At 39.9% G+C, this 819,265-nt stretch overlaps 2 protein-coding genes and 1 long non-coding RNA gene across 9 annotated transcripts; 2 read left to right on the top strand and 1 right to left on the bottom strand.

Moving 5' to 3' along the window:
• Window positions 1-7,380: 7,380 nt before the first annotated feature.
• Window positions 7,381-207,237, top strand: LOC124172104. The gene is made up of 7 exons (XM_046551513.1): window positions 7,381-7,892; window positions 136,871-137,014; window positions 158,883-159,044; window positions 178,121-178,297; window positions 186,251-186,418; window positions 194,909-195,228; window positions 200,898-207,237. Exons 1-7 carry the CDS (start codon window positions 7,742-7,744, stop codon window positions 201,072-201,074), a joined length of 1,299 nt encoding a protein of 432 aa, XP_046407469.1. The 5' UTR covers window positions 7,381-7,741; the 3' UTR covers window positions 201,075-207,237.
• A 7,251-nt stretch (window positions 207,238-214,488) lies between these two features.
• LOC124172067 lies at window positions 214,489-761,959 on the bottom strand. 2 transcript variants are annotated; one of them, XM_046551477.1, is made up of 12 exons: window positions 760,417-761,959; window positions 441,816-442,067; window positions 280,587-280,687; window positions 253,182-253,286; window positions 249,979-250,452; window positions 232,551-232,661; window positions 232,213-232,314; window positions 231,402-231,722; window positions 225,672-226,934; window positions 225,167-225,287; window positions 218,966-219,029; window positions 214,489-216,959 (listed from the first exon to the last, which is right to left on the bottom strand). In XM_046551477.1, the coding sequence occupies exons 1-12, from the start codon at window positions 760,838-760,840 to the stop codon at window positions 216,752-216,754; spliced, it is 3,546 nt and encodes a 1,181-aa protein (XP_046407433.1). In that variant the 5' UTR covers window positions 760,841-761,959; the 3' UTR covers window positions 214,489-216,751. The 2 variants fall into 2 exon arrangements, with proteins under 2 accessions (XP_046407433.1, XP_046407441.1); XM_046551485.1 differs by lacking the exons at window positions 441,816-442,067; window positions 760,417-761,959 and adding an exon at window positions 342,431-342,557.
• LOC124172083 lies at window positions 542,956-548,606 on the top strand. 6 transcript variants are annotated; one of them, XR_006868056.1, is made up of 6 exons: window positions 542,956-543,491; window positions 544,247-544,298; window positions 544,769-544,969; window positions 545,063-545,282; window positions 546,192-546,420; window positions 548,489-548,606. It is a non-coding gene; the product is annotated as an uncharacterized LOC124172083 (long non-coding RNA). The 6 variants fall into 6 exon arrangements; XR_006868059.1 differs by having other exon boundaries at window positions 542,956-543,495; XR_006868058.1 differs by lacking the exon at window positions 542,956-543,491 and adding an exon at window positions 543,518-544,059.
• Window positions 761,960-819,265: the final 57,306 nt, after the last annotated feature.

Here is an 819,265-nt window from a genome sequence, read left to right as displayed (position 1 = left end):
GAAGGAAATAGATATACTTTAGGTTATTTTACATGGTGGTAATTTTTTATTAATTAGTAGATTTATTGAGCGGAACGGAGCTGACAATTACGCATTTTTATTTGTTTTAATATTCCTAGTTTTAATGCTGGGAAGGGCGAATTCCATGGAGAATGAGGATCGCTCAAACGAATTAAAAGAGAGAAATATCACTATGGATAACTTTGGATAATAATGCAATAACGTCGACAGTATCAAGCATTTTCAACGCCTGCTAAATAGTCTTTGAAATTTGCTTCGCATTGTAATGTTTCAAACTCCATTATTATGGGCCACCTAGCAGCGGTGCATATGTCCCCCTACCCACCTACCCACCTTCACCTTCACACGTCTTCACTTCCCTGTGAAGTGAAGTTCGTCTCTCTCTTGACCCTAAGAGCCTTAAAACGTCAGTTTTTTTCAATCAGAAGCAGATAACATTAGTAAAAGTCCCTTGAAAAGCCATAAGTTCAGATAAGGGGTTGTTTTCCCCAATTTAGGGGTTGCGTAAAAATGATAAAAAGTGATAGAAAAAACGGAGGTCATTTTCAGATTCAGCGACCCAAAATTAGCCAGAAACACCCTTAAATGTAGCAGGGCATTTTTTGAACTATCTTTTTGCAGAACAGTGTAACCTTTCCCCACCCTCTCCCTCGGCCTGCGACGGAAATTGGGAATGAGTGATGAATATGCCAAGGTTATATGTGTTTGTGTGAGGGTGCGTGTGAGGGAGTTTGGAGGGAAGGACACCGGGTTTTTCCCATTATATAACGTGTTTTTTTTTCCTACCCCTTCCGTAATGCTCCACCCAAAGCCATGGGTATATAAAAAGACGCGTGTGTTCTTAAGCGTGTTCAGGCGAAGCCCATACCCGATTTCCTTGCGGAAGAGAGGTTAACAAAAGTGTCGGGCGAAGCCTATGCCCTAAATTTGTGCCACGCTACTTCCTGACATAGGCAAGGCAAGGCAAGGAAAAGAGGAACCGTGCAACCCAGCATCGGGTTGCTACTTCAAGATTCGGTCTGCAATAAGAGACCTCACCCCCAAAGAGGAGCAAGGACCAGCAAAGGAAAAAACATTACTTTACTTTCCAAGCGCCGCTCCATCAGAAATGGAAGCAGGAGCCTGCCGTCGGAAGGAACGAGTTTGCTAAGGTCACCTGGTTGAGCTTCAAACAACGGTCAAGTAAGATCGTAGCTATCCCCCCCCCTCCACAAGCCCCCTTTTTCACCTTGCCATTTTCAAGACAGACAATCACGAAACTCATCAATCTCCCAGTAGAAGTGAAAATCAATCACCCAATGCTGTAATAGTATTTTTTGGAAGGACTTTTATTCACCTCACCCAACAATTCGTAATTGAAGCAAATTGTATCATTCATGGCGTGCTTTTGCTAACGATGAAACTATTTTTTTTATTGTTGCGTTCATGTCAGTTCTTTCATCTTGCAAATCGTTTTATTTTTTTTTCTCATTAATGTCTCATAAGTTGCTTTCATCCATTCATACTTCATTAGTTTATTAGAGGGGTTATTTTGTTTTTTTTCTTGTACCATGCAATATTTTTCAATAACTTGCAGGGTTCCCACTCAACCGTGAAAACCTTAAAACCGTGAATAAGCCGTGAATTCCGTCTACCGTGGAAAAACCTGGAAAAAGCCGTGAATTTCATCGTAAAACCTTAAAATCCTCTCAGACTTGATTGTAGAACTACAATTGACCGTTCAAAAGATCTCTCAATCATGCTTCAAGGTCAGTAACTCGCAGACACTGTCCATGCATTTATCTGCACACGTATATTCGAAGCGCAACTATTGGTCCGTGTGTCGTGACAACGCTCAGACCTCAAGGCTGTGTGGAAGACCGTTAACCAAAGTGATCATTAGCCCTTGCGAGAAATCAGACACGTCTTCACTTCCCTGTCACCCTTCATTTTCTCACTCACAACCTTTAGCCGGCCCTTGATTTTGCGTCATAAGAGAACTTTCATTGCTGCGTTTTGTATTCCCGGCGTTTATCGCGTTTGCTATATTTTTAGTTAACGTGCGGCCAGTGATTGTTATGCGATCAATATTTCTTCCTAAAATGGTTTATCAACAGACTGTGAATTTGACGCAATTTAGACCGTAAAAACGTGGAAAAAACCGTGAATTTTATAATTTAGATTGAGTGGGAACCCTAACTTGGTCAATTGAAAATTTGTGTGTTTTCTCAATTCCTTCGCGGGTTGAAAGAAGAAGCACCTCTAATATCCCTTGCCATTCCTTTTCCCAGTCATTTATTCCTCTCTCATGCGTTGTTTTGCGAAAGGCGGCATTAGCGTCAGAACGTTACCCTTAAGGTCAAGATCGGGGACCCCCCACCCGCATTTATCTCCTAGGGAGGAGAGTATTTTCTTTTATTTTGAATTGTGCGACGCAGTGACATTGGTTTATCCCGTAGGCCTCGTGCGGGAGGGATCGATGTGAATTTTGATTTTTTTGTGAGATATTTTCCCCGGTTCCATCATAATATCCGGGCGAGCCGGAGTGGGATGCAATGGTATAGATTGCATATGGTATTTTCTCCAGTTGGTCTTTCGTACGCGTGTAGGAATTAGTTTTTTTGTCTCATGCCCAATGATTTCTCCAAGGGAAATAACTAGCTATAATTCTTTAGGTATCAATTCTTGTAGACATTAAGCTAATTATTTTAGATTGCTGTGAAGTGGGATGTAAATATTATATAGCGTCTTTCGCTATCAAGAGATATTAAGGGTCGGCGTTGATTTTATTTTTCCTACTATTACGATAGAGTTTCGACTTATTACCTGAATTTTAAATATTACGCCACAAATAATATGTTAAGCAGTTATTTCATTTAAGCGTTCTTTCTATGGTTAATTTCCCATGAATGTCCGTGTCAATAATTTCGCGAATATGTCATGAAAAAATATGTTACGTCACTGCTTTTATGATATCGTTGGGAAGAGCAGAAATTTTCGATACAATATGATATGAGACAATGATCTTTGTTTGGTTGAATTGATCTTCATCGAACCTCCTGCATATATTGTGTTCTTGAGCAATATACACCATTTTGAAGCCATCGCGGGTTAGTCACTAAATTCCGTAGTTCAGCCATCCGTCCTCAGGACTTCTTATGGCGAGGAAATGTGGGTTGCCTATGATAAGTTTAAAAAATTGATATTACTTGTTTGTTTAAAGGTTTCGAGGGCGCTGGATTTTCCCCATAAGTTATGTTTACAGCGAGCAAAAACAATTCAAAAAGTCTGAATGGAATCAGGGAGGCACGATTTGTTTATTTTCCTTGCAAGTTATTCTAAAGACCATTAATTCTGCAGTGTTGATTGCCTAATTGAAGGAGGTAAAGGTTGTTCGTACAAGGAAATTAGTAGCTATGGAAGAAAGCATACTATCAACTATATAATGGATGCCACTAAATAGTTACTAAAAACTATCATAAATATTCAAGATCAATATTATGTTCGAACCTGAAACCATCGAGTTGAACGCCTGATAGTTGTAATCGAGCTACCATCGGCACTTATTTCGGATAATTTTCTCCGCAAAGCCTTCTTTAATGCATAGAGATAAATATTTCACTATTAATGAATTGTATGCGTTTGTTTCTGAGGATATAACAGATTTTCATTCAGGAGTGGGAAAGTGGAGTAGGTCGAAAGCGATTTAGCTAAGGCAGGGAACTAACATAGCATTAAAAGATGAGAGAAAAAAAATGTAACTTTCGCCATGTCCTGCGACAGGATATCCGAAGCATGATCGACATTCCATCTTAGTGAACCTAGGTAATCTATTCATTAGATCCTAACCTTAATGAGTGAATGCCTCTTTTATCCATGCCTCCGAACCGCAGTCCCCTAATCCATAGTCGGTTAAGGGTCATTACGGCTTGATAGTTTTGGTCAGATATTTTCGGTAAATCGCTTTTTGATTGATAAAATCAAATTCCGTCGAGTCATCCGCAATATTGATTCTGCAGCCATCACAATGGACGTCTTCATTTTTTAAAAATCATCATTGAATAAAGCTAATGAGTCGAAATAAGCGTGATAGGGAATTGTGATACTTTTATTTTGATTTTGTAATTTTTGCCGAACACGTTTCCGTGGACGCTATCATCGGATCCAATAATCCTCGTCGCTTCTCCGTCGCGAGTGGGAATTGATTCGTCGTGTGTGTGTTTTGTGTACGGGTATATGTATGTATCCCCAATCGCGTGGTTAAATCCCTCATTTGAACAAACACACTCACAGGGACACATGGGCAGAATAATATTCGTCCCGCAGCAGGGTGGGGGGAGGGATACATCATCTTCTGCATCCCAGGCGCAGGAGCGCTGGCCGCTCTCTCTCTCTCCGTCCGTACCCTGGCGCTAAAATCCTTTCAGTCCGCTCTCCCCAACATGGCGGATCAGCGTTGTCTCCTCTCTCTCTCCCTCACTCCCCCACCCACCTCCACTTCCCTCCCCTCCTCACTCACTCCTCTCTCCCCGACCTTTGGAGTACTCTTCGGGGCGCGCGGAATCGACCTGGGGGAGGGAGGGGAGAGGCAGAAGTAATGGGAGGGAGATAGGGGAGGTTTCCAGGGGAAGGGGGTGTAGGGGCAGGGGAGGGAGCGTTGGCGGAGGAAGACTCGTCGGGAAGCGAGGGGCTGTGATGAGCGATTCTGGAATCGCATCGTAGAGTTTGATGTATCGTATTTGACGTGCCGAGTCGTGTCTCGTACGTTTCAAATCGTAATATTGTTGGCAGCACTCATTCAGTGGCTCAAAAGGAAGGTTGATTTGAATTAGTTAGGCTAGAGCTCACTCGAGATTTACTCAAAAGGGTGTAAATTAAGGGTGTAAAAGGGATTTTCTGGAAAGAGCGTAAATTTCACGTATCGCATTCGACGAGCCGAATCGTTGCGTTTCACATCGCATTACTGTTGGCAGCGCTCATTCAGTGGTCCAAAAGGAAGGTTGATTTGAATTAGTTAGGCGAGAGCTAACTCGAGATTTACTCAAAAGGGTGTAAATTATCTCAGTAGCTTATATCTTACGTTAGATTTCATTTCGCATCAAATATCGTACGCTACTCATCCCATGATCTGTAACATCCGTCACTCGATACTAAGAATCAATTTGCATTGGTTAGCGTTGACCTCAACCTGCAACAAATCATGTTGTCACGACTCGGTGCTACAGCTAATTTTGTTCGTCTTAAGCCGTGGCCCTATCCATATCTTTCATGCAGGGTTGGCGTGGAGTTACTTTCCTTGGGACACCTTACTCTATGATGATTTCCATTTGGGAGCATGTAGAAGTAAAATTTGAATCAAAATCCGGGCTCCTCCATCAGAATATAACTACGGCTCAACCCAAAAAATATTATCTTGCAAAATAAAATATTTTTTGGGGATAATATGTAATTATAATTTTACCTCTCACTGTATTCATGATTAATTCACCTACGAAATAGTTTCACACTCATAGTTTTCCAAGCTATCGTAGGATTGACCAATATAGACAAAAATAATCGTTTCCTTTCGACTAGAAGTTGAAGTCATTGTCCCTCCGCCCATGAGATAGATTTGAAAAGCAAACAATAGGACAAGGAGAGAGAGTTCCCGTATTTATTATGTAGAAATTATAGTGATTTAATTTATCTGCCAATCTGAGGTGGGTGAAGTAAGAAAGGAAGAGTGATCAGAAATGAATTCATATTTATTGCATCCATTGTATTGGAGACTCGTAAATTAAATTGGGGAACATCAAATCAGAAATGTAAGGAAAAGCAAATAGATAAAATTGAATCCATGGCAATTCGGGAATTGGAAGAAGATACGGAATATTGTCCTATTATGGAAAATCGACCTTAAAGCTAAAAAATTGGTGCAAAGAAAGTTAAAATGAAACTTAAATCACAAGTATTGGAAATAATTTTTGCTTGGAGGGGAACCAAGCTAATGTTTACGAAGAAGGCTGGTATGTGTGAAGTATCGGTGTTTGACTGCAACGCTCGGAAAGAGGGCATTAATCAGGATGTCGACATAGGTAAGTGACTAAAGCTTGTTTGCTTACTTTTGAATGTACTCAATGGATAACTCAAACTGTAACAGTGAATTAATAGAGTTCTATCGAAATAATGGAAATGCAATAATTTTTTCTATAAATTGTGAATTATAGCACAATGAGAATAAATCAGTCACCTTCCACTTAATGATGTGGTAGATTTATATGGGCGTGAATTACACTCTTATTTTGCAACAAAACCACACGAGGAATAGATGATCAAAGTACTTATTATAGTGTATGAATTCTGATTTCGCAGTCTATGCCTATTTTTCCAATTGCAGCAGAGGGGATATGCCAAACATAGCTTAATGTTTATCTTGAAATAGAAATGGTAACGGATTTTTGTCGCGCTGGAAATCGTGCCTTATTTTACCAACGGTATATTTTCCTTATTGGAAAATTATATGATTCATTTATCGATTTTTACATTTCATGTCTATTTTACGCCATATTTTGCTCCACTTGTGATAACTAGTGTTAAACGTAATTTTGTTGGGTGATATTTTGTGATGCCTAAGATTGTGAATCAAATTGTCAAAATTTCACCTTTAAATCAAACATAATAGCAATGGTTCACCACGTATTCAAGTGATTAACATCACTCTTGTAGATGTAGTTTACTGTCGCGTATATGTAATGGAAAGCGTGATAATTGCCGATCAAAATCTCACTCTGCCTCGTATCGATTCGTCAAACCCTTCCTCAGGAGCTATCACTCAAGATTAAGATACGAAATATCTAATTGACGTACGATACTTAATTTCATGACGATCCTATGGAGACATACGCGTTTCGATATTTAGTGGACACATTGGAGTATCGCACAGACGTACAGCGGTAGCGATGCTTTGCTCTCGCCGAGGAGGAGATGACATGAGGGGTAGGCGATGCTGAGAAAATTCGAGGGGGAGACCAAGCGAGGGATTTCATGGGGGGCTGAAGGAGGGAGGGAGGAGAAAAAGGGAGGGGAGAAAATTGAGGGGAGGGCAAAAAGGATAACAAGGGAGAAGGAAGGGGTTGTAGGTGGAGGAGGAGATTGGGAGGAGGTGCATATACTCACAACGGTAGGGGAGGGTTTCCTTTTTTGTTCGGGGGAAGCTTCGGGGGCTGGGGTGGATTCGGTGGACTCCGTGCTCTGGGCGAAGGGAGGAAGGGTCTGGGGGTAAAGGAGGCGAGTCAGGGGTGGGTGTGAGGGGGCGAGAGGAGGGGTGCGCGGCGTGCTGCGGGGGTGTGGACCCCTTCCCAGCCCTCCCCTCTTCCCTTTTAAGCTTCCCTCAGTGATGCGGCGCCCGCCGCCAGGTGATGGGTCCAGCTGCTTCTGAGGGGGCGTCAACGTCTGCACCGCCAACAACACTACCATCGCCGAAGTCCGCTGAGGACCTTATTAGCAGCCCTTCGGAGGGACTAGGATTAAAAGCCAAACTTCCCGTGCATCCAGCCCACCCTCTAGTGCCGGCTTCTCGGCAGCGTCGTCGCAAGCAGGAAGGGATAGCAGCGTCGGGAGCGGTCAGCGGGCATCGGTCCTCTTGGGGCGGCGGTGTCCAGCGCCGTCGTCTCCGTCGTCGCGGTCTCTTCCTGCTGCTACTCCTCGCCGTGGGGAGGCGGGAGGAGGCGGGCGGGCGGTCGCGGTGGCCGCCGACGCCACGATGCAACAGTTGCAGCCCGTGTTCCTGGTGGCCATCACGTCGTGCCTCGTGGCTCTCTCATGGGAGCGGGACGATTACTATGAGGAGGAGGAAGAGGAGGATCAGGACGCCATGGAGCCCTCGTTGCCCCCGGACCTCGGTAACGGAACCGGTGAGTCCCCCACCTCCCGCCCGAGGAATTTCCCCTCTTGTGTGCGGCGTCGGTATTATTTTTCGGTGGTGCACCTGTATAATCAATTTGACTCTTCGTGAGTTGGATGTGAGTGATCGTTCTGGGGCCGGTGCAATGGCTTCCAAGTGCCCTGCCGGGCGGTATTTGCGTGAGTCTTCGAGTTTTATTTTGCGGTCTGAGACGTGGCTTAAGTGGGAATCGTTCGCTATGCTCCGATTATTAAGATGAATCCGATGTTATGGCCGTGTGCATTGCGGTCTTTTTTGTTTTGTCTATTAAATGGTACGTTTATTAGGATCAGTTCGAGAATGGACGCAATTATCGACAAACCTGTGCTTTATTATACTTATCATGACATAGTTGAAATATTTCGACCCACTCCAGTGGGCGTGTGGATGCAATCTTTTCTCCGCTGTAGATTTGTAACTTGAGTTACAATAACTGTAAAGCTAGGTATGCTGCAATTATAGAATACAAACGTTTGGATGCTGGATGAGCCCAAATATTAGTTATGAGACGTGGAAACCCCTCGTAATGTCACCAAGAGTGGTGGAATATTAGCTACTTTTTACTTAAAAAATATTTCAAGATATTAATGATTATTTACTCTCGTAAGAATAAGGTGAGGGCAAGGATGATAAAGTTTGAACAGCTGATTAGAAAACAAAAAATACTCATATTGAACCCAAAACTAATAGATAAGGGGTCATCTTTTTATTAATGGAATTTTTATCATCGAAACATGAGAAGTTTTTCAAATAAAATAAACGGAGCAAGAACACGATTCTGCTCTTGAGCAACTGTGCTCCTACTCTTTCCAGAAATTTCGATAGTAAATCAAAGAATAAACCCTGCCTCGCCTTTTCCGAGGGGGGTTCGTAGATAAAATTTAGTTAACCCTCGAGAGAGAGAGCAGGCATAAGAGTCACCATTAATCAGCCACCAGTGGATTCCGCGGCTGCAGTGTGGATGAAATAAACGAGCACAATTATCCGCCGTAATCACCACTGGCAGCGCTGGCGAAGCATCATCGCCCCTGAATGGGGGGCACCCCCCCGCAGATTTCTCTCCCTCTCACTGAAATCTCTCGCTCTTTTTTCTTTTAATATAACAAAGATAACACAAGGTGGGGCCCCTCCTCGAAACTCTTCTCGCGGACGCGGGATTGCGTCAAGTTGGTCATAATTACGAGGAAAACACCCCGCGCAGCCAGCCCTCGTCCCCATCCCTGCCATCGGCGTCTGCGTCGCGCGGTGTGGGAAGGCGGGGAAACACGTCAGATGGGGCAAGGCAGCGGCGGGACGCGTGAACGCGGTGCTGTCGAGTTGGGCCGATGCGCTGCTCACTGCGTGGGGAGGTGTGGGTGGGTGGGGAGCGAGGGAGGGAGAGTTGATTTCCCGCAGCGTTGTCGAGGAAGGAGCACTGCACTCCATTGGAAGACGTGGGAGTGGCGGGACGTCTGCTCTTCTCCTTTAAATGGGCTCGCTCACCAATTCCATGTTTCATTGGATTGTGATTGAGTCCGTACAATATATATCTCTCCCTTTTGCGATATGTCTCCTACTTCTCGAGCTATTCGCGACGAAAAATCGACGGCCTTAACCCCATTCACTTATAAGTTGATGATCTCACGAACTCATGCCAAACGTGCCGCTGATTTTCTGGTACACCTCAGTCTTGTGCATGATGTGCGTGTGTTTATTTGTTGTGTACATCATTGTAGCTATCCTTCCCCAAATAAAAATTTCTCTTTGAACGAATAAATTACCCAGATCTCTAATCTCTAAGTCATGAAGATAGGCGGCGACTTTAAAATTTTCTTATTTACTCTTACGAGTCAATGGTTGAATTGGGGAAGATTGCTTTTTGTCGTGATACTTCATCATCTTCGATTCACCGAATTTTATTCATGAATTGCAATTTCGGGTCTCACTGAACTCTGTAATCGAGCTAGATGGTGTGCCTACATTTTTTTCCACAGATGAAAAGTGAAAAAATAGTGCATGTGAAGTACCATCGTCGCAGATAGCGGTTATCGGAAATTCGAGCGAACGCCGCCTTGATCGTAAAGGGTCTAGCAGGTTAAGATGGTGAAAAGTGCCCCCTAATCGAATATCCTCCTGGAATACATATATGCAAATGGCGGAAAGCAGTTATTCGTGTTTTTGACTGTGTTTCACCATTTTTAAAAATCTGATAAAAATTAGGATTATATTTCAAGGTAGGGGTAACGACATATATTTTTTCTGCGTATCTATTGTTTCCTAAAATTTTTAATTTAATTTTGAAACTTTCAAACTTATGTAAAGGTTTAATTTTTGGCTCAAAAATTTTGAAAAAAAATCAGGATGGTAGAAATTTATAGAATATTATATTACTTTCTAATCAAGAAAACAATTTTACAAAAATAAAAACTGGAGATATGGTTAAAAAACTAAAAATAGTTTTTCAATTTTTTTGGGGGTTATTTTCCATTTTTGCGACCTGAAACTTTGGGGAAACACATAATTTTGGATGAACTTAAAGTGCATATTTTTTAATTCTCAAAATATCAGGGGGCACTTTTCACCATCTTAACCTGCTAGAACCTTTGTTGATAAAAAAATAATAGCATAATCACTGCTCTTAGCAATGGAGAGTGGAGAAGGCTCTTAGCTACTGCTCGATGGGTTTGGAGTGCAGACCTGGGTGGATATATTGGTTGTAAATGCGTGGTGGCTGAGGTACAAGATCTATCATCTCTTGCACATGAGAATAGCCCTCACTCCGTATTCAACTGGAAGGTATTTTTGGTTAGTTAATTACAGGCTTGACCCTGGAATAAGTCACAAGCATGTGGGGGAAAAAGAGATCCAGGGTAGGGGGCCAGCTATACGAGCCACCTCGCTATCAGATGATTTCTGTATGGGGGCTTCCGAAGGATTCACCTGGATTTTAACCCTGAACTCTATGGCCGTAAGCCAAGCACTGTACCCACTAGGCTGCTATACGAAATACTCAAAGCATATGAAATTCACTCGTCTGTTCAACACAGCCTTCGGGTCGAAGCAATCAGTAAGTGAACAGTAAAAAATATACCAAACGGCGGTCAAAAACATAACGGCGGTCATCATTTTATGAGTTTAGGTGACGTGTGTTAAGGGTGAGCTCGTTCGAAGAAAATGTTTATTTGGTTAGATGACTGGTGGACAAATGTGGTCACTTTTAAGCGCTTGCATCGTTGAAAAGTGAGTGATAGACAGGTTGGTAGATTAAGCAAACGACTGAGAAAGGGTGGAGAAATAGTAAAGTAGTAAAATTACATTTATTTTCACATTTTTTGCATGAGCGGTTCCCTGTACATCTTTTTGCATAGTGTAGTGAGGCAAAGCTGGTGAACGCTTTTGATAATATCTGAATAATAACGAGAAGTAGGGCCTCCAATAATTTCACGCAGAAAATTTTATTCGGATACATTCTTTTGTTCCATGTATTTTTCTATGTAAAATATATGGTTGGGTAAGTTATCTCATAGCTTAATGTTCTAACTGAAGGATGCAACGCTTCTTTCGTTTCATTTCCTTCCCATGAGTACCTTCGCATAGAATATCTGGAACATCACCCGCCCGGGACTTGAAGTAAAAGGTTCATGAGTTAATACTTTATTCTTTGGACCGGATACATCGCCGAAATGAGATTTCTATGATTTTGAATAAAAAAATCAAATGAAAAATTGATTATTTAATGATCACAGAGTTTCCTGACCAATTTTCACTCATTCACTCACAATCAGTCGTACAATCATTAGTTTTGTTTCAATCCCAAGATCATATTCTATTTCAGTGTATAAAAAGTCAAATTAAAAGCTGAAATTACGTTATTTTAATAAATTTTCATGAAATATATCAATGCACTGTGATTTTGTGGTTTCATAAATAATATTTAAGCAGGATAAATAAATAAATGTTAATATGATAGGAGTCCTTTCAGTACCTAATGATCCATAATAATGTTTAATAATTCGGAAATCGAATTAGAAGTCTGAACATTTTTAAATATGAAGTTAAAATGAGAGGTAAATGGTTGATTCATATCTTAACCGATGAGATAAATTTAATCCCAAAGAATTTTGTTGAATTAGGTTACGATTTCAGGAAATCAGGACTAATGGCGTGTAATATCTAAAAATGAATCATTTTTGCTTGTTAGATTACATTAAATGAATTTCCTTAAATTCAATTTAATTCGCGAAATCCGTGTTGATAAGCATCAGGAAATTCATGTTTAAGTAGAATAAAACTTCATTAAAAACCGTTCTTTTAATGTGATATAATTCCACACATTATTTGCAAAATGTTTACATTTTAACTGTTCTCCCCTGCGGTATATTTTTCACTCTTTGACTTAAAAGGCGATATCCCCATGAAGTTCCTGAAGAATGTCTGAGAGAGTAAAATCACGTCTGGAAATTATGAGGATGCAGCGTTCCCGCTCGACCACTCTTTATTTACGACGAATTAAATGGATAAAACTTACGAAATCCTCTTGAACTTTTCAGGGTGCACGCACAAGAGCCTTTACAACATTTATCCATATTAAAACTACAAAATTTCATATCAGTATTTTCTCATATGCAAAGTTTTTATTCGCGAGTAAGATTCTACTTGCTCTGAAAATTTCAAGATGATGTCGTAATTAATAAACAAGTATTTTGTTGCGGTAAAAGACAAAATGCGACCGGTTGAGAGGGAGAGAGTAATGCGTCCTCAAGGCCAAGAATTATTAACTAGCTAACACTACCCCTGATGTAATGTTTATCCGTATGAAGCTACAGAGAGAGAGAGAGAGACACGTAAAAACCAAAAGTCCATCGATTGAAGCTTCAACTTTTGGACTGGTGGTGTTTCGACCGTGATTGTACCTGCTGCGGTGACCTATTGTTCCCGAAGGCAGCGGCCAGAGCTAGAAGGATCGAGCTGGCTTCCATCCAGTCTATAAGTGGGGGAAATTCATGAAAGGAAGCACATCTCGTGGTAATCAGCGATGGAATCCATGGTGCAACCCAGGTGGCGAGGATAAGATCTCGCGGAAGGTGGGGTGGCGGGCGTAGGCGCGGACCCAACTCAGCCACTGCCTTTGACTGGATTACGGTGCTCGAATCCTCCAATCGATCGGAAGAAATTGAAAACTCCCGTGTTTTGGCGAACACGGGAACAATGGAACCTAGGGAATCCACTCGGAGGCGTTGGAAAGGCAAGATTGGTTGGTGCGGGCACTGAAAACGGGCTGGTATTTGGCCGGTATTTTTGCGCAGGAGACTGAGAATTCCGTGGCGTAGAAGTTGGGATTCAAGGCGTTAGAAATAGGATTGAAATTTTAATTCGATATTTTAGGTGCCTGTTCTATTCTGATTGTATTAGAACCGTGGTTAGCGATTGAAATTTTTTATGCATATGCTCACTTCTTGTTCCCCTGCTGAGTAAAGCTACTAATATAAGCCAAAAGTGTAATTAATGAACATCATTTTGTGAGCCTATTGATAACTCTTCATTTTGAATAAAAACATTATCTCAATATACTTAACATATTCACACCCTAGAAAACATTTTTAGCAGTTTACACGTCACGTGGACCATAATTTTCGTTTTATCTAACAAATATTATTTATTACATAAGAGAAATTTTTTTTTTAAATATATGGTACAATTTGCATCAAAATAACTTAACAACATATTCTAGCTTATTTTTTATGGGGTGGGAAAATTTATAAAAATTTTCATGGATCGAATACTTCATAACGACTACATGGAGCCAAACATCCCCAAATTTTTATGGTAATTACTGAATTACTACATTCATTTACTCATAATGAGAGGTAATAAAAGACTTAAGAGGACATAGAAGGACACGTAATAAAACAAAAGCGTCAACCAAACTCAACCTCACTTTTAATAGTCATAATATTGGGCTCAAGTGCTTGCTTTTGGTATTGTTATCTCAGGTTTGAATCTCATCAGTAGCTCGGGATTTGATAACAATTCCAGAATTTTCCATTCAGGGTTTTTTAAAATTTGAATCGAGCTATGTATCATAAATCAAATCATCTGATCTATTAAAATTATTTAACAAAAATCAGGTTATTTCAGGCGTATTAATCTAAAATCTTCATACCTATAGAAAAACAAAATATCAGAAAAAATTGGAAGATATTAAAAAAGTCTATAACAGTCGCAAAATGGAATTTCGTAATTATTTTCAATAACACCTAATTATTATAGTCAAAGGAAGTACAATGAATTGCTTTCGCTGGAAAAATTATTGCTAGACGTGAAAATAAAATCCGATTTACATTTGGAAATCTTATTTAGATTAAAATCTCGTCAATCTTGTTAGCCGTACCATAAATTATTTATTAGCGTTTGGAATACAAATTATTTTTCAGGTACATGGCAAAATGATAAATTTGAAGTTCTGTGTAAGTTTTTCTTTCTGATTTACTCAATTATCGTATTTATTAAGACGCGGGAATTTTAGAAGTACTTAATTGATCTTCGTACCATTCGGGCGGAATATGCGCTATCACAAGAGTGGCATTAGGATGGGGTTTATCGGGGTCAGAACTTTTTCGTGAAATACTATGATTCCTGAGATTTTTGGGGTTAAGATGCATTTTGATAGTAAAAAATATTTCAACCACCAAAGCTCTCAAACAATAACGCATGGAATTCACTATATTCCAAGTATAAAGGGACTTTGGTTTTAAGAGGCATTAAAATTTTCAGTTTAACTTGCTCAGCTGGTATTGTTTCACATAACCACGAATCAATAGCTTCAAGGGAAGTTGGATCATTATTCGTTGGGTAAGAATCCACCAACGTTCGAGGGATTCAATTTTCCACATGGCCATATTATTTTTCTCAAATTAAAGAATTCCCTACCTTTTCGTGGATTGAATACAAACATTCAATTACTATCTTGATGGGTACAGTTGTGTTTTATTCATTCGAATTTTTTAAAATCGGTTCCTTGAATTTGGCGGAAATAACGGCACTTTGAACAGTATGGCACTGCCGCGTTTGTATTTTCCCACTTTATTAAAAGCGGATTTCGTTAGACGACTGGCAGTGCAAAGATATAATAGAATTAGTATGTATAACCAAAATCGAATTTTAGAATAAATATAAACGTTTAAAAACATTTCCTGCGTATTCTTGACCATGATCTGAATTCAATCAATGTGTGTGAAATCTAGAGATGGAACTCGTTCCTTATTTGTCAATAAAGGTCAGCCACAGACTACGTCACACTTCTAGGAGGTAGTGTCACGATCGATGTTCCAATATGAGCTAGGTAGTGTATTAAAGAGTTACGTAACACAGTTTACTTGAGATAAGTTTTGATCTCTCTTAGACGAGCGTTGTCTCGTTGTGGCCGTGAATGTGTCTAGAACGTGAAACGTGAACTTCTGCTCCATGCGTGTGATTTAAAAGAGTAGTTGTTTGTATGAACCGTAATTTCAGGATCTATTTGTTGCTTTCAGCTGATAAACATCGTCACTAAAATGTAAAATATCCAAATGTGGTAGAGGTCACTGCTGATACGTATGCATGCATGCTCGTACACGTATTTTCTGTGTAAAATATATTCAAATAAAACGGATTTCTGCGGTCGGGGAAATTTAATACCATTTTTGGTTGTGCACAAAAAGCTAACGAACGAATTCATTCTGGAAAATAAATGAACGGCTCACTATTACCATAAAGAATCTCTAAAAATTAATAAAATAAGTTAATTCACATCGTTTTGAAATACTTTCTACCCTGCTAATGAGATATTGCGTCCTGGACGATAAGAGAAAAGACATGGAGAGGTTGTGTGCCATCTGGTTCGTGTGACTTATGATCCGAAGTAGTATTAAACAAATATTACCGAGGTTTGTACAACATGTTAATTTTCCAAAGTTTTTTTTGGAAAAACGTATTGCCGCTCCAAATAATCTCAAGGCAGTGGTTGTTTCACCTGCTATACGTGTAATTCAGGCTTTCATATATTTCTTCTGCATTCGTTTGAGGTCACGACTGATGTATATATAACACATTGTATATGTCACCGCACCCGTTTTACTTGCGTACTTTGTCATTAATTTAAAAATACACAGGATAATTTTTCCATCTAAATCCATAATTTTATGTAGGTCAAGACATATAGGTAGCCATTAAAATGTTAACGAAGTGTTAATGGTTCAGATTATTTTGAGAATTGGGGTGATTTTTCAGTTTAATTCCTTGGGAATCCCATCGGTTTCAGACTTAAATTGATTCAATGGATAGTAGGATGAAATAATGAGATTGTTAGACCACTGGCTTCTATTTATCATCATTATATCTGTAGTATGCTCTTACATTGATCTTATGCTATACTATTTTGAAGAAAATTATAATATTATTTTTTACGCATTTTTACTTAGTCGTTAACTTTTGAGTATGAGAAGGTGGTTTCATCCATGGAATTTGAAATGAGAGAAATATTGTTATCTTTTTTGACGTTTTGTGGTTGAGCGATTTAATTATGTGCTATGTTAAATCGCGATTCCTAGGAAGAGTCTACTAAATGGAAAGTCCCTAAATCTCAATCAAATGGAATATTTTAATCGAAAATATATAAGAAAACCATTTACTGTGGGAACTATTCAGATAAGAAAATTAAGATTTTTATTGAGGATGCTCGAAAATCACCCCCTTATTGGCCGAATGACCAGAATTATGACGTTTAATTTTATCACTTTTTCTGATTTTCATAGTTCTCTTATATCCAAGGATTTAATATAAGCGCTTTTGACCATCAAATATGCTTAAAATTAAATTTTAAATCACTTTATTGTAATTGAAAAGGAAAACTCCAATAGATACTGGGTCAGACAAAAAAATATTATTTACGAATATTTGATACTGATTTTCATATCTTCCAAATTAGTGGTATTGCTTTAGTTTTGTTATGAGGACAGGTACTTTTTATCACCGATAATGGGGAAAGTTAGAGCACAGAGCACATTTCATAGACTACTCTTTGGTTGTATTTGTTAGTTGGTGAAAATAGAGGGTTACTAGTTAAAGGGCCGCGTATTAACACCGCAGCATTTTTATATAGCCTCTTCTATTTGTGTACTTAAATCAGTGAAATTACCAATTTTCCACAATTTACATCTTTTTTGGCATCATTTTACTGGAGGCATTCAAGCTGCCATCTTCAATCAAATGTCTACGGCGTAGATCATTGCTTCCTACGTTATCTAAAGTGCTTGCGAATGAATATTTTTCTGTAAATTAAAAGAATCACTCGTTCATTAAAATATGCATTAGAGTTCACTGAATATCTGTTGACCAACACCAAACAACCAATGTCGCAAATTAATGTGAAATATCCGCTTTTTACGTCCCAGTGTATTTCAGGTATTTTTGATCGTATTTTTTGGAGGTTTTTGCTTGCATTTGTCACGGTATGTTTTCACGAATAATCTACATTTTATTTTCCTAATATTTTAATAACTAACTTCCTGGAAGCCGTAAAAAATTATCGTCTAAATTTAATCCTTCACACAACGTTTATTAGTACCCGAAATTCCCTTGTTATATTCCCGCCTTAATCAACCTAGATTTAAATTAATTTGTAGTGCAAGGTCTAGTTGACAATCTTCGAAAACTCTCTCGAGTATTTGAAAAACATATCTTGACTTACAGTTAAAATAATTTAAGATTGATATTTTTGAGTATTTAAAATGCTTATTCGTATTCTTCATTTATTTCTAGGGCGTAAAAATATATGCCATGATTAATAGTAAAATTTTGACTGCAGTGGCGAAAAATAAAACTTCTTTGTTTTTTGTTGAAAATAAAAATATCTATTTCAGGGGCATATCCTTGATGCTATTTGTGCATTTATGATCTTACAGTGTTAATACATGCTTGGCGAAAATACAATTTGACCTAGACTTGTCTCGCTCTTTGTCGGAAAGTCAGTGCTACAGGTCACTGCTGATTTTCTCATCTATGTCTTTTGTGAAGATAAGGGAGGTGTTTATATCCTATCCCTTGATTAAGAAGCATGAGGAAAATATGATTAGATAAAGTTGACCTAATGTTAATTTGTCTCTAATGTTGAACTAGTTCTTATCGTTTCAGAAAATCATGTTTAGATTTTGTCTTTACAAGAATATTGATCCTTTTACAACGGGTGGAAGTCCTCGAAGCCATTATTCGGAACACATTATAAAAAATATTACCAGTGGGCGCTTCAAAAATGACCGAAACTTTTAAAGTTACATTATCATGACAATATCAAACATTTAGGTCATCTATTTGAAACATATTTAACCGCACATAATCGGAGTAAAAAACATTTTGATTTAGATATTGCACAGTAAATATTCAGTCGGGTCTCTCAAAAATTGTTCCTGGCTGTATATTTTTTCATCGAATACGTATTTATGAGGACTAATTACTTTTCCAGTCATTTTAATACCTTATTCCATAGAGAGTCGAACGACGGCCGAGTGGCAAGGAACCTAATGGGGTGAAATGAAATTTGTAAGCAAGAAAAATCTTACTCTTGAGAATACCCGTGGTTAAAATTTTGAATCAGAGAAATATTCTCCAGTTTATCATGATAGTTCTATATTTAACTGTACAAGTGATATGCAATCGCGTGTTAACTCCATGAATTTCCTGCGGATGAGCTATCTTAATGTTCCCTTTCGTTATTTTTTACACTCAAAGCTCTACACGTTAAGCTCACATTCCATTATAATGAAAACTCTTATTTTATACCGTTCCATTAATTATTTTTTCCAAATAATTACATTTTCATGCGTTAAATAATATTTTGACCCTAAAAAAGACGCCACCCTTATAGATTCCTGGAAATATCATGATAAATAAAGCATTTTCCGAGTAATGTAGGATGGTTTGGAGCCACGGTCGTTGAAATGCTGTAAGAAGAGCATGTTTTGATATTTCGAAGAAAATGAGATTCGCATCGTTTCGCGAATGGAAATTGCTATAATCCTGTTAATCCTCCCGTTCGCCCAGAAGTATCATCAAAATCACGAGATGCACCCCGTCATAACTGGGCGGTATCGGTGGGGCACCATCTAATCAAATGGAAAGCGGTGTCGGGTCGCCTTGCCATGTATGTGTGTTGAAGTGGGCGTAACCGCTGTATCGATTGTTCGGCGCGAAGCATCGTCGGCTCACATACCAACCCCACATGCACATCCACATCTAAGCTGCTCCTTCGACCCTCCCCCCCCTTCTCTGAAACACCCTATTCCTATATCCCAGAGCCTCTTCTCTCTCTCTCTTTCTCTCACACACCCTAATCCTTTCTTCCTCCCTCTCGACCACCTTTCCGCTGCCGGAATTTCCCTGGTCGATACAATAACCTTCTTCTCAAAAGCGGCGGCCGGAGAGCATCCATTACTTAGTGATTAATTTAGTATTCGTCGTTTATTCTCGTCCGGAGGACCACCACGCCCACATTGACCGCAAAACTAGAGACAGCGTGAGAATGTGACCAAAACTCCTTTGAACGGAGAAGAATTTATCCTTCGACGGATGTGAGACTTTTTACTTTCTGTGCCTTGGTCTTCGATTCAGGATCCCTATATAAGTCATATACTCATACTCAATATATATATATATATATATATATATATATTGAGTATGAGTGCAAGGTCCTGTGAGTTCAAGAGATCCTGAGATTTCAATGGCATTGGAATTTTAGGATCGGTATTCTGTTGTCCTAGTTTTTACCGTCTCCCTTTACAGTTTATTTTAATTTCCTTCGGCAGTCTTCTTCGTATTGTTATTGAGCTGACCTTTCAAATATCATTCTCATTTTAAACGATAAGATTGTGACAAGGTGGGTACACTCTATACAAGGAATAATGGTATTGAACCCAGTACTCGTATACTTGTCCTCCTGGGGATAATTTTCTTTCATTTTTTCCCTTCGTTGTGCCATCCACATAACTGCTCACTATCATGAGAAGGCCAACGCATTGGGCCATTTTTTTGGGATAACGTAGTCCATTCTTCCATCCATCAACTGTTATTTTTTTCTTTTATTCTTCTGTTTTCCTACATTTCCTTCTATTCTCCTTTAATTTTCGTGCATTCAGGGGCAATGAATATCGTGAATTTTTAAGTATATTTAAAAAAATATTAATAGGTTACAGGTCCTAACCCATACCATATTATTACGGAAAAAACGTATTATTCAGGCTCATATTTGTTGCCTTGAAAAATGACGTGTTGGAAAAGGGATAGTTTTATCAATTTAATACATTGAACGGATGACAGCTTTATTGCAATTTTTACATTTAATATTTGAGTCACTTATGTAACTTTATTTTTAAAGGGTTTATTTCAAACGAGATTAGATGGTAACTTAACTTTTACCCTGTAGAAGAAATGACATACTTCGCGGTTGGATTCAGGCCATTTTAAAAAATTTGTATGTCTTATGAATAAGCATCTCTGAAAGGCAAATACAAGAATATTTAAATAATTATGATATGATGAACCATGATGAGGTTTTTGCATACTTTAACATCATTAAAATTACCTTTATTTATTTATTTTTCAGGACATTTACCTGTAGTGTTACATTGTTAATGACAACTGTGTCATTGTTGAAGTTATTTCGGGTTTCCCACCGGATGAGGTTCTCCATCTCTGCCGACGTTTCGATGGTCGTGTCGTCCATCGTCATCAGGGCCATCGACATCAAGGCCTGGTGACGATGGACGACACGACCATCGAAACGTCGGCAGAGATGGAGAACCTCATCCGGTAGGAAACCTGAAATAACTTCAAGAACATCGTACGCCGGGAAAACCTCGGATCTTTCTTAACTGCGTCATTCTTCGATTGGAATGGCCAATTGCACCAGTTTATTAAAAGAATCGTCTTTAAAAACGTCAGCTAATTGCTCAATCATTGACTAACTCCTGGGCATAACTGGTTATTGGAATGAAAATTATACTAGGGAGGCCTTAGCTAGAGATTATAAATTGCCGGAATGGAATAAAGAAAAGGAATATAAAAACTGATATAGATTTTTAAATGAAAAATTTTCTAACTTATGAGAAAGGAGATTAAATTCGTTGAGAAATTTTTGAATTAAAACTTGAAAATATATCTGTATGGCCTTAAAGTCTACCAATAGTCATTTGACTGGATAATAGAACTTATAAAAGAAAGTAATGGATCCAAATAATCTCCTTTCTCATAAGTTAGGAAAATTTTCGGTTAGTGGTAGTTTTGTGGGGCCAAAAAAATGCCAGGTATAGTGGACCGAAGCAACGCTCGATAGCAACCCTTTTCTGACCCTTTTTTCGGGCTCCCAGGGATAAGCCGTGTCTTCGAGGGACGGTCGTCACAGCATGAGGTTACCCTTGCCGATATGACCTGTCGTAGTACATTTTTTACTTTACTAATGCCAATGCTAAGAGGTAAATAAATACAGTTATCATACTCATTGCCGTTGAGCGATTAAATGCGTCTTTTGATCGAGGTTCTACGATGAGAAATAAGGATTTTACGAAAAGTGATCAAATTTACGCCGATGGCCTCCACTGAATTGGCAACGCCGAAATTTTGTGAGTGGAGGGGGGAACGCGAAAAGCTCCTTTTTCTCCCCCTCTCCAATTTTTAGCTTGTCCACGTGTTCCAGGAATTCTGATGACGAGGTTTCTCAAAGGTGTTTGGCAGGGTGTGAGTTTCTGCATCTGCTAACTCCATGCGAGCAGCCTCTCGGGTTTTAGCAGGGGGTGACCAATCAGCAGCATGCAGTATGTAAAAGAATCCCCACCAGCGCGCTCCCCAATGGAGCAGTGGATAAATACAGGGTTTGTCCCAAAAGAAATGAGTCTTTTTTCAAAAAATAGATTTATTGATCTAACACATAATACATCTTAATACTCTTCAAAATAGTCTCCTCTCGCGTCTATACACCTTTGCTAACATGTTTTCCATGCATCCTAGGCCCTCTGGAACTCGCTTTGCAGAATACTGTTAAGGCACCTCGTCGTGGTTTTTTTTAATGTTGTCCAGGGTCTCCAGATGCTTTCCTTTCAGCTCCCTTTTCACCATAGGAAACAAGAAAAAGTCTGCCGGGGCTACATCGGGGCTATAGGGGGGCTGTGGCACCGTTGAAACACCGATCCGGGTCAGATAGGAGTTGACTATGAAGGCGGTGTGACTCGGCTCGTTGTCATGGTAGAGTCTCCATGACGAACGGATCTCTGACCGTACGCGGGTAACTCTGTGATTGAGTCTTTTAAGAACTTCTTTGTAGAAGTCCTTGTTGACGGTCTGCCCAGGTGGTACAAACTCGCAGTGCACGATTCCCTTAGCGTCGAAGAACACGATGACCATGGACTTGACGCGGGACTTGCTCATTCTTGCTCAAGTTAGGCTAAAATTTACTATAAGCCAAAACTAGACAATAGTTTTGAATATTATTTTTATTTCTCTGAGGCTTTGGGGGAGGATCTATCCCCCTTATCCTCCCCCCATAGTTACGCCACTGATCTCACAAGTGAGTCCCGCATGTGTCTTTTTCATTTTAGCGTGAATTGCTCTCTGTCGCTTTAGAGCTTTAAGGACTTAAGCATTGTACCATCGCGGTTCAGAATTCAAACGTTTTCACTTACTGGGTACCGTATTATCTACGGCCCCTTGCATAATACTAATGAACTTGTTCCATGCTTCGTTTACCCCAAGGTTGAGAGTGGCGTCTTTGAAAACAGTGAATGTGTTCGACAAGTACAACTTTAACCCTTCAAAAATTCGCCTTATATAATAAATAGACCCTTCTTCTCGGCACAGGTTTTCCATCGGAGACGATACGAAACTTTCCATGCACTGCCTTATGGTAACTTATACCAGTCACATCCTCAGTTCTAATAACGCGCTCTAGAATATTCGTTGCTAAGAGTTCTACTAGGTGTTCTACTACTAGGTAGGTGTATCTACTGGCTGAGTCAAAGAATTGGAATATAATGAGTAAAGCAAAGTTTCGCACAGGTCGTTGTCTTTCCCTCCATTTTGAAATCAATATTTTCCCAGTCGATCGATGGAACATATAAATCGCCGCAAATTATGGCACAATTACGATTTTTATGAGAAGTAAAACGTCTTATCTGGCTATCTAACACTAAAACTGAATCTAGACTTGAATCTGGTGGTCTATAATATGCGCATGTAAAGTATCTCTTAGCTGAGCATTCTACTGATCACCAAACACTTATCAATTCACTATCTCCTTAGTTCTCGGCTGTGCTTGTGCTCTCATTCTTGACTGCCTTGAATACTTCTCCTCATGTTCTCGTTTTACAGTCCTTTCTGTACATCGAATATGATTTCGGGAAGATCTCTCGATCATTTATTTCATCCGATAGCCAACTTTCAAGCCAAGCCACATAGCCAAGTTTCTATGATTACATCAGCTTCTGTTTTTAGAATTTAATGGGTGAAATCAGCAACTTTGTTCTTAATTTACAAATTTACAAATACGATCGATAAAGCTTCTTTCAAACGTGGTTTTGTGAACTTTTCTGATACTTTAACTTTCTTATCGCATACTATGTCTGATTTTTCTGATGAACTATCACTATTTTGACAGGGGCTGTTTTGACGTTTTGAACACTTTACTGCTGTTAGAACGGAACCCTTGACCCCATGATTTACCACATGTACACCACACGGTCATGTAATGTTTGTCTCATTCCTGGAAAATGTCTCATTCCTGAAAAGTCTATTAGTCTAAAAGTCTAAATACTACCATAGGCTAGTTATTCCTGACCTGCACTACTTCATTTATTCTTCTATATCTGCATAACTCCATGCGAGCCACCTCTATGGTGTTTGGCTAGTGGTGGACAGTCACCTGTTTGCGGCATGCAAAAGGATCCCCACATTCACGCTCCTCAATGGAACAATGGAAAAGTTAAAGAACGGAATCTACATATACTTAATACGTGCACATTCATGAAAAGGAAAAACCTGGCTGATCGTTGCTGTACCAGTTCAAACTTTGTTTTTAAGCGTCTTTCATGAGGATACGAAACACTGGCAGCGCATTTCAAATGGGGTCTAAGGAGGTAGAAGTGACATATTTCAATCCCTTTGTCGTCGCACTTTCGTAGTATTCTTTTAACAAACCCAATTTACGATTAGCTTTACCCTTTATTTCCCGAAAATGTGTATTCCAAGATAGATCATTATTGATTATAACTCCTAGATATTTTGCCGATTCTAATGTCTCCTACTAAGTAGTTACCCCGAATGAAACATTTTTGTTGTGGGATGTGTTTTTTCTTCATAAAATTAATTCATACGCATTTTTTTCAAATTTAACTCTAGCTGCAACGCCTCGCATCATGCTTGAATTGCAGTTACATCATTCGTTATTTCACCCCTATTTTTACTGCTACGTATTTCAATGTAAACTACTGCGTCGTCTGCATGATATTACTATTTGCACGCGGTCGCACAGAAGTTCTCTTATCCAGGAAACATCTTCATCTAGGCCGTATGATTTCAGTTTTATTATTACTTTCCGTGGGGCACTTTATGAAATGTTTTTTTTAAATCAATAAAAATCGCGTCTACTGGTACGTAGTTCTCTCCGGATACTAAAATATCGTGGGCAAAAAGCGCTAACTGGGTTTCGCATGATCTACTTTTCCTGAATCCATGTTGAGTTCTCATTAACAAATTTTGCGCATCTAGTTGTTTAATAAATGAGCTGACAACAATGTGTCTAAGGACTTAGAATGAGATGGACGATAAATATATCAGTTTGCAATTAGATGGCTGTCTCTTGCCTCCACTTTTGAATATGGGCGTTGCATAGGCAATTTTCTAGTCATTAGGTACATCGTGTTGCTCAATGGATTTTCTGAATATTAGCTGCCAGTAGGGGATAAATTTGATTTGGCCCGCAGGGTATTACGTAGAAGTAAATTGCATGCTTTTATTTATCCACTGCTCCATTGGGGAGCGCGCTAGTGGGGATTAATTTACATGCTGCATGCTGGTGATTGGTCACCCCCTGCTAATACCCGAGAGGCTGCTCGCATGGAGTTAGCAGATGTAGAAGAATAAATGAAGTAGTGCAGGTCGGTGAAAACTCACACCCTGCAAAACACCTTAGAGAAACCTCGTCACCAGAATTCCTGGAACACGTGGACAAGCTAAAAATTGGAGAGGGGAAGAAAAAGGAGCTTTTCGCGTTCCCCCCTCCACTCACAAAATTTCGGCGTTGCCAATTCAGTGGAGGCCATCGGCGTAAATTTGATCACTTTTCGTAAAATCCTTATTTCTCATCGTAGAACCTCGATCAAAAGACGCATTTAATCGCTCAACGGCAATGAGTATGATAACTGTATTTGTTTACTTCTTAGCATTGGAATTAGTAAAGTAAAAAATGTACTACGACAGGTCATATCGGCAAGGGTAACCTCATGCTGTGACGACCGTCCCTCGAAGACACGGCTTATCCCTGGGAGCCCGAAAAAAGGGTCAGAAAAGGGTTGCTCTCGAGCGTTGCTTCGGTCTACTATACCTGGCTATTTTTTGGCCCCGCTAAACTACCACTAACCAAATTTTCATTTAAAAATGTATATCAGTTTTTACATTCCTTTTCTTTATTCCATTCCGGCATGCTATAATAGTTCTATAATAGTTGGATGCAATAATTTTAAAATTGTAGTAATTTGTTTATATGGGAAAATAGAGTATGTATAATTTAAATATCGCACATGATCTCTTTGTAAGACAGAATTTAGCCCAACACAGACTCGGGGAATGATGACACAGCGAAGCATGCCACAGGCACTCATCGCAATTTCATTCAATTACTTGAATATGCGACCTGTGGCTGGGGAACGTATTCAGGGATAAAATCTTCTTTAAAGGAATTATTCTGTGTCGCTGTCGGATTAAACCGTGGTGCTTAAAAGATATGGCATGCTATAGTGTGCTGGAAAATTGTCCCTCATGCGAAAGATTGTAAATAATGAAAAATCTGAATGTGACGAGGCATTTCCGTTGTATTATAAACATATACGAGCAAATTGACCCAGAAAAAGCGGGATGGTGCTTCTCTATGTTCTAAACTAAAATGGTATAAAATTCAAAACATATATTCGCATTAAAAAATAAGATCATAGTAGATGTAGTCTTTTCTTAGGGTAAATGGGGCACATAAACGTAACCGCAGTTAAAACATGTGAAAATTTGCGCGCGAGTAGCTGTGAAAATATTCAGTATTTCCTCCCTTTTATCTAGGACGAATTGTTTTTGCAATGCCTTTCAATTCCCAACATTTTGGTTGCTAAGTAACATTCTGCCCGCTTCCAACTCCAACAATCATTTTACTAATGCACGGTGAAACTTCGCATTCGGTTTTGATTCTGAGAATAAGATCTGAGGACTTCGAATTTTTATTAAATTCAAAAAAGAATTTATTCCGCACCATAATGAGCCATTTATAGATTGTATTTCATTTTTCAGGAATCTATTTGCAGGAAATTTAAAATTTTAATTTAAGACTTCAGTTAAAATATTCTCGTAAACGAGTAAGAAGTAGATGCAGATGTTTGGAAAAAGTATTTCACCGTCTTTAATAAATATTTTGTGTGTCACGATAATCTTCCCAAAGGCCAGCAATTGCATTGCATTCAATTTTGAGTAATTCAGAGGAGGAAATATATAGTATATTTACTAGTATAACGGAAAGAGTCGCTTACATTTGTGAAAATCAACCTCCAAATTCTAACTACTGTTAATAATATTTAGTTTTCTTCATTCCGTTGGCCGGAATGGTAATGGTAAAACTTTTAACAATAGTTGGTTGGTAGTATAATTTTTATATATTTCTGTTGAAATTTACGTTTAAGGGGTTTTACACATAAAAAAACCGCTTTTCGATAATGAATTTTCTTCAGCGTTTTATTCCTCAGAATTTTCTAGGAAATTAATTGACGATTATATGCATACACCTGTGGTGTCACCAGTTTTTCAGTCACGCATAACCTTAAAATTTTCACATGGATAAATTGATAATGGGATCTACTTTAAGATTTTTATCGGCGTACTCAACCATGTCTGCTCTATTAAGCGGTTTGGTGAATCACGCGAGGAGTACATCGTGATCGTTATACAGCCCACGTCATGAATTTTCACGTGCAAAGCATTCTCAAGTTCCTTTATTACATTGCTCGACGCTTTAGAGACTCCCCAGTTCCCTTTATGGTCGCCTTCGGTCGATGATTCTCACGACTTTGGATGGCAATCTCATGAGGCGATGGTGTATTCTTCCCCAGTTTGCCTAAGTAGTGAGGGAAACGACTCAAGGCGTCGGATGAACTTAACTAGCCGGAGTGAAGATGTGTTAAACGTTATGGGGAATTAAGCGGAAGCAAGATATGGAAAAATGCGGGAAATTATGATTAAATGTTTTGAGAGATATACATTCCTTTCCTCCGAAACATCCGGAATTTCGATTGGTAATAACTGCCATGAACTACAGCATGTAGGCTCCTTCAAGTTTTATCCATTCATTTCTATCTCTTATAAGCTTTTTGCGGTATTTTTTGCATGTATTTAAATTGTATCCTGTGGCTTAGCGAACAAAGCTGTGTCTTATATTTTCCGTCTTTCCATTTCGTGTTCACTGAATTTTCCTTTCTCTGCCAGTTGTAATTATTATTTTTAGAAGGTATTAAGAGGGAAAGAACGGAATCGCGGTTCGAATGAATCATGGAAATGGACTAATAATTTTGACAATGGAAGGAAACAAAAGTTTTGAGTAGGCTCCTTTATAATCATTCAGCACCTCAATTTTTCGAGATTCCTCTGAGAAAAAGATGATTTTTAAAAATTTTAATGGAGCAATCCAGTTATGATTGAAATAAAATTTATACAATTCGGTTTTGTCTGGTCATTGATGGAAAGTCCGGTATATTTTCAAAGCACACTGTATTTATTTCATTTGGTATTTATATCATCTTTTATTTTGGGCGTTATAAATAGACGGCTTGATGTAGAAAAATGAAAATGTTAAAATGTATTTATATTCTCGCTTTGCTTTTCCTCGTCTTGTCCGGGTCAAGCTAAAATTTTTATTCAAAACCGGATTACATTACAACATTCTAACACTTTTATTATGATTGGAGTTGCATCAAGATTTTCATTTAGAATTTAAAATTAAATATGGAGTTGGGCGCATGTTTGGAGCATCCTCTCAACGTTTTTCGTTGTACACGAAGCAATTTATTGAGAAACTTTCGGACTCATAGAAATTTTATCTTATTCTCTTCGATTGCGAGAAAAACTCTTTTTTATTATACTATACAAATAAATTTTTTTATAAAAATTTATTTTTATATTATAGCATTTTATAGATAAGCTTGCAGAAGGAACGCAGTGGCCATGATATGGGAATATTTTAAATTTCTTCAGTCTTTTTCTGGCTACGCCAACGGCAGGCAGGTGCTTGACGCCTTCGCAAGCGCACGCCTATTCTTATCCGGAATATCTAACCCATTACAGGATGCGCCAGGATCGCGTGTAACACGTATTCGTCCGCCGCCTCCCTCTTCCAAAGTGCCCCCCCATCCACACCCACCACCCGCCCACACCGTGTCCCCGTCTCCCCGGCGAATTGTGTGCGGTCGCGACACGTCGGCCAGCTGCGGCCTCGCAATCGAATCTCTGCATCGCTCCATCACCCAAACCCCGCTCTCCCTCTCCCCCACCAGCTCGCTCCACGCTCCATTTCTACTTAAAATTCGCAAGATTCTATTCACTCTCAAATGCCAATTCTTATTTATGTGTACTAAAACTAGTTAATGCTACTGTAACATATAAGTTCATTCAACCAGACATTGAGGCATGGTTCATTACAACTTATGAGCCTGAAGTCAAAATATAAATATAATAGTTGACGTAGTCGCGCCAAAATCTAGAAAAAGCGTCATTTAAAGAATTTAAAAATGTATGTGCATAGAATGTTCCTCGTTATTCGTTCCTTGATTTTGCTTTTCAGCTCATCGATAGGTGTCATTTTCACCCTTATACATGTCATTTGTGAGATCTAAACAGTTTTTTAAAGTATTCGTGGAGATAAACATTTTGGAGGATCCTCTTTAGAGAGTTTCCTTCTCTAGGCTGAGCACTTTATCGAACATTCTTAGCTCCTGTCTTTTACGCCGCAGAAACCCTGCTCAATATCACCGTCGGGCTAATGGCGCATAACTAAATCGTGGGAAGGTGGTTTTTTTAGCATACCTCGTCAGCCCCAAAAAATCGCCCCGTGCTATGAATCCCAATTCCTGCCTTTTCGCTGAAGTACATCCATTGGTATACGGTCTCTTGAAGTATTGCTGGCGATCATTGATGTTTTTACCATGTACATATGTACCGTATATGCTTACACGCACAAATTCTTATTTATACAATGAAAGTATTTTATGAAGCGCTGTGGTCGTCTTGAGAATGTAATACAGATTTTCTGATTACCAATAGGAAATCATATATGGTGGCTGTGTTCATAGTGTTCCAGTAATGGCGATCCAGTGGGATCCAGTTAGTTTTGACGATGGCATATGATTTTCTAGTCAATAGAAATTTTTGAAAGGCTCGGAAGGAATTTAAAAAAATCAAGCTTCCAAGGGGCTTCGTAATCCTTTTAGTGGAACTGTACCTTTTTCGCCAAAATAATGCCCCTTAATGAAGATGAAGGAAAAGAAGCCAATTTTCAGTAATTAAATATAAAAATCCTTTATGTTTCATCATATGTCAAAGTATGCTCCATTTCTTCGCTTGGTGCGAAGGCAGTAAGTTAGAGTGAAAAAAGACTGAATACTCTGGCTGGTACTAGAATACGATCTTCACTCCGTGAATTTGAATTAAAAGTAAACAATGAAATACCTTGTCGTTCATACTACGTCGATGATTCTCATTGACCTAGTTTTTGCTGCTCTCTCTCAACCTTGTAGCGCTCGATTCTCTGTAATAGGAGTAATATATTTTAATTTAGCATGTAATTTCCTTCAATTAACAAGAATTAATTAATAAAAAAAGTGAATTTTTCACCTAATATGCCTTCACCGATTTGTTTTCACGGCGTCATATCTGCGGTTGTATCGTTTATTTACACAAGGTCTCTTTTCTAGCGTATCATGGAGCACGGAATTTTTGCGACACTACTATTTGAAAACATTTCGTGGAAAATGGAAATACTCCCCAAAACTTCTTTAGTATCCTACTCACTCAGTCTTTTTTTCATTAGTATCATTATGCTATGACATTTTGGTGCTCATTATTACAGTTTGGTCCTCTAATGAATATGACCTTTCCTTTCTTCTATTTTGCCATTATATTGACTGTAATAATTATCTTCCTAATAAAGCCGTGTTTATCACGAAAGAATAAAGTATTATTCAATATATATACACATATATCAGGTTTTTACACATTACCTAACAATAGCTAAGGTCATATGGTATCGTTATTAGGTGCTAGAATGGCTTTTTATTTTTGACTAACTTCGATGGAATTCAAGATAACTCAGCATAATTTTTGTAAACGAGGCATTGTTCATGCACTTGGTAATTTTAAAGCCCCTTGAAAACATACATCGTAGCGTAGGTATAAATATATTTTTTGGTGTTATTATCCTTAGCGAATAGAAAACTTAAAATTAATTTCGTGTTCATGATAAAGATTGGCTTGAGTATGTATTGACTGTCTTAAAAATTCAGGTTTCGAAGTTGCATACAGCTTTGAAATTATTGTAAAAAAAACAAAAAGGTTGTAGCTAATGTTTTATGTTTATCATTATTGTATTTGGTGTGGCCGTAAAGAAGAAATTTTCAACCTCATTTGTCTAATATGTATGATGAAGCCGAAATTTAAGGGAACATCCCTTACACACCGATGGGAACGTGTATAGAGGTAATATTAAAGGCCGGGTAAGTTAATTTTTTAAATTAACTATGATAAAATTAACTCATTCATGTAATATAAGAGGCGCCTTTTTAGTTTGACCCAAAGGTTAGAATAATTAAAATTGATTATTTTATGATATTGATGAAAATATATATTTTAGACTTCAGCAATTAGTTTTTCGGAATATTACAGTCAGCTGCGAATCATTGAATAATCATGTTCAAGACTATCGTATTTTTGACAATTTTTTGCAATTAGGGAATAATATTAATTACCTAATACGCGTTATCATCAAAAAGTTTAATAGAGATCGACGGTTTTACATATTGAAAGGCCTCTTCAGTAAAAATAAACCTCTCATGCGACGAAATTGGAATTCGCAATTCATGGCATCTTTTTAGTATTGTATTAGATTAAGGCATGAATTTATCCTTGCGTATTTCTGATTAACACGGCTTGAAAATGATGCATTAAAACATATTAATTCTTTTTAGTGGTAATGAGGTGATAAATGAACATGATAGATGTAAACTTTTCTGGGCAAAAAACTTAAATGATGCTATATTTTTACTTTTGAGATTCGCATTTGATAAATAATCACCTTATGTATTCAATATCATTCCTCTAGTCATTTGAGTGAATGGTTACGAATGAATGCTTTTTTGGAAAATTTGATATGCCATTGAAGTTAACTATTTGACTATTCACCGAATTCCGAATCCGGGGAACCTATAGGACCTTATAGATTTAGATTTATATTCCATCCCTACCCCTAAGTTTTTCATAAGGAATGCTGGAGATTGCTCCTCATAATAAAAGGAATTTGTAAGTAAAATAAAAAAATGAAATAATGTATGCCGTGACCACTTGGTATTACGCATGTCTTTTAGTTAACTTGATTGTTGGTGAAATAATTATGTTTATTGTGATTCGCGTTTTCCGGGAAATGAATTTAACTGGCCGGGTGCTGAATATCTGCGTAATTATTTGGCTCACACTCAAGAATAATAAAAGATACAAACAAATTTTGGTGAGTAAGTTAGTGATAAAGAAGAATATAGTGATGCCTTTCATTGAATAAAAATGGGGTTGATAATAATTGCAACAGTTCCAACCAGCAGAAGAGCTTCAGGATGCATATATGCATGAACTTGCATTTGGTAAATAATGATAATTGTCTCAACGCTGCGCTAGTAAAGGATAATGATGCACGTATGTACTTTGATATTTTTAATTGCTACTTTCCTTAGGTATCATGCTCCTGGTCTAGCTTATAAACCCTTGGAATTAAAATACGTAGGGGTCATGTATTATTCATGCATCATCTACAAGCACTTTAAATTAAAAGGCATTTCAAATATTTAACATTACTTGCTGAAATAATTTCTCTAAAATACGCTTCGTTATTAAATTTTTTAATATATTCATTCCAATGTATTATGATCATTAAATGAAGTCTCTTTGAATTGTCTCTAATTCATCGAACACCCTAATTCTGATCAGCATTTTGCGAGTGGATTGTTTTTTACAGATCGTGTTATTAATGCAACCTATAATTGCCGTGCATATTCATCAATAATATTAATTTAGCGGCCATAAATTAGTGCTGGTATTTTGAATGCTTGTTCACATCATTCTGCCAGTTAATTTTGCATGATTTACACGAGTTTGAAGACTATTCCTTTTTATTACTATTATATTTATTATTTTGTTATCTATTTGGGCTACAACCTTGTCGCGGTGGAAAGGCTTGCGCGCTCCTATGACCCCTAGAGCTGCACTGGCCGGATTAATTCTAAATTATTCCCGGTAGGGCCACCCATGCCAGATAGGTCGAAGGGTAGGAGCCAGACGAAAGGTAGTCCGCGTGATGGTGTCACGTAAAAAACACTGTTGGAATGGAAGTGGGAAATCCTACCAACTTTCTCTTCCCTGAACACATGGAGTACAACCAAATGAGCCTCGGAATCTCATCGCCCGGGACCCGTCCGCAAAGGGCGGGTGTCGGGCACGGCAACGAGGTCGGCAAGGTCCTCGGGGTCGTCAACATGCGAAATCCTTGCAGAGACTTATCATCATCAACATCAGTGGCAACAGCAATGAAGAAAGAAGAAAAGAAGACCAAGAAGATGGAGAAGAAGAAGTCTGCCATAAATGTGGGGACGTGGAATGTGAGGACTATGATGAGGGCGGGAAAGTTAGAAAATATCAAAAGGGAAATGGATAAAGGGAGGATAGATATCTTAGGATTATGCGAGGTGAGGTGGAGGGATGGGGGGGGACTATTGGAGTGATGGGTATAGGGTTATATATAGTGGAGGGGAAGAAAGCCAGCGAGGGGTAGCTTTAGTATTAAACGGGAAGATGGGTAAGCGTGTGGTAGGTATAGACCAGGTAAGCGATAGGATTCTGGTGGTAGAAATTGAGGCGCGGCCCACCAACCTTGTGGTGGTCCAGGTTTACATGCCCACTAGCAATCATAGGGAGGAAGAAGTAGACGAGGTGTATGAACAGCTCGAGGAAATAATTAGAGACACACCGGGTAAGAAAAATCTGGTAGTGATGGGGGACTGGAACGCCTCAGTCGGGGAAGGGAGGGATGGAAACGAAATAGGAGATTTTGGTCTAGGAATACGGAACGACAGGGGAGAGAAAGCAGCAGAATTTTGTAGGAGAAACAAATTATTCATCACAAAAACGTGGTTCAATCATCATAAAGGGCGAAGGTACACGTGGAAAAGTCCAGGGGATGCGGGGAGATATCAAATAGACTACATTTATGGTAAGACAGAGGTTTAGGAACAGTGTGAAAAACTCGCGCAGCTTCCCTGCAGCGGATGCGGATTCGGACCACAACCTAGTGCTCATGAAATGCAACGTAAGATTCAAAAGACTTATGAAAGTTAGGAAGGCGAAGAAATGGAACGTAGAAGCCCTGAAGGGGAGTATGAGGAGAGAATATCAGGAGCTAGTGGACATTAGTATACGGGAGATTGAAAGTACCAAGACGGTAGAGGAAAGATGGGATAATATAAAAACGGGAATAGTCAAAGCGGCGGAGAAGTCAATTGGTTACGTTGACAGTAGAAGGATAAGGAAGCCGTGGATAACGGAGGCAATGGTAAATGAAATGGAGGAGAGGAGGAAGTGGAAGAACGTGGACACAGAACAGGGCAAAAGAATGTATAGGGAATTGAATAATCGATTACGACGTGAAACTAAGAGGGCAAGGGAGGCTTGGTGGAAAAGACAGTGCGAGGAAATGGAAAAGTTCCAGAAGGATGGAGAAGTAGGCGCGTTGTACGCCAAAGTTAAGTCGCTATCGGGCGGCAAAAGAGGACAAGCCATGTCTAAAATTAAGGCTAAAGATGGGAGGATGCTAACCGAGCGAGAAGAGGTGCAGAGTAGATGGAAGGAATACGTGGAGGACCTGTATGACGGAATGAACAGACCAGAGAGATTGACTCTAGAGGAGGAAAGTGCAGTGGAGGAGGATAATCTTGGGCCGGAGATATTAGATTCAGAAATAGAGATATCACTCCGTGATATGAAGGCTAGGAAAGCAGTAGGCGTGGACAACATCCCGTGTGAGCTACTGAAGAATCTAGGGAAGGAAGGTAAGAAAAGGTTTTTCGAACTAGTGCGCAAGATCTATGAGGAGGGATGTTGGCCGGAGGATTTCGTGAAGACGGTTTTAATTCCGCTTCCGAAAAAGAAGAAAGCTGTGGAATGCGGAGATTATAGGACTATCAGCCTAATATCCCATGCGGCTAAAGTAGTGCTGAGGATATTGAACAGACGAATGGAGGCGAGGGCAAACGAGTATTTGGGCGAAGATCAGTTTGGTTTCAGAAAAGGGAAGTTAACTCGTGATGCAATAGCAATAATGAGGGCCCTCGTGGAGAGGAACCTAGAATATGAGCAGGACGTATATGTGTGTTTCGTGGATTTTGAAAAAGCGTTTGATAGGGTGAACTGGGTAAAGTTAATGGATATTCTCTAGAGAATAGGTGTAGACTGGAGGGAAAGACGACTGATTTGTAATCTGTATATGGCCCAGACTGCGCAAGTGAGGATAGCGGACGGAGAATCTGGGTGGGCAAGCATTGGCCGAGGTGTGAGGCAAGGCTGTCCTCTATCGCCACTGCTCTTTAACGTGTATGCTGAAGAGATGGTAAGGGAAGCGTGGGATGAGTTAGAAGCTGGGATAAAAGTGGGAGGAATGATGTTCAAATCAGTGAGATTCGCGGATGACCAGGCGTTGATCAGTCAGTCAGCAAGGGGGCTTCAGGCCCTAGTGGATGCGTTATACGAACGTTGCGAGGAGTTTGGGATGAGGATTAATCACAAGAAAACTAAGGTAATGCGGTTTTGTAAAGCATCACGAGCGAGAAATGTGAGACTCAAGATAAAGGTGGGTGGTGAAAAACTTGAGCAGGTTGAGCAATTCAACTATTTAGGCAGTACGTTAGAGGAAAACGGATACAGTAGTAAGGACATCAGGAAGAGAATAGCATTAGCGAAAGAGGCGTTCATGAGCAGGAAGGAGCTTCTGAGAGGATCGTTGTGTAAGAGTTTAAAGAAAAGGTTAGTGAAGAGTTTGGTTTGGAGTGTAGCTCTCTACGGTGCGGAAACGTGGACTCTGAGGAAAGAAGACGAGAGAAGATTGGAGGCGTTCGAGATGTGGGTATGGAGAAGAATGGAGAGGGTGAAATGGACGGAGAGGAAAAGGAACGACGAAGTGCTGGATATGGTTGGCGAGGAGAGAAAGCTTTTAGATGAGATACGCAGGAGACAGAAGGTTTGGATGGAGTTAGTGCTTAGCGGTGAGGGGATGTTGAAAATGGTGTTGGAGGGTAGAATGTTGGGGAAACGAGGGAGGGGAAGGAAAAGAATAGGATTTTTAGATAGATTGAAAGAGAGTAGGCCTTACAGTGAATTAAAGAAGGCAGTGCTGGAAGGAAATGGAGGCTCCCAGATCACCTCTTTAGTACTCCATGGAAACCTACCTTAATCGGTAGAATACTATAATAATAATATTTACATTATGTTTAAGAGGTTAGTGGTCCATTAGAATAAATATTATGTTAAGTATCAGGATATACAACCGGGATGGATACCAGCTCTACATAAAAATTTTTGCTTAGTCTTCTCCTCTTTGTGTTATTTTTATGATAAACGAAATAAAAATTATAAAAATACGGTTTTATCTAAGTGAAATTAATCATCACGTAATAACTTGATAAGGTTCTTCAAAAAATTTGCGTCATGTTGTGAAGGCAAGAGTGATATGGAGATCTCGAAAGTCGAAAAACATCTTATTCTTTATGAATCGGGAAGGTTATCAAATGTAGCCTATTGAAATTTTATACTGTGACATTATCGAGGAAGCCTCAGTTAATTTTGAATGATTTTCATAAGCTTGAGCAGTATTCCCATGTCTTACTATAATATTTTTTATTCATTTTGCTATCGATATTTATCTATGCTTCAGAGGTGTGTGCTCCATTTGAAAAAATATTCTATGAAATACCAGGAAATATACCTCCGGGATAAACAAAAACTCTCCATTAAAAATTTTGTATAGTCTTCTCCTCTGTTTATCTATTTATTAATGATATGCGACATGGAAAATATAAAAATTTGATAATATCTACTCTTAAGTTTTATGACCAAAAATTTCTGAATAAGGTACAGCGAATAGGGCGCGTCACATTGTGATATGCAGCCGGGAAAAGCATCTAATGCTTTATGAATCGGGAAGATTATCAAATTTTATTCTCCAGTTTCCTTCCACAAATATATATTTTTCGATCAAAGAAGTTCGCGTATGATAGAACGTGACATTAGGTGTCGGAGGACAGAATTAAACTACCGTTGCGATGGTCGGGAAATTCCCTCGGCGGGAGATTCCTCTGTGCCCGCCCGGCCGCAGTGTCAGCCATTTTCCCCATCATTTCTAGCCTCTCTCTCTCTCTCTCCGCTGTCCTCTCCCTCCAAACTCGACCTCGCGTCACCCGGCGTCCTTTTCCTTCGACGTGGATCGATTTCCTTACCTCTAAACCTTATTCCGCATCCTCTTATACTCTTCCTTCTACCTCCTCTCGTTCCGAGGAAAAAAAAGAGATGTGCAAGTGTGGGAAGAAGATATAGTGTATCCGAGCGTCAGCCGCTGTAGGGCACTCATCTGATTTGATGAGAAAGGAAAGAGTCGCGTTGAGGGGACTTGTGAGGAAAGTGGAGGTGGCAGTCAAACTCGGCGAGGACGGGGAAGAATTTTCTATCGACTCGGCGGCGCTAAATTTGGGCATCCTCTTTGTCAGTCGACAATGCTTCATTGCTGATTCAGCCGTAGAATGCTGGTTTCAAACACTATGAAGGCGCTTTTATTGTGTTTGCATTTATAGCTCGAAATTGAACTGAGTAGTGGTCGGAGTTTTAACTGTAGTGGTACATTGTGATGTAAATGTCATTCAAAATGTATGCATTCGTAAAAATAAGTGAAAATAAATTTCTTGAGGCTCAAACTCAAAAGATCAAGGCTTGTTGAATTGCATATTTATTTTGATATTTTTTTACCCATCTTCACTTATTAGCCTTTAAAAATTTTCCAATTCATTATATGTCAGATATGCGGCCTGGTCTCATGAATAGTTAGATATTTGATTGAAGTGACTGGTATATGCCAAATTATTTGATTTTTCTTAGTTTTTCATTTGCTTTTGTGAGACTTATAACCCTGAATGAGCCGAATATTATGATCCCGGTGAAAATTTAGCCGTTAATAACTTTCTATAGTTAACTTTTATGATTGAATTAATTTTAGATCGATTGTGGATCATCATCATTATCTTTGCTTCGTGAAATTGGTGTGTTTGTGTCCATTTAACGGTATTATTAGGTGATTGAGTGATTTATTATTAAATTTCATTAGCACTTTTTTGCGGATAGCTGATAAAATAATAAATCAACGATGGAATATGGGATAGTATGTGCAGCTGTTTATTAAGATGCTTTAGAATTTTCCGTAAAAGACGTAATAAGTGTCTTTGAATTTACACAAAGATATCGTCCAGTCCACTTAATTTTAATTTCACTGGCTCTGCGTTTCGATTTGCTTGCAATTACCATGAGGTACTTTACAGTACGATACCTTTGTGTATAATTTAAAATGCTGTTTCACGATATCTCTCCTGAAAAAAGTTGACTTATTTGAAGAATGATGGATTGGCCGGCAAAGATATTTGTTGGAGTTAGGTGATACAACATGATAATACAATGGATATATATCGCTGCATCCGGGGGGTTGAGGAGATTGAAATCGGGTAGGGATCGGTTTGCATTGAATTGTCGATGGGAGAACGCTTTCCACCTAATTTGGAGGTGTGATCGTCTCTAGGCGTAAATAACGCTCGTTTTTTTTGCTGTGAAGGTAGGGGCACCGTTCTTAGACCCACTATTTCGCTCCGCTTATTCACTGTGGGCGTCACCTTCACGGTTCACGGCTTACCTAGTTTATCCTCCAATTCAGCCAATTTCGGTGTTCCGTACGTGTACATCCTATGTGAACTTTGCGGAGAGAGATTTAGGGGCCTGGTAAGTTTCGTATTTTACTTTCTTCGAGTTAAAAAAAAAATGTTTTATTCAGTTGAAGGAATTCAGTATCTGGATATGGATTGCGTCCAAAAAGTATCCTTTCTACGACCAAAGCCGCGCATCATCTCGAGCGGAGCGTACGAATCTCTTACGACAACTCGATATTAGGGGAGAGTGCCAGGCATCGTGAGTATATTTGGAAGAGTTTTTATGGGAGAAAATGACGAGAGAGAAGAAAGAAATGGCTCCATTTCCTCCCGGAAAATGTTTTCCACTCATCATGCTCTCGTTTTCCCATTCCAAAAACTGTCATATTTCTTTACTTCAACTACTATAAGGAGCCTCAATGTCTTATTCATTCAAATCTTCATCGCTTTCAAAAGATGGAATGTAGATCTACTCTCAATATAATTTCATCAATGACTTATGCTGGGAATCTACATGCTTTTCAGGGAGGAATATTATCTTTAATTCAAAGTTTATACGAATGAAATACTGGATTTTACGGATTTTGATTCGCGATAGGTGAAAAAACATTATAATGTAAGATCTTTTTTATAAATTTGATTGACTCTGATTTAAAGCAAGTGGAATTATGAAATGCGAACTGCTGTCACTGAATGAGATTTATGATGACTGAAATGCAACCGTGCATTAAAGTATTTCATAACTGCTATTGAATTGATAAGCAGCTCTTTAATTTAAAATTTCGAGTATATTTTACTCATATGATTTTACATTTTGCCCTTCGCATCCTTCTTGCAAATGCAAATGACAGTGTCGAGAATGTGACAAACTTACAAACATCCATAGTAATTTCTAGGACGTTTTTTTTTAGAGACATGATACATATGATTAAAGAATTTCTGACTTAAGTTAAATATTTATTTTACAATAAATTGTTGTTACCGTAGTTAAGTTTAGTTCTTAATGCTCCTCAAAAGCTCAAATGAAGTTAACACATCACGTTACTGAGGCTTAATCGTTACCATTGCCTCATTTTTTAGTAGAAATCTTCGTTAAATGTAATGACGTAGTCGCCGTTTGCTGTAAATTACATTCCCGTGTTTTAGTGTAGCCATTTTAGATCCTAAACGTATTTGGTATAGCTGTGGTGTAGAATGACTGAGCTCTAGCATACTAAGTTAAGCCACTAGTTTTATCCGTTCTTGAAGTATTTCTCTCAGCCCCAACTCATTAAATTATTGGACTTATGTGGCATTACTATGAGTAAAAAAACGTGGTAGGGCGTATGTGCTTATGTATAAAAGGAAATGCCTCATCAAGGATCAGTGGCACTTAGAAATAAAAAAGTAAGGATATGTCTGAAATAGATTGATTCAGGAGAGGCAAGACAGTTAGAAAGGAGCCAAGGAGACCCAGAAGAAGTTTGGACACTGAAACGATTGGAGATATCAGCCGGTGCAGGGAACCCTTCTCTTAAAAGTACGTCATACTGTATGATGATACTATCATTTTCAATGTGAAAATGAGAAATTTTCATGCAATAAATTAACTCTGATTGATGGCTTAAAACTCCAAAAATTTAAATGCCTTCCTCGTATTTGAATGATCATTGATAACACTGGACGGCATGAAAATCGGCCCTGACACCATTCTTGCTGATTCTCATGTAAAATGACCTCCTAAATCCGAATATGAACTCCGTTTTTCCCCATCACCCACCATTTTCGGGGGAGCTCCTCCCCTCCAATTTTTATGACTTTTCGGTCATTTGGAGGAATTAAAAGGGTTATTTTATCATTTAAAAATTTTCTAGGGGTTTTGAGGGGTGCAAAATTCTAAAAAAATAATATTTATGGTAAAGAGGTAGTTTTGGGGGGAATTTGTCTCCGCAAATTGTGTAAAAACGCATTAAACATGATAATTTTTTTCATTTTTTCGCGAATTTTCACGTATTTTTAAAAACTTCCAGCTTCCATTTCACATCATCCTCTCCCGAATGACAAAAATATACGACAACAAGAAACAGCAGTAACATTAAAAATTATTTTGTTGCATAGCATAACAACAATAATTAAAATATTTCGCAATAGCTCGGAAGATTCACTTTACTACGCTGGCCCTCGCAGTGCCTCTCCCGCTCCGGCTTGGATGGCAATTCTCTTGCTTTTGCAGCTTAAAAAGGAAAATTAATGCTTTCTAATTCCATGAAAAATATAAGATTGAGGTTTTTATATCGTCATTGGAGTTAAAAAGTATTCTTTCTCCTTAATCATGGAGTTCCACAAAGTATCAGCCTCCCAAAGCAATTATGTATATTGAAGTTGTCGTCATCTTCCCTCGGTATACCTCTAGCGATCCCAGAGTCAACTCCTTTGACCAATGGGAATGAGTTACCTTCTGTCCTATCTATATATTCTACCGATATGAAGGATTCGTACGGAGATATCAGCTGAATCCTTGAAAATATTTATTATCGTGATTATAATTGCGCTGATCTGAACGTTGTCGCTCTACTCACGGGACTGTAATCAGACTTCACGAAATACTGCTGCTTCCTTTGTGAATACATCAGCCGCGCCCGAGAAAAACATTACATCTTACGGAACTGGTCTCTGCGCGAAAGCTTCACTCATGGTCATAAAAATTTCTCTCATGTTTTCCTAGTTCCGACAGAAAATATTCACTTGCCACCATTGCACATCAAACTACGACAGATGAAATATTTTGTGAAAGCAATCGGCAAGACAGGACCTGAATTTCAATTTTTAACTTAAAGTCCTCGTCTTAGTGAGTCTAAAACAAAGGAAGAAATTCGTGGTCCCCCTGATTAGGAAACATTTCCAAGATTCAACGTTTATGAAACACCTGAATCATAAAGAAAATCGAGCTTGGCTTGGATTCTGAAACGTGTGTTAGAACTTTTTGGGTGACAAAGAAGTGATGATTATTTCACCCATGTCGAGGAATTTCTGTCAGCGTATTAGGCCATTAGGTGTAACATATCACTAAAATGCATTTCTTTCATTCACACCTAGACCTTTTCATAGAATATTATGGAGCAGTTTCAGATTAACATTGGGGACGGTTCCATGAAGATAACACCAACTTTGAGAGGAGATTTTCAGATAAGTTGAATGCGGGCAATTTGGTATGTATATTAGGCCTGCTGCTGGTTTTTGTATGAGAAACTTCTACCTAAGTGTATAAAGGGAAATCAAATACCAAATTACTTATGTTATTCATCGTCCTTCACATTTGTTATTTTTCTCTTTGTTGATGTGGTATTGAGGGCGCCAGCGTGGTAGCGTACCTTCTGAACCGTTGGCACAAATTTTCATTATTTTTTCTATGCCGTGTTCTTATATATTTTTATTATTGCCTATATAAGCTGTTGATATATTTTTTCATTATTCTGGGATATTTTGGGTAGGGAAAGATGAAATGGGAGCTGAAATATGAAGAAAATAGGTGAAAAAATAGCGAAAAAAGAAAAGGTTGATAATTGTTAATGTTTTTTTTTTAATCAGTAACGGAAACTATTCCCCCCAAATCTACATCCTTACCATTTATTATCATGTTTTCGAACTTTTCACCTCTCAAAAACCCAATAAGAAATATAAATGTTAATATAATCCTTTTCATTCCTCCAAATTATTGCAAAAGTGATGAAAATTAGAGTGGGGCTTCCCCCCGAAAGTGGTGGGTGATGGAGGAAAACGGATGTCATATTAGGATTCAGGAGGTCATTTTACATAAGAATCAGTAGATTTTTGCCGTCCAGTGAATCAGCTCTTGCGCACAATAATGCCGGCGGCGGAATGGATTGAGCTCCCGCCCAAGTCCTGCGGATATGCGATTTGAGATCTTCGTCATTTCTCAACGCCGTAGACCACAGATTTGTCAGGCTTGTCGTTTCTCAGCATTGTGCTCGTATATCTATGCCAAAATCTTTGGTTCTCGAAGGGTGTTCGCTCGAATGGAGAGGAGCTCGTCGCTACATCTGCAGGGAGTGTTCTTGTTCAGATTTTGGGCATAGTAGTATTTGTTCTCACTAGAAGGGGCATGAAAGCTTGTGTAGTTGTTGCCATCTGTCGCCGCGGAAGGGGATTTATGCTTTATTCCCTGTGACGTCGATTAATTGGATTGTTTCAAGTGCATTGAGAGATTTCTCCATTCGAATCGGCGAGGCACTTGCCCTGAGATTACGTGCTCCCTCTTTCTTGAAATGTGTTGTGATTGCGAATCTTTAATTTTTAGTGCTATTTTACATATTTTATGCAAATCTATTAAATAAATGTTCGAATCACGATGCATTCTTATACGATTTAAAGGAAATTATTTTGGGATCTAAGCCGATGTAATATTTTACACTTCATCATGTTTCATATAATTGATATCTCAAAGATTTAATCTCATTGGTTTATATTATATGATGGCTAAAAGGTCTAATAAGATCTCGTAATCGCGATTACTAGGACATGTATTTGCTTCTGAACTGTGCAAGCGTCGAAAAACGAGTACCAACCAGCCCAGTTGCCTCTGTATCCTGGTGTTTAGGCATTTCGGTGACTGATACGTATTGAGGGATTGCTTAATGATAGAAATGCCTATCCCCTCACAAAGGTAGGGACCGGGTGGACAACGATCATCGTTGAAGATTGTGGACGAAAATGCCTTACAATAAGCCAAGTTCATAGACGACATACGTGATATCCGAGTTATTCAAGGATGAACACATAAACGTCATTCTTATGGGTGCACCATGCACTTTAGGGCAATATGCTCCAGTAGAATGTGTTATTTTAATTTATGAAGAATGCCGAACTAGATTACCCAAAACACATCATGCTCTGTGAAAAACAAATAATGTTAGAAGTCGTTTGTAGAGCGGGGAATGTTATAACGGCTCAGCCAACTGATGAATAGGCTGAAGTGATCTCATGTTGATGGAATCGATTAATCATTTATTGAAATTCCTGGAATTCTCTTGTGTCCCTCGGGGAATAATTCTGACACTCATTATTAATTATACAGTTTCTCTTGATAATTTATAACTCACCAGACTCATCGCCGATCAGAGTTGTCATCTACTGCCAGTGTGGAGTCCTCGTATTGGTGATTGAATTTTCGTTTGGTTCCAATGAAGTCACATCAAATTTCTATTGGATAATTCGTTTTACATTTTGAGTACGACGTCATGAGTTATATGACCTCAATTGACGTACTTCATTTTTTTTGGAGAGGGAAAAGAACTACTTCATTTTTATTCCACTCTAATGTCAGGGTATTGGAGGTTTTTTTTTCACATGTTTCATGTAAATTTATATATTTTATCATTTCTCCGCATGATATCTACTATTATAATGATTCTACCTTCACAGCCTTCATATATTCAGTTTTACATCACAGCTTTATTTTTAGCCCTTGATTAATGTAATTGGTGAACGTTTCTTTTTTTATCAAAATTAACAATTTACCTAAATACTTAGGCGTATGGATTAAATTTGGACCTAAATTAAATTTGAGTGTTAAAAAATGGCACTTAAAACGATAATGAGCTGCAAATTCTCGTTACATGTATGCTTGTCGTTAAAGTTAAAAAGTAATGCAGTAAATAATTTCATGGTCCAGACCTCTCGAAATTAGTAGGTTTTTTCTGGAGTGGATTTTGGATCATTTTGCGTATGCTAATTCCTGCGAAATATACACTGCCGTTTTTGCGACTCCCAAAGTGAGGAAATCCGTTAATCGCAGCATACCCTAATTAGGGGGATTACTTTGGTCGCTTCTTCATCCCATGTGCTGTGGAGTCGGAATTACTCGTGGCTAATTTTAGCGTTTCACGAAGCGTAAAAATAGAAACAGACCCAGCAAATATTTCATGGCCAACCTTCGCGAATTTTACCTCACTTCCTCTAAACAAGTTCCTGTTAGTACAGACAACTTGGAATTAATTCTTTGAGTACATGGGAAATATAGTGTGAACAAGTTTCCTTCATTTATCTCCGTGTATACACTGGTGTTGCAGTCGGCACGGTACCAATTGATGAGGTGAATTAATAGACGTGGAGAATGATGTGACTCACTCTGCCACAGAGGTCTCGGATACACGGTGTGCTGGGTTGTCATTGTGGAATTAAACTCTTTGATTCGGCAATTGATTTGCATCTTTCCGCTTAGTGAAGCGCTGGCGATCACGCAGCAGCAGAAAATTTACCAGTTGGTTGAGAAATAGTGGCTACGATCTAGAGATGAGGGCGAAATATTTTTGCTTGTTAGTGTAATTCTGTGCTTTGATCGTTGTTCATCTCTTCATTTTTGTTCATCATTCCCATGGTTATTATGGTTGTACCAAGAAAGTTGTCACCAAAATAATGAATGAATCCTGTATTAGTGGTGCCATTTTCGCTGAATTATTTGACGAAACCAGTGGAAATTTGTCTCAATAGTTATCTCTTTGCGAAGCGCAAAACCAAATTCTATTTTCCGCTGCAGTCACTTTGAATTTGCGGAATGATGATGACCTCATTAATTCTTTCGTGTGAAAATAACCTTCAAATTTTTTAAATTGTCTAATTCATGGCAAATCACCACGGTTTTGCACGGTTTTTACGGAAAATATTTCATGCAAGCATTTTTTTACTTTTTGTCATAATTTTGGGTAGTAATTTGAGAATGATGATCAGCTCTTCGCGCCATTTCATGGAAGCATTTTTACAGTTTCATTATTCCTATAATACTTTTCGGCTACGAATATACTTATCTAGTTTATAAAATGGAATTCTAGCCTAACGCACAAATGGAAAAAGTTAATAGAAGAGTAAATCTCCTCGGGATTTCTACCGGTTTAATTCGATGTATATCATCTATGGAGAAGGCTACACGCAAATAATTCGCTTGGAAAGAATTACTTCATATTTTAAACGGAAACATTATGGTCCAGTGCAGAAGAGTACTATTCTGTCATCGAATGAAAACCTCCTCAAATAAATTAGGTCACCGAGAATAATTTGACACTTTCGCCATAAACGTCTCTCCCTTCCTGTGATCGGTATGCATCTCACAGCATTATTTTCATGCAATCCGTTGCCTTTCGCAACGTGAAGACCCGTTAAGAATATTTCGAAGGGTAATTCCTCATCACTTTAATCTTCTTCCTTAATGGCACACATCAGGGGAAGCATTCGACCCACTGAGAGGCTTCTGGAGGATTATACGGATGAGAGGATACCACTCCTCCTGTAGAACACGATAAGTCGCAAAATTTGCATTCCTTTTTTTTGTGTGGCCCCAAAGCCGGATTTATGTATTCGGGCTGGATATGTCGTAGCGGGCATGGCAGCGGCGAGTTAGAAACTGCCTCGCCTCTTTGCCGGGAACGGGCTTAACCGCCTCGCAAATAGATGAAGGGAGGGATGCGGAGGAACTCAGTAGGAGGAAAACGTACTCGCTCGTGAAACGTTTTTCCTGGGTGACGTTTCGATAAGCGCGAATCGGTCATGTGTGCATTTTCAAGGGGAGAGGATTATGACTGTGCAGGACAGGAAAACGCATCAGACGGTTAGTTCTGCCTTTCCTCCCTCGCGGCTTCGGAGTTGGTGCCATAGCGTTAACTGCATTCTTATTTGCTCCCGGAGATTGTCTTCGATTTTCAGCGCTGGTGCGTCGAACGACTTTTCCGCTCCAATATTTATTTTTTTCCCTAGCTGAAATTGCCATGGTTTTTTATAGTGCCCTACAGTTACGCTTAAGGCCAATTATGAAATCGTCAAACATCAAGGTAACTTGGTTTGGAGTTCACTTGAAACTCGAGAATAGCGGTATCGTAGGACACTTTAGGAATAGAAGAGAAATCACGTGGTCATCCCGCGTTAAAAAATTGGGCATCTGAATGAAAATTGGATAGCTACTGTCAGTTTATAGTCTAAGGTCAAAAGGTCATGTCCACGAGTCTTCGTTGACTACGTTAATTACACGGTCGTTGGGAAAACGGCTTCATATATTCAACAACGGTACTACATATTTACATTTTGATGCTCATATTTTTGTAGCGGTGATTGCCGCGTGATGTCACTCCTAATGGAAGTTTATAGTTAGAAAGTTCCAATAAAGATGGATGTCTTTGTTACAAGTGATCTCGAAACTAAGTTAAGTTTTATGCGGTATAGCACCTCTCCAGTCAAGTCTTCCTTTTTCTCCCTTCTGTTGTTTCCAGATTTTTCTCCTGCCATACAAATACGCGTTATTTAAAGCCAAACTTTACTCATTTTTAAAGATGTTCAAGTCAACACAAAACAAGGCAAGTCAAAAAAAGTCAACACAATATGTCGAAAACCATTATAGACAAACTAAAATTTTGTCGAAACATTTATTCAAACGGTTTAGAGTACTTTGTGAAGGGAATAATTTGACGGAATGTTTCTTCGTTTCAATAGCTTGAGGAATGAGTATACATTAATTTTATATTTATTGAACTATGAGAATAACTTAAGTTAAGTTCTTCATTTGGTCAAAAGAGTAAAATTACGGATGAAATGAGATGGGGATCAAAGTGAAATGAAGAGCAATACCCTCTGAAAAAGCCTTGTTTAATATTGCGACTATGCAAACGGAAGGAAAATTTACAAACAGTGAAAATAACGAGGCCATTTGATTTAATATGGAATACATATGTTGCAATGGTACCCGGCCTTCATTTTAAAATCGTAGATTCCAATAACATCCTCGCGCTCTTCTACGTGGTATTGCTCTGAAATATAAAATTCATGGATGGAAAATTTCTCTCGAAAAATTCATTTGATTTTCGACAGAAGGACTGCCAGTCTTATTGATTGGTAGATAAACCAAAATTACCGGGTTCCTGTTTTCCATGTCAGCCGAGTGCTAGAGTTAGCTCTTGATTTGATGGGTTTTTTGATTTTTTAAAATTTCGTGTCAAGACTATGCATTTAAATTCATGCTAATATGCCTTTCATCAAATGTGAGATGCATAACGGGAAAAAATGAAAAGATAGTTTTGGAAGATAAGTTTTATTAGTGATTTTTATTTAAAAGGTTTAAATTCCAAAGGCTTTCGTCTTGAAAAAGGGTAATGCGGAAGAATTAATGCTTTGTAAAAATACATTGTAAAATATAGCCATGATTCAATCTTCTCAAAATACCTACATAAGGCAAAGTTATTTCGTTTTGATGGATATTCTATTTGCTTCGTGTGTTTTGAATTGTTTTTCCTCGCCTCAGATTAATATTCACCTACTAATTAACGATAATTACTTATCCCGATACCACTAACGATATGAGTGTTTTTATAACTTTATGTCAGATTTTACCGTGTTTGTTTATTTTTCCATTTTTAAAATTTCTTGTTATTAATGCAAATTGAGTGTTGTAAGGGAAGTATTTTATCAAACATTTATTATGTACTTGTGACGACTAGCGGAATTTGCTTTTTTACTATTGCTTTTTACTTTTCATGTATCTCAACCACGTGACTAAATTTCTACTTGTAGTTACGCTTCCATGAGAGAAACTGTGGTTTTACTCTATTGTGTTGAAACCAGTACTCATCTTTTACTCTTCATTTTTCTAAAGACACTGTACGTGTGTAAACTTTAACTGCATCTTTTCTATTGCAACTTGTCAAATCCTACCCCTAACAACGTTGAGTCGCGTCATCTCATGCTCTACTTGTAACTATATTTGCAGTCACGGAATCCTGATTCACTGTTCAGTAGTTAATCTCATAACAAAATGGAGCGAGAGCAAATTGTCTTTTCACCTTATGAATCTATTTTCTTCTTCTGCTTGAGTTCCAGCTTTCGCATTCCATATTGAGCACTGGCTTGAATTAAGTTCCTTGAGTTGGTTTCTGTTATCCAATTAGCCACTGCCTTCGTTCCCTTAGCGATGCTATTTTCCTGTTCTGTCAGTGTTTTCTTGGCTCGTTCCTCCTCTTCATGTCTTTAGGATTACTCGATCTCTCATTCGGTTATACTAGCGCCGCCGTTGTCATTTACTACTCCCGTTATTTCTATATTTCAATTGATTTCCCCATCTTACAATTAAGGGATGTCTTCGTAGGCTAATCTTTTTTCATTTGGATTTTCATTGATTTTTCTGACAAGTTACTAAGTAAACTCTAATGGATTCTATAATATTTCATTCCCCTCCTCTTTTTTCCCTTTAATTATAAGTATTTTATTTATTTATTGTTAGTTAATCTGAAACTTTTGCTTCCAGTATAATTTCCTTTTATATGTTATTTTTTCTAGTTAAATATTTTTTGTATTCTGCTGTAAATTATCCCTAAAATTTCAACTTTTGGTTCCTTTTATAAGCTTCTTTAGGAAGTGAATATCGGTCCCTTCTAACTTGTGTGCCTTAGCCTTTGCTTTCAAGCACTACTTATCTTAAAAGAGCCTTATAAATATCAAGTCATTAATTATAATTTTTTAGCTTGAATCTATGCCTAAAATATTTTTTCTATGAAATTTTTATTTCTAGTGAAAATTGTGTTCGGTGCAGTTATCACAGAGATCTCGCTGCTGCTCTCTGATAAGTACATGTCTTTGGCGTTCGCTTTATGTAATGGCTGGCGGATCGTACCCTAGGTCGCAATTTGCTAGGATCTCTCTCAGGGAGGAATATAGATCCTCGAACGTTCACAAAAAGGGAATAATGACGTCAAGGCCTGGAGGCATTCCGATCCCTGATTGCTGAAGTCGGAAAATAAAGCGACTTGTTCCTTTCGTGAGGCCAAAACTTCGTCACCGTGAGCCCTGGGTATTTTCTCATCTTGATGATTAAATATTTAGGCCCCTCGCTATAAATAGGCATCGAGACTAATATTGCCTATTGGTAGCAGTGCCACCGACCTAGAATTAAAAATTAATTTCAGCATTGTGCTTTTGTCTATTAATATGATAATATCCTCGTTTCTGAGATTGACTTATGATATTGGATTCAGGGAAGCTTAAGCACTGGACCAGAAGGTATTTCCCGCTTTTTGTATTTCAATGAAATTTCATTGATTTAACATATAAAATTCCAGGAAATTTAATTTTTTATGCACTTGTTTCCACGGTTTAATACTTCCTATAAGATAAGGGCTCATGGATATTAAAATCACGATTTGATCGACGGTAAATATTATTCGTGCAATAATAAGAGACAAATAATAGTAAGAATAACTTTCACGGAATTTACATGCATTGAACAGGCGCAGTATGTTATCATCGCCCATATTTATTATTAATGCTGATCATAGAATGGTAAATTTATGTTCACCCTCATCTGGGAATTTTTACTGCATTAAAGTTGTTATAAATACTCGCCGTTGCCCCAGCAATTTAGATTATATAGCTCGATTTCGGCAAGATTAAAATTTTTTTTCATGAATTATTTAATGTGTGGCTTGAAATGGTTTTTACAAATTTCAGGAAGCTTCTATAATATCGCTTTCTATCTCGATCAAATTTTACCTCCTGCGGCCGCTTTTTTGTACCAATTTTTAATTATTAAAAACATATCCCATTCTGTGATCGGTTTTTCCATTCTCAAATGATTTCATCAATTTCTCACTCTCGTTAAAATTTAGAATTCCTTTCTTTAACCTTCTTCCTCAATCATTTTTTCCAGTACTTAGGTCCGGTATTAATGTAGCAATGCTTGCGTTTCAGTGTCATAGTCGTAAGAAGGAGTTTTCTAGGCCTTCATTATTCCATTATAAAAATGTTTTGTTAAATTGGCAATAATTTCAAATCTATCGGTAGGGAGTAAAAATCCCTTATATTGACCTGTGAATCAAACCACGGACCTTTGACTTTCCTCGACACTACGTAGACCACTACGCTATTCAAATTCCGGGGATCCATTGTACTTTAATCTCACAGTATGGCAGAAGTTGTTTGAAAATCTGTTATAATTAGGTATTAATGTGTCAAAAATTAATTAGCGGGTTCAGTAGCAATTTTTAGTCCCATATAGCAATAATGATTTTTTTAATGTTGCAATTATTTTCTTTTAATTCAACTTACATTAGATATTATTGGCTAGGATCAAATTATTGCACGTCATCCGATGGCAATTAATAATTATGATGTATATTTTGCTTTGAAATGAACTAACGGTTCAATTCTCACGCGAATAAGTGATTAAATAACAAGTAGTGAGTAATCTATTGGATGAATTTAATAAAAAAAGAATAGATAATTTTCCATTCCATTTCGAATTTATCATTTGAAGGTTAGACAATAGTAATATAATACCTTTTCCGTTATGTAAAGTGGTTATTCCCCCATGTTATATCATATCAGCTGAATTGGATAACATTTTGTTCAAAGTTGTCAAACATTCCTGTTTAATGAGGAATTATCGTGTTTTTTTGAAATCATTTTATTATTCAGGAGATTGGAAATGAAAATTATGGCTATCGAAATCCGTAAAATTACTGGACGTGTGATGCCTAAAGTTGTAAGGGAAACCACGGTATGCTCTGTACGATTTTTTTGACGCCATAACTGTCATCCTTTTGGTCGAGAAAGACCAGAGTCATCTACATGTAGCCAAAATAATTACAGATACACTAGTGATAGTCTAGAGTCTCAGCAACGATTATAGATATGACGTTTTCGGCAAAGATGTATTTTTTGCCTGGAGAAAAATGTCCATTATTTAAAAGTTAAATTATTAACTTAATTGGCTCAACAGGTGTGTAGTTACTACGTAATACGACTTTGAGTTAAATATTCTCATAATGTATGAAGAATTATTTGATAAATATATCATAATCATCCCCTGTTGTGCCATCGTTCCTAAAAAAACCAATGGAGATTTAAAACGGCATTTATACTTAGTAAGCTTTTAACAGAGGTCACACGACTAATCTTGCATCTGCGCCGCAGGCAAACCAAAATGCATTCTCTATCTTTATGAGCTTTTACACGTTTTTGGTTTCACCGAAACTTTGTGAGCGCGTAATGCTTCTCAGGCTCTCTCTTTATGGCTTCCTCATTTCTCTCGTCTAGGTGGTGGAAATTGGCAACAGCTCATCTAAATGGCATTTTTCTTGAGTTCCACAGCGGTCGTCAACTTTGTCTGAGGTCTGGGATTTTCAGAATTGAATTATGACCGAAGAAAGGGACTTGGAACGGACCCAGTCATGCATTAAACTTAATGCGGCCAACAACCATTGCTTCTCCTCTTCCGTTGTCACTCCACCTTTTCACCGCCTGATGCTCCAACTAGTTTTGCTCAGCTGGCTCCGATCTCCATTTCCCTATTTAACGACCTGTGGCGAGAGTGACGCGCACGTTGCTTTAACAACTCTCAGCATCTCCAAATGCCTAACGCAGAGTTTTTCATAGCCGCAAATGGATGATTTATGAGATTCATTTTTTCCTCCGTTATAAGTGATACGATCACAGCGCCTGCCCTTAGTATGCCTGCATGAATCATTGAAAGGAATGGGAAGAAGAGAATAAAATGCAGCGTTTTCTTCATTCTCAAGATTCTCTCTTGTAGTCGGGAAGGAGGCTACTTGAATTGAAGTCCGCAGTAGTTTTCGGTGGCAAAGGGTATTTATCAGGTGAACTCCTGCTGTTTTCAGTTGTTTTGGATGGAAATACGCTGTCAAACCATTACGTCTCCTTTGTTTTGATTTAAAGGTAACTATGGTTTAAGACTGGATTTCTGATACCAGGTAAAATAAGGGAAAATGACCGAAATTGTGCTTATACAATGTTTTAAATAAACTTCACCGGTGGTTCTCATGTATTAGGAATTTCATTGCTCATTCTCCAACTTTACGAAGGCTCAAGTTTTGTTTTCCCGTAATGCCATGCCTGAGATGGTTTTTGCTATTTTGTACTCCAGGATGCGGCTATTGCTGTTTCTTCTTTATTTATCTCACCGTAAAGAGCAGTATTTGGTGGACCAATGCGTAAAAATAAATAATTGTAGTATTTTTGGGGACCAAATATACTCCGACGAGTATCTACGTTCGGAGAGGTTTGCTCCACCGTTCTAAAAAGGTTTCGACGCTTGGAATTAAGGATTTCATTTATAGTGGATATCTATGAAAAGAATTTCAGCTGCCAAATGGATGACTGATTGTCCATATAAATGCATACTATTCATAAATTATTCCATTACAATTGACATGTTCAAGACCACTTCTTGAATAACAACATATCATTCCTTAGTGCTTCATAGAAATCTATAATATGGTTTTTAATGCTAAATTTCTCGGCTGTAATAGAGGCTTTGCATATCTTGGTGTTTATTTTCACTCACATTTACTTTCAGCATGGTAACTTGAATTTTGTAGCAAAAGAAAATATTGGATTGTCTTGATTGACCCTAGACCTTGATTTATCTCCTAGCAAAGGGACAAATTTCAGTCTTAAATTATTATGGTGATATGAAAGGGAGTTTTACCTTATGCCATCATAAAAATTTAAACACCTTTCCATATGATTGTATAAAGGCGACTCCTGTATAGCTGTTATTTTGTTGATTTTGATTGTTTATTATCAAATGAATTTTATTCAATTGCTGTGTATTTTCGCATAATTTTAATGTGTACTTACTTATGCGACGAGTGACTAAGTGTGCTATGAAATGAATCGTCAAACCTTTGAGGCTAAGTAATTGATTTCTTTTATACATGAATATATTTTCAGCCGCCAAATGGATGATTCAGTACATATATATTTGATAAGATTAGCAGTGCATCAATAATCCGTCATCCATCACAATCACCGTATCCAAGTCAACTGCTTACATAAAATTTTTCTGAGTTCTTTGTAGATTTCTAATTATCCACAAACTCCTCCGTTAACTTAAATATTAAGTACATTTCATCCTAAATGTTTAATAATTTCAGCCAAAATATCTTTATACTATTCTTTCGCCATGATGACGATGGACGAGTCGTCCATTGAAACGTTAAAGTCATGCGAGGAATTAAAGCGAGAAGAGTTCACGCAACTTATTTCGGTCTACATCCCGTATCACAGTGTTATCGTTTCCTATACTGTGCCTACTTTTGACCGGCTGAATTCCAGCAACTAAAAGTCTGTCACTCTTTTCCAAAATAGCCTACCGTTCATTAATTAAATTATGGGAATTTAATTATTTTTTACCATTCATCTTTCTGGTGGTAGCCTCTCTCCTTACATAGTCTTCTCAAAGAAATGATTTTCCCTCAAATTTTGGACCAAGAATCGGCCATACTTAACTCCTTACTTCTTTACCTTCCAATAGTCGGTCAGAAGTATTTTATCTTTTTTTCACGTCAAAAATATGCTTTTATCAAAGCACTTAAATAAATTAAGCTATTTGAATGAATAATTATACTATATGATTAAATCATGTTGAAACCAATAAGTAATAATTTGAAAGAAGATGATACCAGGGAGTAATGATTGAGAGATAATTATCGTCTGATGTGCATCGCTCTTTAAAAAAAAGAGCATTGTGTGTGATAGTTTCTGAATTTTTAGTTTTATTGGATTTTAGGAAAAAGCATTTCATTTTGAAAATTGCCGTGATTCATTACGTATACGAATAAAGAGTGATGACTAAGAAGTATAAATGCCCTCAGGCTTCAAGATTTAAATGAGAAAATTTTGAATTTCTACCTCTGAAAAATTGCGGCTATATCCTTAATCATCTTGAGTCAAGTGAGATTAATCCATTAGAAAGCTCATTTGTGTGATTTCTAAAAAAATATAGTCAAAGCAAAAAAAAGCAAATAAATGTGACGGAGACTGGGAGTCTTGAAAATTTTATGCCTGTCATCAAACCTCTGCTGGAATAAATTCCTTGCATTTCTCATCTCGGAACCGAAATTTGCGCCTTCGCCACATTTGCCCTACTTCTCTGGCGTTACCTTGGCGCCATTCCGCTCTTCCGAACGACGGACATCATTGAAGACTTGCTCTTGCATTTCCGTGATATTTTCGCGAGTTATAAGTAGGTCGATCGAGAATGCAAAGGGAGAAAGGGACGGCACGAATTATATTTTCTTTTTAATTCACAAAAATCGCAAAATGTGGCCCTATTCTCTTGCAATGGCGACGGTTGGTTGCAGATGAGGTGCGGTTCCAGGTGCTAAATCACGGCTTCGATTATGGGATTTATATCCCCTTGGAGGGGGGAGGTGGCGTCCTCGAGTGGCCCAGAGGGATCGGTCACGGTGGCTCGTTGATGGTATCTTTACCGACGTCGCGTCGGTTCCAGAACCGCCGATGTCCGTGTCCTAGCGGTCGGCCTACGAGCGGAAAATTGCTATGGTGACAGAATTCCCTTCATTAGGTTGAATGGCTGTTAGAGGAGGGACCTGAAGATTGATTATGTGGGGTAGGTAATTTCTAGGATGATGGATTGGTTTTTAGAGATTCACACGAAATATTCTATTGATATTGAGGTGGGCTGGTTGGAAACGTCGGGTTGTGTTATCGGGTCTTACAGAGAAAAGTTTAATCGGTGTGCATTTATGTAATATTTAAGTATGTATGACGTATGGTAGAATTACTTATCGGATTTTTCGATTTGATTTACATAATTTCTCTAAACTTCGAAGGTCTTGGTCAATTTCAAATCCTGAAAATAGATCTCATGGCTTAACTTTAAAACAGTTTTTATGAAAAGTTTTAGCAAAATATTTTGTATTTTTTGTGTGAAATGTTGCTTTTTTGTGAAAAAATGACGATAGTTATTCATGTTTTAATTATAATCAATTATATAGCTCTTTAGATCTTATGATATAATTCGCCTAGTCATTCGCTGATAATATGCTGAAAGTATCACAAAACTGAATAGATATGAGAATAAAAATGCCGCATTCTGTAAAAAGTCATTAATCGACTATCTAGCCGGTGACTTCATTTTTATTTTGTTTTAGTTTTTCCTCAAATTTTATTATCTATTTTAAAAATATGTACGGCCTTGCTGGTATACGGGCCTTAGGGATGACAGGCTGCTGCAGTGCTGCATAGCTATCACGGAACCCGATAACCCTATCTCACAAGTAACGTTTCCGGAGGTGAATCATAGCTTCTATTATATTTTTTATCATAAATCTTTAGGTGCTTTTGCTTTGGTCCCTCCTGGGCTATAATACGGTCACTGGAGCTCGGTCGCGGCGAGATATGGCGATGACATCTCGCGAGCGGTAGCCCGGGTGGAGCGCCGCTGTGCGTCATTAGCGGTCGACCGCTCCGAAAACTCGGCGACAGATTTCTCCGTGAGGATCCGCCACCTTCCCGTTACGTTCATCTGCGTTTTGTCACCTTTGACCAAATGTTGAGGGTAGATGCCTCCTCCCCCACACAAGAACTATCATTCACTCAATGGCCATTTCGTCGGAAGCCACGCTGGCGCTGTGGTAAACTCTCGCACCCTGTCGATGTGAGTCTAGCACTGTGCTCCTTATGGGAGTTGTGGTTTTTATCACTGCAGCTGCAGTGCCCATGTTTCGAATGACAAAAATTTCATATTATGAGTTTTTGAGGATTTTAGCTAAACTATTTGCATGGCTCAAGCTCACTATCTTCAAAAGCCTCCGCCCAGCGTAATATCTCCTGCATAATATCCGCGATAGTAAAAGAGTTCCGGAAGGCTCATGAATTATAACTTTCCTTGTTGCGACAGCTCTGCTATATTTTACATTGAACGGGAAAATTATTTATTGGAGATAACGGGGGTATTACTCGAGATAGGAGATTGGGGTTGCATGGATATACAAGCGATGCATCCCGTGGGATATCGGGGGGAAGCAGTCGCCTATCGCGCTTTTTCCCTGGTAATTGCCTTTTACCTTTCCAGCTTTTTTCATAAGCGCCAAACGCCACCTAGCACCATGTATTTTGTGATCCCCTTTTCACATTACACCGCTAGATGGGTTTAAGAGTCCGCGTTAGAGTTCAGATTCCGTTGGGCAGAGAAAAGTGTTTAAAAAGTGATATTTATGATTTTGAAATTGTTGCTGATCTATATATATAAAAAAAAGACAGCAAATGGTGAAATGGAGCTCATAGGCGGAAATGTGGATCCTTGGGAATGAGGATGAGAATGAGCTCAGACAATCGAGATATCAGTATGTCGGATAATGGAGAAGATTGGGTAGAAGGAAAGAGAAGGAATAGAGGAGAATTAAACGGATGAGGAGAGGAAACTCATGGAGAAGTAAAAGAGGATACAGACATTTTGAATGGAGAAGCCACTGTATGGAGAAGAGATGCTGAAAACTGTCATGGAGGGAAGGATATTTGGAATGCATGGAAGAATGAAGATAACCATGCTCATATATTGACTGAAGAGCCTTGGAACTTAAACAGTGGTGAAGATGATTTAATTAGGGAATGGGACAGTGGGTAAGATTTTTAAAACTCATGTTTGTGCACCATATAAACATACCTGAACCGATAGAGTAGTTGCAAGTAGTAATAATCAAGAATTTTATTTTGATTGAGTGAGGATACTTAGCTGACATTAAACGGGATGGTGAATCTCTGCTCCACTGCCTGGAGTGTTCATGAAAATGAGAAATGTCATCTCAAAGTAGGTATTTAAAAAATTGAACTTTCATTTACATTATTCATGGAACCTGTACATTTACGATATCCGTCTGATAATTCCACTCAGTTTTTCATGAATTATTGAAATTTTATTTTTTTAAAGCAGCAAATGTTAAAAATGTAAAACAGGTGATTTTTTCTAGGAAATAAAGATTTGCATAGGATATGGATCATATATTCGCTGTTTATCCTATTATTGGACGTGGCGATAAGCGAAAACAGATTCCAATTTTGTACAAAAGAACGATTACAGCTATATTTTTACTGCTAACGAAGGGGTGTTTGTCCATCAAATAAATATGAAATGGGGACACGTCTTTTTCTGTAGTGGATTTACTTATATATATTTCATATCAATGAGAATTTATACCGGATGAATTCGATAACTGTCGTGAAAATGAGTTATCTTTATACAATTCATTCCAAAGTGCGCGGTTAAATTACAAATTTTAATGTTTCCGTATGGATTTATATCTTTTTTAAATATATTTATGAAATCAATGTCATTAATTTGGTTCTATTCACATCGTGCGGATAAATTCATTTCTCCTGTCGCAGATACGTCGGAGCCATATCAAATGAACACAGTCGAGGGAGCCGGGGAGGAAAAGACCCTTTTTTTCCTGCGAGCGCGCTTAGGCGTTCAAAATAATTGACAGGTGTGATGAATGGACTGTCACTTTTCGTATCGTTTCTGCGGACATTAAAAAAAAAAAAAAAACATGAAGCGTGATACCTGTTGAACCTGGAACGATCTAGAATTTTTTTTTCAGATGAGGCGACGCACTCATTTATTCGACCCGGACGAAGTGAATGAAAGGGACGAAAACGTATAAATATTTTCCCTGAAGAAAAAAAAAGTGTCGCCGATGCCTCACTCTCTTGTTCTTCAGGGATACCATTCGGATGCACCAACCTCCCATATATGAGAAAAAAAGAAGGGGAGACCGTGTAGGGAGAAGAAAAGTGACAATGGGAACGTAGCCAGGGCGATTCTTGGGCCATTACATTACTTTTAGGCGCGAAAACAAGGCCTTCGGGACGTGGCGACAATTTCTGCCGCTCCCCGCACTCCTGCTCTCAGAGTAATTTAAAGGGGTGCGGGTGGTTACTCCTCCATTCTACGCAGCTCCCCACCGCTCGCGATGGCGAGGCTGATGAAGCACTTTTCGCTTCGAGGAAGAGAGTGTGGGAACGGGTAGTCGGGACATTTGGGAATTTGGCCTGGGTGGGTGGGAAAAAGGGATAGGATGTATTTAAAGGAACGAGGAAGAGGGTGTTGGGAAGAAAAAGGGGTGATCAAGTTGAGAGAGAGCCTTTTGGGTCGGGGTGGGGTTGGAGTGGAGGTTACCGGTTGGTGATTGGTTGGGTCAGTCGAGTTTAAGTGCGGATGGAAGGCGTTGGCGATTAGGAAAGTTTTTTTTCTTTTTTTACCTTTTTCTTGGCACGAGAGGTGTGATAGCGGAGGGAAAGAGGTACATGTGCGAACAAGCAAATTGGGAGAGAGGATTGCCATTTATATTCTCCTCACTTTTATTTTTTTAAAGTATCGAATTGAACACAAGAAAAATCATGTCGGCGGCGTGATACTATCGATTTGTCGATCTGTGTTATCAAAGTAATGGATTGGAATGTTGCCATCATAAAAGCAGCGGCGTCGGTAAGGATAAAATGATGAATAAAGTTGGATTCTGCGGGTGGCCACAATCTGATAGTATATTTTATTTCCCTTTTTATCATAAAATTATCAATTGATATTTTTTATGGTGCGCTCTCTCGATGTGCAACGAAAATGCGCTACTCTCAAATACGAAATAAGTGCCACTGTTTCCTTTCAGTTTTCTTTTAAATATGAGCTTTAGATATTTATGAAATAATTTACAAGCCACGGAAATCTAGTCGATATAATTCTCGTAAATAAGTAGACTTTTTCGTTTCTCAGCTATTAAAGAAGAGGGGTGGAAGATAAATTCGCACAGAAAGAGGGGTTGAATTGCTTTTACTTTCAACTACCCAAGAAGAGCTACTTTTTTTGATGAATTTTCTTTAATTTTTTACATTATAGTCTTTAAAGCTGATTTTTGTTTTGATATATAGTCATAATTTCTATGTAGAGTAAGTCTGCAAGGTTCCTTCTAATAGTTTTCATTCGAAATCTCTTGAAATATTTTACCATGTATGTTTATAAGGTACTTCATGAGAAGCTTTTTCGTAATTTACAATAAGATATTCTTTGTGATATTCTTGTGGCACCTTATGTAAATAAGAGTATGGTAATGTGATTGCTGAATTACCGGAGTTGGAAAAATTACCAAAGAATTAATTGATTAAAACGATAAAAAAATTATCGGTGAAAATTAATTAGTTAAAGTCAAAAATAACTTTTACGAAAGATTTACTGATCAAAGTAAAAGTTAAAAACGTAATTTTTGCTTTCATAAACATATAGTAATCCTTGAAATCCTTTCCGCATTTTCGACAGAAGAAATGCAAACTTCTAGGTCAAGAAGAACTTATTTAACTTTACTTAAAAAAGTAAATCAACTTCAAATAAAGTCTCATTTCAAAATTGGTATCGGTCATCTGTCCTCGCTTGTCCGTGAAATGGAGTAACCCAGCAATTTTTACGGTTCTGCCGCATCTCGCCGATAAAGGAATACCAGTAGTCATCTTCATCTACATAATACCCCGCAAGCCACCTAAAAGGCGTGTTGCAGGGGGTGTTAGGACACCAACCGTTCGTACATAAAAAGGAAGTACTCTAAGGAAATTAGGACTAGCTTTTATTAAAGACTTATATGGTACGGGGAAAAAACGAATTCCCATATCTATCCGTTTTGCAAAACAATCTCTTAATTTATCGCTTCTGTCCTACCTGGAAATATAGTGTGGCTCTAATATTATGTTCTCCGTGTCGCTCTTAAAGATATCCATTTTCAATTGTTCAAGCAATGTAAGCCTAGCGCGCAGCGCTCTTTCTCTCTCCAGCGGATCCCAGCCTAATTCGATTAACATCTGGGTAACGCTATCTGTACGCCCGTAGCTGTTTTTGTCGAAACCGAGCTGCCTTGCATTGTATTTTGTTCAGTTCGCGGATTAAATCTTTCTGCACCGGAACCCATACGTTCGCTGCGTATTTAAGGTGCGGTCGGACGAGTGTGAAATAGCACCTTTCTTTTACTTTCTCATCCGAAAATCTTCCCACAATACGCTTGACGAATCCTAATGTCTTCAGGACTATGCCGCAAATATTTCTTATATGTTTTCCCCACGATAGGTTAGAGGTTATCGTAACTCCCAGGTATTTCACTTCGTCTGTCGCCTTTATGTTAATACCATCCACAGCATAAACATGGTTAAAGTCGGAATAACTCAGCAACAAATGCACCGACATGCATTTGTTCAGATTAAGTTCGAATCCCCACTCTTGGCTCCAAAAATGAACATTGTTTAAATCCGATGATAGAATTTCATAGTCAAAGTGATCAATAATTTCGCGATAGAGGACAACGTTGTCAGCAAATAAACGTATTTTATGCTTAGTATCGCTCTCGTGGCCGATAACGCTTCCTTGTGGAACACCTGATGTCATTTTAACTACATCAGAGCTAATTCTGAGAACTACTTTTTGTTTACGATCATTCAGAAAGTCGCGTAACCAGCTTACCACTCTTTCGTTTAATCCGCATGACTGTAATTCGTATAAAAGTTTGTTGTGAGGTACTGTGTCGAAAGCTTTCTTAAAATCTAGAAGTAATGCGTCAACTTGTCTTTTCGATTCATCAGATTTGAGAACGGCGTGAAGAAAGACCGCGAGTTGTGTTTCATATGATCTACCTTTTCGGGATCCGTTCTGACAGCCATGGAGGAAGTTACGACTGTCCAAGAAAGTCATGATATTGCTAACGACGATATGTATGCTCGAGTATCTTGCCTATAACTGACGTAAAGAAATTGGACGATAGTTATCTGGGTCATGTCTATTTCCCTTTTCGAATATCGGTGTAACGCTTGCAAATGTCCAATCTAGCGGTAACTTTCCTTCAGATAAAGACTTCTTGAAAATTATCTTTTAGTAAGGTGCGATCTATAGAGCTAACTCGTTGAGGACATGCGCGGGTATTGCCTCCGAACCCGGAGATTCACTATTCTTTATCGATTGTGGTTGTTTAGTTATCCCATCACGTTGTATTGAGATTTCATCCATCGATTCCTCAGTATATCGGATGTGTACATTAAATTCAGTATCGTCTGTAGAGTATAAGCTTTCAAAGTGGGAATTCAACGTGTTAGCTTTGTCAATAATTTCGGAAACAAGTTCACCATCTTTATCAAATAACAAATCTACGGTTGAAGATTTTCCCTGAAGCTCTCTTACATACGACCAAAAGGATTTCGGATTTTCTTCGAGTAATTCACCGAGTACTTTTTTCTTGAACTTTCGCATTGCAGTTCGTATTGATTTCTTGGATATTGAGCGTTGTGCAGCGTAAATTTCTTTTGTTTCAAATTCCTTCGATTTATTACCTATTGTAATGGACTTTCTGTACAAGTTCTATAGTTTTCTGTTTCCTAAGTTCCCTTCTGGCATCACTCTTGTACCAGCGTGGTTCTTTAGTAGCACATTTTAGTTTTGAATTATAAAGTTATGCATGATCCAAGATATTTCTAATACAATTTGGAAGTTCATCGATAGTGCCGCACTCGTGAAAAAGTCTTACTGCTTTCGTATCCGCAACTGAAAGTGTCTTTTTGCCGATAGAAGTCGGTTGATGCGTATATTTTGAGAAGTAAAATGCATCTAATCCTTCTAACCCTCATTTTGTTTGGATGCATTCACCTGGGTCTATTAAATGGATTTTTTCTTACTACCCTGCTGTATCACATTCTCAAAACCCGTTTTATTTTCCCCCTGTCTGTTACATATTTGGATAATCAACTTCGTGCCCAAAATACAACAGTTCAGCATTCAACAAAATTTATCGAATAGAATTAACTAAACTGAATCAGTTGACATAAAATTTAAACGAATAAATGCTGAAATTGAACTTTTATAAAAATAAAGGATGTAAGAGAATAAAACACATCACTGTTAGGAAAAGGGAAAGTAAAAAAGTTAGCGGCTGTGGGTAAAAATATGGAATAGGGGATAATAGGGTTAATAATGTAAATAAAATTTATCGATGCACGTGTAGTCGTACTATCATAGTCATCCATAGCAGAACACTCACAAAGATTATTTGAGGATTGGGAAAGAGTAGTTTTAGAAAATTTTTTTGCTGGGCTCATATATCCTCAGGTAATTCATTTAATTGCTATATTTTTCGCAAGCCGTCAGTATAATTGAAACAAAATTTTGAATAAGAAAATATCCTACGAGTGATAGTACACAGTTCATCAATATTTTTTGCTCAACACAATCACAATATTAATGCCAGAAAAATTTAGTAATAAATGCCTATTATCTTTCGAATAGGATCAAGTGAGATTATCTGTTTGGATCAAGAAGAGGATCTTATTTGACTATACTAGTTTAACTTGGCGGATTCGACTCCCTGGGGTAACAGGGTTTATTAAAGATCGTCATTTCCCGTGTTGATAGCTGGAAGAGGATTACACCGCATGGAACAGGGCATTAACTTCCCGTCCCATAATCGGCTTTTGTTTTTTTTCGGTTAATGATGGAACTGGATTACTCTCTAGCCTATTTAATCTGCTTAATTATTGGTTGCACCTAATTTTCGTGAGTACTTAACGGGCGAAAATGACCCAATCTATCATTTAGTCGTCTCCACGGCTTTTTCCAACTCGACGGGCGGTGCAAGTGCAAGAGTAAAGCCAAACAAAGACAGGTGGGAAGGTTCAATTAGTCGGATAAAACCAACGGCGGTAAAATCCTATCTTGAAGTACAGCGTGCAACTTCTTGACGCTAAGCTGTGACGCAGAAAAAGTAGTGTTGCAGAACCTGTTTGATTCTTTTGAATCCCCCGTCTAGGTTGGAGATGAATGCAGCTTTTTGAAATAGAAATAGAGTATCGATAAGTATATCGATGTAGGAATCTAAAGGGTTATTTATATTTCACACTGCACACACATTGAAAACTTTTTTTGGTATAAATAATTAAGTCCGTCGATGGTTCGGGATCATATATATCGAGAATAGGCGCATGAAGTGCTTGTACAATAATATCATAATATTTTGAAGGTTTTGTGATGATAACATGTGAAATTTGAATAAACTTATGATTTCATCCATTTCCTCCGTTTCTGTAAACAGTAGAGTGAATTTTGTACGACATCTGTACCTTTACTATACATTGAAGTTGTACGACGGCCTTTTTCACTTGCTCTTTTCAAATTTCAAATAAAAAAGTAAAGAATTCAGAAGATTCAGACTATCGGAAAGGGGTCAGATCTCATTTATTCCGCGTTGCACGCACCGAAGTCGAAAATATTTCATAAAATAATGATTAAATCCCACCCCTTCCTCAATGGGTGGTATACTGTGTACTGAAGCGCATATTTCTTTCCTCCACGAGCATGGTGGAATGCCATTCATTATGCCGTTTGTCGAATCGCTCCCTTATAAAGACCTAGATACGCTAGAGCATTAAAACGGACGCGCGCTTGGACTCAGTAAACACTCCGCTGGCGGCTTGCTCAACTTTTCGAGGAGGACGGCAAGACAGAGAGCTCTTCGCGGTCGAAGGAGACGTGCTTTCATTACAGCTTTGCTGGGCGGAGCGGGGAGGGGGTAGGGATGGAAGAATATGTGAACTCACGAGAGATGTAGTAAGGAGATGAGGTCAGTGTGGCGGCAAGAGTCCTAGCTCTCCATCCTTCTTGGAATTGAGTTAGTAATAGGAGTGTAACCGAGAATGCGGTGAACATTTGTGGTGGGAACTATGTCGTGGCTGCTTTTTGATGACTTATTTCACTGGAATGGTTCAGTAAATTGTCAATCAGGTAGGTCATTAAGTCTCTTTCACTACGACTTGACGTAATGCTATCCTAAACTAAAAGTAAAATATTCCACCAATAGCAACTCGGACCGTGTATCAATCGCGAAATCAATTTTAGAGAATTTATGTAGCTCTTATGACTATTGATAAAGGTCGATGAATAATTTTTGGAGAAATTTGTGCTTTTTTCTGATAATGAAGGTTTCAAGTCAAGTTACGCCACACTAAGTTGTTGTGAACAAGCAAACACATATCTCAAGTTTTTAGCTCTAAATTAATACCAGGTTAAGCGAAGTTGTTAAGAACTAGGCCAGTTACTTTACAGATCTAACCCCTATCCCCGACAATTGTGTGGGTCAATGTCAATATCAGTTTTGTGTAAAAAATTTCCTCATTTATAACGCAGTTCTCCATTTTCCTTTGCATCTTCCCTCTCTTTCGGAGCCGATTTGTAAATAAATAGTTAAGAGCATCAAAAAATAAAAACCTAACGCCAGCAACATATGTGGTTTGCAAACATAGGAATTATACTTATATCGCTGTAAATCCGGTTTCTATCATTCGCTTTTTAGCCTTCCCTCGCTGATCATTCTGATTTATCCTACTCTGATGTAGCCGGGATTTTTTGCTCTCCTTGCCATATCAACTTATTAAATTAATGAAAGCTATTCTAAACTAATTGTTCTCCTAATCAATAAATCAACTAACCTTCTGTAGATACAATGGTTTACATCTTATTTTAGGCTGTTATGAATATGTAAGATTTATCCATCCATAGCATTTAAGGAGCAGAATTTATGTCAAAATTCTGCTCCTTAAAATTGGATCGCATCGCGCTCATCACCGCGTCGCGGACATTTTGAAAACCGATTAAAATGCGACCGAAGTGGCAACAGAAATCAGCCTTCAATGGGAAGGAATTGGGCCTCTGCTATACAGTCCCCTTGACTGTCTCACTCCATTTCAAATTCATCGACAGTTGAAGGAGACATTGCGTTCACGAGTGCGACAGCCTAATGAAGGCATAACATCGCGTAACAACAAAACAAAGCTATCTAGGCGATTTTCCAGAGGCCAAAATAGACTCATAAAGAAGTCTTCGCCGAGGCCATGGAATCATGGCGTTGACATTGTGGAATATGTGTAAGTACATCTACATGGAGATAACGTCGACAAATAACACCAGTTTCATAGTTTTCGCGTTAGTTGCCAGTTAGAAAAAAACATCGCTGGCTTTTTAGAACTTGAATGCACCTCGTGCGTAGAAAGATGCTGAAAATCGCTCTATCAGTCATAATTCAAGGGCATGCATACACCTATTATGGGTAGAGGAATCGAGGAGGAGAAATAGCAGTTGAGGCGGGGAAGGGTGCGGAAGGAAGTTGGGTTGGAAGGAATGGGGAATGGGCGAGTGGGAAATGACCGCGCTTAAAATGATATCGATCGGGAAAGAAATCGCTAAATGAGGAGAGCGTCCCGCGCGCCACGGGGGCATCGCTCGCTACCACCCACCTTCCACGACTCATCCTCCCGGCCTCCGCGCCCGCGCGCACGCCCTTCGGTTCTCATGCACCCAGGCCGTCCTCTTCCACACGACACCAACCGAGTGCGAGTCTGCCGACGACGGCAAAAATATCCAAAACGAAAATGGGGAAAGCGTGTTCTTGCACGGATGAGGGTGAGTCGAGGAGAGGCTGAGTATCTGGGAAGGTTTGAATGGCACTCATGCGTGACCTGTCGGGGACAAGGTTCAATATTGACTGTTGCTGTGTACAAATTACACCGTGAAATCAAACTCCAGTCCAAAATAGATGCCATTTATTAAATACTCACTGTATTGACAAAGTTTGCGTATAATTTCGAGTAGAAAGTCGCCTCCATTACATCGTCGTAGTCAAGCGTCAAGGAAGGATGACCTCCACCAATATTTATATTAATCAAGTAGGAATTCTGCCATTTCTTGGATGGAATTTGTGTTGCAGTTTTATGAGCAGAAATATACTTTCAGACAGATATAGTTGCCTTTATCTTACTGGGGCTAGTTTAAAAGTTCTAGATTCGAAGGAAGTGAAAGTCTATTGGCAACCGAACTCTCTTGAAGTCAATGTAGAGAGTATTGATGCATTTTATCTGTCGTTTTGGACCAGGAAACTGAGGATCTCTTTAATCTTTTCTACAATCATGGGAGCATAGAGTCTCTCGATTCTCCCCTCAATGCCATCATGATCTCTCCTAATGAACTCATAGTGTCTCTAAAGTAAAGTACTTGATTATTTAATTAAAGTTGCGCTCTTTACGATGCACTATTTTCTCTTTTAGGGAAGACGAAAATATGGGCAATCTTTTCAACTTCCATCGTATCTTTCTCTAGCAGCCAGATACTAGTGTCACTTTTTCGCATGCGTAGTTTACAATTTTCCCTCTGACCATCCCTCGATGCATGGAGACATCGGTGAAGATTTAAAGCGTATTGTAAAAAATAATATTTATTCGATTATTCCAACAATCCGAAGTTGGGATTCCATTTTTGTGAGCTGAAGAACGGCATCAAAGCAATTACTTAGCAATAATATAGAATATTATTTACCAAAGGCAATTAAAATAAAATAAAGAATTTAGGTTCTTCAGCTCTCGTTCTTTTATCCGATTATTTCATATTTGCACATAAGTTAAATTTGCCAAGAAATTTTTGTTTCCTGCTGAACATTGTTTCTTGCACACGCTGATATAGTGACTGATGAATATTTGATACGTTGAGTGCATAAAAGGAAACGACGCATTTGTTACTGCCATGTCAAATTTGATAAAATTACCTTGAAGTGTAGATTCTGGTGTCTATATACTTTCCTCCACGATGCCTCTCAACCCTTTCATTATCATCTCTCCCTTGCCTCGTACTTGCACGCGCGCTAGTGACCTATTTTTGCCCCCTATTAAATGCGTTTATGGAAAAATTGGCATTTAACTCATGCCGCGGTGATATCCACTCCTTTCCTACTTACATTACTTGATCAATCACAGCGATTCGTGCACGTGTACAAGTTCGTCGTATGAACGCCGTTTAGCTTAACCTAATCGTCCTATATTGTCATGGCCTGGTTATTACGTTGAGCAGTAGTAACAGGATTTTGGGACTATATCAAGTGAGTTGTTATCTAGAGAGATTAACTGAAAATATTAACTGTGAGATATTCGTACTTCTAGAATGGAATTGAACGAATGGAAGCTGGAATATGATCTGTGGTATACTCTTGAGTCTCTTGTGCGGTTTCAACAAATTGACTTTCTTCATGTTCATTCACTCTTAATTCAACAAAAAAGCACTACGCTTACATATATTATGCTCCATAATTTTGTTATCATCACTTTTTTTTTAAACTGATAGCATCCTTTTTTAAGATAGAGATCCGTGATTGAACCTTAAAGCATTAGTTGCAAAGATGTGGTACGCTTCTTAACTTAGGTAGCAATGGAATGGCTGATTTCTGATTTAACGGTTAATCATATATTAATCGGTATTCTGCTCGAATACCCTCGAAATTGGGACCTTTATGCGTTACAGCAATGATGAAATTTCAATTGCTTTTAAATGTAAGGCTTATTTGAAAAAAGCGCTTAATTGTCGGAGGAAATTCTCGATGTAATTACTTTTCTACTTCCATTTTAATTATTTATGCATTTATATTTAATATTGAGAGCCGGTTAATCCTGCACCAATATTATTTGCCTCAACTAAAATGCTGGCGGTTCACATCCTTTCGTGACCTCTACACTTTGATTCACTTTGTACACTTTACTTTAGGCATAAATACATCTTATTGAAGAGAAGGGGTCACGAAATCGAGGGAGAAAACTTGGCATTTGGAAGCCTGCCCGAATAGAAGTAAACGTGTATAAAGAAGTACAGTGTGGTTATTTGTGTTGTTCATGTGCAGAAGTCACTTGATGAGTTGAAGTGAGAGAAAACGCAGAGTGAGTGGGTGTTGAGAGCCACTGCATGAATGCATTCATTTGCATTTCACGATAAACGTTATTGAAAGTTGAAACCTACACACGACTTTGTGTCCTATCTAGTGAATGAACTCTGCCACTTGCCGCACCAAAGTATGGGTCAATAAACTGCTAAGGGACAAAAGGTTCAACCGTATTTGCCAGAAAATATAATTCAAACGCTTGGCTGTTGATGCATGATGAGATTTAATTACAAATGTCACATATTAATGGATTTACTTATAAATATTAACATCGAGGTATGTCGTATAATTAACTGGACTGTCAAGCAAGGCTCGTAGACTTGGGAACTACCGCAGTCATGCGTGTGGACAAACTTGCTCCCCTTTCGGTGCCTAAAGCTATTTTGGTTTCACTGCGCACTCTCAATGCTAATGAGCCTTTGGATTGCTTCTGTGATCGCTTAAAAGATAGCTTAACTTATTTGTTTCTGTGATAACTTAATTTTGAGCCTCCATTTTGGACATATTACTTTTCATACTTTTTAAAATATAACGAAATTCTTGGTTTGCCCTCTCATTTTTTGATATTTGCAATATGGTCCCTTGAATTGTCTTTAGTCTTGTATTAGCTTTTTCTAAGGCTTTATTAATTCATGTGGCGATGATAATGAATGAGCTCGCTGGAATTTGCTTTCCATATAGTTATAGGTTATTAGCTTCGCACAAGGAATTTATGGATCCACCTAGAATGAATATCTAATCATATTAATTAGTATGGTTTGGCTGCCTTTTGGAAGTTACCAACGTAGATTTCCTATGAGAAGTTCCATTTGGATTGCTTCTGTGCAACTGTCTACTTGGGCCACTACCAATGAGCCCATCGGCATCCTCCTTGTTGTACCATACTTTTAAGGTCCCATGCCGTTTCATGGAGCTGTGTTCGAATTGTAGGGCACGCGGTCATGGTACGTTGAACACATTGCATTAAATGCTCCGTTTTTCGGAGTCTAGTGACCGCAGAGGTAATTCAAACCGATCTGTCACAGGAACCCCGAAAGCGGGCGGTTAGCCGCAAACTCGGGAAGAATATATGAGTGATGCATTCAAAATTAGGTCAGAATGTAGGATATGCCCATATTTTTTGTTATGAATGTACGAATTAAAATCTACTCCCCATTTAATCATTGAAGTAAACGAATTAAATGAAAATTACCTTTTCACCTCCATCTGTCTAATATTCGCATTCTTTCGCCTTATCTAATCTTCCTTCACGTGTCGCATGATACCATTATAATATTTTCATTTTGGCAAATCATACGTCCGTTACTTTTCCTATTTTTACAAATAAACAAGTAGATGCTGTACAATATGTCGTGAATTTTTCTCTCACTATCGAAACAATGTAGTAGGTATAACGAATTATTCTGAACTATGTAGCTAGATTTTAATATATAATTTTATTATATTTTCAGGTGAGTCAACTATTCACGTGATTAAAACATAAGTGTGACTCTGGAGAGAAATAGTAAGTTATCATTTAAATCAGTCAAATATTCCTTAGAATGTCTTTGCCACCTTTTGTAATTTTTATAGATCCTAAGTGAAGAAATACTTGTAATTTTCATCATTATTATTCTTTATTTTCTAATATCATTTTTAAACTCCATTTTATGCATTTAAAATGTAATCTTATTTCCTTAAAACTTAATTATTTCACATGGTCCTTTTATTGGCCATCTATTGGGTAGATATCCGTATGTTGAGCACTTTTTCATCAATTTTATTGATGATGTTATTGCATATGTCAGTTTCTTCTTTTTTTAAACACGAAATCTGTGGACGAGGGCGTATGTATGTGTATGAGGGCGATGACGGAAATCTGCTGAAAGCGTGCCCTAAATGCAAGATTTAAGATTTTTTCTCTTTTTTGATTTCTAAAATTCAATTTTGCTGAAAGTCCACAATATTTTTCAGTATATGCTCCTTATATCCCCAATAATAATTTATTAGCCCCTTTAAAAATTTTCCAAACCTTCTTCAAAGAAATATATTTTTGAATCCACATCTTGCATTATTGCAGTATCTGCGCCATCTAAGGTTTAATAACCCTTTCGTTGCGTGTGACTAGTACCCTACATTATAAGTTCATCTAGTACGTTCCATCATCGTTTGTAAGCGTGTTATAACTCGTTTCGTTCGAGAAAAAATTCATCGGTGTAAAATATGGAAAAATAAATAAAAGATTTTTGTGGTATAACATTAGCTCTCTCATATACTTGTGTCTTATAATTGCCCATGTAGAATATTTGATCCATTATATTATACCAAAATTCCCCTGGGTGCTCGCTTTTGACCCTAATTATTGTTGCCCACGGATAAGGGATTTGCTTCTCTTATAAGTAATTATTTTTTCCAAGCAGTTAGACAACCGGGTTTACTTTTTTGCAATCGGGTATTATGGAAGCGCTTAGAATATGCGGCCTTGAAACTCTGAATTTAATGAAATAATTACCTTTAATAAGTTTTAGGCTTAAAGAATAATAATTATTTACAGTGCCATTCCTTTTCCTCACTCTCAATTTTGAGAAGTGCAACAACATTTTTGTCTCTTGATATTATTTAGCCGTTGTTTTTGTTAGAAATTTTAGGATCTTTTGTCTAAGTTTTATGTCTTTTATGCATCTTGAAAAGATGTGACGTTTTCGGGAAAAGTAATTTGTATTTTTGATACCTTTATAAAACAATGCAGATAAATTGTATGCCACCAAAATCAAAGAAAGCAAATATTTTTATGAAAGGGAAGAATATAAATTCCACTGGACTAAAAATTGACCACTATGTGCGAATTATACTTGGATTAGATTTTGTTATGTATTTTTTTAAATTTCGTGCATAGATGGTAAATTAATTTTGAGTCACCATTTTGGGCTTATTAAATTTCATACTTTTTACAATATGTAAAATGAAAATTCTTGGTTGACCCTTTCATTTTTTAATACCTGTAATATGGTCCCATAAAATGTCTTTCGTCGTATCTCATCTATTTCTAAGGCTTTATCAATTCATGTTTGCTTTTCAAATAGTCATAGGTTATTAGTTTTGCATAAGGAATTTATGTCTGCAACTAGGATGAATATTTAATCATATTAAGAGCAGTGTTTGGACGCTTTTTGGAAGTTATCAAGATAGAGATTATTATAATAAATAGTTATCATTTGGATTTACACGAAGCTTGAACGGATAAAATTATTGGGCAGATATTACTTTTGGCGCTGACAAATCTGTGAAATTTTCATTTCACAAATTTGTTAGCAACATTTCAAATTTCAATAAACTTTCTAGGTTTAATAGCATAAAACCTAAGTCTGTTAGTACGTTGCAGGATCTATCTGTTAGTTTTGGAACGAGGATACAATTTGGATGCCAGTACGAGATATAAGCGTGAACAACTTGTTTTTACATGCCGTTATATTGCCACTCCTAAGAAAAATTTCTATAATAATGAGATAATTCCTTTAAAAAAAATGAAATACGCATTCGTTATTAGAATTTATCCCATTGAAAGCTGCCTAAGTCTTGCATAAATGCATATTTTAATACGTCTCGATACCATTTGCGAGCGTCCTTATTCTTTTTATTTATGCCTAAAGACACTCACTGAAATTGCAACGTCGAATCGCTACGAAATTATTCTCTTTAAATAAATCTCGCAGAGCTTATGGGATGAGCGTTTTTATAGCTTTTGTGGAGGCTGAGAGGTGAAACTCCTAATTTTAAAATGTTCTTGGGTCTATCACTCAGACGCATCATTTTAAGTATATTACAGATTTTGAAATAACGAAGCTAGCGAAAATTCCCATATAAAAATGAAAAAATGCCATTCTTACAGTGAAAATCCAATTATGAACTTTTATCCCCTTTTTGGTGTCGCTTTAAGTAATTGCCAGTTAAATCGTAAACACATTTTGCAGCTGAAGAGGAAAAGGGCTTACTGAAAATAACCTAATTAAAAATACTGTAATAATAATAATTCGTAATTTTTGGATTACCGCTTTCTATTTAAAGAATTTAAGGCTTGAAATATTTAACAGCGGGGTACTATTCTCGCACAGACCATCAACTAGTTTTAGGCTATCTTAGGATAGCCTTCTTTATTCGAAAGAATGCTAGCGTCAGTTACTCTAAGAGGCATATCTTTCCCATGAACAGTTAGTTAGTGATAACAGGTGGGGCATGATTTCGAGACTTTGACATGGAGAAAAATATTCGTGAACATGTGTTGCACGTGGAACGTCACCGAGGAATGTCAAAATTGGCTGGAGCGCATGCCAGTCTCAGTAACATTCCGTGGAATTGACAGCTGAAATCCAGGAATTGGATGCGCGAAAAAGTTCAAATTTGAGAGAGGTAGCCGAGGGTACGAGAAGCGGCTCCTCGAAGCGGGGTCGGCAGGAGAGGAACAGCCGGGAGAGGGCGGTGATGTTGACATGGCCCTCCGTCCTACCTTTTCTTTACTTCTTTTTCGGGGGCGCCACGGTTTTGAAAACCTTCTGCATGAAGGGTTCTCCCGAAGAGAAGAGTTTTGATGACTTGTCAAACTTCATCTCACGGGCGGTGCACCAATGGTGGGAGCGGAAAGGAGAGCGGGAGGAGAGGGAGTCAGTTGTTTGCGGCGACGGTTGGGGGTGGAAATGTATACGATAGGAAAAACCAAGGAAATGATGGAGGCGGGTTACCAAGGATGCGATAGAGAATCGCGCATGCATAGAAAAGTGACATGAGAGAAGCTATATGTGTCGCTCACTGGTTCAGCGCATATAAGAGGTAGCCTTCCGAGGATACATTCCGACCGATTGGTCTAATTTCCTGTAGTGATAATTTTTTAATACGTGGGAATAATGTTGAAATTAAAGGGTGTGATGTGTTGATAATTCACATAATTTTCCTTGGCAAAAGTTTTTTCTAACCAGGGTTGAATAAAGGAAAAGGTGGCTTATATGATGCGACGCCTCCTATTGAGTCACCCCGAGGAAAAATTAAAAATTTTCAAAGTCTTTAATTGTCATTATTTTACAATTAGAGGCCATAGTATTAATTTAACAGGGTGTGATAAAAAGTTAGTCTCCCATTCAAGGGCGTTCTAGATTAATTTTAAATAAGCGATCTCATCCAAGTGTGGTACTTGAACTGATCTATAGGCGAATGATCATGAGTACCTAGTTCATTTCCTCGGAGCAGAGTATGGGGTAAATTTGGCTCGTAATGAAATATTCCTTAAGGCATTAAATTGTTATTATCTTGAAATATTATGGCTATAGTTGCCTTTTCGAAGGAAACTGGCATGAGAGACTCACATGATTGCTACAATATTTCCAATTGGGAAGGATCGTAGGGGAGGGTTTGCACTCTCGGCGCTCTAATTTATAGCTGTAAAATATTATTATTAATTACACAATCATTTTCAAAGCTATCGATAATGATGAAGCATTCAGTTTGCAATACATATAACTAGAGTAGGTTCGAGCCTAATTTAAAAAATACATCCCTATCTACAAAAAAACGACTTTTGTACCCCTTATATAACGAGTGAAACCAGCGTGGAGTGATGAGATGCAGGAAGAATAAAAGGTTTAAGCAAATTTTGAATGCATGCTGTATGGCTCATAAACTTGATGACCTTTGGAACAATAAGTTTATGGCATAAGTCGGAGTGTTTGGAGTTTGATAGCGCTGAGGACAAGATGGGGAGTGTTAAATATTGTGGTAGGTCAACATGCATTAAATCATTTGGGAGAAGAGAATTTGAATGCGCAAGCGGAGATCAAAAACAAATAAATGATGATGATCACGAAGTAAGAAGCGTTGCTCGTTAACCGCGAGAGCGAATGGATGGAAATTGGGGCGATTCAAGAGTAAGGTTTAGGTATAGCACTATGGTATGTGTAGCACTAAGAACAGACTTGCGGTAAGAAACTAATTATGTATTCCTTTGGAAAGATAACTCTAGAGTAGAGCCATAGAGTCTGGACCGCAGAATCATCTTCGCCAATAAAAATTACAGAAATGATAGCTTAATTTTCAGGCACAATCTTGAACATAAGAGCATTTATAATTTTGAAAATATAATGGAAATGCTTGATTTGCCTTCTTAATTTTAAATATTTTTAATGTTATCCCCTGAACTGTTTGTTGTCATATATCAGGTATTTCTTAGTTTTAACTAATGTACGTGGCGATTTTTAATTGTTTTAACATAAATCAATATTTAATCAATAAATACTTCAAGTGGACGGTAAAATATAAACTTTTTATTCTCATAAATCAATACGGGTATAAAATGTGTCGCAATCCTAGGAGTTGCTTACTGCGAGTTTACAGTTTTCTGCTGACCATATCAGCTCATTCTTCCTCGTACGATGCCGGGTTTTTTACTCGAATAACGCAAAATGCAAATCACATTCGCTCTTTTATTGCATGCTACCCACTCCCATTTCTGAATCAACCATTCTCAGTCTACGAACATTTTTGCACGTGATAAAGATATGTCTCTAATTAATGAATCGAAACGTTTTCCCAATAGTTAAATTAATGTTCCTATTATCGTACGTGAATACTCTATGCAATCTTTGTTGGCATCGCCATACTACATCAGAGGGACGATAACTCGTCAATTATTCAGAAATTTTTAGAGTTACGGTGGATTTCATCAATAGAGTTTTTGTCCCTCTCTGGACCAATTTATCAATCTATGCAGCATTTAACTAAAAGTCTAATTAATTTAGTGGAGGTAGTGAACGCGTTTTTTGTGCACCTCGCGGGACATGAGAAATTGCATCAAAATTCACGCCTCTTCTTTATCGCCAAGAGCGCATGAATGGGTGCCATGTTTTGCAATTATAGGACAATAGCTGGGTGAATGAGGGCATGCTTTAGCTGAGGATAATGACTCCGAAAATAGCGTTGGCGTTTCAAGGGGGAGAATGACGCACAAAGCAATCAGAGTTCGCTTCCGTTCTTTCCGAAATCTCGTTGCATTTTGGGGAGGTCTTGTTTCATACGAAGCGTATATGTGTCTGTTGTTTACGTTTAACCCAGTTGTAAATCCAAAGCAAGACAGAATATGCTTAATATATATGCTATTAAAATGAGGAGAGATGTAAAAATGTATAACAGTTTCGGAGCGTGGTTCATAAGTCGATAACTTATACAATACCATTAGCATTATTAGCAATACAATAGCATTAAAAGAGATAATCTTGGTTTCCTCTGAATTTGATGGTATGTGACTGATACCTTGGCCTTGTTGTAGATGTATATTTTCTGTCTGATGCATATTCTAAAGGTGAAAAAGTTTTCAAGGTGGTGGATAATTGAGAACCCAATTGTATAACTGGGTTATTCGTTATTCTAGGTTATTTTTATGCTTTAAAATTTGAGTTACTCTCCCGAGGCATCAATTTTAGAAGATATTTATATAATAGTATATTTTAAGATGCTTGAATGTTGAACGTTGTTAGACTTCGCACTCCATAGACTCTTTCTCTTTGGGGTGGTATAAATATAGACCAAACGCCGAAAACTGAAATGAAGTTACCTGTTGAAAGCATCTACTCAAAAGCGAGAATTCCAAGCCTTGACTAACTTGAATTCTCCTGCGACAAAATATATTTACCTCGTACAAACCTCAATTGGCACTGGAAAAGGAAAATATAGGCTTATGGCATTAATTATTAAAGAAGGCAACATTTAAAGGTGAACTAATTTTTAACCAAACTTCATAAAATTGAAGACTTTATAAACATCCAGAACCTTGATCATATGGTACTTGGGGCTACCAGATTTTGTCATTTCGGTCGTTAAAAATGATTATCTATTGTAAAGGAAGCTGGGTCTGAAAGTATTAAGTGCATGACTCCAGGATTGGAGAATTCAATATCGAAGGCTCACGTGGGCGAACCCTTGGTATAGTATATATATTCTTTTACTACTGAATCAAGATAAAAACGTTTGCGTACAATCCTGGGAGAGATGGAGAGTTTTCTCATGCGGCATTAATGGTTCAAACTGAGATAGATTTGACGGGTGCGCGCGATAAATTGCCGCCTTTAATCCCGTCAGCAGTAAAGAGTCGGGGGTGCCAACCGGTTTGCAGAGGGAGAGATGGGTTGGGTTGCCTTGTAATCAGGGCCTGGGGAGTGGATATTAAGGATTATTGCCAGGCCATAAGTCCGAAGGAACCCGCGCAAGTTCTTCGGATACTGGAGACCAGATCGATATGTGGGTGCTTTTACCCTGCCTTTATTTTTCACTCCGTGCCGCTGGGGGGAGGGGGGGAGGGGTAAGGAGCAGACGTTGAGTCTTTTACGAGAGGGCGTGGAGGGAATATGACGACATCTCTTTTAATACCATCGCATCGGGATGGAGAGGGTGGATGGTTGGAGGATGATTGAGCGTTGCCCCGGCGACTGGAAGTCGGAAATTCTCGGCTCGCCAACTAATAGCGTTCTAATTTCGCGTGTCTTGCTCAAGAATTCGAGTTTCCATCTAACCATGTAACCCTTTTAGCAACCCTTAAATATTATATAAAGAGCAATATTCATTGAACAAGATCACACTTGAATTACATGCTCAAAAATGATTCCAGTTACAAAAATTAGATCGGAACTATTTTATATTCTATCGTAGAAATGAAACAATTAAAAGGTCAAGTTCCAAGAATTAATCTAAATACTAATCTAGGAATTAGTTTGTGCTTATTTCCACCGACATTTGCCGTCGTAACCTGTCAAAGGTTTTAAAAGGATGTGGCTCGGAGACGTATTGCTTCTTTAATTATCAAGTATAGGAGTGTGGAGTAATTTCTGCTGAGATGGGGATACGCTTTGGAAAACGACATCCTTATGGAGTTAACTCCCTTCATTCGCGTGACAGCCGTGACACTCTGCCTCCTAATTAGACACGGCTGGTAATGCCCGTCGATTTACGATCTCGCGTTAGATTTAATTCCACTTCTCTACGAGGATATTTTTAATTGGCCCTTGCATGCTCTTGGAGTCTACTGGCTCAGTCCTCTTGCTCTTATTTTCAATTAATCATATTTTTTACTTGAGAATCGTGAAAATAGATTTCTTTAAAGGTAGAAATTTGATATACGAAGTGATATGAAATGTTTACGGACTCATTTTATATTACTTTATATGGTTATCTATTCATTTCGCACCAGCGCAAGTATACATTTATGATTAATCGCTTACAAGAGCTTAATAATCGCAGAATTTAATGAATTATCATAATTTTTAATCTAAATAGATGAAACTTTAGTATGGTGTCAATTATCAATTTTTAACAAATTAGTAGCCTGTTTCTGCAATATTATTCTGGAAATTAGTTTATTTATTATAATCCGTTATTTCATTCTAGAAGTTCTCTGAAAGACTCCTGAAATTCACCCTGCACTCTATTTTGTATTCTGACTTTTCCTTTGCTCTGTGTGAATCCAAGTGTGAAGTTTTGAATTAGCAATTGTATTTTTTAAAGTATTCGATTTCACTTTTCATTCAAAGTTCTAATAATTTAATTCGGTGAGAACGCTATTTATGCATCATAGAATATATTTACTAATGTAATTGATTATGTGTTTACTAATTTAATTGTTTGTAAGCTTATAATAACAAATTATTGAACAAAATACGTCTCTAGGTACCTTATCCACTGACAAGAGACAAAAAATTATAACCGTTGAGTCAAAAACCGAGAAAAATTGAAAATATATAGAATAAAAAATATTATAACATTTTAATTTTCGTTCTTTGATGCACATATAAAATTTCATTGGTAATGGTAAGGAATAAAATCAATATCGGAACGTATTAAGTTTTGAAAAAAAGTGAAAATAAATTTAAAAAATAATATCAACCGTAAGCTATTCTAAACAGATACTAATACCTAGTTTTCCTTTCCTATCATTTCATTTTTATCTTTAAATATTATTCCAAAGTGAGTGAGTGTTATTAATTTAACCCCTTAGTGTGAGGCCATGCAAGCAAATAACTCTTGAACTCTTGGAGGATGGAGACTTGCATGAACAGAATAATAGCAGAATCCTTTGTCCTCTTATGAATTATAAAAAAATGTAGAAGATGGTTACTCAGTTTCTGTGACCAATACAATTTATTTTATAAGTTTATCAAAGTAATTTACAAATATATGTTGGCCGTAGTCTACCTTAAACTTTCCTTTCATCCTCGTAATTCTGCTTGGCTATTTTTTCTCGGTATTTCATTTACCGATTATTATTTTGTGTCTCTTGTTAGTGAATAAGGTATCTTAACACATATTTTATTTATTAATTGATTTTTACTAGCTTAAAACAATTAAATTGGTTAGTATATAATTTTAAATGAAGTTCCCACTACCATTGAATAAACTTGTTTTTTTACATGGATACATATCTGGTTAACATCATTAGCAATTAATATTAATTACCAAATTTAGTGGAAATCAACTAACGGAATTTTAGTAGAATATGTAACATAAACGGCATGATCCGCCAAAAATTTCCCTTTCCGTTATGTTCATCGTTATTGCGCTTATTTAATCGGGTTGGAAACGTTTACTTTGACGATGAAGGTTGCGAATAGGCCGAAAGAGTTCATGATACGTTCGTGGAGGATGGGAAGATTGCAATAGACGAAGAGGTAAAGGAACATAAAAGCGTATTTTATACTGGGTCAGAAGATTGAGTTACTACGGCATTGAATATTCAGGGGTAGGCTGCATGTCTATTCAGAGTAGAAATTATATTTAGAAGTTTGGAGGAGTAACGGCTATTTATGTACCTTTATATCTTTCTTGCCTGTATTAAACGATAGTATTCATTATAAAATTCTCAGTTAATCCATCTATCAAAATGAAAATCAGTGGTCCTTATTGCTTACAATCCTCTGGACTTTTGGTGAATTAAGAGGTCTCAATAAATTCCAATGATATTAATCTTATTCGTTGGCTAAATTATAAGCATCTATCTCAATAGTTTTTAATGCCTCTTCCGATTCAATTCTATTACCATGCGTGACGTAGTATCTGGGCGTTGCAGCCAATGTCTTTCTTAAATATACGGGGAAAAGTCTTGGAACTTCCCTCAGTAATGAATTCGTGTATTTACTATGGTCATATATCAAGGATTTTGGGTCACGTGGATACGAATGTAGTACAACTCCTAGAAGTTAAAAATAGCTTAGCTTCCTTTACGACCACGCTCGCTCTTAAATTGATATCTAGCGTTGCTGATATGAATCACCCTCACGCTATTCATTCAAGCCTTACAAATTTTATCGTTTTATTCGTAAGCGGATATGTTTGATTTTCCCCGGGAAGCAAGACATTCTTATCTTAATTATTCAATATTCCGAGTGATAAAAAAACAAATCAAGGCCATTCGGATTAAATGAGCAAAAACCCTCCTCTATTTAAAAAAAATTGAACGTGGCGAAAAAGGAAGTAGTTAGATTTTTGAGGCCTAATTTTCACGCTTTTATATTTTGGCTGTCAAACGATGCTTGATGAAGCTAAAATAGCGATCAATTCTGAGACAGAGACATGCGATCACAAATTTCTACGACACTTCCTTCAAAAATTTTTCAGTGTCGCAATTCGTGAATGTGTAATCACTTCCTTAGGGACTTGCATAATATTGGTTGGGCAAAGTATGTTTGCTACTTGCATTGTATTTCCTTCTTTGTGAACATCATAGCATCATAAAGGAAACCAATTGAGGGGTTAAATAGGAAAATATTCTTCCTAAAATCATCTATAATAATCAGTATTGTTTAGAGTAAAGGTACATGAGGCATGGAAATTAATCACCGAATATGTTATATCAGCGGAGATGGTCGGTGTTACGTCACGTATTTACGTAATATCCATCATATTCATCAAAAAGTATTTTTCCAATTATTCCTGAAAAAACGGCAATTTAATCCCAAAGCAATATTCAATAGTGCATTTAATTATCATGAAAATTAATTTTAATGATATAAACACAATCTAAGTTTCATAAAATGCCGGTTTGTATTATTTTGGTAAACAAAATCAAATATAAATTTATGGTTTTTTGGGAATATCCCGCGTCAGGTTATTAAAATGGCCGACGTTTCTTCTCCTATGCCGGAGACCTCATCAGGGCGAATGACCGCGTTGTCTTTATTTCGCATCAATTTATAGGTGGTGGGTGGTGGTAGGGAGTTAGGGAGGGGGGAGGTAGGTAGGGAGTTTTCTGGAAACTTGTTTTTCTGGATATGACCGGAAGCCATGTGTCACTGATCCTCTGCCCGTTATCTCTGTTGAAGTTGTTTTTATGTTTTTTGATTTCTAAGGCTTCCCGGAAAATCCTCGTTTTAAAGTATTTCTCCCTGGCGAGAATTTTTGGGTTGTTTACATCGATGGTATGTCCTTGTGCGGCATGTTCAGCGACTGCTGACTTATCGGCGTGGCCCAGTCGAATCGCCGCGCTGTGCTCCTTCACTCTGGTTCTTATTGTGCGTCCAGTTTCACCCACGTACACTTGGTCGCATGTGCCGCATTTTAATTGGTATGCTCCCTCCGTTTCCAATTTTTCCCTTCCTTTCACGTTTCGAATGATGTCTCTAATTTGCGTGCGTGGCTTAAACACGGTTTTTATCTGATGTTTATGTAGTATTCTGGATATTTTATCCGTGACCCCTTTAATATACGGCAGGAAGGTTTTTTTCTGCTGCTCTTCGGTCTTTTCTTCTTCCATCCTTGAGTCCTTTTTACTTAATTTGCGGGAAATGGCCGTCCTTATTTCTCTCCGTCTGTATCCATTCTTCATAAGTATGTTCGTTAATTTGTTTAGTTCTTCGGCCCTGTGGTCCTCGTCCGTGAGAGTGATCAATCGGTGGATCATTGTGGACATCACTCCATTAATTTGAGCTGGATGGTGATGTGATCCGGCTAGTAGGTACTTGTTTGTGTTTGTTGGTTTTCCATAGACGGTGTGGCCCAATGATCCGTCTTCTTTTCTTATGATGAGGAGATCCAAGAAGGGCAATTTCCCGTCGCTTTCAACTTCCTTCGTGAATTTGATGTCCTCGTCAATGCTGTTAAGATAGAGGTGGAACTCTTCCAACTTTTCTCTGCCGTTTCTCCAAATTACGAATGTATCGTCTACATACCGCAACCACATCGACGGTTTGAAGGGGGCTGACGTCTCGAAATCTTCCATGTATATATTGGCCACAGCAGGAGAAATGGGGGACCCCATTGGTGCCCCTTCTGTCTGCTCGTAATATTCTCCTTTCCACTTGAAATAGGTCGTCATTAGGCATATCTCCGCCAGGTTGGCTGTGTCTTCTCCAAATTTCTTCCGGAGGGTACTAATGGCTAAATCAAATATGTCTTAATTTTTTGCTCAATTGTTTATTGCTTGTATTTCTTTCAAAGTACATTTTCCTCGGTAGAGTTTGACTAGCCTGATTAAAAATTCCTCTACGTGAGTCCACTCTTCTTTTCTTTGTGGGTTGATTCATCGTAAACCGGTTGTTTCACCTTGCTTGTGGAAAAAAACGCGAATAAAAATGACACTGCGGTAGTATTCTCGTATTTGGAGTAAATATTCTTTTTTGCGATGATATTTGCAAACGGTGAATCTCTTCGAATATGCCGGTGGAACACGGGTGGACGTATAGGAGGGGAAGGAAGTATTGCTTCACTCGAGAATCGCGTGCAGCCATGGCGTGTGAGAAGAGTGCGGTCTCACGTGCCTTTCACGTCCCACGCTCAAGGGGTGGATGGCGTCCGAAGGGCCCTGATGAAGGAGATAGCGTTCCTTTCAAATGGATTTTTCATTTTTTTGTTCGGGAATGCGGAGTATTTTTCACTCTCTCGTTAACAAGGCTTTAATTTCTCAATATACCCTCTTACTTCTGTACTGTGGAATGTGGGTACCATATCTATTTCTGTGTCTGCAATTGGCTGCATATTTAGAATTTTATATTATCATTATGCCATGAATCACATTTAAAAAAAATTTAATTTGTGAGTTAATTAGTTTTTCTGAGGGGAATTTTAGCATATTCCACGAGTATGGTTGGTTCAGCTCAAGCCATTCATCCATTGTTGCAAAATGGTCACAATTTTGTTTGTGAATCTACATTCAACACAATAAAAACATAATTTTTTCTCTCTTCTTTCACTCCTTGACACCGCATGGAAGAAAGGTTTATTCATTTTATGAGCGATAGAGCAATGAAAGTTAGCACTATTTAGTGATAGAAAAGCTGATTAATTTCGGAAAATATCCGGGATGCCTCATGAGCTTCTTTTGTGAACACTTTTCGAATTCATAATTTTTAATCTAAAGAAATGCGATGGTGGTTGGCGTAACATGGTGAAACTCCTTCATGATGCACAAAGGTTAAGAAAACACTTAGCTGTTTCACAAAATAAAATATATTGCGACCGGTTTCGATACAGCGTATCATCATCTGGCCAGATGATGATACGCTGTATCGAAACCGGTCGCAATATATTTTATTTTGTGAAACAGCTAAGTGTTTTCTTAACCTTTGTGCATAATCTGAAGAAGTTTTCCCTGAGTTCGGATGGTTGTCCTGGTTATACGAGAGGGCTATTCATGTCACAAAAGCTTATTATCTTTGTAATACGTTTGATTTGATTAGGTAGAAGATGATTTAATTATGAAAAGAGGTTATGAAGTACTTTGCACTCTTCCACAAATTTATTATTTTATAAGGATTCAACACCTTTCACTGCCCAGCTGCATCATAAGGACTCGATAGAATAGAGTCAATGGAGCCCTAATGATTCTACAGTGCAATGAAGCAGTTTGTCCTTTTGAAATAAATATTTATGTGGAAAAGTGCAAAGTATATTAATTCATATCCTACAATGGATTTACACAAAGTGTCAGCCTCCACCACTCATTTCATGAGACGAGGTGTTTAGCACGGAAAAATATTTTTTTTTTCAAATTGTACTTATATCTCGGCATCAGAGGTCGAAAGAAGAGGTGGTATGGGAATGATTTTGGACCCAGAATCCTCATATTTACTCTCTCATTGAATTTTTGCCACTCAATGGATGCGGATATAATTGATTCTTGGTTTGATTAAAGCGTTGTGTTTTAATTCCACCTAATAGAGCTGCCGTTGGGGATGAATTGGTGATATAAAGATTTCAGAATGCGTTGATGAATGTTTCGCGGGATTCCCACCAGGTGAGCAGTTCTATTGGAGCCGACGTTTCAATGGCTAACTCTGCCATCGTCCACAAGGGTTTGAGTGCTAAGTCAAGATTTGTCTGCATTTATTAAATGTGTTTAATAAATTATGTGCTTGAATAAATGTAAAATGATGGAAAAAAGGAATATATATTTTCATATGCTTCATCAGGCCTCTTTTGCATAATTGAATAAATTAGGCGTAGAATTGGGACCATCTCAGTACTCAATTACAATGCTGTTTGCTGACGATCAGGCAATAATACAAGATAAAGAGGAAAATCTACAGACGGTAGTACATAGACTACACCAGTTGAGTCAACTATACAACCTGAGAATTTCAAAAAACTAAAACAAAGACTATGGCATACGGACAAAAATTGTTATTGAGGATCAAGTCCTGGAGCAAGTGTCGCACTTCCAGTACTTAGGATGTGATATAACATATGACGAGGACAAAGATATTGCAAATAAAGTTAATACTTTCCAGAGAATATGTGGCACAATTAGAAGAACTCTAAAACTTAAAACGAGAAAAGAAAATAAATAAAATTTTATAAAGTGATGGCAGTCCATACTGTACTCTACGGATCAGAATGTTGGGTACACAAAAAGAATGAATTACGGCTGATAGAATCATCGGGAATGAAATTTTTAAGATCAGTGAAAGGCTGCACAAGATTGGGTAAATTAAGAAACACTCAAATAAGAGATGAACTGGGTGTCCAGGCAGTCACTGATAAATTACAAGATTACAAATACAGATGGAAGGAGCATATACATTCGAATTCCAAATGAAAGAATTCCAAAACAAGCAATGTAATATCAAGCAATTGGCAAGAGTACTTAGTATGAAGAATGAATTGGAAGACCAAATAAAAGATGCTGATGTGGAGCCGAAACAGGCTTAGCAGCCTAAACCTAGAAGTAAGAAGAAGATGAAGAAATAAATTAGAATCAGCCTGAATTTATGCTGGGATGATGTATGTAAGTCCTGTATTTATGATGAACTATACGTACCTGCCTTTTATTTAGTATTTAAAATCCCGCCCACGCTGATTGAACGCGGATTGTTTGGTACTGAAAAGCGTTGTACCTACAAATCTTCAAAGAGGCAAAATGGTCCCATTGAAGTATTCATCCGTAGAATTAGCGAGTTTGATAAAGTGCAGAGTCTTATAGCGGCACATTGTAAGATGTGGCGGTATACGTTTGAATACGCAAGTGATACAATTTCGCTGTCGCGTTAAAATATATGCTTTGAATTTCGTTGTTATTGATCGAGTGCCACAAAAATCTTTCTGATACCGAACGAAGTGTCATCTCTCAGGTTCAGCGATGATTATTTTTTGCTGAACGGCTATACGCTGAGGGTAGGAGCATATGCGGGTATCCGTAGGCTTTTGGTGAAAGGGATTCGCCTAAATCGGTCGAGTGCGGACTTCTGGCTCTGATATGCATGCATACAATAGAATGACAATTGCCATCTGCTGCATTCAGGATCGACTATTCTGGGGAGGCCCTTGACCCGTGCCTTTTAGGTGACATCGAGCTGTGGTGTTCGGCTAGAGTGCTTACTTCCTAGACTTCTCTGAGTACTGACTTCCAGAGATATAATCTAAGCGGCCACGTTATAAATTTTTAACGATGAAAAGGAAGAAAAGTATCTGAATTACATAAAAGTTTCATTACAGTAGAACTTTGCGATGTTGTATCTTCGAAACCTACTGAAATCTATTTTCAGCCGATTAACATGGCAATAAATGTGTACCTGAGGCAAATGAATTCGTGGTTTAGCCTTCCCTGCTTTCATAACTTACCTTAATCGAGGGAAAGAATGACCAGATGAGGTGGTGGACTGAACGAGAAAGGATGAAGTTGTGTTTTATATGCAGCGTATAGGAATAAAATATCTAAAAGTCACGCAAACAGACATGCACACACGTACTAGGCATGTCGTGGTCAATGTAAACCTGTTCTAAGAGGAAGCGTTCCTCATTATAGGCCGGTCTTTTTTGGTGACGGATTACTCGCGTATAAAACTAAGCTATCATCTTGAAATTTTCAGGGTAAGTAGAGTAGATCCTATAAGATTTCATTTTTTCAGCGATTTATATACCTAATTAAACAATTCTCGGGTTTTGCTCAAGAATTTTAATGAATAGAGTAGATCCTGTTCAACCTTTTCTTGTAAATTATGTAAAAATATATCACTACGGATAAAGTAATTAAAAGGAAAAAGTAAAATTTATAAAATTTGATAAATATGCCAAGGTTAAAAACGGTCGAACTTATATACCTACCCTTTTAATTTCAATATGGTAGCCAAAGTTTTAAGAAAGTAACCCGGCAGAAAAAAGACTGGCGGAGCATTCTCGGAGATTATATTGATTACCTTTGATAGTTATGAAAGGGTAAAGGCATGAAGAAATGAAACAAAACACTATCAGTGTAGAGGTCAGTGGGTTGCGAAAGGTGTCGATAATGGCGACGCTGCTTGCGTCGATATGGGCGGAGAGTTGGAGCAATGTTGGTGGATGAAGAGAGGTAGTGCGAGAGAGAGAGAGAGAGAGAGAGAGAGAGAGAAAGAGAGAGAGGGGGGGGAGGCACACGTCTCTTGGGTAAATATTTAAAACGGTCGGCGAGGGACTGAAAGCGGACGATAAGTGTCTGCGCATAAATCACGGGAGACGGGAGAACTACGCGGTAAGGAGAAGATAGAAAAAAAGAGGTAGGACCGGGATTCGGGGTCGGGAAGGAGGGCAAAGAAGGAGAAGTGAAAGTAATGGCTCTCTTTCGGAAGTGCTTTAAAAAATGGAGACGTCTAGAATCAAGAAAGATATGATTCAATTCGCCGGCCGGCCGAAATGATTTGATATCATCTCATCTCATTGGATGTGCACTTTGTTTTAGGGACGTCAGCTGTGACAATAAGCTCTAAAGAAAACATCTTTTCCTGATGATTTTCTCATATGGAAAATCTAACTCTGTAAAGCTATTCTTGAATTTTGATTGCAATCCAGTTTTTCTTAAAGACGAATACTTATGCATAAATTGATTTATTTATAATATTCCAGTATTTTCAGTTTGGGTACTCAAAACTGTGACCGAGTGAAACCTGAGAAAATTAACATCGATTAGGTACTTCATTTATCTATCATAATTTCCCATAATTATTTTTGAAATCGGTGGCGTTGTCACAAATTGTGCGACGAATGTTGCTTTTCCTATTCGAATTTAATCGGGTAACAATCTTAAATTTTCTGCTAACGTCCCTAACAGACAGATGTCATATTATTTGATGCAAATGGAATAATTTTCCACTGAGATATTAGGCCATGTTTCTCGAGAGAATTTGAGTCAGCAAAATCCTACAATCTTTCGTTTCTTTGGTAATTTACATGAGCAGCATTTTTTTATTTCGAATGTCTTTACAATTAAAAATTCCTTTGAGTAAATTATATATGGTTTAGTAGAAAGCAAAATTCATGATTCAATTAGCAGAACTTCTGATTTAGCGGGTGCGGTGTGGGAAGGATGTCCACCAAGAAGCATAGGGAATCAAGGGGTAGCGAGAAAGGAACCCAGGCTCCATCATGTCGTGAGACTGCGGAACGGAGACCTTTCTTCGTAAGTGAGGGGACGAGATGGTTTGGAGGATGTGTGGTGGAGGTAATCGGTGGTTGCGGGGAGCGGTGAGGGTTGGAGGGAGGGAAGTGGGCGGGCGGGAGAAGGAGGAGGGGAGGGAGGTCTGTCATCTGGATTTGACGGCGCGCATTCGAGGACTCCCGTGTCAAAGCTTCTGTAGCTCAAGGTGTTTCGCCCGTGATCCGCTTTCTCTCTGGTTGCTGTCTGGAATGCATGAATGGGTAATGAAATGATGAAAGAGTACTCGTTCAAATACGGATGCATGTTTTCGTCATGAGGAATATATTCATCCAAACCATAGCAGACCGTATTTACCTTCTCAGTGGTAGTGATGCATACACTTTGATTTTGTAACATAGTTTAATGATTTTAAAAAAAATCCTGAAAACTAATCAGTCGCGTCAAAAAAGGCTATTCGGGCTTCCATCCGGGTTATCTTTCTCCATTCGGCCGACGTTTCGGAACCCGAGTCGCGTACTATCATCAGGCAATTCTCAGTTGTGCTTTTCGCGTCAAAGAACAAAACCTCGTGTCGGCGGCTCTGCGCAAATGTGCTGTTTGCTGACTCCTACTTTGACTCAAAGAAGTATTAATGCTGTTCTATGTCAGGGCTTGTAACCCAACTTCTCTTTTTCTCTCATTTTCATTAATTATCACTTATATGATCCTCACCATTTATTAATTTTTTTAAGATTCTCGAATATTTTCTTCAATGTCAACAAATCCTGAGTCATTGCTGGAAATCGAATTTTATGATGCAAATAGGGCATGATTTTTCTTAAACAATCTAATCATTTTGTCGGTGACAGTATTAATCTTATATATCTAGGTGAATAATTAGCACTGAGAATAAGTAAAATCATGCGTCTTACATAAAAATTATTCCCTTAGTAAGGGACTAGGTTTAACCTTATGCACGTGATAAAATTTTTCCCTAACATATGAGTTCATATTATACGAGTGTAAATTTGAGTCAGAAATATCTCTTTATGTTGATTTTATTAGGACTTACGTGTGATTATTTCCAGCGCTATTACACCGCAATGAAGCTAAAAAATTCATCAGGGAACTGTTGTCGGATAATAGGGATGGTATTTCCGATGATTATTTGATCATTATAAAAAAGCTCTGTGCAAAAAAATTATTTACTCAATTTAAAATTGGAATAAGTATTCCAACTCAGAAATACAAATATTAGTTCTAACTTAATGGCATTAGTGGTGTAGAAAATTTAGGGATATTAAGTTAAAGTTTAACTATTACCTTCAAAGCATCTATAAGCATTTTCCTACCAAGATAATTAGAAGTGACCGGTAAAGATATGCTCCATGTTGTAAACCGCCTGCTACTTCTTTTAACGCTAAGTGTTCTGTGCCCCAGATTGTTGACGTATAGCATGGAAGTGGAAGTTTGCTGCTTTGGGAAAGAACTAGGGTTACGAGCTCTCAAGAAGTTTTCTGTGAGTTCAACGATGAGACTTCTTGCAAGAAACTGGATGAACTACTCATCAATTAGAGATCGATGAGAAATAAATTTACTATCTAAACCTTTCAACGCAAAATGATTTAAAGAAGCGAATAGCCAGCTTATTGTCTAGTTGATGAGACGAAAAAGAATGAATCAAAAATAATTTTAAATAATTTTTATCTTCAGAAAATTGCGAGCATCTAATGTCCAAATCTAACTGACACTATGCGTGTGAATGTGAACAAATGATCACTATGTTAATCGTAAGAGCATTTATCGCTCTCTACAATTGCTATAATATTACGCCTTTTCCATGCATGAAGGACGAATTATCTTGATTTGTCTTTTGTCATTTAATTGTCAACATCCTTAAGTTATGACAGTGCCTCGATTAACTTTCAGTGAAGATTTTTGCAAATTAACAGCGTATAACAATAGGTATTATCGTATCTACAGTAACAAACATTGTGTAGCATCCTTCTCGCATCATGCATTAACTTAAGTGATCAGAGAGCTATAATAACATCCAGCAGGAATCTTTGTGAATGTATTTCGTGAAACAATCGCGATAAAATACACTGATAACAGCTTTTGTCTACAGGAACAAACATTGTGCAGCATCCATCTCGCATCACATAGTAGAACCCCTGTAAGTGATCAGATTGCTAACAATAACATCCAGCCGGAATATTTGTGAAGCGCTGCGCAAAACAGTGGTAAACATCCTGTATAACTTTCCTCGCAAAACTTCCTCCCCAATGTTTCATCACCTCGGAAATCGACTCGGATCGTCAGGGAATGAGCGTTAAGCGGAGAACGGGAACCACCTTCGGATGGGGAGGAGGGACACAGAGGGCGGAAAAGGTAAATGATTCGGGTTGCGAAAGACAAATGAAAGGGAAGGGCGGGATGGAGGCGAGGATGACCCGGAGAGAGAGAGAGGGAGACAGCGGGTGTGAGAGAGATCCATGGTGTTACGGCAGGAGAAGGACTGGCCCGCCACACCGCCGGTGGGCGAGGTAGAGGCAGTGAGGGGGTAGGGGGGGGGGTAAAGCGGGGGCGACGGGACGAGGTTAGGAGGGCAGCGAGGGTACGGGTGGGCCCCCGGGGGAGGGAGCGGAGGAGGACGGGGGATGCACGGGAGAGGGGGATCCATAGTGTGGAGGCACGCTGGATGGTGTGGTGGGGTGACTTCTCCTCACCCCCCGCCATACCCCTCAGCCCTGGTGCGAAACTCCTCTGACGGATCGATAAGCGCGAGTAGGTAGGTATGTGGGGAAGGGCCTTCGGCGGCGGCATTCGGCGGGGAGAGAGTCAGCCACTGTAGTCTACCCTGCACCTCCACAACCCCTCCCCCCGAAAACCCTTTTCTTCCCCTCCCTCTCTTCTCTTCTCGTCCTCTCTCCGCGGTCCATCCTTCCCCTCTCATCCTCCTCCTGTCTTTCTATAAATTTCACTGATTTTTTGAGACTCACCCGCTGGACTCGTTCGGGTAGACCAATATTAGTATCGATGGGATATATGAACTTTAAAGATTGATTTTTATAATGGCTGGTACTCAAACATTTCCATCTAGAGCTATCGAAATCGAATCGAGGCCATGACTCTGGTTGTTGAAATTTTGTTCGCAATTTAGAACGTGTGAAATGCGCTTCTAGACCCGTGTTAAGCCTTCTTCAACCAGGACTCGAGCATTGTTTTATTTGGATGTGGGATGAATTCATGCCGTATTTACCTCAAAAATTCTATTCTTGCGTAAATTAGCTCGCGTTTCAGCCTATCCTTGTAGTTATGCTGAGAGCCACTGGTTTCGAATCTGCGGTTGTTAGGCAAATGAAGTGATCCTTATTGTAAATTTTACACCCCAAATCAAAATCCTCCGAGTGGAATGTGTCCCAGGGAATGAAACTGGCCTGAAAGTGTGGAATTCACGTGCTTGTGTCTAAGTCTGAGGTGAGCTCTACCCTCACCTATCTAAACCAAACTTCGGTTTAAATCACTGAGTGAGAGTGAGTATTGGCTAGAGAGATCAAAACAAAGTTATTTTCCATTGTATTCCAGCTGAGATTTGCCTCGCCCAACGAGAGATGAAAACGTTTACTACAATAGAATTCTCCTGGAAGCAATTTAAACAACCACAAGTATTCACCGTGACCCCCATCCCTCGAGAGAACTCTTTGTATCCCTGAGTTCTCCTCCCCCATTTGGTATTGGTCCCAGAGGGAGGTATCTCTACGTTTCGAACTGCTCTTTAAGGGTCGCGCTTCGGTCCCCTCCGACCTAAATCGCCGGCCGTTCCCCTCTCGCCGCCCGAGTCGGAGGAACTCCTCCTCCGACCTTCCGCCGCCACCGCGGTACGGGAGGAAAACCCTTGCGCATCCGACGCGCTCAGCTCCGTCACCGCAGTGGGCACCCCCGTAGTCTTCCCTCTTTAAATGGCCCGAGGAGGTAGGGGCGGGTTCAATGAACTCGTGTTCGGAGGGAACTCCCCCCTCCCTCTCCCGCGCTCCTCTTCCGCTGCCCTCGGCGAAGGGGGCCCACGCCGAGGATGATGTTTATTTCCTCCCATTTCTCCGCATGTACATCGTGCAAATCATAACTCGCTCTTTTATTCCGAATTAGCTTGTTTATCCGACGATTCGACTCTCGTGAGTCGTGCTTGTGGGGAAACGACGAAAGAATGGCCCGGTCGATAATAAACCCTCCCCTTACCCCCTCAATCCCCCTCTGAAATAACTGCCATGTGATTGGTGCAACGAAAAATAAAATGCAACGTTTCTCCTCGGGCTAATGTGGAAACAGTTGTGAGAGGATATCATGCACCAGGGGAAAAATGTCAACCGTGGAGGAGAGAAAGAGTTGGAAATAATGGAGCTGATCCTGTTTGGCGTTTCTGTGTTTTTCGAGTGCGAATCGCAGTGAGACGAGGGATTTGAACTCTGTTTGGAGTGCAATTTCCTCCTCGTTACATTTTTCGCTCTACCCATTAATTTTTCTGTGCAATTATCTTCGAGTTGAATTTTCTCCGAAATTTTCGAGTGCCATGGAGAGACTGTTAATGTTGGTTTAAAAAAATGGCTCAATCAAAGGTATTTGAGGGACAATCGAATTTCAGATTACCTCGTGTCAAGTTTTTCTTTTCCCTGTCGGCGGTCGTTAGACAGCCAGTCGTAATACTTATTCCAATGTCACGCCATTAAGTATAGGCGAACAATTGGACACGTTAACCCTTTCTAACCCAGAGGTGTTTCTGGGAGAAATCAAATTTCAAAATTTACTCTCAATGATAATTATCCTGGCAGCTAAATATTTCGCCATTAAAATTTACACGTCAAAATAATATTTGGTTTAGATATCTCCTAAATAGAGCTGAAAGGGTAAACGTTTTTGTTGTTGATTTGAAGCAACATTTGGTTATAAAGGGTTAATTGAAGTGGGATTGTCAGGGACTGGAGTAGCCTGAGCAACCTAGTATCCTCTTTGACCAACTCCAAGCGTCAAGCCGAAAGCATCGAATCCTCCGTTTAACATCCCGTACAGTCGCCTCAGCCCTGAAAGTGCTCTCTACGTTTCACCCAGGCACGTTGGACCGGGTATTCATCATAGAGATTTCGCAATTTCCTGCTTTCTCATGTTGCTATTATCGAATCGTCAAATTTTATTTGAAGGGTTGAAGAGATACCTGATATTTTATACTCGATGGTCTCCGATGATACTTGTGGTTTTTATTTCGTATTAAGAAAATCAGGAAGATATCGTACTAAGTATAAAAACACAACTGACCAAGCCTTCGACTTACATGCCATTATCATTTGTATACGAATTAATGTGATCGAGTTGAAACCAGCGTTAACGATAAATTGGCCCTGTGAGTGAAATGTAATATTTTATTACTTTTGCATTATAATTATATTTTATGACAACACTGCTCATATAGTTTGACGATTTCTAAGACCACACTTCTTGTTTGGAAAATAATGCTCTCCTGTCGGCTGCTGATTCCGTGACTAAGCTTTTGTTTCGTTTTTTTAATGAGTAGATATCAGCGAGTTTTTCAGTAAAATAACAATCCTTAAAACTTTCTGGTGAAAAGGTGGTCTCTTAGATATCCCAGTATTGTTCATTGAGATTCTTTATAATTTCTTGTATTGAATGTTATGTCTCAGTGTTACAATGTTTGAGGCTGGACTACGAGATTAGTTTGATGATAGAAAGCGGGCGGAGTAGTGGAGGCTGAAACTCATTAACAATACACCAATGTCCCGACTGAAATGTCTCCAGTTCCGTCTCCAGCACTCTCATTCGGAAAACACGTTCGAAAGGCCACCTCCAATTCTCTCCAGGACCACAACAGCCGGTCCCTCTTTTCCGTCCGGAATCCGTGTCTCACGGAACCTCGCAAACCTCGGCCATTTCCACGAATCAGTTTTTCATAGCCACTCACCAGCCTCTCTCGACCGTCGCCCTCTTGTTTACGTCCACGCTCCCCTTCCACTCCTCGCACCCCTTCCTTGTTTGGCGTGGAGTATTAAAGAAGTATTCTGACAGTCTCCCCTCCCATCATAGACATCCCTCTTCAATTCACAATAACTTCTACTCCCTTCCTTTCTGTCCAAAAGTCCTATTCTCGTCTTTTCCTTCCCTCTTTTACCCAAAATTCTTCCCTTCAACACTGTTTTCAACATCCCCTCCCCGCTAAGTACTCGCTCCATCCAAACCTTCTGTCTCCTCCGTATCTCATCTAAAAGTTATCTCTCCTCACCCACCACATCCAGAACTTCGTCGTTCCTTCTCCTCTCCGTCCGCTGCACCTTCTCCATCCTTCTCCACACCCACATCTCGAATGCCTCCAATTTTCTCTCGTCTTCTTTCCACCTTGCCGAACCGTAAAGCGCTACAGTCTAGATCAGAGTTTTCGTTGACCTTTTCTTTAAAATCTTACTTAGCGATCCTCTTATAAGCTCCTTCCTCTTCATGATCACCTCCTTCGCTAAAGCAATCCTCCTCCTGATGTGTTTACTTCCGTATCTGTTTTTCTTTAGTGTGCTGCCCAAATAGTTGAATATCTCTACCTACCAGAATTTTTCCCCACCTACTTTTATCTTGAGTCTCACATTCCTAGCTCTTGTTGCGAAACAGCATACAATTGGTATTATAGGTCTTCTTGTGATTAATACTCATGTCATATTCCTCGCAACGCTCGTCTAACGCATCCTCTAGAGCCTGCAGTCCCCTCGCTGACTGGCTAATCAATGCCTGATCATCCTTGAACCTCATCGGTTCAAACACTATTCCCCCACCTTAACTCCTACTTCCTTCTAATCCTATGCCTGGCAAACGTCTGGCCTACTCAGCGTATACGTCAAAAATAAATGGCGATAGTAGACAACCTTGCCTCACTCCTCGGCCAATGCATTGCGGACAGGTCCTGCTCGTTGAGTTTCCGAGGCTCATTTGGTTGTATTCCATTTTTGTCAGGGAAGAGATAGTCGGTAGGGTATCCCGCTTCCATAACAAAAGTGTTTTTTACGTGACACCATCACGTGGACTATCTTTCGTCTGCCTCCTACCCTTCGACGTCTGTGGGCCCTACCGGGTTTAATCGAGAATTAATCCCACCAGTGCAGCTCTAGGGGGTCATGGAAACGCGCAAGCCCCTCCACCGCGGCAAGGTTTTAGCCCAAGAGAAAAGAATATTTACCATATAATATTTATATAATTTCATTGAATAGATATCAAATTGATTAATTACATCACCGTGAATAAAACTTTTGGTTAAAAGCATTGATTTAAGGCTATTTTCTGTAAAATTCGAATTGCTCAGTACTTCAGCGACGCTACTGGTGACTTTTATAAACGCATTTAAATGAGCAGTGGTTGAAAACACATCTTGAATCCATCTTGAGAATATTGGAATATTCGTGCACATTCTATCTCCTTCCCTCCTATATATCCTTCGCCCTCCAACATTTCGTCTCCGTTCTCCTCATATATATCTCACTGTTGGTTCCTGTCCCGGCATCCCGGCAAACTCCTCTCCTAGGGATTTACTTTTTCCGTCTCCGGCCCCGTTATCTTTCCCCATCTTCATCTTTTCTGTTTGGTGAGCTTTGATTAAATTTTCTCCGAGTCCCGAGAGTCGGCTACGAAGTTTTGCATCCCTTAAACCCATCTCCCTTCTTCCGCTCCGTCGTTCATTAAGGGAAAAAATATTCCGCAGTGATAACGCGATTATGTGCACATTCTTTCCCTCGCCCCTCGCTACTTTTGGCTCAGTGACTATCCTTTTATTTTGATTGTTATTTGTGGGGAGATATGTTGTGACCATTTTCGTCCTCGTCATTCCCTACTCTTAATTTCTGGATATGTCATCCGGTGATTGTAGCACCATGCTGGAAACAAGCCGATCCATTCCGAACGTTCTGTTGGCGTTGGATATCCTTGAGTGCTATTATGCAAAATGGATATGCGTTGCGGCTGTCGCAAAATTTGGTCGAAGGTGGATATTATGTACTCAGCGTGCCCTGACGTGCGGTAAGAGCGTGGTGCATGTCCAGAGACCGTAAAGGCGATCCATTATCGCACGCAACTCGACCAGGCAAATTACGTCGCATCTCTTCCGGGCATAAAAAATGTAATAGAGTTGTTTAGCATCACCAGCACAACACGTCGTATTAGCACTTCATTATAGTTATTTTTTACATTCTGTAATATTTTCTTGTTTTTTTCAATTGCACATTTTTTCTAAAATGCTTGATTTTCATGGGATTTACCCTTTCTCTTGGCATGAATTTTCCGGAACCTGGGGCCGTATTCTGTATTTCGTCGGTACCGCACCGATCGGTTTCCCTTTCAAGCCCACCGACTGGACATCATTCCGTACCGACAACGGTTTCCGTACCGACGACGGCACTTTCAGCGATTCTGTAAGTTCGTCGGTTTCAAACCAGTCGGTACGGTCGGTACTCCTTCCCAAACAGGGAAAATCCGAATATATCCGAAGTTAGATGTCATCTAACGTGTCTCCACCAATGAAAGAAGTTTAAAATCAAGAGAAGACTCATTGACACAGTTTGTTGTCGTCGTTTTAAATCTTTTTATTTGCGGAAATTTCGACTTGTTGTTAGATTAAGATAATCGATATTAGATAAGTTGTTAACAATGCTTATATAATGTGTGGTAGTAATGCTGTACCTACAGAATCGAATGAAGCAATATCATAACACCACAATAAAGTTTGTATGTGATGGAGATTGTTGTTGCTGGAATGAATTATTGAAACTATCCTAGAGATCGTAGTTTCTTTTTTAAATATTGGTTCCGTATATTGCTATTTATTAATGATTTGGTAATATAGTTGTCATTAAGTAAGTTCCGTCTAAATGTTATCAACGGAAGGTTATGCCATTGGCACCGTAGCAGACGAAAATCACATACCATGGAACGTGAACGTATATATACATAGGATTACTATTGCATATACTATAGGATTCAAAATCAAATGTAAATGTTATATTAGAGGAACAAGTTAGGAAATTGTTATAAAAATATGGAGCTGGGTGTAATTAAAAGAAGTGTAATGACGAGGAAGTAAAGAAATTGTGATTGGGTGAAATACATATGTATAAGTTGCGCATTCAAAGTGAGAGAAAATGATAATATTGCGGCAAACCTCATACTTATTAACAAATATCTTCTTTTATCGTCAAGGGAATCAATGGCTGTCGATAAAATGAAATATAGTTGACTATTACAAATGAAAAAACTGATACCGTTGTGGCAAACTTCATACTTAAATAAAAAGATCTTATTTCTATGCTGAGAGAAACGCCAAATGATGATTGAGTGAAATAATAGTTGCCTATTCACAGTGAGATAAAGTGATAACATTGCGGCAAAACTCATATTTAATCAAAAATATCTTTTTTATGTCAAAGGAGTAAAGAAATGATGATAGAGAGAAATAAAGCCTATTACAAGCGAGTGAAATTTCACTTAAGTGGTAACATAAATGAGAGAAAGTCATTATATGTTAGCAAACCTCATGTGTATTAACCAATATCTTATATTTCTGTCAAGGTAATCAATATAGATGATGACACAGTGAATTATAGAGGCGTATTCGAAGGGGCAGAAAAGATAACATTGCAGCAAACCTCATTATTTACTCGGTGACGAGGTAAAAACAAAATAAAACGTACAATGCGCACCCGTTCATGAAACCCACTAGTCGGTGGCCGTACCGACACCTTTTTGCTGTCGGTACGGCTACCAACGATCTCCCGTCCTCACGTCGGTGCCGCACCGATCGGGTTCGTACAGAATCGCACCACTGCTTGCCGGGAGTCGGTGTGACGTCGCACCCGACGAATCGGTGCCGCACCGATCGGTTTGGAGTTACAGAATACGGCCCCTGAAACATCTGAATTAAGCAATAACTCTCATAACATTGGTCATTGACATTGTTGATACATCAAGCTCACTTTCTTATAAATACCTTTCAATCTTCATGGGCCATACTTGTCATTTAGCGGGGAAGGTAAAAACATTATTTCGGCCTGAAGGGAAATGAAATTAAGAGACTATTTCTTTTCCCTGGAAGTCATCCACTTCATCAACGTTTTACCTGATAACGCCGTTTAATTATTTTAGTTAATAGACCAAATTTTAGGGGCACTTTTCAGTTCGCCTCATCATTTTAATTACGATTTATTGTAGAAAATATACCAGTTCAAGTTTTTAATATCCAAACGTTAATCCTTCTCGATTTCGATTAGTAAACGTAACATTTATATTGTAAGAAATGTCAAGATAAATATAGAGCTACCATTGTACATTCCAGACGCTTTATTCGGCGCACTTCGTGTATTTTTCTAGAGAAAATACCTCTTTTGAATGAAACCGTTCGAGATGTACCTAAAAAATATGTGGAATGGAAAAAGTAAACAATGTGTTTATTTAACCATAAGCTTATTCCAAAATAGTCATTTCGCATACAATTGAATACGCATAATGAATAATGATAATGGGAAAGAATAATATGAAATAAAGTCGAATGTTTTTTGTTTCCCTTAAGTTTTTCTTTTAGTTTCCCCAGGCATGAATAACTATCCATATTTAGTACACGTCCCCAGCTAAACTTCATGTAGTCTATATTTCTGTCTCATCAGTTTCACCTGTAGTTTAATTCAAAGAATAATTTATGCGTCTCAGTGTATCCCAATTTATCACTATTATCTGCATGTTAACTCTGAATTGGCTTTTTCTTGTACAACCCATCGTGTGCTCGCACATTGAGCCTTCTGCACTGTCTACGGAATTCGTCTGTAGCAATTAAGAGTGATACTAAATCCCCAGTACTTGACCTAATTTTCCTTTTGTGTCTAATCCTTGAGGTCCCACACTTTGGGCAAATACTTTAACGTACTGCTTCCTTGGATGAAATTCGTATCTTCTGCCGACCGAGTAGTTCCCTCTTCATCACGAATACCGTAGTTCGAGCAACTCTCCGCTGGATGTCTATCGAACTCCTTCCATTTCCAAGTTTATAGTGCTTCCAACTCAGATGAAAGACTAGACTTGCTCTAATTTATCCCGCTGATTCTTCTGCTGAAGTGTAATGGTTGGTTTCCACTTTTTGTCCTGTGTGCCATTCTCAGATCGAATTATTTTGAACAGCTGTTACATTACTTTTGGAATGAAGGAGCTAAGTTATGGGAATTTTCATGGGTGATATTTATTTAAATTGATGGTATAATAGTTTTTTCAGTTATTTAATTATAGCCACACAAGACTCATCTAGTTTTAATAGGCAATCAGTCTATCGTGCATGATGAATATCGTAAGTTTCTATCAGAGCAAGCTAGTAGATTTGACATTTTTGTGATCTAGTTGAAAAAATTAGTATTTAGTAAGTAAGAACTTTCGTTTATTCCATAGTTCTGATCGCTTTAAGAAATTGTGCAATGAATTAATGAATGTGGATTGAATGATCACGTAATGCAAATGATTCATTGAAACGAAATGGCTTACGCGAGGCGCGGCGTTGCTATTGATACGAAAGCAAATCTTTTCTTTTTCATCTCTTTCTGACGTTTTTTGACCGTAACTTTTTCTCTTTCAGCGTTACCGGAGAACGGATAGGGATCGCTCGTCTTCCGGATTACACTCCGTTTCCAGCTCATTTCCCTCACGATGCTTTCAATTTATAAAAGGCGTTATTAGGATTTGACCTTCCCCAAAGACGGGGTTTTTGATCAATACATTAATTAAAGGGGGTGGGTTCCGATAGTAATCTCTCTCTCTTTCCGCGTTCCGCTTCATTACCCAATTTTCTCCGTTCCTTTGTCAGTTATTTTCTCCGAAGAGAACTGCTCTTTTTCCTTGTTCCAGGAAAATTCGTCCCAGGTTCAGAAATCACTCATCATTACGCCTCCAATAATTTATAATAATAATTGAGACTATGGGGCTAGGGGTAGAGTATTATTCACAACCCTCCATCGTTCTCAACTTTCGGAGCAATGTCACCAAATACAGTCGCACTTGGCATTCTTCCTCCACAAAAGTGCTTAGCAATAAAGCCGCGGCGCATTGCCACGCGAAGGCGATGGTATTCTAAGGGCATCCGGCCTTGGAAAAATGAGAGAGGGAAGCCTTTGGAAATGAAACTTGTTTGGTTCTGTTCGTACGCTTTGTGCTATTGTGCTTTATTTTCCGAGAAAATGACTGCTCATGAATTTAGCCGTGTGGTTAGTTTCAGTTTGCCTCTGTAGTGAATAGTAACACCTCTTACGTACAATGTACCTCATCTTATTTGAGTGGCGTTTGCTGTATGTGAATGAGTTTGTTGAACAAATGTGCGAATTTTTGGTGAAAAATACCTTAGCAACCACTTGTAAACTAGATACAGGTAAAAAGGTTCCATGAGTGTCCCCCTATAGCGTTTTGTCTGCTATGTGTCAAGGTATACCCCAGTAGAAGATTCGTGAAGCTTCCCATCACTTTTTCTCTTAGCACCTTCGGTGTAACGATTTAGTGCCATTTTCTTCACATGCATCATAAATAAAGAATAGTATGATCTGAAACTGCTAATGAGAGCAAATTTCAGTATTCCTGGTAATGTATTACAGGAATTGAAATGAATTTGCTTGGTGTCAATGTAAGTGTGAAGGAAAACGGCCAATCGCAACCACGTATACAGGTAAATGTAAATGCTATCTCAAAATAAAGCCATCACGAAGAAGAATAATATCTCGTGATATGAAATAAAAATAAAGTTGCGGACCAACGGAATTTCGGGTCAATGGTGATTAAGCTACGTATTAGTGATTTTCTTTGAATATAATAGTTCTAAAATGAGTTGGTTCTGGAGAAGCATTTCTGCTGGCGATAGGGGTGAAAACATTCTCAACTAATGACAGATGAATGGCTTTGAATGCGATTTTTGTCTCTATAAAATGAAGATTTACTTTTATCGCTCGTAAAATATGGACTGTACACAGAGAAAAAAATAGATGTGTATTGTTTTTTTTGCCAAAGAACAAAAATGGTGGAATGGAGTCGATTCACAAAGTGCTCACTCCCTCTTAGGCAGCCGCCACAGGGAACGTCCATCATGACTTAAGGATTCCGATCAAATGCGTAGTCCCAATTTTTATATATCTTTAAAGACACAAAAGTTAATTTTCCTATGGGAAGTATTTGAAGTTTTTCGAAGAAAATATGGCGCATATTGTACAAATTAGCCAATGAATTCATTAATTCTGTTCAAGTTTCCAGGCTTCATTTTTACTAAATTTACTTATTTGATCTTCAAATAGAGAATTGATTCCCTAAAAGCTGAACAAATTTTACAATTTGACTCCTCCTTTCTATCTTAAACATAAAATATTTTTATTCCGAACTTCGTTTCAGTTTTAATTTCGTTAAGAATTCGTACTTGCCATCTATATTTTTATGCGTACGCAAGCATTATTACATGAACTGTAGGAAATCTGGATCTTCTTTTTCATTTTTCAAATATATAATGCACTAAAAGTGCAGTTCATAGAGTGTAAGTGGATAATTAAAGTGTAATAATCTTGGTGCATTTTTAAATCAACTGGAAAATGACATTTATTTCGCCTCTTAGTGGATCCTTATATTGCTCCCGGAGATATTTGTATGAATTTTTTTTTTTTAACCCTTAATTCAAGAAAGGTAATCGCGATTTAATCAGAATGTGGTACTGCGGAGATTTTGAGTGATGTGTGAGAGATAAGGACGTCGCGGATCCTTACTCCAGCGCGTATCGAGGTGGGATGCCCCTCCTTTTCCCTCCATCGCTCGTCTTCCACTTGAGATCCTCGAGGATGCTACATCGCCCTGGCAACGACCCTTCCGTACCCTTCTCCTCAATCCTCGCTCTTCCTCATCCCCTCCCTCCCCCTTCCCTCGTCTCCTCCTTCACTTCTCGCCAGATGTCTTGCGGAGCAGTCGTGGACCTACGCAACTCTGACGTCGATGCTCTCCCCTGTCTCCTTGGAGTTTTGTTTCTCCTTCGCCTTGGTTGAGTAAATAATGTTTGTTTGCTTGAGAATGGTCCGCTGGTTCGTGAAAGATATTATCCTGGTAATTCGATTGAGCTCTCAAAAATAATGCGTTTTCTCAGCTTAGGAAATGCTGATCCCTAATTGGCGGAGATATGCCAAGAATAATTCCAAGAAGTCTTGGTTGACGTGCGCATGTCGAGAAGAGATTGAAATCTGAATATGTTCCTGGGGCCGTCTATCTCGAATTTTCCACCACAGATGGGCGTTGGCATAATTTTTATGCATTTGCGATGCCTAGAGTTGAGTTAAAATAAGCTGGAACTCGTGTAGAGAGTTATAAGTACACGTATTTAAGTTGATAATTTCGTCATCTACGTTAAAAAATATTCCTTTTCTCTTCCTCTATTTATTGTGTTAGGCCTCAGCTAACTGCGTTATCATACTTTTTAATTACTTATGAGCCTTTATTTTCATAAAAAAGGTTGTTAATATTGATTTACTTTTGCAGCTCCGGCATGAGACAGCCTATGTTTCTAGCATAAATTTATATTTTATCACTATTCAAAATGTTACGATTTGTACCATTGAATAGTGCATTGCTCTTGAAGGTGGGCATATTTCACTCTATCCAAGGAAATATTATTGAAGCAAACCGTCCCCTGCCGTTACTAGTGGCTGTTCATCTCATTTCTCTTGGATTCTCTTCTGTAATCTTTCGAGATATTCAGTTATACTTATGTCTTGTTAGATCTGTGACGGCAAGAATTACGCAGTCTTCTTTTTTGAGGTAAGAATTCAAAGTGCTAGTGCTTCTAATTTTTCGTTGCTTCCACCATCGTCATCGATCGATTTCCTCAGTATTCTCAGAGCCATTAATCTAGTCAATATAGTTGACGAATGGTTGAGATTTCTTAGAAACCTTCATACGTATTGGAAGTAAATTGATTTTGTATATTATTGGAAACATATCTATTTCGCATATTTATTTTAAGCACTCGAGAATTTTCACTTTGATATTGAGAAACTATCTGTTTGAAATCGTTATCTTTGGTATTTCTATTTTGTGAACTGAATGGCAAGGGAGATATTGAGTTCTAGGTTGATTTATTCTCCATCCTGGATATTTGCCCACCGGTTCCACTTCGTTGATTATATATGGAATATTCGTTGAACATGACCGTAAAGCAAGCTATGAAGCAATTACTTCCACATCCTCGCTCTAGCATAACCCAATATACCACCACGTATCTACTCCCTTAACGGACTTTCTTTGCATTCTCCAACCTAGGCTATTGGATTCCATACTTTCGCAACGTACGGAGGAAAACTCCTTTAAGGATGCTTGGAGAGGGTTCAATAAACAGCCACGTCATACGAGCGCTATTTACTGATAAAAAAGTATTCACGATATCATAAATTCGCTGCTACACTACTTTGGTTCTTTTCTGGAAAATATTAAACTGTTGACGTCGAGCCTCTTCCAAAATTTAAACTGCCCTGAGAATAATATATTTAGAGATAGATGCTGTAATCGCTCATTGTATCGCTCATGCTGTTGTAGATCTCTTGGATTATGATGTATCTATTTTTTTTGTTTCTCAAAGTGATATTTTAATTTTATTCTTGTCTACAAGGAACGTTAAAAACTTAAAAATTCTTATTCCCTTTAAATCGGAAATGACATTTGAAAAATAAATAGGGTAATTTTATGCTTTTTAATTTGACGTTTTACGACTGTGAGCAATATAATATTTTAATGCAATAATTGGAATACTATTTTAGTATTGCATTCATTTGATAGGCTTTTTATGAATGACCAGTAAGCTAAATTTACTCAGAAATGGCGCCAATAATATGCCCGATCTAGCAAAAACTTTTCTCCTCTTTTCGCACTAAAATCCATTATTTATTAAATGCGCATTTCCAAAACCATCTCTTTTTCGACTAATAACTGGGAAAAATGAATTTCAAAGTATGTGTTTTAAAGAAAAAAAATGGGGCAGTCGTGGGACTGGCAGACAGAAGTGAAAACTGAAATAATTATTATCCTTTTATTTTTTATATAGATTAAATATTATTAAAGAACTAATTTTTCCAGTAATACTCATTTTTCAACAAAAATTGAAATTATTTTTTTCAGCAAACTGTTTATTATTAAATATATATTATAATACGATGTGTATGAATAGAAAGTAACATAATTTACATATTAAAATATAATATGCTTTTATTTCTGTTATTTAATATGCTTCAAACCTATAATTGTTCACTACCCAGTAAACACAATAAGTTGCAGCAACGTTGCAGTCAGGTTGCACGAGGTTGCAGGGCTGTTGAGGTCTCTTTGCAACGTCCTGGCAACGTTGCAGACAGGTTGCAGAGCTACTAAGGTCTCTTTGCAACGTTGCAGACAGGTTGCTTTGCAACGTCCTTAAAACAATTTTCCCTCATTCATTAAAATATGAAAATATTGAGTTAAAAGAATATGTAATAGTTCTTGTGCTAAAATGAGGCCAAAGCTTTAAAGTTTTTAATTTTTGCTGCCGATTTCTCCCTACGTGTCGAAAAACTATAAATGTGTTGAGCTTTACTCAGAAAATGTACACACATTTCAGCTCCTTTCGTTTTGGTTGCTACAGCAAATGTTCCATACATGGAACGTTTGTATTATCGCCGAGGCTTGAAAAATGCTTTGCTGGACAAGTGGAATAAAAATTAGTGGAAGTTTTGTTTCGCGATCCAGTTCAGTGCCACCAGAACGTGTGCCTGTATTATTGGTATGTTGTGCTTATAAAATTATTTCAAAATGGGAACTGCTCAATTAAACTACTTGTGTCTAAAATCCTTACTAAAATTTAATTTCAGATGCTTTCCTTTGCAAGCCCACATTAAAGGAATATGGCTATAAGCACATAAAGGAGAAGGCAATTGACTGGTTCAGGCATGCTGAGTCAAGGCATCAGAGGGTGGAGGAAAGGAAAAAAAATGCAAATAAGGAATAATAAAAAAATTTCATTTGAAACGACACAATTTAAAGTATTATTTATTAAAGGTTGCATCACGTTACGCTTCTGGTTGCGAAGATTTGTGAAAACGTAGTAAGGATTAAATTTTGGCAGTAAATTAGACGTTTTCACAACGTTGCATGAAAGTTGTTTGCCCAGTTGGTTGACGTGAGACGTAGCTGCAACGTTGTGGTAACCTATATGGTTTACAGAAGGTTGCGGGCAGGTTGCAATCATGTTACGTGTCACGTTGCAAAGATGTTGTGAAGACGTTGTGAAAACGTCGTACGGAGGACGTTTGGCAGTAAATAAGACGTAGTCACAACGTTGCATGGAACTCCCAGTTGGTTGCCGTGAGACGTAGCTGCAACGTTGTGGCAACCATTATGGTTTACAGGGTATGCACATAAAAGACACTGAATTAAATTGTACTGACCTGTATTTTTATAGCGTGTACACTCTTCTGCACGTTCATGCACGAGCTCTTTATATTTAATGAGGTTATACAATATACACTTTAGATTTTTATTTTCAATTTTAATATTTTTAAAACAAAAAGACTTTAACAGTCTATATATTAACAAAATTTATTTACTATACCTAGTCAGCCTGCGTAGTTGAAATATCCATTGTAAATTTTTTTTTAATTGTATGAGATTGAGAAAGAAATCCTCCCCGGGCGGAGAATTGAACCCTGGTCTCCCGCGTGATAGGCGGGGATACTGACCACTATACTACCGAGGTTGTGATACTAAGAGACGAATTTTAAGACGGAAATGTATATATCGCTGCAACGATCGCTATGTCGGGTCGGTGACGCTCACGCGAATTCTATGCTTTTTCCCCATCTCAAAAAAGTGCTTAACGCCGCTAAAGAAGTTTTCTCTTCAAAAACGATCCGCAATCTCATTTGACGAATATTGAGTGTTAAAATACATGTAGCGTACGTGCGTCAACCTTGTTTCACTAGATTTTCTTGGCACTGGTCTTAAGATAGACGAGAATTCTGAAAATGACAAGACACTGCAAATACACCCCAGGAAGCATAATAAACGATGCACTGAGTTGTATGTTCCACAAACGTATAGTTAACCGACCCTGGTTTCGACATGTAAAGTATGTCATTTTCAAGGTTTAAGAAGTACCTCATAGAGCTCTCATGTTAACTCCTATAAAGTCACCGCAGTGATGTGCCATGTATTGTCAATAGGATATGCTACGAGAGAAAAATCAAGTAACGCTGAAAATTGTATAAATTTGAATATTTAGCTCACAGGATTATTTGAAACCCCTTCAAACCAGTACCTTGAAAATGACATAGTGTACATTTCGAAATCTGGGTCAGTTAATTAAACTTTTGTGGAGCATACAATTAGTGTATCTTTTATTATGTTTCCTGTCACCAAGTTCCACCGAATATCGCCATCAAGCATTAAGTTTAAATATATCCCAGACAATTGTTTGTTTGGTGCGTTTTTGGGAAAATAAGCGCAAATCATGTGCGCCACGTTTCAAGTAGGTAGATTCTATCAGAATGGGAGGTGGGATAAGTGATTAAAAAACAAATGGTAATTTCCACAATATTTAATTTTACACTTAACGACCGACCGTGGTTTCGACACTTTGTGTAATTTTCAAGGTAATCCAACGAAAACTCTCTCGGAATATATACCCAGGCCAAAGTAGGAGGTGGGGGCATATGGAATTGGTCCTGGGTATATATACCGAGAGAGTTTTTGTTGGATTACCATGAAAATGACAAAAGTGTCGAAACCATGGTCGGTCGTTAGGTGTAAAATTAAATAGTGTGGAATTACCTTTTTTGTGTTAAACATGGATATAGCATTATTCCACAAAATTAAGCCTGAAACGATTTCATATGGGATAATTGAGCTCAGAATTATGCCTGCGGTATATTTTCCTTCAACTTTGCGTACTTAGCCCGACATATACAAATGAAAGATGAGGAAAATCGGATGCACTTGAGGCTAAACGCCCTAAGACCTAAACGAGATCGAGGCTTTCCTGGCGTATCTTATTCATGCGCCGCATGTCCCTAACTACGCTCGTGCGTGCTTGAATGCCTCCCTGTAAAGTATCCCCATTTCTCGAGGTGTTACTCCGTGACGTCGCTGGCGCTCATTTCGCGTGCTTTGAGATATTTACCCGTGTGCATACAACAAATCATTGCTCCCATAATTTGTTACGCTGAGGTCATAGGAAGTCCTGTTATCTGTATAAACAAGTACTTTTTATTACATTTTATCTCAGAGTTGAGTTATTCTCCCGGTAAACATGGCTGCATGTTATAGCTACTAATTTCTACAACATTTGAATAATTCTTTCAATGAATATTAATGTTCTTTTTTTTGCTTAAAATGCAATATTTCATATACCGCATTCCTTATAAGAGTTAAGCACTGCAGTGCACCTTCACTACATCCCTTTCGGGGAAATGTATTTGTAGATTTGTATTTTTCTTGCATTTCAATGAAATGGCAGTGGAAATTGATCTGAGGCATGAGATTTGAATTGTCAATCATTCCAAGAAAAACTTTGGCTGTGGCACTTAAATAATGAGGATTAACGTTTCATCTTCTTTTTTTACTCAATAGTGCACTATTGGAGGGTTTGTGTTCAATATAACCTTTACAATGTCATTCATTTTTCCAAAAGCTAATAATTTCTTCCTTTTTTCACGTATATGGCGTGCAAAACGATTTCAGGAGTCAAAACTTTGGTATTTGCCTATCACTAGAGATGAAATCATGGAGAATAATTCATTCATTATTAGACCTTATATATTTAAATATATATTTAAAAACTACTTAGATCATGTTTTGCAAGTATTTGAAGAACTCTGAGATTATAAGCTAAAGCTCAGAATAATTTAAACTTAAATAATGTGAACAGTTATGGAGTAAATGTACATTATTATTATATTATGTATAGGAACTCTGCCCATTGACAAGATACATTTCGCTGATATCATCATAGAAATCTCATCAGTATTACACTCTGGGAAATGGGTTGACCCAAGATAGTCTCTACAACAATCACTCTTTTCGTGAACCTCAGACGTTAATTTCTACCATTCCTTTCATACATCTCTTCGTGTATCCTTCGGAGGAGGAACGTTTGCCATTACGTAATGAAGCGGCTTCCTGCGGTGGAGAGGAATCCCAATGCTCTCGCGACGCAAGGGTTCCGAGAGCCCTTATGCTTTTTTTCCTCCCCGTAAATCATAGTCTGCCGGTTGTCAAGGACGCGCATAAACACAGAAGACATCTGCTCCTGAGCATTAGGGGGTAAGGAATGGAAATGAAAAGATTCCTCCGCACCCGTTAGCCGTACATTTTTAATCGGATTCTAACGAGCGGTAATGAAAAGGGAAGGAATATTAGCGCAGTGGCGAAGTTCGCGTTTTCATCGCTCTTTTCCCTCAAAACCCTCTTTCATAAGGTTTTCTGAAACTCCAAGAATTTCAATTATCAACTCCGTTTACTCTGTCAGTTAGATCCAGTTATTTACTTATCTGGGAGTTCCCTTCTGTTGCTCCTAAATCTCTTTGCATTTTCCCATGGAGTGTAGTGTAATGTTCTCTTTTCTCTTGGCAACCATTTCTTATCCCCCCAGTTGTACCTCAATTTTGAGAGCGGGATTGGAGAGAAGGAGAGAGTAAAATTGCTCATAGATCTCTTGTTTGGTGACAGATATCTGATTTACCGCCTAGGTGCTCATGAAATTAACCCCGGAATAACGAGTTAGCCAATTAGGTCGGTTAAATTGGTGTTGATAAGCCAATTTTCTAGGCGTAAATGAGGTAGTTATGAGAGCCGAAATTTGATCAACTCCAAAATTGTGTCCTTCGTGGATAAACTGGAGGTAAAAAGGTTTTCGTTTCGACCGTGGTCTAGATATTTTTTTGCTGTGGGAAGTCTGTGGTTCTTTCTCAGCGTTCAGAGATTTTTCATTTGGCATTCCATTTAACAACTTTATTCCCAGCTAAACTGAGAATTACATATCATTTATGCGATTTTGGGTGTAATATTAATTGTTCTAACTATTTACCATACTATCTACCATAATTTACATACTCTATTTAATTTTGTTTCATATACATTTTTTCTACACTTATTGGGAGGAAAAATACGCTGTGACCAAATTGTAAACCATGCAACTCGAAGTACTTTACGCTTAGATAAATTGTGTTTATAAGTTTGATGAAAATATCGGCATAATCTAACTTTTAGCTAATGCAATGGATTATTTTATCTAAAAAAATGTCCTCGGTCAAAATTAATTCTGAATTTAAATTTAGTCTGAAACGATGGAAGATTGCAAAATTACTGTTTTTAGGTTTCATCATCCAAGTGACCTTTAACTACGACAAATGTTTTTAATGAAAGTCAAAGCCTTTAATTAAGGATGCAAATCAGAAAATAATGTGGAAAATAGGTTTCAACATTTCAACAACATTTCAAATTGATGAAGGGGAGAAAAACGGCACATATCAGCGGAGTAAAATTTACTTGTGGAAAAAGGCTTACGTTTTTGGATCATTTAAGACTTTCCTGGAAAACTACCTTCTTACTAGTAGACTCTATGTCATATGATTGGTTGATTTTTTGCATTTTACTTTGTTTTTCAGGTGTAGATAATTCTACCTTTTGGATGAGTCTTAGACAAATCTTTATTTTTTACAGGAAATTAAAATCGAAAACATTATGTCGGAGAGATGTGGACTTCATTGTTTTAGGATATTTTCTAATTCAATTTGTGATAAACGATAATTTTTTACCTTTAATTTGAATTTCAGCCCAGCAAGATTTATTTAAATGTCTTAATGGTCAGGAAAGAAATAATGCTTATATTCAGTTTTGAAAGTGACTCGAAAAATTGTACTTTATCAAGTATTTATCTATCTAGAAAATAATTTTTTACTCTGTTAGTTTATTGTCTACAATGCTAAAAAAATCAGTCATATCTTCCGATTATTGAATTGTATTAATTTTGAAATTCTGTAAAAAAATTATAAAGAAATGTATTAACTGCGATGACCTTAAAAAAACTCAATTGAAACAAAAAACCCAGATTTTCAATGCGTATGACCTGAAAATGATGCTTATTAGTTGAAACCTCAAGTCGTAAATTTAACTTTATTGTTTTATTTTTAATTATTGTATTTAATTCATATGTTACGAAGGCTCAATGATGTTGGAAGGTGGCTTTGGTTAGCGCGGGTATTCGATTCAGAGGGTAGGATCAGAGGCTTCACCTTTCGCATACATCCCACGAAGAGTGTTTAAACGAAGTCCGATTTTTCAACGCCCGCCTATTCGTCTCTTTTTTCTAATCATTGAGAGTGGCTAGCCGCGAATTTCGAGAAAACGGGAAATGAGAAAAATGTCGGAAGGAGAAGGCGGGCTAGAAAGAGATGAAGGGAATGAGGAGCGAAGTGGGTGGTTAAATCAGTGGGTGCAAGTTTTCACGAGTGCACAGGAGGGCTTGTTTCTCAGATTCCAGAAGAGATATAAGCTCTCAAAATATTGCTCCAAGTTTTGCCAGCATTACGATGGAAAGCACTCACAGGTATTCTTGCACTTCTGCTTCACGTAAAGAGGGCGTAATGAATTGCGTGTTTAAAGTAGGTAGCATGTGCATCTATGACGCTTCTGAATTATATCGACTAATTGAAAACTATTTGTTGCTTATTTGAAGCAGGATGAATTTTCACTTAACTATTACGTCCTTGGACTGCTCATAAGTAAAATTTGTCTCATGTTAAAAAGTATTTTCATTCATTAAGTTTGATAGGTTTGTTATCTTAAACATTGCTCCAAGTTTTGCCAGCATTACGATGGAAAGCACTCACAGGCATTCTTCACTTCTGCTTCACGTAAAGAGGGCGTAATGAATTGCGTGTTTAAAGTAGGTAGCATGTGCATCTATGACGCTTCTGAATTATATCGACTAATTGAAAACCATTTTTCGTTATCTTTTGATCCAAGGAAATGTAGAAGTGCACCATTAGTTTTAGATGAAAAAATGGTGGTGCAATGAATCAGAAATTAGAACTCCTCGCTTGCTTATCGGCCGCAACCTTAATTTATATAGCCTTTTGTTCCTCAGTACATAATCATAGGTACTAAATAAACGCTTAGAGGAAAAAGGAAGGTACTAGCGCGAAAAACCCGATTCCTTCCTAGTGCCTTGAACTTATTACGAAATGGTCCCGATTTGATACTCTTCGCATCTTGCAACGTTGGAAGAATACTAAAACCACATTTATTCACGAAAACTCTATTATTCACGAGATTCTCTAATGTGGGTCTGTACACATCTGTTTTCCTCACGTTTTTGTAAATATGGGGATTCATAGCTTTCGCATTTTGCGCTCATGTGCTAAATTCAAGATTATTATTTAATTTTACACAGTGGAATTAAACTACAGAGGAAACTGATGAGACAGAAATATAGACAATACGAAGTTTAGCCGGAGGCGTGTACTAAATATGGATAGTCTACACTTAGTACTACACGCCTACACTTAAAACTAAAAGAAAACCTTAAGCGAAACTAAAAACATTCGACTTCAACTCTTGTTATTATTATTATTCATTATGCATTTTCAATATTTTACGAAATGACTTTTTTGGTCTCCCATTAAAAAAAATGGAAAATAAATGTATGCTCAACTTTGCATATATCATTGGAAAGGCTGAGCATTTTGCTATTTTTCTACATAGACGACTTGATGATCAACTAATTTTTGCATACATTTAACTAGGTTTTTAATACCGGTTTCGTATCACTCTCCCGCCGAGTCTTGCAGCCAACTATCGACTGCGTCTTGCATTATCTCGTCCGACTTGAATCTCTGTCCCCCTAGGAGTTTTTTGAAAGCGGAAAAAATGGTGTTAGTCGCTCGGGGCAACTTTTGGACTGTAAGGAGTTCCTGTTCCAATCCAATTGTTCTCAAATTCATTGAGTATGGCGATCGTTTGATGTGACAAATGTGGACGCACTTTTTCTTGTGTCATCGGTGTGCTGCTTAGGGACCCACCTGGCAGACACCATGTTGCAACGGAGGACCTCCGACACAATATTCTGCATGGAGAAGTTGCCACACCCTTCATTAAGACCTTCCTTTATCTCATGAAGGATTATTTTTCGGTTATTGTGCACCATCTCGTTAATTCGAGCCGCAGTTGATTCCGGCAAACTCGACCTCCTCGACCGCTTCTTATCACGGTCGTTTTCCCGTCCATCAGAAAACTCCCGAGATCATTTCCGCACGTTTTAGATCCCCATACTCTTCTCTTCATATACTTCCACTAACTGGTGATGAATTTATATCGAAGAAAACTTTTTCGCTTTCAAAAATCGAGTGACTTAGCGTAGTTCCCACCTGGCGGGCGCGCTATGCGGTAGCTTCTTCCTTAACGACTGCTGCACAGCGACTATGCTGTAGTCAAATTTCGCCTCGCGTTCAGAAATGGCGTCGTTGAAGACCTTACTTTTCAATACACCCTCGTATATTATTACGATGGATTTTTTTAAATTTTACGTATACAGTAAGAACGTAGGCGGGAATATTTTTGAGGATATTCATCTGGGGAGGAGCAGCTACATTTCCAGGGATTAATTTGGAGGTGGTGTACTTCAGTTTGTATCTGCCGAATATTTTGGAGGGATTTGAACCATTAGACTACCCCTCTCCTCGCTACGATCTTGGAATTCATCGTAATACTGTATCTATATATATTTTCAGATAACTATAACTTAACCCTTAACTGCTTGAATTTCTAAATGCGTGCCCACAATTTTTTCTTTTATAATATATATCCATAAACGCTTCAATTACTACATTTTTATAACTTTTTATGCTAATTTTTTAATATTTAAGGACATTTTTTTATATTTATCAAATATGATAAATTACGGTTAAAGACAACTTTACATTACATGGATGTATGTATCGCAGATTTGGCAATTTTCCGCAAAAGGTTTTCATTTCGCACACTCACTGAAAACTTCTCATTGGCGCCCGTACCTTTACTAATTTTTTATATAGATATCACTCGGGTAAATCCTCGTATTCGTTTCTCATGCGGGGAGCTGACTTCCTTCATCATAATTAGAAGCTGATCGCCTTCGGCACCTACTGACTGCTTCGAGAACCGAGAACGGCGGGGTGTATCATAACTGATATACCATGCGTTAGAGAGTAAGAACTGTGCCCTTTAGATATCAACGGCAATGAGTGTAGTGTATCATATATGATACAAAATGCAGCGACGGGTTAACGGGTGAGGCAGTCGTTCCATTTAAGCCAATCATAATTTTATTATCTTCCTGCTAATTTTTTCGTTTAATTAAAAATAAAACTCCTATCACTAATTTTCTTGAGTAAAGATATGATGTATTTTATAGTTTCTTTTTATCCGTTGAAGCACTCAACCGTATTGACTGACAATTTCCGAAACCCTGGGTGCGATACAACATTAATTCCGCGTTCGACTTCATGTGTCATTTTATTGTAGAATTTTTAAACAAGTTCCATCCAATATCTCTCTACTGATTCTCTTTCCATTCCGTTAAATATATCACTTCATACATCCGGTAAAAACTTTAGCGCTAAAAAAATAAGGACATCCTGTTCGAGGTTGAGAGGGGTATTCATGGATATTAAATCCGATTGAATAACCCTAGCACAACATGTAAGTGACCAAATGAGTGACATGTCGATAATAATAATTCAAACGGGGCATGAAAGGTTTTATGGCATTTTATTAGGATCACGAGCACTGTAAGTGAACATAGTAGTTACAAGTCAGCTTGACTAATTTTGACAAAGTGAGAGTGTAACATATTTTGGTTTTATATTTTAAGGTCGATAAGATATAATATTAAATAATGCTATAATCGACTATGAGACTTACAAATCCGTCTGAATGTCTTGCTGTAATTTTTTATGCCTAAATTTAAACCGACACGTTAAATTTTGTGCGTCGCGACGTACCAAAAGATATTAACCCTTAAAATTCCTCATGTAAAAATTCAGCATACAAGTACAAATTATTTTATTCAAGTTCCGATTGCATTCTTGCACTTATTAAACACGATTTGGTAAATTATTCACGTCATTTATTTAAACGAGATGGAGATAATAAAAATGGACTTCCGTAATTCAGTGTTTTCGGAATTTAAATTGATAAATAATTTATTAAATTAGCCTTAAAATATTCAGGGAGTTTTAAATATTGAATAATTGAGTTCTGCGAGGCAAAAATTCCAGATGAAAGAAGTAATATTTTGTGAGCAAATCATACGTATTCCTAGATGCAGCACTAAGCGAGACAAATTTTCCCCGAAGCGCCTGCATGTTTGGCAGTTTTGTTGCTGTGGAGCAGATTTATGCGGCACTTCTTGAGAATTTGATTGCTTGCTCACAAGAAACCATCAAAATTTAAATCCTGCCAACTTTCCAACACACGCTACATGAGAGATACGGGCTGTACAGTGTTTCAGGCTTGTCTGTACAATGAATAATAACGGTCAACTTCGCGTTGACCACATTCCCTTCGCATTTCCATTAGAAGGAATGGGTGTTGGTCTCAGGACGCCGTGAATGTTCTTCTGTATTCTTTATACTGCTTTATCTATTGAAGCCTTGAGTAGCTAGAGTAGGTTGATCCACGATAAAATTATCAGAAAAGTAGCAGATTCTGACTTTAGATGGATACCTAAAGCAATGCTGTGGAGTGTGTTTTTGAACGGACTAGATAGTATTTTAAATGTTTTTTTTTCTGGTGAAGGCTTTAGTAGCAAGGACAGCAACCATGTAACTCGTGAGTTTTGGTGTTTGCTGTTCAGTTTTATTTGAATCTTGTTTCATTTATCAATAAATTTCATAAGCGATGAAAACTCTTGTTCCTCTGCCAGTAAATTGCTGATTTCGTGCGCGGAGAGGAAAATTTCGAATCTACTCAATTTAATTCCAGATAAAAATCGTGTTAAAATTTCGTACTTTCTTGGGAGAAATTTTTGTGAAAGCCACGGAAAGCTTGGTGTAAATATCCAGGAGAATAGCTGGGTGTAATGGTGACGAAATTGAATTCTTGGACTCATCATCAAGGATCTGGGTCTGTTGTTCAGTTTCATCCGTTTTCAGGGAAGTCTTTGAATCATAACGTTGCATATTAAATAATTACCCATATTGAACCTCTTTTCCGGTAAGCAAGTTATTGATACTGTGACCCTCGACCTATTTCTGGTGTTTTATCGCTCGATTTATTCGTAGTTAACTCTCGTAAGGGGATCTTAATTCAATGAGTTTTCATTTTCTGAGTAAAATTTAATTCCTTTAAATAAAGTTAAAACTTTTATGACTAGGTAAGTGTTATAATCAGAATGTTAGTTTACATGGGTATTGGTTCAAATGAAGACGATGGCTTGTGAATTGCTTTGTGATTTGAAAGGGTAAGTTTACATTTTGTATACCACAATGGTTTTGATGTTGAATGCCATCACCAGATACAAAGAGCATGGTTTAAACGCGCATGCATATTTCCCGGTAAACACACAGATTTTGAGTTCCTCTTATTGATACTTGAGTCACTTCGCACCATTCAAGTGTCCAAAGACTCCATTCAGGATTTGGGAAGTGGGCTCTTCGGTTAGTGGCCAAATGCCCACTCCACGTAGCCACCTCGCTTCTTCATGCTTCAAAGTATTAGCAAAAGAAATTTTTAAAAGCATTCTGGGTTGTTTTCTTGGCTTTAGGTAATTTAAGAATGTTGTTATTTGAATCATATAGACTTCATTTCTTTAGAGTTTCTCGCTGAGATCCAATAAAATGCTTACTGCTGGCTTGAAATAACAGCTGGGATATTGCGTATACGATCAATTTGGTAGCATTTAAACGAAATAGCTTTGAGAAACATGTCATTGAGCACTGAGTGTAGAATAATCGTTTCTTGCTTTGCTTCTATGTTAATCACTTGCTCGGAATGACGGCCATGCGCTTAATTCGCCTTGCTTGCAAATCCCCCAAGTTCAAGAGGTGAGCTAGGACATAACAATAAACATATCCATGAAAAAGAATTCTTTCCAGTGGTGGATTTTTTCATTGTATTTTTTTTGCAGTATAAATAGCTGAAAGGCTTTTGAAATCTCGCCATTCGACGCATCAGCGCGCATTTAGTCCAAACTCTTTTCTATCGCCAGTAATTATTTTCTTTGTTTTTAAAGCATGTTGTTTTTCTCGAAGCCAGTATCTAGATAGTAATTGTTACTTAGGAAATGACAATTGCGATAGAAATGGAGATTTTAGTAGGCTGTTTAGAAAGACTCGAGTCTTGTGTGTCGCTCGGAATATGGTGGGAATCTTATTGACCGTGAAGTGACGCACAAAACACTACTATCTGTTCGTTTGAATTGAGTACCTACCATCTCACCACACCGATACGGGGTCTTTAATTTATTATCAATCCTGTTAACACCCACATCATGTTACAATCATTTGACCTGTACGAGTTGGATAAAAAGACATAATAATGAAATTTTACTTCTTTAACTTTTTAGGAGCGAGGTAAATTCTACGGAGGGAAAATAACGAAGAAAATTTTTATTTCCTAAGACAATCTGTTGATCAGATCAATATATACTATCCCTTTTCCTCAGCAAGAATTTCAAAGGGCTGCTTGTGACTGGAAAATCTGACGTGGATAATAGTATGTTTTATTCCCTGTATAGCTTACCTTTTCATGCATGTTAAAGAATTTGATTTAAAAGAGTCAAAATTTTTACCCTAAATATTTTTCACTGGTAACGGTAATCAGGATAAATGGGTGGCTATTTAAAATTCTTGTTCTGTCAATTTGAACCACTACAAATGAATTTTGTTCGGCCGGTAAATGCCAATTTAAAAGAAATCCTTCTAATAAAAGTAACGCCATATCCTTGCCAGGTCAATGGATATGGCGCGATGGGCTAACTTTTATTTTTTTTGCGGAACGTATGCAAAAATCCGGTCCAGGCGACTCATAAAGAACGTGTTCATTTCCGTAGGTGATCAGTGTCTCTTTTTCCCTTCCCCAACAAGAAAATGCAACGCTCCCAAATGACGTGTAATAATCACAGTCTGAAGGCGATCCTTAACGGCCAAAACGCCGAGATTATTTTTTTAATGTTTCTTGGAACGTATACGCTCTCTCTCGCGGCCGGAAAAGGGAAGAGGGTTTGAAAAAAATGAAAATAAACGAAGGGGTGAAATGGAGTGGAGACTGGAGAGATTTCCTCTCCAACCCTCCTCCTCCGTCCCGAGCGACTCAAACCCCACCCCGTCCGTGTCCCCCGGGGCACGCTCCCCTCACTTCTTGGCCCTGAGCCAGCGGGTAGAAGAAGCACAGCACATATAAAGACACCACCCTTTCCTTCTTGCTCCCTCTCGAAAGTTTATGGAGTGTCTACGGGGTCGACTCCTCTTTTCGAGTGTGGACGGCTGGCATGTTGGACGGGGATATTCTTTCAAATCCTTCATTTATGAAAGAAACAAAAAAATGGCATTGCGAAAGAGACGGGAAGATGCAGCGTAGTGGTGCGTTTTCCTATTATTTTTTTTTGTGAGATGAATTTTAAGGAGGCATGGAGTCGAGGAGTGCCGGGAAAATTATGAGGAGTTGGTGGAACGGACGGAGGAGTAGCGGTCTTGAAGAAAGCGGATGAATGGATTTGCGGGGCAGGCAGTCAGTTCATCCCGCGGGAGGGCCACTCGTATGGCCAGCGTGGACGGTCGAATGCAACAGCCGCGGTGGTGGTCGTCGCAAGTAGCAATCGTGGCGTAATGAGGAAGACCGTGCTCCTCCCTCCGTCTACGTGAATTTTCTTCGTTTATTAGCCTTAGGGTCCAAATTTGGATTTTACTCTCCTCCTCTCCGCCATTCATAGAACGGTGGAGGCTGTTGCCCAAGGCGTTGCTTATTTCTTGGCTCAATGGAGTATTCCGAATCAGGAAAATTGCCTCGTATTTTGGAGCGAGAACTAGTTGCGGTGATGTACTTGTTTTGGATGTGGAGATTGTACTCACGCTTTAGAGAAATTAACTGGTCACGATTTTTATCTTTAAATCAGTAGCCAAATCGTCAATGAGTCGGAAGTTTTCAGAACTTAAGGTGATGAAGTGGAACTCTTATTCTAGTGAGAATAGACAATTCTTCGGGAAAATAATTTTAACTGTTATTTACATTAAAATTCTCTTCGTCACCTGATTCGTCCCCCGTTTTTTCCCTACCACATGCATGCATGGCTAACGTCATTTGGAACGTATTCAATTGTCACGCTGTTAAACTAAAGGAGAGCCACATCAAGCAATGCATATACGGAAAAAGAGCGTCGTTTCATATGAATTCGAGTAATTTCACCTTAACTCTGAAGAAATGGTTTATTGATTTCTTTGGAGTGAAAGCTATCATTTTTTCGTCAATTAAACTGTGATTTTTCCATTTTTACTATTTCTTTCTAATAGCGATGCAAGTGAATGAATCATTTTATGATTTTATAAAAAAAAGAAATACCGATTATCTCCCTAAGTCATCCGAGCCTATTATAACAAGAAAAGTTTTTTCAATATCTGTGCAGAATTTTCTCTTTCCTTTATTGCAAATTTGCCGAAAAGATCATGATGTAAGGCATCAAACATTATTTATTTAAATCATTCTATATGTAGATCAGAATTTAAGGAACACTTAGTATTTTTGGTGTAACCTTTCCTGAGAAAATAAATAATAATATCTTTAAAGTATCATAACTTGTAGTTTGTAGTCAGAGATATTTTATCATTCTAGTTGAACGTTGTAAATATAAATAAGATGTAGGAATAATAAAATGTAGAACAAAGACATTATTCTCAATATGTAGAACCTGTGGAATCTATTGAGGATCTAAAAGATTCAATCTTAGAATGCATTGCGTTGCTAAGTATGCAATCTTCAAAGAAACAATATTTGCTTCTCGAAAATTTTCCGTGAGAATTTTATTGGATTCGTTTTGATTAAACTCAAGTGTAATCGTGAAAAAAACACCACATTATTATGACGCGAGATTGAATCTTGGTAGGAGGAGAAGATTGGTATGATATAGTGCAATAATATAAAGATGTATTCAATATTGAAATATTTTTTGAAAAAGGTGGAATTACTTTACCTAAAAAGCTAATGCTTACAAAGTAAGATGTTATTTTGCTTGTTTACAGTCAATCATAAGTGTACTGTATATTTTAGAGTAAAAATGCGAAATAATCTTGCCCATACACTCTGAAATTCGGGGTTAATATATGATTATGATGTTATTACTAGGAAAAATAATGGAAAAATCGCTTATCCAATCGGCTATCGCATTAATACTGTTATGAAATGGACTTCAAATAGCGCGATGACTCATCCTTTGGTTGAACAAAGCAATCATTAATCTGCAACCTTCATTTCAATACATAGACACCAAATCTGTAGAAGATGCTTGAAAGTATCTCAAGAGCTTACATCCGGCTTAAATTCGGCGATACATGAAATATTTTTGTCAAAATAATTGGTTAACCGCACCAGATATTTTTACTACTGACTAAAATATGGTCTCTGTACTTGCCGTTGCCCAAACACGGCAGAATAAGTTTGAAACCTGAGAATTCTATTAAGCGTAAGGAAAATGGGGTTGAAATCATCTAAAAGCAAAAAAATCGACCGACTTCTTCAGGTGCACTAACTTGATCTGATTTTATACTAGAGATGCAAAAACGGGCGTCCTACTTTGTGTAAGCTAGTAATATGATTAGATTGAAGGTTTATTTCCCTTACTTACTGCTGCGGAGCTCTCAGTAATGAAACTACTTTGGAGGAAAAAACTAGGATAGCAAGGCCAGACTGAATGCTTTCACGGAAACTTGCCTTTGAGCTTGGGTGGTAAAATGTCGAATATGCAGCACTCGTGCTTTGGAAGTTCCCCACCAAATATTGCTTATCGTAGCTAACTCAAGCTTTTTTGGCGGACCTTTGATGTTGCGCGTAAAATCAAAAGGCGGGAAAAGGAGCGGTAATTATCTTTGAAGGCGGAAGACCTTGACATTTGCGCTTCCCTTCCGGTAGCGGGCGAGGAAGGTGAGGTGGGGTTAGGTGTCACCTATTGGCGCATCGTAGATCGATGTAGCCTGAAACTGATTCAGCTTAAAAACTTCTATATCCTCTGCAATCTATTACTTATGTGCTATGTTTTCTAATTGACACGTTAAACTTCTTCTCATTGCAGATTGGAGTCATTTTTGTTTTCTCTTATTCGGCACTTTTAAGCCATTGGCGTTGTGTACATACTTCGCAGAAGCCAAATCTAAGTTGAGTTTGCAAAGCTGAACTTCCGCGAACTCCTTCTGAGGTCATCTATGTGATACAATGATAATAATTAAGTAGGTGTAGTCTAATTCACCGAATGAGTAATTTCAAGGAGAACTTAATACTCATTTTGATTTTGAAAGTCGTCCGATTAAATTCATACTTGTTCTTTATCCTAATGTACGCTGACGTTTACGGCGTTGGCTTGATTATGCTCCAATTACTAGACGGTAAAGGGACTACGGCATGATGGCATGTGACGACCAGGCATCACGCCGTACTAAGCGGACCAACGGGGATTGGAGCTGGGGCGACTTGTATAATTCACAAGCAACGACCGGCGTTAGCATACATATGGATAAAGATCAAATATCAAGTTAATCGAACGACTTTCGAACCAAAATGAGTGTTGAGCTCTTCTTGAAATTACTCATTTGGTGAATTAGACCTACTTAATTGCACTAGTTAACAAATTTAAACTTTTTTTTGCAACTGGTTTGTAAATGGGTGGATTTACCTAATTTTGGGGTGCTGAATACACTGGTAAAATCAGTTTATCTCTAGGACGTCACATTTCCTAGATACACAGCAGAATAAAAAATGGTAATAGCGAAAATTGACACAAAATGAAGAAAAACAAAATAAACAGTCAGAATGTTTGAAATTAATACATTTTTGTATGATATATGAGTATAATGCCAATAAAAGATCCAAAACAGTTTAGAAGATATTTTCACCTTTAATCGTCTTTGTTTTTTGAAAAATGCGACGACGGAGCTATTCTTTTGTTTGCCGTTTCATCACTCTCCCTAACAAGACCCCAGCAGTAGTTACCCATCATCGAAGGGTTCCAGTGACCTTTGTAACGGTGTTCCATGGTAGGAATGTCTTGGTGAAAGCGTTCACCATGCTCATCGCTTACGATTCCCAAATTTTCCGGGAAGAAATCAAGGTGAGAACGTAAAAAGTGAATTTTAAACGACATTCTACACCCCATGTTCTTATATATAGTTGTCCAACAGATCATTCATAGTAGTAACATAGTCTATGTCTTTGCTATTACCCAAAAAGCCCTTCACGATTGCTTTAAAAGAAGACCTAGCAGCTAATTGGACATCTGTGAGTTTGGTATCAAAGGTCGGATCTTTCAGCAATTTTCTTATTTGTGGTCCAACAAATATACCCTCTTTCAGCTTTGCCTCACTTAATTTGGGAAACTTTTCTTTTAAGTGATTGAAGGCCTCACCTTCTTTATCCAGAGCTTTTACAAAGTTCTTGATGAGGCCCAACTTGGTATGAAGGGGAGGCAAAATGATTTTATGGGACTCAACCAATGGGGTATTGTTCATATATACGTTTCCAGGGTTACGAGGTGCAAAATTTTTGTCTTGATCTCCAAGAGGACAATCAAAATAAGTTTTATACGCCTTATTAACTTAATCAGTGATTGGTTTTCTTTGGGTTTTTGGAGTGAATTTCCCACACACAAAACAAAAGTTGTCGGGGTGGTTTACACAGCAACGGGATTTACTAGTTGCCATTTTTCTTAGTGTAAGTTTTATATACAAAACTTTCCACTATCTTTCACACTAAACACTCACTTATGATCTCTTTCACACCACTGGATTACCAAACCAACAATTTACTGACGATTTGTAGATCTTCCAGCTTTCTTCGGCAAATAAAAACAATTAACAACAAACAATTAAACATCAAAACAGAAGACCAGCAAAAAGCGAAATACTAAATACGAAAAAAAAGACTTTAAAAACTCAAAAATGGTACGTGCTAGAACATATTGAAAGGTATATTCGGATTCTACACAACAAATTACCTACAAATCGGTGTATCACATCCCAGGTGCAAAATGGCTGTTGACTAGTGTTATTATAATTGTATCGCAAATAGATGACCTGAGGAGGAGTTCGTAGAAGTTTAATAATAATAATAGCTTTACAAACTCAACTTAGTCTTGTCCGGTGTCCGGTATTCTGCGAAGTCTGTACACAAGTTATTAACGCTATATTAAATGTACTCGTTTAAGCAGTTTTCATCTCCCACTCATAAATAATCTATTTATCCTTAAAATATCATCATCGGTAACATTATTTCGGCGTTATATTTTCCTATCTAGCAAGTATTACCTTTGCAAAAAAAGTGACAATGACTAAAGATATCTAATGGTCTTTTACGATAAGGGAAAAAGGTGAAAGGCTTAGTTTAAATAATATCACGCTTCACTTCGTATAAGTTACTATATTCAGAATTCTATTTGAACTTTTCCACTAAACTTCAATATTGGTACATCATGTTTAACCTCTAAGCAGTATCATGATGTGCATAACTTTGCAATCTGCTAATTATCTATCACTAGGTTCCCGTATCCGCAGGCAGTATTATTATCGGCGGCGATGATGTAAGCTATAAAATTATTGGTCGGTATAAATTAGATCGCGGCTGAAGAAAGGCCAATGCTATTATTACAGGCCAATTGCCAATGGCAATTTCATTAGCACAGAAATTCCATAATTATTACAATACAAGTCTTTGGAGTACGAATGAAGATATGCTGCTTCTTTTTTCGACAAGTTTCAGTTTTCACGATCATGAGAAATATTTTACACAAAAATTAAAATGTCATCTAAATGCCAATTGTTGCACTGAAGGATTATTTTAAAAATCAAGTCTAATTTCCAATTTAAATGCGAGTTTTTGTGAATTATACATTTTAAAACCTATTAAAATATCTCCTCTAAATATTGCAAAAACAATTAAGAATATACTTCTTTATCATAGCGTTTGAAAGGAGGTCGAATTATACTTCTGCCGGAAACTATCTCTCTTCGTATACTGCGGGGCTTATATGCCATTGAATTATGGATGCTATAAATTACCCCCGCAATGTTTTAACTCCGTGTACAATGTGGATGAAATATTCCTAAATGAGTAAGTAATTGCTTTAAATTTAACTTCTAGCCTCCAATGTCATGTACATTAAATTGTTTGCTCAATATTCGAGAAATATCTTTCTCTTGAGTTTTTCTTTGGGAACGAATCACTTGATTGAGGCAATTTTTAATTTTATAAAATTAAAATTACACTACACAAATTAAGCTAAAACCTCATATTCATTGCATATTTTCAAAAACTTACATATCTGAACGTTTCTATTTATTTCAAATTCAGCTTTAAAGAAAAAACTTTCGATCAATGAAATAAACGAATCCTCAGGCACATCGTAGGCTTTTTGCAGTGTAAAATATTCAAGGTCATGTAGTGTGGTAATGCATGCACATAGTGAATTAATAATAAGATGACAGACGGTGGTTATTTATTTCGACCCTCCGCTGCACTTGTAATACACTGCTCAATTTTGGCGTTTTATGACTGCCTACTTTAGCTGCAGGATTTTATCGCTTTTCCTGAAACTACTTTGAAAAATAAACGTATATCCACGTCTAATGAATTTGAAATCATTCAATTAATTCTTTGAAGACTTTCTGACTAGATCAGCTGCTATTGTCGAAAGATTTGTTCCTGAATTATAAAAGTAAAATAACCTCCCCATTCTATTTCTAATAGCTGAGGATCTCATGAAGACCTTTATTTACTGCATTTCAGTTAGGTTAAATTTAATGCCATTTCCCTGAAAATTCAGGATAATCATTAAAAATCATATCGTAAACATAGCTTTGTAGGAAATTTAATCATTGTTCAACTAATAACCTTCAAGTATTTTTATAGTCATTCATTATAATTTATTTTTAATGGATCCTGGAGAAAAAAAGTGGCCATTAATTCTTGGGAAATTTTTTAAAATCTTGATTTTTAGTCACTTTGACAAATATCGAGCAAAATTAGTCGGCACATATCTCAGATTTAATTTGCAGACTTGTTGTACAAAGGTACTCATTCCTTTCACCTTGTCTTGCATGATGAAATATTTCATTACCCCTTTGGTGGTCGCGCCGCTGCACTCCTTGCGGCATACTTTGTGTTTCTTGGTTACCAAAGAACCTGCTGGGGCGAACCGCAGACGGGGAATCAGATAGTTAAAATTCTCTCCGAAGGAATGATTCTTAAAATATAGGTCTAATTCTTAATTCTAATCAAGTTCTCTGAAAAACGTTGCCCACTTAATTATTATATTAAAAGTTTTTATTTCAGCCAATCACATAAAATATTGGATAATAATCACGAATCACGAAATAACGGTGTGCTTTTGATGAGTTCGAAAAATTTCTCTCAGTAACGGGCAGAATGGCATTTCCACGATTTTTCCCATTCCCAACGTTGAGGATTAATTTTTTGAACAAAAGCTTAAATATTACCGATATTTCGAAACCCAATAGCGGTGGTATTTTGTTTTTGTGATTTCTTCACCAATTCGTACTTCGCATACGCTCATTGTGCTATTCAGCGAATCACCATTTATTTGATTGTCATTACAAGCGTTCGTATTCGGAGAGATATGATCGCACGATTGAGCCATGGGAAAACGTTTAAATAGCTCTTTTGAAATGCGCAATCGCCATTCATCTGCGTCATTGAAATGAAACGCCAGTGAAGGGAGTAAATATTTTAAGCATTTTGAACCTATTATTTTTTAAATTTGATACAGTGAATAATGCTCGTAAACTTTCTTTAATTTTTTTTTTTAATTTACTGCTGAAAAATGCAGGGAATCGAAGAGCAGTGCATTATGCTTCGTACGCAGCGACAGTCTTCACAATATTCAAATAACATAAAGTCATTGACGCTTTTAAATAAATATTTTTCTACTTTTAATTGGTAATGAGTCCTAAAATATTAAGTTTGGGCATAGAATTTCCGTTCTGCGAAAATACTGGAACTTCTATTGGTTAAATAGGCAATGCATTTAAGCAAATGGCACTTGAAAATAACTGGCACTCTAATCGTTTACTTTTCAATATATTTATGATGTATGTTTAATTTTTTTAATCTAGAGTTTTTTAATTAGTACAAAGTTTGACTTGAATATTTTCCATGCTAATTAATACTGTCGAACTTGATCGATCAATTTTAGTGACAATTAGTCTTGTATTTTAAGCTTCATCGGGGTAATTTATGAAATTTTAAACAATTTATGTAATTTATACGCTCAAACCTTCAAATTTAAAGCGTGTGAGAAGTGGTGTATGATATATAATAATGATTTATGATATTCGTATGCATTGAATTCTTAAGTGTTTTTTATGCTTCTATTTATGCCCAAAAATGTTTGTATTATTTAGATTGTTTTTATAGTCTCTATTTTAAGTATGCTATCACTAAAGATGCTTGAGGATCCTCAGTTATACGAATTGCAATAACATGTACGTCCTTTCTATCCTCTGACACAGAGGCCAAGTATCAAAGCATCACTCCACAAACGCGACAGGCATTTTCTATATATTCCCTGTTACAAAGGAATAGCCAAGCCTTAGATCTCAAGAGCAAGTAAAAATTATGGTTTTCCCATCAGCATCTCTGCTGGCATTCACGACCAGAGAAATTAGGGTGGGAACTCTTGCGGCATGAACGACATACTTGGATTAAACGCTGACCTACTCAGTTGATGTCTGTCACGCCCATCGTGGGTCGAAAATAGTGCCTGTAGTACTGGTATTTGTGAAATGAGCGTAGTGATTTGATATGATTTGTTTTCTAACCGATGCTTTGTGATGACCTTCAGAAAACTATTTCAGTCATCTGCGTAAAATGCAATTACTATTTTTCAAGCGCACTTCTTTTTAATGTCAAAGGTCGTCGCAGAAGCGTCACCTACTTTTGTGTCTTCCAAATCTCATTCCATGATAATGGAGCAGATTATTTATTTTTCTAGCATTTCAATAAATATAATTTTTTTGTACTTCATGTATGAGAAAAGGGTAGAGAAAAGTAGATTATTTTTTCCGAAAATTACGTTAGAGCTTTGTAATCAAATTCATTTTCGCCTTTTTGCTTCTCTCTATATCAGGCACTTATATGTTATCTAGCTATCATCACCGTTAGATACTTTGATATCAAAGATAACACAGGCCAACAAAAAAAAACTTTTTTTTTGGTGCCGGGAGTTTTTGAGCTGATATTAACAATATTAGAGGTGCTGAATCCAAATATGATATCCGTTTTTATGTAACAGCTCTACTTTTTTAGATACGCCGCATTTTATGGTTATATTCTTTCAAATTTTTGATATATTTCAGAAAATATTTTTCAAATTTAAATCAATCTATAAATAAACTAATTCATAATCACTCTGCAGTATTCTTTGAAAATCACCTTTATACCTTTGAGAAAGGGGTTGGGGAGGATTTGGCGTGTTTGAAGAAGGGGGAGACAGGCGTACAGAGCGGAGGCAGTGGGAAAAGATACAACTAAGGGATGTGGAAAACCCACGGTGGAAAAGGACCCTAGTCATAACTGTAGAATAACGACACGTGGGAAGAATCACAGATAAGTGGAGAAGAGTAAAAAAGGGGGTATAGGGTAAAGAGAGAGTGTGTCTTTGAAAATGGAGAGGCGGGAGTAAGTAAGCAGTAAGGGGATTTCCGAAAACAAATGGACAAATTCTCAAAGTTTTTGTAAAGCAGCCTCTAAAAATGAGCTAAATTCGAAGAAGCTGTGTCAATCATTGTGATGTGTTTTGTTACATTTGTGGGGAATATACTTTAAAAGAAAATAGGAAAAACATTACAGACTTTGTGAAACGTGCATACCTAGGATATTTTGGTGTTCAGCTTGGTAACCAAGGTAAAAAGTAGGCACCGCATGTTGAGTGTAAAACATGCACAGAACATCAGCGGTATTGAACTACAGGAAAAAGGAAAAGTTTAAAGTTTGGTGTGACAATGGTTTGGAGAGAACCTACAAACCATATTGACGACTGTTATTTTTGCATGGTAAATGCTTCGGGAATTAATCGAAACAATCGCCACAAATGGAAATATACAGATTTGCCTTCAGCTAGACACCCAGTACCCCATTCAGAAGAAATCCCGATCCTAATATTTCAGACATTACGAGATGTATGTGAGGATAAATATGAGCCATGTGAACACATTCCTGATTCTATTGACGATAGTGACAGTGACTACGAGGCAGTATCAACAAATCCTCAACTATTTAATCAAGATGAACTAAGCGACCTTGTTAGAGAATTGAACTTACCGAAGGAAGCATCTGAACTACTAGCTTCAAGGATGCATGAAAAGAATTTAATGGAACAAGGTACAAAAATTAATTTTTATCCCACAATTGAAAAGGATCTGCTACCCCTCTTTACTCAAGAAGACAATCTTACATTTTGTTTAGACGTTAGAGGTCTTCTGAAAGGAATGGGACTACCGCAATATGAAGCTAGTGATTCGCGTTTGTTCATTGATAGCTCCAAGCGTATTTTAAAGTGTGTTCTTCACAATGTTAACAAGTTTGGCTCAATACCAATCGCTCATTCAACTGAAATGAAAGAAGAATATGATACAATGGTATTGGCCTTACAGAAGATAAAATACTAGGGACATCGCTAGGTGATTTGTGTAGATTTAAAATTGGTGAACTTTCTTCTTGGGCAGCAATTTATTAACACAAAATATCCTTGTTTCTGGTGCCTCTGTGCTAGCAGGGACAGACAAACCACTGGATTAAGAAGGAGTGGTCAAAGAGAGAAAACTTAATTATTGGGTAAAAACATTATTGCTGAGTCTTTGGTGAACGGGAGAAAATCACCTTACCGCCCCTTCACGTTAAACTAGGCTTAATGAAGCAATTTGTAAAGGTTCTTGACAAGGATGGACTATGCTTCGGCTACTTTAGAATAAAAATGCTGCAGATAAGTATAGAAAAACTGAAAGCTGGTAGTTTTGATGGGCCACAAATCAGACAACTTACAAAGGATCCTGCTTTTGTCAAGCCATTGAATGAGATTGAAAAAAACAGTTGGCTTTCATTTGTTTAGGTAATAAAAATTTTTCTCGGAAATCACAAGCGAGATAAATTATATTGAGCTGGCAAACAATATGCTCTTCAACTTTAAACCACTTGGATGTAATATTAGCATAAAAGTTCACTATACACAGTCACTTAGACTGTTTTCCTGAAAATTTAGGCGACACAAGTGAAAAACAAGGCGAATGATTTCACCAGGAAATCAAAACAATGTAAGATCGCTACCAAGGAAGATGGAATAAACATATGATTGCAGATTACTGCTGGTGCTTAAAACGAGACTGTTTTAACAAAGTGCACGCAAGAAAATCGCGCAAAAGGAGCTTCCGTAGTCTTGAGTGACGTTTTTACGTCTTTTTTTTCTTTAAATTGTTTTATTTCAGTAAAAAATGTTACTATTTGTATTCAATTGTATTGTAAAACTATTGTAATTGTAGGTAATTTAACATTCCTATAAATAAATCAAGTCTCTATATTTTGTGGGTTTTATTATTTATGTAATATCATCATATTGAACATTTTTTTACGTAAATAACAACATATCTGTATCTAGAAAACTAGAGCTGATAGGAAAAAACTAATATCATATTTGGATTCAGCACCCCAATTATACTTAGAATCAGCTTTAAAACCTCCGGCACCAAAACCACTGTTGACCTGTGTAATTCACATACAATTTTACTTTAAGCGTTACTCCTCAAAAAACTCTAGGAACCGAAATCTAATGTAAATTAGCCTTTCTAGTTTAATACAATCATCACTAGGTCACGGATTTTGTATTAATGCAGTGAATTTAAATAGGTAAACTTTAACCTGGCTTGCGTGTCATGTCAGTAAACTTTCCTTTTATGTTTGCACCAATATTGATTCGGTTTAGATTTACTAAGTATTACATTTCTGACGATGTATACGTATACGGTAACATCAGAGAGGCTGAAAGCCCAAGGTATTTAGACGTTTACCCTTTGGAGAGGTGATCTTAATAAATTGAAGAATTCAGAAGTTTATATTTTCCGGTCCTGGAAATTCTAAACTGGGTTTACAGCAGGTATTAATATTTGCAGAATCATATCGCTTTGATGCTGAAGTCGAGGTTGTTGTCTACATTTCATTTACGCCTTCAATCAATGCAATGCCTTTAAAAATGAATCTCCTACATTACCACTATACATTTGTCTGGTGGTCATGAATTTCGTCACTTCAAGAGGTATCAATCTATATTGCGGGTGTCTAGCATATCTAATAATTTCAATCTCAAGCTGTGAGAATTTTTTAAGCGTTGCATACGTTATTTAATGGTCAAAGTCTGGAAGTTATGGCACCAAGGGATATTTATGTGCATCATAGTCTATCGTGTTCTCTTTATAATATTCTAATGAGCCTGTCCTAATAACGCTTTTCGCCGCTCTTAGATGCTGCATTATATTCCAAAATCATGAAATACCACTCTTTGGCGGAATTATTAAACTGTGGGCTCTACTATATCAGTATAAATTAGCTCCATTAATAATTATTTTTTGTTATGAGACCTATTAATCGATACTTCCACTGCATAAACGCTCAACAATCGCCCTCAGAATCAAATCCGCTCATCTGTAGCCCTAGTATTACTAGGAAAACGGCCCTATACGAGCGATTGTTGAGCGTGTTTGCAGAGAAAGTATCGTAATGTATCAAATTACCATTTCCACCGCACATCTGGTTTCGTAGTATAGGAAAAAGAACCAGTAATATTCGGCTATAGGAATGTGCATTAATAATTCGGGTTTCTTTGTCATTTTTAATGGTTGAATAATTTAATTTATTGCCATTGGACTCGATAAAATGGATTATATGGTGAAATTGGGCTCAAATACTGCCCAGGGGTCTGGGTCAGGTCTATTAGAATTAATGTTATGAATCTCTCATTTTCCTAACTTTCCTATTTTACGTTCGAATACGATTCTATGCAACATCAATGCTGATATTCCTTGGGAATGTAAACGGCATTTTGGATGTTTTAGCCGCATTATAATTGACCTTTGAGGGAAAAAATATGATTATTTTTCATAGTTTTAAAGTGAATGGAAAATTAAAAGGGAAATCTAGCTTGTGCCTTTTCGTCATTTCACTAATAGGTATGTGATATTTTAAAAGTGATGTTTTTGTTAGAAATAATAAATTGCTGATATAAAATTTTCATCCTAAAGCTATTATGGTGAAGCCAAGTATCATACTCCTGAGTTTAGGTATTTATTGCCTTCTCTTTCGAACATACATAAAAAAGATACCTCAGGACAATATTTATCTATATATTACTAGAGATTGAATTTACTGTAAGGTGGCTGAATAATAGGGTAGTTGCCTTCATCAAAGAAAACGAAAGGCATTGATTGCGATTCGTTACCCACCATTAGTGTATTCATAATACAATAATTATTTGGTTTTTGAAATACCGGTTTAGACGAATGGCAAGGGTCAAATTTTATCCTCATTTGAAAAAGGCCAGATTGGCGTCCATGCGATTCCACTCCGCATGACGTCACAGGGACCTAGTTTCTACACGAGAGGATAGGAGTTATACATCGTCTGAGGTTACCAATGCATGCATGAGGCACAGAGCTCAGGGAAACATGTCTTAATAATCACCTATTAAAACTGGCTAAGTTCGGAAAGTTTTCTTCTTTTGATAAGGTATTAATAAACCTTTTTTAAGCCAAGCGCTACCATCCAGCAAGGTACTCAGCTATCCGCTAGCATCCTGCGACGTATCAGCGCTAAGCCTCGCCTCAAGGTCACCTCACCGGGCGGGAGGGGGAACCAGAAATACGACGTACGGAGATATTTCCCGGCATTCATACTTAAGCGTCGCGTTTTCGCGCGCTTGAAAATTTTCACTTTTCATTTAATCGCGAAAAATAGATGTTGTCATTTAAAAATCTAAGAGCGTGAAATACGTACTCCAGGAGTAATAATCTTTCGATTAAAGCAATAAAAAAATAATAGGAAACCACCCTATTGTAAAGAAGTAACCAAAATTCATGTCAGCGAATAAAACAATTACGAGAAAAGCGTTTAAAACATTTCGTGTATGGGGGATGCTAGAATATCTGATCGTTTTTCAAAATGTCGAGTCACATCGTGTTCCCAAATTTTCCCCGATGTAACAGTATATGATATGGTTTATATTAAGTATTGGATGAATTATTTTCTCAATAATCTGTCTATTCTCCAAAATTTTAGATAATTATTAGAAAAGATATTTTTATGTTGATTTAGATGTCATCGTTTTTGTTCATTTCTTTAGAATTCAGTAGTTTTTATAGCTGTTATGCAGCATTTTAAAATCTCTATGATATCGAATTAGCGGTTCACTAGTATTTTGCTTCTATTGGTTTCATTATGTTGTGGTGCGCATGCAGTTATGACGTTGACTGGACAGTTGCAATCCGCGTCTGTGTCGCTCAACTCTCCCGCCGGAAGAAACTTCGAGCTCCGATCAACCGAGAAACGTTGAGAATCTCTCCCTTCGACCGGGGGTTTTGGGGGCAGAGGCGAGTAATTGTGTGCGAGGTATTGCGAGAGGACGCATCCGTAGCAGCGAGACGAATATCCGTCGCCAATTTCATATTCGATGTCTAGTGACAATTAATACTCATGAAAAATATTCACATAAATGACCTGCTGATTGTTTAAAAAAATTATCGGTATAACAATACATTTTTTTAGCTATTAGTTCCAGATTACAACGAACGGAATGTATATTATTTTATTCTTATTCCACGGTAATTTGAAGGGAAAGCAGAAGCCTTCTAAGGAAAAATCTTTCGAGCATTTCATGAAATTTATTTCAATCTCCCCTGAAATAATGACACTCAATAATAATCCTCAGGATATGATGCAAACAGCAAAAGCGTACTTTCCCCTCCATGTTTCGCGAATGGGAATCGGAAATACTTGGTTGATATGATAATGGAAGGAACGAAGAAAAATAGCATACTCCGTCGTTCAGAAACCCCTTATTTTAGGAAAACACTTCCAAAAATATGAATTATAATAAAATGGTGACGATTGCTTCATTTTTTAGAATAGAAAAGGCATGTAAGTATTGCATAATTTATCTGGTCAGTCCTAATAGTCAGCTCCCCTGGTTGGGATATCTATAGATAAAATATTTTCGAGATGAATATAATTTTCTCCATTTGGTATAAAAAAACGAGTAATTTCTTTCCTTGATAGAAAAAAACGGTATTTATGCAAAAGCCACTCTAAATCATTGTGGAACTCATAAAATTGAGCAAAGTGTTTAGTTTGAAGAAAACAACTATTTTAGATATGCGGAAATGAGGATGAATGAGCTAATTGAGAGTAGCATTGGACCAGATTGGTTCGACGGCGATTTAAATATCTTTATCTTTAAGAGTCCGCCATGTCCCTTATTGGCGGAAATGGCTGGCCGTGAGAGCAGTAAAACACGATACCTACTGGAAATTAAAAGCCCGTGAGATATTGTGAAATGAAGGTTGGTGTGATTGCCTGAAACGATCTTGCTCTCGCGTATACAATTTTAGTCGTCGGCAGTCAAGAGTGAAATTAGACTCGCTTCCTAATCAAATGCGATGTGACCCACTTCCCCAGGGCCTTCTTGTCCCCCTGTTCGTCCCTATGAGCATCAGCGCTCGACTTCATACCATATAGTCTCCTCTTTTCCCTTTACGCTCACCGCGATGGCTTTTGGGAACTGTGTCTTTTGTTGTGTAAGGTCAATGTCGCGAAACCATTTTCGCATTACCAGTTCATTTAATGGGAATTATGACGCCCCCGGTGGACCAAATTTAGCCGATAGGCAAATTGCTTCGCAAAATTCCTTCCTGGGAATAACCGTATCGCGAAGTCGTTAAGGGAGCTGTGCGGTATTAAATTCTCGTTCATGGTGGTAAGGGCCTGAGGGCTGCTTACCGCATTAATGGCCGACGCAGTTTGTCCCTCCGCCGCGCTCCGCTTGACCTCTGGGGGAATATCTTCGAGGAATGAATTAGAATCACAATTTCCGAAGAAGATGCCTTAAGTGCTAAGGTCCTTGGGGTGCGATGTTGTCCTAGTAAAAATATGCATATAGTCAGCTGGCTCAAGTTTCCATTATGGAGGTGAAAATTTCATTGCCATGTATTCTTGATCATTTTATTCCGGTGCTTATAAATTTTCTTGCTTTATTTTTCAAAACATTAATTGAGAATCTTGGAGAAAAGCTGTTTTTTCCAGATGCTTAAACAATGTTATGATCTCGGCCTATGTATTAAAGTTTTGGTCAGTACGACGTGTTGCTTTGTAAGACCAACGGAGGAAGGATCCTTGGTCGTTATCTATGTTCATGATTTTCACTCAGCAGTCACATCAAGACAACTCTGAATTCAGGCTTATTATAATATTCTTGGTTAGCATTAAGTAAGCCCTACGCTGCATTGTGGTAACTTATTACCAGGCGTAATTAATACATACACCCATCCTGTTTTCTTTTAAAATTCTATATCTAAAGCCATTGCTTTCTCTAATTTATTACCATCTTTAACGAACGTTAATCTCCCGCAAACAGTGGTGCAACAAGTGTTTCACGGAGGCAAAAATAAAACAGGGCAACAAATTCGAGAACCCGTTTTAGAGGGAAAATATAAAGTCTATTGGAAAATCCTTGCCATGCATTTGTTTATGGCTTTGAATTGGCTCCATTCCATTTCCCAGGGATAAAGTTTAGCCATCGAAATTATTCAACTCCGTCCATTGTTCGAATTAATACCTCGTGACCCAACCGATAACGCCTAACTTTTGCTTGTGAGTTTCATTTGGCGTGGGGACGTTATATCGCGTGCTCAATATTACTGGCAATCCCTTGATTGCTTCTAAATAATTTTATTGAGAGTGAATAGGCATATAGTTTTCTGGGACAATAGAGCTCAAATTTATACATTATGAACTATGCGACGATTTCAAACGTGTTATTTCCATTCAAATAATTAGGCACATATCTTTGCGCCAGTTGCCAGTGAGAGTTTAACTTCTCAGCTATGCTTTATAACAGCAATAGCAATGTTTGGCGGTTTTAAGAATGGTGGTATTGTCTTTCACTTATTAACCAATCTGCCATTCATTCTCTTTCTCTCCAAAGTGATGTCGGATCAAGTTTCTTCGTCTACCCAAGTGAAATCATTACTCGAGACAGGTCCTATTGTCCGATGGAATTTTTCCGTTATGGGATTTATTGGAAGTACTCTTAAGGAAAGAAAAGCAAGTCTTCGACTTATCGAGTACGAGGCACGATCGCAACCCCGGATAAATATTGAGTATAGTATTAGGGTAAACAACGGGTGTCGCATTCCGTGCAAGAGGCCTTCAATAGGTCAAGGTTCTCGACTTATTACTACTGGGATCTAATTATGTGTAAAGCAAGTGGAAATTATTTTGTCTTTCGATGGTATCAATTTCTTTTGCCTTTAACTCATGAAAATTATTTCTTGAAATGTCTTCAACCTTGCATGGAGCACAACAAGTTATCTCTCAGTAAATTAATATTTTAACAGTTTTCGTAGAGGTAATGAATGGTTTCGGTTTCATGGTTCACTATATTGAATCTCTCTTAAAAGCATGCCAGACAGCAGCTTTTTCCCTCAAAATATACTTCACCAGGTTTTCTTTCAGAAATTAACCGAAATTGATGATATCATACCTGAAAATTTCTCTTATAGTCTCACATCGATTGTGTGTGATTATTATGTATCCGAATGCCGCTATTGTCTGATTCCTAGAATTGGCTCAAGATGGTAGCTATTGAATTCAAAGTTAATTTTGAATTCCGTTCCAATTAGGAAGGCAAGCATAATGAGGCAGTTACCAAGTTTATGTTTTTTGGACATACGATCTTATGCCTATTTAACGCTCTACTCAAGTGGGCAATAATTTTATGGGGCCTTCTTTTATGATTCATGATAAATAGTTTGAACTGGAGCCACTCAAGATCAATGTGCTTCTCTAACTTTTTAATCTTAACATGTGCAAGAGCCATTATTTAAATCCTTGCCGGTTGGATGGTCAGGAACAGTGCATGCCGAGAAAGAAAAAAAAGTAAAACAGAGTGGTGGCGTTTTAACGGTGATTTTGTTCCTTCCCAGATCAGGGAAGAGCTCTTTCTTCCGCACGTGAAGATTTTGGTGGCTTTCTGCCAAAATTTATTGCACCCTCCCTCGTCGAACACTTCTCTACCTTGATCCACTGCTATACGCGAAGAGGATCGCTACATATCTTACCCGATTGTTTATGTTTGTGTATATTTTATTTTTATTCAATCCTTTACCTGCCAATTGTATGTGTATTATCCGAACGATAATTTTTATATGTATTTGTGAATTATATCCATAAAAATAATCTAACTCATCACTGTGTGTGCATATTATTTTTTTCTAAATTATTACTCATTACGATATTGTGGTCATGCACCACACTATTTGATTAATGGATTTTATTTATAGTAACCGCTTTTCTAATGCCTCTCAGTCGCATGAATGTCTTATCAGTGACCATATGCCAAATGCCTACAAATATTATACTTCGCTCATGACGGAAGCCACTATAACCAGAATGAATTTTACGTGCATTTTAAACATTTATGAAGCAGCGCCAGCGTGTGTATGTAGGATATGCTCAGAAGAAGCGAGGGAATTGGGGTTGAAAATGCCTGAGAGAATCGGGGAAAACCGCGAGCCTGTGACGCCAAAGCGGAAGGAAGTATGGGATGGCAAGTGTCGTTGGGAGATACTTGGGTGGTGATCGGGGGAGTGTGTGGGTTAGCAGCTACGTCGTTAAGTTAATTGGCGTTTGCAGATGCTCCCCCAAGCGCCTTAAGCATCGCATAACAGATGGATCGCCAATATACAAGCGGAATACATCGTGCGCCAGAACGTTACAAGAGCTTGGCGATAACACTTGGTAGGATTCACACGTCTTTACTGAAATGCTGTGATGAATTCCTAAAGTGATCTAGTCTCCGATGCCAATGAGTGTTTCTCATCCTGCATACATTTACTCTGACTTGAAACGAGTAGTAAGAGACTTCATTGACTATCAACAATGTACCCTCCTTATTAAAGGTATATATATATTTAATAAGAAGGAAAGCCTAAAATGTATGGTATATGCATGTATTAATCTTTATTTAACTGGCCTTTGTTGATTGTTCCCTAATTACTTTGTAAACTTATCATCTGTTCGTTTTTCAGTGAGGAACGGCTCATTTTATTATTCTGTAGAGCATTTAATTCTGTAATAGACACTTTGCTTCCTCGAATATCATTTCTGAATATAACTGTCGTTCTTGTAGCGGAACATTGTTAAGTACTTTTCTAATTGATAACTGTTGTTGTTGTGTGGCGAAATTATTGATACAACTCATTTCTCTATACTTAAAAATGGCAATCGAATAAAAATATAATAATCTAGCTTTTTCGTTGGACCGCTGCTTCTGGTAAAATTCTCTATTTTTTTATAAAGGGATACAGGTTTTTTTAAAAGAATATACAGACTATAGTTTGGTAAATAACATATATTTCTCGGAAATAGGAGCTTAAAATAACGCGCTTTTCCTCCCTTATGTATCGGCCCCCTAATTTAGTTCTCAGTTTCGTGGTCCTCTCTGAAAGTGGCACTTTGAAGACGTATGCACTAGAGGCGTTTTCGTGCCCCGTAAATTATCGTTTCTCCATGTGGCCCGATAAATTTATTCCCCCTATGTCGCCTTTTTTTCAGAGTAATGGGTGCGCGAGAAAAACTTAGCGAGCATATTTCCCTAGGAATACATGACGTACGGCCGGCGAGGAGTGATTCTCCATCTAAGCCATAATCCAGGGTAAGACTCGCAGGGACCCTCACCAAGGGCAAGAGCGACCGTCGTGACCTCCATTTTGCCCGCCCCAGAGATCGTGCCCATTTTCCTACTAATCTCCTCTACGGGTATCCCACAAAGCAGTGCTCCTGGGTAATCGCCTGTTTTATGGGCGATGGTGGCTCTTTTCCACCCGGACCACTACGCCTCCCGCATCTCAGGAGAAGCAGCTTTTTACACTTTATGTGTGAAGCTACTCGTGATTATTTTTAAATACTTTGTACTGGTTGAACGATGACATTAAGGGTTAATTTTCTGCATTTCAATGGAGTTTGGGCTTTTGAATTAAATTGATTTATTTCCTTTTTGTTAAGCCGGTAATTCGACGAAGGGTAAAACTGTTTCATGTAATTATGAAAACTTATACGTATTTGCTATCTTTTAGAGTATAATAATGTTATCATTAAAACATGATTTTAAATAAAAAATCGAATGTAAATGGTTTCGGGAAAGTGCTGTTTACATTTTTATGTCTTTTCTTCAAATTACGTGATTGCTATTGATCAATCATTTTCCTAATTAAATGAAATGAACAGAATGAATCTTCGAACGATCTTAAAGTATGGTTTGGATTCCTATGTAGGAAATAAAATGATGGATAAAATAAAAAAATTCTAGAAAGCGGCAGGCAGAGATAATATTTTCTCCTATATCCTTTCTTTGATTCATTAAAAACGAATTTTCTATTTCGAATTTAACGGGACCGTTTACTAGCGTTTATTTAATGTGTTTCTTTTCTTTCTATTTCAGAGGTTGGGCTTTACCTGGGGTCGCCATGCGAAGTGGCTTGTAGTCCGCGGCTGCCACATGTCGTCTGCAACACAGTGTCCCGTATCTGCGAGTGTGACAAGAAGTATCCGGTCCGCATCGGCCCACGAGCGGGGTGTGGAAAACGTGAGTTTTTGTACCTAAATGTCTCTTGCTATGCTATTCAGGTCAACGCTGATATCACCTGGCTGTCTCATTTTCCAACTCAATCACAGGCATCTCACCGGTTTGGTGAGACCACGTTATCGCTACGCGCTTTATAAATGTAAAAAGGATTTGGAGGATTTGTTAGGTGATGTCGATTTAACGGTTAAATTTATCATGAATAAATTGTAGTTTTTTGTATATGTGCCCGAAATTCAATGTTCAATCACGCAGGATCTCTTTTTTGTTGAGTTTTGCTCATATTTGGTGGATTAACGTGTCCGCAATTGAATGCATATTTTTATTTCCAATATTAATTTTTATTGTTAGCGCGTCAACCATTTCCTGAGCATTTTAAAATTTGACTATGTCGTCAAAGACCATGTCACCAATTAATTTCTGAGATATTTTACTTGGTAGTTAATGTATATTCCATAGGATTTGTTTTGACATGTATTTATCGTGAGAAAAATATCATCACAGTTTATATGTACAAAGAGTGTTAACAGCTTTTTCATTGGTATAAAAATCCATTCGGAATAAGTAAAATTTCTCCCGGGATCAAGATTGGTTATTTTATACACTTTTTCTCACGCATATATAAGGGTGATAGAGTGTTTATATGTTTAGGCATATTTAAAACTTTATTAATTTTTCCACCAACTTTAAATTAAATAATGAGTATTACGCCAATTATTGATCCTAAAAAGGAGTATAAAAGATGATGAGATGGCACAATAATTGCGTCATATCCTATTTTTATCGTATTTTCGCGGTAAGGACAATAAAAAATCTAAAGTTGCCTTATAATTTCTTTCAGTTTTTCAGTACCATTTCCATAGGAAAATAAAATATGACATACCACATTTTTTCTGAGGTAAATAGTTTTACCTCTCACAGATATTGATTAAATTCTTCTTAAAAGACAATTTTTCAAAAGTATGTAGAGCTTCCCTTTCAATAAACCAGTGAGTTAGGAACATAGGAAGAAACAGATAAATTGATATTAGAACCAACGATAACTTAAAAGAAAGGTTCATGCGTGTAACACATACAGTAACCAAATTTATTTCGTATTCTTTTTGTACACTCTAATTAAGCAATAATGTAATGCTGCAAAGGAAAAGGCTTGATATTCTTCCATTGATTTCTTTGTCGAAGCGTATATATGATCTCTGCGTGTACTCTGATTTAAATTTAAGCTAATTATATCAAAATAGCCATTGCTAGCGGTCAAATCAGGAATTGTCTCTCTGATCATTCCTACAGGATCCTCATTTGGCCTACCGTTGCTCCACTCCCTCTAAAATCGGCGGTATGCAAATTTAGGGCTCAGCATCCAATTCTACAGTTGGTGTCACTGTTGAGATGGCACTTCTGCACAAAAAATCTAGTTATATTTCCCTTGGAAAGTCCTCTTTGGGAATGGGTCCTGTGTACCCAGGAGCGGAAGCTAGAATCCGCCTCCGATAGCCGCCATACGACCCAGACCCATCCATAACTATGTCAAATTACGGCTTCCTTGCTTCACATATGTTTTATTTATTTTGGTTTTTGTTGTTAAACATTTAATTGTCAATATTAGCTATTATCACTCATAGATATAGTCTCATTAAGAAATACTAAATTCATATAGGTTAATTGCGAGGAATTGCTTCCTCTCGAACAATATAATAATAATAATAATTTATTACTCCACATTTGTTTTTTACATCTTAATACAATGAAAAAAGAGAAGGAGCTTTAGGTGTTCTCGAAGGTCATAGGACCTGAATTGAGCCACCATCAATTAACAAAAATGTATGCCAATAACATAATAATGCAGTACATGATACATAGTTTTGTGTAAATAACATCAAAATAAATTTTCAACTTTTTCTTGCAATATTACGGTTGTTGATGGAAGAAATTGTGTGCATAGAATAGAGGAATAACATGTTCAATTTTAATGGCAAAAGCAAAGTTAGGGTGAAAAATATATGTATAACTTTAATTTTTATGCATTTTATTGTTGCAAGAAAAAAAATAATTTAAGATATCAAAAAAGTAATTAAAAAAGAAGCAGTCTTATTTCCTTGAAATCGGTTAAATTATGTCTATCTCTTTATTCATTGTATCCCATTGCTCTAAGTCTACTTAGTAATTTTCCATCTATGCCCTGCGTTAATGATTTTATCCAATTTTTAACCCTTATCTTACGGATTTTTAAGTATCACCACTATCGTTGAATGTGGAACTTTTTTCCGTGTGTAAAGCATACATGTAATGAGATGATTCTTGTTCTACTTGGACCCACATAAAAAAACCCGTGTACGTTACTTCATTAACAGAACATATAGATAGCTTATTTTCCGTAAATAAGCTATGTATATATTTCGTATATAAGCTCTGGCAGCCTCCCAATTTTCAGCACATAATTATTATTTATCGCAATAGTTTAACAATTTTCATCTTTGATTTATCTAAATAACCATAATTTAATGCTTATCTCACAATAAAATTCTCTGCTCATATGCCTTCAGCCAGTAATTTAATCACAAATGACTGTCTTTTAATCCCTTTGTATGGGATTTGACACTTCTTTCCGGCCTTTTCTCTGGAAAATTTCCAAGTTTCTCATTTTAAGCCCCTGAAATTCGGAAAATATTGGGCAAATTCATCACCCGTTCAGGACTGCAGAGCCTATAAAGCGAAGAAAGTTTGGTGATCTTTCAGCTACGAAATTTCCGGACGACGCTGAGAATTAAAATGATGATCTTTATCAGTCATCTTTTGGCGCTTGCAGGCGGAGGATAAATTCATCTTGAAAGAAGTTTAGAGAAGCCAGCAACCCTAAAATTGAATGGCTGGGAATCGGAACTTTCTCTTGAGAATCACCCTTCTCACCATCGTCCCCACCCATCGACTCAACCCTTCATCCTCCTCCACAACCCTTTTTACGTACCCATTCCTGTACCCTAATCGTTCAAAGCACCCTTTTGGCACCCATCGCCTGCCCCTCTTTACCCTGTAAACTTACACCAAAGCCTCTCTTTTTCGCCTCGCAGCTATTAACCTCCTCTGCCCGCCCTTTCAACCACCCCACGCTCTTCCCCATCCTTTCACTACATCTCCGATTACCCCTCTCGTATTTTTTCCGCAACCACTCATATCTTCTCTTAGAGTTTCCCGGTCGCAATATTTTCTCTTTCCCTTCCTTCGGAAATCTCTCGTGGAATATGCAATATTATATCTGATGGTGGGAGTACCACATGTAAGGTTTTTACACCAAACGCATGGACTATAATCCGAAGTTTATATCATTAATTTGGGTTGAAAAGGAGAATAATTTCACTCAGCATAAGATCATGGTCAAAACGAAAAATGAAAATCCACCGGATCAGAAATAAGCAAGGCTTAGGCGCCGTCCTGGTGACTGCGCGTCAAATGTCTTATAATTTCGTTTTTTTATAATTTGTACAAAAAGTAATAATGCGCGCATGGAATGGCAAGAGAATTGTGGATAAATTTTTAGAAAATCGTACTTGATAAATAAAATTGACTGTGCACATCACATTGATTTTGATTGGTAATATCTTGTAAAATATACCATAAAAATGACTTTAGCATGACAGTCTGGTGATTCTTACGTACTTCTCTAATTTCCTTCAATGCGAAACGTACCAATGTAAATAAATTTACCAATACGTATACATTTGGTCTTGGGATCATTAAACTTGAATCAACTTTGAATCTTGCCAATTTTTTTCTTTTATTGATGGAGTTTTTGCGATCGTATATTTTTGTCTCAAGTTAAGGGAAGTCCGGTAGAGATGCCCCACCTAAGGAAATGTCTTCATATCTATGATTGAGGTAATAGTAAGAATGTAGGACTTCGCGATATAATACAACATTTATTGATTATTAACAATATACGAACAAATTTCGATTAAAAAATATTCACCCCAAAATATTTAAACTCTTCCATAAATATGCATTTGGCCATCTCTCCCAACTGTCCGGGTGAGACGCCCCACCTCCTAGGGAGAGATGCCCCATGCAGCTCAAGCTGAATTCAATCTCAATTAAACTTGTTATATGGTAACACATTCAAAATAACTTAAATTTATTATATTAATATAACATTTAAACACATTTTGAAGCAACGTTTGTAAAAGGATTGTTCTAAATTGCATGATTTCAGAGAAAATAATCTTTAAATATTGCACTGAAACTCGTTTATGTACTAATGAATGACAACAATAGAAATAATAATATTTTACAGGAGCTTCTTACCTAATTTACAAAAAAATTGTTTAAAACGTTGCTATTCTTTTTTCCTCGAGTTTCCTAGAATTTTGGTTCTACATTTATTCCCTGAGATTTCCAAAAATTGTGCATGACTCGTGCAGACAATGATCGCAATTGCAACATTTGATCAAGTCTACTGTTAATTTTGTGGTAAAATAGTTATCCTCACATTCCAAAAATCTGATATGGTCATCATCAATGATTAGTTTTTCCTAATTTTTTTCCAAATTTACAATCTTTGAAGCGCTTTATTTTTTACTCTTCGCCCTCATCTTTCTTTATTTTACGTGTTCGCCGAACGTCAGTACTTTCGCTGTATGTATCAATTTTCTCGAATTTATTTCGAAGGTGGTGAATGATGATATTTGATTCGACGCTTTAGTAGGTGCCATTATTGAATTCAGATGATCCTTTGACGGCTTAAAAGTTGCTTAAAGGCTTCTATGGATGTCCCAGGCATTGAACTAGGGTCATGTACTCCGGACAGTTTCTTAGAGCTTTGGGTTTCTATCGCTATTATTCCATCACTTATGTTGAAGAAGTGTTTAGGTAATGTTGATGGGTCCATAAGAAATATGTGTATCTCCCTAAAGCCAGAACTTGGTCGGAGTCCATTCAGAGTCTGAAAATTTCTTTTTCGGTCAGACGCCTTTGAACATTAATGAGGAAGAACTTGCTCTTCAGCGTTGCAGCACGCAATCACGGAGTTGTTCTTTTCTCTCTCCATAGATAACAGAATCTGAACATCCTTAGCACCTTTTGTGGATAAAATCTTCCCCAGGACGTTATTTAGCCGACAACCACACTCGTCCATATTGTAGGCGTTGGCCGGCCTGGTAAAGAAATCATTCTCCTGAAATAATTCTGAGAGTATTTTAGCGAAGTGACTAATGCTTTCTCTAGTCATACCTTCACCTCTAGTAGTTGACAACCCTTAAGACTGCCTAGCACTAAGTTCTGGATTTTTTAAAATGAATTAAGCCACTCATAACCCGACATCTTCAGTTCTACATTGAAGGACAAGCTTTTCAGCAAACTGATAGGCTATTGATATACTAGTCTCTCGATCAGGTGCAAACCCAGATTTTTCCAGGCGTTGATTATGACTGACGAGACGCTTTTCCTGCTCCATGCCAAATGGACCTAAAGCTTTGCTTGCATTACCCTATGCCTGCATCGGCGATGAGTCCGAGAGGGGACCAGAAGTACCTCGCAGCCTCACTTATTCCGCTATCCTTTACTATACTATACTTTAAGCCTCGTTCGAGATTCTTTAAATTGCTCTTCGGCATTATCGAAAGTGAAAAAGATAAAAAACAATCGATTGAATCACTCAAGTGAATAGTGAGCGATGATCGACATCACCTAAACGAACGACTTAGTCAATCACTAATGGAGATGGGATTTAAATATTACGCTGGTCAGAAGGAGGCAGTGCTGAGAAGAGGGATGTGTCTGCTGCAACAAGTGCATAGATGATGATGATGAATCTGTTGTGAATGGTTCCATCATTATTTATATTGTTGCCAAGGAGGCTTAGCTGATTTGTTTATGCGTGAGGCAATAAGTCATGGACTAAGATTGTAAAGGGCATTTCATAAAAAGCTTTAATAAACTGATTCGATAATCGTGGAGATCGTCTCCATACTTATCAGACTGTATCAAAGCAATTAAAAAATTAGGAGGCACTTTAGCACTCTTCTATTTACTAATATTACTTCTATCCAGTGGCGGATCCAGGATAAGGACAAGGGGTGGTTAAGTGGGGTTAAATATTCCAGCAGTAGTGGGGGTTGGAAAAAATTACCATTCTATCTAGCGTAAGTTGGATACCCAAGGGGGGCTACAGCCCCCCCTTGCGTATCCCATTTACCCCTCCATATATTCCCCCCGATAAATCTGCCACTGTCTCTATCGTATTTGTTAAAATTAATTGAAAACAATACAGGTAGGGCATCTATACCTTAAGATAGCACTGGGGCATCTATCCCGAGGAGAATTGGGTCTCTCCTTTCTGTACGGGAGAGTTGCCCTTACAGCCAGCGTGCCAACACATGGTCTAAGATGACTTGTCACTGCTCTCGGGCATTTGATAAAGATGCCGCTACAAGTTTTCACCCGTTAATTCAAAGTATTCAAACATTTTAACAGATGCCGACCAGAACCATTATGCTCTTTCTTATAGCAGAGCGGATAATTCGGAGTACTCAGTTGAAATGATGTTCTAAAGTAGCGTAGAAAAATCGAATCACCGCGAAACTCATGCAGCTTGTCTTTAGTTGTCCAACTAATTGACGGACATCATCAGCAGAGCAATCTGATTGTTCTTTTTCAAACTACTACGATCGGGGCATCTCTCCCGGAGGGGCATCTCACCCGGACTTACCTTACGGTTTACCCATTTTCCGGCTCGGCCTCTTCATTGTTTTGATTTCGAGTTTTATCCTGACTGTTCAATGTTGATTTTCTCCCTGATTCAACTGTTCCAGAGCGTCCTCTATTCTAGGTCGTCTTGCAAACACACACTATTTGATTTCGCTCCCATCCTCCCTGCTTTCTTAGTGCACCCCTTACCCGCCTTCCCTACGTACACTCCACCCTCCCATACTGTTTTCCATCCTCCTACCCCCTCCCCCAATTGGAGGTGGTGCCATCTGGAATGGCGCCGGCGCCGGGGCGCCCCGGTCCACGTTCTCCTCGACTGAGATTGATGTCCGCATCCGCCCCTCTCTGTCTCCCTTTAACTCCTTAAAGAATCCGCTTTAAGGAGGATATTTCAACTCCGTCTCAGGAATGGATGTTAATCTTCGTCGACCCCGATTTCGTTACGGAGCGAGATAGATTTTGTGATGCCCCGCCCCCCTTGTATTTGAGGTCGGAGTCTTTTGAGAGCGCCACTAAACACGTCGTTTTGAGTGAAGTTTTCTGTTCCCCACTCCAACTCTCTTACTCATGGAAAAGCACTTTTTCATCGTTTGTTGCCCGACTCGGCGCGGCTTCTTAATTCACCAACCTCCCAGGAGGCCTCTTTGTTCTCCCATTAACTTGTGTGTTGGATTTTAACTAAACCTCAAGGTTTAAACTCTATTCTAAGCCTCAAGGGAAGGGAGTTAGACTTGCTCCTAAATCTTAATGATCGTTTTTAAACGTGTAGTCCGTATTTAATTCGTATTTTTCTAATGCATGGAACGGTGAAAAATAGAATTTAAAATTTCGTTTATATTTTAAGAAAATTTATGTTGAAGGAGAGCTATTGTGCCTCAGGGAATAAAACATGGTGGCTTTATCAATTTTTAAAACACAAGGTAGAGTTAAGGAGGAGATGGTACCGAGGAGAGAGCATTCTACATGCACCTTTTTTTTAGGGGTGTCATTTGTGTCGATTCGCATTCTTATAACTACTGCGGCTCCTTTGTAGCAGGCGTTTTAAGATATGGAGTTTTCACATAGTATCTGAAGATGCGTACCGTATTGCCGGCGGAATAATTGCAAGAAGATCTACTCGATAGACGCCCCAAAATATTAACAGGGCCTACTGCCCAACTTTGCAGAAGCCTTCTATCACATAACAAGTGGATATGTAATGCGTGAAAAAAAATTTTTCCAGAAAATTTCGTTACCAATACAATAAAAATCTTCCTCTGGAACCAGTTCCAATATATGCTCTGAGATAAGATTAGTGCATTATTTCGTGGAAGCCTACCTGAAAGTTTGATAGGGCTTTATATTAATTATGTGAGCTTAGTATTTCCAAAAATAGATTATGTCCGTAACAAATATATCCCAATTAAAAAAAAAACAATTTCTACATTAAATAAATGAATCTACCTTCAAAGCAATTTTTTAATTAACGGCAATATCTAATATTTGCGAAAATTAACCTATTTTAAACTGGTGCGAATAAAACTTTACCGCTCTTGATTGCCTGAAAACACTTCCGCCTCAGGATTTTTGTGTATTCTAACAAAATGTGGTGAATATGATTTTCAAGGCCCTTGTTGGTTAGAGCCACTACTAGCAGAGAAATTGCTCTCTCAAATCAGTTTTCTTTCCCTATAATTTAATTTTTCAATTCTCAGATAGGATATTTCATTAGGTACTGTAATCTGGTTGACGGTAAGTTTTAGTGCACTCAGAAAAATTTACCCCTAAAATACCCCTTTAATTTGTGATTCATCGTACTTGTGTTCCCATGAATATAAGCCGATGTAAAAGTCGGGGCAATTCCCATGAATATAAGCCGATGCAAAAGTCGGGGGTTATTTCTGGCATAATAGTATATATACAATGTTTTTTGTTGTGCAGGAAATGTCAGACATTGAGGGGAGAGGGAAGGCAAGGAATTGATCGGGAAGAGGTTCGGTGATGAGGATGCGACAAGTTTTGCATCTTGCACGGTTGCATGGCGAGGGTTGTGGTTTAGTATATGTAATTTGCTTGGGCAGAGGTTTTGTTGTTTTTAAAATGCTGGCCAGATTTGGTGGTCTTTTAAAGACGAGTGAAGGGAATTGCGGGAAAAATCTGGACGTGGTTGCATTGTCAGAGAGGATGGGGAAAAGGTCTTTTAGGGTCCTACGCAGTACGTCCACGCCCGGAAAAAAGGTCGTGCAGAGGAAAGAAACTGCGACGAATTGTCCCCGCCTAGTTGTTTCGGGACACACGGTTTTTTTCGGATTTTATTACGGAGGAGGGATTCCGGGTAACCCCTTCTCCGAAGGGCATGGTGTAAATTGGAAAGAAATCTATTAAGGGAGTCTGAATTGTTGCAAATTCTGTGACCACGGATGGAAAGAGAAAAAGGGAGGGATCGTTTCGTATGGTTCGGATGACAGTTATTCAGCGGATTGATCCGCTATCCTCAGTGCTGAAGGTGAACTGGTGCAGGCAGGGTAAGTTCCTCCAGTCGCCCTCCTTGGTGAGGTAGTGGGGGTGGAAGAAGGGGAAGGGGAGAGGGGGGAAAGGGAGGGTAGGGTTTGTTTTGGCTTTTAATGGGCGATGTTTAGCCCGGGCGTTTCAAACGCCCTTTCAACCCAGATGTGGGCCATCTCCCTAGTCCTCACCTCGATGATAGTTGCCCTCTCTGGCAAAACTTCAATGAAGGTTAGGGAAAAACATTGGTCGAAGGTACTGTTATGTGAGGAAGTGTGAATGGGGATGGGTTCATGAAAGGGGGGAGTTTTGCAGGAGTGCCTGTGGTTATTCATTCGGATGGATATGGGTGTGGTACATTCTCCTATGTAGTACGAGGGGCAAAAATTACAAAATAGCCTGTATACAACGTTGAAGGAAGTGCAAGACGGTGTGGAGGAGGATCTATTGATGACAGGTGAAGTGGTGGGGCGTAGAAGGGGGCAGCATTTGCAACGGGGGCGGTTGCATGGAGTCAGGGAGGAAAGTGGGGGCAGTGCGTGCCGTAGGAGGGGGCGGGTGGATTTTAAAATATTACCTAAGTTAGGTGCTCTTCTGTAGGCAATAGAGGGGCAGGATGGAAGAAGAGCAGCCGTGATTTTGTTTTTGCTGATGATAGGGTACAGATCTTTTAATATTTTTTTAATTTTTTGAGTGCCCGGGAAGAATGTGGTGGTGAGATTAAGTTTCCTGGTTTGTTCTTTTTTGGTGCGTGGGGTGTACTGTTCGGAGGGAGAGAGTATTTTCTTTTTAAGCAGGGGTTCTGGATACTCTCGTTTGAGGAGAGCATGATGGAGGTTCTGTGTGGCTCTTTGAAGAGATGGTGAATTGTTGCAGATGCGATGGGCACGGCCTGATAGGGAGTAGGGGATTGCGTGTTTGGTGTGAGGTGGATGGCAACTGCTGTCACCTCATCCGTTTCTTTCACTTCATCAATTTCTGCTTCCTCCCTTACCTTCCTTGACATAAACATCCGCCTTTAAAACAATACCTTCAGCACCTCCATCCACAAAAAACCCACCAACCATGAACAATACCTACACTACACCTGAAACGTCTGAACGTTTTTTTGTGAGTGTTCCTTTTTTACGTGTGTCTATGTTTTTATTAGTACAATTTTTGTTCGTTCGCCTTGATCGGCCACATATTCATATTTTCGCTTAGTGCGCTTTCATCAAGATTTTATATATATATAATCTCAGAATTAACAATCATCGCGCCTCCTGTTGTCCATCTTCCCCCCACTCCTCTCTACCAGTTCCTACACATTGTCTTTCACATGATTCCATTTTCAATCAATGCTACAAAGTATCCATTATTGCCTCCCTCCCTCCCACCGACTCCGCCGTCAACCTCCACACCCTCGAATTGGCTTGCATTTGGCACTTTCAAGCCAATAGCTTTCCAGGTCTGAACGTCGCATCCTAACCCCTATTCCTAACTCCCCCTCCCCATACACCTCTCCCCTTACCCCTCTTCTCCCTCTTCCAACCCTCTCCTTTCCTCACCATTCATACTTAAAAGTTGGAGGGGCGAGGTCCTATGTTAACCCCGACTCTATCCTTTACATACATGGGGCGTCGCTTAATCTTTGGGTCCCCTCATGTCACAGCTGTCTCCCCGGGAGAAGGTCTCCGTTCTTATCCCTGCCCCTTCCCGGACACCCAAGCTGTCGTGCTAAAACCCCTCGTCCCCACCGGCGTCAACTGCAAGGCGCACCGTTTTGTCCCTTCGTAATGTCACCCCGGCACGATCCCGTCACCCCGAACCTCGAGAACTGAGCTTGCTTGCGCGGGTCTAATTTGGGGAGTCCCGATCCCGTGCAGGAGAGATGTGTGGGAGAAAGAAAACGAACGGAGTGGGGAAGGGTGCTGGTTTTTGTGGTTAAGCGGGCAATGGGGTTTCTGAAGGATAGATAGCTCAGGAGCACGCCAGTGGGACCTCAACGAAGCGATATTGGGTCCAATGCCGTTCAAGAGCCCAGCCTTGCAACCACATGCCTTGACCTAGTCGGCGATTGTAAACTACTACCCTCAATTTCGTTGGCTAACACCTCAATCGGGAGATGGTATTGAATAAGTCTTCATTTTAATATCTCTATTGGGTTTAGAAAAAGAATCCCATTGGTAAGGGCTGACAATAGATAGTAGTTTTGGTGTTGTTGAATTTTATTCACAGGTAGGAGATTGTGGCATAAACCTCATGGTATTGCATAACGAGAATTCTGATAAAACAGATTTAGGGTTTATTGTTCTGTGGGCTCTGAAGCTGTCTTTCTCTCTTATAATGGATCATGACATAAAAAAATGAGCAAATTTTCAATATCCAGTAGAAGATAAACCAAAAGTTACACACAGCCAGTCAATCACAAGATAGCAGAATTAGATGAGAAGTTTTTTTTTAATAAAGCAACCACATATGCATTGGTTCTTATACTCTCAGGACTTAACAGATTTTGCATTGAATTCTCATGGAGAAATTGAGATGAACGGCAAGAAAGGGCAACGACTGTGCTCGATGTGATCGGTAATACAAGTTATTTTTATGTAAGGAATGGACTGCTCACTGGGATATTCATCGATATAGATAAGTACGTCAGAAATAGTTTGTTTATCAGACGAACAACATTTGAGTTCTTCATGTTTCATGTCCGTAGTCTTGGCTATCAAAAATCAGTCATTTGTTTTAATGCTAAGAAGCCCTGTTGTCTATTCTAAACACTATGTGGCTGATAACTGATTTTTTGTGATTATCTTACAATTTTCTCAAGGGTTGTCAATCTAAAAGGAAATTTTATTGGATAGGAATGGCGGTAGTCAGTATAATGATAACAGTAGGCTTTAATTTTTCTTTATTGTTTAATTAATGATGAAAATTTTAATTCTGCTTCTTCATGATTTTTTAAAGCTTGCGCTTTAAAAGAATTGAGCCAAGATTTTCCTGATTTCAGTTTTCCGTTTCGGTTTGCTAAGAACGTTCAGTCTTTATTCTGAATCATTGATGCGGTTGCCTAAAATAACAGAAATTATTAGAGAGAAAATTGGAATACTTTTATTTTGTTGAAAATAACATTATTAGATTAGAAGTTTTTTGTTCTTAAATAAGGTAACCACCTAAGCATCTGGAAATTTAAGGAAGCGCTTTATTGAGTCATTTTTTATTTCCATTGATAGGAATTCAATTATTAATTAACCCATTCCATTAAACTGCCCGTGGATAGGCCATACTTTCTTATTTTCATAAAAATAAAATGCAAAATGTATTTATAATGGTGAATATAGCTTGTAAAATACGACAATCTTTTGATTGACTGGCTGCATGTAACATTTGGTTTATGTTCTACTTGATATTGATATTGTGCTCATTTTTTACGATATTTTTAATTTCATGATCCATTATACTCATTCTATATATGTCTATCCTCTTCGTGATAATTTTGCTTCTATTATTCACTCCCCTTATATTATTATGCCTCAAAGTATCGGCCTATTCATCGGAATTTACAGATACTTATATCGAATAGATGTGACAAAACCTTAGATAAATTTATTGATTTCCATTCATTTTGTATGAAAACTAGCAAATTCTAGGAAAATACTAAACCTTACCTCGTTTAAATAGCTGAGTTAAGTACGATGGCTTCTTGTACATTATGGCTTTCATTTTAAATATCTCGTTTGGTACAGTTGAGCTTTTGCTCAGAATATTCTGTAATTGGTATATAAATAGTGTCAACGTAAAAAAACTTATATCTAATTTAGGCTTGAACTTTTAATTAATTAAATTTCAAATCTAGCACAGTTAAAGTTAATCCATACAAATATTTTAGATATTTTTCTCTTGCCGAAATATCTTAAATGATTTTTTGCTTGTTTTGGGTTACCATTTCATACACCCGATTGTGTTAACATATTAATTTCATCTTTAAATAACAAGTTTAATGAATGATACTGTGTAATACACAATGCAGGCCAATTTTATTTTCATTTCAACCGGAGTTTTGCCCCGAAGCGAGTGCAGGAGTGAGTGCATCCGTTTGTTCATGAGGTTGTACCTCGTCATGCATAGTGCTGCCATTCATTGAAAAAGGATGCCACAAAAAGCTTTATTTTTCACACTGTTTGGTTTGAAATTTAATGTTTCAGGAGATCAATCGCTCTAAAATATTTCTCTCGCGTAAAAATGAAAAATCCTCTAGCTCCGGCTATTTCATTTATTTGCAACCATGGGTCATTTTACATTTGAAGAATCTGAGGGAGTGAAATTTAAATATTCGTAATACATTTTATCGCTGATTGTAATCGAATACAATCAAAACCGTTGATTATCAAATGAAATTTTAGAATTTTTTCAATACCTTGCTGAATGAGATTTAATTTAGAATCCAAAAGGTCATATACGAGTAATTTGGAAAAGCTCCTGTAAAGGCATTTTTTCTTTTAACTACGGTAAAAATTAAAATGCTACCCTTTATTGCGTGGCCGTTAAGAGTTGCTCATTTTTAATATATTCACTTATCCGATAACATTCACCCATGAATGTCAATGTCATAAGCCCTCAGTCAAATTTGAAGGGAAGAGATATATTAATCTGGCCAAATAATTGACATTAATACGGATAAATGTGTTATTTAATTTAAAATTTATGTCTGGGCTCCTGAGCAAGAGGCATGCGAGAGAGGCTCGTACTTCAGTAAATCGAAAATCGTTTTGCTTGAGATTGTCCCCATTCTTGCATTTGATGTAAGCTTCAGACGTAAAAATTGCTTTTCTCACATCCTTAAGAGGAATCATTTGTATCTCTTTACTGTCTTCGACGCCATTTGGCACCCTCCGATGAAATAAATGTACGCTTGGGTCATGCATGTCAAGTATTATGTACTAGTGAAAATAATGTGAGAACTTGAAATTATCACTTCAATTTTTTAAAAGACAGGATAATTAAAATTGCTATGGAAGTATTACCAAAGGAGAAATTATTCAAATTGAGTAATATTGTCCGATCGCGGTGAGCGTTCAAAATTTATAAAATGCATTCGCACAATAGGGTTACAAACTCGAAAATATAGTTTATTTCAATATTTATAAATTTTACACCCAAAATAATAGAAAACAGGATTTAAAACAAAAACGGATTGATTGAAATCCTAGCGACCATACTGTTTTTATCCCTGCCAATAAGTGAAAAATTGACGAGAAATTATTTTGAAAATAAGACTAATAATAATCTAACTAATAAGGACTAAAAACATTTTCATGGGTATCAATTGTGCAACCAATGAATATTCGACACACCTTACGGAATATCCATCAATGAGCAAAAGGTTATATTCTACAGAGAAAACATTGCAAACAAAGTTGGTAGGTTTACGACAACAAAGTCGTAAATAAGCTTAGAGAGAAAAAATACAGCTTTTAAAAGCGAATGCTATGAACCGATTGGACCCATTACGAGAAAAGCTGATGTAGTTGATGAAAGATAGGATGATCAACCGAGATGCATATAGATGATCAGGATGCCTCTTCCTGGAACAAGAAATGTATCTACGGGATGAGAATTGGTGTACAAACATCAGCACTACTCAGCCATCACCAATGAATACATCCTTGACCAGCATCTGCTAAATCTTCCATTGAGCTTACAGACGTGACTATATTCATAACAGCAGATACTTGTGAAATTATTGATCCGTGCATAATTGGTACAAAAAGGGAGGATCTGGTATTTCAATTGATTCACAAACATTTCCCCAGAGTTTAAATGAACTATCAAATTATCAGATGGACCTTGGAAATCTGTATTGAATTCGCGTCAAACTTGAGGAATTAGCTTGAAAACCTGGCCTAAGTAACGAGTTTCGGGATCACAACCTTTACTTATAAGCGGTGAATATTCTGCCCTTGGATCGAAGGAAATATTTTCGGAATTATTACATCCATTAATAAAAGAAATAAATAGCTAAAAGTTTCGCGGCATTAAAATTGATTTTGTGTGCTCATATTGGGAAAGTTTATATTGCGCCTACCAGCCTCATTGATTTCGTGATGGAAAAACATTATTTAAATTGTAAATTATTTGTATTCAATGTTCTAATTACACCTAAATCTTCGGTTTCATCTCCCTTTCGTTACCTATAAGCCCTCAACACGTTTCTTTCAAAAAATTTGCTAGCTGACGCTTAAATCGTAGAAATAATTTTATTTTACTTCTTGTTACATCTCAGTCTGTTGACTGACGGAAACAAATCCTTTTCTCAGTAACCTATTTTCTATGAGAAGACTCATCCGCAGGCTATTTTTCATTGTCTCACCTCTGCCAATCGAAGACTCTGTAATGGAGCTTAATAAATGGGTTTGAGAATTCTATGAGGGGTTTAAGCTTCTCATTTGAGTGAATGACAGACATATGGCACTATTGGAGATGGCTCGATATCGAATGTGAACTGAAATAAATCCGAAGGGATTGTTGGTAAAGACTTGAGTCAGCCTGTCAAAGTGTATTTGAAGAAATTGTAATTGAAGCCAACTCCGCACTGGTTGAGGACTTGTCTATTTTTCTATCAAGAAAATTCATCCCTCTACGTCAAAAAAATTCATTACGTGCGATGAAAAGTTGACTTGATATTTTTTAGTTTACTCCTAAGCTTTTTCGTGTCGTTATTTGACCTAGTAGAAAGCTGTAGTTGAATCTCGGTAGTTATTTTCATAGGAGTCGATGGAAATAGGGGAAGTTGTGTGTCAGCATAAACGGAATCCTTCTACTCATGAGAAACTCTGTTCGATGACCTCTGCTCTATTGAGTTAACGTTTGGTGATAATAATGTGAGAACTTAAAATTATCACTTCAGACTTTAAAAGGACAGGATAATGAAAATTAGCGAAAACTTCCAAAGCAAAGGAGAAATTATTCAAATCGTCCGACGGTTTACTATCATTTATAACATTAAATTTCTATTATAGTTGGTATATATATTACAACGAGGAGCTTATGGCAGAATAGTTTTTACAGTAGCTTAGATTTCTGAACAGATTCATGCATCAGGAGTAACCTCCCTACTGCTGTTAAAGATACTGCATTATAAAGGCAAGACGCTCTTTGCTGTTCATATTATCAATGAGAAACTCTCTAAGCTTCATAATATAACTCAGATCTCAACCCATGTACTCTTCACTTCTCACATAGTCATGTCAACTCAAACCCTCGTTTGAAATATCGTACGTTTCCCTCACGTTTCTTCTCCTATCTCTCACCAACATGCCTCGCAGCGACAGGTTCATCGCTCGATACCCTATCGGAAGTTCCATCCATGAAAAAAGCTGCTTCGAGAAGAAATAATTGAATATACGATGAATGGCGGCGGACGGCATTGTAAAACGTTTATCAGCGTTTTCTCCGGACCTTTTTTTTATAAACGCCATAAGTTCACCAAAATCCCTAAGTACATTATTTAGTTCCCATTTACATCTTTTATTATTATTTTTTTAATAATGCCAAAAAGATTATACCACAAAGATAGACATTACTAGTCATGGTAGGATATATGTGTAGTGGCAAATGTAATGACTCCTCTAAGTCGTAATGAATTACGAATTAAAATATACGAGGTTATATGATAAAGCCAGTTCGGAAGTAAATGCAGAAAATAAGTACCATTTAGGTCCTGCTAAGCCCATGCGGCCTTTCAGGATGTGCCCTCTTCAAATAATATTTCATTCCGCTACGTAACTTCACTCTTGACTTGGACAAATGGAACGAGACTCCTAGGGCGGGCTCGCAAGGATATACTCCTGGGGCACGGCCTATAGGCGCGAGGCTTTTTACCTCTGCACCGCAGAAGGGGGAGGACAGGACTTGACTTTTCGTTTTATTTAACGGAAGGAGAAAGGAAAGAGGCGCCGCCGCAATTGGAGCCCGACGACGCCTCCTGGGACGGGATAGGGAAGGAAGGGATGGGACGAGGAATCTCGCACCGTCACAAAGGCGGGCGGGTCCAACCACCAGCGAAACCAGGCAACAGCCATTGCTATTCTAACGATTTTGGAGGATTATCCAATGAGGAAGAATAATCCAACGATCAATTCGTTAGATTGTAACTTATGGACAGGAATCATGAGGGTTCTAGGGGAACCCTCTTGGGGTTACAACCTCCGGGGCCGGGACCCAAGCCCGTGGCTTATTCGCCCGATCACCCGGGGAGGGGCTGGACGGGAAGGAAGAAGGATGGAGACGCCGCGCCGTCGCGATCGGAGCCCGCCGACGCCTCCAGGGAAGGGAAAGGGCTGGAAGGAAATGGGAGTAGGGATAAAGCACCCCAGTGCTATGGAAGCAAAAGGGGCCCTACCAAGCGAAACCATGCGTGCGCAATTTTTCTACCACCATCCCGGGGAGATTTTTCTATGAGGAAGAAAAATCCCAATATAGGGACAGTGGGAATGTAACTTATGGACAGAACGTTATTTCTACAATTTTTTAGGATAAATTGAAATGTAACAAAATCAAAAAGTTTTACAAATTTAGTCAACTCTAGAGAACAGCCATTCTTTCACTGATTTTTTTAAGGCGATGTACACACCCTTGTATATAATGTAAATTTTATAAAGAAAAATCAGCAATATTAAAGTATTATAGGTAATACATTTAGTTCACATATTAATTTTTTATCGAAATAATAGTTAAATATTACATGTATTAATAGGGTGTTTTCCTAACTATTATTTTATTGCCAAAATCGAAAGACTCCTGGAGAATGTATTTCAATCTTTTAGATTTTTTAAATTAGGGTATCAATTTTTCGCGATCAAATGAGGAGTGAAAATATTCAAGCGCGCGAAAACGCGATGGCTAAGTATGAATGCTGGGAAAACTCCGTGTGACGTCGTTCTGGTTCCGGCTGCCGCTGTGTGAGGCCACCTTGGTGCGAGGCTATGAGCGCCTATACGATGCAGGCTGATAGCAGGTCGGAGAGTACCCTGCTAGCAGGTAGTGCTTGGCTTAAGTAAGGGTTATTAATACCCTATCAAACGAAGGAAACTTTCCGACCATAGGCAATTTTAATAAGTGATTAATAAGACATGTTTCCCTGAGCTCTGTTCCACATGCATGGATTGGTAATCTCAGACGATGTAAAACTCCTATATACTCATATAGAATCTAGGTCCCTGTGACGTCACGTCGCCAATCTGACCTTTTTCAAATGAGGTTGAAATTGACCATAAACATTCGTCTAAACTGGGATTTCTAAAACCAAATAATTTATATATTATGAATACACTAATGGTGGGTAACGAATCTCAATCAATGCCTTTCGTTTTCCTTGATGAAGGAAACCACCCTATAGTAAAGTAATAGTCAAAGCCGCAGGCAGGATTAACTATTCAAACTCTTCCGAAAGTTATGAGGATCTACAGTTTTAAGTGAGCCCTTTCAAGGTTGACAATTGAGAGAGACTGGGTGCTCGTTCCCCCCAAAACTAACCTAAGAATCAACCACGTCTAGGGCATGCATCCAAGCTGGGCTAGTGAGGCCGGCATCATTGGAGACTCACCAAGTTTAATTTTATTGCTGATGGTGATTATTAATTAAATACCCTACTGATTGAGATAGTTTTAAATGGAGTACTTGAGAAGCATTCTGGCAGCCTCCTCTTCCTTCATGTACTTCCTTCTTCAATTCACAATGACGCCTACCCCCTTTCGTCCAATCTAATTTATTCTCTTCCGTCCTATCCCTCGTTTACCCAGCATTCTACCCCCTAATACCGTTTTCAACATCCCCTTCCCGCTAACATAAGTACTCCCTCTATCCATAGCTTCCGTCTCCTCCGTATCTCATCTAAAAGCTGCTTCTGCTCACTCACCATGTCTAGCATTCCGTCGTTCCTCCTTCTCTCCGTCAACTTCACCTTCTCCATTCCTCGCCACACCCGCATCACAAACGCCTCTAGTCTTTCCTCATCCTCCTTCATAAGTTTCCATGTTTTCGCACCATATTGCGCTACACTCCAGATAAGACTCTTCATTAACCTTTTATTTAAACCCTTACATAACGATCATCTCATAAGTTCATTCCTGTTCATGAATGCTAACGCAAATCTCTTCCTTATGTACCCTCTGATCCGTCAGTTTTCCTCCAAATAGTTTGAAAAATAATAACATCCATATTTTTCTCTTTTTCCATCCGTCGCTTACTTCAAAAATCGGCAAAAAATGATATCTTCAATCGATATCTGCAAATAAATTGATGACGTCAAAAACTCACGCCGAACGTGACGCCGCTTCTCCCCAGCGTTGTGCATGGGCCTCGGGTGGTTTGTTCTTGTGCACAGTCTCGTGAGCGACGCCATTCCTCTGAGAAAGGTTCTCGTGATTGATTAAATGAACCTTATATTTAATGACGTCATAAAATTGGTGTCGAAATTCGCATTTTTATTATAAATTTGCTAGAGAATGGCTAAATGGGGAAGATTTTAAATGTCGTCGTAACTTATCTTTTACTTCCATTAACTCACTTTTTTTGAAGAATTGGGTTTCTAGTCTGAGTCTTAAGAGTACAGTCTGTGATGGACGGTCGGCTTGATTAGTGTCTGAGGGAACGCACATCAAGGACGCGTGTCGTAATATTAATTTCATTTAAATCATTTCCCTATACATATTATCACAAAACTGGTTGCCGGAGAATTTTTCGCCCGCAGTGATACACAGCAGGGTTATGTATGCCAATTGCGATGATGGAAGACTCAGGAAAATTTGAATACATATGTAAAACACCCTTCAAAGTAGCAGTTCCTTCTGTGTAGTACTTTGGTGACTGGGGTTCAAATATCTAGACCACTCGTAGGCTTAGGTCTCAACTGACCACTGCCAGCGTCGCGTTGGCAAAGAACTGATAAAAAACGTTAAAATTCTGTACTTCTGATGCGGTAAAACTAGTTATTGATCCCAAAATGTCCGTCAAACATTTCGTATGTATTTTATGGAAAGGTTGAATTAGGAAGTACGGAATTCAAGTTGTAGCAGCACCAAGCCACAATCTTTGGAATGTATAGTGTGCGTAGAGTGCTAATTGCCAGATGAACTTAGTCGCGGCAGCCGGAGTCATTGTCAGAGCTCAAGAGTCAATTATCATACCTGGCACACTAGCTTCCTTCTGGGAGTTGAAACAAATTTCTCGCGGATAAGGGTGACAGTAAGGGATTCTTCCACAATTTAACATAATTGATTTTTATTCCTAACTCTGCTAATATTGCCATTAAAAAACTCTATTGACCAGTCATCTAAGTACAGGATGTTTGAAACATACAATTTAGATAATATGAGGTGGGATTTTAACCTAGCGCAGCGTTGTTTAATAGCGGTGTCGTGTGTCCTAAGGACTCCAGTAAAACAGCAATACCTTGGCCCGGCCCACATCACGCCAAATATTTTCATGATGTACCTGAATTAGCTGTTGGTATAAGGCATCACTCAAGTCTAATTTACATAACCAGGACTTTTGTGGAATTTGCGCGACTGCTTGAGCCGTTTATTTTTCTGACGCTGCCATTCCAAAGAAAATGAGCCAAAAAAAATAGGCCTTGAGTGTAATTTCTTAACATTACGACTTCAAATAATTATTTTTTTAAGTTTCTGTTTATTTTATTTTAGTAAATATTAACGTAAGAATCACTTACATGATTTAACTTCGTACAGGGAGGGTCTGCTTAAGTCCGTTGGGTATGCAAGAGATACATTTTCCAGGTTCGCTCATAATCCCCATTTGGAGCAGCCAAGATGCTATAAAATCTCCGAGATATTGCTGCACCCTGATTATCCTCTTCTTTTAATGAGAGATGTTTTAAGCTCTAATCCCCATCCTCATCCATGACCCAACTCTTACCTGAGGAAAAATAATTTTTCTTCTACCTAGTCTTCCGCGAAAAATGTAGCCTAAAAGCATAGTTAAAGCTTCTTAACATTTAAGATGACTCTTAATGGATGTGAAAATTGAGGGGTTTTACAAACAAATAACTTTTAAACTGTTTTTCCATCAGTCTACCAAGAAAAAACTAAGCTCTTTTCCATATCTTTTTGTATAAAAATCCTTAGGTTGCTGTCGTTTGGTGCACAGCGGAAAGTTCAGAAAATTAACAAGTTATATTTCAGCCGACTTTGAGACTTGATTTATTTATTATTGCATATCAGATGGGTAACCCAAGTTCATCTCTTTAGCACATTTCCACACGGTTGCTTACTTTCCATCGCAGCGATAAAAAGTGAATTTTCAGTTTCCAACTTTTGGAATTAAATTTTAACATTTTAATAACATATTTTTGTATTCAAAACATATTTCAGACTGCATTGCAAGTTTTCTTTTCTACAGAAATTTTGGGACATGAAAATTGTTTTACGTATGTGTTTGCTTGTGTATTTGTTGCCATAGTTGTGTTTAAATTAAATTCCATTAAAATTGTGATTGATTTAAAACCAAATAATATTTAAAGATACAATACATGATAAAATATATAAATTAAAACACGGGGAAAATAGGCTAATCTGAATGAAGTGAAAAATGTTTCAGTTGGATCTTATAATAATGCTGGACGATGCCATCTGTCTTTTTGGCCGCGATTCTAATATTTCTTTCTCCTTTTCAATCTCTCATTTATGGACTGCAGCGTTGCGGCTCGGCGACCAATGCTTCTACGAAAGGACGTGTAGCTTTACGGACCAGCATGCGTCGTGCATCCAAGTCAACCACAACGCTTTGTGCCAGTGTAAACCTGGCTATCATACGGTCTCCTTACAGAGGCCGACCAAAAGGGTCTTCTGCTCGGAAGGTGAGTGGTGTCATCGTTGTCCTCCAATTCGCCATTTTCCATAGGCATACCCAGTTTCAAAGTAATATCTGATGAGCAGAGTGAAGAAAGTGAATATTGGGCTCCTCTCAGCATTACGACGTAATCATCTTATTTTACTCTGATTACCTCGCCTTTTCCTATGTTCAAAAAGGTTTCATCTTATTGCCAAAAGGTTATATATTTACATTACATTTGTGGTAACAACACCTACAATCCGTTATTTTGCGAAATGTTTGATTTCACAATGGTGATTTAAGAGCGCATAGGTAAATCAGTGTAATTTCTGTTTGAAACCTTATATTACCTATTCAAAATATGCCGAGAATGATCCGTTGACAAAAAAACATTGAGACTGTTCATTTAAATCCTCCTTGCATACAACGTAGTGTATAATAGAATTTTCACCTATCATATTGATTTTTTAGTTATAACCATTAGTTTCAATTTGGCACTGTAATCGGAATTCTTCGTTTTTGTGTTTCATTTTTACTTTCATCGTATTGTTTTGATTTCTTACGTCCTTATCACAAATCAACTGCACCAAAATATGTGCGTTTTTATAAATAAATCGCCCATAAAATTGTTCATAGTGAACTTATACTGTATCGTCACACTTTTTTTTCTTTCAATTCACTCTGTTTTACAATGCAATAAACTTTTCTCTTACAAACTCCCTCTCAACTCTTTTTACTTTCTTTCTTTTCTATTTTTTTCTCCGGATAATCCTCCTAGAGCTAATGCGTCAAAATATCAAAGTCCGATACCGATCTGAAGTCGCTCTCTCAACCTCGTCTTTATTCCCCATTTGGAGTGCTCTTTGGACCACACCCTGTGTAAGGCAGAAACCCATAAATATATTTGTGGAATACAGTAGCAATTTCAAAAAAAGGTAGTAAAAGGCGCTGCCGCGATCAGGGGCGCAGCTAGGAATTAAGGCTAGGGGGGGGTTTCAGGCGCAACTAATACTGGGGTGCTTGGGGTATTGCACACCCGTCAGGATAAGCGGGAGGTGCGGAGGCCTTCCGCCGGAAAAAAATTAAGATAAATGGTTCAAAATGGTGATTTTTTTGCGGCAATGGTGATTTTTTAACGGCCTTCTGAGGGATATTTTATCAATCCTCACACTATTCTATAAGTAATATTAATCCAATTAAGTAAAATAGATTTAACTTAAAAATTTCTGTGAGCTCTGGGAGGGGTTCTATCCCCCAAAACCACCCCGTCGCTGCGTCACCGGCCGCGATCGTAAGCGCTATCGCAAGCCCATGGATGTTTATAACTTAATATTTCTTCCGAGTCCGAAGTAACAAGGTATTGGACTTCCTCTGTCTGCGGCGACGTACACCTCGTGTAGTGAGAGTGCTGGATTCAGTTCGGATTTGGTTTGGTTCGCTGTCGAGGGAAAGTCTGGAGTCCGTCCTCTGGATCAGTGCGGCACTTCGTCCTCATTGGGAGACAATATATCTTCCCATGTTCCCGGCCGAGATTTCCCACGCGTCTCCGCCGCAATTCCTCGCGAAGATGTCGCCGCTTAAATATTTATCGCCGCTTCCTCCCGGGCCATTTGCCGCCGCTCTCCAAGGGTTTGCCTCGTAACCGCACTTCGTTACTGGCGGTCCCCAGGAAATACGCAGAATGCATTAATGGTATTCGGAAAGGTCACCACCATGAATAGCAAGTGCCCGTCACTATTTTACGTGAGATGGCATGAGTAATTATAGACTTGGGATGATGAGATAATGCAATGATTGCATGAAAAACTTTGTCACAGAATGGTTTTTAAAATTTTGTAGACGCAACTTGATCTCAAATACTGTCAACTTTTTTATTATTTTTAAGTAAATGTGTACATGATGCTTAAGGAATTTAAGATCCATAGGAAATTTACCCAAGGCTTTACGATGTGCGAATTTAATTTCTTCGTATATGGTGGACATTCTGGCGTATAGATATTGGTACTTTATTTTAAAAATGAATTTTTGTGAAAAAGAAGAATATACTCTAAGATGAAGAATTTTCGCAAGAGACGCTACCGAAATATTTTAGAGAATAATGATATCGAAGAGTTCCTTTTCTCTGTAACAGAGGATTTACAAATGGAAAATTGCCGCTACGGGCAGCGTGTGCCTCCTATCCGTGCCTTTTCGTGGAATACATTCCAGATCTTTTAATACTTTGGCTAATTTTCAGAATAACAAATTTAATCTCTCTTCAGTCTTTCCATTTGAGGCAAAGTTAAACGTTGGCCCTTGCAGTAAAAAAATAGGAAAGAAAACCTTAAACGATCGTGAAACAAGTTTAGCAATCAATCGCATTTCACGGGTGACACCTAGCGCCTCACCCATGGAGTTGAAATATGTTGAAACCAGTGTGAGGAGCATGAATCTCCGTTTGTTCCTGGCATCTGATCCACCTCCGTTGTCATTGCAGTTGAAGCTTTAATTCGACCGATCCAACAGCAGTGATTCGAGCTAAATGTGTGCCCGTCCACTCATGTCACCGCAGGACCTTTCGCTCTCTCTCTCTCTCTCTCCCTCTAACTCACTCACTCGTCACTGCAAATTAACGAAGAGGACGGCGCGTTGAGTTCGCTCGTGCCTCGATTTCCTCCGCGCGCGTCATCCCTTCTCCACAGCCGCACAAATGTTTCCCTTTGTCTCGAAATCACTTCACTTTAGCCACAGCGGCCATATGTTTCCCCGTTCCTTTGTTTTCGATTCCTTTTTTCCCGCGCGAGGGGTGGCTCTGACGTCAAGAGACGAACCGCCATCGCCGCATTTTCCAAAAAAATTCATTTCCCCTCTCGAGCGGTGCTCACCAGTGTGGTTACCTCTCAGCGCTGTCTGTCTCTGGACCCCTCGGCAGTCTTTGGTGGCTACGATAGGGATGTATTTAGGTGGGAAGTCAATGATAAATGAATTACTAATCGGAAATTAGCATATTAAACTAATGCAAAGATTGAGCTGAACATAAGGCTAACGATTGCATATTGTTTGGAGATAAACAGGGTCTTTTGTGCCCTTTAAAGTAGGCGAGAAAAGATGTTGATGGGAAAATAGGGTAGTTTCCTTCATCAAAGAAAACGAAATGCATCGATTGCGATTCCTTACCCAACATTAGTGTATTCATAATATACAAATTATTTGGTTTTAGAAATCCCAGTTTAGACGAATGGCAACGGTCAATTTTAACCTCAATTGAAAAAGGCCAGATTGGCGCCCATGCGATTCCACTCCACGTGACGTCACAGGGACCTAGTTTCTATACGAGTAGATAGGAATTTTACATTGTCTGAGATTACTAATGCATGCATGAGGCACAGAACTCAGGGAAACATCTCCTAATAATCGCACATTAAAAATACCTAAGTTTGGAAAGTTTCCTTCGTTTGATAGGGGAATAATAATCCTTATTTATGCCAAGCGCTACCTGCTAGCAGGGTACTCAGCTACCTGCTAGCAGCCTGCGTCGTATCAGCGCTCAAGCCTCGCCCTAAGGTCGCTTCACACGCCGCGGCGTGGCTTCAACTCAGATTTACTGCTCGTTCTTATTCAGTTCTTGCACTTACTAGTTCCGAACAAGTCCTGAAAGCTGGAACAGGGATTTGTGTGGAAGAAGAAAATGAGGAAATTATGTTCTTATCCATTCAGGAGGGAAAGGAAGAACCACCAATTTGGCCAGAAGAGGCGAATAATGGTGATTTGTTATCACTATTTAACTTCGATAGCGTACCAGAAGGCGCGAGAGACTCCCTGAAAAATTTAATCAGCAAATATTCAGATATATTCACCCACGGATCCATTCCTCTCGGATGTACAAATCAAGTGAAGCACGTTATTAACGTTGGTGACGCCCGACCGATTAAAAATCAACCTTATCGCGTCCCTCATGGCCTTCGACCTATTCTAGAGAAAGAAATTAATGAGATGCTCGCTCAAGGCGTCATATCACCTTCTACGAGTCCTTGGGCTGCGCCTCTCATTCTGGTGAAAAAGAAGTCATTATCAAATAATGGTATCCCGCAGTACCGTCCTTGCGTAGACTACCGGGCGCTTAACAATGTCACCGTTAAGGAAGTTTTCCCTCTGCCAAATATCGAGGAGACATTTGATCAAATAGGAGGGGCAAAATATTTTTCTACGATGAACCTCTGCAGTGGGTATTGGCAGGTGGAGATGGATGAAGCAAGGAAACAATACACGGCCTTCAGTACACCAGACGGGCATTACGAGTGCAACCGCATGAGCTTCGGACTCGCGAATGCACCCTCCACGTTCATGCGCCTAATGATGAAGGTACTTCGTGGAATGATCAACCGTGGCTGCGCCAGCTACCTACTGGGGATAAGGTTCCGAAGGGAGGGCGAATGAAATGCACTTCGGGAGTTAGTAAACTCAGATTTATTGTTCGTTCTTATTCAGTTCTTGCACTTGCACGGGGGGCTTTGAGGCTGGCGCGCACGGAGGTGGAATGATTGGGTATAGAACTTACGTGGCGGCGAGTAGTGAGAGGTGATGCCGATAGACGTGGACTTGGTCGTACCCGGTTCGATTCCCACACGAGTCGTCGTTCGAGATCTACCGCAGCTCCCGCATCAAGGTCCCGAAGAGTCCCCGGAGGAGAGTCGCAGAAGTCCCCGAACGACGAACTCGTTCTGCCCAAGCACTCTGTACTTGCTGTACCTACTGCCTCGAAAACTGTCCAGCGCGGGCCACAATTTCTGCCCTATATATCTATTTTCTGGGGGTGCGGGTGGGGGGAAAGGGGTCGCAGCGGGAAAGGGTAGAGTACCCTATAGGGAGCGTGGTTCGAATTCTCGGGAATGGACCCACCTTGGACCCACGCACCCTATGGCGGGAAAAGTAGCGTCCCGCCTCCTTTCCATTCCATTTCCACCACGCACCCTATAGGGTACTCTACCCTTTCCCGCTGCGACCCCTTTCACCCCACCCGCACCCCCAGAAAATATATATATAGGGCAGAAATTGTGGCCCGCGCTGGACAGTTTTCGAGGCAGTAGGTACAGCAAGTGCAGAGTGCTTGGGCAGAACGAGTTCGTCGTTCGGGGACTTCTGCGACTCTCCTCCGGGGACTCTTCGGGACCTTGATGCGGGAGCTGCGGTAGATCTCGAACGACGACTCGTGTGGGAATCGAACCGGGTACGACCAGGTCCACGTCTATCGGCATCGCCTCTCACTACTCGCCTCCACGTAAGTTCTATACCCAAGCATTCCACCTCCCTGCGCGCCAGCCTCAAATCCCCCCCCCCCCCCGTGCAAGTGCAAGAACTGAGTAAGAACGAATAGTAAATCTGAGTTTAGTAACTCCCGAAGTGCATTTGATTCGCTCTCCCTTCGGAACCTTATCCCTAGTAGGTAGCAGGCGTAGTCCCGTCGCGACATGAGTATGAAAAAGGACTACTTTGGTAATGAGGAGCGGTCAAATAGAGAGAAGCAGGCACATTCCAGGATATCTTTAATGATTTGCGAGTTTATTTCGTGGAATTTCGAGCTCGCGTCTAAATAAATATGCATTATATTGAAAACTGGTCAATTCCACACAGCTTTAATGGGTGAAACCTCGACCGTTTTCAACACTCTTGTGTAGTTCTTCATGGAATCCATTAATCTCATCGTGAAATCCACCCTGTCCCACATAATCAACTGTTGAATATCTTGGCCGGTGTAGATTACCTAATAAATAAATGGGTGGGATAAGTCACAATCCGCAAACAGATTTTGTTCGTGGATCCTAGGTAATAAATTTCCTCTAACATCTCAACATTCTTAGCCTTTATAATGCTTTACTTCTTCCAACCCCTAACCTTGCCTTGTCTTGCCAACCTCCGCTCTCATATCTTTTACCCCATACATCTCTCATATTATCCACACATTTCTTCTTTTACCCCCAAGTCGTCGCCTGCCTCATCATCCACATTACAACTCTTCTCTTGCTTTCGTTGTGTTTATTGAATCGTCTGTTCCAATAATCTTGCGCTTGCGCTTCATCAGCAGTGTTTACCCTTGGTAAACCACGGCCTGCGTAGCGCTCTTTATGGCGTGTGTGAGATGACACAGGTATTCATCAATCCCGCCTTATTCCCTCGGGCACCGTCGCTAATTGCCCACTTGTTTTCACAAGAGTATCCTATTCCCTCTTTCTGAATACCCTTGGGAGTTTTACTTATATTTATTGTTTCCCAACAAACAGGCTATGCTCTTATTCTGTTATTCTTAAGAGAAAAATAATGGCCATTTCGACATTCTTAACTAGGGGAAGCCTAAAAATTCCATTCTTCCTCTTACGTTTTCTTTTCGTTATAATGAAAGCGCCTTGTATTATTGACGAATACTTTGGAGCAGTGTTTTTGATTTCTCACTGGGGCACATTTTCATGTATGATTATCACTTTTGCCAGGGCTCAGTTTGTATTTCCTATACATCGTTCTCAATATATAATCTGCTTTCACAACTAGTTCAAAATTTAGTAAAATGCCAAACTTAAACCTTAAACCAACCTTAAAAAAATAAAGAAAGCCACAGTTAAATTGTAGTATATCAATTGGAAGGTATTACGTGTTACTTTTTATCCACATCTCGTTTCGACTATAGTCGTCCATCACATGTCATACCTGAAAAAGGATAGACTACATTAATTTACAAGCTTGAAAACTACTTGAGTCACGAAAAAAATCACGAGCTGGGTATGTATTACTATTTATTTATGATTATTACTTTTATATCACTTTATTGCCTTTTTACATCGCCATGATTATTACATGCGTTGTAGAGAGGCCAACGTAACTTCAAGAAGCAATAAAAAGAGGACTGAGCTGGGAAATTTGTTACATGTTCAGACGAGTTTGCGGTAAAATAATATTTAATGTCCAATGTTGATTTCATATGCATATTATTTCACAAAATTCAGGCATCTAAATATCAATTTTCCCCTTAACGGGGGGTGAATATCTTTACTTAAGCAAAATACTATGTACTCGTCTTGAGCGAAAGGCTTGCTAGTGATACAATACGCGTCCTTTTATTTTTGCCAAAACTTTTTACATTTACTGAATTTATTTCTATATTAAGTCAGAGTTTTTCATTAAAGAAAGGGGGTAATTGAATTTTCAAAAGAGGATGATGTGGATATTTTCAATTATGTCTACAATGCTTTTTTATGTCAAATTGTTTCTGAGAATTCAAAATGTTTGGCAGTATGTTTGCATTTGGCGGCATTCATCTGTGGACATTATGTGGTCCTCCAATCGCAGCACAAATGGAGTTAAATACGTGTTGCTCAGTGAAAAAGTTTAGTCTTTCTCTTATTTTTGTCCTAAAGCGGAGAGCGTGACGAAGCCAAACAAATATTTTTCCACTGTTTCTATTTGGCTTGGAGTTTTTATTCGTTTGATCAATTGAAAAAGTCATCCTCTCGCCTTTTTGTTCGGGGCGAACTGTGTTTACGCTTGCGCGTACCCGTGGAAACCAATAAAAAGCCAGAGTGGGGGTGCTTTTGCTTTTTTAAAGGTGATGCGAAAACTCGTTATGCTTTGTCGGCTCAGCGATGCGCTAACGGCGAGAGGAAAAAAAAGAATGACGCCTCGTCCTCGTTCGATATGCCAAAAATTTCAGCAATTCTCACTTACATTCTCTTTTCAATTCTCCTCCCATTGCCCACCTCTTCGTTCGAACCTTATCCTGTCCATTTTTTTCCGATCACTTGCCCTTGGGTCGGCCGCCTACGCATCCGTTCCATAGATTGACCAACCATGGACGAGAAACAACTGCATGTGCCCATACTCGCCTCTGTAGTTACCAGAAGGTACCAATGCACTTTAAAAACAATTTTACCCCTTTGGCTAAAAAAATTTCGGGTTTCCCGCCGGGTTAAAAATTCGGGAGCTCGAGACATTGGGAGAAATGGATTTTTTAATCCAGTGGAATTCCCGAGAAAAATTAACCCAAATAATTCAAATAATAAATAAAATAACCCAAACAAAAATAATAAAAAATCGGGAAAGCATCACATATTATTTCATTTTATTACTGCCGGTCACATTATATGATTTTTTTGGTTGAATTGGCGTGGATATTTAGCTTTTCAAATTATGACTTGTGTCCATGTATACAATTTTTCTTGTTAATTACCATGGCTATTGAGAATGCCAGATTAATACTCAGAGCATGCCAATTCGTCTATAGTTTCATGATTAGGCTAAAGGTTCAGGCTAAATAATCAGATTGTGTCTCCTCGTGAAACTACCACAATGTATTCTGTAAACACATAAAGTTCATAAGCATATTATATACGAAGCTTTTTACTCATTTCCTCATGAGAGCTAATCTTTTTACTCCAACGCAGGCAATGTATTTCTCATCCTCGATCTGAAATTCCATAAACTTTATCCTACGCATACTTTTGCCGTTCTTGCCACCCACCTGTACCCCTACGTTCATCTTCATCAGTCCATCATATTTCATCACGTGGTTAATTCAGCGTTTTCGTTTTCTTCTTAAGATTTTCATGAAACTTCTTTTTTTCTTTTTCTGCCTTAGGAATAGCAATGGAAATGTAATAAACTCTCGGTTCATTTAGATAGTGAAATAATTTTCCATTGCCTGTCATACACCATTCCTTATCATTTCATCTCACCCAGTGATGGGTGGAAATGCGTGAACAGCGCTCCATATTTCATGTCTCATCATGCGGCTGATTAATTTTTTTCGTTTTCTTCTAAATATGTCCTCATACTTCTCTTTTCTTCCACTCTCATAAGAATAACGATGGAAATAGAATAAACTTTAATGCATGTGTCTTGAATGACCGACATCACTATCATTTATGTTTTTATATTTGTTTTGTGTTTAGCTGGCGCCTTGGTTATACAGAGAAAAACAAGGAATTGTTGTGAAGGAAGTAACACTGATATGTAAGAGATAACGAAAGATAAAATAGTGTCAAGTGATACTGAAGTATTTATTTTATATGTAATTGCTTTGATACATTAACCCTTTCTAACCCAGAGCTGCTTCTGAAAGAAAGTTAATTTCAAGACTTCTTCTCATTTTAAAAATGTGAACATTTTGTACTTATTCACACTTATAGTGGCAGCTACATATTTCGCCATTAATATTATCCAGCACAAAAGAACACGCATTTTAAATCTTTCCTGAATAGATCTGAAAATGTATAAAATTTTGATGTCACTTAGAAGCAACATTGGGTTAATAATGGGTTAACTCTCAGTTCATTAAAAAAGTGAAATAATTTTCCATTGCCTATCAGACGCTATTCATTCCTCATTTTTTACTCTCACTCAGTGATGGGTGTAAATGCGTGAGCATCCTTCCCTATTCCCCTCATCCCCGTAGCGTTCCTCTCGCAAGACTCACTCTACTGCCAAAGCCCTCTCTATCCATTCCCGCGGACTTCCTCTTTCCACTGAAGCCAGCGTCTGCACACTTCCGTGTACTCTCCGGCGCCGACTTGATTAAAACGGGGTGCTAGCTTTCGGAATGACACATGAACGTTCGATTTCCGGATGAACAACCAGAGTTTGTCGAAAGCAATTTTGCTCGGCACTGCTCAACGGGCCAGATGATTTTTTTATTTTATGTTGCCCTCCATTTTATCTTCTCTCGCATGGGGTAACGTCTTTATGCCAGTTCTATGGGAGTTTGAAATGAATGAGGAATAGTACTTGAAAGGAGATAGGATATTAGATGAGAACTTTTGTGCACTCACGAGCATCACTGCATTTATATTTAATTACGAATATCCTTAATTTATTTACGAGAAGAATTAATATATGTACTCCACTGCATATTTCGTCTTATTCCTATTCTACATGTGTACATAATTGCTGATTTTGATAATCGCGTTGCTTAGGCCCAGCGCACACGGAGCGACTATTTTGTAACCTCAGTTGGGAATCAGTTGCGTGTGCAACCGGTTTGCAACTGAAACAAAACTTCTGTCCGCACACGGGTGTAATGACAAAGGGCTGGCTGTAAATCAGTTTCGTCCATTGTGCAATAAGTGAAGTGTTTATTTAGTGCGTTACGTGTTGTTTTTTTTTAGCTCTTGCCTTGGCAGTCAGTGCTTACTATCATAGGCGGATCTTGGAGGGGAGGGGGGGGCACGGGGGCAGACCCTTAAAAATATGCAATATTTTCAATACGGTCCCACTATAATTGCGTTCGTTTTGTATTACGAGGTATCTTTGTGCCCCCCCCCCCAGAACAAAATCCTGGATACGGCCTTGCTTGTGCCCCCCCCCCCCCCCCAGAAAGAAATCCTGGGTCCGCCCCTGCTTACTATCACTGAGTCAGGCGAAGAAGACGCTGTGAACTATTATCAATACCAAAGACGTTAGATAGTTTGTATTTGTTCAGGACGTCATGCTTCTCTACTGCTCCAACGAGCTTCATGTTGACTTCTTGATCATTCATTCTGAGATCGACACTATACGGCCGTCAAAATACCACCAAAACACCACGTGGTCTCGTGCAACTGAAGCCTACAACGCAACTGCAACCGCGGGCCCACGGTTGCATGTGACTGGTTTCAGACTGATTTGAGATCGTCAAAAACCAGTCGCGTCGTGTGCGCCTCCCCACTCAAATACATCGTCGAGGTCACAAAACAGTTGCGCGAGCAACTGGTTGACAACGGTAGTTGTAAAACAGTCACACCGTGTGCGCTGGGCCTTAGAGTTATTTTTTAGGTATTGTATGCAATCATCATTACTTAAAAAATAATAAACAGATAAACAGATAAACAGTTTTTTATTATACCTGTATTCAAAAAAACACAATGGCCTAATGGCCAATATGTTAATAAGGCCCAATGCATTAAATAAGCAACTCCATTTTGACTGTTTTGATAATACGAAAAAAAATTTATCATCACCTGAGGTACAATTTAAAATTCTTTTAATTTCTAAATGTATATATTTTCAACAAATGAACTTCCTTCCCTCCCCTTACTATGAGGTATAGATAAGTTTTTTAGGTTGATTAATTTTTTGGGGAATATTTTCTCTGGTAATTAAGTGCTGAATAGTTTTAATTACTCCTTAGCTGTATTCGATATCCATTAACCTCATTTAAGGTATGCTGATAAAAATCCTTCGGAAATGTTGGATATGATGTAGAAGTGAGCGAGTTTTTGGAGAATAATCCTGATGCGGCCGGAAATATAAGCAGAAACCTCTCATGATAGAAAACATGTTGAAGTCTTTTAATAAAACCATGAATAATTAATATTGAAATTCTCATTTAATGAATTGTTAAAGTGGGCCTAAGGAGAAATATTAATGAACTCATACAAATTTGGAGGAAATAATTTTATCTATATCTATTATATTTAGTTGGAGGAATCTTCGAGTAGAATTCATGGTAGTATTTTTAATGGATTATGGTAATTACGGATAATATTATAAATTCCATGATAAAGTGTTTTATAGCTCAAAAATCGTTGAAATCTATTTAAAATTACACAAATTAACACGCGGGCATCTTGTGCTTGTAAGCTATAAGTACCTGAGATAACTTGACTATCTATTCATACGCATCCAGCCCATATTTCTTTGTGCGTATGCCAATTCAACTTACATGTTCTCTTATTTTATCTTTTTTTTTGGTGCCATGAAAATGACAAAAATGGGACTAGTGTAGTGGCGGCATAACTTATAACTTTTTTTGTTCTTCCCTCACCTATTGCAGAATCCTCGATGACCCTCGCCCTTTTCAACTAAATTCTCTCCTCAAGTCCGAAGATCCTATAGACTTTATCTCCCATAGCAACTGGTACTGGCGAAACCCGTTGAATGTCGCGAGGGAACAATTCCCGACCTTAACGTGATTGCAACTCGTCCTCATGTCCGTTGCTGAGCACGATTCGGCTCGCCCCTATTTCACGCTCATTCACTCAACTGGTTTTCACTCGGAGCTTCTCACTCCTTCCCGATGCCACTCTCTATTCATGCCCACCTCGTGATTGTAATTTTTAAACGGTTCCAGCGAACAGCTGTGCATTTGCAGATTTAGTTTTGATGTGTGAAAAATTGTAAGCTCGCTAGTGTCTAGTATAATCATCCTCGATGAATTTTCCCTCGTGTTCAAATAAAATGACATAGGAAACAGTCGATTCTTATTAATTTTACCAAAGATAACGTCTTGAGTTAGCATTAGAATATCCGAAAATTCTTCTCCTTATCCAGTCGCTATCCTAAGATCATGCCTTTTTGCTACGTTTTATCCTCTGTTTATGGCATAGCATAATTTACGAGTTTATTATCTGTAATCATTACAAATAGTAATTTATTAATGGCCCACGTTCCAAGATTTAAGAATAAATTCCGCTCTGCTCATATTTTTCATTTTTAGCTTTAGATATCCATGTTTTCACTGATGTTTTCATAACTGACGTCTTTCTTTTCCACATGCATGTGCTATTTGTTCTCATCTCCATAGATTGCTCCCATAATTTTCTATTTCGTGCAATGCTTGCTTCTGGTCGCGTGAAGCATTTTTTGCACCTTAAACCCATAAAATTATCAATTACATTCTTTAGACCTAGTCATTGTTTTACATGCATGGTTCGTGAACTCACTCTAATTCGGACGGCAGTCGATTTCATTGAATATTTTAACGAGTTCCTAAAAACCAACGTCAACGTTATCTTGTAGCCTTCAATTTAATATAATTTTATATTATATTCCTTTTACTCATATGAAATATTTCTTTTTATCTCATTCCCTTGCGTTTGCCTGGAGAATCTTCATTTGAGCCTTTACTATTATTGATTATTGATATACTATTACGCCATCTAATCTTTTTTCAATGAGTAAATGCTATTTTACTTGTTTTGTACCTCGGGGAATTTGGTTAAATACCCCGAAGATAAAACAAATTTTAAGCCTATTTAAATAGATATCTTCTATTCAAAACTTTGATTTTTTTATGGATTCATTGCGAAGCGATGAAATTTAGTGAGCAACACAAATAACCGAAATGTACATGTAAATAGATAAAACGATACCCTCAAAGCCATTTATGAAGACGAGAATTTCGTAACGAGAAACGAATTTCTTAAGTCGAAACTAAGCCCATTAAAATGTTTTGTCAAAGTAGTCCTAGTCCCTCCAACACAGATCTGTTTTAATGGCATTCCTTTTCTTGTGCATCTTATTATGGGTTTGCATTCTAGACTTCTAAAATACAGATTTTACTCCTCACTTTGAGTCACGATGTATTAAATTTATTATGAATTTTTCCACTTTATTTTCTCGTTGTTAGTGCGCTTGGAAAGTGCTCTGAATAATCTTTGCTTAAGTATTTATTTTTAAATTTATTTTCATGCCGATGAAAACGGTACTTTTTGCCCTTAAATCGGGGTTTCGTAATATACAAACTCCAGTAAACGTTCTAAAACAACCATGCCCTGGATAGAGGCAACTTCGGCAACTAAAACCATAGACCTTTGGTTTAACAGGCTGGCAGTAAGTTAACAATGTAATATAATAGTCTGTTATTGACATTATAATTTTGATATTGCCTATGATAGAGACAAAACACTACGCTTGGTTATTTTGAGTCTGAAGTGGTTCGATATTAAGCCTACAAGTTATCCATGTGACGTGCTGATATAGGCATATTTCCGATCCGACGAGTCAGTTTGTTTGCTATGGAACAATTTCCAGGGAGACCGAACGCCTCAGCGCTTCCGAAGGTGTTTCCGAACCCAGGAAAAGCCGATGAGACAGCCCACAGTGTGGATGAAGATGGAGTCGAAGGATGCTTGGAGTATATAATCTTGGCCCTCAGGGCGTAGGCATCCTCCAAAGCGACATCTTGCCCCAAACTCCCTCCCTCCTGCCCCCTTCGACGCCTCTCTCTCTCTCTCTCTCTCTCTCTGTGGCCTCCGCCATTAATTACTCCCTCCCCTTCCCACTTCCATCCTGGGCGAGGGAAACGCATCCACTTCTCTCACCTGCCGCTGCCATTTGACCCACCACTTCCTTTCCTCCCATCGTACCTTTCGGCAAGCTGCTTACTTTAAAATCAATAAGGTTGTACAGGAGGCCGCAGCCGACTCCCTCTCTCTCTCGGTTCGTGTTGCACCTCTCGCTGTCACATCTACATGCATTCCCCTCTCCAGTTTTACTCCCTCGATGTCCTCGTTCCGACTGTTTTGGTCTTCACTCTCTCGCCCGATGACCGCAAAAAGGACCTTTGTTGAAGCACTTGCGCCTCCGGAATGTGTGAAAGTCAGCCATCAGCTGGTCATTGATACATGTTTGTATTAGGAACACATATCCTTTGGGATATAGGCAATTTATTGTTATATTTTATACATATTATGCCTTAATATGTTCCTATCACTGATTTTATATAGTCTCTAATCTCTGCGAGGAAGTGTTACACTCTGATCTCAGGTGAGACATAGTTATTCCAGGGGATCGAGTGCTGTAACAAAACGAACTTATGCATTTTCTTGGGATATAGCCACTGATTACTCGTTGGTAACCAAAGTATGTGCCTATCCTTATTATTTCATTTCCCTAAGTTAGAGTATTCCACTTTCCTGGCAGAATGACATATTTAATATAGTATTTATATTTAAATCCTGTTGTGCTTGACAAGCTGCTCGTTTTCAAACCACTTACAGCCGGTAGGTACTTGAGGCCATTTAAAGTACGAGCTATCTTGTAATTAATGATTGTTTACTGTTTCAATACCTATTTTGCCTGATTGATGCTTGGTGTCAGTGATCTAAGAATCAAGTTATCACCAACTCATTTTTATTTTACCTCAGTTTTGGTGATCGGTTCCTTTCATTGCAATTATAGCATAGTCTCTTTTTGCGAACTACAAAGTCGTTTTTATCTTTTCATTGCCTCATGTTTTCATTTATCTGAAAAATGAAATAATTAGCGTAATAAAAATATTTTACTTTGATCATTGGCATTCGGAGGTTACTTGGTGTCATATTGTAGATAAAAGGAAGTATAATTGATAATTCCTCAGAGTTCGCTAGCGACATTTAAATGACCTATTATGGGACCACAAGCAACCCATCACGTAATACTTTTGTTTTATGGCCATCTATATCGAAAATTTGTTATCAATATCTGACCAATAATATAGAAATACTGAGTTGCCAAATTATTTGTTAATATTTCCGATTTTGTCTCACTACGTTTGCGTGAATATATTAATTTGTATATTCACATATTATGTATGATCTTAATTAGTGAATTTTAAGTAAAACCTTTGCAATCAAACGAAATTCATTTTATGTCCCGAATACGATAAGCTCTTCTGATAGGGTAATTTGGAATTTAATTTTCTTTGCATGAAGGCATGCATTTGTGTTAATTAAGCTCTGAATTTTTCTCACTTTTTACGAAGGAAAAAATTTTTTCTCTGCAACGAACACAAAGTGCATTTTCCATTTCATTTCTTTATTTGTTGATTGCTTGAATATGGGTTCAAATAATCCATTTTTAACATAAGCTCATCGGCAATTTCAAAATGGAATTTAATATGGTAGCGTCTATAATTTTGTGATATTTTATGACGAAAAATTGGCAATTCAAATTATGAAAATCTACCACTTTAGCCGGAATAAGTTTATAAATAATTTTCGGCATACGAAGCACTTTGAAGAAACAGGTCATTAAGGATTTTTTCCATAAGTATTCCAGACGCCTACTCCAGATACACTCTAGAATAAGAATTGGTTGTTTAAAACCCTTGTTGATGGTAGATTTGCCGAGCATTGCTGGTATGCGCTTCCATTAGCTCCGGACAGACATTTTGCATGGGTTTCTGTTCCACCGTCCAAATTACCTCGAGGGTGGATGGTGAATACAGAGTCATGAATTTATTCAGGTGACCGTACTTAGCGCTACGCGATAAGACCATTAAGTGAAGCAAAGAACTCTTCCACTTTCCTAAAGAGGCCATCTTAAGTCTCGGATCAATGCTCGTTCCTTAAGGGAGACTTCAAAGGAGTGCCTGTATTGTTATATTGCACAGTGAATAAATGAGAGGTACGTGCTTGAGTATTCTCATGACGAATGCTTATTAAAAATTTTAAAGGTTCGTTTTTTCTGCTGCTATATTGGAAGGGAACCTCACTTATATTCATTTTTAGAGAATAATTAGGCGCAAGTGCATTCAAATTCGCAAAATCATGGCTGGGTAGCTTTTAAATACGGTCTAATGACACAGTATATTTTATTTAGTGGCAACTACTCTAAATATAATCTATTCTGGTGAAATTTTAGACCTGAGACAATATTTACTCATTGGTTCATCCCTTTAGTCGAGATAGCCGATCAGAGATTTCCATTTACAAGAACGAAAAGCATGTAAAATTTTCCATCCTCTGATTTTTCATTAATTTACTAATATTTTCCGAAAGGAAAATTCAAAAAGCATACCGCCCTCAGCCGCTCAACTTTAAAAAATTAGATTTATACCTGTTTAGGAAATGAAATTTTGTCCATCATCCTCCCTCTTTATTTAAACCTCATTGAAGTTAAGCAACCTAATGTCTTAAACCCTGCGCAAATTTCCATTCCCTTTTTCTCGCATTTTTTCATCCTATGCGTCAGTAATGGAGAATCGATGTCATTATCGTTCATACCAAATTTTGGCTTGCGGACTGGAAATATAGTTCAAGATTCCAAGTAAACACCTATGGTTCGGCAAAAACTATTATTAGGTAATTCAATTTAAATTTAAAATGGAAGAAAAAATAGTTATAATGATTTATTTTCGCAGCTGACGAACTAACTTGGCATCTTACAAATATAATTGTTTCTAAAATTTATATTATTTTACTCTGAAAATGTCTGGCAGAAATATATTTTTGCTTGCGTTTATGTTTTATTAAATATTTGAATTATAATAGGTTACTTTGACGGTTAAAACCAGTCATAAAATATAACGGAAATTTTTAAATTAGAAAACATCATATGTCATTTGAGGTGGATATTTGAGGTGAGTCGAGCAAATATTCCTAATTCATCAAAAAGTGAAGTTGTTTAAGAAAGAGTCTTTTCAATTTGGGATTTTAATTTATTTGATTAAAGTAGTATCATGATCCTAATGCCAATATATGCCATAATTTTCAGGGCTCATTCTGTTGTCATTTATAAGTTATAAAATACCTAAGTCGGAAGGAAAAGTTGAACTTCTCTTAATAATGAAACCACACGGTAATTGGTAGAAGTCATTTTGACATCACTTGTTTGATCCGTGAACCCTTCCTCTGGTTTTAGCGATACGTTGTGTGAGTTTTCTGTATACGTGAGGACAGGCGGGGAGTACTCCTCTCAGTTACAAGAGAGGTGAGCTTGACCCTCGTTATTTCAGTGATCCATCTTGTAAAGTTTCAGGATGCCGTCTTAAGGAACTGTTTCCTTCAATGAGGAGAAAATATTTGAGGTGGATATTTGAGGTGAGTCGAGCAAATATTCCTAATTCATCAAAAAGTGAAGTTGTTTAAGAAAACGTTGAATATTGATCATAAATAAGCATGTGTTAACAGATATTGAGGCTAAACCACATTAAAATAACAAGGCAAGCATAAAATGAGTATCAATCGTCTAATACCTAATTTCCTTATCAATTGTTAACCTGTACAGTAATCGACGCTTTTATGTTATCCACAAGTCATTGGAAAGCAAATGAGGTCGTATATCACCGAAGCTCTTCTTAGTATTGATTTTTCCACGCTTTCCGGGCTGAAATATGTAAGTACACAATTTCAATCTTCTTAAAGGCATGGACCCTTTCAGCATACCGATGAGTTCCCAAATTGAAGTATTTGTCTCAACGGTAACCCTCGTATGTGCTGGGAATCTGCATGTGGGGAGGGTGTAGTGTAGGCATCCCGCAATTCATAACATAGTTGAACGTTTCCTAATCTCCAGGATATAACGCTCCTGCTTTTTCACCACTTGAAGACATGCAGTTCCCAGGGGGTTGTTTCTTATTTAAAATTCAATATCCCCTTGGTTCCCAATTCGTATCAGCGTCAATCATATAAAGTGGGCATCAAAGTGAAAAAAACAGCAGCTTCAAGTTTTAATATTTCGCCGTATGAGCTGGCTATATGCAAACCTAGATTAATTTGGGTGTGAATTTGGATATTGACTTTTTTTACAGCTTTCAGTGTTGTGTATATGATACTTATTACATATAAATGAGGTGATCTCAGTCTTGATCAGTTGGAAATGTCTTCAAATTCCGAACGGAAATGTAAAAGAAACAGTTGAAAAGTGAAATATATAGATGACAATTATAATGAGTGAAGGAGTATTCCATCATGATATTTTTATAACAGGTAATCTTTGTTAGAGAGTAAAGAAGACTCTTGCTTGGCCTCTTGAATGAATTATAATTCTTTGCAAAATGGATGACTTTAACTCAAGAAATATGGGGATTTTCGAGACGCAGTTCTGGCGGAAGATCGTACAGGTGATTTGGATAAGTTGATATGGTGTGCTCGGGGCATATTCTTGGCGAGGAGATAAAAATACTGAATCAGAAAAATAAGTGAAAATCTCTCCACCCTTACTTCCGTACCCTTCCCTCCAAGGTCGAAAATAGTCACAGCAGCCGGTTACTAGCCCAATGTTACATCTACATAACTACCATACATCCTCTTTTTGTTTAAATCTCATAAGATATTTAAAAAATTTTAAATGTGGTTAAGACATGTAATTTTCAAATTATTTTTGTGAAAAATATAAATGCTCTATTTAAAAATCTCATATGAAATATGCATGACAAATATATGCGGAATTAAATGTGACAGCAGCTCAACACTCCATCCACTAGGCTATCACACACGCCGTCCAGGTCATAATGAATGAATCCGTGTTCGATCCTGTCTCCTTAATACTCGTAAAAGAATTATTAATGGCAAAATTTGTGCTGAACTTTTTTTGATAAAATAGAAATCTATCGCTCCATTAGCTAGGTTAAAACGCTTGTCATCCAGGCGATAATGCGTCACCGTTGTGTTGTTTCAGACCTCGTCCTGCTGACGACGGACGTCCCGACGCTGCTCGGGGTGGCGTCCGGCCTCGCCGTCTTCACCGCCCTCATCTGCTTCGTGCTCAAACTCTTCTCCCGCGCCCGGTTCGCGCGGCCGCGTCACTTCGCCAACGCCAACCTCGCCCCACCCATCCTCTTCTCTTCCGAAACTGGTGAGTCCGAGCGCTCTGTGAGCTTTCATTACAGTGTGTGCATAAGTGTGCGAGAGAATCTTCTCTCGAAAGGTCGCTGGGATTCACAAAATATGTGACGGAGTACTTGATACTGCGCTCTAATTCCAGTGATTGTTGAGAATATTGTATAAGATGGAATTCAAATCGAAACGACTTTGATTTTTTTTCATAGTGCTGCATCAAACAAGTAACTTTGAATGCATTCACGCTCACGGGTGCCAAGTTATATGCACCAATGATGAATTCCGCAGTGAAAAAATATCATTTGGCTTAGCCGGGATTCGAATCCGGAATTCCTTATTTCCGGTCAGGTATGCCAGTCACACCTTCTGAGATTCACCTTGGAAGAAGATGGCTTGGTGGCAGTATACCAACCGAAAATCGGAATATCTGGGTTCGATTCGTGGCTAACACAATTGATTTTTTCATGGTGAATTTCATCCTTGGTATTTAAACTTGGTTTTTGTGTGAAGAGCATATCAACGCCATTGCTTCACCCTCATGATTATTTTTAAATATTAATCGCGTATGGTTAAGATTACAATCTACGTTCCATCGGTTGATGCTCCTCTCAACCTCTTATCCTCACCTTATCACTTCCGTATTAGTCTAATAACCTGTCCAAAATAGCCTAATTTAGCTCAGTTGTAGTAGATTTTCCTTAATAAGCAAATGGATGGATAGGAATTTTTTGAAACCACTGATTGATATTCAGCTTTCGATCATGAGTTACTAAAGATATGTACAAGCAGTTGGCAAAATATTTCTTCGTAGAATATGCGAATAAATATTATTTCTGCTGCTGTGATGCCGGTAACCTATCAGTTTCGTGTAGTAATAGGTCATATAACTCTCATTTTCCGCTTTATCCTCGCTTATCAGCCCGCGTAACCAATTACGATGCTATATTTACCGTAAGATATTCTAGACTTAGCTTAAAAAGTTACCTGATTTTTTTCAACTTTCTGTATACGAATATTTTTTTAAAGCATAAGATGTCTATCGATGTAGTCCTTGAAATATGTTCAAATTACAAATTTGTTTTCAGCCCTCCTTTTTCCGTTTATTTTAATCATTGTTACTCCTTTTCCATTATATTGCTTTATAGCATTGCAAAATTTGTCAAACAGTCATTATAACAAGTGCGTTCGTTACTCAATGCCTATCCCAGTAGGTACAAAGTTAACCCTGTTAAATTAATATGTAAATGCTAGAAATTCTAATCCTATCTTGAATTCTACGCATCCACTAAGTGGAAGAATGCTTCAATTTAATTTTTGAAAGACTTGTAACAAATTTTATTCAGGATTATTTTTTTTAATGCCTCATTTAACCTTACAGCATCGGAGATAATTGCTTCTGTCTTCATGGTTTTTAAACCAGAATCGTTCAGTTAACTGTGCTGACTGATTTTTGTATCTACATTGTTTTTAACTTTACAACCGTTAGCTCCCTAAATGAGAACCGTAAATGTCGTCTTAGACTATAAATGAAGACCTAGTAAAAGTTCTTACAATAAACTGCCCATCCATTTGCTTGAATCTAATTACCAATTTATGTATGAGAAATTGTGTGGTATCGTCTCTTAGCTCTTAAATCTTTTACAAAACTTAACGTGGCTGCAGAGGAAAAAAGAGGAAAAAGTTTGTTGCTTTTTGGAGAGAATTTATTTGAAACTGATTATGCAGAATAATTAAAAATTATTTATAATACCATTTATATTCCAGCCTTGTGATTTATTCTAATAACTATTAAGAATTAATTTTATCTTTTTGCTCTGCTTTATTACGTCATACGATGCATATTGATATGTGAGCTACTTCAGAATATTTCATGGAGTGGTAGTTTTTTAAAAATATGTTTTGTCAAATTTCGACTGCTTTAAAGTTTCCTCGTGATCAAGATTTTTTTCACTTTGAGTTTTAATACCTATTGCGGTACTCTAAGCACTTTATATTATATTATTTATGAATAAATTGATTCATCTTTCTAATTTTTATTCAAGTGCGTAATAACCACGATGTGATGGGTGAAAATCATTACTTATTTATTACATTTATATGTTATTGCATATGTATTTATATTTATATTTGTGAACTGCTTTTAATTTTGGTAATGCCAGGGACCCTCCAAATAGTTCGTTAACAAATACCTTTCTTTCCTGCAACCGCTACACATCGGATTTCACGCTAATAACCTGCTTGTGGACACCAAGAGGTAAAAGTGGCATCCCCGACAGTAAATTGGGTAGACTTTTTTGCAGAAACCTTTCCTAGATCTACGTATATAGAGATCGGTTCCAGAGATAAAATCTAATAGCTAGGTCTATGTTTTTATATCTGATTGACCCGGGCACGAAACTACCACCCTTGAGGTTATTAGTCGCTCCCAGGTAACTTGGTGTTAATTATAATGTAATTGATGTTTTTGTGCTCAAGAGTTGCCAACATCTTTCATTAAAATGCCCTCTCTCAGCCCTTGATGTTACTTCATTCTTGGGCTGTGTCTTTCAAATGTATGATAAATACGTATCTAGTTTCTAGAACACTTATATTTAATGTAATATATTTTAATTTTGGTAGACTTAATTTCCATCATTTAGATGGGACTGAGTTTTAGCTAAATACTTCAATAAGGTAACATAGTATAGTTTTAGGTTTACTGATCTGTATATCTTTAAATTACGATAATCTCATCTTGAAGTCTTGAAAATTTAGAAGATTCATAAAACCTTTACCTTTCGTGAAGTGTACATAAACATTATTTCTTTTCACTTACGGCGTGTTTTTTTAGTCTTAGAAAGTTTAAATATTAGTTGACTTGTTTTTTAATATTCCTTCGAATGATTTCTCAACTATTTTCTATTTTTCTATAGCATGAGGTTGGTACTGAAATTAAACCACTTTTAGATTGTAATGATGAGTGAAAGATCTGATAGAATAATTTTCCATTTTTATTAATTTTGGTTCTTTTAGATCTGGTAGAGAATTGAGGATGAAATTTAGCTTTCCTCCTCTTCAGAGTTGTTGGCAACCCTTTCAACTATTCTCTTGATGAATGTCAAACCTTACCCATTAAAATTACAGTCAAAAACTCTTTAAGCTTCCATGGTGTATGCTATTCTTTCAGCACGATAAAATTTGCAAAAATCACTGTATACGTGTTGGCTCGATACTTCAGATGACGCGTGGCTTGATTGGCGTGGATAAAAATAGATATTTATATTACATACTAGGTATTATGAGTTTTTCCTTCACGTCTGCCGCACCTTTATTTTCTTTCCTTTAATGTTTCATTCAAAAAATTGATGGTATGTTAAATGAAAACAACTATTTTATCAGCGTTGCTATCGATTATATAAATAGCAGCCAATACTATCACGATATCAGATAAGTTTAGTATTATTTTACTAGTTACTTGTCCAAAGCTTACCTAATGCATTTCTCGTGTAATTACTGGCCTATGAATGAAATTTTTTTATAATATTGATTGATGAAAAGTTAAATAATGGTCATGTAATTTGGTGACGCATGATCAACTCCTAAATTTATCGGTACCATTAATTTATTAAATTTTTTCACAAGTAGTGAATTTTATTGGCCATTTAGTATTACGGTATCAAACTCCTAATTCTAAATATCGAAGAAGATGCCATGTTAAAGGACGAATGAAACATTTGCCAGTGGATAATTGCAAGTGTTCAAAACAGCTTTTTAAATTAAAGAAAACTTTTTTCGCCGAGTAATAGCTAATTTACAGAAAATCTGTTCTGATTTTGTTGATAGTTTATCTTCAAGTGTCTTGGAGCATAAAATGTGAGACCTTTCGAAGACACTTTTACATAAATTAAGTAATTTTAGACATAGTACCTTATGATAAATAAAGTTAATAATGTTTATACCAACTAGTGTCTTAGCGTAGGAATAAAGTATTTTTGCTAGAGTTTATATTAAAAGACCTAGCGTATATAGCAAGTTAATATTCACCCTCATTTTTTCCTTTTCATTCAAAAACTTTGAAGCCATGAATTTATTTCCTTTTTATCCTCAATTGAGGCAAGTGATATTATTATTATTTTTGACCGTTGTGGCACTATAGCCAATCACAAAGTAACGCTTGAATTGACTATTATTTACGCATCATAAATTTAGAGGGGTACTAATTGTTATGCAATTTGTTATTTAACCAATCGAAACCGAAGTCCTTCAAAATTCAATTGAAGATCATTTACAACTGCATGTCACAATCATCCTTTAGTGGTATGATAATTTACGTATTTCAGCAATTCTAGGAAGGGAATTTTCTGTGATTTCTCTCATTTTTGTCTCAATTAAAGCCAAACATCACAATCGCATCAACATCCCTTTTCATTCCATTTTCTGTCATACTTGGTGCATCAAACTCTTCTTGAGTTAATAACTGTTTAAAAGGCTTTCCTAGGAAAGATATTCAATCGCATATGAAGCGCACTTTCCACCACTTTTTTGAAATCTCATTTGTTGGGAGTAGTAATTTATTCTTCTAAATAGGTCCCGAAGTCATTGGTCGATGAAAATAAGCCATTCATGGTGTCCAGTGACGGTTATTTCTTCATAGGTCAATAAAATATTTTTTAAATCAGTATCTTAAGGTTCTGAATCCGCAGCAAAGCGGTATTTTCAGTCTCCTAATAAAGTTTCCACGCCTCTTCAGGAAATCATGACCACCGCCAGTGTGAATGATTGTCACCACAGCAATGCTATGCTAATCGTTCGCTGTTTTAGTGTGTGTTACGTTAGTGCTGATTATGTGTGTGTTTCTCTGTGCATTCATTTCCTCTCAAATGTCATTTTCTCCCACTTTTCATCCCTCTGTTTTTTCTATCTAGAGTGTGAATTTGATGTGTCGGTGTCAAAATGCGCTTTCGTGGCTTTCTACTACTTTCTGTGCTTCACACTCTCATCATTCATCTTTATCTTATTTTCTTCCATTTCATTCCGTGTGGTTTCTCACGAGGATGGCAATTTCAAGTGTGCGAATTTTTCATGACTTTAGGTTCACCAGATTATTCCAACTTCACAGTATTTCGTGCATAATCATTGACCATATCTTCAAATTTAAAATTATCCGATCATTCTTTACGGTGATAGTCCTAGTTCTTAAGAAACTGGTCAATTTCCACCCGCTGTTGAAGATAATCATCGGTAAATTTTTATTCATATCTATTGCTGGTGAAATCCATCAATTTCTAGTCAGAATTCAGCTATAACTGTACTCAATTAAAAAAATATAGTTAATCACTATTGTAGTAACCGTTGATGAAAATGTGAGAAACATTTCATTTCTTTTTAATTACCAATTTTGAGTTAAAATGATTAGCAAGTATTTGTAAATTATCATCCGTTACTGGTGGAAACTGACCAGCTACCACTAATTTTTATTGAAGGGAGATTTTGTTACAATGTCATAGTCTTTCGTTTCCTGAGCTATTATGTGATCGAAGATAAAATTTTGCTTGACGCGAACACAGTTTTTGTGTGTGTTTTCAACAGGAACTTGTGGACGTCTGTTTTTCACTATATCGAAGGGTAGCGACACAAAATATTTTATGGAAATACCACATTGTTATGATGAAGTTTTAAAACTATGTATGTGAATTAAAGGTGTGTGGAAGTGAGTGATTGATGAGGAAGAAGAAGAACCAACAAGGAGATTGAACGGCCTTTTGCCACTGCAAGTGTCACTCTTTTTCGATTATTTGGCGGATATTTCGGCTTACCAGTTCCTACTCTTCTCAAGTGTATCCTCAGCACCGGTGGCTGTCAAGTATCTTTTTTCTGCCACTATTACGTTGAGTGGAAACTCGATTGACAAATGTTTAGAGCCTTTATCTTCGTTTCTATTCTCAAAGACATATTCACCCGTCCAAGTCTTGACTGCACGGCACATTAAGGCACAGAAATTGATGCAGAAATGCATATCGTATCAGCAGTTGAATTCGTATTCTTATTAACTTGTGTGAATATTTAAATGAACACATGTTCAAGAAATAAAACTATCTTGCTGTATTTTTGGTTTTGAATTTTTGTAAGTCCCACGCTAGTCAGCTTGCCCTCATCCTCTTAATGCTCCTCACTATGGACCTTGTGACCAGATATTCATAGCAAGGCATCAGTAATCTTCCCATGCGTGCGTGCTGTAACCGCTGTGGCTGCAGGGTTCGAGAAGCTGTCCCCAGCGTGTGACCTTTCCTTCCCTAGTTTCGCACCCGTTTCCCGACCTATCGCGCACGGATTCTTCGGGAGAGCCCTTCAGCGCTGCGACACACACCGCGCTCAATACGCTCGTACTTCCGATCTCGGGGCCACCGCGCTATTCACGTTCTGCGGTCGACTTCTTTGCCTCCTCCCTTAAAACCCTCGCTCCCTCCCTTCCTTGCGAATTCCCTCTGCGGCAATGGTCGCGTTTGAATCGAGAGTCGCGCGCCTCCGCAGGTAAGGTCGGTGAACTGGTTGCATTCAGCACCCGAGGTGAAAAGGAAGAGATACTCACCGAGGTGGGATTACGTAAGTCACGATCTCTCTCTCAAGACGCTCGCTCCCACCTTCTTAAAGAGCTGCTGGGATCTTGAGAGTCGCGAGATGCATCAGTTAAGCCTTGGTTGTTTTGAATAAGTCTGCATTCTAATGCCTAATGGTGGAAGTTTAGAATTAATGTATTTACATCGTACTAGGCCACACTTGATTCACATCAATTACTATTCCAGATTTGTTTGTTAATGTCCGCAGCCGTGTACCAGAAGGATTGTATTGATAGGATGTCATTCAGTCGAAAAGGAGGGACTGGAAGTAACTGCAATGGTAGAGGAGTGTATGAAATGAGCTGCCAAGTTTTCTTATGTGTTTTCGGTTTCTGTTACTAATATTTATAGTATTTTCAAAATAATAGCTCGATATATGCACATATCAATTTTTCCGATTTGTTCCAATTAAAGCTGCAGGTTCAAAACTTTTATCTTTCTCATTCATCATTTTTTCCATCATCCATCATTCGATTTTATCAACTTTATTTTTGCCGCCACTGGTTAGTAAGCTCTATATTATCTTATCGGCTCAACTCAAAACGTAGTTCTGGTACTAATTTATACTTCGACGCAATCAATCACGTATATTAGGTGTTTCAACTGTATTTTTTATGCCTCAATATCAGTCGTAGTATTTTATTTTCTCGTACTCTTTTCAATGTGGGCGATTGGCTCGTGTCCATACTGTATTATCGCATCAAAAAAACTTAAACGTAATAAAATATTTTAAGGAGTTTAGGCTAGAGAAGTAGGTTGAATCATAACCGATGGAAGTATGTTTCATGGCTAATCGATGCTATTAATTTTGTCTGTGACTTTACCTCATATTTTAGTTCACTCTCTTAGTAATATTTATGCAAGCTCTTCTACATTTTAAAACCTCAATTCTAATTAGGACTCTTTTTACTCGTTTTTGCCCATTTAGATGCGCAGAAAGATAAAAGTCAGCCTTTAATTCCTTAGGTTTTGATGAGTAGTATTTATACATGATGGGTGGCTAAAACCGTTGGTCTACAAGATCCCAGTTTACTTTAATACCTCTGTTGCAATTCGTCCCAACAGTACTATCTTTCAGTGCTTTGCAACACTTATTTATTTCCTCAATCGTACTTTTAGCTTTGTTAACTTATGCTTGGACTGGAAACCCGAATTGCACTAACAAACCACGACTCAGGTGCGTTAAACCCCACCTTCCCGTGCAGTAGTGCCCTATATCCTTAACCAATCGACCCCCATATTGAGGAGCGGAGGAGATAAAAAAATCGACATGAGTATGTGTGTGAGTGTGTTTATTACCTGCTGCGAGAGCCTACCCTCTGTGGATTGCCGCCTCGACAATGGTCCCGTGTGTCTGTGTGTCCCGCCCGCAGGCATCCCGCTGGCCGTTCACCACCACCACCACCACCAGAGGCCGTCGTCGCGGAGTTCGAGCCAGCGGAGCAGCCCCACGTCGGCGGGGGGCAGCGTTCCCGGCGGCCGAATGTCTCGCAGGCCCTCATCGGCGGCCATGCTAGTGCCCGCCTCTTCATCGCGAGCAGGTGCGGCCCGCGCGGCGGCCATCTTACTAATCTCTTGCCACGTTCAGACAACAGCGACTGCCCTGGCCGCCGGCGCGGAATTCGACGGCGTCCAATTCGTCAACGAAAAGGATGATGAACCCTCAACCTCGCAGCGTCGTAGTAAATCCAGAGGTGATGGCGGTGTGCCGTTGTTCCCCTCCCAATCCACCCCCACCCCCCAATCACCCCAGAAATCTTTCTTTTTTGTAAGAAAAAAAATCATCCCGCTCAGAAATCAAAATCATCAATGTGCCAAAATTAAACAATGATAATTATCAAATGGAAAAAAATGCCTGCGCTAGTTGTGACCCTCTGTTACCTCCCTATGTCCTTTATTCGCTCCTAGCGCTGCTGCCGTCTCCTTCCTCACTCTATCCTTCAGTTATCTATGTACCCCTTCCCATCCTTATTGCCGCCGCCACCACCAAACAGATACCTAGTTTCCCGACATCCATAGAAAAGTCCTTCTCCCCATGATAACCTTCACTTTCCGTGCGCTATCGCCCCATTACTCGAACAGATCTTCTACTCTCCCTTCTTTCCCTCTGGAACGATGAGGTTTTCCCTCAGGCTAGTGCCACGTACATCTCGAGTTAATTTGGGATTTTTATTTTGCTATCGATCCGGAAGGTCCCTCCCGAAACCTAGCTCGAGATCGGACTCCTCAGCATCAATGGGACCTTTTGTGCTTCGTAGAAACAGAAAATGTTCCAGTATCATTGGAATTTTTGGCTCACCGTCTCGAAAGTTCTCCAGGATGACCTACTCTCCTCCTTACATTAAAAATTCTGAGTTCCTGCATAATAATTCAGTTATACGATAGTTTTATTCACTCCCTCATTCAATTTTGGGTCAAAAATCTAATTTTTTCTTTAGATTAGGTTGAAACAAGTCCTTTCTCAAAGTTAGCGTTGTAAATTTCGCTTTGACCCGGCCATTATTATGCATGGAAAATTATATATTATAAATTCATTCGATGCGTTGATAAAATTAATATGCTTAAAAAATTGTCAAGAAGTTTATGCCTTAAGCGTATGCTTCTTGAATCGAAAAAATTAGCAAATGGAAGAAAAACCTTGAGGCTCTTTCCCTTACAGTGCACAGAATGAAGATATAATTACAGATTTTGTGATATAAAAAGTACCTAAAAATTTCTGACGCCATCATTAACCATCATTTCAATCGATAAATCATGCCAGTCAGGAGTGTGCCTCATTAATTGCCATGCTAATAAGAATACTCATTGTAATACCCTGATTCGTTTCTAAATTAATTGCACGCGATAATCTTGATAAATGATTTTGAATGTAATGGAAGAACAAATTTTCTAAATTTTAATATATTTGGCAACTATAAAATTTTTATAACCTTCATCATATATTTTAGATAGGAACTGGAAAATGTATAAATGAAAAATAGAATAATTAGCGAACAAGTAGGTATGATAAATAATGGAATACTCAAACCCAACTTAATGCTTACTACTTTAATGTAACAAACTTTCCCTTCGCTTTTATTTAAAAAAATAAATCATATTTCACTGAATACGCATAATATTCTTATCAACATATATTCAGTTGAATGGGCATTACGTTTTTGAGAATGTGGTTCGAAATAGTTGATATCTCTTGCGAGGAGGCTATAAATATTGTAAATTTAAAATTCTAGCTAATATTTGATCTGGAGTAAGATCATGGGGATCTGAAACGATAAAACTCGCATTCTACGAGTGAAATTTGTAATGAATGGAAGTGGAATGACGTATTTTGGTCTTAACAGATCAATGCCTGCATGGTGTTTTGCCAGTTTATGCATGGCAAAAGTCATGCCAGCATTTCTAGGTTTCCTGATCATCGAGACGCTATTTTGTAATTGAATTTAATTAGTACTCGATATTATCCACTTTCAGTGCCCCAAGGATAGTAATACAAGGAAATTCCAGGGAGTCAAACGGGATACAGATTCCTTCGCTAGCGCTAAAGATGCCCTAGTTGCACATACGGTAATTTCGAATTCATCACAGGCGTAATCCTATCGCAGGTTCAAAGTTTCCGGCGCGAGTTTGTTTCTATGAATTAGTGTGCAGCATTATACCTTTTAGGGTTTGAGGGCATAATTTTCAACTTTCGTAAACCCGTTCAAATTAGAAACAGTTCAAGTGAAAACTAAGGAAGCCAAGAGAAGTTGCGCGAAATTATCGGTAAAACTCGTGTACGTGAATAATGTGCATGGTGACGTTCCTGTTGCAAAACTATTCAGTTCTTTTCCATGGAAAATTTCCTACTCATTTACATTATTCTCCGCTTATTACGTAATTTAAAAACGAGGTTAATTAATATAATATATCCAGTGATACCAGTGTACGCTTTTAAATCTCCAGTGTATTAAAAGAACAGAAAAATAGTCCCAAGCGTTTCATAGGTATTCTTTTAATGTATTTTTGTCACATTACGAGATTTCCACAGTTTGGACACTTCACTTTTGCCACCTGGTAAAAACCTAATTCTGTCCTTGTTGGCATTTTTCTGAATTAACCTACCCTAAGCAACATGCGTGGTTTTTCGTCCGCCTGCATACGTATGGACGAGATTGGAGCGAATTGTCTCTTCATTGCGATAAGTTTTGCTGACTCATTCATCGTGATCTACTGAAGGCTCACACACAATCCTGATTTTATATTTCTGAAGACGGATCAGACAGATCAGCATAGTAGATCGAAATGGTTTCATTATACGGATCATCTTTCTCATTAGTCATAAACACAGATCGATCAAGACAGTGTGGAAAGTCAAATTTGGGGTTATATCGCTCGATTATCTCTCAATGGGTTCTCCCAAAACTCCTTTCTGAAGACAAGGGATATTAGACTCAAAAAAATCAAATTGTTTCCGGTGCCATTTAACGTCTGGTCATCAATCTGGATATCCTCTTTATGAGTTAGGGTGTTCTGATGCTATGAGTGCTCACAGTATACATTTATTCACCGATCTCTGGTCGTATACGATTTTCATATAGCCTTTAATTAGTTCTCATCAGTAAATTTCATCGGAAGGGAGGAATCACGTTGTCTTCCATTTTCAGCCGCATTCATTTCAGCAACATTGATAATCCAACATCAAATTATTTTTCTAATTCTTTTCGTATAACGGTTCAAGGTCAGTGATTTGTATAAGCATAAGATTTATCGCTTCTTTGTTCTGCATGCCTCCTCGAGGGTTCAGCCAATTGCGATTGATTCAACCGCAAGAGTTAAAATTAGGTAACATTAGTAGATCACAGATACATAGTTTTTTACACAGGAGTAAAGTATGAGTAATGCTTGTAGATAAAAGTTAGTAAATGTAGGAAAATGCGAAGGCTACACGTAATATTAGTCAACAGGTACGTAGACTAATCCTAAATTAATACGTGAATGCTACTGCACGACTCATAAGAAGCACAAAATACATACAATATCCGAAATTCACTTAATTTAGACTTAAATAAAAATATTTTTAATCCATTGTATCCATTTTACGTAGAAATTCTGAGTGCAGATATATATATATATATATATATATGACATCCCTACCCTTACGCCTCCTCTAACAAAGCGCTGTTGACTTTTCTCTTGCGCTCATTTATATATTGTGGTATGCGCTGTCTTTTATTCTCGCTACTTGTGTTAGCCTGCATGCAGTTTGTTTTGGAATGCCTTGCTCTAGATGAGAGTAATTTTAATTTTTTTACCAGCTGACTGCGAATCATGGGTGGACTTGTGGCTATTCATTCACATGGAAATTATGGAAAATGACTCTACGCCTCGTGGAATCCGATATCAGGCCTGAAGTAATCGCTTCATTTAAAATGTTTTGCTCATAATTTATTCCGATAAATTTTTAAATTAAATTTTAGCATAATTTGTAATAATGAAGAGTAAAATCATTTCCCCATTCTATGGATTATTTACATTCAGTTACGTTTCATAAACTTCGATGAGGACACAGCTATGGTAATTTTTCAAAAAAATATATTTCCTGCTCTATTGCAGCAGATGTATAAAAAAGAATCATTATCGTGTAATTATTATGGTTTTCTTTTGTTAAGTAAATAAAAAATAACTACCTTCGATTCGTGGTAGTGAACTTCGATCCTTTTCATCAATACTTTGATAATTCTCTTGGGTAGCAAAATACAATAAATGGTTGTAATCACCTTATGCTACAATTTTTACAATTGTTATCGTTTTCATTTGTTTTGTGTATTTCATTAAAAATATTTCGTAAAAGATTTTGAACTATAAAACTCTAGTAATTTCACAAAATTTAAAACAACTAATCTGTGAATTGTTGAATTACAATAGGTCATCTTTAATTAAATGGAAGCCGAAATCTAGTAGCCAGAGTATAGAACAAATTACTTAAATATTGATATTTTTCTCATGTTTCGGAGACCATCAAATATAAGTAAGTAAGGAGTAGGAAACTGGGAGTTATGAATTACAGTGTTCATCGCCAGCCAAAGATCCTGCAAGATTTCGTCAGTTTTGATGGCAGTGCTTAAAAAGTTTTTTTGCATGTCTTTCTTCAAACTCATTACTCAGTATCTTTAAATTATTTCTATATATTCTTCTGCCTGCTATCTAAAAATATTATATCTCATTTTTGCATGCAAAGTGTGTAAATCTTAAATGTGTGTGCTGGAAATGATTTGTGTGTTAAAGGTTTTGGTGTTGAAAGCGACAATCGCATTAACTATAATGTCAAGGGTATGTTAAGAAATAAGTGCCCAGAGAGATCCTTAAAATTGATTCAGATTACTTGAGAATTGTAATTTACTTCATCCATCAAGATATAATTTGTTCCTTTTGAGTGTTGTTTTGATTAAAAAGCGTCAACACGTTTTACTCCATCAAGTCTCGTAGATAAATGAAACGTTTGTCGCAATCAATACATCCTTTTTCCGGCACGAATGGGCGGAGACCCATTATTTTTAACATGTCGTCTTTCTCTTGCCTTCCTTCCGACCACCAAACACACGCCTTCCTCGCGCTGGACCCTGCTGGATTCCAACGGCCACGGCTTACGCCAAACCCGCGTTCTCCCACTTGTAACTCCCCTATCCGTATTTATTTCCGCCCCCAAAATTCCCTCCTTCGCTTCCTCTTGCAACCTTTCCCTCCACCGGAAAACTCTCCCGGATTCTCGAAATCTCCTGTCACATTTTTATCTCGACACCTCAAAATCGAATCGAAAACCTCTGGAACCAATATCCGATCCGTCGAAAATATTACCGGGACGAAACGCGTTCATGCAAACATTCGCCTCAATACCCCTCGCGTTCCCGTCCAAACACCTGTGTTCCGTGTTTTACTGGTCCTCTCAAAATCATGCCCGTTCCCACACGGCCCATGTTCTCCTCCTCCTATTCCTGTAAATACGTTTTGTAACATCCGTGAATCTTGGTGAAAACCTTCTTTTTTTCCGCCTCACTTGGCACATTGAACTCATCCCGCCACTATCTCTCTCCCGTGGCCATCTCACTGACATTCGACAACGCTTGTCCTCATCTTTCATTTCCCTATATTTTTAATTTTTGACGCGATGACGAATCTCAACGTTGCGCGTCTTCTTAACGTCCGCGAAACGATTCTTCCATCCACGCCCGCCAACCTGAAAATAAAAAAACGCATCCTCTCCTTTTTCACTTCCTTCTCCGCCACCTCGTAAACGAAAATCCGTATCACCTTCACCCTACCCGAAAACCCTACCGTTGTCCCCTCCCGAAAAAAAACTTCCTTCGAATAAAAAAACACACAACCATGCATGTGTGTTATTATTATTTTTTCGGCGTAAAATGTCGTTCTTTGCCACCGACCTTTTTTTTCCTATACGACCCCGATCGCTTCTACTAAAAAAAAATATATAAAACGACCGTTACTCCAACCGCACTCTTTCCTCGTATTTACGGCCTCGCCCATATTCGTCTGCATTCCCTTCACCACCCGCACCGAATGTATCTTCCAATCCTTCTGCCTCGTGTCATGCGCCTCTTCGCTCTCCATTATTCACTCTCCTCCTGCTGTCCGTCTCTTTCTTCATCCATCTCCCAACTCGCATCTCCAAACCTTTCACTGTGCTCGTCTATTTTTTTCTGTGCACCCTTGTTCCAACTCGTCGACCGCGAACTGTCGAACACGTGCTCGCGAACCGTTAAACATCTGCCTTTCGGCCAAACCAACATCTCCTGTGTCCCGTTTTCATGAAATTTCCTCCCCGTGTATCTCGTCGACTACCCTTGGACCGCTTGTCTCCTGTTCCGCTTATTCCGGTCCTTTGTCTCGTGTTTCCTCGGTCCCTGCATCCTTCCTCTTCATCCGACCCTATCAACTCGCGAACTCCTCTCCGTCCCGTTTTTAATTTTGCCCTTCAAAACCTTCCCCTTCTAATTTTTTTTCAAAAACACCACTTTCTCTATCTCTGCCTCTCGCGTCCGTTTATTGATCTTCCCAAAAACACCCGACTCTAATTAACCAACCTCCTTCGCGTCTTTTTGCTATCGCGCTCCGCGAAATTGACTGCGTCGAACAACCTACCGCGCCGTTCCTTCAAAAACACTATTTCTTTTGTGTTCAACCTCCCATCGCCTGATGGCCTCTTTTTATAAAAAATATCCTCACATCTTTCCCTCCCTCGAAAACATATTATTTAATTCATTTTCTCCGCTACTCGCCAATTACTCTCCAATTACTTTCCAATTTCGTTGCTCAACCTTTCCATTTCCATATTTTATTCTATGATTTTAATTTTATCTCGACGCTTTGTAAATCATCTTCGCTATTATTCGCCCGTTTCCTGTATACGGCCATTTTAATTAACTTAATAATGTTTTCTCTCTATCTATCTGGCTATTTTCCGGTCCTCCGCTTTCTTCGCTTCTCACGCCGTTTCCTCCTCTTCCCTCTCCTCTTCTCGCCGTGCCCCAAACCGAACACCCCGAACGTTCTCTTAAATCACATCAACTCTCTGACCCGTTTCCTCTTCCTTCCCTGTCGCCGTGTCTCCGGTTGGCGTAAATCCCCCCATTCCCACGTCCTCATAATTCACCGCTAAATGCTCCGTCGTTTCCTCGAACGCCCCCCAACCTACCCCCTCTCCATCCCTCACGTCTCTCTGGATTCAAATGCATTCCTTCTTCGCCCACGCCTCTCCATCTTTTGACTGCCCTCTCCCGTCCCTGTACCTTTATCGGTGGTGTTCATGGAATACTCCCGTTGCTTCGTGTTGTATTGCTCGGGCATTATTGTCATTTCGGCGGCTTTATCTCTTTGTATCCATTTCTTATCTCTTCGGACTCACTTCCGTCATATTTATATTTTTTCCTTTTCATTTGAAAAACCTTCGTACATATTCATCCCTTTCGCTCTATTTCTTTATTTTAATAATTTTTATCTTATTTCGTGTCCATTCCGTCTCCATCTCTCGCTTTCTGACTCTTGATATACCCTAAACCACATCCACTCATCCATCTGGAACAATAATTGTCCCTCCTCTTATTTCCTTCCATCCCAAACTGTCTTTTTATCTTGCGGTGGCGATTATTCGGCCATTTCCGTCTCGTCAAACCCATAATGCTCTGGCGCATAATTCTATTTTCTTGTTTCCTTCAAAAACCCCAAACAAATTTATCTTCGTCTCTTTCACCAATCTTGATGCTAACGTTCTCACTTTCCTTCCTCGTCATAAAATGCGGTCGCGGTAACTCGGTCGCCTATGTCTCGTGCCTTTTTTTTCGGTACCATTTCATTCCAACCAATGCCCGAAACATTCTAATCACCCATCTCTCTCTTTCTTTCTCTGAACCCCCTCGGAAAAAAACACTCGCTGTCCTTCATTGCTCACTTTTCTTCCTTCCAATCCCATCTGTCCTCCTTATCACGCCCGCTTTCTCCTCCCGCTTCACGTTCTTCACGCCTTCTGTCTCTATCCTTATCTTCGCTCCAAACCATCCTTCTATATCCTCCGTCCCTCACTCCACTCATCCTCTTTCCTCTCTCTTTCACTGCGTCCAAACCTATTTTTTTCGAATCTTTGTCATTCCTACCAATGCCCGAAAAATTTTGACCGCCTATCTCAATTATTCTCTCATTCCCTCTGAAAACACTTTCCTTCCTTTATTCTCGCTTTTCTTCCACATAATCTTACCCGTCTTCCTTGTCACCCGCCTTATCCTCTTCACGCCTTGTTTCTCTCTTTTTATCTGCACCCCGAACCCGGTCCTTTCACACTTTTATACCTTCTCGTCGTCCTACCTGCTATCTCTTTTCCCCTCCTCAACCCCACTAACCCCCTTTTCTCTTTTATATTCGCCATACCCCCATCTCCACAACAAATATATATATCTCTAAAAAAAACCGCTCGCCACCGCGCCAATGCCGCCCCCCCCCCCCAACCTCCTCGCCTCCGCCGCCTCACAAACTGACACACACAGCGGGCTCCCGTCGTCCGAGCAACGCATCGATCCACAGCAGTGCCTCATCCTCCCGCAGCTACAGTCTGAGGCGCTACGAGCGGGAGCGGGAGCAGAAGGAGCAGCGCGCGGCGGCCGTGGCGGCTGCGGCGGCGGCGGCAAACGCCCTCCACCACCCGGGCTTGCGGCCCGCGCAGAGCCTGCCAGGCGTGGCGCTCTCCGAGATCGCGGAAGGGGGGCCGTCGTCGTCTGGGTGCGGCATGGGGCACACGCCGTCGCCCAGCCCCAAGACGGCCATGTCCACGGACGAGCTCCTGCCGGTCCTCGACGAAGTTAGAGAGGTGAGGGAGGGCTGATGAAATGGATGGCCTCGCCCTCCAAAGGGAGGGAAGGGGTAACGAAAATATGAACACCTTGGAGTACGAATATTCAAAATAATGCAAGTAGTAATTAAAAATAATAAAATATAACCTTCAAAATAATTAAAATCACCTAAACTTCGGTGCATTCTAAATAGCGAATATGAAACACCTGTTTTTACTTTATGAAACATGTAGCCATTAAAAAAAAACATTATTTTTCAATGTTTAAGATGAATCCAAGTTTCATGCACTCAGAACTATCCAATCTCTAGCGATTGCCTATGGTTGGAGAGGATATGTTGGGATGGTTTGAAAAAATTATGAAAATCCCCTATTTCATGAAATAAGTTGGATGTTGCCAGTGGAGGTGTATTCTTATAATTAAAAATGAAGTATTTGTGTTTACTTCCTAAAACATGCAACCATTTAAAAAATTCTATTTTACGTTGTTTTAGATGGTACCAATTACATCCATTTTATTAGAGTTATCAAAGCTCCCATAAACAACCTCTACAATGATATTACCATTTAAGTAAATCTATATTCAAGTAACCCTGAGTTAATTATGGATATATTGCTGAGAGAGGGGATTGAAATAGATGCCTGCTCTCTCGGGGGGTTGGGAAATTAAAATATGGATACCTTTAGATGGAGAAGAATGCTGGAATGATTTGAAAAAGAATGAAAATCCCCTATTTCATGAAGCAACTGTGGTACATTCTAATTTGTAGAAATGAAATATCTGTGCTTAATTCATAAAACATGCTACCATTAAAAAAATTATATTCTTCATCTCTCTTTAAATGATTACAATTAGTGAGAGCTGTTAAAAGTACACTAGCTCCTCAAAACTACCGCAACAATTATACTACCATTTAGCCCTCTTAGTGCAATCCTTCTTCTTGGGGTATTTGTGAGAAATGGGGAGGGTATTATCATAAAATGTAGCAACTATGAAAAAAAACAATACAAAGCTATTTTATTACATATCTATTAGCGTTTTTTTTATTACTGAGGTTAAACTGGTTCATATTGATAAAATATATCAATTTAATAAATTATAGCAAATTAAATAATGTACAACGTAAGAGCCGATATATCAGCCCACCGCACTAAAGGGTTTAAGTAAATATATGTTCCCGTGACTCGGAGTTAGATATCTATACATTGCTAAGAGAGGGGGTTGGGATGAATGTAATAAAAGAAATTTCCTCTTGTAAGTGGGAGAAGACTGGGGAGAATATGGGAGACTGCGATTTCCCATGACTTACAATACATCCATTATAATTATCGGCACAAGTGGTAGTATAATGGGTAGAATGATGGGCTACTGATGGAAGGATGATCAATCTTTAAGCTTAGTTAAGCAAGAGCTTTGAGCGAGCATCAAAAGTGTTATTGAGTGATATGACCCATTTTGAGATTAATTATTTCAAACAATTGCAATTGCACATTTCATCCAGCCTTAATTGTTTATTATCCCGTTTTCATGGTAACTGCAAAGTGCATCCAAAGAAATGGTTACATTGCAATAGTTCAGTAACTAAGGAGTTGTGACCCCATGTTTAAGGACAATAAATTCTTTAAATTGTCTCCCCTACTACCTCCTCATGTATTTCAGATTCTTCCTGAAATGCCCTTAATAACTACGCAATAAGAACAGTAAGCACAGTTTTTAGTGACTCAAAAGTAGTTGGATCCCTGCAGAGGTAAAAAAATATTAACATAAGAAAGATTGTTGGAGTATAATTAACAGTGAAAGACGAAATGTAGAAAAATTATGATTAATATGAAATCCCGATTATGGATTAAAAAAATGCCTTCATTGTATTGACTCTGATGTCTTTTCCCCATTAAAAAATCAACTCTTGTACAGCCTTCTATAATCAGGAAGTAAAAATTGGCAGATCAGTGTGATATTATGCCAGAAAAATTCATGGCCAGCAACATGAAAGCCAATAAAATCTATGATTCTGTCCACAATGGTTATGTACCCAAGGAGGAATGAAAAGTCATTATGACATCATCTTGATGTCATTTTCAAGTCATGGCTTGGTAGTCACGGTGACCTCAAAATGGTCCCTTGAAATGACATCCTTCGTGACTCATGATGATGTCAATATGACCTAAAATGACTACCTATCATTTTGACCTCATTTTGACCTCACTTTGACTATTTGTGACCAAATCTATTTGTTCTTCTAATGACAATTCATACTATAATTTCTGTATTTAGATTGTCATTTAGGGATAATTAAACACTTCAGATATGAAACTCAACCTTTATTAGGGTTTATTGCAACAAAAAACAGATTTTACAAGAAGAAATTCCTCAGGATTTGTTTTTAATTTTCCTTTTAATGTTCCTTTTCTCCCTCTTCAAATACAAATCGAGAAAAATCATCTACATTGGCCATTTCAGTTGATTCTGTTGCATTTCCTTTCCCTTCAGTTGCCTCTAGTTGCTTAAGCAATTGTCTTGAACCACCGCTGAATCTTTGCCTTCGTTTTCATTACTTTATCCTCAGGGAAATTCTTCCATCGTGGGACTGCAAACAAAGGAAAAAATAACATCAAGAAGCTGAAAGTTTCTAATTTTGATGATACATTAAATAGAAAAATTGATACTTACTGCATATATATATATAACTGCATAAGGTATTGATGTAGGGGTTGTTGAACATAATTTTTCCAAGCTCTCCATCCCAATTGATGCAGCGAGCAAATTCATTTGTACACATATATCTGGTCGCATGGGCTGAAAACTCCATCAGTATGATCAACTGCAATTTGTCTAAGATGTTAAACCTGTGAGAAAGGAAACCAAAATAAATTTTAACTTTTTCATATGGCTCAAGAAGGGAAAATAGAAGGGTTAATTAGATGGATGATGTAGAGCAGATAACAGTCAATTTACTCACAAATGATTTGAAGAGAGATGAGGTTTTCAGGAGCTCTTCAAAGTTGTTTAAATCCTTCTCGTCATCCAGAGAACTTTTGGCATATTAGCTGCTTCAAACATCCCATCTTCTGGATTAATATAAAGCAAATTTTCATTTCCGTTTCCTCTCCTGTATGATTGCAATCTCTTGTCTCGTTTGTAAAAACAAACGTAAATAAATCAAGAAATGGCAGATAACGAACGCTCCATTGTTGATTTGAAATGAAGACGGATATTTATTATTGGCTATTATTCCCGTAGTGACGTACGCACGGGCTCTCACCGAAAATATTATTGAAAACGAGGAGAAGCTTAATTATTTCTTACGCAATTGCAGCAATCAGCGACGATGAGTTATTTAAAAAAACCGCGGCGCATTCTAGTTTAGAAATGGCGCGTCACAAAATTTCCTTCGAAATATTTTGGCGAAATAGGTTCGTTCCCGGGGACTTTCTTGCGGTAAAAGCGAATACTAGACCATTTTTAAGGAACAATTATCATATATCGTCATTAAATCTCGGACGAAAATCGATAAAAATATCGAGAACAAAAAAATCATCATAAATATCATCCGATATCCATTAAAACATGACGATATCCTAAACCAATATTTGTATCGGACGATACAAATACCAGGGCCCATAAAAATCGCCTACCGATAAAATACCACGATGTATCATTTCATAAAAAAATCTCCAGCCCGATAAAAATTTGCCTTCAGATAAAATATATCACGTTATATAATTCGATGAAAAAATACCTCATATTTAATATCGCGATATACCATACATTAGTAAGTTTTTAACGCACTGATTTATGGTCTAGCATAAACGAAGGCCAACCCTATACATATTCCAGCCATAAACATTTTCCCAAACTAATTTCCCGATGCCAAAACATGATAATTTATCGCACGCGACGACGCGATCGGGTGATAAATCACGATGTTTTATCGAGGCTGCGGCTTTTATAAGACAATAAATCGTGGTATTTTATTCGAGCAGCAATTTTTATTGGATGATATTTCGCGATATTTTAGCAGTGGCGATTTTTTATCGGATTATCAAGCGTAGTATTTTATCAAATGGCGATTTTTATCAGGCCCGATATTTTTTATCGGATGATATATCTTTATATTTTATCGAAAGGATATTTCTACCTTATAATAGTAGTTCCGTAGTATTTTATCGGAAGACTATTTTTAACGATTCCGATATTTTTAATGGCTCAGTTAATTTATTGCACCCGATATTTTTATTGGACGATATATCGTGATATTTTATCGGTTCCGATATTCTATCAGTCCCAATACTTTTATTGGGCCCTTTTTATCGGACAATGATTTTTCGATAATGTACGAAACTCGAATTCGTATTCCCGATATAATTAATTATCACGATATTTCACGATACATATCGCCCTGGGCAAGTGGCGCAATCACGTCTTGGGGTATCAATAGGGGAAAGGAAGGAGGGGAGAATTTTAAGGCTTTTAAATTTAGACCTAAAACCTGGCTATGCCACTGTGTTAGTGGCCTATTGGATCTAGCCATTGGCTATTGGGAGATGGGTCCCAGGAGTTCAAACCTGGGGTGAAGCTTTGGGCTCCCCAAAATTAATAATTATCTGTAGAACTAGCCCATGGAAAGGAACTGGCCCCCCTCCTTATGGTGTGATATTCGCATGCGCGGTTGTGTGATTAAGTGTCAGGGGTGAGCTCTACCCTCACCTTTCCGAACCAACCTTCAGGTTGGAATGCAGGGAGAGCCAGTATCGTAGACAATATTTGATAATTTTTTTATATGCTCTCACTTTTAATGAAAACATCTACAAATGAATTCAAAGTCAAAATGACGTCACTTTGACATCAGAATGACCCGCAAAAAGTCACCTTCACGGTTATGACTGAATAGTGACTTTTCGTGGGTCATTTTGAGGTCAAAGTGATGTCATTTTGACTTTTCTTCCTCCTTGGGTAGCGAATGGGCTTGAAATTATGTATGATATATGTAAATTTAATGCTTGAAAGGTCTTTCATTTATCTTAGATATCATTCCTGAAAATACAGCAGCTATGTAATAGGGAATAGAGTTCACATGATGTTCAGTAAATTATTTCAATTTTTGGAGCAAAGTGCAGTGGCTGCTGAACACTCTTCTTGATTTTCTAAGTGCTGCTGAATCTGTCAGTGCTTATTGCTGACAAATTTTGGATATCCAAATTAGATCGAACTCACTCCAACCTGAAGATGTATTTCAACCTTTATTCTTCTTGACTTGGACAAGCAATTGTTCAAGTGTGGAATGGACTTTGGAGGAATTGACCATTAGCTTTGGTCGAGATAAACTTTGTTTCAGCATTAGCCTGCTCTAAATGAAAGATTCCTTGGGGACCATGGCATAATGTCGCATTTGATTAACAGAGTGCTGTTCTTGAAGCGTCTCCTCACAAAAACAAAGGAGGGATAAGGATAGTTCTACAGGCCTTAGTCGCCGCCAGGATTTGAACCTAGACCTGCAGGGTGGGAAATCAACTCCCTAGCCACCACACAAACCCATTCCTCTGCTTTAGCTTTTTTAATAGGGTTGAGGATTATAATTATCACAAAGGGAAATACATAAATAGGAACAATCATGGCTACTTATGTATGAAGTCCTTGTAAGTACTACTCAATATCAGTCTTGAATATGACACCATTTTATATTCAGGACAACCTGCAGCCATTGCCATCTACTTCTGTGGCATCTACTTCAATTGCTGCAGTTGCTTCCACCTCACAACAGCATCGACGGGAGGCTTCATTTCCTTCTGGAAGAAGAATTCTTCATGGTGAGATTGGGCCAGCCATTGCAGGACCATCATCCTCTGCAGGGGTTCACCGTTGAGGATCCTATGGCCAATCGCCCTTGGTCCAAAGCACTGACTTCTTGGAATAGAGAAGGCTCAATTTGATGTGAAGGTATGATACATAGATGGACCCCTTTGATGATCTGTAAGCTGAGGAGACAACTTAATGAAAACAGAGCAATTATTTAACTTCAATGGCTTGATGCTTAAACAAATAATATTCCATTCATGGATATTACTGTGGCTTAAACTTTATCAGGATGAAAACGTTGCAAATTACACAAAAAGAGTAAGTGTTCTTGACATTAAGAGGAATTCATAAGATGAATGCTTACACCTGCACCATGAAAGAGAACAGGGTAGTATTTAAGAATGCACAGCCTTATGTTGGGGGAAGTATGTAACTGATAAAGAGTGATTGTTCTCATAGTTATTCAAAGTTTTTGGGTGTAATGATCTTGAACTTGCATGTGTTATTCATAGCTGACTGAATTCTCTCATTATCATTGGATTACCATAACTGTCAGTGCCAATTGTTTAATGGCTTACTTCTCAAGATGTATTGGCTATGACGTATATTTATTATGCGTTTGGACCAAGAAATGAAGATAAGCCCTTCCATAATGGTTACTCAAGTGATATACAATGTGAAATAGATTTAAATATTAAACTGTGGTATTAAATTATGTGATTGCAATGTACTACCTATTTGCTAACAGAGAAAGAATGGCATAATATTATTATCCAATTTGGCTGAAGTGTATTGTCATTTTGTGGCACCAAGACTCATCCTCTTGCATGAAGGTTTTTTTGCAGTATATACATTGAGGATGTCTCACTGCATAAGAATACTGTGGCTCATTGATGGTTGATGATCTCTTGTTACACATTTTACAAAGCTCTTGTGCTCAATGTTGATAAATTAATTGTCTATAAAATTGCAGAGTTTAATATTGCCTGAAATTAAATTTAAAGAATTCAAATATATGCAGTCACTCCCATTGCTGACTCTGCTAATAATCATCTCCATGTTTCAACAACACGCAAAAATAAAATAGACTTAAACTGCATAAACTCTGTGTGTAATTAAAAAGTGGAGGTATTACTTATGCTTAAGATGTATCTCTTGTGATCACATGAATGGAAATCTAGTATTACAAAAAGTGGTATGCAAGGGCTCACTACTGTTGGGTATTTGTCTATTGCCAGTGAACTTCAACTACTGGTTCCATTACTGATAAAAATTTTTGTGAAAGTTTCCTTTCCATATTGTCACCCTCAATTTTTAATGAGCCAATCATGCCTAATCACCAATTGCCTAAGAGTTGATTTATATTTGCCAAAACACATCTGACAAAAAACTAGGGGTTCATGGTCGTGAAATGTAGAAAAGAAATAAACAAGTACAAGAAGAAAGTGTATCAGTGTTATGAATGACAATGGCTTTGAATTGTGATTTCTTACTTCTTTGAAGTTGGAACAAAATATTGGCATTGCCGAAAGAAGTGATGTGCTGCATAACTTCCCAGTACAAGGTGGACTTTGAAGAAAGGGAAAAGTTAGTGGTTTGCATTCCTTTCCCCATTTCCATAAATAACCTTATCACCTACCTGCACATTTATCTTATGTTCCTGAAAATTTTGCTTTTATTAGTTCAAAAATTACGTCCCAATGTGAATTGATGCTCCATCAGGGGCATGTCTAGGATATTCTTGAGGAGCTCCTGTTGTATGTGAGAGCATAGTTTCTCAACCGGGGCACATAAATGGTTTTAAGGGGGGTCAGAGTGGGAGAATTTAGAATACCTGACAGTGTGAGTTTGACTAGGGGTTAGGAGGGCCTTACAGGGTATCCTGCACCCCAATCTATCTGGCTGGATCTGCCCCTGCGCACCATTTATATAGTTGTGCTATTTTCCGTTTCCCTACAGTCAAGTGATTGATTATTAAAATTTTTAATGACGTAGTGAATTTTTTGAGTTAAAATTTTTAAGTACGTAACTTTAAGAAAATGTGAATGGACTAATCAAGTGCCCTTCTATTCTAGCAATGTTTCAGCATACTTTTCTTGAAATGAGGTGTCTTTGTATTCACTATTGACATGGTTACAGTCTTGGTGGAGGATTTATAGAGAGTCATTAAGGGGAAACACTCCAAAATGTACAGTGTTATTGTGGTTTGAAATAGAATAGCCTCTTGCCAAAATGCTGTACTTTAATTTAATGAAAAGAAGTTGAAGTAGGCATAGGTTTCTGTATGTTGGAAAATATGTGTATTATTGAGAATTTCATACGCTTAAATTCCTTCTTTAAGTTATTTTTGGTTTATCGATAAACTGTCGTTAAATTTTCCAGTGACACTGACAAATGCAGGGTCTACTTTATACCATGATGTCTTTTAAGCAGTTAAAAGAGTTTATCACAGTTAAATCATTAAAAATATATTTTTAAGTTGTTGTGAAAATAGAATGTGAAATGAGCTATTGATGGTGCCAAGACTAGACTGCCCTTTCCACTCAAAAGTATTATGTAATTCAATGAGTGAGAGATGATGCACATTCTGTATTGCATATTTCGGCACATCCCAGAATAGAGGGAAATGCATTGAATTACAAGGATAGAAGGGCAGTCTCCCCTTGGTCAAAGTCCATTTTGTCAAAATAAGTGTACGAAAAGAGCCATTTTTAAGCTCATGTTCTTGCTCTGTGAATCATAAGACTTGTCAAAACTCCATGAGTGAGGCACCAAGTTTAAGGCTTCCAGTTGCAATTTAGTAATTACAAAAACAGTAAGCACATAAATTTTGATCATTTCATCTGGGGGGAAGAAGATTTTTTATGTCAGTCCAGGGAATGAGTGTTTAAATTTATAAAGTAATATATTTATTCATCCTGAAGTGATTGTATCTTTAACTTGTTATGTCTTGAAAGTAACACCAATGAGTGTTTTGAGGTAATGCTGCACTACTCAGTCCAACTTCATTAACTCCACTTGAATGCATCCACTATTTTTCACTGTACAATTTTTACCTTTTGAATATCATGTAAAAAATGATTCCCTTAATTGCCACTGTGCTCCTTCCTTACATATAACTTTAATCTTCTCTATGAGAATTTGTGTTGTCTATGAATACCATTTCTTTAAGTATGCAATATTTCTGCTGTGTTCAACAGAGAATTAAGGGCTCTAAAGAAACTTCTGGCAAAAATTGCACATGCCTTATTGTTACTTGTTTACATGTAGTTTTTAAACAATTCATCTCCAAAATATGGAATTCGTGTGTTAGGGGAAGATGTAACTTAATGCGTAGCCAGATTAAATTTAAGCAATACAAAAAATTAAAATTAGCTACTTTTCCTGGTATATGTTGGAATTTGAGCTCAAAAGGGATAATCCATGAGTAAATAATAAGAGCACGAAAGAGTTATGATTATTTTAAGGCCACGAACTATACTGTACTTGCACGTGTGCCAATGGGTCATTAGCCATTGGTCACTAAGGTCTTCAAGATTTGGGTGCTGGTACCTTCTAGCTCTCCGGTCAGCCAGTCTTCTGTACACAATCTGTTCAACCATTATTTCTAAAAATAGTGTTGCAAGCTAACTGACTGCAGCCTGATGATTTTTTTGTCTTGGATTACTGTATGATTATATACTGTTTTGGAGATGACTAATTTAAAAATGATAAAAATGTGCATAAACTTAGAGAGAATTCTCTTCCCACAGAAACAAAAATGTGTCTTTATTAGCACAGCTTCATTTTAATCACTACTTAAAAAGGATAACTGTTGATTCAGTCATTTGTCAGCTATTGATTGCGGCTATGTAATTATCATATTTCGATAGCATTCAATTATGGCTCATTACAAATGTTTTGTTTGCACTGCATATTAAATGACATGTCGTCTATGTTCCTAAGTTAAGGATATCATACCTTGGGATATTGTTTTGCTATCATGTGAAGTACCTACCTGTGAGGGCTTAACTAAAGCAATGCAGTTTGGACAGTATCAATGTATTAACAATGACAAAATAGATGTCATTGATTTGCCACAACTGTTGAAATGTTCAGAGATTTATGTTTGTACTCACAAAAATGATATGTATTCATGTAATAATGGTGTACATTTTATGTGCAATATTCATATTTTCTGAGTTCTTCTTGCTAAACAGTCTATAGCATTAATGTATTATCAATTCATACTAAAAGTCATTGATGTTCAAAGATCACAATTTTAAAAGGTAATGTATAGGGTGCTGCATATTCAAATACCCAGGAAGGTTTGATAATCTAACAGATCTTCATTTTAATGAGATGCTATTTCCCCTATCCAAAATACGGCAAAATTTACTCACTGGGCAGGAGTTGAATTTTTCAGGTGTACTTTAAAAAGTAGATATTTTATGATTTGAGTATTCACAATCAGTGGAGAGAAATTTCCTCCATTAAATGTCATATAATTTGAATCTATTATTTTGAACGGAACATATATGTTCCGTTCCTATAGGATTTAAAACATTATGCTCAAAAACAGCATAATATTCTAAATATTCCCCTTCTACTACCATATGTTTCATTAAGTGGATTCAATTTTGCCCAGAATTAAGAAATAGTGTACATGCTGATGATGGGAAACACTACTAGAATCCAGGACCAAATCTTTGGGAATGGTAGTCACATACCTGGATGTGTAAGTGGAGTCAAGTATTCGAATATGTTATCTTACTGGAAAAAAATAAACAGTTTGATTTTTAAGTAGATATTTGAAAAGAATTAAAGATATTTCAGAGTTTAAGATTGTGGTCAGTGATCATATAGAAAAACAGTTATTATAGCCACTATGATGACCTAAAATATGCGGTAACATGCCACAAAAATTCATTTTTCACACATTCATTGCTGAAAATAAACTTCAAAAGAGATGCTTGAGATTTTCGAATCCATTTGCAACAGCCACTTTTTTCCACTATTTCAACACTTTTTAAATGAATTCATTAACAAATTCCAATAATGATCCCAAATTTGTTTGTTGTGTTGATATGTTGCAATATTTTTGAGACATAAGGGTTTACAAATTTTTAGTTACCTTTCAGAACCGGTATATGGAAAATGTTTTATTTTCATTTCTCTGAATTATCCATGAGCAAAATAGATAAACATTTTAATGAAATTAGCAATTGAAAATATAATATCTGAGAAACTTGGCCAGAATTTTGGTCCGAAGAATACTCTCCTAACAGTGCATTGATGAAATACTTTTGAGTTAATAGCATTAAGTAATCTAAGAATACTCTCATGTAAAGAATTCTAAGCATTTTGCAAGTTTCTTATTCAAGAGGAAGTGCACTGAAACTTCATTGTGCATACACATGTTTGAATCATTTCTTTCTTTCAAAATTTTTCTAATGCATGTATCAATCAATAACATAACTCCAAGTGCTACATTTGTTGCATTGATAAAATCAACTCATAAACAAAATGTTATTTTATTGCCCTCCATGGCCTGACAGAACTAATTTTTTCAATGCATGATATTGGTGAGCTCTTGCCACCTTTTGGAACATTCCATGAAATGTATATTTTACTCATTTTCAATGTTGAGGGTATATGTTGCGAAATATTTGAATTTACTATTTTCAAAATCCAAAAATCATTTGCAAAGGAAAAGTTAAAAATCATCTTTTATTGTTCACTTTGGAAATTAAATGCATATTTGAATATAATGGCATAAAGGATATTCATTTATTTTTCATTTTATATGTTAAAATTTGGATAGTGCATACCACACAGTCAAAAATGTATCACAAGTTATTCTTTTTCATTACTCCTGTAGAAGAATTTTGTACTGATATAACATTTGTTCATCCATTTAGCGTGTGCATGGAAAAGACATACTGTGGTCATATTCTGATGCTACAGTTGATTGAAAGCCAGATATTCTGATAGGAATGAATGTCATCATTATTTTATTAATGGTATTGTGGATTTTGTTGTATCAAATATTTGTGTGGAATGCCATGAAATATTATTTACTTACGTGTTTACTGCAGTTGAAATTTAGATGAGTTAGGTGTAGTGACCTTATTTTGTCTTTGTCTGTACTAGTTGTAAAGTTTAAGTGTGAGGAAAAAACTGCTCTTAATATGCTTTTTGCTACCATCCTTGTAAATAAAAATGATTTTTAAATAAAATTGGTTATGGAATCTGTGTTGTACACAACCTAACAATCAGTTCTGAATACGAGATTTCCTGGATGAAGCCAAGAGGATGTGCAGAGTGACAGAGGGGAAAATGTTTTTGGATCTTTATTTTTTGGAACATACGTGGGGCATCTGAAACTCTCAACAATGGAGTATTTGCTGGGATCTTCTCTGTAAAGCTGAAATGTATAGAATACACAAGTGTGCGAGTATATTGAACTAAGGCCCCTATTAGCCGAGGCAACCAGACGTGCCACCGGTGGCGTGTCCGGTGGAACTTGTCAGTCGTGGGGCATAGGATAAAATGTGTCCTATTAGCCGAGGCAACCAGACGCACCACCAGACTTTCCACCGAAACCAGTCGCCTGAGCCCCGCAACCGCGCCTTCCACTTTGGCCCCTATTAGCCGAGGCAACCAGGCGTGCCACCGGTGGCGCGTCCGGTTGGAGCCTAATGGAGAAAAAACATGCACTGGAGAATCATCAAGCTGATGACCATTTTATTCTATTTTCTTCGGAATGAACCCTTAATTTTGCTATTGACCAAGATCAATGAGGGGAGGTGGTGACCCAGCTAATCATAAAATCTAATCTGGAGCAGCAACAAAAGGGAGTGGTTTAACCGGGGGGGGGGGAGGGGGGGGAATTTCCGGGTTACAATCCTCCCTTGAGTATTTAAAAGAAGGGCCAAAAACGATGGCCTCAATGAATGAAAAAAATACTTTATTTTAATGAGTACTCATAAAAAAATACTGTTTTTGAGTCCTAAAAAATCACGTTTTCAACATCAAAAATTGCCGTACTCCCCTTTGCCCTGGGGTATTTTTCCGTACACCCTGGAAGGGCCCCGAAATCTCCAGTAACAAAATCTCCATTTCAAAATCCTGTCTGCCCTACTGACAAAAGTTATTTACAAAATTAAACCAAAAATTTGACTTGGCACTGCTGCCAATTTGGGAGTCATATGCCTTAAGAAATAGACACTGCATGGCTGCATACACAATCACCTTAGAAAGAATACTCTGCATTGGTGAAGTAAACGCTTCCATAGCTTGAATTAGGCATTGGCGTTGGGGTTGTCTTCATATTTTGTGTTTGGCAAAGATTCTCCAAAAAGATTGAATTCCACTCCTAACCTAAATTGTTTCCCTAGAAGAGTACTTATGCCTCAGAATAAATGCAAATAGCTCTCAAGGCGACAGTGAAGTAGATGGAAGCTGAGGCTGAGAATGCTGCCATTGTACTACGAAGGGAAAATCTGACCCTTCTAAAAACTACTTACAAAGGGATATCTATATAATTCAAATACAATCACATTGATTGTATCATCCACTCAGAATTTAGTGCGAGTAAGCATTCTGTTGCTATAAGCCATAAAAAGCGTTCACAATTTACCCAAAGAATACAATTTTTTCCTTTTTACAATACAAATTCTTTGAGGTCAAAATGGAGGACAACACGAGAAGAGGGTGAGATACCCCTACCAAAAAAAGTAGCAGCAATGGCAGAAATATTGCTATGCAATGCTTGCAAAGGTATCCCATAAATATTTTACTTTAGAATTTTTTCAGGTACCTATTTTATAAAAATACAATGAGGATGCAAATGGTGAAAAAAAGTGTAGTGATTGGAAATTCAGAAAAGGTAAGCAAAACAAAAATATATTTTTTTTAATTGGAACATGAATCTTTATAGTGATACTTAAAATGGAATTCAATCTATTATGAGGACGTTCAAAAATTATATTAGCTCTCCATGTGGAGGTGAGACTAACGAGATTGCTGAATTTTGCCGGCAAGTGGGAGGGGGTGTCATATTATTGCTCATGGAAGACAGGAAGGTCTTGCTTTTTAGTGAAGAAAGGAGAACTGGTGCAATGGAGCTTTCAGTTGGTTCCACATTCAAAAACAATTTTTTCTACACTTTATGGAGGATCCAGTTAATTTTTACTGAAGCATCCATGGTTATTACAGCTAATAAAATCTGAGGAGTCGAGAATGACAGAGTGTAATTTTTTCATACTGAAATAATGACTCGCAATTTTCACGATTATAAAATTTTCACGATTGTAAACCTAGGTTTTATGTTATTACATAATGTAACACCTAACTTTGAGTTGTTTTGAGTTGGATGTTGGTGTGACGATTGATTGGAGGAGGACAATGAAGCAGGCAATAATGAGCAGCAGAGGGGAATGGATGAATTGTTGTTGACGGTGCGGGAGGGAGAGTAAGGGGAGTTGGATTATAATAGTTGTGGCGTGTGGGTGTCTCTTTGCTCCCGAGTTTGTTTATAGAGTGCAATAAAAATATTCGTGAACCATTGAAGAGAAAATAAAAAAATGCAAGAATAATCTTCAAGGTACAAATAATGAAACCTAGATCATAATAAATTTTATAATCGATGAAAATTGCAAATACTTATTTCAATATCATAATGGCTTATTTTCCATATATGGCGTTCGTTTCCAAAATTTTCCGAATTTGTCCAAAAACTGTAAACTTTGGGACTGTCAGTAGTAATTAATATTAATTGATTTGTAGCAAATTTCGGACCAGAGACCCTGATATCAGTCACAACTTTTTACCACTACTTTTAATTACGTTACACTAAAATACAGTCAAAGGGAAAATGCCTCTGGGCTAGTTATCTCCTCAAGGGATTTATGGTGGGCAGTCTATGCAAAGAAAAAAATTTCATCCCGGAAAGCTCCCTTTAGCTAAGAGCTTGCTATTTGTCCCTATATACAGGCAACACTTCAAGCACCACGAGGAAATCACAGGGTTGGTGAGCAATAACCGAGCCTATACGAGTGTGATTCCAGGGAAAATGATGTGAAAGCATCATCGATGTTTACTCGTATTAGCTATTTTTCTACTCAGGAGTGCACCGAGTGATACATAAGTTATTATTTTTAATGGTGCCTTTATTTCTTTTGATATTACGTGACTTTATCACATAATATCACATATATCTTTAATATCTCAAGTCATGTCATCCCCACGGTGCGATTCCACAATTTTTGGCTCAAAAGAGTTTTATTTGTGGGTGGATTCACTTGTGGAGCCAAGTAGCGGTTGCTGAAGAATTGGAGGACAGAGAGTGGTTCGAGGTAAGGAATGCAGAGGGAGCTTATTTCATTATGAGCTGTTCAGTGGTGGATCGGGCCTCAAGATAGCCTCTGGCTGATGTCTCATGGAGGACAAGAATTCTATTGAGGACATCAGTCAGCGCTGATCCTAGATGGTCGGGATAAACCCTAACTTTTCCCTCGGCGGTGGTGAAACTACGCTACCATTTAAACTTTGCATTTCCCAGCAATGGCACATATCTGTTCACGACAAATCACGCATACACTTTTGGATGGGGTAGAGATTTGATGGGCGACAGTATACATCTCTATCTTGGTGTTCTAGTTGTCCTTCATAATTTAGGATTGACTTTTTGTGCTTACCTATAGAAGATTTAAGCAATCGCCAAGGGTAAGTTCATCCAACAAACAGTCATACTTTAAAGTACGACTTACCTAAATTAGGTCAAATGACATTGGAAATATGATTTTTCACGGAATAGATAATTTTTGGTTCCAAAAATAAAATATAAATCACGTCCTTTTAATTTTCATTCAATTTTTTCACAAATTTTATTTGCTATGATTTGAAAAGCCATACTATCAATGGTGTGCAAAATGATCCGGCCGGAAAGAATGCACAATCATCAAGCATTGTGGTTTCAGTTAATTCCAAATATTTTTTAGGGGCACAATGATTTTACATCAGATAATTTGTAGAGCATTTCAAGAGAGTGCAGTGGAGTAAGGACTCCCCAATAATGGGTCACTATCATTCTGTTAAAGATCATTCTTTGATCTTGATTAGTTTGGTTTCAGAAAAATAAATCCAACTCCAAATGTAATAACGGTAATGAGGTCCCTAGTGGAGAGACACCTAGAATATAACCAGAACTTGTAGGCTTGCCACGTGGATTTTGAGAAAGCATTTGATAGAGTGAACTGGGTGAATTAAATGGATATTCTTGAGAAAATAGGAGTAGATTCGAGGGATAGGAAACTCATTTGTATTCTGTATATTGCCCATACTGTGCAAGTGAGGATAGCGGACGGAGAATCTGGGTGGGCAAGAATTGACCGAGGAGTGAGGCAAGACAGTCCACTATCGAAATTTATTTCTGGTGTATACGATAAGGTGATGGTAATAGAGGCATGGGATGAGTTTAGAGCTGGAGTAGAAGGGAGGGAAATAATGTTTAAATCAGTGAGGTTCGCCGATGATCAGGCGTTGATTAGCCAGTCAGCAAGAGGACTGCATGATCTAGTGGATGCTTTAGACAAGCGTTGCGAAGAATATGGCATGAGAATTAATCACAAGAAGACCAAAGTTTTAAAAAAGTTAACTGAATTTCAAGGGAACTTAAATTTATCAATGTGAAGTGTGACCTACTTCACAATAAAAGTCCCCGATAATTCATTAAAACTATTTATAATGCGTTAGTGCAATAATTAAATCAAATCAAACTACGTGATAATCTACTGGGGAGCAGCCTAAAAAATTCGCTCAATCCGATGCTTTTTAACCAAAAAACAATAATGAGACTTATTGCAAGATAATGTCAATTAGCAAAAATTTCCCTAGCTTGAAAGAAAGATTGAAAATTTTTCTTAAATAGAATGAAAAGTTTAAAAAAGCATATTTGCAAAATCAGTTTATCGAAATATTGCTGTCTCTTAATCTAGTCGAAGGGAATGCTCACCATTCTAACCGCCATACGCCGTTGAATAAGGGCGAATATTAGAAAAAGGATCTTTAACAGAATGATTGTGTCCCGTTATTGGGGAGTCCTTACTCCACTGCACTCTCTTGAAATGCTCTAGAAATAATCAGAGGTAAAAACATTGTGCCTATAAATCCATATTTCGTAGTTCGGTTTAGAAAAAGTTTTGTCCCTAGCACCCCAAATATGCTCTAAAGACGGCATCTTTGAAGCTGGCTCTGAGAGATGTATTATATATTAGAAAGTATTCTCATAAATGGTAATATTGCCATTACCTCATGGATTTATTATAGCAGTCTTTGATCCTCTCATTTCAAAATTTAGAATATTGCTTTTAATTTGGGCCAAAAAATTATGTTACCGCAAATAGAGTGTCATACACATTGGCTTCATTCCCTCCTAGCATTCGTAGGCCCTCAAGGATACAGTGCGGCAGTTGTTCAGCCGTAGAGGTTGATTTTGATGTAGTCATACAAAGTAAGAAAAAAGTCCAAGACAGACAGGAAATAGCCTGGGTGACATAAGACTTGTTTTTAGATCGGTTTGAAAAATGGTCCACTGCTGACAATGCTTTACGAACCCCTGAGATAGCATGCATTTTTTTCCTAGATGTTAGCCCACCCGCACGAATGGATGGAATTTCAAAAGCACGAGCGAATATTTTTTACGAGAAAAAAGTCTTTGAGTTAAGTGCCTACTATCTTCACAGATATGTATTTTAAATAATAAATGTTTAGATAAATAAGGTTTTCCAGTGCTATTAATAGGAATACAGGATATGGTTTATAGGGAATTCGATACCCAACGCCTATGCTATGGGGAACGCATCCCTATCTTCCCAATGTTAAAATGGCCTCAAATAACACAAATCCCATTAGCGCAAAGAACCCAAGGAACGCACCTCTTGTGCTACGTTAGGCATGGGTGCAATTTCATTGTAATGAATACCAGATGAACATCCAGCTTCCCTGAACATTTTTTTCGCCTGGCACTATATGCGCCAGTTTATCTAGAAACAGTAACTTTTTCCTCAAAATGCTCCACTGGCCACCTTGGCCAAAACAATTTTATGAACCTCTTTCACTAAACATGTTTTTCAGTATCTCAACTTCAGCAATTTTGTTATGTAAGAACATGTCAAGATATTTGTTATTTTAATATAGACGAATAATAATATATATTATAGCATATCATTACATACAGAGTATTTTTTAAAATAAATTTCCACTTATTAGAAGTTAAATCCAAGCCTCCTCGCCTCCCCTCTCTGTATACATGTCCCAGGCTTCAAGGAATATTGAACTTACATCAATTTCCCAAAAACTTCACCCTTTATTAACCCTTTCACTGCTGTGAATGTACCTAGTATGTTTACATGGCAGGCTGCTGTGAACATACCTTCTCTTTCTGCCTGCCATGCGCTTAGAACTTTTGCAGCATGTGACGGGTAGGTTTCTGTAGAGTGAACCACAGCGAAAGGGTTAAAAAGAAAATCAAATAACTTCAACAGCATTAATGCTAAATCGAAACACCCTGAACACTGCAAGGATACTGAATTTTTAACTTTAATCGCTTCTTTTTTTGCCTACAGTTCCTGTATCATAAAAATATTCTCCTAGTGAGGCAACTACTCTCATGGTTTTGAAGTAAAGGTAAATGTACTTTAATTTTTATTCACTACCATGGAAATTTTTAATTTAAAAAACCTGATAAATTTATTTATACAACAATTTGCTCTTGATATAAAACTCATATGTACTCATATCTTCTCAATAATAATGTAAATATTACAGAAGACTATTTTAGGGGTCATTTGCAAAAAACATTGATGATGCTCAATATTCCGAATGCTTTCTAATACCGTACCAAAATATTCATGGCCAGGCATTATTTTTGGATCCATTCTTCAGGTTTTTAATCTAAGACTTGAAAAGATAACTTAAAATCAGCTACCGCAGACACAGTAATAATATTTCTCAGCTGACTCGCCTCTTTTCCATCCTGAATTATTACAAAAACATCTCATTTAGTGTTGAGTGATAAAGTAAAGTTCTTTCTCATTCAAAAATTGCTGTAGGTACTTGGTATATCCAAAGGTAGAGTAATGATTTTATGGAACCAATTAAACAAAACATTTCACAGTCAACATTCTAACATTACTGATGATTGCAACTGCAAATTCCTCTTCCCATGCAATTGGGAAGTTGAAAAAGTTGACTTGGGAATTAAAAACGTAAGTACATCACCTAGTACCATGATCCTCGGTATAATTTCCATGGGAATTAAAGAACATGGATAGCGAATGGTCTGCACAGTAACCTGGAAAGTCAAAGGTACATGGTTCGATTCCCGGTACAGGGGAATTTTTTCTCGTGGCAATTCTTGTACGTGTAAGTACATCAGGTTAACACCATTTTCAAAATCTTTTTATACCCCTAATTTTTCACTCATCAGCAACAAATGATCATTTTTAAATTATTTATTAATTCAATTGATGGTAACATCATGTTTATCTATTTTTGCATAAGAACATTGATAAATTCACACCATCAACTAATACAAAATAAACGTAAACTTGCACTTTAAGGGTTTTAACTTGAAAATGTTAACTAGCAGCAGAAAAATGTTATACATATATAAATATGTACATTTCCAACTAAATAACAATCACATTGAATTCAAACCAACACCTGCATCCATAAAAATACATTGGCCAGAAAAAAATTGAACAAGTCATTTCAATGGATAATACATGAATACCCAGAGATACCCAAGAAATTAAGATATCAGTCAACAAATAGTAGTTTTTTAGAATGAGGAATGTAGAGTACAAAAGGAAATATTTCATTTGTAACTAGATGTTGTAATTCTTTTCAATTGAAACAGAAACATTTTATAACATCCATGGATGCTCCAAAAAGGTAGAGGCATACTTGTTATATACCTTTCAAGCAAAGGAACAAAGGTACTGGTAGTAACTTTAATCAGTTGCTTTGAAACATACTCTCTGAATAAAGAGGTGTTTTAAAATTCTGAGTAACAGTTGAGGAATCGTTATTGTCGAATATTGTTATATACAAAAAATTCCATGATGCCTATAAATATACTTATTATATCATAATTGCATCAATAACTTTCAAGCCATTGTGGAGGCAGGTGAATGTCATTATTTCATTTAAAAAAGAATACAAAATGTTAAGCTGAAAAATCATTGATTAACAATATTCAAAAGAGTTTTGTAGCAATTGTATCACTACCATTGAACAATTCCCTAGCTTTTCTGATCTATTGATTTTGCTACCAGAGTTACAACCCTCAGTATTAAATGCAAGCTTAACAAATTCAGAAAATTTATACAAATATGGGAAAACTATACCAAGGTTAAAGTTGTCTTCTCCTGAAAACTGAGCATTTTCACCAAATTAACTACTTACACTCTTCCATAGCAAACAGTCTCCGATGTGCTACAAATATATACCTTTTTTCTATTCTCCTCATATTTCACCCCACCGCGACAGTTATTACGGTGCCATTCACCCATACACACTAGTGCCACAAAACATACATTCTCGTCAAAATTCAAATAGCATGTATCATAAATTACAGCCTTTAGTTAACAGTTTTCCAAGAACCAATTTACATGAAGGATGGAAATTTTTTGCCATTCAATGTCAGCATTCATCTCATGTGGATGTAAAGCAAAACATAAAAGCTCAAAGTCATTGACTCTAATGAAAAATATTTCACACAAGCCCTGAGCAAGATATGGTATGGCACATCATCTAGTTTCATTCATATTTTTAACACTTATTCGAAGGAAATTAAAGTAACTGAAAAAACACCATGGAAAATGTGAACGTTGCTTACATGCAATTTTAAGGAATATTGTAGTATTTTGTCATTTGAAAACTATTCATAATGAGCTTTGCCCATTAAGAGAATAGCATAACTAATTATGAATAAATGGTCCTCGTGAGATCATCATCATAAGTGTCACTGGGAACTTAAACTTGTTTTAAGGCAGCACTTATCCAGGCATTCAAATCATCACTCATCCGCATATTGTGGCTCTTTATCACTGACTCTAGAAGTCATTCATTCAATTCACATGTTTCTCAGCAGTTTTTTTTCAGGGGGAAGATTAAGACTTCTGCTCATATCTTCACATTAGTTTCATCATATTCAGTCAAACAAGAGGTTTGAAGTTTGTTGAGTACTGCATGACTCCTTTATACATAGGCAAACTTGTGTTATAATTTTAATGTGCTCTTTTATTATATATATATATTTACTCATATCTACAAACAAGACTTGGATTTATGAAATCCCGTGCTCATTAAATGCAGTCTTTCTTTCAGTAGGCTAAAAAACTATGTACAAAAAATTGCTCTCAAGCAACAATTAATGGACCTTTTCAGAGCAGTACAGGCTCTTTTCATCATTTGGTATGGAAACAGAAATAATAAAACAAAAATCTTTGGAGGATAAATTAAGTCAAGCTGCTATTTCACAAACAAATCAAACAGCTGACTTGGACCTGCCACTACAGTTCATAAACTCTTTCACAGTTTGGACATAAGATAGGACTTAGCAAAGCCCTAGCATTTTATTGTAACGTATAGACACTCAGATGTTCCAGCACCAGCTGATCAATGCACAGATGCAAAGAATTTTTTTTCAGCAGTCAACACTGACTTTACAAGACACTATTCCTTGAAGGCCTCTCCTCACTGACTAAGACCTTGCCTCTTCTCTTCTTCTAACATGGCATCAAGTTCATCTGTTAAGTTGGCCAGCATGTTACCAATATCATTGAGGACATCGGCTGGTTCCTGGCCATGGCCAGGAGCTGAACACTCAACATTACTTACACCACAGTTCACTTGATTGCTTGCAGCAGCTCGTTCAGAAGTGACTCCACCATTATTTCCCATCCTGTGATTAAAGAAAAGAGCAAATTCAAAATGCACTCTGCAGTGAAAGATCACACAAGGTCATTATCCAAACAAGTAGGTTTCAACGGAAATGATTGCCAACATTCCAATTACTTGACAAATTTTTTCCTCATTAGTGCTTTAGGAATTTAAACCTGAAACATACATATATGTACTACACTGGCACTTATAAGCAGCAAAAATTGATTCGAGCACAAAGCAATGGAGGACCTGTTAAGTGATTAATGTCCTTAGATGCTCATTTAAGAGAATCATAAGAGATGCATTGAAAGACTGATACTAAGATTCATCTCGTAATGTACCCTCAATTTATGATGTGTTTTCAGTGTAAATAATGGGGAGACATTGCACATGCCATGATTGGTGAAATTATTTGTGGAAATTACCTAGTATAAAAATGATTGGCTTACGAAAAAATGAAATTTAAGTGTATGAAATAACAAGTTATTAAATTAAATACGTACAGATGAACAGGATCAGAAGGATGTCATTGAAATTAAGGTTTAGAGTACAAGGAAAATGATGATGAACAGTTTATTTAACAACCCATATTTTTTTGAAATCAGATTCGCTTCTCCCTTCATCATCGAGGATAATTTTTTTCACTTTAAGTATGTCATATATTTCAAATACATCCACACTTTTAAGATTCAGAATGAATAATGCCCACAAATTAAAGGTATTACTGAATTCAACAATGTCACAGGTTATATAAATGAGACTAGATGGCCACAAGCCTGAAATTCATGATTCTAAACCAATTGAAATTCTAGCATTAAACATGATATCATTAAAAATAGGGTAAAGTTAATATTAAGCAATGACCAGGATAGGGGTGGATACCAGCCATTAACTTTGTTTCCCTCCACTCAAGGCTGTGAAAATCAGAGAGGGGAGAGGCATATATCAAAGGGTTTAAACACCTTACCTACAATTTATATGGTCATTAGCTAACCTTCTCCACATGAAAACCCTCCGAAATGTTCTCCTTCTCCGAATGAAACCTATACAAAATATTTTTGTAGCTATGCCTTCACTCTTGAGGTTATGTTATTTTTCATGCCTTTAAGTATAGGTTAGTATGCAAACAATACTTACCTAATTTAGATTTATTTCAGACAAATTTTCATCCCTAACCAGCTACCGCAAGAGATTTGCTCCAAGTTGGAACTTTGCGGACTTCTTAAAGACAACACGATTCACACAGAACATCACAAACATCTTTGATTGACATCGGCTCACAATGCTGCTGCAGCAAGAATTTTTTTCACTGACAAAAGTATGACTCTGTTTTTGGATACTTTTTAACAGGATAGCAAATAAAAATTTGACACATATTTAGCCTGCATGGAAAGTCAGGTGACAAGGAATGCAAAATTTACTGTAAATCTGGTGGTGATGTACAAGATACTCTTTATAATCATAAAATTTAATTTAATTACTTAGGTGTTTTAAAGAAAGTTAATAACAAAATGAAATAAATTCATGAGAAAAGGTTTCCTTTGATGCGATAAGCAACATATCAATTTTTCTCAGTGACGCAGTTGCTGTGAAGGAACTAAAAATATTTCCTTTCCCCTAATCGTAAGTAGGATTTATGGCTGTATTCCCAGAGCATTAAAAGTTTTAATATAGACATTAATTTATTACACTTGGATTTATTCCTATGGCATAAATCTCTGTGCGACTGGCTACTTCATTTACGACGAGACACTGCAATGATAACAGAGAATGCCAAGACCCACTCAGGCTGGATATCCATAAAACATAAGCCGTAGTGAAGGTAGTGCTACATATATTTATTTATCGCACATAGGTTATAAATCATCTTTCCTATGGCACTTAAATTACGTAATTTGTAGACAAGCGCTTGGCATAATGGTTCCATATAAACCCACTTCAACCACAAGAATAACCTCAATGGGTAAATAGTTAGGCTTAAAAACATACTACCACATACTTCAAGGATTACATATTGACACTCACCTATCCCGAAACTGCATTTGAACTTCCTGGGATGTAGGCTGACTTCTCTTAGGAGTTCCATATTCTATAAGGGAGAAATTATGTTAGTAAAGCATGAAGACAAGACCTAAGTAAATTTACATAATAAAACTATACAAAGCTAGTTTATACAATTATGTATACATTAACTATTTTGAGAAAATCTCAATGATTGGGATTATTTTGATCATGTTAGTAATCAAAAAAGGCTTTAACACTACAACTATTTCAAAATAACATTACATTAAAAATTATCTCCTTGCAGTTATGACTTTCTTTAAAGAGCTGTTATCAGAGAAATGTGTGCTGCAACAAGGAAAGCAAATGCCCTAAAAAATGAAGCTCCATAGCCCAAGATTATATACCATTGGCATTTTTGAGGTGTTATGCAAATGGAAAATGTATGTATAAGGGAATTACAGACTAAAACTGTTTGCCAAAAGCAAATGGAAATCACATAAATGTTTTTTTTTACAATAGATAATGGTTTGAATCACAAGGAAAACCCTACAGTTTTAAATCATTAGGCACTCTAGTTATTTACACGTGCTTCTCAAATTTTCCAAAGAAAAACTTGGAAATTAGAATACTCTCATTTCAACACCATCCATCTCAATATGTTACTCAAATCACTTCAACTTTTCAAACATGTGGTGAGTATATATTTGCATTTCCAAATGATTCAAATTAGTAAAACCATGCTAACTCAAAAATTTTATTCACTAATTGTTATTTGGTCATGGAAAAAAATATTTCCAGAATAAAAATTTTGATTTTAATGAACAGTAAAGAGAATAAATAAAATTAAGACCCAATAGATGTTCTATTCCGGTAAAAGGAACTCAATGGTAGGGTATTTTTATCCCATTCAGATCTCATACACACAGTGCAGTTTGGCACCACCATGCTATGTTTAAAAGGGAAAATTATGTATATATGTACTCCTTTTCTAAATACTAAGGAAGCCATACTACCATCATTCAGCTGATTCACATAAGTGCTACATGTACTTTATACTAATAATATCGGGACAAAATCTGAAAAGACATACATGTAAAGTTATACAACAGAGACTTGCTTCATATAAATACAGATATATAAGTATGAAAATCCTTACACGACAATAATGTAATTAAGTCAATCATCACCGTAACATTGAAAAATAAAGACATAATTTCATCCTTGGCACATAATGAGTACATACTTGAAGATGATAAATTATTCAAAGTGTAGAAAGATTCAAAATGTAGATAGGCATTAATAAGATATTTACAGAGAATACAAACAGCTTCAAAAATTGCTTGAATGGGTTGCTAATACCCAGATAGCACAAAGTAAGAGAGTTCTTCATTTCTTATGGTTTTCTTATGGAAAAAATTGAAAAGGATCTTATCATAAGCTAAGGGGCTTATATAAGGCAAGGGTAAGATTTTAGGGAGGAATAGGTAAGGAATGGCCATCAAATATCCTCAGACTACATAAGTTGCTTCTGTTGGAGTGCCAAAGGCGGCTGAACAGCGTTCTACACATGCTATGCTGCTCATCCTGACATGAATTTAAAGCCTACCAGTGAAATTCAGCGAGTCTTTATAAGAGATTAACTACAGATAACAGATTTTCCGATTAATATAAAAAATTAACAACTGCAAGCGACCGGCTGGTGAAGATATAAAGCATAATACAAGTACTTTATCCTTGTGGCGGAAAGAAAAAAAATTAACACCAGGGAGAACCGAACATATGACCTACGTATCCGCAACTCTTTATGCTAACTACTGTACCACTGATGAGTTTGAGAGGCGTAGTTACCAGTTTAAAATCCAATTACGTAGAAAAACTTCGCTGGCAGGTGCATGAAAAATTGAAATTATTCAAGGTCCACACAATATAACATTTATGAATTTTGGTCTGATAACCTGATGAATACAATACTTATATTAGAGATTCCTTCTGGCATTTTTATATTATTCTACGTCACTATTCTTGTGAAATTATGTGTTTTTCTTACCAATGTCATTTCGTCATCAGTTCATAAATGTGAATGATTTTCAAATTATGGCCGTATGATGTTATTTCTACTCATTTTATAGAAGTGCCAAGAATCAAAAAAATCATTCTTATACATAAATTCTCAATGAATACTCTAAAGTGATGGAATAAAAACAACATCTACAGAAGTGCTGAAAGTTTGGCCATTTTGTCATTATTCTGGATGTTTGTCAGCCTGGCCGTAAGAAACCCATAACAAGCTTACTTTGTAAGTGCCTTCCTTATTTTTTCCTTTCACCTTATCTCAATGACTTACAATGTGCTAGCTGGGTAGTTTCACTGCAGTGAAAGCAAAGAAAACTCTTGTACTGACTGAGCTTGAAAATGTAAAATGGACTTTCCACAGACAGTATGTCAATGGAAAATGTTAAGGAAATACGGCCAATCATTGGGCATGCTCACCTTACGTGAGCACTGTTAGCAATACATTTTTTCTTACTAAAATTTTATCACTTATTCATTTGCAATTTCTTAAGCCTCATGAATTTAACAACTTAGTCCACTCAAATAATTATTACATTGGACAATCACATCCTGGGTGGTCAAAAACCCACCCAGGGAAGATGCGAACCTGCAACCTCGAGGTTAGCAGGAAACACTTAGCCCCACTGCCACAGGGGCTAACAAAAGTTATCCTCTTCCAGCTAACTGTAACTAGGGGTACCATTAGGCATGGTTAATAAAGATAAATGGGAATAGGCTGAGGTTGACAGAGAAGCAAAGCAAAGCTGTCACTGATTTAGAACTTTAATGGTTGAAAGTGCAGTTTCATAGAGGTAAAAAAATGTAGTTATTAAGTCATAAATGTACGCTTAATTTTCAGATACCTAATTTGGAATCATTCATAATAGCCAGAATTAAATATGAAGGTAATTAAAGCTCAGATGTGATAAAATTATTTTTAAAGATGCATAAATGACCAATATTTACCAACTCACATAATGAGCCAGAGGAATTTATTCCATGTTTACACAAGAGAACTTAAGTACCTGATATGATTATACATCATATTTAAAATCCTACAAGACGTTGATGCAAGGAATGATTGTTAAAATCTGGCCAAGGAATTCAGCTCTGCTTTAAAGCAGTACATATTTCAGAATAACTGACATTGATGGTAGGAAATATAAGGACAGAAACTTTCTGACAGAAAAATGTTGGCAAATAAAAGATAGTATATTTCAGAGAATGTAACCTAGAAGATGTACGTTCTCTTCTGACTTCTCCCTAGAAGATGTATGTATAGGTAATAAATATTTAGGAATGGATCCATTGTCCACCTTCCACCTGTACAGGTACTATGACATTTCCTTCTGAATTTCTATCTCTCCTCCACAATTTAGTCTAATTATGGCTAATTTCCCTTTTGTTACTCTAATTATATACGTGATTATGGCAGTAAAGCATGCCAAAAGAACTACTATAGCAGCCAGTAGGCAGTCTGATACATCAAAGAAATCAAAATGTATTGGTTCATCCTTAAATAAAATGCAATGCTTCATATGTTTCGGCTCCTTATGGTCTAAGTCTATAAAAAATTGATAACAATCAACAAATATGCAAGCATGACAAGTCTTGCAAGAGGAATCAAGTTGCAAGGAACAGGCAGCTATGAAGGCACAAAAGCCAGAGTCACATAATGCAAAGCAAGCAATTATTAACACCACAAGCAAGCATTAACATTCAAAAAGATTCAGCCAAATTGTGGGAGGCAAAAAGAATCACACTCAAAATCTTGAAGTTAAAGGCAATGACGGTTAGAAAAGCATAATCAGGGTGGCTGTTGGCATCTTGTTTGGTAGTAGCAGTAACTTACAGTCACATACTCAGCTTCTACGTCCCCTCATGTTCTTCATCACAACAGCAACACTGGGAGTGTTTAACACTTTGTCACAGAAGATTATTTCAATACAGAAATTAATTTTTCACAATGTCCACCAGTCAATGATCAATCCACGTAGAATACGACACCAACTCAATAATAAGGAAGTATCTTTCATTGATCAAAGGCATAACAATATGAGAGACCACTTCACATACAAGCAATGAGCACAAAAATGTCTACCCTTCCAGTTGGCCTCCTTTTTAACTACTGACTTGAAGTCAAACATTAGCTGCTAAAACTATTCACACGCCAATGAAGAATTGGAGCAACAAAAATTTTTCTACATGATTAACGAAAACAAACACATACTTATACACACATAAAATCTCAGGATATACTACAGTTTAGAAAATAAATGCATTGGAATGCTACCTAGAATTTTAGTTGAATGAAAAACTACAATATAGTTTCCACAAACAGCACTCAAGAGGACACAACAAAAAGCAGGTCTTAAAAAAGAAACTTTCTGGCTTTAAAAGACCAACACATAAGGTTTGCAACAATAGTGGTTAAACCTTAAACAGCAACAGGTAATATGCATTTAGTTAGCACAGGGAAATGCCAAACAGTACATTGAGGATAGGACACCAAATTGATCTACTATCTACTGAGGATTTTCATTCACATCAGTATTTTCCCTGTTATAAGCCATGCTAGAACAATTATGAAGATAAGACAGATATTAAAACTAAAACAACAATACATTTTACAAAAAATGGAGACACATAGAGGATTGATATGAAATCACTACATATATATAGTCAGTAATGGGAATGTTGATTCAGAACCAACCACATCAAGTGTGAGTTTTTCCTCACATTGAAATGAAATAGATACCCTACCAAACGAATCTGGAAATTCAATCTAAGCTAATAACACAAATACTCAACAATAACATGTGATATCTTACCCTATACGACATTGATGGCTGATACATTTTTTAAGAGCAAAATTTGTCAGGCTATCATTTACAGGAATTTAAGCCTTTAATCAGTTTACACCTACACATGACTTTTCACAGAAAACAAATAGACAAATATTTAGGGGTACCTCTCTCATAATGCCTGTAAAGTGATTTAAAATTACAGAAGAGCCACTCAAGAGAAACAAGACAATTAAGGGCATAATCAGCACAATGAATAATTTACACCCGATACCTCTTCTATTATACTCAATGGATTTGCTATCCAGAATTAGTTAAGTTTCCTTAAACACACAGATAAATGCTTTAAGATTTGCTGCTCTATTTTTCATGAGAACCACAGCAATTGTTTTAGCTAATATTGAAAAAAATCTTTTTCAGATTTTGTCCTTTCAAGACCTTGGCTATAGATGATACATTAACATGTATGAGGTACTGTGTGAATGTATGAATACATGAACAGAAAACAAAACTTTTTCCAATTTGGTCCATGAATTAGTATATATGCCACTGGTTCTGGCTCTGGATATGCCACTGGTTATTATCATGGAAATTTTTTCTGGAAAAAAAATATGTATAGTAGATCCTAAGAGTTGCATGTCCTAAATGCACTTGGTATTCAGCTATCTCCATGAATAAGTAAACTTCAGTAAATGGCCTGGCACACTGCACCATCATGATGCCCTTTAAATAAGGCACTGGTGGAGATATTTTTTTTTACCAATGCTACCATCCATGCAAAAGCTCACTTATGATAACTTCTATCATGACCAGAATCATCAGCCAGCGGCCAATAAGTTATACATCTTATTAGTGAGGGGGCTTTTTGACACCCAGAATGCTACAAGCAAGAACATGGTAAGGAGAATGTCCACATGGGATATGAAGCAGGGAAGGAGGGTAAGAGTTTTACGCTAACAATTTTGGAAAAATCCTGATTTTCATTAAAGCATTGACTACTCCAACAAAAGAAAACTTAGGCAAAAAACACTTACCACCCAAGTAATAATTTGCTTTTACTTTCATGAAATGTGAATGAAACCGTTCATGAAGCTGTTCATACATCACATGAACTCAATAGTGTTAATGTATTGCATACCCAGGCCTGTAGATAATTTTTTATCCTACATAGCACTTCTGGTAAATTTCAAAATTACACTCATGCTAAACAGGGAAGGGCTGCAAAAATAACCAAAGAAAATTTCAAACCAAAAGCTGAAACAAGAACTGCAAACATCAGTTGAGGGAGGCACTTTACATTAGTTCATCTAATATTTTTGGAATATTTTCAACCTTAAATCACTTGAATGCTGAAAAAAGCAAGCACCTTGTTTAGGGTAATCCATGGCTGAAGATAAGGTGGGATGCGGCCTTGCAGCCCTCTGCTTTATGGTGCCAGCATTTTCATTGGCGAATGGTAAAGAATCCGATTCTGTACTTGAACTTGACTGTATGAGGAGAGAAAAAAATGAGATGAAGAAAATATTATGAGCAAATCATGGGTATTTAAATGAAAACTGATTTTCATACAGCACAACTTTGATGAGAAGGTTGTTGGATAAATAACAATCATAACCCTTCATCATATTCAATTCTGCTAATGAATTCACAGGAAAAAATCTATAATTTTAGCTGAGAAATGAAAGCATTTACATCTATGCTGGAATAAAGTTTTTAAGGGTATGGCTGTAGAAACTAACATCTTAACAAATATTTAAATTCATTCTGAGATATAGGCACATAAAAATATCACCATGTTTGGCATTAACAAACTTGTATATACACAGTGATATAAAATAAATATTGGAGAAATGAAAAGAACAAATACGCACCTTGAAGCTAGCATCAGATCCATTTCTGTTTTGATGCATTCCTAAAATGCCTCCATTGCCTGGCAACCCCATCATTCCATCTTGCTCCGAGAAATCTGACAATGAGCTTGATCCATCCCACCGATGTGACGCCGAAGATGGAGCAGGCCCAGGTGGCGAGGAAGTTCCAACAGCACGGGCTGCCATTCCCGATGCATTCATGGCCTCCCCGGATGCCATCTGAGGAGCACTGAGGGTGGACTGAGGTACTCGGTCTTGCTGAAACGTGACCCTCTGTTGGCGCTCCATCAATGGGGAAGCAGTCGCAGCCGAATCACAACCTACCACCTGGCCTGGTGGAGAGGTCTTCCTCTGATCCGAATCTGCATCTCCCCCCGTTGTCACTGCCCCTGGGTGTGTAGCCGTCTCACCATCCCCTGGCCTCAGCCCAGGTCCCACTGAAGGGGGCGGTGGATTTCTCTTGGGTGGCGATGGAGGAACCTTCCTCATCCCTGCTGCGGCCATTGCAAAGTACCTGTCACGCTCGGCCAAGTCCCGAGGGAGGCTTTTGTAAGCGCAGGCGTGCAGAGGCATCGGAGGAGGCATCTGCAGGCTCTGCTTCTCGAATTCGGCCATCAGGGCCAAGTTCTTCTTTTTCTTCTTCTTCCTCTCCCCTTTCTTCCCCCCCTTCCCATCTTCTCCCTCCTCTCCTCCCTCTTCCTCCCCCTCTTCATCATCATCGTCATCGTCCTCCTCGTCTTCGTCCTCCTCGCCTGCCTCACCGTCACCCTTGAACCGCACCGTGTTCTGCGTGCATGCGGCAATTTTGGCGACTGGACGTGGCTTCAGCGTGGGGAATGGCATCTGCACCGGACCTCCGCCGGTCGTGGATGAGGACCTCTGCCTCGGGAGGGTCCCGCCGCCCTCGGTGAATGCCGTGGAGTGGTGGTGCAGGTGATGGTGCAGCAGGAGGGACTGCAGGTGGCCCTCATTGGTGGGCGTGATGTCCCCATCATCGTAGCTCCTGGGACGCCAACCCGGGAGTGGGGCGACGGCCGTGCCACGGAAGTAATGCAGGTGGGGATGGTGTATATGAGGCTGGGGATAGAAGGGGTGGGAGTGCATTGGGTGCTGCATCTGGGGGAGGTGCAGCTGAGGCATCTGCGGATGATGCTGGAATCCTGTTCCTCCGCCTCCTCCTCCTCCTCCGCTGAACGTTAAGTGCGAAGTACCCGTCCCTCCATCCTCCAGACTCTCCAAGGATTTACCTCTACCCCCTCGAATCTGTTTGGTATCCAAAAGAATAGTTAGTTTTGACTCAAGCAATGAGAGGCAATTTTAATTCCACCACCAAAGACAAATGAGCCCAAACAATCAAAAGTTTAAAGAAATATATATTACTGCTACGAAAATAGCTATGGTAAAAATTGCTTTCATCAAATACATATTTTGATAGGCACAAAACAACTTCCACTATAGATGTATGAAGAGAAAAATTTGTTAGTGATAGGCAGTAATGATGATCAAAATAAATGGTGCAGTCAATACACAATTAGACCAATACCAAAATAACAACACACAAGACAGACAACAATTACATGGAACTTGGCCCTTTTTTCTATAAAAGAAAAGAGCAGCGAAAGTGAGCGATATATTTAAATTATATAAGGTTTTGTATAAATTGCAATTTATTTTCACATGAAATCTTACTTGAACACATTATAAACATGGCAACGAAGTTTTACACTATCTACAATTCTGCTTCCATACTAGTAATAAATACCGACAGCATGATGTCACCATCCTTTGATCTGGTCACATGTGAGACCGTACAAATGCATATTCATTCCAGCATGCAAGAACATTGAGGAGCTAACACACATATTTCACAGTTAAGTAATATGAAATGAATGATGCATCTAGTATGAAGGCAAACAAAGCAACACAAAAATACCGGGTGACAAGCCATGGAGTGACAGCAAAAACTATACGTACTAAAAGTAAAACACAAATCAAACATGAAGAGTCAAAAAATAAAAACAAAAAAAAAACAAAATAAAAACGGGGCTAACCTTGATGGGAACAATGTCTGGGCAGTAGGCGGAGGGCTGGTAGCACATCGATGGAGCTGGGGGTGGGGGCGGCCGGGAGAAGTAGAAGGGCGAGAAGGCGGACGAGGTGTTGGGGGAGTGTGGCGGGTGGTGGGAGGGGCTGCCCCCGCCCCCCGCCGACATGGGGGGCGGGAGCTGCGAGGACTGGAGGAACTGCTGGATGCGCCGGTGGCGCGCCTGATACTCCTCGCCATCCATGCCCTCCTCATCGTCCTCGTCCGCCTCCTCATCCTCCACGTCCTCCTCGCCCGCCCCCTCCGCCTCCCCCCTCCCACCTCCCCCCTCCACGTCGTCATCAACGCCCTCTCCTCCCCTCCCTCCCCCCTCTTTGCCCCCACCCGCCGTCCCATCCCGACTCCACCTCACCTGGTAGCCTGCGGACCCGCCCCTGTGGTGCAGTTGCACTTGGTGGTGGTGGTGGTGGAGGGTTTGGTGGTGGAGAGGCTGAGGGGATGAGGGCGGGGGCTGGTGCACCGAGGCGCGGTGGAAGGTGTGGAAGGATGAGGGTGGGGCCGTGCTGGCTGGGTAACACTCGTGAACTGGGGAATGGCCCCCCGTCGTGATCATCACCTCCTTGAGAAGAGAGATAGAGAGTGAGAGAGCGACAGAAGAGAGACAGGGTCCTTTTTTTTAATTTGGGGGGTGATTGGTGAGGATGGTAAGGTAGATTGGGGGTTTAGAGGGAGACAAAGGGGACGTTTGGAGTATTTCATGTCCGTGTGGATGAACACAGATACATGTGTGTGTGTGTGAGTTAATGTATGTAATTGAGAGAGACAGTGATAAAGAGAGAATGGGGAAAAATAAGGAAGCTAAAACATCAATAGCCACTGGCTCATGTGCCACACACTGGCACAGGCTCTACCATGGCACAAGAATGTCCCTCGGGGATTTGATGGCACCATACTGATCAATGAAATGAGCACTTGTGATGCCAAGCCGGTAGAAACACACATTCACTCTTCATTCATAAATTTTATTGATATCATTTTTGAAGCCAAATGGATGAGGAAAACAAAATGAGCTCTGGTGACTGACTTATTGGGGCTGACTACCTTGGTGGAAAGCATTGCTACAAACCATTAAAATGTCATATTTCTTTGCTGAAAATTGAAAATAGGGCATTTAAGTTACTATGAAAGGATGGATCTATGCAGTTGAAGCAGGATTTATTTCATTAATAAGGGGAGAAACTGATTTCCAACTTAGTTATTTTTTTGCTTTCATACAGTTTCTGTCCCCAAGAAGGAAAATATCATAAAATAGCTGTAAAGGATGGCTCCTCATTTTTGTATGAAAACAGTATTAAAGTCCATGCAAATGAATATGAAGCAACAGTTTGGAATACATTAACACATGTAGAGATTTTTTTTGTGCCCATTGCATACATAAAAAATTGGTATCATGCATTTGAATTCCATCAAATGCATGAAACCATACATGCATTCCACAGCGTATCTTCATATTCACTGATGTAGGGATGTAAACTGATTTTGTTTTAAGAACAAGGCTGACCTTACTTTTAGAACTTTGTACTTTCTGCCAAGGTAGTAAGCCATCTTAATCAATGCCAAAAAGATTGATTTTAAACAATGGCAGCACAAGCTATATGCATGCAATGAGGCATCTCATCCAATGATCAGCACGATTAACTTCCGTCAAATGATGCCATCATTCATATAAAGTAAGGCTAAATGAATTGAAATAATAAACAATAGATATTCTCTGCCACCTTATAAATTTTAGCCATGCAAAGAGGAACATGTATTATATTATGGCGCAGGAAAGCTCCATGTTTTTCTATATCTCCACTAATTCAATGTGTTGCAAAATTAACGACATCTGTACAGTAATTAATGCATGCATAGTCAAAACCTGACTCTATCAGTCATTTTGATTGGTGGCAGAGAGATGTTCAGCAAACTCATTTACATTATTACACAATAATATCTATTACCACATGTCTTATACAGATTTTCAATAAAGGAGCAATAATTTATACTGATATTTTGTGGTGGTTTCTATACTTGAAAGAACAACTTTCCTACATTCACTAACATTTCTAATAATGAATAGTTTATGAGTAGGTATACTGGATAATATAACATTAATTTCAAAACTTATTCCAATGGAAGGAAATTTAAAATAAATTGCTATATACTGAAGATAATAAGTATATCACATCTCATAAAAATTGCAATGGGCAAAGTAGAAACAAATGAAACTTAACACAGCTTTTAAGAAAATCCTTACATCAAATTTGTTTACATTATGGAATTTAAATAATCTAATATAGGTAACAAAAATGGAATATACAGTTACAATACAGGTGAACTTAACTATAAAAAGAGATATCCTTTACTTTAAGTGATTTCTATAACAAAAAAGGTGAAATAAAATTGCCTGATCCAATGATACAGTGAATATTGATTTTTATGGACATGGGAGAGTGAAGGGTTGAAGCATAATTTGTGTCTATTAAGCTGTGCCACCATGCTGAATATGAGCAAGACAGTGTATAAATCAATCCATAATGCATATTGAAGGAAACTTTCCTTGACTCTCTAAGGGTGCCAAAATTAAATGTGATCAATACAAAAATGGGCAGAAAATTATTATTTGCACTAATTGCGACTATTTTCTATTTTGAAAGAAATAATTGTAGAACCCTGCTACAGAACTGAAGATAGCAATTATTAAATTAGACATCCAAGATAAAGTGCTCATTTGTGAGGATGTCAAGTCATGAGAAAAATTTAAAAAGCATTTTTTAATAGGCCCACTATACATACATAACATCATTAGAGTTAGAAATAATAAACCATGGTCCTAAATAATTTTCCATCATCAGTTCTAATGTACAGGAAGAATAAGGTATTGCCTAAACTGAAGAGTACTTATTGAAAAGTTGAAGTCATTATTATCTCATTTAGTCAATAGATATATTTCATTTAGCACAACATCAACAACATTTTAAAAGTACATGCTTTAAGCAGCAGTTGATTTTTTATTCATTCGTTCCAAAAGCACATTGAATATAAGCATAGTTGTTTTATATATCCTTCGCAAATTTTACAATAATTTTTTTCTCATGAAGCATGGTTACAATGAATATCCATGCATTTAATCAAAGCTGCCTATATCAGGGTTCTACTAATAGCTTTAAAGATTTGAAGAGCGATGTTTAAAGAATAGTGAAAAAGGAACAGCTGTACTATACCGTCCTATACATTCCCTCGAGGATATCAGAGCTGTGACCAATGTGAACACTTAGGTAATTCAGATCTCATTCATTATATGAAGCTTTCTATCACTACTTTGCACAGAGATAAGCCTGCATATCATAATTTTTCATAAATAAGGCACCAGCAACATCAGTGTATTCTTAAAAGCCAGTGACTGAAGAATAGCCCAAAAACAGCACACTTTGAAGCAACTTAACTTTTAACACATGTAGCTCATCCAGAATGGTATTCTTAAACATAACTAACATTCAGAAGCAATTTTTTCAAACGGCCATATTTTCAATTAGGCACAAATATTGTAACATTGACTCACAGAAAAAACAATGAAAAGGACTTATTTCTAACTTTGAGAGAAAAAAGAGTGAACGAGACTCGATGGAGCCATAGGATCTTACCTGAGGTTGATGCATCTGCTGTTGCTGCTGAATGATGTGTGGTTGCAGGTGAGGGGGCACAAGAAGTACATTGATTGGATGGTCACCCCCAGGTGGGATTGCCCCAGGCTGTGGAAACCTTTTGCCAGCTTTGATGTCTTTCACCCGCTTGATAGCCAAGAGTATTTTCTTCTGATGTCCAAGACGAACAATGCCTACATCTTCCAAATCTTCCCAGGTCACCCCGGAGGCAACATCCTCCACTGTCCGACACCCCTGTTGCCTCAAAGCACCGGCATATTCTGACAACCCCAAAAGTCCCAACCACTCCTCAATCGATGACTATATACAGCAAGAAAAGAAAAGAATTACAGTCAAACTACAGTCAAACAGAATAAAAGGATGCCTTTTAACTTTTTTAAGAAATGGATTCAACGGGGTCAGAAAAAATGGTTCTGTATCCATAGTTAATATGAATTCCGTTCTAAGCATTAATCATAGACAATTCTAAAAATATTTAATATTAATTTTTAATAGTAAAACTAGTATACTGCCTCTTTAGTGATTCAGAAAAAGTTAATGGCATATGTTTTTCTGCAGAAATAAGAAAATATTACATGAGAATGTCTCCAAACTAGTGCCAGTTCACAGAATCAAAATCCCTCCCTGCTATAAAATGAACAATATAGACTTATTTACATTAGAAATTGTATAAATGCTACGCTGTTTAAATAGTACTACATAGTATATTAATTGAAAGCCTAAAATTGTCCACTCATGACAGTACAATAGTAGATGCACCAAATGATTTATGATCATAGCTAAGACTTACAGGAATATATTCAGGCAGGCCATCTGATATATTAAGTAATGCAATTTCTGCTTTCAATCTCTTTCTATGATTTGGCTTCTTGATTCCGATAGCTGTTAAATCCTGAAAAAAATAATAGATAATGAGTAAGACTACATATCACAGAAATACTTAAATTCATTCCTCCCCTGGAAATTATACCAGGCATTTCAAATGGCTTGTAAGCTTATAATATTAAAAGGGCATTTAAAAAAATAGAATTTCCAAAAATATGGTTATTTTGACGGTTGGTTAGAAAAATTTGTAAGAGTGCCATCGACTTTAAAATACATACGTAAAGGCAGGAAAGTGATAAGTACCTCTGGTGTCATTCGAGAAATCGTCGGCATGTCATAACCAGCTGAAGCGAAGAGAGGAAAGTACTCTTCAAAATGAAGGTCCATAAGCCATGATTGAATGATGTCCTGATCCTGTAAAATACACCATGGTTATAAGGAGGAATATTGAAATGAGGAAATTAAAAATTCATTGAGTAAATGTATAAAAATAAATGTTTTTCATGCTAGGTAAAATTATGATTCGAATTGAGCAAAGATGGTAAATCCCTGTGCACTATGAAGTGAGAAACTATAGGAAGTCAATGCATCATTATGGAAATAAAAGCATTGCTCTCGAAAATCATGAATGAATGAAAAATCATGAACTGTTTAATAGAAGGCCGTCTACATAATGAGATTTCAGGAAAATGGAAAATATTGAGCAAGCAGCCATTAAAAGGTAACGTATGAGTGTTAAGAGTTATTTTTACTAGGATGGAATTATGATTGGCAAGTAAATCTTTCATAATTTTTAATTTACAGCATAGTCGAAAGTAAAGTCGTTGATGGAGTCAAATAAATAATGAAAGATCCTTAGAAAACAAAAATGAAAGACAAATACAAATTTTTCAAATGATGATGGAGCTGAAATAAATTTTTATATTTAGCTGGTCGTTCCCACGACTACCCAACTTGATAAACAGATGAAAGGGTCGGCAATTCCCTGAGTGGATTGTGAAGGGTAATGCCCAGAAATATCTTGAAACTCCCAAAAATGGTATAATAAGTATATAGGGTGAATTACATGCAAATTGACTCCGCTAAGAACACTTATATTATAAAATTCATTCAAAGAAAACTGCGCGTAGAGAACTTAGCGATCCGCCCATAACGTAGGCTACCCACACAACACCATATCTAGTGCATTCGCAACAACTTACGTGGGAAATCTTCTCGGAGAGTGTTAGATAAAAGAAAACGACCAAGGACCGCGGCGACAGCTTCAATCTAACCACAGTTTGCGCCCTATTCGGGCGACGCTATCCAAGAGGAGGGAGGCAATGTGATAAGTTGCCCGAATCACTCCCTCCAGGCTGAAAGTGCGTTTAAGGTAGACCGCCGAGATAGAAAGGGAGTGAGAGCTTTTCAATACTGAGAGCCGCAGTCTCGTCCAACGGACGCCTTTGTCTGAGAAAGGCCTTAGGAACATCCTTCCTGACTGAGTGAACCAACACTCCTCAGTCACTCCCTCAGAGCTATAGGTAACGTGTAAACGCCCATTCTTTTCTCTTCACGAGGTCGTTTTCCATACGCCTTCCAACCAACAGCAGTGCCTAAAAATTGAGGAAAAATCTCGAGATAGGATTTTCCTCCATCACCTATGAAAAAACCTATGAGTTTATCATCCTCATCCTCCATCACCTATGAGTTTCAGTGTTGCTAGCCAAGGGAGTTTCAGTTTAGTCGGCCAGGGAGTTGGAGTAGTACATAATTGCACTGATACTTCACTGCCATTCCTCTTCCAAACTCCTCTGGTTTTGTTTCAATTTCAATACAGTTTCAGCATAGAAGCAAGGCAGTGATTTTCAAGGTTGTTTCAGCCCAGTTTCAGTCAAGTTTCAAGGGAGAAATATTTACTTGAGTAAATACGAAAAGCATCAACGGCACAAAGATGCTAACTCTTTTCATATTTGCTTCTTCTCCTACAACGTGAGCTGAATGACCGGTTCAGTCGATGCACCTGAATACCCACACTATCTTCTTCTCTTTTACTTCCCTTAGGCCTACAGACTCTTGATATACGTCCTTTGTCAAGTATTTTCTCTACATTGGTCCATAGCATTTAACATTTACTGAAGCCGATTGAGGCAAAAACCTCAAGGTAAAGGATTAACGGAAGAACAGCGAACTTAGACACATCCCGTATTCTATTGCCCAATGTAGGAAACAACGCTAGTACAAATTTTAAGAAAGTTATTAGAAAGGGAACAATGATAACTAAAAAAATACACAACCTCCTAAACTATTATAGAGATTAAAGGAGTGCATAAAGAACGTACAGGTGAGGATGGAGACCCTTGCGAAAGCCTTGAGGCTGAGAAAAACAGGAAAACAAATGGAGAACGATATATGCTTTTACTATCCATACTTTGCAGTTCACAGTATCCATATTAACCTTTTATGATTGCTTAGTGATGCAAACTTGTCGGCCTCGGTGGCGGCGGGGTAAAGTCCTCCCCTGCCAAACCGAAGGTCGCGGGTTCGAGTCCCGCCTGGGTAAGTTACCGCCCTTACCCAGGGCATGGGCGTGTGTGAATGTCCTTCATTGTTAATTCCCAATTGTAAAGGCCGTAAATGCGCTGTTTATGGGGTAATGGAAATAAATTTAAAAAATTAAAAAAATACTACTATCACATTAAAGCGCATAGAGGCTTACTGCTCCACGAAACAAACACTTAAAGAATACAAAGGAGATATTAAAATTAAGTAATGTTCTTTAACAAGGCAAATAAAGTTGAAAAGTACAATCCAGTGATGATTTTCAAATTAATTTAATCTAAAACATCTATGAAGTGAGTGATGATTTCAACATAAAAATTCATTTTTTCCATATTCGTTTGCACTAGCACCGATCTACTCGTATGGTTGCGTTTTCAGAAATGTTTGGATTCCAGTAAGAATTAAAGGAGAAGTGAAGTTCCAAAGATGTTTCTCTAGATCACAACAACACTCTGTCGGATCATAGAAAAAAATTACATAGAATTTCATCACCATGGAAATTCTTCCATAACATTCCGATTCAGGGAAAACTTTACGTGCACTAAACAGAACCCCATAATCTAAAACGAACTTCGGGAACTTTTCGCAATCTCGGCCATTCGCTCCCACAAGCTTCTGACCATCTTCGGCCCTGGAACGGTTGGTTGCACTGACAGGGGAGGGGGGAAAATCGGTTGCGGGATGGGTGGAAGGACGCAAGAAGGGTTTTGCCGTGGTGGTGGAAAAGACCGTAAGGTGGGAAGAAAAAAGGTGGCGAAAGGGCTTATATATTTTTTCCCACCCTTCCCAACCGTAAGGCTTCGACACTTTTTTTTTAAGAATCGGGGAGAGGGTGGGAACGTTTGTCGCGTGCCCGAGATATAAAAAGAAAGGACTTCGGACCCCTTTCCTCTTAGTCTTTCCTTCCCATCCCACAGCACAGTGCCCGCAACCAACCCACCCACACCTCTCCCGTTTTATTTAGGCCTGCAAAATTGATTCTACTCATCTCACTCCCTCTCACACACACACTCAGGTTCTCTCTCCGTTTCTCCCTTCACTCGAAAAAGAGTTTTGTTACCCATCTACCCCTTCCATTTCACTTCTCTTGTCTTTTATGCCTCCTTCTCCTCCCTCCTTCAACATGGTGCCCGTAAATGGCGCGCACGAAAATCCCTTACCTCTCATCTCCTCTCATTCCTCGTTGCCTCCCTCCTCCATCCCCCTTGCCCGAACATCATTTCGTTCCCCACCACCCTTTCCTCTTTCCCCCATAGAAACTCGAACGTGTCTTGCGCGCCACCCCCTACACGCACCCTTGAGGGCCCGAGTAAAAATACATCCCCCCCCCACACACAAACTCTCATTCCCGCATAAACGCGTTTTTATTATTATTATTTTGGCCATGCACAGAATTTTTGCGAGTCGCTGCCCTGCGGGAAGCTTTCCTTTTCAGCCCGATTCAGGGGCAAAGAAATGCCCCCTTACTCCTTTCGTAGGGTATTTCAATTTTTTTCCATGTTGATAGCGGGATGTGAAGCGACAAATAAGGAATACAGTCAAACGTGAATTTAAATTTATTACCTGGAAGAAAAAGTTCATAATTGTACTCGTGGATGAATTAAGTAAGTGAATAGACAAGGAACGAAATAAATTTCTTCTTATCGCGGAGGTATTCAAGTTTTAGCTCGTGTCAACCGGGGCCCGGACAAAAAAAGGCAAAACGAAGGAACAACTTACTTCATGTTCAAGAAATCTGCTTTCACTTATTCTGATATTTAATCATTATCATGAGCCCAAAGAGAGGTTAATCATGTCTCTCTGCCAACAAATCAACCAAAAATATCACTACATGTGCACATTGTTAAAGTGAAGACGGGAAATATTCCGGGATATCCGAGGAAATGCCTGGTGTTACAATTAGTGTGTGCCGGCTAACTTTATAAATAAACACTCATTGGAAGGTGTAAAGTCTAAATACTACCGAAACATTTCCTCTCGTTTTTTCAAATGCAAGACACAAGACGGCACTTTGTCATAACGTGATTCATCAGGAATTTCCATTCATATCCCTGAAATCGTCGAGCAAGAAAAATAAATACATTTAAAACGAAATTGAACTCACAAAAACAAAGGAGACGTCTTCCCTGGTACGAAACAATTAAAATTTTTTAAATAAAAAATAAAGATAGGGAAAATAAATGAGTCACCACCTATGCAGGACTCGTACATTGAAAAAGAAATTTCCTCTAACACTTTGAAACGATCAAAATGATTTGGAAATATAAATAAACGATAGGACAAAAGAGTCACTGATGTACTTTAATAACGTCGCTGCGTAGCCGTGGCGTATGAACTCATCCTGGCGGACAGAAATCGTTGGCATTTCTCTCGCACTACTACGGAATCAATTTGGGGAGGGGCCCATGAAAGCCGGGCTTATATGTGTGAGGGCGGGGGAGCAGCAGAGGGAGCGGTGGCACGCTCCCCACCTGGGAGAGAGCGGGGGCAGGGAGGGAGGGGAAGGGGGCGGGCGAGGGTTCAGGGACCGAGTCTCCACGGACCACCTCCACCTCTCTCTCCATCGCCTGCTCCCGCTCCGAAACCCTTGCTCGCTCTCTCCCCTTCCACGGAAGACCTCGGGATAGGAGGGAGAATGAAGGGATCCACACGCCAATGCCATGATGCAAAGGGAGAAAACCCTCATCGCTGAAGACTATTTGGGCTTTCCACCGGTTAGACTGCTCTATTTTAGCCTTCGCGTCATGAAAAATTAATTCAAAAATCATTTTTCCATACAACCTTCTGCAGCGATCATGAAAATCACTAAAACAATTAAATACAGTTTCTTTCTGAGATATTAACGTTTAATTAATAATATTCCATGGTCATTTCGCCAATTATGTTTGCGAAATAGGGCCACAATTTTTTTAAATGAGCAAACTTCGAAAAAATTAAAGGAACACCTATCCTGGTGAATGTAGCGTTTCTTTGAAGCAATGAACTAAAGTTGGAATTTTTTATACAAAAGTAAGTGTGCGCAAAGATACGCAAAAAACTAAACACTATTGACTGCAAGTACAAAGAAAGTTTCAATTCATTCGAAAACGATACTTTTATGACCTCATTTTCTTCTGATGGTGGAGTCATGACTAATTAAGTACTGTGTCAACGGACTAGTGTAATGATGGATAAAATACCAACAACGGTTGAACCAGAATCATTTAGCCTTCATTGATATCATACGCCGGAAAAGCATAAGCACTCCTATGATACTCTGAGGATGAGCATTGATAGCGGACGTCTGCTGTGAACGCAAGATGACAAGACCCCAATGAATGAAGTCCCCTTTTCTCATTACCCATGTATCAAGCTTCAAGATCCTATGTGGTAAAATGGTTAGTGGTAGTTTTCTGGGGCCAAGAAATGGTCAGGTATACTGGACGGAAGGGCGAACCTTTTTCGAACCCTTTCTCGGGGTCTCAGAGATAATCCGGGTGCTCAGAAGACGGGCTTCACAGTATGAGGTAACCGCTGCCGATATGACCTGTCGTAGTACATTTTTTACTTTACTAATGTCAATACTTGGAGGTAAAGAAATACACCCATCATAGTCATTGTCGTTGGGAGATTAAATGCGTCTTTTGATCGAGGTTCTACGATGAGAAATAAGGATTTTACGAAAAGGCATCATATTTACGCCCATTGCCTCCGCTGAATTGGCAACGCCGAAATTTTGTGAAAGGAGGGGGGAACGCGAAAAGCTCCTTTTTCTCCCCCCTCTCCAACTTTAAGCTTGTCCACGTGTATGAGTGTATCCCGAATTCTTGTGACTAAGTTTCGCAAAGGTGTTTGGCAGGGTGTGAGCTTTCGCTGACCCTCACTACTTCATTTATTCTTCTATATCTACATAGCTCCATGCGAGCCAAGGGTGCCTGGCAGGGGGTGACAAATCACCAAGATCACCACCAGGGCATGGAAAAATAAAAGCATGTAATCACCATCTACATAATACCCTTAGAGCCACGTCTAGGGTGTTTGGCAGGGGGTGACAAATCACCAACATGCAGCATGCAACAGGACCGCCACATGCTCACCGCACGGTCATAGAAATATTACGACACCACCAGGGCATGGAAAAATAAAAGCATGTAATCGCCATCTACATAATACCCTTAAAGCCACCTCTAGGGTGTTTGGCAGGGGGTGACAAATCACCAACATGCAGCATGCAACAGGACCGCCACATGCTCACCGCACGGTCATAGAAATATTACGCATACTAGCAAAATATGAGTGCTTATTCATTAAAAAAAACTTGCTAATGGTTAGTAATTCCTAGAGAAAATACATGCAAGGTTAGAACTATGAAGGAAAACACGCAATGAGTGACCCTAGCGAGCGACGCCATTAATCCTATCAATTGAGACAACCTTTGATCAATTGAGATATCCTCAATAGTTAGGAGGGAAGAATGACATTTTAACTCTCTCTGTTTTGCAGTCTATTTCTTTTATTTTATTCTATGATCACGTCTACTATAGTACGATGGTAAACGAATGATATGATTCACGTCGTTTCAGAAAATATCTTCTTCGAATTTCCTAAGTAAGTTAAGCCTATACTTCAATCTACGCTCCTGTAAAGATTCCCATCCTAACTCGTGTAACATACTGGGAACGCTGCACTTTTTGTCGTAACAACTCATCACAAATTTGGCTGCCTTGCGCTGTACTCGATTGATTTCAGCTATTATTCCTACTTCATAAGGGTTCCATACGCTAGCAGCATACACTAGCGCAGAAAATTTGTGGTGTACAATAAAGAGGGATGTGTGGAGAAGAATCAGTAGAACATGCGTGGAGTCCTTTGAGACACATTTAGTGGAATATGTGTGGAGAAGTAGGCACCATGCAAAGGGGGAATTGTACGCTGGTTATTTTTAGAACGTTGACATACTTTTATCCAAATAAATGGAATATATAACAAGCTGACAAGGCTTTTAGCCGCTCATGTGTTTGACAATGCTTCCATCTTCTGTGATCTTAGCTAATTGAGAATGCCCTTTCCAGGGCTACCTCAGGTATTGGTTTGATTGGATTTTATTTGAGTGGTCATTCAAATTGACATTAGCGGTAGACTTGAGAGCGTGCAACAGTTCTGTGGATAACTTCAATTTTGGAGTTCCCTATAGTGCATTTTAACATTCATGGCCTTTTCGCTTCCGTTCTCATCACATTTTTTACTCACTGAAGGGGCGTATAGTATCATTCCTGGTGGAAGGGGTAAAGTGATTTGAGGGTCGTTAATACATCAGATTCATTATTTCATGTAGCATCCGTACCAAATTGAGGAGAGAGTATTCTTAATTTATTAGCGACATATTTATACCTCATCAGGTAATAAACGTGAGCACCGTCGAGGGAATAAGTGACCATAAGGTAGCAATAGCAAAGTTTTCTCTAAATAACGTTGGAAATTTTAAAACGGAACGTACAGTTTTTATTTTTAAAAGGGCTGATTTTGATTGGTTTAAGATTTATTTAAGAAAAATGCTTTCCTCGTGTTTCAATAATTAATGGTAAAGTTAAAGGTAGAGGGTACTTGGAAAGCTTTTATATCGCTCGTAACTTTGAGAATAAATAGCTACATCCCTAGTAAAACAAAAAAGAAGGTAGCGAACCGAGATGGTATGACGCGGAAAGGAGAAAATCATTTAGGCGACTGAGAGTATGCCATACTAAAATGAAAAGAGTCAGCACGGATTTATCCGCTAATGATCGCGAGTTAATTACTAAAAAATGAAGGTTATCTAAAGCCGGCACGAAGGAATGCGTTCACGAATTAAAAAAAACACTAGTAGAGCAGTTACGGGATAACCCAAAAGCATTTTGGTCTTTTGTTAGGGAAGTTTAAGGAAAACGATCTACCGTGTGTTCGCTGAGAAACGATAATGGAGTTGTGTTGAAAAACAGTTCCAATAAAGCCAATTTATTAAATTCCTACTTCAAGAGCGTGTTCAGAGCCTTCTGAGAACTCATCCGAGACAGCGTACAATCTCTGCATACGAAAGATGTCGCTTATTGACATTTGTGCTCACGGAATAGAACATATATTGAAATCGCTCAGTCCAAATAAATCACCTGGTCCAGACGAAATCCCTTCTCGCCTTTATAGAGGACTGGCCTCCGAAGTTGCCCCCTTCTTGCAGTAAATATTCAGTAAATCCATCAAGCAAAACGATGTAACCCCCTGCCAAACACCCTAGAGGTGGCTCGCAAGGTATTATGTACATGTAGATGATGTACAAGTACCTAATGACTGGAAAACTGCCCATGTAAGGCTAATATTCAAAAGTAGAGACAAGGAACAGCCATCTAATTACAGACCGATATCTTTAACGTCCATCTCATGCAAAGTCCTTGAACAAATCGCAGTCATCTCAGAAATGAAACACCTAGTCGCGAAAAACTTGTTAATGAGAACAACATGGATTCAGGAAAAGTAGATCATGCTAAACACCGTTATCTATTTTTTAGGTTTCCGCCCTCGATATTTTAGTCTCCGTAAAGAGCAAGATTCCAGCAGACGCTTTTTTACTTGATTTCAAAAATGCATTTGATAAAGTAACCCACGGAAAGTTAATAATAAAACTGAAATCTTACGGCCTATATGAGGATGTCATTTCCTGAATAAGAGAACTTTTGAGTGACCGCGTCCAAAAAGTAGTATTATACGGCGGTTTTCAAGTAATGACATATTTATTCAAGGAAAACATATGAATTTGTTACCCAAACACGTACTTGTAAAAGCATAATGAAACTTTCTATGATGTAGAACGAACAAGTACTGAAGAACTCACTGCAACCGCGGAGAGTTAGCTGAACCGCGTGTAGGACGTTTGCGACCTTCCGATAATAACTTGTTTTTACGCTCCATTTAATAAACAAAGGTCCCTAATTATAGTATTTTTAAACGGAGTATTTATTTACAATTCAACAAAATGCAATGACTACCCTATGAAGTCCAAAGTACAAAATGAAATTTAAGAGGATACGCTGAACATCGCATTACATCAGTCAATTTATTTCGAGCGCTACGTTTTTTAATTGGGTGAATGAGATGTGAACGACAGAATAACTGCAAGACATGCTGTAAAGTGAAGGTACTTGGGAAGAATGACGGGGCAGTAAGGCTTATCATCACATTTATCTTTACAAATATTCACATTTGTATTGTGAATGGAGACGAAGTATACGGCTGAACGCTCAAAATTGGAATCTTATTAGATGAATACAAACTTTAAGGCCATACCGTAAATTACTCCACGCGCTACAGCATGAAATCGACATGTAGGAACTACTTATTTTATTAAAAAAATTGAATAAACCTAAAGAAAAAAGGCAATGTACAATTAAGTTATTACAGTACATAATCAGATCAGAATCGTTCGGTATTCGAGTCGCGGTACAAAATGTGTAAAATAGTTCAATGTGAGCATTAAAATAATGTATAGAGAATTAGAAAATGTGATGCGATTTTCCCATCGTTTTCATCATTACATAAATGTTGAAATATGACATGATTTATCATTGGCATAGCGTTTCCTCCACAGCAAAGGAAAAGAGGTTATTCACTATTTAAGATTTTTTAAAGTATTTTTTCAGGCTTATTGGACCCTTTCGAATGCTAATGTCATCCGTGAAATTATGATTGTTATCACCAAAAGTGGTTGAATGTTCAGCTGTGAGCAGATGTAGTGAGGCCTCACTTAGAGTATGCTGCTAGCGTACGTGACCCCTATGAAGTAGGAATAATAGCTGAAATCAATCGAGTATAGCGCAAGGCAGCCAAATTTGTGATGAGTTGTTACGACAAAAAGTGCAGCGTTCCCAGTATGTTACACGAGTTAGGATGGGAATCTTTACAGGAGCGTAGATTGAAGTATAGGCTTAACTTACTTAGGAAATTCGAAGAAGATATTTTCTGAAACGACGCGAATCATATCATTCGTTTACCATCGTACTATAGTAGACGTGATCATAGAATAAAATAAAAGAAATAGACTGCAAAACAGAGAGAGTTAAAATGTCATTCTTCCCTCCTAACTATTGAGGATATCTCAATTGATCAAAGGATGTCTCAATTGATAGGATTAATGGCGTCGCTCGCTAGGGTCACTCATTGCGTGTTTTTCTTCATAGTTCTAACCTTGCATGTACCTATTTGCTCTAGGAATTACTAACCATTAGCAAGTTTTTTTCAATGAATAAGCACTCATATTTTGCTAGTATGCGTAATATTTCTATGACTGTGCGGTGAGCATGTGGCGGTCCTGTTGCATGCTGCATGTTGGTGATTTGTCACCCCCTGCCAAACACCCTAGACGTGGCTCTAAGGGTATTATGTAGATGGTGATTACATGCTTTTATTTTTCCATGCCCTGGTGGTGATCTTGGTGATTTGTCACCCCCTGCCAGGCACCCTTGGCTCGCATGGAGCTATGTAGATATAGAAGAATAAATTAAGTAGTGAGGGTCAGCGAAAGCTCACACCCTGCCAAACACCTTTGCGAAACTTAGTCACAAGAATTCGGGATACACTCATACACGTGGACAAGCTTAAAGTTGGAGAGGGGGGAGAAAAAGGAGCTTTTCGCGTTCCCCCCTCCTTTCACAAAATTTCGGCGTTGCCAATTCAGCGGAGGCAATGGGCGTAAATATGATGCCTTTTCGTAAAATCCTTATTTCTCATCGTAGAACCTCGATCAAAAGACGCATTTAATCTCCCAACGACAATGACTATGATGGGTGTATTTCTTTACCTCCAAGTATTGACATTAGTAAAGTAAAAAATGTACTACGACAGGTCATATCGGCAGCGGTTACCTCATACTGTGAAGCCCGTCTCCTGAGCACCCGGATTATCTCTGAGACCCCGAGAAAGGGTTCGAAAAAGGTTCGTCCTTCCGTCCAGTATACCTGACCATTTCTTGGCCCCAGAAAACTACCACTAACCGGTAAAATTATAAACTGAATAAAGAGCAACAATTACTGTGTAATACTAGTCTGGAAATCGCCGTTTTTTCACTTTTATTCGGGGACATGGCATATTAAAACACATGAGTGCACTTTCACACAAATAAGTACATTAAAAACATCTCAAATCACCTTAAAGATAGGACTTGGCGCCAATAGAACTGTGAGGAATAGGAGAAAAAGAGAATGGGCGAGGGGAATGTAGAAGACAGGGGATGATGGCAGGGACAAGCAGTGCGCAATCCGAGGCAGATGAGGATGACTCGGCTGGAGGGCCTTGATGCGCGCTTTTACTCGACCGAGAGGTTCGTCAAATCGCCAACTCTCCACAAGCAAACAAAACACACGCGTAAACACTAAACTGAGGGAGTCATCTGAGCGGGAGGACGCATCGTCCATTGAAGAGAGCGGGGACGGAATTCCCCGACTCCTTTTAACCTCTCGTGGCCCCCTTGAGGACTCTGTACATTCCACCCTCTCGCCATCCGCTGCCATAGCGCTGTCGGGAGGCACATCTCTCTAGCCGAGGACGCATCGCAAGAGGGGTCATCGAGTGGACGGCACGAGAGGGGGTAGGACCGCAAGGGAGTGGAGGGGTGAGATGGTGGGAGGGTGGGCAGAGAAACTGGAGGAAGGGGTTTGGGATGAGGGATGAATAATATGGAGGGGGAGGACACTATAACCAGAATATTTACTCCCACAGGACTCGGTCCTTTTAAATGGTCCGCGCACACAAACATCAGTTTCGAGAAAATAATCATTAATGAAAATACGGTTCAGGCGGTTGGTTGACATTCAGTTTCTCGCACTCTCAGTCTGGTTTCGATTTCGAATTTCGTAAAATTGGATATTTATTTTGTCAATAAAGATTTCTACTTAATAAAATTGACAAGATAAGTACAAGTTTATCACAACTTTTGCCACAAGCAATATGAATATCAAGTGGGACCCGTTAAAAAGCTCCGATAGTTGTATACACTACGTGGCAAAATTATCATGACAGAGCAACCAAGTTATGGATGAAATAATGACGGATTTTGATAAATCGCTACTTTTAAAACATACTCACTACACGAAATATTCATACGACGCACACTTTCGAAATCAATTAAATTTGGAATTGTGTAGGAAGAGTTGGTTGAAGAGAAATGAGGGGGTTCAAAAGGGTTGGAATGAGCCGAAGATCAGACGGATCCCGTGCAGACATGCGGACAAGAGGTTGTTTTCGCTCTCTGCGCCGAGGAGTCAATAAAATCGGAATTCGGACGGGGGGGGGGGGGGGGCAAACTCCCCTCCGACCCCCCTCCTCCATCCTTCCACAAACCTTTCTCTCCATCCCTCGCCCTCCCAAAAACATTCCCACCAACTACCCCCCCTTCTCCCCTAGACATGGCTTATGGCTCATAACACGTGACAGCGCACCTTCGCCGTCGCCGCAGAGGCGATCTTCCCTCCTCGGAATGGGCCCCGGAGGTGGTGCTGCGAGAAAGAGAGGTCGGGCGCGTAAAAATAAAAGAAGAGTGGAAGGCACGCTATTGCAATAAAATGCGGGGAAAAGGGCCTAATAAGCGTTCGGCTGATGTGCTCGCTCCTTTATCCCCGCCGACGATGACACGGCAGGGGCAAAGCAGGTGCATTCCACGGCCCGTCGACACGGCAGCGTCGGGGTCACTTGGCAGCCCAGCGAATAAGCGGTTATTCCTCCGGAAGGATGAGGCGAAGCTAGTCTACCACTCTACTCGCTTTTTCAAATGCAAGACCCATGACGGCACTTTGTTGTAACATGTATTCACCAGGAATTTTTATTCTTACCTCTAAAATCGTCGCGCTAGAAAAATAAGGGATTCAATAATAAGTGATTTAATAAGAGGGGGGAAAATAATCTTTTTCTCTCCTCTCATTGGGATAGTATCGTCTTTGAAAATAGTCATAAGGTCAGACTTGGAGAGCGTAACGAGGAAGCGATTCCAAAGTTCAAATTTTATGGCTAGCGAATGGATTGAAATGAGAAAAGAATAATTGGAAATTTCAACTAGCTACAACAACGGGACAGTTAACTGGAGTTAGAGAATCTTTAAAATAGTTATGAGACTGGAAAAGGAGAATGAGGTCGTAATCTCCGAAGTTATTATTTTGAAGATTTTGCAAATCGCAAATACGACTTGACTAAGAGCCAAATCTTTCTGTTGAACACCAGTGGTGTAGTGGTGCCGGAACGCCTGCCATTCCGGCACTGGTTAACAGAAGGCATAATAGTCCAATAAAAGTTTCATCAATTTTGTTGCCTCAAAATTTATAATATATACATACATTCGTACCCAAAACAAATAAATTGTAATAAAATTTAAATAATACATTGAAATACAGGCACACAGAGCAATATTTAACTTCTAATAAAGTTAAGGAAGTGCGTTCCGGCACAGCTAATTTTGCCATAACGTCACTTTTGAACACATATTTCGAAACCAATGTGTACCTGAAATGGCAACGTGACGTGCAAGGCCAATAAGGTGAATCATGAAAGGAAACAGCTGGAGTTTCTAACCATCAATTTTCATGGCAACAATGCAATGAAACGCCGATTATGATGCCACATGACTATCCTCACAAAGATCTTTCAAAACTTGACATTAAAATTGAAAAAAAGTGTCACAATTTCTAATTTTAGAAATAAATTTAGGAACGAGTAAATCTTGCGATATCCAGTGACAATTTTTATGTATGATGCAGGATGACGCACAACTAAATAGGTTGACGATATTCGTCGAATACAAAAATTCAATCCCACGAAAAATTTTGAACGAAATAATTACTGTTTTTTCTAAATGCCTTCTGTTAAAATAATACTTAAGAAGAAAAATTAACAGGCGAGGAACGCAAATTTCAATTCCACCACAACTTAAATAAATGATACGTAAATTAGGAGCTGAGAAGGACTAAATAGATGGCACCTAAGACATTCTAAGTAAATGGAGATGCTACTACTCATTACGACGCGGAAGTGGAAGAATGGATTCCGGTATGAACCCCTTCACCGCCACTTGAATATCTAAAAGAACGCGGCGCCCGAGATCTCGGATGCACGAGTGGTACTACGGCTCAATTAGCCCCGAGTAGCAAGCATCTCCGGTCTCCCTAAACAGCTGTAGTAGTATGCGGGCAGCATCCGACCTCGCGTCCCCGCGCAGTCACTGAGGAAATAGGAGTGGGAGGGGTACATACAAGCGTGGGAGGGAATGGAAGCGAAGGCCACCGCATACTAACAAGTTCAGCTCCACATGCTAATGCTGTGGCCAAAACTTTTCGTGCATATGCGGTTCAATTCCACGATATAATTCACCATATGATGCTAAAAACAGCATTACTAAGCAGTCGCTCCAACATAAATACTTAAAATATCTACTGCATGCTCACACGGAGAAATATTAATGATTGACGCTGTCGGTTTCAAGCTCTTCACTGTTACTGCATACATGTTATTATTTCTTTCAACAAACGCGAAACTGTACTTAATTTTGAATCCTTGCTTCAGGTAAACTTCAGTTTTTGTACGTTTGTACATTGAATACATTATTTCTATGATATATCATGCTAATCCAGACTTGTTACCTTGCTCTTTTCATATTAAATAACTGCTATTCTAATCTCTAATATGAGAAATAGTAAGTATCCTATCTTTCATGTTCCAAGGGTGCTATCCAGGGCATTTATCTATCATTTTATCACACTATACACGGCGCTATAAAAGAGCCTTCACACTGGAACGCATACCGTCACACCGCTCGTGTAGGTACTCGAGCGAATGCTATTGCGCTTAATAAAGCAGTTCTCGAAACTGCCTGACGCCGGCCGGCCATGGCCGAGAAGTCGAAATAAGAAGTGCCCGCAATCGTTCCGGGAGGAAACGGGATGGGTCTCCTGGGGAGAGTCGGTTGAGACTTCGCCGAGGTCATTGATGCCGCGCGTGAAGACATAGAGCTCCAATTGATTCCGACATCTGGCCCTTAAGTAAGAGCTCATGGGGAAGGGAAGCCATTGCCAGGATAATCTGAAGGGGAGGGAGGAGCAGGGGGAGAGGTGATGGAGGGAGGGTGGTGGGAGGAGTGGATATTCAGAGAATGGCGGTCAACGACATTGTCCCCGAACGGACGCGAGATCCTCTTTCCCTTTGTACTACTGCCACCACAAACCTTCACTCGGGACAAAATAGAGACACACTTGACTCTCGGAATGCATGGATTTGACGTGGAGAGAGGCACTGAAAGTGGTTTGTTCCCGGACCCTTGTTTGCGTTTGAAATATCACTCCATGCACTCGAACTGAAAGAATAAATATGCGAACAGAGGTTAGGGTAGTTATGATAGAGACGCTGCGCCGCTGCGAGAGCACTTGTTTTGGGGGAATTCAATTAACTCGTGTGCCAATACCGAAGAAAGAGTGCTGGACAGCGATCGATGGGAGCGCAAGTTGAACAATAAACGATTCTTTTAAAGAAAAAAAACTGGGTGAACAGAGAGAGATAATGCTCCAAGTTATTTTAATACATATTTTCATTGAAAAAGATAACTCTGGTGCATGTATGTCAACGTCAATGACAATCAACTACTCTACCACTACCGTCAAATGAAAATCAACTACTACCGTCGCACTTGATACGTTTGATCACGCAATTGAACGCATATGGCGCCACCAATCCAAAACGTCAAATTCATCGAAAAGTCTAAGTAGATATTTTCTCCGGAATAAACGCTTAAATCATAGGCTATATCGCAATTTATTTTAATTTTACACGTTATCCACTCACCAAATCTGAAATGAATCGATTAGCCTTATAAACACGGACAACGGCATGAATAGTCCATTTGAAGACGAGACAACAATTATGCCGGTTGACCATTGCTGAAAATACCTATAGAAAATTTAGACAATTTCAATGCAGCATTAAAGAGCAGCTAATAAAGATGCGGCTTGTAATACATTCACAGCTATTGCGATATTTTACTCTACTTTAACGCGGAAAAATAGATTAATGCATCCGCGAAATGGTTCTCAATAGCAGAGCATTGCTAATGGAAACACAGAGGTTATCCAATCGATCTTTGAGGCAATGTCTTGTATTTCTTCATTTCTACCGCCTGAATATTCCCAATCTCTTTGACGCATACGTAGACAAGTATTTTTTGGGAGAGATCACGAAAGATTTAAAAACTTTACATGTATCAGCTAGTGGCATTCTTGTACGGTGATCAGCTAGGCCGTAGGCAGCAGTGGAGGGTCAAGAGGTTCCAGAGGTACTGTCTCTCAGGATTTCCTCCAAATGGACCCTTCCAAAAATGCAATGGCACGACAACTTAATGAATTTAACGTAAGGCATAGCGGTCTGATAAAAACGTCGTCGAAAGACCAAAAAAAAGGAAAAAACTGCATAAAACGACCTCTTATGACATAACAAATAGTGAAGTTTGACCTCGAAATACTTGCGCGGGACAAATGACAATCAAGGACGTCAAAGAAAGGACGAGTGAGAGAAAGAACTAGAGTGGAGGGAATCTTCAAAACACACTCCGGAATTTTTAGCAACAGATTTAATGTCGCATCCCGACGCCTTCGCTCGGACGAGTATATATAACAGCGAGAGCAGGAGTCGAGTGGCTGCCTTCTGACCAGTGGCGACGACTCCATGGGGCCTGAGGGTGCCCGAGTCCCCTCAAAAATTCGTTATGGGTGTGAGGAAAAATGTGTCAGACTTGTCGATTTTCCCCGGAGTGTCCAGATATCGAGATTTGAGTTAACAGGGTTCTAATGTTGATCATATGACTCTTCTAAAATGCTTAAAAAAACTTATAACTCACTACTTATAAAATTTCCCGAGGCAAGATCCCCGGTTTGGCCCGCCCAATATTTTTTGTAAGTCGGCGTCCCTGCTCCTGACTCGCGGGAGTGGTGGAGAATGGAGGAAAAAGAAAATTCCTGCTGGATAATGAAACTATTTATTGTTGGGACTAACATACAAGTTCCCTCTAACTAAATTTTACACCCAGCTCGTCACGACGCCAGAGCACGAGCCCAGACTACGCATCCGAAGCAGAGTCCAAGAAGCCCTGATGAATGCGATCCTCCAAGAAATAATGGAATCACACATGTGGTCCTGCTGCAAGAGAAGGGACACTCACAGGTAGCACGCCCTGCTGCATGAGCCTCTCGACGCGCGCCGCGGCGCCGCCGCCCTGGCCGCTGCCGCAGCCGCACCCGAAGAGCGCGGCGTGGTGGTGCTCGGCGGCCGAGGAAGAAGCGATGGAAGAGGAGGAGGAGAGCGAGCACCGGGGGCTGCTGTCAAGGGAGCACCGCGCGTGGCTGCCCCCGCTACTGCTGCCCCCGCTGCCTCCGCCGCTCCCACTGCCTCCGCTCCCGCCCCCCGACGACGACGAGGAGGACGAGGAGGCCGGGATGAAGCCGGAGGACGCCCGGCCGCTGTCCAGACTGGCCGTGCTGTGCCTGCACCCGCCCCCGCTGCCCCCGCCCGCGCTACCGCCCCCGGCGCTGCCGCCCCCCGCGCTGCCGCTGCTCCGACCGCCGCCGCCGCCTCCGCCGCACCCGCTGCTCGTTGATCCCGACCCGGAGGACCCTGGACTATCCCGACCAGGGCTCTGGTGAAAGAAACAGACAAAAAGAGTGAGTTATGATCATAGACATAAAACACGGTAGATATATATGATTATACTCGCGCATTTTAACATAAGCCACGCACTGGATGTCGAAAAATTGGTGGCGTTCTAAAACTTTAAACTGCGCACATCGCTTAACTATGGACCTGAGGAGATAGCAAATCCGAGCAAGCTGCAATGCACCTGTCCCACCTACAGTTTCATTATATCGGGTTTAGAAGAGAAGTTTCATCAAGACAGATTTGATACTTTTCCTGGGGATCTAATGCAATTAAATTTTCTCAAGCTTCCGATCGGGCTGGGCATATGAGCAACTACGCCTTCTACGGCGGCATGGATGGGAAATAAATTTTCTGTAAAGCGTAGGTTCGTTTGGATAGGTACAGTAAGAGCTCAACCCCCGCAACCCCGGGAGGTTCTGTTCCTGAAGTTCAACTTTCAACGGAAGGTAGTACCTCATTTACATTGAGCCGTCTTAAGGGCATAGTTGGGTTGCAACTCGAGCGGACAGTTTTAGCATAGCATCCACCACTAGAATATATGTTAGATATAAATTTATCTAATAATGAGCAAAATCAAATTTATTCATAAAATAATTTCCCAGAAAGAAAGGATAGATAAAATGGCTCTAGGATCCAGGTGATTACAAGCTAATATAATAGCAAGAATGAACCACTGTCACTTAAACACAATATTATACAAATATTAAATGCACAATCCAACAACACTGATAAAAGTAGGTACTCTAGCAATTTAAATGTCACTTAGCCATTGGGTACACCCCATACATATTTAGTTTCGTAATACCACTTGAAAACGTTCTAACAAAACAAAACCAGAGTCATAGCGTTTTAAAAAATCTAGGAAAACTACATTAGAGAAATATTTTTTGGAGGAAAATTAAGATGAGTACGCCCACATTAGAAATATAACCAGTGGATTCAGAGGCCAAGTTAACAGAGAGCATTTTCGATTGCAAATATCGCAAATCCAATTATCATCTAGAGTGATGCAGTGCTCTGAGGATGAAAGGAAAAACAAGCTGGCAATAGATATAACAAATTTCGTTGAATGAAAATTAAGAAATGAAACCAAGAGAGAAAATGATATCCATTATGAGATGCGTGATTAAAAATCCTTGATTGTTAGTTTCAAGTGGTTGTTGATATCGGCGAGTAGCGACTAAAATTCGAATTCGAAACTTGAATTGATAAAAAAATTGTGAGCAATTGAATAAAGTTCAAATCGTTGTCAAATATTTCACAGACTGCGGCACGATTTTTTTCATTCCCTCGCCAGGCCAGTAGCCAGAGTAATGATTCGGTGAAAATGACAGGAGTCGATCTAGAGGCTGGATGGGGGCGTATTTTCACTGAGTAAGGGTTTCGTGGAGCCGAGAGGGTTGGCAGGAGCAATCGTGCGAGGGGCCGAGGAAGAGGAGCGGGGGTGGGCAGTTGAAGGTCGGGAGGGCATCGTCATTTCCGGCGTAAGGCCGTCGAGGGTCCTTAGGAGTGGCCGCAGAGGCGCCATCAGGCGGCCAACGCTTGAATATTCCATGCGATCCCTCGCGGCCATCCCTTCGATTTCAGAGCGTGACGCATCCCTGTACAAATCGCCACCCTAAGCTCAATGCCACAGATTTTCAATTGAAGGGCAAGAATGATTAAGACTATATGTGCGAAAGTAAACCCCTTTCAATCAATTTTGATAAAATATTGCATATTAAAAGAAATGGCACACAAATTTCTGCTGAGGGATATAGCTTGTATTCCCGTCTTTTCCTGAAACACACCACATCAAGCCCAACGGTATCTTTTAGTGAAATATTTCATTGCTGGAAGAAATATCTGATAAGGAAGAGGCTTAAAATGATTCAAGGATCGTAAGGATCCATACATATCAAATGGAATATGGAGCGAGTTATTATTTTTTTCATCTTGAGTCTTGACCCCATACATCCCGTTTCCCATGCATTACCTTCATTGCTCCCCTCCTTCCACTCAGAAGAGTAATGAATAATCAGTAAGTTCGGGATGAAGGAATAGTAACACACTTCTTTTCCACAAACACAATTATTCACACGACTGATTTCAATACAGCTTGTGTCATCGTCGGGTGTCGACAGTACAAAATGTATTGAGACAAGTCGTGAGAAAGTGTTTGTGGAAAATTGTCATTAAGTTTTATGTTGCAAGATGTAAATCCACCAGATTAAGCCTTAGGCAATTATATACATTGAGTATAATGTAATAAACACATGGCACAAATCTTGATTCGGACGCCCAAAAAGTTTGAATGGGAGCTGTAAGTATGTGTCTATCACTCAGAGCAGCCAGGCTAATGATGGCTCTTTCCGTGGTAGGAAAGCAGATACGGGAAAGAAATGACGAACGAAACCAACGGGCGTCGCGTGGGGTTCACATGGCATTGACAGAAAACGTTATAATAGGAAATTCTGGGAAAGGCGGAGTGAAACCTCCAAAATGCACTCGTTTTAGCCTCGTCAGTTGTAAAAAAAGAAATGAAAAAGGTTCGAAAATAAAAACAATCGCTAACGGTGTTAACACCGCATTAATAGGGAGATACACGGATTAGGCGGTAAAGGGCGTGAGCAAAAATAAACCGGCCATGCCCTCACGACTATTCCATCACGCAGAGAGAGCTCCGAACATTGAAAGGAATTATGGGTGTTTGTACACTTGGACTCTCACCTGGGTCATGTCGATGCCTTGGTCCTCGGGAAGGTGCGTGGCTGGGTGCGGGTGGTAATATACGGCCCCCTTACCAGCATGCACCAGCTGAGTGTATTGCAGACCCTGGTGATGGAAAACAAACAGGGTCTTTTATCCACGGGCTAACGTATATTTTTACGCCAGATAGGTGATATTTTCTGAATTAAACATTTACTCTATGAGTCCCCTTATTCAAAACATCGTTTAAAGGTGGAAAACAATTGTACGACACTTGCTGAAATTTTTAATCACAAGCAATAGGAAAACGCTATCCATAAGTTTCTGGTTCCCGGATTTATGCTCAATGCATTCATGGACGCCAACATATTAATTATTACTTAATTATTTTTTATGCTTAAGCTCTCAAATAGCACGCGGATATCTAATGAATACTATTCGCTATTGTGATTGTGATAAATTGAACTCGGGATTAAAAAGAACTAGGCGAATTATAAAATCCAAGCTAAAAAAGAAACCCAGGTTAATTCACTCACATAAAATGCATTGAGTTTTATTTATAATGACATAAATAATAGGATCCAGATGTAAAAACAAGCAACAGAATAAATCATGGCTAATTCTATGACATAAAATAAGTAAAATTAAATTTTAGATACCATAAATAGTGGCCAGGAGAAATAAACCATTTGTTAGTAAAAAAAATTACCTCAATAAAGCTCACAGTTGCATTGAGCAAGTTTTTTTATGGCCCACGTTTGACAAGCGTCCCCACATTTAACGCGCAATAGGCAATTGTTAGGTGCAAAAATTATCCGAGGCAGAAATTTCTGAGCCGATCGGAAAGGATCACCACACAAAAATGCAGTACGTGAACTACAAAGCCTGCACAAAGGAAAATTAATATTCATCGTCCACGCGGTGAATATTTATGGGCTACGATGGATTACTTTTTAATTCCACAAAAGCAGAACGGGCATAATTGAATTCCTCCGATGAAATATTTTCGAGACAATCCGATCCGGCGCAAATCCTTCCGGGTCTCACGACAAAAGCATAGACAAACTCGTCCGAGGTCATCAACTCGGTTCAATATATCTAGGTCACATGGCGAACATACATCCTAGCGCCGAAATAGGAGACTTATAAATCCCCTTACGCTGGATTTTTTTTCTCTCTCCCCGAATCCACAAAACCCACCCTTAACCGACCACTATTCGACCGAGGCGGGGGTGAAAGGGGAGAGTAGGGAGGGTGGTTTGAAAGTGCAGATGGCCCCTCGTGAGGAAAGCTCGTGGCCACGCGAAAAAAAGGGATGGAGGAGAGATAAGAGGTCGCTGGGGTTTCAGAGCTGAGGACTGGCTCCTGGCCAATAGGCGGACGAGGATAAAAGACGGAGAGAAGGAACGCGGAGCCCAATCTGAGATTAGTAGCAGGGGTGGGAGGAAAGCACAGATTAAATGAAAAGGCCGGTGTGAAGGGCACTTAATCGGCTTCCCTGAAGAGGCTACCACGTAAAACGATATAGGTCATTTGGGCCCAATTTTATGAAGTCTGGATGGAATTTTTTGAACACGGAAAGATGAGTTAATGAATTATCCCATTAATAATTATTGATTCAACTGACCCTAAGTCAAATTTGACCCAGATAAATACGATTTATGTTGCTTTCAAGGTACAGTCTGCAAGGATTTATTCCACCTATATATTTTTAAAACGGAAAAAGTAAATCTTTTCATCCTCTTGTAGATTTATTGAAAATTTGGAAACCCATCAATCGAAGACTGACAGGTAAATGAAGGATTTCATAGGAGAATTAATTTTTTTTAATAAGAAAAACAATGTAGCGACACTTGGACTCTTATTCCACAAAACGGTTACAATTTACAGATGAGAAATCCATGGGCGAATCTTCTCCTCACCTTACTTGATACTAATTCCATCTTGAACCTTCCTTGTTCACTTCACTTTCTCTATCTCATATCTTTCTTCCAATCACAGCCCTACGCATTTTCTGGCCCCTCAGTACTCAAATCCATAATATTATCCTCTGCCTCTTCTTGTATTTTCCACTTTTTGCACTCTTTGATTTATCCATCATCCAAAAATTTAAATTTGCCCAACGACTGACCAGAATTATGCTCAAACGTTTTTGTCACGGAATTTACAAAGAGTAAATTATTCCCACCCTTATCACGCATTGGCAATAAAAATGTCTGTCATCCATCAATTTCTAGCGATAACAACATAGTGAGTTTTCAGGAAACGATACATAATTAATAACAGGAAATAGAATGCAGGAGTAAAGTAAGAGTGCAGTAAGTGAAGCAAATTAGAGTTACGTAAGACAATCGTTAACGACTACGTCACTATAAACAGAAAAACCATCAGTAAGAAATATGGTATGGACTCAGGTAAACTGTAGCTAACGTAGGCGCATCTAATATTGGAATAGGCACGGAAAACTACCACGTATTCAGTTGGAGTTCTCTCCATTAAGGAAAAAATATTTCCACGCGATAACAATCGTATTTTCAGGGGAAATGAGGAGTCTACATCAGTACAGAGGCAACTCAAAGAATCGTGCTTCGAATGAACTTTTCGCGTGGTAATCCAAAATTGATAACATCAACATAACCAACAGGAGTCCAGAATTCAAGAAAACAGAAGAGAAAGTACGGTGAACGCACCCACATGACGTGTACTGCTCTCCGAAATGACATGCGACTCTGGAAGTCTTCAGATTACATCGAATAACATTCGAACAGAAGATTCGTATCTCATTTCACTTCATGAATCATACCGTTTTCATGACATTTCTCATATCCTGCATATCAGTTTAACTCTCTTTGCGTCGAAAATAAAGTTTGATATATATGATGATATGTATAAATAAAGCTCGGGAGTATGTAAAAACATGACACCTAAATCGCAGTTCTATCGCTCTCTCTTCAACTGAAAAACAGCATATTAAGCACGCGCAATACGATGAAAAGTATCTTTGTTTGTTACAATTCCGTTCCCATGTCTTCCATTTCAGTTGGAAATTAAATTGAGAAGAACTAAAATCATGAATTAAAGGGATATCATGTTTCTGCATGACCTCATATTTAAAAACACCGTGAAAAACATAAATGCAGCGACTAATGGAGTGGACTATTCATAATCTTTGAATATTCAGAGGAAAGTAAATACATAGTTAGAAACATAGGTAAACATAGGACGACAAAAACTATTTAAAGTTTAATAGATTCCAGTTGCCAATACATTGGCGAGCTGACATAATTAAGAATTAAGGAAGTTGGCTTAAGTTAACTTTGCAATAAGTTATAAGAGTCATGCTAATGTTTAAAGGTTTAAAAATATAGTGGAAGAACTTCAAAGTGTACGAATATAAAGGAAATTGGAATAAACAGAAGAAAATAGATTCATATTTATCAACACAATACCACAAAAAATATGTAATTCTCCCATTACATTTAGAGGAATTCACTGCAAATTTGTGAAATTTAAATCACTAGGAGGTATGGAGCAGTTAATAAAACTCCAAGCTATCCACGAAACAACAAAAGTAGTATATTTTCAGAAAGATGTTTCACAGTATACACAACATTGACCACTATGAAAATTTTGATCAAAGATTAGGATGCTTTTCACTAACCATCATGCAGCTATACGGAGCTTTGAATAAGGAAAACAAGTTACGACAGACCTTTATCATAAATGCAGAATTCTTGACCACGAAGAGTGGCGGTCTTTGATCGCAGAAGGTGCCCTTCCAGTAATCCTTTTCATTGGGATACAGAAAAGAGCACGACTTATACCAGTAGATAATCCAATTGAGAAGGAAAGCTGCCAGCGCGGCAAATATCTCTCTCCCCCGACCCACCCCCGATACAAACTCCAACATAGGCCCACAATCCCTCTCCAACCCCGAGATTTAGACACGCCGAGGAAATCTTGACCTATCCGCCCTATCTCCCACTCTCATTACCCACAGAATAGCATGACCCCACCAAAAACCTCCACACCGTTTACGTATGTATAGAGCCTCCATTTATCTCCGTCCACGGGATGGAAAGGAAAAAAAAATGCGAAAGAAATCTGGAAGCTGGATTCTCTGCACCGAGCGTCGGGGGAGTGCTTTTTTTAGTCATTGGCATATTCGGGCATCATTCCGCTTTTGAGGTCCTTTGAGCTGTTACGGTCCCTGGAGGACTGCCCATACCCTTCTGAGGATGGGGAGGTGGATGGAAAAGAGGGAAGGGAGCGAGGAGGCGAAGGGGGTTAGGCGTCGTCGTCTCAATACAGCGGAAGGACTTCAGGCAGGATGGTTGGCTGGAGATCCCTCTGAGTGAGGTCGTCGGGGCGAGTGAGGGGAAACAACTGACGACGGTGGTGCGCTTCGCTCCTCCTTTGATGATTTCGAGACCTCCATCTCGCCCCGTTTCCCACCCCCTTTAACCCTCTCAAATCTCCTCTTCCTTCCACTACCAAATTAAAAAAAAAAAACCTGTACCTACGGGGGCTGGGAGTGAGGGAAGAGTATTACGCGTCTTGGAAGATAGACGCGAAAACCAATAATAGTGATTGCGGGAAGGGCGACGAATTGGATAGAGATAGAGTGAAATAATAAAGAACGTAGGAATGTCAACGGAATGGACAAATATATTTAATACTTCTTCTGATTGTGGTATTGTAAGAAAAATATTGTGCGACGATATTTTTCAAATATGAGTTTTAACGACGCATCATGCGCGAGATCATTCTTCGTTTAAAGAAGCCAAACCCTGATTTAATAATGTAAACGAGGTTTTTGGTGGAATTTAGGTCCATAAAAACCAAAAATAATACCTCGTGATATAAACAAAAATGTTGATTTTTCATTTTGGAAAATTCAAAAAGGAATATAAGGTAAAGACGCAATGGGTTAATTAAGTGGAATATACTTTTCATCTGGCCGTTATACTACTACATCTACATCTATAAACTACCCCACAAGCCGCCTAACAAGGCGTGTAAAAGGGGATATTACGACACCATCTATCTACTACTGGTTAAACTGCTCACAATACATATTGATGCTCATCGAAAATTATGAAAGCAATTTCTAACTGGTATAATTTAAAAAATGATAGTTTCAATTTTACTTTATATATGCATTCTAGTTGAATTAATAATAGAGTTGGAATTTGGTTAAAGCTTGACTATCGCGAAGAATGTGTTTTTTTATTACATGGATCGCAAAGAAGTAGTTCTTCGAGTACAACTTCGATGAAACAAAATAAAAATAATGTAAATTTGCTATTTTCAATTAATTCAACTTTTTCAAAACTAAATCATTTAAGTTGAGAAAACGAAGAATACTACAAATTCAATTAAATATTTGAAATACTCTTGAAATATATTAGAAAATCATAAAAACGAAAATGACTCGTCGCAGCTAAAAGTTTGGATAAATTTAAGTACGAGTATTTTCCCCACCACAGTAGCCGTGGAATTAAAGTTGGAATTTGGTTAAAGCTTGACTATCGTGAAGAATGTTTTTTATTAAATGGATTGCAAAGTAGTTCTTCGAGTAAAACTTCGATGAAACAAAATAGCGTATTTTTATCCTCATGGGATACCGTGTGAGTAAGGCGCAAAAAAGCCTCATCATGCAGTAGCCACAGCAACGAACATGCCATATGGAATGCATACTCTCAAGGATAATAATCAACTGCAATAGTGTGTTCTTTGTATACCTATGCGAACAATGCATTACCTGGACGTACATTTCACCATGCACGATTATTTCTTTTGACGAGAGATAAATAAGCAGGTGGAAATACTGAAGAGTTTCGTAAAATTAGTAAAAAATTATATGATCTCATAAAATTCCAATGGTGTGACGTGACGATGTCCAATATCTGTATCTAGTACGATTATAGGCACGTTAAATGCATGAAAGATTTCTTGAGGTTGCAGTACGAGTCAATTCAATAAATATTTTCCGAATGATTTGGTAATATTTGGGTACACGGGATGGACATACCGGGTGTCATTTCACTGAGTTAAGGCAACTTAGTAAATAATAGAACGCAAAAGCAAACAAGTTTCCCATTTCATATTACAATATTAAAACAGTGACATATTTATTGTTATAAAAAGTTATTTAGTTATCTATTAAAAAGGCACTTCATTCTTAGGATGAGACACTGATCTACGAGATCCTAGGCATCTTTGCTAGAGGGTGGGCTATTCTGACCCTGGATTCATATTTATCATTCCTCACAATTCCCTATTAACTTTTTCCTTTGCTTGAAAGCTCTTGAAATCTTAATGTGTTGTTTATATCGACTGTATTCACTGTGCCAACGGACCAACGCACCCAATACACAAAGACCTGATGTTCTGAGCCACGCACTCGTCCCACGTGGCGCGCGCATACTCATAGCGGCCATATCGACATAGCGAGTGCGGGAATTTTCGGAGACGGGGAGGGTCGCATGGGGGGATCTTCCGAGAACGCAAGTAGGCATATATGAGGACCACGGGGCATAGTCGGAGCAAGGGTGAGGGGAGAAGAGGACATCCCCTTCCGATGGAACAGAGATCATGGGGTGACGGTGTTATGAACACACGGAGTGTGTGACAACAGCTGTCACTCGAGAGCCCAAATTTTTGCATAGGCACTTAAATGATTACTTCAGAACTAAAATGAATTGTTGATTACCACAATGAATAGTGAGTACACAGATGATTTCCAACCAAAACTCCAACCGAAGGTACGTCGGTAGATTGGCACCGCCAGCAATGCATTTTTAGTCGACCTAAATACCTTGTATTATCTCACACAGCAACCAAAATTAGCCAACACTCAATCAACGATTCAACCCGAAGGTTGATTTGGTTGGGAGAGGGTATAGATCATTCTGGAATAGGCCACGGGCGTTTGAACTACCTACGTGTCACTCCACACTTCGAAGATTTTTGAAGTGAAAACTTCTTTAGCGGCGTTAAGCACTTTTGCGGGATGGGGAAAAGAATAGAATTCGCGCGAGCGTCACCGACCCGACACCGCGATCGCTACAGCGAGATATCATAAGGGCCGGCCAGCGATATACACGTATCGCCGGCCTCGGTGGCGGCGGGGTAACTTTCTCGCCTGCCAAACAAGAGATCGCGGGTTCGAGTCCCGCCGGGGTAGGTTTCCCCGGTCCAGGGCATGTACATATATATGGTGTATTCAATGGTATAGGTTGCGTCCCCGCTATACTTTCACATACTGAATACTGGCATCTGTCTGCTTCTAGTTCTACACTGTACATATGTACTTTTTCTATACAGTGCGTATTATTTTGTATATTATATTTTAATACATAAATGATGTTACTTTCTATTCATACACATCGTATTTTTAATATATATTTAATAATAAACAGTTTGCTGAAAAAAAATAATTTCAATTTTAGTTGAAAAATGAGTATTACTGGAAAAATTATTTCTTTAATAATATTAAATCTATATAAAAAATAAATGGATAATAATTATTTCAGTTTTCACTTCTGTCGGCCAGTCGCACGACTGCCCCGTTTTTTATTCTGAAGGGTCCATAATGCTTCACCCGGGATTTTTACCCACTAGGCTATCACATCCCAAATACCCACACGAATACCTAAACAACCATGCTTTTTAACGCGCCCTCCGTTCCTCGGTCCTGACGACCAGAGAGCGTATTTGTGAAGGGTATCCGATGGAGAAGCTGTGGTTAGTCAGTGCTGTGCTGCCGACAAGGTTAACCAATCAGTATTTCATTCTTCCACTTTTAGGCAATATAATTCATTCTTAACTTAGAGATCAAGTTATCGTTACTTGGCGAATTAACTTCCGAGCGTGTGGGGCGTAACGGCGTCGAGTATCTACACATATTCAGTATTCAGGAACTCGGCATTCGAAGTGAGCTACTTTAACTTTTCAGAAGTAAGTACTAACCTTTTCTGTATTCGAGTAATCATTAGAGTATCCAAGTAACTACTCGGATACCAGAGTACCATGGAGTTATTACTTTTGGCATACCCCTAGTGTGTGGTGGCTACGGCGGGGTCTAGTGGGACCAATGCGGAGGGGAGAGAAGTAGAGGACCTCTCTCCTCCTGACCGGAGGCCAAGGGATAGCGGTGGCGTTATTATGGGCTGGGTGGGGTGACTTCTCCTCCCCTCCACCCTTGGGGGTGCGGGCGGCAGATAGCACGCCCGGTGTCATCATGGATCAGGACCCCTTTTGGCCTCGCCCCCCTCTTACGTTGACGACGTCGCATCACTCTTCAGAACCCGCTCGCTCGCCCCCTTCTCGCCCTCATCTCGCAGCGCGTTTCTCCCGTGCATCCACATTCGACCATGAAAAGCCACACCACAAGGGGCAGGCGAGGAGGGAGATGGACGAACGCCTTGCGGGCGTAAAGAATAAATCGATATTTGCATGGTCATCAAAAATGGACTTGGGCATGTTCGAGGAAGCTCAATATTTAGGGGGTCCTGGTGTAAACATAAGCTCATGAATTTCGCCCAGCTAGAGGGACAGCAAGATTTCCTTGACGAAGGTCTGTCCGTAATTCAAACTGTATGCAGTAAGCGATGAATTGAACACATATTCAACTTTATTCAGGAGAAAACCTTTACAAAGCACACGTATTAGTAAAAAAAAACACACAAATGTGAGTGGTTTGCAAAAATTTCCTCCTCATAAAAAGTTTGTATCATGAGTTATAAGCTACAGCCTGCAAAAAATACGTGGCGTACAGAAAGCGTTAAACAGATTGAAGCGACTTCTGCTGGGAGCCGCTAGAGACACGGTGGCTACGAAAATAGACTTAGATTTCTAGAGAAATTAAGAAAAGATACCAATCAGAGCGTCACTGAGAGCATCACATTGAAGCCTCACCATATATCTAGGTCCGACAGAAACGATAAATAAAGTGAAGCATTTCGCTGAATGGATCGGAGAAGGAATTAATTTTTTTCCCCAACGATAAAGAACTTTAATAACTGCGAGGCGGAACTTCGTTCGCGCATTTCATTTTTTGTTAACTAATGGCGTACTAACACCACCCACCACGAATATTGAGGCGGCTACTGGGGTACCAGTAGAAATAATCCTGCGATAAAATGAACGCAGTAAATTAAACGGACACGTGCTACTAGCCACAAAAATCTCAATAAATATATAGCCGCTACGATAGCAAGCTTGCGAAGCAAAAGCCACGCTAAAATAACATTCCAACCAAAAGTATGCTGAAAATTACTATAAATAAAGCAAGACAGCATGTACGTCAAAAACAAACAGTTCTTTATTTAAAGTGCCCAGAGGCATGGAAGAGCCCAAGACTCTTCCGGTTCCTACGTCCTGCTTTTTGTTTGTTTTCTTTTACGCGCTCCATGCGTGGTGATATTACGAGCATTAAACTTATTACTTCTCTTATCTTCTCTCTGCATTCCCTTGGGTACGCAATACAGCTGTTTATTTGCTTTCCGATATTTACTCTCACTTATGCATACGAGCGTAGGCAGTGCAAAGAAGTCGCAAAAATGCGCAATTTAACGAACGCGTCTTCCACGCGGGGAGGTTGAGCATCGCACTCTTTTCCGGAGTCAAATAAAAACAAATAACAACTCGTCCTCCCCGAGGCATTCAAATTGATGTGGGAGAGCCATAGTGTCGGATGGGAGTAAAAAAAAGAGGCCTTAATGAGATTGGGGAAAGAGGCGCAGGTAGAAAGGAAAGGGAGGAGAGAGAGGATGGGAACAGACGAGCGAAAATCGGAGCAGTTGGCCCCCCTGACGACGGGGGTACAGGGTTTTAGGAGGAAATGATAAAGAGGACGCACTCCTCGGGTGAAGCGTCTTCTCGACATTCCTCGCCCGCCTTTGCGGCCGTTATGAGGTAGACCCAAATTCAAACCCTTTGGCGACTTCTTAAGGAGCGTGAAATGCGACATTATAACGAATACGCATAGAACTAGTCATCATCATTCTTCTAATTTGAATATGAAAGGCTTACTAAGCATATGCCAGCCTCAAAAAAATGACGATGCAGGGAATTCTCACCAATATCACTCTCGTAGTTATTTCCTACTTAAACAGGAGCCTACCGAAACCTTGAATACCAGGATACACGACCTTTCACAAGCTGGTACGCTTGTTCTCAACCATGGTGTGGTAAAAGTTATATTTTTCCTTCGAGTTGCGCAAAGTAGCGGTCATCCGATCAAGTCTATTCGCAAACTTTGCCTTCTCATAATGAAAAAATAGCATCATTTGCTATGACATCATGAACCTAAAATTTATGTTCATCCGATAATAATTTGATTCCGGCCAGGACATTTTCGAGAATTTAAAGCTTCATTCCGGTAATCCTATGCTAGCTAACATCCACAGACTCGAGCAAGGTAAAGTATCTTTTCATTGAGTTTAAAATTTCAGTATATTAGGAATACCAAACGAAACCCCAGCCTCAAGTGTGCCGATAATTACTACCAAGGCTACAGCCAACGAAAGGGGTTCAAACCCGCCTAATTATTTGGGATATAGTCTTACGAGTAGCCTTTCCACAGGCAGCTTCCCAAAATGGACACTTCCCTTTAAAATAACACACTTCTGGTAGTTTTTTTCTGAATACATCCTTACTTTCTACCCTGTTTTGAGTATCCCATCTGAAGAACTGTAATTCCGTTAGATTTCTCTTCTACTCATAATGCTCACCAGTCACCAAGAAAGATCTTTCGAGTTTGAGCGCTAACTGCACCCATGTTTCCATCCCTCACCTCCACCTGCGTTCGACATCCTATTAATTATGAGCAAAACGAGTACCTCGAGGGAATAGGGCGAAGGAATGCCAAAACACATCCGGATAGAGATTTCCGGAGGAGCACAAGGGGGTAAGCTCGGAAGATGTGCAGAGGGTTGCCATGGTGAAGGGTATAACGAGAAAGAAGACATGAGAGAGGGGGAGGGGAGGAAAGAGGGAAGGAGCCCGTTGGGGCTTGAAAATACGCGGAGGCAATCAATGCAATGAGATCTTCAGCCGTTTCGTATCAATAGCGAAGGTAGTCTGCTCCTAATTTAAAAATGAAACTGTAAGCGTAATTTTCTCATTAATACAAATTCCAAGTATTGATTATTTTCCATATAATGGCAAAGATTTAGTGGCTATATATTCAACAGTTAGGTTTTATGACAATGATTTAATTTTTTTAAAATTTTTGTGATAGTATGAAATTTCATTGACATTTATTTAATGTAAAATAATCTTCGCCACTAAAATCTACTGGTATCGCCCGCGTTATTAAACACGATTCAACGATTTGACCACCAAAAGCTCACCCTAAGCAGGAAAGAATAGCATAATATCATGGGATAGATAGATATAACGCACAGTTGAGATATACAAAGCGATAGCAATATAAAAAAATTACGGACCATAGCATGGGATATCTGTGGGCAGAAATTGTCCGTGTAACAATAAGGACTGATTCGGGTATGTGAACATTTCCGTATGACTTGTTGTGAGGGTGGATGATGAAAATATTGAGAATTATCTTTCTTTTTGACGGAAATGAAACGAATTCCATTAACATTCCTATTTATTCTGTTTACTTAAAATTACACCCTAATGCGAGCTCCAACAAAAACATTTGCTCACGTCTCTACGGCGAAAAGCGGGGAGGTTTTGATTCGGCGAGATGAGGATCGTAGCTTGTACATCAAGCAGCGACCCCTACATTCATTTTACTTCTCCGTGGATGATACCAAGAAGAAATCTGCCAGGCGCGGGCATGAGGGATGCCCCCCGAGGGGGATACACGCGGAGGGGAGGCGACCCTGTGACGGACTGGGATATGAAGAGAGAGAAGGGTAGAGGGCGCACAGCGAGAGAGGGTTGGTTCCTCGGTGTGGGAAGGAAAGCGCTTTGCATGTATCTTCCCCCTCGCGGAGACGGCGGTGGCGGTGTTGGGGAGACACGATGGATACGTTTCGATATTTTTAAATCCGGGAGAGAAGAAGGGAGGGGAATAAAAACCTGGAGAATACCTTCGTTCTCCTTAACAGAAGGGTGGGATGGATGGGAGCGGAGGTAGTTAGGGTGCCGGAAGATGGGTTGGGTGGAAAAGCCGAGAGGGATGTGAAAGGGAGATTTCAAAAAGGGAGACAGAGAGAGAGAAGAACGCCCGCGCTCTTCTTTTATTTCAAAAGGTCTCGTGAGGATGATAGGGGGTCTCTTACCTCTTACTTTTACGGGTAAGCAACCGAGAGGGGGTGGATTGGGGAAAAATAGTCGTTTCCTCATGCCTAGTGAGGTTTTACGCCAGACGAAAATATAAAACGGGAATATTTTACTTTCAAATATCTAATTCTAAATCTTAATTGCTAAAATTAACTGAAAATGAAACGATCACTGTTTGCGCCATAGATCGCGAAGGGAGTCCTACGCTAAAAGTGGCTAAATCGCAACTCACTTGGTTTGTTGTGCGCCTAGGTGTGGGCGATGGTGCGTGATTGTTGAACGTTGCTGTTTCGTGGTTTTAGGCCATGAAAGGAGCATCAGTCATTCAGTCGCCGTGATAGAATGGTCTCGAGGCGACGCTGTCCAGACTGTCCATTGACGGGAGCCCAACAAGCAGGCGAGTGGTGGTTTGGAAAGGGTGGGACTCCCGGCGTAAAGAAAATTCAGTCCTCTAATTAATATTGCCGCATCGAGCACAATAACCGTACTATTTCCACACTGTTAATGGTCAAACCCCGCGCAATGGTTTCATCACATCAGACCCATCATCAGGGCTTTGCTCTGCAAACCTGATGACGGGCATAGTGTGCTGAAATCATGCTTGGAGGTGCGGCTATTAGCAGTGTAGAAATCGTTTTACCGAAAATACCGAAACCTTTTATTCACTATGGATATCATACGTTTCCACAAAGTCAATGTCAATATGATTTCGCATAGTACGCCCTATTAATACTTAAGTGCCTTGAATATTCACCAACTAGGCCAGAAAGACTTCAGAATAATAATTTGAACAACAAAAGCACTTCTCGGGCAGCGCGCCGTACTTTCTGATGATGATGCCGTTTCGACGAACGAATGGTCCAAAATATTCTGGACCTACTTTCACTGTTGCGTCGGAATTACCTCTCATCACTTTCATTGCTCTGAAATCATTTCTTCAGACCACAGGAGAACCCACGAAATTCCATCATTGTAAATGTATAAGTAAATATATATTTCCTAAATAAGATGGAATAATTTTCTTCGGCTATTAAATACGTCATTTTGAGGAAATTTCACGAGAGTAGTACTCTAAACTTTAAAAGGATTCGCTGGAACTTCTCGAGGATTTCATTCGGCTTAATGAGTCGTGTCCGACGTTTCGACTACCAACTGGGTTTCCGATCTCAGCTAAACGATAGAAAAACATTGACCCATTAACCCTGATGGAAACCGGAAGGCTGAGCTATTACTGCTTAAGGAATGCTCAGCCGATATAAGAGTTAAACATATCTTGTATTATATGCGGGACGATGCGGTGGAAGTTCTCAATATAAGTAAAATTAGACATTTCAATATTACCAATGAATTTATTTTAGCACGACGCGTTGAAAAGCGTTGAAATACAAACAAATTTATCAAGTTCATCATGTCTTACAATTAGAGTTCTTCCTTGTATACTTTATACCCAAACTCCATCTTCCGTCTAACACCCTCCACTTCAGAACTAAGATAAGTATATAAAGAGAGGGGGTTGTCAAACTCCTTCACAAGAGGATCATTTGAGCTTCAGGAAATTCCTGCAGGGCATCGTACTTTTGGTTTAATAACCTCTGGGAAAGCACCCGAAAAACGCGTGTCGGTGGAAAGATTGCCCAAGCGACCCCAAACCCATTTCGTAGAATGAGGCCGCATTCAAATGACGCCGCTCCTTGAAATGAAAGAAAAAATATTATCTCAGCCTTTCCAGAGGTAAACTTCATCCCCTTAACGAAAGAATTGAAACTCACTCAGCGCATGCAAACATTTTTCCCACCCGACTATCATCATCATCAGCGCTCATATTCCAATTTCGGTTATCAGCGGTTCTCCAGTACTCTCCATTCAATACCAATTCAATTCATTCATTAATTCGTTCCGGGTTTTTACCTTTCCAGCAAGTTTATGTGCGAGCATGAACTGGATTTTTCGGAGATCCAAATTTAACTGACCTTTCTCAGTTCCCTCGTTCGTTTTCTATCGCTCCGAATGGATATCCTCACAGTTAGTTAGTCAGAAAATCTCATGAAAAATCCAGTCAATATTTATCCGTTCAATATTCCTTAGCCACCAATAATCTACTCCATACTCCTACACATTCCTCTAAAAATCTTACCTCTTTTCTGCACTATATATAGCCAGTTCCTCAATTTTTTCGCTCATTGATACGCACCAGTAATTACCACAAACAACCTCCCTGCTTATCTCCATCCTTGGCGCTACATATTTAAAGTGAAGGATGATACATGCACGGTTTACCAAATTATGTGCTTAAATCATTAATTTGTTTTACATTCAGGTAGCAAAAGGTCGCCGTCATGTAACACACACTCCCCTTTTTGAATTAATACTTCCCAAATAAAATCGAAATTAATTATAACCTATTCGAAATATATCATTCCAATTAGAATCTATTATAAAAAATCCCAAATCGTAATTTCATGTCCCCAGCATCCCTCAACTTCAAGTATGTAAAATCGATAACGTATTTTGGACATCGAAGCAAAAGCATTGCCTTTCGATAAAAATACCATACTTACTCGAAAACTAATTTTTTGATTCGAAAATTTCCCGCTAGTACTTTCCCTAACAAAAACGGGCATAAAAATGAACACCATCCTCCAACTGAAAGTATCTTATTTTTATTCATCGCTCGCAAATTTTTTACGCCAGTTTATTTTGCCCAGAGCGTCACTAGCCATCCGGATGACTTCCATATTTATCGCCGCATTATGCAGCTCAATCCCTCACTCGGCTTAGAATGCACGGCGTCACTCTTATCTCGCCCGTCGACCATAAACCCCTTCGTCGTATGCGCCGCTGCTCCCCCAGTCTCCCGCTCTTCTGTGTGTGTCGCCCAAGAGGGCAAAATCCAGTTTGATACACTTCAAACCGCTCACTAAGACTCGGAACAGCCGAGGAGGCCCTTTTCACGAAACAATTTCTCCCCCGGACGTAAGCGGAATAGCAATTCGCACTGGAACACACACCGCTCTCTCCGCTCACAACCCTTCTCCCACCCTCAGCCTCACATTCCCCCACCGCTCCTGATTCACCCCCTCCGCCTTTTCCAAAACCCACGATGAGCATCCCCCAAACCCCTAAGAGCTAGCAACAAGACCTAGGGTTTCCGGGACGATCACGAAAGGGTTAAGGGCTTTACGCCCGTCGGAACTGGTGTTCGAATCCACGCGAGCGTGGAATTTCCGTGAGGGTGGATTTGAAAAGGCTGTCGGGATAAAAAAAGAGGGCGGAAAACAACAACCCTGTTCTAAGCGCGCGATTTATCGGAAACATCCTCTTAGCGGGTAAAACCCTCTCCGCTATTGCTTTTTATCCCCGCTCTGATAATGGACAGCTGTGAGTGAAACAATAGCGATGTGCATGTTCGGGCCACCTGAATGAGACCCCATAAATGACAGACATACATGACAGGGAGATATTTACGAATAAAAAATTACTCCAGATTACCTGCTACAAAAGTGTGACTCCCTCAATGACAGCCATTTATAATACGGTAAAATAATCTTAGAGCCTTAAAGCAAGTAAATGGACAAAAAATATGATATTCTTGTTCACGAAGATAGGCAATAGCAGATTAGAAGTAACACCATGCACTATAAGGCCGTTCAAACATTCATGGACTTTAAGTTACAATAAGGATTAAGAAGTTTTATCCCTATTTATGAGGAGTAAACCACTTAATTAGCGTGATAATAGCTTATTTTTAAGATCTGACCACCTGTCGGGATTAAAACCAGCGGCCTTAAAATCTCAGCAATGAGTACAAAAGCATTACATCAATTTAAATTTACCAACAGCTACACAAAACGACGAAATAAATTCTGACATCGGTGGAAAAAATAATTTTCTCATAAAATAGGTAGGCATAGCATGAAACTTGAAATCGGAGAGAGCATAAATTGCGCTGGGATCATCAAGCATCCAGAAAACAGGAGGTACAACGCACCGCTCCGAAAGTTCAATTAATGGAGGCACGCGAAGTGTAGGGCGACACAACTGGATGGCCTTTAAACCCAAATAAAGACTCGGGGGAACTTTTCTTTATTTATTTTTGCCACAGCCCCAGGAAAAACTCTGGCGCGGAACAGACCCTCGCTATTTCCGGCCCTCTTTTTGTCCCCTTGCGGCGCGCTGCATGACAAAAGGAGTCGCTGCAAGGAAGAGCGGCTGGCGTGGCGGAAGGAATATCTGGAGCCTGCACTAGCGGCAGCACGGACGCCCAAGGTCCGAGAGGTGTGGCTAGCTGTGTAGACTTCGCTCAGCCGTGTGAGCCTCCCTTGTCTCGCTTGCCGACCACAACCGCATCTCTCGCATGGACGGGGATGTCCGGGGAATACGCCGCGGTGCGGTGGCCGCAAGGAACCGCGCAGCAGGGGAGGAGGAGGCGCGATGCTCCACTTTCAATATAGCCAAGGAGCCGAAATTTGCATCACGTAGGACGAGTACATTCACCTCATTTCGTGCGCTGAAGCGACATGAAAGAGGCAGTTTACAGAAGAAGCCCTGGCTGCACAACTTCAAATACTTTTCATTACCAGGTATCGTTGAAGGCAAACCTGTGATAAAGGTTGGATCAAACTGAGGTCGGCACACCAAGTTTATTAAACCTACCGGCATAGCTCCCATATAACCTGCTATTATACTAGAAGTGACACCTACTTCACTACATGACATCCCAAAACGTAACATCTTACTGCTCTTCCTCGTTTATTGAACTGTATTTCTAGCACAAAAATAAGCAATATTGGTGAAACAAAACCTTGCGTAGCAACGAAATGACATCATTTGACCTCAATACCCCATTATATTTCATAGAAGCGGGTGGAAAGATGCAATGACCTACAGGATGCATAAAAGATAATCCAAGGTATCTTGCATACATTTTGTCTCATTGGCTCATTCTCTGACGTTGTGCATCGAACAACCGAGCTAACTCACGATATTGCCCCATCATAACAGCATAATTCAACGCACTTCTCCAAGGGTTAAAATTGCTCTCGAGCATTTTCCCTGCATATTGCAAGTTGTAGAAGACGAGATGCTGCACTGCTGAACTCTGGCTGTGAGAGGAAAGTAGAGGATAGAAGACATAGTTTATACTTATAACTTACAATTCAAACTTCCAAAAAAAGCGCTTAAAATGAGGCCAAAAATAAAAACTATATCGTATTTTAATATAAGAAAGAAATGGCTGAAAAATATAACTAAATATTTTTACAACGTGGTATCCTTCAAATAATCGATTTTTTCGAAAATAAGTTTCAACTCCATCGAGCATTTTTCCTGCATATTGCAAGTCATGGAAGACGGAGCCGCACAACTGAACACTGGATGCAAGGGGAAAGCAGAGGAGACAAGGCAAAGCGGAAGATCGGGAGAGGATAAGGCAAGGCCAAGTCTTTTCAAGATAAGAGATGGAACCGCGGGTTGCGCTTGTAGCACGCACGCATTTGAGAGACTGCCACGGGGAGGGAAAAGAGCCGGCGGTCTCATCCTTTCCAGCCTTGTGAGCTGCTGCCTTTTTGTTTCCCCGCGTTGACGCGAGATTAAAGGGTTTCTCGGGGTAAAGGAGAGCCAAGTAAGGGTCCAGGAAGAGTGGTAGACAGCAGAGCAGCACAGGAGAATGGAAGGGTTGGATTGTGTGCACAGAAAGTCGTAAAGGGAAATCGATTAATTTGCAATGGGATAAAAGCATGCAGAGGGGCCATTTTAGATGCAAGATGAAGGGTGAGGCTTGGGGTGAACATAAAAAGATCCGCGGGAGAAATTTTCCTGCAAAATGCTCTGAGAAACCACGAACAAGGAAATATAGTAAAGGAGCGTTAGCTGAATTAAATACAACTCAAGTTAAAAGCAAACGTCTTCAATTTTGTACGTACTGTGCCAACACGAGAAAAAATTATAAAAACTCTGCATCCAATGCAATATATATCCGCAGTACTCATTAAATGAAATCATTGCTAACCGTATTGGAAAATCATGACACTGCACTGATTCAGATAATTCGTCATTTCCCAGAGAGCTAAACGTCATCTTTTAGGGATCTCAAAGTTGACCATTGAAGGCGCTTGGGAAAGTCCTCAGATCAGATTTAAATATGCTATAGCTGTTATAAACATTTAAAATCCCTGCTAAGTAACACTTAGATACCTTAATTTGATTGATTAATGAATGTTAACTAAGCAATTCTACCTAATAAAAACTAAAGAAACCAAATTGATTGACTTTAGTTTAATTAGCAGAGAGAGATGGCACTGAGCTACTTTTGATTTCTGAACCAGGGAGAGAAAAAATTGCTTAATCACCTATTAATATAAAAATATACACTCTGAATGGTGTCACGCAATTTTAATTTGTTAAATAATAAATAAGTATGCATTTCCTTTGTTTTGTATACTGTAGCAATTAAGACAAAAACGCAAAATTTATTCCCCAAGAATTATTAACGCTACCCAAATACATATGCTCCAAATTTCGATATTCTGCATGCGCTACAAGTAAGACGGAGGGAAAATGGAAACATGTAATTCAAAGCTAGTTTAATTGCAAGTCTAGTTCTTGAAATCACTACAATTTAATCTAGAAAGTAACTTTGAACTAATGACACGAGCTACATCGAAGTAAATAGTGCCTTGTATTTACACCGCGACAAAAATGACAAGCACATGGGAGTTAACAACAGCAAGAATTTAATGGAGAAGTCCTGTCTACACGAATCACAAAAAAATACTTGCGCCCTTCGCGCCATACTCAATCTAAAAGAAACAAAAAATAAAAATTTCAGAGGAGTCCGCGAAAAATTTTGAAATAGGTAAAATAAGTTAAGGAAAGAAAAAAAGGAGCGTTCGAGGAGAAGAAAAACTGACAAAAAAAAAGGTGCCACGGCCACCAAGGGGATAGGGCGAGAGAAGAATTGAAAAAGATATTCCACCCTCTCATACGTTTCAAGGACTGAGCAGGAAGTGAGGAGCTGAAGAAGGACACGGAGATCAACGAATACGAGCCACACGGAATTCTTGGGCAAACAATCGCTAGGTTACGGAGCGGGAGGAAACAGCAGAGGGAGGAGTAAGGCGAGGGACCAGGGACGATGGATGGATGTAGCTAAAGGATCGGCGATGAGGGTGGTGGCGGGGAAGAGAGTCAGAAATGAGAGGCAAGTTTCCGCTTGCTAAGTCCGAGAGGTTAAGACTTGGGAGAAGACCTCCGGTACAGACTTCTGCTCTTTGCGGAAGGGGCGGGGGGAGTTGCGGGGTAAGGAGGGTGGGCGGTCGGCGGTGAAGTAGAAAAGAGAGGGGGGAAGAGGGAGCTAATGGAATCTTTTCGGAATAAAATCAAGGAGGGGAAGGATGAAAAGAAAGAGTAGAAGATACTGAGGAAGGAGTGGAGGGGGGAGGTTTGGAACGGGAAAGGGGATGGGAATAATGATTACCGCACCCTCTCTCCATGGCTTGGCAACCTTCCCCTAGGCGGATTAGAGTTTGCCTTGTGTATCCAGCCACCCCTACCTCCTCCCGCACTACACCAAAACGGGTCCATCTCATTACTAGTGGCACAGGAGGAGGAGGAGTTGGCTAAGGAGAGGATGGGTAGGGTGAGGGATGAAGTAAAACGGAGACGGGGGAGGGAGCTGCGGTTGGAGAGGAAATGTGAAGAGGAAGGAGGGTGAGATGGGGTGAAGGATAAAGAGGAGGATATAAACAGCAGAATTCAGGATAGAATTTCTACATATTGAAAAAGATGAAGAAGAGAAAATGAATTAGATCATAAGAAAAAACACGGTGATTAATAAGGGAGATAAAGATAAGTGAAGAAAACAAAATTAACAAGAACAGAACAAGAGGGTGCGAAAGGAACAACAAGGTAAAATGTTAAAAACATTAATACTATGTACATGGTACAAAAGTGAAAAAAAATTAGGGTAATAGCTTTGATAACAGTAGATAAAAAAAACCAAGAGCGGGGCAAGCCTAAAATCATGCGTCAGCATATCAACTTATAACTTCGATGCCAACAGTGAAGGTGGACGCAGAAAATTTCCAGAGGAAGAGTGTGGATATAGGACGAAAAAAACCTAAATGAATGGCAGCAAAGGTTTCCGGATCAATTTTCTCCATCATTTCGGAAGTTTCATTGTTGCTCAGTGTTTTTAAAATTTCAGCTACCAACCGAGAGAAAATAGCACCGCAAGAGCTGGGGATGAAATTGGAATGAGGGAAGTGAAATGCGGAAATAGAGTATTACAAGGAATTTAAAAAGTAAATTTTGGTATAGAAAGGACCAAAGTTTTTATTAAGGAAAATAATACTACCGCTTTGTCCGTTTTCAGAGTTTGGCAAGAGGAAGGGACAAGAAATGCAAAATTAAGAGACGAAGCGAAGACGGGAAAACACAAGGGGTAACGGAAGAAAACGAGGAGCCACAAAAGGAAATTAAAATGGCTGCTGAATTTGCGAAAACAAAGGATAAAGGAAGCGTGAGAAAGACAGCGACAAAGGCAAGGAAAGGAGGGGGAGGTGGAACAGCAAGGAGATATTCAAATGGGAAAGGTAAGAAGAGAAGTTAACAACTACATTGCAGAATTTAATATGGAAGCATTTCCAGGAGTCCTTTGAAAGTAGAGTTGAAACTATAACGAGTTGAATACTTCAACAAGTCAAATCAAGAAAGTAAAAATGTTCGAAAGGTAAATACCTTTCATCTAAAGGATTATTCATCATATATTTCGTGCTCGCTCAAAAATACTTCTTCAAATGGGGTATGATGTGGTGCCTTATTCTCAGTGCCACTATCTCAATACGGCTCTGCGTAAAAATGCAGAATTAATGAGTCATTGGATAACGCGATTTTCTGAGAAGGCAAGCTTATATCTCTTTGAAATAACGATTCTTTATTCTCAGTTTCTTTACAACGACTCTTTCAATTACTTCAAAAAGTTTCTCTGACTGCGGCGATATTGCACAATATTTCGTGCAAAATAAAAAAAATCCATCCATTAGACAATGAGAATTAAAATAAATTTAGGGCACGTTACGAATGAATTAAAAATATCACCATCATAACAAGCAATCTACCGATTGAAGTAGGTATGTATGAAACATAGCAGCATGTAAATCATTGAAACTAAACAGAACAAAAAGATATGAGAAAGAAAAAAATCACTAGAGAAATAGTCACTACACGGCAGTTCTTTTACTACATATGTTCATATTTCTAAGAGTACGGGAAGATTAAAATACTTTGAAGGCTGTCTAAAAATTAAGGCTGTCTAACTAAAAATAAAAAATAAAATGAAAGAATCAGGCTGCAAACAACTTCAGCATAATTCAGGGCTATACAATTTATACTGAGGAAAGTAGGCAAATCAAATAAAAATCACGATGGGGTGTAACACGGAAACATGCCAAACTATAACCACTAATAGAATCCAATTTTTTATTACCTATAAACCTTATCACTAATGTTAGAAAATAGGGTAACCAAATTCATTCGATAAATTTCAAATAAATAAGTTCAAATCAAGAAAAATCATGTAAAAAATGTGCTTAATATCCGGTTGACAAGAGACGCAGCAGAAAAAGACGCAGAATTAGCCCAGGGAATTCCCTCAAATATATTCACGGAAGACTTCGATTACTCTGTGAGCGTAAAATCCAGTCAGGTAAACATGACGTCGACTATGGTCCCCAGAAATTAACACGTCAAGCCGAGCGGACCGAAAAGAAATGAGTCCGTTTGAGACGAGATGCGCGGGCTTTGGTAAAGTGACGACACCGAGGGGGAACCAACAAACACGAACGCACCCAATTCCGACGAAAAGGGAGTGACTGTACGCCGCACTTCGACGGCTATAAAAACCGTATGAGTTTCTGATGATAGCTAAATAATGGGAGGAGGAGAGGACACAAAGGGGACGAATTGAAATTTAATTTCAGAATAAACACAAGATGGGAGGATAGAGGTGGGGGGGGGGGGGAGTGGAAAAAACGGGGGGAATGAGATGAGATGGAGGATGGGGAATTGAAAAGATGACACGTAGAGAAGAGACGGGGTTCTGGGGCGGATTTGGGGATCATGGAAACAGACAGGAAGGAGTTAAAGTGGTGGGTAGGAGGGATGGGAAAGAGGCTGGAAGCGGCGGATATGCGCGCAGGGTGGGGGAGGGGAAATACGTGGTATGGGGTGGTTGAGAAAGGGGGTAAGAGTGCAGATTGCAATACGGGTTGGAGGGATTTAAAACGTTATGTTTTCCCTTCCTCTCGAAATCTCTTTGCCACTCGCGCGCCGCTCGACGGGAAGATCATCCCGCAAACCAAACACTTGGAAGCGGTGGCGGCAGTTAGCGGTCCTGCCCGTAGGCGCCATCAGAGAACGTGTAGGATCACTGCACAGTGGTGGGGAGTGGAAGGACGGAGGGCGAGGGTGGTCACTTTACAGATTTTGCCCTCGAGGAGTGAGAGATTACTCAAAGAGTCACAGCCATGACATTGTGGCAACGAGTTCATTGAAAGAGACCCACGAAGCTACTTACTTTCCAACGGACAAGTTTAACTCTCAACTGATATTGCGGTCTTATAGAGTAGCTCTAGGCTTAATATGGTGGAAATCATACATATTAGTAAATTAGAAGGTATTGGAAGTTTTTCACACCCGCTTTAACATTCCTTTGTGTATTCTTCCACTCTCATCATCACCACAAAAAAATCGAGGTATCACTTGGAGAATCGGTGAGGCTAAATTCACAATATGGAGTTTTTATTTTTACATACAGTAAGACTTAGCAGTAAGACCACGGAGAACCTAAACGTACCATGTGAGAGTTAATAGTTTCCGATTCCATAAATTCGTTGTGACATAAATATTAATTTTCAGCAGATGACATAAGTGTAGAGCGTAGGCTGTAGGTAGAGCGACCGGCTGTCGACCGAAGAGTTCCTGGTTTGAATCCCAGGGGAAACTATTGGACATCGCCAAAGTAAATTCCCCCTCCCCTCAACGGGACGTATAAAAATCGCACGCCTGCGGCTTATTTTGATGCTTCTCTAACTAATACTAAGCATCTTCCCGTTGTAGCAATACGTGCATGATACCTGCTGAATATATTGAATGAAATTGGGAAAAGTATACATCAAACAGAACTTGTTCTGAAAATATATGAAGACGCAGTTTTTATTCAATTTTATCCTTTTTGCAAAAATCGTGGTGGTTCCAAAGACTACATAAAAATATGTATTTTTATATAATTTTCACCATCTTGACCTAATTTGATTATTTAGCGTTAAAAATAAAAGCCTCAATAGTCAATTATCTTGCATAAATACAACATAATGAACTGAAGTGAAAGGTTTTTCGAATTGAGTGCGTTAAGATCGATTTTTCCAGAAACTACATCGTAATTAGATAACGCATACAATACATTGTTGTGAAAGCTTTAGTGAAAATTTTACCCTACACTGATACATATATTGACATATTACTTAACATCAAAGCTTTTCAGATTAGAAAAAAGAAATAACTCTATTCTGACTGGAACTAAACATCTCTGTCTTGAGCTCAACCCACTTATTAAGCATCTTATCTTATGTACTGGCTCTCTAAATGGGATTCACATTACGTACGATCCTATGAGATTAAAAATGCTCACATATTACAGCGAAAAAACGCACATTCATTCCTGTAACACGTCTCGACGCGGTGAAGTTCTTATGGGTCTTGATTTTATTTCCACCGATGAATGAGATCCCGGCAAACAATGGACCAACTCTTCCGAAAGGTTACCAAACAATGAATACATTCGCGAGACATACAAGAAGAAAAAGAGGAGAGCGTGATTAAAAACAATCATGGCGTTTGACGATCGGAAACAAAGAGCAGTCGGCCTCTTGAACCAGTGCCAAAAAAAATAATCACCCTGGAAAAAAACATCACGATAAGAATAATGCCATTAGGTCCAGAGAGAAAATACAGAAAAGCCGAAAGGAAATGAGGAAAAAGACGTCTTCACCGCAAAATAAGGACGCTTACGTCTAGCAGAGAATAGAGGACGAGTACTAAGAAAAGATATCGTCGAAGGAAAGGCACCTTCTTAAAGTAACTGCAAACAGAGCGCTAAAAAGCCATTGAGCAGTAGTCGTGAGCTGAGCGAGGTCAACATTGAAACTACGCGTTCGTAAAGTCGAGAAAATTTCCCGAATCATGTCAGCATTGTTACATGGAAACCGAAAATGTTAGAAATTTTAAGCCCAAGTAACATACATGCCTCTCTTTCATTTTTTGCCTTAAAATGCATGTAGTTCACTTTTTTCATACTAACTTTGTGGAACTGCTTCAAAATAAAATTAATGATCACTGAAACTTATTTGTTCCGCATTAAATGTGGAATCTTTAAGAAATCATGTGCAATTTAATTTAAGTAAAATTTTAAACTCTAAATAAGCAAACCACTTTAATTCATACAACCGTATCGAAGGAATCTCACCAACAATTTTCTAGTCACAGAGGTGTCGGGGGGAAAGGGTGGATGATCACATAAGTTGGCGGAATTTCTTTCGCGCAGAGGGCGAAAAGCGCTTTTGCCAAACATTATTCTGGGTGACTCCCCTCAAATTAGCGACAGAGCGCAAAGGGTCGCGGGTTTACCGGGGAAAAGAATGACTTTGAGGAAAAAATGTACTTTTTACTTCTCGATTTTCCAAAAGACGAACGCAGTAAAAACCGGTCAGCGAAGGCGAGTTCCGACGTCGCCGGTGGTTGAAGGAAAAAAGGAGGGGAAGGGGACGTTAAACAAGAGACGATCGAAGGACGACAACCATTGTGGCGCCCAGACCCAGGACCAGCGCCGAATCTCAATGCGACGGGGCCAGCCGCCTGGCCGAGAAATTGCCTATGCAGCTAAAAATACTTAGGTACGTAAAATTCAGCATCTCCGATGGGTTCATTGGATGCTGGACACTGGGAAAGATGAACCCAATCATCACCCTATTCATATTTAAAGCAGGTTTTTACTCTTAATTCATTCATAAAAATGAATAAATAATGAAACATTATTAGGTAAAAACGAAGCGTGAACCGAATTTTTAAGTTCTCATCAGTTCTTAAAAACTTAATATATAAGTCCTTTAAACTTAAAATTTTCACCCAGAACTTATTATGTTGGAAGTTAGTGCGATGGCGGTAGGTGACGGGGATTGTTATTTTTTGTGGTACTCAGGCCAACAATTCGCGCATTATCTAATGTGTATCACTTTTATATCTGTAATGGCCTTCTGTGCTGTTTGGAAATGTATCTGTGTAAATTTTTCAACCGGAAGAGTGCATTTATGTCATAACTGTAACATATTCTTAGAGTCTGAAGGACTAGGTTCTTGAGATAAATACTATACAATACTATCCTATTCAAATATTTAAAGAAAGATTAAAAAAATTAAATTTCAAATAATACATGAAAAACTGTTACGCTGGGAAAACCTTATATCAAGGAATGCATCAAAATCGCAAAAATAAATCTGGATTACGGGAGCAGCGAAATATATCCGGACCATGGGGATGGAGAGCACGCACTTGCACAATTGGAGCAAGCTGACCGAAATTTTCGGCATGGGAGGGAGTGTGGATGAGACGAAGGCTATACGTGGGGGCTTGAAAAGGCGATCCCCGAACTCTTTTTACGGGCAAACGATTGAATTTGCAGAGCAGAAAGACGGGGTAGTGTCCCATGGGCACTGCTTCCTCTCGGGATGACCCTTATGGGGGGGGGGGGGGGGGGGGGGAAGGTAGAGAAGAGTCAGGGAGAGATAGTGGGTGGGGTGACCCGCAAGGGGATTTCCTTTCGGTCCGGATATTGGAAGCAATAAATTTGGGGCATATGCAGCGAATGTGTGACGCCGTTGAGACGGAGAGGAGGATAAGAAGACGAGGAGAGGGAGAAACCAAAAGATGGGAAAGGTGGAGGTGGTTGCGAGAGCGTCAAAATGCTTTCCAAATGAAACATTTTCAACACGCACTGCAAACTACAAGGACACACAATTGGTCAGAGAAAAGACAGCAGGATTTATCAAGATAATCATGTGAAGATACGTTAACATACTGTACGCCGTAGAGGAGGAAAAGGTGGATTTCGATAACATTTGAATGCAGAGATGAATAAAAAGTTACGTTCTGTATTACTCGAAGGCACTTTTTTTTCAATTGGTAACTGACAAAATATTGGAAATATCATGAAAAAATCTAAAGATAGAGGATATGAGAACATGCCCTCAGAAAGTAAAGATGGACAAATTAAAATATAAGGAATCACTCATATGAAGAAAATCTGAATGTTTAGTTAATACTTAAAGCAATAAGAATGAATAAAGATATAAATGAATGACTACAGGCTCTCTAAGTGTACTGCTTTAATGATATCTCGTTTTTTCTAGAGTATTAGCAGCCCCACTAGCTGGTGCACCATTGTTTCAACAGCTGGAATGTCGTTAGTCACGTAGTTGCAAAACCAACCGAGTAAATTCCAGAGAATTTGATCTTGAACATAATTAAGCTCGTTGACACATCTTCGAGATTACGTTTATTTATTCCTTCACAAAAATATAATGGTCCAGGCCTACTTTAAAGTTGGTTTTTACTTTTTACAAGCATTTTATTCCATCATTAACTGTTACAACTTCACAGAAGTAGGTTAAAGTATTCTCTGAATCCATCACCTTATTATACTTTACTGAAATTCATGCTAAATTTACCACACTACTAACAATAGCCAAGATATTAAGTAGACAAGAAAGAAAAGTTATTTCATAAGTAAATGTGATTTAGCACTCCTAGCTTTCTCCAGGTGACGCTTAACCAGGAATACTTCCCAAATGAGTTTCAGCAGTCACATTTTATGGCTTCATTTACTTCCAAAGAATTAGAGCCAGAATGGCCGACAATCGCGGAATGAAAAATGGCATATACCCAGAGCGGGAGCACATATGGCTTCCAGAGGGATTTTCCTCCGCGGCAGGGGCCAGTGGCCACCCTTGGAGGCCGCCCTCACTTTCCTTAACTGATCGCCTCAGACCCTCCTCGCCTCATCTCACCCACACCGAGTAAGTCAGCGAGAAGGTCAGGGCAGAACACTCCACTCACCTGCGGTCCAGGAAACGTGAAAGCCGGATAGTTGAATTGACCGCTGCCCGGCTTCCCGGACATGCCGTACACGTCAGTGTGGTCGCACGGCGGCTGCGGGTCTGGAAAAGGGGAAGAAAGATACGTTTTATGAACTGCACAGCGTTGAGAATGGAAAGGTGGACTTCGAGCACACGGCTCGATTTGAACGCAGAGACGAATAAAAAATTACTGTATACAGTATTTGAAAGCGTAATTTTGGCAATTGGTAACTGATACAAAATTGGAAACGTCCTGAAAAAATCGAATGCGATAAAATATTATACAATTGTATTCGAATTCTAAACCGGAATTTTTCACCGGGTAGAACTAGAGAAGAACTGATTTCTGTACATGTCTGGTGAGATAAGAGCTTTAATTTTTTAGCAATGGATATGGCATTCAGTAACATACATATCCAAGGAGAAAAGTGGAATAGAATAGTTCTGGTAGTTTTGAAGATAAACACAAAAAATGGTCTCAAAACCTTTTTGAATGGACTTTTGTCGTTTTGGAACTCCCGGCTAAATTTTTCTTTTATTTAGCGTTTACACATATTGTTCCACACTTTGAGCCTAGAAATGAATAACGCAGTTCGTTGCTCTTAAAATTTTCTTCCAGAAAACAGAATAAAAAAATCACTACATTTACGCACTTATTTATCACAATGCGGACACGTATGACCAAGTCTTGAAAAAACTTACAAACCAAAACAAAGCATAAATTTCAACGACCAAAATGGGGAAGAAATGGGAAATAAAAAATACGTACACAAACAATAAAATATAACAACTTAAAAACAAATACGTAACGTACAAAATACACACGGCAGAATCATAAAATAATGCTATATTTTCCTTTAAAATTCTAGAAATGACAAATATTTGAACCAAAACAACCTTGATAACAGGTCAACGTTCCAACTATGCAAATAATTACCCAAGGGTGGAACTAGCATCATCACTCATACACGGAGAAAAATCACGCCCTCTTCACGCTCGATTTAAAACAATTTTTCGGTAAAGGCTGCGGCCGACTAGCGAAGGCGGCGCGGCGGTCTAGCCATCTGGGAAAATCTATTCGAAGGACGCCATCCAGGGGGACGGAATTCAAAAGATGCAGTCAACTTGTAAAAACTACCGCCATCCACCACCGACCCACATAGCGCGCAAATTCCACACGAAAATTCCCACCCTCTCCAACGTCGTAACGACCAAAATATTGGGGAAGAAATGGGAAGGGGAGGGAAAGGAGGAAGGGGAGGCAAAAGTACGTAACAGAGGGCAAAGGAGCGTGGGGGGAAGGGGGGAGAAACGGCGAGAGTATAAAAAAATTACTCCGTAGAAGAGGAGAAGGAGAGGTTCATGAGAAAATCATCGCGTAGAACGGGAGGAGTAGTGGGGCAGACAATGGAGGAACGCGGGCGAGGGGAGGATGAGGGAACGCGGAATATTTCCCTCTTCGTCGTGCTATGAGAAGGGAAGGGGTGGGGATGGGAGAGAGAGAGAGAGAGAAGAGTAATGCCTCGGTGACAAACGCAAAACCACATACGGGTACACGCTGTGAGAGCGTATAAAGCAAACGAGCGGCTCAGGGAACGCGGCGAAGGAAAAGGTTGGGGAGTTGAAGGGGTGACCGTGGAAAATGGGTTGCAGGGTGGAGAGGGTAGGGTGGGAGGGGGTTGGAAGAGGAGGGAGCGAGGAAAGAATTAAATGAGGGGTGGATAGGGTGGTGGGGGGAGATTGAGGGAGGGCTGAGCAGGGGCTGGGGGAGATGTGGTAGGATAAAACCCCATTCAAACACACGTGCGTCCTTTCGCTTATAATGTAAAATTTTCCAGTAAAGGCAAATCCTTGCGCTCCTATTTAAACTCTTCCCATGAACTCCGGCATGTCACTGTGGTAAGCAGTGTTGTTGTAGAGACACAGTGACTAATAACTCTAATGCGGTATCCTAGGGTGGAGAAATATGGGAAAAGGAGGGAACCAAATCTTAATAATTAGTATTAACCGACAACTACCATGGAAGAGTAAAATTTAAGTTGCGCACATTCGAAAAAGTCCATTTCGGAATTGATACAAGGATAAAAACATAATATATAAAAATGAAACATTGCCAATATTTACGAAATTTATTTAATTAATTAACCTTTCGAAACATGATGCATTATGATTCATATCATTTCGACAACTTGCCAGTCGTTGACTTCTAGCTTTGGAGCCTTATTATGGATTTCACGTGATATAGATGATGTGAGAACGCAAGTAAGGTAGGTACAAGCGTAGCAACCCTCGTAGTCTGAAAGGAGTATCGGGCCTTTTTGGGGATGGGTTGGTTCGGAGAGAAATGTGGGAGAGAGGAAAGAGTTACAGCCTCTGCTGTATGGGGGGGTAGGTCGGCCAAGAAGACTGCCAAAGGGGCGGAAAATTCTAGAGAATGGGACTTTACGAGGAGGCGCCATTTCTTGGAGGCAGTTAGAAGGAGCGGGAAGTATGAGGGAGGGAGAGGATGATGGAGCGGTAGATTTAAGGGCCTTGTCTAAGTACTTCGCTGCTTTTTCACCTTCATGGTTCAAGCATTCGTGTAAGTTATAAACTTCTTTGCGGCCGGTAACTGATGATAACTCGATGTGTTAGCTCGAGGGCGTTATTCAAGAGTTTCATGGAGAAGAGAAGAGAAGAAGGACAGTCAAAATTGGCGGGAAACACTGTGGAGAAGATCGAAGTCATTGAGGCGATGGGTATTTGTTGAAAGCCCTCGACAGAATAAGTGGTTCCACGGAATGTAACACTCGATTAAGCAGTGTTTATATGCGCCTAAAAGCAATAACAAGGTTTACACGGTTGGACGGAGAGAGAGGATGTCTTCGAGCCGAAAAATGCTTTTAATGCTTTACAGTAAGAATCAGTAGCAATTTCTTATTAGATCCATTATTTGCTGTGGTCCTGAGCTACTAAAATGAACCGCTCCGCTTCAGATAATTTGAAAATCACAATTCCGCATCTAAATACGCATTTTGTCACCTCCTACAGAGCCTGTCTGTCACGATATAGTTTCGAAAACTATTTCTGATTTACCGTCATCTCACACACAGTTTATGAGAAATAAAAGATTTGCTTGCATGCGTAGTAAATGGAAAAGTGTTCAGAATAGTAATTGGAAAATGCCTACCATCGTTCCTTTAGATACATTTTTATTTTACCACAACCAGAGCAAATAACGCGCCAAGTAATTTGGAAGCACATCAGTTCATTACGAAACCTGATGTTGATTTTCACTAATGTCTAGCACCATGTTGATAATCAAATTTTATAAAACATTAATAGAAAAGTAAATACGCGTAGGGAATAACAAGAGAAGAGTTTGGCAGACGTTCCTCGATGGAGCATCAATGAATTAGTGCCTAGGGAAAACCAAATACTTGGCCTCTAGGGGAAAACCCAGATTGATTCCCGGAAGCAATCTTTTAATGCAATGGCATGTGGAGGAAAGAGATGTACAAGAAACCAGAAATTACATAAAGAGAAGCTGAGAAGGAGGTCTTTGGTAAGAGTGCGAAGCAAATGACACCATGAACAAATCAAGGCACGAAGAGGCAGATGGTTTGAAATGCTGAGTTTGGGTAGGGTGCTCTAACATGATTTGCGATGGTAATGAAGCTTCGCACTTACGCCATTATACTACCATGGAAGCAACGAATAAGCGAAATACTAACTGTGATCAACACATTAGAAATAAAATACTTGTATGGAAATTAAACAAATATAATTAGAGATCATTGAGTAGAGTGAAATTATTTTATAACGAAACTGCAATACGTAATCACTGACGAACACATAATTAACCACAGAATAAGATTCAGGCATATTATTGCCAATGCCCCGTCGCAAATGTTTCAGGATTTAATAACACAATGCTATAATGGAAACTAAACAAATGTAATTATTGAGTAGCGAGTAAAATTATTTCATAACGTAACTGCAATGTAATACCACTGATGAACATATAGTTAACGAGAGAGTAAGAAACAGGTTAATTATTGTAAAAGTCACGTCGAAAACGTTTTAGGATAGCGGAAGATTTTGCTCTCATTTCATCATACCTATCATCTAATTCCGGTCACATTCTCATTTCCTTTGATCGCCCTCTAAGACTGCCTTCTCCCATTCCCTCTCCAATTACAAAAGGAGGGGAATTGGAAGCTCACTCGACCGGTCTCATTCGCCGACATTGCGCATCCACGGCCTTGCGCTTTCGGCTGCGGTGTTACAGGGACCCGAAAAGGAAGCCATCCATTCTTTTGAGGCAGCGGGACTGTGGCGGGCAGCGCGGCGACCGGCCTAGGAACATCCAATGGGATTTGACAATGACAAAAGGGACAAGCAGAGGACCCCAGATACGATTACGAGAGAACCAAAGATGGGCTTAAGAAGGCGGAATCATTTTCTTTCAGGCAAACAAAGGCCAGATCCAAGATCCGCCGCCACAATCGCATTTTATTATTAATATTTCTTCGATCGGTGGGATATCCGAGAACTGCAATAAGGAGTTCGGGGCCCATACGAGGATAAACTGAAAAGTTGTCAATTACGTTAGGTGACTGAAAACCAAAGCAAGGGCACAGGAAAATTTGATAGCTTTCATGGTCCCACAGGAATCAGATTCATAATAAGGTTAATAAGCATAATGAGTCTTTTATACCTCCGTACCACTTATTTAAAGAGGCCTCTAAGAATGGGAAAATTTTAACAGGGTCCAGATTAAAATAATTTCGATTACTTTTTAGTGACGAACTTTATCGGTCGGCTCATCTCATGTATAAAATGTTTAAGATAGGGAATATTCAGGATAAATATTTTGCTTTTGATAGGCTCCAGGAGAACCACAAGTGACTGTGACCGGTGGTTAGTTATGGAATAACATCGAAACATAAGTTACTAATTTTAAAACTATAGAAAATATGTAAAAAACGCTACAATTTGCCGGCCTCCGTGGCAGCGGGGTAAAGTCCTCGCCTGTCAAGCCTTAGGTCGTGGGTTCGACTCCCGCCTGGGTTGTTACTCTAATCCAGGGCATGGATGTTTGTGTGCGTTTGATTGTTAGATATAATCTAAAAACCTCGATGTTAAAGACTGAATAGTGCTGTTTTCGGTGGTGTGGAAATATATAAATAAATCAGAATTCTAACTAAAACTTGAAGGGGATAAATTATTAAAAACATCTTTTTCGGAGAGTTTTCGGTGAAATGCATAAATTCGTCAAATCGATACAAAATATTTTCTATGGAATTGAATAGACGGGACAATGAAGTGATGGGAAGAGAAGGTTGATTGCTGAATAACAGGTGTTTCACAAAAAATCATTCTTATTTTCTGAGAGAATATTCAAATTGGGTTTGGCAATCGCCAATTTCCGCTATTTGCAATAATCACGAAGGATGCACCCTTGAGAGATAATGACCTATTTGGTTTAACGAACGTATTTCATTAGAGATTTACCAACCATTCTATTATACTTATTGAAGTGTTTGTTTGAAGGAATTCCATGCCCTTTAATTAAGACTAAACCATCATAACAAAAAGCCAGGAAGTAAATAGTTATTTTGGCTCACTATTAATTAGTAGAACGCGAAATATCTCAGTAGTGATCCAACACACGATTATTAAACCTCATCTGTCTCCACGACAAAAAGTCCTATATTCTTACTTAGGAATAGTCTCCGACGGATAGGGAATTCAATTAGCTAAGATAATGATGCCAGCCGTCTTTTACAAAAGAGTTTTCTTCTCAGGTTCTTTACGAACTTAGGTAGACAGAGAGAGAGCGAGAGAGAGAGGGGGGGGGGGGAAGAGGAGGAAATAATAAAAAAGACCACTTCATCCGATAATCTCCAAGGCCCATGAATTTCCCCGAGTCGGCGGAGATGCCTTTTTAAAAACCTACCTCAAACAGATTCCGCAAACTCATCGCCGACTTCCTCTTCCGAAACACCGACGAAGAAAATATGGCTGAAAGACGTAGTGGGGGGGGGAGGGGGGGAAAGCGACGACGAGTACCTAAGTTGAGGAACTCCCGAGTTTCCTTTTAAAAAAATAAATCAGGGGATAAAATTTAATTTCTCAGACCTAATAAATACGTTTTTTTTATTTCCAAGTGAAAAACTGTGGCATTCCGTTTTTAACGAGCTTAATCATCAGTTTATTATCTCCGAGCTCTAAAATGGAATTATGATGCTAATTTTACCATTTCTATGGGAGGGATAAAAAAATTATATCTGCTTAGAATAGAACCTTAAAGTATATTGCTTATAACGATCATTTCCCAAAATTTTCTTGAAATGAAGATTTAAATAAATAATAATTAATCATTAAGTCAACATTTTCCGGAGGGATACCGTGAAACTCCATATAAAATCACAAATCGGCTAGCAATTATCATCATATAATGAAGGCGATTGCAACCACGTATAGTAGAGTTTGTGAAATTAAACTTAATTGGACGGTACGAAATCTTTGTGTATCATTCAAGACCTAAACAATTCAATTTAGGTTGCCTTTTTATTTAATGGAAATAAAAAAAACAGAATGAAACGATTAAAGGATTCCAATTAAAGTATTCTTCCCATGGTAAATTGAAATATTGATTCCCGGAACCCAGTTTTAACTTGAAATACTTAAAATAAAATATAGATTCATATGAGAATAAAATTGGCGACGGCTGGAAAATATCCCATTTGAAAGAAGAATAGGAGGCACTTCTTCCACGCAAACTGAAAAAATTCAAGGAACTCCTATGGAGATTGTCGCAGACGACCTATAACGTTTCTGTTGTTAAAACATCACGATAAGAGGGCGTGTCTTTTCCTCTCCAGCAGCGGCACCGCGAGGATATCCGACCGAAAAAAGGCATACGGTATAATCATACGGCTTGTGAAAGGTTAGAGAGGGTCATACCTGTATTTGAACCCAACACTGTACAGTTAGCGATCGGTATTTGGATACTATTTACTGCGGACCAATCATCTGATATCATCATGTGCGAAAGCTTTGAAACAAATAATGACAGAGCAGACTTCCTCGTTTTAATATTTCCGGAATTCTGCTGATACTGAACCTTTCAATGAACCCTCACTTCAGGTTAATGTTTTCAATACCCCTAAAAGAAAACATGAATACCAAACGATTTCAGGTTTATCTTCGTGGAACCTCTCCCGATTGGAAAGTAATTAAAGAACACCTTCAGCACTGACAAAAGATCCACGAACAAAATAATATTTATATGATAAGGCTTTATTTTATATACTCAACCTAATAGCATCACAATGCAAAAGAAACGAAGAAAAACCTTTCTCCTTATCAAAAGAGTCATTACCATAGTATTTCTTCAATTAATTTCTCATAACAACTTCCTCGCGAAATAAAAGAGAATGTTCTAAGATAGTAACCCAAAAGTTAAGAGAGAAAATGAAGAGAAATGATTAAAACGAAATTAATTATTACTATAACGAATCAGCAAGCAGGATTTACAGCAGACAGAAAATGAAAACAGACAGCTAATGCCATTCACAATAATGTAAATTACTTTATGAGCAAGATATTCCAGTTTAAAAAAATAAAAAAAATAACACAAAACCACGATGCGCTAGCTCATGTAGCCAGCGATTAGGAGCGGAACCTGTTACGCTGGGAGAACTCCGGCGTATTTCTTTGAGTGAGGTAGATCAAGTCGGAATAAAACAAACAATTCCACGTCCAATGATCCGTTACTCAACCAGCTGGCCACTATCATAGAGTAGGGCGGAGATGGCCTCCGCGCGGAAACAGCGAGGGATACGCTCTCCCGTCGACCTGGCGGGCATAAGCAGGCATTGCGTCTTCACCGCTACACTCGTGCCATCTCGTAAGAATGGAGATGAAGGTGAAATGAAGGAGGATTGCGGTACTCTCTCTACGAAAAGCATTTTCTCAATTTTGGACACGCTACAGAACAGCAACACTTTTTAAGCATATTAACACGAATTCCTGCCTTTCCACCATGTTTTTGCATGCATTTCAGTAGCTATAAGGGAAGATTTTTTTGGGGACTTGTAGAGGCTTTACCTCAATCCCATCTCGCATTAAAGTTCCTAGAATATTTTCGCCGTGATAAATGTAATATAAAAAAAACGAACCATTATGTGTATGCTTGAAAGCTACTTATATGAATCTTGAATAATTGCTGAAGTGTTTTTTAATCAGAGCAAAGAAGGAAGTCAGGATTTCAGGTTAACAGGAAAGGGGGATGAAGAATTAATGGTTTAAGAATGAAGAGAGATTGATTGCAAGTTGAGATGTAGAAATGAATATACACAGAGAATAAGTTCGCGCAGGTATGATCATTAAATTGTCCCACGGAATAAATGAAGACGTTTCCGGTGGATGTGTTAGGTTTCGACCGATTTCCAAACCCGGAGTAACAGAACAATAATTTCAGTTTAATTTCGTACTAATTATTTACAATGGCGGCTAACACACAAACATACAAAAATGGGAGGATCACCGTTGATAATAATAAATTAAATTATAGGAGTGAGATTTCAATCTACGAATTTCAACGGAGGGAAACTTATTGGGGCAATTTGAATCCCTCGCAAGTGCTGAGGTGCCTTTGATTTCGATAAGAAACTCCGCCTCGGACAACAGTGATGCTCTTGAGCTCTCCGCGTCGTCGAGAGAGAGAGAGAGAGAGGTCAAGACCGAAGAGAAGTATAAACGTGAGACGAAGGCCCGAACGCGAATCTTGGCCGTGGGGCAGTCACGCACTTGGCGGCGCCTGACCCCACCACATCCCGGCGTGACCTCCTTCGCCCGCTCCCCACCATTCCATCCCATCCACCACTCATCCACACACTTCGCATAAAACCTCCACCTCTCGAAGTCGCACCGGTAAAAGAGGAAGAAAGAAAGACATAGAGGTACGTTTCCTGGTGAGCGGTGAAATCTTCCATCCCAGCATTGACGGAGATGATAGATAAACATATGATTGACCGCGCATTGCCAGCCGTCGCCGATGAGTTTTCACCTGGTCAGTTGCGCGAGGAGTGGAATTCGAGCTGGTTTTCCTGCGATTCATAGCAACAGCCTGAGTCACGCTTTAGAATGCATTGATGCAGTGAGTAGGGATAGTTGTGAAGGTGATATTCGACGAGATCCAATGAAACGCATTACAGCGTTGCACATAGTCAAGAGATTTATTTGTTCATTGCCAAAACACCGAAAACAGCGCTATTTAGCCTTTGCATAGGGATTTTCATGACAATGAGCAATTAAACGAACACAAACACCAAACCCCTAAATAAAACCTAAAAAATAAAAACCCAGGCGGAACTCGAATCCGCGACCTTCGGTCTGGCAGGCGAAGAATTTACCCAGCCGTCACCAAGGCCGGCGAAGAGAAGGAAAACTCTCGACTGGCATTTCCGGTGCATGCATGCGTGCTTCCGATTTTTTCCGAAATCTGAACTGAAAATGGACCAACCTGCAGTCTTTCAAGGTAACCTATGGGTGGTCGATCAACACATAAGAAAATATTTGGACCATCCTCGGAATAAATTCTCCATTCATTATTTATATTTTTTCACCTCCAATAGATGTCTCTTAAGCTCTCCACCACGTACCGTTTGAATATCTCACCCCTTGTTGAAAATATATCTAGAGGTCTGTTCTTTCCTCAATATTACAAAATTACCTCAGTTCTCAATTCCTTTCTCTGTCCACCATTTCGATCAAATTTGCACTAACTCTCTTTTCCACCCCAATATCTTTTTTGGAATAATAAATGGCAGAGTTTCATTTCATCCACTAAAATCATAAAGTTGTAATGGATAAGAGGCCAAAGTCAGGAAACACTTAACTGATTCATCATGATTACAATATAAATCTTATTGTAAAATAAAATCTTCGCTCGAAAATTATCGGTGAAATAGGAAGATCCGTTGCCAAGCAATAATCAGAGCCAAGAATTAATTATCCAACCTTTGGCACTAACAGCATATTACCTTCTGTCCAGTCAGCAGTCAGTCCATAGTATCTCATAAACCATAATTACATTCATAAATAACCATTACTTGACTTGCCATTGCAAAAAATGACTGAGTTCTCTGCAGCAAAAAATAAATCAGCCTTCAGAGGGCCCCGGGAATGCAGAAAAATACAAGTTCATACAACGAAAGGCTCATTACGCGTAAGAGTACTTGGCTAATATGGAACTTCTCCAATCGATAATGTTAATTGCACAGACATCCGGAAGTCATTAATACCCCGCAAACAGTTCTTAATTTTGTTTCAGGATGTAATAATTTTCAAAGTTACTTTTTTGTCAAAGACATTAGATGACAATGTAATAGACTGCACGTCAGCACATTCACCAATTTCCATCACGAGGAATCGTCGAAGAAAAGTCACGTAATCATTTCCACAATAATTCCTAGGTTAATAGATCTGCTAATTGAAACGCTTCTGCGTTGCCCTCGCGTACTTTCGATACAATATTTAACTTAAAAAGAAGTTGGATTCGCACAGAAAATGATAAAAAAAAACACATTACATTCGTCGAAACATCAACGAGAGTGATCATGGTTCACGAAATGGGAAAGCAAATGCCTCACTTCGTCAACGATAATGGTGTACCCCATTTTTTTGGTCTTTTTTCCCTTCGGATAAGTGAATGTATATTCTTGTTTTCGAAAATAGAGAGCATTACCCTAGATTAGTAAGATACATTTCTACAGCAGGAATAAAAAAGCAACCCATTCTAAATATTAAATAAAAAAATATGAATGATATCAAATTCTTCGCTAACTATGTAAATATTCTAGACTCTAACCTCATCCGCAGGAAGGCACTAAATAAATATCGCGACGACGGCTAAATGGAATTCTCACAGGCGGTTAGAATGTTATTAATGGTAATATTCCTCTTTCTTCGCCTTTTTCTGTTTTCATACGCTCCGAAATGAAAATATTTCGCGGCATGTAGCACTCACCTACTCTGTGTACACATACAAGTGCGATCGAGGATCGTTCACATCAATAAAATGAAACAATTTCATAGCATCACCCTTACATTCCATAGATCAGGGGTATGATCAAGGCGTTTTAAGTCACCACCTTGTCTCCGTGACAGAAGGGTCGCCTCACACGTGTTCGCAAGTACATAATCCACCGAAACGCAACCCCCAAGCGAGATTACAACGCCTGCTGATAATTGCTTTCAGGTGCCGAGCGTTCACAAGGACGAAGTCGTACATATGCCTTCGCAGCCGTCAGATTTATTCCTCGCGATTTATTGAATTTTGTGGAATGATGTATGACCGAACGAATGGCACGGCTCGAGGCAAAATTAAAAAAATATGCCCTTGCCCCTAAGGCTGGCGAAGAATGCGTTCCAATCGTAATAAACACCGCGCGAAGAATTCTTACCACTTTAATTACACTCGTGTCTCTTTCAGCTGGCGGCTAAGACTAGGCTAAGAATGCGCATTCATACGGAGACAGCCACATTCATCACCCACCGCGTGGGAATTACGGGAAAGGGAGCGCAGCTTAAGGAAAATGCATCAGGAAAAGAACCAAGGGAGACAACACAAACGCATGCATGGTGAAGAAATGGGGACGATTATACTTGGAGACCCTGATAAATGAGCATTGACACATGAGATATTAAACGTGAAGGTGTAAGGATTACTGCTGTATTTTTCCGAACGACGGTAAACGTTTAGCTGATACTTGTGACAACGATGTATGCTATTCGGAAGGCGATATCCATACGTCCAGATTACGCAGTTGATCACCTTGAGCAGTTGGGTTCACCAAGTTATTGAGCTGAATATCTCTCACAATCAATTATGCGAAAATACTAAATATTAAAAGCAAAAAAGTAATCAAATGTTTTCCCTTGCAGACCTCTGTTCTTCTAACGTACGAAAATGGGCCGCATATAACGTAAGGATCTAAACTCATGGCATTTTCCGACGTTTCAAAAACGGAATGATAACAATCTGAATATATAATAGCCACAGAATGAAGCATTTCGAACGGTTAAGTAACTATTTGCTCTAACCCTTTCTTTTTAGAACATATATGTATTACTTACAGTTTCCTCAGTCCAAATAGTTCTGCCAGTATTCTTATCTCTACTTGATTCCAAAATAAGACCTATGGGAGATTTTACGGCGTAGTAATTGGATATAAGTGAACTACTAAAACGTTGGAACATTCGTGTTTCATTCTGTTATTTCCGCTACAAATAAACTCAAGTACGATGAATGGAAAATAAGACCTTAAAGAAATGCATGAACTGCACGCCGGCGAAATGTCTCCCGTGAGACAACTTTGAGCGCGAGTGAATCCTTCGCGAGTCACCGAAGGAGAAGCGTTGCTTTAGTAGAAAGGAAAGATGACAGCAAAAATAAATGGCACGGGATAAAACAAGGCAGTCGTAGCCGCCATCATATTTTTCGCCATGGCTGTCGCTCCGCGGGGCAAGGCACGCGGTACCTCGGAGACTCAGCAATGAGCAAGCATTATCCTACAAATGCATAACCTTCGCTCATCATCGTTCCCTCTCCACCCCACTCTACACTGTCTCAGGGGTGTTCCCTTCGTCGACCCAGAACACACGTTAAATTAATTTCACGTTGCGACTCCTATCCACCGTGTTCATATCAAGTACTCGTTTCCCCACTTTTTCTTGGATATTTTAAGCAACACTGAATGCAATCAACTTCTGAGTACTTCCTATTTTTTCATCAAAAATATCATTTATTTATACGCACTTAGATGAACACGGACCGATATTTTGAGGCGAGCCGAAAGGATAGAGCGAGGTGAATCTGGGATGAAAATACAGGTGAGTAATGACAAATTCAACACCTTGAATTAATTTTGCAAACTCATTTTATTGCTGAAAATCATGATTATGGATTTCGGCAAGCAAAATATCTTAGTTGCAGAAAAGTTTCTCGGGTTTTCCACCGGTTGATGTCGTCCATGTCTCCCGACGTTTCGATCCGCGACTTGCTGATCATCCTCAGGGGATCTTCCGAATTCGGACGACATCAACCGGTGGAAAACCCGAGAAACTTTTCTCTAACTGATACGTCGGGAAAACCTAAGATCATACAAAATATCTTAGTTCCACGGAGAAAGCTATTTACAAAGGAAAGAGACATAAACAAGCTCCAAAAAATAAATCTTTACAGGGACGGATAATTGCAGGGCGATCATCCATTTAATAACACCATGTATCCAACTAGAACGTCAACTATGAGCTTGATTTGGTGAAACTTGCCAATGGAGTTATAAAATAATAATTGTAGCTAAAATAGAAACTCAAACAATTTTTTTTTCCGAGAAATTCACGCGAAATGCATTGCAAGCATTGCAAGAAACTCATGATATGCATTGCACAAATATAGCGATACATAAACTTACATTAATCAAATTGGTAAATTATTTTATTCTGTAATTAGGGAATTCGGAGCCGTCACCACCATCTTCTCACACAACTTTCGGCACTAAATAGAGGAATCAGTGTACCATGGAACCGGAAGACATTTCTTCATTACGTCTGACCGAGGATCACAATGGGAGAATGTACAAGATACTCCCAACATGCGCATACCAAGACGGAGACGCGAAAGACAAACGGAAGAGGGGTCGCGGGGCAGGAGGATCGAGGACAGAGACGTGGATGCGGCCGTCCCGCTAACCATCCCCAGAAACTGCAACCCCCTCAAGAGGCAAGAGGAGTAGTCGGCGGATGGCCTGCGAGACCGCGGAGGAATGAGGAAGGAGGTCGGACGAAGACGAAGGAGGGACGCGCAGCGGATGGAGAACAGACGCGGTCGCCGCTCGATTTTTTCCCGCGACTACGTGACTGCAGGCGTCGTCGGTGTCGAGGGAAGGCCAAAGGAATGCAATTACATGAGGATTGTGGATTGAAGCGGAAGTGGGGACCGTGTTTCCTCAGTCTCGCTTCTACCGCGGCCTCCTCTCATCACTGAAAAGAGCCAGGAATGTAACCAAAAGAATTTGACTTATTAATGGTTAAGTTAATCTCAATGTTTAACTACATAGGTTAAACTACAATGAAATTAACTGGGTAGTTTGAGGGTTACTAAAAGTAACGGAATAAATGCAAAAGAAACAGAAGAGCAAATTTTAATTCGGGTATCACTATTTCATTTACTTGGGGTATATTTTTTTAACGATCCATACAAGTGATAGTTCTTTAATCTTCATATTTTATATTTTTCGACATTATTAACAGAGTTTTATTGCAGTAGAGATGAGTATTCTGAGAAAATTACAAAAATTTAATTAACTATCGGTCTGTGGCTATGTACCCAAGTTTGCGCAGCTAGACAATACGCCAAAAGCTAATAAATCAAATTAATTAGAGCTATCTATGAAGTGTTGATAAATAATTTTACAGTTAAACATTTAAAGTTAACAATTATTAAAAGTAACGGTTGGATTAAATTGTTAACTAAATTTTTTATGACAATTTATATAGGTTAATTTTCAACCCTTCATTCAAAGTAAGTCTCCCTTCTAACCCTTTCCTCATCCACGTACATTACATCCCTCTGAATTTCCCACGAAAGTTTTTTCCAAACCAGGTGGGGAGGGATAGGGGAGACTTCCCAATGCTTACCTTGCGTACGGAAAGCCAGGGATTCCATGGTAATTTTATTCTCTCGGGAGATTACCTAGGGCTTCATTTTTTAATTTAGGGACAATTTTCCTCGCAGCATTAAAAATATCTTGAAGTAATAGTTTGCATTTTTAATGCAACTTTACCGAAAGTTGGGATCGCATTTCGCCCAAATGTGGGAACACCGACGGACAGCATTGTGAATTCAGCGGATTACATGAAGTTAAATGAAACAGTCGCGATATGTAGAGTATTTTTCAATGTTTCTACCGCAAAGTATTAAGAAAGAAGCTAATGAGGTGAAGGATTTCGATTATGACTCTTCGTACTCTGAGATGCGTGCTATAACTTTAGGTACGTTACAACAGACCAATACTTTCAGTTCAGCTTCCTTGCAAGGTATTTAATATCCAGGAAAACTATGATACTCGTTAGTGTTGACAAATATTCTAAGATTTCCGAGTTTATGCATTTAAACGATGGTATATTTGCAACACTCATAACCGTGAATAATTATTCATGGTTGTTGAAGAAAAAAACAATTATTACTCACGCTCTCCGATAAATGTAATGATCTTAAAAAAAATCATCGTTTTAATGAGACCCTCCAAGGAAAACTTTCCTCCTCGATGTATTCGCAATCACGATTGACTAATCACATTTTAAAGACTGAATTGCAAGAAATGCGAGCAAATCACGACAGAGAGCAAAAGGCATTAGCGGCGCTCACTTTCTAAAGTACGATACGATTTCATCATCAATTCTACATTAGCGCCGCTGAAACTCATTTCATCAGCCCGATACAAATTACCAAAACGATGGTAAACTTGGTTACCACCAGGTGCCAACACACGTAAATTCAAGCAAAAACAAAAGCAACTTACATAATTGATTTAAGCTTAAAGTCGGTGTTCGTTAGGAAATATTAATGGTAATGCATTAACATTCCTTAATACAACCATTCAAAATCTGTTGGTGCTTACCTATCAGCAAATGTAAGAACACGATATTTGTCAGAAATAAAATTTAGCAGGATCGTGTTCTAATACTATTTTACTCTCGCAAAATTCCAAGTCCGTTACGACTGGAGGTTCGAGTTAGTGTAGAGTCTTAAGTGTTGGCCTTCCACCAAGACTTCAAGGGTTCAAATCCCAGCTGAGATTTTTCGGAGGCTCACCGAATCCTGCTTGGGTGCCTTGTGATGGGCACTTCAAGTAGAACACTCCATCTGTCGGATGGGACGTTGGTCCTTTTGGCGCCCTTATTCAAGAGCAGGCTAATGCCGACGCCGGGTTTCTCTCCACCCTTCCCTCCCTACCATCCCTTGTGACGTAAATGATCTAAGCTGTCGGTCACCTCCTCCAAATGTTATCCGTTACAACTTAAATACTTAAGCTCTGATTAATAACATCTTTCTTACACATATAATAATTACACATATAATAATATATATGAAGATACAAGGTATTCTCCGCTCCATCGCATTTTTGCCTCTCATGAACCATTCATCAAGTAACCTACCTGGCATGCACTACTTGAACCGCCTCAGTTGTTAAGACGTCTGGCTGCAAATGATCAACAAGAGTGTGAAGAGTCATTTGGCGCACCTGCCCTCAGCCAGCAGGTCAACAGAGTAAGTCCACACATTAGCTTTCCGTAAATGATAGTTTCCATGTGTATTTGGAATAAATTTAGGGACATTTTGACCAAATTAATAAATATATACGCAGACAATTTCCAGCGCCCATAAAAAACCATCAAAACAGCAATACGATAAGCTGGCGCATGCTATTCAATGATTCCTGAACTAATGCCTAGATTTGGCCAGTATTTTTCCTCGCCAATAGTCATAGGGAACTCAATTATAATTGTAGAAAAATGTGCATTTAATTAATATCCTTTTTGAGCCACATGAGTCTTTCATTCACTTTAGAACCACCGCAATGGAGGAAACGAACTCATTCTATTGACACTATTAAGTCGCGGAGAAAATGAAAAAAAGGGATCCTTTTCATGTAGAGTAAATTAAGTATGATGACGCAGAACCCTGTGGAGCGATAAGCATCACGACGCGAGTCACCGATGGACGGGATATTCGTACCCCGACGAGATTACCGCGCGAAAAGAAAAGAACCCGTGGAATTAGACCCTTTTGTGTGGGAAGGAATAAAGGTAAAGCGAGTTGGACGATTCTTGTGATCCAAGAAAGGGGCGACAAGACGAAGATAAGCGGAGAAAGGGACCGGGAAGTTGGGCTTGGGATGGAGGACGAGATTGGTCCAGGGAGGCTGCGAGAGATGAGAAAGAAATAGGATACGCCAGATTAGATTGGATTAGGAATGCTCTTAGTCCCCCCACCACTCCGCTTTCTGTCGTCTCCTATATCCCTTCGATCATCTCATATAAGGCAGAAAAGGGAAGGAGAGATGGACCCTCGTGTATGCTTTCGTCTCCGGTACGAGATATTCTTGCAGCATACCAACGAGGACATATCGTGGTCACTTGGATTTGTGCTCTAGAAGCAAAATGAAACTTGCCGGTAAAAATAGTTTTCCTTGGAAATTTGACTACAAAAATATCATTTGTTTTGTTGAGTATAAGGCATATCCAACGGTATTTCCTTTGAAGACAGTCCGAGGATTTTATCTTCTCAAAAGTTTTTTTCTTCTTCATAAGCACAATACCTCGAATTCAAAGGCGCTTTCCTTTTCAAAAGACTATTTCTGCAGAATAACAGCGGTAAGATCTCATCGGTTAGAGCGTGAGTAATCCCCTTCCATTCCAACATACTTTGGAGTGGAATAAAGGCAGTCATGTAATTTTACTTCCATTATTTCATTTAATACATAAAAGAGAACAATTTAATTTACTGATAAGCACATTTATTCTCCTAATCATCTGCATTTCCCTTTAGAAAAGAATATCTAGCCCATTATTATAGAACCAATGCAAATCAAATCATAATACCAAGACGACTACACGGACATGCAGCTCTCAAAGCTGTCACAATAACATACGACAATGAGTGAGCACTCAAATCGTCACATACGCACAGAAACTTCGACTCAAACTCATTCGAAAGAGTTTTAACAAAGCCTTCCTCCGAATTCTCACCACAGACGCGATCCAACGAGTCCAGGTCGCTTCATATGAGCATTTACACCACTCACACTCTACGGCGCCATAGACAGACTTCATCCATGGAAGAACCTCTTCCACGAAACATCCTTCCTCTTGGCGCTGCGAGGGAGGAAGATGAGTTTCCTCGGGGTCCCACGGGAGAGAGAGGGGGCGTAAAGGGCCCCGGAGAGAGAGGCGGCAGCGCCCTCTGCGGGTTGTGGCGGCGGGGGCGGAAGAGGAAGGAAGAAGAAAATGGAACGAAGGAGAGGAGGAGAGAAGATACAGCATGGCGGAGAGGCGCCCGTAAAATTATTGAGGCCACAAACGCGGCCCCCAAGGGCCGAGGGAGGAAGGAGGAGGAGAAAGGGGCCGGATAATAGGACTTTCCCTCTTCCTCGGATTTTAGAGGAGTTCCACCTTTGAAATAGCTCAAACACCAACACACACACACCCTCGCACACATACGGCACTACTACTCTCAAGACGCAAGCGCATCCTCTACTCCCCTCATACAGCTTCCAGGAATACTCGAGAGATGGAGCGCGGGTTGGAGTTTGAGAAATGTGTGTGGGGGTGGAGGGAAAGAGGGAGTAGCGCGGCCCAAGGGCAAGGGCAAGGATCGCGCGAGGCTAAGGACACAAAGGGATGGATATAGTGGATATGTACGCATGCATGGCGGGCAGTCTCCAGGAGATGGGCGGAAAATAAGATGAGAGAAAGCTAAGACATGAAAGGAATTGTGGACGAGAAAGTTGGAAAAGATGAAAACGAAACGTACACATAAGACGAGGAAATGAAGATATAACTTCCCTTTCTCATTAATTTTAAGTGGATATTTTTAAGTGGAAAACAAGTAGTTAGATAATATAAATAGTAGTACAATAATGTAGATAGTAATAAATCAGCTCAAAGAGATAAGTTATGAGGAAAAAATGAGGAAGAATAATAAACATTAGGAATAAAAAGCCCGAAAAGTTCGCTGCCCATATTAAGCCAGTGCCTGCTAACAGCCAAAATATCGATCCCCTCATATCCGGCTCCAATAAATTTTTCGGCTTATTTCCCCGGTTTTATAGTGCTAAGAAGTATCAAACTCTCAGGGTATAGTAGAGAATTTTCGATCATTACCTTCTAACTCCAAGATAAATTAAAAACGACGAAAAATTTTACCTAACTAAATAAACGCTAAGAATAGTATTTAATTCATTTCATCGTCCAACTATTTTCCCCTTTCCTCACTTTACCGATAACCAAACGTATTTTATGGTTGAATAAATATACTGATCAGTGTAAATTCCACGAAGCTTTAAGTGGTAAACCTCAATCGCATGAGGAAATACAAGGAAAGAGAATGATGCGTAAATGTCAAAACCAGGTAAAGTTTATCAAATAATTTGCGTGCATTTTTACAAATTTTCATTATGTTTACTTAACCATAAATTCGAGGTTCCACGTGGTAAACTCGCAAACATTTAAAGATAAATGAATTTCCCTTATTCCCCGTAATATCGGTTAATATTTGCCCCTTTACATCATCTTATGGCTTCATAACCTTCACTGCATTTCCTCGTCTTCATCTTGGCCTCACACCTCGCTAAGGCGTATCTCTCCCATTTGGCAATAAGAATGATACGTCGTACTCTCTCTCGCTGGAATGGCATGCCTCCAAAAACTAGAAAAAATGACCAAGTTTCGGAAGTAGTAGCGGCATTTTAGGAAAGATGACAAGATGCATGGAAATGACTCGAGACGCCGTTTTCAGGAGCACGCTCCATTTTTCATGAAAGGTGAGCTCCGTCGTCAACTTCTTCCATTTTTATTCTCACTGAGGCAGCGGAAATGTCTCGCTCCGAGTGAGATGTGGAAGTGTAAAGAGTGAGACTGGAATTTTTCCACCTCTAATCCAGAAAAATTACTCTCGATTATTTTTAATATAGAGGGAAAGAGACGGCAATGCGGCACCACAACACAGTAGGAAGACCTACATACCCGCTTCACCAAAATCTGCTATTCATTCTCATCACCTGCTCGGCGCCTTTGACGTAAGCTCAACCATAAAGTATTCCATGGGCTGCTTTTCTAGATGCAAAGGCGTTTTACTTTCAAATCGGTGACCCAGATACAACAAAGAAATAAGTAATAATAGGAGGACATAACTGGGGTAAGTGCTTAAAATAAACTGCAGATGGTATGCCTCAAAGAGCCAAGAAGTTCCCTTTTTTATTCACGTTTAATAAGAATTAAAGGATAATTTACCAAAAGGGGTGGAATGAAACGGGGATGGAAACTTTGGAAATAAGCACACGAGTAGCTGACTCAAATTATTATTCTAGGGTATATATAGCTTTCAGCCAAAGTATGTACAGAAAACTTAAGGCTTCCCATAATTAACTAATATGACTCTATGGTGCCATTGACCTACTAGTCACGCTCAATCTTAGTTCAAGTGTAATTAAACTTTCACAGGAGACGTTCGACTCGGAGGCGAAAACATTAGGGAAACACGAAGCCATATAATTGCAAATGAAATGCTAATTTATACGATAATTTCGCAATTTAAACAGGTACATACATTTTTTTTTGAGCGACTCAATGAAAACCACTGCATTTTCGGATATAAATATCTGATTATTTATTATTTGGTGACAACTTTGGGCCCCCGTATTGAGGACATACATAACACTCTAACAAATAAAGAGGTGGAAAATCACAAACATTTTGTAGAATCACAAATGCAAAAAGAATCAATCTAGGCAAGACTCGAACCCGCGATATCTAGGGGTAGGCGACTACTTGACCCTGCTTCCAATGAGGTCAACTAAAAGTGAGGTTTGTAGGTGCATTCATAATAGAATTCCAGAGTCAAAACCTCTCAGACTTTGTAAAAGTGCGCCAAGCTTTAAACAATAGACCCACGGTTCCATTAGCTTGTGACTTTAAGTACTCGCCACGAGGGGCTCTCACGAAAGAGATAAACAAGGACTCAGAAAATATCCCTGAGCTTGTTGACTCTTAGGACGAAGAAAGGATACTCTGAACGGTTAAAATAAGGCCTCAGCTACACGGCGTGCATGAAACCCACGGTAAGAGGGGATCGGTCAAAGACAAAGGGACACCGATATAGCCACAGAAGTCGAAAAAAAATACATTTAATAACAGGCACACAAAAGGACTTTCTCCAATCATTTTTCGAACTAAATTTAAAAAAATGAGAAGTATGTAATCTAAGTTATTGGGTCAGATATGACCTCGAAGTAAAATCTAAAATAACGCGAACCTAATCAAGGTCAGAACTATTCGATTTGCCGAAAGCATTGCTGAAGAAAACCTTCAGAGTTTTAACAGCATCATTATATCATTTTCTACAACAATTAGTTGCATGAGTACAATGGAAAAAATAAACAGAGATTGGCTAATATTAAATTTCATCTTGAATACCACCCTCAAACATACCACGTCTGACGAGATGACACTAATACGAAGGTGGTAATACTTAGGAGTGCAACGAGAGGAAGCCAGTTAATTTCATGCTGAGTATGAAGCCGCACATCAGCATGATTAAAGTTAAATTAACCAAATACCCGACAAAATTAGGAGAAGACGGCGATATCAATTTCAAAGACGGAATTCGGAATGTGACTGCGCATAAATGAAAACACGCCCGCGAACTAAAAGATAAGAACAACAAAACCGAGACAGTTCAACGTACCCCTTCTTTGGGATACGGCCAAGATACTGCCTTTCTAGGGTACCTATTCATTAAGCGCTCTACTGCAGCGGAATTAACACTGGTTCGAGCATGTGCATCAGTAGCATTGGTAATCCTCTCGTAAACATTGGCTCGGCGGTCGGAGAAGAGGACGTAGGGGAATTGCTACCTTTCACGCTAATGAAACGCGAGCCTTGTGGGAAGATCTCACTAAAACGGCGGGTAGATGGCGCGATAAAAACTTCGATACCGAGATATGAACACCGGGACGTTGTCTCGCACGGCACGCAATTGCCTTGGGCGGACGGGCATTAGCAAGCACCGCAACGGTCCGCGGTACTCGCAGGCACGGCCCGAATGGCGATAAAAACTTAAAAAAATATTACGCATGCAAATAAAAACTCGTGCCCCCTCAAACTTCTCCCGAGGCGACAATAAAAACCACCACACACAGAATTCGATGCAGTCCGAGATAGCACAATCCTAGATACGTGTCCTGACATCTCTCTCAAATGGATATCCCGCACCCAGCTTACGCCAAACGCGAGTTACACGGACAGATGAGAATTTACTGTGCCTTACGTCATTTACTTTACCGTTTCCCCACATATTGCGGCTAGTAGACACAAATTTTGCGGTCAAAAATTACGCGCAGTCTGAAATCACTGCTCAGTCGAAAAGTACCATCAAGATAAAGAATGTATTAATGGTAAGTGGCTAGAATTTGGGACTGCTACGAATACAATAAAATATGGGACAAGTAAACTTGCCAGAAAATGAAGTTTAGCCTACCTACATGAATTCGGACATAAGGTGTATCTATCTCTTGGGCTCAGATTTCTGGGCGCATCTGTTAACCTCCACAATGATGACTGTGGACAAGCAAGTGGCCATCAAGAAGATTAAGGCATAAAAACATTCTGTTTGGTTTGTTGTAGTTGAACTAGGCCTGTCCTACGGGTGAAGGTCTGCATTGATGCCGACGATTTAAAAACCGACTCGGTTTGTGATTTTGACCATGAGAAGAAAGAGAAAGTAGCTGCACGACATTAATGTCATTTATATTAACATTTAATAGTTCCATATAGCTCTTTCCTGGTATCGCATTAATTCTGTGACGGATGCAAGTTATGAGACACTAGCGAGCTCTTTTCTTCGCCAATCCCATTACATTCACTGAATTATGCTCCAGCCGTCACAAAAGTCGTCTACCGACGGACGAGAAGTGGCACCGGAGCCTCTTACTTCTGGACCGCTCTCTCTCTCGCTCGCTAACACTCTTATGTCGCCTACATTAAGTCCCATGTTCAAGGGAGGAAGGGGATAATAGCTAAGGGGATGGGGAAGATCGGTTTTCAGAGCTCCGGGTAGACACGACACACCATCTCAAAACGGACTCGTACAACTCGTAAGCGGGGAGCGGGCGAGGTCCCAAAGGAATCGCTTGCATTTAAGTCGCCCGAATGTTTGAATTCCAGGCTCTAGAGAATCGGAGGGAGAGGGGAGGGGGATGGAAGATGAGAGGTTAACGCTGTATAACGACGCTCCGACTTCATTTGATATCATACTCTCGTAAAAGTGAGGTAATTCAACCTTGATTGAAATGACGTTTGTATGTTCCTTGCCTGAAGTGAGGGGAATAAATTTAAAGTTCCCAAATGAGTCATACTTTTAGTTCCCCAACGCATGATTCAGAGACTCTTCGAGACATTAACGGCCACCGACTCGTGTACCTACGTAATTACTTAATTGAAATCAGAAAGCAATATGTTTGGAAAACATAAAGGATTTTATGATAATTATTAGTGCTCTCAATAGAAAGTTCTTCTTCTCACATAAAGGTATTCATTGGTATTTATCAAAATAATCATGCCATGCTTTGAGTATATCAATTAAACAAACGGAAAGATCCCAAAGAACTCGCCAAGGAATATATTCAGAGGGCATGTTAAAGGAGTAAAGCCTTCAAGATAATCAGTGCAATGAAATACTACTGATAACTAGAAAACTAAAAATACAACGACATAAAACTCTTTCCCGGATTATTTCAGCTTTGACAGAATGATATATTCTAACAGCTTTGAAAATTTAACGACACTTGGTAATAACTTTGAAGCCCTTTCCTAATTCTTCCTATTGGTTTCCATGGCTGCGAGCTCAGTTATAATGGCGTTAAATCTTTTTTAGTTAAAATGAATTATTTAGCCACCAACATTTACTCTAAAAAAGAAATAATTATGCCGTATAAACCTCGGAGAAAAACCATCATAGCCATAAATTTCCAACAACTGCATTTTATTTTTGAAAACTCAACGCACTATGCCACTCGGGTAGTCACCTTTCCATTAAAATTCGCTGAAAATCACCTAGCTCAACGCTTCAGTCCAAACGTTTTATAAGCAGGAGAATAAGAATAATCTTAGCTGTTTTCGAAATCCAACAAGACGAATTTCTTCCGAGATCCACAGAAATGCAACGACACTGACACTTAATTTTTCCACCGACGAATTGTGGAATGCACTCCTCCAAACTCCACCACATTTCATAAAATATAAAGGATCTGACGATTAAAGATAAGTGCCAGGCCTTAATGGCATCACGTAACCTTATTTGGTGCGAGAGATGCGAACTTCGGCGGAAGATCCTAACAAAATATTCCATAAATATTAACATCAGTCCATTGCACGGTTTCCCCGCGGGTCACCGCGCGAGACTTCTTGACATTCCGAGGGGTTGACTGCCCGCGTCGCACGTGAGCAACGGTATAGCCGTGGGGATATGTGATCGCTTTTCCAACCCACGGCGGCGGCGCCTGAAAATCTAATGGGTGTCACTCCTCAGATATGCACTTCCCAGCGACGAGGTAAACAGTCATCAATTACGTTGGGGAGGGGGGAGTCTGGCCCGGCAGTGCCAACAACACCCTTCTGCATTCCCCTCCCCCTTCTTAAGTCCACAAGGCCCTCCTCCATCTATCGCTATCGGGTCTCACACGAAACATGCTCCCTGCTCCTTCTATCTCTCAGGCAAAGACGTCCATACCCACGTTCTCAACCAGCGTGATATCCATTTCCCTCTTTTCCACAAAAATTTTAATCTAGGGTTCATTGCACACAGCGACCACTCACATGAAAAAGAAAGGAATATAAACATTTATCGATGACTTGCTCCTGCTTTATAATAAAGATTTTTTGTCCTATGGGACGAAACGAAAAGTGTCAATACGACGATTTTTAATCGATCACAGTTTAAAATGTTTGATGTTGCTCAAAGAAAGCAGGAACTAGAATGGAAATTGTAAGGTGACATGGAAGTTTGGTAAAAAGTACGTCAGGATTTCCAAAAAACTAATTATCAAAAGATCATGTTTCTGATCAAAATTAGATATTTTGAGATCGTCCATGACACATTTGAATATTAAATTACATCTTTTAAATTAACTTCTCAGAAAGTACCGATAAAATTATGAAAAAATGTATGTGCGTATTTAATATCTTAGGTTTTATACGTAAGGGTCACGATTAAATGAGACCCTTGAACGAAATTAAGACAATTGAATTCTACCCAAAGAATAAGTAGGAGTACATAAGAAGATTACACATAGAAGTGGAATGGTAACAGCTAATTCATTCATCTATCAACAACTATATCCACGGGTGCTGGAGATTTGTTTTAACTTCTCCGATCACTCATCTATATACTTTTTATTTCTCACTTCAAGATTATTGCTTCAAGCAGATGTTGCATTTAATCTTTCACTTAAGAAAAATCGCAGTTTTGAACACTACATTTAATCGAGCTATTATGAAAAATTTTCAGGAACCAAACGTCCACTTTAGGCCAAGAAATATTTTTTATAAAAAGCGATGGTATGAATAGAACCTCGAAGGCCATATCAGCTAACCACACTGCACATGCGCTAACACGCTAAGTGACGCTAATGACCAGCCTCATGCTCTGACACCCTTACCCTAATCACCACGGCGATATACATCACCAAACACCATTAAGTCAACGCAGCACAAACTCAATTTCCGAGGAGAGGCAAACCCTCGGCGCTGGGGTCAACCAGAAGGAATGCCCACCAACATATGCCACGAGGACCCGAGTGATCAGATGAACTCAAGACGCGACAAGGGAGCGAGAGAGGCGAGTCAAACTTGGGCAGATGAATACTTTACGATACAGGAGGACGGTTGCCATCCGCTTGCCGCCCTTTTCACTCACTTACGACATGGAAGGAGCGAACTTACCGAGGAGAGGGCAGTGGGGGGGACTAAAGAGAGACGGGGGATCGCACAGTACACGGAACAGCTTGAGCGACTCCCAGATTCGCCATGACAACCCCCGACCGCAGGGCTAAGACAACTGCGAGGAGGTCACGATTCTTGAGAACCCCGAGGGGCGGGGTCATATCCCTGATGTACCATTGCTCAAGTACCCTTGGGGTCGCACTTATGGCGGCGACCTGTAAGACTCAGCAAAATGTGCCGGCCCCCTGCACCCCCCTCCTTTTCCCATCTGTCTCTTTTACTCCCCCCTCACACTCCTATCTATCTTCTGTCCGTCCCTCTCTTCTGCTTCTACATCTCCAAAAACCCCTCGGCACCACACATATCCGCACCCGGCGCTTCCCACACCGCGCTCTCACCCTGGGCACCAAGTTGCACCACCCCACTCCCGTCCGCACACCCCCGTTCCACTCTCTCCGCACCACGGCGGCGTGGATGTGCGGGCATGAAGGAGAGATAGGAGGGTGTGCAGAGAGACGATCCCAGGAGACGGGCGTCGGAAGTGAGGGAAATGGGGGAAAGGGAGTTGACGGGGCGATGAAGAGATGGGAACGAAGGAGTGGCGAAACTAGGAGAAGCTCATATGAGGAGATTCAAGGAGAGAGGCCAGAGATGGTGGAGATTTTACGGAAGGGGTGGAGAGTATTTCTCTCCCCGGGACGTATTCCCGAGAGCATTGAAATACAGCAAATGAAGCAGCGAGACACACAATTTTAGAAATAGCTAGTTATATCGTCAAAAAAAGGCTATCCGGGCTTCTATCCGGGTTATTCCCCTCCATTCGGCCGACGTTTCGGAACCCGAGTAGCGTTCCATCATCACTATATTCGCCGGGAGACCATAAGGTCTTATTTCAGCTAACTACGCGGTATTTATAAAGAGCAATTACTAAGCAATAGAAATCTAGGCAAAAAATATGTAATTATCGAGAGGAAAAGCGAAATCATCCAACAAGATAGTAATAATATACACAAAAACCATCCAATAAACGCACTAATATCATGCCATGACATTATTATGGCAAATATAGTAAATAGTATGAAATATAGAGTCAAAAAACTTAAGAGTGTAACAATAAAAAAATAAAATAAAAACAGAATCTACGATCCTAAGAGTTAAAACATAAAGTATCCTTCATGGTAAAAAATGTTTCGAAAGAAGGGTGCCACCATTTAAAAATAATTATTTCCGGAATATATGATATCTTCCCTTAAACATTTTTTCCAAAGAATTTCTATTGGACGTCAGTCACAGAGCGAGATTTTTCTCAATTTAATTGGTTAGTATAGTGCTAAAGTTGAGTAGTAGTGGAAAAAAAAAGAAAAACGATGAAGGATAGTTCTAAAAGACAACGGAGAGAATGGAATGAAGGATAGGGAGAGTTAAAAGGAGCTTATATGAGGAGTAAGAGATTTAAGGGGAGAGACCAAGGCGGAGACGAGAGGAGGGACGGCGAGGATAACGATAAAAAACGGGAAGGCATAAACTGAAGCTTTTTGTCGAGTTGGCGTGGAATGAATTTAGAAAAAAAAACGCGCTTCGACCACAATATTTAATCAGTATCTGTACATTTTAGAAAAGAGAAAAATCACCGCGTTGAATACAATCAACGTTTTCGCAATTCAGTGGTGAAACACACAAAGTAGATTCAATACTAAAATAGATTCGATGACCTCATCGAATCAGAATTTACACCTCGCGTACTGACTGCATATTAGCATGGAATAATACACATTTTTATCTATCAAGGCCTCCTTCAAGGATATTCATATAGCTACCTACAGTGAAATACATGTTCTAATGGCAATGGACCGGATGTGTGCAAACTTAATCTCAGCTCTTAAAAATTATGAAAAACATACGTTCTTCAAAAAATATACATCCTTTAAAATGAGGAGGGAATGAGGAATAATGAGCATTGACAAGTTTCAGGTAAGGTACTTGCGCCGAAGTTTCCCACGAATGTCCCATATACTTTTTCCAATCGTTCTTGAAATGTACTTCTCTAAAAAGTTACTAAGTAAAGTAATACAACCAGTGCTTCTAATGGGCTTGCAAACGCCTTGTCCGTTAATAAATAAACATTCATGGAAGCTGGGACTGTTAATAATAGGTCCAAATCAAACGCACTTGACTAAAGATTGCACTTTTAAAATTTAATTTAAAGAAAGTGTAATCTCTTATTACTTAGGGGAGAATGATAATTTTATCTCGAATAGAACACAGAATTACTGCATTGCGAATCCCCCTTGATGTAGCACATTAATATTTCTCACTGATGAAGAAAAAGTTTGCACTAAATAACAACAAGAAACTCGCTACTTCACGACACACGAAGCATCTACACACTATTCCATAGCGTTGAATTTTTAAATTTCAGTTAAAACTCTTACCAACTTGGGAGCATACTTTTTGAAGCAACAATCCGTTATCCTGGTAGAACTGGAAAATCAAGAGCGCATGGGGTCACGAAAAAGCACTTTTCACCCGCAAAGCCTTTATTTCGGATTGTCTATGGCCTAGAAGACTGGGCAGGGACCTAGAAACTGTAGATAAGGGAGTTCGAAAACTAGAACTACTTACACCAGAATAGGTAGCAGTTTGAATGCAGTCAGATAGAGCATTGCAGGCGGACTTCAGACTTGAGGAAGTCGTTCCAACTCAGAGTTAGAGGCGATACAACGTGAGTGAAAATTATGCATCCACAAAGCTCAAAGTTAACGAGTGTTTTTGGGATTTTTTTTTCGCGAAAGTTTCATTGAAGAGAGAGGAGAGGAGCTTCGATGCATATCTTCCCAAGTACTTTGAACGCCAGATATGCGCAAAGGAGAATATGAGAAGAGAATGAGGAAATCATTTATTCCATGTTATATATCCTTCAATCGACTAAATCTATACAATTTTTCGTCATTCAGGTCCTTATGTGGTACTCGTCATTTGATTAATTAATCCTATTAAAAAAGTAATCTTCAGAGAATATTGAAAATTGCCGACGAAATACAATGTATTTCTTTGCCTTTATCACATAAATATATCTAGGGCGACAAAATTTACACAGCAGATATAAAATTTATATTGGATGGTGATGGATGAAAGAATTACGTTACAAATAGAAAACACCTCATAAAATGAAAAAAAATCGGTAACAAAGTCACTCTTTTCGAAATGATAGGAGAGAAGATCACCAAAGATGTAAACGACGAGCAAGAAAAACCAACTGAAAGAATGAAATGGTAACTATACAGCAGGAAGGAAAGAAAGAAGACCGTGGAGGAGAAAGGTGAAATGAAAAAATGCGGTAAGGGGGGTGAGATACGAAGCATCGCTCAATTTTAAATTTGGGCAAAGTAATTAGAAGAAAGGCGTCGCCTAATGCCAACGCAGTCATAAAGACCTAAAGCGTTTTTTAAGAGCCTTAAACTTCTGGAGTTTCCCTCGACGCCATCACATTTACGAAATAGAAATATTTTTAGCCCTTTAAAAAGTTGGAAAAAGGGGGAAACCTTTAATAAAGGAGTCAGAATAACTCAAGTTTCACACAGCATTAAAGGATCCTCGAGAAATTTCTACGCTTTCATTATAAATTATTTCAGGGCGGGTGAATAAAAATTTCGAGAAATGGGAGAAAACTTTACTGAGCATCCTAAGCACACCTCGCTATTCTTTCGGCATTTCATACAAATAGTTACCCGAATTCAGATCTCCAACGAGCACATTCACATTCATAAACAAAGGTCTACGTAATTGGTAATACCGGAGGGATTGTTACGCTAAATGAATCATAGCAGTCATATTTGACGATTTTTAGGACCGGTTTTGCAAAAAGGAAGCGAAAACGAAGTAAATATGTAGCTCTTTCGGTATAATTTTACCATTTCCAGTAAATGCATGCTAATATCAGAATTGGTTTGTATGAATATCCTCATAGTGCGCAAGTCGAAGTGGCCAATCTAGTATTCCTGTGTATGAGCCATATGCGGCATCTACTCTCATTTATTCTCCTTCCGTACATTGGAACCATTTCTCTAGCTAAAAGTCATCGAAATATTTAATTAAAAGAACCGTGAAGCATTAATAATGATTTATTCTTGATAAGTGCACGATTTTTCGGCCAATAAAATCCCTACGCCCCTAATAAGTAAATATAATTATTAAAAGCATTGTACTTTAAATATTAAGCGAGAGACCTTTTAATAATGTTGGGGAAAAAATGTCTGCGTTACGTCTTTTCACTCCGTAACATCATCCACTCATACCACACGACACGCCTCATAAAATACCTATGTGAAACATACAGTTGTGTGCAATGGTTTATTCTACTTAATATGTTACAAATAGGACGAAAATCACGAAAAAAGGTAGTAAATGTTTTGCATAAAATGAAGTTTTTCACTAGCTGAGGAACGAAAAAGTGCTGGACATGGTGGGTGAGGAGAGGCATATTCTATATTAGATACGAAGGAGACAGAAGGTATGGATGGAGCGAATAGTTAACGGGGAGGGAATTTTGAAAACAATGTTAGACGGTAGAATGTTGGGTGAACGAGGGAAAGGAAGGAAGGTAATAGCAGTTACTTCTAGGTAGATTGGAAGGGAGTGGGCCTTACTGTGAATTTATTAGGGAAGTACATAAAGGAAGCGGAGGTTGCCAGAATATTTCGTTAATACTCCATGAAAATCTACCGTAATTGGCAGAATAATTTAACAGTAATAATAATCATAATTTCCACTCATCAATGATATGCTGCGGTAGTCCCAGAGTCAATACACCCAGCGAAAATAAGAGCCTGCAGAAGGAGGCAAGCATGAGTATGACTACCGGTAGCATTATCAGTGCACGAACTAGAGGGAAATATGAGAGAGGAGAAAAGAGGGTGGAGAATGAGGAAAAAGGGAGGAGTGAGCAGGGGCAGATCGGAATAAGCAGGGCTCCACCTCTTCAACAGCCTCCCCCCCCCCCCAAATTGCCTACGTTACGTCGTCTCACTCCACAACCACACACACACACATACAGACACAACCCTAGACCTTCCCCCACCTTACCCCCTCATCCCGTCATTCCCCTTACAGCTCCACTTTGAGGCGCAAGGGGGGTGGAGAGGTGAAGGGGCCTCAGGCTATGCAATGCTCTCCCCGCCGGCTCTAATGAGAAAACTTATTTAAGATTCCGTTGTCGTTAGGGGAGAGGGGAGGATGGGAATCTTGAGGGTGGAGTGGGGATGGGATGCGGACGGGGTGGGAAAGAGTGGGATATAGTTCCCGAGATGGAGGGGCTGGGGGATTTGAGGAATGAGATTGCTTTCCGTGCTCCTCAAATCTCTTAAATCCCCCCCTCGCGAGGAGAGCTTCCAAACGCGTCTTACGACCCGCGCTCCCCTAAAAACCGCCCGTCCCCTTTCCCCGCGCCCGAAATTTAGCCGTCTTCTTCCTGACAGTGCATGGTATTTTTCTTCAGGCGTCATCTCTTCAAGGCTATGGACAAAAGGGCCCAAGGTGAAGTGATAAGGGGAATAGGTGCGTGCCTCGTTTTGATACTTCTTTATCTGGAGCTCTTTGACCCAGCTTACGCATTGTGTCCAACCGTGTCGATTATTATTATTATTAAAAGTATTTTACCGATTAAGGTGGGTTCCCATGAAGTACTTAAGAAGGATTCTGAGTGCCTCCCCTTCCATCAAGCACTTCCCTCTTCAATTCCCATCGATTACGTGAGTAAATAATAATAATAAGAATAATAATAATGTCGTCTTTATTTCACAAGCGAATTTAGGACTAGATAGTCCTCTCTTACAATTAACTTGTTTGTCAATCACATTCATCCATGCCCTTGATGGTGGTCAAACCACCCAGGCGGGATTCGAACCCGCGACCTCTAGATTAGCAGTCGGGGACTTTACCCCGGCGCCACCGAGGCCGGCAAAAATAAGGTGGGAAACAAATGAAAGGAACTTTAGAGCCACAGAAACTCTAACATACGAGCAGGTATTAAATAAAGAAAAAAAATTTCCAATAATTTCGTTATGTTACACCAAAAAGGGTAGTATACGAAAGGGTTACAATAACAAGTAAGAATAATTCTTATGCCGGCAACCGTTGGCGCAATCGAAATATTCTCAAAAGCGAGAAGACCATTACGATTTCACACCCTTAATTATGCAAAACGTCAGCTGAGGAAAGTATCGGAAATCTAGTCAGGGGAAAAGTTTCATCCCATTGAATTTTTTCGTAGATTTTGGAGGTAATTCATGCAAATCATAAGTGGGCTCAAACGGGAATTAGACTTAGAAGTCAGCAGCAATAAAAAACACAGATAAATGACCAGTAAAATACATCCACTGGTTTTGGTCACAAGCGAGGAATCTTTCTCCAACAAACATTAGAATATCTAAAAAATAAAAAGAAAACTATGTATTTATCCACCAATTTATTCTCGCGGTACAACTAGTTTCGACGCGGCGGCGTCATCATCAGGTACCTGGTTACCTCATACATAGTTTTCTTTTCATTTGTTACAATGAACTTCCACAAAACTGAGCGGGAGACTTTAGAGATTACTACAATTTCTGCTATGGGGTGATTTGACCACGTTGATGCTGGAGATGCAGCATCAAAGAATGAATGGTATCCGCCATTACATAGACGATTTCACACTATTTGAAAAGTAAAACTACTTCAAAATGTATTGTATTGAATAACTAGGGTCTTCTACCTCATGCATGGGCTGGTATTCAGCGTATTATTAGAATATTTACCCAGAGTGTTTACGAATGATACCCCAAGGCAACGGACTGACAGTGAAAAACACCCACCTGAAGCACCCAGTATTCAACCCTTGAAAAACGTGACGGAAAAAACGAGTGAATAAAAGCCACCGCTAATGTAAGCGATGCTTATCCAATTAGGTTATTCACGGTCAGACCACTTGTCTAAATTGGCATATATTCCCTGACGTCACGCCTCCCACTCGTCCTCTGAAGCTATTCAAGCACATCTTCCTTTAGGAGAGATATCTTTCTGATGTTTCCTATAAAACGCTGCACCGATATGGACCCATTATAGGAACTTACACAAAGTGCGTGGAAAAGGAGGTTAATTTCTAGATTGAACTCTACAGAAAAAGTATCATTTCTCTCTCGCAATTCCATAAATTTCTCTCACGTACACTCACAAATAATAGGAAAGAGTCGTTAAACCTCGAACCAACGGTGCACAAAAAGCCGAACCATCCCCTAGGTATAGCTAGTTACCGTCCGTGATCAAATCCGCGGACGGTCACTGGAGTGCGATGAACTCTCACGCATGACTTGCAGCGCAACAATAACATTACAAGTACACTCAAAATAAAAACCTTTGAGTGCTCTAGCGGCTACCGTTGAGAGGGGGGAAAAAACTTGCCGCTGTTCGAACGAGTATCGTGGAAGAGTCATATATTAGCCTGGGGAGCACCTCAAACGAAAAAGGTCTGCGAATCATCTCAAGCTTTGCTTAGGATGCTGGGAGAGCTCTGTTGACGTCGAAAAAAGAAGCGATTTTAAGGCTCCAACTCAGAAGAGAGAACCGAAGGATGAGGCGAAGTGATGGGTTAAAGAGAGAAGTTACACGAATATCAAAAGATGGGGCGAGATATTAAATAGAAATGAAAGCAGAATAAAACCTTGGCATGAAGGGGAATCCATTAAGGTCAAGAATGTGTAACGTTTGATTTTTAATTTTATGTTTAATTAATACTGTTATGGATTTGAGTTTTATGTTGAATTTGATGGTGAGGTGAGGTGTAATGGAGAGGGATGAAAGGTTGCGAAGGGATTGTTGAGGGATGAGAGGGGGATTGTTATGAGAGACGCCATTACGAGAAGATCTTGAAGGAGGGAGACGAGGATGGATATTGTATACGAAAATAAATTAAAAGGTTTTCGAAGGAAAAATGGCCTGATGTTACAAATGATATCGGTGAAAATATTTTAATTGAAAAACTCATTAGGCCAACTATACTAGCAACTTGCATACATGAATGTAATTACTCGGATTAGTACATACAATTAAAGTCAATATCCGAGAGAAACTTCCAGATAAGTGTAACTTCCCATGCTTTTAATTATTATTACGTCCTTGTTTGCAGAAATATTTAGGGTCAAATTAATATGGCAATAGCATTGGTGAAAATATGACAAGTTAGGCATTGTATTGACAGATTATATTAGCGGAGCACAAAATGTTGCGGTTGTTGCTTGACATTAGGATTCAAGTTTTCCTAACCATTAGGTGAATGAATTAATTAAGGAACATGATCATAATAATCACTTTCATTGAAATCCAATAAATATTTATATATGTCTTGGTATTGTAATCCCTAAACTCTTTTCTATCAATCAACAACTAGGCAATAATTAAAATTTGAAAATTTCTAGCGGTTATACCTTAGCACCTACTTTTCACGATAATTTCATCTCTTTGTCATGCAGCATAAAAATAACACTAGCTAAAAAAGCCCCTGACATTTATATTGGCCAAGAATATTTTTTTTTATTAAAAATAATCCACATAAATATCTATTTATCAACTACGAACAAAAATGCCTTGAAAATTAACTGACACGATTTCTTCTCTTCGCGAATAGTGAATTGGAAACGACGTCACAGTGTAAAAAATACTCGTAGATATTTTAGCGACACGAAATTAAACAGCCAACTTACATTCATAACCTAAAAAAATCGAGGTGATGTAATTGGAAAAAAATTGTGCGAGAGACAGCAACTCCGAAGAGGCAGTATTGAAGTCATACATCTTCGGAAACAAGAGGACGAATCGATTTCGAAATTCTGGGCTTTCGTTTAAAGTGCGGAAAAAAAGGGAGAGGATTAGCCGGGTTCATTCATCCGGGAAGAGATGCAATATATTAGATTAAATTGAACTTAATGAGGTGAGAGAGAGAAAGGAGGAATTGAGAGATCTTCAGGGGCAAGGGAGGGGAAAGGGGAAGGGAAGATGATGGAGCAGCTCGTGGAGGGGGGAATGGGTTGTTTGATCGGCTGATTAACCGTCTTTTACTTTCACGGGCAGGATTCTGAATAGAATGCTCGATCGCACCGAATGAGTGAGGCGCGCTGTATTCGAGAAGAAACCTTCTCAGATTGGGACAAAAGCGAAGATAAAAAAATAGGGAATTATTTGGGGCCATAGGAAAAAATGGAGATGAGGAAGTTTTAAAAATGAAAAAAATAATTCATGTTAAAAAAGGGAGTGAAATTTCGTCCAACAATTTTTATCTATTATGTAATGGTTCAAGCCCCATTACAATACATTTTACTCGGCGCATTTTCTTCCCTACCTGTTTACCCGCTCGTTCCACGACCTTTCCAAAACCCCACCCCCAAACCATGGCCCGTGGAGGAAGGCGTGGGTTGAGTCAGAGGGGATGAATGTGTTTTCCGTCGATTTTGTATGGTTGTGTGTGAGTGTGTGTGTGTGGGAGGAGGGGAGCTCGGGTTTTCCCTGAATGAGTGGCGTATTACTCCTCCCTCCCTTCATTGTGCATTACCCCCACCCCTAGTTGAGGTATGATAAAAAGGTGGTGCACGAAAGAGAACGAGAGAATTGCTAAGTGACTGTCGGGCGGAGCCTATGCCCAAAATCAGTGCGACGCACGGCAGGAGGAGACAAGGGGCCCAAGCGTTTCCAGAAAGATTGATCTGGAAGAAGAATTCCCCCCCCCCCCCCCCCCGTCCGAAGGAGCAAAGGACCAGCTGAAGAGGACGCATTATCTCCGTTCCGGATGCAGCTTCCTCCAACAAGGGAGAAAGGAGTGCAGTAAATGGAACGAGAGAGTGTTGGATCCAACCTGGTCCAGACTCGGACTACGATAAAGTAAGATTGCAGCTATTCCCCCCCCAAAGCCCCCTTGTGTCTCCTGCCAAGCCAAATTAAGACAAACAGTCACGGAACGCACCCATTACATAAGTGAAAGTGAAATCAGTCACCAAGTACAATTAACGTTCGCACCCCAAATTTACATTCGACGGGATGGGCTAACATTTACCTCCCCAGTCAAGATATCATTGAATTTGTATCATATTTACGTGTTCACCACCGAACTTTACTTTGTTATCATCATTTTCTATATTGATTTTCATCCAGGAATCAAGTTATATTGTTGTTTTATTTTAATTTATCATCGATGTTTCATAAGTGGCTTTCACCAATTCATATTTCATTAGCGTATAAGAGGGTTCCTTTTGTTTTTTTTGTCATATGCAACCTTATTTGGGTGAATTATATTTTGTTTATTTGAAAGTGTTTTGAGAGAGTGTTTTTGTTCTGATTCCTCCACGGGTCACCCCATTGAAAATATCCTTCGTCCTTTCCTTCGCCCCGTCTGATTTCCTTCCCGTAAATGCGTGTTGGACGAGTAAATCAGCGCCCGAACGTCACCCATCAGTTTGAATCGGGAACCCCCCACCCGCAATCATCCTCACAGAAGGGGAATATTTTTTTTATTTTATGTGAATTACGAGAAGTGAGTGGCATAGTTTTGTCCCGTAGGTCCCATGCGGGAGGGATCTTCGCGGATTTGTATTTTTTTTAATTATTTTGTGCGACGTCTCCCCCCGGTTCTATTGTGGTATCCGGGCGAGTCGGGGGTGGGATGCCACAATACTTAAATCAGGAAATAATAATCGTACATTCTGATAACTCGATGGGAAAAAAGGAATATGATAATAATATAAATGTAAATTAATCGTTGGAGTTTCCAAGAAGAAGTTAGTAAAACTTCTAGTTTAGACCACTTATAGCCACAAAAAATCTTTGTGCAGCTAATTGAGTCACATAAACATTATTAGTTTGAGCTATCATATTCTTACCCCCCTCCAGGCAGTGAATCGTAATTTTATCCCGAATTTCTACGCGTTCTTTACTTCCTTTTACTGAGATTAGAGTTTTTTTGGTAAAGTTTGAAAAAAATTGCTGGACCTGGGATTTCCATCTTTCTGAATCACTAAGCAAGCCAAAATAGAAATGAAGGTGATTCCAACCAAGATAATAGGAGGGGCTTAAAAGCTAACACATGAGGCAGCAGAGAGATGGAATAAGCAGAAGAGAGACTCTCTCCACGGTTTAGAGTACAATGATAAGGAATAGAATAGAAGAAGTTCCAGGAGAATGGGATTGGCTTAATGCAGGGGGAGGAAGTAGTGGGGAGGGGGCGGGGTGGGAGGCGATGCAGTTCAGTTCACCTTCCTGCCGGCTGCATTCCAAGAAGAGCCCCTTTATCTCCTGTTCTCGATATTCCTCCTATGCCGACCCAACCTTCGTTAACATAATGGCGAAGGCAAGAGGAAATGACGAAACGAGAAGTTGAAATCGCTACGGGGAAGTACGACGATTAATGGCTGAACAAAGCAAATCGAAGTGGTATTTCTCACAAAGAGATGTAATTAAACCAGGTGGTAATATTTAAAATATATTCCTTTACAGAGAAAGGGGTCAAATCTCAAGATCAACCCAAATATTCATAAGGTAAAATAAACTCTTTTATCTCTAAAACGGAGGTAAATATATTCAATACCACAAATAATGATGAACTGTAAGTGTTAAATAAGAGTGGGTATACACACTGTAAATAAATTTTATGGCATAGATATAAGTGTAAATGAGAAGAAATAAAACAGGTTGAAAGAATAATCACTCTAGTTGAATTTCATACATACGCTGTACGCGTTTGAGGAAATACTACGGCAAAACTAAAAAATGAGTAATGTTTTGTAGCACATTCGAGCTTCCAAGATTTGTCCTCACACATAATCATTAGCAAGCAAGTAACAATCTCCGTAGGTCACTCCGTTCTCGTAATGAATAACAACAAAATAAAGTATCGGAGTAACGCGTCTCGGATTTCCATCACGTCCTCAACTAAACCTTACGATTGCTGAATCTCTCCGCTGGGTTTGAAAGATTGAAGAACATTTTTTTCCAAACTTAAAAGAAAAAACAATAATCGTAGCATTTTTATATATATGAAGATTATGTCTGAGGACGAAAATCAAGAACAAATCAAACATATCCTATCCTAGTCCGATCGTTCAACAATAATATCTTTAAATCGATATAGTCATGTGCTAAACACATGAATCCTACGATAAAATCCACGATGTAAACGTGAGGCTCTTCAGAACGTTCGGAGCGGGTAAGTTACACCCACGTTTTTTATTTGATTTCACGCAGATAATGTGAAGCCTTGGGAAACTGGGGCGAAGATAATAGCCCCTACACCGCACGATCAAACGTAAGGCTAAGCGTGGCATCCAAGTAAACACACAGATGACCATATTAGTCCCATAAATCATTTCAGCGAGTGCAACATGAAAAAAATGGTATTACAAGCATCCTCTTTATAAAGCGGATATAAAGCTTGATCACAATCGAGAAATAAAGTAGAGTTAGGAAAAATTATCCATTGTCATAAGTAGTATTATCCCTACCAATGGTAAGGCAAAAAAGTGGAAATAGCACTTATATCTTAATTTATATCACATGGAAAGATTCTTAGGAGATAAGAAAAATTTCCCCAACCCATTCTAACAAGACTTGAAAGTACATGTGTAAACAATTTTGTAAATGTTTGCTGCTCAAAAATGCACGAAAAAGTTACCGATGGATATATTTCTCAGTTATATCCTTAGATCCCTTTGAATTAAAATGTAAGGTGTTTCAAAGCAGAATATTCCAAGGCGTCATTTACTTCTCAAACAATTTCACTTAGCAGCAAATTTCTTGTATACATCTGACTTTTCACAGGTAAACATAAACAAATGAGTCGACTCGCGTCACTTGATTTTTACTAAGTAATTTGATCGTAACGTGTGGGACGAAGGTTGAAATTCACATTGTATGAGTCAATACAATTAACGTGCCATGTTCGTGGAACTTACCAGCTCCAAACGTTCTGAAGAGCCTAATGTCAATATGATGGATACTTTATCTTAAGACATAGATTCACGTATTTAGCGAATGCGATGTCATCAATTGTTGGACGATCGTGCAATGATATATTTCATCATTTCTAAATTTTCTTCCTCAGACATAACTTTCTCATCTTTTTCAAAAATTTATGTCGAGTGATAAACACAATCACTGTTACACCCTCAATTTTCCAAAGCAATCATCCGGTATTTGGGAGGCCTGCCGAGGCTTAAGGAGAATCCAGCCTCATTGTCGCTCATTCACAACCATATTCACGTCTCCCTTTTTCGTTTTCCCTCCCTCTAAGCCTCAAACAGTTTTGAACACGCTCACAATCCGAGTCACTCCACTCGAATTATGCACTCCCGCGGAGCGTCACAACCGTTTCATCCTCCCCAAACACCCTCCCACCTCCTCCTTCACGAACTTCACGTAACCATCCCTGGCTCCCTCACAATAACTTCGCCCACCCAAAACCCGATCCTCTCCGCCTCCACGCCCATCAGCCCTTATCTTTATAGGTGTGGGAGGGAGGATTCAAGGGATGAGGGGACATCCCGAACCTATTTCTGTCCCCTTTACACCCTCCCTTTACTTTTTGCCCTTATCTGCAGGGTTCAGTTCAGTCGCAACTTTATTGCGGTGCAGTGTGCCCTTTGGGGATGACGAGGAATACCCCCCACCACACCTCCCCTCAGATTCGAATGCGAAATGTTTCGTTGAGCACTTTATAAGGGGGAGGGAGGGTGTGTGGTTGGTGACGGGTGCAAGGAAATGGAAGGAGGGGGTTGTAGAGGGGTAGGGTAAACTGGAGGTAGGTGGCCTGCATAGAGGGGGGGGATTGGGAGGGGGACTTATTCCAGGACTCCTTTAGGGAGGTAACGACTCAAAACTACCCTCTCCCCCCCTCTATTCTCTCCTTCTGACCTTCCCTCTCTTCTGACGTCTCCAACATCTCTCTCTCTCTCCCAAACTCAACTCTTTTCCGCCTGAACCCTTTACGATCCAATTGACGCGGGAATAACTTAAACCGTTTCTCCCTCTACTCCCTCCCACACACCAACCACCCGGAGCAGTGGCGAGAAAAATAATAGTAAAAAGAGTAGAAAAAGGGAAGAACTCTTCGGAATGCTCTCCGGAAAACTCTTCTGCAAGATTTTTTCCCCAACCCCTTCCAACACCGAGGGAAACCTTGGCCCGAGACTCGTACCTCCCATCCCTTCATCTCGTTATTATGGAAATATTTCCTTCGCCGGTTATTTTTGTTCAAAGATCTCGGAGGGTTGGTGGGGAGGGGGGAAGGGATTTGTGCTGAATACTTTTCCCTTCGCATCCTTTTTATTCTTCTTCTTTATTCACAAAATTTCACTTCTTGATTTTTCGGGCTGTTGCTTTTGTTTTCTTTTTCCTAAAGCCCCCCTCCCCCTCGGATGCGGGAAAATTTTCACGGACGACGGAGCGAAGAATTTCGGAGAAGAGGAAATTCCAGTGTGAATAACCACGTTCTTGAGGGAGGAAATAAAAATGAGCTCGGGGGCGGGTTTCAAACAATCACAGCCAATGTTACACCAGAAAACCCCCAGAAAACGGCCGAAGGTGTTAGAATTGAGAAAGTATTACGAGTTAGAGGCAGGATTAGCATGACATGTGATGGCCTCGATAGTTATTTCGACCTTCCTGCAAACTGGAATTCAAAAATACGCATAAAATGTATGTCTCATCCTGAAATGTGATTGAAAATCTCATACAATGGTACTTTTAGGAAAGGAAACTGGATTTATAACACATTTATATTCAAATTTGCTTTCCGTCAGTTAATTAAAGCACAAGTGAATTAAGTTGAAGAGATTATTAGATGGTAATACGAGTTAGAGGCAGAGTTAGCACGAAGTGTCACTGCCTCGATAATTATTTTGACATTCCTCCAACTGGAATGCAAACTGGGCATATAACATGCAATTGCAAATTTAATTTTAATTAAATTTATTTAAACATTGACATGGAGAATGATGTCACAAAGGTTCTTCATTTCGCAAGACACGATGCTTACGAGAGTCACCCGTACCTTAGTAACTACTATTACGTGGGTACTTCACATGGTGAAAACTTTTTCAGTGGATCAGAAGTTTCTTATGTAAACTTTGCAGGAGAATAGCATATGCTTGATGATAACGACAGGTACGACATCTTTCGGGTGAATCACAGTTTTTCCTTATGGTTTCTTACCTGACGAAGGGCTCAATTCACTAGAGTTAAGGCACAAAGTTTCGCGACAAAACGTAATATCGCAGCTGATGCTTAATACCACCCAAGGTATGATCATAAACTCTACGGCTGGCATAATGTTAAGGACGGAGCTCATCCTAAAGCTAAGACCTGCGTTTTACGAAATACACACAAGCACAAGGCTACCGCCGCGCCGGTATCTTGACAAAGTCTTGAAATCTGCTCCTATAAAATATTCCAAAAAAGCACACAAATTTGGGATGAACGACCGGGCTTGATACTATGGATATATCTCACGGTTTAATTAAAAAACCTTGCGACATTTAACTCCTTAGTATAAGAGAGATTAATGAGAAGAGCAAAAGGTGAAGGGTGTAATGACATAGCAATCATAGGCTACCATCCCACTATCGGAAAGACAGATTCTGCATAATCACAGCAACTGTTATACCTTCTAGGTCTCCTTCAACTTTCCCATTGGAAGCGATAATACATTTCGCACCATAATATGAAAATCGTAAGAGTATTGTTCTCATTTCATCGGCCTACCCTTTTTTCTTCCTCTCACAAGCATATCAAAGTAAAATGAAATCATCAAAAATGTTGTCAATCCCCATTTTATATCGCTACTTTTCAACAAGCAGTGGCTAGGTAATACACGCCTATTACTGCCTTCATACATGAGGACGGGAGTTGAGAGAATATTTTAGCTTCAAGGATAAATGTAACGGATTTCCTCTGAAGTTTTGTCCCCCACAGGACAAGAGACGCGGAGCATTGCATGAATAGTTAATACAAAACTTTCGTCAGTTCAAATGTTTCATAATACCGTAAGTAAACGCGAAGACAAGAACGCCGAGTAAACTTCCAAGAAGAAATGCATAGCACGCCGTAAACAGCAACTGTTTATTTTCCGAAAGGATGAGACCAGCCTCGATGCTTGCGGCGACGGATAGATAGAAATCCACAGGGATATTGCAGCCAGGATAATCCGCCTCAAACCCAGTCTCCGCAAGAGAATCATGGGGACGATGAGTTTTCGGAAAATATTCCGTGTTTGTCTCTCCGCAACTACGGTAAATATCGAACGATGAAAAATGGTAATGCTGTGAGAAAAATAACGATTGATTCAGCAAAAACTTCGGATAAGTATTTTTGATTTTTTTCTAACACTGGATGTGGGACTGGATGTGGGTGGGTGGGGTGGGATATTTTATCCCACACCCCACATTTCATGAATAAAACTGGCAATAAGAATACATTTTTTTCTCCCTATTAACAATATTTTCCGAATTGCCATTTTTTGTTACCTTTAAAATCTTGCTTTGGTTACCTTGAAACTTTGATCATGAGTAACATGATGATTTTTTTTACTAATGTCGCATATTGCCGAGCTGGCCATATCAGATATTGTAAGAGAAAAATCGTAAAAATAAATACATTGAGTCATATCATGTATAAATTTCACCATCGGCAGCGGAAACCAAAAACCCGGGTGAAAACTAATTCTAACTATTCCTGAGACTTTCCGGGGTTGAAAATGGTTCTTATAGATAGTGAGATTTATCCAAATAATTCACTAGTTTATGGTTATAATCCAACCTCCTAGCAGATTGATTTAAAAGCTGTGCACATACATATTATAGACAAATTCACAATTATTTATCAATAGATTAAGTACCTCCAATTTATGTAAGAGGAATGCGATACGTAGGAAGTAGTCATTATGAAAACATCGAAAAGAAGCATTACACGCTGGGGGTGGTCGTTGGTTTCCATCGTTTCCATGGTAAATACACCGGAACTTGCTTGAACCAAGGGGAAGACATTGCCATTTCACTGCACTATTATTTTTTGCTGGTATATGGCGATGGTGAAACCAAAGGAACGTGAAGAGGGGTAGATGGGGATGGGAAGAGGGGAGAGTACCTGAATATCACCGTAAGTGCCGAAAGTTCCAAATCGAATTTCAAAAAAGAATAAACAAAGGTGGGCTGAATTATGCATGCTAAAGCTCCCTAGATAGGCTGCCCAAGGGGCTCTCTGGCTTAATGCAACCTTATTTCAAAGAGAATTTAAATATGAGCGGGGGCCCTGGAAGGTTGAGGGAAAGGGAATTGGGATGAGCAAGGCAGGGGGAGGGAGGGAAGGGTTGGCTTACTTGGCTCGCGGGGATTTCGGGGAATGACTTCTCTTTTCCATCTGTCTGACTGACTGCGACAAGGAATGGTCTTCTTGAGCCGGGAATTCACTTGTCCAACACCATACCCCTCGTTTTCCAGCCATTAGCGTAATTGAGTGCCATTCTCTCATTAAGGTATCAATGGCAAAGTTGCACAAAGCATTCAATTAATCAGATTTATTGCTTGTAAAGCGAAAATAACGAATAAAGGAGGCTGTTTCGGTGGTAAAAGAGGCGCACGCCTACGGTCAAGAGGTAAAATAAAACGGAATAAAGTTAGGGCATAACGAAACACGTCGCGTCCGCACCAGCATGTTTGGATGAAGGTCACTATGAGGACAATGGCCTACCACTATACTTGAGAATCTACCCTCATACGCTCTTCACTTGCTCCAAATACACATCGGGGTGCATGGGATCACGGTTAAAAAAACTATAAAAGTAAAATGCGGAATAGAAGCAGAAAATACGTTTACTTGGTAAAGGTTTTTTATAAAATTGGACCTTCAATTATAGGTAGCAGCTTCGTAAAATAAATGGGTTGGCAAATAAAACCTGAGGTCACTCCTCATCAGAGTTTTGACTATTCAAGTGAGGAGTAGTGTATACTTACCATTTTGAATGAGGTTCAGTTGAAAGACATTGTGTGAACTGTCCAACAGTTTTCACCCTAAATATATCTTTTATCGTTTTGGGAAGTATGAGGTGATTTATTTCTTCATATCAATCCTAATGAAACCCAGAAGACTTGGTGGATAGCTGATTGCTGAACAATCAGGAATATCGTGCGAGTAAACTTAAATACATAAAATTACTTCCGATAAAAAATGACCAAGTATTCAACGATATGTGAGAGTAGGTACTCAGAAGTGGCAAACCATAGTTGACGGGTGCGAAAATCCTAACCGAGTCTTCCAACGCACGACTTCAATATGATATATCTAAATTATCCTATACTTCATCATAGCCTCATTACATTAGAAAAGCAAGGGAAAAGTCAACATCTTCAAAGCAGCAATAGCAGGTACATAGTCTAGTAAACTTAAATGCATCTATAAAACCCCAATCAAAGAAAGGAAATAAAACCAGGAATCAGAAGCTGAAGGATAATTAATTTTCAAATTAAAATCAAGCCAAGAGCTATCAATACCCCTCTTTAAATTCTTGTTACAGACTGCAGCAATATGTTTGCCTCTATTGATTCTAATACCTCAGCATCTTTTCCCACATAAAATTCTGCGTTTCTTAACCATGTAACTGCAAGTCATTTTTTTTCCGTTTGCACCCAGATTTTCGTTTGAAGGGATTGCTCATTTTACCACAAAGTATACAGTTTTTAACTCTGTTCGTCTTCTTTCGATGCTGGCACTACGTTGTTTGTATTCATTGACGGAGACTTGATGAAAACTTAAGAATTTATAATTCTAAATAGCACAATAATCCATTAATTTAAACAAGGAAGCTCCACGAAGTTTATTTCCTCCGGAGTAAAAGCGCTTTCGACGTCGACTGCTTTAGGACGCCACACCGGATATTAGGATATTCAAGTCGCAACACCGGTCAAATCGCATGAATATTTGTTCACCGCGAATATCTCATTCCTGGCGCATAAAAATATGCTCGTTTTCCTCCAGCTACGCATGTTCGCGGAATTCAGCGAAACGCAGTTTTAAAAAAATCCGACTGCGTCGAACAGTGTGTCTCGCGTTGCTTCACGGCAGTCAATGGGTGAGAGGAACACAATGGAAATGTGCGTGAATATAATACTCTTTTTTATGATGCTCATGTATTCCCGAGCCATTATATTCGATCGCGCCTCCTACACCACGACACTGACATGAGACCCCAGCAAGAGAGAGAATGACGCCTAAAAAAAATAAACACTACTCCTTCGCATCTGCATCTTTGTTCGGAGTGCACGCGGATCGGAAATCATTTGCATATTCAACAAAGTGAGCACGGTGAGTAGTTCTTTTCACGACCGGAGAGAGAAAAATTCACGTGGAGAAGGAAGAGGAGGCAAGGGACGAGGCTTAAATCAGGTTGAATGACTCACGAACTCAAATCATCACCGGTACCGAGCGAATTTTTTTCGATCAAAAACTTTTATTTCGCACACACTCTCAATATACACGAAACGCGACGTAATGAACTATTCCTTAGTCATTGAATTAAAAGGTAGTTCCATTTTCCACAAGTATTTAATGCATACTATGGGTTTCGGCTCAAAGAGCCACCATCTGGTACACGATTGATACATGATGGCTCTGTGAGCCGAAACGCGTCGTACGCATAAAATAATTGCGGCAAAGTGCAACTACCTTTTGTTTCAATACCTCGAACTTCCACTTCATCATCACGCCTAAAATCGATTGAAATCGTTTCCGAGTCCCACCCCCTCGATTCACGGCACGGAATATCACAACCTTCACACCGGCGACGAACTTCAACGCGGAAGGTTTTCGAAATAGTGAAACATACATACCGACCCGGAAACAGGAGGATTGGGAAGTTCATGCCCTTCCCTCACTTTGAACCCCAAACAAACCAACCTTCATGATGAAGGGGTGGGAGGCGTGTGATGGGTAGATTACCACGCGAGGGGAAGGGGAGAGAATAACGAGATAATTCCGTGAGGGTTGAAAGATAGATAGACCCGTTTCTGTGCGTGTGTGTGGGTGTATATATGAGCGTGCATTCCAAATGGATGCGAAAATAGGTTCAGTTCTCATTCCCATACACCCTCCGAGCCAGTCGATCTTCTTCCAACCCCACCACCACCAACCTCTCTCCCTCTCTCTCGAAATAAGCGAGATAAAGGCAATAAATCCAGGCATTCCGCCGCGCGATTTCGCCGGAAGGGCACGACCATTCCGATCTCTCTCTCTCTCACCAACTAACCCTCCTCCCTCTTTGCAAACCATCCTCCCCAACAACTATTGCCCTCTTCAATGTTCTAAAACTCCCTTCCCTGCAGTCCCAACACCACGTGATGCCTCCCCCCACCCTTACACCACACCCCCGATTTAACCGCGTCGACTGACACCCTCTTTAAACGCCCGCCCGGCCTGTCCGAATCTTCCACCTCACCTGCGTCCGACGAGCGGAACTTCAGCGTCCATCGGAACTATCTACCACAGCTCGCCCCGGCGTTATTTGAAGCACGATAAAGTGGTTGTGCTATTGGGTGGATATTCCACGTATTCCATCCAATAGAGGAGAACATGTGTGTGACGATATCAGATTATTATTTTTGATTTGATCAAACAGATTACCCAGAGATTTCATACAAAAATAATATTTCTTGTCCCGAATACTCAATTCTCTTTTCCCTTGATTCAAAATGTTCATGAGGACTATAGACATTTAGTTATCAGCTTAAGATACTCAAATTAGTGGAAAAGGCACCACAATGATTAAAACTAGAGATATTTATAATTACTTCATCTCAAAACCGATAAATGACAAAGAATGTACGATCAACACAATGGTTTGGCTACTTGAAGTTAATTAGGCTAATCTTTTTATAAAATGATTATTTAGTTTTCATTACTGATATTATTGCTATTATTTCTTAAATAATAATTGCTTTTACTGAAAAGCGACACCAGTTCCACACCTAAAGACTTGGATAATGACGTGAATGATTCCCTGGGCTATAGTGAATTAATTTCAAGTTATTCTGAATTAAATATTGTGGTACTTTGTACCTATCGTACTTTCTCTCTGCAAACATGTGGTTACATGCATATGTAAATATGAGGTGACAACGGAAAAAAATATAGTCCTTCGTTTACAAAAATGTGAACTGTGACCGATACCGTACGCGTGATTTCGCTCAAGGGAAAGATACTCTGTGGCCAGGGCAAGAGGATGAAACATTTCGACATAAAACTTCATGAATTCTCTTTCATATCTCATACAGTTGATGCAAAACGTTTAACTAAGATGCGGCTTATGTATCACTTCAAGCCGAGTAATTTCATCTATGTTCATGGGTGTCTTGAATGTGATGCTGGATCAGCCGACGCCCAGAGAAGTGGAAGGGCTAAGAACTCCGTCCTTCCGGCCGAGACCGAGGGCAATTTCGAAGGCGGGGACGGAGTCGAGTCATCGCTCCTCCACAATCCCTCTCTTTCTCCTCCTCTGCAGATTGCAAATAAGATGAGAGCGAGAGTCTGAGGCCACGTTGCCAAACTGCGGCGCACAGGAAGTGGAGGTGCAACGCGTCCGATTGTAAGGCCTTGCCTTCTCTCCAATGCCTCGGATGCGTCCTCTAGGCAAATACAATAAACAGTGTGCTAGACGCGGATAAGCAGAAACCGAAAGCTGAGGCCAGCATTAAAACTTCGTAACTAGGAGAAAATAACACCTGTACTAATGCAGAAAATTGGGTAATGTTATGACCTAAATAAAATATATATTTTTTACTCGGTGTCAGTATCCTAATTTTGATTCGTGGATGTTCGAGCTGAATACGCCTGATAGAATCCCGGCGGAACAGTCGACAATCTCTGACAACCAACGCGGAGAAAACCCGGAAGATGAAGAGATCCACGAACCCAGAATGCCAGGGAAAACTACGAGTTAACAAATCCTAATAATTTTTTGGTTTAGTACGGTATTAGTAGGAGACGACAGACACCTGAGATCACTTGCGAAATGATGAAAAGTTAGGGAACGAAGGATGGAGAGAAACTCGGCGTCGGAATTAGCCTGCTCTTAACGAAAGGGGCGAAGTAAACCATGGATTTATGTATCATCCGACGAAAGGAGTGCAATACCTGAGGCACGAAGCACTCGAGGAGGGACCGAGCATTCCATGAAAATTCATCGTTGGCTTCGAGAAGTAAGGGAGGCAATTCACTGAAAATTAAGCCAAAGGCGCGTTGTCACATATTCCGCGTGGCTTCACTGGAACACCTCGCCCCATTTGTTTTGAAGTTATTAATTGAGAGTATCAAAAGGCTTGAGATTTTTGCATTGCCGGTTATTTCTTAGAGGAACAATTTTTCCTCTCTAACGCATGGTGTATCAGGCCCCGTATCAATGTATGATATGCCCCGTCGTTATACTTTGTGGATCTCGAAGCAGTCAGTACGCACCAAAGGTGATCAGCTTCTAATTATGCTGAAGGAAGTCAGCTCCACGCATGAGAAACGAATAAGAGGATTTACCCGAGTGATATGGTTAAGTAGGATAGGTAGGGGCGCCAAGGGAAAAAGTTATTAAAATATAGCAATTGAAGCGTTTCTCGAAATATTTTATAAAGAAAAATTTTTTTGGCACGTATGTAGAAAATCATACAATTAAGGGTTAAAGATGAGTGCTGCATGCCTGGCGTGGAATCACCCCGTGGCACACACCCTGGTGGTGGCCTGCGCGGTACCTCTTAGATGAAGACGAAAGCTCGTCTTCGCAAATCAGCTCCCCTCTGGACTTAGACGACGCGGCCGTTCGCGCTCCTAGGGTCATTCATCCGCGGCCGAGCCGACAACGCGGCGAGAACGCCGACGGGAGTGAAGGCGATCCGATTCATAATTACGCGCTGTTAACTTTTTCAAGAGCCAGCAGCTAACACGGCTACTACCCCTTGCAAATGAATTTTTGCCACGGGGGGCCACAGAGCAATGGAGTCTTGACGAAGTGGCCACGCGGCAGCGCCTGTTTCCCCACCGTCCTAACATCTCCTGTTTCCAACGGGACTACTGCACATTCCAGACTTCTTATGTTACCCCTTGAATTTTTACCCTCCTCATTGAAACCTTCATAAATTAAATTGCGAGTAAATACACTGTGTCATAGCATGCGTATATGGAGCGCATTGACATGGCTAGTATGACGATGAACATTAAAGAAAATGAGGAAAAAACTATAGGTAATATCGCACGTGGGGTGACATTCTTCCGTGCTGTCGCTTTTAACACTAAACTATATGAAAAAATAATGTTCCCGACTCTAAATGACAATTCATACCAAGGTTTCATTAAAATCACTTTTTATCTTCTACTACGCGAAAATCAAGGCATGGTCTCCTTTCGCGTCTAACAAGCCTTCTTCTTTAAAGCTATTGAGAAAAATGAAATCTTTGAAGGACCCCAGGGAAAACGATCAACTGAACTGTAATCGGACAATAACTGGGCTAACATTACCCCATATAAATCACACAGTAAGTAGATTGATAACACAATGCAATCAACTCTATTTCACATGAAACGTAAAATAATGTAAAATGGCAGAGCATTCTCAGCCTAAGAAAATGTGCGAAAGCCGATAGGAGAAGATAGGATGAGACGGGACCGAATTCCACGGAATTGCTGCACTTACGAATTCCATTCGTGTAACCCGCCGTAGCAAAACCTAACTGCTACTGGGACTATGGGAATTTTACCCAAGGAAACGGGTTTGTGCGTTCATATGGGCAAAGGAAGCTGCTCAAGCATCGAGTTTTAACGGATGAGAAAATGTACGAAGCCAACGCGGCAGTTTCAACCTAATGGCCGTTTATGACGTTGCACGGACTGGATCAGGTAAGGTTCCTCATGTTTTTTGGTGCATCACCCTTCAACAAGTATTTCTGGTTACCCGAAACTATTTTAAACTATTCCTCTATATCCATATTCTGGTCATGAATTATTATGCTGAATTCACTCGAAGAAGATATTTAAAATTCAAGAAAATAATACCTAAACAGAGAAGTAGGTATATTGAGAGCTAGTGAGGGATCCATTTAACACAATGGTGAACGCAAAGATATACTGAATGAAAGTACCGAAGAATAATAAGTGGAATCAGAAGCCTTTGCAGATAAAAATCAAAATACGTAACGCATATCGAGAATATGATGTAATAATACAAAAGGACAGTGAATTAATGCTTAAAAGTATTGACATGACCATTCATTCGACGACTTTCGATTATTCAAGCTTAAAAACTCTTGCTGGAACTTAAAGAATGCTTAAACATTTGGCTAAATAGCACTATGAAAAAAGCGGCACGATACCTCCTTTATAACAGTCCCCCTAAAATCTTTCATCTAGACGAGTTTAAGGGACAAAAGCTATTGTAATTATACCAATTCTGTTTCTTCCGGGCATCGGATGGAAATGCACACAATTCAACACGGAACGAACGACGACGGATCACGTAGAGGATAACGAGACGAGTTTTCAATGGAGTCCCGTGTGCAGACAATTTCCACGGGGCTCAGGGAAAAAAAGCACCGTAGAGTTAAAAAAGAATTAAAAATAGAAATACGTTCGCAGAAAAAAAATGCACGCAAACCGAACGCGCATGAGGGAACAAAACGCGAGCAGTTGGGAGTACTCGATGTGCGCGTCGACAGCTCGGAGCGTACTAATTACCTCGAAGGGAGGAAACAATTACTTAGCCACTCGGGCCGTCCAGCTTTGCAGTCGGTCGGGGAGGGAAAAGAGCCGGAAGACCGCGAAACTCTTGGAAAGAATTATCGGAAGCATCGGAAGTCAATTGTCATCAAATTGCCAAACAAACACGAGCCCCAACACGCGCGCCAGCGTGCATATTGACATTCGCGGAGTGAGGGCCATTCATCAAGAGAAGGAACGCTCTTTCCAAAAAGATTTTTTGAAGCAAGCCAGTAAACACTGGGCAACGGTAGAGCATGCACATTCTGGCTTAAATTCTGCGATGCAGACTATTTAAAAAACCATGACCGTGACAGATAGGTAAGGGCGCATTCCTTAATTCGTTCTCTTACCGAAATATGGTAATGAAATTCTTAAGGATGAACACTACCTAGGAGGAAAGCGTAGCGCTCGAGAAGTAATAGCAGTAATTATCCTCTTTAATTTGTATGAACACTCTAAGCAACACTACATTTGTAAATTAAATATACATTATTGAATATACTATCATCTATTTTGAGTTACATCGATTATGTAAAAACCTCGAAATATGCAGTCGACGGCAAAGGTCCGTTATTTTCAGTTATTATGTGAAAAGTTTTGGTTACGAAACTGCATGAGAATTCGCTCTAAAACTGAAGAGCTTATTTTCGAGTGTATTTTTCCTCAATTTCATCGCTAAAATTAGAAATGCCTCGTGATGACAGCACAAATTCATCCTTAGCTTAGAATATACTGAAAAATGTAAGTGCATGGTTAAGCAATGAAATTGTTAACTTGCATGCTATCAACTACATATAATGCTTATAATAGCACACATGATTTCATTACTCCATTCTATAAAATTATTTCTTCGCAAATGCGTGCGAATTACCTCGTATTCCATTTATTTACTCCGTCGTAATCCTCTCCTTAAGCATCCTTTCGTCCATTTGTACCACATCCATCCATACCATCTGACTCCTTTTTTATTTATGATTGAATAAAGCTTCGAACTAGAACCAAAAATAAACTAACGAGTTTGAGAAAAGGTAGATAGGGAGTAAGATGAAATGTTTAAGGACATCACACGTAGCGTCGCGTTAAAATCCCGGAAGAGCGCCAAACAACGGCGGTGTATCATCATCATCCCTTCGCTGAGCAGTTCATTGAGGAAATAAAGTGCGGCGAGTAACTTCACCGAATATTTGCAAGCATGAACTGGTTAATGCGTGGAGCAATGAAAGCATTAACGGCCCCTGGGAAAACTCTCCTGTTTTTATTGCTCACTTCCCGTCTGAGAAAGCTTTCGGGATGGATTGCTTGTAGCGCAAAGTTTCTTTAGCTTACCTTCAGTGGCTAAAATCGATTGTTTATCTTATTTAATATTCTTGAAACCAGGACACAAGAATTGTAAGAGTGAATTATTAGTTTGTTAATTACTATAAAAATTCTTTAAATATAAAAATAAGCAAAAATATTCCTACAAAGCAAACACTTATCTTAGAGCACAAAAATTGAAATTATAGCATCGAATACCTATCATGAATAACAATAATTCCGTTCATAAATTGGTTTCGTTATCATTTCAGTTATATTCGAAGAATTTCATGCTTGACTGTTATCGCTGACACAATGCATATCCAAATTAAAATCAGTTTTTTTTTCTGGGAAAGATAAACATTAGACTTAGGACAGAAATTGAAAATGTATACGATGTATTGCAATTTATAAAAATGAATCTCCACCAATAAAAAATGAACGACGGCTCATGAGATCTGCTGATTTGATAAATAATAATCTATAAATGGATCAAATACCTCTTCACCCATCCATTTATTTGTGCAAAGTAATGTATTTAAAATCAAACGCAGTTATAGAATAATATCTTTGCGTGTTAAAGTGATAAAAGGAACTCAGAAAAGGCTCCAATATAAAGGAAGCCCTCCATTTCATCAGTAAGTGTTCGTAAATCATTCGATCTCTTACAATTTCAGATTTTTCGCATGATACAATGTAGGTGCGGCGAATGATTAAATAAATAGAAGGAAATATCAAATTTTAAGCAAACGGGAAAACTGCGCCAACCCGGAAGATGCATTGAATTTTCACGCCGGCACTCATTTGGCGCAAACGGAGAGAGAAGGTCGTGGAGGTGGTGTACGGGGATGAAAGGGGTTTACCGAAGCGTGGCCGACCTGCCGGCAGGAGGGGTTTTGGTGGGAAAACGAGAAAGTGGGATATAAGACAGCGGAGAGGGTGGAAGGAAAAACGAACGGGCGTTGGGGAGGGGTCGCCAAGGGAGGGAGCGAGCTTGATAGAGTTAGGAGGAAGAAGTTTGCCAAAGTAAAGGGAAGATAAATGTGGCGAGGAATTGAATAAATCACGCGGGCCGTATATTTTTAGGGATCTCAACAGAAGGTGGCGGGATCCGGAGGTAAAAATGGGGAGGGGGGTGGGAGGGAAAATCTGACAGGCGGGAAGCGATGAGGCAAAAAACCCGTAAACAATGGGGGTTGGTCATTTTTTTTTAATTACGTGCCGAGAGAAGCGATTCTGGATAGGTGGAAGGCAGTGGATGGGAGTGCTGAGAGAAAGGGTGGGAGAATATAGAGGCCCTTTTATCGTTTTCGCATTTTCCCTTTGATCCGTCACTGTATCCTCCTTAAGCCGTAAATTAAGATGGCGAAAGAAAATGTTTAGGAGGAGGCGAATACGGATGCGATGACAAGAGGAGGAAACACGAGGAGATGGAGAGGGAAATGAGATTCGAAGTCGAAAGTTTTCGAGTAAATCGCTGGAGAGAACTGCGGGAAGGGAAGGGAGTCAGTTGGACGGTGACATTCAAAAATACGCCAACAGGATCGTCTACTTATTTAACTAGAAACAAAATCGAAAAATGAGCGAAAATATTGATTGATATTTTAGTCCTCAACTTTTCACTGCGCCTTATTTTGGTTCACGGTGTTTGATACAGAAAAAAGGCATTTCAATTTGTCGCTAAAGTACGCATCCGAAAGTCCTCTTATAAATAATCTTCCGCTTGTCTTCAGCGTTCAGTAGTGATAAATTTATACATTTTTCAATAAATATTAAGAAACAACATCCAGCCAAATATATTATGTTTTATGATGAAGATAAGGGTATTCGTGACAGCTACAATGGGATACCTAAATTAAGTTATGACGCAAAAATCAGTAAGAAAATATAGTTTCTGGTCACTTCAGTGTGCCACTTGACCTTTTCAATAGGTAATGGAGTCAATTGAAGACGAATAAAATCAATGTTGAATATTAACTTCGCACTCCAAAAAGATTTACTAGCGTGCGGCTGGGCAATTACTTCCTAATCCTGGATAAAATTCAGCCACACACACCAAACAACAGCCAAAACATGAGCGGGAAATTCTTTCGAAAGTGATTTTAAGACGCGGAGCAAAATGTTCAAGCAGCACTCTCGCTATCATACGAATTCTCCGCAATAGCGGCGCCAACTTGCAGAATTATAATGGCCCACATAAAAGTTTCGGAAACTTCATCTAACGTGTTGGTCTCTTCCTTAATGCGAGAGAGCGTACGTGTAAAGTGGGACTACCCATATCCCCAATTTTTTCTGCAAAACATGCGTCAAAAGCCTCTCTCGCAGCACCTCCGTCGTCACGTCCCACACAAATGTTTTGCCCCTTCTATCCGCTACCCTAAATCCGGATACCACAGCGCATCTCAACCTCTGTTTATCCCGACGCTTACCCTCACTCACCCCTCTCAACACGCTCCTTCCGCTGCCTCACAACAGCTTTCTCCACCGCTTACATTAGAGCGTGATACTTCGGTCTAGCACGAGTGGTCGGAAAACGATCCGAATACGTAGAACAACTGTTTGCTTCGTGTCACTCCCCTTAACAAGCAATGTTTCAGGCAAATTTATTTATATGACTATTACACATATCACCATTAAACCTACCTAGCCTTTCTCAGTAAGGTTTCGAAGGTTTTTAACGCCACCCCTTCTTGCGTGAGCGTTTTCCTGCAGTGGGATATATCCAATAAGAACGAAAGTCAATATCCTTAGGTTTCCCCCACATTTGTTCACACCTTTCACAATAGGTATGTGTAATGTTGTTCACTTTAAATTTTGTTTGCTGTTTTTCAAAGCATACTTCTACGTATCTTTCGTTATAATTCGACTGCAATTTATTTCATGAGTAACTTGACAATGTATTTATCTGCAAATATTTAATGTATGACGACGGGTTAGATGAAAGATGGGACTTTCTAGTCCTAACCTCGCCCAAAAAAGTCGATTCATTATTATATCGTAAAAGTAACATCACCTTAATTTGATTCTCTACTTAATGCGATAAAATTATGCTTGATTCTCCGTAAGTTAGGTAGCAGTACCTACAACTTTCAAATATTTATCGCTTGTCCGATTTCCGAGTGCTTATTTCAATAGCCACACTGTAATATAATCCTTCTAAATTGCAATGTATATTGTCAATAAATTCAAAGTTGAGGTGATGCCAAGATTAGATAGTAATTTCCGTTGAATTTATTTTCGCACGACGCTTTCGTTGTAGCAACAACATATAATTCAGTGGATACATTGCCATTTCTTTCATAACTAAAATTAATAACATCCACCACATCATGCCGCACATCATACAAGTGAGTTCAATAGATAGATTAACGAAGACGGAAGGAGTTGCGTAAAACTAATAACGTAAATTATATTGTCTCATATACATTTCCGATAACCCTACTTTTCCCCATTATAATGTAATTTACGAGAAAATTATTGTATGCTGTCCAACCCCAGCGGGGATTCCAATGACTCCTATGATTTAATACGAACTCATGCAGTGGATTGGCTCATTTCAAGAAACCTCAGAATAAATTTCCACACATGTAATCACCACATCGATTTTATTTCATCCCAACTAAATGATATTTTGCGGCTTACTTCCACAATTCTTATTCTGACAAATGTTACCGATTCCTCACAATTATTACAACCTTATAAGGCATGAGAGCATCAGAGTTGACTGAAATTATCTCTCTGTAATGATCTCTGAAATCTGCAACTATCTAGAACAAACAAAGATATTTAATATCAGCCAAGCTACGTTCATAACATTCGTCACCATGACTCTTTCACGACTTCTACTTTATATCCACGTTTATCTCAACTCACAGCCCTCCCCCCCTCACTCTCAAACAGCAGGATCCAGGATAGGAACAAGGAGGGGTAGTAGGCTCTACTCTCCTGTCTATATTCGACAACTGAACAAAACTACCATTTTATCTAGTATAAATTGGATATTCAAGTGGGGGCTCCCTGCATCCGCCACTGCTCTCAAACATTCTCATACTTTCTTGAACTCTAGCCATCGCAAACCACTCGCTTCCTCAGAAGCTCCTGCACGACCTTCTCCCCGCCGCTGATTCCTGAAGGGACATCCACCCACACCGCCCACTCCGACGAGAGAGTGCGTGAGGGCGAGAGAGAAAGGACGCAAAAAGAGAGAAAAGAAAGAGAGAATAGCGCTGAACACCCAAGAGGCGTGTGCGCGTGCATCAGCATTCGATGCAGAGAATAACCTTGGCCAGAATGTTGCGTTAATGTTGGCTGTCGGGCTGAGGAAGGGGAAAAGAAAAGAAATGGGTGCTAAAACCTAGGAGGACATCGCGGGCGGTGAAACGCCAGAAAAAGGAGACGCGGTGGGATAATTTGAAAACGAGCGTGCAACGGGTTTAAGGAAGGGAGAAAGCTTTAAAGAGTGCGTCTCACGGCCCCACACAACGACAACGCTGCCCGACAACGTTACCGCAACGTTTGGGAGCTATGCAACGCACGCTGCGGGGTGTGGGTAAAATTTTTGACCTCGACAAAAATTAATGAGGAATTTACGAAGTTTGCATTACGCATCTGAACTCGGGCTTGGTACTCTCGCAAAGTTTCGATTTCATTCCACTGCAGGTAATTTTCAATGAAATGGGGGAATAAAGTCCTCTAAGCTTATATCCACAAATTGGCACCCGAGAACCTTGATAAATAAATTGAAAACCCTCGCTAATATACAAATGCCATCTGAATAGACTAAACGCTTTTAGACCAATCATGGCGAAAATGCAAATATAATGAAATAATTGATATATCCCGAAAATGTCTACGGCTGGATTTTTTTTCATTTCATAAATTAGCTACCGACCTGAGGATGATAATTGAATAAATCTGAGAGATATCGAGTATTCCGACAACATACAACCGATATTTAGATGGCACTCGGGTGCCTACGTGAGTACTCGTTTGCTCGGTCACTTTCAAAGAAAGACGTCTGACAGTGAGCACTTGCAGTTGCGTATCTAGGTTTATAATACCCTCTCAGTACTAAAATATCTGTGCTCGAGTACGTTTCGCGCTCCACTGGTGTTCGGCTTGAGGAGTGTGAGGGGATCCACCCGTCTCTATGCTCATCACCGGCGGAGGAGAGAGCAAAACAGAGAAAAAAAAATGAGGAAGGGGAGCCGCCGCCGTTTGGTTTGGAGGGAGATAGGGAAAACAAGAGGGAAAAACTCTCCGGAGAGCCATCGCGACGTGAATCCGAAAACTGAACCGCTGCGCTGGGCGCGTCTTCACCCTCACGGAAACTCATGCGATACCGTCACGACGTGACGACGTGCCGAGGAGAAAACTGAAATGCCAGCCTCACATACCTCCCGAATCCGACGGTTTTTGGCGTGATTTCGTGGAACCGAAAATATAATCAGGATCATAAACGATACTAACTAACTCATTTTCACTGATAAGTAAAACACACATTCCACCGGTTCATTGCCAAATTAACCATCTCGCCAGAAAATGTGAGCTAGCATTCAACGTCACGTGAAAAAATTATTTTTTAGAATGTTACATAAATTATACCTACGCTATCAACTCAACGAATATTGCATAAATTATTCGCCATTTACTCTAATTGGCAAACAATGGTACCTTATTTTGGAGTTGGTGTAATAAAATTTTCATAAATGATTTTAAATAAATTACTAGAAGGTTGGGACGATCTAGTACACCATAAAGCACATCTGATGTACGCGGATATAAACATTTATGTGAGCTATCGAAGAATTTTTTTACGAAATGCTCAATATTTGACAGCTTTGATTGATTAAAGCTGGATATTATCCGATAAATGAAAATTCGCAACATCTCCTCTTACAGTCTTGCACCATTTTCTTTATGTATTTCGTGATAAATTCAAGAAAAAGTTTTCCTGCGGCAAAATCTATGACCTTTATTGAGAAACAAAGTCGATTATATCATATATTAGAATCCGCAACGGCTAAGCTAATGCTGTCAGGCTCGAGCTATCTCCTGTCAAACTACTCAATGGGTTATAATTCAGCGAAAAGATAAATTACAAAAATGGGGATGGAGAGAAAATTTGACTGCAAAAAATTTTAAATTTTATTTGAACACTGACAGTACACTGGTACGAAGGAAACACGAGGCAGGCAATAGCTCGAGTATTATACAATGTAGAGGCATCAAATTTCACATCCATTCATTCGCTAAAATTGAATGATCAAGTCTTCGATATAAGTTTAATGACATGAAAGCATAAAGCTTTAAAGGGAAAGGTTTCTATTTCTCGGAGAAGATCAATTATTGGACGAATAGGTGGTATGGCACGGTGAATAAGAAACGTGTGCTTTGCGATGCCAGGGATTACATTAGATTTTGGTTTAGTTATAAGAAAGGTGTCCATTGCAATACATAAACTACATTACAGTACGAGGGTATCAAATAGCTATCTACGTAGTAAAGATTCAACAATTTTTAAAGCCGTGTTTCAGAGTACAAAAAAATAATACCATCCTTTCCCACAAATCGCTTCCATTTTGATAATGAAAAAACAGGTTTTTCGTAAAATCAATAAGAAAGAAATGAGCCACATAATTACCATACACCAATAACACCATTAATAGTTGACGAAACAGCGAATTGGAACCATGACTATGATAAACTCGTTCACAACTCTCCCACCCTCCTTCACGGTTTGACAACCGATCCCGCATTCTGCGAAAATGCATATAAATTTTTTTCATAAACATCGAGGTACGGCTCTTCCTAACTCACCAACATTGATTTAGCATAAGATAAATGGCTTGAGCCGAGTGAGAAATGTTGAACGACAGGTCGACGGAAGGGGAGAGAAAGGGGCCATTCGCCATGGGTCGGGCATTTCCTTCCTTCTCGAGTGCCGCTTTATTGTTGCTCCCACAGCTCCGTGACCGATCTGAAGGTCTGGAGATATAATGCACCCCCGCCGTCTGTTGGTCGGGAAGAATTGTCTTCACGGGTGACAGCGAGTAAAAAAATTGATGGTGCGGGGCCGAAGAGCCGGAGAAGGAAGGACACTTGCTCCGTACGGGGAAGACATCCAGGGCGGCAGGAGAAGTGTGACTGAGAGTGAGGGGAATAGATGTATTTGGGTAGGTTTTCTACCGAGTCGACCAAAATATTGCGAACAGACCGTTCGCACGTTCATTGGGAAGGTTGGCATCTAATCCATTCAAGTCATTCATTTCTCATATCAGACAAATGCAAAGGACATCGTGCCCTTTCACTTCAGGCCCATGAGTGCCTCATACACCTACAACTTGTGAGCGGTGAATAACATTCAATATTTAAGTGGATTCTACAAGAACCACATGACGATTCTACAAGAGAATATTCTACTGAACATTTTACAAGAATGTTACTAAAAAACTTCGGTCTCAATAAGTTTGACTGGTGAGTGTATTACGCACTTAATTTGTAATCATTTATAGTGCCATGAATTTGCATATATTTATGAAAATCTGACCCAAATTTCCTTAAAATGAAATTCTACTAGTCATTCATAATGATATTTTGAGGTGACAACTCATGGGTATAGCTATAATTGTTTGGCTCGTAAAAGAAAATGTTATACTGAATATAACGATACTATGAGTAACAAATAAATTCTTAGAATTGAAGAGCTATAAAAAAGTTAGAGATAAAAGATAGATAGACGTTTACCTCTGACAATTGTTAGAAAAGCTAATTAAAAACTATATCCGGAGAAATCCATTGAACTACGGATAATTTACACACAAAATGAGTGAAAGAAATGATTGGTAAGTATTTCTAGAAAAATAGCACAGCACATATCGAATGAAGATTAAAAAGATTACAGGGACGAGAAAGTAAGAAGACGCGAGGGCTGAGAGGGAGATGATTTCGAGGGGCCGGATCATTACGAACATTGTGTTTCAAATGTGAAGGGTATAAAGGGATCACAGTCAAGCGGCTAAAATGGGGAGCAATGGACACCTATGGAACCAATTGAGTAATTTTGTTCATCTATGCCTGAATAACCCACTTTTCCAAATTATTGCATCAATTTCTTAAACGCATTATAAAAAATGAGCTTAATAGTTATTTTACATATTTTTATTATTTAGAAATATATACTTTATGCGATATAAAACGATCAATCTTTGGAATATTTCTGTAAAATAAGGAAATTGCTAGCCACCTAGGGAAAAGCCGTTATTGTGAAACATTTTGCCCTGAGCAGCTTCTCTCTTTTGCTCGATATTACTTGCAAGTTCTCTTCCCGCAACCACTTATTTATAGGCATGTTGAATGAAAGCCACTAAGGGGTATTGTTAACTGTGCCGCGTGGAAAACTCTTTGGGATTGGAATCATCCGTCTGGGATATTGAAAAATATGATAAATCGGACATTTCCAATTACGTTACTATTTCGACAAGATCATTTAAAAAGAGGATTTGAAAGGGGCTCATCGATTTTCCGTGTCTAAGACGGAGATTGGATTTCAATGCAATTTAAAATCATTCTCATGACGTAAATGAAATGGGTTGCCAGTATGAATGGGATGTAGACAATGACTTGCAATATAATAGGAACTCTATTTCAGTACGACACGAATGGATAACTCAAAATCAGAGATTTGAATAATTAGGGTGCAGATTCAAAAGTAGGGCCAGTATTGAAAAAAAAAGCATTTTCCCAGAAAAATAATACCTACTCCTATAACTAACATTCAAAAATACTCGTGAATACACAAAGCAACACGAAACTTTGGATACAATTCATTGCACTAATACCATGGCAATCATCAATGACTTCCTTCAAAGAAAAACAAGAGAACAAATTTTAGCGCGATGGAATGATACATATATGAATTTAAGATTATAAAATACGCAACACATATGAACAAGAACGCCAGGAATAAATCAAGGCATCACAACATAAATACCTCGTCACAGTTGAAGTAAAATTAATTATTGGCTCGCAAGGGACTCATCGTTCAGAAGAACCAAAATACTATACGATTCGTAATACGCTGAGGACATGAAAAACCCACAATTACTCCGACCGTCAACAGGGCCTTCCTAAGCCTTGATTGCAATGCCCTCGCCTCTTTCCCTCGCCCTTCACGCCCTCCTACTTCCTACTTCTGGCGATTCCCTCCCATCTCACTGGATTCACTCTATCCATGCCTCCTCGAGATTTTCTTCATAAATGTAGGTCGCACATTCAAACACTTTGGAATTCGAACATGGAAAAATGATGCCACAGCATTACCACAGCAGCCACATTAAATAACAGAATGGACAGGAATAAAACTAAAACAACAAAATAGGAAAATTACGAGGCGCTTTATTCCTTCATCTTGTCAACAGTTCCACAAAATTGTGCTCACATCAATAAGAAGTCGGAATTAAAGTCAGCTCCATGTCAAAAATTAAAAAAAAAACAGAAGTAAATTTCACTCAAATTTAATTACTTGATAGACCAAGGCGTAGGTGCGCATGTGCCATTACTATGGTGCCCCGGTGGGTCAAGTAATGAAGTTTGGGTGGAAATTTAGGAATAATTTTTTATGCTTTTATAAATATTTATAATAAAACTACGCATCAATAATTTTTTATGCTTGACGTAGATATATCCAAATTTAACAAAGTCTTCTATGCTAATATGCGTTCAAACTCGGCTCATACACAAAGGGAGTGCAGAGGAAGAAATCGTATTTGTCTCGACGACGTGACGGTCGATCGGGGGCAGGCGGAGAGCGAACGGGCGGCGAGGGGCAGTCGAACGAGCTCTCGGATGGGGTTGCGATCGGAGAATACACGTAAGTTTAGGAGATGAGAGGGGATGGAGTGATCAGTGGGGGAGGGGGTGATGAGGGGGTCGAAATAGCGGGGCTTCGGTCAGACTTACATGCGCGGCTGATGGACATAACGGGCGCTGACGGCCGCAGCTGTCGGGAAGCAGTCGAAGCACAGGAGCGGTGTATATCGTCGGTATATCCAGCCAGCGAGGAGGAATCCGAGACGCCTCCATGTTTACGCGCACATGAACCGCTCGAGGTTGGGCGAGGGACTGACTGGCGAGGAGGAGCCGCCGAGGAAGGAGGGACGGCGACAAGAGACGGGGGCAGCGTAGGGGACGGGGATGTATGGCAGGGGCTGTGCGAGTGGACGGAGATGTGGGCGGATTGGGAAACTGGAAAAGGGGCTTTAGGGGTGCGGTGAGGAGAAAGGGAGAGGGAGGGGGTGAGTCACCAACGGTAGACGCTGGAGGCTGGTAACCGAAAGGCGGGTCTACTACTACTGAATAGACTCTAGCTATTGGTGATGTTTTTTTCGGGAGTGCCTTGCGCACTTATTCGGTTTGTATCCCGAAGTTTCGTGGCCGTTGCTGTTCATTTTTACCTGGGGAATGGGCAATGGGAAACCGATTAAGTACGCAGGGCCGACAAATCATCACCAACAGCTACAATGACCCGCGATAGCTTCAACCCAGAGAAGACTACTCCGCCCGGTTACGTGCTTGAGGCGAACCTGTAAGTAGGTATTTGCAGAATGTTTCCGAAGTTTTCTGCCTGGTGCGATCGTCGCTCAACTTCGAGCACTAATGCCAAACTAAGAGAAAATAAACACAAAAGCGCTACGCAGTGCCAAAACCAGAGTCCAACATTTGAAACCCAGCTTCGATATCATCACGGTAAATGTAAATAAATAGCAAATAGGATGCTCACAAATGGCTTTTCTCAAAACGTTGTTCTGCTTCTTCGTGAGTATTAAATTATTAAGGGAAACGCGCTCACCGAATGGGCACGGGAGATTATGTCATCAAACCGGGAGCATTAGGGCAAGGGTTAGACTTTAGGGTCCTACACGAGGAACACCAAAATTTTCGCCCGCTCCTCTATTACAGACGCTTGCAACAGGGTGTGGGGGGAACCGAGAAAAAAATAACCAAGCGGTAGAAGGGGAGAGAAGGATTGGAAAAGAACTTTCAAGACGCGGACGAAGGACAGTGAGGAACAAGCGGGCTCCTGACCGTCGGCCCATATTCTCCCATTTCCAACGGCTGTGGACTGAAAAAAATGCTGGAAAACTGGAGAGGTCCAAGGCCTCATGCCCATATGAAGGTCCACGGAAGGGTGGGAGGGGACGCAAAACGGTCGTCGTGTTTTATTGGCGAGTTTTCATTTTTACTGTCGGCGATCGGGAGGGGGGGAAACGGGCGAAGCAGTGCGAGGGAGTCTTGCGAAGCGGTGGAAACAGATGGAAAGGATTACACGGAGGAAAGGGGAGGAAGAGCTGTTTGCCGCAGATTGAAGGGATTCGGTAGAACGCATGCTGTTCCTCGTGGAGGCAGGTGGTCGTCATTGGCAGGAGGGAGAGAAAAAACAACGGATATCACATTACGAGGGAATGGGAGCGCGAGAATTATCAAAATGCCGACAGAGTTGGATGAAAAGCACCCGTGGAGCGATGTGGAAAGCCAGGCTCTGTTCTTTATACGTCTGCAGGAGATAGGAAATTTGGATCATAAAAATATACGCCAGAACAGGAGCCTAAGCCACAAAGAAAATATTTTTTTGGCCAGAGCTGATACTAAGAAATTCTCGGCCACCGGAATATCACGGAATTGAAATTTGAATTCCACAAAAAATGCGGGTAAAATCAAAACATACCAGCAACTAATCGTTTAATACTCGATATCTAAGATCATTCATGCATGATTTGCAAAAACTTAACCTAAATGCAGCTCACGATTCACGTAAATCAAAATTCCGACAGAGTTAGGTGAAAAGCACCCGTGGAGCGATGTGGAAAGCCCAGCTCTGTTATTTACGTCTACAGGATCTGGGGAATTTGGATAGTAAAAATATGGCAGAACGGGAGCCTAAGCCACAAAAAAATATATTTCTTACCAGAGCTGACCGTAGAAATATCGCGAAATTTAAAATTTCCTTCCACAATAAAATACAGCCATAATAAAAGCGACCAATAGTTTAATCCTAGATACCTAGGATTATTAATGCGTGCTTTGCAAAAAATTACTTTGCCTAAACGCAGTTCACGATTTACGTACGGTAGAGTTGATTGATACCACGATAAAAAGATATGATAATACAGTATAGGGATTTATTTCTAGAGAGTTGAATTTAATTACAGTGGTGAGGTATTAATATCAAATCGCAATGCTTAGCATGAATTCTTTAAGAATTCAGTGCCTCGCTCGAAGTCTCTTAGAAGAGTTTCAACCTCAGATAATGGAAAATACACAGCACAGAATATTGCTGACAGTTGAAATGATGGCTCAACATTTACACACCACCTGAGCAGCGAGTTTATGCCCTACTTTCAAAGGTATTGCTCCATAACCCACTTTTTGCCTAGTATTGCACAAAAACGATGATATCATGAAAAATGTAGCTAAACACCAAAATGTAAAAAAATCCAAATTATTCGGAATTATGTGAACTATTTCACAAGAGCCTTCACAAGTAAAAATACACTACTACTCGCGACAATTCTCTACGAAAAAAATATTCTCAATTGAAAATTTCTTATACTCCTTCAGCTAGCCACATATTCGGAGAAGTATAACAATCTTACTATTCCCTAAATATTAGGAGCACTAAAGTCATCGAGCCACGTAAACTCTGGAGTATATGGGACAGAAAATGAAAGAAAGACGATAGAGTATGTCAAAAAAACTCGAGCACACTCATAAGCAGGAGGAGAGGGCAAGAGAAGGATCATTCAATTTCCCCCGGAAGGTAGAACCGGTTCTCAGTTGACGTTCTAAAGGCTCTGCCAAATGTAGCGAAACGATAAAATTCTCATCGAATTCCCAGAAGTAATAAGATGGATTCTTTTATACGGCCGAGTAGTTATAATGGATTCCATGGCTTGAATCGACACTTTAAAATAACTACCGTTCGTGGAATGCAATTTACCTGATGACTGGGAAGGAGTGAGGCGGAAAAGAAAAGGTATACAATGTTTCCCGGCAATGTATTTATGGTTAACTCCAATCGAAGAAATTGGCTTCTGATTTTTCCTCAGCGCTTAAAGTCAATGGTAGCAATTTTGAGAAGACGCCAAATTAGGCCCGTTCAAAATGAGCATCACGGTTTATGAAGAAAAAATTTAGCTAGTCGTCGCAAAATTAAAAATCTCCCATTATAACATCGTAAAAGTAGGTATTAGAAAAGCATTAACATAAATCCAGGAACAAGTACACATTTACTTATGCGCTTACGGTTTGTGAATGAAGCCACGAAAGACGACGTGAAATAAAGTAGCATAATAACATCCTGCAAAATAAATTTCTGCACTGTGAAACCTTAATCACTATGCCAATTACAGCAAAATATCAAAAAAATCGAATAGCAACGGAAATTATTCCTTCGCCTTCTTTTATCCTTGAAGTTATCGGGAAAAGAACAAGATATTTCACATCGACCTATTCATGAAAACGTACCCATTGTTAGAAAATTGAAGAAAACACTTTTTTTCAGTAAAACGCTGAAGAAAATGCCTTTGCGCCCAACGGGCCAGTTCCAGGGAGAAATAAACGACGGGCAAGCCACCAGGTAGGTATGATTCCCGAGAATTCACCCTGTTAGACACAAGCGCCCGAGTACACAGTGACTTCTCGACAATGGGCAGCCCAATCTCCGCTCTTGCTCAATGGGATCTTGAACACAATTCTACAGGACTTCAAATTGCAACTGATTAATGATAGCGAGTAGTTGACCAGGAAAAGCTCTCTCGGGCTTAATGAAGCCAGCCTTGCTCCAAAACCTTGAAGAGAACCCTCTCGCCCTTTGTTATCTCTGCCTTTTGGTCAGACGTTAGCAAGGGAGTGGGCAGTAACTAGCTACAATATCACGGGCACCGAAAGAAAATTGGGTCGGACGCAAGCCATCGTCCAAGCAACGGAACGGGGTTGAATCAGGAGAAAAGGGTCTTCTCAAAGGACCAAGAATTCGGTATAATGCAAAGGCCAAGGGACACGTGGGAACTTGGGAGGAGAGATAAATATTTTTGGATGAGTGCGATGAAGATAATGATATGGAAGCAGGAATGTAAAGTCTCACGTTCAAAATTTCCTCTGACGAATTTCATCAAAATAATAACGACCTCACACATTTGTAAGGCACAAGGCAAGCAAAAAGCTTTCTTAAAATATGGAATCAAATCATGATAAATACACGGTACCTTCAATTGCTGCTTCTGTTCCTGCTACTTAATAGCATTGGAACACGTGAAAAAGGTTCAAACTTGATGTGAAAGCAAATCTTAACTGTTAATATCATGGAAAAAACCCTATGAAATTATTGCAACGTTGTTATTTTATTGCAAGTTTCCAAGTAAAATAACAGATGGAAGAAAGGAAGTTCTTGGATGAGAAAATTCCTACGCCGAATGAACGAGGGAATCGGTTTTAGTTATAATAAGAGGAAACGGAAAGAGCCATGTTTAAATACTGAACCTTCTTGCAACGAAATCGTTATTAGGCATATGTCTTCTAAAAAATACGTAAGTAGAAACCACTGAAAAATATGCTGAATGTTTTAATCATATGTATGACCTTTTAGGGTATCGCATACAAATTGTGTCAAGGAATCTCAAACATTGGTATACAAAACGTAAAAAACCTGCGATGGCTCTCATTCTAACTTACCCACTACCCAGGTCCTCAATTATCTCCACTGTGATTTGTTCTTTGGTAAAAAAGTTTACTAGCATGTTTAAGAAAGCAATTCTTAAAAATTTATTTCCTAGTTATTCTAGCTACCACCGCAGTAAGACAAGTTTTTTTTTTTCGCGTACGCTGTTAAAATAGTGACCATAAAAATTTGATTAAGGAACACGAGATAAAGCTAAAGTCGAAGTGAACGTGGGAACAGGAGACGTGAGAAATAGGTTTGAATGGGAACGGAGAGAATGAGATAGAGGAAGGAATGTTGCCCAAAGAGAGAGAGAGAGAACAGGAAGATTAAGCGAAAGAAGGGAGGCGGTGAAGCCATGCGCCCATGTTGTGCGGGGAAGAAGGCGGAGAGTTCTTGGCAGTGGAAACAAAGGACCCAGAGTTTCCCCCGGCCATCCGTCTTTAGGGGGACGCGGCTGCATGGGCCCGAGTGTGCCCTGGTGGTGTGCATATCTCTTCCTCCCATTTTCTCGGAGGCGGACGGGACCGGCGAGGGCTTTATACAACGAAAGCAGCCCGGGTGAATGGGAGCGAGGAAACCGTAGAGAATGTAAGGAAGGAGGGGCGAATGAGTATGTACGAGAGATAACAAGTGAATAAGAGGTTCGACTGCTCGGACGGAGAAGGGTCATAAAGCAATGGGGCGAAAATGACGCTTTTCGCGAGTGTGTGGGGCAATGAAGGCCCGAAGGGCAAGTTTGTGTGTGGCTATAGCGCTAGAGAGGATGTACCCTGGTAAGTTTCCTCAACGTGAGATAAAATCAGTGTAAGGTGATCATTGGTGCTGTTCAACCAAATGAATGGTGGGTTCATGGACAGTCCTGCCAATAATTTCTCGGAGTGTTGGGAGGGGTCTCACACGGTAATACATTTGATCAAACTAGAGGATTGTGGATTTATCGCAATAAGTCTCTTGACTAACTACCAATCTGACTATGTTTTGCAATCCTCACAGTCATTTCCTCGTTAGTATTACAATGCTTTCGCAAACGGTTTGTTTTATTTTTTCCACTACTCCCTAAATGCCCATTCTTTCCATGCAATGTGAAATAAATATTCAAAGTACGATAATTACATTTTTTCGGTTTGTCCTCCTTGCTACCAGTAAATTCGTTTATTTTCTTGAAATCACTTTAAAAAATTGCGAAATTGTAAAAAATTTATTGCGAAAAATTAAACTTTTTACGTGATAAAGTATCAAAAAATGGAGCTTACACAGCATTGAAAACTAAGGGCAAAATTAAGGGGGCATTATAAACTAGCTAAATTTCGAAGAAGTTCTAAAATGTTCGCATTGCGATGAGGACTGGATGACGCATGATCTGACTCATAACACTGAAATACCATTAGCTGGGAGAACTCTGGGGCAATTAAAATCAGATTATTAGCACTCGAACACCTCGTTGCTCCTCCAAAAAATACGCAATAAGCTAGCGAGCGTGCACTCGCCAGTCACTATCATTACAAGACTCAGTCATCTCTTTAAATAGTAATCCAAGCAATTGAGACCTCAACCCAATATTTTTTCATAATCGATTTTTCCTGAATAGTGTCCGCCCACCATTTCTTCCGCGACCAAATAGGCTTTCAGCACTGTTTGCGCAGTTTTAATAGATTACGAATAAGGATATTGAAATTAACACTTCAAATTTTTTACGATTACAATATTTATTAAGACCTTTCAATATCACTACCTCATATTTAAAAATGATGAAGTAAAATTGAAAACTAGGTCACAATAAATTTTATGATTGGGGAAAATTGCTCGTGTTCATTTCAATATGAAAAAATTCCACTCCATCACGCTTGGATGTTCGGATTTTACACAAATAAATATGCTGTTCCATTCAATATTCCATTGTAAGTGTCCAAGCGTTGCGCTGACACCCTCCGCCCGAAACACAAGCTTTCCTAAGATTCACTCCCTTAGCTTAAGACTTTATCTCGAAAGAATCTGCGGTCACCCCAACTAGTCTCCCTCATTATTTCGGGAGTTCAGATCACTTAGGAGCGATTGCAAAAACACATGCACGAAGTGTTCATTTCCAGAGGTTTTTTAAAGTGCTCAATTTCTTGGGAGGCCGAGGGAATCGCTGGACGCATGGGGAGAGGCGTTTTCCGGTTTCGTAAAAATAAAAATCGCACGACTTAATCCGGAGAGATACGGTCTCTCTCTCTCCTCTCCTTTATACTCCCTCGTTTTCCGCGCCTTCTCCCGATTCCTGTGAAACCTATGGCCCTTCCGAGTCCGCGCGCCATTGACGTGATTTACCGAGTGCCATTAGATTGAGAGATTTATTCATCGATCGAGAAGGAAGTAATGCACGAAACACTATGAATCCCGCTACGATTGCAGAGGAAAAAAGAAAGGGAGATGGCGAGAGAGGCTGGCGAGTCGACACAAATGAACACCGCTGAGTATTATCCTCAATTTATTGTCGAACTTAAAATTTCCCCCAATCACATGGCAAAGAAAAAAACAGCATGAGATGAACTTTCTAAGATAACTGATACATCAAACCAAATTTTCATTATTCCAGATCAAAGGTAAAATCATAATTACTAGAAGAGATACGAATGAAGAAACACACGATTATTCCGCATACTAACCACAAATTAGAGTCTGAATTAGAGTGATGGATTAAGGAAATGAAGCTCCGCATGTGGCTGTAAAACGCTTATTTATCTTAGTTAATTCATACACGGAGGCAACGGTAAAACACTGATGAATTCAGATGCGTAGGTGACAAAAAGACAGAAAATTTGGTCAAAAATTAGTTTTTGTAACCTGGTATTACGCGGTATAGAGGTGTTGCATGAAATAAAAAGTAAAACCAAGGAACAACAAATAAATCGCATACCGCTAATCTTCCGTACCTAATTAATTCATGGGAGAGGGTGCTGCGGACGCAACTCATTTTAGGGGATGATGATGACCGTAAGAAATGCGTTGGGACAGAGATGATGTCTTCCGAGCTGGCGCTACAACGATGGGGGTGGGACGAGTAAAAGGCAAGGGAGGTCGGACGGGATAAAAATGAGGAGGAAGAGGGGCTAGCGTGGTCGGGGGGAAGTGGGGTGTGGGAGGAGGAGGAGGATCGCGAGAGAGGGCAGTGGCGGGGGATTTACAGTTCCTGGAGGCGTCCGGGTGGAAAAGAAAGATAGGACGAATATGAATGAATGAACGTCGGCGGAAGGAAGTCCGCAGAAAGAGGCACAGGGAGCTTCGGGGTAGCTGGAATGGGGTTGGGAAGGGCGAGGAGAAGGGATTATATCGAGGAGATGGAGCTGGAGTTCCAGGGAAGAGGAAGGGAGGTGGGGCTGAGATAAAAAGAAGATCTCAAAGAGTGGGAATGTTTCCCCACCTTCCCAACCCTGTTCACCTCCACTCCCGACCGGCATAGTAGCAGTAGGGAGGAAACCGGCCGCGTAAATTAGCGGCGTTTTACAGCATTATGACTACGACTTCCACCCACGTAAAAAATACATGCACGCAACCGAGGGGTCGGATTATTTTGAATCGAGGAGAGGTGAATCTTCTCCCTCTTTCGACTTTTTTTTTTATTATTTTGGTGCGGGCCAATAAACCGGGGAGCGAGCGAGAGAGAGGGCGTTGTGGCAGGCCGTTTTGAGGCATTATCCCCTCGCACGCCACGCGGGGCAATAACTAAAAGTCGAGGAGGCAAATTATGATGCGCGATATGATGCGTGATAAATATTGCCCACAGGAATGGGATCAGGTTTCGTTCTTTTTTTTTTGTTCGAGGCATAAGACTTAAGATGAGGATATCGAATTATACGCCGTAGTTAAAATGCAACAGCCACTTCTGAGCTCAGGCATTTCAGTTTTCGGCATGAATAGAGATCACAAAAATATTTCCCTAGGGAAGGAATTATTTTTAAAATTTGACGATGCGCTTGTATACGATCCTGAAATATAAATGGAAACTAAAAAAAGGCAACTGAATATGCAAATGAATAAATAAATGGAAGAAGGAATTTTACAGGAAATATATGGCGAAACTAGACGTCATTATATGCTATCACAAATACAAGAGTAAATCGTTTAAGTTAAAAAATTGCCTTGGATAGCCCTAGGGCGGAGGAAAATGTTATGTCCACGTACCAAGAAGTGACGTTTTAAGGTAACAAAAGTTAAAAAAAACCGTGTTAGCGACTTTGGATGCATTTAGTTAGGGATTTTGTATCGAGAAATTAGAAAAGTACTTCGCAAATGGGGCGACAAAGTCTTGGTGCTCATCGGCATCAACAACATTTGCATTTTAAACTGGAAACAACGATAAGCACTAACGATACGCTGTCATGAAATTATTTACGCTAAAAATAAGAAGAATACGAATATTGAGGCAAAATTAAGCCTTATGTTGTATCAATTAAACTCAAACGAATGGTAATTAGCAATTTTTAATGGTTTTAATTTTAATTGTTTATTAGCATTTAGCAATTTTCATCCAGAAGTAAAATATTACTTGTTTCGTTAATGTCAAAGTGCAATTCTAAAAAGTAACAATAACGCACAGCTTCAATTCATTTTCTCCTGCATTAATGGAAATAAATAGCTGCGATTGCGGAATGGAGTTTTAGGCCTCATATACCAAGAAACTTCACGGAGCTTTCAGCTAATACAGTTACCTTGTTGAGTGATTCTGCCTACCTAAAGAATGACGAAGATCACCAATGCATACCAAATATCAATGATAGACGGCAGAAAAAAGCCTAGACCACGACTTTTCATCGATATGACTGCCTAGTCCAATGATAAACAGTCGAGATATGACAGGAGTAAAGTAACTATTGGAGGTTGAAATTCCACATTGGGCACGCTTTGATGTTACGGCCCCCATTGATTTGCTTTCATGCCCCAAGCATCCAAGCAACAAAATCCCAAATGCTACTGCCAGCGTGCGTAATTTGATACTTCACGTTACAGAGAGAGCTTAGAGAGTCAAATAAAGCTTTTCCGAACACATACATCCCGTGAACTAATTTAACTGCCCAGCGGTCGGGAAAATGACATGAGCAAGTGAGCGGAACGATGAGTACATGAACCCTTTTAGTATTCATTCACAAAGCGGACCAAATGATGGGCCAGCATGAGTTATTTTATGAAACAATATTTTATTTCCGGGCGTCATTAATGGCTCTCAGAATTTGCAAAAGGGTTTCCTAGAGATTGTGCTGTTTTTAGAGGAGGTTAAAATGAACGAGGTAGCGAAATTCTGGATTAATTTCGAGCCCTTTGAAAAATTCTAATCTCCAAAAGAAATTGAGCAATTGAAAGTTTCTCCTTGATTACGATAAAACTGTAAAATATTAAGATCTGAATAGTGCTTAAATTCGTAATCTAGAAAATTTTTCATTTTCCAAGCTAAAAATACGTAAGCAATTAGATACATGAAAGGAATTTGCCGCTTGCTGTCATACTAAATCATTTCTATGGACTTTTTATTATACGAGATGAAATATTAAACGAATACTTCTTATATAAATAAATAAAATAGCTCAAAAACGTAACTTTACATATTTTTATTACTTTCATACCAAAATAATCGCGTTCCTTTGCAATAATGTTTACCAGTCCAACTTTTATGCAATCATTATAGATGTTAGAACATACCTGCAGTATCTCGATTTGTGACACCACTCTCGGCCCCAAACGAAGTTGTTTTTTAAGGAACGAGGTCTTTAAACGGAGAAAAAAAAGGTTCACCTGTTCACTAGGTTCGCCAGTGGGATATTTGACTTAAATGCTGGAAAACATTGAATCCATCGACTTACAAGAGGGTGCTTGTTGCAGAGCCAAATGGAGAGAGCCATGTCGACTGCCATTGTAAACATGTCGTAAAACTTACCTGTAAAAAGAAAAAAAAGGTAATTAATAATCTTACAAAGATACTTACTCATAAAAAGCATATATTACACAGTAAAATCTTTCAAGTTCGTATGTAAGATATATAATACTTTCTAAAAGTCAAAATCACATAAATATCTTTTTAGTGAAATTATTTACTTTGCAAATAAGTAATATCATAGAGTAAGTATATACTTACTCTATGGTAATATCCAACTTAATATCAAACTTTTACAAAACAGAAATTTGACTGCAATCCGTGAAAGTGTAAGAAAAAATGAAGGACGTCTTCTTCCTACCGATTTCAGCCTTAAAACATACTGATGGCAGTATCAACAAATCCGTGAGAAAATTCCACCAACCATGGTTATAAATCTTACTGACTGTCATGCTCTGGAGTGGACTCTTTAATTACTAGTAATTTTTTCTCGGAAAAAATAAGTGGGCATCTTTAAAAATTGGTTAATTTTATATCCATTCATAAAAAAATGATTCTGGGAAATATGGCCCCCTAAAAAATTCATGAAAGTTTCTCTAATATCGTCCGCTCAATAGAGCCAAGCAGGCAGAGGAAAAACTCTGTTGCATTTTCTCCGAAGATATCATCCCGAGAATCAGAAAATTTCAGATTAAATGCTAATATTCCATATATTTAAGTTCCCACGACTTTTTATAATTTTGGTAGTAATGACCGTCATTATCATATTTCCCTCACCGGGAATCCTTTAATCACTGTTCTTCATTGGCAAGAAATACATCAAAGCATCACGACGCTCGATTATTACAGTCAATCCTCTAACGTTAATTTATTATGAGCCCGCAGAATACTAATATCGGTTAAATACAGCGTTTGACTTCGTTTATCATAAATTTCAATTTCCCTCATCGCAGATGGCTGGCTTTTATCCTCAGACAGCATTTTTTTTGGGATCTCCGACATATGATGAGATCTCTCTACGTCTCATCGCAGCTTAAAAACGGTAACAAAATTCGATTCCAAATAAAACAAGGAAACATAACTGCGAAAGCTTGAACACGATGAATGAGTATCATAACTGAGAAACGATATACGAGTAACTATATTTCAAATTTTTTAAAATACTTTATTCTCTTTGTACTGCATGAAATGTAATTCAATGCAGTACAATTCAAGTTGGGTTTTACGAGAAATAATTTTTTTGGAAACCGCATTTAAAATAATTATGAGTTGTTGTGGTAACGCCTTTCTTGGCGTGGAAAAAATACAATACCGTTTTACCGAGATGTTATATTAGGTGTCGTATTATCACATGAAAATCATGATAAAAGGTTGCAATATGCACCTCACCATATTAAGATACTAGGCATATAATGAAATGACTAAAGTCATAATGAGGTGGACGAACGAAGGTGGTGCTACAACGTATCAAACTGCTGAGAGTGTTACTTCAACTATATATGCATCAATTTTCCATGCTTTACGAAAGCTTATTCATAAGCATTTATAATACATTTAAAAATCTAAGGATGTAATCCATATAAGCCTAACTCTTTCCAAGTAACACAAGCAAAAAGCTCATTTTTTTTAAGCGCGCAGTCACAGTAGAAATTGAAGGGAAAAACAATATTTCACCGGCTTGCGACGGTAGTGCAAAAAATAAAATACTTGTGCCGCCCATGTTTTTAATCGGATTCCCTAGCTCATGGATTTCGATCGACATGTCACCGAAGAAGGTCCAAGTGGTACTACACTTCGTCGATTTCCGGCGCACGGCTTGCCGCCCTCTGTTCCTCGCAGCGCACCAACCCTACCGCTCCCCTAAGGGGCTTTCACGGATCCAACCCCACGTCCCTGCTAGAACAAATAAATCCTGGGTTCCGAGTCTCGGGCTACTGCACATCTCCCAGCGCCCAGGTGGTCTCTCGCACTCCAATGCAATCTCCCCCTGCTTTCCCGAGAACCCCTGGACCTCGTCTTTAGCCCTCCCTTGAAATCCACGACGAGGCTCTTTCTATACAGGGTGCGCCTCCTTTAAGAAGTGGCCAGGGGCGCTTTGAAGCTCAAGCATGAAGTCCCCCCGAATTTCTGGGAGAACACAGGCTTTGGGTATCTCCGAAGCATAAATGATTTACACATTAATCACAAGGATACGTGAGTAAATTTGTGGGTTGGAGGTCAGAGCGTGGGCAATAACCGCTCGAAAGTGGTTAATTAGGGGTACTTTAAAGACGGGTCAAACGCCCCCGGAATGGGTGCAAAGGGCCCTTAGAGAAAGGGACTTAAAAGACGACAGGAAGGAAAGACCGTGAAAATTGAAGCCACTAATTGACCCACCAGCTATCGACTTAATACACCGCCCTCTCAAAAGTGATCGCCTCTGGGAGAACCGGGATTATGTCATTGCGGTATACGATCGGAAATTGGCGGATCGTGGCTCGCTAAATAAAAATTTCGATGAAGGGTGGTCTAAAAAATTATAAAAGCGTGTCCAAAGAAGATGGGTTAATAGTTTCCGGTGCAGTCTTGCTTACTTTTTTTCAAAAAATTCATCTGCTCCATTTCAACCCAACCCCGAAGCATTTTTAAATGAATATTAAATTTGCAATTTTGCTCCCTTGTTGCTCATTGCCAGATTAAAAATGTGATGCACAAATGTATCAGTTGAGTCAGAATCAACTAATTGTGAGCTTTAAAATCAATAATATTTCCACCGAAAGCGTCTCCGACAATATAATAACAATTCCAACAATGATGGGCCTGATTCAGTTTGTAACCATAGCCTTGCCTTTCACGGTGTTTTTTTTCCGATGACTTTCCGCTTTCGTCATGCCTTTTTCCAAATCCGCGGTCGCCCAAAGGTGCCTTTGCCTCGAGCGCTGGACCACCCACTTTGCGGCGTCCAACGATGATGGGGAAGGAGGAGGTGATCCCACACACAAAACGGGAGGAAAGAGACTTGTTCTTACCCTAATACCTACCCCACCAATCACTTATTCCCTGGCAGCACTAATTCACACGAAAACTCGTCTTGTGAAGAGCGAGGCTAACGCAATAATGAGATGCACCGCAGGAAAATCTTTGATTTCGTGTCCAAAAGTATGATTTTCATTGCAGACATTCGAAAGATGGCAATACATTTTTAGCTCGGGGGTAGTCAGGTGGCATGGTAAAAAAATGCATTTCCAGTGATATGTGTGGAAAGTAGTGAGCGGTCTTCAATGAAATGCCTACGGATTCTTGCCGAAGGCGTTGGATATTCATTAAATAGCAAACCCAGTTGAATAAGAACGTATCACCATTCAATATTTAAAATGCCTGATCCGATATACGTTCAAAAGAATTCAATATTTAAAATCGGACTTTTTAGAATAAAATTACTATTAACACGCATCGAGTCATTGCGAACCCTTCGATTATATATAACTATAAATATTCAATTATTCACTTCATTAAATCTTCGGATCTTCTTTAAATTAAACATTCATTAATGTACCTTTTTAATTAAGGTAATTATGAAAATAGTGTATCGTAAAACGGAATTCATTGATCGATTTTGAAGATGTTAGAAAACAAATTTTCGGTTTCGCCCAAAGCCTCAAACAAACCCGCATTCAGGTAATCGTTAAACTTATTTAAACCTATGTATACCTACAATTATGAGATGAATACTAAGGGTGAATATTCAGACCAAATAGGCAGTTATTTTAATTTTCTTCTCAACGGTCGGATGAACTTGCATAATTAAAAGTGGAGAAATATATATCGTCCAAAACAAGCGGAACTCCCTGAATTAAATTCTAAAGAAGAGTTTACCAAGCTACAGTGAAGTATCCATTTAATCTACATCCCCATCTTCCCATGATTCCATCCCCCATCTCCCTAATTTCCTCCTTCGGATTATCTTCCCCTTTCTCAGTTTTGTTTATCTTCTGGTATCTTTACTATCCTCACTTGCACAACTTAGTACCCAAGACTCATGAAAAGCCTCGAGTTCTAGAAAACAGGGATAAAGACGAAGAAAATATGCTCGAGGAAGACAACGGAGAGGAGGGAGAAAAACAGGCAAGAGGGACGAAGAGCCCTCCCCAAACACGTGGGAACCCCTCGTCCACTTTACACACATGAGGGAACAGGAGAAGGGAAGACCTCTTTTTTAACACCAGACCCCTTATCCAAAGAACAGTATAGCCATGCAGTAAAAATAAAAATAAGACAGGGAAATAAAAGTAAAATAACTGAGGGGCGTAAAAGCAAAGAGCAAGTTGACCGGGGAAATATTTTACTTCCACGAAAAGAAATAGCATCTGAAAAAAAGCTTGGACCAGTCACTACGGTTTTTTCTGGCCTGCCCAAGGGGACGCTGTACACGATGAGAGGATGCATGCGGCCTGATATGGTTTCCCTAATCATTACACAGAAATGACGTCATATTCAATGAAAGGGAAGAGGGAAATCCATCGGGACATACTAAAAATCTGATGTTTATTTGGAATAACCTCGATTTTACCTCGATTGTTAGAGAATTTCTTCCGTTAAAGTCAAGTCCCTTTTCAAACCTCAAATAGTTAGTACTGCTGAAACTATGAGAATGGTCACCAAAAGGAATATATATTGAGGAAAATAGACAGATGCAATTCCAAAATAATTTCTGCAAATGCCTGGGTGTAAATTCTCAGTCACTGTAGACAGCTCTTTAAAGGCCGTTTTACACGGGGCACGGAATTGCGCAGGTTAGAGCTGCGTTAATTTCTAAAATGGCGTGGAATTGCGCGAAATTAGAACAGGGGCTATTTTGCCGTCTCGCATTTAGCAATTCACCGCTTTACACGACGCAATTTTGATTGCGCCTTCGCACGTACGTCATATTGCGCAATTCCGTGTACCGTGTAAAACGGCCTTAAAAGTGGCAATACTGTCGAGAGATGAACCAAATTGCGAGGTCCCTTAAATACTAATCAAAGGGTATTGATTGCCTTCACGAGATTTATCTCCACTTTTTACAACATTTCATATAACTTTCACTCTTATTAATTTTTTTCCCCCGGCTCACATTGATTTAACCGTCTCAGGTTTAATTCACTTAATATCAATAAGTACATGCCAAAAAGGGAAATAGCTGAATGAGACAAATAAATGTAAACTATAGAAAGAAATACGCTCTCTAAATCTCCACCCTGACTTCCTCTAGGAGTCCCAGCAAGAAATTCTCACAAGAGAAGATCGAACAATATCGATGACCGCTAACTCACGTTTGAATGCGACAGATCAGATTCGATGTAACTTCGTGCAGAGGGGAAAAACGGCCTCGTTTTTCACCCTCACTCTACGACGTGTCCCACTTCAGAGAAACACAAAACACCCCGTCTCGCTCAGGGGTAAGAGAGAGAGAGAACTTTGGCGCCCCTCTTTCTGAGCCCCTACCACATATTATGGATCCTTCCCCGATGGCGTTGAGGCTATATGTGAGTCGTTCATGAACGAATGTAATTTAGACCGACTCATAGGCATGAAAAGAACGAATTGAATCACAGTCTTCGAATCAAGTCGTTACAAATAAACGATTTGTGAAAAGATGATTGGAAAATTCGAGCATTCATATGGAGATTCCATGAGAATAATGAACCAATGAATACTGAATGACCGTGTATGACTGGGTTGATGAATGTCACACTCCAAAATCCAATGGATTGATTCCTGAACATTCAGATGAGGAATTAGACATTTTCCATTCGTTATATTTGTGTTGGATCACAGGTACAAAATACATACGATAATGTAAGGAAGAAAATGCACACATTTTGTTTCGTTTATTATAGGACGCAAACAAACAAACATTTCAGTGCGCGCCATGTGCTTCAACCAAGTGAAAAATCATCTCATAAACAAATTATCCCCACCAATTCCGGAAATATACTACATAGGTCATTCGATGAACCTCTTACGACGAACTTAACATATTGCTACGCATTCATGGATTTGATTCAGTCGATTGAATCTTAATGGAACTTCAGTCTATTGCATTTACATTTTGAGTATGCTTCCCTACGGAAATGAGGCATGGACGATGACAGCAGCGGAGAAAACAAAGGGTAGAGGCCTTCGAAATTTGGTGCTATAGAACATGATGAGGATCAAATGGATCCTACTGGTAAGAAATGAGGAAGTCCTAAGAAGATTAGAAGAGAAGGCTCATAAAAACCTTGATAGGAAGATATAACAACCCAATAGGCCATATTTTGAGACATGATGAACTGATGAAGACAATCGTCGAGGGACAAGTATTTGGCAAGAACAGAAAAGGAAGACATAAAAAATATACGGAACAGGTAAAAAAGGATTTTGAAGAGAAGAAATACGTCTGCGTGAAAAGATTAGCTGATATGAGAATTGATTGGAGAGCTGCGTCAACCCAATCTTAGGATTGTTGACCAGTGGTGATGATGCTGAATCTTAATCACGATTCCTTTCCTTTACTAACAATTTTTTATTTCCATGACCGATATCATCAAAACGAACTGAAACTCCGTCCTCTACAGGGATGCAACGGGAGGAAGAACCCCCATTCTAAGTTAAGGGAAGGAGTCAGAAGGAGACAACAGGAGGGTGGGTAGGGTACCCACTGTATTCGCGCCCCGATCCAAACTGCCTCGGCATTTGGGGGAGGAGAAGAATCCCCTTCCCCCCCCCCTACATTGAGCTCCGCCCCATGGAGGTGATCCCTTATCTCCAACAAAATTTGCAGCCCGCCCACACACCCCTCTCTTTCCCTCCCACAGGCCCTTACCGACCTCCACGCACTCATCCCCCGACCTCCACATCTGATTCCAGGGACGCACAGGCTTCCTCTGCTCCTGGGGAACGATTCCCCGGGATGGCTGGCTTAATCGGGAACGTAGTAGTCCAGGGAAGACTAGGTAGACGGGGGATGAGGTGGGACAGGTTGAAATTTTCATGAGTTGCGTCATCACTCAATGGCCATTTCTAACCAGCCTGAAATTAACCTCAAATTGACTCAGGAAAAAGAGAGAATTTCGAGCTGTACTTCAATTTTTCATCTAAATTCAAGCCTCAAGTCTCAGTCTCGAATACGCAAGTTACCAGCATTTCTTTCGTTATAAATAGATTGATTGGATTGACTATGAATCAAGAACATTTCACAGAAGAAAATAAGGTGCCGTAATCTGAAATGAATTTTCGCCCAAACCAATCACGCAAGCTTACTCTTCCCGTGAAGATTATGTATAATAACTCTAATCTCTCCATAAGCATTGCAAGTGGCAATATATAAAAACTGAAGCACACTTGACGCGTTTGAAAAATTATTTTATGGCCAATTAGGTAATGGATCGACCAATTAAAATTCCTCCATTAACAATGCTAATAAAATGTGAGGTCTACGTGACAGTGCTTAGCTTACCCACATTATTTAAAGTTGCGGTAGGAACCTATGAGACCTGAAGACGGACCCAAAGACGGAGGTCCTGTTACTAGGGTTGCAACAACTATTATTATTACCATTAAATAGCCAGCCCAAAAAAACGCTATTTCGGGAAAATCAGAGATTCACTTTGAGCTCACACCACGAGACAGGATGCGATGACTGTTCATAAGGAAGGGGAGAAAAGTCAAGATCAGTTCAGCGTAGTAAAGAAGGATCATGGAAGCGTTGATGCGGCGACGAAGGAGAAAATAGGCGCCTCTCTGACGAGTCCGAGCACAGAAACCGAAAACAACTCCACTTTCATTCCAACTTTTCCTTCCTCGCAAACAAATATTCTGAACGAGTATATGGAGCCATATCGGATCAACAGAAAACGATAGGGGACAGAGCCATCACCCTCATTGTTGATACACTTCCATAAATCATCTCAGGTAATCTGCCAGTTAGTGTAAATTTATATGGAACAATTTACAATCCATTCCAGAAAGCGTTTCCTTGACACACGAAATTTCCCCTTTTAACAAGACATAATGGCGATTACTCTTTATACCCTTCATGAACTCGGTTCTCTTTTCTATCTCCCATCTAATTATCGATCATCCCTCTATCAAAAACCTCAGCATCTCTACATTACTTACCTAGAACTTGCTTCGCGCACACATTTAGTTTCCTCCTTTCATTTCCTCCAGCAGTTTCCTAAAGAAACTTCTTTAACCAATTCTTTGTTACTTCCTCTCTCCATACTTATGGAATGTACGCAATGTGGACAAATATGAATAGATCTAATGACTTCTTTCTTCATATCCACTAAAAGGTAACTTAAGGTAATATTATCGCCGTTCTTCGAACTGAATCGTCCGAAAGAGCCACTTTCTCTCCATTGTCTTCACCATAAACAAGTCTATACTGAAGATAGTCTAGCTTTCATGAACGTCATCAATACCTATCAGGCCCAGCTGTAACCGCAAATGACGCAAGGCTGCCATTAAAAAATAATGAGAAATATGTATGCATGCTGAGATGGTTCAGCTAGGAATAAAGAGCGCATATAAGATCAATGATGTCAGTAATGCGAATTACAGAGCTAAGTGTTTTTTAGCCAAATTTGACGATTAATTTTCAGTATTTCAGCGAAAATACCTTTAAAAACTTAAAATTCCAAATAATTGATCTTTACAACTTTTACTGCGCATACAGATGGAGTGATATCCGAGGCGGAAAGATGAATCTAATAAAAAGATGTAAAAGAGAAAGCCATTCGGGTATATTGCGCGAGATGAAACGACCTCCACCAGGCGTTAACTTTGCAGCATTTTTTATGACGACTTTAAGAGGAACAGGTGAGCGGAATAGGATGAAAGGCAATTCACAGCCTTCCCGCAACTACATGGGGAGGCGATCCAGTTTTGTGGAAATAAAAGGCTGAAAAATGAAATACGGTCATACTTCAGATAAAAAAACTCACATTTACACTCTTTTTTATACTTATCCCAATATTCTTTAACGTTCGTCTATTTTTCTAAATTTACTACCTTTGGATAAGACATAATTCGTCAATATGTGTACCTAAAATAGTTCGTCTTTCAGATCCAAAAATAGTTTTTATATGCATTGAATTAATAACCAAGAGCTTAATAGGAAGTGGCGGAATTACCTAAGAGCTTCGAGATTTTAAAATATGTACTGTTCATCGGTAGCTCACCTTGATAATGACAGTGTGTACTGCCGAAACCTGGGTCGGTATTAAAAACTCTTGTGGAACATACAAAAGTGTATCTTCATTATGTTTCCTGTCAACAAGTTCCACCAAATATCGCCTTCCAACCTTAAGCTGCTCAGCTCACTCGCGAAACTAGCAGAGAAATGCAAGCGACCAAGAAATACCGAAATTAAAAGGGTGGCTAGGATTATACAAGAGTAATGAAATAGGTACGCTTCGAAAAGGAACATAAGATAGTGCAAATGCACCAGAAATTTTGTCCAAATTCCGTCAATTTTGACATAAACCGCTTTCATTAATGACAGAATACACTTGAATGTCTTCAGGGTCTAAAGTGTAAAACAGTCGAATTTTTTGTCCAAAAACATTTATGTATATTTCTTAAAGCATGCGAACGAGGTTCTGGTTAAATAATAAATAATTTAAGTAGCCTTTGTAAAAGAAAGTAAGACGTAATACCGAACACTGAAAGTTTAACTTTTTTCCATAATAAAAACGAGAAACAGCGTCGATCAACCGACGCGTCTAGTAACGTCGCGACATCTAATAAAGCAAGCGACAAACAGCTATTGACGTAAATGGTATCAAAATCGGATGGATCGGTAAGAGAGCCATCCTACAAGAGGAATATTAATAGAATTCAATTGGTATGCCAATATTTGCGTGCAATGCGTGGATACGACGGGACGGCCGATATGATCACTTCAAAACGATATGTAACCGCAAACAAATGCTCAAAGGTTCCGCAATACAGAAGGGCTATATGGGCGAGACGATCAATCATGATTCGGCCAAAACCACATTTCCAATGATATAAAATTGAACCCAAAGAAGCTGAAGAGGATATTAGCACAGTGAAACAAAATCCGCATAATTTTTTTTGACAATATAGAATTGCTAAGCTTCAAAGAAACTGCATAAATCAACAGAACTGGAAATAGGCGAGTGACTATTACATTAATCTATTCCTGGTACTAAAATTTTACAGATTGATACGAAGAGCCGTTTGCCTTTTTCTCGCAAATACCCTAGATTCCTATTCAAGTTTATAATTAAAAAGAAATTAAATTCGTAAATAATATAGCAACATTATTGATAAAAGCGGTGGTTTTTCAACATGAAATCTTGATTGCATTATGGCATCATTTGAAAAATAGCACAGGAATATCATAAGTACTACCATTAAATCGAAGTAAGTACCTACACAAATATAGACTCGGGAGGAACGATTTCGTGTCGAATAAAATGAGATCGAAGCAATCCAGCTACATATATAATTATCTACGACAGGGCTATGCAGGAAAAGAAAGGAACGAAAAGAACCACCACAGCAAAATTTCACCTATTGGTTAGCAATCTTTCGTAAACGGATACAACGGAAAGGAGGGTACAGCGCGAAAAAACACACTGTAAAAACTAGGGACGCATTAACTTCCTTTGTTCCATCGGAGCGCAAAGTCGCAGCAATTAACAAGCGTTTTCCGTTTGACTTTTGTTTCGAACACCATTAATTTTCTCCTCCGCTTTTCCTTTTACATTATTCGCCCCTTCCTACCCTCCTAATCCACCCTCCTCCCGATCCCCAGAAACCTTCTGTCACGCGTTCTTTCCGCCCGGGAGCCAGAAATTATTTCCGGTCCGATTTACGAAAAAAAACCTGTAATAAAGTTAACGCTTGTATGAACAGGCGGTTTGAGGTCCGGGGAGTGAGGAGAGGAGGCCAGAATAAGGGAGCCCGAAAATGTGGGAGAATGAATGGATAGGGGATGGTGGCAAAGAAGGTAAGGCGGCCATCCGAGGGGAATGAGAGAGAAGAGGAACCAGCGGTTTTCTGGACAGGGACGGGAAAGAGTGCGGTTCATAAGGATCGGGAGGGATAAATCGAGAGAGAGAGAGATAGATAATACGAAATATGTAAGGACAGGGGAGGCGAAAATTGTTCCCTTTTTTCCCAAAATATATGTATCGAAATAAATTATTTTATATTTTGATTCGGAGTAGATGCAAATAAAATCAACTCTTTTGTCGATTGGGTATTTAATAATTTAGTGGCAATCATAAAGAAAGCAGTTCTCGTTGTCCTAAGATCTTTGTCTCAGAAGTCTTCGAAGTTACCTGCTCTAATTCACCAAACCCTGGTCACTCAAAACAAGGGAAAGCGAAACACCCCGAAAAATGATAGAAATCACGGTAATCATTATTCAAATCCGTTCAGAAGTTCAAAATAACATTCGTGTTATCAAAAATATTGTTTATAGATTATTCACCAGGGATACGTATTGGAGAGGGTATTTTTAGATGAAAAATTGATTTCCTGAAAAATTCGTCCACCTGAACAGTTTTCAACGTGTTTTTACGGAAAATGAGTTATTTGAGGTTTTTATGCGGGTACGAAACAAAAACAGGAAAAAATGATGAAAAGTAATTTTTTCAGGTAGTTCTGCGTATCAAGTCAACGAGACGTATTTATAAATCATCAAATAAAATGGTTAAGAGACGGTTCCATTCGACACCAAGCCGTTTAAATTGAGGAGGGAAAAGCATTTACGGCATTAGAATGTAAAAAATAATAGGGTATGAACTTCTTTCAAAACGGAAGTTGAAATAAAAACCCATGTTAGGGATTTGCGGGGACAATTTTACCGAATGAAAACTCATCTATATCGAATCGAATATATATGGTCGAAAAAACTAACGAAAAAACTAAGGAAAAAAGCCCATCAAAAGTTATAAATCAGAGAAAAGAACATTATGGAAGTGCGTTGATATTTCATATGCAATGCGATGAAAAGCCGTTGACTTTCAAGCGATTCTCAAGGATTGTTTCATTTCAGACCCAGCAGATTATATGAACAGTCACAGAAACTTGAAGTAGTGGTGCTAACATTGGCGAAAAATCAACTTAATGAACCACCTGATCTCCTTGACCAGCCCTGATATCCCCCTCTATATATCATACGGGTTCATACGAAGTCCGCCGCTAATGATTTTCCAAGGAACCCTACCAAGCCTCCATCGTGTGCCCTTTCGCTTGGACCGTTACAGTGGGCTCCTTGCGACGATAAAGGGCAGCTGAGAGGGGAGTCCATTGGCTGGAACTAATTGTACGGGCACTCTTAAAACTCAGCGCAGCCCACGACAGCAGTTCTACGGTTGGTTGGCAATTTAGTCGCCTCGTAATCTTGATACTCAAAAAGTAATGCATACCACTCTCGCAATCATTTCGAAGTTAATGTATTGGGATATAATTATTTGGAAAGTCTCCATATGATTCCGTTGCGGTTCTAGACATTATCGAGAGGCTAACGAACTCAAGAGTGGAGAGAATGAAGCAAATTGGATTTCAATCAAAGTTACCAACTAGTATTTCATTCCGGCATCTATGGTGACTCATTAAACGTTATGTTTACTCATACAAGGTTACTTATTCCTGAATTACATGGCTGACGAATACCTTACTCCTCTCATGATCAAATTACTATACGATGATCATTAGCCTCTATGATGGAAAGAAATTCCCATGTTTTAATAAGCATGTTTCACCTGGGCCCTCAACTCCTATACCAACGATGCGAAACCCTTTGAAGTCCATGGACCACTAGTTCAAATTTAAAAGCAAGTACAGAACTCCTCTTAACCCTCTATCAGTTGTAACACTTCACCAGCGACTGGACCATCACATTAGGAGATCAAGAGGGGCAGTCGCAGTACACATTCAGGATTGCCTATGATTCTAAAAAATTGCCATTTACCGTTCAACATCCCCAATTATTGAAAACTTAGTACTCCTCCAGTGGCTCACTACCGAAAAAGAAATTCAAGCGGATCGCATTACTGTCCGAATGGCGCCGGCTCCGAGCCACTCCTCAATAACGCTATCGATTTGAAGTTCACCTGATACTGAGCGCCTTACGTTCTGGTTGCCCCTTTCCGTCCACAAGAATTTTCAAACGATTCAACAATCATCGACAGCTGATGCTGTGCCGCACTTTCTGTTCCACCGTACTCGCAACCCGCGAAACAAATCAACGTCCAGAGAGGGGGTGAACGAACGACCCGGCAACAGCGTGCAGAGGCGAGAGAATCGCACCCATTGGCTCTGTGCACACCCCCGTCCCGTCACACCCCTCCTCATCACCAACCCCTATCTGCCACTTCGCATCGCCCGCGGTAATATAACTGTGGCGGGCGTTTCCCGGCCGGCAGCGTTACGCAAATGATACCGATTGCGTATGGCGGGGCTTGGTCGGGCGAGGCGCACGTGGGTGGGAAGGACGAGGTGTTGTGGGCGCAGTGGGTGCGGGAGGAAGGGAAAGTAGCGATCAGAGAGTGGGGATGAATGAGGGAGGGGCAAGGGCATAAGGGTCTCAGGTAACTAATTGCTTCGGGGGAGGCTTTGCCGGGAAGCCAAGGATTACGGCGGCGTGAACGGGGCTTGAGGGGTGGTTGCAGGGGTGGTGCGGAGGTTTTCAGGGGGTGGGTGGTGGAAGGGGAGGGAGGAGAAGGTCGAGAGGTTAAAACGCTGGGTGCCAGACCTCTTCCTCCCACCATAAGCTGCAGAAGGGTCCGGCTACGATGATTAAAATCTACCCGGCCATAGGATCTTCTGGGGAAGGATAATCAGGGATACCATGGATTACAAATATGGAAATTCCGAGACCTTCTCTTGGATTAGGGGTGTCATCGTTCAATCATTTTTTTCGGAATTTCTAAAATTATTTATTTGACATTCCATATTTTTTTTCGAATTGGAGCCAAATTGATAAATGTTAATCTCATTTAGGTTTAGAGATGTTGAAGTTTTGTGTATTTCCAACTTCATCAACTGGAGATTATCGGTATCTGTTGCACACCCGAAGCGTCACATCGTCTTGTATTGTAAGAAACAGTTATACCGTCTTATATTGTACACGAGGTGGGAATAATATACACGCTAAGTTCCAACATAATCGAAGTTTTCATAATTTTAGGACATGTCCATGATTTCATTGCATATTCTTTAGTGCCATGACCCAACACCAATTTTCAGTACTGCAATAAACATAGGACAAGCTAATTTTTACGGTAAATAAAGATCGAAACTGTACAAAATATTAAGCAGTACTTCAAATCGCACTAAAAATCATGGACAATAAAACTGCTGAGACGAAAAAGTACGGATGGTTTTCAAAAATAATTTTCAGACTTGATAATGATTTCATTCAAAACTCGGTACTTGCTCGACCTTTTCCCAATTTCTAGTTCTGTAATAAACATAGGGCATAATACTTTATACTCTAAATAATGGCAAAAATTGAACAAAAACTTTGCAATGCTTCAAATCGTACTGCAAATCATGGAGCATGAAACTTCTAAAGTGGAAAAATGTGGATTATTATTATTATCTATACTATTCTACCGTTTGAGGTAGGTTTCCATGGAGCACTAAAGAAGTGATCAGGGAGCCTTCCTTTCCTTCCAGCACTTCCTTCTTCAAGTCACTGTAAGACCTACTCCCTTTCAATCTATCTAAAAATCCTATTCTTTTCCTTCCCTACTCTCGTTTCCCTAGCATTCTACCCTCTAACACCATTTTCAACATCCCCTCCCCGCTAAGTACTCCCCCCAGCCATACCCTCTGTCTCCTCCGTATCTCATCTAAAAAAATGGATAGTTTTCAAAAATAATTTTCAGACTTATCCATGATTCCATTAAAAACTCAATTTCTTAGCCTTTTCCCAATTTTTAGTACAGTACAGACTGGAAGGAAGGATAAAAGGAAAAAAAGCGAGGAAGATGGAAGATACGAGAAATGGTGACGGCGTCAGTGATGGTAGCTTCGTGGGATATATATAGGGGGAGGATGGAGAGAGGGTGGGAGACTGTGTGTGGCGATAAACAGTGGAGTTGGGATCTAATTACAGGACAGGGTGGGGGTGTGAGGGAAGGTGAGCCGTGGGGTTTGGGGGTTGGGAGGATGACGGGGGATCAGAGTGCTTTTGATGTCAAGGGGGTTGCTTTAACCGTTCGCTCGCAATCAGGTGGGAGGGATAGGATATCCCCCGAAGGGTAAGTAGTATGGGGGCAAGCAGGCAGGGTGACCGGCTGAGGAGGATATGTAAGAGTGAATCATGTAATGGCGATTCATCGAATTACGCAAAATAAATGGATGAGCAATAATTCTCGAGATGCGATAAAATGGGGTTTACAAAAATCTGCTCGCATGCTCTCGATTCCCGAGTCATCAATTATAGGATCCGCGCTTCCCTTTCGCGGCAAAGTCTGATGAATTTTCGCGTAGCCATATTCGTTGTGCACGTGTTGATATATTAATTTTTTCCTCGGGGAGGGAATATTTTATTTCACAGATCGGAACAAATTCTTCGTCGAGAATTTATTGGAGCGTTTTGAGGAGAACCAGAGTGTAATTAGAGCACTAATTCATTACGTTGGAATGTTTTAAAGTGACGAATAGAGAGCATTTTCAAGTATATAATGGATTTCAAGCACCATTGGAAGTAGTTGTTTTGTAATCCGAGTACTCGATTGGGCGCTCTCAAGGATTATCGACTCACCATCGCGCCACGTGGAATGAATTTCAAAAGCTAGACGCATCAACACGCGGAGGGGTCGGTGACATTAGCGCTGATTAAAGCTGACCTACCGTACGAACCTTCATACGAGAGACTTTTCACACACCGCGGCGATACGAAAAACGCTTGTGATTTCTCATTACGACGCGAGCGCCACTTCCACCCGAAGAAAGGGGATACAATAATGAATGGACTGCGGAAGGCACGAGAACGAAGGTAAAGGGTCAGAGGGCAGAAAAATAGCGGAAGATTTAATCGCGCATTGCAAGAGTTTGCGCGGCGAGAAAGATGTTATCTTTTTCTCACCCCTGAAGCGTAGTTTTTTACGGAGGTGATACGACTAATATGTCCTTGTGATTGCGAAGACGGGGTAGATGAAGCTTTTTTTTAAGTTCCCAGGCTTATGTACTCGTAAAGAAAGGGGGAGTTTCATCAATCAAAACCGTCTCCCCGAGGCGATGCTAGGAGAGGGAGAAAATTAGCTTGTGCTCTTTCTGTATTTACGAGTAGGTTAGCCGGACACGGACGCGCTTTAATTTTTACAAGCTTACTTGCGAAAAGATCGATGTACAGACGGGGACAAGCAAAGGGGAATTGTATTTTCGCAGTCAAGGTTTTCCGAGGCAATCAAGGCCATTTTAACGCGCGTGGATTACGCGCGGCGCCGTCAAAATGACTAATTACTGCATGATCACGAAATATTCTCCGGAGAACTCAAAAGGCATCGATCACTGCTGTCTGTCTAGGTTGATATGAGTTCTCAGGTTTCCCTGGTGAATGCTTATGAACTAGGATTCTGCGGTTTTCTTACTGATTTAGCGCGTTGAAATGCAGCGACGCGATGCGCCAACACATCTATGGAGAAGGCCCTAAACTCACTCAAAGCCAAATGACAATAAATACGAAGAGCGAATGATAAATGAATAAAGTGATGAAATCGTGCGTCGAAAATATGTCCGAGGTGTTCAACGTAAGCAACCATGGAGGTAATCTGAGAACTGTGCATACTACACAACAATCATCTCAAATGTAATTAATGGCATACAAGATAAGCTGGATACGCGACTTACATTTTCATAACGTTCTTTAGAAAAATAATAATGGTTTTTCAGGTGCAAATATTTCATGCTAATTAAGAACTGTCACGATAGCTCGGAGTGACATTAGTCGTCTTGGGCGTATTATGGGGATATCTATCAAGAACAATAAAAATTTGGACGAATCAGGATGAAGAACAAATAATAATATGAACAGGAAAACCAGCTAAAACACAACCGAAAGCATTAACTATAGTACCAAATTTACGTCAAAATGGTACAGTAAATCATGTGTGAGTTCACAATGAGGATAAGTCTAAGATAGTGATTAAAATACGATTTATAATGCGGACCTATATACTTTGGACACTGCTGATATCCACAATGACAAACCACAGATGGTATGTATAATCTAAGACCAAAATTTACTAAAAATTTTAATGTTTTTGTTTTCAATGTACTTGAATGTTTCGTTTTTTCGGACACATTGCCAGTTAAGTTGAGGGGGCCAGGCTGTCCCTGGTGCCCTCAAACTCCTCCCATGGCGTTCAGTCCACGCTTTTTTTCTATTAACGCCCCAAATCTGTGAAGCTAATGGATGTACATGAAGGGAAGGGAAGCTGCGAGAACGATTCTTGAGTACTCCGTGGAAACCTAATTTAAACGGTATAATACTTTAATAATAACGATAATGCTCTCTATAAACCGGCCTAAACGCGTCCTCTTCCACCTGGCGGAGGGTATCACGAAAACTTGAGGCGAGGCAAGAGGACTTCTACGCTTGGAAGGGGTCGAACACTCGGGGGTGGTTGTGCACACGACCGAGGTCAGGTGGGGTAAGTGTCCGGGGGTTGGGTGAAGGGGAAGGGGTCACGATGGACTATGAGGGAGGAGGGGAGGAAAGGGGGGAGAGGAGGGAGGCATCCCATATTCGAGTAACTGAGAGGGAGGGGGTCCCCTGGAATAATGCGAAGGGGAGGACGAAGCCGCAACATGTGTCGCCGCAACGCAAGGTAACGAACGCCGAGGCCGGAAACTGTGCGAGTGTTATTCAAAGGGACGCCTCCTATCCCGGCGTTTCCCGCAAAACCCCTTCGGTCCACCTCTTCAAGTCCTTATCATCCATTTCGAGCCTGAAATTGTTCATAACTAGTATTGGACGAGCTACTTAAATACTTACTCCTGTAATAATAATAACAACCCATAGAATGTCGAAAATATGCCAAATAATTGCCAGACACATATACATCCATTTGTTTTCTTAAGAATAGCATGTCCTTAATTCCTATTATTAAAGTGTACTACCGATTGAGGTAGGTTCCCATGGAGTGCTTAAGAAGCATTCCGGCAGCCTCTCCTTCCTTCATATACTTACCTCTTCAATTCACAATAAGGCCTACTCCCTTAAATTCTGTATTAAATCATTTTCTCTCCTTCCTCTCCCTCGTTTACCCAACATTCTTCCCTCAAGCACTTATTTGCCCGTTATTCTTCCGTAAAATATCTAGAAATGTACAATAAAACTACGAATATCCCCTAATACTTGTAAAACGTACTCGAAGGTACCGTACGGAAGATGGTGTTTGGAGTATGAGTGGAACTTTCTTCGTCTCGCCACCGGGTCACATTTTAAGTCACCTGGCGTTCTTTTCCTCGAAGAATGGTTGACGAGTCTTAAAACTGAAACACCCGCTGAACCAAATTTTATAACCCGACGGCGTTTCCGAGAAAATGTCACACAGCTCATTGCCGGGGAAGTGTAAAATCGGTCATTTTCCCGGCAATTTGTTTCACACTCGGATGATATTACTTAGGATTAGTAAATGTGTACGTGCAGCAATTGCGGCATGACTACAAAAGCTTCACAAACTCTAGAGTGGCTGTAAAATAAATTGCTCGCTCTCCTTTTCTCTTTCTATCTTCGGAGTGTCTCTTCTTTATGCGAAAAGTGATGCCAGCCTCCCCAAAATCCAACTCCGCTAGTGGCCGTGGGCCAATCAATCACACACACCGATCGCGTAGACGGGATGAAAGCGTAAAGCCAGGAGGCAGCTAACAACGAGCGAAAGACCTCACGCCTTCCACACCGTTTACACTTACGGTGAGTGAGGAAAAATGCTTTGAAAGCGAGGATTTACCAGGTCAGATTATTTTAAAAACTTGGCCGAAAATCGATTTATCAAGAGGCATGCGATAGGCTGTCGTCTGGAATCGTCCACGTGCCCGAAGAATGGATGACGGGACTAAGCTCGAAAGTGATAAACAGCCTTGCCCGAATATCGGTTCTCTTCGAAAGCTTTTCTTCTTTACCTTCGAAAGTTCTAGCGACTCATCTTAAATTCCTCATTCCTGTCCTGGAACCAGAACTCACAGCAGCAAGCATCTCACCTCGGGAGAGCAACTTTATCAAAATTATAGTTATACTAAATTACCCGACCAAATTCGGGGTCCTATGCTAAATTAAATCAGTAACTGATTGAAAATCATAAGGGAAAGTTCATCTCAAATAAATGTATACAAATCAGAAGTCCTACCACGTTACTTAAATGAAATTAAGAGAAAGAGAATATGAAAAAATGCTTTAGCTATGTATAACTATCATAAAAATATTTACGTGAAACAAAAATATTGCACTCCTTAAGAGGTAACCCTAATAACTTTTAGAGAATTATTTTTCCCGTGGTATTTAATACGAACACGATACTAAAAACCAATCATTAACTTGCGACGAGTAATTTTTTAAGGAAACCAAACAGCGCAAAAATGTATGCTAATAGCAATCGCTTTCAGAAGTAAAGATATTAACTATATTCCTAATTACAATGCACACTGAAATAGGAAATGTTTCCTTTCATTGATCTATCGATCTATTTATCTTCTATCTCATGTATTTGCATCAGTTACTGCTCTCGGCACTATAGACCCACTCAGGTTCGTAACATTGATGCCCGCATTCCTATTCCATCAATGCATTAGCATTATTTAATTTTTAGCCTTAGTCCCTTCGATAAATGCCGCATATTTTTGAAGTTATACATTAAATTATATTTTATTCGAAACGATTCCAATTTAAAATCATTAGGGCAGACGACCAGGGCTAAAAATGACGTCGCTTAAGGATGTATTTCTATGATAATTAAGTCACACATAACAATCTGAAGTTGTGAGGAAAAATGTTAACTAAAATTAAAGCAACGATTAGCTATCGGGGTTGCAAACCGCAGGTCTCCTAGCTCTCAGCACTGCTCCATCCATTGGACGGAACACAGCACATCAAGGTGCACCATAAAGAAAAAACAATTCTGAATTAACGCGTCAACGCAGGGCTTGATAGCCTCTAATGGTTATTTTTACCCTCTGAGGGAATCATCATAGCTGATACAATTATTGATACTCTCGAAATATTCCATTTCTCAAGAAAAAGTTTCTTCCCTGACTCATTAAGATGCCACTATCTTAGATAATTATTCTAAGCCATGAGTGGTTCTTTTCGATTGGTGTGTAACCTGAAATTCTAAAAATCTATTTTTATAAACATCAGCCAAGAAAAAAAAATTGGACAGAGATACCCGCACGGTTTGGCTATTAGAGACTCAAATAAAACATTTATAAGTATCTACTACAGAAAGCTACAGATTCTCCGCGAAAAAGAGTGAGTGAACGTTTCTTCTTCCATTCAACTACCTATCGAATAACCCACTATGGATATCCATTGAGTTCAGTGTACAAATATTTAAGATAGGTAATTTAGTACAGTCTCATCAGAAAATAATCATTCCCCGTTAGCCAAATGACGAAGAATCTAATTTCAACTACACGTTAAACAAACGAAACTACGACAGAGAGTCGGCGAAAAACCTTCTTAAAATAATTGAAAATAAAACGAAACGAAGGAAAGTAATTTAGAATGGAAAGAAGATTTTTCTATAGCAAATCATGAACAACAAAAATTTAAAATCCATTTCAAGCGGAGGATGTCATCAAGAAAGAGAACGACAGCTACAAGTTACCTCGGAAACTAGTATAGTGCAATAAAGAAAATTACTGAACAAGCTGGATGATGAATGAAGGAGTAATATGTGCAACTCTAAGTAAAAATAAACAAGAACACTCAATGTGGCTGCACAGTAACTAAAAACTGAGTCCTGCGCTTAAACACCAACTTCAGCTTTTACATGGGAATGATAAATCGAATAAAGTAATTACTTACTAGATATTTTTATTTAAAATCTGATCATTCTTCTTCTGAAGAACTAAATTTAAAGAAATAAAATTCCCGAACGAAATATATTACCTACGCAAAAACTAACGCTATCGTCGTAGTCAACTAATTAGACCCATAATGTGATCTTGGTATTTCAATCCACGCCGCATGCGCAGAAGCCACAACTCGGTCTTTTGCGTGTAAGCTCCGAGACCTACAAATAACCGCGTTAAAAAAAAAAGAAACTCGGCCACCTGTGAGAAGCCGCTTCGAAGAGCTCGACGCCCAGCTGTACCGATAATCGCAGAAAGTGCGTGGGTTGGACAACAAGGGAAGCAGAACGACCTTCGCGTAATAGACAACCCGCCCTCCAGGGAAGCAACCTCAAAGGGGCCACGAGGACATGAGGACGAGTGCAGTGGCCCTCAAGCTCAATTCAATCGCTCGACCGGATGGTAATGTAAACATGGGCGGACCCGCAATACGGACAGTTGCGGACAGTTTGCTTCACAATCCTCCACAATTCAGTTGTGCACTCAATCTTTCTATGAATAAAAGGACAACAATTATGGTATTATTTCATCAAAATTTCACAGAAAAGATTCAAAAATACCAAATGACAAACTAAAAACACTTTAAATACAGTAAGCAATGTTTGACTTAAAAAACATATAAGTCGGAAAGATTTTCTAGCAATAAATTCGCTAAAATTGATAAGAAATAAATTGAAAATCATACCACTAGCTCGAGAAAAGTGTAGTTCAATGTTAAAAAAATCTGACCATGACTTCTGTGTCTACCCTTTATGTATTTTCGCTAGATATGGCATTAAAATAGCCTCACATAAAGTAATTCATGCATGAGGCAGCTTATTTCCGCCACAGGCTTGGATAACACGCTGAATAAATAACCGATGATAGAATTTCAGAGATCGTGAGGAGATAAAATAATTTAATTACGCGCTAAAAAGAATGACCTTGGATGTGTTTACGCTATATCTTTATCTGGAGTCGTTATTTCCACGATGATGTGAGACAAAGATAGGATAGCAACGTATCAGTTGACGTTCAGTAATTAAATTGCAGTCAAATCCGCGCATAAGACTTGACGAATGACGCATTTCTCGGTCAACCATGGGTACAACTGAGATTCTTATCCTCTTTGACATACAAAAGCTCACACAAAGAATACTTTAACCATTATATTCCACATTTTTCCTTCCAAAGATGAATAGTTAGTTCGCTGCCAGATTAGACTGGGCAATATCAACACGAAAAATATCACAGCAAGGTAGCCGAGTACTTAGGGTTACAACAGCAAGAGATGAAATAAAGTCATAGGAACAGACCTAAACACGAATATTTCATTCCTGGAAATTTGATTGAAATGCTAATAAGAACATAATCTCGAATGCAAATTGTTATTATGAGTTACATACGCATACACACATTGATTAAGATCTTTTGATTTTCCTATGAATGAAACATTAAATGGAAAAAATCTTGCGCAGACAAACAGTCCGTAGTTGACCTTAAATGGCTCGGATTACAGAAATAAATCGCAAGAAATAATAATAACTCTCCAAGAGTGGCAAATATATAGAACTACTACCAGAGGCCAACGCTCATGCATCGGTGACTTCATCGGTGATGTTAACGATTTTTGCAACATCTGAACCTATTGTATTATAACGTACGTATTTCACACCCAGATGGTATTCATGAAGGTATTAGGTGTGCATTTCAAGCATTCATAGTGTAAGGAGTGTCGTTATTGTCTGATCAATTTGTTTTTTTGCCACTTGTGATGATAGGTACTGGCCACAAGGCAGCTTTTTCGCACTTTAAATTGCATACATCAATCGAAGTTTTCAGAAAAACACATTAACTAATTCATTTCACGTGATATTTTTCAGCACATTCATAATGAATATGGCTGTCAGTATGAATTGATATTACACTCCGCTGAGGCTTATTTTGCACTTGAAAACGATCCATAATTCACTAAGCTAAGAGTAGGTCCCTTAGATATAGTGAAATCTTCTACAGACAGGCTTGATCTATCAAACTAATAGGTGCCCAAATGTGATTTCTCGCTCCTGCCATATCCATCTCCTGTCCCAAAAAGACAAGGAATGAATAAACCATGTCTCTAAAGATATATTCGCTCATTTGACGATTTTTGATGCATGGCACAGAATCTACTGTTCCCCTAACCGTGAATACCTTATTTTACTAATAGGCTCTAAAGAAATGAGGCACCATAAAAGTTTATCAAAATCATTTACAATCCCGCATCATGAATATGTGCTGTCATAAAATGTACCTCATAGAATTAGCCAGTTTACACGCTGAAGTAAAATTTCCCGAAGTTCCATAAATTTCAAATGAAGCACAGTCAAAAATGCATATTTACAAAAAGTCTCCCAACTCTTAAGAGTGACCTATTAGTTGGCTTCAACATGGAAGTTTAAAATCCGCTAAAATTATCGTAATTGTTACGAATGTAATGCTTAAAGATATCAATTAATCTGAATTTGTATTAGATTGAGAAAAAAGTCTACCTTTTTGCAGTGACCCACAACATATATTCACTACCTATTCATACCACATATACCCTACAAGATAACAATAGATATCACCAATTAACACTGTTGAAGTAAACCAAGGGATTTAATTTTTTCTTAAATAAAGACTAACAAATTCAGTAGTTTCTAATCATTACAAGACGTGCTCGTATGCCTATCACCAGACTAAACGGACCACTCTCAAGGAAGGATTCGATCGTAATAGGCGTAGCGTTACACGTGCACAAGCGATCGCAGGTACTCCACGCTAGTCAAAGAGCGCTGCGGTGAAGTGGGCTAACGCCCCCGCCGGGGCAAGGAGGGGAAGCACAGACCGGGCGTCGAACCCTGCGGTAGGTCAAGCCTCCTCTTGGCCATCGCCCAGCCGACGAAGGCTGAGGGATGAGTTGAGATGCTGCAGGAAGAAAGGTTGGGAAGGAGAGGTAAGTGGAAGAGGGAGGGGAGGTGAAGGCAGAGTGGGGTGAGACCAAGGAGGGGATGGTTTTTATTTTAGGGAGCACATCACCTAGGAAGCGTGAATGCTCGGAAAGTGATAGCAGCTAATTGGCGCTCCATCTTTGTGCGACAAAATATTATAATATAATAATACCGTGTGCTTTTCAGATTACACAGTACAAATGTTAGATAATTTCTCGAAACAATAGGCTTAGATTGTTTGAACAATTGAGAATAGATATCTTTAGGAGAGACAAGGAGACCATCATCCAAGAGTCCCACTATATTTCCAAGTCCGACAGAAGCGATAAATTAAGAGAGATATTTTGCCGAAGGGATAGACATGGGAATTCGTTTTTCCCCCGAACCAAAAAGGACTTAAATAAATGGTATTCGTAATTTTATTTATGCATTTGCTTTTAATATGTAGACGGTTGGTGTCCTAACACCCCCTGCCACACGCCTTTTTCAGGTGGCTTGCGGTGTGGTATGAAGATGCAGATGTGTTCGTAGATAGTGAAAATTTACATTCTTCGATCAATGCTCGCATAAAAGCTACATCTTGGCAGCGAATACGGTACAACTTTCCTCCTAAGGTTTAAAACTGCAGAGGGATGTTGAAACATGAGAGAAACCTAGTTTGAAGAACATTTTTATTCGACACCAACACTGCAATGAACAATAGTTCAAAATGGGCACAAAAGTCAATTATTTTCCAAAAGAAAATATTTTTTTCAATCTCAGTGAAGTAGCCCCAACTTTAAGCAATGAAAGGGAATGGACCTGTGAAAGTCAGAAGCGGTACTTATTTGCGGCATGGTAGGGAGCTATACCAAGGAAGTAAAGGCATGGGAGAGAGAGGCTACTCAAGAGGAGAGAGGGATACTCAGAACGGTATTCTTGCCGATAGAGAAGCGAGGGAGGATATACATCCTGGAAAGGTTACGTGCGGCCAAGTCATTTTATTTTGCTCAGGCAAGAAAGAAAATGTAACTATTCCAGTAGTTTCGCATTGGCCACAGTTCCTCGAACTTCGAGCAGCGATTGACCGCGAGTTATATATCGACGGCACAACTGTTATTAATGTCCCACGGGAAAGATCTCAGAGCGGGGCCTTGCAAGGGATCACATGGACGCAAGCTGAGCAGATAACATTCAAGTAACGGGACACAAAAGAGACGAGCACCGTGATGAGAAGAAGAGAGAGCAATGTGAGCATAGAGTAAATCTCCACGCGGAGAAAAATTAAGTATATCGGCAAAATACTAAATTTAAACATGCGATTCGCGAATCATCATCTATTCTATCATACAGAATGAGTTTCATTTAAGGGTTTGAAAAAAATGTGTTGAGGTAAATCTTGAATATAACTTCTAATATATCAACTGATTAATGCTAAATTGAAATCGAAAAAACCGTTTATAATGCAAAGTTTACAATTACTAAGACAAATTAAACACTAATTTCATTTGACATTCAGGAAAATAAAAACGCTACCAGAATGGTTTAAATAGCATGAAAGGGAAAACATACAGTACCCATCGTTACGAATAACATACGTATCTCTGATACAATAGAGCGCATAAATCAATGATGTCATTACGCAATTTATATTTCATACATTCACATTCAGAACAACAATAAATCCAAAGTTTCGACCGAAATTTTCAAATAAAATGTCAAAATGTCAAGTGCAGTAATTCGGACCATAGTAAAGATATTTTGGTTACTTATTTTTATAAAAATAAACCGTTCATTTAGCAAATAACGGTAGTATGCAAATTAACTATACACTCGGAGTACGCTCTACAAACAATGATGGAAATAAATCTCAAGTCCGTAAATCATAATCGGAGCCAGGAGAACACACCACATACAAAATTATCCTTCGGTCAACAGGTGAACTCGGCTATAAAATGAAACATAAATTTGGCTTGGGCTTAGACCCTTAACCCTTTTAAGTATTTATTTTTACGACCAGCGAGCTCCAGAGCGATCTCTCCAGAATTATGAACTAGATTGTTCCCAGCCCTAACCGAAAATCTTTTCCCTTCCTCATTTCAAGACTGCAAATCAAAATCCAATGTTTATGGCTGTGTTATTAAATTAAAGATACCACAATAATAAAATTTTAGCAATACCTCTAAAATGCAAGCAAAACATTTTATAATACAGTAAATACTCGTACGAAACGTTATAATTAGAATGGAAATCGTTTTTAATACAACTGCACTTCACTTATCTTATTCTTCATAAAGCAAGCAAAATAAAACAATAATGCATGTTAAAATAGCGTACCTTCCAAGAGATTCATAAAATAATATTTTTATCATTGTTTTATAGTTAGCATATAGTTTATAATAATTGTTTCCATGCTCTTCGACGCTGAAGTTATAGCTCTGCAACGCATTAAGACTTAAAGATATAATTTCACCGCACCACAGGTAATATTAGAATACAACTAAGTCCTTCTCAAGGCTGCTCCGCTAGAAGAAGGCATACTACCACTCTATAATAGATAAGGATTAAATAAACTTATATTAAACCCGCCACCTTCAATGCTAAAGAATGGGAAGGGCGAAATGCAAGTAGCTATGGGACTCCTTCCGGAAGCATACGCCGCGTTGCCTTGATCCCGCTCGCTCTCTGCCACTCGATCAAACACCTAGATAAGCCTGAATCGGGAAGGAGGGATAAAAACAAAACAGCTACTCCACCGCGACGTGCATACAGCCATGGAACGGGGGTGGGGTGGTTGAGTTAAAACGCAACACGAGAAGGTCGCGCAGCCACCTCGGAGGACACACTATTTCTTCCACCACTTTAAGCGGTCCAAGCATTTCACCATCAATTCAGCCGATCGATGCTCGAATGATGCTGCGAAAATAACCTATAAGCCTTTCCAATAGTAAAACTCTGGCTGGAAATTACTGTACCATCAAGTTGTCCGAAATATTCCCGCCAATCAAGAGGATAATTTAAAGATTAATATTATTATCATTAATACATTCTAGCAGTTAAGTTAAATTCCTGAAGCTAGTGGAAAAATTTAAACATCACGCACACAAGAGATTATCATAAAGTACAAAAAGTCTATATAACTTAGGGTAAAAGTACACGTATTCAACTTAGGTTATAACCATTTTTCTGCAAATTTTGGGGAAAAATAACATTTGACTTATATCGAAGTATCTCAAATGCCTCTCCAGAGGAACACCAAAGTGCGTCTGCTTTAGGATAAACGATCCACGGCTTCAATCACAAACAATATAACGGGAATAGTCCTTAAAGTATTTTCCCGTTTACAGTAGGTTTTCATTAAATAAGTACAATAAAAACTAGTCACAAGTGAGACATACAAATGCAAGTAGGCAATAATATGCAGTCCACGTTGTCTATCAATGCTCTTCCGGGTTGCCTGCATTGTATAAAATTCAAACGTTCGGTCTTCGTTGTTGTGGACCTCATTAAGGATCATTTCTATACATCGAGATTAACTGTGATTGAGCCTCCACTAATGAAAACGAAACGGACATTTTAACTGTTACTTGAGAAATCTAAAATAACATCATATAAGGAGAGGAATAAATGATCTAACCTCATGTACCATGAAGCCACGAATTGCCGCACATTTGAAAATACTTTATGAAGGAAAAAGTTTAACAACCTGTTTAAAATTTACACTCCATAGGATAGCATGAGAAATTTTCCAAAATTGAGTTCTAAATAAATCCCAGCACAAAATCACAATAAATCACTCATAAAAAATATGCAACGGCTGAATAATTCCGAAATCCATAAAAATTAAAATATAGTGCCAGGTTAGTTCCACGACGAGCGAAACGAGATTTAGAAGAGAGGTAAAGAAATAGTTGGTACAGTTAAGACGTCCTTCAAACGCGATGTCAGCAAGCAAAAACTCAACGCCGCTGCTAAAAGGAACGGGAAGAGAGGCAGGCATGAATAAGGAACGCCTCTTCTTATAAGCCTCCGCCAGCTTCTTGCCCAACATTAGAATGGACTACGAGCGCGGGATAGCAAGCGCGGGACAAATGCAGAGAGGATTTTTCAGCATAAATCCTCGGCGTGAAAAATACAGCGTCACCTTCAAGCAGATGTTGTTCACACTTTTCAACTTATCCGCTTCCGGGTACGTCCGGTATAATCGGTACAAAAAATACACACGTGCTAGTGCCTTGCGAATAGCCAATGGGACGCATGAGATACAAAATGAGGGCATTAAAACAACCTGTCATCGAAAGAGAATGGAGGATGAAGAAAGATAAAATACTATCTAACGGATCAGGTGAGGAATAGAGAAGCAAAGAGAGTTGCAGAGGGTACCTAGACGAGAAAAACTGCAACGGTGTGGCAAACAAGGGCCCTTGCGAACAAAGGTGCACTTCTCTGTGGGAATCAGCACGCCTTGGGGTCATGTCACGTCAAATCGACAAAAAATATGGATATTTAACCGTATTTAAGCTTCTAAATGACTGAAAAACTGGCATAAATCAAATGCACTTTATAATTAGAATGTTCCAAAGTCCTTATGCTTCTGATTCATTCTTGGATCTATCAAAGATATTTAAATTATACGCTGTCAATATGGATACTTAGCGATAAGACGTAACATCACGAGACTTAATGAAACGAGACTTCACTATGTAACCTGCAGAATGAATGTATATGGTGGTCACTGAAATTAGCTTATTAATAAGCAATTGTTCCGATTATTTCTTATTTCCCGAGATACATACTTTCCATTATATCAAGGCTGTAGCTACTTTCTTAGAAAAGGAAAGTGCCTCGGTCTATAAATACCTAAGATAAGCATGTCTCCTAGTCCATATTGAAACGTTGAGTATGGCGATATACTTATCTTACAAGTTTTAAAATACAAATCAAAGTGAATCCCATAAATATATTGTACATATTATTGGCCGCAGAACTTTTTAGTGGTGCAATTCAAATGAATTGCACCAATAAATAAATTAATACGGGGAAAGGAGATGCCTCGCCATTGGCCCAGACAGTCACGGATCTTCTTTTCGATTATTATTTCACAGATTTTTTTCGCAAGGAAATTAAAATGACAAATGATTGAGGGCAAATTTTCAATCATGTGCAGACCAATTGTACATACCAGTACATATTGCCCACAAAATGTCAACACTTCATTATCAAGTTACGCTTCGAAAATTACGTAAATACACACTTACATAAACCAGATGCCTTTAGACAACTCTCCGGTAAGTTACGGTGTCAGTTGTTTTCGATCGTACGATGACAGACCGCTTCGATCGTCCAAGACCTCTGAATAAAGGGCCAAGGGCATGAATACGGCACTCACATAGAATCGACCCTCACGTTAAAAAATGCAGCATTATCCACCACGAATCGAGATGCGAGGCAGGTAGTGCTTTGACGAAACCGCATACTGAGAAACCTTTGCGGTAAAAATAATGGCTTCGTAAATATAATGGCTCCGTAAATATAAAGCGCGAATCCCTCATCCCGAATTTCGGGCCCCACGGTCTACCCCAACTCAGGCCTTTACATTTAAACAGTGAATGAACACATATCCTCAATGGAGGGGGAAAAATGTACAAAAACTTATAATTACTCTCGCGCGCAACGACTCTTACCAAAACAAGAATGAATATTTCCCCTTAGGCAGACGTGGAGAGTAAATGGAAGAGTAAACACCAAGAAGCTTTGGAAATAACAGGAAAGATATAGATGGAAAGATACGGGAGAGGGTGGTTGGTGGTGGTGCAGTGAAAATGTAAGTACGGAGTGAAATGTGGATTTCGCTTCTTTTTTATCGTTCCCAGCGGACGGGACTGGAGGGAGACAGATGGATGTAAAGCGTAAAGGGGATATGTCAGCAATGAAAAAACCAGACCCGCGGAATACGATGGAAGAACCACAGAATTACCAGACATGCCTCGGCGGTCACAACTCAGATGAGATGTGGTATTGATGGACACGTCAAGAGAATGGGTGACGGAGAACAAGTTTGAAAGTACACAGAGCAAATATGGTAGCGCACACTAAACCTTTAATTTTTGACTTGAAAAGTTATGCAATCACCGGAACATTTTATGGCATACGTTTGCATAGCTTTTGACTGCGGTACAACTCATTCATGACTTTAAAAATAATTTCATATTTATCACTACCCTATTAACCTATCATTACTGCAATGTTTACATACATGTTTCAAAAGACTCATCGGGGATACGAGTAAGTGTGGAGAAGGCAAAATACAAGGATGATATCACTGGATAAGCTATCTAAAAATGATGAGATAGGAAGGAGAAGATAGAGAGAGAGGTTAAGTTGGTAGAGGAAGATGATACTCTATTTTTTTAACACGGAAGTTGGAAGAGGAATAAAGACAAAGGAACTTGTGGATGAAACGGATAGGTAGAACGAATGCAAGAATAAGACGCAATCATTAATAAAAGATACTATGACTTTCACAAGTTAGAGTCGAGTAAAATTTTAATCTCTTCAATTTATACCTTACATCGAGTTGCTTATGATAATGGGAATAATTTTAAACACTCCATGAAAAAAAGATTCAAATTTAAGGAAAATACAATGTGCAACTTGCTGAAAGTTATGGCTAGACCGAGCAAGAAGATAAGAGAAGTTGTGAAAGGTGATTGAGATTGGAAAAGCTTTCACAAGAATATAAAATATGGAGGAAGAAAGGAGGGTAATGGGTAAATGATACGCAGATTGAATGTTCTTACAGGATAAAATTAGCAAAAGATGACAAATGGGAAGAGAAAGGGCAGATGTATAAGGGTTTATTCATACTTTTAAGGAATAACACTTTCGTCACGTTAAGAGCACCCGTGACTCGTTCCTACAGTTAAAATTACGATATGACAACACTATGAAACAAAACTCTATGTAGTATCCTCACACGTAGTCAAAAAATAATTGAGCACATGCAAAAAAAAGCAAAGTATTAAAAAATTCGGAGATGACCAAACGACTACAAGAAGAGATGCTGCGTACGGTGGATGGAGACTTAACAAGTCTCGGGAAATGTAAAGAGGTAGTCCACGAGTCAACACTATTCATAAACCAGCGATGTTATTTACACACATAGGAATGGATTTTAAAAGGATGGATAGAGAAAAAAGTCAAAAGCTCTTTCGCAGCCAGAAAAAGAGTAAAAACGGAATGACGTGGTAATGCATAATATAATAGCTAGTTCCGTTTTAAATTCGTTTGACTCACCATATTAGCGTGTTGCAAAACAACATCGCAACATGCGGGACTTTAGGTTTAATATCTATTGACTTGGGTCATATGATCAACATCTGCATTCAGCAGCTCATGCACTTGTAACTCCTGAAAATGGTTACCTTGCAACAATACTTCGTATATCACGCAAATATTATAAAAATCGAAACATAAGAATTAAAATTTAAAAAACTAAAAAAATTAAATTCACCTATCACTCATGAAAAAAATGAGAATTACACAGCCGAACAAGACTCAGATGGAGATATTATGCTAGTAAATTTACATACAACTGAGGATTTTTTCTTCTCTTCGGTACGTACAAAAGTACCTGAGAGGCAAAGAAAAACACTCTCCACGTTCGTAGTCATGGGAACGTCTCCCGCTCATCCTTCTCCTTTCACACCCTATCTGTTCGCTGTCTTTATTCCATCGCCGTCACTGCAACAGAGCGGAGGCCAAAGAAGCACGAGCGGGCGAGGATGGGACACAATGTTGATAGCGACGACAGCAATAAAAGGGGGAGAGTATAATGCCGCGAAATGGATGGAGTTGAGCCTGCGGTGGGTGGGATGCATGGGGTAAGGGAGGAGCTGCGAAGATTGTCTTTTTAGGGTGCGAGAGAGGACGATAATGACGAGGAAAATGAGCAGCAGAGATGGTTGTAAGAGGAGGAGGAGGAGGTGGTGCATATGAAGGCAAGGGGAGAGTGGGGGAGCACAGCGAAGAAATATAAAACGCGCGGTGGTTGGAAGGAGAGGATTAAGTTTAGTGCGGCGCGAGACGAGAAATTAACGAAACACTGCGCGCCGCGAATTCATTCCATACCCTTTTTTCATGATGACTCTCGGACGAAGTTTTTAAAACAGTACTGCTGCCAACTTGCGCACGGTTTACTGAAAAATACGGTTCGGCTCTGCTCCACTCCAAAACTTCTACCATCTAAGGAAATGTGATAGTTCCCGACTCCATCGCCACCTCTCTCAAATGCTTCGACGTGATATGAAAGAAAAGACTTTCACTTAAATGTTTGTACTTTGCACTAGCGTTTTATGAGCAATTTCACATTATGCATTCAATACACGAACATTAATTAACTAAAATAACAATTGAGGTACACAATCGTCTTAAATACGAAAATAAACGTATCTTCTACCTAAAGGATTTAAACTTGAAACATATCCGGCTAGGAAAAGAATACACTCGTCAGTTCATTTATTTATAAGTCTTGAAAAAGAAGAACGACAGGTAGTAGCGGCAATCCCACCCAAAGAAGATCCTAAAAAATCCTTTTCATCGATTTAATTTAATAATAAGAAATATATGTGGAGCATTACTTTTCTGAGTCAAAAAATAAGAATTCATAAATGGTGCCTTCAACAATTTCATCATAAATAATCATAAAAACATAAATCAAATGCGACCCGACTAGGAATGCATAAAAAAACTTTGCTTCCACCACAAGGGGGTACACTCATAACAATAGGTTTCGTAGCCACTTAAAATCAAGCAATAAGTTTTCAGAGAAAACTCCAAACAAGATCAGCAAAGCATTAAACTATCAGATAATTGAAAGAACTAGATCACAGAGGACGAGCCATTAAAAGGAGGAATTAACATAAGAAGAGATATACTACTGACATTAATATAACAATCATAAAACTAGGATAAACATTGAATTAATATAATCCAGGGGCTAAAGTTAACATCCACTATTAGTTAGTTACATGATGATAGCAAGAAAACCGTCCAAATACATTCAAACAAATAGCTGAGATAAAAAGAAACTAATTGTAATGAAAAATAATTTGAAAAATTAGATACAAACAAAAAAAGATTCGAAATATTGAAATCGAATAACAAACCCTCCCTAAAGCAAATATTTCTTCAATAAAAGGGAAAAAAATATTCAATAAAAGAATTATACTTTTTTGCTATTTTTTAGTCATTTTTGATTATTTGTGTTCCCCATGGAGCTGATTCAGATAACTTTTCGTAAGTAAATACTTCACCATAGGAGCTGGAACATAGATTAACAATTCGAGCTATGAAAGGTTCTCCCGTTTGCTACGAGAAACATAATTTTACAAGCAACTAAAGAGCCACGCAATCTTTTTCCACGAGCAAGTTGTAGAGACTATGTTATTTCGATCAAAACCATATCTTGTGAAAAAAAAACACGAAGATCTTCGCAACCGATCCGTAGCACCTTTCTCGGCATCTCCAATGTTTTGTCTACCATTATCTTTCGACCACTCCCTCTGCCGCTCATCATGCACTCTCAATGCAATCCTCCCTCTTCATGTTCCTACAGTCGGGACCATTTTGCTGCCTTTCTTTTTTCGGGAGGGATTAAAGCGCATCCACGCAGTGACTCGACGAGACGATCTCCCTCAATCTCTTGAATCAAACGACTTCACTCCATTGCTTCGGGGACGCATTAGGAAGCGACACTGCGCGCGAGTCTCTGCAGGCAGAACCCATTAGTGGGATGGGAAGGAGCCCACGGTGAGGAATTAGCGTTTTAAATAATAATAAAAACACTACGAAGATGTCACGCAATAAGACGGATCTGCTTCCACAGATGGAATTAGAAAATGCATATGAATTTGCAAAATAAAAGTTCAAGGATAGATACATCATTTCCACAAATTTATTTGCCACATGAAATGTACTTAAGTCAAAAATATTACTTTACTTCAGGCAAAAAAAAGATCTTTTTCGCCGTGATAAACCCACAAAATTCTATGTGGCGCAATATGCAACGGATTTAGCTCTCAAGAATATTTGTATCGATGAAAAAAAAATCACGACAAAAATTTACGCTATTACACATTTCCAGAGAAAAAAAAATAATTTTCTGTACATATTTGAATGAAGGAAGCTTAAGATGAGATCTTCATCTTGGAGAAAGAATAACATGTAGTTAAAATTGCGCATATCAAAACCACGAGGATATCACACTCAGCTGCACATGGACGCTCATGCCTCTTCACACGATATCTAAGAAGCAAAACAAAAGGGCAATGAATGAATTTATACGATGTGCAGGAGAAACTATTTTCATAAAGGCGTGATGAAACTACTTTAGGCTAAGGCAGTTCAAAATCACGTGTATTTCCGCATTGGAACATACTTAATCATGGATATGTCCTTTAAATAATGAAGAATATGATTCGTTCAGAGAAAGATGGGGGCTCAAATTCAAGCGCAGGAATTGATGTACATGATGATGACCAAAAATAGTGTACTTGTTTTCATGACTTACCGTTTATTGAGATAATACTAATTCCAGAAATAATCCAAGAGATGTGATCAGAATGTTACGAAGAATATTGAATCGATGAGACCGGAGTGTAAAGAATAATTAACAATTTTATAAATAATATAATTTTCATTAAATAGAAATAAATTTAAATTAAGAGCTCTTTCGCCCAGAGCTAAGAGCTAAATTCGTTAAGAGCTTTTGGCCCATATCAAACACACGCACCAACTTTCACCGCGACAGGAGCCACTTAAGGAATAACGAACGATAACAAACAGCTGACAACGAATGACGGGAATAACTTTTGACAATGATAAATCGTCTTTTTCAGTAACTAACGTAAAACAAACGCCCCAAAAACAACAGAGCACAATGCTCTTATCACTTGAAACTTTCCGTTATTGTTCTAATTCATCCTCTTATTAGAAAAGGTACAATTGAACCCTGCAGAAGCGCGCGAACATTAAAAAGAATTAAATAAAGCCACGAACGGAATACCCGAGGATAAATCCTTGTGAAAAAAAGAAGGGGATGGACAGAAGAACTGCGCCGTGTTTTTAATGACTACGGCCATGCCTCAGAAAAGTCCTAATTAAAGCTGCACTTGCATTACAATGGAAATAATTGGGCGGCCGGAAAAATTATGCCCATTTTTCAGAGCGCGCCACCGCCCGTGCGGAAACAGTTTCGACAATTAAATAGTCACACGGATGTGGGCGCATTGAGCGGACCCTCGGATGCAAGCCTTTACCTCGCTGCTGCCATTATCGCTTTCAAAGTTTTGTCTGGAAGGCTTGACGGCGAGTTGGAGGTAGTTGAGGGAAGGGGTGAGTGGGAGGATGAAAACAAGCCATTCGGACGAACCTCGAGAACTTGGGGAGGGGTGTGGAGGAAGGAGGAAAAAAGAGTAATGTGGCGCGGAGAGAAATAAAAGGAGACTGAGAGAGAGAGAGAGAGAGAAGGATAGAAAATGAGGAAGGGAAAACAGGTGGAAGGTAGTGATGGGTAGTTTCGGTCTTTCTCCCGGACTCGTTCCTTTGGGTCTCCGCCACCATAATGAAAGAGTCGAAAGACTACGTACTTTTTTTTAGTTAGTATTACTTTTACTAGTATTTTTTATATTTATGTCCCAACCACTGGAAAAAGTGGATATTCTTGTTTGCCTTTTACATCGAGGTTAATTAAAGAATTTAATAATTAAACGTGCACGAACAACCATGCCCTGGTTATGGGCAACCTACCCAGGCAGAATTCGAACCCGCGACCTCTTGTTTGCGAGGCGAGGACTTCACCCCCACCGCCACCGAGGTAAACTTTCAATTCCACTGCGTACACGAGGTTCGGGCTCTTGTTATTATTATTTCTACTGCAATTGAGAAAGTCTCAACTGCCTCTTAAGAAAACTTTCATTCCTACCAGAGCGGCTTTTTTTTGCAACGAATAACTTTTTTTATAACTCCTATTATTTATTTGAAAATTTCAGGCTGTACTAAGACGATAATTTTTAAAATTTGCGAGCACCTTTAAATTGGAAATCTAATCCCATGCGTATTTTCTTAGGTGTAATTTTTTTACTTTTTTGATAGAGGAAGATAGACGAAGTTTTATTTTGCACACATGAAAATTTCAAGAACATAGAGCAAGTTTCAAACGAGAAATTTGTTATGAAAAAAGAGGTATTAAGTATTAATTGATTGAGCACTGCAATCGATTACATGAAGTGAAAAATAATGCATTTTCTTCCCCGCAATTATGATTTGGCATTGATAATATTCCCTCTTAAAATAAATTATCAACAGGAATTAATTTCACTTGCACCCATGATTCGATTAAAAGGCAATTTAATTCGAAAAATTTTATAGCTTTAAACGCTCTTATAATGAATGCTAATTGAAAACCCTAACGATGGTACATAATGTCCACAGCCGGATAGTGAGTAAAACATAGCCAGAGGAATTCTCCATGTTTTATCATAGTTGATAATAATTATTATTATATCACATCGTACGCATGCACAGTTGAAAAAAAATTCGTTTTGTTACGTTCAAATGCTAGCTTCCACCGCCGTAATCACTCCTTAATAAGATTCGTTTCAAAGAAACGATTCAATCCGAAATGACCCATCTGCGGTGGAATGATATGAGGCGGAGAGAAAGAGAGATGGGAAGAAGAGGGGGTGGAAAACGCACCCCCGAGGGTAGGAGAAGGAATTATGCAAGGCCATAAAAGAGGGAGACAGGAGTAAAAAGAGCGTGGGAAGGGGGCGAGGGAGGGAGTGGTGGAGGGGGAAAAAGAGCCCGCGCCCTTTAAAAAACAGGCTCCCGGCAATTATCATTGCAATTACTCATGCGGCAGAGGAGACGGCGCATACCGCGGCCGAAACTGGTGGTTGAGATAGGCAGACCTAGAAGACAGGAGAGAAAGAACGAGAGAAAAGGACCGAGGATCGTAAAAACGGTGCACGAAAAGCAAAACGTGATGATGAGGTGAAAAGAGTGGGAAGATAAAGGAGAGTGTGGGGCGCACGAGATCACAATATGAGAGAGTAGATGAAAAATTTAGGTATTTGAAAGTCGACTAAAAAGCGTGCTGAAAACGGAAGAGGGAGAGCACACGGCAAGGGGTAGTTTTGTTGGAATCCAGGAGAATAGTTTATTTTTTCTCAATGGTATTCCCAAAATTATGGGCCATTAAGCGGTTGAATCGATCCCCACGTCCAAATATTTCCTGGTTACTGCAGTTAAATAATTGCTTAACTTTCAGCGTTCTCATTCAACGCTTGTGCCGCCAATGGGCACCGACCATGTAATGGGAAATGCTTTTTCGGCACCTAATTAATTCTTGAACACTCGTATCCTAAATCGCGCACATAAAAGGAATTGAAGAGAAATTGAAGCAATGACTGATGAAGAAAAATCCGGTTTAACTGTAATGTTTAGGGAATATTAGGATGGGCCAAAACCAAGGAAAGGAGAGTAAAAATTACCTTTTAATACCTACAAATGCATACAACAATATATCATAGGCTCTTCCATCCGTAGGTATAAGTCCTAACTGTGATATATGCTTGAGATTGTGATGGAGAATAAATCTGATTTCATCGAATGATTAAAAAAAATCAACATACAAGATATCCCAATGAGTGAGTGTCAATGACAAGAAGAAAGCAAATACCTTGCAAAGGAAGCATCAAGTATGAAGTAAATTTTAAATCTGGTGATGGTTTTCCGGGTTTACACCGCGTTGATACACGCGGTGTAAACCCGGAAAACCATCACCAATCAACAAACCGCGGAAGCCTCAATAATAAATTTTAAATCTGTTCTAAATTGAAAAGCAGATTAAACATAAATGATTGATATGTTCTTTGGTGCTCAATCAGGGGCATGAAAAGGCTGTTACTAAATGCACAACAAAGTGTTCAACCAGTGCTTCATATGGTACTGTAATGTATTTATGCTCAACTTAACGTGTTGTGACGGATGAATAATCACTAAGGGTCATCACGTCTACTGTGTATCCCGAAGGGCCACTTATTGAGGGGTAAAGGGTAACTTTGACGGTTATTCTTACGTAAAGAGAGAAGGTTCAAAAATTATCGAAGCAATCATAAATTTGTGCTTGCAAAAAGAAAAAAATCTTAAAACTTCAATTTACTATTTATGTGCCTGCCACAGTCTTGGTCATAGTGGAATACACCTTATCTGTTATTCTCAAACGATATTAGATAGTTAGAAAATATGCCTTTGATTCTCCGCTCGTCAATAGTACTTCTTCATATGCAACAAACGAATAGATGCGGGAAAGTCCTCAAAATATAATAAAAATAGACTCAATGAATTTAATCTATATCTTTGCTTGAGTAAAAGCTAACCATTTGCGATGCTTTCCTTAAAGGGATGAGATGCTTCCAAATCAATCCGTTCAGAATGATTTAAAGTCCACTCTCACTGGAACTTTGTCCTCGCGTGTTCGAAAATTTCATTCACTCACGACTCGTCATTCAAATTTGTATCGTCGAGGACCACAAAACACCGCGCGTCGTTGGCAAACAGTGGTACACCCGCTGGGGAAAGGGAATCAGTGCGAATCCTTTGCTCGCTAATTGAAGATCCGCGCTCATTGTAATTAATGCGACGGAAATCGAGAGTGGAATATTAAAAAGGGGGCATTCAAAAGGGCACCCTTATGGGAAAAGTTGACGGGAAAGAGAACGCAACACAAAGAGAAAGCGGAAAGACGAGGGGAGCAAGAAACGCAGAAAAGAAGAGGGAATATTTACGTCTTGTAAAGAAAAAAGAACGGCGGCGTGGCCTGAGAACAGTTGGTAGAAAACGTAATGGGTGAGAGAAGACTAATGGAACATAGGTTAGGTTAAAAATAAAGTCAGACCAATGAAGAGTTCGTGAAACGCAAAATTAAGGTATAAAAGGTACAGCAAGGAATGAAAGAAAACTGGTAACATTGCTAGAAAAAAAAGAAATTTACGAACGAGACGGTAAAGCGTGAGGATATAATAGAGAATAGAGTTTAAAAGATAGAGAAAAAAGAACAGAATGTGAGCAAATGGAATAAAATCAAACGAGAAGAGAGAATGGGGAGAAAACAGAAAAATAGACAGGAGAAGAACTAGCAGTGCATAGAAAAAGGCAAAGTATGAAGAGTGCACCGAGTATAAAGAGAATACAGATTAAGTAGCTGTAAGAATGAGAAGAAAGAAAGATGTGGAGAACATAGAGAGAGAGAGAGAAAGGGTAAAGATAAGACAAGGGAAGGAGACAGAGATCAGTGAGGAGAGACGCCGAGTGTGGCATGAATGTTAATCGTTCCCTTAATGCGAGCCAGGGGCGGCGCTAATTTGCCCCCAAAGCTTCATCATCCTCCCGCATGGCAACGCCACATTAAATGATTCGACATCAAACAGACCTGTCCTTTAATTATTTAAAATTAGAAATTAATGCCAAACACACTTAATTACCTTCCTTTTCGGACTCGGGTCCGGGAAGCCAGAGTCGATTGAAGTGGAACGATCAACATAAAACACACAACAGTATTGCGAAAACTGGGAAAAAGTTGCTTATCACCGACGAGACGGACGGCGGAGAATTAATTACAAGCCTCATCATGTAGCGGCGCGAGTCATCTCTCAAGCAGCGGAAAACGATCGCGTCTTGAGAATTCCTTAGAGACTGCATCGCCCCTGGTTGTAGGTCCGATAGGTATACACGTGCTTTCGCTATGTTTTTAACCTTTGTGGCTGCGCGTGAGCATTTACTAGGCAAACACTCGCGCAGCAAGGGATAAACGCCAGTGGCCGTCAAAATGCATTAACATGCAAAATAACCTCGTGTATCCAAGACTCACGAGTGCTTTCCAAATACGACAGAGCTCAAGCGAGATGTCTTGTTAATCAATTCCGATGGGGAACTCTATGCTGACACTAGAAAGGAAAGACCCCACACAACAGTGATCACTCAAGGGAAAGCCGATAAGGCAAACAAACCTTGAAAAAAACAGCGCGAAATGAGCCCAAGATAAGTTTGTGATCATTTTATACATTTTATATTACGCTAAACGTGACTGAGACGAAAATTTGGCAGGGGTTTTAAAACTCAATCTCGGCTCATAATGACGTATTATTTCATCTGGACTGGACATTTGCAGTTAATGCCAAGATTAATGCATTGGTAAAGGAATAAATGGTTGTTTCAGTTTACTTTTCACAAAATTGGATAAACTACGTTATAAGAGAAAGAACGCACTAATGCATTTTAGTGAATTTTATAATGCGTGCCCACCATGCCGACAAAAATAAATAATCTTATCGCTCGAGATCGAGAAACCGTTGAATGTCATGGAAACATCTAAGGTGGGGAAATAGCGATTACATTCCCCTAAATGTTTTATTAAAAATCATAAGGATCATTTCTCCTTAATCTAACAAACTTTTGTCCATTAGGATATCACATTTCGATGAAGATATCTGTATAGGTCTATTTTCACCTCAATATCAAGTCCTCGAGACCTTTTTGCGAAAAAATAGTGCGTTTTATGCGCATTTTTATTTTTCGCATCTATGCCAAAAAAGTTTCTGGAATCATATCATTCCTTCATACATTAGCTTCAATCATAAACAAGCAACGCTACCAATATTTGTTATCGATATTATTGACAATATCCTATACATAATAGGAGTACTTATCATTCAAGTATCACTTTTGACGATCCTTAAAAATTTGTTTAAAAGATACGCCTCTTTGTAAACAGTAGATAATATATTACTTAACCATTATGGCATGAGTTAACATAAGAATTGAGTCATACGCTGCTAGTCTGATCCAAATCTCAAATATAGCTCCTGCAACGGGTTCGTGAAAAGGATATTGTAAATAATCGCCGTTGTAATATTGCTTGCTTGGTCGCATTGGGGAAAGTTAGCAGAGCTTATTTGGTACTTGCCTATGGCGCCTAGGGATGCTTGGAGCTTGAATTGTTCATGTTGCGAAATGGTACAGGGGGACTTACCTGCAAGAAAAAAATAAAACAATTAGCAAGAAATAAATAAGCCATTAGAAAATAATGACAAGGAAACAACACAACAAGATATTTTTCAAAATCTTTGAACAACAAATTAGGACAATAAAAAATAAGTTATTTCGCCTAAGAGCAGATGTAAAACGATAGCTGTTACCCATGTGAATATTTTATTCATAAAAGTAGTCGAAATTTTCTCATTTCAATCACTTCTATCATCAGAATCAACCTTGCATATTAAATATTACCTTATGAAGTAATAAATCAGCTGAGGATTAGTTCACTTTGAATTTAGAGGTCTTGGTACTGATTCGGCTTCGGTGGATTACATGGCAACACGATAACTTAGTTCCATAGTTTACAAATTGTGCCAGTGATTACACAATGCCTGATGCATATTAACCCATCCAAGTTTTAATTCCGCGGCCTGTAGTCCTTAACCCAAGTCTTCCAATCTTACTTCCCCTTATGCAGCGCTCCCTGATTACTCCGCCGCACTGAGGAACCTCCTATCCCTCTGGGATGAATACCAAATCACCGGACATTCAAAGAGGGGAGCGAAACTTAGACACTTTGATAGCAACTCAATTTCTAATCACCAGATAGAAAGGTCGTTGATTACAAACTTAGTAACTTGGCAGCACGAGAACCGGGAAGGGTACCATGGTTACTTACTTGGGAGTGGCTGTACATCGAACTAACGCTGTCATACTTAATATATGATTATCTACTAAACACATCAAAGAAGTCGCATTACAGATTCAATCAGCGGGGTCATCCAAAAGGAATAGTGAAATAATAATGTCATGAAATACTCTATTGCGCCTTTTTGATTCACCATTTCTTCTTGCATACACTACATAACTTGAACTAAATTATTTCAACATAAATCAGGCTGTTGACACTGTGCATGACGATGAATTTCCCTTTCAAACTTTTTAATACAAACGTAAAAATCAAGAGTTGAGCAAATTATTCTTGACTTCGATGACAGTAAGCTTAGATACAAGCAATATAAATAAATATGGATTCAAATAATAAAAAAACTGGGTGAAATATATAAATTGAGAAAAGGCCTAAAATAAAGAGCACTAGATAACGATGCAATGAGGGATTTAAAACGCACCGAGAGCGTTGTATCCACAAGAAGCATATGTATAGCAAGAGAGTAATCGAGTAATAATAGTAGAGTGTTCAACCAGATATATGAGCAAACCCATACACAAACTTCAAAGGAAAAGTCTCGAAGCGATATGATCTTAACTTCACATCAACGGTTGCACGCAGCATTTCGTCACAGTGGGGGAGAGATCGAACGACTTGAATCACGGCCGACCGAAAAGAAGAACGAAGGTATGTTTCGAATGTAGGCAAATCCCTCACGCCCAAGAGGAGATACAGTTTCTGTCAATTTTGTTTTTAGCTTGCCTCGGCGCCCGCTGACGACCTTTCCCACCAATCAGGATGGCACGCATTGCAAGCCTAGTCTCTCAGAACTAAAAAGCGGAGAAGTGAAAGATTAGAGAATACGAATTCCAGTTTTGTTTATAAAGATAGAAATATAAATAGAATAAAACTCTATTCCACTGGCAAAGCTCATAAGGACGCAATGCTTTCAAAAAGAAATCCTACCTATAAATACCTAAATGATTAACCCGGAACACATCATAATCTTTAAAAACTTGTCTAAAATGGCAAACAAACAAACATCTTTCAATTTTGCGACCAACAAATGATCGAGCGAAACAAACAGCTATATCATCAATCTACAATAATGGCTGTATATGGATGGCCGAGGGAGACTTACAAGGATTGAAGATTTTAATTTTTGTATATTTCATCAAGCATTTCTCAAAAACTAAGGATTCGACACCATTTGAGGGCTGTTTGCCTACCCATTGATAAAATTAAAGTTTGGCAAACATAACCAGTAGTTCGTGAAAAGTACTAATTATTAACCTAAGTTACGTTAACATACCCCGTCGTATTGGAAGTTCATACAACACACGAGGGATGTTTAAATAAGTTGAGAATTTGACAATGTGATATGAAATTCACGTGAAGTCTCAAATGTCAGTTGTATACAAAATCAGGGAGGGAAGTTTCTTTCCCTGGGCCACTTGCCTTATTTAGGCCTTTTGGTAGGGGTTAGTAGCCCGAAGCTCTACCCATAGGGTAACCATGCTCTCTATAGTTTAATTGCAGAATATATTTGCTATCAGCATTTAATCGAGGAAAGACTATAGTTATCAGTCAGCCTAAGCTGAAACAACAGTTAAGTATGGTCTTGGATGTAGCATAATAAATGTTGCAGCTTGAAAATAATGGATTGAATTGGACCAAAATGAGAAATAATCATAACCACAACCTCTGCTAGGTTTTAGTCCTATTCCCTGTCAAATTATTATTTAGTAGAACATTATCAAAGGTAACAAATACAGCTTTGCAGCCTGCAACAAAAATTATATAAGCAGAGTACGAACGATAGGGAGTGAGAGACAACACAAGGGAGTGGAAGGAGATGGCTAAATCCTCAAAAATCAAATAAGTCCAACACGATAAACAAGCGCCTTCCGAGCACGCTGGGGATAAAATCCGTCTCCCTTCAGGGACCAAAAGTAAGGAAGGAACCCAGAGGGCTGAGAAGAAGCTGAGGTGAGGCCTAGGATGAAACGAAGGATGGGTTTAAGGCAATTGCATGAGAGAACGGCACGCAACCGAGGGAGATTAGTGGAGGGATCCCAAGTAGGAATTGACGGATAACAACGTGGCGGGAGGGTGGGCTGTAATCGCCAGAGGATTACATTCCCTCTTTCTTTTCTTTCTTCGGGAGCACTGGGAGAAACAACGGGGACCGGCCCACAGGAGAGGAGGAAAAAAGGGTGGGGATAAAGAGGGATCGACTGATACTTGAGAAGGGATCCCCCAAATTCCGCCTTTTGATCGCTTCGGCAAAGTCCTTCTACGTGGACGGTGAACGCGAGGAGGGAAGAGGAAGTGATGGGGAGTAGGGTGGAAGGGTGATTAACTTAACCTCATGTGAACATGTATCCACGGCGAATGAACCTTGATAAAAAAATCACGGATCGTTTTCGTAGGAGTAAACCTTCACCTAAGAAATAAACAAAAGAAAGTAAGCAAGCCATTTTTATAAGGTATGGAAAGGAATTGTACTGAATGCGGAGTCAGTAACATCTTCACATGGTAAAATTTTCTTTATAAGCCATACCCTTTTGGTGAGATAGGATTATAAATTAATTAAACTATCTTAAATTTTAATTAACCTTCTCTATTTCACATACTGGCCCATTTTTTGTTACTGTTAGTTATCAGCAAGAAGTCAGGTTATGAAAGCACAACAGAAAGATAGAGAAATCGCTTAAAACCAACAATTCTATAATTCAGTAAATCACCAGATAATTTCCCAATCCTTCCAAAAGTCGCAGCAGTTTTTCTAAAAAAAAGCCGGTAGAATAAAAGGAAAAGCCTCCAGGACAGCCTTATTGACGTTGCAAAATAGCATCAATATTTCGAGAAGAATCGACATATCGCTGCGTCAATGGCGGGACTTCCTTACGGACGAGAGCGTCGATCCTCCGGGGAGCTATTTGAAAAAGCACACGAACACTGTATTCCCACCAGGGTTAAAAAAAAAAGAGGACAAGAAGAAGTGAATTTACTCGCGGGCGTACCCTTCTATCGAGGAAACATTGACACACGCAGTGCACTCTCCGCAGAGTTCCGTAAATTCGTAAAGTTTAAGGGCGCCAGGCGAAGGAAGTGGAGCGACTTGCAATTCGAAAGAAGGCCCATTCTGCCCCGTGCCTTTCCCGCAGGAGGATGTTCGAACGGATGAAAATTCACTCGGCAAGCTGAGCGGAAGCCATCCCCAAAAGCCCCGGTCACTCCTCCCCCACGACTCTGAGTAAGCTAAATAAAGAATCCAATTGCAATCAAGTGAAGCGCGATATCGACGCAGAAAGCTGATCTTCATTGATTACATCGAACAGCAGTGACGATGCGAGAGAGGGGAGGCCGAGTCTTGAGCGGAGGCAATGGAATCGACAGTGGACCCCAGGTGGAAGAAATGAAATCACGGGACGACAAAAGGGATGTCGTTCCATACAGGCAATCCTTGCACTCGGTGTGTGGGTTAGAATCATAGCGAGGCTTCGATAACAAACATTTTTATTCTTGTTCTTCAGTTTCATCCGCGAAGAAGAAAAAATAAATAAATAAGATGCTACAGCTCCTAGCAGCTCGGAAACAGAAAAATCATCGGATTGAATAGATTTTACGATGCATGGTTTCAACGTGGATAAAATACTGAATACTAGCGAGATATTAGCTGAACAGTTAATTCAGTTAAAAAAATAAATTTCAACCATCAACTTTCTTGCAGTAAATATCATTCGTTATATTTCTGCTATATACGTTCCTTTGATTTTTGTCATCGTTAATATTTAACAATATTTTTTCATGTCGCAATTTATTCTAACAATTAAAATCAGAATGCTTAGCAACTTATCGTCTTATCTCTATTACTTCTAAAATGAAGGGCAAGTACCTCTATACATTCTTCAATACCATGGGTACATAAATAACTTTGAAAATCACGGAAATGTGGTAAATATAACTAAATGAAATAAAGAGATAGAAGAATCTCATTTTAAAACTTCATCCTCTTGTCAAATTTGCAATAAACCTAAGTCAACGGGATGGAAGAGGTGAAGGAGAAAGAATAATTTTGGGTGAGGGCCACCTAAAATGTTTATCGCACAAAAAAACGAGATCGAGGATCGAGATAGGGATAGAGACAGGTAGAGGCCATAAAGTGTATCTGTGCATTCTCTTTCTCTTATAACGTAGGGTATCGAACTTCGTTGGTTACGCTCCTCCATGACTATACGAATTCACTACCTCTACTCTGGTGCCAGATTTTGCATCGAGAAGTAACATCGAGTTCGGTTCTTGTCAATGGTCTCCGAGTTATAGAATGTGAAGTACTTCGACCCAATTCTCTACCAGCAAATTTGCCTCTTTTCGCACTCCTCCCCAACAACATGATCCTTATGATCGCTTCCATGCATTTGCAGCGCGGTCCTTGGGATTCAAAGCAAGAAGCAAGACTTTGGATAACTATGGTGAGGCAGAGAAAGATGGTACTCCCGAGTGGTGAAGGTATGGATTTGGGCGGCGTCCAGGGGCGAACGTGGTGAGAGAAAGAAGTGAGGCAAGTCGAAGAGCGACCGGGAAAAAGACTCCCCCCGACTTTACTCCTGCTGCAGAAGGAACTAGTTACGGAGCAGTCGGGAGCTCTGTAGCTATACCGTCTAGACGGCCTCCTTTGATTCGGCCGCACACGAGGGGGTTGGTTGGGCTGGCGAAGAAGGCGGACGGAGAGCGACCGGCACATAATCCTGGTGACCTTGTAAACTAGTGCGTGACTCGAAAGTTGATTCTTTCCATCGGAGAAGAGGACGACCCTCCCTCCTACCTTACCTTGCGAATTCTTTTTTCATGCCCCCCTATGAATTGGCGTTCACCGGTTGGGGAGGGGTGTTAAAAATAAAATCCTACGACGAATTCTCTGGCCGGGGATGAAAACTTAACGGCAAGAACCGCACACTTTCAATTTATTTAGAGAGAAAGATAGAGAGAGAGGCTTTAAAGAGAAGAAAAAATTCCATTGCGGCGTCCCCAAAGGAAACTTTCATCCACCCCTTTCTTTTTTTTCCTAAAGCGTGCAAAAGGGATGGGATTCGCGGTAGGAATTCTAGGGCGGAGACAGAAAAATCATGCGAGTGTCCTCAACGGGAGGACGATCCGATGCCGCTAAGGGACACGACCGTGACCGAATAGCCAAAAGTAATTTCCGTAAAAAAATATAATTCCAGCTTCAAAAGATAAGAGAAAATCTGTTATCCCCGAAATATATTTTGTTAAAATTTCCACTTTAAGTCAGGAAATGAAAATTGCAATCATTAAGTTGAAAATTGATGCATGAAGTTTTCATTTCTATCTTTTCTGCTGCATGTACTACAGGAAAATCCTTATTATACAAAATGTATATTTCTTTAGAATTTCCACTTCCAGTCAGGTGATGAAAATTTAAATTATTATGTTGAAAGTTTAAGTGTGAAGTTTTCATTTCTATATTTCTTGCTATATATGCTGGAGGAAAATCCGTATTCCACGAACTGTATTTTTTAGAATATCCACTTGCAGTCAAGTAATGAAGATTTAAATTATTATGTCGAAAATATAAATATGAAGTTTTCAATTCTATAATTTCAAGACGAGAGAATTTTTGATGAGAGGGAAATCGTAAAACCGGGACCTAAACCAGCCTTACAGAACTTCTACATATTATAGCAGTGACATTTCTAACATGTCCTTCGATCAGTTATTCATCGAGAAAAAGTCACGTAATATTTTTCCACTTGGGTAAATGTGTCTATTTCTGTCAATTCCTACTATTTCCATCAACCAAGAGAATTTCGATTTCAAATACTTTGGTAAGTGATTCAAACGCTCGTATTATATTATATATTTCTTCTTTCTTCTAAAGTAGAATAATAATAACTTATTTATCCAGTCACTGCAAATAAGCTGCGGTTGTATTATTCAAACAAATTAAATTGAGAAAAAAATCCCCCAGTTACAAAATGGTCCAATCATGTGAAATGAAAATCGAATCAAAAATGTTTTAGTTTACATGTGATTCGAGAAGATTAGGTCGTATAAAAGGAAATCAATTCGAACTTATAGAGCTTAGCGAATGTTTTACGATCTTGTATTGAGAACAAAAATGAAAAATGGAGGAAAAGGAGACTTGGAATCCCATCAAGTCTACTGCACAGCTGAAAGAACACGACGCAGAGAGTCTCCTCTTAATTCCCAGACACCGCTGCGGAAACTTTCTCTCTCATCCTCTGAAATCCATTACAGGACCTTCCGAATTCCATCTCGGGAAGTGCATACATGTAACGGCAAAGCTTGAAATGCAACGCTATCGGAACACAGATCTAAAAAAATCTTGGTAGCAACTCATGAATATCTGAAGCAGCTCGCTGAATTCAATCATGCAGGCAAATGGTTTCTGCCTTCGGGCGCATGCGCTATCAGGGATTCTATCATAGTAATAGAGAAAAAGGACTAAGAAATAGCAATGGGAAGGAATTCAGTATTAAAACGATCTCAAAAATGATTTTTTTCAATAAATATCCAAACGAAGTAAGAGTGTTATCAAACGGAGGCTAACAAATAATAGAGACCCCAGTCTACATTATGAAAACAATTCCACCTCATGCATCCACCTTCTCACAGAAGTAAATACACGCTGTAATGCGAATATTGCAAACCTTCAACATTCAACTATTGATAGGGATTCTAGCATGGCACGTTTAGGTACTTTATCAATATTATTTTTAATAGAAATGAAATTTTTCGAGTTCAATTCCATATCTAAGAGATCGAAAAATCGTTCAACTTCAGGATTGCTCCAGATACTCCAAACAGAAAATTTGGCACCCTCAATATCTTTAACTTGTAATTCACTATTTAAGTAAATAGGAAGTTCTGAGAAAAATATCCTGATCAAGGGAAAAACTGCACGAATAAGTAAAAATCAAGTAGCAACACTTTTTCTCGAAACAACTACAGCCCAGATTAGTATTTTACGATGAAAATAATGAAAACATAATGAAAAAAAATATTCATATCAGCGTCCTAAACACTTATTTGGTAGGAGTATTCCAATTAAGTGCACACCCAATTATGTTTACGCTTTTATTTTCGTTCACAGCCAACCAAGAAATGCGGAAGACGAAGCAGAGAATAAGATATATTATGAAAACGGCACAGAAGGCTAATTAAAGAAATTTAGCAGCAGATAGTTAAACAGGCAGCCAAGTATTATTATATATTTACTGCTCGAAACAACCTCAGAAACATCACTTAATTGCCATATAATTATACACATCCGTAGTTATTTAAAACTATAGAGTCATAAGCCATATCTCACATAACGACAGAAAATTTTTTCATTAGAGTTTAGTAGCTTCAGCGTGATCCATAAAAAAATCATTAGTTGACAAATGCCAGTCAAATAAAAACGGAGACAGTCTTTCGGTGAAAAACACTTCATCCACATTTCTGACCAGCAGATAGCCTCTGAAATGCACGCATTATGCGTGCGTAATGGGTCATTAAGTACGCACTAGTATCACCAGCTAACCTTGTAAAGCTGGACACAAGTACGAGCAAGAATGAGCCCACATCCATCCATCGACCCTTTCGATCAATTCACAGCACCTATGAATTGCCGAAACCCCCGCGTCATATCTTCCACGGTGATTGATGGTAGGAGTACGTTTCGGGAGCTAGGGTTCGGCAGAGGGATGGGGGGAAGAGGGAGGTTTCCTGGTCTCTCTCCTCGCGGGTAGTACCTACCCACCCCGGGGCTTCCGGAGTCGAAAAGCAGGGCCGACCTCCCTGAGCTCCGAAAGCATATTTATCCACAACCGCAAGGAACACGATTGCACTTGAGTGATTTGCTCTTTGACGGTTGGAACACCCGCAAATTTGGTACAGTCGGATGCCTCGGGAGGTAGGTGTTGCGATAATGTGGAGCGCTGAATGGATCGGACTAACGAAACGATGTCGAAAAAAACGAGGACTAGGCCCATAACAAAGGGCAACCACAATCACCCACGCAAGCTAAGTAAGCTATTTCGGGATGTGCCGAGGGTTACAACACCTTTCAACCCATAATGTATACGTAGGGATTCGAACTTCCTCCTCGTCAACAACATCGGCATAGCTGTAGGGATTTACGAAAGGTGTTAGCATGAATGGAAAGATCCATTAGTCTCTAATTAACGCTCTGCATTCGACGAAGGTTTCCGGTCAGGTGATTATTCAACACCATTTTTGGTTGGGTACCCAACGGCCTCTACTTACTGTCAGTTCCGCCATGTTCGGGTTTTTTTCTGAGTTTCTACGGGATTCGGAGTATTAAGGGCTTTTTTCCTCCTAATATTACATTTAATGGTAATCATGGGATACTTATTTATATGGGTGTTTCTTTTTATTCATACCACGAACCGAATACACTCAGGGCCTCTTGGCTTTGAGTAATAGTGATACACTATAAATTTAGCTACAGCTAAGTTGGCAGTGGCGGATCCAGGATAGGGTCAAGGGTGGGGCTAAGTAGGGGATAACAAGCCAGCAGCAGTGGGGGTCCGAAAAAAATTACCATTCTATCTAGGGTAAATTGGATATCTAAGAGGGGGGGGGCATAGCCTCCTAGGCCCCTCCCCCCCCTTGATCGATCTGCCGCTGTAATTTGGGGATTCCATTGAGCACCTTATTTGAGGAAATATTTGAATAAATATTTGCAATAAATGGCATTAATGTCCCTTATAAATAGCGATATTTCTCGTTTTCTATAGTGATAATCAAAACCGTTGTACAATGTTAGGCATTGATACAAATATAAATGACCCTATATCCAGAGGGTAATAATTTTTATAATTTGTAAGAAAGCATGACTAAATTCGTAAAGCGTCAGAATCATGAATTCGCAAAACTGCTCCGAGCTTTTAAACAGTTTTAATGTTTGAAAAAAATGCACGCAAAATGATATTATTCAAGACGAAATTAGAAAAGACATTTCCAGAATACCAACTAATTCTCAATGCTATTTCCACCTCCTTTTGAGTAAAGGGAACTGTCTTCTCCATATCTGTGACGTAATGAGCCCATTTTATGAGACCGATGATCAAATCAGGAAGTTTGCGAACTTGGGGAAGAGATAAGTTAATTAACAAGATGAGGGAGATCCGTGGAGTTTGGAGACGACAGGTAAGGTAAGATGGGACACGGAGAAGGGAGAAACACGAGTCTAGAAGCCAGGGTGAGTGTGAATCCTAATCAGTTGACAGCTAAGTTAAATGCCAAAGGTGAACAGCGGAAATAAATCGTTCAAATATATTTACTGGTGAAAACAAAATATCTCTAACAATGTAAAACAGACAACAATTCAACCGGTAAAACCCTTTAAAATACAATAAATTGACTACGATAAGTGCAATATAACAATGGCTGGGACAATGAGTAATCAGGATAAGCTACAAAATAAAATTCATTTAAACGCTTTCACTGTGAAGGAAAAAGTATGGTAACTTAAAAATATCAACCCGGGAGCTGAAAGGCAGCATGTCAATTTTGTAAATAAGACCCGATTTACAAATCTGTTCCTGCCATGCTCAAAATGACAAAATATTCGTGGTACCCTTAAAGCGGCACTTGGAAGGAAAAAAGACTTGGTTTACTTATGGCCAACTATTAGGGGCAAGTCGACCATTTATGAAAGCAAATACACTCAGTGATAAAGCGAAGGTGATACAGCATGAAGATGGAGTCATGAATGTAGCATTAAAATTAACGTAGAAAATTGAGATGCAATATAGTTCCTTGACGAAGACGGAGAGGAATAGAGAAAGCAGATAACAGGATTTAGTTAAAGTGATGGTCGTATGGAATATTAGGCTAAACACTACCTCAAAAAAACGGAAATCGGTAAATATTCTTGATTAAGGGGGGAAGAAAACAACGAGAGGGTTTGTAGAACAGAGAAATGAACGAAGGAGGAACCAGAAAGAGACTAATGTGTAAGATCGCTGAACACGATCCTAAAATAACTGACTGACAACTCCAGGGAGTATCAGAATAAAGAGAAACGAAAGGTAATGATTAAAATCAAGGTAAAAAAGAGGGATCAAGAAGTATCGAGAGCACATTCTGTAACGCTACTGACGATGATCATATAAATAATACTTAATAGTCCCAATTTACCAGATTACTAAACAGTTATAAAAAAAAGTCCTCCCCTGCACAAGAGAACGTACTTTGAGTGCAGGGAAGTCATGAATGAACTACTAAACCAATCTTGAGACCTTGAAGGATCGGCCTCATTATTGTCTCGAAAAAAAATGTGAGGGACGGGAAGATAAAAAATAATTTTCTCTCCAGAATATGGATCAGGAGCTCACGCAAAGTGCACTCTTCATGCAGCAAAGGAAGGAGAGAGAAGTACGGTGGCGACGGCAATTGCCAGAGAAGGCAAGTGGAAAGAAGGGGTAGATTCAAGGTCACCCGGACTTGCTGACAAAAGACGGCGGCGTTGCGGCGCGTCACGGGGTTGGGGGGGGGCTGAAGATAGGAGCGCCGATGTTAAAGGTGGCCGCGGTTACGAAGGCAGCGGGCAGGACAACAGGTTGCTGCCGAAGAGGAGAAGGAAGCTGGCAGAATGTTAATCCACAAGAGAGACCTGTGTGTGTGCTTTGCGGATTGAGCGCCTGACTCCAGACGCCTGCCTGTCTTGGGATGCTGGGCTGGGCGCCTTACGCTCCCAGCTAAATGGCACCAGATGAATTTTCCGAGCCTACAGGCTTATGGAGGTTCTATAGGCAATTTATTTCTTCAAAAATATTCCAACCTATTGGTCTCATCTTTGCTGATGAAATGAAAAAAAAATTAGTCTATAGCAAAAATATTTCCGGAATTATTATTTTTAATTTTTATTGTCATTCAGAGAAACATTTTTTCCCGAGTATTATGCTATTTCGTTTTTTGTAAGAAGGTTTTAGGAGATGCTTGACTATGTTCACTGCTCTGAGAAACTTCTAAAAAGAGGAATATTTCATAAGTATATTTATATATATTCGTATATTTCATGGAGGTGATATAAGAACTTCTCTTAAAGCATATCACCAATAAACCGTAGAATGGGTTAAAATAGAAGGCCTAAGGGCAATCCCCATCAATGAAATTAACATTCCAAAAAACAGAAAAGGAAGGATACGCATTTTAAACGTAATATAGCTGTGACGGTTTATGAAAAAATTGAAAAATCAATGTTTTAAATTATAGAAGAGAATCGTTTTTCCGAGGGACTAAAAATATACAATTAATTTCTAATAGTCTGACAGAGTCTTAAAATTATTCAATTCAAATACAAAAAACGTTGAGAGCATTATCCACTGTAACACTCAATTCATAGGTACTTATCATGACAGAACGACTTTACGAAATACAATGAATTACAGTTAACTACATTTGAATTGATAAAGCATTACATAAAGCGGGTAAACACTTGAAGAAGTATAGTTGGAATTACATATTTTGAAAAATGAATGTTTGAATGCTAATAAATTCTATTTCAGGTAAAACATAAAAAAAACATCGCTGAAACTTGAAATGAAGCTATAAACGTAACCATTAACTACACGGCCACATGGACGATATTCCCTCAACTCGACCTTCGGAATTTGATTCCCTCATGCATCTATCCATCATATCAAACCCTTAAGCCAATTTTTTATCGAAACATAGCGATAGAGGTCAATTGGAGGGAGATATTTACGGGCAGTCACATAGTCGAAATAAAAATAAAGAACGAACGTTCCCATGCCGAAGATTTGGATAAAACTATTTCCACTTTCAGGCATATAACTTGCTGCTACATAGACTGTGGGGAAAACATGTTCATGGGGAAAAAGAGGAGAAAGAGGCGGAAAATAAAATGAAAATAAAGAAGCAGTCAGGTCAATGGTAACTTAAGTGATTCCATCCGCACTACAACGTAAGTAAAATACCGGACACCTCTCAGAAGCAAGCCGCAGAGAAGCGATCCATTCCCAACTTAGCTGCGTTTAAATTCTTGATCACGACAAGCGATTCCTTGGGTGTTTTTGGGGCGAGGAAAGGAGAGTTTCGGCGACGGCATTATTCCCCTTATCAAGCGCTCCGAGGGGAGAGGATCCCTTTGCCAACAGAGCACGCTCCCTTAAAAATTAAAACGGCGAGAAGGGCACGTTTTAACCCCGCCTCACACCGAGACAGCGGAGCAACCTTTTACACCCGAGAATATATATATATATAAAGAAAAAGGAGTGAAGCACCGTGGAAGGGGAGGACAAAAAAAATAGCAGGGGATCTACTCCACTGATCGGAAAACTGCATCGCTCGCATGGAAGCCCACTCAACAAAAGAGCATGCAAGTAAAAGGAGAAGAGACCTTTAAAATTATTGGGAGTGGAAGTGCAAAACCGTGAAAAGCAAAGGCATATCCCCATTTTAAAAATTACACAATTCCTAACCGATACAATATGTTCTCACGTTGCAAATTAAAATTCAAGTAAATATTGCGAGCAATGCTACATATTTATGATAGTTGGCATGGTTTCCGCCGCTGATTCACATTAAACGCTTCATACAATGCCTCTATCATCATGACTAAAAAAACTCCAATTTTTCCATTTCATTTCAGGTCATATCAGCATGAGCTAATAACCGAGTGAATAAAAGGGTCACACAGAAAACAAACCCCACTAGTAGAGATTTGTATTCTTGGAATCTCCCCGCATAAAATCGATTTAAATTTTATTTAAATTGATTCAATCCAATTTATACATACATATTCGTACAGTACAACCGCAGAACTTCACTCTCATAAAAATATTTTAGACCGAAAATAAAGAACCAGTAGGTCCTCAAATTTATTTTGAAAAAGCGTGTACACGTCATGAAGAGGCACCAGGAAAAACGGACCGGGAATCTTGGGAATGGGGTGGGCGACCTGAAGGAGAGAGGGTGGCATGAAATGGGCTTTATCGAGGGACTACGTCCACGTCTGAAACGTGATTCGATTGAAATTTGATCGAGCAGAATTCTGGAATGGGAGGGAAAATGCTCGGCTCGCTTTTCCCCCGCTCGCGTCAGAGGGAAGAACAGAGGAGTTGCACGGGGTAAGCGCCCAGTATGCCGGCCGCATTCACGAATTCATGAGGTTATTTATGTTCGACGCGCGACTCCAATCGACTCGAATTTGGCTCAGAGCAATTTCGAGCAGGATGCACGATGAGGGTGATGCTATTTTATCGAGACCGGTTCGGTTCGGACCGAGGAGGTCAACTGTCGAGAATGATGCGGCGAAAAGATGCAAGAAAATAGGAAGACGGATTCTCCCGTACCTACTATCGACATACTAATTTATTAGCGGCACAACGGCTGTCGTTAACTTAGGAAAAGGAGAGAAATTAATATTGTCTAATGTGTATATGAGCTCGGAGATTACAGTAAAAGACGAAATCCTTATTTTCGAAAAAATTCAACCTGTATATATTTTAACAGTAAAAACACAGAGAACAAGAGACATAACATAGTCGTTAATGAAGTAACAAAGTGAGACGTTGCAAATGAATTTTATTTTCCTGGACTTCTAATCATACACTCATTATTATTATAATTATTAAAGCTATATACGAAACATACACTTTCATGTTTTAGTGGAATATAAGTAGGCTCAACACACTTCAACACGGGGCTAACACCTTTAGAATTAACAACTGTGGTGCAAATGATGAGCAATCATAAGGATTCCTTTCTAGGCCAAATTTGAACCAATCACGACTTGGAAATGCCGACAACGAATAAGATTTATCAAAACACGGAACAATCCTTGGGAAGGAGCGGAAGAAGGCGAATGAGATTCGGATGTAAGAGGTGGGATAGGGGGGAACAGGGGAGTAGGCAAGGAGGACGGGGTCGAGAAAGGGAAAAGTTGGCGTCTCCGCAGACGCGGATGACAAATTGCCCTTTTGCACGTTTGTGGGAAAACTTTCGGATTCGCGAGGAAGCGGGGAGGGAGGAGATATTCGACCGAGGAATTCCCTGGGAAGACAAATTGGATGCGCAGACATAAAGGAGATAGGTGTCTTCCCTCGGATACATTTTTATTATCACCATTTGCTTTGAGTCATCGCGCTGAGGAGGGTGAATCGGGTTTATTTACTGCGATTGGAGATCCCAGATAATGCCGGTAAATAATGATGGGAGCGTGATGAATGGAAGCAGGGAGTGATTTCTTCGGTCGAGAATGTCTGCACCATTTTTCTCAAACCACTTTAAGAGCCAATTGGATGATATGTCTATTCATCTTAATCGATATAAAAAGAACAAACCGCACTCCAAGAGTAGATACAACATGTAATCACGTGATATCAAACAATTTTACCAAAAGTACCTTGATGCATGAATTTGCCTCATGGGTTACCATTTCAAAACCGTACCTTACGTTTCAATAATTGAAAAATTACATGAACATAAAGAATTTTGAAAAATAAATTCGTACGAAAAAATAGTGCAAGGATACGAAGATGAAAGACGCAAGTGATGACCATCAACCTCCGTTGGACTTTTTTTAAAGGAGCAATGAAATCCATCCATGAAATATCTCGGTATAAAATAAATGATACTGTGAGAGCATAGTATTTTAAGCGAAGAGATGTTACTGGCATAACCTATGAGAAAACATTAGTATTAAATGTCCGTCATCGAAATAAGTCACAGAATAAACAGTCACAAGTCACCGAATGGCAGTAGTAAAACATCACTCTGAATTTTTTTGCTGATAGCCGATATCAAACAGTATCTAATTGTTATAGAACAGAGAGCAGTAGCAATAAAAAGCAAGCGTAGGAAATGAGTCTTTTTACCTCATTTTTATGTAAATTTTTAATTCCCCTCACATTACAGCAAAGGCACTATAAGGACATAGTTTCTTCCAGTTAATGAACTATTATACTTCTAACTGTAGATAATTGCTTCCTGAATGATATAGTATGACTCAGCCCGCCTCATCAAAAATGTTTTTCCTCCTGCGTAATGACTTTTGACACATTCTTCCATGAACAAGCTCTTCGTGCCTTCTACTCCCCAAAACCCTTCTCCTCACCGCTCCAGAAACGACGAGCGAAGTATATCAGTGCAAGGTTCTCGCTCGACAATATTTCCGCTCCTGTGATCAAGAAGTGATGAAAGAAATTGAGAGCCCATCTTTTTCAATATCTACTACAGGCAAGGAGACTCACACCACCTTAGAAACCAATTCTTCCCAGCTCCTCCATTTCGAGAAGAAAAGATGGCTATGGAGGAGTGGCCTTTGCAGGTGGCTACGCGCGGCGCGACGAAAATGGTTCTTGCGCCCGTCCGTCCTCGGAGATCGCTGAAGCGCTTAGGAGAGGTGCTCCGAAGCCGAGAATCATCCGACGGGATTCTTTACAAGTTACGGCGAAGGCTAAGATAGGAAATAGCATGATACGTGGGTTACAGAGACAGAGAGAAGAACAGGATAGGTAAACGGGGAATTAAATGAGATAAGACCGGAAAAAAAACTTGAACCTATGGCAAGAAACATCATCCAACCCAACTAGCGTGAGAGACTGAGAAGATGAGAGTCAACCAGGCTAATAGTGGGAGTAGGTATAGAGTTTTCAATGGCGCAAATACATATGGGGGGTTGGAATACACCGCATGAGGAAGACTAAAGATAGGAAAAAGGCTATAAAGCAGACCAAGGCCTGCCTCAGTTCCCTTTAGATATTACTTTGAGATTGTAAGGTGACGAAGCGAAAAACAGGGGGGACTCTTAGGAAGGCTGTGGATAAACCTGGCGAACAGTTGAGGCTTTACTCCGCTGAAACGTACCCACGCTCGTAATCTCGAGCGAGAGCTGAAAGTTTACCAGGGAGGGAAATTGGCAGTTCCACGGCTAAGTGGCGATAGTGGATAGCGAACCCTCGACTTCTCGCGGGACCGTTATCGAAAAGGTACGAGTGGTCGAGAAGGATTTTCACAATTCATCCGACATTTTATTCTTTTCATTTTTATCATTGGACTTCGATCCTTTCTCTCGTATTTGAAAGGATATTGGAGATACGAGGAGATAAATCGATAGAAAGAATGGACGATAGAGATTTAGACGGATGAGCCCGGGCTACATTTGAGGCCCGTGATTACCCTAAGTGGGTCGTATCGTGGAGTTATTATGACGAATCGGAGCGCTGTGAACACCTCATCGGTCGGAAATAAAACGTGATCGCCGCGGGAAAGAGATAACAATCATCCGATATCTTTCGAAAAAATTATGACGGCTCCGAAAAATCTCTCCTTCAAAATGATCCCTTGAGTGAAAGGGCAACGATGACGGACCATTAAGCGTGATCGAGCTGGATTCACGAATATAATGAGCTCGTGAACCACTAAAAATCCCCCACTGAAAATACTTCGAAAAAATGAATACCCTCTTGTTGGCTCGAAGGTTTTTGCGGCGTTGTATAAATGGCCTGTGAATTTTAGGGGATATTCGTCCACGTACATTGCCTTCAGAGGGCACATCTCTCACCTAAGACATGTTTTGTATTTTTTAATGAATTTTCACTTCGTTAAAACACACATATTAAAAAAGTTCATACGATATAGGATAGGCGTCTTTGAATATTTGTCTGTTCCTCCAATATAAAAAGTATGTGTTTAAGAAAATACTGAAACAAAATTTTCAAATTTTAAATACAGGCAACTTATGACGAGGGTTTAATTAATAGAAATCTCAAGTTGATAGCATAAGTTTGGAGCGAGTGACCGAAAAAAGAGCGATCGATCGGTAGGAATGCAAGTAGGTATGGATTTTTGCGACCCTTCTATAAAATGCAAAAATCTCGCCCAACCGGTTGTACCTTTCTTTTTCCTTGAATTACTGTTAGTTTAAAACTCGAATTTGATATGAAATTAAAATTTTGTTTGGTTCAAGAGCACTCTTTTCAAAAATCACCTGCATTTGATGAACGAAAATTTTATCTCAGAACCTTAAACGAAAATGAAAATAGTCAATACGTCGGGAAATGAAGACAAAACATGACTGAACGAAAGGATGCGATGCATCTACTCAAAAGTCAACGAATCTGCATCTTTAAAAATGCTAACGTAAGTTTGTCCGTTTGACAAATTCTTCGGCCGAGTCAGTTCTCCTTCTCAACCGAAATACTTAATATACAACAATATCACCCACTTCCCCATTGACAACTTAAGTCGAAGGGAATGGTGCTGTTCCGTCGGTTGGACGGCACAAAGGCCAGCATCGAGCATACGCGGAGAAAATCGAAAAACTTCAGATATCAACAGATTTCAGATGATGAACAGGCGAACATGGGCCGAGTTATTTTCCGTTCTATGTGCAACTTCATCGGAAAAATTCTTTGATTCTTGAAGCAATAAAATTCGGTTGGATGGAAGGAAACGTGGGGAGAAAAAATGAAATAAAAAAATAATGCGACCACGAAGGTATACACGGTAAGACTTTTCCCTGGGTAAAGATAAAAAGGAAGTTGCTGCAGAATAAAAATCAAGGAGGGAAGGGAAGGGAAGGAAATGGTTGGATGCAACGGTATGGACCAAAGAAGACGAAGAAGAAATGGGAGGAGCAAGCGAGATCCCCCGACGAAAGCAGTGGAGCGAGCGAGGGTCCATCAAGGACGGGCGGGGAGAGGGAACTTCACTACTAGCCGAACAACCTGATGCCTCTTCCCCCGAGGGTTGCCACGAGGAACGGTATGCGGGCCGAAGAATAAAGGCAAAAGAGAAATAAAAAAAAGAAATCCCAGACAATGGACATCTCCGCGGGCGGTGTCGATTCGATCGAGCGAAAAGTGGAAGGATAAAGAAGGAACGGGGGTGAAAAAGGAGGAAGATCGAGAAAAAGAATGCAGAAGAAAACAATGATGGAGGATGGAAGAAAATGCGACTGCCTTACTTTCTTACGAACTCTAATCTGACGCCCTTTATGCCCGTGGGTCTTTACTCTTGAGAGTTTTCTACACATCTAATTAGTGTAACAAAATTTTCCTATACAAGAAAAGGCTATTCTTAATGCTTTTCAATACTGTATTATTCAATTAAAAACCTCTAAGCAGTTAAATAAGATTATATTACCATTACAATTTGAAAGGAGCCGCTGTTGAGTGATTTAAAAAACCATATAACGCCAACCCTTAGCATGAGAGTTCAAGCAAGGGATCATTTTGAAGCAAAGAAGGGATGGTGACAATTGTCTACGTAAACAGGATTACCTGGCCCTTTATTCAGTATTTTTATCACTTGTAGCTTCCTCGTTTGTATCAATCTCTAATTCTGGAGGTCTCTATCCCTTTATCAGATGCCTTGCCTATGCCTTCCTTAGGAATAGACGTAGATTTCCGGCTGCGAAGGCTTACACAAAATTCGAATCATAATTCACCCAAAAATGACCCTCTGGAGTTTTTATTTCACCGACTAAACTGCTGTACCGAACATAACAATCTTCCAATCAGCGAGCGATAACAACTCCAGCAAACAAACGTCGCCGCCGGCGAGGAGTAAGGCCTCAAAGAAATAAGGGTAGGATAAGAAGGGACGCAAAAAGGAGAAGCGAGCGAGTCTATTGGAAACAGGTGGAAGAGAAGAGGGGATGTGATGTAAGGTCGAGGGAAGGGGTTGAAGAGGAAAACCGGAATGGAGTCCACTCAACACACGCACTCGGCGAGTATCAAGACCACGACCGTGCCGTGGCTCTTCCCCGTAACTCTCCGCAAACACACACGTAGCGGTGAGACGGTTATTCGCCGTTTTGCGAGCGGGAAAACGCGAGCGGAGGGTTAAACTCGCGAGTGAGAAAGGGGAAACGGGGGTGGAGGGAAGGGGGTGATAAGATGGGGGTGAAGTTGCTCCCACGTGGGAGGAAGGAGGCGAGGGCGTTGTACCGGAGGGGGAGGAGATAAAAAGTGAAGCCGGTTGGACGGAGGGGAAGAGCGAGATGGAAGCAATCGCAGGAGAAAGAGCATCAGATAGACGAGGGTACGCATTACTGAAATAAAAGGTTTCTTGCGACAAAATAGGATGGATATTGTCACAACTGGTTTTTCTTTAAATATCCGATTGATTTCATATCGATTAGGGGTATTTTTTTTCGCTGGAATAAGTCACTTCAATACTATGTTTAAGTTAGTCGTCCGTGAGGCCCTGTGGGCGACTCGATCGTGGGTAAGTCCCGCAACGGGAGAGTAGGGCTAAAAACACGCGTGAAGAATGACCAATACGGGCATCGGCAGTTTAAAAACACCTATACTTCATTTCCATCAGAAAGGCATAAGTCACTTTGTGAGTAAAAACACGTCTAGGGCCGATTCGTGGGATTCTTCCGCTTTAAATTAAGTTATAGTCACTATCGAAAGCTATGAATGAACTTAATCGGTATACAGTGTTTTTAATTGTAACCAGCGTAAATAAATTGTATCTATATCCTTTATGAACTCGTAAACTCTGTAACTCGCAATTTCTGTGACTGAAACTCATTCTACAGTATTACTGTGTCAGTCCAAACGGGGAATCTAATCTTGAAAATATAATGAAACCGCTTAAAGAGGAATGAACTTTACATTATTTTTAAAAGCAAATTAAATTGTCAACACTGAGACTCTTCTTCATGACCATACCTATGAGAAAAAATTCATGTGCATATATGTCAGTCATTATAATTAGTGTGGAGGATAATATTTCATAAATGAAACTACCCATCGAACGATTTTCATTATAACGAGAACAATTTTTGGGATTGAAGTACTTATAAAGATATTAGTCCAATCATCTTACCTTACTCAATAAAGTTACATCAGACACAGTAAGGGGATAGTAAGTAGCATGCAGCAGGATGACTTAGTTAAAAAATATCTTTTTGACGGTTGGCCGAAACGAACACTCGCGATGATAAGAGTGGAAATCCCCATATTGAGCACAAAGCATCTGAATTTTTAGCCGTGGGAATATCTTCCCCTAAGATGCATAATCGAATTTCTTCTAAGTTAAGGCAAAAAGAATATTTCATGTCTTCAGTTACGTGAGGACGTTGGTGAGACTCCATATCTATGTGTTACCTAAGTAGGTACGTCCTTCCCGAGCACGAACGCTCCTATGGACGAACGAACTCTATCTAGGCTAGGAAACGGTGCATCTACTTTTAGTAAAATCGAAAGAGTAGGCCACCACATATGTTTGACATGAAATGGGAGTTCCTCCCTTGCTTAGGAACCGCGGAACCCTTGGAGGGAAGTGCATACACCCGTTCCGACGAAGATTTCGTTTAACGGAAGCCCTAGAAAAAGATATCTCAATGTCACGTAGATATATTGATAAGGGAAGTGATTTGCATAGAGATGGTCTCGTGGCGGCTGAACTTCAGGCAACAGTGGGCGTTGGTAACACGAGGAGCGCGTACGGGGATGCGTTGCAGGAAATCTGCTATGGAGACTCTAGGTGGATTCGAGGACCTATATACGAAGGCTCTCCTTACCACTAGACCACAAGAGACATATGTAAATGGGCAACAAGGAGCAACAGGAGAGAAAGAATGATGAACCCAACACAAAAAGCAGTACTGAAAGAGAAAAAGAGATCCCGGCGTAAGGAGAAGAATGAGAGGAACAAAAGATGAAATCGCTATACAATCATTTCTACCCTAGATGTCATTATCAAGGTCTATGCTAAAAACCATGATATAGCATTATCTCATGCCGAAACATCATCGATATATATGAATTAAGTCCGCGTGTGGAACGCATAAAGAAAAGTTTACTCCGATCGGATATTTCCAAACGTTAAGCATTAACGATAAGCATTTCTTCATGAATAATTTATCTGCGTTTCATTGGATTTAATTATATTGCAAGTAGTAATTGAAACCGTACACCATTGAGGTTACCACATAATAAAAGACAATTAACCGTAGTTATTTGATACTTTTAAAATAAGATATAGAATTAATTTTTTTATCTTGAAAAAATTAATGAGATAAAAACGACATTATACGATATTTAATCACTATAATGTAAGAAGGCTAGTTAATCAGTATTTGAGTGGGCTAGGGATAAGGGGGAAAAACAGGATAGCTTGAAATGCACACATACATGTGCGTAGATAAAGGTGTTGCACCTCTCCGCCACTGTTATAATTCTCTCCCTTAAAGAGAAAATGAAAACACAAACTCTCCTTTGGAGGATTGAAAGAGATTCCATCAATCGCGGAGAATAAGGACCGCGGTTCGATCTCCAGAAGGAGACTCTGAAGCTGTCAGTCCTAACAGTCATGCCCGTCACAAACCCTTCACGACCCATTTCCGCCCGGAGGCAACTGCTTGTCAAAAGGAAAGTCGATTCCTCCCGCCCGTCGTCAAAAAACACATCGAAGCCATCGGGGCATTGATTTTTCCTCAATCCACGCACAGCTGCTAGGCCCGTGACGTGAGATGGAGAGATACCGACCCTCATCCCGGGGATATATAGGGATGCGATGATTTATGGGTTCGCCCACGGCCAAACCTCCTCCTCCTCCGGACGTATTCATGGCCATTGTTTTTATGCGATCATTAACGATCGGAAAAAACCCACACAACCACACGATTAACCATCGATTCAAAGCTATAAGGCCCTCGCGCAAACAAATAACTTCTCCGGAGCGGAGTGTGTGCCCGATTCGCGCGCAAGCAGCGATGGCGGTCGTAAAGAATGAAGCTCGCAGAATGACACACACATGCATACGTTAGAGACAACAAATTTTTTGAATGGCCGTCCTTGGCGATTTTATTGTTCGGTCGTAGCAGGAAAAGTGAGGCCTCGTAAAGCGATGGCAAGTGCTTTTCGCACCGCACGCTTTGAGTCTTGCTTGTCCTCAAAATAGCATAGCGGATATCTAGATTTCAGAACAATTGTAACTTTACGGAGTTCCTGTGAGGTGGGCATTTAATATAACAAAAACCGCTCAACTGAAATACAAATCCAGCATTAGAAATAACATATTATATTTTATTCTTCCTATAGGTAGTTGATAGGTTGCTTAAACATCGCTTGCGTAAAAGAGACAAAATGAAAACGGACTAAAATTGAACCATTATCTTCCATTAGTCATACAAATACGTAAGAAGAGACTACAATAAAATAGGAGACTATATTGGCGTTGATACTGTACATAACACTACTGCAGACTCAGGAAATACATACGTTTAAATGTACGGTCCTGAAAAGTTAGCTCACAGCATGATTAGCATACTTACATAGTCAATAGGTGAATAATTAACCGGTGGAGTAAAAATATCCTCAGTAATTAATTTTCCGCGCGAAATTGGAGGGTTCATATTAAGAATTCAGAAGAGAGCCCAGGCTAATAAACCGCTGGGCATTAGTGAGCTTTGAAGTGAATGAATTTGGACGGATGAGAGGAGGAAGTACGCGAAAATTAAGGAGGGAGAGGTTAATTTCCATTAGCTCGGAGGATAATTGAAGTTTTATTTTTACTTCCGATAGGTTTGTAGCACGAGCGTGGTCACCGGCGTATGGAAAAACCTGAGTACTTCAGACCCCAGTGAAAACTTATTCTTCAGAATAAATCTGAAAGGTGTGTTGGTGACTGTGAGTGCAAATTTTCTAGATTATTCCTTGTACCTTTTACTGCACGATTGTGGTCGCTGGCGTATGAGAAATCTTCTCAAACCTGAGAGCCTACGACCTCTCCAGAAACATGCTCTTCCGAGTAAATCTGCGAATTGTCTGTTCGATCGTGGGTAAGAGTTTTCAAATTTATTACATGTCGCACTTTATTGTATAGGCGCGGTCACTGGCGTAAGAAAAATCTTCCCAAACCTGAGTGAATGTATGCCAGAGATCTCCACGAATTCTTATCCTTTGGTGGAATACAGCTAAGTGAGTGAGTGAGCAAGTACGTATTTGTCTTTTCTTGCAATAATTTTCTTGTTCCCCATATTTCAATGGCTTACTATCCTTTGTCTACCCAATCCTTTTCTATATTCCCTTTCCTTGCCCACTAAATAGTAAGGCCGTGGATAATTATTTCACTCGTCCGCATGCCATTTATATTCGGAATTCATAATAAAAGATTACGATATAATATTTCCTGGTTATTAGGTTAAACCTAAACTCCAGGAAATATTACATCGTATATTAAACAAGGTCAAGAAAAGAAAAAAAATAATAATAAAAGATTACGCATCATTTTTAATACACTAAATCGAGGGCGCAGCAAGAGATTTAATGGAGTACTTAACGTCCAAATTTTAAACAAGTCCCAAAACACAGACCAGGATTTCTGGTGCATGAATATATTTTATCGAGGCAATTAGAGCGCAATTAATCATTTCCACCATATTTATTTCAGCTAATCAAGAGCTATATGCAAATTATTACGAGAATTATCGTGAGAACATGTAGTGTACTTTCAGTTCGACCAACACTGATCATGGCAGTTCATTGGAACAGAAGGTATGAGAACAAACCAACACGTCCCAGAAAACATCTCCGAATTTAGCTGCGGCTATAAATCTCATCACAAGACCCCCGCGTGCAAGCTAAACCTTCGTGGATCCGGTTGTGCTATCCGGTTGAGGCGATAATGCACTCGCGCGCTTAGATATAGCCTCCGTGGCCACCAAAGTGGATCATGCGACACACGTCTCCGGTTGCCCGCACTGAACGCATACGTTACGTGGAGATCGCAGAGGGGGTGGTCGGAGAACGGGAGAAGGTTGTCGGCAGCGTGGACCGTTCGCGGATGAAGGGCTTCAGGAATGTGGAACGGAAGGACCGGTAACGCGAACCCCTGTATCGCGGCTCGACTGTCGCCGGTCGCGCCTCCGATATAATCCCCTGGCTGCTGCCGCCCGTCGCATTCGCTCGAAAGGACCTGCATTCGCGAAGGGAAACTCCCCTTAAGTATACGCGGTGTGTTGTTTCGAGTGGGGGGGGGGGGGGGGGTTACGTACGATTGAGGGTGGCAGATAGAGAGGAGATGGATAAGCGGGAATAAGCGCTTCCGAAGTGAGACGGAGAGGAGTCGTGCGAACTCGGATGCGTATCAGGCGACGGATAAGGATCTTAGAGCGTCATTTGTCGTCGAGCTTTCGTTGGCCCCTTACGACATGCTCCGCGAGACATCGCGAGGCTGCGTGGTTGGAGTTGGGTAAAGACGGAAGCGAGAGAAAACCACGCTCCCACACTATCATAGAAATAAACAAAGCTTCGGAATCAATGTACGTCATGTTGAATCAACTATTGCTTTGCTACCGCTGGTATGTGTCACATCCATTAATATCATCCCTTTAATAACTTTTAGGAGCATTTGAATATATGTGGCGTTAACTTCGATATCTTAAGAGACAGATCATTTAAAACTACTTTAGAGAGGAATACCACATCGCAAAATCATCAACATGGTGGAATATGTGATGAAAAATAAACCTCTTTAAACGATATGCCGCGATAAAAAAGACCCGAAAGTCATAAAGAAACACATTAAGGTCAAAGTAAAAAAATAGAAGGGTGCCATAGCTATATACTGCAACTGAATTCTTAAAGCTTATGCAATGATATAAGGAAAAGAGATTATTTTTTTGCGAGGAAAACATGATGAAGTTAAGCGTAACATGCGTACAGTTTTCTCACTTGAAAAAAAAACATAAATACACCTGAACTTCACTCGCAATATGCTTTTAACATCCTCACTTCACAGAACTAGGCAAAGAAGTTAGAACATCAGCAGGAATAACTGAATGCTGTAAAAGCATACGTCAGCTGCAACAATAAAAGTCAACTATTATCAGACAAAAAACCGTTGCGATAACCAAGATAAGGATAATTTAATTTAAATTCCATTCTTAATTAGTATTTAATTGTATTTTGGAGAAAAAAAATTGCGCCGTTAGTCGGTAAGTCAAGAGTTAGATAGAAAGACATATTTAGAGGGCATAATAAGCTAAGAGAGAGGCGAGGAGGGAGGGGAGTGAGATGATGTTAGGCGGGGGTGGGAAGAGATTCATGCGATGGCGGTGGTGAGGGATAGAGATACCAAGAGCGTGCAAGGGACGGAAGAAGGACGGAATGCCGGGATGGGACTGTGTCGCCATTTTATACCATTGACCACCTCAGTAAATCACTCCCCATCACACGCAAACTGGCACATGTGCAAAAGAAATTCACTGGTGAGAACATATAAGCGGACAGAGAGAGGAGCGGACGAGGAGGATACGCTTCTTAGAAAGAAAGGGAGACAAAGTATTTAGTTAGTGACGCTAGATGTCGACGTACATCCAAAGCAAAAATGACACTGGTTCACGCTTACATCCGCCATAATTAAATTTAATGTGTAAGTATTTCATTCTCCCAACGGAAGCCACTACATACTTCTTCTTCCTCATGCACCCCCATACATATATTTCTGAGAAGACTCTCACACAGCGTCCGTAAATAATATGGACTTTAGCGAGAATCTAAATTTCCTTTATAAAATTAGTATTCTTCTCGAAATTTGAATAAAAATAGAAGATTTTTCCAGAATGAAAATTTTCAGGAGTCCAAGAATTTGTATAAAATCAAATTAAGTATCGTTTGATTAAAAATTAGAAAATTTGATGAGCTGAAACTCAGTAAAACCAAGATTCAAGGAAGTGACAAGAATGCATGATGCATCAAAAAGACAGGTGATGATGACAATATTTATGATGAGAATGATTAGCTTAAGATTACAATCAGGTTATTTTCCGAAAAACTGCAAGTAACGCAAGGAACAAATGCCTGAAATCATCCGTATAACAAAGAAGTCAGCTTGAAAAATCTTCTCGGGATACCGCGCGGGAAAGATTATGTAAGAGCGCTCTACATAATCTTACCCGCGCGGTATCCCGAGAAGATTTTTCAAATATTGTTCGCCGGGAAAGTGTTAAATCATATAAAAGAAGTCTGCGTTGGCAATAAGAAGAAATGCAGGCCGTATTAAAATGCTTTTACAAACTCATTACGCGAATGCATTGATTTGTTTCGAAAGTTCCTGAAATCGAAATATATCTGAAATATGGTACTGAATACGGCTTGGAATAACTTAAGAAAATATAGAATGAAACCCTTATTCATTGTTAAGCGGGACATAATTTACTTTACTGATGCATCATCAGATCCCAAAATTCAAGCCTTACAATTTCCATCCACGAATTAATGAGTAGCGACGAGAATAGATACATAATTAATCTCATACATATCACCGAAAACTTTTCATCTGCCAATTATTGTATGGAGGGATTAGGATTAAAGATATAAAAAAGAAACTAAAAACTCCCCGACATGGTTCGAAGGAAAACAAATAAGATCCTCTTCTCTTGAAAATGCAAGAAAAGAAGATGTCAGCATCAAAATGTAGCCGGGCTCCGGAGACGACACGTACTTTTAACACAGACGAAAGAAAAGGACCGGACGCCCACGTTTGTTGCTCGGCACACGTCTTGCGCTGAGCGAAAGACAAAAGAGAGGGAGCCTCCACGCACTGAAGACGTATAAAGGAGACGCCGACGCGGAATGAATACACGAGGGAAGAGAATGAGGCAGCAGAAGGTAAATGAGAAGAGAGATTTTTTTTCCGGTGAGGCCCGAAACAGGTGAACATGTTTCTATAAGTGAAGTTGAATGCATACATTGGGATGCAACGGACGGGGGCGATAATAGGAGAAGAATTGCATCCTCGAAAAAACCCTAAGCACAAAAAGAGCGGCGAATGCGGAGAAAATTATACTGCATATTAAGTTGTTGCTAACGATCCGTTTAACTATACGCATTGGTCGCTCTAGCAAATCGTGGGCATCGGAAACGTTTAGGGAGTCATGCTTAACAGCAAGAAGTTTAGGCAATTAGACACTGCCTCTCCAAATGGGATGGAAAAAGTCCTGAGTTACATCGTGTTTCCTCTTCTCTATAATTTTTATCCCCAACGAACGTTTCAGAAGCCCAGAAAGTCTTACGTAACTAAGGACTCACCCAATGATAATGCAACGATCGTTCCGCATTATTACTTACCGGAATCAATATAGAGCGATTCAAAACCAGCCTTACAGGGTTCGGATTTTGCTTACAGCATCTGAAGCAATCGAATATGACTTAAAAAGTGTAAGGTTATCTTAAAGTGGAAGGAATAACTCTTTTACAATAGATCATTCACCGATCCCATTCCACCACGGCTGATAACCCTGATGATTAACGCTGCAACTCCCCCCTTCACTCTCGCATCTAGAATCCCTTCTCAGCACTCCTCTTCCCGTTTCCCAGTGGTCCAGGTCAAGCTTCCATTTGCTCTTGGAAGAGGAGAAAAAAGAATAGGGTAGGGGGTAGAAAAGAGAGAAGACAGTGAGGTGCGAGTGCAGCAAGATTGATGAGAAGTTGAGTGGAAAGGAGAGAAAGATAAAAATAAGAGGAGAGGGCGCGCGCGCGAGAGAGAGAGATAATGCGACGGGTGGGTTTCCAAGTGTACGGGTGGGCGGAGGAGAGGCGGATGACTAATAGCGAAAGGGGAGCGGTGAGGGTAGCCGGCTTGGGCATTGAGAATGGCCGACCCAAGTAGCGAAGGGGGCAGAGGTGGGAGGAAGAGAGTGTATTTAGGTGAGAAGAGCATGAGGTAGGGAGAGACAAAACAGCGCCTTCCGATGGCCTAGGTGAGGGACGCACTATGGGATATTTCATTGCCAGCGAACCAATTTTCGAAGATTTTCAAGTCAACGTATATTTCTGGGCCAGCTATGCCATAATGAAGTGAATATACCATTTCTTTGAATCATCTCGATTATATTTAGCCAAATTCAACGGCATCGACGCGAGACAACGCTTTCATCGGGTTATTAACGGTAGAAATGAGAAAAGGTAAATATATTCTATGGGTTGCTAACTCTACAATGATGACCACGGGTTGTGTGGAGGAGGAAATATACTACGTAAGTGATAATATCAATGAAAAATGAGGATTTAAGTGGGATAATGAGATTTCATTTTATGCATCTATTCATATTATTGATGTCCTTTAGCTGTATGACCACCTTGTTTGAAAAACTAATTAAAATAGCGTAGTTTTTAGTTGGAATTTAAGAAGTTTCAAACTATAATTTTATACCAATATAGAATACCCATATTAGTATCCATACGGCACGAATACTAAGCAATCTCCGGTGAACCATTTGTTACAGCCATTGAACGCCTATAGTCAGTTACCTCGCCAAATATAGAATCCCCCCGGTGAAATATTTCTGACAGAAGATAAAGCGAGCGATTTTGAATTAAAATCGCATCTGTGCGAACTGGCTACCAGGAATTACTATCAGCCATGGAAAAGTAGGAAAACGAGAGTTTAAAAAAATCTTTTTCTCTTTTTCCAGTGGCGTACGCAACAGTCGGTAGGGACGGCCCGAGAAAGTGCGTAGATGTAAGAAAAAAAACCAGGAGGAACAAGCGCGAGGCTAGAAAAGATAAGTGACGGAAGGGAAGGCGTATCATTGAGAAAAATGAGATACGTTGAGAGTCATACACACGCAGCATAAGAGTAGGTTCTCCGTGATGAGATAGAGGACAGTAAAAATCTGTCACAAAAAAGCGAGTTTTTCCACGGTAGAGAGAGAATGCAGTTAAAGGAGAACTGAACCAAAAAAGGGAATGGTAAAGCATTTACATCTTCCTTGGAGTATCCAAGTACGGGGAAATTTAAGATTCGTCAATAACATATTATGAGGAAGGATAAATACGAGAGGATGCAATGAAAATTAAAGAAAAAACAAATTATACCACACTGTTAATTAGGAAGCAATAAATATCTACGATGGGGTAAATGTAAATTAATACTATTTATACGTGAAAATAGTATGCCTACATTGGTATCTTTATGGCAGCAGTAGCAGTCCGTTGGGTCCACCTATATGTGTATTTCCATTAATTGATTCACGAAATGCAAAATAAAATAACAATCCAAAAAAATCTTTCAAAACGAGAAAGGGTTAATTATTCGATAAAGTCGATTCGATGCACTAAAACTCTGAGGTAGATTCAATTTCAGATTACAGAAACTACATATGAAAAAAATAAACGAAGAATGGTATCTAAAATAATGTATCAGTAATTTCTCAAAAGTATACCTATATCAAAATTATAAAAAAATTAATCACGGAAGCGATAAAAAATGTAAAGACAAATATCATCATCAAAAATTAATTATTGCTAGAAAATCATTTCAAGTAATTTTATCATTATCACTGTCATTTCACAACTTTTGTCGTCTTAAGCCAAACAATTGTAGTTTTATCACAATTTCAAAGCGAATTTGTCCCACCGTAACGGCGACTACATCAATAATGCGACAATACTCTTCATCGATGGAGGCAGCTATGAAATGAGCTACGATATATTGCTCTCTCAGTCATAACAAATTTTGACACAATCAGATAGGATCAACACAATTCCGTGGAAATGAAAACGCTATCACTCCTGATAATTATTTCCCCGAAGGCTGGAAAAAATCAGGAAAGCTACCATCCTCACAGCATAGTTATTTCTCAGTGGTTTTCAGTTCAAATTATTAGCCCAAATTTTTTTTTAAAGAAGGTCAATGACGAAAAGAATAGAGAATAAACTACAATGGGGGTGGCAAAGAGGTTGTGCACAAAGAAAGTAAAACCGTCTTTTGGAAGGAAAGCGAACTAATGTATAAACAGAATTCCAACTGGTATCCATAAATGAGATGCCAAGTGCCGCCCCATAACCCAAGAGCAGACGTCCCAGATGAGAGACAAAGGGATTCCGAAACAGAGGCCTAATTTGCATCCCTATCGAGCACGAATGAGACAAGATTCATACATAAATGCGTCCCTAGTAACCATACATTGATGTCAATCCAAACTTCCAGAGGGAACCTCGAGGCGCTGACGCAAGAAAGGAAGTCTGTTTGTAGGAGGTAGTACAGAAACGGGTAAACTTTGAAACAAGTATAACTGGATATTGCCACGTTTATAACGAGCTCTCCGCGGATACTTCCACGGGCAGTGAAACGGGATTTCATTCGCTTCCGATGTCCACCACTCTTCAAACTATCCAAAGGCAATGTCGTACTTCAACGGAAGACTATTAATAAACCATACAACAGTAAGCGTTAGTACTTGATAAAATTAAAAATAATGAAAGTTACGCAATTGGCGACGGTTATATTTAGGAAATTTTCAAAATTAGCATCAAGCACGAATTGTTGAAGTGATCCACACCTAGATAAGATTCGTGAATGGAATAGGAAGCCTTCTAATAAGGCCTACCCTTCCATGCAACAGGAGACACATATCAGACATTAAACAAAAGTAATCTGATCGGACCACGAAAAATTTTAGGTCGGCAGAAATTCAAGGAAGAAAATGAATAGCTGAACAATAATAGAGTAAAAAAATGAAGCTCAGTCAAGTGAAAGCACATTTGATTATTAACCGGAAAGTATTAGAAATAAGACGTTCAAATACGTTCTACGTTTGTCCTGGCATCAAGTGTGAAATGAGTAACTACGAAATTATCTTCTCCAGAAGAGAAAAACTTACAATAAAGATTTATGTAGAGACGTTACTCAAAACTCAGGGGTTCCGCGAAAATAATATATGGAAATACCGGTTTCATAATTTAAAGAGCCGCCTGTCATCAGCCGACTTAACCGACGCCGAAAAATACTTCCGTGAAATACCATCTTTCATGCGTGCAAGAAATCGGTAGTTCTCTATTTTTTCCGTCTAATAAAACCAGGAAAAGTTCTGGTAGATGTATGTGATACGAATTTTGATTCTCTTTCGTTCAAACAGTAATTTGGGACGTCATTTTCCAAGCTATTAAGAAAGGAAGGTTAAAATTACGAACAATAAGGCCAAGAACGGTGACAAAGAGCCACCTTCCCTTCTTAATCAATGAAGGTCAACACGACGAACCTCACCGGTCGCTTTGTGCTTATATGAGGCAGTACATAGTACAAGTAACGCCACATCACGAGGGAGAATTACACCAAGAGGGCAGAGGTAAGGTACGCCAAGTCAAGAAGACGTCCCGTATCAGGAGCATGGGGTTGGCAGGCCATGATCCGAAGTCCGACCCGCTCGGCCTCCCGGCCACCCGCATTCCGCAGCCCTCCTCAATGCCACCGATGGGGGAGGTACCATTATCCAGTCATCGATCAGGGATCAGGGTTTGGAGGAGTAAGAGGGTGAAATCGGGGAAGGAGGAAGAACAGGGTAGGTCTCCAGCAGGGGGGGAGGAGACAGAGTTGGGGAGAGATGGAGGTAGAGGGTGGGGTGAGAAGGGGGTGAGCCAGCTTAATCAATTTAATAGCCCCATCGATCAATCAATCAATCAATAATTCCCCTCTCACCGCTACTCTAACCCTCCCTCGTCCAAGACCAGCATCTTCTCCCAACCCTCTGGAGAGGTATCGAAGAAAACCGGTGCGGGCCACGGGGCAAGACTAAGTATATTCTTACAGGAAACAATGAAATGGCGGTAAGATAAGTCTTTGAAGAAAGAAACCCGAATCCAAGATCATGAAAAAGGAAAACATGAAGAGTGTTAAGAAAACCGACATCTTGCTAAATGTAATACATATTTAACTTGGGTGCACAAATGATCTCGGATCTACGTCCCATCCAACGGACGGGGTGCCGTCAGTATTTGAAGTGCCCACCATTATGTACTCAAGAAGAGATCGGTCTTCTTCAGTAAAAAATATCCCGTATATGAAAGCGAGGATACAGGCAGTACTAAAGATAGGAATTCAATGGAGGAAAGGGGATTGATAAAATTCTCCAAGTAAACCTATTTTAATCGCCGGCATATTGGTGATTATGATTGGAACCCCGAACCACCAGATGGAATACGTAGTATTCTAACATCAGGCCTACAAGATTTCTACAAGAAATTGTACGTAAGCTTCATCATCAACGTGAGATACTTACGTGAACGGAGAATAACTGCTACCTCTCACCCACAAATGCGAAGGTGGATTTGACGGAATTCGATCATTTATTCGCCAGCACGCCACGATGTGGAGAACGCAAGAGTTCAATATGGGCAGCAATTTTTGGCTCGACTTGTAAAACCGTGAGGGACGAGATTAAAATCTTCGCGTTGATGGCGATATCAATCTTCTCACTTCGACTTTCCTCCCGGAAAGCATTTTTTATGGCGGAGAGGAGGAAGCCAAGGGCACGAAGGTGAGAAAACACCCCGGGGCAGCGACATGAGTAGAGGATTTATTTTCACATCGGTTTCCGCTACCTGCCGCTGTTATCTTCCTACATCTCCTGAGGGCATTTTGACCATTCCTATAACGAGCACAACTCAACAACAGGCTGGATAAAAAAACCAGTCGTTCCAAGAGAATTAAAAAAAATAGCTTGCTCATTGTAAGGGGTAATTGTTTGAGTATAATACCTATTCTGAGAAGCTCTTAGAACACAAAGTTTTCAATAAAAAATGGGAAAAAGAAAAAATTAATATAACTGCAATACATACAACAAATTTGCTATTAATCATACATTTAATCGACTCAAAATTACTAACATGTTGCTCACACACATCTGAAAGATGTAATTCCACGCTAACCCATTCGAATAACTAATTACTGCTTTTTATTGGACAATTCAAAATTGATAAAAAATGTTTTCGCGTTTCAAATTTTTCATTTACTACTTGAAAATACTGGAATCGTTAAGGGTACTATTGGGAGTTGTGGGTTTCAAGCATTCCAATCGAGGCCAGAAACGAAGAGTTAGAGAGCGAAACCATGAGAAAGCTTACAGCTTTATTTTAGATTTCGGTCATGAAAAGGGGAGCCACGCGACCGCCAGGACCGCAGGGTCGATGAATTGCGAAGGAGCACGCGCGGGGTACGGGGTTGGAGATTCAGGTTCGTCGGCGGCACATGGAATGTCCGCGCCGAAGGCGCGGACATTCCATGTGGGACGGAGACGAGATTATCTGCTCCGTGCCTCCTCATCCCCGGCCGGGTCGCGGTCGAGTGACCGTCCCGTTCGATGCGGTTTGTCACCCCCGTGCGACCAAAATTACCCATTGGAGTGTAGAGACGAGGACGGAATGATGGGACAAGCAAGCCTTGAGGCGCTCCATCGAGGATGGGATTTCAACGCGATGAGACGGCGTGGGTGATGAGATGGAGGAAAAAGGGTGAAAACCTAGAGAGATTATTATTATTATTATTTTATTGGGGATGATTTTGGGCAAAAAGTTAGCGAAGTAATTCCATAATCTTAATTATAATAAAACATCTTGGGTACATTAAATATGCCACAAAACAGGCATTTAAGTGTTATTTTTATCCACGATCGAAATATTGGACGGCAAGAAAATGTGTAATATTTCATGGTGATAGCTTTATAAACACGAAAATTTTCAATACCAGAATGTTAACCTTTTTAGAGTAAAATTTTAAGAAAGAAGAAAAACGAACTCGCGATTGGAAAAATTAATTATTAAACATAAATCGTATGAATTTATCTTTTGTGATTTCAAACGCTTGGTACATTTAAAATATTTTTTCCGCTCAGAGATATGTCTCATTTTGGTCCACACCTTACACTAATGAGATTCCTAAAAAAACATTTGCCCCGATTTGGAAATGTGAGACAATGAGGTTTGATAGCGGAAAACAAAAAGGCTGACGAATAATGGTAAAATAAAAAAGGTAATTCTCACATTTTTGCTCAATTTCAAACAAAATAAACAAACCCTTACCCTTCAAATATTTAATAATAGCCCCAATATCCTTAAAATGTAACGCAGCCCATCTGTAGACAAAGGGTTGTTAAAAAAATGTTTCCAAAAGAACCCCATTACGAATTTTAAAAAAATCGAGTAACATCATCATTTGGGGACGCTTAAGGAGGGAGAAGGACCATCGTAATAAATGATATCACACCACCATTACCGACCGGTAACAAGGACGACCGAAGCGATGCATCAACGGATTTAAAAAGTGATTTAATACCAAGGGCGTAGGCAGGGAAGATGATTGGGATGAGAGAAGAAGGATGGAGTAATAGGACATAGGGGTCAAGGCAGCGGAAAAATGTGACAGGGCAGGGAGGGGGGGAGGGGCGTGTGGAGGTGGCGCACTTGAGGTATTGGACCTGTCGATAGTTTATCGAGATTTATGACCTTGGATGCCTTTCTTCCACTACTAACGTTGCACTGTGAAAGAATGCCCTGGACCGCCTTCGTGTATTCCGAAGAAGCCCTTCTTTTCTCTCGCTCATTCCCATGCCAATACTCCCCATCCTCCTCTCCCCTTGCTATTCCCTTTATTCTACCCCTTCCAACCCCGTCCCCCACTTGCACCCTCCTCCCGAGACAACAAACAATATATAAGGCGGAGGAATCCGGAAACAAATTGAGCGTATCTCTTGCGCACACAAGCAATCGGCAACCCGCCCCCCGGAGCGTTTTTCATTAATCCCGGGAAGAAGAGAGGTTTGCCTCGAGTGGAACTCATTGCAGAGGAAGGACAACCCTTGGAACGTTGAGCGTCTTTCAACACAAAACTTGGCCGCGTGAGCATAAAGCTTAAACCAACTTAAAAGTTCATTGCATTGTAATACTTACTCATTATTACTTCACTGTATTCGATTCAAAGCAGATCATTTCTCTCCGATCCTGTGGACTCTCGAGCTGATGAGAAAGACCAGATTTACATCCGTCAAGTCATATTTAATTGATTCTAGTAGTGTAGTCTAGGTTGACAGTCGTATTAGGAATGTAAATATCGATGCAATTATTAATAAAATTTCTATAAACTATGATACCTTTGTCCGAGAGTGTTGGAACTTTCTCTATGACTGCCACATTTATCAAACTAAATTAAACAAAAGGAATAACACTCACGTGGAGTCGTAAAGGTGCGAAATGAAGCGGCTTAAAAATGTTTGTGATGTCCACTGACCTTACATTACGCATTGCTCTTGTAAGCAAGCTCGACCACCTCCGACTTGGATCTTTTCCCAGAAAAGATGATGACTGAGCAGAACAACTAAGGAAATTCAAAGCGAGTACAAATAATTGTCACCATTACTCAAACGGGCTGCAATGGAGATTATTAAATGCCTTACGAGCTATCTGAAGAATAGTTTACTCGATGTGACGTTAGGTACTGCCAAGAGAGCTAGTTAAATTGATAATCTCTGCAACTAGAAATCAGATAAAACCCTTTCAATTTATAAAAAAAAACAAACATTTCAAAAGCTGACACGGGTAAGTTTATTGTATGAATTTATTCCGATAGATACACTCAATGAAATCATGGCAATGTTTCTTACAGTTTTTTTTCTAGTAGTTTGACCGAAATTCCACTGAGGCAGACATTCTCTCTTCTATCATGCGCTTGGAAAATAATCTGTCTGGTCTGTGGCATAGCAAGAAATTGATCAGCAAACTACGCTATTGTATTCTGGACCCGAAAAGTATCACTTGCGTGTTCAACAGGCGCCCAATTCTCCTGAGCGGCAGGGCGGTCGAATGGTAAATGACTGTTAACTAGATCGAGGGCTTTCGTGTCACCTCCATCTCTGTGGTAAAAAATAGGAAAAACTCCGAAATTTTCTCACATGACTTCAATTTTTTAGGGAATACAATTTTTAAAATGGTGCAGCTTTGCGTATTGCAATCGCTCAGTCGCTGAACAGACCAGCAATATTTCACGGTCTAGGGGAGAAGTTTAGTCCGATTTATGTTGGCTGTGGTGTCGCTCCCACCCGAAAATATGACTTAAGTTTATTTATAGGAAAACTAGATATGCACTGAAAGCAACGGAACTTTCTCTCTTTTCCAGGAATCAAGATAAGCAGAAATTATGAAGGTAGCATTTATTCGCAGAACGAAAATGTTTATCATTTAAAACTTGTCTTATGAAACAGCCCGATGACACTCAGCAATAGAATAATACAACAGCAAAGGTAGAATAAGTATGTGGAGAGTAAAATGTTTCTGGAGTCAAGCTGTCACTATTTTCATTCATCTGACCCAATAACTTAACATACGTCCTAAAAGTTTCAATCTCAGCCATACGCTTTTGCCTTTTATGTACATACGAACACTCCTATAAATAGCCCCAATCAAGGCCACAAACAATTGCTGGCCCCGGTTGCGGTGGGGTTAAGTCCTCACCTGCCAATCCGTAGGTCGCGGGTTCGAATCCCGCCTCGGTAAGTGATCCCTAACCAGGGCATGGATGTTTGTGTTGTAAGTTGTTGACGTTGAAAAACCCGTTGTAAAGGCCGCAAAGTGCTGTTTACGGGGAAATGGTAAATAAATAAATCTCATCCCTTTGAAATCCAAACAATAATAGAATTTATTTACCGGTTTCGTCACCCTCAATTAAACAAATTTTCAGACATGAAAAAATGTCCATCTTTATTTTGAGCGAACCGCGCTGACATAACCAAACAAGGAGAAAATAACGGTAGAGTAAGTAAATCGTGACTATAGAATCATGATTTCATCAACCGAGTACTTCACGTTACCACTTAATATAATAATAACGATAAATAGAATTTGAAGTAATTACACGGTGATCGATTATCAAATGCTGAAGCTACGTTTATAAACTTCGCCGCATAAGGCATATAACAATAAAGGACTTGAACAAATAATAGGCCTCTCGGGTTGGACTCAATGCAGCGAAATATCTCACAATGAGCTCCTATGATTGACCATAATTTCCTGATAAGGCAGCGGATACGGGGAACGGAGAAAATAAATCGTTTTCATATATTTTATTTTCAAAACCAAAGGCTGAATAGTTTGGATAACAGAAAGATGCTATTATTTTATCTTGAATAACTGAGTGATCTTGATCATAATATATTATAGGCCTAGATGAATAATACTAGTGGGGAAACATGTGGAAGCCATTAGACTCGAAAAAAAATCAGGGCAAGGAAATCATAGAAATCTGGTGGAAGGGGGAGAGAGCCCATGGGAGAGATACCTACCCCTTTTCCAAAAAGAGGGAGGTTATTACGTCGAGCAATTCGTGGAACTCCCGGAGATAGGACGAAGAGGAAGCCAATAAAGAAAGGCTATAGGGCGAAAAGGTCACGTCACGGGTTTCAGTATTTCAAGAGGAAAAAAATTAATGCCTAATAAAGGCTATCCAAATCGATACTACGGCAGAAAATTTTCATCATAAAAACGTTACCAGGAGCTCAGTTCCCCGTTCGCCAATAACAGCCTTAAAGGAGAGAGACTCGTAAAGAACTTTTTGGAATACTAAAACCTAGCTCTGAACTTTAAGGAAAGCCAGCAAAAGTTACTGAGATGATTTAATATTCCGTTGAATACTGAGTTTTAATAATTAATTCAGTTTTTAACATAAATTTTCCTTTTGTTCACTTTCAACTTCCAATTTGAATATTCTTCGACAACTATCTTTAAATAAGTTATCCGAAATACACTTCCTAGAAACATAAAACTGCTACCTAGTATTGCCTTCTATACTCGAAACATTTGAATTTAAGCATCTGACAGCGTGTGCCGTTTTACACCTAAGAATGACCCAAATTTTCGATTTTCTGTGACACCAGCGACTACTGGGTCACTGGAGAAAAACAATGCATGCAAATGGATTTTACCAATCATTTATTTGCATCAATATATTTATAAGCTACAAATTTAGCAATTTTTGACGTGTTTAATTGAGAACGCAAAAACACTGATTAAGATAATGAGTGAATTATGTTAACTCGTTTACTTTACGACAAAGTGAATTCCTAGCACGAAGTGAAACTTATAAAATCGAAATGGGATGGATAGACTTACGAAATAAAAATTACCATTTCAAAAGATACGCCAAAATAACGTCACGCCAGGATATGATTGAACTCTCATTCACACTAGAACACCCATTTTTATAGCTTTTGCTGAAAATAATTGCGGAAATATTCAGATAATATACATAGTCCTAGATGTTTTGGACGTGCTCTTCAGTAAAATCACGTGAGATCAAAACAAAATGCATGAAAAAAGGCGAAAAAATACTAAAGAAAAAATTTCTGATGTGAAAAGGCTTCTTACCATTGCAAAAATGCCTTTTTCCCAGCGGAATTCAAACAAATCCAAAAAATCAAGTAAACAAGAAGCCTATTTATCTACCAATACTACCAAGACTGTAATTACATTTCTATGTATGATTTGGAGGAAAAAAAACAGATTTTGTTTCAAAAAATGCTGATTTAGATTACTCTTTCATGGTTATTACCAAGTGAAATCGAAATAGTTGTAGCAAGGAAAAAATATGGAGAAATAAAAATGAAAGGAAGGGAATCATGAAATGAGGCAAAAAAGATGGAGAAGAAAAAAATTGAGATGCAGGGACGACTCAGAAGATCTCTCGATTGCCGATTGGACGGTAGGCAGGGTTAGAGAGCAAGCATGCGGAAGAGTTTGCATATTGTGGAAGTAAGAAAAAATTTAGACGAAGACCAGGAGAAAAAGAATCATAAGGGGGTGGAGGCGGCAGGAATGGGGACAGAGGAAATAGCGCTAAAATTTCCCCAAAACAAGAAAAATTCCAAAAAAATCAGGTTCTCCTGAGGTGTGCATCTCGTATCACTCCGCTCGTCATCGAGCTCAGGTTACGCTCAAAATTCAAATCCTTTCAGCATGCGGTTGTGAGTGCGACTTTCCATCTATAACATCAAAAAGTACAAAGATGAGGTTTAAATACACATTAAAAACGATTCAGAATTTTAAAGAAAAGATTTTCTACAATACGGAATTTCTTACATTGTTTCCCAGTGCTAAGAGATTTCCTAGTATCCTAACTATATGTAAAAGCGGATAATCAGTCCACATTTCATCCGAATACGTAAGGAAATTATGGATTACATTTTCCATTTTTGAAATGTTTTCTCAGGAGAGAAAACACAATTCACCTACAAATAAACGGCATTTTGCCGAATTATCTGAAAAAACCTGCTCTATTAGTGATAAAGACCAGAAACGGAGGAGTTGCTACCAGCAAATATGAATATTTCAAATCTGTTATGATAGCGATTAATATATGCATGGAAAAATGACATAATTTACCATAAATAAAATCGAACAAATAAACCTTTACCTTAGACTAGGTACTATATCAATATTAGTATTAAAATCGTAAAATGATATAATATATCAAAAATTAGGTAATTTTGATGATTTCATTCTGATACAATCCAGAGGATGTAAAATCAAACACGAATAAATGCAAAAAAAAGTACATGATAAGAAGTAAACGACTCGACACACGTCGTTCCGCGAATATTATTTCTCGTCACCGAATCAATGTTTCCCCGAGCCAAGAGATCCTCCAGAGACCGCGAACCCCGCAGGAAGGCACACGTCCAAAACACGAATCACCTTTGATGAGATTTATAATGATGACTTCACCCGTGAGTTTGCGCCAGTACTTGGGTGATTTCCACCCGCCAACCAACGAAGGGAAAACAGCGCCAAGAGATGGCGCCATCTCCGGAGGTGAGCGAAGGAGACGTGCGGGGAAAAAATGAACGATAGGTAAAAAAATAAAAAAATAAAAGAGCACAGAGATAAGGAGAAGTAGAAGAAGAAGACCGTATCCGGATCATTTTATCCCCTTTCGCCACACGGAGATCGCTGTCACAACACGTGAGAAGGGTGGAAAAAGAAAGAGTGAGAGAGCTTGGAGAAGGAAGGAGTGGGTGGCATTGGTGGAGAATAGGCGGGGTATCGGGGCCGAAGGAGCAAGAATGAGTTTCTGGATGTTTCGGAACGGTGGTCGGATTGACAGATCGGTTGATGGTGTAAGGCCCGAGTCGGAATTGCGGGCCCGGAAGAACACGATGGCGAGATAGTGAGAGAAGGAGAGAGTGGGGGTGGGGGCGACGTGTATATACACCCTTTTTGGGGGGGGGGGGGAGAAGGGGTGTGGAGAGGGGCGGATGTTGTCAAAGAAATACGGAAGAGATGGTTCTTCTCCTCTCTGCCTCTCGTGGCGGAATGGATGGGAAGGTAGCACGTGAGCAACGGAAGGGGATTTCTCCCAAAGGAAAGGGTGGGAGGGAAAGGGAAGTGAAGCAGGCAAAAGGGGGAGTAAAGAGTGAGCAAAAGGGAAGTAAATGGGGAGTAAAATGCAAAAAAAGGAGACGTGAAGGGGAAGGAATTCTTTGGTAAATGGGGAATAAATGGTGATTTAATCGTATGTAAATGGGAACTAAATAGTATGTAAATAGGGAGTAAATATATGTATGTAAATGGGTTGTAACCGGTACGTAAATGGGTTGTAACCGGTACGTAAATGGAGAGTACATTGAAAGTAAAGGGGAAGTAAATAGAGAGAAAGAGAGAAGAGTGGGAAAGCAAAGTGGGAACAGGGGATAGAGAGGGAGAGGAAGATTTCGTGGTGGGGAATGTTGGCCCAGGGAGGAACCGCCTTCTCTCGGACGGGAGGAATCGGCGCTCCCTTCGAAGGGACTTCTTGAATTACGGAACCGAAAGAATTTCGACGCGGGGGCAGCCGTTCCGTGTGATACGTTATACTCCGACGCGTCTTTATTCGCACGAGATCGGGATTCCTGAGCTTCCTCCAATGTCTTCTTCTCCCCAGCTGCGACCATCTCCTCCAAGCTGCAAAAACATTCATGCTTCGGTCGGCCTCTTTCTTTCTCCTTTTCCTCCTCTTCGAATTGATCGTTTAAATTCTCTATCATACGAGGAGAGGACGAAAGTATAAAAAATCATCGGCAGCGAAAAACGACGAAGATATTTGGCGAGATTGCTTCATTTTTACGGTCTAACTTTAAAAAGAAAAACTATATACATACACCGAGTAACGCCTTCCTCATAGGCACACCCAATTTTCGATTCTAAAAGAAGGGATCCTGTCTTCGTGAGGTTACTGTCATCATCACGGACTTGTTATTTCCCAGAATTTACGAGTAAAGTAAATGAATAAAATTACGATATGATTGTGGATAATAAAGATGTGACACATTTTCTCAAGAGGCAAGTTTTCCAAGTGTACTGTTAAAAAGAGTATGTTCAAGAACGCAGCAAACTGTGCGGTCCCTTTTTTTTAAATTAACAATATAATTTGTCTCTGAGAATGACGGTCTTCTCATTTTTTACATCGCTGACAATTCAAACATTGTGCAAGATTTAATCGTTCCAAAATTAATTGCACAAAAACCACACTTTTCCAAGAAAATTAATTATAAACTAGGCATGTAAAGAATCTCAAATGAATGTTAACGGTCAATACTAGTTTATTAGACTCGATAATCGTTGGAATATTCCGTTCCCTACATAGGTGCAAGATATGGCCTTCACAAGAAAATACTGGCAATAATTCTGTAACCTACGCATATGAAAAAGGAGATATCAATGGCCGATACTTTGTAGAACTCAACATTTAATAGAATTTTACGAAGTATAATTAATTACGCGTGGTACACATATGAAACTGAAATAAATATTATTCTAGAAATGTTCATATAGGTATTGGCACATAGGTTTTGCAGCAGTATCAAGTAAAGCAACATTTCTTTAACTGAAGTAGTGATATCCCCTTCAATGGATACGACAGAGAGTATGAATGTGAGTCGGCAAACGAGCTTAAGAGCAAACTCAAGAGACTTCCAGAGAGAGGGCAATCTAGGGAAATGTACACCTGAGAGTGCACGAGGACGTGAAAAAAGGAAAAGAGCGTAAATAGTGCATTTTTAATCCGGTGCTAGATGGGAAATTAGCGTGATACTGTGCCTTTTGTCCCTTCTAAAAAACGCGCGACATAAGCTGCAGTAAATTTTCAACAGTGTCGCTGCATTCACCAATTGGTAATTGGTTTAGTCACACTTTTCCTAGCTGTAAAAAATATAGTTTCATCAATTGAAGACGTGAGAACGCCTGAAAAAGTCATCTAGAACTAATGGAATATGCTTTAGTTTTGATTAATTTTCTACAAGAAGATTTTTCATTGCTATTCTGAAAATTTCTTCAATTAAGCATTTTTTAAACCATACAAATGTATTGCAGCTCAACCATCAAGCAGTAGCTCTGTAAAGGGCTGAGCATGCTAGCCAAATTTTACCAATATGACCTATCAAGAGCCAAAATCTCCAGCCATAATTAATCCGCATTTCACCTTCCTACCACTCATGATTTGGCATAATCACGCACCTTCACAAAGACTACGAGACTTCTTGAAGATGATTAACTCTGAACAGATAAGTCACAATAACATCCCCATAACTAGCCAATGCGCATAATTTAAGCCAAAATCCTAATCCAGCATGGCATGACACGCCGGGTCGCGACATTTTCTTAGAAGGCATAAGTACAGTAGTTCAAATAGTAAGCCTAAACTGGGGCAGTATATCTAACGATCAGTACTAATCGTGATCAGGACACAATGAGTAAGGAAATTCAAGAAAATGGGAAAAAAACTTATTTTCCCATCCATTATAAGTGACTTCAAAATCGCGCCCCACTTAAGAAAGCAGCAACTCATTCGCATAGCTTGGTTGAGCTCGCTCACTTGATTGGATAACATCACGCAATGAAAAAAAATTTAAAAACCCAGCGAGGGAGAGAAAACCATATTAACTTTTTCCCATAATTTGAAACAGCACGCTCCGCTTACTTTGCATATTGGACACGTATCGGTGGCTCTGCGAATAAGCCTACGCAGTCACTCATTTCCGCGGGGTATTTATTTCCTTCGACCACCGGCATCCTGCCGGCCGCGGAGCGAGCTCGCATCCCATTTATCCTGTTCACTCATTTTTTTTATTTTCTCTTACCTTCCTGATGGCCAAAGCTTACCCAACCTCTCTGCCCCTCTCTTTGCCCGCATTTGCGGAAACCACATTTCTGGAGTCGAGGCGAGGTTAGCGGGTGGGGGTAGGGGGTTGATTCACGACGCGCCGTCCGACATACGATATTCTCGCAATTTGCGAGAGAGCACCGGAGGATAAAGAAGTGCGACAAGAAAGTTGTTCGGGCGAGGGGAGGGATCGGGGAGGAATAGGAGGGATGGAGGTGGTGAGGTAATAATAGTGGGGAATGGGGAGGAAGTTAGGTGGTGTGAGGTATTTATGATATTACACTTTCGGCTGCGATATTAATGCTACCTACAGAGGATTGCGAGTGTCAAACTACATTCTTTTGCCGAGAAATATTTAGACCTGCACACGGAAATTACGTGACACTGGTGATGCTAATGGAGCTGGACAAATTAAAGCGTTACGATACGCCCTAATTAAAATTTATAAAATGATTTTTTAAAACAGGTCCGTACCAATTCCCTCTGACTGGAGGGTGAAATGACTTAAAATTCAACAACTGCCAATTAATAGCCCTTAAAGATATTTTTTGTATCATTTAGCAGCTATTCAGGATACTCGAATTCAAGATTCGGATACTCTTGAACATGACACATAAGTGTCTAAACAGGAATCGAGTAAAGATAAAAAGTGGGAAAGATATGCTTTCATGTCTTTCGATATTACTGTATATATATTACAACGTAACGCCGGAATAAATCCGATTTATTGGATGCTGAAGCTTTTAAACTTACCTTAAACAATAAAATAACAAGTTATTAACATAAATAAATAGAAAATAAGGTTGCATGCATGAAAAATATAATCTTAGAACTTTCATAGAGTACAGTAAACTTTTATATCTGCGACGTTATAATGCCACCAAAATGCTATCGTCCGATGATCATCGTCCATACCCAAAAAATCCATTCTTTCACTTATCAAAACCGCAGATACTTCATTGGACGTCCCTGCTACATAGAATAATTGCAAAGGAGAACTTTCATAGCTTAATATCACTTACTAAACAGTTTGAGAAAAGTAGGACTATAAATCCTCCGAAAATGCTTTAAATTGCTCGATTGTCTAAAAAAAATTCAAAACTTCCATTAAGTTTGATTTGAATTGAAGTAAATCTGAGTACGAGGTTTGAGATCACAAAATTTTTCGTAGCGCTACAAAAGTGTAACTCATCGTCAACGACCGGAATGCAATACGTCACGGGCATATCGTGAATTACATTCGAGGCAACGCCATGTGCCACTGGCCGGGAAGGCGAGAAGTGTAAAATATAAGGGAGACAGCCTTGAGTGGTTACATGGGAGCGAGGCCAGGATAAAAGGAGCACCACAGAATAAGCCATCGATTGATCGTTCGTTCCCTGAGTCGAAGCGGCAGACGGGGGAAGGGTGAAGGGAGAGAATATGGGTGGAGGGCGCTGCTGGTACGGCCGTAAGATTAACAATACGCGACTGTGGATCCTCACGTGAGAATACCGAACGTTTTCATTGCAGCAGTGCGAGCGCGGAGTGCCAGCGATGGGCAACTCACCAAAGGACTATATGCGAGGACACGAAGCTTACGTGGGATCCTACATACCTACCTACCTTGCGTCCTATTTCGCTTGAATGGCCGCTACAAGCTGCAAGGGAAGTGGGGAGCGGAGAGGAAGATTTCATGAATCGAGAAGAGGGGAATATGACCGGAAAATACTCCGTCTCCCGGCCCGCACGTATTGTGGATTACGTTCTATTTCATTTGTTTCCATTTTTATTCTAGGACGGCATCATAACGGGCACCTGAATACGAAACCGGTCGCAATCGTTCGCTCAGTGCAAATGAAAACGGTATCGGATTCAATCCCGGAGTAATCCGTGTAAAAGAGAGGCGAAATGCGAATGGCGCTGAAACACGTGTCGGCGACACACCAAGGAGATTCAATTGCTCAGTAGGCACTGTACGGTTTACGTCATAGTGATGAAGAAGACTAACATAAGTATCCCTTCGCTTCATGCAGGAGAAACGAAAAAACGCGCGATGAATGCAATATTAGAATCAAAAGGGTTTTGGGCAATAGCAAAGGAATTTCTTTTTTAAGTTTATGAGAAAAATTTCACTCGTAAATAATAAAAAAAATCGAGGAATATATTATTTACCTAATAAATTTGAGCATTATAACGGCACTCCAAGGTCGCTAGAATGCGAAAAAATGTTATACTAACCCACGTGTAAACAAGACTTTAGATTCCCTAAAATTAATATGCTTTTAACGCCAAACTTCATAAAATATGAATGGACATCAGATAAGTTCAAATAAATAAAATATGTGCATCCTTTTCATTTAACAACGTATCAAAATAAGTCTCACCATTGAGAAATGGGTTATGGATACAAGGTTGACCTCCGCAATGGTTTGCATAAACAGTCAAATCCGCATGGATATTATCAACTGTTATCATTAATCAAAAGGATGAAATATGGAGACAGAATCTTTCATTGAAAATGTCACGCAGAAGAAAAATTGATGACGGAGAACGAGAAAAATCGAAGAAAACTCATAAATACGGCTCTAATCCAGGATACTATTTTCACCATCTGTGGCACATGCCCATGTTTGGATTGGAAAAAAAATAAGCCGTATATCACTAGCAAGGAATCCAGGTCGGCTGTCAAATAATCGGGAACATCAACGTGATAAAGCAATCACCGCGGCGCACCGAATACCATTCGACCGATTTCCCACGGAACTCCTGTCGCGATAATTCAAGAATATCATCGAATTCTGAAGTGAAAGGTATCTGCTGAACACGCTACCGAATGATTTTAGAGGCAACTGTCGACGAGTCACTCAGTCTTCGTCGATTCCGGTCACGAAATAATGCGGAAAAAACGCTGCCCACGCACCACGAAGTAGAAAAATTTTGTCACCACGTGAAAACCACGTTGACTAGCCTAGTAAACTATCAAATAACAGCAAACTATATAAATTCCAGTAAATGCTTCCAGAATACCCTCCAAACTAATCGCTTAAATTAAAAAAAACACTAGCAAGCATGGATCGACGCACAATACTCAACTGTTTCATGAAACCACACTTAATTCTTTCGATTCATCATAATCCTTAAGGACCGAAAAGTGGGAATTACAGAATATAACATTTTTTGATAGTAACTAGTGAACAGTATAGACTCAAAATTGGAAAACAGAGAGTTTAGCGTTGAGGAAGTTACGTTGCTCTTTGGTAAACACCTGATTCGCCAGCGCAGTAATGTTCTACTTCATTTATTAATGCATAGCAAAATTCTAAGGTAACAGCCCCTTGCAGCTGAGAGGATTGTATTCCTAATCATTGCCGTCCAGGCAGGATATGAACCAGCGACCTTCGGGTTAGTAAACAAGGAATTTGCCACATTTATAGCAATATCTGAATTAAAAATGAACGTTTACGTATTCTTTCAAGGCACATTTACTCACACTTTTAGCAAGAAATGAACATAGTAGTAAAGAGTTTAAACAAAAGTCGCCATGTTTGCACTGTTTCGCGAACGCAGGGCATGACATCGGTAATGACGCGTGAAGATAAGATGAGAGTTGTAATACTCTTTAGTAGGGACACTCATCCTGCCAAAATCTGTCAGAAAAAGCGGCAACAGGGATGAAGGTAACGCGGGAAAAGACAAAGTTATACCGAGCGGTAAATAAAGGAAAAGGTAACTGTTAAGTGAATTGATAAAATGAAAAAAAGGTCAGCCACCGCTTCCATGTATACCTAATTAATCCGGCGGTTAATTTACGCAGCAATTAAATGAATTTAAATACGCAGCAGTGAATTTCAACCAATTTCTCCCATTAAATTAGCAGCTCTAGGAGGAGATACACTTGAAGGCCACCCTTGAGATGGCAGGGGCCTGATGCTCCTCCCTCATGTCAGCCCCTTCCGGGTGGAATGGTACGGGCTCAAGGTGGAGGGGGGATTGATGGAGGGACTCAAGAGAGGAGAGAAATCCGATTGGCATGCTGAGGCGGAGGGAGCTAAGGGGGGGAGGGAGAAAGCGTCGTCGGCACTCACCTCCGGTCGTCTGTCCGGGCGGCGCCCCGCGAGGAGGGCCCGTCGGCGCGGCGCCGGTCGGCAGCGGCGTGTTGCCCGGGTGCAGGTGGAGGGGGGGCGGCGGATCTCCGGGCGGCTGCGGCAGGTATCCGTCCTCGCTGCTGCTGTAGCCGGAGCCGAAGCTGCTGCCCGAGTGTCGGAAGGCGTCCGGAACGGAGGGCGGCGCGACCTTCTTGACGACGGCCGGCTTAGGCGGTCGGCTCATGCCGCCCACTGCAAAGGAAAACACAAACGCCGGATAAAAAGGAGGTCAATCTCGGGGTGTGTGTGAGAGAGTGTGCGACAAGTGTGTGTGTGTGGGTTAGTCTGTGTGTCCCACTACGCATGCGCCTCGGACTTCCCCTCCCCCCCCCCCCAACCCTTTTCCCCTCGAGCACATCCCCTTTATCCGCCGACGAGGAATCCATTAAGACTTGGTGGAGACTGTCGCAGGTCGGCCACCACCACCACTCCAGAGGAGAAATCCACCTCTAGAAAAACCCCGTTCCGAAAAATCCTTTCCACTCTTACTCCAGATCCCTGCCTTTGCTCTTAAATGGGGTACTGCCCCTTCCCAGCGTCCCGAACAGGAATACGACTCGGATTACTTCGGCTGGAGTAATTTTTTGAAGACCTTCCGCCTAAATACGAGCAAGAAGATGAAGATTTGAAACTATAGAGCGCGAGTACAGACCGTGGCATTATTTAGGTGGGCTAAGTAATGACTTAAATAATTTTTAACTATTAATTTATGAAAGGAAATGAGGGCGAAGATTATGTCATCTCGCAGGAAAATGGATTTTTCTACCGGTTTACACTCACTCACTTATCAGGCACAAATTTATCGGTTTTTCCTGAGTTGTGAATTACACCTGATTCTGAGAATGCCCGTGTGAGTCAAAACTGGTCGCAAACATTTTTTAAGTGGAACGACGAATTTTCAAATTTAAGGAATTAATTAAAAACGAATTAATAAATGTTAATAAAATTTTATCAAGTTCACTTGACAAAATCAATTAAATTTTAAAATAACTCTCAAATAATAAACAACCGTTCTGATAAGAATCGTGTATCAAAGAATGATGTAAAAACTATAAAATATAGGCCCAATACCTAGTTTGCGCAATCGAGTGGTACGGGAGCTACATTGGAGTGATTAAGAAACAGAGTCAATTCAGAATATCCAGGCTAGTGGTGTGAGTGGTATAAAGCGGTACACGTAAAAGGGAAAAAAACATTATAGAAATAGGGAAAAACTACATTTGTTCTCCAACCTGAGTAGTTGGAATGGTTGTAACCTGACGAATACATATTATAGAGTCGCAGGTTAGGAGAAGACAGGCATTAGCCCTCAAAAAAAATTTTATTTCAACATTGAATAAAGATGAATGAATTGAATATTATGAATGAAGATTACGGCTCATTTGATACTAATGCCTCCCGCTACATAAATAACTTGTATCAGTCGACGATTTGGCATGGAGTATTAATAATGGCACATTCTTCGGTAGGTAGATTGAAGAACTAAAGATAATAAATAACTAAATTTTCAAATAGTTCCCCTCCGTTCTCTTCGCTCAAAATTGACGCTTGGTTTTTCTCGCACTGAACTTGCTTGTTTCTTGGTTCACGGTTTCAGAGGCACGGATTTATAAGTCTCCGAAGGGATTCGATTACCACCTACCCTACGAGGTCAGCTTTAAAGCGACACATGTAAGAAATTCATTTTTGTTTTTCGTTCGGCCTTCAAACTTTTTTCAAGATAATCGATGGCTACTTCATCAACTACCAGAGATAAACTGAAAGAACTAAGGAAATTACGGCCAAGAATTACTTGTAATATTTTCTAAGATTCAAGGTTTCATAACGAATACCCAAAGTTGACGTCCAATATGAACTCTCTCACCAATCAACTTCATCAACTCTTTATAAACTTATAAAATGGGAACGAGTTTCCAAGGAAAACAATTTAGTCCATTACGGAGCTGAGAAATGAAAAGACTGGAAGCCTATTTTGCACTGAATATTTACTACTAAATCATACATGAAGGTACAGAAAATTTTTAAACTAAAAAAGGCTTTTGTTTAAATTAAATAAAATTACTGCGATAAAATTCTACGTGGCTATTTCTTCGGGGAACAAAGGCGGATAAAAAAATGGTGGGTTCACATTCATCAAGAATCCAATTTCCCACGTTACTTCGCTCGCTATGGCTATAGAAAGCTTTTAAATAAGAACATATTGAAGGATGAGAACTTATAATCCACATTCATACCAAGAAATTAATACATTTGGAAGCCTCAAGGAATATTGATAATTCTCGATACTAGTTGTTTGTCAAAATAAATATATTCTGTTTGATGAAAAATAGAATCATGGTCCATTTTCAATAATTGCATTTTTAACTGTCTTCATATTTTAAATGTATTAAGCTTTTCTCGCTTAATTGATAGCTACAAAAGGCTCAAGTCAACTTTTTTCCGGAGAGATGTCATGGAACAACATATCGAATGATAAACAAAGATATTATACTGACCCCTAATTTTATTTTAACAGCTTACTACACGTGTTTCGATTGCTTCACAATTATCATCAGCCACAATATTATAATACATGTAGTAAGCTGTTAAAATAAAATAAGTGGGCAGTGCGATACCCTTTTTTATAATACTAGACACTAGTTAATACGAATTTAGTCGTTACTACTCCTTAAGTCGCTTCTAGGCAAAGATTATTCGTCTTCAGCGCGAATAAAATGGAGAATATTGTAAACAAACGTAAGAGAAGTACGTTTTAGGAGCAATAATTAGAAAAAATACATCCCTTAATTAATTTTCAAAGACAAAAATGCACGAGAAAAGATCGAGACTGAGACAAGACTACAGAAAATTACATTGATATAATGCTTAGCTATGAACCGGTGAAACACATCAATCAATAATAGCCAAGCTTCTGTACTCGGATCAGAGAGTAAGCAGACGCCCCTCTTCCGTTCTTCTGGATGGAAAACCCTTCAAAAGCCTCTACCACCCCCTGATTGAAACGATTTCCAACTCTCCCACCACTTTTCCAACACCACCACGCCCACCCCTCCCTCGCCCTGATAACAATTCCTTTAACTCCTCATCTCACCCCCTTTCCCTACCACATAGGGTTGTCTAGTTTTTCCTTACAATCTGCTATAGACCAAAACTCTTCCTCCTCCTCCTTTTAGCGCTATCCCAAGCGAGGCCAACCCTTCCACGTCCCTATCTCTCGGGCGCACGCAATTTTCGTCGTGTGGATGAGAAGTGGGGGATATGATGGCGGTTCACGGACTCCGAATTCAATTTCACAACGTAACACGGAATAATATCGAGAGAGTAGCGGCAGTGGTGGCGTCGGCTTCCCTCGCTTTCCCTCTCGACGCCTAATCTCCCCTCCACCCGGCCAGATCGACTCCTCCTTCGCACTCTCTCTCTCTCTCCCACGAGGACGTTCGGGACTATGTGCGTGTATCTTCTTGGGAAAACAAACGACTTAGCGCCACCATCTCTTCCCGGCTCATGCGACCCTGAATCATGAAGGACGAAAGGAAAATTAACATCGGCCTCAAGTGCGTTTTTGGTTTATGAAGGGTCGAAGCCGGATTAAGAGTAGGAGCTATCCAAATAAGAGAACTCGCTCTTAAAACCCGCCATAATTATAGTACATAATTGTAATATTGTTCTGACACTCCATTTTAATCTAACTACAAGCCCAATAAGTATGGAGTGAAATAAGTTTATTTTATTTAACTGAGTGGATAATTAAATTATCAGCTTATACCACAGTCGTAATTAAAATGGCCCGAATGAAACGATCTCAATCACTGCAACAACAATTTTAAGGCATCGAAATATGTACATGCGTAAGGGTAGGCTCATTTAAAAATATTTTTTAGCTATCAAAAAACCTTTGACTATCAAAGTAATTTCATTCAAATGATAAAACTTAGATGGAGATAGAAAGATCGAGCATTATTCTTATTCCATTATTCTTTTATATAAACAAATGTTCTCCAACATTATTCCTCTAATTTGATTAATAAAGATTATATACCATCTCATACAAACATTTTCTGATTCCAAATAAACAAATTAAAATTTCACAATCCCAAACCATTTTTCAAGGCAATTTACTCAAAAACACAGCTAAAATCCACCCCATTACCAAAATTCAAAATCACCCAGATGATGGGTAATCAAACACTCAAACCGAAATATTTAAGGTTACCATCGTCACGTTCTGTTTAAAAGTATAAAACTTAAATAATAACATCTTACACACAATAATACCTATGTAATATTGTATGAATGTATGAATTATATGAATACCTCAACTTCAATTCATTTATACAAACGAATCATGTTAAAACTAGAAAATGCGTCTCCACAACCCTGGGGCCCACTGTCTCCAAGAGTCTATTAGCTTTCTCCATACTTCTACCCCAACAAACCCTTTCACCGCCAGGTTATTTCAAGAGCCATAACAATCAAAACATTTTTCTCAATAGGCTCCCAAAAACCCACCTACCTTTCGACTTAGCCATGACCACTTCCTCCCATCTTGCATTCCCTCAACACATCCGATTGAAATCCTTGTGCCCACCCCTCCACCTTAAACACACACGTACATTCACCAACCAGCACCCTAATCCACCTATTCATTTCTATTTCTTCCATCATCTCCTTTTTTATTCCACTCATTGGCCGCCCAATTGGGGAGTGGACCATTTCCCTTCTCGCCCGGTCGGACGCGATTATTTCTAGGAACTGGCTATAGGGCGGTCAGACTCCAAAGGAACACGTGGGGGGGGGGAGCAGAGTCTCCTTGGGGGAGAGTTAGGCGAGTGGGATGAGACGGATACAAGCGAAAAGACGGCGAACGCATAGACCAGCGAACCCTAAAACCCTCTCCCCATCCCACACCTTTTCCCTTTCGATGGGATTATCCCGGCAAATTTAATAAAGGGAAACGTCGCACGGCCTACATCTCACCCTTGCTCCTCTTACCCTGACCCTCTACCCCTCCCCGTCCCTTCAGATCCTCCATGTTTTGGGAAGCGTGTGGACATTTCCTTGTTCTTGTCCTCAAGGAAGTCATCTCCTCTCCCTCCCCGTTTCCTCTCTTCATTGGCCACTCCCCGACACATATTTCTCTCCTGTCTTCGCCTCTCCCCCAAATGTCCGTTGAGCACACAAAAGGACATCTCCTCCGATATTTACTCCCAGCAATAGCCAATAACACGAATTCCGGTTCTTCATCCCCAAGTTATATAGACATATTTAAAGATAGAATAAGATGTTGAGGACTGGGCTAAAGAATAGGCTTTGCCATATCAGGTACGTACCCATGCTTCAGTAGAAGAGGTAAGAATGTACGTATTCCTTAATGGAACAGTTACTACTAACACGTTGAAACTAAACGACTTTCTGAAATAACATAAATGCATGACAAAAATGTTACTGTAAATATCTCTGCTATAGATAGAAATTTCTCAAGAAAATATGAGAAAGTACCCATATTTGCAAGACAAAGGCATGTGTCTATTCCAAAAAAATATTTTCACTACCACGGGAAAAAAGTTTCATTCCCATTACTTCAATTTCAAAAATGTATATAACTACACAAATTTCACAATTTAATTCACACGAAGTCTCATCGAAAGGGTACTTGAAAACAATGCAATTAATTATGAAAAAGGCAATAAATAAACATTTCAACGTTATAGGCACATCTCAGGAAGAGAGAAAATTGTTGATTTCACTGTTGTTATTTTCCTCCATTTGAAAACTGAATGATTAAGTCTGATTGGTTAAGCGTGTGAGATAAATGGCAATCATAAAATCTGAGAAATTGAATAGGGATGTGAAATTATTATCAAAATCTTAAACCTATAAGAGATTATTAAAGTTTGTCATACGGCAAAAACCTCCAACCCAGAGGAGGGGCACCGAGGATCGATTTGTTTGGAAGTAAATCATTTTGCATACATGACAGGATAGACAGCGAGGAAACATCTAGCGCATGGGATCACTCACACGACAGATACTCGCACGAAGCGAGATAAAAACAACGGGATGCTGTATGAGCCACGTTTAACTCTCTCGTTGCATGTGAATGGGAGGAAAATGCCGAGTGGGGGAGGTGCACGCGAGATTCGACTGTGGCACCCCTTCGTCTTGGAGGACAATATGCAGACGAGGGACGGAAGACAGAGAGCCGTCAGCCGTCTGGAGGTCGACTGAATTTTAAGACATTTTATCCTCGAGAGAGAGAGAAAAAAAAAGAACAGAAACTATTGCAATTTCTCAAGAGAGCGAACGTGCTACGCTTTGTAATCTCGGTAATACACTGGCAAACAGATAAGAACCATCAATTTGAAACACGAAGTCCAAGCGACTAGCGCGAACTATGCATTAAACGTGCACTTGCATAACATCAGTAGGGAAAATACGCAAGGGAATCCGTAAAAATAAATTCAAGCCGCTACCTTAAACAGGAGAGTAAAAATCTACCTGAATCTAGAAACTTCCTTGCAGACGAAGAATATTTTTAAGAGCTTATCTCTATGCACATACATTGAACTGGGAGCGATATTCACGGTAAACACAGCCAGAGACTGGGAACAATAAAACCCGCCAGACGCCTTTTTCAAAGCTCACTCTCAGGGACGACCTATACGTCACGAGTTTTTAATTCAGCGACGACATTTGGAGGAGGGGGCGGAGAGAAGGCGGGATCGAGAAGAGACGAAGTGAAACTATGGAAATGCGTCGCTTGGAAGAGAGCAAACATTCAACGACATTACTCCGAACAGGAGAGGTAACGAGAACAGGGAGGGGGTAGAGTTTCTGAAAAGAAGGAAGAGGAGGGGGGTCACCCAGGCATTCGCAACAATGCATCACATCAAGGGGTGACACGGCTCACAATTCCTTGCGATCATCTCCCTTGGCACTTAAACGGCTACCTACGATTATTATTATTACTAATAAAGTATTCCACAATTAAGGTAGGTTTGCATGTAGTAAGTAAGAAGTATTCCGGCAGTATTCCCTCCCTTTATGGACTTGCCTCTTCAATTCACTGTAAGGCCTACTACCATACATTCTATCTAAAAATCCTATTATCTTCCTACCTCTCTAGTTCACTCAACATTCTAACACTGTTTTCAACATCCCCTCCCCGCTAAGCACTCGTTCCATCTATACCTTCTGTCTACTCCGTGTCTCTACAAGTTGCCTCTCCGTGAAACTTTAAGATAATGTACGAATTTGTGTTGGTATTTTATTGGAAAGCACTGGTAGTTGTAAATGAATTAAATGCAATAACTCTTCATATTTTAAAAGTTTTAGTAGTACCGTATTTTAACTTCACACACATAAGGATTGTTAACAAATACAGATCAATAAACAATCTTGGTAACCAACCAACAGAGACAAAACACAACTGAAAATTACAAATGTCAACACCCCCCCGTAATTGAAGATGTGCTGAAACAGCTCTTTAGCATTTCCATCAAATGAATTACAAATTTTTTAAAATTATTTTTAAACCATGCCTAAACCTCTCATACATTTTTCATGTTTTATACGATTTAAGCCCTTGGTAAGTATGTCAGCTGTCATTTCCTCAGTGGAGAGAAAATCTACGTTTATATTACCGTTTTCTACTTGTTCTCTAACAAAATGGTATTTCACATCTACATGCTTCATTCTATCATGGAAAACAGGATTTTCTGCTAACTTGAGAGCGCTCTGATTGTCCTCAAAAATAGTAATAATTTCTTGTTCCTGAAATAATTCGGAAATAAGATGTTTTAGATGAATAGCCTCTCTAGTAGCCTCGGAAAGAGCAATATATTCTGCCTCACAAGACGATTGGGCAACACATTTTTGTTTTCTACTACTCCAGGAGACTGGTCCACCTGCACAAGTGAAAACATATCCAGAGTATGAATGCCTATCATTTAGATCATTTGCAAAATCTGCATCAGAAAAACCAAAAATAGGCTTCCCAGTGCATTTGTATGTGAGTCCCATTTCCATAGTACCTTTTAGATAACGAAGTACCCGCTTGGCCATCTTCCAGTGTATATCTGTATGCTTCTTATTAAACTGGGAGAGATAGCTAGTAATGAAGGAAATATCTGGCCGCGTGTTGACGGAGAGATACATGAGAGTTCCAATTAATGACTGGTACGGGACATCTATGATATCCTTACCCTTCTCTTTCATTTGACTAACGTCAACTGGGGTCGAAACAATCTTACAATCTTCCATGCCAAAACTCTTTAAAGCATCTTTAATGTATTGTTTCTGGTCTATCTTGAATACTCCCCTCTTCTCATCTCTTGTAAAAGTCATTCCCAGGGCATGTTTGATCTTGCCAAGATCCTTAATGACAAATCTCTTCTTCAATTCTTCCTTCAATTTCTTCTTTTCTTTCTCATCATTGGAGAATATAAAGAAATCATCAACATATAATGTAATAATAACTATTTTAGTTCCAATATGTTTAAAGTAGACACAGGGTTCATGTTTTGATTTAATATACCCTATCTCATACAATAACTTGTGAACTGTTTTGTTCCAAGCACGACTAGCCTGCTTGAGTCCATAAATAGACTTCTGTAATAGACAAACCTTCTTCTCTTCACCTACAGCTATGAAACCTTCTGGTTGTGTCATATAGATGGTTTCATCTAAAGTGGCATTTAAAAAAGCAGTTTCGACATCCAGATGTTCAACATCAAGATTCAGTTCTGCTGCCATAGCCAACAGCAAACGGATAGTTGAACCTCTGACTACCGGAGAAAAAGTTTCTTCAAAGTCTATACCATGAGTTTGAGCAAAACCTTTAGCAACTAAACGAGCTTTGTACTTGATGATCTTACCACCATTGTCTCTTTTCAATTTGTAAACCCATTTACATGGTATTACACTTTTATTTGCAACTCGCACTAGCTTCCAAGTTTCATTTTTTCTAAGACACTCTAATTCCTCCATCATTGCTTTCATCCAATGCTCTTTGTCTTCACTTTGCATAGCCTCTTCAAATGTGGTAGGTTCTTTGTCAAAGAAATTTTTTTGCTTGTAAAACAACATGATCAGGAAATTGTTTCTTGTTACGTACCCTTTGAGGATATCTAGGACTCTTAGCAGTTTCTTGAACATTAGTCCCAGCTTTATCTTCTGTTGAGTCTGCATTTTCACAAGGAGAATCCAAAAGAATTTTAACAGCAGCCGCAGCTTCATCTTTTGTTGAATCTGCATTTTCATTGTAAGAATCCAAAGGAATTTGAGCATCAGTACTGCTCTCACCGGAAAAATTATTTTCTAAAAACACAACATCTCTAGCATGGACTACCTTCATATAATTAGAAAGATCCCTAAATTTGTAAGCTTTCTTATTCTCACTATATCCTACAAATATATGTTCCTTGCTTTTGCTATCCCACTTCTTGCGTTCCTCCTTTGGAATATGTACAAAAGCTCGGCAGCCAAATACTCTTAAGTGTGTCAAGTTGGGACGCTCACCTGTCCATTTTTCTTCTGGAGTCATTCCTGTAACGGATCTATGAGGTGATTTATTCTTGAGATACGTAGCAGTTCTCACAGCTTCTTCCCAAAATGACTTAGGTAGTCTGGCACTATGCAACATGGAACGAGCCTTCTCCACAATGCTTCTGTTTCCCCTTTCAGCAACACCATTTTGCTGAGGAGTACGGGGTATGGAAGTCTGGTGAATAATTCCTTCTGACTTAAGATAATCTGAGAATTCCCTATTAACATACTCAGAACCATTATCTGATCGTAAAATTTTAATTTTCTGGCCAGTTTGCTTTTCCATGAGGTTTTTAAACTCTTGAAACTTTACTCTAACTTGATCTTTTGTTTTAATGAAATAGGTAAATATCATTCTAGAGTAATCGTCTATAAATACAAGTAAATACTTATTTCCTTCTAATGATTTTACACTGAATGGTCCACAGAGGTCAGAATGAATCAACTCTAGGCATTTAGTCGCCCTTTTACTTTTGATTTTAAGAAAAGGTTCTCGACTCTGTTTCCCTTCTAGACATGCAGTACATACAGTTCTATTTTCCTCAGGGGCGTAATCAACTCCATCAGCTAATCCATTTCTCAGTAGATTCATACCATAGCGGCAGAGATGTCCCAACCTCCAATGCCAAAGAGTTTGCTGAGAAGGGTTAGTTGTAGCAGCCAGGGACTTTTCTGATACCTGTGACTCTATCTTATATAACCCGTTACTGGGAAGAGCAGTCATTAAAACATTCCCTGAAATACTACAATCATTATCATGAAAAAATTTAGCACCTTCTTTCGTAAATACTACAACAAAACCTTTTGAAACACATTTTGACACAGATATAAGATTTGTAGCAAGATTAGGCACATGAACAACTTCAGAAATACTACTAATACTGTTGTTGTTATTACTTTTGTGAATCATGACATCACCTATACTGTCACTCTGCAACTTACGTTTATCAGCACACACAATCTCCAAACCAGAGTTACTTTTAACATTGAACAGAATATCTTTATGAGGAGTCATATGGGCAGTTGCCCCGGAATCCACAAACCAATCATTTTTATTGCTTTGAGCACAACCACCAACACCTAAATCCGAGAATAAAGTGTATTGTTTCTTGTGTAGCTGCTTGTGGGTTGAACTCGATGTCTGTGCCGTTGTCTTGGTCTTGTTTGGACAGTCTGGTTTTTTATGGCCGGGTTGGTTGCATCCATAGCAGACGATACCATCTTGAGAGTTGTTGCGTTTCGGGAACTTCTTTTTCTTCGGAATAGTTCGAGACGCATTGGATGCAAATGCAGTCTCAGTTGCACCATCATTTTTGGACATTTCATTTAAGAGTTTAGTTTTCACCATGTTCACCGTTACTTCAACTCCTGAATTCTCGAGTGCCATTACTAGGGGGTCGTAATGTGAAGGAAGACCTCCAAGCAAAATAGCAACTAAATCCTCATCAGGAATCTCCTTCCCAATATCAGCAAGCTTCTGAGCGGTATCCATTACGGCAGTTAGGTACTCTTCAATGGACGTATAATCTCCGAGGGATAACCGGTACAAAGTCTTTTGAAGGTTAAGTCTCCGGGCAAAACCCTTATCTTCATATGCATCGGCAAGAACTTTCCATGCTTCAGCAGCTGTTTTGCATCTTCTTACATGTATGATAGCGGAATCGTCCACGCACAAACAAATCTTAGCTAGGGCACGCTCATCCTTCCTGGACTTTGAAGCAGCATCAGTATGATCATCATTTGGGTATCCATCAACAGCATGCCACAAGTTTTGATCTATTAAATACGCCTTCAGCTTAAATTTCCAAGTTGGATATCCTTCACGCCCACACAACGGCTTAATGTGAGACGATATACCGGATGCGTCAGACGACATTATGAAGACTTCACTTACTTCTTATAATTTACCAGTGCTGGGCCCATAACCTCTGTTGGTATTTTATTGGAAAGCACTGGTAGTTGTAAATGAATTAAATGCAATAACTCTTCATATTTTAAAAGTTTTAGTAGTACCGTATTTTAACTTCACACACATAAGGATTGTTAACAAATACAGATCAATAAACAATCTTGGTAACCAACCAACAGAGACAAAACACAACTGAAAATTACAAATGTCAACAATTTGGGACTGGAAGTCTTGTTTTCTATAATACCATTAGTTATAGTGGAAAGAAGGGTAGAATTGATGGGTCGTTTTTTTTACGGTTTTCATGGCTAAATTTCAAACTGCAATATGCTCAATCCAATTCAAGGCTATTCTATATACATTGATCACCATAGAAGTTAATGAGGGTCTAACACCTTTCTTTTTGGAGAGACGGCGGATAAATGAATACTCTGTGCTTGAGAGGATATAGTGTAATCATTTTTGGTTGGAGCTCAGGAAAGAAGAAAAAAGTGAAGATGGCACAGCGGCTATTGAAAGCTTAATGTTATCTTGCGATGGCTACTTGTCTCAATAGAGAGCTAACAGACAACTATTAGATTTAAGCCGGTCAGCTACTTTTATTTCACAAGATACTGGTAAGACAACTCGAAATTATAAGTATCCTTTACCTTAGGTTTAATTGAATATCACAAAAAATGCGTTGAAGCATAGCGGCATTGAATTAATTTTATTTGAACGTGGCTCAAGAGTACACATTTGGGGGCACTGAGGATGATTCGATCCCCTGTCACAAAAATACAGATAAGTCACTTCTTGATTTTCATCCCATCTTGTAAGCGTCGGCGTTTATTCGGGGGTTTAAAGGTACGAGCACACGGGAGAGCGAGGCGGTGAAAAGGTACGGGCGTGGAAAGCAGTGGGATGCTACAACATGCCATCGGAGGGCTCGGGATAATGTAAACAATTCGTATGGATGAAGGTAGGGCGCGGAGCGGGACAGAGGAAGGGATGGAAATGGTAAACGGGAATTAAGGGAGGAGGCCAGAAGTTAGGGACGGGAGGGCTGAAAAGAAACTGAGGCCCGGAAGAATGAGAGCGGGGGTGGAAAACGAGTTGATTAATTGAATTTTTTATTAAGGGGGTGCACAAGGGGTTGGGTTGGTTCGGATAAAGCGGGCTCGCGGGCGGGGGAAAGAAAAGGAAAAGCAAATCAATTTAAAAAGAGTCAACAATGGCAATTTCGGCAAAGGGAGAAGAAGAAAACGAAAAGAACGACGGAGTAAAAGAGAATATATATAACATGCACCGAGGAGATGAAGGAAGGTACGGAAGGGAGAGACACAAAGGAGAAGGGAAAAAATCCTTCAGTTCGGTCATAATTGACACCAGTTGGACCAGAAAACATTCGACAGGTCGTTATACGGGAAAGGGGACCTCTTTGAATTTAATTAAAGTTGCAATCAAGCGGGAAAAACTGTTTAGTTGGGAAGGGAATTGAGAGAAATTAATTAAAATGCTGACCGCGCAAATTTTTATTTTTTAATCGCGGTGGAGCACGCATACCAATTACCCAGCTTATGTATGGAATCGAGAAAAAAATGCGTCAAGGAAGTAAGTACGCATGGAGAGACATCCATGGTCCAAAAAGAGGGGAGGGGTTGGAAATTTGTAAGCATTAAGTGGAAGGAGGAAGTAATTGAATCAGACCGAGGTGGGGAGAGGTAGGAACGCTAGGATGGCTTGAAAATCAAATGTGTACATCAGGCACTATCATTTGTAAACTGAGTTTAAAGGGCGGGGGATGCTGTGCTTAGAGGTGGAATGCGTATCGGGGCGTGAACGATAATATAGGAGGAGCTGTCGAGGTAGATGTTTACTAAGATAAATCGGAACAAGAAGAAGATATACGTGGGTAAGAGCCTGAATGACATGATGAAATGTCGAATTCAATATTTACCATAAGTAGTGATAGTTCAAGTAGTGGAACGAAGTCTCCAATGGTAAGACGAAAATAACGAAGGAATAGCGATTTTGATGCCCTCGATAATAGGAACGAGTTTAAATTATAGGACTAAGATACCTGTATTGATCTGAATAGAAAAATATCAATCTATTTTGAAGTCAGTTTGCATAAAAGTGCTATAAGTTGAATCGATGAATAATCATCTGACGAGGCATCAAGATAAACTGACTTGAATATTTAAATGATTTATATGTAATCTGGGGGTTTTAACACTAATTAAAATCTTATCGGACAAGTAGACTGACTACATATGTACTATCTACCCATACATCACATTAACAAATGAAACTCGTATCAGCCAGCACAACAGGGTTTTTCCATGTGAGCACATTCTTGCACAGCTTAGGTTTGCGGAAATGTCATACATGCGGGACGTACCGACGACTGGCATTGAAAAAGTAAATAATAGAGCAATTAGGTCTTACTAACTAATAAGCATCACAATGAGTGAAATAAACTAAGAATAAATGGTATCTAAGAGTAAATATTTCTCTGTTTCGTGGTCAGCTTGCTTTAATTTTACGAATTGGTTGAGGCGCTAAGAATACAAGCGTAGCAGTTTAGATGACGCTTTTTATATTTTCAGCCAATCGTGATCAATTTTACTGACCTTCTCCAGTTGTTGAATTGAAATCAAAACCTTCCAGAAAACCATTCTTTTGAGAAAGAAAAAAAATATCCTAACTTCGAATATTCTCTCATAATGGCTGCCATACAATCACATGAATATGTACACATACAAGGTCAATCATCACGCTGGAGACAATAAATACGATAAAAAAACTTAAGAAGGGCCTGAAGAAATTCGTCACAGCCCAAAAAATGAATTCGAAACACGTGCCTTTTTATCCCGAGATGAAATGAGGTTCATTGAAAGAAGGCGAATTGGGCGTACTCGTGCGTTTGTGTACAGAGGAGGAGCTCACGACGACGCATCGGGTAAAGACATCGAAAAGGCGTTCCGCGCGAACGGAGAGAGTTTGGGAAGTGAAAGAGAGAGTCAGTGGGTGAGAGGGAGGGCATTAAAACTGCGATGGGGAGGGGAGGGAGGGAGAGGGGGGAAGGGGGATATGGGTGCTTAAAAAGAAGAAGAGTTGGGGGTGTCCGCCGTGCCATGGGGGAGGAAAAAGAGGGGAAGTCGATTTTGGGTGCGGGGGGAGAGTGGAACACGGGTTTAGGGACTCCGTGCCGTAATTAACAAGCTACCCGCTCCGATGCCCCCGCTGCTAAAAGCTCATCTCGCCCAACCCCCTTCTTCCGCCCCTCAACCCACTACCACCATCCGCACTCCACACATAACTTCCCCCCCCCCCCCCGCTGCAAAAGGGTGGTGCGGAAAATACACCATTCCCTGGCTACACGGGAGGATTTTAAGGTGGGCGATGGGTCCCGAATTTCAACGGTATGCACAGCAAATGCACTTCAATTCAATTACACTATTCGGGATTAAGTCCTGCATGAAGATGCAAGGAGTCATTACTTTTGTAGAAGGGAAAATGTGTGAAATATGTGTGCCAATAGCGATATTCCGATTGGGACTCAACCCGCATCCAGCATACCAACTTCGGCGTAAAATATTGAGTAAATGGGACGCAATTTCAGAAATCCACGAAAAACTAACAGAAATGTTTACCTATCAGCACTAATAATAGAACTGAAATAAAGTGATCAATTCTATGATTTCAATGTTGAACTTAACACACATTAGGCATGGCTGCGGAATACATACAATGCTATACTATGAATAAGTATTTTCTAGTACTACGTCATTCGGATAACACCCGCAGCATCACGGAGTCCTCAAGGCAACCGGCGCGAGGGCGGAATATCTCGAGAGCGGTTACGGAGAAGGATAGGTAAAACTACAGTCCCTCTCCCCCGACCAAACGCGAGTAACCCCTTCTATTCACCCCTTCCCCGGCGGCGCCCTCCCTTGGGTCTCCCCCGCGTTGTCATGCCACTCCCGAGAGGTCCCCTCCACGCCCGTAAAAAAAGCCCCACTCTTCCCCACCACAGCTATAGATGCATAAATACTCTTAGCCACGGCTACGCAATTCCACACTGTCGCCTTCCCCCTCTCGAAACCCGGCGTTTTGGCCAATTTCCTCGCTGGGAGGAGAGAAGGGGAGGGGAGAACGCAAGGGGAAGCAGGAATGAAGTGAGGGCAAGAAAAGACTTCAGACTCCTGTGGGGGGAGGGGACAGGGGTGCAGACACCCCACGGGAGTAGCAAGGACCAGGCCGCACATTATACGACTTCCGTTTGTTTGCAAGCACGGAAAGGTAAGCGAGGATGCATTTTTTTCCTTAGAAAACTGAATTACACCCATGCAGCGGTACTGGTCCCGACTCCCTTGAAAGAGAACATAGGTACACTTGAAGTGCATTCAATTAAGTCAAGGGCTCCTATCGGCAGGGATTTAGCTGGAGTGGATGCAACCGAGTACTTCCCGCGCACGATATTAATATGCTAATCCGATGCATGCGGTTGACGTTGCATGGAAAGCTACTGATAGTGAAGCCCTACGACGACCACCCCTCAAAGAGCCAAATATTGTCATCATTATTATTCTGCCCTACAGCGAGTCAACAGTGACTCTCCACTTCCCACCTTTATATTTCCCTGCAAACGCTTTGATAAATAATATAGGAATGCATAAGCAGAAAGAAGACCATTTGAAATACATTCTTCCATTGAAATAAAAGAAAACTAGGATACTTCTTTTCTCAAAAATAAAAGTTGATAATTTAGAAAACTTCGTAAATAATTTCATAATTGGACTAGCAGAAATAGGTACTTCTTAAAAAACACGCTTCGTTCTAAAAAAATTAAAAGCATCAGCTAATTTTTCGATATTTTCCTCGGAAAAACTCGAATTTTGTTTATATTTGTTCGACCTAAGATATTTAACTTTGCAATAAGTAATACATGATGTATCAAATATCTATCTCAACATGAACCACTTTATTCCATAAGTCATAATCTTCCTCAAAATCGTTATTGTATGTAGCAGACACTACATCAGAATGGATGCAAGGAGGGAAAAGAATTCTTTGCGATTAAATGATTAAGACTAACAAATGAAATTAAGATCAAAAAACTTAATAATCCCGCTTCAAAGCAAAATTTTGCATTTCCATTCAAGGTAGCATTATTTAAAAAAGAAATCATGAACTTCACATAGCAGTTCATGTGGACAGAAGATGTCGGAAAAAAATTAAACCTCCTAATCTTTAACTCACTACGTATTTAAAAATAAAATATAGCTTCTAAGGTGTCGTTAAACGGAATGGAAATAGAAATCTATTGAAAAATAAACTAAGAAATAAAAATTATTTATGTAAACAAACATAGTTATACTTGCAATTATACCCATGCTTCAAAGGGAAGCACGCAATTAAAACAGATTTCCACTGGGAAAGGCATCCACAAACATCGAAAAGGGGAGAGCGAAATTGGCACTCCGTGATTTTACGACTGCGGGGCTGCAGTGCGAAACGATGGAACCGTCACTGCGACGGACCGATGGGGTGCACGATGTGCATTAGCCATAAAAACAAAATAAAATAAAAAACATACAGAAGATGGAATTATAAATAAATATGGTAGCAAAGCAAATCAAAGGTTCAACTAATCGTTCAACTATCCATGGCTACACCGAAATGCAATGGGAATAACTTGAGAGATAGAATAGAGATAGAAAAACAAGCTCAAAAAGGTTAGGAGTGCAATAGGGCAATAGGAGGGAGGATAGGATAGGAGGAGGGATGGGTAGTATACTTGGAGTGATTAAGTAAATAAGAATTTTATCCATCAACTGATGATATAATGTGCTCAGTGGTTCGCGACTTGAAGAAAAATGGCAAAATCAAGTATGTTTGGGTGCGCAATGGAAGGATTTACGTTCGCAAAGAAGACGGTTCCGAGCGCCTCACCATTTCTTCGACGGAGGATACTGATAAACTTTCTTCATTGGTGGATTAGCAACCAACTTGTCAACCCAAGGGCTGCCATCTGGTTCAAAGAGTTTTTCAATCTAATTGCATTAAGATATGTTGTGTTAATTGCCAATCTTTTTTTAACACTCAGTCATTGCTTGCTCACAAGAAGATCTCAAGAGATTTAACTCTGTGCCACGTTAATTGTCAATCCCTATTTGGCCATTTTGATGAATTCTGCCTCTTCTTTCAGGAATCAACCTACGACATAATTTGCATGTCCGAAACTTGGTTAAAAGAACGCATACCAGATGAGATGGTTACAATGAATGGTTATAATATATTTAGACATGATAGAATTGGTAAAGGTGGTGGGGGTGTTGGCGTATATGTACGAAAGAATTTGAATGTAAATGTTCTTGCCACTTCCCCCGGCACCTACTCCCATACTTCTGAATTTATTATATCAGAAATACATAGTGAAATTTCCTCGAAATTACTGCTATGTGTCGTGTATCGGCCTCCTAAAACGGCACTCCCCATAGACTTTGAAAATGCATTTTTGCACTATGCCCCTACCTTTAAAAATATTGTTATATTTGGTGATTTCAATGCTGACCTCATACGAAATAATTATGATGGTAAATACATGCATAACTTTGTGCATTGCAACAATCTCCATCTTGTACCATATGCTGCAACGCATCACACAGGAAAAAGTCTTACCCTGTTAGATCTCTGTATCGTCGACGATCTGGAAAAAGTTTCAAAATACTCTCAGACTTCTGTCCCCTTCCTGTCGTCTCATGACTTGATTGAAATTACCTACGACTTCAGTTTATCTATGTCTGTCACACCCACCTCTTTCAGATTCCGTGACTTTCAAAACATTGATTCCCGGTGCCTTCATGATGCGCTTCTAGCGATGGATTGGAATGGTGTTTTTAACTCTAGTTCTATCGATGGAAAACTTGGTTGTTTCACGTCAAACATAGCTAGTTGCTCTGACACTTTTTTTCCCTTACGGGTATGTCGGCCTAAACGCCGAACACCTCCTTGGCTGAATGAGACGATAAAACTCATGATTAAAGAACGCAACCAAGCGCGATGTGCCTTTCGACGCATTGGTTGTTCCACTCTGCGACAAAAATACAAGGAACTTAGAAATCGCGTTAAATCAGCCATCAATGACAGTAAACGCCAGTTTTATTCCTCGAAGCTTTCCTCGCAGAGAGACCCGAAATTGATTTGGCGTGAGCTTCGAAATCTTGGGCTGGTTCGAAGACGGGACTCTTCTCTACCCCCAAATATAACTCTCGATCAGCTAAACTCCTACTTTTTGTCAACTACGATTAGTCATAATGATGCCCCAGCTAACTCCAGACTTGAGCGAGTTATACCATTCAGTGATAACAACTTTTACTTTAAGCACGTAACTCCTGAGACTCTTATCGAAGTATTGGAGTTCTCCAAGTCAAATGCCACTGGAGTTGACGACATTCCAGTAAAGATTATTCAACTTGCCAAATATGCCCTATTACCTTACATCCTTGAAATTTTCAACCATTCTCTCGATAATTCAGTATTTCCATCGGAGTGGAAAAAAGCACTTATTCGTCCGATAAAGAAGACAAAAAATGCAAAATTACCTTCTGACTTCCGGCCAATCTCTATTCTGTGCGCCCTGTCGAAAATGTTGGAGAGAATTGTTTTCAAGCAAGTTACAGAGTACCTAAATAACAATAACAAACTTGACGCTATGCAATCAGGTTTTCGGCATGGATACAGTACGCAGACGGCACTACTAAAGATAACCGATGACATTCGACTTCATATTGATAAGCGTATGGTTACAATACTAGTTCTTTTTGATTTCAGTAAAGCATTCGATCGAGTTGATCATAATCTACTAATCCATAAGATGGTGAAGCTTGGTTTCTCTTGTTCAGCTTTAAACTGGTTCTGCTCCTACCTAGGCAATAGATTTCAAGCAGTCTTAGGACCTGAAAATAACTTATCCGCATGGGCTCCAGTATCTTTCGGAGTTCCTCAAGGATCTGTCCTGGGACCTCTGCTATTTTCTATATTTGTCAATGACATTTCAATTGCGATTAAAAATTGTAAATATATGATATATGCAGATGACCTTCAAATATTCATCCATACTTCGATTAAAAACATAGCTGATAGTATTAATCTAGTGAATCATGACGTGAGAGAAATCACAAAATGGGTGGGTAAAAACCACCTCATACTGAACTGTTTGAAGACGAAAGCAATAATCATCGGTAGCTCAAGGATCCTAAACAAAATAGATTATAATCACCTTCCTCCAGTTGTAGTTGGTGACCATCAAATACCGTTCAGCGACTCTGTTCGCACTCTTGGACTAACCCTCACAAAAAATTTGTCTTGGAACCAACATGTGAACGAAATCTGTAATAAAGTCAATATCACACTGTATCAACTAAAACTGCACAAGCACTTACTTCCTATATCCACCCGAAAAATGTTAATTTCTACCCTGGTATTCCCTTCCTTTGACTATTGTAGTCTTGTTTATAATGACATGCCTAAAGAGCTGGATAAAAAGTTACAAAGGCTACTTAATTCATGTGTAAGATATGTATTCAATTTAAGAAAGGATGTTCATGTATCACAGTACAGAATCAGCCTTGGTTGGCTAAATCTTTGTAATCGAAGGAAATATCTACTCGGTGCTCTTCTTTTTAAGATTTTCAGAGAGAGAATCCCTAATTATCTCCGGGAAATCTTTATGAACAGATCAGTAACCACCCATATGTCATCTCGCAAAAATGACTATTTATGTTATCCTACTCCACGTACTAATATCTACCAGAAATCATTTCTGATAACGGGATCAAAATTCTGGAATTCTCTCCCTGAGGATCTTAGACAGAGGGGCTCCATCCATGCTTTTAAAATTAAATTGTACATGGATTTACTCAGTGGAGAGCTAAAATAAACTCCCACGAAAATACAGCCTATTATGTATCATTATTATGTATTATGTACTATATTCCGTCTGCCTATGATGTCAAATTTCAATCCTTGTTACGTGTTATTTCTTTTTTATAGGTGCGTATCAAACAACTTTACTTGACATTTTTCATGAACTTTTTGCTTTGATGAGCCATTATTTTTGTAAATTGTGTTTTTTGCTCCAAGGGTTTTTTCCCAGAGCATAATAAATATCTATTCTATTCTATATAATCAGCAGTTCCTGCTCAGCATGATGGACTTACCAGGATCGGAATAAATGAACATTAAAATGTAGAACAATACACAGCACATCACACAAAGAGTAGGTTAATGCAAATTCTTATCTTTCTCCAGGGATACAATGCTAATGATAGGAAAGAAAATTACTTTAACAAAGAACCTTTGTATTTCCCATTACGGAGAGGTTTCACAAGCACTGAAATCATCAGCAATGTGACAGTATTAAATTTATGCAAACAAATCGCTCAACCTGTCACAAACTCTGAAATCATCAGCCATATGATTATGTTACATATATGGATGCAAAGCACACAAATCGCTCAACCCTGTTAAAAGCATGTTATACGTATCCATGTCTCGGTGGAGATCAGGGAAGAAGAGGAAGATTGCAGAAGGTGATGGAGGAGGGAGGAGAGAGGAAACAAAAGGAGGAGGATAAATGATAGGGATTTTAAAGATAAATACGAATTTCGTTCATCACACTGTCCAAATCATTTAATTAATTCAGTTCGGCAAGTTAAAACTTGAGAAAAAAATTACTTGCAACAACAAATACTGACTCAAAAGAAAGCCGGTATTGTTTCGATCATCATCACCATGAGTCAGCAATCCGAGGATTCGCACTATAGTAGATTTCCGGGTTCCGTCTGCGTTGTCTTTTTGATTCTGTGCTGCAGGCGACCTCAAGCCAGGCTGAAGTGGCTCGAAAACTTACTTCAGAACCTTAATATGAAGAGTAGTTTCACCCAGCCCACAACTCAAATCTTCCCTCTGCTAATCTTGTAACACTAATTTATTCCTATCTATATCCTTCATTACCCTCTACGTATATCTATACGTATCTCATCCTAGGCTGCCCTTATGCCGTCATTCCTTTCCACTTGTCATTCAAGAGAAAAGGGTTGACATTACGATTACAAAAAAAATACGAACACTCTTCCAGGGTTTCGTTCAGGAATGGAACAATAAGCAGGTGCGGCAGTGAAAAAAAACCAACAGCTAAACCGTGTTCGAGTGGATCCACAGCTACACCTAAAAATCCATGAGTATAACTCGAGTGAGTGCATGGGAGCAGATTGTATGTGTGGAGGGGTTGGGGGGATAATGAGAAAGAGTTTGAGACAGGCTGGTGGGAGAGAGGGAATTGCCGCTGTGCGGGGGTGTACATATATATACGGGCCGGGTGAGCACGTTTAAGGGTTCCGGAAGGTGCACGGTGGGAATGGGAGATTTTTGGGATAAAAGGGAGGGAAGGGTGGAGAGAAGATGGGAACAGGGGGTAGCAGGGGGATGAGAAGCCACGGGGAGGAGGGACAGATACGGCCGGGAGAAATGTGCGTCTGTGTGCGGGGAGATTAGGGAAAGAGAGGAGGTAAAATGTGGACGAGGGTGGTTTTATGGCCATGGAGTGGGGTGGGATGGATGGAGAGGAAGAGATGGACCCGTGTGCAAAAGTTGGGAGGGTGGGATGCGGGGAAAAGGGTTGCGATGGAAAGAAGATAAGGGATGGAATTGGCGCGAAGGGTGAGAAAAAGGGCGGAAGAAAGGGATGGGATGGAGTGACGCATGCACAAAATGTATTGTTCAGGCGGAGACTCCTAATGAGGTGGCGTCTGCGTTGAATCTGGTCCTACTCCACAGATCCAGAGTACGTTTGCCGAATTTTCTCCATAAAACACCGACGCAATACCACAAAAATTCACCTCGACGGCACCATGTGGTGCCATGAGGTGGGGTTCAGTGTGGTTACTTTGTGGTACGAAATCAATGATTAGAATTTGGTATCCCTTTTTCAAATGAAATTATTAATACAATCAGAAAATGTTACCAGGCGCTATAATATTCTCTGAAGAGAATAATAATAATATCACCGAAAAATATAAAGTGAATTTTTACTCCGCCAAATAACATCTGAACGATATTCTGCTTTATCCTAACAGATACAGCGATACTCTTATAATACAAAGAGTAAAGAGTCACAGATTTTTTCATTAAGATGTATTGCGTGCGTATATTATTAGTAGAGGAATATATACCAAACACTTAAACAACACAAGCCATCAAGGCATCTCCTCGACCAAAAAATAACACAAGAAGAATACTAACGCGTTAAAAAAAATGCAGGAGTTGGTAGAATCTCAGTTACAGAATCGATGGAAAAAGTAAATCGTATTCCAGGTGTAATTCTCTTTCATAATTTTTGACATTCCCCACGATTTCTATTTTTAAGGCAAAATTATCGATAGTCTTACGCGTTTCATTGCTAGTTTGTAAAAGTACTAGAAAAAGCAAAGTTGGTAAATACTGAGAGCAAATGGAGTTGTTTGCCTCATGCGGTACGTATACACGTAGGATAGGAAGACACCTAAGACACCAAAAATGGCAACCCAGAAAGGAATAATGGACTATCAAGACCGCCGGCGACAAATCAAATTCAAGAAATAAAAATACGATAAATATCAATTCACGAGAACAATAATGAGCATAAGATGATATTAGGCTATTCAATGGGTAGTTCGATAAAGAAAGTTCTCAATTACATGCCAAAATTATTGTGAAATAAATCTAATTTCATTGCAAAACTTTTTCCCAAAAAAGGTTATACCAGAGATGATGGATTTCTCATTGATATGTCAAAATCTTGCTCAGTAATTCCATCAATCCCCAAATACGTATTCATCGCTTCGTCTTGAGAGAAAAGGCTACGCAGAAAACGTATCCTTAAGATTACGTTCGGGAAATGAAGAGTGTGCTCTTTACATGTTGCAATCTCTTGCTTATATTTAATACAGGGGAAAAGTAATCACTTTGCAACGTACAATACGTCTGAAACACCGACGCTGAACGGCTTACAGCGTGACGTTGGCCCAACAATAACCAAACACCCCGCACTTGCTGAAAGACTTCTGCTCAGAGGACACGCTTCCCAACACCAACCATAGTGCGTGAATGAACACGAGACTTAATTTTTTTTCACATTTGACAAAAAATTCCTGCAATCATAAAACATGAGAAACGACGAAATTACTTATGGAAAACAGGAAAAGAAGAGAAACAAAACATACCTGCCAAAAATCCAGGGATATCAATGTAAGACAAAAGGTTTTCAGAGAGATAATTTCAGCGAAATCCTCAAGCCTTCGAGAAAAGATAATGGGAATGGAAAAAAGGGAGGGGGGATTACATGTGGAGGCGGAGCTGATAAGTGGGAGGTTGAGAATGGGGGAACGAGAGTGAAAACATTTTATAATTGTCACGCAGGCCACAATACGGCGGGTATAACCGAAAGCATGGTGCGGAGTTGAGATAGGGATTCATCGTTACATGAGAGGGGTAGTGCGATTCAAATGCACAGTCATGCAAAGCCGAAAAGTTGAGCGAAAGAATGCGTTACATTAAAGGACGACATATGACTGTAAGAAAAATTGAGGCGTGCCAAAAACAATACCAACACAAGCTACCCCATAGTCGGTATTTGTCGGTATTTATTTTAATAGGAGAGCTCATCCCGGTATGATATGTTGAAAAATGAAGTATGTTTTCGGGGAAAGGCCCAAATTCTTCCTCCAGGGCACCAGTACTGAACAACAAAGTGATAAGCAGGAAGAAAGTACTGAGAGACTTTTACGTGAGGGTATGTCTAAATTTTTCTTTGATATTGAAACCAGGCCTCCAAGATCCGTACTACCAGCCCTCTACAAACGAATTCGCCTTGTCTCCCAAAATACAATTTACCTTTAAGAATTCTCCTTCGTCACATATATTTGAATCTCCAGCATACAAAGGAATGTAATCGGAGTCTATCATAAACTGTGAAACTATGAACCATGCATGTACAGGTTGCCTGAGAAATTGGAAAGAAATTACTTTCAATATGCGAATGATGTTTTCTAAATTATTATAATTTTTTGAGAGCACTATAGATTTCCTAGACCGAAGGACGCAACAAGATATGATATATGACAGGACCGAATAGGAAAGGGAAAAAAAACTCCAAAAATCTTTTTTCCACACATGTTAAATGGCTACAATAAAAATTTTGCAAACGTCTAAACATACTAGTGATGACACGTTAGCGATGACAGTTCACCCCTGATAAACAAACTATACATTGCTCACAACATCTATTCTAGGAGTGTGGAATCAAATTTCGTGTGTAGCACTCACAAATACACTGCATTTTATTATATTATATTTTACATACTCTTTTTCAATAACATATATGATGTCATAACAACGGCGGGTCACGAAGATGCACATGGATAGATATCAATGCGAGTAGATATATTGCCAAAGGGAAAAAATATATGGGCTGGGAACGAATGGAATCTTTTACATAAACTTGTGGAAGCCATCCAGGGTGGAATAGTCAAAAAATGTGAGAATTCCTGGAAACCAAAGACACCACCAGACACTTCCCTGAAAAAACTATTCAAAGGAAAAGGGATTGTAGGAAATGGAAGTGATAGAGACAAAGAGAGAGGAGGTGTGCGGGAATTAAGGTCGAACCAATCTCCGGGAGATGCGAAATTGGAGAGATGACATGAGAGGAGAGGAAGGAATGCCAGGGATTTGAAGTGTGGCACTCTCCTGTGACAAGAGACAAAGGAATGAGGAAAAAACGCAGGCGCCCGAATATAAAAAAGTCAAGATTCGGGGACAAAGAACGGGGACGGATCAGTGGGAGAGGCAGGGGGAGGAACAAAAAAGAGAGAGGGAAACGATGGATGGAGGATGGGGACAGAGAGAGAGAGAAAGATGTGTGGCTGAGGCGAGGAAAAGAGACCGTTTATTGAAATCGCTGTTTGAGACGAAAAGGAGTTCCACTTTCATTTTATTATTTTTTTGCATCAGGTGTCGATCATGAATTTAGCCGGAAGGGTTTTCACTCCCGCGGTGGGGAAATTGGGGGAGAAATTGAAGGGAATGACGGAAACGTATGCGAGTACCTACGTGTGGAACAGCAGAGCAGGATTCAGAGGAGAAGAGACGGAGAGAGAGAGAGAGAGAGAGTGAAAGAAAGGTGAATGGCAGGTACTGCTTATGCGCCCGAAAATGCGTTACCGTTGGAAGGGAAATTTTGTATGTTGGGGAGGCATAGCCATGCTGGGGGCCCGTGTTACCTTCCTCCCACCTCTTAATACCCCGCCCACCCTCTTGTTCGCGTGTTGCGAGGTTATGGACGAAGAGTGGGGGAGGGTGGGCTGAAATGATGGAATTCATGAAGAGAGGGCGTGGAAAGAGGGGTGGCGGGAACAAAATGAGGAAAAGGGTTGCAAACGGGGGGGGGGGGAGGGAGAGAGGGAGGAAAGGGTGTTTTGAAGGGCTCCAGGGGGAGGGACGAGAGAGGGAGAGAGAGAGGGTTACGGAATGGAAGGGTTATGTGGGGGTGAGGAGACACTCAACGTGGGGAAGCCAGCGAGTGGGTAGATGGGGGTAGGTTGGGCTGATTGTTTCGTACTTCGTGCTGTAGGGGGCGCGGTAGGGAGATTTGGGCGCACTACGGGAGGCGAGAACGGGAGGAGGAGAAGGAAGGAAGGAGTATGGCAGGGGATGTACGGCTGCGAAAGAGAATTGGGGGGATGGAAGTGATGAGGGCAGAGAGCCGGAGAGTATGGATGAGAGTTGGGAGTTGGGTGGTGGAAGCGAAGGAGAGGGCGTGCCCGTCATTCGAGGAGAAATTTAGACCGTATGGCCCATTCATACGCGCAACGCTAAGAACAGATGGAGGGGATGAAGAGCTGGAAGGGCGGTACGTGTTCGGGGCGACGACGGGGGTTTGGGACGTGAAGATTGAGCCAAAGGGAATGGAGGGAGGGGGTGAGTGGGGCGAGGAGGAAGAAGCGAAAGGGATGGAGGAGAGGGTGGAAGGATAATAAGAGAGCTCCGCAGGGGGAATAAAACTGGTCGCGGTTCGTGCTCTTGTGTTACTCCACCGCGAAGCACGTCGTGTGCGGGCGGAAAGCAAAGGAAAACAGCCCGCGAAAATATCACACGCCGTCTGAATTCTTTCACCATATAAATGGAAACTCGCGGTATATTTACATCCACTTTTTTACTTTCCCAAAATATAGCCAGAATTCTTTAAGGAAATAAGAGAGACGAGAAAATGAATTTAAAAAATGAAGAAAAAATAATTTTACTTTCAAACTTAACTCACCTTAAAAAGAATTATTATTACAGTATTCTACCGATTGAGGTAAGTTTTTGATAGAATATTTGGGAATTCAGGAATATTGGCAGTCTCTCCTCCCTCATGGACTTCCCCCTTCGATTCATAATAAGACCTACTCCCTTACATTCTATCTAAAAATCCTATTCTCTTGCTTCATCTCCCTTGTTCATTTAACATTCTGCCTCTAACACTCATTTTCAAAATCCCCTCCCCGCTAAGTACTCGTTCCATCCATACCTTCTGTCTCCTTCGTATCTCATCCAGCCTTTCCTCACCTGCCATGCACAGGACTTCGCCATTCGTCCTCCTTCTCGTCCACTTCACCCTCTCCACATTGCGAGCACATAATATCGACTAGATCAACTACGTTCCAATTCAAGGGCAGGAAAGGAAAAATATCCCCTCAGGCTATCGCTTTAAAATTCCTATCATTTACCATCTCTGGACTACTTTGCAGATTGAATTCAAATGTCGCCTTGGACGCACGAGCGGAGGCCGTATTATTCCAAGGGAGGAATGAAATGGAAAAAGAAGAGCTGCTCAGAAGCTTGGAAAAATAATTGAAACGATTCCAACGGGAACGAACGAGGCTCGTATCCCAACGAAGTGGCTTAAACAATTTCACCCTTTGAATTCGACGGGAAATCACTTTTCATCCAGAAAGAAATGGAGATACGCTCATTCCACCATTGCAAAGAACGTGAGCACCCACAATACTACACCTGCCCTGGCAATTTTCCCTTTTTACACCGTATCTCGAAACTCTCCTCTTTCAGAGGGCTTCGTTTGACAGCGCGAAAGAAGAATACGAGTTTGGACCGCTGAAAGTATGAGCTGCCTCGACAACGAGAGATTCCTATTGGTGGGAACCCTTAGTTCTGAGGAAGAAAAGGCGTGGGGGGGATGGGCGGATGATGGTCATTTGCCTGGATATATCAAAAATAAAAAGAAACATACACCTGGAAGCCATTTTGGGTGCGCTCAATCCTGAGGGGAGCAATAAAAATGAGACCCAGTGGTCATCCCTGTCCGGGAGATGGAGGGTAGCACATACATATAAAAAGAGAAAGAGGGTTGGACGAAACAAATGAGTAAGGGATGAATTCTACGGACCAAGGGAGGGGACGGGAATACAAGAGGGTTGGTGGGAAGAAGAGGCTTTGTTATTAGGATTGGATAAATTAGGAGTGATCAAGACCGTTTGTAAAGAGGGTAAGAACACAGGATACTTACTGGGCAGGGAGGATTAACCGGATCCTCATTGTGCAAGAAACAGTAGATTATAGTAGCATAGAAGTTTTGCACGCGAAATATTTACCGCCATTTTAATAAAGGTCGACATGAATTCTCCTCGAGAGGATTCATAATCCTAAAAAAACATCTGGTGACTAATCAGAGAGGATAACGACATCAAAGAATATTTTCTCCGGAAGAAATTCGGCCGGAACTCCATATTCACCGCACAATCGCAACGCTTACGTACTTCACGCATACTTAACATTCAAAAAGCTACAGCTGAAACTTAGAAGTGAGTTGAAATCCTTGGGCTACAAAAAATTGGGTTTACCACTTTCTCAGTATTTTAGCCCATCTTAAATTGAATAAATATTTATAGTCCAGCGATGAATTTGTGCGCCACTTAAACGCAAGTTTAAGAAAACAGCTACTAACACATAAAAATTTTTCTATCTATCTAATTCCAAAGAAATTAATGAATTTTGGGGGTGACCCACGTCAAGAACGTTTCCTCTCCCATGACGAAGATCTCATGAGGGATAATGATTGGTCCTGATGAGGTCTCCTGCATAGGAGAGGAAACATTGGCCATTTTATAGTCTCAACGCGGGTTACCCCAAAATCCATTAATATTGACAAAAATGGACCGCGAAAGCTTTAGTAATTTGTTTGCAGATAGTTTCCGAAACAGAGACACTGAGAGGTTTTCCCGAAACCATCATTGGTAGGTAACCCACAAAGCCAATTCCTAGATAAGCCTCTGGGTGTGTTTTCACGTTAGGGAGGGGATGGAGAGAGGGAGGCTGGGAAGTGGCGGCGCAACAGCGGACAAGCGGTCGGAGGGTGAGGGGTGCGAGCGGTGGAATTAAAGAGGGTATGTCCCGGCACGCATTCCAGGCACGCGCGACACCTCGGCCTCAACCAAGCAGGGAGGAAGCCCACGCGGGATAAGGTGGACGGGGATGCGAGGAGGGAACTATGGGGACCTGGGGGGATGACGGGGGTTGCAAGAGAGCGACGAAGAATGGGAAGGCTATGAGGGAACGGATGGCTTCGGGAGACTTGGGAAGGCGATCCACTTTTCGCCTGAAGAGGGACCACCGACGACGGTGACGACTCAGTCCACGGCCCTTAAATTTCATTTCCCGAGAAATTCTCTCCTCTCCGGCTACCAATGAAATCTCACCTTCGCCAGGGATACTTCGGGATGGAGTTTCCAAGCTCTCATCAAATCCCCATGTTTAGAGATAAATTGAATCAAAGAGCTATTCCACCAGGTTCAGTGATAAAGAGACATAAAAGCCGTTGTTACTTAAAAAAACAGAAAGTAATAGGAAAAGAACCTTTTATCCATAGTTTAGTAACGTGGTGGGAGCATTGAAGATGCCATATCAAACGCAATAAAATCCGCGGGTTGAGAATCTTACAACATAAATATGAGATTAAAACCGCTGGGATAAAAGATGCGCTTGTGTTATGGAGGATAAAACTTCATCTTCAAGGCTGTCCGATTAAATCAATTCCGCTCTAGCCTCCACCATAATATTCTTTCCGCACTATTATTATCTCCGTGTCTTCAGAAAATCACATGCTCATGAGAGCCATGATGAAAATGAGAAAAAATAATACGTCAGCCATATTCAAACGTATTAGGAAAAATTAACAACATTACCACAAGAAACCCTTAAAGAATGAGTCTCATAAAAAGGCAGACGAGCGATATGCGACGAGCATATGACAGCAATTACGATTATTGAATGGGAAAGAGCACTTGAAGGGCAACTATGGAATAAAACAGCAAAAATACGTTACAAGCAAGTATGCCGCAAAATGGGAAAAGTTTGGATGCCTTGTTTGGGTAAGCCAAAGGATGATTCAGCCCTAACAGTGCATTAACATTGCTTTATAAACTAAATTGTAAACGAGGAAAATATACTGTGAAATGAATCAATGAAGTAAGTCCGGAAGAGAATAAATTTTACGAGAGAGAAAGAGGTACTATGTATCCCAATGTTTAAAATGAAATTCTTTAAAAATATACTCCAATTTTTAGTTGGCAGAAACATTATCCTTCCGTCAAAATCTGTTATTACCAGTAAACCAGCGCTAATGATAGCAATAAAACTTCGCACGGTCCTTCAGAAAATGCATATAAGGATCAGTATACCGTAAAACAATCGCCAACACTGCCACGATTCGAAGTGTGGCTCGGTCGCGATGTGAAACAAGGAGATTGCGGCACGAAAGCCACTCGGTCCCCTTTATGAGAATGAGAATGCATGGGATGTGCAATGGGGATATAAAATATGCATCAAGGGGATGGATGAGACCGGGACAAGGAGAGGGGGATGAGGTAGAAAGAGGGATGGGGACGCGGAAGTGGCGGAAAAAGAGAAAGAAGGAGAGAGAGAGAGAGAGAGGGGTGGGTTGAAGGGAATGAGAAATGGAGGCAGGGAGGGAGCCATTTAAAATGCGGAGAGAGAGGAGACGGCAACACAGTCAGGGAGGGAGGGAGGGCCCACAAAGGGTGGGAGGGGCCGCGGGGAAATTTTTAACGGCAAAGGGTGGAGCCCTAAAAGTAATGATTGTTAAGTTGACGGATTGGAGAACGAGGAAGCACATGAAAGGAGAGTGTTGGTGGGCCTGAAGGTGAAAAATTGAGGGAAGCATTTCAAGCAGGAAAGGAGGAAAAATGAAAAGTAGGGAACGATTAAAAATTTTGGGACTAAATTGAGAATTTACGTGCCAGCATTTAAGCCCGCGCAACCCTACAGCACGAAGCAAGAGATAAATAAGGACCAGAATTGCTTAAAATACAAGCGGGAGAGGAAACATCAGCCCAACTAAGAAATACATTTGTATTTTAAGATAAATATAACGCGTTGCTTGATATAATTAGCCATCAACCGAAAAACCGATAAAAATAAACACTTGTAGATGATATGAATGCAGAACACAGAATAGGTAAGCCACATGATGAATTATGTACTTGATATACCAAACTGTTAGAATCTTGTTTACAGCTACGAAAATGCTTAAAGCTAGATATAGTTCTTAACAGGATAATGGAATAATTTTAATCATGAAGAAATTTCGGATATATACTTTTGAACGAGATACAGGATCTACAAAAATAACTTACACAGTAGTTGTGGACACGCTATTTTCAATTTGGTGCCAAGAATATTTAATTATCCTGATCCTCTTTGGTCGCAAGCTTTCTGGATGAACGAGGCAGCGTGGGAGAATTACAGGAAAGAAACACCAAAGCAGATTCAATGAAGAGCAAAAGCTCAGATACGCACGGAATATGACGATTACGCCACAGATGTAAAAAAATATCCGCAACTCGCTCCCTTAAGTCCGCGACTCACGCAACCGGAGGCATTACAAACAGCCACAGCGCAAGAATTTGACCTCGTAGGAAATCAATCAATAAGACTGAGTCTAAAAGAGTAAAGTGAACGCACATGGCAAAACTTCGAAAATTTTTTATATAAGACTTCCCATTATTTTTAATGTATTCTACATATTACGGTAGGTTTGCATGGATTTAATTAATAATTAAGAAGTATTCTAGCAGTTTCCCCTCCCCAAATATACTTCCTTTTTCAATTTATTTTAAGGCCTACCCCCTTTTATTATACCTAAAAATTATATTCTTTACCTTCCTCTTACTGATCCCCAATTGCTTGAAATAAACATTTTGCATTAAGTACACAAACCCACTTCATCACACAAACGCTTAATTCGGAAATTACATTGCAGCATGGGTTGTGGGGTGAAGAAGGAAATAAGGTTGGTCTCCATACGTTAATTCAGCTTCGAGAGTGGATTCCTGTGAGGTTTCTTAATGGCCTCGGAAGTGAACTAAGTCCCCGATTTACCCATCAGTCACATTGTTTACTTGAGAAACGTATTAACTCCAAACCTCTTCGGGATGACGAACGCCAACCGCGGGGAAGAAATAGAACCTTGGAGTGGGATACTGGCGGCGCTAGGAGGTACGGCGTGAAGGCTAAGACTGGCACAAGCGGATTAAGCCTTAAATGCGAGCGATGAATTAGGATGCAGGGATACGTGCCTGACAAAGAGAGGTAGGAAAGCCAGGGTAGTAGGAAGGAGGCGAGGAAAGGTAAAAGGGCAGTGGAGAGGTGGAAAAGGAAGGAGAGAGAAAATACAGGACGAAGAAAGTTTCGCCCAAGAAAGGGATTTGAGACATGCAGCGTGGATTAGTGGGACGATAATGAAGGATCGCTACCATCATGCCCTCCCTCAATCTTCTCGTGTGGGACTAAGCGGAACGGATTGAAGATTCTCGGAGTTCCCAAATGATATATGAACAGTTGGGATAGAAAGGTTGATTACTTGATCCAGGAGAAATTAAGAATATCGGATGTCAGCCAGAGGAAATTTTCTGGAGAACTTCGGAGAGAACGATAAATGACGCTGAGCCTCGTTTCCTTAATGCCGTTTAAAGCCAGAGAAATATAGCATTCTAGTATTTCACGTTGAATTAGGTAATTATCAATCAATGATATACGAATTAAGTATGCATTGAATAAATTGAATATAAAACATTTTCCTACTATGCTCACTTTTTCAATTGCAAAAATCAACTATGTGTCTCGGTGCATAGTGTCAAATCGAACTGATGCAGAAGATTTCGCAATAAAAAATTAGACACGGTAAGAAAACATTTTCCTTAATTCATCCATCATGATGTTCCACCACATCTCGAAATTTTTACATCTTCAGAACCACTTTGGGGAATTTCTCACAGTAAGAGCCAAGCACTTTACCCATAGCACTGCAGGTATCTTTTCAACGAATATAATAAAATACACGATGAATAGGTTTATTCTTTCATAGAATTGCAATCGTAGGATTGGTAAATTTCAACTCCCCAATTCTTTTCTCCCCAAACCAGTTACCTGAGGCTCTTTTACCCTTGATCCTTCCTGTTCTGCTGCAAGCATTTTTTAAACTAAAGCAAACTTATGATATATGCAAATAATTCATAAATTACATGCAAGTCTATCTGTGTGTATCCGCGTATTTTATGACTTAATTAGCCTGGATATTAAAACTAAATTCCCATATTTGCTAACTTTAGTGCCGCAAGCAGTGTGGTAAGAGCTAAGGATGAGGAAGCGGTAGCGATTCGTCGGGTTAAGCAAGATGGGAGGAGTAAGGGTCATGCTCCCTTGCGCCATCGACAGGGGAGGCCTCTTGAGCAACGAGAGTTATGGTAAATCATTTCATTGGTTGGATACGGAAATCGACCGACCGATCACATTCCGAGACAATGGCCGCCAAGGGATAAATCAGCGACGCCAACTGGGAGCGCCTCCCGCGCAAAAGTCGAGCGTGCTGGATCGCAATCTCGGAAGATAACAGTTTGATCTGCAGACGTCCGCAAACATTTTTACCTCTCTTTCACGCCAATAGAAAATGCAGCCAAGCGTTCACTCAAAGCGATTCGACGGAGATACTTCCAATCCAGCCCACACCCACTTCCACCTGGATCAAGATGACCTATGAATGTATATGAGCATTATTCACGCGGATTAAACTCCAAAACAATGATTCTATACGCCAAGTGTTTCGTGTTAAAAAAAATCGTTTCGTGTTTAGTTTGTAATTTTGGGGGAATGAAATATCCATAAAATGCCAAATAAGTCACGAAGAGGAAAAGAAAATAAACCAGTGGAGTCTTGTAATACGATAGATGCTAACGTAATGAATTCACAAAATAAAGCTAACGTTAAGAGAAAGCGGCGAAAATATTTGAAATAATACTTTTTGATCTGATTTTACCACTATTTCTATTATTATAAAAGTAATATGCTAATTGAAGGTAGATTAGCAAGAAAATTACTATTGAGACACTGAACCAATACTATATTAGTGCATTATCACGGTTTTCCGGATGATGCCGCGTCGATTTGTCACTACCCACACGCGAACATGTATGTGAACAGTGGCAGATAAACGTGGCTTCACCCCGAAAAACGAGATACTGCAGCGATTAATTATAACCGCGGAAGCTTACCTTCTATGATATCTTTTACGTTGCAATATCAGAAAATTTTAATGACGTGAGAAAAATGCATAAAATAATCGGCAATGATTCCAAGGGCAAGGGCGATCGTTTCGAGAAATTTTCGAAATTCTCCAGGATTCCACAAGAGAAAAATATCACGAAGTTTCGCAATGGACATTGAGCTCAAAATAATGAACCGAGAAAGTCGAACAGAGTGACCACACCAATGAAGGAAGGAACCATCGACCCTTGACTAATTATCCGGAGGTATGTTCTACTTCTCGCCCACGAACCCTTTTACGCACCCCAAGGCCTCTCCACAAGGATGGTGGCAGGAGGGAAATAGAAGGGAAGGGGGCGGAACATACGGCATGCGGCTGTGACAGACGTAGAAGCGGAAGGGAAACGATTAATTACTGCACGTGCTCCACCTCCGAACATAAGGCGCACAGAGTGTACCAACCTACAAGATGCGAAGGGACGTCGAGAAGACTGACGAAATAGAGGTTAGAGACGGAGGAACAAAGAAGAGGCTGAACAGGAATAAAGAAGAGGAGATATAAGGAAACAGACAAAATATTCATTTGCATCATGTGCCGCAGGTTGCCAGGTAAATAAACAGCAGAGGTTGTTCAGGAACAAGATTGAGTTATTGGGAACCAAGAATAGAAAACATGCACGTAACATTATGGTGCCATCGTAAGGGAAATTTAGTACCGATAGACTATATGTGCGAAGCCAATGAAAAGTAAACGAACGAAGGCAAATTTATTATTTTTTTCAATCCTTAACACACAGAGCCATCTAGATAGTAAAGGATAAAATTGAATCGAGGTAATAGTATTCCAGTCACATTTTTCTAAATAATATAATTAGTATTATTATGACTCATATGTATGAGAGCAAGATTTAAAGAAAATGTTTCCATTCTCCATGCAGGAAGATGCACAGTTAGAGGTCATACCATATTTTTGAGCGTAAGACTATGTGTTCTCAATCCTTTGGGAAGGATGTACTACAGTGAGATAGTATTGTCATAGTAAAAGAAAGGAGCCAGACAATAGGTCATATCATTACCATGTGGCCATGAAATAACCTCAAAATACTATCCAGGAATACATCACTGTATCTCGCCAGCTATCTATGTCCTACCTAATTTGCACAACCTACAGCTAGAAATAGAGTACAGCAACTCTACCGATTTGAATTTCTAAGGGAAAGAGAAGGACGGATCGATCCAAAGATGATATTCCAGAGATAGGGAAGCAATCGGAACGAAATGATAAAGGGACACGAGGACTTGGATCGAGCGGAAGGCATGGCGGCAGCTGAGGAAGGGATGAAGAACTCCGGGATGAGCCACAATACCTCCGAGGGAAGGAAAAGGAGCAGGGAGAGGCAGGGGGGAGAACTTAGCCGGGCGATAGTGCATCCTCCCATGCCGGGAGAGGGCAGAACGATCTCGGGGATTTCGTCCGCCGCTGCTGGGGAAGGATGATGATGATGGCGGTGCGGGAAGACGCAGGAGGAGATAGGGGACCAAGAATCAAATGATCATGAGGGGAATATCTGCAAAGGGGGCGGAGGGTGGGGGTAAACATCAAGCAGGAAGCAGGAGGTAGGAGGTACGTACGTTAGGGTACAGGGGACCCCCCAGAAACTGCGGATGGTTAATGAAAGACAATTCGGGAGACGCGGAGGCTGGGAATGAGGCGGAAATATTGAGGGGGTTTACAGAAACGCAGAAACCCCCGAGGGGAGGAGGGTGAAGGTGTAATGGTGCCGAAGTTCCGAAGGAAGAGAGCTAATGGAAGGGAAGAGGGGAGGGGGGCAAAATCGGTAAGGGAGGGGTGTGTGTACGGATGTGGTAACGTGGGTGGCGAGCGGAACAGCAGGGGGGTGGCGTGAAGGATTCGAACCGGGAACTTCTCGTTCTCCCTCCTGTTGAGCGCAGGCGACGCCTCCGCAGCCCTCGGTTACGTAAGCGCAAATCGCTCGGAACGAATAAAACTCCCCAGACGCTGTCGCCCCGAGTCTGTCTGAGTCGCGGAAATTTTTCAGGATGTAAATCACGCGGGGTGATGCATGGTGACTGCTCCGTTCGCTGTGCATTAAGTGGATTACCGGAAAGAAAAGTGTCAGTGAGCGGTGCGGACCGAAGCCATCTAACCAATGATACGCGAGAACTTGAAGATGGATGGTCGAACGCCTTACACGCAATGCATCCTAGCAGTCATGGATGGGAGCCACTAAACTTCCGAGTAACGCTAAGCGGATGAAATTGATGGCTGGAAACACCTAGGGAAAACTTGCGTTGCAAAACTAAGCAGGACTTGAAATATTGCGGAATTCCTAAGGATTGAATCTAAAGGGAAAACACTAATCGCAAAAGGCATATTTTATGGATTGCTTCCGCTAATCTTCTGTCTCTATGCCTCGGAGACGCAGCTTAAGAGTAGAGTTTTCTCCATGAATGCCATTTTTTTTAAGAAAGTAAATAGAATTCTCCTTTAGAAACTATGAAGAGAAATATTTCAGCAAATATCCAGAGACATTAAATTATTTGGACGCCAAAATATAAAAATATGAAATCGGAATAAAAGTGAGCACAATGAAATTCAACATGCGTGCATGAGATAAAACAAAGCATAATTTTTAACTCTATCCAAAAGCGCTCGATCGCAGATTCTATCCAGAAGAAACGAAAAACACTGCACGAACTTACCAGATAATTTAACGGTAAATTAGGATGTGATGAGGCATAATGTAATCTGAATAACTAAAAGAAGGAATATCCTTTAAAATATTCTTATAAAAGGGGTTTATCTCGGAGAGTAATTCTGAGATCTTTTCTGGGTCAAGGTTCACTGAAGCGCGGGCAAATATTCGGACACCAATAGGATAACGAACTCGGTAATCTTAAAATCAGCCATGACCCTCCAAATCCATTCACCCCATCTCATGACAAAATCAGAGAGCACGCACAAAGCCTCGATGGTAACGCAGAGTCCAAGATGCCATACCACGCATAAGGACCCGCATAAAAGGTCCAGATAGATAAAAGAACTGACGGGAGAGAGAGCGGAAGGAGAATACGTAGAGTGGAGAGAGGGAGAAGGAAAGGGCTGTTGCGCGCCGGAGAAAGGGAGATACGAGAAAGGTGGACAGGGAAAATGGGAACAATTGAGAGGGCTGCGGCGAGGTTTTTGGGGGAAAGGCGAAGACACAGGGGAGATATTTGGAGGGAACGGCGCTGAAAAGGTGAGGAGGGGGGACGTCGTCAGTGAAAGGCTTGGAAGGGATCGGGCTAAGGCAACGGGAGAAATGCGCGAGACGGACGGACGATAGAAGATGGGCAGGGGGCAGTTAGAGTGGTCAGGGGTAGTAGGTACGTGGACTTTTTCGGCGGACCAAAGAGGAGGAGTAGTGCTGGAAGGGTATGGGGATGAAAGGGGTCACAGAGAAGGAGACGATGGTATGCTGAGGGGAACAGGAGGTTGGGGGGGGGGGGCAAGTAGCGGGAGTAGGAGGAGGGAGAGGAGGAGTCGCTATTATCCAGCAACCCCACCTTTCAACTCTCCCTTTCTCACCCCCTTCTGCAGTCGAATCACGCGCCCCGATAACAGGCGCCCAGGAACAGGGGCGGACACGTCCTTCCATTACCGTCTTCTCCCCCTATCCCCCACCCCTAAGTTTCCTGCATCCCATCTTCCAACTGCTCTCGCTCCACAGTCCGTTCTTCTCCCTTGTCCTCTCCCTTGCCTTCAAGCTGCTTCAGTGCCCACCTATCCCTTGTCTCTCTCCCTATCTCCATCTCTCCCTTATGTGTCCTTCCTCCGGAGTCGCAGGGTTCTCGAGCTGTGCCTTTCGAGCGTGAGCACCAGCATATTGTCCGACGAACAAAAGAAAAGATGGCAGCTGTGATTTTAGAACAGCAAGTAACAGAGATTGTCAGGGGTTGAGGAGGTGAAGAGGAAATGAAAGGAGGTTATACAGGACACAAGATAGAATGAGATGTGTTTTGACTCATTAGTTTCACACTTTCTGGCATCGCGCGAATGAGGAAAGAAAATTGCAGGATAAATGTAGGTCGATCGTTCACAGTTAAAAAGTTGCTAATTCAAGCCACCTTCATAAATGTTACTGTGAGTACGGAAGGATGATAAAAAAATGGACAGCACTAGTAGCCTTTATACTTGGACAATATAACTGATCTAGTAATGAATGCCTCTATATCATTTCAACTTCGCAAATACTTTCACACTCGCCAGGTATCTGTGTGAATGTTTTATACATGAATATTCCCGACAAATACACTCATAACGAACGAAGGTTTTCCTCATTTTTTTCCATTCTCAGAAATTGCCTTGCCTTTATTGCCAGTCTGTATTTTCTCGCATAGGTGTGCTTGCTAATATTTAAGTCATACGGTATGCCCAGCGGGCCCCTTTTCACTGCTACCGATATAGTTTGGTACTAATACTTTAACCTTCCTTCGAAATACATATTATAATTAAACAATGCCACGACAAAATATGCCAAGAACAAGTCAACATGCAATACCGAGGTAAACGATGACATGAAATATACATTGCTCAGGTGGGCATTAATACTACAGATGGGAAAACTGCTAATTAGCTACTACCTACCGTAGCATATTTTATAAACTCCAAGTTTTTCAAGTACGGTCCATTCTAGATTTTTATAGCTAACGATAACTTCTAAGTTATTCCTCATCAATAAGAGAAGTAATCGCATCTTTCCGACAGTATCGAGAAGTCTATTCTTAGAAAACATAAGCGAATAATATCGTTGACATGTGGAGGTGGCGCCACTTCTCGGATGTGACATGAAAGGATAAAAGAAAGGATTTTTCTCAAACGCCACTTATGCCTCAAGCACACAAAAATGCTAAACTCTTTTCCCATCCAGTCTGTTTCTTCAATGCACCTCTTTCCAAGGGAACGGAAGAGGAAGTCGTAGTTTACAAGAAACAAGCGCGAGAGAGAAAAAGGCTTTCCTGCGCAGCGGGGATACAGGTCGGGATGCAAATAACCTGTCTCAGCATTACAAACAAATATGAACGGGGCACTCAAGCCAACATACTTTTCCGTACTTCTTGCTCCAAATTTTAGCAAAAATAACTAGAAACTGAGAGAAATTCACACGATATAAATATGATTAACTCCTAAAATAATTAATAGAATATTCATGTATTCCAGTATTAAAGATTTACCAGTCTTTCATGAAACAGAATCAAAATTTCGAAATCCCTCACGGAAATGTAAAATTAAAACATCTCACCTAGAATTAGATGGTCAAATACGCCTTTACGATTCGACAGTGACCAATACCCAGAGAAGACATGGGGCCGGTAGGCCAATTAAGCTTCAGGAACATCACAAATTGTTATATATTAGTATATTTATAGATATTAATTCGCTTTGTCATTAAAAATATGCGGTATTTAGACACTGAAATCACGTTCGTCTCTCTTTCCGGTCTCGTATTACCGTCAATAGATAGTACATACAGCATCCGCAGATCCTACAAGTTACACAAAGCTAACGCTCAAGATTCAGATTATTTTCTGTGAATTTCACAGAAAAACCCGTAAAAGTATACAAAATAGTAGAAAGAATAAACCACAGAGTTGAAGGCAGTAAAAACTTACATCTTTTGGATGTCTTCATAAATCTCGCTCTGATGTTCCACGAAAAATTATGAAAACAACACTAAACCTGAAATACAGTGTCTCTAACTGTGCTCAAAAACAGTGGCAAAAAAGTGCAAAAATGAAACTCAACCGTAAAATTTTGCTGTGATGGTCCGAGAGGAATTAAAAGAACAGGATTCCGGCATGAAATATTTTTATATAAACATTCGCCGGGTGGAAATTAAAGTTTTATTTCGGGAGAAGATTAAGACTGCCATCACTCCGACACTTCCTTTCGCTAAGACGGAAGAGCGACCGACATTTCTCCGGCTTCTCAGCTCTTAAAAACGCGGCGAAAACACTCGCGCCCCATATAACACCACTCACTTCCCCCTCTCTCTCTCCCACTGAATAGCACCAGCCAGCTCGAGAGCATTCACGTTGTTTAAACTTTGAAATCACGTCCCCTCTCTCTCTTCCAGGTCTCGCGATTCCGCGCGGGCCTCAGAAAAAACAACAAACAGTCGTCGCACCCCTGGGGGAGGGAGGATAAAAAGAGAAATAGGTGGGGTAGGGGGTAGGAAGCAGGGTTATCGCCCCCCTTAGCACTCTCCATACTCAAACGGTCGCCTTTTTCTCTCTCTCTGTCGCTCTGCTCCACCCTACTCCCATACTTTCTTTCTTCTCGAGGAGTTGCCCGGAAGACGGTTCCGTTCTTTCTTTGAATGACGTAGCATTCGCGAACACACACTCATGCATTAGTGCTGTTTTTATTTTCTACTCGACTCGCTATTTTCTCGACGCGCATTTCATCTCGGTCGTAGCAATTTTCCATTCTCTCTCTCTCTCTTCCAATCACACTTCGCGACTCCACCGGTGTAACTTCCATCTCATGGGCTCTTTCTCTCGAAAGAAAACAAGCAAACAAACGTTTACCCATTCATAGGAATGATTTGAACCGGGGAAAACTCGATGAATGAACGCCTATCCTCAGGGGTGGCTTACGGCTATTCTGTCGTCGTTCACAGCCACTGAATGTGAATTAGTTTCCTTTTATCGGGGGAAGTGAATCACAGCAGGGGTCATTTGCACCAGTGACAGACAGCAGATGGACAGGAATTCGCACTAAATATAGCATTACATCAAAAGGGAAACCTGATATCGGCAGAGGCAAGAGTAATTTGGGTGCACGTCAAATGCAACGCGTGGATTTAAGTATCACAGTTGCATTCCAATATTCAAAGGCATCTTAATTTTGCCAAACGAAAAACACTCACATCTAACAGGACAATATAATCTGCACCTAAAATGAACATCAACTCAATCGCTATCAAATTCCGTCAATCGCCATTCGGAGTAAGCATAGGTATTTTTGGTTACGGATTACTCTCATAAAACTTGCTCTATTATCCTTTGAAATTTTCAGGATACCTACATAAGGTAGACGTAGCCAATATTTGCCTATGTTAGAAACTCAATTGTTTTATATTAGAATTTTCTAGGTGAAAATGTTTATGTGTGAGACACGGGAAAATTTTGAGAAAGATATACTCAATATACTCCAAAAATTTCTAGCTGATAGCCTTTGTTTTAAATAAGCATTAATTCACCATAAAAGCAAAGTATTTCCTGTCTATAGGAAGTAATGCGTCCTCTCAACTCCATTGTAACATCTGGGGTATTTCCGACAATCTATCAAATCTGGCTTGGAAGAGGGCAAAAGGCCGTACGACGCGCAGAGTAAAGCGAGATCGCACCCAGCCCATGTGCCACCCCCATCAATCCCCCTCTCTCTCTCTCTCCCCCTGGCACCCTTCCCCTCCGCTAATCAAAGCACTCAAAGGCTAATTCCGAGGCCATTTGCACGGATGACAAAACAAGTTAAAGCACTGTTTTAGTGGGAATTTGATTATAAATTAAACGCCCCTTTCAAAACCTCACTAACCTGTAGGGATTTTAGTGCTACCGGTAATTCTCTTCGACTGCCAATTTCATCTGGAGCGTAGGCTGCACAACACAGAATGATAGCTCACGGTTACCCTAATGCAAATGGACAATTTTGATATAGTGACATTGATCCATGATCTAACCAAGGCAAATGACAAGTTGAGCTAAACACTAAAGCCACGATTTTTTTCCATTTGTGTTCCCTGCAGCACACCAAGATGGCAAATATTACTCCGCGGAAAAAATAACGGCGTTTTTTTTTTAAGTCTTTCTTACACGTATTTTTTTAAAGGATTAATCGAATAAATTCAATATTTCTTCAATTAATCCTTGAATTAATGGCGTGCGTAAAAATGTAAAGGCGTTACAAAAAATACCCAATCCGTCATATCGAAGAGCAAAATATAAAAGATATAATACGCGATCCTTGGCTAGAATAAGTAAGAGATCTTTCGTGTCTTAAGTAGATACAAACATTTATTTCCTGATATTGAAGAAAATCACCTCATCCAATCGTGAGCGTTATGAGGCAGCACAGCACCTGCCTCCAAGTCGTCTCAGAAACAATTCGTAACCGTAGGCATGTAGTACTACGCAACGCGGACGTTAGATAATGACCGCTATTATATACATCCTAAACGCTTTGGTGAAACAGGATTAGCAAATTAACAGCGATAAGAAATAGGGCATAGGCTGGCGATGTAGACTTCTCGCCGCGAGTCCAATAATTACTGAAATTCGATCAGGGTTGAGTATTCCAAGAGGGCAAGGGTACCAAAGAATCTTGGGCGGGCTCTTTATTTCTTCGCCAACGTGGGCTATTCTGCGTTCCTCGAGGCATCATTCATCCACCGCACCATTATTTTGAGTCACCGAGTCGGAGTGCACAAGAGCAAAGGGAGGACAGTTCTAATATGTTCCTCGCAAGGGAGCCGTTCCTCCCCTCAAACTCTAGCCACATCTCTTCTGAGCAACTTCCCCATTTGCTCCAACTCTTACCAACCCCGAATGATGTAAACGATATAATTCGAAAAAATCTCCTCCTTGTGCACAGAACTTACGATAGTTTAAAGAGCACATTATCTAGTCATCTCATGAAGTAATCTTGACTCTTTTGATTTCATCCGCCAAGGATATAAACTCCTACGTCCCCTTACGCAACTCGCCCTCTACACCTCTCCTTTTACTCTCGCCCACTCACTATTTTTCCTCCTCCACCATCCATTTACCTCTCTATCCCCACGAAAAAAACCTCGCCCTCTCGTAGAAGAACCCTCCTACGTATTTATTCCCCTAAGCACCACCACATCCCGCCACTTTTAAACGACACAAAAATTAAAATTAAAGAAATAAGTATTGGAGCTTTCATTTCCGGCACAGGCTTCCGACGTTTGTTTCGCATTTCGCTGTTGTTGTTGTTCAACCTGGCGAGTCCATCGACGGAGCCATAGGAGGGAACGTAGTGGCAGCTGAGGCGACTTTAAAAAAATATAGGTTCGTTCGAATGCTGAACTCCAACAGATGCACGCGTTCGTCTCCCTAGCGTGCCGGGGTTTTATTTGGACCCCTCGAGCGGAGACCCCTGGAACTATTTAAAAAGATCTCCCCTTTTCTTTTACTCATTCCTAGTCCCATGAGCTTGGAGACATGCATCAAATTTATTAACCGGATGGATTTAAGAGGATGTCGAGTCTATGACGGGGGAGAGAGGATCAGGCTGTACGGCTTACATCAACTGCTGCAGCGGGGAAGAGACGGTGCATCGAATCCGTAATGACACGGCTTGGACGTGGCGCAACTAATTGTAAGTTCTTCCCATAGGGGGCAATATCAGAGAGATTTTTTCTTCCAAAACGCTACATACACACCCTATCTATTCTCTGATGCAACTCATTATGCCGATTGCCATAACCAATTATCCAACATAAAATACGGCCGAAAAAACTCGTACTTCTTCTTGTACAACAGAACGATGCAGAAAAGAAGAAAGAAAAAAATTCCAAGAAAATTATTCAATATTAAAAAAAGGCGATAATGATTACGATCACATAACAAGAGATGAAAGAAAAATAAAGAATTGGAATTGGCTATAGGAATCAATAGAGTCATCTTGAGACACTATCTCGGGATACACAAATAAGGTTCCAACAGGAAGTCATGATCAAGGCAGACGGAATGAAGTGGTTCAAGCACTTCCGCTTTAGCATTGAATGGGGTTTTCATTGAGGTTTTCAAAGACTCAATTCGTCTTGATTCATTCATTTCCCCTATCACCTGATATTTTAACATTTACATAAGTTTTCTGCTACACACCCTCAATTACTTGCTCTACATATCAAATGTTCATAAGTGAAGTCATTTTTAAGGTGAATCACTCATCACTTGCTCTACGCATCAACTACTCAGTAGTCAATTTATTTTCCAGGGAGATGCACTTTAATAAAAATCCAAGAGCGATGCATAATTCCTAAAGTTATGAAATAAAGTAATCTGCCATCAAAAGAGCAGGTAATCGATACTGATATACCTGAGGGCTCGGAGAATAAAAGAGCTGGTAGAAAATTCGCGATCATTGAATCGGTTAGAGGATCACCATTTAAAAGATGTACCACCCATCGAAGAGCAACAGTAGCAGAGGAAGAAGAGATTACCCGTGAGACCTCTTTCGCACTCCTTCCGATACTTGGAGTGATAAAGACGTCAGGGGCGCAACTGAAAATCGAAACAAGGGATTCGCCGGAGAGGTAAAGGGGGTGATAAGTGAGTTCCCAAACTCTCTACTCCGCATCGCACACCACTACAACTCTCTCCCGCTAGCCTTCTTTCCTCTCACTCCTCCCTCACCTAGCATCCTTTTCCTTTGTTTTACAAGTTTCTATACCCTTCCCACATCCCAATCTCACATCTCTCCCCTTGTTTCGCGCCAGGGTGTTGAAAGCCGACCGTTCCACTCTTTGCCCTTCCGGAGTCTGTTAGCCTTACGGGTATAACTCAATTAATGCCGCATCCGAAAACGAACGGTCCCGGCAGCAGGAAAAGGAGCACGCCTTATACTCGCTCCATCTCTCGTCCACCCTCCCGCTCACCTGGTGTATTTACATTGAGGATAATAGCTAAGATTTGGGAAAATGAACAGGCCTGCCGAAAAATTTACTTCGCCAAATAAATAATAACTATTGTTATTAAAGCATTAAACCGATTAACCCATTATAACCCAATGTTGCTTCTAAGCAACATCAAAAATGTACATATTATATGCTCTGTTTAGGAAATATGTAAACTACGCAGCATTTTGTGTTGTTAATTGTGATGACGAAATACTCAGATGCCACGATAATTATGATTTATTGCAAAATTTTCAAGTTTTCATAATGAAAAATCTTGAAATTTGAATTCTCCCAAAAGTAGCTCTGAGTTAGAAAGGTTTAAGGTAGATTTCCATTCTGGCAGCCTCCCCTTCCTTCAACGACTTCCCTCTTCAATTCACAATAAGGTCTAATGGCTTTCATTACATCTAAAAATCCTCTTCTCTTCCTTCCTCCTCCTAGTTTACCCAACATTCTACTCTCTAACAATGTTTTCAACATACTCTCCCCTGTAAGTACTTGCTCTATCCATACCTTCTGTCTCTTACGTATCTCATCTAGAAGCTGTATCTCCTCATCCACTCAACTCGCGTAAAAAATCGTATTCGTATATTTTTGGGGAAAATATTTGATAACGTTTTTTTACCGTTAACTTTTAACATATGATATCTGTTCGTAATAATATAAATGATATTTGGCCTTCGAGGGACGTAAAATTCATGGTTGCGCACTAATTTCAGCTAAAAAATAAACTATGCATATGATTTCTCTTCTCGTATGATAAACATACCTAAAAAACTATAATTTAATATGCACGCGATGAACACAAATTACAATAATCAATGTTGTGAATTGAACAGGGAAGTACATAGTAGAAAGGGAAGCTGCCAGAATGCTTCTTAAGTACTCCATGGAAAGCTACCTTAATCAGTAGAATACTTTAACAATGATTATTATTATTATACTCGTCATAACGTATTATTTCAAACTGAATTGCAAATGCACAACCCGTTACTCAACGTTTCCGCGTCAAACTCTGATAGCTATACTTTTGAAAAGGGCAGTATGTGGGTGGTTGACGAGGGGGAGAGGTCCAGGACAGAGGAGATGGGGTTTTCTCTCCCTCCATTTCCCCTTCCATCCCGCATGGAGACCCACGTCGTTAATTGCCATTGCGTCGGGCCCTCGAGAATCTTTCATCTGGTCGCCGCGACCACCCCCGTGTCGCTTCCCCCGCGTGACCACCGCAACCCCTCCCCCCCACTCTCGACTCGACGAGTCGGCTTGTTACGATGAAAGGCCTGGGAGAAGGAGGAAGATTTACGTATTCGCCACGGATACAGCCGGCACCCCCTTTGATTTTTATGCTCGACCCGGGCCATAAAGGCTATCAAACTAAGCAGTTAAAGTTACTTACTTCACTTTCACCCACCCCCCCCCCATCCCCCACTTGATAAAAAAGTTGTCCGGCGTCAGGGAAAATGAATAGTGGCTGCTTATCTTAGGGCAAGGCAACAATGTCACGCGCCAGAATGGAGTGGAGGGTAGTATTAATGCTTCATTCGGCAGCAAAATGATCTTGGAGCATTCTTTAGAGAAAAACTCTACTCAACAACTCTGTTATAATGTAGTTCCGCATTACAATAAGCATTCCATGGCTGCAAAAATATATGATTCTTAAGAATGACCAAATGTTATACGAAAAATAATCAGCCAAATAATGGATACTCGCATTATTTAATGATCTTGCAGCAAATAAATGGGACAATCGGTTTAAAATGCGTCAACATTAGAACATAAAGTTATGTGAAAACATAATAAAATAATAAGACTGGCTACTAAAACAATTAAAATAGAGAATGCAAATGAAACGTTATTACACTCACAACTTAAGTCTAGAGATTTTTGCTCACTGGTCCCTTTTAAGCTTCAAAGTTGAATTGCTGTATTAAATCATAATTATTTACAGCCTTTCCTGCCATAATATTTCCATTGTGCAGTTTCGAGAGGATTATTTTTACCATCGATTTTCGCGAGTCCTGGGGCGAGACCTTGCTTACTCTAAGCTTCCAATCGCTACCAAAACGTTCCAGCTACACTCTTCTAAAGAAATTTATTCTACCCGAAATTGGGGCACTCGTAAATAAGTGCAAGCCCCGCTTCTTGTAGAGGTGCTAAAATGCCTAACATGGGGAAAATACTATCCATCTGCAAGCATGAACACACGAATAAATTATACGAGGCTGGAATAGGCATTAACCCATGACCGGTGACGTGCGGTCTGAGAGACCGCTGCGTTTCTAAAATTATGAATATTTTCACAATTGCTATTTCAAAACATCTATAATCCTTGTGAGCGTCATAATTTTGTATAATAATGACACAGCACTCTTAAAATTTAACGTTCTTATTATTTATTTCTGAAAACTTGCAACTGAATTTTCCTAAAAACATTAAGCAGAAGAAGGGACAACTTAGTTGGCCACATTTTGAGGCACGATGGTCTGATGAAGACAATCGTTGAAGGACAAGTGGAAGGGAAAAAGGGCAAGGGACGGCCCCGAATGAGTTATATAGGACAGGTTATAAAGGATGTAAAAGAGAATAAATATGTAGCTATGAAGAGATTAGCGGATAGGAGAGAGAAATGGAGAGCTGCGTCAAACCAATCTTAGGATTGTTGACTAATGATGATGATGATGATGAATTTGAGTAGCGGTCTGTGAGACCTCACATCCCTAAATTGGAAATCAAATAAACGTAATGCTGGTGGAAATGATTAAAAAAGTTGTTAAAATAATTCCTAGTGATTTTTCAAGAATAATAATAATAATAATTAAAAATTTATAAGGAAGCATTTCTAGTTGAATAACGTGGATAATTAAGTCCTTAATTTAAAAAAGTATCATGGTAAAAATAATAACTCAAGTGTTTTTGATATCAGTTTTTTGATCCTGTTTCAAAAAACAATTTTTACTGAAAAAGTTGGTTCGTATTTGGAATGCATAATACTAAATATGAGTTTTATAATAGTTGAGAAGTCAAAGAAACAGTAAACTTAGCAATAAAAATTACTTTGCAACGCTTAACGAATTTTTGTTTTATTGCGGTCTCCCAGACCGCACGTTACTGGTAGTGTATCAAATATTTCACGTCACTGGTTAAGGGTTAAAAGAATCACGGAAACGAAATTAATCCGATTTCCTCTTTTGCTCTTGACATCCTCACTACAATGGACCACTACCACATCCCTTTCCTTTACTTCCCGTCTCGGAATCGAAAACCATGCAGCCTGCAAGCGTTTGGCGCTCGAAATGTTACCGCGGATGCATGTGGAAGAGCGCACGGATGCATCCACGCCAGCATGTTTGGGGGTGCCGTTGGCCATCGTTAAAAGCCAGCGCCTTTTCGGGACACGCACGAAATATATACATCATCGGAGAAAATACATCCCTCTCCCTTTTTTTCCTGCTGCCTCCTCCCCCCACCGTTCTATGATCGCCGTTCGAATTCCCCACCTCGCCTCACCAAACGGATAGTAATAAGCCCTGTCGATCCCGATAAATTTAGTGCGGGGGTTAGAGAGGGACCACGAGGCATGTCCCTGCCTTTTCCGGGCCGAGGGAAGTCCTCCCTTCCTCTCCGCTACCAGAATAAATCCGTGACGATAAATGGAAGAGCAAGGATTGAGCCAAGGCGGGGAGAAGGATATTTCACGCCGAGAAGGAGGGAATGCCCTTCCCACAACTTCCCCTCCCTCCCGATGCCACCGCTTCTCTTTAAGGACGTCATGACAACGCTATTCATTTTCCCGGGTTTCCCTCATATATTTATGTTTTCCCGAGGAAGAGAGCCATGCTTTCCGGTCAATACGCTCTCGAAGGCTCCATTCAGCTCATTCCACGTTTACACCCTGTGATTACAGGGAGCATTCCAGGGGAAAATTTTCGAGACTCCCGCGCCGTGTGCTGCTTTACAATTAGAATGCATGATTTATTTAAAAATGATAAAATTTCATCGCTAAGCTTTTTCAAGATCCTCACATTTAAGTAACTGGTTTCAAGAAGGATGAAATCAATGTCAGATAAAAAATGGATGTTACGCGATGAGAGTTCCAATCCCTAGCAAGGAGTTGATGTTGGAATATTCTGCAGCAAGCTTAGACAAAGTCTCACTACGGGAAAATACATTTGTATTGAGAGAAATGACTGGCATGGAGAATTTTATGATTTGAAGTTTTCGTAGCTCATATGTTTTGATTTATTTTTTACTTTTACTCGTCATATACACCCAACCTCGAAGAGGAAATAAAAATTTAAAAACCCGGATTTTTTCAGCTTGAAGCAATTGACGAACGGCAGGAGTTCCTGGGCGAGGAGAAATAAAAAAGATAAGTTGGAGCTCTCATTGGAGTCGGAAGGGAAAATGCAGATATCACACGTTTAATGAATGTACTCAAACGCGCCTAAACTCAGTGGACGGGAGGGCCGATGGAAACGGATAACGGGGATGGAGGCTAGGATTGTTTTAGCGCCAAATTCCGGAATATCGCGCAGAGATGATAGATACGCAAAACTGAACATAAATTACATAGAATTTTCTCCTCACCTCGATACTAACTCTTCTTACAGCACAGTGTTTTTTGACCCAGCACATGTCCCATAAAATCCATTCTGCTGCCCAGTGAGTTATAGCAATAACTAAATATTCTATAGGACACTAATTCACCCTAGCACTTTTAAGAAAACGCCAGCGTATTATCTTTCATTGCGGCGTTCTTTTGATGAACCTCCGAGATGATGAAAACCATACTGAACCTGAGGGAATACAGCATAGGTCTGAGGTCGATAAAAATTAACCACGGCTATCTTACTAAGGAGATTTTTTATTATATTATCCAAGTACAATGAAATTTTCCGAAACAAAAATATTAACATGGACGTAGTAAACTCATGAACGGCCTTCAACGGCCTAAAAAAATATTCAATTAATATTTAATCTAATTTGGACTTGCAATGAGAAATGATGAATTATTATAACCGAATCAATGCAACCTCAGACAGAAGAATGCATTTACCTAGACAAAAATATGTTTTTTTAATAGGTCAGAGGGAAAAATTGTGTAGAAGCTTTTTAGTGTGTTATCTTTTCACTTTCTTTATCGTCACATTTAGCATCAGAACAATTTCACTTCTTCAGGGATAGATTAAAAAGACTGTAAGCTGTAAACTAAATTAAAAGTACCCACCACAAAATTATTTTATAGTAATAATAACAATGAATGAAAATGTAACCAGTCATTAGAGGTGTATATCATATCTTAGAAAATGATAAGGGGCATATACATTTTATCAGAACAATTTGCGAGAGGAAAACCATTTGAACCTCGAATTACATAATTTCACAATTCCCCAACGCAAAGAATTTTGGGCATTATTTTAGTCACTTATTTTAGGCATCGAACGAACAAACTCCTAAGTGACAAACGTGGCACTAATCAAAACCATCAAACGATATGATTAAAGCTCACCCTAGCATGAGGGCTCGACCAAGTCCGGCAAATGAACATCGGGGGGGAACGTTTCCTCAGGCAATCCCCTCGGCCTCGCCTGTATATATGCTACACGACTCAAAAGGGATGAGGTTCTCAGAGAGATCCTTTAACCCTTCCGTATCCTTCCTCTTGTCGCGAAAAGAAGACACTTCCCAGGCAAAACGAAGAGGCCATAAGATGATCGGATATTGCCGCATGTGGACAGCCGACGCGGTTTCCCAACGAAAACAACATGAGACGACGCGACGGGGCTTGAGGCTTCACTCATTTCCCAAGTGGCGAAAGTCAACTCCATTTCATGACAGCCAGAGGGCGACACATTTCGGCACTCAAGGGAGAGGGGGGACAGACCGCGTGTGATGACACGGACGGGTCGATCGTTGAACTCCACGCCGCGCGTCCGATAATTCTCCCTCGGGAGATGAAAAGCCCTGCGTGGGGTGGAGGGCAGAGCGAGAGAGATATACCGAAGGTGGGGGAGCAGAAATATTTGAGAGGGTTGGAGCAAAATGACGACGCGAACAAGGAAACAGAAACAGGATAGATCCCCACAAAACAAAAAAAGGATGGGAAGCGAAAACTTTAATATCTTGGAATAGAGTCGGCCGCTGAGGCAACATCGGAAAAGAAAAAAGGTAACGTTATCGGAACGGGGGATAAAAAAATATAGAGTGGCTGATAAATCCGGCCAAGGACGTAAAACTCTGGGAGAAAAAAATCGTGGAAAATAGAAATTTTGTACGGGGCATGTTATTCTTCGACTAGGGCTCGACGAGCCGAGGTCTAAGTGACAAACTTCTTCTACGTCGGTATAAAAATACCGCTTTCCGTACCGAACAAGTAATTGTTTTGATGCGTTTTTTGGGGATAAAACTTGGATATTAAATTATTCCAGTAGAAAGCTGGAAGCAGAGGGAAGAGTATGAGAAGAAAATGAGGAAGAGAGCTCAAGAAGTAGGCGCAGAGGAGAGTAAAGAGGATTAGATGGAACAAATGGGAAAAGAATAGTGCTAGAAGTGACGTGATAGTTGATAGAATCAAGAGAATCAAAGACCCAATACCAAACTAAGAATATAAACGCAATATGAAAGCGGGGAAAGTTAGGATGATATGAAATATATTTCACGCATATCACCCAATCATCAAAAAGGTAACTAAGTTAGATTCACAGAGCGTGTATTTTAGATATCAGGGCATATAGGAAAAAAACTTCCAAAGCAAATCGTGGTGGACACCATGGGTTTCTAGGGATGGATAAAAAAGAAATGGACTTCATTACCATGCCTTGTGTCCCGGCAGACATTCGACTGGATCTCACAAGAAAACGACGAACAAAAAGGGAGGATGTGAGCACGGCTCTCACTCAGGGATGTTAAGCATGCGTAGACTAAGAAGAGATTTCCAGTGCGAGTAGAAGAGACGAAAAATGGGGAGAAAGACAAGCACTCTATCGGGTACGGAGGAAGGACGAGAGATAAAAAAGAAACTTCCACTCAAACGGCCAGATACGTTCCAACTGAGTTTATACATAAATGCGAACGGGACGGTTTACAAGAGACAAGCACGGTTTGACGAGGGAGGATGGTGGTATAGGGTGTCCCCATGGGAGTGAGTTTTGAAGATCCCTTTGGGGATTCTGGGAGACTTGAAGGAGGGACAAAGAGTAAGAGGCAAGATGGAAGGCGAGACACGGCGCGAGTGAGTGAGTGTACTTGTTTTCGGGAGCGAGGCGCGGCCAGATGAACTGAATCCCTCGGGAGAGGGCGCGGGGAGGCTCACGGTGTCACCAGGGCGAAGTATTTGTGTTGGCGTTGAGTGTTGGTGCGAGTAGGAGGAGGAAGTTGAGCCCTGCTAAGACAAACGGGTGGCCTGAATCTCGGAACTCCGTGGAACCACCCGAACAATCCCAAGGAACATCATACACTCGTGGATGACATGACGCTGCGTTCCGGGCGTAACCATGGAGTGGTGAGTAACACCGAGAAATTATATAAGTATTCTACCTATTAAGGTAGGCTTGGTATCTCTCCTTTATTCATGGACTTCTCTCTTCAATTCACAATACGGCCTACTCCCTTTCATTCTATCTAAATACCCTATTTTTTCTTTCCTTCCTCTCCCACACCGAGAAATAAAAAAGAAATGAAATTACAAAATCGTATAAAATATTGAAATTTAAATCCCAGAAATGGATCTAAAAAATTAAATTCAAGAGAGTATTATGGCCGAAAAACATCCCTGAAACGTCAAAACATAAGATCATTAATTAGGCAAAATGCTTTTCTGTTCCATATTGGCCCATTGCTTTTACATACTGTAAATATTTCTCTACAAATTTTCTTAATATTTCATCACTCCGTTTTAATCACTTTCCACTACATCTAGGTATTCGTATTTCCAAGCACAATGATGGCCACACATTTTTACGCCCTAGTTCATCAACCCTTCCCCACCATCTCCAACGCTTTTTCCTCCCACTGTTAATTTAACACTTAGCAACTCTTAAAAACAAGATACACGCCCTAAAAATATCCAAAACTACATCCTTTCGACAACGTACCCACTGCCCAGAACAATGCCGGGTATTGGAGAAGGAACGGAATCAATAAAGGGTAAGTCAAGAATAATAGGATTTCCCCACCTTTTATAGTTCCCTCCCTAAAACATTTGTCTGCCTCCCATTTCGGTTTCTGAACTATGAGTTAGTGTGCGAAATTATCTTCACCAACCTCCTGTCCTGTACTTAAGCCATCTTACAACAAGTAGCATCATTTCTGACGCTGACGTCCTCCTCCTCGCATCTTTGTTAAGCAAATCTCCTTCCAATATTAATTTCATAATAATTAGAATGTTCCACCTTGCCCAACATGTACTTCCCTTTAACTACAATTGCCCACCTTTTTTTCGGAATACTACTATTCATACAAGGTTCAAACGCATTTCTAGTCTTTTCCTTTCCCCTAAAAATCCACCTAAACTCATTTCCGGGACAACTTTTGATGCACATACATACTCGGCAGGAACCCTTCCCCCACGCACAGCCCCCGAGGCAGATCCTCGATCGAATAAACGCAGACAGATAGACCCCGTAAATCCCATAAACTCCGTAAGCTCCCATTTCGCTCTCCTATATTTTGCTCCAGCGATTAACAGGCCAACCCCGAGGGTGAACGTCGCCGCAGCAGCAGCCGCCGCGGGGCATGCGATCGCCGGCACGGCCATCGCTGGCGCCAGGAATTTCAACGCCGGGTGTTAGGGGCGAAAGAGGGTGGCCAGAGGGTTGATGCCGGATCGAACGAAAATATACACTGTGGACTCACCAAAGGGTCGTATTACAGGGAAATATGGAAACTGGCTGCGTAGATACCGTAGGCTTTGGAAGTACTCAGCGAAACTTACCTGCAACAAAAGGAATAAAAGTAAAGTTAGAGACAAGACAATATTCAGCCAAACCTCTTTTCACCCACACAATGACATATTGTATTCATCATATCACATCTTATCACAAAAGCCAGGAAAATTATAAGTATGTACACTTGAACCTTACCCTTAAAAATATTCAAATATGTAATTCACAGTCATGGTTGAGCTTCCACGCGAGACAGACGTGGGCTGGTGCTTCGCTCGAGACAGGCAGGTGCCTCAGTGATGTGTTCAGTTGCGTCCAGAGTATAAGTGCATTCAATTACGAGGATAACTTCCTACTCAATTTAGAAGCTCGAGTTACTAATATTAAGTGGAAACCGCAGTTTAAAATGGCTAATTGCAGTGTATGTAATGTGAATGTTCTTAAGCGCCAGCTGAGGATTACCTGCAGTGAATGTCAAACTCAGTGTCACGCTACTTGTGTTCACTTGTCCAAAGAGGATATCGAGTATATTGGCGCTGAAAAGCAAAGTTGGCGTTGTCCTACCTGTGCTGCGGAAAAACGTAAGAGCATGTCAGTAGTTACACTGGCGGATACGGACACCGCTAGTATCTCTCATATTATAAACCTTCTAGAAGAAGCTAAAGAGGACAGGAAACGCATGGAATTGGACTTGAACAAGGCTATTGAGTTTGTGCACAATAGATTAGATGAAAATACTAAAGTGCTTCAAGAAAACTCAACGCAGATTGCTGAATATTTAGCGACAATAGACTTGCTTAGGCAAGAAAATGTTGGCTTAAAATCTCGAGTGAGTGAATTAGAAAAGAGGTTAGACGACCAAGAGCAATATTCTCGCGTTAATGACCTTGAAATACACGGCATTCCCCAGCAACCAAATGAAAATACCTTAGAAATCGTGAAAAGTGTGGGGGACGCCCTTGGTGTTAAAATAACCGACGATATGGTGAACACATGCCACCGATTGGGAAAGAAGGGACACGAAGGCGGAACGAGAGGTATCATAGTCAAATTCGTCCGTAGGTATACAAAAGAAGAAATTCTTCAAAAGAGGCGAGTGAAAAGGACCTTCTCCACACGGCACCTGGGCTTGGCGACCGATACTCCGGTGTACATAAACGAGAGCCTGAGTCCAGGTCGGAGGAGACTCTTCGCTGCTGCGCGTCTTGCGAAGAAAGAAAAGGGATACAAATATTTATGGCTAAGGCATGGGACAATACTCATGAGGAAGAAGGAGAATGATCAAGTAATCACTCTGAAATCCTCTGATGACCTGGAGAAACTGTAAGCATTCTGTGAGTGAGTTATGTATGTCTTCAACCTATCTTTACTAACAAAATGCAGAGTACTGTTAATGATAGTGGATTTAATGGTGGCAGGTTCCTTGTCTTGCATCAAAATATAAGAAGTCTAAGATCTAATTTTGATAAATTTGTATTTCAACTAATAAATCTCGATATAAAACCCGCTGTAATTGTTTTGACAGAAATTTGGGTCAATGACACTGAAGTATCTATGTATCAAATAACTGGCTATCGGAGTTTTGATGTGTGTAATAATAACTATAGGGCTGGAGGAGTTATTGCATATGTAGCAGATACTTATGAGTGTTCTTCTATTGATCTGGGTGAATTGAAAACTGCTGATATGGTTAAAATATCAGTAGGGATAAATGATTCTTCTTGGATAAGCATTATTGGTGTATATAGACTTAATTTTAATCCTGTTGAACATTTTTTGAGTGAATTGGAGAATGTATTAACCATCTCTCGTGAGAGGAATTTAATTGTAATTGGTGATATTAATTTATGTATATTACAACCCAACGATATTTCCTTTGAATATCAAACCCTTATGGCTAGTCATGGACTGGACCAGCTTATTCGAGTACCAACTAGAATTAGCAAAACGGGTAGTACATGTATAGATCACATTTTTTGCAGAAGTAGAGATAACTATAAGTATGAGGGAAGAGCGGACGATTGGGGTTTAACAGACCATCATGCTGTATCATGTTCTTTAAATATTAATGTACCCATTAATATATACGAACGAGTTTATCGAAGCCATTGCCGGATAAACTTTAACCATCTAAATAATAGTTTGTTAAGATGTGACTGGAATGATGTTTATTCACAACAAAATGTCAATGAAGCCTATGAAATATTTATAAATAAATTGAAATGCTGCATTGAAAAAGCTGAATACGTGTCAGACAGTAACAGATCGGGAGGAATGAAGAGACCATGGATGACTTACGCTTTGTGCGGGAGAATTTCTAGGCGAAATTTTCTGTATAAAAAAATGAGGAAACACCCTGATAATGAAAAGCTTAATAGGTACTACGTATCGTACACGCAAAGATTAGAATATGATATTAAAAAGCGCAAAGAAAAGTATTACAGGGACCTATTTGATAGTAATGTCAATAATACCGCTGCTCAATGGCGCATTTTAGATTCACTCACGGGAGGAAAGCAAGGAAATGAGAATTGTGTAAAAATTAGAACTAGTAATGGTATCGTTGTCACTAAGTGCCAGGACATTGTAAACGAATTTAGTTCACATTATGGTAAAGTAATTCAAGAATTGACCCAGAACAATTATTTTGAAAGTAATACGAATAAATACAAAGAAATATTCCCAACCTCCAATTCAATTGACTCACTGTTTTTTGTTCCTACTGATGCGAAAGAAATTAGCAGCATTATTAAGGAATTAAAGTCTAAAAAATCTAAAGGTGTTGATAATATTTCCACACAAGTTATAAAAGAAGTAAATGCAAATATTTCGGAGGTCCTTGCCCATATTGCTAATCTAAGTATGTATACTGGAATATTTCCTAAACAATTAAAAACTGCAATAGTGATACCAATTTTTAAAAAAGGTGATAAAATGAACGTAAATAATTACAGACCAATATCCCTATTATCTGTATTTGCTAAAATAATAGAAAAAGTTGTTAAAGTCAGACTTCTTAAATTTCTAAATCAGCATAGTTTTTTCAATAAAAACCAATTTGGATTTATGAGTGGTAAGAGTACAGAGGATGCATTATTAAAATTCTGTTCAGAGCTGAACGACGGACTGAATAAGAACTGTAGAGTTGCTGGCTTATTTGTAGACATTACCAAAGCCTTCGACTCCATTAATCATAACATACTAATGAATCGATTATGGGAAGCGGGTATACGTGGAACCGCATATGATTGGTTTCAAAGTTATCTTTGTGATCGAGATCAATGTGTGCGTCTCAAAAATTGCTACAGCGAAAAGATTCGACTCACCTGTGGTGTCCCACAGGGTTCTGTGTTGGGACCCATACTGTTTTTAATATATGTAAACAATTTATGTGCTGGCAGGTTTAAAGGTCAATTAACGTCATTCGCAGATGACACTGCACTAAGTTACTCTGTTAATAGTGTTGATGATCTATATGAACACATACAAAGTGATCTATTAACACTCAATATGTGGTTTTCGGCTAATTATATGTTGTTAAGTGAAAAAACGAAATATATTATGTTTAGCATGAGTAAATCTACCTCAAACAAAAGTAAACTATACTATCAATGTGCAAATTGTATAAAAGATAATGCTACTTCCTGTGATGAATGTATTTTGATCGAACAGGTTAGTCACATAAAATATTTAGGTATATATTTTGACCAAAATTGTAAATGGAAGTCTCACATAAATAAATTAAAATCAGAAATGATTACTATTGTAAGAAAATTCTACTTCCTCAGATACATATGCCCTGAATCAGTGTTAAAAATGGTATATTATGCTCTCGTTAATTCAAGATTGCAATACGGAATAGCCTGCTGGGGTGGAGCATATTTTATCAACATTAAACCATTGATAGTGGCGCAAAAAAGGGTTATCAGGGTTATAACACGATCGTATAGGAAAAGCCACTCATTTCCTCTATTCAAAAAATTAGATGTCCTCCCACTAAGGCATTTATTCATTTATAAAGTCCTTAGAATATTCTATAACCGTAGTGGTGAAAAGGCCCGACCACAAAACTATGACATTAGAGCTTGGAGAAACTTCCATATACCTAGGCCGACGACCGAAATTTATCGACAGTCATACAATTACTTAGAGCCTAAATTGTTTAGCATGTTGCCGAGTAATGTAGCAAACTCGGAAAAAAGATGGGGATTTAAATCCGCAGTTAAAAAATGGCTTATGATGTGTGAGGAAGTAGAGTTTCTACTAAGAAAGGTGGGTTAAAAAGTTTACAATAAAAGGTATATTGTATATTCTATGTATGTAATTATGCGTTTATATAAGAAAAATAAGAAAAATAAGAAAAATAGTTATCCTTGTCCAGATATTTGAAATACGTTTTGTAATAATGAATGCAATCGGCAATAGAACAAATAACTGAATGCAAAGAAATTTTACTTCTCATGTGTGCTAGCACCAGACCTATGTAAAAAGTTTTAAGATGGTAGCCCCAAAACTACTCAAAGGGGTACATATATATTCCAAAATATTTAAGTATGTTCTAAAATGTAATATTTGATTGTAAATGGAATAAATTATATATTATTATTATTATTATATGTATGTAAATATTCAAGTACTAGATGATTTACCTTCATAATTTGAAGGATAACAAATTTGTTTACGAGTTATTTGACGATATATTTGGTGTAGTTCGAAACACCTGATATTTCCTCAAAAAAGATAAAATTTAGCAAATTGTGCGGTTTCTTAAGGAACAGGAATGCGATGGCACTGAAATATTCAACACAATTTTACAATATTTTCAACCCATCGAGATACTGAAATACGCCATTTTCAAATTGGTAAAAATTCCAGGGCATCGTACTTTTCTTATGCCATATACAATGTTTAGGAAGTTCGAGTTCCAAATTATTATTGATGAATGACCAATAATAACGATCCTTTTCATGATAAACGGTTATAATCTCTATTTACTTTTCCTAATGTTGCAAGAAGCCTCAAATGTTTTTTAAATAAAAAATGCTTTGCGGTTGATTTTGGTGTGATTTCATAACTAAAATAGAAAAAAGGATATAAGAAAACTCATACTTAAAACGAAAAACAGGTACATACCCATACGGCAAATAAAATGTAATAAAATCAATAAAATGTGAACGAAAAGAAGAATTATATCGCATTGCGAATATTCATATACCTTTCGTCACATATTTCCATACCATACCTCACAATATTACTACATTCATCATTCTAATTCCCGATCCTGCGTAGCCCAAAAACTACCTTTTTCCTTCCTGTCACCTTCCTCTATACTCGCTTCCATCAAGCCAGTCCATCCAGATACAAGACTGGCAGGCTGAGAAGCTATCCTTTCAAAAAATGAGCGAGTGATGTCTGCAGGAAGTTTACGCGACGAAATAACGAGAAAAGATGTTTCACATTTTCAGAACTCCTATTATGCCGGCGGAATCCGTTCCTCCACCCATCCGCCTCGTTCTTTTTTTTCGCCCCCCCCCCCCACCCTGCAACTCCAACTCCACCGCTAACGCCTTCCGTGACTCTGACGACGGGGGAAAGCACTTCACCGCTCGTGCGCCCGACTGACATTTATTTATTTTCCATCACCTTCGCCATTTCTCCCCGTGAATGGAGCCGCGGCTGGGGCCATCTTCCGAGCGATGGATGTGAGCAAAGAATTCTCAGCGAGAAGAGAAGACGCCGCCGAGGTTTCGCGTCGGAAGCAAAAGAGGAAGCAGGCGATGTTCAAATCCAATTTTACAGCACCGTCATGAACAATATACGCCACGACTGACACGCGTTTGTTTCACTAATGTGAAGTATGCCCAAAAAAGCGTGCGAGCCAGTTATTGTATCAGCAATTATTGTGAAATGATTGGTTCCTTAAAGGAGGAGACTGACAGGTATGGTAATTGGGGCTGGCCAATAAGGAAAGAATAGAAAAGATGAAAAGAAACTCATGGTTTGAGTTAGCCTTCTCATAAAAATTGGCACTTAGGGAACGACGACTAACCATTCTTCCCTAAGAACGTACCTGAAACTTCTCCCCCGTAATCATAACAACTTGATCAGGTATCGGAATTCCAGAAGATACCTCGTCATAGTACTCTAAACCCATGGGAGGTTAAAACCCGATCCATCAGCTGATTAATTAAACAGGGAATGAGGGACAGAAATAAATTTTACGAAATATATGATTATATCCCAAGAGTACCAAAACTGAATTCAGAGATCAATTATTAGTTCTAATAACAACATAAAATTCTGGTGATTCCCATGAGATGCCCGTAATAAATATCCTCTCAATGTCAGAGGTAATATAAGAGTACACATTATGTCATAAAGAGCACGTGAGCATTACTCGAAAGATCTATTTTCGAAGGTAAAAAATAAGAATCCACTGAAAGACTTAAGAACTCAGGGGTAGATTTTTGGCATTTTAAAGGCAAGTGATCAACTTCGACCTTTATTTTGGGATTCCAATGTGCATAATTAAGTACAGCGAATATTCTACACTTTTTGCAGAACAAGCTTCAATCGATTGAATTTGTGGCATTCTCAAAGGATAAGGAAACATATTTAGAGTACCATAACTTTCTAAAAGTGCACTAAATATATGAAGTATTAAACAGTGGGGTCATATATTTCTTTAGGAAAAAAATCAGGGGTACTAACAACAAATACCGGTCATTTGTGCAGAAAGGTTTTAAATAATAAAAGTTCCCAAACTTTCTGTAGAAGGACAATAATGAAGCTGATAGTAAGCGAATTCACTTTGTGGCAGGTTCGCAGGTAATAGAAAAAAGGTAGGTACTTTGTACTTTTCATTCTGGTTTAATAGCTCGGAAACCAGTGTTTGGCGTATTCTTCGTCCTCAGCAGTCTAGCTAGATAATGACGTAAAATACGTCGAAACCGGTAGCCGAGCAATTAAGCCAATGTGGAAACTACAAGGTGCATTTTATTATTACGAAGGAAAATAAGACTGTGAGGTATTGAAATGTGTGATTATCATCGCTACGTAAGATATGAGGTTCGTTTTCCAAAACGGTTGAATAATATTTCGAGGATCCTTCACCAACTTTCACTCTTTTCTTTCCAGCGGAGTGAAAACGCAATGCACAATAAACAAACTACGAAGTCGGCCTCTTGACGAAGTAGTTCCTTCCTCCTGCACTCCGTACAGCACCCAACGCTTTGTATCATCCCTTCCGCCAATGACAATCACCCAAAACCGCCACCAACACCCTAAAACAGACTCTGACACCCGTCCGTGGCTTCCTCCCGGAGGAGACCACAGCGCGAGCGAACGAAACCGGAAAAAATCACCCTTCCCAACTCCCCCGGGATTTTTCGTTCACGTAAACAAATAAAAGATGAGCGGCGCGAACTGGAGCGGTGGAGATGACGGAAATGAAGGAGATGGGGAAATGAAGAAGGGACGTCGCTCCCCGAGAGTAATTCGCCCGCTGGGCATGCACGCGACTTTGTGTCTGGCGGCTGCGAATATTGAATCCGCGCGCGGAAATTCACACTGCCGCCGGGGAAAAAATAATAATGTACCTACATCACGTCTTTTAACTGGAGATGACGCGACGTTGGGCACGATGCGCCGGAACAAAAATGCTCGCCATAGTGCCTCTGTGATGCAACATGACAACGGGATCGTCTATGATGACATTTATGAATAGACCTGCTTGCAAAATAAACAGGTTTATTAAAACCGCAAGGTGAAACACCAGTGCAGCTCATATGAGAGGCAGTATGTTAGGTGTCGCGATATGTTATTTATTTACGACAGCTATGGCGCCCCCGTCACGCCGTGGAAAGTAACGTCTTATATGGAATATTTCGATGCCATGGAAAAGTTAGCAAAAACACGGGTGAAGCCCCTAGCATAAATTAAACGATTTTTTTATTGAGAGTGAAAAGGACGAATAAGATGAATCGCAAAGACTACATGATGCTAATGAGACAACACAAGACACATCATGAACCCATGGATGGAAAGGAATCATAGTTTTGATTATAATCACAGAGTTGTACGGTTTCCATCCTAGATAAAAAAATTCCCACGGATGCTTAATATTTGGTAAAAAATAAATCAATTTGTTCGTAATGTAGTTGATACAATTCTCACCCATCCTTATCACTAAATATCACAGTACTTTACATCAAATTCCCCATAGAACCTAATAGCCACGATCAAAATGTACGTAGTACGTTAGTACCCTTGTAGAATAGATATTTACTAAGACGAGACTTGCTTCGTTCTAAGATGCGAAATCAATATTTCAGAACATATGAGCATCATTTTCCAGCAGATATTCTTTCAAATTTGGATTTAACTGCGTGAAGCATTCCAGAGCAATATCAGCATACAATGGTAACCGTGAAGGAAAGCAAGGAACAATTACAAAGCGAAGGCCACGCCTTTGTCGTAAACTTATTTTTATAGCTACTAGGCCATATATAACACTAAAGAACGGGTAAATACGATGGTCTCTTTATAACTTAGACATATTGGGTAAACAGTGAGGAAAAAATAATAAGAAGACTAACTTGTAAGAACTAATATTCTTTTTACATGAATGTTGTAGACGATAGTTTAACATGCAAAAGATGGAAAAGAAAACATCAGTGATATTTTTATTTTACATTGCAGTGAATACGACCGAAATGTTACGAAAAATTGGACACTTTAATGACTTTCCACAAAGAGTAAATAGAATTGTACAGACCAAATAGGCTGAGATATACTAGAACAAGACAATAGTCACAGGACCCGGAGGAGATATAAAAAATATTGGCTCAATATAAACAATTTTTGATCTGATGAAATAAACCTATTACGTATCGACATAATCTGATAATGACCAATGCCCATTGGGCGTTAAGTACATGGAAAATCGTGCAATTCTGAACACCGGTCAATGCGTATATTTTCTGGGCATGAAAATGCCTCCATGAAAGAGCGATGACAATAATTTAAAGATAATTAATCTTACTTTTTCTGACTGGAAACGGGACGATGCAGGGCGAGGAAATCACATAAGGGTCCCAGCGAACGGTTTCCGTTCCCTTAGGCGAAGCAGAAGTCTGAATCACAGCCTTCCTCTCCCGTCCCCGGAATTGCACTAAAGGACCCGATATCTTCTTACTCCCCCTTCCTTATCCAATGGCACACGGATGCATCCGATGGGACGCATTCAATTTTTTTCGCCGAACACGCCTCCTCCACTATGCGAGGAAAAGCAAATCTGTGACGCGAACCGACGCCTTACGCCACACGTCCCCCAACTCTTCCCGCCAGGTTCATCGTCTCCAAGCACACGGGGGAGTGTGAGGGGAAGGCAACCCCCTTCCAAACTCACCCTTATCGCCCTCTTTCGAAGCTTACTTGACCTTACAATGTCTTGACAGGCGAAAAAAACCCACAGAGTTCCCTGATGTGCACCTAATACTTAACGAGTATGTTTTTTGTTCGCTGCGGCAGCGACGTCGAACCGTTGTTTGGCGATAAACTAGCGGTGTTCGCCTGAAGAAGTCGTCAAGCAAATCATGCAACGGTGGTGTCACCCTGAAAGGCCCGGGAAAAAATAATAGCATGGCATGAAAAATAAAAAGGAGGATAATTCAGGGATATTTAGGATTAGAAATTACATGCATACGGTCTCACAACTGCATCTTGAAGAGATGAATGACAGATGCACGCAAATATATTCAGGATTACATCACAATGATTTTGAGTTGAAAATAAAAAAAGTGAAAGATTAATAGCAATTTCGAATGGATAGTGATTTCACAACGTCTACTCAAGCCCCTACTTCTACACCGACTGCTGACACGCACCGGCCCTAATTTCCCCCCGCATGCAACGCGACCACTTTCCGGATATGGGAGACACAAATTTAGCGCAGTAGAGTTAAAGCGCGAATGAAAGAAGTGCACCGACAATTAACCCCCTTTTAGAAAATTCCCGTCTGCATGACCAGGCGTCTCGCTTCTACGAACGCGAGACGCGGAATGGCTTGCCCAGACGGCGGTCCTGCCCACGATCGCGCTTCCTCCCCGTCCGTCGTCTTACGAGACGACGCGACGCTCCGGAGAAGACGTCCTCCTCGCCCGCCGCACCCCTTCCTGCCCCCGCCCAACGATCTCTACATTTCCCGCCATATTTCCTCCTCCCAGCCGCCGTCCACCCCCTCTCTCCCTCCCTAGCTCCTCCAAATACACCTCCCGCTCTTCCGTAAACAAACAAGCGTGCAAATGGGTTCGCTCAGGAGTCAAGAGTAGGAAGTCCGGGAGTTTTTTTTAACTTTTATTTCTTTTTTTTTTAAGTTGGCGTGCTCCCGCGTCTGTCTGTATGTCGCACCGGGAAATGCATTTAAAAAAAAGAGGCCCGTGTGGTATGGATGGCTACGACGCCATCTGTGTAAGAACGGATCTCGTCCTTTCCTCGGGTCGTTAAAAAAAAGTCGACTTTTGTGAGGTAGATGGCGTCGTTCGTCGCGTGCGCTGCGACTTCGCGAGGGTGCGCACTCCAAATACGCGTATCTGCTCGGCCAGGCACCCGCGCTGGGAAATTCTCTTCCGCTTTTGCTGTGTTTAGTGAGTTTGCACACCACGTCATAACGGGGTCGTTCGCTTCGATCCGCAGTCGAAAATTTGATTGAAAATTCCTAGGACGGATACGAAAATAGGTTACAGCCGAAAATTATCTATCGGGACGCAAAAATAGAGGAGATAATTTCATTCGGAATTTAAATGGTTACGTAGTAATTAATAATTATGACCTTCTTCTTCAAAAGATAATTAGGACACACTGATCTCACTGAGATGCTTCTGCTTAGCATAAACCAATACTGAATGATTTAGAAGGGTGGTATAGTGATAAATAAACGGAATTAAGGTAATTCAAAATTAATATCACATAGCCCTTCCAAAAAATATATGTATGACTATTTATTAATATCGTGGTAATATTTGTAAACAATGAAATAACAGAAAGTCCGTTTGAGACCAATAATTGTGTCGCCCAAAAGGGAAATTTGATGAGAACAATCAAAGCCAAGATATTATGCAAGTATCTTCTTCCTCGCCTTGAGAAATAGATTTGAAATGAGTCCTACCAACTTAACTCTCATATCTAAGTGAATCCTTGAAGGTTTAATAAGAAATCTTTTAAGAGCCACAATTTCTCTCTTTAAATCATTTCAACAATGAAGTACACGAGCTCGAGAGGTAACGAATGAAATCCATCAGAAGGAAAGAAACCTCGAAACCTAGAAAACAATTTTTTACTAAGGTAAAAAATGTCATTAAAATTTAGCGAAAACAATTACTCAAATCTAGACCAGTGGAGACGGAGTTCCTTCGAAACGATAGCTCTTGGAGACACAGTGAAGCTCTTGGAGACACTTGAAACAGTGTAGGGTAGTGGAAGGATCGGGAGCTTAAGAGGGAAAGGGATCAAGCTCTAACCCCCCCCCCACCACCCCCGCCAAAATCCCCACTTCTCCCACGCTTTATTTTACCATTCCTCTCCCCCCCCCCCCTCCCAAACTCCCACGCTCAGCCCCCTGACTAAAACGAAAAAAGAGAATATTTAAAGGCAAGCAGAATTAAGTCAAATCTCGTTGGGAGAACTCTCGGATTAAACCTTAACCCTCCCTCGGTGCGACCATACCCTCCTCTTAACCATATCCCCATCCTCCTCCCGTCTCTCTCAACTTTTAACGGCTCATCAGTATTCCGTAGGTAATGAACCTTCTCCCTCCTCATCTCCATGAGGGAGATATCTTGAGGGAGGCGACCGAAGTAAGGAAGTGAGGATGAGGAGACGATGAGTGGGGATGGGCGAAGACGTTGCGGCCGGATATCGTATACTCACACAGACAATGAACACTGAGAGTATATATGGATAATCATCAGGTCTTTGGAAAGTGCCTCAAACCTTATTCTAAAGCATTTTACATCATCATCGGGTATAATGTTGACTTTGTGCCACTATGCGATTAAAGAAAGAGTCAATTCCGGTCCTATAAATGTCAATAATATATTTAGTAAAATATTTTATCACACGAGAAATGCACAAAGATATCGCACCGTCTCCTTAATTTGAATTTCACAAACTTTACTATACGTTCTTCAACTAGCTAGCTGTCATCATTAAGTACTGAAAGCCACACGCGCAGTAGAGTTAGTGAATTGAAATTAAATGGACACTGCGATATCTTGTTGTACCATTTAATATGCTGTTCGACGATAATTATTCGGAAGTTGACTTCCTAACATGAGAAGATTAGATAGCACCCGAGAAACAAAGAGTTAAATGAAAATATTAAAATTGCAATTAGCGATTCTTTGTATTCCATATTATTATAGCCCATTGTATAAGAGTACGATAATTATCGTAAGTATCGAAGATTATAATCTTATACTTCAGCTGATACGGAAATTATGTGATTTATGAAGGGCTAAACAATCTCTTTTATTATTGTGCTCGTTCTCCCAAGTGCTTTGAATAATATTTACGGCTGTGGTTTTGCATCACTCTTCTGAGCAGCGCAGCCATCGTTAGCTGTTGGCCTTCTTCGCTCACTACGGGAAGTTTGGGGCTAGCAGTGTAATGGTTCGATGATCTTCGTCTCTCTAGGCTCATGGCAGAGACACCCACATTGTGATGTATGCGCCACACGCAGAGAGAGATAGAGAGAGAGAGACCGGGAGACGTATGGGGACAAGTGAAGGTGCGAGAAAGAGAGGAGGGGTGCGGACGGAGGAAATGACGTGGAGGGAGGTTGCTTCGGCGCTCGTGTACCGACTTTAATGAAAGAGGAGGATCGTGCCGCGCCATCGGGTTGACAGGGTGATGAAAAGACGGAACGGAGTGGGAGGAAAAGATAAGCAGGAGATGAGAAAGACCGCAACGGCCGATGATACTGCAAGTGATTGGATGGGAAATAAATTATAATTACTGTACTGGTGCAAGTCAAAGCAGAAAAGACAGCAGTCTCAATCTCAATCAATCTCAACGAAAATAGTTCTCTAACTAAGCTGTGAACTTATTTCTAACCCTAATGGTAGCAAAAACAATTCACACATATTCACATTTAGATATACATCTAGTACCTTTTACCTTCTTCCTTCCTTCGAATTATCATCTTACTCTTCGATTCCTACACTACTCCGTGATAGCCAGTATATTGTCAACTACCCAATATACCTCAAAATCTTTCATTCGATAATATCCTCCATTTGTAAAGACCAATAACCCACAATAACGCTCTTATCTGTTCTTTAGTGAAAAATAAAAAAATCAATTATAAGAATTTTTACATTATTCATCCCTAACATCAGTTCGAGTTTCTAACGAAGAGATGCTGAGATTATAAACTCTCAAGTTGAGTGATCCACGAAATCTACTCTCTATAAAATGATTATAATGATTTCCATCTATTTAGAGTTAGCTGGAACACCGAATATACCCCCAGGGCACCGAAACACAAATTTTCCTGAAACCTAAAAAGAAGACTCAATAACGGTCCTTCTAATGAGGCGGCCTAATTATCACGAGAGGAGGAAAGATGAGCGTTTATAAGGACTCGTTTGAAAGAAGAGTTCACTAATTATGAACACAGGGGAGTGAATAATCAAATATAAACTTAAGGAAAAGGAGTTCATATAAATCTCTAGATTCTCAAATGAAGCCTTAATAGTGAAGATTAATTAAGCCTCCGTCTTGTGGAAGTTATTAACTCCTACCATCAAATTCATAGATAAAAATTCACATAAAATCATATTAAAATTATTTTAGCTTTATCATAACACCAAAAAATTAAAACTAATACCTTTTGGCGAGACACTCGCAAAAATGTGCACACTGTATTGCTCTCCCAATTAAACCAATATAACGTTAAAAAGTAAATCAATATTTGAATAAAAATAAAAATACTCACAGTTAAATTAAGATTCATAAAAAAGAACATTGCATTTTTTAATTATCTATCTAGATATGCTATCAGCAAAGAGATTATGGAATTCGATTTAACTACCTCCAACAAGAAGCCAATTTAACTATGAAAATATAACGATTTTAAATTTCATACAATAAAATATTAGTTGAGCATCGTATAAAATGTAAATCGACTACCCTTGAATGATAATGTATCTTAAGTTGATCATTTTTATTATTAAATCGTTTAAAAGAGAAAAAAGTAAATTCCTTTTTGCACAAAGTCATTGAAGTACTAGTCAATTCTTAGTTAAAATTCGTTAGTCATACTCTCCAAATGCCATTGACATGTTCCTTTTAGTCCTTCAGTAGCAATTCAGATAGACTATTATTAAATCATGCAATTTGGCAAACATTCCATCGCTTTTCTATATTCAAAATTAATATCAGAACACGTGAGGAGGGGTAGATTTGCATTTGAGGTTATAACCAAGTAATTACATCGATCTTAAATTCAGTCGGAAATACTGCAATTAAAAAACATTATCGCACAAGTAATAGTTCAAATTAAACCAATTTAATAGTCTTTCGATTTTTCAAAGTTAAGTTACCATCAGAGAATTTCTTCAAACTCCTAAGCTTTCCCTAGTAACCACAAAATAGATTCCCTGCTTATATTATTACATGATGCAAATTAATTCAACCTCTAGCGTGACTATAACATTACTACTACGACTCCCACAGAGATTTTCCGGGAATTAGAACTTTACAAGACAGGAAAGCCAAAAAAAAAAAGGACATCAAGTTATTAAAAAGCTGATATCACAATGCCCCTCAGATTGGTGAAATCAAGACAAGTGTTCCAAAAACTACTAGCAACTATTTAAATTACTACGAAAGAATCATTATCGATAATTACACATCGGTTGAGGTAGGTTTTGGCGAAAGCGAAATTATTCGATCAGGACGACGCGTCTACAAAAAATTGTTCACTTAGGAATGCATCCAAATTCTTTGAATCCTATCCATACACCTCGCCTCTTCTTTCACCTACATCGAACTCTCAGCCTCTTTTTTTATAACAACTTTAACATCAATTATCCCACAAATAGTTGCGTCACCCACTTTATCTGTCTTATCCCGATCTATTTCAACACCAAGCGGAATGCTTGCGAGTACTGACGGAATTTGAAGCGGAATTACTTCAACGCAGAGTTACGGAAACAGCTGATTTCCTACATTTAGATATCATTTTAGTCTATCCTTTAAAATCTTTTAGCAAAATATCGGACAAGAAATCAGTTAATGGCCTTAATTCTCACTTACCCAATCTATGAAAGGGCGTCGGCGGCCCTTGGCCGCGGTTGAGTAAGGCGTCACTAAGTCGAGCGGGCTTATATTGAGAGACATAAGGCGGAGAAAGGCACAACGAGAGCCAACCAATAAAGCAGCAGAGGCGAATTGGTGCACGGAGACCCGCAAGTACGAAATGAAAAGCACCTTTTACTCTCCACAGGAATTCTCCGTGACCCTTGACTTGAGCGGTGGCTTTATGTAGCTCGCGGTGTCTCTGTAGTTAGAAAAAAAGAGGACGACGCCACTAAACACGAAGAGAGAGACGTAAGGCCACGAAAAACGGAGGAGAAAGGAGCAAACGCACTTTAAGAGAGAGCAAATGTCCTGTCGCCTTTACAGCTCTCCATTCGGATAAGCCATCACCGAGGTCCACTTTTACAAGAACGAACCCACACGCATGGGTCTAATATTACTGAGACGAGCACCAAAGTAAAAGAGAAAGTCGAAAAACTAAACAAAAGACGTGAGAAAATGACTGAGAGGAATTTGAGAAAATTAGATCGGAATACAGTAGTATGCTCCATATAAATAGGGAAAAAAGTGAAAATTTAATTTACGAGAAAACACTTAATGGAAATACTGTCTTTATACACCTATATGTGATTTTTAAATAACGTCCTGTTTAAATAAATTCTAAAAGAATTAAAAAGTAAAATGTCAGAAAAGAAATTTCAGACATTCTCTTAAAAACTCGTGAATCCTCGCAGACACTAAGAGAGAAGGAAATTCAATCTTTGAAAAACTTTCATTATGTACCAAGAAGCAATCTGCAATTTGAAAGTGTAATATCTTAACTGGTGAAAAATAATTCTCTTCGTTCCATATTTTTTAACTGGAAACCTTTTAAGAGCCTCGTACCGTAGTGATGAAGAAAGTTGAAAAAAAAATTCAAGGGTCAAGTAAAGAATCACATAGCACTACCAGCAGTATTACTTTCACCAGCACTGTTCTATGTTTACGATAAACACTGAGTAAAAATAAAAGTTACTGATGCATGAAACTAGGAAGAATGGAATAAATCCACCACGATGGCATTAAATGGCCAGTTAATTTTTCACTGTAAATTGCGTGGATACACTAGTAGTAATTAAGAGATGACAGTAATATACCCGCATTCCAGAAGATTTGTCGACTTACAGGATAATGTAGGCCAAGCAATGAATACCAAGATGTAAAAAGGCAGTTATTTTCATCTTATGCGAGGGGAGATATTACAAATATATATTATAAGAATGGCTAGCCTTCACAACAATTCATCCATTTTTCATATTATTGGGCAAAAAAGACGACTGGCACAGGAAAAGGAAATAAGATCAATAAAACAATTTTAAATAGGTTAGTATAGCCACCAAAATGCCTATTTTGATCCTCAAGTTCGGGAGTAGAGTTGGGATTAAAAGCCTCCACTGTCAATTTTCCCATGAGCATGGAATTTTTTCACATCTTCGTCATATAATATCTGAATTGACTGCGGAGCTTCAGCTACATTCTATGTTCTCTCCGAAATCCCACTCAATTGGAACAGAAGCGAGAAAATTCTCATCTTCCATTCCCCACCTCGCCCCTCTGAAGTATCAAACTCATCCCATACCCGCTTTACCTTACCTCGAGAAACTGAGGGGAAACCACAAAACAACCAGATTGAAACCCCCATTACATCAACGCCCTTCCTAATTACCTCCTCCCACATGTCTCAAGTTTTTGAGAATAAACTGAGGCACTGAACCGCGAAAAATAACGCGCCAGGCTAATTCAGAGCGTAAGAAGCCCTGAAATTCCAGGAAAACATTCGGGTTTACCGCAGACTGAGATTATCCATTGTAAAATTCTAAGCTGATATGAATTGTCACCTGTTAAAAAACCAGGACTGAGGGAATTATCATCATAACTCACTCGGTCCGCAAAAAAGAAAAAAAAACGCTTCAACTTATAGTCCTGCACCATTCCTACTAACAGAGTCAGATAAGCTCAGCTTGTAAGAGAGGCGATTACGGCTGAAACTTATCCTCCGGCAAGCAAGTGTCCACATTACAAATACTATTTAATGAACTCCCTACTGTTAATGTTCCGTCGTATTAAGAGCACGCATCACTCCCGCTCGGCGGGTCGCATATTGCCTTTTCTAGAAGAACCAAAAATACGTAAACATAGACAATAGCCCTTATTAAAATTTACCACCACATTAAAATAAATATTTCTCTTCTAAAAAAACATAAAAGTAAAATTCCATAAGGGGAAGTCAGTTTACTCGCAATCGCTGGGGTAAATCACAGAAAATAAAAAGGAAAGAGGACACGCAAAGAAACCTAATGAGTACAAAGAGACAAATGTGATATATTTAAGGAAAGAAACAAAAACACTAATGAGTCGAAACATGAGTAAATCGGAAGCTAACAGCCGTCCACAACGTTACCACGGAGAAAATGGTCTATCCAACCCGATTTATCGATAAAAACGGACATAAGAGAGATATTACATTGCAGATTTGAAATAAAACGTCGGATCATCCGACATAAAGACATCACGAGAAAGAAACCTCTGGGATACGCAGACCCACTTGGATAACGTAGATAAAATAATAATGGTCCAATAAGGGATGAATAAGCACGAAGAGTGAGAATAGATAGATAAGGACATTACTAGAGTCTTACACGAGGAAGAAATCTCCCTCACTCTAGAAACCGAGAAGGCATGGGAGAGACTCGAGGGCAACAGACGGAGGTTAGGATACTTGAATAATATGTATAAAATAATAATGGCCTATTAAGGGATGAGTAGGCACCAATGAGTATTGAAAAGGACAAGCTATATTCTCACACTAGGAAGAAATGTCCCTCTATCTAAACACCGAGGAGGCATGGGAGAGACTCGTGGGCAGTAGACAGAGGTTAGAACTTCAGCAGTGCGTAAAGGAGAAAGCAGAGAGACTCACAAATCCGTTCCCTTCCTTTAGCGAGAGACATGGAGTGGGAAGGGGGAGAAGGTAGAAATTAAAATGGATGCAAAAACACCCCACGGGATGGAAATAGAAATAAAGCAAGGAGGGAGAAGCACTTAACTTTTGTTTTATTTTTCAATTCATGCGCGGACTCTCACACTTCCCAGTCTCACTTTCAAACCAACCACCCACGGCCAGCAAAACTCTAACCCGATGGAGCTCTTCCCACACCCTCTCTCAATCCAACGCCTTAACTCCAGCAGCAGCGTTCGCTTTACTTTTCAGAATCCAGCCCTGGGTCATCCCGCCCGCGTCGCGTCGTCCCTCTCTGAGCTCCCCGCACAGAACTCTCCATTCCTAAAGCCACCGCCCCACGCACGCACCCCTCTCCCGCACATAAACTTCCCCACTCTTCCCTTCCTTCCTTTTACCCTTTTGGTCAATTTCTCGTCCCCCTCCTCATCCTTTTTTTCAGCTCTTTCTTTCTCTCCAAAACCTCCAAAAGGTTTACTTTTTCCATTTAGTACGTTTTCCCAGGACTTTATTTTTTTATTTTACTTTTTCTTCCACATCATCCCTATACTCCCGTATAATATCGTACCTTACTCCACCCTCCCGCTCCAAAAACACTGCAGACAGGTTTAAAAAAAAACTTTTTCTATTTATATGCGAGTTCTTTAATTTTTTTGCTTAACTTTTTCTTTCGCATCGCCCCTATACACTCACGTATAATATCATACCCGGCTCCACCCTTCCCCTCCAAAATAAATAACACTGCACACAGGTTTTTTGCACACTTTTTATCCTTAATGCATTTCTCCATTATACTTGTTATTCACCGGACAAAACCAACCACCATCCCCGTTCATCCATTCAAGCAATAACGTGCGCGTTTCACAAAATCACGAGGAAGAAAAAAATAACTGACTACCCATATAATAAACGCATGTGCACCCTCGGGATTAACGCGGGAGAAGAATTTTTCACGCGAAACGGGCATGGGAGGGATTAGTGGAGGTAGAAGAGTGTGAGAAGAAGGGAAGAAAGAAAGAAAGGAAGAGAGGAGAGATACAGGACGAAGCACTCCAAAATGCTCATTAGTCCGCGAGGACGACTGCAGATGGAACGCGAAGCAGGCCCCGGGATTCGCTCCCCAGATCTCCCTTTTCATTCCTCGTACTCCTCCATATCATCTCGACTTTCGTCACGCATTTTCTCCTTTTTTTCATTCCAGCAGCCCCTCCTCAATCCGCGATTCTTCCAGACGCAGTCCCTCTCTTTCACTCGAAAAAAATTATTATACGCACTGGCGTACACGCGTGCGTGTATCTTATTATCCAACGGTCACAGCCGAGAGAGCTTTAGCCCCTTCATCCGGTCCCCCATGCATCCGAGTTCCCCGCGACTCTCTTCCACGTACCACGGGAGATGCGCTCGATCCCTTTTCCGTCACACACTCCAGCGCCACTAACAAGCGAGCGAGCAAAAGCGCACGCGAAAGAGGGGTGGTGCCGAAACCCCTTTTCATGCAGGCGCCAGCTTCGATCATGTAATACGCAGCAGATGCGTTGCTTAGGCAAAATATTGGTCCAAGCATTACAGGCTTTATCAAAAGGAACTTGACGAAAATCAATCACGTCAGCTAGCATCGCATCCGAAGAGCTCGTGGAGTTTCACGGGAAACATGAGTTACTTAGAGCATTTAAGCTAAATCCCCGAGGGTTTTAATATCCACCACTTCAATATTGTATTAAATTAAATTGGAGTTACGGAAAAATAGAATTTCAAAATGTATTTCCCGCATTAAAGCAAAAAATGGCGCTGAAAAACATAGCGAAAGTCACGCATACTTAATGACCGAGTGATGCTGCAGGTCTAATAGTATTTTTTAGCAAATGCCATAGCGGCGAAGCATGCGTAGGAAGCGCACCAATGTTCGTGTTCGCATGATTGACGTCTAGCATCAGTGACAAGCGATGGTGCGAAAGAGCACACGAAGGAGGAATGCTTCCGACTTCTTCTGCCAGCGCACGTATAACATTGAAATTCTCTTCGAAATTAAAGGGTTAAGTTCTTTCCTCCCTCCTTTCATTTCCCTTACGAAAATCCAACGCCTCCCCCAAAACAGTTTGCAGATTGTATCGAATTCCTCAGCCTTGCAGACGCTCCTCAACGACAGTATGACCATTATTTCTACCACGCATGCCGACTTATTTTCCTTGCGCAAAAATACTCAAATTCTCTTAATTATGAAAGGAGGGATCAATACTGATTAGAATTTATAGATAGAGGAATCCGAGTAAAGACCTCATTTTCAATGAAAGCAGATGGAAATGCATCGCATGGTGAGATTAAGAGTGTACTATCAGTTGAATTAATCATATTTGTCGTGAGATGTTCTCTTATTCTCACACACTTGTAAATGATATTTTTAAACACCACGTGACTAAAGAATTTGATTCCCCCAAGTACAAGATATAAATAATTAAAGAACTAAGATTTATAAGAACTTATAAAGAAAAAAACGTTTCTGCGAGGTGCATTGAAAAGCAAAAAAAGAGGATTTAAGAGGTTGACTGATGTGCGGGATACGGAATATGGACAATAAGTGGGTTGAGCAAGGACCACTAATGAGGGTCTTCGGGAAACTACCTGAGGTCGTTTGGTTATAATGGCCTCGCTCAACTAACACTAGCCAATTTTCATTTTAAATGATCGAAAGATATTCCTTTTTCCTTGGGTACACCAAATATAAACACTAGATACGCGATAAACTTCAGCATATCCTCGGCCTCAATCATCGGCTCCAGATACTTATTCCGGCGGAATACAAATATAATAAACTTTACAGTTAAAATTAATGGATTACCATTAGAAACATCGAAAGGCAACAATAGGCTAATATATTTCTTCCTTTTTCCAAATAATATGAAACATGCGACAGTAAACTAACAACATCAGTATAATTTCAATGCCTATTACGACCAATTCTTATTCGAAGAAACCAAATTTAAAACTCTTTCACTGAATTAAATAAAAGTGCAATAAAAGGATCAATGACGAGGAGATGAAAAGGATTCCGTAACAGGAACAGAGACTAGCTATTCTAATTTTTTATTTGTATTTGTCGAAGCACGTCAAAGTGGCCCTATCAGCACCAGCCTCCGGGACCCGTTGCCTCACCGAAACAATCCCCCCCACATCCTCCAGGCTTTCTCCAGCAACCCCTGAGGAGGTACAAAGAGAAGAGGAGCCGCCATTCTACAACAGGCTAGGCAGTAGGTAGCCCTTCCATCCGCGACATCCGATACACACTTAACACACTCACTCTGCCGCACCCGAGAAACAAGGCACGGCGAGGGATTAAAAAGACACACGCCCAGCGCTGCAGGAGGACGTAAATTAAGGGACACCGCGCCAAACTCCCCGGTCACCCCCGAAAACCCATCCTACGAGAAAGGGTTAATCTCACAAGGGTCGCCACAAGCCGGTGAAGAGATAGGACCCACTGCGCGTCGCCCCAACTCCAGCTTCTCTCTCCCTCCATCCCCTTTTCTTTGCGTCCGCTTTCCGCGTTTCCTTTCCATACGCTTTCTCTTCTTCTTTCTCCAAAACTTCGCGTAAGGAGTCGATAGCCAGGAATCCTTTTGAGGGCGTAGTGAGGTGGGTTGGATGAATACCAGTTTGGGTAGGGTATTATAAATTTTTACTCGCCATTGGCATAGGTTGATACCCGAATTTAGAGTTTAAATATTTTTTTTACATTCACTTCTAAGCCCCATACTTTAAAGGGTGTAAATAGCAACTGCATACGAAAGGGATTTAACTAGACCATTGATATCATAGCAAAGAAAATTTGGTCTATTCTTATAACGATCATATTCTCACTTTAAAAAAATCATCCATGAACGAATGCCACCCCAATGAGTATCCCACTCATGCATTCCCATTCAATTATAACTCACTCCTTAGTAACGAGGGTTTGGTCTACCACGGCTATTGATCATCGTGTGAGCAAGAAACATTCATATATTAATGGGAAGTATTCGACGAAATATAAATATTATATTCATTTGACCAATGTCTCATTTTACAAGGTATTTAATGTACATCAATACGTTTAACCTGCATGGAGAAACCCTCTCAAAAGAGATGGGTTTGATGAAAGGGAGAAAATGGGGAAGGCAATGATAGGGGAGTCGACAGTGAATGGGACGCATGGAAGAGGCGGATAGTGTAACTGCCCAATCGTCCACGGCAAAGGGCGTTTTAAGAAAATAAATTAGACCCGCTTGCCCGCAGGCTGAATTTTTTCCCCTCTTCGCAATTTCACTTAATCAAGTTTCCTCGGTTTTTCTACAGCGAAAGGGTTACGGGAAAACTTTTGGCCCCCCTCCACCGAACTCTCCTGACCGCAAGTAGTCGTCTTTTTGGATTTACTCCCGGCGCACTTTCTACGAGGCTGGTATTCAGATGCAAGAGCGCATCTTTTGTTCAGAGAAACAAGGCTCATTAATTCTCCGCAGCACAGGGATGGTAATTCCTTTAAAAGGTTAAAAAAAATTCTCGCAAGGATTTTTCAACTACGGAAAATAGAAATAAAAATATAAATTAGCATTATTATGATTATAAGAAGAGATCGCAGTGCCCTCGCGTTATTGGTCACAATTTTCAAGACAGGCAATCAGACTGAAACTTAAGGTCAGTCTTTGGCAAGAATATAAAAATTGAAGGGGAGAGAAGCCATGGGATGGAAGTTTTTTTCCTAACAGAGTTACGAATTGAAATTTGATAAAGAAAACAAACGAGATCAACTGGATTATTAGGAGTGTATTTGGTTTACCATTTTATGTCAGCACAGAACAGAAAATCACTCGTATCCCTTGGACAGCAACTTTTTGTATGTTTCTTTTATCAATTCCGTACCCAACTCTGTTTAGAAAGAAAATCACTCGTAGCCCTTGACTTCTCACCCTCTCAATTCCCATTGTTAACCCATTGTCTCAATTCATCGATAACCACTCAAACTAAATATAATATCATGAATGTGATTCGAAGATCAATGCGTCCCTTAAACCGTTTCAACCACTCACAGTTAAAAATAATTGTAGATGGAAAACTTCGCCATGGGATCATGTAATACCAGAATTGAGCGAAGGGGATCGTCAGCCGTCGAATCGAAGGATTTGACGCTTTTTAAGACTCGACGAAGGTAATTTCCTATGGCTCGTTGGAAATTGCAGCGATTCGTATGGGAGGGAGGAGGCACGAAAAAGATGAGTTTTTTCAACGGCGGAAAATGCACTGAAAAAGAATAAAAATTAGCAATAATAATGATAGAAGAAATAGCAGCGCCTTTCCGTTATGGATAGCAATTTTAAAGACACGAAATAGGAATGAAAATAACGGTCGGTATTTTGAAACATTTATTCATTATTTTACATTAAACATTAACATTTATCAATAATCACTAAGTAAATAACCAATGCGTTCTTTAAACCGTTACAGCCACTCGAAATTAAAAGCACTAGGAGATGGAAAACTTTGTAGCGGGATCACGTGCGAAGCGAAGCGTCAGCCGGATTAGCCACAGAATCGACGCTTTTCAAGACTCGACGAAGCTAATTTCCTATGGCTCGTTCGTCATTGGTGCAATTCGCAAGGGGAGGGAGGCACGCGAAAGACTGAGAGGAATAGAGTAAGGGAGAGAGATACAAAAGGGATGGAGACTATTCCAGGGTATCCATGGCGCGGGGACTGGTGGAGATGAAATGAAAGGCTTTTGAGGAGCATAAGAGGATTGCGGCGACAGCGGATCTCGGAGGGGGAAGAGGCTCAATGACCATCGCGGGCGCTCTCTCGCGACTGGATGAAAAAATAACACAAAAGCCAATTGGCAAGGAAAATCCTCACATCTCTCTCGACAAACCGTGATTTAGAAGAGGTCGAGGTGATTCCAACTCGCCCGTTCATCTGCTTTTTTATTCCAAAACGTGAGAATATTTTGTTAAGGTTCTAATTACTTTAATCCGACGGATTATCATACCCCAATTCATCGATTTGGAGATGTGTCAGATAGTTGGATAAAGGTTTCTTTCGACGCTTTCCGCAATGAAGTTCAGATTGATAAAAGAAAGAAACACTCGTATGAATACAGACTTTTAATGCGCTTTGGCATAATTATCAATGAGCCCAAATGGAGCCTCCTACATCATGTCCTAATTTCACAGTCTTACAATGATTTCTGATTTCCCCACGAAAGGGGTCCCAAATTCCCTTGTTCCCAATTTTCGATTTAAGGCGAAAGATTCAACATTGCAATGAAGTCTCTCTTCCAGCACAAAATTATGAGTTAATATCAGACAACCAATGACTACATTATGTGTCTTCATTTTTCCTCGTCACGTTATCCATACTATAAAAAGGTAAAACACTTATATAATATGTATTTAAAAGACATTACCATTTTTTTATACTTCAGATAGTATAAAACGAAAAATTTTATGCAAAGGAAAACATCCGTTAAAACATTTTAGACATATCGCGGTAACATTCATTGATGTAAATTTATATTATTTAAATGGGAGAGGAAAAGGATATGACTTGAAAGCGAAAAATGACATTTTTCAGGCAATCGAGATGTGGAATTTGCGGAAAACGAGATGACGCAGCAATGGCACAGGAAAATGAGCGAGAAAGCGCTCGACATAATTCAGGGAAGATGCAATTCTATATCTAAATATGACGAAGATACATTGTGAGATGGTGATGGGTACTGAATGAAGAGAGAATGCTAAAATCTGTATTGAAAGGAAGACTTCTACGTACGCAAGGACCGAGATGGAGAAGATAAGGGTCAATTCAAAAGTATATGAGAGAGGTGGGGTATTCCTTGGCAACAAATAAAAAGCATTGTGCAAAAATTTAAGACCCTCTAAAGATAGCATTGTGCATAGAAGATAGCATTGTACCATAGGATACTCAAAATTATCACTGCTAACGACTACCATGAAGAAAACACTGAATATTATTCAGAATCGTTGTTTATTGGCCAAATCTGGCGGCTACATAATTTTTTCTTACTATCTGTAGCCATCCCTGATGGTTGAGCACTCCGTCCTACGAACACTGGTTCTAAAATAGAATGTGAAGTAGCAAGGAGGCTCAGAGTAGGGTGGGATTGGTCGAGGGGCATGAGATAAGGTATGGAGAGCGAAGGGCATGGATGTCCTTAGTCTCTTCTCGGGCACCCTTCAACATCCTCCCTCCCACTTACGCATTTCTGAGATGTTTCCGTCCTCCAAAAGGGGACGTTTGAAGGAGTCAGCCAGGGCCAGGGATTCGTCCGTTTTGTTCTTGATACCTCATCCCCCTTCCAACTCTTTGCTCTCATAACGAGAGCGCACAAAAATGCCGTGAAATGAAGAATAAGAGAGACAAAACCTGAAATGCCAAGAGATAGGAGATCGCAAGTCATGGACCTCGTGACTCGCCTCAGAGACAGATATTTCCTGCTTTACAAAAGCCTCTTCCATGTGTGACAGAGTAAATATTTAAGAGTCCTATGAATACAAAGTACAAGGAGACTGAGGGGATGGAACGAAGAATGGATGGTGAAATATTGAGGATATACTATTAATGCGACAATCGTTTATTTATAGCTTCTTATATATGGTCTTATTGAGTTTCTTATTTAAAAAAAGGAAACTTAAGGTAGAAATAGCATCTATTATCATAAAGGAAATGGTCATCATTTGTCATTTATGAAGAATAACGCAGACGATAGAACTTATTTAATTAATTCTAAATAACTTGGTAAGTTGTTATATATTTCCCTGCATAGCTACCACAAGTAGTTTATAGCACTAAAAAAATCATACCTACGAATTTTCTCTTATGAGACATTTACAAATGCAATATATTTACAATTCAAATAATCTGCCAGCTGATTATAATTTGCAAGAAAATCAAATATATTAATCGATGAATAGTCGATGATATCCCTGTTGACCACTTTAACCCCATTTTTAACCCAATGAATTCCAGTTCATTTTGCCATTATGACAAATAATATGACGAGATTGAGGGATTTGCAATTGCCATGAGGTAAAATTCTATAACCATCTGGGCTAAGTAGGGCATGTTCGAATTTGGTGATTAGGTAAATTAATTATCTAGGAGAAACTGAATTTGTTATATACAAATTTTACGCACCAAATTAACATGAAAGCAAGCCAAAAGTCAGTAGGTAATAAAATGCTTAAATAATCATTCAAGGAGATGGTCGCGGAATACCCAGCGGGTTAACTTTATTGTGTTATCCGCGAAAGCATATTCAGAGTGAAAAGTCCACTGAGGAAATATCACCCCGGAAAAGAAAATAATTTTTCCTCTGTTGATTTTTTGCGATGGAAATTCTTTTTTTGACGTGAATGATGGATTCTAACGAAAGGTCCAAAAATTCGCTTTCGTATAATTATACGGAAAAACCTTTCGTGAGTGAATTAATCAGATTTTTTAGTTCCTTTTAAATCACATAATATTTTACCCCAAAACTCAACGGAGAACGAGCCAGAAATTAAAGTTTTTAAGGTAATTTCCTTTCACTTGTATTTCTACGGACAAAAAATAAAGGCGAATTTTTCATGTTAGTAAGCCTACTTTTTCAGTTGTTTTCATGAATTGATTATTCTTAGATGACAATATTTTTGGAACGCAATTCATGCAATAAAATCCTCCCACCTCTGATAAATTAAGCTCTTTTCATTGAAAATTTTCATTATATTGAGCCAAAAGAAACTTTCTAGAACAATTAGAAAAATCCCTCACCCAGATTTTCAAATCGAAAACAGCTCGAATCTATTCAAAATTACTGATTTTACATTATGCCCTAGAAAATATCCCAAACTAATTTGTGGGATTGGAATAAAATATCATCGATGAATTACAGTCAAAGAGACCAAAAAAAATGAACGGACCGATAGGATCGATCAGTGAGTCTCAGATGAACCCATAGAATGGATCGAGGCTTAAGACCTGACCCCTAACGGTAATCGACGCATTAATCATGAACCCGTTACGATCCAGCCTCGCACTCTCTATGGATGAGAAGGACGGACCCGAACGTAGCGAGACTTCCCTCCCATGAACGACATCCCACTCCCCCAATCGCTACCAGTCTTAATTGTCCATCAAGCTCTCTCTCTCTCTCTCTCTCTCCCAACTCGATGAGTGCGATCCCACCCCAAGTATGGAAGTTCATTTCGATAGATCCGCATCGTGGAAGAAGGTAAAAGGCATTCGTGAAACCACTACACGCACACACGCCAGCACCGCAGATATTCGACAGGCGTAATAAAGGACGGGGACGATTTGAATGCCGGGACGGAAGGAAAGAGCTAGGGAGAGATAAAATGGCATCCAGCGCTGCAGTAGAGGCGGGACAATGAGAGGAGGAAGGTGGCAATCGGCTGGACATAACAATCGAAGGAAGCGTGGGACCGTTACTAAAGATTAGAGAGTGGTGGGATGGAGTCCGTTGTCAAGGGCCCAAGAGCCGTCCAATTACGACGTGAAAGAGCGAGGAAGGTGCGAATGGAGAAGAGTGCTGCGGGAGAGAAGGAGTTTTCCTCTTCAGCCCAAAAGGGTTGGTCGAGAAGCGAGGGTGTATTCACGAATTTTGGGTTTAATTTCGAGTGATAGTGGGTGAGGGAAGGGATCCAGGTGTCCCCAGGTGACATAACCAGGAGGAGATCGGTGGGGTAGGTACACTGAGGAACATGGTACCTTAATGAAGACTGGAAGCAAGCATTACAAAGATAGGAATACTGAATGGATTTCAGCCGTTGTAAAAGAATAACTACGATACGTTATAGCTTAAATATAAAATTGAAATTATGTGAATGATGTACTTCAATAGGAGTCATCATCAGGTAAATCAGACCAGTCGTGCCAAGAAAAGATTCTGTTCACTAAAACATAGTAATTTTCCTTATTCATTACATTTTTCCACGATTTCACGCCTAAAAAGATTGAAATCATCATCAAGGGTCCCTCATTCTTCCAATGATTGGTTGCAAAATCGCTGCCAGTAAAAATTCCTTTATTTGAATGAACTTGAGTGTATTTTTAAAAAAATTTTTTTTTGACACATTCACGCGCCAAAGTTTATTAAACAGGTATGAATGTGAGGCTAATGGGGGAGATACCCAAATGAAAACGAGTATTCAATGTAATCTGATGAAAATGAAAGGAACACTAAATTGATATAATAAAAAAAGAAAATTAATGAGCGAATATGCTAGAAAATATTCCTCTAATAATTGTACCATTTGCAGCTACCCCTATGGCCATGAGGCTACGAAAATAGCATATAATTTTATTTTGCATTTGAATATATTCGCATAAAAATTTCAAAACATATCATCAAAAACGTTTAAACATTTAAAATAATAGCATTTTTCATGTAATATACCTTACGGAACAAGGTCGATTAGGTGGAACTGTACAATCACATAGTGCAGAATACATAGCAACTTTCCAGCTTAAATAAAAAACTATTCAATGGTAGCTAAATTCGATATAATATATAATTTTCAACGACTAAAACAAGACTCAAACATTATATTAAAAATAGGAACTAGAAGTTATTTAATTCCTTAAAAATGTGGAAAACTGCTGTTCATTCTGTCGCACATAGGATATTACTTGTCCTAGGTTAGTCAGAACACCAAAGGACAATCAATAAACTTGCTTAAAGTTTCAAAATATACTTAGTAAATCGACCATTAGGTACCAGAAAACATCTTCCACGCGAAGATGACTATCACCGACTTTGTAACAAGTTTCCTTTTAAAGGGGACAACGGTGAGCATCGTCAAAATAATGACGTAAACTTAAGAAAAAGGTGTCAGGAGAGGTGGCTGAACTTTAAAGAATGAAGTCGCAAGATATAAAATAACGGAAAGAGGAGTCGTAGTGACTTGTAACTTTCTTAATTAGCTCGAGCGAAGAGCTACCGGGCTTCTGACACAACTGAGAGAAAAACTTTGCATTAAATTTTTCCAAACACTTTATCTCTGGGGCGTAAGGTTCCTGAAATGACGTCTACGAGAATTCTTCGGAATGTAGGAGATAAGATAGGGTGGAAGGAACGAGTGACAGACGGTGAGGTTTGTGAATGTGATGGAAGAACGGGGTCGATATAGGAGAATGACATACAAGAGGAGAAAGAAGACGACTGAAGGAAAAGGAGGAAAGGAAGTTGGCAAAATCACACCAGAGCCATAGGATGAGCCTAAAATAAGAAATCTGCCCCCGGAAATTCAAGCGACACCTAGGTATTTTCGAAAAGAAACGGAAATTTTTTTGAATACCGCCTCCTTTCGGTTCAATGAACTCATTTTATAACAAAATATAATAAAGAATATTTTCGACCATTTGAAATAAAAAAACACAATAGTAATGGGAATTAAATGAGGTAAAAACAATTCCCCGGGAAATCAGAGAGAGAGGGAGAGAGAAAGAATCTGAGGGAATCATTTCCCCGCAAAAGGAAAAGAAAAAGAATTCTTGACACATTACCAGGGCTCGATCGATCAACCTCCTAAAAAGCGCTACGTAAAGGTGTACATTTTCAGCTGTTGCATAATAACATTATCAAAATTTGGCTCCAATATGGAAGGTATTTGTAAGACTCGAAATTAAACTTAAGTTCTCTTCGCAGAGTATGAGTCACCAGTTCATCATCAGACAATATTGAAAATCGCCCAAATAATTCATTTTACCCCATATTCACCAATACTGATGTACATAAACCATTTTGGGAGTAATAATATACCTAGATTACGTATTACTACAGTAAGCAATGCTTATTAAGCATATTGCCTTAGTCTTGTATGTACAATGAAACTTACAATGAGGAAAAACGGCGATTTAAACTAAATCAACTCAATCAAAGGCGAAAGAGATATATGTCGGATGCATATCCTTTCACATCAGGTTTTAGAAAAAAAATTTCCGAAATAAATAGCAATAGAGTCCTAAATCTTAACTAGGCAAGAAAATAAATAAAATATGCCTCGTAGAACAAGATATACTGAAAAATTGGTGGACTCGAAATAAACCATCTGATCTTAGGCCTCTAGAGCCTTTAGGCAACAATATACAGGCAAGAAAATATTCAGAATAACCCAAAAAATCCTAATTCTTAGGTGTTTAGAAAATCTTGAAGGGACCAAATTCCAATGGTAAACCTGGCTGAGAATCACACGAAGCAAACAGACGCCTTCAACGCCATTTCCAGGCAGTAAAAATATACAATATTTATGAGAACTAAATAACGGCATAGTACCTCCAAGGGAAATCGAAGAGAATGAATCATAGGGAATCATTTCCATGCACCTGCGTATGAAGGCAAGGGCGGGGAAATTTCCCGGAAACCATGGCATTATGCAACCAGGCGTACAGGGAGCAGCAACGAGGGTAGGCGTGGTTATCAGGGGCACGCGGGAAACGGACAGCCCCAAACGGACACTCGAGGCCGGAACGACGGACCAAGAGGAGAACGGCGGGAAAGCTGAGGACCACGAAAAAATTTGTGCTTAGGCAATGGTGCGGGGGATTATGGGATGGGAAGAGGTCTGACCACAGTATGGGCGACTCTTCCCCTCAAAAAAATGTGCGTAAATGGCTCTTGAGGATGAGAGAGGAAACGAACGATGGACGGGAAGGGAAAGGATCGTCTAGCCAAAAGGAGGAAAAAAAAACAACGGTCCCCATTACTTACTGGCACACACATTGACATTCGATGAATTGACGGGAATGATGGATAATGATGAGACGCCATATTTGGAGCAGGAGGAGAAGGTAGAGTATAGTGCATGCAAAAATGAAGGGAAGAAGCGAGATGAAAATATGGAGTGAAACGCTATAATGTGAGTTAGTTGGAGTATTTCAGAACAATAGGCTATTTTTTCAAGATGCGACATGAAAATATTCATATTAACTACGATAGGGGGAAATTCCCCTGGATAGGGATTCTAACGACAGATCTTTGGCTTCCCGGGCCATTACGGAGACATGATCTAGTTTCTCAGTTACCATGGCAGTCTTGCCAAAGTGCTCAGTGATATGCCCTTAAGATATATCAAGGATGGCACCTTCAAACAGCCAATTAGATTCAGTACAAATGACCCAGTGGCGGATCTATGGGGGGGGGGCTTAGAGGGCAATAACTTGAGTATCCAATTTACACTAGATAGAATGGTAATTTTTTCCGACTCCCACTACTGCTGGAATTTTAACCCCCACTTAGCCCTACCCCCATTGTCCATATCCTGGATCCGCTCACCAGGCTACTAAAGCAATTGGGTCACTTCAGTGGTGGGAGTCGGAAAAAATACCAGTCTACCTAGTGTATATTGAATACTCAAGGGGGGGGGGGGGGCTTATTGCCCCCTTAGCCCCCCCCCCCCAAAGATCCACCACTTGGGGCATTTGTACTGAATCTAACGAATAGCAAAGAGCGTGGGATGAAGTAAACGCGGTACGATTGGGAGAGAGACGGAGAAATAAGGGGAAGAAAGAAAAGTACAGGGATGAGAAAGGGGTCCTTACTAGCCGGACGAGGGCAAGTAGAGAGAGAGAGAGAATAGAAAATCAGGGAAACGGGGAGACCAGCGCTGCGGAAGAGAAAGTCGCAATGGGGGGACCAAATCCTTAACTTTTCGTATTTCTGCCGCTGTCTCTCCCGATTCCTTTTCCTCTCTCTCCTCCCCGCAGTCCTTTCGGCCACCGTGCGTTGGGACTCGGGATTCAATCCACCCGAATCACTCAACTTCCGAACGATACCCTCAAGATGGTGGCGAATGATGATGGGGAGGAAAAGAGAATAGAAGATGAGGGACACAAGGGCACACAAGGTGGAGGAGAGGAATGTGGGGCTCTTGAAAGAAGGCGGGGTGGGCGAGTCACCAAAGTCCAAACCAGAAAGACGAACAAAATAAGAATTTCTCTATTCATCACCCTAGAGACAAAAGCGTGTTAGGAACTAGGATGGGAGGAATCAAGTAGGTTGATGAAAGGGGCTAAGAAAAAATCTACCGATCGATGATGAATGCCATACATAGGTGAATCAGAATCTTAACGAAAGAACTATGATTACAAAACCACAGCGTAAGTCTTCCGATACCATCGCGTTAATGTGAATCAAATTGTGCTTATACTAACGATACGTACTGAGTGAAGATTTTCTTAAAACACATAAAAACTCTCAATATTCAATTTACTTCCTTTTACCACCGGATTTACACGGCGAAATGTTGAACTTTGACCGATATGTATGAAAATTTTCGTCAGATAATATATATATTCTGAGAACACTTCATTCCAAGGTACTCACATTACATAGACTGTTCGAGGAATGGGTGAAAACATTCTGACCAATGAACAAACCAGTGCCACTCACCTGAAATAAGGAAATAAAAGATAATTAGGGTGTATAATAATTTAAGATATTAATTTAATAAAGATATTTAACAGTGGAGTTAAAGGGGAATCAGAAATTACTGAACTATAATCCATTAGAATAAAGATATCTTGTAATATACAAAAATTATGACATGGGTGGAGAATGTGGAGACCAATGAAACACTTTAAAACGGATTGGAGAGTTATTCTTCTGAAATCAATCCGTCCGGCGGAATATATTCCGACCAACATTAGGATGTTCAAACCTGATTACAGATGGCGACAACACTTAAGGAGTGGACAAAGTTGCCCGGAGGAATATCCGAATAGCCTTCACGACAGAAGTTAAATATTTTAATTGTTCAAGTGCTACATACTGAATTTCCAGTTTTATTCCGGAAAGCATGACTTGATGTGAAAAATTTTCAGATCATTCCATTCACAAAGAAGGGCTCACCCTCACGAATGATGAGCTGACACAAGTATGGGTTGCAACACAACTGACAGCGTAGGGAAATTTAAAATACATATTACCTCCCATTTGTAGAATTTATTTATCCACAGGAAACGCTCGGTATCGTCAGAGAATAATTGAAGTGCGACGGGAGAGCTCAAAAGGATTTCCCTCCTAAATAAAAAAAAGAGTCGAAGTAGTCCGATACGAGATTTTCATTCCCCTGAAGGGAATCCTCTCGGAGCGACTGCACGTAATAGGCACAATTTCGATCAGTTTGTAAAGCAGTGGAACCCGTAGAGCTCCTGAATCGACGGCCTATACTATGGCCTTTGCTTCCAGGTTCAAAAATCACTCCCGCCTCCGTTTCCCGGGCAACGGTTCCCTCCACTACGCCATCGCGTCGGGATGGCGCGTACCAGGCAAAGGGACTGCGAAAAATAAAAGAAGAACGAAATGCGAAAGCCCGCAATTCTCCCGACTTCGGAGCGGGAGAGCCCAGGGGCAACTCCCCCCGACTCTTAAACCCTTTACCCCCGTTCGCCCCCCCCCTCCCACTTATCCGCCACCTTTCGGCTGGGGGCGGACCATGGAGGTGGAGAGGTGGGAGTCTAAAAGCATATGCGTGGACTGAGTGCTCTGAATCATTCTATCTCTTGTCTTTCCATTTCTATCTCGCACGATTATTGCGTCGTATTCGAAGAACATCTGCGCTAAGGAGAAACTGCGTAGGAAAATTGGAAAAAAAGGGCGGGATATCTAGAGACTTTCATGGATACCATTAAGAGTAATGCGGAATCCAACGAAGGAGCCTTTGGTAAACTTTAATCCGATTACGAAGACATCAAAAATACGTCTGTCAGTATTCGTTTCGCAGTCTGATGAAATTTTTTTTTGTTTTATTGAGAACGGATGGGTCATATACGCACTTGGAATACTTTCGTGTCTAACTAAGCCGAATGAGCAATAAAATGAAGCTTTTCGAACTAAAAAACTATGGCGAAAACAAAAAAATTAGTAAAGAATTATTTCTAAACAGCCAGTTGCATTCAGAATACATTGGCGAATTACTATTACATAGAAATAATTTCAGAATTCGCTGAATAAAACACATATATTCAGAGTTATATAAAGAACTGTATGCAATTTAGGCTGGCCAATTAATTCCGTGAAATCTATCGTCATACGATAAATAAATACAAAATTCAATCCTAATAACTGAAACTATCGAAGAATTGATTCAATCCTCTCCATAAAGCTAATAGTCACGGATGATTTAGTTTCATCGAACCTGACACTAACCTTAAACCGCCAATGGAACACTTGAGTGAAGGTGATAAAACTACGAAACACCACTCAAGATAATTCCTGCCACCAATTTCACTTCCATCTATTTAGATCTCGCGGTATGCACTAGCACAGCTGCTATTCCATGCATAAAAAATATTATAACTAAACGATTAATTCTTCACACATCTAAATAATCCAAAAAGCATTATCGTTACTAATATCCACCCGCGTAAGGCGAATAGGCGTCGTAAACTTTCATGCATCACTCTCTTTCAGGCACAAACATCCCATTTGGCGATGCAGCAAATCGAAAGAGCACTTGAACCTTAGGGATCGCTGATAGTCGATGTCTCTCCGTCTCCAACCACCTTCGTATGCCTTTCTGTGTAACTTAAGTATCGAGAGTCTGCATATCCTTTCTCTAATAATCCCTGAGGTATATTTGGGGCCGCGGAGTGAGAGGAAATTTTGAGTTTAAACGTTGAAAAGGACAAAAGAGACATTTGGGGAGAAAGAGAGAACGGAAGTGGGTACAGACACATATAAAGAGGCGCTGAGGGATACTAAGAAGGATTTCTGGTGAAGAATGAAGGGAGAAGGAAGGTAGGTACAGAGCCAACCTACGCCCGTGGCGGCGGGCATTGTGCACCGGTAAGTTCCGCTGAAAGTCATGGCGAAAGTTGCGCCTGCGGCAAAGAGGAAGGAAACGGAGGGAAAGACGAAGGAGAGGGACGGAATGGGTTATATTCGTGAAAGAGTAGAAGGAAGCACAAGAGACGAGGAGAAAGAGCTCGCATGAATATGAAATTTGTTGAAAGAGAGGGCGTGGGAAGAAGAAGAAGAGATTCTTCCGAGGTGAGCGAGGAAGTAAGTTTCTGCGCGAGTTGAATGAGTTACGGAGCTCGGGTGGGAAGGGGACTAGCATTGAAACGGCAGAGAGGGACTGGCGAACGTGAAGGAAGGAGAAAGGACGATGATTCCTCCAGTGTGGTGCAGTGCTGGATGGAGCCAATAGTCCGTGGGCAGCGGCGGAGAGGAGCAATTGACCGATGCACGCGCCGTAATTCATGAATAGGTGCGCCCCTAATAAAGACGGGAAAATGGCCTCCCCTCCCGCGAGAGAAATTGAGACGTTGAAAAGTCCCTCTCTCTGCGACCTCGCTCGATATGGGAGGTAGGCAGTGACGTGTAAGGATATCCTAATTAGTGAATAATTTCTCTACCACGAAATAAGCTGAAGTTGACCTCAAGCCATCAATAAGGATTTGCGTTCAATTCCATTAATTTCATTTTTAGCAGATTCATAAATGGAATGAATGTGACTGGAAATTGTTCAGGTGAAACAATGATGAACTAATTAATTCATGATGTGAAAACAGTGATGGCAGTTTCCATGTAACAAAGAGGGTCTACAAATCACATAACACTCGGGGCCAGAATTAAAAAAGATTTAAATATAAAGATTCAACTGCTTCAAATAGAATTCTGAAATTTTTACCCAACTACGCTTTTTCATATGGAGTTCTTCCCTCTATCTTTTTCAAGTACATTGATTCAAGATTTACTCTAAATTGCAAGGAAATGTTCAAAGCTTAAGGTAAAATTATATCGATCGTTGCATTAAAAATAAAAACAACCAAAGGTATACAGGTTAAACGTGCGTGCAAAAACCAATATATTTTGAAAAGTTCAACGTCAACTATAATATAAAAAATATAAAGCCCTCAAAGCTGAAAGTCAGAATGAATTACGACCATTCTTTAAAGTACTATTCTCTCGGCTTCCAATCAAACCGCACTGCATGAGCCATCATAACCTGGGCAGAGCCTAACAGAATTGCGGTCATAATACCATTTTGGTAAGGTCTTAAAAGACACGCCGCTACGCTCCTACGGCCATTGAGCACGACTTAAGCCACCTGAGATTAGAACTAAATCTAATGAAACTGGGGAGAGCTATGAGAGTATCCCCATTCCTCGTTGAGTTCGTGGAGCCGTAATTCCTGAATTCTTCCCAGGAACTGAAAAGAGAGGACGAGAATCAATGTCTAGAGCTCCGCAGGTAATCCTCTTTTCCCACAAGCCAGCCAGCCAGCTATTTGAGCCTCACCACGGAACGTAACCTGCGCACGCACATGTTAAGGATTTACTGGTAAGGGAATGGAAAGTTATAGGTGTATTTATGAAAGGAATGGAAGGGGGTGAGAGAATTAACAACTCCCACCTTGGGTATAACGCTGCATCTTAGCTTAATAACCATTCCCGCCTTCACAACCTCTCTCTCTCGGGGACTGCAAAAGGTCAAGAGCATCAAAAGACCTCGCGAGGGAAGAAAAAAAAGGAGGAGGATATGAAGGAAGTCTTTAGCGGAGAGTAGGGAAGGGCGACGGGAAGAGAGGAGGAAGTCAAAAGTTCGAACGATTAAGAAGGAAGGCGGAAGGTCGCACGGGGAGAAAGGCGGACGGACGGAAGAAATGAAAGACACAGAAGAAAGGCAAAAGCAGTCCGTTCACCTTTCCACACCACCTAAAGGGAGTGAGACAAAATTTTACAGAGGAAATGCACGTTTTCTTTAACGAGAGATGTCCTTTCGTGATAACTCCTACCATTTCATGGGGAATCCTGCACACATCTATCTGTGCTCTAGACTACATACTCATATTTTTCAATTAAATTTCTTCTTTCGCTTGCCATATTGCCTCCCTCTCTTTGCCTCATGTATGGGCTCAGCTCTCTCTTACTTCCTTCCTCCATTTATCCTAAATAGCTATGCATCCAAATATCGCCGATATTCTTGTCCGAGCTAGTATCTCGGGCGTCACCTGCCAATTAGCATACCCTCTGCAAACTAGAATTAAAATTGCCATGGCCAACGAATTTAGCAGTAAAATCGATGGAATTGTCACTAAAGGAAACAAAAACATTTACAGGGAATTTAACTATGCATAGATATTTCCAGTATTTCAAGGCAGGGAAAGGAATAGTAAAAGAAAAATTCTGAAATTAAATAACATTAAAGCAGATAATGAGGTACCGGCTCCTTTAGCAAACGGTGTTTGAAGTACTTCAAAGTAAGAAAAAAGTATTTGGTCACTCGCAAGAAATTGTAAAAATAAAGAAAAATTCAAATGATTGAAATACAACGATAAAAAAACAATGCATTTAGGTTGAAGTTAAAATTTGGAGAGACGAAAATGCTAATCCTTCTGAAGAAATGAAAACTCTGCAGTAGCAAGGCGTCAGGTCCACTTTAAAAGTAATCACTTTTCCGAAAGATTCATAAGAAGACGAAACAATTTAACTAGCCACATCATGAAATAAGAAGGTCTTCCGAAAGTTATCGCTGAAGGACTGGTGAAAGGGAAGAAGGAAGGCTGAGGAAGGCAACGGATGAGGTACAGAGAGCAGGTGATGAAGGATGTGAAGCAGAAGAATTAAGTAAGCAATATTACAAGATTATCTGATTGGAGAATTGAGTAGAGGGCTGCGACGTCAAACCAATTTTAGGATTGATGGTCTTAATGATAATGTGCTCCCGGACGTGTAAAATAAAAACAATACGGAATGAGACGCACAGGAGACATATGGACGAAAGGAAGCCATTAAATAAACGTATAGGTCGGGAGTCGAGACAAAGGAGGAGACACGAGAGTTGAGGCGCGTGTTTCGATTCAAAAAGTGGGAGAGGCCGTTTTTCCATGGGAAGAGCGAATGAGAAGACAAAGGAGGATATTTGACGACAAAACGGATATCGGCAGCCGCCAGGTTCGAAATGAAGGAGATACGGAGGAAAAAAAGGCGGAACGAAGGGAAGGGCGAAGGATGAGGGCATAAAATGGCGATAGAGGGAATCACGGGGTTAAAAGGTGGAGAGATAGTCGGAGGAAGAGCTGCGAAAACAAAAGCAAAGGGAGGAACAGCGGCGCTCTATGCACGGATGCACGGCAGGAGGAGAATGCTGTGATGGTTGAACGAATGGGTTGGGGGGGTGAGGCGGTGCCTCAAAGAGGGAGGTTGTCAGAGAGAAGAAGAAGAACAGCTTGAGGAAGAGGAAATATAAAGGCAGTCGAAAGCGAGAAAAAAGACATCCACTAAGAGGAGTGGGGTGAATTATCCTTTCTGGTGAATGAAAAACATGGACAAGGTTAGGAAAAGGCAAAGCAGATTCACAATTACAAGCGAAGAGGACTTTTCTGTAGTACACGTAAAACAAGAGGGTGATTCAAGTAATGGTCGCAAACTTGCCAGCGTTCTATCGGAGAGAAATGGAGTCAACATCGAGTGCTACGAGGAAATATAACATAAGATATCACTAGCCTTCACTAAAATCTGAAGAATGCATAACAGCGAAGATTCATGTTGAATATTCAGCCTCTAAAATACCGAAACCCAGCAAATGATGAAAGACCATCATCGATGCTTTAACACGAGATCAACAATTCACAGAAGAATCATTCAACACTAAGATGTTCGCGTAAAATTCCAAGACCCCAAGTCCCAGGAATGTGCCCGGTAACGAAAACCTCGCGAAAAAACACCCCGAGAGACCCATCCGCCTTTTCGACCCGGAGTTATATTTCTTCACCTCCTCTTTACTCGACTTCCTCCACACACTCTCAATCCTCTCAAGTATCGCCATTCCTCATCCCATCTCCCTCTCCACATTCCTCCAATTCTCAATCATAAACTCCACCACCTACGCATCGCTACAAACATAAACCGAGATCGGTGATTCGCATTCGGCCGTATATACATTCATGCGAGCGTGAGCACGAATGACAAATACAGGCGTACATGGCGGCGAGAAGTAAAGAGAGGGTGTGGGTTTCTATTTATTATTCTCGGAGAGCGAAAAGAGTGTGAGAGAGAGAATCTGAAGAGTAAAAAAAAAGAAATATACATATCGAGGAAGAAGGGTGAGATATTGAGACGACAGGACGAAGAAGATGTGTGCGGAGGCCTCATGGTGGCATAAACTTTCACGGGCGGGCACGGAAAGTGAGCACTCGTTTTTATTATTCATACCTGGGGAGGCCGGTGTTGGAGGAGGAGAGAGGCTACGAGAGACGAGTGGACGATGTGGAGGAGTGGAGAGGGAGATGAAATCGGTAGCGGTGGATATTACCGGGGATGAAAGGCGAGAGGAGTAGTAGTTGTAGTGCGCTTTCTCGAGTGGTGTTGAGTCGGCGCGGCCAAAGGGTGCCCTCTAGCGCGAGCCGTCTGGCTAGCCGTCTGAGCGGTTGTCGCCACCCCAAGTTGAGAGGCCAGCCAGGGCGGCAACGGGACGATGATGGCAAAAAAGGAAGAGATAAAGATATGAGAGGAAATTATGACAAAAGGAAAACCTAAAGACTGCACTCTCACTGCCAAATGCCAATGGCTAGCCGACGGTTAGCCATCGGTTCTCCTAATGGTCTCACAAGCGTCGAGACGTCGCGTCGCCGGGACTCCTTAGGGAAAATAGAAAGGCAACCCATGTGTACTCAACTGAGAAACGAAGAAAATACGATAATCGGGAAATTTTATGGATTCGTCCTTCACCAACTGCTATTAAATATTGCGTTTTTCGCTTTAAATACATCCCGCGGGGATTACATTTTTAAATCGGAACTATTTTACGGGCTCTTTCGATCATGTCAGACTAAGAGTAAGAACATAACAAAACGGTGTTCTGAGGTAGATGGTAGCCTGAGGAAAAGGATTGATTAAAACAAAATTACTACTTTCCTTTCGGTAATAACTGAAGGTGCATGAGAGCGTTTAAATCAACATAAAATCGAAACGTGGGCTTCTTACCAATAACAGTCTATGCTCAGAGAAAATCAATGTTGCTGCGAAAGTCAATGCATGTTAGTTGAATGAAAATAGCGCGACAATCGTGAATGGAAAAAAGTTTTCACAAAAATTGAAAGGAGAGGTTGGTGGGCAATGCTAACTTTAATAGGGAGATTTGCGGATACCATCGCCATGTGATAATTTAATAGGCTGCGGTTTTACATTTATTAAGTCACCATTGGGATGATAGGTGTACTCTCTCGCGAGGCATCATGTTCGGGTCGTAGCGGGATGAAGAAAACGGTGAGAGATGAGAATCCGAAGACTGAGAAGGGATTGGAAGGAGGAGGACTGTAGTGGCGTCGCTTTATTAAATATGCAACTTCCAAGGATTGGAGGGGAATGCGACCACTGAGTGAACAGGGAAGACGAGAGAAGCGAAGAGGCTGAAGACGAGAACGAGAGAGGTATTTCGCGCTGCGCCGGCGATGAAGTGGCGAGGCGGAGCAACATCAAAGCGTCGCTTTATCGTCGCTGCCGCAGAAGAGAACGGGAGACAACGGCCAATCAAATGGTGGGACGGTTTAAAACAAGACGCAAAGCATTTACCCCGTTGCATCAGACATGTATACCGCTCACTATGAGAAGCATATGCAGTAGGGGAAAAGAGGTGACTGAAATGTTTTTCACTGCATAATAATACAGAATACATAGCCAGTATGAAGCGCATACTAAAACAATGAGGAACCCAATGGTATAAAATGCTTATTTAGAGTAGGGAAAACTTGAATACAATAAGATACTGGTATAGAATTAATGATACTATTTTTGAATAATCAACAAAATATTCAAGCGATGCAAGACGAGATGGAAAGAAAGACGCCCAGGAGTATGAGTTTCCTTAAATGCTGGTGGGCTCCAGGCAGTTGTTTTTATGAACTTGAGAGTAGGGTAGAAAAAAATTGATTATCTGATCCTTAACCAAGGTATGATTGATATTTTAATACCAAAATTCTAATATTTTCATCTCGTAGTCCCAGGTAGCAGCAATACATCCGACGAATCGAGCCTCCTTTCACGGTTAAGTAATACGATAACCCGTATCTTCCACAAACAAGGCCACAATAGAGCTAAGGCTTTCTGTATATTATAATAAACCTTTCTTCTAGCCTAAACCACTTAAAAAAACAAATGACTGTATGCAAACCATCACATCCCTAAAAACGTAATTCATAAGGAATAATTATCCAGACGTCTAATACGTGAATAATTTCGTTAAGAGTAGGCTAATGCCGACGCCGGGTTTCTCTCCACCCTTCCTCACCTACCCTTCCATCATGGCGCAAATAACCCCAGCTGTCGGTAGCCTCCTACAAATACCATACCAATACGTGAATAATGTAGGAAAAAATTGATATATCTGCCGTGAATATGTAAATATCAGTCGATGGATATGGTAATTAATTATTCACGATCGGAGACGGAAATGAAGTATGTTATAAAAATGAAAATTTTTTTATTCGAAAACAAAAAAATTAATCGTCGTGCGAACTCATGAGACGTATTAAAATTCAAAGCAGTTTGACTTCATAAGCGGATGGAATGGATTTCTCATGACCTATCCGTGCAGTTTCACTCCCGTAAGCGACTCAATTCCAAGTCAGTGAACAATACTCGAATATTGACGGCAACAGTAAACGTTAAGATCGATAGTATTTTTATCTTTTCTCTCTTCAGCGACAGGATGGGTAACTCAAAGGGTTATTATATTTCAACGCACCGAAATAACTTTCTTTCACCTAATCGCACCAATATATTATGGCGTAAAATAGTACTCCTTAAAAGGCATCCTTACGCACGTTTTTCATGACGGTAAAGAGGAGAGAAGCATAAATTGTGTGCACTCTGCTATAACCCGACTCCTCCCCGTTCAGTTGTGGAATGAATCCAAGCTAGTTATGACCTGCTACAAATTTTCAGCTAACCCGTAATGTCCGAAGAAGAAGCAAGGTGGAGAAGCAGAAACCCCGAAGACAAACTTCTTTGGTCCCTACGCCATGCCGCCACACTTGGGCTGCACACGAACCCCAGAGAGGGAGAGAGAGAAAGAGAGAGTGGAAACAGTCATGGTAAGCATTGCGCTTTCGCACAGCCAAGATATCGTCAAAAAGCTAAGACAGTTTTGTGATAGTATTGATTTCTTCCTCTACAAATGTTTGGTTGACGAAATTTCCGGATGAATCACTGAAAAATGTTAGCTTTGCTTAATACTTCCGAGTTTTAGGTAATAAAAAAGTCCGAAAACAAAGAATTTTTGCCATTTTTTAATGTTGTGTCACGATACTTTGTTAACAACCCACATATTTGGCCTCATCGACCAATACACATGAAAGGGGTGACAAATCAAAACTAACCCATCACATGCCAGGAAAATCTATATTTCGACTAGATTATTTCGCCGACAAAATAGGATGAAGCTGAGAAGGAGGAGGAGGCCTGAAAGATGGAGAAGGGAGGAGAAATAGTGAGAGAAAAAGAGGACGAAGGGAAAACAGGGATGGAGCAGAGGAAAAGAGGGGGGGGAGAGAGAGAGAGAGGGAGAGAGAGATCTGGGCCTCGAGTTATGCCCTCGGAATTATTCATACAGCCCTCTTTCGTCCTCCTACGAGACCTATACTTCCGTCCGAGGATAAAAACCTCCTCCTTCGCCTTTTCCTCCCTCCTTATCCGTCTCACTCATCATCCCCACCCTCCCCTTCCCTTCGCTTCATCCATTCCATCCCCCACTCACCCCCTCTCATCTCTTCCAATCCCCTTCTCTTTTTCTTTTGCCCCTTGTTTTCTGAGGAATCGAAAAAATCCACGCTTATCATCTCCCTTCTGCGCATTTATTCCTTCTACATCTCTCTTGTCATACCTAGAGGTAGGCACCTATCCCTGATTCCATCACACATTCCGCGAGACTCCCAAAAAGGAGAAGTTTGTAAAAGGTGAAGCCTAGTGATAAAGTTATCTGCAGAGCGCTACGACGGCAAGGAGCCACATCATTAATTCTACCTCTTAATGAAGTTCTCTCACCAAAGTACGTGTTAATAAATCACCTTGGATTACCAGGTCACAGCAATAGGCACTTAGTTAATTATGATATCACACCAAAATTTGCCGGATATTGCTAACCCCATCCCAGCCAGATGTGATCATCGTTTTAACTTGAGGAAATTAATACGCAACAAATGGTTTTAACTTAAAGATTAATTACTTGCTCATTATTTATCATAACCATGATTTACTTTATTAACGTAGTCGACGAGTTGGATCAGATCCATAAATATCCAAATAAATCGAAGTAATATGATAATAAATTGTATATTGTGGGCAGAAATGAAAAGAAGAATGTAAAATAAAATAAAAACAATAAGACCCTTTCGAGATTTTTTACTGGCATTATTTCTAACAAAAATACACAACTACGGTTATAATTTCGACATATATGACAGATCATTAAACAGCCAGTTGATGCAGCCAACAACCTTGCTGGTATTTCTACACTAACCCCATTTCCGCTACTCATGTACGAAGTCTTCAGACCTCTCATAAAACATTCCAACGACCGATCACCGTCTTGACTACCTCCATATCTTCCTACGGAGCTCACCCACCATTATGAAATAAACAGTTGATCATATTAAGTTCAAAAAATGGAAAGTTTTCCGATTTCAGCAAAACCCACATACCAAACGTCTAAATCCTCTTTTAAATCTATTTCCTCATTTTCTTCCACTTTTCAAAGATAAAATAAAATTTTAAAAAAGAGTATTCAATGGCACACTAATTTTACTAGCAATACTCATCAATATATATTTCCTGTTCCACAAACTGGCTTTTTTACTCCGTTTGAGCAGTTAAAGCAATTGTTAAACGACGATTTTTTCACATTTTTGGCCCAAGATCATAGAGAGTTCCATCGATATCTTTCAATTATTCTACATCCTAGAGACAGACAACAACATCATCAAAGTAAAGTAAGCATCCATATCACCTCAATAAAAGTAACAATCTAAAGTCAATCACCGTGATTATGGAGGTCAAACGGGATTTGGTGGAAACTCTGGAAGAAAGAGAACTTCGATAGTTTGGATACGTCCTAAGTATGGGAGATTAAAGGTTAAGGACCTAAACTTTCATTAAAATCGGTACCTGAATGATCAAGAATTACTGGTGAAAAGAGTGAGGATGAAAATCTATGGAAGAGGGAATACTGCTATAAAGTTGAAAACCTCAATAATGAAAAGGTAAGCGTTTCCAGAAACATCAAAACTTGAGAAATCATACGGGAAGAAAAGCCAGATGGAGTGCAACCCTAATCCTACCCCTAAATCGAAAGGAAACGAGGGGTACCCTCGTTCTACCCCGCACCTAACATCCTCACGAGGAGCAACTCTTCCTCTCCAAGCCCAGGCCATCAGTCCTCCGTCCCTCGCCTCTCCTGAATGCCCTCTCGTCCAGACATAACGCCCTCCGAAGCACTCCTTGGAGGCGCCTAAACAGCTCCGAGGAGAGAGAGGGAGAGGATTGCGAGCTAGGGACACGACGAAAGCGGGAAAGGTGGACGGAGAGAAGACATGAAAAGAGACTCGAGAGGGAAGGGATGTGGAGTAAAGAGGGATATACTGAGAGAGAGAGAAAGAGTGCGCAAGGATTGAAGTGGAAGGGGGCAGAGAGGACAACCCGACAGCAATATTTTATTCAGCGCCCCAGAAGGAAGGAGAGGTGCAGATGAAGGGAAAAATCCCCGAGGCTCGGATCGGTTGGCGTCGAGCAAACCGCTAAAAGCAAAAGTATCTGCGAGAGCTAACTGCGAGTAAAAGACCACACTTAGACTTTAATGGCGTCCATCAAACGCAGGTGGGCTAACGCTCTTTTCCCGTCATTCCAGCGGGATGGGGAGCAGGAAGAACGAAAGTCTACTGGGTAAGGATTTAATTTTTTGGCGACCATATCCACCGATTTTTAAGGAATCAGGGTGAAGACAAAATGTCAAATGCATGCCAAACCGAAGATAAGATCTAATGATTCATTAGTTGTGAAGAAAATTAGTTGAACACAGAAACGATCTGCGCTTCCAGTTCAGCTTAACATAAACAAAGAAAGAGAGCTATCTGTAACACTGACAAATTTTATATCAAAAAGACGATGCTGGAAAATAATTTTATGAAAATTCCTTTCACTTCAGAAAAATTATGCCCCTTCAGCCATCAATTCTTTCAACCTTCTCATACATTGGTTAATGAAAGAAGGTGGTTCGATATCTGCCTTCCGAGGCAGAATCAGCCACTAGAAATAGACCGTTTCAGAGCAAAACGGAAACATCTGTCCTCTTTCGTCAATTATCATGCTAATGGCAGAAAAGAACATCTTCGTCCAGCTGTGAAGTGGCGCAATGTCGAGTTGTTTACACTCGACAAGGGCATATTTATAAAGGCACGTGCGGCCTGCCGCAAGGACTCGATTACTCTCTGAGACCTCAATTAAACAGATCAATGAAGACAGCGCAAAGTGGAAAGGGGTCCGCGACGAAACTAAAGTCACAGGGGGTGAGGAGATGCGACGGAATGAAGAAAAGAGAAAAACACACCGAGGCCAGTACAAAAGATGATTACTAGCAGTGATTTATTTTTCAATAAATACTCAGTCATAACAGTGGGGTGAGAGGAGATGGTGATAAAATCACCTCGTTTAGAGTCAAAGTTTTCTCCTCCTGGAATATAAAGAGCACCTTGTGTGGAATGAAGGAGGAATGAACGGAAAGGAAAACGAGACATGACAGCTCAATATTAATGGCAAATGGAGAAAAGTAATGGAAGACATGGAGCAGAGACCTCAGCTAGAGGGGAGAATGTAGGTTACTGGAGGACGGATTTAGGAGATATTAGATTACTAAAAATGATAACTGAATGCCATAGTAGGGAGAGATGAACATTCAGAAAAAGCAAAGAATAACTAGAGACTAAAATCGGAAAATAATGACACGTATGAGAGGAGTTCAGGACTAATTACAGTATAAATAATGATATCGTTAAAGAACGCACTTTCTCCTAGATGCGGTATATACATACGTATTCCTGCTTCCAATAAAATTAATCCGTTTATTCATCAAAAATAAATGTGACCCGAATACCATATTCATTATAGTCAGTTGTAAGGCTAGTGATTGGGTAGATAAAAGATACAGGGAAATTATCAAGATTAATACAGGGAAAAACAGAGGCATTGGTGGAGGAATATACAAATGGGAGTCGGTATGAAACTACTTCAAATGAAAGAAGTGAGATGTATTTAGCACAGTTCGTCGTCAAATTTAACCAAAATAGTGCTTAAATTAAAAACAATATGTAGCGAAATTGCACAGGATGGATATCCCACAGAAAACATTCCGTCTCCGTCTCGAATCGAACTCAGCACCTCGAAAATAGAATCGAAAACCAATATAATTCACATGGTGAATACAAAAGAAGTAGCAAGCGAGAAAGACCGAGAGATGAAGGGGGAAATATGTGAATGAGTGGGACGTTGATGCGAAAGGAAGGATATAATAGGAAGACGCGTAGTTGGAATGTCATCGAAGTCGACACGAGGCGGTGCCAAACAATGCACATCTCCTGCTCCCTCCCACCCACCCTCGCGACGCCCTCAACTTGTCCCCCAAAACACGCGTGCCTCTCCACCCCACGTCCCCCCCCCGAGAAGAAAAAGACCCTCCGCGCATATCTTTCAACAGCTCTCCTCCCCCTCCTCACTATTCTCAGAGAACCCCCGAGCTTCCCCAGTGCTTGGAGAGAAGGAGAAGGAGACCTCTCTTTCTTTCGTCGGCCTCGCAGTCATTTCGTGTTTCTAAAAAAAATGAAAATATTCCACTCCAAAAGAACGATGGGGGGAAGGCCGAGCAACATGGCTAAGGATGAGACATCACCAACAAGGAAAGAGACTCGAAATATGAAATATTATTTCCCGGGTGAATCTGACGTCGTGTTGCTAACCGCGGTGGAACGCAGTTTTCGAGACATCGCGTGAATGTGACCGCGGATATATTTTGCTAATGCCTAAGACACCAGCATGAACATACATATGGACTATCGTCGACATAGGGCGCTGCATGCAAGCGATTGTTTCCCGAACTTCCTGTCGATAGGTTTACAAAATTTGTCGTGTGGCGTCGCTACTTTGGAAGAGGATTGCTTTGTCACGTTAAAATTACATGGCGGTAGTAGGGAGATTCGTGTCGGCCAGCGACAAAATTGAGAATTGTGCAGTAAATAGAGCTTCCTTCGAAATGCTGCTCAAACTGTTTATTGCCAGATATTAATTGGTGGGTGTGAGTGTGTTAGACGCGTAGTATCTTCGCTTGGGAGTGGTTGTCTACGTTGTTTACCACAACGCGTTGTACCGCTGTGAGAGTTGTGCTTGGGTGCACGGAATATTTGTGTGGTTTGTGTTCAGTATCAATTTTCGTGGAGTCTGTTCTTCGCTATCACGGTAGAGAAGAATAGGAAGCGGGATGCAAGCTGTTGTGCCGAGTTGGAAGACAACCACTGGAAAATAAGTGCAGATAATGCCAAGATGGTCGTCAAGAACAAATCATTGTTACAAGTAACTGTAAGTACGTATTCTGTGTTATTTATGTTGGATATTCATTACTTAACTTATTTAATATTGAATAGTGTGTAATTTTAGTTCATTAATAGACTTTACCGGAAATCCGGTAATGTTGTTACTCTTGGCCATGCGGTCATTTTGGTGTGATTCTAAATGAGGCAGCCATTATTATTCATATGAGAAGCTTTATTTATAATATTTGTTTCGTTATTATTATATCAAGTGGAATTTTAGACCATAATACAAGAGATCGTGTGTCTTAATAGACCAGAAATTCGAAAATCCTAGTATTTACGCCATGTGGTCATTTTGTTTGGGTTTCTTGGTGAGGCAGCCATTACTGTTTATGTGAGTAGTATTAATTAAATTTGTTCAGTGGTACCTCGCTGACCACTATTTGCTATTAATTTATCATAATCGAATGAAAATGTGATATCGGAATTGAAATTGCCGTGTTCTACCTTTCATAACTTTAGTTTTTAGTTACATAGTGTAGCGAGATGTTTGTTTTCGCGCAGCAAGTTCTCTTGTACGCTGTTTTTCTTGATAGAGTTAGTTAGATTCCGAGGTATGGATTAATTAATTTAATTAACGAGAAAACTCTTTTACAAATTTTTACATAAGATAATGGTGTTCATATACGTAATAATATCAGCAGCCCATCACGGGCGTTAGTCTCACGGTTAATGTGTGTTAACTCAATTATATATTTCACTTTGATGAACTTAATGTATTCCCTTTATTCTTTATTCAAGAGGAAAAATTGCATGTATCCCCATGGTGACGATGAACCACTGATATAAGGAGGTATGCCTCCCCATTAAGAATACTACACTTGTACTACTCTATTGCTTCTAGACGAGAAAAAGACAGTTGTGCTTCGTTGAAGTCGAAAAAGGTTATAATATTATAAAAATAGCATCGCATGTTCATTGCACAGAAAAGAGAATGTGCTCCTAGAATTTAAATTTGGAGAAAAGGGGAGTTTTTGCATCTCACCTTGCAAATCTACCCATATAATTTTATTTCCTGTGGCAAAATTAGAGAGTACAGTTAAAGCATTCAATCTTGATAATTTGCTCTGTGTTTGTTTTGATACCGATGAATGAGCAACAGTTTATAGCTATTTTGTATTTTGCATTGTGGGGTAAAGTAACATCATTTTGTCCTTGTTCATTGGGTGAATATGATTATTTACATAAGTGTCTGCATAAAACTTTATTTTTTGCTAGTGGAAATTTTTTCGTAAGGTATTTCATATCTTGTTTTCTTTCTAGTTATATTTATTCAGCTAATCTGGTTGTGGAGTCTGTGATGGCATCCAGGTCCTACCAAGTATTTGGGCGGATGAAGAAAATAAGAGCTTTTTGGACAGATACAAACAGCAATATTAATTTAACAGTAGGTGTGGCAAGACATTTACTCTGTTACTAACAGCTGGTTGCTTTACCCTTTCAAAAGGGTTATGTATGGCACTGGTAAGTTACAACTTTGGAGTACCTACGATAGCTTTCTTTGATAGTAAAATTTCTATAGTATCTATGAGACTGGTATCCCTCCATTCATTCCAGATTGCTACAACAGGGGGAAAAGAAAATTAAAGCAAGCAATGTATTCTGATACAAATGCAGAGGCAGAGCCGGGATGAAAGAGATGAGTCAGGACACAAAGACATCTTTACAGTGGAGACACTAATGATGAGAGGGTTATGCCAGCCAATGAGAGTATAAGGTCCCGAGGAGGAATTTGTCCCCATTACCTGTGTCTTCTGCCAATGAGCTCCACTAACAAGTAAGTGAAGGAACATTCCTTGAAAATATGATGTCCACAGAGACTAACACATTTTATCAATACTTCGGTCTGATTAGATGTGTGGGATTAGAACTGAAAGATCAGAGAAGTGATGGGTGGTGCTGCCATGTAGGATAGTATGTATGGCTATGAGACTTGTGGACTGTCATGGTCAACTACTTTGTCTGTCTATGTGAACTAGGTATGATTCAAGGCTGCTAATCTGGATGGAATAGCATCATGCAATTCGCCGATATTGCAACTGAAGTTGATATAATTATAGCATATTGCAACCCAGATGCAATACGGTATTCAGAATGGTTGCAATTCTTGTTTTTACTACACTGGAAGACGTAGTTCTCAAAATAGCTATAGCACCGTTGCAATTCATTATTCAGAACAGCGAATCGCAACTGGTTGGGTTGCAATAATAATATGCGGTCTCCCAGGCCGAGCTATTCGGTATTGCTACCCAGAAAATGTTCACATTGCGATGTTGAATTATTTTTTCATAAGGGAAGAGGCAGAGCTCCGAAGTAGCTTGTGCAAGAAGTAGCCAGATGCTATTCCGAACAAAATTATTGCACCCCTTCATTCACAATACGGGGTCGTTGCAATAATGACCCGCGGAATAGCATATGGTATTTATTGCAACACTTATCCAGAATAGCAGCCCAAGTATATTTATATATTTTTCAGGGGTATTTCTGTGTGTTTAACTTTAATTTTGTTTCATAGGTAATCATGTTGAGTCATTTAAAATTATTTTATTCACTTTCTGTGGAATAGTATTTAGTGGTGCATTGAGTGATTAACATTTTTCCAGGCTCAAGAGCTTATATTTTAAAGAAATATTTAGTATTTACATTTGCAAGAGCTACTTCTTTATTTATTTAACTTTTCTTATAGGTGCAAGGACTGGCTTCCAGACTACAGTAATGAGAACACTGCAGATAATGCAGCAAAACCAGGTGCCCCTTAAATTAAAAATAAATACTTAAGAATCATAGATACATGATTTGCTAAAGAAGGTGGGATCAAGAGAGAATGACACATATAGCAGGATGGCGTGATGGAAAGAATCCATATGACCACTTTGAAAGGCTTTTTTAAAAGAGCCAATTTCAGAAAGAATATGGTAAGGGTATTTAATGTACTCAGTAGCATTTCTGTTACACCACGCTCTTCTTTTTCAGAAAAAAAATTGTAAAACTGACGGTGAGAAAAACATGGGTTTTCTTGATTCAGGCCACAAACACTCACCTTGTGATTTTTTAATCATCATTGCGAATGAAACAAAAATTGGAATTTGAATTTGTTTAAAGTCAAAGGGCATTAGTTTCAGGGATGCTGACTTACAAAAAATATTGGGGGGCCTAAACTGGGGATCTGGCCATGCGAAATTTTATAAGAAATGAGTTCTAAGTTTTTTAAGCATTTTAGAAGAGTTATGTATATGGTCAAAATAAGAACCCTGATATCTCGAGTCTCGATATCTGGACACTCCGGGAAAATTGACTTATTTTTTCATCACACCCATAACGAATTTTAAATAGGGCTCGGGCCCCCTCAGGTCGCTAGGGGGGGAAGGGGGGCAAGCCATGGGATTTATGAGATTATTTCCTTGAAAAAAATAATTTTATTATAGTTTCATAACTTATACTAATGTATATAAATTTTCGTTGGTTTAAAGAGATTTTGTTGAATATTTTCAATTCAGTAGTGATTTTGGCAAAAGACTTGCCATTTTTGCTTCTTGGGGGGGGCAGCTGCCCCTTGCAGGGTACGCCCATGTACGAAGGTCTCGATTTACAACTTCGTTTTATATATGTATAAGATTTATTCACCAAGGAGACCACATATTTTACTATGCCTTTCTCAGCACCATATTTTTATGAAATTCATAATGCCGAATGCATTGCAGAACTGGTAGTGATTTCCTTGGATGGGCCTTAGTGTGACTATAATTAATTATTTTTCATGCGATACTTTCAACATGCGTTATATATTATTCTAAAATAGCTGCCCTCTCTGAATATGGTTGAGTTGGTGTAAAGGCTAGTATCATTGACTCCTACTCTGCGGACCAGGGTTCAGGGCCTTATAACTATGGTATATTTTCGTGTCTTCATTTTGTTCATTTATTGCTTGAAACAATTTTATTTTAACTGCTAGGCAGAATAATAATGCCACTGCTTCCCATAATGTATCTTCTGAAACCCTTTGTGTGTGATTACAAGAGGGCCACCAACAAATGCAGTTTATTTGAGAAAAAAGCTGCCATTATTGCTCCCCTTAAAATCTTTTGGTGGGTTTTCTAGGAGGGTAGCTCTGGAGACATTTTTCATGTTACCCTAATGTGGTGTCTGCATTTCAGCAATCCTTCCTTCAAAAGGACTTTGTGTGCTCCTTTGAAGTTCTAGTATGGTCGCGACCTATTTTATGAGTCATTCACTCTGTCTGGTGAGGAGTGGAATTCTGCTGAAATCTGAAGTGACCCTTTCTAGTGTAGTCTTCCTATCTTTGCGTTCAAAATAACACTGCTTGATAGGCCATAATGATGACAAAGTAATTCTTATCCTGCCTATGCTCCCCACAGTTTAAATTATTTTATGAAACCACTTCCAGTTCTGCAATAAAAAATATGGCATTGAATAAAGCCTAGGAGTGGATGTGGTCTTCCCTCGTCAGTTGGTAAAAGTGTAGTTACTTAAGTCATTTGGGTTTATTTGAAGGGTTACTTATCTGCTCTCAATAATTAATAATTCCTATCACTCATTATTATGTATTTGTGAGGCTGGTAATTTATGGCATTAACTTCATCTTTAGTGTGCTGCATTTCTGTCATTTGTTTGTTTGTTTGAGTTAATTTTTGAAACTATTTTGCAGCTTCAATTCTGTAGTAATTACTTTTTGAGTGGTGGGCATTAAGGTAAAATAATGGCATAGGATACTTGTTGATGGGCAAGGTCCATTTTCCAATGCATAAATACAAACTAATTTCTGTTGTATTATATTTTTAAAGAGGTGATACAAATTTAAATTTTAAAGCAGAATAGAAAATAAAGAAAATGTCCTATTTAATTGTTGGGTGGAGGGTTTTCATTCCTGTTCTTATTCCTTGAAGGTTAAGATTTGCACCTATCAATAACCTAAAAAAAAGTCCTGCTTGATAGTGTTACATTTTTCTTTATTTATCGTTACAGGTCAGTCTTCGATGCAGATCTTGTTTAGGCATCTAAAGAAGACTGATGGATTATGATGTTGATGTTGTTATGTATGCTAATATTTATGTTTATGAAAATAAATGAATTAATGAGAAAATATAATGTCATTCATCAGATTTTAGATTAGAATGCTTGGAGATTAATCTCTGGAATCTATACTACACTTCTGAAGCATAGGTGGTGTTTGTATGATGCCATTCTTTGGTTGTGTTGGTCCAGGTAGACCTGCACAGGCCCAGGAGAATGATCTTAAATCCCATTTAGTTTGTATTTGGCCATCCAACACTTCCATTGGAGGTATTATTTCAGGATTAGGGTGTCCCTGAAATCCATATGAGACGAGTGATTGAATCCGTGAGGTAGGCGATGTTTCAATACATGAAATTTTCTACGATTCTTGCAAGCATTTAGTTCAATGTGGTAAAATTCCACTCCTTCACGCTTCAATATTTGGATTTTATTCTTTGTGATGCATCCCAAACCTATCAGCGGCATCACAATACAGGTAAATGGTAGAATAGTTGTATCTGATTATCATGGTCCAAATGGATGGAATTGAAGGAAGCAATTACGCAGAGGAGGATTAGTAGGATTCATAAGGGAGTTACGGTTAATGTTACTAGATTGTTGCTTAGTTTACTTGCCAATCTCACCCTTTAATTAACAGTGTGAGAGTTTTTTGTAATATAGGAGCAATACAGAATTGGGTTATCTGTAATTGATCACTTTGCTGCTTCAGGAATTTCATTATTTTGCATTGTTACTACGTGATGCAGATTTTCTTTTTATCATTGGCATGGTTGAGGGCTAGAGGATGCATTGTAGCATTTATGGCTTGTCGGTTCCAAATATTCAGCTCTTTTACTCCTAGGAAATTTCGTGTAGTTTGTTTACAGTGAGGCAAAGTGTTACTCGATGTGGCGTTACGTGAATTTCAGTTTTCTGTGGTGAAAAGACGTTTGCTACCGAAATCGATAATTGCCGGCATTTACTCCATTGCTTCCTTTAAGCGTAATAACTGTAACTAATTATATCGCCCTCGGGCCGACTTAAGCCACATTTGAAAACCCGCGTTTTAGATTTTTAGTACCGCTTTCTGCCGAGTAGTGGCGCCACGACCACGAGTGCAAGCTTGTGTGTTAAAAGCGGATTGTTTGGGGTCATCTGCCATTGGCTCGATGAGCGTCCATATGCATGTTCATGGACACCAGTCTCATTACCAGAGATTGACTGAGAGGAATGGGATTGAGAAATTAGGTAGAAACATGTAAAAATTAATGATAACGGTTCAATGAAATAGATCGAAAAAAATCTTTGGAGTCTATTTATAATAAAAGGTAAAGAAATAAAAATTCTATTATTTGCCAATATATACCTGTATATGACAGCTGAATTTCAGATAGCAAGATTTTTAAGTGAAAACTCTGAGAAGCACTTTCATTCTAGATGATCTTTGACAAAGGAAATTTTTCCCTTCTCGCTATGAATTCACTCCCTACTTTCATTGCAAAGAAAACTAGATGGAGATCGCGAGCACCGGAAAACTGATTTAAGCCACAATATCAATGCTCTATCTGGGGAGAAACATCTCGCCATTTTTTTCGGTCCGTCAAAGCGTCGGCGAATCTTAAGGAATCAATCTCTTCCGAGTATTGGGTTGCGTATGCAAAACAAACCAACAACGGCGCGGCGCACAAAGGGGACGAGAACCGGCGCGGGAACGGTATAAAAAGAGATTGAAGTAAGGAGAGAAGGAAAGAAAAAGAGCGAGAGATTTAAAGAGAAAAGAAAGGGAAAAAGGCGACCGAAACGAAAACGGAGTGGGCGAATGGTTTTGCCGAGACTACCTACCTTTTCTTAAAAGTAAAAGAGAGAGAAGGAGGAGAAGGGTGAAGTGAGAAGGGGGTGGAGGGAGGAATCGGAATATCGATGAGGTGCTGGAGCAAGAGGACTTCCCATGTTTACGAGTTCCCTCGCGAGGAGATGAAAGTGGGGAGAAAAGGCGAGGCCATTTGCATAGATCATCCGGAGGGAGGCCGCAAATCGCCGGGTCAGGGAGAGAGGGAGCTAGCTGCATGTATGTATGTATGTGTGTGCGCTGCCCTGGACTGTGGCGGCCTACTCTCGCGGTCCAACGGGCGAGCGTTGCAGGCGGAGGCGGCGGCTTTGGGAGCGGCGTATGTGGTGTGAGAGAAGGTGCTGTTTCATAATTCAAGGCGAAATGAGGCCTGCTGAAAGGTTGTGAAGACGGTGAATAAAAAAAGACGCGGTGGATTGGTTAGAGGAGAAAAAAAGGAAGGAAGTCGAATTTAAACGTTTGCCCCTCGTCTGCCATTGGTCCATCGTATTTACTGCCCGGTCCAGCGCGGTTTTGTCTTTCAGTGTGATCTTCATTCTGCTATGAATCACCCAGTAAAGATGTTAACCCTTTCAGGCTCCAGTTGATTTTGAAAGGGGAATATACGTTTTTGATATTAAGTACTGACAAGGACGAAATTTAAAGGCTAATCTGTAAAATGCAATACAAATCATTAGTTTACATATATATATACAATGTCTTTATCATTTGGTAACCTTGGGGTAACCGAAAAAAATATCACTGACATAAGTTGACTGAAAATGCATGTCCCTTATATTGGACGCCAGGTCCTACAGGGTGAAAATGGCTAAGTCGCGAGGATAAGAATGAATGAGGCCGCAGAAGCTTGACTGAATGACGCTCTTTTACGAATGCTTACTGAATTTAATTGCAAAGCTGAAGTTAACACGATATCGTGAAAGGTATCAACATTCGTTTCCAATATTGGTGAAATATGCTGCTAGATCACTCATAAGACATGCCACATCGTCGATTAATGAGAAATTACTCAGTTGGGATACTTGTGGTAATAAAGTTGATACTACGAAAGAGAAATAAAAATCGGTATGAGCGACCAAAATTCAACCGATCGCCCATCGATACAGGTAAGAGTGCAAACGCAGTCTCTAGGCCACCAAGCGGTGGGGGTCATCCAATACTGACGCTGGCCTAACAATGGTCGGATGGTGTTCTTTTTTTGCTCTGGGATGGGCGCCGTCTACCGGAAATACAGCCCTTCCCACAACCACTTCGTTGCGGTCTCTAATTGTGCCGTGGTCGACTCGACGGCGTGCCGCCGTTTCCATCATTTCTGTGGGCACAAAAAGCCCAGACGCATTGGTTAGCGTTTGCCGTTGACCAAGGCAGAATCGGTCATTTTTTTCCTCAATCTATACTCCATTTGAGTGGGCGAAAAATGCCATTATTTACCATCGCTATTACTAACAAAGTATCTTCATCCACCACCACTTTCGTTCTCGAAATGTGACAAACGGGCGATAACGTCAGGCAAGCATGAAGGATGGTGATGCCGAAAAATGACATTTACGGAACCTACTATTATAACGAAAGGTACCTATTCCAAAAATTAAATTAGTGTAAGATATTTAATTCAAGTATCGACCCTCCCACATTGCACTTCCTTCGCAACTGAATCAGTACCTTCGATTTCATCTACAGATTTATTTCCTTGGTGCGAAATATTTCTGCACAACAATGTCATCATCAATTTCAAGGGATCTGAAAAATTCGCGCAAAATATTATACACGACGATGACATTCTATGTTTTCCAGTGTTTTCCTTTCCCAGCCTTTTCTCTATATCAACACTTATCTCCCTCACACAAATATTAGTTTGAGAGAGGAAGAGAGACACAAAAGTTATGAAAATTATAAGTACTACAGAGGAGAGAGGAAGATTATTTGAGGGACCAAAGATCCCATCTGAGAAAATCATTTCTCCCTATCTCGACTCATAGTCACTAGGGATACGCCGCGTGCCACCGATCACAGACTCCATCTCCAAGGACTCGGGGGCCGTTGAGGACGGTTAAAGGTAACCTTTCAGTGAAGTGTGGGTTAAAAATGAGGGAAAGGTCCCCAGGGGGTTGCAAAACCAAAAGCTTCATCCAAATCCAAAAGGACACTCAAACCTTTCTGTCGACCTAGTCGCCGGACTCGACAGCTGAACTTACTCGTAAGTAATCATTCTTCTACGGACATTCTCTTGTCTCAAAGGATCTTAATTTTCCATTTCTCCCTTAACGCATCCCAGACCGATAATATCTCTCATTGCGAGGAAACCAATATTTCTCGATCAAAAAAATAACATAGCAAAATAGAACACAAGGATAGTAATGGAATTTGTTGGTGGCGCGTATAGTATATACTTCGTACATTCGGAAAGAGCTGGGTTGGGAAGTAACGCACTTAACCCTAAATTACACTTGCATATTTAAAAAAGAATCTGGAATTAACATCGTCTCAGAAATTTCAAAAAAGTTGGGGTGCTCCAAACGGTGTCTTATATTCAATATAAAATCTATAGACATTGTTTGTGGAAGCATTTAAGGGAAGCAAATAGCATAAATTTTAGAAAAAGGTACCTTCACTATCAATTCACCAAGACGGTTGAAATATCTAACCCCTTTCGTGTATGTAAACATTCTCGAGAGTAAGAAAAACCCTAAAACTTTCGTCTTCGGGATATGCAAGAAACCGTCGGGGATACATCGACAAACGAGAGATGTAGCAAAAATATTTGCAATCTCCTAGAACACATCGATTACATAATGAGGAGGAATAATTAAACATCTACTTAATTTGTTGAAAAAACCTCATCACATGGTAAACACTAAACCAGTGTGTTTGAAGAACGTTTTAAAAATGAATATGAAACTAAAAATTTCAAACTGAAAGAAGTCCTACTTTAATTCCCCCCGAGGACCAAGCTCCATCCAAAGTGGAAGCTACGGAGCAGAGGAAACAGGAAGGAAGGAGCAGAGAGAGAAAGATAAGATGAAGCGAGAAACAGAGACATAACCCGTTATTGCCAAATGGCTCGTTTCCAACGGCGAAACAGATGAGGTACTTTTCAGTGCGCGTTGCAGACACTTTCGTCTGCTCGAAACAATGGATATGCTAATCACCTTAACCGTTGCACTCAATTTGTTAATGGCATTAGGAATAGGAATGAGCCGATTCGCGTTTGTTTCTAATCAAGTTTCCCCTTTCAGCTCACGACTTCCTGCACACACGGCTGGGTCACCTGAGCATTCGCCTGAATAATGAAGACATAAAGAGGCACGAAGCCGATACTTGTTCCCCATCGCCGAGGATTGCATGCACAAGGTAGGAGGCATGCGTATTCTGCTCCGTATAATACAAGATGGCACTCAGTGCGACTGATTATAACGTATGAAAAAGGAGGCGCACTAGTAGACGTACAGTTTGTTTTTCTATTCTAGCTGCCAGTAAAATACTTCCCATTCAGAGAATTACTTGGCCATGAAAGCACTAAAATCCCACGCGTCTCCACCGTGCGGGGTTTCATTTATTTGCACTTCATAAAATCAATCTTCATTAAGTTAATTACTTTTGACACGCTATGTTCGCGAGATCATTCGGAACTTGCTGAATATATACCCACCGGGCTCACTTCAATGCTAGCTACTCTACTTCACTGATATCTATAAAGGCAACTTTAATATTCAATATTTTAGCTCTATAAATGTATAAAACTATGAAACAACCTAATCTTTCCAGTTCACACGTAGTCATCACCACGCCTTCAATCTTTTTTCTCTATTCTTGGTATCAATTCAGTAGTATTTCATAAGAAGAAAACTCTGAATTCCTTGTGTATTTCCTACAGTTATGTGTTAGTTTCAGAGTCTGCCTTAATGCATCTTCAAATAAATGTAATGAATCAATAGAGTATTTATAGAAAAAATTTCAGCGTAGAAAGCAAATGGGATGGATTCAAATGGATGCTCTTTTCGGCTCATTATAACGATTAATCATCAACATCGGGTTTCACGAACTCATGATAAGTGAATTATAAAAGAATTTTATGATAAATTTAAATTTGATACCACAGTACTGTAATGGTTCAAGCCCCATTACAATACATTTTACTCGGCGCATTTTCTTCCCTACCTGTTTACCCGCTCGTTCCACGACCTTTCCAAAACCCCACCCCCAAACCATGGCCCGTGGAGGAAGGCGTGGGTTGAGTCAGAGGGGATGAATGTGTTTTCCGTCGATTTTTGTATGGTTGTGTGTGAGTGTGTGTGTGTGGGAGGAGGGGAGCTCGGGTTTTCCCTGAATGAGTGGCGTATTACTCCTCCCTCCCTTCATTGTGCATTACCCCCACCCCTAGTTGAGGTATGATAAAAAGGTGGTGCACGAAAGAGAACGAGAGAATTCCTAAGTGACTGTCGGGCGGAGCCTATGCCCTAAATCAGTGCGACGCACGGCAGGAGGAGACAAGGGGCCCAACTGTATCCAGAAAGATTGATCTGGAAGAAGAATTCCCCCCCCCCCCCCGTCCGAAGGAGCAAAGGACCAGTTGAAGAGGACGCATTATCTCCGTTCCGGATGCAGCTTCCTCCAACAAGGGAGAAAGGAGTGCAGTAAATGGAACGAGAGAGTGTTGGATCCAACCTGGTCCAGACTCGGACTACGATAAAGTAAGATTGCAGCTATCCCCCCCGCTAAGCCCCCGTGTGTCTCCTGCCAAGCCAAGTTAAGACAAACAGTCACGGAACGCACCCATTACATTAGTGAAAGTGAAATCAGTCACCAAGTACAATTAACGTTCGCACCCCAAATTTACAAGAGACGGGATGGACTATCATTTACCTCCCCAGTCAAGAAATCATTGAATTTGTATCATATTTACGTGTTCACCACCGAACTTTACTTTGTTATCATCATTTTCTATATTGATTTTCATCTAGAAACCAAGTTATATTGTTTTTTATTTTAATTTATCATCGATGTTTCATAAGTGGCTTTCACCAATTCATATTTCATTAGCGTATAAGAGGGTTCCTTTTGTTTTTTTTTGTTATATGCAACCTTATTTGTGTGAATTACATTTTGTTTAATTGAAAGTGTTTGAGAGAGTGTTTTTTGTTCTGATTCCTCCACGGGTCACCCGATTGAAAATATCCTTCGTCCTTCCTTTCGCCCCGTCTGATTTCCTTCCCGTAAATGCGTGTTGGACGAGTGCATCAGCGCCCGAACGTCACCCATCAGTTTGAATCGGGAACCCCCCACCCGCAATCATCTTCACAGAAGGGGAATATTTTATTTTATTTTATGTGAATTACGAGAAGTGAGTGGCATAGTTTTGTCCCGTAGGTCCCATGCGGGAGGGACCTTCGCGGATTTGTATTTTCTTTATTTTTGTGCGACGTCTCCCCCCGGTTCTATTGTGGTATCCGGGCGAGTCAGGGGTGGGATGCCACAGTACTAATAAGGAGAAAGTTAATTTTGCCTGCATTTTTCGTAAAAATTTCCAAAATAATATTTGATGGGCTTAAAATGAGAAGCACTCAAGTACTTGTATGGAGCGGAAAGCAAAATATATGAAATAACGAACTCCTTAAAGACGACAATGCGATTAGGTGATATAAACTATAAGATATAATCTGGACTCTTCCCATTATTATTTAAGGTAATTTACCGGTCAAGGTTAGACTTAGCCGTCGCTCCATCCAGATCTTGTATTGATTTAGAGTGGTAAAATGCCAGCAACGCTGACCAAAATAAGGCTCCAATTTCCTCATTTTTACTTGCATAGTATTGGTACCAACACTCTTGCCGTGGTGGCTAAAATACGTAGTAATATATGTATATATTTGTAGTTAAGATATTCTCGTGCAGAACGAGAAAACAAAACCCTTAATAGCCCACGTTACTACCTAACTGAGAATAGCCCGATTTGTAACATTTGAAAGCTAGAAAGCGAGAACATTCCCTTTTTTTAATGGACCAATCCTACAGAAACACAGACCCGAGGCATACGGTGATAATGGAAAGGATCTTCTCTGTATGATAAGCCGCTTTCCCGACATGCACACTTCCAGTATTCAAGACTTATCATTTCGAAAAGCAAATACGCACCGAATTGTGAGCCCCAACGCACAGAGTAAATATCAAGTGGAACGCGGAATGAAAAACCAACAATGTATCTCGGGAGGGAACGGATTAAAAGTCATATTTGATGAATGCCTGAAAATGGAATTCTCTTAAACGAATACGAGGGCATCCATGTCTCATAACAGACCACTTCAGTCTCCCTAAATTTTTAATGTAATCATTATGATTGGTATCAAAGAAGTATAAGAGGCCGACGGAGGGTTTTCACAATTTAAAAGAAGGTTCGCACCGTTTCAAAAAGACACCGAAATTGTGGTTTGCAAGGATCTCTCAATGAAGAGAAAATCACCATCAAGTTTATTTATTACCCATAGTTTATAGCTATGACTTTGATCCAACCAAATGAATCGTATTTACCAGTAAGACCTACAACATACTCATTGAATTTTTGTAAGTAACAAAAATGTAGGAATTAAAGGACCATTAAGTCTTTTGCCTATAGGCATAGATGATGGTTTGCATAAATGCATCGATTAAATTCCTGAGCATTTTTTCAGGATAATTAACCTCTCTCGAATTTTTATACATTGATGTATATCTGGACCCATTGCAATTCTGCAACTTTGGCTTAGGTAACGCATAATTTGATAACATTTCATTTAATGTGGGATGTACAGAATATTCATTAATGAATACTGCAAATATTATTACATGCAGTAACACTTAACATGAGTCGTGAAAGCGAGAGGAACCGTTTGAAGGATTCCAACAATATATGGAACATCGCCATGGGAGAAAAACATACAGCAAATAATGGGATACAACTTATTATTTAAGATGTTAAATTACACTATCCAAAACTAATGCACAGTTTAACAATTTTTACCTAATTGGCAACGAATTCAAATTAAGACCATATGGCAAGTACCTTTCAAGGGAAAGAGACGCCTATCGTGACCCACAATTGTAAATCAAATACCGCATTGGCATACTATTCACATTCAGCAATAGAACTCATCTTACGGAGAACAAAAGAGGATACTCACACTTGAATTAAACAGAAGGTTTAAAGGAAGTACTGTCCTAAATTATAACAATCCGGGAATGTGAGCGATTCACTCTTCATTTCTCTCCAAAGAGATCCACAATAATGACTGATTCTTCATGGGCATCTCAATTACGTAGCAAAAATACATAAACACAGGATTCACGAATTGGATGCGAGACAGCTAAATAAGGGCTTTAAAAATCCAAGAAAATAAAAATTACGACTGAATTGAGGAATGATGCACGCAAGGTGAACGGATAAAATTTGAAACTTTGAAACGCAACACGTCAAATCGACGAGCACCTGGCAAGAGGCCCCAATTTTCTCACCGACTAGCAGCGACGGAATTCAATTCGGATTAGTTTGCCTCGCCCCGAAATTCCAACGCCCTCCCGCCAGCGCACCCTCTCTCTCTCTCTCTCTTCGAATCCTCCGACTTCCATCGCAAACCTCCCTTTCCCCCGCAATTTGCTTAGCCGCATGTCACAGCGGTTTTCCCTTCCGCCGCCCGCTCTCGCGATGGGGGTCCCACCCACGCCCAGCGAACCCATCACACAAGTCGTCTCCTACTCCTCCCGCTCAATATCCACTGCTCTTCCCCACTACCCACCTTCTCTCTCTCTCCACGCACCACACTCCTCTCTCGTTTGCTCCACCGCCTCCGAGCCTGATTTTAAATTCCGTAGTTCCCAGCCAATTGGCTGTCTCCTGAGTGTTTCTTTTCATTTAAGTTTTACAGAAATTAAAATTTACCGTTTTTTCCGGTATTGTGTCATGGAATACTGGTTTGGGATGTGGGTAGGGTTAGGGGCGCCTTTAGGGTGACTGTGTTTGGGTTTTAGTGGAATTCACTAGCCCCAGAGGTGACTTAATAATGGGTTGTAAGTAGCAGCAAAGGGTGTTGATAATTTAGGAAGTTCATATTTCATTAACATGGGCGTAATTTTTAGATCATTACGGATGTTCTTGTTGCTAATTCTCCAATTCCCACTCACCTCCAATACTACCCTCCCCTACGAACGACGTCCGATTTACGACCATTGTGACTCACGAAATTATAAAAAAAGAGGTACTCCAAAATTCCCGAAAAGCATTCTTGAGAATTCCACGAATATTTATCAGACATTCCAAAAATGCATATTTGAGCCAAATTTGACACTAAAATACCTCAAAGATATTAAAAAAAAAACTGGCAAGCAAGTTTTCTGATCACTGGGTTCCACGTGGTCAGCGATTTCCTGTCCTTTCCACCTCCCCTCTCTCTCTCTCTCTCTGTCAATATCATTTTGTCTTCCTATGCCCTGTCTTCTTCCACTGCACCTCTATAACCTCTCCCAGAGAGATGTTTCCAACCTTTCCACTCTCCCACCCTCGCCTCTCTTTGACTAGGTACCCTCCATAAATCCCCCACCCTCTCCCAACACTTTCAAAAAGGCTTTGCGGCGCAAAGTATCCATCCCTCTTCATGTGAAATTTATGGGCGAAAAATTATTTCCGGTTTTGGATAAAATAGATTTGTGGGCCGGATGGTAAAATCCCTCTGCGAATAAGTAAAAAAATACAGAATTGAGAGGGAAGAGGAGATGTCCTCCAGCTCATTTGGCGTGGCTTTTTTCCTCCATTATTTTATTTCTTCCCCATGTTTTGACCCGCGATCATTTTTCTCCGACACTTTCCCTGTCCCAGTTCCTCTTGGGCGCTGGATGTCTCTGTCCCTATCTTTCCTGTCTCCCTGGACCACCGTAAATCACATTTCTCTCCCTCCGTAGGAATCTTCTCCATATCTCCGCTCCACCGCCAGTTTGTTCCGGGCTCGAAGTAACGCTCCTTTCGCGGGTAATTGTTTTTTTTTTTGCTCCACACCGACCCGGATTAAATCCCTTATTCCCTCTAGCTTCTGGGGCACACAGCGGTTCAAGTTGTCTTGGAATAGAGCAATCCCAACTGACAGAAGTTTCTCCGCGCGGAAGCGCAGTGATCAGTTGCAGGTGCGGACGTGAAGTAATGTTCACCACGCCAACGAGCAGTGCACACAGGTGGTGGCGACAAAATGGTCCGTGAATCTCCTAGAAATTGTTACATTGCGCTCGACTTCAAAACTCTACGAGAAGAGTTTCTGAGGTGGATGTGAGCTCTAAATGGAATGCCACTGAATATTACTCGTGAGTCAGGATTACCGTATTCACGTCAGGTTTTTGGAGATATTGCTCACTCGACTTTAGTGAAATATGAAATCTATAGTAAATTTTATAAAGCCTTTGGCATTCAGATATTAAAATAACGGAAATGTTTCGACAAATTCTGGAAAAAGAAGGTAAATTACGCCGATACGTATAGTTTTACCAAAAGCCGCAGATCAGACAGTTAATCATCACGAAATAACCCAATACACTAACGCGAAAATTATGTTGACTTATTCGGCTAAGACTCTGTTGAGCAAGGTTGAAGTCCAGGTAAGGGTGAAAGATAATTATTTCTTTAGCGAAACATTGGAACCTAACGATATACCTTCTATGAATACAAAATAATTATTTTTGAGGAAATATACGTACGATTCAAGTTATCTGAGCCATAAGATGCGGAATCTAAATTTTTCAGGCGTAGTTTACCGCAGATACGGATCAAGTCGTGAAAACGCCTTCATATTTCAATGCAGATTAGTAACTCCTGATCTGTGGCGTAAATATGATGGGATAGATCTCCCCCCGCAGCCTCAGAGAAATTAAAAAAATATTTAAAATTTATTGTCTAGTTTTGATATATAAGAAAATAATCTGTTTTAAGTTGAATTTCAAGTGCCAAAATGATGTAAAATGTAGGTACTTTAATACATGTAATTTTTCAAAATTTTCCCGAAAATATTGTTGCCTGGGGGTGGGGGGGTCCCGTCCCTAGGCCCGTCCACCCACCCCCAAAAGCATATTCCTAGTTACGCCACTACTTCTGACGTTTCATAAATATTTTCAGTAAAACTCGTCAAATTGATAATCAAGAGTTTCATCATATCTTACTTCATAAAATTTTACACAAATCAATAGTACTTTCGATTATTATGACATATAAATTACTGCAACCATTTTTATGAGACTATGAAATTAGTCCTCTCACCGACAGATCGAACAGAAGATTATGTTTACCGTCAAAACAATGGTCGTGTTACAATAAAATAATCTGTGGAGAAAATAAAGTTATTCATTGGAAAAAAACTCTTACCGACTTTTCATTTAGGGCAAAAAACAACCTAAAACTGTATAACAGGGTGGCTTATTCCAAATTATCCACCAGCACGCTAGTAAAGCTGACTCTCCACGTGGGTTTTACGCCAAATAAGGGTTTTACACGACAACCTCACCTTCGACCGATCTAGGACGGAGTCAAACCGATAGAAATAATAGGGTAGTTTCCTTCATCAAAGAAAACAAATGGCATTGATTGCGATTCGTTACCCACCATTAGTGTATTCATAATATACAAATTATTTTGTTTTAGAAATACCGGTTTAGATGAATGTTAATGGTCAATTTTATCCTCATTTGAAAAAGGCCAGATTAGCGCCCATGCGATGCCACTCCCCGTGACGTCACATGGACCTAGTTTCTATACGAGTAGATAGGAGTTTTACATCGTCTGAGATTACCAGTGCATGCATGAGGCACAGAGCTCAGGGAAACATGTCTTAATAATGTTCTATTAAAACTGGCTAAGGTCGGAAAGTTTTCTTCGTTTGATAAGGTATTAATAATCCTCATTTAAGCCAAGCGCTACCAGCTAGTAGGGTACTCTGCTACCTGCTAGCATCCTGCGTCGTGTCAGCGCTCAAAGCCTCGCCCCAAGGTCACCTCACTTGCGGCAGCGGGAACCAGAACGACGTCACACGGAGTTTTCCCGGCATTCATACTTAGCCGTTGCGTTTTTGCGCGCTTGAAAGTTTTCACTTTTCATTTAATCGCGAAAAATAGATATCGTCATTTAAAAATCTTAAAGCGTGAAATACGTACTCTAGGAGTAATAATTTTTCGATATAGGCAATAAAAACACTAGGAAAAATAATAGGAAACCACCCTATTAAGTATGAAGAAAGCTCTTTTCACTGTACCTCCAAAGATCTGAGGCATGTGTGGCGCGGAAGCTTCACCATTCATTCGCTCGCACTCCTTAGCTCGGTCACTTGCCTCGCCACCCCAAGACCACCCTTGACCCTCCCCATGACCTTTCCACGAGAGTCCACTTCCTCCTCAAAAGATATCATCAACCCCACTACGTCCCTCGTAGACCAAAACTCCCAATTTCCCGACTTCCAACCATCCACCGGTCACCTTTTCACCAAGAACGAGACGTGAGATAAGCAGCTCTATAGAATTCTGATCTGAGGGGACCCAACCTCCTTTGCAAACGATCATTTTGCTGAATACCTACTCTATCGAGAGATTACTTGGAATCCATTTTGCTCGAGGAAATCTCAGCTATTTTTTAACTAGCATTTTTGACTTGGATAACTTACATGATCTCTTGCTATTCGCCCTTATTCTTCGAAAAAGAACGCTCTATGTCATTTGCACTTTTCTCTTTCGGCATGATAATTTTAAGGGCCGTAAGCTCGTAATATTTTGATTTTTTCAAATGATTATTTCCCTTGAGATTTCAATAGACCTCTAAAATCTTCTAAAAAGGAAATAATAGTAGTATATCGAGACAAAATCAAAACCATTGAAAATAAGACACGCCTACATAATCGCTGAAAATATTTTTTCGTCCGTTAAAATGTGAAGTACAATTTGAATGTTAACTGAGGAAAAATGTTTAATTTAACAAAAAATATAGTACGCATATATGGAAGTAAATAGAATGGTATAACGTTTTGACTCCTACCTCTGCCTTTGTTTGCTGATCCACCTTCACCGCACTGAAGGGACAGAGATGTTGAGATCTGAGACCTGCCTCCGGACGTCTTGGCATTCATACTGTTTCCCTCCCTGCCTGTTTCCTATCCCACCCTTCTTCCAGCTAACAGCATCTGATTTTGACACCACTCTCCTCATTATTCCATCCACCTCAGCTTTACCTTGTCATGCTTTCAGATCCAGAAGTCGATCATGTCCATGATTTCCCATTCTTTGTCTATACCTCATATCATACATAACAATACATAATACTCAAGTGAAAGCTGATAACCACGACAATTTCACCAGACGAATCCACATGAAAATCGACGGTTAAAAAAAAATCAATAAAACTCTTGAAAAAATTATAAAAAATGAAAATTTATGCATTAGAATAAGGAAATAAAGAAAGAAAACATCGAATCGTAAACCCCATATTCATTCAATACTATGATCTTTATCGCTCACTATCACTTCATCGCATGTGAAAAAGATAACTGTGCACATGAAGTTGACCTTATCTTTATGGAAGTCATGACACATGGCAGTGATAATATGCTCAATGTCAACATAGGCATTGTATCTACGGCAATTGTCCATGCATATAAACAGCGCTGATGGTTGAAATAATCGCTCTTTTTGCGAAACACCTCGTAACTGCGTACATATTATTTCCAATTGAGAACGAGGATAGCTTACAGAGACGTAGAGCGAACAGCGTGAGTCCACGGATGGACAAGTAGGATAAGAAAGCTGTGAAGAATGAGCGACAAGAATTGTTATGCAAACGCCGTGACGCGGCACTCGTGATTGAGATTAATGCTTGCGTGGGGATTAATCATCCTGCGTCACGGGAGCCGCCAGTTGTAATCTCGGTAACACCGCAGGCCGACTCGCAAGTTCTCCCTTATGACCGCACTCTTTTTTCGGGGAAAAATAGAGTTGTGATACGCAAGCAGCAGTCCACAAAAGTACGTTAATTATTACTTGGACGAATTTTGAGAACATAGAAGGGAGGATGAAGTCTCATCAAGACCAATCTTTCTCTCCCCTTTCTCACAAAGAATTCTGCGTGAATGAGAGCACGGAGCTAGGTACTACAAAATTCACGAGGGCGCCCCAGGGGAGGTAACACACTTATGAAGTCACGGCACGCAAGGATAATCTAAACAACCACCTATGTGATCTTTTCATAGCCTAGAGGTATTCTGAATTTCCAAGAAAAAATATTTTTTTTTCAAACACAAAGAAAATAGACGTGGCACACAAATTACGAGGACTAAAAAAAGCATATTTACGTCATGTTTTGTAAATTATTCTGGTAACAGCTGATGGGAAAAATATCGAATTAAACCCAGAGGAGCTTTCAGCAAAAGCATGAGAAGTCTTATAATCCTGAGCAAATGAAGACAAAAATTGGCCCGGTGCACGGTGACGTGATTCCATCATCTTACTCTCTACTTGTACTCACCGATACCGGTAAGGAGTTCATTTACCCTCTCAATGTGCGGAAATAATCAAATGACACACTGCACACTCACCTGTAAAATAAAATAATGTACCGTCAGACACATAGCATTAAATAGCATTGCATGGAAGCTTTACAAATTTATAAAAAAGAGAACGGGTAGATCTAAACTATTTCTGTTAGAAATATGACAACCAAGTACCTTTGACTGCTGTGACAAAGTTTTAACGCACTCAGTTATATGACTACTGCCAATTTTCCTAGTAGCATATGGAAGAAAAATGAAGGAAATAATTTAGAGGGAATTGCATGCCTGATTAACAGCGAACAAAAACCACAAAATAAATGCGATAAAAATAATTTGATCTGGTCCTAACAGTATCGATTGGTGATTAACTGAGAAAAAAGGGATGAACAGATATTTTTACAAGGACTTAGAATGGATCATTTCTTGAACCACGTGCATAAACGACCCGATATAAGTGAGAAAATTGTATGCGATAGATTTTATGAACCGTTTGTCACCAAAAACTGTCAAAAGAGATAAATGACAGTCAGAAAGAGGCCACAATACTTTGAATTTCTGATCTCTAAGAATACAACATGGCACTATCGGGGTCTAGAATATATGCTCTTTTTTTGGCATTTTGAAAAAATTTAGGCCATTACATACCTTTTTATAAAGCTGAAAGACAATACTACTGATTCTATGAGACTATTTACATGGTGAGATTAATGTAAAAGTACATATTTATTTAAAAAAAGTTGTTATCATATAATAGAATAACGCATCATTGGGTCAAAGGTAAAACAAGTATTGGGTCAATGGTATAACAAGTATTGGGTCAAAGGTATAAGGTTTACTCTACGCTGTCCTGAAATTTTTGGAAAAAACGAAATCAGCAAACTACAAGTGAAAGTTGCAGAAGATTGCAGTTGAAGAAAGGCTTTAAAAAATCACCGGCGAGATAGGAGCAATTCAAGCGTGTAGTCTTTTTTTAAATTCATACCGATAACATATAAGCCGTAAGTTTGACCAAGGATGCGTATGCATGTTGGTAAGAAAGCTGACGCCCTTGCTACACCATGGCTCAGCAGATGTTGCACGGTTCAAGGCTCACAAAAGCGCCCTTCCGTCCCTGTCAGTCCCCCAGGTCGCCACGACAGAAAGCGTACGAGTCTGAAAATAACCACCTCCTCGCAAGGGGTAGCGGGCTCCCCTTTGTTAAAAAGAAATCTCCCTGAGATTTGGGAATATGGCATCTGACGGATATCGACAGCAGTAAAATACGAACGCCAAAATTCAGGAGAACAATCACGGGAGGAGAAAAAATTCTTTCTGCATCGTGCTACACGTGAAATGTGTCGTAAATCATTTCGTAAAATCGACCGGTTCCAACTACATCCGTTTACCATCAAAGAGAACCTTCAGCCACTTTTCTTGAGTCAATTAGGAGTGTTATTATTTCAAACAATTGAGCACATTTTCCAATGTGAAGTACGCAATGATATCAAATACCAATATATCCCACAAATGTAGTAACTAACGTCGGAAACATCTGAAAGGAAGAAAGTCAAATTACAAGCTTGGTCTTTCCGCACTCTTACTCATTCTTGGACACCACTACGTCACTATACTGACCTTTTTTCAACAAGATTCTAGAATTTAAACGAAAATAGAGCCAAACTAACGAGGCTTACAAACACCCAAAGGCACCTATCTCATCTGTACCCCTAAAATCAATTTAAAGGATTGAGTCGGAAAATATACAAGGAAATATTTTTGTAGAAAAAACGCATGAGGATAAGATCCCTATATTCATTGAAAATCATGCGAATTCTTGGAGATACGAAGTCAAACAGCAATTCCAACGCATTACTGCAGGTATATTTAATTTCACTAACCAGCTTTCATTATAATAATAATAATTTAACCATGAGGATAAAAGGTGCAACGAGAATAGCTCTAGCTATTATTATGATTACGGTCAATGGAAACGCCAGGGTGTACTTTATGAAACAGCTCGACATATAGATAACAACAAGAAACGCTAACGCGTCACTATCACGATACATGATCCCGTCGAAGAAACGCACTCCTTTGGTTTTCCTCATGAAGAATCTAATTAACGACGAGAGTACAGAAAGGGCAAAAATTCACTTCCCTCAATGACATCAATTCTGGTGACCCCAGGCGCTGTTTAACGAGAGGGGAAATGGGGGTCTGGAGGGGTAAAGGGGGATCCCAGCCACCCCACCAACATACCCCAACCCCTCTTTAAGCACCTCGCTCGCCCATGGGTCCTCGGAAAAATTTTTCCCCTTATCTACCCTCTCGGATTCACAGCAGCGCCCTCCCATATCTGCTCCTTCCATGCATCATCCCTCCTTCCTCCCCTGATAAGTACACCACCACTACTATCGTTAACACCCACCGTGGACGCTGCTGAAAACCACCTGACTCCGTGTCTGCCTCCCCTCGGAGAAATTTCATTATAATTTAATAAAACGAAATTTCTCTGAGATAAGTAATTTCATTTTATTAAATATTTAAGCGGACGTATACGTATAGAGCTTGGCTGAGTTTTTGTGACAGATGACTGCCTTTAAACTTAGGCTACCATCTTGAAATTTTCAGGGTACATACAACGGACAGATTTCAATATTTGCCTGTATTTCAAATGCGAAAATTTTGCATTTTAATTTATTATTTTCTGATGTTTTTTAATATATGAAATACATCAAATTCTGCATAGGGTCAACTCTGCTTACCTAGAATATTTCAAGATGGTATCTTAAGTTTTGAGTGAATAATCCGTCACCAAAAATGGCTGGTAAGGAAGGGAAAAATGCTACCCTGAACTAGCAATAGGTATGTGTAGTCTTACACTGCATACATCAAGAAAAACAATCTGAGCATGGAAGTATATGTAGTCAAACGCGAGAATGAGCATAGGCAGATATACTATGGTAATTCAAGGATCACAGGTTTGGCAATGCGAGATATACTCCGAAGTCGTGCTCAAAATGTGTCGGTTCCAAGGGATATTTATTTTATATAATAGTGGATTTCGCTGGCTATAAAAAGTCCTCGGTAGAATTTTTACTATCCGTAAATCTGCACGTTTAGAATAATATCAACAAATCTTGGCTCGGTATAGTTCTTACAGCTGATGTTAGCTCGGAGAGTCGTAAGAGAGATTAATGTGGCTATGAGCTATATGGCTTAGTGTGGCTATGAGCTACATGGTTGTAATTTATATTCGCTTTGGGTCATAGCTTGTTCTTTCGGTAAGTTAGTCATATTACTCAACAAAACTTTTTTTTAAATGTGAGAAAAATGATCGGGTTCAGCATACCTATGAATTGATTCCGGTGGTCGCAATGGAACAGCACCTAATCCCACCCCTATAATACCCGTCCATCATTTTCTTTTTCTTCCCCGAATCTTCTCCCACGCAAGCGTCCTCCTTCCACAGCGCGCCCTACTTCCGACGCCACATAAGATCCCAACTTCCCTCGTCCCCACCACCCACACGAAACCCCACGAACCCTGCACCCTTTTCTTCTCTCTCTCTCTCCATCTTTCCCATCACCCTTCCCTGTCGTCCACTCCTCCAAAAAAAAACCACCCGATCCCTTTTGTACCTCCCCTGCCTCATTTCTCTCCTCCAACCAGAATACCCTTCCATAGCTGCCTCGCATACACATAAGCGCGTAGGTATGTATACACAACGAGGCACCTCCTCCTCCATCTTTTTTATACCCACCTATGTAGGTATACATTTTTCCAGCCAAAATGAAAGCAAAGGCTTAAAGCTACGTCCCTTTCCGTGGTCTCGTCTCACGAAGGAAGGAGCCCATCCACATAAGTCCCTCTCCTACACTTGTTACAATTAGGCCTCCACATTTAATGCCTTCTCTCGTGGTAAACTTCTACGTTGTTTATCAAAACTTTGTGATACTTTGTCGCGCTTACGGAGCGTTTTCGTCGCCGGGAAGAAAAGTGGGCGGCTTTTCAGCATCCTTATGTGATTCCGGCTGAGTGGTATGAAAATGGTGAAGCGCGAGATTTAATGCGAAACTTCGAGAGAATACTTCCAGCCCGGAATATTCTAACTCAACTTAAACACACTCTTACTTCATACTTTGATGTTCACGAGACTCAAACGCTCATTCAGAGTAGCCAAAAGGTTCTTTAACTTGAAATTTAATATGAAGCGGTACATAACATTTTAGCACCGGCTACAGCATTTCTTAAATATTACACTATATTAAAAGATTTCTAGCGGAGCGGTAAAGGTCATGTTTCATTAAGCTTATTACCCCGGTTTGACACCGACCCGACAATGAATTCTCTCACCAACTCGGAACAGGATAAATTAGTTTTCGATCCATCAATTAACGAGAAATAATGCTCCAATGCAAAAATATCTACTGAATTGGGAAATTTTATACCAGGGCAGAAATCTTACCATGCAGGAAATGATTTATTGATACGCTAAATTTATTATTTACCCGAAGTTTCTGAATGAAATACACTTACATTTAAGGTTCATATTCTTCTCAGGTGATTACTCCTAATAGAAAGCAATCCTAACCCTTACAACTTTTCGCCATAACTATAATTTGCGAGAGACAATCAGGTCATTCAATCACGAGGCGGCTGGCGCCGACGCGACGGTTTGCCAACAGATGTGGTGCAATTAAAAGATCTTGCGCAGGGGAGGCATTAACTTCCACCGCTACATTCCCACACCTCGTCCACCTCCAACCTCTCTCCTTTTCTACCTTCCCATCTCCACCGGGAGGAGGCGGTTGTTAGCTTCCTTTCCATAACAGTCCGTCCTGTCCCTTCGTTCTGCGACTTTCTTAGGAAGAAATCCCCCAGAAGGTATTGAGAAGGAGAACCGACGGAGCGGTGGAAGTTAGAGAAGACCTCGCAGCGCTTCCCTTCCTAGCAATGGACCGAAGGAAAGCCGCACTACCCCAGGGAGAAACGCTGCCTCCGCGATATCTCCTACCCATTCCAAGAACTACTTCCCTCCCATCTCAAAGCCGCCTAGTTCCTCTTTTCTAGATCTCTCTTCTGCTCCGCACTTCTGCCCACTTCCACGCCGTCCCATAGTCTCCTTCAAAAGGTCGTATCCAACAGGCGCTGAAACCTGACGATACATTCTCAAAATCACTCTCACAAAAGGGTCATTGATGGGCGAAGGCTTTGTAAAGAACCATACCGCTTCCTTTTGTGCAAAATTCTTCGCAATTCCAAATAGTAAATTGTGTCCACAGACTGGCGTTCGAAAACATACAATCTACTCCGGATTTCAAATGGATAATGGTCAAAGCAGTTTTGAATCACCATAGGCAATCTAGGTCTCGATTGACTAGGACATACATATCAAAGAAACTACGATAGTAAGGAAAACATGCTAAATTCCGCGAATGAAATTTATTATAATTTTATTTTTTACTTTGCTGAATTTTCCCCGGTAGGTCTGCTGGAATGCAAATTCCACTTATATCTCTGTAAAAGTTTGATATCGGGTCATTATTATACGTTCTACCATCGTAGGTAGGGTTAGGCCAAATATTTCACTGTTCACCGGTAAATTTAAAACACACACCTAAATGGAACTGTGGAAACCAAAAGAAAGTTAATCCCTCAGTCGGTAATAAAACTCAGTAATCGATCAAAAAAAATTCTCGAGAATGCTTGGGACAAATTATTGCCAAATCTATCCCCCTAAGAACAGCAATTCTGAGCAAAAAGTAAAATAAAACGAAAGAAGAAAGACAACACACGATGATATAAGATTTTCAGGAGTTTAATTTCTTCAAGTAATAAAATCCGACGATTCAAGGGTTATTGTGGAATTTTTCTTTACTGAAATAAATCTTTGCAATTTTCACGATTAGATTATTTATTATGACCTAGGTTTCAATGTTATACTTTGAATATGGTGTAGTAACATTGAAACATTTTTGTTATACACTTTATAATAGTGGAAAGTTGCAAGTACTTATTACAATACCTCCAAGTAATCTCAATTTGAGCCTCATTATCCATGTTAAATTCCCCCAACTCTCAAACCAGCTCCAACTACTCTAATGAGAATTGATTAAACCTATCGATTCTATTCGAAACCAACACACCACATTCACTATCTCGGGTGCCCCGGAGAGTTGAGAATAGGGAAATATAAATAGGTTGAGAATACGAAAACCACTCCTAGACAAATCTGTAAAACCGATCTCACAAACTTACCAGCTTCCCTCAATTCTTTACCCCTTGCTTAAACCCCACACCCGCCAACAGCACCGCCTGAACCGCGCCGCCGACCTCAATGGGATGCGAATGACACTTCCAGGAAACGGGAAAGTGGGCGAAAAGCAATGGGGATGAGGAAAAGATGGGGAAAGATATGGCGAACGGGAGTGGGCGGGCGAACTGGGGGAGACCGATAAATTGGATTGTTAGGGAACGGCGAAATAAAGGGTGATGCCACGGGAGCGGCGAAGTCTCGCGGGGGTGGAGAACGCCACGGGGTTGGTTTCACAGGGTGCGGAGGGTTGTTGGTTCCTTTTGTCGGCAAAGGCGAGCGGGGGAGCCGAACGTAAGAAAGGGCATGCGGTGTGGCGGGGGTGGTGGTTTACGGGCGAATACGGTTGGCGGGAGTGGCGTCTCCGCGCTCACGGCCGTGGGAAAATGCCACGGGCGTTCGGCAAGATGCGATGTGGAGGGGTTGGAAGAGCGGAAGGGATGAAGGGGGCGGTGCGAAGGGGGGGACGGGGTGGAGGAGAATGGGTAGTAAGGGCCTTTTAGAGTGCAGGTAGGGAAACAACTCGTACTCCCGCGGCAGAGAGTGTCAAATGAGGCGTAATTACTCCCATAAAATCCGATGAGAAGATACAGAAGCGATTATGACGGGCATTAGATCTAAGGTAAGCGTCATTCAATTACTGTCGCTCACTAGGTTCTTAACTAAAAAAGGGAAATATGTAATCAGAAATAATGGATTCCATAGCTGAAAAAATCACTCATCGCTCCATTCCTTGTCATTTTTTGTTAAATAAGACGGAGAGATGGAGAGGCTTATTTACCGCCTTTCATTAAGAACAAACGCAATTAGAGCGAGAAGAGTTTTTTAGTTTTTGCCGAAGCAATAGATGATCATTCTCTAATTTACGTGGGCAATGATCATTATTTATACCCTTGCCACCACACCAAACACAGTGTACGTATGTGTAGAACCTTACAAACAGTTTTATGGAGAATAGAAGTTTGCATTAGGTCGGACAAAGCGCGCCCGATAGGAGGAGAGTTAACCACTCGAATGTAGAGAGCTTGAATGCGATATATTTGGACGTATACAAAGGTCATTCAATCAGCCACAAGTTTATCCCCCTTCAACATTTTCAACATTCAGTCCCAACTATATAGAAGTCGGGAAGAGAGTTATAATTAGACGCTGCAACGGTTTTAGACACATGAGTTGAGGACGAGGGTGTCGGAGGAGGAGAATAGAATGCGTGGGATGGCGTAGGAGTGAGGGTCAGTGGGGAGAGGGAGCGAGGAAGCGACCCTTAGGAATAGACCGCCGCGCCGCACGTGACCGTGAAAGCGTGAGGAATTCCAATCTGATCTAGCCGAGGCCTGTGTCTTCTTCTCGAGGAGCGTCGCGAGAATTCCCTTCCCGATGTTTTCCTATCCTCCATCTCCATCCACGCCACCGGCACACATCGACCCAAATGGCCACCCGAACCTACTGCACCTATCCATCCCCTCTCCTGTCCCACTTGGTCTCTTTGACCCTTTCCTGGCAATTAATATCTTGCCTCTCCATCGCAGCCTCTCCAAAGGACTGAAAGGAGATTTTCTCTCATGGAACCCAAGGGTTAAAAAAGGGAGGAAATGTTAGTTTTCGTAATGATCACAACATTAATTTTTACGATCGTGGGAGGAGACAGGCGAAAGACGATGGGAAGATACTAATAAGAGAGGAATACTGGAACTGGAATCTTTCGAGAGATAAAAAAGTAATGATTTTAAAAAAGAAACCTTTTTCATCTCCTCCGCAGGCATGCTGCGCGAAAAGTGGAACCCATTCACGGATATCATTATATTTCGAACAATCTAGTGACCTAATCCACAAAGGACCCATCGTGGGAATTGATCTTGCGTGCGTGCTAAATGGTCGCGATGAAAAGGATTCCGATAAGAATAAAAGCGTGCACATCCTTATCTGGGAATCTATTCGGATTCGCAGGACACCTCACGGATTTGGGTAACATGAACAGTTTATAAGGTTTATTGTTTTTTATTGTTAGGTTTAAGTTGGAAATTTAAAGAGTATTGTGAAGATTTTACTGGCATGCATCACCTATCATATTTTGTATTTTAATATCATGCAAGAATTCTGCAAAAGTTTTAGTACACACCTCAGAAGAATATATTATTCATTCACTCTGACACATAGCGCAAGTCGCTCAAAAGTCACAGACACCGAAAGAAGGCATTGAGCCTTTACGATATTCACTTCCACGATCCCTAATCAGGCGATAGTAGGAAACTTTATAGAAGCACAAACTCATTACATGAAATAAATAGCTACATATACGGTGGATGGAATAGTCTTTATTTTAAGTAACACGAAGTTTCTATCTCCCCTTACAAGGAAGACTTGCAAAAGTCATGCTAAACGTCGCACTAACATTAATTAAGCCACGATAGATTCAAGTGGCAGTTCACACCTCAGCATACACAATTTCTAAAATCAGAGGAGTGGAAAGAAATCTCGCGCAACTCCGACAAATAAGTTCACAAAGAACAAAATATTCTTTTAGCGAAGAATCACGACGCACAACTTTTGAAAACAAAGCGCAAAGAAAACAAACATGAAAAGACTTTTACGCTCCGATTAGCAGCAAATCGAGCAGGGAAATAAGCGCCGGAGAGAGAAATTTCGAGGAAACGAGGAGATTTGAATACGAAGGGATGGAAAGCGAGCGAGTAATGCGGAGGGATGGGTTGTGCAAGAGAAAGGGGACGAATGCTGGGTATGGAAGAGGGAAAGATGAGGCAAGTAAAAGGAAAGCATTGGAAGGGGGTCCAGAAGTCTTTAAAAGTAAGTCGGAAACAAAGACACGCGAGCATCGCTCCAGTGAGATTCTGATTCTGAAAAAAAAAAAATTAAAGAGAAAGAAACATTTTATTCTTCCCCCTACAGTTTTGACTGTGTCCTCCTGACAAAAGGAAGCGAGGCAGCTTATGGATTAAAACCAGGCATGGGTAAGTGAGCTCGATTACAGTGAACGAACGTGGGAGTAGAACGAGACACGATAATGATAGGAAAGGTGCTTGACCAATAGCAATTTTAGGAGGCGACCAACAGCCAAGTCCATATGGATCCATGAGGTCATTCATAGGTTAAATACCTAAAATAATAAGAATATATAGCAACTTAGGTAAAAAAACATACTACTTGAAGCCACTAAAACTTGAAATCTCACCATAATCGCATTTCCACTCTGCTTTTCACAACTCCATTCAAGATTAGTTTGTATAAGCTACGCCATATCCAACTTTAGAGGATGCCAACAGATAGATGAAGTTAAATAAAATGCGCATTGTCGATTCAGATGAATCGACTCTAAAATAAAATGAAAATATACTGATAGGAATGTAAGAGGGTAGGTATTAACGGTATTTCATTATTCAGTTCCTTTCCAATAAACATATAATATGGTATTTCCTGGAGTATAGGTCATTTATACAAAAGTTAGCAGCCAACGTTTCGATTTATTTACTTAAATCATCTTCAGGGCTATGTTAGAAAAAGTGTGAAACAATATAAAATACAGAGAATAAGACTTATTCCTAAGTCTTATTCTCTGTATTATAGGTTGTGGCAATACCTTAGAAACAAAACATAAATAAATATGTTCAAAGTTTAGAGGTATGTCAAAATTTTTTGTATATTCCATTCTGTTCTTATATATATGTTTATATATACATATTTCTTTAAATTATATTGTATTATATAAAAAAAACCCAATTGTTCCTTCTTTATGTATAAATATTGTGTATCGTCTTATTCTCTGTATTTTACATTGTTTCACACTTTTTCTAACATAGCCCTGAAGATGATTTAAGTAAATAAATCGAAACGTTGGCTGCTAACTTTTGTATAAATGACCTATACTCCAGGAAATACCATATTATATATTAAATAAGGTCAAGAAAAGGAAAAAAAAATAATTTCCAATAAACGGCCAAGTTACCATGGTTTAAGGAGCTACATAAATATGGGGTTATCGTAAAACAACGGTGCGGTTTCATTAATTCATAGGGAGATAGTAGGGATAGGGTGGTAGGGATTTTCAGAGGCTGCCCGCTTCCTGCTTGAATGCTACCTCGAGAGGGGCACTTAAAATGCAGCACTCCGTCCGTCAGATGGGACGTTAATTCATGGTCCCCCTGGCGCCTTTCGTTAGGATTAGGTTAATATCGACGCCGGGTTTCTATCTTGCCGAGGACTAAGAACGCAAAAATTTCAACTATGTAAATTATTATAAACTAGGCAAAAAAAACTGTTTAAGACGGCAACTTCGATAAATAAAACACTTAAACTGTAAGTAATTCCGTTTTCATTTACAACCATGTTAAAAATAGTAACATTCCTTTATGATAACCCTGTATAATGTACTTAAATTTTACTGTTCTCCTAGAATTAACAAACTTCAACACTCCTCATAGAAATAGTAGCTAGTACACTGGGAGTCGATCGTGGACCATCTTGTCGGTTGACCAGAGCCATACAGCCACGGCAACAAGATTCGATGGAAGGGAGATGGATGTCGGAAATGAAAAATGGAGGAGTGGAAGAGAGGGAAAGAGAGAAATTGCCTCGGAAAACAGGAAATGAAAACCGGGAGGGACACAAAGGAAGGGGAAAAAGGAAGAGAAATCGACCAGAAAAAGGAAGAAAAAAAGGCAAAAAATACAAACAAGAAAAATACCACATGACGAGGAACAAAGAAAAGCACATATCAAAACGGAGAGAAGTTGAAGCTGGGTATATAACCGAGGAAAGAAAAAATAAGATAATAGAGTGTATCAATGAACTGAGTAAGGAAACAACTCTGAGTTAAAAAGCAAATATTCTGATGGCAGCCAACGGGAGAGAAATTCTTTGTGCACCAAATTATCCCAAGTAACATGCCATTAAAGAAAGAATAAGTACCTAATAGATTGAGCTCACTCCAATCCTATAATGGAATAATAATAAGTACAAAGAAAATTTTAAAAATCATTCCTTCAAAGCAATTTCACAGCCTTGGTAAGGTTCAATAGGAGCTAAAAAAAAGGTAGAAAGTAGAAGGCTGAACATAATCTCACTGATATTGGAAGAAAAATCCATATAATGTTTAACAAACTAATTCAACGTTGGGGAAAAAACGGAAAGCACACTCAAACATCCAAAAATACATATGAAATGGGGAAGGAAGGAGAAACATTGTGATAAATGGTCGATTGAAGAGAAATTCCCCCTAAAATATGAGGAAAGTTTTTTTTTAAACAACGATTACGGTAGACGCATGAGAAAAAAAGACTATGCGTGCCAAACTCGACAAGATAAAAAGTGGAAGACTGCAGGGGGGAAAAACAAGAGCAGAGAAAAATCGGTGACGTGGACTCGAGAGCGAGCGAGGTGAAGCGATGAGGCGTTGTGTGGCAGTACAGGGAAAAGTGGAGAAGGGGAGATGAGGAGCAGGGAAAGGACGCGGAAGATCAGGGGGAGGAGGTCTGGAGATGAACGACCCTGAATTCAACCGGGTTCCCGGGTCCTCTCCGAACGTACCGGACAGGCACTGAGGAGGATGGACGAGGAAGAGAGAAAGGGTAGGCCAAAGAAAGCTGAAGAAGAAGATGAAAAATGACGAAAGAGAGAGAATAAGTTGAATTTCAGTGAAATGCATCAAGGGGCAAATAGATGGCGAGAACAGAAAAGGAAGACCTCGGAAAAAATATAAGGAACAGGTAAATTAGGACGTGAGATAGAAGAAATGAGTAGGTGTGGAAAGATTACAATATTCGGGCCATACATATTGAGGGAAGAAAACAATTGTTGAGGAACAAGTAGATGGGAGGAATGGAAAAGGAAGATCTCGAACAAAATATATGGAACTGGTAAATTAGGACATGAAATAGAAGAAATGAGTAAGTGTAAAAACATTAGCTGACTGGAGAATTGAGAGGAGAACTACGTCCAATCATTCTTAGGATAGTTGGACAGCGATGATGACAAAGGTCTTACATGTGAGGTGAGGAGAAAAGAAAGAGGGAAGGATGAGTACAGCAAAGAAGATGAAGAGAGAAATACCCTTTGAAACAACATCCAACTGGAGGCGAGGAAAAAGGGGAAAGGAGCATGGAGACAGAAAAGGTCCAAAAGCAAAGGAAAAAGAGAGAGCGTGAAAGGTTAAATTTTTGGGCCACACGATAACCTAAGAGGAAAGTAAGGTTAAAAGCGAAAGATGGCAGAGGAGAGGGTGGGATGTGAAGTGAAAAAAGTATCCCTTTAAAACGACCCCCGCCCATAATTCCTAGTAAGCCACCCGGAGAATTTGAACTAAGATCGCCTCGCTGAAAGAGGGCAGGGAAGTTTAGAATCACTCAGCCGCCGCCAACGCGACTTCTCCAAGAGCTCTCCTTCATATAAACTCCGTCAGAAGCAGCCTAGCAAACCAACCACCCTAATCCAATGCGCGGGAGAGATGACCGAGGGATACGAGTATAAACTGAAGAGAAGAAAGTCTCAAGGAGAGAGACCGTCTGGGGGAAAAGAGCAGAGAGAATTTTTCGGCGGTAATTTCACGTTGGAGAGATTTTCTGGGTGGCGAGGAAAAAGATTGTGGAAAATATTTAAATATTCAAAGGTATTTCTGAGCGTTCGCTGCTCCTGGTATGGTCTCCTTCTCTCGCTCTTCAATTCCTCCAGTTCCCGTCTCCGCTTAACCTCGAGGCTTCATCCATCTCTTTCATTCCCAGGCACTCTTCTTCTCCTTTTTCAATGCACCCCCTATACGCTGCGTCCCTCTCCCCATTCGCGCTTCTTAGCTCCACCTCGTTCCTTTCTAGCCACGCTCACATTTCCACCTCTTCTCCGTATTTTCCACATCCCTTCGACTTGCGCTTTGGTTTCCTTAACTCACGAGCTGTGAATTTTTCCAAACGAGACGGTAAGCAAATATATATCAAACCGCTACATAAAGCAGTAAAATTTTGAAAGCTTGTCTCAGAAACAGGAAGTTACACAATTTCAAAGAAAAAAATCTCAATATAACGCAATGCAGAATCTATTTATATTAATTTCCAACGAAGTGTTTTTATACTTCCTCAGTCGTTATCTAGAGACACGATCATGTACCTATATCTCTCTAGAATGGTCGCCATCACGTATAGCATGACATTTCCATCCTTGCATATTGATCACTTTATATTCCGACTAAGGCCGTTCAAAAATGATAGAACACTTCTTTCAGCTGGAGATGAACATCGAAAACTTTTGTTAAGTCATAAATGATTACCAGCAGTGAGATCTTCAAGGCATACGAAAAGGATGCATAGGATAGTAGCCCTGCCCCAATTACTTATTTTGGGACATTGTAAAATACATATCTTCTAATACAATAGATAGGTTCTCAGCCAAGCTACAATGGCACCTAATTCTATAAACCTCATGACAGAGTTTAGACAGAGAAGAAAAAATTATTTCAAAAGCATCATCCAAAAGTCACAAAGCAACCTTTACGACAACAGATAAAATAGCTGAGTATTGAAAAATCTCGTAGAAAGAGAGACATTATGATGGCTGCGGGGTATCATATCACAACATATTCAAGTTGAGTAACTGTACCTATAACTGAAAGCGAACACTCTTGAACACACGATTAGTCCTTTTCAAAGCGGGCATTCAAAGCACTTCACCTCATACACCCACTTTATTTCTCGACAGAAAACCAAAGGAATAATACATTATTATCTCCTTCCTTTCATCAATATTGTTTATGCCCACGCATAGGAAATCGTTTTCACACCGAAGTTCGGGGGAAAAATATATATAGATGCAGCCTCCATTCTTCCGCGCGGATTTGTAAAAGTCACTTTTAAACTGTGGCGACCATTATGGAACACCAAGCAGATCCATTATGGAACACGAAGTCCATTCTTCTTCCCTTTCCCTTGGTCCGCCCACAACCTCTATACATATATCCCACATGCCCCCCACACCAGTGCTGCGCCTCTTTCGCAATATTCCCCCGCACCTCCGTTCGGGCACAACCCTCTCCTTCACTCTTCCCTCCCTTCCCACGCAGCAGAGCCGACCCCGTGGCCCCATCGATTTGCTTCCTGCACAAAAGGGGTGAGTTGGGAGGAAAACGCCACCCCCGGCCGACAGGGAAACCTTGGAACTCTCAAAATCCTCCCTCCGCTTGTGAGGAGAGGCACTGCGGGAGATCACTCCCTCCTCGGCTCCATTTTTATTCCATTCTCTCTCCTCCCAAGCTCCTTCCTCCTCCTCCTCGGTGGAGACATGCACTGAGGGGTAAATCAAGAAGCCCAGGAACATTGAAGAGCGAAGGAGAAAATTATACTATCATAAAAAACATGAGGACCCTAGAAGCCAAGGGGTGGAATGGAAGTGGAATTTTTATACTTTCGGAGATAAGAGCAGATATTCAGTGATTTACTTGTATAATTTTGCCATAACAATATTGCGTACTCCAGCCAACATTACCTGCACTTATCTCCGAAATTATAAAAATTGCAAACATATCCCTAGGCTTCTATGACCCTCATGTCTTCTGTAGAGTTTAATTAATTACTAATTATCAAACTAACAATCCGCTAGGCCCATTCGATCCGATTTAATATCAGTATTAACTTCAGCCACTGGCTTCAAGAAATACCCTGTCATGATTTCCAGAGTGTTTGCTGCTTGTTATGTACTTCTAAGGCAAAATAAAACTTACTACACATCAATATATGTAACTCATTCCACACGTTAAGGAAGATGTGCATGGGGAAAATGTCACTAATTACCCCTGCCATACCCCTCCCAGCATTCAACTTCCAATTTACCTTATCATTTAAGCAAAAGGTCAGCCTTCATTCCAAACATTAACGATATTTTCTTCCTCATAATTCGTCGCTTACCTCACACTCTACCACCCTTCACGGGAATAAAAATTCCCTCTCCGGTTAGTACTCGATGTTTTCTCCTTATCTCCCTCTTCTGTACATACCATAAGCACAAGAGCTATTGAAACTCATTTCCTCATAATTGGTTCACTTTGCCTTCAAAGTATCAACAATTCTCTAGGTAACCAAATCTCAAAACCTACCAAGATAAAATAAAATAACCAAGAAAAGTGACTGGATTGTAACAAGTGTTGACATAGAAAGTGACTTGAGATATAGTGGATGGTACATCAGACGCAGTCAAACAGCGACTTCATACACAAACGAGTAAACTATGCTCTCAAAATACTGATCGCCACCACCAGCTCTGTTTTCCCAAGTGACCTTCCCAAGAATACCATGAGTAGTACGTACGGCAGACGTTCAAGGCCAAAGAGTCACATTAAAGTTATAGCAGAGGAAATGCTTAATACAGCAGGCCTCAACCCAGCTAAACTAAATAATCAAATGGAAAACTACATTCCCCATTGCTGCAACTTTTTCATAGAGATAAAATACATCAACTCAGTTTTGAGTATATCTTGCTAAAAATAAAGCTTTACCTCCCTCCAATTTCTCCCCCTTATCCGATTACGATACCTATTTCTCCACAATATCGTTCGAAGCACTTACCTCACACTCAGTCCGCATCGCTTGAAGTAAGAAGTTATGACCTTAAGCACAAAATTTCTACTACTGCGGTGTAAGGTTAGATGCTAGTGCGTTTGGATAGCAAAAGAGGATGAACCTCAAGGAGGATGGAGAAATCCTGGCGGACGACGATGAAGAGGAGGATAAGGATACAGGAGGAGAGAAAAAAGGAAAAGGTGAGGTTGAAGATCAAGGGAGAGAGGCTATGGGAGGAGTGGGATATGATGGTGGAGGATAGAGGAGGCTGAGGAGGAGGAGATGGAGAGAGAGGAAAGGTGTCAGTTGGAGGGTGAAAAAACCAGGGGAAGAAAATGAGACATAAGGGGTTGCGAGAGGGTGGATTATTAGGGAGAGGGCGGGGTCTTTCCTGACAATCACTCCCACTTCACCCTCACCCATTCAACCCCACTACCCATCTCGCCATCCTCCCCAACACAAGCCGCCGCCGCCGAAAATACCTTCCTTCAACGTCTTCACCCCCCTCTTTCCCATCCTAAGCCTCTCCTCATTCCACCAAACCCCCCCCCCCCCCCAGCAACACCCCCTCTTTCCACTTAACCTTCCCCCACACCATCCATCCCCGTCTCACCCCCTTCTCTCTCCCTGCTTAACCTTTTCCCACCCCCCCACTCCTTCGCAAATCTCTCCCTCCCCTTTCCTTCTCTAAGGGTCTTAAGCACAGTAAGACCCGCGGAAGAAGGACTTCACGGGGTGCAATTTACACTTCTGCTGCTGATGGGTCGAATTTATCATTTTTTCTCACAGACACTGCGATAAAAAAAAGGCAAAACCCAGGAGGTAAATAGTTTTTGCGTGATACAATTCTGGTATTTATGCCCGATAGGAAAGCGCAAACGGTGAGGGGGTGAGGTTGGATTGATTTTCACTGTCAAAACCAACAGCCTTCGATTATGCCGGTTGAGCGCGGGGTCTTGGTACAGATAATCTCCCTCTCAGCCTCCCTCCCATGAGCCTAGGTATAATTGCCATGAGAATTAAAGAACCTGGATAGCGCAGTGGCGCATCTGCACAGTGGCCCGGAAAGCCAAAGGTCCGTGGTTCGATTCCCGGTCCAGGGGAATTTTTTCTCATGGCAATTCTTGTATATTTCACCGCCGTTCACGCGGCAGGTTTAGAAATATTACAAATCTCCCTCTATTCCAGCAAATAGGTCGAGGTTATTGTATCACTGTTCATTAAAATATTCTTACACATAATCATATTGCCTATTAATGCGACATTCGGGAAAATTATACACAGTTCACTACTTTTTAACGGGATTGGACGATGCATTACTAAAAACTACCCAATAAATCATGCTCAATGAGATTATATTATTTACATAATCAGTTAATAATGTTACATACCGCAAGTAAAGAGTATTTGAAAGAAAACCTCACAAGTCTTTCAAAACAGGTATTAGATTCACAACTTAGTCGACACTTGCAACAGGGTTCGAGGAGGCATAGAGATGGCAAATTCAACAAGTTAATTAGAGTAATCCATGTTACAGATTTCGATTTTTGAGAGGATTTCTTATAGCTCTCCCTCATAATATTCCAATTATATCACAGGAGAGAAAACCGTGGTCTATGAAACAATGACATGCGAGCTGCACAGTTAGAGTAATTACTATAGAGGCTATCGCTTAAATTAGATAAATAATCTATGCTTTACAAACAGATTTTTAGAAAATACCAATATCTACGTGCCACAGATCTCTTTTCAATTTCACATGCGTCCCACAGGACAGACAACTGGAAATTTTGAATACGACTTCGTTTATGAGAATGATGATAATTTTATACTCTCTCTCTCTCTCTTTCCCTCACATTCCCAGCCACCCTATCGCCAATAAGTTTCTCTCAATCACACTCACAACCTAAAATATTTGAAAAAAATATTCTCTCCCACCTCTCCCAATACCACACTTTTACAAGATCACGTTACGGCGGTGAGCGATGAATAAGAAGTATAAAAAAGTGGTTACGCTGCTTCCATCTCCTTGACGATGAGCCGCCCAAACCTCGAAGCTCCGCCTACGTGAACACCTGAAACTACGGTAAGCGCCGAGGAAAAAAAAAAAGGATCGAACCAATTACGCGATCCCCGCATTAACTCCTGATCCCCTGACCCAAGAGGCATTGGTGGCGCTAATTATTCCCCAGAAAATGAAAAGGGGAAGAAATGGTTTCTCTAGCTCGCGAGAAAATCCGCGGAGCTCATTCGAGTTCACTAATCCTTTTCGCCGGGGAAAACCTTCCCTTCTCTCCCCATCTGTATATTATTGCCATATCGCTTCCTTCTCGTATCTCCCCAATACCTTCCCCTCCCAACAAAACCATACCTTGGACAATTTTTCCTCTAGGAGCATAGACCTCCAAATGGAAAAAGCCCCTCTCGAAAAGGGAAACGGAATGAGAAGAAAAACTATTAACAGTGTTCTCAGAAGGCAAAGACGATAATAATCCCCCAATTATTTTAATGGAATTCCTTTGAGAACAATTAGAGAGAGGAAATGGGAAATCTGAAAAGGGATATCTCATTTCATCTTCCCTTGTTTCTTGATAGAATTACGAGTGCCGCGTGAAAGAGGATATTCCTCGAACGTCGAAATCGGATTGACGATTCTGTCGATGGATTATTATTCACCTTTTCTCGGAAACAGTCATTTATATTCTTAAGCTAAATGCCACTATATATTTTCCAACGAAAATTGATACCTGCTTTTTATCCTTACTCAAAGGATTCTCGTAATCACCCGGTGCCATTAATTCTCGGAAATTATGACGGGGACTCAGAACTAGACTTATCATTACAGGGTCCTGTGCGGTTATCACACACCTTTCAATCCATTCAGCAGTCATTTTTTCAATTACATATAATTAAAAGGCAAGGATAGAAATGAAAGCTAATATCATTACGAAACAAATCGAATCATTGGTACCTACGCTAAGAAACAATTACATGAACATTCTTTAAGATCAAACTGTTACCAATCAGAGTCGAAGACGGGATAAAATACGATTGAAGCTGGAATCTTGTACAGGAGCCCTATAAGTAAATATTTCCAGGAAAATATAATAGGTTAAAGCATGGAGAAAGATCCTAATTAACAAAATCTCAAGTTAAAAATTGTTATATTTTTGATTCCTCATAGATATTTTCATTAGCTATTTCACTGGAGCAACCCTTAGTTGGAACAATTAGAGGTGACACTCCAATACAATGCACTTATCGTAAAAACCGAAGGCCAAATAACCTAAAACTTTTTGAGTCGATAATCAGGAAAATATGGCTTAACTCTACACCAATTCAATATGAAGTTGCCTTTAGGTAACAACACGAGGGTTATTTTCAGAGGGTATGCGGGATATCTAGTTTACCAAGCCGGAAGGAGCGTGAATACTGACTAGTTTCTGCAAAAAATGAAGCACAGCTAACCCAATCTCAGAAAATGCATCTTACATCTCATGCGCAAATCTTAACACATGGGTGCAGAAAATGAACCCTGCCACCTTATTCCTTCCACCTGAGACCTAACAGACGCATAAATTTAGTTTTTCATCATGTTTCCCCCCTATTCCCTCACGTTTATACGGGACCACGGTGATTCGACTCCCGAAGAAGTCAAGCAGCGTGAATATCGCCCCTCACGCTGACGTTTTGACGTGACACCATCCAATCACACTCAATTTCCACGGCGAACACATTCCTCCGACGTCTGTCTCCAGCTCGCTGTCGACGCGCGCGCGTCTCCAATCACATGACGTGCGTGAGTGAACGAACGGGAGGGAGACGCAGCACGCACGGAGTGAGGCATGACATATTCTGTTCTCGCACGGGAATATGCATGACGCGGAGCAGGAGGAGAGTACCTCACATCGTCAGATGCCTACCGCCCACGACTTCTTATACGAGATGATCAGTCATGGGATGGTCTAATACTAGGTCACTACCACAACCAGTATGAGCGAAGGATGCTTGGATGTAGCGATGATATATTTTTATTATTATGGTATTCCACCGATTAAGGTAGATAGATAGCGAAGGAAAAATATCACATATTTGCTGACGCTTAGATGTTAACCGAATTCAAGCATTTAATGGTACACAAAGATGTAATAATTAAATTCTTATTCTAAACTCCCATTGGAGAACTTCCATAATTTTTATAAATAATGTCGACTTCAAATTTACAACAGTTAAGAAAGAGCACATCTACGTAGGCGAAAAATGTCTAGATCATTTTAGTGCCTATTGCTTTGTAATGAAAATTCCTTCTACATACGCTGGAAGTTGATTGCATAAGGTAATTTGCACAAAACGCTTGGTAGAGTACATCAAACTTTCAAAATGATTGTTTGAGAAGTAATCAGGTTTCCCACAACTGCCAGAGATAATGATTAGATGATATCTCCATCTATCGGGTGATCGCCACTTTGTTTTTCTTAGGGTGACAACAGTTTCGGCTGGATTCCATCAGGTGTCTTCAGGTCGAAACTTTCGTCACTCGAAGATAAACAACGCAGTGAGAACCCGAAATATGAAGAGATCATCAAATTAAGAACAAAACGGAAAACTATGAGGTTTATCGACACCTAATGTTTGGCGTTAGAAGAATTTCACTGAAACGGCTCTCGTCTTGCAATTAGCCTTGGCAAGGATGGAAGAAATTCAGCCACAACAGGAGAATTTTTTCTCCTAAATTTTAAATTATTAAAGATAGACTCTATTGCGACAAAAAGCTGTGAAATAACAAATATTTGTTTACCGTTCTCTCACGAGAATGTGACCTAGGAAAAGTGGAAAATTTCCAACGCAGTGAGGGAGAGGTATGCCAGCGCCAAGAGTAGAGGGTTGGGTGTGCGGAAGGAGTATAGAGCCAATGCGATGGATCATCACATATTTGCTGCTAATAAAATACAAGAAATACACAGTGAAAATCATGTGCCTTTACCTGGGTAAGGTTTGGGCTCCCTTAAATAAACGCCTTATGCTTAAATAAGAGATTTCTTCTCGACCAAAAGATTGCGAGATTTATATTCAATAGGTAGAGTGTGCTCCAAAGAAAATTTAAGCTTCAAAAAACAAATAAAGGTCTAACTGAGCATTTTTTTCCTGTCACCAACGTAAGTGAAAAGCAGAAAATATGCATTATCTATCACACATTCAGCTCACACATAAAAAATTTGTATTACATTTTTCTTTCTGCCTTACTTCGTTTATTCTTTACATCACTTGGCACAACTTAAGTACTTGAATAGAGCAATAGCTGAGATTCAAAAATCTATTTCCAGAACTCTTACTTTCCAACTGGTATGTCAATAAAGTAATCAACTCTGCCACGAACATTGAAGACGAGATCTCTAGATTAATGAAGCAGGTGCCGCATATCTCAACGCGAACGGCTGACCCCTCGATCAGCAATGAATAATGCGCTCATGCTGGCATTAATGAAGTCCTCCTGCCGAGTGATTGGAAGCGATGTAACCATAACAGTTGGGGCAAATAAAACGACCCAAGTGCACACGCACACAACAAGGTCAAGGGCTGCAGGCCACCTTGGAGGAAATGAGAGGGACAGAGGTGTGAGTGCTAGCGATTGGAAGGGTCAACTTTTTTTTTCAAAGGAGAGACTGGAGTGACGGGAATGAAGCTCGTGTGTATATCCACACACACACACACACACGCTACTCGAGAGGATGGACGCCTTTTGAATGAAGGCAAGGAAAAAAAAGAAGATAGGCGGCCGTGTTAGACGCGTGCCATATGTCTCCTTCGCTAGAGAGTCTCTCTCCTCTTAAACGACGACTTGGGAGGTTTGTAGGGCGGGTGGGAATATCCGAAGGGTGACGAGGAGGAAAAGGCTTGAAAAGAGAAGGCGGTGGTGGTGTCTCGGTCGAGACGGATAAAGAATGCACCGACGACGACGCACACACACCGGTTCTATCTCTCTCTCTCGCTTCCGGGGAGACGCCTAGAGGCACTCGGTGAATAGGAGGCCGGTGTATTCAGCGGGGCGCGATGAAGGCAAGGTGCATGGGGAGAAAGGGATTCCGGCGCCCCCACACGGCGGCGCGACGGACACGACTGAGGTCGATATACATACTTCAAAGGGTTCATAAGTGAGTGACACGCCTCCTTTCGGCCACCTTACACATTTACACCAGTAGGTATTTAATGCGGCAAGTGAGAGTTCAAGAAACTATGAAAGCCCAATAATTATAATTCAACTAATAATTATAATTCAAATTACAATTAAAAAAATTCATTAGGTAGGTTTCTAAGGCTCAAATTCGTACAATAACTCTATCGAATACCCTTGATATTTGATAGTTTAATTTTTAACATTTTATATTTAATATTTATTCATTATATAATTCCAGGATCTAAATTTTTCTTCTAATTTTCCTAAACCTATGCATTGCACACGAGTTATTAAAGGAGATAGGTAGCTCTGCACCAACTACAAAGTAATTGCACATTCACATGTTTCAAGATAATTGCTGTTATCATAAAAAAGGATAGTATTTTTATCTTCGTTCCTTATGAATTTCTACCCATAAGGCATACTGCAACAAATCCTCCATAAACATATTCGAGCGTTTTCTTACCTGAAATATTCAAATTCCATTTCAGCATTCTCAAAAGACACCTATATCTCTTCACTACTCTCATCTGAAATGCCTAGATTCTAAATCTCCCCTCCTCCCATAAGTTCCACTTTATGGAGCCTCACGAAATTTCACCCCTCATTAGGATCTTAGTTAGTTCTTTTATATAATAATAATAATAATAATAATAATTTGTCTTTATTATACAAGCGAATTTAGGACAGAGTTGTCCTCTCTTACAATTAACTTGTTAGACATTCACAAACATCCATGCCCTGGATGGTAGTCAAGCCACCCAGGCGGGATTCGAACCCGCGACCTCTAGGTTGGCAGTCGGGGACTTTACCCCGGCGCCACCGAGGCCGGCTTATATAAGGAATACTTAAACGAAAATGGGGAATAACTATATATTGTGCTTTATTCTAAAGTAACGGTAGTTGCTGACAAGTTCGTCTGTTCCTAAAACTTCATAAAAGTAATAATTATTCTATCTTTATTATTAAAGTTTAGACATTTTAATACTGATAAAAGTATTTCACCCAATGAAGGACTTAAATTATTGGAATGCTTTTACACATTAGACTTCCACAGATACTATTCAGCATTAAACGCTGACCACTAATCTCCACATAGAAAAGAAGAATAGTAAATATTGAGGCAAATATTCTCGACCCCCATGGCTTGGCGTACTCTGAAGCTCAGATAGGTGGGCCAAGAAAATCCTGGGAGAGTTCATGTCAAGTAAACAACACTCAAAGATCAAGAATGGAAAAAATAAAAAGGTGCACATGGAAAAACCTTGGCGAGTCACTGAAAGAAATGAACGAGAATGTGGGAAATGCAGGCAAGGGAGCACGCATAGCATGGGAGGGATTTTCTGAGGGAGCTAAGTGAAACACGTTCTTGGAGCTCGCTCATTTAAAGCCAAATCAAAGCCGCCGTTGAACGTACACCTATATGGGTAGGAGGTGCACTTCTCTCCTGTAAGAAGAGACTTTAGGGGGGGAGGGAATCGGACCGTAAGAGGAGAGAAACAAAACGTTACCATGACGACGATCGTAATGCGTGGATTCGAAACGAAAAGCCCCCTTGTGCTGCTCCAAGCGAAGAATGAGAAGAAGGATGATGACGATGGTGCAGGGGTGGTGGGGGAGAGGAAGGGGTGCTGGGGGGATCACAGGGAGGAGTTGGGAGAGAGAGGGAGGGATGGCCCTTAGGATACAACCTGACGGGCAGGGAAGGTAGAATGAGGTGGGGTGGAAAAGGATGCTCCAAACAGTTGGGGAGAGAGAACACCACTGGACGGAAGACAATAAGAAAAGGGGGAAGAAAATAAGAAGGAGATTAAGTTAAGACTGAAAGGAAGAAGGTCCGGCCGAGGCCGATGGAAAATGAAATGGTAGGAATGGTAGGAGGATTGGCGAAAAGAAGAGGAGATAGTAAAAGGGAGAGAGAGAGATGGAAATAGAAAAAAAAATAAAATACTGAACGAGTCCTTGGAGTTGCAAGGAGTAGGGAAGCAGTAAGGGTTTGAGACCCGATGTATATAAGGAGGAACGATGGAAGGGGCATGGGAGTTCTGGAGGGAATCAATGTAGTGGGGACCAGCGATTGGGAGGGAGATTTTTTGCGTGGGGTGGGGGCAAGGCTGCGGATAATGTTTTCGAAGTAAATGGAGTGACGCGATAAGGATAAAGCCGATGAGGCGAAAGGGCAAAGGGAACGGGAAGGAGGGTTGGTGGTGGATAAGGGAGGGGAAGGAAAAAAAAGAGATTGTTTGGAGAGGGCTATCGGGCGGACGGACGGCATAAGACAATTCAAAGGATGTCGATCGGGAGGAGGGGGAGCGGATACCGGGGGGGGGGGGGGCTGGGAAGGGAGGGCTAGGCGGACGGCTGAACAACAGACCAAGGTGGCAGAGGAAATTACAGATGGAGCCACGATTTCCAAAGTCTCATCGTCAAATATTCAAAATACCTTTGGCACTACACATTATAATTAATATTACAGTATTCTACCGATTATGGTAGGTTTGCAAGCAATATTTACGAAATATTCTGGCAGTCCCCCCTCGTGGACCTTCCTCATCAATTCACAATAAAGCCTACTCCCTTTCATTATATCTAAAAATCTTTATCTCTTCCTCCCTCTCCGACTTTTACCAAACATTCTACCTTCATTCTACATTTTACCCTGTAAAACTGTTTTCAACATCCCCTCCGCGCTAAGTGCTCGCTACGTATATACCTTCTGTCTTCTTCGTACTTCATCTAGGAGCTGCCTCTCCTCACCCACCATGAACAGCACTTCGTCCTTCCTCCTCCTCCCCGTCCACTTCGCCTTCTCCATTTTCCTCCACACCCGCATATGATAATTTCAATTTCATGCTAAGGATACATTATCAATTACTAACGCAGAATAAATATGTCTTTAAGAATCCCAGAGGACGCAGATAAAAGCTTAAATACGATGCTTTACAATTTTTCCCCATGGAGAAAGTATGAAGCAATTCCTGCAAAATAAACCTGTAGTGAAACTATGGTCGATATTTTTACCGAACAACTTGAAACAACATCAGCCAAAATTATTCTTTTGTGTAACATGACATTCAGACAAATGTGAATGTGAAACTTTAAGAGCCATCTGAAAATGATGGGGTTGGCCAGTCAATTTTCTTTTAGGTTACACTTCTAAGAAACAGAATATTTTTTGCAAAGAAGAAAGTCATCTTTGCCTTGCCTAAAATAAGAATCGATGCTTAAGTTTTGAAATATAAAATACGATACAGAAATAAATCGAAATATTTTATATTTGATCAACAACATAATTTTATCATAGAAAAACATTAACAAGGATATTGGGCCTCAGTAACCTAAAAATAGCGGCGTGCCAACATGCAAATTAGGTCGATTATAACATGTTCAAATACCGTGACGCATCCACTGAAAGAATTAATTAATCATTAAATTAATTAAATTAAAATAAACATATGACAAAACTACGCAATGCCCTCGTCAATTTATACATAGTACACCATGTATTAAGAAAAACTAGTAATAAATTGGCCCATAAATCCTTAGGAAAGATGAACACATTACGGAAATATTTCGTTTTGAATCTGCAATACCAAGTTTTGAGAAAATTTTCACGTACCTCCTTAAAACTTTATCAACTAGTATTGAGACGCAATTAATCATTGCCACATCATCGTCAAGTGCCCACGATGTTGATCCTGCTAAACCTCTTTTATTCGTGATGGAAGGGTTCTATCATTATAATATCTCACCAGAAGCAATTAGTTTTATTACTAATGATAGGTACCAAAATGATTGCGGATAAATGCAGTAGGGATGACTGGAAATATACAAAATCAATTCATGGTTTCCTTCAGAGATCAAACGTTCGAATACTAATGAAAGAAAACACTACAGAGTGAAAACAGCGCGAAGATTCACACATAGAGCAATTAAAACGACTCAATGCCGAAGGAAAATCATGAAAAAGGATCCCTTAAAGCTGAATAACGAGGCTGAGATTAAAAAGAGCATGAAATTGAGAGCGCAATTTCATTTTCAACGGAGACCGCGAAGCATGAGCACCTCCTCTTCGGCGTTTCCCTGACGAGAAATTCACGGGAAAATGTACACGCACAGAGAGCAAGAGAGAAAAAGGTGGGAGCGGATAACACGGAAAGAAAGGGAGACAAAGACTGGCGTACAACATGACAAGCAAGGGGCTGACTGAGATGAGCTCTCACGGGGGTAGAGTGGAGAAGCTGCCGTTCCGTGAGGCTCATCTGGGCGGAGGATGAAAGGAGGGAAGATGACGAGGGGTAGGAAGTGAAGGCGTGAGGATGCGAGGGAGAGAGGGTCGCGACGGATGAGGGCCCACGTTGGGTTGGCTAGAGAGAGAGAGGGAAAGAGCTAAGGATCCTTCGCAGCTTAATGAGCGCGTTTCCCCCACCGCCGCAGACCCGACACAATCTTCAAGGCCCTCCAGAAATAGAGGAGTTCGGAGAGTAGGTAGGTGGCTATGCCCCGATGCACTCTCGCTCGCTCGCTAGTCGGTGACGATTCAATCTTTGTCTCCAGGGTCTTTTCAGCGGGGATATTTTTTTTATGTTCGGAAAAAGAATAAATATTTACATGAAACAGAATGACACACGTCAGGGGCATGAGCGGGAAGTGGGTGAGCATTTACTTTAGATCATGTATGCAAGTATACATATAGGTACTCCACTTCGTAAACTTCACCATTGGTCCTAATATCGATACAGTTTACAGATGCCAAATTGTAAAGATTTACATACGGTAGCTATACAAACATAATATTCACATTCTCATTTAATATATATTCCTGCAATTTTTGGCCAGATATGAGTCCTATTGTAAAATTAAGCACAAAAAAATGAAAACATTCACCTCTCTGATGCTGCATTAGCCTCGCTCAAAGCATTACAATCTAACATTTTCTATAAAAAATGTTTTTCCGTTAAACTTTCAATAATAAGGCTACAAAAACTGACAAAATACTTCATAATCCATCCGCCCAATTCTAGCTAAGAAAAGATATGAAATACCACAATCTAAAAAAAATCAGCGTATACATCTAGTATATAATTGCGCATATTAAGGTCGCCATGAACACCGAGTGTCTGTTTATATGTGTTTATCCATATACACGATTTAAAAGGGTAGGGCCTTTCCCTAATTATTTCAATGAGGTTTGACTAGTTATATAAATATTTTTTTTCGCTTAAGCTCCCATGAGCGCCGACAGTACCACCAAGTTGTGATAACGCAGGCAAATACAGCGCATCCTTAAATGACATTAACACACCACGGATGGATAAAAAAATACAGCAATAAAAGCAGAATTAGGAATCTAATCATTCTTACCCCACGGATCTCAAAAACACTTCGGCGAAATCGGCACTTTGATATTCCCATTAAAGCGACACGCCGACGCTTTTATTTACGAGAATTGAGGGGATTTGGAAGAAGAGAGGGAGAGAGACATACTGATATACGTACATCGATGAAAACATCAAAGAGGGAACTAGGAAAAGAAAAGATATTTACGATCCCAGACCTTCCATTGATATAGCCGACCCAAGCAGATGAGGAGTACGGGGAGCGAGCCAAGTGAAAGATACCATCGCGGCGAAACGCAGGATGTCGACGACGACGATGATGGAAGGAAAGAACAGGCAGGAGAAAGATAGAATGGAAAAGGAGTTAATCCCTCCCCAATGATCACGACGAGGCACGGTGGAAGCAAAAGGATGGCATGAATCAAAAAGAGCGATGGGTTTGAGGAAGGCGGGAGAGAAGCACCGATATTCAATATACATTAATCAGCCGGCGCCATGATCCACGGTCGAATTCAATGCATGGAATCCGTCTCTCATTTCCCACTCCAGCACAAACAATTCAGAGCGATCGAAATGAATGCGGTCGACATTTCTTTCCATTCGCGTGAGCTTTTTTTTCAGCGCGGAAAGGAGCCGACGATAACGCCGAGACTTGCTACCCCCTCCTACCATTCCACCGTCAGTCCGTCCTCAACTTGCGAATCACATGCTACTATAAGCTCACTCCCTCGAGGGAGATGGACCGCCTTCATCTCCCGTCCTCCTCAAACTGGTTTCCCACTCCGTCACCGTCTGTGTGTATACACAAGCGCGCGATTTGACGGTGATCCTCGCTCCATTCCTCTTCACAGATCAGATACGAAAAGGGGTGTTTCCATGGAGAAGATGACAAGACAGGGATAAAAGAAATGGTCGGCAGAACGGAAAGATTACGAACCTCAATACTTCTACGAGTGATAGAGGGCAATAGCAAGAGTGAAATACATTTGAAAATTCGCTACCTTTGATATGACCGGTGATTACGTTTTGAGTAATTTATTCTATTGTCGAATATTTGGCTGCAAGCTAACTTAATTTTTTTAGCCTCGAATGCAGTGTTAACTTCAGGGAAATAAATATACATTTTCTTGGAAAATCAGTTTATTTTTTCCTCAGTTCTAGGTGGTGCGTTAAGCGATGAATGCTTAGTGGGAGCTAACACAAACTCCATAGGGATATATAAACAATTTAGGCTTGGCACAAAGTCATTTACTGGTTGGAGCGTTTTAACAAATCTCATTCAGTACTAAGCTACATTGAGATGACTAGCAGGGTGCTAGGAATATATTGCAATGTAGTTTAGGTATGAGGTAGAACTCACACCTTCCTAAACTCGCTAGACATAGTTATTAAGGTATTAAGGAGATACAGATTAAAACAAAGTGATGTTTAAAGGAGTTATTTCAAACCTGATACGTGAACGGCGGTAAAAATTCTCACAAATACATTCCCTACAACATAGATCACACTGCAGACTTTCGTTACCACCGGCGACTACGCTGCCCAGTCAAAATGGCTAATTTATTGATAAAAAGGTTTCCAAGATAATTAGCGAATCTGGAGAACGTAGTGGCCAAAGGAGTGACCGAGAATTGTGAAAACCTGCGGTCCGATTCACTGTCGAGGTTTTATTTTCGTGATGAACAATGAAAATTAAGACATGTTGGTGAATAAATTCACCCCCTGCCAAACACCCATGACATGTAGCCTTCAAGATATTATGTAGATGAAGATAAAACACGGGATTGGACGAAGAAGAACAAGGGCAGGCGGTGGGAGCGAAAGGCTGATTGTGAGAGAGGAAAGCAAGAATGGAAGAGACCTCGACGCGATCAAGAGAGAGAGAAAAAAGAGAACGGGGATTAATAAAAAGGAAAGAAAGAAATTTCTCGGCGCCATAATGAGAGCAAAGCGGTGCTTTTGAAGTCTCGCGCGCCGGAGAGCATGAATGGGCGACGGGGACAGGAGCTTTTGAACTCGAAATAAGGAGAATCTCGCGGAAGGGAGAGAACGCGTCTGTCTTTTTTACTCTGCACGATTTTTCTTCTGTTACTACGACTACTACCCAGTGCGAAAAGCCGAAGGTCAACCTCCTCTTTTGTTTCCAGAAAAATTTAATTCCCCGTCGTCGTCCTTCTCCTCTTTTTATTAATTTCGTTCCATATGCATGGATGCTCTCGAGTGAGACGCCATGGAATAAAAAAACCCCTTGCCGAAACATTAGGCTTCTGGAGATGAGATAAAAGCATTGCTTTGGAATCCAATTTTGAAAACGCTCCGCAGCCGCGCACCTGCTAACGTTTCCTTTGTGCGCTGCACCGTCGTAGGTGGAGAAGGCACTTAGTTACACATACGAATTTGCGTGATCGCAAACACACCGAAAGATATTGTCGGGTTTAATGAGTAAAAAAAACTCTCGAGATTCCCTAAATTGAAGCGAGTTTTTAACTGAAAGCAAAAGGCAGATGATACTGCGTAACAGGATGGCCACTCAAAGATCACAATAAAATTTCCAGACTTGAGTACCAAAGACTGCATGTTTTCCTCAAAAATTATTTGATTTCAACCAGCTTCGATACATAAGAACAGTATTGTCAGAAATCGGAATTAAGTTATTTTTTTAGGGGAATTGCCTGTCTCCAGTTATGCTAAGCTTCCCCCACGAAAAGCCAGAAAACAAATTGCATTGGTCAAGTCGTTCCTTGAAACGCTGGTGATATATAACGAGTTAAACCGCTGGAAATCCTGAGAAGATCTCATGCAATTAATTCGCCACGTAAGAAATACTTCACATTTTTACAGAAAACAAACTTTACTTTCCTCTCAACCTTTAAACTTTTCCATTCTATTTCATTTTATTATTCCTTCAACACGATAAGTTTTATTTGGTTATTTACAAATATAACAAAAGTACCTAAATCACTTTAAAAAATCGCATGCGATCATGGTTTCCGTGCTTTCACCGCGGATGTCAGATGACGACAGTTTCAACGGAAATACCCACAACATCTTAAGGTCTTCTGAATACAAGGAAGCTGGCTGGATTGCAACAAGTAACACGTTGGAATCTCAGAAACCATGATAGCATCTACTACTCACTCCGGAAGCCTTTGCTAGCGAACTATGAAATGAAATACATTCTGGCCCTCATCGAGGACGAACTGAATGACCAGATTGGAAAGGCATGTTAAAAGATCGAAATATACCTAAATGTACACGTAGAGTGATTGGGAAAAATGTTTATTGAATTGTACAGCAAAGAAAATTTTCCTGATTTATTCTTCACTTTTTTGACAGTCTATGAATCTCCAAACAGTGAAATTCCCCGAATATCAATGACTTGGTTGAGGGAGAAAAATCTAACCATCTATTTATGCCATTTCATGACGCATTCTTAGCTAATGCGCTGTATTTTTATGATAAATAACTCGCACGAAGTGGCAGTGATAGATTTGAAATTTGCTACAGCTACATAAAATATAATCTTTGCACGCTTCGGAAGATGAAATCGATCAGCTCCGTGGAATAAGCGCATAGCTCATAGATATTTTAAGGAGGTAAGCTAAGTGCACAAAATACGATGCTTGAAATCTCTCTCGAGGCAGATGGTCGAAAATGAATACCTTCGGGCAACTTGAACACCTCCGAGGCCAAGGAATATAATGAGGCGAAGCGACGGACAAGACGTTCACGCCGCTACAAGCGAGGCCGTGTGAAAAGGAAAAAGACTGGTTCGTGTTACCGAGAGCCGAAAGAGAGAATCTGTACGTGACTACGAGAATTCGAAGATTTTTCGAGAAAAATCTGTGAGGTAAGTGGGAAATTTATGGTTCCCGGGATGTCAAACAAGTTCTCTCCACCCTTCTTTAAAACACACGCGGATGAAATCAGAGGTAAGGGAAAGGAAGATACCAGCGCAGCAATAACTACGTAAAGGGTCACATGCTCCACACCGAGAGTAATGCCTCCAGCACCGCTCCGAACGATTCTCCATGGTCTTATACACGAGCACTCTCCCAACGTACGTGCGTTCCACGTTCGAAAGCTAGCTCCACCGCCACTGGAATCTATCGGCAACACTTAACACAAGGTAATACGCATTTTCATGCTATATTCACATGCGCACGAGGCAATACATGTTAGACGACGTATAACTATTTGAGGTATTTATTTGTTGCCAAGTATTTTTTTTTTAATTTCTGCTCCTATTCTTTAATAATTAGAGAAAAGTACATACAATAAAAAACATAGAAAATTAGATTTTTCTCTCATATCACATTGTTTTCACGGACGTTTCTATCTTTAGTTTAGTTAGAAGTTTCAATTTTTTCACAGCAAATCTTATGGGATAAATAATCGCCTTAATGCTATTATACCTGGACCAATATTGACGGTATGTATTGTGGTATGGAAAAGGAAAGCCTCACACCTAATTATAGCATAGGATTAAGGCACAATTAATATTCATATAAACCGACACTTTACTGTTCCAATATATGCTACTGTTTCTTACATATTTCCGAGAAATTAATTGGAGGGAAAAATCTTATCATACGATTCGTACCAAAGGTGAGTTGTGAGAAGCTTGGATATGACTTGGAAATATGAGCGCAAAGGAGTAATGAATCGTGCTTGGGTGAGAGGAGGATGGTTAAACTAGAAGACAGAAAATTCGTGAACGTTGCCGAGCAAACTCTAGGTAAATCAAATTATAAACCAGAAAAAATCGAACTAGGCAGTCTCTAAGCATAAACTTCCCAACATCAATTTTCCGCCAGAAAGGAAACATGAATTCAAGGAATCTCACTCAACTCCACCATCTACTGGGAGGGATTGTTTCGCCTCTAGGAAAAATTAAAACTTCCACGGAAGCGCCATATAATACAATTTGCCACGGAAAAGCGGATGCCCTTTTGAAATTTACCTTTACCTAAAGATGCCGGCGCCGGGAACTCTGCACTGCGAACCTTCTGACAGTTAACGACTAGAACAGCACAATGAGCACAACTTCCACGATATAGGAAACCAACTACCTCTGGGGGATTTCTCGGGAAGGACGGAGTGTTTAAAAGCACCGCATTGCCGAAAGAAAAAAAATAAAAGATTCCACAACCCTTGACCATGGAGCGGATGGCGGAGAAGAGAGACAATCCTCTTCTTGCCGCACCACGCAAAAGAAACGTAAAGCCAAGGAGGCACGACATTGCGGGAAAAAAAGATGACTTAACACCTCGCGCACATAAATACCTTACTTTCGAAATGGAACGATAAAAAATGGGGGACAACACGCACGAAGGAGTGGGGTAGGTCGTTCACGCTAATGATTCCGCAGGAGAACGACAACGACCAAAGAGTGGAAGGAAGAAAAAGGAGGAGTTGAGGATGGAGAGGGAAACAAAGGTAAGGAACTTAAGGCCACGAAAGGATTACGATATCGCACGCGAGGCAGGTATATGTGTGTGAGTGCGGAAGGGCGTGGTGGTGCAAAGGAGAAACGACCAAATTACTTTCCGGGACGGGAATTGGCCCGCGCCCCGCTGTGGAGGGCTACTTGATAATTCACCGCGGCCGGAGGAAAGGGTAGGGAACGAGGAAGATCGGGAGGAAAAACAGAAAAAAAAGCCACCTGCTCTTATTGCTGTGGGAGAGAGGTAGGCGAGGGAGTTGAAAGGAGAGAAGGAGAAGACCTCTAAGCGCATTGAAAAAAAAATCGCGGGGCGATAAGAGCCTTGTAGAAAAGTTGGCGGAACACTCGCGGCATGGATTGAGGCATTTGCCAAGAATTATGAAGGAATGAAAAAGGTTGGGGAAGGAGAAAAGACGGAGGGACGTCTTCTTGGGACGAGGGTAAGGAAGTCTGCAGGAATGTGGAGGGGTGAGATTGGGTCAGAAGGCGAGGTGATCCCTTGGGAACGTCAGGAAAGTACGCACGAGCACAGTGCACGAAGCAAGAGATTGCGATTATTACTTCTTTGGTAATATGACAGCGCTCGCTGAGAAAAAGGGAAATGAATTACTACCCCATTCTTTGAGGAGACCCTACTAATTTACGTTAACATCACCCCTATATGTGATGAATAGCTCACAATTAAAATCATTTTTTACGGTGTAAATGAGTTCCTAAGATAAAGTCAATCTAGAGGACATAGGTAAATAAAAAAATAACAATAGAATAAGTTTTCAATGAATGCACTTACTACTCGAGTTGAACTGCAGTTGAACACGTTTCTTAATGTGTAAAAAATAAGATTATCCACCTCAATGATTACAGCTAACAGTCATTCAAGCAATTCCCGAAAGTAATATTTTGATACATACTATCATAAACGGATAATTTTCATCATAAGCAAGTAAAAAAATGTATTCAATAGCACGTGTTACCTACGAGAAACAAGGGTATCACGCACAGGGTATAAAGAATTAAGAAAGAAAACTAAAGTAAACTAGCAATAAAATCTTAAAGCATTAAAAAGGGTAAAACATTCAAAAAGAATAAGAATAAAAAGAAAGAATAATTAAAGTATAAAGAACGGTACACGAGGGAAAAGAGACTTAAGACGATAAAAAGACGTAGAATCCGGGCGACGAACTTTATCCTGGTGAGTGCCTTTACGCTCAGACCCGATGAAATTTACCATACAATGACAGTGACAGCATTTGTTGACGTACAAGAGGGAAAAGAAGAAAAACGCAGTGAATGAGAGCATGGAGTTGATATGACGGCATGGTTTAGACTGATCAAGCTCGTCAAGCGATGGGAGGCCTGACAAAATAATCCCACTGACGGGTAATCAAGGCAATCACGCCGAATTTGGAAGTTATTGCGCACGTTAATATTTTGTCATGAACTAAAATTCCATCATAAGTACCTGAATAATTAATTCCCACAGTGCGCTTAACATAACAGAATATAATGACCATTACCAAATAAACGGATAACATCAGCTCGTGCTGCTGAAACTCATTTTCCATGCCATCGATGAAACAGCTGAAGGGGCATCAATTTCATATTAAGGACGAAATAAAATGAATAACCGAATAAATTGAAACTGACAAAAGCTCCGGCATGGATTTAGATGAGCTTCGAACTGCGATTACCATATTCTAAAGCATTCAACGACAGCATGCTCAGATATATCTTTACTTGGAAAGGATACAAGAAACATTTATACCCCGGTCGAATAACGTAAAAATCTATCGAAAAAGGCATTGCTGACAGGGTGGCGACGACGAAAACAAACATTTGAGCAAAATAAAAAAATCAGAATAGTTTGACCGCAAAAGGCGACAGTTGAAACGTGATCAAATGCAAAAGGACTTCGTACACGAGCAACGGCTTTGGGAGAGTTGCATAGTTGCTCTGGATGAACATCTTTTCCCGCCAGCTCCATTGTCAGTCCCACAATGCGGACCAAGAAACTAATGCTCTGGGTTGGTCCGTTTGTCATGGTCTAGTATTATCAGGACGAAAAACAAAAAAAAAAGAATTATTCTTTCTTATGTGATAGCTAAGAACTTATGTTAGCCTGCGAACATCTCCGCCGCGGTTTTTTATAGTGAGACGGCGAAAACATGACTTTTACCACTTACAAGAAGTAGGATCTTAATCCACCTTAATGAAATTATGACAAAATTACTATGCTGAGCTTAATGAGTTGGACAAGATTAAATTTTAAATAAGAATTTCAATAATTAATCTCCGAATGTCTATTACTTGAATACTGACTAACTACTATCTAAAACATAAAATACGACAGAACATATTGAAAACAATTTCTCGGGCTTTAATATTGATCTATTCAATATTAAGCTTGACCTTTACGCTCTGTTGGAGAACTTAAAGTGGTAAACTAGGTTAAGGTTAAAACGACGTAAAGGGTTTTCAATTGAGAGAAATATTGCTACAGTAATTTATAATAGGCAAACCTTGAATATAGCTTACTCAACACCTGATATCATAACTATGCTTGAAGTCTATGGCACCATTCTTGGAGGCCGAACTTACCTGAAAGGAGAAGAGTAAAAAAATGAATAACAGGTAAAAAAAAAACATTACTCATTACTATATCACTTATTATGTAAATCAAAAATCCTGGGTTTAGATGGCTTTTTGACATCACCAGGCGTTCTTTCACAATGCAATACCACGGAGTTAATTGTTTATATAACGAATTTTAACAAGTAAACGTAATTTATAACACAAAACAACTGTTTTTCTGTTCTATAATGCAATTAACCCTAAAAGGACTTGAAATACACGCTTATTACTCCGAAATTATGCAATATGAGCCAAATTTGAAAAATATCATCGTTATATCTGTATAAATAAAAAAGCTAGTTAATTACTAAGCGACAGAGTACTTACTAACGGCAAGAAAATTTGTGAAAAAAGTGAAATAAACGATAGCAAACCGACAATGATTTAAAACAAAGTGCTAATTATGAGTGCAAAAAAGTTGACATAGTTTTCACTATATAAAGGGAGATATGATAATGAAATTATAGCAACACAGGATTATCCTTAAGCAAATATATCCTCATAAATTACATCAGGTGGCAAGGAGCAATGGCTAGCAGGATGATAGAGTGACGCTAGCACCCTCACGGGGGTGCAAGCTATCAGAGTTAGATAGTGGGGCAACCGTGGAGGCTGAGAGGAGGAGACAAAGAGAGGGAGACATAGGTAGAGAAGTCCACATGGGTTCATATGCCTCTAGCTTGGAGTTATCTGCACGTCCGCATTGAGTAATGCCAATATTAAACGAAAATCGCAACGAAAGTTAATACACCTAATTATGAATTGAAGAGGAATTTTGGATGATGGACATTTCAGGAAGATTTATACAAGACTTCATGTAAACTAATCATAATCGGTAGAGTACCGTAAGTAATAATAGTGAGAATAATCCTCTAGTATAGCTTCGCTTCCGAATTGCCACTGCCTTAAAGGAATGAAAGGATAAACTTGATAGGGAAGAGGGGCAATCGTGAACGCAGGGAGGATGAGAATGGCGGAGGAGTGGGATATCAAGGAACCGGAGCGAGGAGGAACGTTGCGGGGAGATAAATATAAGGGGAAGGTGGAAGAGAGAAAGAGGATAAGATGAAAGAGGGAAGAAGATAGAGGAGGAGAAGGGGTAGAAGAAGAGGAAGAAGCGGTTTATGGATGGATGGCAAGGGATAAAGAGGGCGTGTAGGAGGGGGTAGGTGGTGGTGGGGGGGGATAGGAGGAGTGGCAAAGGTGGGGGTGGAGGCCCCGTTTGATAGAGTGGGCTTTAAAGCGAGCGCATTAACGAGCGGAAGGAATTCGGAAGGACAAGGAGAGGGAGGAATACGCAACCACCACCCTACAGCGGAGAAGGGCACGGGGTGGGTGGGTGAGGTCGTCAAAGCGACGGGGAGGTACACCGCCCAGAGAACACGCGATTTCATGTCCCTCTAAAATATAACGCGCCCACCGGAGAAATCCGGTGATATCCAAAGTTTGTAAATACTCCCTCTCTCTCTCTCTGCCGCTTATAATGAAAGCTACTCTCTCGCCTGCTACGGTTCAAATATTATGGCCTTAACAGGAGCACCCATCAAGAGTTTAACGAAAGTTAAAATTGCTCATATATGAGTCTCATCGGTGTGCCTAGTGATCCCTGGGCCGAAACGACTCTGAAATCTAAGAAACACTTTTAAGCCTAGAATATTAGATACCACAACGGTAATGGGCCGCATAGAGATAACTATCTGTTTTAAAAGAAAACAGAAATAACCATATTTACTTAGAAAGCTCTTAGTTGTGTAATGACAACAAGGACAAAATTATCTAGTAACAACTAAAAAATTACTTACTTCCATACTTAACTTGACGGTGCTTGTAGAACACACGCATTCAATTACTTTTTTGTAACACAAAGAAAAAAAAATGCTAATCTCTAGTTCAAATGTCGCGTAAATTCTTCCAACGCTGAACTAAAAACAGCCTAGTGCATTTTCAAGGTATCATTATTCAATAGTGTACCATATATAGAACTGAAAAACAATCCTTTCAGATCTCAATCACACAACTTATTCTCCCCAAGCAAAGAATAGATTGTTCCATAAGCCGAGCAACAAATGGAATTTAATTTTTTCCCCTCCCTGAACGGTAGCCAAAATATAGTCATTTCGCTCTTTTAAGCAAAAAAAACAGGGCATACTGTATTTAGAAATATGTATTAGTACTCAAAAACATTCTCTCTAAAAAAACTGATTTTTCGTTTGATAGCACATTACGTATTTCCTGTCTTGAGCGAAAGTCAGACTTGAAGTTTGAAAATTCCAGCATTGAATCACGAAGATAGCTCCGAGAAGATTTAATAACCACCACCATAGAATAACTGCCCATTCGTTTTTGTAGGCATTTCTATCATTGCCCTCAATGACAACAATAAGGCAGTGAAATCAGGTCGCAGCCAAGCAAGGACACGCTTTAAACTCCGTGAGCATGCGTCTTACTTCAACTCTAACAGGGGTAATTAAGGAATGATAGAAAAGAGGTAATATAAGCTGGGAATCCCTTGAAATTCAATCATAAAATATTCTTATTCGACATTTTTGACAAATTGTGGCAAGGAAGTAATTATTTCAATGGCAATTCAAATGTATATCGTTGAATCACATCCAATTGAAAAAATAAATTTTCATTTAATGTGCAAGATTAGATCTTCGAGAGCTTGAAATATCGAATAGGTCTAGCCTATTAAACCTGAAATGCGGGGAAAATGCATCAAGATTGAAGGAGAAAAAGTTTTTTTAAATGCCGCAAAATTCGATCACTAGCGAATTACAGAACGAACTCTTTGTCAATGACAATTTAGGTACCTCATGATAATATCTTACCATCATTTCTAATTAAACCGACATTTTCCGAGTCGCTGATTTTTAATTGGCGCCACAAAATCCTCATTTTATATAAATGAATTTCAAAGCAATTCGGATGGTAGTTCACGCCATGAAAACTGCAATATTACATTTTTATATACCCAAACTTTTAAGGATTCACGATGCAGAATGTGAAAAAAAAAATTTAAAAATGTATTTTGGGATTGTGGTGACTTCATCGGAAGTACGAGTAAATTGGAATGGCTTGGCGGAAGGCTTGACGTCAGCTTGATATTGAAATCATCATAACATTACCTACATGATACTCACTTTTTTACACCATAATTTTCCCAAAACGTTTAGTTCGAATTTCACATGGCCACGCACATGTACACGTTTTTACAAAACTTCAATTTCTTCAATTAATAACGCTTCAAAATGATTACGACCGCGACGTTTCAATTACCAGCCCATCAAAATTACGAGTAGTAAATACGTATACAATACGTTCTCACGGAAATGTTACGTACGATACTTTAAAACAAGGCCTTGTAGCCAGTGAGAGAAAGGAGCTGGGGGGATGGGAAGTGAGGCGGAAAGAATGAAAGGGAGGGAGGCAAGAGAGGAGGAATTGAGGAAGAAAGGAGAGGGTTGCAAGGTTAGCCGCGGATCAATATCCACGCATAGCCTTAAAGAAGGCCTGGAGAGAAAGAGAGCGGGCGAGTGGGACTTAGGCTTTCCCTTTTCTCTCCTCCCTTAAACTCTTTCCTCTTTCGCCAATGTGGAAAGATAGAAAATCCAGAATCGAACGCCCCGAAGGCAGTGGTAGTTGTAAAGTACGATCGGCTTAGAAAGAAAAAAAATTACGAGAGAGCCAGCTTTGCTCTCAGAACAAGCCGAAGGGATCGGGGCGCGATGACTCGTTTTCCGATTCTTTAAGCCGGGTAAACTGTCGGGTTCTTTCTCTCAAAGAAGCTTTAGGGAAGAAAGCCGTAAGGCTCGGCCATTATACGTGCGGCTTTCAGGTGAGGATCGAGGAGCAATTGAACAAATTAAGGCTGCCTCGACACCTTTATCGGGAGGGCAAAAAAATTAGGAATCAATAAATAATACTTTACTGCTACTTATCTAGTCTAATCAAGGATGGGATAATACCGAAGCAGCGTTTACAGCATACATGCATACAGCAGACAATACAACCCTTTTATACTTCAGTGGGCTAGAGGGTATCCGTTATTGTAATATTATTGAAGGAAATTCACCGATTACGGACACACATGCGCTCTCTACCTATTTTCAATGCCTACATTCCACTTTTCCCAAGCAGCATCTATTTTTTTCATTTAGGTAAACGGCTGGCTTCTCTTCGTTCCACTTATAGATCCTTTAGCAATTCTTATACTGTCTCCTCACTTATATAAAAAAATCTGCAGGTAACTTTTATGTAATATTACAAAAGATTCTTCCAATGAAATCGCAAATTCAAAATAAAATGTGCTTCACTTCACCAGGTTTAGTTCAAATTACAGATGAACACCCAACGACTATTCCCAAATTATACTTGTTGAGAAATCGTTTAAGTGCATGGTAAGTTAAAGATAAGTGATAAAATCAATATAAACGAGTCTCCACGATCAATAAATGAAAAAATAACGAATGAACGTAGATATTAAATGAACTTGGATTTCTGCCACCAAAATGCACGCCCAATCCCTCCCTACATTATCTCATTTTGTCCACATCATCATGATACACGAAAATTTCTACCTTTCCCATGTACTTACGCACACATCAATCAAGAAAAAGGGCAGTAAACCGATCAAAAGGGAACAACAAAACGCATACTGCAAGTGATAGGCGCCCAAATAGGACAGAAAACTGCGAGTGAGGCTGAAAAATCACAAGGAATCATAAAGTACCGCACACACCGACGCCAATGCTAGACTGCACTGAACGACTCATAATGCGGTCGTATGGTTACGGCTTAAGTGCAGATAACGACCGCTCCCAACATTCCCTACGGCAGGAGAAAAAGAGGATCCAGACGGGAGCTTAAGCAAGCAATTCCGTGCGACGAAGGAAGGTAATGGAAGGCAGGGAAGCAATCAATAGGGTCCAGCCGACGTGAAAGCATAATGGATCTCGAGCTCCACGGATCTAGGAGCAGAAGGGTGAGGCCTGGAAAAAATATGAATTTGGAATGAGAATGACTGACGTTGTAAGTAGGGGCCTCACTGACTGCAATGAATCACCTTCCGACCAAGGAAAGAAGCTGAATGGACGGGAAGCAAAGAGGATGCAAGACGAATACGAGGTTAAGGAACCTCCAGTCGATTGCTGGGGAAGCAGGAATTCAAGGGTGATGAAAATGGTATATTATGCATTATTCTAGAGGATAATACTTCCAGTTCAATTGGTGGTCGCTTCTGTTTCATTTAATTGATCTGTTTCAAAAGCACTTATGACCAATGCTTGTCCCGCTGATTGCACAACGATTAATATTTATGTCACACCATAAAATTACGCACCGATATTTAGCAAAAACATACATCACCCTTCACGCTAATGACAGTGCGAAAGAGCACAAGTACTAAGTTAAACAGTTGCTATATAAGCATAAAGTAAAACAAAATGCCACCCAGATAAACGAGCATAAAATATGGGAAGATGTTTGACCGAAAGCTTTAGTCTAATTGAATTCCATTAGCAAGAAAAATAAATAGTTGAAAAGAAACACTTTCACATGCATACATTAATACCAGTAATTGAAGAGAAATTATTTATTTATTTTCACTCTCTTATATGAGAGGGAAATCAATAAATGTATATAAATGAGGGAAAATCAATCAATTTAGATTTTTACTTAAAATAGCCTTGAAGAATCTTCTCTTTAAGTTAGTAATAAGAAACTTGAATTCCGAAGTTTTAAACTGAAGTCCAACTAATTCTCCACTATTTTTCAAGTTTTTCTATTCCAGCAATATCACTGTCCTGCTGTACCTATCACTCAGTTACTACCATATTTGCAGATAGCCTGTATATAAAATATGTGTATTAATACCGATAATTATAATATTAACTGATCATTCCATTCTGGTAAGGTTTCTATATATGATTTCAGCAAAGGACATCTATTATTAAAATATGCCATAATTTTTCCTCATCTCTATCGGCATTTATACGGTAAATTGTGGCCAAATTAAATGCTATACATATTGGGAGGATAACATGCTTTAAATACTTCAATAGATATTAATATTTCCTGTCTTTCAATACGAATGACCGGTGGAAAAGAGCCAACCGAGGATGTGAGATCATAAAAATAAGAAAAAACCGATATGACATCCACTAGCCAATGCAAATTATTGCAGGATGGAAATACCTGAGTTTCCTCTAATTTAATTTTCTCAATATTAGACTCCATTCAAAGAGAAAATCCAGAGATAGTCAATCATTCGATACTCACTGTGGTACGCATCGTTAGTGTCATACGACTTCGATTTTCATACGATTTCTAAGCTAAGCACGTCTATCATAAATTAATAAACTGCTCAACTAACATACTCCGGCAGCCAAGATCACTTTCCCTTTAACCAAACTGTCATAAAACCTGCCAACAGCTCAGATAGATGTATAGTTCGTGCGCAAAGAATAACTGGAGAATCAATTAGTCTTCTTTCACATAATTCATGGTGCAAAAGAGTTACGAAAGTAAATAATTTGTCCTTAGGCAAATGCAATTACGTATAACCATACTCGAAGACAATTCCGTAGACACTAAACGTGACAAGAATATATGAGCACAATCTAAGAGCTGCTATATTTTGAGCAAGTTCTTAGACGGCCGTGGCCATGAAAATCCACCAAAAGGTGATTTGTAAAGGAAGATAAACGCATAGCATTTTCTGTAGTGATTTTAGCATTATATATACAGAATAAAAACGCCATCTACCGAGGAAAGTGAATGGATGGGAGTGTATGACCTATGTTCGCGATTTAATGGATTTATTATCTCTGGATGAATAAATCCATTTTATATAGCTGTCAAGTCTACCCTCCTTTCCTTAAGTGGATATAGTCAGAAAATAATGCAATTAAATTGCAACACTGTAAACAAGAGGCTCAATTAAGAAAAAAAGTCACATATAAACTTGAACTCTATTAATTCAGGGGTAGGGGATAATTGCAGACTTGCATGATATCAATCTCTTATTCCTTGTCTTCATTTAACATGGGTTTATAAAAAAGAAATAAGTAATTATTAAATATATGTTTTTGTAGGTAAGACTTTTTAGAAGCCCTTATAGTTTTTAGAATTTTTTCATACAGATAACGTAGACTATCATAAAAGACGAAAATATTTAAGAAAACTAGGGGTTTGAAAAATAACACTTGGTTTTCAGACTTAAGCAAAGAAGCACATTATCAGATATAAAATCCTGCGCAAACAATGCATATTGTGTCAAAATATAAGGCTATTACGCTAATTATGACGTTCAATTAGTAATGACTTAGGACCTTGTGGAGTTTTAGATACAATACATGGCATCTTTCCACCCAAAATGTTACACGCACTTTAAAAGTGTCTAAAGTTACCAGTAGGTATATGGTGTGCGCTTGTCATATGCAAAACTGTGATTGGAGGAAATAGACTTCAATATTCAGAACATGGAGTGGACCTCAGCGATGTCACTTCAGACAAAATATAACGCAAAAAAAAGATTATCCGGCGAAAACATTATTATGGAGTCCGTAATGAACCAAAATATGGAATTAATAAGTGAGTGCCAGGGGATCGGGTTGGTGTGGTGGCTAGAGTGTTGGCTTCCCACCCAGTGGGCTCGCATTCAAATCCTGGTGATGGCAGAGAATTTTCAGAGATTGCCCGATCCCTGCTTGAATGTTGTGTGGAGGACATTTCATGGACAACACTCCATCCGTCGGATGGGAAATTAAGCCGTGGTCCCCTTGGTGCCATTCGTAAAGAGCAGGCTAATGCCGACGCCGGGTTTCTCTCCACCCTTCCTTACCTACTCTTCCCTCATGGCGCAAATGACCTAAGCGGTCGGTCGCCTCCTTCAAAATACCATACCGAGTGAATGCCGTTGAGAGTTTATAACTAAAAATGATTAAACTTGTTACCATGAATAGTTTCTGCAATAAGAATGCAAATGTATCCAATAATTGGACTCATTTTTCGCATGAAAAATCGTATATCGGTAGAAAACAGCATTCAATTTCTACAGCGATGGAAAGATATTCCAAGATTCCATCAACGACAATACTGTGCACCAAAAAATGGTATGTGTATAAAAGGACGCGATAATTATGCGAGTGAAATAGAACAGGGTGGAATGATGGAGACCTATTAATGTCGCACAAAGTGCTAACGTATTTTTGCTTTTACTTTGAAGTTAAGTGTTCCTGTTAGCTTGTTCATGTAAATGTAATAATTGCGATAGAATCTAAATTTTCAAAAATGGACCGGATTTCTATGATATGACACCAGAGGAATCTAACGCTACCAAATAAATTAATACAGTTCATATGACGTAACTATTGTTTCATTAATCCAGCGGAAAAATGGAATGCAATGATTGCGGGCCTTTAGGTGTTTTTATGCCTGTAGGAAGAATTTCAGCTCTTTATAACGAAGATCTACGCAAAATGCTATAGGTAACGTTTCAAAAAAAAATGCACACACTTGTCGCGTGCAAAAACTGTGATTGGAAAAGATATAACGTTCAATTTTCAGACCGGTGGAGCGCATTCTTTCGTACGAGCCGCCTGAAACCGAAACGACATGCTACGCCGCACAATATATAGAGATGAAGAGAGCCAGCAAAAGGACGAGGGCCTGGATCCGACATGCAAACGAACAGGCCCGATTATACGTGGAATCGTTCCGCGCACATTCTCCCCGCGCTTGGCGACGTGGACATTCCTTGGCGAGGCACGGCCACCGAAACGGCTGCGCGTGCAGAGGACGTGCGCGAGAAGAACAGGCTGTAGATTGGGTCATTTGAAAACGTGACTCCCTGCCAATGCATCCGACATGCCCTAAAAAGATTTCTAGCCGGTGAATGCTCCCGTTCTGGGGAAAGAAATGACATTGTGCAAGGCCGTTGACGGTTATCTCGCCGTCGAATTCCTTGGAGGTATTCCCTCGAAATATAGCCGATGGAAATACAAAGTAATAATGCATAAATGATTTATCTGACAAACATTGCAATGATTAACATGACAAGAGTACCATGCTTGTTTCACTCGAATTTCCAGCAGTATTATTTCAAATTAACGGTATTAAGGGTTCATATCAAAATAAACTATATGATTTAAAACACCAAATTAACACTAGTATTTATAATTCATTGAAGACAGAATCGATGTTCACGCAGGACTTCTACAGTGTTTATTTTGAGAAGAACGTTTTGATGAATAAATAACCTAAAATAAAAGTGCTTTATCATTATAGCAACAACAGAGAAATTAACGACATAACGAATACAACGCAGTAATACGTAGTTTTATAACGTATACACCCAAAGTAAGAAGATAAGGAAAGCAATGCATAATTCGTTTAAATATATGAGTATAGTTAGCATTTGAAGACATAAGATGCTAGTTAAATGCGAGGTGACGGTATCTAAAGTTAAATAAATCATGTACAAATATTTCCCAAAGTGGACATTATAATTAATACAAATATTACATAAGGCCGTAATCAAAAAGGCAAAAAGGCTTCGATAAGAACAGACGGATCTTGTATTTAAATAAATTAATGAATATAATATTATACCTTTTTGCAAGGAGGTGGAGATATACTGTAAAACTTAATGACGATTTGTCAGCGAATCTTGCATGAAAAACGTCTTCACATAAAAACACACGAATGACTGAGCTAAAGTTGCAGTACAAGGTGGATATGCTTCGTAAAACAAGGAAGTAGGAACACGACAAGAATATTGGAAAATAAGGCACAGAAAAAATTGAAGTGAGAAAAACACAAAGAGGACCAATGAAGTTTGACTTCAAAATCTGGTATGACATAAACGAGTGCTCCGACAACTTGGGATACAGGCAAGAATGCGAGCATTCCGTTTTACGTCCAGCATAGTGGGCTATACGGGAAGTGGGCTGTTGATCTTTTGAATGGAATTTGCAACCGATGTTTGGAGGAAAAAATCACGTTTCTCTATTTAGTGAAAACACCGATCACCGAAATGAGTCCAACAGAAGCAATTATTTGGCAACTGGCATCCATTTAAAGGATCTGCGCGCTAATTTTCTAGTGGCTGAAGAAAGGCTTATTTTCAGGCTCTGCAGAGTAAACAAAGGTCTACTCAACAGACCCTAAAAAGTTTAACATGTTACGGTAAATTATGAACGAGCAATAGGTTTCGAAAAAAAAAACAAAAAGAAAATAAAAGTGAAGAGAGTCGCGTCCCATTTAGCGAGAGACCTATAGCGATCCATCTAAGAAGACGCAACGAGCCACTATTCCCTAATTTTCGTATCCTTCAATCTTCCCATCCCACTTCCCCACATTAAACTATTCTTTCCGTCCCACCATCTAATCTCCAAGACCCTTCCAACTCATTCTCACCCACTGCCAACTCTCCCTCACAGCCCCCAAACTACTGTCAAATACAAACTCCCTTCCCATCCACCCCCTCTGTCTCTCTCTCCTGAGGGCGTATATATATATAAACCAGAAGAGGAGAGGGAGAGAGATTAGGTGTTTGCGGACGGAAGGGCTGACGTTTGAAGGATGCGCAGGAGAGATTCGCGGGATTAAGGTGGCCAAAAACAAACGGCCGGACGGCGAGTAAACCGACAGAGGAATAGTTGAAGCGAGGAGACGTCTTAATCAAGGCCCAGGGAATGAGAGAGCCCTTTCGGGAACGTTAACGGGGTGCATGGGATCTTGAGGGAATTTATGAGAGAGGAGAGGACTCAGGAGAGAGTGATAGGCGAGCAGAGGAAACGGATGCAGTTGAATCCTTCCTTCCAAAGAGAGCCATGACAAGGACTCCCTGAAAATGAGAATCCGCTGACCGGCAGTAAGCCATGCGGTGCAAAGCGCAACCGAAATCTTCGTTTACGTTTACATGTCATACGCACAAGGTAGCCTACCCTTATGCGAAGTCTACGTTTAGCGTAGATCGCGTTGCGTTAAGGTTACGCAGATCCGCGTCCGAAAAAGCGATACAGACGACGTTTTTACTCGCTTTTTCTTAAATTGCCGTGTTTGTCTGTCTGTTTCTTAGATGGGATCTTGTAATTGATTTTTAACACACTTCCCACTGTCAGTTTGTTTTGAAATTTAGCACACCTTCTTGCTTCAGATGTCAATACAATATATAATAACAATGAAGAAGAAATTCAATGACAACCTTTATGGAACAGGGCGCATACAAGCTGCTACCGTCCGCGACTTTTACAGTCTAAAACTCCAAATCAGACATTTAATTTCCAGATGGCGTAAGTCATCAATTACTTTGCAGAAATTTCTTCATCAGCTCTGGTTTAATTGATTACATGTTTCACCATCAACGAGTAGAAAATTTTAAAAATTAAAAAACAAGTTTTTTCCCAAAAACAGTAAAAAAATGCACTAATAAGTAAAAAAGAAGCTTTTCATCTCCCGGAGAATAAGGCGTGAGGGCTGATTAGGATAAGATGTTGCGTGCCGATGCTTACTTATCAGGTATTTCTACACCAACTATCTTATCTAATATACCCACTCAGCACCCACGCTTTATTCTCCAAGTGAAGAAAAGCGTATTACCTTTACTTCATATTTCACCCAAATTTGCATTAGCCTTCCTAAGGAAGCCACGAAAAGGCAAAAAAACATACCGCTTTTGGAGAAACGGAGTATGGATTTTGAAACGGCGGAAAATGAGATCCGCATTCCGGAAAGCTGGGTGCCGGGAAGTTTTACTGCATTGAAAATGTAAAGATTAAATTCTCATGGTAGTTATCCGGAGATTTATCGGTTCGGTTAGATTAAATCGGATCATTAGTAAGCTGCTGTCACTCTCACTACGGTTACACCAGTTCCTCGCAAATCCCCATCCTCCACATTTAAGCGTAAATCCGTCCTCTCTTCAGAACAAAAAAAAATCACAACTTCCACGCGCTATTCCAAACTCTTTGAAATGGACTTTTAGAATCTCTTCACTTTCAATACCTTCATTCACATATTTAATCTCCTCTCGATACCCTCAAAAAATTAAAATTATTATCAGAAAAAATTCTATACATTCTTAATTGCGTATTTCATTGCGCCTCAAAACGATTTTCTCTTCCCCATCCAATCCCATATGCCGAGAATTTTGAAAAACTCGAACATTTTAATGCTAAATTTATAGAATCAGTAGATGAAAGTCAAAACCAGCTTACTCGCAGCGTAGACACAAATAAATTGTCACGATTCGGCAATCACGGATGCATATACAATGTCTTTCATCTATGAGAAGAATTATTACCAAGATTAACCAAACTAATAATCCAATTTCCCATTACACTGTACTCCAAGGATAGAACTATTGGAAGAGGATACCGTCTGCAGTTACGACTGAGGACCCTAAGCAAAATTAATCCGTTGAACACACAACTGAGGAAAGCCCGGCAGTCGGATAGTACCGCAAGGGTATTTCACATAACCAGGCCTGATTTATGGAGGCCACGCTTTGGTCCATCTCCATAGAAATTTAATCCCCCGCGGGACATGTAGGATTATCGGTCAACAACCCGGTAAATGAAGTCACCGACTTGAGCTAAGCTTTTCTCGCTATCTCACTGTGTTTATGGAGGGCGCGATGCAGCCAATGCCATGCCGGTTGCTTTAAAGCCACCGCCATCAAATGTTGACAGCGAGCGTGAAATATGTTGGTTTTTTTATGAGGTAGTGTTACCAAGAGAACGAAAAAGGGAAAAATTATGGTAACGCCTATAACTTATTTTTGTGAAGATTCATTCCTTTACGATATAATTTTCCTTAAATGATGTTCCATATTTTTCCAAAAATTACTCCAACACATTTAAACAATATTTCCTCGGTCTTCTGAACTGCAAAGATTTTTAAAATTTTAATTTCCACGCATTATAATTGAAAATTTTAAAGAAAACATGTATTTTGAAATTTAAGCATATTTGTTCCTAAAGGTTTTCCGCCGGTTAGGATAGGTTTACGTGGATCATTTTGCAAATCAAACCGCTTGTTTCTCTCTATAAATTGAATCCGTCTTCAATTACCAGTGATCTTTTATCTTTCATTCAATACATAACTCTCATTCATCTCATCCTCCCTTTCTCCATTTACTCTTTCTTCCCGCTAAGACGGCAGCGATACCTCTTTTAGCATTGAAACACCTGTCTGAATCATTCTGAACGGGCTTGTCAATTCTTTACAATTTACTTCTTTCTGCGCACGTGTTTTCAATATCTTCTGTACTTTTACTTTTTCATCCTTGACAATCTGAAGAAGAAATTCAATGACAACCTGTATGGAACAGGGCGCATACAAGCTGCTACCGTCCGCGACTTTTACAGTCTAAAACTCCACCGAGAACCACTCACCTTGCCATTACCCCTTCACTTCACATAAACCTCCGTCTTTTTTCTTCATTTCTGTTATCCCTTCCTCCCACACTTAAACCCGTCGCCCTCCTCTTCCAAACCCTTTACTTCCGCACCGCCAAGCAACCGTGGTTGCCCCTAAGCTGCTTGTCTCCGAAGAGATCCATCCCACAGTACCCTCCTCCTCAGGACCGCTAACAGATTTACATGAATTACAAAAACATGGTAGCATGCTGAAAAAGCATGAAAGGAGACTTTGGCATAAACGAGACAAGATTTAAGGGATAAAGCGTGAAAAAGAGCACAATGCACGATAATGGAAAAACCTCTTTTGGTATTAGTGAGAACATTCAACGAGCGGTACATTAGTCAGCATATATTGTATTCACTTAAAAAAGACGGACCGCAACACTTCGATCGAGTATCCTCAAGGAACTGTCAAGGACTGATAAATGAGATATAATATAGTAGGGTTAGGGGATAGATCGGGCTATCTCCAGAAAAAAGTGAGGCAAGATGGCCGATAATGACTCCAAGTAACATATATTAACCCTACGCGATAAGCACAATGTCCATAGTATGTATAGTGTGCCTAACAAAAATAGGGCTTGCTAAGTTCTACATGCGTACAGGCGAAAAAAGATAAGAATTAGAGCACGTGGGTCGCCCTCACCCTTGACATTTATATGACCACGGAGCGCTTCGTTTGGGAATCGGTAGTAGTCATATACGCATATCGCTCAATGAATAATGAAGCGGTTGAGAAAAAACAAAGTTTCAGATCAAAATGGCAGAGGGCTCTGATAGAGGGAGTGCCGAGCGAGGAGGGTATTTTAAAAACCAAGTTAGAGGGAAGAATGAGAGGTAAACGGAGCAGGGAACCAATTTGACTGAAACAATGACTCGCAAAATGCTCCATGTAATCCCACCTTAACCGATAGAGTCAAGGAATAAGCTAAACTATCTATAGCTAACATAAATAAAACGCTACGCAGTAATGGAGTACAAGGACAAAAGATGACCGACAGTGAATGGAATGTGGATGTACATGGAACCGGGTAGGCTAAGATGACGGATTAAATGGCTATGCGGCAGGAGATTCCCAAATATAAAAGCACAGGCGGAATGAATAGTTCAATAAAAATATCCTGAATGGGTAAACATTTTAGAACAAACACACATATTAGAGCAGTCAATGTTCATTGCGCACAAGTATTAATTCACCCCAGCTTATGAAAACGATACGTGATATAAATATTTCGCCCAGAATTGAATCAAAAACCCTAAGTTTGTAAATCATTGACGCTCCCCAGAAAATATCTATAAAATCTTCAACATTACACTAATGATAGATTTATGAATTAAGGTATTCCCATAGCACTTCTAAAAAACACAAAATGTTAAAACTTTAAGAAGATTCGAGACACTAGTGACCTGCTCGGAAACTCCACTTCTCAGAGATCTGTGTACACTTCCATGATCTAAAATGCAAATCTACACTAACATGATCTAAAATGCAAATGCGTGGAACTCGGTGGCTGAAATCTGGGTAGTATTCCTGGCTTATGCATTTGCATTAGGGCTTTCCATCTTCAAAATACATAGGATCAGGGAGGTAACTCAAAGTTTTATAAACATTTCATACTCTCCTTTTTACCATCACCGAGAGTACACGTAAGATTTTGCGCTTCATGCTTCCCTCAATCACTCATCAATAAAGTTTCTCCATGGTTACGACCACGCCGGTATGTCAAAATTCAATGTTTACCCAAGGAGCGTCATATTTAATGCGTATTAATACTTAATGTCGCTAGATATCCTTTTATTTTTATTATTCATTGTTTTATGTCCATTTTACCAACTTATAACTAGTATTACTTTTTGGGGAAAATTTGGAATTAACCAATATATTTAGCATGCGGCTAATTTCTTTTCAAGCATGAAGTTGAGCCAAACGACAAAATAATTTACAGCTTTAAATTATCGTTCACCCGCAAAAAAGTGCAGTTACGTCTTCATCGTCACAGTCCACTTCTGCACGTAAAAATCACAGGCAAATTCTCACGGATGATTCTCCCGTATGAAATATCTTTTCCGCAAAGGAAATACGTGAATCAACGCGAGGTGACATGCAAAGCCTAAGCAAAAAAGGCTAAGAAATTCCTTCGCGCCGAAACGGGCTGGTACGAACGCTATCCATTTCCCCAGTCTCGAAAGCACAAACAAAGATCATCCTTGGATTCAAAATTCACAGCTGAGACGGAAGCTCACGAAATACCGACCTCGGACAGGTTAAAAGGTCGAATCCTTTATATTAGGCATTCCGCAGCCAGCGCCGCTGCCGGCGCGCGACGCAGCAGTTCGTTCGAACGATTTTCCGGAGGCACGAAAGATACGACCTCCTCCGAGCCACCGAGTCGGGGGGGAGACGGCGAGATATAAAGTCGAGAGGTTGAGAAGGAAGAAAAAGACGTGGAGTGCTAAGGAAATAATGGACGCATAAAAGGAACTCGTCTCCATTGTTCCCTCAGACTCATCGACGGGGTATATATTCAAAGCGTGCGGGGAAGGAACGAAGCGAGGTGTGGGTATGAAGAAAATAAACCAGGGAAGAGTGGAGAGAGAGAGACAGACGGGAAGGTAATAATAATTTCACACGGGGGAAGCAATGAAACAACCAGAATAGGGAGAAGCGAGAAAACCTCCATCATTTTGAGGCATTCTTCAGCTCCCTGCCTTCAATCTGAAGATTTTACAGCGGACACATCTTACGCACGCCACCGCAAGGCGAAATACGTCCCATTAAAAACCCTGCGGAGCCTCTACGAGTGACATGCGAAGAAGGTAGTGTGGATGCATTTCATTTCGTGGGCCGAAATCCATGTGACGGTAAATATATTGAGACCGAGAAGGGTATAGCGCGGATCCGTAATCAAAAACACGGGGAAATAACGCGTCCTCCTTGAAAACCCCACGCGTATTCCCCCAACAGATGCATCACCTTAACGACAAATAGGTACGCTGCAGATCCGATAAAATTTAGTGTGTGCTCACGTATACGAGCGGAGTTACATCCTTCCATCTTGTACAGCCGCCCACGCTTCAAGTGAGTTATGCGTGACAGCTATGCATGCCCTGCCAATCCCACGGTGGACAGCCTCCAGACTCGGTCGCGCATAACCAATTTATAGGAGACGACTAGGCAAGGATCTTGGTTGCTTCGCTGTGCTATCACACTCGTGGGAAATAGCTTCTGGGGATATAGTTACACTACTTACTAGAACCTGCCGCAGTGAGGGAAATGTAGAGAGCTTAAAAGGTTTACATTTAAGAAAGGTCAAAAAGGCAATATGTTAATGTTACGATGGCGCACTTGTACTAGGAAAAAGGTTAACAATAAGTATAAATAAATATTTAGGCAGAAGAGGATGTACATTATTGATAAATTACTAATATTATTTATGTTGGTTCTGTGTCTTGGAGCATAGGTATTGAAGAACTTTAAAAGAAAATTTTTGCCTACGTTTTGGTATATTTATTCACCTTCATCACAGCTATGAATGAATGAAGGCAGGTACATAATTTTGATGCAAAAAAGACAAGAAAGGTTATATACCTACATATCGAAACATTGGCAAAAATTTGCGTTTAAAATTCTTTAAAACTCATACTCCAAGACACTGAATAAACATTTAACATAGAGGTCAAGGGAAAGAAAAAACAACATTACTTATAACTAAACGAACTAATAAAATAAAACTTATTAGCTCATAAATACTATTGAGTCATACCCCTTACTACAACATTTAGGATTATTGATTTGTACATATCCGATCTGTGAGAATCATTGGAAGCATAACAATGATAGCCAGTAAAAAGCAATAGATAAAATTGTCTATCCCAGCGCCAAGCAGTATCTTAGTACAATAAAACCAAATTTCTAGCCGGAACTTGAATTTATGAGGGGCTGTTCCACATTTAATAAATGAGTTCCAAAAAAGGGATTGGTTACACTCATAAAAAGAAAACGGTGCTCCTTTAACGTCAGTTTAACCCTTACCTCAGCGGATGAGACTAATAAAACAGTAAGTATGTAATAATGGAACCTATATTAATATTAATGAACTGACATGATAACCCTTTGTGGAGAAGATAAATTCATAAAAGGTAAATCAGATCCCCAAGGGAAGCACTGTCATTAGTGAAAACGATAACATGGAATTTAAATCATACTGAATCATCGAAGTAGCTCGAAATCATCAGCATCGTCACCATCAGGAAAAGTCGCCATATTACAATTACCCGGCCTGAAGAAAGCATAAGCGAGAGACGTTCGTTCAGAAGGAAAAAATTGAAGTCGGCGCACAACTACTCGCCTTCGTCATGGGTCGGGGAACTGAGAACGCATAAAAGCAAAGTGCCCATCAAAATTTCATCGGATTCAATACGTAGCGAGGCGGGGGACTTCTTATAAGAACGCCACTTACCCCCCTCCACTCCCCCGGCCCCACAACCCAGTCGGCCCCACCCCACTACTCCCCCTCCTCCTACCTCCGTCTATTACAAAATCTTCCGCTCTACCTCCCCTCTCCCTGCTTCTCCAAATTCCTCCCCACCTATTCCAATCCTTGTCCCTCTCTCCTGCATCCCCCTTCCCTCCCCCTATCTCTGGAAACATCCCTTGAGCGCACATATTGGCCAACGTCTTTAGAATCCTTCCTTCCTTTTTCAAACGCTAAGCAGCCACTCCATTCCTCGTCTCCCAGGAGACACCTTTCGGGGAGGAAGCGGCCCGCTCCGCCCCCTTTTCGACGTTTCCTCGTACACCCTCCCCATCTTCTCATTCCCTAACCTAGGGATCCAATGCGCACCGTCCTGTCATCCCTTCCATCCATTCCAATCGCCCTACCCACCAACATATCTTTCGCCATGCCGATAAACCCCCTATTGTGACCCATCGCAATTCCCATCTTTCACCCCGAGTTTCCTACTCTCCACAATTACGAAAATAATTCCCCCGCCCAATGCCTCATTTAAGTCTGAATACACCCCTCTCAATTGATATATTTTCCCAACTATCATCTTTGTCTTCCTTAACGACCACGCACGTTAAAAAATTTTCACCAAAATAGAACAAAACACAACTTTTACTACCTTTTTTCTGTGTTTCTATTTTTTATGTCCATCCCAGCACACTCCTCACTTGCCATTCCTATTTCAATCTTCACGACACCATCATGCCTCAAGTATGAATAAATGAATGAAGAAGACAATGGCCGAAGGGCAATTAGATGGCAAGGACGGAAAAGGAAGACCACGAATGGAATATATGGCACAGGTAAAGAATGATAAGTAAGTGAAGGAATACGTGGGTGTGAAAAGATTAGCTGATAGGAGAAATTAGTGGAGAGCTGCGTCCAAGCAATCTTAGTTTTGTTGACCAGTGATGATGATTCCAATCTTCATTTCCGCAACATTTTCAATCTTCCCCCATCACTCCATACATTTATCATTCTCACTTCTACTAGTTCTCTATTTTTTATATTTGCCTCCAAATTCCGTCTCTCTAATTGCATCTCTTTCCTATTGCATAACACTTGTTACCTATTCTCTTCCTCTCACCTACTAATCTCCTTCCCTTGACTCTTTTTTTCTCATTCTCACTCATATTCCTTTTTCTATTACTTTTCTCACCAGCCTTTCCAATACCGCTTCTCTTTTTCCTTCTCGCATTTTAAACGTTCCATCAACATTGGTCTCAACCACACCTCATCAGGCTCCTTCATAATTCATAATTTTACCTAAATATCTATACGCATTTTAATTAGCAAGTGAGAAAATTTTAGCGGAAGAGAAAAGGTTGATACGATGCACGCGCATTACTTTACGTTCATTCTTTATTTAGATTACTTCTCGTTTCACTAAACGTCCCCTACTTACTTTCTCTCTCAATACACACTCGAACTCTTTCTTCTCTTATTTTCTTTTCATATTCTCTTTTAGGATTTCCTCTGCACTTTTCCCTACTTTATGCACCCATTGCTTATATCAGCTCGCGTTTCGTTCCTTTACCTCGGCTGCTTTGCAAAAATCTCCAGCCTTCATGAGCATGTACGTGAAAGAGCAAACTATGATGAAACTCGCAATATCGGGTGCAAAATGAAAACTATTGAGGTTCAAAAATGGTGGAGAAAGTTTGGAGCAGAGTAAAAGAAAATTAAACTTAATATCCTCACGATTGCGGAGAAAATTATTATCTGAGTCGAGAGGCGATCCGTGTATAGTTATGCATTATTTTGAGAGGCCTCTCTATCTGGCCATCATTGCATGAAACAAGTTACTTTGTACGCAGTCACGCGAACGGGTGCAAAGTTATAGACACCAAGGATGAAGTTCGCCATACTCGGTGGTTAATACAGGGTGTCCCATTTATCTTGACCACCCGAAATAACTTTTTGTCCAGATGTAAATTCAAAAATGTGTCAAGCAAATGTCCATTAGCCGTCAGGGGGACATTAATCGGCATGACTAACTTCCTTGTAGCTTTGTTATTTACAAAGATATGAACAGCGGTATGTCTTATTTAAATGGCAGCCTATACTTTTTCGTGAATGACTGGTGTGCATTTTACTATGTTTTCATTTTTTCACTGTCAACGTCAGCAAGTGGAGTAGTTCCAATACCCGCGTACCTGCACTAAGCGCTAGTGAGTCAGTCATTTTTCATAGCACTGTGTTTATGTTAATGGTCCACTGTGCTACATTTTTGAATAAGTCTTTAGGAGAGGAAATGAATTGCCGAATAAAAAACATAGGGTGCCATTTAAAAAAGACATACCGCTGTTCATATCTTTGTAAATAACAAAGCTACAAGGAAGGCAATCATGCTGATTAATGGTCCCCCTGACGGCTAATGGACATTTGCTCGACACATTTTTGAATTTACATCTGGACAAAACGTTATTTCGGGTGGTCAAGATAAACGGGACACCCTGTATATTGGTTAGTATATTAAAAATAAATACCGGTTTAGCCAAATATTTTTTCATGGTGAACTTCATCCGCAGTGTACATCTATCTACCTAGTTCCCCGAACTTGGGACTCTTAAGACGTGTGGGGGAGAGGCAACCCATTAAGTCTTCTCCAGAGATCCATCCACCCACGAGGACTTCTCCAACGAAGGTTTTCTAAGCCACTGATATAGTTCGGTTACTGAATAATGCCTCCGACGGCTGCCATGAATTCTTTAAAAGGTTTAATCTAGCCGGCGACCGAGGTCCCTGCCCTCATTTCTTTGTGTCCCTCGCCTCATTCCTCCCCGCTAAAAACCAACCCCAACGGAACCAACCCACACGACCTGGGGCAACCCACCCCACCCACCTTAAGGAACAAACCCGTCCACCCCCACCCCTTTGCCACCCACGGATTCCCTCCCACAATCCGCGCCCTCTGGACCTTTTCTTCCCGGAGCAGCGCCATTCATCTTCCCCTCTTTTCTCTCTCTACCCGCCGCCGGGGACCGTCCCGATCCATCACTTTCCTCGCGACGGGGTCTCGAACTCCGGACGGCCCCATCTCGTGCGACCAACTTGCACTGTTTGCAAAGCCACTCACTCACGAACGACACGATGTTTCCCTCTCCTCGGGGGCGGGTCAGAGTAGACACGCGTGACGAAAAAACGGGGTAACGTTTAAACGGCAAGAGCAAGAATGAGCAAAAAGAGCAATGAGCAAAGAGCAACAATATGGAGCACAAATTAAAAATTTAGCATAAAATTTGATTTTTTGGGAGGTATTTAAAAAAAACCACTACTCGTGGATACGGCTCAGCATCTCTAATTGCCTACCTCATAATGCTTAACCCTTTATAACCCAATGTTGCTCCTAAGCAACATCAAAAATCTTTAAACTTTCAGCTCTTTTTAGGAGATGTCTGAAATACCTACTATTTTGTAGTGTACATTTTAATGACGAAATATTAAACTGCCACGATAATTATCATCAAGTGTTCAAATTTTCAAGTTTTCAAATTGAAACATCTTCAAATATGATTTCTCCCAGAATCAGCTCTGAGTTAGAAAGGGTTAATCAACTTGTGGCAGTTGAGAATTAATTTATATTAGGATTCTCTTGAACATTTTCATTGAAGAGATACACTGAAAATTTCTAACTCTTAATTATGATAAATCAGGGGGGTATACTCAGGCACTTTCTTGACTTTCGCAATAGTATATCATGTACGTTTCCTGATGTAAATTCTAAGCAAGAAATACTACATAGCACATAACCATCAGGGCATAAGTAACTAAGATGGATAGATATTTCGCAATAATCCACCACAGAATTCATACCAGTAATGGAAGTGCACAACACAACAGACTACCAATTAACTCATGCTACTTTTCCCTCTACCATCCATTCGTGAGAAAATATTGAACGTGGCGATAATTTTCAGTCACACAGAAAGTAGCATGAATAATAATCAGTTGGATATACACATTTATAGAAAATAGCAGAAAATCAACTTTACCGATACAAGAAAAAGAATCGATTATATCGCAATTGGATATTTATCATTACACCGTTCAGTCAGAGTTTAAAAAAAAAGATCCTCCAAAATGTGGAATAGGATAAGGTATAATATATACTTACTTTAAAAATCTATGAAATAATAGGCATGCCATCAATTTCTCGTTTTTGGCCAGAACTTTGGAAGGCGTGATGATGGGCCAGAAGCTGCAAACCAGAACGAGCATAAAAGACAGAGATAGTTACGAGATTGAGGAGACAAAGAAATTATGAGGGAAGGTAGGAAAAATAATGAGTGGAAAAAGGAGATGCTAAAGAAGAGATCCGAGAGAAAGGAATGTGAATACGACGAGAGGGTTAAGAGAAGGAAAAAAGTCGAGATGAAACTGTGGGTACTCCATTCCCATCGATCAAAGAGTACGGAGGAGAATGAGGGAGAGAGAAAAAATCGGAAATTCTCATGGAAGGAGAAAGATGTGAGGAGAAGAAGGGTAAAATCTCGTAAACTACAATCAAGACCTGGGAAGTGCAAGGAGGGAAGAGGAACAACACAAATAATAAAGGAAGGGAGTGGCGGTCAGCAAGATGAGCGACCTGGAGAACGCTCGCCTCACAAACACACACATGAGAGTTTCGTAAGATGTAAACGGTGCGGACAGCTCCCAATTATATAATGATTGATTTAAGCGCGTAAGCAAATGAACGTGGAGCACCGGACGACCATAAATAGCGCCATTTATTCCTTCGTCACGTCTATACCTTTTTTCCACCAAGAACTACCCGAGAGAGAATGAAATAAAAAAAGGTTTCTCTTACTTAAACCTCATCCGCTGGCCATTATCGTCCCCACACATTACCCCTCATCCCCTCCCACTCGACAGTTGCCTTCCAGCATCATAGGTCTCCCACCTATTAGCTCCCATGAAGGGGAAAAAAAGAGCGAAGGAATGTGAGTTAAAGGACAATGCTCCCTCCTTAGGAGGAATCCCCGAGGATAGCCAACCTCAATCATAAGCTCTAGGTCCGATATTGAAGTGAATGAAAGGCAAGCGGAAAGAAATAGTACATTATAACATCATGATCTCAGTCATCCTTGCTGAGAAAATAACGAAATTCTATAATACGAAATTAATTCAATAGATACATCAAGAACGAAACCGTTCGAATCAAAGTTTAAGCGACACGATGAATGAACGCTCACATGCATGTTAATACTTAGTTATTCCCTCGAATTTTCCCTGGATCTCAAAGAAGTAAATTTTTAATATTTCCGAATAGTATAAAGGTGTTCGTGAAACTATGTACTTGGAGCATTGGAAATGGAACAAAGCAACGAAGTTAATGGAGCCATAAATGATAAAATGATTAATTCTGTGTCGGGAAGTAGTACCTTACTGCAAGATTTTTTGCCAGAGATAATCATCCAATTTCAGTGAAATAAAAATAGATCTTAAGTGTAACGAAGCATATAAGCTAATGCACTATCGCGCTTCTGGACAATCTTCATTTAAAATCCTCTAAGGTAACGGTGTATTTTCAGAGTTTCAGAGCATTATGTACTTAAGTTGCATAGCAATAAATTCATTGAAATCTTCATTTACACAAATAATATCAAAATAAAATAGTTTTATAGATATTTTTGTGCTTTTTTCTCGATCAACTGTTCACGGAGTTTCTATACAAACATATTTTAACCAGTCCATAGTAAAAATACATCCTATAAATAAAATTGATCCTAGTCCGTGTCCTTCATACGATATGGAACATAGTCAAGTGAGCACAACTTCAAACATCAGTTTTAAAGTCAGCCTTGTAATAGGTATCACATAGCAACAAAATAAAACGTTGCTGCAACAATTTTAACATTCCCCGCGGCATCAAGCCAAGAAATAGTTGATAAAATACACCGGAAAGCCATAAAACACCGTACTAAATGCCAACAAGAAAGTAAAGATATATTAGGAAACAATGTCCAAGAAGTTGGCAAACTACTTGTACTCAAGAAAATAAGTTTACCGAATTCAAAGTATAAATACTGAGCAAATTTTTATATGAATCATCCACAAATGACAGCTACTTACAATCCTTAGTTACTCATACGACTCGGAACTACTACTGACACTCTGGCGGAACACCCACGAGAATTTTCCTCGAACACGGATTTTTCATTTCCAGATTCACACGCTCACACGGAGGAACGGACAGCAGCGGCGGTAGATTCGACGATAAATGGGTCGAGGACTCTCGGAAGCAAGCGTTTTCGCATGAGAATCACAGATCACGAGATACGGCGCTTCGCATCCCCTATGACGCCAGACAGAGATATGACCCATAACGGTGGTACCGATGAGCGAGACCGAGAGACAAGAGCCATATTTCCCGAGGAACATCCGATACATGACATCTCCGCACGGCACTGCTCTCCGAGAAATACCCACAGAGTGTGAGGAAAGGGAGAAGAGAGAGCAAAACTATGTTTTCAGGGCCATCCTCATAGGATATAGGTCCGGACATAGCGCTTCAGTGCGACAGCGCACTAGCCGAACCTGAGACAAACATTAAAAGCAACTGACTCCGAATTAATGTTAGGGAAATGGAAAAATTTTCGTAATGGTCTTAAAAATGGTTTATATGCAAAATATATCACGGACGAATTCCAAGGCATCTGCGGGATCGAAAATAAAATAAATATAAGATAGAAGCATACATAATATTTAGATACAAATACTCATTCACGAGTCCAAAATTTAATGGTGATAAAATTTCCACTTCTAAAATCGATCTCTTTATTTAATCCATACTATCTATCCTCTTTATTAGCCAATCAGCAGATTTTCCCGCCAAGGTATGGTTTAGTGATTGTTGTAGGTCACACAGTTTTGAAGTTTTCCTTTCCACCCTTGGCAGAATGAGCAGAAGACAAATATTTGGAATCATTTTGGAATTTTGCCTACGATATGTTATGTGTGTCCTTGTATATTTATTTTTAAGGGCGTGCAGAGGTAGTAACAAGAGGATGAGGCAGGGAAAGGACAAATAAGGACAAGCTAGCTAGGCCAAGTCCTAGATAGGACTCCCCGTGGAGTTGGTCACATCCAACCCTTCGCCATGCCCTGTCACATACCCCTGGTGTCGAGTTCGGGAAACCAAATCACGCGCACGCTTAAGATTTCGTACGGAGGACGCCGGTTGCATAACCAGTCGAGAGACTAACGTCCCAGGATAAAGATAAACAAAAGAGTGAGGCTCTATTCTCATTCTTTCCCCCCTCCACTCCACTCATTTCCACTTCCCAGTATCTAGCACGAAAATGTTGACTACTGTATACAACACACATACCAGAAACCTCCCAAGTTGCAATGCACGCACACTTAGTCTTTTCCTCAATACTTGTAGTCATGCGTTACAATACTTTCTTAAGAAAAGTAATATTTCTGGCACAATGGGGAGGAAATCATAAATTTTCAAAAGAAACATTGCACATCTTTCTCAAAATGTTGCCCATGCACGCAAAAGTCTAACGGTCAATATATATTTCGTTTCATTTGTCACGGGCAAAATAAATAAATCGACTCCAATGTATGAATTTCGAAATAGGAAAGGTTTTGTTTCAATTTACCGTCATTGTAACACGATAGCCTCGGATAGTCATTGTATCACGATAGGTCGTGAAAATGGAAAATTTGAGAAGGCTCCTAGAACAAAAAGGTAGAATTTAGTACTCATCCAAAATCAACTTTTCGCAATCCGATGTTTTAATGAATCTCAACGTCCCTGCATTCTCAGGAGGGATTAGTAATGATTTGAGTGAAATGTATAAAATTCACCAGGGATGCTGTCATTTAAAGTAAAAAGCCTAATTTTCTTTTGCACGCCACCATATTGGAAAGGAGAACACGAGCGAGGAGTTTACGCCCCAGTAGCAATAGATGATGATCGGCAACGTTGGTACACAGTACACAGTCAAAACGGGACATTCCCCAGTTTCTCGACTTCACTTCCTTCCTTATTACTCATCCCTCATCAAACTGGAGGACACATCACGTCTGTCGGTATGCAACCGCTCAAGTACGAACCCCGACCTCCCTAGCGACTCCGTCCGCGATCAAATCTTTTACGGTGTCCCTCCAGCACGAGGGCGTGAGGGGACGAGTAGCATCCCGACTCCCGCTCCTCCTCCCCTATTCCCCGGGTCACGTGACGACGGTTGAGCTGGAGGCTGATAAGGTGGACGAACGCAGAGAAAAGAACGAACAGGTGAAGAATAGGTGCGAGGGGAGGATGAAGGAGAGAGAGAGAGAGGAAGGGATTCGGAGAAATGCCATGGGGAAACGTGCTGAATTGACACGACAGAAAATCATGATGAAGATAGAGAATTCATGAGTATATAGAGTTAATTAATGTCTTGAGAGACGGGTAACTTCAATATCCTCGATTACATTGCATAGCAATGAAGCAGACGATTTAATCTTTTAATTTATCAAATACCATATTTGTATCTAATACACGAGAGCACTGTTTATGGAAAAAAACTCCCTACGTCCCATTCGCGATGCACACGCACGAGAATATCTATACAGAATATATACTAAACATGGTTGAATGAACGTGATATAATTTATTCCGTCTATTCAATAGTAATAATAATAGTAATCAAGTGAATGGATGTAAATAGTTAGCCTAAGCGGAATGCAAAATTTCTGCGGTACGTAAACGAACGAATAACTGATGTCCACGCAATTTAAAGGTTCGATGAAACCCTTGAAATTGATTTCATTCGTCTGTTGGTTAGATGAAGAAGCATTACTCCCAAGTTATTAGAATCATAAGTCATAGAGTACGGAATAAAATTAAAGCTTATTCGAAGGTAAAATTAATTGCTAAGAAAGTATTCTTTTCTGAAATTATGAGCGATATGATAATGATAGCGCCGGAAGCACATACATTCTCCTTAGAAATAGAAGCCTCTAACAAAAGTTAGAACGTATGAAAAAATAACCCCAAGTTAAAAATATCAATAATTAAAACTTGACCGATGCCAAAAAAATTTCAATGTCGTCCCCAAACATTCCAAATATTGTAATATCTAAGGAAATCACATCAAAACCTTTCCTTTAGGTACCAAGATATATAATGAAACAGTGGGCGGATCTATGGGGTGGGGGGGGATAAAGGGGCTGTAGCCCTCCCTTGGATATCTAATTTACACTAGATAGAATGATAATTTTGTTCGGACCCCCACTATTGCTGGGAGATTACTCCTACTTAGCCCTCCCCCCCCCCCCCCCTTGTCCCTATCCTGGATCCGCTACTGTTTTGAAATAACAAATCTTACAATCACTCACGGTAAGTTTCCCAAAATTTTGCGTGGATTGCCCAGGAAAGCAACAGGAACTTACCTGCAAAAGAGAAAAAAGCAATTAGTAAATTTGAGATTCTAATATGTTTACAGAGAATATTTAGCGAAGAGCATTCATATAAATAACTGCAGCCACTACTTTGATAGTAATGGTTTTTGCAAAATCTCAGACACGATACTTAAAAAGACAGTTTTACCTTCACATTTCTAAAATCTTTTGCCATGGTAGTAACATAAAAAGCTATTAGAAAACCACAAAAATGAAATTGAATATTATGAAAAAAAACCATTCAATATTTTCACAAAAAAATGAGTAAAATCGTGAGTACTCCAACAGTTTTTACGAGGAATCACACCTCACGGATGCGATGAGCTCTTAAAATAAAAATGTATTATTGGGAATGGATATTAACGGTAAGAAGAGTAGAAAAAACAGTTGATCTGCAAGGTCGTCCAAAAAGTAAACCGAGATAGGAGGAGAGAGAGGGCATAAAACTTGACTCCTTGCACGCCTGCACACTGCATGCACGCTGGACGGTAATTACGCGTGGCAAGCGGCGACGACCAAATGGGACGGACGAAAGGGACACTTTAAGGTCACAAAATGCCACGCTGAGCAAAAGGAAACTTTAGCGTCCGTGGGTGAAATGCGAAAGCAATGGACAATGGGCTTGCAAAAGAGAAGGATAGAGGAAGTAAAAATAAAAACCTCTTCAAAAAGAAATGACCCCTATAGCCAGGCGGAACGAGATAAAAAGGGGTTATTCCCCTTTGTTACGGGAACAATGTCGCGGGGGCATAGGTAGGTACCCCACTCGCTCTCCGACGAATTCCGGATCGGTCGTCCATTGCAAAGCGAGCCGCGGCGGGAGAGAAAAATGAGCGGAGTTGGACACTCTGGTGCCGCAGAATCCAGCAGCGGAGGCGAGGGCTGCAGACGGAAATAATGACGGCAGTTTAAAAAAATCTAGTGGGTGACCTGATGGGTAACCTAATCAATTGAGAGGAAAGCGCTTTCGGGCTAGAATGAGCTATCGCCTTTTAAAGTTCGCCTTGAAAAGGCGTTGATTGGGACAATTTCCCCATATTATAGACGATGGTTCTTAATTAAAATCATACTTCAACTCGTTTCCATGTTGCGACGATAGACACATTGTGATGCACAAACAACATATTTTGTACCCATCTCTAATAGAGAATGCTAGCAAGGTATTTAGTGTACAGATTCGACCACGAACAACTTTCATACAGTGAATACTCCGATGCTCAACTTTAATTGTTTCCTATTTTCTCACATAGAGTAGCATAAATATAAACAGCTCTTATCAAGTATATGATTTAACACTTTCCCGGCGAACAACGAACGGCTGATCGAATCATTTCTGGGATCGTTTAACCAAAGAGGCGATTGAAATAAAACTTGAAAATAAGAAAGTAAACAGAGACACCGGATTTTCGATCAGCGGCTCTTGGAATAGAACCCTTAAAAGAGTTATGCTTGCCAGAGCTAAGTCTACGCTGGTCCACGGTATTCCGCGACAACAATCGGATCTCGACCAATCCGGCCCCTCCTAACGCTGGGCTTCAACGGTCACTTCGAATTTTCTATCAGTAGCCGTGAGAATGGGTAGCGAGTCGGTACCCGAAACGTCGGCGCTCTATTATAATCTTACCCGCGCGGTATCCCGAGAAGATTTTTCAAAAGCTCTTATCAAATCAAGAAGGTTATTTCTATTTATCGTCGAGTTTTATTTGAATAGCCAAAAATATTGGTCAATGCAAATTGATTGAAATAGAACGAGCATAATTCCGACGATCCTTTTACGCAAATTTTTGCTAGCACAAATAAATATAAAAATCAATAAAGTGCTCAGCCCAAACAAGCATAGGTCAAACACTGGCGAGGAAAGGATGAGTGGTTAGGACGAATAGATATCAACACTCATGTACAAAAAGAATGATACGTATACTACATTGAAGGATACCAGTTTTCGAAAAAAAAATAATTGTGAAGACAAAAAATATCGCTTTCATCGCCTGATGATACGACCTGCAATGGCCGCAAAAGCTCGCGTAACAAAGCGCAATACGCAGCTGCTCCCGAATGCCGTTGATTTCAATGAATCTCGCTGCGAAAGCCTACGTTACAAGGCAAAAATATACCTATTTTTCATACGCTTCATTCACCCTCAGTGAGTCAGATAAGATTAACTGCTTTTACGTTAAATGTGCTTAAACTGGATCGCACTTTTTCCACACAGCCTACCAACTACTACTAAAAATACCACAGCGAAACCATTCTGAACGCTTCCAATCCACGGGATTTTAATTCGTGCCTCGCACACCGGCTAGTCCGGTATCGCTTTTTCTTTCCAAAGGGCATCAGAAACCCTAATAAAAAAGGCCCCAACCGCTTGACCCCGGTTAGGAGGAGGATAAGGGACCATCCTTCTTCCTTGGCCATTAGGTAAGCCACTTTCCCCGGGCTCTCGACCGATTGACTTCAGCTCGTGGGCCACCCAAGTTTCCCATTATCCTAGTCGAGAAATGCTGAGCGGCTAGAGAGAGAGGGAGGGAGGAAAGGGGAGGATACGGTGAGGGCTAAGGGTACGAGGGAGTATGCGAAACGGAGGCTCATAGGAATGAGGACCATCGAAGCGGAATGCGGTGGCACGTAAATAATTCGGTGAATTAAGTAGGCCTGGGTAGAGTTTGTTTGCATACTTTACTGCGAATAATCAGATAAGATACAAAGGGTAAACGGAAGGAACCAGCCGGGATGATGCAGCAGGCACTGAGGAATATTTTTCGGGTACAGAAAGAATGGTAATCGGTCGGTACAGCATGAAATGACTTCGCACAACTATTAGAGATGAATGTATTATTATTATAGTATTCTACCGATTAAGGTAGGTTTGCATGGAGTACTAAAGAGGTGATCTGGGAGCAAATGTAAAGAACTGGAAAAATCTATTAGATTTTAGGGCTAATCACAGCAGAATACTTCTTCATAAATAATGTTAACATTGCATGGCGACAACTTTGAAACAAATTATATAAGTGAACTGGCTTGCGGAGAACAAGGAGGAAGGGGAAGGATTTATACATGAAATTATAGGTACTAAATGTTTAATTAAACCCACCTTCATCAGTGAAATGCTTTTAAAAATAAATGAAACATTAAAGAAAATACATTCTATCCAAACGCTCCACATTAAAATACTTCCGTTACATATTCGGTGCGTTAAATAAATGTCTACCATAATTCAAAAACCTCTCTTGATGCTATTACAATATAAACGGATTAAGAGATAAGAGTAGCTTCGCGATGAACTGAGGGAAACTAGTAACTTTCGGGGTCCTCATCGCCGAAAAACAAAAAAATTATCTAAGACTCCTTATTTATGCAGACAATTCAAAATCAAAGAACAATAAATTCCTTTAATTGACCAGATTCCACAGAAAAAACTTAAAAGCTCCCTTAACTTTCATTGAAATATTTTAGCTGTACATTAAGACAATTCAACAATCCGTATATCTTAATGTCGCATTGAAGTATCGTATTTATCATTGCCTCGGGGCATTGTAATATTAACCCAGCTTTCGCCGTGCTTATTGTTAGCCACGGCGTAGAGGTCTTTTCTATTTCATATAGATGCTTGAAAGCTAAACTACATCGATTCCTCTTTATGAACACCAAGGATGAAGTTCGCCATGTAAAATTTATTTGATTTAGTCAATTTTCGAACCCTGATCTCCTAATTTTTCTTCACTCTTTAAATCTGCCCGAGTCTTCCCACCTTATTGACAAAAATATGCTATACTGCTTCTTTACCGCACTTACTCATCGTTTGCTCTATTTCTCACGGAACGAGTTTCTGAGGCGCTTCCTCCGACGCAAGATAGACAGCGTAATGACGGCGATCATTCCTGTTTCGAAACCAACGCAACGGAGAGGGAGAGGCCAAGAAAGAGCTACGTCCTGAAGCGAGGAACTCCGCCTGTTAATCCAATTACGCCGGCCACTTCAGTCCCCCGGGATTCATAATTCAAACCAAGTCCACGAGCGAAATAAAATCGTCGGGAACACGATGACGAATCCACCTTGAGGGCAACATTTCCGAATCGATAGAATAGCGAAATGCATTAAATACTCATTATTTCCCGTGAGACACCGGGAGGCTCGAATTTCCTCGCTTGAAAAGTGGGTAACTACGTGTTTTTCAACTTGTAGCGGATGCACATTAACTGTGGAGAAAAAACTTACCTACCAACATTATTAATTCTATCAAATTTATTCCTACGGGAAAACCGCTACACATACCTAATTACGAAAATTCTTAACGTTCAGATGAACCGGATACTCTTGTTGATAAAAGTAATCACTCAAAAATCTCGTATGCTGAATTTTTCATTCACTACTAATTTAAAGCCAAATAAAAAATTCCATGAACTAAACTCTACTTACACTTCAATCCGATAAGATTTAAGGCGTATTAGTTCGCTAGCATCTGATATTCACACAACAGTTCTGAGACTTTCATATTTACCTTTTTGCAATCATTTCATATGAAAACATATCGTATGTCTTGTATGTTATGCTAGCATTATTGATGAATTTAGGTGCCACAATTCTATGAACACGTTAGAAATTACGCACTTTGAATCCATGAGCAATATCTCCGAGCACACATATGAAAACATAAAACAGGGAAACAAAAAATAACAACCCTATTGCACGTTATAAGGATTTAATGTACGACGGATGAAAATACATGAGTTTGAATTAACGTTAAAAAATTATTCGTACAAGCAATATGGAAAGGATTTCCACTCAAAGGTTTTTTTTTCCAAATTGTCAACGAATACAAAAACACCACAGGTTGATCACATTTTTCCGCCGATACCAGATAACCAAAACGCCGGACATACGAATGAGGCAAGGATGAAGAGAAAACAGATAGGGAAATTCAATAAAAAAACTAACTGATTAAGTGAAATAAGAACATTAGCTTCGCAAAGTTATTATTCAAAATGTATTAAACGACCGTTATTTATAACAAAACACTCGCCACTACAGAAAAATCTTCCGCCGAAACTTGAAAGTAAAAAAACAACGGACAAGAGGAGTGAAGAGAGAGAAGGATAGGGCGGGATATAGGAGGAGGGATAATAGAGGGTAGGTGGGAATGGGCTCACAGAGAGGACGAACGGAAATGAATCGGCAGGCAAGAGTACACAGGAAGGCGAGGGGAACGGTTCAGCAGGAGTGGGAGGGCTTGAGCCAATCGCCTGAGGACGCGAAACGTTTGATCCCGCGGGGAGAACCGAATCAGTGCGGCCGGCCGATACTAAGGGCGCACCAACAATGGAGGAGAAAAGAAGACGAGGCTGATTGGTTCGGATGGACTGGGGAGTGTGTTTGCGAGCGACGCGGTCTCCCGCGGTACGGGCGCGTCGCTCTAATGTTGATCGTGGGGGATATGAAAGGGATTTGACCCTGGCTGCGATTCGCGCTCGCTTTCATGCAAAGATCCGAACCGCGCGGGTTCAAATATTCCAGTCAGTCGCAGTCAGCAGGGAGGAATGCCCGAGGAAATGGGAATGTCGTGTTCGAAATCGCTCGCATTCGTTCGACTGCCCCCGTACATCATTTTTCGCCCATATAACGGAATCCGCCTACGCGAACTGCTTCACCTATTTGATCGCGGAAAAGCCATTTGACCGAGCGAAACGCCGCGCTGATTGTTTGCGCTGATAAAATCGACACAGTTACATTTGAGCTCGGGAAAACGTGGACTACTTTCGTGTTATAGCAGTTACTCTTCCAGATCATAACCTATCATCGGCGCTCAATCAACTTCAACATTATCTCTCAAGAGTCTTTCAATTTATAGTTGAGTGAATTGGCATACGCATAGATTTACTTAACCTGCCACTATGTACTAAACTTGCCATTGAAATCTTCAAAGTTTCCTCACGAAAATATCCATTTAATCATAAAATTATCTTTAGTGTATATCCTAATTCATACCTTACTGACAGATTTTTAACCCAATATAACCCAATGTTGCTTCGAAGCAACATTGAAAATGTATAAATTTTCTGCTCTACTTAGGAAATATCTACACTACGCATTATTTTGTGGTGTAAATTGTAATGACGAAATATTTAGCTGCCACGATAATGTTGCTTGAGAGCAAAATTTTCAAGTTTTCACAATGAAAAATCTTGAATTTTGATTTCTCCCAAAATCAGCTCTGGGTTAGAAATGGTTAACGATACTCTCTTTGCTGGGTTAACTCTTTCATTATGCTTAAGGAAACAAACAGCTTCCTCTTCACAGAAATAAACCTTTGATTCAGCCCACGTTTAATATGACTAATATCGCTAATTCTGGCTCAAATTTTTATAATATGAAACATACTAACAACCCTCTAGACGTTTGAGATGATTCATGAAATTCATGTCAATATTTACTATCAAGACATTTGAATATTTAAAAAATTATTCTCAGAGCATTCGCCTCTACAAAGTTCCTGTAACGATAATAATGGGATTGGATAACACAGGTATTTAATTAATGTCTGATTTCAACGATCGATATGCCTCTGCATTCCGTACATATCTCCGCGTTCTTTATACCACCCATATTCATATTTTACGCCTCAACCTTATAATAGTCAATATCGTTCGAGGAGACCCAAGTTCATTGTTCTACAGGCGATTGGGCACTACTCCCTAGACTCCATGCCACTAAGTGTTGTATCCAGAACATGATTTATCTAACATTTATTCTATTGGAACGAAGAGTTGAACCACAGCAGGGTAATTAATCCGGAACCACTAGAGACTAGGTATGGCAGGGATCTTGGTCGGGGTTACACCCTCAAGGGATCCTACCCCATTAAAATACTTAAGCCATAGGTCCCCACAACCCCCAACAACATTCTAGTTTCTCCCTTCCCTAAGGCTGCTCCGTCACTCGCTTCCTCACCACGCCTCTTCCAACCCTCCAATAACCCTCCATCTCCGACAAATCTCTCTCCCAAAATCCTTCTTCCCCGCACCGAAGGAACTAGAAATAAGGCGAGGGCACCGATAATATTCTTTACTTCCAGCGGACTACAACTTTTCGCTCCACCAAAAATGCCCAGTTTATTAAATTGATTCCAATATTTCATTTAGCCTACCGCCGTTTGCCAGAGATAATATCTTCCTCTGAAGAAACACAGCAGCTTATACGCGGTTGTTCATGCTTCGAGAACAATTTAGCAATTTAACACTAAGATAACATTTAGACAAAGTGAGTACTTCTTTATTCAACACACTACGAAACCTCAAGCTATAAAATTATAATATTTAGATAACTTTAACTGGAATTAAAATTTCAGTTATCTCGGTTCAATCTACAAATTAATAGACTCGTTTTATTTTCAAAACTTTCTCTCACACAATGCAGCCAATCTAAATTTCATTAATATTTCTGAATTCCATTCATGTATTTATATTTAATTCCATATGATTTCAATACTCGGATACTCAAGTACCTCAACTGGAGCAAATTCAGCGTGGGAAAATTAAGGATGCGAGATTCCTACCCTACTTAAATGAAATACAGGTGACAGCAAAATGAATTACCGCAAGGAAAATCCCAATGAGATTGAGGTTACCTTCTTGAAAAGCAACTGACTAGTGGCCTTAGGGCTCATGAATAAAATAGAGTAAAATAAAACGCTACACAAGACGATTATTAAAGTAATTTCATTCTGGATCCAAAGTTATGTCAAGACTTGTACCATTAAATCAAATAGGAAATACTTCATTCATGGTCAAATGAGCATTTGAAATAGTAATTAAGGCAGGTGAATATTTATACAAGGTACATAGCAAGAACATGAAGTTTTTCATCGCATTTAACAAGCAACATTTTGATCGCTATGGTTCTTGCATCCTATGCAGCAGGACATGCGTTATACTAAGTAAGATAGAGCACTTGCATTGAGAATTCCCCAGTATTATGGCCCTTTAATATTGCCTTTCAATTTACAGTAATTTACGGCTACTGGTTCGATAGTGGCGCAGAGCCCAGATACGACACCATTTTGCACAGTGACAACTCGACGAAGCGCTGGCGTCATTCCGATATTTTATAGTCTTGCGAAAGGGCTTCTCTAAAAGGCACTTTGTCGATTCGAAGAGTAAATAGTCATTATCAATAACAAGGCAAAGACTTTTTCCAAGCCGATACCGAGCATTAATTTGCATTAACGATGCTTGCGTTATTGAGTAATCAAAAGAGGGAAAACGTAATGGAACTAAGGAAAACAGACGCGATGATCTGAAATTATTATCGCCAACACGCCAATGGAGACCTGATTCCGAAAAAAAAGCGATCAACTGTACTGTGGAAACAAATTTGTATTTACAGCAAAGGAATATATAGTGAATTCCACAAGGTGTAGAAATCCACTTGTAATGAAATACACTATTTAGATGAAAGGCGTCTCTCAATGAAGACATAGGTAAAGTCCAATAATATATGTAATGTAAAATTCAGCTTTAAATTTAAGAGATGGTATACTTGATCTTAACAGAATAAATACCAGCGTAAGAAAAAAGTTGATGGCACTTATAAAAACGGGTGTTATCCGTAGATTATCGTCGCATTTAAAGTCTAATTATACCAATAAATATCGAAGTCCGAGCTTTAAAAAATATCTCCCTTAAAGTTGCTACCCCTTTACTTATTTTCATTCGAACAGAGTTACACGCATCAAGTGACCCATTAACGACTGAATTCACCTAAACGGGAAAGTACCAAATTCCACAATGAGACGCACATAAGAAGTAATGACCGAGCTCACGCCCTTCGACCAAGGGAAAATCACATATTTAAAGGTAAACAAAGTGGCTAATGCTACAGATGACGTTGTTTGCGAGTTGAGAGAGACAAGAAAAGCGGACAAATGGCGAGGCACTCATCAGAACAAACGACTGGAGCGTGATTCGAGGGTGGAAAATCAGCAAAATCATTCCCAGCGCTGCACCCGCTTCCCACACGTGACCATGGTGAGCATAACACACCCCCAGGACCTACCAACTCCCAATGCAGAAACGCGAGGTGCAGCGGACTGAAAGGACATCAATGGGGACGTAGAGTATCGGATTATCAGATAACCAGAAGAGTACTCGCGGAGGATGATAAAACTTCGCTTCGTCGCCTCCTCTTTTCACAGTTTGCCGAACATGCGGGGCATAAACAACACATGATCCATTAGAGCTGCTAACTAGCCTTAAAAGCCAAATGTCGAAGCGAAGTCCTAACGGTGAGTCTCCAAATAGGGTGGAAAAGGCTCCGTGAACACGATTTGCCTCGAGCGATAAATATCGGTGGCGTAGACGAGCAATTTCGCGTGTTGACAAAGCTATTCTGATTTCATTACGCCACCCTGCAGCGCGGCAGCTTCATAATTTTCCAGCACGCAAACGACAGCGTGAAAACGATCGCATCCAACACCATCCACTATTATTGCAGAGATACCAGTAACTTCAGTTCGAAGAAAGCAAAAATAATCAACATGGTCAATCAATCAAATACTCATTCATAGATGTCCTAGTTATTTCTTCTTTCAAAACAGGAAGATTTCTCAGCCTAATTATGCCACCCATTAAATAAATGATTCGCGAGTTCACTTCGTGGAATGGTGACATGATTAAATCAAAAATAACCTTTGTTATGTAACACACATTATTTATAGAAAAAACTACCGGTTTCGAACTATTCGACGGAGGTTCTGATACTCCTTGATAATGACCTGAAAAGGTCGAAACCGGTAGAGTTTTCAATAAATACCGCGTGGAATATAACAAAGGTTATTTTCGAATCTATTCAACTATGAAGCTTATATATTCACTATCGCTCAAATTCCTCTATGAATCTACACTTGTAGCATACATCCCTTCGTCTCTCTCCCAAATACCTCTTCTTATCCCCGTCTCATCAGAAGATGAAATGAAGAGTTAACTCAATAGTTCTAAGAGAAGATATGACGATGCATCGCGGTTTCATGACGTTTATTGGTATTAACCTCAAATTCAATCCGGACATATGAGACTACCCAGCGGTATCTAATGAGTATCCTCGCACCTAGTCAATCACGTTCTTTAAAAAAGAGACCAAAAGAGCTCCATTATTCCCCGGTATGTCATTTTGTTAATAATAAAGGAAAATGTTTGTATCATATGTTTTCACAATATTCCAAAGATTGAGCATGTTAAATTATTTTGTTTTAAATGCTTTTATGGCCAACAGAGGATATGATATCCATTGCACCTGCCAAGCAAGTCAAATTATCTAAAGCTTGGATGATTTTAACCAGTCATTAAAAAAATTCAAAATCCGCTCCCCACAAAGCAAATTATATGAAATCACCAATCAAAAAGTCATTCGGTGATATCATCTGACGTAAATATTAGAAATGGGCCTTAATCCCGGAAAATAAATATTCACAATTAATTAAAACAGACAGATATTGCCACAACACGTTTTCAGAGGAGGAACAAGAATATCCGTTTCGGCAACGAGGATTAAGGGTGGGTGCCGCCTGGATAATGAATAAATTAAGTTCGATAATATCAGTTTTATATAGATACATTTAATGCATATTCCAGTTATTGACTCGATAAAATAAAAACCGAGAGAAGGGAAGAGAGTGGCGTGGATCATTTGGCAAAAATATTAAGGATAATCACAAACCCTAATGGCAACGAATTTAGCCGAGGGTCATCAAAAATGAATAAGCCAACGATTAAAATCCATGAGGAAATTTCAAATTGAAAATTCTGAATGCAATTAGTAGTACCCTGAATTCCGTAAAAAAATAATTCATGTAAAACATGGCAAGGGAAAATAATTCCTTTTTCAACGCTTGGAAATACGATTTAAATATGTTATTCTTTACCTGATATCACAAAAATAGTAAGGTTTTAGAGGCATAATAAGTGCCGACCGTAAGGTATAAAACAATAGAAGAAAAAATTATTCATTTGGAAGATAAGTATTAGGTAAAAAATAACACATATACTTGGGGAAAAAGGAGATGTAAGACACGGACGAAAATGCATAAATAAATGGAACGTACACTGCCACTGGTCAAACGTGTCTCTAATATATATCTTTGCAAATATACAAATTTCATTTAGAGGATGAAATGATGATAAAATTCTTGGATGGGTAAAAAACTTTGAAAATAACACAAGGAAAATTAAATATAGTATCAAGTCGCCTTACTGTTTATATAAAGAGTACAATTGAGCAAGTCGCCGTAAAGTTAATACGAACACGTTACATCGCTAAGAACAGTAACCACGCTATCGATAAACAATTTTGCCGGCAAATTATTTCTCTGAGTCGATGCTAGCTAGTCGAAGTTAGCCTCCTGTCTGATTAGTAGGGTGGAGTTTACGTTTACCGCTAGGTCAGAGGTAACTCCGTATGATATTAAGCTACTCCGGCAATTTTACAAATCCTGGGACCAATACTTCTCCTTAGCAACGCATTTCCTGTTTATACATGACCAAAGCTCTCTGTCTCCTTAACAGTGACAGCTAGTGAGAGACTGGATCTAGATCTAATTTTTCCGCAGGGACGGAATCCCGTGGGCAGAGCGGGCGGTCGTGGACTGGAAGTGGGGGCGGGGGCGGTGAATTGATCCCTTAGGCCGCGTGGGCACGCTCGCGAAGGAGTACGAAGGCGTGGAGCAAGTCTCCCGTTTGGGAAACTTGACGCCTGCCCCACGACCGTCACTTCTTTTCCCCCGTCCGGGATCACGCCTCACACGGCGGTGTTCTCGTCCCACGCCCCGAGGCGGCGGAAAGGAGTGCACGATGGGTGGGAGGGTGGATGGGGAGCACAACACGCCCAGGAGGGTGTGGAGGGTACGGCTAAGCGGTGGACGACGTCTCCACAAAACGGGAAGCGAAGGACGGACGGAGAAGGAGGAAGTGCATGCTGAAGCCAAGAGAGAGAGATTGTCGGAGTTGATATGAATACTATAACGGTTAGGATGCAGCGTCCTTTGAGCGAGGATAAAACGACCTCCAGAGGAAGCGAATTCTTTGGTATTGAAAAAAGTACTTTCAATTTACCACGATCATAAAATTTATTACGACCTGGGTTCCAATGTTTCTACATCATCTTCGAGGAACAAATACACTTGTGCCTTGAAGATGATGCAGTAACCATTTGTACCTTGAAGATTATGTAGTAACATTGAAACCGAGGTTGTAATAAATTTTATAATCGTGGAAAATTGTAAGTATTTATTTCAAAATGGAAAAATTCCACTCCATCACGCTTGATTCCTCGGATTTTATTTGACGTCTTAAGTATTTGGGCAGGATGTGAAGTGACTGTTGAAGTGAAGTATTAAGAGAAAAAAGAGCAACTGCACTCATTTTCAGAGAACCCCAACAGGTAGTTAGAAGTTATCCAATTGATATCTGGACTCCCAAAAATACACAGCCCATTTCATGGGATTTGAGCTTGGACGGCCAAGTTTAGAATCTAAATAATGTTGTCTTCACCACTGATTTCCATTACTAGATAACGTTCCTAACTGAAAAATATATTATTTATGCTTGAAATAATAACTCCTGCATGTATAGCTAAAGCAATATGTCCTATACTTAAACTTAGCTGTTGAAATGAAGTATTCCTGAATCTATATCCATGTAAAAGATCCCAGCGCAGGGAAAGAAGGATTGTGACCTCATCTGGGACAGGTTAAATAAATCGAAGTCCTTGAATATAAAAGACGCATTTATACTGGTAAAAAGTTATTTGCAAGAGAAATTATTTCTAAGGCAAAAATCAAGATTCACGGGGATGTATTTAAAAGCTTTGAGAGGAACTTGTTAGCAGGATGTTGGTAATTTGTAAATTAACTTGTCCACTAACCTGCTTCAGCAATATCCATCGCTTACCAGAATATTGCTCACAAATACTAGTAAATGGCTGCGAATGAATGACCTCCATAGTCTCAAAAGAAAATTTTCATCGTTTTTTTTTTAGGTTCACATTCATTCAAGCATAAATGTTTATAGTAGAACCTACGATGTACGACCCTCAGTTCTACGATGACCTCACTTATTTAAGGTATTTAATAAGGCGTTTTAAAGCATTTCATTAGAATGCATAAAATAGATTTTTTTTAAACTCGATTACATCTCATTTTTAGACGCTCAGTGTGAATCACCGAGGGTAACGCAGAACAACCAGCAAATGGCATTCTCTCGAAAATAATATACACGCCACGCGCAGTATACTAACGATGAGCAAAGGGTCACATCGTGTCGAAGGAATAAAGCACAGCACTTTACTCCGTGATTTAGCTCTTGCGCAATCCGCCCAACCGGCGAAAGAAAATGCTTGAATGGAATTGGTAAACATTCCGTGAACGCTGCAAAACGAAATACCACCTCGCCAATAGAAAGGCCAAACTATTACATTCAAACACACGTTAGCGCACTCGTGAACGGCCATGCTTGCTTCTTTCACGGCGATTATAATAAACCTGACTCTTAAAATGGCTTGCTGAAAGCCGATTCGCGATCGCCATTTCCACGGAGCAGCAAGCAAAACTAATCGGGCTTCCTCAGCACAAATATTTTTAACGAAGGGACGCCAGGAGTTTTCCCTCTCGTTTCGCTTCACGGAATCGCTGGGGGAATATAAGGCTAAAGTCGAGGAAAAATGCTCACATTAATCAAATATCGCAAACGCGGAAAAACCGTGGGAAGGGCTTAAGAGAGCCGGAGGCATATTTAATCCCCCGCGAGCCGCACGGCAGTAACTCACGCTGCGAAAGGCGTGGTCGGCGTGAGAGGAGGGAGGCGGGGGAGGGTGGCTTTTAGGGGGGCTGGTTGGGGGAGAGAAGGATAAGGAAGGTTGGAGTGGGAGGAGGGAGACTGGCCGCGGAGGTCATTCCTATATTTATTGGTCATTTTATTAATTCCCGTGTCCCCCTTGCTGCCTTTCTTCATTTATTTACCTACGCTAAGTAAAATACACAGTCCCATGAGTTATGCCTAATAATTCCATTATGAGTAACGACAAGGGACGCGAAAGCCCATAAATTTGTCTTTATACTGGTCAAAGTACCTTTCAGCATTCACATCCATTAAATTTGATTTGCGTGACATAAATCAAAAGAAGGTATCACCATTAATACGTGACTAAAAACATAAAACTCAACGGATAAGGTACCAACTTTTCTTTTCGTTGATGGCCAAAAGGCACTACTTTCATGAGTATAGATTATTACTATACATGAAAGAAACTTTCACGGAGTTAAAAGCAGTTCTATTACAAGCCATAGAAATTGCTGAACTCTTCGCTTTGCATACTACGTTATATTACGGCACTATAAAAAAATTGAAATATTAGATGAAATATTGAAACTATAGGGCCAAAACCTTGAATGGAATAAATAATCCTTGTGATAAGATATATTTATGCATACAATTTCTCGAGTGAAATATTCTTCCGACAGATATAACTTAACGTGAAACCATAAATTTCGAAGATGTATCCAAATAATTTCCGCTCCAAGATGACTATTTGAAGACACCACCCTAAATTCTTACAGGTAATATCCCCTACATTTTAAAACATTATCACTTATAAGCCCTAAAAATACAAATATCAAGCAATAAATATTTTACCAACTACTACAGTGAATCATACAATTTAACTGATCACGCATAGAGAAAACTTATGTACCGAACGTTGCCTCAATTATAACCGAAAATATACAAACAGTTGCCTCAATTTTAGCATTTCATCGCTCAACAAGTATTAAAAGTCTGCGATTGTGATTACTGAACTTTCATCGAAAGTTTTCTTAACATTCACGAGTATTCACTCAATTTCCTTGTCACACTTTTGCCTGAACAATTCCCTAGAATTATTTGCATGACATTTCCAATTGGCATTTTCATTTCCTTGTCCAAATATTCTAGATTTTCAATTAATTCCAGTCCTCGGGATGGAAAAATTAAAAGCGATAACATAAAATACAAGCTTTTCCCCTTCCAAAGAAACACCAAGACCTGAAAGTAGCAGAATTAACTTCAACGGTAACCCAAAGCTAAAAGAAACCATTATTGAGAGTTTTTTCGCTGGATAACCTCGGAGACGTGACCTAGCAATCAGCATTTTATTTCCATAGAATGCGATAACCACCCATAGTTTCCAAATGCAGTGATCTGCCGGTTTCAGCGTGCATCCATCAAAACGTGGAAAGAGGTGGCGCAGGTACATGGGTCCCATAGGCCGTGGGTGTGCTCCCGTTATGCAGGGGTGAACCAACCAACTACCGAAGTAAACGTATGCACGAGGGAAAGATGTCTCCGTGACCTCCATCCATCTCCATCTTTGGAAAGACGGGAAAGGCCCAACTAGAAGTCGTTTTTCAATTTAATTGCGGTTCTCGCGTTTCCTCAAGTAATGTCTTTTTAAACTCAGTACAAGCGAGATATGAGGAGGCGGTTTCTATTTCCCGTACCTATTCCACCTTTACTACGGCCGAGCTACAACGTATTGAGGGAATGAAGTAAAATAAGAGGTATGAAGACAGATATTATATAAACTAATGAATAGCTCGCATTACTTTCGGGGAGATCTATCGTCATAATATTTAAGCTGGTAGTAAAACCCTTAGTTCGAAAATTCCGATTAAAAAGAGATGAATAACTCCAAAACCCATGCAGTTTATCACAATCTGCATATAAAAAAACTGAGCTATGATGAATTTTAATAACGTTATCTGGACAGTTCCAGAGGTCTAACAAAATTGCCGGCCTCTAGGACAGAGTAATGTTTCGTATTCGATTATCAAAGCGTGACCCCGATCGGCAATCACTTTATACCGGAAAAATATAGCAAAAATTCAAAAACAACATTTATTTACCCTTTCAACTTGAATCGCTCGTTCGAGACTGCTGGTATTTACAGGATTTCCATAACCAAATTTGATTTGGAATCGTACTGGGAGATATAAAAAGCCATTCGGTAGGTGCAAGGTTATTCATTATGTCATCATAGAAAAATTTCTTTTTTGAGAAGGAATGGAAGCCTCTAAAATATTTGAAATTTTCACAGGAAACATTTATAAAGAGAATCGTTTGGGAGATACATGGTCCTACCAGGTGTAAGGGTCAAATCGGCTACGGACCATATACGGAAACAAGGACACTGGATAGGATGCCAGCTGTGACGCAGGATTTCCAGTCTGCTACATTAGAGTAATGCAATACTTGACCCGGCAGAATTGCGTAGTACCAGCTAGAATTCGAGGAATGATCCGCGGTCAAGTATAGTGCGATTCAGACTCATATATATTTGAAATAATGTCAATACATACAACCTCAAGGTTCAATTACGTTAAGTAAATTACTCTAGACAAAAATATGAAACATATAGATAAGGCTCTCTCCAAAAATTCCAGGAAACAAAACAAAATAAAAAGCATCCAACACATTTCCTCTACGGTATCCGTATGAGGATACTTAAACCCACCACAGTTAACTGATAGACATAATCTCTTCAACGCGAAACGCTTTAGGTACCCTCAACGGATTTCCTCGTAGAAAAGGCTTTTCAACCGAGACGTCGTAATGCGATAAGGGGACGCTCCTTGAGGCTAATTCTGAAATATATTCCTTTCCACCTTGCAGTATCAACAAGAGCCCCTTGGTATACCCACTCGCAAACCTTTTCCCCGTCTAAGTTATCTAACCACCTTTCCCCCTTCTCGCATGCTCTCTCAGAAAAGCAACCGCACCGATAAAACGCGCCACGGAATTAACTCCATTCCTTTTGAGATAATTGACCGAAGAGATTGCTGCGGACACAAAAGAGGGTCGAATTAAAATTTTAGATGGTTCTTTTTTTCCTGCAGTCCCCACAGTAATCTCGAATGAAATTGCTTAATCAGCTTAATTTAAGACAAAAATCTGATGGAAGATTTTCGAGAATCTTAAATTAAATGGTAAACTCTGTTGATTTTCTTGAGAGGAAAGCGAAAATTTCTAAACATAAGGGAGAAAGAAAAATGACAGAGAACACCTCTACGTTAAAGGATACGTTAGAATTTTATTTTTTTCCAACATAATTCCGAGTTATTTTTCTCGACGCAAAGTATTAGTAGTTAAGGAAATAAGAGATTCTAATGTAGCATAGTGCTGCTAAGTTTATGGCTATTGAATCCAAGAAGAAATAAATATATACATTCTTCATAAGATACCTACCCGAGAAAAATTGAAAAAAAATGAAGTGACCGTTATTGTAATTTTTTAAATAAGTCTCAATGAAGAGAAAACGAATGAAAGAGGAGAAAATGAAATAGAGTGCCATAAATATGTCCAGTATAATAAACCCAATAGCAAAGGCAGGAGGAGCTAAAATCGCCAGAGGCACATTCATTAACATACATAAAGGGACGGCGCGGCGTCGCCCGACAAGCTAAGTTTTAAACGAATTTCACTCCAACCGTCGACGCTCTTACGTCTTAAGGGACCATGAGAATTGGGTACAAAAAATATAACTTCAGTTATATATTTCGAGTATATGAACAAACAACAAAAATAGAAAGAACAACATTAAGGAACCAGTAATCTTAATACACAAGTTATGCACTCATCGCTTAAAATGTAAGCATAAGTACAATCACTTTTGCACAACAATTTACATGGGCAATTATCAATTTAATGGGTGACCTTAAAAATAGAGGTTCACCAATGAAATTTTAGGAACCCTCAACGGATTTCCTCGTAGAAGAATTTATAAGTTAAAAGCCTAAGTAAGGGATCTTCTTACCCCACAATGGCACTCTATTAATTTCCCATCGATAAATGGGATGCATTTTTCAGTGACGACGGCAAAAAAAATTCTCTCATTTGAAGACTTTTTAAGTTGGCAAAATATTGCTCCAGTCATTTCATTGTCCCACCAAAAAATGCAATGCATTTGATTTCCCACACCTTGACTACTTTCCGCGTATAATCGTAAATTTTATCGCTACCGTTTGACTTGCTTATCGGTCTCATTCTTATACCCGTAAGCGCCTTCTTTCCAATTCTATCTTGTCCTTAATTACGTATTACGATAATATACAAAGGAGACTTATGAGTCGCATGCAAGGGAGAAATTTTGAGCAATTTCATACTAGAGAAGAGAGGATTCGCGTTCCCTTGAAAGCAACGAACACAATGGCTGCTATTGAACTACAGAGAACATAACCCATAGAGAAATATACAAACTTGAGAAGGAGGGTGGTAAAAGGAATGAGGGCCGCGAATGAGGCAGCAGAGAATCGAATCGGGGGCGTCAAGGAGACAGGTGGGCGAACGAAAGGTTTCGGACTTTGTCAGAGAGAGAGAGAGTGGGAGGAAATACGTATTATGAGGTTACGAGGTCAATGTTTTGCAACTGCACCCAAGTGAGGTGGAGCGGAAACGTACAACACACCAACGCCGCCCCAGCAGCGATGAAAGATAGCAAGCACCCTCCGATCGCAGTGTCCCTAAAATCGGAAAGCATACCAACCACGAATTGCGAATCGAAAACGCTGTCCTTTTTTTGCTATCAAATTCATCAGATGACAAGTCCCAACTTTTGGCCCTCCCTTATCGTGAATGCAGAGTGTAATTTACTATATTGGTAATTATGCATGAAAATGCAGCAATAAATATTCTATCAGCCGCAATCACAATGTCTCAGGGTCATGAAAATACGCTCTTTTCGTAACCCGATTTTCTCCTCCATTTTTCCATTTTTCTTCAAAAGAGCTTGTGTTCAGCAAAATTTGAACGAACTCTGTTGAATACACTTGACACATAATGATGACTGAATACCTTCCAATTTCAATGAGAGGTAAACAGTGATTAAACGTTTTTCTTGCAAATGTAAGTTAAGAATATTCCGTCATTGATTAATAAAATAGCACGAAATAGGAAAAATACATGAACAGCATGCACTCTATTCATTTGAAAAGTCAAAATTTTTCGCAAAACGATTTACGCACATTCAATGAAAGACACTCTCGTTTATAATATCAGAAAGGTTGAAAGGTTGTGAAAAAATATTAAAACTTTCAAACTTGGGAGTCAGGGTTTTGGTTTTTAATCAAGCTGGAGCGATACAAGTTACTTCATTCCCTTGCACACACAACTCTACCAGCAAAAAGTAGTCTAAGATCACGAGAAGCACCTTTGGGCCTACGCTGTTTTGCGCAGGCAGTTCGTTCGTTCGTTGCGCAGGCAGGTTGCTTACGCAGTTCGTTGAACTCCTTCCGTCATCTTTGGAACAACTTTTCAAGCCAATTCTTGCATGCTGATTACTTCAAATTGCTGGTAATAACCTTCATAACAAAACGTTTCCTACGTACATACGTCATTTGTACTCGTGAAAAAAAATTGAAAATAAGTTTCCAGAAAAAAAACACCCTCGATCTGAAACACATCTCGTGACAATTAAGGCTGAAATAGAGTGAATGCTAAAAAAAAGGCTTGATAGAGAAAGTGGAGAAGACGAAGAGTTAAAAACAACGCAATGATAGGTACCAACTACCAACATCCATTTTCTCACCTGAAGTTTTCTCCTGCACTCCCTCTTTCCCCACTTTGTCTCACTCTCATCTCCCATAACACATCCTCCCCTCCCTCCACTCTCTCTACTCTCGCGTGGCTGAAGGCGGGCATTAGTGCATTAGCGCTAATTCGAAAAAAACGGCCGCAGACCTCCGCCACTCATCAGCATCCCGGCACTTCCTAAGAGACCCTCTCGACACACCCGAGCATATCCATTCCCATTTGCATATCCGGAATGATGGGACGGGGTGAAGAAGCGGCAGGGTGTTGAAGGCTTGAAACGACGGAAAGGAGGAGTAGTAATGGATTTGGTGAGAGATTTGATTCGGGGTATCCAAAAATTGAGTCTGGGCGAAACATACAGAGTTGAAACGTAGATAGACCGACTTTCGGCGTCCACGCATGTACCGATTTTGTGATGGCATTTTTGAGTGAAGTCAAAAGGCAGTAATACTGCCTAAAAATACAATTTCAATTCGTAATGTTGAAATTTATAGACTGTATAGCCAAAATAAAAAATTATATTTATTACTATATTTTCATTTCTCCATTTATATTTTATGTTATCCCACTTAACACGTTTCGATGTTGAATTCACTGCAATGTAAAATCATGGTCGTATGAAATCCGATTCCGCTCACCATTAACTACCTGAATTCCTCATATATACATGGGATTATCTCTTTAAATTTCTCAGAATAGCTAGGAGATAATACTGCGACTCCACGTGGTAGTGTTCTTCCTACATAGCCAACCCTGATATCATCAAACTCCATCAAATCGATTTCAACTTTGCAAATCGAGAGGTATTCTCCGAAAGTCGTCATTTGGTCGTTTTTTGTGTGCTTCAATCAAAAATTTATAGCAAGAACATAAAAAAACGCAAATTCAAGTCATATCACATCCTAGGATAGACCCGAAGAAGAAGAAACGATAGACACAAAAAACGTGTCTATAGTTTTCCAAAAGACCAAATTAGGCACGAAGTCGTATCCTGGAGAGACAAACTTTTCTATGGTTTTTCGAGGGACCCAATTATTCACGCGGTCGCATACGGACAAAGATTCAACTCTACAACGCAGCCAGTTAACTCGCTCCACGTATTCCAACAATATGAGGCCAGTTGGGAGGTTGACCCGAGAACTACGGGAGAATTTTCTCGTTTTGGAGTGGGGTGTGGACGGAGGTCGGCGGAGGCGGTGGTCGAAACCTCGTCGCAGTCCTCGAGAGATGCCGTCGACCTACGCGCTGCATAAGTTTGCATCTGGCCTCAACTCCCACTCTACCTCTCCTCAGCCAGCCAGCCTCCTTTCCCCCTGGGGACTAACCACTCCTCGTGATTAAACGCAAGCGTGGAGGTGAGAATACACGACGGTGAACCAGAGAACCGAGGGGAGATAGATATCTGGGATTACTCGGGCGGAGAGGAGAGTTTCTGAGTCCTCCTTCCTCCCATGCGATGTCGACTGCCTGATCCTTCATTTTGTTTTCATTTTTCTTTTTCGCGGCGAGCGAGATGCAGAGGGAATCAAGAACGGCGTCTAAGCTCACGGCCCAACTGCATTAATTACTCTAGATATCACACGATCGATGAGAGAGGATATTTTTTTCATAGAATAGCTGAGTAACTGAGTTTCAACGGAAAGGAAAACGAAAAAAAAAACAACTACGAATGAGAATCCAGGATAGGTATGCAAAATGAAAGGATGGACAAAATGATTCAACACCACTAGAAATGGAGAAGTTATCTTAATCGAGACGATAGACAACTTCATAACAAACAATCTTAATCAGCTTTGAATCAAAGAGTATATAGGTTTTCGAAGGAAATGTACAATAAAGTTATGAAAAAATAGTAGAAACATTAATTGTCCTTAATTTTTTTAACAAGGTAGAACAATTTAAGCAGTATAACAAACATAAATCAATCCATTTCAAGCGTGACTTTCAGAATTTTCATATTGAATTACTAAAAATGGAATAATACTACAAACCACAGAATTTTGCACGTATAGCTATTTAAACACGATTACGACATAATTATACGCAAAACGAGAAGTGTGCTAGATGATTAGTACCTTTAATACTTCACAGATAGACGTTGAATTTTCTTCATTTAAACATATACATTGAAGAAAGTGTTTCCAATACTTGAATAGAGAAACCGAGTGATTCAGAACCTGAATAACTAACTTCTAATTTGGACATCACACGGGCAGAGAACTTACAATTCTTTGTCTAATTCTTAAAATGTATAATAGCCCAAAGGTTTCCTCGCCGAAAAGAATCCCCAGAAGACCCATGCTGTTGTACCTGGAACTCAATGATTTTTACTTGAATCTAATTACGAGAGAAATAAAATGAGCTTAATGAAAAGCTTTGGAACAACCACGAACTCGATGGTTAAGGCGAAAGGTACTTGTAAGGGTAAAAGGGTGAAAGATGCCGCGGGGCTCCTAAGCATGAGTTCTAAGAGAGGGTGAGAAGTAACAGGATAAGTTGAGAAACGGTGGGAGGGGGAAGGAGGAAGACAAAATTGAGGGAAGAGGAGGGGAACGCAGCGGACGAACCTGATTCTCGGGGAAGAGATCGGAGAGGGATTGGTTATAAAAGCTCTTAGGGTAGCTACGAAGGGGCATCTTCCGCTTAGCCCCAATAAGGAACGGAGAATTTTTAAAAGAGTTATTATCACGAAGGAAATTGGGTGTCAGGTGTTCGAATTGATTGGTCGACGCCAGGAGAAATGTGATGAGGGACAAAGAGGATTGCATTATGAAAATGGTAACGTGGGAATGGGGAGGCCGATAACGGAGTCGGTTAGTTCGAATATATAGAAAAAGTATTGGCGGGAGGAAATATGGAGAGACTAAAGATTTATGAAGAGAAGTAAATCCTACCCTTAGGATGAAAATTCAGCGGCAAGTTATCATAAGACAGGATTAGGTTAACCCCTATTAAAAATAAAAATAAAATTTTGCAATGCAACGCATCTAATGTTACGTGATCGAATTTTTGACAATGGCAAGCGATACTAAGTTTCTGAGTGAATCACTCGCAGTCGCTTCTACGAGCGAGCTGCGTGTCAGTTGCACCCTTTATCGAGTTATTTAATTTCACAGTAGGCTGTCCAAATCCAATAACAAGTATGAAACGCTTTCTTCTCGATTCAACGGTTCAGGAAGTAGCCCACACGCGTATCGATAAGATAATGCAAACATTCAAAAATGCACCAGCCAATTCTATTGATAGGTGTTGCTCTGAAATGAACAAAGGCGAATGAGAATTGATTAGATATCAAATGAATACGGATGCCTTTCAGACGGATTGTTCACCAGTCCATTGACACTACTCTTTGTTGAAACGGTCATCACAATGTCATATACATGACTAGAATTAACCAGAAATAAATATGCAAACGCATGGGGCATTGTAGGAGGGAGGAAGGGAAAATTATACATAAGCTTCGATTCCACATTCGTAAAATTAATTAGTTTGATAACCTTTCGCTACAGTTGTGCTCCTGTCTAATTGTAAAATAAACTTTGAATTGGTGGTCTGCGAAATAGATATCCTACAGATTACTGAGACGAACCATCACTACAAGAGCCTGGTACATTATGTTCGTTTAGCATTAAAAAACTTAATGCAGCTGTAACCAAAACTTACGAATATTTGAGGGGAACGGCACAAAAATAAAGTTCAGAATAACGCTCAGTTTAACTCAAGGCTTTAGATGAAAGATCGCGTTAACTCGGGGTTTCATGCCCCGAAGAGTTTTGAATACCTACAAATTACATAGATCAAAGTCTATTTTTAAAATGCATCTCAATGAGGAAGAGAAATATTTCCTTTACGTACTTTATAATGAAAACATAAAAGCATGGAATATATCCAGGAATTTTCTCTTGAAAAAATTCACTGCCGAAAGAGCAAAGATGTAAGATTAAATATGAAATGTGACCGCATTCATTACCATGACTACTCATATGCGGAAAAGACATTGATCGTAAAAACTGGTACTTCTGAGACCCAAACTCTTAAAGCGGCAGGAAATGAGGTCGTACTGAATCTTTAAAGTAAAGCAACAAGTGGAATACTTCCAGTACAGAAGCAATTACTTACACCCACGCGCTGAAAGGAAAAAAATAATAAAAAGGTGAAGATGTTATACGACAAAGAATTTCCATTCGCCAAGCAACTCCCATTAGGAAGCTTACTTCAGCTATGAAATCGCGAACCATTTGGAAAAGAGGGGAGGATAGCTACTGCCATTCCCCGGGTCGTGAACTCCTATTTTTTTAATGCCGGCAATATGATAACCAATATGGAGGAATGGAATAGGATATGGAGATGGTGGGGTGGGCACGGAGGGGGCAAAAGGATTTAGAAGACACAGGAAAGAGGGTAGAGGGAGGAGGGTCGGAGCTAGAAGAGGGGAAGAGCAGATTTTGTGGCGCGTTCAACCGGGAGAAAAGAGACGGCCGACCCCCTGGCAGGGCTGGAGATCTCTTGCGATGGACCACCCACTCCAAGCACTGCAGGGTAGCGGGAGGACGAGGAAGACCACCACCGGATTGGGTAGCGAGCGCGGCGACTGGTTATGGAAGGGACATCGGAGGAGTTGGATATGGTGGTGGGAGTCTGAGGATGCTTTCAAGCGCTTTTTATGGCGACGGCATAAATTACCGCGATAAAAGCGAACTGGGGAAGATGCGGAGACGGTAGTGGGGGGGGGGGGGGCGAGAGGGCAAGGCAGCGATCGTAATTTAAGGAGCCTTAAAGCAGAGGAAATGAATCCGGTGAATTTTTTAAAAAGACAAGGGAAGGGGAAAAAGAGAATGCCACAAGGTAGGTGAAATGGCGAGAAATTTTTCAAAAGAGAAAAAAAGAGAAGAAGGCGGAAGGAATAATCTGCAAGCCTTTTTGTCTAAAAAGTAAAGGGAAAGAATGTTCTCCTCTGCACAACTTATTGCAGCGGAACATCTTTCAGTTTTATTCCGGTGGGGGAGAGTGAAATACAAATGGAATAGGTTTCTTTAGCCGAAGGAACATACCATTTAAATGCTGAGGACGTTGATTTAGGGACTTGAAAAATTTTCTCGAGGGGACTCAAGCTTGAAGGGAGGATTTAAGAAGGGGCAGGGCAGGAGGGGAAGAGGAGAAATATGGGCACGCCTTGGTCGTCCCCTAATGAAGTAAAAACCACACAATGAGGCAACTTTTACCAAACAGCCATAGTTATAGATAAGAAGAGATAGCAATGCAGGTAAGAATAAATAAAACCAGCGTCGATAACAAGAACATCTCAAACGCTGAAAAACTAATTATCAATTTAAGATACCCATGGAGACTGCATATATTCTTTTACATGAAAATTAAATACCAATACGATCTTTGTCCGACTATTATTGTGATATGTACCAATATTAAGTGCCGTAATTTTAGGTCACTTTGATCGCCAAAGAAATGGTTGCGGTGAAGGAAATACAAAAGTTGGACCTAAAATGACAACAAAATCCATACTCCGAAACCAGTGCATGCGAGCTACCTCTTCATCCGTAATATTAGCATTAATACATACAAGAATGTACAATAGGGTGGTTTCCTATTATTTTTTTATTGCCTTAATCGAAAGATTATTACTCCTGGAGTACGTATTTCGCGCTTTTAGATTTTTAAATGACATCTATTTTTCGCGATTAAATGAAAAGTGAAAATTTTCAAGCGCGCGAAAACGCGACGCTTAAGTATGAATGTCGGGAAATATCTCCGTACGTCGTATTTCTGGTTCCCCCTCCCGCCCGGTGAGGTGACCTTGAGGCGAGGCTTAGCTCTGATACGTCGCAGGATGCTAGCGGATAGCTGAGTACCTTGCTGAACGGTAGCGCTTGGCTTAAAAAAGGTTTATTAATACCTTATCAAACGAAGAAAACTTTCCGACATTAGCCAGTTTTAATAGGTGATTATTAAGACATGTTTCCCTGAGCTCTGTGCCTCATGCTTGCATTGGTAACCTCAGACGATGCATAACTCCTATCCTCTCGTGTAGAAACTAGGTCCCTGTGACGTCATGCGGAGTGGAATCGCATGGGCGCCAATCTGGCCTTTTTCAAATGAGGATAAAATTTGACCCTTGCCATACGTCTAAACCGGTATTTCAAAAACCAAATAATTTGTGTATTATGAATACACTAATGGTGGGTAACGAATCGCAATCAATGCCTTTCGTTTTCTTTGATGAAGGAAACTACCCTATTGCATGTCAGAGCCCCGCTAGTTCCACTGAAACGGCGTGAAATTAATCCTAAAGGGCTGCTGCAACTTTAATAAAACATATAATGAGAAAATACGAGAAATGCATACAGGAAAAATGTTTAAAATCAGAGTGTAACTCAAGCCCAGCCCCACTATTGCATTAAAAATACTTTTATTATTTATTTTTCCTTGCAGCTGGTACCCCGAGGATTTAACCACCTCTGTCGGCGTGCTTAAGCCAAGGACCAAAACTTGAGTCCACGAAGTCAAAGCTAGGCACCGAGTCTATCTCTAGCTTAACTGAACACAGACCAAAGAGAGTAAAAAGGGAACAGAACGAGAATGATACGGGGAAACCTGCGAGTCGTCCGCACCCAACTCAACGCTCACTCGAAAGGTCCAACGGGTCCCGTAGAACTTTATCGCGGCGACTCTAACCGGTGAGCAAGCACGGAAAACTCTCCCGCGACACCTTTTCGCACCAGAGCACCAATTGGAACGAGCGACTCTTTGGAGGGCAAGGCAGCGAGAGAGGTGTCTCTCCCCCTACACACTCTACAAAAAGGAAAGACCCGAAGCGTTATCTCGTCGACGAATGACCGCGCGCGCCTCCGTTACTCCTGCATTCACGCTCTTTTATGCGGCATTAGCACCCGCGCGTATGAGACTTCAATTATGACAGTTATAAAGCGGATAGTAAATACGGGTTCACACTCCCCACGATTGACTCAAGGCGACTCCCAACCAAAGTGCCGCCGACGTTTTTCGCGAACAGAATCGGATGGGCGCTCGTAAAGAGTGAGGAAGGAACGAAAGGGTTCTCTTTCATGTCTTATACTGCGAGGGGATGTGAGCGACGAACAAAGTGCCACCGGTAACGCAAGCCGTAAAAATACCGGGATCATCCGCAACGTTCATCAAGCCATTCTCGAACGCACAAACCTTTTACGGCGAGAAAGGAGTTGACGTCACGGATTCGAAAATAAGAAATTTCAGAGCGGAATAGGTGTATTTCCAGCTACATTATACAATACCTATTTATGGATTTTCTCATGAATTGTGTTTTTATTTACTAAAAAGACTACTTATTTATAAAGACGAATTACAATTAGTATTATTTACTATTGTTTTTCATTTACTAAAAAGAGTACTCTAACTCTGTTTCCATAGAAAATTTCATTCATTTTTCTCAGAAACCAAGACAATTTTACGAACCTTATTGTTACTGATCACCTTTAAAAAATTAATCTTTCAATTAAGTTAAAATATATTAACAACTTCAAAAAACCTTTCGGTAAAGTAGTTCATGGTGAAGGACTTTCTCTACATGACAGATAGTAAAATTTATTGAATCTTCGGGAATAAATTCGTAGTCATCCCATTAAACAGCTCCCTTGCAGTGGCGCCGACTCCATGGGGCTTGAGTGGGCCCGGGCCCCCTCAATAATTCGTTGTGGGTGTGAGGAAAAAAGTGTCAGGCTTGTCGATTTTCCCCGGAGTGTCCAGATATCGAGATTGGAGTTCTCAGTGTTCTAATGTTGATCATAATACTCTTCTAAAATGCTTAAAAAACTTAAAACTCACTACTTATAAAATTTCCCGGAGAAATATCCCCGGTTTGGGCCCCCCCAATATTTTTTGTAAGTCGGCGTCCCTGCTCCCTTGTCGATGGCCCTTAAGCCAGCCTTAATAAAAAAATAAATGACATAGCGGCCTGATAGTCAGATGTGAGTCTTGTATAAAATCGTCTATGAAAAACTGATCACCATGAGAGGAAAAAAATGTTTCATTGCCAGATACTACGCTATATAGCGCATTCAGACGATAAAAAGCCCCGTGTCTAATATCTGAAATTGATAACATAAACCGAAAGTGGATAAACGCCATTAACTTACACAATCCTTCATTAAATTCAACATCCTACTCTTATGCAAATTTCGATTCTCAGAGGTTGAGGCGGGAAGTTCACGAGATTCAAAGATGAAAAATAAAGACGCCGTTGAGTTCCAGAATTATTTCGCAACGTTATCGCTATAAGGTATAATCTGAAAATGGGATGCATTCGATATATCTTACCCGGATGAAAGGTGGCATATAAAAAGGTTTATGAAACTGGGCTAACCCCACAAAAAAGTCCCTCGATAAAGTTTAGTGGAGTACAGAGCGTATTAAGCAACGAAATAAAAGGGAAATTCAAATCTCGTGCACTCGTTCTTCCCAATCATTTGGAGAAAGCTAACTGGAAAGGTCGGCATTAATCACGAATGTAACGCAACGGGGGGCGCCTGATTTCGACGTCTGACGACCGCTTATAGAGAGACGAGCACGTGACCCGGGATACGTGTCCCATGCATATGAAATTTTTCAGCGCCCAGATCTCCTGCAATCGTTTCTCAACGATGGTAAACAAAAGAATATGGTAGGCGCAGCCAGCCTTCCGGATTGTCCTCCGCCTCTGCTCATGGTCGTGACGACAGCTTTGAAGGCGTTGCAGCAATGCGTCTTGAGGTTTGAAGACATACATAGATTTTCCAGAACATCGAGTTCACAAATATGAAGACTGCTGCAACGCCAGCGAAACTATTGTGACGAAGATTAATCGACGCGGAGGAATACCCGGAAGTCTATTGTATCACTCCGCGGAAGCTTTCATCATCTAAGAAACATGGTGTCGCGGTAACGTTGCGGGATAATATCGGTCTCCTTATCCCTCCGTCGTCGGCCGCGAGGCGTCTACCAGACGCCAGGCAATTTGCTTTTCTTTACCCACATCGTATTTTCATAGTTACGAAATTGATATTCCTTGTATCTTATTATTTTGTGATTCTAAAACAGTCACCAATATGATTATACGTTTTGTCACATTTATAGAATAAATTTTGATACTTTGTTGTTTTGGAGTCTGGTACTATAAAAACAACAAAAGTCTGGTAGGACGCCACGCGACAACTTGAGTTACAATACGTCAATAATAATGCTAATAGCTTTGTGATATTCATCGCAAAGTTTTCACACACGTTTATAAGTTACACTTACAACTATTCAAAGCATTAAAGTTTGGATATGCGTCTTATTGCTCCGAATTTTTTTATTGTAATTAATTTAACACCAGAATAAAATTATTATTGCGAAGAATTTAGTATGGTTCTCACATAATTTGAGTGAACTTTGGCGTACAGTACACGGTTTTCCCCTTTGCTACGTTTATGGTGGCTTATTACAATGATGCAGATGCATAACATTAACCTAAACACGCGCATAACAACTTCGTGGTTGCATCGAATAATAACTTTTCAATCTGGTAGTAGATATTTCGGTTCAAGTTTAACTGAATGCACCATCAATGTAAAATGACTCCAAAATCAATAATTCCCATGTATAAAAATTATTTGTAGGATTATTAGCAAAATCCGTACTGTGAAACTGCGAAAAATAGTTTTGCATTTACCGTCCAAATAAAAAATGTTGATATAATTTCGATGAAAGAAAAATTGTGAGAAACGTTAAAATAAATACTATTCAGTCTCTTATTAATACAAATATTTCAATCATTATTATGCATACATTTGTTGTCCATTCATGAAATTAAGTATTCAATGAATGATTTGTCGTGGTTAAAACAGTCATTTCTACTTTCACGCATTTTTTCTAGCCATTACAAAGTGGTGTCTGAGAGACGACGCGCGACAACTATCGCTCCAAAATGTGACGCGAGTGACGGAGGGTTAAATTTCCTAATTCACAAGAGATCCAGCCACACTTTGATGAGATGATTTTTTACTTCAATAGGAGGAGGTGATCGAGATGAAGAGTATGGAAAAGAAGTGAGACGGGCAGAGAAGAAATGTCACAAGCATTGAAACAGTTTGTTCATGGAAGGATCGAAGTAAAAATAACTAGAAGCTGCGAAGAAGAGACGAAATGTATAGCTAAGGTTGCACTGAAGGAAGATGAAACGCTAGGCACTGTCATAGAGGGAATAATGTAGGGGGAGTTGAAAGGAAGGAAGGCATAAGAGTTCGTGAATGTAATATAGGACTTATTCCGACCTAGCACGGAAATACTATGTCTGAAGTGGATAATCGAGATTGTTGCGTGGTTCTATGGTTTAACATTCCACCGGTAACACCTAAACATTTTTAAAATTTGAATTTACAATGACAGTCTATAGGAATAACTTTTTTTGTAGAGATGCACCAGCTGGACTAGCTGAATCTGTGAAACCTCTGGGCAAGGCGTGAAAAGCAAGTAATCGAAAGAAAGAAGCGTGGGAAAAGCTGCTCATGAATCTACTTTCAAAATCTCCGGGGCCATGGTTCGTTTCTCACGAAGGGCTAAGATTCATTTATCAATTCAACTCTCATCTGGATCGCAAGGAAGACTAACTGCCGCGAGGGCTCAGCTCAAGTGGGTTCATGAATCCGCGTGACTGGCCGAGGTGCATTGATGGGAGGGAGTAGACCGGCCAACGCCGTCCCACATCCGCCTCCACCCCTTCCCTACTCCCTGTAGGTCTCCTCACTCAATGCCGCTAATGACCCGATTGGTTCATCCGCCAATCATTTACATAGTTCTGAACTCCCCGCGAAGGTAAAACGGGAAATTGCGGGTCGTAAAGCACGTCGAAGAGAATTAGATCGCACGCATAAGGTGTGTCAAAGGAAATTACATCGACGGCATCATTTAAAATTTCATCCTCCGATAAAAATCAAGGCACTACCTTTGAAACTTAACGCTGGTCTCGTCCAAATTGCACATGGAAGAGACTTGACGTTCGCCAATCATGAATGCCAATTTCACTGACGTATGAGTATGCAGATTTTATCTATTTTGGAAAGAATATAGGTACATGTGGAACATTAGCTCTAGTTTAACTGAAAAATTGATGAGATGAATTTACAAAATATTCAGCTATTTTTCACCATATCTATCTCAAAGTAGAAAAATAGAGCGCATATCTCCCAGAACTTCTTTCACATCAAGCATCGAACAAGGAGAAATAAAGCAACGCCGAACCCGGCAGGCCCAGTTTTTAACGCCGAATCCTAAAATACCTGGAGCTATTTCTCCGCGCATGAATACAATAAATGATAATTTTCGTCGAACAATACATTATCATACATAGGTCTAATTGGTACAAAATATTAGGTGTATTAGGATAAAACGGACTAGTTTTAATGAGGTGATCATTTTCTTTCGAGGAATATTTTTCTCAGTTCCGCCTATTCCTTATCCTTAGGAGCATAGCTTTGACGCTCACGCGTCGATCACACGCTGTCTTCAAACCTCTCTCGTTTCCCGGACGAGTGATCGAATTAGGAGGCGCATGCAGATGACAGTCGTGCCATATTCCGCCCCTTGAGCACTCGGGGCGAATGGGAAAGAGGTCCAGAGGTCAGTCGGAGGAGCAGATGACGGACTCATAAGGGAGCGAAACGACAATGAAGGGGGGCGAGAGGGAGCAAGGTAAGCGGAATCAATGGTCGCCCTAGGAACGGAACGAGGGTAAGAGAGAGAGAGAGAGAGATAGATAGATAGAGATATGGAAATGGCTTCTGGAAAGAGGGTGAAGAGGATCAAACTGAATTAAGGTAGAGAATCAGCCGTTGAAAACGTCTCTCAACTGCCTGTCGTGCGGTAACGAGGCGAAGGGTTGGTTGGCCACGTACAAGGCCGACGTGCGTGCGAGAAGTTGCAGGGGTTGTGTTCGGCGCATGATGAACGCTGATGTGGAGAGGAAAAAATTCCAACTGGTAGGGATATTATAAGCTGGTATTTACCCATTACAACCACCATTTGTATAATTTCTACCCTAAAAGTAAAATAAATTTTACATGTAGATGAGGACAGATGTTAAATTTGAAAATATTTTAAATTACCATTCTGATGAGAATTACCTCAACCTGTCTCCTCTCACAAATTAGACTCATTTCTTAAAATTACAATAAGGCCAACTCCATTTCGTTGAAATATCCTTAGATTGGCTCGCAGACATCCATTCATCATTTCAATCCACTAAATCTTTCGAAGATAGCCTTGATATGAGTAAATTTATTTTTATTTATTCCCATACCACTGAAAACAGCTCATATTGGCCTCAACATCGGCGTTTTTTTATAAAACAATCGCACGTGCAGGAACAACCGTGCCCTGGATAGGGGTAATCTACTAAGGTGGGAATCGAACCCGCAACCTCATGCATTGCAGGCGAGGACTTTTCCCCGCCACCACCGAGGTCGGCACTGACTTATTATTGAGGCACTTTCCTCTTCCATGAGTAATTAATACGCGATTATTCGACATCACCAGCCATAAGTGGTGGTAAGAAGGTGATGGAAGCGGTGAAACAAGCATTCTGCTGCGGACGTGGGACGTCGGAGGACGGAGTAGTGAGTTCATGGTCCGCTCGCCCACCGGCAGCACTCATCTCGACCCGTCAGTGGCACGGAGTGGTCGCCGAGAACCTTCAACAGAGGTAAAAGCCAGAAATCTCTCACGCTCGAAGAGGTTGCGGCGTGGTGACAGGGAAGACAGCAGGGCCGACAGAATAGGTGTAGATGACGAGGACGATAGATATAGAGGACGCGTAGGCGACGCATTTAAGAGGATTTTGAAGTGCGTAGTCGCATACAACCGGTTTAATGCATGAGGAAAAAGCCGAGGAAGCGAAAATTACGACAAACATGCACAGAGCGCGCTTATAGCGGAGGGAGCGTGGTGATCCCCCAAGCTCATCACCTCTGAATCTCTTTTGCACGCTCATGCAGAATGCACTAAGCAGACATGCGGACGATGTAATGCCGCAAAGACAGACAAATACAAAATGCTTACGAGAGATATCCTCTTACCTACTACTAGATGAAACCTTTGCTCAGCTGAAAAAACACTTCCCTCTCTTCATACAACACAAAAAATTAAGGCTCATCGTAGACAAAAAGCATAAATTACAATACTATTAACATTTTTTAAATTATTAATAGTTACAACGACCCAAACGACCTAATTTTTTAGCAAGTAGGGGTAATGAATTAGTGACGGAATTTTTGCATTTCATCAGTTACTGAAGCATAACTTCACGACCACAATATTCACGAGAAAAATTAAGATAATTTGCTGAAGTTCAAGCATACGACTTCGCCCCCGCTGTATATGACTCCTCATTTCTTAAGTTTATACATTCATACCAGTTTATAACCGGAAAAGCCAAGTAGGGGAAGCATTATTAAGAGAACTAGAATCTAAATAACACCCAAAGGACAGATGTGACATAAAAGATTTCATTTGACCACTTTATTTTTCGCCTTTCTCCTATTTGAATGCTGTTTCTAGACCATACGAGTCTGGCTGGGATTCGTACGCTAGCGATTAAAATCCGCTTATTTCCGCACAAGCCTGTTTGGTAGGATATAGCTATCGATAGAGTACTCTACTGCCCGACACAGATTTTAATGGGAATGACTACATATCTTTTTGACTTTTATAATTTAAACTTGACTCTTCTCCAGCATTTTCTCACCTCTTCTCTCCGCATAGCTTACTCTGTCTTCGTCCTGCCGATGAAGTCTTTTCTATTTCCGCTGACCACAAAAATGTCATTCCTGCTATTTTGTATGCCTTCGTCATAGGATCATCCTAAATAGTTATTCTGGCTCTCACTTATCTCCTAAAACAGCTTGTCTAACGGCCGTATATGTTTGTGACTTCTTCGCTCTCTAACTTCCTTATCTCTCCGCTCCTTCCTTCATAAAAATCTCAAACTGGCCCAATCCCGTTCTGCGCGGGAGAAAAATTATATTAGTTATAGATCGCATACAATTAGTAATGGATTTTCTTATATAAAAATTATTAGGTACTATAGAGGACACCAACATTACCCATACGATTTTAGCAGTTTTGAGCCAGACCTTGACAATAAAAACATGTTTTTCCATAACTTAGCCTTTTTCTAATATTCCGCAGCATAAATAGACTTTTCCGTTTTGTTTTTTCTATAGACATAAAAACTACTCCTGAAATGTAAATATTCTTCACAAATAGTTCACGCAGCTCGTTTCGTAGGAAAATGCGCATTTGAAAACGTTAAAAAATAGACAGGGCATGAATAATTAATTAAATGAATTATTATTATTTATTGTTAAGGAAAGCTCATCCGTACGGATTTCGATCAAGATGGATTTTTACTCGGGTCGCTTTGTGACTAACGTTAACAAAATAAAATAATTACGAAGTTTTATTGGGATTCAAAACGGACAAGGAAGACTAATCTTACAAAGTTGCCACGCATTTCTTATAGTCCACCTTCAACATTTACCACACTGTCTAATCCTCAACTTTTTGAGTGCCTCGTTCATTAAAAAATCGGGAGGACATACAGCCGCCAACCAAATAGGTAACCAAGAGAGAACTATATAAATGCTGACTTGAGGGAAAAAATCGTTCTCTCAGTTCCCATTATCCTATTAGAAAAATTTTCTCCCTGAGGCTATGCACTTTATCTAAGTCGTGAGACGCACGTCCATGAAACTCTGCACTCAGTCACTCGTAATTACATAGTCAAGGCTAAGGGGCCACCTCGCAATTTCGAAGATTTGCGTTCGGTGGTGTCCGAAGGTTTCACCGTGAATATGAACCCGACACTCCTCGATCAGTAGCCCCATGCTCGAACCACTGGACCGCTACGCTATCCAATGAAAAGACTTAACAGGCTTAAATTAGAGGACAACATTTTTACGAGGTAGGAAGATAGCAATACCACGAATTAAGTATTGAAGTGGAGTTCATAGCTTCAACAAATGTCTGAGATGGATGAAGGTGGTGGGTCCGAGTTACTACGGAAATTTTGGAGTGTGGATAGAATTATATTCGCATCAATAATGGGGGTTAGTACTTCCACACAACCCACAAGCTACGACTAAACCGTGCAGCAAGAGTTGGTGGCAGAGAGCTCCAAGTAACATGACAGATAGGGAGATGATGAGCATGGGAGGAGAGATGAAGGAGGAGGGAATTGAAGAATGGGAATAAGGAGAAGTATGAGGGACTCGGCACATTCAGTCGGAGACGCAGCCGTTATGAGTTCATTTCCCATCGCTGGGAGAGAGAGACGCGGACGGCTAGATAGATATAGAAAGAGAGAGAGAGAGCGCGCGTCGGAACACATGTTCGCAAATGTCACCCGTGGTGCGGAAGGAGGAGTATGTGGCGGCTGTCGGGCCCACGTCCTCGGCCGTGGGACCGGAAACTGAGCGGCGGCGCGGGAGGAGGGGGACGTCCCGGAGGATTAAAAGGATGGAAAGGGGAGATCTGATGAGTGGGTGGGGAAAGAAGGTTGGGGGAGGGAGAAAAGGAATTGGTTTGGGTCTTTGTGTTTCCGGACGAGAATTCCTTCCTTCCCTTTTCCGCGTATTTTCTGGAGTAACGAGCGACATTCGGAAGGGACTCGGGCCTATTTGAACATTGAACGTAACGATGACCCCAGGTACGATTCGCCACGGACGTGTCGAAAGATCTCATCATGGATGATCAAGGAAATAAAATTAGAAAACTACCACATCTCAATGAAAAACGGCTAACTACGTTGATCCTCTATCATCATCCCTAGTTATTGGCAAATAATCCATCTAAATGCAATGGTTTGGGGCGTTGCTTGATGGAACTCCTTCATGACTATCAGGAAAGAATCAAACTGGCCAGAATATGATACACTGCATCGAAAATACTTTGTGTACCTAGCAAATTTTTATTATTTACGAATCTTTATAATGCTAACATTATGGCAAAGTTTAAAAAAAGAGCCGACAGCAGACAGACAGGCAGACAGCCGGCCTTGAATTCTCATTTCAGATCAAGGAAAATGATGATATTAAATCAAACTGCCATTGAGATAACACAAATTTGAAGGAATTAGAAAATCCGCCACGACAAATGCGATGACTAATTTGACAACTCTCCTAAGTAGTACAGCTTCCCGAAAAAGGAAGCAAAATTAAAGTCAACTAGGGTAGACTTTCTCAGCGTACCCCAAATATTCCATTAACCTTCAACTTCTAATTTTGAGTACTGTGGGAGGTAATCACCTGCAATTCATTTCCGACTTGAATTTTCGTTTACCAATTTAAAAACAGGCACGCATTCCTATTTGTAAATCCTAAGAGCGAGCGAGTAGGCGACGCGAAGTGCCTTCTCCTCCGACACGTTCCGGTCATTCTCCTGCCTGGACTGAGTGCGGTTGGGAACCTCAGGGAAGATGGAGCAACGAAACGTGATTCACTGGTCCCTTGAAAAAAAAAAGACGCGTGGAAGAAATCCTCTCGCTCTCAGTACTTTCACAGTAAACACATCCGGGAGACTCCGCTTCTCTACAACTGATGTGCGGACTTGTTGAGTTACCTCCGCTTCAATTTCGCTATTTCGGACGTTGGCAATGAATAAATAGCCGACAAATGGATGATAAACATACCAGAAGGTCCTTAGCAAAAGGCAAAGACGTAACTTCTCCGCGGTTTAATTTATACAACAACGACCTCTTCTTTTGCCGCAAGAATGAAAATGATAAACCGTAATGAAAATGGCGGAAAATTATACTTCAGTAGAGATAAGAAATTATTTCATCATGCTTCACGCAAATTGAATGCATTAATATTTATTCATACATAGAGTTTCCAGAGCATCAACGAGTTCATAAACGATCAAAGAGAGGGCAAAGCATTACCTAACTAATCTTGGGATATAGGTATGGGTCATTGTGGAACTGAAGATTTATTGCTTTAACATGACTAAATTCTCTTCTAAAGACCCTCAACCCGTTTCTGTCATTAGAACTCCCACATTAACGTTTGTCTCTCAAAACGTAATTCCTTGTTTTATTACCATATCAATGATGCAAACGCCATCTACCTTACTCATGAAACTTTCTATCGTCCCTTTCCATTCGATCCGTTAGTTCTTTTCTTCGCCGCCATGCGTCAGGCACAATATCTTTTTCACTCGTAACTTCCCAAGATGCCTCTAATTCACTTTTACCTTTAGCACTGTAAGCCAGGATATCACAAGCACACCACTCTTGATCAAAAACTTACTTGAAATTCCGATATGGTATCAAAAGAAAAACGGGGAACATTTGGAGTGCATGAGATTTCATCCCATACCACTCGACGTTATCAAACATAATGTTTTGCCATATCTCAAATTACCTTAACCTACTATCGGCGCAAAAAAGATAGAACGCGGTAGAACTTTGATATTAATTTTCTTTTCTACGCATCGGAAATTTAAATCTTACCTTTCGGCAATTTAAAAAATCAAAGAGTGGGTAAAATTTAACTTAAAAAATGCGAAGTTGTCGTTCTCTATATAAAAAAATACAATAAAATGCACTAATCTAATATTTTACCCGTAACCAGATGAAGAAGACGACCGTTTCGCCGCAATCATAGTTTTTCGCGCATTCTTCTTCACTCCTTCGACCGAAGAAGTTAAGCGTTTACCTTTAAAATATATTTAATGAGTCATTGTTGTAGTCGAATAAACAATAAGTAAAACGACAACTCAAACGACCCTATGGAACTTCGGAAGAATTTCATACAAAGGCATAAAGTTCAGCGTTCTACCTTTTTTTGCGCCGATGTTAGTTTTAATGCTCACGAATAAGAGAGATTCATTTTCACAGGAATATATGTTCGAGGCGTAATCGCAACATAAGAGTGTCTTTCAAGTTATCGAGAGTATACAGGAGAGTAGGCATGGGAAGGAGTAACCCTAAAATTGAGGGACATTAGCAAACTTCCTTCAACTCAGATGCCTACTCTCCCTTCACCGACGTTTCGCGTCCTTTCTAATCATCAAGGCGCCAGACTTAAGCACCTTCTCTTTAATTTCTATATTTGCTCGGCAACTACCAAACCCGGGACAATCCCAATTGTCAAGCAACTGACAGTATACGGACAAACATTTTGACGCGAAATGCATACTAATTTGCCCACAACTCACTTCCATAAAAAGACATCAAAACGGCCATGGGAAACTACTTCGTGACACAAGCAGCTGAGTGTTTGAAAATGAGGCTCAGCGAGGAGTCAAGCGGTTATTTAATAAAATCCAACCTTTAATGCTTTTACAGTGTGCACAAATAATAAAGAATATCCGTTTACTCCGCAATTATCAAGTATAAATAACTATGAAAAACAAGTTTGAAGACACAATATCGCGTCGAATTCACATAAAAAGCGAGCCCTCCACCCTAAATGATAGCGACGCTATTATAAAAATCATTGAGTTAGAGAAATTCAATTGCACATATTTGGAGGAAGACAGGTTCGAGTGACGCACGCGTTTACGAGCCATCACGGCAATAAAATTTTATGATAAACTGATACTAAAAGTTTAGTGCGTCATAAAAATGGCTGGCTCCAATTTTTATCCGAATGAAATTTTGGCAAAGAAATTTCAATACAAGCAGGAAGTGTTCGCGTACATTTTTTGTGAAAAAATGTACTTGAACACGTCAGTTATGAGATAGAAATAATTTTTTGCGCGACCAATAGGTTTACCGTAAGTCAAAATTTTACCTGCAATATGAATACGATGATAACGAAGTCTATGAAATTATTCGGAGACCTAGAACCAGAAATTATATTATTCTGAATTGAATCAGGGATTAGAAGGTGTAATTTATCCTACAAGTGCGGAACACAGTCCCCCACTAACCAATATATTGGTATTATTATACCCTAGCATATTTTAATAAAATGTATTTTTTACGCACAAAATTCCTTCAACTTTTTTATTTAGGCTAATATTCTTCTTCTTAGTATTTTTTCTTTTGATGCTACTCATTGCTGCATTCAAGAATTTCGAATTTAGCCAAATTACAGGCTCATTCCTTACAGGCTACCGTACTTCCCTGAACGGAAATAATTTACTGCATGTAAGAAAGATGTATGAAAGAAAATGTATTATTATTATTATTATATGCTATGATTTAAAATAGCTTCCAGATAAAACTGGTAGGCATCAAAGAAATTTCGCGGGAAGTCGAAGAAACACGGGTGCCCGCAACCATCGCGGGCGCGTGGCAGGGGAGAGAATGTGAAGGGCCATACTAGCATCTCCAGCCCTCAATCAATCGCGCGCAAAAAGCGATCGCAGTTTTCGCGGAAGAGGAGGAGAGACGAGAAGAAGTGGACCCAGAAGTGAGACCAGATTGGTCTAGATTGCACGCGAAAGGCGAGTAATTTCGCACGGGAAAGCGTCCGTCGGTGCTAGGGCGGTTATTGAGACGCGCAGAGGGGAGGGGCCTCTCAACGAGACGATGAGACCAAACGAGGAAGGGGCTATTGCACAATCACTAAACACCCCCCACCAGGACAGTGCGTTCGCTCGCCCGCTGATTGCTCTCGTATAGAGGTTGCCTGAACGCATTATCCATGAAATATGATATGGCGTTTTCTCGGCGAATAAGTTAAAAGTAATTCATTCACGAATCGAACGTGGAAAAATAAAAAAATGGAGGACTTAATTCGATGGAAATACCAGAAAGGATAAATTCATCACTTGACAAGACCTACCAGAAAATGACCGTAGCCCTGAGTAGATAAAAGCAAAAACGAATTTCGGCTTCAGAGTTCATAACCAAATTCAAAAGGAAAACTCCCAGATCACGTGATCTCCCAATGCTCCTCCGGTGGCCATTCCCAGCGTTGGGGTGTGCTTGATATGGATCGGAATATTCCGACCGTTTTCATAACGAGTGTTTGACTCCTAGAGGTTGGAAACGCATTCCCAATATGTTGGTTTTGAAAATTTTCATTCCGGGGGTTCACTTCGTGAACTCATGCCATTGCCGGAATGAAAATTTTCAAAAATAAATTTCGATGGAGTTGCCAATTACTCATTATAAAAACTAATCGTAACAATTCTCATTGGTCTCGAGTAAATTCTCCGAGTAAATATTCTCATTGCATCTTATTTCATTAGAAATTTTTACTCCCATCAAATTTAACACACCAGACGTAAGGATAGGTGTCAAAATTTAAATTAAATCTGTATTGAATGCAACTTAATCAGCACATAATTCATAAGTATTTAATTTACTGCTATTTTTCTATTTTCCAGTTTGAAACTAGGTGTTTCAACGTTGTCCTCAGCTTTTAGCCTTTTTGGAGCAACCTTGAGTGCTTTGTTGGTATTTGCTCTTGGCCGTGGAGAGGTTGCCTCAGTGAGTATACACGTGAATATATTGAGTATATGGACGATCATAGGGTCGTTGGAAAGAGCCTCAAGCTTGATCCCAAAATCTCCTCTTCATATGCAGGAAGATAAAAATGGTTTCAAATATTGTTATTTCCTTCAGATGTGATCGTAAGAGCATCATCTCAAACGATGATTTCAAAGTAGTTACGTTTCTTTCCACGAAGAAGCGCGATCTGCTAGTTTTTGACCCATTTAGCTCAGTGACGAAGATTTTATTGTCGTCCCGGGGCTCGAATAGCACTATCACATAGTCAAATTCGTGAAATTCTACAAATATGTTTTTGTCTTATGGCTAGGTTTTAGAACCCAAAAACCTTCATCAAGGCAAGTTAAAGTTTCGTCCTGCAGCGTACATCATCAGGACGAAACCGGTCGTTCATTAAAGACAAAGTTTAAGCGAAAATTCCTTAACCCTTAGGTGAACGCTAAGCGGGGATTTTGCCGCATTTTTCAAAAATTCGAAATAGCGCGTTTACTGTTAATGGATCACTTGTAGCACACTTCGTTATTCTACTTCTGTACTTTTATCTCCACGAAGAACATATGTTTGCGTCAATGTGACGACCAACTATTGCGTTAGAATCATACAAAGTGAGAACGACGCGTCTTCGCGACGTAACTTCGGGTGATTTGCCGCTAGATGGCGTTCACGCGATACTAAGGAACTACTGATAATCTGTCGTTACCGTGGAAACTTGGAAGCATAATCCTTTTTGCAATACTATGTTAATATGTTGGCAGTATATACACCACAAATCCGTACCGCAAGAGCCTTCACTAGCCTTTCCTTTACATTTTCATATAAAGTTCTTTCATAATCTCTTTCCTATTCATGAAAGACTCTTTCGCTTACGTAATTCTCTACCTGATGCTCTTACTGCTGTTTCCATTCGCCTACAATGCGCGGGTCAAATATTTGAACCGTTCAACCGACTCAAATTTGTGACCACCTAATTCTATCCTTTACACTTCCATTCCTAGCTCGCGATCGCCTGCCGATTTAAAATCGGTAGATCGTCCTCTCTCCACATATTCCCGACATTATCATAAGATTTCTGATCTGGAAATAAATATAGGCATGAGAAGTAGAGGAGAAGGAGGGGGGGCCAAGAGTTTTGAGTTGGAGGGTCCGGCGCGGTGTGGTCGCGTCTTAAGTGGGTCACAATAACGGTGGGGCACGATGAGAAACTCCGCGGGAGAAGGAAATTAAAAAAAAAACCGGCGGACGATTTTTCCCCCACCCTCTCAGCTTTCGTTTGTTGCGAACACCCAGCATTTAAAAAGGATCCCAAGAGCCCGGCTCCCCTCTCTCTCCGCGTGTGATTGAAACGACCCGCGCGACCATCTGCTAGACGTCGCGACGGTTTGGTGCACTTGCACTCGTCCTAGGAACTCAGGACCCAAACCATGCGACGGGGCGCGTCGAAAACTCATCATAAGCACATAAAGTAATAGGCCACAAATGTCTCAGCGCACACAAATAGAAATCAAGCGAGGCAGCGCATGACACCCGGCGGCATGGTAGCAGGTGATGGAGCAAATATTGGCCAAGTTCCTTTGACAAATAAATAGGTACACCAAGAATTCAAACGAAGAAATAAAATTCTAATCCCATTCAACAAGGAGGCCTGGGTGAAATCCGTGTAAGACCATTCTCACGGAAGATGATAACATCATCCGATGACAAGTCATAATGGTTCCTTTTATTAATTCGCCTGGATTCAATTTTCTGTAAAATTAAAATTACATATTCATTATTCCTTAATAAATTTACCAAAATATCAGCAATACACTATCGATAACAAGAATGCTAACGACTTTACAATTCCAAAAGCACCGTAATTCTAAACGATATTATCAATGATTATTATTGTTTTGATAGTTTATGATAGCATAGTCAGCTGTACAGGACAATTGTCGGTACGACGGATCCCGCTTCTGAAATACATTTTTACTCACTCTGAATCACCTGTGTTTCCTCTTAGGATAGACGTCGAACTAGTAGTTTCTCTTTAACACCCGTCATATGTTTGTTAGCGAGACAGCCTGCGAAGCTAAAGCGATAGGCGAGATTAAAAGATGGAAATAATTTTCAGCTGGACAGCTTTTTTCATCTTTAAATGAGACTATGGACAACAAAATTAAGTGTAATCAGCTACATAAAAATTCTACTAGGGTAATTCTATTTCAGGAGAAATTTCTAGCCAATGCTAAAGCTATAACAGTACCACGAACGGAAATATTGAGAAAGATATCGTAGGCAAACTGTTCCTACTTGTGTGAGAGACAGTAGGTAGTTTGTGAAAGCGCCTAATATTTCATTTTCAATTATTTTGTTTTAATAAAAAGTTTCAAGTCAATTAACAACATTAGCTTGTCTTACTCACGGCAATAAAAAACAAAATTTGCGATATAAAACCTATGATGACAGCGGAAAATATAAATCGATAGAAAGTTAATTGAAAACTTAGGGGGACAAAACCTGTTCAATGATTACTCGTCGTCGGGAATCCAAGAAACATGAAGGCCCATAAATTGTTAAAAGGCGGGAATGGATCCAAAACTATTAGAGGCAATAACATGAAAAAAAACTGAAAGGCGGGGTGTCAAGTCTTGTAAAGACGTGAATAATTAGAGGGCATTCGCTTAGCTTGGAGGCGAAGAGAAGAGGAACCAGCAAGAACTTAAAGATGTGAGGACGAGGCGTCGTTATGTCGGCAACAGCTCTAACATCTAACCAGATAATTAACCTTTAACGTGCTGACCATAGTACTGTATATCCGTACCCCAGCGCAGGGCATTTTCAATACTTTTGCGTTATTTCCCAACGACCTAACTTTGGAGCGAGGGATAGATGTTTAGTATCAATTTAAAGAATTAATTTTGCTTTCGTTTTTATCATTTGTTTATTTAGAGGTTAGATTTACACTTTTACCACTTTTTTGAAAAATGGTAACCTGCGATTTTCGAAAAGACGTAAGGCGTGATATTACGTAGCAAAATTCGAAGGATTTCACGTGGCGTAATATAACGCCCATAGCACGCAAGGTTTCAAGTAAATGGGGTCAGTAAGTAACAGTGACCTCCTAAGTCCATGTTTTCATCCCGTCTCATTTATAAAGATCAATGAACATTACCACGAAGTCTCTCAATTTGAATAAAAAAATAAACACAAAAATACTTTAAAAGATAATCTCACGTCAAAAAGGAACATTTTGCACAGCATAAAATATATTGGTCCACGTATTTTCCGTCACGCTTCATAAAATAAAGAGTACGTTAAAGAGCCCAAATCTAAACGAAATTTTCATTGAAACAGAAATTTATGGCGTCATATATTACAGTAATAATGAAATAAAAATAAAAATAATTTGATCAAATTTAAAAAATGAAGGTCAATTTACAAGCAATACTATCACAATGAGACGAATTGAAACGTACAGTTTACATATAAAGATTTATAACCAGATAAATCTGACATTAATTAAAAAAAAACATCTTTCTCCAAAAAGAAAGCAAACCTTCAAGTTTGAAAGTAAAATAACATCTAAGTAAGATTGCCATTAGAATATAATCAAACAGAAAAACAAAGAAAGAATTTAAAGCGTATTTGCTTGCACAGAGAGAATAATTATCTCGTAAATAACAAGATCACATTCGTCATGCTAAACCTTTCGAAGAAGTAGGTTTTTTCTGTGATTCTTGTCAAACCATATGGGAAGCAAAAGGCACGCTTGCGGCAATTACCCGCTCGAGACAAGGGCAATTAAAAAATAAGCACGCCACGCAAGTTCCTATCGCAATGTGGTAATCCACCTCATACATTGAAGGACGCTTGATTTTCACCGATCGACCATTAAAGCTGAGAGCCGTCCAGACAAACATGAGAGGTACGATCTGAGAAGAGAACCGTGGAGAGAAATAGTGAATAGGACCCAATTATTGATCCGAGCACTGCTGAACATCCGACCGACTCCGCGATAGAAAACAGCCCCGAATCGAAACGAACTATTAGGGCGAGCATTGGAGTGACTACGGCGGAGATTTGCCTTGAGATAGGAGAGTGGGAAACTTTGCGAGAGATGGGGAAGGGAAAAGGAGAAAGGTGGGGGGACCAGTGCGGCCTAATACGTCGGGGATCATTACTTAACACTCACACGCACTGCCACTTTCTACGACGAGAGGCAATTTTCCCCGGCGAGCGTTTTCGCAACGAATAAACACCCCACCGGTTATTCCCAGCCCTCTCCCTTCACCACACCCTCCAACGCCTTCTCTCCCTCCCCCAACCCCTGATCCTCCCAACCCTTCCGTGACCCTCATGTGACCCTCATGTGACCGGCGTCCTTCACAATTATCCGTCGGATTATTCGAAAGGGTCTACCTTAATTATCGATGAGCATTTTATCACCCCATCAACTTCAATTAGAGACATGCCTCAAGGTCCATATCACACCAATCTACCCCCCCATTCCGAACTTCAGCTCGCAATTATGCATTCCCGAGGTCTTAACGAAGCATGCAAATCAGCATTCTTCAAATGAATTTGGAAAATATTTTTTCTGTACATTTAAAAAGAATGAATAGATAATAAAATGCAAAAAAGAACGATAAAAATGTATATTGAAGAAACCATTTTATTAGAACTTATTAAAATTCCATTATATTACGTTTTCACTATAAAAGCTTTAAGCATAACATTCATCGCGATAGGATAGAACTCCAATACCATCCATTTCCTTAAAAAATCCTATTAAAAGCGAATTGATTAAATATTGGAATGCTGATGTATATCAGTTAACTAATACTGCCCCAGAATTCCAAAGTATAAACCAAAACATTGGTTACTCAATCATTTATTGATATACCTATCATGGAAATTCCTGAAACAAATTCTATTTCCATGATCCTCGAAAAACCGGTTTATAATATCTCAAGTACTTTCCATTTATTCAAAAGCTTCAATCACCACATCCATTACCGCATTTTCAGCGCACATTTTTCACCATACGTTCAACACACTTCATTAGCTCATAGGCGCCATCAGAGTCTCAGTAAATACGCAAACGCAATTAAATCTTCTGGACGAAGCAAATGGATTTCTTTTCATGAAACACGTAAAAATATCTGTAACTATAGACGATAACGTTTAAGGCGTGCCTGAATGATGGTAATCATGGGGAATTCAGGTTGTGGCTATCACAACCATGTATTTCCAAGGAGAAGATTACGGTAATTAAAAGGACGTATGGAGATTATTTTGCACCTACCAATATCCGCTCAAAACGAAACACAATTTTACAGAGGGTGTAATAAAAGAAGAATACAGATTTAATTCAGTCGTGGTGAGTGATGACATGAGTTTAACACAGCAGAGTTTTCCTCCATGCTCTCGTCGGCTTTTAAGGTATTACGGCAGTTTCCCTGTCAGCTATTATTATCTACATCTACATAATACCCTGCGAGCCACCTCTAGGGTGTTTGGCAGGGGGTGATCATTCACCAGCATGCAGCATGCATTTGGACTCCCAATTTGGCGAGAGAGAGACCGCGTACGTTGAGACCGCTGAACAGTCCCGGGAATTCGGGACGTCTGGTCCCAGGGACGCCCTTCCATTTGCCCCATCCGTTCCCTCTTCCCGCACCGCCACTAATACCTCTTCCCAGAATTTCATCTCTCTTCTTCACTGCCTCTTTCTCCCTTCATCCTTTTTTTTCATTTTCCGCTACCTTTCTCCACGTATTCCAACGTATTTTCCAACTTTCATCATTCAATCAATGGAGTAGGCAACAAAAGAGGAATTAAAAAGGGTATTTCAGTCGAGCTATTTCGATTGAATATTATTTAACATGAATGATGGGTGCCGATTACGATGTTACATTAAACGATGGCTATACTTATTTTGTTGAAGGACATCGATCATCTGAATTGCAAATAAGTGCCCATGAGATGAAAAATTTTAGTTATGTGGTATAATGATATGGCACTTGCAGTTTATCTCAAGTGCTAAATTGACGTAAAAATAAATTAATCGCGAGTATAAGATTATGAAATTATGAAAAAGATTTTCAAGAACCTTCTTAATTTTCTCCAAAATCGAACATCAACTTACTTCGACCACGGGCAGAAATCTCTGTCTTTGGTAATACAGATTTAAAACCCATCGCTAGCTACAACAACGGATGGATCATCGACAGTGGATTACTAATTCATACAAAGATTTATGATTGTAGTTGATATTCAATTGTCGAAAACTCCACTAAACTGCAAACTCCCTAAATTTCAATTCGATGCTGAATAGGTTTCGATAGGTAGTTAATAAACAATAACCATTAATATTAGGTTGAAAATAGAACTGCCATCGCAAATCAGCAGATCATCGATCTCTGAAATAAAACCGTCAGTAACTAACAGAGACATCGAAAGGAATCATTTTTAGTCTCCATGATTTTCCATTAATTAAACCAAAGAACAATTCCGTTTCGGCAGCGCTGAGAGCCTCTCCTCTCGCTCTCTCTGCCTAACACGGTACAGGCGCGTAAGTAGCCATTCATAAAACCTTGCCCCTCCCGTGTGTCCCAACTTTCCGATTCAGCGGACTCCTAGCCGTGAAGAATAGCACCACCTCCAACTCCAACCTATTCCTATTGCCCATCCCTCTCCTCCTCACCTCACTATATTTCGTTTCCCCGCCCACTACTACAGCCGGGCACCGCTCATTGATTCTTCCACCAACACACTGCGACTCACCCGCCGCCGTAGGCCGAGTGCCACGCCCCTCTCGCGGCCAACGGCATCACAACACAAAAAACAGCATTTCAAGTCGGGGAAGACTCTCGAGCACTTTCACACAAAACCGGAAAGCAGGTGACCTCCCACTGTCACTCCCCTAACTCCATTCTTCCCACCCTCAGCCCCTGCTAACTCTCAATTCCCCTCCCTTGATGTTACTGGCATTAGGAGGAAGCTACCAACAGCTTATACCACGAGTATAAGATTAGGGGATTCTAAAAAGTCCGCCGCTAAAATTGTTGTCCCTCGTCGCATTAAAATCGCGTTTCAAAATCGCCACTCACGCAGGTAACAGTCATCGATTTCCACATTTCACGAGAAAATACTCGGCAGCAATACGTACTTAGCCAATAAATCAAGCAAACTACAGGGTTAACGCATACCAGACGATTGCCAACCAAAAAAATACCACTTCCACTTCGGATAATGGCGAAACTCACACTGAACGAGATACTGCTGCATAGTGGCTCCACCGAATAAAATGCGCGCGAAACGGCAACAGATACAACGCCTAACCGCCATGTTCGTCGGCCTCCTTTAATGAAATTCCCCTGTCTTACACCTGCAGTGCAATACAGTAATGGTAAGGATTGAAAGGAACCCAACTTAGGTATTACCCTGCTCTTAACAAAAGGCGTCAAATGGACCACGGCTTAACGTCTCATCCGAAAGACGAATTAGCAGGGTCCTCAAATCATCATTAGATTAAAGAAAAATGATCGGGAGAGAGACATGGGGAACTATTTAATGTTTTCCTTTTTTATCGCATATTCTTTGTTTTTATGCTCATTTATTTGATCACCGGATTCTCGAGCTAATTTTCATACGCAGGTGTTGCGTGAGGAATATAAGTGATGTGAAGGAACGAAATACAGGTGAGGATCAGGAAACTTGAGAAAATATCAGCCACGACCAAGATTTGAGCCCTTGTTCACGAGGCGGGAAAGCAACACACCAACGCGACCAATATGACCCATTCCATTTCGCAGGAACAAAAATATCCACGCACAAAACTCAGGAGGCTAAAAAATCGAGGTACCGCGATCGTCAGCGAATGAATCGAATCGGATGTGACCTGCGTATGGAATGACGATTCGGGCGAGGGAGGATCACAAGGGGAGAGGGAGAGGGAGGGAGAGTATGGGGTCAGCCAATGGAGCAAACGCATGGCCACCGAACTGGAAATCGCTCGAGCGTATGGACGAGGGTTGGCCATTTTTCGAAAACTGCAGCGAAAATTGGTGTTGTGTGTAGCTGGAGAGTGGTATTCAAAATTCGAGAGTTGCATTCTTGCATGCAATACGAGGAACATGCAGGCAGCATACAACAGTGATCTGCGAAGTGTTTGAAAAATTTTATTTTTAACATAAAACTAAATGAGAACGTAGCATAACCGTAACTTTATCAGGAGATATTAAAACCAAGTATCGCGCCCTGATTAAAGAAGAAAAGGCGCAATTAATAGCGCAATAGCCGCCCGAAGTAGAACAGATGCATATCTAGTTTAGACGCAAAAACCATTTACACAGGCCTAAATGCTCCTTCAGCAATCTTCAATTATAACGAAAATCATGATTTCTAGGAAATAGTGATTAGCAAGGTTCCTCTCGCAAAGAAGTGGTAATCAATAAGTATGAAACATAAATATAAGAGGCCATAAGCTATAGAAGCCACCTGATTTCTAGCCCTCCAACAGCGAATAACACTCCAAGGCTGAAAACAGGGTCATCGTGGGCAAACCCGACAAAAGTAAGTCACCGAAGTACTTACACAGCAGGAGAACCACAGAAAATTCAATTCAATGGAGCGACTTGATTACGACCGCTTGGAAATTCCAAGGGAAGGATTGGATCAGGGAAAGCTCGAGATTGGTACGCTCAAAGGGCACGATTGCAGTAAACAAGTGAGTCCGCGGCACCACCACAATGGCCTCCATTGGAAGTCGCCGGCGTCGTGCCTTTGCGTGAACGTATGAGCCCTATACGGGTAGCCCGGCAAACGCATTCAAATGAGAGAAAGGCTCCCGCACCCACACATTGCAAAAGGAGAGCTTCCGCCCGCGAGGATTTGAGCATTGTTGACTTGCGGAGTGGAACGCATTCAATTTGACATTCTCTTATCTGCATTCGCAAACAACACCACGGGACGAAAAACAAACACAAGAACGCCGCGTTTAACTCTGGCTTCATCAAAAAATCATTGAAAAAATATTACGAAACGTTGAAGGATTCGTCTCATTCTTTCCTGTCAATCCTTTTTTCCCCCACCCAGAAAACGAATCATTCCAAAATCCAAATTTTGATCCCATAAGAGACTAGTTTCTGCAGTTTAGGAAAATAGACCGTGATTCTCTCTCTCTCTATCTCATAACGTGTAATTCACACTATGTAATTCACTTAAAAACCTTCAACTATACCCCCTTGGTGAGACTGATGACCCAATCGCATGAAAAAACTTTATTTTACTACAAAACGTCACTCTGAACAAATATAATGTAGATAAAAAACAATCAGAAAATGCAATTGCAGAATTTTTAGTTATAGAATTTCAAGTCTACAGCAAATGGATTCATAAGACCACAGTTCTAGCATGAGAGTTGATAAAAGATTGGCGGAGAAAAATGATTTTATGAAAATCATCCAACGATTGAGGTTAATATATCACTGAATTCCGAACGTTTTCGTAAGCAAAGCCAAATCCACGATTAAAACAGAACTATTTTTTATCCACGCAGGCATTAATCTAGTATCTCGTATTGGTTTAAAGCCAAGCTGTCGCGAGGGCACCTCCAACGAGAAGAAATGGGCAAGAAAAATTGTTACATATTGGTCCCACGATTAGGTAGATCTCTCCACAAAATATTATACTCCAAAAATAATTTTTTCCCGTTTCCACAAGTTCTGCTGCAACCACTTGAAACGGGCTGCAACCACGGGAAACTCTTCTACGCTCGACTCAGTGGCGCCGACTCCATGGGGCCTGAGGGGACCCGAGCCCCCTCAAAAATTCGTTATGGATGTGAGGAAAAATGGGCGTCGGGCTTGTCGATTTTCCCCGGATTGCCCAGATATCGAGATTCGAGTTATCAGGGTTCTAATGTTGATCAAATGACTCTTCTGAAATGCTTAAAAAACTTAAAACTCACTACTTACAAAAATACCCGGGGCAAGATCCCTGGCTTGGGCCCGCCCAATATTTTTTGTAAGTCGGCATCCCTGGGTCTCTACTGTCCCTCCAAGCCCATTCAGAAGGCCGGTTCGCCAAAGGAGAGGTGATATGTAGATATGAGGGATAACGTGAGGAGGAGGAGGAGGGAAGGGGAGAGTTCGAGCGCAAGGAAAAATGGTGGGAAAGGGTCAGCGCGCGTAAGAGCGTTCAAGAATGGTCCATATTAGCGCGCTCCAAGAGAGAGTGCGAACGGAGGACGAACGAAATACGGGGTAGGGTGCAGGGGAGGCGCCGATATGGAAGAGGAGGATTAGGGTTAACAACACATAAATGCAAAACTCACTTCCGACCACTGACTGACAGACAGATTCATATAAATATACTTAGGGTGAACGAGACGAGATACGACGTCTCATAATCGAGTCAAAGTATAAAAAGTTATCAGGCTCAAAATTGCAGAAATAGGCAATATCCGTGACAAAATTAAGACACCGGTAACTTTTCTACAGCTGGTTAGTCTAACGGCTTAACCACCATCACAGTTTCAGCACATAGAGCCATCAAAATGACAAAAGTATGCTGTACTGAAACCATGATTTCAAAGCAATTGAAATTATTGTACATGGAAAGTTTACCAGTGCTTTAATTTTGACATGGATAGAATTTCCATCTTCTTCAAAAGAATTAAATGTGAGATAAGAGACAGGAAAAGACCATAAGAACTATAAGAAAACTTTTTTTTAGATTTGCGACCGGAATTCAAATGCTTTAAAAGGTATACTTGAATTACTTACGTTGAAATTGACACCGCAAGAAGTACTCCATGCCACTGAGAAAATAACTTTACTTATAAAAGGGGATCCCGGCAAATGTGGTAAGGGTTGGAAATCCTACTTTCACCCCCGTCCGAACGTGGTGGTGGCCGGTGACTTACTTAGCGAGGGCTTCTGACCCCACCCGCCACCACTTCCCGCACTCATTCCGAATTCAGACCCACGAGGGCGATAGAATGGCTAATAGGAAGACGTAGAGAGGGAATGGATGAGGGTGGAAGGCGGTAGGTGAGAGAGAGAGGGAAGGAGAGAGAGAGAGAGAGCATGAGAGGGCGTGCGAGGTGTATGAGGAGAGAATCTAAAAGCCAGGGAGAGAGAGAGAGAGCCCACACTTGAATCCCGTCTCCCATTTAGGTACGGCCGAACTTCCGAATGGCCGGATAGGAGGAGGCAGGCCTGGGGTTAACCAAGGAGATGCGTGGGAGGAGGAAGGGTAAGGCGGCAAAAACGACCAAAGACCCTCAAGAGTGAATTAAAGCTCGGTCAAAATGAATGAGCGGGACGATATTTTTTTCCGCTCAGAATCACTGCGTGAGGTCACAAGGAATGTGGGGAAGACTGTATTTCACTTATCGAAGGGAAGTACGGCTTGCGAGAGAAAAAAAGATATCTTTTAAGGCTCAGCCTTTACGATTCACTTGAGTGAACTCCGTAAATATTAGGGTGAATAACTTAGATTATTATCACTATTATCATTACTAGCATAAGATTGAATTACTATGTCACGTTATGCAAGTGAATACCTACCCGTCCAGATACCTTACTAACTTTTGTACTTCACCTTAAAAGGTATTCCAACCAGCAAAGCATTATTGTATTTGATAGAGCAGCTAGCTCACTTTCATGTCATGAGTAATCACCAACGATCATTTTAATCAGGATTTCAAAACAAGATGACCAATTAAGGAGCGGTTCCATAGATCAACCTGACATATACTGTGTCACAAAATCAAATATTTTCCTTCGTTTTGCTTTATACTATACAAGATACATGACACAGGTTAAAATACTAAACTAATGTAAGATTTTAAAAACACCAACGAAGCCATAAATGTATTTTCTATACTGGATCCCATCCACGATAAGAATCCCAAGAAGATGAAACTCACAGCAAATGCTATATTGATTTCGATGAGTTAACTTCTACCACGTGAGAAAAATAATTAAGTAGACTTCTACCGAAATATTTCATGGCCTCGTAAAAATATGCCGTGCCCCCTTTCAGTTATATTGGATAGAACTTGGGTTAAACATTTTATTATTTTTTTCAACATTAGTAAAATGTTTTTACGAAAATATCGGTGTGAATTTTACATAAATAGGTGAGAAAAGTGGAATGCCGAATAGGTAGTATTTTCTTTAATCCATAAACAAATTACCCAACATAGATGGCTACCTAATTACTATATACCGAAAATAAGAGAACGTAAAGGTCCACAGAATAGAAACTTAGCACGTATCTACCAATATATATTGAACTCAGAACAACATCGCACGATACCCATCTAGCAGTCACGATGGGACGACATGAAAGCTAATGAACAGCAACACACGGCCACAGAATTATTCGAGACAGATTGAGGAATCTAAATTATATTAACAGAAATAGACGGCGGGGCCTTGCAAGGCAACAGCTGGGCTTAGGAATAAATACCCGATTTACTGGCCAACTTCGTCTTCTGCATGACCCAACGCACTCCGACCGAAAATGCATCATTATTAAAATTTGAATGACAGTAACACACGACTCAGTGCATCGGGTAATTATTGGCAATCAAAAGAACCCCAAAAAAATGGATTGCAAGCCAGCTAACTAGTACTGCAGCCGCCAACCCTCTCCTCAATACGCTAACAATTACTCAGTGTTGTAAGATTGAATCACTCGTTCAGCTGGGCTCACAAAAGCAAGACTTTTGTGGAAGTCATATTTCAACGTGACTGCCAACGTAAATTGCAAAACAAAATCATTGCACATGCAAGACGAATGCGGAAACATGTCGTCGATAGAATAAATCAATACCAACTGCAACTAGCACCCAAAATATTTTTAAAGTAGCTTGCGCAAATAATGCATTGATCATCCAGCATCAGCTTGTACAAAAAAACAGATGGTTATCAGACGTGTTAGAAGTGGTTTACGTAAATAATGATCCTTCCGCACCATATAACTCAATATCACTCAAAGCTTTTGAATGTCGAAGGCATTGAAGGATAACCAAGGTAAAATCCGCACTCGACCTCAACTCTTTCGATTAAAATTACACCACAAAAATAATAACCACAGAGTGAATCAATTAAATCAATCCGTACATCAAACACAAGAGAGGCAAACGAGAGAATTTTAGCACAAACAATAACAAGGGGAAAGAGGCAGGTTAAATACCTTAACTGGCGCTTTGAAGGAAACATTAAATAAAGCAAAATCCAAATTAATTTTTTTCTCATTCTCACACAGCGAAAGCCCAAATCAAATACGTCAACAGCTATTGTCACCACTCTCATTCATAACTCCCAGTTGATCGCTCCCAAAAGAAATTTTAAAATAAAAGTCAACTTTGCTTCGCAAATTAGGAAGGTTTCGGTCCGATTACAAATTAAGCCCTAACAGTATTTCTGAACGGTGAAAATGAATTCACAATGCCCGAATTCACAATGGTATGGGGTGAATGGTTTCCGCCAATAGCCAATTCCACGGTGCCACGGAGCAAATGAAACACATTTCAAAAGAGTACGGTGGTGCCTACCATTCGAGAAAATCAAATTTCAAAGGGCGGTGGCGCCGGAAATGGAATATGGCAGGAGCAAATAATGTTCACACAAACCTGGCCTCGTAAAAACTCCCATGATAATTTGTCTCGTACCATTTATAACGAGGCAAAATTTCCTTTCGTTTACGTTTAAAAACAAAACGGAAATTTTATCAATGCCGATTGAATATCGAGGCAATTAAATTTCGATTCAATTCACACAGATATTTTTTTTCTGAAGTGGGGGGAAAATATTTTTTAAACAAAAATTATTTAGAAAGGCATAGTAATACAGCAAAAATCCAAAGAAAAGTAGAAAGTAGGCAAGAGCGACTCCCTTGGCTCATTAAGCGATAATTAACCCGGAATCAGAAAATCAAATCGGTTGAATGTTTCGTAGCACACATCAAATATTGGCAACGCCAAGGCACCTTTATTTAATCAACTTAAAATATTAAAAATTTATAATTTATTTATAATTGGTCATTCATTGGATTGTTAAAGCATTTATTCTCTACCACTCCGGAAAGTTCAAAGGTTAGCAATAATTGAATGGTAACTCATTATTTCCATGCGCAAAAAGATATACTTAAAAATTATCCATAAAACTACAAAGATTTAAAGCCGTTAATTTCGGCAGATCTTATTAAATTTAACCTTAAAAACTTGTCACACACGAACTGAAGAAATACCTACTCAGTGAACATATTTTATAAATTCAAATAAAGGGTAGGCTATGCATGCGATTGCATTCTGTAATGGGCAGAGTATTTTAAAATATTTGTACCATTTATCCTCATGCATACGAATAATCGTAAACCTCACAAGCGACGAAATGGCGAGAATGCTCGTCGATACAGCAAAAAGCAATGTTATTCTAACTGTAATTGAAAAATCAAAATTGGATCTGAGTTCGGTCACCACCACTTTCAGTTAAGGCGACAAATTCCGCAATAATGTACGGGTACGAGAATGACTAGATGGGTCGGAGGTAATTTGGATAACAACCCACGCGCTGAATTCCTTTCTGCTCGTGATGCAAAAAATTACATACCATACGCACAGAATTAAAAAGCCCTCGTGCCGTTCTCACGTCAATTTGGGGATGTATTCAGAGAAGAAAAAGGAGGTCAAACTAAACGATGAGAATGGTAGGGTGTTTATCGGTAAGCTTACTTAAATCGGTAAACTTTATTGGTAAACGGCTATCAATTTACGTTGATAAATTAATAACAACTTTAAATCTTCTCCTCCAGTTTAGTACGTTCAAAATTGAAATCTATATTTTGGTAACAATTGACAAAGTAAACCATCAGAGGCATAACAGATGACTCACGAAAATACAAAACCTTATCCTTAGAATGAATGAAACCCAACTACTTACCATGCATGTATGAAACGATAACACCTAATTTTTCAGCAGCAATTTACAACAATTAATCTTTGAGCTTTATTGAACGAGAGTTCTCAGCTAGTATCCAGAATACGATTGCACAATAGGGTGCCTCGTTTTGCCAATTTTTTTTAGGAGCGAATCGTAATACCCGGCAAAAGTTGCGTACCCGGATGGGTATTACAGATATGATTTTTTTTCAAAATCGGTTAATATATTCTGTTCGCCATTTTGTTTTGAAATTTCGAAATTTTTAACGAAAAACGTAAAAAATGTAAATAATTTAAATTTGGTTTTAGCGAACACTCATTTTTTCCATTGGTGTATAGCAGTGATTTTTCCTTGATATTTTAGACCAAATACGTCAGCTCTATTCCTTTTAGTTATCGAGAAAATAACCTTTTATCGTGTCCCCGAAAGCAGTTTTATGGGTAGGCAACCCGCAATACACATTCTCTTTTTACTCTATGCATGCGAAAAATGACGCGAAAAAGTGATGTTTTTCAGTCAAAAACGTGTAAATCATGTCTGACGTTGTCAAGGGTAGTCACTAGTAAGAGTCTATGCTCTTTTTTGCCATCGCCGACTATATTGACCATATTTTCGTGTAAGAAGATATATATCACTGAAGTTTCTGCCAAGATATGTGCCGTTTGGAAAAAAACGTCTATTTTAGTAGTTTCGTAAACCAGAGTACTTCAACTCATCTCACGCTACATGATGAAAACAATTTGGCAAATTAAATCTTATAGAGTAAAACGGTATTTCAGAAAACATAGGATGACTTATTAAAGTCTTTTACTAAGGAGGCGACGAAACCTTTATATATGTATAGACTTCTGCAAATGTGCCAACTTTCCCAATCGTGTCTGTCATAAGAAAAAAAGTTTCTATCCTAGAGTACCGATTCCTTGTGGAACAGCGAGGTCGAAGAATAATCCGAATTGGAACTATTGGCATTCTTACGTTAAAAAATGCAAGAAAGGGCTGAAAGTAATCATAAATGAGAGGCTTAAACCCAAATAATCTGATTCAACAGTTGTCATTTTGGAATGATAGTGAATACTTTGAGGATACTCAAGTTGATGAGGAAAACCGTGACGGGTAGTGCGCTAATGATGAGGCATTCACCAAACCAAGAGAAAGAAAGTCCATAGTCAAATTAGACTTGACTAAGACTGCCATAATTCACCAGAGATATAGCGTAAGTGGGGGTTGCAGCCAACATTACATCTACTGTACTTAACGCAGCTTTAAAAGCTGGAATTACAGTTCAAGAGCAATATAGCTACATAACGTTAAGCAATATAGTTCTTGGCTATGACGGGACGATCACCAATGCGGATATGAAGGGTGGTCTCCAGCGAAAATTGGAAGAAATGTCGGGAAAGCCTATGCAATGGGCTATGTGCCATCTGCATTTCATTGAGTTGCCGTTTCAACTTCTTTCCGCCTACATTGACCGCGCATTTTCTCAGCCCGTATTAATACACAGCAAACAGTTTCAAAACTGCCTGAATGTGAAAAGCTCCCAGTGGTGTCATTTCATCTCATAATTTGTGACTTGCCAAACGACAGCCCAGAAGAAATCTGAAACCTTGATAAGGAACTGAAGTATTCAGTCAAGATACCCCAAGCCATTGCGTCTGGAATATTTCCAGAAGGGCTAGTCAATATGATTCCTGGGAAACTAAATAAAGCCCGTTGGTTGACCACAGCTAACACAGTTCTTAGGCTATACATTTAGACTAAGAAACCTACCAATAAACTCTTCGAAATAGTAACATTTATATAAAAGGTCTTCGTATTGATGCAATGTAGGATCAGGACTCAATCTTCGTTCGCCGATGATGATCGTCACGTCTGTGATACCATTCATAGATATCGCCAAGGAAGCACCAAGCAGTAGTTTATTCATCCATCTAAACAAAAGTGTTTCTCGCACTCCCAGTAAATAATCTTCTCGTAGTGATTAGTGATCGTCGACTGACGGAGGCACAAATTAAATTCTTAGAGCTATAGATCACGAAGTAAGTAATTTTAATCATGGCATCATGCGCAAAATTGTTCCCCATTTGAATTTGGAAGCCATGGATTATGGAGAAATGATTCATTGGGAAAGCACCGATGTTTCTATGTTTCTATTATCGTGTTACCAGTTGTGAGGAATATAACAAATGAAGAAATCGTTCAAAAACTGTCACTTCCTGATAATACTTCGCCAGAATAGTCATTCGCCGTAAATCTCCACTACACAGTGGCAGTGGAACGGACAGTGAAGTTAGTCTCCGAAGTGGCTCCCCATGCATGCGGCAATAACGCCAAGGATGTCGTTATCAGATCCACTTTGATTTCACGGCAAGTTCTGCCAAAATATTTATGGAAATCTCAATTTTTCAGAATATTTCCGGACGGTGACGATTCAGAACAAACAAACTGGCCTGCATAACATTGGCTGGTTGGTAGGGTAGAAGAGGCGGAGGAGCACAAGGTGCAGCCACCTCCACGTGATTGGATTTGGGTCACATGGCTAGATTCTGTGAATAGGTGAGCAAGGAGCTCTACATTTGCTTGATTATACTACAATAAATCCCTTTACTGACCGCAGGGGAGTTGAATTTGACCGTAGAGGGACATAAAACCGTCATAATGAATCCCGAATAATAATTTCCATCTCCAGTGATGTCTCCTCACTCGAATATATGGTAAATATAGTCGGCGATGGCATAAAAGAGCATAAAATCTTCCTAGTGACTACCCTTGACAATTTCAGGCATGATTTACTCGTTTTTGACTAAAAAACATCTCTTTTTCGCGTCATTTTTCTCATGCATACAGTAAAAAGAGAATGTGTATTGCGGGTTGTCTACCCATAAAACTACTTTCGGGAACACGTTAAAAGGTTATTTTCTCGATAACTAAAAGGAATAGAGCTGACGTATTTGGTCTAAAATATCAAGGAAAAATCACTGCTATACACCAATGGAAAAAATGAGTGTTCGCTAAAACCAAATTTAAATTATTTACATTTTTTACGTTTTTCGTTAAAAATTTCGAAATTTCAAAACAAAATGGCGAACAGAATATATTAACCGATTTTGAAAAAAAATCATATCTGTAATACCCATCCGGGTACGCAACTTTTTGCCGGGTATTACGATTCGCTCCTAAAAAAAAGTGGCAAAACGAGGCACCCTATTGCACAATTTCACCTACTTATTTTGAGATTGATTGTTTCAGACAATTGTTACCGCACATTTCCGTCCAACCTTAATTGTTCATTGTCCTTACAAATCCAGGGTATTAAATAAAATGTCGAAAATACTGGTTACCGAAGAAATAAACAGTTTTCGAGGCAAGTGCATCCAAAATTGTTTAAAAAAATCCAAAATCAGTTTTCAATATGCGGCAAAGTGCATTCCTAAAATGCTTGCGTTGCCATAGCTCAGTAACTAAGGAGTTGCGACCCCATGTTTATTGACAAATACTTGTCTCCCCTACTACCTTCTTAAGTATTGAAGATTCCTTCTGAAACACTCTGTAAAGAAAAAGTGATAAAGGATGTAAAAGGTGTTCATAATAATGATAATGTGAGCTTTTAAGACTGCCGAGTGGTGAGCTACGTCACACCTTTCCTAGGACTCTTGGCTAATGATGATGAAACTGTACTCAATTTTTGGACCACAGTTTTACTTAAACTGGCCTCGAATGAGCAATATGCAACAAGCTAGTAGGATGTGAAATAGAGGGATTAGGTACGAATGAAAAAGTAAACTTTTAAGAGATCCGAGCGGTGAGCTGCGTCAAACCATTCCTAGGACTGTTGACTTGATGACCATAATGAAACTGTCCTCGATTTCTGGAAGACCATAGTACTTAAGACGCAACTGCGAAGCCCACCTACAGGGCGAGAGCGCACCCTAGGCGTCGCCACCGCGAGACACTCGGGCCGCAGCACCCGCGACCTTTTTCACTTCTCCACTCAATCACACTCCCGTTTTTCCCCCTCACCTTCCCCCAAAAACTCACACCTCTCACCACCACACGCGCTCTCTCTCTCTCTCCCTATAGACGCCATCATCGTGTATGGAAATTAATCTCTTTTTTGCGCCCGCGGCGGCGGGGATGCGCAAGGAGGGTGGGTTTTTACGCGAGTAAAAAAAAAAAAAAACAAAAAAACCTGAGGTCCGCCATTCTTTCCGCACAGTACGTACGTGTCAACATCCATGCTGCACCTGCTCCGCCTGAGTGGAACAGTGTATATTAATACACACGCGGTCCCTTCCGTCATAATTATGAGAGTCACACTGGTCGCTTTCATTTAAAAAAAAAGTGACTCTTCTGGTTTCGTCCCCCACACCCTCTGAGTGGTTTTTTTTTTCAATTCTTTCTCTGTGGCATCTCGTTAACTTCACTATGGTTTTCATTCGCACACACTACGTTTTTTTTCTCGTACCACAAAAATGTTCGCTTTTCTCCTCTCTCTCTCTCGAATGAGTTTTCACGAACTTTTTTTATTTGTTTGTTTGAACATGCATACCTGCGAAACGGGAGGGTTGTCTGCGCTCGTCGGGTTGTCATCGAAGAATACACATATTGGGGGTATTCGCGCTGTACACGTTAACGTGTCGTTTACCCCGCGTTAGCATCCATATGGAGATCCGACATGCATCGCATCTTCGTCCCCGATTAATGTTGATGTGTGCGGAATACCACTGACGCCGATATTATGCCTCCGCCCCATCCGTGATACAGATTGCTCTGCATCAATAACTAAAGCCCTGACGTCACAATCGAAATAGAGGAAATCACAGTGAAGGAACATTTTTAACAATCGAATGTCACGTGGTATGGTATTTGGAGGAGGCAACCGACAGCTGAGGTCATTTTCGCCATGAGGGAAGGGTGGAGAGAAACACGGCGTCGGCATTAGCCTGCTCTTAACGAAAGGCACCAAGGGGACCACGGCTTAGCGTCCCATCCGACGGACGGAGTGTTGCGCTTGAAATGTTCTCCACACAACATTCAAGCAGGGATCGGGCAGTCTCTGAAAATTCTCTGCCGCTGCCGGGATTCGAATGTCATGTTCTTGAACTCATGTCCTTGCAAAACCAAATTCTATGTCTTTTGTGTAATTATTTCCCTTCTACAGGAAATGTAGATCAATTTTGAATGATATTTATCAATACAAAATTCAATAGACATGTGACTTTGCCTGAGCACTTGTAGGCATTAGAAGAATAAGTGTACCAAATGAACATTTTATACAGCATGACTTTCCACTCACGGTATCTCTGCCCATAACTTCGTTGGAATCTCGATGAAATCCACATGCAACCGCCCAAGTAGACTTACCTGTGAAAGGAAAAGGAAAATAAATTAGCCAAATCACAAGCAAAACACGATGCAATTGTAGGTACTTATTTTCAACGAGGCACTAATGGAGCCCTTAACAACCACCTGCTTCATATTATTTAAATGAAACATTGCAATCTTTCCACTGTATGCACGTGAGGACGACGCATATGGTCGTTACAACAACATTATCAAGTGAAATAAATTCAGTGTAAAGATTAAAATGTTCATTAAGCTATGGTTAACAGCTTCCACCACATCGTGCCACATATTATACAAGATATGCTTCATTATTTCACAAACATTTCAGAAAAATGAATATACTTTGTAGCGGATGGCGGAATGAAACATTATTTCTCAAAAACCATAAGCAAATGGAAACATTTCACTTTATGATCCATTGAACAGCTGGCATTCCGATAATAATGAACCGTGTGCTCGAGAAAGATTGAATGAAAGAGACCTCCGTAGCCTATAGCGCACAGCTCAAGTAAATTGGAACGTATGATGATATTCGAGGAAAATATTGATTTCCCTAAACAGAGGATGAATAAATTTTGAAGCTTTCAGCATAATAATGCAGGTAGGAGTTTTACCGAGAGCGATGGGATTGGAATTGAAAAGAGGGCCGAGAAAGACCATTTAATAGAGGATTTCCTTTTCCAAACCATCCACATAATATTTTCTTCTACTCTACGTCTACCTCTTACCGCGTCGCGGCATTCAAACATAATTTCAATTTCAGTGGAAAAATAACGGAGATCACATGAGATGAGGAACATGGAACTCTTTTCATAATAAAAATATAATCTTAGCCACCGCTGGCGGCGGAGAATTCAAAAGGGATAGACGACCACACAAACACACCAAAGTCGCTTATTCCGCAATTAACTCCGAAAAGACCCCTAAATTCTCTCTCAAGGCAAAATAAAAAATAACCCCGGCTTCGCAATCAGGTGAAACGGGCCCCTAAAACAGGAAAACCAATTAAGCCAACAGTCTTGACTAGCAACAAATTTCAGAACCACTTCGTAGCGGATGCCTCTCCCGTCTCACGCGACTCGACGACCAAACCGGCTAGGGACTACGCGGAAGAAAGTGGCGACAGAAGTGCAGTCGAGATAGTGGGAGACCTACAGAGACAGAGTGGGAGACAGAGGAACTTCAAACATTGCGAGAGGCTTTGAGCTGTAAGTGAAGGAAGAAAACATTTTTGGAAATTTGAGATATTTCTGACTGATTCCCGCGCAACCTTATATTAACAAAGCTCATAACCTCTAAACCTATTTTGCGCGCTCATGCAGAATTCACTGAGCAAATATGCGGGGGATATAATGCCGCCAAAACAGACAACTACAACATTCTTACGAGAGATATCTTACCTACTACTACATGAAACTTTTGCTCTGCTAAAAAAACACTTCCCTCTCTTCATCCAAAACGAAAAACGAAGGCAATTCGTGGACAAAAAGCATAAAGTACAATACGATTAACTTTTCATTTTAATTCTTGATTGATATCAGAACCCCATTTTTTTTAGCAAGTAGGGTTATTGAAATAGTAACGGAATTTTTGCATTCCATCAATTGCTGGAGCATAATTTCACCGTCACAATATTCAAGAGAGAAAAATGAAGATACTTTGCTGAAGTTCAAGCACACGAGTGCGCTCCAACTGAATGTGACTAATCACTTCTCAAGTCTAAACATTCATATCCGTTTTAAACGGAAAGACGAAGAAGCGCCAGCGTACAATTTTCCGAGCGATACGTTTACCGCCGAGGTAGTGTACCCCCGGCGAAGCGAGCAAAGAATGCTCGGACGGAGAAGATAAGGAGTAGCATCAGCGAGCATCATTCAAACTGTCCCGGTCGAAGGACGGAAGCCACGGAAAGGCCCTCCCCCTTCTCTCACTCACACACACTCACAACTCTTTCCCTTCCTCCATCGCATCCATCCTCCTTCAGGCCATCGGACTCTCCTCCCAAATCCCTTTCCTCCTTGAAGGTTGAGTAAGCGATTGGACCATGCATTCGGACGTTAAGGCATTACTGGCACAAATGTTTGCTACCCTTCGTCCCCATCTATCTTTCGCGGGAACTAATTCATGAGGAGCCGAAGAGATTTCTACCACAACACACCCTCCTCACTATTCCAAAAGTGGGAAAACCCTTGAAAGAATATAATAGGCACACTCAGCGGTACGAGAATCGAAAATACGGCAAGCTGGGAGGATTTCTTGAGCTTTCACACGAAGCAGAGTAATGAGTTCCAATAGCCGATCTTCAAGACAAAACAAGTATATAAAAACTTGGGTGACGAGGTTTTTAAATTAATACTTCATAAAACAGGACTGAAGGAGGATAAACATTTATCAACTCTTGCATATCACTGAACCCAAGGACATTGTAGAACTACACTTACAAAGCAATTCTAGGAATCAAAATGACGAACAGTTTCTTAAAGACGGTAAAGATATGATACGTTTTATCATATTCTTCACTTAACTTTTCCAAATCAAACTGCATCTAGATCAAAAATGACTTTACAGAGCAGTAGTCATGAACCTTACAATAAGAATACAAAGGACTTAAAGTCATTAAAGAGTACGGAGAGGTCGCATTAAAAAGCGTATCACTAATACGCGAAGAAAAAAATTCATGTATCAAAAAAATACATTCATTAGATACCCAAAAGTAAAACCTCCTAGCCTATCGCTTGAAACTCACTTTCAAAAGCTTAAAAATGATTTTCATAAAAAACTTAAAATGATTCAGGTGAACTAGCGTTCATAATGAGTAAAAAATACACCGAATTTCTTACTCGAGCTATTGAAACAACGTATCAAATTAGAAAATCAAACAACTTCTTCGACACCACCGATCCAAAAATTTTACATAGAATGCATAAAAAAATGTACATTAGAATCTTTCTTGATGACTTCTTTGTGCTAAAAATCTTCGTCATGGAAACTGAAAATGTGCACTCACATCATCATTGGAGGCTGAGTTCATTCGAACAAGGAAAAAGAACATCTCTTCATAATGCCACGTAGAGAGATCCAAGATACACAACCATTACGACGTTACGTTGACAATTGTGAGAACCTCCACAGTTGCTTCCATTCAAGAATATGAGTGGCAGGGGAAGGACCTATTGAAAATTTATATCTTCAGCCCTGGCCTTGTACGAGGAGGTTCCGGTGTTGGGTTAAGGTTTTCCAAGGACGCTAAACAAGATGGGACGATGATTAAACCGAGATATGTTCATTCTAAAACCCCTCTCCTCACTCACAGATACATGGGATACACCTGCCGGTTCAAGTTTCCACAAACGAGTCCACGACCTTAAAGGCCAAAGTCTCACACCGACAACATCTTGTAACGGATCTCAACCTTTTGAGTTGAAAACATTCTTCACTGGCATCAAATTAAGATTGTTTACACTATCCGTGGCTGTCAGTCCGCTCTTGTGAGGAGTTAAGGAAAATATAAAAGCCAAGATGACAAGAGCTATGGGAAAGGTGAGGGTGACGATGATCAGTCCGAATGACAGTCGAGACATCTTCACGAACGTCCTTCGTTTAACAAAGCCTATTCTTTAGATGCAACTTCGGTGTCACAGCGACGATAGGTTCATCTGAGCAAATGTACGATAATAGTCTGAAAATGCTTCTTCCCAAAAACCCGGTTACTCGCTGAAAGAAACTGAAACAAATTGGGTGCAAATGACGAGAGTTTTTACGGCTCCTCGGAGGATACCAAAGCCTTTAAAAAAAATGAACACCTACGGGCATAAAAACTTTGCATCTAGAATCCCCAACAAATTATAAATATCGAAATACATAATGGAATGGCAGAAAGTGAAGTCCCATTGGGCATAATAAACCTTATTTATAAAACAATCAACATTTAAAATATGTTAAAATCATACCTTTACGATGTAGGCATGGACAGCAAGACAGGGATATTTGAATTCCACCAGAAAATTTTTCATAACAATATGTTTTTTCTTTTCATACTATCATAATCTATATATATAAAAGAAAGTCGAAAATCGTGTTAGTTAGAACACTTATAACTCGAGAACGGCTGCACCGATTTCAATGAGATTTGGTTCTTTGGATTCGTCTCAGGCGGGGTTAACATATAGGCCATTAAAAAAAGGATAATTTCACAAATAAATTCATCTCTTTCCTATGGACATGCTTTTAGGAGTTATAGTAACACAACAATTGATAAGTCGGTCAAAACTACAAATTAAATAATTTGTTTTGTTTTTATCACTTTAATAACTGAATTTCGTAACAAGATAACATTTTAATTACTAAATATATTCAAAATATCAATTAAATTGAAATTATATTTAAAAAATTTAATTCGAGCTAATTGTAAGCCCAGCCGTGGCCCAGCTCGAGTTGACACTTCACTACCGTGTTTGTAAACAAATCTCCAAGCAATTGTTGACAAACGGTAATGTCCGTGTTCCTGTCGAGGAATCGAGTAGTTTTAACTCATTTCCTTGGAATGATTGCAAATTAGTTTCATTTTAAGGGGAGCTCATCAACAAAGAGTTCCAGAATATGATTATTCACCAAAAGAATCAAAGATGGTTAATTTAGCGAGCAAGAACGAAGATGTGGATGACTAAAACGAGATAAATTCAAATAGATCGTACTCTGCATGAATTCGAATCTTTTAAATGTGAAACAAACGAAGGCGAAATCACCAACTATCTATCTGAATATTTTAAGTCCTTGGACGTACCTGGCTTACCAAGGCACGATTTACAGCAAAATGTAGTTTCTGTGTTCATGATCTTTCGAAGCCTAAATCAACCGTAACTATCCAACGGAACGTATTTGGTGATTAAAAAATTGGTAATGAATGTGATTCACGCAACTTTACTCAAAGGAAAATTCAAAGGTGAGGAAGTCCTCATTCCGAAGATTCCATGATCTCAACTCATATGCCCTTTTTAGCTTAAACGTATCCAATTCGTGTTGCATTCGTGATAACGATTAAAAAATCGCATGGTCAGTCTTTCAGTTTTTGTGTTGTTTGTGCTCATGTGCTAATGAAAACCCATGATTTTCTCATGGTCAATTTAACGTGCTATGTTCATGAGTCGATAAACCAACCTCTGTATTTCTTCCTTCGCTTCAAGTGCGTAGCTAGGATAGGGGGTTTTGGGCGCAGCTAATACCACGGGTCTGTAGGGTATAAAAAACTCGCTAAGGTAAGCGGGAAATGTGGGGGCACTTCCCCTAGACATTTTTTAAGATAAATGGTTCAAAATAGAGGGTTTTGCGGCTGTGTGAATAGTTAAATATGTTTTGTTTGTTAGTCATCCGTCCCCCTAATATTAATAACAAAATCTTTCATAAAAAAATTCTCTAAGCTCTTGGGGGGGGGGGGGGGGTCGCTGCGTCACTGCTTTGCTTCGCTATATTTATTTAGCTTCATCCGCTTCATCTTGCGCCTGATAACAAAACAAAAACTGTTGTTTCTCAGAAGGTGCTTGACGCAAGACATTAAACCCGAATGTGTAGGGCTCACCGTGGTGCGTTTACGCATGCAGTACGTTTACGCAGTGCATTTTTTCCAAACAGAGATACTAAAACTGGCGCGCCTTAAGTCATTTAATGCGAATGCTGCTTCCTAGGGGCTTTTCTTGCACGATTTTGAGCATCAGTCAAGCGTCGGTCTGGGGTCGTGTCAACCTGCCCCCTGAATGGGCCATGTGTATGCAACAGACTTGGACCTAAAAACATTTTTTTTACAGCTAATAACGCAAATAGCCAACAACTGAATGCGTATAATTTTTATTTCATGAACTGCTTTATTAAACCACAATGCCCAAAATTTCTTAAGCTAAAACGTAAGAAAATTTGTTGAAAAAAATCCGCGTAAACGTGCTCCGATTCACCCTATGTAGATTCAATAAAGAAAATGTCTTTCTGACAAGCAATTTTGGTACTCATTTACGTAGTTTTATTGAATTTGTATCCTTATTTTCTTATAATAAATTAAACATGATTAAAAACGATACAGCCACTCTTGATTTATAAATGGTGTAAGTAAACTGTAAGTTCATTGATTGTTAGGCGGTACGAAGTTCGCCGGGTCAGCTAGTAAATAAATATTACACACCTTTAAACAGTGTTTAAAGAGTGACAGAAAACAATGCGCAAGCGCTGTTTCGTTTTTAATGGAGTAAAAATTTTAAGCCGTACAAAGTAGCTCTCTCACACCTTGTATTAAAAGGGTCTTTTAATTAAAATTTGACGCCTAATCGCATTAACAGAAGATGTAACGTGGAAACTAATGCTGAGTTGCGATTCAGAAATGGCCCACGTCAAATATGAATCCCTAAACCACTCAACTCCATCGCAAAAACATTTATGTAAAATAAATTTAGCCAAAACGCCTTCTGACGGCATAATAGATGAGTGACGATAAAGTCATGGATATTTAAAATTTAATTACCATATAATTTTTTTATTTAATGCTACGTGGGGATCAGGCGAATTTAATTGACGAAATCCTGCGCATAACCTCACTCAATTTTTCTCCACCGACCAAACAAACAGCGCAAATAATACAAGAGACAGCCCCCATCCATTCAGGGAAAGGTCTGAAATAACACATGGCATGTAATGTTTCGAGCAGATGGCCTAAAAGGTGAGTAATTGCTCATACAGCCAGGGAGAGGATGAGGACCTAAAAGATTCCAACCGAGCGAGCCGACTTAAACTTCGCATTTTTCAAAAACGTATTTCCTCTGCGATATATGAAGATGAACATCGTTCATTAAACTCTGCCATAAAATTCCATGTTGTACAACTCTATATATTTTTCACTATCTACCAAAAACTATCAAGAAATAGTATCAACACGAAATGAGACGTTCAACCACACTCAAGTAACATATAAATTCAGTACCTATTTCTAAGCAAAAAAAAGCGGGCTAGGGAGATTAATTCCAATAGCTTTACTCATGCCGTTAGCAAATGAGATGACATCCATTTGAATTTACGAAACAAATGTAAATGCTCTTGAGCCGTCTACTGAGGCTCCGATCCGTGGGAAGCTTCTATTACATCGAGAACAGCCCATTCTAAGCAGTGGAAGTACGACCTCACTGCGGGGCGTAGCCCGAGTTTTCGGACTATCCGGGCCTTTTTTTTGGGATTCGTCCGTTGTGGCATGTTGTGCCCTCTCACCTCAACGCCGCTCCGGGGCTGCCTCGCCGCCAGATTCGCCAAACTACGTAAGCTTGGGAGCCCTTTCTTTCCCACTTTCCAAATTATTCCCTTCACCTCTTCCCCTTTGTTCCGTGTTCCGTGGTCGTCTTTTTGGCAGGGTTTTTGGTTTGTCTTAAGTTCATTTTGTGACAGTAAATTGCATTAAAAAAAATATATTTCTGCCTGCTTACTGCCACCACCTTCACCCTTAGTTCACTCTAAGAACTACTTTTCAAGACTCGAAGTCAGATTCTATGGGACAAATTAAGAAAAACACGTCTAAAATGGAAACACAAAACATCATACTTCGGGAAAAACATCTAAATAAAGGGAGATCCTTAAGTTTGCAAATAAATTGAACGTAAAAATAAAATATATTTAAACTTAAGGAAATCCATAACTCGATACATTAAGAAGTAGTCAAGATGAAGCCAACTTTTCTAACTTTGAAATTATGGGAGGTATTTTCATTTAACCGCTAATTGCTGCTGCGACTTGTTTGCAACATTCAAATGGTTTAATAGTTCTAGTTTAAAAGTAGAAATAACCTCATATAAGAACCTAAAAACCAAAAAAGAACTGTAAGTTAAGTAATCTGGAGCAGTAATTCATCCATAAGGTCGGCAGAAATTCAGAGTATTCAGAAACTCCCAGGAAACCCCCAGGTTTGGAGGTGCATACACGGATAGTTAAAGAAGCAGTGAAACAATAAAATGCAAATATAACTTTAACTGAATTAAACGAGCTAACATCATCATATAACGGGCTAATGGCCTACCTTCTATTTTCATAAGCACCATAATCCACCTTGAGCAATTACTGATTTATTTTGATCTATAATAATATACTGAAAATTGGGACTAATCAATGCGACTTAAGAGAAATATCACGTATAGACTCGACCACAGCCCGGATAAATAGTAACAGAAACACGGAAGTAACCGAATTGAATAAATACATAACTGGCTAACTTAACCGACTAATATTTTTTAAATCGTGATATACGTTGTGTCCATTATTCCAAGGATATTGTACAAAAAAAACTCTTAATGCCACCTGAAGAAGGCGTCTATGTAATCGAAACTACACAGTAGGGGATACAAGGAACAAAACAGCTTTTCAGATGAGTTTTCAAAATAACTTTTTCGAAAACACACAGCGCCGTTAGAAGGAAGTCGCGCGGTCAGCAGGTAGATGATTGTTTTTTGGCCTTGACGGAGTTCGGTGTGAACCCATGCGCTGAGGTCACGGCCACTAGCCCACATTTCGATCGCCCAGTACTACCGAATAACTAGAAAGCATTAAAAAGGCGGCATAATTTGTTTCCGTCACGAAAGAAACGCCGAATAAAGGGATAAGAGCTAATTACGAGGATAGTACCTACTGAATTCTGATCGATATGGTGGCTACGATAATAGATTGCCCCCCACTTCACCCAAGTCTGAATTCCAGCTGATATAATTTCGAAAATCCAGGACTTTCGAGGGGAATTTTCACGGAGAAAAAAATGCAATAATCCGTCGAATGAGACGTTCAGTGAAGGATCGTGGGCTCACCTGGATTAATTTCCAGATGATCAAGTGGAGGTTAGAAAGGAATCCTGGTCCCTGAATCACACTGGTATCAGAAGTTTTTCTAAGGCAATTCTAGAACTTAGATAGATTAACGAGGAGGGTAATTACCGGATTATGGAGAGGGTCCATGTCAAATGGGTTCATTAACTAGATAATGCGGAGAATTAGAGAGGCCGCAGTGAGAAAGAGGTGATGGCGGCACTTTCATAAAACGCTCACGTCATCCGATTAATACTGAAACTAAAAACTTCCCTGGCATATCATTATTAGTCACTAAAAACCTAATAATAGCTCATTTTGATACATTGCAGACCCCAGGGACCTTAAAATTCAATGACACTGGGGTATTGAGGAGGGGTATCAAGTTTTAAAAAACCGCAAAAAGTCTAAACGAGTTCTCGAACGAAGTATGGAGAAAAGGACATTTGAACAGAAAAATCAAGATTCCGATGCATTTTTTATGAAAATGATGAACTTGCGGCCATTTATTTAGAATAAATTTTTAATGTTAAATATGATGAAATTATTTTTTAAGCGAGAATCCTGTTAAGTATTGCTCTCACGAAAGGAAACCTAGGCTAGGAAGGCTAGAGGTAAAGGCACAACTTATAAGCATCGAATTGCGAGCAAAAAAACATTTTAAAATTATCATATAAAAAAACTTTTTAAGTTCCGAATTAAATTTTGCGTAAACGACAACCAAGGCTTCATAAGTAATTTATCATTGCCAAACATAATATAAAACTAATGTGATTTTATAAAATTATTGCATATATTTACAGGTACTTTCTGCGATTACGATAGCTCCACATTTCCACATGATAATTTAAAAAATGCAATACGTATCTGATAGGCAGCAAAACAATGGATTTTGAATTTGCACAGAGAGGAAAGGAAAGAAAGTTTGACGGGAAGGGGGATCGATGGAGGGAGAAGAGCAATTGATTGGCACGGGATCCAAGGGTGCGCAAGCGAGGAAGGATGAGGAGAAAAGCCGCAGAGGAATTAGGAACTGGAAAGTTTGGATAGGTGGATTAAATCCGAAGGGGAGGTGACGTAGTGAACGCAGTCCCGTCCGCTACAGACACTCGGCTGGGCTGTTCCCTGTGATAGCGTAAAAAGACAACTAACTTTAAATGTCCTGAATTCAATTCGTAAACACAGCCGTTGTCGTAAAGACCTTTTGCTACATTTTTAGCAAAATTAATTCTTAAAGGAAGAAAATCCTATGGCAACCCCGCATCAACATTGAGGTTGAGCGAAGGTGAACTTGCTTATTGGAAGTTACGTTGACATCCGAAAAGAAGGTACAAGAGGGCCCTTTTCGATTTATTAGCGGATAAATTTCCAGTTAGTTTTGTGGATGGAGAAATAGAAGTTGTCATACTGAGGTCAACAGGGTTTAATACCTCGATGCAGTCATCCATTTATACATTAATCGAATCAGTAAGACACGAGAATCAATCTACAGTTTTGCAAAGTATTTTTCAGTTCCTGCGGTATTCCCATAACCCACCCATGAATAGAGCTTTCAAGTAGAGAACGGAAAGAGAGGTACGAGCACAATGCATTATAAAGTCATCACAAAAAGAATTAGTAAATTTTACGACGTAAGTTTTACGTAACCGACAACTTAGGTTCTTTTATTAACCACCAATCTAACGACCGCACTGAAATAGAGGCTAATCTATCATTTAAGGCTGACTCACGATGATTTCGGCACCGATATTCATTCATTTTTATTCAAAACATCACTATTTGACCTTTACATCGGGACGCTACCACAAATAACAATGGACGACCACAAAAATTCACCATCAGATACAATCTTCTTTCTCAAAATCCGGCAATTTTGAAGAGCTATACCATATTGAGTTAACGTTGTAAAGGCATTTGAACGAATGATGTCTGGCTTATTCTGATTCGCGCGTGCATAAAACATCCAATTCTGAGGGTGACCTCAAATCCTTAAACCCTTCCCAGAGAAATTCCCGAAAAAGTCCCACCTCCCTTCTCCCTCTTTACCCCAAAAACATCCAATCGGGAGTGGGAACTTCCACTTTCCCCCTCCATCCGCGGATGACGGCCACCCGCGGTGACTTAAATCCCGGAGTTTGTGTCGCGAGGAGAAAACGAAGGGATGCGGACAGATCCCCGGGGGAAGATAGGCAGGCGAGGGTGAATGCGAAAGTGAGGAGGAGGAGAAGTTGGAGAGGAGGGGCAAATGATTGATGCGGACGAGGGTAGGGGGGGGGGGGGACCCCGCGGAAGAACTTTATCGCGGAAGGAATTAATGTCACGAGGACCGTCGGGTGGATTTATCCCCCCCTCCCTCCTCCACCCCTCCAAGCGCTCGAAAACCCAAACAGATTAAAGGTACATGAACGAACCAAGGAGGGGCAGGATAAATTAAATTTACTCACGACAAGATTAGCTAAAATGTCGTCGGCTCATGCAGCGGCAAGTGAAGGACTGCAGTAATTAACATAACAATTATAGCCAACGAATATTATGAAGGAATACATGAATCGGATGGAAAACCATGCTGAGAAAACTTTCGAATTTAGCGTCCTAAAGAAAATGACGCACAGCAGGGTATTAAAGAACGGGGACGATACATAAAATATTTTATTTTGAAGATGACCAGCTAGTTATAACTTTTTGATAATTAAATGCAGTTCAAGAACTGACATAGTACCCAAATTTAATACATTATATATTCAGAAATGCACACCGTTAATACCAATTGCATCTGATTACTTTGCAAAATCACAAACAATAATATGATCCTTCAATACAAATATATGTTTTATGTTCAGGATTATACCGAAATATATATGTTAAAATATAATGATAAATCATGTTTTGAGTATTAAGTATTTTAACTTAATACATCCATGACACCATTTTTCTCGTATAATCTTTATTTTATGAGTACTATTTGAAATAATTTTTCGGCTGGGAAACTTCAAATAAAGCCAATTTTTGTGCTGCATTTGCGGATAGAGCGCAAAAAGTTTTTTAAATCGTTTACCATCATAATCTTCAAAGCAATATTATAATATTTTTCATTTATACCGCAAGTTATTATTCCATTTTTATTTCCGAGAAATTCCGGAAATTAAAATCTTTCATTTCAATAATAACTACCACTTCTACTAATACGGTATCATCACCACCATAAAAACGAGAACAACAGAATTTGAAATGGGGAGCATTAAAACCCTTGCTAGTGGGTATCACTTACTATTTTATAAAATAACCGTACAGTAGATCTTATATATATACACCTCTAGACGTCCATCAACAATTATTTTTCATTATTCTAGCATTCTTTCTTCTTTTAATCTTACTTACATAATCTCAATTTGTTGCCATCGACGTAGCGTTTACAATTTAGCGAATACAACGGATTTAGCGGTTTACAATAGCGGATGGCAATGCGTTGAGGTGCGTGACGAGGGAGCTGACTTCGGCTTGAAATCAGATTGAAGTGAACGCGAGAGACTATATATATAGAGAGACATATTCACTTACGGCAGCTAACACAAAGGAAAATTCCACCGCCGGATCACTAGATAAGATATTTAAAAACGCCGCGTCGCTGGCATTTTCATAACTTACGTTTCAAAACTAGCAGCACAATATCAGCTGACACGTATTGCACGCCGGAAATAACTTGAACGCCATAACATCCACATCGCGTCACACACGTAACTTCTACAGTTACGCAGCGAATGAAATAATATCCCTAATAATGACCATAGCAGAAAACACAGAGACAAATCCGCACATGACACGAATAAAAGCCCACACGGACAAACGTAACTTCCGCGTGAATAATTATTTTTCCCGTGGAATAATAAGGGTACTGCGCATTCAACACATCGGAAGCCGGTGAATATTAAATCCGAAGCATAGGTCGCGATGAACGAATGAGACAGACTTCAAAATTGATGGAATCCTCCATTGACAAGTGAATTTGCCGTCGTGAAATTCAAGCAATAAGATACACAAAATAAAGTTGACCACAATTATTCTGCAATTACAAATATCAAAGGCACATCAGCACCGGATTAACAGCACAAAGGGAACTTATCAAGAGCCAGCTCATTTACTAATCAAAGTGGACAGAGAGAAACCAATAAAGCAATCCGAGAAATATGAACCGCGGGAACACATCAAAGTATCATTTGGCCTTAAATGACTGCAAGAAATTTAGCTCTCCCTAATATGAACTGATTCACAAAAAAGGAAGAAAAAAAATAAAAAACAAATTGAGACAAGTTTGAGATTCCATTAATTTAGGATTTAATTTAGATTTACAGTCATTGTCGAGAACCAATATCAGTAATATATGATACATGAAGTCTCAACGCGTACGTAAATCGATTGTACTACTAGCCCATTGCTCCGATTAAGGGTGTATGATATATATTACTAATATAAGTTCCTTGGAATCGTAAAAGGAAATAATATTTACCAAAATCTCACAAAACAAGTCCATATCCAAAAACAGTAGCCACTCCAACAATTACGGGCACTCCATTAATTACAACACTGAGCATTTAGTTCAGGGCGAAATCCTCCAAAACATTACTGCGTAAACAAGAACACGTGAAACTGACTTGACTTTAGTTTATTTACTGGAGAAAGGGAGAACACATTGGTAATCCATGGACAATTTCACAGCATTTATCAAGATATTTTATATAACTTTTGTAAATCCTTTGGTTCAAATAGTTAGATGAATTCAAATTTGTACGTGTTTCAAGCAAAAAGAGAGTCCTTCCTCAGTTTGCGTATTTCTCACCATAGTAATATTCGTCAAAAGCAGCTGTATTTTCACCAACGGCCATGCCACGTTCATTAGACCGATTCTCGCACGATCACTGAAGTTATGCAAAGTCGCCGATGGGAGGGTTATCTTCTGGGAACGCCGGATGCCGTTGGTGCCTCAAATTATATTTCCATTATTATGTTGAATTGGTATTTAACATCTAGAGATGTTTACGTTTTTTATCCTTGTGGGACCATATGTGACCCTATTTTCCTAAAAAAATATTTGGTAAATGGCAAGTAGGCATATGTAGCTGGTATATAATATGGACTATTGATGAAAGTCACAACTGTCACCTAAGAATTATTTAGTTTGCGGACTTTGAGAAGACCATACACCTGCAGCTCTGGCACATGATATTTTGCTATTTAGTTTTTGCTCCTCTATTTCATTTTGTTTGAAGACGTATGTGATAACATCGTTAATTTCAGTCTGAAAAGAAGATGTTGGACGACACATGCGCGAAATGACTAAAATTAGTAAAATTTCCTTGTGAAGGATATACACAAGGGAGAGACCTTAGGAAACATATTGAAACCACAGGAAATTCAAAAGGCGAAGAGTTTTTTTTTTAGATTTGAATTAAGAGAAAAAATCAACAATTTCGAATCAAACAAACCTGTAATCGAATAATTTTCGACACACGACTTTCAACATTTGAACGAATAACTAATGTTAAACGCTTAAAAAATAAAAAAAACTAAATTAAATATCCGTGAATCACATGAATATTATAAGGAAGAAATGAATTAAACACTCGGTCTAATCAAGGCAGCATTTAAAGCGAGTGAAGCTGGTAAAGCTTATTCGACCTTCAAGGTCGTCCCTTTATTCGCCACAGTGACAGCGCACAGTGACATTATCTAAATGACAGAATTCGTGACATTTATCTCCCACTTCGAGGGAGAATGTAAATCAACGTCGCGAGGATGACGAGGCAAATGGGAGACACGACAAAAGAGTAGTTTTGCGCCATTGTTTCTCATGAAATCGGGTGCCTTAATCACCGCGGACGACGTCACAACCACTGAGACCCCACCGCTTGCAAAGAACACACGCGACGGCACGCAAAAAGCCAGCTGTTGGCCCGCAAAAGAGGCCAAATATTTGAGGAGCTTTGGCGGAACAGCGGTTGGCATTATCTACGACGGACTCGACGAACGTAGGTATCACCAAGATAAAATATCGGTTGGTATGCTATTAGCGATATAAATTTAGGTCTAAAATTTGAGCAAAATTCACCAACATTTCCTAAAACTCAAATGAAAATTCTAGGGACTTGCAATGACCGCTGTTAAGACCACTGTTAATATTTACACGGGGTACGTCATTGCGCAGGTTAGCACAGAATACATTTTTGAAATTGCAAGAATGCAACCTCGGAATTCTAGCAGGGGCTATTTTGCCATCTAGCATTCATGAATTCTCGCATGCGTTCTAGCAATTCACCACTTTAGACGACACATTTTTGACTGCGCCTTCTATAAACGTCAGATTGCACAATTACGTGCCCCGTTTAAAACGGCCTTTACAAAAAGTGTATAGGACTGTAGGGAAATCATAGCAGCAATTACGATTATTGTAAATTTCTAAACCCACTTCAGTCAGCCAAGGATCGATCATTCTAGATTCCTCATCTTCTCCCACAACCCTTTTATCACTTCCACTGCTTCCCTTGGCTTCATCACAATACAAGGCATAACAATAAAATAAACCAGATTAACTATTTTCTTGACAGCTGAGTTGGCACAAAGATACCTCCACACGATACAATTTCCTGGACAAAAGATAATGTTTCCTCCTTTTTTCGACACCAAAATTTCACGGCTTTACAGAGATAATAAGATATGCAGATCGAACTTCAAGGCCGTATGTAATTTATGTACAATGGTAGACGACACGCTTGCCAATTTGGGGCGTCCTTTCTCTCTCTCTCTCCACCGCTCAGCAAAAATAATGAGCCAGTCCACCACACAACACGCGGCGGAAATTTCATGCATTTCGCCGCTGCAGACCGCCGCCTCTGGGAAGCGGGAGCTGGGGGCGATACCTTGCCAGCGCCCAACACAACTCCCTCCCTCCCACCGCCGACGCTAATGGCGTAACATATTTTTTTTTCAGCGGAAGAATAATAATGGAGCTTGAGGAGACAGGCGCCAAAGTATTATTCCCTAACGAGGAATAGGGCGAGAGGGTGGGGTGGGAGCGATTCTTAAGCGAATAAGCGGGAAGAAAAGAAGCTGGGGAAGTTAATAAGGGGCGAAGACAGGCAGCCTGGGGAGACGGCAAGCTTTGGAAGCGATCCATAAAAAACACTCCGGGTTAATGGAAGGGAAATAAAAAGTGATGAAAGCAGCAGTTCTCAGGGCTTGGCGAATAAGGGGAATGGGAGGAGCTGAGAACCAACATTGGTTATCGAGAGAGGATGAAAAGATGGGTTGACAGCAAAGTAATGGTGGATGAGATGGATCGAGGGATGTGATAAAAGAAAGGTCGAGCAGGAGGAGAAGCAAACATAAGATGATTGTCCACACGTACACAGAAACCGCTGGAATGCAAAATTCACTCCATCGGCACTTGATCCAGTTAGTCAAACGGATATTAAAAGGGAAAGGAAAGAAAGTGGACCGTGGGAACGTAACAGATATGAACACACTTATCATAACGAAACCTTAATGCAAACAGATAAAAAATAATAGCTTGGTTAGCTTATATGTAGGGAGGAGAAAAATGTGAATACCAAATCATGAAATGGGGAAAAGAGTGGAAGAATGGAAGAGAAAACGAGGAAAATGAATATGAAGAATGCCATATTGAAATAATTTCTGAAAATGATTGTCTTTTATTCCTAATTAATCTCCTGAAAGATAGTAACTTAAGTAGCAAGGAGAAGACTTTTGAAAATAGGCCATAAACAGTTCTAATTCTATAAAAATTACCTTTACTTTTGGAGTAAATCTCGCTCGAGAAAGAATGGAGAGACAAAAACAAGCAGAAAAGTACTTAGAAATACTCCGAACTTAATGATACTTTCCTCTTTAGAGACGAGCAATGAGCTGAGTAAAACGTAGGATAAAAAAGAAGGATTTTCACGACGCTACCTTTTTTACTACCGCACAGAAAATAATTATTTGTAAATAAAAACGCTACAAAGCAACGCTACGTTTCGATCCCTAGTAAGTCATCTTTTTCCCGGTCACACGGGAGAGGATAGAAGGACGTGGGCCATTTGCAGTAGCAGAGGCGGAAGGACAAAGGTGGAAGTTCAAAGGAGAGAAAATATAAGATAAAAGTTTTCCAGAGCCCCCAGATGATGCTTTGGGACTAAAAGAGAGAAATCCAGAGGAGTAAAAGCGGAAATGAACAAAGAATATTAACACAGGCATAACAGGGACTTCTGAAGGACTACGAGCAGAAGCCCAAAGGCGATGGAAGGGAGAGGGTGAGGCAATCTGACACACGAAAAAAAAGATCGAGAGAAGATAAACGATAAGAACAAAGAACAAAGGTTGTGGGGTAAAGGGTGGGTCGATAAAAACTGCCAGAATAAAGTGAGAGAGCTGAGAGAGGAAATGAAGAGATGGTCCACGAGATGGTGAAAGAAAATAGGACGGAGGAGAAGAGTTACTGCAGTGGCATATACCATATGTAAATGTGATAGACAGGGGTGCATAAATATTTTGACGATGTGGTCTCAAGGGAAAATATTGGACAATATAGAGGGGAGATGGAGCGCCTCCGTCACCGAATACCATCCATGCTTCTCATATGGTCTCCCCTCAACCTTCGATTGAACTCAATCTCGCGTTCCGCAATGCCTCAACTCATTCGTCTACTCATATTCCACCTAGGCGACAATGAAATCTAACCACGCATAGCGAAAAAGCTGTGCATTCACAGCGCGTTCCACAAACACTCTTATCATAAGCAAGAATACTGGTCGAAAATCATCAGCAATCGAATGAAATGACCGTGAATGCATAAAAAAATGTCAATGGGGGTGCGAAAATCTATGGAGAAATATTACTTCGAAGCTTTCATTATTTTCAAAAAATATGTAAAAAGAAGATTTTTTTAAATTATAGAAAAATTAAGCATAGAATTTATACTCGCACAACATTGATACCAGGAAATCCTTAAACTAATTTCTAAAAACCAGCTTCAACGGAGAAAATCTGAATAATTACAATTGTTACCAGAAACTAATGTATGCTCGAAAAATCGTATCCTAAATACACCCGATGACGAATTCTAACTTTAAATCCCTACGAGCACCTATCAGTTCACTCACACATATTACAGAGAAGTCGAGAGTGGAGTTAAATGTCAAAAACTATACATTGCAAAGGCGAGCGATGAGATGGCATTTCATAGGGAAACCGGTACTTAAATTCTGGATCCGTCGCCGTAATCGTTTCAGCGCTCAACCGTCATAATCAAACTCAATGAAACGTGAGAACCCAATGTCGCCTCTCACTTTGCTTTCATTGAGAGGAGTCGAGGGGGGAACCACCGCTGTATTCACAGCCAAAGTAACAAGAGTAAACGAGGGAGATTCCAGAGGGAGGAAATCAAACGAAGAGGAGAAAAGCAGCGACGAAGGAGAGGAAGGTTCCTGACGAACAGGATTAAAGGAATGAGAGTAGAAACAAAGGGGAAAGACATTCAGGGAGGATAGACGGCGCTGATAGTTGTAACAATCTCGACGGACCCCCTTCATGTGCTGAATAAGGGAATAATGTTTGCTAAGTCGGAAACAATTAGTAAATAATATCAGGTAAATCGAGAATTATGTTCAGCTTAGTAAAACCACTTGTCTGTTTCCACAAACTTTATTTTACACCGACCATGGTTTCGGCAAATTGTGCCATTATAACTTCGGCAACTTGTGCCATTATCAAGGTACCATTACCAAGGCCGAAACCATGGTCGGTGTAAATAAAAGTGTGTGGAAACAGACAAGTGGTTTTACTAAGCTGAATATCAAAGATTTCCACCGTATCATGCCGGACACTGTATCTTTTATTCGAGAATTATGGTTTATCATTTCCTTTAATACACAATTTTAACAAAGAGAAAATAGTGACGATAGTGTATGAAAATGAGTGAAGCCATTGCATGAAAAAGTATGAAAGTATGTAGGAATAACAAAAATTTAACAAGATAGAGAAATTTAAAAATAGAAAAAATTATAGCACAACCATTTATAAGGTAGGCTGAGTAGCATAGCTACATAGCTGAATTTGCTACACGTTCCACGAATACCCACAGTAAGAGCGCATACAATTCATTGTACTTTTTCCATGATACAGTTACTTTTTAATATTTAGAAGTCAGAACCATACTGAAGAGGCAATAAATGCACTGGAAGTCAGCTATCATTACAGCTTCATGGAAAAAATATGAAAGAATTGCAAGCGGATCGTCCTATTGACGCAGTAATGCACTCATCTCTTGTATACGGTTCATATTTAGCTTATTTTCAGCATGAGTACCGGATAATAAGAACATGGTGTTATACCCTCACCGAATTCTCCCTTTAAATTCTAATTGCGTCTGGGGGAGGCTAATAAGGAGATCTGAGATAGAACAATGCAAAAAAAACTTAGTAATTCCACATAAATTTAATGCTGTACAACCAACGTTTCGACGTGGTACGTCATCATGAGCAAAAAAAGTTAAAGGTAAGGAATCATTCGCCTATTGTGAGCAATCGTAAGGCGAAGAAATCTCCCGAGGGAATCGACAGAAGGACCCATATGAAGTCTGCGAGGAGAGGGTAGAGTGAGTGGGGGAGGAAGAACGCGAAGTAGATGAGGAAGGAGGGCCCCAAAAAACCTCCCTGGGGCATCCCGCGCTGAGGGAACAGACGGCGGCGCGGGAAAAGATGTTGATTGTGGGCGGAGGACCTCGAAGCGAAGAAGTTAGAAGGAGAGAGAGAGAGAGAAAAAGATGAGGCAGAGGAAACTAAAAGCTAAGAGTCGAGCGGAATTGAGGAAGAGTGGGCGAGAGACAGAGCCCTTCGTCGGACTTGCCTTTATTTCTTTTATCCCCGAGAGCGTCGGCCGATAGCGACAGATAATAAGGCTCTTACTTTTTCTATCGGTAAGAGCGCGGGATGGCGCAAGGGTGATGGTGACTGAGGGAGCAGAAGTCGGGGAAGTCTCTTAAGAAGAAAAAGAAAGTGCAAGAGAGAGAGAGAAGAAAGGGTCCACTAAAATGGCGAGAACGTTCCGAGCGATTACCGATCAAAAGATTCCGAATAAAGAGCACACTTCACCGACTCATTTCGTGAGGGGGTATTTTCGAGAATCATCACGGTTCTCTGAAGATGGCGAGGGATCCACGAAGGAGTTGAAGCGCCCGATTCATCTAAATTCTTCATACTACGGCGCCAAAGTGCATAGAACAGAAAAATGCAATACAGGATGACCATTTCTGTCACACATAAAGGCCTCATTCTTTCCCGAATACTAAATATAAAAACATGGTCGTCTAGAGGAAAAATTTAAGACAAATGCTCCCCATAAATATGCCAGTCGCCTGTTACCAAATCACGAAATAATTAGAGATAGTACAGTCATCCTAATCAAGAACGTTATAGTTTCTAAATGTGTAATCACATGAGTTCATTCAAATGAGCATTTCGAGTATATTGAATGTAGTTTTTAGCTTACCGAAGCTAATATATTTTTAAAGTGGAACCGTCGAACAAACAGTTTGCATTTGGAGAAATAACCGGTTTAATTTTAGGATGATTTAGCTGTAATTTAAACAAATTTATTTCTTCTGGCATAAACTTCCTTTCGCCAAAAATTATATAACAAGACACCTTTCTACTTTGTTGAAAATTAATCCTACGACTAGAAATGTCAATCTGCATGCAAAACAGTTTACGAAGTTTTGACCAGATCATGCCAAATCCACTGTAGGAAAAATAAAATCAATATTGAATAAAATATATCCTACGGCTAAACATTTTGTTTGTACTACAGTAATCAACTCTTTTCCGGAAATCGATTTTTGAAACTAAATCCAAGAGCAAAAACAAACCCCAGAACCATCCTTTCGTAATTCATGAAAATTAAAGCGACGTAAACAGTGCCTCTGTAAATCGGGAAAATAAATCGCTGCTTTGAAATAAAATATATCCTGGTTACTCATTCCAGATGTGTACCGTCAGTTCGGCGTAATCCGTTTTAAACACTGCACTAATTGACAATGAACGGGGAGATTTTTTTATTTAAAACTTAACACTCATCCCGTGCCAGTAGCATGCTTTCACGCGCACAGTTGCAGATAGGAGAGGAGGGGGAGTGACACGGGAGGGACAGAGGTGAGGTTAAAATGCGAGACAACGCTGAGGTCAGCCAAAAATACACTCGTTTCTGCTTGAGCGCGAAGTAACACGAAGAAGCGAGCGGGCATGCAAGTCGCCCCTCCGTCACCCCACGATTGAAAATGGCAATCCATCACGTCGGACGAAATTTAGCGCGCGCCACCGCTGAGCTGGGAAAAAGAGTATCGAGCTGACGTAGTAAAGCGTTCGAGGGAAATTAATAGGATCGAAATCACAGGGCCGTTCTTCAGCGAGTAATCAAATAAATTTCGTAAAAACGCACAAACAACCACAAAAACGCGAATAAATCTGGCAATCTTTATGAAAATTAAAAAGAGGAAACACGACGCGACTCTAAACCAACTTTAATTCACCTTTTTCGGAGAGGTTCCTTTAAACATGAGTAAAAATTTTACTTTTTCAACATTATACACCTGATTTTAATCAAAATTGTATTTAATTCGATTTCGGATCAAAATCAGAGCCGCTTCAACAGCAAAAAAGAATACCATACGAAAATAAACTATGAAAATTCGACAGAATAACTACATCTACATAAGCAATACCCGGCGAGCCACCTAAAGAGTGTAAAGGTAAGAAAGGTAAGGGAAAATTTGCCCCTAAATGTAAAATAATACCGCACCTCTGATGACTATACTCCCATCATTATCAACGGAAACAAGGTCATCAGGCGAACTACTAAAAAGGTATGAATAATAAAAATGAGGTAGTGAGTGAGTAGAGAGTAGAATAATAAAAATGAGTAGAAAAAAATGAGGTAAGAAAGTGAGATTTCGAACTGTTATTCGCGTAGTATGAAGTACATGAATCACATGATGGATATCGACGAAATTTTCTGATAAGATCGAACTCCACAGATATTAGGAGTAATCGATCATCTAAATTGCAGAAACGTATCGAAGGCCGTAAGGACGAAAGATTGACTACCATGTTTATGCTCATGATCAGTCACCGATGAAATATATGTACAAGGCAATCAGCGGCCTCCACTACAATGGCGAGCGCAGCTATTTGTATCACCTCGGGCAATTTCGAACAATTTGCGAATAAATGGAAATCGCCAAGTCGCAAGGCCTTCCATGACTCTGCCAGAGCAACCTCATTTGAAAAAAATAACAATCCCACAGAGCACTCACTCGAAAAGGTCTTTTGAAGAAGAGCCGCCACAGAGACCGTGATTACGATGTTTTCGCCTTGGTCGGTCAAGAAATTGCATCCAGGAAAAAGATCAGAAGGAGAAAAAGGAGATGCTCAAACCCTGAGGGAAACAGTTGGAGCGAGACGGACAGAGGCGTTAATAGACGCCGACGCCATCAAAGAGAAGACTTGGCAGCACCCTTTAAGGACAAGATAGGATTGGAAATAAGGCGCCTACGGGCGCAAGGATGAGACCGATAAGCAAGTCAGACGGCCACGAAAAAATGTACGAGTTAGCGCGAAAAGTACTTAGAGGTGTGGGAAATCAAATGTATTGCTTTTTTTTAGGAAAAATGGAATAACTGGAGTAATATTTTGCCAACGGTAAAAGCCTTCACACGGACACATTTTTACGCCGTGATCACTAAAAAAAAACCATCCCATTTATCGACCTTAAATTAATTGGACACCATTGAGGAGTAGGAAGATCCCATGCTTAGACTATAAAGTTTTAAGTTCTTTATTTGTGGTATTATAGGTATAGTTTACAATAGCTTATTATAGTTATATTTTTTATTAAATGATACAGCAAAACCTCATTACTTTTCGCGTAAATATTACTGAAACCCTTCAAAACTATCAATTACTTCAAGAGGCCAACGTGGTTTAGATTGGGTGAAAAAGAGTCTCAAATTCAATACTGGTATAGCAACGGGACAAGGCAGCGGGAACTAACCACTAAGTTCACATTAATATAAATATAAACTTCTTAAATTGCTTGGGAAATTAAGGAAATATATCTTTCAGAACGACTGGGAGAATATCATATTAGAACCCCATAATCCGACAGAAACGATAAATTAAGTGAGAGATTTTGCCAAACGAATAGGTATAGGATTCGTTTTTCCTTCCAACAATAAAGGACTTAATGAATTCTAGACGGAATTCCGACATTTATTCTAATTCTAACTAACTATCAAATCATTGCTGACTACGTTAACAGCCAAAACGCTTCCAAAAATGCAAAACCTTTAATATAATTCTAAATAAAGTTTAAAATTAACACCTACCAATGAAACTCCGCATAGCACAAGATAAATTTCAAGAAGTGTAACCCGATTAACAAAGAAAATGGACGACATCCAGTTGAAAGCCAATTACCCTACTATGTTATGTAGCAAGGAAGCATTGAAATCTTTGTGTGTTTCTTAAGGACTAGATCATTTTTGTGGTTACGTTTTTCGCTTCAAATAGATTTTCTTGGTCGACGGCTGGTCAAAAATTAACAGGAAGCGACTCATAGGTCATCGTAAACTAAAAAAGTTAGAATAAGGGATCTTTAAACTCCAAAAGTCTCCCTAAATTATTAATATACGTAAAATAGTGACAAAATATTTTTTAATATTCACAGAGGACGAACAAAACGCAATTTTCACATATTAATACAAACCACTACGCTGCACTCCCACTTCGATTTCAGGTGGTAAGCAACCCAACTCCCGGTATAAAAATCCATCAAGACGCTTCCGCTGTCTCAAATACGATTTCTGATCGAAGATCCGACGCCAACTTTTTCCAAAAGGCCCACTGACAAAGGAGCTCCATCCGACGGGATGGAAATCCGCGGATTCCGCGCGGCTGAGAAAGATGGATTGGCGGAGGAGTGGAAGAGGAGGGAAGGGATTGAGCGCGCACTGGCAGTTGCATAAGGAAGGAGGGATGGCAAAGAATCAGCCCCACTGAGCCCTCTTACCCGACGTCTCCAAAATCACCCTCCGCCTATCTTATCTTCCTCGCACCCGCTAAATGAAAAGATCCTTCTCAGCTCACTCCACAGCACATGACGCTCCTCTTCTCAACAACCCACCCCCGTTTTCAACCCCTGCTGATTCTCACTGGTGCCGCCAGTATTTTTTTTCCATACCCCCTCCAAAACCTGATTCGAAGAGCACTCCATCTTCATATCACTTAATCAAGAGGGGACGGCATCCTCTGCCACACACCTCTTCACTCCAATACCCCTCGCCAATGGGTACTAAGATCGAGCTGGCAGATAATACGGCCTTCCATGGACCTCCACCTCCCTTCAAAGCCTTCGTGCGTCTTTTAAGGCGCTCGCTTTTCTCAATTTCCCCCTCACTATTTATTCCCCTTATATATTTCGATATCACCATTACTGTGCAATGCACTCGCGGTATTGCATTGGAGAATCGATCTTCCCGCTTTAACGGCGAATCATAACTTTCAGGGCGCGATAGTATATCGCTTATATATGCGACGTTTGGCCGTACCAAGTCATCAACACAAAAGTGCGCACTAAAATGCAAGTGAGTCTTGGTGTACATAAGGGCGGCGAGCGATAAGATGAGGCATAACGTTGAATCGGGAGCGAAGGAGCCGAGTGGGTAGAGAATTGGGCTACTGGCCGAAGAAACTCGGGTTCAAATCTGGGTGAAGCCTTCGAACACTCCACAAAGACATCCTTGGAGTGCGAGGTGGCCCAGGGGAAGGACTGCCCAATGGGCAGTCCTTCACCTTGCCCTCTAACCCTGCAATAAGTCATACCCCTATGGTTTACTTTGGGGTTAGCTGTGCCTTACCTATCGATACCTACACGGCACAAACGCTCAACAATCGTCCACCGAATTAAAGCCGCTCATCTGTTAGCGCTTGTAGTACTGGATATGAGCGGATTTGATTCGGTGGGCGAGTGTTGACCGTTTATGCAGTGGAAGTCCACACGAATGAACAGGTTAAATTACATACGGCATGAACCGACTAATCATCGAAAAATGTAAAACATATGTGAAAATAATTATGTTAAAAACAATACTTATAATTGGCGATGATCGGCGTAAAAAAACCCTGAGAACTAGTACCAAGTAGTGGTTGCAGCCGCTAAACTTCGCTTGGGAATCTGCACAGGAGGATCAAAATCTTGAGTACTGGGAACCAGAATTTCCATGTTGAAGTGACGATTACATGAACTTAAATCGAGAGAATAAGAAGAGCCAACCAGTCATAAATTACCATGCGCTCAATGGTAATGCAAGCTCGGTAATACAACATAGCAGCTATTCCATATTACACACCTTGTGCAACGCAAAATTGGATAACTAAGACAAAGTCAACCCTGCTGTAAACAGACGGTCGCCTAAGCGAGGAAAGGAACCGATGTCTTCCACCGACCCCAATACTTCCAACTGAGACCACCCCCTCCTTTACTTATATTGGGACAAAATAAAATGAAATCGCAGCCCAATCCGGACTAAAATCTAATTCCAACTCCTCGACAACAGTTCTTAGTATTGGCAGCCATTCACCACCACCATCCTCGCCCCTTCATTCTCCTCCACCACCCCATGTGGAAGCTAAGCACGGAGCGGAATAGTTAAATCGGGAGCGCCCTGCGAATGATGTTCGGAGATTCGATTTCCCCGAGGGTAAAGATGGAGATATGTCCCTCCCTTCCCCCGCCGCCCGCCCCTTCGCTGCTGCTGCTGCCTTTGATTTCGAACCCATTTTTACGATCGGAATGACATTCGCAGAGGAGGGCGGCCGCAAATTACGGCCGCTGGTCCCCCCACGCCAGAGCGCCGCACGAGGCGTCCGATAACTGGGCAGGAAGCGGGAAATTGAATTTCTTTCGCCGGAATAAGAAAGTAATCTTTTCCCCACTTCCCTATGCCAAGACCAAAGGGACTTCTTAGTCGCGGTGGCGAGAGAGGGTGAGTAATCGTCAACCCCACCTTCCCACTCCCCCTCCGAAAAATATCCGCAGCCGAGAAAAATTTGAAAGCAGCGAGTTTATTTTACTTAGAATCTGGCGATGAAGATGCGATTCCCGCAAAAATTCAGTCCCGGCTTCATATAGCACTACATGCAAGACGAGTAATAATAAGGATTTGATGCTTTCTGCCAAGGTTTTTTTGGAGAGTTTCCAAGAATGAAAGAGGACGTAGTATATTATTGATAGTGGCCAGTAGGTATTCCATCACAAAACCACTAGAGAACGAAACAGCGGCATGTATACTTGATTTCACTTTCATTTTTCATCGAGTTAATGTTTACAAGAATAATAATGTTGGTAATTTCAAGCAATTGTCAAGTCAATATAATGAGTGGTAAACAATCAATACATCATGGAAGAGTATGCATCAATATTAGAGTGAAAATTTGCCCATCAGAAGAATCTAAGGGTGAGGTGATGACTATTCCACAATCCCTAAATTAAAATTTTTTCCGAACATTTTTTGGAGAAGATTTCGTAGCAGCCAGAGAAAAAATGTATGGAGTTAAACCAATATGCAGCGCAAGAAAATACCTTAGAGGCTTAGCGGTTACAGCAGTTAACACGAATTTTAGCTTCTGGCTCAAATGAGGCAAATCTTATTTCCTAAGGGAATTTTCGAAAATTAAGATTCATAAGAAAAAAAACCCACTTAGAAAAGAGTTCAGACTTACTATTTGCTAAAAAGAGAGACTTATAGACAAAATGTCAGATATATAGACCAGTCATCAATCACCTCCCTACGTTAGTTGTTATTACAGGCATACCATATCCCCAAGAAATCAAATCGAAAATTGTACAGTGGTCGCGACTGGGTAACCTGCACCATTGATGAATATGATAGGGAGGGTGTAGTGACTCGTTGGGGCCAGGAAGCAGGAGGCATGAATTTTCCCAAAAATACATTTAAAAAAAATTCAAACGCTGCCAAGCGAATTGGCCCAAATATCATGAACCATGAACAGTCACGCTAAGGAATCCGTTTCCATAGGAATGAAACAAATTAGCCTCTCATTTATAACACCCCGGATACAGAAATAATGAATGGGACAAAGAAATACTTGAGCGAAAATCTGAGGAGTTATCAAGAGAAACCTTGAGGTCGGCATTTCTTCCAAGGGTCAAGAAAAACAGAATTATGTCACGCTAGCACGAAAAGTTAAAAATACTCTATGGCTCTGAAACTTTGAAGACAATTCACTTTCTACCACGATTAAAATAGAGCATTATAGAATTACAAGCAAGCATTCACATTATTCGTGCATTAGATTTTAGCAAAAAAATGTCATTTTTCCGATTCCATGACAGCTTTTCTTTGGATAAGAAATAAATTTCAGGAACAAAACCGTAAGTTAATCCGATATTTAAGAGCATATTATGTGTGGGTATTGGCATACCCTAATAAAATGGCTGGTTTTAAGAGAAAGATATTGGGGATTGCTATATCCAAGGCAGCAGGCAGTATGGGGAAATAGAAGTATTCTTTAGAATTGTACATCTTTAAGGGGGATCGGGTTGGTGTGGTGGATAGAGTGTTGGCTTCCCACCCGGCGGGCTCGGGTTCAATCCATCCCGGCAGTGGCAGAGAATTTTCAGAGACTGCCCGATCCCTGCTTGAATGTTGTGTGGAGGACATTTCAAGCGCAACACACCGTCCGTCGGATGGGACGTTAAGCCGTGGTCCCCTTGGCGTCTATCGTTAAGACCAGGCTAACGCCGACGCCAGGTTTCTCTCCACCCTTCCTTCCACACCCTTCCTTCATGGCGCAAATGACCTCAGCTGTCGGTCGCCTCCTCCAAATACCTTACCATGTAGATATTTAAGTAAGCAGACTTAAGTCCAAGCTTAATGAAATTTGGAGATACTAAGTATGCACCCATTGCATACTAGCATCAGAGATGATTACTTCCAAAGACTACACAAACAAGCAGGAAAATCACGCGTTATCCACACACCAAACGCGAATATGCTTCCAGTTTCTCTGCAACGCCGCAAGGCCGTCCTCGCTTCTCCAAAGATAAATCAATTCCGAACGCAGACCTTTGTTTATCACTTAGCTTCCCGGTTCACCTTCAGCCACGATCCCATAACCGTTGGACGACAAAATCGACTTTCTATAATTGCAGCGCAGCTGGATCCGGCCAAGAAGCGCGACGATAAAAATCGCCAAGGTCAGCGGAGAACACAGCGCAAATGAACGGCCGCAACATACGGGAGGAGAATGGGTAAGTATAGTCGATGGGAGGTGATAATGTATCGGCGGAATATTGATTCGATCGTATCGGGGAGACCATCTCAGTCGAGGTGTGCGGACGGAGAAAAGCGAGAAGGGAATGGGGTGATATAAAGGCATACTGAAGAGCTAACTACCGTCCGCTAAACCACCCCCTACTCCATTACCAAGCATAGGATCTATAAGCCATGAAAGTGAAGTTAAGAGACCTAGTAGATACAGCCCTTGGTAACCGACCGGAGAGTTCTGGGTTCAAACCTTGGATGACGCTAAAGGATATATCCCGTAAAAAATCGCTTTGGCGTGGCCCGACTAGACGGATGAACTTAATCTCCACCCTGATCCACATAATGAGGAGGTAAGAAGCCTCCGGCTTAGTCTAGGCTGAACTCAACCCTTGCTTGTAAAAATCAGTTAATGGGTTGTAGCAATGGCAACGAGAAGTAAGGCTTCCTAGCTTAAACTTTTGTACCAATCCAAAGGAAGGTTTTGTAGTTTTTAAGAGTCACGCCAATGAGGGAATTACTATAAGTTATTAAAAACACCCACCACATAAAAAAGAAAGAAACAGCTTAGACCTCATAAAGATTTTAAGTTCTCAATAAAATTTGGAATAGACTTTCTGGAATCTATTTAATTGATTAGGCACTATAACAGGAAATGAAATATGTTAAAATTAGTGGTAACAAATAGTAAGAAAAGATTACAAACATGCATAAAATGGTTACTGACACATTGATGTTTTACACCAAAAAAATTTATATATGCAATAGATATAATGCAATTTCAAATAAAAAAATAAATGCAGTGTATATCATTCATTGCATTTAAGGATCGTGCTCCCTTAGTAATTTCGACCTGAAAAGTGTGCGCATAGTATGTAGCCTGTGCTTGAGCAAGCTCCACCTTGCGACAGAGGGCGAGGTGAGAGAGAGACGTGGGTGGAATGGGTAACAGCAAAGAGGAATTGGGCGCAATATAAAAGGGGGAGGGGGATCGGGAGGAAACAGGAATCGCTACAGAAGGAAAGGGTCTCGAAGGAGGAGAAAGAAATACCGAAACAGAGATAGATAGAGAGAGAGAATGAGACGTTATTGAGGATAGTCACGCGATTAGGGAAACCGCGATGCGGATGTCCCATTCTCCCGCGTCACTTCCAAACGCTCAGCCATACAGTAGTGGGAGTTAGGGGGAGGGGGTAGATAGATTGATGGGAGTATAGGTCTTAGGGTGGGAGGAGGTGGGCAAGGAAGAATAAGCGGCAGGTGGGGTCACTGAGGTGGGTGGAAAAAAAATAAAGACGCAACCTGGGGTGCAAATAAGCGTAAGGAGGCCGGGTTGGGTCAAGAGAGAGAGGGACGACTGCCCAGAGGGAGGAGGCGGCAGTGGGCGGGAGATAGTGAGGGAATGATACGGGTGAGGGAAGCAGGGAGGGGTGAGGTGACATCCAGATAAATGACTTCATCGAAGAAGAAACTGGGAACATCACGATGTCTCTCTCAGACTTTGCCCGTGCCGGAGAAAAAAAAATATGCCCTAGAGGAATTCACAGAAAAAAATCACGAGAGGAGGACGAAGATTATGAAAGGAATAATAATAATAATTTGGCACAGTGTATGAAGGACGATATAAGAAAACACTTATTACTAGACGGACCCATAGCCAAATTAATTACTTATTATATGGGTGATCGATGGTTTGCGCCGTAAGGCTGGGAAAGTTCACTGCTCCATTCAAATTACCTATTCACATAGATTCTGGTAGAACGAAAGTCCTGTTTACGCCACTGACCAGCTATTACTTCAGCAAGGTAATTTCACGATAACACCTATTTTTTCACTGTAATAGTGCCTAAATGTAACTTAATTTCGTAGTATTTAACAATCAAAATAATTTTGACAATATAGAGGCTCTGAAAAATGTCTTTATAGCCTCGTAATTCCAAGCCAAAATGTAACTGGCGATTCATTTCAGTGGACAACAAGCTTCCTGTCACCTATAGACATTGGAATATAAAGTTTTTAGCTTCATCCCCCCCCCCTTTGTAATTTATCAGTATTACCTCCCAAACCAAAAATAAAAATGTGTGAATTGATTCCAAGAATAAAAAAAACTTTTAAATTTTTCTTAGATTTATGAAAAACGAAAAAAAATACACTCCCGCCACACTAAGAAAAAACTAGCGACTGCGACCAAAATTTACTAACTGTTGGTTAACCTTTAGGTATTCCATTATAAGTTTTTCCTGGATTTACAAAATTACTTTGCATAAGTTACTTTGCACAATTACTTTTCGAGAGTCGATTAGCTTGATGATGACGATTATTCCTTGAAACCCGGGTCGCGCTCTCTTATATAAAAAAGAGGCATAAGTAATTGTGTATATCCAGGAAAAACTAGCGACAGCGACCAAATTTACAAAGAGAAAATCAAGCAACGAAACTAATACAACGAAAAGATTATGCAGAAGCATATTTGATGAACATTTTGGTACAGCAATACGCTTTTGCATGACAACTCCCACTATAAGGAAAAAAATAATTCTATATGACATGATGGTCCACAAATTCAACGTTAGCAGAAAATAAAATAAGATTGATTGCACTGAAATCTATTTCACACTTAGAATCATCTGCAACGCTCTTCGCGCTTTTTCCTTCGAGACAACCGCTTACAATGCAATCATTTCGATGCGACCAATTTTTGAATGTACTGGGGCTCGCATCTAGGTCATGGTGACAATACTCAGTTGGTTGGACGCGAGTCAAAATCAAATGGAACAGCTGAATAAATGCGCAACGACACATTCTATGCGTTTGAAAAAACCGCGAATCGAAATTCCGAACACGATTCTGCCATCACCGGTGAGATAAAGAATGACCGTCACGATATGACTCTGCGGCAAAAATCGAGCAGTCAAATTCCAGCGAATGGGAGCTACCGCCACTCACTCGCAAAGCGACGAAGTAAGAGGATGCTAAAATTTTATTGCTGCCACAATAATTTTTATCTCCGATAACAGATGTAATAGAGAGGCTAGAGCGACTAGATAGTGGAGACTAGAGAGACTAGAGCGGTACACAAAGTGAGAATGCATGCGATAAAATAACACCTTCCAAATATCCGACCGCTCATTGAATAGTGCTTCAATCAAAGAATCTGGAAATATATGTATACTCACTAATAACTTAGCCATAGTGTACATGCATTGAGATATTATTGTAATTAAACAGCAAACAAGTAATATGGAAATTTTCAAAAACGCAAAACGCTCTTTTTTTTCGAGAAACGTGGATACCTTAACTAGTAGGGGAGCCAGTGTAATAGAGAGCATATATATACCATATCCGACTGTTAAGATACTACAAAAAATTGAAGCTCAAGGGATTTTTATCTCCCTAATTCACCGGGAATATCTAAATTTATTTCTTTTTAATTTGTGCGAAAAATTGCCGTAATTTCACCATGAACATATCGCATAGACAGTGTAACAGAGAGGAATATAGAGTTGGCGAATGCCTCGAATAGGTAAAAAAAAAGTGGCGCAAGACCAAATGAAGAAGAGATTGGAGTGAGCTTAAGAAGGTGGGTCCAGAGTGGTATAGGGAGGAGCACGATGGAGCATCAATCATTCAGCGGTAGAGACGATCGCCCGTCTTGGACACCTCATAAGGCTTCGACGAAGGAGGAGAGATTGGGAGGTGTTACCATGGAGACCAAAGGGCGAAAAAGACGGGCGTCCGTGGAATGAGGGAAAGAATGGGAATGAGCCGGGGTGATCTAAAGAGAAAAAAAGAGGGGGAAGCAGCGAACGAAGGATAGGAGGGAAGGAGAGGATACGATAATGTACAGACAAAGGCCAGGAGTGCAGTAAATGCATGCTGAGACTACTAAAGATATAATGTGACTTCGGGTAATTTCGACACTAATTTGTTTCTTTTTTAATAGATAAGATTTATAATAATACAAATAACCTGGGTTTCATTGAGCTAAAGAAACTGGAAAAAGTTAGTCAAATTAACCCTGAAAAATTGAAAAAAAATAATGATCGTATGCATTTTCTCCAAAATAAATTGTAACTGTTAATGCGGAAATAAAATTTTCACCTCAAACAAACAAAAATTATGGCCAAAATTCAAACAATATTATCGAATGAATCATTTAAATGCATATTGTATGCATTTCCTCCAAAACAAGTAAAAACTGTAACGAAAATAAAATTTTATCCCGAATTAAACAAATTCATTGCGACAGTTCAAATTATATTATCTAATCAATCGTCTAATCGACTGTCTCTCCTGGATATAGAAAGATAAAAGGTTGTGGATCGGTTACTGGTTACGGATTTTCATGGAAGCCGCAAGTGCAGCAACCAAGAATCGTTCGTGTATCCTAACCATCATGCACTGAGGGTGAGTGGGGGAGGAAAAGAACGTCGATCGCGCCATCGACGATTATGGGAAACGCATACACGGGTGCACAGCGACGGAGAAAACAGGTCGGCAGGGCGACGAGAGCGTAGAAAAAAGAGACGGTGCATAATATTGATCTTTCGAATGGATCCTCCGCTTGGGGCCATCAAAAGTTTGACCTATTTTGGAGATATTGAGCAAACTACCCCCAAAGTATCTCGGAAAAACTGCCGAAATGGCGAAAGTGAGGCATTTACGCGCGGGAAAACACTTTTTACGGAGGAATAAGAGGTGCTTGCATAGAAATCGCCTAAAATACTATTTCGTGAGATTAATTAAATTATTTACTTCCTAAATCCACGTAAACAGCACAATAAAGCCTTTTAAAACGGGGGTTACCAACATTAACAATACATCTATTCCCTGGATAGGTATCACCTCTCCTAGTGGGACACGAACACGTGACCTTCAGTTAGGCAGGCAAGGACTTCAGCACTGCCAATAAGGATGGAATTTATTATTCCTTATCTTTTCGCTGTTATTCAAAAATCATATCAAACAGAAATAAAACAAAAGATATGATTTTTTTAATCATTGGAAATTTCTTCCTCTGAGGCACATGATTTTATCGTTTCTGGTGTCTTCCACTTACCTCAACCTTCGGCTCAAAACAAATCTTTCAGTAGGACCTATTTCCCTTCCCTCCACGCAAAGAAATGACATGAATGTGACAATCCTTCCCGATTACAGTACCCTTACCACGGTTTGATACGATGTAATTACAAAAATAGATCGCAGTTTTAACAACCAAAATTGGGCTTGAATTTTTATTTTTGCTTGAATGGAATGAATTCTGTACGGAATTTTAATAATAAGTTTAATAATAAAAAATTAATTTTAATAAAAGTATGACTAAGGTAGACTCTCATTTAAATCATACACAAAAAGAGAAGATAAGAAAAAGGAGTTAATACCGGACGGATTACATTTTTACTCCGATAATTTCTACGTTCCCATTGAAAAAGTTAAAGCCTTATGCAACCACGTTAATATTTTCAATTTCCTGTAATCACTTTCAAAAGTTTAAATGGAAAGAGTGATGAGCAGATAAAAATTCAAAGACGGCAATTACTACGAGGCAATGGAATAATGGAGACGATATGAAGTTTCATTTTTTCGCCTAAGAATCAGCTGTTACCAGTGCAAGACGTAAATGTACATTCAATTCTGAGTGATCACAGGAGGGTCTTTATGCCAGCAGCTATTTTATTTATATACTTCAAATTCTTGGAATGTTCAGAACTTTTTGTTTGTACACACCATTGACGGAATTCCCATTCCAAGAGACAGCTAAGCAATTTTTTTCAGAGATTAAAAGGTAGAAGCCGAAGAGGGTGTGAAAATATTTGCCTTCCTAAAGCCAACAAGGAGCCAAAAAACGAAGATAAGGTATGATAGAGGGGATATACAGGTACAAGACGGGAAGATGGAGAAACGCTTGAACAAAGGGAACAATAGGAGACGTTTGTTTACTTCTCGAGAGGTTTCTTCACTTATAAAATGTGTATTTACGATACGGCAAAAAAAAACAACTCTATCAAGGCCTTCCTACACCACAATTTTAGGCTAAGGTTTCTTCAAATATAGCAGCCGGGGGACATAAAGCGTAACACTATGAACTAATAAAAAATACAAATCAATAAGGACAAACATCGCGGTTAAGAAAACAGAGCTTCATACAGCATTTAGAAAAATGCAATACCTTCAAGGCGTAATCCAGCTTCATAGTTGTCCTCGTTGATAGCTCAGGAGTAGTAGTGAAATAAAAACTCGCAACACAACGCAAATAACTCATTACGGAGAAGAATAAACGAGTCCAACCTAGCAGATTCCAAAGAAACGGATAAATTGAGGGCTAAGTGAATGATTGAATGACAGTAAATAAAGGATCACATCGAAGATGAATAAGGAAGATAGCGTGGCGACTTAAAATATTGTAAAACAAGATCAAGAAGAATAAACGAGGTGAAAATAAAAAAAACTTCATAAGTCAATATAAATAATCAATAAGTATAAGTTTACTTCCTCTGCTTAAAAGACACCCTCCTTTATTACGAAGCGATGAAATAGAATTAGATATGACTTCATAATACAAATCAGAAGGGCGTATAATAAAGGGGTGCAACCGAACTTCAGGATATGGAATATTGATTAGGATCGGAAGGGGCAAAGCGCAGGATAAAACGACAGGAAGATCAAGCGAGAGATTGATAAGAAGGAAACACGTGAAAGACGAATTGAGATGGGAAAACGAGCGGGTGAGAAAGGAGGAAGGGAAGACGTGAGAAGAAGAGGTGCAGATAAGCCACGCAGCCGAAGGAATAAGAGGGAGGGATAATAGGGAAAGGGATTGCTAGGGGGCGGGCGGGGGTGGTGGAGAGGGCGGAGGGGTGCAGTTTGAGGCTCTCCCGGGAGGGAGGTGGCGGTGGCCGGAGCAGCCAGGGACAAGTAGAATAAAGTGAGCAATCGAGGAGTCTTATTGGGGCGATGGGGAAGGCGTTTATGTGGAGAATGGGATGGTCCCCAGCGCTGCCTGCGACGGGCGACTAGACGCTACGGGCATTGGAAGCTGGAAAGGAGGAACACGACATCGGTGAGAGAGAGCCTCGAAGGGACGGGTAAAAAACGGGCACAAACCAGGGGGTTGCGAGTGATGGTCTAGGGGGTGGATGAAGGGTGTCGCGTCGCTCGCACAAAGAAAGAGGGAGAGACTCGGACAGAACGAGGAAAAGACAGTGGTTTTAACACATCTTGATGCTGTCCACTGAGCGCGCAGAATCCGTCCATTTCTCCGTCCACGTTGAAACTGAATTGAAAACATAGCCGTAAAGCGAAAAAATAAATTAAGGAAATAAAAATGCTTTATTTTATGAATGTATTTGGTAGAGCATCAAATAAGTATCGCAATGCTTTTAGTTTAGTAAATTCATTAGGAGATTCTTTACGAAGTAAAAATAAAAAGGAGCTAATGAAATTAGTTTTGTCTGTGCTGATTTGCAATTCTAGGACGTATGAACATTGATATTAAACTCAAAGGGCTGCACCTAAAGCCCCTGAGAAGACAATGTGGAATGAAACTATGATCGAGGGCGATAAAACATGCACTTCATTTTACATACAATGATAAAGCTAAAGCTTCGTCACTGTTGAGGGAAGAGAAACTTTCCAACCATGGTGGTATTGCTATAGGTAAAATATTAGAATAATCACGACTCCATTGGATACACAAGGAAGGAACCTTATATTAAGGCCTTTAAAGAACGTCAACTATCCCTAAAAATAGCGAAAGGCACTTTTGATCTCTCGGCGATAATGTTGGCAATGGAAGAAAGCTTTCTTATTCACGAAGCTACTGAAACTTTAAGATATTTACACTGAAAACGCCCGCTGAAAGGGGGAGACTTCCCCACAACTGCTGTGCTACAGGCGAGATGTGCGTGAAGGAGTATGAGAAAGTAAAGGATTGTAGTCACACTATTATATTCCTCCATGACAACGCAACGGCCACCGTGTAAAAGTACTACTGAACCACTTTCAATTGAAAAATAAACTGTCACTAGCATTAAGAGGTCATAATGAATGAAAATCTTACTTGCACTAGGATGCTTCATTTTGCGTCCTCAACTTTCCCAAGATACAGAATTATTATTATTTTAACTATTTGTTTACATTAGTAATGATTCACCGAGAGCACTTAGGCTTCCTGCTAGGAAATGTAACGGTTGAAAATTAAGGCGTAAGTGAAAATATAAATTACAGCGGGAAAGTACACCCGTGGGGGACATGAGCGGTTGGGGTCGAAAGGAGTTCGTGGGAAAAGGACGTAACATTATACGAGCGTCTACTTCATATGCCGGACGAAGTCATCGACTCATTTAGATTCCCGGCTAACGGAAAGGAAATGGACCAGAAGTCAGCAGTAACCAGCCGCCATCCACCCGTGACCCCTTTCCTGACCCCATAATCTAACTACAAGGATCACGTAACGGATTTTATTGGACCACAAATTCAGAAGTCCTCGGCGGGCTGGGAAGAAAACGACGACAGTGTCGCCACCAGCGGTCGGTCTATTAATCAAGCGGGGACGCTCCGCAAACGGAGGCAATGGGACGCGATCATTGTTAAATCGCGTGGCGCTATCCTTCTTCTTACAGTCGCGTTACCCTGTGCCCCCTCCGACTGAATTCACTGAGAGAGGCAGCGATTCGGGAGGATAGAAGGAAACAAATCTTAAAGAATGCTAAATAGTACCTACATCATACACGACACGATGGAGGCTAACACGAAAAATTATAAAATTTAATAAAACGACATAAAATCATGTAACTATACTCGCCTGAGGTTGTTTTTACCAATTCCCAATTATCAAACATATATTTAACGCACAAAATTGATACACGGTACTTTTCAAATAAAGAACCAACAATATAGTCAACGAATGCATACTTCAGTTTTTCTTTATTTTTTATAACACAACGGAGGAAGCCTCTTATTCAACTCAATATTTAAAAAAACTAAATACTCAAAATATATAGTTTTATGCTATCCTCGTCAACTACAATTCATTCAATCAGTATCAATTTAGCACGATCAAATTCTCAGGCAATTAGAAAAAAAATTATTTACGTTTATAATTTCGAGCAAGCAGTTTTATAAGCTTGGTTTTGATCAATACGAATCATTAATTTATGTCAAAACCTTAGCAGCTCCATTAAATACCATACCCTTACTCACATTCACCACCAAGAAAGGAATAAGGAGAAGCGATTGATTTTTTCTGAGTATTATTATCAGGGGATCCCTTGTTAGAAGGTCGAAATCGAAAGAATTAAAGAGATGAATAATGATGGACGTCCAAAACGATGCGGGTAGCCTGATACCAAACCCTCCCTAAATAGAAGCAGAACGTTTTGACCAAGAATAGATCCAAGCGCAACTATAAGAATGTCAATAACCAAGAAATTGAGACCTGACGGCATACGCAATAATGTTACGAAGTATTCCTCACAGATTCTCACTCCTTGAACGCTCAAGTCCCAACCAACACCGAATTAAAAGGAAAATAACAATAAAGAAAAATCTGCTGCGTCAAACGAGAACAATAATTTAACGGATCAAAGTTACGTATTTACTGGCCTCGAAGAGAAATACTAGCAACACAATTCAACTGGTACCGCAAAATCCCATATAAATTAAAAATAACAGCACTTGGTATATAAATCGACCTGGCTAATGAATGCTGTTTCTGATGAAGTAATGCTACAAAAATATTTTAGTAGAGCAATATGCCGAGAACCATATATGAATAGTCCAATTTTTCAAAAATATTTCAAAAGGCCTCCTTTTATACCTAGTCACAAGAGCATTCAAATCTCCGTAAAAGTAAGTCCAACACTACGGAATTTCTGTTTACAAATCCGTTTGGCAGGGGGGAACAAAAATCAAAAATATAAAAATGCGAAGTAGAATGATGAATCGCGTATCCGAACGCGGCGAAGCAAACTATTAAACGTCACGAATGTGAACAGCAAAGGAGATTGCGACCAGGCTTCTGGTTTTTTGTTATTATTTATATTTCTGAACCATCAATTACGCCAAATTTAATTATAAATTATCGAAAGGGAGAAAAATGAACTCAGGTAAAATGTAAATGAAGTTTTTACATGATACAAAACAAAACCATCAAGCATGATAAAAGTGGGCAAACACATTGAACTAGAATGAATTTTAGGAATGGAAACAACGCTGAAAATATTGATGGCGTGAAACTAATTCTAAAAAAATCGAGCCCAAGCTGAAACAAAATATCACTGGCATGCACATAAATGGTGTAAAATTGTCTCTTATGGAAAATTTCACATTCCACTCCAAAAACAGCGCTGAAAATTGAACTAGAAGAATTTGTTAGGGGAATGTTTGACCAAAAATGATAATTTTAGGAAACACACAAGAATGCCATCGGGAAAACTTCTACGAAACCACACACTACCCTTCGTCACCATATCATATTAATAATTAATATGAAATCCCGCACACAAAGCAGCAGGGACTTCATAAATCGACCAGAGGCCCTTTTATTTGTATCAAGGTATCAACTCATAAAACACCAATACAGAGATCCCGGGCGAGCAGGGTTATAACATCGAAAAATATTCGCCCCCCGCCTCCTCTGCTGCGTACGCAGAGCTTCCCGAGTCCGGGCCGTCACCGCAAACGAAATTCCTGAAATTCTCTAACCGCCCATCTTGTCGAAGTCGATGTCTAAACACGGACTCCCGAGAGCAGCATATAGCGTAGAAAGACATGAGAGAGAGAGAGAAAGAGGCCGGCTGGGAGAGCGACACCACGAGAGACACCACCCGCCCTCCTACCTTCACGACCCATCCTCTTCTTCCTCCAACACATACACTCCTCCTCCCACTACTCACAGGCATTTCCCCAGACCAAACAACACCCTTCCCTCGACGACAGCGGAGGTTTTTGTCTACGGAAGAGCGCTTGCACGCACGTTTCATTGGACCCGGTGCATGTGTGTACATGGGATACGTCATAACTAGAGGCGCAACATTAGAAGTACTCTATCGTTCCAATCAAAGGTGTAATGCATTAGGCTGGTTGCTGCCAGAATCTACACGGTAACTAACTAACCTAATGCTGTCAATTTTAGAAGTTTTTTCATAAATTAGAACTAACAAAACAACATGTACATCAAGGATGAAATTCGCCATTATAAAATCATTTGGCTCACCCGAGATTGAACCTCGGATCTACCAATTGCCGGTTACAACCTTAGTACAACCAGTTACATCACCAAGCTATCTTATTCCATGGTGAATCTCAAACTTGCACATGTGCGCGTGGCTGCGTACGAAGTCACTTGTTCTATGCAGTGATTTGTCTAACAAAATAAAGTTGATGACAGTTTTCAGGAAGATATCACACGGAGATAGGGAGTACGTGGGATACTTTCACGGTTAACGCTGCACTGTGACTCTACAAATAATAATACCAGTGTAGGGGATGAATCACTGCCAACAAGCGCGTGTTTATGCACCATAACAATTTACTTCCAAGTTATTTTACACGGCAATCGAATCGGTCGCACTTCCCCAAGCCAAATGACCCTCCCTCTTCCCCCTAAAAACCCTCCCATGAGCAACTCGGGACGTCGCAGAAGGGCTAGGAGGAGAGCAGCGGAGGAAAAGAGAAATCTCACCGGTGGGGACGACAGCGGTGGTTTTCAGCTGCGGAAGAGCGCTTCCACGCCTCGGTACATTTTGTCGTTGGACCAGTGGAACGATCCAAACACACAGCGGAGATGGGTCCAGCGGGGTGTTTTGGGATGGGTGATGGTCGAATGAAAAAGCAGAAAAGGTAGAAGAGTGAAGAAGACGTGGGGAGGGACAGGGTGACAATTTCTGCTTCAAAAGGTATGAGATGTTCGAGAAGATAAGAGAGGTCGAGGAAGATGGGCACTGGATGTTATCCCTGATATTTCTACCACTATCAGGTACCAAACGACAACTCAATTATATTTCTGGCCAACGCGACGGGAGGGAATGTTAGGGAACAGACGGTTGAGAAAATTCTTCACATTTGATTTCCGACTAATAATCATTACCTTTCTCCGACTCTTTCCAAAGGTTTTGAAGAATTGGGGAGACTTGTCCAACATTAAGGCCTAGCATGCATTTTATATGAATGTACATAACAGATGCGAGAAAGCGAGATCACTTTCTGATGAAGATATCCTTGGAATAAATATGTGCTCACCGGCACATCAATATTCTCGTGATAATACTAGTATGCAGCTAACATCAATCCGAGATGCTGTCTCACTTCAGGGAGAAAATATATTTGCAAAGCATCCGCAGACAAGCCATGTCAAGCGACAATACTTGGATAGCTAGGCGTAATACGTTACTAAAAGCGACATTATGGCGATAAAAATAACTTAATAACACAGAGAAACAAAAGGTAAAGAACAGAGAGAATATAAAGAAAAGGAGCAAAGGCGCCATTACCATCAATGAGGTCTTCTCGACTGTATTTCTATTTTTGTTGTCATTGATGCCATAAACTAATGACGGAATTAAATAAATGATGGTAACAAATTTATTTTACGCGCTGAATATTTGTTTCCTTAAAGACAATGTGAATCCAGTGGCGATCTATGGGGATAAGGGGCTATATATCCCCCCCTTTGATATCCAATTCACAAAAGGTAGAATGGTAATTTTGTTCGGACCCCCACTACTACCGGGAGGTCACCCCATACTTAGCCTCCCCTTGTCCCTATCCTGGATCCGCCACTGCGTGAATACACTACAAAATTATTTGCGGCACTATAAGGTTTACGAGGGTAGAAATTTTCACAAGGGCTTCAAGTTATAAGTTAGAACAACGACTTGATGCACAATGGTCTAAAACACGAGCTTTTAACGAAGTGTAAGACATTCTTAAGCCGTTAATGCTGCACTGTAACCTTTTTCATCCAAAGCCCCTTACAGAGGAATTAAATGCTATAAGGGGAAAAAAATAATCAACCGTACTTAGCATGTCCCTGCACCAGAAAACATTTTCCTCAAAGCTATTTTCAACAGCAATCAAGTCGGTCGTTTCACAACGACGAGATAAGCGACGAAACCTTGGAAAAAGCACGAGACCATGCAAGCCAACTAAGGGAATGAAGATCGTGCTTTCGACAGCAATGCTTGAAACAATAAATCTCAAGTTAAGTTGCATCTCTGAAATATACACCCATATTAAGCGTGGCACACGTCCTTGGCTGAGAACAAGTCCCCCCAAAGAACGGAGGCAAAGCTGCTTAATGGGCCGTTTAGCTCCAACTAGAAGAGCGCCAAACCAATTAATTAAGGGACCACAACATCGACGAAGACAATCCGACGCCAGAAACAACACAATTGGAGGGAAAAAGATCGTTGACACGGAGGAGAAACGGAAACAAACACGATGATTGCGGGCACAAGGGTTGGGATTGTGTTCGGAAGGTGACGGAGAAGGAGAATAAAACGAAAATGCGTTCAGCCCTTCAAGGAAGAAAGATGCGTGGACAGGAAGTCAGATGAGCGAAGGATGGAGAAGGTTGGAGGAGGAGAACCGTTACGATGTCGCGAACAAGCATCGCAGGGAAAACATATCGTTGATTCAGCCAACCTGTCCACTCGGCGAGGACACACGCCCACCGAATCGCTCCGAGAACGGAAAGTCTTCCGCGGGCAACGTCTCCGATCTCCGGGAAGGTGGGAGAAAAGGGGTGGGGAGATTAGTGATTGAGAAGGCAGAAAAAGGAGTGGGATGATAGAGTTATGCGGAAAGGGTGGCTTCGGAGTCATGGACGAGATCTGGGAAACTGGATGCAGGTAGGTAGGTACACGTGGGTTTCTCTTGAAAGTGTTTTAATCCATTATGAATACCAGAGTTCAAGGATCTGCAGCTAGCAAGAAAGGGACTGGTAGTTTCAACGCCATTGCTTCTAATGTTTAGGTTACTTATACAATTATCGTCACCTTATGAGATACCGGTACCATCAGAGTGATCCCTAAGCTAAACTGCTCGTAAAACGATCATACTTTTGTCACTTGTTCAACTGGCGGTCTATTTCTCAATATTCCGTTAATAAATCCCATTATCTTGTCTTCCCAATCCACGCTTATTAAGTATCCTTCCACTGCGGATTTAAAGTACTACTCACCCCGAAGTACGCAGACATAGAACTCCCTTTGTGCCCCACTTAGCTCATTAAGGATTCTCTCTAGACTTCTTCACCAAGAGAACCGCCCTCCTCATTCGTGTTCATTTCTAACCATCGCAGCTCCTCCGCCCTCCTCAAAACCCACGAATTGATCTTCCACACATGTAAGGCAATTTCATCTCACCAAGGTCCCTAAAGTTAAAGCCTGACCGCAGTTTGGCTTCACAAGACTATGCGACATACGTCCATGAATTTTTATGCAGCCATTGTCATTCACGGCAAGCATCATACTTCATTACTGACACACTGGTATACACATTTGGTGCTTCAAAATTTGAACCCGCAACACTTTAGCCCAGCCCCTCCCATCCAATATTCTCCTCATCTCCATCCCGGAGACAATACCCTCTCTCGCTATTCAAAACTACCCCTCAACGCCGCCATTTATTCTTCCCTATTTCCTTCCACCCCACATCCCCTTGTCTTCATCAACAATCCACTCTCTCCCACCCCTCTCTCTCTCTCCCGCAGTATCCCGAATTTTGGTTTCGGGGTGCCCTCGGCCGTGAGACGCCGCCATGGCCATTGGCTTGGTGTCCCAGGATGGGAGCGTCGTCGGTTTGGGCGGCTTAATTAAAAATTCCTGAGCTTCGGAGGGATGGCTGGTCTCTTGCCGTCCCTCTCTGATGCTCCACTGCCAAACTCCCTCTTCACACACTACTGCAGCACTCCCTATTGCCAATTTTACAAACCTCTCCCCTTTCTCTCAACTCTTCTATTTCCTCTTAAACAAATACATCCATATTTTCGAGGAGAAACTTAAAGTCTCTTTCCGCCGAAGATAAACATCGGAAACCAATTATATTCCCAGATTTCGGAATTAAAATACAATTTACCAGAGTTAAATAAAAAAGTAGACCGTATAACAGATAACTTAAGGCTTAACTGTGTAAAACCTTCCTACCATAAAAATAAAAGATTAAAATTTGAAAGGTTCGAGAACGTGTATTTAAAAAAAGCACGAACCGAGTTCTATATCATACTAGAAGATGTATCTATGTTATTAAACACGAGTCGTACTTTTTTTTTAATATTATAGTGAGCCTTACAAAGTTTATTCTTTCATTTTCCAAAAATGAATGTGCTAACGCGTAATTCAAAATTTTGTAATGAATCTTGTTTACTGTCGACCTACCAACAATGCTGATTGAATTGGTTACCGCAAATATGTGACTGAGCTGAAATGAGAAGGTGCGTCACTTTTTCGAAAAATAGATGCTGTATATTTTGATTCGGATCGCAGAGTGAAATGAATGGCTTAAATTCCGCGGTAGGTAAACGCCGGAAAAACTCTCCTGTTAGCTGTCACTAAATCAACAACTTCTCCTCAACTAACAATAAGACTAAATGCGCAATTCTCAGTGCGCGCATTACATTAGCTAACGACCTTGTCTGCATGCGAATAGTATCTAAATTAGAATGACTAATGATCTCCTGGCCGCAGCGGGAGTGGCAAGAAAAAAAAACGCGATTAATTCCAGCTTCAGGCACGTCCATTAAAAGAGGGTATATCAATCTAAGACTGACAAGATAAACCATGATCAGAAATTACCTCTTTCACTACATAACCTTACTTCATCCTGACTGTAGTCAGAAATCAACCCACTTGATGAAGCCGTTGGATCATGGAGGCCGTAATAAATAATTTTTTAATGTTGCCATGACTGGAATTCACGGAATTTTCTCAACTCTCACATTTTGTATCACATAAAAATCAGTAAAAAGACGCATTACTTTTACATTTAATATTCGTACGACACAAATCCACAGCACGATTCTGAGACACATATTTTTCGAATTCAAATGGTCCTACATTTCTTTGTAACCTTATTTAAAAATCACTTTAGGTTCAAATATGACAAAAGAATATAATTGACTCCAGAAAAATAAAAAAGGAAAAGCTCATACAAAATACCACCAGTATTTACTTAAACCATTTTGTTGGGGGGAAAAACGAATTCCCAAACCTATCCGTTCTGCAAAATATCTCCCTAATATAATGCAGAAAAGGCGGCCGATTACGCTTCCTTGAGGGGTACCCGATGCCACTTTAGCTACATCAGAGCTAATTCCGCAAAGAACTAATTTTACTTATCATCACTGCGAATGTTGCGCATGCAGTTTACTTCTGTTTCGTTAAACCCGCATGACTGTTAATTGTATAAAAGAATAGCTGTTTCTAGAGCTCTTTAACACGGACGGATCTGCTACGATACAACAACATTCTGTGAAACCTTGGGCTCATTGAAGAGGACTCATTTTGCCATTTTGTCGGAACTCTTTCCCGCGGCATGCCAGTATTTACATCAGAGGAGGATCTTCACCGTCTTACTCCCTTCCTTCACTTCCCGCACGCACTCCCTCCCTCTCTTTCCGCCATTCGTCTCAACTATCACGTCCCTCTCATTTTCCATCCTCGCTCGACATCCTTCCAGCATACTTTCCACCTTTCCCTCTTTCACACCATCCTCACGCCCAAGAATCCCACACCGTCAAGAAGCCCTACGATACTCTTCATCCTGCTCGGTCCCTCATGTGAGGGACTCGCACACAGAGCGACACAAGGGCCCTGTTTCCAACCTCCGGGTGCGGCTCGCACATTCCCACCTTTCCTTACCACACCCCTATGGGGTAGACAAGGGAAAGACTCTCCAGAAGCAGAGACGCATGGGGAGGTCCAGGAAGCGTGCTAAAGTCGACCGATGCTTGGATGTGCGTCGCAAGATAAGCCGGTTGAAAGCGGCAGATTTTGGTTCACGGCATTCTCACATATTATTACTTTGAGACACATGAGGGATAATTTGAACAATGTCGTTTTACACTTTTTTCTGTTTTTTTCTCTAATTTCGTGTTTTAAGGAACGTAAAAAAATATTTTAAAAGCAAACTGTAAATAAATTCACTAACAAAAGGAATCCTTCAGAATATTGTTCTAAAAACTAGAGTAAATATGAAAGAACAAGTTGACTTTAAACACATTTGGAGACTTAATAATGAATGGATTATTTAAATTTCAATTTTTCCGGGTAAAGATGGGTTTTCAAGTATAAATAGCTTGTGAACTACTTTTCAACAACTGAATTCTATGCCGATATTAATAAGGAACACTTTCTTCCTAATAAGGTCATACTTTAAATTTGGATAAAATAATAACGAAGTCAATTGCTTCACAATTAAAAAAATAAACATTCATAAAAAACAACCGTGGAAAAGACGAAAAAATAAAAAGTTAATGGAGAGAGAATGGGGATAGATAGCACACAGCTCCCCCGCAATAGAGGCGCAAGGGGTGGTTTAAGGTATAAGGGAACGCCCTCTCCTCGACCGACAAAAGGGGTTAGCTGATTCTACGTTGCAGGCGGGGGCGATGACGAGATAAAAGGGTTCATGTGTACGCGCTTAGGTTGCAAGGAGACGTCTCAAAAACTATTTTCCACCATACGTATGGGTTGCGGCCGCAATTCGTGGGGCGAAAATACTTGCATCGCTCGTCTCGAGTTTCATCGTTCAACCCTCAGGTATTACGGAAGCAGCGGTCGAGCATATGAGCCCGGCATACATCATTACACGACTGCCGAGCAAGTGTGCTGCGTTGGAGAGGATTAATTTTCCTTCCTGTGGCAACGCAGCTTCTCAGCCGCTACACTTCCTCCGTATCACCACAAATCATGCACTGCAATTGACCTTGATCTTTTTTTAGAACTGAAATGCAGTATTTTGAAAGATAGGCCAGAGAAAATTTTCGACCAAATGATCTAGTAATAATGGTCACCGTACACAAGCAGTATTCAAGATAATACTCGTCAAATGAAAATTAAAATGACTGTAGGTGTGAAACACAAGAAGTTTATACAGGTCAAATGCCCTTTTAACATCGTAGAAGGGGAAAGAGATGCCGTGTATACAAAAGTTACCTAAAAGCAAATGAGTAAAAAACTAGATACTGTGTCACGCTTGTATTACAAAATGATATTTGAAAACTGAGAGCCTAAGGTGGCTATAAACAATCAAGAAAGGTATAAGCACACCAAAAAGAGCATGATAAATATATTAACACATATATCAACACAATTCCTACACCTACTTAAGAATCGTCATCACTTAAAACTCGAGTTCCACAGAAGTACACATTGAGATATTCCTATGCAAATAATAATAATTTTTTCGACTCCGAATAAGCTGGAGACCATAAACATAATCTATGGTCGCGAAAGAATTATTAGAGAGGTAATACGTAGACTTCGCTCGTCACATAAAATCAAAGCGATTGAGATTTGAGTAGTTACAGAGTTTTCCGAAAAAATCATGTTAATTTCTCGGTCTAAAAGTACTCCCAATCAACATAAGCACGGCCATATAAACATATTCACATTAGAATGCCACTGAGGAACATTCACTGGAATAAATACTCGATTCTTATGAATTTGGTGGAAAAGAGCAGCCTCTTCTTCAACGAAAGACATTTGTAAGCCCAAACCATAATTACAACCAACATTGCACTCTACTTTCAACTCTTCCTCTCTTCTTTATCCTACCTCACGCTCGAGAACATGTATGCAACCACGCCAGATTAAGCTTTCACCTTTTCCGTTCTTTCTCCTGCGGTGGGCTAATTTTTTTAATCGCTTCCTTTTTTCCGAGCGGGATAAACCACCACACGAGCGCGAAGCCTTTTAGGAGCTCAAAGGAAGGGACGTGAGCTAATGTTGTTTACGGAAATGAAGCCGTACATTTCGCCGATTAAAAGGTCTTTTTTTGCGGCAAAGGTTTGTGAAGTGAGGTGAGATTCCAAAAAAAAGAACTTCTCAGAAACGGAACCATATGAAGATTAGTCAAGCTAAAACAGATGTTCTGTGATAATTATGACGGGAAAAGCACTCATTTTTTATGAAATGACCATGAACACAAAGTGAAGGGCAGGTTGAATCAAATTCTCACACAAGTCAAATTCTAATGACACAATTCTATTAATTTTTGGAGATCTTTTTTCATTTCATGAATTCGTTCATCGTCTTCTTGCCTCCTACCCATTTTCCCCTCTATCCATCAATTCTTTCCTGCACGATAGGGCTTCCACCAAGTTCAAGGAAATCCCCCTCGAACCTCGGATATACAATGCTACACTTCAAGTGGAAGAGGTAAAAAGTGATTCGAAGAGAGAGGCAAGGGTAGAGAGACGAGAAATAGAGAAAAAGAAGCATAAATGATATAAAAGCGCCCCCAAAGGGTTTCTTCAAAGATAGGAAAAATCTCATTATTTCGAGATATTTTCAGCCATGGGATTAAACACGCACTAGCTCGTTTTAGGTTCTATCGATCATAGGTTAACAGGATGAGAGTGCCTACAGTTAATTTACCCACGCAATCTCTATCGATTCAGAAATCTCTTTTCTCTGTAAGACCCCACCGACCCTAAACTTCTCAGATTTTGATATAGAATTAGGAGGAATGTACTGATAGGTAGAGTCATGCATTAGTCGGTACGTAACAGAATAATTGCTTGTTCATGTTACCATTTCCCGGACTTCAAGATGCCTGAGTCAAAACACACAATGACTCCTAGTTATACTTGGGTTATGGAAGAAACCAGAAAAAGTGGGACGAAAACTATACATTCCAAGCGTAGGATATAGCTATACAATGGAGCTATCTCTCAGACATCAAAGTGATATAAAAGCACGACTGACTAATTGCTGAATGTATCATAGAGTATGGTCGCTACAGTAACTGTAAACTCACAGTAAAGCCGTCAAATTACAGCACTACATCCACCGGCGGGGTTACTCACCTGCAAATATAAGGAGAGAACGATTACATACAGATATAAGCAGTAAAATGCATGAAATTAAAATTAAGAGTATATTTAAGCGGATATTAAATTAGGTTTCCATAAAGAACAAAAATTACACAGAGAAAAGAAATCATTTGCCTTGACCAGAATTCGATCTCAGATCTCCCGTATTTTTCTCCCACTTTACAAGCACATGTGTGAGATTCCGTAAAGGTAATACTAGCTAGCTAATTTTTGAGTACCATATGCCTTTATACTCAAACAGGGAGGACTTTAAGATATGAAGACACTTGAATTAAAAATTCATAGAATCATGAATTAATACATATCATTAAAATCCCTTCAAACATACTCAAAATAGTCACACTGAGGCAAGTATCCCCAAAAAGGTAAGTTCATTGAAGGCAAAAAATACTTCTCAGGCATTTGCACCACCAGCTTGAGAAGGCAATGGGATGTACGTTGACCACTCAAATACTCATCACTCAGTCACAGAATTATGGGGTAAAGAATGAATAAGAAGAAAAAGCCGATTAAAAAAGATGGGAGAACGAGCAAACAATTTAAATACCTAGGGATGAAAGGGAAGACAAAGAAGTGCATAAATTACAGTCATTCCAAGAAATTTTAAGAACTGCTAGGAAACTTTACTTAAAAATGGGATTAAAAAGAGAATTGAGATGACAATGGACCTAGACGGAGCGACATGGAAATAGAAGGACAAAAGGAAGGAATAAGTTCAGTGGTGGAATCATACTACTGACACAACCAACAGCCCTCAATAACAAGAGCACAACTTTTATTATTCACAGCAACCCTAATTCTTAAGCGATCGTGACTTTATTCGTCCTTTAACAAAAGAGAGAAGAACATACCCGCTCAAAATGCGAAATGACCCTGAACAAGTAGCCTTATTCGGGAAACGGCGATAAAAATCATGTAGCCATGCCGATTTTTATGGCACGGTAGAGCGATTATAATACCTAAATGGACCGAACGTGGCGATGATGGAGGAGAATCTGAAATTACATGAGGCCGCGAAAAAAAATAACTACGTAAGTCTCCCGGTAAGAAGAATTTCGAATGTTTTGAGTCGATCTCGTCCATGCATGAATTATCTCCACACTCGACGGCCTCGGAAGAAGACGGTCGACGGCGTATCGCGATAACAACACCAAATTAGAGCGAAAGAAATTGGTGAGAGATAACTTTGATCCAGCGTCAAGTACCGACACGGATTTCAATAAATCTGACATGACAGCAGTAGATACTTCCTAATTATCGGTCACGTAATCACTGTCTTTAGCAGAAAAAATTAAAAGGATGTATAAGAAGTAGGTTTTCTTAGATAATTGTAACTTTAGAAAAATAATTCATGAAAAATAAAGGCAAAAGTGAATGTGTGACAAAAAGGGAGCATGTATTGAGCAATGAACACACAGTCTTTTAAAGGATTGCTTTTTCACCAGTTTATTCTCGTCCAGAGCATTAGATAACATTTTACGGCAGAATACTCTCTCTTCCAACAAGAATTCATTTTTGAGAACGGTTCCTACCTATCAATAATGTGTTTTCTATCAAGTTAACTCCCTCAGGGCCAAAAAATGGAGAACTACACTCACCTGCCAATAATTGAATAATAAAATAGATATAAATCAAAACTTTGCTGAGATATATATTTAAATATCTCTATATTATTTTAAAGAGTTATTAGATCATTCATATCTATATATTATTTCAACCAACTTCCAACAATCATCTTTAATATCTTTTAATACAGGAATAATTGGATCTCATCACAAGTCTTAGGCGACTATCGTACAACTCTCCTTTTCCTGGCTTAAACTAACACTTCTTCGAGACATTATGGCGGAAGCACGGAACATCTCCCTTCAATAAAGACTTTCAGTAGGTACTTCAAAAAAGAATACAATGAATCACTGAAGCTAGCAGCGAAGCATTCAAGTCACGACGAAAAACACTCATGCGGGCACGAAGCGGTGATTTACAAGCAAACAAGAAGCAATGAGTCCAAACTGCTTTCGGTCGGGACGAAAAAAATAATTCAGAGAGGGTGGTGGAACGGTGAAGATAAAGCAATCAAAAGGACACCAAGAGGAAAACGTGAAAAACAAAAGTGCTGGTACTGCGGTAGGATGTGGTGGGGGTGGTATGAAGTGGAATGAGAGAGAGGGATGTGAAAGATAGTGGGAATTAGAGCAGGCGTCTCTCGCGGCTGCTTCTAATGATGACGTCAAGGGCGCGGGGGGGGGGATGCGTGTTTGTTTCTTCGAGGGCCCGCGGAGGAGAGGGAGGGAGGAAGGAGGCGACTTGGACACAAGAGGCGACTCACACATGCAGGAGAGGGCGGAGGGGAGGAGGAATGAGAAATGAATCTGTTACAAACGGCTGGAAGAGAAACGACACGGAGGAGGAGATGGCCGGGGGCGATCATGAAGCTGTGGGAGTAATGGAGGAGGGCTGATGATGCGCGCCAGCCAGCCAGCGGCAGCGACGACAGTGCAATCGGGGGAGGGGGGAGAAGTGCGTGTGTGGTGCGCGATGTGTTGTGACATTTCGAGATGCCCTTCCGAGTGCCACGATGACTCTCTTCGTCCATGACCGCGTGGCTAATGCAGCTCTGTCGAAGGAATAGAACGGCCAACGGATTCAAAAGTAATTACTTTTATCTTTAGCCTTATGGTTGAAAAATCACATCATATCGTAAGGTTCAAATCAACGTATTTCGGCTTTACTTGGAGGAATGAAGATATTGGTAGAATATGATGATATTCGTTGTTTGCTTTTGCTCTACCGTGAATATCGACGTATAGGTTTATATTTTGTTTTTGTTTTTAGTTTATTTTTTCTCTATTTTTTACATTTACTGAGTCTTGATGTAGTGTTTTTTTTCCTTTTGAACCTTTGTCAAATGATTTTTACTGAACTTTTGTAAACCTGTAAATTATCTCATGGGTCAAATGGCCCACGATGATAAATTAATTGAAATTGAATATCATTAGGACACTGATGATAGCCAAAATGATTACGTTATACTTCCATTTACGTATAACATAAAGATACATGTATACATTTTAGAAGTAATCGCTAAATAGAAAAAAATCACTTAGTGCACTCCCCACTACATTTTTTTTTAACGGAAAATGACCCAGTGGTTCATTTTCACAGTGGTTCACAGTGGTTCACAGCATAAGAAGCTACCGGAATATCAAGCAAATGACCTTTAACTCCAATTAGGAAGCTTGACAGAGTATGTTCGGATTCTTTAAAATGCAGCCAACAAAATTTAGTACCTCATTGGTTTCATCAATTATTCTACTGACACATGCTATCCGTCAGACGAGGACATGCGGAGAACAAAGCGCCTGACCAATGAAAATATTTGACTTCAATGACTTTAACATTTCTTTTCACAACTCCTTAAATATATAAAACTACCGGTATCGACTTTCTAGAATGAAAAGAAATATCTAACTATATTCGTAACATTCCTCTTGAAGAATCATGCCGCCATTCTGGTCATAATAACATGGAAATGAAACTGAGAATTAAATCGAATCATTTTTTCAAAATGGCTAAGGCATGAATATTTGTTTTCATAAAAATTCACACATCTGTACGTTAAGGAATAAATGCCGACACTGTAAGTTACAACAAGGCAACTGAAAAGTCCCCCGACGAACGAGTAGGCATAAGGAATACCTTTTCCTCTGCAGCTACCAGCTAGTTTCCGGAGCAGTGATAAAGATCTTTCTGTCGACAGCTTTTAAATCACACTCGGCTGTGCAATAAAAATGAGGCGTGATAAAAGACTCGAAAAAGAAGGAGATATCAGATGTGATACATGGGTCAAAATTGCATGGCCTTTCTCTCCTTTCAACTACGCGTGGCATTCCTATTTTATGTTTCATCGCAGAGAAACGGTAAACACATAACACCAAGGCATTTTTTGAGTTATTGAGAACTAAATATGTCCCCCCTTTTCTCATAAGTTACAGTCTACTCATCATTTGATAACGTATAATTCTGTATTGGGGTATTTCAACTATGCCAATGATTTAGTCATTGTTGAACTGGGTTGGGAAAGTATATATGGTGGAGAAGGTGTTCATCAGGTATTAACATGAGAAAGTGATCACCGATGTCACCAAAGGCCCAAAATTTAAATAACCAGCTAATAACTAACAGTATTAAAAATTAAGGAAGAAGAATAAGTTACGATATAAGTGATCAAATTATAAACTCTTAGTCGGGGAAAAGAAAGAACTAAAAGAGGTCGAGCCAAAACCGACATCTGTAAACCACTCAAATCAACAGCTACTTTAATGGACGTAATACATTCAAATAATTACTATAAAGAGTAAGAGTATTTCAATAGACGTTGAATCACACATAGAAATAAATCTACATACACTAACTCGTCTCAAAATCGGCCATAAAATAGAACATAAAGTGACAAAAAAGTGATAATTTTGAGATTTTGTCCACAAATGCATAGTAAAAAACGACAAATTTTATAACAGACAAGGGAATTTCAAATATTACTGTAAATGTATACACCAAATCCTGTTTCAAATTATTCAAAAGGTACTTTGAGCAAAGCTAATGCGACAATGACACCACCATCACATGGTTGACACCGATCGACTTCACCCACTTAATAGCGAAGTTGTTTTCTCGTGCTTACTCATTCTCACATATAGTGTTAAGCTGTGCGCAAGTAAGAGAAGCGACATAAATGACCTGGAGAAAAACAGAATGAGTTTGTTAATTTCAAAAGCATTTTTAAATAATTTCCAGAGACGCGACTTGGTAAAGCAACAGGCTTAGTAGGCTAAATCGTATGATTACATCCTGAGGATAACTCGCCCACCACTGACTGCAAAAAAAGGTCGAGGCTTTGCGGCATCAATTTCCAAGGATTGTGTAACTTCTATGAAGTTTAAAGGATGAAGAGAAAACAGCAGTACTACGCAACAAATAACAAAACTTACATTAATAAATATTCTTAACGTGGTTTAGCCATAAGACGCAGCCTTAAGGCGATTACTTCACTCACTCACTCACCCAGTGATTTAATCCGTAGACTGGTTCGGATAGGTGAGAGTAGAGCTCACTCCGAACTGAGTCAAAAGGCGCGTAATAACATTGATTCTGGCCAATTCCATTTTCTGGGCCACCTCGCACCGCTTCGTGAATTTTTGCTCGTTGGTGTCCCAAGGCTTCACCTGGAATTTGAACCAGGATCCCCCGACTCAAGCTCAATGCTCTGGCCCGCCACGCTACCCATTATTCCACTAAAGTACAAATAAATTCGAAAGATAAAATGTTTCCCCAAAAAATCATGTCAAAACAGTCATGGTTGAGCTTCCACGCGAGACAGACGTGGGCTGGTGCTTCGCTCGAGACAGGCAGGTGCCTTAGTGATGTGTTCAGTTGCGTCCAGAGTATAAGTGCATTCAATTACGAGGATAACTTCCTACTCAATTTAGAAGCTCGAGTTACTAATATTAAGTGGAAACCGCAGTTTAAAATGGCTAATTGCAGTGTATGTAATGTGAATGTTCTTAAGCGCCAGCTAAGGATTACCTGCAGTGAATGACAAACTCAGTGTCACGCTACTTGTGTTCACTTGTCCAAAGAGGATATCGAGTATATTGGCGCTGAAAAGCAAAGTTGGCGTTGTCCTACCTGTGCTGCGGAAAAACGTAAGAGCATGTCAGTAGTTCCACTGGCGGATACGGACACTGCTAGTATCTCTCATATTATAAACCTTCTAGAAGAAGCTAAAGAGGACAGGAAACGCATGGAATTGGACTTGAACAAGGCTATTGAGTTTGTGCACAATAGATTAGATGAAAATACTAAAGTGCTTCAAGAAAACTCAACGCAGATTGCTGAATATTTAGCGACAATAGACTTACTTAGGCAAGAAAATGTTGGCTTAAAATCTCGAGTGAGTGAATTAGAAAAGAGGTTAGACGACCAAGAGCAATATTCTCGCGTTAATGACCTTGAAATACACGGCATTCCCCAGCAACCAAATGAAAATACCTTAGAAATCGTGAAAAGTGTGGGGGACGCCCTTGGTGTTAAAATAACCGACGATATGGTGAACACATGCCACCGATTGGGAAAGAAGGGACACGAAGGCGGAACGAGAGGTATCATAGTCAAATTCGTCCGTAGGTATACAAAAGAAGAAATTCTTCAAAAGAGTCGAGTGAAAAGGACCTTCTCCACACGGCACCTGGGCTTGGCGACCGATACTCCGGTGTACATAAACGAGAGCCTGAGTCCAGGTCGGAGGAGACTCTTCGCTGCTGCGCGTCTTGCGAAGAAAGAAAAGGGATACAAATATTTATGGCTAAGGCATGGGACAATACTCATGAGGAAGAAGGAGAATGATCAAGTAATCACTCTGAAATCCTCTGATGACCTGGAGAAACTGTAAGCATTCTGTGAGTGAGTTATGTATGTCTTCAACCTATCTTTACTAACAAAATGCAGAGTACTGTTAATGATAGTGAATTTAATGGTGGCAGGTTCCTTGTCTTGCATCAAAATATAAGAAGTCTAAGAGTTAATTTTGATAAATTTGTATTTCAACTAATTAATCTCGATATAAAACCCGCTGTAATTGTTTTGACAGAAATTTGGGTCAATGACACTGAAGTATCTATGTATCAAATAACTGGCTATCGGAGTTTTGATGTGTGTAACAATAACTATAGGGCTGGAGGAGTTATTGCATATGTAGCAGATACTTATGAGTGTTCTTCTATTGATCTGGGTGAATTAAAAACTGCTGATATGGTTAAAATATCAGTAGGGATAAATGATTCTTCTTGGATAAGCATTATTGGTGTATATAGACTTAATTTTAATCCTGTTGAACATTTTTTGAGTGAATTGGAGAATGTATTAACCATCTCTAGTGAGAGGAATTTAATTGTAATTGGTGATATTAATTTATGTATATTACAACCCAACGATATTTCCTTTGAATATCAAACCCTTATGGCTAGTCATGGACTGGACCAGCTTATTCGAGTACCAACTAGAATTAGCAAAACGGGTAGTACATGTATAGATCACATTTTTTGCAGAAGTAGAGATAACTATAAGTATGAGGGAAGAGCGGACGATTGGGGTTTAACAGACCATCATGCTGTATCATGTTCTTTAAATATTAATGTACCCATTAATATATACGAACGAGTTTATCGAAGCCATTGCCGGATAAACTTTAACCATCTAAATAATAGTTTGCTAAGATGTGACTGGAATGATGTTTATTCACAACAAAATGTCAATGAAGCCTATGAAATATTTATAAATAAATTGAAATGCTGCATTGAAAAAGCTGAATACGTGTCAGACAGTAACAGATCGGGAGGAATGAAGAGGCCATGGATGACTTACGCTTTGTGCGGGAGAATTTCTAGGCGAAATTTTCTGTATAAAAAAATGAGGAAACACCCTGAAAATGAAAAGCTAAATAGGTACTACGTATCGTACACGCAAAGATTAGAATATGATATTAAAAAGCGCAAAGAAAAGTATTACAGGGACCTATTTGATAGTAATGTCAATAATACCGCTGCTCAATGGCGCATTTTAGATTCACTCACGGGAGGAAAGCAAGGAAATGAGAATTGTGTAAAAATTAGAACTAGTAATGGTATCGTTGTCACTAAGTGCCAGGACATTGTAAACGAATTTAGTTCACATTATGGTAAAGTAATTCAAGAATTGACCCAGAACAATTATTTTGAAAGTAATACGAATAAATACATAGAAATATTCCCAACCTCCAATTCAATTGACTCACTGTTTTTTGTTCCTACTGATGCGAAAGAAATTAGCAGCATTATTAAGGAATTAAAGTCTAAAAAATCTAAAGGTGTTGATAATATTTCCACACAAGTTATAAAAGAAGTAAATGCAAATATTTCGGAGGTCCTTGCCCATATTGCTAATCTAAGTATGTATACTGGAATATTTCCTAAACAATTAAAAACTGCAATAGTGATACCAATTTTTAAAAAAGGTGATAAAATGAACGTAAATAATTACAGACCAATATCCCTATTATCTGTATTTGCTTAAATAATAGAAAAAGTTGTTAAAGTCAGACTTCTTAAATTTCTAAATCAGCATAGTTTTTTCAATAAAAACCAATTTGGATTTATGAGTGGTAAGAGTACAGAGGATGCATTATTAAAATTCTGTTCAGAGCTGAACGACGGACTGAATAAGAACTGTAGAGTTGCTGGCTTATTTGTAGACATTACCAAAGCCTTCGACTCCATTAATCATAACATACTAATGAATCGATTATGGGAAGCGGGTATACGTGGAACCGCATATGATTGGTTTCAAAGTTATCTTTGTGATCGAGATCAATGTGTGCGTCTCAAAAATTGCTACAGTGAAAAGATTCGACTCACCTGTGGTGTCCCACAGGGTTCTGTGTTGGGACCCATACTGTTTTTAATATATGTAAACAATTTATGTGCTGGCAGGTTTAAAGGTCAATTAACGTCATTCGCAGATGACACTGCACTAAGTTACTCTGTTAATAGTGTTGATGATCTATATGAACACATACAAAGTGATCTATTAACACTCAATATGTGGTTTTCGGCTAATTATATGTTGTTAAGTGAAAAAACGAAATATATTATGTTTAGCATGATTAAATCTACATCAAACAAAAGTAAACTATACTATCAATGTGCAAATTGTATAAAAGATAATGTTACTTCCTGTGATAAATGTATTTTGATCGAACAGGTTAGTCACATAAAATATTTAGGTATATATTTTGACCAAAATTGTAAATGGAAGTCTCACATAAATAAATTAAAATCAGAAATGATTACTATTGTAAGAAAATTCTACTTCCTCAGATACATATGCCCTGAATCAGTGTTAAAAATGGTATATTATGCTCTCGTTAATTCAAGATTGCAATACGGAATAGCCTGCTGGGGTGGAGCATATTTTATCAACATTAAACCATTGATAGTGGCGCAAAAAAGGGTTATCAGGGTTATAACACGATCGTATAGGAAAAGCCACTCATTTCCTCTATTCAAAAAATTAGATGTCCTCCCACTAAGGCATTTATTCATTTATAAAGTCCTTAGAATATTCTATAACCGTAGTGGTGAAAAGGCCCGACCACAAAACTATGACATTAGAGCTTGGAGAAACTTCCATATACCTAGGCCGACGACCGAAATTTATCGACAGTCATACAATTACTTAGGGCCTAAATTGTTTAGCATGTTGCCGAGTAATGTAGCAAACTCGGAAAAAAGATGGGGATTTAAATCCGCAGTTAAAAAATGGCTTATGATGTGTGAGGAAGTAGAGTTTCTACTAAGAAAGGTGGGTTAAAAAGTTTACAATAAAAGGTATATTGTATATTCTATGTATGTAATTATGCGTTTATATAAGAAAAATAAGAAAAATAGTTATCCTTGTCCAAATATTTGAAATACGTTTTGTAATAATGAATGCAATCGGCAATAGAACAAATAACTGAATACAAAGAAATTTTACTTCTCATGTGTGCTAGCACCAGACCTATGTAAAAAGTTTATGATGGTAGCCCCAAAACTACTAAAAGGGGTACCTATATATTCCAAAATATTTAAGTATGTTCTAAAATGTAATATTTGATTGTAAATGGAATAAATTATATATTATTAAAAAAAAAAATCTAGCAGTCTCAAATTTAGCGGTACTTGACCATAAAAAAGTCATACAATTTCAGGAGGAGAGGATAGCCAAGTAGGGATGGATTTGCGCACCTAATACAAGTAGCGCACTATACATTCACAGTTACATCTCTGTTCCAAATCTGAGTGAAACCTTTGAACACCCCAAAACTAAAATCCACGAACGCAAGGGTTGCCACGGTAATGAACTGGCCTACCCACCCTGGTTGTGCGATAATCTTTTGACTGAAGATTTTTAGTTACCCCTCTCAAAATGCCTAGCAATAAGACGGAACAAAGAATTTACTGTGAGACACCATTCATCGTGAAATTGGAGGCCTCGGCTCAGATCTATTTCTTTTACACTGCCACTAACTGTGATCTGATTCCCAAGGCAACTATTCCCGCTAAGAAAAACGCTCCATTAGAAGGATACTTTTAGAACCTTTGAAGGTTATAGTCCTCATTCATATTCATCATATCAACGCATGTGCATTCTAGGAGAAGAAAAAAATATACTAGCGTACAAGCAAACCAAGGACCTTGTAATGCGTAGAAAATATTAAATACTTTGGAAGAGAATCATAAATTTAAATTACTTTGGAGATATGAAAGCCTTCCAGCGGGATATATAAGTAAAGTTTTATCTCCCACCTTCACTCTTGTACTTCCGGGAGAGAGTTAAGACGCATACGTTTGCCTTAAATGGGATATAAGCATCATATGTCAAAGACGCTAAACGAATGGAAGCCCATTAAGGCCAGTATGCAATGAGAGTGGAAGACAATGAATTGCAACCTAGAAGGCACGTGTCGTCAAAAGCTACCTGGAATTAAGGCGGCAATGAATCGGACATGATCTTCCAACAGCTTCAACACCGATGTATCGCGCGAGTCTAGACGCTTAAATGTCAGATAGACTTCTCACATAAGCCTTAGGGATTATAGAAATGAATGCCTTGCTCACATCCAAAGTACTTCTTACACATAGGAAAAGAGCATATGAAATGCTTCCTCAGTTCTCTTTGAGATATTTTAATTATTGCTCATACAACGTTCAACCACCTGGATTTACAAGTTTTGATCCACTATCAACCTCGCATTCGTAGTTAAGATAATCTAAGCTATAGATAGAAGGAAAATAATTCACTCCTGACCAAATTACTACAAATATTGAATCCAAAATATCAAAATGGAAATATGGAAATATTCAAGGTCAGGGCTGCTTAATACTGCCATAGTAATCCAAATTTGAACAAAGCCACGAAAATAGGTTATAGGAAATTGATATTTTTTATCACCTGTCGTTGAGAATATCTATCAGGATAAGATTCTGATGAATTAAAAGTTATACGCTAGTAATACTTGAACCAAAAAACAATAAAATACTCAAATAGAAAACTTGAGAAATCAATCGTATTGCAGAAGAAAATGAATTCACGCCGAGGAAATTTGTTATTTAATTTGAAAATGGCCTACAAATGCACTCCCTTGAAGACTAATATTTCCATGCATGAACTGAGAATTAAATTGAGACTTCACATCCCTTTTCCAATTACTCGTGGCAATTTATGCGTGGTTCAAACCACAGGTTTCGCCAACGGATACCACGCAATGAAGGACAGGAAATGACAGGAGGCGTCAAAATAGCTACATTAGATCAAGACTCCTCTTAAACGGAAAAAGTAACAAGAAATAAATCTGACGTCAGCCGATACATGCAGCTTCTTCAAATGCCTCGAACAAGGATGGAGGAAGGAAAGCTAATAAAGACGAAACTAAGGATTAAAAAAAAAGAAAATATGGTAGGCTCCAAAGAAATGGAGAACAAAGATGGATACGGATGAAGAAGAGTGCGTCGGCGTAGAGCTTTCGCTTATTTTAAGATCAACGCAGCTTCTCCTGCTCTCGCAACATCTTGAGAGGACCAATTAAAGCTCATGAAAAGAGGAACGAGAATATGATGGATGGCGGAGAGGGAATGACGCTCAAACGCTCCCTTCATGCCGTGCCGTAAGCGGCGGGAGGCGAGTTGGTGGTTCTCATAAGGATGGGGGAAGAAGGGGATCAGTCAAACCTCCTGGCAGCCGAAAATTGATGTGAAAAAGGTGAAGAGGAAGGGGGTGGAAGGATAACTCGTAGGTACAGTCACATCCTCAAACGTCAGCAGTGCATTATTTCTTCCGGTCCCCGCAAAGGCTTGAAGAGAGCTATCGAGTCTGAGACACATTCTTTAAAGCTTTCGAACTTTATTTCTCTGAACTGACAAACCCATTTTAACAAGCAGTTCATAAATACCATCAGAGTCGTCAAGCCAATTTCCTCAGAAACTATAAATTATATTTCCCAAACGATAAACTCTCAATAAAAGAAATATTTTCCATGAGGATTCATTAATGTTTAAGATTGCTGTAAATTACAGCGTATTTCTGGAATGTTTTAAAGAAAACCTAATAAATAACAGTTTTTGGTGCTTTCTATTAAGAATTTATACGGGAAATTCTTATTGAGGAATCAATTTCACATGAGGCAATACAATTTCGCATAAGGCAAGAAATTAACGATGTAAAATCAGAGTGTTATCCAAATACCGTTACAGATAATTAAGATAATTATGTAAAAAGAGTAGTAAAACCTCTTAGCTTTAACAAAATAAGGTAATAAAAAAATTGGCTCATGGTTGTACATGAGCCAATGGGAAAATAAAGGACATTCCATCGTTAATACCTAAGCATGCAAACCCATTTCGATAGATACAAGACAAATATTTTCGTATTTGACGGCAGAAATTAGCCACAATGCTACAAATTCTATCTCTCAGTTCGAGTGATAGAATAGTGGAAAGAAATTGAAACAGATTTGAATACACTATCACCCAGTTCGAAGTTGCTGCTGTACTTCACCGCAGGCAGTGCCCAGGTCAGGCTTGAATTTCACAATCGCAATTAAGTAGTAACTTTATTTATAACATGATGAGATTTTAAATACTATTTTTCAGCGATTCAAAACTTATTGGACCGTCTCGGAGAGGCTCTAATAATTCAAATGTAATCTAAAGATACTTACGGGTAAAAACTGGGAATATTTAGCAGGAATTCACGTTACCGAATGATTGAACGATTTTCAAAGTGGCTCTGAATTGAAGATATTACATCATTATCCGGAGTGTAGAGAGTGTAAAAAAATAAAGGAGCCAGATATGTGATAAAAAATAAGAGATAGGACTTGTACGAAATTGAAAATATAATTGAGAAGGGAAAGCTTTGGAATGGCTGTTTGTTATATAAATAAAGATCATCAAAAAAGGAAGGAAAGAGGATAACAGTCAATAGCAAATCGTTAAGGTCCAGAGTCTTCAAAAAGCGTCTCCATGACGACCAAATTGAAAGGAATCAGACGGGAAAAGAGGATGGGGCGGAAATCGAAACATAGCATGGCGCCAGGTCCAACTCCCTCTTTCCAAAATGGCGGAACATAATCAATAGCAGGTGCATAGGGAAAGAGGAAATATGTACAAGCGTTACATAACCTATCCCATACAATTAGTATTTACACCATGCACATGCCTTGACGAGATAATAAGTTATAAGAAAGAAAAACTTTCCCAATAAGAGGCAACTACCTACATCGATTTAATGGCAATAGAAGCGAAACAATGCATCACGCAAAGATGACACCATAAAATCAAGAAAACCATAGATAAAACTCCTCACAACCACTTCATCAATACTTTCAGCGTTGGATATATAAGGATTTCTTTCGTTACGAATGAATTAGCATAATCACCATAATAGTAGATATCGATAATTAGATAACGATAAATATATTCCATTTAATTTTCAGTGCCTAATTAAATTTAATTTACATTCCTTCGAGTAAAACTACAAAAACACAAGTAAACAATTAAGACAATTTTGGCATCAAACGTTTTGTGATGCCCAACTGATGACCTCATTTTGAAACAATACACAAAGTTATCTTTCACCTATCTCTCTTGACCTAATTTGGGGTTGATATCGCGATATGTCATTGACCATCTTCTTCTTAGGCCCTCAAGAGCGGTGATAATTCGTACACACACGAGATTGATTCAAAACTCTCTGCTTATCTGGGATACCTACGTAGTTATTTTCAGATAATGAACTTTTTTTAATAACTACCGATTATTCTCCATGTGAATCAGTCATGGGATGGCTAAGAATGCGGCATATGATCTTTTGGATGTGAAGGACTAGTTTATCAAGTTGAAACTGCTTCCAAATGTCTCAGCGCTAACATTATATGCATTCGGATTCATTACCACATCTAACCTACGATTTAAAGTATGCTTTTAAGGAATATGTTTTTTATTGCGCCAGCTAGCCCCCTTTCCTAAATTACATTTCGCTCTCAAATTCGGCGCAACATTGTAATTACCGCAGAAGAAAGCTACTGTTAGATCTGAGCTACCGCGAGATAGCCTGAAAAACCGTGCTATTTAACGAACTATATTTTATATAACCGAAAAAATCACTGACTGGGTCTAACGACAGCTTAGGAGACATTGAGATGGCCGTCTTGTTACTCACTTTCGCTACCAAATTAGTTCGAGTAATGCATCCGGTCGAGTGCGCAACCCACCCATTGTTTAGCTTCAGGAACCCTTCCCGACGCAGACGGAATTCCTCTGCGAATTTTGACACGATGGCACCGGGAAAGGTAGGGAGGAGGTGGGATGGAGGCAGGAGAGAACAGTGACGCTCGCAAACGTGCGTGAAGGAATTAGGGGAAGGAAAGATCCAGGGGAGGGGCAGAGACGATATCGAAGCGTTGAAAAAGTAGGGTGAGGGACTGAAGGGAGACGGGGGGATAAAAATGGTCAAGATTTGCATTCAAATTTCCCACGAGTGCCGGAGAGCCTAAAGCGGTGGGGAAGGGGGTGAGGGGGGTGAGAGAGTGGAAAAACTCCCGAACTCACAAACCCGCATTCCCATCATCCCCTGTATCTTCCGCCCACCCCAGTAAACCGCTCTGCCCAAGGGGCAAAACCTCGCTCCGTGCCGCCCCCCGCACAGCAAACCCACCACCCTCGGGGGCTTATTGCATCTCCCACGTAAACCACCCACAAGACACGGAAGAACTCGAAAAAAAGGGGACAGAGAGAGAGAAGGGAGAAAATGGTGGAAGAATGGCGAGGAAATGAGAGGAAAGGAATTGCATTGGCAGAGTTGTATGAGAGGAGAGAGAAAAGATTCGCATGAATTGACTTAGTGTCGCTATTATGCGGAGTTCATTTATATGGGATGGAAATGATTCTTGTTTAATATGAGTGCAAACGATTTTGGACTTCGTCGTCATACAAGGCGTAGCAAGCAGGTAATTTTGTCAAAATTTACGATTTTCCGTGATAAATGTTACAGTGTGAAAAACGAGAAATGAAAAATTACGACACTTATTTATCAATGTTTCTTCTTTGTTAATGAGATTAAAATTTTATACGAATAGCATATGATTGACGTCAGACAAATCAACCCAGTCGCCTACAGTCCATTTTTTTGCCGAGGTATCCGAGAGCCTTAGGGAGAGCAAGTGAGCAAGTTGGTAGGGCATGAAGAGGTATTGGACTTTTTGTACCTCAAATGCGAGCGTAAGGAAAAATATAGGAAAAATTAATAGGGTCGCTTGAAATTCAAATCACACGAAAAAACGGGAGACGATGGATAAAAATTAACATTCTTAATTACCGACACCAGGTTGACAGCACGAGGGAAGAGGGAATGGGTAAAATGAGGAAGAGGGAAAAGGTAAACGCTTTGGAGTGGCAACGTCTAGCTGATACACCTTCACTGCAACACATTTCAAGAGCCGACAACTATAGGAGGCATTGTAATGCTGGTTTCCGATTTCACAGCTAATGAAGTGACTTACGCTGCCAATCAGCATTGAAACTGAATCACATAGAGGAAAAACATAATGCACACAAACTACAAACCTTAAAGATAATATATGAAGGAAGAAAAATTCGAAAGCCGAGCGTAATTTATAGTAATAATTAATTGAGCTCACAGCATCATATCTAATTGCAATATTTTTTCCACTAGGGAGGACTGGCAATATAATTAAACCTCCATGTAAACTCAACGTAATCGGTAGAATACTTCAACAATAATGTTGATGAAAAGTAAAAGGAGGAATATAACAATTAAATGCCAAGAACATGAGTGGATGCGAAAATTAGATATTAATTTCCCAGTAGGATATTTTCAGATACCAAGTATCAATCAGTCATGAAATTTTTCAGAAAATCCTCCTAACAGACTACGCATATGAGGATTACAGAAGCACCCATAGCAATGGAACCAAAGAGGAAGAAAAAATGAACTATTTTTTGGCAGTGGGGGAGCCAGCAAAGCTTTTCGGAAATTAACTAAAACACGTGCATGTGCCACTGACGGCAGGAAAAAGGGAAGTTATGCCTCGAACAGACTTGTTTTCGGTCGTTGTGTATTAGGTGACGCACCGCCTACTCGATGACGAGGAAATTTTATCAGAGGCCGCTTGGGGAATTTAAATATCACGGACTTACGCATAAATTTCAGAGCCCTCACTGCTCATGCAGGCACGTGAGGGAACCTGTTGGTCTCCACTCCACCTCAGGCTAAACGCTTCACAGGCTCAGTTACCGGAATTCGAAAGAGGGGGAGCAGCTTAAAACTCCAAAGCACATCGAACTGATAAGCAACACGCCGTCGTGCATTCGAAGTCAAGACATGTATCGAATGCAGTCTGAAGGTTTTCTACATCCGAATATTGAATGAATTGAAAAATAATCAAATTCTGAAATAACACCGTAAATTTATTTCACATCGCATAAAATGTATATTTTTTACTAATTCAGAAGAATCTAAAGGCGATCATCTTTATGAATTCGGGTAATAAAATCTTCAATCGTGTGTACATGCATACAGACTAGTCGCCCGAGCAGACAAAGTGCGAGTACGAGTAGTATCCTCGAAACATAAAACTATGACTCTTAAAATCCACTAAGTCAACTGCAAACCGTTAACTTAATTCATGGTTTTTGCGATTAAGTATGCATTTTTTAAATAACCTTCATTTTTTAAACCGTTAAGGTATGTTAATTTAGTCACGTGTTTCGTGCAATACTTTGGACCAACGATGTTGACAATAATGACTGTTGTCACCAAAATTGCCAAAAACTGTTTCTAAGCATTAAATTCATAGCTAATGAGCCATAATGAACAACTACGATTCCAAAACACATTTAAGTAAGTTAAGTAAAGCATGGATTGTGTATGAATCTCAGATTAAATACGAAAAATAGGGATAATCTGCTTCAACATTTTCTAACTTATGCCATTCACCATGATAATACCCAATTTCGGGAATTTCAATGGAGGCCTTAGATTCTGGTTACAGCGCACCCACCTTGAGTGCTCTTGCGCGCATTCAAGGGCTTCGAACGTTTGAGTTTGCGCAGTATGTGACCGGCAAGGTGACAATTTCGAAAAAAAAAGAGGCACGCGACGATGGCACGCGGCAAATGCGACGGAATGGAGTGGGCGGCTTAGGGCGTCGAATGTCGAGCATCGGGGATCCCCTTGTTTGGGTGGATGAGAGGGCGCATTAACCTTAAGGAGGATGATGACAGAAAGGAGAAAGAGAGAGAGAAGGAGGCCTTCGCCTCCTCCGCTCACTCGCTCCTGTGAGAGTCAACAACAAGGCCTCGGCGACAGTCGACGATCTTTGTCGGGTCGCGCGTGGGCCGGCGAAAATCCTCGAGACAAGAGAAACAGGACACCTTCCCCCGCTGCGACAGGACGACCAACGCAAGTAGGAGAAAGAGGAGCACTGAAATAAACTGGAGGCGTAAAAGAAACCAAGTAGCCCACAAAAATAGTTTAATTTCGGAGGAGACTCTTCGCTGCTGCGCGTCTTGCGAAGAAAGAAAAGGGATACAAATATTTATGGCTAAGGCATGGGACAATACTCATGAGGAAGAAGGAGAATGATCAAGTAATCACTCTGAAATCCTCTGATGACCTGGAGAAACTGTAAGCATTCTGTGAGTGAGTTATGTATGTCTTCAACCTATCTTTACTAACAAAATGCAGAGTACTGTTAATGATAGTGAATTTAATGGTGGCAGGTTCCTTGTCTTGCATCAAAATATAAGAAGTCTAAGAGCTAATTTTGATAAATTTGTATTTCAACTAATTAATCTCGATATAAAACCCGCTGTAATTGTTTTGACAGAAATTTGGGTCAATGACACTGAAGTATCTATGTATCAAATAACTGGCTATCGGAGTTTTGATGTGTGTAACAATAACTATAGGGCTGGAGGAGTTATTGCATATGTAGCAGATACTTATGAGTGTTCTTCTATTGATCTGGGTGAATTAAAAACTGCTGATATGGTTAAAATATCAGTAGGGATAAATGATTCTTCTTGGATAAGCATTATTGGTGTATATAGACTTAATTTTAATCCTGTTGAACATTTTTTGAGTGAATTGGAGAATGTATTAACCATCTCTAGTGAGAGGAATTTAATTGTAATTGGTGATATTAATTTATGTATATTACAACCCAACGATATTTCCTTTGAATATCAAACCCTTATGGCTAGTCATGGACTGGACCAGCTCATTCGAGTACCAACTAGAATTAGCAAAACGGGTAGTACATGTATAGATCACATTTTTTGCAGAAGTAGAGATAACTATAAGTATGAGGGAAGAGCGGACGATTGGGGTTTAACAGACCATCATGCTGTATCATGTTCTTTAAACGTTAATGTACCCATTAATATATACGAACGAGTTTATCGAAGCCATTGCCGGATAAACTTTAACCATCTAAATAATAGTTTGCTAAGATGTGACTGGAATGATGTTTATTCACAACAAAATGTCAATGAAGCCTATGAAATATTTATAAATAAATTGAAATGCTGCATTGAAAAAGCTGAATACGTGTCAGACAGTAACAGATCGGGAGGAATGAAGAGGCCATGGATGACTTACGCTTTGTGCGGGAGAATTTCTAGGCGAAATTTTCTGTATAAAAAAATGAGGAAACACCCTGAAAATGAAAAGCTAAATAGGTACTACGCATCGTACACGCAAAGATTAGAATATGATATTAAAAAGCGCAAAGAAAAGTATTATAGGGACCTATTTGATAGTAATGTCAATAATACCGCTGCTCAATGGCGCATTTTAGATTCACTCACGGGAGGAAAGCAAGGAAATGAGAATTGTGTAAAAATTAGAACTAGTAATGGTATCGTTGTCACTAAGTGCCAGGACATTGTAAACGAATTTAGTTCACATTATGGTAAAGTAATTCAAGAATTGACCCAGAACAATTATTTTGAAAGTAATACGAATAAATACAAAGAAATATTCCCAACCTCCAATTCAATTGACTCACTATTTTTTGTTCCTACTGATGCGAAAGAAATTAGCAGCATTATTAAGGAATTAAAGTCTAAAAAATCTAAAGGTGTTGATAATATTTCCACACAAGTTATAAAAGAAGTAAATGCAAATATTTCGGAGGTCCTTGCCCATATTGCTCATCTAAGTATGTATACTGGAATATTTCCTAAACAATTAAAAACTGCAATAGTGATACCAATTTTTAAAAAAGGTGATAAAATGAACGTAAATAATTACAGACCAATATCCCTATTATCTGTATTTGCTTAAATAATAGAAAAAGTTGTTAAAGTCAGACTTCTTAAATTTCTAAATCAGCATAGTTTTTTCAATAAAAACCAATTTGGATTTATGAGTGGTAAGAGTACAGAGGATGCATTATTAAAATTCTGTTCAGAGCTGAACGACGGACTGAATAAGAACTGTAGAGTTGCTGGCTTATTTGTAGACATTACCAAAGCCTTCGACTCCATTAATCATAACATACTAATGAATCGATTATGGGAAGCGGGTATACGTGGAACCGCATATGATTGGTTTCAAAGTTATCTTTGTGATCGAGATCAATGTGTGCGTCTCAAAAATTGCTACAGTGAAAAGATTCGACTCACCTGTGGTGTCCCACAGGGTTCTGTGTTGGGACCCATACTGTTTTTAATATATGTAAACAATTTATGTGCTGGCAGGTTTAAAGGTCAATTAACGTCATTCGCAGATGACACTGCACTAAGTTACTCTGTTAATAGTGTTGATGATCTATATGAACACATACAAAGTGATCTATTAACACTCAATATGTGGTTTTCGGCTAATTATATGTTGTTAAGTGAAAAAACGAAATATATTATGTTTAGCATGATTAAATCTACATCAAACAAAAGTAAACTATACTATCAATGTGCAAATTGTATAAAAGATAATGTTACTTCCTGTGATAAATGTATTTTGATCGAACAGGTTAGTCACATAAAATATTTAGGTATATATTTTGACCAAAATTGTAAATGGAAGTCTCACATAAATAAATTAAAATCAGAAATGATTACTATTGTAAGAAAATTCTACTTCCTCAGATACATATGCCCTGAATCAGTGTTAAAAATGGTATATTATGCTCTCGTTAATTCAAGATTGCAATACGGAATAGCCTGCTGGGGTGGAGCATATTTTATCAACATTAAACCATTGATAGTGGCGCAAAAAAGGGTTATCAGGGTTATAACACGATCGTATAGGAAAAGCCACTCATTTCCTCTATTCAAAAAATTAGATGTCCTCCCACTAAGGCATTTATTCATTTATAAAGTCCTTAGAATATTCTATAACCGTAGTGGTGAAAAGGCCCGACCACAAAACTATGACATTAGAGCTTGGAGAAACTTCCATATACCTAGGCCGACGACCGAAATTTATCGACAGTCATACAATTACTTAGGGCCTAAATTGTTTAGCATGTTGCCGAGTAATGTAGCAAACTCGGAAAAAAGATGGGGATTTAAATCCGCAGTTAAAAAATGGCTTATGATGTGTGAGGAAGTAGAGTTTCTACTAAGAAAGGTGGGTTAAAAAGTTTACAATAAAAGGTATATTGTATATTCTATGTATGTAATTATGCGTTTATATAAGAAAAATAAGAAAAATAGTTATCCTTGTCCAAATATTTGAAATACGTTTTGTAATAATGAATGCAATCGGCAATAGAACAAATAACTGAATACAAAGAAATTTTACTTCTCATGTGTGCTAGCACCAGACCTATGTAAAAAGTTTATGATGGTAGCCCCAAAACTACTAAAAGGGGTACCTATATATTCCAAAATATTTAAGTATGTTCTAAAATGTAATATTTGATTGTAAATGGAATAAATTATATATTATTATTAAAAAAAAAAAATTTCGACCGCTTTTGATGTAGATCCAAGATAAGAAGAGCTGTATAGAAACTGGTCGAAATAGGAATATTTTTGCAGAAAATTACACGATCTCCTACATTAAAAATTATTCCAACGCGAACCATTGGAATAAGAGTCATAGAACCTGAGGTCTTCAGATTTGCCATTTATCCACATCCTCGTAGTCAATGGGAGGTATAATTTCCGCTCAACCGGCCTATTTCTTAGTAGTGATTCCTTTGTCAACATTTTCCGTTACCTCAGATCTGAAACTTAAAATTATAATGGCTAAAATACTTTCGGCTTTCCCAAAGGGTTAAAACTTCCATTTCCGACGTTTCAAGTTCCGACTCGGGCTCATCCTCAGAGCGGCTGAATGTTGTTTCTAGGATTTTTTAGGAGCTTACCAACATTATTCGCAGGGAAAGAATCAAATATTTTTTCAAATTAGTACTTTCAAGGATCTTTTTTTAACTTACATAAAAGTAAATGCTGACAAGGGTCGATTCTACATACTCAGGACATTTCATAAATGACAGGCAAAGATTTGAATAATTAATACGTCATGGCGAAAGACATAATACGACCGGTTAAAAGGGAATGGTGCGTCACCCTAAGCACGCAAGAAGGATTAAATATTTTTAACACACGTCACTTTTTTGCCACATATCATGATGACATCACCGGTCAATTGCTAGAGCAATCGAGGGCAACATCTGCCATATGTATCACTGATCTAAGGGGAAAACTTTACCACTCGCCTCCATTTCTATTACGCTCGAATCCTATTCACACAATCCTAGACTGCCGCCTCCGATGTTCTTGCAAACGTCTTGGATGGGAGAAGCGGTCCATCGGGTGCCACCGTGGCGAGGAGTGACGAGATGAGAGAGAAAGACATTGGAGGGGAGGGAAGAGAGGGGGAGGGGAGAAACGCCAGGGGAGCAATTAAAGCCAAATAAAACCCCATTCTGAGAGACAAGCGAGGGAAAGGGGAACGAGACGAAGACTTTTTTCGCATCAAAGGAAGTGTTAAGAGTGGGAAACAAAAGGAACTGCGAAATGCGAAACGATGCCCCCCCCCCCTACCCCCCCCCCCCGTGGATCACGCGATGCGCCCGCATTCATGGAGGCACGCGCACGCAACTTGTCGCTCGTCCACCCTCGTCGGTCGCTCCTCTCGCAAAACGTGTCCGGCGGCCGCAGCCACTTAACTACCCTTTCCCACATCCCACTGTTTGTCCCTTTTACGCCAACTGCTGCCACGATCACCTACCCCTGAAAGGCTTAAAATCAACAAAAAAACAACAGTAGTACGTCGCCGTGTGGTTGGATGAAGTAGAACACTTTGGTCCTTTCTCGGCTAGTAATCGCAATGGTTTCTTCTTGAGCTACATAGGTCTAGGAAAAATTTCCATGACAACATTTCCATAAGAGCAATTTATTCAGTTATTTTTCAGCCTAAGCGTGTGTCCTTCACCCATTTACTTCCCCTCTTCAATCTCCATTTTTCCAGGACAAAACGGCTATTTTTCCTATTCCATCTGCCCCATGTAATACTCGTCAATAAAACAGTGTTTTTATCGCCTCCCACCGAGTTCATCGAAAAAAATTATGCTTCCTCCATTTGCTTCTCCCATACGTCCTATTTATTTCGCATGCCAGGAATCGCACACAAATATTTGCATCACTGGCTGGTTGGTGGCTTTATTCTATGAGACATTATGAGGCAGAGTACAAAGGTGTTTTAAAGAAACCTCATCTCTTACGTTTCAATATTACTTGGAGAGTACTAACATAGCAGCACTCAGTCTGATTATAGGCTTATATGTAGAGCCTGGAAGTTTTTCATAGATGGCTGCCAAAGTCAGACACAGCTACTTTCTAACATTCGTCATTCGCCAAAATATATCCTTCCGACTGCCAACGGACCCAAAATTTCACTTTAGTGATTTGAATATGACAAGTAAAATCCTGCAGATATCGAAATAGTTGTACCTCTAGCGAAAGGTATGTAACATTGCCGTATGATCTTAATTAGGGAGCTGTGCTACTTGGTGTAACATACATGTTTAGTATTTGAAGCCTTTAAGTGAAAAACTTGCATGCATCAGTATTTATAAAATTACCCAAAAAATATTTATTGAGACTCAAAATTGGGTTTATTACATGCATTGAAGTGTCTTAAACAAATTCGGCGTCTCTCTCCAGTAGTCTCTCCATCACTCGTTTGAAAAATTTTCAGAGACCAGCCACTATTGCCATCCCTCCTACGCAAGGGACACCACTCAGAGGCTCCACCAATAACACGGAAAGCGCGAAGGTCGGGACAATTAAAGTGGAGGTCCAAAATCGGACGCGGAGCGAGACGAAAAGATGTGTCGTTCCCTTTAAGGAAACGGGAGATGAGTGTGGGAACCATGAAAAGAGGAATACATGGAGAAAAAAAGAAAGCAAATTAGGAGGGATGTGGACCCGAAGGGATGGAAAGAAATGAGATGCGCTCACTGTTCTGACGTCACGCGACACGGCGGTTGCCGGGGGGTGGGAAGGACGTAAGATATTTATGGTGCGGAAGGAAGTGAGCTGATGGGGGAAGAAGAGCCTTGCTCCGTGGCGGAGGAGGAATAAAGAATGCGTGAGCGGCAATTAAGATAAACACAGACGAGATACTGTCCAGATAGGGAATGCAGATATACCCTTAATGTATATCGAAGCAACGATTTAAGGGGAGATAAAGCGGGGGTGAAGCGCAAAACATTTTCCATCCCCCTGACGCGGCGGTAAGTGGTGGTTCCTTCCACGCCATGAGAGTATTCGTCTCACGTTCCGCTTAACGAGAAGATGGCTGGAAGGATTCCAACGGATTGAATGTTATACGAGTCACTATGACGCTTTCAACGAGCTATCGTTTGAATTACCCCCTCGATATCACGATGAAGAGTGATACGCCATTCACAACTTCTTTTATTACCATCACCCGCCCGCGAGCAAAAGATATTATTAAGGAACCAGAGATATACATACACGATAGTCGGAAGAGAGAGGAACATAACCACCTATGTGAGAGCAAAAATTGCTGGTTTCGACTGATGAATGGTCTTCCTATTTCATAATGGATTTTACTCGGCTAAAGAGAGGGAACTATATATACAGAATGACATGGAACTGTCCGTTCAATTCAGGAGTTTCCTATTTCAAGAAAAATTACGACCGTCCGTTTTGCATTCATTACCATATCAAAACGAGACCTTTCAGGACTTTCAAAGAGTGAAAGCAACTCCTGTTAGCCTCATTCACAAAATTCTTTGGTCTCTGAGAACGACACAAGATTACACAAACTCTTCCTCGATCGTTTCACAATGGCGAATTAACGAACGTAGGATACCAGTTTTGAGATGCCAGTGTGAAAGCCTTTTTCGGGACTCAAATTGGATGAGAATGAAATTACTAGGCTTATTATATTAATCAAATGCAGTTGCATTAAGTTACAAAAATCACTTCAGCAGGTTCCCCCACGACAATAGGGAAATAGGTAACCCTTCTGAATAACCATATTATAAATACATTACAGATTTGTAATCTTATAAGATTTAGAACCCCGTTTTGTGTGTATTGACTATAAAGTTATCCAATCTTGTCACTCTAAAGAAAAGAGGAATGAAAAGGAATCAGTATAACAATAGGGAGTCTACAGTATCTAGGATAAGAAAATGTTGATCAGATGACGGGTCAATATTTCCATTGCAAATGTATATGTATTGAACATTTTTAACAGACACCTATCTTACGTGCAATTACGAATTACTAAACATCCAGTCAGTATGCTCAGAATTTTTTAAGAACTACTACTAGCATAAAGCGCAATATTATAAAAAGAAACAGTTATCCACCATATGGGAAACAAAATATAGGTACGTCAAAGGAAAGATATATAACCGGAAGCATAAGAGAAGAAATGAGCAACCAAACGACCGTGAGTAAGCGATAAACTGGAAAGGGAGATTTATGCCGAACAGGTGACTCAACGGCGACTCACATTGCAAGAGGTTCTTCCAAGATCCGCTCAGGGCCTTGAGGCACCGGCTGATCGCCCGACCACCTGCGCTCAGGTTACCCTCCGAGTGACTCCTGGACAGAAGTCCCAGCTTCGATCCCCTCTTATCCTTGTCCTCCCTGCTGTGATCGGAGAGTCCATCGTCCGTCTCATCCCCGCACAACGCATCCACCTCATCCACCATGTCCACCAAATCTTCGTCATCCTCCTCCTGGAAGCTGTGGTACGTCGACGAAAGAGTCCTCTGACGGCCGGGTGCGACCGAGATGCCGGTCACTGCCGCACCCGCTGTTGCCGCAGCTGCGAGGGCCGCCCTCGAGCGATTGGGACGCATTTTGGGCGACCGCAGTCGGAGACCCGAAGCTAAAGGGGGCTTCCCCGGGGCCAAGGGCCCGAAGCAAGCCATTTCAGTTTGCACTTAGGAACGAAATCCGTCAATGTGAGAAACAGTGGTGCTTGAATCAGCGATATTCCAATGGATGCTGAACAACTCTAGATGAGAATTGATAGGATGCATCTTTCCACGTCGATCTTCCAGGAAACCAAGTTCAGACAATTTTCCAGCATCGGAGACACTTGTGGATAAGTGAAGATGTTTAACAGAAAACTCCAACTAAATGCCTAAGGTATTTTCATGGTGCCTGTTGCGAAATGCAGCGCGCCGAAGTCGTTAATGATCTGGTCTGTAGAATATTCTCTTGATGTGCACTATCACCACGCAAAGAGAAAGACAGACTAACACAAAGAAGGCATTGGGCACAATTGGAGAGCGGAAGACGGCTCCAATGCTCGAAAGAAAAAATAACTCACACACTGGATAAATTGGCGACACTGTTCGGGTCTATCCACTTTGACCCCCACGGACAACTCTCGAAACTGCTGTAATCGTTGCCGTTAATGGGCAATTCCGAAGGTGAAGTTCAGGACGTCTGTCGAAAACAATAAGGTCGGAGAGACACTCTCAAAGAAAGGGGTCAACGAAGAGAGGCAACGCTAGGACAGCGAACTTCGACGTCGACCCGTCCCTCTCGCAGTCTGCGGCGGTCGTGCAAGCCTTCTTCTGCTTCAGCCTCCCTACGAAGCACACAACCTCCCTCCCTCCACAAACCCCTTCACTCTCGCTTTGCCTCCCTCTCCTCTCTTCTCACGCCTCCCGAAAGAATTAAAGCTTCCTCCACACTCCGAAAGGGAGAGGACGCCTCCGCGGATTCCCTCGCCCACGGTGCCCTCCACTTAACAGACCGCGCCTTCTCCCTCCACCACCACCCTCTCCTCCATCTACACAACCGCCACTTTTTCTCAAAACACTCCCCCCTCTTATGGAATCGGGCGATGAGTGAGAGCTATCCGGCTGGTCGCGTGCTCTTCGTTCGTCCTCCTACCCCGAGGGCAAACCCATCAACAAGTTGATCCTTGCGCTGACTAAAGTTTACCTCAGCGGCGGCATCTGGGCAGGAGTCGGCGATGGGCTTTGGCGTTAATATCTTCGGCTCAAATTTGGAGGCAAACAATTAGGCATTTCACTCCAACCAAAAAGGAGATTAAATCAAATATGTAATATTTAGTGAAAATGATCGATAGCGAAATACTTGAGTTGGCGTTATTCTTTGGCGTTGATGCCAAAGATTCAAGTTGGAGGAATACAATTAGAGATTGAACTCTAATAGACAAGGAGGAAAAAACAAATATGAAATATCGGTTGAAAAAGGATCGATAGCCATACAGACAATTGTTATGAGCTTCATGATCTAAATTTGATAGTGGTTACGGCAACACTGACGTACTGACTCGTGATCGGTGGCGCAGTGGTCTAGCCTGAGGGAAATCCCACCACCAGCCGTTCCTCCTAGGCCCAACTGATGGATTCCTCCTCGTCCTATCGACTCTTCTCGGCTAACAACGCCCACCGCTTCACCCCACTGGCGTCGTCTCCTCAGGTCCACTCCTCCCCATCCCAATCTTTATATTCTCCTGCCTTGGGCTGCCCGCGGGGGAGTCTGGGCGCCGGGGCCTCCCTTCCACGCACCGACTTTCCACACTGTCACATCTGCTAGTTGACCGCTCGACTCCACGCGAACTGAGAGCCTTAAGCGACTTCGGACCTCGACTAATGTGAGCGCTGAGAGGTAAAGAACCTTAATGAGCGACAGGTGACCCGAAAGATCCTTCCGCTATGATGGTATTTAAAGCGAAGAGTGTCGTTTCTTTTTTAAAAAACACGGAGGAGAGCGAACGTTATCGGGGTGAGGTAAGGGGGGGAAGAGAGTCGGGAGGTCGTTCCTTTTTTTCCGCAGCAGCCGAAGCGCCGAAGAGTGCGTGTAGGGGAAGGTCGTCAAGGGCACTCGAGATCTGGTTTTCCAATGGCTCGTGGGTGCGTTGGAGCGCGCGCCTGTGAGTGGGCGACCATCCTTCCTTTTAATCCGTCCCACGGAAGTTTATCCCTCCTCGTCACCTCGGGCACGAGTGATCGGTCAGTGTACGTGTCGCGTCCTCCTCCTAGCGGGAGTTACGTCACTCCGCGCACCGTCACTTCGTATACGTGGAAAGGGAAGGCGGTGACGTCACAATGGGAGAGTGGATTGCAGGAGAAACCTATCTCGGATGGAAAAAACCTCTCCTCAATATTATAACTTCTCATTCATATATTATAGTGCACTGCTGATTTATGTCCAAGATTATTTTGGATGCCAAAACTACCGCCTCATCGCGGCCAAAGCGGTGGGGAACGATGGAGAGAGAATTCTAGTCAAAGAAAGAGAGAGCTTGTGGAGTATAAGGTTTTTTTTAGTTGAGCAAACACGATTGATCAGAAAAATAAACATCCGCCAAAGCCTCAGCCGTTGGGATTCGCTTTAGAGATGTGGACCAAACCCGAGATAAATTTCGCCGAAACGAGACGATTAAGATTGACGTCAGACGTTGAGGTTACTGCTGGCGAGAATACACTGCATGTAAGTCTTCTTGTTGCATCATTGGATACCATTTGATACACAAACGAAAAAAAAATTGAAGCATCGCCTTCATTCACCCTCAGTCTTTCATTACCTCAACTGGATTTACGGAAGATGAAAACCAAATATTTCCTTTCGAATATTTTATATCTTCGTACACTCTCCCGTAGTTATTCATCACTCTTTCATTTGTACAGGATATTTACGGAATGCCAGAACAGCACACCGCTCACACTCACTCTTTCCAACACGCAAGCACGAGCAGCAGACGTTCTTTCAAGTCCGGCAAGGGAGCACACTTTCAAACGAGACCACAAGGCTCCAGATGCACAGGGTGGAAGAAAATATAGTCAAGGGGAGGGTGGGAGCCGCTTCAGAATAACAAATACACTGTCAACGGGGGCACGGTGTGCTAGGCACAAACCAGAAGAAATGCGGACAAGAAAACTTCCACTCTAGGAGCACACGACCAACGCGTGAACGAAACTCTCGCACCTTCAAGACGTTCAAGAGTTTGAAAACAATCGATGAGGAGGGAGAGAGTTGAGGGTGGCGGTTAATGTCATCGCCGTTCTTCCATGAAGATGCGGCCGCGCTGGGGGATTAAGCGGGGGTAAGGAGGGTGACTCCCGGATAATGGTGGGAAGGGGAGGAGGATAAACGGCGCCAGCAATTCCCAACTTTCAAGCGCAGAGTGAAGGCACCAAGTCAGGAGGAGAGACAACACAGCATCCACCCGCGATAAACTTCTTCATGAATGAGGCTACTCCCCAGAGGCAGGGGGGAATAAAGAGGAGAACTCGCCGAGACGGACCGCTGCGACGAATTGACGAAATTTCCGCCTCCCATACACGAATCAAAAGTTCTCCAACACTTGCATGCGGTGCGGTGCGGGGTCTTTCGCAAACCCTCACACCAGTGGGAAGAAGAGCGTCCCAAGACGCGCGAGGGAGGAGGAAATGGAGGGGACCGAAATGCGGAGAATTCGCTCCCTAGGGAAGGAACTAGAGGGTATATGCAGGGAGAAAACTCGAGCGAACACAAGAGAAGTACGCAAAGGGAAGACGCACAAAACACACCAACACACATACAAGAGGCACAAAACGACGGCTTGACGAGACGCAGAGCGAGAAGTTTCACGCGCAAACCACAACGACGACGACCCTCGGGCACGGAGGGTTGCGTGGAGATTGAGGAGCAAGAGAGAGGGAGGCGGAGAGACAGCGAGGAAGATGGGAGGCAAAAAGCAGTGATGATGACTTCCTGACTCTTCGTCACCGCTCAAACGACTCTCCTAGAGAGTAGATGCGCCTCTCACGAGCGAATCACGCTCGTATCACGGAACTTATACCCCGGCCCAGGAGGGAACGACCAACCTCTCGATCGGCACATGTGAATATGTGGGCACGAGAAGGGTTTGCGGCCGGGAGACTTGGCTGCGCGGAGAGGAAAGATCGAGGAGAATGAGGAGGAAGAGAGGGGTGCAAGGAGCAGACGGAGCGGGTGGGTGGGGGGGGAGAAAAAGGCAGCGCACACGGCTCCTTGATATGGTTTGTGCGTGAGAGCGTGCCGTCGGGGCTGAGAGGAGGAGCAGTCGTGAGCTTTGGACTGCCCCCGAGGTTTCAATTCTCCACCCCACCCTCCTCACCCTCCCTCCCCCAAGGCAGACCCATTGCCTTCCGCCCACTCCTTCCCCCTCCACAGACGAACCGCCTTCGCAAACCGTCCACCGTGTATATATTCCTCGTGAACCACGATCACGCCAATACCCACGTAATCAATCCGAAAGGAACTAAGTCAACACCATCAAATCATCTGTAGCCCAGAGGATATATATCATAACAGCAATAAAATAATCCATAAATTGGGGTAATCTACCGTAAAAGGTAGGCCATCATGAAGGAAAATGGCTCATCAGAGGACTTCCAATCCTTCGCTACGCAAAAAAATAATTCATAAGTAGTTAGGCTCCATTGGAAATTGATAATGGCCTGTGGTTTCAGTTTCGACAAATCTGTGATTTAGTTGCCTTTTCCTGAAGATGAATGTAGTTCCATAAAGTTCGCCAGAAAGTAGATGCAAAGGTTATCGCAAAAGCACACATTTTTTCCAATTCTTGAAGATAAATTTTTCTGTAGTTGACTCGATATTGACAAACATGAATACGATAGTTTCACGAATCTCGATATTTAAGCGGAATAAGTGATGTATTCCAGCACACTCATAAAAAATTAATTATCGTAGAAATAGTGCCACAAGTACGATTTCAGCATTTGAAAATAATGAGACGTGTTTCAAAATCAATAGTATAAGATAATATTATACGCTATGCATTACTTTTTCACCAAAGATAATACAAGGATTACTTTTTCTCCTCAATTACATTTCGTGCAGTCGCTGCTGATCTTTTTACACCTTACCTAGCCCCAATTGCGCCCGATTTTTAAACGAAATAGTAATACAATAAATTATAAAAAAGCTACATTTCTAGAAACCATCACTATTGGTGGTAAACGCATAGTAGGTACGCATGTCTAAACGGCGGAGGTATTACAAGATCCATCTTGCCCTCTCCTTTATACTGAAGTCCTGCCCCTTGTCCCCGACAAAACCACCGCTTTAAAGCGACATCAGCCACCGCTCACATGAGCAGCTATATTCACTTACTCACTTGAATGCGATCAAGCCGAGGGGCAGATGTTTTGGACGGAGAGGGGGGACAAGGGAGGTACGTGAGGGAGGAGGGAAGGACACAGTTTTCGGAAGGCGACCGACGGGGGTGGAGAGAAACAGGGGGAGGGAAGGGGTTTGCGGGGAGGAGGAGGCGCCAGAAGCAATATACAAGGGAGGAGGGGTGGAAACGGGGTGGACGAGTGTGTGTGACGCTTAAGGACGGGGAGGGGGGGGGGGTGGTTGGGTAAGGGGGAATTTGCATGTGTTGTGGGTGTTTGGCGAGGGCAATGGCAGGGGGTGTGAGTCCCCCTTCGAGGAGGGATATGGTGCGATGGTGGTGAGAGTGTAAATGCAATGGGGGAGGAAATAAGAAGATAGAGTTTGACAAAAAACTTCACACGCTTGAATAATGAGGAGGACGCTTATGGGAAGGGGGAGTGAAGCGGAAGAGGGGGAGGGAGAGTTTAGGACGGGCGGGGGAGGAAAGGAAGATGAGTGGAATGGTTTGGACTTCCTTCCATATGGGGTCCAGTTAAGGGGGAGATAAAAATGAATGAATGGCTACGAACGAAATACGAGCCGAGATTGGGCATCGTTGCCTGCTAAAAATCATGCCAGCTATTAAGTAGCTATCTAACAAAAATTAGTGAGGGCGACGTCGTTAAAAAATGAAGAAATGAATAAAGTTATATTTCACAGGGATTAGATTGGAAGATTGGTGTATATTACCCAGGCATACGTCTACCAATCAAACCATGAGAGGACAAAAAACAGTGCATAATTCACAGTTCGTGCATTTATGCTGAAATTATTAGTTAGGACGACGTCGTTAAAAATACAGAAATAACAATATCTTCCACAGGAAAATATTCGATTGGGAAGTGGGGTGTAAACTACCCAGGCATGCGTCTACCTTCTAAGTGATTAGAGGAAGTAAGCAGTACATAATTAACAGCCCGCGCATTAATGTTAAAATTTTATCATATTTTTCGTCGAATTAATGGAAATAATTTGGCAGGACAAAAGTTAGTGTAAGAAAAAAACATGTTGAGTCTGAACGCTAGGTGTACCCATTAATGCAGGTAAATGTGAAGAGATTCAAAACCTTGTAATTTAAGTCAACCTTGAATAAAGGCGATGACATTTCAACAGATAAGGTTAAATACAAGTTTCAAAAAGGAAAGTAAGATACCAAATAACAGAGAAGAGCTAAGGAGGGGGCCAGGAAATCAGAAAGAAGAGGGGCCACACTGAAAATGGAGCCGAATTTATTGCTTGAAATATTTATATGGAGGAGAACAGGCAATAAAAGCAATTATATATTTTACAGTCAATTTTACGGACATTGGCGCTTAACTCCATTGCCATTTCGTCGCATTTGGTAACACATTAAGTTGAGCGTACTAAAAATTAGCGATAAATGTTTGGCAGCAATTCCATAAGGACACAGAAATGACCTGAGTGTTGACCATGTAAAGAGATATAATGATGTGAAAAAATCATAAAACGCTAAACAACTTAAAGTGAAAAAAATTGGGATTTGTAAAATGATGTTAGCTCGAATATAACATTGGACAAAGATAATTTTTTGAGAAACTACAACGAAATTAAAGGAAGAACCACAGGGAAATTTTAAGGGTAATACGTGGAGAAGATGAGGAAGAGGGGGCGAAAGAAGTCGGAATGAGGACTTGGGGGAATAAATAAAGGCGTAATGTGATACCAGAGCTGGATGATGAGGCCATTAGGTGGTGCATACAAATGAAGCGAGGACGAAGACCTGACGGATGGGAAGGAAAGAAGAAGAAATTTGGCAGGCAATGTGTCATGAATAAACAGAACATAGGAATGAGCAGTACCCAGAGCCCTTTTCATAAACGAGAACGCGCATGCTATCGCTACAATTTACATTGATGCACGGAAATACGCAATGAGCTGAGGCCCCATGGTTTCTCTACCTATGCATAAAAAAAAATATGCGTGATTTACGAGAACTAATGCCAAAAAAATATACTTACACTAGCGCTACGGTATTAGCACCAAAAATAAAAAAACTTGTAACGTTTTTTTTGCCAAAGATAGTTTTGGACGTATTTTGGTGGAATTACTTTAAAAATTAGCATAAAATCTTTGAATTACCAGACATAATAGAGGAGACCTAGGCCAGATGATGTTCCACTGCAGAGACACCTGAATATATTTTTTATTTAGATTTATAAGGTGTCATTCTGAGTATTATAAAATAATAAATTATGCATCTAATAAGTGGGTTTATCCACACACATTAATAAATATCGACCTTTGTGGCAGCACCTCCCAAAAAACCTTGAACATATTAAAAATATATTGAAAACGGGGGCCCCCTTAATAAAATAAATGAGTGCGGTATGAAGCCAACTCAAGTGTGAACATTGAATACATTAAACTACCATCAACCATACCAGTGGTGATTACTTCTGAGGATATTCACCGGTGTATTGCATATAGAGCAAAACTAAACCCTTCCAGAAAGACTAGAGGCGTATGATAGACGCAGAAGAAGGAATGATATGTAGACGCAACTTACTTTTTAATAATGAATGCCTATAACTACCAACAATCATACCTTTGGTTATTACTTTTGAGGAAATTCACCAGTTTACTGTCTATAAAGTGAAACTTGACCACTTCAGAAACACTGGAGACGTTTAACAGACGCAGAGGGAGGAATGATATGCAGACGCAGGAGAAGGAGTGGTCTGCATGGATGAGGACGCTTAGCTGACAGCAAATCCCACGCCAAGAGGAGACAGCAACGTTCCAGGAGTCATTCCTGCTTTCGCAAGAACCAATTTCAAGGAGGCCGGCAACCTAGCCGGGGAAACACGCAAAGGGAGGAGGGGAGGAGGTCGGCAAAGCACGGAATGGCTGGGGTTGGAGTGCTGGATTTCTGAGAGTGCAGAGGCGTTTTACTGGCGAAAGGCAAGGGAGGAGACACGGGGACACGCAGGTAGAGTGGGCCGCGGAACACGGGCGTAGGAAGAGGAGTAGAGAGAGAGAGAGAGAGGAAGGTTAAGCGGGGATTTAAATGCAAGGCGGGGGGAGGGGGATAGGTCGCGTGGAGATGTGTCGCCCCCGCGAGTTGTGCAGCACTCAAAGGAGGAAAATAGAACGAAAGATTGGCCAACGCTGAAGGACGAAAGTGCTAGAGAAAGCTAGGAAATTGGCCGGGGGGAGCATTGGAAAGGGAGGGAGAAAAATACACTGAGGAACCGAGACTTCTAGGGGAATTTTTAATAGGGAATTTTTCACCAAGATACGAGTAGAAATGACTGCTCGTGAGCATAAAAAAATCGAATTCGACTCCAATTTGCATAGGATAATAAAACTGAGAGAGCTAGGCCATTTGTGAAAACAAGGAACCCTTGGCTTAATTTATTTTCAATATGGTACATCATTTTAAAGGACGTAACATTACAAATAAAACTATGGATTTTTTACACTTGAAAAAGTTATCCGTTGAGGATTGGTATAAGGGAAAAAATATTAAACAAACAATGCAAAAGACGCAAATAGAGAATGAACAAAATATAGCAAAGCCATATTGAGCATGGGATTCGAGAATATAACTTTAGGCAGAGATATAGCTCAATAAGAAAAATCGCCTCATCCATTCATCTAAAGACTTCCAAAAATCTACACGAAATGATTTTAATAAAATTTTCCCCGAATACCACAGTTAATCTCATGGCGGTGATCATTGTGCTCGGCTTAATCCAGCCACAGTCGTGAGAATACCTGACCTCTAAGCCTGCGCTACGCCACCCGTTTGCATTGTTGCGGTCGCTCAGATTGCATAACAACTTCTAGTCAGGAGAAAAACACGCCAACGCTGGAAAAGATCACGAGAAGATAAGACGGCTAAACTGTTTGGAATGGCCTTTTAGCTTCACAATGGCATTTCCTAAGAGATAGAACAAAACACCAGCGGCAAATCGGAGGTTGAAGGGTGGAGAACTGCTCGACCACAAGGAGGACAAACGATGCGAGACGAAAGGAAAACACGGAGGAAGGGGTTTGACAGAAAACATCGGAAGCAAAAAATGCACTTTTGGTGAGCTGCCAGAGTAATAACTGGGATAATGACATAAAAAATTATCCTTTACTAAAGTGGCTAAAAATTCGCCGGTCGAAAATTGTATTCGACTGATTATGTCACGCATGAAGTAACGTAAAAATCAGCATACAAAACGGTTTACTTGATTATCGAAGCTCAATTATTTTTCGCAGGTCACACGGCTTCTTACGGCGAAGGTTAAATCTTATCGGCGATCGTTAATTTCTAAGTTTTTTAAGCCTTCTCCAACCTTGTTATTCTCCATATTGAGGGATGCTGACCTTTGCTGAAAGATTTCACAAACTCACCGGCAGGGGAAGTTCTCAACCTCTAGTGAAGTCTTATGGGTAACACTTACCTGAAAATAGAAAGAAAATAAATTAATCACTCCATCTTATCAAAATTGACCACATGATTAATTGTAAAAACATCCGTTAAACCTAGTATTCTAATACGTAAACCCTTTTTCAATAAATATTTTTATGAAAATATTGAAACATATCTAGCATAACACTGCAACCAAGGTGTGGCTATGAAATTTCTTAATTAAATATGATTAGGATTACTAAATATAGTGTTTTGATTACTACAGGAGAAATATATACAATTTCTATTTCCTGATCATGATTTTTAGTGCGATTAATTATTATGGATTTCCTATTTTCCCTTGAGAGCATAACATTTTAAAAACATGAGAACCGCGAAATAATGAGGAAAAAAACATTTTTCTTTGAAACGGCGGCGGGTAGGTCGTCCGTTGAACGTGAAGCAAGACTTCAAGTGATCTGTCGACAAGGGCAATGGACATCCCGTGTTGATAATATCATCCTTGAAGTGGTCTGCAAACAAAACTCAGAGAGAGATCGACTTTTCATTCGAAAAACCTCGATTACTGCCGCGATACAAGCCCGAGGGATGGATCGCAACTCCTTACCCCACCTCTAGCCATCACCTCAACCCAAACGTTCCAATGAAAGAGGGGAAAGGGAGAGAAACAGGTAGAAATCACGCACAGGGGTGAAGTAGCATACGACATAAAAGCTAGACGAGGTAAAAAAAAGTCACGGAACCGACTCAGCTGAAGGATGCGTCACTCACTTCGTGACGTCCAGCTCATAATAAAGCCCTGTCCTTATTTCTCTTCCGCACGCCCTCGGAAAGAAGGCACGCAGACGAGGGGGTGGACGAAGAACCACTCCACAGTGCGGGGCTGTGTCCATAGTTCAGTCCCAGGTCATGAGATGTCCAGCCGACTGAAGATGGGAGGGAGAGAAGAATAGACGAGATTACAGGATAGTAATAATAATAATAATTATTATTATTATGTCGTCTTTATTTTATAAGAGAACTTGGGACTAGAAAGTCTCTCCTCTCCGACAATTACCTTGTTCGTCAATGACACACATCCATGACCTGAATGGTGGTAAATTGATTCAGCCTGAATTCGAACCCGCGACCACTAGGTAGGAAGTTGCGGAAGTTACCCACCCAGGCCGACTGGATACCGGGAGAGGAAAGCAGTGACGATAGATGAGCACACGAATCAATGCTCGCAGAGCAGGGACGAGGGAGGAATCAACGGATAACCTGGCCAAGGGGACGGGACGAGGTATTCCCACCGCAAGCCACCCATCACACACCAAGCCGGGTAGAAGAGAAATCCATTACATCGGGTTGCTAGTGAATTATTAACATTCCTTCCGACGCCACGCGGTACAACGGAGGTGAGCACTTTTTTCCCCAGAGGTGAACGCTCACTCGCTATCTAAAAACGGAAAAAGAAATCTTTAATCGGATATTCAAAGTGTAACATTCTTGCAACGGGCCATGTGGTTTATAGGGAATTCAATCGATAAAGATCTTCCAGAGCTACTCATCTCCTAAATGGTTTCCAGTAGAGTTAAGAGGGGAAAAACTAATTAGTATTCAAATTCAATCAAATCAAACCATATTATACATTACGATAAAATGTTCGACCAAAGTAACCGATTTGTAAACATTTGAAGTACGGTTTGATAAATACGTATTCTTTAAACAATTTGTATTAACGGGTGATTATGCCTACTAACGTCTCTTAACCACCACAAGAACTCTTCAAGATTTGGATTCGGGAGATGAAACGAGATGTATAGATATTACTTGCCATAAAAGCACATTCTAATTTCCTAAAATATTTTTTTCAACCAAAATCCTCTTTAGTGCTCTATTTCCACGGCTAAAAAATATCATCCTTTCGAAGTTGTTCAAAGCATGGAATCGTGGAAAAAACATGGAGATGGATGCATCGGTAGGAATGAATCCTTAACACGCCAAAAAAAAAGCCCTTCAGCTTTCAAAACGCAATATAGTGTAAGAACTGCAAACCAATAAAATTAATCCATGAAGGGATGGATTCTGGTTCACCAATAAATTTCAAAACTCAGGGATAACGAAGGTCCTTGTTTAAGTTGAGAGGGAAAAATATCCAAAGGGCATAATATTGGAAAATGTAACGGTGCATAAGAAAGGCAAATCGTGCAATCCCAATTATGAACACAGACCTAAAAAATAGATGGCTTACCCGCGAATTACATGAATTACCCGCGGGAATCTATTCCACAATAAAGCGCGCAAATCATCGTCCATTCCGATGTATCTTGAGCTATGAAGTGCGCAATTTCCACCACGGAAAAAAGATCATCGTTTCAAAGTTGTACAAAGCATGGAATCGTGGCAAAAATGTGGAGATGGATGCATAAGTAGGAATGAATTCTAAATACATCAACAAACTCTTTAACTTTCAAAACGCAAAATAGTGTATAAATTGCTAACCGGTAAAATGAATCCACTAAGAGTTAGATTCTGACTCACCAATAAAATTGAAAATGCAGGGATAACGAAAGCCCCTGTTCAAATTGAGAGGGAAAAATATCCAAAGGGCACAATATTGGAAAATGTAATGATGCTTAAGAAAGGCAAATCGTGCAATCCCACTTATGTACACAGACCTAAAGAATAGATGGCTGACATGAATTGCCCGCGGGAATTGATTCCAGTATAATGCGTTCAAATCATCGTGCATTCCGGTGTATCTCAAAGCAGGGATCTATAAATCGTACCGCACCTTCCGACAAAATAAGCTTTAATTTTCCTCAGATACAATTACATGGCATTCATGAGACTGATTGTAGTGGCGCTACATTGCGTCGATACACAAATAGTACAAGATGCAGAATTGATATCCGTTTATATTGCTAAGAGAAGGATTTACAAGAGCGACTATTATATTTAAAATAAGAAAATAAGGCATGGTACTATGATAACAAAAAGAGCAATTTTAAATAAATTAAATCAGCTAATTCAGCACAGCCTTAAAATAACGAAATAACTATTGGAAATATATTTTGAGGAAAATTCTCGGAAAATATTGATATAAGACCATGAAATCGGTACAGAAACAGAGTTCGTTCAAAATGGAGCCGTAAAAGGCAATGCTACGTGGGTGAATAATAAAATAATCACATATCACCACGCATGGTAATGCAGATAGAGACAAAATAACAGCATTTTCCAGTAGAGAAAATAGAAAAATACATAAAATTGGGGAGGTAAAAAAACCGCAGACTAAACGTGAAACAATATGGTGGCTCAGGTAGGAGAGCAGTTTCTAGCGTAAATAAACAGAAGCAGAACTCGTTTCCATTGAGTAAGGTGAATGACTCAAGGTATTTGTGCGAGAGATACATTCCAACAATTGTGATGCAATGCCAACATAGGAGTTCCATTCCAATCACTGCGTGGAAATATAATTAAGACCAAAAGCATCACCCGTTACCGAACGATGCGGGGTGAGTAATCAATCTATATTGTGACCAAAGACGCTCTAGGAGAAGACGAAGAAGATACGCCTGCTTACCTACAGCAGAGGAGCTCACCGCTCGACCAATCCACGCCACACCAACTACCATCCTCTGCGTACGTGCCCACAAGAATTTAACGGCAGCGATGAAAAAAAGGCGTGCCAACAGACGAACACAAGGGGGCAACGTTAAAAAAAAGCCACGCGCTCATTCAAAGCCATTCCTCCCCTAAAACACTCACCGCCTCCCTCCCCTCCCTTTATAAACACCGAACGGTAACCTCCTCCCTGAAACATCACCTAAAACCCAAGCCACGCACATATGTATGTATATTTCCTCAAAACATCCCTCGGGCTGGCAGCAGAAAAAAACAACACCCCCCCCCCCCCCGGGCCTTTCCAGCCCCACCAACGCCGCTGCTACCAGACCCTGGCACGCCCGAGGTGATGCCTTAGAACTCTCGGGTAACCCTCACCTTTTCCCTCTACCCCTTCGAAAAACAAACCCTGATCGGGTCTCCTCCTGGTCCTACACTCCCCTTCTCCTCTCGCCCAGCTCTGCTCTACCTCTCGGCACTCGCCTCCGCCCCTTCATAACCCCACCTTTCCGTCAACTTCCATTTTCGCATCCATCCAATGCCTCCTCTCCCTTCAGAACTCATAATGGCGCCTCTTCATCAGCTAGGGAAAGCCCACCCACTCTCTCTCTCCCTACCCAGAGAGTTGCGTGCGCCCAAGCAATGGTTCCTCCAAGGGGGGCATCGGGTTATCGCTCTTCCAGTAGCGTCAGCACCGTCAGCAATGTATGGAAAATAATGGGGCAGGTTGGTCCTCGAGTTGGCTCTCCCCTTTTGATGATGTAATGGCAGCTCCAGAGATTGCACCCTCTATTCAATCAGGTAGATTGCTTGTTCCCTCATCCTTCTTTCTTACGAAATTGCTTTAATCAATAACAATTGTTCATATAAAAGCAGGCAAAAAATGTAGAGGGGTTGTGGGGAAAAACACCTTAACATGCCTGAAACCTTAAGATCAGGTTGAGAGGAATACTCTCGTAAACGATATCAAGTGGGGTGAATAGGTTGACACATGGGTGCTTGCGTGGGCAGAAGGTACGCATTGCATTAATTTGAAGGTGGATTTTCCCTTTCACAAGCATTTACTTAATGAGATACCTCAAACATGTTTATTCACCCAATTCAATATCGCGAATACTAACTATTTGCTATTGACTTTTGCAAAATTAAACAACGTTGAGACATATAGGCAAGATGAAAAAATAACAGAAATATTACTTTTATATTTACGCCTATGATGCATGCACCAAAATTGATTGGTAACATTTCATTAAAGCTGGTAAAATTGATAGGAATCAAGCATCGATGCAAAAGAACACGTCACAGAATACTGATTAATAATTTTATTTTGATTTCCATAATATTAACATTTTTTCGAGTTTTAGGAAGTTACCTGGAATACTGGCTCTAATAATGAATAGATAATTACTTTCGAAACCAGATTCACAACAAAGATGGGAGCCAAATAAAAATCCTACGAGAAAAACCGCACCTTATTATATCGAATAGAAAAATGTTGAGGCGCCACTTATACAGCACCGGTTGAAAGGTATTTATATTCATGGGGTATGCGTTCCTCGTAGTCCCAATAAACGATGACCCAGCGGATTAATTTCCCTTCCACCGCCTCCAGACTCGAGGAAGGGAACAATGAGGAGGAGGAGGAGGAAGACGATCCGCCGCCGCCGTGAGTATAGGAGACACCCACACGCGGATACAAATCTCGCCTCGTAATTGCCGTCTCCTAGCACCTGAGTCCCTTCCCTCCCCGCCGCAGGCAACACACCATCCAATTCGAATCTCCATTAAATTCTCTGAGCGTCTCCAATTGACGCGCGCCGCGACTCCTTCGCCTGACGTCCGCCACTCCCACACCTCCTGGCTAGTCTCTCTCTCTCTCTCTCTAGTGAGCTCATGCGATGTCCTCCTCCGAGCACAAACTCTTCATTCATTCAATCATCCAGCTCCCCCACTCGCTCGCCATCAACTCGCCTATCGATTGAAAAAGTCGTTAGTCTGAAAGGCGAAGCGATAGGCCAAGGACCGAAGATTTTTCGGTCTGAATTCGGTTGATGAATTAACTCCATTCAAGGTACACCTTAAGGAAGCTTTGCTCAAGCGAAATGATCACGTTTGGACGAGAGCGGTGACTCTAATTACACCATAGCGTTTTGCATGCTGGGCGTTAATACCATGAATAACTACTGGTAAAGTTAGACCTCAATCAGAGAATCCTAATAAGTCTTCTTGGGCATCGAAAAAAAGCCTTTTTTATTCATTGCCAAGGATTCCAACCCCTCTATAAGATATGTCTTACCCATTGAACAAATTCCTACCGTTAATCCTACTTGCACTACCTGTCACAGTGTCACACCCAGCACCACAAGTCATATCCGAAAAAAATCTATCCGCCCCTTCCAGTTCTCTCTCACCTTCTACCTTTCTTTAATTCATCATCGCGTCATGACAACACCTCATATAACATAGGGTGACGTCACTCCGAGCACTTCACAAACCCGACAATCACACGAGACGCACCCCGCTCCACATCTCACCTCAGGCTTTTCACGCCTCCTCTGCCGCCTCTCCTGACCTTAACGATTTCAATTCGTTCCAAACTTCTGATTCCACTCACCTCCTCGCGGATGACGTACACCGCTCAACGTACATAATCACTCGACACTGACTTCATTGATGCGCAAGCAAGTGAATTGCCGCACGTCCAAAGTCACGCAGTCACAGCTAAGAAAAGAGATTAGTGCATGACCACACCTCTAATTCCGATCACATCGACACAAATGAAATGCAAATCTCCAGGAAGGATTGCGCCGAAGGTATGCGTGCATACCATTTTTCCCTTGAGGCTGCAAACTCCCCTCAATTTTTTCAGCGAGCATGCCGGGGTAGCATTAGAAACTAGACTTCGAAGCGATAATAAGGGCATCTGGCAGTGGCGTACCCAGGAATTTTGTTCGGGGGGATCCAAAACCAGGGGAGAGAATTTTTGAAAAACAGGGTACTAAGTACAGGGTTTTAAACTAATTTTAACACTTCTCATAATCGAAAAAAAAACTTCATTTTTCAAAGAAACCTTTTGTAAATTCATGAGTTTCAAAAATTTGGTTTTCCTTTGTGATGCAAAGTAAGTTTGCTTTTATTTTTCGAGGGAGGGGGGTCCGGACCCCCGCCCCCCTCGCTACGACACTGGTATCAGGAGAGTGTTACAGGTATGAAGGAAAGAAATTCTGTCAACGACAAATTGCAAGTCGAAGATATTAAGGAGTGGGATTCCAAATTTAAAAAAAAAACTTGAATGGAACAGAACATAAAGACAGAATATAGGAGACACGAGTGGTGACAATTAGGAGAGATTAAGTCCTAAGACGAAAATGAAACCGACTTCCTACCCTCAAGGAGGAAGCAGAATCCATCATCATATCTCAATATCGTTATTTCTGGGCAAATATCATGAATTTATTTCTTATTTTCACTTCCTCAATCGCTATATTTTATACCTTATAATTCCTATTTATCCCACAACATCCCTCAGAAACAAGCATCGAAACTAGTAAACATCGTTCCTCTTTCCATTTTGATCATCCACTAGCGACTATACATTTTCACGGACGCTGTCCGTCATTCCTTCTATATACCCTCTCCATTAATGTAGGAACAACATCAACATGCTCTTCAATTCATCTTTGTGTAACATTCAAACCATATCCATGAATTTAGTTTGAATGAGTGAATCACAGTCACATATAAACAAGGTCCAATTTGAATTTATATATGATTTGACCTTTCATTTTGGACAAACAAGAGACTATTCACCAGACATAATAAAATTTGGAAAATAATTTTTATGTGTCTACTCTTTTCTCTATTTGCTGGATAGTCTTTTTATTTTGAAATTTATTCGTTATAAGAATTTTGTGGATATGCTGACAGAATTAGGAATATAATAGGATGCACATCACGCATGAATTTGGAAATTACTTGCAAGAAGTAGGAAAAATTGATAAGTTACTGCAGTGTCAGGAAACAACTGTAATATCTGAGTTTGAAAGCAGATTTTTTACTCCTAGGATATTTAACGCTCCCGTTTTAGTAAATAAAATAACAATTTGATACATAAATTCAAGAATAAGACAGTTGAAATGCCACACAATTTCATTTGATGGCCAAATAATCACGGTGTGGCAGAAATGACCCATTCTACGTTTAAGGTGTTACGCAGAAAAAAAAACTTTTTCCGAATATGAAGTAAATAAGGTTACCCTTGAATCATGTGATTACAAGAATCAATCACCGATATATGGATCTCAGTCCTCTGGTTTTCACGCAAGTAATACTGAAGAAGAAAATAATAAATAAAAAGTTAGCATCAAAAACTCGGAGATGTGAAAAGCGAGATATTCCTCATTTCACAATGCTCTCAATGGTCCCCAAAAAAAATTCCATGCCATTGAAATTAAACAGTTGTCGCTTAGTTTGGGGGGAGGGAGAATTCACCAGCTGGACTCGACAATGTAGAATCTCTGGTATGCGGAGAATTGGACTGCGCTTCAATTAGATCACTTACATCTCCATTCCTCGTGACAAACCCACTGGTTCGAAAATCAAGAATCCGATATGAGCTTCTGGGAGAGCTACCTCGGCGCCAGGAATGCAGGAAATATCTCATATCATGTCGCAACCTCTCTCACTTATCTGCTATCATACGCCTCTCCGGAATGTGGATAGAAAATCAATGCCCAAATGCCGATCCTTCCATGCTATTAAACCGAAAGAATAGACTTAATATCAATGCCTCTCAGGGTAGAATTTAGTCTCTGAAATTTTGTCTGAATAACATTTAATGAGATCATTATAAAATTTCAACTTCCATCATTCAAAGAGAAAGCCAAAACGAAACCATTTTGTGGATTCGCAGACATTTTTTTCGGCTTTCGGCAGAACATGACCGAGAAGGCAAGTAGTGTTTATAGCGCAGCAGCTGACGCTATAAAATCAAATTCATTCCGAATATATTTGTGAATGTTTTCAGGAACTAAATGTAGCTAAAGATGTTTTACGACACAGAGGTTTGAAGAAATATACATACGTAAAATATGTATAACTAACGAGGGAAAATTAAAAAAGATGGCCTTCGTGTGGAAAATGTGCAGAAAATTAGCAAAAGCCGAAAATCTAACGAATACTAAACGTCAGACCAGCATTTGACAGTATAGGAGAGGTATATCTTCGGGAATGCGTCACAGCACATGTTTTGGGTACGGCATTTCTGCCAGCTATCACTTTAAGGTGAAGGATGACAGTCGCTCTCCGAACATGACCGCCGAAGCAACCTGGAAGAACGGCGAATAGTATCACATAGGCACGAAAACCGGAAACAAAGCCAATGTTTTAATGTTCATATCGGGCAATAAATTTTGAGTTATCATTTCTCGGGCTTTAAACCGTGTCCACTGATCTAAAATTGCAACACTTCATTAGGAAACCATATAGTGTGCAATTAAAAAATTCGCTGTTTCCAATTAAGCTAATGTGTAATTGTTAATTTTAAATTTAAATAATTATTATTCTTTGGAAATTAATTTGTTACTATCTCCATAATTGGGAAAATTTTAATTATTTATGTCTCTGGTCGAAAACGTGTCTCAAATGCAACCAAAGGGATGAGAGCGGTTTGGAAAGAAAAATAACATATTATCTATACTTAAAACTGTCAATTTGAAGACAGAATATAACGGCATCACAATACAGAAGGCTGATTAAATCGAAGGTTTTGTAGTCAGTATAAATTAATTCTTCAACTTGACCCGAAGTTGACGTACTTTTATAGCAGCCATTGGCATTATTTATACCTAATTTTCTTCCAGCGTGGAGTATCAAAGAGATAGGATACCGCAGTGGCTATGGGGGGATGGGGGTATAGATGCCCCCCGAAGCCTCAGAGAAATAAAAAAAATATTTAAAACTATTGTCTAGTTTTGACATGTGATAACTGCATCTGCTTAAAGGTAAGTTTTAACAGCCAAAATGATGAAAATGCACTTCCAGGTATGTCATTTTTCAAACATTTTCCCGGACCCCCCGTTTCCTTGGGGGGGGGGGTTCGCCACCCCAGACCATCTCACCCAAAGCATATTTCTGTTTACGCCACTGGAATACCGGATATAAGTTACATAGATCTACTGTACTTCACAGTCACCCAGAATGATGATATACCCATTCCTCAGGACACTGTGCTGCCCTCATCTGCACACAATTGCGTATTCATGTGCATCACCGCGGCCCAGGAGGAAAAACGCCGCGCGAACGCAAGAGGCGATGGAATCAAAGGGGAGCGGGTAACAAACAACAAATCTGATAATTGACTCGCCGTTTGATGCCATAACCTCAAACGAATGAACACGGTGAATTGCGTCAATCCGATGTCATCACCGCACGCTCCACAACAAATGACCGCGGAAATGCCATCCCGCACGCCATTCATTCCTGATTAAATGCATTTTAGTCGGGCCACCGCTCTTCTCGTGCTCGCGGGAAGCCTACGCCCATTTACCCGACTAGAATGGCGGCGTAATTTCGGCGCTCTCGAGCGAGGTCGAGCGACCTCTTTGAAATTCGCTCGCTAGAGAGAGAGAGATGAGAGAGAGAGAGAGAGGAGGGCACGGACGTGTGTATTATACAAAGAGAGAGAAGGGGGTAATGGTAACTGCATGGAGAGAGCGAAGGGTGCATTCCCCTCTCATTAACTTTTTTTCAATCCCTCCTCTATCCCCTGCACGTCTTCTTCGTGTATATTTTTTCCTAAAGCCGTCAACGACGCTTCACTGTAAGAGGATACGAGCAAAAGGGAGAGAGAGATAGAGTGAGAGACCCTGCAAGCGACGAGTACGGAAGGAGACTTTTGAAAAATTAAAACGTCTCTCCCCTTTTCGGAGAGGAGACACACTGACGGGGAAGAGGACAGTGAACAAGAGAAAGTGAAGAGGAAGTTAAGTGAGGGAGGAGGAAAAGCGGAAATACATGTGTTGAAGAAAAAAAAACTCTCTCGTGAATGTGAAAATAAAATTTTTTCGGCGGCATTAATTCATTTCAGTGGAAAGAGTCGAAGAGGAGGAGCAGCCGTCGACATTGTTTGCTCGCGGGAGAAAATATTCTGTGGAATTCCATCTTCAAAATTCCTTCCGACTTACCATCAACTTCGTAAACTCTCTCCCTCCCTCCCCAATCTCTCTCCACGTTCCAGTGGTCCTCCACCCTCGACACACAAAAACCCACAGTCATACACGCGTCCGCAGACGCCGGTCTTTCTATTACTTCACTCTCCCGTCTCCCCGCTCAACTTCAGCCCCTCATTTCCCGCCGCCAGACAAGGGAGTCTGAGGTTTGAGCCCACCCTCCCAACTCTTCCATCTCTTCCACCGACCTCGTGCCACCTTACTTCTATCTAGAATAAACTTTGTAGCCCTCATTCCTGTTCTGAAACAATTAAAGTTTTCATCTCCGTACTAATGTATGAATCTACACGGAAAAGAGCTTCAGAAAAGTCTTATTAAAGCCTAGAAGAATTGCAGGAATCGGGAGACCGGAATTTCAGTGGCACGTGTAAAAATATGTAAAATGAAAAGAGGTAACATTTCCGTTTAGGTCAGTTTGGAGCGAGGTGAGAACTATTCACTACGAGGTAAAAAGAACTGAGGTACCTATATTTTGTGCCACCACTATCGGTGCATTATGAAATTAATTATTAGACTCTCTGTAGGTACGATATCCTTAGACCGATTTCATTACGAGGGTAGTTCACATAATTCACCATTTTCACCGTACAAGTCGGAGGCCCAACACCAGCACCACGACTGCCTCGAGTGCAATTCGCGCCAGTAACCTGAACGGTGGCTCATTAGATTATCCTAAATTAATGCCCTTGAAACGATCGATTTAACCCTCTAGCCGAAAATATCCCGCATTTTCCCAGATCCTCCTCTCTCAACTACACATCATTCACCTTCTATTTAACAGGGGTAAGACTCACGGATGCAATAGGAGTCACTTGTGCTTCACCGCTCGTCCATCTTCGAGAAAGCGGTGAAGATAACGCTCTCTCGACATCATGGGAAATATATGCGTAACTTGCGCGTGCGTCAAGCTGCGGGTATTTTGTCGCCGTATGGAGAAAAGACGACGCGAAAAGTTTGATTTAACATCGTCGTTAACTCGGCCCATGAATAGCATGCCATGAAGAAGGTAAATGATTTTTCCGATACGATACCGATTTGCGTACCGATTGTAAAAACTTTGAAGGGATACTCCTTGCCTCACTGTATATATTTCAGTTGTCTTTATAAGTAGTTCGAAAGCGTACATATTACTTTTATTAGCTTGAATGTTAATGCATACAGGAAGAAGATGAGGCTGATCACTTCTTCCTTAAGACATAGTAACTCCTTTAATTGTACCTGATATTATTTCAAGCGAGCGCATTTTAGATTCTTATCCCTCGGGACTTCCGATCCTGCAATATCCAAAACGCTTCCTGAGGGGCTCATGAATCATCAACATCGGTTTTTGCTCAAAATCACTCGGGCAACACATTGATTTTAAAGACTCCAGCACTAGACTATTTCAACATAGGCAAAGAGCAGTATGATATGAAAGAGCTGATGACTCAGAGTCCACGAGTATCCGGATGACGAATCCCCCATGAAGACTTCACACCCATGACTCTATGACAGAAGAGATAATTAGAATATAGGGAAGTTTTGGTGCCGAAAGTACAGCTAATAAAAAAGAACTTTAACTAAAAGATGCATTACGACAGCAAAAATACCTATAGACAAAAAATCAGATGGAAGAAAGGAAATTTCCGGACACTACCTTGATGTAGTACAATACACAGCATAAGACAAATAATTCCCACTTCATAAAAAAACTGAATAGACGAAGGACGTTGCAGGGAATTCCTGGTTACTTCACTTTCCTGATACACCACAAGGTTGAGACACGACGGAAGAATTAGAAATGATTCTCCACAAAAAGAGATATTAACTACACGACACCCTTGTCCTTAACCGCTTTGATCTATAAGACACACTGCCTTACTTCACTTCAAATCCTCCACCTTCCGATATTTCCATCACGTTCATGACAACTCCTAGATTAACCTTCAATTTTTTATCCACTCTTCCCGTCTTTCCATTGACAATGACTAAAAGACTGTTTAAATCATTTTACAGCTGAAATTGCAATAACATCGTGTAAATGATAGAGTTATAGCCAACAACGGATAGGATACGCAAAAAAATTATAACTGCCTGCCTCAATTTTCTGGCCTTTCCTTTATTTCCTTTTCTCCCTAACTTCTAGATGGAGTTCCTTGTATTCTGCACTACATACTCTATGCAGCTTCTGGTGAGTTAGTTCGCATTCCCCTCCTTTTATCCTTCCAACTCCACTCCACTTTTGATCTGTGCATAGAGCTCACTGCTCGTCAAAAACTCGATTCCAAAGGAGCGAATGTGCGTACACAAGCATCAAGTACACCAAGTGTCACGAGCAGCTGCTATTTCTCCTCCCTCTCGATGCATCTCCACCTACTCACATTCTCCTTCTTTTTCATATTCCTTTTTCTTCGGAACTGTCAAAGAGCCGAGGCAGTGCGAATCCCTAGGTCTGTTGATATGCACTGTAAAAGTTTTCTTAACTTTTTGTGCGAAAGGAGCAACCTCCGTGATCTCGGAAAAAGAAGCGTTAAAGTAAGGGACGGAAAATTATGAGAAATTAACTACGATAATATCTCATTAACACTTTAAGAACTCATACTCCAAGTTAATGGAATCTGTTTGATGAGTAAGAAGAGCTAAGCAGATTCACTTTTCACGGGAGATGTGTCATTATGGGCTTAAAGATCCCTCGAGCTTCGTTCTCGTTAGTAATATCGCTGGAACATTTTACGCATTTTAAATTATCAAGTTCCCAGGAAGGTTTCTATTTTCTCAGTCAGCTATTTTTGGAGGACGAACAAGAATACTGAGTATAAAATATTTATCATATACAAAATGACACAACAGCTTCCTTCTCCTTCATTTACATCATGAAGTGTAATTTATAAACGAATTTTGTTAGGTAGAACGTAGAAAATGAGCTAAAAAGAGGAGGGCAGTACATTTTATAGAATTCTACTATTTCGTACAATTCTCCATTTAAATTAATCCCGAATGGGAAGCATCACTAAATTGCACAGCCTCAAATCCGAGTACCACAAATCATCAAGTCGCTGCAAATGAATACGAATGCAATGAATTATAAAGATAGTTTCCTCATCGACATCAAACATAAGTCAAAACTGTACCCATGATTCCCACGTGCAAGCTCTTTCACCCTACAACGGCATAATTTATCTTGGCAAACATTCAATCCGTCTGAATCTCATTAAAAAGAAAGCTACTAGCTTCCTTCCCCTCTCCAACTCACCCAAAACCATTCCCCCCAGTACCAACTACAGCAGACCTTGTCGATAACCAATCACCTACTCTGAATCCTCCTGTTGTTTCCAATCAACTATCTCCATCTAGCCTAGCTTGTATAATCACCCCTAAAGCTCTTGACAACCTCAAAAATTTCCAACCTTTACCGGAAAGAATTTAGAAACGACCCTTTGAGATGTGAAGGAGAAACTGCAAAGGAATTATCGATACAATACACCTCTCTATGAATCATTCGCTGGAAGTGAGCGGTAATCCATTATCCTCAGGTATACTTTATGAATGCTTACGTCAGTGATCTTTGAATGGGACGCATGAAATACTATTTCATTGAGCGAAATGGGCCAAAAATGAACCGAACGCAGCTCAAGGCCAGCAGTAATTGATTTAATGAAGTATGCTTTCCCAGTTAATCTTATGCACGCAAATCAATCAAACATTGGCACGTTGTAAAAAATTTTGACTATAACAAATCGTATGATGTTCGAGCCTTATCACTCATTGTATCTCCACCGACTAAATACATCCAATATTGTTTGACAAATGTAGAGAAAACTACCGAGAAGTTGCTGTACACGTGAAGTGCTTTTACCTTTGGGTTTTGGTGACATTAATTCAAGATAGGCCACAGCACGGCATAACTTATGACTTTAACTTTGACTTGTGACCGTAACTAACGAGTGACTTTGTATACAGTCATGCGCACGGGTATGAAGTTACTCAAACCAAGGTGTAAAGTTACATCAGAGCCAAGTGATTTTTTCTGGCGAATCTCACCCAACAAACCCTACCTTACGCCAAGTTAAGTATTTGTGAACGGCGCCTTACTCCTCCACCCATTACCTCTTCATCTCGCCCCTTTCCACTCAACTAATTCCATCTCAACCATCCCTCTTTCTCCCACCATTTATTTAACCACCTTTCTAGTCTCTCGTTCATTCCAACACACCCGGCATCTTTCTTTCTCCTCGCCAGGCTTACGCCTTCTGCCACCCTCTTTCTCTCACTACACGCCCACCTCCTCCTTCCTATTCTTGCTTTAGGATCCCGCACCGTTCCATGAAGAGTCCCTCTCTCCGCCATGGGGGGGTCAGGTTGGGGAAGGGAGCACAGGGCCACGTGCTACCGTCTTCGAGAACAAGCAGACAGGTTGGGGAGAGGGGGTGCTCTCCCCTTTGAGTCGCTCGCGAGGAGGCTGAGGGCCATGTGCGCCGTGGGGGTAGTGTTGAGAAGCAAGAGTTGTGCGGCGTAGATGGGGATCCATGAGGCTCGTTTTTAATCATCCTCCACCGATATCAACCAAGGGAAAATCGCTTGCGAGAAGATTTGAAAAAGATAACCACATAACCGCATCAAAAATACTTTGAAATTGAAACACTCTATGGCTAAGTTAGAGAATTAATTTATGCACTGAATTGTTGAGGCTCTAACCTTGAAGAATTCCATTTTTTATTAGGAAAAATAACAAACTTTGCTCTCTTCAATTTAATTTTTAATCGTTGACGAGATTCGATTCACTGCATCATTTTCAAGACTACTTTTTCGATGCAATGTAATGTGAAATAATACAGTGTATCGAAACTAATCGACGTTTAAAAGTTAAGAAGCAGAAACCAAATTTTGTTATTTTTCCTAACTTGAATTAAGCTATTCAATTTTTCATTCCGAGAGCAGGTTTGAAAAGAAGAGGGTAGATCATCTCGGATCAAGCCACAGGCGTGTGAAATTCACACATTGAGAGTGGGCCGGCAAGTTTTTTTCCCTAGACCACCGCATCGCGGGATTTTTAGGAGTTTTCCAAGACCTTGGCCTGGATTTGAACCCTGAACTCTTCGGTCAGTAGCCAAATGCTCAGCTATAAGCTACCACGACCCCTGGATTAAACTAAAGGGTTAATATTGTCATAAAACTCAGCTTAGACCAATTCACCATGATCAACAAGGCAAAGTTGCACAACCGTACATCATATATTCTGCAAACATTTTGGAAAAGTGCGGGTGTCAAGCCTTCATCAGTTACATTTGATGATGAAATCCAGGGAAAGATTTCTCCAACGACAATTACGAATGAATTACGAGAGAAAGGAAATACTGTACAGTCAGCATTGCTGAAATACTCGAATCAACACGCCATTCGCGTCGAAAGAGCACAAAATATTTACGAAAGTCCACCGTTCCGATGGGTTTTTATGAGAGTGCCTTCAAAGCAGGGCTTGATTTCAGCATCAATAAAGTTTAGTCGCTCCATACACATTGCCGCGAAAAGATTGGACCATCAGCGCCCTATAATTTCCATATCGATTGTCCCCTATTACGGACGTAACCCACCAATCTAGAACAGCTCTCGCCTGAGCATTAGGTTCCGAGGGTGAGGTGGAACTGTCGACGGGTGGGTGGGGTCGATCTAAAATTAGGGGATGAGAGATGTTCCTGCAGGGTGTTACCGGGAGAGAGCCACGCGTGCCCCGTCGCCGCATTTACCAGAGCCCAGGCCGATGAAAGCGCCTCACTAAAAAGCCGTAAAAAAAATCCCCACACAGAAAGACGCACGTGGTGCCGCTGCACGAATCCCCGGTCCCTCCCCAAAGACTTTGTTGATCACGCGTGCATATCCGTGAGCATAGACTGGCTCACCACTGCTATAAGAATCACAATATGCAGAGCCTCGATTGGCTCCCAGCCTTTTTTCTCCCGATCCATCCAAAAAAAACTTCCCTCAGCTCACTTGGACCCAGAGAGGAATGCATGTATCGTATAGCTTGGCGGCAAAATTCCTCCGATTGGTGGAAAGGAAGCGTACTTACCCACATTTCAGGGCTCTTGGACAATTTACTATAGCTTGATGGCAAAAAAACTGTAAACAAAATGCAAATGTTGGCTCGCAGTTTTCAGTGGCGTTCACGATTCATCGATCTCTTCATCTTCCAGGTATTCGCCGCGTTGGTTGCCATAGGTTGACGACAGTTTCCTGACCTGAAGTCACCTGGTGGAATCCCGGTGAAACTGCCGTCAACCTCTGGCAACTAACGCGGCAAAAACCCGGAAGATGGAGAGATCCACGAAAAAAAATGCAAATAAATTTAACATTCTGAACCCGTTAGAAATGTATACATAATTTATTTATTTATTTTACTAAAATTTCTGCCAACGTTTCGAGCTCCGACCCGAGGCTCATCCTCAGGGCTACTGAATGTCATTTTACTTATTTTTTGGTTGCTAAGTAGCATCGTTACAAGTAATTTGGTGAATCAAACTGAAATAAATTTACTGAAGATAAGTTTAAGGGTATTAAAATAATAATAAAGAAGAAGGTAGGGCAGGGAAGAGGGTATTACTACACTGACTGCTATGCCGGCGGTGTGCTGGCAACGAAGAGTCGGACGAGTCTGTATTCATGAGGCGCGCGAGGAAATTACTGCCTACAAGCATCGTAAAGCGGTAAAGAGAAATAAGTGAGCATACGAGAGATACTCCAAGTATAAAAACCTATTCCCACGCAAATTATCGTGTTTCCGTTGAACTTTCGAAACGCTTTCATGCACTATTTAAGCTTACACCGTACCGAACTAATTGCCATCATCAAAGATAATTTGAATCCACTAGAGAGTTTAGCCGACGGAATTAAGTAGCAATTTTTGTAACAAATTTTCTTCAGAAACCGACGCGGTTAGGTTAACTAAAATTTCAACGAAGACTATAATGAAACTTTTAGAGGATGTAGCAGTTTCTGCTAGTTCTAGGAACATCTTCGGCTTTAAATTTAGGATGGTAATAACGTCTCTAACGTCAAACAAAGCAACATGGAATCAAATAAAAAGATTAAAAAAGCATTTGAGAAGCATGAAATCCTCCATAATAACGAGAATTAATGAGGAACATAAACACGCGCAGACCTAGGCTCACAATAGGGTGTGCCACGCACTGTGCACTGTGCATAGTTTCTAAACCCCATCTAAAGGCATTTATGTTTTACTTAGTTTTCAGAGCCCACTTTGATGAGCACTATTTCAAAAAACATATTTTCTGCATAGAGAGGTAAGAGTTAAATTGTTTTCGCCGCCACAAAAATTTAATTTTCTTTTCAATAAACCGCGAAACGATTGCATAATTATATTGTAGTCTTCCGCGACGTACCGTATCAGCGCCCATCTCCTGGATATACGTCGCGTCAGTTGACTTTTCGTGACAGCAGTTTCATTCCCTCTCCCCAACCCCAGGGGATGAGGCATGAAACAATAAGAGAAAGTGAATGAAAGCGAAATAATCATCAGGAAGGTGAGGTTAGTGACGCACAACGATTTAAGGCCAATGCGAAGATAGTGACATGATTGGAAAAAGCTTTGTTTCCGTGGAGGCGGGACGTGAATGTATTGAACAAACTCAGAATAGACACATATATAAGTACTTTTCCTACGATAATAATGCCGAGGCTTTGAAATGCGTCGAAATTTAAGAAAACCGAGGAAATAAAAGCAGCTTTTACTCTTACATATATAAGAGAGTAGGACGTAGAGAGTAAGTAGGACGAGAGAATCCCCACGCGAAGCAAGAGGGCAAAAAAGTTCGCCACGAGTAACAACTGAAAGATGTACAAAAAGAATACGTAAGACGACACGGATTAATATTCGGGGGTCGATGAGAGAGAGTATTATAGGAAGAGGTGAGAATGGGTATTGAGGGACGAGACCACTTCCTTCCACTCCCGTCGTCGTCTCCCTAAAGGTCCTTCCCCCTCCCTCATCTCCACGTCCAACCAAAGACTCCCCCGGCCAACGTGACAGCATTAACAAAGGAGAGCTTGATTATCCCGTAGAGTTGTGGACTACGAGGCACGAGCAATACAATCCGCAAGGACTGCACCGCGCGGCTGAGACAAAGGAGGAATGGGAGGGAAGTGGGAGGAGGATGTTTTCGAGAGGAAGCGAAGGAAGACGGATGGCGAGGGTTGAAAGGAAGAGAAGGTGTTCAGTCACACGCAGAGAACGCCCCTTCCTTTCCAATGACACATTCACGGGTCCCATTCCTAGAATCTAACTTTCGAATCTAAACAAGTCTTTCTTAACGTGTTTTGAATCATTTATGTTTTTCATGCCCCGGTCAGATGGGTCACGAATAGCACCAACGTAGGTATATCATAGATTAAAAAGTCACTAACCCCTTTAAGGCGGCGACATAAAAATCTGGTCAACGCTAAAATTTGCGAAGGCATAAGGAAACACTAATGAAAGGCAGCCGACAGGAAAATTTCAATCCAAGAGTTGTTTACATAAACGTGCATAAAACTTTAACGAAACCTTTTTTAATTGATCCATTTTGGTACTCCAGATTACTTTTCATCTAGCAATAATAGTCCTCCCTCATTAATGAGCCGTCCACCGTTTTGTATGAGTTGATTTCAGCGGCATTAAACGTCAAAAACAAATTATTAAAAATTATTAAAACCATCGCAATGTAACGCCTATTGAAGCAATTCCAAATACATCTCTGAGATGAAAATATCTCTTACACACGCAAGAAGATTGAATTTTTAATTACTGTTAGATAAAAGGATAATAGGGCGCCTACTTGCAATTTCCTTAATCAAAATGTAACTCCACTTGAGACATAACGATGAAATTCCAATTTTTTTATTTTTAAGAACGTTCCGGGGCTTCGTATTGGTCTTCTTCCACTGTTACTCTAAAACGATTGCGCAGGTCTCGTCAATTTGTGACCGTGGAGAGTCACTCGTAAAGCCATTTATCCGCGACGCTATTTAAAATTGAATGCACTTCATTTTCAGAAAATAACCACGGGGACAATTATCGCATGCCTTGATTCAGCGAAAACAATGGTACAAGATATTTATGGATCGACACACCCAAACTACTAAAAATGGCAAAAGACGATTACGATGCTTTCAGATAAAAACACCGAGAGTGCCTATGCAAATACAACAATTTGAGGAACAGGGGGTAGCAGTAAATGAAAGATGTTTGGCAGGAAAAATGATCCGTTATACGTCCCTAAGCCTTGAAACTAGGGGATGAACGAGAGAAAGAAGAAAGGAAAGATGAGGAAGGTGTCCATTCATCCCTCCAATGGGGTCGCAACTCGCCGTCTGTGTCCTCAGGGAGTGTTGCGAAGGGGCGGGGATGAGGACATTACAAGCGGTGATGGTGGGGATGAATACGAGGGGAGAATGTAGAAGAAAGAGAGAAATAGGACTTGATAAGCAAGGAACATTAAATGGGAGCCCAGGGGTCAGGAAAAGATGATGGATGATAAGGTGGGACACAAAAAATGAATGAGGAAGTAAAGCACGAGAAGATGGAGGAGTGATGGCTTGGAAAAGGAAAAACGGGGAGATGGATTGCGGATTTTAAAAAGCATCAGCACTCAGATAACCCGACCCCTCGCACTGCTGCTTATTAGGGATAATAAATTACTCAAATGAAGAGAGATAAGTCAAGAGGTTGCTTACATGGAGGTCTACGTGTGCTGCATACGTGACTTATCCGGTTTTCCTTTTGAGAGAAAGTATATACCTGATGTGGACGATTACAAACATTTCGTTACAAAAATAAACTTGCTCCTTTACTTCGATGTAATTTAAGAGCAAGCGGTTTACAAAATACTATGGAGGAGCGGCCCTCACGTGTAATATAAAGCTGTAACTCGTTTAACGTCAGAGGTGAATGTTTTTTCGGAAACTTTCGCCCGATTTTTGCGCACGAAACTACGCTTGGCATTCTTTGTGAAACAATTGGGGAACTTGAAAATTATCTATACTAAATTATCATCTCTTCCGCGTGTGTGAGAGAAAGAAACCTATAAAATGCAGCCATGAAATATTAAACTTGACATGATACAACATTCAGTATTGATGTGCTATTAATTTATTATTTCGTCATAATTGATGAAAATGAAACATAGAAACGAGCATCAACTCGACGAATGTATATTTAAAAAAGAATTGTGCACTAAAATGAGGGAAAATCACCTGAAATCCTTCGTACTAGTGTTTAAAGAACATTCATTAAGACATACTGGAGCACAGGCTCTGGCACCAAAAAGTTAGGAATAGTTTGTGAAATTTCCTAACGGCATTCGACACGATCAATCGGTCAATATGATCCAAAGATATATTTTGCATGATACATAAAAGGAATTTTAATTTTAACGTTAATTTTGGTTATTATTAAAAACGTTTAGAGATAACATCTATTTGGCAGTCCGAGAATGGACGAAAAATGGTAAAATAGCTTCTATACTTAACGACAACGCGCTGGAAAGGGGGTATAGGATTTAAGACATTGATGACATAAGATTCGATGTAATGGGGCCCCGGCGTTGGAGAATGTTTACTCGTTAGGTGGCGGTACGAGGGCGTCGTCGCTGGCAAAGGCGGATGGCGTGCCGCCGGCGGAGGGTCGTCGCTAAGGGTTGAACCAGACGTGCGAGGAAATCTTCGACCCACCGACGCCAACTCTTCTCTCACTCATTGTGCTTGTCGCATCGGTAACCGATGACGGCCACGCTGCCGACGCCGCTCTGCTCAAGGGGACAGTGTTGAGACAGGCGAATTCATTTCCTCTTCCTCGAAAGGGATCTTCGCAAAGGAAAGGAGGCTCTTGTACTTCAGTGGTAGACCAATATACGTCTATTATTTCGTCACAGAATACTCGAAACACAAAAAAGCCACGTAAAAAGAACAGATAGACATGATATTGAGAACATATTAATCAACCACCGCACAGGAGAATGAAAACATACTCCTTCCTCGACTTGAGCTCCCTCTCAGAAGCATTTGACTCTACAACTTTCTGAATAACAAGATAAAATAAATGACCTCCTTGAAACCATTAATCACACTGACAATCACCTAGAAAATAAAAGCAATCCTGTGATATAAATAATTACAACAAAGGTCAAATGAGGCATCAATTACACCTAAATCGTCCCAAATTGAATAGATGATCGATAAATATTGTTATAATTGACGAATTGCACAACATTATAAACTGTACCGGTTTCCGTATTTTCAGTCGAAACGAAAAACAACGTACCCATTAACTTACTAGGGCGTCTCTACCAAGGTAAATTTCCTTCATTGAAAACGATATTAGAATTCTTTTTCTCCGACTAATGTAAGGGCCAATTTCATAATGTCTATTCAGTCTTATGAGGAACGTGATACTGTCGTTACCTCAACTTAAAAATATTTGAAAAATAAACTTTTCCAAAGTGGTCCTAGATAAAGTTTACCTAAACAGTTGACCCCAAGCGTGAGGCATCGCTAACTCTGATTTTCAGGCTCCGTAAAAACTTAACCAGACATTATAAAACCGAGGTAAACTTTTCTCGGGATTCCCACCGGGTTAATGTTTTTATTACGGCCAACGTTTCAAGTACCGTCTCGGCGCTAATCGTTCAGCCCTGATGATGAGTGCCGAGACGGTACTTGAAACGTTGACCGTTATATAAACATTAACCCGGTGGGAATCCCGAGAAAAGTTTACCCACATTATTCGCCGGGAAAGCATAAAATCATATTATAAAACCGGTTTTAAACATCACGGCATTACAAGCAGATTAAATTCCTCCGCGTCAGTATTTTTTTACAGGGTGGGCTAAGTTTTGGCAAAACACGTCGATGCCATCAGCGCACTAGCTGGTGAATGAAAAAAGAAACAGACGGGAATGAACAGTGAGAGAGAGAGAGGGGAAGAGCAGATGCGCGTCGGGGAGATTCAAGGGTGACGCAGAAAAAAAAATAACCCTTTCCGCGATCACTGGATGCGGCGACGGATGGGAGCAGGAGGATGGAGAGAGAGAGAGAGACAATCGCAAAAACAAAGACCGCCTTTGTGCGCTCGCAAAAGGACGTGGCACAACGTGAAGGGTCTTATGTGTTCGGATGCGAACGGGGAGGAGAAATGGAAGAAGGTTGATGAATGAGAGTGGAGGAGGAATGACAGAAAGAGAATGTCCAGACGGGAGAATGAGAGAAAAGTTTCCTTTAAGAGCGATCACAGAGAGGAAAAGAGATCTCAACTGTCCAGGAACTACGCTTGAGGAATGAGTATAACGCTGGCAAGCTTCTAAAAAACCTTTGATTAAGAGTGAAGACATCTGAGGAAATTTAAAGGGAGTTAACATAAAAAATACTTTACTAAAGAGAAAGAAGCACATTCACTTCCTTTGGAGAAATTTAAGGCAAGATTATTTATAAGAATGGCATTTTCAAGATCGAAGCTAGTGAAAAGAACAAAGAGGACGATTGCACAGCAAAGTGAAGAAAAACGAGACGAAAGAAATAGAAGAAATTGGTTCAATGGTATCAGGGTCAATTATGTGGAAGTTGATATTCACCAATGAAAAGACGACTTCGTTGACTTCCACTGATTTATTTTCTTGGTACGACATGTTTCGATCCATAGGGGTCATTTTCAAGTACAAAAAATGACCTCAAGTGCTTTAAATTCAAATAATTGGACTTGAAAATGATCTCTATGGATTGAAACATGTAACAAGAAAATAAATCAGTGGAAGTCAAGGAAGTCGTCTTTTCATTTGTGAAGAAATTGGTCTCTACAAGTTCAAAGCATTTATGTAATTTTATGCAGAGAATTTCAAGAGGTGTTCAATCACTGCATATTCGAGAATAAATAGACAAAACGGCAATTCGAAATTCTACTGATTCTCGTTGAATAACTTGCATAACTGTCCGCCAAAAAATAAAAAAGTATGATCGATAGACCAATATGGCAATTATGAAACCTGGAGAGAAAAAAATCATGTGTAGTGTAATTGAGGATTAAAAGACTAAAAGCTGTAACATGCTTCGTGAGAATCTTGACGCCGAGAGCATACGCACTCAATAGTACTCATTGAAACTTTTAAACAAAACTACTATATAAACACATTTTTGACATTATATTTTGATGCCTCCAGATAATTAAAATTTTATTCTCACACCATCGAAAGGTATCATGCAAATAGAATTGACAATAGGTTTCCACATTTTAAAAATGTTACGAATTAAAAGCCATATTCATGAGACTTTTAATATTGGTCCGCTAATCGTACATGTATCAACCACTGCGAGTAAAATATGGCTTTTAGTGCTATTTTTCAGATTGTTACATTCAAAAATCCAAATTAACATGCACGTTTTGATGGCGACACCATTTTAATGTTGATTTAATGGAAGGAAATTAAGATCATTAGGACAAAAAACTGGTCAAAAAGGCGCCATCCCTAAGCAATCAGGGTGAAACTAAAACTAAGTCATATCATGACTTTTGCATCACTAGCTAACGAATGCTGTAAATGAGGTAAAATCACGTTATTTGCATGAAAATGGTGACGCCTCAAACAGCCGAATAGAATATGAGCTCAAAAGTATAAGTATTGCACTATTAACATCTTTTTTGCTTCATCATAACTCCGATGGACTACGTCTAGGATGTATAGGAAAACTTTTTCCTTAATGGAATTGGCGAAATGTATTTGTTTTCATTCGCGCAGCCACGACGACCCTGTCTCCTTAAAAAAAAGAGGGGTAACGAAACAGAAAAAAAGTGAATACGCGGAGGAATGACAAAGAGGAGGGAGACGAGAAAGAAGAAAAAAACAGGAGCGGCTGTTAGATGACGTAGAGGAGAAGGGTTTGGGAAATGTCGCGTGTGTGTGAGTCGACTGAGAAGAGAGGAGCTGTGAAGATGGCGCGCAATCGTGGGGGATCGCTCGTGTGGCAATGTGTGAGGGAGGGTGTGTGTGTGATCATGGGAAAGAAACACGGAGGAGGGAAAGTGAGTGGGAAGAAGCAGATACGGGGAGCAGTAGGAAGAAAGAGTCAGAGGGAAGTGGGGAGGAAAAGGAGAAGATGCTGGGCGGGATCATAAGGAGCGTCTTTCCTCGTGGAGACGGTGTTCCTCCACTCACGGCGCGCCGCCGGCGTCAGTGAGGAGTTGAATGTGGAATAGAGGAAAGGAATATCGGGAGCGAAGGAAAAGAGAGTGACATTTGTTTTGACTAGTAGGTGTCTCGCTCATTTATGGCTCAAATCATTATCTCCATCTGATCCAGAGCTGATTCTGAGAGAAATAAAAATTTCACTTGAAAGAAAACAAATAATAAGGTGGAGGGTGGGAAGTTACAAAGCTGACAGAGGGGTTATACACGAAAATTATGCTAAAGCATTATGAAACAAAAAAACCGCGCAGCTCACTCACTCACCTACCAGATTTGCTCTAAGGAGCAAATTTCCGCTTAGGTCTAAATCACACACACATTCAGGTTTGCAAAGCTTCCACTTACGCCAGTGACCCACTCACACGCAAGAAACAAACGAAAACATAAAATTAGGAAAATCACGCTCACACTCACGCACCTCGTGGATTTGCTCTAAGGAACAAATTGCCGCGTAGGTCTCAATCACACACACATTCAGGTTTGCGAAGCTTCCGCTTACGCCTTTAAGACATTTCAAGACTTCTCATTTAAAAAATGTGAGAGTGTTCTAATCAATCTCATTATTGCGGTAACTACATATTTTGCCATAAAAATTTACAGCAAAAAGGAACATGTAGTTTAAATATTTCCTGAATAGAGCTGAACATGTATACATTTTTGATGCTACATAGAAGACACATTGCGCTATAATTGGTTAATTAGATGTGCTGTGAAACTTTTGCCCATCCATCACGAAGATGGTGGCGTAACCAGTATCTTATTTTCTCATCTACCTTCCACTATAATTGAAATAACTGATGGTCATTCTCAAGATATAAATAAAGCCAAAGAAAAAAGTGTAACCCCAAATTGTAGTCATTAATTGTAGACCTTCGGCCCCATGAACTTAATAAAATAGAAAGGAAAGCTGCACGATTTGTCAAAAAATGCTACTGCCGTACAGAAAGCGTTTCACAGATGTTAAACGAATTAGGTCGGGAGCCGCCAAAACCTCGGAGGCTACGCGCAAGGCTTAGATAGCTCGAGCAATTGAGAACGGATATCTTTAAGAGTGATACGGAGAACATAATATTAGAACCCCACTACATTTACAGGACTTAAAGAAACGGTAAATTAAAAGAGATATGATGCCAAACGCATTGGTATGGGAATTTGTTTTTCCCCGCAAGATAAAAGACTTTAAGAAATGCTAGGCGTAATTTCGTTATAGCAATTACTTTTTATGTGAAAGCCGCTGGTGTCCTAACACCCCCCCGCCACACGCCGATTGAGGTGGATAGCGGGTTAGTATGTATATGTAGATGAAATTAAGGGGAAAAATGAGAGGAAAGGGAAGATACAAAGAGAGGGAAAAGTGAAATACGGAGGAAGGCGCGAGAGAGGAGCATCCAAAGTGGAGAGGTAGACGGAGTGGAGGAGATATGGATAAAAAGTAACGAAGCTGTTGGAGGGTTGTTTGCATTTGCCATTGTGCGTGGGGTGCAGACAGGATCGTAAGGGGAGGAATCGCTCGCTGCTGCTGAAGATGGCAATGAGAGGAAGATGCGACACCGGAGCGAACGATGCAGGGATGAAGAGTGGAGAGAGAAAAAATAGCGAAACACGGCACTGAAAACAGACTAATGACCGGCGAAGTGAAAGGATAAAGCCAGACAAGGTTGAGAAAGAACATGAACATAGGAAATGGTACTAGGGCAAGAGTAAAAGATCTAATGACAAGGAAAAACATACGAGCAATTACATTACAGTGCCGAGAGTAAAGGTGAATTGCATAACACTCCACGAGATTCAATACAGTAAGTAAAGGTAAAGGTAAGGTAAGCTATAAGTAAAGGTAGTTAACTCTTAATTTAAAGAGCAAAGATATCTATGAGTAGAGAGGGAGTAAATGGAAGAGAAAATTAAAGGACGACTCGACGCCGCATGAAGAACCATGGCCGCAAACAATAAAATCTGGATTACAAGAAGAATAAATACAACTTGGATTTTATCCTCCCCTGGCCCTTCCTCTGAATTCAATCTTGATACAAAAAATATTAAAGAAAATAATTGCCATAAACAGGAAAGGCATAATACAGCATTTATTCAACAAACTCTTAAAATAATGATCTCAAAGTTACCGTATTGCAAATGAGATACGAATATTTTAAACCTGCCCTCTGACAAATTCTGAAAGTATCACAGCGTAGCCACGCAGCAGCTGCAGCGTTACGTAATCTAGCAGAAATTTTCAGCAATATCGAGGAAAGTATTCGTTTTTTTTTAGCATCTTTAGCTATTCCCCGTAGGATCAACAATTCTCAAGAGTAACTTCATGTGCATGACCAGGCCAGAGATAAGTGTAATCTATATAATGAATCATTTAGAAACCATTCTGCTTCTTATTCATAAGTCCTTAATTTCACGCTGTGCTGACATATTTTTTCCAACAAGTATTTCATTACAACGTAAACAGAATAAGAGTAAATATTTGGATCTTTTACCAAAATCCACTATATATGCACAGCATAACCTTATAATGCACATAGCCGTGTGGTGACTTCGTTCATAGGAATAAAGCCTAAGTAAATCTATCATGACTAACAGATCCAACTCAAAAAACCGGACTACAAGTCATGGGTGTCTACGATATACACATTTGCCCATTTTTTGAAAATGGCGTTGCCAGAGATACGTTATTCAAGAAAATATTTCAATATAAATTTTGGTCCAACTGTGCTTAAAACAGATAGCTTGTGATATTTTATTCTCCATTGACGGATTTTACCTAGTCAATGACGCTATCAATCTGAAATTGGAAGTAAATACCAAAGGGCGATATTTAAAGACTCGGTTGATAGGATTTTAAATCAGTAACGTAACTTGATAGACATGCTACGATTTTTCCTTCTAACTTCTATTAATTAAGTACCCTCACTAGAGCGTGAGTCATGCCAGACAGAACACAGGTTCAATAACTTCTTAAGACTCAAGATACGGATCATCAGTCAAAATGCCTCGAACTGGCACACAAAAAATCACTAATAAGAAAGCCTTAAGAATTCAACATCTTCGGCGAAATATCAGATTACAGTCATTATTTCTGAGTGATTACTTTGAGATTCAAGATTGAGCAGCCGGCATCGGAAGGGAACTTGTCTCATTAAAAATGCACTTTCGAGCATTCTCATCTGAGTTCACAAAAGGGGGGAAACTGGATACTGGCGCCAACAGTATACCATTCTGAAACCGAACGCAACACTGAAATCTTCCGCTTAAATCGTAGGTCACAAAATATATTCGACTTTATTTTTTTTATTCTTCATTTAATTAAACAATGTCCTTTGACGTAAAATATAATGAATTACTAACATTTTTAACAACAGCGTCATTTTATTTCACTTGATCAAACCAATTCTTTTCCGGTTATCAAAAACGAATTACAATATCAAATTTGCGCATCGAAATAGAATTACACTGGCTAAAAATTTAATAGGTAATTTCTAGTAACCGAGTACGTTTAAATAGTACCATATAAGGATAAAACAGCCAATGGATTAACTATTAGATTATCGCAATACACAGAACAAAATTCATGGCCTATTCAAATCGTGTATTTTTTATCGTCAAACCGCTTATTATTCCCTAAACAAGGCGACACATATCAAATAAATCATAAGAGATTCCTGAAAAAAATTGATATTATGTGGTCTGGATAAGGAATTCCCCGCGGCGTAACACTGCTTCCCTTACAAGCAATGAATAGAGTTAGCCGCGAGACTGAGGGTGGTTAATATTTGATGCCCCAAAAGGAGATCTTCATTCCCAGCCCCAATCCGCATCCTTCCTGCCGAATCGCGAGAGTTAAAACGACGGAGCCCGCCAGCCGAGCCCCGCCATTTCGGCGTTAAAACCGGCAAGATGGATGGATAGATGGCTTCGAGGATGAATGGGGTGGGCGAGAAGAAAATTACTTTTCCGCGCTGATTTGGAGATTTTCCGCGGATGGATAGTCGGTCGCATGAGGAGGAAGGAGAAGAGCTGGAGGGGAGGTTTGTGGAGGAAGGGAAGGCGGAGCAGGAGGAGAAGGGAGTTTGGAATTAATTAAAGGAGAAAAGGGGGAGAGAGGAAGAACCGAAAGTTTCCCGCGGCCACAAAAGGCGAAGGGTTGAATGCACATCGTTATTTTTCGCGCTCCGGAGATTGGTGCGGGGAGGATAAAGCTGGATCCTGCCATGTCGTGGAGGAGAGAGAGAGAGAGAGAGAGTGGGAAGGAGACAGATATCTTTCTTCCTCTCCCTTCATCCTTCCCTTCCACATCCACCCGCTATCGAGTCTTCGGCGTACTATGCCTTCCTCTCGCCGTTCTCCCCTGACTCATAAGAAGGGAGCTGTTTAGTCATTCATGGGGAAAGGGTTCGGAGAGGGGAAAGAAATTGATAAGAGTGGGAAGGACTGAGAGAGGTGGCATATTGGGTGGCAGAACGGGAGTCAGGAGAGAGAGAAATCGGCGTAACAAGGGGACAAAGGTGTACGGAGGAGGAACCCTGGGATAAAACCAGACCTCCACTACTCTAAATCTTACTATACGCTAGCGCTACATGAAATACTTCAGCTGACGTGACATTATGCATTATATTTAGTATTTGATCTAAATCAAGATGAATCCAGAGCTCCCAAGCGACAGATATATTAAAGCACCTCTCATCCCAGAATTTCGTCCACAGCAAAATTAAACGTAAAAAGTATGGATTTATAAAAATAAATCCATACTTTTTACGATTACGATTTAAAAAAAAAGATTTCTTGCACTGGACATCTTTCTACAACACTAATTTTACCTGCCGATCACACGCACACACTAATTTCATCGAATTAAACTGTAAGAATTTCTCTAAATGTAATGAGCAATGCAACAAAGTACCTTGGAATTATCCAAGCCATCCTTGTCCATACGTGGGCAGTTGTCGAAGCTGTCAACTACAATGCTTTATTATTTGAAAGTTTATTTTTTTTAACTGCCCTAAAGCGTAAACGTTACCATAAGGAGACAATGCAGCGATATTTACTCCTTTCAGCCTTTTTTTACTTATCTCTTTCACTAAGCATTCAGTTGCAACAGGCAACCAGAGCACTCTATTTAAAAAAAAACTCCAGAGGATAGTCCGTGAGAACGACAGAGGAGAGAGAGAAAATACTTCATTTCGTAATCCCGAAACAGAATTTTTAACAAAAATTTGAAACATACTCGGAGACTACTCAGCCTCATAACAGCATCCTATAAATTTACCAGTGAATTATCGTTTGTATTACGCAAATATTTCAGTATTTAGCGGACCATTTTCTTAGTAATAAAATTAAAACAAGAAAATATATAGTGATACATGAAAATCGACAAGAAAATTTATAAACTAACACAGAAACAAAATTTGGCACAAACATTCCAATTGAACGTGTTAAATTACATTTTTTCATAAAAATGCATAAACTAATACAGAAACGGACGAACCTTGAGAAGAAATTGTCAATGAAGAGGAGGAAGAAGATAGGAAGGTGGCGCGTTTCGGAAGGAAGGGGACGGGAGACGAAGGATTGAGAGATTTTTAGCAGGGAGGGTTCAGGAGGAGGCGAATTCGGGTCGGAGGGGTGGGGGTGGCACATCCCGACCTCCGAGGGATGCCGTACTTACGGGGGTGGGAGGTGCGTGAGGAGGAGAGAGAGAAGAGGCCCTTGTTAATTCGATTCCGCGTTCATACACACGCCGGTGCTCTTCTAAACGGTTTGGTACACCTTGGCGCAAGGAAACGCGTGTTTTCTACTCATATTCATATTCCTTCGTGAAGCCACTGGCGCGTGTGATTATGAATTATTAATCTCATTTCCGGAGGAGTGAAGGGGATGCCGGATTGAGTTCGTTCGCGGGCTTTAGGAATAATAGCGAGGAAGTTGGGAACGGAAGTTATATAAGGCACTCAAGAACTCCCCGAGCAATTTTTTTTTAAGTTTGAACGAGGTTCTGCCCCAAAGGATAAAGCCTCCTTACGCATCCAAAATGCCTCGGAGAATACCTCGGAGACTTGAACGCGTAATGTGCTTTATGGCTAATAACAAAATTTGCACGCCATCCCGGTAGAAACAAAAAAGGGGAAAATTTTGAGCATGAAAATGCCTCAGAAACTCTTTTTTCCACTAAATGAAGCATTCAAGCCGGAGTTAGGTACTTAGCTGCGAGGTAAAAAAAATTGTACATCTGGGATTTTTAAACTTGATAAATTGTCCATCGAAACTTTTTCCATAAGGCGGCCCAAATTCCAAAATGAGGGATAAATTGATACGAAAATCTTGAACATCGAAGTTAAAATAGCAGGGATACAAGGAACGAAAAGCACTAAATCTATGCTAAAAATTATCTAAGGGATTCGGAAACTTCAACTGATATTAAAATGTTAAACAAAAAGCTCGACAGCTAATGGCAAAGAGAAATACATGTATGAAAAATTGAGTGTTATTTTAATGACATATCAAAACGAGATGAACTCATAAAGTCCCCTTCCTAAATAAAATTGCATTTACCCTGGTATGAGCAGTGAATCATTTTGAAACCTATGACCCGGCATATCAGCAGGGCAAACTTGGTTCAAAAAACTATATCATGAGACGTTTACCCATACAGAGAATTTGGAGAAACGCATTCAGATATGCTAGTCGTCGGCTGCTACCATGAAATCCTGCGTTCGAACAAAAATGGATGGTAAATCATCCAGAGGTATCCTCAAACGAAGGTTCCAAAAGAATAAAATCCGAAGGATCAAGCGTGATGGAGTGTAATTTCCATGCTGAAATAAACACTTGCAGTTTTCCACGATTATTAATCATTAGTAGTAATTTAACCGTGGAAAATCGGAAGGTTCCAAAGAATAAGATTTCACTCCTCTAAAACAGGATATCCAAGCAGAGCCACTAATTTTAAAAAGAAAACGTTGATGCAAAATATCAAAATGTTCCACGTTTCTCCATTTCAGAAGGGAATGAACTAAGCCGGTTAAACGGCGAATTTAATCACTACTGCGCAACTAGGTTGACGAGAAACTCCTCTTTATCCTCCAAAGGCTACGGAGTATTTTTAAAAAAACTTCCTCATAAAAGAATTACTACGCTTGATATTCACGTATACATATATACATTCCCACGCCAGCTCGCGCTGCATGTATGAAGCGACGCTATGCGCTCGGGATAAAATCGTCTCCATAAAAACTTAAATCCTCTTTTTCTTTCGTGAAAAAAATAATAAAATAAAACGATGTGCACGGCGTGACACCAGAAGGACCCTCGGGCACGCCACTCGACGGTGCAATGTCCCAGTTTCGGATCTCCTTCCTTCCTGCCTGCATGCCTTCTTCTTCCGCAAAAGGAAGGAATTTAAAAAATTTTTAAAAATGTGACGGAACGGGTAAAAATAAACCAAATGTGCGAAAAGGAAGCGGAGTGGGTAGGGTGCGAAACGCTCACATATATATGTATCATCACAGCCACTCGGTTCATTGTACTCATGCCACACACATAAAAACCTCCTACACTCTCACCTACGCAATCAATTCAACTCTCGCAGGATCGCCAGCCGATGTCTTTGCATATGCACATATGCATGCGGTTCTATGTAAAAACGTGGTTTCCATCACACACGCGAGCAACCAGCAACCCGTTTTCATCCTTACCAAAGCTCCACCTACCATCCTGTCATAACACAACGCGCTCTTTCATGCCTCTTTCCTCTTGCAATTTTTCGAGATAAAATATTTTACTTAATTTTGCTATTGCACCTATGTTTGTTTATTTATTCAAAAGAAATTACAGCATCACGTCATTTTACTCTCAAATTTATCAAAAAAAACCAAGTCACTTAAAATTAACAACGTTTTACTGAAAGCATTCAAATCAGTACAAATATTTAGACACGTGCGCACTTTCCATCGGATATTTCCTCATTTTTTTCCAAATTTAAATAAATGTATTCTAAGGATTCGCAGATCTTTTAGAGATTGATGAAATGATTAACACCAGAAAGCACTCACTTTTACCGATCATTTATTCTAAACCTCACATCATCCCATAATTTTACCCCTTTTATTAAGGTCTACATGTTAATATCCGGAGAGATTGATTTTACTTATTTTTAAGGAAATGCATGGAAAGAAAAATTACAAAATTTTCCCTTCGCGCATTTCCTTTCTAGGCAGAGGTTTTTCGAATAAAGTTAGACGATTTCCAACAACCTAAAGCTTGATTATACCAAGTCATTCCTACCCTATCCCTATTCTCTCCAATCTAAACCCAATGCAAACTATGCTATCCCGATCTCCCTCCCCTTTTCTTCGACGAAAAAAACATCCCACGTCCCAGCCGAGACTGCGCGCACATCGAATGCAGATGTCACACAGAGAGGAGACGGGAGAGGCGCGGTGCTCGTGAGATGAGGACACGAAACCAGACGTCACGGGGGCGCTGCAAAAAAATCTCTGCACCCGACGGATCCCCTTTGCCACCCTCCGCGGCATCTGCACCCACCGCACCCGACCCACTCTTGCGAATACTACCACCCCTCACCTCTTCCCTTCGCAAGATGTAACCCACTCACATCTCTGCCTCGCCTGTCCTTTTTGATTCTTATATTTTTCTATTACCTATATATAGCGGCGGATACAGGGAGGGGTTAGGGGGTTATATAGCTCCCCCCTTAGGTATCCAATTTACACTAAATAAATGGTAATTTTGTTCGGATTCCCATTTATGCTGGGAGGTTGCGCCATAGAGCCTCCCTCCATTCGTTTCTCTCCCCCCCCCCCCCCCAATTCCTATCCTGCATCCGGCGCTGTCTATGTATGCATTCCGACTATTGCGTGGTGGATACCACTGAAAGAGAGGAGGCAAAATACATCTACATAATACCCCGCAAGCCGCCTAAAAGGCGTATGGTAGGGGGTGTTAGGACACCAGCCGTTTACTGCAAAAAAAAATTGAAAAAAAGGAAGTGCTCTAACGAGGTTGGGACTAGCGTTTATTAAAGTCCTTTATGGTTCGGGGGAAAAACGAATTCCCATACACAGGTTACAGAGGTTGATTGTATTGCTAGAGGCGGGTAGGGTACCCGATTTCTATCATACTATTTTATCGAGCTCTGCAACCTTCACTTAAGATATAGCAAACTGGAACCGGCTAAAATAAAAAAATAAGCCACCTTTTCACGTTCTACAAGCATTTATATGGCCGAACGGATAGATATGGGAATTCGTTTCTCCCCCAAACCAAAAAGGACTTTAAAAAACACTAGTCCAAACTTCGTTTGAGCACTTCATTTTTTTTATCTGTAAACGGCTGGTGTCCTAACATCCCCTGGCACACTCCTTTTAGGCGGCTTGCGGGGTATTATGTAGATGTAGATATACACTTAAGATGGTACTCTTGAATTTTTCAGAAATTCCATCTTCTACGTTACGTTCCGAGATCAATTACGATAACTATGGACTCACGCAAGTCAAGTGCGTTTGTAGTTATTCCGTACCGCAAATTTGTATAACGGATTAAATCACACTCCTCCCCTAAATGTATAATCATTTCACAGTAATACACCCCTAATACTTTAGATCGATGGTCCATCTTCCTTACTATCAATAGTAAACGGAACACGCCGTACTGAGATAAAGCACACACTTTTTGAAGGCACTAGTAAATGAAGTTGACATCATCAGCTACTAGGAATAATTTAAGTAAATAAATGCGCAATAATAATTTACGCAGTTTGTTGATCTTATTAATTACGGAATCCCTAAATTGTCATACGCATGATACTTTTTGCACGAAAAACTTAAGATCAAAGAAATTCCATCGGTAATATTCACCCATCATTTCCCCCGTGATTAACCGGAAAGATTGCTTTAAATGAAAAAAATAACACTGAAAAGAACTGGCGTAAAAACTACACTAGGCGTACTTGGGCAAACAATCAAAATTTACCCGACCCTTCGTCACATGTTCTCAGCGATTTCAGCTTATTAATGACCAGCCGGGAACGGAAATTAGCCCCAAACTCTTCTTTTTTCCAATTCGTTCAATCCACCCACTAATCTTATCCTCTCACACGCTACTCCTCGAGTCCCGACAAACTGGTCCAAGGCTCCCTCCCGTCCCTAGCCAAATCCCTTCGCCTTCGCCCCTTTTCCGACGCAGCGAAGGGTCTATTGAGGCGTTTGAATACATGATTGCCGTTTGTCGCTATGACGCACAATTGGGGCTCGGTAAGTGCACGTGGCGAGGAGAATTTGTCAGAGAGCGTTTATCCCATTCCCTTCGCAGAGCCCGCAAGAGGATGGCCAATCTAATCTCCCACGCCGATTCCAACGGAGGTAGAATAAAACTTGAGGTCTAAAAATAGCCACACGATTGAGTGTGATCAGTATTACTCCCATCCCTTATGATAAGTGTGATGCCTTTATGCACACCACTATACTCTCCCACAACTTTCTAAAAACATAGGTTACATCCTTTAATCAACCATATCACTAGAATTTCCACATTTCTAAATATAATAGAACTGCCAAGTCCTTAATTGAGTCTAAATTTACTATCCAATCATGCAAGAAAGTTTTAATAGTATACTTGAGAACGAAAGTTTATTGAAATTGAACAATTTAATGATTTATGTAAGTTATTGTGAACGCTACGTGAAAACAATCATCAACTATGACCCCAAAAATAAGGGATGTTCAAAGTTGAACAATCGAATTTTGTCGTTTAGATCAAAAAGAGAGAGAAAGGAATTAAATAATTCAGCCCCGTTGAAACTTGGGGAAGAATATAAATTCGAAGAACGAAAAATCTAAACTAATTTAAAGAGATAAAAAGGTACAAAGAAGATAGCCAATCAGACAACACCTGAAATCCAATGGGAGGTGATGTAAGGGAGCGCAGTCATTGTTCCGACAACAGCTTGGCTGATGTCAGCTGAGATAGCCGTTGAAGGCGAAATCCTGAACCGCTTACAAACCAGAGGGAACTCATATAATACATTATTCACCGTCATTGCATGCCTCACACCAAACTAATAATTATTTCATAGTAATGCAAAGAAAAACGCTAAGCAGTGTACTTTAATTCCCCTCTTTGACAGCAAACAAGTGAAAAATAAACTGATTGGAGCAACGTCACATTAGTATCATATCTTTGAATCTACTTGAATTGATGAATTACGATTCCGACCACTGAGAACACAGACGGCGAGAATAATGAGCAAAGTGAGCAGGCGCGACCCTAAAGACACTAAGACGTGAGAAAGCATTGAAAGTAGCAAGAGGAGGGGGAAGAGAGAACGGAAAAGGTTTGAGAGGGCAGCAGGCCATGGGGTCACACTCGTAATTATTGCGAATCACTAACGCCACGGGGTCAATGAAGGCATTGTGCGATGGCAAAATTAGTTGCGGAAAAAGAGGAGACGATGGGAGATGCATGAGTGGTTGGGTGAGGGAGAGAAGAAGAAAAGAGGGGCGGGTGTGACATGACTTCTTGATCAACGTCAATCGCAAACAGCTTCGAGCAAATGGGCGGGGAATGGATATTCATGAATCATTCAAAAGAGAAATATCGTGGCAGGCGCAGGGTGAGCCGCAGAAGATAAAGTCATGGAAAGGTGGATGAGAGGAATAATGGATGGAAGGAGGTTGGAAGATTCGAAAATGACGAGGGTCTCCATTGTGTATTGGTTTCATCCGAGCCACAGCACCTACTCCCCTACTCCTTGCCATTATGACGAGACGTCGGGGTTCACAGTCAACCCAATAATGGCTACAGACCGTCCAGGATTAAGTATTAAGGAGCTTTATTATGTTGGCAAAGGTGCAAGAGACGCTCGCGAGGTCACGATTCAAAAACCTGGACAGACAAAAACCAATGTTGCCAACTGCGCATTAACGTCTAAATAATCAAAAATGTAAGAAAAAACCAATCCAGAGTAAATAGGTGTGTATACTTCGGACAATATGATGCCACGTCAATCGGTCATGTTTCCATTAACAAGTTGCATCGAAAATTGGGGACCAGAGAGCGTTTCCACTGGTTGTAAATTCCAAGCTAATGAAGGTGGGCAAATTGCACTATCTCTAAGAGCAAAGGTTACGTTGCGGGTATTACTCACAAAAGGGATGCAGGACCAGGCCTCCAGAAATATTTCAACCAAGACTTACCTGCAAATAAAAATAAAAATGCATTAGTCATATGTAATCAATAACATTGCAACATTAATTAAAGCAGAACTGGGAAGAAAGTATGACATAAAACGAATTGTAATCCTTAAAAATACAAGACATTTTATGAAAAAATCATTAAAGAGATCTAAGCATTTTATACGGCCAATAAATTTAAAAAAATAAATACAAATATTGGAAAAATTATTTTTATTAATTATAAAACATAATATTTCAACAAAATAGTGGCAAGTTAAGGTACAAAGGTGAAGATAATATTGCTTTAAAATAAGTAAGCAAGCATTATTTACAAACATATGCAAGTTTTCTTGATTACCGATTTCTTTTGGCTTTACCACATCACACTTAAATCAGAATTGACTATTTCCAAACGGCAGAATTGCTGGTTTTTCACTATTTTGAGAATTCAGAGAAATTTAAGCCGCATTGGGCCACAAAATTTCTAACAATAGTCTCCAGTACTTGCAGACTTCATTGGTATAACAAGCGCCATCCTCAAAAATCACATTTAAAATACCTACTAGTGTACAGCAGGTTGATAAATTTTTTTCTACTTCCGTAAGCCCTAGCAATCAACAACTCATTATTTTAATCGAAAACACTTTTGACAGAGATGAAGTAGCTGGGTTAGAGGGATGTTTTGAATGGGACGCGTAATCAAAGACGAATTGATATTAAAGATCGTAAAAGAGACAAGTATATTAGGTTAGCATGGAAGGCATGTCTACTGAAAAAATAAATAAAGAAGTACACCTAAACGAAAAGAGAGAATTTAATATTGTAGAAAGTATATTGGTTTCCGTGGATTAGAGCAGAAATTTTTTTGTTCTGATTCCATTTTAGCCTATCATCCCGCTTACCATCCAGCATGAAGGTACATATAGCATCTGGATAGTTGACTGTTGATGACGAGACTGGTATGTTTCCTCTGAGGAACTCCAGGGATGAAATTTCGCTTTCATTTTTCTCCATTCTCCCTATCCTCCAGTGGAAATAGCGCAATGTATGGGACAATTGTTGGACGTAAAGTTAATTTACGCTGTGTAAAATTGAAGTAATGTAGGTACTTTTAGCATAGCGTACCAAACATTTTTGCTTCAATTCCGTTATGTTTTCGTTTGTTTGCATTAAAATCAAATTTTGGGGAAAGCAAAACTGATTTCGCAGCTTTGATCAGGACCTCTGAGAGGAAAATACTCTTGGCCACGTTTTGGAACCAAATACTCAGTTTTGCGGCGTATGGGCGCGAAACTCGCGCGAGGCCGTTCGCGGGGCGTGGTCAGGGTGTGTAGGGTACCGAGGGGCGACGACGGCCGGGGCGAACAAGGACAAAACCCAACCAAATTGCCCCCCTCGTTGCATGCGGCAACGCTTTTGTGTGTTTTGCACATTAGCATTAGTGCCATCAAACGACGTCTCAAAGTCAAAAGGTCTCGCTCAATAGCTTCCTCGGGAGGGTGAGGGGAAGGATTGAGTGCGCAGGGCGCTTGTGTGTTTTTCCTAACCGAGTGAGAGAGAGATGCAAAGGGAGGCGCTACTCGACGCACATGGAACGTCAAACAGCCAGCCACCTCATGCATAACGCAGCGGATTGATTGGGCCGGGAGGAAAGTGTACATACGGCGAGGAGAATTCCTGAGAATGAGCGACAGCGCAGCCATGAAGACGTCACGAGGATCCGAGAGGGGATGTTTCATCAACAGTAGCGAAGAAGATGATACTACATAAGGAGAGAAACTGTGCCTTAGGGTGGAGCCTTATTCTGGTTCCACTTTTTATCAGCATCCCGAGAGCAAAAGATTGAGATTAAGAATGAAATACTAAATTTATAGGATAACACAGGGGATAATCCACGTAAAAATCAATGACCAAATTATGGAGAATGATACAAATATTGCGATACTAATAGGCATTCCGATACAGTGGCACAGAAAGCACTGACAATAATCCCCACGCACATGCGTGCCCCGATGCTGACATGCATGCAGCATACCCCACAGGATATAACTACAGAGTTTTATGTGGGATTTTATTTTAAATGGGTTGGTGAAAGAACTAGTAAGAATGCTACACCGAGGTTAGTTAACAGACCAAAATAATATTTGTATGAAAGTGAAAAAAATGCATTCAAATTAATTTAAAAGAATTCAAACCACGTATGAGAATCGCACTGTCGACTAGTGCTAGAAAATGAGAGCAGCATGAAATTTTATGGATTTCAAACTTAAGAAATAACACTACGCGAAATTTTTAAAAAAATAATACATCAAATTGTAAAATAACTCCATAGTCCATTTGCTTTAAAAACAAAAACGCAAAAGCTGAAAAATTGCATGTCACACCATTCATATAATGTCAACTCGTTGGATGGGTAACGGGTAATTGACATTTATTTAAACTAGAAATAATATAAAAATAGTTGTATTACGGAACATGAAGTGAATCGTTTTATTGTGAATGAAATAAATAGTTAAAAGTTGAATCTTGAGCGTAATAGGTTTGGAGTCTATGCAAAATAGATCTTCCGTCTCTTTCTTTCAAGAAAACGAGAGGCGAGTGGCGAATTTAAACAAACGAATGGTAATAAAGAAGCGAGAATGGACACCGGTGGTGCAAAAAAATAGAAATAAAAGTCATCTTAAAAAGCTCATTCTGAGATGCAGAGAGGGAGGATTGTGGGATGAGTTGGTGCGCAAGTGGGCGAACAGGAAAGCGATCGCGAGAGAGGAATTTCAGAGGGCGTAAAGAAAAACACACGCAAACAATGAAAAGCACATTTCCCTGCCTCTCTCTCTCTCTCTCAGCTCACTTCTTCCCTGTTCCCTCCTCCTCACCTTAACTCCCATCCAGGCAATGTAAGAAGGGTCGTGTAGGGAGGGACTTAGAAGCGAAGGAAAGGAAGACGCTGAAAATGTCGCAACCACCTAACCCCTTATAAAGGAGCGCACAGATCGCGGATCTCGACTGCCTCATGCTGCTCTGCCCACTGTTTTGCTCCCCCAAGAGAGCCACACCACGGCTATAAATGAATGGCAAGGATATATAGCGGACATGTGCGACTCCCCGGCCGCGGCGACGCCTGAGAATTCTGTTTCCATGCATCGTCGTCGTCTCCCGTTGCGACTGCAAGAGGGACTTCGGCCTTCGCTGCGTCCTCCACAAGGCTGATCTCGGGAGAGGAGCGCGTTAGTTTCAATTATACAGTGTTAACGGTGACGAGATTTTTCTTAAAATGCACCAAAAAATCAGAATGGGAATGTAAATAAACAACAACGCTGAGAGAAAGTTAAATTAGGGATGGTTCAACAGTGATGAGTAGGAAAATTTTAATAACATTGAATAGACAAAAAGTTAATATATTCTATGACTAATTGGCCTCATATTTATGCATTACCAATTTGAACAAATAAAAAAATGAATAGAATTTGTCTATCGCTAAGGGCCAAAGTATGTCGTGGTAGTAATACATGCTCCCTAAACAAACGTTTCTTAAAGTAATTAATTTCTCAGCATTAATTTCAAACCTTAATTATGAAAACAAACAGCTTTTTCCCAAGAAAATCTACTCCAACCTTTTACTCAGTACAAGTTCAAACTCAAACTCAAACTTCAATTTTCCTTTGATATTTTATATTTTTTACCGATAAAACTTTTTTCCGAATCTTTAAAAAGGGGACAACAGGAGAACCATGGGATATGGTTACATGAATTAATACGAAAGAGGAGAAAAGTAAGAGCAGGAAATTTCTTAGTTTAAATACAAAGAAACATCAGTTAAAAGAGACAATTGTATGCGGATGAGTGGGTCGCAGTGAACTGTTAAAAAATAGAAATAAATTCCAGATCCGCGGGAAGCGACGCGGAATACCCCAAGCACTCGTTAATTGGCCTCGGAACGTTCGAAGTGATGTAGGTACCGGTAATATTTCAAGATACTTTTTTGATCCGGTGCATCACTCATCCGATATCCACAGGTGGTGGAACGGTGGGCTGTAGAGGACCTGCTTCCCACGCGATGGGCATCGGCTTGAGTCCTGGCAGAGGCGGATATCCTACCACCCAACCTCCAACCCCCATGTACGAGTCAAGCATCCCCATTACAGTATGGAAGTGGCACTCCCGCTTCCCCTACATACACAAGGGCTACCAACACCACCATCACTCGAACATCGAGCGGTATGCACTGATCCCATGCCTCTCTCCGTATTGGCGCAGGCTTTCCGTTGTTCCAGCACCGGGGCGAAAGTTTTAACACCGCACGCCTCCTAATTATACGCCGAGCTAGTATGTTTTTGAACGCGGCAACCAATTACGTCAAGAGTTCGTTTCCGGAAGGATACACGGATAGGTAACCAACTAGCTCGTCTGGGGAGTTGATATATCACCGCGCTACGCCAAGCGAACACTGGCTTAGTAAGGGGATGTTGTGCCGAGGAGGGTAGGATTAGCTCAAGAAGGAAGGCGGTTAAGGAACTCGGTTCGGCGTAATGAGGAGTTTAAGACAGAGAGGGGTGAGTCACCCGTGTTTTGGGGGAGGGTGCCGGACGAATGAATTTCCTTGACGGGGACAAGAGCTAGTTTCGGGAAAGAGGGGTACTAAATTCCGCCTGAAGCATTTACTGCATCAGAGGGTGGCGAATTCGTAGCATGCATTGGGTTTTCGAGCGAAGTCTCATGATTTAAGATTTTTACCTAATACGGTGTTCATGAATAGAAATGGTCTACTGAGAGGGTTGTTGTATTAGAACCTTGTTGTTGCGTAAACAGCGAGGATATACAGCGGACCCGTGCGATCCCCGTCCGGCGGCGGCGAGGCTCGAGAATTTTATTCCCAAGCATCTTCGTGTCCCGTTGCGGCTGAAAAGGGACTTTGGCCTTCGCTGTGTCCTCCACAAGGCTGAACTCGAGAGAGGAACGCCATAGTTTCAATTCTCCAGTTCAAAGGCGACGAGCATTTAAAGTTTTACCTTTAGCGGTGTTTATTAACATAAATTATCTGTTGAGAGGATCGTTGTAAAATAATCTTGTACTAGAGTAAGCAGCGTTATACGTTGTGGGGATGAAACTTGGACACAGAGGAAGAAGAATGACAAAGGAGAATGTATGAGAAAACACAGGGGGCTTTCGTAATGTGGGTGTGTATGAGAATAAGGAAGGTGAGACGGATGGAAAGTAACAAGAACGAGGAAGTGTTGAGGGAGGAGAGGAAATTTCTAGACAAATAGGGAAATAAGAGGGCGTGGATGGAGCGAGATCTTAGCGACGAGGGAATAAATAAAAACGTGTTACATGGAAGGATGCAAGGTAAGCGGGATAGGAAAAAGACAATGCGCTGTGTCTTCAGTGGGAAGGGAGAAAGATCGGGGAGATCATATAAATACTCCTTAAAATCTTCCTCAATCAGTAGAATATACGTACTGGAGCAAATTCATTGCCTGACAATGGTGGAAAATTTTCATTAAAATAACATTTATTTATTTATTTATTTCACACACCACCGAAAACAGCACTGTTTGGCCTTTACATCGGGGTTGATAACATTTAACAATCACAAACATCCATGCCCTGGATAAGGGTAACTTACCCAGGCGGGGCTCGAACCCGCGACCTTCGGATTGGCACTTCACCCCGCCGCCACCGAGGCCGGCTGACACATTTTAATAACGCATTTAAAATATCTTTAAATACTTTTATAAATGATACCCATTTGGAGTGGAACAATAATCATCTAAACATTTCCTCCGCCCTTGAATAAATATTTATTTTGACTGCTCTGACCTAAACGATATCTCCAACCGAAAAGTTAGACGCACATCTCACAAATCGCGAACACATATCATTGTCATGATAAATACAGCAAATATCCATGCCATGAGGCGACGCATTTCCTTTTTCAAAGCCGAACGAGAATTGAATTACCACTTGAGCATTGACCGAGGAAATTGGGGCAGCCCCGATTTCTGAAGTCACGTCAAGATGCCAATTTCACAGATCCGCCATAATTCCCACCAGTTTTTCCCAAGTTACACTGGGAAAAAGGGACACCTGATTACTTCGGCATGACATTTCATATAAAGAACAGCGATTTGAGAAATAAATTTTTAACTCTCGTCCATCGTGACTGGCATCAGCAAATATATAATGAAAGAGAAAAACTGGAAAATTTGAACTATAGACCTCACAATGATCCCAAAGGACATTTTGAGGTAATTTACTCATTGTAAGTGAATTCCCGTCAACTATTTTCCTTCAGTTTTTTTTTTTGAGTTTTCTAAACACTGCATAATTCACGTCTGATCAAACGCAATACTACCGATAATTCAGCCCTCAATTACTTCATAAGGTTTCACCCCTACTTGACGAAAGCAGCGAAAAATGAGGAAGGGGAAGAAAAGCGGACCAAGAACAATATATTCACCTTTAAGGGCATTCATCACACATACTTTTCGGTAATATTATAAAATAATTATTTTTATTTAAATTCAACTATAGAATTCAACATTATTCATCTTTTCCAACGCGGGCAACTTAAGAATGCCAAGAAGAATCAGTTTGTTTTATGATCAACCTATTACAATAAAAAAGGGATTACTGATATAATTATTACAGTAAACACCTCAACGAATGTAATTATGAAAAAAACCCTTGCAATCTATTGAAGCTAATTTTCATGTATAAGGCGTATGGCTTAGAAATTAACCATAATGTACATGACTCCTTACACGTATCAAAACAATGCTTCAAAGCATTATTTAACTATTACAATGAGAAATGTTTTTAACTTCCTATGCATAACACATAAAGAAGTATACACACCAAGGAGAGGTTCAATATATCATAAAAATAGTCATGAGGAATCAATAAAGGCCAACATAGCGGCGCTGATTTAAAACAAAAATTGAATCCTGCAGAGGTAACCTTCATTCAAATGAATATATTTTATGCTTTTAACAGCAAAGTCGGAACAAACCTCATAAACCGAGTAACTCACGTAATTTACACCACGGTCCACGTTCGAGTAAAGGTCGTAGCTGGGCACTGAAATCAAAGCATTCAACTAGCAATGAGCAAACGAACCCGGAAATGTGTTAAAAATACGCCAGCCATAAACAAAATAAAAGTAACAGCAGAGAAAATCCCCTCGACTCTATCACACTAAAACTCGTCTTTCGCTCGGAATGACGGACTAAGAATGACAGTGGAGCAATATATGAATGAATGAAATTTGAGGGAGAGGTACCGAAATAATTTCAGGGAGCTGGCAAGGACGGCGGCCTCGTCGGTTTGATGTTGTAGAGAGACAAGGGAGTAAAGCGGAGGCGGTAATTGTGGACGCGGGATTTGCCGCCGTTGCTGGCGTTGTGAGGGGGCGCGTGGGGAAGCAAAATGAAGAGGGCTTTTTGAAAGCCACGAGCTGGGGTGCGTGAGGGGGAGGTGCTTGTTGGAGTCCTGAAAATCGTGAATTCAGAGGCGACGCGTGTGTGCGTGATCAGAGGGGAAGGGAAAAGAGTGATCCGTGGGATTTTGTACATGTTACACGTGCACGAGGAAAAACTCCGGGTGGTCATTTCTACAGAAACGATTTAATTTTTACAAATTTGGCATCAAGAACAAGATTCATCTGTAAAAAATACAAATTCGGTGAAACGCATTCTAAAAATTCCCTTCAAAAACATGAGTCATGAACATGAGTTCATGAGTCATGGCAATTAAGGGCATACTTATTATTTATTTGCCCTTGGGCAATTAATATTTCGCGTGATTGCAAAGTGCATTTAATTAATGACACCGATTTGATACGACTTAGAGAAAAACCAGCTTCGAAGAAGCAATAATTGTGCTACCATGCACAAGGTTTTTCCATCAATTTAAATTTAATATCCTCTAGCGTGTGTGCTAATTAAAAGAGCTACACTAGAATAAAGAAATCGAAAATTCAATCAGTCATACATCGACGTAAATAGTCAGGCACAATCTCATCAAAATCTCAATATGGAATAAAATATTTCGGAAACATGTTTCAGAAATTTCTCAGGGAAACGTCCGGATGGCAGGAGTAATTAATTTTCTTGTTCCGAAAATAGTGTGTATCTGCAAAGGCAGACCCTTCGTAAGATCAGTGAAATTGATGACACGACATGAAGCAAAGGAACGAATTCTCGAACTCGTTCCTTTAGGTGAACGAGACCGAAAAGAAAGAGTCCGGAAAACAAACCAACTTCCCACTAATTACACACGCGTACGCACACGTGCGCGAGGAAGAGCGGTGGTGCGTGCGCAGTCGACCGGGAGAAGGGCTTAGGAGTGGCACGACTTCCGAAGGGCACTCGGAAATTGATCGCCCCGATGCCGCATGCGTCAAGTTGCTACTTGAAGTAATGTGAAGCCTACTGTGTGTCTGGCGATGAAATCCGCATGATTTGCGTCCGTAAAAAAGTTTCCCTGGACCGGCTGTCGGTTACCGGAGACTTCATGGCTCTCATGTGCCAATAAAAAGATTAGTTATGTACTGAAAATTTCACGGAGTTACAGTTCGGAGTTCACAATTTCAGTTATGTGATGAAAACGTTTAGACACAAGGAAAAAATTGGTGAATCAAATTGGATATTTTTTTTCGTAGGAAATACCCGAGGATAAGTCTGCTGCACACCTACATGGGGTCCCCATCAGGTGCACACAAGGCACAAAAATTCTGTTAAGCAAAGAAAAATCAATTGCCCTGACTAGAAACCCAACCTCGACCCCCAAAATGCACGTAAGAAGCCCTATTACTACCTACCTAGATCCCCGTAATACATATTAGGAGTCAAGCCAAACGTGGGCAGGGCGATGAATTTCTTTCGAATTTCCGCGAGAAAAATTTACCCTGATCGGTCACCGAATCAGAAAATTTTACAAATCAAGACTCCACACGCTATCAGCTATTCTGCATATATTACTAGTGCCTGTGGAAAATATTGGTAGAGTAAATTTGCAATTTAATTTTCATAATAATAATAATGAAAAATCCTTATTACTCAGGATTAGAATAATGCTACCAATCACTGTTATACTCTTGGTTATCGCCACTTCAACCATTGCGCCATAGCAGTGCGTGGGAGGAATTAAGTCGGTGGAACGCTTGCTTCATTAAGATAATTAAGAAGCAAGGTGAAAGGAGCCATAATATTAATATAATTAATAGCAGAACAATAATAATTTTTAATTCCCATCTTCGCGAGAGTGACATTTTCATGGGTAACAGGATTTGAAAATAACATCTTAAGTACTAGCATAACGAACTTAAAAATATGCTCGTATGTGTCAATATATTGAGAAAATTATGCCAGAGATACTGGTAAACCGATAAGTATTTATCGTAGATCTTTGAATTCCAGCTCGAATCGTAGTATTGGCCACTAAGAACCACTAATCAGATAAGCTTTAACGTGAACAGCTGTTCACAATTTTGTTCATTCCACAACCAAAGTCATTCAGGAAATAGAATGGCTCCATGAAACTTAAGAATGTTTTCGATAGAAATAAAGTATTATGTTCGTGGTCATTATCAACTGGATGCTAACAATGATAAAAATACGGTTTTTTCGTATCTGTATCAGTTTTCAACTGATTTCACCACCAAATTGGTCTTTACATGGCATTAACTTGTGATGATGATGAGAAACGTAATAGATTAAATTCCGACAGCTGATGGGTATTTTTTTCTTTTACGACCTTCATTCAATCCGAGAAATCGAATCCCCGAACAAATCGCTGATGCTTTCGGTTAAGCATGATCGAGCCATAAAGTTCCACCACTGGGACAAAAAAGAGCTAGCATTAAAACCGGTCTCAATATATCCGTAATGCGAACCACTGAACTGTCGCCGCTTGAATACGCCCAGATGAAAAAAAGGCTCGGAAGACGCCAGCCTGCCGCTAACAAGCCGAAGATAAATGCTTCGGAGTAGGCAAACATCACTAATGGCCATGATTTTAGAGCATGTATTCGCTTGAAGCGTGGGTGCGATTCTGTAAAAGAAAAACGTGAATTACTTTACGAGCTGGAAAACCCACGACCAAAAAAATGCGAAAGAAAAGCTGAGGCGAAGAATTAGAGGAACGAAAGCGATTCAAAGGGAATAAAAATGCAGAGTAGGAGACAGAATTATTATGGGCCCTGAAGAGGAAAGGGGGAGAGACAAGGGGAAATGGACCATTGGAGGGAAGACAAGCTATTGGACGACATTTTACTCTCCGTGGCGCCTTGTCTGTCCAACCGCCCACCTTCATCCTCCTCCCACGCGCGACAGACATCGGTCGCTGTTTCTTATAGGAACGTCTCCGCATCCACGCTTTCCAACCCTTGCCCAAGTCCCTCAACATGCGGGGGTGGGTTGGGATAGTATGTGGCCAGCTTCGTCCGTTCATACCTAAGCCGCTTTCCCCCTCCCCACAACGCCTTCGTCTTTCCTGCCCGACTGCATTCACGGACGTCGCATCGTCTCCGCTGGAGCAAAAGGGTCCCCTCCTTCAAGAACGTCTTCCCACTGGCGAGGGGATATCCGAGTGAGACCACCATCGAAGTCCCTCCACGCTATCTGCCTTCACTCGCCCTTGATCTCTTAAAGTTGCAGGGGACGCGAACGCCAATGGGGGGAAAATTACACACTTGAAGTTTTTTGGAGGCATTTCCTGCACACTTGTCAGGAGCCGATCGCCTTTCTCAGCGCTTGTTACCCTGCCTCAATAGGCAACTGGTCGGTAGAAATGCATGAAATGTCTCACCTTCCAACCACGTTTTTTTCCCGCAGTTCGTTTGAATTTTATCCCCCACAATCTCATCGCTGGTAAACATTAAATTATTCACCACACACCTGATTAAAAAAACAACCGATTTCCCGCAAAAATCGTCGATATCAAGGTCGATTCTAAGGAAAACTTTTCCTATGTTCAAAAAGTGAGTCATCGATGTGCCAGAGTTGTCTTTTCAGGCATTTTCTCTTTAGCATCGAAATCGTAAAAAAAGAATCGGATTAATATATGAAGAAAACGTATAGTCTTATTTAAATACGCAGTACCACGCAAGATAATTTTCATTGCGACATTAGTAATGCTATCAGCATAATTATTTATGTCCACCCACTAGGGGCTGATTTTGGGGAAAAGAACTTTTTTTAGAATGTCATGCCAACCTCCCTTATTAAATGGCTTATGCCTGAAATTTAGCGAAACAATTTGACAAAAATGTTTATCCATCACAATCCACATAAACATCTCAAACGCCTCCAGTCTTTTCTCGTCCTTTTTTCCTCAGCGTCAACGTTTCTGCGCCTTAACGCGCTATAATTCAGATGAGACTCTCCATCAGCTTTCTCCTTAAACTCTTCCGTAACGATCACCTCCGTAGTTTTTACCTATGTATCAATGCCTCCTTTGCCAACGTAATTATCATCTAGATATTCTTATTAACAATATATATAATTTTTTAAATACATAAAAAAACCGACCGGTTGCGACGCTTCCATATAAT

Source organism: Ischnura elegans, chromosome 1, assembly GCF_921293095.1.
Source record: "Ischnura elegans chromosome 1, ioIscEleg1.1, whole genome shotgun sequence".
NCBI lineage: Eukaryota > Metazoa > Arthropoda > Insecta > Odonata > Coenagrionidae > Ischnura > Ischnura elegans.
This window is presented reverse-complemented; position numbering and strand designations above follow the sequence as displayed.

Bases quoted from the DNA above. Each gene is read 5' to 3' on its own strand.
- LOC124172104 (XM_046551513.1), top strand. From the start codon at position 7,742: ATGCAACAGTTGCAGCCCGTGTTCCTGGTGGCCATCACGTCGTGCCTC. The intron at 7,893-136,870 runs GTGAGTCCCCCA...TTTCTATTTCAG, and splicing joins GGACCTCGGTAACGGAACCG to AGGTTGGGCTTTACCTGGGG. The intron at 186,419-194,908 runs GTGCGGCCCGCG...TGACACACACAG, and splicing joins CGCCTCTTCATCGCGAGCAG to CGGGCTCCCGTCGTCCGAGC.
- LOC124172067 (XM_046551477.1), bottom strand. From the start codon at position 760,840: ATGGCTTGCTTCGGGCCCTTGGCCCCGGGGAAGCCCCCTTTAGCTTCG. The intron at 232,662-249,978 runs GTGAGTGTCCCT...TGTATTTTACAG, and splicing joins TGCAGCAGGGCGTGCTACCT to GATCAGGACATCATTCAATC. The intron at 226,935-231,401 runs GTAAGATCCTAT...GATACCAAACAG, and splicing joins AGCAGATGCATCAACCTCAG to ATTCGAGGGGGTAGAGGTAA.